Below are 958,278 nucleotides of genomic sequence, written 5' to 3' on the forward strand. Positions count from 1 at the left end.
ATCAAAGACCAACACTTGATTGAGTATCATATGCCATGTCTAGATGTATGAGAGGGGACACCATAAAAAAAAAAAGTGATTAGGTGCTAAAACCTGTTACAGTTGTACTTACAAGACAGTCAACTTGCAGCTGCATTTCTTCATGTGAAAGGAAATTGGTCTGTTTATCAAATTCAAAATGCAAGCTTGCTTACAGCCATACAGAGGATAGCCAGAAGCTGTTACAAGTGACAGATGATATTCTCAACTGTCTGTCAAGCATGCATGCTGCATTTTCTTTAGTGAACAAATGTAATTTGCTTTTGCCCCCAGTATGAAGTAAGGAGTTTGAGTTTCTTCTCTGGAAAATATTAACCCTAAATAAAGTTTGAACTTACCCTTCTAGCAGGCTACTAGAGCTCCAGAAATAAAAGGAAACATTAGAAGATTTTAGGAGGTGCTGAAACATTTGTTTTGAAGTTTTATTACAAAAATATATTTGCAAACATACAAAATTTTGGATGAGAAAATGCTCAATCTTAAACATTTATGCAATAACTTAATAATTGCAAACATACACAGGTGCTATAAAATCCATACCATACCAAAAACGTTAATGATGCAGTATCTACATTTATTTACTTACAATTACTGTCATTCCGGTTTCCAGAAATCTTTCCTGAAGCTCCCCCCTTTCCCATGGTCTTTGTAATGAAAGAACATGCAAATGGATACAACTGGTGCATCCACAAAAGCGATAAAACTCAGAAATTACCAAAAGCACATAATGTACATAAAAAACCTAACTAGCCATATGCCCATACATTGAATAGATAAAAATAAATACACCACCAAATTAGAGATACTGCATTTTTTTCTGACTTGAAGTGAAAGGAAGATATTGCATCTTAACATTTTTGTAACATTGCCAGACAAAACTGAGGTGATACATATTGCACGTATTCTTTCTGTTAAGATATGCTGTACAAAGCAACCCAAATATCTGGCAAAAAGGTGGCTGATTTGTTTAGAATACTTTTGAAAACAAGAAGTCCTAAATGAAAGTTTGTTTTCAAACATAATTTCAGAAATTATGTCAGTGGCTACACGTGGCATAATGGATTTCAAAAATATAGCAAAATGAAGCAATTAGAAATGCAAGCAAAACTGAGATACATCCAGCAGCGAGTGTTTAAATATTATATTGAGTATTTATACACAGAATTAAACATTTAATATGAAATCAAGATGAATCACTAATTTTTTTAAATTTTATTCAATCATTCTGCAATCACCTTCTTTAATTTGGAAAGATCTACTGTTTCTAAGTTAATAGCTGTTAGGCACCTTTCATATAAACTTCTCATCATTAAATAACAGCAGATAAAATCTAACTATGTAACTGTGAATTTTGATTTTCCTAAACAATTCAGCAGCTGTAGCTTTTAAAACTGTTTTTGATTAGGTCTGAGTTTGGTTGGTTTGTTTTGTGTGTGGTTGTTTTATTTAAACAATTTAACGCTAGCCACAAAACACATGCTTAATAATGCAATTAATTTGGGGAGTATAGTCTAAACTAGTAATCTTTTAATTCTCAGAACTAATAGGTAAAATAGCATTAAACCTGTAGTTTTAGAAAAACAAACAAACAAACCACAAAACCAAACCCAAACCAAATACAACTTGAAAATGGTCACAATCATTTCCTGTGATGAGCCGTGGTAACTTTCCACACACTAGGTATCTCTACATGCGGATAACACAAATCAAGCACTTCAACAGGCTGGTAATTTTAGATTTATACAAAAAGCTAAAATAATCAGGAAAAAAACCCAAACTTGTCAGATAACACAGTCCATATTAAAAAAATTCAAATCTTGCACTGTAGTTAAGCTTGAGTTTTATAATGCAACTTTTCATTAAAGAGATTTATCTGTTAAACCCACTGCCCTGGCACTTGTCATAAATCCCTACAGTGTGTTGGCTGGTTCCAGTGTCTGGTGGCTACATGTAGTGAGGTTGGAGCAAACACGCAGGTGTTCCAGATGAACAGGTTTGCTTGTTGTAAAAATGCTTGGCTAGTAATTAAGATTTCAACTTATGTTTCTCTTCCAATTAGTTTTGAAAGCTGGGGGGGAAAGAAGTAAACCAATAATGTATTGCTACTAGTACATTACAAAAAGTAAAACAAGGATCTGCCAACTGCTTGTGGGTGTTCCTAGAGAGCTGGAAACAAGTGAAGGGCAATTCAACGTAGAGGCAAACTCTTGTAACAGCATTGCTGCTCTAAACAGAATTACTTTTGTCAACTGTGTATGACTGAAGACCTCAAAACACAACTCCTTCCCTACCGTTTCTATAGATCTTTGGATATGTCTGTATTTGGCAAAAGTACAAATACACACTGTCAGCTTCAGATATTTCTATTCTTAGCAACTTCAATCAAATCTTCCTTTGAAGAAACTGAAGCTGTCCATAAGAAGTGAGAAGTTATGGACTTCATCTTTGCTAAATCCAGATAAAAAGCAACTCTCTATTTGGTTTAGGCTGCCCATTTTTGTTCACAGGAACTCCTCATTGGTTTGTCCCATTTAGTGAAACTACTTCTAAAAACCCCAACAAATTCGTTTAGAACTTAGATCTAATTTGAGTCTCATTGTTTATGTGCACACACAGTATTACAACTCTACAATTTCTGTAGGAAGTTCCTATCTTCCCTAACAAGGCTGAGTTTATATTGCTGCATTCAGATGCTACCATTAAAGCCAATACATTTCTTGATGAATGTGCATGACATTAGCATCTTTCCCTGAATCTTGCACGTTTTTCTAACAAAACAATATATATTTTAACTGGAAACACTGAACTCAAATGCTAAGAAGAGCTTTTCAGAAGGCAGGTAGTGCTAAACAAAATATATTTTCCACTAAAAAGCTATGAAAAAAACCTAAAACAGATCAAATGCATAAAAATGTAAATATTTGTTGTATCTAAAACATACTGATTTGTGAACAAGTCACAATTAAAGCTCAATTACTAGTTTCCAATGAAGTGACCATGCACCTTGACTACCTCATCATTAACTAATCCTTAGGATATATATACATACATATATGTTGTAAGGAGCCAAACAATTTTTTTTCTTCATGTTTCAATAGTGCTTGATGGAAAAGAAAGCAGCAGTGCATCATAACTCACTACAGATTATCTTCTTACCCAATAAACCAAAACTTTTCTACTGGAAAAGATCCTTTAAAACTACTATTGCTGGAGAAAGTTGGAACCTGAAGTCTTATTAATTACCTTTGCATGCCCTTAAGAAATAAACACAAACCATGGGTAAACCAACACAGCAGCATAAGAAACTAATTTTCTGATTTCAGATGAGAAAGTATCCAGTTAAATTCTTACACTAGTGAATAGTGAATTACCAAATCACATATAAGAAGTGATAACATTTTAATTAGATAAACTTCAGACTATGAAATGCACACTATCAATGTGGGGAGAGGGCAACAGAAGCAAAGTGTTTGTTCCCCATCTGCATAGTCTTCAACACTGCAGTTCCAACACAACTGAGGAATGAAAGCCAACTATGACATGGTCCATCCTTAAGCTAAAAGGGAGACAAAGTATTTAAATCATAGCAAACCCTGCTGAACAGGAAGAGGTCTTCCAGTAGTGGTCTCCTAACTATAAATTTAAAACAAGAGAACTTCAACATGCAACAGAACTACTCTGTTGCTTAAAAGAGCAATGATACAACCACTGAGGATTTTGCATATTTCAAATTTCGCCTTTTTAGAGAAAATGGTCTTAACTCACTTGGATACCTGTTTAATGTCAGCGACACAGAAGCAAATAAGATTAACAGAATTATTTAAAAGATTAATTTATGTGCATTAGCTAGAGACTGTAAATGTATTGAGCAAATCACATTTTTACAAGGCCTGGCTTCCAGATCTATTCCTTCCCCACACCTGCCAACTTAATCACAAGGCATTTCGCTCTCCTTTTCTCAGTCCTCCCAACTGGAAGTAGGTTCCCACAACTGAATTTTGTTCTGGTGTGGTGTAGTGTACTATGTATTTGCTGGTTTAAACAGTATTGAGTCTGTAATCCTTGAACAGTGAACACATCTAGAAATGAAAGCCAGAGCAAACATTTGCACATTTACTTAATGCTAATGAGAGTTCAAATGCAAATTAAGTCCCCTCCCCAATAAAAACAAAGGTTTGCTGGTGATGATCACAGTGAAAACCTAGATCACTTCTGAGAACATTACTTTCTTAAGTATTTAAGGAATAGTCTTTCCTAACAGGTTCAAATTCAAGACGTTGAAAACTAAATATTCTTTTACAAAAATATTAGTTTTATAGACGACGCATAATTGTTTTTAAAATGGATATATTTTAAGTAGGTTTAGCTTCAATTATAGCTTAATGTTGTCTGTATTCTTGGTTAGGACTTGCAAGTAGACTTCATGAATAGTGCTGAGGAAACGGGAATCATTCTGCAGAAAACAAAACAAAAACACACATTAGAAACATTAGTAAAAGTATGCAAAAAAATTCAAATCTAATGCCATTTAAGTTGTGCATAAGGATTCCTTATAGTGCTAGCTAGCCGAGAGTTCAGAGCAGCAAATGTGAACTAGCTGTGTACTTTTACAAAAGGCAACGCTTTTTGGACAACATACAGACTTTGAACCACAGAGCTGGTAAGACTGCTGAAGAGATCACTAAGCAGACTGAATGCTCAAACAAAACAGCGGTCAATTGGTCAGCCTTGGCCACATAATTTCACTTCCCTCCAGATTCCAAACCTTAGTCTTAGACACAGAGTTACATGCTGTGTACAGGCTCCCAAATCAAGTCTGCATGAGTGTCAGAAGTAATGCTACTTCTGTCTGTCAGACTAGCCTGAAAGGTATTGCAGTGTGTTGTACAATGGTTCTCATGTCAAAGCTTGACTGAGAAGTGAATTAGTTTAATCCATAGACAATATTCAGATATTACAAGACCTGTGCAGCACATTTGGTATCCTGCTCGGAGTGCTGTGCAAGTACTACCATGCTGAAGGGTGTGCCTGTGTTGGTCTTCATTCAGCTATCTCTCTATACATACAGAACACTGGAGACAAGTATTTTAATCAGCTCTCTAAAGTCACCGCATTGATGTTCATCACACTACTGTGTGAGCATCAGTGTGCTATGTCTTTAATAAGACTTGTGGCAGTTAAGCTCAGTTTCGAGACTTACAAGTAAGCCAGTTTAAGTCTTTAAAGAGGAAAAACCCATACACACCAAGACACAAAAAGGTTATGCAAAAAGGAACATAGAAAAATTGGGCAACCCAGCTAATGATGGGGCCCAGTAGTGGCCCTTTTTGGTCCTAACAAATTTATGGCTGGGAAGATATTGTTACTTTTAGACTTGCATTTTGGGTGTAAGCTGTACTAACATCAGCATGGAGGGGGCAAGAGAATCCTGAGTTAACAAAGAACAGTTTGTCACTCATGGCAACTTCACCATGACATTAGATGTCAAAACAATCTCAAAGTATGGCTACTCCCCACATCAGTGATTTAATTCAACTGAACTTTTTAGTCCCTAGAAATAGCAGAGCAAGACCCTTGCAATTTCCATTTCAAAGACACATACTTCAGTGAAAGATCAGGAACAGTTCTAGTGAACTAAAATAGATAAGTTTTCTTTGGGAAAGCACGGATACTTAAAAAGACAACAAAACCAACCCTCCCATCCCCATATTAGGGCTTCTACTAGTGCAACTTTTTCCTCATTTGTTCGCAAATTCACATGGATGTGAAAGGACACAGCCAATGTACAGCTCTGTCCTTCTAAGTCTTCCATCTCACAACCAAAACAGGCCAGCTGCATCGTACTGTGTGTAGAGTGTGGAGTAATATACCCCTTCCAACAGAAAGGAACAACTGTTGTAATGTTTCACGGCAAACGGAGTTACAGGGGTACAGAATTTCTCAGTACTGGCTACTATCCTTGGAACCCCATCCCTCAGGAATTGAGCTCTGTAAAGACAAGACCTTTATTAGATGTATCAGCGCTTCCTGAAGCTGAGACCTGCTGAGAACAGTAGGAGGTATAGTCTGAATTTCTGATGTTCCAAGTGTTAAAGGCGAAGAAGAATTGGCTTTATTCTCCACTTCAGTAGCTTTTGTAGCTGATTGCTGAAAAACACTAGGAGACAAGAGGACCGAAGGTGTTACTGTAGTTGTGGCTGTAACAAACTGTGGAGGTGCAACCTGTAAAAGAACAGAAATAAAATAAGCACCATGTCCAGTAAGAATGGAGAGATGAGTATAAAAAAATATATGAAAAAAAAAAAGAATTGTAATAATTATTATTCAGTCAGATATTACGGGATAGATGCTCTTAATGAAGAAGTATCTACCTATGAAGATTAATATAAATATTAATTCTCTTCTTAAAACTGAAGAAGGTACCAGTCTTCAATATTCTTGTATGCAGATTCCTTCCTACTCATGTGGCTGCTACCTTCCAGAATTTTTTGAAATATAACACAGAGAATTAAAGATGAACTTTTCATGTAGGTAATCAAGGAGACAGTGGTTGATTTGCAAATTATTATTTTCCTTCGGAGTTTACAGAAAAGCTAGTCCTGCTTTCCACACTCTTGCTTCTATGGTCTCCAACAAATACACTTATAATTTGATGTAAAGTATCTCAAAGATATTTAAAATGACTGATGAAGTATAATTAAAGCATTGGAATACAGTGAAATACTCTCATTCTAAGTACATTTTCTCATCTGAGAAAAGGGGACAGGAATATTTTGAGGGCCGTATTCCCAACTCATATTTCTACAGATCTGTGTCCATTTCATTACAGAAACCCACATATTGGTTTTACCGCTTTTAAACATAAATTGGAAATGTAAAGGAACATTACATATGCATAACGTGAACGTGAATAAACATCAGCTTTGAGCAACTCTGGTATCTCCTGATAACTGCAATTATTAGTCAGAATAATAATCTACATCTTACTCAGGCTTCCAGAATGACCAACATGGTGAAAAAAATACAACCAAAAAAACCAATCTCACTCAAAAGAAAGCAAGACTAAATGTGATATGTAAAGATGTTTGATATGTCAGCAGAAAGAGTTCCTCTTGGATAATCAAAAACGTTCAGGAGAAAAAGAACTGCAAAGCCATCTAAAGTTAATGCCTATATAACAACAACAACAGAACTAGCAAACTGATTTTGTCATAGTCAAAACTGTGAAGACTTACAGTGTGGTATTTCAGCTGAAGACAACGTGTTTAAACCAACAAGTGCAGTTTACCATACAACACACACACATTTCTTCAAATCCCAAAATCCATGTAAAATGCATTTATTTAGATAATTATTTACTAACTATGCCATGAACAGACGGTACAGCATATCTTATAGCAGGCCAGTAGCTAAAAGAGCATTTTACTTTAAGCAGGACCATTTTTATTGCCTTCACAATCCGATCTGGGTATGCTACTGAAACTGCTTTTATATAGTGCAAGTTGGACAAGAATGATGCAATTTAACAGATTTGAAACAGGAGGGGGTGGGTAAAGTGGAATTAAATTACAGATGGTATCCTGAAAAGAATACATAACAAAAAAGCTATTAAAAACAATAATTGAAGACTTGACTATTACCAGTTATTTAACTGCAACCTGAAATTTTATATTGTCATTATTTTGAACAGTTATTCAAAGGCAGTGCCAATAACGTTAAATCTGTATTTAGATCACTAAAACTTGCTATTAGGAAGTTCTGCAGTGACAAATGCTTGTTATACTTTTCTTCTTCTATCTTCCACTTTTTTTTTTCCCCGCTTGCTATCTTTTTCCTTTTTTCAGGAAAACTGAGAGAGACACTAAGGCAAGGGCTGTGTTTTATGCCTCTGGGGTGCTTAAGGCTGGGCTAAGGCTAATAGACCCTACTGCAATATTTTAGCATTGGTACTGCTGGCTTACAAGACAAAAACAACAGTTGAAATGGTGCAAACTCAATACAAGACTGCAGATCCAAAAATGTGCACTCATTTCTGCATTAGCAGCAACAATACGAGGCACTGTACAACAAAAAGTGTATTCATTGATGACAGCCTACAGAAACTCCCCCTTGCTGCAATACAACTTGTTTCTGCTTCATAACAGCGCTTTAAATACAGGTGGTGGGCAATGACTATTTGAGATACCAACTGCTTACCACAGTTGTATCTCTTTGTATTTCTTAAAAAAACAGGTAGAGTTTACAACAAACAATTAGCAGAAGTAGTTATTCACTTACTTGACTTGCTTTGGACAAAGTCTTCGGCTGTGGAAATACTTCTGATTCCTTGTTCTGTTGTACAGTCTAAGTTAAAAGGAAAGTAGAATTCACAAGTTAGCATTCACAGCTCAATTTCCAGTTGTAGTTTTCTGTTTTTATCAAAGCACAAGAATGCAAATTTCAAGAGATTTTAGAGGCAATTTAAACCATTTTGTAAAACTGAGATAATGGCAAGTTGGAAAAAGAGGAAAGATTTGAATTTATGTTTCATGCTTTCAATATTGCAGCAAAACTGTAAAGCCAAATCAAAACATATCTGAAGAAAGGCTACTACTGTTGCCCGCCCACCCCCCCCCCCCAACATTAACAGTGAAACTGGGAACAAAACAGATGCTACAAAGTGAAGAGTTCAGTACCTTGTAGACAGTTTGGTAAATTGCCAATTCTGTGTTTATTTCTAGGAGTTTTACCTCATCACCTCCAGAAAAATTAAATGCTGTTTTCTGCTAGAGTTTCAGAAGTATTTTATACTTTTACAAACAGCATTCAGATACTTATTTGGTCAGATTTCAAGACTATAATATAATAAAATTCAAGTATTACAAAATATTAGAAAACACGATAAAAGCCATGTAGATAAGGTACTTCAGTAAATTCCTGTGGCATTCTTGGAAGGCTTGTTATAGCCATTTGGAAACCTCTTCCTCTACAGACAGGTCTGTCACTGACAGCAGATGCTAATGATATGAAATTAACAGAAATGGATTTCTAAGCAGTTCAATCAATCACACAGTAGAAGTCATTAATTATTTTTAAAAGGCTAATATATAACAGCACATTTTCCAAGGGAAAAATACACATAAGTCTAAAAACAATCTAAAGCTTCAGAATACCTGAAGGGGAGAGATTATCTTGCTGTTCAGGGCTGATGGCTTACTGTGAGATTCTTTGAAGCTTTCTGGTGTTGCAAGCTGGCCAACCGAGGCAGAGATGTTTGGTGTTAAGGAAGCCTTAGTGAGAGGCTGCTGTTGCGTTTGGTCATGCTGTGGGGTCAACCTGAATTTCTGGAGAAGATCAGCATTTGGATGGGATGTATTTGAGACAGTTCCTGTATTTGTTGATGCCAAGGGTGCTATAAGCTGGCTTTGGCCAGCCATTAGATTTTGTGGAGCGTGGTTCACTTCAGATGGCGGCTGATTCAGTGGTGGGGATATGTGCTTGGCAGCTTGCTGCATAACTTGCATTATACTGTTGTTTTGTTTTAGGCCAGGAAGCAACTGAGCAGGGGCAGCTTCCACTGTCGAGGCTGAATTAAGAATAGGGCTTAAACGAACTGAATAGCTTGAAACATTTTTTACATCAGGCTGGGAAACTGAAGCTGGAGGTATTAGCATAGGTGGTAAACATTCCTGCTGATTCAAAGGATTGGCACTGGTTATAATGCTTGGACTTTCAGACTTCCCGAGTGATTTTTTTATTACTATTGACTGGTCAAAGGAAAAAGGCAAGAGTAAACTGTGCTGCTCTCTCGCAGAGGTGTCAGTCTGCAACTTTTCCAGTCTCTCTGCATTGGGATATGGAGCTGCGGGCTGTTCCTTTGGTACAGATGTTCCAAACAGTTCCTCCAAAGTCAGATGCTTCTGCCTTGTCTGAAATGTCTAGAAAGAAAGGAAAAGGAAGCTTTCAGTTTAGAAATATACTTACCACTGTGCATCTCACATGATCTATCACAATTTCAAGAAAACTATGAGAGACAGGTAGGTCAAAAGTATTTAAAATACAATTTGGATACAAAAGTGTGCCGTATTTACAGGAGTTTTGAAATGAACTTCATTTACAAGGAACATTCCGTCTATGGAAATTTTTTCTTTACAACCTCCTATGGACAGACTGCGCAAGCAGGAAAGAAGGGGGCAGGCTACGGATTCTGCCATTAAGGTGGCAAATGCCATCACCCATCAGCCCTGACTGCACAAGGCACTGCATGGGCGGGGTGGGAAGAACATACATGTTGAACAAAATCCATACACTGTTGGAAATAATTAAATGGCCTAAAAGATGGGAAAGGAACAGAGAAACCTGAAGGTGCACAACTGCAATACATGCCTAGACAGTTCCTCTCACTCTTTTCATTAATGATGCAGTACATGTTACAATAGGTAAAAGAATCTGTATAAACCTAAACATATGTATATATATCTCTTTGAAAAGTGTGTATATATACACACAGTGTTAAAACTACCAGCCCTTTAGTCTCTCCCAAAAATACAAATCTAGCCTACAGCACTGACGTTGTTAGAAAAACCTGATCTTAAGGATACCATCTTCTTAATATTTTGCTAAAGATGTTTAAAAATGTGTTTTACTAAAGGGAAAAATAAACATCTATTATCACCCTTAATCTCTCTCTCTCTCCTTTTTTTTTTTTTTAATAGGTTGCACAGGACAAGAAGTTATGTAAAACAGCTGGACTAAAATACAACATTCTGTTCAGAAGACTGAATGGCCTGCAGCACAATTCCTGCGTACTCTGATGGTATGTCTAAACAAAGATGCTGTTTTACAATGACAACTACTGTACCATGACATTGTTACGCTCGCTCTAATTTTACTAGCACAGATAACAGCAGTGAAGCTGTGTCCGTACAGGTAGCATGCAAGAAACCTAACAGAAAAACCTTGGGCTTGAAACCATATTGATTTCTGCACAGATTACTAATCTCTACTGCCACTCTTATTATTCATTTTTAGCTAGTTTAAAGTCAGGCACACTTTCATTTTGCAGCTGAGACATTCTATAGTTTATAAATGTTGTTAATTATGCTAAGACTTCTTCCTAGAAAGTTGTTCTTACTTTTCACCACTGATCTTAATGTTCTGGAGACCTGTCCTTCAACTGTAAAGATTTTGTTAAGAGAAAAATCCCTATTCTATCTCTTTTCAAACTCAGTTTTGAAATCTCTACCATGCTCTGATCCAAGTCAGACTAGTCCCTTACATGGATACAGTCTCAAACATGAAGTTAATTTCCAGCTTGAAGTATAAAACACATCTTTTTGCCTGTCCCATTTCTGGCTGAGGTATATTTTGAGCATATCATCAACTCAGTGTATTATGAAGACCGCTATCAGCAGTGGCTGAAAAAAGGCAACATGACCACTTTACTTCACAGGAAAAGTGCTGCTCAAAGGGTTTCTCCAGAAATCATTTCAGATACATCAAAACATGAATTAACAGTCAGAGCTGGCACTATGAAGTTTAATTTCAGTGTTCTGATTCAGTTTCGCCAATTGCTGGCACAAAAGCATTCTACACTACAACTGATTTTCATTTTGAACTGCCAAGATAAAAAAACTTGAACTTCAGAATATCACAGAGAAGACATTTATTTTTATTCCCAAATCTGTGATATCTTCAGCATGAAGTTAGTCAATCAACATACAAGTGTGACACTTTGGAGGGAGTTTAGGAATCTCACCATGCTTATCATATGTACACTTCCATTTCACAGGTCACCTGTTTCAATTACATGAAAAATGTATTTTTACAGTTCAAATGGAATGTTTGTCCAGTAGTTTTCAAGTTGTTCACAGTATTAAAAATGTGATTAAGAACAAACACAGCTGTGATATATTGGAACCAAGTTAATTAGCTTTACAGAATTAATATCACTCACGTTATCCAAATAGTTTTTTCCAGTATCTCTGCAGCTATTATTAAAATAGCTCAGAGTTTAAAAGATGCCATTTCACCTATTCTATAAATCAGCCGTTTCCCTTTAGTTACTTCAGAGCAATTCGTTAGAATCTTATCTTTCCAATTTTTCCTTTACTAGTTACTGGATTTCTGTTCAGCAGTTCCATGCACTGTCAGGAGGGCATTTGAGCTGACTGTGCAGTCTACAGGGAGTGACCCAAAAGAAAGCACCTGCTTTTAAAACAAAGCCTGAAGCAACACTTCTGCCTGATCTCCAGAGCAGGCGTGCAGCAGGCAGAGCTGGCTGCCAGGGGTCAGTCTATCACTTACGCTGATCCAAAAGCAGAGGTGCTACCAACAGGACAGAGTGGGCTGCGATGGCAAATCGTCCCAGCAAACTCCCCACCCCTCGTTTTAGTGCATTAACTGTTACTACCCCGTCCCCTAAACCAGATCCCTGCCACCCATACCCTATCCTAACCTGTACTGGAAATTACTTACTGCTACTACCAAGTAAGTAGTTTGCAAGTACTAAGTGCAAGGCTGCACACATTTTCTTATGGCATTTCAGACATAGCGATTTATTGTACCAGAAACACACCAGTAAACCACAGCAGGATGGGAAGCATGCCATGCAGCTCACCTCCCTGCACTGGGGTGTTTTCTGAGGAGAGCCACTACCAACGTTCCCGTGCCCACTGGGCAGCACTGTAAGGAGGCCAGAGTTGCTCAGGTGTTACAGGGAATTGAGTTATTGCAGATGTTTTTAAATGTACCTCTAAAAAGTCTTGCATGAATCTACAGCTTCCCTGTGCTGAAATCCTTAGTAGAAATCAAAGCCAAATACTGAACTATTGCTACCTATTCCAGCTACTCCAACGATGATACTCAGCATTTTGTAAGAAGTTTCCCATGGTTCAAATAAAACATTTACAGGGTATTTCAAAATGATGGACCACACATGTTACAATTACACAAAAATTTACAAACAGCTTAATATTCTATCATTTAGAGATGTTCTATGTTCCCTCCACCTGCTGTACAGACTATGAGTTTCTTTCATGGGCGGTTTGTGATTGCAGAGCTATAGTGACTTCAAACTGGGCCCAGCTTTTTGAAATACCCTGTACATGAAACAGAGGTTATTTTCACTAGAATTCTTACTGTGGTTTAAACTCTACTTACAGGAATAACACCAAGCTTTAGAATTTGTAGACATCTGAATACACACTGGTGATACATGTTGTATCTAACACTTACCTGAAACAAATCTCAACACCAGTGTTAAGTTTGAGCAACGTACCTCCTCAACAACACTGAAGTATTTATTTATTTTTTACAATATTTCTCTTCCCACAGAGGAAGGAATACACTGTCAAAAAGTTCTTAACACAGGAAAAAAAGAAAACAAAACCAAAAAAACCCAGAACAACCAAACAAACACCCCAAACAACACTCCCCCCGGCCTCAACACAAAAAACTGAAGCAAACCAACATAAAACCACACACACTTTTCCCATAATATACGGATGAAAGAATCAGCCAAGCTGACTGATATTACCAGTCATGCAAACAGAGGTCTAATGCAAGCTACAGAAGTGTGGCAGAAGATATGTAGACACATTTTCGGTTATGCCAAAGAGAATTTGGTGCTGCCACAACTGAAGCACTTTCCATTTCTTGCCTAGTAACTGTAGGTTTCAGTTAGCAAGACTCTAGCTATAGCTTTGAAGGCATCAGAAATAAACCTTGAGTACATGTCTCAAACGCCTAGACTGCACCACAGTATACAGCTGACTGATGTCATACGCAGTCCAATAATGTGTCAGAGGTAATTATTTCATGCTTCCTGGCACTGCAAATCATCCTGCATGTTACCACAGACTGATTTCTTCCAGAATCCACGTTAGCCCATTTATACATACTTGGATATTCACAGCAGTATGACATAGCATCTTATTTTTAAATGTTAAGTCAAAAGATAGAATTTAGGATCTTGAAAGACTTCAAACTCACCAGTTTATTTAAATCAGTAATACATTCAGTAGGCAACACTGCAGGCATTCTAAGAAAAAAAATACTTCGGTACCAAAGCAAAGTAATAAATTAAAAAAACCCTAGCACCTGATTTAGGTTTGGAAGAAACATACCTGCTCTTGCACTTGTAATGAAGTTTTTTGTTCTGAAAGCTCTGTGCTTTCTGGCTTTGGAGGATTTGCATTTTGTTGCATTCCAGAACTTGATACAATACTTAAGTCACTGATCTGATTCTGAAAAAAAAAGAAACAAAACATATGAGTTTTAAGTCTATATTTATCCACAATCCCATTTGTATGTCACTTTGTCTGAAATACAGACAATGTACAGAGTATTGATTTTTGTAAGACACTGTGGAATTCACAAATTTTAGGAAATCACAATCATACCAAGACATCCACCATCTGGTAGGTATTCATAAAGCTGTCATTCTTTATTATGAAAAAAAAAAAAAAGAAAAAAAAAGCCAACCGGCTTCATACATTTTGCCCTGAGAAAGATTTTTTTTCTTTTAAGTAAGCTTTTCACATTCCTTATCTGCATTAGCAGCTAATGAGGAAGCTCGCTATGGTTCATTAAATCAGGAACCCAAACTAGAAACAACTTCGAAAAAATTCCTGACAGAAATCATTCTAAGGAGCTGGAATGAAAGCTTGTCACTGAGTTACTTCCACCAGATTTAGTTAACCACGTACATGTATCTTCAGAAGGTGTTAATTTGTTTTTCTGTGAACAAGGCAAAAAACAGACAAGAAAGTTCCATTGGAACAGAACGTTTACAGATCGAGTTGATTTTCTTCTTTAATAAATATATACATAAACAAAACCAGAAATTGTATTACTGTTTAAATCCCCAGTGAAAAAGCCCAAATTGGAGAATAGTCTTGTTTTCAATAAGTAAACTCCACCTCATGCATATGATATAGTGAACATTAGCATCAACGCAAGATGTTTGCTCTGGTCACTTAGAGCAGCAACATATGAGTTAAACTTTTTAGCAACAAGTTAAAAAACAACCTGAGCTTTACTATTCTTTTCAATTTCTAGATGAATGCAATAAAAACAAAATCAAGACTATTTATTGTGATTTAGGGATAGAGGTGAGAAGCAACTTTTCCCATCTTTCTGACTTTTAGCCACTAACTTGAAGGTCAAAACTCCTTGTGCCTGAAATGCTGGATGCCTTGTGGTCACAAAACCAGGCAAAGCAGTTTTCTTTTCACTAGAGGATGTTTCCATGCTCATAATAAAACACACACACAAAACACCACACTGCAAAAAGCATCCATTCACTTCATTAAAAATTTATTCAGAATTCATTCATTTTCACATATAGACTTGATGTAGTGAGTACTTGAGGGATTAAGCTGATTTGGAATTCTACATTAAATCACTCAGACCTTCATAAATCTCTTTTTCACTCTACCCCCTTCTCATGTTGACACTCTGCCAATCTCATGTGGGCTGCACACAAGGATTACTGTATGATCCATCTGGAACGTACCAGGCAGATAAGTACTTTCTGCTCCTAAACACAAATTCGTGTGTAATTACTGAGTGTCATAAAACAATTGGGAAAAAAAGAAGTCAAGACAGGAAGGGTCTCTCCAGAAGCCATCTTCAAAACAAGTTGGTTACCTAATCATGTTAACACCGACAAACCTTGGCTACAAGGAGTTCCAAAATTAATGTGCCAGAGGTTTGTTGCTAAAGCTGAGGTGGTCAACAGAATGTTCTCCAAAAAAGTTTTCTTTAATTGTGATCAACATCGCTCAATTCTGTGTATCTGGCAACTTCTACATAACTACGGTCATAGCAGGCTATGGGATTATGTTCAACAGATTCATTTTACAGTTCACATATACACTAAAAGGAAATAATTATTCTAGTTTCACTAGTGTTCTAAAAGCATCAAGAAACACACAGACACACAACAACAACTCAAGATCAAGACACAAAAACCCAATTATATAGTAGCTCTTGTGTAGCCCGTGCCCTGCGTATTTCCCCATTTTATTACAGGCACCACAGATGTTGTCTGACCACAACAAAGCCTGCACACCATTGCCTGGTTATCAGTATTTTACTTGTCTACAGAGTTTCATCCACGATGCTTAGGAACTTTGTTTCTAGCAAAAGCTTTTCAGTATTCTCACATGAAAAAGATCTGAAAATTAAGAGAGAAGCTGGAATGTCCTTTCTGAGTCATTTTTAAGAGCCATCTGTTGGAAATACGTATTATCCAATATTGCAAGGACAAAGAGGGAGAAAGGCTTCATCACACCCTAAGAGGGCAGTACTGAGACAGTGAGTTCTTGTGGTATGGTTTTATTTTTCCTTCTCAAAAAGCCTTCAATTTCTTTAAGTGTTTCAATTGATACAACACTGAAAGATGAGTCATTCAGGTTTTGATGCTTCTTTCTGTGCTCTCACAAAAGCTGCTACTTCCACAACGTTGGCCTTCATACAAAGAGACCTTCTCCCCAAACAGCACTGATGCTCAGAGAATCAGAAGCAATTGATTTTTTTAAAAATCTGTATTTAAAGCCTTAAAAACCCCACATTACTAATTTTCATAGACTGGTTTCTAGCCTAGGTCAAATATATTGTATAGTTTGTCACATTCATCTGCCCTCAGTCTAGGTCAGAAAGTGACAAGTTGACTCATACAAACTTAATTCATGTGTTCATTCTTTTCTCCTCATCCCACATTGTGCTGTAACAATCCAGAACCCTACAAAGACTCAAATCCCAACTACTCAAGGGAACTCTGCTGCATAAGCAACTGCTGCAAGGAGTCAAACCCTGTCCCAGTGTGTCAACTCTTCTACCAGTACAGCCACAAACCCCACACCACATCTCTGCACTGTGATACTTACACGTTACTTCACTAATTGCACATTCTCATATTATCAGATCTGGGGAGCGGCGTGTTCAGAATCTGTTTCCTTTTTTTTGATTTCCCACATATCACCCTTATATGTGTCCTGTAGGTATGAATTTGGTCCTCAGGACTATATTAAGTAATTCTTTCCTAAGAGAACTCATATTCTCCATCATATAAACTTGTGAATTTAGCACTTGCAAAAGATACCGAACTCAACCTTCTGAAATCAATTAATTTATTAAAAGGATAGACACATAGACAGGACAGAAGTATTAAACTGAGGAACAGCAGGATAGCAGAACAGTATTGTTATACTTAGTCTACAGCTATTAAAAATATGCTTCACGGGGTCTACATATGCACTGAATGTCTAAATCTCCAATACCACAAGACTTCTATTTTTCTAAGAAGAGACAGACAGTGTTGGGTACTATTTTTATTTGCTATTCCCAGAGACAAAATTTTCTCACAGCAGTAGAAGTCACTGTAAAATGGGTCTATCAAGCTACATTTCAAGTTGGATCACACAATCAGTATTCAACCTGTCTTGCTTAAAATCAGAGGCTGTTTCCTAGTACAGTGTACTTGAGGGAGGGAATGAATGTGCCATCAGTCTGAAAACAAGGCTACTGAAACAATGGCAGAGAATGTCTGCTCTTTAAAACACAGCTGATATGTTAAAACCTAGTTTCCAGATAGGCTTTCTTAAAAATTGAAAAATAATGAAAAATAGGCAAAGAATTGCCCACTAAGGTAATAATTACAGAATTAAAACTTATTAATTAATGCAACGTGCAAATCTTACACTGTTTTAAAACAATTTTTTCCCACATTATCCCTTCTCTCTAAGTTATTCTGCACCTATGCTTGTATCACAGACACAGGATAGTTCAAGTTTCTGGGCCTCTGTTATGTTACTCAACAAGCCAAAGCATTTTAGAGTGGAGCGCCATGAATGCTCTTGATTGTGGCATGAATCACTGCAGACCTCCTCCACTGACTTTCCGGACAGAGGAAAAAACTGAAAAACCAAAGTGTCAGCCACTATAAGGAATATTTACAATAACCGAACTTCCGAGATCATAAAACCAGACATGTTCAGCAGTTCATTCTTCTACAGTGTTACATATATACCTATTTGCTCAGGTTTCCTTTTATAATTATCTCACAAAACAAGACAGCTGATGAGTACTGAGATTAAGCAGCCCATGTTCTAGAAAATATTTTGTTGTTTCTGCATATCCAGGTATCTGGTTTTAAAACTGTATTTTTTCTCCCCAGAAGGTAACAATTCAAACATAAGAATATACAGGTCAGTTAAATTATGGGTTAGGTGCACTACTTTACAATCTTGGGTTGGAGTATACTGCACAGGACAATTTAATACATAAGAATGATTCTCTATCATCTCTCAGAAATCACAGGGCATACTGTTTCAGTGGACTCCATATAGTGTCCTAAGCCCTCATTCATAAGTAGAAGTAGTGTTCCTATTTGTTTGTAAGGTTTGAGGGGGAGAGGGGAGGAAGATATTTCCTTACTCGTTCATATTCATCCTTGGCTTTACTGAGCATTTCCAGGATGTCAATGGGCCTGTTTTCATTGCAGCCATTGGTTCTGTTGGGACTTTTTCTGTCCTGGGAAATCTGCTGTGATCTTTGAGCTTCTTGCTCTACCACTCTGTAACAGGAAAGGAGAAACAGGATTTTAAAATTTACTCTGGAGTCAACATCTTGAAAAAAGCAGTAAAGAAAAATGTACACCCAGCATATTAGCAAATTTAGTTCCGTCTGTATGAAAACCTAGCACCATAGTTACACAAGTTTTCATTTGCTACGAGGTTTATACAAGTCAAACTGTCAAATGGTCTGTACAATTTATCTCCAAACCAGAGAGCTCTGGTCTGTCTCTCACAAAGTCTGACTGCAGTAAACACTACTTCTGTAAAACTGTCATATTTAGACATTTTTACAATAAAATACGTGGACATTCAAGCATGCATTATACAAAGAGTGCATGTATTATACCACAGACTGAGTAAAATATATTTTTCACTCTTTTCTTCCTAACATGCATTTTTTTCCATATTTAGCCAAATCAAGCCATGTTATTCAACAAAATCAATCATAAAACATTTCTAATTTAGGATGAGACTCATCATTACAAAACAACACAGACACCAGGAAAGAATAGAGCTGGCTCGCATCAGGTATCTCGAGTCAGTCTGGAAGGAGGCTCTGCGCAAGTTACCCCTTTCTACCCCACCTAAGGCTCTGGAAACAAGAGCAAACCATTTTCTTCTCTAGCTGCCCTGTAGTCATTCCAATCACCTGCAGGACTACAACACATCTTCTCCTACCGCCTTTGGTGCCTATGGTACATTCACCACTTCTACTCCACCCCTACCTGCCTTAAGTATCAAAACATTTCAGTTCAAAAGACAGTTAAGATATGCAAGATGATGTGTCCCTGGTACATTTCATTAATAAAAGGAAAGGCAGCCTATATTTTTACTCCTAATCTATATGCAGTTCACAAGATATACATGGCTGTGCAATGCGCTAAAGCTTATCCTCTTGAAATAAACACACACTAGCCTGTAATCCCTTCTTTTTTAAGCCTGCATTAATCAAATATGTTAAGAAAAAACAAGGACTGTAAACAGGGCAGAGCTGTGGACGTGGCATGTCACTTGAGAACGCTCATGCTGTGGAACTGCTGGCTGCTGGGGAAGCCAAGAGGTGCCATCATAACAATCACAGAAAGCATCAATCATTCCAGCCTCCAGTTTCTTTGGGTCAGTTAGGATTCAGGAGTAACTCTAGATTGCATAGACAGTAGAGTAATTCAATATTTCGATGCACCTCTATGTTGCCATTTCCCAGGAAATAAACAGTTCTGGTCTTGGAAGTTTCTTCCCTGTGTTCTAGCAACCAAGCCTCTTTACTTCACTAGAGATAAGTTGTGTTTATTTGAAGAAGGGTTGGATTTGGCTTTTAGCAATTCAATGCTGCTTTCAAAATTACCTTGAAAATTTTTCATAATACAAGCTGCTTATTTAACCAGCTTCTCATGCTGAGTAAAGCACTCTCTGTCTGCAAGCAAGCACTCACCTGCACACATAATAGGGAGGCCAATCTACACTCCGACAGTTTCTAAGAGCTGCAGCATGTGCTGGTTTGGATAAAGCAGCTCAATCCTGTGCAAATGTTTCTATGGAGACACCCTGAGAACATTTTGTTCTAACACCCCACGCGGTCATACAGTCCTGACTTAGGACTTGTTTAAACTCAACTCCAAAACTAGGGATGAGAAAGGGCAAGGTAAAAGAACCAGAACACTTTGCTGAGATTTTAAGTGTCAGCATAATAGTATCAGCAAAAATAAGTACTTCAGTTAAAGGGAAAAGCCTGGACAGCTGAAGTCCTGCATGTGCTGCCTGACAGGTGAAGCAAAGGCTTCAATCTCGTGACCTCCTTCTGCTCTTAACTAGTTGGTCCAGAAGGTTACAACAAACCATCTTCCCATTAAAATAGTACTAATTAGTCTAATAGCAAAACATCTTCAAGGAGTACACCTGCTTCACAGAAATGTTTCACAAAGATTTCTGAAAAATATTTCTTAATATTTTTCTGTTCTCTGTTATGAAATTTGTTTTTTCTTCAGAGCTCACTTTTTTAAAGGAATAACAATTAAATTATCTTCTCCCGTAGATAATTGTCTAATAGCTCTTCATCTTCCGTCTTGCACAGGTTACATTCAGATGGTGGTGATGGGGTAACTTTGAAACAGTTTACTCCCAAAACTCTGAGATACTCTCTCACTTCCAGACTGCTGCCTGTATCTCAGAAGCCAGTTTGGGTCTGACTGTTGAAACAAGCCTAATAAACCAACCTAAAAACAAAAACCCCTACGAACGTACATGTCAGAATGCAGTAGGTTCACAAAGATTTGAAAACCCCTCGTTTCTGTCCTACTTCTAGAAAGCTCATCCCTCATAAATAATCATCTTGACTTAACTTGACCCAAATTAATTCCTTCTAAAGTTAGCAGTTTGATGACTCCCATAATTTTTTTCCATTTCAGAAAATTCTATTTATTTTTTTTTCCAAAACCAAGGTGTTCTGTAAATTGAACAGCTTTAGTGGGGAAAAAAATAAACTAATGCGAATCTGTACACTGAGCATGCTCTGTGTGCAATCCAGGGTTAAACCTTTTTTAAGCAAGGCCTGCTGTTTCTTTCCATTGTATTAGATAGTGGAAGAGGCACAACATTCCTGCAGTGACAGTTTGCTGAAGAATATCTGCAGTTATAGCATTGAAAATATACCTGGCACAACCCCACGGAATGGGGATGGGGAGCAGAGAGAATGTGAGAAGTGAAGCCTGTGATTACAAAGCCCACAAACACTAATTTACATTTCTTTTGAAAGATAAGCCACCAAAATATAAGTGGATGGCCTGCAATCTTGTTAACGCAGTCTGGCACAATAAGGTCAAGTCAAACAGCAGGAAAGAGAATGCAAATCTACTTGAAACCTTTTATGGTTATGTTTTTGAAGCTCTGAGGAACTACAAAGGCAGCACTCTCTCCTATCAGTGATAGAAAAACCCCCACCTAAACGAAAGGGTGCCAATCCAGATTTCTACCCCAGACAACAACAAAAACTGTGGAACAAAATTAATACTCCTGGAAGACAATGTAAATATTTATTCCAAAATAGTGATGGATCCTGATGAAGCCTGCTACCACGCGCCAAAATGCATATTTCCTTCTCCAAGATGCATTTTTTTTTTTTTAATTAAAAAGTATATTTTACATTTTAAGCTTCACCCCAGTTTCACCGCTGAGCCATGGCTGGACTGGTCTGTTACCTGGTTACACTTTTAAAGATCCTTGAAGTGTCTGTACCCATGATTTGTGCTGTAGTGACTAGACTAGTTTTGCCAGGTGACACTTAGCCCTGCAGTGCAGCTGTGCATGATGGAATAAGAATATGGTAGAGTCTGAAGGGTTCAGCTCTCTGCCCGATGCAAACATTAACCATGGCTTTAAATTAAAAAGTGCATTAAAAAAAAAAAAAAGAAAACCTTTCCCTGCTCTGTTTATAAAGCAGTGAGACAACAGACATGTTGTTTGATTTGGTAACAATTTCTGAGAGTCAGTTTCACACTACTTTTTTCATTAATCCTTATACTTGGACAAGCCAAATAACACTAAAAAGTCCAATGTGGCTGGGGACAAGAAAAAAAGAAGTGGGAAACAGGAACTTCATAGGGTTATCAGGCCAAGAGAAAAGAAAAATAAGAATTTAGAAAGAGACCTTGATATCAAAGTCTGTGATTTGTGTTGTCTTACATTGCCTCTCTGGGGAAAAGCCAAAATAACCCAAAGCAAAGACCCCAGAACAAGAAATCAGAATTAATCTTAAAATGTCTACACTATGACTAGTTTCCATATAATCAAGTTTTGTCAGTGTTCAAGATGTCCTGACGTGTAAGACATGACACACTGCTTAAGACATGCAATAGAAAAGCAAGCTCAGGAAAGTAGAGTGTGATGGCAAAGAAAAGCAAAGCAGAGACCAAGGGATAGAAGATATCCTGTGCAGTACATCTGCATCTTGCAATTTTGCATTTTTGCTAGCGTAGCTACCCTGTCATGCACTTCAAGCTTCTTCCTTTCATAAGAACATGGAAGATTTGCTTAAGTTAATTCTCACCCTTTTCTACTAGTAAAAAGTCTTGGCTTAATCTGCAAGACACCTCACCCGAAGGAAAGGTGCAAGAATACTCACAACATGTTTTAATGACTTTACACCACATTGCCAACTCAACTAGTTCCAGCCTTCTCCGACCTCTGTTGATCAGTCAGACGTCTGTACCCCCACCTGAAGCCTCCTCAGCTGTGGCACTGCAGCCGCCTCCAGCACAGGCTGACTGCATCGCTGCAGCTCCAACACGCTAACAAACCCGTGCTATTGCACACACAGCCTTTTAAGGCTCCTTTACATTGAGATGACCTCAGAAATCCTCCTGCTGTGTGACATCTCTAGGAGCCCTTGCAACTACAAAATAAGAGCAAGTGACATGGCAGCTTTATAAACCAAATTTGTCTCCAAAGAGGAAAAAAAAAAACAGATTAAAAAAAAAAAAATAAAACAATCCAGAAATTAGCAACAAGCAGCTCCTAATACTTCATAGTTCTGTTTACTCTCTTAACATCATGTTAATTCTACAAGATTCCACCTACTTCTCCCACTGTCCTCTAATCTCTTCACTCAGGAATAATAACTAAGCCTTAAAAAAACCCCACAAGCCCAAATAAAACCCAGTCCATCACCCAACAAACCACAAAACCAATGGCCATCATTTATCTAATTACACTTCCTGCATCAGAGGATCTTTTGCCAGCATCCCTACACAAAACAAAATATAAAATAAACAGCGTTCACACTTGCTTTCTTTGGAGAATGCCAAGTAACACTCCAGCTGATTTTTTTTACCACTTAACTGAAAATTTTAATGCTGTAGTTTTTTAAAAAGCAAAACTAACATTTTTATTACTAAGAAAATCTGGTACCAGCAAGAAAGTCATATTTTTCTATTTAGGGAGTGTGAGGAAAAAGAAAAAAATAAACACACAAAAATACATTTAATAGGTTAATTTCTTTTTTCTGTAATGCATAAAAGAATTACAGAATAAAAAGACCACAGTACTTACTTAGCCATGAGTTTTGCTATTCGATGACAGTCATTCTTGTCGTAAAACCAGATACTGTAAATTGACACTTGAAAATAGAAAAAAAAGGCAAGCGTAAGACAAACGCTTTTTTTTTTAAAAAAAGAAATCAAATCAATAGGAAGAAGGCAAAAATAGCAGCCCATTAGATCTGCAACACATGAATTGCTGTCAATTTCCACTCAAATATGCTGTGTGTGACACACTATTTATAAAGTGATCAGAAATAGCACATGCAAACACAAATACAACTTCAGTCAGATTAAATACAAGAGCTACAAAATGTTGATACTGTTTGTAAATAAAAGTGGCAGGAAAATGAAGTTTTGACTACCAGATGCCTTCTCACTACAGTTGAAACCTTCTGTTTTGAATTACTGACTTTACCATTGAAATTCGGCTAAAGAATATGCTTTTTTTTTTTAATCCAAACACTTATTTTTAAAATTGTCAATTTTTGAAGCTCAACAAAAATATTACAGTTTGAGTTACAGTATGACAGTCCTCTGTCAAGGTGTCCCTCCAAATTCTTTTTGGAAGAGAAGTAATTGTATAGGAAGAAAAAGTTACCAAAGCTCCAATCATACTGTTACATCCATGGAGCCGCTTAAAACGAGGTTCATATTGAACCCCACTCTTTCATAAAACCATAGAATTCTGGAAGGTATCAAGGATAAGCAATGAGGGCCAAAGGTTTCCAGCTCAGCAAGACACTAAACCCCATTCTGGCTTTTGGAACAAGTAAAATTCCACTGAAAGTTGGCAGAGTTGGAGTCCGACCACTGAGCTGAAAGAGATTCCATCAGAAGCAGCAACTTTGTCAGGGGGGCCATGGACTATTTCTTCACCAGCAACCCCGCTTCAAAGAGGCCGTTTTTAACCCCCCAACTCCTGTCTCCACAGTTCTGCCAACACAACAAATCTGCCGAACTCTTTTTATATTTAACCCAACCCACAAAGCAGGTTATTTTAAATCTTATTTTAAACATTATGCATGTTACAATTAAAATATTTTCATTTCTGAAAAAAAAAAAAAAAGAACACTTTTAGCTTTTAAAACCTCATCTTTATACTGCAGTTCATTCCAATGTTTTTATAAAGTTGAAATCACTAACTGATTATAAAAATGACTTAAAGTGAAAGAATGTTTTTTAAAAAATACACTGCCTTTTCCAGTCCAATGTAGATTTTTATTTCAAAGCGAAATCTTCCACCTCACTACTTCCTGGCTACTTCTTTAGCCATGTAGCATATTTTAACACCAAAGAAAAGCTCCTTTCCTGACTCCATTATCAGACAAACTGTCAAGGGAATAAAGCATCTTCAAAAGCATACTCGCTGAAGAAATGAAGATAAGGAACCTGTAATGATATCTTACTGGGACAAATGATAAAAGTCACACTCAACCCTACCAGAAACAGGCCTACAAAAGACCAGAAGTAGATCCAAATATTTGGTGTACAGACTACCAGGCTTTTTTCCCACTTTGTACTACTGGCAAGCAATCACAAGGAATCACTTCAAAACATTAACAGTATTACAAAGATGTAAAGCAGATTATGAACAAGTAAACTTGGGGCATTAATATCACATACGGTCCAAGTGGCTGGAATGTTTACCTTCCTCTTTTCAAAATAGGACTCGTTTGTACTATGTGTTCAGCTCTCTTGCCCCAGAAGTGTGTGTGTGTCCTATATTTCGTACATGCAGGCAACTTTAGCTATGAACATCCTCTCCATCCAGCTGTTCTCCGCTGAATGCTGGGCCGTATCTTTAGCAATCAAGTAGAAGTAGTTTGTAATCATGTCATCATCATCATGTTTCAGCTGCGTTCACACCGCATTTTGGCACACACAAAGTCAGGAGTAACCCATATCACAGAAAGATCAGATTTCATAAAATTAGAAGGAGTCATCAGTTATCTTCATCTACATTCTTATCTGACATACGTAATTTTTTGTTTTGAGAAAACAAGAGCATCTTGGAAGTCTTCCCGCTCACATCTAATAGCCAAATGACACCAAAAGACACCAAAAGGAAGGTCTTGGTCTTCTCCATTGTGCTCAGATTGCTTCACGGGGCAGGCAGTTACAGTTCCAATACTGCCTAATTAGTAGATCTGACTTAAGTGCGAGGATAGCAAAGCGCCACAGTGAGACAGAGGCCTCACTCTTTGGCAACATAAAATGAAGTTGCATCCCAAAGCTGTAGTTTCACTTCAGTTTCCACTTTAAGTAAGCCGAAGGCAGCAGTGTCACCACACTTACATTCATTCCCACCACTCTGCCATTAACTCATTCACCCCTAATTCACTCCTGTCCCTTATGGCATCTGGATACACTTTAGTTCAGACCAGTTCCTTAACGTTGTTTGTGCATCAGCTTCACAAACCTGCCAACTCACACAAGAGAGGGCAGGGACCTGAGGCTGGGGGCAGCACAGTACAGCCAAACTGTTAAAATGTTCCTGAAAGTGTAGCCCGAGAACATGATGCCAGAAGTGTCCACAGGACCATTCCGCAGTGCCAGCTGCAGAGATTACAGACACCACTACTCTCTTGCCTTTTGCAATTTAGCCATTGGTGCAGATATAGCTTCATCTCATATGAAAAGATGATCTGTTTAAAAGTTACCTTAACTAGTTGGAATAGCTGACAGAAGAAGGTTTTATTTTACACTTCCAATTTAGATGTTGCTATACAGTGATGTAGATCAACTGGACACAGTAACCATTCAAACTCTCTGGAAAGAAAAGACTCGTACTTTGAAACCCATCCTATAAGGTAATAATAGAAATCAACCCGATCTCACTCCCATAAAGAAAAACACATATATGCATCATTTGCGTATGGTATACGCATAATTTTAGACTTCAAATGGAGTTTAAGGCATAAAGCAATAAGCACATGAAGCAACCTCTCTCAGAGCTCCTATTTCTTCCAGTAGCAAGGTTAGCTGAAATTCCACCTCTTCTCAGTCACTCTGCTCTAATTTCTTCTTCACCGAGATTCACTATTCTTATTTTCCTAAATTTAAATATTAGCCTGCCACAGATTATAGATCATTAAAACTAATTAAAAAAATCCCTCCTTTTCTTATTGCTTTGAATATCTAAAGCCATTTCACAAATACACTTCACAGCACAATCCCAAAAGCAGTTGCACTGGAGTAATTCAGTACATGGCAAAGAGCATCCAAGATCAGGAACACTTTAACGAATTGCCACCCCACAAACTGTCATGTGGAATGAGAGGGATTACTACTTTGTAACACTGAACCAGAGGGGAAAAGCCCTTCCAGTTAGAGTGCCATCTTTCAGGTCAAACAAAGTATTTTTAGAAATTAACAGCTTTCAATGATTCCTTCCCCCCCCACCCCAGCTTTCATGCTGCTTCTGCTATAAAGGTATCAAGAACAGGCTCCTTTCTTATCTCAGACTAAACCACTGGGTTAATGCACTTGCTGGAAAGCCATTCGGCTTCAGAGATACCTTGTACTTAACGCGCTGCCAGCTAGGAACAAAGGTGATAACGACAGACTCCCCCTACCAGCAAAGATGCCTTGTTTTGACAACACTCAGGAGCTTTTTCAAAGAATTTTAAATGACATTTGAAATAACGCAACTCATTTTGCTTTTGCTACTCTGAATACAAGTTTGTTTAATTAACGACAACACAAAGAGCTGAGAAGACAGCACTTTGTAACTGAGTTTTCCCTTAAATATATAAACCTCTCCAAAACCCATTACTTTTGTTTTACTAACTCTTACCCTTGGAGAGGAATAAGAAGCAAGCAAGAAAAGAAAACAAAACCAAAACAAAAACCCCACACCAAACAAGGACAATTTATTTTAATACCCAAGTTTTATGCTTAGCATCTGCCTTTTCAGTGCCATGGAAATTAACCTGCCTGACCTCCCAAGTGAACTAGCTTGGATTAAAAAGCCTTTTAATCAAGACCAACACCACCGATACAGAGGGAAAGTTATAAACGAGAAAGGCTTAGAAGAATACTTCTTGCAGACTTTAAGAGGTAAGTTGTCCATTGTTTAAAACTTTGATTAATTTTCTTCTATTATTAAGCAAACTATCAACTATCAGCTCCAAATTCTCACATTACAGATTGAAAGTACTGAAATCTCTCAGACTGGACTATTGTTACTGGCAGTAACTGTCTGCATGTTTTTAAACAAAGTTTAACATACTTTTCACAAAGTACAGACAAAAGGAAACAAGCTTAGGTTCATTAAAGAAATAGGCAATGCATATTCCAGATTAAGCAATAATAAATAGATTAAGTATGAAGTATAATCTAAAAAAATTCCTTTTAAAAGGAATTCTAAATTGAAGATATGTTACATTACCAAAATGAAAAGAAGTTGTTGGACTTAATTTCTTGATTTGCTCACATTTGGAGATATTTTCTTTTTTAAATTCTCTCTAACAATGAAAAGTAGAATACCTGTTTTTTCTGTTTACCACTGTAACTGCTGCAACGTCTCTCAGCTTCTTGGTCACATCCCCTGTCATGTTTGCTTTAGGATCTGATGCCTCATGAAAAAATGGTTTAAGTTTTCAGACAGCGTTATATAAAACTTTTGAAGCAGGCAACCTTTCTCAAAATTTGAGCTTTAACTATTATTTTGGGGCTTGAACCATATTATGTACCTAGACAGTCTGGAGTTGAAAAGACTTCCCCATTAAGAGCTAAAATATTAAAAAGGTATTATTTTTCAGGGAAAACAAACAAACAAACCCTCGACATGTCTTACATCTAACCAGAATAACAAATAATGAATTGACCCAAATGTCTTCTATTTCACTTGCTGAACACCACAGAAGGTAGATATAAGGTACTGTATCACTTGGTCTAATCTCCTCCCAGAATACCAATGAAAGACTCCTTCATATCCCACCCTGTGAAAATGGGGGAAAACCCCCCCAACAAGTATGCAAGGTAAGTCAGGCCTCCTTTCCCATGACAATAAAATGGCAATTGTTCTAAGAGTATGAAAAAGCCTTTGTCCAACTGCATAAAGGATCTCATGTCTACAGCTTTAAAGTAGTAAGTGCTGATTATACACCAAACTACAAATTCCCTTATGTATTAAAAATAAGTATTTGAACAAATCAAAATATAAAATGGTAAAACCCACCAAAATATTGTGATCTAGCATGACAGGCAAATAATTCTTAAGAGCCTCTGGCCAACCAAAAATAATGTTTAGATACTGTTTACAAATTTTCTCATATAAATTGTTGGTGGCTCTGCATAGACTGCAGTACAGCACTTGATATACTCAGAACAGCTCTCACACCATCTAAGCCAGAAATGCTGGAGGTTTGATCCGGTATACGTAAAAGGGAATTCCCCTTAAGTCAAGACAGAATCCCAGAATAAAGTGAAAATGTGGAGTTTACAAAACAGTAGTATCATAGTTATAAAGACTGTTGATATGGAACCTTCCCCAAATATGTGGTGGCACAATTTTGCTCTGATAATCTTCTGCTACCATGCCCTGGGGAAGTATAAACCACAATTTGTCATTGATCCTGTCACAACTTAATTATACAGGTGCAACATATGATTGAAAACCTAAAATCATATTTATTGATACTGTTATTTGGCAGAGACAATCAGGTAGTCTGAACCGTTCCCCATCTGTAAGCTAAGGAAGGAAAATCATCAGTTCAGTCACTCTGCAGTCTTAGCAGGGTAATGTATTCATAAGAGTTTCTAATGGTCACAGTAGATTCCCTCAAGCACAATATAAAAAACCCAAGTCTTGAAGAAATAGGGCTGTTGCCAACACTCTGCAGAAGCGGTGGTCTTGCACAACTGAGCAGTCCATCCTCTTTCCATCATTAAAGCATCTCAGAAGAACTTCATATTAAGGCATCAGACATGCACCACATTAGCTCTTAGAGACACAAATTACATTAAACATTGGCTTAAAACTCCTATTTAAATTAGTCCCCAAAACACAAAGGTTTTTCATGCCAGCAGGCAGCTAAGCAGAAGTGGACACCCTTCTGCACGAAAATAACTTGGACAAGAATCCCCTAAAATACATACATGTTGAAATTTGTCTGCAAATCCAAATCAATCCTGGCAGATTGTCTGATTGATTTTTTTCTTAAGTTTCACGAATACTATGCAGATAGAGGAAAACAGATTTAACACTGATTATTTCAAACATGTTTTTTCCTAACTAATTCAGGGGAGAAGCATCAGGAAATTTGGGAAAATGCCTATAAGGAAGAAAATCCTAAACACAATAACCAAATTCAAAAAGTAAGGTAGAGGTAGTTAGCAGCACTGAAGTTGTAAGGAATAAAAAGCTTAGATGCTGTTTTCTATGCTTTTAAGCTTGCCTTTGAACAAAGTTAATGCTAGCAGAGCACACAAAAACTGATCTGCTGCTTGTTTGTGGAACTAATGACAGACTAACTACATTGAACATTTTCAATTTGCAATCAGTGTAGACTGTTCCTGGACATGTTACCACCCTCTTCCAGGAGACACAACAGTGACAAAATAAATGACATTTTTCAACAAAAGTCTTGTAAAATTACAATAGGAAAGATAAGGAGGAAAAAAACCCTCTTGATTACTTCAGAATGCAATTATTCCCCATACCCAGCCTGTAATATTTTCCTTGCTCACCCTGGTATGAATTCCTTCCTTCCTCATACTCTTCTATGTCATCTCTATCCTAACTCCCATGGGCACAGATCTTACACAATAGTGCCCATAGGAAAAGGAGAGCTTTTATCAATGAGAGAAAGGCATTTAATTAGCTTTAGGGGTTTCTAACGAAGTCACACACAGTTTGCCTTCTCTGATTGCTTCCTTTAAGTGATCCTCTAGTCACTCCCACTAGAAAACATCACTGATAATTCCACAGCAGGTTCTGCTTCCTGATACCATCGGCAGTTCCAACAAACAAATGAATCAACTTCCTGCTTACCTCATGTCACCAATCTCACAGTTGCAATTCTTTGCTCTACCGTCACCCCATCAGCCATCCTACTCCCAACACCACCATCTACAGCTCCTGCTCCTTCCAAACCAAGCAACCTGTTTAAACACCCAACTCAATGCAGTATTTTTCCCCTCTCTCAATTCCTGCCAGTCATTTACTTCCTAATCGCCTAGATTTCTCAACTTACTGACGAGTTCTGACTTTTTCCTCTTGATGACACTTACAGAAGGATGATTGCTACAACTATTAAACAGAGGAGACCACCTACCTTAAGCTGTTCTTTGTCACCATTATGGAATCTATCCTACTCCCCACAGATCCTAGAGGCTTTCCAAGGGTGAAAAAATAAGGGATTAACATTTGATTGTTCTTTTAGGAACACTGAGGTCTAGCCTGCAGTGTTCCTATCTGTGACTCAAAGGGACATTCTGATAGGCAGCAGTCATGGTATTGACAAAGTACTGTACCACACAGCACAACAGGTTCTCCAAGGAATTCAGGGAAACCTGTCACTTGACAGCAACAAACGAGTTTCAAGAACTTTGCCTACTAAAGAGGACATAAAGTGACACTTTTGTATCAGGAGTTCCATCTGCTCCATGGGGTGTCTTTTATTTATCTACTTAACCTAATGTGAATTTCATATATACATATATAGTCCTTAAAGAGAGGAGGAGGGAGGATAATTTCTATTTGAGCTCTTTGGAGTAACAGGAGTTTTAGCATGTTATCTAATTGGAATACAGTACACTGGGACTCTGAAGCTTGACTGATGGTCCAAAATACTAGATTTCAAAAAGCAGCAAGAAGATACTGACTGCTATTTTATCACTCATCTGTGTAACAACTATCCCAACACCCAGACTTGCTGGAGTCTCAATTCCAGGAAATGTAGTACAGACACCTGTCTCCTGAGCTTAAAACCTATTGTGGAAAAAGAAACCTTCAACATGGAGCTGAGCAATTTTCTCAACTTCTTCAAGCAGCTACTGATTAATATTTAATTTTTCACTTGCAAAAGAGGAAGCCCTTAGAACTGTTTTTAGAGTTAAATACTTTCAAAATCTATTAATTTTCACTATTTTTTCATTGTTTTTAATTAATGCTATAACACTGTGTATGTTTAGATTAAACCTATCAAATCATTAATTTAAAAGAATATAGCAATATTTAACTTTGTTAGTATACCCTCTTTCTACCGAAAGCAGGTGGTCATAATAATATAATATAATACCACAGCTATGTAATTCTGGCACAGTAGACAGAAAACATCAGGTATTTCATTGGAATCTGGCCCATTACATTATACTTGAAACAGACACCACAGCAATCAGAAGTGGTCGAGGTTATAAAAGAAAACATGAAGTTTATATGGATTAAAGAAAGTTATACTCACAGCTAGCATTTCTGTAGAGAAGAAAAGGTTCATGAAGCTGAAACTCCAAATCTTTATTTACTGGTTCAACCAGGTTGTGCATGTTCAGTCGATTCACTATCGTAAAACCATGATAAGGAGAAGCTGACCTATTGTTTCAATTAACACAAAGACAAGGATTAATACCTTGATCAACATACACAACTTTCTGAAACAGAGTTATGAATTAACCCTCAAATCTCCATTGCTTTATTAGCTGAAGTTTTAGCAGTCACCAAGTTCTAATAATTGTTCTTCTATGCCATTTCTTGGCATGCCAACTAATTTTAGTTTAGAACTACACTTGTCTCCAAGTAGGATTAGGATTAACATTAGAGTTCTACACTGCTAAACTGCTGAATCAAAGGTATGCCTCAAAAAACCCCCCACATCAATTCAAAAATACCAGGGCAGGTCCAGGATTACAATGAAAGTGTGTTCCATACTTCATATAAGATAGCGTTGAGGCATTTCAGAATCTTTTATGAGAGGAGAAAAAACAAACCACTTACTGTGAACAGGTACAACAATTAAAAAAAGCTGTTATCTTAAATAACGTGAAATACACTTAAAAAGGAACCAGAAGCAGTAATTTCTTCCTAAAAGGAGACTCTCAAAATAAAGACTTAACCCGGTGTCCTCTAAGTAGATATTAATTTACTCAGAATTGCATTGCTTGGTGAAACAATTTTTTATTATCTAGATTTTTGCTATGTACCAGATGGAAAAAGAAAACATCAAGCTAGCAAGCACTGGAAGTTCAAGATAGTTTTAGATCTGTTTTCTCTTGCTGCATGAATGTCATGTCGGCATGCTCATCTGTGCCTGTGAGCAATCATATAATCAACACAGGAGCACAGCAAACACAGGGTAAAAATCAGATATAATTAGCTAGTAAGTGTCAGGATTTCTGTCACGATGACACCACCTTTACTGAATGATCAACAACAAAATCTGTCAAGAGCTTCTAATAAGGGGGCAATCAATCCTTACCATCACAAGTTAGTCTTTCAATGCACCTAACAGAACTTATTTGAAAGAATCGGCTAGTCGCAATGAAACTTTTTGCTTAGTTTTTTGGTTTTCAGTTTGATTTGCTTTCTTACACTATTTCCAAGACTGAAGCTAAACCAAAATAGAGAGGAACCAGACACTAGTATCTCTTCACAGAGCCAGGATAAAATATTGCAATGACCTAGTCTATAACAATCTATATCAAGATGGGTTAAGTCTGCATTATTTTTATTTCTTACATTCAAAAGAGTGTTTTTTCATTGTTAGATTTTTTATTTGCCTGCAATCTAAAACTTAAATCCATGATTGGTTTTATGTGCTGATTCTCCTCTCCCACTCCTTTCTTCCATCCCATATAACTGAAAATTTCTTTCCCGGAAAGCTTTTAGGAAACTTTGTCCATTTGCAAAACTGTTGGGAAATGGCAGAAATTAAATTAGGACAGATTATTTGTCTCTGTATTGTTTTCACAATTAACTTTATGGATTTTAGGAAACAGAGGAAGATTCAGCATTTACCAAACTCAATACATTAACAAATGTTATTGAATTACAAAATAAGCTCGATAAACTAGGTTTGTGTGGTACATATGCAGCATTCATCAACTTCTATGATTTTTCCAGCAGTACATTTAGGTGCTTTTGATAGAGGTATTCACCTACGTGCAGAGTCTCCTCTTTCCAAATAAGTGTACAGATGTAAATAGCTGGACAAATAAGTAGTTTACTGGATGCAGTAAATCTAGTATGAAAGCTACACATGAAGCCACCTGAGGTTAATTTTCTTAAGGAAGGAAAAAGAAAAAACCCCAGAAATAACGCCTTACCTTTTGTACACAAATAAGGTCCCTTCTATGTCGGTTTTCTCCTACAAAAGACAGCAATTGCATTTAATGGTGTGCTTGTTCACAGAGCTATGTAGCTTTTGTATAGCATTTTAATTAGAGATATTTGCAATATCCTTATATTTCCCTGAAGTTTGACACCGTAAGACTAAAAATGATCTATTATTTTCAGAAACTACCTGTTTCTTCTTAGTAAGATCAGGCAATTAAACCCATTTCCAGAAAATTTTGTTTATGCTGATGATGTGATTTACAACATTCTACAACCTTCCTATGCTGAGCCTGACCCATCAGAGCTGCACACCTTTCTCACAGCTCCATATTTTAAATACAGACAATCCATTTGTCCAGAAATATCAGACAGATTACCTTCCACAGTTGTTATTTAAATGATGGTAATGACAAAACTATATAACTATGGACCGTGTCTCTGCTTCATAGTTCTGTTTTCAAAGGACCCTTTACCACACACTTCTGATCCACGAGCATAGAAAGCCAAGTGCAGTTCCAGCGTCACATGAGACAGCACGAAGTTCCACATATTTCTGTTTTCATAGTTTTGTGATTAAACCAGTGGTCAAGCAAAAACTGGTTTAATGCAACAACAAACACTAACAGCTGCCGGTGGCCTCGGGTCCCGGGCCAGGCCCAGGCTCGGCCCCGCTCGCCGCTCCGGCGGGACCAGCGCCCTTGGGGCCGACACCCCCGCGGGGGAAGGGACCCGACCCCCAAACTGCTCCTTGGCCGAGAGCAGCCCCTGCGGAGGCGCCGGGCCAAGCAACTACTGGGCCGAGGGCACGGGCGACCGCAGCCCCGGCCCCGCCACAGCCGGCGCCCGCGAACGCCCCGCTCGGGGCCGCGCCGCCACCGCCCCCCGGCCCGGCCGTGCGGAGAGCTGGGCCCGCTCCCCCGGACTTACCCACTCGTTGGCCTTCGGGCTGAAGCTGTAGAGCGCTACCTGGCCGGTCACGTCGGCGATGCTGGTGATGTACGGGTCGTGCTGCTTGAGGGCCGCCAGGCTGATCTCCTGCCCCGCTCTGCTCACCGCCTCCATCTTGGCTCCCGGCAGCCACTCGCGGGGGAGGGCAAGAACCAACCGCGCGGTGTCACCGGCGCGCCCGTCCCCGCCGCCGGCCGGAACGCCGAGCCCCGTGCCTGCCGTTCCGCCCGGCGGTTCCGCGTCACGGCAGCTGCCGGCCCCGCCAGTCCGGGTCAGCGAGAGCGTTCCCCCCTCCCTCGGGACCTGGAGCCCCCTCGCCGGGCCGGGGGACTCCTCTCTTCCCCAACTCGCGGCTCCCGAGGCCGCCCTGTGGCAGAGGCTGCCGGGGCCTTGCTGCGTCGTGGAGTTTGGGTACCGGCCGTGCCGGTAACACACACCGCCGCTGCAGAGGGGTTAGTGGCTTGTGGCACCGGGGTGTGAGCTACAGGTCAGCGGCTGGGCGGAAAACTGGCTCCAAGGGGCTCAGCTCGACATGTGGCAGCCGGGCTGGGTTGTGTGCCCAGGCTGGGTTGTGTCCCTCGCTGGCCTGGGTTGTGTCCCCCGGGCTAGGTTGTGTCCCTAGGCTGGGTCGTGTCCCCGGGCTGGGTCGTGTCCCCGGGCTGGGTCGTGTCCCCGGGCTGGGTCGTGTCCCCCGGGCTGGGTTGTGTCCCCTGGTGCCGCCGGGCACGGGCGGAGCGGGCGGTGGGCTCTGCGGGGCTGTGCCTCCAGCAGCCGCAGGGCTCGGCCAGGCTCCCGTGTCGGAGCTGGCACGGCGGAGCGGTGCCGAGTGCCCAGAGCCACCGACCGTGTCCGTGCCCTGCCCGGCAGAGCTGTGCTCCTGCCCTGCCGCCTCCGTCTCTCCGGCTGTGGCTCCATCCAGGAGGGCTCTGTCAGACATGGTGTCGCTCCGGTTCAGCTCCAGTAACGCTGTGAGGGCAGGACTTTCAGTCTTTGTCGAAGGGATCCATCCTGTCAGCCACCTCCCCATCTTCGCTCCCTGTACTGACTCCTCTTGAGCATGTTGCGTGAGATTTTCATTCGACTTCTTCCAACTCGTGTCTCCACGTCTGGCTGTGTAATGAAGAGAAATAGCTTCTTCGTTTCCATGAAACAAATTAAGCTAAAGATCCGTGTATTCTGTGTATTGTTTACACTGTAAGAGGTCATTATTTTTATTGTTATTATTTATTTACTGACTTCAGTAATACAAAGGCTTCTGAGTTTACCGCAGGCTGGCAAATGAAGTGCGGTGAGCTGGGTCACGGGCTGGAGGAATTACCTTCCACTACTTTGGAGGTGATGCTGTTTGTTCATATGTTTGTCAGTATCTTGTATCTCAATATTACTCAGTCTACAGTGGGACATATAATTTTCAATATTTTAAAAGAATTTTAGAATTAAATACTTCATTTTTCTCTGGTACTGTAAAAATATGAACTGTCCTATGTGGTATATATGTAAGTTTGCGGGAACAAGGACAAGGTAACATGCAGTGCACTGCTCTTTGTTCCCATGGGTTTTTTTAATGATTAGTGGATTTTAGGAATAGGAAAGAGTAGAATATTTATTAGGAGCAAGGCACGAATGACCTCCAAGAGAAGATCAGTGAGATTCAACTATGTAGTGTTTTGTGCAACCTGACAGGAAAAAAACAGGGTTGTAAATTTCTAAACAAAACCATGTTTGTGGCAAGTGTCTGACCTGTCTGAGAACGTAAACAATTTATGCTAAGCTCTGTATTGCCGCAGGTCATGTTCTTCTGGACATTCTTCTGATTCTAATACAGTTTTACAGTAGAATTCTCTCTCATGATGGCAGATATTTAGTGCACTTGCTATAAGCAAGGATCCAGCAGTTGCGTGTTTTCACAAAAGTCTTTCTGCCAAGCAGTGGAAATATCACGGTCCAGCATAATATGATTTTTTTAAATTAGAAAACTAAAGCTTTTTGGAATGAGTATTAATTTACCTGTTTTGATGTCAAACGGTTCCAGTAAAAAACAAAAACTCATTTCTGAGGAAAAAAAGTAACCTGGACACAACACTCTAGTGTGCCACGTGCCAGTAACTCACCCCTGAATCCCAACACCTCAGCACCAGTAAAAAAAAAAAAAAAAAAGAAGGAAAAAAAGAAAAATCCTACAGAATGTCTCAGAGCTCGATAAATCTTCCATCCTCTTGTAATGGTTTTACTGCAGCAGGGCCCAATCTCATCCATAAAATCTGGGTTTTCACTCATTCTTTTAGTAAAGTACACAAAACTGTTTCCATCAAGGGCAAACAATGACAATTATTATTATGTCAAAAATACTTTAATGGAAAATGTCTCATTATTCAGTAACACTTTATATCAGGAAAAGATAGGATGTGGAAGTTTAAGTTTGAAAACAATCTTTCATAAAGAGACAATCAACATTCTAAGGGCTCAAATGAAACAGAAAGAAAATGACAAAAACCTTTTTAGAGCTGGTTTTAAATGGCATCTTAAACATCTGGTCCAAAATGCTCCTTCCTGCAAGATTACTGTTAAGCAAAGGTATCTTTCAAAGTAAAAAACTACTTGGTAAAGGGCAGCCTGCTGCTGTGTGAGATCTCAAGTGTGAGAACTCCTTGGCTTACCATGAATTAAAAGTGAAGCATGAGGAGCACCAATAAAAAAGAGAAGCAGTGGTTTCTGGTTATGGATTGTTTTCCTTCTTCATCTGCTAATTCTAGTTCTGCATTTTAGTGAATTTATTCTCCCTGCCCTTCTTCACTGTTTTTGCCTTGGAATGAAATATTTTCTATCAGAAATGAGTCATATGGCCTGCCATCTGCTTCCTCAACCTTGAAGTACACCAAAGTGTGTAGTGTACTTAGACTCAAGCTGTGACCCCAGCGTAAACTGAAACATTGGTTGTCTCCATTCAGGCTTGTTCCGTGCTTATTGCATATTGGAAATCTCTTTGTCCTCCCTTGAAGCTGCGCAGCAGTTACTGCTGGGGGATGTTCCTCTGTCACTCTCTGCTCCTGACTCTTGCACTGAACCAGGCAGCGCTGGGATGATGGACATAACGCCCTTTTGGTGTTTTCTCTGTGGGTGGGGCAGGTTTCATTTGTGTTTCAACAACTGAAGAGAATATTATGTTCTATATTTCAGTTATTCAGCTGAGGTTTTAGAGGACGGAATATGATGATTTATTACCCTAAGTGCTATTGTCTCTTTGATATATGTTAATATTAAGGTAGGTGAAATACCAAAGGCCCTCTTTTACACTTTCGGTTGCCTGTGACAGCGTGGCTGGGTCTCTCCATTGATGTCTGCTCTGCTGTTTGCAGTTACATTATACAAACTCTTTTTCTGACTCTTGTTTATCACGCAGCAGATTACTTATGTATTCCCAAAGCTTATTTGGGCTGCAGTCACTCCTTTCAGACTTCATACAGTTTGCAGTCACTTTGTTTCTCCCTTGTTAGCTGAATATCATCAAGAAATGTATATTGCTGCTGTTAAGATGATGGAGAAGTGCAGTAAGCGTTCCCAGTCAGTGCATTTTCTGTTATTACTGGAAGTTGAATTAGGGTCCAGTGGAGTCCAGCAAACCTGAGTGACTCATCAAGCTCATATTCTCTCTTTGCTGTTTTTCACTTGAAACAGTTGCCAGAAGTTTCTGGTTTCATGAAATATTTTGCAAATGACACAGTTTTTATTGGTTTGCTTACAAATGTTTTCTATTGAATTGTAATAGCAGGCAATTCCGGGGCTATTGATTAATAATTACATTATTATCTGTACCTTAAATTTCAGTCATAATGGCAGTAATTCTACAGATTGTTTATTTGGGCTTATTCCTAGCTAGGGCAAATTGTCCTGATGATAACTTTCTTAATCAATGATTTAATTAGCTTTTATTTAGTATTTTAATTCTCTGAGCAGGCTTGCAAATGTTTAGCCTGTCTTTTTTTTTTTTTTGTGAGAGACACACATTTCTCTATTATTTTAAAGTGGTTAAAACAACAAGGGGTGGGAGAATGCTAGAATTTTGCAAGGATTGCCATTTTATTTCACAGGAGGCATTACCTGAGCATTTAATATGCTTGTTATTTATTACAGTGTTTACTGCAGTTGTGTTCTTTGCTCTGCTGTGATTGTACATTTGCTGTTTGCTGTCACTTCCTGATATTCAGTCTCCTTGCTGTACCTCACTGTACAAATAGTCCTTCCTGTGGTGATTCTCCAGGCAGATAAAAGATAACGGAAAACTGCAACACTTGGAGATTATGACCCATCTCTTTGTAAACAAGATTTGTAAAATTCTCACCTTTTGAGGATTAGCACAGAAAGGGCCTTGCATGCTACTCAACAGCAGTTTATACCCTATTATGTGCTTAAAGAAAGTTACTTTTCCTGGCAGTTATTCTGCTCTTCGGGAGTGCTGCGTGAATCACGAGCCTTTCACAGGTCTCCCCACTTGCAGTGTGCTCTTCCTGCACAAATTCTACATCCACAGGTACCTTGGTGCATATTCATGGTGACAGATATTTATTTTGAGCTGTGAAAAAATCTTTTTCTACCCGTAGATGGAAAGTTTTCTGAATTGTTATACATTACAGTGCTACAGGGCAGGAAAAATTTACCTTTTTACCTGAGAGTTTTTAAAATGTGGATACTCTGCAGTATCTGTTGGTCACCAAATCAGTTTCCTTTTATCTTATTCCCTGGCTACCGAACTAAACTTGATAAAACACTTACTGATTGACATCAGGATAAAATCCCACCAGATGTACCACTAATATCCTTTCCTTGGATTTTTAGTAGTTAATTCCATGACAAATTTGACAATTCATAGTGTCCTGCTCGAGTGGTAACACTAAAAAGGCGTCCCAGACAAAGTGAGGAGATTGCAGAGGAAAAGCTAGAGGAATGGCAAAGGTATTAGAGCACATGCCTTGCAAGACAAAACAAAATAAATTATTATGTTGCTGGGTGAAAAGAAGGAGAAAACTTAAAAAATAACTTGGCACTTTACAATGTGATGTGTAAAAGGTTGTTTCACAGAAATCGGTTCTCCACACTTACTGGCAAAAGGACAAAAAGAAATTAGGTTAATGTACAGCAAAAATAATGAGGCTGGATCCTACCAATCCCGATCAGTAGGAATTGTTAAGCAGCATAACAGATTACTGAAGGATGTTATGGTGTCTCCTTCCTTGTTGTTTTTTAGGTTCAGATGATACAATATGTCAGGGATGGTCGTTACGTACTTGTTCTTGCCTCTGTGCAGAGCCTTTTAGTTAAGACAATGATTCCATCTTGCTGCTGTGTCTTTTCTCTCCAACCTTTCTCGGGAGAGCGGTACCCCTTCACTTCTGTCAGGTCAGTTGTTCAAGTCAGAATTATGAAATAATTCAACCATGTGTTTCCACAGTTCTTCACACCAAAGGTGACGGTTTCTGGCCCAGGTTTTGGCAACAGGTTTTTTTTTTGTTGTGTGTGACTACATCTGCAAATACAGTCCGGATGGATACAAAGCAGTGGTCATTTAAACAATTAAAATCCACAGGATAGGTTGGTGTATAAAGCAGCTCCTCATTTTGGAGGATCATCACATTGAAGTGACAAGGTATAGGAAAAGAGTGCTGAGTCTGCCGACTTACCCAGCTCTAGGTATGGGATTGTTTCCTATTTCTGTGCTGTACTTAAAATAGAAATAATACATAACTACTTTATAGAGTTTCTGAGTTTTTCAGATATTGCAATACTGAAATCTGAATTTAACTATAAATTACGTTGGTCTTATTTTGTCATGTAATAGTTGCGGTCCTGATTCTATAAAAGGAATGGATGACTTTTTTTTTTTCCCTGTACAACTGGTAAAATGTTATAGAAAATGTGAAGCAGGAAGCATTAAAAGCAACAGTTAATTACTGAAATAACAGAATTTAATAAAGCACAAGGAAAATGACATTAAAAAACCCCATGTAGTTATTTATGTGCTCACTACCATTTTGGACATGAGTATTACCAACAGTTATGTTCTTCCTAAGAGATGTTAAAAAGACATTGAACAAATCAAAGACATTCAATTACACTTACAATTTAATAAAACCAAGAGAATGAAAATACTCAATTCGATTTATACAGTAAAGCTGTTCCCACAACAACAGTGCCAGAGGTTGAAATAGGTCACAGGCAGCCCTCCTTGCATTGCTCAAGAACATTAGAAGGATTAATCATTTATGGATTATCTCCTAGAAACAATGATCTGGCGCAGACATGTAATCCAATCTCCTCTGTCTTTCTAACCTGGTTTGCCGTTTCACAGGGGATTGTGGAAGGGTGGCAGTTTTTTCTAGGAAGACATTGCCTGCCAACTTGAACCATGTAAATTGGTGGAATTTGCGTCAAAATATGACAGCTCCTCTCTGATGAAGGTAGGTAATGAAATTAGACAGGTAGCTAACTTTTTTTAAACTAGAGCACAGAGGTTTGGTTCAGAAATTATGTCACGTTAACCCTTAGTTATTATCTGTCACTGAACAGAGTAAAGGGAAAGTTTATCATTGACAGAAATCAGAACTAGAGAGAAAACATTATTTCTGGAACTCTGCATTTTTCAAAAATATCCAGTAATGTTTTCCTTCTGACAAATTTGTCCAAAAATTTAAGTGCTTCTTATTTTTGAATACAAGCCTTTCAGTGATCACAGCGTCTGTAAGTACATTAGACGTAGGTGTACAGCCTGGCTTTTATTGATTTATATACTTAATGTAATATATAGGGCTTTGAACATACATTTTATCCAGTTTAGTCATATTTTATTCAACAGTAGATACAAGGCCTGCTGCTGAGTGTATTAGAACTGTACTAATTTCACTACTGAAAATGAACTCTATTGCAAATCTCTATTGTGGCACATTAGCAATTGGGCAAAATATTGCAGAAGCGAAGGTGAACCATCAGGGATTCTCTATTGCTTGTTTCGTTTTACATGTAGTTTCTGTTTTATTGGTATAATAACATTAGGAAAAGCAATATGCAATTACAATCACAAGGAAGAGTAGCCTCTTCTCCCGAGTCTTATTGTACAGACTATAGACTGCACAGATCAAAAAACTTACAATTAGATTAGCAAGATTGTGCTGCGTACAAAACCGATAAATATATCAGGAATAATTGTGCATCAGTGGTAGATACCTTGAGCAAGCTACTTCAGTAGAACCATGTCACTTTTAAACTCAGCCAATTTTTAATTATTCAGTCATCTGCCTTAAACATACTGTGACGGTTTTTATGGCATTATTGTGTGCTTACATTTTTGTTTTCTTGTAAGCATCCTTTTGTATCCCAAGCCACTTTTGATGCCTCTATGTATCTAAACCCTTAAATATGGAGACTATAACATACATTTTATAATGTGTGTTTATACGCTGCTTTATCTATGCAGCCTTGCTGTAAAATAGCAAGTTAAAATTCCTTCTAAATATTTTTAGCTAGTCCTCTTGCAAAATATGCATATCAGAGCAATCGTCTTTAAAATAGGTTTAATAAATTATTTATGACCAAATGTGTATTTTCAATAGGCTTTTCCTGAGGTGGCACAGTACTAATAAAGAAGATGCAATACAATTATCAGAATAAATATCATCTAGAGCTTTTCAGACATGACTGAGAACAAATACAATGTAAAACAATGTAGCCGGGTGATTTGGGCTGCTTTTCATGCTTCTTAGGTTGTGCAGTGTCAAGAGGAACGGGGACTGGTGAACTTGCATTCATTTCATCAGTTATTAAACCACTTCAGCTCTCTGTACCTTAGTTTTCCCCGACATAAAATGAGTACAATGTATTTACTCACCATTATAAATGTAATTGAAACATTTTTTTGAAGAATAATGTAAACAGTAGGTGTTTTGAGGGTATTTCACTCCTCCAGGGAAGGAGTGATGGTCACTGATCTACCACAAGAGCTTGTCTGGAGGTGAGGGCACAGCTGCATTGGCTGCTGCTGACCTAGTGCCGCAGTCCTGCCAAAGGAGCAGGTTCAGGGCTGCTCTGCTCTGGTAGGGTGGGTTCCTCAGGCCCCTCGCTGCCCCCCACACCTTCTCTGGGTGCTCAGCTGCCTGCTGGGGCTGAGCTGCAAACAGAAAGATAAGGCATAGCACTGGGTGACTCTTAGTGCAGGCACATGCATCTCTTGCTCTTTGCTTTGTCAGCTTGCTCCAGGGTGTATTGTGTCCAAGAGTATTCAGTGACATAACCACGTGGATTTAATGCCTGTTGTGTGATAAATTCTGCCCCTAACAGTTGCAGTCAAATATATGTAACATGCTTCTGCTGTGAACTGAAATGCTGAGGCAGACCCACCCGGTCTGGGATGGGGTGGCGTTCCACCAGGGGGTGAGGAAGGCAGGCTAACAAAAGTGGCAAGGAGTCACCATACTGGTGAAGAGGGAAGCTCAATTACATCATGACTAGGTAAACAAACTGGATGAGATCCCAACCTCTTATTTGGCTTCTTTTCACCAAAGAAGTTCTGGCTGACGCAGAATTCCTTTCCTGTTGTCTCTCAGAATAGAGCCAGAAAGCTGTCTGAGGGAGATCCTCTGGGGAGCCCTATGGTTAGGATGTGCGAGGAACGGCCCAGGAATGGCGTTCCAAGCGAAGGCGTTAACACACAATGGTGTGGAAATTTGCAACCGAACTGTGGCACAGAACTTGGCATAAGGAACTGCTGCAGTTCAGGCAGCCTCGAGGGCTGTGACAGAAGTGCAATTGCCACCTTTAATTTTGGGACTTTGTGGTGTTTGAAAACAAGTGATCAGATAGTAGGGAATTGTATAAGAACACAAGCAGTTAGCATCTTATTTAACTAATTTTGTATGGGTTGTGTGCAGTTATGTGTGTAAAGCAAAATGGCAGTCAACTGGTAAAATATTCTCTACAAAATTCTGTGTACGGATTTACTGATTTTTCACTTTGAAAACAATTATAACTTCAGAGATCAATCTACAAATTAGATTGCTTACCTTGGATTGTTTTCAGAAGAAAAAGACCTAACTAGTACGCTGTTTGTTGAAACCATCCTCTGCATTCATACAGTAATTTTTCCCTTGTGGTATTTCACAATAAAATTACTTTTACCCTGTGGAATTAGTATACTGAAATGATGAATCCAAAGAGCTTGTGTAGGGGTGATACATTTTGTCAGGTAAGTGGTTGAAGAGCTGATGAACAGCTCTCCAGCAGATTGTAATAATCGCAAATAATTATTTAAACACATCCTGAGTACCAGTTTGCATGTCAGGCTCTGACAGGGTCTTTCAAAACTCAAAACTCTCACTGTCAATGTGGTGACTGAGAGAGCTGCAGTGTAAATAATGCACACACACAAAACCAGCTGAAGGGCCCCATCTCTTCTCGCTTTTCCTTTTGGCGTGAAGCCTCCCAGAGCTGGCCAGTCCAGCTGGAGCTCTAAACCCCATGCCTGCCCAACTGCCCAGCGCCTCTGCCTGTGCCTGCCATGTGTGTCTGATGACAGCTGGCGCAGAAATCAGTGATGGGCAGCTCAGACTTGCCATGTTTGCCATTCCTCTGTCCCGTATGCGTGTGTGCACCTGACGCTGGTCAGACACAGCACGTTTTTAGGAGCTTTGACACTTGCATGACAAGACAGACTTGCCCACAAAGAGAACTGAGTTCCAGAAGTGATGAACTATCCTACAGGGCAGGAATGACCAGAGTCCACTGTTTACCCTAACAGGAAAAAATTCCAAACCCGTTACCAAAAAACAACAACAAAAAGCCTTTGTAAAACGTTTTGTCCCTGAGACAAAACTGGCATTTGTGTTGCCTTTTTTTTGGATTAAGAAATACTCTGATCGGCTCCGTTTTCATGATGGACTTGTCACCTGCATAATTCGTGAGTGGTTGTGTCTGGGAGGGAAGCTGGACACAGAGGGAGAGCTGTTGGGGTACCTGTGGTGTGTGGAAGGGGAGCGTGGGACTGACCAAGGGGGACGGGGAGCTGCTCCTCCTGCTCTTGGCTTCAGCTCTCAGTAGCGAGCATGTCCGCACAGGAGCAGCAGGAGGGGCAGGGGAGCTCAGGCTGGAGGAAGGTCTTCGCAGGCAAAGAAGGTCGTGTCTTTGCTATGTGTTTGTGTGGGAAGGGGACTGTGTGACTTCGGTAATATCATGGGCATATGCTTTTGGTAAGATTCCCTCATTATATTTTTCTTTTTCTGTTTGTTTGTTTGTTTGTTTGTTTGACTTGATCTTAAATTCCAGCTGTAATGGGGAGCTGGCCAAGTACGCTTTGTGAACTTTTGATATTTAGCACTTCAGGGTCACCATGTGATTCATGAGCTTCTTTGACACAAGAGCTGGGCAATGCTGTTGGCTTACAAACAGCTGTGGGGAATGCTTAAGTTAAAAGAGCAATAATCTGTTATTCTTGCTCCTACAGAAAATCCCCAAAAGATTGCTTGGTAATATCAGGGTTTTTACATTTATTCAACTATTTCTTTTATGAGCCCTAACCTACTTCATGGTGCTTGTTTAATGGTCACACTTCTGCAAAGTGCTCTCTATGGATTAGTGGCAACATGCCAGCTGCTGAGGGGCTTGAAGGGTCATAACTCTTTGTTGGTTTTTAAATGATGAGAAACCTACTAAGTGGAATCCACTGCAAGTGAAAGCAAGTAACAGAAACACTGGCTTTACCACGTGAGCATGGCTGCCAGTACAATTGCCCTTTGTCAAACACTTCCGAAAAGAAAAAAGATATATGTATAATAATTAAGGTAATTGTACAAATGTATTTTGTTTATTGCCATCATGTCAGCAGAGCAGAGAGAGAGACTTACTAAACTTACTCCAACTCCCATTAGTTTTTTATGACCTTGACAAAAAATCAGAGAGGAAGATAAAGACGTTGTCTATATTCAGTCTCTTTAAGTTGATTTTTCATTTGCATCTCTAGACAGAAATTAATAATTAATGTTTGCAAAACCATATTCTGGTATATGGGCTATTTGCCAACTGTTCACTGAGGTTATTATTTACGATATCTCTTAACTGTACTTTTAAACGACATTGTAGTGTTCTTGAAAGGCTCCCAAAGCCATCAAGCATTCTCCAGTGGATATACTAATGAGGCTTATAATGGGACATCAAGATGAATTTATTCTTTTAATTTGTACATTAAAAAGTAATTTTTGATAGTTTGTTACCTGTTTCTCATTAAAAACAATCTAATAATAGAAAATGTTTTTACTGTAAAACTATCGAAAGATAATATCTTGCTGACTTGTATGTAGCCAAAGGAATACAGTAGCAGCAGGGAAAAATGCAACTAACATGTATATCTGTAGCAAGAGCTTCTGTTAGTTCGTGGACGTTTGAGCCTTCTACATTCTCTTTGAGGCCCATTTTTTTCTCATATTTCAGCTGCAACTGTCTTTTTTTGCACTTCCACCGAGCTTATGGAAGAGTGGAGCATTTCAAATCTCCATAAATTATTTTTCTGATGGGAAACTTTGCAAATGTGTGAGGCTGTGAGGGGCTTCCCTCCCCTATGGAACCCGGGGGAGCTGTTACCGTTGCTTTGGATGCGCCCGACCCGGCGGGACCCCAGTGGTGGGCTGGGCAGGGCTGGCGGGGCTGTGCTCCCAGCAAGTCCACACTCATGAGTGTGGCCACCCCTGCGAATGCTCACGGGTGCTCGCATCAGTGTTATTTAAGGGAACATCTAAATTTGTTGCCTGACTAGTCAGTAACTGAGGTGTGTGGCTGTTTGAAAATGCTCATTTTGTGACCTTCGGCTTGCATCCGGGACCTATTTCAGTCCTAACCTTTGGCTGGTATCTTGGTTTCTGACTCAGGCTCTTGACCTTTGGTATTTAGCCTGATTGCTGGTCTTTGGGTGCCAGATTGCCTCTTGTCCCAGGCTTGGATTCTAGTTTTGGATATTAGCTCTGGCTGCTTATTGCAGTTTGGCACTTAAATCTCACTTGTGCTTTTGGAATGCTCCATTTAGGTCACTAAACATACTTCTCACATTTCTTTTCAGCCTTTGTGTAAACGAGTCCAAACTCTTGTAATTGTAACATCTTTATTCTAAATACATCCTTTCTCTCCTGGGTCTTTAAACCGAGGATGCAGAGCTGTTTGGACACTCCTCCAGGAAACCATGATTCCTGCTCACCATGGGTAGTCACTTGGTGGCCTTTGTGCTCGCAGGGACCTGTGGCGATGGCTCCTGGCCTCTGTGCAGTTGGCTGGGTGCCCGGCAGCAGAGCCTCAGCCCCAGGTGGCCACAGGACGTCCGTGTTGTGGCTGGACGTTCCAAAAACCAAACTGCGTGCAAGCCTGATAAATTCCAGCATCTTGTTTGCTACAAATCTGTTGCTGAGACACTGACCTGTAAATTGGCTTGTTTGACCAAACATGTCAGAATGGAAAACTCCCCACAAATTCAAATGAAATCAGTTAATTTCCTTCTAAGACATTTTATATGAAATGACAGCAAAATCATATTTAAGGAAAAAAAAAAAGCAACCCCCAACATGTCTGTATTTTTTTCAGTAAAAGCACCACAAGATTCTGTTGGTTTTGAAGGTCAGATGGCAAGCTTCATGTTCACAGTCGTGACAACATGCTCACGTGTGTTTGTTTCCCTGGCTTTACAGGGACTGTTCGCGTGAATAACTGCTCCTGCAGAGTGAATAAAGGCACTTGCAATCTGGTCTCAGCTGGAAACTTATTTCTGAAGCCAGTTCACTCCCTTCATAAAGCACAGATTCTTTATTTTATCTTGTTTTCTATCTAGTTCAAATGATTTGAGATCTTTGGGTCGACTGCTACTCCATTCCAATTCGCTTCCTACTGGAAGAGACGTATATTTCAGAGCTCTTAATTCTTTCTGGACACATATTTGGAATAGAGATATTCTTTTTGTCTGGGAGGAGAAGGGTAATTGCTGCCTGCCTGGATATCAGTTAATTAGCAGTCTCCTCACCAGTGGACGCCTGGCTAAATTCACTCCTTTGCTGAGTAATTTATTAAATAAGTACAAGACTATTCAGGCAGCCCTAATAGTATTTTATAACAGAGCACTAATTACTTGGTACATCTAATGGCAAAAAGGGTTGTAAGGAAATACAGGGCATATATTTTCAATTGCTTACAAATATTTATCTCACACTTTTCTTTTGCATCACAGAGCTCAGTGAATTAGACCCAGTTGTTCCTCAAGTGAGGATGCAGCATAATTTCAGAGGAGATATCAAATATCATTTTCTTTCACGCTTAACTTCATCTTGGCCTTCTCAGGAATGCAGCATAACATGTCACACAGGAGTCACTGTCACAGCCTTAGCAGGGCTGCTTAGATAGGGAGAATCAGCTCCCCTAAGTGCTGATGCTGTGTGGTGGCTTGGGAAGTGTGCGGGGGAACTGCACGACAAAGCTCTGCTCGCCTGCGCTAGCACATCTTCTGCCATGCGGCTGCCCATTAACATGCCACTGGGATCTGCCCGGATCACTTGGGAGCTGTCAAGTGGATAAGACAAGCTTTCTGGGGAATGCACTAAGATAATTACAGGAAGATGAAGTTAAACTGGGTACATGTGCTGCACCAAGTGCTGTGAGCAAAGGAGGCTTTATTCTGCGGTACGGGGACCAGATGGGCTCGGTGACTGTGCCTTCGGTTTCTGGGGGAGAATTCAGTACATATGGTCTGGAATCAACGCCTCGTTTTGTCAGTTCGAGTCATACCACCACAGTCTCCTTCTTCCCTCCCTCCAAATAATAATTTTTGTGTTGTTTTGTAAACAGAAAACCTACAGGTGAGTGTGAGCAGGTATGTGTTAAGGCCATGGTTTGAAATTTGCCAGCTCTTCATCTCTTTTGCTGACCCCCTCCGGAGTCCAAAAGCCTGAGTCCGCTTCTTCTCTTTCCTGCAGGGTACAGACAGCTGTTATTTTGAAAAGAGAGGCTCTGTGCCATAGTCGTTCTTCTCAGCAATTAGAGAAAAGCACAAGCTTTCTGTTACTCTAATGCCTTATCAGATGATTTGCTGTTTATATATATGTAATATACTACTGTATAAATTGTGAAAATGAAAGGTCAGTAGATTTGATGGTTAGCTCTAACCCTGTTCTTTTAGGACCAATCCTTGCAACACATCTAAGGTATCTTAGTACACAAAAGGTATACACGGGTATTTCGTAGCCATCACTTAATGAGTAACACCAGTGTTAATGCTGGGAAATGCTGAAGCACACCCCAGTTTTCGGGTACTCCTTTCCTACATGGTTCCTACACAAGTGAACACACGAGTGTTAAAACATTGTTCTCCACAGCATTGTGGTTCATCTCTCACAGCCTTTCTGCAGGAAAAATCAGGATTAGCTCCATATCTTAGTATATTGAGTAATTTAATGTTTTGAAGAAGATTATATAGCAAAATAAAAGCAAAATAATAGCAAAATATGAAGAGAGCCCTTTTTGCGAAGTAGTAAGTAAACAAGCAAATGTAATATCATAAAACTGGGGACCTGGCTTGGTAACTCTAGATTAAATGTATATGTCTTTACTTCATGGTATGGCCATATAAGAATTTAAAAGCTCCTGTAGTCTATCTATTAAAATAATTTACATTTTAATTTTATCTAGAACTTTTCTGCCAGCTTTTGAATTTGTGTGAAATAATGAAGCTTTGTTTTTAATAAAATGTGTATGGTACAAAGAAAAAAGCTATCATTTTAGATATTCATATATAACGGGCAGCAACCTAAATGATAAGTTTTGATGTTTGTTTGTTCTTTCTTGAGCAAACACCTGCAGATTCTTCAGAGGTGTTTGTGGTAGGGCACTTTTGCTATTGTTTCATCCCACAATTTTAGAATATTAAAGCAGTAAATAGCTCAAAAATTTTGCATAATAGATGCAAGTAACTCACACGAGGACCAAAATGTGTTAAAGAACAAGGGTGAAACATTGCACTGTCCTCTTGTGACAGATCAGAACTCATGGGTGTGGACAACACAGACCAGGTCATCTTTGGGCTTTGGCAGGCTTGACTTTGAGTCAGTTCAGAACGTTATTCACATGAGTAGCAAAACAGAACTAGTTTTACAGGTAAAGGAGAGGCAGTACCTCATAATCCTATATATATATATATATATATATTTGAAGGAGTAGTTAGTTTGCAAGGCAGAAGGGGTTAGTAATGATCTTTTAAAACAATGATGATTCCTTTTTTTTACAAAAAAAACCCCAAACCAAACAAACTTCTCCTTACTGAAATGTTATTAAAGGCTGTTTAGAATGTTTTTGTTTTAATTAAATCGTTAAGTGAAATTAAGTAAAGAATTACACTGAATTCAGAAAACTTTCAGATGGTGATGCCAGTTTGCTCTTCAGGAAGATCTGAAGGATTGCCATCAGAATGGTCACTATTGCAGCACTTGTATCTTACTGACAGCTGGAACTGCTGCATTTTGGTTTTGCAAAACTAGCTGAAATTTTATTTCAGCCTGATTTGTTTACACTGACTTGATGCACGCTTTCAAGTGTTTCAGGAGCATATACGAAGATCATTGAAAAAAGCAATTTGCATGGATTCCTTATGTTTGATGTTGCATGAGACTTACATCTTGTGTTGTGGACTCTGTAACTCAGATTTATGTCTGATATTTTAGGAAGCACACCTATAACTTGTGAGATAAAAAGTCGTCAAAGCTGTCAGTGTCCATTGCACTCAGGCTTTGACTTTTCCTTTGTATTTCCCATTATTCATTAATAATGACATGTTGACTGATCTCACATTTTATGATGCACAGACACTCCATATGTATGAGACAGACCTGACAAAGCCTAGGAGGCTTTTTTCTCTCTTTCTCCAATGTATTGATTATCTTCAAAGTCTTGTACCATATCTGTTTTTTTGCAAGAAGATAATTTATCTAGCAAGGGATCAAAGGTGCCTTTAAACAAACCCATTTCCCCAGCTGGGGGATCAGCCTTCAGATGGTGTTGGTTTAGGATGTGCTAGAGGGTTTGGGTGTGACAAGTTGTACAACTGCACAACATCTACTCTCATGGCAGAGGGTAAATTGCTTTTAACCTTCTCCAAGTATATACTAGCAAAAGATTCTTCTGGTTGCTGTTCTTTCACTATAGTCCCTCTCTACTTCACGGATTTAACAGTTAGATCTAAAATCCAGTGGCCCTTGGGAAGTAATTAATGTAAGTTTCTACTGGGGAAAAAATTGCAACTCTGTTGTGAAAAAAACTGTTTTCTGACTTATCCATTTGTGGACAAGTATTTGTGTTTCACCCTGTGTGCTTCATCTTGCAGTCTTGATTGTTAAATCATGAGAGCTGCCAGATGAGAAAAAATGTGTAGCACATTAGACCTGTGTATCAGTAACACATTTAAAATCAAGGGAAATTAAGACCAAAAAAATAATGTTTCTTTTCACCTTAACTGCTGTTAATAAACATTCAGAGACAGCAATAATTTCAGAAAAGAATAGCTTTCCCAGCCTTTAGTCTCCAAATACAGAGCACGGAACTGTTTTTACAGTTCCAAGGGATTATTTAAAGGAAAAAAGGAGTTGCATCAAGATTTTTAGTCTCAGTGAAGTCCGTGAGCATTGGATTAGGTCCTTAGATCCGGTTATGTAAACATTTCTGTAACATTTTTAGACTGTAATGTTTGGACTGTTACTATAGAACACTGCAGTGCTTTTCATAGCTTGATGTTTTAATACATACACTTGAAGAGCCTATAATTTATTTTCCACCTGATACATCCTCTTCCCATGTTAACATATACACTGGTATTTAAGAGTATCACTCTTTCCTTTCTGTACTCATTGAAAGGTGTGAAACAGCTGCCTGAGGTCTGACAAATGTGAGAATATCGCTGAGCCTCAGTGATCTTTAACTCGCACCAGAGAAGAAGTTACCCTCTGCATTTGCTCTTGCGGCTATTTCCTCTTTACCTGTGGGTAAGAACATTGTAATTTTCATCCTCTGACTTTGCTCCTTGTACCTAGTGAATGGATGATATGGCTACCCATCTGAATGCTGCCCGGAAGACTCTCAACCTGTTTTCTCCTTTTCTTACTCTTTATAAGCTTTATCCTTGTACAAAGAGTCAGTACAAAGTCTAAGGTCCAAGGTTCTTAGGGACAAGGTTTAGTACTAGAGTTAGGTTAGGTTGTGGCTGGACTTTATGATCCTGTGAGTCTCTTCCAACTGAAATGATTCTATCATTCTATAAAAACCTTGCTTCAAGAGTTACCTGGGGCTTCAGTGCCACAGAAGGGTTGTTCTAGACTTTGCAGAGGAGGCCTGGAGGCCGAGGATTAGGAAACACTTGTTGGGTTTGATTCAGGGAGGAAGATGATACTCATTATTCTGGGGTCTTGTTAGAAGGACCAAACACTTCTCCTGTTAATTCTGCATACTGTACTGAATTTTAACTGATTTTTCAAAAAATGTATCTCACTACTAGCTGTATAGTGTTAAGCAAAGCAATCAGATTGACCTAAAAGATGTGAAAAATAGATGCCTTGTGTGAGAACTGCTGAAAGATCACAAAAGTGAAACCTGGTCCCTCATTCATGGTTCGTTCATTCTACACTCCCGTGCCATCTGTTACACCAGCACAGTGATGTGCTAAATCATTGCATCTCAAAAGCATCAAGAGCATTTTGCATGAAGGAAGGAGACTGAGCGCCAGGAAAATAGTTTTGAATGAGTGACCTATATCTTATACAAACCGCATGCCCTTCCCTGACAGCACAGGCAAGCAAGGGGCTGGAGTTCCACCACTTCTCCGATAATTGACAGTAAATTTTATCATATAACATGCATCCATGTCCTGATAAACTTAGTGACAGCTCTGTGGTTATTAAGCGACAGCATGGTTAATTACTGCAGTGAAAAGAATTCCTTTGCTACCAAGTTAAACAGTTGTGTGGACATGTGTTTGTTTTAATATTGCCTTTAATGCCCTGTGTCTTACAGCCATTGAGGCTCTCATATGATGAGCACAATATAATCTTTCCATGTTCAGCAGTTGCACTGCTTTAAGAATGACGCACTAGTCTTCCTCAAACACTTGAATAAATATTCTGAAGGATGCGCAGTTACTCTTCTTCAACAGCTGCTGAAAGATTATCACAGTCCAAACCTGCACCCATTTCTGAAGCCAAGGAAGATGCTCCCTAACAAAGTCAATGGGATTAGGTGACCTATGTAATTGTCACCTTAAGGACTTTGTTCTAACTAATTCTGAACAATGAGAACTAAACACCTTTTTTAACTTACTGGAATTCTTGAAATCCTCATAAAAATCTGCTGAGATGATAACAGCAACCACATTTTGCATCGATAGTACTGGTCATCCCTAAGTGCTTTTTAAAGACAAGAAGCATCTTCACTGATGCTGAAACAAAGTTAAATGGCTTGTGTTAAGTCCCACAGCATGTACTGAGAAAGATGGGGAGTGAAAAACCATCCAGTCTGCCAAGTCTGTGTAACACTAAGTGCGTCTTTGTTGTTCTTACCATTTTCTACGAAAGTAATCAAACCTGTTAAAAACTTCTAAAAAATAATTACTACTGTGGTTCTACATGTGCTCTAACTTAGCAGTAGCTAGCTCTGTTACTGCGAGGAGTGGTCCTAAACCTCTCTGACCTTGTCCACGAGCTGATCTGTAGGAACAGAGATTCCCACGGGTTGGAAGGGATGTTGGAAGATCACCCAGTCTGGCCTGCTCAGAGCAGGCATCAGTACTGACCTCAGGTGAGGTTGCTCAGGGCTTTGTACAAGTTAAAACTATCCCACCATCACACTTTTAATCTAGCTTCTTTACTCTGGGTTATTTTACATCCATATGGGCACCAGCATTTAAGCTGACAAAGGAGCTGAGGGTATGGAGAGTGGCAAGTGAGATCATTTATTTCAGGGGCAGTATTAATTCATGCTACCTGCTACCCTGCAATGTCAGGCTTACTGCTGGAGTATAGGAGATATTATCATGTTATGCTCAGTCTTGTTTTCTTCTCGTATTTGGACATTTGTTGGAGCAACGGCCTCAACTCTAAAAGGGGGAAGGAAGAAAGGTACTGTACACCGCTTGAGAGAAATCTCTTATCTTAGTGGCACTTGCCACTCTCCAAACCAGTCCAAGCATACATATCTTCACACATTCCTTAAGTGAAGCCTGATATAAACTGCTCAGATGTAATATTTGTGTGTGGTCTGTCTCTTTCTGTCTGATTTATTTCCATTGTAATACAGCATAAATGTATCTTAAATTACCATATTAATACTTAGCCTTCTGGATCTTTTAAACGATCCGTAATAGTTTTGTAACAGTATATCACACTGAGCTTTCAGTGCAATTCCCTATCACACCATCTCAGTGAGAGAAGGAATAGTCCTCCTAGCTTCACTTCTCACATCATGCTTTGCAGGATACTGTTTGTTCTTGACATGTGAAGGTATCTTAGGATGCCGTCCTTGAAGCCTTTGCTTTCCTTTTCACTGCATTTTTATTGTGTCTGTCTGTGCTTTAAGTTTTATGCTCTGCCAAATTTTAGCCTGGAGTGACAGCAGAGAAATGAGCATTATAATGAAAGTGCTGACAAACCCTTAGCTGTAATGACGTGAATGGTGCAGCTATCATTTCAGTTTGCTGTGTTCTTTACTTTAAATCTTTAATGCTATTTTCTCCTTTTATCCTGTGTGGAGCAGTGGGATTACTCAAGTGGTTTATGGCTCAGAAGTTGTGCAGTTAAGTGAGTTATTCAATGGGGTGGAAGGACTCCTCTTTTGGAACCACCTTCTTCAGTTTAGAGGTGTGGAAAAGTTTAAGGTTTGGGGAGAAAAAAGTTAGTAAGATGTTCAATACTGCATTGCCGTTCCAGCATTGCTATCATCTTTTCCTGGTGACCATTCACTCTAATGACAGACACCTCATCTGGCTGAGGAAAGCTCAGTGTCCTATAAGGTGGAAGAAACAGGACATTTTGTAATATTAAGGGGAAAAGAGCAAAGCCTTAGGAGTGAGAAAATTTAGCGTGTAGTAGAGAAGTATTAGTTGAGGATGTAGGCATTAATATTTTACACTGTAAGTAATTTGAAGCAGGATGTCTGCATTCCTGTGTGCATGGATGCTGTCCAAACCATTTCTGACATGACCACAGCACAAATAATGCACAGACTAGGTATGAATCCCCACTGAAGGGCCAACCCTCTGCATGTACCTGACATTGGCAGCAATGGAAGTGATGGTCCTGCAGGGTTTCCCATTGATTTCAGTGAAAGCAGAAACAAATTTTCAAGAGGTGTTTTGGATTAGATCTCTAGCTTTTCTAAAATAGCAGAACTCCTTTCGTCTTGAATATGCTCTGCCATTTTATACTAGACAAGGATTTGTCTCTGAGAATTGCCTCTGGACAATATCTGCCTGATTTCAGTTGGATGCAGTTACTGCGTGGGTGGATGTGTGGTTCTTTTGCACCATGTGACCAGGTAATGCTAAAGAAGGGAACTATAATCCCTTTAGTTCCATCATATATCTTCCCATGGTGACTGAGATTAACACTGTATTCATTTGAACAAAATAAATACAGTATGTTTATATTAAAAAAGATAAAACATGATGGATGTGCAGAGGGATGTTAACAGCCTATGGACATCGACTGGCATGAGCCCCATTTCCCTACTGGGGAAATGAAATCCTCATCATTGGACATGGAGGAGACTCGACTGGACAAGGCCATGAGCAACCTGCTCTAACTTGGTCCTGCTCTGAGCAGCGGATTGGACCAGGTGATCTCCAGAGGTCCTTTCCAGCTGACGTTGTTTTAGGAATCTAGTCTATTAAAAGAAAGATTAGTAGTGAGAACATTGTCCTTTGTGTTGTTATTTGACACTAGGACACTCTGGTTTGTGTGGCAACATGTAAACCCATGTTGGTTCATACTGACGCTATTTGTGGCTTAGCCAGTCAGCCATGGAAAGAAAAGCCCTGCAAAGAGACAGACAGGCATGTGGGTTCTCTGAGACACCTCTGCCCAGTGACCTTTTTCTGGCAGCCTCCTTTTCACTGGATGCCAAGGGAAAATTTGAATTTGGTTTTCAGAGGGACTACAGCAGAAACCTGTAGGAGACAAAAGTCCCTTCAGCTGCCTCAGGGTCCTGGGGCTCACTCACCAACTTTGATTAAGTGCTGCTAAAACTTGTGCTAACTAGTTTAGCTAGTTTCCCTTTTCCCTACTGAAACGTATGTATTATGTCATCAGCATGTCTGCATTCTATTCTGAGAATTACTTTCCTGCAGATTTCCCTATGGAGAACTAGCATCTATCTTGCAAGGAGAAAAAAATGTGTAGATGTCTGACACATTACATTTTTTCTATATTTGCCCTTCATTCGTGTACAGCAAGAGGCTAAAAATTGTCAAGGATATTTGTTGCTTGTCACTCCTTTTTGTGCATAAACATACACATATAGGCTTATGCAGAGACACGGAAACTTTGAATTTTAAAACAGTAAGAAAAGGTTTTATGTCCTTGTTTATCCTCTAGGCACTGTGCTCTCACTTCTCTTTTGATGCTGATGGGAAAGAGGCTTATTAATGGGCTGGTTCAATAGACTTCTTAGAAGATTTTCTTCATAATAAAGGTGAAAAAACCCCTATTTCAAATTCCATCATTGAATGAAATTACACCACTGATTTAGCCTTTATTTTCCAAATGACTAAGCATCTCATTTTTATACAGAATAAAAATTCTTGTCAAGAAAAATTGGTCACAGTTCAGATGTTTTCTAACAAGACATCAGCTGCATCATTAGTATGGTTTTCCTCTCTAAGATGAGCATCAGCTTGTCAGAGAAAGAAGTGATATGCTGAGCTCCATGTTCTTCCTCTCCAATCTGCATATCACACTCCATTGTGGTGGTACCTTAATTATCTTGTGACCCAGCCATTCATAAATTAGCTCTCTCATCATCACTACAGAGAGCATAGAACTACAAATTTAGTGAGGGAAAGATCTTGTAGGTCAGTCTGTTTCCCCACTGGTACGAGACTGTTCTGTGATACCTGGGGTCCACATGTGCCTCTTGGCTGGTACCAAACCACGTGTGTGGACGAGGAGCAAAGGAAAGAAGCAAGAAAGATGTGCTTGTGAGGGAGTGAGGGAAAACAGTGGCAGGGAGTTTGGGGATTGTTCTGGTGGCATAGGTGGATACCAGGACAACCACCACTGAGATACTTATTTTCATCTCTTTGAAGAGATTGAGACTCTTCTGTCTCTCCAGTGAAGACCCGGTATCCTAATTAGAAGTATTTGTTCCAAGGAAGAGCCATTCTCTCTTCTTCCCCACAGATTTCAGTGCAGAAGGACAAAAAAAAAAAGGATTCTTACTGTACAGAACATTTATTTTCAACAAATATATATTTTCTTTGTGAAAAAAATAGCTATCTCTTTGTTCTGTATAGCTTGAAATGCAATACATGAATGTTACCCCAGATGTTCTGGAGTTAAATACAGTTGTATAGCAAATTTTGTTTTCAGAATATTTCTCTCATTTATGAGAATCAATTTGATACAAATTCTATTTGCTTTGGTTTTAAACCAAATCTTGCTTTTTTTCAACACGAAGCCTCGTGACATTGTGGCAGCTACTGTATTTACAGACACATACCCTTCCCAGAAGATAGAGTCAGAGGAAGGTAGTTTAGCAGTCTTACAGAGGTAAATCTTCACACAACTATTTGTCTTCTGAAATATAATCCCTCTAGTTTTTGTGTTTAGAAGGTCATTTAATGAATTATTGGTTGACCTTGTCTGCTTTTACAGCCATCAGATTCACTGCTGTACTGTGTAATGTACACAGCATGCAAAAGAGTTTGGAACACTGTGTTGTGTTCACACAAATGGTATGTAATTTTTGGCTGAAATTTAGAGGAATAGAACAACATCATTTTCCTAATGCTGTCATTCTTTAATATAAAATATATAGTGGTTGATGTTTGAGAAAGTCTAAAAGCTTGAGCTCCAGTTACATCTTTTACACCCATTTTGTAGTATACTGATTGAAAACCTCACAGAACACGATGCTTCAGCTTTCAAGTCACTCTTATGTTCCTGGGCTGTAAGAATGAAAACGTATTTTGACAATGCCATTCAAACTATACATTGAACCAACTTACAAATATCTGTCGACAAATATGTTTTATTTCTCTGTGGAAATCTGCTTTTGTCTTGTATGTTATTGGGTGGACATACACATATACTCTGTAAGTAGCCAGTGAAAAAAAGAGTATTTTATACATTTATTTCTTACACTCAGTGAACTTTTCAGTGCCATTTGTGGTCGCTCTGCTACTGAAATAAGAGTCAGCCAGTCTCCTGGAAGATACAGCTCTCTAAGAGTCTAGCATTTTCTTCATTATGAACAACAGCTTTATTCAGGTCAGGCAATAATTTAAAAAAAAAAAGCATTTTGGGATATTCCTCTAAGGCAGTCAAGAAAAGTTCCATTCTTACGACTGCTGCACAGCTTTGCACATTGTGTTTCCACTTGAGACTAATGCGCAGGGTGAGCCCAAAGTCAAATGTCCACTAGGATTTTAAGTTTAGTTCTTAACCCAGTTCGGATTGAGGATAAATGGAAATGGCCGATGCTGGAACTGGCTTCACTGGTGTCAGAGCTAATTGGGAGTTTCTGCATGAACTCCTAGTCAAGATGAAACCCAGTAGGGACTGTACTAAGCAAGAACATTTTGTTTCTTCAGCAAAGCCTTCTCTTTATGGGCATGAGGCAATGTTCAGAGAACCAAAGGGAAGAAATAGTTTTCTTGTGATAACTAAGCATCAAAATCACACACACACGCTGAAATGTGAATTGTACCTGCTGTTGTGAATGCAATCTGAGGAATGAGTTGACAAAGAGCCACAATAACTAGAGAGGAGCTGAGGAGCAGGAAAACCAGAAAAACAGTTGATTAACATTTCTGAAACCATTTCGTTGCTAATGAAAGTTCATTCATTTATACACCTTTAGCTGGGAGACATTTTTCTGTTGAGATTTGGCTACACAATAACGTGGATTGTTATTCCTTTGTCCTTTACACTCAATAACACTAAATACATATAACCAAACAAGAATCTTGTTTACTGTGTGAAACAATAGAAAAAGAGGAGGGAAAACACAAAGACAGCATCTATTTTTAAAATACTCTAAAATTATTAGATACTTACAATGGATAGTAATTAACAGCTGGTGGAGTATTTAAATCCTACAATTTTGAGTTAATTCCCAGATTTAACAAGTGGCAGTCAATGGGAAACAACTGATGATGCATCCACATAACAGCAATTGCTTGGTGGGACAACCCTGTGTTTGAAAAAAGTGAAAAATGCAGCCACAACAATTCAGAAATTAAAGGGAGTTGACTGACCAGCCCTATTTTGGCAACTGCTTCATTAACCCTATTCACGCTGACTGACTCCCTAACATAATGAAACTGCTTTTTGGAGAAAGGGTTGTTCATTGTGTGTAAAATTGCCACAAAAAGACTTTTAAGGAACTGAAGGAATAGTTTGGTAAAATATTATTCTTCCTGTACATATTGAACTGCTTTCTGTCTAAGCCTATCTGTAAGGTTTTACACCTTTAGTTTTTCAGTACTAAATAACATTTATGAAGAAATTATGAGAAGTTCAATAGTTGCTTCTTTTCCCAGATTTATAATGGATTTGTGGAGGGAAAAACTTTTTCTAAAGGATGCCTTAAGGGAAATGTCTTTTACTTTCTCTGCAAATGTATATTGCTATGACCACTAAAATGGGAATTTGGCAATGAGAGCAGGCAGCAGCAGATGAGGTGCCATTACCGCTGTTTCGGGAGCTGGTAAAAGATGTGATGATAAAGAGACAATGTCCTGCTTCTTGGAAGTTTAATCACTATATTCTTCTGGCTGTTGTAGTTTCAGGAGTAAAGGGAACTAAAGGCATGTCCTAGTTATATACGAAATGCTGTTTGCAGTCAGATTTGCACTCACTGTGCCGTCACAGTTTTGGTTAAAATTATGTTTTAATATTATTTTTTAAAAGTATAATATGTATAATACATAGTGTGTGCTGTTTTAAAAATCAATTTAATTTAGCTCAGCACGAAGGTGCACAGATGTTTTGCTTTGTATCCTCAGCACGGTGAGTGAAGTGGCCAATTTAAGCACATGATAGTAGAACCTCCCCGCCCACCATCACAGGATCTCTTTCCCTCTCTTTCAATGCATTTTTTAATTGTAAATCCTGCTGCCTCTGGATTGCTGATGCCGGCAGTCCACAGCAAAGCCATTAGCCATACCTTCTGCTGCAAAAAGCCCATTCGTATCCTGACTTCCAGAGCTAGGAACAAGTCACTTCTAAGGCACCTGCCCCAAATGAACTAGGCAATCATCATAATCAGTTCAGAATAACTTCTAAGATTATTATTATTATTATTATTATTATTATTATTATTATTTATTTTTTTTTAGGAGACAAAGAGTAAATAAAGTACAATGCAGTATAGCTACTCTATAAATAAATCATGCATGACTGAAGTACAAAACTCGTGCACCTACCAATGTCACACAGGATTTTGTAACAGGCTGCCAGCCGATCAGGAAGGAAAGCTTCCCCACAGGAACTGGACAGAAAGCTCTGAAGAAGGTCTGTGCCTTCTAGGTGGAAAGCTCCCCAAGAATGGTAATTTAACACAAGAGAAACCATCTCACAGCAAAGCTCTTATTAGTTTTTCACAAATGTAAAGTCACTTTAACCTACCCAGGCACGCAGATACATGTATTTTCTCATTTGCCGTTAGGTTTGTTTATGTTAACGCTGCTGATTGTTTTGCTTCTTTCCTCTGATGCTTTGTAGCTTTTCTACTTTCTACTAGCTTAGCTGAACGAAATAACGCCTGAGACCTGTGCATCCTGTAGTTCTTTGCACTGTGAGCTTCTATATACATGTTTTAGTCACCTACAATAGTTTCTTATGCTGTCTTATATGCTTGGCTTTCTTAATGGGCAATGGTTGTTATACCAAAGGTTCCCAGAATGAGACAAATATTTGATTGCTTAGCTGAAATGAGATGATTACTTGTAAAGCTGAAAAATTTTATTGAATCTTCCTAGGAGGAGCTCTTGTCAAGAGTTCACTTCCTTGTTTCCCTAGAAATTTTTGAATGCTTTCCATAAAATCTTACAAAATCCAAGATTTGTGCTTTCTGGAAGATAAATACGTCTGCTTAGAATGGAACATAAGGTTTCTGTTGAGATACTGATGCATTAATATAATGCAAAGGAAGGTGTGTATGTGAGATGTATTGCATTTCCTATGCTGATCTATTAGAAAAAATTTCTCGTTTTCCTACTTGAATTCATTACATAACTTAATTTATTTATTTTTTGAAACTTAAAACACAAATCAAAGGAATTCATGTTCAGTTTAAAGAAGAAATTCCAGTGTCTTTTACAGGAGTGCCGCAATCCCACCTACCCACTAATAGTCTCTCCTGTTTTCAGTAACAGCTTTTGAATGTGTGGAGATATATGAACCATTAATTTGTGCCTTGGAAAGATGTTGAAAAAATGATCTTCACTTAACAGTGATTCTACATGACAGTACATAAAGTATAGAGCTGTAGATTTTAAAACCATAAGAGACCATTGTGACTGTCTATTTCGATCTAGGTAATTTTATGAATGAATCATTGTATCACATCCAACAGCTCTGACTGAGAGAGAACTGAGATTTTAGAAAAATACTCAACTTTGATTCGAAGATTTTCAGTGATGCAAAGTCCTTTGCAGGTCCACAGTACACATCTTCTTCACAAGGCACATCAGACAATTTTTAATACTTCGAATGCTACACTGATGTTATCACCTTCTTTTAGTAATCAAAAGGACAGGTCAAATACCATCGAGAAGTCTGAATATAATACATTAATGAAGTTATTTTATCAAAATGTCTCTTAGTCTCAAAAGAAAAAAAGTGGCGAGGTAGTCTGAAAGATTTATTTTCCATTGTCCTATGCCAGCTTGCATGAATTATATTACCTTCCTTTAATTTTTTGTCACTTAAAAATTCCAGTGCTGACTTTTATATTATTTTGCCCAGGATCGCAGTCAGGCTGACAGGCCTATAATTACCTTAGTCCTTCCATTTACGCCATTCATATTTGGCACTATTTAGCTCTTTTTCTATCAAGCTGAATTTTAGTATTGAATTCTCCTTCCAAGCTAGGAAATTGTCCTTGGAAATTTTAAAAATAACAACTGACACTGTATTGTTCACATCATGAAACCACCAGCACATGTGATTGAGATATAAAGCTTTTCTAAACAATTAAGCTTTATATTTAAAAAAGAAAATAATCCTGCAGCAGTGGAAGACATCTTAAAATATTGTTTTTTCTTTCTTTTATTTTATTTTTTTTAAGAATTAACTTTGCTAGCGTAAGAATTTGAATACTTCTCTCGAAGTGTTTATTTCAGTGGTCAGTGAGTGTAGGATCACTTTGCATCGCTGAAATTTCTGTACACAGAAGTGCAAGTTGTGATGACACGTTGTTTTACTACTTAAAGATTTGTAGTAGTTTATTTAGAGGTACAATGCTGACGATTTAAAACAGAGGAGGACCATCTAGATAGTTATTATTAAGTAGTTCACAAGAGCAAATTAATCTTCCAGAGAACACAAAACCTTCATGGGTTGATTGAGATTCAGTGTGCCTGTGCTTCAAGAGAGCATTCTGCTTTACCCAAGTGCTGCGCTACATTTTTGAATATCAAAAACACAAAAGACACCTGAGGGATTTTCTAGAATGGCCACATTTATTCTGTATTTGTCGCAGACATGCAAACAAATTAAATATTGGTTTTAGTAGTGCTTAAAGCAACTATATCATCATGGATAGTGAGTAAATTCTTCACATTACTAAAGCTCTGTAGAAGAAAAAGGAAAAAAATTAGGAATATTTTTAAATTAATATGCTAATCTCTTAGATTTCTCTGTAGTATTCTGGAGATTTACTACTTTAATACTTTACATCCCATACTAAATATTAGATGATGATTAAAACTAACCTCTAATGTTTCACCAGGCTTCAATTTCATTGCCAAAATACCGTGATTTGAAGGCTGGTTTTCCATTTAAAAGTATCATGCTATTCAAAACAATGTACTTTCCTGATTATTTGTTGCTTTATCTTTACAAATTCGTCCATTTTATTTCAGTGCTCACTTTAATAGCTTTAAATTATTCTAAGTTTCTTCAATAATATTCCATATTTTTCCCAATTTTACTATATTATAGAGGTATTTATCTTTTTCCTTCCCCTTTTCCATGAGAGATCACTTAATATGTGCTATTTTTGTCTCTTTAAATAGCAAATTTTGCCATCATTAATTTTATTTACAACTAGTTTAGCAGTGATCCCACTGGAAATCATGGGATCAATGTATATTTTATAGTGTGTAGAATCTATTGTTACAAATCTTATGTAACAGGTTCTTTGATATAAATAAGACTATTAAAAATATGAATCTGAGGCAATTAATATTGTGCTTATGCAGGATGCAAGTCCACTGAAACCTCATTCTTTGGTTTCATCAGCATGTGCGGAAACCTTTGTGCTGCTTGTCATTGCAAGAGGGAGTTTTGGCCTGATGGAATAGACGTCTTCAATGGCGTTCTGCCTGCTTGCTCCAACAAAACACTTGGCTCCACATTCTGTGTTACCTGTGATTGCTCTGTAAAGCAATTAGCTAGCTAGCCTTGTTCTTAAAGCTATGCTGACATCAGCAATGATGACAATGGCCAAAGACTTTTGGCATGAATCTCTTTAATGTAATGTCATCAAATAGAGCATCAGTAGTAGTTTCAGTACAGCCTGAAACACAGGGTGGTGTGGACTGTTAGGGAAAGATCAGTATGTAGGTAAGAAGCATATCCACAACATTTAAATTAAACGGCACTCAATGACATAAAGCTGAAAAACCCCACAAGATTGTTTGTAGGTTCATTTAGAAAGACAGGTATCTACAGAGAAAAAGAATAGCAAATAGCAGAGGGGTGAGTTTATTTAGTGTGAAAAATCTGGGCAGAAGTATTCTGAATCTGATGAAGAGAATAGTTGGATGAAGTGTATTTTGCAGCCTGTTTTGGCAGTTCTTAGGCTTCAGACGTCACTTCAATGACTTCTTCACAGCAGAAAATGTGTTAATTAATCAAAGAAAGTAAACAGTGTTACTGCATACTTGGTTGTAGACAAGCCAAGAATGCACTAGCTTCTCTTTTTCTGTGGTTAATTTACTTACTTGATACAAAAGATTTAATTAAACTAACTGTAAGTTACAACAAATACTACATTCTTTAATTTTGTCTGATAATATCTTTTGAATCTAAGAAGATCAGTGAGTTCCTTCCTTCATGCTCCTAAATCTAATGCCAGTGATTTGATGCAGGATGGGCCTGCTGACCTTGTATACAAAGAGCTGGTAAAGATATAAGGTAAATAACCTCATGTGAAGGACGTTCAGCTTTGGAGTTATTTTACAGTGCTGAAATAGGGCTCATGACTGATCCTGAAATACCTGTTCTTTCAGATCTGCCATCAAATTTTAATAGAATCAATCTTAAGGTTTCTTTGACATTGTAAATGTGGGTGCTGCCGCTCTCCAGTGGTTCTGCCCAAGTGGTGGGCCACTGGTTTCTGTAAAAAACAAGGATAGAAACTGGGGGGGGAAAGTTGCAGACCACTATCTCAGATTGACTTCACTTCAAAGTAGTAGAAAATGAAGCTGCAAAATCCTATATTTGCAAAGGTTGTCCCATTGAGGATTGCAATGGAATGCTTTTTTATTTCCTCCAAATGCTATACATGGTTACCAATCTCATGCTTTAATGTTGGTAGGATCACCCTGGCCACTCAGGCTATAATGAGTCATCTCTGCTTTCCTAGCTCTTTCAGATTTGATTTCTGAAGGCTGGAGTAACATTCACTTATTTTTGTGTTCATCTTGAGCTCTTTCTGCAAAATCACTGCTAAAGGGTCACTGTTGTTTGAAATTTTCTTTAAAGTGTACTTGTCACAAATAATCTAGCCTCACCGCTTCTCTGTGTTATCGCTCATTCTAGATGGTACAAAGGTTAGTTCTTATTTTATTGCTCTTAAAATCTTATTTTTACAAAATCTTATTTTTGCAGTATCCTCCTGTGGAAGTTGTGTTCTCTTTTCTGGCATTTCACTTTTCTTTACTGCATGGATATTGAATAGAAGTGTGCATTTACATTCCTAGGTTTATCTTGTCATTTCGTTAAGTCCTCTCAGGCACAGGTTCTGGTAACAGCTCAGTAGCTAATTCCTTGTTGATCTTCACATCACTTAAATATTTTGAGATCCTTTATTGTTTTTCTCCCCTTTCTGAGCAATCTCCTCACTTTGTCAATTCTGACAGCCTTAAATAGTGCTGTTGTTGGGTTTGGGGTTTTTTTACAGCCCTTCAGTTTCAGTTCATAATTCTCTTAATCCTCCTCAGATTTCATGTTCTTATATATGTCATGTACCCTCTATTTTTCCTCAAGAACTCTTCTGACATTCTTAGTCATCCACATCAGCCTTATCCTTCTTTTATGCCTAGAATAGCCAATCTTTTTCATGCTCTCGCAATCCCTTGACCTCCCTCCCTTGCCCCAACTGCTGTTTTATTCATTATTTAGCGCTGGATGTAGCTGGATTGAAAGAAATACCAGATCTCATGGAAGTCAATGATATTGAAGTGTCTGCCTATTTAGGGGAAGCATTGATGTTTAGCTTCAGTGGTTCTGAGTCAGCCTTTGCCCCAGGCCGTGGCTGCATTGCTGGCTCATTGGAACAGCAGAGAAGGTGGTGCTTGGTGATGCAACAGGCGCAGACTGAAGAGACACAGATTTCGCTTGCCAAAAGGTAAATCTGTGTGTAAGCAGGATGCCTAAGCAGAGGCAAAAAACCCCCTTAAACTGCAGCGTTTGTCAGATAATGTGCTGAATTTCTACAAAGCCAGAAAAGGTCCTTTGGTAGAGTATACCAGCTAATGCACTATGCATGCATGGCATCTGGTTTTACAGTGGGCACCTGTGCATCAGAGGTAACAACAAATCCATTTTCTATACACATGCTCCAACTCCAAACCTTCATATTTTAGTATAATTTAAGTAGTGTTTCTGATGAAGTTATAACATCGAAATATTGTATCTGAAAACAGGATTGGAATTGAAGGATAAATAAAAAAGAATATTTCACATGGGTTTACAGTGAAGACTATTTGACAAAAATCCAGCCTACTGAAGAAGCATTCCTGTCCATTTTTATGTGGCTTGATTTCCCATGCTATCTATGTAGTTTAACAGCTTATTATTTTTAAAAATAGATTCACAACAACCCCTTTTTGAAGTCCCTGTTACATTTGCTCTCTCCATAGCTCCAAAGCTGCACTTCCCAGCATCTTAGCACCAGCCTCACTGTCATCAGTGAGGGGCATTGTAGTGACCCATTATAATAAGCTACTCCCTAACTAGGGTGAGTCTTCATGTGTGGGCATATATGTGCTGTGTGTACCTCGGTACCTGCCTGTAGGGCATTTCCAGGTGAGATCTGTTCAAGAATACAGGCAGCAGGAAAGTCAGCATTAGCCTTCTTTTCTTGTGTAAGATACTAAAAGTAATACAAGATCTGCAGTCTTTCTTTTTTTTTTTTTTTTCCTTGTTGTTGTCAAAACTGCCTGAAACATTTGAGCTCTTTTTTCTCCTTTCCACTCTGAAAGAAAACATTTGACTATTATACAATTTGTTCTTCAATTAGAACTGCTCTGTAGAGGAATGCTACTGATGGAAAGGAGTACTTTGCAGATGTCTTTACGTTCTGGCAATCCAGAACTACATCAAGGGGCTAGACTAATATCTGACATGCATTAATTTACCCTGGAGAGTCTTCAAGTATATACCTGACAGGAAGATGGTATGAACCTGTATCATTAGCCAGGGATTTCTTTGGCAAAGGTCACAGTCATTTGTATTTCCACTGAGAACACCATGTACTGAGGGCTAGAGGAGTTCTGAGGTTCCTCTGAGACATCAGAACTTCAAAACCAATGGTGGTTGACACAAAGTCTTTGCTAGGATTTTAAAAATAATTGTGTTTGTCTCTTTCGACTTTGTTTAAGCCTTGAATTTTTTATCAAAATTGTGCTGGGATTTATGAGAAACTGTGTAACATGCAAAGTACAGCTGTAACATGCCCACGTTGTGTGACTCTAGAATAGGATTTTGTATGTGTAGGGCACTCAAATGTGTTTTACATTGCTAAGTACCTATATTAGCTATATTAGCTCTCAGGGGACATACTAAAAATCATTTCTCTCTCATCAAGTGTTGTTTTACACACTGTATAGTACACAAAGTAGGTCAAAATGTGCTACAGCTAAACAGAGCCCTTAAACCTAAATCAACTTAATCTGAATTGAACTCCTAAGTGAAATTCACCATTTGGTTTGTTTACAATTTTCTAAATTCAGTATGATACAAGAGGAAGCAATCTGTATCTTTAGAGAATTAAAATATACCTATAAATGAGCTCAATCACTGGCCTTTGTACAGAACAGAAGAAAAAAAAGGCCATATACTAAATCGGCTAGAAGCTGAAAATAAATTTTGAGATTGTACTCTATGTTGTTGTCTTTTTTTTTTTTTTAGCTGTGTATTTATGTGGAACAGTAAACACAGATTATGCCTTAGTAATTTTTATGGCTTCGGCATCTGTCCCTTTGCTTTTATTCACATATTTTCATAGCCATAATCTCTAGTTTCTTATTTGATGATGCAAACCTTTCAGATGCAGAAATGGATAAAAATCTTGCCGAGTCTAGTGAGAGTCATTTTCAGAAATAATCCTTTTATTTGACAGGAAATAAAGACCCCAGGCAAATAAAAAAAAAAAAAGGCAAAAAAAAGCATACATATTAAATGACTGATGATATTAGTGGCCCATGTTTTCATAGCTGGGTTTCTGCATGAAGGACTGCTTGGAGAATTGCTCTACAACAGCAAACTGGAAAAGCCCCCAGACATAATCCACCTGGGTCTAAGTTTTATTTTGCATGCATAATAGAGCTTTATTGTGTTTGAAATTGCAGAGCATGTTGACAGGTCTGCCAGCTATCTCAGGCAGATACCCATAATGGGAAACACCCCCTTCCTCAGGAAATGGCACCCTACTTTAAGATGCCAGTTCCACGGCCAGTGAAAGGAGCTTCACACATAAGTTCAAAGCTGTAAGTGAACTGCATCAACGAGCCAACTGTGTGAGGCAGGTGACTAAAATATTGGGATTTGGCTGCACTCGCTGATTTTCAATTAGTTTCAAGGGCATGAAGAAGAAAGCAAAGGTGTGACAGAATTTGTTAGTTGTTTCAGAAATATTAATATGATGCAAAACTGGAATATTTCCATTAAACTAAACACATCACGGCACATCTTCATCTGACATGCTTGGGCAGTAGTGTCTCTAAGTAACAAACTGTACCCCACAAACACCTTTTGATAATTGCACCTGCTAGTTGAAAAACATCAAGAGAGAGTCCACAGTGTCCTAAAGGAATTTTGTTATTTGCAGCTACTCTGTCACTGACTGAAAGCTCTTCTTTTGCCTTGTCTACTACTAGCATGATTCCTCAGCGCTTTTCTGCAGGGATTTGTTTCCCTAGTCTATTAATCTGGTCTTTGTGTTGTCAAGAGCTACGCAGTGAAGTCTTACGATATGAAAGGATAGTTACTTTGCTTCCTTATTTATGCTTTTTTCCTTTCAAACGCTTTGAACTCCAGTGAAAGCACAGTTGTCAGAGGCTTGACCTGACATGGCTCCATGTTTCGTTGAACGTCACCATAAAACCAGGAAGAAAAATTTTTGGTAGGGTGTCAATTTTGTTATTCTACAGCATTTAGTGAGGTATGGGAAGGAATTTTTGAGTAATATGCAACTCATGGATGTGTTTAGATACTTATAAAAACAAAGACTGAACATACATATGAGATGTTCAAGTTAAAGCCAAAGATGGGATCTATATGTGACAGTCTCTGTTCCACCTAGTGAGGCACTTAAAAAATGATTGCCATATCATCTAACGTTGAGATTATACCACACCTTCTAAAATCTTTAATAGCTGTAATCCTTTGCTTCTGTGAGTAATGCAGCTCATTGCATCTACTTGTAAGAATGTCAAATTCTGAAGAAAAAAGCCCTTAAAAGCTTGCTCCAGATCTGAAAATCTAGACTTGTGTTTTACTTCAGTAGCGTTTCATACTTTTTCCCCACCCTCTAATGCAATTACTGCAACTCCTCCACTCTATAGGCCTGTGATTTTCTTGTTATTTGTGGATCCAGTTTCAGTGTGGGGTGTGAACACCAACAAAGACATGAGTACATTTTCTCCAGTAGGTACCAATTAGCACAGATAGAAGTTTTTCTTCTTTTTATGCAAATATTTACCACCAGTTTCTTGCTGTAAGTGTAGGCTGTCTCACACGCTACGTAGTGCGTATTCCTGTAAAAGGAAGGATGGATCATGTGAAACTGTGTCATGATGCAGACCCAGAATGAAGTAGAACATCTCTTGACCTTAGTGTGCTCAGCTGTGCAGCTGTGGTCTTCTTCAAGAGCTGCTTTTGACAAGGAATATCTCTCAAAGTAATTTAAAAAATCTATTTGGGAAAGATTCTGCAGTGAAATTTGCTAAATTTGTGTTTTCTGTATCTGGAAAGAGACAAACATTTTTTTGAACCCTAGGTAATGTGTTGTGTTTAGCAACTGGAGCAGAGAGAGGTAAACCTGAGAATTGAATTTCACTCTGTACTCCACTGAACGTTAAAAACTATTTACTTATTCCTAAATCTTCCTAAGCGTCAGTTTCCTAATATTTCTTACAGAGCTGATGAATTTCACTTGCTCTGGCAAAAACACTTCCAGACATCACAGCAGAAAACAGTTGGTTTAAAAGCACAAAGCAAGTTTACATTTGAAAGGAGACATCTGTGCTTTCACAGGAGAAATCAAAGGGCTTCGTGGGCAGGGAGAGGGCTCTTGCCCGAAAGCGTGTTTCCATTTGGGCTGGGCTCCTCTCGGGAGCGGAGCTTGGGCAGTGCCTGGGGCAGCTCCCACGGCCGGAATTCCCACTCACCACCGTGGACCCGGCCGCCCCGTCTCCCACCGCCTCCCACAGCACCTGCGGAGGGCTGCTGCTGCCCGGCTGTTGTCTCCTGCAGTCCCCGTGGGAGAGCCCACACACCAGCGCGTTTGCTTCTGTCTAAAATCTGTGCAGTTTTTAGTAGTCTCCCAGCCTCCGGTGCGGGGTTTTGAAACTCCACCACGAGCCAACATGAGAATATCTTGCAGAAGCTGGAGTGTGGCTTGTATTTATAAAAGTTATTTGTTTGCATGAGACACATGTGCTGATACTGTGAGTCATCCATCCATTTTACTGTGACATTTTCAAGCACAATTATGTGTAGTGGAATTTTTTTGGTAGCTGGCTATGTTGCCCATCTGTGAAACCATCATTCTACTGAGCACTAAAAATAAAGATGAAACTCTTCAGAGAAGATTTTGAATCTACTTAAATGACAGTTTGAAATGTGTTCCTGCAGTCAACAGTTTAAATATTTTCCATCCTAAATATGCATATTCTAAATTTAAGGTGATGTAGTCCTGCTGTCACCACTTCAGTTCACCTTGCTAGCACAGTGATATAGTTGGAAATAATTTCTGGCTAGGAACCCAGTCTGGTGCCCACCAAAGCCAGTTTGCTTGGGCCTCAAATGACTAGGACTGGCATAGGAACAGAAGAGTTCTGGAGGATGGATAACACACAGGGTGGAAAATATTCATCAGTAACAGCGGATCACTGGATAAAAATGTGAAAACAATCCATGACTGTCAATCAGAGGGAAACAGAATGGATGAAGAAGACGACTACTAGGAAATGAAGATTTGATATAAAGAATAATAGAATATCAGTAACTTCAAAGTGGCCATCAAATAATCAAAGCAAATTAGTGAAAAGACATGGTAAACACTGGAAATAGTGAAGAACTATAGCTAGGAGTGGGAACTGCTGAAAGAATATAAACTGTATTGCTGAGTAATAGCATCCTAATTGAAGCCACACAAAGCCAAAGAAGCTAATTAGTCAGGAAAACACATTTCATTACATTCTTAGTAATTTGTTTTGAAAAAATCCAACTGGATTTTAAATTTAACAGATTTTCAGTATGCTCAGAGCAGATTACACTGTTTATACTTGCATATAGAGAAAATGAAAAATATAGTTTCAGTGACATATACAAGAAAACTTTTAATTCCAAATCATGTTTGCAGTTGTCCCTTACTATCTGGGTACCATTATATAAAGTCCTGCTGAGAGGATGGAAAAAATAAATTAGGACTTTTTTTGAGTTGGTGAGCATTACTGGAGACCATCACCCATTTCTTTAATCCACAGGCAATCTGAGACATACTTGAAGCTCAGCCAAACAAATGAGAAGAGCATTGTCTGCACATCCTGCTGCCTTCCCTCCTCTCCCCCCTTCTCCCTCCCTCCATGTTTCTGTACAAGTTTTCATGAGATTTTTTTTTCACAAAATGTAGAGCTAGATCTCCAGGTAGACTGAAGCAGTGTTACTGACTTCATTTACATTGAGCTTTCAAACATTTGTGGTTTTGGTGAGCTTCTATGCAAATGATTACATGGTAAGACCTCAGTGTGGTAGGTTTCTGGCATTTGAATGTTTTTGTCAAATACTAATTAAGAGAGAAGAAAATAAAAGTTATGCTTAGTATTAGGTTACTCCACTCACGCAAATTAATAAAGAAAACAACTATGTAAAAACATAAAAGACTATTGTTGCATAGGGCAAATAAAATTCAGAATTATATCCTCTTGAAAGTTTTTTTACCTAGTAAATCTCGAGTATGGATAAGGTCAATATCATAGACAATTAAGCCTCCCTCTCATCATCCTCATTCTATAGCGGATTAATGTATTTTAAAATCCATTTATGCACATTTTTATCTATTTTTTAGATCCCAGTTAATGGGTTTTCAGAAGCATGCACTTTTTATAGTTTTCCCTATAAACTCCTTTCATAATAACAAAGTGCTATTATAAGTTCTTTAGAGAGTCACCATTACTTGTACTGACATCAGAAAGATGATATTCACCGATTGGACATAAACAATATGCTAACATATTTAAACTTCATCATGGTCTTTTTTAGATAAAAATTCAAACATCAAACTCAAACTGTAGCTCTGCCATACTGCAGACAAGAACAATGAAAAGAGAAGTCTTTAGGGAAAAAGAAAAAAAGGGTGCACCTGAAAATATACGCAAACTGAAAAGGAAATACGTAACATGGATGAGAATGAATCCTTGTTTGCAACATAGCCATCTTTCATTAAAATATTCCTCCCATGTATAAGGATAGTAATAATTTAGTATATGTTAGCATACTAATAACTTCAGACGGACTATTAGAATTAATAATGGATTAACCCGCATGGGTGAGAATCCCTGCCTCGTTAAGGACTAGGCTAGTTCTGTTGCTTCCCATTTTTTATAAAATTACGTATTTGTTACGTAAGTTCCTGCCACATGCATTGCAATTGGATTTACTCTTTCTTCCGGCACTGAACCTCGGCACAGTTTGCTGCGTGCTGCTCCACAAGTTCAGAGTGGCTGAAGTTTTGGTTAATTAGGTTTATCCTTCTGCACAACGCTCCTAAATTCTTAATGGGCTTCCGCTCCTATGATGTCCATAAGAGGCTGCTTCTTTGGCCGGCTCTTTCCCTTGCAGAGAATAAATTCCTGACAAGCAGTAAATGTTACTGAGGGGGTAATTATAGTAATTTAGTTGCAAATCTGCAATAAACATATTATAATATCAAATGTATTTGTTCCCTGCTCTACTATTCTTTAACATGTAAAAGAAGCACACTGAGTGTATGAAGTACACAGTCTATGACAGATGAGGACATACGTATTTCTTCTTTTTCTGAACAATGGTTGTTTCCGTTCAAAATGGAAACTTGTTGTGATAGCTGGTACACATTCTAAAACATGCACATAATGCTGGCTGTTTCATCCAGGGATGAGTAACTAATATCAAAGTGAAATAAAAGTGAAGCAATCTTAGTGAAATAATTAGACACAAGTTTCTAGAAGAAGATGGGAAAACAGCTGTTTAGAGAAGTGTTGATGGCTTCAGTAATTAGCACTTTTGTGACTAAACAGTATCAATGTTCTTGAATACTTTATCAAAACTTTCTTTCTTGTATTTCTTTTTTAAATAAAATTTTGATTTTGCAAATATAGTAGATAATTTGTTCTAGCAATAAAGGGACAGTTAGCTTTTGAAATATGAAAAAATATATGCGTACAGTTTTGGACCAACTGAAAAAAAATTTCCCTGTTTCACGATTTTATTGGGAGTCTTATGAAGTTTGGTTTTGAGGAGCATTTGGTAGCTGCCAGTACATATTGCTATGACCTGTTATAAGGACTGAGGGTTAGAAAATAGGCATTGGTAATGCCAGAATCCAGAAATTCCATTAAAACATTTGCAAGGGAGGCAGCCCTTCACTATAGGATGCTTTTTGCTGATGTCAGATCCAGGCCTTATTAGTTATTAATTTCTCAATAGCGTCTCAGTGTTTAACTTTGTAAGTCTTATTTAAAAAATGATTTCGATACCGGAGTCTAGGTTTATAAAGGTACTAAGTGCAGGTTAGGCACTCACTCCTGCTAAGTACTTTAGGTGCCTCCTTCCAGTGCCTGCTGTGGTTGTTAGGCAACTAGTCTTGATTTAGACATTTTTGAAAATGCACCAAAGATTTTTGACACCTAAATATCTGACTGTTGAGAAAATAAGTCCTAGTGACGACTTTCATGGACATTGAAGACAAGTACCTAAGTCTCAGGGTTGGCTTGCAGTCAGAAGGGCGCCATTTCAAACAGGTTAATGAGGCAAGGGGAGAGCTCAAAGTTGGGCTGAGTTTCTGGGTTTTCCCTAGAGGTGAAAGCGGAGGAGGAGCGCGTCCCCCGCAGGGCTGGCGCGGGCAAGGGCGGACCGGGACGGTCGTCCCGGGTCGGTATGGCCTGAGTTGTCAATAGCGAGGGTCGCGGAGTGCGTGGAGGGGGAGAGGCTAAAGCCGCTCAGGTCTCGGTGGTGTCCCGGGCGTTACACCGGCACCTGCCGTGTGGGGCAGCGAGTCGGACGGGACGGGGCTGAGGACGGGCGGGGTACGCGGGGCGCTGCGCGGCCCCGGGCGGCCGGACGGAACGGGGCCTCGGCCGGAACGCGGCGACCGTGCGGCAGGACGGGTGGCGGCGGCGGGGGCAGCCCATGGGAGCTGCTGCGCGGCGGCGAAGGGGTTAAAGCGGCGGCGGCAGCAGCTCTATTTGCGGCTGCCGGAGCTCCAGGCGATTAGAGAGCGGCTCCGCGCCCCCGCCCGGCGCGGCCGCGGCAGCAGCAGGTGGCGGTGGCAGCAGCGAGGGAGTTAACCCCGTGGCAGCGGCAAGCAGGAGGAGGGGGATTGAGGAGCAGGCGGCAGCAGCAGCAGGAGGAGGGGGACTGAGGAGGAGCAGGCAGCAGGAGGAGGGGGATTGAGGAGCAGGCAGCAGCAGCAGGAGGGGGACTGAGGAGCAGGCGGCAGCAGCAGCAGCCGGGTTGCTAGGGATGGAGAGATCCCGTGTCACCCGGATGTGAGTGTCATGTTGGCCCAAACTCTGAGGGATTTGGCAGCGGTGAAGCATCAGCAGGAGGAGGAGCAGCAGCAGCCCCTCGCACGTCGCTAGTCACTACCATGGGGGTCGGATAGCGGGGAGCGCAGGGGGCAGCGCACACCTGGCTTGAGGTGGGGGGAGTCTCTGCCCTTTTTTTTTTTTTCCGTTTTCCTCTCACACACTGGAGAAAGTGAGAAAAATGCACCAGCAGCAGCAGCAGCCGGAGCGGCACCCAGAAGGTGAGAACCGGAGTGCCCACCAAGGGCAGCGGCGTGCCCGGGATTGAGAGGACGGGAGAGCGGGGGAGGATTTATGAGAGATTTGGGAGTCGGGGATTGGGGGGATTAGGGAAGCGGTTGAGGATAGGGTGATTTTGGGATGAGGAAAGGATGAGCGGTTGGGTTCGAGGAGGGAATGGGAAGGGCAGAGGAAGAGGTGAAAGCGAGATAAGGTGCTGCCCTCGGCATGTGACCAACATGGGAGCGGGTTTATGCCTGTCTTTTGCCCCGAGGCCATTAATACCAGCTGGCTGCGCTGGGGGACGACACGGCTTGGTCTGTGTTTCCCCCTTATTGGTGTAATTGTGGATAAACCTGCCTGGAGATGCGGCTTCCCGGTGGCTTCCCCGCGCCGGGGCGGGAGGGCAGCGAGGGGTTAGGGCCGGGCGGGGGTGCGATGTGCTCGGCCCCCTGCACTGCCGGGGCGCCTCAGCCTTAATCCCCCGCGGCGGCCGCTTCCATATCCCCCAGTGTTGTTTTTAAATGATTCCTGCCTCCTCAAATTAGCAGTAAGTTTGTGGTGCTCCCCCGGGGAACGCAGGCACCCGGGCTTTGTTTCCAAGTATCGATTTTAAAAGACGATGGGTAGATAGGTAGATAGATAGGTGGGTGGTTTATTTGCGCCCAGCTACGTTTCATAGCATCCCAAAGGGCAGGCGGATGGCGGGCGAGATGGCTGTGCTGTTGCTTTTTTATCTGGGGGAAAATAGCGGGGGGGGGGAGCAGGGATGCTCTGGAAAAATGTTGGAGATAAAATTCCCACCTTTGCCCCGGTGTCACCCGCCCCGAGGCGGCCCTGCCCCCGCGGCTCCCGGCCGTGGGTGCACCGCCCGCTGCCCAGCGCCGGGGCCGTGTCCCCCCCGCCGCCATCCCGGGGAGCCATCTTAGGGCTCCCGCCGCCCCGCGCCCCCGGCGCGCGCTGCCGCCCCCCGCACAAGCAGGGGCGCGAGCGGAGCGGGAAGCGGCGGCCGGGCTCGTGCGCACCCACGCGCGGTCGCGGCTCTCGCGTCTTTCTCGTTCCCCCCGTGTGGCAGAGCGGGGGCTGCTGCTTGTGCTTCTCCCCCGCTCCACAAGCAGCGATCGCCGGGGAGCGGTTTTCCTCTCCTGCCTCGGTAGATCCGTTTCGCAGTCATCCCGCCCGCCAGCCCGAATTCTCGGCACGTATATTGCGTATATTGTGCCTTTCCTGCATTTTTTTTTATTAATCCCCACACCCAGGCATCTTCAAGTTTGGAATCTCGCTCAGGAGTCTCTCCTTCCTACAGGTGCATGTAGGAGTAGACTCTGTTGCTCTAGTCAAAGAGCTCGCGAGGAGAGATCCTTGCGGGAGGTGGTGTTTTGCCGCCTTTGCTGTCATCTCGATAGAGGGGACTTTGTTATTATGTGGAAGGTGAAGTCTGTTTTTTAAATCCTTGTGAAGAGGCAAAACCAAACCCCGTCCCTTTACAGTGGTTTCACGGTTGTAATTTCTAGTGTGAAAGATACCAGTACTTTACGAACATGTTTATCAGTAGACAATTCTTTGAAAATGTAGAATAGGACAAGCTTTAACTTGCTTACAGGACTTATCTCCCCCCCCCCCACACCCCTTGTTGGTTATTCTTAATTGAACAATGTGTGAGCATGTTAAACAGCTACAAAGTTCTACAGCAGAATTGATCTTGAGGAGTAGCTATTTTTTATTGGATAAACATGGTGACAGGAAAGCTGCCATCCAGTTAGGAGAAAATGCAGTTAAGTGGAAGATTAAAAATGTGAAGTGTTTGTGTCTTGATGTATGCATTAAACTGGAAGTTATCATACTGGTTCCTGAGCATTTTTTGCTGCTGTTCAGTCACATACATGTGCATACACTTTTGCTCTGTAGTATATTGAGTGGAAGCACCCCACTGCCAAGAGGTTTTAAAATATCTGTCAGATGTATTGTGACACACTTTAACATAAAACATTATAACCAAATACTTTTTTTCTTTTGTCCCATAGAGGCGAACTATGCAAGTAGCACCAGAATTCCTCTCCCTGGTGACGGACCAGCTATTCAGTCAAACAGTTCAGCACCATCCAAGCAAACTGTTCTATCTTGGCAAGCTGCAATTGATGCTGCTAGACAAGCAAAGGCTGCCCAAAACATGAGTACCACCACAGCCCAGCCTGTAGGATCTCTGTCCCAAAGAAAACGCCAGCAATATGCCAAGAGCAAAAAACAGGGTAATACATCTAATAGTCGGCCACCCCGCGCCCTTTTCTGTTTATCCCTCAACAACCCCATACGAAGAGCCTGCATTAGTCTAGTAGAATGGAAGTATCCTTTGATACAGTTTCCTTTTTTATCGCCTGTTCCTTGCATTTTCTGAATGTATCGAGGGGGTTGTTTTACAGCAACTCTTGGAGCATCACAGCCTCAGTTCACCTGCACCTCTGGGTAACTGTCATTAATGTTGGTGGTAGTTAGTTTTGCTTAAATTGCTGTTAAAGATAGCCTCTTAATTTGTGTCATAATGACATTGAATATAATTTTGCTGAAGTAACTCAAAGTCAAAAGAGCTTACAGCTGTTCCTTTTTTCTTAGGGTAGATGAGGGGAACACATTCAGAATTTTTTGAAGTTACAAGTTTATGTTATATTCCAGCAAATCTCTGTAGTGCATTTGTTGCCCTTCCAAATAAGGTTGACTGGATAAGAATGCATCAAGCAGGGTTAATTGGGAGATGACCTAAGATGTCAAATCTGTGTCTTCCATATTGCAATTTGGAGTGTTGCCATTAGGGAAAATGAGTCAGATGTAGAAATCTTTTTTTAAAAAAATATTTTTCAAGTACTAAAGAAGGGAAGATTTTTAGTTAAGATAAGGACTGTAAATATATACAAGTGTCTGAAATATGTTAATATTTGGAATATTTACAACATAGATCTACTACCAAACATATTTGGAAGCATGTACGTGTGTAGATAGGCGATCAGATATACTGGCCTGGATTCATGGTGGCTTGTATGCTGGGCAGGATTGTTTTATCTTTAGTTCAGTGATTATGAATTACAAGTATGTGGGTTTCTTTGGCAGAACTAATAGCTTGTTGATTTGGTATATTATTTAATTCTCAAGAAAAGGCTTGAAATAGAAAATAGTTTTGTTGAGGTACGAAGAGAAAAATGTTTGCCTGTTAGCCATGGCAACATCCCTGTAACGGGAAACAGCTGTTCAAGAGAGTAGACCACTGAAGTAAAACTCATTTTGTTATTTTAAACAGAACAGCCAACCTGGCAATAGGAACTGTTACTCATTTATAGGGCTTGTTTTTTTTAATTATTTGAACATAATTCAATTGCCAATTAAAGATAGTGAAACAGAATTTTCTTTAATTTAAACTGGTGGAAGTCCAACTAATTTAAGTAAATTGGCCTCTACTTGGCTAAGGTCAGTTAAATGAAATTACTGTGGATCTAGAATGGAATAACTCAGGGCAGAGCTTGTTCCAGTAGCACTGCATCTTAAAACAAGGTTGTCAGTTTCTCGCTGGTATGGTTACTCTTTTCAGTCTGGAGAATGTGTGTTGTAACTTTATTTTGTACACAACATAGCAGCTGTTTATGTTGATACACTTTGTGGATGTAAACTCAGCCCCTGAGGTGACAAACTTTTTATATGTCAACAAACAAAATTTATCAGGTCTTAAGGGGCATATGGGCTTTGTACAAGCTGCTTTTTTTTTTTTTTTTTGTAGGAAAAATATTATAAATGATAAAAATATGCTCTTGAGTATATTCAGTACTCTTCCTTCAGCCTTTTATGGGTCTCTTATGGACATTTATCAGGAAGTTGAAGAAAGGGTGTCAAAAATCATAGTTAAATTCCAAAATACTCCCTTTCCCAACTTCCATGAATGGGTTCATCTGGGTACCTCCCTGTCTGTAGTTACAAGAAAATAATGAAATACTTTTGGGAAACGAAAACGTTAAAAATGTTTAAATGTTAAAATGAAGGATGAATTTGATAGGCATGAATTTCAAGAAATATTTTTCCTTCTGGAAAACAAAAGGTATCTCCAGGTTTCAACTGCTGTTGTCCAGATATGTTATAGAAGGGTAGCTGCAATTCATGCTGTTGTTGGTGCGAAAGCCTCTCAGTGTGCAGGGCTGCTCAGCCAGTAATGATATTCTGTTGCCCCATCTGCTTACCTAAACTTTCATCTGTCCTGGTCAAAGCAAAACTGCGTGGGATTTCAGCTTCCAGGGACGTGAAGAGGGGCTCAGAATTTTCCTGTGTTCCGTGTGCAGCTTTGTAGCTCTCACACAGGAGTACAGTTGTGATTTGCTGGGAGTCTTTCTCATGTCCTGCTATGAACTAGATCCCAAATAATTTTCCTCCTTTGGACAAACAAATTGCTGTTAATATTAATGAGACCTATGTGAGGATATGAGGACAGAACAGCTTGATAAGTATTCCTTACCCATCATGATGACCCACGTATTGATTTAAGAGTGTATAATTATACTCATCTCTGGAATTTAAAGTGCTCTGTGGCAGCAAGAGTAATAATTTTCTCTTTTTTCAAAACGAAGAGGATGTTGAAAGATCATTGTGATGGAAAATGATACGGTACAGCAGTACAACTAAAGGTGATGAAGTGTTTGTCACAGTTATCAGTCAAAAGATTGCCTTAAAAGTAAGACTTGTTACAACTGTTGATGCTGAAAGGAGAATTGAACTTAAAAGTTTATAGATACTCATAATTCATGAATTCCTTAACGAGATTTTTCCAGACCATTTGACATATTTATACTACTGTCTATATTTGCCAATTGTGTGGCCTTAGCTGTTTACATCCCATTCCCAGAAGATGATTCTAATTCAACTAATCATAATTTGGTAAGTACTCTTCAGTCTTTATTTTATATTTGCATGCTATAATTTTAACTTGACGGTCATGATTAACTGCTAGTATTTGAGCCTGTATTTTGTATAGATAATTTTAGTAAAAAATCCAAAATTGGTATATAGTGATGCTTCAAAATAAAATGTGTATATGGAATTGCTTTGCTTGTGCACCCCTTCCTCCCCCCCCCCCCCCAAAAATTTTAATGTGTTCCCTTAGGTCATGCGTTAAAAATAAGATTTTTCAGCAGTGCCATTTTTTGGAGGGGAATGTACATTAATATTATGCTGCATCTATATGTATATTTGTGTGGTATAAAAACTTTAATTTGAATTTCTATTGCTTATATTAAGTATGTCTACTAGTTGTTATTGTGTTTCTGACACTTCAGTCCTTCTGAAGTTTTACTGCCTGTCCAGTATACTTGTCTGTTTATGATTTTTGGTGGTGTTATTTAGTTGTTTATTTTACTAAATATTTTAGTTTTTAGTGAGAGCATGGTGGGAAATTTTACATTAATACATTTTAAAGTGATAGGAACATCAATGTGATCTTTCAGAAAAGGGGTGGTACTGCATGAAGTAGTGTGTGAAGATGTATTTCTTAGATTGAAAATAGTATACGAGCATTGTGCTTGAAAATATATCCTGAAAATTAATTCTATTTTTTAATTAAAACCTATAAAGGCTATCATACTGAAGGGTAATATTTTGAATTACATTTCATAATTTGGTTGTTTATATTAACCACCATATTGAAATAGTGGAGTGCATGTTGTTCTGTGCACTCAAAATCTGCATGTGACTTTGAGGGGCAGGGGAGGTTTGTTCACAAAATAAAGACTTGGATACCAGTAAGTAGGTTATTTTGAATTAATTTACCTGGAAAACTGAAGTTGGTATGAGATCTTCTATTTATGAACGTTTGTGTAATTTGTGGTGTGCAAGCTTGTTTATTTTCCGAAAATTATTCTGAGCATATGACCCATTTTATATATTTTTTTGTTTCTAAAGTTCATCAAGACTAAGCAAATGTGGACAGTAAAAAATGCTGGCAAAAGACAGAATAATTCAGGGCAATGTAAGGAGTGATTTATGCAGCTGTGTAGCCAACGATCAGTCTTTATCTTTCCCTCATCCCTTTTTTTTTGTTTGTTTGTTTTTCTCCCCCTGAGAAGTTCAGGCCTCAGATCTCAATAGCTGTCAATCCACCAAGATATCCACTAATAACTAATTTCATAAAGCATTTCTAATTTCATAAAGCAGTTACTTGTGTCAGGGGCTAATAATTTTGAAATACATGTTAGCCTAAACAAAACTAACACTAAAAACATTTATTATTTCTGACCTAATTCTACAATGCACTATTATTTAGAAAGAAATGGGCATTTTTCGTCCCTGATGGTTTTTCCTTTTATTCGTCTAACGTGGCCAGGTTAGTCTGAACAAAATTACTTTTTTTCTTTTTTTTGGTAAAAGATCCTTATCCATTTTAGGTTGACAGGGTCTTGAAGACCCCAGATTATATGTATATGATGTTTACTTGGCCATTTAAATTCTCTCAAATTCCTGTTTAAATTTGAATCCTGTTTATACTGATGTTAAGCAATTCCATTAAGTTTGTTCAAAGAACAGAATTTATCCTGACAGTGTACTTCCAGGTACTGGGACAGCTTTAAGCCCAATAAGAGAACACACAGACACATCCTGTGTACCTGATCTAATTAAATAAGTAGTTCTGGAATGAGCAAAATTGGCTTTTCTTATAACCAAGGTTCTGAATCATGAAATACGCTAACCAGCACTCTGGGTTCACATCTCTTCCTCTGCTGTTTCCCTGACATTTTTCCTGGTGTGGACCCACTTGGTTGAACTTGCAGTGTGGATTCAAGAGTATTGTGAGGGAATATCGAAGATGACCTGAGTTAGAAATCTCCAGGCTTGCTTGAGCATGCATCTGATGCTTGAGGTGTATGTACAGATCTATATTTGAGAGAGAGGGCTATCAGTTGTTTTATAGAGGAAGTAAGGGTTATTCTGTTGAATAATGTTCAGATCCTTTGTGATACTGGTCTAAAAACCAGGCCAAACCTTAAAAATCAATATTAAATCTTACAAGTCTGATAGGATTCTAGTCCCCTGCATGTAGACAAGTTTGTCCTCCTTGAGCCCCACACTGCCAGTTTGATCTTGCGAGGAGACTGTACCCCATTCTGGCTTTGATCCAAGTTCAAAAGCTGAGGGAAATTAGATGATCTCCTCTCTCCTTCCAGCCCAGATGTTGGGTCCTATCAACCCCCCAGCCTTTTGTCCCCGCTTTCCTCTCTGGACACAGGCACCATCGACACCATACAGATTGCAGCACTTGTATCATTTAGTGCCTTGTTGGGAGGGCCCAGAGTGAGGAGCAGGAGCATGGTCTGGCTCCAGTGCCTTCGCGTCTTTATTATGTGAACCCTGAAAGTTCAGCTTTAGAAATTTTAGTTTGCGTGTGGCTATTATATGTATGGCTTGGTTCTCGGGGAGTAAATCAGTGTTGCTTCAGTGAGTTGAACAGATTAATTGCTTTCCATCAGCTAACTGAACTGGCTCTTTTTTTGTTTGTGTGTAAACTGAAAAATTAAATATTTATAGCTGTGTATTTTCGTTCGGCAAATACAAAATATACATAATTTGTAGTCACCTATAGAGAGATGAAGCAATGGTACAAGAGCGCAAAAACCAGTGGAACACTGGTAAGTGGGAACTAGAAATGGAAACTTCACCAGTTTTGCTTGGGCTAGTAGAAGACTGCTTGCATATATGAGAATCTGAGCAGTCAAAGTGTTCCTTCTTTATGACTTCAGGAAGTCTGCAATGGCAACATCAGTCCAAAGGTGTATGTGCAGAACAGGTTTTGATTTATCTTTGTGATGGGATGGTAGAAGACAGTTTCTGTATGATGATATGTCCATGAGACCTGAGATAAAATTTCTGAGTCTGTCTTCATCTGTGACTGAACCAGTGAAGCACTGACCCTGTGTCAACCACCTGGCTGCTGGCTGGGCTGAGAATGAGCACTGGTTTTACTTTCTCATGAATCTTTCAAAACGTGGTGTCTAATCAACACAAAGTCAGTGAAATGTTGCAGTAGTAATGGCAAAAGAAATTTTAGCACAAATTAACCAAAAGTATAACAAACATTTTAAGAAACAAGTAGATGTGTCTTTAGTGAAATAACAAAGCAAATGTATGCATATTTACACTTTTAAAAAAATAGGGTGTATTTTGAATATTGTTATTCTTATTGTTACTATTGTTGTTATTATTATTATCTTCTATTGTTATTCTTGAACATGAGTCAATTTTTAATCTTAGATATCTTAAGATAGATGTGAAAAGGTTCCACACCCTTATTTTTGGAACAGTAGACTGTTTATAGAAAACTGACAGTGCAAGCTAAGTGTGAGGATGGGATAAATCTGTGTTTCTGTGTTGGTCACTCATCTTTGCTGGTGTGCAAGCTGTGATTCTTGAAGTTTTTGTGACAGAGCCAGCATCATGCTATGATATCAGATACTTACAATAACTTAAGGAAGCAAGTCAAGGTTTCTTCTGATATCAGTGACTAAATTAAGCAGATGGTAATCACTGTTGCAGGATAGGAGTCCCTTTCATTGTTAGGGTTTTTGATCTTCTGAGCAGACAAGCTTAGATTTCTGTTTTGCCTTTTGGCCATTCTCTGAGAGCAGAGGGTGCACTACAGCTGTCTTCTTGTGCAGTGCACTCATGGTTATCCTTATTCTCTCTCAAGAACGATGTGTTGGTACTGGGTGATTAAAAACCAATGCATTTCAAACAAAGCAGAAGTGCAGACTTAAATTCAGACTGGATTGTGTGTGACCACTTGTCAAGTGTTACAGTCTGGTGTTCTGTGGGAAAATTTACCTGATCCTTTGTCTAAAACACCTTGATCTGTGTCTGTGGTGTGTGCAAGAAGAAGCAGGAGAAAGGGATAATGTGTTCTATACTTTAAAGGGAGTAGTTCTCCCATGCTTTTCTATACTGCATAGAACTTTAAAAACAGGTATTGAACTTGATCTTGAGTTCTACGTAATAATTAGTCCCTAATCAGTTATTGTTCTTTCACAAGTGGGTCCAGTTCTTCCACAAGTAGGTGCGTGAAACGATTATTGAACCAGAGGAATTATTTTTCTGTTACTGCAGAACAGGGGCAGTGTGCTCAGGGATGAAATAAGCTCATAAGCTCACTACATCATATTTTAATGTCGTTTCTTTCATCTGCCTTCAGAAGTTGCAGGTGATCTGAACTTACCACACTTGATTCAGCTCTAATTTTGACAGTATTTCTTGTCTGAGCTTGATAAGAAGTATTTTCTGGCAGGAAGGTTTCCTGTGTATATCTTTCTTCTGTTTCTATATTTTTAATTTTCCCCCATCCCCCATCTGTGGTATGTTGTTTCCCTTCATGTCTTTTGTCTTTAACTTCCTACTTGTTTCTTTCTTATCTTTTTTTCCTTGCCCTCTGGTTTCCCCCTGTGTTTACTCATCTGTTTGTCCTCTTCTGCAGCATACTTTGCTCTATCTCACTCTCCTCAATTTTTCTTTCATGCATCATCCTGCTGTACCATATTGTGTTCTCCTGTGCTTTGCCTCCTACTGACTTTCCTATTGGTCTGGCTAGCACTGGGCTTCTTCACAGTGTGCAGGCAGACTGGCACAACACAAGTCTGGATTTTGCTTATTCTTTTCCATTCCTTTTGAAAAAAGTAAATGTGAACAATAAGTAGGCATCTGTCTATACAGTCTATGAAAACTACACCCCTGAAGCGAGGTGTATTACATCTCCTGTGACTAGACCATGAAGGTTTTCACTGGTGACAGTGTTTTATTTGAGGAGCGATTGACAGCCTGTGCATTTTGGGAGACTTGCATAAATTAGAGCAAATTGGCAAGTACAAAGTCACATCAGTAAACAGCTTGACCCTAATGCATCAAGGACTGGAACCTAATGATGATTAAAGGGTCCATGCTGCTGATAGTAGGAATTTTCAGCCTTCTTTCTGGCTACCATTGTCAGTGGGGAACCCTCTCAAAGAGTGAGGCTCTGCATTAAAAGGAGGTCGCTCCAACTTGTGCTTGCAGACCATGTCAGGTGATGGTCTTGACCACCTTTTCTGCTTTCTCCCAGGTAGTTTGGGACTGGGAGAGCCATAGTGGGGGATGCTGCTGCAGAAAGGTTATGTTTGTGTTCTGTGTCTCAGGCAGAGATTTCCTCTGTAAGTAGCTTTACTTAGACCTTTCAGTGACTCTAGCAACAGGAAAGCCAGTGTTGTCCCTGGACTGTTAGCTGTGCTTCAATCTAGGGCACAGCTGGAGAGTGCTCTTAAGAACTGGTTGAACTCTTGACTTGGAGGTCAGGCTTCCTCTTCTCATCTCATTAGCAGCCCCATGACTCATTCAGTTCTAAGGCCACATGACTAATTAATCCATCAATTGAAAAGAATATCCTCTATATGTAGCTTATCTGAAAAGATTTTTGTAGAATGTTATTAATTTTAACCACATTTAGAAAATAATTCTAAAGAGTTTTGTTTAATTGCTAAATGTTCTAAGATGTATTTTAGAAGGACTTCCATATTCATCTACTGTCTTTCTTGTGTTTATTTCTCCAGTTCAGGGTTCTTTGAGGCCTGGGTCTCTCTGCCCTCACTTCAAACATCTTCTGGTCTAAATTTTATTTTTGATACCATGTTTCTAATCTTTTTCTACCTTTGGGTTCTTAGCTGATGATCTCTCCTAATGTCTTTGCTATCTGGCATAAAAGTCACCCAAGTAAATTTTTCAGGAAAGATGCAAGATAATTTGGACTCTACTGAAAATACTTCATTCTGCATATGGGAAAACATGATGGAGGCATTACAACATTCTATGTGCCTTTAGCCAAGCACCTGGCTACTGGTTCTAAAGACACTAGATTTTTAGGGGAAAATGTCACTAAGTTTAATTTGAAAAAAAGATTCAAAATATTAGATTTAATTGTAACTGATATACCACAGGAATTTAATGTTGCGTATCAAGTCAGTGAAAGGTTTTTGTAGTTCTGTGTATGAGTAGTCAGGAGGGCCTGCAAGAAAGTCAGTAGGTTTAACCTTGAAAAAAGAAAAAAACCCAAACAAATCAATCAAACAAAAAACCCAAGCTGAAACACCCAAACAAACAAAACCCACCACGAAAACACACTCCCCACAACAAAAACACCCTCCCTCCCATGTTAGGAGCTGTCCTTTTTCTTTTCACACAGGCTTAAAAATGAAGAGGTTTGAATTTCCTCCTCCTCTGTTTTTGTGTCTATATGTGTATGTAAATGCTCTGTTTTGATTATTTTTTCCCTGCTATTTTTAATGTACATCAATTACCCTGACATATTCAAAAAACCATAAAGTAACAGTTTAAGTACTGGAGCAGCCTGAGTTATCCTTCTGAAAATTAATAGTAAAGTTGTGTGGTGGTTATTTGGTGAGACAGTGTGCATCAGTAAGTAATCTTTAATAGATGACATTTCTGCAAGGCGATTATTAAAAAATAATATAATGCTGTACTCAGCCCTATCCTCATATTTCCGTTTTTTTTTAGATTACTGGCAGCCCTAAACTTCCAGTAGTATGCATTGCTTTGACTTTTACCAGTGCAGATCATTTATTTAGAAAACTATTTTCCATTGTACTATAATGCACATATCTGCAAAATACTTGAAAACTCTGAGTTGGTTGTGGTACATACCCTCTCTGTCCTGCAGCCAGTTCCCAGGCCTATTCTGTCTAGTCTGCCCTGTACCAGTAGCATAAAATAGCTCTTGAATTTTCTTGGTAAACATAATTGCATGTGTCAAGTCCATTTCTAGTGGTGAATGAAACAAATTTTATTTTGCACTCTGGCTTAGGAAAAGGGGCATTCCTGGAAGAAACTTATGACCGAGATGAGTGGCAATTTCCAACTGGTAGAAAGGTCACTTGGGTTTGTGGAAGTTTGGGAATACAGGCTAGTCCTTGTTCTTTATTCTGTGTACCCAATACAACTTAGCATCTGACTATTTCAGCACAGATAAAAATGGCTGTTTGGAGTGCAAGGTTATGATAAGAAGGTCCACAACTTAGTTTTACAGGTTTCAGTTAGTGAAGTTATTTTTGTGGTGTCCCCTTTTTTTTTTTTTTTTTTTTTTTAACGTAGGACATAGCTTCTCAGTTATCCAGACCAGAAGACCTTACAAGAAGATGTACTTAATTATTCCTGTTTGACAGGAAATGTGTTTTCCATGTTCAAAGTTGCAAGCTTGTTCCAGTGGGAAATTCCTACTAAGGGCTTGTCTCTCCTTAAAAAGAGCTGCTAGTAGTGCCTTACTAGCAAACTGCCATGGGAGATGGAGTGTACACCAGGAAGAGTTATTTTTCTATGATAGCCTAAAGCCATCCTTCCACTGCTGCACTGGTAGAAAGCTTTTTTTATCTGGTTTAATTATGCTGTAAAAGAGCAGTGATTCCCCACCCTTCTTTTCACTTATTCCTTGCTTGACAAAGGTATGCCTGAAAAACTTCTAAGTATATATGCTTTTCACAAGAAAAGTAAATCTGTGTACTTCCAAATATGTGTAATAATCTTATTAGTTACTGTATCAATGGAATTGGTCCGTAGGAAGGTAGTTAGATTTGACATTAAAATTGTTGCAATTAAAATCTAAAGTGATCATTTAAGGTGAGTGGGAGGAGTTTGTACTTTTCATACAAACTATTGTAATAGAATAAAAGTTGATTTTTAAATGCTCTGAAAAAAAACATGAAGAAACCTAGTTTATAAAATCAGTTTACTGAGTGTATGTAAACCATGTGAATTACTAATTTCCTCCAATATTGAGCACGCAAATTTAACAAAATATTCATCTATGGTTTTATTCTTTGACAGTAGCTGCTATGCTAAAGGAAACCCAGACAATTGTTTCTGAAATTTTTACTTGAAAAATGAATATATAAAATTGAGAATCTTTACGTGTTGCCGTGTATCAGTGCCACACCAAAAGCTGTTTGCCATAGATATTACTTGGATTTGCTTTATAAAACCTGTTTTAAAACTCTAGGTTATGCAGAATATGGGTGTTTACTTTCCTTTAAAAAGATGTTTTGTATAAGAAGTGTATTATGCATTGAGAACTGTTTGCTTTGTTTTACAGTCTGTGTGTGAGCCCTCTGTCTTGAAATATCCCAGAGTTGAGCCCTGTTGCTTTTGAAAGTGCTGGTCAAGACTTGTGTGCTTAATTTGAGCAGAAATGCAAGAGTTCTGGGTGATTTTGAAAAGCTGGTGTCTGGGTACTTCAGAAGACTCATGTAGCTGTTGAGATCAATGAAAATGTATTTTCTGATCTGGTGAGGTTTAATGACAAACTGTTTCCAGTGATGGTTAATTGTGTGATTTGTTTTACCATTCTTTTTGCAAGAATTCAAATTTGTTTATCCTGCTGTCATGCACCAAACCCTTTCTTTTGCTGGGCCATCTGGAAGGACAGGGCCATGGAGAAAAGTTAAATGAATACATGATGATAGTGAGAGAATGTAAATAGAATGGGTTTGCTTTTCAGTGTTAGGTTGTTGTTGTTATTGTGTAATCCTCTGCAATAAAACTTTGATTTAATGAATTGCAAATACAATACTATCCCCCTTTCCCCTTCAGAGGAGATTGAGGGCATGCCCTTAGTTCCTGCTTGTATCAAATTCACTTGGTAGCACTGATTAGCAGCTTACTGTTGTCCATGCTTTTTCATAGTCATTTTTATGAAGAAAAGTGCTTTTGGAGCTCCATTCTTGTAGAATGTCTTGACTAAACAGTGTGATTCTTCTCAGAAACCTGGGTGCTTGACTTTAGCATTTGAAAGCAAACTTTAAATGAAGATTGGAGATTTGTGTTTAAAATTTAACTACGAAAATAACATTTTGAATGAAGTCAACACAGCTGACCAGGGTACATAATCTGCCTGTTCGCTGTTAGTGGGGAATATTCTAGAATAATACTGTAGTGAGATTGATAGTAATATAAGACTTTGAAATTATGAACAGATTGATTTGCATGGATTTATTCATATAATTATGAACAAATAAATTTTTAGTATTGTTTAATATTAAAAGGACTAGTGCCAATACATTCAGTTTAGTTGCATGGCTGAAAGTTTGGGCAGTGTCTAGCTCTGTTGCTGGTGCATGATGGCTTTCATTGTGGTTGCTTTTCACGTGGGTAGAGAGCTGCTTACAATTTTGAAACCTTATAGAATTATACATGTTGATAATGTCATTATTAAGGATCTGAATCTTGCTACTTGTTACTCTGGTAAATCACATAATACAGACCGTGATCAGTATTAGTATAGCAGAAGGGATGATGCTCAACATTAACTTGCATAAGATCAGAAATAAATCTTCAAATTCAATTTTATTGCATATTTTCTAAGAAACTAATATTTGAGGAAGGTAGTTCAGCCCAAAGATGCATTTGGCTATGTTTTTTAGTTGTCCTCTTATATGATATAAAACAGGTGGTATGTTGAATTTTATCACACTTGACAGATGAAATACGCTTTACTAAGCTACCAGGTTCAATTTTGGTAAAATTTTGGAGAAGATCCGGTGGCACAAAGTAGCATACAGAGCCAGTTACATTTGTATGGCATAAAGGCTGGGAAGCTCTTTACAGTGTAAGAACATAAACATAAGAAGAGTTCATTAATAAGGTTCAGTAGTTTAATTATACTTTTCTGGGTTGGCTGACGGTGGCTGCAGCAGTGCAGCAGCCTCCAGCAAGATCACATCTTATGCCACTCAGCTAATCGGAAAAATGCAGTCCTTCCAAGGTGCTGAGTAGCAAATACCCCAAAGCTGCATTATGTTTATCAGACATTTTGTTAGTGCAGTTTTCACTCTGATGTATTTATTATGGTGCTGTTACTTTTTTTTTTTTTCCCCAAATACTCATCCAGAATCCTTTAAAACATGTACCAGTGATGCGTGGCTTAAGTAATTCATTGTAAAATTATATGTAAGTAATTATACACTTATCTTAATCCCAAGAAGACTTAATAGTTCTGTGTTCAGGTATCTTCTATTGTTCAATAATTTATTTCTTGCTATAGCAAAGAAAAAGGCTGAAAGAAAACAACTTACCAAATTGTATAGATCTTGGACTTTTTACAGAAACACATAGTGGTAGAACAAGGGATAATGGGTTTTAACTGAAAGAGGGTAGATTTAGATTTGATCTAAGGAAGAAATTCTTCACCATAAGGGTGGTGAGGCACTGGAACAGGCTGCCCAGAGAAGCTGTGGATGCCCCATCCCTGTCCAGGTTGGACGGGGCTTTGAGCAACCTGGTCTAGTGGAAAATGCCTGTGCCCATGGCACGGGGATTGGAACTTTAAGGTCCTTTCCGACCCAAATTATTCTATGATTCTATGTACATTTATTAAAATGTCTCAGCTGCTATAACTCTTGAGGTATAGTATAGAACAGAAAGTTTCTCTACATTCTAGTACCAAACTCAGTGATACTTAGAAATGTTTACAGTTTGTCTTAAATATAATGAAAATATCACATGTAAAAGGAATTCTGTAAACCATGGTTTCAGCAAAGGCCATGTAAAGGCTACTGATTCAGTTTTATGTTTGTGTTGTCATGGGTGTGTTGTTGTAATATAAGCCCATCTTAAGACCAGACATGCTGGCCATCTGTATTCTTAATACAATAAGAAGACCTTACACTGACCTCTGAAACTCACTGGAGGCTTTGCAAGCGTAACACGGAGAGGTAATGCAGATTGAGCATAGGTAAACTGAGCACGCACAGACCTAGTCTGTCAGCACAGGTTAGATATGTGGCTTTTTTAAAGGTTTCTGTCTCCTGTAGTGAAAGACTATCAGCTGCTTCTCACATCTATGTTTTCCCTAAGCACTGTGTGGCGGAGAGCATTTATCAATGTGCATGAAAAATACATGGGCTGCAAGTAGTGATGTAGGTCTGTAACTTCTGAGAGTATTTCATTTCAGCCAAATAAAGAAGAAACAAAGATTTCAAAGTTATTTTTACATGTTTTTTGAGAACATGAAGAGACTTTCTGTTCCCTCTTTCCCCCAACGGCAGGCTACAGCAGGAGCCCACGTCATAGCAAAACTCATCAACTAATGCCAGGCTGTGGGGATGAGACTTTATTAATTTTTGTGCTTACAGAACTGCTTGTCTTCTCTAAGAGGAACAATGAATTATGCGGGTTAAGGAAATAAAATTATTTGCTGCCATAGCAGAAAGGGTACAAGCAGATAAGGATAAGATTGCTAGCCAAGAACCTCAGGAATGAGCACTGAATTTTTTTTAGTTTGCCCCTAACTTCTTGTGTGTTCTTGAGCAGACTATTTATCTTTTTAGTATTTTAGTTCCCAACCTGTAAAAATAGTTTTCTGCTCTAAAAGGATGTCAAAAGAAAAAGAAAGCTTTAGGCTGTGAAACATTAAGATATGGTGAATAAGGTTCATATGAACAGTAGAATGAGATCTAGGGAGTTCTCTTAAAACAGTTTCTTATTTTTGCCTTTTTTTGGAAACACTTTGGCTGACTTTCTGGTGAACACTTTCTGGTGAATTTTGTTGTCAGAGGCTATATTTTAAGTTTGAGAACGTAGAATGTTTTGGCAGCAAATTTTGGTGAAGAAAAAGTGATTGGTAGTGGCAATATAGGAACAGAAGGAACAGCCACTGTTCCCATAGTGATACAGCAAAAGCAGTGACATTTAGGTAAACAGCAGTAGGAAAGGAAATTTGGGGGAGTTAATGTTAGATGTCTCAGCAGATGCAGTAAGCTTCCATGCGGTGTTTCATGTGTATCTGAAAATGCAAATGTTAAGCCTCTTTTTGTTATATTATTAGCATAAGCAGCCCTCAGTGTTTGGTTGGGAAGTTTGGTGACTTCCTTGAACAGGTGATCTGTGAATGAAACCAAAGCAGACCACATCCCATTCAGCAGAAATTGCATGTAGCAAAAGACAGCAGGATATTTTGAGTGTTCACAAATATGCTAATGTGAACCATCCAGCTGGTGGGAACGGTACCACCAAAGGTGTTTTTAACATGATCGTATGACATGTGGATGATGAGGGTATTTTTATAAACCCTTGCAGCAGTGTTACTGTTGATCCAAATATTAGGTACGTCTTAGCACCAAATAATCATTTTAAATACACAGATGAAAACTCAAATGCAGAACCTTAGTATTCATTTTACTCAATGAGTGCCAGTGCTGAGGCATTGCCTGATGATGTGTGCACAAGAATAGGGCTTTAAATGCAGGGTAGGAAGTGAATTTCAGACAAAGGTTGTGGGAGAAATAGAATTCTGGAGATTTTATTTGCATGGAAATTTACGGGGAAGTTCACTAGTCAGTGAAAGCATGGATTAGCTAAACTGTCTACTGAGGTGTTGTACCGTAAGGAATGTGGGGCTGAAAAGCACTGACTATGGGAATTTTGTATCAGAATCTAGTTTCTAGTATGGCATTTCAAAGAGTGTGTGTTTGAGATATACAAGCTGTAATATTAGTAGCCGGTAATCTCAAAATAAGTCCCTGGCAAATGTGAAGGACAAATTAAGGTGCTAGAGGTCCAGGCATTCAGGCTTTTTTCCACTTGGTTGTTTACTTATTTCCTTTTTCTACTTTTTCTCATTCTTTGTGAGAAGCAAGCTGGTAATGGAGGCTCCAAGCTCTTATTTTAACAATAATATAATGTACTTCTTATCTAGGCAAGTAATGGAAGCTCCTACTTTCTTTTGTGAACTGTGTCTTAAACCAATAAGTAACCTTATCAGCTGTCAATGAACTTACAGGATTTGGGTGTTTCTTCATTGTGTGTACAGTGCTGATGCCTGCTCTTCACTACCAGTTAAGGAGGGCACTGAGAACAGAGATACTTCAGTTTACGGGACAAGGAGCAGATACGTGGGCTCACATTTGTCTGGAGAAGGCAGCGTTTGGTGTGCCAGACACTCCAACACAGTGTCACACTTGCCATGTTAGGTGACTCTGAAACATCAGCCGATTCTGCATGGTACAGTTTGTAACCCCTTCTCACTATGTGAGGACAAGACAGGGAAATCTTAGGGATATGAAGACCACAAGTTTTCCTGTCGTTTCTCCTCTAAAGCTCTGGAGAAGTAACCATGAGTAAAAAGTCCATGAGTTTAAAGTCCATAGGTTTACTGTACTCAGAGGCATTTCAGCACACTCCCTGTAAAGCTGTGATCATGTGTTTTAGCAAAGAGTTGCAAAATTGCAAACGCTTCCTCACTTGCTGTTACTCCAATCATAAGTAGTGCATGTTAAAGCTCTACTGGAATGAAAGAAAATAATTGAAGTTGAATCCTTGAATTTGAATGTTACTACATTTTTTTAAGTTTGTGGTGGACTACTTGTTTCCCTAAAATTGGAAAGTGAGTACTGTAGGTGTTTATTTTGACATAAAAAGGGAAGTTAAAAAAAAGACCTTATTCTGTTTCAAGATGTCATTCTCTTCTGAAGAAGTCAAAGGTGTGTGCTACAGATGAATCTGCATTGCTTCGAGATTTCAGTTTCTCCTGCGTTTTAACACTCTGACAGCTTAGCAGTAGGAATGCTGGTAGGTACTCCAGTGGAAATCGATGTTATATCTTGGGTTTGTAAGTGAAAAGGAATTTCCTGAAATGTATTAAAACATTAAAGAATAATATTATTCTAGCTAGAAGGTACAACTGAGATTGAAATTCTTATTTAAAAATTGTTCTTTGTCCTTAAACTAAATATGAATCAGTCTTGATATCTCTTTATGTACTGACTTGGTTAGAAATGGCTGGGTGCTGCTCTTATCCCCAGTTACAGACTGAATCACCTTATGACACCTTTTTGATGACTGCTCATGTTTTAAATTAACACATTTAACTTGTAGTTAAGATGTGTTAAACATCAACACTTGAAGTATAGTGACTTAGCTAGTGAGTGATAAACTGCTGTGTGATCCTATGAAAATACCTGACCTCCAAGAAACAGACAAGTTTTCAGCTTTCAGATTGTAATTAATTAAATGTTAGATTTTTTTATAATTCTGAGTAAGATATACAGTCTCAAAGGATTATACTTTTTAAAGCCAAGTCTAGAGTGTGTATATTGTATGTATATTGCCTTTATAACAACTAACTTAACTCTGATGTTTTCAAATCTGAACAAACTTATCTAAGTTTATATTTTGCCATTTGTAGTGTTAACTCTATTATGGATACTTTGCAGAATTTACTTAACTCTTTTCTAAGGCTGAAGAATTTACTTACCTTTGAAAATCTATAGATAAGTACATGTTACAGAAAAATTGTCAAAAAAATCAGAGCAGTTTAATTTTTTATTAATGTCACAAAATTTACTCTGTCAATAACTGTTAGGTTTGATAAAAAATTATGATAATTGATTCTCTAATTTTCAAGTTAGTCATGTGTCACATCTGTATTCACTCTACAAAATACTCAGATTCTGGCACATTTTATTCTATATCTTTTCCTAATATATTTTTTTCTCATATTAACAGTTTTTTATAAATAGATTTCAATGATGAAAATAATAACACTTCAAAATACGTGAAAATGAGTGAATAGTTTCCCTCAACTTCAGTAATAGTTGGACCCTGCTATATTTTCCACTAATTTGGGCACTGATTACTTGATAATTTGATGCCATCTCTATTCAAGCATGCTGTGTATGAGTTAAGCTAAAATATGTGATTTTTTTTCTTGTAGTCGCTAGCTGTGATTTTTGTATAAGCATTAACAAGCAGTAAAATGTGTGCTATGTGGTTTGCAGTGACCTTCATTGCTGGGAATAACTCTAAGGAAGAAAAAAAATCAAAGACATGCTTAGAAATTCTTTGTTTGGAGGGCTAAATCTGGCCTGTATTCTGCTGTCCTAATTGTGCATAGAGACTGGAGACCTTTTCAGCTTGGACAGACACAGATCTTCCAAAGGGCAGAATCAAGCACTCAGTTTTGTTTTTATTTTACAATATCATATGTATGTTGCCCTAAAATAGAACTATGTGTTTGTTCTGAGCTATAGATTTCTAGTCTGCACACATTGTTTTTATGTAAATTTGACAAGCATTCATACCTCTAAAAAGGACTAGAGGTATTTTTATCAATAATTTAAGCATTGCAAGTAGTTGGGAGTTAAATGTCAAGATTTTTCTTTCAGTTTGGATGTGCCCCAAAATTAACTTGGTCATGCTAGAAGCGTCTCTGTGTTTTAGCAAGATTTTTCCTTAATGTTGGCAGAGCAAATTGTAATAGCTATACTGGGTTACAACATCAACTCCCCAGTCCTAGCTCTAACAGTGACCAGTAGGGATGTATAGAGGTTGAAATGAATGTGTAGTACTGGATCCGGCAGTCCTCATCTCAAGAGCTTTCTGAGGCAGAGGTAAAGCTTTTGTGTTTAATGGTTTTAAACAAGAGAGTATACGTCACAGTTAATAATTCAGGTTTCACCTGAAACAATTTTTCTAAGATCTCCCTGTAAAAACCCTTCCATTATGGAGCAATCTCCCAGTCACCCACATTTTTTTGTTACTCTTTCCATTGCTCCTTTAACAAGCTCTTTTATTCTTTCATGTCACTGTAGTAGATATTTTTGCTTTTTCTTTCTGTACCTGTAAGGAAGTAAAATTTAAGAATGCAGTGATTGTTGCTGCAGAGGTATTCTTCAGAAAAAATGGTTTGAACCAGAACGGTTCATGATGTGATGACGTTTGGATTCCTTGGAAAGATGATCTGAGATGCAGTCATGTGTAATGTGTCAGAATTCAGTATTGTATCACATTGATTCTGACCTAGTATTTACCAAGTAGTGAGCTGGATTACTAGAATATTCTAGTTTCATTTTTCCTGCCTTTGAAGGCTTTTTAATCTTATTTAACATGTAATAGATAAATACAATTTATTCAGTAACAGATTCTATTTATGGAGGAATAATTTTTTTTTTTTTCTGTTAAGATAATGCAGATGTCTTCTAAAACCTGCCCTTAATAGTATCTTGTCTGTTGTTATTAATCTCATGCTTGTTTTGGAAAGCATAAAGTTTGAAATTCAAAAGTAGTCAAAATATTTTCTTTGTCAGATGTCATATAGAATCCAACAGCAAAGTTGATACCAGTGTTGGTCTGGTTTCTCCCCTCAGCCACCCCCACAATTTAAGAGTTACTTTTTGCATACTGCAACTCTTCCACCAACATCTGATTTTCTGTGTTTCTGAGATTCCGAATTGTAGCAGTATTTCATGTGTAATGGAAGGGATAGTAACAAAAGTGCATTTTGAGAAAGTAGCAGCTGTGATCATAATATATTTGCTTCTTTACCACAAGTAAACAGAATATGCATGTGGAGCTTACTACATCATTTAGGGCTGTGTCAGCTGTGCCTTTCAGCAGATTTCACACTGTCACAAGTTTCTCACTTGAATGGTATCATTTCAGTGTAGCACTTTTGATTAATTTTATTGGTAGAAGGTAAAGCCAGTAGGACCTGGACCAATTCTAGTAGTGACTTTAGCTAAACCACATTATTGCCAGATATTTAGATATAGTTTCTGCACATTATTGGTAGTGACATTGCATTGCTTGCACCTACCTGCAATGATGGCTCAGAACACTGTTCCTGACCATCCTGTGCTTGCAGTATTGCTCATGAAAAGTATAGTGTAGTATTATGAAATATCTTCCTAGCTTACTTGTTAGCAAATAGAAACACAGCTACAACAAACCAAAGAAGATTAATAATAAACAAGGGATACAGTTATCCTGCAGAACACACCTTGTGTAAAATTGTTAATATCGAGGTCTTCCAAACTCTGAAAGTTAAAACCATGGGATTTTGTTCGACAGTTTGTGTAGAGACACTGCTGTTCCTCAACAAAATTCTGCCTACCCCTCTCTGTTTTTTTTTCTCTGTCTATTTTTTTCATCAATGAAACATGTTTAAAAACATTTTAAAAATGCCTGGTTTATGGAAGGTTCTCTGACTTTTAACTACCATAAACCAAATCAAAGCCTCCAGAATAAAGTAAATGTTTTCCATATTTATAGGGATGTTGCATTGTAGGGGAAATTATAATTCTTGATACTGCATAAAAGTAAGAAATGAAGATGAGAAGCCAGGTAAACAAGCTCAGAAAACCCTTTTCCTTTATGAGTATATTAAAGAAAAGTTTCTAACACTTCTAAATTCTGTATTTGCCAGGAGCTTCTCTGGTTGCTTGTAGATAAAAGAGGATCCATTAATTTTGTTTGCTGGTTTATAATTTAATGTACAGTGTAGAAAGTGAAAGTCCTCAGTGGATAAGTTCTTCAGAACTACTGCTTTGGAAGTCTACCACTTCTATTCAGGAAATTGTTATTGCTGAAGTTGATATAGTTTCAGTAGAGTATCTCTGTGTGTATGCATACGCAGGCACATAAATAGACCTATATACTATAAGTTTATAGGAATATACATATGATGCTGCATCAGTCCAGAGTGAATCCTCTGTATGAGAAAAGAGAGTAGCTGATAAGTGAAAATTTTAAAACACAATTAAACTGTTGAAATAGTCACTAATTGCCCTAATTTCTTTTTGGGGTGGTAGAACTTCTGGTAGAAAAAAACCAGAATTTCTCTCAACCTTTGCCCCCTTATTTCTTTTTCTTCTCTTGGTTATTTAATGTGACTCAAATTTTAGTTGGGAGATTGTTTTACTTCCTTGAAAAGAACTCTCTCTTTTGCAGCTACTACTGAACTGAAGTATGGAAGAATCAGTGCAGTAATGATGAAACTATGTTACAGAAATTCCTTCTGACATTAAGATGCTTTTGGATCACTGATAATAGCTGCTGTGAGTTCTTAAATGAGACTTTGTAAGTGGTACAGATCACTAAGTAAGGAGCCATCTCAGAAGCAACTACATGGCTTGTTTAAGGTCAGCAGACCCAGTGAGGAATCTCACAGATTTGTCTCAGCTGAGCTTTGTGCCTTTGTAAATTTACCTAAACTCTGGCAACATAACATTGGCATGCTACAGTTTAAGAGAGTTCCCATGGACAATGCCTACAAGTTTCACTTGCTTGCCACCCCCTTTGGGGTCTATGCAGGAAAGCCACCAAGCTGACCTGCCCATAGGGTGCATAGGAGCAGCTTGTTGCTGTCTTCCCATCCTTCTACACGTGATTTGCATGGGGTGTGGGCTCAGTGGTGCTAAATGGGGCCTAAGGGAACTCTAGCCACTGTCTTGTTATGTTTGTGCTGGCAGTCTACAGTGACCATATGGTTATTGAGAACAATAACAATTTTGGAAAATAACCAATGTGACTTATGAAGCAGAATGTACTATCAGTGATGGTATCTCGTCTGGAGCAGAAACTGTGAAGTTATCGGAAAATGGGGAAATACATTCTGGAACATGCATAGTTTTCCAGTCTTTATAGACTGATGTGATTTATAGTACTTCTATGTTTGTTTTCTGTGTTTTTTTTTTTTTGTTTTCTGTCATCCACCAAAACGCAGGTTAGTGCATATTTTTGAAATTGTTACCATAATTTTTATGTAGTATAACTTGTCGTTTTTTAAAGAGTAGAAAGTTTTGTGTTGAAAGCTGATGTCTGTGAAAGTTTGTGTGCTTGTGAGAAGAGCCTTTTCATTTAGCTCATCAGGCAGCCGTAACTTTCATTTTTATCTTCAGATGTAGACAGCAGCTGGAAAGGCGTGCTCTGGGTTGCTTCCATTGCTGATAAATACATCAAAAATCATTAAAGAGAAGGCTCTTTCATGCTGAGGGAAAATCCTGCTTCGTTGTCTGTCCTTCCATGAAAATGTAGATGATTTTGTGTGTCTCATTAGCATTAACATTATCTGTTGCAAATCTGCCGACTCCCTCTAGAAGAACAAGCCTGCAGGTTTTAGCATGATTCTCAGCTGTCATAGTGTCGCTTTATCCCTAATCAACATCCCTTGCAAACAGCATCTTATGTAGTGAGCTTGCAACTTGAACTCTGTGCATTAACTCAGTTTTGGGGGTCGAAGAAGTAGCGAAGCCCTTACTGGACACTTTGCATGAAATTAATATGAAGGTCATATGCAGTAAGAAATGCAGTGAATATAAAATTATTTGAAATTATAGTCTAGAAGTTTTATGCTTTGAATCAAAACACTTTCAAAATTTTAGTTTGTCATAACTTTGTCCCATATGAAGATTTTTCTAGGTAGCTTGTAAAGAAACGTCGAATTTCTACTGCCAAATGGCTGTTTTGTAGTGTCAAAACCTATCAAATACTGGGTTATAAAAAGCCAAGCTGCTTATGTGTTATCTGTGATTCTCTCTTTGAGTACTGTGATATGCTGAAATGATAATTTATTTTTTATGTATTTTTGATATTTCTTTTTTATATTTTAAATTGTGACAAATTAAATATATTGCTGCCTTAATTTTCTATATGTTAACACAAGGCTTAGCAGTTAGCAAAGGGGAGATCATGACTGGAAGATCATAGAGCAAGTATTTTGTATTTTAGTCTTTATTCTAAAATTAATTACATGATTGAGGATTAAAAAGGTCACCAGTAAATGCACATCTGAAATAATAGTTTACATCTCAGCAGTATAGTCTTCACTTTGCAAGTTGATTTCAGATATCTAGCTGGGATAAGAATGTGGTCCATCACCTTTTAACAATTGAAGTGTCAAGGACCTATGAGGTTTTCAGTGGTTTTCAGTGACTGAGCCTGCAGTTATGGTGGTGAGGATAAAATGATATGGCAATGTGGAACAGGGACAATGCACAGGAATGGTATTGTATCATTTTGTCTGTCTTTTGTTGAGAATGTTGCCAGAGTTGAGGTGTGGTTACTTTCTAACTCTACTGTTGAATTTGCTTTTGGAATTTTGGAGGGACTTCAAGATCATGTAATTCTTTGGATTGCAAGTGTCTAACTGTGCCGTGTAATGTGAATGTGAATTTATATGCATGTGAGTTGTGGTCCTCAGTTCCTGTTTTACTTAGAAATGTCTGTCACTTAAAAAAAATGACAGTCTCACACTGTATTCACTGTATGCTTACTCTATCAATAAACTTGCATATATAAGGAAGTTATAGGCTTCATTTGAGGGGGAGGAAAGGAACCTCAAATTTCCAAGAATAGAAACCATACAGAGAAGTTTTGGATTTTATAGCCAACTGTGCATGGCAAACTTTACTGTAGCACTAATTTTTTCTTCTTTAAACAGCAGGCATATCTGAAATAAAGCTATTATTAAGCTTATTTTAATATTTCTTGAAACACCTAGACTTCATTCATAGTGTCTGTTCAGATTTTTCTAAGAACACACAGGTGTGATAACTTTTTTTTGGTGAGATTTTTTCACTTTTTTTTTTGAGTAGGTAATTAATGATAAGATTTCAAGAAAAGTTGAGAATTGTAAGAATGAACAGCTAAAATGACAAAAATAATGAAGGTAAATAGGAACTTCAAAAAATCACTGTTGTTCAATGTGGTTGATGCCCCCTGAAACAGAGTTTTTCTTCCTCCTCTTAAGAGTCAGCTTCCCATTTAGTTTCCTCAGTGTCTTGGATAAACAGTGAAATGCGGGAGAGTGAACTTGTCAGTTTACTTCCTATCCATTCATTGTGAGCCTTGGGTAATATACTTGAATTCTGTTAGTCAAAATCTTAGCAAATTCTTCCCCATTGCCTGTGTATATGACCTGCACTAACTTTCCAGCCTGTTAAATAGAGGAATGTCTTGCCTGTTGAACAAGAGACCTTGTAATGAACGTACAAGCATTTAGCTGACTTGTCCTATTGATTTCAATGAGCATAGTTATTTCAGTAACTCTTAACGATATAATTTATGAGATCCTAATCTGTCTCAAGATGTTAACCAATTAAAAATTAGTAACTTGGAGATGTTAGTTACATACTTCCCTGTATTCCTCATTCAATGCAGGACTCCATTTAATAAAAGGGATTAAATGAACAAATACCTGAGTTTATCCCTGACATTGGTGTTCTTTTAGTTCATTCCTTGTTTATAAATCTTTAGTTTGTCCTCTCACTTCCCTGTTTTTCTTACCCTCTTCCTTCCTATTTGCACTTCTATTTTTCTTCTGTGCTTTTTGAACTGAAATTCCCATGCCTTACCTGGTGTGTGTTGAACGGGCACTTTGGAGTTTGCGTATGCCCATGACCTTGAAAAATGTTTTTCATTCCAAGTAGTATGACTGCTTGAGCTGTATAGAGCACATGTGAGGAAAAACGTGCTTTCTGCCACTGTATATGTAGAATACATTTTGCTATTTCCTTGTTTTACATTATGCTGAAGGAAAATTCTTGATACGGCTCACCAGCATTTCCTAACTGTCTGACACTTGGTGAATCATTGGATACTTGTTTTTCTTTCTTGTTGGTATTATTTATATTAATTATGGTTCTCCTCTCTTAGAACTTAAAGCTATAATGATTGCTTGACTGAATTTGTCAGGTCTCTTGCTAGTAGTACAAAGATGTAAGAATGGAAGCCGATTGATATAGGTTTGGGGAGAGGCTAATGCTTCTGACAGTTTGGAGGCTGGGATTAAGAAGGACAAGCAGCAGAGCTCCAGGTGCCTTCATCTACCCATACAGCCAGGGAATCCAACATACGGAGGCTCAAGGATGTATGTTCTAGTTAAAAATGATCCACATTACATTTCCTTGCAGAATGAGATCAGAGCCTGTAAATGAAAAATAAGGAAATCAGGGGTGATAGTAGAAGTGAGGCTAATGCAGTTATTTAGGAGTGAATTCGGAGCAAAATGAATTTATTGCTTCAGACACAATTTTCATATTAAAACTCAATTTGTGCCAGGATATTTGGTGAGAATTGGCTGTGTTTGATACTCTTATTTGAAAGTCAAGTATTTAATAAACTTGAATGTTTTGTTCAGATACTGGGCAATGTCCCAGTTTCTAATGCTGTTGAAATGAGAAAGTATTTAGAATTACTAGTGTTGAAAACCACAGCAGAGGCCTTAATATTGATGGCATTTAGGTATTAACCAGGAAATGGCAGTGAGAAGTAACTATGTTCTTATGTAAACTTTGTTACTTTGATATGAAAAAGGTTGTTTCCTCAAAAGTTAAAAGAACTGGATTGATTCTATTTTTTTAGTCATGTAAACTAGGAATTTATCTTTTAAGGTGTACACATACAAAAATATTTTCCACTTGTCTCAGCTAAATCTTTGATCTAATCTTTTTGCATCTATAAACCATTGTAATTCAATTTAAAATGTCCAGATATGCTAGCATGGGATTTGGGTTATTTTCTATAAATATCACACGTGAGCTATTAAGCATTTGTGATGATAGTGTGGTAAGTCTTCTGACCTTATTTGCTGATGTGAAGTTAGTCATTTAATGACAAGGAGGGTAGTTACTCTTCAGGAGAGTAAATGGATGTGCTATACCAATCAAATTTCCGTATGTGGGTGGAATGCAGTCTGAAAAGTTTCATAGTTATGCTTTTCTGCATGTATAACCATTGGTATCTAAAAGCTGAAACAGGGTATCTTTGTATAATGGGATATAGTGCTGTTGAACATCAGAATTTTATATTTTGGTCTCCCTTATTTTAATCAGTACCTTTTGAGCAACTGTTGCCAACAAATATTCTTTGAAGTCTGGTTTACCTAAGCAGAAAATGGACTGGACTTTCTCATTTTAGTAAGAATTATGTAGGGAAATGATGTTTTGTAGTCTTGGATGTTAGCTTTATTCTTTTTTTTTCCTGCAAGAACAACTGTTGGTGTTCTCTGATGGCATGAAGGCTTTAGGTACTCTTCAGAAAAAGCAAACTCAAATTATTTTCAGAGTAATAGGTTTATTCACATTTGTGTCAAGCTACTTTTTGAGCTGGAAGGAGGCTAAAAGTTATCACATGATGTGTGTTAAGACTATACAAATCTGATTTTTACATGCTGATTTTCCTGGTGTAATATACTGATTGAAGGGTAAACTACAAAAAAGGGATGAAAACTGTGCAGAAATCTATCTCTTTAGATGAATTGTGTTGTAAATGAAGTAGTTAGAAACTAGAGAAGTGGGAAAAGATTAGTATTGTAGACTAGTTGTTCAGTTCCTGGCATCCAGTTTTGATTTCAGCAAGCTAAATGACAATATCTTGTTTCAGTTATTTTTGTGGGGCTGAGAAGGGAGGAGGGAAAGAGAAGAACAACATAACTAGATTTTATTAAATTCTCAGCCTTTCTAAAACATTCAGAATTGTGGAAAAGGTTAGATAGGACTTATTTGCATCATGAATATTATACATACAAAGATTATATAAAGTGTTTATGATTGCATATTCAAAGACTTGTCTTATGAAAATACTTTTTTTCTTAAATCCAAGTATTTTTAAAATTTAACATAGCCTTTAGCTTGCAAGGTAGAATACATTGGCAAAGGTTCGGTAAATGTGTTTTGTATAAACTCAGGCGAACAGGTTTTAGAAACCTGTTAAATACTACATTAAAACTGATGTTTAAATTTTGAGTCAAGTTCAATTATACATAGAAGAGACTTTATGGGTAATTTGAAAAAGTTGGAACTAAAATTCAGATTCATCACTGGCTCCTGACTCCTCTGCCAGAGGAAATCATTGTCTCTTACCTACCAGCAAACTGCTGCTCTGGTTGTTCCCTAACGTTTCAAAGCCAGTTAACTAAAAAAGCTTGAACAATAAGCATTACTTTTTTACAAACTAAGCAGTGATAAGATGCTAAGAATAGACTGAATAGGGTTCTCCTTTCTGCTCTACAGCTGGATCCAGATGTTTGCCCGCAGTTTCGTTGCCCAGTTTGACAAATAATCTTTAGTTGACACATCTTCCCTCTCTGAGGGATTCTGCAACCAAAATCTCCCTCCTGTTATTGGAAGCACAGTCGGTGACAGAGGTCGGGAGCTTTCTGTTCCTGCATAGCAGCAAGGATTGGCCCACAGCAGGCACAAGTGCTTGGGCGAGAGGCTTGCATGGAATTGCCTATGATGGATTACAGTTTAGTCATTTCTTTCACTCAATATACAGCAGCATTTGGATGCTGGAGGGTTTCTTTGCTTGTGGAGGGATGCAATTTCAGTTTTGGTGAAGAAAAATAACTGAAATTCTGGGAAAGGAAACCTGGGATTTTTTCTGTTTTGTTTTTGCCCCCTGTGGACTGTTTCTGTTTTGCAGATAAATGGTAGTTAGAGTAGCACATGGGTAAGATGTGCATTGTACTAGTACAGGTAATTCAGAATTTGTTTTTTACTGCTTCAGTGTAGAAGCTCTAGTACATACACATGCAATATTTGGTAATGAGACATTATTATCAATTTAACTGCACAGATGGTATCTTTAATGCTATATAAGGCATGAAGAGACATGTTGCCAAGTTCTTCTTTTAGTTATGCTGATGTTGACTAGAATTCTACAGTTCTAGAATTATATCTGATTGTAGTCCTGGCTTGTGGGGGTGGGGGAAACAAAACCAAACAAAAACCCCACAGTACCTGAAAAATAATTAGTACTTTTTTTGGGTACCAATGCAGACAGATGATTTAATAGTTGCATTAACACATCCTGTAGTGAGAAATTCCCTTGTGATGCCTACATGCAATGAAGTGAGCTCAAGCCTAGGCTTGGAATTTCAATTAGTTTTCTTGATTTTTGCATTATGAAATATGTAGTTTTCAGTTAGGAGCACCTTCTCTATTTTCATATTTTGTAAGATAAACTGACAAATGCTTGGAACAGTCTACCTATTTACATGTGAAAAGTGTGAATGTAATTTAAATCATGTTGTGTCAAACTGCCCTTATCTTAAGGAAGAGTGTGCTTTGCCAGTAACTGAGCACCTGTTCTCTGTTGACATTGTCAGGGTTGAGGTCAGTAATGGTATTATGGGCTACTGTATATTTAGCAAAGAGCAGGGAAAGCTTTTCTGTTTCTAACATGTTTTGTGACTTGTGTTTGCCTCCACTGCCATCATTGATGTGTCAGGTTATAAAAAACAGTAGTGTTTGTAGTTTCCTTACATGTGTTTGTGTGTTTATTTTATTATGCTCTCGGAGATGTGAGAAGTTGCTAGTATTCTGCTCTGATTATAAAATATAAAAGATGTTGCCAGATACACTTCTGGTGAATTTAACTTCTTTGATCATCAGGATAATATTCTCATCTATGTAGGTTATCTTCTGAAACTTGGGTCTTGGCAATAGAGGTCTATGGTCAGATTATATCCCACCAAAGCTGACAGTGTTGGGTATTGCTGGGGAGTGATTATGAGGGCTTAGTGTGCATCAGAGAGAGCTGCCAAGGATAGTGGGTAGGAAACCGAGGAATAACATGGGTGATCTGAATACAACCCCTTGTGTCACCAGATGCAGCAGAGAAAAAGGGGAGGTGATCAACAGTTGCTGTTACTGTACTGTTTCAGTGACGTTCTGCTGATGCAGGAAAGCTGTGGCTGTAGCAAGTCATACAGCAAAAACATGCTCTCTTGGGCACATTTTGCTGATGCTTCTGGAGGAAAAGGCAACTTAAAGGTGCTCAGTATGAATATCGAGGTGGTTCAGCAGCAAACCAGAAGGGGTATTTCATTAAATAGGTTTAGGAAAAAAATAGGACAGGATCTTTGTTTTTAATTAAAATGCTAATTCATAATTAAAGAAGGCACACATGACCTTAAATTACTGTGTAATAATCTGTTTCTTGTCATATCTTCTAAATGGTATAGTAGCATTAACATTTCTTGTAAGAGTGGTTTTGGTGATCAAAATCAGCTCCAGTACAGCACAGTACGCTCTTAGATATGGAGTTTGTTTTTAAAATTAATGTAAATGCCCTTCATTAGGAAGTAAATGCAGCCCCTCTGAAACATTACCAAAATTATATATTTGTGATCCTGCAAGCTGATCTGGGTGCACCAGCCTCTACCTCTGTATGAAGAGCTATTAATTTTGCTGGTGTGCTACAGCACTGCCAGGAGAATGGAGGGATGTTCACACAATGTGGTTCTAGTCTTGCTTAGATTAGTAAGTAAGGTGCTCAAAGCTGGATTGTGTTACCAGGGATCTCTTACATTCATTGTGTAATTCGATCTTATTGATTACTCTTCCTGTCCCTCTGTGCTGGGTAAATATTTCATTACATTTGAAACACAGATACTGATGTAGTGGGGGAGTCCGGCTTTGGGCACTTGCCCTTGTGTTTATACTCCTGAAGCTTTTGCTGACTGGTGATGCAGGGGCAGTTCCCTCCTGTGACTGCAGACCTAAGGCTTACATGGCATTGGCATTGCATGTGACCCAGTGGCAGTTTGCTTGCCTTTTTTTTTTTTTTTTTTTTTTTTTGTTCTAATACCTGTTTGGGGATTGTTTTTGTTTGCTTGTACTTCTTGCTCTTTTTCCAGTGTTCTGCAAGTTATGTCAAAATTTGGTATACATGGTGTGTTTTACACAGATTGTGTACTTCTCTTTTCTCTTTTTTTACCCCTGAAGTGGTTTAATCCACTTCAAGTCTGCACTTCTTCAAATCACCACTGGTGAGTTGTTTGTAGCCTCTGCTGTCAGCCTGTGCTTGTGCTCTTATCCCATACACCTCTGTGCTGCAGCTTGTCTTTCCACGCCTTTGCTATTGTACCAGGTCTGTATTCCTCCACACTCACAAATGCTTCATTCTGCACAAAGTAACTACTTGTTACTGCTGTCTATATACGGCTATGGTTGTGCTATATGAAAATAAGGCAAAGTAAAACAAAACAGGCACAGCTGTTAGAAGGAATTGCTGTTAAAACTAAACTAAGTGAAAAGAAAGCTTTGGGTGGTAGAGTTCAGAGTCTGCCTGATGAGCCTTGGTCCTGAGACCCAGCACACTGAGTATGGTGCCTGTGCCCTGTCATTGGCAATACTGTATTTACAGGCCTTCAGTTTGTCTTTGTGATGTGACAGACTAGAGATCAAAGTAATCCTGAAAAGTTAGTACGCGAGAATGGATCGCAACCATAAGAGTAATTAAGATTTTGGTTGCAAACCTGTACTGCTTCTGAGATGTCCTTCTAAAGAGGTGGTTATGAGGAAGCTGCCTAAATTATTTTGGCCGCAGGTGTGTTCCCAAAAGTCTCATTTATCAGAAACAGTTTGGGACTGGTGAGGGGCATGCATACTTACAGGACCACATGCTTAACAGATACTTGTAGAAATTGCTGGATTTACAAATGTATAACGTTCGATAACATTTATGTTATATAAACTCTCCACTTAAGAGTTATACATTAGAAATACACTGCATGTATGTGAGCTGCAAAGAAAAGTTTAGAACCAATCCAATAAGGTCATAACTGTTGCTCCAAGGTGTGCTATGGGACTTTGCAAACTGTCATACTGAACCTTTCCTTTGGGACAGTTAACTACAGGGGGGAAAAAAGGACCAGTGCTTTATGCTGACATGCTGATGCTGTGGTAATGTAGTGGTATCTGCATATGAAAGTCAAATAGGGCATGACCCTCAGCAAATGTAGCTTGCACAAGATGCCATCACTTGTTCTCTTCTGTCCCATTTGCTCAGATTTGCAGGCATATCCTCATGGCATAATATATGCTATTAGAGTCCTCTCTGAGAGGGATCTTTTCAACCACTGCAGTGCAAATGGAATGTTAAAACTCCTTTCTAGTTAACTAAGCTATTAAAATATTGACTGGGAACAAACTGCTAATACAGTGAAACCTTACATGTCCAACCTACCTGCTCTCACTTTCAGAATAGGTTTTAGAGTAGGAAGGATATACCTGCATAGTTCATAGCTCACAGTTGGTGCAGGTATCTATCATGGTAGTTTTAAGACTATAACCTTCAATTTTTTCCTTCAGAGAAATCCTGAGATTAATATGTTTAGTTGTAGATGATCTCAGTTTTTAAAATTTGAATGTAGAGTTAATTTCAAAGCAGCAGTGTTATTCTTGAGCAACTCTGTAGCTTCTCAGTGTTGGTGCAGTAGTTTTCTAAATTAAAATTGGGAACAGTCATAATCGTTTAATGTGATAATAAACTAAACAGATTGTTCATTTTAAAAAGGAACTAAAATGCACATGGAATGACAGACAATTTCGGTGTCTGCTCACATGGGATTAATTTTCAGATGTTTGATAACAAAAGTAGGAGTACAAGAAATTAAGAGAAATAAAAGACAGTTCTTATGTGCAGTTACATTTTATTTGTTAGATTCTGTTTCTGTTTTTTTGTTAATGTGCTCGAAAGCTTGGATGGAGCAGAAGGACTAAAACCAATACAAAATAACAGTATTGTCCTCTCATCTGTTGACTGCCCTCATGATTATTTGCAGAATCAAGTAATGTGTTTGTGTCCTTATTGAATATGTTGTACCCAGTGCAGCTATTAGACTGTGTGTATAAAAGTTCTTACAAAAAGAATGAAGTTATGGGATTATTTCTCTTCAAAGAACTGGCAGATCTAGCCTTGCTCCTTATCCAGCTATGACTTGACTAGGAGCGGTTCTTCTCTGAACTCAGTTTTGTTTCAGTCTGACAGAGTTAAATGTGTCAGCTAGGGAAGAGGATATGGATATTCCCAAAGTTCACGTGTCTTTTATTTGGCAAGAATAATGGTAAAAATGATCGCTAATAAAAGCTCTTCTTATTGCACCAAATTAACTAAATCAGAGCACAGAAACAGGGAAGCTTTGTGAAAGTACACAAGAAGAAAGAAGTATCTGTAGGTATACATACATGTAGATGTGTGTGTGTGTGTGCGCAATGAGTGCAGACTGAATGAGTATTGGAATAAATGGTAGTGGAAAAATTACACAGCTTGAATAAGATTATAAGACATAATATTCATAAACAAGGTTAGTTCCCCAAAGAAAGGAACTTCACATTTTTGTCTTCTATGATCTTACCAGAGGTATAATTCACCTCCATAGAAAATTTAACTGATATTTCAGTAACTGGAGGGAGTAATATGGAAAGGTTTTAAGACTGGCGAAAATCTTAAGTATGCTCATCACCTCTGCTACATGCTGAAGAATTGTGTAAGAGACAACATATCTATTTTTAATATAACTAAATAGATTAATGTTTCATATTTTTAAAGAATCCAGTTAATCAGCAACATTTTCTTTAGGGGTCTTTTAAATATCTGTTTAATTTTTTAATGAAAAACAAGCCAAGTCATTCTTCTGTTCAACTGGAATGAAGGTACAGGTCAATAAATGTAGGTTATAAACAATACTGTGATTGTTGCCAGATAAATATGCTGGGCCTTGTTATGCCTGTAGGTCTCGTTTTATTATTATTTTTTTTAAAATGTATTCCATAGTGACTTGGAAAGTACTGGAGAGCTGTATTTGGAAGTCTGCTATTGGAATTGAAATTTCTGTGTCAGAAGGAATGAATCATCTTTAATAACATGTGTTCAAGTAACATGATCCATACAATTTTTGCTGGCTGTGTACAAAGGTAGTTTGTTAAGAGTTAAGGTGGTTGTGGCTTATGTGTTCTCACATGCTCTGTCATCTCAGGAGATAGGAGGTAGTGGTTTTTGAGCATTACAGATTCTACCTATAAAGTTCTGTACTGTTACAAAAATCACATTCTTAAAAGTAAGATTGATGAGGATGGGTAGAATGTTGTACAAGGCTGGGCTGGAGATTCCCTCGCAGAACACTCTTTCCTGAATGCTAATTTCTTCTTTTTAACCTTTTGGTCAGGTTAACTTTCTAAGGAGGTGAACTGCAAAACTGAAGTTTCTTTCTTTGGGACACTAACCTTGTATATAAATTTTGTATTTTGCCAAATCTCTAACTTTTTTTTTTTTTCTTACATATAGCTATGAATTTAAAAAACCCAAACAACTCACCATTGGAACTTGTAAAGCAATTGATCTCTTTCTGTGTTCTGACCTTGGCCAGGTCTATCTGCTTACCTAGTGCTACTTTTAAAATTCTGATCTAGAAGTCCAGAGCATCACGAGTTATGGCTTCTCTTTTAATTGCTCCCTGTGATTAAAAGAAAATAAATTAATAAGAAAATGGTTGCATTTCTACTCAGCACGTAAGCATTTCTATGGGAAATTTGAGCAGTTCAAAGACAGCAGCTGTTGCAGCACTTTAGATTGCTCTCAATGGAGTGTGCTATTTTTACTGGTGTTTTTTGTGGATGGTTTTGCAAGCCAGTTACCAGGAGCTCAATTATATAATCCTGACTTAATCACAGACTAGTGTAAATTGAAAGAATATTTTACACAGAAAGCCAAACTAATCTGGCTCATTGGCAAAGACCTGATTTTGTGGGAAAACCTCCACAGTTTTGGTCAATAAAATGTGTAGTAGGGCAGATGAACACCTAAGACCTTTCTGGGAAGGGTACTGGCTGTGCAGGTCACAAATGTTTGAAATTGTAATTCTTTCTGCAATAACTTTTAATTATGTAATATTTTGAATTGGATTCTTTTAACATGTACTGGAAGAATATAAAGCATGTGTGCCTGTATTCATGTCCAAAATTAAAAATTTCAGAATTCTGTTCCAAGCACGTAGTTAGGGGAGAAAACAATTTTATAACTTAATAATTCCATATAGGACCTTATAGGGTTTACAGTGTTACCAAGCTTCTGGTAAGGAAAGTGCAATACAAGTGTCAACTATTAATAATTAATCTGAGAGAAATGGATGATAGGTTGCTAACCTAGAAGAAAGATAAACATGTTGGATGGATAGCTAAGAAATTGCAGAAGCATCATCTAGGCTTATTTTTTTATAAGTCTCCTAGAGATTTATGATTAAAGTTGTTTTATCTACTGAGGTGGTAAATCAAAGATAGTTTAGATATATTCTAGTCTGAATTTGCATTTCTCCTTCAGTAGTTGCTCTCTAGAAGTTTTCCTTGTGGAGGAGTAAAAGACAATGAATGCCAAAGTCACACGCCCTGGGAACTTGTTACCTTTTCTGCAATCTTGTAATCAGAGCTCCACATAAAGAAAACTTCCTTTGTGAATGCACTAATCTAGGAAGTAGGTCTATATTAATTGTGTAGTGGGAGTTGCTTTAGATGCAATTTTTAAATGTTACTTTGCTACAAATGACTCTTTGCTCTTGAAGTGATATTACATTTAGTAATATGCTTAAGAACTCTAAATCATCTTTGTCAAAAATAAGTAACATATTTTGTTTTCTAGGAGCAGAATTACTTCTGTCATGTAAAGTCTCATTGTTCATTTTTCAGGCCAGTGCAGAGTAGGAGAAATCTTAGAATTGATCTGCTTACTAACCCTTAGTTTTTCAAAGATACTGTTACACTTCCACTTGTATAAAATGTTTGGATTGTAGTCAAATGAGTAGAACATATGAAAAAATCATTAAACTTTTTGAAGTAAAGATGAATTCTGTGGAAAGGGTGAATGTATTGATTGTGTTTAACTGTGAGATAGGCATATTTTAATAGTTCTTACTAATTTAGTAATATGATCCATATGCAATTGCGAATGTATTTTTATTCATTATTGATTCAGAATATTTTGTCAAGTTAAGGATATCCAGGTTTATTTACTGTATCATATATTTACTGCTTATTTCCTGTATTTAAATTCAGAGGAGAGATGGTTAGTAAGGACAAGGCCCATCTAATATTATCTCAAGCATTATGTTAAGAAAAATGACTAGAGATTTTTGCCAGCAAAAAATTGTTTTCAATTTCAGTGCTCAGCTGTGTTCATTTAACTTCACTTAACTGCTCGATAGTTTTTGTAGGTAGCAGTATAGATATCTGCAATATTTGAAACAACAAAATTCTGCACCTGGGTTGGGAATTTTTAGTACCATATCTCTGTCTTTTTTGATTGTATAAACCAGCTAAAGCAAGAGTATGACTATTCTTGCTAGAGGAGAAGTTTAAATATTAACTGTCTTATCTGTGATATCTGTCAGGTTGAGCTGGTAGGGGAATATTGTCCCAGGTTTTATCATGACTTACTTAATGACCTATATTGTAAATTACATCCATATAGAATAACAAATACTCTAATTAGAAATACTAGAACTGCTTTTATTTAATAAGATAGCTTCTGTAGGAATTTACTTGAATATCAGAATGGGTATTCAAATGTAAATGAGTGCAGTCTATGAGTACCCATTGGCATGACAATGGAGTTCAGTTAGTTCTATTCTAAATACTTAGTTATAGTGGTACAGAGCTTTATTGTAATAAACCATAACTTCTTGGAAGCTAATGAGCACACAGCCTACAGCCTTAGTCAATGACTTGCCCGTTGTACAACCTTCTGATTTTTCTCCTATTTATTCTGAATCTTCATTTAAATAGGAGTTGGTGAAAACTTTTCTGACATAAAACCCCAAAAAATTATGATCTGGAGAAACGATGTTAACTGTTTATCACATGGAGTTCTCAACAGCGTAATCAGATCTTGACAGTTTTTTACTTTCATTGATGATTTAAAAATATTTTATAGTAGGGATACTATGAACAAGTTTTTAAACTTGTTTACTTGTTTATCACTTTTTAAGACAAATTATTTACTACATTCAAAATCTTGGACAATCATTTTAGTTGTTCTACAGACATTTTTCTTTTGCTCATTTTTTTGGTATGAAGCGTTGTGAATATCAGAAAGTGTCCAAGAAAACACTTATAAATCTGTTGTACCCTATGTAAATATTTCATGTGTGTCGTCTTCCAAATAAGGAAATGTTGATTCATTTGAAGAAAGTGATTCTAAAAAGAATTTTATTATATATATTGAGGAATGCACAATTTGATTCCCTCTTACAAACTGGGGGGAGACTTTTTTGTTTTTCTCTCGGCATGGCAGTTGTGAGAGAGGAGCTGTTGAAAGCGCTGGTCTGTTGGACATCCAGTTATGGCTGTGTTGTGTAGACTTATTGAGAAGCCTTAATGCAGAATTCTCAAATTACATTTTTTCATTGGAATGTGTTTCTTATCAGTGATTTGCTCATTACATACTGTGAGCAGCGTTCCTGCAAAGGACAAATTTTTTTAACATGGTGGCTGATTTTAAGTGTCTGAAATTTAGCCACTCAAAATTCCACGTTCTTTTGAAAACTCACTTGGAAATAGATATGTTATTCGCTAAAGATCAGATTTGTTGCACTGAGTTAAAAACAAACACACACACCCCCAAACAAACAAACAAAAATCAAAAAACCCCCAAACCAACAACAAAACAACAAAAACAAAACAAAAAAACCCATTTGCCTTCCAAGCTTGTGCAGGAGTAGAAGGCAGAGCCACCTGTTTAATATTATTCTGTATCTGTCCTCATGGTTCCCAGAAATTATTGTTTGGTTTTATGTTTCAGGTTAATCTGACAGTTAAAAACCCCAAACCCAACAACAACACAAAAACTACAAACAAATCAACCAACAGAAAACTAGTTGATACTTCAAAGGGAGGTGTCCAGGTTCAGTTACTCTTTATCTCCAATAGACAGGTTCTAACCTCTCTTTAGGGGGCACGTGTTGTTAGTTGAAGAGGCTTATAATTTGGAATAACTCTGCTAGCACGTTTATTCACTAACCTTACACACAAAATACCAGGCTCACTATCCTATGGGCTTGTGTAAGCCATGGCAAAAAAAAATTCTGCCCCAAAGTGGCCTTTGCTTGGTCTGCTCCCAAACGGAGCGGTACCCACTTCTAACAGCTTATTCAGTTCAGAATATATAACATATGACTAGTGATGAGCAAGTTCTTCAGTAAAATTTCATTAAGCTCATGTCCCACACACATTCTAACTTACTTCCAAAAGTAAGAACCAATATTTTAAACCTTGTTATCATGTGTAAGCCATATTTATGCCTACAGTGGCACCTTTTAAAACTTAGGGTATGGTCCAGCTGTTCTTGCAGTAAATAGTACTTACTCAAGGTGTAATTTGATTTGTTTTGATCATGAGATGGTTATTGTAACACTTGATCAGAATGACTCCACTTTTAATTAGCCTCCAAGGACATGATGTTGTGACTCATCCCTGCACTGAACTATTTTTAGTAAATATTTGTATTCTTACATAGTACTGAAAGGAAATAGAACCCAGGATGTCAACAGAGGAAAGAGCAAGTCCCTACTCTGGAGGTGTTTGAAGGTTTTTTTCCCTGAATAGCTTCTATGAAACTAGGATTTTTCTAGACCATGTTATTACTGAACATGAACAAGGATGTAAGAAATGAAGTTCAACTGAATTTCAAATAACTGTCTGGTTTCAGGTACATACTCATTTTCTTTAGTTAGTTTGGCCATTGCCGGTGTCCTTGAGCATGTTGGTACTTTTGAGGGATATTTAATGTATATTTCCAGAAATGAGAGATGACTTGTTGGTTAACTTCCTATATGAGACCACATCAGAGGGTGAAAAATGCAGTAATACAGAGATAGAACTCCTTTGTTTAATATGCAAAGATCTGGGATTTTTTTTTTGGTGAATATTGATGTCATTCAATGAATAATGGCTTAACAGGTATGTTGTTTTTCTTCCATAGGGTTGGTAGGAGTATATTTCTCTACAGGATAGCTGTCATTATCCTGAAAGCACAGGCTTTTGGGTGTATTTTCTCTGTTTGGTGTTGCACTGACTTGTGCTGATGTTCTTCAGAACATTAAAGCTTTTACTTTCTTAGTCTGTCATCATGCTGTAAATTATAGATCATATCAGGTAATGAAAGAATATTCAGTGTTTACCTACATTCCATTCTGTAGCATTTATGAGTTTTTTTCCTGTGTAAGATTTTGATCTCAGTATTACCAAATAAGGTAGTAATATTTCAGAACTGGAAGAAAGTCATGCTGTTAAACATACAGAAATAGTAAAGTTGTCAGCAGCAGCTTCTAAAATATATCCATGTTAAATATTTTAGGATTCCATCATGTTTTCAATCATTTCCTTAGAAGGGACTGTGATCACAGTGGAGAATGTGTTACTTTTCTTTGAGCAACACGTCTGTAGTCAAAAAGAAGTAGTTTGAGGCTGCTGACCTTCTAAAGTCTTGCCAGAATTCTAGTTAGAAAGAGATTCCATGGCTGTAAGGAGGGAATTAAGAATCCTGATGCATGAGAATAGAGGCCTCTGGAGCAGCAGGTGATTTACATGTACTGTGCTTTTTCCCAAGGGGAGTCTGTTAGCCTGCTGGTTTTAAAGCCACCAGCTTCAAAAAATGATACAAAAAAATTCTGAGACAGGTAATTTCCATATTTTTCTGCAGACTTCACTGCTGTGCAAAGCCTTCAGAGACTCTTATTTTCTTGTTCATAGCACCAAGCTGTCAGAAAGGTGTTCTGATTACATATGTGAGCAGATCTTTCTGGTTATTTGTACTTGGGTGTTCAGATAGTAAGGAGAGACCACATTAGAAACTTAATATTTTAATGGTGTGGAGGTATGAGTGAAATTAATTCTGATAAACTGAGTTTTATATTTGCATTTTCAGGTCCCTGATAGGTAGTCGCCTGTTTTACTGACAATAACTAGACTATAACTCTTTCCTAGAAAAAATTATATAGCTAGAAGAACTTAGTTAAACTGTAATAAAGATGAATAACATTTAATTCACTAACCAAAGCATCTCTAGTGTTTTAAATAATATGAACTATTGAACAAAATAAGTTATTCTTTCTTCAGGCCATTTGACATAAATGTTGAGGCATTAATATAAGCAGTTAAAATTAACTTGGCTTTGCATTCTTAAACTCTCCAGTTTCCTTAGCATGAATTTAGTGTTTTTTTTGTTTCTTTGAGTGTGTGGTGTTTTGTTTGTTTTGTTTTTTTTTCAGTTTTTACTGGGTTTAAAAGATATTCAGTAATGTATAACCAAGCCGCAAGTTATTTCTCAGTGCACCAGAAATGTATGATTATTTCATCATGCATTTGAAGAAAATTGTTACAGCAAAATACTCTAGTGCAAAATTTGTTTGAAATGAGGTCACATATGGCATGTGCCACGGGGTTGGTGGTTTTTGTTGTTAGTGCAGTTTTAGTAAATATAGTGAATACGAGTGAAAGAACTCTGGGTGAAGTAAAGCTTTTGCTTATCTCTACCTTGTGAGATAAGAAGATTGAACAACATTACCTCCATAAGTTACAGATATACCTGTAGGAGCAAAGAGAACCTGACTGAGTTCTGTGCGGGGAAGAAGACAATCTGAGGAAAAAGATAATTTGGTCAAAATCTTTATTTTATCCAATGTTGCTTTCCAACTGGGCTGTAGAAATCTTTCCCATCATGTTCTCTAAAACATACAGTTAAAAGGCTCTCTAAAAAATGCTCCTCACTTTACCACATTGAAAATATTCTTTTTTTTAAAAAGCTATTGATAATTCATTTCCCCTTCAGTTACTGAAACAAGCTGGGTTAAGCTCTGCCATCCCAAAGAAAACTGTAATCTATGAAAGCAATTTGCATGTCTTTTTCTTCCCTTGAGTACTCGTGCAATTCACTGCTCTGCAATTGGTGCTAATCCAATTTGTTCCTATTATGCATTAGATCTCATGACTTTGCCTAGTGCAAATTACTGTCTGTGAAGTTATGGTAGGCTCACTCGGCTTTTCTGAGCTTTCTTTTGTGTAGGCTCCGTATATGTTGTCCTGCAAATACGCTGTAGTGCAAATTAACTTTAAATGCTAAAATAATTCATTTTGTTTTGTAACTGATGAATAACTGCTTCCTTACATCTTTCATGTAAGGCTGGTAACGCAGTCATCTGCATTCTTCGTGGAAAGTGAATTTATTGCTTGAAGCAAGCTGAACTTCTTTATCTACAAAAAGATACAATCCAGGCAGTCCCCATGAAAGCTGTCAGATGCTTCATTGTGAGTCTCAAGTACTGTAGTTACTTTTATCTACTTGAAAGTTGGTCTGGCTGGACGAGTGATTGAAAACAGATATTAGGATGGATTCTGAAGAACTTGATTTAACTTTATTAAATTGATCTGCTGATATTTTTCAAGTCAGCATAATGTAAGGATTACATGGTTTCTGCCATATATTCTATAACTCAGGGTAGATTTTCCTCAGCATACCAAAAGGATTCAGCTCTTTTGTTGAATTCTTCTGCTTTCACACGTGATATAAGAACAGAAAATAGAAAAATAGTGATTACCATTTACAAAATTATTTCCTTCTGTAAGCATATGTGTGATCCTTCATTTACATTATTTATAATTGAATCTTTTATCTGTACTCAACATTGACTTAAGTTGTGACAGACTTAATCTTTGCGCAGCTAAATATGGTCTCTCAATTTTAGTGTATACTATAATATTTACATTTTAGTAATATTTACTAACTACAAAATAACTTCATCCTTAGTTCATTCAAGGGTAAAGTTAGAGGGTGTTAGCTTTTTCACCGTTTCTACCAAACAGATTGTCCAGCTATTTGTTACATGGGCACACACAGGTAGGATTTGCTGTGAGTGCACTAGCTGATTACACCGTAGGCTACAGGAGAAGATGAGGCTCTGAGCAGCCTGATCTGGGTGAAGATGTCCCTGCTGATGGCAGGGGGGTTGGACTGGATGAGCTTTGAAGGTCCCTTCCAACCCAAATTATTCTGTGATTCTATGATTGAAAAGTGAAAGTATTTATAACTTGCTATAACCTATTCTTCAGCTATGTTTTAAAGTTTGTCTTCTGCTAATCTTTTCTTACATAAACTTTCTGTATTTGTGTCCATCCGAAGATGAACACACACAGGATTTTCAGACTTTTTGCCCTAATCTTGTTTTCCTGCTGAAAAACAAAACTTCATCCAAATCTTTATTACGAGTGTCAGTGACGTAGTTTTAGTATCAACAGCATAAGGAGCTACCTTCTCACCTGAGGGGAAAAAAAGGCTTTTATTTTTGCCTTTTGCTTGTAAAGAGCAAAGATATTCAATAGAGTTGGAAGCAAAAATTAAGGAAATAAAATTGTATTTAAAGAAATGTTGATCTGTGTTATATCAGTGTGGCAAAGATAAATTCTTTAGGTCAGGATTGAGGCAGGGATAATTTATATATAAATACATCTCTGCATCTACATTTTCAGTTGCTTACCTCTGTTTGCTTCTTCTGGCTCTGTATGTATAGGAAGTGTACAGAAAAGCTTCCAAAAGATATATATTTTAATTTGCTCCCTTGCAGTCCACAATAGTTGGCCAGCATAAACATATAAGGAAATACGATCAGGTCATACTGACCTACTTAATTTATTTTTGAAGTGTGGGAGAATACTTATCTATCCTTACACTGTGCTTTATATGCATTTGGGAATAAGCCCAAATTGAGTGCATTGGTTTGAAATCTTGCTTCCTCCCCACTTCTTGGAGCATGCTACAAGGAGTCACTACCAGTCACAACATCTAAGAAGAGTTGCACTTTCCATTGTCTGCTGTACCAATAGTTTGTGTATTAGATGAACACAGACCATTACTGTTGTGGTTTAACCCAAGCTAGCAATCTAACTATGAGAGCCGCTCACTCACTCCTCCCTGCTGCACCCCCATATAGGGGAGAGGAATGAAAGGGAATGGAGAAACTCATGGATGGAGCTATACACAGTTTAATAAAATAACAAAATAATATTTTACTACTACCTATACGTAAAAAATGGAAAACAGAATATAAAATGAAGATACTCAATGTAATTCCTCATGAAGTCTGTCTGGGCTGAGTAGCCCTTCCTGGGAAGAGAGTGAGCACTCTGGTCCTGAACAGCTGGTCCTGTGGCAAGACAGAAAAAAGGCAGAAAAGCCCAGAGGCCACCACATGCAAATCGGTGCAACAGCAAAAAGGCTGTACTAAAAGAAAGCTCCTGAATGGATCTCCACTGAAACAGAGTAGAACTGAATGGTTCGCAGTCCCCCTCTAGCTGGAAAATCCATCTCTCCTTAAATATGAAGCACGATACTAATGGCACAGAATATTCTTTTTGATCAGTCTGGATGTCAGTCGAGGTCTGCCCCATCTGTGCACCCTTCCTCGCTGCCTCACACCTTGAGGCAGAGAGGTCAGAAAGACCTTGCAGAAAACAACTAAGATAATAGCAAGCTCTTGTGTTCTCTTTGTTCCAACTCAAACATGCTGTCAATTTACTTGAAGAAAAATGTGAGCTCTGTCCAGAGGTGTTATCTTCGTGTTCTCAAACTAAATCCAAACAAAAATGGTGCTAGCTGTGGAAAAATAAAAGTCTCTAACTGCATGAAGAAAATTAACTTAATTTCAGCCAAACCAGCACAATTACAATATATAGACTATAGTCTGTATGTATATATATATATCTATATGTAGCCTGTAATATAAAGTCTGTATATTTAGGCATTATTCAGCCTGGAGAAGAGAAGGTTCTGGTGAAACCTTATTAGCAGCCTTCCAGCACCTGAAGGGATGTACAAGAAAGCTTGAGAGGGACTTTTTACAAGGGCATGTAGTGATAGGACAAGGGGTAATGGCTTTAAATGGAAAGAGGATAGATTTTAGATTAGATATAATGAAGAAATTCTTCACCAGGAGGATGGGGAGACACTGGACCAGGCTGCCCATAGAAGCTGTGGATGCCCCATCCCTGGAAATGTTCAAGGGCAGGTTGGACAGGGCTTTGAGCAACCTGGTCTAGTGGAAGGCATCTCTGCCTATGGCAGAAGGGTTGAACTAGATGATCTTTAAGGGTCCTTCCCACCCAAACCATTAAAGAAAATGAGATACATGTAGGAATTTTACATTGCAGTCTTTTATCTGGCCTAACTCCAGCAGGGTGGTGTTGAATTTCTGGTCTTGATTTGCAGTGCCCAGTTTCATCACTGCTGTATATGCTTAATGGTAGATGGAGAGTGTGTATTTCTGCATATGATTCTTGGATGCTGTAACAGAGACTCTAGACAGCCAGAATGTTGTAATTTTTCAGGCTGCTTTATTAGCCAGCCATTACCATGTTTTATGGTGCTATCAAACTGTTATGTCTAGCTGGTATATGCTGCAGTCACAGGTTTAATTACAGAATACATAGGGTAGATTTAAATCTATCTAGCTTGGTCAGGAAGATCAGTGTGGCTGCAGTGTCTGTGACTTTACAGACTGTGGGATACTAACCTGTGCTGGTGTCTTGCTGCTACAGCTTTAAAGCTATTGGTACTCAGTTACATTTGGTCAACACTTGCCTACCTATTTATGTTATGGTCACTTTGCAATTAGCACTACAGGTAAAACACATTGATAAGATAAATACATCTACATGCATCTGTCCTTGATGCAATCAGGTTTATAGTATATATGTGTATTAATTAATTTTGACTCAAACTAATTGAGCAAATATGGTCAAAGCTTATCAGTAGCTCAAAAGTAAAATATCTGTTGGTAGACAATCTAAAGTAATGACACTTAAGGTGAATGCAAAGTATTTTTCTCTGTCTTAGAGCAAACGTGTTCGATAATGTGAGAAAGACAGGAAAATGCAATAAATTTAAGCAAATATGGTGTATATTTTTCTTTTTTTGTACAGAATTTTTGTGGAATTAGGTGAAACTTGGAGATTAAGGGAGTGGAGCACCTCCCTTATGAAGAAAGGCTGAGGGAGCTGGGTCTCTTTAGTTTGGAGAAGAGGAGACTAAGGGGGGACCTTATAAATGTTTATAAATATATAAAGGGTGAGTGCCATGAGGATTGAGCCAGGCTCTTCTTGGTGGCAAACAATGATAGGACAAGGGGTAATGGGATCAAGCTGGAACACAAGAGGTTCCACTTAAATTTGAGAAAAAACTTCTTCTCAGTGAGGGTGACAGAGCACTGGACCAGGCTGCCCAGGGAGGTTGTGGAGTCTTCTTCTCTGGAGACATTCAAAGCCACCTGGACATGTTCCTGTGTGACCTCACTTAAGCATTCCTGCTCCAGCAGGGGGATTGGACTAGATGATCTTTTGAGGTCCCTTCCAATCCCAAACATACTGTGATTAAGGGAAACTAGGGAGATAAGCTTGATACCAGTTTCTGTCTTCAGCATATCAAATGAATTTCACTGTCCCATCACTGTAGTAATATTTTGCTGCTTGACATGAGATTTTACTTTCAGATTCTCCTAGGAAGTGGAGTTCTATATGGCCAGCAGCTGGGGCTTTTGTCTGGAAGATATCCTGGATCACCCAATAGCTGAACTGTTATCTTGGTCTTCCCTTGAGACCATTTATGCTTTTCCAATGGGGAGAATAGATGACATCTCAACACATAACTCTTCAGAAATTAAAATATGCTGTGTAATTTAATCTTTCTTGATAACACATCTGTACTACCGTTTCTTCTGTAATGATCCAAAACCTGACTGCGGTATAAAACATCATTAGTACTCCAGTATTGTTGGTTGTTAGATGGGATAATAGTGACAGTATTCTATAGCCTAACTTTTCAAATTCTCTTCAGCTCAGCCAAGTAGTATCAGAATGGTACTGCCTGTAGTATTTTTATCTTTTGGGAAAGCAAGTTAATGTGAAAGGGTTAACTCATTCAAGAGATGAACAAGGAACAAACAGCATTTTAAATGAGCTGTGTCAGTATATTCTATAGAAAACATATGCAAACAACCAGCTACACAATATAGTCCCTGATAATCATACTTCTGGAAGACTGCAAATAAAGGTATAAAAACAAATCATTCTGCCTTTTAGTATGAACTCATTTTTACGGAAATGTGGGATTTTTCACTAATCTCAAGGGCTGATTGCGTGGCTAGCTTCTCTCTGCTGTTCTTACTACTGTCACAGAAAATGACAAGTATATAGCCTGAAGACTTCAGCTAACCATTTTTTGCAACAATAGTAAAAAGGCTTTGCATTTGTCCAACATCTTTCATCCAAAGAAAACATTACTACAACAAAGTATCACTGGATACTTTCCAAATTCTGGATTCAGTCCTGTTCCTTTTGACTTAAAACTTGTTTAACTCCAGACATCATAAATACATGACAGTGCAGGCATCATCAAGGCTTATGTAACAGCTTTATGCAAACAAACTAGAATAATCCTTTTCTAAGAGAATTCACGTACGTTTTAAGGATCCTCACAGAAAGGACTCCACGTGTGTGATATGTTATGAAGCTATACATGTTTATATAGGAAGGGTAAATGTTTGAAGTGCCTTGCTGAAATGGAAACCTGGGGCACTTCAAAGAATAGCCTAAGAAATTTTGATCAAACGTGACTGAAAAAATTAGTGTTGATTCTTTGGTGGAGTTCATGTGATGGCAATTTTGACCCTAAGGTAAGGATTGAAGGTGGGAAGTTTATAGAGATTCACTGAAACAGACATATATAAGAATTGCATATTTTAAAATTATGTAACAGATTTATGTGCATGCTTTGTCACACTGTGGAAATTGCTTTCTGACAGAGGGTAAATTAATCATCCTCCTTTGGATCAATTCAAATAAATAGGTGCAGAGGAAGGATAATAGGATGACTGTGTAAAGAAAACTTATTTCATAAGAGGGAACTGCATGCAGGATGATATTTTTCAGCTAGGAAAATTGAAGCATGAGAGAGAATCTTGTTGGGGGAACAAGAGTGGGAGAGAAAAGCTGCTTAAGCTAAAGGATAGTGTTGGGTATCAGCTAGCTATGAGTAAAGTTACGTTAGAGATTAAACACCAGAGAGGTGTGTTAAGGGAACAGACTTCCAGTAGGAGTGAACAGGACATTCATTTTTGCAGCATTGGGCCCCTCAACATCATATTATCTGAATGCTGTCAACTTGTCTGTAAAGGAGTGCAGCAAAGAATCAAGAAATAAAACACAAGATATTTACTGGCATATTAATAAAATGTCTATTGTTCTACCCCAAACCTAGAAAAGTGCTAGACTGTATATTTTTTCTGAAATTATTGTACAAAAATAAGCTTTAGAATATCTGAAAAATCATAAAGTACCCAGAGTTTGTTCAGAGCAGTTAACTGGTGCTGCTGCTTCGTCTCACCAAAGACTCTGAAACTGGTGCTTGAAGTACGCTGAGAGTCCTAAGCAAGTAACTCACCTGCTTCAAGTATCTATAGTCTCCTGAGTTTCAGTAGTAGTGCATATTTTATTCCCTAAGTGTATTATTACTTTCTGTCTCATACCTTATAGAACAGAAAAGACAGTAGTTGTAAAGCAGAAGTTACTTCTGTAGTTAGAAAGGCTTCTAGCTATTGAATTATATATAGTTTTTGTAATGATGGGGAATTAATGGCAATGGTGATTTGTTGGAATATAGTTTCACTGTGATTTTTCAGCTCCTTTCCTAAGTGTTTATTATGTGACCTTATGATTCCTAAATCATATATTTAAGCACTAATAAAAAATTAATGCATGCATTCCAGTTGGTTGTTACATAGCGTGTTGCATTCTAAAGTACTGGTTTTTAATATGGCCTATATGTTTCTGCTTTCTGAATAGACGGGTTTTTAGGTCATAATTTTTAGTGATCTGTGGGATGTTTCAGACATCCATGTAATTGTAATTATTGTTATGTGCTCTTCTGTGAGATGACTTCATTATAATGTACAAGTCAGAATTTGTTGCTGGTATTTTTGCCAGTATTCTTTAAAACAAACCAAACCAACCAACCAACCAAAAAGTCAAAACCAAACTCCAAACAAAGAAAAACCTCCAAACAAAGAAGTTGAGATGCTTAAAAGGATGTGAGCTAAGCCATGGAATATGGCTGAATTTCCCTGAAGGAGCAGGAAGGTGTCAGTTACGATTAATGTGAACAACATTTATGGCCCTCGAGATGTGACCTCTCGTTACGGTAAATGTGACAGCATGAATTACTTTCAATTACAGTGAACTACATTCAGCTACATTAGTTCTGACACACCTCACTAGGAGACTGCTGCTTTGATAGCATTAGCAAAAGGAAAAAAGGCAAAACTTTGGAGTCCAAATGTGTATATCACTTGAGCAAAAACATTGGATTCCGTCTACGGTGTATTATTGCCTCGGGTTTTACACACTTGTGTTTACACCATTTGTTATTTCCACTGGCACTTTCAGGTTTATGCCTTGGGCACTGGAGTATGTGAAAACCACCTTTTAATATGCCATCAGTAATAAATGTAAATGCCGAATTAAAAAATATATATCCTTTTTTGATAGTAACCTGCACCTTTGCTTGGGAATTACAATAGGTGGAGTTTACTATCTATCAGCATGTCCCATTTGATATGGTATAACTCCATTTGATGTTTTTTAACGCTATCAATTTATTCTTACAAATTTATCACAGCGCAGGATATTTATCACTTGACGGAAGCAGTTGTTATAATGTCACTACTTTTTCCTTCAAGGTTCAATTATCATGCTTCAGTTTCTACCTCTAAGCTTTCATAGAAAATAAAAGATGCCCAGGGCAGAAGTCAACCTTTCACTTTTGCTACAGAGGAGATGCCATCTATTTCACGGTGTGCTAAGTATTCCAATGAAACATGAGTAAAACATTGCCTTTGGCAAATAATAAGTTAGAAATAGCACTAAGCAAAAGAAATAGCTTTAATTAAAGCATTTTGACTCTCTTTGAGGAGTATTGGGCTTTTTTTTCTTCAGAGATGAAGACCATTTTCTCAAATTCAAGGGGGTTGGTGTTGTGGAATCAGACTAGAAAACTTACAATGTAAAATTGCCATTTGGAAAAAGGGGAAAAAAATGGTGGTTTCTCATTCCAAAGTGATTCTGAATTAAGGCCGTGTGGGGTAAATTAATTTTAGTCTTCTTCCCATGTTAAGGGCTAATTTTCAAACCTCAGTTTTTCTAGTGTTTTCACTCATCATTTGATGTTGTGGCAGTGGATTATGAAAATATTTCCAAGTGTTCCAAGAGGTATTTTAAGAAGCAATATGCATTATAAACTTATTTCCAGGCTATTAAGGTACAAATATTTATATTTTAGTTGTTATTAAAACATAAAATAGAATCATAAAATTTTCAGAGCTTTTTTCAAATCACTGAAGTAGTGGGAGTCTAACAGTTTTCTAACAGGTCATCTATTCTGGCTGTGAAATATCCTCACTCAAGCAATCAGATTCCCTGGAGTTGATGAAGAATTGTCTTTTTAAAATTTTACTTCTGCAACAGAGAAGATTTAGGGTCTAATTGGAGTATTTCCATTGTTGTAAGCAGTAAGTTTGACACCAGATAGGTAACTTAAATGGTTCAGAGTAGTTTAAATCAAAAAAGGACAGTTTGTCCCAGTCCTTATTTCCTACCTGCATGGTCAAAGTGGGATGGGTTAACAGATAACACCTTGTGTTGATAACAGTTGTTTTTTTTCCTGCTTCTGGAGGTGATGTGTGCTATTCAGTAATTTTATTTATGTATTTTAACAAATGATCATGTTTCGTGCCATCAAAACAAAGAAAGCTTCATGACTAACTCAGTTGGATTTCTTTTCTGCCTTTTGGGCATTTAAGTCCTGACTTAAATGTACCAATGGTACCTGACTGGTTTTAGTTGCAGTACATAGAATTTGACTTTTTGGCTTTACATGCCACCTAAGAACTCTTCCTCTCTCCTTAACAAAATGGGAAAATCTGGATGTACCTGTTTGTCTAGTCTGATGGTCAGGAGTAGAATCTTCAAGTTCTGTCATATATGTATATATAAAAACATAGGAATGTCCAATATGAATTCATGAGCACATTTGTGCAGAATGCACATGAAATTAAATTAGCCTAGCTAGTGAGGAATTCCTCATGATTGCTGTTTCCTTTTTACAAACGATGAATTACACAAAAGCTGGAAAAATATAAGGTTGACTATATATGAATATTTTCAGCAAATGCGTATCTTTGAAATTCTGTGCATATAAGTGTAGGAGAAAAAGCTTTTTATTTTGGTTTTGGCTCTTAGTCTCTCAGTGACTTGTATCTGATCAAAATAATAGTTTTTTCTTGCCTACTTGGAAGTACTACGGACTCCGTTTCTCTAGGAGAAAAATTATAATTTTTCCAAAAGGGAAATAACAGCTCTTGTTCCATGTAATTACTTTCAAGAGCACAATTTGTAAATGTGCTTTAGGGGCTGTCTTACTGAATAGGTGGGAGAAAGTCACACACAGAGACTGTGACATTTTACATCAGCTGGAGAGCAGTTTTGTAGGTGGAGAAAAAGCAGGTGTTGGTATGTTCAAACTGTCTTGTAGTGAAAATGGAAGTGATCTTGAAACAGTGACACAGCACTTATGAATATGTTGTTGTGGATGGTGAGTTCTCTGGAAATCAAAACTTATGTCCCAGGTAGAGGAATAAAGAAAAAAGGGCTTAGATGCGGTTCAGATGGGAATAATAAAAATAACAAAATCATCTTCCTGATACATAACGTTCTGTGCAGAGAAGTGGAAAATAAAATAAGAAATTTAAAACCTAAATATGTCTCCTGGGCTGCCAAATGGTATAGGAAGGAAAGGAAGAAAATTATTTTGCATTGTATCTTTGAAATGGCAAGGATGCACTTAAAAGTGTTTAAGATCTTTGAGTACTGCTTGCTGCCTTTAATATTATGGCTGGCAATGTGATTAAAAAACCCACACGTAGTCGTTTGCAGAATCTGGAACTGTAATTGTAGCAGGCACTGGAGAGGCACTAACTAATGTTAGTAACATTCCACAAGATAGAAGGAAAACTGATTCATCTGTAGAGAAGAAAGAAATTTGGCTTCAGGGCAGGCAGACTCATAGTTTCCTTTCTATCAGAAGCTGAAGATTTTTATCAGGAAGGTTTGATCTGTAGATCACTGGAAGTGAACAAAACATATTTTTTCAACTTTATTCAGTTACTTCAGTTTTGTTTTTACTGCGGCAATTTTCCCTGATACTTTAGCAATGACAAGAAGTAGTATTCCATGTATGTATGTATTTCAAAATTAGTACATTTGTTGTTGCTTTTGTGGAACATGTTTCTGTCATGGTTAGAATGAAGAAAAGACTAAGGCTTCGTGGTGGTGCTATTACTAGACCCAAGCTAAATATGGTTTCATTTTTAAATGAATTTCCAGAAGTGCGGACCAACATTGTACCTGAGCACAGCTGACTGGGTACAAATTGGTGTTTTAGCTGTGGTATTTTTAATTTTGTTCTTGGAGCTCCTTAGTAGGGAGCCATTCTAATTCTTAATATTTCTTCTCCTTGTGCTCTATGTTTGCAATGTATCTCCAGGCTGCTGTCCTTTTACTTTAGGGAGCAAAGTGCTTCCATTGAACACTATCATGGCAGAAGAGTATGTTTCTCCTTGCAACTGTATTTTCTCTACACATCTACATGTTCTTGGTTATTGAACAGCTGACCCTTAGATTTATAAAATGTTCTCATGTTCATTGAGCCTTCTGTTTGAGGTGAAAGAATTATAGAGGTCTTCCCTTTCATAGTTATCTGAATACTTACTGGGCACACAAAATTGGAATCTCCCTACATTTCATTGCTGCAGGGCAATACCAATTCCTACAGTCAAATTTTGGATACCTGAAATTTACTAGAAGATATTATTTCATAACAGTCTTTTATCAATGGAAAGGCTTCGTTTTTTGTTGATTGCAGAATAGTTTTGTTTTTATTAAATAGCAGAATAAAATTTGTATTAAATAGGCACTTCAGCCATTTCGTTCAAACACAACCACAGAAGAAGAAAAGTACCAGGAAGAACTTGTTCAGCAAACTGAGACATTCAAGGGTAAAGTTGTGCTTTAACATTTTCATGGATATTGCAGACCGTTCTCCTGTCGGTTTGGGTAGAGGCATTTTTTTTCTTTTCACATTGTTGTTCTGAACAACATTTATAAGCAGTATTCTATCCTGCCCCCTCCTGTAGTTGAAATTTTATTTCATTAACATAATTGCTGTTGACATTTTTATAGTCTATGACTTCTAATGCTCTGGTTGGTTGTCCGCCCATAAGTGATGCAGTCTTCCTCAACTTATTTGATTGTTACTTTTTATAGTGCAGTACTGCATGTTACCTACTAACAAATATAAATTAATGTGTCTCAAAGTTAAGAAATTTTTTCTAGAAGAAGATGATTCCAAAGAGATGATAGAGTATGTAGCACATCATTGCCAAGAAGGCATTAGATCTCTCTCTCACACTGGAACGGATTATTTGCCAGTCATACTTTCTCCTCAGTATAGAAGTGTCATATCCACATCATGTATTGCATTCAGTGCCCTGAATACAGTGGAATACAAGTATATGAAGTGAAAAAATAGATTAATTTATATTATTTAATGTAACACATTTCAAAATTCAAAAGTCAGTTAGTTTTCTGTTTTATAAATGCTGTGTTTTTCACAGTGCCAGAACTTGAAAGAATGGCTGTTTGTCAAAAAGGTAAATGACTTTGTATGTTGTCGAGGCATCAGTCACACATATAACTTAATGGCATGTGATTGATTATTAGCCCACAAATCAAGAATGTCAAAGTACCTGGTTTTGTGTATGTCTAAACTCCAGAAAGTTGATCAGTTTGGTTACTTTGCCTGAATTGATCCACTTTAGCCGCGAAACAGTTTTTACTCCAATAACACGTATGTTACTCTAAATGCAAAAATGTATTTCCCCAGTTAAGAAATAATTCCAATCACTGATGTCCAGAGAGTAGAAATTCATAAAAGAAGACTTAATTACATGGCTTGACAGATTAGGGCTTTGCAAATTAATGAATGACTTTGTATTTTGAAACAGTTATCTTGTGAGATATCTTAAATGCAGAGTTTTGGTGCATCACATTATAACATGTAACAGTTTTGCATGTTCCTTTCAGAGATTTTGAAAATAGGAAAATAATAAATGGTGACTAATGTACACCATCTGGCTAGGGTGAGGGAATAAAAAGGATTTATTCCTGAGCAACAGGGTTTTTGCTAAGCTAATTTACTTAAAATAAGAAAGCAAATGCATTTTTTTTCCTGAGAAAAATGAAGTTCTAATGACTTCGCTGACACTCAGTTGATAAGGGTGGCCTTTGTTTGGTGCTCCATGATCAGTATCGAAGTGGAGCTCATTGGTCTCTGTCAGGAGGACAGTGTATCTTATCAGTCCTGCTGTCAAATCATATGTGCGGAAGAAGATTGCTGAGGCTTGAAGATTTTGAGCACCATTAACAAAAGTGTTAGGCAGCCTTGCAGGAATCAGCTGCCTGTATCTGTGTAGTATCAACTCAGTGAACAAACTACTATTAATCTGTACAGCTGTAGGATTAGATCCTTAGTAACACACACAGATTTTTGTACTTCATATCTTTAGATTTACAGCTGTCATTTTTTTTTCTCTGCTACTTTTGTGATGCAATATAGAACTGAATGCAATAATAGATGTTAGAAATTATGTATGATTTCTAAATTAATCCGTACAATTTCTTAAAACCAAAATTGTCTTCTCAGTTTCTTTTCATGCAGATTTTTTTCAGGCAGTCACTCAGACTTATGCATTTCCTTACTTTTTGTTTGGTTATCCTATTTTTTAGTGTTTCTACTTCCATTTAAAATTAAATGAAGTATTCACTTAAAGATCTCAATTAATTTGAACAAAAATAAGATGTGCCTGGATAGTTTTCTCCACTATAGAGAAATGAAAACAGATAAATGTGTGCATCATAAACTGTTAGAACTGCAGTCTTCAGTCTGTATTTTTAAATTATCTCACTGCTTCAGATCTATTTTGACATAGCAACCCTACTCTGCAACTGTTACAGTAATACTGAAAATGGTATGATAGATGAAACTTTATTTACATAATAGGTGACTTATGGCCTACAGATTTATCTTGGTGTCAGAGGCAAAAATTTATGTCTTCAGTGACTGGCAAGAAGTTACAGAAGTGTGAGAAGGGACTGCCAGTACCTTCCTGAGGGTGAGCAGGTTGTTCACTTTGTAGTTTGTGTTAGAACATCTCTTGGCTCCCTACTTATTTAAAAACAAAACAAAACAAACCCAACCAACCCAAACCACAAACCCACCCCAGCCTGTAAGGAAAGCACGGCCTGTAATGTGAATATTGTTAACTACTGGGCCAACTGATTCATCTGGCCTCTGTGAAAGACAAAAGTTGTGATTAAAAAAAAAAAGGTAAGTGTATGAGAGCATGAAAGAAAAAGGGAGAAAAGGAGGAAGAGAGGAAAAATGAAGGACTGGAAAATAATAGGCTTCTTTGGCTGTAGATGTATAGAAAGATCGGTGTTCATTTTCTCAAGGTTTTCAAGAAATCGTAGATCTTGGATTGCCCAGCAGCTGTTGTTACAAAGCATCTTTCCCTTGTGCCATTGGCTCTGTTAACAGCATCGTCCCTGACTCTGTCTTGTATCCATTACAAGTAATATGTTTCTAGGGGAAAATTCTGGAACCAGGCATATATCTGCTCTACAACAGGGAACAAGGATGGAAGGAAATGTTTCAATTCTTCCACAGAAAGGAAGGAAAACTTTTCCAGTATTTAATGTTATGTAGAATGCAGGGACTTTTACGTGTTGAATATGTAGTGGGTGTAAGTAGTTGTACGTGCCCCAAATCCATCTGTACTGTTCCTTGTGAACATGTAAGAATTATCAGAATCATGTCAGAATCGTAGAAATTACAGAGCTGTTAACTGGGAGATACCTCTGGAGGTTACCCAGTCTTTCAGCTCCTGGCAGGACTGTCGCTAGCACAGCATCAGGGCAGCTGTACCTTTGCCAGACTACATCTTCAAAACTTCCTGCTTTGAAGCTGCATGTTCCTGTTCTGTGCTACTCCTCTGACAAAGAAGCTTTACTTAACATCCTGTGAACCTCTAAACCTGCAGCTTGTGGCTGTTTCCTCTTATTTTACCACATGTTGCTACTTTGCATTTGGCTTTATAGTCTTTTTAACCCCTGTTCAAGTAGTTGTAATCTACTTTTAGACCTTCTCCTAGCCTCCTCTTTGGTGGAGAAGAGATCTTACTTGCTGGAGAGGAGATCTTTCCTTCACTGGAGTTTGCACTTGCTCAACAGTCTTTCTGAACTGAGACCCAAAATTGTAGTTTTGCAGTGTTTTGTAGTTTTGCAGTGTTTTGTAGTTTTGCAGCCTCACAGGACTGAGTAGAGGTGGCTAATAATCTCCCACTGTCTGCTCACCATGCTGTTCCTAATACAGCCCAGTATGGAACTAACCTGATTTACAGTGAGTACATATGTAGCTTGGTGCCCACTGTGACTTCCAGGTCCTTTCTCAGGCCACGTGGGTGTGGGATTATTTAATACAAAGTGCAGAACTTCACATTTTCCTTGCTTCATGTGGCTTCTGTCAAGGTTTCTTATGCTTCATCTGCTGAGTGATACACACTGATCTTAAGCCCACCATTGAGTTTTAAAAATGAGTTTATATTACACCCCATGTTATTTTAATTGAATATTTGCAATGCTGTTTAGGAAATAATAAACAGTCCCGCTTCCATAAAAGAGAAATAAAATAAACAGGAACAGGACAAAGCGTATTTTAAAACATGGATGCTAAGTGATGGGATACAGTTGTCAGATTTGAACTGTCACGTTAAAATGAACCGCAAGGGTACGGGACCATTAAGGAGGTTACACTAGGACTAGGACTGGTGCCTAGCCCAAATAGCAGAAGAGCATTAGAACATTCTTTGAAGGGGAGCATGGAAGATGCTTTTTAGGATGGAATCTGGTAGGTTGATGGGTGGAATTAAATGATATATGTGCCTGTAATAACAGGATGCTGGACATGATGACCCATGAGGTCATCTTGGCCTAGAAGGTCCCATCCCGTCCTGTGTCTTATGTTCCCTTTATGTAAAGAAGCTGTTGGAATTTTGCATATATGAAACTTCCTATCTCTTTTGTCTCACCTTTTCTTTAACTGCTATGATTTTGGCACATATTTTGCCCATAGCAAATGCCAACCATAATATTTTTGCCTTCCTTAAGTTGTCTTACATTATCTATCTTTCTATATCCAAGCTGCAGACTTAGTTATGTACAGGGAGACAGAAATAGTTGTTATTGTGAAATGTGTACATGGTAGGATTTACTTGAATTAAAGTGTTTTTGCAGGATATTTCTCAGGAATGCTGGTAATTCATATTATTGTAACCTCTGTAGTGCTCTCTAGCCAAAGAAATCTGATGGCTTTTGGTGCACAAACCATTCACATTTATTCTGTGAGGCCACTAAACTCTTATTATACAGTAATTAAATGGTAAGTGGAAGGGATAATTTTGAAATAGATATTAGGAAAAAAATCTGGAGGAGTGAGGAGGAGGAAGATGTCCATCAGTTTCACTGGCCTGGAACATCTCACGTAAAATATAATGCAGCTGAGGAGAAGCTGCCTTGGGTGAGACTCTCTGGTATGTATGAGTGTGCTCAAAGCAGAGGAGAAAGGCAGGAGTGTGGGACTGAGCTGAGCAGGAGGTGAGATCCAGGAATCCTTGCTTTGCACTAGGAGAAAGCCTTACCTCTCACAGCGATCCCAAGGTGCCCGTTGCCAGAGATGAAGACCTGGAGAGGAGTATGTAGTTTATTGATAAGCTTCTACATTTATTAAGTTGCCAGTGTCAGATTTATAAATAGATATATTGCATCCTATACATAACCAACCTTAAATGGCATCTTTGTGTGGAAAAGATACCCAGCCTCCCAAATTAAAGACAATGCACATGAGAATATAAAAGATCTTTGTTTAAGTTGCAAATGGTCAAGGCTTGATTTTCATTTGGTTGTATGTGAAAGTGACAAGCTGTGTAACAAATAGCAAATACAGAGTTTTGTTTGTAATGTCTGTGCTGTACTTGAATTATGACTGTAGAAGATTGTAATCCTTACTGAGCAGTTATAGTCCATATAATTAACACTGTGTGAGATAAGTGAGCAACATCATGTGTTCCTGAACAAGTTTAAAAAAATGAATCATTCTCTTTGTGGTTTTTGTTCTTGGCTCTAATGTTTGCATAGTAACAGATAACTAAACAGAGTATTATATGAAGTGATGAAAGGGTGGTTTTCTGAAGGTAAAAAGAACAAATGTGTTAATTGATCTGTTTTGATAGCAGTGACTTTTACAATTTATCCAGATTGAATATGTTATTGATATAGAAAGAAGCAACAAAAAATATATTGTTCAATTAGCTAGGAAAAGAGATTAGGTGTATAACTTTGTTTAAAGTAAGAATTTTTGTAAAATGAGGAAACTCGATGTTGGAAAAAAGCATTGAGACACATCTGAAGTTGAAGTTTCAATGATATGAAATGGTGAGATACTGACTTAAAATTTCTTCAAGCATATTAGGATGATTTAAAGAAATTCTGGTGATGTGGAAGGAAGAATAAGTCAATGTAAACTTCTATGTCAAGATGAAAAAGTTGCAGGATGCTGTAAAATTCCATGAAGACCCTCTTAAGTAGCTTATAACTTCCTGAATCTTAGTATGCGATAACACTGTCTCAAACTCTCTTATCAGGTAGAACTCTGTGGGTACTAATTAAATAAAGGCTGATGTAATGGACAGTGAAAGTAAGTATACCAGTGCATACTCTTTTAGGATATTTCCAGAGCCCTGTTCTACAGCATTTTCTGTTTTTTAATGAATGCAAAGAATGCTGTTGACCTGGATTGGACTATTTGCTTGGCAAAAGTACAGTATGCTTCCATGTGTGCAGAAACAGAGCCTTTTTCTCTTGCAGAATGTGAAAACAGGAAAATATAATGCAATTATGTAATTATAACCTTGTCAGTACAGCTATCATTAAGTGCTTTGTGATTAAAACCTGTAAAATAAGCTGCCATGAAGTATCGTGTTGCTTTAGTCCTGATCAATACAACTTACCCACTTTCTGCAAATTCTAACTAGTAAACGAACTGTTAAATTATGTTGTCATTCATTGTATTTTTTTGTCTTTTACAGGAAAAAGTAGAATATGCCTTCCTGATAATTTTTACAGTTGAAACATTTTTGAAGATTATAGCATATGGATTATTATTACACCCCAATGCATATGTTAGAAATGGATGGAATTTATTGGATTTTGTAATAGTAGTAGTAGGGTAAGTAATTATCCTTCATTATACAAAGATTTTAAATCTTTACGGTGAGGTAGATATAGGTCTGTTTGGCTGTAACAGCGTACACTTGATTTCTGATTCTTTAGAATAAAAGAATGAACTGATATGAGTTAAAAATTCAAAACAAAGTCCTGAAAGTTTTCAATGCTATCTGTGGCTGCAGGCTGTGTTGCACAATCAGCTTTATAGTAAAAGTTCCCAGGGAATTTTGAGTTCTGCCAAAAATTGTCATTGGTCATTATCTTGCAGAATCTTTTCCATCTGATTTTTTCGAAGGTGAACTCCTGATGTCTTTCATATGGTAAAGGTTGGTCTGTCTAGTTTCATACATTGTTACATCATTTATTCATTTATCCCTATACCGTGGTTATGTGGAGTTCATCTGTCCCACAGAAACCTCTGGGAGAGCCCACGTGTTTTGAAGTGGAGGAGAATGGTCAGGGGAGACAGCTAACTGAATGGTTCCTTGACCTTCCCCAAATCTGAGAAAAACCGAACACTTAAGTACTTTCCTTTGGGGTGCTGCACATCAGGCCCCAGGTCTACATGATTTTGGCTTGCCTGGGGGAGAATGTGTGCTAAAAATGCCCTATTTATTATTATTATTTTTTAACCCTGTGCACTTTGCTGTACCAGGAAATCCCAACGAGTTTGTTATGCTCCTCAGAGCAGCACTGCTTGGGTCTTATGCAGGTACCAGAAGAGCAGGGAATGGAACATCTCACACTTACATTATGCACCTGATTATGATAAATAATGCGTCTTTTTTGTGTCAGCAACTTTGTGTCAGTGGAGTCATGTAGGAGTAGTTATGTTTATACAGTCCTGAAATTGCATTTGGCCCTTTGAAGGCAACCGTGAGGCTGATGTGGGCCCCGGTGAAAATTCCCTAAACATGGAGGAGATTATATTGGGGGAAAAAAAAGAAATTTCCGGTACTGTAAATTGTGTTTGCTGAAAACATTTATTGATAATAGTACATGGAGAACATTATCCACATATAACTTAGTTGTTGTGCCTGGCTTGCAAAGAAGATCTTGACATGCAGTCTGCAATTCCAGTATCGTTGTTAGGTTCAAGCTATATCAAGGGTTGCCTGTAATTGAAAAGGCCCAGAAATGGGAGCATGTGCTGCTCTTAACTCATGTCATTACATTTGGGGAAAAGAAAAAGATGCAAAGTAAAAGAATTTATAGTAAAGCATTATAAAATTTGGGCAAGTATTGTGATATGAATACCCAATGTATAACTCTCTGATTCTGAGATTGTAATGTTACTGCGAAGGTAGTATTTGGGCCAGGTGCTTGGCGTTCAGGCACTTTTGGTCCAGGGCTAAAATTTGTATATAAATAGATCCTTCATCAGGTCAGGTCATTCTCAACAGATTGGCCTCTGTGCCTGAAGGGGAAGCTTGATGGACAGGTTTGGAGAATATCACACATAAGACCTCTATTCTCTTGCCAGGCAGTCACTTGAATAGACCTCTTCCCTCTTGTGAAGTGACCACGGAGTTACAGTAACCCTGGAGCAGTCTAATTAACATGACCTCTATCTTTGGCTGTGTCCTAAATACATGATAACTAAAAAATTTTCCATTAACTCATAAAGCACTCATTATTTGAGCCTAAACCTAGTTAGGTCAAATGCTCACACTGAATCCAAGGAAAAATACAAAGAAAAAAAGGACTATGTCTTATCAAATACCTAAAATATCAAACTAAGATTTAAGTCTTACTTCAAAACCAAAAGCTTTGGACTATAAATTGTTGTGTAGGTTGTCATCGGTCTACCTGGAAGACGAAATGGACCTTTCATAACACATCAGGCACTGACAAAACTGCGAGCAATATTTTTTGTTCTTTCAAGAACAATACAACCCACATAAGCAAGTAAAAAAGCATGAGTCCATTTACTTAATTAATACTTAAAAGCCCAGTGAAAAATTGATTTTCATATATAACCCAAGGTAGATATGGAATCACTTCTGGATCTGATTCTGTTTGACTGGTTTCATTGTGAAATTTCATTAGATATTTTAATAGCTTTGAAAGAGCTGCCGTGATGCCCTGTATTCAATCCATTAGATGGAATTTGGTTCATGTGCTTTCTCAGCAGAAACTGTAGCAGTCCAAATGCATAAATCTTAGTTGTACCAAAAGAAATTTCTGTTAGCAAAAGGGAAGCATGTATAGAGACATTCTTCCACAACATCAAATTTGGAATTTAAACTTTGGTAAACTCTACAGGAAAATAAATGTCAATTTTCAAAGTAATAAAGGAGATCAATGGCTTTATACCTTAATGGCTTTATAGGATAGACATAAAATGACAGAGCTGTGGACATAGCTGTGGAAGTGAGTTTTTCTCCTGTCTTTATCACTTCTCTCTGAAACCAGTCAGACTATGAATTACGTTCAGAACAATCTACTACTTGTCTGCATGCTATGCTATGTAATTTCCATTGATTTCTGTGAAAGAATATGGTCCTGATAGAAAAAGCTTTCAGAACACCCTCCTGTGCCTGTAGCCCTTTAATTTGGTGAATGATGTATGGACTGACAGGCTGAAAACAGATTCTCTTAATGTGGGACTTGATTCAGAAGTCTGTTTAATCATGTCTGCCTTTAGAGCATGAATAATCACTCTGAAATCATTGAGATGGCTCATTTTCTTAGAATTATGCTTCTATTAAATTACAGGGCTGAATCAGGACCTAAAATATTAAATGTAGCAGTATGTGGGTTGCCGGCATTCATTCTAAGACCTGTGGTCTTCATGGCTGGGTTTCACTCTGGAGGGAAATGAAGCAGAAAAGATATGGGTATTGACTGATACAGGTCAGTCACTTAACTGGGGGAAGAGAGTGTCTTCAATATTCTACTTTGGACAACCTATTAAAAATTATGTGATTTCCAGCAACAATCCAGCATGACAGAGTTGTGAACTAAAGTTGTGAAAACATTTCTTGACAAAACCAAAAACCAGCACGTTTCAGGAGTCCTTTAAAAGTGTGATTCATTTTTCAGGATTACAAAGCTCTGTTGACTTGTTAATCCTTTCAGGTGAAGTTCAGTTTTGCGAGTCTAAACTACAGACTCTGCGCAAAGGATAATATGGTGTGCATCGTTTAGCCACAGTCTAGAAATGGCGCATCTGAAATGCAAGTCCAAACAATCTACAATTACTTTGCACTTCAACCACTTTGCTTTGAATTGCTGCTAGAAGTTGGACAGAAAAATATAACTCTTGTCTTCCAAACTGTTCTAATGAATGACTAGCTCAATTCTGCAGTGAAGAAATACAATATAATAAATTAGTCATCTGGGAATATTTTTACCCTCAAAGTTATTACGTGTAAGAAACAAATTTTTGGTGTTATTAAATGTTGGGCTCTATTTTTAATATATTCTGTTTTTACTGACTGTATTTAGAATGTGACTTCAAGTGACTGCAGCATCACTTGAAGTTCATGTATTCCACCAAAATTAAAACAGATGGTTTCTAGCGATTATCTGTTTCATGTACTAAAGAGAAGACTAATTCTCCGAAACTTAGAGCTAGAATGTTTGAACAAAAATGTGGCAAAATAGCTACATTTATTTAAAAATAGCAGGTCGTGTATACAAGCAGAATGCTAATTTATTAGATACTCTGTGATCATCGCTCTCTGCAGGGATTAGAAACTCTTGCACTTCACAGCTCTGCCTGTCATGATTTAATGTGTGAATATACCTCTCATTTTGACAGCTGAACAGCTTTTCAGAATTGTCTGCAGTTCAAGTAATTTCCTACTGCCTTTGATTGCATAGTAAATGGATGGTGATAACCTTATTCTTCTTATTATTTTCTAGATTATTTAGTGTAATATTGGAACAATTAACCAAAGAAACAGAAGGTGGCAGCCACTCAGGAGGCAAACCTGGTGGCTTTGATGTCAAAGCCCTAAGAGCCTTTCGTGTATTGCGACCTCTCCGGCTTGTATCAGGAGTGCCCAGTAAGCTCTTTTCTGTTTAATTTCACTGGAATGAATATAACTGATCTGATTATTTAACTTTCTTTTTCCAGACACTAACAGAAATGAGATAATATGAAGTTGATTTTTTTGTTATCTGGTTATGTATATAAAGTGAGTTTCAAGATGAATGATACTCTATTTCAAGTTGAACAAAGGATTGTGAATTCATTCAGTGTATGATCTTCTTACACAGTTCAATAAGCAGATAGGGGAATACTGTTCCTTTTAAGAAGTTTTATATAAAAGTAAAATACATATTACAATGCAAATACACCAGAAAATGAAATTCAGGTGTGGTTGTTTTTTTTTGTTTTGTTTTGTTTTAAATTATTTTACTCCAAATCCCTGTAGATCTGAAAGTGTAGGTGGTCCTAAAATAGCTTCTATATTGGTAAGTGTATGCCAAAGCACATTACACATTTCATATTTCCTGCCCCCTCCAGTGCACATGAATGCCTTCTGTTTATCTCAGTAGACCTAACAGATAAATTAGGAAATTTAAAAAGTAGAACAATATTATTTATAGAAAGCAATTGAATTTCCTGATAATCTTTCCTGTTCTCTTTTAATACGTTATTAATTACTGAAGCTATTTGGGCTGAATAAGGGGTTCATGGCTTGCAATTCAGGTCTTTTCAAGACATTCTAAACAAACCTAATGCTATGTTTATTATTATATTGTAGTCTGTTACATGGAAATGATCATGATTGTATATATTTAGCAAAAGAACTTTGGTGAAGAAAGAAGCAGTCTTACGAAATGTCAGAAAAGAAGTCTATTAAAGTAAATGTGGCAGCTTCATTAGTTCGGTATTTACTAGTTTCGGTAAGGCCAAAATTTGGCTAAATATTTAATTGAGGAGAAAAGAAAAATGAAGTAATTCTGAAAGTGATGACCAAGTTCGTTCGTACTCAGAATGTATTTTCACAGGTGGCTGTTTATTTCTCCAGACCAAAAATACAGTTCTGCAGTTGGCTGAGTGTACATTTTCTCAGGACTTGCCAGAGAGTTGTGGCTGTAGCACGGAGCTTTTTAAAGGTCATATAAAATAACCTACAACCACACACTGAATACATGTCCTTTCTTTCTAAAAAGCCATAAATTCTTCTGACACATTTCAAACATCGACTTCTGTGACATAACATTTATTAACAGAGGAGAAATTAGACTTTGACACAAAGTTTCAGATTCTTATGACATATTTTATGTTACAGGAATATTTTTGTGGTTCTGGGGAGTTGATTTTTTTTTTTTTTTTAGACTGATTCTTTCTGCATGGCTGTATCATTAATTTCTAATAATGTGTAATTATAGAAAATTTGGTAAGGCAAGACATAGGAGTCTGGTTCATATTTTGTATTATCTTTTTCTCTTTTAGGTTTACAAGTTGTCCTGAACTCCATTATAAAAGCCATGGTCCCCCTCCTCCATATTGCCCTTTTGGTATTGTTTGTAATCATAATCTATGCTATTATAGGATTGGAACTTTTTATTGGAAAAATGCACAAATCTTGTTTTCTTATTGATTCAGGTAAGTCATGAAAATTGACTAAAATAAGGGACTAATTCTCTTTTCTTTTAAGTCTGTGGGATTTCAGTTTGAAATAGAACAGGAGCCAAAAGCACCAAAACTGTTGTAACCCTGGTTTCCTTTGTGGTTCATAATTGTAGGAAGAGTGCATTAAACTTAGAAAACAACAAAGCAAACTAGTTTGAGACTAGAACATGCTCTGAATAAGTTTTCATTTCTGAAATGTGTAACTGAGATGTCAGTAGTGAGAACAGTTTTTTCTCATCTCTGCTTACTGAAGAGCCAGCTAGTCCTGTTTCAAGGAAGAGTTCACAATCTGGCAGGGTCTCTCCTTCAAGATTGCAGCAGCATGGTAAGAAGTGAAATGCTCAAATGAGTAATGAAAGAAAACAGTATTCCTCTGTCCAAGTGAAATGATGAAATGAAAGCGTTTGTTGTGAGAGTTTTGACAGAATGAAACATCATGAAGTAAGTATGTGATGGCTAAAGGGACGTTTCTGTCAGCTAGGTAATTAAGTGGGCTATATGTAGGAACTAGTCCAGACCTGTTTCCTTGGTCATCTCTATGGTAGTATGAAGTAAACGGAAATGAAGGAATGGCAATGAAGAGAAAAAAAAAAAACCAAAAACATGGGGAGATTCTAAAAGTATATGTTGTATTGTCACGTGCTTCTTTCCACTGCTTAATTACTTGAGCTCTTTTCTACATTCAGCTTTGTTTAGCCTATTTTAAGGCTGTAAGCCCAGATGTGAGAGACAGTAAGAGCTCTGAAGCCCCCATGGGTTGCCTTTCTTGGCATTTCTCAGGTTGATTTCTGGATTTACCTTCCAACAGAGTTGATATTTATTCATGCAAAGAGTTAACTCACAAAAATATGAGGAAGTTCTGATTTTTTGGGGTTCATTTTCAGATATACTAGTTGAAGAAGATCCAGCACCTTGTGCATTCTCAGGGAATGGACGTCAGTGTGTCATGAACGGCACAGAATGTAAGGGCGGATGGGTTGGACCAAATGGAGGCATAACCAACTTCGATAATTTTGCATTTGCGATGTTGACTGTGTTCCAGTGTATAACCATGGAAGGATGGACTGATGTGTTATATTGGGTAAGTTAACAAGTCACTGAGCTTTGTTTACTTCTAAACTAGCTTCAATGTTCAAATGTGGAATAAGCTGTGTTTTACAATACTGTCAGCAGGAAATCATGGTGAGTTTTGCAGGAGATGAGCTCAGCTGCATACTTTTTTCCAGTCACAGCATCTTACTGGACTCCTCAGGCTAAAAAGGCATTCTAGAAACAAGTTTATTCATTGCTTATTTGGGTGGGGTTTTTTGCCTATTCCATTTGGATAAATGTAATATTACATTTATGTCCTTTGGACTAGCATTTTTTTCATGCAAGCTTACAGTTTTTAAGCATGTGTTTTCCAATTAAGCTTAAAAGTTCTCTTTTTGCAGTATTTCTGCAAAATATTTCACAATATTAACGTAAATTAGAAAAAGCAAGCTCTCAACTGTCATTGCTTGCCATGAGGACTGCAAATGATTTGTTAACAATTCAGAAAGAACAAATCACAAGAGCTGTGAGCCTGAGATTGTCTCCATAGAAGCAGCAGAAGGTATTCAGAAGCCTGTGTAAGTCCCCGCCTTTAAACACTACTCTAGTGTCAGATATGGAACCTCCACAATCTTACAACACAAACAGAGAGCTGGATGCACACTGGGCAACTGAATTTAGTACTGATTTTACAAATGAGAAAGGAGGAAAAACAACACACAGATTTTTTATTTATTTATTTTTTTTTAAAGAAATAGGATCACCTGAATATACAGGTAGACACTTCTCTGCCTAACCCCATTCCAGTTTAAGGACATCATTCTTTGGTGAATCTTTAGGCACCTAAATATCTGATGCAAGTAATTTGTGCAAGGTCATTCAAGAAGTCTTTGACAGAATCCACCTAACAGGTGCTGAAAATCAATGAGAATATTCTGTACCACTTGGTACTCAGCAGTAAGTCTTTGCAGCAGTTAGGGCCTTATAACAAATATAATTGTAACAGTTCAAATATTGCAAAATATTTATAAAGAAGAAAGCTGATTGCTAGCAAGAATGATTATTAGCAAGCTGTTAAAAATAGGTATTTTACTGGAACTGTGCTCCCAGTTATGTTGCTCACAGGAGGTCGCATTTTGAATTTCTTTAAGGTAGTATGGCCAAGTTGTAGAGTATTGTATGCAATTCAGGATGCAGTATCACCCAGTGAATGAACAGTTAATTTTATGTAGTCATTTGTTGCAAATCAAGATGAAATATACTGTTGCTAGAAAATGTAACACCAGATAAAATTTATGATACTAGATTATGGACATGTTTTTAATACTTATAATGTCACTGTTAAAGATAATTAAGATGGTAAACTGGCATTCTTTTAGGATTGAAAGATGAAAAAAAGACGCAACATATGAGTCTCTGTTTCTAGTGTGTGTTAGCAGAGATACAAAATTGACTATAACCACACAAGCCTTTGATACTAAAGAGTCTAACAATAATGCATAGCTACATACAGGCTAATGTACTGTTTCTCATAGTGTAGGTTTATCTACTCTCTTTGGGTTTTGCTCTCCAGCTCTTCCTAATTTTCTCAGGGACTGTGCAAATGTAGAATTAGTATGTGCTTTGTATTTGTATTCACGATGGTGACAGTTATTTTTATCCCTCCCAAAATAAAAGGGAAACTTTGCAATGATTCTCTAGAAAAAAATACACACTTTCAAGAGAAAAGTATGCCCACATTTCAGTACCTGATAATTCCTCTGACTGTCACCAACTTTTTAAAAGAAAATGACTGTAAAAACTTTGGGAGTTACTGTGTTTAGAATATAATTGTTAAAAAAGATGTAGAAACACTTTTAGTTGAGTGGTTCAGATTAAACATTTTTTCCCCTAAGAATTAAAGAGCTAAATGATCCGATGCATCTTGAGAAATCTTTGTGGATGAAACATGTAATACATGCTATCCAGTCAGCTGTCAAAATAGGTTGCTTAATATTGTAATGATCAGACAATTTCCAAATGCAAGGCTTAAGAAAATTAAAAATGCAAAACTGCAGACGAGTTATTTCTCTATAATGAGTTCCTGATGTAGAAGATATTTTCAGGTACACAGATGTCAGTTTTCATTTCATTGCAAATGATACTGAGATTATTAGGCAGAGAAGCAAATATTTATTGGCCTGGTGAAATATAGTCAAAGTCAGATATTCAAGTGACTTTGGAATCTGTCTTAACTGACATTTCTATAATTAAATTACACATCTGGATTCTTTTTATCTGTAGACCAACAAATTGCCCACTGTCAAGCTGAATTTACTTGCTGGAGTACAAGAGAAATTACAATTTATATGGTTTAATTTTACCCCTGGATTAAGCTGAGCTATATTTGCTAGCTAAAAATTGTAAAATATTTTAATTGATTGTAAAAAAGATTAGAGGTATACCAGACAGTAATAAAAGTGTCCAAAGAATCTAAGAAAACCATTTTAGCTAGAGAAGCATGGGTTTTGTGGGATGCTGCTTGCTTAGAAATTTGTTGACTGAACAGGTTTTATACAAACATAAGCACATAAAAACAAACTCACAAATATTAGAAACTGCACAAAATGCTGATTTCCATTTGGTCACTGTATGAACAGTAAAATGAGCTATGTAGGCTTAACTTGATAGCAGGTGTAATCAGAGTGGGTGAAATACATGCAATGTCTTGCATCATGTTATGTGGCATTTTGTTAGCAAGAATGACAGCTGAAAATGACAGTTTAAAATAACACTCACTAGTACAGCTTGTTATCACCTGGTTAACGACGGTAAACTCAGCTTAGAAATCCTCAAAGCATCAATAATGATTTTTCTCTTTTGCATATGTGTTATAGATTGAGGGCTTGATCCTGCTGCCACCAGGCACCCTTCAGATACTGGTGACTCACCTGGGCATCCTGCTGCTCACTGCTTTGCACCTGATTCCCACATGTCCCATTATTTTTAGTGTGTCTTCATCTGTCTACTTGGTCTCTCCAAGCTCTGTGAAGCTCACTGGATAGCATGTATTACATGTTTCATCCACAAAAACTGTGACTCCTTGCTGCTAGACTTCACTATGGAGGATAAGGGGCAGTGTCCTCGTTTTCACCAGCCAGTGCAGCATTTGTATTCCCAACCTGTATAACGTTGGTGGCTGCACATCTGTATATCTTCTCTGTTTATATCAGGACTGTGTTTATGCCCAGTCACAGCCTTAGCTGAAGGCTTATGCTTGTAAGTTTTGGATCCCAGTACAGTCCTTGTTACTGGCGAAGTGGCAGCTTGTGTGTCCAAGTTTTTAATGCTCTGGCTCACACTGTAAAGCTGAAAGCATAGTATTCTTGCCTCATTTTCAATTTATGCCAACAAGCACTCAAGAATTACAAATTCTGCATTTGCATATCTGGCTCTATATTTTTTCCATGTTTTTCAAACATCTAGATTTATAGTCTATTAATGGCAAATATGTATTTTGTCAATTGCTTTTTGTTTTCAGCTGTTTCACTTGATACGTAAGAACACACATAATGAGCAGTGGTACTTGCCCATAAGCCTCCCAATTTTTTCCCCGTGAGTACCAAAGTTATCACATTTAGTTATTGTTTTCACCATAGTAAACTCAGCTTGAGTTACCACACTTAAATAATCTACACTGATGCTACTGTAACTTGAATGAGAGATGGGCAGGTCCTCTGTGAAACAAACTATGTGTTGAGTTGCCAGCACAGCTGACTCAATAATGGAACAACTATATTAGTGGCTACTAAATTTTACCAAGTCAATTTTATGCACATACATTGCATTACTAGCTGAAATACTAACAGCTTCTCAGTTCCTTGACACCTGGCTAGCACTATTCAGATTGATTTCAGATTGATCTGGAGATTTCTGAGACTGAAGCACTCAAGCTGAAACTGCTGAGTAAAGTTACATTGATGTCTCACGTGGTTTTGCCTATTAAAACATCTGCTGATATGTTAACAAGATAGTGTCTCAGAGATTCAAATTTAAATACCACATTTAATTATTTGAAATGTCTAAGCAATCTAAAAGATATCTGCAACTTGCATAAGGCTTAAGGAAAGGGTTATCAACTTTTTTTTAATATACCCTTTACTAATATGTCAACTGCTTAAAACTGTGTCTTTACTACTGTTTGATAGTAACATATGTTGTCATCGAAGAAATACTTAATTCATAAGTCCTCTGCTTTTATAACACAAATTACGCACTTAGAAATCTGTTTCTTGCTTTAGAAATAAGCCTTTATATGCCCCAATACACTCCTTGAAGCATCTTAGCACATTTGAAGAAAATCAATCATTTCTGTAACACAGTCTGCTTAGGCTGCATTGCACTTTTGCAGATGTTTAGTATGGAGGTATCTACACAGCCATTGCATTCATGTTACTGGAAGTAACATATTAAGATATAAAAAACTGTATCAGTATTTCTTTAAATATATGTTTATATCTATATTTAAATAGATAGCATTTCTTTAAATATATTCCCATAACCAAGTACAAGAGCTGTGGCTTCATTGCTAGCTTTCCAGTGACTTTCTTTATTGTGCATAAACTAAAAGGTAGAAAATGACTAGATGATTGTTTTCTAACAGGATGAGAATTTGAAAAAATATAACTTAAAAATATAAAATTAAATAATTACAATAATAAATCAAAGCAGTCCATTAATTTTTCAGAATGTCAGTCAGATGATCAGGAACTCAGACAATCTTCTAATCACTTTTTAGAATGCTCTCAGTTCAAGAATCTTAAAGGACAGTCTCCTCAGAACTATAATAAGGGCATGTACTGTACTTGAAACCAATTGATGTGCAGCCAAAGATTTTTCCTAACACAAGCAAATATTTTGCAAATGTATCTCACAAGAAAACCCCTTGGCTCAGGCACAAAATATATTATTAGTCCATAAACAAAAAGTTGCAGAATATGTTTGAAGTATTATCAAAACTCTCATCAGTGTGCTGAGCAGGAATCTCTAAAAAATCACCTTTCAAAAAATGTGACCAACAGTAAACTGGGCAATAATACTCTAGAACTTTGAACTGAATTATTTAATAAACTAATGAGTAACAATTACTTTGGGTGATTTAAGTCATATTAGTCTCACTACAGCTGCAGCAATGGAAGATATGTTATTGCATCCAGACATTATGTACCAGCTATTAATTTCAGATTACATTCTGTCAAGCATTCTTTGACTTCTCTCAGCCTTTTTCCCTTTGTAAATGAGTTGTGAATATTCAGCAATGTTAAAAATTGTGATGAAATATTCTAGAAAAATCTTAGAAAATATCGATTTCTGCTTTTGCCTGTTATGTACTAAGGATGGCTTAATGCTGTTCTCTTAACATCACTCAACACCACTCACAGGTCATCTAAGGGAGACTCTTCGGTGAAACAAGGCAGCTCATCCCCAAAGGCACTGATGTGCTGGATGCACAGTGCTCTCAGCTTTTGACTGCATAGCCAGAAATTTAACACATGATGTCCAGCTGGAGAAAAAGTGATAGAAATTTTGGAAGGCATTATTAACATACTGCATAAACCACACTTAAGAGCCAAGGATTGCAGGCAGGATTTTTTTCAATTTGTGTGTTAATTACTTGAATCCAATTTAATGCTAAAATTTAGCTTAACCTCCCCACCTTTTAGGTAATTATTTGAACTAATTACTTTATGTTCTCCAGACATAAAAAGCTTTGAATCAACCAATTTTAGACTGCAAAGAGAAAAGACTTAAATTGCCAATAAGTTAGAAACCTCAGAAAGAGAGAGTTGAGATTCAGACATACAAACAGAGCAACCAAGCCAAGGATTAGATATACTAAAAGTGTGAATTAGCATTGAAAGTTATGATAATATAATTTTTATTTTCAAACGAGCATCTTAAGACAAATCCCCCATCTGAGGGAGACTTTAAAATACCTCACAGGGAAATAACTTTCCCATGAAGTGAACTTGATTTATTTTGACAAGGTATCTAATATCTTAGTCTTAGCTGTCTGCTGACCTGTGCTGCAGTCAAAGCATGGAACTAATTTCTTGTAATAGATCACTGCAAATGCTCAAAAGAACATACTATTTCTCCCCATAAAGTTTAAATAAAATGCATAGAAACTGGATTAGAAGTAAGCTAGACTTTAAGTAGTGCTAAGAATTCCACTAGTTGAATAACTAGGTTTTTTTTTCCAAAAATCTTTGCCATAAGAAGCAAATGATCCTTTTAAAACTGTCCTAGTTCCTGGACTGTCCCAGGATAACAGTTTAGTAGATACATTCAGATCTACCCTGAGTATTTGGGTTTTGTTCATTGTTCCTACATAAACTAAAGTAACAATTTTATGTCTTCAATTTGAATAGTACATGCTATTGTGCTTGCATTTTTTTAATCCAGCCTATGGGATATATTAAATACCTCTAATTATTATATCATGTATGGTACATATATCGGTGGCATAGCAGATGTGAAAAGACAAAAGGTGTTTAATACATATCACCAAAGTGGATACTATTACTCTGTTCATTGTAATACATTGTAGCCAAATATTTAAAAATAAACACACTGCTTATCACATTAGTTAATCCATTTCAGCAGGTTTTTGGGCCCATAGATTTAACAAACCAGATCACTACATAGGTTTTATAAATTTCTTATGCGAAATTAGTTTGGGCAATATAGATAAATAGGTAGAAGCACTAGCAAATTGTTAATCCTAAATTAACACGCTGGAACCAATTGAAGGAATCAAACATATCCATTTTGTTATACCTGGAATATAGATTTTGTTAAACCTGGTCAAGCCCTCCCACAATCCAATAGAAAACTTTTCCTGGGTTACCGTTTTGTAGGGGCAGTACTCTTTGGTTTGGTATGGTGATGTCCATCTGCTCTGCAGATTTGACCTGGGATAGCAACTTGAAAAAGAGAAAATAATTTCTTAGCAGTCACGTTTGACATCTGGACTTCCCCTGGAATAATAATTTGTTTCTCACCCCCAATTAAAGACAGTAAGCTGATCAATGAAATACCACCAATGGTAATTAGCTAAAATAGCGTTAGATGCAAAATAAAGTATCTGAATGAAAAAGAAAAAAATTGCCTCTGCCTAAACCTATTTCTAGTCAATATTAGAAAAAAAATCAGCTTTGGAAGCAAAAATGGTTTATGTGAGTACCTAATTTATCTACTTCATTAGCTAACAATGGATTAAAATGACAGAAAATAGAAATCAAAGTTTATCCAGATAGATCAAAGGAAAATGGAAGCAGTGTCTTGCAAGTTGATGTTTAACTGGAGAGAGGGTCACTTAGATGTGTCCGATATGTGACTTTAGAGCACAGTTTACATACAGAAGACAGGGGGCCGTATTTAGAGATGATTAAGTAATTATGAGGCTCTATAGGTATTGTAACAATTTTTCACTTCTCCAAGAGATGCATTTCTCTTTAGGCCTACCTTAATGGCTGAGCCAAGGAACTCTGATTTTTCAAATGGTTGTTGAGCTGAAATACTTAACAAAGCAGTTGATTTCTGAATTCATGTCTCACCAGTGTGTCCCACGGCTCGTTTCTGTGTCGGCAGTACAACGAAGCTGAGTCTGACCAGTCAGGAGAATGTCAGGGAAATCTGTGCTTTAACTCCAGAACCCAGATAAGATTGAATACGAAATTACATGCTTTTATAAGCCAGCCTGGAGGCTGCCATGCTTCAAGCACAGCCTATTTTAAGTCAGCTTTAAGTTAACTCCAGTTCAGCCAAGAATATCCCAGGACACAACCTTTGAAGCTAGAAGGCTTTGAAAAGCTGTCTAGTGTGCTCTAAAATGAGTCAAATAAATAGCCCATGATCTCAGGTTTTGGGAACCTGCATTGTGTGCTTTGAAGAATGCAGGAGTAGTCCCATTTCAGAAACAACTGATTTCTGAACGATTTTTACAGCTGTCAAGAGACTAAATTTGTCAGTCTTAATGTTTTTTAAGATGATTATGTAGACTATGGGTAACAACAAATAAAGCCACCGGTTATGTGTATATTGGAATGTTATAAAAAGAGGAAAGTAGAAACTAAGTGGAAACTAACTTGAGGAAACTGAGAAACTTAGAAATTAAACAAGTTTGAAACATTGTGGAAAATAATTCAAAATAAGCTCATGCATTAGTCCTTTACATCTGTAATACTACAAATGCAGAATTATAGGTATTACTGCATTTCTTTATCATTATCCCCAGTTAGGGCTTAGATTAGTTGATACATATAAAGACCTTGCAACAATTTTCAGTAAAACAGTACCAGGTGTACAGAAAAGTAAGACCTTGATCCGCATACAATTGCATGTGGGGATTTTACTCACAATTACCACAGACAGGGATAGGTGAGACATTTTAATGATTTCTAATTAATGCTTTAGATTGGAGTGTGCCATCTGCTGCTCTGTGTTTGCTGTAGATTTGACTTTCTCTCTGTTTCACTTCAGAGTCTTGGTCTCTGATCATCTACACTGCATTCTAATGGTAGTTGACTCCAACTACAGCACAGCTAACAAGTTATTATAATTCACTCCAAATGACAGATGAGGCAGTTTCAGACTACTAAGTTTGTCTTACCAGCTCAAGATAATTCTTCAAGACTGCAGATATATCTATATATACTCACAAATACATAATGAAAATTAATTATATTTTGTATCAAGTAACTTGTCTCCAGATCTGGTAGCATCAACAAATGGGTCCTGTTACAAGAACTTTTCAACTGTTAGTTACTGTGTCACTCATGAAAGGGATAGGAAGAGCTTCAGAGTTTGGTTTAAAATTATTTTCAAAGCTGTTTAAAGATACAAATCTAATTTAACATCTGTATGAAAGGACCGAAAATGCTGAAGTGTAGCCAAAAGTGGCATCTGTGGAGAATAAGCATTTTTAAACACTTATCTGAGTAATATATGTCTACCATTACAATGAAACAGAACTGAATTATATGAAAAATGCTGTGTCCTTCATATCATCCATCAGCTCATCTGTCCTCTGGTCAATGTGATGAACAAACTCATTAGAACTGAAATCCAGACAGTAAGACTAGATCTGGAAAAAGGCACAAAGACAAGCAAGAAGGATGTTACTTTAGAGTGTCTTGGTGATAAGTGCAATGGATGCTAAAAGCTGAATGGACTTAAAAAGAGATGGGACAAGTCCATATGACACCTCCTTTGGTATAGGACCTCCCTGAGCCCCAGAGGGTGGCAGTCTTGCAAGACTTTTTGCCAAGGATTTGAGATGCGAGATCTCGGTACATTTCCTGGTGGTACTTCAGCATAATTCAAGGGCTTTTATTGTTTGTTTCTTAGTTACAACTTCTAGTGCATCTGGAATTACTTTGTTTGTAACACCTTATTCTGCACTTTGGATGAGAAGTCGGCATTAATCCTTTCAACTAAAAATACCTTGTTTCTGAAGACAGAGATTTTCTTGTGCTCATATATTAACCAAGCTCTGCCTCTATTTTTAATCAGAAGGCAAATTGACTCCTTTAATCTTTCTTTAATTGAAAGTTATGGAAAATGCCACTTGACATGCATGAAACGAGGAGAAAAGTTTTCTGAAAGGAAAGGACTTTTTTGTACTTTCATCTCTGGTATTAATGCAATTAATATTACTTCATGAATAGAAATGACAATGCATTATTTGATTAGAGCTTATTTGTCTCTGGAATTAAATGGTAAACTTCTTTCATAAATGCAGTTTAAGACTGTTCCTTTTAGTTATTCAGTCTTAGGTTAGTGCCAAGGTGTACTACTAGACTAAGGATTCCTGAGTTAGGAATGCTTTTGAATTAGTTCAGCATCTGCCCCAGTGAGAACATTTCTTCTAGCCCTGGTTAGCTGCAGTTTCCAATTTTTACATCATGGGACATTGGTTTCAGATACATTAGCCTAAAACACTGGGCTTACAATCAAACCCCGTAAATGAGAAGGCATTTACTATAAAATGAGTGAAGGAAATGCAGATCACGGGTGGCCATGCTTGTAGGGCCTTTATGACAGAGCATGGAAATTTCAGCTTTGCTCCTGGGTTTCTAAGTTAACAGAATGACTGGCTTCTTAAACACATTTGTGAGAAAAAGAGTGTATCAAATTGGATTGCAGTGATTCCCAGAGCTCTTTTTTCTCAAAGAAAAATTACAAATATTAATCTTTCAGGTTTTTCAAGATTTGTAGCAGGAAAACATATGCATCAATACCAGATGACTTTATGCCTTCATGTTCAACCCTGATGACTTGCAAACAACTGTGTATAGTTCAGTTGGATGCAAAATGCATTCATATGTATTTGAAATATAATTAAATGTTCGCTCTTATCAGCTATTGTTAGAAAAACACTTAGCCTGTATAATATGATTAATTTTTATGCAGCAAACTCGCTTCTAAAGTAATAAAATAATCATGAATATGCATTTAAAATAATTGAGTATAATTTGTTCCTATATCTTAATGCCAGATGTCTACACTTGAAAGAAGATGCAAGGGGCAACATACACTGGCACAAAGCAGAAATTCAGTCTGGGCAACAGCATATTTTACTAACTACCTGAACCTCTTAATTGTTAAGACTTTTCAAATGTAGGGTACTTGCTCTGAGAGAATGGGAATGGATGATAAAACCCAAACAAAACACAACTGATCTCCTTAGCATAGGCACCTGACATGCTAAGTATTGCACAGGAGACTAAGTAGGTCAGTATAACAGCAGCATTATGAAATATGTTATTTTTCTATATGAATATGCTGTTGCAGAATTGGACTATGGAAACTTCGGATCTTTAAAAACTGAAGGTAATGATCCCAGCCTTCCTGAAGGGCTATAGTCCTTCTCCATTTTAATTTCTCCAAACTATAGTTTTATTGAAATTAAAAGGAAAAATCCAAATCAAATACATATTTTGCAGTGTTCTTTGTTCTCCTAGCAAGCCTAAGTAATTGTAAGTTACTTGTCAGTACCTCAGTTTAATTACTAAGGCATTTTAAAAGGTGATATATAGATTATTTTAAAGCAAGTTTGTTTACTTTAGTAAAAAGTGACATTATTAACGATCATGACTGAGGAAAAGTTGCTATGGGCCTTAACCTGCAAAGACTTAATGCATGTGCTTTTATCTAACCATCCATAGGGCCACCTAGTAGAAACTGAGATTTTTAAAAGATAGAGGAAAAAAATAAAATAAGAAGTACAGTTTGAAAAATGTTTGTTTCCATGTTTAATGTGTCTATTCCAACAGAGATGTTAAGGACAGGAGTCAAACGTGACTATCAATAGAGCTCAAAGACCAAACACAAATTCTGGGTACAATGAATGCAAAAGCATTCGCAGAAGGAGGAACAGGTTTCCCCAAAGATTATTGTACAATACCATACGCAGTCTTGAATGCTTATGCAGTTTTTCTTGTCTGATGAATTTTCATGACTAAAAAGCATCTTGAAAAGAATCGAATGCAAACTTGTCAGTGTAAGCAAAAAGCCAGAATAATTCCTCTCCCACAAGAGACATTTCTGAGAAGTTCCAAGTCAGAATTATTTTTGTAACTTACCAGAATGTCTTTTTGCACCTGTGTGAGACACACAAAAACAATTTCCCTGTGTTTTAAAATATCTGTTATTCTGAACAGGCCTTTTTAAATTTCCATAGGTATCTTTCTTAAGTCCATCTTCTGATATTTGTAACGAGCTTGCTAAGGACAGTGGAAACGGCCTTTATAGAAAAGCTTGAGTGAGTCCAGAAAGGGTTTTATTTAAAGTTCAGTTGGCTCAACCTTACTTAAAAAAAAAAAAAATTACAACTTTTTAAACTTCATTTAGACTCGATCTTCATGTAATTTTTGTTCAGAAATGTTTCTGCACCTGTTTCTAAAATTTTATTTCCATTGTTTGTTCTCCTAGAATTGTGTTCATATTTTACACTAATTCATTCTCACTTTTTTCTTTGTGAATTAATTTGTCGGACTGCATCCAACTGTAGTATTTCAGGAAAAAGTATTTAATTTCCATGTTACAGCAAAAATAATATTGCTTGTACTGTTGAGATACACATTACTGTTTCTTTTCTCAAAGGATCATTCATGTAGCTAGGATAGATATGCACTACAAATCATAATATTTCAATTTACTTTGTAAGCATCATTTTGATTAGTGAGATCTGAAAGTTCACTTTCTAGGTGTTAAAGAACAGAACTGTGGCAGTGGTCCATTTATGTTTGAGAATATTTTTTATTTGAATGCTGGGTTCACTCAGTATTCTGTTTTGGAGTATGTATTATAAAATGCAAAGTGAATGTGCCTGGTGCCTTCTTTCTTGTATTGTTATTATTTGAATACTGAAGGAGTGCATAGAATGCTGTCTCACTGGAATAACTGAATTATCTTTTTCTCTGACTCTTCACTGCTATTCCTATAGTGATCTACTCTATAAGATCATCTTATTTCTTGCAGATGAATGATGCTATGGGATTTGAATTGCCATGGGTGTATTTTGTCAGTCTCGTCATCTTTGGGTCATTTTTCGTACTAAATCTTGTTCTTGGTGTATTGAGCGGGTAAGCATACACCTTTTTCATCATGAAGGCAGAGTCCTGAATTCAGTTGCCATGAACACACAGGTTATCTTGTACAGGTGAGGCTTCAGCTGGGATGACATCTTTTAATGAACCTCTATTTTGAACAGAAACAGTTTTCTGTAGCTGTCAAATAACATACAAATACCAAAATCAGAGTTTAGACATACTCTTGTCTATACTTAGGGCAAAATTATTAAAAAGACTGATCTCCTGAACTTATTTAAATGTTATTTTAATTTGTCTTCTAAGACATCACATCTACAACTTATTTTGGGTAAGTAAAGAAACTGAAATACATTAACTGATTTTTTAAGAACTGAATAAGCCATAAACCTACGTGATCTGGCAGCTGCACAAAGGACTCTGCTGTTTAATAAATGACTGAATCATAACTTATTTCCTTACATTTTACAGGTAAATGATGCAATAGGATGTGAATGGCCATGGATCTATTTTGTTAGTCTTATCATCCTTGGCTCATTTTTCGTACTTAACCTGGTTCTTGGTGTACTTAGTGGGTAAGCAGTTGAGTTAACATTGTGTATGCTACTGCTACTTGTAAGATGGCCTCTGCATTTACTCAAGCTTCTCAGCGATGGCTTTTTTGCATGCACCTGAGATTCTTATGTCATCCTACCAGTGTTTGCTCTTTTGACTGAACTGTGTGATTCTAGTGCCTGTATCTGTCTGACATCATGTTCACCATGCTTGCAAATATATTCATTAAATGAGGCACTAATCCCCTTATTGTATAGTATGCCAGCAGGGAGAAACATTATTTTGCACACAGAGATGGGTGCTGCACCTGCACAAATATTCTCCCTGTAGTTATAGACAATTGTCCTTTTGCTTTTGTTCAAATTTCCATAAAGTGACTATAGTGTTACTTGTGTTTCCCAGTCACATTGCAAGATCTTTTTAATAGGTTCTTCAAGATCTGTCTTACAGAAAGAGTATGACTTGGTTACCTTGCCAGAAAGGCTTTAGTGCTTCCCATAGTGTAGAGCTGTACACTGCTGTGACAACATTTATCAGTGATCAAGTGTCCATTTAATATATTTGCCAATGGGAGGTTGTCACAGCTTTTTGTTGGTTTGTTTAGTCCAGGCTCCAGTCAAGAAATGAAGTGGTGTCAGTTATAGCTTCATCGTGTGGTTTAAAACTGTAGTTTATTGCAGCAGTTTGCAGTTTTCTTCTCACAAAGCCCCTTTACCAAGGTCACAACTCTACTGCCTTTGCCATTTCCTGAGTTCTAACACACTTGAGCTTGGGAAACTTCAGTTTATGGTAAAAATACTTTCTGATAAATAAATAAAAGAACCTGCTAGTGGAGAGAGGAAAATTATTACAATGGTATGTTTTAGCTTTTATTATACAACTAATTATATTGTTCTGCTAATCTTAGGCAAGCTGTGCCATCTTTGTTAGCCAACGGAAAAATTTCTCTTGCACAGGAAGCAGTTTGACACCGTAGCTGCTGGTGTCATCAGGCTGCTGAATGTGTGTGCAGCCCTATTCACATCTTTGCCATGTTATACATAGGTTGTAATGCATTACTATATTCCTGGAAATCAGGCAATCAAATTTTCCATTTGCGAGAGACTTTTTATCCGATTGGAGGTTTTACAATGTGTTTTTTAAAATCAGAAGTCATTTATCTGTGATAGATTACCATTGCACACAGAAAACTAGGGAAAGCATAATTTTACTTTGCTGTCGTAATCACTTTACAAAGCAGACGTCTAAAAGCAGAGGTGGTGCTAAACAACCATTGCCGGTCTTTAGATTTAATCTCTTCCTTCCAAGACCTATCTTGCAAAGTCTGATTTATACAGTCATATTTGTTTTATTCAGGGACAAAGGTGTAAATTTGCAAAACTAGGGGTCAGCTTTCATGTCACAGCCACAGTCACTGGACAAACAAAATAAGAAAGAGAAGGACAGATAAGTAAGGGAAGTTGTGGTGTAATTTTTTCTTCTTTTGATACTGTTACCTGATGTTGGTTTGTGACTCAACTTCCCACCAAAGTCAGTAGAGGATTAGGTTTTCACAGTTCCTTTCTATGGCCCTTGAGACGGTCATAAGCAGCAATTAGGTTTTTTTTCCTGTTGCATGAAGGTGTCCTCTGGTAACAGTTAACTAAATATTCCCCTTTCCCCTTGCATTACTCTAATTGTTATTGGTTTCAGATTTTTATGTTTGTAAAAATAAGTTGTGGGGAAAGTAATGCCAGATATGGTATTTTGTGAACTTGTTAATTTCTTCTACTGAAACCTTAGAAATTTAGTGACTCTCACAGCTAAGGTTTACATTTGATCTAATACATTTAAAATACTTTATAAGGTTTGCAACCTTATGGTACATATGATATTTGTTGGAGTATGGAGCTGTTCTTTAGCTGCTGTTACAATACAGGGGAAAAGGTGCCCCTTGTCCTTGAGTTCCTGATTTCTAGGTATTGCTTGATCCATAGAGCTCTAATGGTCTTCAGAACCCTTGCTGGCTTTGATTTCCCATGCACAGAAATGGCAGTGTCAAGTATGATATGAACTTTCCTTAAATTAATTTATTACAAAACATTCTGCCATGGTGTCACTTAACTGCAGTGTCACTTGAGTGCTCAGGGTGCTTGATGAATTGTTTGAATCCATGTTTGCCCTAAATATGTGAAAGAGCCTTCCTAACACTTCAGTTTTTTGTTTTCTATGCTGAAGAAAATAATAGTAGTGAACAGAGATGTGATAAATAAATATCATCAACAATTGACATTGAGACTGGAAGGAGAAAGCAAAAGAGTCTTTCTAAAAGATGCCTATCATACCAAACTAGTGTTTGCTACATAAGTGAAGAAAATGTCCTGGTGTATGTGTTTGAAACTCTGACAAGGGCCAGTGTGAAATACTGTTACACTGATTTATTTGGATCACTAAATCCCATTTGCATATAAATAATAAATATTTTTCATGTATTTTTTATTTAGACCTACCTGTCTACATTTTATAGGTAAAAGTGATGTAGGGGTAAAAACCTATGGGTGTGTCATTAGTAGAAAGTTAATATTTTTCATTCCAAGCCAGGCATTGGATATGCAACACGTGCATTCTTTGTTTTTTATTTAAGAGTTTTTAGCTTTTACGTTTTATGCTTCTCAGACCATAGCATGAAACTTGGTTTATGATAAATCACAAAGACAGATAAATTTTACTAAACCAATTAAACTTCAAGAACGAAAAAATTATGCCGACTTACTTGAAAAGCATGGCTTTGCATACAGATTTTGGAAGTGGAATCTGAATGCCTAATACATCTTTTCTGTATGACAGTGTTACATCCTGTAATATCAAGTTATGCTGTGTATATTTAAATCTGTTTGCTGTTTTGATCTGTTTGCAGTTTTAAAATATTTATTCATTCTCTCTGCACTCCTTTGTTACTGTGTGACCATCTGCCCCGTTGTATTTCTGTAATGCCTCTCGTGCACTGCATGTTTGATGCATTTAGATACTGTACGAATGGATGAGAATGATTATTTGGGAGATCTTTTGTTTTATATCTAGCTGTTTCTGAAGGTGAGTATTTCCTGGTAATCCATGTCAGCTCTGCCTACTGAAGGCGAAGTTCTTAATGATAGAGTTCATATTTTTAATAACAGATGTGTAAATTAATAGAAATATTATGTGTGTGGAATCTGCATGTGTTAAATGTTAAAACTTCTGCAGACTGTAAATTTTTTTCTAATTATTGCCTTGAATAACAAGGATGATGAGAATTCATTGGCTTGTGGTAATTCAGCTTTTTCAAAATACTCTGTTTTACTCTGTATTAGACGCTAGTAGTATTCACATTATTCTCAAAGTGTATTATTAGTTGAAAAGCTATTTCAGTTTGCAGGACTCTATAGGAAAAGGCATTCTAGAAAAGAGACTTCAGGTCAGGTTTTAGAAATTACTCCAGATCCAGCTCAGGATCTAGTTCTGTCTCAGAAATTACAGAGCAAATTTTAAAGAAGACACCAGGAATGACTCTAGATCCAACAATGACTTGTACCAGTTGTCCTAGAGCCAGCTCTAGACACGTGCTCCAGAAAGGGCCTCTAGATTTAGGTCTAGAAAGGGACTGCAAGACAAACCCCTCTAGAGCAGCTCCGGTAATAGCCTCTACAAAGAGCTCCAGAAAAAGCTTCAGAACTTGTTCTAAATTCATCCCAAATAAGTGTCAAGGCAATTGAACCTAGGTCCAGCTCTGGAAAAGACCTCAAGAGATGACCCTAGTTCCACTCTGGGAAGGAACTCTAATATTGGCCTAAGGTCTGTTTCTGGAAAGTGCTCTAGAAATTGTTCTAGAGCCAACTCTGGATGTGTCTATGGGAAGAAGCTGTTGTGATGGCTCTTGATCCAACTTCAACATAGGTCTCTGAAGAAAGCTGTAGTTCTGGCCTGAGAACAGAGTTAATAAACAGCTCCTCCCTAAACATGCTAGAAAAAAATGGGCTGTAGATCCAGCTCCAGAAATGTGTCTGGAAATCTGTTTGGAAATGTGATTCAAAACATGTGAATGTTGGTAACTTCTTTCAGCACAGTGAATTTCTTAGGAATCTAGCTGGGCACCTGGAACTGCCAGCTGATCTTTCAGAATAAGAATGCACTTTTGAATTATTTCAATATTTGGAAATATAGAGAAAATGCTTGCACCTCTGGCAAGGTGCCATAGGTGTATTCAGATATCTTTGCATTTTCATTATCTTGGGCTAGTCAGCATTTTGCTTATTCACATTGCAAATTTAAAGCTGCATGTGGCTCCAGATAATTGTTTTAGCTCCTACAAAAATTGCAGGGTGATCATGACATGGTCACACTCTATTTTGACTGCTATGTCTTTTGAGCTAGCAGCAGGGAGTGGGTTCAGTCTGTGAGACATACCAGAGCATCTTTTTTTTCCTTGTAAAAATTCCTCTGCTTATGATGCAAGGATTAGACATTGCATCTTTGGGGCAACTTCACACTTGGTGGAATAGCACAGAAATTACCACTGAGGAGCAATTGTAGCTCTATGAAGGGTGGTGGACTGCTTAAAGAATCTGCTTTTACGTGTAGCTTCAGTTACACAGTGTGGATAACAGGCATAAACCAGACCTGTGTTCTCTGAAGTCATGAAATACTGGGAACAGAAACTGGGACCTGAGGACAGGCTTCCTCTAAATATTCCAGACCACAGCATATAATGACTACTGGTGCAAGAGACAAGTGAGCTGAAAAAGTTAAGTTAGAAATTGTAAAGTCAAGGTTATTTAAAAGTTAACAGATAGAGCTAAACCTTAAAAAAATAAGGGTATTGAGAGATGCTCATCTACCCTAAAAGTACCTTTAAAGTATGTTGAAAGTTAAAATAAAAATGCTAGTAATTCAGCATGCATTAAACTGTTTTACTATGAACAGAGGCAAAAATAAATTATAAAACTTCATAACTTATTTATCAAGAGGCATAGCTTTTAATGATGCATGATAATCTACTCCTCAAGACAGTCGGTATCATTAGAGGCATTAGACCCTTCAAACATACTTTAATAAATCTCTGTACATTGAATTTATTGCCTTGCTAAAGGACAGCAAAGCATAAGCTTTGACAGGTCCTTACATACATCCTCCTACATGCAAGTCTTGCAGGTTACTAAGAGAATGTTAATTTTTCCATTTCTTTCCCACAGTATTAGTTGCAATGTATGTACATAATGATTCTAAAAGCTAAGGGTACGTACTCATCCATGCTAATCTTACAGCAGTATCTGTCAATTAATGTTAAATAAAATATGTTGGCACAGATAAGCTTATACACCTAAGAACTGTTGTCTACAGTGTATATGGAAAAAATAATAGAAAAAGACATTTGAATAATAATGCACCAAATAGAAAACAGCAGTGAACTGCCATCCATAGTCTTTCAGCAAAAGGGAAATGGACTGATTTTGACAGTGTTGCTTTTAAACAGCAGAGAGAAGGCTTAGTTTAAAAAAAATAAATAAAAAAAAATAGTAGTTCTGGATAAAAAACTTAACTCCCTCACGCAGATAAACAGAATATACGTACAAAAAGAGGAGTGGGACTTCAGCTCTAGATCTCAGCAGGTTCTGAGCTAAAGTGGGTTCCTTTGATTGCTGTGTGGATGATAAAAATAAAACTAAACACAGATACATAACAAGGAAGTATTATCCTTGATTGATCAATCAAATATACTACTAACAATAAATAATCAGCAAATATTTTGGCTGTATAGAGCAGTAACTCTAACCAACTGCTTTAGACAGAGACCACTAAGTCAACGGGAGTAGTTCAGTGCTCTTGAAAAAGTGCTTGAAGGGAACTGATTTTGTTTCAGTCCTGTTTGAACTGATCATACCAAGGCTTCTTAGGGCTTAGTCCTGTGAGATGCTTGCTAATGAGCTCCTGGCAGATAACAAACCACATCAGTTTCAAAAACTATGTTGACAGTGCATTTCATGGTGGTGGAGTTGAATATACTCTGGGGTATGGTCCTGCCCTCAGTACTGCCAGTTCTTACTGCAAGAAATCCACTGTGTCCTGAGCCAGGCATGTCTCCACTCTGGACAGAATGAGCAAATCTTGATGTGCAGATATAATATCAGAAACATCAAATTTCAGCTTTGTTACTCTATCAAATTGCTCCCTATCTTGTTGTTCCCACAAATGATGCCTTTGCATTCATGTGTATGCTGGCACAATGTTGCTCTACAGGCCCTTAGTACACAGAGGTTGTGCTGGAGCCATTGAATTTACATTTTGTGAGTTGTTAATGGTCTGTATGGAAATGACAATGGGTAGGTAAATACAATTTGCATCTCTCTATCAAGAACTCAGTACTCCTTGCTCAAGGAAAATTCCTGCTAGAACTTTTGTGCTGCAGAAATAATTCTACGCTGTTCAGCCTATGAGTTTTTATTATTTCTAAAATAAGGGATAACAAAGATGTATATAAATCTCCAGTAGTTAGAGATGTGATGTTACTTAACCTTTTTTATGTCTCTCTACATCTGTTACACATTGCACCCCGCTGTGAACTGTTGCCCATGCTTACCTGTACAGTTTGAGTTCTCTGCTTTGATTCTGCCACTTTTTTGGTTGGTATGGTTACCACTGTGTGAAACCTCTTCTGTGAATCTGGTGGCCAACACTGTACTCCTGTGAGTACATTTTTGTTATTATGTGGCTGTTCTCTGAATAAATGAGAGTCTAGGATGTCTGGGTGACAGTTCTACATATAGCATCAGCATAACACTTTCCACCTGCCAAACCCTGCATGCAGTAAGTTGCATTCTGGAATAGATGAATTTTCTCTTACTGCACTTGCAGTGGCACAAAAGGGCCAATGTAACGTGGCCAATGAAGAATTAGTGTCCTGGTTTATGCTTAGACATTGAAGGCAACCATTTATTTCCTATCATCAATGCTTAGTGATGCACAAGAGATAGAGCAACATGCATGTTACTGCACAAGCCCCCATATGAAAAGTGTCTAGCCTTTAGCATGGAAGAACGCTCAGCTGATAAGAGGCCAGTATAGGTGTCTCCTTAGTTATTATCTCCTTGAAGTACGGAGAGAAGGGAGAGTATACCAGGTACTCACATTTAATCAAATTGTCCTCTTAGGATTTTTGGTTAACATAACACTGCCTCAGGTTAAGGTGTGAGAACCAGAGAGTTGTAATTGAGTCCCAGTAGGTACTCCCTGCTGCCACCTCCACCCTGTTGCATCAAGCCATTCCCAGCTGATGCAAACCAGCAGGAGTTATTTCACTCTGTTGAAGAAATAAAAAGCTGGCATGAAAATGATTGCCCCAGACTATCGAAGCATGAACTCAAAACCTGCATTTTATATGCTTCTGCCTCAGCGACCATTGATGATGATGGTGCTGTGCCCAAACTGAGAACTGAGATCATCTTTCTGCAAGGAGACAAGGAATTTTTTTTAGAAGTAAAACTTGCATTTTGTGTAGCAGCTTAGTTATCACTAAAAGCAAGTTAAATTGTGGCAATGAGTCTCCAGATAATGCTTTATTTTGCAAGTCATGTCTCCTTTCTGCTGCAGGTGCAATTGACTGAGTTATTGATACTAAGGCTGCAATTTGAAGCTTTACTCAGTTTATAGGAAATTGTCTTATGCTACAATTTTTAGTCATATTTATTTAACTAGATCAAAATTAGGCTGGCTAGGACTGGGTAGTCTGATCTATTTGCATTTACAGTAAAATCAAAAACTGAATGGCCTCCATCTAGGTAGCAATAGACTGTTTCGAAGAAAAAATATTTTTGAAGGAAAACAGGTAATTATACAAGGTGTTGTTATACAAGTTATGCAGACGTGCTTTGTAAGATTCTTCAGAAGCGGAGAGTTGCAAAAAGCTCTTTCTAACCCTGGTAGCCTGAAGTCTTAATGTTAAACCATATTGTCCTTAAAATATGAGACAGTAGTAAGCTTGGCTTTTACTAGTTTTTGAAATTAGGACAAAACCACCTTCATTGCATCCTATGCATTATGAAAACGACTGAAATATTTTTTTTATTCTTAAACTGAAATTTTACAAGCTATAGGCGTGATTTTTATTTCACATATGCTGGTGTCAAAACAGTATGTCCTCAGGATTTTTCAGTTTGGAGCTTGGGTGGAGCCTAATTTAAATCACATTTTAGTGGAGAGACCGTTATGAATGTTAGCATAGTCAACAACAGCCCTTTGAGTACAATTTTGTCAGCTTAGTCAATTAATGCCCCTCGCCCCACCAATATACACATTCACATGCCACATCCAGGTAATTTTAAAGTGAAAGTTCACAATAAATAAAGACGTTTCAAATTCAGAATAAATAGAATAACTACAGCCATCTTTTACGTTTAATTTCAACCCTATTGTAAGATTAACAGGTTAGTCAGAACAACCTTAATTTTAAATACTGAAACAGTTTATAATTACAATACAGTTCAAAAGCTGCTTGCCTACCCCTAATCATGCATATTGATACTCAGAGAAATTGGAAAATGTTAGATCCTTCTAGTGAAGGGAGTTAGGTGTTTGCAGGTGTGTATCACACCAGATGTTGGCATAATGCCAGCTTAGGAAATGTCATAGTGCAAGAATTTCCTCGATAATTGTCTTGAGTTATGTATCGTTAAGGGAATCACAGATTCATGGCGCAGTTCAAGTTGGAAGAGACCTCAGTAGGCCATTTTGTCCAACCTCCTCCACAGTGAGCATGACTTAATTATTTTAATTATCTTTCCATGATAATTTAGGGATTGACTTGTATAATGAACTAATCTAGACAGACAGTCAGATACATTGTCTTGAGATGGGAGCAATGAGACAGAGGATTCAATTTATACAAAAGGATGTATTTCTTCTCTGTGAGAACAGGATTTCTAGGTTCTGTTACAGAGATCGAATGGGCAAAATATCCAGATTTTGAACATCACAGGTGTCTATGCATGACATAATTAAGAGAGAACTTATTAGTGGAATTCTGTGAACTGTGTGCTGAAATAAGCATGTTTGCACATGGCCAATAAACTGTGGCTGGAAGAAGAAGGCTTTTGGAACTGGCTGCTAGAATTTCCTTTTCACTGAGACTAATACTCAACTCTCTGAAACTGCTTTGTTACTGCAAGTCAATTTGTCTTCATAGCCATTAGATAAAATTGATTTTAAAATCTGTATAGAAGAGCACATAACTAAATGGGGGGGACTGGACTCCTCCCAAATGGGAAGAATCAAGAATACTGTTTAGTTTTCAGTTAAATCATAAAAGCTCTGAAGGTTTTGTTGTATGTGATAGGGATTTGCCATGACTTCTTTGCATCATTGTCTTGTTTTCAAAGAAGCTCTCAAAGCTTCGGTGTAGTTTATTCAGTTTGTTTTCTATGTCAGTATGTTAGTCTGCAATGTCAAGACCTAGGTGAAAATGCCTGGGAGGTTGACAATCAGTATTTTTTTCTGCTTTATCTGAATTTGATAGAGAATTTTCCAAGGAAAGAGAAAAAGCCAAGGCCCGAGGGGACTTCCAGAAACTGCGTGAAAAACAGCAACTTGAAGAAGATCTCAAGGGGTATTTAGACTGGATTACACAGGCAGAAGACATTGACCCTGAGAATGATGAAGAGGTTGATGAAGAAGGGAAGCGGAACAGTATGTGTTCTTTACTCTCTACTGCTGTGTGGGACAGTTCGATTGCCTTTAGGGGTGTTACACTGGAGTGAGTGCAGCCTGTCTGATGTTGCTTTCTGATTTGCAGTTTGCAAAAGTGTTTGTTAGAACAGTGATCATGTCAGTTAATATATTGATCCTTAGTCATGGAAGATAATTCAGAACTTTACAACAAAATTCTGCTCTCAGCTGTCCATGTGCAAATCATTGTCTGCACTCAGTCAGTACTGAGACTTAAAAGCTTTGCTTTATTTGTGCTCTGTAAAAAGTTAGTGCATAAAAACTATGCAAGTATCAACATAAATCCTCGGTCAAGAAGAGTTTGTGTTTACCTCTAGGTGCATGCAATAGAAATAATAATAATAATAATATAAAAAGCTTATACAAAATACAGCCAAAACTACAGTCAAGAAATAACCTTGTGATAATAGTGAGGATTTTTTTGAGTTTCGAAGTAGGGAAAGGACGTTCTGGGTCTTTCTGGTATTCAATAAAACTATATAAAAGTCTTTTTTACTAGATGAATTAACTGAGTGTGAAATGAAATCTTGTGGGATTTTTGTTTGACTCTAGAAATATAATTATCACTTACTTAAAATGTATTTATTCAACAGTAGTATATAGTGTATTATGGGAAAGGTAATTTATGCTGTAGTGGCCCTCAGGTGCTTCTGACCCTCAGGTCAGGTCCTAACATAAAGAAGCAAGTTAGTTTCATGATATTGCAACAGCTGTAAAAAGTTATAATTGATTACTTTATGTCAGAAATTTCAAGTAACAGCAATATTTTTGTGTAAAAATTTAGTAGAGATTATTTTAGCCTCCTAGGCATGTTCACATAGCAGTAAAATTTTCATGAGAACTTTTAGTGCTCTGCATAAATGAGAACATTAATTCAGGATATAGTTTATGATTTAATACTTAATATAATATTGAAGTCGAAATTTCAATATATATACTAATGGTAAGCATCACCTTATTATTCTTGTGATACTCTGGAAAGTCATGATATTTATTCATTTAGATGCATATATAAGATGTATATATAAGAAAATGCATCTACAAGTTGTTTGTCAAAAGCAACTTGGAATATTATTGAAGTAATACATTTTTGTTGTTCTTTTTCTTCTGATGTTGCTAATTTATTGTGACCTGCTGTTTTAAACTATAGTACTTTTCAGAAGTAGTAAAATAGTTCTTTCATAAATCAAAAATACTTGTGTGCATAGATATTGAGTTTGAGAGAGCTTTTGGCTCTGAACTGTTTGCTTAGACATAATTTTAGGGTAAGTTAAGAGTTGGAGGAGACTTGCAAAGTGAATATAGGCAAGTAATTAAAAGAACTTTAAACCAAATCCCAAGAATTTTATTTCAGGCATTCACATGTATTTTGAGTAGAAATTTCCAGTGAATAGCAATCACCTAGCACTCCTCTGGGTTTGTGCACATAAGCTTAAATATTTAATTTTTAACATCAGCTGCAACAGGGTGTAAAGGAGGAAGAGTTGCTGAATTGCTCCACCTCCTTGCTTTTAAACATTCTCTGCTGCACATCACATTGCCTGGGGAGGTGTGATGAGAGCACAAGCTATCTCTCCAGTTATTCCATGGGAAGCTTTTGGGTTAGGAGCATACTTATGATAATGAGATATGCGTTTGGGAGTCCGGTTAAATATAGCTAGTCGTCACCAGGTTAATAATCTTGACTAGTGAGCTTAGGAAATAAATGTAGTCCAAATATACTGGTAATGTGTTTCTAGCACTGTCTTTGAAGCATAAGGTAGGGCTGGTTCCCAAGACAGACAGAGCAATTATTTGCAGGCTTCTAGGCAACCATGTCCCTACTTTGAATACCTAAACCTATGCATGATCAAGTTTATTGCTGATTTATGGTGATGGAAGATCACCATCATGCTCTTCATCGATGTGGAGGAGCTCTCGGTTTAGGATGCAGATCTCTTCTGTCTATGGCAGGAAAAGGTACAGGTTTCAGAGGCAGTTAAATCAGTGATTAAGAGCTTCTTACATAATCCTTTAAAAATGTAGTTTAGGTTTCTTCAACCACAGCATTTTAAAATTTCTAACCAGAGAAGTCATTAAGTCAAGTCATTTATGTATGAACCTGCTGTATCTATACATCTCTGTTGCTGATAGTGGGCAGATATTCAATGCTGTTGAATAGTGGAATACCTTTCAACTACTAGAACTATAAATATGCCTTGCAAGTATGAACCAATAGCTAGTTACCCAGAAGTCAGTGAAAAAGCTTCCATTGACTTCAAAGCATTGCAAGTTTAGCTCAAAATGCAAAAATCACTGAGAGGTGAGTGATTTTGCTCTGATTAGTTATGCTGCCGGTAATTTCAATTTGTTTTGCCTAATATTGCTTGTGTTGTGTATGTGGACGTATTTTTATTTTTTGTGCTGCAACTGCTGCCATCTACTGTGTAAATGCTGGGATTACATGTACGTAACGCGAAGGGGTTACATTGGCCGATTTAATGGAAGAAAAGAAGAAAAGCAGACTTAGCTGCTTTGGTCGTTCTTCCAATAAACATGGTAAAAGATGTTCTGATTTGCAGTTGAACTTTCTTTTGTGCCAATACTGCATTTGATGTGATAGCTTGTAAAAACACATATTGTACGTGTTTTCTATAACAAAGGCATATACATCTTTAGCATGTAGATGCTCGTGCATGCGGTTGTGCTGTTTGAAGTGCATGTTTGAAATGGGCTGGTGCTGCAGTGCTCTACCTTCCTAAAGCATAGGCTTTAATCCATTTAGATTTCCCCTGAAGGGTCTTTCTCCATGAGTGTTCTTGTTGAAACATATGTTTTCGTTTTCAAAAGTCAGGTGAACCAGATTAAAAAGTAAGTTTGTTTGTTTGTTTGTTTGTTTTAATTCAGGTGTGAAGAAATTGTAATCAAAGTATTTTACAAGCTTTGTAATGGATCATAATGTAAGCTTAGAACAGTATGATGATATTTATTATTTATTTTTAATACTTCGGATGTAGAGTTTGACAGAACATAAACTTTTACTGTATCTCCTCTTCTTATTGATGGTTTTGTTTCTGTAACTTGTGTCTCGTTCAATTTCTTCCCCATCCACAATGCAGATGGACAAGGACTTTAGACTATGGTAGTTATTTCAAATCTGCGCACTCTTTTAATATGGGCAAATGCATTTATTTGACATAATCACATTCATAGTAATTAGGAGATCTACTCTTAATTCTACAAAAAAGTTATCAGAGCAACTGACTTCCTTGCTGTCCTAAGCATCACTGTTGTGGCTCAGACTGAGGCTGACATATCTCATTCAGTTACTTTTCAAAATGTGGAATATTAAGTCAGCAATTGCTAGGACCTGATGGACTCGTCTTCTACAAATACTGAAGTCTACTTGAAACTATTTGTGTAACTGTTACATATATTGTCTAATACATTGCACAGCTTAACAAGTTGGAATAATTTTTCCACAAAAATAGCTGAAAAACAGTCATTGCAATTTTACTTTGGATTTGTTAACATAGCTGTTAATCTAGCAGGTTCAGGTTCTGATGTCAGTCATAAAGCTGCATGGAACAGGCTGGAAACTTGCTGTTGTCTACTGGTCGCAAATGCTGTCTCATGACTAGTATCTGACCTTGCTAGTCAAAAGCATTCTGAAGCATGCGTGCCCTGACTTAGTTTCATCCGTCTTGCAGGGCAGGTATACCTGTTATGAGTAGGATTTTTCCAAAGTACAAGTCGGTGGCCTAAGTCTATTTCTTACTGTATTTATGAGACTGTTATGCTGCTCTGAGTAGCTCAGACTTGGACTACCACTGCATTAGAAATCCCACCCTAAAGATTTTTCTTTGTATTACTTCTACCTCTATTTCTATTAAAAGCACCTCATCCGTAGAGTTTACTAACATTGCCAAGATTCATAATATCCTTCAGGCTAGAAGTGGTTGGTTCAGTGATGCTTCTGTAATAACGGCTAGTTAATTTGCTCTCCTCCCACTGCTATGCAACCATTCAACCTTATATTGAGTTTCCAAGAAGAGAAGCCTGTAAGAATGATTGTTGACCGTGTATTAACATTAAATCTGCACTATGAAAACAGATACCTCACTAGAGTATCATGTAGAACATCTTCCAGGCAGCCCCCTCCTTAAACTGAATTTACCCTGGGGGAGCTTCACAGTCAGAATAGATAGTGCCGCTCCTTTCTGATGTGTTTTCTGGGCATACAGAAGACTTAGGAAAATTTGAGATGAATTTGCAATGATAATGTTGCCTCTCTGGGGATTTTTTTTTTTGTTCTCTTTTCCTGTTTGACTGCCTCAAAGATTTGGTCTAGAGGATTCAGAAAATCCATGTGATGATTTGAGAAAGACTTCAGAAAACTTTGGAGCACGTGGAATTGGTTGGATTTTACTAGCAGCAAAAGGATGACTACTTTGCAAGGTTGATCTAAAGTTTTGCCAGTATAGTACCTTTTTTAATAGTTGTAAGATTCCCTCTGGTAACTATTACTGAGTATTTGACTAACTGTGCAGATCACTCCACTTCTGCAGCTCTTTTCCTTCAGCATGGGTAACCAAAAGGCTATCCAAGGTGTATCAGTGTGGAAATGTGATCAGCCTATGGATCAAAAATACATAGCTGAATTTGAACCAAATTTTAAAATATTAATTATTTATAGAGGAAAACATTTTTAATGATGATACTTGACACCAGAATTCAGTTATTCAGGGTTTAATTTAGCCTGCTTCTGGATTCTGCACTAAATTGTCATATTGTAGGATTATGGAATTTATTTCTTCCAGCTCCTGCTGGCTCGGTGTCCTGGTTTTGGCATATCAGTGCTGATGGACACTGACTTGCTCATAGCTATGCATTATTTATGTGCTGGAGTGGGGTTCAAAATCCCTGCTCCAAAATCTGAAAACTTTTTAGAGTAAATAGTGAACATTGTAACATGAGAAAAATTATTTCTTTTCTTATCTGCAGAAATAAAATGACCTATTTTCTGTATACTCAGGAAAGTATTAAGCTACACACTATATGGGTTGTGTATATTGATAATGCAAGCATTCTTTCACTTGAAGCCAGTTACCATAGTTGAAGAGAGCTGATACTATGTAGAAATCTAGATAATCTTCCCAAAAGAACTGCAGTAAAAGAAGGGCAAAAGGCAAATAAAGACTAGAGAAAATCTGTTATCTTCCTTTGAAAACTGGAGCACCAATTTAAAGATCTCAATGCTGATCTTGTGAGATCAAATGGTCTTTCAAACATTCATTTTTTGTGCTGTACTTTACTCAGTGAACACCACCCTTAAAACGTTGAGGTCATAAAAGTGAATCTTTTCAAGACATGCTGGGCTGCTTGCATTAGCAAGACTGGCTGTGGTCATGCAGTGCTGTTGCAGTTTTCTTCTGGCTAAAGATTTCATGGCTAGCTAGCATTGCTGGACCTAGACTGCCACATGGTGCCTTTCTCAGTGTTTCTGCCATCTTCTACAGTATAATGATAGCTGAGTTTCTAACATAAACTGAACTGTGTATCCTTCTTTGTTTTCCTCTTACATTTTTGTAACACAGCACCTGCAAATCACTAACAGAGCGAGAGCAGTAGGCCTGTCTGAGATAGGGAGTAATGTTCTGGCTGTATTTAATAATTCGCAGAACTGACATTGGCTTCAGTAGGGACAAAGATTTTTATTTTTCCTTGGTCCTTAGTTTTCCTCATGCAATCATGTTCAGAAAGGGCCGGTATTTCTTACTGTGAGTTAACACATCAAGTTAGCAATAGGACAAGGGGGCATGGGCTTAAACTCTGCCAGGGGAAATTTAGGCTGGATATTAGAAAGAAATTCTTTACAGAGAGAGTGGTCAGGCATTGGAATGGCTGCCCAGGGAGGTGGTGGACTCGCCGTCCCTGGAGGTTTCTAATCTGAGATTGGACATGGCACTTAGTGCCATGATCTAGTAAACGGACTAGAGTTGGACCAAGAGCTGGACTCGATGATCTCTGAGGTTCTGTGATTCTGTGAAGTCTAGGTAGACTTGAATTAAAATTATATTACACTTTTAAAAAAACACTTGGCATGTATTAAAACAAATAGAATTTGTGTGACACTGAATGACACTTTCTGAGGAACTGGATTCTAGGTACTGCTTTTAGATACAGGAAGTGTTGATAAACTTGAAACACGCGTGTAAGAAACACATCGCACACATCCTGTGGTTTTCCTTTCGTGATTGCTTTGCAGACATGGAAGTAGTACTCTCCTCTAGGAAGTACTGAGCACTTCAGCTGTTCATTATTTCCTAACACCTTTTGACATATGTTGTCCTCTCTCTATATTTCAGTTAATTTGAAGATAAATGGTGATGACTAATCTGCAAATGAATTTTGTTTGAAAAAGCATTAGCTACAATTGCTGACTATTCAGTAATGATTCACTATATGTGCAGTAATTCACTGTATAACAAATGTAATAATCCCCTTTTTATTAGTAGTAATTCTCATCATCCTTTGTAATGCCCATTCTGCCATTCCCAGTGCTCCTGTCCGTTCATATAGTATTTGCATACACAGTTACTTTCTAGCATCTTGCCTTGATAATTCATAATGGAAGGAAAAGCATAGAGTGGTCAGTATGATCAGAGTGTGATAGTTTTCAGAAGAACTGTGATGCCATTTCTTGGAATTAGCCAGCGTATTAACAGCACCTTCTGTGTAGTGCCTTGCTTAGTTGTCAATCTAAAGCCATTTCTGTCTCCTAACAGCAAGCATGCCCACCAGCGAAACTGAATCAGTGAACACAGAGAACGTGAGTGGAGAAGGAGAGACCCCAGCATGCTGTGGGAGCTTATGGTGAGTACATGGACTGTTCTCAAGTACCCACCCTCATTGCCTCAAAATGTAAAAGAATCTTTATTTCCCTGTTGTTTATTTAGGCAAAACTCCTTTCAAATAGTCAAGCTTTGTGTGACACTTGGGGGTGGTTTTTTGCCTTCAGTAGTTTAATATTAGTTCAGTTATTACAGCATGCAAGCACTCCTAGAATTCTCAAGAAGATACAAACCAATTCAGCTAAACTTCCAGTGGAGTAATGTTTTCCTGAAAGCTTTTATGAAATATTATTGTTGTCCAAAATAATAAGAACAAAGTCCCATGTGACATATAAAAATAAATGTTTTCTGTTAAATTGTGCGTAATCTGCAGAAAACATATTTTTTAGGCAATAACTGAGTATATGGGAGTATTTCTATATCCCATGGTGTTCAATATTTATTTGCTGACATTTTCATTACTTCCAAGCAGCTTCTACATGAGCAGTTTATTTAGTGTTGAAGGATATTTCCTTTCACTTAGAAAATTTGTAAAGCTTTAGGAATATTATTTCAGAAAATAATTAATAGACAATAGAATTTCAGCATTCATGATGCATTTTGTTAAAAGTTTGGTTTTATGTGTATGTAATTCCAATGTATCTTTTTTGCAAAACTCTAAAGAGAACAAGTTTGTGTAAATCATTTTTCCGTATTGTAAAAAATGTCTTTTCCTTTCCTTCTAGTCAAACCATCTCAAAATCCAAATTCAGGTCAGTATTTCTCTCTATAGTTTTTTTTTTTTTCCCTTGTGACTATTTACACATCATAATGATCTCATATAATTATTCTTTAGTTACTGTACTTTAAATTTTACTGTGTGAAAGTTCTTCCTAACAGTTACTGGTGAATACAGAAGTATCTGTGAACACTCTTGGAAATCAAACTCCCCAATTTGCTTTGCTGATATTTATGCCTCTGTTTTCACTTGCTAGGAATATTTTGTAATATGAGCTTCTATTTTCAAGTATGATTGCAGAAGGGAAGTACTAGAAGCAAAAGTAGGACTTAATTTTAGACACTGGATGTGCCAGTACAAAACCAATAGATTTCTTAATTTTGAATTGTAAGTTGCTTCATTGGCTTTTCTTTACTGATATTAAGTATATGGAGCTTGGGAAGAGAGATACATCTTGTTACTCAATGAAATGTTAAATGCAGCTTAATCTAATTATGTCACAGGCAATTAGAGTCTCCAGAAATTGTGGTTTACATTTAAAAATTGATAATGAAATCTAAAAAAGGAATAACAAATTAGGACACTCTATCTGCAGCTGGTAATAATTTACACAACCATCTGAACTATTTTGCACATATTTATAGAAATACACCTGCTCACACATTGTGTGCTATGTTTTCTACACCGAAGAAACCCTCCTTAAGTTCATGTGTTTTCTATATAATAATAAATTTGTTTTTATTTGAACTTTCAGTCGACGCTGGCGTCGCTGGAATCGATTTAATAGAAGAAAATGTAGAGCTGCAGTGAAATCTGTCACCTTTTATTGGCTTGTTATTGTCTTGGTTTTTCTGAACACATTAACTATCTCATCAGAGCATTATAATCAACCTGATTGGCTGACCCAGATCCAAGGTACGATAAAAATGATTTGTCCTGTTTTTGACTATTGATAGTTGCATTCTGTCAGTGGCTACTTTTGTACTTTGCCATTTTGTTGTAGTTTGCTGTCCTGAAGGATATTCAGCCCAGCCAAAGGGAGATACAAAAAATGACTAAATATATTTTATTTCCACAATTGTAACGCAGCTTAATGGCATACCAGGAAAAAACTGACAATGCTATATTTTGAATACTTGCACATTTATTCTTAAACCATGCTTGAAAGATGAGGAAGGAAATGGTAACTGGCACAGCAGAAGGTGCTGTGGGCTGTGTTGCTTAAGTTAGCATGGACTTGAGCTATGAATTGAGCAGCCATGAACTGCACAATGGATTGGAAAGATGAATAGTTTATGTGTGGTGGGAAACTTTGCATCCTTGTGTAACTTTTGATACTTGAGCATTAAATACAGGCCAATGTAAAAAAACAGTACTTGCTTCTTAAGCCAAAGGCTGCGAACTGGTATAGAAAGTATAGTGTTGATATGTTTAAATAAAAATGGAATCTATGAGACAATTCAGGAATGTCCTTTTTTTTTTTTTTTTAAATATTTTGTTCCAGATATCGCAAATAAAGTTCTTCTGGCTTTGTTCACCTGCGAAATGTTAGTAAAGATGTACAGCTTGGGCCTACAGGCTTATTTTGTTTCTCTTTTTAACCGCTTTGATTGCTTCGTTGTTTGTGGTGGCATTGTTGAAACCATTTTGGTGGAGTTGGAAATTATGTCACCCCTTGGAATTTCAGTGTTTCGCTGTGTCCGTCTCCTGCGTATTTTTAAAGTAACAAGGTAAGATTAACTAATACTGCTAACTTTAGGGATAGCTGAAGAGTGATCAGCAATTCTTTTCTAATACTTCATCATGCAATGCACTTTTACTGTTTTGTTTGGGGTTTTTTGGTGTGTGTTAACACACGCATTTTAATTTATAGGCACTGGGCATCCCTGAGCAACTTGGTAGCATCCTTGTTAAACTCAATGAAGTCCATTGCTTCACTGTTGCTTCTGCTTTTCCTCTTCATCATAATCTTCTCGTTGCTTGGAATGCAGCTGTTTGGAGGCAAATTTAATTTTGATGAAACTCAAACAAAACGGAGCACCTTCGATAATTTTCCACAAGCTCTTTTAACTGTATTCCAGGTAACTTTCTTTCATGCCCTATGAAACATTTTACCTTTGATCAACAAAGCTGTTTAAGTGATCATGTTGCCTGAAAATAAAATCATGAATACTATTTATTCGGTTTACTTTAAGTAGCATTCTGCTCATTAAATTCAGTACTCTGGTGACTCTGCATCATTTGTACCATTTGTTTCATGTCTTATTTGATCAATCTATGTAACATAGTTGTCATATTACTTCACAAAATTAAATCTTCTTTGTCCATCAAAAACATGACTACAAAAAGATGTGGAATGTTATTTTTATTTTAATCAAAATATTTTCTTTAATTTAATTAGCTATATAAAAGTTCAGCTATTCCCAAACAGGAAAAAATGAGAAGCATTGTAAGAGTACATATTTGCATTTGGGTCGTATCACTTACTCTAATGTAAAAATAAGTATTTATTTCTTTAAAGAGACACTGTCATGTTTATTGAAACTTTAAAGCAACTTGTCTGTTAGTAGTGAAAAGATAGGGCCAGACTTACAGTTTACGTTTCATTGTTTTATGGTCCTTTTTTTTTCATTTTTCCCAATTTGGATACAGGAATTAGGTGAAATAGTTTCATTTTTCTAGCCATTTTCACGTTCAGCTTTGCACGTTACTGCAACATTCGGTTTTAGACTTTTTAGGCTTGTCTTTAAAGCTGACCTTGCAAGGCTCAACTTTGTGTCAACTGCCTGTCTCTGGTAGAAGTTCCATCTGGTGGCTCTCCAGGGCAAGCAAAAAAAAATCTTTCCATGTAATTTTAACATAAGGAAATCTTAATGAGAAATATCAATTTTAACATAAGGAAATCTTAATGAGAAATTTTCTTAAGAGGAAAAATGTCCACATTTGATCTGATGTTGCCCCTTTAAAAAATTAGGGCTGTACTTTCAAACTCAGTTGAGCTCGTTTTTTTTCAGATTTTAGTCTGCCTCATTTCCACAGAAATAAGGCTTCCCTCAGTTTCAGAATACACTCAAGAGCAACAACCCACTGAGTGCTCAGCAACTATGAAAACCAGCTGGATCAGTTTAGCTCTCCAGAAATGAATGTCTGAAATTGACATGCATACAGTTTTCTTGAACAACTAATTCACTACTTGGAAAGAGCATCAGTATTACATATATTCTCAGGATAGAACTGATAATTTTTAAGAAGTTACTGAGAAATACATGAAGTGCCCCTATAGCCTGCGTTGTAATCCTCAGGATTTTTGTTGTAGTACAGAAAAAGTGGAGTGGCCTCATTGCAAACTATCCTTTTAACTCATCAACAGATTTCTGTAAAATTCTTTTGGATTATGGTGAAATTATATGAAACAATAGCCAAGAAGATAATAATGCAATTTTTCCACAATGTTGAGCTGCATACAGTTTAAAATAGCTGCCATTTCGAAAGCTATAGCAGTAGCTCTAAAGCTGTAAAAGCAGCCAGTCCCCATTAAAACGGAAACTGCGTAGACCAATTCACAGGACTATCAAAGATGCACTAGAAAAGATTTGTGTCCACTGTACAAAGAGAACCTTAAAACGTACCCAAATTTGATTTTCAAGAGTGATGAACATTCGCAGGCATTGCCACATATGTATTATAACTGAAAATCAGGGCTCTCACTTTGCATGCCAAAATCAATAAATTATAGGCTTCTATTTTTATTATTTTTGCTTTTGGTGTTCAATGATATACACGTGTAGCATAAAATAAAAGCTAGTAGAGTTAAACACAAGCTTTCAGAGATGCTTATTTAAATGGAATTTTTAAAACAATGCATGAAATTTTATGGTATTGCTTTATGTATACAGAATGTTAGCTTTATTGTGTGTTGTGGTCAGAGGAGAAGTGTTTCTCGATTTTTTTCTTTTTGATGTTGAGTTACCAATAATGTATCTGCTTCTTAGATTCTAACAGGTGAAGACTGGAATGCTGTTATGTATGATGGCATAATGGCATATGGTGGCCCATCATCGTCAGGCATGATAGTCTGTATATATTTCATTATCCTCTTCATCTGTGGCAACTGTATCCTTTGCACTCACTGGAAACATCTCCAAATGGGGCTGTGCCAGGGGCCATACACAACATTTTTCTAGGAGGGATTAAACTGCAGTGGACGTACAAAGGCTTTTTGCGTGTACTGAGTCCTTTAAATAGACTTTTCTTTACACGCCCATTCCCTAATGAATGAGATGCCAGTGATCTCCGAGTCCATCTCCAGCCACCACAACGGCAGAAACCAGAGAATTTTTTTTCTTCCTTTAATGGGAAAACAGCCTCATTCTGCCTGCTAGACTCTGTTTGACATCTCTCTGAAAAATGCATGGATGTAGTCTGATCTCTATGGCAGTAATTTCCCGTTCATCCTTTTGATGCTTGTTACAGCCCTGTTAATTCTGACACACACTGACAGCGGAGCCAGGGATCCACCATATAGCACAGGGAGCAGATGAGAGAAATCTGCACAGAGAACTGTTGGGTCAGTTAGGATTAAGTCTGCTGAAGCATTGCCCTTCCCTGCCTGTGATGTGCTGGAAAAACTTCCTCGGCCCCATGTAGCAACAGAAACTAGTGTCATTCTCAGGAGTTCTTAAAAGGTCACGAGATGATAAAAGGGCAAAAACATTCTGTTTTCTGTCCCACATGGTAGTTGTGTCAGTATTTGTACTTAACTGATATTGACTGAAGTACAGGATTTGATATAGATTGTTTTAGACACAGAAGATAATGCACTATAAAAGTGAATTTTTGAAAATTCCTGAACAGTTTTCACTTTTAATAGACAATGTTTCATATTTGAAACATTCTCAGACTAGCATAAAGTTGTTTCATTTATTTAAAAAATATGTCAAGTATTCTGCTGTTTTAACATCAGTGATCCTAATAGATCTCTGCTCATTTTTCACCCAGTATTAATCTAGTCCATTAAATGTGTGTTATTTGCACTACACTCCAGCATCACAAAGCTCTACGCTGTAGGTTGGGAACACGCATTTTATCTCTCTCACATTGTCAGTGTTTATGCTGATAATAAACCAAACAAGTATAGCAAGACATAATGTCCTTAAAATGATTTGAAATAGATATCTTGCTAAATGTCTTCTTGGCCATTGCTGTGGATAACTTGGCAGATGCTGAAAGTCTAAATACAGCTCAGAAAGAAGAAGCTGAAGAAAAGGAAAGGAAGAAGAATGCGAGGTAAAATAGTGTGGGCATGTTGAATAAGCAGGAGAGGGAAGGAGGGATGCACTGAATTATTTCATAAGGATTTTCTTTACTTTATATAAACATCTTTATCATCTTCAGAATTTATTTCGCTCAGGAAGAAATGGAAGAGTTTATGTAGACCATTTACCAAGACCCAATTAGTATGATTTTAGGGAAAAGTTGGGTAGTAATTGGGAAAAAACGGGTGAATTAAGGACATAATGATAAGCCAACTGATATTTAAACATTGCAATAGTAGGATTTATTGTGCTATTAGAACAAGAATGTATCTGTTGTTGCCAGTGCACAGCTCTCTGTGGAATCCATTCTCTTAAGCCTTATATAGACAAGAAGAAAACCTTCTTTTGAAATCCGTGCAGGCATATTGAAGTCAATGCAAGTTGTTTGTATGAGTCCAAGGGCACAGTTTATCCTTCTAGAAAGAAGTGATGATCACACATGGAATTTTTTAAGGCTTTAGCTTCTGGAATTATGATTAAAATGATAATCTTGTAAATGTGTCATTGCATTCCAATGCAATAGATTTTATCACTCTGACTCGTGCAGCTGTGCAAGTTGTTATAGATGTTTGACTATATGGTTTTAGGTATGCTTTCTTAACTTTCATAGAATGGGTATAGTTCACTTAAAATCTTCTGGTTTTACATGACATGCTTTGTAATTGTTCTTGTATTGTTTTGTAGAAAAGAGAGTCTGGAAAATAAAAAAAGTGAGAAGTCAGAAGGTGACCAAAAGAAGCCCAAGGATAGTAAGGTGTTTATTCTAAAACCTGTGTATTTTCTAAAAGAATTTTACTAATTTTGCTAGACAGTACTTTTCAAGACTACTGTGCATTGTACAATTTCTTTTATGAACCCGTCATACCTGAATTTTTTTCCAGCAAAGGACGCATGCTTTCTGATGCTTTGCATCCTCACAGAATCTCTTAATCCAGAAAGTTATTTTGGTTTCAGGGCATTCAGAAGAGGGAAGCTCTTGGAGCATTAAAATGTTAATGTTGGGAAAAATGGATGTCATTTTAGTATCTCTGTAGGTATTTTGCCTGATAAACCAAATGGAAGAGATTACTGAACGATAAACTCTTAGTAGAATGTTCAAATATTCGTGGTCATTTCTAACAAAGCCTGTTGATTATGTTCTTATTGTGATCTACACAGCCAGGAGGATATGGACACTATAGAAGAATCATCTTTTAAAAATATGTAATAAACTATCAGCTCTCCTGTTCTCAGGGTTACCCTGTTTCAGAAAACTCAGACTAAGCATAAGGATCACTTCCCCCACTTCAGAGGCTTATTTGGTTTGCTTTTTGTTGAACTTAATATTCCAGGCTGTATTTAAATGTCATTTTCTTGTGCATCCCTTTCATTGTTGTAGGTAACAATTGCTGAATATGGAGAAGGAGAGGATGAGGATAAAGATCCCTATCCACCCTGTGATGTACCAGGTATGTGAATAACAGCCAGAAGACACGCATTTAAGTTCATTTGCTAAAATATCCTAAACTTGTTCTTGCTGAACACTGAAACAGTTCCTTTGAAGTTGGTGAAGTTGTGCTCTGTTATCAGTGGATAAATGGGCCTGTAAGCTGCTAAGTGTTATCTTTTCCTGCAGCTTCCAGGGCAGTACAAACAGCACATAAGAGTTAATACTGTGAGCCTGAAGACTGCTGTGGTAACACTGTCTGGATGTGAGAGTGAATTCTAAACTTTTCTACAATGTTTGGCAAAGAAGGACATTCCAGGGCTGATGTTGAATCACTTTTGTCTTGGCTTCTTCCAGTCCAGTGAACATGACTCATATAAAACTCAGTTGTCTGATTGCCTGGAAGCCCATGACAGAAATCTGCCTTAGCTTTTGAGCACTTAGTGCTCAACCAGTGCCCAGAGCTCAGCACCCCACATCCCAGCTCTGCACGGACTGACGGTCAGGGGCTCACGTTAAGTGCAGCTCCAGAGCCCGTGTGCGTGGGGGTGTGAGTGAAACCTCCCGATGAGGCTGGTCAGGGCCTGTAAAGCCTATTAGTCCTCTCAGGGCACTTATGCACACACCCATATATGCACATAAACATTTATACAAGGTTGTGACAACTATATTGATGTAAATATATTGATTAATGTATTTTTAAAGCCATGCTATAAATATATATTTCCTGTAAGACATATATTATAATACAAGGCATGCATTTATATTGCTATGAAGAAAACTCAATGTTTTTTTTATTTTATAGTAAAAAAGTGTTTAATTTAAAGTAGGTGAAGATGAAGAAGAGGAAGAGGATGAACCAGAGGTACCAGCAGGCCCACGTCCCCGTAGAATATCGGAACTAAATATGAAGGAGAAGATAACTCCGATCCCTGAAGGGAGTGCCTTCTTCATTTTCAGCAGCACCAATCCGTAAATATAATTTTGAAAAATACTGTTTTAGTCCATCAAGGTTTAGCAGTGAAGGAACAGGCCTCCTTCCAGTGGCATTAGGAATAGAACGCCAGCATCTTCAACAGGAGAGAGATTGGTTTCTCTCCTATAATTTTCTGAGTGACTTGGTAAATTAAAATAATTAGATAAAGATACTAATTTTCTTCCACACTGCTAAAGGTAATAGCATTTTGTACACATAGCCTGTCAAGTTGCACATCTGAAAAGTACCCTTTAATGTATGTTAGCTATTTAGTGTGTTATTCACTGGATATAAAAACTGTGATATAAAATCTGAACATCTTCTACATGAGAAAGGATTCCTAGTAACCCTAGGAACATTTGCGGAGCAATACAGGTGAAGAAGGAGAAGAGACAATAAGAAATAGAAAAGGAGAAAGGATGTATAAATTCTTCTTGGGGTGACAGCATGACAGCGTTTTCCCAGATTCAAACAAACACTAAAGACAAAATTATTTCAAAAATCAAGAAGAATAATAGTTGGATTTTGGAGGGAATTGGAATCTTGCACTGCTCACAGTCTAACTCCAGAGCATTTGAAGTTCTACACTGATGAAGAAAGCAAGCTTCAGCAAAAATTGTTACTGGTCGTTGGATGGAAGCGAACAAGTGAACTAAATTCAGTTCCTACAGACTAAACGTAGCTGTTACATTTATGTGTAACAATTTCATGATCAGTCTTAGAAGGGAGATTAAGAGTTAATTTGACACAGGAGAATGTTGTCTTCTCAGTGTCAGAGGTCATCACAATTAATTTTAGAAGATGGTGTGATGATCAAGATGCGTTTTGGACTCGTATCTTACTTATTGCAGGGGTTGTCTGAAGTGCTTCAGAATTTTCAAACAAACTGGAAAGACAGCTATTTAAAATAGTAATTTTAAGAATACATATGCTGAATCCAAAAACATTAGTTTTGTTGAATGCATCAGATGGCTTTTGGCCTCAACTAATGCTATGTATTCTCACACCAAAATGGCCATCTTACTTAACTAAGATACAATACACTCAAATTACCTACTTAGTAACAGGAGAACAAATTTTCCCCAAGAACCTTCTGAGTCTTCAGCAGAATTTAGACAGCTTCAGTGTTAATTCAGTTACGAACCCGATCCTGCCTTTTTGCCAATTTAATCCCACACCTACTCTACCAAGGTGCTCAGTAACATTTATAATAACCTTAGGCTCAGTGACTCTAAGCATATGTACAGTTCCACTAGATGTTATGTGGCTGAAACTTAGCAGCTTTATAGTCTTCAACACCCACTTGTCCTGTAATTCTATAAGAAATTTGGTTTGTCTCTAAGTAGCAGAATGAGATCTGCAGCCTAAGCCACATCTCACCAGATGAGCATTTTTGACAACTTTAATAACAATAGAATCAAACCATGGATCTGAAACGACTTATTATCTAGTGTTGGTCCTTTTGACGTTGGCCTCTATATGTGCACAGTGGTGTGAACACTGGAACTTGTAGTGGTGTTCATAACCCATTGAAAACCAACAGGAACTCCGAAGTCCTCTATCTGATTCCTTTGATAACTGCATCTTCAGTACAGGTGGATTGACCTTGCAAGTTTATTTACCTTTTTAGAAATCAGAGCAACAGGTTGAACATTTGCACTGCTTTTAGCTGCTGATTGTTGCTCTGTTCTGTCACTGTTAGTAGAGTTATAGAAAACATGTTGTATATCAGCCATCTGCCAAATTCTGTTTGCACATGTGATATGTTTTTGTATCTCTTCAGAATTCGAGTGGGATGCCACAGACTCATCAATCACCACATCTTTACCAATCTCATCCTTGTCTTCATCATGCTGAGCAGTGTTTCCCTAGCAGCAGAAGATCCAATTCGCAGCCATTCTTTTCGAAATAATGTAAGCCCTTCATTTTTGTCTGAAAAGAAATATATTCTCATAGGATAACTATTATTTTTTCTTAAACAACCATCTATCTTTAAAGATGAGTGACTTTGTTGATGGAATATCAGAGGTATTAGAAACATTTATTATGTACATAATGTTTTTCTTTTGTTGGTTCTAAGTATATCAGAATAAAATATGCTCAAGCTGAGCATAATCTTAATAAATTTATTTTTTTCTTAATAATATTTAGCTGCTATACCTGATCTACATTTCCTGAATCACTCTTAGCGCTTTTCACTGTTTAACACTCATTTAAAAGTACCAGTTAAAAATGTCACTGTTTTATAACATGTTTGGAGTAGACTCTGACCTGTTCTCTATTTTTCCTTCATTGACTCTGTTGCGTGATTTTGGGGAACTCAGAGTTAGTGAGTGTGTGGCTTTGTAAGGACATAACCTTTTCTTTCAAAGAAGCTAGTGTCACCATGCTAATGAGCTCAAGGGCCACCACATCAGACCCAAGGAGCCTTGGGTTCCTGATTGGCCACATCAGAAACTAAACAAGTTTCACTTTTTTCTAAACTCACATGTAAGACAAGGATCAGAGCATGCCCAGCTCTTGCCTTGAATCAGAGTCAAATGCCATTTCAGCCTATATATAAACCTGAACATTTGGAAGTGTTTCTGCATTCTTTTTAGATATACTTGTAGAAACATAATATTTGTAAGAATATTAATTTCAGAAATGTCTCTATTATTAAATAAAAGTGTAGTTTCTATGATAAGTAAACATCTGCGTTCTAAAACAAATTCCTGCACCCCCCATTGTAAGATCTTAATATAGTAGAAGAATTACCTGATATACAAATGCACAATTGTCAGAGCAACAAAAATAAATCCACTGTTGTAACCACTGACATTTGTCTTACACTTGTTCCACTTTTATTAGTGGTGCAGCAAGCCTCTCGTTATTGTGAGTTGTGCATGCTTTAGAATAGGTGTGAAATAGCTGAGATGATGCAAATAGGTAATAGTCTGTGGGGACTTTTGGGATACTTTGGCAGAACTTCCAGGCCTCTCCTGTCTTAGATATAAATTGATCCATAGAGAAACTCTTCCACCTCTTACAGGAAAGTCAGGCCTATGAGGTCAGTAGAGGTTGTGTCCCTCTAGTTCTTGCCAGTGTAGATGCATCCTCTGAAAGTCATTTTTTGGCTTTTGAGAGTCTCTGAACATTTTTTCAGTAACATTAGTAAAAACCAAAAAGCAAACACTTTTTTCAAAGGTAAAAAGTCAAAGCACACTCTTCATATACTATTCAGCAGAGTGATGTGCTTCCCATATCTATAAAACTGGACAAGTGCAATCTTATGAATAAATCACACTAATGGATAAGAGAGAGAGCTGTTGGGGAATACTGCAGTTGTTATTGCAGAAATGGATTGAAGGGCTGATAACTAGAATCATAGAATGTTCTGAGTTGGAAGGGACCCACAAGGAGCATCAAGTTCAATGTAACTGGAAAGTGGTGGTAACTGAAAGGATTATTCCTATTTGGAAAGAGGAACAGAGATAAAATGCGTGATTTCAAGAAGGCGTTGCTCTCTTGTTGTAAATGCAGCAGACCTGCATATTTTTCTTGTTATTGCCTTGAATGATCATGTTCCTTCAGCCAGACAGCTCAGAGAGGGAATGAAAGTTTACAAACTGGAATATCTTTAAATATTTTCTTTTAACTCTACAATGAATTCCTTACTGATTAATCTTTGTTGAATGGCTTTAATATATGCCTATTTTTTCAGCTGCAGAAAGGATCAGAAGGATGTGCTCTTCAACTGAACACTGGGAAAAAAATATTTCCTTTTATATGATCTAATAGGAATACTTTGTGTGTTGTTGATTTTATTTCTCCTTCCCCTTTTATTAGTTGCCAAGCTGCAGGCAATACGTTTCTGTGACAACTGTTTGCTAGTTGGATTGCAGGATCCTCAAAACTAAACTAGTACTCTACTGCAATGCTTGTTGATCTAAATTAGGTGCTAGCAATATGGCCACCTTGAAGCGGTGGAATCTTGCTTATGCTGTGAAATACAGGGCAGTGTTCCTGTTGACAACAGTGAGGTCAATATCACATTCGGAGTCTTTTTAAAAGTTTGCATATGCAGCTGTTGTGGGTTCTTTTAAATTTCCTACAAGTAAATCACAGCTGTATCTTCCAAGTTCAAGAAAAAGCAGTTGTAGTGCTGATTTTAAGTAATTTAGTTATTTGTTAATTTCCTTTGTGACACTCTGGCCCAGTCTACAGGAACAATATGACGTAGGAGAATATAGAATGATTTGCAATCTAGAAGCATCCAGTTTATTTTTTTATGCAATACTTCAGTAAAAAAACAAAAACAAAAACAAAAACAAAAACAAACCCAAAAAACCCCAACAAACTTATAAGTAACTATTCTTTGTGTAAGATTCTGTATCTCTGCTGAAGGCTGAAGAAAGTACCTGTGAAAGCTGACAGAGGAAAGTCTGAACTGACAGAAAGTGTTGCTTATTGGGTCCTGTTAACGCATTAGGGGTGAAACTAACATCTGAGCACAGTGGCGTTTGATACATTTTTAAGTAAATAAAAATGCTTGCACAATAGCTGGAGTTTTAAACTACTTTGTCTAAATTTCCTATCTTTAATTAATTCATTCAGGTGTTGTTGTGCATGTGGTCTAAATTGTAAAAATTTATTAATAGATGGATTTCTTACTGTGGCACATATTATACCTTGCAGATACTTGGTTACTTTGACTATGCTTTCACAGCCATCTTTACTGTTGAAATCCTGTTAAAGGTAATGCATTGTTAATTGATCCTCGTTAGCTCAAAAGCAGCTTTAGCAATAATGTTTGTAACTTTTTGTTTACCTTCCAGATCCTAGGGTATGCAGATTATGTCTTCACTAGTATGTTTACATTTGAGATCATTTTGAAGGTAACAGGTTTTTAAAGGAAGTTTGTTTAAAAGGATTTTCCTTGTGTGTCACCTGCCAAGAAAAGGCACTTGAAGTGTTCTCTCTCTCGCCTTTTCTCTAAACGATCAAAGCTAAACTTTTTTTAAACAAGAGGATTTTTTTATTTGACAATTCCTCATAGTTTTGATTGGTTATTTTTTACCATTGGGTGCATGAAGAAGCTGATTTTTTTATCATTACATCAACTAATTTTTTACCCTTTTTAAACTTACAGTTGTTAGAAAAGGGAAAAATAATTCACTGCGCATGAGCTTTTCCTTCTCCTTGCTCTGGCATTTCCAAACGAGATAATCAGTCTTTTAAATAGGGAGCATGTGATTTCTCATTTCTTTTGCTGAACTACATTCACAGAGCTAAAATAGTAGATAACTATTTTCTTGCAATAGGACTTGCAAGATATCTTGCATTTATCTATATACTATGATACTTTGCATTTATCTTGGGCATACATTTAAATACACAGAAAGGCATAAATATGCTTGCTTAAATGTATTACCCATGCATGAGTCAAAAAAATGGCATTTTAATGTATAGTTTGTGTACTGATTATTAAGAATATCCATTGGGGTTACTCAGATTTTAAATGCATGAGGCTTGCTCTGGCAAGAAGCCACATAACTGAGGATTAGGTTCACATGTAAGAAAATGCTAAATGAAGAAATCAAAATTTTTAGTGGGAATTTGCAAAATGTTTTTTCAGAGATTTACACGTTATTCCTTAAAGTTTTGTGCTGTGCACCCTCGCCATGAGTTTTTGGTTGAGTAACCCTGATCTACACACCTAAAAATTTCTCATACACTAAGAATCTGTACATAAACTTTGCATTTCCAGTTGAGGATTAAGCTTAACAAAATCTCTTCTCCCAGCTTTTGCTCATATTGCTGTGCATACTCTTCACTATGAGATTTGATTAATACTAATTGATGCAATATTTGGGCTGTTTACAAGATAAACTGTACTGTAAGTAGTAGACTATTTTTATGCTTGTGAATATTCTCCCAGACTTATGTTTATCCCCTTATTTCTCATTTTCAGCATTGAGGAGCTTGCTATAGAATTGATTAATCTCATAACATTTGTAGCATTCTAAACTAAATATCCAGGGTTTTTTTTGCTGCTGGAGAAAGGCCAAACTAAAGGAAAGAGTGAAGCACTGAAAAGAACTGTAGCATTAAGTCAAACTAGTTCCCAACTGTGAATTTGAGAAGCCAGACAAAATGTTACCACCATGTCTGTGGCAGAAGAGGCTTGGTAAACTTTCACATGCTCTGAGCAGCATGTTGCGTAGCTCCTGCAGTTCCAATTGTGTTTCTCTAGGAGACAAGAGAATTATAAAGCATGGTATAAAGCGGCATAACGGGATGTGTTAAGACAAGCAACACTCCTGCTAACTGCAAAAGATTCTGATGCTGAGGGACTCAAGTTATTCGAGGGAAGAAGGAAGCACTAGAGCTTGGGCTGCTAAAATCTGGCATTGTAAAATATTACAAGGAAACAAGAATGCCCATCATAGCCAAAAAATGTTAATGCTCTGCATCCACTTTCTGCAGGAAGCTCTGCCCTGCAGTGCACTCACATGTATTTATAAAGGAAGATAAATTGTACCCTAAAAAATGTAATGGACAACAAGAACATGACACAACATACGTATACAGTGCCTGCTTTACTAACATGTCTCAGACACTGGCTTTGCTTGCTTATGGCTGGAGTCCTTCATGTCTTCTGTGCTGGGTTTTGTGCTGTGCTTTCCACGGTATCTCTTGTTCAGAAGCTGTGTGTGCTCTGCAAGGAGTAAATTCAAGGCTGGACCTGCAGTAACAATAGAATTCCTTAATTTGCAGGGAAAAAGTATATGAAACTGAAATTAACATAACCAGAGGCAATGTTACCAGCTGCAAAGAAACTTATAAATGTCAAAAAAAACCCCAGGCATTAAAACAGAATAACTCAGCGTGTGGAGAGTCTCCCTGTGCTCTATTTTATTGACTTCTTTGCAGACATGAGGATTTCCATATTAAGTGGTGTTGAGCATATGAATGTGGATATGAATAACAGAAAAGCTGCTACATCAGTTTAAAGCATTTAAGAATTCTCTTATGTAACCCCTGCATGACATTCAAATCCAGCTTACCATCGTGTTTGCAGTACTTGGGAAATGTGAAATCATCAGAGCAAAGGTCAGGTTAGGGCCTGTGTTTTTAACCTTACCCCAGCTGTGCTAATCCCACACCATTTAAACCAGTCCGCACTGGTGTAGAATTGCAGGCAGAAGGAAAAGAACAGCACTGGTGAGTGTCCTGCAGCATCTGCTCTGCCAAAGGCTGTGTGACCACACTTACCACCTCAAATCCGCTCTAGGCCTTGCTTTGGTCTTGATCTGTGCAAAAGAGAATCCTTTGCTATAGAGAGTTTTAGTCAAATGCTTCTGCTCTGATTTGTAGCGATTGAAATCTAAGTCTCCATATAAAGATGGGGTGATATGTACTTCACCTGTATTTTTAGCTCAATATATCCTTTATCTCTATATGAAACTTTGTGTGCTATTAACTGATAACATACTATATAGTATGAACGAGTATTTCTAGCTAGATATAGGTTTGTTATTCAAGGTTAGTTTAGTGTTCAACTTCCAACTGATTCAATGAGTTTAGCCATAATCTGCACAGCTGTAAGTGAAAAGAGCTAGGAATCTATTGGAAATTTTATAACATATTATAGCTATTATATTATCAATATATTACCTCTCATGTCATGGCATAGGTTAAAGCATTAGAATTTTTGCTCTTCTAGTTTTGAGGAACATTTAGTATTTTGGTCAAGATGAAAGTTCAACATGAGAATAAGGAGACAAAGGCTTCCAAGAGCAATGCTTCTTTAGTAGTCTGCATTCCTTTACAGGTACATAGCTTTCACCGACACTGATGGCTTTTCATGCAAAAGGCCTGCAAGTTTGTGCACGTGAGCAGTGACACAGTAGACTGTGGGATGCCCATTAACAGTGGGTAGCTCTGTTCTACATTGTGGAACAGTCTTCAAAGATGTAACAGTCTGTTACAAGAGGAGCAGAAATAAAATCTTTATGCTCCATCTTGAGGAACAGAGCAGAACAGAAAGTAATGGGTTTAAAATGCACAGTCAATACCAGATGTTCTCCGGCTGGCATTGAATTTTCTTACCTGTGGGAAAACAGTGAGTAGCTGAGAGTATTTTAAGAGGACCTTAAGACTGAAGAATTTAGAATCTATGTGCCTGAACTGACTACTAGGTATTTTTTCAAAGGTTTCCTTATTTAATTTCAAGTTTATTTTCAGTGTTTCAGTCTTAATACATAACTATGGAATAACCCATGCAAAATTCTACTCATGTGCAGAGTCTGTGCTCTTAATGGCTTAACTGGATCCCCTGTGCATTTTTAAACTGATACTTATTTTCAGTCATCATTAGGGTCTCATTCATAGATTTAGGATTTAATTTTGCAATACCTAAGAACATCTGCCCAGGGTCTGTCTGCAGCCATAATTAATCGAGTCTCTATCACTGGCTCCTAATGCAACCTGCAAATGATGCATGCAGGTTCCTTCACAAGGTAGCCTTTGTGTGCTTCTTTCTTAATGTAGGCACAGAAAGCAAAAACATAAGAGAAAGTCCAATGTTTGATATTCCCCAAAGACCAGCAAAATTTGGAGACCTTTGTCCACACACAATACAAAATCTATGGCCTGTTCCAGGTTATTCCAAGATACCCACTCATGATGTTAACATGTCTCCTGTGAGCCAAAGGCAAAGAGCAGTGTAATGCTGCCTTACGACAGCCTTGTGCCCATTCTCTGCCAGAGGTTTTTGCAACACATTATCAGCTCCTTAAATTCTCAAGAGAGAATGAATGATTAGGAGTAAGAATCTGGACCTTACAGTTTACTAAGCATGGAAATTTTAAGGTTCTTAGAGTAATTTTTCTACTAAAGGCCCAAGTGATTCAGTGTAGTCAGCTCAGCCTAATCAAATGCATCATCAGAAAGAATTGACATCAGAAAGAATTAACACATTTTCTGGTGTTTCTTGAACAGAATTTTTATCATTTAAATGAAAGATTTAATGTACATAGTGGGATTGTTTTAGATCTCAATTGCTTTTAGAAAGTGAGATAACATTGTATGCATTCACACTCTAGGCAAGTGTCTTGTAAACAGCCTAAATGTGAATTTGAATAAATTGAAATATAGACTAAATGTGTAACAATTTTATTTTTAGATGACAGCTTTTGGAGCGTTCCTTCATAAAGGGTCCTTCTGCAGGAATTATTTTAATTTGCTGGATTTGCTGGTTGTGGGTGTTTCTCTGGTATCATTTGGTATTCAGTAAGTACTATACTTATAAGGTGAATGATTTATTTCTGCTTTGGGGTTTTATACTGAAATCAGTGTTTCAGCTCCTTTTGTTCCCCCATCGTGTGTGGGTGTGCAGTATCAGTATTCAGGGTTGGTACTGGCAAGAACTAGTGCTTTATATGGAGAGTGTTGTAACTCATTACTAATATGGATTGGAAACAAATTACTACTTCCCACTATTACCAAGAGAACAAGGAAGAGCACCATGAAACTGTATTGTATATCAAGTAATTTCTGGAGCCTCAGGAGGTTTATCTACCCTCTTTTGTGCTATTGCCACATCTACAGTCAAGTTCTATGAGCTTGCTCTTTCAGCATTGACCTACTAGGGTGTGTAAGTGGATGGTATTTGAAGGGGAGAGAAGTTGTACCATAATCAGGACTGTAAGTAGTAGTGAAGAGATTTGTTTTGCTTTGTTTGGATGAGACTAAAGATAATAAAAGAGTCTCAAGGTGCTTACTGATTCACTGAGCGGTACTGCCTCATTTAAAATCATCTGTGAAGCCCTTAGTGACTTCAAAAAGAGCAAGGGCTGGCTGTCAGTCAACTGCTTCCCGCTTTGTATTCTGCTTGTGCTAGCATCCCTATTACACAAGCTTTCAGTTTCACAATATGTTCTTTAAAAGGCTGTCTGCTATTATTTCCTCAAACTGCAGTCTTAGCTATTTAAACAAGACTAATGTGGTTCATTTGAGATCTTTTCATCTCGAGGAGGCTGGAAATTTTGGTATTAATTGATTTACAGGACTTCCAGAGCCTTGAAACAGCTTGTCAACACTGACATATAATTTGGGAACTACTTTGCTCCTCACCAAACTTAACTGCATTACAGTGTCAGATAAGCTTCTGAGACTGTTAATTCCCAAGCTGCTCCAGAAATCAAAGTAACTCCTATGGTACTTATGAGATTGATACTATTTTCTAATATTAAAAAAGGATGAAGAAATACTTTAAAAAATCTTGCATATATATCTTGAGACTTTTTTGAAACTTCATGTATAAGGAAGCTGCAAGAACATTGTTATTCTTAATAATAAAATCAGTTTCCTTAGAAGTAACAGAATAACTTTTTTTCCTCCCTAGATCAAGTGCTATATCGGTTGTGAAGATCCTCAGAGTTTTAAGAGTCTTGAGGCCTCTGAGAGCAATAAACAGAGCAAAAGGACTTAAGGTGTTTATTTATTTATTTTTTTTAAGTTGTATTTCCGTTGGCCTGATTCTTCAGTCTCTCCTCAGGTTAAAAATTTGTGCATAAGAAAAATTGCTGAGAGGAGTTCACAGGGCAAGGACATAAATCAGTTCCTGATTCTTAAACACATTAGGCCAGGTTCTGCCCACAGGTACAGCAGTTTGTGTGTGCAGGAATGCCAGTGCCATGGAGAGCAGATTTTGACTGTGAACCAACATGCCAGAGCAATATGTTAATTGTTTTTCCATAACGCTTCTATAATTTTTAGTCAGTTGATGTTGATGGGTCTGTGCCAACAGACTTACAGACAAATTTAAAAAACAAGTTTAATTGTGATAGTAGGTAAATTACTGACAACACAAAACCAGTAGTTTTAAAAAAATAATCTGAATGTGATAAAATAGGCTTTTACAGTATGTATTGAGACTTTTTTTTTTCTTTTTCCTTTCCAGCATGTCGTTCAATGTGTGTTTGTGGCCATTAGGACTATTGGTAATATCATGATTGTTACAACTCTGCTGCAGTTCATGTTCGCTTGTATCGGAGTGCAGCTGTTCAAGGTAAGCAGATGAGTCCAAAATTGCATCAGGAAAAGCAAAGTTGAGTTGAATTCTTGATGGCTTGCTGCTGGAGCTGGGGTCATCCCATTCTGAACCAATCAGTCTAAATGTGTTTATTTTGCATATTCTGCATTTTGTCACTGCTTTTTGTTTTACGTGTAGGGAAAATTCTACAGGTGCACGGATGAGGCAAAGCAGAATCCCGAGGAATGCCGGTGAGAACATCTTGGGTCTAAGAATGACACATTATATTTTGAATAATTTAAACTGTAGCAGATATGGGCAGGCATGTGTCAGGCCATGTACTTTTCTGTAAAATGAAATTGTAATTTTAAATCCACCAGAAAACAAAGGTTAGCGTGGAAATAAAACAAGCTTAGGGAGAGAGCAAAGTAATCTGTTTTGAATAGAGCATTGAATAATTCTGAAGCTAATTTAATACTTCATTAATAACAGTTTGTTTCTTTCCCGCAGAGGGATATACATTGTTTATAAAGACGGAGATGTTGATAATCCAATGGTCAAAGAGAGGGTCTGGCAAAATAGTGATTTCAACTTCGATAATGTTCTGTCTGCTATGATGGCTCTTTTTACAGTATCCACTTTTGAAGGCTGGCCAGCGTGAGTGAATTCTCCATGTTTTCACAGCATTGTTAAGACAGTTACATTTTCCAGAACAGTTCTTCATCACTTACCGGGTAGTTCTGAGCAACAAAGCAGTCTTAAGTGATTGTATAAAAACTTACATAATGGAGAAAGGCAAAAAGCCTACTGTCCTTCTGAATCTGTGCATTTTTTTCCTGTGTCTCTTCATTCACCTCTGTCTAGAAAGGGCAAACTTTAAAAATATTGTTTGATCCCTAATATTTCAGCTACTTTTGATATAATGAGCTCTAATGGCAGTAATCTTTTAGATGTTTATCCATCAGTGCCCTTTAATACTAATATGAAAATTTTGGACCGTTGAATAAAACTTTTACTATAAAATCTGACAAGAGTACACTGCATTGAGAGGCCCAGAAAGGGCAAACTACCACTCATTATTTGTCTAAATGAGAAAAGTCTTAGAGGATAACACTGCGCAGGGTGTGTGTGTGTGTGTGCATAATATCAAATACAACCATCTGCTCATTACCTTTATTTATTTTTTTTTTTAATATAGCATTGTGTGGTCTGATTCTTCTGGTTTCAATATGCTTGTTTACCAGTTACTGTCAGTAACTAGAAAAAGATAGCAGTGAATAGCAGATCATTTCTGAAATCTGTCCTCTAGGTCTGCATATTTTACTCTCTTTTGATATTTTAATGCTAATAAAGATAAAATTTTGTTTGTTTTTCAGACTGCTATACAAAGCCATTGATTCAAATGGCGAGAATGTAGGACCTGTATACAACTACAGAGTGGAGATCTCCATTTTTTTCATCATCTATATCATCATTATTGCTTTCTTTATGATGAACATATTTGTTGGTTTTGTGATTGTTACATTTCAAGAACAGGGAGAACAAGAGTATAAGAACTGCGAGCTGGATAAAAATCAGGTTAAGATAAATAACGAACTCTTAACTTTTGGAAGTATTCATTTTTATTTATGCATTAAGAGCTTCCTTTCTGCTTTGGGTCAGAAGAGGGCACCAAACACATATCTTAGTAAAAAAGTGGAATTAGTGCATACTATCAGTAGGTATTCAGGTCATTGTATATTCCTTTTTCTATAAGCCAAATATATCAGTCTTTTTATTGTGAAAGCTGTTACAATAGGCTTGTTAGCTTCTTAGTGTCTCACTTTGTTGGTGTCATGTTAGGAATACAGCATTTGCCAGCTTATCTGTAGGCAGAGGTAGGTTTTACAATAAGAAGAGGAAAATAAATGTTGTGTTCTAAATAGTCTGAAAGTGTTCAAAATGTTGTACTGTCCCAATCACCCCCTCTCTTTATTTAGAAATTCACAGGGGATATTCAGATTGAAATAATTCAGATTGAAAGTATCCCCTTTTATTGCTTAATCCTTTGATTGAGAAACTTGCCAGTTACCAGTCCTGATTTTTCAGGTACTCTTGTCTGACTGTTAACACACATAAACTGTAGCCAACGTTCATTCTGCATTTTGTGCCCCATCAGTCAGCTTTATAAGTGTTCTTCAACAGACAAGTGCAAGACCAAGCCTACATGAAGATTTCAGTCAGTAAGAGAGTCAGGGTTGAATCTGTGATGTTCCTACATAAATGATATGGCTTTGCTGGGCAATTTAACTGATCTGTTAGGAATAGCACTTCATCAGTATTGGTTTTGCTGATTCTGGGGTTTTATGCTATGCGGTTACATTGGTGGTTGAAAATGTAGTAAAGACAAAGCATGACTTTTAGATAAATTAATAGTCGTGCTGTTAATAGTCATGCCATATACTGTACATATACATACATATGGTCTATGGTATACTACTGTATACTACTACACTGTATAAAGGCAAAACATTTCAGAATTTCCATGAATATTATTTAATTCTCTGCATGTGGCTGAATAGCGTATATGATTAGGTACAGTTGTAAATAACCAAGTGAGGACTGGTAAGCTACTTGATTACTTTATTAACACTTAATAATACAAACCTCTATATCAAGTAGATAGACTGCCTGTTTTTAAGACTTATATTTAACAATTTGTACTTATTAATTATATTATCAGTTGATTTACTGTTAGGTATAGTCTGACAATTTTGATGTATTTGCTTTTGCAGCGTCAGTGTGTAGAATATGCCTTAAAGGCACGTCCTCTTCGTAGATATATTCCAAAAAATCCTTACCAGTACAAGTTTTGGTATGTGGTGAATTCTACTGGATTTGAATACATCATGTTTGTCCTCATCATGCTGAACACACTTTGCTTGGCTATGCAGGTAGGAAAACCAGAAACTCTCTTGAAGCTGTTGGCATAAATTTCTTTTATGGCAATCTGTATTTATTTATGAAGTGAAATTAAAAAAAACAAACAAAAAAACAACAACCACCTCTGTGACATGTTCTAATCTGTTCATCAGTCTTATGAAGTAAATTGTTTAAAACAGCTTCATGTTGATAAAGAACTTCCTAACCTAATGAAGCTCTTTGAGCTTTATTTTGTACCTGCAGCATAGTTTAATTTATATTAAATGTGTGCGTTCCCAAGATAATACATGTGCAAGAAAATCTGAAGAGAACATGAAAGTCTAATTTTGTTAGCAAACGTTTCTCTCAACCCTGAGATTCTTTTATCTAGCATGTTATTTTATGCAGTGCCTTTAAGCATTACTTCACCTCTGTGTAGCTTCTGTACTTGTTCAGTGTTCATTTTGGATACGTACCACTCCATATTGGATTGGATTGGACTGGATGATCTGTAGAGGTCCTTTCCAGCCCAAACCATTCTGTGATATTTCTATCCTCTGTGCCTTTATCTTCTTCAGAAGTTTAAAAACTTAATACACAGAGCAACTCTAGTTTTGCATGATCATGCAAAACTCACACAAACGTGTTTTTGTATGTTAGCTGTGTATCTATATATGCCTGTGTGTTTTTCTTTTTGCTTTTGTGGGGGCTTTTGTGTGTGTATATATATATTATTCTAGTTTTTGTATGTTATCTATGCAGTTCTTCGCCAGCTACTTCTCTTGCCTACTTTCCCGAGTTGTCTCTTCCTTTTCCCTAGTACTTCAGATTTTGATAAGAAAGATAATGGTTTAAATTTACAAAACCATTCTACTTTTTTCAGTAAACTTGCATGCCCTCCTAAAAATATCACTCCCACACAATGTATCTTATTTTGTGACTAACATACTGCAGGCTTTCTAAGCAGGTGTGACACGAGGTTACGTGATTTCAAAACCTAGCATATGAATCTTCAGAAAATGCTATTGTCTAATACTCTTTTATTGAGGGACAGTTTTCTTCTCAAAACCTTCTCTCTGGAGATTCCCTTAGGATGTAGCAGATTGACAGTTCCACTTAGTGTCTAAACAGAATAGATTTAAAGAAATCCATTCTTGACCAGACATATTAATCTAGTCTTGTATGTTTATAGGTGTGCATCATAAATACTATTGGAAAATACTTCCCTGTGCAGCACTTTTGCCAACTCTGTCTTAGGTTGCCTTACTTTCACTTAATATTTTAAAGCCTTTACTTCTAAAAGTATTGTATTTTTCATTCACAGCACTATGGACAGTCTAAGCTCTTTAATGATGCAATGGACATTATGAATATGGTTTTCACAGGAGTGTTCACTGTTGAGATGGTTTTGAAACTAATTGCATTCAAACCCAAGGTAAGTTTTAGTTATGATTTAATTAGGTCATCACCACGGGAATTAAGTACAACGTAAGTTTCATGCTAGCTAAGTATTCAAACAACAGAAAGAACCTATGTTTCCCACATTTATCAGTGAAATCATAATAGAAATGTGAATCTGTTAATATGTGTATATGTAACTCCAGGAATTGAAATACAGATACCAGATAAAAATATTACAAGGTGGTTGATGAGATCTGGAATATTTTGAGGTGATGAAAATGTCCCTTTGTAAATCAGATAAGTAATTTCCTGTTACAAACATTACTGCTTCTCCTGTTCATGGTATGACATTCATAATTTTACCCTAAATTAATCTCCAATAAAGACCTGGATGTTATATTATATTTCCTATTCTAAAATGCAAAAGTTTTTACTTTATAAAATATAATCAAGTACTACAAACCTACACATAAATAATTTGCATATTCAATAGCCTTTTTAGATGTTTATGTTTTCATTTACACATACACACTATTTGGTAGAAGGCCCCACAGTGAGCAGCTGATTTTTTGCCTTAAAGGGACACTGTCAAAATGAACCATGCAAACACATTTTCAAAAGTAGATTTGCAGAAGAAACTGCTAGCTATAATTATTAAATTTTAAAAAAGGTGAGAATCAGACTGTAACAGTTACTGCAGTCTTTTTTTTCAGTTCTCATGCCCCATTTATGTCAGTGCAAAAGTTAATAGTGAAAAACTAAACTAGATTTTATTTTCAGTACAAAGAAATCAATATTTATTTCGGGCTTAAATCTGTGTAAGTAAGTCAAGTGTGGTCACTCATTATACATGGAATTTGAAAAAAGCCAGTCACACCATTTGAAGTTTACTGATCTCACCATCTAGTGCTGGTATTTCTCATTTTTCGTTGCCATTTAGAAGTAATCAGGGTATTTGCATCTGTAATTGACTATGAACTGTGCCCTTCCTTGGTCTTAAGTAGCAAACTGGGTGGCTGTAGGCTGTGTGGGCAACCCTGTTCTTGCTTTAAACAAGCTTAGTTCTGATACTGAGAGCAACGCAGTCATGGCTGCCCAGAGCTCAGCATGGAGTAGGTGTATAACTACTTTCTGGCTTTTGAGAACTATTTATTCAGCTTGCATTTAGTCATGAGCTCCGCTGTGGAGCCTGAGCTACTTGATTTAAAGCTAGCTTGTATTTGCCTGCAGAAATAAATTATACATCGCTTGAGGTCTGGTGTTGAGATGTGAAGTGTGGAGTTCTGGGTGAATGCTTACCCACTCCCGTCATCTCGCTCTGCGCTGTCCAGTCCATTGTACATTTCAAATGAATTTATTTGTATTTTTGTGTCACCTATCTCATTTAAATGCTAAGGATTTCACATTAAAAATAACACAATATGAGGCCCAAGAGGAGAGAGCTCAGATATGTGGACCACGGTGTCATGAGTATGCTGATTGTATTTCCTGATTTGTATTTCCTGTTCTATATCTGTGCTTCACACTGAAGTTTCAGGAGACTTTGCTGCATTTTATCATCTGCTCTTTGAAAGAAGATTGTGAATCCTTGTATGGTTCTCCATGCACTTGTGACTGTAGACAGAAATAGCAGCTAATGCAAAATATAGCGATCTGATCATGAGTGTATAAATCACAGTACTCCATTTGTATTATGAGCTTCCTACTCGTTATCAAATGCCGTGTCTTAATGCTGGTCTCAGTATTAATACTTTGTACAATTTGAGTTTTAACTCTGTTGCAACATGCTTTCTATCTGATCGGATGCTTTTACTGTAAGAGATCACTGGATCTGAACCCTGAGAGTTTGGAGGGCAGACACTGTCAGTAAAAGGTTCTCATTTCCCAAATTTCTTTCCCTTATAAGAAGCAGAACATCTTAAACTTTGTTAATTAGGAGGATGTGATTAAAAGGCCGTGATATTAATCAGACTTTTGGCAGAGATTAATTATCAGGAAGGGAAGGGAGTTAAATATCTTTAAGATTGTTTCTGTTACTTGAAGATTTTAACTATTTTAATGGTCCTATACTCCTTAACAAAATACCTATTTGCAACGCATATTACTTAGTTCATTAATAACTGCAAATCAGCCAGCAGGCTTAAGCAGAATGTGAATGTCTTAGTAATCAAAATTTTACAGTAGATACATGCTGAAAAAACAATTAATTGCTTTAACTCCTATTAAGATCTAATAATAATAGGGACAATCTGAAACCCCGCTAAATGCTTTGCTTTAGGGTCCATGAGGAAAGACTGATTCATTACTACTATGTTTGTATCACTGGTGGGTTTCTTAGTCTAGTCTGGCAGAATGGACAATTTACTAATTTTGTGCATTTAAAAAGTTATTTCAAAGACACTCAAAGCGTAAAATAAAAACTCCATTACTCACTCTGTAAAAATAAGAGTAGATAAAAACGCGTTAGTTTTTATCTCATTTGCTTGACAGTGTCCCCTTAATATGTTCACAAAAATCCTGTGAAAGTGGTGATCTTTTGGTTATGCTAGTCATGAAAACTTAAGGCTACTATAAATTATTTTTACTCTTACTATGATATTGTGTTGTTTAAAACCAAGGTACTGCAGACAGCTGTGAAATATATAAAACTTGGATAAGTGATAGATATCAAAGGTGATGCTGGGTGTCTGGCACACTTCTTGACTGGGAGATTGGAACACACAGTATTTTGCAGAACGAGACCCTAAACTTTCCAAGAGCACTAAAAGGACTAAAATATTTATGTGGTAGATTTATAGAAACATATTTTGCTGTTAATTTTCTATGGCTACATATTCCCCAGGATTTGTGATTTTATCCTTCAGCATTTCTCAATGAACAAATTTTTCATAATGTAAGTTAAAAGAGCAGGCCTTTTTTCTTCACACTGTTCTTCACATTTGCTAAAATCTGTTACTTAGCATGGTTTAGTACAGTACAAAATAAAATACAGCTATGCAATCTAAAATAATATGTCAACACATACCATATGTACAGCTTCATGATAGCTAGCTGTTACTTAAACTTGTAATGATTTTCCATGTCATTTTACATCAGATTTTTGTAAGAAAAAAGGAAAGATGGCTAGTAAGTGAATTGATCTTGGGTCATTGCAGTGGTGAAAACAACTTATTTGCATGATGTTTATTTGCTGTGACTTGTCCATTCCTCCCTTTTCCAAAACCATCTTTATTTTCTCTTAGTTTTTTTTTTGTTTATTGTATGCTTTTGCTTTACATATTACTTTGAACAATATTTGTCTATACTGATGGAAAAGGTTTCATAAAATAAATAAATGTGTAAAGTATTTTAGCTATATTGAATCAAAATGTGAATTTGTTATTTCAGTGCTTTATATTGTAGTGTGTCTAGTGAAGTCATTTTTTCTGTAGCTGAAATTAACCTTTATTTGGAGAACCTTTTTGGGTTCCTGTTGTAAAGGAAGATGGATAGCACACCTCAGGATTGTGCTGATTATCTGTTTGCTGTTTGCCAGTAGTCTCTTATTTTATGTATCTATTTAAAAATTGCTATTTTAAAGTCAGGAAAGATCCTACTTTTACATTAGAAAAATAAGGAATAGGAATGACCAGGAAGAATATTACAAGAGTAGCTCCCCACCTTTAGTTGGCAACTGCTCATCTCTTTAGGATTACAAATGTCCATGTCGTTGAGGTGGTTCAGCTTGATGTTTAGTAGAAACTTTGGGAATGGCTTGTTTTTGTGCAGCAGGATGAGTAAAGGAGCAGCAATAGGGAATTGTGCAGGAGCTCTTTAGAAATGGATACATTTGCTTAGGAGGCCAAATCCATGACCGTTGGTTTTTGCCCCAAGACTCAAATTGATTATTAATTGCAAAGAATCAAAGCATGTGACACAAATAGGGAGTATAATTAAAGACATAAAATGTCAGAAGGGTGACTAAGCAATTTATGAAAATGAATTTTCAGGCTTTGGACTGGCTGCATTAAAAGCATTAAGAAATTGTTCAAATTACTGTGGTTCCTAGCACTGACTTCACTGGTTACAGAATCAGGCCCCAACTGTGAGTGTAATGCAAATTTCTATATTAAACCTAGAACAGCAGATTAAATCAGTTCTGTAATATTTATATACCGTTCCATGTTAATAATTATGCACAATTAACCAGTGATGAGCTTTGAGCCTTTGAATAGTTTTAGCAGTCACTTAGAGAGGACTATCATAAAGTCATCAATGTTAAGGAGGTTTCAATTGGCTTGGTCATGTAGAAATATTATTAAAGGGATTTTATCTTGCTTGTTAGGGTGTATATGTTAGTACTTTTCAGCCTCACTAGAAGTCCAAAACTAGTTTTGGATGGTGGCTTGCTTGCCAACTTTGTGCTTCTATGATGGTGTGCTATGCATGTGTACTGCGTGTGTGTGTGTGCGTGTCTGTGTGTGTGTCTGTACATGTATATATATGAAGTATATATATATACACACACATGCACATATATGTTGCTTTTCCTTCAGTAGGCAATATTGTTTGTTTCATTTTGTTTTCTCATTAGACCACAGGTTTTGTTTAACTGATTTCTGTTTATGCAAAACTAAACAGAAGTATGCAAATATTTGACATTTCATGTGTAATCACAAACGTTTGCACCCTGCCTGCTCTGTTCAGGGCTATTTTAGTGATGCCTGGAATACGTTTGACTCCCTCATCGTTATTGGCAGCATAGTAGACGTCGTTCTCAGTGAAGCTGATGTGAGTATACCCCAGCTTACTTTCCCCAGTCCCTACTTCTCTTTCTCTGTCTCCCCACTATTTCCATCATCTGGACAAGTCACAGATTTTGATCTGATGTTTCTAAAGTTTGAGTACAGGCCAGTCATAGGTCAATTATGTTGATATGGGAAATAAATAGCCTTTTTCTCTACCAATTTTTTTTAGCTATTAAAGGGAAAGATTAGATTGTATAGTGGTACATCAGAGAAGCCTAGAGCGTTTCTGTGTTATAACACTGTCCTTTTCTTCTCTTTTTCTGTTTGTGTTTTTCTCTTGCTCTCTTTCTGCTGAATGCTTGTCCTAACAGCACTATTTCACTGATGCATGGAACACTTTTGATGCCTTAATTGTTGTTGGTAGCGTCGTTGATATTGCTATAACAGAAGTTAATGTAAGTAGCAACTGTTCATGCACTAAAAAGTAATTGCTGTCATCAAGAAATTCAGAAAATGTAAATTTTAACCCCCAAAATCCTTTTTAAGAAAAGTATGTTTTATCCTGAAGTCAAAGACTGAAACATTGATACAGATGTTTGTACAAGCTGTTATTAGAAAACTGTATACCCGTATGCACCCGCACATGCACACAGCAGTGAGACATGAAAATTATCTTTCTATATATGTACAGAAAATATTTAACACATTTTATGTATAAAAAAAGGAACGAAGTCTCTGTTACTATTTTACTTGAAACAAAATGATTTTTGTAGGTAGCATGACCAAGATAATTGAAGATTCTGTAAGTTGTTTCAGTGGCTCAGTTTAACAAATAATTTTTTTTTTTCTGTGGGAGTTTTATTTCTTAGAGTGACGTTAGCATTCATATTTCATGAGGTAGCAGAAGAAAGGTACATAGAGAAAGTCAGGCTTTCCATGCTGTGGAAAATAGAATGTTGTGAGGTTTTTTCCCAATTCCTTTTGCTTTACCGGTCCTGCAGTAAATGTTTTGAAATCTGAATTACTCTGAATTACATGGAAAATTCTATCTTTTCACCCAAATTTTGACTGATGTCCATTATGTATATGGGTATTTAGGCAAAAGAAATATCCCTTTCCAAAGAAAAAATAGGGAAATACTAATTTTTGCCTGTTTTCCATCTGACTTGCTGATTTTAATGGAAGCTTTATCACAAAAAAGAATCCCAGTCCTGTAGTAGATATGCAAGTGCTTCCATACTTACATGTTCCTTTGTTTAACTAGTCAAACTAAAATTTCAGAGGGAAGTCCCTCTTTTCTCTAATGCTTCTTGAGACCTTAAGAAGGGAGACTGCAGAGGTGAGACTTGGATCCTCCCCAGTCCCTGGAACTGTGTGGGGAGCTCACAGGCTCAGTGGCTGAGGCCAGCGAATTCCACCTGCTGGAGATCTCACCTGCTTACCATTCTGAGAGCTGTTATCCAGAAGTACCCAGAATGCAGGAGATCCTCAACATTCACATATTTTCCCTGTCTCAAAGAACAGATTAAACAGAGAAAACTGTAGATACAAATAGTTGCTTAGTATTCTATTTAGCTTCCATATTTTTGTACAGTGGTCACAGTTTATGAGCTGCCTAATAACATTCCTTTCTTCTTAAATTTGTTTTAGTAAGCTACTTGGTTGACTTCTTCCCCCCCACCACCCTCCCCCGGTGGATTTTATTACTTGCTCAAATGGTTTCTTTTCAGTAGGGATATTTAATATACATATTTTTTTACTTCTAAATTTGAATAAACACTTTGCAGTGGTGAATATTTAAGTTGCAATATCTCTATCATATTTTGGGGAAGCAAATCCATCCTGGGCATATCGTTACCATTTAATTGAAACATTTTTTTTCAGAGAAAACACATTTTGACATTTATTTTCCAAAGCAGTTCCTGTTAGGAACCCCGTTCTTAGGGTCACATTCCTCCAGTCAACAACATAAATGATACCCTTGGTGCTATTTAAATAGTACCTTGATTTTGGAACTGTGAATATGAGGATAATAAAGTTGCCTAGGAACATGGGACAAAAAAAAAAAGGAAATGCAGAATTCTTAACTATGATCTGTCTAGAAGAGAGCTTTTGGCTTTCAGTGCATTGTTCAGATCAGCAGAACACCTGCTAGGAGCTTAGATTTGTCAGGCTGGTCTTGACTGAGGCCGTGGTTTGGTGAGGATTTCTTTTGGCATCTCTGTGAGCTTAAGCAGCCTTCACCCACAGCCCCTCTCATCCCCACAGCGCTATGGGCTGTGCTTACGCAGGAGCTTGGGGACTTCACAGCTGGCTGGATGAGGTGCTGAGCACGAAGTCCTGGCAATAGTGTGGGCCGTGGTAGGGCAGACGGCAGTGGACGAGGCTGCTGCCAAAGGAAATCCTTGTTGTACTGTACCCATCCCACTCTCTCTTCAGAGCGTGTTAGCGTTGGCACAAACACCACCAATTAGTGGCAGGAGCTACTGTTGGGACACGGTGATCTACATAGTTTTAAATCATCTTTGGTTCTAGTTTGTCTGGTAAGCATAGTAATACCTATTATAAATGCATTTCAACCAAATATAGAAAACAAATGTATTCCTTTATCTATTTTTTTAAGATGGCAGAATACCTTCAAGCATACACAGAGTCTATTAGCCCTCATTAAAGAGGGCTCATTAAATTTCTTTATAAAGCTGCAAATTCTACACTGCCATCTCAAAGAGTAAACATGATGAAAATAATTTGAAGGCAGATTCACTTTACCGTTCCATCCTGGTTTTATGTTAAACTATGAGAATCTCATAGCTGTTTGCATTACTGGAAAGAACAATGGAGGAATGAGGTGGTAATGTGTGAGTACAAGGACCTTAGTTTGCCCCTTGGATTTCAGGCTGATTTTGCTCAGTTCTCAGCAGGCAATGGACCCTTCTATCTGTGAACTGAAGGAGCCTGAGTTGGCAGGGAGGGTCAGTCAGCACAGAGCTGCATTGTCCCACTGAGACATTTCTCAAAGTGTAATTACAGTTCACAGAGCAGATTCTTAAAAGCTGCCTTTATTTTTTTTTCCCCAGAAAAGTTTCCTTTAAACTTTCAGCTCAAATATTTACAGTTTTCCCACTATTTCCATTCACAGTATTACTGGTGTAGATAAGCATAATATCTGAGGAGTGTAAAAAGACCAATCATTTCAAATAGCTTTCCGTAAGAACTGCAAAATGTGCTTGATTGTGAAGAGGTTGAAAATCAGCTCAAATGTACTTCTGTGGTCACAGAAGATGTCCCTCTATTTAACTCCGTATTTAACACTGTATGGGCAGTGTTAATTTGACAGCATTGCTTGTAAGTGGTCACTGCTGAGCTTTCAGCTGTGGAGAACACTGTCATTTTAGTAAACCACACAGTCACCTTGAGAACATTCTGGAGATACTTTTCTTCAGGAAATGTGCACACCTCAGTCAGCGACTGGCACCGGCATTTCTTAGTTTTTCATGCTACACGCACTAGCAAAAGGCCTGTCTTTAGTGTCTTCTGGTACTGCACAGCAAACTATCTGTGTACTAAGTATTGTCTGTTCCTGGTCTTTTCCACTTTTTTGTGCTTTGTTTGTGCAAGTCATTAATGTATCAGAGTTTTTATATGTTTCTGGGCTTGATTTCCCATTTTCAACATGAAACAGTGAAAAATGCAGCGTGTCCAGGAAAATTTCTTAGATTTTTATTACTTTTATTAGTTTGATTCTACTGAATTATTCCTACTCCATTAGTTTTGTGTGAATATCTAGAATTCAAATTTGGTATATTAGGACCTTTGTCTTAATATTTTTTGGCATTCTGAATTGTGCCATTCCCCCGATGCTTTTCATCTAGCGCTGACCATGATCCTGGGAAATCTACAGCTCTGCTAATATGCTGACCAGACTTTGTTTTCAATGAGATTTCAAGCATGATTGAGATGGCACCTGTGAAAAAATTCCCACAATAGAAACTTCTTAAACTGGGAAAGCTCAGCCTTGTTTGAGGGGTGATCTGAAACAGTGTAAGCTGCTGGCGTTAATGTCAGATCACATCTGGTTGCAGTTGTAACTGCACAAGTACAGCCATCTTAGTTGATCAATGTAAAAGGAGTCTTGAAAGAAAGTGAGTACCTAAAATAATGTAATCAAGATGAACTAAACATTCTTATAGAGTTGCATATATAATTGCTTCATGCTGTAGAAGCAGCTCAGCATCATTCTGATAGTCTAACTTTGTAGATTTTGACTATTTCCAAAGGCCAGCAAGTTCTTCTAGTATATAACAGGTTTGTATCTGACCCGTTTTTTCACGAGCATGGGCTGGACTTTCTAGTTACATTTCACCCTGATTTCAGTATTAAATTCTGGAAATTAAATGTCATCTCTTAATTTTGTTGTTCCTTTTCTTATTTTTTAGAAGTTTTATAATAATATATATGGTGCCCTGAGACTGATTCTTCTGATCCAGTAACCTCCCATTCACTTATAGTCCAGGAAATTACTGTGTTTTGAATATTTTTGGTGCTTTGGAAATGAGTGTTTAATGTGTTCAGCAATTTACAGGACTGCTCTGCATCCTCAGGGACTGGATCAGTGACCAGGTCCAGAAATGAACCACCTCAGAGCAACATATATTTTGGCAATACTCTATTTTCTATGATTGCTTCTTTAATTGACTCTGTCATTTAATATCCCATCCTTTAACCAATTCTTATTTTATGTACCTAATTGGTTTTCATGTTCATTTTATTTTTAGAAATTTTTAGAGGCAAGTATGTATAAGTAAATATATATGGCATAGCAATAAAAAAAATTAAAAACACGACTAAAACCTTCGTAATTACTTTTGGATTTTGTAACCTTTTGTTTTCAAAAAGTTTCACTTGACACACTAGATCTTGTCTGGTCATAAAAATGGTTCCTTTTCAATTACAAAAGCAGAGTCGTGATTGTGAGATAAAAGATGTGGTCAGTCTGTTCTGGGAGATGGTCTTATATAAATTAAGATGATGGGAGATCAATAAATTGGAAATAAATTCTGAATAAACAAGTAACTTCTTAAATGGAAGTAACAGACAAAATTCAATCTGGCCTGTCTGTATAGAAATTATCTTATTCATCAGCTCAGAAACTATTTGGATGACCAGCACTTGATGACTTCAAAGGCATGACCACATTATTACAGTAGTAGTTACAGAGGTTTTAATTCACACTTTTAATTTAAGTTTATTTTGCCATTCATGTGCTGCCAAAATGTCGAGAAAAATAATGGAGAGTTCACTTTCCTCTTTTGTGCAAATGTTTTATGTAGTCCCTATGGGACTCATTTTATGCATGAACTTAAGAAGGATTCAAGTTCCTTGCTGAAATAGGGCTTAAAGGAACAGCACTGACATCTTCCTCCTGAGCCCCTCAGGAAATGCTATGTCTTGGATCACCCCTGTAGACACGTGAGGCTTATTCAATGCTCACGCTACCGTAACAACTAACAGTGCTTAGTAGTGGTGTCACACACCAAAAAGTCTCTCACCAAACCAGAATTGCATCTTGGGCCACTTGGCAAGGAGGAATGCCGTTATTACCATTCCAGCCCAATCCACTGTGTACTGTTGCCTTGCCAACAGTGGGATGCTCTTTGACTAGACTGCCCATGGTGTGTGTGCTGGGAGGGCTGGTGCTTGTATTTAGGTACTGCCCACTCTCCTCATTCGAAGTGGTGGCAGAGCTGATCTTGCTTGTGTGGAGGAGCAGATTGAAAACCTCATATCTACCTCCCATAAGAGATTCTGGATTCCAATTTTGAACAAAAGCAGTTCAATTCAGTTTGAATCCCACTTTATCTATCAGTATTGTATGTTTAAACTTATGTTTTATTGCTAGTAATTGATATTTTTGAATACTGGTAATACATTTTGTGGATTTTTGCAAATATATCTCTATTTTTCTCACATACATTTTCATATGGCTTTGCTTTCATTAATATGAAATCTACACTGTGTTGCAATATTTAATTTGGAAATGGAAGTACATTTGTGAGCTGCTTTTATGAAGGTGTTAATGCAAATAATTTAGTTACTTTATTGCGCAACTGAATATATATTAGTTATCATACCCTATGCTTTCAACATGTTAGTTATGAACGTGAGAGTTTTAAATACATATTTTCCAAGGGAAAATATACTTTTTTATTCTACTCTGGGGTTCTTCACATAGATTCAAAATTTTTACTAAATTGTGTACATGGGCATTTGGTTCATATTGAATGGGGAATAGAGAGAGTGCTGATAAGACCATGAGGAATATTACTTACTAGCACATTTGAGTTCCAGTAATTACTCTCTGAACAAATCACATAGGTATATACATATATGCATACAGACACCCACACACACTACACATTTCTGGAGATATTTTGGCAACCTGAATGCTTTCCTATATATGTTATTGTCATAATACGTATTTGTCCTTCAGATGTTTCCTTTTGTATTTGTAATCATGATTACATCATCACTATGTGCTTGTGTGTTTTGGCACGTTCTCATACCCTTTGGCACAATCCGTATAAAAGAAACCTGTGACCAGCACTGTGTACTAATATCCACTGTTTTTTGTGATGTTTATTTTGTCATAAACACAGAGCTACAGTTTGCTTCCAATGCATGGTGCAATCTGTTTCACACTATTCACAGTTTTGACATTGAAGCTTTTTTGAGTTAGGATGCTTATTTGGAACTTCTGTTGTGATATGAAGAGTGTAATGAAGAGTCACTGTTTGGGAAATGTGCTAAACTTTTCCATAAGCAGTAATAAATACTTGACCAAAATTGGTAGCACATTGCAAACATTTTAATAATTGAGTCAGAAATATAGGTTGATTATTGATTAATTTTTTTTGAGGGCTGAGGTTCGGGGAAGAAAGGTGCTGTGCTGAATTTTGATTAATCTGGAAAACCACGTTACTGCCTACTTGAAATATTTAAGAATTGGCTTAAAATTACATAGTTAGAAAGCACTTTGCTGAACTAGGCTCTCAGTGTAGCTGTCACATGGCTGGCAGAAAAAGTAAAATAATTAAGCCAGTCTCTGTCCTCATTTGCCTCATTGCAGTGCACCTGTTAGCCAGGCAGAAGCTGTTCATTCATTCCAGCTGTGCTCATCACCAGAGTGCCAGCAGTAATCCCAGTAAGCGCATGTGTCCTGTTAGGAATTGTGTAGTCCCACTGGGGACTAATAATGGTCATAATAATGACCAGCCAGTCCCCAAGCGTTTGGGACACAAGTAGGATTGGAATGGTTGGTGGAAGGTGAGGGGAAAGAGGAGGTTGTAGGTAGATTGCCTGACCAAAGGACATGTTTTATTTGCATCCTCAGCAACTATCATCCAAAAAACCACTCTGCTCAACTTGCTCTCTCCTCAATCTCAAGTCTTTTCTAATACTTTCCATAAATGTACATAATGTGCCACCTACTTATGTGTGTACATGCCAAGCAATATTACTGAAGTTGCAAATAAGACTATGTCTTTGGGTAGTATATGTTTTTTCCTCATCTGTAGAAAACAGATTTTTCTCTGTTATTGTCAGTCTGCCTGTTATTGTTACTGAAGATTGTGTTACCTTAATCTTAGTTTTCCAGATCTTGATATTATTTCATGCTGGATGGACACACATAAATGTTAACTAACTTTGTCTCTTAGATGAGTATTTCCTTTGTAAATAAGTATGAATAGTGTTTTCTTTATATCATTATATTAGCTTCATTATGATTCATTATAATTAGTAATATAAAACAAGCTGCCATATTATCAGAGGGAAATGCCAGAGAGGGTAAAAAATCAGATATGCTCACTTTAAAATGTCAGTACACAAAATGTTTGGCCAGTGATGGGCAGAAGTTGAATATTTTCAGCTCCAGTATGAAAAAAAATCCCCTGGTATCAAGAGTTCATTTTCATTGTTTATTTTTAGCATCTATCTTCACTTTCATATTTTTGTACAATTAGCTTTTTATGAAGAGGGTGTTTTCCTTTTTCAGTCCTGGCCTGGTCTTTCCAGGGTCCATAATTTCTAATCTCTTGCATACGATGTCCTAACACTTCCCTGCAACAGCAGATCAGCCATCACAGACAGACGGTTAGGGGCTGCTTAGTGTAAAGAAGCTGAGAAAGAGTGTTTTTTGAGAGGAGTGTGCATTCACACTCCCGTGCATACACCAGTGTATTCAGTGCCCTTCAGACAAAAAGAAAAGTTGTGTCATTCCTGAGCACCTGCAGTGGGACTGTTCACATGATTTTGGTCATCTTGTCTCTTGTGAGAATTAAGTAATTATTAAGACAGGTATATATAAAAAAGGGGGTTTACTGACTTTTCTTTTTGTCAGGGTTTTTTAATAACCAAATCATAATGTATATTCTTCATTGCTTTTTTATTTTGGAAAGCAATTAAATAAAAATCTGTAGGACTAAAGTATCCTTGTTCTGTTCTTATGTATCCCATTACGTATTGCTATCCTAACACTGTTCTAGCTTATTTGGGGCCCAATCCTTCTCTTGTAAAAGCTAACGGGAAAAAAGCCCATATGCAAAATCCAACATTTTACTACTTTTTTTTTTAATTGTCTTTTTGTGATGATACTGTAATTTAATCTCTTCTGTTTCTGTCAAATATGTAATCTAATTTTTGATTATACAAAATACTGAATTCTAATTAAGGAATTTGCTCACTGATTAAGACAGTATCAAGCTCAGCATGAGTCAATCACCAGAGATTGATACAACATTTCAGGCTTTGTCTTCTGCAGTCTTTTTAAAAGTTTCAGATAAAAATGAATATTTTCTGTACAAAAAAGTCAGTAGCAATGTGGGTCTGTGTACACTAGTACAGGTCTTTGGTTGATGTAGGTAGACAGCTTTACAAGACTGTTTCCATGTTGTGTGATATTTGGCCATTTACGATGTTTGTGACTATGAATTTCTCCTTAATCTATATTTTGATGATTTTTATTTCAAATTGTTGACATATGCAGGGGATTTCTAGCGCAGCAGCTGTCTTTCCCTGGCAGCACATTTTTTTGTGTACCTTATAAATGCTCTGTTTACTGAAGTCTAATGAGGAGGCCTGGGATTTGGTTAATTTTAATGCATCAATTCAGTAATAATCCCTTAAATAATTTTAAAACTCTTTGTTTCAAAAGACACTGGTATCCTGGCAGGGCAGTAAGATATAAATATGTAGACTGCATGTAGCTGAAGGAACAGTTATTTTTACCTAATCTTCCCCTTCTCATACCTTTAGACAAAACAATTAGTATTTTAATAAATACCACTAATGATCTAATTTTAACAAGGTACTGCTTTTTTTTTTTTTTTTTACCATAGTATATTTGTATAATACACTGCCAGTATTTTCAGCAGAATCAGCTTCTCTCTTTTCCCTTTCTTCTCCCCAAGTTTTAGCTTGGGTGATGTCAATACTTGAGATTTTACTCCAGCACAGCATTGATCATGTCCGATGCATCCACAATGTGTTGGAAGCAGCACTGAAGGTGCATCATGGTTATTGCTGCTTTATGTGTCAATAGTTGTTGAAAGGTGCCCCTTTAAAAGGAGGATGCTATAGGCAAGAGACTAAGACCCATCACTGGGATCTAATGTCGTTCTAATGCTGTAAAGTTTCATCACTGAGTTAACTCAAGTGAATTACTTGGCTTTAAGGGAAGCACCTGGTATGATAGAAACCACAATTACTTGAATGTGGTTAGATCCCAGTGATGGAGTAATTAATCTTCAAAAAGAGCACAGGAGAAAAGGGATCTTGAAAGCCTAGTTTAACCCCAAAGCTTTATTCTTGAGTTTTACTTAGACTTACCGCTACAATTTCATACCACCTGTGGAAGGCAATTGTTAATTTGGTTTGGCTTACATAGGACCAGATATTTTATTTTGTATTTACTTTCTATTGACTCTTTTAATCATGTTTATACCAGCAGATTTTAGTATGAGTCAGCCAACATAAAATGCCAAAGGAAAGGTTTTAATAGGATATTAACGATTTGTTCAGGAAGTATATTGAGTTGAAAGATGTTCTTTTACATTTAGAAACGAAAAATGTTCTTCTTTCTGTTTATGGTTAAGCTGATTTTTTTTTAATCTTTTCTTTGATTTTAATGTTTAATGTTCTTAATTTCTTAAAGCCAAAGCCAACTGAAACAGTCACAACTGATGAGTCTGGGGTAAGATTAGTAAGCTGACCCCAGTGGTTTTACCTCTACTTGAGTTTATTCTTTTTACCATGTCTATTTTCCACCAATTTTTTTTTCTGTATTTTTCATAACTGTCTTACTACAAAGGTGTTATGCAGTGGTTTGCATCCATTGTCAATGTACTATTGAAGTCTACTACAAACAAACCCAATATGGTCCTTATTAACAAACCAGAAAACTTGGAAATGCATGTGATGTGTGAAGCATTTCTACAGGTCCTGTGTTTTTAGCATGTAATTTTTCCTTTCATATCATGCTTATCAAGGTGAAAAGGCCTTCAAGATACATTTTCAAATCTTACCTCTTCCACCTTTGCATTTGATGTTGTTTTTCTGGAAGTGTTGCATGTTTGAGTTTTTATTTGGTTTGACTTCTCCATGATGCTCTTCAGAACTCTGAAGACAGCGCTAGAATCTCCATCACTTTTTTCCGTCTCTTCCGGGTGATGAGGTTGGTGAAGCTGCTCAGCAGAGGAGAAGGAATCAGAACTTTACTGTGGACATTTATTAAGTCATTTCAGGTTAGCAATTTTTTTTCTAAATTGCTTTATAATTATAGCCATTTATACACCAAATTTAATGAAGCAATACCCTGTTGAGTGCAAAAAACCTTTCTTTTGAAACTCTTGCTATCAATAATGACGTATTTAAATACATTTGCATACTAATGCCAAAATAAACTTCACCAGTTACTTCAGTGAGTTGAAGGGTCGTTCTTTGTCGTTTAATATTAGCTGTTGCCATGACATTTCTACAGTACTTAATAAAAAAAATATTTGGTGTATCTAAAAGGGATAGGATAGGTTTCACATACACAGATCTCATACTTCCACACATTTCATTAGATGACTGTGAAGAGGAATTTAATCTACTTTTTAATAGAAAACTGATTTTGTAACTGTAACAAATGGATACTTGAATCCTTGCTCCTGAAAACTCTGATGCATTTGAAGTTAATGGAACTCTAACTGTATAGAAGGAAGTATATTTGTGTTGTCAGAACCAGTAATGAAAATAACATTTAAAACTGCTAAAGATTATTCTTTCCCCTGGAATTCTGGCAGAAATAATATGAAATATAATGAAGCTTCTGTTCGTTGTATGCAGCAGAATATTAAGAGTGATGGGTAATAACATTTTAAGCACTTGCATAGGAAGAAAAGTCTTGTAAAATCCTGTATTGTACAGAGAAATCAGTTTTGTAAATGGAAATTGAAATTAAGATGTGAAATTATTAAAAGACAATGCACCTGTCCTGTTTCTAGGCTCTGCCTTACGTTGCCCTTCTGATAGCCATGCTGTTCTTCATCTATGCTGTCATTGGAATGCAGGTAATTATAGATTTTTTTTTTAGTATTAAAGTACAGTGTTGGCTACTCTGAAACTTGTTTACTAAGGTGCTTATTCCTTGGATAGTGGTGCTGTACATATAAAGCAGAGCTTTCAGAGTAATGTAAAAATCTTATTTTGGCTGTGATTTTAGTAATCAGAAAATCCAAAAAGATGCAAGAGAAGAACTTGGTGTGAGTTTATAGTATTCTGGTGTACTGAAAGGAGCAATTTCCCTTCCATGTACTGTGAAGTGTATTCCTATGCATGAATGTATGAAAGAATGTATGATTTTTTTTAAAACTATAGACTTGTTCTGGCAATCAAGCATTAAAGCTTTTTTTTTTTTTTTTTTTTTTTTTAAAGTATTACCCTTAGTAAAATAATAGAACTAGTAAAAAAAAAAACTAGCTGCAGGTTTAGGCAAAGCTGAGCCTGTTGTTAATCAAGGGTAGGATATCTGTGCAAGATGTACAAGCACAGAAAGGAATTTGGTAAGTGGTCAAAGTGCTGTTGGGATGGAGGCACCACTCCTCACACCAGCAGCAGTGCTGGAGGGCACAACCAGTTCTCCAGTCACAGTAATTAGAGATGGCCAGATAGGAGAAACCTGGCAGGAAACTTACTAACATTCTTCCTGCTGGGCCATTTCCAGTGTGAGGACAGGGTGCTGTTTGAGGGGGACTCAGAGGTTGCAGAACAGCAGCAGTGAAGGCACCGAGCGTGGAACTGTGTTTGGGAGCACGGTTTGAGTTGCGTGGTCGTCTCTGTGCCACACACAAGATTTAGTGCTTCTCTAAGGAGGTGCCTGAGGAGCATGGCTGGGTGACCATCAGCACTTTGGAAGAAGTTCCTGATAGGTGTCCTGAATTTAGGCTGCAGATTTTATTTTATTTTATTTTATTTTATTTTATTTTATTTTATTTTATTTTATTTTATTTTATTTTATTTTTTTCTCATGGGGCCTTGGGATAATTCTGCATTCCATAAAACTCTACAGATGTTTTCCTTTGTTTTCAAAGTTGTAAAGTTCTTCAAATCAACACAAAGGGAGGTCCTAATTAAATGAGATGAACAGAAGAAATACACTATGGGTAGTGGTTTTGCTTCTTGATTTTTTTCATCATTTATCCAAAAACAATGCCCTTGCAGTCCAGCAGCATGTGTACAGAGCATAATGGTTTTAATTTCTCTAGTAACAGCCTTTACTGCATTTTAAGAGGATAGAAATATATTATTCTGGGGAAAAAAGAATGGTCTTGTGGCCAAGGAACTGCAATTTAATTTTGAGGAATAGAACTCATTTCCATCTCTGGCTGAGACAGGATGCTCAGACTCTCTGTGCTTTGGTTTCCATCTTTGCATCTCTCGTTATTTATATTTGAGGTTTTCAGGACAGCAATTTTTTCTTACTACAAGTATGTACAATATTTAGCTGAATAGGGCTTTAATATCAATAAAGGACTCTAGGTGCTACTTTAAAACAAATAATATTTTCTCACTTGAAATGTAGGAATGTGTATTAGTATTATAATGGTTTATTGATGCTGCGTTAATTTATTAAGAATTATCTTGTGATAAATTTACTCCATTTGCATCATTATCAGGAAAGTCTAAAGAGAGTAAAAAATGTGTGTTTGTAGAAGTGTTTGTCATACACACTGAAGCAAGTTTAGACTGCAAGGCCTACAGCTCCTCACAGTACAGGTCACTAGGATGAAAGTCAAAATCCTGTTTTACTGTAGGTATTTGGAAAAGTGGCCATGAGGGACAACAACCAAATAAACAGAAACAACAATTTTCAGACTTTCCCCCAAGCTGTGCTGCTTCTCTTCAGGTAAGTAAACCTTAACTCTGACAATGCATCCCATCTAATTGATCTATGAAAAATGTCTGTAGCTCTTGGACCATGGATTTGTTCAAAGTGTGTTTGCAAGCGAGAAGCCATTTAGCATAACAAGAACATACGATCTGTGGCTGTGTCCTGAGTGTCTGTTGGCACAGCAGGGTTCTAATCAAGTGATACAGACCTAAACTCATTACAGATGTTGTGAAACATCTCATTTATGGAGTTACTGTCTTGAGGTAGAGCCCAAATATGATCAGCCCTCACATCACCATGTAGGTGTTGGGAAAAGTGAAAAAGACTGTGCCCTTACTGTACTCTTTAGAAGCACAGCTAGCGTGAGAGTTTGAAAAAATGAAAAGTTGTTGTAAACATAAATAAATAAATTTGCATTTGCTGAAGAAATCACAAGAAATAGAGGGTGTAAGCTGCAGAAGGGAAATATCAGATAAGCAGCAGGCAAAACTTTCTGATGGCAAAGACAGCTAAATCTTGATGTAGAGAGATTATGGGATCTCCATCACTAAAGAGCTTAAGAAGAGGGTAAACATTTGCCAGGAGTGCTTCAAAATGTCTTGGAGCAAGGAGAGGGAATGACATGAAAAAGGGATGCCTCTAAAAGTGACAGCCTCGAGAGTTCTCTTGCCTGTGACTCTGTAACTCCGCTTGGCTCCTGAGCATCCTTACTACCCTGGCTGGCAAAACTGGCAACTCATCCCTTACCTGAGCTCAGGATCATCACCCAGTGAGATCTCAGTCGCTTCATGCATATAAAGACTTCTGCCTTTGAAACTAGGAAATGAACACAGCCAAAAATGTCATCAATATGTAGTTGTCTTTTAAATATCTGAAATAGTTAGTCTGTACACAGGCATTACCCAGCTACGCAAAATATTCAACAGCACAAGTTAGAGACAAGCATTTCTTCAACCATGCTGATGAAAAGGCAACTCATCTTTCACAAAGAGATACTTTCAACTTTTATAACAGGTTTTCATACACACCACAGCTTTCATACACAGCAGGTTCACTGTAAAAAATATTAACTTGTAAACCACAGTTTGGGGTTCAGATTTTTACATCCAAGCCTTTATGGTGTGTCAGTCTACCTTATAGAATGTGTCTATTGTCAGACCTATGCTTGTAATTTCTGAAACATGTTCCGTATTTTTTAAATTAGTTCCTGCTCTGAGAAGTTCATGATCTGTCTTCACTTTTGTACTTGTACAGCTCCAATCTTTTTATCATAATTTAACACCTTACTACATCTTTACTCCATTTTGATCAAATAATGCTTAATTTCTCTTTGTGATCTTGCAAAGGTGTGCAACTGGAGAAGCCTGGCAGGAAATAATGCTGGCGTGTTTGCCTGGAAAACGCTGTGATCCAGAATCCGATTATAATCCAGGGGAAGAATACACATGTGGAAGCAATTTTGCCATCATTTATTTTATCAGTTTTTATATGCTTTGTGCATTTTTGGTGAGTCTAGCTTGTGCTTGTCAACAGAAATGAGCTTTAGCAATTTGACTTTCTTCTGAAATAAAAGACTTGTGGGTTCAGAGAACAATTGAAAACCCCATATCTAAAATATTTTTGCAAGGTTATATTTTTCCATACACAGTCCTAAATTCTGTATCTTATACTGATTTTTACAGTCAGTGTGGTGAAATATTGAAACAGTTTGCCCAGAGAGGTGGTATTAGAGATGCCCCATCCCTGGAGACATTCAAGGCCAGGCTGGATGGGGCTCTGAGCAACCTGATCTGGTTGATGATGTCCCTGCTCATTGCAAGGGGACTGGACTTGGATGAACTTTGAAGGTCCCTTCAACCCAAACTGTTCTATGGGTCTGAATTCTCATGTGCAAGATGTTCTTCTGACTACATGTATGCAGGGGTGGTTGGCTATACATTTGAAGGCTAAGTTAACAGTCTTTTCATCAGCTATTATTTCATGGACTTCTTGATAGTATCATTAAATATTCATTAATAATAAAACTGCAATTTCTTTGACTTACTAGTAATGCTATTTGTATTATTTAAACTAAACAGATTTGGATTAATGTATCTATAAGTGTGCTCAATCTGTGGCACGTGGGATGTGAACAATAATCCTTCCTCCTAAGCCATGGCATAATGGATTATTTGCTGTAAAATAATATTTGAAATACGTTTTCCCTCATTGCAGCTGTCTCATCTAAGCTGATTGATTTGTTCTGTTCACAGTACTGTTCTCCTTGCCAAAGGACAGTGGTTGAACAGAATTCTGTGAGCTAATGTAAACATACATGTTCTGTTGTGTATCATCTTCTGTGTTAACAAAAGTATGCAGAAGACGTATTGTCAATACATTGAACCCTGTCAATACAAAACCTGTTTCCTGCAATCTGCACTGTCATACATGTATCATCCATTCTTTGATTTGATGTAGTGAGACGTGGCAAATCAAGGAAGGGAAACAAAATGTTGTTACAGCCTCTGTCAAAGACTGAGTACTCAAAGACAGAATCACACTCTTGTCATATCATTACTTGACAGAGTTCCAGTTCGTCAGTTAAATGTTTATCAAGTATTTTCTGTGATATTTGATGGTATTTGACAAAAATAATTTGTGAGGTCAATTTATTTTTTTTTTTGGGTTCTTAACCTGCTACCTTATAGTTCTATTTAATGAATATTTTAAAATTCAAAATAACTAGGGCAGACTGTTCTTAATTCCTTTTTTAGATTATAAACTTATTTGTGGCTGTCATTATGGATAATTTTGATTATTTGACACGTGACTGGTCTATTCTGGGTCCCCATCATTTGGATGAGTTCAAAAGGATATGGTCCGAATATGACCCTGAAGCAAAGTAAGTGAGATCATCTCTCTGGTAAGATTTATCTGGTAAAAACAGTAAAAGCAGAGCATAGTATTTTCTTTGGGAATGGATCTATGTTTGGTAACTGATGTGTGTTGGTTCTAGGGGAAGGATAAAGCATCTTGATGTGGTTACCTTACTGAGACGCATTCAGCCACCACTTGGTTTTGGCAAATTATGCCCTCACCGAGTGGCCTGCAAGGTACGTCTTACCCTATTTTCTTTCTAGGTTTCTCTGAGAGTTTATTCATTCAATTCTGCCTGATGTGTGTCACATAAACGCAGGAATCCTAGTCTGTTCACAAGGTCTCCTTCACTCTGAACTTTTCCTGTTCTTTTGCAGGCTTAAACCAGTAAATTAGTGTTATTTCTTTCAGTGTTCTCATTTGAGTAGTTACCATCAATGTAAAATTCTTCACAGAGCATCAAAATGAAAGGAGTCAGTCTGTAAATCTGTCATTAGTCTATTGTTGACACAGATATGAACTTCCTCACCCCAGCATTTCTGGTGACCCAGTGTCACATATAAGACTACTTCAACACAGTAAAATTTCTGATTTCTTCAATCCCAGGGTGAAAAGGGTGGTTGATAACTTTAATTAACAACTGAGTTTTGATACAGTACTTTTTTAGTCACATTCGTGAGAAGTTTGCTCCCCATGAAACACAGAAATGAGATTGAAGGGTGGGGACTGCAGGATGATAAACCAAACTGAAGTGAGGAACGGTGTGCAATGCAGTGAGTAGTAGCAGTGAGTGAGAAGACTGAAAATTAAAGGGAATTTTAAATGATTGAGAATTTGTCAGGTACAATGTGTAATTTTGGTGCAGATTAATTGCATTTTAATATAAAAGCTGAAAAGCAACACGAAGGAGATGAAAAATTATTACATTATTTGAGAACTTCAGAGCTATGGATATTATGGTTTTAGCAATTTCAGTAGGAGTAAGATCAAGCCTTTTAATTAAAGGATTGTTACAATATCACTGTCATTTGGATTTCTTTTATACCTGTTTAATAAATCGTTAAGTTGATGTATAAAAAAAACAGGTTCAAATGGAATGCCACAAGGCATACTTAAAGCAAACATATATATGTACATTAAGATAAATTATCCAATTGAGTAATGCTTTTAAACTAGAAGAAAATCCAAGTCAGACATCACAAAAATGTTTTGATAGATTAAACACAGTTCTTCTGACAGACAGCATCAGTGAGATACTGCTCTAAAAGATGAACACTGATGCAGACACGGACTAACCCAGAGAGGAAAGCCCCTTTCACAGTAATTCAGTGTAGACAGCATAGGAGGTGCACAGCATCACTGGAGAGTTACCTGAGAAATACATGACAGACCTGCTTCTGTGGTTCTTCATGGAGCATGAGGCTGGAGGAACCTGGAAGGTGACTGCACCTGGAGTCCATGCTCTTAAATAACTGTGCTTGTCCTGAATACTTCCATAGTGTGACTTACAGTCGTAGTCAAGGACTGGGCTTTAGTGTTTTCAAATTAACTCAATAAATGGCTCATGCAAGCTACTGGACAGTTTTAGCTTTTTTATAAGTATCCATGTGATTAATATCAGAAAGAAGAAATATTGGGTGGTTATTGTACGCAGCTGGAGTGGAAGACTCCAATTTTTTTGCAGGCTTATATAATTTTTTTATGGATAATTTTTATATTATATTATATTTTATATTCTTTTAATACATCAGCTTTTCAGAAATTAACATTATAGGAAGTGTTTTCCAAGCAAAGCTGCATTGACATTTGTTTTGTTTTTCTCATTTACAGAGGTTAGTAGCCATGAATATGCCACTAAATAGTGATGGAACCGTCATGTTCAATGCTACTTTGTTTGCTCTGGTTAGGACTGCTCTAAAGATAAAAACAGAAGGTAAGTTTCTTGGTTGTAGAGCTTTTACTACACTTGCCACAAAGTATAATGAGGAAAAGCTACAATTTATTAATTTTGTTGGAGATGAGTAAGGCTGCCTTGCCTCACTGGGTTTGGGTTTGCTTTTGGATCATGGGTTGTTTTCACTGTGGCTGGGAATGATTTGCTAGAAAATGAAAGGGATAGTGAGACCAGAGCCCAAAGAATCTGAGAAATTATTATATGCTGTTATCTGGTCTGATAAATATATGTAGCAGTGGCATTAACAGGAGTTCTGCTGCAAGGAACAAATGAGTTCCCCTTTCTGTCCAACCAAGATGCTTCTTCCTCACTGCTCTTTAACTTGGTGCCCTGAACCCCACATTTGTGCAACTGCAACTTCTGCACACTTGAGAGCAACATCCCCAGTTTGGTCAAGGCCAGTTCTGACCAGAGTGAATGGATTTCTGTCATTTGCCTAAAAGAGGGGAAAGTTTTTAAAAACAGTGATAGGTTTCAAGGAATTTTCTTTCTATTTTCATACATTTTTTCATTATTTTACCATCTTTTGCTACTTTCTATTCCATGTCTTCTGCTATTCTCAGCAGTGTTTGAGGTCCACTGCCAATAGCAAACTGATTTGATTAGGCACCCTCAAGCGTCGGTGTGGTTTAGGTGGGTACTGCAAGAGATGAAAAACTGACAGTGGTCAGTTGTCTGAACTTTCGGGCCTGCACAAGTGAGTAATTAATATTATTAAACAAAAGAAGGCTCAGCTTTGGATCAAGAAAGAAGTGGCTTGTAAAGAGCAAGTCATCACTTTCTGCACAATCTAAATGGAAGGTATTAAGCAGTGCCAGAGTAGAGACAAGATCCATAAATTAAGTTGGACCTCTGCAGTGCTCCAGACTTGATTTGTAGCTTAGGCTTGCTGCAGAGCTGCCTTATCACAGTCTCTGTATACAGCTAATTAATATCCAAAGGATCATTCATTGCAGCTGGTTGAAACATAATCTCCATCCTCCATTTTTCTATTTCATTGCCACAGGTAACCTAGAGCAAGCAAATGAAGAACTTAGAGCAGTTATAAAGAAAATATGGAAGAAAACAAGCATGAAATTACTTGACCAAGTTGTCCCTCCAGCTGGCGGTCAGTCTGATAAACTTTGCAATATGCTGTTCTTGGTACATTGTGGTTTTTCTAGGTTGTTAGGAACCAAAGAAATAAAATTACTAAATTTTGAAATTATAATGTCATTAAAGGACAACAAAAGAAGTATTACAAAATAGAGAAAATTATATCCTGTTACATAATACATATAGGACTGATAAATATAACTTTCTTAGATCAAAAAGGAGGAGAGGAAAATGTTATGCTTATTTTCTTGCTTGAAAACACCACCTTATTAGACATAAATCTAGTCTCCATTTCAAGTCATTCAGCAAAATAAACTAAACTTAGTTTTATTTCAATGCATTGAGCAAAATAACATTTTGTGCTAATTAAGCTTGACAATGTACACTACATTATAGCTTATATCCTTGTATATGTTGAATACTTCTTATAAGAATACTAGAAAATTTTAATTACCAGCTTAAAAATAGTATTGTTGCTAAACTGATGAATCAAAAGGCTAAATTATCTCAGTTACACTGGTTTAAACCAGAGCAGTTCCATAGTCAACAGATAATGGAAATGGTTCAGGTTTATGCCAGTATGACTGAGATATGAATATGGCCCATGTAAAGAGATACCTAAATTCTAATGACACCAATACATTTGTAAGAATTCTAAGGCACGTATGTTAGTTGTTCCTACGTGCTGTAAAATGAAATGTCAAATATTTGTTATATCTCTCTTTTTAAATATATATATTCCAATATATATATTTAGCCTTTTCCAATATATACATTTTTATTAATATGCTGTAGTGCAGGTTTAGGTGACTGGTTTTCTACTTGTTTTTTCAAGTTTTAAAGGTGCAGGATCTGGTACACTGTCACCCACACCCATGATATATTTCTCTAGACATCCAATACACAGATGTGTTCTAATCATCTGGTATTTCTTGTAGTTTATTGTACTTTTGTAGTGTTACGGCAGCTTTCAAGACTGGTCAGGCTCAGGTTTGGAAGCAGACCCAAGATCCCAGCCCGGCTGGTGGTGGATGCTGGTCCCTCTGGCAGGTGATGCTCAGACCCAGGAGCAGCAGGAGCTTTGTCGCTGGAGGGAGCCACTTGCTGTTGGTGTGGTGGCCGCCAGATAGCAGTGGGAACGAAGGCAAAAATCTAGCAAATTCGGCTATCCAAAGGGGAACCGATACTGCACATTTAAAACGACTTTTTGTGTTTTACTCTCTTGTTTTTAGCCTTACGCCTAAGTGCTTGCATGGCATAGATTAATTGCTTTGTTATTGTTGTAACTATGTGCTTGAGCTTTTTCTGCAGCCTCTGTTCCTTTCAACTATGAGTCTTTCCGAATATTCTGAAGCAATTCTGTTTTAGGGTGGTGGCATGGAATTAGTGTTGCCTCTTGCCAATTTGATTCCCCTACATTTTTTAATGGAAATAGAGATGCATGCTTCAGAATAGTGAGCTGTGCCTGCCTAAATCAATCTGACAAAGAATCTGTAAAGATCACATCTCTAGAACTAATCTTACTTAGTAACTCACAGTCAACTTCAGCTTCATTTCATTGCTGAATATAAGCTGTATATTTATTTTCAGCTATACTAAAACTCATTGCTAATATCTATTCTGCAAATGTAGCTCTTCAGTGTAGCTATAAGGCTGAAAACCTGGATCACTGCTTGATTGATAGGAAACAGTGTATGGCTTCTACAACCCTGTATAAATACAAATATGTTGGGAAGTCCTTAAGATTTATGAATTTTTTATTTCAGTTTGTTTCTCTGTGGACTTTGTTGTGACTTACCGGAAAATTGAAAATATTGTAAAGCACCTAGAAAGAAGAGGAATATAGCTATTTTACATTCATATGCCATCGGAGTGTAAAATAGCTTTGTATACAGTAGAAAGTAGTCTCTATCGATGCCTAATATTCAATAGAAAATTGTATATGACAATAACACCAGTGACAGCTGATAATAACAATCTGCTAGGAGACAGAAAATTCTCATCAATATAAATCAACAAAACATCCATATTCAATATGGTAAAATCACTTGCACTTAAAAGTATTGGGCACTCTAGTTTATAATGTTTTGCACCAGTATTACTTTTGCTGGTATTACTGAATGCTAGATCCTTTGTGTGCTCGTCACCATGCCTCCAGAACAAAAAGAAAACAATTATTTGCAGAGCAGAAGGAAAATAATCAGCATAGCATTTTTTTTTCCCCCTGAATTATAAATAGATGAACTAGAAATGGACAGTTAATTTTTGGTACTGATTAAATAACATATTACTATAACTTAATTAAATAGTTAATAGTTAGCAATACATTTTCAGTACAGAAAAATGAAACTGCTTTGCAAAACCTAGAATGTCAGTCAAATGCCTGAACATATGAATGACTTAACATTCTTAGGAGACTAGAGAGTAAGAGAAATACGTGCAACTCACTAAAAATTCGCCTGTATGCTCTAGACTCCCCACTCTCCCCTACAAGCCCATTTAATCCTGCCTAATACTTTTTGCTCTCTTCCAAAAGCTTCCTACTGAAATTACTCCTTTTGCTGTCACTAGTTGCAATTATAGATTTGTCTGTTCTGTGGTCAGTAACGCTTAGCTGCCTCCCTATACCTGTCCATACCTGGCTATATGTGTGTTACTCAAAAAACAAAGTCAAGGCTGGCTCCCCTTGGCCATGTTTCAGTTCTCGCACGTGTCTGCAGTACAACTGGCTGTGCTTGGGAAGTACACACACGTCATTTTTACACACAGATGTGGGTGTGCACAATTCAGCAAACTGGTAATGCATTCATCTAATGTGCTTATATAAGGATGGTGCATGGCCAGAGTGATCAATAAGGCCCCTTCATTTCTGCGTGCTGAGACTTCGCAGGTGCTGTTGTCTCAGGTACAGTCAGGAGTTGTGCAATGTCATAGCCTGGTGTGAGATATGCTCTAAGTGCAACCCATAGTAGTACATGTTATATCAAGTCTGTCACTTCTATGTGCTTGTCCTTTCTAGGAGCCATTTGCTATATCCCTTCCTTAAAAGTTCTATTCAAATACTTGAAACAAAATAGTGTAAAGGATGGGGAAAAAGCTTATGTGGGGAGTTTGACCAAGGCTACATTGCAGATCTATGTATTCAGCTAAACTAAGGCAGGCAAGTTTAGTTTAGATGCCTTATAAGAGATCTATTCCTAATACAAAACAGTGTTAATCTCCTGAGGAGCTGCCAAGAGAGATTACAGATGTATGGCAAAGCAGATGCTCACAAAAAGTTTAGAAATTAGATTTGGGAAGTCAGTTAAAAAGCTTTTAACTGCTGAGACTGAACCTGTAGACTGATGAGCTTTGGAGTTCCTGCTGTTTTCCATTGGGGTGACTTGGATCTTTGAAGACATATCAGAATTTGGCAGAGCAGGCTCGTTAATGTGCTGAGATACTTCCTGCAACAGACTGATCTCCCAAACAAGATATTTTAAAACAATTATTATAATTATTTTTGCTTTGAAACATTTCCCCATCCTTTTTATAGATGTGAAAGCAAGACATGAAAAGAAGAAAGTTAATTAAATTTAAATTAGCGAAAGTTGTCATGTGACACGTAAAAACACTATTATAAATACTATAATTAGTGAGGTATATTGGACGTATTATTACTATTGATAAAACAAAGAGACAAGGATACTGTTTTAATCAAATGTTCATGTGTGACATTACTGTATGTGATGATCGATTGGAGAATTTGCTTGACAATCAGTTGCAGAAAAAAACTTGTGTAACTGTGTTTATTTGTAAAATGAAAACAAAACCAACCACAAAACAAAACAAAAAAACCTAGACTCAAGATTATAAAGCTCCATTAGAGAGTGAAAATATGGAGAAAACAAATGACCTAAACTAAAAAAATCTCCATACTTTCTAACAAAGTTGTGTTAAAACGTGTCTGGGCACGTTAGCTTTTCTGTGTTTAATCAGGCAACAACTGTACAGAGTAACCCCAGATCCTGAGAAGCGTTAAGCACCTGTCTGGCTCAGCAACAGCAACTGGAATGACAGGAACTTGATGCCCATCAGGACATGGGCCCAAAAGATGGAGAGAACTGATGTCTAATACACACCAGCCCTCCTTCACATATGGCAGTGACCAACTAGCAACTGTTTTGCAAATAGCTATCTCAAGATACTGAAAAGATGGAGATATTAGACAAAACAGCAGAAAGGGAAGCAGCCAACTTCATGCCAGATAACTCTACGGGGGAAAAAAAGCAATGTTTTTGAATAGAAAACTATTCCTAGTTTTCTGGCAAGCGTTACTCAAGACATCAAACTTGCACACCTGAATGACGCAATAGGACTCATCATCACATTCTTAATGTGCTGTGGACCAGGCAGTTTTGATATCCTCATAAGTTTCCTGCCTTTGAGCTTTGAAAACTGAAATTAGGATTTTGTTCACAACAGTGACTCTGTAAAAATGCTAGGTTTTACTGCACTTGCTGCTTGCATACCTTTTGAACTGTACTGCATTAACTGATGGAAGTTCTTTTCATTACTATCATCATTGCAGAGCTGATACCAGATGATAATGTGGGAAAACGCCACGTTGTTTCATATTCACTATTATCATCATAGGCTAACTAGGCGGTGGCACATCTTCACTTGAACAAGGGCCACAGAAAATATGTGAAATTGTAACCTCTGTGGCATTTTCTGAGAGTCTAGAATCTGTCTTATTGAATGACAATAAATGGGAGAAGATACACGCCAACATGAGTATCTGGGACACAAAGTTCAAAGTGGAAGATGCTCGGATACTATGGTGAGGGCAAGACACCAATTAAAAAATGTGCGTAGCAAAGCAGGGTGTAAAAAATGTCTTAAGTCCTTATGCAATTAGAACAATGCTACATTGATACACTGACTAAGCAAACTTGGTTCAGCAGTGGGAAAATAGAGATGTTGTAAGCAAGACTTTTATAGAGTCACTCTTATGAACATAAGTGTGAGAAAGTCACCGTAGCTTTTATTTTAATCCATTTATTCCAAGTAACTAAAGCCTGTCTTTCAGCTTCTATGCATACACAAACAGGTTTATGGTTTTGTTAGAAACTTACACAAACTTATTTAGAAGTACATGAAACTTGGTAAACTATTGTATTTTCTTTTTTTATTAAGGATGAGTTTACTTAACTGACTGAGTGTAAACTGCTTGCTAAAACATTGCTTTTAAGCTAGTTACAGGTTCCATTGTTGTAAGCTGAAAGTATAGTACCTATTAGTACCCATCACATTTTCCCCCCAAATCACATGTGAGTGTACAGGCTATTGATAAATGTGCTGACTTGGGAGAGATCTGTCTGGTCTGTTCATTTAGATGATGAGGTAACCGTGGGGAAGTTCTATGCCACCTTCCTGATACAGGACTACTTTAGGAAATTCAAGAAACGCAAAGAACAAGGACTGGTGGGGAAATATCCTGCGAAGAATACCACGATTGCTCTGCAGGTGATTTTGTTTTTACATTTTTAACTAACCATTTTGTGAACTTACTTGAAATAGCAGGTAGATGAATATTGATGATTGTGCAGTGCTGCAAGGATTTTATTTGGCCCTTATTCATCAGAAAAGTAAAACGTAATCCTGCTATTCTGTCTGTACCAAGGTAAGTGCAAAAAGCTGTTCTCTGGGGATTAATCAAACAGTAGCAACAGTTACAAAATTTCTTAGCAAGTCTAATTGATACATCACAATATAAAGCTGCTGATGTAAATTCAGATAAATTAAGTTCTGATCTATTTTCCTGTCTCTTGTTTTGCTTTAACTGTTTAATTTCTAGTGTTCCTATGATGCTGTAAGCCAGTTCTCAGAAAACTTCCTAATATGCTTTACCTTATAGTAAAGAGTTTTTTATATGGTAGCATTTTTCTTCTTAATTGTCTTTATTATTTTTATTTTCCATTTATGATTACTTGTGAAACACTTCCCTATAACTATTTCTAAGTATTTGCAAGTTTTCAACTTTACATTAATCAATTTCTTTTATAGAAAGCAATGTGAGCGCGCTACATTGTCATCATATACTTCTGTCTCTTAACACAAGCTATCAAATGGAAACCAGGACAACAGATTTGGCCACCTATCTCTCAGCCGGCCTGCAGCAAGCGGTCCATAGAGTATATGTGATCTAAAGAGTGTATTCTGAACGTTTCTCTCCATTGATACCCTTTATATTATGAACTTTGAAACAGGCAAATGGAAAGCTGTCCTCAAATAATTCCAGACATCATACACTGCACCATTTCTGTTGGATTGGGTTTCTGAGTATCAGTTGATGCTGAGTAGATTCCTACAAACTACAAAGATATTTAATGTTTCTGATAGCTTTTCATGCTGATGCTAAGATTTAGCAATATGTTATGAAAATCCCTTTCTAAAAGAGAGGGAATGTGTTAGCGTGATTCAGAAACTGTTTTGTTTGTTAGAACTCCTTCCGGTTTGTACTTTGATCTAGCAGAATGGTCTTTGCTGTCTTAAGTGGGTAATTTCTGTAAAGAATTCTATATAAGCAATTTCTAACCAACTTCTTTAAGAAGCAATATACACAATATTTCAATAAGCTAAGGCAGTCTATTCCCTAACATTTGTTTCATTCCGGTTTCCTAAGCACGTCCCTGCTGGCATCTCTGACACACATTCTGTTCTAAGTCACTGTAAGCGTAAGAGGTGCAACAGGCAGAGAAAGATTCATCATGATTCTTGCTACTAATGTGTGAGCACATGGCTTGCTAGGACAGTGGGAACTACATTTGCGTATCATGAGGGAAGAGAAAATTATAGGGAATGGACAAGATAAAAAGACTGGGAAAGGTTGAGAGGAAAGTGAAAGACACTAGGCTTTTAGGACTGAGTTTGCAGACTTCTTCATTTCAGAAGCTTTTGAGCATAAGGAGCTCAAAGTGAATGTTAAGCCACATTATTACAGTTTTCAACTTGTGTTTTCAAAGTTGCACATATAATGTAGAAACAAACACCGAGTTTCCAAATGTGAGTGTGCTCTTTTTATTATCTGATCACACTTCTTGTTTAGTTTCCAAGGTGAAACTGTAAAGAATTACCTCTTCCTCTGTCTTTAGACAAATATTTTTCAATTCAGAACAATGAAAAAAATGTCCATGAATCTCTGCTAGAGATCTAGAAAATTCTGATCTGTGAAAGGCTTGTAACTATGAAGCTGTTACTTAGCTCCTGGAGAGCTAATAGCAGCTATTTTTCCCTTTGTTCTCTCAAGTACTCCAAGTAAACTCTTAAATTTGCAGATCTGTCTGGTAAACAATATACTAAGAAAAGCAGAAACATGAAATTTCACTCTGTCTCTCATCCAGTTTGTAAGGGAAATTGTGATTACTGTTATGTCAGTATGTGCCACACTTCCACTGTAAACACTAGAGGAAGTTCATATAACAATCACAGTGGACTTATATCTTTATTACCCAGTTCATCCAGATGAATTTACTGTTTATTTATATATCTCCATGTAAACTTATTATACAAGTGGTGCATAGAGTATTTCAGCACCTGACTTTGCTTACCAAGGTGTGGATGGAACAGATTGCGAACAAAATAAAACCCACTAAATTAATCAGCCTTCTCTCCTCTCTGGAGGGGAAAAATGTCTTCAGCTACATCTGAGTTCCTGTCACTGAAATCTGCCAGTAAATGTGGAACCTTTATTTTTTATTCTAGGCTGTGTTTACCTTATCTTTTCATTGTTTTGATAACTTTCTTTTTGAAATTAGAAACTTCTGTAATCAGGGCAGAGACATGACTTCAGCAGAAGCTTTTCTTTAGTTTCTCCTTTAAACTAGCTAAGATTTCACAGGATCTAGTAATTATGATAATACCACTCAAACAGCTTCTGTTTTCTGCACTGCTAGAAAAGATGAGAGCAGCAGAAGCTGGGATAAGTCTGTCTTTAGTTTTTCAAGTTCTGTTGTTCAGAACCTTTCTATACTAGGAATTGTTTGCTTAAGGGCTTAAATAAGATGACAAAAATACTTTAATGAGGCTACAATAAGAACAGGCTTTCCAGCCATCCACTTCTTCTTTTTGTAAAGAACCAGACCAACCATATTTTCAAATTCTTGTCAACATCTCGCTCTATGGCAGATCAGTTGTCATGCTGCAAAATTCTTAAGCAAACCAGCAGATAAAGATCAGTGTCACCTGTTCCAGCTTGTGTCAAAAGCTATATGAGCAATAAATGCTCTTGTACTTTTGCTGACATCTGTGACTTTCTCTTGGGGTAGCTGGAGTTACCTGCAGGACTAGTTAATCAGTTAAGAACATGCTTCCTAAGAACCTGGTAAAGCCTGCAATTGCATTCTTTAGTCTGGCCTTCCTTATCTCCTTTCTCCTGCAAGAAAGGGGGAAAACAACATGTTATCAAGCTTTACAATCCATCCCTAACTGTTGAGTGAAGCAGGAGATGAGTTACAGTTTTATAACCCTGCTGATTCCTAGAGTTGGCCGTGTCATTCTCTGCCTGGCTTCAGGGAGCAAACATCCTCCTGGAGAGACAAGGTATCTGTTCCTTGTGACAAAATCTTCTGTGTTTGAATCCTCAGGACAACTGTTGAGGCAAGAAAATGCATGTTGCCATTTTCCTTGTTTTATGAGAATGTATCAGATCTTTTTCAACATAGCTCACTCTTCTTTTCCTTCCTTTATTTCTCATGATCACAGTGGTATTACAGTGGGTTTGTTTGGTTTTGTTTTTATTTGTGTTTTTTTTTTTTGTTTTGGTTTTGTTGGGGTTTTTTTATGTTTTGTTGTTGTTGTTTTGTTTTTATGATAGTTTTGCTTAGTACTTTTGAAGATACAGAAGGGAAAAGCACATAACTTCAAATGGCTGAAGGCACTGCTTCTTTCAAGAGTTATGCCTACTTACATATATATATAAGTATTTAACTAGTCCTTTGGTTAAGGTCTAGGATAGTATGCTGCTGTTTCTGATGGAATGACTTCTGTTAACATAAGCAGAAAAATTATGTGCAATAAGAACTTTGACATGCAAACCAAAAGGTTTTGTAGAACTTCCAAGCAAAATCTTCATCATATTAAAACTAGAATTCAAGGTCATAAAAAGTAATGTTTGCAGCAAGAAAAGCACATCCAAAAAAATGTAGTATAAAAAAATAATAAGTCATCTGCACCATCTTCAGTTACTTGAAGAGAATTACATAACACAGAACAAAATTCTGTGAGCTCAGGAAAGTCCGTCGAGGTTTTCTAGTGGCCTCCATTAGTCATGTTAATAATCCCTGTTTCAACACATGTGGGAATAAATCTTCTCTTGGAAATCATATTATTTAGCTCAAGATTCAATCCGTGGAGCTAGGAAGGCAGACTGACTAAGGAGCGTGTGTAAAAATACTGTTCTTAGAAGATGTTACCTTTAGAGAGACACAAAAATGATTTCATTTCAAGGTTCAGACAAAAGGTACACTTTTTCGTTAGATCAAGAAGTTTTGGCAGTAGACGTAGTAACTAAAATTGGTGGCACCTTTGTTTTACCCTTCTCCCAAATGTCTTTTCTGTCATTCACAGTTCACTAGATAAAAACATTATATGCATGCATGTATAATGGCATCAAAATGTCTTCCAGCAATTTACAGCCAAATTACTACAGCAAAATTTACTTTATCAAGCTTCTTACTGCATTTGAACCAGTTATTAGTGTATATTTTTCACTAAAATCTTCCTAAATTTCAAGAAACTTTTATCATCCTTTGACTTTTGAAGAATGCAAGGAATGTACTTTTTTCTTACTTTTAAATAATATTTTGTTATGTATAGTCACATAGTTACTGAAAAGCAGTTTTGAGATAGGGGAGGTTCAGTGATGTGAGGAAGCAGTTACTACAGTTCTTAGGCTTTCTGAATTAACTGTTTTACTTAACCCTGCTTTCTTACAAATACACCTGTTGCATCCTTAATTACTTCTAGTTAAAGTTACAATGCTAACACTGTCCAATTTAATTTCAGGTAATGTTTGAAAAAATTGACCTGTTGTTTTAGGTTCTTCCTTTACTCTATTGCTCTATAAAACAAAACAAAAATAATTACCACTTGCAGTGTGCATTAACTACCTAACCCTGATGATATCTATGTATATGACATTGGTGATAAAGATGTGCAGAAACAGGGAGCTACACTAAGGGAATCCTCTTAGCTGCTGCTGTTCTGATGTCAAACGTGTCAAGCGATGCAAAACATCAAGTAAAAAAAAAAAGAGAAAATAAGGTGTGTTTTTTTCCCCTTCAAGGTTCTTAGAGTTTTATAGGTCCTGGGGAGTTACCCTGCCTTTCTGCCAACAGCATCAAAGCTGTTTTGTAAAGAAGTTGCATTTGCTTCTGCTTTTGCTTTGAAATGAGCTGCATTTTTCACGGAGTGCTCTTGAAACTGCTGCCTTTGTCCTTTTGAAACTGTTAAGTAAGAGGATGTTATAATTGATTTTGATCAGTGGCAAGTATTTAACAAGACTGAATACATTTGAAATTGATACTGAATTTTCTAATTGGAAGACTTAGAGCTTTAAAAAGACTTTCTCCCAGGGCAGTGATACTTGGCCCTTAATTTGATAAACTATCTCTTAGAAATGCCTCTTTCACTGTGCAGGTGGCTCTTTCACAGTGTAATGGTAGTGTACCAAGCTAAACTAGAGAAAGAAAAGGAAAACTGATAGTAGTGGGTGGGCAGACATTTACTTCTGTGAGTGATTTTATTCAGCCGTGTCCAGCATTTGATCAGACTGTTCCAGGCGCTGCAGTGGGAGGAGTGGCTGTGTCTGCATCTCAGGGGACAGTGCAGAAGCCATAAAATCAGCAGCTTCTGAATTAACAGTAGGATAAGCCCAGAATACTTTTTTTTTCCATCATTATGAGTTCAGGAATTTTAACACATGAGACTGAAAATCTCATCCTTTGCCTGCATTTTATTTGGTTGCATGAGACCAAAACTTGGGTACTGTGTCAGGAGGATGTCTCTGGCAGCCCCCTTGCCACTTTGAGGCCAGAACCTTGACCCAACTGGAATAAAGAAAACAGCTGCTTCTGACACTGGGTTTGAGAAATGTTGGGGAGGGAGAAGAAACAATAAAGTTTGGGCCGTGTTAGGACATGAGAACTGAGCTCCCTGCAAAACTGAGTTTGCTTTGTGAGTGCCAGAGGATGCAGCAGGCAGGAATTCCCCTTCTTACTCCACAGTAGTTGCATTCAGGGTGATTTTTATTCTGTATAGCTCAGTTTTTTCTCCAGGATGCAGTGTTTGCTGTTAGCCTAACCCGGGCTGCTGTTTGAGTACGTGTATTCAGAGAAGAGGAGCGCTACAGAAAGTGAAGTGAGTCTTTGGAGATTATCTGCCCAGGCTATTCAGTAAAGTCTTTTTGCTGTGGAGTTTCAAATTCCTCCTCACTTGCAAAAGGACACTTCAAATTATAACCAACAGCAGTTTGTCTAAACTTGCATGTTGTCACCACAAACATCTTCAGAAATGAAATAACAATTTTCCTTGGAATTAGAACCTTCTGTCTTCTGTAGACACATGTTTTTCACATCTTACGCAGAGAAGCAAAGCAAGTGATTCTGAACTGGTAGCTGACTAGTTCGTGTTAGCTGTTACTGTCAGTTTTGTGGTGTCATATATGCCCCTAGGACATGAGAAAAAAAATTCCTTAGGGCTCACAATGCCTTTCATATGCTGCTGACTGATACTTCAGCAGTGGGAACAAATATATTTTCTGAGTAAAATCAGAACAAAACTATATTTGTAGCAGTAGTTTAAAAGGTGTCTTTCTATACTGATGGAAATTTGTATTGAGCCAAACAGTAGTCACATTGCTAGTAAAAGAAATGTTAAGTGAAGCATGAACAAGTTTAATTACTTTTCTCTAGTACTTAGAGTGAATCGATTAATTCTACATGGTTTTTCATAGGGAAAATAATTATTGTAAACTAGGAAACATTTGCATCTATATTTCACGTTTAATTACATGTAACCTTCTTTGTTAATACATAGAAATAAAAGTTAAAAGATATTTCCTGTCACATCACAAGTACAAAAAAGCACTGATCTATTAAGCTGAACTTGATTTTGGGAACATGTTTCAGATTAAACTAATTATGCTTTTTTTTGCTCTGCAAATTTTGTAAGTCATATCAACTTTGCAGTAAGCGAAGAAAACAGAAAAAACCAAACCCTCTGATGAGCAACAGCTGAGGGGTTAATATGTTGCTCAGGTTCAATTTAATTGTGCTTCCGTGTTCATGTTGTGTTCACGAAGGTCTCAGCTTGAAGGGAGTCTGGGTTTGACAGAGCACGGGGCTTTTGTGCAGCTGTAGAGCAGCACTCGGCTTCGGCGTTAGGAGACGGGCTCTGAGAAGATGCACGACACTAGGGAAGCGCAGCTTGACTACTATGTCTCTTATGTTCACTGCTATAGCGTAGGTCTATTCAGCTATTTTTCTGCATGCCTGTTTTCTTCTTTTACTTGTTCTTGCATTGTATTCTGTTCATATTGACCTCAGTTTATTTTTATGTTAAAGTGTCAGCGTAGCTTTGGGGTTTTTTCTTTTTCGTTTTCTTTGCAATTAAATAAGCAGGTAGTAAAAAACATGTTAATTATATACAAATGTAATGGTTTATGTGAACATTTTCAGAGTCACAGGCTTTCAGGATTCTGCAGCTCTGAACACCTAAGTATTTAGACTCTGTATTTATGCTTTATTTCAGATCTAGTGAGTTTATAAAGCAATATACTTAAATATCCATCATTCTTCTAAAATCTGTGAAACAAAACTTACAAGTGCCTCTGCCATTTCCTGGTATCACTATAGTATGCCTCAAAAGAGAGAACATACTTTATTTTACATTATTAGAAATAGTGTATGTGATAGTGATTATTATTATTTAAATAAGGGTATTGCGCTTGCACTTCTGAAACTAAGCTTAAACTGCAGCTATATGTAGGTTGCGCCATACCTCAAAATGGATGTGGGCCAAGTTTAGATATAGGGAAAATTATATTTTTGTAGTTCCAGTATTTATAAGCATTTAAATGTTTTTCCAGAAGTCATGACTCTGGAGTCTTACATTATACACAAAGTTCTTAATATAAGACGTACATCTGAAATGGTGTTACTGTTTTTTGCATACTATAGATGTGGAAAATTAATTTAAAATCTATTTGGCATTTGTTAAAAATAGTCTTTTTAAAATGTTTAACTGTTCAATGTTTTCATGTTTAACTTTAAAATGTTTGATATTTTGGCATGAGGTGCTTTTCAAGCATCTTTAAGCTTCTCTAAATGACCAATTCAGAAATACAGTTATTAGTCATATGATATTTTTTCTCACTGAGGGACTCCTGCAGCTCTATTATTTCAGCATTTAAAAGCCCACGTGTGTCATCTCAGTGCTGTCTCAGAGACAGGGGCATCATTAATTGTCTCTTGAGATGCTATTTAGGACACAGCACTGGTGTATTAGTGCCTTGTGCCATCTTGAAAACACTGCAGGTGCCATTATGCCTCATAAAGCACAGCTGCACAGAATTATCATGTTAATTTGAAGTCATCTTGTGCATTTACAGGAAAGCCTATTTAAAGACATACTTGGGTTTATTATGTAATTATGTTGTTCAGTGCACAGTGTGTCACTGGTTTGGTAACTAACCATTAGACTGACACGTCTCATCTTTCTCATGCCTACAAGGAAAAAATTAAGCAAGGAAAGCATCAAAAATTAGATTTTGGAAAGAAAGTATCTGAATAAGAAATAATTTATTTCGCAAACTTCTAGTGAAATCTCAAGGACAGAATTAGAGGCAATCAAACATATTAACATTAATCTCTTTTCTTCCTCTACTTCCAAGGAAAAAAACAACAAAACAGAAAAACCTGAGTAGAAACAACAGATGTTCTCTTGCTGAACAGCATGAATAATTCAGTGATGCAGTTTTGATCAATGTTATACCTATATAACAGGTGCCCAAATATCTCTTGCATGTTTTATTTGTTCACTAGACCTTTTCGTCTTCAGTTGTCTTTGATGAAAACAAAATATGCTAAAAGGTACAGGGTAAATGGACATAAACAGTAACACCTATGCGAGAGAAAAAAATTATTTTTTTCAGTTACAGTCACATTATGCAAAGACATTTGTATACAGATAATAATACTACTCTCTATCAGATAGTTAGAGATGAATAGAACTGAACAATTTTTGTTCTACAATATACTGGGATTATTAAACACATTTTCTTAGGCATGTGATCCACCTGACTGATTTAACAGCCTTGTGAACCAGACAGGTTTTCAGTCTGGTGAGCTGAGATGGATATATGATGGCAGAACTGGCCCCGTGTTTCTTAAAATTGTGTGACTTGTATTTTGGTCCATAAAAAATAGGAAATAAATCAAAATTTATTATTCACATTTCAACTTACTTAGGGAAAAATTTTAGAAGTGTTTTTTTCTGATGAGGTGGCCTAATATAGTCTTGAAGCTTCCTATAAGGAAAGGTGAGAATTCTATGGCCATGTGAAAATCTTCAGGAACTAAGAATCTGCCATAAAAAAAGTAGCATGAAAGAGAAACTAGAAAGAGCATGACCCTCACGGTAATCTTTACCAACCGAAGGAAATGTTATTAAAGTTCTTTCATCAGTCTTCAGTGTCTACTTGTTCTGTTTGAGGAAAGTAAAGAGGATTTAGCTGTGACTTCCTCTCCTTTGCAGCTCTGAGAAGCCATGCTTAAAACTGGGAGAAAATAGTTTTGTATAACACTCAGATTTGACTGGTTTTTTGTTTTGTTTTTAAAGTCATTATAGCATGATGCTTCAGGAATGTGGCTAGTCTTGAATCATTATATCTTATAACAACAGAAGGTCTTTTAAAGTTATATTAATACTTAGGGAAATAATTGCCTCTTAAGAACTTCAGCAGTTGTAGTGAAAAGAAACAAGCACACCTCTGGCAAATGGAGACATATCACTATCAAGGCTCTCTTATGAAATGTCATGTTTTTTTTTCTGAGAGACAAAATAATCTCATATTTGAATGTAGTAGTTTTTCGGCCTTCACAAATGGAGGTCAATGCCCTCTTGTGCATTATGATGTCTCTAGTGTTCTTGCTGGGTGGATGACAATGGGCAACCTTATGTAGGGAAAAGAAGGAAAACCATCTTCCCTGTAGACTAATGGACAGAAGTGGAGATGATTGGTTTGATTTTTGTGTGTGTTCTTTTATTTAAGAGATACTTGGTTTGGTTTGGAAGTACTTGAAGGTAAAGTGGAATGTTTTGTCAGTCCATGCTACCTCTGCGACCTTCAGAGAAGACATTGAATGTGGTTCAGTGGAGGGATTTCACTACTGACATATAAGTACCAATTCCTGTGTTTTTACATCAGCCACACCCCAGTGATAGCTGACTGATCTAATGAAGGATTGATCAGTAAGAGCTCAGCCTGAGAACTTGTCTCACTCTGGAGTGCTCTTGTGTCATAAAAATAGTTCTTTAATACTTCTAGATTACACCAGGTAAAATGAAGCAGTACACGGGAGCAGTCATTTTATTGTTTGAGTTCATACAATTGTTGTAGGTAGTTCTGTTAGAGCAAATAAACTGAGGAATATTTTAATTCTGCAGGCAAATGTTGTTTCTGGAACCTGTGATTTCTGTACTGGGTGTGAGTGAATAAAGCTGATCCGTTTAGTTTAACTAACATATACTTTTACATATGATGATCCAAGTTGTAGTCTTCTGCTGTTGAGTGTGTCATTGCAAGAGGTCTGTTACACGAAAATTAGTATTACCGAAGAGAGATGAGATTATAAAAGCTGCCTGCTTTCTCTTGGGTAAAGGAGGAGTAATTCACAAAGAAGTAAACCAGAAGTCAGTTGGAAATGTCATAAAAATGAAATTACTATTGAATATGCCGCTGCCAAACATGTGGCTTTTCTCAGCTTTTAGGCATGTATTTGTGGGACTTTGTCACAATTTGGCAGACAGTAGTTTTTGCCAGGCTTATAATTTATAATACTGCTGCCTGAGAGTGTTCACGAAGGGCTCAGCTTGAAGGGAGTCTGGGTTTGACAGAGCACGGGGCTTTTGTGCAGTTGTAGAGCAGCACTCGGCTTTGGCGTTAGGAGACGGGCTCTGAGAAGATGCACGACACTGGGGAAGCGCGGCTTGACTACTATGTCTCTTATGTTCACTGCTATAGCGTAGGTCTATTCAGCTATTTTTCTGCATGCCTGTTTTCTTCTTTTACTTGTTCTTGCATTGTATTCTGTTCATATTGACCTCAGTTTATTTTTATGTTAAAGTGTCAGCGTAGCTTTGGGGTTTTTTCTTTTTCGTTTTCTTTGCAATTAAATAAGCAGGTAGTGAGTGTGAAATGCAAGTGGCTATTCTGACTGATGACTAAAGAACCAAAATAGAATAGTAACCCTCTGCTAAAAAACTACTGCCTCTGTCTCTGCTAAATAAATAGAAGCCTTTGGTCTTCTCAAAATCTGTACCTTAAAGGGTAAATTTTACTTCCTATTAGCACCTTACAAAATGATGACTTTAGCAAGCTTGCTAAAGTCTTGACTAGGCAATTAGCATAAGAAGTGGGAGAAAGCACAACGTATTCATGAAATGTATATTGTATATTAACTCACAAGTAAAAGATTTTTAGAGCCTTGTTCAATTATAGCATAACTCTCAAAGTTCATCCCTGAGGAAGAAAATATAATTGCCAAATACATGTAGCTAATATGATTAGTCAGGCACCATTTTCAGGAAGTCAAATAGTGGTATGAGTGAAACCTGAAAAGGAGCCTAGTATAAATCTACCCCATTAGATACAAAGCTTTTCATTTCATCTCTTTCTAGGTTCTGATTTCCCACACTGTATAAATGCCATTTTGCTCCCCAGCAAATCAACTGTTTCCGTTTTGAGCTGAAACCCAACTGCGATGCTGTGGTGTACTCCAGGAGATGTGTGTGATAGGCAGCATGAGTGGGACCAAGCCATGTTTGGTGCCCTCCAAGGTCCTTCAGCTTCTTCTGGAGGTGTGCAACACACAAAGTTCATGCCACCCCAGGGTGAGAAACACACAGTGTCAAGACATGGATTTACAGCTCTGATGGGCTGGGACACCCTCATCTGCATCAAAAAATGCAGAAAAATAATAAATCAGGCTTTTAGACCATAGTCAAGGATTGAGCCAAGTGCTGTGCATGCTTATGAGTAGTGTGAGTGTAGTCTTAGTAAAGGGCTAAAGAAACAAATCTTCGATTTCTTCTGAACCTGAGAAGATTTTAAAAAGAGTTGGCAAGACCACAATTGTGTTTTTTGCTTCAGACCATGACAGACAGTTAAAACAGGAAAAAAATCTCTTTTTTGAAGTAAGGCCTATACAAAAGCATGGAATTCTTGGCCCTGAGTATGATCTCTGATTCCTCTCTGATGTGCAGGTCTGTCCTTGGCAGTTTCAGCATTATCCCTTTTCCTACAAGCTTGCGGAAGCAGGCTTGAGAGAAATATGAACTGATATACGCTGAGGTCTATGCTCCTGTAGCTAGATGGTTTTTGGTCCTAAACTAAAGCTTTAAATCAAATATCAGCATATCACAGTGCAGTGCAGATGAGCTGGAATTATTTCACTGCTTTCTTTTCCATCTGAGCTCTGCTAAAACTGCTGTTGCTATAGCAAAGATCTCCTTGTGTTTCCTTTGTGGACACAGGCTGCAAACATGTTTTGAACATTAAATACATATCTCATTGAAATGCATTTTATTATAATTCTTGCTGATTACTTATACTTTATTATAAGATTAATTTTATTTCCATAAGGTTCCACCGTCAGTATCAATCTACACTGTCATAATACAGACACGATCACCTCAGGAGGCTTGTACTGGAATATAAGTCTTTTATTAATAACAACTAAAAAATGCATAGTAGGATGCATCCTCCATGGGTGTCAGGATACAAAAATTTGTTAACTGTCCTTTAAAATAAATTTACACACCTGTAATTAACGAACCAAAAAGAATTTGCATTCCTAATGTATTTTGATATTGTCATTGATTTAGGCAGGACTAAGGACACTGCATGATATTGGCCCTGAAATACGCCGAGCTATATCCTGTGACTTGCAAGATGATGAACCAGAGGAAAACAATCCAGAGGAGGAGGAAGATGTTTATAAAGTAATGTCAGAACACAGCTATGTGAATTGTTTTATTATATAATATGAGATTTAAAAATGAACTTATCCCTGAATATGGAAGAATAATAATAAATCCCCTCAAGCCAGAGCAATATAAATATTTTATAAATAGGTCTATTTTATATGTATCTATAAAAAAATGGTATTACTGAGACACTTGCATCTCTTCATAAATTTAGGAAGCAGTTCCTGCAATGTGATTCTCCTGCCCCTAATTCTTTCTCAGTAATTCTTATTTTTTTCTTAAGCAAATCCTAAGAAAAAGTGTGAACCTTCCCGTCTCAAATTTTGATAATGGCAAGGTTAAACTAGAAGAGTCTTAACTCCTACAGTGGTAGATAGGAAGAAGAGAATGTGATTCTCTGCAGCCAAAGCACAACAGACGCAGAGATGCGTATTTTAAAAAGAATGCCTGGAATTGCACAGAAGTCAGCTAAATATAAATGCCATTTCCAGTTTCCTGTAAGGCATATCAATAAGAACCAGAGAAAAAAACAGTTTAGTGTTTTTCTTTTACACTAGAGCTATTCAGTCTAATGGTGAACATGTAAAGGTGGTATTATAATCAGGAGTGATCTGCAAACCATTTGTCAGCCAGCAAGAAAATGTAATTTTTCACAAGCATTTCAGAAACAGCAAATGTAAAAGCATGCTTCTGCCGTAATTATGTCAGAAGCCCCATAGCTTGCTATTGTCCTTTGCAAAAATAGAGGATGTGGCACTGGTGACAGTGCTGCAGCAGCCATCAGTAGATGCATTTCTCTGCCAACCATCATTACCTCCTGTCTTCCCTAGACTGAGCTTCAGGACAGACTGCTGTCATCCAAGGCCCACGCCTGCCTAGACAGGGAGGCTACATGACCTGGGTCAGGTGTAAAAGACAGCTGCATGTCATAGTCATAACCTGGCACTTCATTCTCTCTTTCACCATCCATTACACTCTTCAGGGCTGGTAAAGACTTACTACTCTTTCTTGTACCTCTGCAAGAAGGAAGAATGGGAGCACTGAAGGTTAACGTTACCTACCTGAGACATGCTTGCGAGCTGTTGCATGGCACTCCATCCTCTCTGAGTGACACCTGTTGCAAACCGATGCTCTGGGAGAATAGGAGAGAATTCCACTAAAGGGTTCCCAATGATCAAGCAGACACATTCCTTTCTGAGGAAGTTGGTGCATGTTCATGTATGGGGATCTAAGTTTCTCGTCCATAATAAAATATGGAGAAAGCTGGATGTCACATTCAGTTGTATGGAAGAAGAATAATGATCACAGCATAATATTGATTTGTCTCTGAAATACAAATATTGTCACTGTCACAATCACATCTCTATTGCTTCAGGAGATCCCATCTGAAGCATTGTAAAGTTAGAACAATCACAGATTATTTGAATTGCTACTTTGGATTGCATGTAGGAGAGAAAATTAAGTTATCACTGTCAAAATAGGTTCTGTTAAGGTATCTGATGTAAGTTTTTTTCTCTTCCCTTAAAACAGAGGAACGGTGCCCTCTTTGGCAACCACATTAACCATATTAGCCGTGACAGACGAGATTCATTTCAACAGATCAACACCACACACCGTCCCTTACATGTTCAACGGCCTTCAGTTCCATCTGCAAGTGATACTGAGAAAAATAAGTATCCTCAGGCAGGAAATTCTGTATACCACAATCACCATAATCACAACTCGGTAGGAAAGCATGTTCCAAACTCCACAAATGCCAATCTCAATAATGCCAACGTGTCCAAAGTTGTTCATGGAAAACACACGAATTTTGGAAATCGTGAGCATAGATCTGAAAACGGTTACCATTCTTACTCCAGAACGGATCGTGAGAAGCGTAGAAGGCCAAGTAGTAGGAGGTAAACTTACAAATATGTATTTGTTTTTAAATAAATTTATGTATTACAAATGCGCTATGAGAAAGCTTATGCTACATGAAACTGATTCGTATATTTAGCTTCATTTCTGATGTATGAAACGTACTTAAAATATAGCTCTGATGTATGGGAAATGTAAATAACTATGATAAGATTTGAAAGTAGTAGTTTTCTTTAAAGTGCAATTACTAGTCATAGCACAGACATTGTAATCACCAATGAATTTCTCTAAACTACCTGATTTTAAAATACCTTTCTCCTTATTTTCATGTCTTACCTGGTAGAACCCGCTACTATGAAACATATATTAGGTGAGTTGATATTGTTGATGTAACTGAAAAGGACAAAATAGTGTTTTGGGTTTGTTTGCGTTTTTTTCTCCTTTTCCTTTTTCTCCCTTTCCTTTGTTGTACGGTACAATTTTCAAAAGTAACTGTATGACAATGCATATGCTTAATAACCTAAGTGATGGTTTCTAAGTCAGATTTTCCCACTGTCTTTTATAAAAGGATAAACTTCTGTAAATTCCAAAATTATTTAAGCCCTTTTAAAAGTCCAGGCAGGCTCGTGCAGTTTCCAACAGACAAAGGATCATACATACCTGATGGTAGCCCTAGTTTAAAATTGGCTTGCAAAGACTGGAAAAAACACTCAGTTTAGATTTGACAAATATTAATATGTACAGTTTCACTTATAGGGGACCCAAAATTTTTCATGGTCTTCTGTCTGAGTATTTTCTGAGACAACTTTTGAAAATAGGATATATTGTGGTATTTGAAGTGCATTGCTAAATGTCTATTCAGTGGTAGTTCTTAGTATCTAGATTTGCATACCTGTTTCAAATTTTTCTAGGAATACCTCAATGAGTGCTCCTTCATATTTTGGCTATTTGGCAAACTTCAGACATTTGAGAGAAGCTGTGTTTCTTCAAACTACTCTGAGTTAATATTTTGTAAAAGTGTCTTAAATGTATTTGACCTTATTGAGCTTCTCCATATTAATCGTTTTCCTATTTGTAGCATAAGGAAATAAAGGGAGGTCATCTTTAAGAAACAGGTAGTATAGTCATGTTCTGAACTGCAGTTCTACGCAATTTACTATTACACCATATTCAGACAACAGAAGAGCTGTTTATGCTTGTCTTATTTTTTTCTTTCCTTGGAAGCACATTAAAAGAACTGTGTATAAAATATACGATTTATAAAAATAAAATATTAAAAAATATAAGTGTTTGCTACTTACAGATCTGACTCTGGTGATGTGCGTCGACCTACTATTTGCCGTGAAGAACGTGAGGTTCAAGACTATTGCAATGATGATCATTATTTGGGAGAACAGGAATATTTTAGTGGAGAAGAATATTATGAGGAAGACAGTATGTTGTCAGGAAGCAGGTAAGGATGTTTGCTAAACTGGGAAAAATCTTTCAATAAATTAGGTACATATCTGTAAAGGCTATACTAAGCACACTTATACTGAAAATGAAGGGAGTTAATGCTCCGCAACTGCTGGCAAGTGAAATGGTGAATAGGAATAGTGTGTGTACCAAAGAGCTTTTGTATTTGGCATCAGGTGCTGACTTCAGCAAAACTTCTGTACCAAATTAAGGGGAAAGCACAAAGTTCCTTTGAACTGAGTATAAACTGGAAAATGTATAAACAAAAAAGAATTTCATTTATAAATAAAATTTCAAGTACAGTGAAAGAAGGATCAAGATCAGATAGAGAAATTTTTAGATTTTTAGGGGGCCTACATGTTAGCCCATACTGGTAAGAATAACTTCATGAAAAATATAATTTGATACAAATTTTACCAGAGAACTTGCTATGTAACTATGTATATATGTATGCTTGCTATCTCAAAATCAGTTTGCATAGAGAAACTGGATGTAATGTTTGGGTATCTTGCTAGAGAAAGAGTAGATTTGAAAATCTGCCAGAAGAAATCTAATAGATCAGTTTACAGAAACTCATGGAAATGCTTTCTTTATTGTATCTCGAATGCAGGCATGTATATGATTACCACTGTAGATACCACTGCCATGACTCAGATTTTGAAAGACCGAAAGGTTACCATCACCCACATGGTTTTTTTGAGGAAGATGATTCACAGATGTGTTATGATACAAAAAGATCTCCTAGGAGACGGCTGCTACCTCCAACACCAACACGTGAGTACATTAAGAACAATTTGTTTGCGAATCCAGAATTATTGAAATGTGTTCAGATACATTCCAGTTTAAAAAGGCTTCTTATTAGGTTGGATTTTGAACATATTTATTGATTAATGTTGGTAGTGGATTATTGTGTATGGCAGAAATATCTGTCCATTCTGAGAGACTGCTCAGAGAATGTATGGATCTGAGTTTACAGGTCAGCCTTTCTAATATCTCTTGCTTCACTCATCTAATAATATAAAAATAACAAATTTAACTGCCAATTTTAACTTCATCTGATGAACGAAGAAAGAGCAAGGTGGAATGCAGCAGTGAGTTGCTTTGCAACTTTGCTCAGGAGTTCCAGTCCATGTGCCCGTCATTCCCAGCCCAGCTGTGCAGTGCTGCGAGAGTCGCTGCCCTGGTCTCTGCAGGGACCCAGCTGCTGGCGCTGCCCCTGTCTCTTGTCACTCATGCTGCTGAACGACATTGTGATCAGTTCCATTTGCATCTTCACCTCCAACTGTTTTATTGAACACTACAGACTGAAGTAGGATAATTTTCAGGAAAAAAGAGAGCCAAGAGTGAGCTTAGTGGTGCTTTGGTTTGGGGTTTTTTCCTTACTTTTGAAGTGCTTTAGCTTTTTAACATGAGTTTCTCAAGTCCCTGTGAAAAATGAAAGTGTTATCCTGGGCTCAGCATCTTATTTCAGACCCATATTGGTACTTTATTCTGCCATCTCAAGAATAATGCTTAATATTCCGTGTTTCTTCTGAGGGAGAAAATGTTTCCATTAGTGTTGTCAACTTTTTATTTACCTGTTTCTTCAGTTTTCATTTATTCTCCTCATTAGATCTTTGCCTTGGTTTCCCCTTATCACAAGCACAATATTGCTTTATCTGCATTTCTAAAAGCTCTAACGCTTCTTATCTTGTAGTTTTGTTTTAGTATGTTCCAGGCCACACTGAGAGATTAGCAGTGCTAATCCTCTAGTGAAAGCAGGCACAGACTCAAAGCTCTTGGATTTTGGTCTTTGGCCTCTGACTCTTCACAGAGAGGAAGCACTTGGGGTTGTGAGGTGTAAAATAAACCTTTTTCTAGGGCTAAAATAAAGACACTGGATTGATGCACAAGAAACAAAACTCAGCTCCATGCAGTCCCATGGTGTCCCTAAAGTACTGTGACACATGGAGTGGTCAGTGCAGCCTGGGCTGTTGTGTGGGTCTTTGGATGATGCCATGTAACCAGTGTCATCTGGACATGACAATGCAGGATCATTTCTAGAAGAGTCTCCACATTTTGTCTGCTACAAGATGGATTGGCTTTCTAGTGAAACCAGAGTTGTCTTTCATTCTGATGATACTGGCAGCCAAAGTCACAGTCCATTGTGGAAGTGAGACTGTAAGGACCCTGCGGGTAGGGAAATGGGGTTTGGTCCTTTCCTGTCTCAAACACCCTAAAGGAAATGCAGGTATAGATTTAAAAATTATGTTTAAGATAAAAGTGTTATGGGCTCATTATGCAATGTGTGAAGTACAGTTTCAGGCTGTTTAAAACTACAGAAAGGCGTAGTAAAGGGCAGCCAAAGAAATAGATGGATGCTTTGTATATCCATTCCAAACGTTGCAGGAGAGCAACTGTCTTCTAAAAATCCTCTGGAGTCTTCCCGTGCAAGTGTTGCGAGGGGAGGGTTGAAGGTCTCCTCTGATTGCAGCCTTTGGGATTCATTTAACTTTTCTGATAAAGTTTTTGTGACAGTATTAAGCAGACATTTCTTTAGAGGAAGCATACACTTTTTCTCTCACGTACCAGAGACTAGATAAATGTGCTAGATAAGAGGTATTTGATACACCCTAGGATAAGAGTTCTGATGTAAGTTGTGTAAGGCTAATGTAGGAAGTCCTTTGACTTACACCAATATAATGTCAGAAGAGCACAGTCAGAACTTATATATTTAATGTTCAGGAACACTCAGCAGATTTTAAAAGAAGCTCAAGTCTATTATCTGTAACTAGTGTATGGGCTCTTTGGCCTGTGGAGAAAACCTTGTTGTTTTACATTAAAAAAAAAAAAAAAGAAAAAGAAAAAAGAATTATACTGCACCAAACAGTTTTTGAAGCATCAGGATTCAGTCCAGGTTAATATAGCATACGGTGCTTAGGCTGAGTACTGTAGTTCTGTAGTTAGTAAATTGAGCTCTGTGCCAAGCTCCCTGGAGGTTTTTATACCCAACTCATCACCACAGTATTTAAGCAACTTCTAGAAGTGTACTGAGAAATTATTAAGATGTTATTTGGGATTTTTTCCTGGGGAGACACATATGCAAAGAAGTGTCTTGTTTTAGATGAGGGGAGTTTTTGGTTTGCTTTTTATTCATTTTGTTATTGGGACATGTAGCATTTGTTAGGTTCCGGAGCTAAGGCTTACATTCCCATATTTAGATTTACCATTGAGACAATGGAAAGAGACACAAAGTTTGTATTAGGTGGGCTGAATCACCTCTTGGAACTGCCTCCTTTAGTCCAATGGCTCTGTAAGGAACCTTGATTGTTAGTATCCAGCACTGTCTGGTGAAAACTATGAGGAATCCTAAGTCTATGGCACTTAACTCTTCAGTTCGGTTCACAACATTCTTTGCATTGGGAAAAAAGATACTGAGAATAGTTTCAATGGAGCACAACTTTCTGTCATTGCTTTGTACAGTCAGGCTCTTTCCAATTTTCCACTATGGTGCTCTTATCTGTGAGGACGTACCTGGATTCCAGCTGCTGTTCAGTGTCCAGGTTTTCTTCCCACTGAAGCCAAGACAGAGGAATGATACACATGCACTGCTTCCCATCATTCTGCAGGCTTTCACCAACATCTTGATCCAGCTTAGATTTGTATTTTTTCCTTTCTAGCATTTATATGAATAATAACAGTAGAGACCATGGCTTATCATTGTCATGACAGAATAAACATCAGGAATTGACAACATGAGTCCACTTTTAATTGAATATGGTTTTTCACATTGCACGTTGCTTCCAAGGAACTGGGGATTCGGTATTTCCTTTGGGAAGTCTGGTTCATTAGAATGAAGAGGTTAAAACCATGGGGAAGAAACAAACTCTTTTTGTAACTATTTGCAGCAGTCTACAGCAAAACTCCAAAGTTAAGTGTCTGAACCAGTCTGCTGTGTAACACAAGCTTGCTTTGTGAAACAGCTGCTTCTAATTCTGTCGTGTTAGGCTGCTCGTATGGTTTTCATCTATGACTGCATTTACTTCTTTATTTTATAACCAGCTGCTTGCTTCTGTTAGCACAACTTATTTCTTACTGGGGGACATGTATTTGTGTGATAGTTGACTCACATTGGAATTCTGGATATAATAGTCTTTGAGAAAAAGTTTTTTATTTTCCTAATGAATTATGGTTTCCCTGTAGCAAATAGACGATCTTCCTTTAACTTTGAATGCCTCCGCCGACAAAGCAGTCAAGATGACATACCGCTTTCTCCTAATTTCCACCATCGCACTGCTTTACCGCTTCACTTAATGCAACAGCAGGTAAACACAAAATCTCATTTAACTAATAATGAATTACATCTTTCCAGGTTCTCTATCGTACTTCTGCCTTTCACTGTTGTTTGAAACAGTACTAGTGTGTTATGTAGATTGGCTGTGCACAACTTCTAGGCCCAGTGTAGGCTTGTAGTTGCTAGACACAAGGCTTCTCAAACATAGACCTACAAAACATGCAAATTGAGTAGCTTGCCCCTATGACTCTTTAAGTGTCCACAATGAGTCAGGATGCCTTAAGGAGTTTCAAGTGGGACTGCATAATGTGGCAGCTGTCAGTTAATCTTTGCCTATGCAGTTACTCAGCTCCATTTGTGAGAATTTGCAGGTACAACACACACTGTGGAAGCTCAGTCCCCAGCCCTGACGTGGCCCTGAGAAGACAGCAGTTTCCACTGCCTGCAGACACCATCCAGGATGACTGGAAGATGCCGACAGCTTCCTAGCCTGTCCCTACAGGACAGAAAGAATGTTTCTGCTCTTTGCTTTCCTTGTTTAATATATTATCTAGCAATTACTTTTATTTATTAATCTAATACCAAGATTTTGTGAATCAAATAATAGAAAAAATGACATTTTATCCTGTCAATTTGCCAATTTCAGTCCTATTCCTCCTTTACATGACTGTTATACATCAGAAAATGTTAACTTTGCATAACTGCTGCCTGAACAATTGGTTTGAACTAACTGCTGAAATGAGAAATTAGTACGGCTGAGGCATTTGAAATCACTAACTCCTAAATTTCTTCCCCTTACCAGGTTATGGCTGTCGCAGGTCTGGATTCCAGCAAAGCTCATAAACATTCACCAAGTCGTTCAACGCGTTCCTGGGCTACCCCACCTGCCACCCCTCCCAACAGGGACCGTACCCCATATTACACACCTCTAATCCAGGTTGATAGGGCTGAATCTACAGAGCATATGAATGGTAGCCTGCCATCCTTGCACAGGAGCTCGTGGTACACGGATGACCCTGATATTTCCTACCGAACATTTACACCAGCCAATTTAACTGTGCCTAATGACTTTAGGCATAAACATAGTGACAAGCAGAGGAGTGCAGACAGTTTGGTAGAAGCGGTAAGTATTACAGAAACCTCTGAAGTAGCCAAGAGTGTCTGTCTCTTCAGGTTTTTTTGTTTGCTTTAAAAACCATACCATTCAGTCCACATTATCTCTCTGAAAATGTAATAGTTTCAGTTTCAAAACTGGTTTTAGGTAAAGACAGGGGGATTTATTGATAGTTGTCATGCAGTAAAGGATTTCTATGGAATCCAAACCTGAGCATTAATGTGTCAGAGAACAGGAGAGATTCCAAAGAGCTTTGAACTTAAATTGAAGTTTTCTAGATAAGGATTTGTTACAAAGTGTCCTTCCACAATGGCTGATAGGGAAAAGATTATGCATATGCATCCTGTTTCTATAGAAATACATCACCATTTTCACAGTAATCCGAATAAAAGTACAAGAGGTCTATGAATCAATGTACTAAATGCAACTACAAGGGTTGATTTGTAGGTGTACTAAAGAATGTTAAGAATTCCCCGTTATATTAACAAGTATTTGAAGATAAAGAATATGTAGCTTTTCTGAATCATAGTTACTGCTCTTGCTTCCATCACTTCTTTTCTATTGCTTTGAGCTAAACAATATACTTCATTAAATTTTATTTGCAAATGGGACTTCAGCATCTTTCTTCCATGTACTCTAAAGTACTGAGAACATATCTAGAATTCTGTGTTTCAGGCAACTATTTTAATTGTACCATACATTAACTATATTAACTGTTGTCTTTAGTGTATCAGCCTAATGATTGACGTTTATCAAAGACTACTGCCATATTTCTAAAGAGAAAAGTCAGATGTATTGCATTATCAGTTACGTTACCACATAACTGATACAATGTGTTTTGGAGCCATTTGGTTGTTGATTTGATTGTTCTTTGCCTGGGCAGTTTTACTGTGGGTTGCCGTAGTGATTCCATGGGCTTTCTAGTGTTTTCCACAAATGAGAAGTGTTGCTATGGTTGAATGGTTGGACTTGATGATTTTGAGGGTCTCCCCCAACCAAAATGTTCTATGATTCTGTGTCTTGTCTGTTCTGTAATTCTACTGTATCTCTCATTCTCTCCTCTCCATCTGCCAGGTACTTATATCTGAAGGCCTAGGAAGGTATGCAAAGGACCCTAAATTTGTTTCAGCTACGAAACACGAGATTGCTGATGCTTGTGACATGACTATTGACGAGATGGAAAGTGCAGCAAGTAATCTTCTCAATGGAAATATTAGCAATGGGACCAATGGGGATATGTTTCCCATTTTAAGCAGACAAGATTATGAACTTCAAGATTTTGGTCCTGGCTACAGTGATGAAGAACCAGAAATGGGACGATATGAAGAAGATTTAGCTGATGAAATGATATGCATTACGAGCTTATAGTATTTAACAAGGAAAATGATTTTAATAACAGAAAAAGTGCCTCATAGTTTAAAGATGCTAGGCACTAGCTGGAGTGAAGTTTTGTACAAGTGATGTCACACCTCAAGGAAGCCATAACTAATAAATTGATTATCTCCAGGTTGCTGAAATGTGATCAGAGCTGCAGTACGTCAAGTCTCCTCCCACAGAATCTTCGGTTCTTCTGTAGGAATAAGGTTATTTTGAAACAGGCAGATTGTGACAATCAGTTTTTTGAGGGCTATAGTGGGATTCTGAGGTGTAATATCTTGCCTGTCTTTCAGCTTTGTGCTGCTGTCCTTCATGATAGAGCAGGATTTTGTCAATGAAAATGTCTGTATAAGTCCAGCACAAAGTTGTGTGGGAAACAGCAACACGAGTGATGACAACCAACAATGTCATTACCTCAGTACTCAATAGCATATCAGCAACCCGCTGCATATCCATTCTAACATTGTTTTCAAACTTGCCTCCCGATTTCTTTTCTTAATGCTCTTCTAAAATACAGTTTGTCAGGCTCTACCTGTTAGAGATCATTGGAAAAAGAAATTATATAAAGAATAATCTGTCATATGTAACACCAGTTTACATAGGAATATATCATTCAGATAGTCTGTTTTATGACTATCACATTAAGGGCAAAATATACTGGAATAATTGCATTCTTACTAATGCACTTGCAACCAGGTTATAGTAGAACTAGATAAGATAGTTTGCTAAAAGTTATATAGTAGAAATTATTGTAAATGAATTGTAATATACAATGATTTGTATTTGTAAAGAGATGTTCTATATTTTGTAATTATTGTACCGTAATTGAACTGCAGCAATATTTATGGACCCTAATTATTGTAACTCTCCACAGAATTCTAGATATAAGTATTTTTACTTGGAATATATAGATCTATAGCATAAATATTTAACTAGAGCCACCTCTCAGTGTAAATCTTTTTTTGGGATAAAGTGTCAAGTTTGAACTTGGCAACAGAACAGATTTTTTTTTTTAATAATTGAGTCAAATGAATCTCTCTGCATAAGGGATGCACAGTTGACTATTTACAGTCTTATACTTGGAAAGGTAAAAGATTTAAAGGTGTGGGGTTTTTTTTGATTGACAAATAAGCTGTAATTTTATTTTTGTATTAATCCCATGCTAAAAATAAATATTAAAATACTTTAGAAATTGGCAAGTTCATGCCAGGATATCACTGATCATGAGACAATTAGTTTTGACATAGTGTATTACCTACATACCCTACTTTGAATAGGAAACGTCTCGGGCAGAAATTATTTCACAGGTGAATGAAAATGTTTTACTTCTGTACTACTTACTGTGCTTGGAAAGGAAAGAAATATGATAAAATGATTCTTCACAGAACCAAAAACCTTGATTATATAAGAAGTATGTAATTTTATTGCCTCTACCTTTCTTTTGTCCTATGTGTACTACTTCAAAGATTTATTTTTATGCAATCAAGAGAGGGCTTAGATATTGTTCACAATGCAGTAAAACCCTAAAATGACTTTGAGGCTAATACAACCTTGGAGGGAAATAAAAAAATACTGAAAGCTACTGTCTATTTTGTTAGCACTGGATAACAATGACTTGTTGTAACAAGTTATCTTATCAGGTTTTACCTGTAGTTCATATGCTTGATAGCAATCCAGTTCACATTTTTACAAATGTGATGTTTAAAACATGTCAATAAACATTTTGTACATAATGACAGTTTCCTATGAATAGCTTACAGACTTCCTCTGAAATCATTCTTATTTGAAATGCCAGGATAAGAACTTAGAGGTTTGTAAATTATTTCTTGACCTACATCATTTTGTATTAAAAAAAAAAAAAATCCAAAATGTTCTTCAAAATAAAACTGTGTAATAATTTTATTATACTTGGGATTTCTTTTACTAATAGTTTTTCACCACAAAGCTCAAAAAGTTAAATTCTGTTTGCACTATTTGAAGAATGGGAGTGAAGGTGTGGAATTCAGTCATCAGTCTACACTATCCTAGTGGGCAAGTCTCTTAGGAATGACTGCTGTTAACTGAACAAAGCAATTGGATTATTTGTATGGAAAGGGGTACTGTTACTTTCCTGCTATCTAGGAGACTATTCCCTAGATACAGATCTGTGGAAACAAAGTAGGTAAATTTGACTAAAATCCCCTAAAACCTCAAAACGACTCTTCCATGCCGTCTGCCAGGAACCGCTTGGGTAGGTTACCCAGCAGTTGTTGCTTTGTTCCACTTCCCAGCTCACAGAAACAAACCTGGAGACCAACACGGAGCTTTCTGGATCTGGTATCACTGTGAAATGACAATGAGTAGTTTTCCAAGTTCCACCTACTGTGGTATACCCGCCTCTGAAAACCACCTTTAAGGCATCGGAAGTTGAACATTAAGGAAAATAAAAAAGGAAAAAATCTCATAGCAGGTTATTTAGCTGCATGGACTTTTGCTGGCACATCAAATTTGGCAGATCGATCTGGACAACAATTCTTTTAGTTATTTATGCAAGGAGACAAAATAATATGCTGACTTCACTGTATTGTCTTGCGAGTGTGGTTGGTCCATAGTTTTCAATAGTCTGAGAGACTCTTTAGGGCAGATATTTTATGAGAGAACAGTCCTTGCAAAAATAAATCATAAAAAGAAATTCACTTACAAACCATGTCCTATATAGTTAATGGTGTATGGGAGAACATATATATGTGAATCCATAGAGTACATGTTCAATTTTATTACAGAAGTATATGGAAAAAAGTAATCAACATATGCACAATTACATGGTAATTGGCACCCTTAAAATATTGCAAATCATAGTAATTACTCAACACAGAAAAACTAAAAGTTATCTCAACAATTAAGGCATATTTCATGAGTTTCCAGATTTGTATATAAATGCATATAATGAGAGAAAACATTAGTAAAGAAAGTCTTTTACAGTGAATTCACTGACAAAGTGAATATATAAAAAATATTCATATTTGAACACTGTCTTTTTTGGAGCTTGGATGACAGCAGAACAGAGGCTAAAAATCATAATACTATAGTAATATATACGCTTGTGTTCTCTCTACAGTAACTCTTCATTTTATCTATAATTTTAAAATGTATGAATGCTTTTATTATTCCCCAAAATAAGTTTCTATGTTTATTTTATAGAAAATGCATGCTCCAAGCCCATGTTCCAGTTTTCCAGTGTTTATTTATCTACCCCATTTGACTGCAGACTTATTTGAAATCAGACACTTGGAAAGGATTTTAAGCTGCAGAAACATAAAAAGTTCTGGTGCACAAAACCTTGAGTGGCCTTACATAAATGAAACATAAAGTAGTTCTGGAAATACTGCTATTTTCTGCTTGGTTTAACAGCGCTTCTCATGCTAAAGCAACTTGAACTGAAATATGTGTACAAAAGAAATATTGTTGGTCACTTTTCTTTCTTAATCTCATTGTTCTCAGCCAGAGACCTTCAGTTGTGTCGGCAGCATCTGCATTTAAGCTATTCCCGTGGCACTGCTGGTTCAAGCCATGCTGGCAGGTCTAGTAACTTCCAAATTCTTAAATAGCTTTTAGAGTTCACTGGTTTTGAACACGTAATGTAGCATCATCTGTGCATTTATAGAAAAATTACTATCTGTGTAGAACTGGGGATAATATTCAATCAGACACTGCATTATTTTGCTAAGTAAAGTTCTGGAATTATCAGCCTGTGCTCTCCAATCCAGTAAGGTATAAAAGATGGTTCATTTTATCTAGCAGACTGCCAGTGCTCCAGAGAGCACATTAGAATATCTTGTACCTGTTCTAAAGGTCCCTTGGCAAACTTTACTCTGCCAGCACAATTTTAACAGGAATTTGGTATCAGCAAAAACAGATACAATGCAGGAGAAAATAATGGTAGCTTCTTGTTACCTTAAGATTTCCCCAGGGCAACAAAACTTTCAAATACCTGAGCCATTTCTTTAGCACTGTATCAAAGGAATGTCATAAAGGAGACTCAATATTCTATAGCAATGAGGCCTAAATTAATAAAGCAACTGCAGTTCACAGCAATGAAAATACTGTTCAGAAGGGGAGGAATTTGCAAGGTGTCTGTGTTTAGAACTGCAAGAAAATATTATGATGTTTGAGACGAAATGCGTGATTATCTGAGTGCACAATGCAGCGATGTGTACATGAACATGACACACGTGCTGTCTGGCATGTTTTTCCTAACCTTGCTGTTTCCTCATCGTTTAGAGTTGTCGTCATGGCAGTGGCAGCTCTGTGCGTGTCCAGCAATGAGCTACCTAAGAGAGCGGCCAGTGACCCCCCTGCAGATGCATAATAACAATTCCCACCTAGCATGCCTGGAGTGAAAACCCACGCTGTAAATCTGCAAATGCAGGAACTTCAGTATTTTGTCTTTCCAAATTGCTCCCCTCTCAACTGCACAGGACTGTGGTAAGTCTCACGAGTATATGTTACTCTGAGTATCCTAATATTTTATATTCCAGTGACACTAAGATACCTGCTGAATACCTTTAAATGAAAATCCCAAAAGCACAGGTGCTAAAAACCTATTTGCCATTAAAGGTACACCGTGCACAGTTCATGCTTTCCCCAAATGCACAGTTGCATCAGATGAATTGTCTTATTAACACAACTAATCAATCACGTGTGACTTAAAATGCTCTTGCAATTCCTCTCATTCCAAAAGAATGCATTGCATACATAGAAAGGATTTACCTGTCTCCTTCTGGAGCAGAGTTGACTGCTGTCATATTCCATCTTCATTATTTTTGTTTGTCTTTATGCAGGCATTCTACTGAATTAATCCTTTCTCTCTGGTAGCAGCAGGGCTACCACTGCCTTGCAGCCAGCAGCACCAGGTAGAAATATCTGCCTTAAACAGCTGCAGTTGTCTCTGTAGCCAACATCTGAGTCAGCAAGTTTTTTTACAATCTGCTCAAATGGTGTAAAATTCCATTTTTCTGAAAAAAAGTTTGTTTACCACAAGTCCTGAGCAGTCTGAGGCTACAGAAGCTTTTACTTTATGATTTGACAGCTGCTTAGTCAGAAGTTGTTTTGGAATGCTTAATAAATCCAAACAATTCACAATTTCATTCAATGAGTTCAGTTTCTTTAGGCATGGTTGTTTTTTTTTTCCAAAAAATCAGTACCTGAAAGTGACTGACACAGCAAACAGAGATGAAAGATCATGTATCTTGCTTTACACATCTGAAAAGAGTAAACCAAAGATTTAAGCCGCAACTAAAATATTACACTGGTTATTGAATAAGTTACTTGCCTTCTAATTTAAAAAGATCTCTTCCTCTATCATCAATATCTGATCTTATGCAGCTATTTTGAGTAATCTTTCATTGTAAATCCAACTTGGCTATAGAGTTTTCTAAAATAACATTTGAGTGATAGGAAAGTACCATTCAGAATATTTGTGGAGAAATATTCTTTGCAAAGACCAGGAACTTTAAGGATGTTCTGGGAAGTGCGGACCCCTTACTGTGCTAAATGTTCAAGTGGTACAACTAAATCAGCTTAAATGGTAAACTGAATTCCACTAAGAAATTCCAGTTTTCCATTATATTTTTATAAATATCAGCTCACGTTCTGCATTTTTTTAGAAAAAAAATAAGTTTCTGGTAAATATAATGTACGTCATCTTTCTGAATACTATACAGTTAAGGCTGGTAAGTATGGTAAAATGTAACTTTCAGTGAGGATTTGTAAACTGTATTCCTCATAAAAAACATGTATTTGACAAGTTCTGAACACGTGTAGGTTCATGTAGGTTCCTGTCTTTCCTATGAATTCTGGTATGTACCTACTTTGGCTTGTGAATATGAAATTGTACAAATGCTACCATTTACTGAACCATTTTTTGCAGGATGTGGGAATTACTGACTAGCTGTTATCCAGGGTAACACTCTCACAGAAGTTAAAATCCTTTCTTTAAGTAACAAGGCATGCCATAACAGCATTCAAAATAGCACACATTAATCTCTTCCATTCCTCATGCAATTGCACAGTATTTCTGGCTTACGTGCACAACTATCTTGTCGTTTAGAAATTGCTTCTCTTCAACAAAAATGTGAATTGTACCACTAAAGGTCATGTTTAACTAAAATAAGCAGCTTAAGCCAACTGTTTAAAAACAAATGAAGAGGTAGTGTTAGGGAAGTTCAAACTTCCTAACAGTAGTCTAAGAGAATGGCTCAAATTAATAGTTTTTTTAATGGGATATGTTTTACATGAAATTTATTTGGTACATTCAGTATAAGATACCAACATAATGATGAAAATCTAAGTAGCAAAAGATGCCAAAGGATGAGAACAATAGGTTATCTCTGTGTTTCCAAGGTCTTGGGCTTGTATACAGGAACGTTTCTCTCCTGGAGTGATGGGAGGCCTTTGATTATATCTGCAGCTTTCTCTGCTATCATAATCGTTGGGGCATTCAGATTCCCACTGACAACACTGGGCATTATTGAAGCATCTACTACTCTCAGGTTTTCAACACCAATTACTTTTGTTTGGGGGTCAACTACGGCAGTGCTGTCCGAAAGCTGCCCCATTTTACAGGTGCAGGAAGGATGATAAGCACTATCAGCCTTCTGCCTTATGAAAGCATCTATTTCTTTGTCAGACTGAACGTGGCTTCCCGGTTGAATTTCAGGCCCGCGAAATTTTTCAAAAGCTTTCTGAGCAAAGATCTCTCTGGTCAACTTGATGCATTGGCGAAATTCCCAAATATCTCTTTCTGTATGGAGAGAAAATTAAAAAAATGTAAGTATACCTTTAATTTAGTAATACATACAGAATGTGTAACAGACAAAAATATCAAAGAAAAAAGGCTGGAGGGAAAGTCTTTCACTTATTGCTGAAAGCCATAATAAAGTAGAATGTTTTTCAGTGTCACAGATATTTACATTAACTGTAAACAGAACTGTCGCCTATATTGCACAACCCCAAAATGGAATAGGCGAGCTATGAAGAACTGGTCTTTATTTCGCTGTACTCACTGTCTGGCCAAGGACATTAGTCTCAGCACAAAGAAGCAAATGAGATCCATACCTTCACAAGCAGAAGAGGGCATGAAATGAATGGCAAGATGCAGCTAACACAAGGAACACTGACTGCATCGCCCACAGGGAACTCATTTTAGTTTATACAGTGCTTTGCACAATGACCTCTTTTGATACTGACTTTTATGAATAAAATATAAGTAACAATGCACCAATCAGCACTTACGAACTGGTGTTGAGTAGACATGAAAATCTGCTAGGGAAACAGAGGAATTTGCCACCAGAGCAAGGAGAGGCTGCATTTACCTGTGGACAAGTAGTTCGGCTCAATGATGGGATGGTCATTTGGGTCTGTGCTCCTCAGCTTTAGCCAGCCCACGCTCGTGCTCCTCATTGGTCCCACGTGGACCTGCAACACCCACACTGTACTCATGACACAGTCCCACCAGACGTATTTCCAAATTCAGTATGATTTATTTTTTTGCAAAGTGGACTGTCTTCACCAATTAACAAAATGTAAATGTTAAAGGGAGGTCATGGAAAACGCTACTGAACGTTTTTCCATTTTATATAAATTTCTTGTAAATATGATATTCATTAATGGGAAGGAAATATACTTGTCTTATCAACTCACAGCTGTTCTTTAAAATACAATCATTTCAATTTAGCAGTAGCAGAGCATTCTAGTATAATCTGCAATCAGACCAAATTACTGTCATCACTGAAGAAAAGAGATTAGCAGGAAGAAACATGTATATTCGGTGACAGCTCCTCAGCTTTAGCACAGACTTTTGGATCAAGATGATAGTCTAAAATGGGGCTTGGATTTGTGCCAATGAATAAAGGACTGGCCTCATACATTCTTGCTTAAGCCTCTGTCTAAACTGCAGTGGAATAGGGAACAACTTGTTTTAGTTTTGTACAGCATCCAGCACAACGGTATCCTAATCAATAGCACTGTGGCACTTCAGAGTGCAAATACTTAAACAGCAGTTCAATACTTGCCTACTTTCCCGGAGGTAAAAAGTAAAATAATCTTCATAGCAATATCAAATAACAAGCTCACGTTTTTTCCCCAATGTAGGAGGTTGAAATCCAGTTCTTTTTGTATTATACTGAACAAAATAATTGTCAGTATATGGCCAAATTATCAATGTTTATAACAAACTGCAAGCTTCGTTACTCGTTACTACAGTACATTACTGGAATATGATCTTCCACAACTCACCTGGTAAGCTTCTGTTGTGGAAGGAACCCGACCATGATCAATCACCTGAGAAGGAAGAAAGTGGAACTGAATGTCGGGGTGAGGAACCCCTGGTTCACTTCGGATAAAACCACCAGATTCTAAGTGGGAAGTGACTCCCTCACCTAGAGAGTGTAAATGAGACAGAAAATGCCATTAAAAGACTTCAGAAGAGCAAGCAATCCGCTACTTCTTAAGCCTTGAGTTTACTACTATGAATAATTTATACATACAGTAGCAATTGCAAGGAATGCAAATCCATTATCAACAGCTTGTAATTTAAGCAATGTGTATCACTTTCATCTGCTTTTTAATCACTAGATAAATGTAAATATGTGTAACGTTTGAAATCCCACATATTTGAGAGTGGGCTGTTACAGTTATCTCTCTGTAACTGGCAGGCCAGGGTCTAACTCCAGAGGCAGATTTGGTCCCAGGATCCCAACAGGAGTGGAGAGAACCGACTGCAGCACCGTGATCTTCCCACCCCGCGCACTCCGTGACATGCAGTGGAGTCATCCCATCAGTCACGGGTGACAGTCACAGCCGCCCACAGCACCTGCCCTGAAGGGGAAAGAGGAGCCTGCAGTGCCCCTTAGATTATGTTATTTTCACATCCGTTTAAAAACATAGGTTAGCTCTCAATATTTACTTGTATGGTAAAAAGCCATGTATACCCAGCATAAGTTGTCCAATACTAACATAATAATTCAGCAGGTGACGAAGACCTCAACTTTGGCCAAACTATTTTACTGATTTCAAGGATTACTTTTACAGATCCTTTTTAAGGCATAATTTACAGCTGGGTTACAGTAAAATGAGTGTGTCATTTTAACAAAAGTCACTTCTGATTTATATGCAAGCCTAAAGGGTTCTGATCAGAGCAACAAATGTTCTTTTGGGGCAATTATACAGAAAAATTAATTCAGTTCAACAATATGGTTTTATTGACATGATATCTATTTCAAATAGAATTCTTTCTTTCTTTTTTCTTTTTTTAAAACAGCTTTTCTCAGTAGCATCAAGATTTTTAAATATTTTTTTTTCTTAAAATGGGAGAGATAGAAAAATGTCAAAAAAACAGTGTATAAAAACCTCTCTTATTACCAAAGATATCACAACTGTTTTAAAAGATTCTGATTTAGGAAAAAAGAAATAGTTCAAATCCATTTGCAAGCTCCTGTTATTCCCCAGAACTTGAAAAAAGTACATATGAAGGCTCCTAACCTTTGAAATTCATGGATAAAAGCCTGTAATAATTCTAAATCAATCAATGGTAGAATGACTGCATACTTTGTTTCATACCTGTAAACTTCCAAAGCCATTCCAGACCAATCCTCACCATGTTAACTGGCTTTTGTGCATTATATAGAGTAATCGGTTTGGTGCATTTTTGCTGGACGTACACTTCTAAATGATCTTGAAGGTTCTGGCCTACTCCTAGAGGGAAAAGAAAGGGGAGCAGAGCAATTATACACAACATTTGCAACCACAAAACCAGCACAAATGGGAACTAACCTAATATCTTACAAGGGCAGTGATGACTAAAACCAAGAGTTGTATCAGCCTTTTGCTCATATCAGAATAGTTTTACATAAACATAGCATAACAGAATGAAAATGGAAAGTTAAGTGGCAGACACTTGTTCTAAAATTGCCAGATACGACTTCTAAATACAGTACTATCTTTCCTAGTTTAAAGGAAAATTCATGTTATTCCTTCTATCTTTGAATATATAGGATAGCAGTTTATACGATCTGTTGCGGATCAAAACTCATTCAAAAACCTAAGTATGCTGCTTTACTTTAAAAGTACACAGTGGCATTTTTAGAAAGGTATTTTTCACTATCAAATGTAGTGAAAAAAGTGTTTATTGCTCAGTTTTAAAACCAATGCATGTTTCCACTGATTTGTAACACTTGGTTTCAGTCCACACAACCTGACACAAAGACAATTAGATTTCATGGATTCATTTAACTTAATGGGCTTTGAATTGCACCCATAGGAAGATGTAAGGTTAAAAGAAATAATAAAATTACCAGGAAGATGGCAAACAACAGGGATCCCCAGTTTTTTTAGATCGTCTGCATTGCCAATCCCAGACAACATAAGCAGCTGTGGAGAATTTATGGCACCTCCACTTAAAATAACTTCTTTGCTGGCAAAAGCCTGAAAGGAATTGAGCACAAAAGGCCTAACATTATTAAGGCTGATTTGAATGCAAGGAACATGTCAAGAGCTTCTGTTCAGATAGGCAATTCTGATCCAGATTAGACCTTCCCTCATACTTTTCTCATTCTAAATGCATTCTTGCCACAAGTTTCTGCAGAGAGAAGAGATCAAGCTTTCAGTTTTATAATTTCTATATTTATTCCCATGTTTACAATACATTCAAACACAGCTGGTACCATGGGTGCCAATAAACTCCTGTGCTACTTGGCAGGAAAAAAGTACTGATGACACTCAGATCAGTCAGCTAAGAGTCTCTTCCATTTTCAGTAGCAGTTTGTATAGTAAAACTGAAACTCCTCAGGAAGATTTTGAATTCTGAGACATACGATCTCAAAAATTCTCACGAGCTTATTTTCTTAATTCAACCAATATGAATGTTTTGTTCATTATTGTTTTGCTCCAGGCAATCATTAATATGTTAAGACTAATACACACTATATCTGTGACTGCTGAATCGATACCTAGATCTGTACTTTGCACGTTATACAAATATAACTTATTTATATTTTCTATGGTACACAAAGAACTGGTGCCAGTTTGTTCCAGTTAGAGTTCAAATGATTCTTGTTCAGTCTGTGCTCACTGCAAAGTCAGCAGTGTAGTTATTCCTAGCCCACATACAGTCTTTCATTGTCTTTAATGCTAACATGCAGAGAGGAAAAAGTGACTTTGAAATATTTTTGTATGGGTTATTTAGTCTGTGACACATTAAAAACATTTTTCCCCTTTAAATACACTTTTCTGCTTGATTCTGAACTTGGCAAGTTGACCTTGTTCAGTTGACCTTCCCTACTTTTGTCAGTGGGCTTACTGGAGTCCTGGAAGATCTCCAGGACCCCAGTGTCTCCTGAAATAACAATTAAGTCTTTCCATTGACTTGAATAGGTTTTGTATCATATTTGATTCAGGTTTTGATGATCTTTTAACTTTACTGATGACTGATATAAAAGAGATCCTACCTAAAACAGACTGTAAAAACAGAAATGCTTTAATGTAATCAAGCATCTCATCTTGATGTGCATAATGTAATAAAATTATTAGCTCTTCCATCCTGACAGGTATAAAAAGTTTCGAGAAAGTAAAAGCAGGCAAGACCTGCAATTTTACCGTTGCAGTGGGGCAGGTGGAAGAAGGGAAATACTTTGAAGGTGTACTTTTTAAGACATATGCTATAAATATATGTAATTAATTATTTGTAATTCATACATGTATTAATACGTATGAAAATTCATAGGAATTAAAGAATTTTGCAATTTAAGTGGTCCAGTATTCACTAAGTCTTTGATCATTGTAATTAGCTTTCCAAGACCTTCTTCGACCAAATAATCTTGATAATGGCACAAGAACAGCACGTAGACACTGCTTTTGCAGACATTTGATAGCTCATTAAAACAATTAATTTTTCTGCAACTTTCTGCAAACACTGCTAATGATAATCATTTTACCGATCCACTTAGAAAACAACACATTTGTTCTGTGCATTAGAAAATGAAAGAACCATTTATTTATATTGCATTTTAAGTATTAGCGGGTGTTCAGTCACAGAACACTTGTTGTCTATTGAGTCTTGTGAGCCTTAGTGAACTCATACCACCAAAATTTGTACTCTCCTCTCTTTAGAATTATATTATTACACTTTTTAGTTGTTTCATAATTATTTTTGACTAAATATATTGTAATTAACATACCTATTCCTAGTTACATCTTCCATAATCACCTGTAATATGGACTAAGGGAAACGAGAAAGTTTTAGGTCTTACAGAAGTCAATGGATTGAAAGTTGCATAAAATGAACTGTTCATCCACAGAGTGAAGTTGCAATAGCAATTCGAGTCCTTCCACATGATCACATGCTCAGTGATACTGAAGAATAGTAATTCTACAAACAACCATAAGGCACATTTCATTGTTCTGTTTCATCATTACTATCCCAAAACCCAATACTTAGTGGCAATGTAGAAGTGAATGATTCCTCATTTATCTCTGGAGCCATTCAGATTTCAGTGTCTGGCTTGTACAGATTCTCCTGTGCCAGAACAGCATTTTCAGAACTGTTTTGCAGGAACATCAGCATTTCAGCCCACTAGTCAACATGCCGAGACAGTGCACGATTGCACCACAGGTTCCAGCTACAAACCTTACACAAGACTCTTGTGTAACATCAAGTTACAGCTCGTCCCCTCAGTACCGAGAGACGGAAATATAATGGAGATGTTAATGTCTAAATCGGTACAGCTTAAATATCACCTACTGTAAAATAACTGACAAGGAATCATAGACAGGAAGAGACAACATAGCATCTGAAGAGTGGATATTTTGCATAGTAAAGTGCTGCTTTTAATAAAAGTTTGTTTTTTTAAAAAATAATTTTGCTTAGACTAATGTCTTTCGCACCAGAAAATAAAAATCTCTTACCTTTTTCCTTTGCCCATTTTTCACGTACTCAACACCAATGCATTTTGTTCCTTGAAACAAGATTTTTGTTACAAGTGTCTTCTCTGCAACTGACAAATTTGGGCGTGATATGGCTGGGCGAAGGTAAGCACTAGCTGTGCTCCATCTTTGACCTACAATGGATATTTACATTAAACATTAAACATTAAAAGAGTCACGCTCAGTATTCTTCAAGATTTTGGCCAATAAACATCAGGATGTTTACAGAGGGAAAGCCTTCATAGAGTTTATAGAGTTTAAAGCAAATGGGATTTGATAAAATAACTAAAGATTTTGCTTTAACATAACAAATTTCACAATGACATTCTGAAAACCTACTTTCTTTCCCAAATTCAACTATGGATCAAGACTTGGCTGCCAATGCAATTTTCAATGAAATACACCCTAGACTGTTAGCAAGCTGCTGTGACATGAACAGGGTGTAAATACAGAGTGCCATGGCTGCTAAGTAATCCAAACAGCCAAACGCCATTCAGTGCAGATTACAGGTCCACATTCCAAAATGCTTTCAGAGGTTCCACTGGTGGGTCAGAATACAAATTCCTTAAGCATCCCTTTATGATTTACCTTGGTGTATAGTCATGTCCATCCAGCCAAATCCTTCTTGCTGATAGCCATTCATATCATCTGTGAAGGGATACCCGGCTTGCTGGGCTGCCTCCAGGAATGCATGATGAAGGGGATGGTTTGTTTTCCCTCTTGACACATACAGGGGTCCATTTCCACCTCTGTACTGATCTGGTCCCAGTTCATGTGTCTGTGCCTTCTTAAAATAGGGCAAGCAATGTTCATAGTCCCATCCTATAGCCCCTTCCCTGCTCCATCGATTATAATCTTCTGCATGGCCACGAATGTATACCATAGCATTGAGAGAAGAGGAGCCACCCCACACTCTGCCTCGGGGCCAGTACATAATTCTGTTATCCATATGTTTTTGTGATGTTGTGTGGTAATACCAGTTATATTTCTCATCACAGAGGTTGTAAATTAATGCAGCAGGCATATGAATCTTCCACATGAGTCTTTTACTACCTAGAAAGGTGTCTTTAGGGCCTGCTTCCAAAAGTAGTGCAGTACTGAGAGGGTCTTCAGTCAGCCTGTTCGCTAATACACACCCTGCTGATCCAGCTCCAACAATGACATAATTATAAGAGTTTGCCTTTTCAGAACTAAGTTGGGATGATGTACGTGAAATTTTGTATTGTTGTTCATTGATGCTCAATATGTTCTTTAATATAGGTGCTTTAAACAGAGTTCCTGTTGCTTTGTGCATCTGATTCACAGGACTGCAACATTTAACTCCTTTCATTAAGCATGACATCTTTACTAATAGTGTCACTCTTGCAGAATTTCTAACAAAAATTCAGTAGTTTATCCTAGAAAAATAAACAAACAAAAATCTTAACTAAGATGTAAGCATTAACACGGTGCACAACCCCTAAAATATCAGTCGTTTTCAGATAAAACTGGTATACTTTACCCATTCTCACTATCCAAAAGGTTAACAACAATGCTAATAAAACAATAAACATTTACTCTGAAACTTGCTGTCTTTATTGTTTGTTTAATGCAAATATTTGCCAAAACCATAAAGAGTGAGAACTTTTGCTTACCTTGTAGTGTCTATTCACCTGCCTCTAGTAAGTAAGAATTTAAGAAAATCAACAATTTCATAAACTTCTCTGCAGGTTTGTGACTGTCAGTGATACTGCATAGCCATCCAGAACAATGGACATGATGAGTATGCCCACTGTGGCTTTGGCAAGACCAAATCTAGTACAACGCCTCTACAAAACACACACGTGTAACAGTTAAACTAATTTTTAGCTATTCAAAAAACTGCTGGGTTTTAAGGTACGTTTCCAAACATAGGGAAAGTAAAATCTGTTCACCTGTGGCTTTCTAGCTTGTTACTAAAACCAGATCCTGCAGGAGTGCTCTGAGGACAGTCACAATCTAATGCCAGAAGACCCTCAGGCTAAGTAGGAATGGCAACATTTTTACCTTCAGAAAAGCCTGTGAGCCTTGCAAGAACACAGGTTTAGCTTTCTTTTGCACAGGTTCAGGTACAGGAGCTAAATGCAAGATGTTCACAGCCCATGTATCCAGAGACTGTTACATGGTAATGCACTGCCCATCTGAAAGAGACAAGCAAGCTTTCTCCTGGAAATATATTGAATACTGTATTATGTTTGTAAAATGTAACTTTTCAGTAATTAATTAGGTTGTTAATGTTTATTTTCATAAATTCACGTTTCATAATTTTCCAATATTTTATAATAAAAGCCCTGTATTTTTGTAAAATGTCTGGGTTTTTTCACTAAAGGAAAAATGTCTTAGTGAATCACTGAAATAACCAGCTTTTTCTTACTAAAAGGTGGAACAGAACTACACTCATTTTGTCCGGTGAAACTCTACAATGTACAGTCTGTGAGAGCACACTCAGGCTCTAAAGACCCAAGTCTGTAAGAAAATTTGGTGCAGGTTCTTGATAAAGGTTAAAAGCCTTCCACATGCAACTATATTTATTTACAATTCGATATACAACCTCAGATGCAAAGGTATTTTTTTTCCTTTTGGGGAAAGGATGGGAATAACCATACATCTCTTATTCTTTTCTAGGTTAAATTTGTAATAAGTTGTACAAATTCTCAAAGTACTGGGAAAGGGAAAAGAGTTTGCTGTTAAAAATAAATATATATATATATGTATATATGCAGGGGATAGGTCTGAGCTCAGAGTTCACACAGCTGGTTCTCACATGGCTAATTCAAAACTGATCCCAGCTGAAGGTGGGGGGAGTGTCTTTTACAGGTGGAGAATATTAAAGGATTCATTATTGGAAAGAAGGTTCGGCAATTTCCTGTAATACAGCAGAGGAGGATTTGAAGGTAGAGTGGATTTAACTTGTTCTGTTTTGATTTGTTTGTGAGGGCTACCATTTTGAAGCACCTTTGTTTAACCTGCAGAGCTGGTGGGTCACAGGGCTTTATTGTTTCAGGAACAGCAGAGTGCTGATGGGCTTGGTAGATTGTGAGCCTGGGCCCTGATAACCTGGGAAAGATGCTTTGTCTGTAAAATGTGAGTTGTTTCTTTTTTTTCTGGTGGAGATTAACCATGATGAGGTAAAGTGATCAGCTTTACTGTTGAGGAAGTCTGCCCTCAGGTTTTGGTCCTACAGATGGTTAACGCCTATTATTTACATAGGTAGGGTTCACAGACTCTGGAACGAGTACAGCTCTGCTTACTTTGGCACGAGTTCTATAATGCCATTAAATATTCCTGTGTCCTAACCAGATTGCTGGCTGTTAAGCCTACAACTGCCTAGCTGTTGGCTGTACAGAGGGCAGATTCTACAGAATCCCTGGAATCACGTTCAGAGAGTGACTTACTCTGGTAGTGCTGGAGGCTTTAGTTCTACAAGTTGCTACAGCATACGCAGTGGCTACTGAACTTCTGACAACACTGTCTCAATTGACACTCTAAAGGCAGCACTGATGTTACAGGACTGTTTGTGTCTTGTCTTAGACCAGAATCTTAATACTGAAGTCCAGATCCTTTTAAAAGCTGATTTTTTAAGAGCCTCTCACATGTGCAGGCTTTAAAACTCATAGACCCATTCAACCTTGTACTGAAGGGCTTGGGATGAAGGACCGAGAGCATGAAGTTATCAAAATAGAACATGATGATAGTTCTCTCTAACGTGATCTATGTAGTTCTATGAGCATCCATGTGTTTATCACAGTTCAAGTTCTACTACAGAGTCTTGTGGAGTTTTGGAGAAGTGCTCTTTGAACAAAAGAACATCAGTCAAGAAATAACCTAATTCATCTTCACTCCCAACAATCAAAAAAGATATTTAAGAGGGTTATATAGGGCACCTAAGGACTGGCTTTCCCTTTCTGTAAGAAAGCTAAGAAAAAGTGCTCAGATTCAGCCCAGAGACCTTACTCGTACTTCTCGTACTCGACTTCTAGATTTAAAGGGCTCACAGTCCACAACAAAGAGAGGAGGGTATCCTGCAAGCATGGGTGGGTTACACTGAAAAATGGACAGTAATGAAATGGTTCTGCAGGTGGATGAGGTGGCTAATCCAAAAAAGTTATAGGGCACCAGGCATCCTTACTCTTATCCAATCAGAGCTGCCCTGTTCTTTGATAAAACTGGAATTAAGAGTGATAAAAAATATGTAACAAGACAGTTAGGGCACCCACAGTCTGGACTAGAAGGATGAATTACCAGCAAGGAAACCTAAATCTAATGTTCCTTTTAAGTAACTTTCTCTTACAAAGAGTGGTTTGGGAGTGAAGTCAGTAAACAGTGTCCTGGTCATAATATTCAAGTGACTTTGAGAATCATCATGTAGATGATTCACAAATTTCTTTGCTTTTAACCTCTGAAGTGCAGAGGTCAAAAATCAAGCCATTCTGATTTAAATTCAACATACGTAGTTGCACTGAATGGATTAAAACACCAGTTTCACAATTCTTTTTGTCATATTGATCCATACCCACTCTTATCTTATGCATTGTCCTCCTGCATGAGCACTATCCTACCCCAATTCTTCTAAAGTGATCCTGAAACAAAGAGGAGATGGTCACTGCGGCTGAAACTTTACTCTGTGTCCTGTTTTGTCAGGGACAAAACAAGAATATCCATTCTGGCAGGTGTAGCATAGGACCCCGACCCGGAGATGTCCATAAGCATGGACAACACATGGGGCAGCAGAGCAATGGGAGCTTTGCTGGATATTTACCCTTCACGGCATTGCACTTCCAAATCCTGGCAGCCCTGTCTCTCTGTGAGAGATACGGGAAAAACTTCCAGCTCCTCGGGTAAAAGCAGCTCTTGCTTTTTCTTCTTCCCCGCCCCCGCTGTGTACAGAGCTGAATTCTTCTGCTCTGCGAGTGTTCTGGACTAACTTTCCTTTTAGTCCCGCTAGTAAAAAAAAAGTTCATTCACTTACAAAAACCTCGTTCTAAGTTTCACGGCTGAAACTGTTCGAGCCTACTTACCGCACCGTTTCCTTCTCCATGAGCACCTAACTGTCGGGCTGCTGCAAACTCCCGCGGGTCTGCGCGCTGCCCGCGCCAGCTCCGGGCCGCCTGCAACGGCTCCTGCTGCACACAAAGGCCGGCGCTGGCCCCCGCCCGGCCGGCCCGAGAAGGGGGGCGACCGCGGCTCCGTCCCGGTCCCCTCCGCAGGACGCGGCACCCACGGGCCGAGCCGTTCTCCGTCGCGGCCGGGGAGGCCTGTGTCTTCCTGAAAGCCGCTTGTGTGCGGGGGCGGTGGCGGAGGACGGGGCTGCTCCGGGGAGGCGCTGGGGCCGCCGGTGGGGAGGTGCGGAGCGGAGCGCGGTTTACGGATACGGGACCCCCGCGCTCAGAGTGGTCTTGCAGGGGCAGAGGGCCGTGGCGAGGCTGGGCAGGACAGCGAGTGGAACTTTCCACAGGAATGCACCCTTTGGCCTCCGTGGGAGATGTGTTCGAGCGAGCTTCTGCTGTTTCGAAACCGGCCCGAGCAGCCGTTTGATGTTTTGATGTGTCAGTGACCTGATAAAACATTTAATCTTCTGTGCCAAATGTGCCATGAGCAAATAAAAAGTATCCTACTGACTTTCGGTTTAACCTTCAAGGTTTAACATAAATAATTGTTCTGAACAGATTGGTTTGTATAAAGTTACATTCTACCAAATTAGTAGAAATATTTCTCGAGGGTTGACCAACATATTCACTGACCTTTAGGCCCTGGGTGTATCATTGCAGTGAACTCTGCTGGTGCTTCTAAGAAGCAAATACATGTTCAGTAAAGTTTTTGGTTTGTCAGTGACCTGGCTGCAATCATAAATACACAAGACAGTAGCCATTGGGAACAATGGACACAACAGGGCTTGTAGGCAAAATACCGTGCCGAGGAAAAGTTGCCAAGCTTTTGGGTGTCAAACCTTTACGTTTGTTAGAAACAGAAGCAGCAGATGTCAAAGCTAAATACAACCTGGGAAAAAATGTTTGGAGTCTAGGGAGGAAAGTGTCTTCCTGATATTCTCACAAAAGTTATGGTAGGTGTTATTTGTGGAGCGCAGGGGATGTAATGGAATCTTATAGCCTGTGGACATGTTGAATGTTTTCAGTGTATTCCATGCAATTGTACAGAAAAGTTTCAAAGACAATCTGTAGTTGATAATCAAAGAGTATTTTTAAATAGTTGTGTTCTTCGCTTATTTCTGGTTTGCCCTTTCCTCTGTAGCAAACATCAACTGGGATCATGTGAGAATTTTGCTGTTTAATTTTTGTTCACTTAGCACTTTTTTTCATAGTATTAGTTTTGCAGAATGACTAACAGATTAATTAGCGTGCCTCTGCTACCCTCCACTCACCATCAGCCTGCAATGCGAGGCTGCGCTCTCGGCGTAGCAGACTTTGAACTGTTCTAGCCACTGAACACACTTTTGTGAAATTATTTTCAACATTCTTGGAGAGATGAAGTGCAGATAAGTTGTCTAAGTTGGATCTACTTCTTCATGAAGATGGCAATCTGGGCTCTAAATTCTAATCTTAGGTCACTCTTTTTGCTTTTCCTACTTCTATAAAAAGCTATCTAATTTTTTCTAGGGAGAGGCACAGAGTCAGCCCTTCCATAGCAATTTAGTATGTCGTTCAGGTTTTGCTTACATTGTTTCTAGAAACACTGACATTTTAAGAGAGCACATGATGCCTTTTTTGTTAAAACAATTCATTTAGGGAGCAATTCTTCCATCAGGTGCAGCTACAACTATTTGTTTAAGTACATATCCATACAGGTGTTTTCCTCACTGTCCTTTGTTTTGCTGAACTCCTGCACAAGGGCTGCCAGACTGATGTTATTCTGGACAAGTGGGAGAAAACGAGAATTGCTGAAAAGGGTCCCATACAATAGCTTGCTGCTCCAAAAGCAGCAGCAGATAGGGTGATTTTCCTCATTCAAACCCTACCACTGATGTATGCGATGTTTCTTGTAAAAGCATGAGAAACCAAAGGAACATGGAAAACAAGTTCACTCTTGCAGTTAAGCTCTTCTGCAGTGACATGACAAATCAGTCCTCTGTACAAAATGTATGGTTGTTTCTTTCAATGACATGAGCTCACAAGACACTTTATCAAGTGCTCTGAACTTCTGTCCAAAATATTGTCTTATGAAGGACAGAGGAACTTCTGCAGAGACATTTTGTTTCATGCAATGAGGTACAGGGCAAGAAACAGAAAATTAACAGGTATCTGGATATTGAGGTCTAGTCTTACAAAACTGAGGACAAAAGTATCAATAGCTGAAAGAACAGCAGGGCACTGTGGCTACTGGGACATATTTAATTAAATAGGAACTAAATAGGAAAAAGAGTGGATAACTACCATGAATAATGAAAAGCTAGCAGGAGGTTTTGATGATAACAGGCAAGAAAAAATACTCCACTTTGAAATTCTAAAGTTTTCCACTGAATAATATTATTTATTGTATAAGCAAAGCACCAACAGCAACTGCCATTCAGATTCTCCATTTCACTTTTTCCATGATGATCGCTGATGTAACAATTTAATCCTCTGGTAACATTACGGCATGAATCAGAATAATGCATTAAATCCACAACTCGCACTCTTCAGCTATTGCTTCTTTGTACATGTATCTGGAATGAATCTTGGCTTAACATCTGCCACATCAATATTTTATATCTCAAATTCCCACACTGCTTAATTTTAATAAACACAATGTATTTAATATAAATGTAGTGATTTTGGAGATGACTGTGATACTCTGTATACAGAATTCCATGCATGCAATTCAAAAGCCTAAGTATAGCAAAGCTGAAGACTTTTACAACATTTGGAAAACTCTCAGTTGAAGTTAGTTTTAATAAAATACAAAAATATCTACCAGCAGAACATCAATATATCTGTACTGGAAAACGGGAACATTTGGAGAAAGGAATACTCAATCATCTTCCACTGTAAACACAGCCATTACCATACAAATGCAGCTCGCTCTCGTAACATTCTGACACCAAACCGCTGCCATTCTCGCTGATATATCCACAGCTCCTGAGTTGTATCCAGACAGGCTAAAACTGCACCTCCTTTCCATGCAATTAAGCGAGGATCCATATCCTAAATTCAAAACACAGATTGTACACAATCACTGGTATTAATTTGCATAGTTCTCAAAAACTGTATCCTAATTTTTCCAACAGTATTCACCACTTAAAATTTCAGGGGTGAGGGGAAGATTTTTGTCCAAATTATTCAGGAAAAAATAGTGAGATAAAAACACGGCAAGAATATTTAAGGTGGTGGTTTTTTAAAGGTGCCTTCTAGGCATGTCATGGAAATCCAGCCCTCAGCAATGGAGGTTCTGAAAAATACTGAAGTTTTGATTTTACGATTTTGTCTGATTAATGCCAAATGAAAGTTGCTCTTTTAATGCCATACCTTATTTTACCTCAATAGTAATAAAAACCCCTAACACAATTTCTTGCTGAACAGACAGATGAACTTCATGGGCCACTACTAACCATTTATGGCCTTTAGCTAATAAACACTTCAGTGATCAATACTAGTAACACTCTTGCTATGCTTGTAACATCCTGCCTATACGGAGAGTGCTGTGACAGGAGCTGAAAGCTCTTCTAGATCTCCTCAGATACACAACTGATCTTTGGTTTTCAAAGGATATATATCTATATATATACACATATATATAAAAAAATCTTTCGAAGATTTCAACCAATCATAGTTTATTAATCATTTAGCTATCAGCTACCAGTATACCTTAGGTCTTGTGATGACTTCAACATTTTCAACGACTCTTCTAAAAGAAGGTGGCATTTTGTTGAGGATTCGGTGTTGAAGAAACTCTTGAGCTTTATGAAACATAAGGCCTCCTCCCACTACTAAGATGGAGCTGTACATCTTCTTTTTTGTATCATCAGATGCTGGAATGAATTGATATATAGAGAGAGATCTATTTTTTAAAGTCAATACAGCCTGTATTTGCATTGCAAATAATTTAGTGCAAGTCAAACCACACAGAAACCCATGTTTGCTTTTAAAATTATTTTTCTGTTCCTTGGAGATTCAAACCTTTTGTCTCAAGAAACCTCAACAAAGATGTAAATGTAAGGAACACAGTAGCTACTCTAGAGATTATGAAAAGTTAGGAACATACATGTTACTTTGGTAAAATACAGGAGTTACCACAGATCCCCACTGACTGACATGCATATTTTACAGAATTATACAAATGTAGTTCTTACCGCAGCAGTCAATACTATGGAGAATGGCTTTGTCAAGGCCTAAGGCTTTGCCTTCAAACTGAGAAACAGCTGTTTTCCTGGACATGTGTGCAGTCAGAGGCTCCTCGGAATCATTTCCGGATATCATACAATCACTCTGGGCAGATCCCAGTTCCACTTCTTGTGGGTAGATCCTCTCTGAGATGTCTGAGGCTTGGCCTCTCAAGTCTCCCTCAAATGCACCAGGCTTCGACATAGATTTTCTATCAGCTGTAGCTTTTGCAGACTTGAAAAAGAGAAAACAAGTTGTACTATGAAAAATGCAAAGAGATCTTACAAAGACTTAACTGAACAGCACTGTACTTCTCATCACCTTTTTGTACAGAAAGGTTAGGCATTGTATTATTTCCTTTTAATCCTCGCTTTCAAAATAAGGGTTTTATTTTGAACTCCATCAGGTATATCAATGCCATAATATGAAGCCCTCTTAGACTCTGAAAATAAACAGTTATAATTAAGGACTTGTCTAGACATCCATAATTCCTTACTCTAAATTTATTTTTTTAATGCTTCTGACCCAGCTAATGAGCTTTGGTTTCTGAGATGAGCTAATGAGTCCTGATTTTATTCCCCAATTAAATAATACTTAATTAAAAATAAAATGAGCATTCACACACCTGCTCCTGCTTACTTTGTGTGGCTAGCAGATAATGTTCATCATGAGGATCCTCAGGGTCACCTTGTGACCTGTGTTGCAAAGTTGTCATTTTTTGTCCAACAATTCCAAAGGTTGCTGGATAAAACAGAGCCATTGGAGCCTGAACAATGAGAGATTTGACATGGCTTTACTACATAGGGTTGGTGTTTTGTTTGGTGGGTTTTTTGTTTATTTGTTTTGGGTTTTTTTTACTGAAAAAAACCCCACAAAACTTGTTCTATTTTTCTCACAAGTGAAAATTAAATATGCATTTTGTTCAAGTAGTTTTGTAAAAGGCTAAAGTGTCTTCAGCTTTGTTTAATTAAAAAAACAAAAAATCATACAATTGTACACATATACAGGTTTCTTTACAGATTCTGGCATTGGATGGTAAATAAGTATTCAAATGCAGTTTGTTACTAAATTTGAAAGTTCAAGGGTGAGGTGAAAAACTTAAAAAATTAGCATTCATTCCTTGCACTTGAAGGATAAAAATATCATCATATTTAGCTGAAGCTACAACCGTTCTGGGCGACGCTAGTTAGGAAGTCTTGTGCATCCACTGGTGCTGCATTAGGCCCATTCATACATATAGGAATTAATTTTAAAGCTATCAACAAGCACATGGTAAGAACAACCTATAAATCGTGCGGGTGTAGTAGCACTGGACTGACACAAAACGAGGCCCAGAGCCTGAATGCTGAATAGAATTCTTGTAATTAAAAAAAAAAAAAAAAAATCAACCAACCAACACACCTGTAATTTTTCATCTCCTAATCGTAACTGGTACAATAAAGCTGGAGAATCTGGATGACGAATCTGGAACTCATGGTCTTGCAATCCAGAAATATCCTAAGGTCAGAAACAATATGAAAAATAATTGTATCTTTCATATATCTCTATAAAGCTGCATAATCTATTTAAACTGTGGGATGCAACTAAAAGTAACAAAACTCTTCAGACTGTGAATTTTATTTACCTATTCTTAAACACTTTTTAAAGTCTCTTCCTTGAAGCACAATCTGCTGAAACAGCCTTCTACATGCCTAAGCCTCTAAAAGGTGGGTTTGTGCAGAAAGAAGAGACCTGCTGGCAGATCTTAAAAAACTGAAGTAGAAAAATGGCAAATATGCATCTACTATCAGCTTCTTTCAGTAATAAGAACAAAACAACTACTTTTCCAGGAGCTGAGATTCATTCAACTAGGAGAAAAATAAAACAAATTACAAATTCTTCAAGTCTAAAGCCTTTCTAGCTTCTGCCAGTATTCTACTGAGTAAAATACTGTATTTTATTCTGTTTACAAGCAATTGTATAGACTCACAAAAGGGTTCTCCGGAGTAGCATTCTGTAAAGGAAAAAAAACAAACCAAAACTTGGAGAATATAACATTTTCTCTTCTCACCTGGTCTAGGTGACAAAATGTCTCCTTTAAGTGCTGAAGCAGCAGGCAATCTAACTTATTAGTTAGCTGACAGTCTCTATATGGAAATCCTGCTCTTTGCATAAGCCAATAAAAACACCTTGACACATCAGATCCTCCATACGCGAGACACAGCCTAAAGCACAGAGAAGAAAAAAAAATATTAATTTGCTGAAATACTGGCCTTTTACAGTAGCACATATAGGAATGCCAGCAACATTTTAGATGTGCTGTGATCATGACCTCCACATAGTTTGCAGAACACAGTATCAGTTCTGTTCTTTTAAAGATGTCAGAATTCTGTCAGGTTCATACCATAACATGATGGCCCTGTCAGGCAGTGCACAGTAAAAGAATCCTGTTTTTTTAAGAAAAAAATATTGTTTTTAAAGTCTTTGGTAAGCAACTAAGTACATGCTTATAATAATTCTGCATAATAAAGATACCTGGTGTTGCGATGGGAAACACCATCTTCTACACAACAAATGCTTGTCTTCTGGTCTCCCACATCTACTATACATGCACTGCTTAAACCACTTCCAAAAGTAGCACAGACAGACTCCTGGTGTACAATGATTCCTAACGGAGAGAAAAATTATATCCGATTTATGCCAAGCCATATTGCTGACATTTAAAGGACATCTTCATGTCTTCTAAAATTTAGTAATAGCTTGACTCTGAACTGAAAGTTTGTATATTTAGTGAAGGTGGGGGGGCTTACAGATTTGTTGTTGTTGGGTAGGCCCTCAAACTCCTGAGAAAAGCTAAGAGTGGGGTGAGTGCCTTTATCCAAATAGCCTTATTTTTTTGCGAGTTTAAAGATACTGCCTCCAGACTGGACTTGGTTTTGTAACCAGTAGTGCAGGGCCTTGGTTATCAGACACACATGAATCATTTTCTTAATTTCTTCTAATTTAAATCAAAAGCATTAACACTAGCATTTTAGACGTGTTCTTTAAATAGTTACAAAACAAGGTCTGTTTTTACTGCCTGCTTTCATATCAATCCACCTTTAACTCTGTAAAAGAGTACCTTTGTACTTCTACCACAAGCCCATACTTAAACTTGAGGAGGGCTTTCCAGTCTCAAATATGCAGAACAAGCTAACAATTATTTGGTTATTTTTAAAAAACTGTATTGCTCTTCTATATTTAGTGTATGCACTTAAGCAACTCTGAAACCTCCTATTATGTCATCCTGTGAAGACAGCAGCAGCATCTTACATCATATACTTCTGTTTTGAAGTCAAGGACTCTTAATACTCTGTGGAGGTAACATTGTGAATTTTAGAAATACTTAAGAAATCAGACTGTTGCTAATTTTATCTTGGTGGAAGTGAGACACTCACAGTTGGAATACCTAATAGCAAACCAAGAAATCTGGTACAATGCTAGCCAACCATTTTGCCCCATTAAAAGAGACAACAGTTATGGGAAGAGCAAAAGATAAGAGGTGCTAGTCCCAGTCAAACCGGGACTAGCAAAAATTTGCCTCAGATGTAAAAAAAAAAAAATAAAATGTATATATATATATATATGTATATATCTTCCCACTATTAATCACTAAGCTCTTGCATATGTATGGTTTTACCTGAGAAGCCCATCTTCATTAGGATCATATTTACCAGTTCTTTCACATGCTGTTTATTATAGATGTCTGGAATTAGTAAAATACACCTGTAGTACTGAAGATAAGAACAAAAAATTAAAGCCAGCTCTCAAATTAAGTTTCTATTACATTCTTGAATACCTAACGCTAAGGAAGAAAGCTTAATACTCAAGTTATCAAAAGAAGCAAAATTATGGGAAGGGGAAAGGGCTTTAATAATTTTTAAAATGAGTTCAAGTAAGTACCAAGTTAAGAGTTTCTAAGTCACTAAAATGTTTAAAAGTACATCAGATATGAGAAAGACACATACTTGGCAAGGAGAAGAAGTTATGCAAGTATTAGGCACCAGTTCCTCAGCTGTCTCCTTTCCAATCAACAAAAAAAATCCCAAACAGACAACGACTGAAATTTCTAGAATGGAATTTCCAGCCCTTCTTGGTACAAGTTCTATTAGCAATTTTTGTCTTAATGATATGCAAAAATTCCAAATGAATTCTTGGGAACCATGCTCACCAGCAGAAAATATTTATTCTGTAAAAAAACACCAGTAAGAGGCTAGAAATAGCAGCAGGTTTATTCCCTTTTATAGTAACATGTACAGAGTGGATACAGCCCACATTAATGTGTTCACAACTCACCTTTAAGTCTTTCAGTGGTATTTCCAGATATTTTTGTATTGCATGTGACCATATGACTTCAAGGTCTGCTAATACTGCAGTGAGGGAGCCCCCAGGTCCTGTGTGGAGATTGAGCTGCCCTCTTCTAATAGGCCAATGTATATTATAAGAATCTAGTGGATTAACATACAGTGCCTGAAAATAAGAGACAATGTTCTATGCATTGTTTTCCCCAAAAAATTAGTAACAAATACTAGAAAAATATTTCAAAAGCAGATACAAAACATCCAGCAGCACTCAAACCAATGTGACAGCAATACAGTGGATTTCTTTTTAACAGGGCTTGATTATAAAGCATTAAAATAAAAAAAACCCAAACATTAAATACATGGTTTAAATTGTTTGAATTTTCATATCCATGGACATCCACCATAACATAACAGTATATTTTTCCATTATCTCAAATTAGTAACTAAAATAAAGACTCTTTGAAGCTCATGAATAACTAATTACTCAGCAGTGATTCCATGTACTGATTCTTTTATCAACTTTTTGCCTTTTCTCTGAACTATACCACATGGGCAAAGCTCTCACCTAGTCCCTGCAGAAACACTGATTTATAGTAGCAAGGGATCAAGGTTACTTGCAAGGCAAATGCAGGAAAGTGTCTGGTCTTGCTAAATGATAATAAATATTCAGTTAGTCCACAGTAAAGTTTCTCATGTTTTGCTTGACTAAATTTATGTGCCTTTCCATACATTCTAACATACTGTAAACTGCTGATTACACACCCACATTAAAATACTAAGCCTCATTTCAGCAGGAAAATAAGTCTTACCTCTTCTCCTACCAAAAATTCAGGATGATTTGATGTGTTTGTCCACTTAGCCCCAGAGCTGTGATCTAAAATAGCTGGCCTCATCTGTCTGTTGTATGACCTGGCCTGAAATCAAAACAAATACTGTTGATAAATATTTTACCAGTCACTTTTTATGTATGAAAGAAAAATTAAACTTTCCACCCTTTGAAGAACCATTGTATCTCCTCTTCAAAGTTAGGTCACACAAGAGCACTATTTGTGTTTGCTGTATAAAGGATATATATTCTTCTCTATGAAAATATAGCATCACACCAAATGACCATATGAATGAACAATTTAATAAAATATTAAGCATGAGTTACCTGATCAGGTGACACCGGTATACGCCTTGCGCCATTTGACATCTTTTTGGACCATATTGCTTGGTCCACCATTTTAAGGCCATTTTGTCTCTGCTCAGTACTTTCAGGTTTCTAAACAAAACCCAGAAAAACTCAATGTAAATACTTACTTTCTAACTACATGTCTTGATACTGGTAATACTCAAAGGTATTATTAACGAAACCATTACTGTATTTGATAGACTGTAGAAAGGACAGAAGGTGTGCACATTGTACAATAAACACACACTTATTTTTAAAGAAACCCTTTTTTCTATTACAGTACTCAATACCTTTTTGTCTAAGTCAACTTCAATCTTTTAACTGATCAAACTGGCTGCTGGGTTTCATCTCCAGCATGATGAGCTCAGGACATTATCTATTTAATTACAGAAATATTAAGCACGAGCAAAAATGTTTAAATAGATCTCAGTTATTTAAAGCTGAAGTTTAATAATAGAGAAATGAATTTGATTAATGATTTTTTTTTTTACAGATTCAAAATATGAGTAAGATCACAACATATATATTTTAGAGCAGGTTAGACTAAAAGTACTGGCTACATTATCCAAGTTACAAGCCAGCTTGTAACCAACAAGTTCACAAGTGGAGCAGTCCAGTTCTTGTTCTACAGTTGTCATTCTATAAACAGAAATACTATGTGTGGTATCAGACCACTGAGCAGAGAAATCGATGAGTACAAACCCTCAGCCTATCAATATATTAGATTTAGTTCATTGTGAACAAATGAAATAAAGTCCTAACACAGACTGCTGGAAATCTACTGACTTCAGTAAGGTGGCATCTATTAAAAAGGGAAAAAATGTTTGTCTTGAAAAATATTTCTCTCTGGAAAACCATAATGCATGAGGGGAAGATACGCACTGCACAGCTAAAAAAATGCGACAGAAACACGTAGTTAAAACACCGATTTTAGCAAGTTCTTACATTGAGCCCGTCCCTGAGGAGCCAGCTGTCCCTGTAGGCCGCCTGTCCCTGCTGCCTGTGCCGCCGCGCGATGACGTGGGGGATGCCCACGGGCAGCGTGTCCGTGGCCCTGCCGAGCCGCAGAGTGGTGGAGCCGGGGTGGATCACCACGATGAAGTTGCTCTGGATTTGCTGAAAGCACCACAAGGCGCACGGGGGTCAGGCCGGCACCTCCCCGCGCACACCTGGAGCCGCCCCGGCGCCTCCCCGCGCCCAGGCCTTTAAAAGGCCGAGCCCGCCCCAGCGCAGCCGCTCGGCCGGCAGGAAGGGAGCTTCGCCCAGCCCCGCTTCTCGCTGCCTCCCGGGCCTCACCTCCTGCAGGGACTCCGGCACGGCGGCGGGGACGATAGGCCGCTTGCCGCCGCGCTGCTCGCGCTCCCGGTCGCGCTCCTTGTCCTTCCCGTTCTCCGCCTCGCCCTTCTCCGCCTGGGTCATGCTCCCCGCGGGGCGAGCGGCGCCGGGCGGAAGCCGCTCCTGCGAGGGCCGGGCCCGGCGTCGGCGCGGGGCGGAAGCGGGCGGGCTCGCGCTCGGCACCGCCTCTCAGGCAGGTACCGTCAGCGGGAAGAGGCGGGCGGGGGTTCGCTCTTGTCCCGGGTTGCGGCCCCGGCCTCTGCACAGGGCGGGAAGCAGGGGAAAGGTGGGAGGCCGGGGAGCGCCGGCCCTGCGGGAGGTCTGAGCCAGCAGCAGCCAAACGCCACCAGCTGGGCTGGTGGGGCTGGAAGCAGGGCAGTACGGGCATCCCAATTTAAAATACTGTCTGGAAAGATCATAGTACGGCTGATGGACGTGTGATACACCTGTGAAGAGCTAACGATGACTTACGTGTACACACCTGATCTGCAGGTGGGAAGCTCCTTTGTGAAATCTGAAAATGTGACGTTTGAGCGGAGTTGAGGAAGATTGCTGTTACACAGCAAGATTAGAGAGTAACTTTGTGCTGAGTATGCGCAGGAGTGGGAGCCACCGCAGGGCGTGATTTCACCACAAGTAGCTGGCAAAAGCCAGCTATATTGGTAATGTTTACGTTAACCAAGGGGCACTGTTGGATGTTACAATGTCACGCCAAAGAGACTAAGTGAGGTTTAAGCAAAAAGCTTTTGGTGGCACCTAGTAATTGTCTGGATCTTAGCAGCTAATCTTTTATCAAATAGACACAGCCCTCTCCAACGGAACAAAAAAACGATAAAACCCAAGAAGAGTAAGAAACCCCCATACTGAAAGGGGGTAAGTTATTTAAAAGGTAGGTACTGCTTGAAAGAAAATAACTTTTCTGTGTTAGCACTTTGTACGCTACCTTTTCTTCCTGTAATATAAACAAAGCCTAAGCAAGTCTTACCAAACTTCGTACAGCAAATAGGCTTATACAATTGACTAAGTTTTCAGTGAAGGAGGATGCTGTTTTGAGAGGTGCTTATAAAACAGGCATGATTTATAAACAATGCCCATAACAGGCTTATAAAACCCGTTATAGGCCTTAAGGAAGCAAGTTTGTAAGAGGCAAGGACTGTAAAACAAAGTAATTTGTAAGTTGTATTTTAAGAGTATGTTTAGAGTACCATTAATACAATGAAAATACAGCAAAGTACAGAATGTTAGTACTCACAAAAATCGAGTGAATACAAAACCTATTAGGAAACACTGGTTTTAGTCGAGGGACCTTCTGTATCAAATATAAATATGTATTCTTCCTCATTTGAACAGAAAAGGTCTTGCTATACTGCAAACATTTTTTTTTCTGAAAAAAATGAGAAAGTCAGCCTTGTGACAAGCCAAATATAATTTACTTATTACTTTGCAACTACAATAAAATGTTCAGAAACTATACAAAGACTTTAGACAGTAAACATGTATTTAATAAAACTGCAGTTCAGTTACACTGGATCCTTGAAGAAGGAGTTCCCAGTACAACTTCATTAAGCTGCTTGTAGCACAGAGCAGTTTCCAGCTTGACATACACATTTGCAACGTTCATACTCATTTGGTCCACCACTGAACTCTTCTTCCCGTCCATCTTGCAAATGTGTATGCTTTTGCCTGCCTTTTCAGCAAGCATTTACCTAGAAGATTAAATAATTACAGTGCATTAAGAGACAATAAGGCCTTTCTCTGTGAGATAAAATTCTGTAAGTAACAAATTTAAAATAAAATTTGTTTTAATTTAGCTAAATGAGACATGCTGAAGGCTTGCAAACTTCTTTTCCTGAGCAGATTACCCATTGCCATTACCCAAAATCCTACAGCCTTTGCCGGCCTCACGTCAGACCAAAAAGAAGGGGGGTGGGGGGTCGGGAAAAAAAGGCATCCAAATGAAAAAAAAACAAAACAAAACAAAACAAAAAACTTGCCCTTTTTCCAGGGAACAGAAATACTGGTGTATGTCCTTTTTGGAATACAAGCTTTTTTTTCTACAAGATTTACAGGCACTACACACCAGCATGTGTGTTCTTTTTTTTTTTTTCTTGTAAGTTTCATTATGGTAACAATGGGGGGTGATTAATGAAAAATAACTGTTTACTAAAGTCTCAAATTAAACCAAACCATATGTTAGGTGAAACTCCCACCAGCCAGACTAGTTAGTAAAACAGAATTAAAGTTTAGGCAGCTATAAGAAATTTAAAGTCAAAGGCATTTTAAATGTTCTTTTTGCCTCCCGTTTTAAGCAATTCTGATTTTTATGCCATACTAGAATTGAAGATTTGCATAGCTATATCAATGTAACAGGAAAAAAGATTTTGCTAGTAGTCTTTTAACAACTTTATTAATTTTCCTTCTTTACTATTCTCACGTGTCACATGACAATTATGAGAAATACAAATAAAGTTTTAGTCACTACTGATCTGGACAGGGCTTTAAATTAGCAGCCAAAAGAGATGAAAAGTTTTAAGTATATATTTTTTTAATCAGCTGTGTTCAAAAATCTGTGCTATGCTTTGTATACCAACTTCTATGCAATTAAAAGTAGAAGCTCACCATTTCTTAGCTAAAACCTTTTAACATCTTCTTTTTCTTCCCCACTTTAACTGAAAGTATCTTAACCACTTTGATTCTCTTCCTGTTTTGGTAACTTTTGCAAAAGGAAGACAAAACGTTCCACTCTACCTTAAGCTTCAATTATCATTGTTATTAAAAAAAAAAAAAAAAAAAAAGTTAAAAGCAGGATAGAGCAGCTTTGGAATTACCTTCCTCATCCACCTCCAGCCATTGGTGGTGGACTGGGGCCTCCACCCCAGTGATTTATTCTCCCCATCCTTCGGCGAGGGTTTCCTGGAGGCCTGACAAGAGAGCAAGGAACACAACACCTATTCAATCGGCATTGGATTGTTAAACTTGAAAGATAGTAACACTGTAAATAATAGTAATTAGGAAGTTAGATCTACTGGAAAAGTTGTTTGGGTTTCATGTGAAAAGCCGGAAAAAAAAAACAACCACCAAACCCCAGCTCCACTTTCACAAAAATTCTGTATTGCAAAACTGTTGTAATTACTCCTGTCTCAAAAGAGAAAGCTATGGGTAACGGGGTTTTATACAGTCCTAAAAGAACAGTTGTGCAAACCATTAAGAACAAAGAAAGACAGGAACTACAGTGTTTACAGAAATGATATCTAACAAAGTGGTTTGCTTTATCTCTACGTAATCTAATACACGAAATGACTGATTTGATGTAAATCACATGCTGAGTATAGGCAAGTGAAACAAAAGAATTTCAAGAAAGATCCATATTGTCTATTAGGCAGATTTGGAATATTGTTTCAGGGACTGTTAGACCATAGTGTTATTACAGCTACGCAAGGCATCATATTGTTATCAATGAGTTTCAGACAAAATACTGCAGATAAACAACATTTTAGTCTTCTAACATGATCTAATTCAATGCAAATCACAACTGCTATCCAAATACTTTATGGCATTTTGCAAAGATAGAAAAAACACCCAGAAGTAGTAGGAATATGAAAAAATACCCTCTCCCATCATTGTATCCAGAATAGGAGGAAGATGTGTAGCCTCTTCTTCTCAAATCTGGGTGAATTATGCTCTGGAAACTAAAAAGTAAATCAGGAGTTAGGTGAATTGATTGTTAGATATAATATTCTGAGTTTTTAGACTACAAGACAAGAAATGGCCTGAAAAACAGTAAGTAGTGTTCAGGAATGAACAGTGTATCTTTTCAAAGTTACTGTTATTTAATAGATCTTGGCAATTTTTCTCCTACATAGTAAGAGAAAATCTGAAGTAATTCCAAATTACAGTAAGGCTCAAACTACAAAATCAGATTTTTTTTCCTGGTAAATATAGTGCAAGAAATGCATGAAGTATAAATCTGTAACTGATATAGTGAAGCTGAATAATGTTGACTACATCAAAGTAATTTTTTGTTTCTTAATCATCTTCAATCTGAGGCCATAAATTTACAGTTACCACTGGGTGATTATTTTTACATAGCAAGAATCTATTGTCACCAGTAGAAATTCTGCAAATAACATCTTAATTATTTTCTCAGCTAATAGAAACTAGCTGTTTAACAAAAGTATATGCTGCTGCTTTCTGCAGTATTAAAATGGGAGAAACTTATAATAAGAAAACTCATTTGAGCTGCCAGTAAGTTTGTGTCACTTTTCACACACTTCTCTATTAAATATAGTGCTTAATAACCAAAGCTACAGTCACAGTAAAACATACACATATGTTTTGGGGACAGTAGATATGTAATAGTAAAGAGTAAATCTAACATTATAATTGTTGTGCTACTGATAGTACTGAGTAGCTCCTATGATAAATGTAAAATAAAGCTCATCAAAAGAATTAATTTCTACTTACAAGAGAACCACAAAATCTGCTATTGACCAGAAGAAATCTGTGATAACTGACAAACGCCAAGGAGCCCGACTCCGGCTGTCCAACACTTGTCCTGTAACAGATCAAGATGCAAACCATCCAGTGATGTTCAGTATGCGACACTGCACAGTATATCACACAAAAATGTATCTGCTGACTCTAGAATTTGCAAACAGGATGGAGAAAACTGCGCTTCATGGGCAAGAGCAGCAGATGCCATTCCCGACGGGGTGTTGTCCGAGTACTGGAAACAATCGCATCACCCCCAGCCAGCCGACACTGTGTCCACGTCACCTGAAAACCCACCAGGGCGGTCTCCGCTTCCCGACATGCGGTTAAGCGGCTCCGCTCCCGATGTCTGCACAACACGCTGCGGCTTTTTCCAAGTCCTTAAAACCCGCCCGGCAGCGCGCGACGCTCCGATTCGGCCCGCGGGGCTGACGTGACAGTGACAGCGGCAGCGCGCGATGCGCGCAGTTCGCTCGGGGCGGCGCGGAGGCTCCGCTCTGCTCATTCCCCACAGCCCCCCGGCCGCCCCCGCTCGCTGCCCGGCCGCCCGTCCGTTCCCCGCCGCCTCTCACCGTTGGAGATGTACACCATGGCGCCGACCGCGCGCTGCCCCGTCACCTGCCCACCGTCCCGCCCCGCCGCGCGTGCGCGGGAGGGTGGCGCATGCGCAGGCGGGCCGGCCGGCGGCAGCGCCGTGTCGCGGGGCCAGTGGGCAGAGGGGACAGCGGCTGCCGTGACGCTGGGGCGGTGCTTGTGTTTGTTTTCCTGCTCCCGTTGCCATAGCAATCGTGGCGGTGTGCAGCCACGCTTAACGAGGCGTTCCTCTCAGCAGCCCCGGCCTGGGACGGGCGGCGTTCAGGTGCAGCGTCTCCTCCCTCAGAGCGGGCGGTTCTGGTTCACTCCCAAATGTGTTTATTTCAGTCGTTCCCCCGCCGTGTAACGCTGTATAACGGTGTGTAACGCTGTGTCGGAGCTTTTATGCCGTCCCTGGTAGCGCATGGTTTTGCCAACAGTAACAGGGAACAAAAACTCTAGTCAGTAGTATGCCAGGGTAGCTTTCATAAAAATTCAATATTCTTAGTAGTGTTCCATAGATAATTGCTGCTGTTTATTCTTTAAAACTGGCTCTTTTGTCCCTTACCTCTGCCTCGGTTTTCCCAAGTTGTCAGAAGAAAGCCTCGTCCATCCTTGTGGTTTTCTTCTCCAATGGAACGTTAAAAGTGATATCTCACTGTAGTAATGTTAGAAATACGACCAAATGTAGATATTTATTTAAAACTTCTCCAAAGGAAACTTTTATTCCTTTATGTAATGATAGGTATGTAGCTACGTATATTCCCCGTTGTAGATGGGAATGCTCAGCTCAAAGCGGAGCATTTGTTTTAATTTATTTTTGTTTCTATAAAAACTTTGCCCCACAAATAGTGGCTAGCATTTTTTATGGAGAATCCATGCATGTAAAGTTGGAGTTACCTATAGCTATATAGGCAAATTTAATATAATGCCTTCTCTCTTTTTTTTCAAAACTAAACTAGTAGAGAAGGGATGTGTAATTCTGCTGGGAAGCAGCAGCAACAAAAATGAAGATAAAAGCTTTTTAATACTGTCTTTGCAAAACCTGTCTTTTCCTAGTAACAATGAGATAAAATATTTTGCTAAATCTCTTAACACAAGAGTGTTTGAAGTTAAAATTGTAACGTAACATGTCTCTGACAATGTAGTTGTACCATACTAAAGAAAATGTTTGTAACTGACAGGTTAATGTTCAATGTTTCAGAAATAAACATCTGAAAACAATTGTTAAAGATATGTATCTGTAACAAGGTATTTAAAGTAAATATTTATAATAAATATAAGAGCTAGGTCTTCTACCACTCAATAAACAGGCAAATACAAACGTGTTTAGAAAACAGTGGGTGCTACGCAGTGCATAATGGGCATAAATGCAGGCAGTATGTTAAAATTATTCAGGGACATCCTCTGTCTGTTTTCTTAATTAGGTATGCTTATGATGATTTTCTCAAACAACAGTCAAGTGTAGTCAGATCAGTTTCAGTTTACAGATTGCAAAATAAAGCCTGCATCAGTATAGAAGAGATTCAGCCAGTAAGTCATTTGAACATTGTTTTTAGATTCCCAGTGAAACCAGGTCAATGGAACAATAAACGGAAAGAAAGATGTATGGGTGTGCTTTTAATTTATGGAATGCATAGCAGATCTGATACTGTGTGTTAGGTGATACATAAGTGCTGAGTTTATATGGAAAGTGGAAACAGATAAAACAAATTTTCAAATAATAGGAAAATAACTAGTCAAGGAAAGGAGATGACAAATGTATGCCTTTGTATCAGTATGCTAACATGAAAATGATATAGTCCTGTTTTTAGATGATTTTCATAAACATACTTTGTTTTCTTTCTACTAGGCTTTGAGACAAACCAGCAAATTATCTTCTGTTTAAAGGGCTATTGCAGAAGTTGTAGATACAACATTTACCAGGAAGAAAACAAAAAGAGGAAGGATGGCAATGGGAAGATAATGGCGCTAATTAGAGATAAAGGAGACATTGTAAATTTCGTGATGTATTGAAAACACAAAGAAACTGACTCTTGCTTGGATAAAACCAAACATCACGGTCCAAACTTTTTGCTGTACTTTAGACAGAAACATAACCATGAATCTGAATACGAACACTGAACTTATGCTCTGTATGTAGTTGATGTTGTCCTGCATGAAATAATGGTATAAGAGTTTGAACAATTCATTCCCTTTTTAATGTACTGTCTTTCGGAGGGAATGTGTTAATCATGCAAAAAGGAACAATGTGGTTTTTGTTTTCCAAATGACAAAAAACCTCCAAACCCCAGTAACGAAGATGATGATTAGTGAGTTTTTCCGTTATTGTTTTTTTTTTTTAAGGAAAATCATACGTGAGATAGTCTTGGTTTATTTAATAATGAATTAATATGCAGTGTTGTCTCAGTGTCCCAAAATTATACAATTATTATGCAAAATTTCTCTGTGAAATGTATTTTTGGTAAATGAAGTTAAACTGGTAGTACTAGCGTGGGGGGGTATTCCTAACACAGTTTCATTTTATTTTTCTAAGCAAGCATGTCCAGGTGCTTAACAGTGGCAAAATAACCAACCATTGCATAAAGTGATGCATGAAGATTTTAGTATTTATAACTTATTTTTTTTGAAGTACTTCTACATGCATTACTTATTTCCACATTTAAGTTTTAGACATGAAAATGGGAGATTTAAAAGGTGTAGTTAACAGTTATCAAGCATGTTATCCTTTGGCCTGTCTCTTGGTCAGGAATGGAGTAGACAAGAGGAATAGGAATCCAGTTATCCACATGCATTTGCAGTTGTCATGGTTCAACCCCAGCCAGTAAATAAGCACCACACAGCCTCTAGTTCACTCCCCACCAGCGGGATGGGGGTGAGAATCAGAAGAGTAAAAGTGAGAAAACTCGTGGGTTGAGATAAAGACAGTTTTATCGGTAAAGCAGAAACTTTGCACACAAACAAAGCAAAACAAGGAATGAATGAATTAATGTCTTCCCATGGGCAGGTGGGTGTTCGGCCATCTCTGGGGAAGCTGGGCTCCACCATGCACAACAGTTACTTGGGAAGACAAACACCATGACTCTGAACATCCCCCTCTTCCTTCTTCTTCTCCCAAAACATATACTGAGCTTGTGCCCCCTCCCAGCTTCTTGTGCACCTGGACAGCGTGAGAAGCTGAAAAATCCTTGACTATGTAGCAACAACTAAAACATCAGTGTATTTCAAGATTATTTTCATTCTAAATCCAAACCACAGCACTGTACCATCTACAAGGAAGAAAATTAACTTTATCCAAACGGAAACCAGGACAGCAGTTTACGGTACAGTTGGGACAGCAAGTGTGGTTATAAGCTCTGGTGGGAGCTAATTTCTGGTAACGCCACAGCCCTGGCATCCCTCTCTGAGCAGCTGCTCCTTCACAAAGGGCAGGGTGAGCATCTCTAGCTGTTGCTAATTGGAATCCCTCAGTGACCTGCACCTTCGGTTTCAGTCTGCATGCCTGAGGACGACAGCAGCTCTGCACCTGTGCTTAATGAAAACCAGTAGAAGAAGGTGTTTTGAAAGTTAGCAACAGAAATACAAAGCAGCTGTGTTGCCCTTCTGAAGGTGAGAACCATGAGGTATGGAGCTGGGCAGTCACTGGTGCACAAGAGCTAAAAGTTAATATAGATGCTATTTGGAAACTGGGGAGATGCAATTATTTGATGGTAGGCAAACTAAATGCCTGTACGATGCCATGAAGAGTAGTGTAGACCATATGTAAGTACTCTAAGTAACTGAAAATGAGCAATAATGGGATTTTCAGCTTTTTAATGCAATCTGAACTCTCAATGGGATAGCTTCTGTTTTTAGGTGGTTTGTTTTTTTAAATTCCATTCCAAATGTAGATTTGTATAGTTTGATTCCTTGTAAATTGTGTATTTGCAGATCATAACCTAAGTACTGGTGTATGAGCAACATATTACTGTGCTTTAGTAATTTTTTCTATTTTTTACTCAAAAGTAGCAAAACCATGGGTTTTATATATTAAGGGATAACCTTTTAGTTGTGGTGCAAGAGAATTAGAAAATTGTGTGCGTAGAGAAGTGGTGAAACCACATGAACAGCACTTGTACTTTCTAAAATTTATGCTGTGTTTTTAATATGTTTGTAAACTTTTCAAGAGAAAACAATTTTGAATTAAAAGCTAAAAGAGGGAAACTTGACCCTACCATGAAGAGGATTTGCAAACTATTGACTGTGTTTGAAGAGTAGAAATAGAAGAGGCTTTTTTTTTTTTCCAACCTGTAGTTTTTTCACATAGTGATTATCATGTTGCACCATCACATAATTTAAATGGAAACATTCCAACCTTAATTTGGACTTGAATTATTCATAGATGAGCTGATTGTCATGTAGTATTTGTTTTATGCACACACAATTAATACTGTATGTATTAGAGCAAGATATCTTCTGAACTCCAGATTACAAATGTAGAATGTTCATTGCAACATAAACATAAGATTCAGAGTGTATTTCACAGTAGCCTATTTTCTAACAGCTTTTATAAGAAAAATAAAAATTTGCTGTTTGTGGAATTAAGTTATGTTGATTTAATGTCAGAATTTTAAACAGAACTTACCTGTTTAAGTAAGCTTCAGTTCTGAGTAATTGCTTGAAGACCTAATTTTTTTTTATATTCTTTGGTGCCCCAGACAAAGATATACTCAGGTACTGTGGGGTTTCAGTTAAAGGTATCTTGTGCAGATTTCAAGTGGAAGATACATTTTGCAAAATCAGCAGCTGTGATCACAGCATAAAATCAGGTCAAGAAAATAAGCACATAATACTGTGAACTATTTTTCCCCCTAAATGGAACAGGAACTAGATGCTCTAGGAACAGAATTTGTCTGCTAATTGTTTTGTTTGTGTGTGTTTGTGTTTTTTAAATAACATTTGTTGATATGTGAATAAAAACATGCAAGATGACTACAATAACTACAGTTAACAGTTTGAAACAAATATATGGAGGAATGCCAAAGGACTGTCTTGTGCTTTTTTATTTGTTTAGGTAACAGCATATCCTTATATACAGAAAGCCATAACTGCCTGTAAATGTTACATATTCTTCCTAATAACAAAGGCTTCAGCCCTCAGTAGAATGGAATTGTTGGTCTTCAAAAGTTGTATGAAAGTCTACGAAGAAACTTCCACACTCCTTCAGGCAATGTGAATAGTGTGCTAAATTATCTGTTCAGGCAGAAAAGAAGCATGTTCAGTAATTGCTGAAACTACTTGACTAGAGAGAAGAAATACCTGTGTCACCCACGGTTATTGAGTGATGCTGATACTTTGAATATCCATCGGGTGGCAGCGTAAGTGTGAAATAACACTGCCTGCTTTGTTTAATTACAGTGGAAAGTTTCTAGCAAGTTAGTCACAACATGTTCGGATTCGCCTTTGTACAAAAATCCCCAGTCCAGTGCCACCAGACACTTTTGTTATGCACAAGTGGCAAACTGTTTTGGGAATTTGTTAGAAATCTTGTATTGGTGGGGTTTTGGGTAAAGTTGGAGAAACGCTGGTATGTTTACATATGATGATTATTATTTCTCCTGGATATGCATGAGTTGCACCTATACTGATGACTGAGGGAGCAGAAATGTTTTTTCTTGATGCATATTTGCTTTACTCTGTGTTTGGAGTTTTGTATCTGTGTTTGGCATCTTGCAGTAGGCACTTGAACCTACTGCTGTTGTGCTCAGAGTGGATTCCCTCCTGCTGACCCAGGGCTGAGGTTGCAGCGTTAGTAGCTCTCTGTTCGTATGCTGTGCGCACTGAGGACTGGCAGCTGGCATGGACTTCACTGCTGGTGAAGACGTAATGTGGATATGCGGTCCTGGAATCACACCAGATTTCAGCACTTGAAACCTTGTTTTTTCCCACTTTGCAGCATAACAGCCAGCAATGGGGATTTGTCAATGGAAATTGTATAGGACAAGATTAACGTGAATTTTGAAAATGTCCATTACTGTATTAGAAATGGCAATGCGAGTAAGGTGACAAATTAAACGAGGCTCTGTTGCTAGAGGCATCTCTGACACTTGATCTACAGCTTTAGCTGTTGAACTTTCGTTAACTGCTTCAGACTTCAGAGCCAAGATAAAAATAGAAGTTAAGGTACTTGTCAGAAGCAGGTGGATGAAGACAATTCCATAATATGCTTGGTGAATAAAACAGTGATGTGATAATTGACACATTGATCTGAAGAGCTCTTATGGTTGTGTTGGAATATTAATATCAGTTTTTGTCTTCTGGAAAGTTATTTTACTTATGACTTTAATGGAGTATGTTAACACAATTGAAAAACCTTTAAATGGGTGCAAGGAGTGCAGGTATTTAAAAAGCATGTAGTTATGATTTTTTTTAGAGGGTATTAGGGAAGATGTGGATGCTGTGAAGCTTGGAATGGGTGCTGACATGATGATTCTGTAGAGATTTTAAAAGCATATGGCATTGAGGTTGCAGCATTCTTACTCCATTATTATTGTTCCTGATTTTGGTGTTTATATGCAACATTACCATTCTTGGTTTTACTGAACATAAAAGGGAGCCTACAGCAGAGCTAGCCCCCAGTGAGAAACAATTGCATATGAACTTATTTAATATTTTTGCCCATCTCCATCAGACTAGGTGACAAAACCATGCTTTCAGTTCTCCACATTCATATTGTCATTACCTTAAAAAATATTCCCATTTCTGCCTGGCCTAAATATGTAGTTTTTATCTCAGAAGGAAAGAATTCAGGACATTGAGAAGAATCCCCAGTAATGTCTTTATGCTGACAATTAATTGCAATTGAATTGTCATGTGTTTCATGCTCAAGGAAGAAAAAAAATAGCCTGTAAAGTGCTAATTTCATCCACCAATAACTATGGTAAAAATTAAGATTCTCCAGTAATCCAGTCTGCATGAAGCTGAGCTTCATTGGCAAAGAAAAAGAAAGCAAGTCAGACTGGGTAATGAAACCAGATATGTAGTAGTACCTGAGTATCTGAAAAGATAAATAGTAAGAGGCTTGAAATATATAAAAATGTAAGTGGATTAAGCAGCACAAATGTTTTGCATTTTCCTTGATAACAAAAACATTTGATGTCAATGAAAATTAGTGGGTGATAACAAGTATCAGGAAGCTCTTCATGCTGTCTTGAGAGAAATGCTTTTATGCAGAAGGAGAGATTGTGCTTCAAACATAAAAACCCACCCAAACCTTCATTATAAGACTATTTTTCTTTAAAAAGGCTTTAGAAATCAAGCGTTTTAGATTTTATGCTTTTATAGTGGGATTTGCACATTCTAGGCTACTGTCGAAACTAAATTTTTTTGGAAGAATTAGAGGTGAGTTTAAAGAGAGACATTTTTTTCCTTAGCTATTGGATTCCTTCATTCTTGTTGCCCTGGGACAAAAAAAAAAAAAAAAGAATAAATCAGTGAGAATCAAAAGAAACAGCATGCTTTAGATTAAGAAAATAGTTTTAATTTATGCTTTTAAAAAAGTCAGGGGTATAAGTGATCATGTCTGAGTCTCCAAGCAGTAGAAATTAAGCTGACATGTTGGAATGAAGTAGCTTATTCACATATTTATCTCAGATGGTATCTCTCATACTTTTTTCCTTTTTTTGAAGTGTTAGACATCAGGTACAGGAAAGAGCTGTAGCAAAGCATTTGATGCCTGGAATTTCTTCCGGAGACCTTTCAGTCATCATTGCTGCCTCCTGCTCACCTTGCTGCTGCAGATCTACAGCCTTTCTGATGGATATTAGAAGCACTCATGAGGCTTCTGGAATATTTGGTTCTCTCATTGTTTATGTTACAGTTTCAGGGGTTTTTTTTCATAATTAGCAGAAGTTTCCACATGCTGTCTCAGCAGCGTTTGTCTACCTTGTTTCTAAGGTGAAATAATAATGTACTGCATGGTCCTGTTGCGTGACATGGTCTTGCTGAGAACCAGTAAGCATCAGTTCAAGTTAATTGTGAGAGTGATGTCAGGTACCAGTGTGAAAATGCAAGCATTTTAAACAAGAAGGTCCCATGGGTAGCTTTCTTATTAAGCATATACCTCAGCTGAACTTTAAATGCTGCCAAAGCAGCAAGGCTACCTTATCTATTGAAGTTCTCTAAGCGATGCTGGATATCATTTGTATAATGCTTTAGGTGGGTGTTACTCATGGAGAAGGTGCTACTGAATGTTCCCCACCTACACCATGACCCTGTGGGCCTTTACTATTGACCCAACATGCTGCACATGTTCCCTGATAGGTAACACAGGAGAAGAGAGCAGTATTTGGCTGGTCATATTTGGCCAGAGAACAAGAAGGATAAGGATGCTGGGCTTGGAACAGCTGCTTTTGTTTGCTGTGCAGAAAGTCTCCAGGTATGTGGTGGCAAGGTAAGCAGGAGACAGCTGGTAAAGAAGTTCTGTATTTCCTTGACTTGAAGATCCTTTCTGCACCCTTTAAACTTTTCATAATTTTAAGTCATTAATAAGAAGGAAAGAGAAACAGTAAAGAGAATTGGTTCCTCTGGGCTTATAACTTCTACCCTGAACATTTTGCCTCTCTATTCCGCCAGTTTCTCAATTTCCAAAAAAAGTCATTCACAAAATCTTCTCCATCCTTTATGTTACAAGATTTTCTTCCAGGCTGTTAGCCAGGTGCATTAATCACTGTAGTCCCAATCAGATAAATGACAACTAAAATGGTATGAGGGAAGCTTCCAAATAATTGAACTCACAGTAGATTACAAGGCTTTATTAGGCTAATAGACTTTAGAAGTGCTTGTTTACAGATTCTCCTCTTGAAGCTGTTCAAAACATGCTCCTGAGAGCAAGGTAAAAAAAAAATAAAAATCAATAGAGGGAGTAGTTTTGGCCATCACTTGCTCTTCTGCTGCAATGTGACTGGTCCCATCGGACTTTACTTGTTTAATGCCAAGAGGCAGAATTGAAGTTCTGGAACCAGTGAGCTGGATTTTGTCTTGTTGCTTTCTTGTGTCAATTACGGCTGTTCTGAAAAGACAGAAACTTCACTAATAGCTTCTTAAAGTTCCTTCTGTTAGTTTGGGTTAGGTGCTTTCCATGCACAGAAAAGTGACACTGTTGTCTTTAAATTTCAGATATGTTTTGTTGCTTGACAGCATCGCATGTTGATGTTGCCTCTTTTTCTCCCCTAAGGCTTATTTTCTAAAGCTGTTTTTCAGATGACTCCTGACTACAGTAATACATTTTTAAAAATTAAAATTTAATAGTAGCTTATGCAAGCTACACTTTTGGCTGGAAATTGCATAATTTGATAGTTAGTTGCCCAATCTGCATAGCCGATAGTAGATTCCTAATGTACTAATGAAAAGCATGTGTCCTTTGGGGACACAAATGTAGAGGTCTCTTCTGAGTGTTTTCTTACCAACAATATAAAATCTGAGGATCTCTTTCATTGGGTGAATTTCTTGCACGGTTCCTTATCTTTCTTGACCTGCAGATTCAGCAGTTTCAGATACATTTGCAAGTACTACAATGATAATGTATCTGGTGTTTGAATATGTCCAGTATTTGGGTACCCACAAAGTAATGTTTCTGCAAAGACTGATTAAGCACAGAAGAGTAATTTATTATTAAACTGATGTAAAATAAAAACTGGAAGAGAGCTTGTTTCTTTCAGTCTCTGTACCATTATTGGAATATATCTCTCTTTTTGTAGCCATTCTTTCTTTTTGATGGTCCTGAGGCAACTCTGAACATTTTTACAGACAGAAGTAGTGACAGTGTATGGATTGTCAGCATTGAAAGATCTAAGCTTTTGATCACAGCATCCTTCCCTCTCTTTCCATTAATTTTCTAATTAATATTGCATGTTTCATTATTGCTATCATTGAAATACTTGTAGTCAGCCCAAGCTATGTAGAAAATAGAATATTTAACTACACTGCGTATTTCATGTTAAGGATGAAACTGAATAAACTTGATGCTTCTAGCAAAACCAGTTTCCTTAATAAGAATAATCAATTACATTTTCCTCTCTGCCACGTGGCCAGACATGCAGAGCACATCTTTCCACCTGGGTTCCTCATGTCATTTGAAGAGCCAGAATTAAAAGGGACAGAACAGGGATTGCAGTTCTCTCTATTCCATCACGTAAATTTTCCCTCTGTGCAGCTGGTACACTGGAAATGTAACTGCTTTGGAAAAGACTCAATAGATATTAACTGTGCGAACAAAAGAAGTTTAATTCTATAGAATGATTTTTGTCCTAGAGAATTTGTATTAATGATATTGAGAGGATCCATAATCATCTCAGTAATTCAACATAAAATGAGATTTCTTATGTCTTTTTTAAGGTGTGGTTTGTGGGGGTTTGTTTGTTGTTCTGGTTTGAGTTTTTCCCCCCGCCCTTTCTCTTCCCTTTCCTCTTTCTGACCTTCCTGAAACTTCTGTCCCTTGACTGTGAAGCGTGGATCTCCTTTGCAATAGTAGTTGTAATAGATACCCTGAAAATTATGCACCTATCCTCACTCAGCAGTTAATTCCTTCAGTATTTTATGGCATCTGTGTATAGCCCCTGGCAAGCACTAAATCGGATAAGCAGAAATGAGAGAAGGCATATTAAAAAAATACATATATAGAAACAAGGGAGAAGAAAAGTGTTTTCCGTGTAAGTGGTTGTTTATGTATGGGCTGCGGCTACTTATGTCTTCTTGCTGGTGTGGATGGTGCTGAAAAGTCAGGTCATCTTCAGTTATTCCTATGAAGTCTGCAGACCCACCCTTTGAAGTAAATGTCTTTGTGGCTCTTTGAGCCTCCATCAGTAATTGAATTTGTTTCTATATGGCTATGTTGTGGCTTCCACCGGCTAGTACAAGGCAAAAATATTTCTCTCTTGGCTGAAATGGTTACTATGTGTGTTATTTAGAGACAGTTCTCCCAACCTGTACTCTGAAGTCAGTTTAGTTTTTCTAATTGATAATTCTTCAGGTGGGGTCTTCACAGGGTCTTTACAGAGCTCTAATCTTGACCACTGCTTCATAAGGACAGATTACCTTTTGAAATTGTAAGGGTCTCCAAGCTCCTAGGCCTGCTGTGACTCTGCGGAACCCCTATAGATTGTTGCTAATAGATACGCCTATAGATTGCTGTAGGAGCTTTCCTACTCTTTGCATATTGATATATTGTGCTCATCTTTCATATAACTAGTGCAGCATTTTGTTGTAAAATGTTGTTGTAAATCACTTTTATGTTTTCAAATGTCTTTGCAAGGTGGTGGAATGACTTAGCAAAAAATACTGCAGATGCTGACAGCAGATTCTCTCTCTTCAGAGAGAATGCTTGCAAAATGAAAACATAATATGATAGTGTAAGCAGAAAAAAATCTGGAAGACTTGTTGCCCACTTCAGCTCAATGACCTTGGATGTAATTAGAAGACTTCCTATCTTTGTTGCTCAAAAAATGTGTAGGTAGTCCTATATGCTGATTTTGTGAAGAAAGAGGAAAAATGAGCTAGAGTTTAGGAACTTGACATGAAGCATAACTATACTGTTTTTTTTCTCAGAAATTTTTATTAAAAATTATGTGCTCTGAGATATGAACAAATACACATTTTTCTACTTTTTAAATGTCTATTTGTTCCATTGAATGGAGCAAATCTACTGATTAAAAAGAAAAAAAAAAAAAGAAGGTTTTTTGTCTTATTTTTCCATGCAAACTTTTATCTAATTAAAAATACATGAGTGTCTTCATTCTACAAAGGTGTCTGATCAGTTATATTATCTATTTCATTAGTCAGTATGTGTCCTTGGACCCTCTTAAATGAAAGAACATTTTGTTGTGTTGTGGGAATTGCTATTCCAATTATTTCCTCTTTTTGTTTTGTCAAGGATTCTGTTTTAAATATCTGATGGCTGTGACAGCAGTCAGGTTATGTGAAGTCTGATCCATACTCTCTTAGTGCACATATCCTGTTTTACTTATCTTTATTATATTATTGTTATCTAAATCACATCCAAGTACCATCAACCACGATGTGGTTTTGATTTATAGCGTTCTGACTTAGTTCAGTGCTACCATGTCATTCCTTTGCTGTGATTGCACAGAAGTTAGCCAAACAGTGGCATTTATAATTCTTCAGTCTACTCATTCTTTGTTTTAGGGCCTCCGGAGCAATTCTGGGAACTTTCATGCATTGCTTGAGCTCCCAGGAGAGCTAGATATTCTTGGGGGAGGAACGTCTGAGGGTCAATGAATTTATTGATACGCTTAGCCTGAGACACTAGGAAAAATTAAACAAAGCCCCTCCAAACAAACAAACAAAAACCAACCAAACAAAAAAACAACAAAAACCAAACTAACCAACCGCCAAATCCAAACCAAACAAACCTAAATCACCACAGGCTTTTCAGAAGGCTGTGGGTAGAATGGGACTGCCATGGTACTAATTGATAGGCTTACTCAGAGTCATCTTGCAGTTTCATGTTTAAAAAAGTCTCTGTAAACTTCCCAGACTGTCTTGACCATGGCAGAACTAAGGTATATGTGATTACTTTTGGGGGAATGGCTGCTGGTGCTTTCTCAAAAACCTAGTTCTTTCATGGTGAAATTTTTTAAACAAGGGAAGAGTATATGTGTTTTAAACCGAGTATGAATCATCTTGGGCATTAGTGCTGGTTGACATATCTCTCGCCTGTTCTTACTGTTTTATCCCCAAATCAGTAATATTCTTTAACCAGTTTTGCTGTGATTAAGGAAAGGGACAGATTGCCTTGTTAAAGGTACTTCACAGATCATGGAAAAAATAATTCGAGGACTGCTTAGATTAATAATTCATAATTAGCTGATGTAGCAGGACAAACAAAGTACACTCAAAGTTCCAGTTATCTGAAGATCATCAATGTCACTGCATCCTTAAGATAACTGACTAAGATGCTGCGTCAGGGCTTTCAGGGACAATGTATTCATTGTTCTTCAGTTTTTCCAATGTAGCAATTAATGTGATTAAGCTAGCGCCAAATCTGTTTTAAATACTATTGCATCGGGTCATTAACTTTAACACTGTCATCATGTTCTCCCTACTGCATTTACCTTATTTAGGAAAGATACTAATGCTTAGTATTGTATCAAGAATATATTAATGCTGCTCTTGTTCTCAAGATATGATTCAAACTGTCTGTGTATTAAGACTTATATTTGATGGATATAGGTCTGAATTTTTTTTCCTGTATTTCTTAGCATCTTGAAACTCCCACTGAAATGGGAGCATCTCTAGATCCATAATTGGCAAACCTATTGGTGTGTAGCCAGTTGTGTGTGGTTTTTATCTTGATGGATGCCCTGTTAGGTTACCGTCTAGGTTACCTAGAGTAAAAAAAAATAATATAGAGCTATTCATAGGTTCTATAAAAGATATGATGCAAGGTAGTTCAGGAGAAACAAGAATAAGAAAAATGGTTAAAATAAATACATACTTTACAATTTGATCTTTGGGGGATTGGTCAGATGTGCCTGGAATGATTTTCAGGGGGAGATAATAGAAAACAATTTTGGGTGTGAAGTAGACTGCTGACTTTCTATTAAATCCTCATAGATACTCTTACAGAAATCAGCGTAGGCTGTTTTGTGCTTCGTGAATGGTAGAAGTGCCCAAAAAGGGAGTTAAGACAGGCTGGGGAGTGCACTGTGAAGTCCTCCCCAGCTTACAGCGCACTGCGCCCTGTGTAGAAAAGTCTGTCAGTGTCTCAAGGCTCGTATACATACGAACAGTCATCACAGTTAATGTAGCTTTACTGAAGACTTCAATAAGTGAGGTCTGTGCCACTTTAAAGTCAATGAGAGGGGCTCTTATCGAAGTGTAAAGTGATTGTGATATTATTTTTTAAAATGTGTAATCTTCTATGAAGCTCATAAAGCAATTGGATCTGTTTCTGGAACAGGCAGTGTTATATTTTAATGTACTAGTCTATATGAAAATCTGCGTGTCAGTAATTATACTTCCTTTCAACCTCCTGTTTGTTTTTCCAACTTTTCCTAGTTTTCAAAGAAATTCCCTATGTTTGGCAATTTGACCTGAAGGGTCAGAATGAAATGTATACAAAACTGTTCCTATAGAGTTGGTGAAGAATATAATGGATTCTGTGTCTCTGGTGTAGAGCAGGAGACATGTTGTGTTAATTAAACTTTTTTCATAGCTGCATCATTCCTTAAAATACATTCTGGATAAATGGTTGTAGTTCTGGATAGAGGTCAGCTTTTTCACTTTCAGTGAACCATAAACTGAATTACCTCTAATAGCCCTTCTGTCCTAAAATTGAGTTTTTGTTTAGATGGCCTTTGAAAGCACATCTGTAATGCTTTGTATCTTGAAATAAGCTGAGAGAACTTTCACAGTTCTGTAGAATCATTTGACTTGATAAGTACCAAAGATGGAGTTTTTCTTGTGCTCTAGACAGATGGATTTCACAGATTCCATATTGCACAGTCCGATCTATAGCCTTGGCAACAGTTAGTTTCTAATGTACAGCTTAGCTTCAGTTTTTAATTTTGTGATGACCTTCATTAGTTAGTGATTTTAAAGTGTGCAATCCATCAGCTGTTTGTTTGTTCCAGTAGCTACGTTGTTCTAGAAATTGCTCCCCAATAGATTCTTTTAGTGTTTTGTGGTTTTGGTGGGAGGGAAGAGAATTTCTTACTTCTTGGACATTTCCAAACTTTTACAAAATTGGGATCAAGAATATATAGTGCTTAAGAAAATTTCATTTTAAGAAGCTAGTCCACTTCTTAGTGAGAAGATTGGACCTCTGCTGCGCAAAATCTTCCATAAAATATATTTTTGGACAGAGAAAGTATATCTGCTCTTCTGTCTTTTGCATCTTTCTCAAATACAAATGAAATTTTCTGTATTTAAAATGAGAAAACATAGTGAATGTTCTTTGGAGATTCCTTTTTGCCAGGTACTTGGGAAAACATGCACTTGTTGATCAGAAATTCTAGGTATCTATCAGTCCTGCACAACTTAATGAGATCTGCAGGTGTTTGGCCCATTTCACTGTTGTGTTGTCCTGGTTTTGTTAACAGGCTGAGGCTTAGCAACCAACATTGATGACTGTCAAAAACAAACCTTATGTTTTAAAACTGACTGAGGTGTGTAGAAAAGTGGTTATTTCAGACAATTAGTATTATTTCTGATGCGGGTTTTTAAGGAAAGAGAGGCTTTCTTATGCAGCAGTCATCTGAAAGGAGTCAGAAATGCCTTGCAGTTCCCCAGATAACTTGCTTTTTCCGTGAAAACTAACTAGACCCTGAAATTATTTTTTTTAATAGCATGCGCCTGTCATGAGTAATGTAGAGGGCAGGCGGGAAATGAGAAGACACTTGTCAAAATAAGGGACCCATGAAATCCTCACCTGAGAGAAAAAGAGGAAGACAGATTTGTGTGAAGGTACCATGAGCTTCATATACGGATAGAAAGAGAGGAATGATCTTATGATGTATTCTTACACGATAAAGTGGTAGCAACCTGCTTTGATTTCATTCCAAGGGATCTGTGGCACATTAAACAAATTCAGTGAGTTAAGAAGCATTATGCAGTGATGCCAGGACCTTTAGATGTTATTTTCTGTAGGTTTGGGTAAAAATTATCCAAATTTTATGTTTGTTTCTTTATTTATTTATTCAGATATGAACTCATTTGTTCCTCAGAGAATGCAGCTATCTGAGGATAAGAAACTTCGGGTCCAAGACTAGTGAAAAATTATTTCTAGGATAAATTTTTCAAAACTTTCAGCTGGAAATCATGCAAACTGAAAAAAATGTGCATTTCAAGATTTAAATATTATTGTAATGAGCATACAAAAAATTGCATAAATTATGTTTTTTAGGTGAAGCCTTTTAAGCAATTATTCTTATTCGTGTTGCATTCAGTATTTATAACACAGAAGCTAGGGAGCTCTGTTGTTAACCTAGATATGTCTCGAAGAACAGTTAATGTTATTAAATAACAGTTGTTGTCTGCAAATAATATTAAGGTCAGTGTGGCATAGCAGAAAGTTTGTGGGCATCTCTTGGCTGGTGCCCTAGTTTCGCTCACTGAACCAACTTTAAGAACCTCTGTTATCAGCATCATAGGTCAAAGAGACTGTTCTCATTGATCGATATATTAATCTTTTATACGTAGCTGTTTTATTATATATTTTCTCTCTGGGTAAAAATAATTACAGATTATTCAATTAAAAATATGACACTAAAGGAAAACCTAGGTTTTATAAATTAAGTGACAGATAGGGCTTTGGTTCTTGTTTCTATAAATTGCTTTTATTGGCTTCTTAGAAATAATGACTTGAAGCAGCTGTATTTAAATGAAGGTGGAGTAGTTTATAAGCAGAATAAAATGGTCATAATGTTTCAAATTAACAACAAGTAAAATAAAATAACTGTATCATAAAAGTGAACAAAACGATATAAAACCTGTACTGTGTGCATTGCCTCTTCATTGTGAATACCATCTCTTAGGGAATTTACTTCACAGCTAATGCCAACACATTAAACTAACTGCATTTTGACTTTGGTTCTAAATATATTCGAATGATTGGAGCTTAATGACCATGTCATGTAAAATCTACATTCAATAAATTGCATTGGAAAACAGTATAAATATCAGTGTATATATATAGATAACTAACAGATAATTACCAGTAGCTGTCATCATGGTGATTCTGAGTACAGAAGATAACTACCTTTCTACCTCTTTTTTTAATTGTAGTATTTATTCTCATGTGAAAGCCACAAGTTCTTTTCCAGGTCACACTTTTGTATGTGCTGTTCCTTTCTGTGGAAGACTTGGGGAAAAGAAGTCTGAAAAACGGAGACTTTTCAGGCCCTCATGGATAATCCGTATTTGACCTTTTCCAGCAAGTTAATCTCCTTTGCAAAGCAGATTCATCAGATAGTTTTAGGCATAAAAACAATAAAGCCAGTACAGTGTCTGCAATAGGTTTCCAGCAAATTAGCAAGAGTGGCACAGCACAAAAAAAATCATGTATAACTTGTGATAGTTTGTCACTTTTACATTTAAGAAATAGGTCTTTTTCATGCAGTAATGGAAACTTCTCCCATGGCATGGCTTGTCTAGCATGCACTTCCAGTGGGTATCATTACAGATAATGGACTTCGGTTTGCATCTTGGGATTTCAGAATTTGATTGTCATGTTCTCACTGAATCTTTACAAACTCAATGACAGAAGCAATAATAACTGTTAAAATACCTGAGCAAACAAAACCCAATAACAGCTGTTAAAAGGCGAAGCATGTGTTCATGTAAGTAATACTGAACTTCAAGAGTACAACTACAAAAGACCCAGCTACTTTTGGGCTAAATTGTAAAATAACATTTACGGAAAAAATTATTGAATTTTAGAGAAGGTAAAATATCAGCCCTTAGTGCTATTTGAAGAGGCCTGTTGTGAAGATGCTCTTTCATGAAAGCATTTTAGATGTAATATGAGGCACTTATAAGATGTTAGATACACAGTTTGAACATGAATATTCTCTTCCTTCACTGAAATGACCTTTCACACTATCCTCCTCTCATCAGTCTTTTGGCTAAAAAAATTTGCAGCTTGCACATCTCTATTTATTTTAGTCTGTGGTTAATGCATATGCATTCACTGGTTTGACAGGTTCATTTCATAATCTCAAGGATAGTGATCCAGTTATTCAGTAAATGTGCAGATTGCTTGTGGCATCATTTATCTAACTGTATCCTGGCAGATTCTGTACAACAGGTTTTCATTGCAGGGATCATCTCCAAATTATCAATCGATAATTTGTGTGTAGTACATGCTGTACTAGTTCCATTATATCATGCACTGCAGAAGTAACTTCAGTCACTTTCATCCGTTTTGGCACAGAAGAGCTGCAAGTGGCAGGTTTACAAAAAAATGTATGTGGTTCTCACTGTACAATTAGGTTGTGGAACCCTTCTATCATGTTGCAGATTTTATGTGAATTCAAAAAGTGGCTATGCAAATTGGTGAAAGAAAAATTCATGAAGCAAGGGGAAGCACAAATTTTCATGTCTGGGTCAAGAAGTCTGAGCTGCGAACTGGTGGGGATTGGGAGAGTATACTTTTGGAATTATCATTCCAGGTTATTTATAATTTTTTTTCCTTTACATCCACTCTTGGTATTTGTTGGAGGTGGGGTACTGAGTCGTCTGGCTGGCTTTATAAAGAGATTCTTACATGAAGTTCTGCAAATACTTTAAGGATTTTCACTAGAAAATTTTAAATGGTTTACTAATGAAGACTTTTTCAAATGTTTTATGGGTGCGTCAGCACTTAGCAGATAAGGTGGAGTTGGTGATAGCCTCCAAACTGAGTGTAAATATGTTAGTATCTTCTTGATTCTAAATATTTTTGTTTCTTCTTTTGTGACTGCTGGACATACTGCAGTTCTGGCAGCAAGTGTAGGCTGCCGGATCAGAACTGACCTTCCGCTGGTTTTAAGGTGGTCAATGGTAGCTGAGTTGCTTACCTGGTGTGGAACGGGAAGTAATGTGAATAATGTAGTTTAATATGTGGAAAACCCAAATAATGATAGCACAGATGGAATTCAACTGTATCATTCTATCTCCTTCTCTATAGGTGCTTGGACTTGTCTCAGCACATTGCCTGGTTTCATCAGTGTAACAAATCCAAAAAACTGTCAGGTTTCCATTATCACCATCTCTTTGGCATATGAGATAGATTTTAAGTAGATGATTCATGAGAATGTGTTGTTGGAAAGGACTGTGCTGAAATGTGTGTGACAGATGTCAAAGAAATATTGCTGATATATTTCAAGTGCTGCTTCCAATCGGGGCATCCTTGAAAGTGTAAATATCCTAAAGCAACAAGGAAGAAATTCCTTCTGTGCTCATCAAGAAGCACTTCTATATAGTTTTCTGGATCAAGGCTCAACATACTGACAATAGACATTTTTCTGATAATGGACAAAGATAAAATATTGAAGCCATCCTTCTGGATGCCATTCTGAAATACATTGCTGTGCTTCTATGCTACTGTGCAGCTTTTGTGTAAAGGTTGCATCCTCTTCACTGCCTTTTGTTGTTACTTAGCACCATAAATGGGACACTTATTTTTCAGCTTGCAAGAAAGTTTGTGTGAAATGCACAAAAATTCACACATGCCTTGTGACAGTTATAATAGCAGATAAGCAGGTGGAACTCCCATTATGTCAGACAAATTTCCTTGCATGTGTGTGAGTGGGACCAGGTTGAAAAAGTTAATCAGATGGAAAAATTGTCACAGATACAAGACTCGATTAAACCGTATGAATAATTAGTTACATGTTTTGTGGACTGAAGTATGATTATGATGGAGGTTCTTAAAAAATAAGACCAAAAAAAAAAAATCAAGCTCGCACTCAAAACGTGTTTTAGAAATTCCAGATGGGGCACTAGGATGACAAGGAATAAAACCATATAGATGACAGTAAAGGAATATGCATGGCAAGCTGAGGGCAAGAACCCTTTTGCTTTTATGGCTGTTCTGTACGAACCATGAAAGAAAAATGCTGTAATGAAATGAGTTTGACCAGAGAGAGAAACTTGCAAATGGCTGTGAGACCACTGTGTGTTGGCAAGGATGTTGCCGGGAAATGTAACTACCTGAGCATGGTGACAATGGAGGGGAGGGAGATACTGAAACTCTGCCAACTCTCCACAACTCCAAGTTTCTGTTTTTATTGGAAGAGATGATTTCAAGATAACAGATCTGAAATGTCTCTATACTTAATCATGTTTAACACTTAATATGGTTGTAAATGGCACCAAAATGAAATTTTGTTTTCTTAGCCAAATAAAATAGATTTTTTTTTTTTTTTTTTTTTTTTTTTTTTTTTTTTTTTTTCACTGCAAATACTGAGAGGGTTTAGTGAACCCAAATAGAATACGGTACTTAGAACTGCATTGGTGCTGAAGAGCAAATATGAATAAGTTGTGTGTGAAAGTGAACAAATATCCAGATACTGAAAAAGTGACTAAATATGCAGTTAAAGCACACTTTAATTAAAAAAAAAAAAAAACAAACTATTTCCTGATCATAATTTCATATTATCAGCTTGATAGCTTTAGTCCTTGCTACAGGATCAGGTTTGTTTCAAGACAACAAGCAAAAGAAAAGTCTTTGTAGATCAGGTGTGTAAGTACCCTTCTCAAGGTAAGAAGTAAATCACAGAATCACAGAATGTTATTTTTCCCTTGTGGAGGCCAAAAGGACACTGGTGGTATTTTTCTTAACATTGGCATATAAATTTTCTGTTAGTATAAAATTTGCCAGTATAAATATGACAGAAGATATTTGCATAAGCTGCTCATCCTTTTTGTTTCAAGTGTCTCTTTGTATTCCAGTGGGGAAATAACAGTTTGCATGATCAGTCCATGAAAGTTAAAGCTCCATTTAAGCTGGTATAGAGTGTGCTTGAGAGCAGACTGTAAGTGGTAGAGGCAAGGCCAGTTCTTGCAGCAGCAGATACACTAAGTACCTAATTACAATGGATCCAACTTATATCTGCTGAAGACAGTGGCAAAGCTTCCCATCAAGCCTCTTACTTCTGTCTTTAAACAGAGAAATACGCTTTAAAGGAATGTTTAGAAAATGCAAGGAATTCTCTGTTGCCAATATGTACTTGTTGCCAGCTTTGAACATGTTTTGTACTTGGGTTACATACATCACTACAAAGGGTTTCAGTGGAAATGCTGACATCCTTAACTGTAGAAACAAAATGCACTTCTTATTGTAGTTTAATTAGAGAAAATATTTTACTTACTGGTCTTTGGCATGAAACATACACTCGTGGCTGCAATAGCAACAATTTTCTCCTTGCAATAAACCACACATACAGTAGAAAGTGAAATCCTTTTGTTTTTCTGTAATTAAGAGTGAACTTTTGTAAGAATTGAGGTAAGTAGTGTTTCAGATTCTTCTCATTTATCAGAATGGTCTGAAATGCTGATCAAAATAAACCCCAATGCATTCAATTTGGTGAAATATTCACTGACAGGTTTACTGAGTCAAAGTATTAATTTTTAAATATGTGTTCCTCCACAGAATCTTGTCCTGTGAGTTGAATGTTCTCAATAGTATACCTCCAATGATAATTTATATACTCTGCTTTCTTCAGGAACAGACTTTTAAAAAATTATTTTTAATTGCAGATAATCTTATCTGGTCCATTTCTGTACATAATTAAGACAAGTCTAATGGGTCCAAATGTGCACAGGCAATTCAGAAAGGTGACTTTGTCATCTAGGCTTTCCATCTTCTGAACAAAATTATAGATGATATAAGGAAATATATGCCAGTAACTTAAGCATATAATAAAGTCAGAATTAATTATTAGTGCTGAGAGAAATTACGTTTTATATAGGAGCCAGAGTTTTGTTTAAGAAATGTTTGATAGAACACTTAAGCTGGGCTGCTTGTTAACAAAACAGATAAATGAGTGTTAAGTATCCTGTGCTTGCCTTGGGCTCACGGAGCGTTTCTGTCCTGACCAGCTGCTGGGCCTTTTTGTTTATGCACCTTGCTCTTTGCAGTAAAATGAAATTTCAGAGGAGTCTGTATCATGATTTATGATACCATACAGACATATGTGTGTATCTATATATTTCTATTTGAAAGGCTTAATTCTTGCTTTGTGTCTGATTATATAATGATGACGTTAAAAATCTATTTCTGTGTCTTTATACTGTATAGACCATGCTCCAAGCAATGGCTGTAGAAATCATCTTTCCTCTTGGTTGTATCTGCAGGTTAAAATGAATTCCATGATGTGATACTGTCAGCTAGTTTTATGCTTTCATGTATTTGCTCAAAAAGAAGCACACTTTTGATGTTGTTCTACTTATGTCTCATCAAAGGTTTTGTAGCAGCTGCATTTCATGGTTCTCTGCAAAACCACCTGGAAAACATCCATCGTCTGAAAGTGATATTCTTAAGAGTGCCTTGCAGACTCAGACTTGCAGGTTGCTGAATGCTGCTAAATTGAAAACGACCCTATTTGAAAGCAAATGGATGCCGTCAATCCTTTAAGAATATCAAAAGCTACAGTACAAACAGCTCACAAAATGTAATGAGTGTCTAGAGATCCAGCTGTAAAGCTGCAGTGCTAGTGTAATCTGTTGAATTTTAGACATATAGAGTGAGATTTTGCATATCTCCCTTAAAATGATTTTATTTTGAATAGCCATTTAAAAAGTTTACTGAATATGTGATTATCTGTGCTTATTGAAAGAGACAAGGCCTATATTTAATGGAATTGTAGTTAAAAGCTCCTGTTACCTTTGTGTTTTCCCCATCAAGTTGTCAAAGAGAAAACCATATGCATTAACACTTAGATCTGCTTTTTCCAAATGTACATACATTTAAAGGATCATTGAAAAAGGATCACTGCTGCTGTTCAACAATAGACTATTTGAAATACCATTTTTTTTTTTAAAAGAGACATAAGGAATAAGTTGTGCATGTTTATGATGAAGTTACTAATGAAGTCAGGCAAGGATGTATCCATAGACCTGTGCTGCTCTTTATAATTCTATACATGCATAATTTATTAATAAAAAGGGTAAATAATATGTATCAACAACAGATTGTTGCTTCAATTATTTTAAACAGTGAAAACTTGACTTGACTGCTGAGAGTTTGAGAAGGATCTTTTAGTACTGCAGTAAAAAATTTTTGAAAAGTGCCAGGTAATATGAAGAGGAAAACCCAATATAATTTTACACAGTCATCACTAAATTGGCGATTGTCATGCAGAAGAAGTTCCCCTCTCTCTGAAGTATTCTAGATGGTTCTCCAATAAGGTCACCTGAAGGTTTACACTGGATTATTCCCAGTGGCTTTAGAAAATACTCATTTTGATGAAACCTGTATGTTTTTTTAAAACAAATTCATTTTGGGAAAAAACAACTTTATTAAAAGTGTTCTTGTGTCCATCTTGTTCCTTTTAAAGTAAACCAGTCAAAGAAAGTTAAGATACTTAAATATCCAAAATTATCAGAAAATATCAAGTAAAATGAGAAGGTCTATTGTTTGCTTGTTTTAATGTTAATCTGCTACTACTTTCCATCAATCATTTCTAGTGGCATGTAATGCTGTGACTCATACCATTAATTTGTTCACAGAATTACACAGATAGTATATAATAATTAACTCCTATATCCTGTAGTATTGGTTTCACTAACTGCTACATGAAAGGACAGATATCTCCACACTGATCTGACATGTTTTACTGTTCAGGTGATATAAAGGAGCCAGATGCTCACTGTAATTAATCAGTAGAGAATTGTTCTGTTGATGGAAAACTCTCAGCTGGAATAAAGCACAGAGAGCTGGCGTCTGCTCCAAACACTCTTGCCTCTCTGACATCAGAAGAGGGAGAAAATTTTGATCCATTAATCCAGCTGATGTGTAATATCTTATGAAAAACATGTGTTGCTAGGACATTAGGTTGGTGTTGGCTTGCCCACTGAATTGTGAACCTGTAATTATTTCCTTGTTTTTCATCTGGTGCCCTGGTCAGATGAAGAATGTAGGAGATAATGTCATGCAAGAAGAATTTGGGCTCTACCACTTCTCTGGATGATGGTGGTCCAATTAAAAAAAATAATTTTAAAAAGTATGAGGGAGATGTGAAACTAAGTCTTTATTTCTGCTACTTCTACAACAAATTGTGAGGCTCTGATTAGTCAGAAGACATACAATGAAGGAGTACTTAGTTTAAGCAAAATATTTGTTTTGATTTCCACACAGAAGAGCAGCTAGTGAGTTGTCCTTCTTTCTGCATCACCCAACTGTAGCATGGTGTTTTCTGTTAAACTGTTTCCCCTGTTTCTGCATTATAGTACATTTTAAGGAAACTAAGGTAAAATCACATCAGATAATAGAATGAAAAATGAAATATTTATTCAAAATAGAAAACATTTTTTTGAGATTTTTATGATTGATAAAAATGAAAAAGTATGAGGTTTAATTCTTCTGCAGTTTTAGATTGTCTTCTATTCCTTCCAAATCACAGCAAAAAAAGAGAACTTGAAGAAATTGCTATTGGGAAGATTAAGATGTATTGTTTATTTCAGGTATTGATTGTGAAGATTTTTTAAATGAGGCCTTCTCTCAGCTGATAGCCAAGAGGCAACACTGGAATTGTTGGAGATGGCAGCAAAAATCAGATATATAGATGATTTTTCTTAACAGCAGCTTGAGTTACTGTAGTGTCATTTAATTCCTGTACTACATTGTTTTTTCCATTGGGTGTCTCCACACTACACAGGAAGGACATGCTGTGTGTCTTTTCAAAGCAAATACATGAAAGCAGAGGGAACGTGTGAATGCTCAAAAGCATCTCTTGACATACAGCTCAACAATAAATTATAGAAAATGGGCGTATCTAAATGAACCTTACCTTCCAGGTCTGAAGCCTTGAGTAGCAGCTGACCTTTCCTCCATTCACCATAGAATTTAGAAACACATGCTGATAATTTTTTTCTTTTTATGTTGATCTGACTTTGAGGAATTCCTGTCCCAGTGCAGTATCAAAGTAGAAATGGGTGTCCAATGGAAAGAGAAATTCCAAAACCCTGCTGTATTCCTTTTTTTTTTTTTTTTTAATTTGTTTAATCCTTTGTACATTAGTTACAGAACTCTGATCCAGACCTTTCTTTTGAATTAGACTTGTGTTAGCACTTTCTACATTCATTTCACCTTTGTCTACAGACAGTCATTCCTGTTTCACACTGTGATGACAGTGACTGATAGCTTGGGGATCAGCTGCCAGGTGACCCCTGGAGCCTGTTTCTCTGGGGTGTGGGTTCTCAACCACCTCTTACCCACAGTCATCATGGCCACATCCACAATGCTCTTTAGTGTTCTCCAGAGCACCAGGACAGCTCTGGAGACTCTTCTGTGCTGATTTTTTTTTTTTTTTTTTTTTTTTTTTTTTTTTTTTTTTTTCTCAGCACCCATGCTGCCAGGGCTTGCAGCATCCCCATACTGGCTACGGAGATGGGCAAAGGCACCCTCCAGGTTATCTGTCCACTCTTCCCTTTTGTTTGGAATTACAAAATCTTGCTATTGCCACTTTCTGGAGATGTGATGAAACCAAAGTGTGTCTGCATGGTAGGCAGGATATGTGTTGTAATTCAAGTTTCTCTTTGGGGGTGATCAATAATTCTGATAATCAGAAGAGGTATCATTTCATCATAGTTGTCAAAAACTGTGCAGTTCTTACAGAGCTTTGAGGTAGGTTTGATTCCAGCATCAACCATAACCATTGGGATTACTGTTGATACAGCACATTTCACAGTTAATGAAATACTTCACACCTGAGAGTCCCTCTAACCACGTGACTGAGTGGGGAACCTGTACCCTGGAAGGGCTCTTGCTGCAATATCAGTGCTACGTGCTGTGGAGGGGTTTTGATAGATAAAGATTTGTTGCTGAATTAGTCAGGCTCAAAGGAATCTCAAGGCCTCTTCGAGAAGCTGAGATCAGAATCTGCTGTGAGAAAGAGGGGTGTTCCACAATCACCGGGGTCCTGGCATGGCGTGAATCATCAGACGTATCATCAGTGAGACTCCAGCGCATGGACAGCCCACGATACTCATTTAGCAAATCCATGCTTGGAGCGTGGACGCGTGATTGGAATATAGTTGCACATATAAGGAGACTTGTTTCTGTAATAAATGGCTTTAGCGTGATTCACATTGAATCGACTTGTTTTGCTGAGTCCTTATTTCGCTCTAACAACGTGCACCTTAAGCACCTCACCTGTGTGTGTTTTCTTGGCAGAGAAACCGAGGCCGGACACGAGCGTGGCTAAGAAGGTTATGACAAACATCTCCAAGGGGAGTAAAGCTTTCCATGTCTTGATGTTTTCATGTTAATACAGGATACTTTTTTGGGATTTCTTTTTAGCCTTAGCTATATTTGACTTAAAGGTTATTAAATGGCTAAGTAGATTAAAATCTATGGCACATGATACAGTAAAAGACCATTTTTGTGGTATTCTAAGAATCCATATTCAGTCCTTGACAATGTAGATTCCTGACATTTTCTGTGCTTTCACTCCCTCTTGCTATAAAGTGTTTTTTAGGCTGCTATTGCAATGAACTGAATGTGCCCAAGTGGGTCATAGGTGAGCATGGAGAATGGAATCTGCTGTTCCATAACCTTATTACCTTGTAGTAATATCAGTGGTAGATAGCTGTAATAGTGATCATGTACATCCTGACAGGTCAACCAAGTGAGACTAGTGTAAAGAGAGGGGAAAAATAAAAAAAGTAAAACCATTGAGATGAAAAAAAAAGGTTTATTTTTTCTTTAATGTAAGGTCAAACATTTTTGGACTGCCTCTGTAGATCTTTCAATTTTGTTTTATATATTTAACTAGCTGTTAAGCAGCTCATAGATGTAGGGACACAAGTCTGTCTTATGGCTGGTAAACTAGTAAACCCTTGAATAGATACTGAACATTTTGAACTTCTAATGCTGAGCAGAGGAATCTCTCAGTTCAGCAGGGACCATTAGCTTCTTCATTCATAGTTTTTCTCTGGAATTTCATGTTAAAGAAAAAAAAATCTAAAATGAAATGGATGTTATTTCTAAATTCTAACATGAACCTACATAGGCAAACCACTGAACTGGTGATGTAGTAATTTTCCTCTTCCCTCATTGACTAGTTTTCATTGATCAATTTATTTTCTAATAAAGACAATCTACTGCCTACTAACTTCCATTCAGAGTCTGCTGGTTTTCCCCCCTCTCTATTGTAAGTACAAACCTAAAGTATAGAGGTGTTGCTGCAGTTTAATGGAAGTTGCAACAGACTTAGAAATATGAAACTCTCTCTTTTACAAGTGTACATCCTGTGTTTTTAATTATGCATTTTTGCAAGGATAGTAAAATACAGCTTATAAATCACTTGCTAAGCTCAAAGTCACTTCCCTATTAATTTGATTGCCTTCTTGCTGCTTTTGCCATGCAGGCCAGCAAGCTGTTTTGTTTGCTTTTGTAAACTTTATTGATTGAGAGAGAATGTGCTTTTTTATATCAAACCATTTCTCCATGTGTTTCAGCAGTGTTAACATGAAAACAATTACTCTTGTGTTTCATTGATAATTCCTGTAAGGAAAAAGCAGTTTTCAACTAAGCATGTGTATTCATTTTGCCCAGGAGAGCATGGAATAAATTCATTAAAAAATATACAGACAGATGCAACTGGTGGTACTGTTGTACACCACTGGGAAGCCTTTAATGGTTCCTGAGACAATATTTTCTTTATGTGCTATGAATTGGCATGTGTGAGAATAATTATTAGTTTCAGTGCAATCTATACCAGTGCCCTTTTTAACAGAAAGTTCAGGCTGCAGTGTCTAATTGCCAGGTAGATGGATTCATAGTGAGTTGTGGTCTACAGGGCATAACATTCAGTGGATATGCTGTGCTGGCTTCTACACAGTTCTGCAGCTGTGCGCTTCCAACTTTGTATAGATCATGGATGCTGTCATTTGTAGTCTCTCTGAATGAATAAATAAGGAAACAGAATCTTGCCATTAGTACCTTCATTCATTTATAGTTTCTGGTCCTTGTATTCACCTACACCAGAATTAATCAAAGTATATTTTTTTGTAAATGCTTTTCTGCTCATATTCAGTTGGGTATCCCATGAGAAGCATTGAATGCAGAACCTGTCAGTTATAACCTACCTTCTTATATTAGTTATACTTAAGAGTTTTAATATAGCTGTATTAAATTTAATGTTTAATTTTGTTAACTCACCAGCAGTGTGTTATGGCATTTCATATGCTTAGTATTTTCTAAAAATAAGGAAGTACCTCTGAAGGACATTTTCTATTCCTATTTTGCAGATAGGAAAGCTGAAGCATAAAAATGAAGACGTTAATTGGGAGTCCACACAACGCCTGTCGTATAGCTAGAAATAACCTGAAGTCTGGACTCTTACACTCCTACTTTAGTATTCATAACTGATCCATATCATTGCCTATTTGAAATATAAGGGAATCAAGATTTTATTTTTCTTTACATTTGTTTAATTAGAAAATGTTCCTGCTAGTAGAGGACCCTGTGCTAAATAGGAGTGTAAGTTACTGAATCCACAATATGAAGTTTGAGTTCTTTCCTTGTTTGGAACAAATAACTCATTTTGTTGTGCCATGAAGTGACAAGTTACAGTTCTGATTTTGCTCTTGGGGTGCAAAACCTCAAATTCCCATTCCCTCTGCTGAGAGGCTTAGAGCACAGAGGAGAGACAGACTGGAAGTAAGAAACTTTTTGATTGGATGGTGATTCATCGTAATATGACTACAAGTATTTTTCTTGTGTTTCCCATGTATTATTAAATAGTAAATACAATAGTTTTTTTTTTTTTTTTTTAATTGGATGAAATATATTTTCCTGATATTCAGCAAAAGAAACTATATCAATGTAGCTAATTGAGATACAGAAAACAATACCTGGATTTAGACAAAAAAAATGCTCTTTTTTCTCTATTTTCTTTATATCCTTGTTACTTTACTGAGTACTATTTAGAGTAGTAGAAGGGTTGAAGAAAATTTTCATTTTAGTGTGTCCACATCTAAGCAGTACATTTTGAGAAAAGATCAAAAGACTGAAATGAATATGCTGTAAGAATCTGTGATATTTGCATTGGAAGGCAGCCTCTCGGGAACTGCTGTTAAGGAAGCACATTCTATTTAAAGGAATACGTACAGCTTAACAAGGTATCTTAGCTCATTAACATTTATTTCTATGACTGCATCATGGCAATCATAAATCATTCTTTCAATATAACCCTAGCCTGGGTTATTAAGATTTGAGACACTTATCCCTTGTATATCCATTTGTATAAAGACATACTGTCCATTTCCATTCAGGAAAGGACGCTATCATAAGTAAATGTGGATGCACACAGACTTGTTTGCCTTTCAGTGTTTGCTGTCTTTTCAAGGCAAATAGATGATCTGGGTTTGAATTCCACGGCCCTGATGCTATCAAGCTTCTCAAATTAGTTGACTTCTGCTCTTCTCTGCTTTTGACTTTGCCTCTCTTACCATAAGTACATGGCTAAAAATGAATGTATATTGTGCATAGAAAACTATCATCATGTAATGCGTTAAATTAAGTTTAGTTTTAATAAATACATGCAATATTTTTTAATATAAGCTAGGCCAGGATTTGATGCAAAGAAAGTCTAAAATAAGAGGAAAGGAAGGATCCTTCAGTTGTGAAATTCATACAGGACTAATGAGTATGTCTGGTAAAATACATTTCTAGCATTTCAAATGTCGGGTGGTTCACAGGAATGTGTTGGTATAAAGATGTGTACCACAGCATGAAACATCGCTGTGCAACGTGTGTTAAAAATATGCTTCAAAGAAAATCTCTGCAATTTGATTTAATTAAATTCATGATAGACATTCATGCAGCTTCCTGATTGTAACTCATTAACCGACACAGCCCAAGCACGTTCTTACTAAAGCCAAGGAAAGTTATGTCATATATGCTCTTGGATAGGAAATATGTAATACAACTATCCGTACTCTGTGGTGCAAATATCTTTGCTTCAGCTCAAAAAATGATCTTACCAAAGAGGCTTTGCATTTAAATATAAGTATACATGCATATGTATAGATGGGTATATACACAAACATGCATTAAAAAGATTTATCCATAAAATAATTCTTGCTTGTTTTCCACCATTAATTAATGTGAAATGCTCGTCTTACTATTTAAACAGCTGCTTCCTTGATCCTTTTCAGTGTACTTCCAAATTTTTATAATGTTCTTATAAGGCTCTTGAGGTTACAAGTGGCTGTGGTGTTAGATTTTGAATCTTCAGTTTCTGAAAGCACTGTGAGGTCAGCTGCCAGCTTTTATTCATTTTTTCCATTTACTCTTTCCTTAACGTTTCAGCTTTCTCAGCTTGTATTTCAAGCTTCTGAGAAAGGTTGGTTTGCCACTCCAGCAAGTTCTTCAACAGCTGCTGCTGGTTAGTCAGCATTTTATAGATGATTGTCATTGTATAGTACAGCAGTAAAAATGCTGTACTGTGTAATGTCATATATATTTAATAAAAGTAGAACGTTTGCAAGCAACATAAACCTTAAAATGCCTCCTAAAATAACAAGCTTTCTAAATATCTTTTCATCTGTTATACCTACAAAGGATATACATAATATTTTCTGAGGCTTCTTTCAGAAATTTCCGTAGTCAACAGCCATAACTGTAATGTTTTCCAGTCCTGCTTTGCTGGGTGTGGGAGCTGCTCTCTGTTGAGGAGAGAATGCTTTCATTTGCAGCTTTTATCACAGGGAAGGGTTTTATTTTATGAGAAGGCTATGTGTGTGGTGCTTTTGCAATGAGCTGTGAAAGTAACTCTCCGATTTCTCTAATAGAGCATTCCCCAACCTTAGGATCAGAACTGACACCTCCTTGGCCCTCGTCCTCAGCTGCACTGCAGGCTCTTTGCACTGTGCCAAGGTGCAAGGTGACTCTGAAGCCAATTTAATTGGCCATGGAGAGCTGCGCTCAACAGAAGGGTTCTCCCTGGAGGCTCCGGAGTGTGTGCTTGAGCCTTCCTTACTGAACTGCCAAGCTGGCCAGTGCAGAAGCCTTTGGGAGCGTTGGCAGGCAGTGTAAATCCGATTAGACTTTGGACAGCTATGATTTATGTGAAAAGACCAGCCCAATGAATGCGCAGCCAGCCCACTCCTCAGCCAGTGTTTGTGGAGAGATATTTACAGTGTACTCATGTGGTACACAGATTGATTCACGTTTTTATTGTATATGCAATCTATGATCTGTTAAATGCATGACAGTGTCAGTTAGAATTATAGGAAAAATATTTTAATTGACACATTTATGTTTTTCTTTTTGGTGCATAATTGTCATCATGATAGAAATGTCCCCGTCTGTGAATTTAACTTCAAGTCTATTCGTGTCCAGGGTTACATGCAACCTGGTGTAAAGAGCTCCTCATCCCACTGGAAAGGGTTAATAGGAGATGAAGAAGGAATGTGCAGTTAAGATATTTGCATGAAATTGTTAGGGGAGTTGCGGGAAGCATTTTAATTTCATAATTTTTCATAAATTATTCATTTTTTTAAGTAACATCACAAATTTGAACACATCTAAAAGGTACTAGGCTTTACAGTATCACAGCTTTTGCAGTCACAATGGAAAATGTACCCTTGCAGATTCTCATGTTTTCTTCAGCCATTTCTTTGCTAAGAAAGAAGGTAAAGGGAAAAGATATTCAAGGTTTTTTCTTTCTCCTCCTCCTACCTAGAAAATTATGGCACAGAGTCAGGTGGGTAATTCAGAGTAAAAATAAGAGCTTTTGTTTACATGATTTTATCTAGTTTTTGGAGCTCTTTTTATGTTTCAAAACTATTTTCTCTCATAGTTCTGAGTGTATATTTTGCAGACTGCTCACACTGCATTTATTGATGATTCAATACTATTTGTTCCTCTCTGAGAAGGTAGTAATGATTTCTTTTTCTGTTTTTCTTTCATTTTTTTTTTTTTTTTTTTTTTGAGGCTTATATCCTGGCAATAATAGACTTGTTCCTCCCCTAAATTTTGAAAATATTCATTAACATAAGGGAACGATAGTTTATGATCCATGTGTGAGTCTTTATGTTAGAAGTGTACAAAAACAATAAGGCTACGTGCATGTAGAGAATGTACATGCTTTATGTGTCCTAGAATTTGGAGTATCAGAGCTGAATGGGTTGTCAGCTTCCCCACTACTGTGTCAAAATGGTGACAATGAGTTGAAGTGGCAGTAGGATCCAGAGCTTGCCGCAATTTCAATGGCTTTTACTTTGGCCTGAGCTGGCTGCTGGTTCACCAGATTGTCACATAACATCCCAGTTGGTGGTATTGATCCACAGTGGGGGAAGTAGATCAAATCCTTTGGATTATCAAACTCTCTTCAGAATAGGCAATTACATGTTTGTTTTGGCAGAAAGACCAAGCACTAAATAGGCACAGCGGCAGTTATCCCTGGACAGGTACCTCCAGATAGTGACAGGAATATTCCCAGATCTGTGTTAAAGCCTCTTTGGCTATTTCCTTGTGTTGGACATATCCTCTCAAATATAACTTTAAATTTCCATTGCTACCCAAAAGGTAATTCTAGGAGCATTTAAATTATCATTATATTTTTAAAAACATATATATAATTGAGAAAAATAAATTTGTTATATTTTTGCATATTTATAAAAATAGAGCCATAATGTAGCTGGAATGTTTGCTAATCATCAAGTGGTCAGCATTTTACATTCCTTCTCAAATAAAGATGGGAAATACTCTTCCAACAAAAGATGCAAAGGCAAACATGAGGTGGAAATGCAGGTCATGTTTAAAGACGCAAGTTCATGAAGAGGGGACTGAAAATAGCCTATTTTATTTGCATAACTTGATATATAAAGTTTCATACCAAAGTGATATAGCTCTTTCCTTTGTCGTTTTATGAAGAGCCCAATCAAAACCTGTGCTTTGGAACTCTGTGTTTCAACTATTTGTTTGTGACTGTATTTTGCAGTTTTACAACTTGAAAGACACAACATGAACAATTATTTCTGTAATTGTATTCATGGCACTATGTCCTTTTGGTATTTCTGCTGCTGCTGTAATTTTTGAAAGCAGTCTGGTTCTGTATGTTTTGTCATTTCTGTATGAAAACATATTACTGGAAATTTTGGTAATATGTGTTAAACCACACAGTTTATTCATTTCTGTATCTTGAATATATAACCTATTTTTTTCATTTTATTTTTAAGTTTTGCCAAAAATAGTTAGGTAGAGGTTTTTGTCGTGCATTTACCACGTGCCTTCTTTGATAGTCCAATTCTGGAAAAACATTTATGTCCTGGACATAAAATAAATGACAGTAGCAATAGTGATTAGCATTATGAGAGGATAGAAAACAGTCTCCAGTTAAAGCGTGCCATTCAAACAGCTTGGCTAACCTTTTCCCTCTGAACTTAAATGCTAATTGCGACTTCAAATTGCAGCAAATAGTCCAGCAAAACAATGTAACGTCACCAAAAAAATATGCCCCTGCAACATTTCACAGTGGGAGATGCAGCTATGCATGGCATGTGAAATTAAAGGTATGTCACATACTGGCACATCAGCTGTGTCATTTCACCACACTGTAGCATTGCAGACTGTAGGTGAAAAGCCAGCATATGACAAGCTCTTCATTTAAGTGAGTATGCCAGATGCTGGGAAGTTCTGTAGTCTCCACTCATGTTTTGTATAATATGTTTCCATGCTGTTGTGCTTTCTCAAATGTGGTGCTTTGAACCACCATTTGGGCAGAACAATGCATATTTAGGTATGCATCTGGAATAAAAAATGAAAAGAACCCTCTCCCCCACTGTCCTGCCCATACATCTGTAAATCATTTAAATCTAGCCATTTATTTCAGGACCCTACAGTTGCCAAGGAATATCAGATATCCACGTGATGTCCCAAGTGCCGGATTTTGTATTTGGATCTCTGATTTAGATGAATAATGTGTAAAAGTTCATGAGGTGTGAAACTGCATATAGATAGCTTGTCACTGATGTATGCACATGAGGACATTAAGGTTTCTTCCAAGGTCAGTTCAATTTATGCTCAGCAAATGCTCTCAGAAATGTCACCTGCCTTCAGAGATAGCAAATGACTAAGCATTTTGTTAATAGTAATTTACTGTCCCACCATGCTCACTTTTGAAACCCCCATATCAAAATACAAAGAATGTAAAGACTCATACTTTCTTAAAAATGTCTTGATATATTGTTATTGTAATTTAAAAAATAAGGACTGCTAGCTACTGTTACGATCTTAAATCTTCCATATGCTTAAGAGCTATGAAGTAGTTTTAATATTAAATAAGACTGGTTCAGACTATGACTGAAGAGAAACCTATGCAAGTTTTTACAGTTGTTTCAAATGTACTCATGCATTCTTTGTTTGGACTCATCCATCCCACTACTGTAAATCATGTTTATAACAAAATGTATCTTATTTTCCTGTTCAAAACCAATAGTTGACCACATAAATTGGCAAGTGAATTTTTTTACTAAAAAACTGTATTGCTATAAATAACACTCTCAGTTTTTGTAACTGTGAATAGCTGATAATGGCAGGTTATCGCAAATGCCACAACAAAGAGTTGTTTTTAAGGCATTCAGCTATATTCTAAAGAACTTAATGATTGGATTTGATTAAATTGTTTGGAAAGAAGGTGTTGGTTCACACAAAGTAAAAGTTGACCTAAGGACGAAAAGAAAATGAGGTGGCCATGAACAACATGAGAAAAGGAAACTATCCTGGAGGAGTTTAAGGAGAAGAACTCATGCCCTTTATTTAATTTGTTCATAATACTTTATAGTTCATTGGTTTAAGTATATTCCAGAAGCAGAAGCTTATGGAAGTTTGAAAAATTTTGAGCTATTCAATGCGAAATGATGCTCTATGTTCATGTTGCTTCCACATTTAAATTTCAGATCCCTCATTAGTGACTCAGCAAAAAGTGTAAAGATCAGTGTGAATAATAATTATTTATGCCTACTTTAATCCAGGATTTTTTTTTTTTTTTTTTTGTGGAAAAGGATAAGGCATGTTATGTCTTCCTTTCCAGCAAAGCTGTGTAGGGGAACTTTTCTCTGTAACTGATCAGGTGTGTGTGCCACTGAATCTGAATACTACCAAAATTCTAAAATGATACTCTTACTCTTTAGTTAGCATTTTTCTTTGTGACCGGTAATAAGTTGTGAAAGTATTATAATTGTTGATCTTTGCTGGCTTTCCATTTTTTTCACCATCTCTGAGAAGCTGTTGATGAGAACAAATACTTATGAAATTGTCTTTATGATTTTTTTTTTACTAATTTTTTTTGAGAATAGGACTTGAGTATTAAATCAGTAGTTACTATAACACAAGAAATGACCAAATTTTTGCATTCTTTATTTCTCATATTGTCCAGAAGATAAGCTGCTCACACTGTACTATTTCCTCACTAGCATTTCTCAAAGCATTTACTTTAATCCTACGCTAACATGAGGAGCCATAGTTAGATACAATTCTGCAGGAATGTTTACTTTCAAGTCCATACTATATCTATGACATGATAATGAGTGCTGTTGCAGTATTTCAACTTCAGGATAAGACAAAAAATAATAATCAGGATTGGTAGATAAACATTCTTCATTTCTAGTGCTATTTGGATAGCCAGGGAATACTAAGTTGCATAAGTTCCTAACAATCAGAAGGCAAAACTGGTTTGAGAGAACTTTCCTCCAGATTTGGCATTTTGGTATTACATTAATTGCTGTGGCCCATCACTTATATGCAATAGTTTTGAGTAAGGTACATATGTCAGGCATGCTTAAAGAAAAGCAGGAAGTTCTTCACATATCAATGATTCCGATTTTTTCAGACTTACCTATATATTTGTATATATAATATCTCATTTCACTTCCATTATTTGCTTTAGAACATTTGGTCTTCAGGCTACCAGTGGGGATAATGATACTTAGCTTTCCTTAGGCACCATGAGGCTGAATTGATAAATGCCTGGGGGCTCTGTTAAGCTCTACATATTGTAGATGATATATTACTGTAGTAGCTAAACCCGAAGCCAACACAGAGGTAGTGAGGCACAGTAGAAGAAATACAGGTTTGCAGAACTGTGTGTGGCAAGAACAAGAAAACATTACCTATGTAGAGCCTGAGCCAGATGATGATGGAAGATCATGTCACTAAGCTACATATTACATAGTCTTAAGAGAACTTTCTAGTCTGGCATTTATCCTACCTCAAGCTAGACATGTTTTATTTACTTGCTAGTAAAATGTGTTATGAGAATTGCATAATTTCTGGACTGTTAGTGCTTGAAAAATGTATGTAAGATGTAAGAAAATTAGGGATGGTAACATGGCTCATATTTATAACAGTCAAATAGCTTTATACTCACTTTGGTGCTTACTACTCTTCACTACACGTGTTTGCTTTCTCTTTCTCTCTGTATGGTGTGGATGGTTAAAGTACTGAAGAATTTTCTTTTTCACTTGAACAACAGAAAATCCAGCATTTTTTCCCAACTGCATTCTTCAGTCCAGCCTAAGTAAAGGATCAGGTCTTGAAAAATGCTTTACATTCATGATAGCACTGCTTTCAGCACCTTCTCAGGGAAAGGGCTGCAGTACCTGCAGCCATTCTTTGGCATCTTCACTCAGTATCTTTTAGAATAAGATCCTAATCTGTTGATGATTCTTGAGAAAGGTACTTAGATCATTATCATGAAATACAATGTTTATTGAATTTAAAGCCACAGCCTACCAAAAATTTGGTCTAGATTATTTTGGTCATAAAGCTGTGATGTATTTTTCATAGTTTTAATACCTAGATATACACAACCCATCTCTGTCACTTAGTTTTATTAGTCATTCAGTCTGATGATAATGCCTTTTTTTATAGATGATGGTGATGACATATAATGCACATACACATATTTCTCAATTTTTGAAAAAATAAAGTACTGGGTTGTATCTTATATTCCCAAGACACTGATTAATTTATTAATTTAAAATAAATTATAATAAGCACTTCAAAATGCTTTCATGCATGGAGAATTGGAGAATTTCACAGAAATTGGAAATCATAGAGTAGAATCATTGAATCATTTCAGTTGGAAGAGGACCTCAGGATCATCGAGTTCAACCATAACCTAACCTAAGCCTAGCACTAAATCATATCCCTAGGAACCTCGTCTAAATGCCTTTTAAACAACTCCAGGGACGGTGACTGCACCACTTCCCTGGGATTACCAGTTAAGATCGCTAATTCCTGTAGACAAAATAATTGGGAAACATTTGTAGTCTTGTAACTATTGCCACATTCACGCTTATTTTATAGAAACTACTGTGGGCATCAGCATTGGTCTGTTCACCATTACTATTTTTCTAACCGCTTTTTTCCTAAAAACTCTTCACTATGATATTGATCAGAGGTCAGGTTAAAGTATGACCCACGTTTAGCTTTTGATGGTCTTGGTGATTTTAGTGAGGGTGCCACATCATTGTCCATGAGCAAAAAATGGATTCCTTATTGGATTTTTTAATGTATCCATGAAAATGCGTTTGTATTTGCTAAACACAAAAATACTGTATTTCTAGTCAAGAGATTAAAAATGTAAATATGTTGTTCCCTGAAATTTTCACATCATTTTGTGGGTTTACTGGAGGGGAGAAAAGTTGGCAAGAGTTCTAAGAAATATTAACTTAAGCTGGAATGTGGCTAACTGCACGAGGAAAGCCTCTGCTTCCAGCTAACAAGAGGCATTTTTAATGCCAACTTTAATTAAGGTTTGCAAATCATGCTACAAGTCTGAGGACCATGAGGTTCCAATAAGACAGAAATTTTTTGTAATACTAGAATTGCTCTTTAAACTCTTTTTTTCAGTATTTGAATAATTAGTAAGACATAGGTTATAAAGTAAGTATCAGTGCTGTCCCTTTGAAAATCACAGAAAGAAATGTCTTCAAATTCCTACAGAAGTAAAATACATTTCTTTAGGTGACAAAATACATGTATGTTGACTATGTTTAAACAATAATACCTGAAGTCATGTAATAAAGTTGTTGTTGCTGATGGTTTAATCGTTATGTGCTAACACAACAGTGTGTTTAAACCTGTATTAGAATTTTTGCAAAAAATAATAAATGATTACTTCACTTGCTTGGCCATCTGAATAGAATTTCAGTTACATATTTCCTCTTACAGTTGTATAGGACACAAAATTTTTCTGTTTTGCTTATTTAACTCACTCAAATTATACAAGAGTGAGCTTTGCATGTCTAATGAAGAACAGCTCAAAAGATTAGGAACAAAGCGTTTTTGTAGAACTAACATGCACTTCGGATATGTGAGTGCAGCAACTGTTGCTTAGCCACAAATGGTTTCTGTCAGATTCAGCTTTTATCTTGGATGTTCCTGAAGGAATGTGGATTAACATAATGAGAATGTTCATGAACCATCTCATTATAATTTTAGAAATTTCAGTGCTGAATAATACACTGGGTTTTATTATCAAGCTTCATGACCGAGCTTTTTTATTTAGTAAAATATATTTTATGCATATAGTTTTGTTTGCATTCACTTTCCTGTATGTCAGCTATATTTTTAGTCTAGAATTTGAAAAAAAGGAGAGAAAATATCAGTCACATTCTAAGCATCATTATATCATCCAAAATATCAGAGGATTACAGGTTCCCTGAATTTTCTAGTGCCCTTTGTACTGGACATGTCTAAGGGGATGTTCATTATATATTGCTGCGAATTCCAAATAATTACTATTAATTCCAAATTAACCCAAGCTTGAAAATATATATATAATCCTTCATCTGGATTTTATGGCAGGATGAGGCATTGCATGTCACTTCTAAAACAAGTTTGACATTCAAGAGAAATTAATCATAAAGGAGTAAGTATGTATAATATGCTTTATATACTGCATTAGTCATGGATGAAACTAATTTTTTGAAATATAAAATATTTGCAGTAATATGAAAGAATTTGTGAAGATTTTTCTTAAACAGGGTTTTCTTCTTTCCCACCTCATAAACACAGAGCAAATGTGATACAGTGGAAGAACTGATCATTAAGAGGGTTTTCTGTTTCATTCAAGTTATTGACAGCTTTTATTGCAGCTTTATATCATTACATGAGTGTGTAGCATTTTTTTTTTTTAATTTCTTCTTGCTCCTGTCCCAGCTTTTAAGCTACTTTCATGTAATGCATGATTCCACTACTCTTCTATTAAACACGGAGAGCAGGATTGTCATCAGAGATGACACCACGATTTCTGTAAATGCTTCTGCTCATAGTATTATTATGGAAACCAGCTCTCTTGGAAGTTCAGCTGATCTCCAGTCTGAATATATTCTTAACTCCTTTGCTTATTTGTAGATGAAGTACAGCCAGCCTTTCTCTAGACCTAACATGACATGGAAAGAAGTAGCATTACTTTTTGTTGTTGTTGATCACAGAATCACAGAATTTAAGGGACTGGAAGGGAATTTAATTTTGGAGAACTGGTTAATACAGAGAATGATAGTTAATATAACTCCTCATATATAGTTTTTGCATGTTGACAACAATATGCCATATATACGTTGCCAGACACATAGCACAGCAGCGCTAGCTTTTGATTTGGTCCTAAACATAGCAAAATCATATATTTAAAGATATTAATAAATAAGCATATAGTCCATCTTATACTAAGCATACTGTGTTTGTGATAGTGTACTTGTGGAAAACAGAATTTTTGGCTTTCTGTGCAACTTTATTTTTTGATTTATTAGGTTAATAACTGAAGAAGTTGTGCTGTGTTAATATTCTTATAATTCTGTATTCTGAAAGACTTGTATTTGAGCTACAGGGACGTGAACATGATTTGATGATTCAGTGGAGATGAATGTTTCTGTGAAGACAGAACATATTCTTTATTGCTTGGTTTTCTTTTGCTTTTGTTGTACAAATTTTCTATCTCTTACCATAATCTTTATTTTCAAAATTACTAAAGCTATATAGTTCAATGCATTTGGAAAAAAATAATAAAATATCTATGTGGTCACTGCTAGAAGAGAAGACAAAGTCTTATTATCTGCGTTACATGTTATACCTTTGGTTGAAAATACTCCCTAAGGATGTTGAAAGTAAACGTAGACCGAAATGTCAAATTTCTCTAGTTATTTTATTAGCTGACAAGAACATGGAGTGGATTTCTGTGAATTTTGAGGTAAATTTTCAATTCAGAAGTCTGAAATCAGATTTTGGGTTCATAGACTGGTGCCTAAATGTAACTGGCCTGATTTTCAGACGGCTGAGTATCAGTCACACCGAAGCAATGGAAACTATTCCCATGGTACAGACACTAAAGACTGGTTTTAGGTGTCAGAGTTTAGAAAACTTGAACTTTTGGTTTTAAATTCTATAATATATACAATATTTTTTAATTTTTTTTCACACAGCTGCATTTTTCTGTTGAGCTTTCCTAAATGTTGTGGGTGAAAAGTTGTTAGTGAACTTCTTACACAGTTTTGAGTTTTGTAACTGAAATTCATGCACTCAGATGACCAGGTGTTCAAATCCAGATGCTCTGTAAGTGGCCCTTAACTGAGTATTTATGAAATTAGATGTAAACTGAGCTAAATGTCAGCTTGAGCTAACACAGAAGTAGACTTGGACAGGGATTATCTCATAAACTACTCTTCTGTTAGAAAATGCTACCTTGTTCAGTCTGAATATTTAATGAAAATTTAGGTGCAGTCTATTTTACTCTGATCAGTCAGATTTGTCACAGAGGTGGAGACTGAGCAGATCTGAGACTTGTCCTCATCTGTCTGTTGCCACTGTTTCCTTCCCATCAGAACTGATAATTCTGTGGCCACAGGGGCAGCATTTGTGAAAATGGCCAGTTGATCTGACACGTCTAATGTCTGACCAGGTAAAGAGAGAGATTTGTGTGCTGGTGAATAGTAGCAAGGACTGGACTTGCCCTTTTGGGTGTAATGTGCTTAATCTAACAGTGAAATGATATTTTAGACTCCATAATTTACTGCTTTAATATTGTTATTGCACAAACAGATAAAACGTAAATAATTATTGTGGTTCCATATTTTAGTAACAGAACATTAAGCACAGTAATGCCACACTGGTTTGTATCCATCGATTTGCATCTAGACTATTTTCTAGATTTTTTTAACTAAGATTTTGGAATAAAAAATAAGATGATACATAGAAAACCCCTTCTGAATTCTAAGTTAGTTTAATGGCTCTTGTGAGAAAGCTCCAAGAGGTTAGTGAGGGTTCTGTGAGTATTCACGGAGTAATGGACATGTAAAAGATGACAACTGATGTGGTAATTATATCTTTTTATGGAAAAAAAAAATCTCTGCTTATTTGATCATTACAGAATTCGTAGTGAGTTTCTGACCCACAACAAGGAGGTTTTAGAAACTGAGGACCCATTACTTAGGACCAGATTGTGAATGTCGTACTCCTGTGGTGGTTTGTTTAGTGCTATTGTCTTCAATGTTTATGGTTTTCAATGAGTAACTGCACAGCAATGGAAAAAGATAATATTGTTTTAGTCTATATTAGTTGTTTCTTCATCAACTTGTGTGAGCTGAGGGGATACCAATTTGATGTGTCTTTTGGGCATGTGCAGGCAGCTCTGTGTAAGTTTGAGAGGCTATGGGAAAATAGAAATAATGAAAAAAAAATAGACTTTACAAATATTGTGATCACAATACACGGAGATTTCCCCCCTTTCTTCCTCCCCAAAATATGTGATTCTGTGAAGTTTCAAAATACTTGAATGCATATTCTGTTAGTAATCTCTTCAGTATTTGGCTGCACTTTTCTCCTTACAGTTGTGAAATAGCCACATATTCTGAAACCTTGCCAAACAGCATAGGGAAGTTGTTAGAAAAAGGAGCTTCTTTACATAAGTAACATATGAAGATGAATGTATAATTAATTATAATTGTATGAGAGGCAACTTCCTTTTGGTAGGTACATCTTCTGTAGACTTACAATATATTACTGAAGTTTCTTTGCCTTTTCAGTAGATAACCTATTATTGTAATTATTGGTAATCTTTTGTGGCAAGCTTTTTTTTGATCAGAAATAATTGCTCTTAAAATAACACACTCTCCTAAAATATTCAGATCATGTCAGATGAATTATTTTGTGGTGATGCAACCTGCAATACCTTGGTGAAAATTTGTAGATGTGGCATTTTATACATAAGGGAAAACAGGCTGACTGCATGAGAAAAGGAATGGTGAGTCAGGAGAGGGAGAAATGAGCGACCTTTTCCTTTTTTGTTCTTTATGTTCACCTTATACTTGTGATACATAGTCATCATTTTCAGAGGAGATAAAATCCTCAGCTAATTAATCCAGTAACATGTATAAATGCCTTCTGAAGTGAATAAACGGTATTAGATTATTTTTAAAATAATTGGGATGTAAGATAGCTAATGATAACTCTATGCACAGTATCAACAAATAATATTCATAAATCACATAAACATTAGTTTTAGGGTCTGCCATCCCAGAGTTTTCATCCAAAAAGGTGTCTGATGTTCTTCAACATGAAAGTTTATCTATTATCCAAATGTTAAGAACAAGACCTAAGTGAATGCAAAGTGTGCTCAGCATTTTCTTCTCAAATTTCTTTGTAATGGTATAATTTTGTGCCCTCAATCATGAGTTAGAATAATTATGACATCCCTGAATGGATTAAGAGGTGAAAAAGTAAATCCAGTCAAACTAATTATAGCAAGAGACTGAAGACTGTGTATCACTTTCTTTTGTGTTAGTGTCTTCAGAAACTGGTATGTGTGAATCTAAGCTCTAGCTTGAGAGATCAACTTTGCAATATTCCCACCATTATTTGCACACACCTGGAGTACCTGTGACAACAGAAATAGTTTACATGGAAAAATATTAGAAGAAAATTATTCTGAATGATACAGAGTGAAATCTTTATACATAATGAATAATTCTGGTGACTGGGGTGTTATCCAAGCATCCTTTTCCATTGCTGAAGCTTCAAAGGAAATACTATGGGAGGACTTGTGTTTGGTGTAGTGTCCAGAAATATTCTTTAAGTTTGGGCTTTTTTCAAATGTTTGCCCTACGGGATGTTGTCTAAGTCCCTCATTTACTTATGAAAAGTTATGTGAGCCTGTGTGAAGATCTGTCACATTTACAACTCTCTCATATCCAACAGATCAGTTTCCCTACAGTGGAAGAAGCATGGCCAAGCTCTCGTCTTCTTTGCCATCAACAAGCTAGCTGTCTAATTCTGAGATTAATGGTTTCATCATGTTTGTGCTAGCTTTTATGTTCAGCCAAGATTAGACACTTGTCCTTTTTCAGGTTTCTCTGTAAAGATCAGCAGATAGCAAGTTCTCATTGTAGCTCCTGTTGCATTGAGTCTTTTCTCTAAGAATGCGGCAGGACACTTCCCGTATGTTTTGCCACAGTAGCTCCCAGTCTGTTGGTCTGCAGACACAAGTGCTATATAGAAGTGTAAGTAATGAATGTAAAGAGTGAAAATGCCTCTCTGATTTGCCTTTATATCAGTCATTCAAAGATCAAACACCTCAGTGAAAATTGCAAAGTGACAGATTTTTATTTCCTTCATATGATGACTAAAATCTTAGAGCAGTTTATTTAGTTTCAGAGCTTGAATTCCCTGGTAGTTTCAGTGGTACTTGCCTTAGTAAATCTTGCATATTCAACATTAAGAATAACTTAGAGAAGGTATTTGGTATGAGCAAGTCAATCTGTGGAAAAAAAATGCAAGACATTTGAGGTGTCAGACAGCTCAAAGGAAATCCTTGAAGCCTTTCATGTGTCTGTGTTTAAACAGGAATCCAGAGTGGCAGATTTTCAGTAGCATGTGTTAAATGAATTTTTTGTCTTAGTGCAATCCAGGATTGTTATGAAAATCATTGTTAATAAAACTTCTGTCCATATATAAGTGTGAATATTTTGGTCATGGAATCTTTTGCAATATCATCTGTTGTTCGCAGTGTCATCTTGCTGCATTGGTTGATAATCAGGACAGAACTCCTATCTTCACTCATGCTTCTGGTGTCTGTGGCACTAGTTTGTATCCAAATTCATTATCGAAGTATGTCTGCCCTGTGTCTCTCAGTGACCTAATCAAACTGAATGATTTTGACCATGGATGGGAGGTTATTTCTTCTGAATATCTATGATCATCCTTTTTCCTAGAGGAGAACTATAGCTACTTGATAGTAGTTTTGGTTTACATGGATGGATGAGGAGTATAGTTCAAATGTATGGCCCCTGCATGTTTTGACTTACTTTTAAATCAGATGACTTCCCAAATTGATTTTTTTTTTTTTTCTCATTCAGACATATTTTCCAGCATAAGAGATTAAATTAAAAAAAACAATGTGAGAGTGAGCAAATGTTGATAGGGGATTTGGGATTTTGTCTGTCTTTTGGTCAGGGGAAAAAAAATGAAAGGAAGGAAATGAAAGTTATCACGTATGATGTCTGAGGAAAAGCAAGCATTTCATATTCACCCATTCACAGACTCATCTACGATACCACTTTTCAGTTCATGAAAGGTGCTTCAAGGCCTGTTCCTATGAAGTGCACTTGCTTTTGCTACATGCTAGTCAAGAGGCAGGTAATGAGAAGAGAAGAAAGTTTGGAAAAATTAAATGAACTGCAGCCCCTTGTTCCCTTATCCATTAAGGAAAGAGAATTACAGGAAGCAGCTGTGGTGAATAATAACTCTGGAAAACTAAAAAGAGAGCTGACATTAGTGATAATGCACTTTCTGCCTCTGAAAGGTAATATGTCTGCAAAGCAAACAATTTGAGATACTCTCAAAAGCGGCAAATAAATACTGAGAGTGAAAATAGATAGCAGTGGATAGCAGACTGAAGCAAAATACAAGTTTGAAATACAGTGACTGACAGTAGGGAAAGACATTAATCGGTATATAAGTGCTACTGGGATTTACATGTTACATTTAAAAGTTTGGGAAAAGCAAATCAACTGAACTCATATGTCAAAATCGTTGGAAACAATTTACAGAAGGAATCAACATAGCTATTGATGTCCCAAAATACCTCATAAAAGTAAAAAGTTGAGAATATTGGAAATTGAATCAAAACATGTGGTTATGTATGCTGGATTTTGGTTCGCATTCACTTACTTGGGGTTTATGGTCACTTTTAAGCTTACAAATAGGTTAGGTTAAATCTTGTTACAGTTGATATCTGCTTATGTAAAATTAGAGTTACAAGTGAGGGGTGACAGAATGGCTGCGTGCAAATGACCAAAATGTTGCAGTTGAATGGTCTGCTGAATATATTTATGTTCTGAAGATCAGAAGATACAGATGTATGATTTTCCCCTTAGCTGTTTGTTTGTTTTGAGGGATGTGGATTTTTGATATTATAGTGGTTTAATACATCAGGAATACAAAGATGACTAAAGCAAGCCTTAGAAAATAAAACTTAGGTATTAAAAAACGTATTTTTGCGTAATAGTTGCATCTTCTAGTTAATTGTAAATCTAACTTAAAAACAATTCATGTTGATACTCGCTGCATGATAATTGGTTCATATTGCTTTCAGAGTTTTTCAAAAGGCTCCAAATGGAGAAAGGAAATTGCTATCACAGCATTGCCTATTTTCTGTTAGTATTATTTATCAAGTTACCATAAGACTATATTGCTTAAATAAGCCACGTGGAATTCCAAATTCCTGGAGATGCACTTCATATATGTAAGTGTGTGTGTGTGTTTGTTTACACCTGTACAACTGCACACAGGACACACTGGGATGTATAAGGCAGTGCCTGAAATATGTCTGAATAAGTTATTTGATCTTTCAAACAGTGCAGCTACTTTATTCTGACTAGCTTGAATGTTTGATTTATGAACAACTTATTAATTTGTCATATTGATAAAGGCATTTTCCTTTTAAGTGGGTGTTTAGGGAAATACATGAAGTTGCCAGGGTAACCATGAATTTTCTTGAAATCCTAGGATGATCGAATACATATAGTTCAATAGATACATGGCTCTGTTTGGGGTGAAAAGAATTATGTCTATGGCTGTTTTGACAAAGTCCAGGATAAATGGCCTCCAGTATTCCATGGAAGCCTGTAACTAGACATACACACACTAGATTATAGGATCTCTTGTCAGACACATGAAGGTGTTACTGGGTAAGTGCTTTAACACAGTCATTTGGTGGCATCTGCCTGGATTTGCTTTCTTTCAACTAAACTAATTTACTTCATTCTACTTCATTCTACTGCAGCCAGGACAGATGTCATGTTTGCCAGGTGGAGCAGCCCCCAGAACTGCTGTGGTGCTTTGCAAGAATGTAGACTTGCTGTGCAGAGCACCTTGTGATTTCTTCTGCAAGCTCGTATAACATACATCGAAACCACTTTCAGATAGCATAGTATTCTGTTGCTTCTAGGTAAAAAGTAAAGACAACACTAGAGGTTCCAAGCTGGCGAAGACTGAAAGCCAGAAATTGTGAATCTTAAATTGTCTTGTCATGGGAGCAGTCAGTCAGTCTCACAACTCTCCTTGACTCTTGACTGGGAGTTAATGGGAAAGTTACTGCTTTGCAAACATGTTTGCGAATTCAGGGACTAGCTGCTATCAATAAGTATAAGCTCAGCTGCTGCAGTAGATTTTACTAAGATAGTTAATTCCACAGAGATGATGAGACTTTCCAGATTTCAAAATATTTTGTTTCCCAAAACCGTGTAAGGAGTAGCCTTGCAACATTTACATATGGGCATATGAAGCAAGACAGCAAGCATAACTGCACTCACACTTTCAGTCTGAAAAACGTAGACCTATCAATTTTAAAGTTAAATGTTATGACATATCACAAAACATGTTCCATAGTAGTGAAAATTCAGGTTACGTAATATTTAATGTATTATAAACATTTGCCTTATTTTTTGTGTGTGTTTTTAACACAAAGTATTATTGCAAGGCCATTACCCAAATTACATCATATAGCTTTATACTAATGCGAATACATGTGGGTGACTATGTGTTCTCATTACCTCTTGCTGTGATGCAATAGTATTGCAAGTTGAAGCCATAGACTCGAACTTGCTTTTTTAATACTAATATCAGTTACCTTCAAAATGAGATTCATTTCGAGATCGGGTGCAAGGATCTAGGCAAAGTTAAGTATTTTATTAAAAAATTTAGAAGGCTTTCTTGAGCTGAAGCAAATTCTTCTGTTTAAGGTGGCAGAGACTTTTGCCTAATTCTCTTCATATAGCTTAGTTTTGCACAGGTCAGTAACTAATTTACTGTTTTGTTCAAACCTGAAACTGCAACGGAGCTGTTTCCTATTTTATTTTCCTTGATTTTTTTTCTCTCTTCCGGCTTTTGAGGGACAGAAATCTTTATGGCTGCTGCTAAACAATGAATGACACTGATAAAACTTCATCATTTTCAATGAAATAGAACAAGGTCAATTTGAAAAAGAATATATTTCTTACGTTAGTCAAAATGCTGAGGGACAGAGGAGAAGAAGGGGAAAGGAGAGACTGGGTGTTGGAAGGACTTCAGATATTTTGTTTTCAGGGGAAGTTCAATAGCTCTGTAAGTCTAAAATTAGAAATGTGTGCTATATTGAGAAATTAGCAGTAAGGAAGGTGGGCAGTCAGGAAGACATTTAACGAAACTATTGTAAAATTATTTGCCAAGGTCAAATGCTGTGACTTAATGCTACGTCAGATATCTCTAAAATACTGTAGTGAAGCTGTGTGCAAATCTGAAATAATTTCAGTCATATATTGAAAATTTTACAGTGAAACAGAAGATGATAAATCAGTGGGAGAAAACACATCACAGAATATCTGTAAATCCTAGTAATGGGCTTTTAAGGCAGGAACATCTAGTAAGTACTAAAGGACTTGATAAAAAGGAACCTTGTCAGTAAATGTTCATAGTTTCCAACCTGATTTTGCATGATTAGCTCCAATGGCTATTACTTTCAAATATTTTGGACTGAACTTGAAATACACCGATGCAACATTTAACTGAATTCTATCACAGGTGTTCATGCATTTAAATGCAGATTTTTACCAAATAGCTTCCACTTGTTTTCACTTTCTGGTAAGACTTTCTCTTGCACTCTTTGTGCTTGTACAAAAGCTTGATGCTGTTTATTGTGTGTGTGGTTTACTGTAATATATACATGAAATAGTAAATGTTTTGCATTGTTGCAGGATTTTGCTCCCAAGAAACTTCATAATAATTTATTAATATTAGCATAAAGGTATGTCTACACTGAGCAGTGGGGTATAATGCAGGAAGCCCCAGACAGGCTGATAAGTTTTCAGAGAGCAGGACAGAGTCAAGGTGTAGCTTCCATTAATAAGATAATCTGAACTCTTTGTCAAGACCACTTAACTTGCAGGATGTCAATATAGCTGTGCAGCTTGAAAGACTTAGGAGAGACCATCTTAGATGGTACTTTTCACTGTAAGTTGTTTCTCTGCCTGTCTGGCACTGAGGATCAGTCCCATAGACTTGCTCTGAGTATGCTTTGGATACATGCGTCTCTCTTTAACAGTCCACCGATTAAAGTTCAATTGTGATGTAAGTAGATACAAATTCCTATTTTGGTGACAAGGAATTGAAATGAGGTCTTGACACCACAGTGCAGAAGCAGTAGACAGTGGCATATGCATTATCTTTCAGAATTTCTTTTATGAGCAGAGGTAAGCTGTGTAACTGACAGAGAGATTTTGTGGCTTTGCATCCTAGTACAGGAAGGTGTTTATCTTCGGGTACCTCAGTACATAAACCTCAAATGGGTTCCTTTACTTTACTTTAGGAAGCTCACAACAATGATGGGAAATCTCTCTGCCACTTGCTCCTAGTCAGAGAGATGCTGGTTTGCTCACAGTACAAAAAACTTCTTTGCCCAAGCTGGCACCAATTACCAATACCATGATTGCAAGGTACATGAAGACACCTGTGCTAAATTCATCCCAGTCTCCATGTCCCTCAAGATGATGTAAGAAATTTTATTTTGATTCATTATTTCAATTAAAATAATGCCTGACAGCTTTCCTAATGTAATGTTGGTTTGCAAGAGCATGGGAGACTAGTAGTAAAACATGCTAATGCCCATTTAGCCGTGTTTTACTACAAGGTTTTAGTCATAAGTGTGAAAAAAGAAAAGTGAAATGACTATAAAATATACTTCTATTATATGTTTAACAAATGTTTCCAGTTCTGTGACATTCATCTGGACTACCTTTGCCATATTTTAGCTTCGGAATCTAGAGTTTGTAGAAATTATGAAATGAAAGCTGAAGTGTCTTAAGATCTGGTTGACTCCATTCCCATTTCTGTTATTTATTCCTCAAGGAGTTAGGTTTTGAGTACAAATGCAAATGCCCTTGCTGCTATGCTGGCCAGATGAGAAAGGCAAACTAGAATTAAAACTCAATAAAAAAGAACTAAAGATTTCCATTATCTTCTCCCTCCCTGTGCCCCCCGCCAAAGGATTTACTGGAGAGAAGGAGAAGAAATATGAGGCATTTACTTCTTCATAATTTCTGTCTCTCCCTTCTCTCCTATGTATTTGGTAGGTGTGGCTTCTAACACTACAGTCTGTGTTATCTCCTGAGGAACCAAACACTACATAACCTTGTGTAAGAACCTGAGCGTGACCTAGTGTAGTTTGTGCACCTCCTTCATCTGGCTCAGATCAGTCCCTCATCTCAGAGTGTGTCTGTCTCTGCCATGGTCAAATCTTTGATAAAAGTTTATATCAAAGTACCTGAATATATATATTTTTTTCCAAATATTTTCCAAGGATAGGTTTAAATTAAAACCACTGATACAGATCTCTTGTGTTTCATGAAGTGGGTAGGATTGTGTTTTAATCAGATTTTTCTTTCCTAATGAATCAGGCTCCGCAGAGATAGTGCCCATCTGTGCATCTTTTCTTTTTGCCTCAAGGAATTTAGCAGCAAACCTAGTACACATTCAAACAGTACTAGAGTGATTTCTATTCTGGTCACATCATAAATAATCCTCTGAATGCTTGTTCCAATATATAGTAAAGGCATTTGGGAAAAATACACACAATTGTGTTGAGTGGAGTTGATTTTGAATCACTAAAGTCCTATTAAACCAGCATGTTTGTAGTTCTTTCTTGTTTTTAAAATTTTGCCATTAGCTATAACCATGTAGGGAAGGGAGTTTTCTAAAACTATCTCATCTGTAATAATGAACACTAATATTTCTTTGCATTGAATAGCCATTTCCTTTTCTGGATATTATAGACATAAATTAATTTTATGTCTTACCTCTGTGCCTTGCAAACACATTCAGAAGCCATCATCTGAAACACCATAGCAGAATTAAATGCTTGAAAACATTTAAAAAAACAAACACCTTGTTCATAAAAAGAGCCAGAATCAAAGTGGAGAACAATGAAAGTCTGAGTACCTTTGAAAGGGGAGGGTGTCAACAATTAATTTAAATCTCTTTTTTCAGTCGGTTTATTTACAGGTAGTATTGTTTTTATGTCAAACACATTAGCAGTTGTTCCATTAGTTATTGAAAAAAACCTCCAAAGAATCCTTAGAGCAAATATACATTGTTCTAAACCCAGACATCCAGAGATATGGTCCATTTCTGGTTAACTGACTTCTCATTAAGGAAAGTTCCTCTAGCCTTTTTCACTGTTTTTACATGTTTAATTATTTGTTTGCAGAATTATTTCATTTCTTAGTTGTGCTATTTCAGGGTTGGTGAAAAGTTCTGAACTGGCCATTACTTATGGATTTGGAAGTCCCTTTATTTATCCTTCAAGCAGATAATGCACAACCAATACTTAGGCAACTTGCTTAATTTGCACCTGTTGCACACCAAGGTTTTTTATTCAAGTCAGGAGACCTGAACGCTGCTGAAATATTAGGATATGTGCATTGGGTGTTTAGACATGGGGCACAGTGCTGGCATACAGCAATAATGGCTTCAGATATTTCAATTACAATGCCTGCAACTGAAAAATATTTTTAACTTATTTGGTTTATTTGACCCCAAATTATATCTATTATGCATTTTTAGCACATCCAAATATCAGCAGCATGTGTTGAGATAATCTACATTTTTGAGCTCAGATTACTCTTATTCACTACAGTAGTGCCTAGGGACCAACGCAAATTAGTGATAATGGTAGCGATAATGTGTTTCAATATTTTATTACACATAACAGTTGTCTGTCTCTGCCCCCAAAACACCTCAACTGGCTCTTATTAGAGGCAAAGACTTTTCTCTGCCTATAAGAAAACAGGAATCCTGTTTCTTCAGGACAGTCAAATTGTACCTCTCTACAGTGGTCAAATAAATTACTACTACAAATAAAATCATCACCTAAAGAAAACATAATAATAGAAAGCTTTTTCAACATTAGAATTTCTTCATTGTTGTAGATCATGGATACAGTAATTCCTGAAGGTTAATGGAGTATTTCTAAAGCATTCACAATAGTACAGCCACTCAATAAGGAGAAACTTAAATGAAATTCAAGTTCATCTTACAGGATGAATCGCATAGATGAAATTTGTAGTAAATAACCCCAGAAAGATACAAACTAGTAAAGATCTTTTAACAAATTCTGTGTGGTTGCTTTAAAAAAACACCACCACACAGGTGGACCTCATTGGGTGCCTCATTATCTCCCCCAGTTGGGACCAATCAACACATTAGATTCAGGTGTTTTAAAAATAACAGCCCAGGTACTAAGAGGTGGTGGTTGTGGAGAAAGAGGCTAGTGGAAGAAAAAGCTGGAGAGTAGAGAATGTAAAGTGTAATACTAAGGGGTGGTTGAAGTTTGTTCTTTGGAGTCTTCTTACTGGAAGAAGAATGTGATCTTGTGATTTGTGAGATGACTTCTGTGGGACCTGCATGGGTGAGTACATGTTCCTCTTCTCATCTATTGTGTGGGTGTACAGTCCAACTGATGCCTGTTCAGCCTGGATGTGCTATTTCTTGCCCATTAGTATGATACTATGAAAACCAGTTATGGTTTCTGTGGGGTTTTTGTGTTCCTATGAAGCTGAAGATTGACAATGTAAAAAACAAACAAACAAAAACCAAACAAACAACAAAACCCAAGAAAACCAACCAAACAAAAAAACAAACCCCTGGCTTGAACCCCAAGCCACCCCCCCAAGACCCAAACAAACAAACAAACCACGACAACAAAACCACCCTTCCCCCAGAAAAAAAAAAACCAAACAAAATCGAAACCAAGCCCCAAACACCTTTGATATCGTGGTAGAGGAAGGTTGTACTGTGGTGTGAGTAGGTTGGGAGAGAGGTTAATCATCTTTGTCCCCTAATATTTCTGTTCTGGTGTAGAAATTATTTTTTTCTAAGTTGAGCAGACTGGATGTTATTGTGTGCTATGAGAAATTTCTAGTAATGCATCATTGCTTTTCTAAGTGCTGGTTATAATGGCAGTGCTTTGCATTTATGCAGGTCAGGAGTGTAAAATCAGAGACAAGATCAGGCATAGGAAAACATGTTGAGATTTTCTAAGAACAGAGGCTTGTAACTTTAGACTCCTGTCTCTCCTGGCCCTTCCCCTCCCTGCCCCTGATATTTTTTTGGTTGTGACTGGATACCATGAGCAACTTTTCCTGTGCTGGCCCCGCAGGGAGCTGTAATTTGAGAAGCACCTATTCCAAGCTGTGTGTTTAAGGGTAGGACTATGCTGAGTGTCCCAATCTGCTGTTACTCATATTTTTATGGGGAGCAATGTAGGCATATCAGTGCAGAGCTGGGTCTCAGCTAAGGAGTTCTTTGCTCTGGGTCTGGTGTTAAGAGGTTGCCCACACTGGTACAAATGCTGTGCCTGTCTGGATGGGCTGTCTTAGGAGTTTCTCCATTGCACTCAATGCATTATTATTCTTTAACTGTGGATGTGTGTTTCATGTCAGACTTTTGAGAAAGTTATGGCAGGAGCGTTAAGGCTGATGATACAACACTTTTTGCATCTTTTATTAACCATACTGAATTTCTTGTCTCCATCATATATTTCTGTCTACAGTCACTGTGTAGGAACTGGACCTAATTGCTTGGTTTCCCCTTACACCTCATGTCATAAAGCACTGGAGCTGTGTATAGACTAGCAATGCTGGGAATCCATGGGCTACTTTTGAAGAATGCTTGAAAGGTGACTGAGAAAAAAGCAGCTATTGTCAGTAGACTTTATTTGCCATATGGGGGAGTCTAGCTGAAAACAGCTGAAAATGACAGACCTAGACAAGAGTGAACCTTCATGAACTTCATTGTTACTATTTTCTTCATAAGTCCTCAGAAACTGTTTGGTTTAAATCAGAATCCCTTGGGGTTATCTTGTCCTTCCTCTCCTGCCTATAATTTTCCTGCTGAATCATGGAAGTGCTTATTCTCTGACTTAGCAGTCAATGCCCTTCTGGTCTCTAAAATGACCTGTGCAATCTTTTTGTTCTTTGCTTCCAAAGCTTTCATATGGTATGTTTCCTCTGAATGTCTAAGTCCCCTTCCAGGTGGTTATGTAGTTACTTCCTTGGATTTCTAATATGAAACAATTGTCTTGTGATTACTGGTAATAACTTTTGCACAGTGGCATCTTGTTGGATTGCAAGATTTAAGAGCTGAAGTTAGACTTCTTTTGTTTACAGGACTTTCTCTTGTGTCAGTATGGAGACAAGTGTTTTTCACTCACTTTTTGTGATGTTTGGGTTTACATATGTCTGACATATGCATATCTGAATTCCAAGTGTTAGAAAGTTTCAATGTTATAAAGTTAATTTCAAGATCATCATGAGCCATCCAATTTAGCTGGTAGAGTAAGCTGCTCCCCTTATTCCCCCTTCCATTTGCCATTAATTATGTTTCCTCCTAGAAAGTTCTATTCTAGTTTGGGTCCTACTGAGGTGGCAGTTCTGCCTGGATTGCTGCATAATTATTATGTTCAGTTATTATCGTCTAACTCCTTGTATTGCTGAATCATCCTGTCTTTACTAGTGTCTTTGCTTGTGATCAGGTGGTCTAGTGACCTTGGTACCTACAAGAATTTTACTTTGGGCTGCTGTAGGAAGTTTGAAGTTAAAGCTTCTTCAGAACGAAGCTGTGATTCACTTACTGAGCAATACAGACTGGGCAAAGAAAAGGATTTGAAAACAAAGAAGGTCTGGTAATGCCTTGCTTATGCCTGGCATTTCACTACAGTCCTTAGATAAGTATAAATTACCTTTGCCATCCCTTGCCCAGTTCTCTTGGGGACCAAATTACAATCTGCTTGCTGCAGACTTGGACTCAGTTAGATTGCTGCAGCTGCCAGCTGCAGAACTCAGCACTGGTCATCAAGCCAACAGCAGTGAGTTTGCAGACATGCTTATGCTGTGTATGTCTCATGTGATCTTAAAATAAAAATCTGTGGGCAGATGATACTGGTGGTGACTGAGTTTGCATCTATCTCCTTTCTGATTTTAGTATGTCAAATAACCTGCCTATGTATGCTGTTTTTTTCTTGTTTTCCTAGCCCTTGCATTGTCATCTCTTTATTTTTTATTAAATGAAAGAATGACTTGCAGGTTGTAGGGGGAAGGCAAATAGGAAAATAATGATTTCTTAAATTATGAAAATGACTTTAGGAATACATGCCAACATATGTCCCTGTCTTAACATCAACAAAGGAAAAGCCGTGTATTGGTATTTCTGCCAGGGCAGTAATGTATGGTACAGAATAGATTTTATTCTTACAAGTTAGCATATGGTACAAATGAAAGTATGAATATTTTTAATTCACTAATGCAACTGTCCAGTTCTGTTCAACAACTAGGAAGTTACTGATGAAAAAATCATCTGTAAGACTTCTCAGTTACATGAGCTTCATGGCTACTATGTACAAGTGCTTATAAACATCTGTGCTATTGCTATGAAGAACAATCGTAGCAGCAGTAGGTTGTTTCCTGCGACTGCGTTGTCATTTGTTAGCTTCAATAGCCACTTCATTAAGTGGCTGATATAATAGCAATATTGAGACACAATCTCTGGGGCAATAACAATACTCTCTGTGCCCATGTAGAAGGTCCTTGCAGGGTCATAGGCAAGTTTCTAGAATTGTAATATCTGCTGCTTTACAGAGCAAGGAAAAGTTGATTTCCACATAACTTAGAAACCAACACTCTCAACAAGCTTTGCAGTTAATGTGGTTCTGTAGCTACTTACCTCTCCTTTTAATATGTATGCTTAAATTTGGTGGGTTTTTTTTTTTTCTTTCTAATTTACCTCGAAGGTTTTGCTTTCTATGCAAACTGTAGAGACAAAGTGATTGAAGATAGCTTAAGTGAATATACATAGATGAAAATTCATTTCTTAGAAATGAAAGATCCCTTTAAAAATAGAAACAGTTTAAAGAAGCCTTTCAGTGGTGCTGAAATATGCATAGACTATATTTAAATAGTGAAAGTCAAGGTTTGTTCATCTTTATTTCTAACCTCCTTCAGCACTGTAGTATTTTCACCTAAAATGAGAAATGGATGTGTCTCTCTTGATCTGATAGCTTGTAGATATTAAATAAGAGTAGTACCTGTTCAAATACTTAGTTTTATCTTTGAATCTGGCTGTATATTCCTCAAAGCATTGTTCATTATTCTTTTAAATGACTCAGTAGTGCATTATTTCTTTGTTTAGCGTAGCATGTAGTAGAATGTCTGTTAATTTCAATGCGAAGTCTGATTTTTGACTGTTTATTCTAACCGCGAAAGCTGTATGCATTTTGAATGATACCGACTTTGGTACACTGTCTCCTGTCCTACTTGCAGCTTTTCCTTTTCCAAGTTGGTTAGACAAGCTGTACTGATGAATGGTTTCAGTCTTCATTTAAAAATAAGTAAGTTCTGTCTGTTGCCTGTGTTTGGGTTTTTGTGGATCCTGCGTGTAATTTGTAATTTGTTGATGGATGATTGTAATGAAGAATTTATCAAGTCCCCTTTTCCTAAAGATGATTGATCGTCAATGCTTGTGGTTCTGGAAACCTGTAAGCCACAGATATCACTGACTTTTCAATTATGACGTAGTAAGATACTCTTGTTCTGCTTCAGGGCTTGAATAGTTGTGTGTGTGCTGAAAGTATGGTGAGATGTCTTGTTGAAGGATTTTTTTTTTTCTTTTTTTTTTTTTTTTTAGAAAGCAGGAAATATTGATAATGAGTCATAACTTGACAGGCTGAACCTTTATATTTGAAAATTACACAGCAAGTCCTGTAGTAGTGGAACCATTAGCTATCCTTTTCATGAAACATCACATATTGCAGAGCAGGATAATGCTTTCCCAGGTGCAGAAATGACTTGCTAGTTTTATTCTATCGCTTCCAATTTTCTGCTGCTTATAAAACACACTTCAGTCTTTTTTTTTTTTCCTTTTTTAATAAGTGAAGCTCTATAGACCAACACTAACCAAAGACTAAAAAATATATATATTTTTTATTCTTAAAGTGCAAGAAGGAAAAAGTGTTATGGGCTGTAATTTTCTTTGAAAAGAAAGTAGGATAAAAAGGTTACAATATGCTCTTTTATTGTCACTCATAAAAGCTAAGCTGTTACTGGGAGTTATGTGGAAAATAATGTTTTAGCTTGTCAAACAGCACTATCAATTTGCCTAGGTATTGAAGGGTTTTTTTCCGCTGTATAATAATTAACATCTTGGAGACCTTGAATGTAGCCAGCTTCATTTTTATTTACATGCTGCTTTTTTTTCTTTTTAAAGAAGTCCTCTGCAGTGCCAGTAGCCTTCATAGCTTTAGCAGACATGGGAGACACGCATCCGCACCCTGTGGTGGGCAGACATCTTTGCTCTACAGTGCTGATGAGAAATATTGGCTTGTTAGAATTCTGTGAATAAAACTTGGGGTTTAATTCTGTAGTGAGGATATGTAAAAATTAATTGAGACAAAGAAGGCTGGAAAAAATAAAATCAAGATATGTCTTCAAATAGATTCTGGGGATTTCTTAAGACTAATATGAGAAGATCGAATGTAACAAATAGTAGCTTTTGTAGAACTGTCTGCAACCTGTGTACTTCACACCGCTTTTAATGTAAGGAAGGGAGCAATGGCCTGTATCTGTAATACGTTATTTCAAAGGTCCTGCAGCTGCTGATATCTCTTTTTTTTTTTAATGTATACAACATTAAATTTTTGGCATCAAGTCTACTCAATATTCCTGTTTCTAGTTTGCATACTGTATGGTGTGATAGTAACAGGCCTGAGTCTGTCACAGAAAGAAACTGTGACTTTTTTTTTTTTTTTTTTTGGAGTTCCACATAATTTGTCATTGGTTAATATATGGAAACTACAATCTTATACCAACTTGAGTTTGGTATAAGTTGAATCATGCAAGACCTGTGATAATTAAAGAAGATAGTCAGAAGATCTAAACTTGAAATTGGGAGTATAAAACAAAAAAACAAAACCCAAGCAACAGATATAGTAATGTTTTATGTTACATCCTTGGAAATTATGGCAATGAACACAGAGTTTGCAGACGATGCTGAAAATAAAAGAACAAATATTGAACAATGCAGTGAGACATGAGGAGGTTTTAGTTTGTAAGTACCATGTGTGAAGTGGACTGTTCATTTGAAACAAATACAACAGCAGATGGTGAAAATGTCTATTACAGCCTTATCACGATGAACCCATATTTACTCTTGGTGTGTGCAACTGACTTACATTTTAAATTATCATAATAATGATTTATATCACGGTGAGGTATTACAATACATAATCCTTGATATCAGTGTATTAATGCTGTTCAAACCTTTACAGCAGAACAGTAAAACCCTTACTGACATTCTGAAAGAAGATCCTGATTTGTCTGTATTCCATTCCTTGGTTCCACATGTTACTTGTCAGTATTTTGAACTTGTGTTCCTCACAACCACAAAGGCAAAGAAATGATGCAATGGCCTTTTAGCCACACGTTTGGTTTTTTTTGTACACGTTTTGGTTTTAATGCAGTTAAATAATATAATTTGTGTTTAAGTGACTGGGGATAAGGAAATCCTTGATTGCTACTAAGTATTTTCACATTGTATTTCAGTAGTGTCATGCAGGTCTTCTCTTTGGTGGCTTTTTTTGCTTAGCTGTCTGATATAAGATGCCCATTTCTAGACAAGCAGCTTCTGGAACTGTCACTTGGTCATGTTTGACTTCTTGAAGCTTGCCTATGTCGTCAAGTCCTTGTCTTGCCATAGCTCACAAAAACAATAACGGAACATATGTTACCTATAAAGGTTCTATTTTATATATAATATTATATTCTATATATAAATGTTATATATACATCTTCTGTTGTGTATAGACTGCTTGTTCCATAAATAGCTATTTGTTCTTTGACTGGAATAGGTGCTATTCCAAACTTTGCCAGTTCATTTAAGGTATACAGGGGAGCTTTAAGGGTAACTGGATGACATCTTGAAATGCATTACTGATTTCTATCTTAAATGTGCAGGCAGTATTAAAACAAGATCTGGGACCTTCTGCCCTACCTTTTGCAGCTGAATTAACAGTTTAAATGAAATAGATTTGCCATTAACATCAGTCTTTATGAGCTGGAGGCAGTGGGTCATGGTACCCTGTGTCTGCCTTGAGGAAAGAAAGGGGGGGGGAAAAACATTGATGTTGAAGAATTGCTTTTAAATTCCTGCGTCTTGATGGAGGCAATCTAAAGAGAAATCTAAAATAACCAAACACGGTACAAGAGCTATGGAGCCAAGATTACTGAAGTGATATATTTTGTCCATTACACAGAAAATGAAGCCAAGGGAATTGGATGCCTGCCTTGTTTTTCTCTTCCAATAGCAGCTTTTTGTTCCTTTTATCCCTGCCACTGTCTTATAGTCCGTGGAGCTTCTTCCCAGATGATATGGGGTCTGAGTTTTGAATAGGTCTTCCTTTTTATTATTTCCAAAATGAGTACAGTTCAGAGATTAATCCACATAGTAATTTTTATGAGGGTTCTCTTTAATTTGAAGTCAAAGGTAACTCTTCTGTAATACTGTGCTTAAATTAGTAATTCCTCTGCAAGTTTGAAGAGTCTTTTAGAAGATGTAAGTGAAAATAGGAGGAAATCAAGTGTGGGCTTGTGTTTTGGGAGAGCAGCATTAGTGTTATTTCTTCCACTTCCAGGTTTTCAGTTACCTCTATTTCTGATTTTGTGCCTCATTTTTGAAGTCTACGAGCTGATAAAAACAAGAGAAATAGGGTATTTTGTGTGTGTGTCCCCTCGCCCTCCCAAGTGCTATATGAATGTAAATTAGTGCTATTAAAAGAAATTATATTGTATTGTTTTTTTTAAGTTTCTGCTTTGAAATCCCATATACTCAACAGCTTCAATGTACTTTTGAATGATTCTTGATTCAGATGTTTCTGCAGTTCTATAAACTCTGGCAAACAATTCAGGATAAATCTCAACCAGCTCTTCTTGACCTAGAAAGGGGCACTGAGCTGCTCACTGGCTGGAGAAATGGAGAGAGGCTGTTCAGTTATGCAGTTGCTCTGTAACAACTAGGAGCATGTGCTACTTCAGAGATCATTTAAGCGTGTGTGCTGCTAGTCTGTGCCTCTTCCTCCTCGCTTCTTTTGATTTGCTCTTGACTCTTCTCGGCATGTCACGTGGCCGGCAGGTGCTAGTTGTCAGTTTAGTGTCCTCTGGTAGCTTTTTGTTTTAGTAGTCCTGTTTAAAATTAAGAAATAAGGTTTCAAAATATGGTTAGACTAGAAATGGAAGGTGTTTTGTGTGTGTGTTGTGGTTTTTTTTTGTTGTTTTTTTTTGTTTGTTTTTAAAATTATATCACCTATCAATGTTCTTTGTAATGAGGGCAATGGAATATGTTAAAAAGAAATCTTCAGTGACAAGCACAGCGATTCATTAAGCTTTTTCTAACGGCATAGATTATCAGTGGTTATTGAATTTTCTGACTCCTGCAGGTTTGGATGATAATTCCTGATTTCTCTGTGTTATCAAGGGTCAAGAGAAAATTGTGGTGTCTTTTGTGTTGCTGAACAAAGTGCTATGTTTCTTGATGTCTGAAATTAAACCATTTTGAATTTTTTTTTATCATCTCATTCACCTTATTTTACACACTAGTTTGAACTCCTACTAGAGAAAAGAACCTAAGTAACAGGCTTTAAGCTTTGCAGTGCTTGCAAGGCTATCATTAATGGAGGTATTTTGATGTGCTTATTTCCATGACAGCCTTAAGCTGTAGCCACAAATGGCTTTTCAAATTTTTTATTTGAACTCTTGTCTTTAGTTTTCATGTTTTTGATGAATGGATGCTGCCTTTAGAATTTCTAAATCTATGTTGGACATATGAAAACATATTCAAGGTCTCTTCTTAAGTGGAAAGAGTAAAGCCCATAAATAAACCATCAGAGTATTGCTTTCAGGGACATGTCACACCTGTTGTAGAATTAGCATTATGAACCTCAGAATGACAGACTGTTTTTTGGAAAGATTCTTCCTAATGAAGAGAGGGGGAGGGGAAAAAAAGAAAAATAAGAAAGAAAAAAGATCACTTCAAAGAGTTCCTTGCCTGATTGAGTTGGGGTGACAAAAAGAACTTGATTCTTTGATCCTTCTCTCAGATGAAACAACATGAAAAGGTAGGGGGAAATGTGTGGCTTTCCAGAGCAATGTTATGCTGTCTGCAAGTACCACTGAAGATGTTTATTTGCTCCAGCAGATTGTATCGTGATACACAAGAATTTTCATTTACTATAGGGCTATCCATTTTATTTATATGATTTCTTTTTTTTTTTTTTTTTTTTTTTTTGGGGGGGGTGCAGGGCTGGTAGAATGTTAATAAATCAGTAGTGATTATCTAACCAATACTTACTGAGTGAGTGGTGGCGGATTCAGAATCACTTTGCAAAGCATAAGGACTTAACCGTACAATACTTATTCCCACTATAAACGAACTTTGTAGTAGATAATTATAAGCTTATTTACCTGAATATGCTCTGAATATCTTAGGTGTAGATGGGGGATGGAAAATCAACCTAACAGACCTACAGTCTATGAATTTCACTGAAGAAAAATGCTCCTGTTTCCATATCTGTTTTGTCATTTGAACTTTATTGTGAACAAATTGGGGGAAGAGGTTGGACTGGAGCATCTCAAGGCTGCTGTGCTGGATCCTCTGCTTATCGTTCATGATGTGCATATAAACAATTGAGGACTCTGAGGAATGACTGAGTGTAGCAAGAACAGCAACGTGTATTGGTTAGAAAAGGAAACAGTTTGTGATGGGTGGTGTTAGGAGCTTGCAGCTGTTGGGGCAGAGGAGTGGGATGCGCGGAGCTGTCAGGAAAGAAGCACAGGCAACGAGCAGGGAAATGGGTTCTTGCCATCTTCAGGGAAATGGGACTTTACACTCTCTCACTAAAATGGGGCAGGATTGCATCAAGAAATATTTGGCTCTGTCATCAGTTTTACCTGAAAACAATCATCTGCAGGATCCTATTCTCGTTCTCTGGCCCAGGAAGCATTATTTCTGTTTTCTGGTGTTGTGGTTGTGAGTTGCTTTTAAAGCCAAGCTTTGCAGCTGACCTTTCAGATTTGAAGTGCTATCTTCTGTAGTGGAATACAACACTCCATTTTCCAAATAATACTAGAGCATTCAAGGTCTGCTTTTTCTATTTTGAGACTTCATTTTTCTAATGTTTTAGTCTTCTATAAAGAGGATAGAAAAGGAGAAAAAAGGAGTATAGTAGCAAGTGCTTTTAAAGATCCAAATAAACAGCAATGCAAAATTATTTTTAATGTTTAGTCAACTCTAGTCACAATTGCTTTCTTGTCATCTTCTTTGTAAGCTGGTAATAAATAATTAAGTTGGATGCACTATTTCTGTGCAGGTCAGTGTATTTGGAAACAGCTGCTGTCTGGTATTTGGATCTCATTTGACTTACTCTTTTAGTGAAAATGCTGACCTAGAAACTGTCATCTCTGATCGGAGCAGTGGTTCTTCTGCTCCGCTACCTGCATCTGATCATGATCAGTGACAGCTGTTTTGGAAGACAGTAGGATAAAAAATAAGTCTATAGTGGGAACATACAGAATAACTTTTACATTTGGGGAGCATTCCTAGTATATATGATGGTGTGGTAGAAAACAAAAGACCCTGAGGTGTTCAATAGCAAAGATGTGCATTCTGTTGCTAAACAATAAAGCACTGATTAAAAAAGTAAATTAAAAGAATTTGTAAAAGATATACTTTTTTGATTATTGTGAGCTTCTTTTTACAAACAAATTAAACTAAAACTAATTCTATAATTGTTAAAACTTCTAATCAAAATTGGAGCATAAAATCATGAACCAAAACCTTCTCAGAGGTTACCATATGAATTTGACTCACTGTAAAATAAGCTTGTAGTTCTGTCATTACGTGCTCTGGAAGCACCTCACACCCTAACTGAAAGTTACTTGTCTAAAAGATGTGAGACTGAATAAATGTATTTTTCTGGGTTATGTGGGTACAGGATGCACAGGCCATGTGTGCCTGTTAGTGTTGGCCACTAAGGTTTGTGGTTATAATGCTATTCAGATGTTTTGAACATACAATGGTATTAATGAAGGTGGTTTGTATTGTTTTGGAAATGGATATTGACTTTATAGCCTATTATTGTTTTTATGTAACACTTAAGATGAACTGAATAAGAATTATTACTCTGTTGGGTGGGAAATGCTGGCTGCTGGTTTTGAGTAGAAAGCAATTGTAGTCAATTCTCACCAAGTAAGGCATCTGAAGTGCTAGATGCTTTTCAGAATTCTAGCAGATGTCTAACTCTAATTTTAGGTGCTTCAACAACATTTCAGAATCTGGCCTGAAAAAGCTAAAAACCTTCTGAAGATGCCTCTAGAAATTGTATGGTAAATTAATGCAGGTACGCAGATTATCTGTTTTATTAACTTGTTTTCTATATATTCTGTGAACATTTTGCGTGACTTGCAGTATGTTTTACTTTCAAAAAAATACAATATCACCATAAACTTACTTTTCATTGAAAGAGTTACAAAGGTCCCTCTTCGTGGTATTATTTGGATGCAAACACTCATAAAAGCTATTTCTGATTTTACTTTTACCTTTGGTACCACCATCAACAGCTCTTGCTCCTTCTGCATGTTACCTGTCTAGGCTATGTGTGCCTTCTTTGAGTGAGGAGTAGATCTTTGTTTTGTTCATGATAGGAGCACATGCCTTAAAGCCTCAGATTATTTTGTTTCGTTTGTTATCTGTTTCCAGAAGCCTTCTTTCTGTAAGGCTGTTTGCATTCTTGTTTCTTTGAGAAAAAGATTTAGAGAAACCTTTCTGAATATACCATTTTAAAAATTTAGTTAAAACACACTTAAATCTAGGTTTCCTTATTTTGCTGGGAACTTTAGAGAGAGTGTGCAGTTCTCTTTGTCCACTACCAGAAATGGCATAATCAGGTGGGCTTATTCAGATAATATGTCCACTGTCTCTATTTTGCTTTGCAGAGATTGCAATAGAGATTCTGGAATGAGGGTGGAAGTGTCAAGCACCCACAATGTAATCTAAATAGACAGTAGTGAGTATTTCAAACTGTAGCTGATGAAGATATACCTCCTTAAGCCTTTTTATTTATCTGTATTCTCCTTTATTCTCTTGAGGGTTACTCAAAATGATTTCTGTTCTTTAAATTCCCGTAGATGATATCAGTTATGTTTGAGGACTAGGAGTTGGTTAGGTGGCTGCTGTGAGATTTTTGATCTGGTGCTGGGGTGTTATTATTTCCCTAAGGAAATGCTAAGGAATAGCTGAGGGAATACTTAAATTGTAATTTGAGTTCGTGCTTTGGTGGATACCTTCTCTTTGGTTCCTCTGATTGAAATACCTTTTTGGGTTGTGAAAGAACACTCACCAGTGACATGGAAAATTTCTGGGCCTTGGTGTGTGGTGACTCTGACCTTTATTATGATGTTGATTGATGTTCTGCATGGCACTGTCCAGAACTCCCTGCCAAGGAACCTTGACTGTGGTTCCAAAAAAAGGCATGTGGGGTTGAAGCAGCAAGCTTGATAACCTAAAAGAAAATCCTGAAGCTACTGTTCTTTTGATCATTGGGGGCTCAAAGCTTTGGGACCTCAGTGATGTCTGCAATAGAATAAGTTCTCTTTGTTTTTAGCTCTTTTGCTGAGACAATAGCAAAATAATCCTTTCTGTAACTAGACAGATAAATTGGGCATCCTTTGGGGGATGATGCCTTCAAAGTGAGCTGCTGTTAAGTGTCTGTTGCCATCTTATCAGCCCTACACCATCCACTTGTTAAGTTACTGAAATTCTACCCCACCACTTTTGTTAGTTATTCAGATGTTGTACTGCCACCTCACCTGTTTGTTCTTAGCAGAATAAGTGGTTTACCCATGAGGAATGAAGTCTGATAACTTTATTTGTAATGGCTATGAATAAGTGGAGGGCAACAGTGACTTAACAGTGAAAGAAAATTCTGATGAAAGTGAGAAGGGGAAAAAAAGACACTAAAATTACCAGAGAAGTGTTAAAAATTAGCCATCATTGAAAGCTTTAAAGGATGCTATTAATGTATTCATACTTTGCAAAGTGAATTGCTACAGAGAAATTTTTATTGTATCTCAATTTTATGTGGAAGCAGGCATCCAGAATAATTATATGTATGTTTTTTGTTTAAATGTGGCATAGGAGAGTGGAAATATCCCTTGTTTCTCAGAATGTACTTAAAACTTGCAGTGTTACGATATGCTGTTGCTAGCACCACATGCCATGATAAAGAAACAGGTACTCCCAGAAGGACCTGATGGATTAAAGAAATAAATGCTTAAAACTTGGATAAATTTGCATTATTTGAAGTATAATTATGTATTGGGCCTTCAAGAAAGAAGCTGTTATTAATTACAATTAAGTTCTTGGTAGCAGAAAAGTGGTTTATAATTATGCTCACGAATATTTTATCTTATGATAACATAGCATTTTCTTTATCTGCTAGATGTTTCTTCACTTTTTGCAAAGTTTTCAGTAGTGTCTTTTTCTTGTATGGAGTAGTACATGAGAGGTCTTGTTCTTCAAATAGCACAGTGAGGGGAAAATAGAAATTGTGGAGCAATGTATGAAGTGACCAGATGAGAGAGTTGTTCAATTAGCCTGTTTTTCTGTGTATACTAAGTAAAATAAGATCTTTTAATAAGTTTATTGTGTACTTTATGAAAAGTATATTACCAGAGAGTATGTTTGAAGATTATGTGGCAAGTTACTAGCCACGTGAGAGACTAGTTCTCCCTTGAGAAAGTTTTACAGAATTTGATCAGTCTAAAAGTATGTGAAGTATAAATCTAAATGAAACATGCCATATTCAGAATTGGAAGTTGTAACTAATGTCTGGTGAAAGGATGGTGTCATTCTACACTAACCACCTGTTTGTAGATAGTGTTGGACATAGACCACAGGATTACAGGAACTCTTAACCTGAAGCAGAACAGCCAGACTTAAGTTGTTATACATGCTACCTGTATATAGACAGGCTACAATTTTCTTCAGAAATACATATATATGTTGAAGATCTCAGTCTCGAACAATAGTTCCTAGTTCAGCATTACGCTGAGCTTCCTCTGCTGCTGCGGGAGGATGCCGAGTACTCCCAGATCTGCTCTAGGACTGTGGCAGGCAGGAATAATCCTGGCTCTGCGCTTCTGCCTGTGGCCTTCCTTTCTCCAAAGCTGAGCATGCCCCTTCTGTCTCCCCAATATTCAGTTTTCTCTGGTATTTGGTAGACAAGTTGGTTAGCTTGTGGGAGGGTGTAATTTGTTTGTTTTAACATTCTCTTGCTTCTAAGGGGGGACACTTGGCTAATTAAAGCAGCTGGGCTATGTCAACAGGTGCATATATGTATGCTGTAGCTAAATCTCATTGTATACTTCCTCTGACTGCTCATGAGTCCAACCTTCTAACTCATTTAGCCACCTTAATCGCTCCAACTAACTTTTTTTCCTCATCCATATGTTATAACTATGCTGCACATAAAAAACATCATTTTTGCTGCCTGGTAAGTAGATTTTTTTAATTATTATTTTATTTATTTATTTTTAAATTATAATACAAATTTGAAGATACAGCATCATGCTTGCCTAGCAGCAATGCTAGCCAGATGGAATGGATTTCTGACTAGCAAGTACAGGCTAGCCAGTTACCTTTTGGTACCAATTCTAGAACAGAGAAATCTCAAGGTTACATTTCCAGATGAACAGGATTTGAATTAGTACAATTTGTCTTGAGTGTACAGGAATGGCATGAGCTTGTTGCTACTACGCTGCTCTTAGCCCATCCCCATCAAACTGCGCTTCTAGTGGTGTTCCCAGCTGCTATTTGCCCTGGGTATCCTGCAAAACTGATGCACAATTGCATGGCTGTGAGTCATCTTCAAAAGGAAGAGTAGACTTATTTGTGTGGTGTGGAAAAGGCATAGGCAAAAATAAGGCAAATTACTTGGCTGTTATTTATTTTGGTGTTGAACTGCTGACAGAAGTCAGCCTGCTCTTCTTTGGCAGAAGTGGAGAGTTGATTATTGCATTACACACAGGTCTTTGTCATCAAGACCTAAATTAAATCTAGAACTCTTTGTTAAGAAGATATTTCCTTAACTGTAAAAGATTCTTTATTAAAAGTAGCACATATTCTTGTGTTTTGTTTTCATTTTCCACTGAGTTTCTATGTGGTGTTTGAAGCATTGCCTTGCTTGAGTACTTCACCGTGGAGACAGTTTAATGATTAAATTGTATTTCAGTTCTGTGAAAATGTGGGAGGCTGGGGAAAGAAAAAGTCATTTATTCCAGTTAAAAGTGTGTTTTCAATAAATATGTACCTTCTTGTACAAAATCTTACCTCATCTAGTATGAGACCAAGGTTTTCCTCTTCCTTTATTGCTAATAAAGCAAGGGGATTGTTGAGGCAGGCTTAATAAATAAAAACGGATTATGTGCTACAGTAGACGCAGGTCCTTTTGAGTATCCTTTGGTCAGCACCTTCTAATAATGTGTAGAACATAGTTTATAGTTCTGGTTTTGGAGTTCTACTAGAACTTCGGTCATTATATAGTTTAATAAAGCTAAATTAGAGTCCACTAACCTTAAGTTTTGGAATGAAGACTGTATGTAGAAAAGCATGTATATAACTCATTTAAACCCAAACTAGCTATATATCCTTAACACCAAAACAAGCTGTTTTCAAAGTCTTGTACCCCCCACCCCCTTGGCTTGATCATTATGTAGGAAAAATGTGATGAACAAGCTACACTTGTATCTAGCTGATATGTAAAGGTCTTTATTTAAGTGTAATGACTTGTGATTGCAACGGTTTGCAAGGGTGCCCAAGCTTGCAGCGAATGAGCTAATCTATACAGCATGTTAAAAGTATACAGTAGTTTTTGTAAGTGTTTTATATTTTAGGAGGAATTTTCCCATTATGGCATATGAATCTAACAGCTTGTTAGCTTAAAATTCTGTGAGGAACTCTGTGTGTGCTGTGTGTGCTGTGTGTGGTGTTTCGTGTTTGGTGGGTGGTTTTTGGTTTTGTCTGGGTTTTTTTTTTTTTTTTGTAGCTATAGTAAACAAAAGTTCCGAAACAGATTGAAATGGGGAGGAGCGTGCGAATGATAAGAGATCAAAGCTTTTCCAAAATACTGTTTTATTTTCCAAATGGATTCTTTACGTGCTTTAGCAGATAAAGCAGATGAGTTGGACTAGATGATCCCAGAGGTCACTTCCAACCCCAACCATTCTGTGATTCTTTGAATATATCATCTAAGCAGAAAAGGGAAAAATGTATGGGGTGAGTATCACAGAGAAAGTGAGCAGAGGGTGGGGGTAAGAGGCAGATTATTTGATAAAAAGTAGCATGTAGGAAAGGAACAGAAGAATCTTTGGATCCATCACTGATCTTTTGGTCTGAGGTTAAAAAAACCAACACTGGTTCTGTGAAGTGGGAAGTCAGGTAGGAAGAGTGTAGTTGTGGTTTAGTTAAAAAAAAAAGGCTTTGAGCATGTCTTATGCAGTACTCTGGGCCAGAAGATGATATGGATTTGGCAGAAAACATTCAAGTGGAGTTCAGCTGTTGTTACTTGATCTTCAGATTGACTGTTGCTCTTGGTATTAATAAATTTCCCTAGGTATTGACAGTTTTAGTTCTCTGCACACTAGGAATAGTGCTCTGGAAGGGTTGAGCTATGATTGTCTTCCATGCCCAGTGGTGAGGATTTTGTTTGGGGAACCAGTTCAGTGAATGTTTCTTAATCTTCCTGGCACACACCAGCAGGAAAGTCTTCCACAAAAATAGGCCACACCTCTACGTTTAAAATAAAGAAACCAGCCTATAGTGCAGACGGGCACTTGGCATGAATGCAGTGATGTTTAATTGCAAAATGGTTTACAGAGGAAATTAATATCTTGGAGACCTGAATGCCATTTCTCAAAGGTTCATATGGTATAATCTTTTAATTTTTTTCCCCTGCTGGCTGGGGGTGGTCAGGGACTGGGTTGTGGTGACTCCGTAGGGGACCATGTGCCACTGTTCCTCTTGATGCATTACTAGATCAGTTGTGCAGTAGGACAGGTGCTTTCTTGAAGATGTATATGTGTTGATGTGATGACACTGTTTCTGTGTTTAACAGGATTGTCCTACTTGCATATACATCATGTTGCATTTCCTTTTTCTGATCCACTCCCAGAACAGATGTGAAAACATTTACTACAGAACATGCATTTTTCTACCTCTTTTGAGTCTTTGGTCTTGAAATAATTTGAAATAAATGTCAGGTAATGTGAGGAAAGAACAAGTTGTCTTTCTAGGCCAGTCCAGGGTGGCTGTACTAATCTCTCAGTAATCATTACAGAACAACTATAGTGACTGGGCACAAGATAAAAGCTGAGATTAGTGAAAAGAATTGGATAACTCTTTTAATGTGCTGATTTGCTTGGATTGGTACCTTGTAATGGTAAGTTTTCCAGAAGTAAAGTTTCAGTTGGTGGCTCCAAAGCCTTGCAAGTTTTAACTAATATTTCCTTTTTATGGATACTGTGAACTCCTGCTTAAGCAATAATACATTTTTCTTAACTATCTCTGTATTAATCTTGGCCTGTTACTACTTTTAGCATGCTGGTCCATATGTTTAACTGGTAGGTTACTCTGTGTTTTCTGTAGTCTCATTCTAGAATAATTCCCTCCTGAACAGACTCAGGTGTCAGAAGAAAAAGTACTTTGTATTTTCCACTAATAAGTAATAGGCTTTTCTCAGTCTGAAGGTTTACCAGCCCATTCCTAAGAGACTGACACATTTGATTTTCCTCCTGTGGGCATGTAACTATTACTAGTATCACTGTTTGCCACTTCCCAGTTTAATTAACACGTAGTTGTCAGGTTCTTTTTAAAGTAGCCTAAGGCTTCAGCTAAGAAGAAACCTTTTAAAATATGCTCTGCTAATGCCACCTGCTGATGCTCAGAGTACATATCTGCCTGTAGTAGTTTTTGCATGCAGTCCTGTATCCGTTCAATGAGTAACTTGTCACATCCTTTGTCCTAGTGTTATTTGAGATCCGTAGTAATGAATGAGTTGCAGCTCATACTCCAGTGTGCAGCAATTTTCTTTTATCTGTAGTGCAGTTCTTAAAGGGTAATTCTAGTTATGAAAAACCAACAAAAAACAACCTAGTATTTGTTCTCACTCTTGTGTACTAGTGCCTTGTGAAACAGCAGAGAGATTTAATCTTACTTGTATCTTGTGGTGTCATAAAAACTTAGTTTGTGTGTCTGCAAGCACCAAAGCTTGTATGGAAGCTCTTGGACTTGTATGTGACACAGTGCAGTTAAATTCCATTTTTGTGTGGCATTTAGCTTTCTTTTGCTGTTGCAGAGGACTTGTGTACATGCCCCTGGTGATCAGGATCACAAGGGTACAGTAAGAAAATAGTAATTTTTTTTTTTATGGGCAGTAGTCTTTACCTATGGATGGCAGGCATGCCTGCCAGTACCACTGTAAGACACAATGCAGTTGCACTTTCTTTTTTTGGATGTATTTAGCAGTGGATGTTGTTCTTTCAAACCTTGTATTTTGAATTTCCTCTTGCACAATTCAGTGTGATGTAAACAACGAAAATAGTCAAGTCCTAGAATTACATTGTATCAACCTGTAGATAAACAGAAATTGAGTGTGACAGGACAGTACAGAATGAGGGGAACACTGTAAGTTTTAAGTTAGGAAAAGTCTGCTTTTCACATCAGCCTCACTAAACTCATAGTTGGAGGGGGGTGATGGTTCTTTTTCTTTCACATCTGCTTGTCTAGAATTTAATTACTATTTATAACTAAGCTTGGTCATTGTTATATGTGTACTTTGCTGTTTCTCTCCTAGGACCGCTACCTTTAGCTCATCTGATTCTAATAACTGTTGTCAAACTACTTCAGAAGTTTTATGTTTATATACCTTATTCAAATCTATTTTCTTTCTTTCTCAGTGTGTGTTTTTACACAGAAGCTTGTGGGGCAGCAAGCTGTCGCCTGCCCTCAGGCACTGGGCTCCCTTCTCGCCTGGCACTGTGTGGTTTTTCCATCCCAGCTCCTATTTTCCACAACTGTGACAAAATTCTGTGTGGTGTGTTTTTGGTTTTTTTTTTTGTAGAATATAATTATTTTCTAGTGTCATTCATTGTTTTTACTCTATATTAAGTTTTTCACTAATTTACAGGAAAAGAAAAAGATTTGGGTTCCTGACTTTTCTTACGCTTTATCTCAAAAATACTCATCTTGTGATTTAAAGTACAAAACTGAGTCAGGGATTCTCCGGTGACTGGGATGGTACCAACCTCTTTGTCAAATGCAATAGTCTCTCACTCTGTTGGTTTTCCTGTGTGGGAAGATGAATTTATTGAACAGGGGTGTTGAACTTGCTTTAGATATTATTTGAGTTCTTATTATGAAAGTGAAAAATATTGTTGACAAAAAATGCAATATGAGCTTTATTTTTTTCTTATATAGAATTTTAATTTACTTTTTTTTGAGGGAATTTGAATTTTTTTTTTTAACTGAAGGCATTAAGATAAAAACTTAACTTTTATTTTAGTAGATAATTGCTTATCTATAAATTTTAAAGCTGTTTCTTAACCCCTAAAGAGGAGTAGATGAGGGAAGGAAGAGAAGACTGACTAGTTTGATTTCCTTTAAGCACACTGTTGTCTTTGCAGATCCTGGGTTTGAGAATGTGATTCTGCTGCATTTTAATTTTATGAAACAATAGGTAAAATCAGAAGGACTTTTGTCAGTTCCCAACTGCTGTTGCTTTTTCTGCTTGACCACTTCTCTGCTGTCCAAATTTCTGCTGCTGGTCAGTACTTCCAGAAAACAGAAATGTACTGTGAAGATGAACTCTTACACTGAGAATGTAGGACTGCTGGGGAAGGAAATATGTCACTTTTATTGTAGTTCAGTAAACTATGGGCTCTGTGGTACAGTAAACTGACATTCCTATTATGTTATCTCAAGTGGATGTTATGAAGGTAATTTCAATACACTTTAATCAACCTCTTAAATTCTCAGATTGGTGTAGCTGAAGGTACAGAATTGTAGAGAAGAGAGGCAGGTGAAGCACAGCTCCAAGTGGAGTTCCTGCCCTTGCTGATGAGAACATACCTGAGAAACCTGGTGTTAGGAAAAGGACCTGCTCAGCATGTGACATGTTGAGCAGAGCCAACCCATGAATCTGGTTTTGCATTAATATTCTTCTATTTTTGTTTTGCTTTTGCCTGATATATGTGTGCATAGAACTAATAGCATGAGTTTCTGACTTTGAAGATCCCTTGTTACAGCTGTTTAAACTCCACTTTGCTTTGGGCTAGAACATGTGCTTAACTTCTCTCTTTTCTCCACTCCTTCATCCCCCAGCATGCCTCTCTGGAAGTGGACTGTGCCTTGATGCTGTGAAATGCTGTGGTTGCAGTTGTATGTATAATAGTTGTTAAAATGTGAGGAGAGAAACTCTCATTTAACAAGGTGTGAGAGTATTTATATGTGTGAAGACCTCCTGCACCCACACAGGTACCCTGAAAAGATCATGTCAATTTAAAACACCATCACAGAAGAAAATTGGTGCTAAATGATGGACTTTGTTAATACTAAAGAACAGAATTAAGAAATACTATAGAAGGTCTAAGCATACCTGGTTGTTGCTTTTCAGTCTAACAGTGGCTTGATTATTACTGTGTCAGAGCACTTAAGTGCAGTCTCAAGTAAAATGAAAGGGTTTCATAATCTTTCAATATTTTCTTTTGAGGAGAAAGTCTCAAAGATGCGGTACAGAGGAAACTGCACCTGATCTGCATGTACTCCCTAGTGAATGATACTTTATTTATGAATGTACTATTGGAAGTCCAAGGTGGATCAAAATGTGCATACCTAACTCTGACAATATTCAGATGCATACAAAACCTGATCAGATTCCTTCTAATCCAGAAATCCAGGTCCATCTTGCTGGCAGCTTTTGCATGCATTTTTGAATGTTGCATGCACACTAGCAGAAGGCTCACCCAGCCTTACTTAGCCTGTGAACTTTGAACTGAGTAGGAAGAGCAGATTTCTTCACTGTCAAGTTTTCATTAAATTTTAAAATGCATATGCAGGTTTGTGGTGTCAGCAAAGAAAAGAATTTCTCCAGGGTTCAGATTCAGGTCTTCAGTGTCTGTGTTGGTGGGTTGCTACTCCATGTATTGCTGTGGTGCTATTTTTATATATCATAATGCCTATTAGCCGGGAACTCGGGGCTCTGCTCCAGTGGAGGCATATTTACAGCGTGTGCATAATCTTTACAGCTTATGATGATCATTGTTACAGCACATTCAATAGAAAGAGTTTCCCTGCCCACAACAAACAACTCGTGAGCTCACTGCATATCTCTTCCTAACCTCTTGCTGAGCCTCGACAGTCTGGCACAACTGCAAATTCTGCAGCTGTTTTTCTTTAATGAACTGGAAATGGCATTATACGGGTGCAGGCTTAGTGTTAACCTGTGATTGATGTGTTATTTCACTAGGTAACTTACTATGTGCGTGTATTAGTGCAGAACAGATATGTTTCACTGCACACAATAAGTTCATTCTTCACTAGATAAATATAATGTGAGTAATTGCAGTTCATTATGTAAATACCTCTGTATGAAACTCTTATGGAGTAGTAATGGATTTTGCAGAATATTTTTCTTCTACATAGAATACTGTTTTTTAAATCAATGTAACAGTGTCCATAAGGAGGAGGGCTTCTAAGCTTCCAACTTAGAACATTTTATTATAAACTGATCTGATTTGATTTGAGCTGGAGAGAACAATCCTGACTGTTCAAACATCTACTTGAGGGAGAGGAGGAGAAGGGTCCTTTCATCAGAGACTTCCCGTTGTAGTTTTTGTTTTCCAAGCAGCTCAGTCGTTCAGTAGCAAAATTCCTGGACACTGGAAGGAGGTGATGCTTTTAAATGTTTGGAAATGCATATTCACCAGTGATGGCAGGCCAGAAGACGAAGTGAAGAGCTATTTGGTGTTATTTTATTCTTTTTCTGTGTTTGTGTTTGTTTTAAGCATCTAGGTCATGGAGGGTGAATGGGGTGGAATTTAAGGATAAGAAACATATTCCCGTAAGCAATAGGAAAGAGACAATTAAGACGATGTGATGGAGAAGAGGAGAAATTAAGGTCTAAAGGCACAACTGTTTGTGGTAGTACCAAAAAGATACCTAAAACATAGGAAGCCTCCTTCTAAATCCTAAACTTTGTAGGGTTATCTTTAAGTATTTTTTTTCCTTATCTGTGTATATGTTAGTACTGGTACAGAGCTAGTAACAAATATTTCAATAATAGAAGTGCATTCCAGTTCAAAAAGTATGAGCAGGTCTTTTGCTGGTGAAGGATCGTTAAGAATGAATTATTAAAGAACTAAAAGGATATCCCTGTTAACCTGAGGTTTTTTTGTCTGACAATATGGTTTTAAATCCCATCTTCTCATATTTAACTGCAGCTTTCTGCTGAAGTTTTGCATGCTGGCATGCAGAAAAACCCCAGCCAGATGGAGAAAAACAAAACAAACAAAGAAAAAAACCCCACAATAAACCCAAACAAACAAAAAACCAAAACACCAAGCAAAACCAACCAACCAAACAAAAAGACCCACAAAGAACAACAACAAAACATGAAACTCGGCAATGCTTGTTCCTTGGACTGCAGTGTTTTCATGAAGCTTTTCTACTTAGATAAAGTTATAGCAAGCCTGTTTTTCCTAAGCATTAAAAACTAAATGTGTGAGAATTTACTTTTTCATTACTGTTGAATTATTCTGTTTTGCAAATAGAAGGTAGTGTCATTGCTCCTTGCATTGTCCAGTAACACCAAGATGCACAACGAAGTAATGTCAGTCAGCTATGTGAAAAGGAAGGTTGCACGAGTTTGCAGAGGCAGACCTCTCTGTTGTGGAATGGTGAATTCCAGCCAATACTGTCACGTATCTGGAGAACCATAACAGCCTTCCAATTTAACAATGTCTCTAAAATATTGACATATACAGAATGGAAGCCTTTGTGTGTTTTTTGCTATAGCAAAGTTCCTTGCATATTGAACAAAAATGTGTAATTAGGACAATAGTTTCAACTGACTTAGAAAAACAACTCAAGTCTACAAATGAATGAAAGAAAAAGCCAGATAACGCGGCTGCTTTATGTAATGGCTAGCCTGTCTTCAAACAACTCGGCTGTGAAATGATGCAAGCCTTGAGATTATTACTTTTCCCCGCTGGCAATTTGTATTCTTGAAGAGTGTGTGCACTTCTGGATTTCAGTCTCGGGATGGGGGTGGCAGTGTGCTGGGTGCTGCATGTTGTGCTAATTGTGGTAAATAAGGTCAGTTAGGACACTCTAGTTTTTCTAAATTAATTCCCTAATCATTTCATCTACAATTATTAAAAATGTAAAGCACCAGTTCTCTTGGTTAAGGCAAGTTGCCCAGAAAGATGACATGTGTTGTCTTTTGACTACTGCAGTTCCCTGGGCTTATGTATTTCTTGAAGCAGTAAGTGCTGTTCCAAGAAGTGCTGCCTGAAGTGTCTGCTGTTGTGGAGTGCTGCTGTTCCCTGACAACAGAACTGTTCTCAGATGTTACCCAGAGTAGTATGAAAGGGTTGCGCAGCTTTGCTAAAGGGTTGTATTGACTGTGTGCATCAGTAGGTTCAAGGCTAGGTGTGAACTCATTATATACAGAAAAACTTTGAACATTGTGTCAGGAAATTGTTAAAAGCTTTTTGTTTACTTGATTTCTTTGAGAACTTAGCTCTTCAGATATCTGCAGCTTGTCAGCTCTGTGTTATGGATCCCTTTCTTTGCCTAGGAGTAATTAGTTTGGTTAACCAATGGGTTAACCGGACTAGCTTCATTAGCTTTGTAACAAATACTATACCATAATTTCCAGTTATGATTTTATTTATGTGAATAGCTTGTGTTGAGCTAAAGTGAATGTCTAGAAAAGGAATTTAGTCATAACTTTGTTCTCCCCAATCTTTTATACTCAGTGCTGTGTGTAGTGTATGTACACAGATATATAGACAGACAGGTATATCTCTATATATGTATTTCTATCCTGTCCTAAAACTTGCTTTTAGTCACTTCTTGGCAGAGTAGGTCCAAGAATAGGAGAGGGAGAAATTCCAACATGTCGGGAGCACGGTTTGGATGGCGGAAGCTGAGGAGTGCAGTGTTTGCATCAGGACTGAGGAGTTTGGAATCTCATTATCTGAAGTGAGAGGCTGGCAATAGCTTTGTAGAGCATGGTGCAGCATCCTGATAAACACACTATCAATTATCAATGATTTCTAATGTTCAACCATTATACAAACTTGTATAGAGCAGGGATGTCTTGTGCTTCTTCAATCGCCTCATAACTTTCCTTTTTTCTGAATCTGGGAAGCAATAAACAATCTAATAATTACTGTGATTACAAAAGTATCTGCAATACAAATGCATTGAAGTATTTATGTTGGTTAATGCATGAAGTGTAAATATATGGATATGAAGCATCTCCCGAAATGGACCTATCTTCTACATCTGATTACTACTACAAACCTGTTAACAAGAAGTGCCAGCAGAGTCTTGCAGTGACAATTATTCTTTTCCTTAACACCAAAAAGCTGACAGTATTGCTTTGCTTTGGCAACTAAAAGGGTCTGACTTTGGATCTTAAAGCTTGAAACAAAGTGAGGAGTTTCCTAGAACAGCTGCTTGGGAGGAGAATTTTAAACAGTGCAAGTAGATGACACTTTGGGTGGAGAGTCCTTGGTGAGAAATTAAAACCAAAGTGAATTAGCAGGGTGCTGATGAGTGGGTCAGTGGGCTTGGTCGGTGATGGATGGTAGCAGAGGCTTTAATGAGCTTGCGGCTTTAACACTGAACTACTAGGCAAGTATCACATAAGTATAGTGCATGTTATAAGGAAGGCACTTCATGAATTTCTGACACCTCCTGTTCTGGAGGCTGAGCAGCTTCTGCAGTTTAGATTTATGGTAATTTTAGATAGAATTGAGTATAGACTGTGATTTAAAAGGCTTTCTCTTCTCCAGCAGTAGGACTATGGCCAGCAGACTGCATGAGTCAGAAAGGTATGTAGGATGAAAATAGCCTTTACTACATTTATAAAGAAGAATAGGAGTATTGAATTTAGGAATCAAAGAAGTCAGAAAATGGTTTAGGGAATTTTATGTGCTTTTGTGAGAAAATGGGCAGAACCATTCTGTTGCCTGGAAAAGTGGGACTTGCAATAGACAAAGGTGAGAACTGAAAGTGGAGACACAGCAATGGGTTTGCAGGAAAAAAGATGGAGGTGGGATAAATGTATTCATGGAAAAGTAGGAAGCCTTAGTTTTCAGGATCAAGTCATGGATCAGGTTGTATAATGCTCAGGAAAGGTTCTTGGTGCCATATATATATATATGTATATATATATAATATATTTAAGCTTTTCTGTGAAACACTGACAAGATGTCCTTTTGCTTTTTCTCCAGCAGCCCTCAGCTAATTCCAAAAATATGAGTTTAGGAAAAGTAGTTCATTCTTCATTAAAATGGAGACGGTTATTTCTAATAATGGCTGAGAATGGCACAAACTCTTTATTTTTATGCTTATCTGAGAGTTTTTTGATAAATGGCATGTATTATTTATTAACAAAACATCACCTTTGGATTAAGGGGTGGTGTCACTGTCCTTTAATCAAATATCACATCAAATACATTATTTAAATTTAGTGTATTAGTTCCCATATTATTTAGAAATCAAAGATTAACCAAAAGTGTTTTCATGACACAAAGCAAAAAAGTAACCAAAGACACTGGGGTTGGATAGCACGTAATACTAGCAGGTTTGGCTCAGAATTTTACACCCCCCCTTCTTTTTTTTAGTATTTTTAAATTTATTTTATTTTCTACAGTTTATCTAATATTGGTTGCTTATAAGTAGAATCATAGTGTAAAGTGGCATTTGTGGGTGGGTTGTTTGTGGTGTGGTTGATCGATTTGTTTTTGTTTTGTTTTGGTTTTTTTTCAGTCATAGGAAGGATGGCTAGATTATGGCCTGAACTTGTTAGTCTCATTGTTTAAAATGAAATGATACATTAAAGAGTAATGAGCATAGCAGTTCTGAGTGTGTCTCTTGCAATGTTAGTGACACTAACAATATATTTTACTTAACACTTATTTTACTTATTTACAAATATTTTACTTAACACTTATTAGTACATTTGTGGGTATCAGTTGTGCTTTTACTTTACATCTTTTAAGCATAATCATGCTTAAATATATTTAGTGCTTCCTATTGTTGCTTTAGTCTTATTGAAACTTGTTTGCACTCTGATAATCTTTGGGTGGTCTTACTCTGCAGTTGTGATGAGACATTTAGGACTGTCTAATACTCCCACTCTTTGGGACTTCTTATGTTGATGTACCTATATATTTTTTCTGTAACAAGTTACTGGAATTCATTACTGTAATGTGCATGTTTTTTAATATATGCTATTTCCAATAGCCTTTTAAGAAATGGATCATAGGTTAGCAACTGCTGCCATAGAGTTACACAAAGCTCATTTTCTGTGATATTGTATAAGCAGCACTGTGTTGACTAAACTAGCATTTTCTTGATCCAATATTCAAGCCTTCAGAAAAGTCACATTTCCACCTCAAAATTCATACTTGTAATGCAGGAATTAGTTGGAGAATGACACAGTTATAGGCCTCTGAGGTACTTGGTGGCTTCACACAATTAATTGACATTGCACTGTTTCTTGGATCAGAAGGGATGTTGCATTTTCAACTTTACAAAAAGGACAGTATTTTGAAAATAATTAAATGTTAGTCTAAAGTTTTGCAGGTTACTTTCAGCTGGGAGGTTGGATACTTAACCTCACTGACAATGAGTCAATAGATGACACTTCATCTATTGATGCAAGAGGAGCTCTTTTTTGAAGGAGTCTGCTCAATCCCAGTTCTACTCTTTCTCCCGCCTTGCATACATCATTTCTGGTACCCACTGTTTATGTGTCATTAGCCCTGCTGAAAGCTGAAGTAAAAGCAATGCTTTTCCTAACCTTTGAAATCTGTATTCTGGGCTCCAACAAGGGTGTGCTAAAGGGGCTCAGAGGTTTGGGTGAACGTTCCCAGTTCCTAGTGTATATATAGATATACACTAGAATGAAAACCCCAGTCATACAGAGCAATAGATTAACACTTAAATATGTTGTTATGTTTAGTCTTTGTTTATATCATCAGAGAAAGAGTTTTAGGTTTGTTTGTTTCTATAGTATTCTGTCCATTATATTAAAGCTCTCAATTACAGTTTCTCATTTTTAGGTCCTGTCTCTGGTTTTCAAGTATTTTGAATGCATTGAAAGCATTAACATTTACAACCTAGTACTAGCCTTGGGAGTAAAAAAGTAATTTATTTGCTTAGAGAAGAGTTCATTTCCTAGCATGACACCAAATGCGGACTTTGTCTTAATAGTTGAAAATTCAAAATAAATGAAGCTTATGTAAAATGGCACTAACCGACTACGGCTACAGTGGACTGCTGAAATTGGATTTGGTTAGCTATAAACATCATTAGCTTAAAGCACTCTCGCTTACCATGCAGTGTGAGCTCTCATAGGCTGGGATGTGATAATGCTTTGCTCTTTTACATTTTAACTCCTTGTGGAGACGCTAAAGCCAGCTGAACATAGGCTTTGTAAAAGCTAAATTAACCATTCATTCCTTGGGGGTTTATGGCAAACTGTGAGGTTTATTTGGTGCCAAAGTGTGCTAAAGATAACACGGCAGTAACCTAAAATTCTGTACTCAAAACATATTGATTGTGGATATATGCTAGTATTTTTTTTTACCTCTTTAGAGATTGCATTTATTCTCATGTAACTGATTTTGAGTATCTGCAACCATAGGTAGCATATACCTTTAATATTCTCATCAACTGAAATATTAGTGTTTGATTTGACCTGAACAGTATACACAAACAAGATGATAATATTACAGAGTTGCATGCAAGATACTGACATGGTTAAAAAATTTTGCAATATTTTTATTTCTGCGAGTCACCAGCTCACACCCATTGTGTGAAATTGTGTTAATTTAATCCGGTGAGTCATGTTACTTGACCTCAGTTTGTGTTTTAAGTGGGTTGGAATCGGTCAATAACTAGGCATTCTAGTACCAATGAAACACTTAGATTTATACACTTGGGACCTTCATAAAATTCGAAAATTACATGTACATATGTTAAGTGTCTACAGAATAGATCTAGCGTGCAGTCTCTTGCTCTTCCTCAGATGTACAGCTCACTTGAAACAAGTGAGCCTGTGTTCTTACAGCACGCAAATGCTACTTGATGAATCCTTCCACCCTCGGGTTGTTTCCGAATAATAAATCCTGAACATTCAGATTTTGCCTTTCATCTGACAATCTCAAAGTGCTTTGTGAAGCTGTGATGACTTTTGTTATCCTTCTACTTCTGTTTTCATTTTCCATGTGGAAATATATGTGAAACATTATATTTGCAGAGAAGTAAGGGAAAAGTTGCATACAGTTCTTGAAAGCTGGAAGTATTTTTGGTACAGGACATTATATTAAATTCTTTATTGCAAGAGGTGGCTATATCCCCTAACTTCTTTCTGTTTTTCCCCCTTCTGCTGCTTTTATGCAAGGGATCATTTTTTAGAGAGGTATTTCAGAAAGAGGAAAAGGAGGGAAATGGACATTTTAATATCTTGAATCAAACAAAGAAAGCAAGCACTGTGGTGAACACATCTGAGGATTATAATCTCAGTATTTAGAATTGCTGGGGAATATACAACAAAGCAAGTATTAACACCACATCATGCAGCATAGTTGGGACTTGTCTATTTTTGCATTATCTGAATCTTCTAATAAATGTGGAATATAGATAAACTGATGTTTCCATTTTTGTTTTTATTTTTTTTACATTAATTTCCAGTGGAGGTGTCTTGTGTTTTCAGCAAGGCTTTTAGCATTTTAGCCTTCTGGATTTATTCCTTTCTATTTAGAACTCATTGTAGATAAGCATCTGAAAAAGGAAATACAATAAACATTTGTGTTAATTATATCATTTCCTCCTACTCTTCTCCCCTGCACCATATGGTCTCTTCTCTCTATGCCTTTTGATTGATTTTTATTAGGGCTTGATACGTGTCTAATCAGAAGAGACCTCAAACTACGCTCTGATGCAAATGTGACCCTGTTCCTGCACCCTTTTGTAAGTGTAAATATATCTGAGACAGACACAGGAAAGAACAATGGAATTAATTTGTCAAGTTACTATATGTATTTATGTACGGGACTTTGCCTTAGTCTGTGTTCTCTACTTCAGCCTTTGTGTCACATCTCATGTTACCCTTTGTCCTTGACCTGTTTGTTTGGGGTTTTGGGGGGTTTGTTTGCTTTTGTTTTCCTCCCAGTCCCTTGGTTATTTTCCTGAATGTTGTCCATTACAAAAGCTTTGGGGATTCATCAACTTTCTCTCACCGTGCTTCTGACTTTCTGTTACAGCACTGGATAATTCGTGTGTCCGAATTTTATTTCTGCTTTAGTGGGGAAAACATCTTCTTTCATTTTCTGTAAGATACTAAAATGTGCCATCGTACTTGATCATCAAAGACACAGCAGGAGATTAGATGCCATTTTTATCCCTTAAAAATGGGGATCAGGGGCAGAGTGATCCAACTTAATACACTTGTATGATGACCTCTGCTTCTGAGTCTCGCTGGCATGTAACATACCTGCACTTACTGCTAAAATGCACTTTGGGTTTAGAACGTAAATTTGCTAAGCACATAAACGTTTTAAATCTCTGATCAGTTTTCTATGCATACATTTTTCTAGTGGCACCAGCACTTAAAGATTCTTCCAGATTTGGCAGGTATCTGTAACAGCATAAGGAAATGATAGAAATGCCACTTACTTCCAAAATACAAGTTTGTTACTGTGCTGCTTTGAAACTTAGCTTTTTTTCCTCACATCACTCCAGGACATCACAAGGCTGTACCAAATGATGAAGAGCACTGCTATATCCCCAATATGAAGGACATAAACCTTTCAGTAGAACTTACTACTTTCTTCTATTTATTTTCCTTGGTCCTTGCACAAACCCACTTAATGAAAGTTTCTGCAGCCTCCTCATGAGGAAAACATGGGGGAAATGGCAACATGAGTTTTGAACCTGGTGTCTGGGCTGCAGTGATCTGTGTGGCAGGAATAGTCAGTAGTGGGTCAGGCCAGGCTGCAATAGCTTGATAGAAAGTGTTGTCACTTCTAGTGGTTTATATGTACAGTTTGTAGGTGTTAAACCACTGTTACAGTGTAGGTTTGCTTTTCATTCACTGAATTATTGAGAGGAACTAAATAACTGCATGAACTTAACCAATGTGCGTTAATGAAAGATGCTGAAAGCACTCTATGGTATAATGCATACAAATGTTGGTTAACACAAAAGGAGGTGGCCATCCTTGTACTGTTAGGTATAAATTTATTTTTTTTAAGTGAATGTTTTTGAGACTAGCAAGAGTAGAAATATGTTTTCTATATAAAACAACTGAGAATGTCCAGTTATACGTGCCAAATGTATAAATTGCCGATCTGATACGGTATTGAGCGTATAATAAATTTAAACAAAGTCAAAGTCTAACAAGTAACTTTACCTCCTTGCCAATAATTAGCGACAATTTTAATACATGTTAAATTTCTCTGAAATATTGAGTGCAGGCACATTTTATGTGTTTTCAAAAAGTTTCCAGGATTTCCAGTAATTCTTCAAAGACCGAAGCTGTTTCTTGTCACCAGTGCACTGTGTTGGCTTGAAGCAGATAAGGTTTTTTATTAATGTAAAAATGGAGTCCCACAAAATTAGCCTTATGAATTTCCTTCCTGACATTGTTTAGCATATAAAAAAGCTAAACAGTACAAGTAGTGAGGTAGTCCGCCATTCCTGTTTCATTCCTAGGTCTGAAAATATACTATTGTTTACATAATGTTATGTTCAAAGGGGTGCATAATTTATTATGTACAGTTAGTCAGCCATGTGCATTTTTACATTTCTGCCTGTAGGTAGGCTGAACACCTGGTGGCATGGCAGCATATTTAAAATACTGCTTAGAAAATCCTCAGTAACAGCACAGATAATAGGACTTTGAAAATGGTTGATTAATACACAAAATAAGTGTCTCTTTCCAGAAAACTCATTATTGCATTCGTATGAAGGTAATAATATAGACAGAAATACCGTCTCTTGACTATTCCTGTTGGGCATGGCTAGTGGGTGGTGAAGTTGCACTGTATCGTGCTGTTCTGTTCTATGCGGTTTCCCTAAGGCAGTCTTTCTATCCTTAAACTTATAGTTTCTTCTGAGAAAGCAGAAAGCTTTTATCGGTCAGGTGTTGATATTTAAAGCGACCTGTTCAGTGCTCTTAGAAATGTTAACATGGAAAAAAATACAGGCACTACCTATCTAGCTTCAAGACAGAAAATCTTAAACAAGATAAGAACAGTATACAAAGGCAAAGTGAATATTTTGAGATGTTAATTCTAACTACAGGGGGAAGAAACTAGAATTCTGGAGCGGATGCTGGAGCTGTATCGTATGATGCAAGGATGACTCAGCCCGTGCTCAGATCATCTCCAGGTCTTGCCATACTTATTTACATTAAAGTTCAATTGCTATTTTAAGTCTGTGCATTTAGTGGAGAAGAAGGTGAGAAACAGAGGGAGAAGAATAAAAGCAAAAGGAGGGAGGGTAGATTTAAAAATGGAACAACAAAAATACCTGGACCAATCCCTCCTGTTCCCCATGCTGCTCTCTCTGTGGAGGAGCTTGTAATCCTGTGTCTGCTGTATCAAGAGGATTCTTCTATGAGCACAAATTAATAATTTATTCAGAGGCTTGAGTCCGTTAGCCCACATTGATTTACTTATGCTGCATTTCTTTTCATTCATAAGCCTTTGCTGGTCCCGATCTCTCGGATAGCGACTCGCTGCAGCGCTCGGGCGTGGGAGGAAGCAGCCAACGTGCCTTTATGCACAAGGACGTGCTATCTCTGACTCAATTAAATGTGCCAGCCCGACCTAAACCCGGGGCTCGCTCCGGGAGCCGCCGCTCAGTGATGCTGGCTCGGCGGGGCCGCTCCGCTCCTCTCCTCCCCCGGCTGCTCCGCCCGGCTCTGCGCGGCTCCGCGGCCGGGCTGCTGGGCGCTCCCGGCGCCGAGGGCTGAGCTCCGGCCATCCGGCGCCTCTCCGGGCTGTGTGACAGATGCTTGTCATGCCGCGGTGCCCTGCCTGAATTGGCCGAGGCGCCGGTGGGTGTGCACGGCCCCCCCCGCCCTGCCAGCCCCGCCGAGCCCTCCCTCGCTCAGCCCCCGGCAATGTGCAGCGCTCTCTTCTCGCCTTCCTGGAAGGGCTCAACTACACTTTCAGCTCCTCCAGACTTTCTCTGCTTTTGCCATTCAGAGGTACCCTCCCTCTGGTCCAGCTCCTCCTGTGCCTGCCTCTCTGCCTCTGCGCTATCCCGTTAAAAGGTTGCTGCTCCTGCTCCGCTGAACCAGTGCATTGGCTGACTTGATCTGGGATGAAGGCTGGAGGTTACCGGCGAGCGAAAGGAGAACTCTAGGCAGCTTTCCATTTGCAAAGTGAGCAGTAATTGCGAGAAGACAGCCTCCCCAGTTGGAATCAATAGTCTGCTTTCTTGCTGCTAAGGGCACTTTGGAGCAGCAGTAGGTCACTGAAGTAACTCCAGCACACTGCTGACTGCGGAGTTGTAAAGAACTACATGCAAGTGGCTGCAGTGGTGCTGGAAAACGCTTTGCTGTTACCAGGGACACAATAGTTTTCAAGTCATTAGAGCTTCGCTTCTGGTCCTCTTTTTCCATTACACAGAGAGGGTCCTTCTTTGGAGGGATGAGGATGGAGCTGTGATTTCTTCCAGTGTTGTTCTAGTGGAGAGGGTAAGGGTGGGGAGAGGCTTAGAAGCAAAACCCCACTGCTGCTGAATTCAGCTTTACTTGTATTTCCCCAAATCTTTCCGGGCACAGAGAGGCACAATGCCAGAGCATCTGAATCTTCTTCGCGCTTTTGGGGGGGTTTTCTTTATCTTCTGGACAGCTTTTAACACAGCCTTAGTGGATGTGGTTGGATCGGAGCAGCAGATTCCCTTGTCTGTGTAAGTGCTTTCATGCTCTTGCTCTCAGGATGAGAACTTGACTGCTCAAGTTCTTATCTTTTTGTATTGCAGATATTTGACTGTTCAAGGCACCTTTGCTCCTCTGTCAACTGTGTTTAAAGTGGTAGTCTATAATGTGCTCAGTGGTACTTCAATTTTATTGTAGGAGCAGGTGTTGGTGCAGTATGTGGCCACAGAGTCTTAGCTTAAGTGCTTGTACTTACTAAAGTTGATGCTGTTATCTTAACTCCTTCTCATGTGAGAATTTATCATTCAGAACGGTTCTACTATTGTATCTGTTTATTTTCCGTTCAGTGACCATGTGTGCTATATTGTGCAAAAGCGTGTTTCGGTGCAAGTTGGTTCTTTAAATTTAAACAGTGCAGGTTGGGTAGTTTTGTATAAGAGGCCTTACCTGAGCACAGCATCTAGTTTGTGCCTATACTTGAAGAGCTTTGCTCATCTTTTGCTGTGCTTATGTTCCTTAGTGAGCTCTTTAATGCAAAATTGCTAGGATCCTTCTGAGTGCAGCTGAAGCTGTTATAGTCTGTGTTGCTTGCTATGACATGTGTATTACATTTCTTCCTGTTTCATTTTTTTTTTCTTCACAGTGTAAAGCTCTGGGCCTCGGCATTTGGTGGGGAGATCAAATCTATTGCAGCCAAGTACTCGGGTTCCCAGCTCCTGCAGAAGGTAAGGATCTCTTCAGTTGTAATAAGGAAGGTTTTAATAGAGAAAATGGAGGCAGATTTTGTTTTTAAATGAATAGGAAAGCAGTGCTGAACATGCTTTGGTCCAAGATCTATTTTTGTATTGCTTACTAGTCCCTGATGACTCTTTACATTGCACTACACTATCTGGAGAGTCCTTGATTATACTGATATTTTTCTTTTTGGATTATTTTTTAATATCATTATGAAGTAAACTCCAACACTTTTATTTCTTGCAGTCTAGGCTTCAGCCTAGATTGCGGATATTTAATCTGGTTGCTGCATTGTGACGATGATGTTTTTGTGTAGAAACAGCTGCTTCTCGTGGAAAATGTTAACTTCATTCAGGGAGCAGAATTAGTGCATATTGTATTATTTTCACCCTGTGCTGTATGTACACAATTCACTGTATCAGGAGAAGGCGGCTGCACTGTTGTTTGTCATCTCTGCAGTTTTTACAATCCCATTATTCCCCCAATCATCTCAACCCAGTGCTGGGATGTATTACATCATTACAGATAAGAGGAATGAATGTGGTTATCTTCTTGCTCAGCTGCACAGCTGGATAATAAGCTAGTGAAGTATTGCAAAAACTTGAGGAACTGGGATAAGTCTACATAATTGGGGCAGAGGGTAATGAGAAAGCAGATTTGAGTATTAGGTATATATCAGGAACTGTGTCTACTCTAATTTAAATATGCAACCTATAGTAAAGTTTGGTATCGTAGACGATTTATTTTTACAGCAGTTGCTGAAAAAAAATAGAATGAGGGACTAAACAGAATATGTTAAAGATTTTAAGACTGCAATTTTTGCGGTATTTAATATGTGATCCTCAAAATGCAATCTGGAAAAACATTGAGACATTCACTGACTGCAGAGAAACTCATTCAACCCATATGTTAAATTTCTGCTGGCTTATTTAGATGTGGTTTTTAGTTCTGAGTAATGTTATTTATTTTTTTTTTTTTTTAGGGGGGCAGTCTGTTTATGAAGGAAATGATTCCTTTAGCTTGTAGCACTTACTTTGAAAGGCTTGTACATGTGTGAAATTATGTAACAGACAGTACATGTAGCAGTCCAAATAAAAAACTTACGCTATCTACGTAAAATGAAAGCAACTGACTTAATGATTACTGAAGTCATATGAGTTTCTTAGCAGTGTTTGTCTTTGCAGTGTTGTATGCCCAGGGCTGCAAAACATGGACTTCACTAACCTAAAATATGGAGCTGTTAAGAAGAAAAAAATATTTCAAGTTGCCTACTAGCTTTCAAGGCCATAAAATGGTTTCGCTTCAATTTATTGGTCAAACTTTTATTTTAATCAGAAAATCTGGACGTTCAGTATTTATAATACTTCTAGCTCATGTTTTTTGAAGTCTGTATAGATTTATATAATCATATTTTTGTACGAACTCCTTAAATTTATAAAGCAGATGGACCTTTCAGTTTTGATTAGTATCTAATCAAGTATTATTAAAAGGCTTTAATTTTTTATTGGGCCATAACAAACAGGTACCCATATTTAACTTTGGAACTGTTCCATGCACAGCCATTTTTGCACTAGAATGGCTTTGAAAATTAAATCTACCAGACACAGACAGTCTAACTTTTACTAGAAAAATATGGAATATTCTGTGTGTTGCAGGGATACTAAAATCCACAAAGAATCAGTATGAAATCCTTAATAATTCCTCTCCTCCTTACAGTAGATACTGCTGTCATCCCTTCTGTAATGGATCTTTTCCCTCTGAAGTAGAAAGATTTCTTCCTATTGGTTGTTATAATTGTAGATAATTGGAAGCTATTAATTTTACCTTTTCATCAGCTTCCTTTTTATTTCACTAACAAACCTGTGCTACTGTTTTTGAAGGTGGGCAGTGCATGTTCATTTCAAGCTATCTTGGTTTTGTTTCCTTTGTTATGTTATTTCATAACAGAATGAAAGAGGAAAGACAAAACACAAATTTGTCAGGTATTTAGAGCATTTCTATTTCTCTGCCACATCCCCTATTCATGTTTTCTTTTTCCCTTTTGGTTACAGCAGTTTTAGGAAATCTTTACTGCTTTTTATTTAAAATTCAAAATGCCTCTGCCCTTTTAAGCTTGTTATTTCTTGCTGTTGATCATGGCAAATGAGCCTGGAGGACAGATGACTTTAACATGTATCTTTTTTATTGTTAAAAACTATATTCTTCTGTAAGCTTGTGTGGATAAAAAACTTCAAGATTTGCAAGTATTTTCAACATGCAAAGCCAGTGGCAGAAGTTGTCATAATAATAATGGAGGCAGTAAGAGCTCTCACTGCAAATGCCTTCCCCGCTCCCTCCCCACTAGGCAGGCATCGAGAATCTGTTTGGTATTTCCTGGGAGCTCTGGGTGATCCAAATCAATGTCCTAAAGTCAAAATTGCACCTTTAGAAGCACTCTGACTTCTAATATTACTGGAGGAATCTGCTTTTTCTGATTATGAATTAAACATCATTAAACAAATGAAGACATAAAATGTGCGTATAATTATGTTTCTTGGCAGTATAGATTTCTCAATTACCAACGGCTTTGTAGTGCCATTTAGTTTAATAAAGGCTTGCTAAATGAAAAATTAATGTAAAGGTTACTTGATTCATTTTGTTAGAATATATAGTGAACACTACTTTTGAAGGAATGCATTTGAAATAAAGGCATGACTGACACTCTCTACTGATCAAATATTTTACACATTGTATGATTTGACCCATACTAAAATTTCATTGAGCAAATTAAGTTATGCGAGATACTCAGTAAAGCAAAATTTTGCCAGGTTGTAACTGTGAATATTGATTTGGTTATAGCAATTCTTCAGTCTTGCTATACTGTGAACGCCAAATGAGTAACCACCATTGCTGTCTTCTTGAGTTTCAAAAAGATGTGTGAGAATATTTTTGGCACTTTTTGAAACTATTTTTTTTAAAACAACACTGCTTACCTTAACTGAAAGTTTTATTATTTTATTGCATTGTGATGATCTTATCCAAGTATGTTGTTAAGAGTATATGGTGAAATACAATTTTTCCTGAAATTGACTTTAGATGAAATACAGACACTGTAAATAGTTCAGAAAATACTATTTCACTAAATAATTTTAGAAATTATGACTAGCATATAAGCAAAATTAGCACTTAAAAATATAGCTTTTAAATGTTCTACTATAATACTTGCTTTCAAAGTGAAGTAAGATGGTTCAGTGTTCAAAAAACACTACAGAAGAAAATAGGACAATATTATTCTTAAGTTATCTGATTTGTGGAGGTTTTACAGTTGTCATATAGATTTGGCAGCGTACAAGAAGCTTCCTGCTGCTGTAGAGGCGTGCATGCTCTTCACCTAGTTAGCAAATACTGCTGGGGCCTAAGAATTACTTCAAATATTAATTGTCTCTTAGATGCTTGTATTTTTTCCTTTGGCTTCCAAAAGACATTTGCCCTATATGAATCTTGACACTTCTTTAAAGTTCTGTGTTTTGGTTTTGGTGTTGGGTTTTTCTTGTTTGTTTATGTTGTATAAGTTGCAAAGCAAGGGTTAGGTGCCAGGGAAATATTTTTCACTTCTGCAGCTACAATTAGAATTTTGGGGGAACAGGCTTTGGGGAATGCTGCTGTTCACATTACAGTGTCCATGATAACAGTGTGTTTTCAGTTCCATGCCGTTGCAAAATAAGAGCAGTAATGAAATGGAAGCAAAAAATGCAGGTGATATGCCTGCTGTTACTGATAAAATAATTGTTGTTACATAGTAAGGCTTTCCTAATATGTATGGAGTGTCTGATTCTCTAAAAATGTGCTGGGGTCTATGCTTTCTCAGATTCTGTTAGAGGCTACCTTTTTTTTAATACTCTGAGCTTTGATAATTCTTGATTTGGTCCTGACTAGTTGATACTATTTTATTGCTAATGTACGTCAAAGTGTCTAACTGCAAAGAAACTTCTATTTATCAGTTCTGCCATACAGGTTTCTTAGGGCAGACAAGCTTGTTTCAGGCTCTTGGGTTTTTCTTATGTAAGTGTCTAAGGGAGTCTCTGCTGATCCAAGAGCTCCGGCTGCCATTGGCTCGAGCAGCCTTTAGGCTGCATCTGCCTACTCCTTGCAGCTAATTCTTCGTTGCGTTAGGAGTTCTTAAAGCATGTTTTTCAATCAGTATAGCATTCCTGTTTTTAAAGGTTCAGAATTGTGTTTTGTCTTACCTGACTAGATTTGATGCTGTATCTTGTGAGTTTCTTGCAACTACGGATATGTCAGTGCCACACTAATGTAACAGGGTGATTTAGATCAATTAGTATTCAGCTGGTGTATCTGATTCATGCAGTACATCTATCTTTAGTTTTAAATCATATAATAGTGACTTAAATTCTTAGAATTTTAGCCCAATCATTTTGACATTAATTGCTTTTCTTTTTTTTCAGCCTTATGTTGGCTGTTTCTTCTTTGCTTGAGACATGGCGAATGCTGCTTTGAAGGAAGGGTCAGTAAGACTGAGGTGTGCAGTTTAAGGTGTAGACATGGATTAGTTTCTTAGGTATCAATTTAAACTTCTGCCTGCTGAGAAATTTCAAAACTGCAAAGATAAATACTTTTTTTTTTTTTTTGTCTCTATCAAAACTAGGAGAAAAATGATCAGAAAACTGTAGACTTATGACTATAATGAGAAAAGAAAATACTACTTCCACCACTCCCTGCAAAAATCCCAAATCAACACCAACAACATCCCATCCAACAAACCAAAAGCCAAAAACTCCCCCCCAAACCCAAAAAGCACCAGCCAGGTAAATTATGTAGAGCTTACAGATCTCTGAGTTAAATAAATCACAAGGTGATTCTCCATACTGAACTAGTTACCAAGCTTTTCAGCGTGTTTGCTGAAGTATTTAATGTTATTATCTGCAGACATAAAGGTAAATTCTTTTGGATAGATATTGTAATTTCTCTTTGTTCAAGATAAGAATAATCAAACAGATTCATATGTTACTATTGTATTAGGTGGAAAAACCTGCTGGGTCCAATACTAATTTTCAGGTAGCTTATTGATCTGTAAAGGAAAGTATCACAGTGCTATCAAACTTCCAATAGCGTGGTCTCTCTTTCTCAATAACGGAGAATAATTTTTTCCCCTTTTTTGTAGCAAAGTTCTGCTTTCTCTGAAGGCATTGCAACATTTTCTTTGCCTTTGGTGAAGTTAGAACTGCATCTTGAATGATGTATGGTCCTACTCTCGTCTTCTGTTTGAATGTTATGGCAGGAGTAATAATTTCTTGGTGTTGGTAATGTTTTTAAAATGTAGTCTAAATCAGCCTGAATATCAATAATGTTTTACATTTTTCTTAAGCTAAAAGGAAAACCCTGTTTTAAATTATGGTGAATTTCTGCTCTTCAGCACTCTATATTTTGCAGTATTTTCTGTGTCTTTCTGGGTTTTGCAAGCACAGCATGATTCTCTTGCTTGTATTAAGGAAAGTAAATATGTTCTATTGTTAATATAGAATAGAAATATGAGATGGCTTCAGTAAGTTTATAATTCATGCATTACACTTTCAATAATGTCTTAATATGGAAATTATTGAGTGGACAATCCAACTGGAAAACATCAGATCGTGAAAGGAAATGAATGCCAATTCCCTTACTTAATGCATTTATGGTTGTTTGTCTTCACATCCTGTATTGGAAAATGATTACATTTCAAGGTTAAAGGAGCCAGTCTCCATGCAAATTATCTTGACAGTGAAGGTATGTAAAGCCCTGAATAGATGCCGCATTGTAGCAGTGATTCACTTTTAAGCAACTGCTAATCAATACTCTACACTTTCAAATGTCATTACTGTTCTGTAGGGTACAACTTTTTGTTGCTGATAATAAGTGGTTACACATTGTACAACACAAATTATATATTGATAGGATAGACTGTATTTTAGGTTGATGTAGAAGCTTCAACAGAAGGTCTTAATGAAATACTTGGATTAATATGTTGTTTGCATGAAGTTCCATTTTGTTTTTTTATGTATAATGCTTTTGTAAAATTGTGGGGATGTTTTCGTGAGCCTATTTAGTTCATTTGTAAAAACTTCAGTGCATTTTAGAGTAAATGACAAAATCATTGCAAGATTTGTATTTATAAAGCAAGACTGTGCAAAAAGTTTTTGTGTTTTTGTTTGTTTTGTTTTTGTTTTAATTTTGTTTGTTTGTTTTAAATATTAGTTGGAGAGAAGTTGGGAAAGGTCTTGGAAATCTTTCCAGAGGTGGTAAGTTTCAAGGACAGGTACTTACTGAAAAAGTCCTGCCTTCATATCTCCTAGGACTTCACAGATGGAGTTATCCATCTCATTGCTGGTAACTATTGCACTGTTTCTGAGGATGATGGTATATGACATGAGGAGATTGTGACTGGTCGGGAGAGACAGACACATAGGAGTGTACAGATGTTACAACCAGCATATCGAACTTAACCTGGGAATAAAATAGACAGTAGAATACAGAGCACAAGATTTAAGCTGTCATAAATCCTTCAGAGTTGACTTCAAGCAGTCTTTAGCAGGGTCTTAACAGTAGCTAGAGCATCTTGGGTTGCTTGAATGAGCTGAGCTTAAGTTGACAGTAGATAGAAGTCAAGTTCAGAAGAAAATAGTTTGTTTAACTGGACAAAGGTAAAATAAGGCTATTTCATCATTGGTGCTATTGAGAAGGGAGAAACAGATTTGAATTAATAGTGAAGTTAGTACAAGGTGCCTAACTGTATGTTTGAAATGATCTGGATTAAAATCTTGGACAAGCCTATTGGTGACGCGTCTGTGTGTTTTAAATGTATCTTCAAAATTGGAGTGCCTGAGCAACATCCAGTGCCAGGCAATTTTTGGGAAGGAGATGGTGGTTGAGGCAGCGAAGGTGACTGCTTGTTGGAGGACAGATATACTTAATATGCTTTGCTGGATGCTTTGTATAGAGGTACGGTTTCCATTTCACACACACGAGGTTCAGATTTATTTCCTGGAAGATCCCTAACACAGGAAAAATGCGTTTTTTTTCCAGAAGACTCTTTTAAAGCCCTATGAGAAAGCAGATTACCTTAGCAAGAGTTTTGAAGGCAGAGATGGGCAGAATTGCTGCGTCTGATTTTAGAGGAATTTATGTAAGTAGACATTTGCAATCTTGTTTGGATGCCTTCAGAGAGACTGAACTCTTTCACTATCTTCCTGTTAAGTTTGATGTTTCCTGTTTGCTAGGAGCACAAATTTTTCTCTTGTGTTGCTTTTTACAGTGTTTCCTTTTGCATTATTGCAAGCAGGGGTTATTCTTGCTTCTCTCCCTATTGGTTGGTAGATTTTTCTTTTTAATCCTCCCCCACTTCCCCATCAACTCCACTCATTGTAACCTGTTATAGATGTGTTAAGACACTGGTTTACGGAAGTTGTCATCAGAGGAGGTCACGGATTCCAGGTGTTCTTGCTGCTTCTGATATTTGTGGCTACTGTGAATATACTAAAGGATGAGGAATGTTTTGTCCTCAAAGATTCATCCAATCTGACACATTTTACCTGCTTTCTGTTTCTGCCATGTTTTCTGGTAAAATAACTGTTGTGGCTATCTTTAAACTATGTTGAGAGCTGAGAATTAACTGGAAACATCATATATGATAAAGCATATGTCAAATCCATATTTATGACACAAGAAATGTTCTGAACTGTAGAAACTCTTTAAGGTTTCTTATGCTGTACAGAGAGAGGGGGACAGTTCTGGACTCAAAAAAACTCTCATTTCAATGTCTGATGCGGACAGGTATGCTGCGTGAAAGAGACAAAGACCTTCAAATAAGGTAGAAAACTGGAGAGGGGAAAAAACTCCAAACAACGACAAATATATTTCATTGCAAACTGAGGAAGAATGTGTGAAGAAATGTAAATGGGGCAGGGGAGAGGGAAGAGAGGAAGAACTACAAGATTTGTTTCACTAGACAGGGATTTAGTGCCATGGCCCAAGCTGTGCCTTAGCAAAACTAGTAAAAACTTGAAATATGGCAACAGTCTTCACGTGCAGAAGTCCAGGAAGAATAATAAATGTGTTACCTATATCCAAAGTAGATGAACAAAAACTGTCATTATTTATGTACAAATTGGCTAGTTAGTGTTGTAGTGTGTTTTTTAAAAATTTATCTATTTTTTATTTCTTTTTTGTTTGTTTGCTTTTCCTCCCCTTTATAAGTGCATAGGTAACAGAGCTTCACAAGGGCTCATAAGACAGTGTTACATACCAATGAGAGAAGGAAATGGTTGATTAGTTGTAAACTCTTGATTCTTTCCTTAGGTACTTGCCACATGTTCTATTGCTTTGCTATCAGCAATTGTTGGTATTCAGTAAACTTTGTTCTTAACTCTTCATGCTGTTGAAGAGAGTTCTTCCTAAGCACTACTTATGCTGAATTTTTGCTTTTTTAGGTAGAGCATGTTCCGTGGGTTTGATGGAATCATCAAAGCATATAGGTTCTGGCAATGACTCTTGATCTGAAACGTGTGTCAGGTGGTTGCTTCTAGCCATTTGTTCTTTCTGTTGAGACTCCTGAAAGAACTATAAAGAGTTAAAACCAAAAAAATTCATTAAGGTGACCAAAACAATTTCTAAAATATTATCACAGAAGGTGTTATCTTTGTCAGAGTACTTCTTCCTTTTCCTGTGTGTTGCTCTTGCCTTCCTTAATTTGATGTTGTTTAAATGTTGTCTTTTGTTTCTCCTTTCTGAACCACCTTATTTATCTTATATTTGAATCTTTATGGTTTAAAATGAGCAGGTATTCTAGAAGGAAATGTTTTCTTCTGAGATGGATGTAAGTATTTTGCATAAATCAGTTTGCAGTACAGGAGGCACTTAAAAACATAGTTATTACTATTTATCCTTCAAACTAGATTCTGAGATCTTGGAGCACCCAAGTCAAGGAAATAAAAGATGCAGGAAAAAGTTGTTCTCAGGTCCACTAACAAAACAAAGAATATGGTGATATGATCTAGTTTATAAGATTGGGGATATAACGTGAAAAGTCTCTGTGTGTGATTCATTCCATGTACCAGGGCTTAATGTGTGGTCTCTGTTGCTTGCTTCTATGTGTGACTGACAGTAGTTTCCTTCTTGAAACTGTGTTTGTACTTTTTAGGGAAGGGTGGAAATTACTTGTGTCTAATGGCCTCATGAAATGTTTTCCTCTGGAGTACTCAAAAGGCAAATTTTGACAGGCTTCCTGAATTTCGTGCAGTTGGCAGATTGTATCTTATGTTAACACTGTTCCTTTATAATATGCAAGTTGAGTAGGTCTCCTCTGATTAATGTTTTTCTGAATACAGTAATAATGAATTTATAAATTCTAATTGTACTCTTATAACTGAGGCTTTTGTGTTTGGCACTAATGACTCAGCAAAACTGGTTCTGGACAAAAAATGTCTGGTCTTCCCCCATTGTACAACTGTCTTACTCTCCTCCCCTATGGGACTCTTCTTAATAAATTCTGCGATTGTGGAATAATTCATTCTGAACGAAGATTTAGAAAGTCTTTTAACTCAACTTCCTGCTCAAAGTGAAGGTCAATGCTGAAATGAGAACAGATTTCTTGGGGCTGCTTAGAGTCTGATATTCAAAACCAAGTCTAATGCTTGACTCAGGATGAAAAGTTACTTAAGATGGAACCTCCCATTTCAATTTACAGTTGCTGGCTGTCACTTCTGCTGTGCACCTCCATAAATAGTCTTGGTTCTTCCTCCCTCTAACCTCCTTGTAGATATTGGAAGCCATGTTAATTTGTCATGGCAGGCTTCTCTAAAGCCCCAGTTATAGGCAATATTATACCATCTTTTATTTGCTTCATCAGCTTCTTGACACTTTCTTTTCTGACCTGTTCTTTTAAAATAGTTTGCACTACAGTTACAGGCTCTTACACTGAACTCTCTGCTGTTTAATATTCAAGTGCGCTTTTTTCCACAGACAGTCTTGTTCTTACAATAGGAGTATGTAACTGTTCTCATAATTACAAAGTCTCAAGAGTAATTTCTACTATGTTGATTGCATGAATTGGATTTTTTTTGTTTGATTTGTTGTTGTAACACAGGAAATTCATTTTAATCTGTGGCCAAACCAAACCCTTTAGCTCTCAGTTGCTTCACTAGCTATTTTCTTGTACTATTTTTGTCAGCCACGGTATCTTAAGTGAACTTAGTGTTGTATGGAAATTGTCAGCTGGTAGAAGTTTTTATGTCTTATCATTTGTTTTTACTTTTACAGTAGCTCTCAAGGATTTTCATGCTTTTATACCCAAACAAGGATTTGACTTGCTTTAGTAAAAAGCAGGAGTCAAAATTATGCAGTCAGAGCATCTCTAGCTGGTTAGATAAAAGCTCTGTGAAAATGCTGTTTGGAAGGTGTTCTAAAAACTTTGGTCAAGGCCACAATGTAAAGTGTTCCTATTGTTCTTCTAGGTAATATTTTAATGTTTGGCTATTTAATATAGTCCAAAGACTTGGTCTCAAACTATCTAAGTCACTAATTTTGAAGACACAAAAAAAGATCTACATACTATGGGTATTAAAATTTGATGTGTTGGGAACACATCATTGGTCACAAAATTAGATAATTATCTTCTAAAGTGACAAAGCTTTGAGGATGAAAAGCAGGAATATTCAAACTTCAGCTTTACCTTGAAGCTAAATGACTATCATTTTATGACACCTGTGCAAAATGTATGACTGCTGAGCTGTTTGTACATGATGCTATCGTATCACATTAATAGAAATTTTCACTGATAATGAAAGCTGGTAGGAGGCTAAGAGTAAAGCTTTATGTTATGACTTGCAGACATTGACTATCTGCATCCAACAGATTTATTACCCCCTACGCACATAGTGCCTTTTACAATGTTTTCTGCCATTTATTCAACAAAGTGCAACAAGAAAAATATTATAGGTTGTATGGTACAAAAAAACCCAACAACTCTGAGTACTCACTTCACACTTCAGGCTTCCACCTGTCATTACCAACTGCAATGCACTTTCACTGTAAAAGTAAAGATGAGTTCTGACATCTGGCTGGAGATTGCCATGAAAAACAGTGTGGCAGGAGGAGGGGAGAACATGAAAGAAAACAGAAGAGTTTCTGTTGGCCAACTTAGATTTTAATTTTCTTATTAAAACCAAGGCAGCAGACTGAGATTCAGATATATCTGGCTTCTTATCCTGTGTCTGTGATAACTTCCTTGATGGTCTGTTTAGGTCATGTAATCTTGGTGGCCAAAATTCAGTGAAGGTGTTAAACATGGTATTAACCTGTAATATCACCCATGCAAATTTGGCACTTGTGGCAGTAGTAGGATTTCATCCAGCATGCCAGAAGCTTTGAATTGAAAGTTAAATTGCAAGGAAGATTCTTCCCCACAAACAGAGGCATCTTTGCCTAACTGTTCTGTGTAAAACAAGCCTACAATATACTGCATTTTTCCTTAAATTTCTAAACTTTGGAATTGTTTGGATCAGGAACAACATTTTTTGTAGAATGTTTAGGGTATAGAGAGGATCAGGTGGTAAAAAACCAGCACTACCAAATGGATATGGAAGTAAAGTACATGGAATGGATCAGCTCTGAGAGCTATGTGGCATTAAGTTTAATACATTTTAAAAATAAGACTTTTTTTGCTACTGGAAGGATAAATGGTTTCCTGTAACAGTCCTGAATAACTGCAAAATTGATAGAAACCCTCTTATTTCTGCTGTTGATATTTAGTATCTGTAATTGGGATTAAATCTCCTTATGAAATTGTGCTGGCGAGTGAAATTGAACCTTCTCTTGTCAGAGAGCTAATTCTTCCTGTGCTTTGAATACAAAGTGATATCCTATGCTAATATTGGTAATTTTCAATTATGCAAACATTTTCTTCTTTCCCTTATATGTTTTTTTTTTTTTTTTTTTGCACCATGGTACTTCTTTCTCACTATGCATTTTCCACATAACCATAGTTCTGTGTTACTTTTTCCCCTAGATTTTTCAGACTGAACTTACGTGGTTTTCTTCCAAGTGAGATCCAACCAATAAAACTCATTGCAGAGTCAAATTCACAAATGTCAAATGCAGTTAAATTTGTAATCAGACAATTTTCTTTATCCTTGTATGGGCAGCTGATTATTTCTGTCTATTGCAATTAGCACAGAAATTTATTTTCTGTGTGTACTTTCTCTGTCCTTCTCTGTTCTCCCACTTGTTTATAGCCATTGCTTTTTTCCTCTGGAAATTTTTACCATTCACATATTTTTTTTCAGTGCCTTGAGCAAATGTAATCTTAATGCTGCAGTGAGGATCTGGTCAGCTGGAGAAAAATATACAGAAATAAAATGAGTAATGGCTTAATAACACTCTAGTACATAAGAATGGGGGAAGGTTATGCAAATACAAGTGCTGTTCTTAAAATCATATTTTCATTGAGCTATGATGTTTGAACCTTTAAAAGGAAGAATAAATAGATTAGGAATCTACTGGTGTACCTTACATATTGTGAACATTATTGGAAAGAGAAGGTGGTTATTTCCTCAGTAACAACCAATGTACTTGGTTGTACCTTGGGTGGTGTGTTCAGGAAGTGCGGGGGAATGACTGGAAGAGCAACAAATCCGGGCAGATTGTACTGTAGCTTGCATTGCTTGAACTTCATTTAAAGCAAAGTTTTCAATATTATTGGACAACTCTGTAATTGGGTAGAGATGATCCTTTCACATCTTAGTTACTGGTTGAAATGTCAATATATTTGTTGGCTAGCTGTTGAAATCATTACATCAAATTAAATAATGCTCCTTCTGCTTTAGAACCTGCACACCTGGTTTGGCTCCTGAGCTGTTAATTGACCTTTTGCAAATCAATTCTAATATATGCCTGATGCTGTATTTATAAAGATGCAGAAAATGATGCTTACTGTATGCAGTTTAAAAAAACAAGTTTTGATGACAGCTTGTGTGTAAAATTTGCTTCTGTAGGCTCTTTTTTTTTGTAAGCTGTTTTTAGTTTTATCGTGGTTTATGTTGTTGTAGGGGTGGCTTTATTTTTTGTTTGTATGGGGGTTTTTTTGCCTTTTTTTTAACATATATTGATGTCAAATATCACTTCTGAGTATGTATTGATGAATGATTGATCTAGTTGACTGAACAGGTTCATTTTCTGCAACTTCCCGTATAGTAGCAGTGCTGTCAAAAAAGAACAGTCTTGGAGTCTGGATAATATAGCATCTGTTTCCAAAGACTTAAGACCTTGAATGAGAACGAGGTGCACACAGGATTAACTTTATTATTTCAGTCTCATTTAAGAGTAAACTAATTCCCTCAATATTTGAATTCACATCCGTTCAGGAACAATTGAGGCAAATGCAGATGGGAGTTAATTTGCTTACCGATAAGAATGACACCGCTGTAGTAGTCTTGTGCTTCGTGCACACATAGGGTCATTTTTGGTAACAGCATGCATGCCTTTACTGAAAAGTACTTGCATAATGTGTTAATTAGCTCCAATATTGTAAAAGACTAGCTGATTTTGTGTTGACTGCTTAGAGCTGAAGTCATAACTGTTGAGGAGAAATGATGGAAAGAAGAAAACTGAGGAAAAGAATTGCTGCTGGACTGGCAGCTCATTAAGGTACATGCAAGTAAAAAAAGAAAAAAAATCCACGTGTATCTAGTATACGTGAGTAGGTGAGTGTTTACTATGATTGTATGCTACCTTGCAAGCCTTTAAACCAGTACTTAGCTGACTCTTGCAAATCCAATCCTTTTGCAATTTATACAATCTGGAAGTTTTCTTTTATATTCACTGTAATAATACACAGTAATGAGACTGTTAACTGTAATGAGACTGTATTCTGTTAGAAAAGAGGTATAGAATTTTTGAGGGTGCAATGTTCTTTAGACTGGAAAAATGTTACAGTTTAAATATGAAGAGTAATTATAAATCTCCTTGATGGCTTCACATTAAGTCAAGCTGCAATTTATTTTACCTGCAAAAGTGTATGTACTTTGCTGATTTTTACTTTTTGTCCTTGGTGGGCAGGAGGTTAGAATTGAAAGAGGGCTTTCAATTTCCTTGTTTAATTGCCTAAAAAGAAAAGTGGAATAGAATCCCATTTCTTGTAGGTGAACAATAAGATTCTCTCACCTAGTGATTTTGACATGTGCACTCCCTAATTCTGGCAATCCTTCTGTGGCACTAGCTCTTCTCCTTCATTATGTCATGTATGAGGAATTGCTTTTTTCCTTTCTAGTAGGAAATTTGCTTTTCTCAAGAGTTCTTCATAGTCATGCTTGTTTTATTCTTATTCCTCTTGATGCATACAGGTCATACTGTGTGACCACATACTTGGTTAAGCACAGAAGTGTTTGAATGTATAATAGTGAGATTTTTGACATTTAAATAAAGCAATTTGTTATATGTAGGAAAGATTGGCTTCTTAGTAAAATAATCTCCCCCCCTCCTATATATATACTTAGATTTTTATTTATTTATTTATTTATTTCCTGCAAGAACTAGTTTTTCTGGATCTCATCTGCAAAGTTGTGTTGGGATAAAAAGTTTGAAGTGAGGAAGGGTAACTATCATTATTTATTTAGGGTGAGTGTTAAAAGCACTTAGAATACCCTTACACAACCAAGTAGAATAGAGTTGTCACATCATAATGTCCTTTTTCAGGATCAGTTGAGAACCTAGGCTGTGCTCATGGAAGGGTTTTCTGGGCTTTGAAGTAGTATTCTTGCAATAGCATGTAGGTGTCTAAGGGAGAGTAAGAAACAACACAGAATTCTGTAGAAAAGGGAACCGAGAAGGCACAAAACATGGAATTGTAAAGCTTTATAAAAATTGTCTTTCTTTACATGAACATGGCTGCCATTTAAAAAGACAAATAAATGGATTGATTTCTTTGTGCAGTGATAACAGATCAAAGGACCTTGAGCTAACTACTGTACTAAAATGGGGTGGTATGGCTTTTGTATAATTTTATACCTCTTTTTTATTTTGTGTTTAAAATTCTATTTAAAAACTATTTACCTGTCCTGTGTACATCTTAAATTTTTCACTCATTGCTACTGACTGAAAGATTTTTACAAGGTATGTTGTATGATGACCTTATGCTATCCTTTAAAAAAATCAAAACAAAATCCCACCAAAAAAAGCAAAACCAAACCAACAACAAACAAACCCCCAAGGCCCCCAAAACCAACCAACCAAAACAAAAAACAACCAACAAAAAGTCCCCAAACAATAAGAACAAAAACCTAAAATGCAAAACAACCCCAAAACCACAAAAACCCCACAAACACCCCAAACCCAACAAACCATATCCCTCGAAATCTTAGAAAATCTTGTATTAATTTGTGTCTGTTATGGAACTCTATAAAGCATTATGAGGTTAGAAAAAAGAAGATACAAGAAGTTAGAGGCGTTCTAATGCACCTTATTGTCTCAGATTGTGAAATTTATCACTAGTGAGTGTTGTTTATAATGTGTTTCCTCCATCTAAATAATCCTTAAAAATCAAATAATAGAACTGTGATATGATTCCAACTTTGGATAAGGATTACAGGGCAAACTATTTATTTATTTTTGTAGCCTGGGTAACCACATTGTTGGAGAACAAGAAAAAGCTGTGATAGAAAAACAACCCTGTACAGATTCCCCACCTTCCCAAGTACTCATTATACATTCAAGGATTGCTCTACCTGGGCAGAGATAAAAATACCCAAGTACTGCAGCAAGATGTTGTATTGCAGGTGGTGTCTGTCCAGGCATGGAAAAAAAAATCTCCTTCATTCTGGTCTTTCTAGAACGTGGAGTAATTGTGAAGATAGATTTGCTCTGTTTGTGCTATGTAAGTATTAACAGTAGTCCATTATGAAACATGGAAGTAAAGGAAAAAGAAAAAGGCAGTAGGTGAAATTGGACACTGTGGTTCATTGTACTAGACAAGCCAAGTCTCTGCTTCTCTGACCTTCTCAGAACAGGGGTTTTTTATGTTTTGTGCCTTTTTTTTTTTTTTTTTTCCTTTAAGGTGTCTTCTTTACCCTTTGTTGATCTTTCAAAGGAAAGTTCCTTTGCATTTAAAAATATTCTTTGGTACTCACTTACTGAAATGTGGTTGCATAGTTGTTTTTTTATTAAAGAAATTAGATTATTTTTAAGTTAAGCTGTTTGAAAAATTGTTTTCTATGCAGGGGGAAACATTTTCTCTTTGCTTCTGTTTCTGCACACTGAAATCTTGTAAGCTTTTTCAGCAAAACTAGCAATGATTAAAAAACAAAACAAAACGAACCCCCAAAACTAAAATTTAACCCAGAAAACATTCTAGTTATTAAAACACACTGGAAAGTTTTTAATCAGCTTGATACAAGTATTTGGACTTTCTCTTAAAAGAAAAACACTGAATCTATTGTTTAAAATTCTTGTACCTTTTAGCTCATTCATGGTGTTTCATTTGGGAGATAGTTAATTTGTTTTAAAGTGTATTATTTTAAACTAATAACAGTGGCTCTTTAGCCTTATTTTCTTGCATGGCTCTGTTAGCTTAAAATATGTGGAGCCAGGTTTCCCTTTTTAAAATATAAATACCCAACATTAATATGACTTCAAAACTAGAATTTGAAACTTGCAGAGCTGAAGGAGAAGGCAAAATCCACAATATGTGACTTCCCTAAGCAGTAGCTCAGAGAAGCATTTTGAGGTTTGATATGGCAAAACAGTTTCTAGAGGTAGTGCTAGCAATAGAGATAAAAAAAGGTTGACCTTTTTTCTTGCCTTGAGACAGTGGAAGAATATTAGAATGCTTTAACTATATATGTGTTATAAAAAGTACACCTGTGACCATCTGGATGCTTTTTGACGGAACCATGTGCTCAGTGCCACATCTGGCTGGTGCTGCCTCCTGAGCCAGGACCATGACTTGGCCAGGCTAGGCATGAGGCTGGAGTGCAGCTCAGCTTCATGGTGACCTCTAGAGATCCCTTCCAATCTATGGAAATATTTCCTGTGTTCTTTGCTGAGCTGCTATGTCTTGTACGTAAATGCTCATTTGGTGACAATTAAAACTGAAGTAAACCACACAAAACCATAAATATTAGAAAAGAAACTAACAAACTTTGGGGCAAGTTATTTCCCTAGAGTGTGCTGTGAAAGAGATCTTAGCTTTACATAGCAGCATTTGTTTTTTTGTTTGTTTGTTTTTGTTTTTTTCTTTTTTTTTTTTCCCCAAAGTTTATTAAACTATTGAACACAGTAGTGATTAGGTATCTAAACCATGTACATCAAGCACCATGTTCAAATGGTATTTTAGTAGTGCTTATCGACTGTCTAGGGAACTGTATAGCCTAGAGCTGATACTATGTCACATGCTTGACAGTAAATAGTACTAAAAACCCGAAATGCTGGAAGTACTGAAAAATGTGAGGGAGACAAGAGAGCTCCCTTAGTCTACTCCTCACCCAGTATTTTTTTGTGGGGTATAGGTATATAAAGTTCTCATTTTGCTTTGTACACAGTTTAAACAATTTCAAAATAAAATAGAAAATTGTAAAGAAAACATGTTCTGTGGAATTTTCTTCCTGCTAAGGTTTGGTGTGTAGCTGACCTCAGAGAGAAAATACTGGGAAAGGAAGCAGTTATAAACCAGGGAGTCTTCAGGCCATGTCTCTCTCTCAGCAAATCTGTTGAGATTGCTTCTGAGGTGTCTTTTTGCACCAAATGCAAAAAATTGAATCAGAACATATAGCAAATGCTCAGAAGGAAGTGTGTGGTTTTTTTTTTTTTTTTAATTCTAATCAAATTAAGAGTAAATTTTAAGTTAAAGGCTCATTATTAATGACTGATTGTGTATTTTTGATGCACACTGTCCATTGTGTGTCAGCTATGTAGCCAAATGTGTTTCTGAGGATCTGTGTGTACTTGTCCCTCATTCCCTCAGCTTGCCTGTTCTGAAACTGAGGATAGCAGCACAGTAAGGTGTAGGCTGTGGTGTTACCACATTTTTGAACAAGTTTGGAGTCAAACCTTGTGGGGGAAAACTCTCCCGTGGAATTGCCATAGTAGTTGAGAGCTATAATGTATTGGGCTATTTTGATTTATTTCAGATAAGCCAAAACATTTGGACTGTGTAAGGACTCCGCGTCCCTAGCTCTTGAAGTTGACTTAGTTGTAGGTCATTTTGTGATCCTTTTTGATTTTATTCCTACTCTGAAAAATTTTAGCACGGAGTCACCACTTTTTTTGTATTTTGATTTTTTTGATATTTTTGCCTAGCTTCACTTTCACATCAAACTCTATCTCTGTAAGAGGAGCATTGTGTGTGTAATAGTCATCAATTAGTAGCTGGACTGTTCATGCCTAGCTCAAAGAGCCTCTTCTAAGGCTTGTTTTCAGGTCTCTTAAGGAAGTTTCTTTGCCCTGGGTTTCCCACAGCAGAGACTCAGGCATGGATTCCAGAAATTCCTCTAAAATAAATAGTTTATTTGCAAGGTACAGTGTAGAGCAGCTCCAGCTGGTGCCTCCTGAAGAGGGACCCTGAGTGGAAAAAAAGTTGGACAATTATATTCCCCTACAGTCCAATTCTCCACACTCTGTGTGTCACTCTGGACCAACTGCAAAACTAGAGTGTGGGGTCTCCCTGTTCTTCATTGAATCGGTACATTTTTGTCGGGTGTGCTGTCAATCAAAGTTCTGACTTTCAGTTGCTATTTTGTACCTGCAGCTGGAGAAAATAAGTTATTAATAATAGCCAAAACATTCTTCTATTAGATGCTGTTCTGCTCCTTGACTTATCTCCAGGGATGCTGCTCGCTTTATCTTCCAACTTGAAGGCTCTGCAGCCTTTTTACTTAATGAAGTGGAAAGTTTCACAGCTTGCAGAAGTTATGCTAAGTAAACTTATGCTAAGCCAATTCTATACAAGCAGTTTCTAAACAAGTTCTGTAAGAAGCAGTATACCAAATAATTAAATAAACTAAGGCAGTGTGTTCTCTAACAAGTACCAAAATATTCTGAAGAGAAATGACAAGAGGTATAGGTAAAATAAATAAAAATTCATAATATTTTTAGCCTTCAAACTTTTTTTTTTTTTTCCTGGGTAGGTGAAAACCAAGTAAATGCAAGTTTCAGAGAAAACTGATTAATATAAAATATTTTACTAGTATATGGCTGGAGAAAATAAGGTTTCTTTTGCTGCTAAAAATTAAAACAGCGTTTTTATGTGGCTGTCCCATCCACTGAATGATATTTGTCAATATCTACCTTATATGCGGGTGCCTGAATGAAAAAGTATTACATATTGTATGAAACACCCTTTTACTTGTCAGGATTTTTTTTCTCTAATTGCTTGCTTTCATTAGAAATTTGAGAGTTTAATTTTAGAACCTTGTGAGGCTTGTGGAGAATTTTCTCTAATAGTTAAGTGCTTGTCTCTATGTCTAGGCATGGTTTTGTACTTTTTTAATGTATTCCTCTTGTACACAGTTGGCTTTTAGTTACTTGGCTGATACTAGGAGACAAACTGTGGGAGTGCCAGAAGGTATTAAGTGACTCTGGGAATCTTAGTTGCACTGACTGCAGTAGCACTGACAGCTTCAGCCAGGGATCGTTGGTATCCAGCCCAGTCTGTCTCTGAGCAGATTCTTATGTGGACATCACTACATTGAAGCCTTCATACCTGAAGTCAAATTAATGACCAAAAACCCCTTCAACCTTGCTTCTTTCTGGGTGAGCTGCTCAAAAAGTTCCTGTGTTCAGATTCCACTGTCTTATGTGTTTCTATATTGAACCTCTCTCATCTGGGTGGAGTAATAAGCAACAGACAGTTATAAACATGCAAATTACATTTGCAAACATGCAAAATGTCATTTTTTTTGTGCAAACGGATCAATATTTCATTTTCTAAAGTTTTATTGATCTATTTTGACTACTCAAGATAACTCATGATTCTCCTCCTAAGAGGATGCAAGTTTTCAGGCAAATGATTCCATCTTTCAAGAAGTTCTCGGTAACCAGTGTCATATACAAGCCAGACTTTTTAGCTAAGCTATCTTGTGTCAACTTTTAAAAATAAAGCCTTCAGCATTTCTTCGGTTGCCTGAGCATCTTCTGTCTATTATCTTTGCTTTTCTTTTTTACTTCCTTTTCAGTCCTGCCTAGTGGCTATGGAACTTGCCCATTTCTATCTTCAGTACAGTTTGCTCTGGTTCCAATAGGATAACTGTCAATCTTTCTTCTCAAAGAAGCTATAGATTCAATAACTATGTCCATATAGCCTTACGACAGGCAGCCATGAGAGCGGCTGTGAGAACAGCACGGTCTGTGCTCCAATTCCCATTCACATGAGTGCTTTGGGAAGCAGCCTGAACTCCTGGGCAGCATATCGAGCTGCTGAACTCTGCTGTAGATGGAGCTGCCAGGCATGCTCAGTCAGGTGACATCCTCTGTGGTCCCAAAGGCATTCTCCAGCTGTATTTCCAGGTTGCCTGTCTAGCGATCTGTTCTGAGGGCTTGTCACCTCTCCAGAGAACATCCTCAGTGAGTGTCAGGCATCATGGCCTCTGTAAGACAAGGTGGGTGCTTGTCATGAAGTTTGTCCTGATGTTCCCCTTAAAATTGTCACCTGTATTATTTTTTTTTTTTTCTCTAAGCCCAGATCCCCATTCAACCACTGAAGATTCTGATGATTTTGTAGGGTACAGACAAAACCTGATATACAGTTTGAGTCACTTATAACCACTTGTCTCTTTCCCTTTGTTTTAGTGTCACTGTGCTGATACATGAAAGTAACCTGCATCACTATCAAATCCTGTTTCACACAATAAAATTTGCACTTTGTCAACACAAGAGAAAATCCAAATCTCCTGAAACTCTTACTTTTCTAAGATTTGTTACAGTTAGGAATAATTAAAACACCTTAAGGATATTCAGTGTAGTGCTGACTTGAAGTAACGGATTGTATAGTTATCTTTTCCGTGGTGCTCAGCTTAATGTGTAGATGCTCCTTAGAGCCCTGATCCGTGCCATTTGCATGTTATGGGTACTTAATTTCAACATGTCAGGAGAAGCATTTTAATCTGATGCTCTGCCACAAGGCAAGGTATTTCAAGAAAATGTTACCTGTTACACTGCTACAGCAGACAAAAAAAACCAACATTCTAGATCTGTAATAAGCTTCTATTAGCTTGACCTATTTAGTAGTTTTTCTTCCTTTTGTGACAATTTCTGTAATAGAGATTAGGAGAAGTGTCAGTTTATCACTGTGAAAATGATAAAGCAATTACACAGCCCTTTAAGGCATTATATTTTGAAGTTTTATGTTTAATGCAAGACTTTATTCTAAGCTTAAAAAAATTGAAGGAATTCTAGAAGTATTTTGAAAATGGTCTGGGGTTTTTCTGTGGAACTTTTCTCTTGCATTTACTGTTTTTTGTCACAGGATGGCAGCATGAGTAAGACCCTAAGAAGGTATAGCAGTGAGTCCTTTTTGACATGTTTTAAAGATTTCTACAGGGTTAGCTTTGTTGCTCTTCAGGGAGAAGGGTCAGGTACAGTTTTGCGTCCTAAAGACTGTTTCCAATGCTTGTACATAATCATGTTATTGGAATAGTAAACCATGAAGGGATGAAGTCATTTGCAAGATGAGGTTTCCATTCAGTTCAGGCTTTTTAAATAGTATGAACTTAACTTTCGTATATTGGCCTTTTATTTTCCGGATTAGAATCCAGTGTTCATTTTGATCGTGCTTGTTTATGATTTGGAAATCTTTCGTTTGTTACTGGGTTACAAGCTTCTGTCTTGTGAGTGTTTCATAAAACATGCACCTGAAGCTGAACCAAATGCCTGGATCCCTTAACTCTGGGGAACCTTAGCTCTTCTGAGAACTTTGTAGGCCAAGCTAATTTTTTAAATTAGTTATTTGATCATTGGTTTAGCCAGGTCCTGAGGAAGAGCTTTCATGTACTCACTAGTTTGTTTAGGATAGCTACTACTGCTAGATAGCCCCATGTTGGATACAATGATTGTATCTTAAAAATATACCACATTTCTCAAAATAAACCTGACCCTGTAAATCTTCTTAGCTGAAAAAGCACCTGTATTTCAGATTAAGTGATTCCTGAAAGCATACATATGTGTTCTTGTTGGAACGAAAAGGACTCAGCATTCTGATTCAATGTGAATCACGCAGAGCCATTTATTACAGAAACAAGCCTCCTTATATATGCAACTATATTCTAATCACGCGTGCATGCTCCAAGCATGGATTCGCTAAATGGGTGTCATGGGCTGTCCATGTGCTGGAGTATCACTGATGATACGTCTGATGATTCACGCCACGCCAGGACCCCGGTGATTGTGGAACGCCCCTCTTTCTCACAGCAGATTCTGTTTTCAGCTTCTCGGAGCAGCCTTGAGATTCCTTTGAGCCAAACTAATTCAGCAACAAATCTTTATCTATCAAAACCCCTCCGCATGTTCTGATTTGTACAAGATTATGCATCAGCTTTTCTTGCCACCCATTGCTTTAATCCTTGAAACTGTTGGTTTAAAAAGGTGGAATATGAATGGAGGGAAGCTGCCTTCTCTTCATGACCTAATACTTCCAGATTTTATTTCTGTTGCTTAAATCTAAACTCTCTAAGTTTAACACCCTCAGTTTCCTCTGAATTATATTTTCTCCTGGTTTTGTGTCCTGCTTGACCATTATATTTAGGAGCTTTATAAATGAAGATTTGGACTCTCAATGCTTGTTTCAGCTTCGAGAGAGATGAAAAAAAAATCTTTTTCTTCTGCCTCTCTGCAATGTGGGCTGGATTCTTCTCTCTCTTTCCATAGATAAATTAAATACAAAGATCCTAGGATGCATCTTCACGGCACAGTGCTCTGCCTTATAGCAGTTCACGACTTTGGGACAGAGAGCAGTCTGGGTTTGTCTGTGCCTGCAGGAAGCAATTTCAGTCTGAAATAAAAACAGCATTTTTCATTGTAGTTATACAACTTCCAGAATTGCTGTGGCATTTACCGATTAAGCAAGTGAGCATTTTCAGTGTTATGTCTGCAAACAGGAAAAAAAAGACTTGTCTTCTTGTGCAGACTTTTCCCTTCCCATGATGTTTTTAGTCAGGAATGAATGAAGCAGATCTCCCTCTCTTTTTCTGAGAAACTTGGTGACATCTTAATACAAACAAAACAAAACCAAAACTATTCTTTCTTTGCTTTGTGCTTTGGTTTAGGGGCAAAAACTTTGGAATGGGATTACTGCAAGCAAAAAAACAAGAGTCATGCAGAATTTTGGTATTCAATATGAAATGTCAGCTCTGTGTAGATCTTAGTATTTATTATGCAAAATAACTGTTTTCCTAGATAGCTATATAGCAGTAAAAGCAGAATGGTGCAATGCAATGGGTGGAGATATGTTTTTTTTCTTCTTTTTTGTAGGAACAAGAATTGTTGTTATAGGACATTGTCAACAGAATGGGGGGAACTGGTGAGGGGGTGTTAGCCTTAGCATGAGTTTTGGGTGATATGCTAATATATCACTTAGTGTTGTTCTGCCTATGTAATCTCTCTTTCCTTGCAGACTTTCATATCAGATTTTCATTTGCCCTTGCAGATAATTCTGCTACAAACTACTAAGAGTTGTCATATCCTCTCACATAAAGATACATCAACCACAAAGCTAACAATGTCTTTGATCAATGCTGTGGTGTTTAGTAGTGGCTTTCCTTTGGGGAATTGCTGGCCCCTTTTGAAAGCATCAAAGAATTCTACAATAATCTCCAATCCTGCATCAAACCAAGACACCCCTTCAGATGATGCAGGCTCTGCATTATCCCTCTAGATGCCATCGGTGCTAGTTCTGAGTCTACTGGCGAGTTCATCAAACAGCAGTATAATGCTTTTCTGCTTCTGCTCAGGATCTAAGCAAACTTGCTGTATAATGCTCCCAGCTGCCAGTAATTTTTAGAGGCTTTAACTATATTGCTTGCTATGCAGATTTACATTTACAAACTGTTACTTTGTCCATTTTATTCTGTGAGTGGTTAGTGTCCTTCCTATTCATTTTCTGTGTATCGAGTGTTATTTCTGCTCTAATTTGTTTGACATTCTTGCTAGTAGTATATTTGTATTCACAGGAAAATGTGAACAATTTCATCTATTGATGCTGTACAATGTGCCTATTAGATATACAAGTAGCAGTTGAATGTATCCCCCAGCCATTGTTAGGCCTCTTCAAATGATAATGTGGCCACGTTCCCTTGTGAGGCTGATGCAGCATGAGAATGAGTCTGCAATCTTCAAGGACCTGTATGTTGTGCTAGCAGTGACCAGAAATGGAAAGTAATTATTTCTGTTACTTATGCAGTGAATAACAGGAACTATGTGTGCTTTCACTATGTTCATTAGTTTTACTTGTAGATCACAGCCATTAGCAAATCATACCAGTGCGGTTCAACAAGCTCTGTTGGGGAGCTCATCCCTTTTCCCATGATGGTATCACGAAATAGAGCAAAAAAGTATTTGGCTCTTCTCCAGACATTTCTATGTGAAGAAGTATGGAATCAACCAGAGAGCGAGTTTTCAGATCTCTAGTTATTCTATACTAACTCTTTCACTAAAATGGCTTTGTACTGTGCAAGTTATTATACAATGATAAAAATACATACACAAATCTTCTTATTGGCCTCTTTTTTTACAGAGCTACTTCAGCATATTTGGAAGTAGTACCAGCATAAGGAGATTTGCTTTCAATATCCCAGGAAAGTGAAATTGGGGTTATTTTGCCCTTTTTGGTTAAAGATTCCGACAGTAATAAGTGATATTACATAAAGGGATCTCAGTGTAGCAGAACTAGAGAACTACAAAGTCCATGTTCTAAGATTCCCTTGAAAGCAAGAACTAAAAATGACAACTCATTAACATTTACTTCCTTAGCTAAATTTTAGGCAAATCTGTGTCTTTTAACAGAAGCGACTGTATGGAACAGCAAGCATGTGGGAGTCCTCGGCAGGATCACAGTGCCCTGCTACCAGTAATCTCACTAAAATATAATAATGAAAGGAGAAAGGAGACAAGTATCTGCTAGTAATATATATGCTAGTGACTGAGCTACTTGATATAAATAGTTTAAATACGTCACAGTTTGCAAAATGGAACAACATCAACTTCAGTGGAATGTTAACCAGGCATCTTCTTTATACTTGTGTAGCTTCTTGCTCTTCAGAGAGAACTGGGGAAATTTATGATGCAGAGTTCTTGAAATGTTTGCCTTGATGTGATTTTAGTTTTGCAACCTATTTCAAAAATTATTTTACGGTTATATATTTTCAAACGATTTTTTTTAGATTTTTATTTAGGTCCAGATGTTGCTTTTTAAAAACAATTTACATTTGAAATTATAATGCTTTTGTTTCTAAATGAAAATCTTGAATTCAAGAATCTCGTGTTTTGTCTTTTTGCAGTTTAATTTCTGTCAAACTGTGCAGCGTCTTTCACATAATTTGAATTTGTGAGTTCTGATACTCATGACTGTACCTGTCTTTCAATTTATGTTCTATTGTACCAGAATAACTGCATAATCAAATAGTAACTCTGAGTTTACACTTATTCTTTAGTACATGAGAGAAAACTAATATTTGCTTTGAAGACTGGGGAGGAAAGGTGATACATGCAAAAGAGGTGTAGCCTGGTGCTGTCCCCCTGCCATTGTTTCTCTCTCCCATCGTGGGTGTGAAATTGTTGATGATGACTGCTTGTCATGACGTATTTTGTCTTGAGACAGAAAAATAGAGAGTCCCTTGGTTGGTATTATGGTGATGATTGCAGTAAGTGGATGCCAGCTTCAGCTAGAAGGATTTTGTAGAAGTTATTTATTTCAGGTTATTAATTTTTTTTCCTTATCTGTGTTGTGGATATGGGCACATTACTGTTTGTAAAGTACTTTCTGAAAATTGAGGTGGTGTTTGAAAACTATAAAGCACATCTATTGTCACATTCTCTGCCATAGTCTTAGAAAGGGATTAAACTTAAAAGCAGTCTGTTAGGATCAGTTCTGAGAAAGTAGCAAAGGGTTTCAGTTCATTTTCCATGGTTCAAAATTTGGAAGAGGCTTCTCAAATTGATTGTATTTGCAAAACTGAACTTAGCTGTATTTTTTACTGTCTTTTGTACTAGGCCATTAAGTTTTCTTTCACCATAGGTAGATGACATACTATTTCATATTTTGGAATGTACAGAAGGGTCGGTTACCACTAATAACTGAACCCCAACTTCTCACAAAATGTTATTTTGAAAAGCTCTTGTCTCTAATGAATACTGTTACATTTCTGTAAATATAATTTATTTATTTTTTATTCTTTTATGTTTCAGAATACATTCTGCCCTTTTTCCACTGAAAAGCCCGACTGGGGAGGGGCATGGAATTAACAGCACCCAAAGTTTGCCTGGGAGTTAATGCTGGTTTTCTGTCTTTGGAAAGCAGCTCATGGTTATTAGAGACAGGCAATGACTTTTTTGTTCTCCAAGCCTAGCATTGTGTATGTTATAGATCAAGATACTGTTTTAAGTTTTTTCAAGAAATATAGTGGGACTAAATTTTAAAGAACAATTTTTGTAGAATATTTTGGGAAGAAAGCTGATTTTGCAGCACAGGGCTGGTGTTTCTCCAATAATTCAGATCAGTGTTATGGATCTACTGTAAAGTGGCTTTTGTTGTAAGAAAGGCACTTCTAATGCTCAGAAAAACTTTACTCTTCAGAATTTGTACTTGCTGTTAAATCAGAGACCTTACAGAATAGATGCTTCAGGATGAAAAGGAGCTTTCACTTAACAGGTATTGAAGAACCAAGGAAACATGAGTGTGCTGTTGGCATTGAAGATGGATAGTCACAGGATATAGAAAATGTAACTTGAAATTGCGGGGAAGAATACAGACTCTTCATTTGGATTATTCCATTTGTCAGTGTTCATCATTTGCCAATGAAATTTTATTCTTTCTGAAAATACATATTTATATATTTCTAAGAAAGGTCTGTGATACAGTGGTTGAGCTAAGTTGTTATGGCAACTGAAATAGTTCCGACTTCTGAGGATAGTATTGTAATAATTAGAGATTGTGTTGAGCAAACTTCAATGGAAGCAATTTTTTTGTGAAGTACAGATAACTCTGGCAGGGATAGCAGTTCTCAAAATTATATTTCCATGTTTCCAGGATGATTTGAGATGGAAAGAGTTTCTAAGGCTCTTCTTTAATAGGACTTCCTAAAACTTATCTTGAATCAATTAGTAAGTTTCCCCTAAATACCATTCACCAAAATATATTTATGTCATTTTGTCTTGTATTTATTCTCTGCGTTGTGTATTGGAAACTGATAAAGCTTGCAGTGTTTGATTAGAATTAACAAATCTTTGCTAAGGCAAAAGCTTTTTAAACATTTAATGCTACATGTGTGGAGAATGTTGCAGCTGAAAAATCTGAGAACTCTTCCTAGGTCGTCAAGTTGAGACTTCTCTAAGAAGTCTAGCATGGTTTTAATGTTTTCCAGGACAATCACTGATTACTTTGTCCTTGCCCTTCTTAAAACTCAAACCAAATTTTTTTTCTTTAAAAAGTAAATTGTGTGCATAACTATATATCTATATATAGTTTCTATATATTTTTTTTTCCCCCTTCCCTAATTGCTTAATTTAATGTTGCCATTGTTTCTTAAATTTTAACATGTAATCTCTGGAAAAAGGCAAGGAAGTGTGCAAGCTATTGGAACACCAATACAACTTAAAGCAGCACTTAACAAGAGCTGTCTGTTTTCAGACTTTCTCACTTATCTCTTGTCGTATCAGCTATTGAATTAAAATTATAGGAGGAGACACAGTGCTGCTTGCACACATCAGATGTGTATTTGGCCACAATCATAGTACTTTTGTCCTGTTCTGGTCTTGGGTTATTTTATGTTGTCCTTATTTCTTCTTCATTGTCTTCTCTAGAAGTGAGATCCATTCAGGTGTTGACCATGTACTGGAAAAGAATTATACTTATTTTATGTAGTATTTAAAATCCTTCACTATTTGCTTCTGAATTCAAGATATGCCGCTATAGAAATGGAAATCAAGCCTAGCAACTCAGCTGTATGGTGCACTGAGTTCGATCAGCTGCATGAGTTAGTGGATGAAAAGATGAAAGAATTTCAAATGAGCTTAAAAATATCTCTTCATGTTACTTCGGCCCTTCTAATTTTTAAAATCTGTCATATTTTATATTTAAAAAATAAATTGAAACAGTACTCTTTCTTAGGATGGTATATTTTAGTATATTATTACATTTGAAAGCTTTAAAAATGGATGGTTTTATTTCATGAGCTTAAGATTACTGCTGAAAGCAATAACTCCTTCAAGCAATGTAGTTAAATGGGATCATATTCATGTGACCAAGAGCAATTTTAAAAGTACAGTTTGTTATATACCTTAAAATTGGAAAGCAGCACATTACAGAAATTGTGCAATCCACCAGTATATCCTATGACCTAGTTCATGTGTCTACTACTTTAGACTTGTAGATTCCAGGAGTCTGATGAAAAACCACATTAGTGAAGTGCGCTACATTACAGTTATGTGCTGCTAAATTGCGTTATTTGCTTTATAACATTGCGTTGATGCATGCAGGCTTGATACTACAAACACCATTTGGTTCAACAAATGACATGGTCAGTCTTGATTTCTGCCTTTGTAAAAATTCAGGGAAAATGATCTCTCTTAAGGGGATACACTACTACTAGTTTCACAAAGGGAGAACGTGGAGTCTTCTCATCTATCTCTCTTTGGTCCCTCTGATTCCTTTTACTACCTATGAACTTACAGCAAAAGAGCAAGTTTGGTGTGACTGAGACCTATAGAATCACACTTTATGCAGAGTGAATGTCAAAAGTCACAAAGAGGACAGTAAGAATTGCTGGGAATGGAACAGAGAATGAAAAAAAAATTATGCTATTAATCCATGTTGGACTCAAATGTTGAATAAGATATGCAGTGCTGCTTTTCCATAGCAATAAGGTTACAGTAGAATGAGAAAAGGTAGAGGAAAGTCTTTAATATGATGAGATGAACACGACACCTTTGCAGGGTGAAATTGAGACCAGCGTACAAAGGAAATGAAAAGAAAGGATAGTTTGAAAGCTGTGTAAAATCACTGTTGACAGGAAACAAGTGATCAATAAATTGTTCAGTTTCTCATAACAGAAGAGTTGAAGTGTATAATATGAAATTCAGTTAAAAATTTTGATATAAAGGAGATTCTGTTTCCATTAGACATAATTAATCTATGTAATTCATTGTCATGGGGTATTACCAATGCTAAAGTATAAATAAGTTCAAAAAGCAATTAGACAAGTTCACTGAGGAATGTTTGCTAAAAAGCATTAAAACTTAAATGGATGCATGTGCTTGTTTTGTCTTGAAGTTCTTACATCACAGATTATTGATGCCTAGGATAATATATTAGGATAATATTGACACATACTTCTTTCATCTTTACAGCATGTTATTTGAGCAACTGCTGCTGGACACTGTATGGTGAAGACTGTGTTCATTCAGTATGACTATTTTTGTGTTAATAATGATTATTCGTAGGCTATGTAAAGAATACCCTGTTCATTTATGCTAACTATTGGTGACAACATAAATTGTGGCTGCTTCATGGCAGTGAACAATGCAGGAGTCTACACAAAAGTTTCTGCGCTGAACAGAATCAAATCCATAGTGTGTCATTGTATCTCTTATTTATAACTTAACTGTTTTGCTTTCTGTGTAAATTTGTCTTGTGTGTTAGCTTGTTGAGTTGAGTGTATGACTTAAGCATTGTGTTCTAAGTTTTGGTAATATTCCAGTATACGTAGTCTTTGATTGCTTCATGCTAGAAGAAGGATTTATTTGTGTTACTTATCTCTTGAACTGTATGTGGCATCTTTAACACACATAAAAGGAATAAAATGAGTATTGCCTTTTTGCTGTAAACTGTCAGCTGCACTGAACTATTTCTCACTGCTGCTTCTTCAGGTATTTTCCTGGGTTGTTGTGGATTATATTTGTTAATTCAATTACTTTTAAATTCCTTGATAAAATAATTTGTTAGTGTGACTATTTGGAAAGGTCAACTAGAATTATTTACAGTAATCGATTGCCATCTGAAAAACTGAAGACAGCACTAAGTGCCCAATTCACCAGCAAAACTGGATATGCAGTTGGATTTTGAACTCTATCTGCAATGAACTTGCATGGGAAATCTGCACCTGGCTGCTATGTGTGCTGAAGCACTGTGAAAGGCATCGTGACTTGAGTTTCATGTCTGAATGTTTCTTCTTGTGGCACTTAACATCAGTTCCTTGCTATTTATTGCTTGGAATGATTTTTTTGGTTGTAAAAGAAAAGAAAAAAAGAAAAATAGAAATATAAGCTGACATGTTAAATCTTTGATACATAGTGTAGTTTGTAGTCTTTTGCTCTAAATATACTTTAAGTGATTAGATAACACTAGCTTCTTTTTTCCTTTGTAGCTAAAATAGCAGAGCTGGGTACAGCTAAAATTAATTTAAGAATGCTTTACAATATGTACACCTTTTTCACCTCTTTTACCCTTTGTTAATGGTGAAGAGCAGTAAATCAACTTGAAACTGGGCCGAACAACTGACACTTACAATACTAACGCCATGCTTATTGTGTGAGAAACTAACTGTAGCATCATTAATCAAGCTGTCAGGTACAATGTGAAAGTCCTGTATTTATTACTTAGAAAGGAACTCCATGAAGAAGTTGAAGCCCTGTGATGAATAGACACTGGACACCAATTATTGTGGTGCTATTAATCATTATAAGTATAGTTAACATAGACTAGGGACTGTGAACTTATGCACATTTCTTCCCCACAGAAGTTTATGTTCACATTCATATATATGATTTTGTGAGCTTTATAACCTTAAACATTCATTTGATGAGATGACAGCTAGAAATGAATGTTGCCAAGTTAACTTAGAAACACTTATAATGGAAAGTATGATGGATGAGAAATTATCTTGCCATGCATACTCTGGGAACACATGCATCACACTGACTTTTCACTGTCTCTTGCTGTCTTTCTTGTGAGTTCTAATGTCATATTTTACAGAGATTTCTCATAGTCATTCTTAAGATGATTCTCTAGTTTTTGAAGTTGGAAAATTTCTCATTGTATGAGAATATGAAAAGGATGTACTTGCAAATGACAGAATGGTGTGTAAGGAATGTGTGTTCCAGCTGATAAGAAGTCTTTGCTTGTCTGTTTCATGAATCTCTAGAATTTAAATTTCTAACATTGTTTGCCCTGTGTGGTAGACGACATAATCACTTAATTTACTTTCATGTAAGTTTACTGAAATTTTCTGTAATTAGTTCTGTGGCAAGTACGTACTTTGGATCCTGTTTGTACTTCCTGCAATTCCTGGGGCTTTCAGTACGAAATCCAAGTGGCTTAATGAATTTGACTTAAGTAAGGGGGGCGGGAGAGGGGGGGGGGGGGGGGAGGAGTGGGAAAGAAGAGAAAAACCAGTAGAGGCAATAGATGTCAGAGTACTTTATTGCTGCATAGCACCACTGGAAACTAGTCTCTAATGTCAAAATGGTGCGTAACATGAGAAGAATATGTTCTGCTTGAGACTGCAAAAAATAATTAAATAATTTGCAGGCAAATTGCAGATTTTTCAGAAAATGCTGTGAAATCATTAATGTTCATGGAAAAGAAAGAAACTTTTGAGTAGCAGCTGTACAAAATATTTTCAATCTTGTACCTATTTGAAAGATCTTCATGAAATGATGTAATTTCTCAAAACAGTATGGATGTCAGCCTTATGTATCTTGCTCCAAGATGAATGTTAGAAAGCCATTCTCTCATGAATTAATTTTTATTCATTTCAGATATTTTGAATGTTAGACAACTATAGTTATTTGGATGACCAATGCCAGAAATTGAATAGTGAGATTTAAACTGTTCAGTTCATCTGCTTCACCTTTGCCTATAATTTTCATAGATAACTCTCTGAGCTGTGGCAGAAATCTAAAGTTCAATTTTGCCCTGATATGTACAGAACTGTCCTCTTTTTTTTTTTTTCCTTTTTTAAACAGGATTTGAGTAGAAACCCTGGCTGCTGCTTTGCTTGTGCTTTTCAAATTATCACTTGAATCCTGAAGATTTTTCAGAATTTCTTGTCCTTTTTCCAGGCTGCTGAAAGCAAATGTTGCCATCTGAATGTTGCACTGCAGAGAGGAAGTGAATTGTGCAAGGCTGCTCTCTGAACAGTCAACCACAGAACATTCAGCCAGAGCTGAGCAAAGTCCCAGTCAGAATTAATTGCTAAAATTGTATAATTACAGCTGCACTGAATAAGACTAGACCACAGCATCAGCATCTGTTCCAGCCTCAACTGCATTTATTCTTGCTTTTAGGGGAAAAGTACAAACCTTGGGTATATTCTTTTCTGTGCCATTTTATGAAGTGCTAAATAAAAGTGGTTTATTTAACAGAATATTTTCAGGCAAAATAGATATTTTTAAAACACCATATGGTGGTAACATTACCAAAGGAAGAGAAAAATTATCACTTAAATTATCTCTTAAATTCTGAAAGGATTTTAGGTTTGGTTTTCTTGTATTACAATAAGCTATCTGAAGCTTGAGATTACTTTTGTGTTATCAAAAAAGTAAGTAGTAACTCAAAAACGAAAGTTCCCTGCATCAGAACAAATTAATATTGTTTTTATGCATACATTAGAAACAGTAAGTTTACATCTAGTGAGTGAAATAGAGCGGAGCAGAATGCTTTTGCATCTACAAAGAGGGCATGAAGAAATAACTAATACTACCAATAGCAAAAGTCTAATTTTTTTTTTAGTTGCTGCATTTTCATAATCTAAAATTGGATTATTTTCATGCGATTAAAGTGTGTGGAAGGCAGTTTATAGTTATAACATAAACATTAGTACAAAAGTAGGCTGAGCACTCTTTTCTGGGATATAAATGTCAAAGTCAAGATATCGATGTGCTCTGCTTATTAGTTATCTAATAGATTTGCTTGTCTGGAACCAAGTTGTGGCAGAATTGGCACTTTTCTGAAAACTACCAGGGACTGCCCACTCAGGAGGGAAAGATTTACTATTTTTGAAAAAGCAGCGAAAGGAGTTGAAGCTTCAAAATTCACAGTGAGAGAGGCAAAATCTGCATTTGAGTTCTTTGCTTGTCTGACCAGCCTTGCTGTCCTACCCATCGGACTTATTTCTAGGCTACCAAGCAAGTAATAAGGAAATACATCCTTCTTGGCTAATAGTGGCAGTTCTAAGCAATCAAAAATTGAGACAGTCCCCTTAAAATGAGAGATGGACTTGAGTACTAGAGATAGAACAAGTACATTGCACCTACTGGCCCTACTAGTTTTTAATCCGAAGGGTGACCAATTTTTAGGATTTACTCTAAAATAGTGAAATTGGAATATATTACTCAATTTATATGCCATAACTTTTTTTTTTTTTTTCCTCTAGAAAATGAACCTTTAAAATGTCACCAAACAGGCTGAGATTTGCAATGATGAATAAGAAAATTTGGCAGGCACTGTTCTGCTATGCAAACTCTAGGAGTTCACTGTTCGAACACAGCATTTATTAAAGCGAATTTAATGCCAAACATTTCCGAAAACTTAGCTACGTGAAACTTCTAAAGAATATAAGAGTTATGTTCCAAACTAAAAAGTATCTGTCTATTTCACAAACATTAATAAATTTTGTTTCTTGAAATCATGTCTTAAGATGTCTAGTAGCATGTTGCTACTGAATCCTTGTCACTCCCCTTGTTATGTTAGCATCACTAGTTCTGAGCATGTTTTTTGCACCTTTTAGATCGGTTAATACAGTCTGATTTAAATGCCATCTTTACGAAAACAACCAGGCAGAATGTGTGAAGCTCTTGTTTAATGCGAAATATCAACCAAGAACTGCAGCATCAGTTCTGTAATTTCATTTACTGCTCTGTCTTGCTGTTAAGGCAGGTTTTTATATGTTTCCCCATTCAATAAATGTTGACAATATTTGTCAAACTTGGTGTTAAATGGGACAAAGAGTTAAAATTGGATTTCATAATAAAAACAAGCACTCAAGCAGTCTCATTTAGAATGTATAGTCTTTTTTGCAGTGCTGATCTGCAGAGCTGTTTGAGTGGTGATGAGTTCTGGTTACATGAACAAGGTATTTTACTTACTGTTAATGTGCTTAATTTTCAGCTGCCTTTACAGATGCATAGAGGCATATTGTGAGTTATAGCTGTGATCTTATGCATTTGCAATAGTTGCTAAAATTACATTTAAACATACTTTCTTGTTCCAAACCTAATTTTCTATTAAAATATTAACTTCTCTCTCTACACTCAGTTGTGTAAGACCACAGTAACTTATGACCTGCTACTGTAACACAATGGTTAACACAATTTAAATTAACATCAGAAAACAATAATTATGATGATGAATAAACAATAGGTTTAATACAGTAATAATATTTAAACAGATTTCTCTCCCCTCCTCTCCTAACAAGTATACCTGAATATGTGCATGTGGTTTGCATGTAAGGGGTGAAATGAGAGATTATCAGTCCTTTAGTTACAAGCATTTGCCTACTTACTATGGTTTACTTCAGGTTTTAAAACCTCAGTATATTCATTGCAGGGCAGAAGACCACATGGTCTTGTTATTTTCTTTCTACTTCTGTCAGACTCTTACTGTTTGTATTGCAAGATCATAATCTAAGATAGAACTTAGTGGGTAGCTCCCAGAGAGCTGATAAAAGGTGAAGGCAAATATCTGATAGACTTGAATTTTAACCTTTAGGGCATTTCTGTGGTGTGTTTTTTTTTTTTTTTTTTTTTTTCTTCCAAGTGTTTGTATGTTATCTGTGTGTGTAATTTGTCACATACGTGTCCCATGAAAGAGATCTTTGGCTTATGCTCCAATCCAGTTGTATAGTGCTTTGCAATTCCGGATTAATAAAATGAAATATATCCCTTGCTTTCCAGCTATAAATATTTACAGTGGAGTACTCAAATAACTCTGTTAATATTTGGTTTAAAGTAGCTGAAGATGGATTGGTAAAAGTGGCTGGGTCCCCATGATACACAGGTAACAATAAAGGACTTAGTCATGGTGCTGCAGGAGAACTTAGTTTAGAAAAAGTAAACCCAGACATGTTATATTGTTTGACCTTTGAATGTCACTCCAGTTTTCCAGATGTATGTTTCTTGCTGAAGGAGGTTAAACAGCTGTGAACTATGTTTTGGTGATGTGTGGTGTGTGATGCTGCAAAGCAGCAGTGCAATCAATATCTTGGAGAGTTATAATGATTAAACAAAAGGTGAAGTTTTTTTCAGTCTTTAAGACATATATAGACTTACGACTCTCAGAATCTAGAGTGCTGTTTTTTCCCCCAAATGTTTTCTGTTGCTTTGTTTGTAAATGTTCTCAGCCTTTAAATTAGTGACTTCATCCCTCTTTAATGTAGTTTGCATAAATGAATGCAATTTGTTTTTTATATTTTGAATCTATTGTTTTTGTTGCACTGTACTTTTTACTATAAATCAATATTTAAACATAAAGGCTTTCAGAATAGTAAAACAGATGTACTTTTTAAAAATACATGATATTATGTGAGTTCAATTTAAGTCTGCATTAGAGTTGCAATTATTTTTTTGTTTGTTTGTTTGTTTGCTTTCCTAAAAAAAGTAGTTCAGAGAAACCAGTATTTTCCCTAAAAGGGAAAAATGGTCTTAAGAATGTGATGAGGAATTTTGGGTTTGAATTTGGTCTTTTATGGTATAGGAGTACTTGTATTTTATAACAGCTGTATGGTTTAATCCTGATGTGGTTCATTATTATAGGTAAATTGAGGGGGCAGTTCTGCTTTTCTTTGTTTTGGATTGTCTTTTTAAATAAATTTTCAGTGTACAGTAGCTTCCATGTGGGTATTGGTGATCACCCTGGCAGAGACAATTCATGACCATAGAATCATTTTGGTTGGAAGAGGCCTTCAAGATGATAGAGTCCAACCATAACCTAACTCTGGCACTAAACCATTTCCCTAAGAACCTCGTCTATACGTTTTTAAAACACTTCCATCTGCCATCATTGACTTGTGTGTGTACCAGTGAAAGCTCTCTATTCAGCCAGCCTGGTTGTCTTCCCCAGCAGCTTGTCTTTTAGCACACGGGACAGCCTGCTCCTGCGCCTCTAAGATTTCTTTTTTCAAGAATGATCAGCCTTCCCGGGCTCCTTTGCCCTTCGGAACTGCCTCCCAATATACTCTGCCAAGTGGCTTCCTAAACAGGTCAGAGTCTGCCCTTCGGAAGTCCGAAGTAGCAGTTCTGCTGACTGTCCTCCTTACTTCTCCAAGGATAGAAAACTTGATCATTTCATGATCACTATGCCCAAGGCAACCTCCAATGGAAATGTTACCCACGACTCTTCCTCTGTCCACAAACAGCATGTTCCTATTGAAGAGAAGGTGCAAATAGGTTTGACGAATAGGTAGGAAGTATCTGGGATTTGGAAGAAGCAGCTGTTGTGTGTGGATTAGCTGTTAAGTAATTTTAGGGTTTGTATACTGTGGAGGAAAAAAATCCCACTCTTTGAAGACTCCAATTCTAAGTCTTCTGTTGATCTTTCTGCCCTTATAAGGATTCAAAGGAGGATCAGAGCTCCTTCAAGTCTTTATACATTGCCATGCAGGCCTATAGACAGTTATCTTAAATTTTTCTCTGCTTCTGTGAGTGTGAGGATACAAAGGATATTTTAGAGGTAGTCTTATTGTTGCATGAATCGGTATGCCCAATGTGTGATAAGGGATAAAGATCAGTTATCATACAATTATAAGAATCTAAAAATAATCTGTAATTATAAAACTATAAAATGAGCTGCTGCTATGTATCTGTTGTCTAAAATTAAAGTATTTAAAGACAGCTATAAGAATGACAACTGACTATTCAAGGGGATTTCTTGCCTGACTTTTATTTTACTTTTTTTGTCCACAAAAATGGTGTTATTGATGATCAATCCTACATCCTTCTGTTTCCGGCTTTCTGAGATTTCAGCACCCATTTATTTACTAGCTCAGTCGTACTAAGAGAATGCCATGGTGGTGGAAAGTCTATTAGTGAAAGGCCCTTCAAGCACTAATTCCCTTACGGTCTGATTAGATGTCAAAATAGTTGGCCTTTGTCTTTCAGTTTGAGAATATGGCAATAGCTCAGAGATATCAACAGCCTATAGCATGAAGTTTTCATGGACACGGTTATTTAGTGCTTGACATTTATCCTGGTAGTATCGTTTTCTGTTGTTGAGTTCCTGCTATGTTTTTCCTTTTCTTTATGGATTATGGAATTAGGTTTTATCTGGACTTGACAAATTGACAGCAGGCAGTTCTACAGTGAAAGTGATTCCTTTTTTGATCCGGAGGTCTTAGTTTGACTTAATAAAATGTCATGATGAACAAATGTAATTTGTATTCTATTTTACATGTACTAACTTATGTATTTGCAGTTTTATTTTGTTCATACCAAATTTAGTAGTAGTTTTCAGGCTAATATTTAGTCGTTGAGATCTACGTGGAGCTTCTTGATCAGCATTGACAATTAAAAGGAAATTAAGTAAGGGTTAAGAAACTGCTTGCAACTAACAGGAATTTTGGGCTGGTTGAGATTCATAACCAGAAGATACTTTGAGGGAAGCGGTGTTATGGTATTGTGTGATTAAATTATATAGTATTATCCAAACTCTTTTGCCTTCAACAAAATATCTGTTAATTACCTTTATGCTTTTTGCTCTTTGGAGCATGTGTATTTATATGTTTCTGTCTATTCTCAAGGGCCCTTCTTTCACAATAAGGGTGCATCTCTCCCAACATGGTATTTAATGCAGGTGTGTTTCTAGACAAGATGCAGTAGGTTCATTTAATTTGCTCTATTTATTCTACTGCTGAAGATACTTCTTTGCATTTTTAAAATATCCTCCCGTGATTTCTATATGGAGAACTAAAGATTTCAGTAAGCAAGTGGATTCAGAATTTCCTTCTGATTAAAACAGTGGTTTTCCTCTCACAGGGAGGCTTCATTCAATGTGTGTCTGTTTGGAGGTTATTACATGCCAAAATTCTGTTTTTATGGAACCTAGATTGAATTCAGTTCTCATTGATCTGGTGTGTTAGCCCTCTGGAGACACTGGCTATAGTCCTACAAAACTTGACTGTCTTGATGTCAAAAAGACAATTTATGAATATAATGTTGAGCTTCAGAAAAAATGGGGATAGGGATTGTAAGGATAACTAGCAGGACATTTATTGCATCGTTTTTGGAATTTGAGCAGGCTTGTGTATTAAGGCTGCCTCCATCCTGCTTAGCTGTCCTGAGGCTTTGCCTTCTGTGGAGTTGTGGGTTTCATTAGGTGATGGAGCTGAGCAGTACTCTGGCACTTGGTTCTTCGCAGTCTGAGTCCTGTTAATGTGACCTCTTCCCACCTAAGCTTTGAAGAAACAGAGACAGTTGGAAACCACAGGTGTTCTACTTTTTCCTGGTCTCTCAAGATACATATATCTATAAAATAAAAACATATTCTGCCAATTTGTACTGGCTTTTTAAAGTAACTTCAGTGGCCTAGTAATGTAAAATAATGTGAAAGAAACAACAGTTCTTGACATATTTCTACATTTTCTATCTTCTGGAATGCCTTTTATGTAATTCATGATCGTAGGCTGGTTCATTTCATAGAAGATAAAGTGATACTATTCAGAAAATGAGTCTCCACAAAAGGATCATATAGGAATTTATACTGTAATTCAAGTGAAACATTGTAACTACATTCTAAAGAAATAAAGCTAATCTTAAAAAATCAACATAAATGTGCTTGAAAAATACAGAAAATCCCACTGAATGTTCTCCATGCCATGTTTAATGTAGGCTTCATGGAGATCTCAAGGATAGCATTTGTTAAGGTGTGTGAAATTTCATTAGATCACTTAATTTAGCTGCCTAATGTCATCAATTTATGTGAGAAACAATGCTCGTGATTTCACTTCAGTCATTGATGTAAAACATTAAACTTGAGTAGACATTTCCCAGAATGTGAGAATTGTAATACAAGTATTACGAGGTCCTGGGCATGTACAACAGTGAAAAAATCATATGAAGAAGTGCACAGAGTTATGGAAAATTCTGCTGATGTTATGTTGAATATCTGTTAAACACATTGCAAAAAGTTGAGGAAAAAACAAACAAATTAAAATCCTCTGTTATTTAAAAATGTAAATTCCAGTAGAGATTAAGTAAATTGCAGACTTAACAGGCAAAACTAGGAAATAATTGAAAACGAAGAGTTACACAACCAAAACCAGGTTTTAAGGTTTATGCTACCATTTCTTAGGAGTTAGGAACTGCAGATGAAGAAGGAAGGAGCTGGGACAGTGATGCTTTCAGCAAAAGAAAGGACAAAAGCACCCTGAGTCTGGAGGACACTAGAACTCACATTTCTGTTGATCCAAGGTAGCTGCAATGGTTTCAGTGTAATGGTGGGTGATTTCTTGAAAACGCTAGCAAAGACAAGGCTTTTGAGATGTTAATTTGAGCTTATGCAAATTAACCTGTCAGTGGCACAGCGAATGTGGAAGACCCAACTCTTTTCCTAGAGTGGTTCCTATGGTTTCTGAGGTATGCTTTGTCACTTTAGAGGCTATGAATATTTATGGTATACAAAAAAAGCCTCATCTGTGTTGCAGTTTCTATAATTTTTATTTAATTTTACATTAAAAGATGACATTTTTATCCATTGCATAGGTAAATGGCTTCATCAGCAATCATTTTATGCATGCAAGATCTGGACTGATTTACAGAATGCTAAACAGATGGGTTTGTTCCTAATGCTCTCTAGTAGTTACTATAGGAAATAGTGTGCAGTATATGCCTAATACATTATTTACTGAAGATAAATGCCAGACATGATTATGGTAAATTAGACCTTTTGAATTATTTATGATAGTCTGTGCTAAATGTTTTCCCCTCCTTGTGTTACTATAAAAGCTGTTATATAATTGTTGGTAAACACTTTTTTTGTTAATTATTCAAGCTACAGGAAATAAAATGTTTGGTTAAGTGAATCTGTTATTCACTTAGAGCCATCTGTGATTTTTATTATTTTTTTTTTTTTTTTTAAATGTGTTTCAACATTTATCTCTGCTAAGGTAAAAAAAAATAGTACATTATTAGACAACATTCCTTGTAGTTCTGTCATCACCTAGATGGAGAAACTGAAACACTTAATTTTCTTTCTGATATTTCCTCAATATGAGTGGAAATACTTTCCATGTATGCATGGCTATTCTTCATTGAGTGGGTTTATGGCTGGAGTTTGGTACTTCAGCTTGTACTCTGACTTGCACAATGATTGCCCTCATTTCCATTGAAATACTTGACTATTGATGAAAACAGGTCTGTCTGGTATTGACCTAATATTTTGTGTGTTCCAGTCTCTAGCTGCTCCACTGGTTTCCAGTAAAATACTGAAAAAATATTCCAATCCTGAATTAAGTATTTTTTACAAGCTGTTCCTCCCCCAGCCATTTTAATGTTTGCGGGGTGTTTTTTCTCTTTCTAATTATATTTGGAAATTGAAATTCTAAGATGTCACCATTCCCAAAGGCCAAATGAACATAATCTATTTGACAGCAGACTGGCTTTTGGCAGCAAGGAACATGCTGACAATGTGGGCGTATACATCTTTTGTCAGTTTTTATTTAGCATGCAAAATATATTTCCCGTGCTGTGCGAGTACTTCTGCACCAGTTTTAAAGCTATGAGAGCAATTATGCGTTAAAGTCTCATTCTGCGTTTGTCACGGAGAGCACGCCCACTTATTTATTCAAACTGAAGCATCTTTAAAGCTCTACATACCCATTCATATTTATTTTGATATGTTTTCTGTATTACTCTTTTGACTCAGTTGGGACAGTGACGTTCACTTGTTTGTAGTTTGGGCATCATATTTCAATCTGCTCTAAAACACTGGAGATGAGATGTAGTTTGGGAAGAATTAGTTCCAGAAAAATCCTTACCATACTCAGTTGAACAAAGTATTTTGTAAAGGACACAAAAAGACATATGGGTGGAGAAATGCTGGAACCAGATTCAAGACTGTTCTGTCATATTTGCCCAGTTTGCATTCACCATGTTTCTGAGTGATATCTGGAAGAAAAACAAAAACAAGCCCAAGTGAATTGGTGGAAGGTAGAAAAAGTTTGGTTAGGAAATTACAGGGTTATAATACAGTTCTGCCATCAGCTGTTTAGTCAGTCTTTTTTATCAAGTTAAGAATCAGACAATTTTATCTGCTGGGCTGTTTTGGAAAGCTGTTACTGTGTGGTGTTTTTTTAAATTTTTTTAATTAACTTTCCCTTGCCCCCTTCTCTTTCTTGGATTCAGTAAGAAGAAACAAATGTTTGAAAATCCTTTTGTGTGTGCTTTTTCTGATGAGTATTTTTGGAAGGGTTTCATTTTTTTGCTATTTATAAAGCATTATGGGAAATGGTGTATTTTTCTGGAAAGTTTATTCTTATGTTCTGTAAAAGAAGAATATACAGTTCAGGCCCAGATCTAAGCTATATATCTATTTCAGGAAAGATTTTGTAAGTAATGTTAATATATGCATTTTATTCAATTAAAGATGTAGAGGGCTACATGCTTAGCATTTAAATCTGCAAGGAAAAGTAGAAAAGCGGAGTTTTAATTTAAATTAATTAGATTTTAAGATAAATTTCTAAATAGGTCCAAAGTCTGGGTTTTTTTACCATTTAAACTGACAAGTTAGTTTAAGTAGCCATAGTGTGGTGTGTAATAGTCTAATCGCTGTACACATGATTCTTCAGACAGTGGTCTCCTCTGCGTCAAGGGGAACTGGTTGAATACGTGCTGAGCAATGATTTATGTTTCTTCCCTACCCATTCACCAAAATAATAGGAGAAGAACAGATAATGGTTTGTCTATGCATATTCACATCACTTGACCTATTCAATTTTTTACATTCCCTGTGATCTTTTCATAAACTCAGGAATTTGGCTAACTTGAAATTCAGATGTGATAAAAAAGAGTAGTTATTAAACCTGAACTATTATAATACACAATAGAGAATAAAATACCTACTAGACTTTAGAAAGCATTTTTATATCAATCCTGAAATTCAGCCAGCCAGGGTTAAAAGTTGGTGCTAGTGAGGTGGTAATTAAAAATGAATACACTGTAATGGCTACTACTCTGAATTCCAGTTTCAAATGGTGTGATGGCCTATTTATAATCACGTACACTACTTGTTTAGGTATCAAAGTATAAAGATTTTGTGCCAGTCATTAGTTTTTACAGCACTGTATTTATGCACATTTTTGGAGCCTGATTACAGAGGAAAGAAATGGAGCAGTGCTTTAGAGGACCCTAGTTATCTTTTTCCTAATTAGTCAGTCACTCTATTCATGCAATTTATTAAGTTCTTTTTTCAAAGTGCATGTATTTGGGGCCGGGTTAGTGGAAATAGTCAAGTAGGTGTTTGTTTTACAAATTTTAAATGATGATCCATGAAGTAGGTGTATTCAAATGTTGCTATAGTATAAAGAAATGCTATAGAATACTATTGCCCCAACTTGCTTTGAATTTCATGTCAGATGTGCTTAATTTACTGGGAAAAAAATTAAAAAGGGGGTGGGAATGCTTACTTTTCTCAGTTTGTGGTCTGTCTTTCTCTTTTGGAAATCATAACAGTCAGGTAAGAGTTTTGTGCATCCTGATCAGTAAAAGTCGCTGTGGTTATAATGTCATTATTAGTTTCACAAAAGCAACTAATCCAAATGATTTCTAGATCATCACTCTGCAGTGAGCTACAGGGAAAAAAAAAAACAAAAACAAAAACAAAACCCACAAAAAAACAAAAATCAAGCAAAACAAACAAAACAAACAAAACACAAACAAACAACAACAACAAAAAACCGAACTGTTTAAATTAGGTATTCTGAGCATGTCAGTTTTGTATCCATACTGTATTTTAAGGGAATTAGTTACATTTCACTCTTTGGTTATTAGAATATATATTTTGTTAAGTAAATCATTTTAGAAAGTGTCCCCAAAGGTTTCTAATTTCTAGTCTTGAATTCCATGACCACCCCCACCCCACCCTTAGAGTTCTATCAAATAGAATTAAATATGGCCCCTCTGTTTTCTCCTAATCCAGTTGCAGCCTGCAGTTTTCTGATAAACAATTAGTGTAATGATTTATCTGGAGGGAAAACAAAAATGTTCAGAAGGTACCTTATCTGGAAAATTATTTTGAAACTAAATGGTGAAGTAATGGACCCCAGGGGGCATGGTGATTCAAAACAGCACCAAGTAATAATTACAGTAAGGTTTGTAAAGTAAACAACCATCAATATTTACAGGTTCAGACAAATGGTGATTTATTGTGCGTGGTTAATTTGTGCTTTAATGGAAGCCCAGTTGCATTGACAAAAAGTAACTGCGTGTACTGTAAAAATGGACAAATGAGATTTTTGTGGCTGAAAAGAACAGAAATGTCTGCAAGATGTGTGATATGTTTAGTCTTTTGCTTTTCTGTTAAAAAAAAAATATATATATATATGTATATATAATAAAACAAACACACAAAACTGCATAACAAACAACCCCCTCCCTAAAACAAAACCACCACAAACAAATACCTCCCAAACAAACAAACAAACAAAAAACAAAAAAACCACAAAACCCCACCACAAACTAGCCAAACAACCAAGAAAACCACCCCAAACCACCAAAACCCAGAAAATCACATGTAGTGAGATACTGAGGATGACCTATGAGATGGTGATTACTCTCAACTTTAATTTACTTTAAAAGACGTTGAAGGCACGCAGCATGATGTGTGTTTGAAAATATGCATATAAATGGCTAGCAATGAAAATATAAGTATTTTAAATGGAAAAAAAAAAAAATCTACTGGTGTACTATTTACTTGGTATTAAATCTTCTGCTTTCCACAAAGGGTTAACATCTCTCTAGACACCCAAGAGTACATCAATAATGCATTTAGAATTCCTTAGTGGTAATTTTATCATTGGTAGCAGTTTACTGTGCTTTAATGGAACTGTTGATAAGAGTCTGTGTGGAGACGATAACAGCCTTTCTCCTTTTTCTGTTCCCGTGGCCATAATCACCGACGTGTTTGTTTACTCGCATTGCTCAAGGAATCATAGCAGCATTAAGGAGATGGCTGTGACTGCTTCTGCATCTGGAATATAGCCCAAATGTAACCAACTGCCATATTCCCTATGTCTTGGTGGCTGTTGGAAATAAGTCGTAGTTGCCCAAATCCTGAGAAAAAAACCGGCTTAATCAGCATCCTGATGAAATAGTGCTAGAAATGTTTAGGAGATGAATGGGACTAGGTATTTAACTTTCAAAGAAAACTTTTGCAAGGATGTTTTGCCTGCAGAGCAGCGTAAAACTAATATTATGAAATAAGCTACGTGTTTTGTTTGTTCCTGAAGTTATGATTTCCACCCTTGGTGGGAGACTAGCTCAGGCAGATATCTGATAGTGCCAGCAAAAGGCCAAGGATCATTCCAGTGTCTCAGGTGTGGGTGGGTTACTGCTGGGTGCTGAGAAGATGGAACAGCAAGGGCTGCTGTAAGCTGGGCAGCACTGGCTCTTTGTTTCCCTGGTGCTACATCCATCCTTTCCAAAGAAAGGAAGGAGTTTCCTACTTCACTTGAAGTCCATGTGACTAAAGCCTTTCTTTGGCAGATGGGATCCTTCCTTGGGAAACAAAGGACTTGCTTCTGCATTTGCTGTGTTTAGTAGAAAAGGTAATTAAGCAGGAAATGAATTTGACACCTTGTTCTACTTCTGAATACTGGCTGGACACTCACTTCTGATAACTCTTGCAGGGAAAAAAAATGTTCTGAATTTTTATATCATTTTGAGTCCTTAATGCCTCAACTTTTTAAACAAGTGCTACTGGTTAGTTGAAACTGTTTAACTCTGACAACTACTGGATTTTCCAGATGTATCCAATATCAATGTACTATTGTTCAAGCAAAGGTTTGTAACTAGAATCAAGTAGCATAATATCCTTCTTGTTGTGAAAGTCCTCGCTCTGTTTTATGCAGGTGACCAAAGCTCAGGTATTGAGTAGCTTTATAAAGGCAACTATCTATTCCCTGTGTGGTTTGAATATTGTGTGTGCTGATATTGCACATAAAGTTCCTCCTACCACATTCAGTAACAAAATTATTCTGTTTCAATAGTTTCATTATAAAGAGAAACACCTGTCTATGCTTCTACATGTTTTATAAAGTGGGGAAATTTATGTTCACCAACAATTCCAGTACTGTTAGAAAAATAGGAAATTTAAAGTCTTTTCATAATTTTTAATCCTTCTCTAATTTGCATCTGTCCAATTAGTTGGTGGATTTTAATTTGAAACATTATTATAGGGGGGAACGACCTATAATATTTTGTAATTGCTTTTGGCAATTATGTATTAGAATAATTCCAATATTTTACATTTTTTAAACTTAGGTTTTTGAAATTTAGGGCTATGTTTTTCCTGTTACATGCTGTTCTGTAGTGAATTATTTGAAAGAATATGGAGAAATAAGCCTTTCCGATGAGTTAGTTGAAAACATAACGGACTTCTTTCTCCCACAGAATGCAGCCTATTATCTGCTTTCTCAAAACTACTTTTAATTCTTCAGCAGAGTAGATGTATACAAGATATAGAAATTCTGAAGGAGATACATAATTACAGTTTGGACATGGGAATATCATCAAATTGAGAGGTAAAAGACTCTTCCTAAGGACTGTGAGAGCGGCTTGTGTACAGTGCTAGATTAGAGTGAGATTGCTAAATGTTTATTAGCCTCCTGCCTTTAGCTTTTTTTAGAAACTGCAGCTTCTGCAGGATGGTAGAGAAGTGGAATAACAGTTAATATCCTCTGTGCAACTTGACTTACAGCATATATTAAAATTCTGAGCTTTAAGAGTATTTAAATGTCTCGTTCAGCATCCCTTCCTTGGAACTGAGTGGACAGCTGGAAGCAAGAAGTTTTGTTTGCTGTGCCAATCTAAATGGATTTTGTGTTTGCATGATGATATGGAGGCACTGTCTCTTTAAGATTGTTCTCTTCCAGAAACTTGAGAATCCAGCAGAACTGAGGGTTGCCTTACTTTAACTGTACAAAGTCAGTATTTCATGACTGTCATCTTTTAGCTGCTTTCAGTGTATTTTGTAGGGTGAAGCTTGCCTTTGGCTATTTTTAAGGGCTGATTTTTTAATTTTTTTTTCTATATCAAAATATAAAGTGTATGTCTGAAATAATTGCATATATCTTGTTCAACTACATTTAGTGTGTCTAGAGTTCTAGTGTAAGCAAATCTTTAGACATTCTGAATCAATCCTGCCTTAAATGAGATGAAAATTGGGACTGCTATGTATGAAATTCTGTTCCATAAACAATCATGGAAATGCACAATTTTCCGAACATAAACAGTCCCATTGGCCCCAGAAGAAATGTTTAAAGGGTTATTGCCTAAACTGGTTAAGAGCTGACTGATGGAATGGTAAGGCTGCAGTCATCATCAAGCTCTGTGTTTGGTCCCAGAAAAACTAGTGGTAATCATTGACAGCTCTTATAACAGCATCTCTGTTCTGTGAATACTAACCAATTACAACATAAAACAAGTCCTGAAATAGCCTTAAACCCTAAATCTAAATACTCTGGAAAAATAATTGTACTTCAGACATAAGGCACTCTCCGAAAAGACGCATTGGATGTTCTGTAGTTCAATGTACATGAGAATACGTGTGGAAAATGTGCAGGCACTACTGTGAGGAGTGGCAACATAAATAACAAAAGATGGGATCTTTCCTACTATGTTTTGAATTTATTTCGATAAAATGAACCTATTACAGATTTACTTTTAATCTTTATTAATTGTTTGTTGTATTTCCTATGTAAATATTCAAATGTAAAAGGTAAAGAAAGAAAAAACAGTATATAAATGTGATCTTGTTAGAAGATCCATCTCAGACTCCCTAGCTTTCCCCAGGGTGCTCAGCTTTTAGTAACTGATTGGTGACCCCTGTGTGAAATTTGCTGTACCTGAAGTTACAGTATAATGCCAGACAGAACGCGGTCCCTGTGCCTGTGCCAGGGGGTAGTCTTGTATCTCTGACGCTAGACAACTCTTTGATGTGTGATTGTGGAACAGTTTGAAACCTGCAGAAAGAAGCTGCTGGTGATAAAACATTAACTGCATGACGGCTTGTAAGACAGTAGGATGGATGAGATATGTCATAAAGTCCATGTAAAAATATATGTTCAAATAGAAACACAACTCTCTTTAATTTTTTTTTTTTTTCCCAAAATATTGTCAGTGTAATGGAATGGTAACATTTTAATAATTTTAAAGTTATGCTTGATATTTTTAACAACGTGCAGTGTTTCCCTTAATCCATTTTAATAGGATTTAAAATCCTTTTTTTTTTTTTTTTTTTGATCAGCAGCTTCAAATCTTTCTGAATCCTCACTAAAGCTACAGTTGCAGTAAAGCCAAAAAGGGTTGTATGAATTTGGCTTGTGGTCTCTTGATGCAATTTATAGACATTCCTACCAAGGGAAATATCCCAAAACAATATTTCTAGTATAGATTGCACTTCTTGTAAGTGGTCTTTTGTAACGATTTATATTTAACTAATTTTCTTTATATTTGCATTTTATTCCATTAGAGAGTTTTTTGTATAACATTTTTGAGATTCATTAGTATATTAAAATTAAGTTCCTGGGCTAACTGTCAAAGATGGGTGCTGTTCAGAGCATTTTACATTGAGTCTCACACATAATGAAACGTTGCCTCACAGCAGGATATACTGCTTTTGCCTATTTTTTTTTAATTAGCTTCATTTTAATCTTGATAATCAGGTGCGAGCACAAGGTTCTCTTTCAGCCAGGCTGACTGAAGCACATCCAGGGTCCTCCCATCAGTGAAATCAGATGTGGTTGGACCAATTGAGAAATAAGACATAGATGCATTTGTCCTGATGATCAAGTTTGATCACAGTACATAAACTCATAATAGCAATAAAGATGTTTTAGCAAAAATGCACTGTCAATATGATGTGGAATTACCATAACCACTCAGTTATGTAACTTGTCCCCAGTTGCATTCTTTTTTACAAAGTTTGCTTTAAAAAGTAGCTTTTAAAAATTTATCTTAAAACATATATTTGAAAGATTCAACCAAAATCAGATTGAAAAGCTTTCTATTACAATTATGGAGATAAATCAGATAATTAATTCATGGAAAATCCAGAGGTCAAACAATAAGTACTTTGTGAAATTTCACACCTTTCCACAACATAAATTCTCCTCTTTATTTTAGGCAAATGTTAAAAGTTTCTTCAAAACTATAAAATCACTTCTAGGTTGCTTCCATATAATAACCCTGAGACATCCTTCAAAGCATGGCAATCGAAACAGAGTGCAATGGGCAGGAAACATATAACAAATTCTCTGCTGCTCTGAACAGCAAGTAGGAATAAATCCTTCTGGAATCTTGGATCATTAACCTTGTATCCTTCTAAGGAACTCACAGATTCCAGCTAACAAATAAGAGGGCTGGGGTGGTGCGAAAGCCCTAAAAATATCCACTTTTCAAGTCCAGGTGTTTATATCCTGTCAAGTGGTGTTAGCAACATCTCATATTTCAAGTTGCTGTAGTTGCGCTGAGCATGGTTGTCACAGTTGAGATGGACAAATGACATTGGCCGAGTTCTTCTGAGAAGCAAGTAGATGCCATTTATTGCTACAAGTGCATTTTTATACAGTTTTACCAATTCATGTCTTTCCACTATTGGTTACAAGTTACAGTAGTAACATCTCATTGGCTAATTTTGCTATCATCAATGTTACTCTTCTACTCCCTTCTTTCTCACGGATACATACCTTCTTTCTCATGGGTACACCTTAATATCTCTGGTTACTCCTTTACTCCCTTCTTTCTCATGGGTAAACCTTAATATCTTCAAAGCTGATCTCTGTTCCCATACCCTCTCTCAGGGAATCCACAGACCCACCGTAGTTTCCCACACACGGTCAGTTTGTAAGCCAGTCCATTGCGCTACATCTCACTGAGTTGTTTTAGGCTAATGGTAAGGGGTAATTGGAGGCAAGACGCTGAAGCACATGGTCCCTGGACTCCAAATTGTGGATGGAGACCTTCACTGGCTGGTGTTTTTGAGGAGAATATTTGCAACGTTGGCATGTTAGAGGATGAGAGGAGAGATGGCATGTTCTGAAAGAAAGCTTAGAAGATAGAATCTATCTAGTACTTATGGAAAGTACAAAGGAGAGGTCAGCAAGGACAGTGATTTCTGGGTGACTCTTTCTGTGTTCAAATAAAGGATTTTGCTTACAAAGAGGATTATATTTAAGATACCTGGCTTGACTCAATTTTCTCACGAGGGAAAAATAAGCATTCTTTTCTTGAAATGTTGGGAGGTTGTCCTTGACCCTTTATCCATATGGGGCACTGTAGAGCTAAATGGTAAAAGCTGTAGAGCTTTGTATTTGGGATGCTTGGACTTATGTTTAGAATAGTGAATAAGGTTCTCTTTGTATGCTTATTTCTCCTTATTCTCTTAAATATTCTTACCCGGTTCTGAGATAAACACGAAACACATCACAACTAAGCTTTCATTATTAACTAATTAAAATCTTAGGTTTTTGTTATGAAGTCTGTCAAAGTTGCTCATTGATAACTTCAGAACAGCAGAAGCAGAGAATTTTATTACGACTATCTGCTTCCTTTGAAGTGCCCTAAATAGCAAACAGAGGCTTTAGAACAGCAGCAATGATGATGGTGTTTTTCATTTGTTTGTTTGTTTTAAAATACCTACTTTCTGCTATGATTATATACATATCTTTGGGCCCAATAAGCACTGAGATGAACGTCCTTACACGCAGTGTATTTCAGCTGTGCTAAGCACAGTATTCTAGAAATTGTCCCTGTGCATGTGGAAAAGTGTTTGAACTGCTATTGCACCTGTTTACAGAAAGGATGAACTGAATACTTTGGAAAGAAAGGTTGTAAACTGTGACAAAGACAGGTTTTCCTAATAATTATGTAATAAGTGCAAGGTTATTAGAAAAGTGTCTGATCTGAAACATGGCTCTCACCTCTCTCTTTCACCTTATTTAGCCCTTTTAGTGAAAGAATAAATACATTATCTCTAGGAGAAGTCTTTTGGAATCTGAAATCTGCCTGGTGGATTCTTGGATTGCAGGTTACTGCAATAACTTAGAAATTTTATGCAGCCTCTGTCATATTTGATAATGAGCTTTTAACACATGAACATTGTGTTCGCTAGATATTTTCTTAGTTTAAGCTGTGAGTTCTATGGTTACCAGGATTATGGTGCAAATGAATTTTATTGCATATGTCAGGGTGCTTTAAAATGTTCTCCTAACTGACTGTAGGAGAGATTACAAACATGTGTCCTCATTAAGCATGTTAGCTGAGAATGTCCTGTGTGAGATAATAACCTGGCATCATATTGTCTCAATAGACTTCTCTTTTTGCAAAGGAAGCAGTTCTAGGTTATCACTGTAGTCAAATTTCTAGTTTTTACATTTATAATAACATATATCAATTACTTTTTAATGTGCAATTTATCCACTCTGTATAATTCTATAATTAAAAGATTTAATTTGCCGTCCTCTTTAAAAATAATAAATTTAATAATTGCAGAATATTAACTAGTGTTGAATTGGATAAACTTGGTTTAAAAGCTCTATCTCTGTTTCATGCTACACATGATTACTGAAAAGTGTTTTAAGAACAAAAAGGTAAGTGCTGATACATTCCAAATATAGGAACAATAGAACTGCAGTCAAAGAACTGCCCATCCCCACCTCCATCCCAGAGCCAGAATAAACCTCCATAAATGGGATTGTGTGATTCTGTTGGGAAGACAATTAATCCCTTGAGAGAGACAGGGAGATCTATTAACATGCAAATGAAGTTCATGACATGGTCAGCATATTTTAAAGGGTTGTGTGTCACTAGCAGACACTTCCATCGAAACAAAGCAATTGTCAAGAATTTGCAGGAAAATGTGGTTTTGAGGAAAGGAGTTCTATGAAGCAGAAGATGATACTTTCAAAAGTGCCCATTTGCAGCTTGCATCAGACTGGAAGCTGTAGCAACGTAGGTGTTAGAGCAGTTACAGCAGTCCACCCTCCTGGTGCAGGTGCTCTCAGACCGATAGAACTTGTTCCCCTGGAGATTTTGGCACCAAGGCATCGAATCCTAAACTTTTTCTCCACGTGTTGTTTCTCCGTCATGCACAGCCAGAGAACCATTAAGTAAAAGGCACAAAGGATGCTCTTTCTTTTGGGGCTGGTGCATTTCTAGTTAGCTGTGGGGAGGATGTGTACGGGTACATCAGGGTGGAGGTGCTCAAGGTACATGCAGTCCATGTGAGAGATGGGACAGGCAGCTGCTGAGGGTTTTGACTGGCAGTGGCACTGCTGCATCTGTCTCGTCCGTCTTCTGTGCTTTCCTCTGCTCTGGGCTTCTCTAGCTCTTTCCCCTCGGTGATGACCACCCCAGCCACCCACTCTTTAGCTGCCTTTGCAGCTCACTTTGGCTCCTTGGCAGTATCTTTCCTCTGTGTTACATGTCCTTCCCCTTATTTTGATTCGGTGATCTGAGGTAAATGGCCCTCCTTCCCCAAACAAAGATGTGAGCCAGAACAGGGAGCATCAACTGCCTCCAAAGAATCTTTGTTCTCCCATCTCTCCCTAACACTGGCATTATTCCCCAATCAGTCAGATATGCTCCCAAATCACCAAGTTCTTAATACTTTCATCTAGATGGTTATGTTGGAACTCTGATATGTATTCTGATGGTGTAAGTCTTCACCTTTATGAATTTTACTAAAAGATTTGTGAACCAAAGAGGTATGACCTCTTCTCGGCGGCGTCTGGTTAAGTTGAAGACCACCAGCCCTTTTTTGAAACCATCTCACACCTCCACTCAACCACTTGAGCTGCTTACCCCACGGCTTTCTAAAAAGCAGCCATGTCCCTTTACCTCCCCAGCCTCTCTTCTAGCTGTGTTAGTTGTTCTCTTTGTAAATGAACATTGCACGCAGCCTGTGAGCCAGCCTACTCAAAGCAATGTTGCTGGTCCTAGCAGTAAAGCCCAGCCTTTGGTGAGGAACTGGTGCTACTGTGCAGCGCTGCAGGGAGAGTGTTGGTTAGAGAGGCTGGAATTTAGAGGCAAATTTGGAGTGCTGAACTGCAACCCTCTTGTCCTCTGCAGACTCTTTAAGGAAACATTGACAATTCTTTTAAAGTACTGGATCTTGTGCTACTGACCAAGAGTCAGACCAGATCCTGTATTGCCCAGACAAATATTCATGGGTAGACTGGGACTTTGGTTAAGCACTTACAGGGACTCTAAGGATAGAAGAAAATTGTTTGAGCTGTCAGTACCCATTTAAAAGGTTTTGACCTGCTTAAAAAATAAAATCTGTGTGAACACAAACACATAGTTGTGGGATAAATTATATTTAGTTTCCTTTGTAAACTTATTTTATATTTATGGCTCAAAAGCACTTACTGAAAAGCAAGGAAGAGCTTACTGTATACAGTTGAAGGGGTATGAAAGGCATTACTTTTGTGCAGAGAATCCCAGAGCTTTCAGTAAGCATGGTAAAGTGGGGAGCAATAGATAGAGTATGAAGGATTATAAGTTAAGAGACTAAAGAAAATAGCCATCCTGATGCAGAAATTGTTTTACCCATAATGAAACACTTTTGTTTTCAGTAGCACTGGAAGAAACTTGGTACCTTTTACATTCTTCACATGAAATGTTAAGAGACTGGGAGTGAACAGCTGCGATTGTGCAAATTAGCATAGGAAAATAGTTTGTCAACCTAATTTTATGGTTATAGTAATTAGGTTAACATTTTTTGTGGTAGACTGCAGTCTACATTGAACACTAAGGTCTCACGAGAGGAAAGACACCAATAGTTAAAATGTTTTTGATTTCTGAACAGCAGCAAAAGTGACTTTTTACTGTGAAAATAAGTAAGGTGCTGAGTAACTATCGAGTATCCAGAAGTACTTGATCCAGTACACTGGTCTTTGAATTTGTGTAAAATGTAGTCGGCTAATTTTTACCAGTGGCTTACAAAAAGCTGGATGTGACTTAGTGCACTGAATCATGCTTATTTTGTAGGTCAGATTGAGGATTTGAAAAGAAATGTTAAAAGTTGGAGAACGTCTTTGAAATGCTTTTCATAAAAATCAATTTTTAAAATGGTGTACAACTAATATAAAAGGTCTGATTTTTTTTCTTCGCCTTAAAAGAACACTTGCTTCTTTGGTTTTTCTTTGCCTTGCTATGTAAGGCATGTTTTGATGTGAAATGACAATTTTGTAGCATAACATAGTTCAATAATATTCAGCCATATGCAGTTGTTGAATATTACTTATTTAATACATTATTTGATGAACATTGACACTGTTCCTAGGCTTTATAAAAGGAGCAGAGGTATTTTAGTATATCAAACAATGAAAATGTAAGAAGGAAGAAAAAGTCATTTGAATTATAATGAAGTGGTATAAAATTCACAGTACATTAGTTTTCATCTGTGGGATCTTATAATGAGTATTATTCTGCCAGGCTAAAAATTAATGTTGTGAGGAACTCCCCTCAAGTGCTTTGTGATGTTTCATATCTTTTCACTGTGTTAACCGTCAAAGGGTTTGACCCTGAGCTCCCAAATGTATCTCATTAATACAGAGATTTTTGCTTTAGTTTAAATAATGAAATCGCTGTAGCTGATTGTCAGTTTGTCAGTGGGATGGAAATCTATAAAGCTCTGTTGTGTGGGGTTATATATATTTTTTTTTAATTTTTTTTTAAATTTTTAATAAAAGTACCTTGAGAACATCAATACTTGCCAAAGTAACTTTGTTGATATTTCCTGTGGTACTGTGCAAGAAAAAAATTTCCAGGTTGCATTTTCTGCAGTTGTACCAGTACAGAGCTGTTTCACAAAACTGGGAGACAGCATCCAGAAACTAGGTCACTGTCAGTTTGCAGATGGAGCATTGCATTTCAAGACCACAAAGCCACTTTTCAGTCATCTTTACATTCTCAGATTAGTTGTGCATACTGTCCTTTGAAATCAAAGATTCAACTCATTTACCTTCATACAGGTTGTAGAAAGTTCTTTCTGTGAAAGTCACATTAAGTTGTGGAAGATTATCTCAACAGATAGAATCAAAACACTAAGCATTTCTTTTTCAAACCAAAGATGCAAAGGCAAGTCTCTTTAGGGTTGTATTTTCTTGAGACGTTTATAGGAGTGCATAGGCTGCAGCTTTTGCCTTTATTTACAGTAATTTTCAGCTGTTGGAGTTAGTGTCTGATTTTCTGAGGTTCTGTTAATGATTCAGATCTACATCTGGTGTTATAAAATGTTGCTGCATCCATAGAAATGGTTCCTTGATGCAAAACATTAGAAGTGAATAGAAATAAAATAGCAATTAAATATAATAATTTTGCATAAAAAGCGTAATTACAATTGCAAAATTGCACATTTGAGACCTTAGTTTGTGAGATTGAGTCCACCCTGTGCATGAAGAAACAGACAAGCAGAGTTAATCTTGCATCGTAAAGTGTTTGTATATGCAAGCTCAAATGCTTTTGCAACTGTAAATCTAGCTTTTCTTACTTTACAAGTGCTTGAGTTTGTCAGCTAAATTGTTGGTTTTTAATGTAGTTTGTTCATTTGTTATTTCCCTGAGGGTTTTTACTTGATCATTTTTAAAGATAAAGCCTCAAACAAATTCTCGCCTTTCCAGTTGTAAACATCCTTTGTGATGGGTGGTTCAAAAGCGCTGCTTTGGTTGCAAGTACTTTATCTTCAGAGCTGATAGTGGTGGCCTGTGGCTGGAGAAGATGATTAGCCTAGAAAAGCAGATGGATAGTGATGCCACCTGGGGCATCAGGCTACCATAGGCCTGTGCTGCTTCTCCTGGGTGACTCTAGCCTTGGGTCTTGGCCCTTTTTGCAGCTGCCCTGGTCCCTCCCAAATGTTTCCAACCCCTTTGTGGTCATACTGTTGCTGTCGATAATAATCTTAGTAGCTACTGCCTAAGAAATCGCCAGAATTAATCTTTTAGTGTGAACTTAGACAGGGTGGTGAAGTAAAACACTTCTGATAAATTCAAGCAAAAGGAAGGAGAAGCTCTTCCCATACTACCAACACATAGTATCTCAGTGAAAACTAACACAACACCGTAGCCTGTTTTCTTATTCTTGGAGAATATCAGTGGCTTCTGCAGAAAACAGTAGTAGTTCTAATAGGAAAGATCACAAGAGCTGTTTTATTTAGGCAAACTAAACATAGGGGTTGCTGTCTTCCTTAAACGTAAAATCAGATTTTGTTTCCTCTTTGTACCCAGAAAATGATTAATTCAGTGTTGGAATGATGCCCTAAAAATGCAAAGCATTTAATTATTGCATTTTCAGAATGTTTTGGAAAAGTCAAAATTCAACCTTTGAACTGTGTTTCCAATTCTGTTTCAGAATTGATGTCTCTATCTCCTTTTCAAAGTGAAAGGACAAGAAGGGGATCACTCATCTTGACCCTAAGCTGAAGTAATTTATTTAGCCATTGAACTGAAAAGTCTATTGTTAATGTAACTTCTATAATACAAATAACAATACTGGCAACAAATCTGAGGTAGACGGAAAATCATGAACTTTTCATACTGTGTATGTTTTATTGAATTATTTTAACATGTTTGTTTTAGAGCATCTCAGAGTTCAGTTGTGTGTAATTACATATGGGCAATGAAAGGACAATTCTAGCCCCAGAAGACTGCAGTCTAAATATAACGTGAGAGAGAACAGCTGGACACTGCAGCAGCGCAGGCACTCTAGGAATGAGTGAAATAACTGTGATTAGTGCGGTAAGCGGTGGTCACAGCACACCAGCTGTGTCACCAATGTGAAGCAAAGTTTAAAGTGGATTAGATATTCATGAATTTAGCTTCTCTGGTTTACTGTCCTAAAGCTTACAAATAAATTTACTACTTGTCAGATGAGTAAATGAGAAATTATTAGCGACTGAAATAACATGAGAACGTATCTTGGCAACATGGTTGAGAAGACTCTGAAGACAAGAGGATGATAATAAACAAAACTGTTTATGTGTCTTTAGAAGAACTGAGATTCTTTGAACTAGCTGAGTTAATCTGCATTTACGTGTGGTTCATAGTAACACACGTGGTAAAAACTGGAATTGGAGAGACTTATTATGGTAAATGTAATGGAACAGCTTATTTAACATAATGCTCTGGATATGGAGGGAGAAAAAATAATTTGCAGGAAAAGCTTTGCTGTCATGCATGGGATGCTGCAGTTCACAGCGTAGTGCTTATAGGTGCCTCAGTTGGCAGTGTCCTGTGCTATTGATGTTGGAAAAAATTGTATTTGTCTGTGTCAGACGAAGGCTAAATTTAGTTCTGAATTAGTTTAATTCTGTCTTTCCCCTGTTCAATCTGCAAACATGCATGTCTAATCATAATTAAATGCATTATAGAGTCATGTTATATGTGTCACTGTGAGCAATTATTAGTTTCTTCTGCCACATAGGCAATTTTATAGAAAAGATGAATAAGACTTCTTCTTCCAGACTATAGCACCAGGTATGTAAATGACCCTTGCTAAATATTCTTCTTAGTGTTTACCTTAAGCATGTTAAAGTAAAAGAGTAATCCTTAAAAGCAAGGGTCAGGCAAGCAGGTGGCAGAAATGGCTCGTTCAGAGCTGTGGCAAAGGGGTTAAATATTTGTTACTGCTGAGACTTATGATTGTTGCTCTTCCCCTCAAACTTGTTCAGGTTTATTTTTATCCAGTTGGGATAGAAAGGAAAAGGATGTCAAACCCAGAGGAATCTCTACCATATAAGGGATACCTGCCCAGGTTTGCTCAGAACTCATGTCAAAAAGGCTGTTTGTGCTGCAAATGAGATCAAAAGTGCCCTGGGGAGGAACCAGCGGCTCCGTGGAGCATCTGCCAGTGCTGGACCCACAGCAGCATAGGGGCTGAGGCAGATCTTTCCGTGCTAAAGCCTCGAATGGGAGGGACAAGAGAGGCCACGGAACAGCCAAATCCAGTGTCACTGCCAGGCACATAAAAAGCAGTTTCTGGGTTATTTTATTGAAGCATGTTATTTTAATTAGTTCACCACCTAAAATGCATTAAACAGTATACTTGCATGTCTAAATAGGCCTTTAGATGAACAAGCCTTGTAGTTTTCTGGAAGAACAGAATCTTCCATCTCATGCGTTTGCAAATGGTATTGCATATGCAATCTTACTTGAATAATAAGTGGGGTTTTAAAAAATATCTAATTATTTCTTTCTACTATTGGTGATCTATGCAATCTCTCTCTTGCCTCTTTGTCACTGTCCAGTAGATCCGCACACATGAAACAAGACCGGGGAAGATACTCAGATATCACAGTGTCATATATGCTGTCAGGTGTTTAACTTTTTATCTCAGCTTAGTTCTTGTATAGGTGGTATTTTATGCCCATTTTACTGTTGTTGTTTTCGAAGAGGACAGTCAGGTCTGACAGTACTTATAGCGCCAACAAGTTTCTCAGTTTTGAAGGTTGCTTGTGCTGTGGATGAGCAAAGATGTTTCAGATGTGATGTCTTGCTAGACAAACGTGATGTGTTTATTACAAGACAGAATTTTGTTGTATGTCTCGAGCCTCAGGGAAGCAAGCAGTTTCTACCAACTTCTTTAATGCAGTGATGTGGGTTTTTTTCTGTATGTAATAAGCTGCTGTTTAGTCAGCATTAAATCTGAATCAGCAGTAAGTGTGCAGCATAAGTGTGCAGGCCTTCACTGGAACTGTGTCATTAAACAAAGGTTAAATCAACAAAACGTTGTGGGTAAATAAAATTGTAATTATTAAGTCATATCTGTTTTGTCCAAAGCAATAACATAAATAAAATAAAACCGAATCTATATTGTGAAATCTCTAGAACCAAGACAATTAATTGGAATAACAACCTGTCTAAAAATTCTAAGAATTCTTAAATATTTTTCTAATTATTCGACACAAATTCTGCATAGCTTTGCTTAGACTGTAGGTGGGACCTTCTCAGATCATAAATTAGTACTTTGATATGTTACAGGGGACTTCAAGGAGCTGTGTAGTCTCTGTGGCTTTGGATTGTTATCTGTTGGTAAAACATTCAGGTAGGAAAATGTAAATGAGTGCCTTATAACATTCTTGCTGTTGTGAAATGCAGCCTAGCAGAAGGTAGTAACATTATGAAATGGTCTATAAGCATTAATTACCCACAAAGAATTCTGGCCCTTTGATAGGAGCAGAAATTGGAAATGCTGTGTCAGAAGGAGTTGCTTCAAATCTGTCGAAACAAACTGAATTCCTTCGCTGCTTTTTAGTGAAGGTGGCTTATGATCATAGTGAAATGTTAAGATAATTACAAATTATTAAAAGTTCATCTTCTTGCTTAATAACATTATCTGTCTTTATCAGTAATAAATGCCACTGTCAATATTTTTATTATGTTTGTTAATATGTAGTTATAAATGGTAGTGATATAAGCAATGCGGGGAAGTTGTACCTTTTTTTTCCCCCTATAGCATAGAAAGAAAACTATGTCTTTCTGGCATTTTAAAATTACTTTTTTTTTTTTTTTCTTAAAGCATGATTTGTTGAAATAGAATGGACTAATTCTGTGCTAACAGTGGCACACAGACACCTCAGGCATCATTAGCCGTTTTTCTCTGTCAGCTATTTTCAGAAGGCAAGGATTTTATGACATTCACCAGCTGCCCATAGCTTTTGCTTAAAGAAAGGTTTTAAAAAAAGATAATATTGTGATGAATTAAATGTATAAATTATAAAGACATAAGGATGTATATCGTATATCCTGAGTGCAGTGTGTGCGTTCAGTTTAGAGAAGACCTGTCTCTGTGGGAGTTTCCCTGTAGCTTCTAAGTGTCCTATAATTTATAACCACCTCACAAACACTCTTTATTGTCATATTTTGAAAGCATACTCTCATAAAATTTTATCTGCATTTACAGAATAAAAATAACTTTTTAGGCTGCCTTTGTGCCTGTAACTGGAGTCTGAGCTTGTGAAAACTTGTCCTGCTACACTAAGCCACGCTCTGCACCCTTAGCATAGAATAAATACGTGTGTCTGGGGAGCACGAGAGAAAAATACCTATTCTTTAAATATGATGTACTGTCTGTTTTGTCTGGTTTTGTATTCTGGGTTTTTAAGGAATATTTTTCACACTTAATTTTGTGAATTTGAGGCATTCCATTTGGAAAAGCTTTTCCCAAGCTTTCTTTTTTTGAAGGAAGATGAATGGCAATTATACAAACTGTTGCTCGTTCATCCTTGTGATTGTAGGGTTAAAAATACGGTAGTGCATATTAAAAGGTCAGTATTTGTCAGAAGTGGTTCGGTAGCATCTGAACCATTGTAGGTCTTTCCTGATTAAACTTGAGTGAAGTGTAACAGTAGTACTGTCAGGTGGCTCATGCACTATGATTCCCAGGCTTTTTTAATATTGCATTTGACAGACTTTGCCAGCTGTTGGATGCAGGAAATTATCGAAGCATCTTGGATGAGCGTAGATTAACTTTCTGAAGGTATCATTAGGGTGGAAATGTAATTCCCTTGAGGAAAAATAACAAGGCAATGCTAGTAATGTGGAATAAAGTGGAGTACAACATAGAGGGTATAAATAGAACAATATGGAGAAAAACGTTTCTATATCTAAACACGAGATTTGCTGTTGTCATTGTGTTGGTATGTATGGAGAGCTCTGTTATAAAACCTGATCCTAAACACATGGGGGTAAAAAAAAATATAAATTTCCTCTTGAATTCAGTGGGGTGTAAACAAGATCCTATATAAGCTTATGGAGTTACTTTACAATTTATGACAGACTAAACAGGGGCTGTTATCCAGTATAATAGTTGGTCTTTGCTGTTCTTACTTTGCAAAATTTAATTTGTTTTGCCCTAAGCATCCTTGCTTCAAAATGTTCCATGTCGTAAGACCTTCAGTGATTTGCAAAAGATTCTCTTAGCAGTTAAAACTAAATTGAAGCAGTTCTAGCTGTTTCTACCCTGCAGTTAGGATTCAATCATGCTGTTTGCATTGGTGCTTTTCCACGTTTCAGTTTACTTTTTTGTCTGTCGAGATGCCCAAATATTTATGCTAACCTCTGATCAGCAGAATATTTTTCAAACAGGCTTCCAAATCACTCTTATTTCCTATGCTGCTGCTTCACCATTGAGGATTGAACTCAGCTTCTGCGTTAGGCACAGCGAAACTGCAATGGTTAAGGTCGACCGCTGCATGAGGTTCTGGGAAATCTATTATCAGGCAGAACATTTCACACTTCAGTAAACTCCAAATTAATTGCATTGATGGTACATGAATACCAAAAGAAAGTGAGCATAATTAATGCTACTTCAGCAAACATCAGAGGAAATATTAGTGATTTCCAATTGACGATAATGCTAATGTGTTACATAAAAGTATTTTATTAGAAATGGTATAATATTGTCTATTGCAGTGCCTGTGTAATGTGCCAGTTTATTAATTTAAGTATGTTTTTATTGGCAAGTTAATATTGTATCAGCATGCAAATGTATTTTAATATAATCTTAATTACATGCAGTTCACTAGTAGGACAGTTTAGGTGTGAGGACAGACAAATCTGAAACAAAACAGGAGCATATTATGAAGATATCTTCTAGGGTTTATAGTGCAGCATTAAGAGCTGATGCTATCTCAACACCATCTGTAATTCAGTGAATGACACTTACACAAAAATATCCCATTAATGGTATCATGCTATTGTTTACAGTCTGAGCCGTAATGCATTCCACCCTGCCCGTTGTAGAATACTGTATGAGCAGCCACTGTAAAATGAGCTGTCGGCATCCAGAATGCAGTTTCTCACCCAGAAACAATGTAATAAGAAATATAATTAGTTTCTCTGATTAGCAGAACACAGTGAATTTATATAGGGTGGTTTTGAGTGTTTTTGCAGATGTTAGCACTTTATAAATTTGCATTGGAGTCTTATTTCGACTAGTAAGACTGACTTTCAAGCAGCAGTAGGTAGGTTATAGTTAACCACTGAAGCAGAAATCTAGAGTCAATGAGTAATTATTAAGAGCTTTCCAGAATATTAGCTGTTTCAGTTGCTGCAGTGATGGAATAGTCCATTAGATATTTCTGTTTCTGGCAACTCCTGAGAATTGATTCTGATACGAAACATCGAGCCATTTTGATCAATACTGTAATTACTCTTATTGATGGATTGTTTTACAATGATAGTCATCATTGCAATATGTCTGCTCGGGAGGCATCAAGGCTGTCTGCTGCATGCAGTAATGCGCCACAAATATCTGATTCAAATCAACATACTATTGAGGCTGGGCTGACAAGCGTGAAATTAATTGTTCCACTTCATGTAAGACCTGCATTCTTCTTTTGAGAGAGTAATTTGTTGCTTTGTGTAGCCTGGGAACAGTGCAGCCTTGATGTGTGTTAGGTGTGGCTTTTTTTGGTCTTTGTCTTTTACCTGCAAGATCAGTTCTTTCACCCTTTTAAGCAGAAGCAAAGGAATTCATAACTCAAGGGCTCTGACCAAATTCATATCCTTTCAGGTTTTTGAGGAAGTAATTGCATATCTTGGTAAGAGAAAAATAGGCTTTATGATCCAAGCTATTGAAAGGTTTTAAAATACAGGAGCAGCACTGTATATGAAAGTAGAGCAGAGTGCGCTAATGTTTAGGAGGTGATTTTTTTTTTTTTTTTCTTCACCTGAAATGTTGCATCATTGCTAGTGTTTTTCTTTTTTTAATGGATATTTGTACTGAAAATGTTCAAGTTGCCTTGATGGAAAAATAGAGACTACAGTAAAAGAAAATATTTAGGAACATAAATGTTGTACTGTGCCATACCACTATGGTCTACTGATGGTTGGTTGGAGAACTGGCTTATTAAGTGATGGAAACTAAGCAGTATGTTTATGGTGATAATGTAGTGATGGTTATCAGTACGGTTCAAAAAACTGTGTCCCCCTTAATACTTTGTGTGCTTATACTTTAAGGATGTTATGTTTCAGCTTTAGGTTTAGTTGAAAATATTTGTGCTATTAATATATTAGGACTTTAAATGTTTTTAACTTTATGCTGGTTTGTCATTTTTTTCTCCTTTATATAAGCTTTTCTCTTTCAGTGGGAAGGCAGGAGTTGTTTCTTATAAACTGGCATGGTATGCATGTTCCTATGCATATATACGTTTACTGTATCAATTTGGAATCTAACAAAATAAAGTCATAACTGGGTATGGGCAAACTGGTTTATATGTGGAAAATACAGAAATACCTGTGGAAGTCACTGGCCATTTCTCAGTCCACCATCCTGTCTGTCAGTGTTTGATTTAAATGTTTATAAGGATGATGCTAATATTTCTGTTGTGAACAACTGGGAACAACCTTCTTGCCAAGGTGACGTACTCAGCACAGGGTCCCTGATTTAATTTCATAAAAATAAAGGTTAATGTCTCTCTGCTTATTGGAAAAAAAACTCCTGTCTTAAAGCCACTCTTCTCTCATCAGCACACCAGATGGTCAATCTTTTAAAATACTGCTTATCTAGTTGACTTTAGTGGGATTTTTGTGATCGTAGTTTGTGTTTTAAAGATATGTTCTGTAAAATGGTGTGGGGGGTGAGGTTATGCTTCTTAAATGACTTGTTCATCGTGTTTCAATGCTACAACTGAATTGATTTCTTATGGTCTTCCCAGTGAATCTTCCAGCAATGGAACACTTACCAACCAGCTTTTAGCATACCCTAAGCAGATGCACAGATGGTTTATTTTTCAAGAATATCACTTAACAGACAAACTTTTGTTTCTTGCCTAACAAAGCTCTGCAAGGGCTTTGGATGTATTCTGGCAGCTTTTATCATACTGATCCCATGAGGCCTCTTCTTCCTCATCTGTGCCCGATGTTCCACATTTGTCTCATGCGTTATGCTTTAGCGATGATCAGTAGCATAGTAACATGTGGTGCTATTCTAATTATTAAGTACCAGAATTATTAGGCACTGATAACCTCAATAGTATCTATCAGCAAACATCACGGCCACTGTGTCTCACTGGACCATGTTGTCCAGTCTGGCCTGACCTTGTACCATTCAGCTCCACTCTTTGTCTTTCCTAGTAAGTCATCAGGTGTGCACGTGCCTCTGTCACTGTTGTGGTGCCTGCGGCTGTAGCTGGTGCCTGTTCCCAGCCTGTCACCTGGCTGAGGGTGGGCAGTGCTGGGTTCTGGGACAAGGGCAGTGGTGGTACCGGGGAGGTGGCAGCCCAGGCTCCTGGGAGTGTTGGGAGAGAACTGCTGAACTGAGGCTGGGGGTAGTTTGCTTATGTGGGTGGTTTTCAGGCCTGGACTCCAAATTTGCACTGTAATGTCAATGGAAGGACCCCTAACGACAATAAAAGCAAAGAGTCTGTTCCAAAGCACAGAGCGGGTGCTGTGGTGGTGCTGGTAGAGTTGTGTTGCTGAATTTTGCCTTTTTTTTTTTTTTTTTTTTTTTTAACTTTATGTGCCTGAATGTAATGACAAAGATCAATTATTAATATTGTATAATACTAAAGAAAATTCAATAAGAGCAAATAATATCTAGTAGTTCTGATCCTTGTCTAAACCTACCTTCTAGTTAACATCTTGAGCCTTATTATTTCCTCTGGTGCTCTCCTCTCAGCTATTCCCATTGATGTTAAAGACATCTTTGTTAACAAGGATTCATTAAAGGAAAATGATCTGGTGTAAAATTACTGGTAAGATGGGTGTTGCTTGTGACTGAAAATCTCTCCTTTTGCTGGAGAAGTGTTTCCCGAGCAAGTGTTTACAAAATATTGATGGAACACTTGTCTAATGACAAAGCTGGTATTTCTAGTCATTAATAGTACTTCATGTTAGAAAAAATGAAAGAAATAAAACAATAGACTGAGGATGCATAGCTATCCCATCAAATATGGGGTGGGCTTCTACTTAACTTACACTGTGTGTAGCTACATTGCATTACATGCATTAACTTGCTGTACATTTTCATCTTTGCCATTCATAAAATGCAAAGAATTTAATGCCAAATATTGAATATGCATCATAGTTAAAACTGAGTAAGCTTTTGTTTGCAGAATAGTGATTATCTGAAGAAACAGTTCAGAACTTCTCACTGACCTGTGAAGAAAGTTCATTCGCATCGTTTCCCTGTCACTGTCTTTTGACTGTTTATCACTTTTAACAGGAGATCTTCTTTAGAATGGTTTTACAATAAGGATATTATATACAATTTTGAAATAATATTGAAGTAAAACAAATACTTGAAAGTACATTTAATTAAAACTTTGATCCATATTTATTTTTACATCCACCAAAAACTTTTAAAAGATGTTTTACAAGTGTTCAGGGACTATTTATTGAGCATAATACTGTTATGCATGAGCCTAGAGGTACCTTCTAAGGTCTGTAATTAGTACTGTGTCCACAGAATCAAGAAGAATTAAGAAATGTTACACCCTGGAAAAAGTGGTTTGTTTAAACCAGTGTCCCTCTGTAGAAAGAAAAAAGTATTTTGAGTTGCATTAAATAACTGAAACAAAATGTTTTATGGAATATTTGGCTAAAAATTTGTTCTTTATTAATCAAGAGGATTTTTTTTAGTTTGTTTTTATATTTGGTTGCTTTTTGCTTGAACCAGTTTAAGTTTATACTGACATTTGAAGTTTAAATTGGATTTCTGGGATATAGGCATGAATCAAAACCGAATGAAATCAGTCCAGGGCCAGTTGTGGCTCAACTGTAGCAAATATAAAAAAGTGTCAGGGATATTTTGCTTTGCTCTCCTGTTCCTGTAGTTGTGCTGCAACAGTCAGTAGGGATCTTATTCTTTCAATTCTATCTCGAGACAAAAGTTTTGAAATTCAATTGATTTTTTTTTTTTGAGTGTTTCTATACAATTTCAGGTTTATGTATCTATCAGGAAATCATACTTTCTCCTAAAGAAGCACACACAAAAATCAATCAACTGCTGTTGTGCTTCCATGAATTCAAAAAAGGAAAAAAAAAAAGTAAAAGGCCCACCCATAACATAACAAACCAAAACCAAACCAACCAACCAAAACCGAAAAAATCACCACACACACATACACACACACACACACACAAACCCCAAACCAAACCAAGCCACTGCCAAAAAAACTCCAAACATCCTCCCCCCAAACACCCAGCTCTCTTTTTTTAAAGTTCATTTTTTTGGTTGAGCTTTGATTGGTTCCTTGAGATTGTTTTTTGCAATGAACTCGCTGAAATCTAACATTTATCTTTAATTCATCCCCAGGCTAAATACACAACAAAGCTCTTTTCTGAAGATAGATTGTCCTGGGGCAGCAGAAAATGTATAGGACTGTTCTGTAGGTCCAAAAGTCAAAAAATTGCTACTTGCTGACTTTCCAAAATATACCAGATATTCTATTGATCTGTCTACTTCTTAATTACCATAATCCTGTCTGCTTTGTCGCTATTATGCTATGTGATCTGTGATCAGTCGAGTTTTATTTTATCTACGGTATCAAATGTAATACACCCTCAGTCACTTGCAGTTCTAAGATTGTTTCTACATGTATTGATTTTTAGCTTGTTTTATTAAATTGTAAGGAGAAGAAATTCAAAAGCTTGCTTGCTTTGATAAATGTCTTGTAATTCTAGTTTCTCATAGGAAAGACCTATCAGCTACATGAAGTAGAAAAAGAAAATCAAAATACATGGTTTCCCTTTAGAGATGAAAGGAGGGAGCGTTGCAGGGTAGAATAATAGCTATGTAGGACCGAGCATGCTGGAGTATATTGCTGCTGTCCCAAAGATATAGAAAAGTGCTATTTATCTTCAGTCTGGACAGCTTCACCTGAGACAAAAATTTTCTGGGCAGAGAACATATCCCCCTGCTTGAATGTCAAGTAATGCTTTCCATTTCTGAACAGCAGAAATGAGTTTTCTTGTTGAAATTCTTTGAGATCCTTGCTTTTGGTGGGTCTTGTATTTCAAGAGTGTTACACAGCTAGTTTACTACTTCCAGTTTCTCTTTTAAATAGGATTTTGTGCCTGCTCATGTGTGTAGCAGTAGGTATCTGTTTGTTTTTTTTAAAAAAAAAAAAATGAAAAAAAACAAACCAAACAAACAAAACACAAAATACCCCAAAAATTTATCAGTTTACTGCTAAATGTTGATATGTATTTTTAACAAAAACTGGCTGACTTTGAGAGTTGAACATCAAAACCAAATTCAGACATGATTAAAACAGATTCTGCTACTTTCTGAGCCTTGCCAAACTATCTATTTACTCTCATACTTTTTTTTCCTTGAAATCAGTACTAAAGCTTCTATTTATTGCTATGTAAAAATTCCATTATCATGTGTAGCTATTGTTAGTACAATTACCACCAAGAACATTTACATAATATTTTTTCATGTGATAAATTTCCCAGATTTGTAGGTTTAAAATAATCATTGATCTAACTTACAGACTTTTCATATTTCTTCCATAGTGAAGGCTACATATTTGTCTGTTTACAGTATGATCATGAGGAAAATATGACACGAAGCTGAAACTGTGAGATATGGTGTTTTTTGTTTTTTTTTCTGTGCTGTCCAGAGCAAATTGATAAACAAAAAAGAAAAACATAATCTCTCTGTTCGAGAGCTTTGGCAGGCAGACCTTGGCTTCTTTTTCTCTTATATGGTAATACTACATCTGAACTGCATTTTGCACTTTGATACACAGTGGAAGTTCACCCCTGTGTAACAGACTGCCTACTTGGAGCAAGATGCTGTAAAAAAAAAATGAAGGAAAGAGAGAGATATAACAAAAACCACAGAGTTGAAAACTACTGAGTGGAAAATACTTGGACAGAGGTGGTTCTGTGACTATTGATGCTCTGGATCTGGTACAGTTATGAAATTTGAGTGTGTTATTGAAACTGAACCTAATGCTGCCTTGAAAACCAGAAACTTGTCTCTGTTCCCAACAGCCATATTTGAAGTAGCAAGTGCTCAGTATAGAACTGCTTTGATCGGATTAGCAGATTTAAGGATTATGTTTGTCTGTTTCTGAATTGGAAAAGACTTTTTCTAAAAACCCTGCATGCCTGCACGTGTATGCTAGTTTCCAGAAATTGTAGTTTCTTTCTTTCTGTTTTTCTGCTTTAATCCTGGATAGTATAAATGTTGGCACATACAGTGCCTTGTATGATTAAAACTTGTTAGAAAAATGGATCAAAATTCTGCTTTCATTCACCACCATCTATCAGTCTCACACAGATACTGGTTATTTGTCTGATGTGGCCACAAAATACCGACTGTCAGCTGAGAGCTGCCTGGCTGCCCGAAGCTTAGTGTATAAGTAGGAATTAGTTTATTTTTCTTTCTTTCTCTGTGCCTCTATTCTCAGAGCATTTTGAGAATGAAGCTAAATTATGAAAACCAGACAAGCTGGAGTACGTGAACATCTTGGCACTATAAAGCCTAATGGACACTGGTGTGTTCTGCTGACATTAGGTCTGTCCATACTAGGTATTTTTGTTCCAGAACTAAATTTCTGGGCTTTGAGAGCAGCCAACTCATTTTCTCCAAGAAGAATTGTGGGCACTGGTTTGCTGTAGGATCTCATCCAGGAGTGCTGTGAACTGTGGTGAGACTGAGTCCGTGTGCTTAGGAGGTCCTCAAAGGTGTCGTAGCAGGTCATGTGTTCTCAGATGTTCCCATATGCTCAAAGGCATCCAGGGCATACCCTCATTTTTATGCTAGAAAATTCCTGTTTTGTTTTCCAGAGTTAGAGCTAATAGCTTTTAATAACGTGTCAGGAGCAAAGGAGCTGAGAGCAGATGTAGCACAAATGCAGGAGGGATTCAGCACCTCCTGGGGCACAAACAGTCTGGCTCTGCACCACTTCCCACGCATTGATCCGGGGATGAGAACTCCTCACCTTGGTCTGATCCATCAAAACAGCAGGGACGTGGCTGTTCCGCTACCTTGAGTTCTCACCAGCAGACCTGCCTGGAGCTGCCAGCGCTGCCTTTGGATGCAGGACAGAGCCATGCGGGTGGAGCAACCACCAAAGCGGCTGCCACTGTGATGACAGTGAGTGGAGCCCAGTCAGCAGCTGCTGGGAGCCGGAAGAGAATGAAAAAGCTCTGTGCAATAGAAGCATCTCGATTCCCGCCGCCGCCCCCCCCACCCCCCCCAAAATCCAGTTTACTACTGATTCTTCCTGAATTCAATAGATTTATAAGTGTATAGCCCTGTGTTCTGCTCTGTTGAAATAGTTGAAACTCTTTAATTCCTTCATATGCTTGGTGTTAGAGCTGAAAATAGTGCATCAGGTCCTAGCATAGTAATGTTTTTTGTGTATGTAGTTTTAAAAATGGTCCAAAACAGAGACTTCAGCATTTCCGATTTTTTGGAGTAGAAAATGTAAAGACTTAGTGCATGGTATGGGGAATTTATGCTGGAAATGTGAGGAAATATGTAAAAAAAACTATTAGTGGAAATGCACCTGGTTGTTATGTTTTGAAAAGCAGCCATCATGCCTGTGCAGGAACTTTCTTCCAGGAAAAAAAATTCGGTGGTGTATTTATGGAGCAGGGATGGCCACCAAATTGTCATGGTAAAATGTAGTTAATTATTTGATCTGGATCGATACTCCATATAGTAAATACAGATGAGTGTCTGTATACAGATGACTGAATTTTTGTGCTAAATTGTTGTGCTAGAATTCTATGAATCTGTATTTTCAGTAGATTTTCAAGGAGAGGAATGGTTCGGGACACTTTCAGACCTGCAGTCCTCAAACAAAATTGCGAGTGGGAGGATTGGAGCCACTGTAGGAATGGGAAGTACAGTATCAGTTCCTGAAAAAGAACATATACTGCATTAGCGATTTGTAATTGTTGGATGAGCTCTTAAAATAGTGATAAAACTGATTATGCTTTTATTAAATAGAACACAAATAATGCAGTGCAGAGTTCCTACAGTGCTTTATTTTTAGATTATTAGAAGTTGATGATAGTGATCACATCAAGGCATTGTTTAGTGCACATTCACTCTTAGCATAAATATTGAATTGTCCTCAGGCTATAGGATATTACAGAATATCTGTATTTTGGAACCTCTCACCTTTTCCATAAGCTGCAGTAAGTAAAAAATTCAAATAGAGTAGATAAAATGTAAATGTTTATAAAATAAAGCAATATTGAATATTTCTGTTACACCTCTTCAAAGTGCTGTCAAGGACTACTTTGCTGCAGGACCTTTGCAGGTTTTGGGACTTCATATGAGACTGCTCACAGCTTTTATTTAGTTGTAGTAGTATTTAGTTCTGTGCATTGCATTGCATTTATATTGTATACAAGTCTGAGTCTCACTGCTGCTTGAATTATAGATTCTTGTGTTCCATACTAATACTACTTTTACAGTGTTTTGGACTACTTGCAGTCTACAAATGCTTTTAACTTTAAGATCTTAGTCTGGCTGTTCCTACTTTTGTGAGTACTATTTAGACAAGTAGGAACTGCATTGATTTCAGATTGATCAAGTAGATGGAGGGTTTGCAGGAATGTGTCATATTATATATGCAAATTTCTTTGAGTTTAAAATTACTTGGAACACTCACATCTAATGTATTAAGGAAAAGAATTCCCTTGAGCTTTATGAAGGAAAAAAAAAAAACCCTGAAAAAAGATTCACCAACTCCTACCTGAGAAGTTTTTTTAGGCTAGTTATTTTTTTTTCTTGTTTCTTCCCCTCTGCCCCCGTGTTAGCATTATGAAATTGGTTAGTAAAGACATGGTTTCTTTCAAACTGTTTTAGTAGCTTCAGCTTTCTTTGTACCTCATTTTCACAGAGTTTTTTACCTATGGTTAATAAAAAAAGTTTGTATTAACATTGTGGTTTATTTTGGTGGAATATGTGAATCTCTTTCCCCATTTGATATATTTATTATCATTTCCAAGAAGCTGACTATAGCTAGGCGCTTTGTATTTCTCAGTGGGAACTTGTAGAAGCAAATAGTTTGTGTAGGACTCTCTCTCTATTATTTTTGGGCTGGAGAAATATGCCATACAAGAAAATTGCTTAGGCAGTTAGATTTTGTTGTTTGTCCATCGGGATGGATTGCACACTCTGCTTTAGAAGAAAAGAAATGATGATTTATGCAAGTACATAATGGTCCAGGGTAATGAGCACATCTTTTGTGCAAATGAAATTCAGGCAACCATAATATATAGAATAAATAGTGACAACTGTGAATTACAGACCCATAATTCCACTGAGAAGTTCTGCTGTTGACATAAACTTCAAATGTGAAGCTTGGGTGGTTTGTGATGCTCCATCACTGGAGCCCAGAAAAGAAATTGATTCCAGTGCAAGCTCCATGACCCCAAATTCATGTGATATTTTTCTTTTGTGTGCTCAACACATGATCCTCACTGCCTTTCCCATTTAAAAGTGTCTCTCTACATCTTCCTACTCTACTGAGGGTATGAGGGCTCTCATGTGCATTCTCTCTCTTTTTCTTGCTGGCTTATTGATAGGAACAATAACAGCTTTTGTTTTCAAGCTACTGCAAACTTATACTCAAGCTATTGTTGGAATGGTTTTAGGACTGTATTTTTTAAATGTCTGAAGACTGATGGCCCATCAGTCAGCTTAGATTCATTTACACTGTGTTTGAGAAATACTTCTAGCTTAATATGTGCATGATTTTATGGAATCTAAATAGAGAATAAGTGTTTTGTGATTCTAACTACAATTGTTTGAGCCTCTATTTTTTGTGGAGTTGTGCAGTTTTCAATTAAGTAGTGACTGGAAAATATTTTTATGCAATACGTTTCTTAAGAGCTCTTTGTAGGGGGAAATAAAAATAGAGCATTGAAAAGCATTGGTTTTATTTTTAAGTGATATAAAGTTCTTGTGATGCTTCATGATAGATATTTACCATACACTCAAGTGGATAACTAGTTTTACAAACTGAGTATCAGATTATGTGGGTAATCATTTTGTGGTAGAGAAACACACAAAGATGTTTTTCTTGTTTGTTTGAATGTATCACAGTACTTCAGAATGACAGGTATTTTGTGTTCTTGCCTACCTAAGGAGTGTTGCTTTTTAGTCTGTGTGTATCTTCTCTGTATTATGCCAAGTATGCTTTATTCCATCAGATTCCAGTTTTACTCAAGAACCTGTATTCTTTTCACTTTTTTAGACACATACTTATGGTAATATATAAAAAATGAAAGCAAAACCAAACACAAATCAATCAAACAAAAAACCCCAAAACAAAAGCAGCAAGAAAAACCCAACCCAAACCAACCAAAATCAAGGAAAACCCCTATTTTTTTTTGCCTTTTGACTTTTTATATTAGGTTTGAAGTTAGCTAGCTAGGAGGTTTTTTTTTTTAGCAATTGATGTAATAAGCCTTTGCCTTTTATGCAGATCCAGTATATGTGGCAAATGTTATTACTGGAATGCTATTATTATTGACTGCGTGTGTTACTGTAGTTCCTAGGATTTTTGGTGGTGTTTGGGATTGCACCACACAGAGACTGATGCCAAGTGTTCAGAACAGCAACTAAGTCTCAGCCCTGAAACAAATTGTTCTTGGGGCTGGGCTACTGGGTTTCTTCACAGGCTTTGCTTTCTGCCGAATTTGCAAGACTAAGCCGAAGAGCAAGGTGAAGCTGACTATGGAAATATTAGCATCATTGTTTAATACCTCGAGAACAGAAGCACTGAAGAATTAAATGACTAAATGAAGTTTTTGCAAAACTTAATGGCAGAGCTGGGACCTGAGCCCAATCCTTTTGAGTCCAAGGTTAATATCTAAACCACCAGACCACTCTTCCTCTAAGACTGTAGCCTTCATTGTAACTCCAGGTTTCATTTATGCTAATTTTACTGCAAAACCAAAATCCCTTTGACTTAAATTTTCCATAGTTGCTCTCAAATAACAAGGGAGCTTAAAAATGCTTCTGCAAAGTCTGCTTGACTATTATTAGGTTGTATTTATTGGTAAAATGACTGATTTTTCCAAATGTCTTTAAGCTTGAGTGGTAAGATTTTTTTCTGAGAGATTTCCTTTCCTCTGTCCCCAATATTACAGATGATTTTATTATTTACTGCAAGCATTGCCTGAAACTGGATAGATCATGCTTATCTCAGCAATATTAGAACTACAAAGCATAATTTTTATATATTATTATCTCAGTATATATTTATACGTAAAAGGAAACCTGAATTCTGAAGAAAATATTAATAACGTGGCAGTTCAGTGTTCTTAAATTTAAAACCTCTCTAGAGGGACAGTTAATATCAGGCTTCTATTTATATTGTAGCCCTCATTTTATAGAATTAAAAGTCTCATATTCAAGAAAAAAAAAAAATATACTGCCTGTCCAGAAGGTTGTTTTATTATTGAGCAAAATTATGATTTCTTCAAATGCAATTTGTGAAACTAAACTAGGAATAATAAAGGATTTTTTGGCAATTTAACCCTCTGTAAAGGGTGACAAGCCAGGACCAGTGGCTGGAAGAATAATAAATAATTAGGAGTCTAAATGTGTTTACTACAAATTATTGGGAAAGAAATAGAAGTATTAAGTAAGTCTTAAATATTGTATATCTAGTGTGAGTGAGCTGTTTTAGGAAAAAAAGCTAGCCTTTTATTTACCAAAATATTTTCAAGGGAACTCCATTTTCAGACACAGCTACAAAGATCTGATTGATTAAGTTATCCTACTGGGGTAGAAATAAATTTAATGATACTTTTGGATATTTAGTCATTCAGTTTGCTCTGTGATATATGCTAATACTTAGTTCTCTTAAACTATTTCAGAAGATCTTAAGTTCAAACATCTTCAGAAGATCTTTGTAAAAATTTTAGTAAATGAATCATATATTTTAAATCTTTATACATCCCTTCTGTACAAAGATTTTGAAGAATGATGGCGGTTTCAGCATCAAACCTTCCTATAAGACAAGTTTAATTTATTTTATGAGGAAATAAAGGCACAGAAAACTTAAGATAATTCCATCAGAAGGCTGCTGGAGGGAGCCCCACAGTGCTTAAGAGATTTGTGTTGTCTTCTTAGTAGTCATTTAGCAAGTGCTTTGTTTTGACTCTTAATGTACCGTGCAAAAAAGAGGACCTATTATAATTTCTTTTTGTCCATATATGACTCTTAAATCAGAAGAGAAGGGAATTTACTACATTTTGTGCAGACAGTATACTAAAGTTAAGCTCTAAGAGTCATGGAACCAGATATCTTTTCTAAATTTATTGATCCTTTCATACGCTGTTAGTAGTTAACTGATATAATTTAGAAATTTGATTACTGAAGAATTCCAAGGAAAAGCAAAGGTGACCAGCTGATTATGGCCTCGACTCGTTTGTTGTTAGAGAATTTGTAAAATGTTTCTGCTCGTTAGTGAAATTATTATCTAGGAACAAAGATTTTTCTGGACAGGATTATAGCCACTGCATGCTAATTAATGGAACAAAGAGATGCAGATTACAGAAGCAATAACAGTAAAATATCCAGGAACAGTTGCATTAGGACATTATCTTCCTGGCAGCTGTGCTGGTGTGTGCTTTGGCACTTTTGCTCGTGTCATCCCGCAGTAACCAGAGACTTTTCCAGGGGCCTCACAGAAACGTGCCTCATCCTGTCCCTGTGGCTCTTCTTTTCCAGGGAGTGATCTTACACACTGGGTCAGCAGAACCAGATGGGGAGAAGAAAATAATCTAGAACTGGTATTCTTAGTGGGATGTTAATGGTTCACCAGAAGTGGTAGAGAATGTCATTCCTTTAACCACTAATTCTGAAATAAACAGTTTATGGTGGAGTGAGTCACTTTTCAAAAATACATAGTGGTAACTTGGGTATCCTCAGTCTGTTTTGGCAAGAAATCATAACGTATAGTGGAGGATGTTTCTGCAGCTATCAGGATCACCAAAGTACTCTAAATCTGGTAACTGATCATTACTTTTTACTGGAAAGCACGGATATATGATAAAAGGTTGGTTTTCTAGAAGCATGTTTTCACTTCTAATACCAGAGATTAGAAAGAGCACATTTAGATATCCTGTGGCATCTTCAGTTTCTGCTCCACTATTTAGTAATGTCATTTTGTTGGGGCTCCTAGTAGCTTTTTTGGTAGTGTGTGCTATTTCGCACCTTGTGGCACCTAAGTTCCCATATGTAGATAGTTACTTCAGTGGTGAATTAATGCAATTTTCTGTTCTTTGTTTGGGGAATGAGCTTACATCAACCACAGGTTTCTTCTAAAACTATCACCAAAAACTCTTCATTTGAAGCAAGGATATAAATGGGCTGGAGTGTGACTGGAGTATCTGTATGCTTATTCCTTGACTTCTTTTCAAATGCAGTATTGATAGAAAGCTCTAAAACTGTTGGGAATCAAATTAACATTCTTTAATGTAAGCTGTTATTGTGAAATTATCTGATGACAATAAATGTTCCCTCTCTCTCTATCTCTCTCTGCCTTATAGATGTATAATTTTATTTTTCTGACCCACAAGGAGTAAATGATGAAGTGGTTTGCAGTATTCTTGTGGTTTGACATTTAATCTCCAGTTGGAACAGGAAAATTTTGAAGAATAAGCCAAAAGCAAATTGCTGATTATGAACAGTGTGATTTTTTTTTTTTTGTTTTGTTTTGTTTGTTGTAAAGGCTGGAAAACATTCCCATTTCTACTAAGGCATCTTTCAATGTATGCCTGCTTAAGGTGGTGTGGAGACATGTAGAGATGTAAGATGGCACCATCAGTAGTTTTAAAACATAAATAATGCTCAGGAATCCTTACAGGCTCTGTAGATGTGAAATAGTGAAGTGTTGTGTGCAGGCTTGAGCTATTCTTGCAAAAGGACTTTTTTCCATTTTTCAGAATCCCTTTAGATGAGTTTTGGTGTAGTTGATACATAATCTGATCAGAATGCTGCCACATTGTTTGTACAGGGTTACGTGAGGATAAGCAACATTCTGCTTGTCTGTTCCCAGCACCCCAGAGACTGAAGACAACCATAATAGCTCTTTTCCCTGTTTGCGGTTGATAGCTGTGACTGACGTTGGGTCTGGAATGGCGTTAGTGTCTCCTCATGTGCATTTCTCAGAAGTACTTACACACCTCTAACAGTAATCACTCCACCATACTTGGGAGAGAGTGGAAGAGTCAGTTGGTAACTAGAGACCTTGATGGTTAGTCCATCTCAGTCCCCTGGCTCCAGAAATTGCCTAGGAAGAAGAGACCTCAAACCTCTCCCCTTAGAGTTTACTGTGTTGGCTCAGATGCTCTCAAAACAGCAGAATGCCTCAGATCTGAGGGTGAGTTTTCTACCTACCTCAAACTCCTTCAAACTCCTTCGTTAGAGGCCACTTCAGGTTTTTCCTGTCAAGTGTTAGGGATATCTTGTGAGTGCGGTTGCTCGTATGTAAAGTTTTAGACATTATTCCTGAAATAAAAATCCATAGAGGATCATGATCTTGAAATCAGAGTTGTGTTACTAAAAACAAATGGTTAGAAGGAAGATTTATTTTGAAGGAATTAAAGGCAACCTTTTTTGATGCCTTTTTTTTTTTTTTTAAAGGCACTGAAAAAAAAAATCCTTATTTTGTGACTGAAACAAAACTCAGTGGTTTGCTTGATGATGCTAAAAAAGAATGGCTGAGTACAAAGTTGTTTTTATAATGCTAAAAGATTTTCAATTACCAGAACCCTGTTATACTGTAATAGCAACACAGGCTTTTTGAGAGTTAGTAATTTCTATGCAAACAATGAAAGTCGATATAAAATAAATTAATAGCTTTATTGTAACAGGTTATATCATCATAGTATAAGGTAGAATTCTAGTATATGGAAAAAATGCAGGTAGTGCAACCTGTGATTAAAACTGTGAATTGTTTTCAGTTCGTGTTTAAAAGAAAATGTAGGTGGTGTTCTTGTGAAGTCTTACAGATATCTTGTATCTTTTGCTAGTGGCTATTATGCATTCAGGCACCTCGGGAACAAAGAAATGACAGAGAAATGGATGGCCTGGGCTTAACTAAGTAGGTGATGGTACAGATGAGGCCCGATAAGCTTAACACTTCATCTCCGTGCTGCCACTGTGGTTTGCAAGGAGATTAGAACTGTCTGACTGTGAGGAGGGCAAGCTCCACAAATTCACTCATACATGGCAGTTCTGTAATGAGGTGATACTTCATTCCTTAAACTACTGAACTGGAACTGCACAAACAGATGTTTGCCTCTGGCAGTCCTGTGCGTGCAGCACGGGCTCTGCCGCACCTCCAAATGCAAACAGAGTGTCCCATTGCCACGATTATATTTTATTGATGTACACTGTTCTTTGTACAGTTGTAATAATAAGGGACAAATTGTATTTTTTTTTGTGAAAGGAGGAAACCTGCAAGTAATTCAGGGTGTTTACATTGCAGGGTAGAGTTTAATAAGAATCTATATAATTGTTATACATTTTCAGCAGGTTAACATGACAAAATCTGGTGTTGGAAATTAAGAGTATTCTGCCCTTGGTTATACGTATTATGTTGTTTCACAGCAAAACTTTTTTAGATGGCTCACAAGATGGAGATGTGACCCTACATTATGAATCTTTTACACAGCTGCCAGTAAACAACCAAAGGCCAAGCTCAGTCTCAGAAGTTAGATTTTTTTGAGCTTGATGATATGAGTTTAGCAAAACTACACGAGGATGTGTTGAGAATCAAAAAAGACCATTGGGACTCTAATTCACACATAGGTAGCTTTAAGTGCTGACTTCTTCTGCCTGCTTCAATAGAACTTGTGATTTTAACTTAAGTATATGTTAATTACTTATATGTTCACCAAGAAGGTCATTGCTTTGTGGTGAGCAGAGAGGGATTTATCAATAGATTGACTAGCAGTAACCTGTGATTCAGGTGACTTTGTTCCATATTCTGAGGTTTAGCAAAATAGTGTATTTTTATTAAACAATGAAATAGCAATCTGCTGATGGCAGTTTGAATGTTATAATGAAGAATATATTTTAAAAATTGAAACTTTAATTGTGATGTCTTTGTGAAAATGTCGTTAATTGTAGCAATTGGAAGTTTACTTTGTGCAAAAATAGTACTTGAAAGAATTCAAACACAGTGAGTATAAAAAATCTGTTATTCAGAAAGCAAAGGCACTCATTTTAAAAACAGAAAACCAGTAGCTTTATCTTACTTCCTCTTCTAGAGGCTTGCTGGTCTGGGGCCAGTCCCTCAAAGTAACAGGACTACCAAATCTTTATTTCCTAAGACAGGAATGCCTCCATTAGATGCTGAACACTTAAACATGGTCTTTTTTAATTGCAAAAAAGGCATTATTTAATTACCTAGTGGAGTTGAATCAAATAAACTAAGCCTCAACACAAGCAAAATTATTTTTTCAGTCCTAAGGCTTTCCATTATGGTATAATGAACCGCATAAGGCTTAAAACATTTCTATATACATATTCCCTACTAGAGTATGTGTTGCCAATATGTGATTTTAGACATTGTCTGTTTATACTAATGAACATCCTAGCTAAAACAAATCTCTTATTTAAGAAGCAAACTTCCAAATTGTAGTACTTGAAAATATCAGCCAGTATATGCATATGTTGCTAAAACACAAGCTGCTTTCTCTAAATGTGTGCAAATAAAGTGGTGTGTGTGTGTGTTTTGGTGGTGTGGTGTTTGTTTGAGATTTTGTTTGTTGTTTTTTTTTTTTAGTGCTATAAGCATATGAACAGAAAAGATACAGTAAGGAGATAACAGTGTGTGTTCTTTTTCTAATTCACAACTTTTATGTGATTAGTGTTCTTCTACCAGCTTCCTCTCATGTGTGAAGGGAGAAAAAGTAAATTAATTACCATTAGCCTGGAGGAGAGCACATTGTATTCTTTATGACTTCATAGTATTGATTTGGCTATTATTCATGGCTTCTATTCTCTGCTATGCAGATTGATGCATCTTTAATTCATAGACACATTATCATTAATAGTGGTTTATTGACCAAGCAAAACAAAGCTGTTGCTGGGTCCTTTCTAGTGCAAAAGCTCCATACTTTTTCTGATAAATGTGTTAGGTTACGCATCTTTTATAGATTCTCAAGTTGGATGGTTTATTTCTCTATGCTATAGCAATGACCTATTGTGGTGCTATATGTAATATGCTTTATTTTTTGGTGAGATGAGCTCTGGTAATGTAATGAATTCCTAAATACAAAAAACTTTCTTGTTCTTTGAGACTCAGACAAAAGCTGAATAAGTATCTCAGTGTTTGTGTATGTGTGGTAGAACTAACTGCACGTAGAAAGCTCTGTAAATAATAGAAAAAGAATGTGATCTACACTTGAACTTGAGATAGGTTTGATTCAGATTTAATTTGGTTAAATTTGGGCAAAATATTTTATTTTGCAAAATGAGCACTAAACTGGTGATTTTTTGAAATGTTTGTAATCTGATCAAATGCTAACACGTAAGTACACAAAAATCTATTCTAGCCTGTTAATAAATTTATTTTTTTTTTTTTTTCTTATGAGAGGGGAAAAAGAGAAGAGACTGTAATACAGACATGAGATGATACAAATTTATAAGCAGAGTGCCCAGATCTGGTTAGTTTTTGACATATGTTTGGATCAAGGTGCTATTATTACGAAGTTATGTACACTTAAATAAAATGTCTTGTGTTTTCAATTTGGGGGGAAAATGAAGACTAAAACTGAGGCTGATAGTCTTCACTATTTGCAAAATATTAAATTTCTTAGTGTGTTTATTTACTCTTTGCAATTATCTTTTGGAATATCTGCTTTTGGTATAGTATTGGTGATGTAAGATACAAAGGCTATTATTCTGTAGATTATTCATCCGATTTTCAGTAAGAAAAACAAAGCAAGTCCTACAAATAAAGCTCTGTCTGTGGTTTTGATGTGTTGTTTTATGCACAGGACTTTTTCTTAACTAGGTTTCAAGATTTGTTTTTGAAAGTGCAAAAAAGAAAAAGACTCTGCGGGGAAAAAAGCATATTGGGAGCTAACCGCATGCCAGTGTTTCAGAGGCCAGACTAAATATATGCATTAGAGCTAAGCAGTCCAAAGAGGAAAAGATCTGGGCAAGTTCTGTTGCACAGGGCATTATTTTATATCATATTACACTCTTTAAAAGGCAGTTATTAAGTATTGAATTGAATGTGGTTTGGCAATCAAACTTTAACCTTTTGTTTTTCCTTGTGTAGTTACCAGTTTGTTTTATGAGGCTTTGAAAGAAATCATGGTGAATATACTACTCCACTTAAATGTATAGAAAGGCTACTCATTCTCCGTTTCTTGTGAAGTTTTATAGGTGACTGAGAATCACACATGAAAGTGAAAAGCACTAGCTTGTATGGCAAAAACACAAATGTGTTTTCACACTTCCAGGCAGTGCCAAATACTATAGTTTGGTCTTCTCAGGACATCTACACATAAACCACATGCGGGAGGACTGATTTGCTGAGAACACACTGATAGTGCTGGCTTTGATATGACTGGAGGGAGTTCAGATTTTTGAAAAGAAGATAGTTTTTCATGTTCTGTGATGAAATTAATTGGAAGCCTAAATTTAGGTGCCTGAGTTCAGTTATTCAGATGTTATGCTTTTTCTTATTCCTACAAGTCCACTTTGATACATAGTATTCTGATACCCGTCTAAAAACCTAAATTTAGGAGTAACCATGGAATTTAGGGAGACAGTTATCTAATTTTTCTCAGATGGAAAATAAGCAATGTCTAATAAAAGTAAATAGAAATACTGGAACCCAGAAAAACAGCTGGGTTTAATGCAGGCATAGGTCTGCAGAAATGGAACAATAAGAGAGGGAGAGACACGGTGATAAAAGGAAGTGTAATGAGAAAAAAAAATTACAAAGAAAGACTGATAGAATTAGTTTGTAGATGTATCCTGTGACCTTACAGCACAAAGCAAACCTTCTCTTCTGGTTGCCCTTGTTTCCAGTTACCATAAAGGCTTTCAGAGAAGACCAATGAAGTTTGGTATACAAAAGATGATGTTGTATTAGCTCATCCCAGCTGAGATATTTGTGGAAACAGTAAATTGTCAGGTTCCCTACTTCTGAATCTTCAGCCATTCAGAATAACTATCCAGGATGAAAGGACTGCATTCTCACATTTCTTCAAAGTTCTGTGATGAGCAGATTAGATGTACATGCCACTGATACAGTTGCTTTCACCTGAAAATATACTGATGGATTTGCCTTGAATGAACATGTCCTCTGGGTCATATTGTGATTCTGCAGATTTATACTTATGGATTTTTTTTCTTCATTGTTTAAAGCAGTTCATGTGAAATACTGTAGTGAGTTTTTTCAAGAGTATCAAGTACATTTTTATAGAAAAAAGAGTCTTCAGGGAAGTTCCAGAATGTTCTTTTTTTTATTTAAATGAGGGGTTTATATGCTCTGTTCTAAAATAGAAGCAAATGTATGTATAATTGCATAGATAACTTTTGTAAAATATATTTCTAAAGCAGTTTTTAATAGTCTTGGTTAACTGGCTGTTACAACACCCGTGCTGGCCTGTGAAGATGTTTCACATGTCTAAAAGAATTTACAAGACAGTAATTTGATTTTTCAGCCATTTTAAATAGGATTGAGTTTATAGTTGGCCAAGATGGTGAGCTGGCACTCTTCTGCAAAAGAGTCCGAAGACCCCTGAGCCTGTGCCAGTGGAGGCTGGAGGCAGCAGCAAGACAAATATTTGCAAACAGGTTTTGTTACCCAGGTTGGCCCTGCCCCAAAGCAACTCTGTTGGAGGGGAAGGATGGGAGTGTATTCCTGCCCTTTGTTTGACTGCTTAGGCTTATATCTCCTAACTAGATTGTTATTTGGATCACCCATTTTTGGTGATGGTTGTTATGGGGAGGCTTATTAACTGCTTCAAGTGAAAATTGAAAAACTGAATTAGTCTTAGAGAGCAAGCACCTGAAACTCCTGGAGTGTTTCCTTATCTTTTTGTTTATTAGAGAATATTATACTTCATGCACCACCAAAATGACTGCTGCTTTTAAATTTTGTGATGGGAAATAATCTATATGGTTGAGTAGCTCGTATCTTTCCACACTAGCTCCACCGTTTTAACCAGGCATATATTCAAGGCTTCCCGTTATTGCTGTTTACGTGGTATTCCCATACGTATCTAGCTGTGCAAAGGTTTGAGGACATGTCTCATGTGAAAACGTTTCACAGCCACAGCAGAGGAACATTGTTAAGTCAGGAACTGGGTTTAAATGTTTGTTTGCTTTTAATTACTATTCAGCTTAATGCTTTAATTGATTTGGTTTTGTAACATTTGCATGTAGCAAGGAGTTAAACATGGGTCAGAAGTAAATACCTCTGTAAAGATTAAATGTACTGGACATATGGTGCCCTTGCAATGTCTGTAAGATACTTACATTGTGAGTGAATTATTTAGCCAGGAAAGCAGTAACTTGTCAACTCTGCTGATAATAAATTTCCCAGAATAGCTGATCTTTGGCTATAGCTTTGATTAACAAATCATAGTAAAATAGGATGCAACAAATACTTCAATATTTTGCATTTCACAGTGTATTTTATGAAGTTACTAAATGGGAGTTTGAGGCAACAGGAATTCCTTGGACACCAGTGTGTGACAAGAGTCAAATGTGACAGGCTAATGTGGAGGTCTTTGGAGTCATTTGATGAAGTGAACAAACATTTCTCTGCAGAAAAGAAAATGAGTGTGCCATCACACTGGTCATTGCTGATGGATTTCATCAACACAAATTGGTTCAGTAAAGGTTAATAGGAGTGTGTAATGTGGTGTAACACAAACTCCCAATTATCAAGGAGCTTTCTAATGTCAAGGTGAGGAGGAATATGCCGTTGTGACTCATCTGTCCATGCAGTTCAAGCTGAACTCAACGAAGTTATCTGTGGTCTGTTGGGCAGGGCACTGGAAGAGTAGCCAAGAGACCTTGTTCTCTTTGTAGTTCTGAACTGTCGTGTGATATTGGTGATGTCACTGAATTTATTTATATTTCAGTATCCTCATGTACAGAATGGAGATGATGATAGATGCTCCTTTTATAAAGTCTTTGGAGCTCTGTGGGTGAAAAATTCTACATCAGCTCTGAACTAAATTAATTTTGTTTACAAATGCTCACCAGCCTTCAACAGCAAAATAAAAATAACTCTTACTATTGCTTATTTTATTAAGGCCTTTACAGTTGCTCCACTGTAGGTGTTTTAAGGTAAGGAGGACCAGATAATAAAAACATAAGAGCAACACTCTAGTTTAAAACAAACAACAAAACAAACCACACCAGTACAGGGTCAATGGGATAATGAGAAATACAAAATTTTTTACTTGGGAGAGATTCACAGATGAGTCTATCGGAGAAGGGCCCCATCTGTATTTGATAGCTCTGCTGTGGTAGTGCCATATGAATACCCTTCTGCTCAGTGGAGAAGCTCAGATCCCACTCACAGGCACATGTAATTCTGGAGGCTGATTTTTATGTGGTTTAAAATTCAGGTTTATTCCGACACTGCATATATAACTAGTGACCCCTCACTTCAGATGAAACATTAGAGGCTGTGTTGTATATTTTCAAATCTTCTGCTAGGAATTGGTCTACCATCTCTCATGTGTGCAACGGATGTGTGTGAAGTGTGGCAGAGCAGGAGCTCGCGTCACCTAAGATTTGAGCTTTCACAGTTTGCGTCCCATCAATTTGAACAGGGGTATTGTTTTAAAATAAAATTGTCTTGTAAAATGCTGTGATAGATTTTCCACATCAAGAGCAATTTATATCATTAGTCTTGATTCAGAGGCTCAGAGCCATGTTTTGGTTATAGCGGAAAGCCTTGCACTGTGCATAGTTTCTTTAATTTCAATTGAACTGCTAATGGTGTAAGGCAGCACTTAATTTGACTGCGTTGTCGGTTTACTCCATGTATATTGTAGGCTTTGTGTCTTATAATTTCAAAACAAACAAACAACAAAAAAAACCCACCAAAACAACAACACCCCCTGCCAAACAAAGAAACCAAAACCCAACCAAAACCAACTCTGCCAAACAAACATAAAACCCACAACATTCACACTGTAAAAGGTAGGTGTCATTAAAACAGCCTGAACAAATGCTATTTGCCGTAAATTTTGTGCAGTAATGTTAATAATATAAAAATTTTAAAAATATTATACAACGAGAAGACAATAAAAGATGAATGTGAGCTTTGTTTTTAGATTGTAACGAGGAATAGATTAGGGAAAGAGAAAGACAACAACAACAAAAGCACAAAACCAAACAGACAAAAAACCCAAAGCAAACAAGAAACAACCCAAACAAATGACAAAACCAACATAACAAAAATCATAAACAAAAAGCCTCAATGCATTTTTTTCTTGACGCATTAAATTCGTTATACCATCAGCCTTCTGATTCCTACACTCTAGAAGAACTCAAACTAAAAATCTAAGGTTACTTTGGGTTGGAAACTTGACATTAATGAAGAAATCCAGAAGTTTACAGCTTAAGACTTAACTAAGAACTCTGTTTAAGACTGATGTCACTTTTGACTCTGTAACTAAAGAGCTGCAAATTGGATTAGCTGCAGGCTTTTTGCAGCCTTGTAGACTCATTTGTTGATTATACTTGATTGTCAGGACATTTCAAATACATAATCAAAATAGTTCCAGTAAGCCAATGAACTCATGTGGCTCTTGTGTGCCAGAGGGGGTCACTGGTAAGACTGATGTGGCAAAGTGTCTGAAGCAAGTTTCAACAGTTTGAGCAATGCAAGGCACAGCCTTTCTACTGGGCAATTGATATTAATTGAAATTAAAATTTAGTAATTTAGTCAGAAGTGTATGTTTCTGTAAACTCAGTTTATGTTTACAATGTTGAGACTTGAACATCTGAAAGTGTTTTTAGTGTGCTGTTCTTTGGTTGTGTGTGTTGTGGTGTGTGGGTGGTTTTGTTTTGTGGGGTTTTCTTGGTTGTTTTTTTTTTTATTTTTTTTTTTTTTATAATGTCATGGAGTAAACATTTTTTTTCATGGAAATAATGAATAGTTTGAATGTATATTTAATCTTTTATTTGCATACTGGTTCTTTTTCATTATAAAACAAAAGAAGTGTATACATGCATATATATATTTAACATGAGACAAAAACTCTCAAATAGCAACATTTACAAAGTTTGTGCAACTATGTAAGTTATAGCTATGAGTACAACTCAAAGGCATGTATCAGTTCCTAATATGCAACACAAACTGACAGATTACTTTTCAAGGGTTGTTACAACATTCCTGTTGAGTAAATAAGCGTCATTAATCAGGATGGTAGTGAAATTTATTTGCTCTGAAAATCCTGGGAAGTGCGAATAATTTTCATTATTAATAGTTGTATTGTTCTGTACACATACAAAACAGCCCCAGACTTGTCAAAAGACTGAGACTAAGGACTGTTTACAAACTTCTGAGTAACTTGAAATATATTTTTATATGGCATAAAGGCAGTTATCTTGATTTAGATAAAAGTTGACAGAAATAGATACAAATAAAAATAGAAACACAAAGATCATGTTTGTCACTGGAAAAAAAGACAAGGAGTAAAATTTCAAACTGTAGCTGGCATATGGTACCTTTCTGAAATTTTCTTGCTTCAAAAGGGTATTTCTTTTTCTACCTTGGTCACTGAAGCTGCATGTTTTTTGCTGCCGAATACTTGGATTGCATTAAATGTTTTGGACCTGAGTTTTGTATAGATTGCTTTCTGGTGTGTTATTTCTAGATGATAAGTTACCATGCAAGAAAAAAGCCCCACGCCTAAATCTATGAAGAGCGTTAAAAGTTCTGACAGTGAAGTACTGTCTGTCTTACCCTGGTGCTTATGTGAAATGATCTGGCAAAACAGATACTGAAGAAATAATTTATTTTTTGTGTGCTTTATCAAATGATAAATGATCTTGTCTCTCTGGAGAATTTCTTAGCAAATGCTGATTTTTGCAAGCAGAAAGAATCAGCATTTCAAGCTTTGTTTTTATTTATTTATTTTTTTAATAATGCAGCAAATCAGAAGTTGTATTTGCTCGATCTTTTAGACAATTGGAAATCCACTTATGTAAAGAAATATCCACCTGTAACTCTAACTTTCTGTACCCTATTGTTATGCAGGTCAATTATTTATAGTAAAGCTAATAACAGTAGAAATATATTACTGTATGTTAGTAGAAATATATTACTGTATGTTACAACTGTTGATGAGAATTTTCCAGTGTCTCTTACTGGAATAAAATTATAGAATATTGAAAGAAATAGCGAGGTGTTCTTTTTTAAAAGAAAAAAAAAAAATCATCAACTTTGTATTTTTTACAGTGGAGGGAAATGGCTGTTTAAGGCATTGTTTGGAAGAACCATGCAGACTAGTAATAGAATCATAGAATCATTTTGGTTGAAAGAGACACTTAAGATCATTGAGTCCAACCATAACCTAACTCTAGCACTAACCCATCTTAATGTCTTTTAAACATCTCCAGGGATAGAGCCTCCACTACTTCCTTGGCAACCTGTTCCAGTGTTTCACAACCTTTTCTTGTTGAACCTCTTAAGTTTGGCCTTGGTTCATAGATCCAGCCAGTCCAGATCCATGTGTATGGCCTTCCTGCCCTCCAGCAGATCAACACTCCCATCCAACTTGGTGTCATCTGCAAACTTACTGAGGGTGCACTCAATCCCCTTGTCCAGATCGCTGATAAAGAGATTAAACAGAACCGGCCCCAGTACTGAGCCCTGGGGAACACCACTCATGGCCGACTACCAACTGGGTTTGACTCTGTTCACAACTCTTGAGGCGCAGCTATCCAGCCAGTTCTTCACCCAGCGGAGAGTACGGCCATCCAGCTGCCAGTTTCTCCAGGAGAATATGGTGTCAAAGGCTTTACTAGTAATACAGGCTAGTTTGCATGTCTGAAGTATAAAGTACAGACTGGCCCAGAAGTGAGACCTTTTTTCATGCTTTGTGGTAGCCTATTGCTTAATTGCTACCGTAGTGGCACATTGGTGTTTTCTCAAGATTACATTTAAAGAAAATAAATACCTTTCTTTAGAAACTATTTCAAATTTATTTTGAAGGAACTATATATTTGCTGTTTTAGCTAATTTATTTAAATTGAAGACAAATTTAATATGTAAAATCTAGTAGCAGGGAAATGATGAGAACCCGGAGGTCAGACAGCTTCTGCGGTTAAAGAAAGAGAATCCATTATTAAAGACACCCTTTCTTATAGTGTATGTGTATGCGTTTAATTTTGTTTGTTTTTGTTTTTCTTCCTCATTATCTTCTGTGATTCAGGTTTCTTTCATCAATAGTTACTGTAAAATCAACTGCTTTCTAGATCTAAATTCCCAGTCTCATGCACTATGAGAAAGTGCATAGCCATGCACAGATTATGCTGGCACCTCTTCCCTCCAGTCATAATTGCTAGATCACAAGGATACTGAAAACAGCTGGTGTTTTTTCCAACCACATAATTTCTCCTGTTTAGGAACCTTCCATTGATGGCTGAAAAAATAATGGAAGTATTTTTATGGAAATGAAATACTGAATGTAAAATACATATTATGTAAACCTCTTATTATTTAAACCTCTTGGTTGCCAAGGTCTTGCAGATCAAGTAAATACTAGTTTGTTGCACATGGGTTTCCAACAATTGACTAGACATGCACTATGCAAGATGTGTGGTCTTTTAAATAACTTAAGGAATATCTTCTGTTTCTTCCTTTTTTTTTTTTTTTTTTTAAACATTGGAACTTTGACATTTAGGAAAAAATGAATTTGCATGTTATGAACTAGTATAATTATAAAATCATAAATCATCAGTTAATACATCTTTCCCATTTATTTTGAGTGCAAGTTGTTATTAGTTTTCAAAAGCACCAGTTAGTAAAAATTGAGAAGGGTGACTTTTTAGTATGTTCTCACAATAATGTAATAGACTATACAATATGATTCTCTAGAAAATGTGTTGACTTCAACTGCACCGTTCGCTTTTCAGACAAAGGCAGTGAATAATCTCCTGGTTTTCTTCACTTGATGGCAATGCTTAAATCAATAAATCTGATGACCTGAAAACAGTCTCTTGAAGTGATGCATTTTAGAATACTTCCGAAGAACTCAAAGGTCAAGTCTGAAGGAAACCATTTTCATCAGAACTTGCGATGCTGAACATGATCCGTGCAGCTTGAAATAAGTGATTTAGATTTGTATTTTATCTGTTGACATAATAAATACGACAGTTGTTCATGACACTGCATTTTGTTTCACTGCTTTAAATTCACCACAGATTCAAATCCTGTGGGATGTGAACAGACTTTGACATCATTAATAAACTGGGAATGTTTTCAATTGACTTTTAATTTATGACGTTTTATCACAGTTAGTATTTATTTATTACAATAATGTGTATTTATCTGTTCTCTACTGTGTATTTTCTCCGGTAAATAAAAAACCCAATGTTTTTGCTATTTTAGACAAATCACCATGCTATGCTAAAAGAATATTTTCAGAGTGGAGAGTAGTAAGTTTAGTAATGGCATAAATGGGCTTGCAAAGTTGAAATCAGAACTCTGCTTATGGCATATAAATGTAGACGAAGAAGGGAAAAAAAATATGTCCTCCTGCCTCTAGGGAGCAAAATGCAGGTGGTCTGCTTGAAGTTTCTTAGATTCCTTAGACTAATATTAAAATCTCAGTTAGAACAGAGCCTCATAACTGGAAATAGTGTGGGAAATATATAGTTATTAAAAGGGAAAAATTGCAGAGTATAAAAAAATACAGTGTCCCTCATATTTACTGGCAACTTTGTGTATTTTACCATTCTTATGAAATTGTCTGCAACTAATATTTTATCAAATATTGTTTGCCTATCAAAATATTCAGACAAGTTTTTACAGAGAAGCATGAAGACTATAGCAAGTCCAGAGTGTCGCTTTGCTTGAAAAATTAGTTTTGTTAGAAGAAATGGATACAGTATGTGCAGACATTTGCTTACAATTGATTTCTTACTTCCATCACCAGCCAGAGCATGACTGGTCTTAACTTACTGTTTTGATGATTTTAGTGTTTATACAGGTGCTTTGAGCCACTGTTTCATGCTTTTATTCTTCCTTCTCTCTCTGAAGTTATATAAAGTTTGGAGAAAATTGTAATTCTATAGTAAAGTTTTATAATTTTTTTTTTTTTTTTTTTTTTTTTAATGATACCAGCTCATTTTAGTGACTCAGGTATTTTGCTGTGGGTTGCACTAAGAATTTACTTTATAGATTTGGAAGATTTCCCCCCACCCCTGTCCCATATAGGGCTAAAGCTGGCAGAAGCCAGGTATGCTTTTCAGCTGCCTCACAGTGTCATGGAGGTACAATAATGCAATAATGGGAATAGGTTAAGCCTACATTTGTGCAGTCCTAAAATTACACGCAGCACATAAAAGGCAACTGCAAGGCTGGTGCGGCCCTCAGTGGAAATGAATTTGATCAGCCCTGGGTTAAAGGTTCGGTGATGGGCAATGGCTAGTTCATTACAACTCATAGGTGTTTTAAACAGAGATAGGCAAACCATAACTAGGCTGAAAGCCATCACTTCTTAGAATACAGGCTATAGTGGAATGATATGGGAAAGAGGGATGTTCTCAGTAGTTAAATGTTCTGAAGATTGACTCCAAATAATATTATGTGTTTTTAGCATATGATATTCTTACAAGCTTCACTGTAAACACTGATAAAAAATGCTGATATGCAGAAAATAGAGGATAAAAATTGTTTTGAATGTATTTTTAGTGCTTAGTCAGTCTGAGAGTTGTTCACACCTCAAAAAGAATCTATAGGCTAATGCTCATCTATGTTGTACACAGGGTACTTTTAGGCTTGCTTTCAGATAAAGATTCGTGTTTATGTGGTTTATTTAGGGTTTCCTTTGCATGGGAAGTTAAGAATGTCTAGATAAACTTGTATGATAAATATTCATAATGTAAATATGGTATAAAGTTCATGAAATACACATCTACAAGTTCAGCTGAGGAGGAGGATTCTAGATTGCTAAGGTGCAGTGGATTGCCAAGCATATCACTGGTTTTAAATGACTTTTAGATGGAATATAAAGGCTTTTTACTGCTTTTTTGGGCTGTTGTACAGTTGCAGGGAGGGACAATTTAAACATTTCAAAGGGGAATGGCACAAAACAGCCTTCTGTCATGCATATAGACATCAAACAAATGAAGAATGTCAGCAAAAGTGTAATATGAAACTAATAATTAGTTGTCAAAAATTCAGCCGGTTCACTGTGAATAACTTTTCCCTAATATTTTTTTTTTTTTTCTTCTTCTTCTTCCAGAAATACAAAGAATATGAGAAGGATGTTGCAATAGAAGAAATTGATGGCCTTCAGCTTGTGAAAAAGCTAGCAAAGAATATGGAAGAAATGTTTCACAAAAAGTCTGAAGCTGTAAGGGTAAGTAGCAGATCAATCTGCTATTTCATTCTGTGATGTAAAACTAAGTATATAATTTAGGCTTTGCTCTGGCGGGTGTATTAGTGATTGAAGGTGCTGAAGCGGAAATGCTAAAGTGTTCAGAAATACTTTAGGATCAGTGTTCAAGAGAATAGATATAAGTTATTTATAGCATCAATATAGAAATGCAAGAGAGCGTTAACTAGGTTTGGACTACCAGTTTCCCAATGAGTCTGTAAAGTATCACTAGTTTTCAGTAAAACGTAAATCCACATGGTTGTTCATGAAAATGTCAGATGTCAAAGTGTTAAACTAAAGCAACTTAATTTCACTGCTCACTATTGTAGCATTGCAAATAATCTTCTGAGTTCAATAACTGCCCTTTAGTTCAAGTCTAGATGATACAGATGCCTCAAATGGGGCTAAATCTGAAATTCCTCTAATTGTTCTAAGTACTACATCACCTAAAGGCAGCGTATTAATGATCACTAAGTAGCTACATTGAGCTACATTGGTCTCCCTTCTGGTCATACTTTTGTAGTAGCTTTGGCATCCTATTAGATTAGATTTACCATTTGGAAAAAAGTAAGTTCTGCCTTCTGTGTTATACTATATTGAATAGGAGTTCACTGTAACATGCATGTCCTAAAGAATAACAGGTCTTCCTGTTGTAGCTTTGATTTTACATTATTTTTTGCTAGAAATTTAGGTGACTGTAACAGTAGTTCCTGTTACATCACCTAAATCAACAGACCAACAGTACATTTTGCTGATGCTATTTACTACCAGCTACTCTATTTCAGCCAGATATGTCGGCTCAATTGAGTTGAAGGTCTTTGTATCTTAACTGTGGAGCTTTAGGCATCACCCAAGGACAGGGATTCTATTTGTGTAACTCTAGATACAATTTCACCGTCAGCCTTTTATTTTTTGCTATGGTGCAAAAGGGAGGAAGGAATTTGGCGATGTTTTAGAGGTTGAATTTTTTGGGTTGGCAGCAAAGTAAAACATGTCTCAGCTTGTAAACTGAGCACACTTGGCAGGAAAGCAGAGAAAGACAATAAACATGGAACCCAGCAGTTCTATTTTTAGTCTGATTTTCAGAGAATAACTGCACTTTAAGATGTGTGCAAGAGCTTCTTCCATAAGCCTGTAGAATATTGACTTGGGGTGGGGATTGCTTTCCTTATTCCTTAGCAGAGAGAACTGCTGCCACATCATCATAATGATGTGAAATAGCTGTTCTTGGAGCAGCATTGTGTAGAGCGGGAAGTGACCTGCAAGCAGCACAAGAGGAAAGTGGAGCTCTGTACCCTTGGAGTGGAGCGCTCTTGGGAAGGCCAGTTTGTCTCTCAGTTAAAGCTTTGCAGTGAATGTTTTCTAATGTTTGAGAGTGTTTTGAACAGGTTTGGCCTGTTCATACAGACATTGTTTTTGTCTAAGGAAGGAAAAAAATAGAACCAATATAGGCCATCATGCTCAGGGTAAAAACAAGCCCAAATTCTTTGAAGTTAGGCCATGCCTAGAGTATTGTGTCAAAGGGTTTTAGTGCTGCAAAAAGTGACTGAAATCAAGACCCTTCTTTGAGAGGTTTCTATCTTTAGAAAGGAAGGGTCACATTCTAAAAAAATGTTCTCTTTGGTGTACCTTCCAATAAGGTGGTTATTTTTTTGCATAATTACATAAAGTGGTCTGTCTTGGTTGCAAGAGTGACCTTTTATGTTCTCATGGTAAGTAGTGCTTGATTTCCTGGTGAGTACAAAATCCTTCAGTACAGTGCAGGTTTTGAATGAGTTCTGTCTTTGGCACATCATAGCTGCTTCCCTCCTCAAACCTGGAGAGGTGAGACAGGAGTCACAAAGCTCCTCTGGACCCAAGACATCTGCTCCATACTGAGGCAGAGTAATGTTGCATCACCTCACTTCTAAAATAATAGAATTTTGAGATAAGCTTTTGATGGAAACTTGTATGAAGAGAACTGAAACCTAGAATTCAGAGTAATATTTTAGACACGGTGGCAGAAATATTGGGGCCAATACTAAGTGAAGAGTACCTTACAAAATATTTCTCAGCACTAGAAATAATGGGATAACCATTGCAAGGCTTCAAATCTGAGTGCTCAGAAAACGTGTTTCAGTGTGACCCCAAATCGTAAGCCTACACTGCTCATTGAATTAGCTTCAAGTAGACATCAAAATCCATGGCTTGATTTTAAAATATGGTTTAGATAAAATATTTTAATCATCATACTTTTTCAGGTTCTCACAGATGTAACAATCTGTGACAACTATTCAGAATGCTACAGTATATAAAATGTTTAATTTGTAGAAAAGGCCAAGAAGAAAGACCTGGAAATATGGAAATAGGATGGCTTGGAAAGACCTTCCAATTTTTTGTTTTGCTTTATGCTTTCAAACACATTAACTTGTTCGAAGCTACTAATCACATTTGAACTCTCTTCTCTATCCTCCCCCTTTATATTCTGGTTGAATTTTTATCTTTCTGTCTCATTGCTTTTCATAGTGATTAGTTGGTTCAGTGCGATTTTTATCATATTCATCCCCTGTTTGAATTACCCTTCAGTATGCAATTATCCTATCACAGAATGTCCTATTTTTGTGCTGTCAGATACATAAAATAAATGGAAAACTGGAAGTGCTAAACCAATTATATAACCTTTTGTCGTCTACTTACTGATGGAAATCCTTGCAAGCAAGTTTTTTTTCCACCCTGCCTCTCCAGTGTTCAATATTACTTCAGATTTATGTCAGTTCAGGATATTCCTGTTAACCATTTCCTTCCTAATACTGCCCTATTTGATCAAATTTCAGAGAGGCAACTTCAGATTTTATTTTGAAATATTTATGATCTTTGAAGTTAAAACCACAGAAGAGCAGTTTTAATTCAATGTTGCTGATGCTTTGCTTCTAGCTGTGGCAAATGTAGATGGTATCCATTTGCCTTTAAGACTAAGACATTCAAGTTGGGTAAAAATCTTACTGCCTATAAGGTGGAGTAAGTGGGAATGTTTCCTGCATTGTTCAGCAGTGGGTTTACTTTTATAGCCAAACCTAAATGATCCCTTTGAGAGCCTTGTGTAGCTCGCTGTCACTTGTGGCATTGCTTTGGTTGATTTTCCTGGACTTTTAGTGATTCCACGGGTAGGAAATGTGCTTATCCATCTTAATTTGAAGTTAGCTGTGATTTGTGTGTGGGTTCTTTTTGTTTTGTTTTTTATAACTTTTAGAAGACTTTATGATACTTTAGTGAATCCAATAATTTGAAACTGAAAAGGAATAGAGCACAATGGTATAATGCTTGGTAGCAATTGACTGCTGCAACAAACTTGATAACGGAAAAAAAAAGTGAAGTTAAAACTACTCATTTTATTTTTATTTTTCCTAGTTAATGGTGAAATAAGAAAAAAAAATCAATGGAAGATAGAGGGAAGTGAAAAAGAAAGCAAAACTAAAGATAAATAGATTGTTAGGGAACATTCAGAAAACTATTATTAAAACTTAAGCTATGCAGTTAAATTTCTATTTTCATTAGTGTTTCTTTGCAAGTAAAGATAATCCTGTAAAAATGATTGTTGATTTACTTGTCAGATGGTAAATCAAGTGTTAAGGTTTATTTTTCTTTAGGGCAACTATCATTGCTGTGGCAGAAAATGCAAATAAGAGATTTCTTTTTATTAACTTTTCCTACTGTAGCTACCTGGTGTTCATTGTGAAGCTGATTCTCATTATAACTCTACTGTGAAAAGTAATTGCTGTTGTACAGTAATTCAATTTCGGTGCATTCATGCATCAGTAAGCCAGTGGGGTTTATCTAGAGTAACCCAGGACTTTAAAGCTTTTTATCATGAAATTCCACATGCAGACAAATGCTCTTCCAAGGAGCAGAATATCAGCATTTACATTTAACAAACATTTGCAATGAAGAGCAATGGATTTTTTTTCCACCAAAGATTTTTACACCAGTCTTTATTTTCAGATACAATTAGGATGATATTGTTTATGCACAGTTAAAAAAGTGTAATGTATATGTTTGAAATGTTTTTGCTTATTCATAAACATATCTGGTTTGCACAATTTAGTAGGTGGATATATATACATGTGGGTTTGAGGTTTATATGTGTAATATGAACAGATTCAATTTACTATTGCATCTTTTTTTTGCATATATATGTAAGCAAAGCATGAAACTACATGTACATCCATGCATTTCCAAGCAAATACTGATAAATTAGTGTCCTGATTAATACATGTTGGGTTTTTTTTTTTTGAAATAAAGGGATATGTTGGTGAGTGCAAAATGAACTTGGCTGGATGAACACAGAGATCATGGCAGGTCAATCCAAAGCTGAGAGTGAAAGGTAGTTTCTTTCTCCATAGGAATATTTTGCAGTGCTCTGAATAAACTTGTTCATAAAAGCTTGTTAAAGAATTAATATTGAATACTGTAGTAAATGAATGTAACTTTTATTTACAAATAACCCACAAGTACTTTGCTGTTTTCTTGAGTGTATTTGGAACTTAACTACAGTTCTGAATATAGGGGACAGTATATGTGTTGCATTTTTTACTCATTTAAATTTAAAAGAAGTCTGGCTTGAATGAATATGTTGTATTAAAAATACATTTAATGCATATTATGTTGCAGGAGCATTTAACTCTAAGTGGAAGTACTAATCTGCAGGATCTGTAGGTTATTGAGCTGATCATGGGTAACCACATTGTTGTTGTCTAAACACTGACAGGACCTGCAAAGCTTTGGATCTTTTGTGCACCTTACAGCTCAGAACAATTCCCAGCAGTATAAATATCTTACTTTTATATCAAAGATCAAATATATAAAATGTAATTTACTACAGGACAATTGCCAGTGTCCTAGGTCCATTGCATATTCTGTTTTCTTACAGCCAGGTGTCTCGGTGCAGACATAATTATGTGTAAAATAATCCATTTGCTATTCCTTCCACTATGGTTTTAAATGATTTTAAAGTAACACCAACCTGCATAATTTTCTACCTTTCATTTCTTAATATATAATCTGTGAATTAAGAATTGTTGCGGTGTAATCTCCAGTTTACGTTCCTGCATACTGGAGGACTCTTGTAAAACCTGTTAAATTGGGGAAGCTAAGATTGTCACTGCTATGTCATTGTGCCAATTAAGAGCATTTACTGGGGTAAAACACATTTGCATGGTCGGGTTTAGTATTTAGATTGTAGTTTTGTTGACTTGTAAATTGAAAAACAGTTGCTTCCCACAGTGCCTAAAGAAAAATGGAGGCAACAGGAAAGAATATTCCAGGTGAATTTTGTACTGATTTTTTTAAAGACTGATTTAAATGTACACCATCTTCAATGTCCACTGTGTATTTTATTACACTGTATTTTTAGTCTGACTTTCTATCACTTTGATCAATGCTAGATTGGGAATGGCATTCTTGAGAAGAGAAGCAAATAATCATTCATATTTCATATCAGAAGATTCATATTTCATAACAGAAGATAGAAAGGTCTTAAATGTCAAAACTTATTACTTTGCTAGGCTCACTACTTGTAAATACAGAATGAAGACTTTTTCACTCTCCACTCTGTTCCTTCCTTGAGCTAATTTACATCGGCAGAATTAGAAGGAAGAAAAAATGAATATCCACATGCACTCTTTAAAACTGTGCTGCTCAATAGGTGCTCTTCTGATCCCGATTTTGTTGTTTTTTTTTTTTTTTCTTTTTACACATAGTAAGATTATTTTTTATCTGCAGATGGAAAGGGAAAAAAATACCATTAGGTTTATAAAATTAGTGGAGAAAACAATTATAAACGGTTGTGGGTAGAAGGATATTATGGTGAACCAACCCAGTGCCACTATAAATAGTTTTAAATGACAGAATAAAGACAAAATGAAGAAAAGAAAGATGGCTACAATAGTGTTAATTACTGTCAACAAAAGAAAGGCTTTCAGTAATATTTTTATATTCACATTTAATATTTTAACTGTAATTGTTCCTAGTTACTCTTGGTATCATTTGGATTTTGCTCATAGTTTTACTGGTCTCTTTCATAAGTGATGAATTTCTGTTCTCAAAGCATTAAGAGCTTTATTTATGTGCTGGCAAATTATACTACACTGGAAATGGAAAGGTGGTTATCAATCCACAGACAGTCAGTGGAATATTTGGTAGCATAATACATAACCTTGACAGTCATAGTTTGAGGAATATTTAAAGGTATAGCAAATATTTTTCTTGCTTATTGCCGTAGGACATAAGGATTGCTTTTGCCAAATGTGTGGAGATTAGGATCTTTGACGAATGATTAGCAAATCTATTCTGATGCAGATATCAAGTGGATCACTTATTGCTTCTTTGCTTTTTAGTTCTTTGAGTTTCCCAAGAAATGTGTGTATTGGTAAACAGATACTGCTATGAATTCTGAAAGGGCAGGGGGAAAGTTTCTGTCCATTGGAACGTCCATGGGCTTCTCTTATTCTCAGCCTTCTTTCCCATCACGGAGCTGCAATACAAGTGCTCAGACTGTCCCCAGGCACATTGCTGGTGAGCAAAAGAAATGAAGGCAAAAGGTACAACGAGTTTCTCTCACACCTGCACTGCCTATGTAACGGACAGATCGGTTTAATGGAAATTAGGGATTTTGTCTGCAGACCCTTCTGAATCATAGCAGGGAGCACAAGTGCATTGATTAAATCTTTATCTAACTCTTACATGCCTGAAAATTCAGGTTAGCCGAGTCCACAGAAAGCTGTTGCTTAGAGGTGGGGGGAGGGTGCAAAACCTGAAAAACTCAGTTGCTTCTTCTTATGCATTGGCTTTCTCAGTGTTTAACTTCCACAGAATGAAAACAAAAGCCGCAAAAACTTCAGGGAAATATTTCATCTGATGCTTAATCATTTATTTTTTAGGAGTTCAGGAATGCCTTCATTACAAAATTCTTGTGATGTAATTAAAGTCTTTGTAAATCAACCTTTTCATCTTTTTTTTTTTTTTCTTTCCCTGTTCAGAATGAATTTTCTCTTGTTGGTCTCCAAGTACTAATGTGTATTAAAGAAAACTTTAATCCAGAAAATGAACTTGCTAGATACATTGTTTTGAGGAGGGAGCAATAGCTCATGTTGATTGTGCTTGGGAGGTTCAGGGATATGTATCTGTTAAGATTTTCAGGGAGGTATGTACAAATCTTGGAACAGCTACTGTATTTCCTAAATGCATACTTTAAGGGCTCTGCAAATCTGGAGCCTTCATTGTCATGATACAATTGAAATATTTACAAAAAATCAATCAGCTTGAACTATGCTTTGAATTTTGACTGTCTTTAAAATTTGGACATGTTTGTATGATGTAGTTTGTTTGTGGTTATTGGGTGTTTATTTAATTATTTATTTATTAAGTCCACAAAGTGTAGCCAATGTGGCATTTCTTTTGAACATTCAAGTTTAGTAAAAAGAAAAAAAATACTCTTAAGAAAAAAGAGGGGGGAAGTAAAGACTTTTAGGGAAAACCTAAAAGCATTTTCTGCTTGAGACGATTATGTTGGTTCATCTTGAGCGCTGAGAAAATAAGTGAAAAGTATTTAAAGATAGCACATTCAAATATAGAACACTTATCTGAAAATACAGGCAGGGAGAAAAAAGTCGAACCATCCACTTCACAGAATAATTCTTGTGTTAGACTTCATTGCAAAAGTACATAACATTCAGTCTTCACCATCAACAACATAAAATAGCTTTCCACACAGGCAAAAGAAAACAGTAGTTTTCAAAGAATGAAATAGGATAAATTAGCCTCTTGTATCCTTCTTTCCTGTTGCTGTTTTAGGGTATTAGCATATTTTAATATTTTACATTAACATTAATTATTTTGACAAAAGTAGTCATATTGCCCAACTTACTCTCCAATGTGATTTAAAGTACTTAGTTCAAATAGTAATGGATTATAATTAAAATTTAATTTCATTTGCAAAACTGTCACCTGTTAAATTTTCAGTTATAGTTCTTATTTCATATTGTAAATACATATCATTAAACCTGTTTTTGAAATTACAAAAATGACTCTCAAATTTTATAAATAGTGGTACTTTTATGATATAAAAATGAATGAAAAATGTTCAGACTCATCTCACTTTCAGAGTGTTTACTGGTTGTTTACTTATTATTACTGTTTACTTATTGTTAATTGACTACTTTAAATATTCTCTTGAGAAAATTCACTATAGCATGCTGGCTGTTCATGTGACGTTAGTCTGTTTTCCAAAATTTCGTGTACATTCAGTTTAATACATAGATAATGAAAAAAGGTGTCCTCTTAAAGAGAATGCTCAGTTTGGCATAACTTGCATTTGTACAGAGTGTGTTTTCAATCCTCTGTCTCCTTTTCTGGTTCCACGAATGATGTCAAAATGCTCTGTTGGGTCTGTGGAGCATGAGGGAGCATTAGGAGCAGTGCTAAGGAGGAGCCTGCCCATAGCTCTCTTGGAGGGATTTAGTGAATGGTCATTTATCAGTATTTTGAGTAGGAGGGAGACCATCATCTCTGTGTGATTCTTCATTTTGAAAAATGAACAAAACCATCTAGCCCTGCCTGCGCAAAGGTTTTGAAGTGCACTCCTTGGCTGGCTATTTCTGGGGAGCACTTGCGGTTTGGCGCTGGCCTCTCAAAGACACACAGATGGCCACTTGTCCTGCCTCACCCTGTAGCTGGGTCAGGATGTACATCGGGTCCCAAGTGCTGGGTTTCAAACTATTTGCACTAAAGGTGACCGTGCCAAACTGGAAATAAACAGGTGGCAAAACAGTTTGGCGGTGGTTTGCATCCACCTAGGTGTGCTGCAAGTTGTCCTCCGTAGTAGCTCTTAAAGCGCTCAGAAGCATTTCAATGAAAAGACCTGTGAGGTGAGTTCTTTGTGTTTTTAAGAGTGTTCTGTCTTCACTCTGCTCTTTTTTGTGCTTGAGCTTCCAGCGGGTGTTATGTTGGGCCAGAGATGTTAGCTTAGCTTAAACTGCCATCAGAGCACCATTACAAGAGAAGAACATCCTACACAGATGACTGAGGGCAAATACCCCATTTGTCCTCTTCACTCCCACTTTTCTGGAGTTTGACTTCAGTATAATTAGGTAGCAAGATGATTCCTTAATCTAAAATACTGTCAGCTTGGTTCACTTGTCCTGTCATCTCTGACAGCTAATAATGTATTCCAAATGTACACAGTGCTGGTCAGCACAGTTACTTTCTCACCATTTGGATTTTTAACATTTACTGGTTCAAAAGTTATGATGTCTCATCTCATTTTCTTTGGACACTATAGTTACTTTTATTGTCTTATTTTAATAGATTTATACTTTTTATACAATGAATCATGCTCTTTCCCCCTGCTGAACAGTTTCTTTAAAACTAGAAAAATGAAATAGACTCTATAGCAATATGCTTTTTAAGCACACAGGCTCTCTAATCTTTCTAGACAGCTTCTAATGAGGGTAGGGGTAAAGAACCTCTTCATGGCAGCATTGATTTTAGGTGGTCACAATTTCTGCTTGAGTAAAGCAAGAGCGCAGGATCATCATGACTTGCCTAGTGGTACATGAAACACTTTTGGGAGATAAAAGCAGATTAAAAGTAAGGTGAAATGCTGCTTCCTGGTTAAGCATGTTTTTTTTTTGAGAATGGGTTAACTGAGTCATTTAGTTAGCATTCTTGTTTTGAACTGTTTTTTAACAGCTGTGTGAACTGTAATAAAGCATCAGACTTGATGCTGCAACTAGAACTTGAAATATTTAAAACTAATTTTCATTTTGTGAATACCAAGAAAAAGGCTCTGGTTTTGTTTGTTAGTGTTAGACTTCTGAATTGCCCTTGCCTGTACTTGAGTGGGCTCACGAGTTGGCATGGGCTGTTCCAAAAGAAGTCTCCCCACAAGCTTTCACCAGCTCCTCTCCGTTTCTTCCATCCCCGTTCCTTTCCTTACACCACGCTGTGGCAAGTGTTTGTATGACCATGCAGGGTAAAGCCGGAGAATTTTAAGTCTGAAGAATTATCCAGGCCAGAAACCCCAAAACAAAAACCTAAGAGAGACCTTATTTCCTTTGGATTAAATAAGATTGTTTTCGTTGCATGAGATGAGAAATATTTGTAAAAGCAAAGCACAGGAGAGAGACAGCAGACTGGAATGTGTTGGACCATACTATGGACACTGTTATTTTTTTTTTTTCCTTATGGGAGTGTCATTGATGGCTTGAAAACCATATTAAGCCATCTTCCTGTTTATTTGGATGTTTTTTAAGTTTGGTGGTGATTGTGCAGCTGTTCAGGGAAATTGTCTAATCACTTGTGTGAAAATGAGATGCTTCAGATCTGATGTTCTATGAGTTACTGTGCTAAATCTTTTTTTCTTTTTCTCTTGCATCCCACACTAGCAGGTGGACATTTCCTCTTCTAACCTTTTTGTAGACAATAAATTTATTATGTGTGTTAGCTGCAGAAAACTGGTCTCTTTAGCTCAAACTGTAGATGTCTGATCAAAAATATTTCAAATAGTAAACTGAATCTCTAGAGCTTCAGGGGAAAAACAAACAAACAACAAACACCCCCAGCCCCAAAACCAAACAAATAAACCAAACCAACAAGGTTTGAACTTTAGTTTCCTGAGGGAATAAGGCGAAGTGGCTCACATACGGTGCATATAGATTTTTAGATTTGAGGCGCTTGCTATGCAGAAGGGCAACATCCCAGGGACAACATAAACCTGCTGAAGCCTGAATCTCATAGTGCTGCAACTCTGGTGGTACTTTAGTCTTTGACACTGGAGATCAACCAGCTTGAGGGTCATAGGAAGGGTGGAAAGAATGTGACTCCAAACATAGCATTGCTGTTCATCAGTTTTACTGATGAAGGTGTGCTTAAAAATAACATGTTAATGGATTTTAAATTAGTTCTGAAGACAGACTCTGAATGTGAGGTTTCATGAAAATGTCCAGGCAGTTCTTCCCATGTACACAAAAGGATCTTAAAACATTAGTGTTGTAGAATTAGGATTTGTGGGAAGAACAGCTGAGGACCACAGCTCTGAACAGCTGCAGTGCACTTGTGTAAGAACAAATACAGAGTGAGGTGTGTGCTTGAGATGGCTTTTCTATTTTGAGATGCTGCAAAGTTAAAAATCCCTGGGGGTGGGAAAGCAGAAGTGTGATATTTTGGTTTTCTAGTATTTTAAGTTTGGAAGGAAGAATATTGTGCAGCTCACATTCAAACTTCTCAGTCTATTTCTTGAACGTTGTGTCATTCGGTGCTGTAGTGATAGTGACAACAGTATAGTCATTTATTTCAGATAGCATCTTTATTTCAGTACCAAGTAATTATGCCATATTAACTTTCGTATATGTTTTAAAATTAGTTAAACTGAAGGGAACAAACAATAAATTATAGGGCACAGTTTATATTTTATTTTACTCTTGATCTGAATAAAGATAGCAATATATTCTTGGATCAAACACATTTCTCTGTCCTTTCAGCTAGCAGAGCATATCTTGGATGACTGTTTCTGGCAATGGTGTGCAAGTACTCCAGCAGGACAAACTGTTTGAGTATATAATTACAAAAAGGATGTTTCATGGAAGAAATAAACAGTCCAAAACTAATACTATAAATTGAAGTTTTATTGCTGCATCTATTTTTTGTCATAATGATTAAATTACAGCAATCATTGTGGCACAAAGCACTACAGAAATACATTATAGAAAAATCTTGTGCCATGTATTTCTGTCGGGTCATTTCAGCATGATGAAAAAAATGCAATGAAAACATTGTATGAAAGAAAAAAAGGAAATAACTGTTCTGTCCCTGTGAGTTTTTGTTTGAAAAACAAGCTGAAAGTGGAGAAGCAAGATGTAGTGCAGAGAAAAGCACTCAAATTTCATCTATCTTCACATCACCCTTCCCACCTGTATGATATCATGGGCTGTACACTGCAACCTTCCCAACAAGATTACAGGACAACTTCTTATACGTGTCAGAAAAAATTTGTGTGATATCTGAGGTTAATTCTTATGTGTGAGGATAAGACAGTATTTAAAACCATTTTAACTGGTAAATATTTGGCACAGGCAGGAGGCACTTTAGGGAGAACACTGGTAAACATTTTTATTTGCTAGTTTATACCTCACTTTGTTTCAACAGTGGGGTATTTGGTTTTGATGCCCTTTGGGGTTAGCACAATGAAGGGATTTTGTCCTCCTTAACACACTGAGTAGTCTAGAATAAAATCTGTAATTAAAAAAGATTGGCTTATATTGTAGTTTTTCATTATATTGAAAATAAAAGAGTTTTGTCAGGAAAATCATATTTTTATCACTCATTTTCCCTATCTTGTGGTGAGATGGTAATTTTGCACTTTGTAAATGTGCCGGTAAATTAGTAATTCTAGAGTAATTAATTTTGCATTTGTCTTAATTGTGTTACATTTATGGGTATTTATGGAGTTTTACTTTTTTACACTTGAAAAATATTACTACAGTGTTATTTTTGAGATGGGTCTAAGAAGACTAAATTATCTTATTTTAATGCAAATATTTTTGACATATAAAAATGGAAATACTGCCTTGATTAATGAATTAAGCAATTTTCATTTAAATGTCACTATGAATCATTATAGAAATGGGAATAGTTATTTCTCTTTTGCTTTTAGATAATTCCATGCTCGTGATGTAGAAATTAAATCACTAACCTCTTGATCTTTATTTTTGACTGAAGTTCAATAGACGATAGGATAAATTCATAAAAGATGAGTCCATAGGTGGCTAATTAATATACTGATGGACAACCTTTAACTTACAAAGCCCATAAAACACTGACTGCCATAAGATGGAATGGTTTCTTAAGTTATTCAGCCTGCACTGCTGGAGGGAGGTTTGGAGCTGTCTTTCTTACATCTCTTCTGTGCTGACGTCATATGGTGTGAGAACATGGACTCATTGCTGTGATTCTCTAAACATCTTAAAAGCTGAGCTTAAAAATGTTATTGGACGGGTACTGTGCTTTAGAAAGATGCAGTAGTTTGTTGAGCTTACGATACAGTTCTTTGGGAGCTGATATCATCTTAAATTCATAAGTCATGTTTTATTTTACAAAATGCTGTGTGTTTCTGTCTTTTGTCTTATCTCCATTCATCATCATCATCATGTTTTCTGTGCTCAAATCAGTGTGAGATGGTGTCAGACACAACCATCTGCTGAATTGTCAGCTTTCTCTTTTCTGCCCAGAGAGCAGTGAACTGCGCAGGTGTCATGGGCTTGGCTGTTTTGTGCAAACCCAAAACAATGTGCAGGAGAAACTCAGGGTGTTGCGTGATAAGAGTGAAGGAAAAGTTCTTCAGAACAGATCAACACATCCCCAAGATATAAAAACAGAAACATAAAACCAGAGAGCTGCTTTTGGTTCTAAGTATTCTGAGGACTTTGTTTTTTTTGGTGTTTGTGGTGGTGTGTGCGTGTGGTGTGTGTGGTTTGTTTTGTTTTGTTTTTAAATCATCTTCTCTTCTTCTCCTGTCTTCTCTTTGGACATTAAACATCAGCTTTGCTACATATAGTACCGTAAGTGTTGATGGATGTGTGCAGATGAAAAGGAGGTATATTTTTATTCTAATTATAATAAAATAATTGTTCACCTGTTTCAGCCAGATCTACACATCTGTGAGAATATGGGCAGTATCTTACATTCTGTTTGTGGCTGTAGGTGACAGTTTTAAACTTTTTCCCAGTACCCTGTTCTCCATTGAGGACACGATTAATTGGTGGTAGAAATACATTTTATTACTCCATTTCTCTCCTGATTACTGTAATGAAATATATCACATAAACACTTCACAGAATCGCTTGCCATTTTTCATGACTAAGGAGATGATGTGTGTAGTTGAGAAGCTGTAGGAATGGAGATTAGTTAATTATTTTAGGCTATTCCAAGTGACAGGCCATACCAAAGGAATTATCAGTGCCTTGATAAACTTCCTTAAGCCAACAGCTGTTATAACTCTTGGTTTTGGAGTTTCATAGAAATTTTTTAATTACATGAGTTCTTACCTCTGTTTTTCTCAAGTGTATGTGCTCATTAAAAAAAAAAAAAAAGTCTGATCACTGTTTTGTGGCTTTTATACCAAACTCCGAGGCAATTAATTCACTTGTTCCATGCTGTATCAATGCTGTCTGCCACTTTCTTCATAATCCTTTGTGGTCTGTCTGCTTCCTTGCCAACACACTTCTGACCTTTTAAAGAACTTATTTTGCTTTTCTGATTATTTTCTTGAAGATTTTATTTTGGACTACCTGTTGATTTTTCTTCCCTGTTTATCTTCAGTCCTCTGAACTATGTTTTCTTAATCATACTGAAGTCTAGGTTGTCTGCACTGCTGCGTTACATCATCGTATGATGCTCCATCTTACATTGCAATCTGTTTGCCCACTGCCTTGCTCCTTCGATATTTTAAAACCATGATGGTGTACCTTTCCCTTTTTCCCATAAATGAACCAGTTATTTAGTTTTGCCATTGTAAACCTAATGAAATAGCATTGCCTTTCTTATTTCGTCTTTCAGATGTACATAGTATTTATGAATATAAGATATCTTCTTAGAATTTTCTGTTTGTTGTGAACAAATAAGGAAAACACAAAGTGATTATTTTGTGAGTACCCTGAGGTGAAATTCCAGAAATAGTTTTAATTTATCTTTTGATGCTTCTTGTCAGAGTGTACTGTTTGCTAAAGAAGCAATGGCTATAAGCCCTTCTGGTGCATGTTGCTTTCAGTGTCTGAGTTTGCAGGACAGGTACTTTTCCTGAATTTGTAAGTAGCCATAAACATTGTGCGTTTCTATAGGAGAATTTAGTGCCAGTCCTGTGATAAAGCTCCATGCAGCATCTCCCTGCATTTCTTTTGCTCCCATACAAGAAAAATCCATGCTGTTAATGCAAATCATACAGGGCTGGAGTCTTTCTGGGTACTGATGTAGATGATATTTACTTTATTTCTTCTTGCATGGCATATAAAGTTCCAGTGTGAAGAGGTAAAAACTTGGAATAATAAAAATCATAAGCTCTAAGGCTCAGGTTATTTTTAATTTGTTGGATTAAAACTCTTCGCAGACAGTTATAAGCTCACAGACATGCACTGACTGCGATCCTGCAAAAGCTGGTTTAAAGGTCCAGCGTAGAAAAACCTGTGACGTCATATATAAAACTTATCATCCAGATACCGCCCCTGCTAGCACTAACATCTGCACCTCCCACCACAAAATAAATAAATACATACATATTTTAAGTGTTTTTTCTTTAAATAATGTAAAATACTTTGCATGTTATTCTTAATGCTTGTATCAAGGAAACATCTTTTCAGACTGTAAATGTGACTGGGTTTAGTTATGATCTTTATATATGGTGACAAGACTAATTTGGTATCAAAGCCTAATTAATCCTCTGCATTCATCCTGCCAAAGCTGACATATTTACCAAGTCATACTAACTGCAATATGAGCGTCTGTCCAGTCAGAAATTATTAGGACCAGCAACTCATTTCGCAGGGGATTTTGACCAGCCTGCAGTGGTAACTTGGAATTATTGCTAATGGGACGAAATTTGATAAAGTGTTTTGGATGAGAAAAGGCTTTATTATCTATGATAAATGTCTGTTGTTCAGTTTCCCTTATTTGTGTTATGAAGCACTAATGCTTTAAAAGGTGAAATGAGAAAGTGGTACAGTGATTGTTACTCCAGAAATTAATTGCACTGTGATCTAAAGTGGGCTAAAAATTTGATTTCAGTATAAACGAAAAGAACATAAAATTTTATCCAGGATGAAATTTCATTCGGATTGCACTATTTGTTGCTTATAGTGCTTCTTGGGAGACAAGGAAGTATAACCTACTGGCATGAATCTGCCCATAAAATTTAACAAAAATTCAAAACTATTAATCTACTGACTTCGTAAGCTTTCTTTTTTTGATTTATTTATTTTATTTCCATTTCCTTTTAAAAAGGGCATATCAACCTCATTATTTCTTCACTTTCTGCTTATTTTGAAAATCCAACCTTCTTTTTCTACTAGTTAATGATTTCTTTTTCTATTTATTTGTGAAGAATTGAGAATAGACTAACTACGCATGAATTTTATTCTGTTGTCTAGGTGCTATTGTGTTAGCTAACAGTTTTAGTTTTTTGGTATGATATGGGTATATGAATGAGATGATGCAAATAATTTTACTGTATTGTTTTGGTGCAGAAATCGTAATAACATTAAAATAATTAGGAAAATGAATAATTCTTTGCACTATAATAAATAACAACAACAAAAAAAATCAGAGTAAACACTATTAATTTGTAATGTTGTATATGACTTGCCTAATCTCTCTTTAGCTCCCAGTATCTTTTCAATCGTTTTACAGGTTATCACATTTGTGGTTAAAAGCTGTTAAACCGTTCCTTTTTCTTTCACTGTGGAATTTGAGTACTCTGAGCCAGAATTAGTGTTCAGGTCATTACAAAGACACTGCTGATATTGTATTTCATACTTAATGAATCTTTATTGGCATCTGGGTCTAACCTTGACTCTGCTTAGTGAATCATAACGTGGCAGTTTCTGAGTAAGTGCTCCATTGTCCCATCAAATTCCAGCATAAATAAACTTGGTCTTTCCTAGGTATTGGCAATTTCGTAGTAAAATGTGGTTTTGTGCTTCTTGGAGGCAGCGGGGAGAGGGGAGGAAATCCAAAGACCCAACAACAATTCTGTGCCCCACTAAGACCTCATACCACAGGCGTCAGGCAGTGTTTATGGTCTTGAGGAAAAGCTCTATAAATGTCAAATAAAATTTGCATTAGATTCAAACTTTGTAAATGTAATATAATCTCATTGTTGATAAAGGTGATGTTCTCAGCTTTTGTAATGTATCCAGTCATTCTGCTAAAATTCTGTTTCTTCATCATCCCTAAAGACCTCAAGGTTTGTTGTGAACCTCAGAGTTTTCAATCTATTTGATTTTTTACGAGAATAGAGAAATGATATTTTTGTTTTTTAAGCTGTAAACTGGAATAAACTAACATGTCCTATATGACTCAGTAGATGTGTGACAACTGAAAAGGAGCTCAGTTTCATGACTTAACTCTTTCAGTATCTTAATGCAGCACTGAAGAGCACCCCAGCCCTTTGATGGGGTGTGAGGAGCTTTTCAGGGCTTCAGTTGCCTTAGAGTGCTCTCCCCTGTTGCTGCTGCTTCTCCCATTAATGACAAGTGACACTTTCAGTATTTCTATTCTAATTCCTTTTGATGCCAAAATAGACAGCATAGAAAACAACGATTTTATTTTAAAAAGGTGAGATTCTGAGATGTTAGATAATAGAAAGCTAAATAAGTTTTTAAAATGTGAAAACACTTGGAAAATCCTTCAAAGTAACAGGGTACTCATTTTGCATTAGAGGTGGTCAAACTTTATTTGGGGATTAGGGATGAAACTAAAAATTCTGTACAGATGTTACTTTTTGTATTTCTCATTTATGTAGAAACTTTGGAGACATTTGAAATTCTGCAACAGAGTGTGTTGTGTTTTGTTTTTCAGATATGTATGTCTCTAGTAGCTGAGTGAAAGATATTGTGATAGAGTGAATGGCATCATGATGCAAGAGTGATGTAACAGAATAGATCATAAGCTTTCACTTAGTGGTGGCCAAGGTCTTCTGGTCCCAGTAAGAGAAGCAGCATGGACAGCTTCAGGCTTCATCGCATCAGTCTATATGATCATGTTTCAGACCCCAAAGCCTCATTTGTGATTTGGTAGCTGTGTTCTGGTTTATGCTGAGGCTTTTCAGTTCATGCATTTGGGTGTGATATGGGCCACTGTGAACTCTCAATTTTCTGTGTAAGCTGTCTACCAAGGAAACCAATATTTTACAGTACAGCTGTACATTCAGTAGTGTGTGGTTTGGGTCTTTCTGTCATAGGAAGGCAAAAACGAACTTAAAAATTTCAGAGAAGGGAAGCAAAGACAATAGCAGATTTGAATGACTTCATTGCAAGTGGATTCCATACATGTGGAAATAAAGAGAACTGAGGAGTGGGCTCTGTAAAAGGAGTCAGTAATGTCATAAATGGTGTGAAGAATTAGAGAGTGAGGGGCTGCTCTGTTTTTCAGCATAATGCCTAAGTGGGATGTTCAGTTCTCATGAAGTGCGAGAGCTGCAGACTGTCAGCCTGGCAGGCTACTCTGGAGCATTATCATGTAGAGTTACAGTGGTCTTTTGTGCTCTCTTTGATTTCTTCTTTCAGCCTCTTCTGATGCTGAGTGCTGGTCTAGGTGGACTGCATGATCTGAGTGCACATGCCTGCTCTCAGGGGTAGGAGGGGAGGTGGATAGTCTAGCTCTGGAATAGTTACAGCCTGCAAAGCCCAGACTCAGCAGCTTACTAGCAAGGAGATAGATTTCTATGCAGAAAACTAATTAAAATAAAATGAAGGAAGAAAAATTGAGAGCTCATCAATTTCTGTTGCAGGGAGGGTGTTTTTTTAAAGGTCAGCTCCCATCTAGAATCCATAATGCCCAGATATAAGTATATGAACGGAGTTTCCTGGATCTTTGGATGAGAACCCACACTGGTTGGCTGTCACGTATTCAGAGGTCTCTCTTATTTTTCTAGAAATAGCATTCTGTTCTTGCACACACACACAAACCTGACAAGTTTTTAATTGAATTTAATTTTTGACAGAATCAGCTTTGTGCTTTTAAACCTGAGGGCTGTTTTATTTTCTGTAGTTTTGCTGTATGTGCAGCTCTTGTACTGATAGTTTCATCTGTTTGTATAAGACCGTGTCTTCCCCAGAAACCTGCCTTTGGCCATTGCAAGAGATACTGTTGCAAAGTGGTCCCCAGGCAGTATTTTGGACCTTTTTCTCATTTTAGCAGTTAAATAGAATTTTGCCACAGGCCATACCTAGTACTTCTTCTCAGGGATGTTCCTTACAATTAGGAATGGGTTGTCATAAGGTACTGTGTGATATAGCAGGGAAATGTAGACAGCAAAGGATTTTGTGGAACTTTGGTCAAATGTGGAATACTGCAATCAAGAGAGAATATTTAAATGTCTCACTTAAACTGTCAGGCAAAGTAGATTTGCAGTGATGCATATGTTCTGAGAATATAAAATCTGCTGCATGTACTACCTTCAAAGAGATACTTTGAAATAGGAAATGCAGCTGAAATTAATTCTGTATAGCACTTTCCCCATCTTCTGGAATTGGCATCGAATTTGCCTCAGAACACGACAAAAACTAAGCAGAAATATAGAGAGCTTCTAGAAATGGTAAAATTCTCACTGGAGTTGCAGAACAGCAAAACTAGTAATAAGATTTGATATAGCCTTCAATTTTAATACTCTGATCTACTCTATCTGGAAATCACTTAATTAAAAAAGAAGGAAAGGAATACCACCAAGGCATTTATTAATTTTGGGGTAAGCTCTGTGAAATCTGTCATTCTGAGTTCACAGTAACCCTGAACTTCATTTTCTTTGGATTTGAAAATAAACCTTAAACCTCAAGGATGAAATGCCACCCTGGTTCATTTCATTACTTCAAGCAGATAATAACCCAGCCCAGAATTAGCATTCCCTCCCCTAACCCTGCTGTTTTCCGTAGGTAGCTGCCTTCTGCCTTCTGTGGAGGGAGGCTGGTGAGCAGCGGTCTCTTCCATCTCTGTAGCTCTCTCCTGACTCATATTAGCCCTCTTAGACCCAGGGAGGTCCTACAGATCTCTGCACTTGCTCTTTAGGGGGTTGCTGGTAATTCCATGAATACAGCTACAGAATTTATACGTGAGATATTAATCTTCCTACATTTTAATAAGCAAGGCATACTATTCCTAAACCTTCCTCCTCCACAGTGCACCTTCTCTGCTACCTGAAGGAACAGCTTGTTTGATTTTGTTTTATTTGCCTATATCCATAGTCAGACTGTAGTGACAGTAAGCTTTGCAATTTTTCTCTTAGACTAAAGGACAGAATTAATTGGCTCTGAAGTCCCCAAACCTGTATTCTGAATAAGAGATTTACAGTGAGTGCTTCGGAAAGGGGACCCTCTGTAGGAGGCAAGTTGTTCTGAAAGCAGGGCGGTGCTGGCTGGGTCACAGATGCCTGCTCTGAAGTCCTCCGGTAGCACTTGACTGGAAATTGGAATTGGAATGATTTTCATGTCTCCTCTCAGTGCTGTTAAAGCATCTGTGCAGATGATTATCATAGAATCAGAGAGTAGTTTGGGTTGGAAAGGGCTTTCGAACCTCATCTAGTCCAACCTCTCTACCACGAGCAGGGACATCTTCACCCAGAGCCCCATCCAGCCTGGCCTGCAATGTCACCAGGGATGTGGCATCCACCACCTTTCAGATGAACATGTTCCATTATTTTACAACCCTCATTGTAAAAAAATTCTTCCTCATGTCCACCCTGAATCTCCCTTCCTTTAGTTTAAAACCATCACCTCTTGTCCTATTGTAACTGGCCCTGGTAGCTCAAAGAAAATACATTGAAATCTTTATATATTTATTACTTAGTACTTCCTTGGGTAACCAAAATAAATGAAGTAAAACAACCTAATCAACACAGAATTCTCCAAAAAGCCTTAGAGCAGTCTGGATACAGAGACAATTATGTGCTGACTCCCACGGGCCCAGGAACTGCGCAGCCCTGGTGACACAGACCTGTAGCTAATGGGTCAGGCAAACGCCTTTCCTGTAACCCTACAGAAATTTGGAGCTTTTAAAAAAATAAAAGATTCAGAGTCATTTTTGAGAAAGTGATTTTATGTTTGCCTTCCCCCAGTAGACTTTCAATTTTTGTAGGCCATGTGAACAATGTGAAGGAGTTTATTCTGGTAACTTGACTGAAACAGACTGAATTTTCAGATGTGAGAAAAACTGACTCTCTTGAACTCAGGGTAGTCAGATTCTTGGGCGTCTTTTGTCTGGTGTTTCCAAACTTCCAAATCCTCATTTGGACAGAAGATTAATTCAAGCTTTTTGAATGAATGTGTATTGTAGCTAATACTGACCACTTACTACTTTTGAACTCCTAGGATGGACAAATCTGGATTCTGCCAGATACTGTTCCAGAGAGATCCCCGAGTGAATTCCAGGTGTGGGGACTCTGGAAAAATAGATTTCAAATTGCTACTGGAGATTGGCAAATGGATATGAACGAATATGCAATTCCAGTATGAAAACTGCCACTAATGGCTTCATTTCTGTTGTGCAGTAGAACTTTCCAACATAAAAGCCGGTGGGAGGTAGGTTTACCTTTTACAAGAGTAGAATGGACTCTGCCAGGAATGTGTGGCAAATAGCCTCAGATTTACCTTTTGTCCACTGCGAGTACAAGGCATATTCCTTTGTCCTTGCTCTCCTCTCTGAGTTCAGTGTTAATGTGTAGGTTAAGAAAATCATGTGAATGACTGAAAAGTGACAGCTAAAAAGCAACACCAACTCAAGGAACATCACTAAAATTAAAAAGAAACTGTTGCATATGTATCATCTTTTAGGAAGAGGAAAAGCTTCTATTTGTGATAAGTGGGAGGGTAGTGTACTGTTGGAGCTGAATGTGCTGACACTCCCATATGGAGTCAGAGGTGGTATAATATCCTGATTCAGCTTTGAAATGTGCAACTCAAGCCTATTCATGTTTGAAATTCAGCTATTTTCTACCTATTAGCATTTCTTGTAGTTTATATATATATATATATAATTATTATTATTATATGTTTGCTTTCTTAAAAAAACAAGTTGGTCAGTATATGTAAGTTTCTCATTCTTGCAGTCATTCAAAAATCTGTGCTGTAATAATGTTAATATATTACTTGAAAACACAGGGCTCCTCTACATTTGAACTTTTAGAGAAAAGCTATTTAAAACATTTGCCTACAATAATGTGCAAAGTCAAAATAGACTGAATAAAGTATGCTTTCTGGTTACAAAATGTGAAGTGATGTGAAGAGAGTGTAGTGTTTCATGTTATAACATAAAGGTGATAGTTGCTAGATGCACATTGATTGGAAATGTTTCTAATATTTGTTTTCTCTTTAATGTGAAAGAATTTCACAATTTGTAATGTTTTAAGCAATATTAATTGAGGTGGAAGAAATCTGTGTAAAATTTGTTAAATGAGCTGAGAAGTGAATGACTCTGAACTACTTTGGGAATGTAAATAGTTAGACATCTCAGCAGAGCAAACCACATAATTTTTCAATGTTTGATCTTTATACATAAACAATATTTGAGTATAACAATTGGCATGCAAAACACAATAATTTAATACTGCAATTTAAGGTGGCTGAACAAATATTTTTGTGCAGCTTTACCAGTATACCAGCAGAAAACAATTAGCTGCCTTACACGGCTAAGGTATCCTTTTTGTCTTTTCAATGGTTGAACCTGAAACAAAATACTATCTATTTCGTAGAAGCAACATTGCCAAATAAGTTTTAGCACTCAGATGTATTAAAACCAAAACAGCAAAAGCTCTAAAACCTGAGGTTTATTTCCTAATTTCTGACGTTGAGTGATGCAATGCAAAAAGACTGGCTTTGCACTCTGTGCTTCAGTGAAGGTGACAATGCTACCAAGGTTATTGGAGAATTATGCATTTCACCTTTCAAGTGGTATCTGTCACTGCCACTATGGTTTATCATTAGCATACCCTTTGATACTTCCATGGCTTCAGGAAAAACAGTAAACAAAAAGCAAAATAGAGATGGAAGTCATAAACAAAACAATATCGTTACTATGTTGGCTATCTGTGGTAAATTTTTCTTTTCTGTTTTAAAACCAGTACAAACTTTTATCACAATGTAAATGATTTGGGGAACTAGCCCAAACCAGGATAGTCTGCATAAATGGAAGTAATTATCTGTGAAACTGCTTGTAAGGATAAGACTGAAAATGTTCAAAATTATCATATTGGGACTTTCTATTGGATTCTGACCTAGCTATCTTGCTCAAAATAACTCTTTTAAGATGTTTTGTTGCATTGATTCACTTTATCAGCACAAGAAAGTAGATTTAAAGATGAAGTGTGTGCTTGGTATATTACTATGGGACAATAACTTTCTTTAGAGGTCATCAAGGAGATCTCTGTATGATGCTTGCAGAAATGGGCTAGGGGGCAAACGGGTTGGAGTTTCAATTTCCCATGACCAGTTTTTTTTCAGATGTTAAAAGTTAATATATACAACACATATCTATGAAGTATAATTAAGGCATTATGCTATTCTTCTATGTACCTTATCTCATCAGACAGTTAAGTGTAATGGTGGTCAGTACAGCCTTTGTATCAGAATGTGATCTGAATTATTATATCAAACCCATGTTTATATATGAGTGTGTTGCATTACTGTACTTACTAGTACTGTACTATTATACTGATAAGGTCTTATCCTTTGTTGTTTTGCTGTTTGACTGTGTTAGTGAGGAACTGAAATATTTTCCTAGCTATTTCAGGATTATATCCAGGTTTCAGTGTCTGTTTTTCAAAACCCCTACTGAATGTCTGAAGAAGAAAGCAATATCACAGCTTCCAAAAGTTGAGGACTTAATTACCATTTACATGATCTGTTACACATTAAACCTTGCAAGTTTTGTTAGTTTATGACTTAGCCGTCATTTATACTTCTTAAAGATTTGTAGGAAACATCTTACATATTTTTATTTGAACATCAGTTTCCAAACAATCCAAACATCCGTTGGAAAAAAATAGGCTTAAATAACTCATGAGAATGTTTATGTTGGAAAAAAAACCCAAACTATCCTGAAAGAAAACCCCAAACTCAAACCCAAGACCAAACCAAACAAAAACAACAACCCCCCCCAAACAAACGCCCCTCCCTCAAAAAAAAAAAACAAACCCAATTTTTTAAAATTCCCCAAAACCCAACATAAAAATAAACTCAGTGCTGAGGCTACCAAGATAATGATACTGTTTTAGACCACTGTGCTTAACCTTTATATCTAAAAGTCCTAAAAATGTTTTTTATTTACTTCCTCAGTCATCTGAAAACTCTCAAGGGAAGGATATTAAAGACATTAAGCCCAACCACCAGGACATGATTTTGCGAAGACTGTAAATGGCACATTCTTCAGCAAGTGGTGTGGTGTGCGGTGAGAACATGGCAGTTCCCATATGGGACTCCTGCTGCTGGTACAAAATCCTTGTGAAGTTGGATGTACTGCCTGGCACTGCCGTGCTGCTCCCAAGAGCTGCAAATGGTTCCATGTGGCAGCCTGTACCATATCACTCTGCCATCTGTGCAGGGTGGCTATGGTGCCAGACAGGTAGTGGGCTCTGCTGTGCTCTCTACCCTTCATCTGCTTTCATAACTCCCACTAGTAAAGGCAGAATTACACTGCTAAAATTCCGTTAAATCAATGACATGCCATGTGGCTTGAGGTTAATATCTTGTTTTCAAAACAGCTAAGCTTTGAAGGGGGTGTGCTATTAATTGTGAAGATATTTAGATTCTTAAAATCAGAAGTAGACTTCTATTTAAGTTCCTGGTTTTAATAGATTATGTTTGTTTAACACAATTAAAAATGAGCAACAACAACAAAACACCCTCCAACATTTGTAGAAAATATGTACATACTTAACATGCTGGTTTAATGCAATTGATTTTAAAAATAACATTTTAAACTAAAGTTTCTAAATGCTGTTCTCCAAAATCAGATTGGTTTTATGTAACATGAGTAGATTTATTTCTTTAAGTTTTAAAACTGGAATACAGTATATATCTCCTTTTTTTTTTTTTTTAATGCTTGAAAATTTTCCCCAAACCAACCAAATAGCCCCATAAAGTGTTTGACTTCCTTTTTCCCTCTTGTTCTTGATAATTCAGTAGCAAGATTACTCACACCTGGTGCTTTTGTTACTCCTCAGTATTCTGATTGCCTCTTGAAGCTCTTCACAATTTCATTCTTTTATAAATGGCTCAGCTGTCTGGAAAAAGGCCGATTGTTGTTTGCTTTTGTGAATTTCAGCATTGAGAAGCTCAGTAAAATACTCTTTTGATCTTTCTATGATGGCATTTGTTTTAACAAAAATATCTGATTTTCTCTGTCCATTTTTTAACTTATTAATATGGTTTCTTCACAGATTGATATCCTTACAAATTTATATTTCTTTATTAGTACAGTCTTAGGTCATCTTTGTTATTCTGTGCAAGTTCTGGCTTTTACATTATCTTGTGGTACAAACTTTAAAAAGTTTTCTGAGGCCCTCTTTTGTCCTCTATATTTCTTATCTCTTTTGGACCTCTCAGCGTATTTCGTACACATGAGCTGGCTTGTTCATTTGCTATCAGCATTTTCTGTGTACTCTCTTAAAGCCTCGGTCCATTTCCTAATTAATCCCCAAGAATTTCTGTCCATGTTTTAGGTTGTCTATAAAGTAGAATTCTACCTGTATCTTTTTGCATTTCTCAGGAGGAATCAAAGGCTCATCCATTCTGTTAATGCCCCCTTGCTCTGTCAAGATGGTAGTTGTGCATTGGGCTGGTCACCTTGAAGATCTTTTGGTCAAAGATAATGCGATATATGCTCAGCTGTAATGCTAATGTCATTTCAGGGTACCTCTGCACATTCATGTGCATGCCTTTAAGTATGATAAAACAATTCTAGTGAGAATGTGGTAGTAATGCCTGATTGTTCCTCTGCTACTAGCAAGTGACTAGGAAACCCATTTTGTTCTTTCCTTTTCTGATGCTGGTCTGGTCTTTTTCTGTTACAGTTATTTTGCTCCACTGTCAAAATACTGATATGGAATCGTAGCGTCGTTTATGTTGGAAAAAGCCCTTAACATCATCCAGTCGAGCTGTCAACCTAACACTGCAAAATCCACCACTAAACCATGCCCCGAAGCTCCTTGTCTATATTTTAAAAAATGTCTCCAGGGATTGGTGACTCAACTATCCCTGATGTTTCTTTTCCATCAGAGATGTTACTAGATGTAAAGGTCTTCCTGTTGAAACCATACCAGTGTAACTGTCTTGATATATGATGGAATTTAGTTTTACCACTTCTAATTTCAGCTATCAAAAACCAAAACACTCAAATGAAAATCATTGTTTTCAAAGTCAAGCACAGAAAATGTGTCAAATAACAGAGTTAAGGTTGGCAGTATATTATTTGTATTATGATACACTTGTTAATTTTCTAATCATTTTTCTTTAGGTCTTCTGACTTCTGCTTAGAGCAGACCTACTCAAAGGTTAAATCAGTGCTACCTGGAAAAGAAAATTGTGCATAAAAGAATTCATATGTGCCTTCTTTCATCTTTTTATCGTTAAACAAATGAGTCTTTCCTGTGTAATGTGCCATGTGCCGGGGCTATCTACTCGTAGTACTGCAGGAAAAAAAAAACAACATAGCTCTGATTTATGCAAAGAAACCTTGTATATAGGAAGCCTAAAGGCTGGATTTTTTTCAGATTGGCTTCATTTGAACCCTATGTTTTGTGCTTCCCTTTGTTTCCTGGATATAAGTTGCTAAAATAATACAATAAAAATGTTTACTAGAACAGTATTAATTTGCATAAGAAAGCAGGTGTTTTTCTGTTATAGACTATTGCCAAAAGGTGGCAGTCTTTGTCCCCAAAATTCTGTGCTGTCTAGAAAACATTCTGTACAGCAACCATAATTTATTCCTAGCTATGCTAGATAATAAAAATTACTTGTTAAGTAGACACAGAGGGGAAAACCCCTTTATTTGAAAGTTTAAGGATGACGTAACTATAGTTTTATTTTGACAGTGGAATGTTAATTAGCAAGGCTTGGAAGAGAGAAATGATGGGGGAAGAACACTTCACAAGGGACCGCTAATGAACAAGAACTACTTACATTTCAGGCTCAGTTAGGGCTTTAAGTATTTCACGTTTTGGAGATGTTATTAGGATCTGGCCCATTAGATCACTAGGTTGCTGTGTTCATCAAACAACATGAAATGCATAGAAATAATCCACTTACACAAAAATTCGTGGTGCAGTAGCTGATTTTCCTTTCCAAACATTTGGTAAGATCCCAGCAAATCACAGCTCATCTCCTTAAAAATTAGTGTAGAAAAAGCATCTGATTATAAATGATAACCTTTGCTAAATACCTGCAAAGGCTTTGTATTTTGTATTTTTAAATAATAGGTTATTTAAAAAAAATATTTGGAGAGGGCATCAAGCAAAAAATTATTAATTTTAGAAAGACTCCAACCTTACAATTGTATTTAGCTACCTTTATTCATATCTATACAGACACTTGAAAATCTAAAATACTCTATTAAACCATTGACTAGAAATTAACCAAATTTGATGTTGTTGTCTTTATGGTTATGGGTAAAACTTGCAGCATGTTTTTGGGGAGAGTTCAGGGCAGTGATATCCTAAACAACTGCACACACCATGTTTGTGTAGCGACCACAGCTGAGGACACAAATCTGCGTCACTTGCTGCCTTATTGAGGCTCCAGTCACCCTGTTGTCCCTCACCCATGGCCCAGTGGCTGCATTCAGCCCTGCTCCTCCCAGAGCACTCACAGCAGCCCTGCTGTGGTACAGTGACCATGGATGGGCTTTGAATGGAAAAACTGTCTCTCTAAGAACTGATCAAGGAAGAGCAAACCCTGGAAAAATCCTCTGCACTCAGGTAACGTTGTACTGGAACCTCCTCAGAAAGAATAAACTGCCGGAAAGGTGCTGGGCAAGCAAGTTGTGTAGAGAGGATGGGCTCTTGGTAGAACTCTGTCAGACCTGTACTAAAGCAAGGGTTTTGTTTAGTTAGTTCAGGAAATATTCGAGTGGTCTGGAAAGCTTGGGAAAATTAGTAACATATCAGCGTTTGTTAATGATCTAATTTCCTCTAGTTCTCCTCACTTTTAACTCCTGAAATTTTAGAGGAACTTACCAGTATAATACTTGGAATTCTAAAGTGTGGTAGGCAAATTTCTCATAAACAATTAAGATTGTACAGAACTGTGGAAAGAAGAGAGTAAAGTGAGCCATAATTTCTTTTATAAATATTTGTGTTTATTATATATGCCCCATCTCTGTACACTCTCTATATAATTACACTGAATCTTTCTTCCAAAGCTTTTCAGTCAATTCTCATTTCAGACCTTCTACAAGTAGTTACAGTAGACCACTGAGAAATTTTCAGATGCAAGAAGTCATTGTTCCTTTGTTTTTAATTACTATTTATTGCTACTTATATAGTTTATATGGACTGTGTCATGTATCAGAAGTAGAAAAAAATCCAGTGGATAAGAACTCATTCTGAACCGTTTTGGTGTTACCCAGAAGTGTACTTCATTTTAATTCAATGTTTATTTCTTCAAGTGTCTATGATGAAAGCCTAATTACTGAGCGTGTTTGACTCATCTTTGTATCCTGGTGTAGTAGAAACAATAATTATAATATTTTTGTTTTAGAAAATAGATTTCATTTAATCTTTATTTCAATAGTATTATATATTTCTTCATGACATATACTGCAAATCAGTTTAATCAGTTTATTACTTTGGAATGGCTTATAATTACTAAAAGGGCTTGAAAGACACTATTTAAAAGCCAAGTCTAATACATAAGAGAGATTCTCTGAGATTTAATAGCCCATGGATGAGAAATTTCACAATCTTACATTGCACAAATACACCAGGTCTGTCATAAACCTCTTTCACTGGCATCAGTGGGGCTGCACAAAGGTAATATCTAAGAGTGGCCCTAAGTTTTTGTTTAGGGCAGTCTCCTGCCATCACCACATAAACCCTGAGTGGTAGGAAAAGTCACCCATTCTCAAAACTGGCTTTGGCCGTGTTGTTACCAGCACCTGCTTAGTTTCTTAGAGTGTACAAATCAAGATGTGCACGGGGGCTTCGGCCTGCAAAGTGAAGGCAGCTTCATGGAATAAGAATTTAACAAAAGGGAAATCTTCCTCCATATGGAGCCAGAGTGCTGGCTTAGATCTTCCCTTCTCCTTTGCATCTCTCAATTTTGTGAATGCTTCTGCATTATTGTGTGGATTTTAGATTGGAAAAACAGAGAAGGTAAGGAGCATCAGCGATTACAGCTCTTTAGGGCTTCATGGTTTGTTAGGAGAGAAAAAAAAAAAGGCGTTTTGCACATGTTTTTTAGGATCAGAGTTGACTGGGAGTTAAAACTGCTTTAGCAACGTAAACGACCTTGGTGGTTTTGTCCTTGTTAGGGCTTGGAAGGTTGGAGCACACTTGCTGGTTGTAGATGAATGTGTGGCTGAAGAACCTGTGGTGGTGGGTGAGGGAGTCATTCAGCCAGCAGTGTGGGATGGTTCACTACTCTCCTACAATCCAAAATAAGTGGAAAAGTATTTTTATAATTTACTCAATGCATCTGCAAACATAAGGTATTAGTTTTTGTCAGGTTGGTTGCAGTCTTGGGTTGTCACTTTTTGAACCTGCAGGTGTTAGCTAGCTATGTGAAGACTGATATTGCTCCCCAAGTGCATTTTAGAAGTACTTTGAGAGTCAAGAGGAAAAATTATTAAGAAAAACGAGGGTATTCTATGAAACGAGTTCCCTAGGTCACAGCAAAATATAGAGCTGTGCCAAACTTAATGGAAATTAGGTGCCGTGTTGCATATTTTACTTTGTTTTCCAAATAAACCTACACATGATAATTAAATGCTGAACATTTCAATTGATAAAAACTAATTAAGAGGTGTAAGTATAGCAATCTTTTAGTTACTAGGAGAATACAAGTTCCAAGACACTTCTTAATAAAAAACAAAACACCCACTGGATTTGAACTCATTATCTTTACAAAGTAAAGCAGATAAGGTTTTGACTATGTATTGCAGCCTTTCCTTTGGGTTTGGGAATTTGCAAATGTTCCTTTAATTACAAGGTCAGTTTAGTATTTTTCCTCAGATAGAGCGAAAACTATTGAATATTATTATAAAAAGATTTATTAAAAAAACCCCTAAATTAATAGATGAGATGGAGTCAGTACCTATAAAGATATATATAGGCTTGTAAGTCTGCATACAAACACGATTTTAGAAGAGTAATGTCCGTATATTTTTCTGTGACTTCAGCATTAATTCACAGTATACCAGAAAATCTTTCTATGTGTATGGAACTAGTGTATAGTTACTAAGTGTGGTTATAAGATCCCAGAATTAATCAGCTGGATAAATGTGTGACCAGAGCCCAGAGAGTTTCAATGCAGAGAGTTTCAATGTAGCTTTTTTTTTTTTTTTTCCTCCTTACCAGACCTGCCAAAATATACAAAATTCTGAAAAAATCATAACTTAGTCTGAAAGTGGCTGTTGTAATTAATTCCAGTATCTTCAACAGTAATCAAGTCTTTGGAATGATAAAGTATGGTCCAGGAGACCAAAAAGTTTGGAATTTTATCTTTGAACTTCAATAGTTTCCAAGAAAGAAACTAGAGGAAAACGCATTGGTTTACTCCTTTAAAAATAATACTGATGTTCTTTTTGTGAAGACTCTATAGCATTGCTCTGCTTGGGAACCAGCTCTTGAAATTGGCAGGGATGTGGCCTTGACATAAGACTTTCTTTGAAAATCTGTTCCAGCTGGATCAAGTCATTATCATTTGGAAAGTCTGCACATAGAGGCATATGGCCATTAGAAGCATATCGGAGCAAAACTGCTTGTAAGTGAAATCTTCGAAAACTCTTTGCACTGCGATTTTTTTCAGTATGTGGTTGAACAAGGCATTCCTGCAATTGCACCGTTAGCCTCTCATGGCTTCAGCCAACAACAAGCAGGGGAAACAAAGTCTTTCTCTACTGCCAGTGCATCCATGTGCCTTCCAGACCCAGGAGAGAGAGATTAAGGAGAATTAAGGAGAGAGATTTATTGTCTGTGTTCGTATTAGGGCACTGGAAAATGGAAGTGCCGGTGGCTAAGGGAGTTTGGGTTTAGGCGAGGCTGAGGAAGGTACTGGCACAGGAACAGAGAATGGAGAGTAATGAAATTGTTTAAGATGACAAAGAGAAGAGCATTGGACTGTGCTGGGATTTAGAAATGTAAATGGTACAAGATATTCTAGGTGAGGTCAATAAGGTTGTACCATGAATAGGGAAAATTGGAAATACAGGTTGGCGGTGTGAGGAATTGAGGTATTGGTAGGTACCTGGAAAAAGCTGGTCAATAACATGCTTGGCAGTGTGGATGCTAAGGCTGATATGAAGAAGGAAGAATAATTGGTAGGTGCTAGAGAAGAGGTGGAGAGTAGTATGAAAAAATCTTAGCACTGGAGTTTGGGACACACAATATGAGCATAATGAACTCAGGATCTGGAGAGAGGGATAAGAAAGAATTAGTAGGTCTATGGTTGTGGTCAGATAGGAAAGGGAATTAGCCATGATTATGTTTGAGGGCAGAATTGGGTGTGTTGCTACATTGGAGTGGGCCAAAGAATCCATATCCGTATAACCTGGGACATAACACTGGATTTCTATGTCTTGGGTGAAAGCTTGTGGCACCTGTTACTGATACACATAGAAATGTATACCAACTACCATCACTCTGTTCATGAGGACTGCAAAGGTCTTAGATGGTATTTTTCAGTCTTCTAACCAGGCAAAATTGTATGGACAAAAAACAATACTGTAATACTAGGGACTGAAGTTAGATGCAAGTTCATTCTGGAATTTCCTGTCTTAGTTTGGCTTTGCATCCATAATAATATTTCGACTTTGTAGCGTAATGTTTTTGTTGTAAAATTATATAAATTTAACAATGCTAGTACTGATTTGTTTAAATTCTCAGGAAAGTTATTGTGAGATAATAGAATATTTGTTACAGTATCCTCACTGTATCCTTACTTTAAAGTGATGCTATGTACGGAAGAGATAACACCCTCTTCATGAAATATTTCTTCACATGTCTGCAACAATACTCTACATGCCTCAATACTTAGCTTAGACAGTTGCAATTGTGATAGGGAGTTGCGAAGGTTTTAGTAGAAAACTCAGAGTATTATTTTATTTTTCTTTAAAAAAAAAAAAAAAGGTTTTCCTTTAATTTAGTCTATAGGCAACTGAAATCCTGACCTTGTGGGAAGTAAAAAACAACGGCCCAATTGACTTTACTTGTGAGAGAGTAATACCTACTGTTTTCATGGCTTGGTTTGAAAACAAAGTCAAGTCTCAGTGTCTTGTGATTGAGTGCTGGGCTAGGCAACGGAAATAAGTCCCTGCAAACTCTGGAACTGACCTTTGTTTTGAGTAATAAATCTTGAGTTTTTTTTGCTGTTGTTGGGTGATAGTAATCTAGTTGGAAACTAGAAGAAGGACAGTATATCATAGCTGCTTTTGCTGAACTGGACCACAAATTGCAAGCTGAATTTGAATTAACTTGGGGGACTGAGCCTTAGTGCAGAGGAGAGGAAAAAGCTGAGGGAGGGAACAAAGCAAAGACAATTGGTTTCACTTGGTGCTTCTAAATGTAAACAGAGCAGAAACACCTCAGTTAGTCCCAGGACAGCTGTCAGGAAAAAGTGTTGCCTCGGGACTCCTTTCCCCTGTTGAGTGAGCATGGGAATACTTCCATTTCTCTTTAGGTCATTTATGTTGCACATATGGCGTGGGATTCATCTCCCTTAACTTCATGCATATGAACTTAAACATCTAATGAAGAAAAGAGGGAAGGAAAAGCTCTGAAGTTCTTCCTGAATCTTATGAGCTATTTTAGAATGGGACAAGCAGCACTTTTGGAGTTTTCTGTCTCTACATATGAAGAACTTTTAGTTAACTTGTGGAGGGTTAGAGATTGACTTTGAAATAGCTGAAAGAAATCCTGCCAGTGATGAATTTTGCATTAAATGAACTGGCATGAAAACAGTTATCCCAAATCGTTCTTCAGCAATATCTGCCAAGCATCCAGCAATGGTTTTGAGAGCAGAGGGCAGACTATTTTTGCTCAGACATTGTGTAAGTCCTCACTGTACTCAAATGCAGAAAGATAGCCTGGCATTATCCAAACAGGACAGTGATTGTGACAGTCACGTAAAGAATGTCACCTGTGGTAGCCTAAATGTGTGAAAAAGATTAATAAATCGGGTGTTTTAATCTAGTGATTTCAGTACAGGGGACAGGAATAAGGATCACAGTGATACTTACAGGTTAGTATTGGATAAATATACATAAATGTATGTGTGCACAGGTGGATATTTAGATGCATACACAGGGAGCTTTTTTTAATTTTTTTGGAACGTGTTTTACAGAGTAACATTGTAAATATATTTTGAAATTTATGTGGAAGAGAGCAACATACCAGTTGCACATTATTATTAATTGAAAGCAAAACTTTACAAATTTTGTTGTCATGTTGCAAATTGAATTAAAAGGATACCTAAAGGTATTTCCAGAGAATTACCCAGCTTTGGATGAATATATGGTTGGTGTGAAATGCTGAAGAACCTTCCACTTGGCCCTTGGGTAGGAGAGGTAGCTGAAGGAGCTGGTTATTGCTGTACCCCATGCCGGCAAATCACATCTCAAATAGCCCTGAAACAGCTTTAAATTGTGTTTGCAGTTGAACATACAGAATTAAAAGTATGAAATAAAACCTTATTTAAGACATCATTGTTTTCTGCTCTGTGGTAGACATAATAACATGGTAGGAGCAGTTTTGATAATCTGCCTATTTTGCATCTGATATGTTGGCTTTGCACAGCCTTCAGCATAGCAGAACTCAAGACAAATGTGTTACCTTCTTCATCTGCAATCTTCCTTCCATGCCATGGCAATCTCTGGATGCTAAAACTAAATATAGTGTTGATCTAGTTAAGTTAGAAATGTATGTAATTTCTCCAGGATTGTCTTAGTCACTGTGAAACAATGTGCAATTTTCATGTACTTTTCATTTACTTTAATCCATTTATGGTTTGATTTCTGTTTGTCCAGCTCTTTGCCAAGCTGATCTCTTTATGTTGCTTCAAAAAAACAGCTTAGCTCTCTAACAACCATCAACCTGAAAATCTGCCAGTCTTGAATGAATATAAGTGGATAATTGAAGTTATTTACAATAATTGCTAGGCTTTTAATTTATTTTTATCTTTTATTTATAATTTTTGCGTTGATGCAGCACTTACTGTGACTGAGCATTGTCTGGTGAGTTCTTTTAGTGGGATTTGATAGTAGTCATAGAGCAGCTATTTTTGGCATGGTATTACTTTCAAGATTGGTATCTGTCTTAAGCTACAAGCTCTAGGAACTCTAGTATCAAGATAACAGAAGCTAAATAAATTTCAGTGCATCGTAGCCACAGCAACAGCAAGTTTAGTGATAGAATTTGCTAGGAAATACCTTGTAGCTGAGGAGAACAGAGTGGGAAATGAAATATGCTGCTGGACTTTCCAGAAAAGCTGTATGTGTCTTACCCATGCCCCACCTTCTCCCCTTCCCAAGCTCAGGGATAAAACCAGCCAAATTGCAAGTCAGTTGTCACTGGCCTGTGTAAAACCTCAAAAATTCATGTGTTTCTCGTGGTAGCAAATATTCCTCCAAGGTCAGCATCAGTCTCTGATATCTACACTGCTTCTTTGTTGGTTACGGCAAATGTGAAAAGCTATTTGCAATAAAATAGTGAGACCGAGAGGCCCGTTTGCACGTGGGTGCATTCATTGCCATGTTACATGATGCTGTTTTCAAGCATAAGAAATAATGGGGATACTGATGAACAACATCAAATATTCTTTGTTGGCTTCTTTACCTTCTCCACTAAATGAACTGTGAAAGAAGCAAACTCCAGAACTCAGATGGAAGTAAAGAGGACTTGCGTCAGAATTATCAGCCATGCCAGAATATTACCTAAGCTCACTTAATGCTAATAAATCTTGTTCTTTCTCAGAGAACAGCCCAACCTTTTCAGAAGTTCTCAAAGCACCTGCAGCCTTACAGGTTTCTTGGAAAGGAAATCCTTTTTTCACTTCTGAAATGAACACCAACATGGGGAAGTCATAGGAAGGTACCTGGGTAATGTTTTTGGAGATTGGTAATCTGTTACTGAGTGCTCCCACATGCACAGCATGGGCTCCTCATGAAGAAGCCAGTGAAGAAAATTGCTCTGATGATTGAAACACAAGTTCTGGTTTCTCTCCCAGGAATATACTCAACTGCTGAGCTATGTTTTAAATAGCTATCTGGCTGCACTTTAAGAAATGTTTTTGGCATGTTTGGAGCTCAATTACTATAATTTTGATTGGAAATTAGATGTTCAGATCAATAGTAAGTTTATTAAAATTGCACAGGGTATTTCACCTGAAGAAGTGTAACTATCAGTAGTTGTAAGTATTTTCTATGTACACAATACTGCTGTTTTTTTCTTGGTAATGTACCAGAAAACGTTCTACAAAACACAAAAGAAATAAGCTCTTAAAAATAGGGATTAGTTTTCCATTGTTTTCCTACCTGACATCTTGATTGATAAAGTTTGTTTACATTTGATTAAGATAGAAGTCCCTGTTACAATCCCACATGTAGGAGTCTGGGAGATGGGCTTTTTAAGCTGACATGAATTCCTGTTCTTGTGTGTGTGTTTGTTTTGTGTGGTGTTGTTTTTTTTTTTTTTTTTCCTTACATATTATTAACATTGTTTTTCAAGACAAACTTTTAGTACAATATATTAATAGGATTTTCTTTGGTTTAGACTTTTTGCCAAATTTTAATAAGAATGGCTTTTCATTATTTTTTTATTTCTAAAACCTTGGAAATTGACCTTGATGATGAATATGATGTTTGTCTAGGAGGAAAGTCACAAACAGATCTAATGCCATGGGAAAGCAATGAGAAAGTTTGTTAGGCTTGAGGGCTATTTTTGCAGTTGGTTGGATACATTCAGATGCTAGGATGTAAGAACCTCCTACAGATATATTTGTGCTTTTTTGTAGTGACTATGACATCCCACTGCTCAGAGCAGGTTCAGAATTAGTGGCCCTTGTTGGTTGTTCCCTGTATGAAATTCTCATAGACCTCGAATTATAATTTCACATTGTGCCGGACAATACGGAGGTAACAGCTCAAACCGACAAGGATCACATAATGTACTGAAAGAAATATGTTCAGGCAGAGCCGTACAAGTTTGGGAAGAAGATGTCAGTAGAAGGGCTGCTGACAAGCTCAAAGAACTGAAGCTGTTCTGGGTTATTGTTTTAGTAGTGAGGCTTGAGCATGGGGCTGAGTAAAGGAGCATCTACAATTGAGAGGGTAGATCTTTCATTTTCTGTTTTAGCATGTTTGGTTTTTTTCTTCATATGAAATATGTCTTATGAAGCATAAACTATTAATATTGTGGACTGAGATAATGAGTACATAGTTGGCACTAGTTATAATTAAGGTAGAGCAGTTGTCTTAAAACCTTGTAGCAGTTTGGTTTGGAGAAGAGCAGTTTCTAGCAGCATTTTCTGGTTTTATGTGTAGCAGGTGGTTTATCTTAGAAAAATACAAAGGAAACAATGAAATGTAAATGTGCTTCTTCAAGATTTGATAGCTGAAGAGAGAGACAAACATAACGTCATTCAGCATTTATGGATAAAGGTCGGTGACTCTGCAGTTCAGGTGTTCAGAAGCTGTTTCCAACTTTGTTGTGCTTTTGAATTTATTTATTCTAACTTCAAAATGGGATTCCAACGAAGAATCATAGAAAGTGAACTGACACAAGGTACATGTAAAGAGTAAACATCTCGGAAACTACTCAGGATGTTTGCATGATGTTTTTCCTTGAAATTGTTATCTTCATTTATTTTCACCTTTCTGCCCATCTGTTCCATTTTCCCCTTACTTTCTGTTGAATTCTAGAATATTTTTCCCCTCATTCATTCTGTTTCTTTCACCTTTCCTGTGCTATCTCTATAACAACCTAACTTGAATGAGAATTTATATCAGAATATTAGTTCACTGAAATTAAAATATTTTTAAATAAAATTATCCTGTTCAGAGTTAGCTCAGTAATTATTTTTTCCTGTTATTGAGAGGAAACAAATATTTCTTCTTCTTCTCTCAGCCTTCTCTACTTTATCTGTGATACTAGTACTACAGAAAATACCAAACATGGACATGTGTCATGGTGAACATTTTGGGGTTTTTTTGGGTGTGATATTTGCTCTGTCTTGTGGTTCTTGCACTGTTTTTATCCATGTTAAATTCTGATATGCTAGATAAGTCAGTTAATTGTTCTCATACTTACATGTTTTGGCAAATTTAAATATTAGTTCCTTAAGTGCAGGAACCTCAATTGAACTGTGCGATAGAACGTGAAAATTGTCTGTGCATTCACATGCAAACACCTTTCCACATGTAGAGCTAAATACTCTCAAAATCTAGTGTAACTCTGACAATGCTCACTCAGTGTTCATAATAAATTCCATGGAAATGCATATAGATCACTCACAATTCCCTTCAGGATAACCTCAGATTGGTAAGCATTTACTTTCTACAGCAATGATTTTAGAGCGTGTTTACTCAAATGAAAATATATTGGCATTTGTATTGAGAGTGTCATTATAAACTATTACGTTAAAGTTGCTAATCATGCTAATGTTGTGAATCATTGCTAGATAACTGTTCAGTCATTAAAATGTTTGTAAAGGGCTTTTTGGTCTCACTATAAAAATGTTCCAGTATTAATGTGGATTTTATATTTTTGTCTCCAGGGTGTTAAGGAATTTCTTCCATCATGGACTTCAAAAAAAAAAAAAAAAAAAAAAAAAAAGCAAAAAAACCAACAACAACAACAAAACAAACAAAAAACCCAGAAAAACCCAAACCAAACAAAAAACCCAAAACACCCCCCCAAACAACAACCAAACCAACCACACACACAAAAAAAACAAACCCCAAACCCACAAAAAAGCCAAACCAACCAACCAACAAAACCTAAAAAACATAGCCAAAAAAAACCCCACAAAACACACCAAAAATAACAGCAATAAAGCCCCCAGCATTTGTATACCATTTCTTCATTTTGATGTTATCTGTGTATATCCACTGTTAAGTCATTTTGTGGATTTAGCCTCATTACTAGCTCACCTTTTCTATAGCTCTCCCAGATTTCTCACAGTCCTTCATAATGGCCTTGAGATACTTAAATTTTGGTTAAGGACTGTTAAAGTAGAACACGTGTATGTGTGTATTCTCTACATTCAATGTACCAAATTTTGATTTTCTGATTAGATTTGTGAAGTGAAGCACGTAGTGTGTATGCGTGTTTGTGTCTGCCTCTTCAAGGAAAAATAGGTGTTGGTAGATTGTCCATTTCATTGTTCTGTAGAAAATGTTGAAATGTACGTAACTTTTTTTTAAAGAACAAATATAACATCTGAAAATTTAGTGAGTAAATCAATGAAGTATCAATCAGTACTTTTCATTTCTGAGCTGCTCTCCTTACCAGATGTTTATACTATTACCCATCTTATGCTTCTCTAGCTATTTCTTACATGGGGGGATAAATCTTAGTTTAAATTTATTTCACTGAGGCAAAAATGTAATTGAAACACATTTGGATCAATACAAACTATATATGAAACCATGAATTATTTTTCTAGCTGACTAGGTACTAATATCTGGGTACTGGTATCTCATGAAATACTATAATAATTTTTCATCCTGTGAGTAAGTAAATATTTCAGCACAGAAAGAAAAACATGTTTCTCTTTTCTCTGTATTCATTTCTGTATGAAGATTTTTATTTTTTTTTTACCCTTCTTTCAGTTTTTTCCTCTCAAACTTATCACTTATGATCTTTTCTATTAGATGCGCTCAGAGTAGTAATACAACTATGGTTTTAGTATAAAGAAGTACATATCTGCAGAAATGTATTGAATTAGAGTAGTTATTTCACATAAAGTGCCTTTTTTGTACTCAAGAAATGAGACATAGATTTCTAAAATACCTTCAGCAGGTGAGTAATATGCTAAAGATGGACTTCTGAGACCATTCAAATATTTAAGAATCTATTTCAGTTGCTGCGAGGCTTCCCCCTCAGAATAATTAGTTTATGCTACTTCTCTTCTTAAATTCTAAATGCAAAAAAAAATGTGGGTCAAATTAATGTTTGATAAGCTTTCAAATTGCAAGGTCTGTTTTTACTGCTATTCAGACAGTACAGGAACATTAGAAACAATTCCATAGAACTTCACTTTTTAAAATAAATATTTTTTATGGCTTCCCTTCGTATGCCCTGTTGCGATGCATCATTAGTTCTTGGGTCCTTTTACCCATGCATGTGGGAAGGGGACCTGGGATGTTTTTCAGTTCAGTTCTGGTTTGATTTACCCTGGGTTTGAACCATTCAAGTTCAATTCCAGTTTAGGTCAAAAGGGTTTGCTAAGAACCAGCTGGGTTTGTATGAGACAAGGTTATTGAAGGTGGAAACAGTGGAATGACAGGGGTGTACGTGCAGCACAGGGCTCTGGGAAGGCGACTTCATCCTCCACTGCGCACCAGTAGTATTGCCAGCGTTTTGTCACATCTTGGAGATCTGTAAGGCTGCACTGAGGAAAAAGTGTGAAAACCCTTCCTGCTGGCCTGTGGGGAAAGTGCAGAAGCCCAGTAAGGGCTGGACAGTTTGGTGAGGGTTGTGTCCACCCGTGGGTTAGCGATGTGATGAGACAGAGCTGTGGCAGGAAAGGCTGTGACATTCTGCTGCGCTGCAGAGCTCAGTGAACACAAATGCTCCCTGTAACTGTCAGGCTTTTGTGGAAGCATTTGTTCTGAATTGGCAACCAGAAATATTTTTCTTGGTTGAGTTTCCGTTATAGTTCAAAGCGTATAGCAATAGATGTGAATTTCAATTCCATTTTGATTTATATCCGAAGACTTGTTAGAAGTTCATACAGTCCTGAAAAGGGAAGCAAAAGTCCTCACAGTGTCCACTCCATGAATCGTGAGTGAGAGCCTGTAGCTTGCACTTGCTTCGTGATCCAAAGTATTTGAAAATATACATGTGTACCAGTGTCTGATAGATCGAAGAAAATAAAAATAGAGTATCATCTGACAGATCATTCCTTGATTAATTTTAGGTTGGACTTGTATGAAAGTTCAGGTTGATTAAATAAAAATTAGAGAGTTACTTCCATAGTTAATACTCAGAACTATGTGGAACCATAAATAAAACTTTAGAAACTATATAATATGTTTTCACAAGATAATGTCTGCAGCAAACCCCTATTAAACTTTTCAAGTAGCTGTGTTTTAATACAACCTCTTTTTTTTTTTTTTTCCTTCAGATGATATTGGTTAGGTACAATAACCACTACAGGGATTTCTGAATGTTTTTAAGAGGAAAGAAATATTACTGAATTGCCATCATTCAGTAATTTTTTTTCTCTAATACCAGAAAAATCTTGCAAATATACACTGAGTTAAAGTAGAATGTACGACACTTCAAACCTGCTGAGTAAACAAACCTAATCTATTTCTCTAACATTTTATATTTGCTATGTTATTTAGAAATTGCTTTTCATTTAAATTGCTTGCAATCAAATGCATTATTAGGAAATATCTCCTATTGCCCAGTGTGAAACCAGCTTTATTTTGTTTTCTTTAAAAATGGGAGCTGCGGGATACTGAGCTGTTTTGAGAGTTTTGCACCACCAATCATGGATGCTGAGGATTTTTAAAAATCTGTTCTGTTCTGTTTTGTTTTGAAGTCTGGATCATTTATTGCTGTTCTATAGAGCATCATAGCAGATACATGGTCATAATGGATTACACAATTCTCAAACAATCCTTGTTGTTATACTGGAAGAAGCACTTGGATTTAAGGATGTTATCTATTATTCCAAAAATACACCTGTTTGCTTTTTTCTATTTTTTTCAGCGTCTCGTTGAAGCTGCAGAAGATGCTTACCTGAAACATGAGTTTGATGCTGACCTACAGGTAATGCATAATTATTTTCTTAAATATTTATAAGCAGAGTATGCTATAATGGTTTATACAATAATTTGCTTGAAGAACTGCTGCTGAAAGGCAAGCATGTGAGTAATAGAAGGACGCTGATTACAGAAAATGTAATTAATGAAGCCTAGCTTGGTATTTTGACAGGTTACGCATTTAGTGTTTGTGTGTTGGGAGACCAAGCAGGTGGATTTTGCTCTTTTTAGAGATTTCATTTAAATTCGCTGCATGTCTGCTTGGTCAAGATTTTTAAACACAGTAATTAGCAGGATGTTTCATCTTTGCAGTGTACTGGCAAGGAATTGTTCTATAGAGAGTTGAATTTGCAGATGGGGTGGGACCCACAGGGATGGGATTAGTATGACCTTGATTTGTGCAAATGGTTTGCGTTTGGATCTGTGTCTGGAGCAGGCACCGTTTTTTCTCTTCCCTGGAAGCCCTTAGAGCGACACAATTCTTGTCTCAAACTGTTGCCTTTAGGAATAACATGGGAGGGAGAAGCACTGTAGCAGCTCACAGTTAAAAATGTTCGAAAGAAAAATCTTCGCTTAAATAAGACACATAATTGGGGAAAAAAGAAAAAAACAAACAAACAAACAAACAAGTTTATTTAGAAACTAAGTAATCTAACCTAAAATGCAAAGTTTAATAGAAAGCATTGCTCAATACTTACATGAAGAAATACCTCCTTACCTTTCATGACTTCTTATGTCCTTAGTTTCTTGAATGCCATGTTAGGTGGAGTTTTGTTTACTTTGTGTCTAGCTATCTAGATTTATTTTTAAAACCTTTTGTGAATACTTGCCATATGTCCGTTTAAATTTTGAGCTTAAACATTAGGGAAACAGAGACTCTTTCCTGTACATTTCTCCTCCAAGAAATACACAGGTCTGTAAGTTCTATTTTCATATTTTACTATGGTTACATCTGGTAATCACAAAACATTTTATTTTAGTGAAAATATGATGCAAATAACTGATTTCTGTGCATAAAGGAAAAAAAAATAGTGGACTTTTTAATGCTAAGGGTAAAAATGTTGAGTTTAGAAGACTGCGATACTGAGATCTGTCAGCCCATGTTGGAGCAAAGATAAAATGAGCACATTGAGCACATTGAAAGTAATAATTCGTATTGTCATGGAGGCACCCCAAAAGTCAATTTTAGGTGGACAACAAGTTCCAAAGCAGACTTTATTCTAGCCAGAAAAGTGTAGCAAATAGTCACATAATATCGTTGTATTCAATGAATGCTGGTTTCTGGGTTCGCATGCTTCAGAATTCTTTTACATTCCAGCATGACAGAGGTGTGCTGCACTTTATTTTATTGAACTTTAAACCTTGGAGAAATAGGAGCTATTGTCTGAATAAATCAGAAACATACTTTATCGCAGATTTTTTTAGAGGTCTACAGTAAATGCCTCTTTACTGCAGGATAGTTCTCACTTTGACAATGTCCTTCATTTGCTGAGGCTTGGAAGATATTAACACTTTCAGGAAGCCAGTTAAAAGCCATTTGTGTCAGCAGCATTAACAGGACAATCAAATCTTTGTGTAGAACTCTGTTGTTTATTACTGTCACGGTCCATTAAAGCTAATCAATTGTTAATCTTGGTTTCAGCGACCCCTTTGCAACCCTTGCTGGGCGATTGTTGTTCTTTATCAAAAATCTCATAATACCATCTGTTCGATATAAAGTAATGGCCAGAATAATTTGATTGTGTACATTCAAGTGGAGGGGGACAGAAGGCTTATATAATATACAGTGTATATGATTCTGCTATCAAAGAGGAACTTTTTGGCTTTTGTATTGCCTTGACCAATGTGTGTAAAGCAGAATTCAATGTTTTGAGTTAGTGGTATGTGAAACAGCACTGGTCTGCACTCTTTGTGCTCAGACATTCTGGAAATTCAGAAAGCACATAAATAAAGTGCTTTTGTGCTTTTTATTGGAACAATGTCACCTTCTATGTCTTGAGGACAGTATAGATAATACTATGTCACTACATAAAAATGATATAAGGGAGAAATAAAATTATATTAATATTTTTATTGACTGTGAAAAAACACCAATTTAAAGAAAATAATAACTGGAAGAGTTCATATTTTAGACTGCTGGTCTTCTCTTCAGCAATGCTGAAACTATTTTATCTGGTTAGGTTAGACCTGATCGCTTCTGGGCATTTTTCTTAGTAACATTATTAGTTTTGTCTTTAGTTATTCTATGATTGTATTCTAATTCATAAACTGTAATCCTGTATAATGGTCTAAGCACTCAGCTGTCTATCCCTGGACTTAATCTATTGGCACCACCAATAAGAACACTTGTAGTTATAATCATAAATAAGATTCCCAGTGAATTGAAAGAAATAAATCAAAATGGGTGATATAATGTTAACTCATCAGCATTATATATTGCATGTTTGAGTAATGACTGAAATAAGAAATGGTGAGAGCTAACTTGAAAGGTTTACCCTGCAGTGTTTGGGCTTTGGGAGATTCTTTTTTTTTTTTTGTTAGGCATGTGAACCAAGAATAAGTTAAAGGGAATGACCTTCTAAATGTTAATTATACTTGAACCTGGAACCCAGTCCAGGGTTTTCTCACTGGCTGGGTGTGGTTTCAAGTTATTTATTCTGTGTTATTAAAGGCTCTTTTCAAAATGTTGCTTTGTTAAATTGCTATCTTTAATACTAATAATGTATTTGGGGATATAAGATAAATTACCATTTGTATTGTTACAGCAAGTTGCCTTGTCACAATATTTCTGTCATCTTAAAAGATTGCTCACCTGGATTTATTTGGGATGCTCTCTCTGTGCTTGTCTTTGTTTAAAATTAAGTAATTCCTCCTGATTTTGTGGCTTTAACACAATGCAAAAATCAATGTAGGTGCCAACTGTCAAGCACTGACCCAGCAAGAGTATTGGATGTTACAGGTTTTTGAAGTGATTCCACAACCATCCTTTAGTTTTGTTGACTTACTTGTTTGCCAGAGAAAAACGTTTTGGGAAATACTAAAAAGAGGGTAACATCTTCTGTTAAGAGTCAATCTATTAAAAAGAAATTTCAAATAAAATATAATAATTGTCATTTACTGAAATTTGGCTTCCTAATCATTCACTTCCTTTGTGTTTGGGTATGTTTCCTAAGATATAAACTGGCTTGTTATGAGTCACAGAAATGCTGTGGTAGTGTTTGTGTTCAGAACCCTGGAAAAGGCTCTGAAGTGGAAAACTCTTTCCTGGAGCTGTTGTATACTTGAGAATTTGTTGCATACACAGCCAATACAGCCAAATAGGTTTAGGAGCTTTCTCCTCCCACCACATTTCCTCAAACCACTAGAAACTGGACAGATTTTGTTCTGTAAAATATACCAATGTGATACCCAGCTGCTGGTATTCAGTTGGTAGTGAGATGGTGAGGCACACTTAAACTGCAGTCAGGTGGGCTGAGTCCTGAGTCCTCTACAATATCATATTACGTGTGTGGTTGTATCTGAGCTCTTAGGATAGAAATGTGTATTGTTATCATCTGAACAGAGTTTGTACACAAGTGTTGCATCATTTCTGGTTTTCAATAATCTCAATAGGTGGATGCTCAGCAGTGGAACTGATGTTGGATTTCTCAGTGGAGCAGCAAAAGTAACTCACACTTTGTTTCTTACAAACTTTAAAAAGAAATAATTTTAGGATCAGTAAAGATTTATAATGCTTGGCCCCTACCCAGTTTTCCTTCTTCTGACACCAACGACAGGAGGAAGTCATACACAATTTCATTATGACTACTGGTTCATTTGCTGAATGGTTTCATTATATACACATTTGCAGGGAAGTTCTTTTATTTTCTGTGTGTTAATTAAGTTCATTAGTTCACTCGCCTTATATTCCAGCTGAGTTTTCTCTGCGTGTGTGTGATGCGATAATAAAAATGCAAGGCTATTTCTTTTTAATAAAATCAAGGCTAGTGCATAGTTGATGTCACCTGAATTACTAGGTGTTTTCTTTTAGGATTGTTGTAATTTACTTTCTATGCAAGATAGGAGAGGTTCAGGTGCCAATACTTTAAGATGGTTGACCTTATTTCAGTTTTATGTCTCAAGACTAAAAGAGGATTAATCAAATAGTTTTAAGGAAAGGATTGCTTTCTTCTAAGAATGCTATTAAAGTTAATTTATTGGGATAAAAAAGGAATAATGGTATAAGGCTGCTTTCTATTATTATTATTGTTATTATTTTAGATCTGTAACATACGGCTGAGTTTTAAGGAAGAGGTTTTCAAACTATGCCAGGGTTAGGTACCTGTCTGCCAGATTTTGCAGGCTGCTATCCCCTAATTGCATTTTGTGTCCCTAAAAATCTCATCCTTACTCATAGAGTATGTATACTTGTGATAGAAAAAAATCTTGTGAAATCAGGACATGGATAGCTAAGGGTTTTCCAGTGGTTTACACAGGTGAGCGATGTACTTTTTTTTTGTACACATTTAATGATTTTTGAAAGCCTACAAAAGGTGAGACTTCAAAGGTTTAAGGAGAAAGGACAAATAGTAAAAGAGGGCTGGGCAACAGAATTAGTCCAGTTCACAAACTCTACAGCTTCTGAGTCTAATCCTTCAACTGTTGATATTACTAGATAGTTTATTGTTGAGTTACCTGACTTCTAGTAATTTTGATATTCAACTGCTAGATACAGAGCTTAAATATAGACTTAAAAGCATAAATTGCTGCTACTTTTTCTAAATTCTGACCTAAGTGTTTATTTAGTATAATGCTACCATGCAAGGATTTATAATAATGGATTGTTAAATGCTTAGGTATTTAATTAAAATATAATCAAATAGATGGCAATTACATTGATATCAGTTACTGGAAAATATAAGGATAAAAGATAATTAAGACTAGCTATTCTACATAATCTTATTAAACTCCTATTATAACACATGCGTTACTTTCATCTTAGTACTACAGAGTAATCTGTTTGCATATTTATTATCTCACTAATTTTGAAAGAGACACATAATAACTAGATTTATCATCAATTGGTATTCATATTTTTCTGGCTGTTAGAATAATGTCCACAAGACTGAAGTCAGCTCTTGAGGGGTTCTGAACATCCACAATGGAAAGGGAAGTCTGTTGGACTTCAAGCACTCAGAACCAATGACTGAAATGACTTTTTGAAAAGTGCATTTAGAACAGCAGTCAAACATCTAAGTTTGATGTGCTTGCTCGATTATTTATCCAAGCTGCTTACTTTCTCAATCAGAAATCAATTTTTCTAAACTCTAAGCATGGAAACCCAGTATGAAATTTGGCAGCCTAAATTCCTTACAGACTTTCTTTGAAATATTTTGCAGACCAAAGTGCTGGAAAATCCTACCTCTTGCCTGAGATACTTCACACAGGATCTGTTCTCAATGGGTTCATCTTTGTGTTCCTCTAACAGTTGTGATATTTCAACGGGTTCTCCTATGTGGTTACATGCATCCAACTGAAGGCATAATTTGGATGCAGCTCTGTCTTGTTACTGAGTTTTCTAAACAGCTCAGAGTTTTCAGTACTCATCAAAAAACGAGAGAGATAAAGAGAGGAAGGATAGAATTCGGACTGTTGTTATAAACCACCACCAAAGCCCCAAACTCTTCAGATTTGCACTGCAGTTTGAGGGCTAAGAGGAAGGAAAAAGGGAGTTACTAAACTACAAGGCACAACAGGACACATTTTAAATGGTAAAAGCATCTGTTAGAGTCTTTATTCAGTTTTAGCTTTTTCATTGTGTTTTTTTTGTTTTGTTTTGTTTTCTGAAAGAAAAAGAAAAACACTTCCCTTTGCCATTCCTGGTTGAGTAGCATTCTTGCTGATTTCTGTGAGCTCAAATTAAGGACTTCTCAACTGCTCTAATACCAGAACTGCAACAAATTGACTTCCAGATTTTTAGCTCTAAGGACAAGCCTTTTCAGTGGAGAGCCCTTTAGATTGTCTGCTTTCCTATTTCTTTGATGAGGTTGGGATGGAACTGTCAAGTATCAGTGAATTCAATTATTATTGGTTAAGAATTCTCTAGAATAAATGCACATGAAAGGTAACCTTCAGAGGAAGACTTTCACATTACTTGCACTCTGCATGCGTGGCAGGGGTTAAGTATTGGACAGAGAGCATAGAGAGAAAGAGGGGCCGTGCACTTTTTGGGTTCTTTTCATCTCCAAGCTATTAATTGTTTTCTGCTTCTGTGATAAGTGAAGAGAAAAAGAGAACGAGGTTTTATGAAGCCAGAAAAAAATTATGGCAAACAATACTTTAGTTCATCTTCTAGTGATGAAGATTAACTTCTTCATTAGTTTTTTTCACTTTGGAGTTTTGTGAAATTTTTTTTTTTTGAGAATTGAGGAAACTTTTTACAATACCTTTCTCCCTTTCATACTTGTATCTTTCTAAGAATTTCTAAGTTCTCTTACTGCAAATGAATCAAGTGTAAATTGCTGTAACTATTCCAATTTTATGTGTGTTCGTGGCTTCTGTTGACACAGAATGAATTCAATGGCTAAGCGCAGAAACGCATAGAGTTTCACTGTCTCAGAAGCAGAGATGCAGGAGTGGATTTTTTTTCAGCAAACTAATAATTTCTCTCCTTTAAATAGTTCTTTGGCATTTTGGTGCCATTCTGCCCTAGGTAAGGGAGCTGTCAAAAAAGAAGAATATTTCTTTGGCTGTTTAGTTGACCAGCTATTCTGTCTAGATGGGGCTCAACAGCAAAGAACCTGGCAGCTGCTGTCTGGATTTGCTGTTGCAAATAATGTACTCCGCTTCTGAGAAAGTTTGGCATGGAGTTCTCGGGGTTTATTCTTGTAACTACAGTTCTAGGACTCATCCGTTTGGTACCTTTAACAGATTAGACTCATTAAAGAGTGACCAGAAGTAGTTTGCAGATAGTTCTGGATGTATTCCTTCCTACCTCTTGCGGTAGCAGTTGCTGTCTGACGCGTGTGAAATGTGTACTGAGGAATACTGAAGAACACAATATAAATTCATTTCTACATGTTGAATATGGACACAGTGCTTTTTGCTTGATGATACCTGCTGTAAATAATTACAGAAATCTGAAGCCTAGAATTGTCAAAGAACTGTATGACTGAGCAGATAATTTTGTCTTCTGGAGTTTTTTCCTTTTATGTATATTTGTCCATTTACTGTGTTTGCTTGCTACCAGAAATGAGAAGGAAATAGCTTTCTCATCCCAGGAGTGTTTTGAAAATTTCAAGTTCTCTGATTAAACATTGAGATACCTCAAAGCTTTTCCTGAGCAAGAGAAACCTCTGCTTCGGAACAACTCATAATCAAATAGGTGGGGCACTCAGGATATGAGAAGCCTGTTCAAGTTGCTTCTCTAGTGAATATTAAATTATTTATATGATGTGAAACAACTGCAGCAGAAGTTTGTGAGACACTCAGCTCAGAAAAGCCTGAGGGATGGGGCAGTCGCTTTGGACCTCAAAGGCCCCAGTCTGAGGTTCTCTTCTGCTTGATTCACAGAGTAGATTCTATCTGCAGTATATAAGACTTTTCCTCTCTGACACAATTCTGAAAAAAAAAAACAAACAAAAAAACAAACCAAAAAAAAATTCTGAATGAAGAATCACAGGTCAGGTCTAATAACAATAACAAGATGGAACAGAAAGTATTTAACATACGTATAATACATATGTACAGTTTTTCCTTTCCCATGCTCAAATCATTAAGTATTTCCAGGTTGCTTTTTTTATGCTCTTTGTAAGCATCTTTTAAGAATTGGAGACATGTTAAAAGAAATAAATGCTGAGATTCTTCCATATTCACATAATTTCACAGGCTAAGGTTATAAAAACCATAAGTTCTCATTAAAATAGTGGTAAAACTCGGTGTTTGCAATGAGGAATTCTTTCTGCTATTGTTTTTGCAAGGTGATTATCTAACTTATTCCAATAGAACAGGTAGAGGAATAAGCTAGTATTGTTCAGATAAAGGGCTAAAGATGTACCAGAAGGAGCCAGTCAAATTAAAACACATATGGTCACTTTCAAGAGGAGGGGGGGAAGAAGAAGAGACATTATGAAATAAATTTTTAGCAGAAAATCAATTCAAATACTTAATGCTGCAGGCTTAAAATTAGATTAAAATTTGTCACATCAATCTGGGAGTTAGTGTAAACTTGCAACAACTTCACTTGACGCTTCAAAAAATTTCCTCTTTCAAAATGTCTGGCACCCCTTCCAAAAATGCTGGAACCAGAAATAGCTTCCGCCAATGCGTTTGCCTTTCCACACGGTCAAACCAGCATGTGATCCATGCATGCCACAATTTATAACTGAGAACTCAGCGACTTGCCCTGCATTTCAAAGCGTACTGTCCTTTGGGAAGATGAGCACCCCCTGGACGCCGGGTCTGCTGGTCTGGGCAGGGATGGGATGTCAACATAGGCAGGAGAACTTAAACAATGCAAGAGGAAAATGAGGTTTGGGAAAGGAAGACTGTGGAGGATACAGAAGAAAGCAGGAACAGTGCAGTAAAAGGTTAGGTGTCAGAAGACTGTAAAGTGCAGGAAAGTATGCTGGAAAAGGAGAAATAACTAAATAATGTGTAAAGGCAAATCTGTGAAGTGTTAATATCTTTGTGTTTCAAGAGTACTGACAGTAATCTTTTTGCAAGTCTCTGAACCATTACCTTTGCCTATAGTGAGCCTAAACTGGAGAAACCATTTGCAGCTACTAAAATAAAAAGAGGGGAGTGGGGTGGGGAGTAAAAACCTCTTTCCTCCATTCTCTCTGTGTCAGGTTAGGCAATTATATAAACAGTAAGAAGCTGCCTGGTATTGGCTTCAGTATAAAACAAAAGAAACCTTAATAGAAAATAAGAAGAGGTAACATTCAAATACCTTTATAAAAGGGTTTCAGAGAAGTCTGACAAAACAAGTGTGTGCAGGGAGTGAGGGAGGAACACTGCATAGGAGAGGAGGAAAAATATCCTGGTGTTGTTGAAAGATGTGTGGTTCTTTAGACTAGTATAAACCTCAGAGAAACTCATCATTGTCAGTGCAGACAGAGTTGACATGCTTGAAACCTGTCTCTAGTAGAGGTTTATTTATGGGACTCTCCCGTTCCAATTCTAACTTAACCAATAAAGCACCTAAAGAGCTAGAGAAAAGGAGAAATGACCATGGAAGGTGATAGCAAACAGGAATTTGGGATTAAAAATCACTTCATAGTGGGCAGTTGACTTGTTTGTTGAGGCTTGTGGCTTAGAAATTAGTGATCATCCCTCAGGAATAAAAAAAAAAAAAAAGAGAGCTTGTCACCTTCTGAAAAAGCTTTCTAATTACCTTTCAACTTTCTGCTGCAGAGAAGGTCGGCTGCTCAGCTGCTCCAACTCGGCACCCTGTGCCTCTTGCCTGGCTCGGAGTAGCTGCATGCTCAGCACTCAGCAGCGTCACACTGACTGTCACACCGACTCCTTTAGTTCTGTCAAGACCTTGGTGAATGTTTTAACAAAACTACTCTCCTCGGGTTTAGTGGTGCCAAAGGAAGGTGACAGTTCTGAGGATTTTGATCCTATCAAGTTTCATTTTGAAAAATGCTGCTCTGGCTTGGCTTTCCTTTATCGGTGGATATTCAGTGTGTATCAGACAGCACAAGGGAGGAGATGAGGTACAGAGATTGTTTTCTGATTTGTCAAGACTCCTACACCAAAGATACACAGCACAGTCTGTCATCAAAGCTTTGTGTTTGAGATGTGCATTTTGCCAGAATCATATGCTTTCTGAACTGTCTGAAAAGTATAAAGAGTCTGTTTGAAACATCTATTTAATTCTGTATGTACTTGTCTGTATTTTGTATCTACGTTTGGTTTCTGGTATGCTGGAAGATCGAGGTGCTAAGGTGCTTGGAGGAGCAGGCAGTGCTGGAGTTAATGTTTTTATTTATAAGCCTCATTGGTCAATGATACTGAGCTCTCCTCCAGGAAAAAAAGATCCTTAATTCACTCTTGCAAAATTCAATGCCCTATTGTTCTCACTTTTCTGAAGTCGCTGTTTATAACATTGCTCTCCTTTCCCCTCTGAGGAATAATATAATTTATTGGAGCAGTTCATTCATAGTCTATGTGATATCTATCTTTTGGGACAGAGATACCTTTTGCATGATGTACACACTGTTAGCTTCAAACTCTTCCTGTTTGCTTTATGTGAAAGGGTTTGTAATCAGGAATATTTATGCATCCTGGTACCCAATTGTGCTGTGCTTGCTGTTTTCTGCTCTTCGTAGAAAATTAAACTTTTTTTTCCTTTTGGCTCACACCTACCTGAAAAGCAAAAGATTTTAGAATATTACCCTATGGATTTATGATTACTAGGCAGATAGCCAGTAATAAGCAGTGATATCTGATACTACAGCCCAGACATTCTCTGCTTTTTTCCACCTTTTTCCTATTATCTTTAGGTTTAATAAACTATAAATGGGAGAAATAAATGGCAGACCATCTTTTCTCTTTTTGAGCCTTTTTTTTTTTTGGACGTGCTTGGTGATGAGATTAAGTTTAAGGTCATATATTCTTCCAACCTGGTGTTTAGGAATAGGCAAATTATTGAAAAGGGTGGAAGTAATCTAGGCTTATTAATTTTTGCAGGAGAGCAGCTTTTTGCTATACAACAATCATGTTAAATGGAAATAACAGTATTATAGATAAAGATTTAATGAATATATATGAGAAAAGCAAGATAGAAGTCGCTAAGCAGTCCATAGCTTTGGATGAGGTCGCATTTCTGACTTGCGTGGTATGAAAGTGAGTAAATCTTAGGTGATCATAGCAGAAATATTTCCTGGGTATTGTACGTGCTGCTTTTGGTAGTAAAAAAGTTACTTTTTTGCCTTTAGCTCACAACAGAGATATTGAAAATGAGCTACATTTGTACCTTAACATTTCACTTGCATGTATTGTTTCCTTGTTTCTGAATCTCACATAATTGCTGTCTACAAAATTAAAATTCCAAGCTCATTATTTCAATCCTAAGATACAACTTGCTTTAGACTTACGCTTTGTCTCTAATTGTAGTGTCTGTGTGTTGAGCTTCATTAACTTGAAACAGAAGGAGCCCCTGCTTTTGTGTTGAAGTTAATTAAAACTGGTAATGATTATTGTTTGAAAAATTTCTGGGTTCAAGTAGGTTATTTTGCCTCTGCCTCTATTTTCATGCATCATTTCATCAATCATGTGGTTGGTCGATTCACATTATGCAGGATTTGTTTGAATTCAATGAGCTATGGGTTGTTTTTTTTGTTGTTGTTGGTTTGTTTGGTTTTGTGTGGGTTTTTTTTGTTTGTTTGTTTGTTTTTTAATCCTAAAAATACACTTTCCTATTTGTTTAATGGTTAACTGAAAGCTCCAGCTTGTGAAATAGTCACTGGTAAACTTTAAACTTGGATTTTAAAAAATTATTTGGAAAAAAGAAAACCACAGTTGTTTTTGCTTGAGGAATACAAAATAGCACAAAACACAACAGACAGAGCAGCATCAAAGGGCACAGTTTATGCTTTCAGATCTTTTTAAAATAAAAATTGAAATTTTCAAAATACGACACTTCTGTGATAATGTGTAAAAACTTCAGACTTAGTACAGTTTTCTGTGCTATACTCTACATACTAATACAGTTTTGAGCATGACTGATCATATGAAATAGTTATGCATATTTATATGCATTTATAGGTTAGTATTTATGTTTTAATAATTTTATTCAAAGCTCTTCATTTCAACCTTATGCATATTGCCAAATGTACACATCTTTATCACCATTTTCATCAGTCATGCTGTGGGAGGTGTCCAGCTTAAAAAACGCAAACAAAAATACCCCAAACAAAATGAAACAAAGCATGCCAACAAACAAACTCCAAAACAAACAATCAAACAACAACAACAACAAAAACCAACCAAAAAAAAAACCACCCAAAACCCAAACCAAAAACCTCCTCTGGTGAAGGATCATGTCTAAGATAAGGGCCATGAATATTGCAACAAGGTACAATGGATAAATAGATGAACAGACGAAATACAAAATAGAGAATGTACTTGCCTGTGGGAAAAGCTTGGAAAAATGATGGTATGTTCCTTGAAAAATCATAGAGGCCAAGTTTAAGTAAGTGTTTGTTTGAGGTTTATGAAAAAAAGGAAAAAAAGCAACATTACAATAACAGCAATTTGATTTGTTACATTTTATATGTTTCATATTTCAGATTTAAACTGAGAGCTCTACAGATAAAGTTTTGGGATTATTCAATTTAGATGTAAAAAAAACAAAAAGGGACTTGAAATCTTATTTTGTGTCCAGTTACCTTTTTGAAATGAGGAGCATGTGTGCAGAGAAATGTTACTGTGGATCCAGAATGTTCCTATCAAAGATATTAATGGAAGCTTTAATGGTTATTCTGTGCCTGTGTAAAGCTCCTGCTGACAAAGTCAGCATCGTATGCAAAACAGAATATTGCAGCAAATGAATTGAGATGGGGTATGTGTGTTATATTGGAAGGGACAGTGGAGGTTTTTGGGCATAGGCAAAGGCCAGCTGGTTGGCAGCGACGTGAGATCTGCTACAATTCGTAGGGCTTGTGTGAACTTATGTTTGGTTTGTCATTTTTGGAAAGGATATATGGAATTGTGATGAGGTAAAATGGTCTGGTTGGAGGTCACCTGAGGTTGCGATAGGCTGTGGGAGGTCTTGGAGACTCCAAGGGCTTTCCAAAGCTCTCCCCTCAGCCCACTGGTAGACCTTGCCACCGTAGCGCAGTTCTGAAGTGTTCTGCATGGTCTCCTTTCCTTTCTGTCACACTTCCCTTCTCACCAGTGCGCCCAGCTCAATTCCACCCTTCTACTTCAAATTCTGCCCCTGTGGACGCAGCAGCAGAGGGCTGTGGAGGCAGGCAGAGGATCCGCTCTGTGAGCGTGTGCTCCTCTAACTCATCTTCACTCTCTTGCCATTGGCAACATAGACAGTCTGCTGCCTCAGACACTTTTGTATGTATTCAGGCCAGTGCCTGGTTGGTTTATCCATTCTTACAGCAGGATCTTTCATAGCAAGCTGGGTACTGTTTTTCATAAGACTGTGTGCCACTTCAGATTCCTGTAAATCTTTCCTCGACACAAGCACTGTGTCTTCTCGTGCGTTCATGTAGTAGTTGGGAATCCAGCTGCTTCCCACAAACACTTAGGAAATTAATAGTCCTGTGAGGTATCACAGTGTTAGTGTCACTGATGAATGATGGAGGTAGGGATGTTCAAAGTTAAGTGCATGCTTCTCAGTGAAGGGGTAAATCCTATGTTGCCTTCTGAAAATTGTCCTAATTTTTACTGAAATTCCTGTATGGGTTAATAGCTACTGAAGTAGCTCTCTAGAGGTTAAGTGATTACTGTTCTCCTAGACAGACCTGAATTTTCAGGCTTTAATTACCTGTAAAATGTCAATAATATGAGAAGGCATAGTAAGGAAGTGAAATTTAAGATAGTAGTGTTATCAAAAATTGCTCCCCTTCCTATTCCATCTCTCAGGATTGCAATTTTCTGCGGATTTTATGGGATCTATATTCACTGAAATCTATTACAGGTTACAGAATGGGAAATCTCTTAAAGATTATTTGACATTCAGAAAATAAGAACGTATACTATCTACTATTAAAATACCAGATCCACAAGATGTTAATAATTTTTGGTCCAAGTTCTGCACTGAACTCTGTACACTAGCAGCCCAATTAGCATCTGCAATTATTCCCATATAATTTTTTTTTTTTTTTCCTTGTGGTCTCTTGGTAAATACCTTGTATATATTTCCTCCAAATGATGTTCCAGTCCTTGACCTTTCTACATACTGACAGCACCAGCATTCCTCTTGAATGGGACTTGCTGGGATTGTCGAGAAATGAAATGGTAGTTACAGAGATTCCCCTGAAGGAAGGGAGTGAACAATACAAGGTGGAGACAGACTCGTTTTAAATCCCCACGCGCACAACCAAGGACATGTCTGATGGTTCATCAACTTTTCCCAGGGCTGCCTGGCTCCTCGTGTGCACAAGCATGCACACTCCTGGGCATGGGCACCTCCATCCTCCGGTTTCCAGATAAGCCCTGACACTAACCTGTGAATTCAGTGGGTCTTGCACCTCAGCCTGTAAGTGAACCTCAGAAGGACAGGATAAGAACCGTGTTTTTTGAATTGGACTTTATAGTGTCATAAACAGTGACATCATTGTATATACACACAAATATATAATGATGAATACAGCAAATGCAATCTTGGATGTTGGCTGGAAAATGCACGCTCCAGGCCCAGATTTAATAGGAACTTTCATATTCCATTCTTGGAGTATAAAGCCAGTGTTTTTGTCTATTTTGACTTTTGCATTAATAAAATGAGGTCAGGAAATCTGTTAAAGTTTATCTTTAAAAATGTTTTCAACCCAATCACCTTGTTTTAAAAATCATTTCCGTTTGTTATCTGCACATTTAAGTAGATTGTGTTTCCTCGTGATTGATTCTCTGAAGGAAAGCACTAACAGATTCCTGTAATTGATTATACTTTAATGATACATAATGGCAAGTTCTGTTTTCCATTATTGTTACCCTACACGCTGAACTGTAACTGCCGTGATACCAGAATGTATATTGATATACAATTGATTTAGTAACATTTTACCAGTTGAACTGTCTTGCATTAACTAAAAACATGTCTTCACATCTTCAACAAAAGTGGTCATTCACACATTCAGGGCAGGTATTGTACACGTGTCTGCAGATGGTCAGTTCCTTCAGCTTATTGGAGCTGGCAAAAGACAACACTGCTGGAGATCTGTGCAATCATTGTTCCCGGGTTTCACAGATGAGAGTTGGCTGGGTTTACATTTCAAATGTTTCACATTAATTACATTTTTTTTTTCTTTTTGATGATGCTTTTCAACTAATGATCCTCTCTACTTCTTCCCATCCTGCGCCCCCCCCCCCCAATAGTTGATGGCAAATAAGGTGGTCGATGATCTGAAAGTGTTGCTTATCTTCATGATCAGTATTAGTTAATAATTTACTGATGTCTCCTGCCTATCTGTATAAATCTCTTCCCATGGGTTTAAATTGAAACCTCTGCAGCAGGAATTACTTTGCATGCATGAGATCGCATGTGCGTTTGTAACAGCAGTTTGTACATCAGAGTCCTGTTCCGTGACTCAAACTCCTGAATGCTCTTTACTTACATGAGTGGATAGTGCAATTCAGTTGCACCTAGCTGTGCTTTTTAACTCTTGGACAAATGACCTGTCCTAACCTAAAGGTTGCAGGGAAGGTCTGATGAGTGATTCAGCATGTATAGCTGGCCTATGTGGGAAAAAGAAATAATTTTTTAAAAGCTAATTTGAATTTTTATTATTCTGAGTGTTTCAAAAAGCATACAGCTGTTGTCTTCTAAATACTCAAAGGACAGATACAGGAAACTTAATAGCTAGAACATTATAGTAATCTAAAACTGATGATGTATGTTACAAATACTAGATAGAAGTACAGAGAATAGTCAGCTGAGGGTAAGGGTTACACTTTCAAAATCCTTTATTTTCCAGGGATTTAAATTCAAGTTTTCACATTATCAGCCATATTAAGCCAGTGTGAGCTTTCTTAACCAAAAGTTGGGGGGGGGGGCGGGGCACGAAACGCTGTTTGGACTTGGTGAATGTCAATGTTTAGAAGAATAAAAGTTCTTTATAAAAATCTGCAATAACTTTTATTTCAGTTTTAAAATGGAAACTTTTAATGTAAATTTCAGTTTAAAATCTGAAAATTAAAAGAATAACTTCTGAGGTGTATAAACACTTTGGTAAAGTGGTCCTTAAAGTGATGAATTACCACCACACAGTTTTTATATTTAATTCCACATTAAATAAATTTGTAAATGTTTTAAATTGTCATTTTTTCTATCTGTGTTAACATTCAGTACTTCAATTCTGTTAAATATCGGTTAAATATAAATTTTAGTTTAATGACTTTGTCTGTGACACTGATTGAAATTCAAATCTTCCTTGCATGCTGTTCTGAGCTGCTGATAGTAATATTAATAGCAGCATTTGTACCATTCACTTTCATTGCCATCCTAGTCATAAACAGTAATATCAGTTAATATATACTTATGCTTGTGTGGTTACAGTGCGAAGGGATTATCAGAGAAATTATTTATCTGAAACTATCAGAGAACAATTTCAAAAACTTAATAACTGCAAATCCAAAGCAGATTAGGTTACTTAAATGGTCTTTTCAGTGGTGATATTTGAAGAATCAGGAATGTCTGTAGTATCTCACACTAATTTTGGAATATAATACACAATTTAATTTCCTGTTTATTTGGTGTTCCAGGGGAACATTTTCTGAACTGTGAAGTAAAATTTATGCTCTAGTGCTCTATATTCTCAGCTCAACCCCACATTGCAAAAGAAACCTCTACACATTTCTTTAATTTAAAAAACATGAGTTCCTTCCTAATTAGTTACACATAGACAATGTTGGATTTTTCAAACTGCAAAATGATTAATAATACGTAATTAAAATGGAACCTGGATCAAGAACTCATCAAGTCTTCCTAATACCATAATGCTGTACCCTTTCCTTGGCAGACAAAGTGATCTTGCCCCAGGGGATCTGAATGACTCTCAGGAAATCTGTTCCTGCAAATACACTGTCTCCCCTCCTGAGGAATTTCCAGCATTACCAATTGGGGAACTTCTATCCAATATTTTCGCAGTAAAAATATGCAACTCATAAAAGAGTATTAAGTAAATTTTGGAAAATGTCACCAACATGCATTTGATGTATGGAAGTGCTCTGTTAATATTCTATATAGTTGAAGTCATGGTAACTGAAGACGTGCATACATAAAGAACAGATTACTATTACTTCTGTAGCTACACTAAATATTTTCTTAAAGACTTTGCAATTTTTTCTCCCCATTTAAAAAAGAAAAAAGAACAAAACAGAGCCATCTACTCACTTCTAACCTAAGTTGCTAACAAAGTGTAAGCAGAAGAATTCCTCTTTACTTATTCCTTTACATGTTAACCTTTCTTTCCCCCCTCCCCACCCCAAGTTTTGCTAGCAAGATACTCGCCGGATACTCAATTACAGCCCAGACGATTGTAATGAATACTGTAGAAAAGCAGGTCTGGAACCTATCACAGCTGTTCAATGGCAATAAGGACCATAACATTGTGAGCCACTAGATGCCAGTCTTGTCTCATCCCAGGACAAGGCTGAGAGTATTTGTGATTGTTTAAAAAACTCAACTAAGCCCTCCCACCCCAAAACTCCTTTAAGGATGTTCCTTTGGTGTTGAACCTATTTTGCTTTTTTTTTTTTTTTTTTTTTTTTTAATTAAAGTTACAATATGACCCTGTTGTTTATAGTATTCTTTCCCTCCTCAGTAATGTTATACTTGTTTATATATATTTCAAAGCTATCCCTAGACAGTGTTTTTGTCACAGGCCTCTTGCATACCTATGTTGTACTCTGTCTCATTTTTCTTTTTGGGTGGAATTCAGAAACTTCTGGCATGTGTATTAATCTGTTTCTGACTGATTTCCCAACCACTTATCATGCAAGAAGCAGTAAATATGTATTCTTTTTTTTAAATTCTACAAAGAACTTCACCTTTGCATTTTTTTTTTTTCTACACCAGATACATTAGGAATCTCTGATATATTCCATTTTTACTACTGGCAACCTCTGTACCACAGTTGTCATGGTGTTTCCATGTGAGTTGCCTGGCTGCAGAAGCCTATCCTCCATTTTACATCTTTCAGGATTTTCTTAGCAAGGTAGTTGATATAAAATAAGTGCAAAAATGCTGAAGGTATTTGAGACAATACAGAAAAAGCTCAATAAAAATATTGCTACAAATATCCATTTGCACCCCAAATGGTTAAACAGTTAAGGTATTAAGCTTTTCTTCCAACTTCATTTTTATCTTCTAAAGCATATACAGTGGAGTTCTGAATATTTGTATAAGAATTACCCCTTTCTGTATCTTGCAAACTATGTGGAATACAGTTGTCACTTGTTTCTAGAGAAATACTTCCGTATTCTAGAATTTGTTTTGAAATGATCACTGAACCTCATAAAGTAGATGGTTCACAAACTTGCCTGTCTCACATGAAAAGGAAAACCAAAAGAAATTTGTTACGATGTGAGCAACACTGAGCAAAGAAGCCTCAGATGTTGAGAACATCAATGGTATAGATAAATACATCCTCTTTTGTTGGTAAGACTGAATCTGTTTTCTTTTGTGTGAATTGATATAGCCTTTACTTATGTGATTTTAATTCTGTTTTTCATGTAGTATCAGATATTTCTATTGCAGCATTAAATGTGTATGTGAGATAGCTTCTACATGCTGTAAACTACTTGTATGCCAACTGGGGTCAATGGAAGTCACTTCCTTGAAAAATACAGTCTATTTTGTAAGTAACGTGTGAATAACAAGACTGAGTAACAATGAAAAATTATAGGCATATAAAAACCTGCATATTCAAATAAGTTAGATTTATCTGAGTACTTTCTGGGGTTTGTGGAATGCTATGGGTTGATAGAAAAATGCAGGGAGATAGATCCATTGAGAAAGCCCTTTGTAGCCCAGTCAGATTCATAGACACAAGGATCGTCGATGGGGTGAGAAATGTGTAGAGAAATGTGATTGAAACATCAAAATGTATAAGTACAGGAAAAAGATCTTTGTGCATAAAAATGTATCAGTAAAGAGGTGACTGGATTATTTAAATAAAAATAGAGCTATCTTTCTAGAGAGTTTATAGACTGTATGCAGATAAAAAAGCATTATTCTGTTCTTTTTAGGAAAAAAAAAGCTATTAGTGGTTTGTGGAATTAACAACCACACTATATGTAGACCAAAGCACAGAGCTGAGGATGCATGTGGAACCTTAACTTTATTGCTTCCATATCTCCGAATAATAACTGCGCAACTTGAAAGTTCTCTTTTTGTCATTTGCAATGGAATGATTTAATTTATTTAAGTTTCTGTGATGAACGCTTAATGTCTTGCATATGTAGGGAAGGGTATAGTCCGTGACTCAGTGCTCAAGTCTCCCAACTGCAGCCTGTCTGCAATACTCAGTGAGGAAGCTTCTTGTGCTCATTAGCAAATGCTGACCTCTCTGTATACATTGTCCTGACCACGAAGTTGTTGAGGGGCAAGTTAAGGGGATGTGGTTAAATTAGGCTGCAATTTTATTAGCTCACTTGGGACCATAGCAGTTATTTATTATAAGGTCAGCCTGTAGATCTGTACTCGCCTACTATCAGATCTTCATAATTTCTTCCCAATAAACTCCAAATTACTTCCCTTTCCTAAGAATATTTAAGTCATGGTGGTGAAAAGAGAGGGTTTGCAACAGCTTTTCTAAAGCGTGTCTTCGTGTAGTTTACCTGCAGAAAATGAATCTCTTACAAAGCCATACTGGCTCACACAAACGCGAGGAAGCATTCAGTGTGTTTCTCCCCACAGGGTGATGGCTGGCAGCTCCCTTTGTCAAGAGTAATTCTGTACCCACCACTGCACGTCAAGGGTTTGCAGATTCCAGTTTTGCTCCAGAGCCCCCACCTGCAGAAGGGGCAGCAGCTCCTGGCAGCACATAACACCCCTTCGCTTTTCCCACACTAGGACCCCTGCCCCAAACCCATTGCCACCCCATCCGGCTCTGGTGAGGAGAACCTCACCCCGTGCACTCCCCAAGAAGCATCTGTCCCCAGCTGAGTGCCTGCACTTCGCTGCGTCCTTCTTTGCCTCTGCAACGGCCAGAGCACATTTGGCTGTGGGATGGTTCTGCTGCCCTGAGGGGGGTAAAGCAGCTCCAGCTGTGCCTGTGGACACAGCGACAGGGATGGCCAGAGCCGTGGGCTCCTCAGCCGGGTAAGACTGTGCACTGCTGCCCTGCCTGCAGCAACCCCTTACTGCTCTGCAACAGTTCATATGCTGCAAAAAGCATACAAAACCCAAACAGCCTCCCCCACCCCCAACAAACAAACCAAAATGACCACCACCACCCAATAAAACCCCAACAAAAAGAGAAAACAAACAGACTAAAACCACCACCAACCAACAAACAAAAACAACAGAAAAGAGAAATCTAGGTAACCAGTACAGATTTATTTTCTGTAGTGGAGATCCTCTGTTTACCAGGTCAGGAAACTTCCAGTTTGGCAATAAACTACCTTGCTGATGCCATTTTGTAGCAACTAAAAGGGAGAGGGGACAGACCTTCCTAGAAGTTTTCGAATCTATAATTGCATACAAATCCCTGCAATATTTCTTGCAGTCTGTGGCTGGTGGGCAGAAGGAAGGAGGGACTGGCTTGTGGCATGGGGCTGGCTCAGTGGCCTTGCTCCTGGGCGAGCAGAGGTAGTGGGGCCAGGCCGACGCTGGACTGTTCCTTGGGGAAACCTCGGGCACGGCTTGTAGTGAGCGCCGGGGTGTGAGAAGACTATGCTATACAAGGACAAAAGTCTGTTGTCAGAATGAAGGGTGTGTGCATATTTTTATCCCTAATTAACTAGTTTTTCTGCCCCTCCCCTCAAAATTTTAAGTCAGAATGTTCTCAGATGTAAAAGGGCAGACATTCTGAAGGAAATTAATTTTAATCTAATAAAGTCTGTTCCAAGACTTAGAATTTGCAGTGAACAAAAGCTTTTATAAACAGACCTAAATGCAGTACAATATAATAAATGTAAGAGAAGGGAGAGTGCATGTCCAAATGTGGGGTGGTTTTGAGTAAATACTGGTTTTGAGTTCCCCTGTTAGTGCAGGTATATAACTCAGAGGCCAGTAAGTGCCAGATGAACATTGGCTAAAAATACAAACAAATATGATTGAGAGCCAGATTTTATTTTTGGAATTTTTACACCCTCCAAGATGTTGAACCTGGTTAAAAATATTTACTACAGAATGACACAAATATGATAGTTGATGAGCTTATATATATAATCAATGATCTATAGGGTTTTTTTGCTAACACAAACAATAACATAGTTATTAGAGAACAGGGGGTTATTTTATATTAAAATCAGTGTAATTATAATTATTGTCAGAGTAGGAAGTTGTGATTAGAATTAGGAACGTGTTATAAAATAAATCTTAGCATTATGATATGCTGTTTATAATATCCTAATTTGTTTATTCATATTTTTCCTAAGTTTCCAGGACAGTTTAAAGGTAGCCTTGTAACTAACTGTTGGGTAAAATTAGAAACACCTGAGTGCAGTTCTTCTGGACCATCCTCTGCGATGCAGGCAATGTAACGTGCTGGTTGATCCATGTGGCCAAACCCAGGGCCATGAGGAGGCTGTGAGCTGTGGTCTGGAATGCAGAAGGTCTGTGTAGTACAAGGCTGTCTCTGATGGTATAGGCTCTTCTCCTAATAATGCTCATTAGATCAGGCATAGAACTGTGTAGGCAAGTTAATACAGCTTCCAGCTCTAAGCCTCTGAATTGAGAGTGTTTACCCTGGGCTCTGTTGTACAGTATAGTTATCCTTAAACACTGCAGAGGTCACACCAAATTTAAAGCCAAATGGAAGATTTGAGAATGAAATATTTAAGTCACCCAGGCATTTTTTTTCTTTCCATTTCACATCTTTCAGGCAGCACATGCAATTTTGGGTACAGTAGGACTAAAGTCTCAATTTCTTTTCCTATGCTTTACTCCTTATATTACTCTTTTTTTTTCCCCCTGTTGTCTTGCCTTCTTTTAATTTCCACATGGTGAAATACACATCAAGTTCAGAAACTGAGTATACATAGGAATGTGTTACTCCTGCTTATTGCAGGTAAGTAACATCAGTGAAAGTGTGTGCTTGCCAAAGCTTTGTAAACCTTACATTAAAACTTGTGGAACCATGCCCAGCATTAATGGACTTGAGCTATCATTAAAAGCTAGATTTTAATGAGATTTTTGCTAAAGTTCACGGAACTCTTCAAGCAAATTTGAGCCCCATTGCAGTAATCTGAGGATTGATTTATTGTTCTGTATCAAACTCTAAAAAGGTTGGAGTTTCATGTTTTCAGCGTTACAAGTAAACTTTGAAGATTTTTAGATCTGATCCTGACACACAACTCAGAGTGAACCAGAGTAGAAATCAAACCTGATTCCAGCCATGCAGATGAAACCTGCAGCTTTTTTTCACGTAACTCTGTATTAGGTACCTTTGAAAAGACTGAGAATAGCTTGTTCTTATTTTACAAATATAGGCTAATAAGACTTCATGGAACAGCCTCGTGAGAAACAAATGAGAAAGAGAATGAAGGAAAATAGGTACAAAGAAGCTGCGAGCCAACCAGCCCCAGAACCATACTGTGTGAAATGATATGACTAAAATATGTGCGTGGTAAATAGTGTGACATTGAAAAATGAAACATTCAATATTCCAGCCAGAGGAGAAAAAAGCCAGCTCCCAGGATTGGGTTCTGGCAGTACGTTCAGAGTTGAGTAGGCATATGCTTGATGCAGTTTGTGTGGAGAGAAAGGAGATCCATAGAGTTCTATTGTGGTGCTTTCTGTATTTTCCCACAATATGAATTAATCACATCTAATACTAATTATAAACTTGCAACATTCTAAATTCCTGCATAAACTGTGGAAATATGTGAAGACATTTCCAAGGCTGGAGTATCTTTAACAACAAACCCGTATATGTGCTTTTGTAGTTGTTTGCTGTGCGTCATATTCAAACCCAGTTACGTTCTGCAGCTTTACTCTTCTGTACTCCGATGGTGATTTACACGCCTAGGGAAGTAGTTTGGTGAAACCATGTCTCAGAAATGTGGAAGCTTAATATAAGTAAATTAAACACAGGCGCTTGATTAAGTGAATCACAGCCTTTTGACGTTTATAATTTCAACACAATTGTCACCAGCTAGTCAACCTCTGTGACTCATGGTGATGCTTAAGCTATTGGCTTGGTAGTAAATGGAAAAAGTAAGGTTTTTTTTAGCTATTCTGGGATGTCTCCTGGCCTGCATCCACACAAGCAAGACAGATTCATAAATATTAGCAGCATATTAGGAAGTTGTCTTATTGTTTATCATTCTGAACTACTGATGCCCCGATTAGCTTGCCTGTAAACATTAGGCCAAATGAAGAGTTTCTTCCAGGCTTTAAGATACAGGAAGGTAGTTATTTTGTTGCTGCTAAAAATAGAACTATGGCTTGACTCCAGTGATGAAATTGTTTCAACAAGTAAATCGGAGAGAGCACTAATTTCTTTTGTTCACTGAATTAGTGTCATGCAAGCTTCTGTGTGAAGATTTCATCCAAAGAGAACCTGATAGAAATTTGAATTAGTGTGATCATGAGGTGCAGGTGCTGCATGCAGAAATTGCAAGTTTGAACAGGATTTTTTCACTATGGTCAGTTAAGTGCTTAGGTAGGAAATCTGGAGCTCACCACTCCATTATTGTTGGTGGTATATATTAGTTATATATTGGATAGAGGATCTGTTGATATGCATATGCTTTGGAGGACTAGTAATGCTGTGGAGCATTTTTTTCATGCAGTCCTGCAAGAATGACAAATGTGATAATTCCTGTTTTGCAGCCCAGAAATCAAGATTGATCCCTCCCATGAGAGTTAAAAAATGTTGATTTGGGGCTTTTTTTTTTTTTTCTGCATTTTTTAACAAAATTATTAAAGATCAGCATCTATTGAAAAAAATAATTTTCAGCAAGATTTCACTATGGAAATATGTAGATATGTTTGACTTTTCTAATTTGAAGTAAAATTGCTGTTGTCTTGAAGTGGGACAGAAGACTTTGAGTTTCAGAAACAACACTTAGAATTTCACAGTTCTTGCTTGGACTTCATTAACCTACTAATTTGCAGTTAACAGCAGAGTCTCAAATGGTAAGACTCCAGCGAGTCTGGAGTAAAGTAAATTTCTCATTTTATCTGATTTGCTCAAGTTTCTACTTCTGACAGCCTAGTGATAGATATGTTTACTGCTTCAGTTTCATCTGCATTTCATATAAATTAGATTTAGGAGGAGTTGAAAGAAACGAAGAACGAATAGAATAACAGAGAAAGGGTGAAGCTCTTCACCTGTTGTCATCGTACACTTCTTCAGTAGGTCTGCTGAAGCCTTGGGCAACATATGATGGGATGTACAAATACTGTCATTGGAAATACTCTGAAGATCTGAGAAACACGAATATTGGAGCTAACCAGGAAAAATGCTGGTGAGCTAATCTTGTTGCTTTCCATGGAGAACTGGAGAGGGCTGGCTGTAGTTTGAGAGCTGTCTTTTTTCCCCACTTGTTAATAGTTGCCTGACAAAGCCCTGGCTTTCAGTAGTTACTGTGAGGCTCAGCTAGGAGAAAATGCAACTGACCACTTGAACTTTGGAAGATGCCAGTGTTGTGCGTTAATACTTTGAGCTGGGAGCACAGGAAAATGTATTGAATGTGTAGGTGTTGAACTGTCAGCACCGCTGATCTCTTTCTAAATGTCCTTAGTGAAGGCCCAGAAGGCAATTTGCTCTCTGGCCACTGCTGACTGTGCAAAGGTGATTTGCTCTTTGGCCACTGCTGACTCTGCAAATGCTGTTAAGAGCTCCTGCTGCAAACAAGCACTAAAAGTCAAAATTATTTCACCTTCTCAGGCACACTCATACAGAGGATTTGGGGAATGGATATTAAAGTGTGCAGCTGGAAACCCTCTTAATTCTTCTTTACACAAGAGTGGTATCATATCAGATTAGTTCCTTAGTCATGTATACATTTGAAGATAAAGCAAAAGCTATTGTTCTCAGCTGCAGCAACCACCATTCACATTGACTTCAGAGTCTCTGCATAGCTGGAACAGAGATGAGAATCTTTTTTTAATTGAAAATGTCTCATTTTCTTGAAGTATTTAGGGCTTGTCACTGTCTAACTGAACCCAAGATGCTGACAAATATACAAGTCATTTGTAAAGCAGTGAAAGTACAGGATATAAAAACATGTATGTAGAGACATTCTTCTGATTAGAAAATAATCTTGCATTAATAATAAGTCTTCCTGTTGTAAAGCTCTTTCTAAATACAGTGATATTCAGAACAGGAATTGAAGAGATTTCAAGGATGCCATTTCATTATTCCCAATCAGCTTTACTATAAAAAACGCTGCAAATTTTCAGCATCAGCATATAGCTCAGGTAAACCTAAGCTCATATTTGTACTCTGAGGACCTGAATGTTTGCTGAGGAATTATCCATGTTGTATTTCTTTTGAAAGATGATGTGTGTTACATTAGACATTTTGAAAAGTATCTATTAGCATAAGCCCTTTTGTCTTTGAAAATACTTTTGTCACTAAAGTTTAGAAGTCTGTGTTAGGTCTCTGTTTAAACTACAGATACACTGAGAAGTGTATTACATTTCATGGTTTCTTCATGATATGTTGTATGTATTGTTGTTCAGATCCCTGTGTGGTCTAGTCACTCTATATACAGTTTCAATGAAATAGCTAATGACAAGCTGGTTGCTTAATGAAGTGCTTTCATGGCACCTTATTTAGGAGGGAGTATCTTTTTCTGGCAGTTGAAGGCTGGTGTAACAATATCTAGTGTAATTTCTCCCTTGGAATCCACATGTAGTAAGTCATCTGTGTAGTAAACTTATGGCCGAGAAGCCTGAATTTATAACCTCTGGGTCAGCCTCACAAATTTTTCATTATTTCAAATACTTTCTCCTGTTGGTTAAGCCATGTGTTCAAAACATCAAATTGGAGTGGTTAGATGGCTTATGACCTGTATTTTTCAGGGAAGGCTATTGACACTGTATGTCACTTTTGTCCCAGATTTGAAATGAAGCAAGCGTGGAAGTAAGATACATTAAATATAGTAATTACACATTAAAATAACAATTTAAAAACATTATTATATTTTGATGAATATTGCTTTAGCTGTGGGAATAAGCTCAGAGCCAACATATTCAAAACTGATTAGTGTTTTCTATAGAGGAGTACCTTACATTTGCAGTAATCTTTGTTTCTACAATAAATGTTTAAAAACAATGTAGGATTTTCCTGCAAATCATAATTAACAACTTATATAATCTTTTACATTCAGCTCTTCTCTTTCAATGTAGACACATGCAGGGGAATTTATATATCTCTATATCACATTTTCCACTAAGAGGATAGTGGCAATTAAGAAAAAACAAACAAACAAACAAAAACCCCAAACCCTAACAACTGTATGTGTGTCCTTAAACATATGATGTTCTGGTAACAAAAGATACAGAATCTCAGATAAACATCTGGTGGGAATGAAGGGCTCTTCATGTTCTTTACTAGATGAGCATCTCAGACTCATTTGTGACTGAATGATACTGTATTCCCTCTCATGCCGTGTTGTTTTCAATTTATTCTTTACCATAGACAGGAAGGGAGTAGGGGAATAGGCAATTAGGATGTTTAGAGAGAGTAACTAAAGAGAGCTGCAAAATGGTTTTAAATTTGTTTAGATGACTGAGGGGCCTCTGCGTGTGTGATCTTTCCTGCTGACTTGAGCGAAATGCATCAGAACATCCTGTACCCAGGCTGGACTCACCACTGTCCACTAGTGACTTCTCTAGTTCTCAGTGGACCCCTTCACATAAGGCCCTTTTGAAGGAATGTTTCTTGGATTCTTTAGAGTCTTTGGAAGATGATATCTCTCCCACCTCTTTAGCCTGCACTTCTAATGCTTGTAAACACAACTGGGAAGCAAGCTGGATTGTGGGGTGGATACTTCATAGAACTACCCCATCATCGAGATGGTTTCAAACTAGATTTTTTCCTTTGGTTGTCTTGATTTGCCTGATCGTATTTTCTAAAAGTGTTTATCTGTTTGAATTCAGAATAGATAAAAATGCTACATAAATTACAGGCAGAACAGGGAAAATGGTAACGTTTCTGAACTGTAACTCTGAAGTTATGTGCAGGAGTACAATAGCAACACGGTCTACAGGTTAGTAGGCACATTAGTAAATTTTTTCATGAGTATCCGAAACTTTTAATATAGTGAAGAAATAATTGTACAGACACTAGATAGTTTCACGATGTTGCTCTGACAAGTTCAGTTTATATAACATGTTCCTTTATTGCAACTGTTATATTTATTATTGTTAGCCTGTCCTTGCTTGATGTGTGAAATGGTTAGAAGTTGAAAACATAAAGAGAACATTTTTAAATTTCATTATTTTTACTCTTGGACTGTACCACTCACTTATTGCACAAATTCAGGAACTGAATAGCATGCAGGTGTTCATTTTACAGACATAGATATTTTGCAATAGTCAAGTTCTTAACTTGCCCCTCTTTCCATCCCTGCTGCCTCCCTCACTAGCCTGGCTCCCAGGCCAAATATCAGTGAGTATTTGAGGCAAATCTGACTCAGCTGGTTTATGCACATTCTGAGTTTCTATATCTAGGACTCATGCTTGTAGAATGAAATTAAGGAAAGACTTAGAGTATGACATGTAAAAGTATGTTCTTTGTATACTCCAGTATATTAGCGCATAACTACAGTTTGCAAAATATCGTCTTAAGTTTAGGATTTTTCTCTCTCCCCTCTTCCCTTTGTACGATAATTATTCTTATGACTATTTTTTTTCTTTGAGATTTTTTTAAATGCTTCAGATGCATATTATGAATAAAATAGATGCCCTTGTCCTTCCCCCCACCACCCTCCCAAGCTGGGTGACTCTGGAGACATGTGTTTCTTTTATTAAATTAAGTCTTCATTGTGGTCTTGTTATTTCAACTGTGGGCTTGGCTGACCAAATTGCTATATTGCATGAGAGAGTCATTAATCATTTGAAGAGGATTTGTATACATTCAGTTGCTTAACTCTCACTTTACTCCCAAATAAATTCTATAATGTTGCACGTGTTCTTTTGCTTTCCTTTGTGTAGTCAATAATATTTAACCTCCTGTGTGTGTGGTGGGTGGTTGGGAGTAACAAAACAAACCTTGGATTGCAGTGAGCACCATGAAATTTTGTTCTGTTCTAGTTCTTCAGTATTTAATTGTTTTGATTATCCCCTGTTGGTATGAAGAAAAAATATCTGGTAAAGTACATGTTTAATTCATCATTCAGAGCCACAGTTAGTGTTTAAATGTTATCGACTGCTGGATATGAACTGCCTGTTACTTTCTGTTTTATTAGGGATAGTTATTAACCCCCAACCCGGCAAAGTACTATATACAGGTTGTCTACTGTCCCTGAGCATTTCTTATTGAGAAGATAGGCCAGTGCTCACTGAGTACAGAGCAGCATTAATGCATGCCTGAAACTGTGAAGTCTCTGGGTTAGAGTTGTTTCTCGTGGGAGACAAAGAAGATGCAGAGCTTGAGAAATATTTTTTCTTCCTGCTTGGAAGTAGGAATGAGGCACTTAGGGCATATGATTGTAAAAAGGCACAAAGAAGTCAGATACTTTTCCACTGATAATTAGAAGCAGCCTTGAGGTTGTCATCAACCTGAATGTGTCAGATGAGCTGAACATGCATGGAACTGCACTGATTTCACTTTAAAACTTTTCAGCTTATCTATTTGTGAAGTGGTTTGCTTTTCTATTTCTATACCACATTTTAAACTGTATGGAGAGGTGTTGTTTTTTTTTTAATGCCATTAGTTGGTTACGTTATGGTAAGATGGAAAACTTTAGCAAATATTACTGCATTGATTTTGAAGAGATTCTGTAATTTTGCTATTTTCTTTTACAGGATATTATTTTACAGAATTATTTTGTAGAATTTGTTGATCCTGCTTGTTCACTAGCTTGATATGATCTACAGGGGTTTAAAGAGAAATGAAGGAGTCCTGTGGTTTTAGCTAGTAATGGAAATGGTATTAATTATAAGGCAAAGTCTTGCAGGTTTTATGCATGTATAAAGATATACAAACGATACAATTCATTTAAAAAGGTCAGCCCCATAAATCTGATTTTGGGAATATTTGAGTTAGTAGACTTCAGAGGGAAGAAATGCATTGATTGTTGGCTTGAGACAGACAAATCCTTTCAGAAACACTTTGAGGGTATAAACACAACAAACTTTAAATTACACTTGATGCACCTTTTAAATGTGACAAGTACCATCATAATGCTGTTCAAGTTTAAAATATGCCAAACCTTATGGCCAGTGGAAGTCAGTAGTTAACCTTGTAAAAATCACACATACTTGATTTTTGCTTTTGGTATTTTAAAACCAAGATGCTATTTGTGTTATACATCAAACTACATTTATATTTCTGTCTTTAAGACTCTAAAAGAGAAGAGTAGCTGAAAGTCTTCTCCAGTGTGTGTTTTTGCATCTTAACTGCTCCACAAAGCTGCAGCAATGTTGCAGTCCCTCCAGCCCAGGCATCCTGACAACCTGTCAGCATGTGTTTTGCTTTAGGTATTTTGCATCTGCATTTTGGTCATACCCATATCCACGGGACACTACTTTTAATCTGAAAAGCAAATGAGGCATAGTGAGAACTTTCACTGCTCTGAAAAGTATTAATTTATTACTGTGTAACATTGTATCTCAGTTTTCCTAGTCTGAAAAGGGCAGATCACCACTACTGTAGCAGGGAAGCAATGGCAAGCTTGACACAAATGTGTTCAAAAAATGTTTTAACATCCTCAAGAGTTCAGAAGTGCTTATTAATCTTCCCTTATTTTCTTTGCTCTTGCACAAAGCTTGTCCTTTTGGGGTGAAAAGTTTTAGGCTAATTGCTGCTTCTTCCAAAGTGTGGTATAAATAATACCCAACAGACCTCTCATGTTTGTTAGCGAGAAAAATGAGCCTCTTCTGTTAGTATATTTCTAAATTGGAAGCTTTAGGTGTTGAGTTCTCCACTGTGTCTGTCAGGAGGGAGCAGCAGCACAGGGTACGGGGCTCAGCGCGGGCTCAGCCTCGGCTGGGGTGCAGCCGGGAAGGGGCTGCCCCAGCCCCAGAAGTGTTCCCGTCGTGCTCACTCGCAGTATGTGCAGGCGATGATAAGCCTTCTCAAAGGGCCACACTGCTGTATTGGTAGGTTTTCCAGGTTGAGAATTTTTGTCTTTTTATAGTTTCACAGTATTAGAAGTGTCACGTCATTGCCTGGAACATGGGGTTTCTGGTATTTGTGGTAATTATGTGGTTTTGAAATGCTCAACCTGCACAAACGCACAGACTCTACCATTGCTGTATTCTGGTTATGAGATGATTCACTTAAGACATGAAATTATTGATTCAAGTTGCTCTAGAAATTTCTGTGGTTCCCTCCAGCTCTGTAGGAGCCTGATAACTGGCTCTGAACTTACTCCTTTGTGTAACTGCTACCTTGTTAACATCCATCCATCGGGAGAAGGGAGAAATTACGGTGCCACCGGAGTCAGGATTTGTTTTCCTCTTTAGCAGAAAGTATTCACTGGAGGTTTTTTTATGTGTATGAAAATGAACATATTGCACACTTTCATTTCAAGACCAGCAAAAACATTAGATCTCCAGTAAGGCTTGTGATACAGGTGTCTGAAATGTCAAACTGAAAGCCCCTTATGGACACCTTTTCTCTTTCCTTGTTGTTTTTACTAGTTTTTGTTCAGCCTTGTGACAAAGAAAAGAATCTGAGAGCTTTTGTATGTAAAAATAGATATTTTTGAATTTAGTTATCTGTAAAAGAAAATGAGGCTTCAGCTGAAACACGTGACCTGAAGTGACTCTCTTAGTGGATCATTTAAAATGAACCATCATAATTACTTACTACTTGCCACTTTCAGTGAATCAGTTAATCCTTGCAACACCTCTGAGACCTTGATGTGTTATCAATTTACATGCTGGGATAACTGATTTTATACTGTAATAAAGTATCATTTATTTATCCTGTTTTAAGACAATTTTAATAGGGTAATCATATTGGGAGGGAATGAATAGCCTGAGGAAAGGTCACCTTAATCTGGTTGTATAGAAAACAGCAGTGGTTTTTGTAAGGGTGCAAGTAACATTTCTGTGCTACTTCCATACTCAGAATGGTACTGATCACAACATTGCAGATCCCAGGTGCTTTCTGAGCCCTGCTGTTGAATAAAGACATGAAGAAAAGGGGCGGGGAAGTGTTGGAAGTTCCTGCAGAGGAGTAAGTAAGGACTTTGAGGGAATAATCAGAAGATTGTATCTCACAACAAGATGTGCCAGTTTTCTCAATTTTAAAAGCTTTTTGAAGTTCAGAGCAGTTTTTATTGAATTGAAGCAGTTTGTTTTTATGACCTTTTATACTTACTCACTAAACATCAGACTAAGCACTTGAATATGAGAGCTTTAATCACGTGCTTCAAAACATAAATTCTTCTCACTGGACAACTGTCAGAAGAGACTTTTTTGAGCCTTAAAGCCAATACGCATTCAGACATCTGCCTCTTTGTTAACACACGAATACCAGAGTGGAGGCTGTTGTCAATGTGTTTTGTAGTAGGAAAGCCTCCCTCAGAGTGGAAAACATTTTTCTTTTTTTAAAATATATTATGAAAATTTCTGCCCTCTTAGTGATGTGTCCTTCTTGTCAAAGTCTTGAGAAAAGAAACTTTTCCTTTTTTATTTTTAGTTTTTTTTTTATCTCACTGAAACTTCAACAAATATTCAAGTTATTGTGCCTTTCTATCTGTCTGTGCTATTTAATGCTGAATTTGTCCTTCATTTTCAATGTTATTTGCTACTTGTTCATTTTCTCTCTGATGCTCTAGTACTTTGATTTTCAATGGAAATGCCATCAACTTACTTTGATTTAGTGTCTTCCAGGGACCTCCAGCTTTGTCTTTAGATGAGTTGTATGGCGGCGGAAACACTGTGAAAATGGTTATCATGTAGTTAAAAATGATCAGTGTAGCCCCAATATTGCTGTAGTGCTGAACCTTTAGTGCAAATCATCCCCCCTTGTGTTCTTACATGTTCCTAGTCCTCATAGCTCTGTGAATGGGACTTCTTTAATGCTGTCCTGGTAAAAATAATTTTGATACTATGGGAAAAATATATCAAACTAAAATTTTAGCTTGCATTGTTTCATACCATTAAAACACATACTTCCTTTTAAAATAAGATGAAACCAATTGATGTGTTTACTCTTATGTGCCAAGTGCTCTGTAAGTTGCAAAGACAATATGCATCAGCATCTATGTTTCTTTTAAATTGCACAGTAAATATTTACATTTAAATAAAAATGCTGTTTACAATGTTAACAAATATTTGGTAAATTAAGCATCACAAGATCTTTGTTACCAATAAGATAAATGTAATGGAAGTAATGTCACTCATCTACTACAGTTTGTACAGTGCTGCAATTATGCGGCACATGTGCAGTGTTTTTCAGTATTATATCTAAATTACTGTCTTGTCTCAGCAAAGTATCCATTGTAATCAAGGTGCTTCTTTAGTTGAGGCATTTTACCCAAATAAGTGGCTAAACTGGAACAGATAGCTTCAGAGTTTCCTTCTTGCCTTGCAGATCAGCTCTCCTCTGCAACCTGCTCTTGTGGTTCACATTGCATGCCAAAAACCTTGCACTTCCCCACAATTTTTCTATGATACCTTTTGTATGAATTTTATCATCATTAACACGTCTGTGGCAGCCATCCTAAGAGATCGTACAGCACAGACTCTTATATTGTGGCTGAGACTTACGGTGTTTTAAAACAAATATTACCTTTGCTACTCAGCCTGAATGAATTTGTAAAACAAATTTGTGATCAGTCTCCTAACAGTCCCAGAAGTCTGTCTACTGTACTACCAGTATGCTAAAGCAGCCCAGGGTTCTGCAGACTATTAGCAATATGATTCTTTGGGATGTCTCAAATATAAATACAATCAGCTCCTTGCTGAGGAAGAATCACAGAATGGTTGTGGTTGAAAGGGACCTCTGGAGATCATCTAGTCATTCTGTTGAGCACAGTACTGCTGAGTTTCTACTGGCTTGCAGTGGGAAGGCTTTCTTCACAAGACTAAAATGCATTAGGGTCACATGAAAGCTGAGATTCCCATTTGCCTCGAACTTTTATGAAATTCCCCTAAGTCTTTATTATGATACAGTGGGGGCTTTCAAAATGGTTGATCAAACATTTGGAATTATGCAGATGCTGTTAAGGAATGTAGAAACAAACAAAGCCCAATATATTTACTTGACCAAATTTAAATGCACAAAGGCATACAAGTTCATGTTTAGATCTTGAGATGCTTATAATAGATTACATGAAGGAGATTTCCTTTGATTGTTTTTTCTCTAGTTCATTACTCACCGTGCAAGTCTGTATGTAAGGTCAGTGTAAACTCATCTGTTGGCCAAGTCACAGTAGAGCCTGACTGTGCTCCCAACCTGAATAATTATTTTGTTATTTATTACACTAATAACTTTTTGGCATGTTATAGTGTGCACACTAAGAATTCACCTAGTTAAGGTTACAGCAAAGATCGACCTTCATTGACAAGACTAAACTGAAGTGATTTTCTCTTGCAGCGTAGCAGGTAGAGTATTTGTGTTGTCAGCAAACCGGACGTTATCCTCTTTCCCTTGGGTATCATCTCGAAAGCAGTGTCAGAATTCCAGGTGGATTTACTTTCATATTTCTTTCTCCAATTTTTGTTTTTAATTTTCCTTCTATCACCTTTCAGCTGTCACAGTCAATAGTTTACTTGGAAGGAGAGTTCCCAAAAGAAGCCAATGTGTACCAGCTCTGCTTAAATGCTGATCTTTTTGAATATTTTTGAGCTGTATATATTACCTGATTTTTAATCCTTAGAACTTGGAGGAGTGACTTAAATATGTTATTTTTGCTTCTCACTGGCAAAATCCACCCAACAAACCAAACACCCTAAATCAAAAAGAAAGAAAAACCAGGAAAATATTAATTATCTGTAATACCATAATAACTATTTTATGCTACCATTTGCCTTAAAAAAACAAACAAACCAAACAAAAAAACCCACATAAATAATATTGTATATACATTTTTGGTATTAAAAAGAGAAAATACAAACTCAGACCAATAAATCAGTGAATACGAAATCAAGGAAAGAAACAATCAGTCCTAAATACACTTAATTGTGAAATCAGTTGTTTCGTTGATATAGAATATAGCCAATTTTAATACGTGGCTCACCTTGCTACTTACAGAACATGATGAAGGAGGATGTCTACTAATTAACTCCTTTGAAAAACAAAATAGCTCACTGTATGAAAGGAAATAATGTTCTTTTAGAGGTGATTGCCATATATATATTCTGACATTTTTGTTTGAGTTTTGTCCATTTTTCCTACCATTTCCAGAGTATTTTAAAACCCATAGGCAAGGTAGACTTACATCCCTGAAATCACTAAGCCTGTCTGTGAATTATTGTAGAAATTGTTCCATGATCAATAACTTAAATTCAATTAAAGGGAAACACTATATTCCTATGTATCTTACTACAGAATCATTTATCCCCAAATGTATTTGGTGCATACTGAAATGTAACTTTTGCTTAAAGTGTAATATGTAAATAAAACTTTTGTGTTAAAATTTGGAGTTTGTATGTGAATGCTTTCAATGGTGGTGTTAACAAGAAAACAAAAACCAAAACCTTTTTGATGTCTCTGTGACAATACTGATGAGACCTGCAAAGCCAAGAAGTGTCATGAAAGCAACATGATGGCTTGTCTGGAGCTTCAGATGGATGAGATGTCATGCTCAACAGTTTAAAAAAAAAAACAACAAAACAACACAAAAAAAAAAAACCAAAACAAACAAACAAACAAACAAACAAACAACAAAAAAAAAAAAAAACCAAAAAAACAGAACTGTGTCTTTAAGTACAAGAAAACAAGTGATTTGGAAACAAGATGAGACAATAATCTTCACCCTGCTGGAACTTAGCTGTCCAGGGGGCACGAAGAGAAAGGTGGTTGGCAGGAAAGGGGCATGAAATATGTGATGCTATGTATCACTGTACTCTCAGGGTTGGAATGTCAGCCTTTCTTACCAACTTAGATACTATCATGGAAAAGTTACACATCTTACTTCTTCCTTGCTTGGAGTTGGAGTGGGATTGCATTTTACAACAGTCATTAGTGTATGGCTTAATGTTGGAAGGAATATTGTTTCTCACTAAGATGGGAAATACGAGTTGGGCTTTAAGTCTTCTGTCAACTGTCTCTGGCTTTTGCAGAAATGGTGAACTGAAATAACTGCTGTCACATGTGGGCGGCAGGCACGCCATGCAGTTAATGGTTCGTGATAAACCTGGATAGTAAGCAGGGACAGAAAAGGTTTTTCCCAAATAGAATCAGAACTGATGTTTCTTGGAAATGATCACGTTTCTTTATCCTTTTGGTTTTGATATGAGAAGAATCAAATCTGTAACAGTGCCATCCCCCAAATGGGTGTTGGATAATTCTAATAACATTTGGAATTAATTAGTTAATGAAAATACAGCTTTAGACAAATTATATATCTACTTTTTTAATTTTATTTTTTTGTCTGTAGCTCCTGGAGAATAAAAAAAAAATCAAAACCAAACCAAAACACCAGACCAAAAGACTACTGTGCTTTTCTTTTTTCAGTGCTTGTAAAAAGCCTTTTAAGTTTTTGTACTTGCTGGTCTGTTTTAGCTTTGTAAATGGTATAATATGTTTATCCTTTTACAGATTGTATAGATATTTATGATCTATGAATGCATAGATTTATGTCTAAATATTTATATTGATTTACTCTCAAGTGGATAGTTAGGGCAGAGACTTGGATTTAAATTAATGAAATTCTTCAAGCACACTAAACTTTGGTCTCTTTCAATTAAGAAACGCATCACAAATTTCCCAAGGGTTGAGGTTATTTAAGAGGTTAAAAAGTAGCCTTCGTTGCTTGTTGTCTTCAAAGCTTGATAGAATTTCTGGTTAAACTAGGTCATAAAGAAATCAGTATTTTTATCTAAATTACTTTTGCTTATCTAGTTATAGTTCTGTAAAAAATAGGCCAAATACTTCTCGGGAATCTGTAACAGACAGACAATTTCTTGTTCAAAATAAGTCACTGCTAAGTTTATGTGTCCATATTAAAGTATGCATAATTTTACAAACCTACTATGACATACCTGTGTAAAATTCAGCATAAAGCAAATAGTTTTCTCTAAGAGATGTCAGACGGTACATATTGGGTAAACAACACCAGCTTTAGTTAATATTCCTGTGAAGTAAAACCACTTTTATTTTGTCAAGGCCAAAGTCCAGCACTGATACCACTGCTTGAACTGATGGAAATAAGCTAAACAGAGACATCATCACTAATAATTATCCAGGGAATTATTTAAATGTAGAAGGCTTTGTATTAAAAATAGTACATACATTCTTTATGTTCAGAATGTTTGTTGAACTGCCCTTGACATTTTCAGGGCAGCCAGAGATCTGAGGTAACATTGGATTTTCTTGAAATATATTGATAAATCTGGTTTCAGAAATGTACCTGCACTAGGAGTATAGAGGGAACATGAGAGATGATAAAGGTGCCTTGTTCTTCTCTTCTACTTGGAGATACATGTAAACATTAATCAATGGATTGATAGATACACAGAAATATTCAAACTCCATTTTTATGCTGAATGTAAATTCTGAATACTGAATGTGGGTTTCTGTTGCAGTATGAATACTTCAATGCTGTGCTCATAAATGAACGAGATGAAGAAGGAAACTATCTGGAGCTGGGGAAGGAGTTCATTCTAGTGCCAAATGACCACTTCAATAACTTGCCTGTGAACATCAGTCTGAGTGATGTCCAAGTACCAACCAATATGTATAACAAGGGTAAGAAAAGAGCTGCTTTATTTCATCGTTGCGCTGGCCAAACATAAATTAGGAACTTCCATGATTTTAAAATGGAGATGTTGGTTAACTACCTGTTATGTGTGTGTTTTCCAGTTTGCAATTAGACTGATATTTAAGTGGAAGAATGTTGTGAAAATATGACAGTTTTGTAATACCTTTTGTTCTATGGCAATTTAGCAATATGCAATATGGTCAATGATTTGCCTATTAAACTTGCATGAATTCTGCCATAGAATACATAGATTATGGCAGAATATATTTATTTTTATGAATTATTTTCTGGACTCTCCAATTCAGTTGAACAGATCTCACATCATCACAAGTTGCAGTCTATTTTTTCTGAGAGCTAGAAGTGAAAGATACAGGGGAGATGGGAGGGGAATATTTTACTAGATTTATGCTCTGAAGCTTCTGGGAATAATTCTAGCTGTATATGACTGTATACGCGAATGCTGAGAGTTTTCGGATGATATTTAGGAGGAATGAACTACATGAAAATTTCTACTCTCCTGGCTATTTGTCATAGGTGCTGGATAGCATATAGAATTAACAAAATAGCTACATTAGATGTTAGGAGTGATGGACTTATGTCTAAAAATGTGGAATGCAAACTGAACTCAGATGCATGCTTACTAATTTTCCTTTTGCCAGTTCCCTCTGATTAGACAGCAGAATTTTGCAATTTTACTGTGATTATGCAGCACCCATCTCTTTATTTTTCTCAAGCCAGTAATAAAAGAAAAATAAGAAAGCACCAAAGTTTCTGAACAATGTCTACAATGTGGTTGTCCTTGGTCTGTAGAGAGCTGTCTAATTTCATCATCTGGTTCTTCTTCCCTGTTTTAACTATACTAAAAGACAGCTAAAAATACATTGAATGCTTTCTTCATAATACATTCCAGGCTGGCAATTGTGGTAATTCATGCAAGGATATTGTGTAATCACAAATGGAAGGAGAATTCATTTGGATAGGTTGGGCTGGTAAGAGAAGCAATTAATATGACAGCTTCTCATCAAGGTTATGATTCAGACTTGTGAATCTTGAGAAGCCAAAAATTGTGCAGTTGCGCCTTAAATTAGGGTTTACAAAATAGCAAAACTTCCTAGACAGTATTTGAACAATTGTGAAATGATTAATATGTTCTATTTTGAAAATATTTGGAAAGTGCTTGAAACTTCTAAAGCTACCAAACAATTTTTTTTTTTTGTGTGCAAGTGCTAATATTTATGTAACAGAGCCTGTCTGTAAAATAGTCCATTCCAGAATTGTTAAGGAGGGGGAAAAAAACCCCAGTATGGTTGCAAAGAGGTCAGGCAATGATGCTTTTCTGGAAAAGGCAAACTAACCTGAGTAGTTAGTGAGAGCAGTAAAACTAAAGGACCTTCAGTTACATGATATGTAGTACTACAATGCATAGAATATATTTTTGTATGCTGATTAATTACAGTTAAAGACCCAAGTAAAAGGGCTTGTGGCATCTTATTCTGGCCACTAATGCAGGGTCTGCCCATAGGAACGGGGAAGACAGAGCTCTGGGATTATTCCTGTTTTCATTTTGTCTAATTCAAACCAGCCAAAATCATCACTTTATGCAGCTGGAGAAAAACATTTTTTTTATCATTTAAATGTATTCCAACTGCTGAAATCTGTTTTCTTGCTGACATTTTCCTTACACATGGACATGATAGTCTCAGCTTGGAGACTGACAGTGTCTGGAAATGTTATTCTTGCCAAGAAGAGGCCTGTACACTTATATTTTTTTGTTGCCCGTTTCTTCAGTTGTGTAATGTGGAGGGGTGATAACAAGTTAATTAAATCCCAGCCTAAGGGTACAGGCAGTAGATACTGATAGGTTTACAAGCAAGTGTCTGCACAACACCATTTCTCTAGAAAATGCCTGTTGTTCATTTTCAGGTTGTTTTATTTTATAGAATTACTAGGCAAAACCAGAGCCTAGACTCACAGTTGAAAACAGGCAAGTATGATCATGCAATATTCAAACACAGGGCTCTCAAGTCAGTATTAAAAAATTCATTTTATATTAATTAGCTAATTGCAAGGTTTTTTCTTCATTTTGGGTTTTTAGTTGCAGAAATATTGCTAATATGCAGTAGATTCAGACGGGAGTCAGAGGAACTCATCAAAGGGTTGAAAAACGCCTACAGAGCTCAGTCTGCTTAGCTTATTCAAGAGATGATTAAAGGATTAATTAGTTGATTAACTAGTTAATTACTAAACCTGGCACTGTAATCTAGTTACCAAAGATTTAAAAAGATCCAATGGCTGAAATTGGGTTCCACTATTTTGTGAATTGCACAGTTAAGGCATGATTGGCTTGTTTGTGGTGTGTGGGTTTGTGTGTGTTGTGGGTTTTTTAAAAATTATTTTAATGAAGATGTTGTCTTGCCTATTACAGGTGTCATTGCATGTCAGTTCCCCCAAGCCCTTAATCAAGACAAGATTATTTTTCTTTGTTTTTGAAATAACACATAGCCTGAATTAGTTTATGGAAAAACTTTGGCCTGGTCAGTTTGCATGGTCATAGTCAATCAATAAGAGTGAATATTCACAGCCCCTAACTAGGCTTTAAATGAGATTGGCTTCAAAATCATGGGACGTAAATACATTGCTACTCTTTACATATCTTCTGGCTCCTTCAGCCTCTGCATAGGAAAGCTTAAAAATATTGATGGTAACAACAGGACTAAATGACTTCCGTTCTAAGGAAAACATCAAGTTCAGAATCTGAAAATAAAAAGCAAAAGCCAATTTCATGACATTTATGATAAAATCAAGAAAGCTGAAATACCATCAATATAAAAACTGTGATATTAAAATTTAACATGGAACATTTTGAGAAGGAAAACAAGTGCCAAAGAAGAAGGCTGCCAACATAATTTGTAAGCACATGTGCACCTCTAGTGTCATCTTTGATTACAGATTGCATATTCCTACTATAAATGCAGAAGGAAAAATAAAGTAGTGAATTTAATAGAGAGCCACAGTTTTGCATTTACAGTACTCTTGATCATCGTTGTAAAATATAAAGAGCTGGTCTGGCTATTGATGTGCTCTTATACTTTTCATTCCCTTTTCTGCATGCCCCTGTCCTTTGGTTTCTCTGTATCTTACAGTGCACATCAATTAATGTTAAAAACAGAAAAGTTCCTGATCATTGGAATATAAAGCCTACAGGGCACAGAAAACACTATTTGGGCAATCCTATAATGTTCGTATACTGAAGGAACACAGGGGAAAAAAAAAGTGGGATCCTTGTACTTTACTGATAAGTGTGCTTTCTAGGCTGTTTCCCAGCAAGGCTGGCAGTCTGTTTAAACTGCAGAACTCTGATGGAATTGGGCGCCTTCATTTTTCCTGAAAATGACTGCTTACGATAATGTTTTGCTTTTGAAGTATTTAAGCACACATCAGGATTCTAAATCTGCCAGTGCATTCTCTTACTTCTCTTTTAGCACAAAGTGTATTTACTGCCTGTAGCCATAGGATTTGCAAGGCAGTATCCTTTTAAACAATTAATAAATAATCAAGATTAAGAAGTTCTGTGGTAACTGTCTTAGCAAGCAATAGTTCTTTCTTCCATCCACAAACTTGGTAACTGGCAATTATCAGCTGTGTACAGATTTCTGACAGAAGTAAGAAAAAGGATTCTTAGTGACTTAATCATAAGTGTGTATTCATAGATGAAAAAGGAAGGGAGGAAGAAAGTTACTTTTGTCATATTAAAAGGAAAGTTTAGTTTTGGAAAGTATAGAATCAATTTGAGTCCAGTTTGGACAATACAGTACCAAGGCAGAAGTTCAGGTATGGGAATAAATGTGCACAAGACACTGTCTAATTCAGCTGCTTTTATTTTTTTTTTTTTTTAAATGAAGTTTATTTACATGGTTCATATATCAGCATCTAAGTGAGTTTTCATATATCTTGTTTTTTTTTTTTTTTTTTTTTTTTTTTTAATCTCCTATTATTTTAGAATGTAACTGATTAGGGACATGTTACTGTCTCAGTCATATCTTGCATATCTACTTCCATAGGTACACCTTACAAAGAAACTCAGACATGCCTTTCTACATATCAATTGGTATATTTTAAATAGCTGTTGTTGGAGAGATGGATAACAATGAAAAATTACTAATGATTTAAAGTTTACATAGCTTTAATGTTTGTTTTATTACTTTCTGAGATGCTAGTAGTATGTTTAGAAGAGCCCAGGAATGTGACGTAGTCATTAAAAAGTAGGCAGGTGGAATGTGGGCTAGGCTTTCTGGCAATTGTCCATGGAGAACGTGGTTTATTGCCACTGGGAAAAAGCAGGATTCCATAATGGAGATGATAAAAGAAGGCTTCAGAACACTCAAGTCTGATCTTACAGATATTGAAAGCATATAAAAGAAAAGTAGAGTTGCATTTTAGCTTTTGTTAGTGTGAGAAATCTTAACTTCTTAAAATCCCGCATTCTTTATCCAAACTATGTGTCTTGGTGACATACACTCAGGCAGTTATAACATATGGGACCTGTTGGAAAGTGAAGTATAGCATAGTACAGTGGCAGAAGTAGCACACATCAGGATCTCATCTGCTTGTGTTAGCGTTGCATAAAATCTAGAAAATTCAAGAGGATGTTGTTAAAATATATTATCTCAATATCAAAGGAAAACAACTTCCATTCTTGAGATTTTTGCAGTCAGTCTTTGATTATATGATAAGGTAAACTTTACAGTTGCAGTTTGTAGAAAGGGGAAAAGCCCAGGTTCTCTTTTCAATAATTCAGATATTTCTAGGTCCGAGCACTTTTCCTTGCCTTTCATACTATATTCCTATTGTAACTTTGCTTTTCCTCTAGGTCCTCAGAATTATGGGCTTTTGTATTTTGCAAATTTTAGTCTCTCTTCTTGTGTTCTTAGTAATTAAAAAGAGTTAGACTAATTCACTAACTAACATAATTGACTAACTAATTTAACTGTCACTAAATTGTTCTTTATCAAGTACAACTGCAAACTGGAGGGTTGGACTCCTTGAAGTGAATGACATTATTGATGTAAAATCACTATTAGACTGCAGTTTCCTCTTCCAACCTGAGGAATGCAAACAGGCAGCTACTTAAATGCATCACAGCAGGTATCTGGAAAACTTTTAAATCATTTTTTGAGGAATTACTCCAGTGTTTCTTGAATGATTCTGGGACTTAAACTTGCAGATCATTTCTAGAATAACTGTAAAGTATAAGAATTTGTAGTGATTTATAAGGACAGTTGATGCATTATACGTTTTCTCAAAAAACATCAAGACTTTTGTTTAACTACCTTTTGTTGTTACCAAATACTTGGATTTTAAGATGTTCAGTTTCTACAGCCTCTGGTTGGGAATTAAGGGTAGACAGTAAAATTCTCAGGTACATACCTCTGTCATTTGTTTGCCTTGAATAATTTGTTTTTTTACATGAGTAAACAATACCTCACTTAGACCTCTAGATACAAATGAATACAACAAAAAAGGGAGTGCTGCCAGCCTTCTACAGCAGAAACAATAACACACCTAAATGGGTTCTAATCTGTCTTTGCTGAATCTCTGTCTAGTGTAAATGTGCTCAGTGCAATAATTTCTTTGCTGTAAGAAATTTAGATCTAATGAGAGACTTCTGTGCCTGAGAGCTTTTTCAAGTATAAAAATATTTCTTTCTAAAAATATGTCTCATAACATCTTCCCTGTAGTTCTGCTTCCAGATTTGGTCTGGACTAAAATATTATACACACAAAGTAAACCATTCTAAATGTTCTTAAAAAAATAAAAATGCCTTTTAGAATGTAGTCAGTTTTACTTTCCTAGTTGGATATCTGCTGCCTCCATTTCTTTTCTTTGTCTTCCCAAGACAACACAAAGAATGAATGTGGTTACTCATGCCTAGTTTTGTAGTAACTCTTAGGTGAACTTGCATGGCTTTATCCTTGTACCAATTATTTTACTTGTTCTCATTTAGGCCTACACTAACACTTTAACAACTGCACATCGTTTTCCTTTTCTCATTACATTTTTTTCCTGCTTACCAAAACTTTTCTCCTATTTTCTATCCTGAACTTTTATCTCCATTTTCTGTATGAGCTAGTTCTTTCTTGATCTTCTTTGTGCTTTTGATTATGTCAAGGCTTTCTGTACCTTTTCTTTGGAGGTGAATTACCTATAAAGAAGTTGTGTAGTGTCTCAAGAGGCTCAACTGGGTATACGTTGTCAGCTGCAGGTTATTGGGGGATAAGAAATTACTGTCTTCTGCCTCTTGTGCTTTCTGGCTATTACTGTCCCATTCAAACCAGTTGTCATAAGCTGTTGTGGGAGAGAGAGAGAAGAAAAATAATTTCTCTTGGCAGTAGAAAGGGAGTAGGCTTACATAAGTTGATTTAAACTGAGAGTTTTTCCCTTCGTTTTTTCTAGTTTACTATATGCATATATATATATATATATATATATATATAAAATTCTGGTTTACTTGCTAAGTTTTATAATGGAGGCATATTTCCTAAGGCATAAACCTTCATCCTATTAGCACAGCTGACAGTGGAATTAAATGCATTCTGCAGCTTTGCAAGACTTAGTTATCCATTGAGTTTTTCGTATTTTTTGAAAGTCATTGAGCAAAGAGTCCAAACTTACTACCAGATAAACAATAGATTTTCAAATTCTAAATGCTCTTAGTTACTTTAAATGTATTTTTGTTTTCATCACTAGTGATTGTCGGAGAAAAAGATATACAGGCACATTTATGCTATGTGGTGAGTTGTGCAGTTTGTTCTTATCCCAAGGGATATTGACACGTATGTGTGATTCACTGGAGTATTGCATGGAACTGTTATGGATGCAAAACAGTCTTGTGACCATGGTTCTGCAGCTAAGTTGTCAAGTCCTAGATTAGAAGAATTTTAATTTATTAAGGTGCAGCACAAGGTTAATGTCTCTGTTTTGCTTCCCATCTAGATTGTAGCTCTGCACTGTCTTCTACTTGTGCAGCATGTGATGTATAGCTTTTGAGAGACATGATAGTTTCGCACACCAGTATTTTAGTGCTTGCTTATTTCCTCATCGTTTATTTCCAGTGGGATTCCACTGTATAGCCCGAGGCACAGTTTCTCACTTTAAACTCTGTGACTATTGAAGAGTTTTAGACCTGGCTCCTCAGCACAACACCAAGTGCCTGCCACCTCCCCACAAACTGTTATGTTCCATTGATTTTTAACGGTTTGAAACTTTAATGCTTGCTGAATTACTGTGCTCTGTGTGGGGAGAGTGAAGCCCATGCTTCAGAGTTCTGTGGAACTGACATCTACATCTTTTGCTTGGGCTTTTTGCGCTTTACTCCTAGTAAATCCTGGGGCAAATATCACATGAACACTTAAATGTCAGTCATTGTAAGTGCACACAAGCAGAAGCACCATGCTGGTCCAAATGAATAGACTTGCTCTGAACAGACGCAGTTTTGGAAATTTTTCTTCCTGCTTCTATTTACAATGATGTCTGTTCAAATTAGTTTAGACATGGAAATGTCTGCTCGTAGCTTGGAAGAATTTTTAGACTCTGTGAAAAGAATTGATTACTGTCTTTGAAGTGCCCAAGGTGAAATGTTGAGTGGTACGTGGAAGAACAGGATATGGTGGGTAATGCACAAAAAGAGGATATTAACATGAGTACATACATTAAAGGCTACGATAAGAACTATCTTCCATAAATGGCTTTCTGATTCAGGAAGGCACTTTGAAGCACTGTCCTACTTTCCTACTTGTTGCTCAAGCTGAACTAAAATAGAAGTGTCTGGGCATGTGCAGATAGTTATTCAAATGTGTTTTTCTTTTTTTAGAAACTTGGTATCAATATGTGCCCTGTCTAAGGGGTGATGGACTCTGTTTCGGGGAGGAAGTATGCTCTGTACAGGGAGAAGAAAATATCTTAGAATCAGTTACAGTTTTTAATAATGATATGTCAAAACAAAGCATAAAATGCCCTCAGAAGTGTTGGGTCTAGAAAGTTATTCTTCATCTTTCATTTATAATGGAGAATGGGGCTTATAGTATTGAACCATTTTTCCACTTTTTCCTTATATGAGTATGTTCTAAATTAAGGAAATTACATGAACTTTCAGTGTAGTGTTTACACTGTTTTCTTTTTAACGTTGGCATTATCTATACGGAATGCATTTCTCTTAGCATTTTCTTACAATTTTATCTGACATTTCATTTCTGTCTACCAGTATAGAAGACTGAATTTTCCCGTCCTTTGTTATATCAAGCAAGTTATATTTCATAGTACTATGACATAATTTGGAAATATATTTTGAGGTCACAGTCATGTTTTTGTGAATTTTGTAACTGACCAAGTCTTCATTCCCTGCTATACTGTATTTGAGAGGGGAGCATGTGAGCAACATGGTCTAAATCAAATAATCATAATGGACTTTTTAAAATCTCTCCTTAATAACAGTTCCCTCTTTTCTACTCCTGACATTAGACTGTGATATATGCATCCTGATAGTTGCCATTTTGGTACTAGGAAGGATTTTTTCTCATTATCAGATTGGCTTGTCTTTGGCAAAAAAACTATCAGCAGCCCAGAGAGTGGTTAGCATATAAAATCTCTGCTATCAGAAATTGGCAGGTGCCCTAGTAAATTACTTCTAAATTTTTACATCATCAGGCCTTGTCCTCTGTTAAATTAGGAAATATAGGGATGTTATACAGAAGATCTTTTTTTAAGGGAGCTGGCAAATAGCATGAGCATGGGCAGGTGAAACATTAATTTATCCAAATCATTTTTGTTTGAGGTGTTAAAAGAAGAAAAAAAATGACATTGGATTGCAGATTGTCAGATATCTATATGGATGTATTTATATAATGAAGTGCAAGATGTTTCTGTGTCTACTGACACAGCAAAAGAACCACAATAGAAAATAAAATTTGATGATCAGTGTTCTACAGTCCAAGAGTTAATCTGCTGCTTCAAAAAAATAAAAGCAATAATATACATTTGAACTTAGAGAAGTCTGACTGTCTTCTGTTCTTTCGATCCTTACACTGTAGTATAGCTGCTATTCTGATGTTTTTGAAGTACAGGAAGGGATTTTATCAGTGCTTTCCATAACTGCAGAGTTTTTCTGTGGTGGATGCTGAAGTCCATGAATATTTTCAAGCGTTTCTGTCAACAGGAGATATGGTTTATGTCAACTCAACTAACAAACATAAGGCACACAATCTGTTGCTCAGAGTCTCAAGCTGTCATCATGTTTCTTAAAAAATGGTCCATGAATGTAAAATACAATTAAATGTTCAATAATATGTAAAAAGTTAAAGAATTCTTCACTAATAGTACTCTAAATTCATTTTTCCTTAAAGTAATACCACACTGAGACTAATTCCATGCCATTGGATTTGAATATGTTCAAGTATTAGCAACTGTTTTGACTCTGTAACAGTAATCCCCCTGAGTAAATATGAATTGATAAAAGACATTATTAAAAAGTATTTTACAATTCTTGAAGTATATTTGGACTTCATTCATTTCAGAGACAAGATGGCTGTAAATATTCAGTATTTTCCTATGGATTTAAATTCAATTTTTATTATTCCTTTCATTATTTTCACATTTCAATTGTTTTCCATGTGGAGAGACTGTTTTTAGCGTTCTTCAATGAGTTAGTATATTTGATTTGATTTTTTTTTTTTTTTTTTTTTTTTTTACAAGCTTACAATACCCTTCTGCAGGAGCAGGCTTTATCTATTTCTCTTATAGCTTTGGTCATGACATGATTATTTGTAGCACATGTGTACTGTCTTTTGTGACTTTCTGTCTCTATTGTCACCTATCATTTACTGGCATTTGAAAGTATAGCTTCTTATCAAGTGACTTAATCTTTTGTTTAAAAGCTTTGTGGTAGTGGTAGTATTATTATTATTACTACTACTACTAGAGAAAGCTGCCAATTGATTATTTGTGTGCTCTTATGTTACTTTCTGGGCTTGAGGTCATAGGAGCATAGAATAATTTGGGTTGGAAAGGACATTCAAAGCTCACCTAGTTGAGCCCCCTTGCCATGAGCAGGGACATCTTCACTCACATCAGGTTGCTCAGAGCCCCGTCCAGCCTGGCCTGGGATGTCTCCAGGGATGGGGCATCCACCAGCTCTCTGGGCAACCTGGGCCAGGGTTTCATCACCCTCAGCGAAAAAATATCTTCCTTATATCTTGTCTAAATCTCTCAACCTTTAGTTTAAAACCGTTACCCCTTGTCCTATCTCAAGACGTTTTCTTCCTTTTCTTGCAGTTGTTCCCTTTTTTCCTTCCATCCATCACTAATACTTTAAGAAACAATTTACAAATAGTGTGAATGCAATACAGCTTTGAATAATTCAGAACTCATTGTCTTTAGTAACAAAAGCATCAGGTCTAGTCTGTGCTTTTCTGCCTACCACGTTTACTTCTTGAATGCTGGAAATATTTCAAAAGTAAATAATAGACTTCACAAATTAAGTTTTGCTTGGACAATTTAGAGACTGGTAAAGAATATCACCTGTGTCAAATGGCATTTCCATTGCATGGTTTTTCACTGTATGTTAAAAGATGAGTTTATGCACTACAAGTCAATAAATGCAGACCCTAATCAAAAGTTTTGCTTGCACAAGAAAAAAAATCTGCATGTAATAGAGCCTTCTCTAAAAGATATTGAAATGTGATGAACCACAACCATTTTTTGATTAAGTGAGGTTTTTTTCAATTTGGTAGTTAAAAAGAGCTATGAATATCATTCAGTCATACTTTCCTATCAGTGCCTTCCAAGTGACTGTCAAAATTGAGATTACCCATTTTCTAGAATATTAGAACCAAAAAAATTCATTTCTGAAGTGGTGCAGAAAGATCATAATCTGCAACTAGCAGATATGTAAAACCCTTTTCCTGCAAGGTGTGAAATTAAGAAATAAAATCTTGTCTGTCAGTGTTGCATAAGATTTTATGGACTATGCTTCTGAAAATTCAACATCCTGGAGTTGTTATTTAAATAGTCACGGCCACATATTGTCCTGGGCCACTATATTTACGTTTTGAAATCCTTCCCCTGAATTGTTTGTCTTCACATTTAAGATCTCTAGGACAGTGTTTGTACTGTTGTCTTATTTTGGTCATTGTTTAATTTAAAAGGAACTTTCTTAGTCTAACTGATTTAGGCAAGGTTGCAGAGAATTTCCTATCTTCCATAATACTTTGTTTTAACTCTTACTGTCTATTGCACAAAGATGCACAGACTTCTCCACTTGTTCCATCTGGTTTTGCTCAAATTCTGCCTCAGATCTGATTCCCAGAGTCTGCTCAGGCTGTTGCTTTGCTCCTGCAAAGGGCTTTAGTTCCACAGATTATTTTTTTTCTCTTTTTTTCAGTTCTCTGTCTTCAACAGCAGCCTTTTAGAAATGTTGGCATCATCACGCAAGATGTGTACTGTGCTTTATCTTTCTTGTATCCTAGTCTGTCTGTCTCTGGCTGTGGATCTAATCTGTATGTTTCTAATACATCCACATCACCGTGGCAACTAGATGTTAGATACAGGCTAAGCAGTAACATTAAGTTTTATCTTCTAAAAAGCTCTACTGTCTACCATTCCTTATTCAGCTGCTGTTGCTTAGTTACTTGGAGTTGGGCTTCACCTTTTGACAAATGTCAGCCAGTGAAGGTTTGTTAATGTGCACGATCTCAGGTATGACATTAAGTGGCTTTTTGACTTGAGACACCTCTGTTAGGCCTGGTACCTCCCCAGTGTCCTTGTTGTTTCCATGGCAAGAAAGTGACAATAATCTATCATTGGCCTATAATGGTAGAATTCTACTCTATCTCGTCTTTAATCTTTCATTTTTCTTTCTAATTGTCCGTTATGAGTATTGACTTCTCTGATGACTGATTAGAAGCTGTGGAGCCACCATTTCAGCTCCCATTGTGAAGGGCTGGAAGCAACAGCTGTTTAATACTGTTAGTTCCTGTTCACTTGGGCCTGGGTACTAGGTAACCCATGTAAGCAATGTGTAAAGGTACATCCACAGCACACACCAGAGCTCAACTGAGAGCATGAAAAGGCTACTGCAGAATGTAGAGTTGCAGATAATGAATCTTGTTATAAGTGTCCTCATTAGCTCATGTTTGGTGCTGTGCTAGTTCAGCTCTGTGACTTCCAGCGCTGGAGTCAGTATCTGGGTGCCTGGTCCTGCCCCACACTTCCCTGGGGATGTGCAAGTGGCTCTGTGTGAACACAGGGAGGTCTGTTTCCTCGAGTTTCAGGAGCAGAAGTTCACACTGGGTCCCTCTCTAGAAGATGTCTCAGGTTTGTATGTTCAAACTGAATTTTGTCCTCACTTGTTGCAACTCACCTGTTTTGCTTTGAGGGATATTATATTGGAATGGTGAATGAGAGAAGTGGCATGTGAACGCTTTGAGCTGTAAGGGAAGAGTATAGACTACAAATACAAAATGTTCAAGAGTGAAGTAAATGAAGGACAAAAGCATCACTAGACAAAGAGTACAAATAAGAAGCAAGGCAACGGCAACCTCTTTTTGAAGTAGAGTGGATTTACTGAACTTGAAGAAGGTACATTTTAATCTACAGTTAACCAAGACTTTTAAATTGTGTTTAACTAAAGCACTGTTACGGTCCCTACTTTCAACACCTCTGATTTGGAGGAATGTTTTTTTTGGGATGCTTACCTGAATAGAAATTGAATAAGTTATGTCAGCTCCATTTTTATTATCCTGGTGATTACCTGCTTTACCCAAGCATCCCATAAGCGAAGCAAAATGTCTTACCTGTTTGTAATTAGCATGATTGAATGAAAGGAAACTTTAAGCATGTCAGCACTGAAATTAGGGGATCTGTCCCCAGACGGTCACAACTGCAGAACCAGTAAGGAGACTGTTAAACCTGTTGGACTAGCTTAATTAGTGTTCACTCATCCAGTTGAATTTAGCTTTTAAAGATGTGTTGGTAATGTGTTGCTTGCTTGAAACGTCAGTCTGGAATGCAGTGATGAGAAGTTCTTACATGAAATATGCATTATAATGTAGGATAAAAAAGAAATCATATAAACTGCCATTTAGACACACATTTTTTTATAATTTAGGACAACTTTGAAATTCACTTTCTCCAAAAATAGTTTATAAACATAATTTCTCCTTTTTGTGAGACTGAAATGTTTTGGTTTTTTTTGTTGCCTTGTGGTTCAGTTTCCTACCTGGAGTAGAAGTTAGTGCCCAAAGCCAGGCATTATTTATTTAATGTGTGTGTCTGCAAAAAGATTCATTCTTTTTCCTTCAGCAGCAGTAGGAATAAATTCCACCCAAGCAGGTTTGAGAAACATCTTTTAGGGCATCATTATCCTCTCCCCAAAGCAGTTGCCTTTGTCTTGCACCAAGTGCAAAGAAATTTAGTTGCTTTAAATATACAAGGCGTCCACCTCCTTACCTTGTTCCCTGCATTGTGAGTCTGGAAAAAGATTCCTTTTGAGATTTTCTTGGTGCTCTCTTCCATTTTTGTGTAATTACTGTATAACCCAAATAAAGGTTTGAGCCTATCAAAAACTCCCAGACAAACCACTGTACATCTATTGTCTACAGCTATATATGGGAAGGGGTGTGTTTAAATAGACGTTATACACTAGACATGTTATTGGTATTATGTGCCTAATTATTCTTGAAGAGCAGTTATTTCCCCTTTCTGTCTGTGCATGCGGACAATTTCTTGGAGGATTTTGTTGATCATTACCCGCTAGTGTGTGCAAACTGTTTCCCTCTTTTCCCATAGTAATATACCTTTAAAAAATAATTTAAATGAATTATAATTTGTTTGTTCTCTTTTAAAGTGCCAGCTTTCCTTATTTGTGTTTATTTCATTATTTTAATGAGAAAAAACAATCTGGGAACTGGGGTATGTTCCGTTCTTGGCTTAAAATAACAAACAGGGTAAAGTATCAAGGGTATCTTCCAGTGTGGAATATATTAATGAAAACCACCTCATTATTTGATAAAAAAATTATTCCAATGTGCTGAATTTAAATGCTAGGGTGCATTGGGGAATTTTATTTGGTTTCCAGGTTATTTTGTTTTATTTAAAGATTTTCCAAAACTTTATTTTCTCCACGAACCATATTGGAAAAGCATTCTTAATATGTAAAGGTAGTGATAATCAATGTATCATTCTGGATTTTTGGAAACATTTAGGATTGAATATGCACAAACATTTGATTAAATGGTTGTATGGCAAATGTAAAAATTGTAGCCTTTCTTTAGTATGGAGCAGAGAAGATTGACATTTGACAAAGAATCACATCACATAAGTTTATCTTAAGATACATTTTATTCATTTTGTCTGCTATTTCCGAATACAGTAATAATTTCTCTCTCTGTCCTGCTACATAACACAGACCCTTTTTGATTTTTTGGGGGTCTGTGCTGTGTGAAGAGGAGAAAAGAAGACTTTTGCTCTTCTGGTTAAGTGTTAGTACGCTTGGCTAAAATATAAACTGTTTCAAAATATTGTTTGGCTAAAAACTTACAAAGACATTTTTACACTGTCCTTTGTTTATCTAGGTGTCTTTCTTGCAGCTTTTATTTGGCACATTCCTGAAGAAGCAAATAGTGTTTTGAGAATCCGTAACTGATTTTGTAAAGTATTCATCCCAAGATGGATGTGTGCATCTGCTCAGTGTTTTCAATATGTTTTAATACTAGCTTCAGAGGTTTTGAACCAGCTGAACATTTTCATATCTGTGAGGCTTTTTTCAACTATTATTTGTTAGAGTAAAACTTCCACTCTATTCAAATGGTGCAAATGGTCTTTTGTGCAAGGAAGAAGTGCTACACAAGGATGATAAAGCACAACAGCAGCAAGGGACTGTTGATTTGAGATGCTGAGAGACAATGACTTGTGCTAATAGATAAATGCTGTCATGTCTGATACTTGGGCATTCATACTATGTTGATACTCTCGAATGCAGCAGTAGAGCTTTAGTTTATTATAGCCCAGCATGATTGTAATGCATTTTAAATGCTAAACTATTTCTCTCTAAAGGTTCTCCCGCCTCCATTTCCTGTATGCCAGAGGCATGATGTGTTGATATAACTTTAATATCTCCTGTTCAAAGCATTTTTGTTGGTCCTTACTGCACTGCGTTGTGTAACTAAGTTGGCCTGTGTCTGTAATTTCATGTCTGTCCATGAATATCTGAGCAATAGGAATTAGACGCTTATTGTAAAACATTCGTTTACAGGTTTGCGTGAGCTTGTGTTTTAAATGTTTTTTGCCAAGATTTGTGAACAGGTCCATCCTTAATAAGTTTCTATAAGGAGGACACTTCCAAGACTGTGCCTTGCCTTTGTTATCTATCACTTTGATAAGAGCTTTGCTAAAGTTGTCCCGTTTGGCATGTTGTACGCTAAATACAACACAATTGGCACAATTGGCTTAATTTAGCAGCAGTCACATTTGCTTTCTTTTCCTCTAATTTGCAGAATGTTCCACTGGCTTCCTGTATTGTTTGTCATGAGCTTGTTCCTGCCCTGCTGCTTGCAGAGTTTTAGGTTGCCTGGTTGCTAGTAACCACTGTTTCATCAGCCTACGCAGAAATTTTTTGTTGCCAGGTGTCTGAACTGGCTCTTTTGTCAGTATTCAAGACTAATTTTGCTTTGTGATGATATCAAAGTACATATAGGGTCTCTATTTAATTTTTGTAATTCCTATCTTCTGAGTAAAGCTGTTTCTAGCAGTGTTTTTTTCATGTTGTTTGCCTCATGTCTCAGTCACACCCTGGCATTCTAGAGTTGCATGCTGTGGTATTTGCTTACCAGTCTTTCAGGCTTCATAGTCTTCAGTTCATATCCCCCTTTCTGAAAATACAGACATATCCTGGCATCTATGGTCATTTTAATTTATGGAGTGATCACATGTTGGGATTACTGAGTTCTCGCTTCATTTTTTCTCAGCTAAAGGCCTTTTAGCAATTGCTGGGTAGGTAATCCTGTTTTGTTAAACTCTGTTACAAGTGCAACTGCCCCACATGCCTTGCTCCTGTGACAACAGCTCTATTAAGGCAACTTCTTTTTATTTCTTTGTGCGATGGATACTATAGTAAGGGAGGTCTTTGACTTTTGCTCCAAGTTCCTCCTTTAATAATAATAAAAAAAAAAGGTAATATTTTAAAGTAATATTTTGTGTTCATAGATCCTGCTTATATGCTGTTTCTAGCGTTTTGCTCTAACCCATTCACAGATCTACCCACATACTGGTTGCTTTCAGCTATTATATCAGTTAAGCAGGGTCAAACCGGGTCAGTAGCCAAATGGGTGACCTTGAAGGTACACTGATTTGCTGCAGGGCATTTTTTATAATTAATTAGGTGGCAAGCTCTTAGCAGATTCAGAACTGAATCTTTGTCCCAGAATGGTGTTAATGAGGAGTTCACAGCTGTAAGTCTGTCTTTCAAAAGAACTAAAGTTGAATCACAGACCACCTTGTTCATAAAAAGCCACCATCCTAACAACAATAAAACAAACAAGAAAAAAGAACCAAACCCACTTATGAAACTCATCATAAAAATAAACACAATTCTTGCTGTCACTTCAGAGGAGTTGGGGAATGTTATTAGGGTGATGCTGGAAACTGGAACAACTGAATGCTTACTACTGTGCCTCTACATAGTCACACACACAATTGAAGTCTTTACCACCTCATATGCTTATTAGGCGGGAATGCGATATTTGACATTGGTGAATGGTTCTCAGCACATGAAGCAAAACGGACAAACAGCTTCTTTTGCATCTACAGATGGCCAGATGCTTTGATCTGTGAGCTGATGCATCCACAGTATCCAGTGGAGGCTGGGGGGGTGGGGAGAGAAAAAAGCAAAGGCAGTTGCCAAAGTTGGCATCCAGCCCCAGCTCTTGAATATGTTGGACCACCCTGAAAAGCATTCATATTAGTGTTGAGTAGTGTAATTATTAGATTGTTGGTGTATGTCCCAGCAAAGTATGTGATTTTGTTATTCTTTAAAATATGACCAGACTAAATATGTTGTCAGTGTCGTGAAAACTAAGCTAATATAGTTGCTTTCTTTGAGCCAAAGGGGTGCTGGATTTTGCATTCCTTTCCCAGTGCTCAGTCCTGTCGGCTGTGCTCGTACAGCTTTGTTGTGTGACAGTTTGGCTCTGCAGTGGTGCGGGCTGCCCTGAGATCACCAGGTATTACAGGAAGAAACACTGTTTTGGATGTCAGCATCTTCGACAGCTTTCCAGGAGAAATTAATGATTATGTTGCAGTGCTAATATGAAGGGGGGGAAAAAAACCCCTAAGTATCACTGGTAACGTTTTTTTCTTGGTAATAAAGCAGAGTATGGCAAGAATGAGAAGTGTTCTGCATTTTCTTCACAGCCACTAAATTCCGCAGTGGTCTCCCTTATTTTCTGTAAAGCTTGCTGGAATAATTAGAAAGCAAAATTTGTCATTTATGTATTAGTTTTGTTCCACAGACCTATTCTATTCCAGATATTTTTATGGATTCTCTGGATTAAAATACATTCCGTTATCGTGCTAACCTTTGGCATGCTGTTGCACATCTTTCAAGCTGCACACCTTGATTGCCTTTGTTGAGATTTCAGATGTATTTCTTCAGGTCAGCAGTATCTGTGACAGCAACTTAATTATTACATGCATTTGTACTGTTCTTTGGCAATTATGTTTCAGATTTGTGTCAGTGTACCTATTTGCCTGCAGGTTGATTTTTAAAATGAATATCAGCAAAAAAACCCCAGGAAACAGCTACACAAACAGCAGTGGAGCAAAATCCCATATAATTGCAAGCCAACCCATCTAAAATGTGAGGGAAAGGGAATATTTTAATTATATTTTAACTGTTACTGCCAGGAAGCAAAGGCAGAAATTATGTTTTAAGAGTTGTGACAGAAGCTGTTTACATTTATTGTCTTTGAGTCCCATAATATCATGGTAATGATTTTGCATTTCTATTAAGCTTAATATTTTATTATTTTTCTCCCTCCTCAAATTCTTGGATATTCAGAGGCATTAATTTACCACTACTGACATACAGCTATTTTGGGGATGCAGATGACATACTATTTCTAAATTAAGTAGTGGGGGCAATTTAAGCAGTGCAGAGTAATTACTGAAATTGGAAGTTGCCTAGAACTACAAGCTTAACATATAGGTTATTAGAAAATGAGACCGTAAAATTTTAGTGCGGATATATGGTCAGGAACAGTTGGATTCAGGGTGGTGCATGTGGACAGAGGTGCATCAACCAACCAGACAAAAAAGACCATACACCACAAACCAAAACCAACCACCTGAACTATGTTGCTCTTTTTGAAGATGACTTAAACTCGTAATCTTATCTAAATATTGTAATGTGGAGTCAATAATGCTACTGTGCTTTTCTGTTATTCTGACACTACACCAGAACTTGTGTATAGGAGCAGAACCAAAATAACAACATTTAAGCTAGATCTGGGAAGTTCCAGGAGACTGAGAATAGAATTCTCATTTTTGTGCTTCACTCCTCATGTAAAATGGGTCAAAATTTTGGGGCACTGAAACAGGAGGAGATTTTTACAAACTGATGATAGATCCCAGGATAGGCAGTCTTGACAGTTAATTAGTGATGTCTTTATCACAGCTCGTTATTGGAGTAACTGCAGACTTGGAAAAAAACAGACAATGGATTTTGCCACCTGGGCAAAACTGAAGTAGTACCGATGGACCAGTGACATCAGTTTGCTTGATATGTGTCTGGTTGGACAGATTTTTAAATGTCTATTTCATCTTCTAGAGAAACATCTAACTATGCAGACATGTTTTAAAAATGACATCTGTTTTGTTGATGTTGCTTTTTCAGCAGTCCATCTATAAAAACCTAAATATTTGGATGAAAGCAATGTTCAAAGATTTCTAGCTGAGACATTTCCCCTTTTCTGCTGTTTTTCTTGATGAATGTAAAGAAAGATAACAATTCACCTTTTTTTCCACTCCATTAAAATCACATTCTAAGCACTCTTCTGAAATCAGTATGGCAACATTATTTTACAGGCTAGTGGAAGCATTATTTCAAATGCTTGAGCGGATGTTACTGTGTATTCATGTGTGCACACTTTTACAAATGAGATAATACATCTGTGATTTTTAGTTCCCTTTTTTCCTTTTTGTACTGCTGACTTCACATACAGGCAGAATTGGGAATGTAGCGTATCTTAATTGTTTCTCATCTTTCAAAACTCAGTTTGAAATCGAGTAACTTGTTAAGATCTGCTCATTGAGTTCTGATTTCCCACTATCTAAGCAAATCTGCAGCTTAAAGACATACTTGGACAGCCTGGGTTTTTAGGAGTTGATAGACAGGGATATTTTAAACAGAAATAGTTTATTTTCAGCATAAAGAATTTGCTTTTTATTTCTCTATGTGAATCAAAACCAATGAGGTAATTGTTGTGAAATCTGGGTCTAGTGTTTCCCTAATAACAAATAGTGTTGTTTGTTATGAGATTGTGTTTGTATATATGTCATAATTCATCCAAATGTGAAATAAAAGATATTTCACTTTCTGTTCCCACACATAAACTTTCAGATATAGTGAGAACAGTCTTATCAAGCTGAAGATTATATATAAAAAAAAATGCATTAAGTACTGCCATGAGACATTCCATACATTTAGGGAAGCTAAACTGAGTAAATAATCTATTATCAGATTAACTCATTTGTGTACTCCAGAACAAGCAATACAGTAGTTCCAGGCAGATGACAATTTTAACTTATCTAAAAAATTTACCTGTTGTCTCTTCTGGATTTTAACCATACTTTAATTAAGCGTATAATTTATTTTGAATCACTTCACTGATAAAGGAAACAAAAAGGTGTTCTGTGGTAGTTTGCAGTCACTAGATTTTTGGATACCGAATAAACTGAAGATGATAGAGTTCAATGGACTCTATTAAGTAAAAATAATTTTCTCTCTCCTTTTTTTTAAATTTTTCTCCTCTCCCCAGATCCAGCCATTGTAAATGGAGTTTATTGGTCAGAATCTTTAAATAAGGTGTTTGTTGATAATTTTGATCGTGACCCTTCTCTCATCTGGCAGTACTTTGGAAGTGCAAAAGGATTTTTCAGACAATATCCAGGTAAGAATAATACAAGTTCTTACTTAAAATACAATAAAGAATTCTATGGCTGCAAGTTTCCACTGAGCATTGTCACAAATCATGACTTTCACAGGTTCTTACAGGTTTGATTTTAGTTTATCTAGTTTTCAGGTAGAAAGATTTCTAATCAACGGTCACAATGTTCTGAGGTTTTTTTACCCATTTTCATTTGAAGGTGAAGCCTTCAAGATAACTCATGTACCTGTATATATTTATGTTTAGAAATACATACATATGTACACATATATGAAAATTAACTTTGAAACAGACTGTGGAGAAGGAGGGGAAAAAATTAGCCCCTTCATATAGTACTTAACTTCAATAATGTGCTTTATTAATGCACACAGTAAGACTTAATTGTAATATATTGTTCAGTTTTTAGACTTCCACTTAACCTGACATCTTCATATTTAAAGATTTCAAAAACTTGGTTTAAGGTTTTCTTTCCCACCAGTTGTAATAGATTGCTATTAGATCACTTATATATTTTAACCTGTTTCTATAAAAATAATATTGTTACCTATTAAGTTTTATGTTTAATCATGTACCAAATTGACTAAATATTAAATAAACTAAAAAATCACATCAACTAGTTCTCAGCTTCTGTAACTTTGGATCAGGCCCATAGTGGGAACTGTTCTTTTAGTGGACATGGTTTAGTAACCCATGTTGATTTACGTCTTGAGTTCAGTGTAAGCAAGCTTGCTATAAGCCTGTATGTCTGAAAGTGATTGGAAGTAATGGCTACTACAACTGTGGTAGTTTTAGTTTATAGTTCAGTTCTCAAGCTCCGTGGCATTTCAAGGGTAGAAGAAATGTTAATCCTTATAAAAGGACCTGTTGAGATCAGCCGTAAGTAGCAAGCACTCAAAACTTGAAAGGGACTTGGCAAGCCTGTGATAAAGCTGCCCATCACCAATGACCTAGTATGACACTACTTTCATCACAATAGTATGATGAACATAAAAGGCTTGAAGAGGTTTTCACTTTACAGTAGGCTGAAGAGGAATGAGAAAAAAGGAAAAAAAAAAAGGTTTTTGTGGTTCTATTTTATTTCATTTTTTCCCCTGCTATTTCCTATGTCATAATACCATTTCCTGTTAGATTAACGTATGAAACTCCATTAAGTGCTACTTAGCCCCAAGACCACAGCTACATTTGAACAGGTGCTGTGAAAATGTAACACAATCTTTTTATCTCTCTCTCTCTTTTTTTTTTTTTTTTTAAAAACAGGAATTAAGTGGGAACCTGATGAGAATGGAGTCATTGCATTTGACTGCAGAAATAGAAAATGGTAAGCAATAGATGAATACTTAAGAAATTTGAAAGAAATAAATGTTCTGTATTTAAAATACCAAGTTGTTTTGTCTCTTAGGTACATTCAGGCAGCAACTTCTCCAAAAGATGTGGTAATTTTAGTTGATGTCAGTGGCAGCATGAAAGGGCTTCGCTTGACTATTGCAAAACAGACAGTTTCATCTATTTTGGATACCCTTGGAGATGATGACTTCTTCAATATAATTGCTGTGAGTGTCTCAGAATTTCTCTTCCTTTTTTTTCTTCTGTCATTTGTTGCTGTCATGTTTTACATCATACAATACACTTGAAAAACGTTGCAGGCAAATGATGGATATAAGATGACATCTGAAGCAACTGGACAGACACTGATTTTCCCATGCAAGCTTCTTTAGGTGACAGTGTTTCCAAACTGTTTTTCTATGAGCGGCAATCTGAAACCCCTTAAATAAATTGACTTGAGTTTGGAAGTTACAAAGAATACTAATCCTCTTTGTAGTTTGTCTGAACTTTCTACTTTCCTTTAGTTTTTAATTTTGGGATATGTCCCATGCTGTGTTCATCCCCACACACTGGTCTTTCCCCTCACAGCTTCTGCAGTATGGTGCAAACTGCAAAGTGGTTAATACATTAGAATTAATAGACTCAGATGTTGGCTTTTGCTGAAGCTTTTATGACATGATAAAATGCCAGCATAACTCCCTGTTGTTCATGCTTTCCTGACTGTGAATCTGAAATATATGCATGTATACATTGTGGAGAGGTGCTAGTGCTGCTTACTAACAGCGACCAATTAGATCATCAGTAGTTCCTGTTAGTTGTGTATGGTAGTTAGTTTTCCATGGCACAGGTACATGTTTTAAAACTATGACAAGAGGCTAGTTTTACACTATTTAAGAGTAATGGGATTAATTATGTAGGTAAGGATGGGTTTAACAAGTCCAAAACTGACATGAAAACTATGGTTTGGCTGGAAGAGCAGGGAGAGAGAGAAGGAGAAGGAAATTGTGGTTTTGTAAAGTCTCCTTTGCTGATATTCTTTTGGTAGTATTGATACTTTATAAATATGTGGCTTTATCATATACACAAATTTTAAAAATGTCTCCAAACTCTTTAATATTTGCCACAAGGGAAGTGCACTTTGTGTGCTAAAATAAATGACCCCAGCGAAACCAGTGCAAGTTACTGAGATTGTATGGAGAATGAAGTATATTTGCTTGAAGTACAAGTGCATTTACTGTATTTTTAGCAGATAGCAAGTGGTTAGTTCAGAATATCTTTGAGATTAATCTCTTTGCATGATAACTGCAGAATTAGTAGAAACTTATGTAGTAGAAAGACATAATTACACACTTTATCAAAAAAAAGTTTTACTGTCCTTCAAAAAAAATTGTGATTAACCATAATCTAAATAACTTCTGTAAGTTGAAAGAATGTTTCAACTAAGTAGTTGTTAAAATACTTGACCAGCCATTTTTTGGTGTATAATCTCGGTATTTATCAGTAGTTGTGACAGTTACTGTAATGGTGCAGGAAGAAAAAGGAAGTATTGTTTTTTTTTAAGTGAAGTTGTTTTACTGTGGGAAAACCAAAAGGCTCATCTATAACAAAATAATGTAAAGATTTATGTAGCTAGAATCCAAAGCAGTGGTTTTGCCTAAGTATTACAGCAGAAATACTATGTAAATACTTAAAAACCACCCCAACAAGTATGAAATAACTCAGTATAATTTTTTGCAATTTAAAATTTGATCAAAAACTAACTTAGCTGTTTATCAACCAGCATGGAGTAATTTATTGCCAGTTAACACAAACTTCTGATCACTGATTTGGGTACTGAGAGAAAAGGAAAGAAACACCCAATTGAGCCTTTCCTTCCCCTTGCCCAGGCTCAACTTCTGCCCAGGACCTCCCTGCCCCCACCCTGCTCCCAGCAGCCCTGACCTTCACTGCTGGTTTGGGTCCCTCCCTGTTGCTGGTGCTGCAGGAGGTCAGTGTCCTCCGTAGGTTTCTGTCAGCAGCTCTGTGCTTAGTGGTTTTTCTTAGTGCCGCTCTTTGCTGGCCTTGAATGCTTCCAGGAATGGGACATCTACAGCTTCTCTGGGCAGCTTGTTCCACTCTCACCAGCCTCACAGTGAAGCATTTCTTTAGATCTAATCAAAGGCTACCCTCTTTCAGCTTAAAGCCAGTATGTTTTGTTCCAGCACTACATGCCCTTGTGAAAACTCCCTCTCTGGATTTCTTGAGGGTCCCCTTTAGGTACAGAAGGGCTGCAATAAGGTCTCCCTGGCGCCTTCTCCAGGCTGAACAATCCCAACTCTCAGTCTTCATAGGAGAGGTGGTTCAGCCCTCTGATCATCTTCATGGCTCTCCTCTGAGTGTCTCCAACAGGTCCATAAGCAGGACTGGTGTAAGACAGGGCTCTGTGGTGACAGTGGGGGGTCTAGGATGGAAAGGAATTGAGCATTGAGAAAACCAGTATCTTATGTCAGTGGAAGAAGAGGAAACAGAATTTAGCAGACAAAAAAGTGAAGTCTGAAAAGCATTTGTGCAAAATTTGTGGTCATAAACTCTGGTAGTTTTTTATTCTCCCTTTACAATATTTCACTGTACAAAAAGTTTTAAAAACTTTGCATTTCAGGTAGTTGTTATTAATATATGTTCCAGTATTCCACACACAAAAAGGCATTTAGGATTCTCATTAACTGCACTAGGAATTATGGTCACTACATACTAACAGTTAAAAACTGGGTTGTTTTGTATCCATTTGATTTTTCATGAAACATACTTCTAACTTTATAAGTGTATATGGCAGTAAGCAGAATTCAGTGCAGGTATTTCCAGAGACTAAACATAAAAGGATAATTTAAAAAAATGCTTTTAGCTTTCATGGGTAGATCATTGCAAAATCTATTTGAAATTGATGGACTAGATGATTGAATTGAAAAAAATTGTTGAAATACAAGAGCTATTTTGTGCTGCCTGTGTTAAAATTTAAGGTCAGTTCACTGATGCATGAATAGAGGTGCCTGCAACAACATGACAAAAGGCATATTTTTCCAATTCGCTTTGAAGTATAATTCTAAGCCATGCATTAAATTAACTATTATCATAAAATGAGTACTAATTTTGCCGAATGCTGAAATTTTTAAAATGCTTTTATAAAAATGTAAACTCTACATTAAATTAACAAAATATTAACTGAGCCAAGAATTTTAAATTACTTTTAGTGCTTTAGTCACACCATTTTAACAAAATCCATTAGAATAAATGTATTTGTTAATTCAAAGCACAGCAGTATAGTTACCTGTTTTTAACATGTAGAATTGTCCATTATAAATTGTTTCTGTGTAGTCTCTTCTTTGGAGTCCTTGTAGTTCATACAGAATAGATTATGGATAAATTTCTTCAGCCTGCCTGAATGATCAGGTTCTGTGATGAATGATCATGTCTGTGGGAACAGCCTGTAAAGAAAATTACTCAGAAGAGTAGTTAAATCTTATAGAAATCGAATGGACCAAAATTATGCTACTTATATGCAAGGTCTGATAGACTAAGAGGTTGTTTCATCTATTTGGTGGTGGTGATAAGCCTGGAAAGAAGAAAAGTGATACTACTATAGCATTAGGGAATTCTGAGTCTGCTTACAAACAGATATTTGAAACTGAGACCATGACTGGGACACAGGTAGACTTTAGTATTTTATTGCACATTTGCTAAATACAGACACTGTGCTTGGTATCATATAAAGAAAAGTATGTATGTTAATATAGTTTCCAATGACAGCTACAGAAATAAAGCAAAGAACATGCCTGACTGGAAAGTGTATTGATTAAAGAACATACTGAAAAAAACTGTGAAGGTAGAAAAAAATTTGAGAATAAGGGCTGGTGTGTTGCTGCCTGTTACAGATTTTCAAAATTTTTTTATAGTAAAATGGAATGTGGTCTTGACTTTGGCCTATAATAAGAGAAGTTGTGTAGATTTGACACTATTATTTTGCAGTGACTGTCAGAAGAAAGATTGGAAAGCAGTTTGAAGAAGGAAACTACAGGGGAAAGTAGAGCATTTATCAGATCAATAGATGGTTATGACACAGAGATGCACACAAGAGATTTCCAGTGACTCTGAAGCATTCCAGAAATCTTTGCCTTGTTTTTTGTAATACTTTTGGAGCAGTAAACATGTCCACAGGCTCTCATATATTGGAATAACATTGTTGGGAATGAAATAATTAGGGAAGCGTGTAAAACTGCTGCAGAAATTGTGGAAATTTTATGTTTATTTTTATACAACCAACCAATTACTATGTTGTTGCTGATGTAAACAGTCTATACAACCAGCAATAGTAAGTGGAGTTGCTGTAGGTTTATATTTCCTTATAGCTGAGGGCTGAGTCTAGCAAAGTGCCTCAAGAATAACTTGATGCAGTTAAAATTAAACACTCTTCCCTATGCAAACAGTAATTATGTAATTAATGAGTGTGGTGAGCAGTGCACTGTTAAAATGAATGATGACAAGTGTCCAAAGTGGAACAGGTTGCAGGGGTCTATGGGTAGACATATGTGTAGAGAAAGGAGTGATGTTAAATTGAAGAGAGTAGAAAAAAATCAAAGCTACAGACAGACACAGCCAGTGAGAATTGTCAGTGACAGAGAACCTTGTCCAAGCAGTGTTCTGTAATGAGTCATTGTAAGGCTTTTTGTATTCCCACTGAGGCACAGGATGAAGGATGTAGGTGCGTATATTAATCTAATGAAATGTTTTTCTGGATTATTTTTTACTTAACGTGTTGTATCTTGTTGTTTTGTTGTTCTGATACATTTAATGCCTATGAAAGTGTGAAACTGATTAGAGCCTAAATGCAAAGGCCTTATAGTTTGATCTGAGATAACTTCTAGAGTACATTATATTAATGAGAGGAGGAATTAAGTTAAAATTGTCTCCACCACAAGTGTAGACTTTCTCGAGGTAATTGTGTATTGATTTGACCTGTGTTGAAAGGTTTACAAGATTTAAGCATCCATGACTGCAAGATCTACTACTGACTGCAATTGAGACTTTCTTTCATTGCTTAAGATGCTTCTGAAAATAGGACTGGCCTATCCACTTACTTAGACCTTGCAAGATAAGCATATAATTCCTTTAAGATCTGCCACAGCTTCATGATTCGGTGTATAATAAGCTACTCTGGTTGACTGACATTCTGTCTATTGTCAGTCATGTCCAGGATTGATTCAAGCTTACAGGCTTCTTGGTGTAGTTGTTCCACAATTAACCTTCCAAAATGTTACCCAATGCCTCAAATATTTGTCAGGACTTTTTATATGTAGCAAGGAATTGGAAATTGTGACTGTGATGAATCAAACATGACCTCTTAATACTATCCAGATTTAAACCTGAAGGTTATTTATGCCAGCTAGTGTCTAGAGTACCCATTAACTCCACGTGAGTGTTGGCATCCATTCAATTAAATGCTTCTTTTTGAAAGTATAAGCCTCTGAAACATTAAGAAACATGTAAAAAGAAAAAATACCACAGACAGTTTTAAAAAATGAACCGAATACTTTTGTTCTTGTTTTATGTGCATGTTTCGCTGTTATTCTAAATCATTAAATTAAATTGTGTCTCTCAAAGCTTTTAATTAAATTTTCATCATACTTTTTATTTCTCTCTATAGTATAATGAAGAACTTCACTATGTAGAGCCATGTCTGAATGGAACATTAGTTCAAGCAGACAGAGCCAACAAAGAGGTAAGGAATGAAAGGAACAGAATAGCAGAGAGATAGGATGCAGTGCATAAAAATGTGCTATAATGATCTTTTCCTAGTACAATGCATTCCATTATTAGAATTTATTAATTATTCTCCTTTTGCCATTTCAAAGGAGTCTTATGTGACTCAGTAGGAAGAAAAAGAAATAACCTCCAAATGAATTTGATTGAATAAACTTAATGGAAAAATATACCATTAATAAATTATAGTAATTATTTTAAGTAAAATGCTTCAGTTGCTTTAAATTGAACTATCATTCTGCTACCAAAATTAGCAAGGGAAAGATTGCATTCTTCCATCAAACTAACACTAAAATTGAAAAAAAATCTCAAACCAAATGCAAACAAATATAATACTATGTGAATAAAAAAATTAGCATTCCAAACAGGTGTGTCAAAATAATAATGCATGCCTTCAAGAAAGATCTGTGAAAGTGTTCAAATTAATTTCATCCTGCTGGCAATTTTCTGGGGAAATAAAAAAAAAAAAGTTATTTCAGCAAAAGTTTTATTTGAAGGGAAAATGCAGTATGAATTTGGAGCTTGAAGTTTAGTTTATTATCTCCTATCTAAATGCAGTTGCTCTGTGTGAGCATTACTCCATCACAATTCTTAGAAGGGCAAGGTAAGATTGTGCCATGTAAAATTACAAAACAAGACATTTGGAAAGTCCTGTGCTTCTTGTACAGGGAAAGGCCTGTTAAAATAAGCCTCTTGTGTTATTATAGAACTCCTTTCCCTCTACAGCTTCCTCTCTTCTCAAAGTGACTTTTCTGCCTACGCTGAGTCTTGCTTATGGCTGGAGACAGCAGCAGCCTTGCATCTTTCTTTCAATACTTCTCTCTTTTTTTTTTTTTTTTTTTACTAAAGGCAAATCAGACAAATTTCATCTCAGCACTGATTTGTGCTTAAAATTCTGTGCAGTAGTTAATTTTTCCTGACGAAGCTCTGAAAGTACACTTGTAACTGTGCCTGTGTTAGTTTTTTTTTCTGTATACTAAGACAAAATAAATTTAATCTCATTATGCTGAACTTTACTCCACTGTATTATTCACATGAGTTCTTTGCATTTTACCTCCATACATACCTAGATTCTAAAGGAATTAATCTTCATGGGCTGCTTTCTTAATGTACTTGATGTTCGCTACTGTTGATTTTTAGCTTATCTAAATATCTTTTGGTTACTATGTGGAATGACGTGAATTGTGTCTAATCATTTAGTGTTGCAGGCCCTTGTTTGTGAACTGTTATGCAGTTTTCTAAAAGAGCACCTAATTGTGGGTGCATCTAATGAGCCATACGAAAGCTGTGCAAGTTCTAGACTTAAGACTAAAGATTCAAGTGTATTGCCCAGATGTACTGTCTGGAATTAATCCTACTGTTAACGTTTCCATCACTCTGCAGCTGATCTAAATGCAGATTATCATACACCCATATGGTACTTAATGTCAGGTCCATTTTAATGTAATTGATCAAAAAGTTTTTAGACCACCCAGATGATGCTCAGATTTTATGAACAGTGCTCTATTATTCAGATTTCAGAGAATAACTAAATATGACCTTTTTTATAGTTGTTCATATTGGTGAGTTAGTTACTGTTCTTTCCTTCAAAGCCCAGAACTAGAGAATAGACTTGACATAGCTAGCGTGTAATAGTTTCATGTATTTTTTGTATACTGTGACTTTGTCAATCTTTGTTTCTTAGTTTCTGTGAATGTATATATTATTACGCTTTTTCTAGTTTGTGTAATGAAGTTAATAATTTATTTGCTTAAACATTGGAAGACCCAAAACTGCCGCTGTCCCAAGTATAAATCAGAGTATAAAGACTGTTTATAAATACATAAAGGGTGAGTGCCATGAGGATGGAGCCAGGCTCTTCTTGGTGGCAAACAATGACAGGACAAGGGGTAATGGGATCAAGCTGGAACACAAGAGGTTCCACTTAAATTTGAGAAAAAACTTCTTCTCAGTAAGGGTGACAGAGCACTGGAACAGGCTGCCCAGGGGGGTTGTGGAGTCTCCTTCTCTGGAGACATTCAAAACCCGCCTGGACATGTTCCTGTGCAACCTCACTTAGGCGTTCCTGCTCCAGCAGGGGGATTGGACTAGATGATCTTTTGAGGTCCCTTCCAATCCCAAATATACTGTGATACTGTGACTGTCAAGATGGACAACCACTTAATCCTAAATAAGTAATTTAAGTATTAGGCTTCTGCATTCACAGTTACAAACAGCTTTCTGAATTGTCTGGTATTGTTGTAAGGCGTGATACTGTGTGGATTGAATATACCAGCACAGGAAAATTAACTGGGGGCCTCATGAAAAACTCACCTAATTTCCTGAAAAAGTTCCTCTTTAATTAACTCCTTCAGCTATGTCTATAGAAGAAAGATGTCTTACAGTGTTGTTACTATTCGCATTCCAAAATTGGTCAAGAGCTGTTGAAGTATTTAGTTGTCTTTTGGAACTCATTGTAAGAATTCAGTCACGTGGGCTGTTAGTTTCATTTCAGTGAGTCTGACGGATATACCAGGCTTCTCTCATAGTGTTTTTTGGAGTAAATGTCAAGTGTCTGTTGTTAATATCAGATGAAAGTAGATGAAATCACATTTCCTTAACTGGTCTTACTAAGTAAGTAGTCTTTTGCATGTTCAGTGGTAATAATAGCCTTTCTTTTGTTTATTAATTGATCAAATAGAAACAAGAAAAATATTATTACAAACACTATTGTGTTTTTTCAAACAGCTATTATCAACATATAATTGTAAGTTTCTGTATTGACAATGTAGAGCAGGCAGTTGACAGGCAGTGTTTTTAAATATATGCTATTGATTCAGTTTATATGTTTATACACATACCTGGTTTTTGGGACCCCAGCATAGGTCTGAAGATGTAAGTATATATTGCTTCAAGAAATTTATATTTTGTCTTTTAGCGCCAAATATTCTCAATTGAATGGGAACAGGGATGACCACATCTGTTACTATCAATATAAGCCCTATTAGCACCAAATGCAAAAATTTAAAAATATTTTGGGATGTTTTTTTCTTTAGCTAGCAAACTTTAAACAGAAACAATTAGAAATTTCTGTGATAGTAGTTCATATTGCTATACTTTTCCCGTATTTGGAAAGAAGAAATGTATCTTGCTGATGATTGTAGGGACTGAATATTTAACTGTTCGCTGTACCACTCTTTTATATTGCTATATATGCGCCTCACCTTACTAAGGACCGGTATTTCTTAATGCAGCACTTGTTACTGGAAGTGTGCATAGAACCAATTTTATTATACTAAGGTATTTATGCTGAGTAAACCTTAACTTCAACCATTTTAGCAGTATATATATATATTTTAAATAGATATATCTATATATGTACACACATAAATATAGCCCTAATACGAGTGCCAACATAAAAAACTCACAGTAAATGATCCTTAAAAAAAATTAATCTCTCCCCAACATACATAGACACACACCCCAGTTCTTGCTAACTGTATCTTGCTGGGTTCATCTGACATCACATGTAGCAAATAAATACAGTACTTAAAAGCAGAGATAAGAAATTACTTTGAGATGTTTGTCTGGAGCTTTTTATCTCATGAGGAAAGCAGCTGTTTCAATAACTCCAAATAAAAATTGCTTTCACAGGATCAGTACTCCAGTCTACATTTGTCTTGAAAGTATTTATTGAAGAACTACTTTGCTGTCTTAATAGAAGGCTCAGATGTTTTCAAATAGAATCTTTCTGCTCCGAGGATATCACTTACACATGCTGAACGTCTGCTGTTGAATCAAGTTTTCTTTCATCTCTGAACATTAACAAAACAAAGAAATAGAAAAGATGATTAGGCTGTATTTATCACTTGCACTTATTTTCAGTGGGCTAAAGGGCAAACCAGCTTCTCAGCAGAATAAATAGGGTTAAATTTTACTGACTTGGGGCAGATGGACCAGGTTTGGACTTGGGGAGGGATCAGGTCCACTACTGGGGTGAGCAGAGTGAGGTGTTTGCTTTGTTTGCTTCTGCTGAGAGGGTTCCCTGCTGCCAGGACAAGACACTGCCCGACTCATCCCCCTCCTGCACAAGCCTGTCTGGCCAAGGCTCAGGCCTAAGTAAACCACTTTATTTGCTGCCTACAGAAGTCTTCTGCCGCGGGCAGTTGTGCTGCAGCCAGGGCCCGTTCTGTTCCCATGCACAGCCTGGCTAGGTAAGATGAAACCTGGGAGCATCTTCAGGGAATGGAGCATAAGGAGTTTTATTTGGTAGGATACAGGAAACTACTTGAGCCTTAGGGCTTATAGCAGCCTGGGAAATTTGTGTTCTTAATGCTGTTGGTGAGGAGTATTCGATGGGACTCCGGGTAGCAAATGAACATGCTTTTTTGACATTCAGGGATTGGTTGCAGGAATTCTCCATAATGCACAGGGAATGCAACAGGCTTCCAAAGAAACAGACTTTCATTAAATCCAATTAGTCTTGGGGGGTAAAAAAAAAAAAAAGGCTGTCTGGTTTACAGATTTTCTCAATGAAACAGTGTGACTCTTGTGGGCTTTTCATGGGTGGGTGGGGAGGGAAACAGTATTGTAAACACAGTGTTAATTCCACATGTTGGCTCTAGACCACTTGCTGTTATTTTCTGGACGACAGTGTGGGAACTACTTACCTAGAAGAAAAAAAATGCACTCATTAAAGTATGAAAAAGCATTTAAAGCATTGTTAACCCTCTTATCCACTCTATGGTGACATTCCCCCTTGAGTAATGTGGCTTGATTTTCTGTTCCAAGTGTCAGGAAAGATGATATAAAGCCCACATTTTGCTATACCACCCTTCCCCCCTCCTTTTTTCTCTCTTTCAGGTGGGATGTGGGCCTGACACTAGACTAAATCTGTACAAAGTGAATACAGAGCAAGGAAGTTGCATTTTTCTTTGAATGACAACCCCATTTTATTGATGAAGCTGTATTTGTTTCCTCTATAATGTTTGGTCTGTATTCTGGTTGCATTTTATGTTATTACTTCCCTGTTCCTGTAGTTGATATCTTAGATCTCTTTTCTCACAGCCATTTTAGTAAGGGGTGGCACGATAGGTTTATTTGTTAATTTATATGAAATTGGAGCCCAAGTTAGCTGAACGTTCTAAGTCTGGCATTTTTTTGTTAAAAAAAGAGAGGAGTTTAAAATAAAAGAAAAAATGGCATAAGTACTTTTACCTTTGCCACATTCAACTTATTCAAATGCGTGTTTTGAAGATTGGTACAGATTTCATGACAGTTGGCATAGTGAAGGCAGGAATGTTTGTTTCTTTGTTTCAGAAGCCTCATCATACCTCTGGGTGTGATTTGATGAAGATCACTCCTTCTTTGATTTAAGCACTAATAAGTATGTCTGGTGCATTACAGTAGATTTTTAAAGGACATCAAATAATTTTAAAATAATTAAACGTTTAAACATTAAACATATTAATGCATTTTTGTTATGGGAAGGGAATGAAGATTGGAGTAAACAGGTTTTCAATCTGAATCTCCAACATGTTGATCAAGTAACCTGCTTTTCTTTAAGAAAGAGTCAGGATACGTTGAATGATGATTCTAAGCATCTAAACCTGTTCCCTGCCAGCTTCAAGAACAGTAATGCAGTCCTGAATTGTAAATCTTCATTTTACTTTCTACGGCTAGCAATAGCCTACAAGGAAGAAATAATTTCTACGGATCTTGATCAAGTTTGGTTGGTTGTTGTTTTTTTTTTTTTCCCCAGCAAAATTGTTGGTTCTGTAAAAGATTGTGTTAAGTGTAACTTTCAAAGCAATAAGCATCTAACTGCACCGTGAAGTTGTCTGATGAAACTTCAGAACACTCCTTTTGAGAAACATTATTGAATCAAGTTTGCCCTATGTTTTTATAAAAGACAACTTCAGATATCATAGAACAGTTTGGACCTTCAAAGCTGATCCAGTCCAACCCCTGCCATGAGCAGGGCCATCTTCAACCAGCTCAGGTTGCTCAGAGCCCCATCCAGCCTGGGCTGGGGTGTCTCCAGGGATGGGGCATCCACCAGCTCTCTGGGCAAGTATTTAACCACTCTCCTTGTAAAAAATGTCTTCCTCATGCCTAGCCTGAATCTCCCCTCTTTTAGTTTAAAACCATTGCCCCTTGCCCTACCCTAACAGGCCCTGCCATCTTTCTCGTAGGACCCTTTTAAGTACTGAAAGGCCAAAATAAGAGTGATGTGGCTGATGTTAATTTATGTGCCAGCAGTTTTACTAAGATACGAAGTAGGCATCCCAGTACAAGACTTTTTCCAACATATAGTGTTTCTGCTTTCATTTTACAATCGGAGAATATGATATTTTTTTAAGAGTAATTTTAATTTACAGGTGATATGTCAGGTATCAAGTTGCATCCACTTATTTTTAGAATATTTCATAGCCTAGCATTTGTCATAAAATTTTTGTGTTGGCACATACCTGCATTGGAGGTTCAGTTTGGATATGTGGAGACATTCTCAGGATGTTGTAAGCTGTCCCTGATTTGCAAAACTTGCTTCAAGTTTCGTTCATCACGAAGATTAAATCTATAATTACATTGGGTAGCATAAATGAGGTTGAAATGAATCTGTGATTCTAAATGTGGTTTAGTAATATAAAATGTGTAACATATATTTGAATTTTACCAGACTAATTTATAATTTGGCATTAGCATTAAACAGCTGCTACCTTGAAGTGTATCAATTTGCTATACACAAATTTAAAAAAGAGTGGGAAATAGTTCAGACACTATTCTGTCACCGTCTGCACTTTCTCCACAAATTACAAACATGTGGAACTGCCTATTTTAATACTACTTTTCTTGGGCCAAGAGGTTTTCATCTTTGAGAAACTCCATGTTACAATTTACCTACCCCAAAGGATTCGGATGACAATCTGATTTAATATAACTCCAGATTTAAAGTAACAATATTACAATATCCATTCCTCTTTTATATGTTGTTTTAATGTACTATATATGGGTTGAAGACATTTCTCTGTAAATGTTTCCAGATGAAATATATCATCTTCTAGATGCACAGATAGGCACTGTAAGTCCAAACTAAATCAAGAACCTACCCCTGTGTAAATTAGAATGACAAAAATAGACAGATATAGTGTATAACTTCCAATGAGCTTTTATTTTTGTATGCAATTACCAGAAATTAAATAACCAGAAAACTGATTCAGAAATGAAGATGAGTGAAATTTCCAATAAGAGGTTGGTAAAATATAAATTTTGCATATTGAATTTTATTTAAGCAAATTACTTAGGTGTATATTTATTGATCTCTGTCAGATCTCCAAAAAAGATGGTTGATCGCATTTCTTAGCCATTAAAAAAACAAAAAATATACAGTCTCACTGAAATACATATTTTCATTTTAACTGGCTAGCCATTATAGACCCCTAAGCTTTCAGCTAGCCCCAGACCACTGAAATTTGGTCTGAAGTTTTCTATTGCACCCCCAGGCAACTAATTTACTTACCAAGAATTTGTTTTTAATCTGGGTATATTGAATCTTGAGATATTTTTTCAGCATTGTTTTCAAGGTTGCTTTGCTGAAAAAAATCCAGTCTACCAACACAACATGGTAGGGAACACAAGTGGTTAGATAATCATCACCAGGAAGCTAACCTGTAATTGTCCTGGCTATGGACTTCAGACAGAATGATGCTTAAATGCATTTTGCAGATGTGAACACGTATTTATCAGCTGGTAGTACATGTGGGTAAACTTCCCTGTGACACATCAGTCAACATCCCTCTCACACATCAGACATATGCCTCCTTTTCTTTTGTTTGTTTGTTTGTTTTTTCCACTGTTTTATATGCTTATGTAGTTCATCCTCACAAATCGGATAAATCTTTGCCAAGTATTTCTCAGGAACGTTTGGAGTTACACCATGCATAGAAGCTGATGATATACTATAAGTAGCAAAGACTTTGCTTGGAATGTTGGACACATTAACAATGATTTTCTGTAGGAAGCTCACCCTCATCAGAAAATTAATAGCAAATATCGGAATTTTGCAGTGTAACTGTACAAATTCTGCTGCATATATCAGTTGTGAACTGTAACTTTCCTCTTTGGAATCAGTGGAAAGTGCTTTATTCATGTATGCTTAGGCTTAAATCCATGGTGCTGTAACCCCATATAATCTGGTTATACCTACTCATCATAAATGGTACCTTATTTTTGGTAATCACAAGTAAAATGTATTAAAATGTATCTGTACAGGTTACTGACACTACTGTGTAGCATATTGCCTTAATAAGAATGAAATAAAAGCTTTGTTCATTGTAATAATGCTGAAAACTTTGCGTAAATGGGAAATTGGACATAGCTAATTCGAAAGCCCTAAGATTAAAAAGAAAAAAAAAAAAAAGAAAAAAAAGAAGCTAAGAAGCTGCTTTATCTAGTTAAGTAGGAAGATAAGAGATGAGGACTTGATTTAGACAGAATTTTACAACAGTAAACTCACTGCCAGTGTACTTCCATCTTGTCAATGGTAGAGAAATATGATATAACGGCAAACAAGTTTTCAGGTCTTCCTGAAAAAGGATCTGCTATAAGCCATAGCAAGCTGAACTTATTGGGTGATATATCTCTATTTGTGAGGCTTTAGGTGGTGTCCTCATGTTAAGATGCATTAAAACAGCCTGAGAAGTCTTGTAGACTGTGTGCCAATTAAAACTCGAGCCAAGCATGCAACTGTTGCAGTGAACTTTGTCATGTTGTTATGGAAAAATCTATCAGTGAAATTCTGCACATTTGCCTTGGCCAAAAAAGTTACACAAAAATATGAATGCCAGACTTCAACGTTTACATTAGCCAACAACTTTGTTCTTTTTTGTATATGTCTGAGATGGCATTGTTGTTATGGCACTTACCTGGCATTTGAGAACTGGAACTCAGTTCTCTGCTTTATTGTATCATTACTTGCTTTCAGATGTGTTTGTTCCCCAGATCTTGAATGAAGAGGGCTGTACTTTTTTCTCTTTTTTTTTTTTTCTTGTTTAAAAAAGGTAAAACCATGAAGATTATAGAGTGTCCTCATATTAGTGTAATGGAGGCCAAAAACCTTCCCTGACTGTAGTGCAGAAACAGGGTTCTCTCTCACTTTTTAGGAGTGTGATCAGGTTCTGCTCACTTCGAGAAGGTAAAAATTTGTCATTTTGTTGTGATGGTAGGTACCAGTCAGCTTTTATAACTGCAGAAAGTCAACCTGGAAAAGCCATTAGAACAGCCTGGGAGATGAGAGATCAATAAAATGAGACATCCTAGAATTTCTTCAGAATTGCCTCCAAATCAATAAATTATTATTCAGCTTTACTATGGCCTAGATAAACCAGTGTGTCATTTTGTCTACAAAGTTGGGAGCTTCTACTATGAAGAAAGAATTCAGTTTCCACAGTTTTCTGGCCATCATCTCAAAAGAGATTTTAAATTGCCTGCAATGACCGAAAATTAGGAAAGGAGCATCAGATTGTCACCTGCATTCAGATTGCCCCCTCTACTTCACTAAATTCTTCTGTGTTCCAAATAATGAAAAAGTGCCCTGAATCTTTGCAAAATCATGTGTCATCTCTGAAACATGGATTTGTTGAAATAAATTACTTAACTGGAATGATTTAAGTTTATTAAGTATTAAACCCTAATAAATAAAAAGAAGGTAATTGTAAAAAGAAGTAACTGAAATATGACTTGCTGTCATATTTTGCCAGACAATATTACCCTAATTGCTGGAGACTGAAAATTTAATGCATTTATCTAACCACATATGGTCCAAAATCCCTACAATTCCTGATTGAGCTGTGAGGCTAGAAAAGGTGAATACATCTGGGTGTACCAAAAAACGCTTTCAATAATCTTATTATAAGAGAGACTCCAAGCTCAATCATGATAAATGGCTATAAATTTATCCTCTTGTATAATTATACCAGTCATATGCAACAATGGTGTGATTTTAATATTCTCTTTAACCATTCCATGAAGCATAGAATATGAAGACTATTAAAATCACTCTATGTTCCTTCTCATTTAAAATCTGTAATAGTCCAAGTCAAATTGAGCCACCTGATTTTTAAGCAGAGATGGGCTTGTGAATATTATTTTTGCTCTTTGGATAAACAGTGTTAGTGTACCTCATTGTTCTTCAAAATAGGCATGTTTGTAACTATTCCTAGGACAAGAAGCTATTTCCTGATTCTGGGTCCATCAAATAGATTTGTTGGTTTGTTTCTGACTTAGAGGGTCCTAACAAAGTTTGCACAGTTTAAAAAGAGAGTACTTTTTTGATTTGCATAGGTGGTCTGTTCTCAGATGTTAGGATCATTGGGATTTTCTGCTTTTTGTCAGTGAATAGTGTTTATAAACAGACAAAACCAGCAAGCATGCAAGGGTACAAGAACAAGTGTAACATGGCTGATGTTCTAGGTTGAACCTGTGTGTATGTATCAAAGACCTTTTACTGGCTGACATGCACAACTGGATTTGTATCCTCTTACTCTTCAGCTCATGCGTTTCAGTCACTTCTAAATGGATCATCGATACCTCCGCAGCTGAAGACATCTATGCTTCCTCACTGTCATAAGACATAACTTCTCCTGTTGAGCTCTTGCCCTATAATTTTGTAATCAGACATCAGAGTCTGATTGTCATAATTGTGTGCCTAATTTGCATTCAGAATTACCAAGATTATGCATGTCAATTAGGTATTTGAGTCCACAATTAGTTATTACACATGCCAGTAATTGCAGCTGGAAATTAGGCATACAGTTGCATGTGAATGTCTGTGCATGGAGTTGGACAGATATCTGGTTCAAACTCTAGGAAATTTGGATATTAGTCTACAAGGGCTCTAACAGGACAGTGAAGAGAAGCTGAAAAGAACCAGTATTATTTCTTGTGCAGTTTATTACTAAAAAGAGCTGTTTAAGACGAAAATATTAAAAGATGCTTTTTTGAATTATTAAGAGTCAGGGACTCCTGCTTCTGGCATCTGGTTTCTCAAAGTTATGGAAAGTGGAATTGAGCTGTTTGATTTTTTTTTTGGTGCTTAATGTCCTGCCATGACATTTTTTCACTACTAGTAGGCTTGAAATATACTTTTCTGCTTTGTAGTGCTTTCGTAAAGGATAAAATTATTTAGTGGCAGTTGGAGGCACGTGTGGGCAGGCCGTACAAAAATTTTGAGAGGTGTACTTTTTTGAAGCTTTGGTTTTCTCATATGAAAAGTATACAATGCTTGTAAAAATGCCTTTTCCAGTAATAAAGGGGGCACTGTAGCATGACTGGCAGGGCAAGCAGTACTGACTGCACATGTGCAATAGGAAAAAATGAATGTTTGCAGATTTGGACTTTTTTCTAATAAATTTTCCTTAGAACAACAGCATGAGAGATAATAGTTGTGTCAATAGTGTGCCCTCTGAAGTCAGACTAAGGTAGCACTCTTTAAGAGGGGAAAAAAAAAAGCCTCTTTGAAAGTACAACAGTACATTCTGGTTGTTTAATAATAAACAGCCTCAGCTAGATGTAGAGTGAACAATCCGAGGAAGCTATTCTTTGTTCTGCCTCTAAAATGAAATGTGATTTATTTTTGCATGGATCCAATTAATGCCACACATCCAGGGCATCTGGTATGATTAAAAGGGAAACAGTGAAATGAAAATTTGCATGTTGTTGTGTGATTTTTCCAGTCAACATACAGAGTGCTGAATTTTCAAAAAAAATGAAGACAGATAATAGAGTTGGTTTAAAAAAAAAAAAGCAAATAAAAACCCTCCACTATAAACTCCCTCCAGTCAAAGAAAGACCAAACCCAAACCACACATGCAGTTTAGTTATTTAATCCTTTTGCAGAATCACCTTGTAGCATCTGTTCACTCTGAAGCCTGTAGGCAAGAAATATTGATATGTTAAAATTCATAGTGCATGAAATAGGTTTTTAACATTTTTACTGTTTTTGTATCAAAGTGTCACTATTGTATTTCTTCATATCTCAACAGTGTATTTTGCAGAATCTGTGTGTGTATATGTATATATATATATATATATATATATATATATATATATATAGTGCTATGGCAAAAAAAATATTTGTTCTGACAGATCATGTGAAATGAATTACAGACTACACATTATACTGTTTACTAGTAATTTTGGGCAATATGTTTATGCTATATGTTCATACTTGATAATGTATATGCATTGTAATAAAAATTCCACAGTACTTGTCTCTGAATTGTTCAGAGATTTTTTTTATAAGCTAGTGTGTTTTTAATGCCAAAATAGCTCTTATTATGAAGCAGTAATGTCTTCCAAAAAGAAATATGATTCATAATAAGTATTTATTTTAACATACCTGACTTATGAAAAGGTAAGATTAGAAACTTATTTCCAAACCAAAAATTTGAGCTTTATCAGTTTTCAGATAACTCCTTTGTTTCAGGGTGAATCCCCTGTGTTAGTGGGGAAGCATCTGTGGTAACTGTAAACTAACTCTGTTCCATGTATCTGGGAGAGATGGGCTGTCAGCATAGGGCTGCTGCTTTAAAACATCTAGTTAACCTATAACTTTGAAGTTACAAAATTGTTTTTGATGAAACAATAGGAAACTCCTTTCCATATTTTTAACTATTAACAACACTTTCTGTTTAAAAATATTAGCTATATGTAAAACTGTTTTTGTTAAGATGTTTCTGGGAGAATTTTATAAATGTGATAGATTTTAGAATTCCAGTGAACATTATTAAATTCACATGAACTTCATGTATTTCTTGAAAAATGGACGTGTTTTCTGAGTTTCTGAATAGTTTTAGTGAATGTAACAGTCCTGTGCTATAGTAAATCTTTTTGTATATGAACTGATGGCCATGTATATTCAGGTCACCCTGAATACTAAAGTCAGTGATCTCTGAATCTGATTGTTGGTCAGTTATCGTGTTTTGCAAAACAGTACAGAAAACACACTGTGTTATGCTGCTGACAGGTGAAGTAGCCCTTGTCTGGGAATCTGCCGTCTTTCCGTTGCCACTCTCAATTTCCAGGGTGCTTTAGTTGAAGTTAAGAATATGCTGATGTGCCTTTTGATCAACTTGGACCTAAATTTCAGAGATACTATGAAATGACAAGTTACATACAGAAAAACAAGTGGTTGCATTTATATTGTATTCATTCTTGTATTTATTATTACTTGTAAAAAATACATTTAAACTCCAGTGCCCTAATGATTAGGGTCTGCCATCTTTTCAGGAAGATATTGTAACAAAAAATAGAATCTCAAAGCTAAATTTCAGAAGGAATTAATTTTAATAAATAGCAGATCCCAAAAACCTAGAAACTCAATAGTTATAATGTAAACATTGCTATAGGAAGTGAAAAGAAGATACGGGTATCCCTAAATAGCAAACTAAACAAACAAAACCAAACCAAACAAAAAACCACAAACAAACAAAAAACAACCAAAATAAAATTGTTTGATTTAATAATGCGCCAAAAACATATCTTCTGTTACCTTTGCATTATTATTGTTCTAATACATCCTTAGTTTAGTGTTACTTCAAGAGTCAAAGAGGATAAATCAGGAATTACTTTGGTTTATGAATTAGTGTTTATAAATCAGTCACTTAAGCTTAAGAAGTAGGTCTAAAGAAGAACTCAGAAATCCTTGATCATCGATATCAGCGTGTATGTCATAACAATATACTGACAAATAAAACTTCCTTGTTTGTGTTTCAGCATTTCAGGGAACACCTTGACAAACTTTTTGCAAAAGGAATTGGGATGCTGGACATTGCTTTAAATGAAGCTTTCAACATGCTCAATGAAGTAAGTTGATGCTTTTCAGATTTCCACTGCAGACACCTTGCTTGCAATTTAGAAATTACTGTCAATTTTAGGATAATAAATTAGAACTCGTTAAGAAATGTGATGACATTAAAATAATATCTGTTGAACAAGTACATTTTTACTTTTAATACAGAGGCAATTGAGGCACATTCTGATTTGAGTTTTCTTCATGTTGTGAAGACAGTTTAGTTTCTCTTTGCTTAACATTTCCTGGGCCATCCATTTTTCAGCATATCTAGCCTTAATAGATCCTATCTCTTAAAAATCACATACCTTTGAATTAGTATGTATACTAACTGACCCTGATCGGATTTTAAGAATACAGACAAACTAGTCCCAGCTCATGAATTAACAGAAGATCAAGTAAAGATTGAGCTATGCCAGCTGATGCTTTTTGAAACTTTATCATTGTCACTCACATTTAGTAGGGTTGTTCCGCAAATAAATATTTTGGTCATAAATACAACAAGCGTATCCTTTTTTTTTTCTTCCTTGTAATCTCTTTCCTTTTCAACCTCCTTCTTGTTTTCTGTATTAAGAATCCCATTATGGGCACTAAATATAGTCTTAGAAACAGACAACAGTAAATAGCAACCAGCCTCAATATAAGAGGTGTTCTATACTGGTCTTCTAAATCTGTGTAAACTGGAAAAAAAAAGAGAAAGTACAAACAGTGATCAAGAAGATGTGAGATGAGATTTTTTTTTTTGTTTTGTTTTAAAATCTGTGAGCCAACTGACATTATAATGATGAATGTGGTATAAAAATCTCATTAGATAAAGTGATGGATTTGAGAATGAAGGGAACTGACATCCCATGTAGTGAATGAAACCTATGACGAGTTATAGTCTTTTGATTTATAAGGTTATGATCGATCACACTTACATGTATGTTCAGATCTATTCAAGGTGGAGTAATGACCGTTTGCATTTCTGCTTTAAAGGGGAGTATAATAGCTTGAAGTGTTCATACACATATACCTACTGAATTGGCAGCATAAAAATATTTTCCATTATATACAGTCCTATTGGCAAAGTCTCTGGGAGCTTCTGTTAAGCACCCTAGCCCAGAAAAAAGCTACTTAATCTCTCTTCGTAAAAGAGTACAGCTAACCATTTTCCACTTTGTCTATAGTATGTGACCTTTATGTGCCATTCATCTATTTTTGTGAATTATACTTTAGCTAAGGATGTCTCATCTACATTAAAAAAAACCCCACAAAACAAACACCCACCCCAGCCCCACAAAAAAACCTCACAACCCAGCAATAAAGCCAAACCGACCAACCAAAACCCCAAAACAACCCACCACCACCAAAAAAAACAAAACACACACACACACAAAACAACAACGAACACACACAGAAGGGGTAAAGAAAAAAAATAAAAACAGAGGAGAAAAAAAAGAGAAAGCTTTGTTTTATACAAATAGTCTATTAAGATTCTGATTGGATTTTAGAATGGTTCAGGGGTTATACTAATTAAACTTGTTCAATTTTGTCTTGCAATTACTTTCCAGTATTTGCCAAGGTTGTTAAAACTTGAAGATGGTTGCTACTGATGTCTTTGAAAAGCACATATAAAAATCCACTTCCAAATTCTTTCCAATCATCAGTTTACACGTGTTCATTTTACAGTGTAAGAATACACGAGTGCCTGGGACAGCGGTTAGGCACCTACTATGTCATGTGACAAGTGCAATTATCTCTTTTGGTGACAAATGCGGTCTTTGAAGTGATTACCTTTAAAAAAAAATCATAGCCAATTAAATAAAATTCTGTGACATTTCAAAGACTGTTAATCACAGCCAAATGCTGTAAATGTCAGGATGCATTGAAAGTTTTGCTGCTAACTGATGAATCACTGAGTTAATTGTAGTTCATCATAAGGCCCTTGTCATTGTTATTATTATGGAAAACACTTTCATCACTCTTGCTATTCAATAAAATTAAAGTTCTAGACAAATATGAGGAGATATTACTCATCAGAGCATTTGAATTTAATCTCATTCTTCAAAATATTCAAACAGATAACTATGTAGAATAATGCAAATACATACAGAACAATGTTTTAAAATAAATACATGAAAGCATTCCCTCTGTGTTAATTTTCCTTCTAATATACTTTGTTTCTTTCAATATATGGTATCCCTATGAAGAATATATCCCTTGACAAAGTAGTTTCATCTTTATGAGAAAATATTCAATCTAACATCATACTAGTGAAGGAATCCCACTTTAATAATTCTGGGTCTGGTTAAGACTGGAAAAACTGTTAGGACTGAAGAATTTTAAGGACAGACTGCCTTGCAGGTATCAGAAATGAAGAGTTTTCACACAGGCAGTGACCAGAATATAGCTATTAATAAATCCATTAACCCACCTTAGTTTCCCTTTAAGTAATGTCTCTATTACTGGTTGCTGAGGTTCCTGTTTGATCAAAAGGAAAGTGATGTGCATGAGAGCTGCAAATAGTGTAAATGGTTGTGGAATGATATTGGTGGATGTGATTACTCAGATATAGAAAGGTGGTAGAAGAAGAGAGGACAGAGCACTGCTGGGACCCACCATCCACTTCCTTTCCCTACTGCAGACGCATCTACAAAGATAACATTTTTAGAAATAAAGGACTTTTTCTAGAAAAACAGTTTTTTAGAGTTTTGCGATGAACAGCAGTTGTTTCTGTGGTTAGACTGCAGAAAGCTTAGAGACGGAGCAGTTGCTAGCCCAAAACAAACTAGAATATTCCGAATAACTTTTATTCAATCCAGAATCAGTCAAAGTCCCTGCAAGGTAATTCCCCTTTAAATGCGACTTCTCAAATGGGACCACCCTTTTTTGGGCACTATTCAGCACAGGTGGGCTGATGAGGTGGGACAAGGTAATTATTGGCTTTTTTGGTACCAAGATAAAGGTGGTAGGAGGAGGCCTTGTCTGACCTCAAAGTTGGTAATGAATATGAAAATTATATAGGAAAAGAAAAAAATGAGATTGTTCATTCATTAGCATGTAATCAAATGTTAACCTAATCTATAAGGAGTTGTGTGTAATGCCCCAGTTTATTGTATCTTCTGTACTTCACAGTAAAATTATCATTCGTCTTTTTGTGTAGATTGTTCTTTTAAAATTTTGTTTAAATCAAAGCAAAATCCTATATAGATGCATCAATACATCTCATTTGTCTAAAACAAAGGAATATATTTTTAATTTGTGAAGTGTACGTTTCTTATTTTTCAAGCTGATAAAATAGGGATATATAACGAATTTCAATTCTGTTACGCAACCGAAGTTACAATTCAGTAAGATCATAATATCTGTGATAAAATGTTTTTGACCTGAGACTTTTTCACCTACTTCTAAGCATGATAGAAATTTGACAAGATTCATTTTTATCCAGTGTGATCCTATTTCTCTTCATCTTTTCCAGTTCAATCACACAGGACAAGGAAGTATTTGTAGCCAAGCCATAATGCTGATTACTGATGGAGCTGTGGACACATATGATACAATATTTGCAAAATATAATTGGCCAGACAGAAAAGTAAGTATGCTATCAACTTGATTTGATGGATAACCCGTAGTGTCACATCCAATATAAAGTATATGACTATTGAAAAGTCAGTAACAATCTTTCTAATGATCTAAAAATGATTTTGGATAACTGGATGTTTCACTAATGACAAAAATGATGCTTATGTGATATTGCTTGAGGGTAGAGTTGGCCTTTTACTGTGGTAATGAACTTAGGATAAGATGATATTAAGGAAATATTTCCCCCCAGGGTACATTTTTCACCATTATATAATGCTTCCCCTGTGAGACATCATTAAATGAGAAAAACTTTTCTCTTTTTTTTTTCTACCAAAATACTCATTAATAATTCAATGCTTTTTGAAGCTAAAGAAGGGTATGAACTGTCGACAGTGAACAGTTTATTATGTCTGGAGAAGGAGCAGATGTAGTACTCAGTTTTTAAAATTTCCTGTTTGGCAGAATGAGGGGTAGAGTTGGCAGTTGGCAAGGCTTTATTTTTTATCTTCTGCTAAAGCGAGTTTTGGGACTATTTTAGGAAGTTTTTGTAGTTTGAGATACCTGCCATGTTATTATATATGCCTGTGGAAGCAACAGCCTCGCTCTTCAAAGTGAAATTTGAGCAACTAATTGATTAATATGTGTGTGCTGTTTGGGGTTTCAGTATTCTGTGGAAAAAAGGAGTTGTTTTGATTTTTAGTTTTTAGTCATGCTTCTCTCATTTATAAAATTACATTTGTTTTCTGTTCTTCCTTGTTTACCTGAACTAAACCTCATCTATTAGCAATCACTGACCAAGAGAAAATGGGAAATTGGTTATTTTTTTCTGATCTTCTGAAAATACTATGTCAATTATTGTCATTTTGTGTAGCAAGAATGGTATACAACTATTCTACCTTTTGTTGGTTAAGAGATATTTATTCAGAGAATTTTGAGTAATAACAACTGCAATTGGAAGATCTATTTTTCTCTTCAGATACCTTGCTTACTCCTTTTATGTAACTTCATTCTATAAAAGAAGAAAGTTCATCCATTTTGTGATTTTTAGCAGGACACGCTAGGAGGTCTGTCATCTTTAAAGGAATGCAAAGATACACCGGTACTTGCATATTGTAAGGAGAGCTGTAATACATTTGTGTGAATTGATGCCAGCCTTTGTGTAGTGGAAGGGATTAGGAAGTTTGGTATTTCATTAATACGTTAAGATGTAAAACTAAGTATTATGAAGGAAGTTCCATTCAATGTCAGCATTTGCCTATTTTGGTATTTGTTGTACTTAGCTGGGTCACATCTCAAGAAAATTAATTGTTATTTGCATTTTCACTCTTCATAGTTAGAGTTTGTCACTGACAAACTGGCACCCATGGGTGCAGAGGAAGCTGGCTGAGGTCATTGCTGGACCACCCTCCTTCATCTTTGCCAAGTCTTGGGAAATGGGAGAGGTGCCTGAGGACTGAAGGAAAGCAAGTGTCACTCCAGTCTTCAAAACAGGCAAGAAGGAGGACCTGGGTAACTATAGACAGATCAGCCTCACTTCCAGCCCTGGGAAACTGATGGAATGACTTATCTTTGGTGCCATCTCAAGGCATATCAGGGATAAGAAGGTCATTAGGGGCAGTCAACATGGCTTCACCAAGAGGAAGTCGTGCTTGACCAACCTCATTGACTTTTATGAGGACATAACAAGATGGAAGGATGATGGCAGAGCAGTGGACGTGGTCTGCCTTGACTTGAGTAAGGCATTTGACACAGTCGCCCACAGCATCCTCACAGCTAAACTGAGGGAGTGTGGTCTGGATGACCAGGTAGTGAGGTGGACTGCGAACTGGCTGAAGGGAAGAAGCCAGAGAGTTGTGGTCAGTGGCGTGGAGTCCAGTTGGAGGCCTGTATGTAGTGGAGTGCCTCAGGGGTCAGTACTGGGGCCTATATTAATCAATATATTCATCAGTGATTTGGACGAGGGAATAGAGTGTACTATCAGCAAGTTTGCTGATGACACCAAGCTGGGAGGAGTGGCTGACACACCAGAAGGCTGTGCTGCCATCCAGAGACCTGGACAGGCTGGAGAGTTGGGCAGGGATAAAATTTAATGAAATGTAACAAGGGCAAGTGTAGAGTCTTGCGTCTGGGTAGGAACAACCCCAGGTTCCAGTATAAGTTGGGGAATGACCTATTAGAGAGCAGCGTAGGGGAAAGGGACCTGGGGGTCCTGGTGGACAGCAGGATGAGCATGACCCAGCACTGGGCCCTTGTGGCCAGGAAGGCCAATGGCATCCTGGGGTGTATTAGAAGGGGGGTGGTTAGTAGGTCGAGAGAGGGTCTCCTTCCTCTCTACTCTGCCCTGGTGAGACCACATCTGGAATATTGTGTCCAGTTCTGGGCCCCTCAGTTCAAGAAGGACAGCGAACTGATGGAGAAAGTCCAGCACAGGGCAACAAAGATGATAAGGGAGTGGAGCATCTCCCTTATGAGGAAAGACTGAGGAAGCTGGGTCTCTTTAGCTTGGAGAAGAGGAGACTGAGGAGTGACCTCATTAATGTTTACAAATATATAAAGGGTGAGTGTCAGGAGGACGGAGCCAGGTTCTTCTTGGTGACAACCAATGATAGGACAAGGGGTAATGGGTTCAAACTGGAACACAAAAGGTTCCACTTAAATTTGAGAAGAAACTTCTTCTCAGTGAGGGTGACAGACACTGGAACAGGCTGCCCAGGGAGGTTGTGGAGTCTCCTACTCCGGAGACATTAAAAACCTACCTGGACACCTTCCTGTGTAACATCATTTGGGTGTTTCTGCTCCAGCAGGGGGATTGGACTGGATGATCTTTTGAGGTCCCTTCCAATCCCTAACATTCTGTGATTCTGTGATTCTTTTTTTCCCAGTCATCTCTCTATATATATTTTTTTAAAAGATACTCTGTAAACAGGGGTAAGAGCATGTTATTACATGTCACTGTAGATTTAGTCTGCCTGACAACTTATTAATAAGCTGCTTCTTTCTGAAAATGTTTGAGTAAAAATAGTGTTGCAATAATTTTGAAACAGAACAGTGTGGCTCCGAGTAAATCCCCAAAGTAGCTTAAATTATGTGATAGAATTTTTCAAGGTGATGTCAGCCTGATTTTGTGTATGAGCTCGAGAATTATGGCCATGGAAAGACTACTTAAAATTATCTTCTGAGCTGTTTCCTTGAAAGGAGGAACACTTCAATTTTACTCTTTATTTTATGACTCCCTATCTTCCTCACCAAAAAAACCCAGTTCCTCATGTTTTCTTAAGATCTTCTGCTACTTGAAATGTAAATATAGTGGATTCTATTTTTATACCATGATATGTTTTATTTGTATGACTAAGGACCTAAGTTGTTAATATCTATTTCTTTTTTTTTAATGAGTCTGTATATGTAGTCTGGCCCCTTAAGGAGCTTGTTTCTCTCACATTATAAATGAGTTTATGCTATGTACATAATTTTTCTCATTCATGAAACTTAGTTGCAGTATTTTCAAGTTTCTGTATTTCATTCATGACAGCTCTAACACGTGAAGTACCAAAAAGAGAACAATTAATCTGAAACAGTAAATCCAACTGCTTTGAGCACGGTGTATAAAAATACAGGTTTTCGCCTTGTAGCTGAAATAAGTATTTAAAAAGAATAGTGTCAAGTCAGTATTTTGTTTACAATTACAGGTATGATATAGTTGCAATACTACTTTAATGTCCAACTTCAGGAGTAAGCCTTTAAGTCTCAAAATATATTTTTGATGTCAGTTGGAACAGAGGCAGTCATGCTTTTACTGTATGTTATTGCTTCTACTGTTATATCCAAATGCACTGTTAGAAACCAAGCAAAACAGTACACTTACATATTTCACCAGGTACCTTATTCTAGTGTAAAAACCATTACATGAGCCATTACAACAAGACAGAGATTTAATATGTTTTCTGTCAGTGCTAAGACTTCGTACAGGGTGAATACAAAGCATAACTGCAATAACATATTTATTCCTGCTTCTAAATGATCATGATGTGGAAGGACCTAAGAGCTAATGCTGCCTTTGTCTGATCAGAACTGTTAAAATTACATAATAAATCGTTCCACGACTTTTAAGTGTTTAAACCTGGTTTTACCTGCTTTATATGAAAAATGTCATAGTATGGAAGGTCTCTGGGTCTATATATAATATTTAAAATTATAATTGAATCTAGAGATTAACACCTCAAAATTTGCTGAATTTGGATTCGATTTCATCATAATATAATATATTTGCAGACAATAATAATCAGTTGGTAACTCTTCAGCTATGTGGAACTTTCATGCATACTTTTACAGGTTCAATGTTTGTGGTAAATTGAGTGATATACAGCATTATGCTATCTTAAATACTTAAGAAAATACTTGGTCATTACTGGTGACTGCTGGTCACTTGATCATTATTTGAATCCACTCATTTATATCAGAAATCTGTGAAATAAATATTTAACTTTAATAACTCTGCCTTTTTTTTTTTTTAATAGAAGTCTGTTTACTGAGTTTAAGGGAGACAATTAACGGCTGTACGTGAAATTAAAATTTGAGCTTTGAAATTCCCCAAACATTTAGGTTTTGCCATAAGACAGGAACGAACGTTTTTCTCACCTCCATGACATGTTTTCATTTTATTTATCTGAAAACTTGCCTAAAGACAAACATGAAATCAAGTGGATGCTGTGGAAACATGCTACAAGAAAATGGGGAGCTGTGTTGTGGCATCATATTGGTGACAAATCATCTTTTGCTTCATGTCTGTTATCTTCAAGGTTACAAACAATTCTGCAGATTTTTAACCAAGTCTCTGTAGCTTAGGAACCTGCTGATGTTGGCAACAGGGAGCATTAGTGCAGCAAATTGAATGTCTCGTGTACAATGTTGTCTGGATGTTATTAAATTGACTTTTTTTTTTTTTTTTCTAAAAAGACTGGAGTACTTCAGAGACAGATGTTATTACTGATACACAAACCGTATGCTTTATTACTGGTTACCTCAAGAACAAAAGAAGGTCCAGACACTTTATAGGCCTTTTAAGCTATGAAATAACGTACCTTAATTCGCTATCTTTTTAGGCACCCCTGCAGTATGATGAAAGATGGGGTATGAGATCAAACAAAAGTTCTTGATTTGGGATAAAGAGAAACAACTCCTCACAGAAATGCTGTAGTCCCAGTTTCCTGCCTCATCTGCTATTTTTTTTTTCTTGGGGGGGGAGGATGTTTAAAAAAATATTATTTTCTTCTGTGTTATTAATTCTCCCTTTTGAAGAAGAAAAGAGGCAGGTGGGTTTCTGTGGTGTTTTGTTTTCCTCAGAACTACTGGAATACTGTCTGTGAATTGTTCACTAGTATTTCTGCTTGTATTCTCTAATATGACACTCAAAGTAGTTAAGAATTGTTTTTCTGGCCAATGTAAATTTAATTTGCCATGAAGAAACCTTTTCTGCAGTGCTTAAAACCAAAAAGTGGGGAGATGTTTTTTGTGAAGATAATTGAAACTCGTCCTGTGGGTGTGTGTGGATTGCCAGAGGAAGGATTACTGCCTCTCATATACAGAGATACATGGTTGGCTAGAATCATATAGTGGCTAATGCTTTCTGAGTGTTTTAAGAATTTTCGTTGGGATGATCATTTATACGCAATGTAAATGTATATCCAAAGTGCCATTACCCTGTTAATATTTGTCATGCAATCAGATATAGATACAAATGTAAATTAACCATGAGTCATACAGAGTACCTTATAAACAATGGGCAGTCAAGATGGAGAATAATCCACGATCTGCAATAGATTGTCCAAAGTGCTTTTCGGGAACTCATGAGTATCAATAACACAAAAATCATTACTTTAGCTTGTAAAAAAGAAGTTAATTTTTATGGATTGTATGTAGACAGAGATCCAAAATTTACGATAAAATATGTGTACATAAAACATGCCTAGATGACTACAAGTAATCACTATTTGCATCTGGCATAAACTCCATATCACTGAAATATGTGGCTGAAAGCAATTATTAACGAGAGACCAAAGTATTGTAAATAAATATCAAAATAAGAATCTGATATCTTATGGATTGTTTACTAATCCATAAAATGAATATAATAAAACATGACCTGATATTTTAAGTGCTGTAAGGTCTTAATTAAAAAAAAAAAGAAGCAAGAGTTATTATCTCAGAAACAAGACAGTTAAAGTGGGCATAGTAATTGCACAAATATGCCCATTTTATTCTGCGAACTATCTCTATTCTTGAGGTAGTGTTTTTTTGTGAAGAATTATGTCATCCACTTAAGGAAATAGTGAGATCATTTATTTCTTGAAGTTCTTCGACAGAATGATAAAAACTGTATTTTAGTTTGTGTGGTTTAAACTGAACAATGCTGCAATTATACTAAAAGCCAAGATACAGTTTGTAGTCTGCTTGGTTTTAATTACTTCTCTTTATAACATATGCATTTTCTTACTTAAACAGCAGGCAGAAAAGACATGTTGAAGGCTGTCAGAGATGTTCTGTTTTAGATGAGTATCTACAGTGTCTGTAAAATATCAAGAATGTACATTGTTGATTGTGAGTAACCAACCAACAAAAAGGTGACCGTAGCTGCATATATAAAACTCACTTGGTTGCATTTGACAATAAAGACCTAACATAGTTTTGCAATCAATTAATTTAGATTAATAATTTTTTTAAAAAAGTACAAATAGTAAAAAAACTCAAGGTGATGTTGGACTGAATGTCTTCCTAAATTACCTTTTTAAAGTTTGGCTTCTGGAAGCAGTTGAAATTATTTGGACCTATATTAAGGGTTCCATTACAGAGAAGAGCCTTGGTGAAAAATAAGTTAGTGCAAGAGACAAAACTAGGTTTGTGCTCAGTCATCTCTGCTTCCTTCACCTATAGCCTGAAATAGAAGGATGTAATAGATCTACAAGTCTGTGTGCTCTATAGGTGGTTTTTGTTCTATAGAGCACAAGATACTAAGTGAAAACTTTTCACTGACTTTACACGTGGGGAAGAGTGAAAACTTCATATGTATTTTGGAGTAAGGTTTTAAAAGCTGTCCTTGTGATGTTTTAGGCCTCTGTTATAGCTTTTAGAATACAGTGCAATAAAATCTCAATTTTCCCTTTTTTTCAATGCAAGTTTAAGCTTGAATCTGAAAGAATATTATGTAGTATACAAGTGTATACTACAAGGATTCAATATATTTTTATGACTAGCCAGAATGTTCCCAGTTACATGCCATGATACAAGTAGAGGCTCAAATAGGAAAATGGGTTATTGTGTCATTTCCTAATCAAGAGGTTAGATTAATTGCTAGTCCAATGAGGGTATGGCAATTCCAGTAGCCTGTAAGTAATTGATGAGTACCCTTTAAAACTATAGACCAGAACAATAAATAACTGTTTTCAGACATTTTCATCTGAGTACTGAACTATATTTCTACCTAGTTTGTAGTATCCATTCTTAGTTCATGCCTGTATCACTTTTCCTTTAGTGACATCTTCATATACTTCTATTTTAGATGACTCTTATGGAATTAACATAAGCCATAGTATGCTGTTTTGTTACAGGCTGAGGCTTTAAGTTAACTTCTGTTAGATATTTACATTGAGTTGAGAAGGTTGGTAAATTGCATGTTTAAATATCAAATCTCAAGAGATGTTTGGAAAGGGAATGTTACAAAGGGAGGAAGTTAAATGTTTGGTATAGTATTCTCTTGCTGGCATCCCATTACATATAGTAAATGGTATTTCTTGCTCATTTTGCTCTGAGAGGCCAAATTCTGCTGGTTTGACATTGTTTATATGAAATTATTATTCATATATACCATTTTCCCAGAGTACCTCTGTTATCCTTCGTGGTGTCTGGCTATAGAACAATCCCACAATACATGCACATATATTAAGACAGTACAGAAGATTCATTACATGCAGGGGATCATATATGTGTAGTTTAGTATTAATTTCAGCAAAGCGCTTACATATGTGAATTATTACATCTCTGCTAACCAAAGCAATGGATTCAGGCATACATTAAAGTGCTTTACTGAATTAAGAGCTAAACAAGTTATCCAAACAATCCTATCTTTAGAACTCTGTTGTGGGTCTGCTGATTCTTTCTGAGTGGCTGAATCTTTAACTGTGTTAGTGGTTCTGCATTTTATAGAATATCCATTTAGAGCTCACTGTTTATCTCACTGTATTTATTCCTACTTTTTCTAAACTGGCATAACAGCATTAACTACACTCTGAGACTTCTAGAAAACATGGCAGTCTCTGTAGACTTAACTTTTGTGTTCCATTCCCATGTACAGACATCTGCTGCAAAACTGATAAAACCCTATTCTTCTCTATGAGGTTCTAAATGCCATCATCTCATAATCCTCTCTACTGCCCTTACTGTAACTGTGCAAAAACTGACAGAATGAGGTTTGCACATCTGAATAAATATGTTCTGTTTCTCTGGGATAACACTTGTGTGCTGACTTCTGTTAAGTTTTAAGCTCAGTCACAGAGCATTCCACTTGCAAGTTCTTGAAACCCTTTTGCTAGATTTTAACACTGAAGCTGACCTTAGTGCGTTGCTAGATGCCCTAGAAAACAGAAGTTCTTATTCTGCTATCTTATGTCATTAGGCATTCATATCTTGAAAAAACATGTAGGATTTTGAATTATCTGTGACTCATTATTGTAGAGAGGTTTAAAATCCATTGTAGTAGTAAAATCTGTGTCCCAATGGCTGCTGTTTAGCATGTCCTTATGAAAATAGAAGCAGCTATAAATACTTATTTGTAAAACATTTTGAAATTTGTATTATATTGAGGTTCATAAATTAGAACATCTACAGAGCCTATGATACTTAGAATGGGCCATTTTGGGGGAAGAAATATCAGAAGCATACCTGTGTTCAACCCAGTCAGTTTCTGTACTTTTATGTATGTTTATACAGAGAGATAATGATCAAGAGTGAAGACTACTGGATACAAAATAATTTTTTTTCATTTGTTGTGCTTTAATTATGGCTTTTCTGGAAAGTACAAGACAGAAGCTACTTAGGGTTTGTTTTTGTAGAAAATTGTGTGTCTCGCAAATGTCACATTCAACTTCCATATCTCTTATGCTTCAATAGAATCTGGAAATATTCAGCAACTCCTGGTAACATTTTTATGTTCACCTATCTTAAAAATAAATGGAAACAGGTTATCATTTTATTTGAGGAAAAAAATTGCCACAAACACCCTCAGAAAGATGACAGCTCTCTGTTGTCAAGAAGCCTAAAGGAAAGTTTGGAAATCTGTGTGAGTGCAGACAACAGACATAACTGTTAGGCAAGCTTCTGGGTATTCCTCTTGGTAAGGACAACACATGATGGAATGGTGAAATACAGTAGTTTTTCCAAGAAGTCTCTATCACTGTTCTGTTTTTCACCCTCTGATGAAGGCTTTGTTTTTAATAATGTCCAAGGTAATATCAATTATGGTCTGTCTCTGTGCTTTATAGTTGATTTAATAATAGAAGATATTAGTAAAACCAGGCAGAATGTTTCATAAGTATAAAGACAAAAGATTAATAATACTGCTCTTTCAATTAGTCATTTATATTTCAGTCACTTTGGATGAGTCCAAATCTCTGACTCTTACTAAACAAAGATGCATTTTCAATAAATAAACTGAAATATATATTCACTATGTCAGGTATAAAGCTGTGAGCAGGTTTTCAACTCCTGTTCTTGTAGACTTTCTCTTCCCCCCCAAAAAAAACAACATACTGTAAATTATGAAAGACCATCTGAAAGTTAACTCCTGTTATTTTCTAGACCCACCTGCTTGTTAGACTTTCTAAGAGTAAAAAGTCATGCCCAAAATTACAAGGAAAAGGGGATAATGGAAAGAATAGAAGAGGGGGGGAAGTAAAAGGAAGTGAATGAAATGGGAATCAGAAGGGGATTTCTCAGACTATTTACAAAGACTTCTTTCCTCTGGGAAAAAGTCTCCTGTGGTATTGCATGGAAGGCTGGGTACAGAGACGGGTGAATTACCAATTACAAGCCAGGCTGTGGGCTGGTGTTGCCTCCAAATATTATTTCTAACAAACTGATTATAAATTATGGGGCTGCAGCTGACCTCCCTTTCCAATGTGCCTTATGTTCTCAGATACATGCAGTACTCCTGATAGAATGCTGGGTTATAGGTTGGTTGCAGCATGTCACTTTTTCAAGATTCCAATCCTCTTTCGAAGTCCCTACTTCCCCCTGATTTTGCAGTACCTACAAGCATCTATCAGCCTGAAAATTACTGTTGCAGTTGCCCTGCAGTAGGTGGGCAGTTGTTTTCAATTATTTTCACAAATGAAGGGAAAAATCCCTAGGCAGTCCATCTACTCTATTAACTTAATCTCCGAGAGTGAAATTAGCTGAGTATACGTTTACTAGTTTTGCTCTCACTGTGAAAAAGAAATGCCTGAGTTTTCTGTAAAATGAGAGTTTTGTCTAAATACTGAAACATCTGTGGTAAAGATGAGTGAAAACTGTAAACATTTGCTTTGGCTAAGTTTGCATCACATTTAGGGGTGTGAGTTTTCAACAAATATTCATGCTATCAAGTTTTATAGGCACAAAAATTCATGGAAGATGAATTTCATTCTGTATGTAAAAATGGCTATTGTTAGATTGTCTTTCTGTCCTTCCATTTAATGTCACTTGCAATTGAAAAAGAGTTCCTCATCAGTCACCAATTCGTGGGAGCACCATCAGCATAGAATTTTTGCAGTTGTACAGCTGGCAATGTTGAGTGGGGACACGTGGCTAGGGAGTACGGATAGCCTGAGATTCCCATTGTTCTCTTGTGTAGAATTTGAGTCTGGTCCTATGGTTTATATTGTATTCAGAAATTAATGTGGATTTTTATTGAGACCAAGTTATTTTTCCCTTGTTCTCCCACTTCTCCTGTTCCTATGCTCTAGTGTCAGTGCTACTTGCATTAGTTCTTTGCAGTGTTGGGAACATGGCCAGTGGCAGCTTCATGCCGTTGTCTGGCACGCGGGGATTAATGAGGATCTAAAAATCTCTCTTCATAGCTTTGATGAGGACTACTCATCAAAAGGGTTCAGGCTATTTGAGTACAATATTTCTGCCTCTACTGGGTCTATATTTGGGAAATCCAGTACCCTAGCTGGATTTACCTTGTTTTACCAGAAAATCTGTGCTCTCAGCTGTTCTGTCCCTTGAAGTCTGGCATGTGGGCAGCACACACTGCGTAAGATTTGATCAGTATAACAATACTGTCATGTTCCACTCTGCTAGAAGAATTTCTTTAGAAAATAGCTCTACTCAAGCGACCAATAGGAGTTTCCTTCTCTCTTTGTCTGCTACACGGGAAAGAATATTTGCCAAGACAAAGGGACCTGTTAACTGCCTTGTGAAACAAGTTTTCCTTTTCTTAGCTAGAGGTAGTTTATGCACCTTCTTGTATGTTATTCAGTACAATCCTGACAAAATGGGAGCTACATCCTATTCTGGGACTATCTCCCTGACTTATCACGGATTTCATGGTGGGTACTACCCATAATATCTGCATAGCAAATGGGACTGTTTAGAATTTAAGAAAAAAAAAAAAAGTGACAGAACTTAGTCCATAAAAAGCATAATGGAAACTTAGCAGTATTACTAAAGATTTTAACAAACAATGATATCAGAATGATTCTAATAACTATGATAGTAGTTTTTTTAATATTTTGATTTATTTAAGCAACCAAAACCAAATTTGTGCAAAATATTCAAATGTATACACAAACAGCATGAGAAAATCGTGAGTACGGAGATTTTAGCATCATATCTGATAATACTGAATTTTTGGCTAAAAATTATTCTGGCTGACTAAGTACATTTTGACATATGGCACCCCATTTTGAAACAAACTGTTTTATTTAGGCTGACCTAAATTCTCCTTAAAAGGTCATGTATGGAAACTAGCAGTGATCCAGACATCTGAGGATGCCTTTGTGGTACGTCATGTTTGTGCAATTTCAGGCAGAAAAATGCACTTGGCACTACGTTTGTGTGCAGCAAGAGTGACATCTAATAAGCCATTAGATCAATGTAATTGGCGAGTTTTTTCCATATGGTTGCATTGTATGTAATACTCAGTTGTGTTCAAAGGTGAAACTCAAAACGTGGTCTTTGGCTGTGCTCTGCTAGCATTAGCAATAGGAAATAATGAACATAATTTTCAAAATCTTAATTTGGTTCGCAATAAAATCCTCACATATTTTCCCCATGTTAGTAGACATGGCTAGACTGAGGTTAGTCCATTTTTGGTTACATAGCAGCAAGGACATAGGGATGTTTTTACCCTTGGCACACATCACGGCCTTCACAAAGGTTGCTCAGAATGGTGTTCCTTCTCCTGGGCAAGGAGATGGCAATCATTAATCATTGCCAACCAGCCAGAACAAACTTCTCGGTTGACAAATACTGAACCTTTAATGGAACTAGCAAAATCCGTTCTTAAAAATGAGTCCCTCCATCAATAATCTCAGTCTGTCTAGGGAACTCTGGTAAGCATTGTACCACTCTGCACCAGAGCAAGTTTTAGATATGCTCCTTTGGGCCAGATGCTCACTTCGATAATTACGAGGTATTACCTCTAAGTCTAATTGCTTAGCAGGGGTGGACGTGATCTCAAAGTGACTTAAACCACCAGAGACCTTTAGGAAAAGAAGAGGAATACAACAGGCAAGTGCTCATATTGTGTAAATAACCACAGCTGCTTTTGCTGAAAAGGGGGAAAAAAAAAAAAAAGTAGAACTTGACCTCAAGCTCTAAGGGATGGTAATGTTGCCATCTTCCATGCATTTTTAATGTTTGGTTTTATTTCTGGGGGAGTTTTCCTGGTAGTCATTAATGGTGGACGGTGGCAATGTAATCATCCTTGAACTGTATTTGTGTGGAGACAGGAGGAGGAAAATGGCAGATGGGTTTCACATCCTGGTGAGGTTAAGATCTTTTAGTCCATTCATGCAAGCCTAATATTATTGACCCTTGTTGTATAAATTTCATGCAAGATTGATAAGCAACTGCTCCATCTCTAATTATACAGGTGCACAGGACCCCAGAATATCCTGGAAAGCAGAGTAGTAGGCTCTAAATTTTGGATGCATTTCATGGCAATCATTCCCGCTCTGCTGTGAGAGGCACTGGAAAGCTCTGGTGTCTCTGGAGCTGAATGCTCACTGGTGCTCCTTCTGGGAAGCTGTGACACTAAAATAGGGCTGACCTTCAGTGTAAAACTGAGTTGCTAACTGAAAGGGTGATTGCTAATTTTCATTTCACCTTCTGGAGAAGAGACTCAATTAAGGTTATTTTTAGCTTTTAGAAACAATTTATTTTTACTTATAAGGCAAACTGGTTATTTTCTTGCATTTGCACTGAACTGTTGGTGCCAAATTATCTCTCCAAGAAACATGTATGATGCAGTGTATCAGTAAAAAAGCATTTTGAAAAGGCATATTCTCTATTAAATCACTAGAAATGAGCATGAAGTTGGCTCAGAAGGAAATTTAATAACTATTTCAGCATTCAGTGTTACTATGATCTGTATTTTTTGTATTTAATATCACTTTTTAGAAGATACAGCTTTAAACAGAGAGTAACCTGTGAAATAACATATAGATTTGCAGAAAACAATCTAGATCATTTTCCATCATTTAGGGAGACATATATGAGTAAATGCCTGGTTTACTTATGGTTTAGTTTGCCGCTTTTTAGATGTTGGAACATTTAGTAGCCATAAGGGAATAGTAATGTGAAGCAAGCCATACAGGTACGTTAAAAACACCACTAACAAACTATTTTTTTTTTTTCTGCTAATGTATGGATTTAGCCTTCTGAAAAGAAAATGGCTCAACAAAATGTGTCTTTTCCTCCTTTCTCCTGAGTGACTTATTAATGGGTTGTTGAGTGGCAAAAGGACCTGGTGCTCATTCCCACATTAATATTTAATCAAGTGCTAACAGCACTACAGTATCTACAAGACTCAGACCTACTCACAGGAGCTGTGTCAGAACAAAGTGTACTTGCCCTCTGAGTGAGACTGGATTATTAAATTAGAAGCACAGGCAAGGTTACCATGTCATCATAAGCAGATATCTTTGTATTTCAAATTTACTTAATTAATTTCGCTGATATTTTAAGAGGAAAAAGTGCGATGCGGGTTTAATTGCCGGTATGTAACTGCTCAGATTCTGATGTATTTCCCACTAGAGAAGCTTATTTCAAGGCATAATTTCTCATAAGAAGTTTTCTGAAACAACATTTTTGAAATTATTTTTTTAAAAAAGGATCTATACTGTGAGTGTATGTTTCTGAATTTTGGAAGAGGCATAAAAAATTAATGCCATCTCGGTAAGGAACTTTTGTACGATTCTTTCTGTAAACTGTGTAAATTTATATTCAAGTGTTTATGCTTATCTTATAATGTGTTAATTGAACGTAAACATGATTTTTCACCTACTTTCTGAAAGTGCAAAAGAGACTTAACTATGGATGCAGATTTGGACTCACTTTTTGTGTGTTTTGTTTTGTGTTTGGGTTTTTTTGTTTGTTTGTTTTTAGCTATATGAGCAACCACTGACTGATAGAAATACAGAAGCCTATGGGCTGGGCTGTAAAGAGTAGTTTCAGTGACGGTCAGGAGTGGATCTTGCACTGGAACAGTCTGTGTGATCTTGTAGCTTGATGCAGCTGCCACACTATTCGTCACTGCAGCACTTATTGCTGAGAGCAAGACGTGCCATTTCTAGTAGTTATCCCGCAATTTTTACAGAAGGTCACCCAGTGAAAAGGCCAGAAGAAACGCCTTTGGTGACTGTAGTCCAACCCTATCCACAGCCTCTGCACCATTTTGGATCCTGGCAACCACAGCTGTGAACAGTGCCAGCAAACTTGTACATGCAGCCTTGCAGTGTCTTTGCAGCCACGCTAGAAGCCCTTCATCAATGTCCTATTAAATTATTTCAGTGTTGGTGAAGTGCTTTTCACATGCTCTCAGTGTGGATGAAGTAGCTGATGTATTCTGTTCCAATAGTCCATATACTCCATGGCAGACACAAATAAGCAGTTTTAGTATTTCTTTGACACCTCTCTGTCATCATAAAGAGCTGTAATATTTTAGGAACATTGTAGTGCATTAATTACAAAAGTAGGCAAGATCTGTGGTACAAATAAAAACATAAAAAAACTGGACTGCCTAATAAAATGTAAGACTTAAAAAAAATTAGAATATTCTAAAATTGGACAGGGAATTGTTTCTCTGCAAGATAACTTGAGACTTAATTTTTCTTATACTATGATTTATCAGTCTGGATCATAATCTCAACATCAATTAAATAGAATCTGAAGGATGCTAATATTTTAATGTATTTAGCCATCCCATTGCATTTCACCTGTCTGCAGTGTACAAATTTCAGAAAACGGAATAAATTATTTTATGTAAACATGTAATCAACCAATCCATTACATCTTTTTCCTACAACTGCTGCAGTCCATGCTGTGTGTGTATGATTTTCTGCGATGGTCCTGGCAGAAGCTGTTAATAAATTAGACCCATAGCCTCTTGATGGCAGTGTATTTCCTCTTTGAGTTCATAGGCCTTACAGAACATTTATGTCTCATTACAGCCAGTACAGCAGTTTATGCCCTAATAAATCAGAGGAGCTTTGCAGAGATGATCTTGACAGTAATGAATCTTTCTGTTGGCATTTCCACTTCACAGACACAAATAATGAAGCAAAACTGCCCCATCTGGCTACTCAGTAAGAGTCAAATCACAGTGGGAAGCTGTTTTCTCAAGCGTGACAAAGGTCATTGTGTGCAGCAGGAGTGAGTGATAGCAGGTTGTGCTGTGAAGTGACAGTGTAGAATGAAGCCATTTGTGAGCTTTTATCATTATAATTACATTTATTAGCTGTGCTGCCAAGGTTCTCCCCACCCTTCTACCAAGTCGGTGTGCTCTTGCATCAGAAGCTACCTTAACTGATTTCTGCAGGTTATTTCAAGAGCTGTTGGTTAGTTATTGCACAGAAATTGATTTAATCATCTTGATCAGCTGTTGAAGTAGTAATATTAAGGTCTCAAAGTAATTTTTTAAAAAATAATTTCTGCAAATTTACTGCCTTGAAAGAGCAAAAACTGGCAAAACATGCTGTATACTGGCTCTAAGCGAATAAATAAACCAGGTTCACTCTGCTCTAGGAACATATGGCAGAAATCCAGGATATGTCATCTCAGATGGGCCAGTGGCTCCGTTGATGCTGTCTGGCCTTTGGCAGTATGTGAGCAGGTGATCTGTCCACCTGTTCCAAAATCCTCAGTTCTTAGGTCTGACTTGGTTGTTATACTATTCACTTGTCAATAAAGTCCTTGCAGTGCAGAACTTGGATACACACAAAGTATCCTTTAAGATTTTTCCAGGGCCCTTCACAGAGCCCCTTCCACATTCTGGACCTCTGCACCTCTACATTTAACAACACCCCCACATCTCTATTTTAAAGCATATTTCTACCATTCTGATTTTTTCCTGCTTGATATCACTGTTAGGTCTGATTTCTTCCTTTTGTAAGATAAACTACTTTCTCCTGGCTTAGTTTGGGCTTTCTACACTGTGTCAAACAATAGAATCAAAAAGAGGTTTTCTTCTGTTGGAGAGGAGTTCAGGGCTGCTTTATTTTCTTATATATATATATATCTATAGATATATATAGATATATAGATATATAGATATATAGATATATAGATATATATCAGTTTCTTTACCTGTTCCTTCCTTTTCAGTAGTGTGCTAGTCCTGCGGAAATGGTACGGTAAGAAAAGGTTGCTACAGCATGGAAAACCTGGCCAGCTTCCGTTCCGAACAGCGCCACCAAGTGACACCAAGTAGGTGTCACCCAAATCTCCCTCACTGCTCGTTGCTCTTCGTGCACACAACGTATTTTCAATGTCTGTAGGTGCTTATATGCATTATTCTGCCTTGACTGCCTTTTCTAATTCTGGAATGCTGTTGTTTCTGTAGGCATAATTCAGCAGGAACAGCTATCAGAGGAGAAAAGGCAGTATGTTAATGTTTATTTATATGTGGCAAGTTTTGTATTGTACTAATTGTCCCTTCACCTACAGTGCAAATTGGTTCTCTAAAGTGCAAGTGTGCTTTACAGGCTGTATATTTAGGGATAGCTCATCCATCTCAGGAATGCAGGTTTTAACTCTGCACCAACATGATGACACAATAGGGTTTTCTTAGGGGTAAAATAAAAAAACTGATTCGGTAGAAATTTTATGAGGCTTACGTTGCACAGTGAGAATGCAATTGCCTGAGTACAAATCTGTCCAGAATATGGACACAGTAACATGCTTGTGGGAAGTATCAAATGTTCTGTAATAACCACAGGTAAGGAGGGACTCGGGTTTATTTTTCTAACCTTTATAATTTTACATAATTGTATTATTATTAACAACTGGAAAGCTCCATGCTAATGCTATCAAATTTGTACTCATAAATTGTATTTCTTACCCTTACAAAAGATATTTGTATCTTTTATTATCCATGGTATTCCTTTTTTTTTTCCTCCCAAATTGCAAGCATGGAAAATGAAAACTATATATGATACTAAAATAGGAACGTAGGTCTAGAAGAAACAGCTTGGGTCACATGCTTTTCAAATTAAAAAAATTCTTCCGGGCTTAGTGGCCTGGCTTCCCTGCTGGAGCCACTAGAGGAAGGGAAAGGGACAAAGAGCTATTTGGTCAATAAAAGCAAGGATAGCTATAGGAGAGGGAAGGGAGCCAGAAAGGAGCAGCTTTGAGTAAGATGAAGTGTGAGAATGGTGAGAAGGAACAGTCAGTGAAGATCTGGCTGCAAAAAGGTGGTCAGAAGAATTGACAAGAATATGTACTTTGGTAGTCCCTTCACGCACATTTGCAGTCTGTGTGATCCTGTGACAAATGCAAAGTTTTGCTGTGAAATACCAGGGTCTTGTGGTTCACAGGAAGAGGGTGAGAGGAGACAAATTTGTTCTGAACTGGTGGCTGTAGCACTGGGCTGTAAGGTGGCAGTGTCTAAAGGAGCCTCAAAACCAGGCAGCGTGGTGGGCTGCAGGGGCCAGCGGTGGTTCCTGCTGGTCCTGACAAATCTGATGTGACGAAGATCTAATCTACTAGCCACACCTTCTAGTGTTATTTTTTATTTTGGCCCGTCGGGAGTACTGCTGTGCTCTGTTCCAGTCTCTCACTGGCAGCCAAGGGCTGCCACTAAAGCTGGAGAGAAAAGTGATAATGTAGAAGTCATCCTTTCTTTCTCAGTAAGTGATTAGCAGAAGCCCTGGATGTGACATTAGCTGTCATTTTTTTCTATTGAAAGAAAAAACTTGTAGCTTGTTTTCCATCTGCCTAGTGTTGGGATATCTCTCTTTTTAAAAAACTTAATTATCACTCATCTGACTGTCAATATTCATTATACTGATAATAGGTCATGGTTTTATGCCTTAACAAAAGTGATGAAGTGGTAACGGTGTTGAGGCAATAATGCACACATGAATTTTATGGAATGAGGAAGCAAAATACAATAGTTAAAGTGCAGGCTAGAATGAGGGAGGTTTATTATGTCTCTGAGTGCTTTTGCTGTGGATATCTCTCAGTTTAGTCCTCATTCTTATCAATAGCCTAGTCAGCAACAAAGTCATAGGCACCGAACAGGCTGAGGAAACTAAATGCCACCAAATACTGTGTTCTTTAGAGAGTTATTTTGTATGGAAAAATAAGAAACAACAACAACAAACAACAACAGCAACAACAAAATCCATCACAGTACGAAAAAATACGAGAGACTGAGAAGACTGAGTACTAGCCAATTTCTTAGTGTAGAAAGCTTATAACAAAAAAGTTTAAAGCAGAAAATTTAGCTGTAAAATATCCCTGGAGATTACTTATGTACTACTGCAAGCCTCTTGCTGATTGGTTTTGGTGGTGGGTGGTTTTTTTTTGTTTGTTTGTTTTTGTTTGTTGTTTTGTTTTGTTTGTACAAATGCTATTCCAGTGGCTAATTCTAAGAAGAAAAGAAAAAAAATAAACTATTGAACTGAAGATGTAGCTTAGGAAGTGTTAATATTGAAGAATATTAATAATAAAGTTGAAGAAAGAAGTACATTTTGATGAGATTGAGGTGCAAGTGGATGACAACTATGAAAGTTATATCTAAGAATGAGGAGGTTAGATGCATATTTACAGTTCCAAGAGGAAGTGATAAATTTCACTACAGAAGAAAATAAAACTTTAAAAGAAAAAATAATTATATTAAATTGGGAGTAAAGGTAGGTGTGAATGAACCTGATGAGTGGAGGTGTTATGTACAGCAAGTGCTGTAATACTTTTGTTACATGTGGTAAAACTCCTGATCTAGGTGGTGACGTAAGTAATCTCTTTTCTAAAAGATGAGCTAGTGTTCAAGAACATAACAGAGGTGGCATAGGTGGTGTTATAGACTGAATAAGGTGCTGCATGAGGAACAGTGTTAGGGATCTTGCTCCTTTCCACCTTTGGTTGCAAACTTTTCTTTGCTTTCATCATCCCAGTCCTGAGTTTGCCGTTTGCCCTCTCATCCCATTCTGCCCCCTCACTGAACTCCCCAATGCTTGAAATTCTTCTCTTCTTGTTGCTTATTGTTGGAATCTTGTTTCTGCCTAGCACAGCTGCACACTGACTCCTAATCTCTGACGTGTGTGTGGTTTTTATCTTTTTTCTGTCTCCCTTGCTACTGTGTCTATGTGGGCAGTCCTTTCTGATTCAGTTCATGTCCAAAATTCCCTCTGCTTTTTGTTTTGCCTAAAATATCAACTTTTTCAGAGACCTCCAACAATCATATTTGTATTCAAATTTATTGAAATTTATTCCAAAGAAAAAGAATTTTTTGCAGGATAGAAGGAAAAGCGTATTCTGAAGTTCTCCTTCAGTATCAGCATGCAAATTTTCCCAATTTATATAAGCACTGAAGAGCTTCAGGCAACCTTCTTACTCCTTAAGAATCAAACGTACAACTACTAGGCTATTTGTATGCTTTTTGTGTTTTATACTTTTTTTTCCCCCCCTCCATACACGAACACTGACAAGTTGAAAGATTATACCTTTCAACTGCTGTCTTGACAGATATTTATCTGTGGGTTTTATTTTGTCTGCCTTGTGATGGGAGTAGCTGCAAACTTCCAATAGCTTCGTGCTAGCATCTGTGAAATGCAGGGAAGGAAAATACTTTTACAGGTTTTGTGTCATGGCAACAACTTTGATTGCTGATATACAAGCTACCTTTCATAGTGCAGTTATCGCCTGAATCTGCTTTTTCTTACATTCATATGTTTTTATAGGTTGAATGATACCATTCTGGCCTTTGTGAAATGTGTAGAGTTGGTGGTGCTTATTTCATCAGCTCTAAAATAAGCTGGTGATGAAGTTTATGTGTCAATTCAGTCATCCTTTTTCTTAGTTCTTTCAGTTACAAAGTTGAAAGGAAGGATCACAGAAAATAAGTAAAATTAGCATTGTGTCAGTTGCTTTGGCTTATATCTTCTATGGCTTTCACTGAAGTGTTGCCATTTTTTGACTCCAGTTCTGAGTGAGAAAGGTGTCATGTTTGTTTGGTTTTTAATCTTTTTCCTCATCACATATTGTATCTTATAGTCAATATAGTTTAACTCAGCTGATCTATTTTCTTGAAGTCACTGTTTTTGGATCAGAGGTGAACATATTTTGCTTTCTCTGGTATGATGTAGCAAGAATAAATTCAAGGTCTGCAGATTTTGCATCTTTAAGTCTGCACTTTCTATGCTTGGAATTTTTGCCAACATGCCTGTGTCTCAGATGTAATAAAAACATATCTCTAGTTACCATTTCATTAGCAGTTTAAACCAGATAAAGACTATGGTGCCACTGTAATATGTGGTACCATCTGCAGTCGCATTCTCTGTAATGTGATCAATACCGCTGTATGGTCACACCATGCCCATTTTACTCTGACTAGAGTTTTGTGTGCCTACTACAGTAAAAAAACCTACCTAGAAAAAATTCGTACTCAGACCGATCAGATGAAAGATGAAGCAAAAGAAGGTGAATGTAACCACATGGTTCATGGCAAGAACATAAGCTCATAGCACTGTAGTTTAAAATTGTGTCAAGCTTGTGATATCCTCTGGCTGAGGTTTCATGAGACAAACAGCCAATTTAAAACTGTCAGCGATGTGTGGGGTGTGAGAGAACAGGGATGGGGGGAGCAAGGTGGTGCTGGGGAAGGAGAAAGCAGCTTGTGGACAAGTGAAGGGAGCTGTGCCCAGGAGCTGTGTTCTAGCAGCCAGAGCAGATTGGTGCCACTGCAGCCCCGTGGTCACCTGGTCAAGCCCCAAACCTCAAAAGAGTTTGGGTCAGGAAAGAGGGAAGTGGGCTGGAATCCCCAGCCCCAGCCCTGTCTTATTTGTGTGTTCTGTCCTGCTCTGGCAGTGCAGGGAAAGCTGTGACCAGCTGCAGGTGCCCCTGGAGCGGGGCGAGCAGTGACACCAGCAGCAGGGAGCGGAGAAATGACAAACAGGAGATGGCAGCTGCCTGTGCAGCCTAATGCAGATATTGCTGCTGCTGCTGAAGGAAAAAAACCCTCCTTTTTCTTCCTCCCATGTGTGCACCCCTGAGCTGGATCTGACAGCTCAGTGGGCAGGTTCAGGTGAGTGAGCAGGCTGATAATTAACCCAGCAAAAAGTAGCAAGTACTTTAGAGAGCTGAATTTGTCTCACTGGGGGGGTGAGGGGTGGGGGGTGGTCAGAGAAGAGCCAGAGTCAGTATAATGTGGACAGAAGGTGGCAGCCAGGTTGTTGCACTGGTTTAGTCTTCTTTGAGAAACTAAGCTGATTTAATGGGTTCAGGTTACCAGAATTTCTATGGTAGATGCTACTGAAACGGGCCGGGGGAGGGGAAGATAGGAGGAACCCTGGTCATTGTAAAGCTTTTTTGTTCAGTAGCAAAAGCTCCTGTACTTTCTGGTAGAACTACTGCCGTGTGTTCTACCAGGGACAGTAATATTCCTGGCGAAAAAGCGTAGTCCTCATTGCTAAGTTTTTGCTGCTGTAAGGCAAGCCCCTTTCTATTGCAGAGATAAATATATATTTCACTCACTATTACAAAAAAATATTTAAGGAAAACTTTCTGAGAATTTTTGCTTTAAAATAATTCTTAAAGGAGGACCGGTATTAATTTAGAAAAAGAATGGCAGGAAAAAAAAAAAAAGGAAAGAGAATGGGGCAGCATGTTTTAGGTTGTGTGATAATAAACAAAAATTATTTCAGTATAAATAACTTGATTCGTTACCAGGTATTATTCATGTTTGTTTCTTTCTGTGTAGATTACTTATTTTTAGTTTATTGAATAAAGTACATGTGTGAGGAAATACACAGCTTGGCAACTTTGAAACCAGAAGATTAAAGCCATGCCATTGTGTGGTGCTATTAGTTGGGTGAAGATTCTTCTAATGGAGGGGATATTGATTCCAACTTGATCTTGTTCTCATTTAAGTCACATTCCTTCGCAGTCACATTTGGGACCCAAATGTACCCATTCATAAGCTTACATTAGTTAGTACACTTGCATTTTAAGAAGGAGCACATTTTAAAATGAAATATGGTATAAAAGTTTAAAGAAAGAAGAGCAGCTGACGAGTATCTTAGTCTCGTGTACAACTAATGCATCATAATTTAGAAGTCCATTTGAGGTATAACGGATGCCCTTGAGCTTGAGTGTATTGTTACTCATGGCAGACTATGGCTTTGAAAAGAAAAATTGTCTGCTGATAAGGTTAATAATGTCCATGTTGACTTAAGAAAATGTTACGTCCAGCTGTTGCATTAAGATGTTTTATGCTGTAAAACCTGAAAGTAAAAATAGGAACCTTACATTTTTTTGACACTGAGAGATGTATTTTCAGCTACCTTAAAAGCTTTGTTAGGGAATTAACTAATGAAGTAATTAAGAAATTACAAAGTGAAATTAGTCAAAACTGAAATTGTTTGCAGGAATATATGAAAGTGAAGTGTGGGAGAGAAACTCCCTTAATTTAGATTATTTACTATTCTTGTGACCGGTTTTTATCCTGTGTACTTTGAACTGAAAGTCTCTAATTTAAACCTGATATAGTACGGACTAGACACCACACAAGTATAGTGTTTGCTGAATCTTCCCTGCTAGAGCTGTTTTGTTTTTATACAATGAATAATTGATTAAAGAGAAAAAGAAAGAGAACAAGAGAACGTATGTGTCCGGATATTCTTTAATGATATGGCATATGCCTGGAAAGTGGGAGACCAGGATGTACAGTATCCAAGAAATATTGTCATTGTTTATAAAGTGTAGAAACAGTACTGATAGGAGAGATTTGGCCATCCTCCTCAGGTTACACTTATCTGTCAATTAGTGCTCTTTACATGTGAATAGCTGCATTTCTCTGGACTAAATTGAGTGGAGTGGAAATGTGAAACTATTGAATGCTATGGAGCATTAAATCTTAATTTGTCTCCTATTTGTGTTCCATTCATAAATGTTTTAACCATGAATTGTGCACTTGCACTTTGTATGTCTTTATTAACTGCTGTTTACCCGTACCCTTGTAAAAACTAATTTGACTTGATAAGCTCCTTAAAAGTAATACAGAGTTTGCAGAACCATAAAAAATATATTTTAAAAAATAAAATGAAAGTATGATCCTTTTATACTGACCCTATACAGTCCCACAGCTCTGACTGTGTCTATCCTCTGGGTGGTCTTTGTCTAAGGATTGTCTTCCAGGTAATTTCCTTGCTTGCTTTTCATTCCTGATTCACTTCCTATAACCAACACACATAACTGTTCACAATTTTAGCGTATTTGGGTTCCAGGGCCCACCCCCTCTTCCTAGGCAGAACCTTCTGGTTTATGATGTGAGTTCAACCTGTGTTGAAGGTAGCCAGCTTCAGGACAGTTAGGTACTATATCATCGCTAGATACAGTGACTTTGTGAAGTTACTACCGGCAGACAAGCGAGTTTTTCCATAGCTGACTAGGAGTCATCTTTAATCCCTAGAAGATATACATGAGGTATATCCCTAGGCATACCCAGACAAGTTCAGAAACAACTGTCAGTGTGCAAGTATGGTGCTCTCAGACATTAGGGTAACGAGGCACTCAAACCTGATTTTTCTGGGCTGTATCTATATGGTAATGTGCCCCAAAACGTATGTTCACCCTTAGTAGTGAATGCAATACTAAATTTACATACTAACTGGAGTGTATACTGGTTTCACAAGCCAAATTATTCCTCAGTTCAAAGATAACATTTCCATTTAAATTAGTAGGATTTATTCAATATGACCTTCTGAAAGAGGTTTATACTGTACTAATCTTTGTTATGAAATGTTAGTACTAATATTTTAGTTTTTTCAAATATGCATTGGTTTAAGTGGGTCTTTATTAGAGATATTTATTCCCAATTAGAAAGCGGATGTCTAACAAAAGTCTCACTGTAAGAATGTTTGGAAATGTATGCAAAGATTTTGACAACAGCAGTATATTTGTATACTGTATTTAAAGTGCCTGCTGGCAGAAAAGCAATTCCATTCATCTTCAGGAGATCAGGAAGTCAGTATTCACTTAGTAACAAACACCCATGCAAAAAGTGCAATTAAAATATGCATTGGTATAACACATGTTCTAAATGTGGTTTGAGGGCATTAGGTTAATTGTGCTAGATCACGGAGAAATTTTTGTATTCAGAGCTGCATGTTGGCAAGACTTCTTTTTAATATATATTTGCAATGTTCTTTATATTATGGTATACTTCAGAAATCTCAAAAAAACTCAGTAGCTTCAATCAGCTGTACTTTCCAGCTGACAGGAAAATTAGTAGCAGGTAAATCAGTAATTGCAATAAAGCTGAGATCAAATGATGATTAATTTTAAATATTGGCAACCTAAAAATGTTTCTCCTTTTCCCTGTTTAATTCTCCTGATAACTACACTGATTGCTGTGTTTACAGTTCCTTAACTGATATTTCATTGCAAAAAAACTAAACTTGTCTACCTCTACTACTTCTAGGATAGAGCAAATACAAAGGATTTTTTCACTGTTTCTTAATGCATGCTCTCTGATGAAAGCATTCAGAATCCTTGAAGGTTTCTGTAGCTTTGGCAGCCTTTTAATGCATATATGTTCCATTAAGTTTACAAATTGAATTTGGGCTTTGAAAATGCTGTCTGAATCATTAGGTGTTAGTATAAGATGCTACTACTATACATTCTTCAAAGTGTGATTTAGTTTTAGACTTTTTTCTCTTTTTACTGCATGATTCTTCTGGATTTCTTTCATATATTTATGTCAAGTTGGACAGATGTTTTATGACTTTAAAAAATCCTTTTATCCCAAGACAAATCTTTAAAAAAATTCTGAAAACACCTCTACATACACAGAAGATTAAATAAATCCATTGGTAATAAAATTTATCAGCAATCAAGTAAGATATTACAAGGAGGAGCCTTCTGCTTCCCTTATTGCCAGACTGGGGACAGAAAAGGCTCCAAAATGGGGCAAAAATCAGACTTTCTTTTGCAGTGAAAGATTGTGCCCCTATTGCAGAGACAATGTGTTGTTATCCCTTATCCCTTCTTTGAAGTACTGATGATGGGATTGTGAGAATGAGGGACAGAACTCAACTGTACTGCAGTGAGCTTTGATTTAGTTCTTCAAAAAATGAGGGGCTGTGACAGCATCTGAAGGCATGTGAAGATGCTGGTGCCTGTGGGCAGCAGATGGAAGCTGTCTTTTAGCTTGGGAAAGCCACACTGCAAGATTTAATTCAGAGGAAAACTGTCTTTACATGGCAAGGTGTCACAAATGTAAGGGCTATAGAAATTATCTTTACCTGTCATCAAGACAAGTTTGCATCATCACCTGCTACTTGGAGGTATTTTAGGTGTTAGCTTACTATTTGTAGTTGGTGTGATACTCTACATGGCCTGCTGTTTTAGGTTTTGACCTGCAGCCCTACTTTACCAACGTTACTTCTGAAAGCATCAAAGTCTTTTATTTCCGGTTTCTGACTAGCCACATATTCTCTGAGCTGTCATTTTATATATGACCTCAGATAGGTGAAGCGTTTCTTGGATAAGTTACCTGATCAGTAGAGCAATTTTACAAAAACACCTGGAATAAAAAGGAAGAAGATGCATGACTTGTACTGTAGTATTCAGCTAGAAAAGCTTCTTTGGTGATTACTGTTATACAACAGTAGGAAGCTAGAAACATTTCTTCAAGAAAGCTTTCTGGAGAATCAATGCTCATAATCTCAATTTCAAAGCATGTATTCAAACAACATTAATAGAAGGAGTTAATACACTAAGGCAGATGCACCACTTGCCTATCAGATGGCTTATTGCTGTATCTAATTAGATCAGCTTTTAAAAATTTCAATGTATTAATAAGTTCCTTTGCATGCACATTAAGATGTTAATGTTCATATTTGATTTGATTTTCACTCAGGTAACCCTCACAAAGCTTTTTTTTTTTTTTTTAATTGGTTGAAAGAGATGACTATATCTGCATCTCACCATTATTTAATTAAAACATTGGTTTAACTTTAATAGAAGTACAATTACTCTTGCATTACCTATATGTGCATACTTTAAAGTATGCTTTTGTACATCTCTTTTCTTGCATGTTTTTTTCAGAGCAAACAGCATTTTTGTTTGACTTTTTTTTTTTTTTAGCTGAATTTAGGTTGCTTTTCATATAGACCTTCATGATCATCATGAGTGATGCATGCTAGAGTGAAAAATTAAGTTGAGCAATAAATAATTCAGTATATACATTAAAAGATCATGCTAGTGTTTTAAGCTTCATTAGTGGTTTGGTGTTTGTTTTTTTTTTTTTTTTTTTTTTTGTGTGTGTGTGTGTGTTTGTGACATTTATATGGGTAATGATGTCCAGGACAGGTCCTCTCAAGAACGTAAAAACATCTATCATAACAGATGTACAAGTTCTGTCATTTCTCCTCTCATGTCAGAATATGTTGGAAACGTTATTGGAGTACTTCATATTTAATGAAGGGGAAGACTTGCCATCACCTTTCCGTGTTAGTTCAGATGAGCATTTGTAGAGAACAAGCATCTTAAAGCATGCAGTTAGTACTTCTCTTTTTAGGTGGTAACCTCTCACGCAAGTTTGGGGAAAGTTTTATGCACAAAAAGTCTTCACTTTCAGTTTTTGTTATAATCAGTAATTTGGCTCCAATTTATTTTGATTATATCTTCTGTGAGACAGACATTTAATTCAACACTGGGACTAGGCGCAGTCATAAAACAAAATAGAGTAGGAACCAGTGCCAGGGGTTTCAAATATAGTACACTGGCTGTGAAATAATACACATGAATACATCATCATAATTATATTAGATCTCTTCACATGAGAGAATTATCTTTTATCTGCCATCTGTAAGGCTTATGAAGAATTGCCTAAATAGGGAAGTCCGCGAACTCTTTCTATTTTCCTCAGTTTTTGGAACTGAAGATGCGTAGAGAAGTGGTAAGAGACTTCTAGATGTCGGCATACTAAAGTGCCACTGTGCAGTGTGAGAATCTTCAATATGGCTGTTGAGCGTATTTCTGTAAGAGCACTTCTACGCAGTACATGTCTGGAAGTCTAGGAAATGAGATGACAGGTTCCTGGTTCTCAGTATGTAGCCTTATCTTAATTTTCAAACTGATTTCTGTTGTGTTTGGCAAGTGCTTTGCGTTTGAATATAGAGCAAAGACTTAACCATGAAGTGTGTTCCCAATGTGCAAAGAAGGGTCTTGAAAGAAAGTGAATAATAGATTTTTTGTGTATTTTCTGTTCAGTACACAAAGTTTCAATCCAAGCTGCAGAAGAATACTTTGTGATATCACTGGAATATAATGGAGATGTCAACAGCGGCATCTTACTGCTCTAAGTTTTTATCAGATTTTTAACATGGTTGAGGCATCTCAGTGTTTAGGTATCAGAAGCCAAAAGTACACCAAATAAGGCTGTGACACAGTGTTGACTTACTCCTATTCCTTTTTCCTAATGAAGCTCACTTTGCTCTGGTGCATTAGAACAGAGTGGCAGCAACAGAAGTATTTTTCTCTGACCCTTCAGCGCCGTGGGCTAACGAGCCCAGGGACAGTCTTGCCCAGCAGTACTATGCACAACAGTTATGCTGGTGCAGAGAATGCAGTCTTTAGGAATTATGAAAGCTAAACATGTTCAGAGTTCAGTACAGTGACTAATTAGTACTCTAATGTGTATTTAGTGGCATTTTCAGAACTTCTGCTCAGTGGATGTTGATTTTGAGAGTCACAATCTCACCTCTGTGTACTTCTAGGTACCTTTAAAAAGCTGTTCTTCATTCAGAGGGTGAAATCTTAACACTCTTGCATCTTTCTCTTGTAAGTCAAATGAAAAAAATCTTTATTTTCATACCATAGGATTAAGACACTGACGTATTTTTAACTGCAAATGTTTTGAGTTTCTGCAGCTTTAGAATTTCTGCATACTTTAGCATTTTTTTAGAACATAATGTATTAATTGACAGCAGTGTATTTCTGTTCCTTTTGCAAAAGCATCATACTATAAAGTCCTGCACCTCATCACATGCTGTTTTAATAATACACGTGTTTAAATATTTAGAGTTTCTTTGACTTGTGGTCTGTTTTGGGGTTTATCTCGATCTACTGTGTAGGAAGTTAGGTATTAAAATTAATAGTAAATACATGCATGCCATTAAACATGCTATATGAAAGTTGAAAGAAGCGTTGAAATGGGAAGAGAGGAGAGCGGAATCCAAAAAAGGGAATAAGGGAGTCATCATGACTAGCAGGGAAGAAGGATTGAACGCATAGTCATCACGTTGTTGACGATGAGAGATCCAGGAAAGAATTCCACTCAAGCTGTCACATCTGTGCAGCATTAGCAAGAGAAAAAGCAAGAATCCTAGAAGAAGATGCATTAAGAAAGAGGCCTTTATTTTTACTTTAACATGTATGTTTCTGTGCAAATCAGTGCACTGTATCCCCCTGGTTGGACTCTGTGGACAGCCACTGCACAGAGTCCAGAAGTGCAAAAGTGGTGCTTGAAAATAACTTTTTTTGTCAGTGAAACAAAGTATGAGCAGAAAAATAGGAGGCCGTGAAAATTTTGAGAGTTTAGTGAGAGGGATGTGACAGAGTACAGCTCCTTTTCATACACTTCTTGACAAGCATGAGATTTTGCAACAGTAATATTATCAGTGCCAGCAGCTTAAAATAGCTCCCTTCTGTCTATTCTCCATTTTATTATGGCCAGACTTCGTTTAGTTCTGATAGAAAATCAAGCCATCAGTATCTGTGTTTTCCATCTGTAAACCAGAGAATTGTTTAAACCAAATGGCATTAGCTGGCCTTTTGTTAAGTTACCATTCATATGAATTTGTTAGAAATTGCTAGTTACTAATTGTTAGTATTTGTTAATAATTAGTTGTTATTTTTAAAGAAATCTGAGCAGGTAAAGGATTGATAATGTGTAAAAGATTTATTCTGTGGAGCAGCACAAATTTGTAGTTCTTCCAGGAGGATTTATTTGCTTATTTATCTTTGTCTCACAATTAGGGGGAGTGTCAGTGTGTCATAGGATTGAAAGACATTTTCTTACCGAAGAGAAAACTGGCTGATACAGGCAGTACAATCCTCTGTTGCAACCATCAATGGCAAAGTTTTTAGTTCCATATATGTATGAACATACCCTGTCTTCATATTCCTTTCTGGCACTCTGATTGGAGTCTAGGGACTGACTTTGACCACAGCAAGGATTAATTCTACCTTTGTACAACCATAACTAAGAACCATTGTTTGTGTGTCAGCAGCACCTGAAGACCTCACTACGCACTGTATCTTATACCGCTAATTTAAATTGCATTTTGAAAAGCCAAGAAAAATATAAAAACTTTTAAAACTTCCCAGATTTGCTGACTTGAAGCAATTACATATATTTTGTTGAAGGGGGAGTTTTCCTGATGTTATTTTTGTGACCACATGTAAAATTTAATAAGAACTTTCAGTCCCTTAGCAAAAAAGTCTTCTAGTGGGTCCTGGTGAACATTTGTCATTACCAGCTTTCACTGAGGAGTAAGTATCACTTGGTACAGAATTAAAATGGTTAGCTTTGCAGCACGAGTGATGCCTTTGACCTGTTGTCTTGAGTATTTCCTAAAATAGTTTGTGTGTGCGCGCGCATGCATGTGTTTGCTCTTGATTTCAAGAACAGAAATAGCACAGACTTTACTAATTTTTCATGCGTTCCTACAAACAAATTAATTTTGAATATATGAGAGCTATTTTCTGTTTTCTCACATGACACATTTTAAAAGATACCAGAACTACTGTTGAAGGACAAGAGGAGAAGTGGGGGTGGTATTTTGATAAATGTTCTGAAGTTATAGCAGTGAACTTGTTAGATTAACATATTTTAATATTGTTAACTGCAATTTTTGTTTGTAGGAACAAAACTGAGCTTAAGTGAATAGGGAAAGAAATTATATGTTGGAAAATCATATTTCTTAATAAAGTAAGCAACCATTTGTGTAATACTATAGATTTAATAGCATGCAATGCTGTACTACAGCAACAAATTAGATTTCTGTAACCTACAGTGTTAGATTTACTTTGACATTGTCATGTTTCATCCCTTAATTTCTATAGGAACAGTTACATCCCTAATGTATTACTATAACTTTAATCTGCCATCTACTGAAAATGAGAATTTATCAGTCTCTTCATTTGAACCTCACTGGAGACTGGGGTAGGTATAAGCTAAATAAACAATAAGGTATCAGAAACTGAAGTAATGGAGCACCAGAGGGAATATCTAAATTATTTTCAATAGCTTCTTATATTAGAAATTCATGAAAGAAGAAGCTGAATTTTGACACACAGGTGTTCTGGGGAGTTGGAGTAGGTTTTAAGATGAATCACAACTCAGCTTGCCTTGGAAGATATTGAAGGGAATGACTGTCTTACAAAAATAATAGAGTGCAACAGAATGTATCTTTCTCGTAGTCTTTCTACTCACTTCGTTGCTAAGTTTACTGGTAAAAAGTTGTTTAAGAATCACCAAAGCCTTCGAATTATATAATGAGAATTGTGTTCAGAAGAGTATGCTCAGTGTGATAATGTTTTCCCACCTTCCTCCTAGATTTTGAATGTGCACAAAAAATAAGGTTAGACTAGATGTAGGAAATTCATGGTTTAAAAATATAATACATCTTCTCATGACAAACCTTTTTAAAGAAAATAAAACACGTTAGTTGCAGGAAATTTCTCTTATTCAGAATCAAAAGGAGGGGAAAAGGTGAGGTTGTTGACAGAAAGCATTTACTGAAGAGAAATACCAAGGAAAATTGAGAGACATCTTTCTACACCAGTGCAGATGCAGAGTTGTAATAATAAAGTCAATAATTCACCATTTTATTTTTTGTAATTTAGAAATCCTTACTTAAAATGAAGAGACTGTACTGGATACATGGGTAGTCAAGGGAAGTGACAAATCATAGCTTGTCAAAATTTCTTGTCTGTTCTTTCTGAATAGGAACTGACTAGAAATCACCTGAGTTACACAAGCATTTAACTGGCATACTGTTCTGGTAAATCAGACTGCAAGTCTATAATATCCTCTAATTTACAAGACTGAACAGTTTATTTTACTCTTGTAATTTTTATCTATAAAACATTTTGAATATGTATGTATATATATTCAAAGTGGGTTTTTCTTAATTTATTTCTAGTTCTCTCCACAGTAGCAGAAAACGTTGATTTGTTTCTCTGACACCTTTGTGTTGTTCCTAAATTAAAACAGTGGTTTTAATTCTTGCAGTAGGTTTTGGGTTATTGTCATATACAACAAAAGGGTACAAGGGTTGCAACTAGCCAAAAGCAGCACGTCCTTGTCAGTAGCCTGGTTTGAAGTTTCTCGCTGGAACTGTTTCTGTATTGGCCTAACTTAGTTTAGATTCATGAGGGAAGTGCTCAAAGTTGTAGGCACAGGCTCCTCGTTGCCTCTGGATGCATTTTTCTGCACGACAGTTGGAACATTGCTCACTGTCAAAGAATTTTTCAATTCATATTTGTTCTTCATTAGCTCATAATGTTACAATTATATTCAGGACCAGCATATGTTTTATTTGGCTCACCATCGTTCTTTGTCATGTTTCTGATTTTGTCTGTTTGATATATATACATTCATTAAAAGAGAAACATATTGTAAGAGGCATATCAATGGTAAAATTCAAATGCTTCATATTTTAATAGTGATGTCAAAATTAAAACTAAAATGAAATTCTTTGGTTCTGAATGTCACATAGACATTTTTCTTTTTTAAAAGCACTGGAATGGATCAATTAAAATTCTGACTACAGCTGAAGTTTTGTGCATATTATACATTTTTATTAGAAACATTTTTCACTCTAGGCTTTTATGATAAACTTCATAAAATTCGACTTCTAAATGTTCTAAAACATCTTCTAGATGTTTTGATTGCTTTTGAATTTTTCAGTTGACCAGATGATAGTGATAATAATCAATAACACTTCACTTGTATGGAATGCTTTGTATCTGAAGTCTTCAAAATACTTATTGTTCCGTGTTTATGGATGAGGAAAATGAATTCCAGAGAGTCAGAATAATTTGTTCAGAATTCACAAACTGGTAATATAGCCAGAATCAGATCCCATTTGTAATGACCGTACAACAATAAGACAGGTAAATATAAAACATAACTGCAGTTTTAGATATAAAACAAAACAAACTATTCAGAAGACAGTATAGCTGCTTAAGTGAACATGTTACTTATAAGAAACTTCCTTCTTGTATGTGTACTTCTATGGTTTCAGCCTTATAGTTCACTGAACCCTGCAGCCTAACACTTAACACTGGCAATCTTTCTTACATGTACTAAGTGATGAAGCATATATCTGCACAAAGATATTTCAGTGGCAGCTGCAAAAAACTATTCAGAGCAGAGGGGAGTAATCACGAGGTATGCGATTCCTTTGCCATAGCTGTGATTATGGGGGATCCAGCTTCACTACCAGCTGTCCCACCTGAGCCAGCCAAGGCCTCATGGAGCCCCTGAGAGAACATGGCAAGGCCCGTTGCAGCGATGGGAGGGCTCCGACTTTGTCAGCTGCTTCCTTGTTGTGGCGCTGATGCCACTTAAAATCCTTGTGTTGTGCCATGACACTTCTGATGTTCAGAGGAGAACTCGTGATGCTTTGTGAGGATGCCAGCAACGGCAATGCAGCAGTCAGGTGGTGAAAGGCCAGTTAAATGCTGCCTTTCCCTGACAGAGCTTGTGTGTGTTGCAGCAGTTTTTGAAGAGCTGAGCAAAGCGAGGTGATACAAATCCCCTGAGGAGTTGAGGGTTGAATCCCACAGCTGGTCTGCATTCGTGCATCGACCAGTCTCTTTGCTATTGTTGTGCATTGATCTTGCCATGTTAAAAAGTACTTGAGTATTTCTGTTATTCTGCAACTCTCTCTCCTTTGCCTATAGCATAAATATAGTCAGGGAAAGTTTTATTTCCACTTCTGATTGTTAGGTTGACTTTTTACTTTAGAGGAAAGGTGGGTAGATGACAGAGGGGCAGGTGATTTTCCATTTACTTATGTTAAAAACACATAGGGTAGCTATAGCTACAGCTATATCTAATTGAGCCCAAATGCTTTAAGAGTGTACTTCTGTCGGGTTTCAGTATTTTGAATTTTCTGTAAAGCTTGATTTATCTTTATTTCATTTTTAAGTTTGGAGGGTTTATGTATTTTGCTTATTTATACCAGTAATGGGGGATCCCAGAGTGGGCATGTGTCTCACTACTTTTGCATGTAGTGTGGCAGTGATTTAAACTGAAGCCTAAAGTTTTCTCTGCTGCAGCTGGGCAACATGTTATGGTTCTAACTGATTTACAGTCCATTCCTATGCATTGCCTCAGTCCAATTTGAGTTGATGTCGGTGAACAGTGTAAACTCTAACAAGCAATACTTGAGAGGAGGCTGTCAGGCATTTGATGATCAATGAAGGAATACCTTTTAATGCTCCCTAGTCAGCACATTGTGTTTGCTGAGCAGCCTTGAGCATTCCAACTGTCAAGGTATTGATTGGGTAGTTTCCACTAGCTCCTGTAGGTGCTATAATATTGCACCATGTAATATCCAGCTTCTGTTTTTCTGTCATCATTTAGAAAAATGCATATAGGCCAGACTGGGATTTTATGGTCTGCTGCCCCATTGCAGAGTTTATTTCTCTTTTTGTTGGAGAAAACCTTTGAAAATGTCTGTAATCTAGAAAGTGTATATATGGTGTCTGGCAATGATGCTATCACAGTAAGTGAGAAATTGATAGGGGTCATTGCTCCCTTGACAATGAGTAAGAATAATGCAGACTTGCATAGGGCAGAAGAAAAGCAAATATCCCAAGCTGCATATAGTAAATTCTAACATTTTTCACTGTTGTACTACTAATGTAGAGCTCAAGTTTTACATTACACGTTTGGCACTTTGAAGGAGTAAGAGGGCAGAAGGAAATGCCTGGTTTAGTACTTAGCGATCGCTGATGGGAGGCTCTGTCCTAGAACTTTCTTCATAAAATGCGAAGGGAGAACTGCATTTTTCTAGTGGCTTCCTAAAACAAATGAACCAGACCCTGCCTTTTTAGAAGTTTTAATTGCAGAAGATCTGTGTGATAATAAAAAACACAGCAGGACATTTTCTAAAAATCATGTTCTTGTGATTGGATAAGAAGCGGTTTTGCTAATTCTTTAATCTGTAAATTGGTCATCAGGTAAATAAGGTGTATGGAACAAATAGTATTTTGGCACATTGTGAATGTGGGAGGAAGAAGTAAAGGGATTTTGCAGAGGTCAATATTTGATATCTATGGGTGCCATTCATGCTGGTAGGTACTAAACCTTTACTCAACCTCCAAATTTTTTTTAACTTACTTGAAAATCTTTCTTCTGCTGAGTTACCAAAAAAAAAAAAAAAAAAGCTCAAGGTTCTTAATCTTTCATGTGACTTAAAAGATAAAAAGATACTGCTACATTGCTGCAGTCAAGTCAGTGGAAGATTACCCAGTGTTCAGGTATTAATGTCCTCTGTAAATTCAATTAATTACCAAGTAATTAGGAGAGAAATGCAATTACTGTTCATTAATTACTCATAATTATTAAAAATCACAATGAGACATATATTGAATATAAAAACAAGTACAATTGCTGCAGTTTCAACTTTCTTTTTAATTCTCTTATCTTTTGACATTGCTTTCTATTTTATGTCAAGATGCAGCTGTGATCCTGAAAAGGCTTAAGTATGTGCTTAGCTTTATGCGCTGGGAATATTCTGAGGGAGTCGTCTGTGAAAAGCATTTTTATTTGTGACCTTGTCTCTATACTTGTATTTGAGTTTGCCACTCCCATAAGTTCACCCTAAGACCTGACACCTTATAACCTTACTGCCTTCATGAACCACCTAAATTTTATTTGAGCTCAAGATGCCTAGAAATCAAATCTGGTATCACAGTATCACAGTATATTTGGGATTGGAAGGGACCTCAAAAGATCATCCAGTCTAATCCCCCTGCTGGAGCAGGAACGCCTAGGTGAGGTCGCACAGGAACATGTCCAGGGGGGTTTTGAATCACATATTCATGACTGGAGGATAGCGATAGGTGAAACCATTTGCATCTTCCACATTAAATATTTTTTTAAATAACATTATCTCATTAATCAATCTTGTGAACAAACAGTTGTATGTCAGGAGACTGAATTTCTCATTAACCCATGTCTCACTGGCATTTTGACCTCATGATGGGATGAAGGCACTATAAACTGTTTCCAGAGGATTCTCCTCAGGATGGGGATTGCACCAGAAACTGATGTACAATCTGAGATCTTTATTTGCTTCACTAGCTGCCTAGCATATGGAATATCTTAGGCCACCTTAAGTCCTTTCTTTGCTTGTTGTTCTCTGGGAATCATTAAAGAATAGCAGCTTTTTGGACAAAAGGACATGTACGCTTTCTGTCTAAATTTTAGAGGATCAAAAACCAGGTACATGGCAAGCATGGATAGCAGGGCATTAAACTGGTATTTCATGTAGCATGACAATGGTGGTACCTAATAATTGTGATACCATTTTATATTGCGGTTCTACTGCCATAGCTGTATTAGAGTCCATCAGGGACCCCATACCCTTGTCTGTCTAACAGTACCTGCGCAATGTAATCATGAGGACAGATAAGAATTGTCAAATCAGACAGTGACTGATAGAAATCACTCATTTGATATTACAAGTGCATGGAGTACCCTGAATTTTTGCTGCAAAAAGTGGTAACTCGATGGCTGTGCTTGAAAAACTTCCTGGGCGGTCAGATAAGAAGACTGGGTGGTGAATTTGGGTTTGTATAGTGTATTTGTAGGCAGTGGAAAAATTCCAAGATATAAAATGAAGTATTTGCCTATATCTGTGCGAGATTTCAGGACCTGAGTTCATGAATTCAGGTGTGAAGACCTTGTCCTGATGTCTCCAAAGCAAGCAGTGCTGTTGGTCATTATTTGTAATAATTATTTGACAGAATATATGTAGTTGCCAACTGGAAAATGAGTTTCTACTTTTCAGAGTTTCCCATCTTTCTTTGTGTTTTAATAATCTGTGTTTTCTGCAAAAGATTCTGCGGAGATATATCTACTTAGTTTCATAAATTTTGTTCAGGAGCCAGGAACCACAACACATAGATTTTTTGAGAGAATTCTCTTGAAAGTTCCCCTGTGATATACAGTAACTGTGATCTGCCTTGTCAAGCAAAAGCTACCAGAAGAACTTGTTTTGAGGAACTTTATTCATGTAAAACTTAACACTTTTCACTTTTATGTGTTCTGCTCCTTGGCTCAACCCAGATGTTGTAAATCGTAGCCTAGATTTTTGAATGTGTATCTCTTGTTTGCAACACTGTGTGCATGAAATCTACTCTATGCTTAAAACATGCTATATTTGAAGAAATAAAAGGCATTGAAGATCATGACTCAGAAATGAGATCTCCTGAATTCTATTCCTGCCTTGTTTTAAGGCCAACAGTCTGCTTAGACCCCTGGAGCTTTTGCATGTCTTGGCTTTTTTAAATGGAGGGATGAATAAACCCACTAAATTTCAACATTTTTTGCAATTCAATCTGCATAAGTTCATTTTAATTAACTGCTTTGTACCCCACTTGAATGAGAAATATCTGGACGGTCTGTCCTGTTATAAATGAAATGGTATATGCAGTCTGTTTCAGTGTAGCTGAAGTTTCGCATACAAGTTTTAATACAATATGGAAATTCATAAATAGTTGGATATAAAGTTTAGATTAGTGGGCCATTTGTTTCTGGGGTCTCTACAGCTACTAAAGACAAAAATGACCAAAAAATATAAAAAAAATAAACCTGACACTGAATGGATAAACCTGAACAAAATCTCTTTGATTGGAGGATTTGGGATAACTGCCAGGCTGGACTTTGAGATGTTTATAATAGGTTATGTGTTGATTGAGGAGAGGAGCATGAAAGGTGCAGTTTTAGCACCCCCAACCTGTGCCAAAGTATGCAAGAGAGTGGGGATGGCTGTTTGGACAGATCAATTAAATCTGTTAGAACAGGATGCTTTAAAATGTATGTTTGTAAGTTAAGACATAACCTAAACATTTTAATCACAAGAGATTGTGAAGTTTTATCCACCCAATGAGTTCTTGGTGGGGAATCAAAATTGAAACAGACTCTCCCAGGTCTTCAGCAATTCATTTCTTTTCAACCATATAGCTTTTGAATTGGTTGAGCATTTAAAATTCATTCTTCTCCCCTGCTAATTATAGACTGTAAGGAGATGTGGTGATGTAGCTTTTCTTTCAGTTTCAGATCAGACACAGTTTAAGTTTGATTTATTCAAACACATTTTGAATCCTTTTAAGATAATAAATAAATCTTGGCAAAATGCCTTGGTTGGACTGTAATCTTAACTAGAAATAGTATTTTACCTTTCCAATTCCTGAACTCCTGAATAAAAATTAAAGGTTAAAAAGGGTTTATTGTTTAAAGAAAGGCAAGAAACTGACAAGAGAAAAACTAAGAGTAATTACATTATTTTCTCTAGGTCTTACAGGTGCAATTCCCATGTTTTAGTAGTTTTATCAAAAGTAAAACCTGGAGTAAAGATCAACTGTTAGACATTTTGTTTGTAAAGTGTCTCTAGAGTTAGTAAATTAAAGCATGTTAGTAAGGTGAAATTTTGACCAAAGGATATTTTAATATGGAAGAAGTTGGTTTTCTGGAATAATAGAGATGCTTTTCATACAGAGGATATAAAGTAAAATTTGGCATGAAAGCATACAGTTGAAAAATTATTACCTGTTCTGTTTTATCAGCATAATTTAACTTTTGATAATCTTGTTTTGGGTTATCTTTTGCAATCTGAAATTTTTTTTGGGAATTGTAATTTTGACAGTGAATTTTACTCCTAAAAGACCTTAGGACATTTGACCAGTTTTCTAGTGTGAAACATACTGTACTGCTGTGATTTTCCTATTCAGAACCTGATTTTTGTGAAGTACTGTGTTGTGCCACCCAGGTCAGCACAGCAAGCGCTTGAGCAGATAGGTCATCCTACTGAGTGCTCATTGATAGAAATATCCCAAATGCCAACAGAGAAGAATTACCTTAGTGAAAAATAACCCCAAAGGTTTTAGGACGGTGAAAAAATAGAGCTAGAGCGAAAACAAAGATGAAGAAAATGGGTCTGTCCTGATAAATGCAGCAACCAAATCAAGGAGTACAGTAATTGTAAAGTCCTTCTTTGTTGGCAAAATTAGATGTAATAGTTTATGTAGAATGTCTGGACAAAAGCAAAGTTGTAAAGAGAGAAGCAGGATGAGATTAAAAAGTCTGCTTTGAGATTCTGGAAATAAACAAAAGGCTGAAGAATGTAAGAAAAGTAGAGTGAATTAAGGACTTATTTTTAAGACTGTGAAATAAAAATGCCAAAGATGCATACAATCAGACAGCAAGCTCAATTCTGCTTTATTAGCTTGAAGTCTAAAGTAGCTCTATTAGATTCAGTGGAAATAAAATTTGGTTCTGTAACAAATTTCAGTAAGAAAGTAACATGACTTCATGACAAAATAGCTGGCTAAGTAATATAGTATAGAGGAATTTTAATTTTTGTATAGAAAATTCACACATAGGTCTACTGGTCAGTATTGAGTTTTGTAATAGTATCTAGACATAAATTGTCAGACTAAAATTCAAACTCTGAAGTGCTTTTGTCCTTGGCTACTGTCATTGACTGAAATCCTTTCAAGTGAAACTGTGTTCTTTAATTGCTCCATGAAGAATTCTAGCATTGTAATTTTAAAATAAGCTATTTAAAAATCTCATTAGTTATTAATTTGGTTTTGTTCAGTGTGCGTGAAAGTGGAGCCATCATAGCATGGGGTAAGCCAGAAATAACAGCAACTAATCCTTTTTGTAGATCTCTCTTGTAATCTCTAACTGGTGTATATTCGTTATATTCATTTTGATACTAACATGCTGCTCTGGTCACAAACATTCCTGGTAGGCACAAGGAAATTCTGGTTTTGTTTGTTTGTTTGTTTGGGTTTTGTTTTGTTTTTCCTGTGGTATTAGTTATGATATGCAAGCATATGAAAAGTCCTGAAATGGAAAATGTGGTCTTCAGTTACTGCAGTCAGACTGCAGATAGGATATTAGGCAGGCATACAAAGACTCTTGCTATACATTACTGTTGAGAAAGGAACAGATTTCAAATCTTTGAATCCTAGATCCCTGCATTATTCTTTATTGTTTGGGTAGCAGCCACAGTCAGTTTCCTCAGTGATGTAAAAGTTCAGTGTCTCCTGAGGCAAAATATTAATGAATTCACCTATCCAATTATTGGACTTTCTATAAATTTGTTATTACTTTTTTATTATAGAGATAATAGTAAATTGCCTTGGGCATCCTTGCATAAAACAGCCAAAACAATATTAAGTTACAGGCAGAACAACAAACTCTTTTCCTGTATATGTGTGTTTGTTGAGGGACTTGCTTTGATTCAAGTCTCTATAAAAAGCGGGTTCTTGTATTACTTTTATGTGAAGGTCATTGATTCTGGGCAATTTCAGGCAGATGGTGGAACCTGTTTGCAGACAAAGAGTTTCTAGTGGAAATTGCTCTTAGTGCCTTACTATTTTAAGTTAAAGACAATGCAGCTTCGATACTTTTACGAGTAATCCAGTAATTCACATTATTTGGGATTGATAGATTCAACCTGCATTTGAAATTAATGTAGAAATTATATTCTGTATTGTCTTATATTTCTGAATTGAATCAAGATACATTTCTGTGTGGAATATGTTGCCATAACCTGTTTTTGAGACAGAGTGATCACAGAAAGGATGACATCTGAAATAAATGGTTGCAATTTCCTGGCTAGTTGCCCATTTCAAAAGCTTTCTTGGGCTCAGCTGCTGGTTCCAGAGCAGCTGGGGGATCTGGTGCAGCTCCCATGTTAGTAATGTGCATAACAAATGGCAGGAATACAAGCTGCACAAAGAGGGAAGATATCCTGTTCAGTGTATAAGCTGACTTCTTCCTTCAAGTACACTGGCATCTCTTGAGTTTTCTCCTGATTCAACATCAGCCAGCTGTCAGCCTTATCCTAATATCCCTCTGACAATGGCCCAGATAATCAATAGTGCTGGCTGGATGAGGAGAGACTGAGATGGCTGACTGAGACTAATGACTCCATGTGCACAATAACTGAGAACAAATAAAAGAAAGAGCACTGTAGAAGTCCATGTGCAGCTCCACACATCTGAAATACTGGCATCTCTGGATGTTCAGAGAACTGTACCTGTCTTTGTCTAAGGAAAATGTTGTGTTTTACATGTATATGTGTTATGTATTTGTAGTGATGCTTTATTTAAAAACCTGGTACAATTTATCACTCTGCTTTCGGAAAAAGGTTGTTTAAGGAAGAAAAGGAAATTACATAATTTTAAGAACATACCTCAGCTTAAAAAGAGAGAATGTCTTGCAGTGAATAAAAGATATACCAAATATTATAAATAGAAATGAAGTTCAGATTCAGGAAGGTGGTAGGACAAAGCATTTTGGAGTAAAAGCTCATAAATAGCTTTCTAGGAAGAAAGGTTATGGGAATGTACTTGCAGATTGGTGCGTGTTTGTATTTGCATTAGGTGTTGCTTGAATAGGGAGGGTTGTTCATGTCCATTCTAAACTGGATCTATAGGGACAGTGGATTGATCTGAGAGTGAAATCTGAAGTGTCAAAGTTGACAGCTGTACACCGAGAGATTATAGTGTTTGCATGCTATTTGCTTCAAATGAATGCACGACTATTTGAAAGGTGCATTTATTTTTCTGTGAGATTTTTGAGCTAGAGCTAGCTGTATATGCACTATGATTCAGAAAACACATGGTATCTGCATCTCATTTATCAGATTTCAATATAGTGGAGGTCTTGTATGTGGTTTAAAGACATATAAAGTTTTAATAAAGTGGATAATCTTCAAGTAGAAGATGTTCTAGAACTTTCCTGTGTCTGGGAAACCAAATTCTAATTTCAGTAATGCTAATATTAACATAATTGTAGTGCTTCACTTCAATGAAAATCGACTTATGTCAGAGTAAAAGTTACAAAGGGACCGCTAAATAATAAAGGTTATTTTCTGTCCAGGTCCTAATTTTCCTTCCAGTGGACAGATGTGGGATTATACAAGTATATCTCATATCTGTGTAGCACAGAGAACACCATATGTGATAGCCTATGCACAGCAATATTGAAGTATCTATTAAGAATTTGAATGAATATTTCTGAACTCCACATACAGCTATTCTTATCCTCATATCTTCCAAACAGATCAAACTGATAAGAACTTGAGCATTTGTACTCTCTATTAAAGTGTCTACTCATGGATTTATTCAGGAATAGATGTTGTGTTTCAGTTCACACATATCTTTATTTCAGATCAGTCGTTAAATATAGCAGGCCATAAATGTTGTGTGTGATGGTGAGAGGAAATAGTACAGACACCAAATGCTCTTCCTGTGGAGGGGAAGGCAGTGGGTAGCCCAAAGGAACTGTGGGGCTGGACACAAGAATAGGAAGGAGATGATGGACAGATAGGCAAGCAGTTTCAGTGGAACTACATTTGTTTTCTTGCTCTCTGGCATTAGCCAGGATTTCTGGAGTTTCATTGCCCCCAGCTGGCTGCTCCTTTTTCTTTGGTACCCACCTGCGTGCCCTGACTCCCTCGGGCAGAGTGAAGAGTCAGTCCTGGGGACTGTGCCCTCCCTGTGGGACAGCTGTCCCCCTGCTGGGCCCTGGGGCTCAGGTGGGCAGGGATTTAATTCCATGTGTCAAATGTTGTCTGGCTTAATTAACCTACTTCTACCTTTGATTGAATAACTCCTTTTTCTCTTTTAGCTATCTCATTAAAAGGTTGAGTAAAATCTGTCTTAATTTGTTGCACATTGGATTTCCCTTTCCTGAGGTACGCTTTTTACAGAGAGAACTTGCACACACACATGTTCTCTCTCTTGTATTTTTGTGTGTTCTGTTGTCTTTTTGCGCTCATTTTATATGCAGTCACGTATTTCCTCTTACTAGATCATGAGATATAATGATGTTAGGCTCATATCCTCTCTTCCTAATGTTTATTATTATTATTATACATTCCCTTCATGTCTCAATTGGGCAATTTTCCCCTGTGTTGCCTGACATTGCATTAAGGATGTTTATTCTATTTCATGACACTAAGAGCTCTCAATGTCTAGTTTTGAGTGCAGTTTGTTAGTTTGTTAAACTCCCCATTTTTCTGAAATTCCCTGTTTTGTGCTACTGAGCAAACTTTGCCCTTTACAGTTCTCAAAAGTGCTGTCTTCCTTCTATTGTAAGCTATATTCGTCTTTACTGCTGTCTTTTCTTTAGCTTTCTTTCATTCTTACTTTTCTTGTCTTCTGTTTGACACTGAGAGCATTTACTTTGTTCTTTTGTCTTTACTTCCCTACTCCAATAGTGTCTTATTTTTCTGCTCAATTTCTTTTTTTTTATCTCCTTTTTTATTTCTAAATAAATATTTCTAAAATCTTTTTTATATGATTGCAGTGATACTAAATGCTAAGCACTTGTTTTATCCCTTACTCAAGATAATTGATCCCAGGGACAAATTTATGATGTACAGACAACAGTCTCTCCAAAAATTCAGCCATGATTTCTCTGGAGACAAGAGACTTGTAGGTGTTCTGGCTCATCTATAACAATAGGCTGAAATTCACTTCATTAAGGAAATAATGCAAGATGTGATATGCTTGGGTTTTCATTTTGCACACTGAAAGCTTATTTGAAATTCAGTAGTATGTCCTCCATCATTAGCTCATGTTACCCTACAACGTAGAAGTGATACTAGAATACACAGCAATTCACTGTTTCCTGGAAAGTGTAATGTTTTACTGCTCTCTGCACTCAGGTAAAGAGGGATGCCATTTCCTGCGTTGTGTTGTCATATAGGAAAGCTGTTGTGTGAGAGTTCCACATCTCCTCTGCATCTAATCTCTCTTCGAAACACAGACCTGAATTAAAGCTTTCAGTCTAGCTGAATTATGAAATCATCCCTCATAGACGGATTTATTACTACTCATGTGTAGTGGATATTGTTACGTGCCAAAGGGACAGTCACTTTCTGAAAATATTTCCTCTGTACAGGCCATTATCAGTCTACTTTTGTGTAAAATGTTTTCTATTTGTATTTAGTCCCCAAAGACATCATCACACAACTGTATTAAAAATTACTGAAGGTTTAGGAGTTTTTTAGATGTTTATAACAGCTCTATGTGTTAAAAGTGTCCCAAAGTTCTGGATTACTGATCTGATTTTAAATCCTGTAATTGGCATAATAATGGAAGCAGTAAAAAAGCTGGAAAAGGTACCCTTTGAAAAGAATCAGCTATTTTCTTAAAAAGGTTACTACAAGGAAAAATGCATACAGTGATGTAGCATGACAGAAAGTTTTTTTAAGAGATCAGTTGCTCAGTGTCAAAACTCCTTCAGCAAAATGAATTATTTTCATCTCCTAACTTGGGAGTTACTAATTTTGCACAACCAACTTAACTTTATTGAATTTCTTGATGTCAAATGCAAGCATGCTGATGCTCAATGTCTTCATTTTGTTTCCCAGTTCTCATTCTTCCTATGTTTCTCTAAAAGGAGGAGGAAGCCCTTTGTTTAGGCTACATGTTCTAAGACCAGAGAGTGTTTATAGAGCATTCATCTGTTTTTCTTGTCCATGGTACATATGATGACATCACTGCATACTTTTATATGGTTTGGACAATGCAAAACCAGCAGTGAAAACAGAGCATGTTTTTATAATTAACTATAAAACTGAGAGCATAGCTTGTAAGTCATGTTTAAAAAAAAAAAAAGGCAAACTTACTGTAGTTCTGATCTCAAAGTGTGGACCTCCCTAAGCTGTTGTTCATATTTAGTGTCCAAAGAAGTTTTGCTCCTCATTCTTTATTCTTTCTAGTACCAGGTTTACAATAGTCAAAATAGTTCTTTCCAAACAACTTCACTGCTGTTATTGATGTCAAACAATTGTTGAAACATGAATGAATTCAAACTGGCAGGTAAAAACCCCCAATGTTTTTTCAACATTTTCTTAAAAAGGTTACTACAAGGAAAAAATCATACAGTGATGTAGCATGACAGAAAGTATTTTTAAGAGATCAGTTGCTCAGTGTCAAAACTCCTTCAGCAAAATGAATTATTTTCATCTCCTAACTTGGGAGTTACTAATTTTGCACAACCAACTTAACTTTATTGAATTTCTTGATGCCAAATGCAAGCATGCTGATGCTCAATGTCTTCATTTTGTTTCCCAGTTCTCATTCTTCCTATGTTTCTCTAAAAGGAGGAGGAAGCCCTTTTAGGGGCTTGCAAAAGGGTTAATAGAAAGATATCAATGTCTAGCTCAGTATCCACAGTACCTGAAGTCAGCCAGAGGTAAAATCATTACATGACTTGTTCAGGATGCAGAAAACAACTAACAATTATGATGAAGCTAGCCTGATTTTTGTATTTAGTGTTTTTGAACTAGGATGACCATTGTGTTACAATGTATGTAGGCTTATGAGAAATGTGTCTTACTGTTGGATAACATTCTGATTTACAGTGCTTATAAAATTAGCTAGGATAGCTCATAAGAAGCTGGAGAAATTGGAGAACTGGGCAATCACCAACCGCATGAAGTTTGACAAAGGCAAGTGCTGGATTTTGCACCTGGGACATGGCATCCATGGCTGTACATACAGACTGAGGGATGACAAGCTGGAAGGCAGCTCTGCAGGGAGAGATCTGGGGATTCTGGACAATGGCAAGTTGAACATGAGCCAACAGTGTGTCCTGGCAGCCAAGAGGGCAACCGTGCCCTGGGTGCATCAAGCACAGCATTGCCAGCTGGGCAGGGAGGTGATTGTCCCACTCTGCTCCACACTGGTGCGGCCTCACCTGGAGCTCTGTGTGTGGCTCTGGGCGCCACAGGATAAAAAAGATATTAAGCTACTGGAGAGTGTCCAGAGGAGGGCTACGAAGCTGCTGAAGGGTTTGGAGAGGAAGCCATATGAGGAGCAGCTAAAGTCATTTGGTTTGTTCAGCCTGGGGAAGAGGAGGTTAAGAGAAGACCTCATGGCAGCTACAGTTTCCTCTCAAGGGAGCAGGAAGGGTAGGCACCGATCTCTTCTCTGTGGCAACCAATGATAGAACCCAAGGGAATGGCAGGAAGATGTGCCAGAGAAGGCTTAGGTTGGACATTAGGAAAAGGTTCTTCACCCAGAACAGGCTCCCCAGGGAGGTGTCACGGCCCCAAGACTGACAGTGTTCAAGAAGAGACTGGACAATGTCCTCAGACATATGGTGTGAACTGTGGGGTTGTCATATGCAGGGGCAGGAGTTGGACTGGATGATCCTCCTGGGTCCCTTCCAACTCAGGATATTCTACGATTCTGTTCTAAAAAAAAAGTCCACGTGGACATGCAGGGTTCCTCCTTCATCACAGACTTTTCTAACTGTCTGAGGCCCAACAGTGAACATGAAGTGTACTTAAAGCTCTTTTCTATTTTTCTTTCGTGCAGGTACACCTCAATAACCGCTACTTCCCTTTTCTTGCATTCATGTCAAGTATGCATTGCTGTTTCTTTCAGCCACATGCAGCAAGTGATATTTGTTTAATTTCAGTAGTTTATCTTTGTTGACTCACATTAATTCATGGTTCTTTCTAAAATCTGGATCTTTTTCTGGTGCTCAAACATTTTCCTCATCTTTTGTTGATACATTAGAACCATCATTCCTAATTACATGCTTATTTGAACTGAATTTAACTGAATTCATTTCCAAATTCTCTTCGTAATCTGATAATAATGACTGACAAGAGTATTCACCTTATGGTCATTTCATTAGGCTATAGTAGTCCTTAGAGGTAGACAACATCACTGAGTGGATAACATGCTGTGGTTTGTTTTTCTGTCAGTCCCTGTTGGAAGCTCTCATGGATGTTATGCTGCCTATGAGTCCTAGATTGGTGTTGTCCACACTTCTCCTAAAAATACAGAATTTAACCAGGATAGTTTTCTCCTCCTCTTCTTTCCTATGCAGTACAAAAGATACTTGTCACAAAAGGAAATTATTGATTTGACAGAATGACTCTTAGATGGATGTTGGCTATTTCTTCCCACCTTATTGTGTTGCATATGCTTTTGAATTGATTGTTTAATCACTTTTGTGAGTATCTTCCTGGGTAGTAAAATGTAGGAAGTAATTCTGCAGGTTTTTCCTTTTTCTTGGCTTTGAAAATGTTTCCCTTGTCCTTTTTTTTCCTGCCCACAGGTCTTCAAAAATATTAACTGATGGTTTAAAGACTAGTTTGATTAGTTCCTTGAATACTCTATGGGAAATTTTATCACACTTCACTGATTTAAACACATTTATCTACTGTTCTTTTCCAAATATGACCTCAACTCCTAATCCCATAGTTAGAAACACTTGTGTCATAGTGACTTCTCAAGGTAAATTTTCTGGTGAAAGCTAAAATAAATAAATCATTGACTACTTGAACCTTCTCTACCTTATCTGCTGGTTTTTGTACACTTCTTGTTAGTTAGCCTGCATAAATGCTTTTTTATGGCTTGGACCTCGTACGTACTTACTGAATAAAGTAAACGTTTTGACTATGAGAACTTCTTATTGGATTTTGGTGCTAGATCCAAGGTTTCCTTTGGCCAGGTATTTCTGATGAGCAAAGAGAAACAATGTATTTGCCCCTGTTACTTCAATGGCTCCACAACTGGCACAGTAATTTTCAAGTCAGTTGGATTACAATAGTGTTTTATAAAACATGTTAAGCATGTGATCTGTGAACCACAGCATCATGAATTTGTAGAAGACAGTTAATTCTAAGGGAGAAGAGGTCCTATATTATGTAGCATTTTAGAGATGATACGTAGTATACTCAACTTCATGTGGAAGTGAGTTGCCAGCCCGTGTAGGTTAAGGTACAAAAAATGTAATAGTCTACTTTTGGTCTGGCTCTACAAGTCTGTGTGAATCTTCTGCAAGTATCATTTTCAGAAGTTCTGCTATTCAAAGATAATGCTGATTATAACACGGCACACATGTTTGGAGAGCAGGGAATTAAGTTATATTTTCTGTATTTTTCCCAATTGTTTTGCAAAATCATCTGCCTTTTCTGACATGTGAACTGTACTGTTTGGTGTGATTCCTCTGAATTTAACAGTTCTGCAGAAGAAAATCAGGAAGTTTCCAAGATTAGACAAATTAGAAGAAATAAATCATACGGTGAAAAGTCCATGCTTTTACGTCGAGCCTATAAATGATGCTGCAAATTTTTGTGACCTGGTTTAATGAAGGGGTTAAACAAAGTGTTGTACACTGTTTGCTGTCTTTAGGCATTTGTTCTGTATCCATGGTCTTATTTTAATGTAAATAGGCACCTCAACAGCTGTGTCCCCTTAAGCACATTTTATTTAGCAGCTGGGTTACACACGTCACTTGGCAGCCATGGATTTTCAATTTTGACCCGTGCCAAGGGGGCAGCTGGAATAATTTGAGCGCTCATTAATTTGGGAGAAATATGAGCTGTGTAAGTCAGACAACATGAGTCTTCTGTAGGGTGTTGTACAAGGATAAGCGGATCAGGGTAGAAGCAATTTGCCCTGTCCCAAGGGGGCCTTCGTTTTTTAATAAGCTGGTTATGAAAATTCTATTTCTTTGCAGTTTGAAGAGTCTAATTAGAGCCTGTAATTTCTCTCATATAACTGGAGTGGATGAAGGTTAACGTTAGGCCTCCAGAGTCTTTTCACATTCATTTACAGACTTAAATCAGGTAATAGTTTGTAGCTAATTAGAACAGTGTATTAAATATTTAGTTTGACTTAACTGTGAGAACACAGGGATGCTGTAGGGCTGCAAAAATGATAAAGTAGAGCCAAATTTAATTTTTTAATCAAAGATAAAGGCTGTATAGTAATTTTAATACTGACTGGAATACTATGACAGTCTGAGCAGCAATTGCCTTGAGTTGGTTGAAAAGTCAAGATAAAGGAATCTGATGTCTATTTAATGTCCCTGCTGTAAAACTTTGATGGTTCAAACAATTCATGGTGTATATACACAGTGTGTGAAAGATTAAATGTTTTTCAGCATAGCAGACAGTTTTTATGTAAAATTTCATTTATTTTTCTATCCACTAACTCAGCATTTTCAGAAAGATTTTTCTTAAAGAAATTGCAGTGCTTCTACTCACAGGAAGTCCATCAATAAACACATATTCCTACCAGAGTTTGCCAAACAGTGAGTCTGCTGTTCTGTCAGAGCAGTATCTGCATTTGCAGCTTTTGCTTTGGCTGATTTTTGGTTTCAGTGAATTAGTAAAGTAACATTAAAATTCCATGTGCAAACTTTTCCCCTGTTTTTGTAAATAAAGCCTTCACTTTTATTCTGTTATGCTTGTAATTTGCAAAAATTCTTTGCATTCTGTGAGTAAACCTCACTACAGTTTTCTGTGGCACATTATAAAACTTCCTGTTGCTGGTTGGATTTCCAGAACTTGAACCTTTTGCCACTGAATTTAGTATAAAAACTAGCATAAAATTCACTTGTATGGAATCAAATATAGGCTTGCAAAGTTGAGCTCAGCACCACATTGACTTCTGCCTAAAACAGTTTGTTCAAAGTACAGGCAGGGATTGTAGTGAAGGAGAGCTTATTCAAGTCAAGTCTGCATGAAAAACATACAGGTAGATAGTATTTTCTGAGTAATGAAATACAGAAGCTCACTTCAACTCAATGCTGTAAAGCTTCCATGAAACAAATCACATTTTATTCAATTGGACATTTTTAGTAATGCCTCTCAGTCAGAGCAGGGGTGGCGGTGGTTCAAATTTTTCTGCCTTTGTTTTATTTTTTGTTGTTTTTATTTTCTTTTTGTTGTTGTTGGGGTTTGTGTGTGTTGTTTTTTTCTTGTTGTTTAGTTTTATTCATTGTGCAAAATTCTGTGAAACAATTCTATTGATTAAATATACAGCATCCAACTAATGCTATTATACTATATAAAATTATACATTTCACAGTTGCATCTGGGTGGACCTACCAGAAGTCACAGAAGGACCTTGCATCTGATATATTTTTCAATTATCCTTCTACAGCTTGATATCTACCAAATCATTTTGCCTTTGGTAACAGAATTTACTGCTCAGACAACAAATACATTCTGTTAGATTTTAGCTGGTGAAATTTTCAAAGCTTTTTTACAAATTTGTAGAACTTATTCCCAGTGGGAATTGTGCATGCTAATTAGTTTGACTGCGAGTACCTTGGTACTATTGACTTTTTGCTCATATATTAATGCCATTGTGATTTAGACTGGAGTCTCAACTGCTCATTTTCTTCCTAGACTTTCCCAGAGCTTGTGAGTTGTTTTCTTATCCCATAAACTGAGTACAGCTCCCCTTTTTCTTGCCTGAACACTCACTTATATCCCCAGCAATTGATCCTGGTAGCAATGAAATCCCTTGTTCATTTGTGAACAAGTAGTGAAATACTTCAAAGTGAAAATGGAAGAATGCTGATAAAGTGAAGAGGTGAACTAACAATTGAGATAAAATACTGAAGAAATATGCTGTCTATTTGATGGGGGGAGGGGGAAAGACAAAAAAGCATCTGTAACCTCAAAAAAGCCAAACTTTTCTGGCTATGAGCTTACTCAGTCCTCAGATTCTTGGCTCCTCATCTGTACCTTTAATCTCAAGTTTCCTTTCCAGCATTTTTGGATGCTAGAAGCTCCATTACAGACTGGTAGAAAATCAGTGATAAAACTTCCAAATATCACCTTATTTTGTTACACTGCTTTCCCAGTTGCCAGTTTTTATAAAATGGTTTATGACTGTAATAATCCCCTCAAAATCAGCTGTTATGGGAGATAATAGCTGGTTGTCAGAGCATTAACCACCCTTGACTTCACTTTGGGCCATTACGTAACAAAGAATGAACTGGTGGTAAGGTTGCCAGGTGTATTAAATTATATGATGAATTATAGAGATTCTGTAATGGGGATTAGTGTCCAAAAGAGACTAGTGGAGATTGCCAAACCCATTATCTGATAGGACTACAGGCTGGACAAAATCCCAAGGGCGAAAGACCGGTACTTTATCCATTATGTCATCCTCTAATCTGTGTCTGCACCATGCACAGAGAAGGATACTGCAAATGAGTTACCATTGTTCTATGATACATCCTGGAACTATGTAATAACAGAAGTGGAGTATGTTGGCAGTATTTGGTTACTTAATATTTAGTCTGATTTTGTTCTTTTCTCATGGATTCTTGCAAAAAATATTAGTTGATACACAAGAAAGCTAAGTAATATAGTAGCCGAAATTGTATGAGCCTACTTTTTCCACAGAAGCTTCAGTTAGATCCAAGAAAGTTGGTTATGTCATGCTTTGTGCTCTAATCCCTTCCCCTCCTCTCCATTCAGACAAATTAATTTGCCTAGGCTAATATTTTGCATTTAAGGAAGAAAATATCTGTTCTACATTTCAGCAAATCCGCCAGCATTTTGAAGAATGGCAATGATAGGTATAGTTGAGTTATCCTTAAGTAGTTCATCTAGGCTTAGCTGATAATGGGTTGTAATGACTGATCTGGAATTTTGCATATCAGGACTAGAAACAAATATTTCTTTAGTTTTTCTGATAAAAACATAAAACCTGTTCCTAGTTCCAATAGATAGTATCATATTTTACTTTGAAATAGTAACATTGTTATGGTAGAAGAATGATGTCAGGTAATTTTTAAAAGTTATAACTGTGTGAGTTAAAATTCTCCTCTCCCTCAGTACCCCATATAGGTAAACTCATTCTGCCATGGCTGACTTTACCAATAGAAATATATAAAAATTACAATAAATAAATTTTCATAAAAGTCAGTCAAATATTTCTGAAGTAGTTCTTTAGTAAAAATGTGTGGTATATACACAATATTTGGAGATGTCATATAAAGACTTTGTTGACATTCTAATAGATATGTCTGAAATATTAATAACACACTTCACCCATTGGACCCATTGGTCTCAAAGTAATTTGTAAAGGTTGGAGAAATATTATAGCTTGTACTAAAAGTAAAAGTTACAATAAAGGTAACAAATTGGTTTTTGGTAATGTCTCTCTCTGGTTTATTTATTTATTATTATTTTTTCCAAATAATCATAACTTTTTGAAAAGGACTTTCTGGGATGTAATTTTCTACATGTGGTCTGAGCCCAATAGTTTAATATTCTCAAAATATTTGGAAATTTTCTTTGCTGAATTAACTGTTAAACTGCTAAGAAGAATCTAGTACGTTCAAGATACAGTGTTGTATTACACTTTGTATGTTATTGGTTGCTTATTTACCATCATTAATACATGCTGCACACTAAGCAGGAAAGGTAAGTAAGAAAATAGGAGATGCTTCTTAGATCTCTTTTGTGTTCTTTTTTTTTTTTTTTTTTTTTTGGGGGGTGGGGGGCGTGTTGTGTGTTTGTTTGGTTTTTTTTTTTTTTATGTGCATGTGTGTATGGTTTGTTGTTGTTGCTGTTGTTATGGGGTTTTTTTTGTTTGCTTGTTTTGCTGTTAAATGTCAGATCTTAAATGGTTATTTAATACAACATACTTGCTCTGCCAAATCACATATAATTCTTTAGTGATAAACTCTTGCTGTGCCACCTGAAGCTCATCTGCCTGCAAGGGAACTATCTTGCTCAGTTCTCTGACCAATAATTTAGGATGTATAAAGCAGCTAGAACTTGTGTCCCATGTAAAAGGTCTGAGGTGTCTTGTTCCTTTCATAACTGTGTCAACCATTAGACTCCTGTAGGGAAGCAATAAGCCTTGTGCTAATATGGTGTTGGACACTTTCTCATCACATGCTGTATCCTGGCAAGGTGTAAAATAGCATAACCCTAGAAGGTGGATCTAGAAATGCTCCTCACAGGTGAGAGTGACAGAGTAAATCTGTCCCCTGACCACAGGCAATTAACTGCAGCATCGATTTCCTTTTTTTCCTGCAGGTATTTTCTGAGGTGGGTCTATCCAAAGCACTGTTGGGGATGTGGATGTTTGAGAAAGCAGGGCTCAGCTGCTTGGTGATCCCTGGCAGACTGTTTTATTTGTTACTAGTTTTGCTTACAACATCTTGTTTTCCAGGTAAACAGACCTATTAATTATTTGGGCTTTGTTTCCATTAACTGTCCCATCAGTATTTAGGGTACAATGCACAGTGTTTTGGATATCACTGTAATAGAAAACAGCTATAAAATTGTCTGGCTACAGTGTGCAATTGCAGGGAGGAGAAAACATGAGGAAATGCATAAATGCAAACTTTTCCTAGAGACATTTTTAAAATACTACATGAGAAAAATTAGCAATGAAGAATGGGTAACATAATGTTTAAGAATTCCGTTTTCATGAGGTAATGGCTTCAATTTCATAGCTTCCTTGCACTGAGTGCAGGGTAAGCTGAGTCTTTCAGCACCTTATAGGGCAAAGATTTCTAACAGGGTAGAAGATATTGTAGTAGTGCTATCTTGTATTGTGTCACTGGGCTTTGTAGGCCTGATCAGTACAGTTTTTTTGTGCTCATTTAAAGCACCGTCTTAATGGAATTTCCTGCTAACTTATCAATGCAAACAGATCCTTAGCTCCTCTTTCACTGTTTCATAATAAAAAAAAAGAACTAAAATTTAAAAGGCTATGAAGACATTCAGAGATAAGGTGAAGTTTCTAGCATGATCTTGTATTTCTACTCTTTTCCTTTGCCTGTTCATCGCCCTGTATATTATGCCCTTTGCAACAACCAGATACGCTGGAGCATACTTGAAATTCGTGTATTGTTTTTGGGTTGCTTTGTGTGTGTGTAGGTTAAAGTTAGTAGGTATAATACATCTCAAAATTTGATACATTTTACAAACTCCCAATTTTTCCCTTTTCAGATTTGGAAAGGCTAGTTGTGTTTAGATTTTTTTGAATGTGAATCTTGCTGATCTTGCTGAATGGATCCAGTATGACTCTCAAAACCCTTTATGAAAGCATCAAGACTGTTCTTCACAGGAACGTGTGGTGGGGTAGTGCCATCTCCTTAACACAGGCACTGAGTACAGCATTGATTTCCCCTTTTCCTGTTCGTGTCTTCTGAGGCAGAGCTGTACAAAAAGATGCTGGAGAGAGAGAGGAACAGGAGGATGAGATTAGGTAAGGAGTAATACTGAAGACCAGTCTTGAAGTGGCACAGTGTAATGTTGGGAGGGAAGCAATGGAAGCATAAATAAAACCTCAAGATTTTTCTGAACTGGAAGTAAGATTAGCTTACTTTCAGAGTTTGAACCTAAAAAAACACATCAGAAAACTGTAAAGCAGCAGGAGCCCAAGGAAGAGAAGCCTGTTATTGAGGCTTAAAGGATGAAGAGTTTGTAAGCTTATGCTGAGTAACTAATTTTAAGAATATTTCCACTATAACAAAGTGTAAGAAGAAACGGAGCATGAAAAAGTCGTAGTTAAGAGAAAGAGAAGCTGGTTTGAAGAGTCAAGTTGTTTACAACATGAAACTGACATAGCAGAATAATAGAATCAGAAGCTAACGTTGGCAGCTTAGAATGTGATGTAATTGTCAGTTCTGCCACCAAGAATTACAGCTTGTAAAGTTACCTTTTGGGTTGGGGTGGTATGTTTTTTTTTCCCATTTTATTTTTTTTTTACCTCTTGGTAGACTTTCAAAGAATGGGTCACCTCCCTAATGGTATGTTTCTGAATAGAAAAATGTATCTGCCTGGAAGGGGGATCCACATGAGAATTTCAAAATGAACATTTTTCTTTTTACCTTAAGCTCTGTTAAGCTTTCCTGTATTCTTCACTTGTGCTCTCTTAGCCGTATTCAAAGAGTGTAAACCAGAACTTTGCTTTTTGACAGCAACAGACTTTGAGAATGTAACTCTGAGGTTGTATTTAGAGTAGAAGCACCTGGCTTTTTCATTACTAGGTTCACAAAATTCAGGCAATTAGAGAATTGCTTTTGTGAATCTTGAGTTACAGCATGTAAATCAAATCTCGACCAGCTTTAGGCTTATTTGCTCCTACTGTCACTTTTTAGCTATTGATCAATGAAAATTAAAGTGCTTTGATCAGTGCCTCACTGAGACTGTTGCAAAGACCAGAGTGTTAAACCATTTAGGAGAGTCTTTGGATAGAGTAAGACTCAAGGTGGGAATCGAGCATCTCGAATAAGGTGGTCGCATGCTGTCAGATGAAAGGGGGTCCTTGCAACAGTGGCCTCAGCTGTATTCGGTGAGATGCTCTGAATTGCTGTTCTGCTGAATCTTTATTACCAGCTAGCCTGTGATTGTATTTTACTACTCCAGCACAGGAATGCTTCATTGCTATATATTATCTTAAATTACATACAAAACATTTCCTAACTATCTTAAGTATGTTCAAAAGGCTCTCCTATGCGACTGTTCCTCAGGCTTTCTACTGTGGTACTATACAGGTGTCTTTTCTCTATACAGTTTGGTCAATTCTGCAGCAGGAATTGCCTGAAGAAGCCTCTGGAATGGCTAGATTCTCCAACCAAGTAGTTAATTAACACTTTGAAGTACAGTAGTAGTGCCTGTCATGTGGTCTGGCCACAGCATGAGTTGCCTGGGAAAACCTCCAGGACTGTTGCAATTCCCACCTTGAGAGCTCCTGAAAGAATTCAGCTGATTCTTTGTGGTGAGGCTACTTAGGAGTTGAGACCATCACTTAGTCTCATGTTTATCCATTGTCCCGAATCAGACCATTTGCTCATCCATGCAGAGACTACCTGGGGCATTCCTGGACCACCATAACTTATAACTATGGGAACTTGAATTTCATCCCTATATCTCACTTTTAACTTAAATTCCATAACTCTTGCCACAAGACTATTTTTATTTCTTGCTGAGCCAGAAAGGAAAGACTATTTTGCTGAAGGTGTCCGTGAAATAGTTTGCAGCTGCAAACAGAGGTCTGCACTGTCAGCTGCAAGAACAAGTCCCATTTCCCCTCCCACACGGTATTTTAAGTTTCTGGAAATACTATTTTACCAGCTGTTTGGCATGAACATATGACTTCACAGTTCCAGTGTGTAGAATCTTGCAGATTGACTTGCTTAACATAGATAGAAGAAGGTCCTTGTTCTCTTTGCTATGCTGTTAGTTAAATGAAGTTTCAGAGGTGAGGACAGTTCAGGGACTGTGGATTAGTCCATACGTAATGGATGATCCTGTTAAGTGGATATTTCAGATGAAGTGGTTAGCACTGAAATAGCTGTCATTTAAATCATCATTCTTAGGTTTCCTCACTAATGGTTGAGTGTATGCATCTCTGAGATTTTATATAGGTTGTCTGTCCTGAGTTTAAATGTTCAAACTTCAGAATATTCCCTAGCTGTAAAAGCAAGAAACGTATTAACAACACTTCCTTATTTTTCAAAATTTGAGGGTGTACAACAAAGAACAGAGAGCAAACCGCCTGTGTAATCTAAACTGTGATCTGTGCCTAGGTAAAGCAATGAGTGTAAAACAAAGAGACTGGAAAACCAGAGAGAAAACAGGTTAAAATAATCATAATAAATGCAGTTAAATATCTACTGTTGATTTGACTATTCTACTCAGTATAAGGTTTGTATTTAGTTTCGTATGAACTACTGATGTTGATGGCTTACTGCCTTAATATTATTTAATTCTGCTGTGTACATGGGAGAGGTTGCCAAAAAAGCTTGTGACAGCTGTTGACATGTTGTGCTTCTTCTCACTAGCTCACTATGAACCTAGTGGTTTGGACCAGAATTCCCAGTCTTACACATAGAAGCCGACCATCATAATATTCACTGTTGAAATTAGTCTGTTGCTTAATTTGAATATGATCCGACAGTTCAGAATCATTGGTGTTTCTACAGCAATCTTTTGGTAAGAATAATAACTGGAGTGCTTTTTCCCTGAGGTGATCCTTCTAGGTCAGGAATGAGACATAATAACAAGGTAATATAGGGAAGGTCTCTACAGCTGCTGTTTTAAAGATAATTAAGCACATCAATCTCAAATGTTATTCTTTGACTTTCAGCACTCGCTTTAGAAAAATATAGAAATATATGCAGTGAGAAAGTCACAAGCTCTATTAAAGATTATGGTTCCACTGTCCTTTCATTTTCTGTAATGTTACTGTGAAGCTTTCTCTCTATTTTCTATGCATGTTGGCTTAAAAAATTAGTAGTCTATGGCACATATGTAGGAGCTACATACTGTGCAGGAATAGTAAGTATAGTTTGAAAGATTGAAGGTTTTGCTGTTGGAGTTAGCTTTGCTTTCCATTCAGTGAATCTGATAACATCTACAATACTCAGTTTTGTAGATAGGGTATAACAATTCAAGAGTAGTGGTTTTGCCTGGGAGTATTTCCTTTCTCCATATCTAACAGTTCATGTTAAGCCTCAATATGGTTGCTATCATATTTTACAGGTCAGACATTGAAAATATTTTTATTCAGGTATCTCTCTCAAATATCTTACAAACCTTTCAAAATTATCCAGAACTGAAGGGTTCTCTTTCTGTCATATGTTTTTTGCCAGAGAGGTACTTATTCCCTCTGATGCAGATTCCTTCTCAGATGAAAATGGTCTCTTGATTCAGTCTCAGTGCATGGATATTGAAAGGTGTTTTTCTCATTTGGCTTATACTCAGTTAGCCGGAGCATATGTAGACTATGTAAATGTTGTTACTTGATCTTCTGGGACTGGCCCATAACAACTTTTAATTTATTCAGTCTGCCTTGATTAAAATGTTTTCTTCATATGGGTGTGAATGAATATTTAGTGTCCTAACATTGTGTGGTGCCATAAGATACCGATATATGTGTATCAGGGTATTATACACTCATTAAAGCTTATAGTTTCTATTGTGTTATTTTCTTTAAGGTCTAATACAATCCACAGAGTGAGACATAATTTGTACTGCCTCAGCTATTATATACATTATGGGGATTTCAATCATATGCCTCAGTACTATACATATTTATCAGTAGACTGTACAAAAGTAGTGCTATATCTGGATTGTTTGATTAAAATAGACATTTCATGCAATCATTTTGTGGAACAGAACTGCTCTGACACACTTTCCATTCAGTACTTCAGATAGACAAAGAAGAAAATTTGGTGATCGCTATAAAGAGGTTTTACCTAACAACATTTATCTTACATGGTCTCTGAGAATATGGATGTATGTTAAATCTGGAACCTGTCTAGGCAATTTATAGTGACAATTTCAGTGGTAACTGTGATGCAGCATGTCCTGTTTTGCAGGACATATAGCCCATCACTGCATAGGTCTTGTCCACACGCAGAAGTTGAAGTAATTTGAACTTATCCTGCTAAATTAATGTAATACTTCTATAGTATTGACTTATATTTTTATTTAGATGCAGAAAACAGGTATATGACCACAGTAACTTTGTCCCTGTTTATTGGTATTATACCATGAATGGTACCAGCACATCTAGAATTATTACATAAAATACTAATCCAAAAGAGTAAACCTAGTGCAAAAAAGGCATGAGGATCCAAGTCTGTTTTGAAAAATGTGATTTAGAACATAGACTTATTCAGGCAAGTTTCAATTCAACTAATTTATTACTTCATTCATTGTTGTAATCTCTGAAAGCAGACAAGAATATGGCAAGTATTTGTTTGGAAAAAATTACTTTTACAGACAGTGTATGGTTGGGCATTCATGAGTGTTTTCCACTGCACGCTCATAGTGAATTAAGTTTACACTGGATGTGTTCAATTAACTGATTAAATAAAACTTTTAGAAGTAGAGCTATAGTCAGAATTGTTTGCCTTCAGACCGGTTTTTGAGGATTTTTCTCACTATTCTGAACAAAGTATTAAGCAATATTAATAAAAGCTATTAATGTATCTTTACGGTCAATGTGAAATAAAAACTTCAGTGTAACAGTAGCATTATTTTTAACTAAAATACTTTCCTGTGACCCTACAGGGTTATTTTCTTATGAAGCTACTGTGAATAGTAGGTCATTCTGTTAAGTAACGAGCAGTATAGAGATAGTGTTTTAAAATTATAGTTTACCTTATATTTCATTTTATAAAAGATGTTATACTTCATGTTGATACTGGTAAACATCATGTGTATAACATACTCAGTGAAAAGTGCATAGAGAAAAATACACAGCTCATTGGGAGAGGGAAGGGAAGCATCACTTAATAAATTCCGTTCACTCATCCTCTGTGCTAGTTCTCTCTAGCTTTTATTTTTATTTTTTCAAGTGGTGCCAAAGAATTAGCAGTGGTTTTTTATGATGCTTAAAATATTTCCTAGTGAAACTGAAGATACCTTGTAAACTATATGCATAAAGTGTACTCAGAGAAAAATCATTAAAGTCCTCGCAACAGTATCACTGAGGCAGCCCACTCCTCATGATGATCTATGATACCGATTTGTTGAAATTTTTTTTAGTAGGTTTAATGCAGTTTATTTGCTGCCTAAGCCTATAATCATGCTTACTGCTCGTGCTTTTAGATAAGGCTGGCCTCCTTTTATTAGGAACACAGTGCAGTTTGATTCTTTATAGATTAAAGCAGATCATTAAATATAAGTCTCTCAGATGTGTTCAGTCTCATCATAGGCTATATTCAAGCATCATTTTCAGGAAGATAAATAGTGACAGTGATTTATGCTGTATTTTGATGGTATAAATGTCACTGTGTGCTTCCACATGTGTTTGGAGCATAAAGATTTTCTTTATTAATACTTTCAGTAGCCATCAACAAGGGATAAAAGTACCATTCTTTTGTTTAATGCTGCATTCTTTAGAGTCTTAGAGTAGAATCATGCATACTGTTTGATTCAAACTAATTAAGAACACTACACAATCAGTGTATATACCATTTAAATGATATGAATCATGATTGACTTCTATGTACGTTTTCTGTTTGAAAGATGGAAAAGTTTTGTGATTGAAATGTGGTCTCTAGGCATGATAACAATGTAAAACACAATAAATGCCTAGAAACCAGGTCTGGGCATTAAGAAAATGGACAAAAGGGCAGTGAGGGAATATAGTATCACAACTGACAGGAAAGAGGAAGACTTTCAAAGACATTTTAAAACTTCTTCCATGAAAAAAAAAATTATATATATATATATATAAAATTAATATAAAGGGGTTATATTCCACAAATAATTTCTCATTGTGAGATAAAAGTGCTACTTAAAAATACTATAAAGAATTTAATTCTCTGATTTTTAAGTAAATTGCAAATGAATTAGAGGTCTTCATGAATTTCTCACATCATGACTTTTCTTTCTGTGTAATCAGCTTTCTGTATAATTGAAGCATGTCTGTTTTGTGAATGTGAGATCCAATTAGCTGTTGAATAAAATGTTCTGGAGCATATTTTCTTGTGTACAGCTTTTTAATAATAGTAATAGAGTTTCTGTAAAAAAGTTTGGATAATGATGGTTCTATTAAGCATACTGATAAAAGCATCTGATGTTAGATTGAGTTGCAATTTTTAGTGTTACAGTATGGAATTAATCATTTTCTTTCATCTCATACATAACAATAACACCATGTTTACATGTACAAATTGCTAATTTCCAGTCCTAATTTAATCTTTTTGTTTTGCCTTTGAAATAAGCAAAATATAAAACAAGTTATTCTGTTACAAAATCAGTGACATTTTGAGTCTCTTCTGTAAAATATTGCTAATTTCATACAGTTATTTAGGCTGAAAAGAACCCCTGCTCAGAGCACATGAAGTTAGGTGAGGCTGCTCAGGAACTTGTCAAATTTTTGATATCTCCCAGGATGCAGGTTCTGCAGCATCTCTGGGCAAAGTTTTCTAATATTTTATCACCCTTACCATAAAAATGTTTTTCCTTATATTGAATTGGAATTGTTTAGGAACTTCTTCTGACTTTTGTCCTCTTAGAGTCTACCTTCAAGAAGAGTCTTGTCTTCTTCGGCTAGTCAGCATCTGTCATGTATGGGGGAATCCAAAACTGAGCTCAGTACTGCAGATGTGGTCTTACAATGGAATAGAGAGAAATAATCACTTTGTGTTTGACTTGTTAATATGTCCAGTATTCACTCAGCCACTTTTGCCTGTACAAATCATTAGGGAATAGGAAAATGGTTGTGGAAGTTTAGGCATGTGAAATGAGAGGCATAAACCTTAGCGTGGCAAGGGCTGCAGTGGGCAGAATGTGGGCTTTAGCTGCAGCTGTCAGGTGCTATTCCCATTTCTCTTGCTGGGAGTTTCCTCGGATCAAGTGAGACTTGTTATCTCACCCAGCTATATCAGATGGTACATGAAGAAGGTATGGTACTGTGTGGGGTTTCTAGCTGGAATATGCTGGGACCCAGGTCGGTGATTTATTTGCTCAGCACACACACACGTGGTTCCAGACACAGCCTGAACAGAGGGGCTGCGAGTACCATGCAAACTTGTGTTAGTGGGGTAGAGGAAGGTCTGAACAACATGTTCCTTTCCCATTCCTTTTTTATCTAGCTAAAACTCTGCAGAAGTATTTCTTAAGTGCCTCTTCCTCCCCACCATAGCAATTTTCTGAAATCATAAGTGCAGCACAAATTTGTATGAAACATGTAGTTTTGCCTTGTACCCCAATGGTTTTAGTTTATTCTAACTTGTACTTTAACCATTTGAAAGTAACTTTGGTTAAATCTCAGATGTTTAAAACATCCAAAGAGATCAGCCATTCTGTTACATAGAACAAGTCACATTTTGTAACAAAGACATTACTAGCAGAGAGATTTCTTTAACCTTCTGTGCTGGTTAACCAGGGCCACTTTCTTAAAAAAGACCTATCCGTATGCATTACACATTTGTATCTGAAGTACCACTGTATAAGTTTTAAATGCAGTACTAATTTCCTTCATCTTTTTGCATTCTACTTTCAGGTTCGTATTTTTACCTATCTGATTGGAAGAGAAGCTGCTTTTGCTGATAACCTGAAGTGGATGGCCTGTGCTAACAAAGGTTCGTTAACCTTCAACTGTGAAAGTCTTGTTTCAAAACTCTATTAGCAAGCCTTTGTATCTGACCCTTCTATAGATAAGGTGTCACTGACAACTAATCCGAGAGGATGGCTTGGTTTTTTTTCCAGGAAAGGAAAACACTGATTTATCCTGGAACATACAATTTAAGAAAAAAAAACAAAAAAACAAAACAAAAAACAAACAAACAAACAAAAAAACCAAATTGAAATGTGTTTTTATCTTAAAATATGTATGAAGCATTTGACTATGTGATTTTTTTTTTCAGAGAACAAACATTAATTTCAAAACATTTGTTCTATTATAGCTCTTATTACTCAGAGCTAGTTTGATTCCTGAGACCATTGAATACAAGTCCTGTTGAGTTAGGCACAGTAAAACACCAGACATCCTGTCCCTTGAGGAACTGACAGTGTAATTAAAAAAACGGTTTTATATTCCTTAAGGAAGGAGCATTAAAACATGTAAGATGCTGAGATGCTATGGTAAAAGGATTGACTAATGTACGAATGATTGATCAAATAAACAAACAAACAAAACCAAAACAAACCCAACAACAACAAACCACAACCAACCAACATACACACACCAAAAAAAAAAAAATAAAAAGAAAAAGAAAAAAGAAGCCCTAATTAATCTTCAGGTTTTTCTTTTCCTCTTGGGAAAAAGAAAATTCTTTTTTTTTTTCCTTTGTGCCACATTACATTATGATGAATTGCATCAGGTGCTATCCATTTAGTCATTATTTCTTTAACTACTGTTATGTCCAGCTGATGGAAATTACTCAGTTTGAAGTCTTGTCTTAATCAGCTAATATTACACCATAATTTAGTTTAAATAATAGTATAAGAATCCTTTGAAGCATCTTTTTGAAGACAATTTAATCAACAAAATCTTTTAGCTTTTTAGCCCAGCTCTACAGATTCATAAAGATCTAAGTACAGCAACTCAAATTAAGACCAGGCAATAGAAACTGCCTTAGCAGATCATCTGGTCCACGTCTTCCTTATTCCCAGAGGAGAAAAGTGGTCACCTTTGTCATTCTTCAGGACTACTTTGTTCTTTTCAGAGCCATGGTGCTTTGAGTCAGAATCTTACTCATACGAATCAGCTAAACAGTTCAATGACTGTTTTTTCTATGATTTTTTTTTCTCTCAGTTTAATAGTTAAAATACCTGCTCTCTGATAGCTTACAATGCAAAAATCTTCTACTCTGATCACTAACTAAATACCTTTCTATAGATTTGAAAATCGCAATTGGAAACAGCATAAGTAATTATGTCAGGCAGTATGGATTTAGAGTTTTTCCTTACAGTTTTCAGCTACAGCTTGTCCGTGTTCTTTTAGTGAAGTAAAGGATTGCAGCAGAGACAGATGAGGAGTGCAGAAAAGCTGGTCTAAAGAGTGGCTGAATGGCTGGACAGCAGTTTGCTACTTGCATGGGTAGGCCAGAGTGTGTCATTGTCACTGAAGGTCAATGACCCTAAAATCAATTTTCCTTGCAGTGATTTTCCCCTTGGAAGCACAACACAGATGAAGGCTGTTTGCAGGGTTTCCAGCTGACTGGACAGTGGACAGCAGTCCTTTCCTTTGGAATGGGTCACAGGGGAAATTCATACTACCTTGCAAAAATTCTTTAGCTTCTAGATTGTGATGGTGAAACCTTGAAAACCCCGAGCATGTTTTTCTGTATAAGTAGGACATATCTAGAGGGAGTCGGCTTAATGAAGCAAAACACCATACCATTTTAAATACATTAAAACACTCAGGAACCTCAAAGTCCCTCTAGAGCAGTTTGTGAAATTTGAAGCAATTTACTCTTCTGTATCATAAGCAAGTGCCCGTTAAGAAAAAGAAAAAAAAAAAAGAATTACTAATTTTGTGAAGTAAACTAAGGTAAAAGTTTCCTACCACTCAACGTGCATGTGCCAGATTTTAAAGTAAGCAGGTACTACGTTTTCCCTTAGTGGTCACTTCCAGCAGAAAGCTGTAAAGATGTGACTTAATGCATTACTTACTAACAAAACAGCCAGGCTTAAACGTGTTTTTTTTTATTTTTTTTCAGTAAAATTCTGTATTGCATTAGTAATGTGACAGTTTCTGTTTTAATTATAATTATTTTTTTTTAAGTTTTTATTATGGATCATCACTGTGGTTGGCATATTGTAAAATGGACAAAGGAGAGGGCTCATCAGTACAAAGGAGCAGAGGCTGAGAAAGCAATGTAGGGAGAAATGCTTTGCCTGTCGGAGGTCTGATAGCGGCTGTAACTGCAGCAGAGGACAGATCAGCCTTGAGGCAAATGGTGCCCCAGCTGTAGCAGTTTATAGATTATTGTATTAGGGCAGGCAAGCTGCACACAGGAAGCCCCAGTCAGATCCATTCCCATTATGAGCATGACCCCAGCGCCTCCTGCACTGGGGCTCTGGCGGGAGGTGGCAGGCAGCCAGTTACAGACACTGGTCACCTGCTTGAGAGGCCTCTTAGGTGGGGGGGCAGGGGGGAATCTCCATGGGAGTTTTACAGCTGCAGTGAAACAATGAATTCCCTCCTTACTCCCTACTCAAGGCAGATTTTTTTTTTGTAATTCTGATATTTTATTAGTTGCAAGAATGTTGCATCTATTTTATACAGTGTCCAGAAAATGAAAAGTGCTGCACTCCATGTAAAAATCCACAGGAGGCGTTTTGAAAAGTTATGAATCTAATGTTGGACATTTTAGAGAAAAAGAAGTCTTCTGAAACAATTGTAAGGACTGTGTAGTACAGAAAGGCAGCCCACTTGCAGAGCATAAGCGTCTGTCTTTAACAACATATTATACATATCTCATGCTTGTCATTACTGAAACTTACCCATTTCCTTCACATTTTTTTTTCCTGATGGAGAGGAAAAAAAAAGTAGCTCTGGTGGTAAGGTAGCATAATTCACACACCAGGGAGCTGAGAAGCAGGTGTTAGAATGCAAAAATTTAAGCATGGATTTGCTGCTGTTGCTTGTGTGGCCTCAGCAGCTGTGCTCAAGAACTTCAGAGCATCTATATCTGATGATTAAACTTGATTATCCGAAGAGTAAAGTTTTTAAATCCATGGAATACCTCTGATATCTAGATAAGAGAAATTTAACAGTGTAGGAAGCTAATTCTTGTGAGATTTGTCATTTGTTGCACATAGATACAAACATGAATCATCAAAAGATCTAAATATACAGTGAAAATTAACTAAGGGAATGTAACCTAACACTGTCCCTAGCTATAATATAGTAACTTTTGGTAGAGTTTTCCCATTAGGAGGAGATTAAAAAAATATATTAGAACAAGTGTTAAAAATAGGGGGAAAATAATTTATGTAGCTTTTGGAATTTTTTTTGCTTTGTTTTAAAGGCCGCTTAAAACTTAAGTACAACAACTTTTTTGTAGAAACATAGTAAATAGATGAACCAGAAATTCATAGAAGTTAGATTGTTAATTGTTCATATTGCATGAGTATGGGGAAATTAAAAAATCATTGTAGATTTTTCTAAAGTGAGCTACAGAACGCAAACATTATTCATAAGGAGATTAAACAGACAAAATCTTCATTGCAGGAAAGGAACTTTTCCCAGAAATTACAAATGAAACCGAACTCTGAGATCACATTATAAAAAACCTCGAGAGAATCCATATGGTGGTGTCTTATGACACCGTCTTCATCTAAGTCTTGTCTTTTATATATCTTTAGCAGCAATTCTTACATTTCACTCAATTCAGTTATTTGAAGCAACTTGATTAAAAGGAATAAAGTCTCTAACACACTCTTTCAACTTTTCATCTGTTGCAGCCTGATATATGAATAAATCTGTGAAACACAGATACAATTAAAAAATAGGATTTTTTTTTCACACTAATCCCTTTTCTTCCACTTGCTAACCTTGACTTCGTCAGCTGTCGTACTCGCTGGGCAAGGAGCGCTGCACGGCTGGCCCGCAGTGACGCGCATGCCAGTCCACGTGCTCTGATCTACCATCTGGCTGCTCCAAAATAGGATGCTCAATGTCACTTCTTTCTGTCTTAGGATAGTGACAAATTTTCACTTGTCTTTGAGACCTTTATTCTTTGTGAAGTTAATATAAAATTGGTTTTATATGAAATTGATTCAGACTTACAGTCTCTTAGTTTTAGGAAATTAGGCTGAAAATTGTTTATTGTGCAGTTAAGAGATATGGTTTGCAAGTATGTTTGCTCAAGTAGGTGTGTCTGCTCATGTGGGGTGTACCTGGTCCAGATGGATGTCTTCTAAATGAAAGAAAAGAAGAAAATATTTTTATTTTTAAATCCAGTAGTATTATCAGTGTCTTGTAGCACGTTTAAACCTGTATTGGTGCAATACTGAAGTGTTTCAGATTGTTCTGTTTTTGTGGTTTTGTTTTTTGTTTGTTTGTTTCTGGTTTTTGTTTGGTTTTCTTGTTTGTTTTTTGTTTGTTTGGGTGTTGTTGTTGTTTTTGTTCCCCTCCCCCCCCTTTTTGTTTGTGTAATCTAGCTAAATTTTTTCACTTGAAAAACTGACATTAAAACATTTCAGGAGGCAATCAGAATGCAGAGGTAATTTATATAGTCTGTGATTAAAGAATTTTCCAGGCATAGACATCCAGGAGCTTCTTAAATGAATGTTTAAGGTTTTGATTTTAATGAAGTATGACATTAAAAACTGTTAACTAACTATGATTTCACCCTGAAAGGGTAAGAAAATACTTTTCTATCCCCTTGGATACAATACAGATTTTTTCAGGTAGTTCATCTACTTTGACTTTTCAGGCATTATTTATTATGATTATATATAGTTAGTGTTTAAGTGCAGGTGGTGTCGTATTCACTGTACACAACTCAGTGCAAGGCAATCTTTGCTCCAACTGTAATTTTGCACACTGTTGTAAGAGAAGTTGAAATACTGGCATAACACGTACTGAAAAGTACATGAACTCAACGTAACAAATAGTATTGGAGTGATGAGGCAAGACTGCATAGGAAAAGCTGAAAAAAACAGTCACTAAGTTTGTTCTTGAGGACAACTGAAAACTTGTCCATAAGGAAAACCGAAAATATGTGTTTGATAAAAGGAGAGATGAACATACATGGAGGTCCCCTGCCTTAAATCTACAGGGAAATGATCAGAGTTGGTATGTTCTTTCCTTTTAGTGTGTTAGTCCTCACAGCGATTGTACGCTGGTCTAAGATGGAGGAAGAAAGGAAAAAGGCAGATTAGTGTATTTGTGCTTCTGTTTGATTTTTCTGAATTTCTGAATGGCCTGTGCTTTTGAGTATGTAACTTGAAACATGTGAACAGTGCTAAATATGGCCTCTGAATATCGATCTCTTTTAAGCTTTCTGAAATGAGACATACCAAAATTCAAGCACTCTGAACTGCTTTAGGAAAAAGTAGAAAGTCACCTATAAAATGACTGGTCCATGCAGTTCTGAAAGTATTTTGAATCCTTGATTAAAAGCATTATAAACGAGAGTGTCCATATATACATACGTATATATATAATTTATGAGATTATCTATATGAATAGCTCATGTGGCAAATAATCATATTTTGACTATTTATTGACATTTAGAGCAAATTAATAGGACTAGATAGTGAACTGTCCCTTATTACTCATAGGAAGGAAAAAACATACTTTGACTTGGGAGACTGAGCGGTCTCAAAATTGGAGCAGGCAGCATTTCAGAAAGAGTAGTCTACACATTGCTTTTTTTCCATAAGTGTTATAAGCCAACAATTCATAGATTTCCTAATTAAACTTACTGTACAGCTGAAAAAGCTTTCAGAACCTCAGACAGAAAATAGCTCTATTTTGAAGCCCTATTCCAGCTCCACAGGAGTTGTGATCTTGTCATAACACTAAAATTGTAGCAAGGCCTCTTTCATGAAAATTCTATATTGGCCTTTTCTTGTTAAAGAAAAGGAAAGTATATGAAAGGGAAGTGATGCATTTAAATAAGGCTTGATGAAACTGTAGCCTTCAAATTTGTCAGTCCTTCGTTACCATTGCGTGATGTGGGCTCCAGATGCCAAGTTTGTGATGTATAAAGATACTTGACATCTAAGCTCTGAAAAGGAAGTGGTGACAGCTCAGATAGCTGTAGCCTCTGCTCTTGTTAGTGCTGTCAGGTTGTAGATGTTTTAAAGGATTAACAAAGCTGTGATCACTAAACCAAGCAATTCTAGTTGTAGTCTAGACCTGCCATTTGTAAATAACTTATTACTATTATCTGATGTTTAGCCATATCCTATAAGGATAAGCATTTTAGAGCATACACAACTACTTTTCTGTTACTGTAGTTCTAATCTGTAATGTTCCTTGAAACTGGACAAACTGAGTGAGACGTTGTTGGACAAAGTTAATACCAGTTCTAACTTTTAAAGTGTGCAGCATTAAAAAAAATTACCCTCGAGCTTCTTTACCATTAAACAACAAAGTTTTCTTGAAATAAAGGACAGGCAGTGCAGTTGTTCATAGCATTGTTGGGAACTCAGTCCTTCAAGACTGGCCAAAGGTTTAACAGACTTCTGTGTTTTCACCAATTGTTACTGTTCAAGGCTGCTTTTTATGAAACATTCCTTTTTTTTGCATTTCTTCTTTGGAAACATAACAAACACAAACCACATATTCTTTGTCACAGTCTTCCTTACTTTGTTCTGCCTGGTTTATAACTTAGAATTGTGTCTATTCACAGGGTTTTTTACTCAGATCTCTACCTTAGCTGATGTTCAAGAGAATGTCATGGAATATCTCCACGTTCTTAGCCGACCAAAGGTTATTGACCAAGAGCATGATGTGGTATGGACTGAAGCGTATATTGACAGCACTGTAAGTCTGCATGATAAAGCATTTAATATAGGCTTACTGCATATAGTGAGGAATTAGGAGCACAATTATTGTGGTAGAAACACTAATTGTGCATCTGCTTTCTATTTCTCGAATGTGATAATTCAGTGTAAGAGTCATAACTTTGTATCTTTATGTTACAGGTAAGTAATTCAAGATTACTGAACCTTAGCAGATATTTATTCATTGTGAATTATATAGAAAATAATTAAACAAACACGAGTAACAGCATAATTTAAAATTTTTGACCTCTGAATGTACTTTTATTAATAAAAAATGGGCATTGAACAGAGGTTGCTTGGACTGAGTAACCACTTTTTCTAATGTTTTAACGTGTCGATGAATATGTCAGTATAAAAGCATAGACCGACAAGAATCAGTATGTTTAGTACATGAAGTTGGGTCAGTGTCTAGGGGACAGCTGTAGAGTCTTGTGGAAGAATAACGAGAAGATTCTGCCTTTGAAAGTGGATTGAATGGGCGATATGCTAACAAAATTGTCGTAAATGTCCGATTTTGACATTCCTGTGAAACATTAGAATTGGAACAGAACATTGTTATGCAGTGACTGAGCATTCATGATACTTCTGTATCTGCTGTGGTAAATCATCAGATTTGCAGATAAAGGGTTTTTTTTATAAACCAATTTCATTGGTTGGTCTGAAATTTTTTTTTTTTTTTTAAATCAACTTTCTTTTTCTTATTATGTTTCTTTCGATCCAATTAATATATTTTGGTTTGTATATTATCCATAGAACAAGAGTTTGTAGAAAATATCTCTCACTTATTACAAATTATGCTAAGTATTCAATATAATGAATGCAAGATTACAGATGATTGGAGGCAAAGCTGTTTGTTTCTTTTTGGTTTAGATCTTTACTTTCATGAAGATGGGGCAAGACAGGAGAATCTAATCATCTTCAGTTTCATATTTAGGGGGTGTTGTTACTTTGTTTCTTTTGTTTTGAGTCTATAATGCTTCTAGAAGGTTTAGTTTTAAATCAGTACAAACATATTCTAGGGGAAAAAAAAAAAACACAACCTGCAAATAGAGCTTTGCTTCATTTTCACATTTGATTAGGTCTTTTCTATTCTTCAGTTGTGGCCATGGGTAGTGTAAAATAAATACCAAAACTGCAGTTATGAAGGCAAAACAAAAAGTTGCTTCGAAATACTGCTTTAGGGTGAACTTACTTATATCTATTTCCTTTTTTTAAAGAACAATTGAATCCAGTCTCCTTTTTGTTCTCTTCTACTAAAACATAAGGTTGAGATGAACAGAAACTACCTATTATCACTGTCCCTTCAGGGCATCCCTGGAAATGAGGAGATGACTAGGAAAACCTATTTCTTACTCACTTCTTGCTTTTATATGCTTGAAGTAATCAGTGTGTGTGTGTGTGTGTTGAAGGGAGTTTGAGTATTTGCTAGAGAGAGTAGCAGGAAGAGATCCATGTAAGTGGTGTTTTAGTGCAAATCTCTTTGTCATTCACCTATGAATCTTGCACTGAAAATGTTGCAAACAAAATCTTTGTCCTTGCTGAGCACCAAGTCCTCCCTACCAACAAAGTACAAAATGCTGTTTCAGAAATAATTTTGCACTTTATTTTCTCTTTCATCTGTTAATCTGTATTTCTTTGAATATTGCAGGGAGAAAAATATTCAGAAAAGTTAGTCTACATTTCAGTGATTCTCCTGCAGGTTGTGGAAAGGCTAAGGAAAATGGACAGCTTAATGTGGTGTGAAATACTAAATGGATACAGCAGGGGCGAGTAAATGCAAGTGAATTTAAGAACACTAGAGGGAGCATAGAGAAGGAATCTCAGAAAACGGGAAAATAAAAAACAATGGAGCTCTTACATATTTGAATAAAGGAACTGTTTAAATCCAAACAAAAGCTGATTTACTGCAATCAAAATAAAATACTTCTAGGTCCTTCTTTCTATTCTTTTCTCACTCTCTTGACTAGGCTAATTAATGTCACTATACACACATGTATGTACACACACACACACATACTCACATGCACGCACATATTTTAAGGTTCTGACAACTCCGCTCAGGACCCTAATGGGCTGGATGCTGTAGGAAGAGATTTAAAAATAGAATACAGTGATCTGCTTAGTTGCAAACTGCCTTTCTGCTCCCTCTACCATCCTCCTCCCCTCAAAAAAACTCATAGACAAAGCAACAGGATAAATTAGGGTAGTCACATACATAACTCTGGAAATAGCAATGAAGGGAACCTTGTAACAAACCAGATGTGCTTCTGCCTCAGCTAAAGCTGCCTGAGAGCTATTTTCAGAGACAGATTTCGTGGCAATCTCTAGTGTTTTGGCATTGGAAGTGCCATCTAAATAATCCTCTGCATCACATTACTTGTTGATTTTCATAAACAGTTTGTGTCCCCACTTCACCATGGCTGCTGCTTCTTGGACCTTGCCAGGTTAGGAGTGTATTTCCAGAAGACTTAAATGTTCTTGTCATCCAGCTGTGTCAGAACAGTCATTGCTAGATTCTCAGGACTATATATAAATGGTTGTAATCAGTGTCACTGTGCCCTAACAGGATGAAATGTACTCCCCCATTCCCTTCTCACCAAATATCAGAGCTAATTGGCCAGCTGGGCTGTTTCTGAGCAAGCAACATGAGGCTGGAACATACTAGGAGCCAGACAGAAAGAAGCTGGACAGGAATAGTCCTAGGATACAAAACATTTCCCCTGATGCCCCAGCCTGTTCTCATCCAGTATTTGTACAGGACAAAGTCATCTGTGAAAGCCAGAAGTTAGGCCATTTAAGTGTTTGATAACCATTTAGGAATGTTCCCAGAAGCATTTTGCTACTAAAACAAGGCATCTGATTCCTGCATCTGTTCACCTTTCCTGTAAGAGGATGTCTGCAAAATGTTCATATAACTGCCTCTTCAGCCTAGCTTTGACACTCTGAGGTGCTTCCTTACTGTTAGGAAAAAAAAGCATTTATAGAGCTGGAAATCCCTGACAAGATACCACATGCAGAAAATGTAACACGGAGGAACCTATATGTACGTCAGGTCTGTGTTGCCTTTGGCACTGTTAGGATAGCACCTCTGATAGCTGAAGGGATTATAAAGTAACTGAGACTAGACCTCTCTGGATGACTCGCTGCTTCACAAGCAGCTGAACTGGCTTCTTTTTTGCTGCCCTTAGACTTTGTTCCCTCCAGATTTTCCTGCCTTTTTGAAGAAGTAACCAGCCAGCTCCTCGGGTCAGTTTTAGTTACCCTCCATCAGAAAATTCTTCATGTTTTCATGTTTCTTCCCTTAACCCCAGGATTTCATGTTGAAAACATTATCAGTGACTCAAAGCCTTTTTTTTTTTTTTTGGAAGAAAAGTCTTTTGACACACAAGTGAAGTGTGACACACAGATTTCTGAAATAATTTCAGCTTAGGTCTGTGGAAAATTAGGATGATTCTTCATTGTACTTGGTTTAGTCATTCACTTGAGAAATAGTCTTTACGGTCTTATCTTGGTCTAGTTGTAAAGTCAGCTTCACAACGATTGGAGTGCCAGTCCTGTAATAGGCTTGTAGCTTAAGTGATGCCTGTATCTTTAGCCTGAAATGTTGGGATGGAAGTATGTGATATATGCCAATGTTGAGATGGAAGTATGTGATATATGCCATCCAGTGTCTAGTCTTATGATTCAGAGTCCTCTGATCCCGAATTCCACGCTTTTCTCTGAGTTTAGTCTCTTTTCTGTTTGTGCTTCTATAATAAGCAGTTTGATACATGCTAGAAAAAAGTTTGTTGGATCTGTACAATTAGATGGAAAGGGGTGATTGGGCTGTCCAGAGTGAGGAGACAGGCAGATGATTCTTGATTGTGGAGTCAAACAGGAGAGGTGATTTACTACATGTTTGCATTCAGCTGTGTAGCCCATAGGTGCTGTAAAGGCCATCTTGGATGGTTGCAGATGGGACCTGTGCACAGTGAGGCATAGACAGCGAGGTCTGGACTATATTCCTGCAGATTAGTCTCAATGGAACTTTTTTGCCTCAAAAGCAGGTCACATTGGGATCTGATATTGCTGCTTCAACATCACTAAGTACATAATGCTTCAGAAAATACCATAATGGCTGCTTATAAAAACAGAGTTGGATTTCTAAATGAAAGCTTCCAAATGTACTCTTTCCTGACTAGATATTAATTCTAAAAGTATGAAAGTATTTCTGAGAATGAACCAAAGACTTCTTTTAAACATATGTACATCTATAGTAAGTCAATACAAGTGAATATACTGTGCGGGAAATGAAAATTACCTGAGCATCAGAATAGTCAAGTGAAATAATACATAGAGGTAGTCCCTAGGGATTATAGGTAATCATCTATAAAGCACAGAAGCCCTTAACTCTTGTTAGCATCTGGAATGTGGAGAAACATTACTTTTTGCTGCAGGAAATGAAGAAAAAAAGACTGGACTGACTACTGAGTTCCCTCTGTTTAAAAGCTTGTGATTGAGATTTTGCATATTGGAGAATATGATTTGACCTACTTGGACCTTTGACTGTTCTTGGTGAAATTTTTTTCTCATATATGTACCTGAATATATTATCTGGTTCTAACGTACCATTGAGTTCATCTCCTTCAGGCTATTAGTTTCAAGCTGTGAACAGATTCAGGCATATGTTACCATGTTATCTCAGAAGATTCCTTTACATAAGAAGAGCAAATTATTGTTTCATTTAATATTTTGAGATGACTGGCCAGTACTTCAGAATTTAAGAGTTAGGGGGTTTTTTAGAAAAAAGTGTTCTGAGTCATTACAGGTCATGTTCTATCATAATATGAATGGTAAGTGGTATTTACTCTTTATACTTTTCTTCAGTGTTAAAGGTACTGTATGTAGATTCTTCATTTGTGTTATCTCCACCTTCTCATAGACATATATTAATTTATGGATTTTAGTTCAAGTCTACAATTGCTATTAAAAAAACAAACAAACCAAACAAAAGCAACAACATAACCATCCCAAAAAATTATATCCCTCCTTTCTTTTTTTGAAGCAGGATTTTTTTAAAAATATTTTCTGACGAAGACGCTGATACTGTGCTAGTTAGGCAGCCTGTCCAAGAACCTTCTTTCCCCTTATGGAGGCAGTAAATTGAGGTAGCTCCACTGAGCTAAAGCCTAGCCTAAGTACTTCTGAAATGTTTATGATGGATGTTACAACAATGTTATTACATATATGGTAAAACAATTCCAATTTGTTAATCTTCATCCCTAAAAAAAAAAATCAAGTTCTATGTAGGCATACTTTTTACTCTGGTTCAGGTTTTTTGCAGAAATTCAGTAGGAAGTATAGGAAGTTCATGTTTCTCAGATAGCTATTATATCAGAATCCAAATGTTTTAAGTATGGAAATTTAGATTCTGGGATGCAGTTATTTTTCAAAGGATGAATTCTGAGCCAGTTCCAGAGAAGCAAGGGAAGCTGTATACATGAAATCCTGTGTATAATATACAGAGATATAACAGCAAGTCCTACAGACTAAAAGCTATTATGCTGACATTATTTCCATCCAGGAGTTTCTGCTGTGGTATAAAAATACTGTTTAGTGCTTCTTCCATTCACACAGTTTTCTTTGTGTTCAATGCACAGAAGAGCTTTTATGAAGTAAAAAAAATTAAATAGTACCCCATTTCCACTAGCTTCTATTCCCTGAGATATCTTCAAATACTTTTGGTGGCACAAGTTAATTGTGCTATTATAATAAGTGTGTATAATTAGCATTTTTATCACAGTAAAATGTTCCCTGGGCCTCTATTTCAAAACTAACTTTTAAATTGTAGTACTGGAGTGCACTAAAATGCATCAGAGTGCTCAGAATGCTCATGTATGTCTACAGCAAGTAAATATTGGTAATCACTGCAGAACTGAATGACAGGAAATGTCATTAATCAGCAGTTGTGAAAAGAAAGTTTACACACAGGCAGGGTTTGGTTGTTTGTTTTTTTCTTTAACGTTATAAAAACTAGAAATCTGTGCTACTTTTTCTCAGTCCCACTTGGACTTGGTTACATGCTCTAACCGTCCCTTTGTGACCAGCATCTCTTAATCTCTAATAATTTACAGCTCTTTATCAGAGCATGTCATCACCACTGACTGACTCTGAGGTTCCCATGAGAATTTCCTTTTCTTGCTTTGACATTTAAGTGAATTGGGGTAGGGAAGAAAAATCCCATGCATGGATATCAGGCTTTCCATCAGGTAGGTTTGTTCTTAAAATAAGGTTGTTCAAGCTCTGCTTTGTCTCCTACAAATGTGCAGTGATCTTTTGAAGACTCTGATATGGGAGAAAAAGGAGAAAGTAGCCCAAGGAATGCCTTCTTATCAGCACTTCAGTCTGGATTAACTTTCTTGGAAATACATAACAGCTCTGACCATTTCATCTTTTTCAAAGCTTCTGTAAGAGCATGATTGCAGTTTGAAGTTGCAGACCATCTGGTCCAGCAATTATGGTCTGCTGTATTTGCACTGGGATCTTATAGATCTGGGACAGTGCTTGAAGCATTAACAGTGGTGGTGATCAATACAGCTACTTGTACATACAATAAGAAAAGATTATGCACATATTTATACGTAGGCGCAACATGTTTTTATACTGATGATTAGCAGGCTGCCTGTGGAAATCTTCATTGACAGTCAAATTAAAAAGAAAAAATCTTTGAACCATGACTTTTATGAATTCTGTGGCCAAGATTTCCAGTTTCCATAATTAAGTGTTCTCACTTTGTCCCAGACAGTTCTAATCTGTTTGTTTTACTGCTGACTCTAGAATAAATGAAATACCATTAACAACATTAACTGTTTCAGATGCAGTAAGATCTGTGTCAAAAGTCGAAACATAATGAGCGCTCAAGATAGTAAATGAATAAACCTCTCAACTGAATAGAATTAATGCACTGTCATTATCTTTCACATGCAGCTCAAAGTAACAATGCATGTTGTTCTTTTTTGTTAGAAAATGCACATCTGATTTACTTAGGTTAGGCAGCAGGGTGCTAACAGTGCAAGGAATGCTCTGCCACTTGAATTTGAGCTTAGAGCTCTTGCTATCACACAAACACAAAAGTCACAGTGCCACGTGTCTCAATAAGACACACAAATTGAGACCTCTGAAATGAAAATTGGGATGTGTGAAGGAAAATAAAGTTCATAGTGACCTAGTGGGAATATAGATACTTTAAATAAGAATTTGTGCATTGTTCCATGCAAACACAGCATATACAAATAAGGACATGCATAAGCAAAGATAGCACCTATGCGCATGTATGTACGTATATGTGTAACTTTCAGCTTTCGAAGTATATTTCATTTGATAAATTACATGTTTGTTTTACTCCACCGCTAGTGCTGGAACTATTAGGGCAATTTTCAGTGATTGCATTAGGCAAAGAATATTACTACAGAGAGCTAATTGCTAGTTGTCAAAGTCACTAGAAAAAAATGTTGTAAGGAAATAGCAATTTTTATTTTGATGAATTAACACTTTTCATGTGTATTGCTGTATATGGTATTTGCACTATAAAATGCTATATGTGATACATCAAAAAGATGTTTAAAACATCAAAAACAAAAACAAAAGTCCTGCACTTAAAGAGGAACATAAAATTTCCTGCTGGGGATGTGGAACATGGAATGCCATCTGTATTATATGGCACTGAGAAAACTGATTATGTTTGGACCTCTATTTCATAGCAGATGGGTTCATTAAATTTAATAGCCTCCAGAGCCTTTCGAAACAGTGTTAAAAACATGTGGAACATGCTGAGACACTTCACTTCTCGCCTCACAGTCATTATAACTCTGGCACAGACTATAAATATTACAGTACTTTATTTCCATTGAAATGGATTACTATTATAACTATTTTTCCTAGTGTACATTTACATGAGAAATGCAGAATGCAAATTTTACTTTTTCAATCTTTGAGATATGCAATTGATTTCTTTAAATGCATTTTAAAGCTCTTTGCATTTGGAGGCTTTGATATAGAACTTATTTTTATCTTCTTCCTGCGACATCAGCAAGCAGCTGTAATGCCACAGCAAAGCTAGGTCTTAAGCAGCTCTGCTCACAGTGTGGTGCAAATAAGACAAGCATTATGTTAAACCCTAGACGTGAAATCAGAACGCTGTTACATCTTGGCTTTTAGCTATATATTGATTCTCTTTTCTAATATTTTATATGATAGGGTAACTACATTTTGACCTTGGTCTCTGTTCATCTGTCATCACTGGAGCACAGAGAGATTAAATATCTAATTTCAAATCAGAGTAGTTCCTACAGACACATTGCTTTAAACAGAGTGAAAACTCACGTCTTTTTGAAATACTCACAGAATTTGATAACTAAAGGAATATTTTAGTGCTATTTACTTTTTTATTTTAAATCAAGTTTCAAAGGAGAACAAGAAGATTTACTATGTTTAAGTGCTTTGACATCTTTCTAACATTCTTCCACCTCTTCATTTACATATTCTGATGTTTAAACTAAATTACATTTTACAAACTTTGTTGTATTTGATCACAATTTTTATCAAAAAATAACCCAGTTTTTCCCAACAAATGTATCAGCTTGTTCTTGTACAATGTAATACTCAAGTAATGCTCTTCTGTTTCCATTTCCTTTCCTACAAAATGCTGTGACTATCCACACAATCTTTTACTGTTTTCTAAGGTCACTCTTGGTTTTACTGACCATTTTAATGTGGATTTTACCCTTCTTCACATCACTGACTTCAGTTTTGTCACTGACCATTGCTGATACTATTATTAAGACCTGAGAATTCTAATAAACCACTGAAGTCCTACTACAGTAGATGATGTATGATGACAGGATTAAATAATGATACCTTACACATATAATTTGCATTCAGAGTAGTAGGTAAGAATCACCCGTTGCTTAGCAAGGGCAGAGAGTGTAAGGACACAGTAAGACAGTAGAGGTCAACGCAATAAGCCGTCATTGGAGATCTCAAGAGATCTCAAGTATGAAGGACGGTATGTAAAAACATGCACAAATGCATGTTTGTTTCCTTCAAATGGTAGTGTTCTACAGGGTTCCCACAGAAGTGTTCTTTTTTCAGGTCTTAAGAATCATGGAGCCCTTGCTTGTGTTTGGTTAAATTTAATTTCATGGAAGTATTTGGGCAATCCAGTATTTACAGCTCTAATATTGTTTCAAAACAGTTACATTCAAAAAACACATCTTGGGATTCAGTTTTGGAAATCAGAAAATTTGGTAAGGTTTGAATGTTAGAAGAACATGTTTTGCTGTTTTGAGAGCTGTCAAGTGCAATGACATTATGTTAGGACTTTGTTGTGAATTGTTAAGCTTTTTTCTTTGCTGCAGACATGGTGTGTCTTGTGACATGATTGCTTTGCACCAAATTACTGTTTCTTCTTATATGAAAACTGATTGGATGGATGGATGTGAAAAAGAATCCATAGAATTACAAATGTCTGTAGGTTTTGCCTGCTGGACGTTCTCCCACCAGTTTCTACATACGAATTACAGAGAATTGCTCTGCTGTTGAGTTTGATTAACAGGCATATTCATGCCAAAAGGGTACTGGTCTCATTTGCAGACACCTGCACGCTGGAGATAGAGCAGCTTGGGACCATTTCCAGCTGCCGTCTGCCATTGGCATACAGTGCCTTTAGGTGAGGGGACAGAAAATGCTTTTCATTTCCAGCTTGTTTCACAGGGAATTTTCTGGTTTTGTTGTGACACAGAAATAAAATCAAAAGGTGACATGTCACTAACTACAGGAAGAATTTGTTTCCAGATCTCTATATGCTATGGTGGATCCAGCATTTAGGAGGATATGTCTATTCTTAGTGAAAATAACTTCTTAAAATCATTTGCAGTTGATAATTGTTTGTCTGTCTTTGATCTTACTGTCTCCATTCTGAGTGAAATTGAGTTAATTATAAGGAAATTGTAGCTATCTTGTCAGATATATTACCTTTTTTCCCTCTCTGTTTTTTGTCTTTAGTTTTCACAAAACAGATATTTTTTTTTTTTAGGGTAAATGATAAAGTAGGAAAGCAATGAGTTTAGTATAATGTACAGAATCCCATTCTTTGATCTCATTCATAGATGTCATTGACTTTCTGAAAGAGGGCAGTGAAGAAGAAATATACTTTATCTGCACTGCTGGAGTAAAAACATGAAATAATAAGAAAGACTTATTAAATTATTGGTGCCATTCGAGCTTTGCTGCAGTGGCAGAATTCAGTGCAAAAAGGAAAAGAAGAAGAAAGAATAAAAGGAAATAATGTATTTTGTCGATTGTTCTGCAGATACTGAAGTTGTTAGTTATTTACAGCTCTCTTTTTTGTAAAGGCTGGAGATTTCACATACAACTCAGTCATGCACACAATACAGTATACACATTAAAGTTTATTACAGTCATTATGACTAATATTTACTTTGAAGTTAGTAATTTCTGGAGAAATTATTCAGAAATACACTTTATTCCCAAGGAATAACAGGATGTTTACTACTGATGTTCCTGCGGCTTGACAGCAAGACATACGACCTTTGTGCACACCATTGTGTTTTGTTAGATCAGATCCTTCCACACAGGCATTTTCCATAATGATTAGTTGAAAGGTAATCTAACCAGCTGGTACATGCATGATCTTCAGCAGCATAAGGATCAGCCATTTCATAAAAGCCATTTCACCTACAGCGATGTCAGAATTTTTTGTGAGGAAAATGTAATCACCCTAAATATTAGTTTATATCACCTAGTTCTAGGTAAACCATTAAAATCTCTAAGGACTCTAAGGACACAAGGAGCCTACAGGGACATTCCATTTAAGGATTTATTTTACAAAACTTTTTTTTTTTTTTTAAAGTAGTATTTATTAGTATTTAGAGGCGCATATATATTTCGAGAGAATACAACATTAGAAACAGTTTACTAATACCAAGGAACAATACAACTTACAGAGCCTTAGGCCAAAACCATTCCTTGAACTAGATTTTACAAGCATTGTATTAAATAATGAGAAACTGCATATTTTAAATTAACTTAGATCATCTAGAAATGCTCCCAAATTCGTGACCCTCCAACAAATCAGTCTTAGGTATTGGCCATCAGGTCGAATTGGCTTTTAGGAAGCTCTGATCCTTCAAGTTGTTCAGAGTGACAACAGAAAGCTTTTTTAAAAACAAACGAACAAACAAACCAACCCCCAAGAGAAATGTAGCTCTTCCTACAGAGCAAGTGAATCTTTATAGAGCCTGATGAATTCAACTTGTAGTGTGAAGAGTCCATTAAATGCTGAGTGGCTTTTTTGGTAAAGTGTAGCTATAAAATGTTAGTGTAAATCTAGAATTGTGAGATACATTAGCCACATACTTATTAGAAGGGCATGAAGACAGAACCTGTTCCTCAAAACACATCTAATGAAGAAGCAGCAGCATTGATTATGCTACTTTTATCATTTATAATGGTGGCACTGGCCAGATCTGTGGTACCAACCTACTCCCAAACTGATACAAAAATATTTTAGAAAAGAGAATGTATCGTTAGATTAGGAGATTTCACAATATTAAATGATGAAACATTTTTAAAACTTCTTTTAAAAAAATTCTTAGTTTCATAATATATTTTTAAAATAATGTTTGTAACAATTAGAGACTTAAACCTGCCTTCTGATCTTGTACATCTCTGTAGCTTATAATATCAGTTGCTTTACTCATGCTTGCAAACCTGAAACATGTGTTTCTAATTTGGGGGCACATGATGGTCAAATCACCTTGCTACTAGAGCACAGTATTTTAGCACATTGTTAACTTGTTTTCAAAATAAAAACTGGGCATCTGATTCTCAAATATTTATACAAAGCCTGGACACGATTTTCATGGAGATTTGTTTGCGGGCTTAGGGAGTATTCCTCCTTCTCTCACAAAGCAAACCAGTACATTTACACATCTATCTGAGCATCATTCTTGGGTTTCTGACTGTAGCTTTTCGGCAGTACTTTTGCACACAACTTGTTCCTTCTTTCTCTTTATGTTTCATCTGAACTTTTGCAGATGTGCCTTAAGATGGATCTATCGTTGTTTTGCCCTTACCGAGGCAAATTGATAAACAAGAGAAAAGGTGATTGCCTTTGAAAAATTGAAGCCTTTCCTTTAGCAGCTGTATGTAAACTGCCTTTCCTGCTGCTTTCTAGTGCACTTGATCTATTATATCATATTTGTGGATTTCTTCTCAGCAAATGAAATTGTGCTAACACATTTTGCCTTCTTTCTTCCTTTAACATGCATCCCCTATTGTTTATCAGCTCAAATAATCTTATGAGCATATGGTATCTATCTCCTTATAGCCTTCAGCATACTGCTCCATTCAGAGCAGTTCTGGGCCATTGATTTCTGACATTGCCTTCAAGTGCTAGCTAAATACAAAATTTGTACAAGAATTTTGCTCATTTAGAAGTGATAAATTGGGGGAAAAATAAAATAATAAAATATAATTATTATTATGAATATGTTTGTTAGGTAACTAACAAAGCAGATTGTTTCCTCTATAAAAATATTCAATATTTTAATTCTAAAAGATAATTGGTTCCAGAACTTAGAGGCCTGTACTGGTTCCAGTCTTTGCATCAGGTTTCTAGAATCAACTAGTTTATTTCAAAATTTTTTTGGAAGACCTTGTTTCTAGGCAAGTAAGCAAGAAAAACTGTCCAGTTCATTACAACCTCCCCTCACCCAAACTCAGCTCAATTTTTGTTTGCTTTGACATTCCTAGAATCTTTTGCATCACAGATTCATGTTCTTACATGATCAATTTAGTTCTCTGTTATCAAAAGCAGATAGATTACTTTTATGGTGTGTAGCAGTCTTACCAATGAGATTCTCAGTGCTGATTTTTTCTCTACGCCTGATTCTTCTGGTCTTGTTCTTGCATGCAGAACTTCAGTCATTTGAAGTCAATCCACACTTTCCCTATTTTTTGCCCTGTGATGATGTGTTAAACCTTCCACAGTAGTTTTGCAAGTACCCTGCTTTGTTTTAGTATTAGCTTTTGTTTTTCCATTAGAAGTTTGTCATTTTCATCATAAAGTAAAAAAATTAACAACTGCAACAAAAAGAACCTTAAATAAAGATAATGGAAAGCAAAATAATATTGAATTAAATATTTTAAATATTTTCTGTCATCCATTGATGTCAGGGCAGGTTTTATACAGAATACAAATATTTTTATTATTAATCCTGTGTCCTTGACACAGAATGATGTAGAAACCTTTTAGTAGGTCAGTTTCACCTTCATTCCTTTAAATAGTGTCCCCTGCACATAAGAAAATGTTTACTTCTACAGGAAACTGCTAGACATTAGGTAATTTGCAATAGTTTTCTCCATTGCATGTTTTGTGGTCAGAGTCCCAAGTGTACTACTCTTGAAATTATGCTGTTTACATGTAACAGAGTAAATGTCAGCAAAAGATCCTTCTTCATTATTAAACGTACATTCCACAAGGTTAAACTGGATGTCTGCTACGAATTGTGCTTAATATAAATTTTGAAATCTAGGTCCTAAAAACCTTTCAACATGGTGGATTCCTTCACTCCTGTTAGGTTGTGAATACTCACAGCAGCAAGGGAGAAAGGATTCTCATATTTCTAAGTTGTACCCCTAAAATTCTAGGTTTGATTGTGCGAGTAAAGGAGAGGGACAGAGAGTAAGGGAATGGAAGCAGAGTCTTGTGACACCCTTCACTTATTCTGGCAAGGTAGCACTCTGGAAACCCAGAGGAAATGGTACCCTGTGAAAAAAGATGGAGAAAAGAGTGATTTGGGTAATTCAGATACACATGTTCTTAGAGCCATTCCCTTTTTAGACCATGGTGGATGATTACAAAATAGACTGTAGAAAAGTATGTCTGTTCTAGAAGTGTGATCCCATTTAATACAATCAGAGTAACATTCTAATAATCACAATTAATAAATCTAAGTTTTAGAAGAAATTCTAGATTGTTTTATGCATTCATTAAGTCAAACTTCCAAACTTCCAGTCTTCCTCAGAAAGTGGTTATCTTTAAATGTTGGTCTTACATTGGTATGTAGAGCAAGATCAAAAACCCATTGAACTAATTGCAAGACTCTCATTGACTCTAATGGGTACTGGGTAAGGCTCTTGTTTGGTTTTCCTTTGAGGCCGGTGTGGTTTATTGTGGAAGAAAGAGGATGTGTGTCTAGCTCCTACAAGGATTTATGATTCAATAAATGTTTTTTCATTTCTAGGACTGTCAAAGAATTTACCCTTTTTCCAAATGTGAAAGGGAGTTTATGTGAGAATAGATGAATAAATGAATTAGTATGTATTTATGCACCTAATATTCTGAGGTTGATTCTGTTTTCTCTTCCTCCTTTCCTTCTCCCTGTTGATTCAGAACAAGTCTTTACAGTACAAAGACCCTGCTTTCTGTTGTTTGGGGTTTTTTTGGTTGGTTGTGTTTGGTCTTTGTTTTTTGTGTTTTCTTTTCTTTGAAATACAAGTATGTTTGCTTTTGTTTTTGTTTTTTCTTGTTTTATTATAGTGACTTTTTTCTCTTACCGGAGCTATTTCTCTGAGAAGGGTTCTAACGCCATTATGAATCACCTTCTTAACAGTCTTTCTAAATGTCTCATTTAGAAATAATTAGCATCAGTAATAATTAAAATGATACTGCCTGTTCTTCTAGAGGTGCTATAAATGCTAATAAATACTAAAGAGTATGAAGGGTATATAGGGAGAAAGAGCATAACCATATATTTTGATGCTGTTTTAAATGGATGGGAACCAGAATCTTGTCATACTATGTGCAATGACGTTCAGTTTTAGAAATTTCTTTTCCTTTAGGTATTGTAAGAGCATAAGGCTGAAAAGAATGCTTGTTGTCTAGAATATAGGTGTAACGTTTCCAATTACCTTGTGTGTATAGACAAAATTGACATTGTATGATTACTTTTACAATGTGAAACCTCTTCAGTGCTCTTAAGGTTGAATAGTACATGATTAGCTGGAGGGTAGTATGAGGGTTTATTTTTACCAAGCTTTATGGGCATGATCAGAAGGTTATTCTCAGTTTCTGCCTTCGTTCACTTCTGCAACTTCTTCTGGCTTCTCTGGTTATTTTCTTTGTATGTCTAAAAGCTTTTGGAAGGGCTATTATTTAAACATTCAAGATATATTTGCTTATAAATTGGACTTGAAAAACTCTGGTCCTACAAAAGTTGTAAAGAACTGTTGTCATTTGAGAATCCCTACTCAGTTCTTAATCCACTTATCTACACCTTTTTGGTATCCAGAGATTCTGATAATTTTGAATAAAAATGTATGCAATTTAAATTGTGAGCTTTCTGAACTGTTAGTGGTGTTTTAGCAAATCAACTAATGCTAAAAGCAAGCAGAGTAAAAGGAGCTTCATAGTAAATACATTAAAATAAATGAACAAAATTAAGAGAAAAATATTAATATACTGTTTTATCTGTATATTCCAAATTTTATTTAAATTAGATACTTTATTGTAGATAAGATCATGTTCTCACCTTTGTACTAAACTGTGATCTGGTAATATAATGTAAGTTTAAATTCATCTTGATCTTAGACTGGCAAAAGAAAAGGGGACACAGTCAAGACACAGATAATTCTTATACTTTGTTAAAGTCATATCATGACCCTATTACTTATATGAAAGCAAAACCAAAGAGTAGTGCAAAACAACCAACCAAGAAAATCCCATGCGCAATGTAAATGAACCACTTTTACACTGAAAATGGAAGAATATTCCTGTGAGTATGGATTTATTTTCCTCTGACTGGTGTACTTTGTGTGCAGTAGATACTGCAAAATATGTGGTAGCACAGTAGAACAATTATATGAACAAAGAAGGATTTGGTGTTGAATCCCTTGAAAAATCAAGTGCAACAGATGTTGGCTCAGTAAGATACAGGTTAATGTCACTCTTCTTATATTTATGCCGAAAGCTTAACATCAGGAACAACCCAGTAGGAGGCTACATTTTATTTCTTCCTCCATGCGTGCGTATAATTATCTACAACGTTTCTAGTACTTACATGATTCTAGGAAGTGCACAGATTGTGAAAGAAAAATTGCTCAAATGGTAATATTTAAATGCTGTATCTTACAGCAACTGAGTAAGTAGATTTTAAATAAGAAAATTTACATTTTCTGCTACAAAATGAGAGTTTGAATGTTCTCTCTATTGTCTCCCAAGTTTTTGTCATTTTTGGGAAGAGCTGTGGAAACCTGCCTAGCAATGTATGAAATGTTTTGCATTTCTTTATATACCTAAATAAATCATTACCTACCTCTACATTTAATTACATTATATGATGCCATAAACAACCAACCTATATTATAGCATAACTGGCACATGTGGGTGCTAAGTGTTCTATTATTTTTGTCTCACTCTTTTCTGAGGAGCTTTGCTGATAGGTGTGACACCTTCTTTCTTGCTGTGAAGTACAGGACCTGCATGCTTGCCACAGTATTTCATATTTTTCCTGAAAGATTATATCCAAAAAGTAGAAGTTCTAATACATTCAATACCAAATTTGGAGTCAGTGTGTGACATGTACAGGATGAGTCTGAACATTTCAAACCACCACAAACTTCGCTATGCAGAGCTGTTAAATTTGGTGCAGCCCAGAAACTACAGAAATGGCTGTACTATCAAAACTGAATTTGTACTCATTGATTATTTACTGGCATGATTTGTGTTGTATCTGATTATGGAACAATCAAGTCAATAGGGCTGATAGCCTTTTTCTGAGACTGGTGACATTGAAATGGTTGGGAGGAGAATGAGACTGTAGAAATGAGGTCAATTAATGTAAAAGAAGAGATATTTCTTTATTTTCTAATTCTTTAACAGAAATACATTGCAATAGTATAACTTTTTGACAAAGATAATTTCATGCAATCATAATTAGAAAAATGCAAAATTAATTTCATAGTAATTTCTGTTTCTCTAATAATAGAACTCATAGTTTTCTGGTATAACAAGAAACTGAATCAATGAGTCTTGCAGGAGAAGTTTGCTTGGGTTTTTTTTTCTATTCTTCAAAGAAACATAAGGTTGAATTCTGATCCAACAGAACAATAACTTTATAATTGTAATGTGTTTTCCTTCAAGACTTCTGTACATGGTTTCTTGGAAATCTAGGACATACAGCTACATAATATTTTGAATAAATTGTTCAAAAGGCTATAAAATATTTTAGAAGTGCATGGCCTTTTTGTTTTGGCGTTGTCATGAAGTCATTTACAAAATCAGTCTTTATGAACTTCTTTTGTTAAGCATGAAAGGAAACAGACTTTTATGAGATTTGGCATGGAGTACTTAGCAGAGCTACTGGTCCTGTAACATGTGCCTCCTGCTTCTAAAGACAGTATTTCACATCTATCTATGGTTTTGTTTCTTTTGCTCATGTTGGCATTGCAGTTTTCTGATCCAAGAAATGCTGCAATGTCCTTGACGTTAGGCTCCTTTGCCTATCTTGGTTTGCCTTACCATGTTAGTGGTGTCTGTAAGTTTTCTTTTTCTGATAATACCAAACACATTTCCATAAAGGGCTCAAAACAACACTAGATTATTTGCAAATGTGGAAAGCAAAACCCTGTGTGCAACAACAGTGCAGAAAAAACCTCCTACAGTTATTTATTCTGTGTTACACTGTGTGACAAGACCCCAGGTTGACCTGAATTTATAGGTGGGAATCTCAACATGCCTTACTGGAATCAAGCGCACTGTGAACCTCAGGGGACTTGAGGGCATTTTTTTTTTTACAATAAAAATGAAATAGGAAAATTTGTTTGGTAAAGAAAATTTGGGTTTTCTGTGATAGATTAAAAGAAAAGAGTTTGAAAACAAATTCCCCTCCCTTGTCTTTACTGTATCATGCAATGCACTATGATGTATCTTCTTTAAAGACAATCACCAGAGGGAGGAACATTGAGGGAAACAGGTAGGAACGGGAGGTACCCTGGAATGGTTGGAGCTGAATAAAGACACCAATGTAGCATAGTTTCCCATAGATGCAAGTAGAATAGAAAGATCTGCAGTGCTCTTTGAGGGCCAGGGAAAGATCACATAGTTTACTTCAGAGCTGCCTCTTGGCAGTGTATAAAGCAAACTACAAGAATCAGAGGTACCCGCTGGGTTTTACACAGAGACAGGCAGTTCTTAGACTGCGTAATAAAGGGTCAGACCTGATGACTATTACTGTTATTGTCAGGAAAATGGTTTGTTTCCTATGGCCTCCCAGAAGGTGTAATGTCAGACAAATCTCCATAGTTTATTTCAAATGAATTTGTAGCAATTATTAAACCGAATCACTGACATATAGGATCTTGTAATAGCCAAGTTTCAAGTCAGCAACAACATGAAGGTTTGTCTGGCTGTACTAAAGGCAGGGTGTGGGCTTTTTGTTTTGTTTGTTTGTTGTTGGGTTTTTGTTTTGTTTTGTGCTTGTGGGTTGGTGGTTTTTTTTTGTTGTTTTTTTTTTTTTTTTAATGGAAAAGGCTGTGAACCTGCATTATGAAGGATGGAAGAAAATTGACAAGAATGCCAGCCCCGGAAAAAGCATAATGGAATGTAAATCTCATCTGCTGACACTATTATTCCTTATCAAGGCTTTCACTGTGAATATTTCAGAGCAAGGAAATATTCTTGATTTTATAAAAGGCTATAAATGGGATTGACAAACCAAACTGAGCAACAGATAATATGGAAATCTGATTTGTAAACTCAAAACTAAACTAAATGTGCTCTTAAAAATAAGGTCAGTGAAAGCAATAGGTGTAGTTTCTTATATGAAAGTGTGTAGCATCTCATTTGTGTGGTAATTATTACTAGGAAATCCTCTCCTGCATTCTATCTGACTTTAATTTCTCACATGGTAAAACTTGACTAAACCATATTTATCTGAAAGGATGTGCTTAAATAGGAGGCCACTCAAGATCTGAAAACAAATAATAAAAAATACATCAATGAGTACTAATATTTGTATAAGGATTCAACTTAAACTGCATTCTCAATAGAACATTGTGTGTTAACATGCAATTGTTGTTTCAGTTTTTGTGTTTGTTCAGGTTTTCAGTGTTCTCTCCTACCTCCCACCACCCGTTCCATGAACCTGTCTCTGTGTGGACTATAAGCTTTCTGGTTTAGTTTGAATGTTGTCTGGAAGGAAGTATTTCTCCAATAATATTTTTGTATCTAATAGTTAGTATGTTGCCTTGGATGCCTTGACTGTACTTAAAAGTACTGTTTTGTAGAATATGGCATACCAATTAGATCATTATGAAAACATATAAGTTTGCTGTGTGTAGTGGTCTTGGGTACACTGTAGAGTTATTTAGTATATATTTCAAAGGTGGGAATTTGGACATCATTCTTTCCTGCATCTGTCTTTATTGGAGATACCAATGAAATGATGCTTGTAATTTTTACATGAGTTTAACAAGAAGCTGGCGTTAAAAACAAGTAAAAAAAACCCCAACAGTAAGTGAGTGTTACAGAGAAAACCAGTTTTAGTGTTACAATAGAAAATTAGAAAAATCAGATTGGAAGTTTCTCCTTTTGTTTGAATGAAAAGAAGAAAAAATTCCAGTTATTAGAATCAAAGTAGTTAACCAAGTCCAAGACTAAGTAGATTAACATTTAGAAAAGCTTTAAACTGCTCTTAGTAGTGCTCTAGCCTGTTATACAGGATTTAGCTTGTGTATTTACAGTTCATCAAGTATCTGCAATTTCTGCAGCAACCCTTGTATGTGGTTCTGTATAATCAATTATTTAAACAGGCTTCCTAAGAATCATAGAATGTCCTGAGTTGGAAGGGACCCAGAAGGATCATTGAGTCCAACTCCTGTCCCTGCATATGACAACCCCACAGTTCACACCGTGTGTCTGAGGACGTTGTCCAGTCTCTTCTTGAACGCTGTCAGGCTTGGGGCCGTGACACCTCCCTGGGGAGCCTGTTCCAGTGCCTGGCCCGTCAGCCAATTGCTCACCCACTGCAGTGTGTGTTTATCCAGCTGTATGCTGGACATCTTGTCCAGGAGACATATGTATGTCATACATCGTGGCTCATCTGTTGCTATTGGATTATTCAGGTTTTAGGATGAAAGTATTTTACTGGCAGCAGTTCTTCCTGTCCTGGATTTTGTTACATTTTGTATTGTGAAAATAGAGAAATTGCGGCTTATTGCTTTCAGTACTTGTGAATTAGAGATAATGTGAGAATTTTATCTTATGACAGATTCTAATGTGGACATTAACTTCTAGCAGTGTACTCTATGGGAGTTGCTTTTTCTGTCTGCTTTAATTCAGAGCAATGACAAAAGGTCAGTCAGAAGCTCACTGGAAATGTTGAAGGTCTTTTTGCATTTGGTATTGATTCACCTGCCTGTTTCCATGTTCACCTGAAGACTAAAGAAGCAATTTGTGTTGGAAAAAGAAATTTTCTGAGAAGGTAGATGTAGCACAAGGCTAAATAGCTGTGTATGGTGAATTTCTCTACAGGTATGAAAGTAGGAGGAGAAGAAATCAGAAAAAAGGAAAACTGTACAGTGGCTATAATAGGGTATTTTTCTGAGTTCCTCTCCGTTACCTACAATGGGTTTTCTTTTTCCTAAAGTGAAAGCAGAACCCGTTTTTCAACTCTTGATAAATAAGGTATTTTATATGTAATGGAGCATACTGCCTGCTCTTCATGCCTTTTTGTGTGAGTTGTTACTTACAGTAAATACCGTGCATGCAACCAGGTATGGCCAATCTTGTCTGAGGAACATCTGTGTGATATAAATATGCATATATGCATAAACAGTTACTTTCACTTGCATATATGTACGTGTAATCATACTTGTGTTCGCAGTGTGGAAATCTATTGTTCTATGCATACATTATTGTATATTATGTATATATGATAATATGTTTGCATAAGCAGTCAGTAACTTTCTATTATCATTTTGTTATTCTTTCCTGTGCCACAGAGAATAAAACCTTCTATTTAATATGCTAAAGCTCTCTTAATGTCAATTTCATTCATAATAAGTGTAGGTTTAGATGTTTACAAACCAAGAATGCCTGGTTTTAGAACTAAAACTATATTTATGTTGAATTATATTTGTGTTGTACAGGAAGATAAAGCTATTATACTTCACAGTTCAAGTGTGATACTATATCTGATCAAAAAATAGTCCCTTTCTGAGTATCTCAGTAAAAAATTGCATGGTGCTTTTGTAATATCTAGTAGAGAAGCTTGCAAATAATAAACTAAGATAAGCCCTCAATAAGTTGAATCAATTGGCAATGTAAACCCAGTTTCTCTAGTTTCTTTCCTTTATACTTGTTTTATATTATGCTTGTGATTTTACGAATACAACAGCTAAAGTAGCTGTTCAAATTAATTTAATGTATAATGATTGCTTGTTCTGTTTTGTTGTTTTCCAGCTCCCTCAGGCTCAAAAGGTAAAATATTTTAATCAAATCTTAGTCATTCAAAGTAATCGCCAGTCCTCATATTTCCATGGTGTTGTGAGTGCGGTACAATTGTGATCAGTGAAACAGTTCACTGTAATGGGGGCTCTGGAGTTGTGCAGCAAGAAGGGTTGCTGACATCAAAGCCAGCTAAGGTACTTGCTGAGAGCAGCTCTTCAAACATATGAGCTATTTTAACATGATAGGCATACAGTAGCCTTCAACTTTAAAACAACAGGGAGGCTATTTTATCAACAATTTGAAATAATAGGAACAGTAAAAAAAAATCACCCCATTACTCCATGTGGAACATCTCTGGATCATTTTGTCTCTATTGCAGAGACTGCAGACCCTATGGTATGGCTGGTAGCCTTTCACTGCTCCCCACTGTCTCTGTCAACACACCTTTGAATATGTCCAACATTTGACTTCTCTAATAGGTTGCACACAGTTTTTGTATTATATGCTCTTGTCTTTGAACTTCTGCATCACTATGATGTGCTACTGGTCACCACTGCACATCATAGTAGCACAGTGATTGTGGCAAACTCAAAGAATTGCTCGATGCCTGTTGCATCCTCCTTGTATAGTTCACAAATATAATGAAAGCTTCCAGAAAACAGAAAATCTAGATGCTATTTTGTGGTTTACAATGAAAAACATTAAAATTAAAAAATGAATGCAATATAATGGGAAATAGCAATACTCATCCAAGTCATGCTGATTGACCTAGGTAAAGGACATTTCATAAGAAATGTCATACCAATTAATCAGTTAAATGTCACTGTTGTTAACAGTCTTGGATGATGATAGTAGTTCAGTTTTTAATGAAAGCTGTAGGTTAAGTAATCTTCAATTAATATCTGTTGCAGAATGGTCAGGGCATCCACAGAACTCAAAACTTTAAAATGGTTAATCAATGTAGCTCATCAACTTTTAAATTTAAAAGGCAAGAAATATGAGCATGGGAGCTTTTAGCTTTATGATGTTATGTATATTTGAAATGTCCTTGCTTGTGCAGCTCAGAAAATTTCTCTTTCAAATCCACAGGTAATATCTTATTTGTCTGTATGTCCACAGGTTGTTCTTGTGTTTTAATAGTTGCAGAGCCTACCAAATCAAATGTGACATGGTAAAAAAACTAGTGGTGTGTTTTTGTGTTGTTGTTGTTGTTTTTTCTTCTGGAAATAGAAGGTTTAAAGAAATCTTTCATTTATAGCTTTGTGGAAAAGTAGAAGGACTAAAAGATTGGCTAGACTGGCTAACTATGGCTTTTTCCTGTTTACATACTTGTCTAAAAGTTTATGCAACATGCTTCTCTTAGCAGTTTGCAGAAAGGAGACAGAGTGATGTTATAATATGCTGGTGCAGAAAGATCTAACCAGTCAGGCTCTTTACCAGATTGAATAATGTGGTGCTCTATTATACATTCTGATGTCCACAATTCGGAGCTATTAAATAATGTTCTGGTTCAAATTACTCAAGTTCAAGGTTAGTGAAAAAGCACACAGTTTTCATGGGAGGTCAAAAATGCCAATTTTCACTGTGTTTACCCCTAGAGCAAACTAATTCAGAACTAAAGCCACATATTTTGTGTATATATGCATAATATCTAGTTGACAGTATACCACTTTCATGCAAAGAAAGGAGAGGGGTGGAAAGGAAGGAATGAGATGGGGAATGAGGACAGAAACAAGTAATCCACAAGGGCTTTTGGTAGCTTCAGGTAAGAAATAAGTGTTTTCATAAGCGTGGCCTGATAGCTTATGAACAAAACAAGAGAATCTCTTGTGATCTGCAAGATCTGCAGGTGAAGGGAAGCAGCACAGGGCTGATGCATGTCTTCATGAATTATTTAGTCACTAGTGTACATGTTTTGCCAGATGGTGTCTGAACTTGTACTGTATTTTTGTTGGAATCTATGTATCATCTTGCAATTCTTTTCTCTATAAACATTTCAGTCATGTCTCTCTAAACACGTTCACTTTAATCTTCAAGTGATCCAAAAGAAAAATATGGCATTCCAAGTTTACCTTTAGTATTTTATAGCCATTATAAATACTTGGTCATCTTGATGAAATGTGTTATGTCTTGTATGTGAAACACTTTAGCTACAGTCTTCTCAGCATTTAATCAATGTTCTATGGTGATTAGCTATTAATTTTGAAGACTTGTAGGTTCTCAACTGTCTATAGCAGTTAAATAACAATTAAAACCTGTTACTATTATGCGATCTGCTGTAAATCAAATTGTCGCAAATTCAGAACTGGAATGCAGGTGAAATGAAGTATGAGGAGTTTAAGATGGATTTTTGTTGCAACATCATATTTGTCTGGAAAAGATCTTTGTGATATACGCTATGCTTAAAATAGAAAATGCCACCCCCCACCCCACAAACAACAACAACAAACAAACACACAGAGAAACAACAAACAAACATTTCAGGTGGTAGAAATGCCGATTTAATATGGTTGTGTAGCTCTCAGAAGAAAATACATCTAGGAAGAGCTAAGGTATGTAAAAGAAAGACCCACTATCCAGACAAATTAAATAAATTAATGTGAATTTTGTATGTCATCTAAGTTGCTTTTCTGCACACTTTTAGGTAACCATCCCACGGGGCTGTTAAAATAGTAATAAAACTAGCTAATAACTCAAATTCACCAATTTGCAGACTTTTTCAGTTTGTCTTCCAAAATGACCTTTATTTTTGAAACACTTTTGAGAGGCAGCTTTTGTATTCATCCATGAGCAAAACTATTCTTCCTTAATAGCTCAAAAAGGTGTTTTGTTTCCTAGTAGGAAAGCTTTACTTGCTCTCTTGAGTAAACACAGCAGGATTCAAAATCTGTTGTCCTACTCCTGCTGTGATGTTTTGTTCTACTTAGCTTATGTGAAGAGGTAGAAGTGAATAAATTAGGCACACAAACCAGAAGCAGATAGCTGTGTTTAGGAACATTTAGGATTTTTTTTCATTGTTTTCTCTTGGACGGAATAATATTTCTCCTCCACACAGAAATGTTTGATTATATTTTTTTGCCCAAAAGTTCCTGACATCTTTCTTCTCTCTTTCTGTGTTATCCCTTAATTTCTGTAAGTAGTACTTTGCCCTCCTTTTATCTTGATGCTATCATCTTTCAGCCATTTGGGAGCATCATTTGTCATTCCCTGCATCATTTACCTTCTTATACTTTGAAGTGTTGAATTAACTGTCACTGGGAATAGAAGACAGAAAATTTGCAAAGTCATTATTTCATTGAAGTGCATGACTAGAGATTTTAGCATTTTATAAAATCATAGGAGTTAAATTGAATCTAAGGAAGGACAAGGTAATAATAAAGTAAACATGTTGACACTGGTTCCTTTGGAATTAAGTTGGGTGATCCATTCAGAAAAGTACATTAAAATTTTCACTTACATGTAATCACAATCTTAAATGTAGTTTCCAAATTTCTGTCTCACACTCCTTAACAAGCAAGCTGACTTTTAATAACATTTTTGAGTCAGCATTTTGCACACTCTAAGTAACTTTTTTACAATGTAAGGGTTGGGTTTTTTTAATTTCTATGTGCTAAACACAGAAATATCTCTTTAACTTAATACACTCACAGAGGTTCCTATATTGTCCCAGGCCATAATTTGTATCTGAGCCAAAATAATAGCTATTCCTTATTTTTGTAGTTTATATAAAACATAATTAAATGCTGAAATTTCAGTTCTCTGATGCTCCCAGCCTGCATTGTGACTTTACTCAGCACGTAAAAGCACAGTAGTCACGGAAGAAGACAGCACCTCATGGAGGAAGCCTTTGTGGTTTGGGGAAAGGAAGAAAGGGGATGGGTTCAGAAGGTGGCAGGGTTATAACACAGTAGTGATGGAAAAATCAAAAGCTTCAGAATGAACCTCATTCTTCAGATACATCCCTACAGAACTGCTGTCTGCTGTGCATAAGGTTTCAGCAGCAGCATTTCTGGCAACCACTCTCCACACTGGTGCTTTGTCAGAGTGCTCGTGGTTTTCCCATGCCCTACAGTTTCACCCTACTTTCAGTCTCTCTGAATATAGTAACGTTTGTCCTCTACTTTTCAATTGCTTTTTCACAAGGCTCTATCAGCTATGCCAGCAGACCTTCATTTTGACTTATTTCCTCACTCAAGTCCCTTAAGTTCTATTATATTCCATTTCTACAGACCAAAGGTTCCTGTGTCAGCATAGCCCACCTCAAACAGTTGCTCGAGTGCCACTGTTTAGCCCCATCGCACCTCCAAACCTTGCTTCATTTTTTGATTCAAAATGCTTGCTCTTATTTTAAGCTCTCTCTGCTAGTTAAAATGGCCTATGGACCTTTTCTGCTTTTCAACCTGTTGGTAGTTTATTTAAATATTGTGGAAATCAAAGCTCCTGTTGTGTTATGGTGAAAAATCAACCAGGAATACTGTAGATCCAGAGAGATCAGACTTCAAAGGAATATTATTAGGCTTGAGATTAGTCTATGAACAAATTTGGTCATTGTTGTGGTTATCTGATAGTTTCCATGAATTGGAATTAGCAGGAGATGAATCTGACTTTACTGTTTGCTGCAACAGGTATCCCGTTCTGTGGAAATGCACTACAGTTATTCTGTAGTGATATTCTTTCCTGTTTATGTGTTTCTGGAGTAATTCTGGAGCCTGCCTTAATCTTTGTCCTGGGAAACAGATGTTAGTGCTAGATGCGAAGCTAAACTCTCTTTGGTTCTTATGCTTTGTGTGAGGAATAAGTGGATGCTTGTTGTTTCTTGAGATTTATTTGGAATTGTGTTGAGGGGTGTTGACCTTGTACAGCAAGGAGAACTAAAGCAAAAATTAACAGCTCAGCATAAAGGCAGAAACTTGAAGAATTTCTTAAATGGTTGGTGGAGCAACAACTGCTGCATTATTAAAACTTAATTGTACACTGGCAGTACTGAAAAAGAGAGATGCTCAGTCAACATAGCAAGGAGTCCTTCTTTTTAGTTGTTTGTTTTCAGAGAAGAAACTTGATTATGAAGAAATACCTTACTGCAAAAGAACCCTGCCTGTGTATCCATGGTCTGCCTGTGTTCAGGAGTTCCAGTCCACAGTGTGCCTTTGCCACAAGAGGGGCTGTAATGAGCTTTCATGCTGCTTTCACATTACTGTGGAGAATTCATTTGAGATCAAACCACTGGTGCAGACAGCAGAAGCCATTCACATCCCATATATCATTGGGAACTTCCAGACACATTCACTGGTCTTGTCCTGCCTGAGGAAACAGGCAGACCAATACTGGTCAATAAATTAGTCTGACTAGTAGAATGGTGAAGGCTACCGAGGTTTGAGGGAACTGAATTTAGAGAGGAAGCACAGACTGTTGATGAAGGAAGATGGCTTCATATGTGAACTGGCATAGACAGTCTGTGTTTCATGTCATGAAAGTATCTTCCTGATTCATTAAGGGGGATGCTGCAGTCCTTAATCAAAATGAATCAGTCAGAGAACAAGTTAATTGCATTGGAGCAGAACAAACTGAACTAAACTTTAAGTAATTTTTTTTTGTTTTTATTATTTAATTTATTTTTTTTCTTCCGTCTTCCCCACCCCCCTAACCAGAGACCACTGTGTTTTATGGGGCAGCCTATTTCCTCATTTTACATTCCATGCATGCAAAATAAAGCATTCCAACGTTAGGATGGATAAACAGTTTCTTGAATAAAATGTCTTTGCAGAATTCCTGTGATAAGGTAAACTCAGGGTTTTGTTTTGAAATGCATAAGGCTCACATAGACAAGCTTATTTGGCTTTTGGAAAAAGCAGAAACTTCTTGCTATACTACGGGGAATAAATATCTAACAGAGTAAGAAAAATATGAAGGGTCAGGCATTTAGTGCATTACTGCATATAATCAGAGTTCTATATTGTTTAGCATGAAGGTGACTTACTCTGCAAGAGTGGAGGCTTGCTAATGTCAGACATTTAAGATCATTAGTGCTATTAGAAATACAGATCTAAATATAGGAAGTATATGTAAATATAGGAAAGTATATGTAAATAAATATTTGTTCTATAAATATAAAGAAAAAATATGGGCCTGACCCCATTTGCCTTTTTAAAGAAATTGCTCTCTAAGAAAGTGACTTTGATATCTGTAATACCTTTTAAAAGCCATGAGTAATTTATCGCGTGTTTTTCCATTTTTATTTTTCTGTTCTAAATTTTTGGATCCTTACATTTATTTTCTCATTTCATTTTCATTTGGCTAATATTAATTTGCTGACTGAAGCATCTGACAATGTCTTAAGCATTGCTCTTGAATTCTTATATTTTATTTGTGTTAGCCTCCTTCTGTTTCCAGTAATCCAAACCCAAGACTCTGAATAAACTGGAATTTGCATCCACTTCTGAAACCAGGAACTACTTTCTTTGAAAATTGCAAAGTACCTTGACAAGCTTGTCTATGCAAATATGTTTAAGCAGAGCAAAATTCTAAGTTCACAGATACTATCACTGCCATAAAACAGTTAAATCATTCTTGAGTGATTACTTTATGGTTATGTTTTGCCAATATTCCTAAAAAAGCAACAACAATTAACAGCTGTCTAGAATTCTCAGAGACCTAAAGAAATTAGATGCCCAAATCCTGGCAAAGGTGAGTGGGATATGAAAACTAAATTTCTTGAAGCATCTTTAAAAATTTCTTCCCTAGGAAATGGAAGCCATATCCAACAAAAACGTGATTTGACACTATTTTTGTACGATTCTACCAATTTTGATTTGGTTCCATCTTATGCCCTGAAGGATGTTGTACTAATCTGGGAAGTGTTTAGATGCATTTGAATGCTGCTTCTTATATTGCTTAATTTTATAGCTAAAAATACTGTGTAAAAAAAAAAAAATTCAAAAGGCACTTCAAAGCACATACTTCTTCCTTAGTTCACATCTGTTGTTAGCCTCAAGTCTTGGAGCTTGCCAGTGGAATTTTTATATTCCTGGAGGGTTGGGGATGAAGCAGCTTTTGTTTCCTTGAGTTTTTCTTGATGTAATGTAATCACTTGAAGGAAATAAAACCACAGTAATTGATATGGTGCTAAATAGGTTAAGAGACAGGGCTTTAATGTCAGTCGGAGCCTCTGGGTGTCAACTAATATGGTGCCCCAAGTAAAGAATAAGTTTAGACACTCATCAGGGATATAAAGGGTGGAGAAATAGAAAAGAGCTTGATTTGTTAATTCTTAGACTGATGTGTAAAGAGGCATTATTAAGCATTGGGAACCCCTCCCCCCTACAGTATAGTGGAAGAGAAATATATAGGGGAAGAAAAGAAATAGAGGGTTTTCTTAGAGAATAGAACAAGAATTCAAAACAGAATGTTGGGAGAATTGGAAGTTATTAGTGGCTCTGCATGTATATTTAGATGAGATTCCAACATTTGGGTGAAGTTTGGTCCAAATGATTTCTTATTTGTGAACATGATTGGTCTGCCAGCAGTGTTTTGTTTCAGCAGAAACCATATACTTAACAAACAACATTGTGTGAATTTATTTTTGCCAAACCTTACTCTTTGTTTCCCATGAACTCTGCTATCCCCCAGCATATGTAGGAGTTAGTAAGGATGAACCAGGTAAACTTAGCTTGTAACTTTAAACAGTTTTGCATCATTAGACTGTGGGGAATTATTAAGCCACATAAACCATACCTTTGTAAAAATAGCAGTAACTACTAGCATTAGTTACTCTTATTAGTTACTCCTAAGAGACCAGAAGGACAAAATTGGATAAGGTACAGCCCGTTTAAAGATTGAGATTAAATTGATAGTCCTTCATGTGTCAGTCATTCCCAAAGACCTCTTCACTGTATGTAACTAGTAACCATCTCTCTGGTGGTGTTATTGCATTATATTAGGATAAGTATCATCTTCTGTATAGACAACAACACTAAAAAAACCCACCTGATTCCATGTGTAACCAAGTTATTTCTTGCCTGCATCAAACCATGCATCTTGTGCTTCTTTAACAAAGCAAAACAAAACAAATTCTTCAAGATGTTTCCTGTAAGAAACGTTTGACTACAGTATTTTGTGAGCCTGTGACTTTATGATGCCCAGTTGATGAGTTTGGGAATCATGAGGATTGTCTACATATGATAACTGAGTAACCAAAGAGTTCAAAGTGTTTATTATTCATTACAAAATAACCTGAACTTCTAAATTTAGTACAGTCATTCAGAAACTTATCATTATATAATGATTTTGTCATTCTGAGTTTGGGATATTTAACGTTTTTCATTAAGTGTTAACTTCTAAATAAGTATTTGCTGATGATTAAAAAAAATCCTACCCAGTCCTGAGGATAACAGTGGTACATGTTCATTCTGAATATAACTAATATAAGCTGAAGTTTTAGCAGTCATTAGAGAACATATTTCTGGGTTTTGTTCTCAGAATCACTAAATTTTTCAAACACTTGCATGAGCTGTTACAGAGTTCTGCTGTATGTAAGAAATTGTCAGACTTCCAAAGCAACAATGCGAAATACCTAGATCATGGCTTCCTTTGCAATTTTTTTAATGGACTCTAGCATTAAGTGTCTTAGCAGAAATACCCAGTGGCTAACATTCTACTATTTCAAAGTATTTCTGCCAAAATGTCATTGCCCAGGGAATAAAGCTGTGCTTCTCCCCAGCAGTTAATTCCTCACAGTCTAACAATTTTTGTGAAGCAAACACTGCAGCTTGAGTTGGTGACTCAGTGAAACATCCCAAATACAAGTTGTCTGTCATCTGGTTATTTGCTGACTCCACTTATGGAAGTGGCCAACAACCTGTTCATCTGCCAAGCAAACAAAAATCAAAACAGGCTGCACTATAAGTTTGCACTTCTGTAGAAATGATGGCAGCAGCCAACCTTCAGTGGTACTTGTAGATGTCATAATTACAGTTCAATAATTCTCTTCTTGCTTCCATAGTTCGTTTTGAGAGTTAATGACCTGTTCTCTCAGAATTTCCCAGGAACTCCAGGCTGTTTTTCCCCTTCATTTAAAGAATCCCAAACACCCTAAAACTTAACTGACAGTCTCTTGCTTGGCATCCTATCAAAAAAATTGTTTCTAGTAATCTCTTAAGAGCAAGTGGACTCATAAGATAATACCATACTGATACTTGACAAATATATAATGTCAGAGAAGAACATCCCTGGGCAATCATATAAAATCTCTAAACACTCCAAGATGTCACCCCATAATCGGCAGAATGCTTTTTCACTTCCTGGTGTACATGTCTTTGGGACTATTGACCATCATACCACAGAAAGCTTCTCTCCATACAAATAATGTCAGCATGCTTGACTCTACTACTCCAGCCAAGGAGAGTAAATTCTTAGGCTAGTTCAGCTGCATTTGCATTCAGTGCAACCTCTGAACTCTCAGTGTTTTGTTGTTTTATTTAATGAGTTACTGTTGCTTGGTAAATCAAGGATTACATTAGGGCTGGAAATCTCTCTCCTTTTTAAAAAGGAAAACAAAACAAAAAGAGCAAACATGATCAAGTTTTTTCTACTTCTTGTCCCTGTAAACTTTCTTGATCCTAAACCCCACTTGTGTTCCTGTCTGATGTCTGCAAACATTTCTCATCACCTTGAGATAGTGCTGTGCTTCAGGAAATATACTTGTTTGGGAAACTGAGACCCTATTGATGCAGACTGGGATCTGCAAGACATGCAATATTCTAGATTTTATCTGTCTGATTTTCTGATGGGAAACATTCATAATATGAAATATAATTAATAAAATATCTTGGTCATAATAAATGACTTGTGTTCTGAAAATCTGCAGAGTTGGTAGCTGTTGCTTCATTAATAACACAAGCTTAGTTAACAAAAATTTAAAATTGCAGCAAGTCTCAAAATATGTATTAGAAATACTGCCTGAGATCAGAAAATGTGACACTGATGTAGGGGTAGTAGGAGAATATCACAGCTGCAATTGGGCATGACTGTCATGTATAATATTTCTCAAGAAGATAATCTCTATTGCCTTGGCCATTTGGCTAAACACAGATAGGACAAAGTTGACTTTGTGTTCTACAAAATCTCTGGTTGTGATGATAACTGGTTTTGTCATGCTTTTAAATGTTGGATAAGCCTTTTCAAATTCAAACATCTTCCCAAATTGTAGGGACAGAAAGAGTTTAACAGTAACTCTCAACTTCCTGCTCAAGTTGTCTTTTCTGTGTAGATGGTGAAGATCTGCAGGCACACAGAGCAGTGCTCATCTTGAGCACCAGTCACCCCTAGCCTTGTGGCAAAGGTGTAGTCTGGCCAGGAGGCATGAAGATCCCATAGTCTGAGCAATGTCCCTCTCCTGTGGCCAATGATAAGCATTCTACATGTTTCTCTTGAATGGAACCAAGGTCAGGAGATCTGTTTTCTCCCTAAACTGAAGAAATACGTGATGTGCAGAATCAGCTAATGCTTCGTGCCACCTCTTTGTCTGGCAAACTGAAACTGGATGGAGCAAAGATGCTCCTGGGATCCTGACTGGCTGTCATCCTTTCTGCTGCTGTGTTAGCTGATGAGATCTTGGTCTGAACCACGAACAAAGTGCATGTAACTCATGACCTCTTGTTCCTTGCTGGGAGAAAACAGCCTGAAGCAATGCTGGCAGAGATGACACTGGGAAAGATGTAAAGTGGAGCTCTAGCTGCTTTGCTACTCCTCATGCTGCTTCTACAACCCGCATTTCAGCCCCTTCTTATCTCTCATGGTGGATGGCAACAGGAATGAAGATGAGGCATCTTTCTTGCCAATGCAGAGGGTGGTGTGGGCAGCGCTGGGATCCTTGAGATGGGGCCAGGGCTGGGCTGGGCTGTGCTCACTGCAAGTCTAACTACATAAGCATCATTTAGATAAGTTGCCTTATCTCATTTAAAATGAAGAGGGTGTAATTGAAAAATGCAATCACATGTCTTTAATTGTTCCTTAGTTCTTAGAGATAGTATTTCTTTTTCAAATCTAGCTTGCTGACGATCAGGGATTGGTGTTGATGACAACTGTTGCCATGCCAGTATTTAGTAAGCAAAATGAGACTGTAAGTACTCAGACTATTTCTCATGTGATAATAGGGTGCCTGCAGTGAAGTTTCTTTCAGGGGCCTAATAAAGTTTTAACCTACTCTAAAAATTGTTCTTCTTTTTATTTTGTCTGCAGTTAGTGTCCCTTTGTTAGCATAAAAATGTGGACAAATAATCCCAAATAACTATGCTCTAGAACCATAGTAAAATATTGAACCCTATGTCTAAGAGAAAATATATAGCTTTTTTTCTTTGCATTGATTTGCTTCTATTTTATAGACTCATAGTTTAATTAGTCATATGTCTATTATGTATATATCTGTTTATCTTTACTAATTTAACAGACTATTTGAAACTTACTTGTACTTTCCTCTTCAATGCTTAATCTTTCTCTTTTGTTTATCAAATGGCAGGAAATATTGGGAAAGAAGGGAGTAACGTATTTTTGACAGTAGTTTTTCATTCAAAAATCATTTTGCATAAGGAAGTTTTCTGTTGAAGGACTCAGCTATCAAAAGTTTGCATGCCTTTTCTATGTGAATTGCAGATAAAGTAAAAAGGAGCAATATTGTTGATTAAATGACTATTTGATTAGATTAGTTGTACCAACCTCTCCTTTCTCCACTTCTTTTAAGTAATTTGTCTGTTATCTGTTCACGTCTGCAGAGTAGCTACAATGTGAAATGAGCGCTGAGAATGTTCATTATTATTGCGGTTTCAAGTGCATCTTTTATTGTTCTTTTCAGAGATCTAAAGGGATTCTTCTGGGAGTAGTTGGCACAGATGTTCCAGTTAAAGAGCTTTTAAAAACTATTCCAAAATATAAGGTAATATACAAATGATAATGTGTCCTTTTTAGTCAGTATATCTATAATATAACATACCTTTTTTGGCATGTTAATATCATTTATACTGATATAGCTCCATTATTTCACTCACTTTCCTCAGGAGTGTTAGCTTTGCATTGTCTGGTGGCTAAAAGTTATTGGTCCTGAGATCTAGTGCAGTTTTTAATACTAAAATTAGTATATGGATTGATCTTCACATTTTTGCAGATCGCAGTGTGCTCTAGAAGGTAATATTAAGTATTGTCCATAATAAAATCAATTAAATGATTCAAGCACACAATATAATCAGAAATTCATGCTGAAAACCTGCATAACCTTGTATGGAAACTGTACGAAAATCTGTCCTTGACATGGCTTTAGTTCCTGCGTAACCAGACTAGTGGTTCCTTCTCTTGTACACGGTATTTGCCAGGTATTTCCCTCTACTTAGTTTGCCAAAGTAACAGATACCTATATTGTAAAATAATAGTTATAATGAAACTTTTCAAAATTTGATGTACTTCATCCATTGTGAAACATGTGTAACTCAGTAAAAATAGGTTTCAGGCAAAAGCAAAGATATAATTACTTTTCATTTAAATTTGGTACAATACATTAGTATTCCACAACTTCTTTATATCTGAAATACTCTACTATAGTCTGTTTTATTCACATAAGAAAGTTAAATTAATGTTTTCCAGTTAATTCCCAGCAGAGCCTTTTTGCAAGAAAAATGAGCACATAGTATCATAGGCAACTTTTACTGAAGAGGCCAGTTATTTGAATAGTTACATTTTGATGTGTACATGTAATGAGCATAAATTTGTATGTCATACTTCCCTCCTAATTGGCTACCATACTCTCATTTACTGATTTCTAAGGGGGTGGAAGAATAAGTTGACTTGTGAATGCCTTTGTATATTCCATGTTTTTGTAAAAAATTGTAGTTGGGAGAAAAAGAAAAACCTCCTATGAATTTGAATTCTAATTTGAATTCTAATTTGAATACATTAGCGAGTACCAAATGATTTTGTAGATCAATATGCAATAACTAGGAAGTTTAAATTCAATTACTGTTTGATTAAAATAATGCATAAAATGTTAGCGATAATGTTGACAAGGTACATTGGAGTAATTTTGTGGGACCTGGATCCCACTAGGCTAGATGGTAAGACAGAACAGAAAGCTTGTCCCAACTGGATAAGAGTTTGCAGTCTATGGGAATAGTCAGCAGATGACAACTTACTGGTATCAGAACATAGTGAACAGAGACAGTGCTGGTCAAGATAAATAACAGAGAACAGTCTCAGCACACTAACCACCAAAGTTATTTAAACACAGCTTATATTATATTTCCATGTAGGCAGAAATACAGAATTAGTAGAAGAGAAAGGAGCAAAATTTACTCCTTTGCAAAATTTGGAGTGATGGAAACAATCTTTGGAGCAGCCTTCTAGGGAGCTATGAGTAGAAAAAATTTCATTTGTAATGAGAAGTAAGAACAATGCTGTAGTAACTGCAGAAATGAAAACCTGGCTGTGCATGGCTGGATAGAAAAGACCATATCACAGCAATATTATTCAGAAGTAATCTGTAAGATTTGGACATAGTCTGAATACAAGAAACTAGAGAGAGTGTGGGGCCTGGATAACAGCTATTGCAGGAGAGTTAGTGTTATTCAGAAAAGGAGAAGAGAGGCAGGAAAATTGAAATTTCTGGTTCTGTCATATGGTACTATATTTTTTAAGACTTAGTTTTCTGTCAAAGCAATATGTGATCCTTTTTCTGAATATTAGACTTTTTATTTGAAGATACATTTTGTATTGCAGGATGCAATGCAAGAGAGGATTATTACAGGAGGCACCAATATAATGCAATACAGTTAGGTTAGTGAAATCACTTGAGTTATAACTTCCAGTCTCACATACCATAAACATTTCTGAACAGTAAAAAGACCATGCAATTGCAAGAGCTTAATCACCCCAGGGACCCATTCCTGTAGAGGCAGCATGTGAAATAAAATTCACACAGGGATATAAAATGATTGGTTAGAAATAGAATTCTGCTGACCTGGAATTCTCTCAGCTTGGATGAGATGGATTTTATGCTGGGGAAGATGAATAATAACAATGAGCTATTTTCAGCTGTCATTATCTAGACTAAACTTGCCCAGATGTCAGTGGCAGTTTCTCGTGAATAAGGTAGGGTTGGATTTAGTAATATTTAGTTTTCATGTGGCATTTTGCAGCAGTTAGAAAAAATTCTTTTCATTTCTGAATCTGTCATTGAGAGACAGAGTTCAAGGTTTAAAATGGTAATAGTGCTGTAAGTGGTAGTATCTCTCATGCCAAAGCATTTTAAGTGCAGAGAGTATGCAGTTTTACATGTTGCACAACACGCAGTAAAACACTACCCTTGGAATCTGGGTATACTTCAAACAGGCAAGTATTTTTTTCTTGCGAAGTATGCCACCCACATTTGTTTCCTTACCTGACTTTCATTGCTTGAATGTCATTCTGCAGTTATCAACACAGACAATTATACTTGAGATCTGATATTTAGCCAACAGCTAGTTCACTTGTCATACTATAATAGGGAAAATATGTCCACTGTTATTATTTTGGTTATCCCTCTTTTATGAAGAGATGCCAAGAACGTATCACCTTCTATTACTTTCACTGAAGTTTATTGCTTTAGGAAAACTGCTAATTTATGAAACAATCTTCTATATGACAGATACAGTTCACCATATACAATCATTCACAGACATGGTATAAATCTACCTGGTATGTTTTCTCAATGACCTTGCCATAATACCATACGCTGGTTTATATTTCCAGAAAATTACAGAAGCCAACAGACTTGCTGTCCTATGCGCATCTTAGAAATTATTCAGACTTGTTAACCTTGCTTATGTTGCTTTATGCTAGACAAATTCCTTAAGGACCTACTTTGCCAAAGCATTTAAGACTGTGCTGAAGTAAAATTAAAAGAAAAAGACGTTAGTAGTGAGAAACGTAAAGCAAATACAAGGGAAAGATAGTTCTGGGGTCTGGTGGTTTTGTTGGTTGGTGAGTGTTTGTTTTTGTTTGGGTTGTTTGTTGGTTTGGGTTTCTTTGTTTTTGTTGTTGTTTTTAATATCTCAGTGCGTGAAGATGCCTAAATAACGATAAATGGGACATTACATTGTGTTACTTCCAAATTGAAAAATAATGGATGAGAAACTATAGTGAGATATATACTCTTTGCATGGGAAAAGTTACATACTGAGGTTGCGGGAAGATTCTACTATAGCGGCACGTTTATGCTAAGGGCTGTTTAAATGACCACATGAGTGACTTGAAGGTACATTTATTGCATTCAGTGGGTGCAATCAACTGTGTAATAGGCATACTGCTAAAAGAGTACTATTGTTATTTAAATAAGTACAGGGCCAAATTTGATTACATATACCGTTAGGCCTCATAAATCATTTCATTGCTCTCAGATAATCTCCCATAGTTCCATTTGGTACAAATATGTAATCTACAAGAGTTTTTTTAGTAGAAATATGCTGCTGTCTGTGCCTCCAGAACTTGAATTAACAGAAAGGGAAAATAACTTTAAGACTGGTATGTAAGTATATGACAAGCCACTGCTTGCTCACTAGAACTGTGCATTCAGTTCCATTGATTTAAATGATTTTTTGACAACATAACTTGAACAACTGAAGCAAGCTGAGCCCAGCCACTGCTGGGAATACGTGAACTTACTAAATTCCAGTATCCCTTTGCATGACACATGCTATGGTGTGTGACACATGCTACAGTGTCTCATGTACATATGTATATCTAATTCACTTTAAAGCACATAGAAATAAGTGCCCTAGATAGCAAAATGTGTGTGACATTTTAAAATTGTGCTATATGCTGAATTCATCACAGTGACAGGTTCTCATTTTCACAAAATGTCAAGGATTAGAGCTTTGCAAATGTTATAATGAAATACTATGTGGATAAGGGTTAGAAGTGCCAGCTTTAAGCCCTGGATGACTAAATTCTTGCCTGATTTTTTGTGTAAGAACTTAGTGGAGACCATACTCATTAGTATTTCTTTCTCATTTACTCTTACAGTTAGGTATTCATGGATATGCTTTTGCTATTACCAACAATGGATATATTCTGACTCATCCAGAACTTAGACCTTTGGTAAGAATACTATTTACTGATCAATTTTATACATATGTTGCATTTGTGGTGGTGTTTTTTGGTTTGTTTTTTTTTTTTTTTGTGTGGTGGTGGGTTGGTTGGTTTGTGGGGTTTTATGTGTGTTGGGTTTTTTTTTACTGTGAATAAAGTAATATTTGTTAAAAAAATAAATACATAAATACATCAGAGCAGCTGCTTTTTCACTTTATAATACATTGTAAGTCTTGGTAAATTTACCTCTGGAGACAGAGGTTAGCATGAAAAAAAAACTGAGGAAAATAAATAGACAAATTGTTAGTTCAAAAAATACAGGACTCCATTACTGCAAAATGGCAAAGGCAAAAATTGCTATAATTATGTTCATTCTACATTGAAATGGAATGCTGGAATGCTCTATTGCTATGTAATAACCTCTATTTGTCATGTTAAAGTGTTAAAGCTAATTTAATATATGTGTGGAAATTTCAATAAAGCAAATTCTTGAGCAAAACAGAAGCATAAAGGGATTTTTATATTAAAAGAGAAATAGCAGTAAATTTTACCTTTCGTTTCCCTTATCATCTTGTTTGCATTAATCACAGAGAGAACAATAAAAGTGCCTGTTATGCAAATGTTTATCAACTTAACACCCTAGAGAACTGGTACACTCTTGATTGCATCACTGTCTAGGAACAGCACTTGCAAGTGTTCTGTCACTATCAAGTCTTTGCAAAGCATCAGTATTAATGATTCCACTGCTGTATACACATGGATGTCATAGTAATGGCCAATTTCAACAATATTTTAGGAGAAAACAAATATTAATTGGATGGATAATTTCATATACAAATAAAATTACTGAAAATCATGATTTATTAAGTCATTAGCATATCTGATGTTTTCATTCAGCTAAAGAATTTGTCTTTCTAAGATCTGGGCTAGGAATTATGCACTCAACATTCATATTTGCATTTATTATTTCACATTTGTTTTTTTACTGGAGTAGAGCTTATGAAAAGTTCAACAGAACTGAACATTTCCTCGGTAACTTCACTGTAAAATGGACAGACAATCTAATGGCAAAGCAGACATCGTAGTATCTTGGAAGGAATTTTAAAATAAATGGTTTAAGGAGATTTTTAGTCTAAAAATATCATCCATGCTTCTGGATTGTAGAATTTCTAACAACTGTGGAAAGGAAGAAAATACTTGTAGAGAATTTGGTAAATTATTGACAAATAAGAAAAGAATTCTCAGAAACGGCTCTTGCACATTAATCCATTGTTGTTGTGGTAGGTGTTTGTTTGTTTTTTTCCCCTTCATTCCAGTGGTGAGGCACTAGAGCTGATATATCCAGGTAGAGACAGCTCAGGCTCGAGTCAGTTAAATTAACGTGCTCCAGTGACTGTTTTTTTTTTTCACCTCTACATTCCCCATAGATGATTTCTCATAATTTGTATCTTCTTGTTTTCTGGGAAGTAGGATCTCTGCTACCCAAATACATAAATGTTAGGGAATGAAAAACTTCCAGCCGCAGTAGAAGCAGTTTGCTCTTAGGGAAGACAGAAAACTCTAAATCGATACCTTAGCATGTCACCTCTCAGTCAAAATGTGTTTTGTCTCTGTGAGGTAGTACATACTTCTCAAGTATTTAACTGTAGGACTTACGAGAGAGATTCATCTGAGCTGGACCCATCTGGTCCAGAAACCCATTACCAACATTTCCAACTTGAGACTGTTCCTGAGCAAGGTGGGTGCAGAAAATAAGCAAGAGGATGTGGACAATGTCACAGCAGTCAGTATAACTTTTAAGAGTTTCAGACTGGCTTCTGCTCATAAACATTGGACTCTGATATTTTAACATATTAGAGTGGATATTTCTGTTATCCAGACTAACATATTAATTTTTTGCCAGTCTGTTTGACTGACAGTAATGATTTTCCATATTGTAACCATTTTATGCACAGTTTTTCTTTTGAATTTGATTTTTAAATTTCATTAGAAGTGGGATTTATATTATATTTCTTACTTTGTGTAGTAATATGTGATTGTCATCTCATTGACTATTCTCATCACAGTAAGCAACCAATATTTTCAGTCTTGCTTTAATGTTTTAGTTCTCCTACTTTTCTGCATTTCGGGATTTTGTTGTCATGTATTTTTCTGACCTCTTATTTATCATCCATTCTTCCATTTTCTTTCCTTTTCTGCCTGAGATTGCCTACTGAGCTATATTTGGTAGCCATAGTAGAGAAGAGGCAGCAATTAGGGGCTGTACAAACCTCCTTAGAGCACCTGGATTATATACTAAGATTTTTAATGCACCTTCAGGTCTCTTCTGCTGCATCTTCACTGCCTTATTACCTCAGCTAGCTCATCCACATCGAGTGACTATTTGTGTAATTTTGCTTTCATCTCACATCCAGCTGCATCATAGACACAATATAAAACTTACTTAAAAGAGCCAAAGTTACAAGAAAACTGACTAGATCTAAAATTGGACTGTTGGAGCATTCTGTATCTTCTCCCACAGTTTGCTATTTGAACATTTATGTTAGACTAGTTATGTTAATTGTCCCCAGTGGTTAAAACAACAAAATATGTGTTGTTCTGTTTTAATGCATCCTTTATATATATATACACACACACATATACACATATATACATGTATTTGTGAGAAATGCCAGTGTGGTGAGAGGTTATCTTCAAAATTTTTAGTTGTTGCAAAGGAAAATGTGATAGGGAATTGTTTCTAGTTCATGATTGGCCACTACCTTCACAGTACTTTTCCTTATCTCTGTATCCGTTAAAATCCATGGGACTTTTTTTAATGTCCAATTTTAAATTGGATATAAATGCAATGTTTTTATGTCATTCTTCAGTTTTCATAATACTGAAATAATGACTTTGTCCTGATTTCTAAAAATGCTTTTGAAATATTCAGGTATCACAGGTACATGTGACAGCCTATACTTGCAAGTCATAAGAATGTATATTTGAAAGTTCCCTATCTATATCACAAGAGCTTGACAACACACGCATTTGATGTGCTGTCCCTTTTTCTCTGGCAAATTAATTCATTCAAAAATATTAGTATTTATTAATTACAGAACAGATATTTTCATAAATAGAAGGTAATGACATCCAGGTGGCTTTAAGTTAGACTGACAATGGGTGTTATTCTCTTTCCTTGTTTCTGTGGAGGTGTGTTTTGATGAAGCAAAAGGTGGTTTTCTATTACTACCCTTTGCCCCAATGTAAATCCTGAAGACACCTATACAACAGTCTTTCTTTCTAAAATAAAAATGTCAGGCGGTAGCCCATAAGCTGTCAACTACAGGGAACTCATTGTGAGATATTTGTGGTCTGTTCATTTCATTTTTTCAGAAGAGTAATTGTTACCTCTGGGTTCTGTCAGGAGTGTGTAAGGGAGTATGCTGTGGACTGCAGAGATTTTGAGAGTGGTTGCTGGCTTGAGCCCTTAGATTAATATTGCAGCCCAAATCCTGATACCATTGTAACTAGTGGCAAAACATTCCATGAAATTTGTGACAGTAAATATGTGAAAATAGGCAGATGGGACTGGAATTAGTTCACCGAAGACAGTATCTAAAATTATTTAGGTGGGTTAGGTTTTACATTATAGTTACATCGATTGCTGACTTCATCCAAACTGGTTTATATTGCTGCTATATTTTCCTACAGTGATGTAAAGCTAGAATATTACTAGACTTCTGAGTTACTAACCCCAGTGGCCATATCTGTTAGTTCTGAAGCTGACAAACTGCTTTTTAAGAAATTGTCTTATGGGACGCTGAGCAGACAGGCAGGATAGCAAACAGTCACAGAGGAAGAGTGCTTCCTGTTGTACCAGATTTTTATCTTATGCTGACCAGTATATTTAATCATTAAGCTAGCTACATTTTTGTCCTGATTATCCTATTGGGTTTATGTTTAAAAATATTTTTCTTGGAGATTTCCTCTCTCGTTTCTTCTGCTGTTTTTTGAATAAACTTGGCTTTCAGTTAGGATGACGGGTTGCATGCACATGGGCAGCTGCTGGGAGGAATTGAGGGAGGAAGAGGAAAGTGCTTTTGAGGTTGAAGGCATTTGCAGAGTTTTATGGCAGTTGCTCAAGTAGCCCCCAGACTTCCAAGTGGAAGTTTTCATGGGTGGCTGTTGCCATACAGGGATGGGAAAGAACTTTTGGTTACATTCTTCTCTAAAAGACATTGCTAGAGCCATGAGTCTTGACAAACAACTTAATAAATCATGATAATCAGGGAATAAGGAATCCCTTGGAAATTCCTTTTGGCGAATAAGAAGAGATGTTTTGCGAGGCCTTGGCAATTAAAGGACTGAGTGTCAATTACCCAAATGTTTCACATACACAGAAACAGATTTTATCTCCCTTCCTTGACTTGCCCTTTTCTTCCCCAATCCACCCCAGGCCGTGCGGTCCCTTTCTCCCAGCAGTGCCCGGCTGTCCTGCCCGTGACTCCCCGGCGCTGCCCACACGGGTCCCGCAGCCGCCCGGTCCGGCCGCCCCCCCGGCTCTCGCGGCTGCGGGCGGTGCTGCGGGCGGGGCCGGCGGGGCCGCCTGTGGCTGCGCTGCGCGGTAGCGGCCATGAGGGGGCGCCCCAGCACCGCCGAGGGGGCGAGGGACTTGCAGGGGGGTCTGCGCTGCAAACCGGGGCCAAAGACTCTTCTCGACTGGAATTTAAATTAAAAAAAACCCACCTTTGCATCTTTCTGCTGTATTTCAAAGCCTTTATGTTAAAAAGCCCAACACATAGCGAATGAGTATGTTTTAGGTGTTTTTACATGTTATGTACTTTTTAGCATGCATTTCCAATCAAAAATACTCAAGTGGTAATTCAAGAAACTGTAACTGATGGTAATGATTTTTAATTTTTTTTTTTTGTACTATTGCTATACCATAGCCCTCCTATATGCTGCATTTTGACAAAAAGTCGATATTTTTTCAGATCAGTGTTTTATATTGCATGAGGGAATATTTTAAACTGTATGGTGTAATTTTGAATGCTATATTTAGTTTAAACTAAAACTTCAGGAAAAAAATGAATTGTTTGGGAGCTCAAAATTGAATTTTGATATTTTCAAGGCAGTAACTTGGTTTCTGAGGCTCCTTACACATGCTTGAAATGTGTACATGAGGACAAAGTTTTTCTCAGCAACAGTTATGTCATATGTGATTTCTTGCTTTTCAGTATCCCGTCAGCACTTGTAGTGTGCCAGGTGTTACTACATTAAATTTTAAAATGCAAAAGATATCATGATGATGTTACAGTTTGCCAAAGAAAGGAGATCACTGAATATGAAGGAAGAGGAATAAACAAACAATATATTTTTTTACACACACTAAAAAACAACCACCATATTCCTGTGGGCTGATTGCTTGTTACTGTCACTGTCATTGTGAAGTCTGTTAAACGTTGGTGCCAGGGGAAAAATGCTGTCGTTGGAGATTGTAGTGGGATTACAGAGAAATTAAAGAATGTTACTGAAAGATGAGTGTCTGTCATAGTCATGGATCGACACCTTTGTGAATCTTACCTGGTGTTGGGTTTGTACTGGTTTGTACTGTTGCCTCTCGGTCCTAATATTTGTGTGGTTTTCAGTGAATAATAGCAAGATTACGACTAGATTTTTGTGAAGTCTCTGGTGGTTTTGATTCATAGTTGGCAGTGGCATTTGTATTTTTGTTCAGGGAGTAAAAAGGGATTTTGTTTTCAGTAATTATTACATTCATTTAGGTAGAATACTCAAAGTTCTTGAACAAGAAGCTCAAGTTTCTTAATTAAATAAAATACACATTTAAGGACAAATGCATGTGTTATGGAATCAGATTGCATCTTTTTTCCTGACTCTGCTGCTTTTTTGATAAATGTGAGTTTAGGAATGTGTTATGATTTATGAATTAATCTAATAACATCCATTATGACTAAGGATTTTGTAATATTTCTGGGTTTAAATCAAAATCCTCTATCTGAGAAGACTTAGGTATATATTTGTACTCTCACCATAAGCTCCAAGAGGCTAGTAATGGTAATTTTTCAAATGGCTGTATGTGAATACTCTGTTTATCACTGCAAACCAATTCAATGGATAAATTGCTTTCTTTAAAACGATGCATATCGTTAATTACTTCGATTAGTCTTAATAGGGAAAAGTACACATTGAAATCAAAGCCCGTGTATATATCAGAATATTCTCACCAAAATATATTGGTGGTTTACTGCCTAAGTAAATTACCATTTTAAACTTAGGATGTTGACTGTCCCGATATATCATATTAAGCTAAAGGACCTGGAATATTTAAAGATTGCTAGATCAGTATCAAGTCTTTTGTAGCTGTAAATTCTGGGAAAATTTGTTTCTCCTAATATAGAAAAATAGAGAAATCCAAGTCTCAGGGGAAACTTTAATGCCCCACTTAAGCAGTGTTAGCCTTTCATAAGCAGCAAATCTCATTTCTCTCTGGGGAGTCCCGCCTGGAACGTAAGATAACCTACACTTACCCTTGCTTTATTCAGCGACTCCATAAAACTCTACAGCTGTAGCTGACAGCAGAATATTTAAATGATTTGAACAGTGTAAATGCCTCACGTTCATTTAAATAACTGAAGAATTCAATCACTTGAATGCCAATGATTATTCCTATTGGAGTTTACATTTCAAAAAAGACAGCCCATCTGAATCCCTGTGAGAGCATTAAATTGCTGTCTAATTAGAAGTGCAAAATTACATATATTTAAAAGATAATTAAAGGTTTGAAGGCTGTTGAATAACTGGTTGTACATATAAATGAATCACTGAAAATTTGTTAGCAATATGTGAAGCTTTCTTTTATTCTTTGCTTTCAGCTTTGAAGTTAGGTATAACCGAACTCATGGGTTTAAGTCTGGTACTACTAAGATAAAGGCAGATGTTTTTAATTATTTCTACTCAAACCCCAAATAATTATAAGCAGCTGCCAGTTTTACATAATCCCAAATTATAAGGTCCTGAGAATGCAAATATAATCCTAAAGAGAGGGGTTGATTTTTTTTTCAGCGAAGTAAATCGCATACATGTCACATTCCTAATAACGACAATCCACCTGAAAATGTGAACTTAGCCAATATGCTCTTTATCCAGTCTGTAGGTGACTTAAAGCTGGTTTTTTGTATTTGCTTTTACTCACCTTACACATTTCCATATTTTGTTTCATCATTTTAAACACTACTGCACCTTTTGTCATTCAAACATGTTACAAGTGTAAGTAGAGTGAGTAATTTAAATACACATGGCATGAAAATAATTTTCTTCTATTACTTTGCTGTGGGGTTCCTCTGTGTGCATCTAATTGTTCCTACTTTTTCTCTGCATGGAAACTTAGAATTACATTATTCTCTTTTCCCTGGGAAATTACATGGCTCCTGTTGTCAGCTTTTCTCTGTAATATTTCTGCAAATTTTATAGTGTGGCAGTTTTTCACTGCCATCTGGCAAGAAAAATCAGTCTAAAATAACTGCATTTTACTGCCAACCCAAACCTCGGAACTTCTGGATTAACATCTTAAACAATAGGCTTGTCATGAAAGTCTCTTTTTGGAAAGGGAAGTTGTTTTTCCTGTTTTCCTAAGAAAACCAAGATGTTATCTTTTCAAATATTAAAATAAAGAGTTTTGTATGGAAAGCAACTTTGGTTTTTGACTGGACACCTAGGAGTGTTCTACAAATTCAAGATTAAATGCAGATCAATAAAATACCATTTGCGGCTGCAAACTAGATGCAGATCATTAAATACAAGTATCAGAAAAGATAAAACAGAATCATGTGAGCAGAAAAAAAAAAAAAATAAAACCAAATGAAATAATGAGTTTAAAAGCCAAACAGTAGTGATTTACATTGGGGTAGGATGCTGCTTCACATGTATGCCCAGGCAGAATATTTTGCAGCGATGTAGTGTGTGGTGAATGAAAGCTCAGTCACTGCGGGTGATGTTATATAAACAGGTGAAGCAGTGAAGGGAATTTTTCACTACTTTTTTTCTTTTTTTTAATGTCCGAGTATGAATCAGTCTATTGAAGTGATCTCTTCTTCTGTCTTCTCACACTCTTCCACTATATTTTCCATTACCTTATCTTTGTCCCATAGTGTTTAAGCATTTTATGATGGAAACTTTATTTTCTTAATGGGCTAATGTTGAAGGACTTTATCCGTAGTTAACAGAATTTGGAATTATTACAATCCTTGCTGAAAAGTAGATATGAAGCACTGCCCTCCCTGTCCTTTCCATGCACCAGAAAGAGTGCCACAGCAGAGTGGCCACAGGGCTCTTTTGGGAGAAGGGCCTCACTCAGGGACGTACCCCACCTTGAAGCCAGGAAAGGAAGCATCGATATATTCCTGCCTTATTCTGTGCAAAGAAGAGACCTTTGAATGACTGGTGACAGAAACAGAGGATTCTCCTAAGTTGGTGTAAACTGAGCTTTCCCCTTGCACGGTTGTGTCAATAAGGAATGGTGTGACTCGGTAGCAGCTTTTGTGAAGGTGGACAGCTGGTAAAGGTCTTGGTATTGGCTGTCGTATTGACCAAGTAAAGTCAAGTTCAATGCAGTTTCCATTCAAACAGCTGCAGTCTTTGCATTATGTCAATCAGAGCTATACTAGACAGTAACTAAGAGGTAACATTAGTGTCCAGCATCTTAGACAAGGGAAAGATCTGAATAACTGCCTAGACCAGGGAAGTACAGTAGTGACAGTGTATTCAATCTGTGTGTGTTTATTTAAAACTATATGGAGAAGCATGTAATTTTACTTAATGATGCTTTTCCTCTGATATTTGTTCATTCAGCTTTTCCTATAAAACACTGTAGACAAGAATATCTTTACAGGGTAACTTAATGTAAATTACAGTTTTACATGCAATTGTATTGTGTGTTTAAGCTCAACAAAAAATATTTGCATATGTTCAAGTTTGTCTCCTCTAAACAAAAAAAAATGAGATCATTGTCAAGTCCTGTTTAGATTAATAAATTATGCTAGTTTTGAAGTACTAATCCCAAAACATGAAACCTAATCAATTGATGCTGCATTTTAAAATTTAAAGAGTTGTTTTGGTTTTTGATTCCTTACTTTTGTACATAGGATAGTAGTTTGGAGAGGAAGATCTTTCTTTTGAAGTTATTTTACCTCTCTAGCTTTTATTGTAGTTTAGTGGATACTTTCCTGCTATAATAATTTCACACAGATGATTCCACAAGTGTGGCTAAGCAAGCTTGCTAAAATCTATTGGCAGTTCCAAGGCTGCTATCACAGCAACTTACTCTATCCTACCTCCCCATTACCCAGATGGAAAATGTCTGAGAAATTCCAATCACCTTAGACCCAAGGCTTGCAGCTGTTAAGATGTAGCTTGCTCTCTCCGCGATCAGATTGCTACACTCTGACTTTATAAACATGTGGCAGGTCATATTCAATGCAGATGGTTTGAGACTGCTTGTGTTTAAAAAAAAAAACAAAACAAAACAAAAAACCAAACCAAAAAAAAAAACCAAACACATTAATAATGGCACATGTAAATTGTTGTATACGGGGTGGTGAAAAAATGTGATTTGGTCTTTAAACAGTACACATCACATGTCGTTTGAATCATCCAGTGCTAAAAGAGTTTGGCCAAACCTCAAATAAAAGATATGGAGTAAGATAAAGCTTATTCTGATCACCAAACAAAATAATTTCCTATCTTCTTTCCACAAACAAAAATATGTTGGATCTATCATGTAGTTCTGAGCAGACTAGAAGATTCTTGTATTCTAGTCTAGGTATTTAAAATTTTTCAGTGTCTTCCTCCCCGGTATTAACTACAATATAATATCACCATACTTTTATACTGACCAAAGAAGATTAACAGCACACAGTTTAAATCTAGCTCTTTTCCTCATGCACTCAAATCAGAGTTATTTGGTAGAGCGCCTAGTTTCTGTCTTTCCCATTGGGTCCCTTAATAATTTGTTTCAATGCTTTACAGTAATCTTGCAGATGGGTTTGGCTTCAGCCTTCAATCAACATTTTTTACTTCATCCATGAGTCTAAGAGATAAAAAGTTAGATTGATTTTGCTACCAGACAAAAAGGTGTAGATGAGTGCCATTTTAAAAAGCTGGTGAATTACTTCAGTGTCCATGAATAAGTTTTACTAAGAAATTATTTAAGCAGTAAAACTAGCAAGAAGCCAGAGAAGAATTGCCAATGGAGCAGTAGTGTTACAAAGTATTTTAAATTTGATCTACTTGCATTTATGTTTTAGGCCCTAGTTACATAAGCACAAAGATATGTACATTTATTACTGGGAATAAGGTAATAACTTAATGAAGATTAGATTTGTAAGCAAAGCTACACAGATGTGCAAATATTTGCTATTTTTTGTTATCTTGTCCTTACTGGTTGTTGGGTTTTGTTTTCTCTGCCTTCCTTTTCTGAACTGTAACATAAATCTGTTCTTCACTTATTGGCTTCCTACGTAGGCAATCAAGCAGTAGTGCCTAAAGTGTAAGAGCTGAACAAGGGGTTAGGCATCTCAGTACTTCACTAGTTCCTTTCCTAAATGTGTTTAAGAACTTTCAGGTCCTTTGAGTGCTTACAGAGCCTAACACTTGCTTGAGCATTGGTATTTTGGCTTTGTTTCTGCTTATTTGAAATTTTGAGGTATGAATGCTTCCAATTTTGGCTTTGCTGAAGAACTTTGCATGTTTCATACAGTTCTTCATCTGATTTTGGTTTTGCTCTTTGAGTGAAAGGTGTAGAATCTATATTATTAAAATAAGTACAAACCACATAATCAATATGATGCAAATGTTTGCTTTGTGTTTCAAGCCTACTTCTCCTGTCAGATATACCAGATCAACTCCTATTGTCATAAGTGAGGCTTTGCACATGTGTCTGAAAATGTAGTATAGCCCAGAAGCTCTTCAACATCTGTGAATAAGGATGTAATTAAACATTGGAAGCAGTACAGGAGTTGTTTGCTCTACTCAAGTGATCTCTGCTAACTTCTGTGTAACACTTCTGAGCTCTCAGTGTTTCAGAGTTTGATTGTAACTATTTCTATACTAGAGTAACTAAATCAGATCGAAGATTTTCCTGGTTAATTGGTGAAGCCACAAAGACTAGACATAGTTACTCCTTGTAAAGATTAAAGATAATATCGATATAGCTGCAGCCATAATGAAAGACTTGCAAAACACAGAAAGCTACAAAAATCAAGCACTGGTGATGAACTGAATGTCATTCTCTCATATTTTAGTATTGTGAGATTTAACTATATTGGCTGCAAATTTTGTACTTCAGTATTTGGGTATAGTTATCTCCTTGGCTATCAGAGCTATCACCTAGGAAGAATGAATCACAGCACTGAGCTGCTTGAATTCACAGTCTGGTGTATAAGCATGTGCTGAAAGCAGAAATTCTTTACATCTCTCTACCCATCTGTGAAATAGCGTTAGAACAGATGTAGAAAACCTTGCTGTTACAAGAATGGTGGCTTCTAGCAGAGGGAAGAGAAAAGCACATGAAAGTCCTCTTCAGTTGCATCTGTATGAATTCTCAGAACTTAGTATAAGACTTACACCAACAGAGTTCCTAGGATTTTTGGTTTTTCAAAAGAAGAATGAGAATTGTTTCAGGATTATTTTTTTCCCACATAGTTTCCCAAAAGAATAATCTGTAGAAATAATTGGGAGTGTCCAAGTTATTATGAGCAAAAATTAAGGAGGCTCAGTGAAGCCTGTGCTAGAAGATACTTTACCATGCTACTAATATCTTAAAATCTCTTTGTGATTATGATTCAGTAGTCAGCATTTTTTAAAATTTGCTGTTCTTTGGGAAGTTTTTGTCATGCCTGTTTTTAAATACTGTGGTCTACAAAAGCAACTGCGGGATTCGCAAGTGAATCTTTTAATTTAGAGAGGAAAAAGTCAGGATGGGAATAACCTTCTTAATACTCAGAGAGCAAGATTTTTCTTTGGCCTCTCTAGTCTCTCTGTAATCTGCAGAATGTGAGTGAAAGCTCCTGCACCACTGGCCCCAGTGATGAATTGGCTGTCTCAAGCACTGACAGGTTTGGTTTATGTTATAGTTGGTCCTGCTCTGAGGGAGGAGAATCAACTATATATACTGCCTTACAGGTATATTTTCTGTCCTTCTGTGATGCTATTGTTGGGGAATCACAAAAGCAATTTGGGGATTTTTCACAGTTTCCCAATGTCTTCTGTCATATTTCTTAGAAAGACTTGTGGTTTTCTCTCCCACTTATACACATCATAAAAGAGAAAAGACCAGATTTCACATTATGCTGATCCTCTCACAGATTTAATTGTTTTTGAAATATATGCTCATAATTTTTCTTAACCAGTTAGATTCTTTATTCACAGTTTTTCTCTTCCACTGTGCAGTTTTTGTTCTTCCACTAGTAGGCTCTCTGATATTGAATGTTCAGCAGAGGGCAGAATTTCCTACGTTATAAACATCTCAGTGCCAAATCAATTTGTAACTAGAATGTTTGTTTTAAATGTGCAATTTACAGTGTAGCAGTGACTAGTGAAACACTAATAATGACAGTTTATATTTTGTATTACTTTTCCCCCTTGAAGTTGTAGATAAAATGTGGTATCAGCAAATATTAACACCATGTTTCCCAAGACTTGCATCTTATGTTGTTTAAAGAGAAATGGGTAAACATTTTGTTGATAAGTTTATAGTAAATATAACCTCCTGTACAGCTGAAAGAGCTAGATTGAGATATTTAACATAAACTACAAGATCGAGGTTTCATGTATTTTCCATATGGGGAGAAGAAAGTACAACTGCTGGGTTTGACTTCCCAGTGTGTCCATCAAGAAAAGCTTTGTATTGTGTCATGAGATCATGGAGATAATTGTGAGTGATGTAGGTTTTTGGTTCACAGACAACATTTATGCATCAACACAGTGCACTTTGTATGAATTGTACATACTGTTAAGTGTATCGCATACAATCAGCATGCATACAGCAAATTCAAAAAATCTTCTAATACAAAATTTTTCTGCAAATGAAGCAGGATGTGCTAAATATTTCACTCTTTTTGTGCCAGTATGAAGAGGGGAAGAAACGAAGAAAGCCCAACTACAGTAGTGTGGATCTTTCTGAGGTCGAGTGGGAAGACAGAGATGATGTGGTAAGTGATGTGTTTTAAAACCCTGTCAGAAGATGTTTTTGCATCCCCCTACTGTACCTGGAAACTGTTTAAGTAGTCATTAGAGAGGCCACCTGACTGCTCTCAGGAAGGGAAGGACAATAGCCCCTTTTACTTCATTCAGAATTTTATGACTGTTTTGTATTGATTCTCCCTTACATATGCATATACCACAAACAGATTCTTTGTATCTTGGGTAAACCTCATCACCTTTGCATTCTCCATGCATCCTGTCATGTACTTTTAGTGGATCACACATGTAGTGCTAGAGAAGGGAATAGGCTCTTTAGGGCTGGCCCAGACAACTGCTGAAACTCGGAAATGAAGGAATGAGTTTAACTTCTCTTCATGAGATTCCTCATTCCTTAATGAAAGTAATGAGAGCTGTTTTCCTTAATGTACAAAATCAAAAAATGTCGGATGATTAGACAAAATTGGATTCTTTGACCTCTGTTAAGAGCACAGATTCACTTGAAACTCCTAATTTTGGACATATGGGTAGCTGCAGAAGCATGCATTCTATGTCTATCAGCTGTTATGCGCAAAATCCTTTCAGTTAAACTCATTTTTCAGTGTCCCATCTACTCTGTAGTTCACTCTTTATCTTATTCTTTCTTGCCTTGCAGACTTAGCCTTTTCTGCAGTACTGTATCAAAAGCTTTCCTTATGTCCATGGCTTAACCTTTGCCTGGTCTTTCTGTTACTTCCTCAATAAATCTAATTTGTTAGGCATGATTCGTTTTGTGTGAATCCATGCTGACTGTCCTTAATTAAATCATAACTTTCCAGGTGTTCCCCTTTCTGTCCTGTAATTCAGCTTTTCCCACAAGTTCCCTACTGCCAAAGTCACGACTGCATGTCTGTATTTTCATAGATGTCTCCTCAATCCCTTCTCAAATATCAGTACTCTGTTAGCTTCTCTCAAGTCCCTCATACCTCTGCTTTTCCAGAGAGGGTTTGAACATATCCACTGAAGGCTCCCATATTTACTTTGTCATGTCCTTCCGAAATCTGGGATGGATCACGTACAGCTGTCCCTGGAGTCTTGTCAGTCTTCAGATGTACTAATTTCTTGATCCCTGTTCTGACATAAGTCTATTTTTTTCTCTTCCCTTAAAAAATATATATCTTGCATTCCTCCCTCTCTCCACCCCCTTTGTGAATAGTGAAACAGTTCATTTATGTTTTAAGGGATGTCTGGTTTATCAGGTGATAGATTGTCCTGGTTGTCCTTATCCTCTCTGAGGAGGCAATGTTCCTGCCTTAGTTAATGTTTCATTTTTTAATGTTTCTTGTATAGCTTTGCGCAGTTTTCTATGCATACACTCTTCAAGGCTTCCTCATTAGATTTCCATATACTGTAGCAGCCTTCTGCAATCCTGGCAATCGCATTGACTTCATATATTGCACCTTGCCTTTTTCTTGTCTCGGATCATGTATTACTCAACCATTCCTTTCCAAATGGCCTTTTAAATTTTCCTCTTCTCTTTCAAGTGTTATTGTTGTAGCTAAATACAACTTTTAAAACTTTTTTTTTTTTTTAATTATTATTTCTCTTCTGTGGTTTTAGTGCTTTTTGTTTGTGTTTATTTGCTTGGTTGGTTTGCAAAAAGTTTTATTTCACCTTTTGGTGAGAGATACGTACATTTTATCTCTTTCCCTTTGTTTGTTAAAAAGTGTTTTTTTTAATTGTAACATAGAAACAAACAGCCTTTCCAATTGTTTCATCATTTGAAGGAGAAAAGAAGTCAATCTACATTACAAATAGACTAAAGTGATCATTACATTTGCAAAAAAGATCCAGGTCCATTCCCCAATATGTAAGAGTGAAAAAGAGATAAATTATAAGTGAAATTAATTTAGATATGTATTTAATACATAATAGAAAAAAAACCCTAGATATTCTGTTGTAGCTTTGGAGCAGCAATACTCACATATAATACAGGTGTGTTGTAGTGACTTCCTTGAATGACCCCATCCATCAATGCTGATAATTCACTAGTGCATGCCTGAATAAGCAGGCATTCTTTGATAAATAATCCCCCAATAGATAGGTTTTGTAAAACAACCTACACGTCTACTGTTTGATGATTAGTGACCAAGTGTTTTCTGAAGAAACAGCGGGTTAAATATTATAGAAAAATGTATTAACATTCCAAATGTTGTCCTAAAACCTCATCAGTGCCACACTCAAGTGGAGGCATTCATGCAAGCACCTAAATAGGAAAAAATGCAACTTCAAACAACAATATTTTTACAGCTATTTTTAAAAGTAAGCTTGTATATAATTACAAGATTTTTATGTTTTTGTGAAATAATATGTACGTAATTTATGCCATGTTACTAAGACCTTCAGAAGGGCTAATGGTCAGAAATACTAATAAAAGAATAAAGGAGAAGGATATATGAAACAAATTCATATTGGAGCTACAGGCAGGGTCATTATTAGCATTAGAGCTAGAATGATAATGGAATTTGAAGGAAGTTCTGTAGATCATTGCAATGAAGTCCATCATTTTATGCAGCTTTTCTGATATAAAGATCCAAATGAGTGTCCAAAAAGTGCATGTTATTTTTGTTGATCTTATGTAGTAGGCAGTTCCTTAATATCGTTAATTTTGAGTCAAAATGGTAAGTATTGATGTTCTTGATTTTTTCCAAACTTGGGTTGTTGTTTATTCAACTGTAAAGGGAAAGAATTAATGTATTCAAATAGCTGCATACCCATAAATTTGGCTGTCATGAGACACTTATGTGGAAGCTGATTAAGACATTTTCTTACTTTTTACCACATCCAGAATGATTTCATACTATAGCAGTGAAACTGCGTTGTTAGCAATTGATTGGAAGATAATTATTTGAAGAAGTAATAGTGTGTGTTACTCTGAAGAGGTGAAGAAATAGGTTTTCTCTAGTGATACAATATGGAAAAGGTGGGGTAACTAAGGTTAGAACTTTTTTCACCATGAAATAGTGTTGGTGTAAATATATATTCATCAGTTTATTTTCCAGGTTAACAGTACCTGCTATCTTGCTGTTAGTACACTTTATTACAAATAGAAATCTTTAACACCAGTTTATTAAACTAACACTGTCTTCCAGCAAAGTTTGGGAATATGCAGTACCAAAGACAAGAAGTTTCAATTTGGACGGAAACCTTTTTCTTATTAACTCACTTCTTAAAATTCTTTTGTTATAATTTCTAGCTGAATGAAATCTCTTTTTCCGAATAAAAAAGACCATGAATGAATGTTTTGGGGCTTGAAGCCAACTGAGGCAGTACTTATTTTATGCATTTGAGGAGGGAGATGAAACTGCAGAAGAGCTGAGAAACCGGATTACAAAGCCAAGAAATGTAATCACAGCAAGCAAGAAAAAAAAAAAAAGGAAACTAAAACTCCAAATCCCACATGCAGACTTGATCTTAAACACTACTGAGAGTTTGGAGGCCCTTTTAGTAAATCTATGACTTGCCTGAGGCTTGTGGGAGGAATGGGTCTTAGACAACTGCAGGCACCAATAGGAGAAAAATGAAAACCATGTTAAAGATAAATGGAACTGTTCTGTAAATGTTCGAAAGTAGATGGTTAATTAAGACCAGCTCTCCAAGTCCAAAACCACAAAACTTAAAATGGGAAAATATTTCCAGAATTGCCTATTATGTATTGTTAAAAAAAATCTACGGTAAAATATATGCCTTATTTTATACATGCCTCTAGCTAAAAATTATTCTTTTACACTCACTGACAGAAGAGTAAGACTGTTAATTCAAATCTAGATGCCCCAGAATTAAATTTAAAGAGCTGCAAAGTTTGCAGTTTTTGATAGGTCAGCCGTGCTCAGCTTATTTCTGAGAATAAAACCAGATATTTCACTGGCAAGTTTGGGCATTCTCTTTTCACTCCATACTAACTCAGAAATCCTGAAGAGTGTGTTGATATGACTATCTTCACAGTTATTCATTAAAACGATTGGATATTAGGAAAAAATTCTTCACAGAAAGGGTTGTCAGGCATTGGAACAGGCTGCCCAGGGAAGTGGTGGAGTCACCATCCCTGAAGGGGTTTAAAAGGCATTTACACGAGCTTCTCAGGGACATGGTTTAGTGCTAGTGTCAGGATCCTGAGGGTCTCTTCTAACCAAAATGATTCTATGATTCTAAAATCTGACTGAATTGCCCAATTTGGCATGAGGTACTGGAGAACAGGAGGTGTTTATTCAGCAATAACACAATGTCCACAATTGTGTTCAGATAGATAAGCAATAGAAGAGACATAAAAATGCTCATTTTGTCAATATTATTCTACATTTTGAATATCCCTGAAGAGCAAGTGTGAATTGATTAGCGATAGTGAAATTTTCCTATGGTAATGAAATTACAGCTGTGAAGGATTTATAGGTGCTTCTTTCTGCAAATAATCCCACAAGTATAGTAATTGCACTTTGTAATTGAAGATATCCTGAAACAACCAGCTTAAACTTTCTTCATCTGTGCCATTAATTAAACATATAAGGCAAAAGAAGTTGCTTCTTCCATTCATAAATCTAAGAGCATTCAAATAAAATACTTCCACATATGGATGGTATAACTGCCAAATAGTAACTTTCTTATTTCTTCCCTAAAGTCCTGAACTGATAAATAGGCAAATTCAGAACTCTAATGCTGAGTGTTTCTTAGAAACCACGTCTTGTCATTGTTCAGTTTCAGCCCAGAGACCCTGCATTCAGACTGGCCGTGTCAGGATAGCGCCTACTCCTTTTTCAGGACACTGCAGATCATTTTGGCTTATAGACCTGATTGTTGGGTTTTTTCACTCTTCATCCTCATGGCATGATCACCTGAGAGAGAGGCTGTGTCAGCGGGTGACCTCTGGGAGGAAGGCTGCTCTTCTATTACAGAGACAGAATGTATTACCTTGGAAGGGGTACCTGGACACCAGTGGATAACCAGACGGAATCACAGAGCACTGCAGCTCTCTGTTCCACTTAAACCAGGTTACTGATTAAATGGGTTGTCATTCTTTTGCTACTTCTGATTTCTGGTGCAGTTAGGATGCAGTTTCTGGTGCTCAATTATGATGCAGCCCAAGCAGAAGCAGAATGGATAGTGTAGGGTAAGTGGAGTTTTCTCTTTTTTGCTTTGTTATTATAGGTATAATCGTTGTATTTAAACAACTGTGCCTAAATCCATCTGGGAACCTAGTCCTTACCTTTGTATGCAGTGACTGCAGAATAGTAGTCAGTCAGTTACACTCTTTATCCCACACGAGATCCGGATTACTACACAAAAACCTATTTAACTATGAAGAATGCTGAAAGCTCCTATCTTACGTATCTCAGCAACTTGCCCAAAGTTGTGTGGCAGGTGTCTTGACCTATAGGGTCAACAATAAAATCTGTAAGGAGGTTGCTGAGTGTGTATCAGAACTGCTGAAAATGAAGAAATGAAGAAAATTAAGTACTGCTTAGACCAAATGAGTGTACCAGAGAACTCAGAGTTGAAAGAATTACAGAAAATGCAAATAAATCAATTGACACACATTTCCTTCATTTCAGCTCCGAAATGCAATGGTGAATCGGAAAACAGGAAAATTTTCCATGGAAGTGAAGAAGACAGTGGACAAAGGGGTACAATGTGTAAAATATTAGAACTAAGCTTAAAGCAAGCAGTTAATTTTTTATCAGTTTTTAAGATTGCCATAATTATGAATTGCTGCAGTATATTCTTTTTCACTCACTGAATGTAAACATTGCTTGTAATTTTATCAGTGACTAATCACTTGATCTTTTATACATTTCTTATAGCAGACTAACTTCTTCCCCCTTCCCCTTCTGACTTTCTTGTTCTGAATCTAGAAGCGGGTATTGGTGATGACAAATGACTACTATTATACAGACATCAAGGGTACTCCATTCAGGTAGAGCCGACCATAATAAATGAACATTTCATCAGACTTATTGGTCTTGCGTTTGTAGAGAGCTTGTGAACGCATTAAAAGCTCATCAGCAAAAGCTGACAATAAAATATCCCTGGACAATGCTGAAAATAGCAAGGAAAAGGACCTTACCAGCATTCTTTTCAGCTTTTCCAAGGATGGAAAGTTTGTGCAAATTCACCCAGGCAAAGTCTCAGTGTTTGTCATGGCTTATGTTTCATTAAAAAAATATTCAGTTGAGGTTTACATTGAACGAAAGGCTTTCGCAAGTACTCGGAGAGCTATAAATACTATAATCCATTTAAGTAACTACATATTGAGTCTCATTTTGATTTTTTTCCACAACAAAAATGTAATGTAAAATGAGATAGTATTTCACTTCCAATTTGAGGTTTGGATATTTTGTTTCTCTGAACTACCTTCAGTGTATTTGTATAACTAAAGCTGAGTAAGTCATCCATGTTATTTTGGCATGCATCTCAGGAGGGGGAAAAAAAAAAAAAAGAAGAAAATAAAAGAAAGACAGGAAGTCACTTTAAAAATACTCATATTTGAATTAATAATAATCTACTAATGAAAAAATATTAGCTGTACCTCATGCTTAAAGCAGGAGGCTGATAGTTGCAATACTCAACTGAAATTTTCTTCAATGGAACCATTTAATAGAACTTGAGCTACATTTCCACATACAGAAAATATAGATACATTTCTCTGATCTCTAATGCATGTGTTTATTCTTGTTAAAATTCACACATAAGTTGCAAAATTCAGTGTTTGGTTGGTTGGTTTATTTGTTTTCTGTGGCACTGTCATTCTTGCCCTACTTAGTAAACAGATATGGGGCTACATATATGCATGGGGTGTGAGTTCTGATTCTTAGGACTGAAATACAGTAGGAAAACTGTCTTGCCTTTTTCAGCATGGTCTGTATCTCGTTTTGATGGGTAGGAGTATAGATTCGGGAAGACAGCAAGGACAACCTTTATTAAAATGAACACTGATAGTGTCAAAGATGTTTACTGTTCGGCCTATTTCCAGATTGAGCTATTGATTGCAGCATGTGTGCTCTTGGATTTGGTGCCTTTACGTGTACTTAAAGTGTCAGGCCATGCATTTTCAGTCTTACTGATTACTGGCAGGTTCCTAGCCTGATATAATCCTCTTGAATGAATAAACGAATGAATGCCGGAAGATATTCTGTGTATGTGTTCAATAGGGAGTGGCATGGGATACCCAAACCAGATCTTTAAACTTAAATAGTTTAAATGGTAGACTGAAAACCAAACTAGAACTGGCTACGTAACTGTTGAGAGTTTATGAAGCTGAAGTTAGTGCAAAAAAGTTAAACTAGCTAAAAAAATGAATCACTGACAAATTAATCCAAGAGGATTCATGATGCTGTTGTTACACATGAAATTATTTTCCTCCCAGTAGCTCTATTCATTCCCACACTTACATAGTTTTTCAGCAGCTTTGTCTGATTTACAAAGAGCTGTCTCCTTTATCGTGAGGCCACGGGCATGTTCAAGGCTCAGCTGAAGAAATCTCATGCTGCGTGAACAGCAGTGGGCTTAGAGGGCCTTGTTTATTAGATTGCTAGAGAATAATGGTTTACTGCACCTCCAAGTACACATAAATACAGCCAGTTGTTGCAGACACATCAGAACTGAAGCAGCTAGTTGAACAATAAATACGATATTTGGAAACAAACACTTTTAAAGGTAATTACAGTACACTAGCTGGAATTGTTAGAGATGAAAATAGCTCTGTCTGCTATTGTTTGTCTCACAGATTTCAAGGTCTGCTTTATTTCTTTGCACAGTTTAGGTGTGGCTCTCTCTAGAGGACATGGAAAATATTTCTTCAGAGGGAATGTAACTGTAGAAGAAGGTAAGATACCTACCTTCTTGCATTGCTCACACAGTAGTTTTATTGTTGATTTGGTAGACCTAAAGGTTTTATGTTTCTCTGCAGATTCCATGAGAGAACTGGATTTTTTTCTTTCTTTTTTTTTTTTTTTTTATGTTAAAGATCTTTTACTTCATGAGATTTTTTTTTTTCCTCATTTATATTAAGCACAGACCATTTGTGAATCTTCTTTAGATGGGCATCATCTTCCGTCTTCCTCTCTCAATGTTCCAGAGAATCACTCAGGGTTCAAAGTTAGTTGTTTGTGGTGGTTTCTGAATGAAGTAACCACTGGGAGCACTGTAATGGCTGTGGCTTTTTTGTTCACAGACTATACATTATGAAGTCTTTCAGAGCTATAAGTGCTTTGGGCATTGTCTACAGGGATTTACATTTTGCATTTGTATAATAACAGTAGAAGTAACTGGGGGAAGAACTCTCTTTCTTTCTTTCTTTTCCCTGTTTGATAAGTCAACAACTAAAATGAGTGGAAGAGTCAACTAGGAGTGGTGATGAAGTTGTTTGTCAAAAAGGTTCTCGAAGATGAAGGAAGAGGAGAGGTATTTCAGAAGAGTGGAGGAATGCTTTCTGATTTTATGCTTAATTCTCCATGTCCAATTCTGCTTCTTGTTGCATCAGTGATGTTAAACAAGATAGTTTATTTCTTCAGCCCTTTGTTCCTCAGCTGTATTTATGGACATTAATTTATTCCTGTTCCCGGGAGAGTTGTAAAAAGAAATGCATCAAAGTTGAGACACTTGCACAGCAAATACATGTCTAGATAGAAAGAGAGCATGGCAGGAGACCTGGAGCTGCTAACTCTCCAAACTGTTTCCAACACACCTCTCACCTATTTTCTTTAATCCAGCCACACATCTCAGCCAGTCTGTCCGATATTGCCTCCCAGATGCGTCACCAGAAATGTTAACATAGCCATAACTAACTTCCTTTTCTTCCACTCTTACCTTCACTGATTCTCTGTCACTGACCCCTCACTGTCCTCCCCACAGACTATAATTATAGTTCTAGTTTTGACTTCCTTATTTTCCTTAACCACTGTAGCTCTGTCATTGGTTAGTATGTACTTAAGGGGTTTAAACTCAGACCCTGCCTTCTGAACCCTGTTTTCTTATTGTCTATTGATAAGCATTTTAAGAGTTTTTTAAAATTGCCCAACTACATTTTTATTGTGCTATATAACTAATAGTATCATTCTTATTTACAAGCATTTTCGTGACCTGCTAGTACAATAAACTTAATCTCAACAATCATGTAAATTGCTGTTTGTGTTCATGGGTTGTGTGCTTTGGTTTTGAGGGAATTGTTCTTTTTAAATTTTTTTTTTTTTTTTTTTAAAGAGAGCAACTCTTACGAAATAAGAAGTACAGATTTTAACATAAAACTTCAGTAGTTGTATAGAACAAGTATGAATTGGATTCTTCTAGCATTTTATATTTCTCTTTGCTCAAGTTTTCTTCTAACTTCAAACATATCATAGAAGTAATTTGTATAAGTTAAACAGCACAAAAAAACTTTTCCTGCTTTTCCAGTTTTAGATCTGATTTAGTTGGCTTTTGCCAGTTTGGTAGACCCTAAAGTGTATTTGAACATAGTTTTACTGTGATTTATTACATTGAGGTAATAATGTACTTTCCAAGAAGGATGGCTTTATATTATGGAGTGTATGTAAATAACCATCTGTTACCCAGACTGCTCCCTAAATAACCCATTATTATTCCTGTTACAGGTTTACATGATTTAGAACACCCTGATGTATCTTTAGCAGATGAATGGTGAGCCTTAAACAAAGCATGAAATTGGTCTGTTACCCTTCTTGGTTTCATATTGTTTGTGCTTGCTGAGCCCAATTCTTTATGTTCAAAGACAAAGAGAGATCATGCTTATACGTATTAAAATTTTATGTTTTGACAACGTGTTCACAGGTCGTATTGCAACACTGACTTACACCCTGAGCACCGTCAAATGAGTCAGTTAGAAGCAATTAGACGCTACCTCACAGGAAAAGAGCCATTGCTCCAATGCAAGTATTTTGTTAAATATGCATGTAGTAGGCTCTACCCCAGCTAAAAACTGTTGTATGCAACCTTCTACAAAATGCAAAGCTACTTGGTTTAACCTGTGATAAACTGAGATTGGATTGCTTGGCTGATGTCAATTTGGAATTTCATTTTGGTTTGATCTTTTTCCAAGGTATCAATAAAGATATTGGCAATACAAATTTCTGACTTTTACAGAAAACAATATGCCTTAACCAAATATTCCAGTTTCTATTCAGATGGTGTAGCTATACTATGCAATATTATAGTTCCATTGGGTTTTAAAATTAAACAGGATTGGTCTGAATCAGTCCTTGGATCACACCTCTAAAGAATGTGCTGGATATTTCATTAGTATTTTAGTGAGAATATGTACACAATTAGCTTTTCTGAACTGCAAAGCAGAATTAAAAAAAAATCAGATGGATAAGTGCATGTTTTGTGTATTTTCAGAAATGCAGAGCTTTTGTGACTGATAGTACAACTAATTGTTTTAACCTTATGTCATGTGAAATGCAAGAATTAGATACTGTGTACCTGAATGTGTTACATGGAGTGGACAATCATTTTTTGGTTTTAAATTTGAAGTTGTTAGTGCAATGAAATGATATATGAAAAACTGCATTGTGGTAAAATACCATGTAATATTACATAATAAAAGCTTAATACTGCAAAAAGTTGGAATTCATATAACAGATAAAATATAGTACACTGTAAAATTAAAAAAAAAAATCATTGTTTAGTCACCTAACAAAAAAATTCTCTGTATACACCTTTACTGATTTTAATATATTGTAACAGGTGATAAAGAATTGATCCAGGAAGTTTTGTTTGATGCAGTTGTGAGTGCACCAATTGAAGCTTATTGGACCAGTCTAGCATTAAATAAATCAGAGTAAGTAAGCTTTGTGTCAGTCATTATAATAATGGGTGAATTTTTAATAGTTAATGCTCATGAACTGGTGGAATACCTAACAACCCCTGATATTCATGAAAATATTGTATTAATCATTTGATCCTACATACCGCCAACTTTGAATTCAGTGTTAGGTGTTTATGTTGGAGTGCACATTGTGATGATGAGTTCTAAGATTAATCAAGGTTTACAGTATAACTAATGAAATTGTATACTAACTACAACTTACAGTTCTGAGTCTTCCTAACAAACAGTTCAGAGTACTTCAGGAATTTAGTGCAAAGTTTACCAAAATTTTTGATGGAATTCGTAGTTTATCTCAGAACAAGTTATATACAGAAAAAAATTGCACTGGTAAAATAAATAATTTCTTTAATCTTTTGTTTGTTTTCTAGAGCTAATTTGGATCTAGGTTCATGTTACAGATAATCAGGAGATTAGCTGGTCCTTTTTAGAGTTTACATTTTTTTACTTCATTTATGTTATGATCTACTAAGGTGTTAAGCAACAAGGCATTATATATATATTAGAGAAAATGTGTTAAAATTAGCAGTTTGAATTAAATACTGTGATTGAAGGGAAATTCTGGAGATTATCCTGATTAGGTTTCGTTATATTTGAACCAGTTTTAAAAATTAAATGAAAAAATATATTGCTGTAAAGCACATGCTCATGCCGAATGAGTAAAATCAACGTGATGAGATCTGATTCATCAAACTAAGGATTACCCAGACTCCTCTTCTAACATAAACATATGAAATCATTGCATGTTAAGATACTATAGACATTGATGAATTTATATAGAGGCACAAAGTTTCTTGGAGTCCTCCTACACAATTAAATAACAGATCCAGCAAACACAAGGAAGACAACTGTGGGGAGATGTTAGTGAGACACTTTTGTGATCCCCTTTCATATTCTGACTTACACCACCGAGATGGTCCATTTATTGAAGAATGATGTATGAGACGGTAAGTTGGCCAAGACTCTGCTCTCTGGTTTTGTGGTAATATAACTGAAGTTCTTACAGCCATATGAGAACCAGTTTTAAAGTAGATAGCTTGGCACTGATATCAGTGCAGGAACAGAGTTCAGCCTGAGCTACCTGTCACATTTTTTTCCTAAGGTCTAGAGGCTGAAGCTTGTCCTGATGGCAGCTACATGTGACGTTGAGCTAGCTGGTTTAAATCTAGCTTAGTTTTTGCTTGTTTGAGCAACAGTCACGCCTGTGACTTGAAGCACAGATGTGTCGCAAAAGTGTTAAGTGGCCTGGGAGCAAGATCTGGAATTCCTGCCCATCTTGAATCGCTGGGTGCCAGTGTTTAGTTAGTGTATAGCTATGCCACACATGTTTATCATATGGCCTCCCTAAAGTCCCTCCCCACAAGTCCTACCACATTTGCTGTCTTTGACTTTTTAGTGATTTTTGATCTAAGTAGCATTTCTACATTCTATGTATTGTAAAACCTTCATGATTCTAGCTTAAAAAAACAGCATTAAAAATGAAAAAATAAGGGAACTATGCTTAAAATAATAATTCTCAAAAATGTGTACGCTTGTACTTTCTGTGACCAATAATATAGCTTTATCTGTTTACTGTCTGGAAACATTATCTTTGCTTGTGTTCTGCTCTATTTCAGAAACTCTGACAAGGGAGTGGAAGTTGCCTTCCTTGGAACACGGACTGGACTATCTCGTATCAACCTGTTTGTGGGTCCAGAACAGCTTACTAATCAGTAAGTAACAAAGCTGTGCTTGTCAATCATGTGAGAAAGCAGGAAAAAAGATGTTTATTTTAGGAAGCCCATTTACTGTTTCTTTCAGTGTTTTATGCTGGTGCTCTGAAATAGAATAAGTAAGAAAGATTTTGTAGGATCCCTTAGAGTCTTTCTTCAACTGAAAGATTTGGAACGATGAGCTATTTTGCACCTGTAGCCCATATATTTACATTCCTCTCACTTCCTTAAGGTTAGCCTCATATCTTTATTCTTCAGATCAGAATTATGAATATGCTACATCTGCAGATAATCAGATAATTTTTTTTTTTTTGCTATCCCATCTCAAAACAAATATCGGTAGGCTTTTTCAAGGGTTTTGCATCATTGTAGTGAATTGTTTTTTAGTGCTGAAATTAAGCCAAGTGACAGAAATGGGCTGGGTGAAAGAGTAATCAGGAGATCTCATCATTCAAGTATTTCCCACTTTGCCTGGAGAAATTGTAATCTAATGTGGGTACAGGTTTCTTAAAATAGAGAGCTATAAAATAAGGTCCCATAATTAATGACTTTTTCAGGCAGCAGTTCGATAGTGTCAGGCAAATGCATGTAAAAGAAAATCTGCACTTGATGTTTATAATATCTAAGTTTATTGAATATAAAGTTATATGGTGCTTATCTGACAACAAAATATTGTTGTAGCGTGACAGGTGAGATCCAGAGCACTTCAATTTGTCACTGTCAGACAGCACACCAGAACAATAACATGGAGACCATACTTGCTATTTTCACTGACACCAACTTTCCTCTGTCAACATTCCTTGAAATTATTAAGAAGAAAGTATGTAGTTGTCCATTACCAGCCCTTACGTATTATTTGGAAAGTAGGATGGTAATTTCCTTTTTTTTTCACAAGTTGAGACTGAATGCCAGTGGCAGCAAACTATCAAATCTCCAGTGCCTTTTCCACTTTGTACAGTTCACAGTTCTTGCATTGTACTGAGAGAAAAAGGCTTTTTAGACTAAGCATTTTTATTTGTACATATCAGTACAAATATTTTAGTGGTACTTAGAAGCACTATTTTTTTTTTTTACTACTTTTTCTATCCTGCACAACAAAAGCAATTGCAACTGTGTCACAAATAATTATGAAAGTTAACTCCTTTGTTGAAAAGATGATATGAAAAAAATTGTCCAAAACCATTTCCAAAAGATTGCATTTTGGTTTTCCTTGTCTTTCAAAGCTAGAAGCTATTGTGTGCCTTGCAACAAGCAACAAGTATTTTCTTTCTCTCTTCTTTCTCAAGAGATTTCCTGACAGCTGAAGATAAGGAGAATATTTTTAATGCAGACCATTTTCCACTCTGGTACAGAAGAGCTGCTGAGCAAATACCTGGGAGCTTTGTCTATTCAATCCCATTTAGTACAGGTCTATAATTTTGTCATTCTCTATATGCTGAGCCATAGATGATGCTGAAAGGTTTCCAAGTATGTTAGTGCTGAGTGGGCTCTGTAGCTAATCTCAAATGTTAATCTAAAATATGCATTGAAATTTGCAGCTAATTTACTGGTCCTTTGACCAGGTGCATCTTTTATAGGGCTCTAAGTGAAAACCCCAAGATGTGGTGTAACAGCTTTTATTTAATGTTTGCACAGGTTGAGCTTACAGCCTAGTATTTTAATCAAGGCAAGTCCAACAGACCAAGTGTCCACATTAATGAGAAGCCCTACCAGTTGTCACCTTTGTTGCCACTTCTAGCAGAGAAGGCAAAAACTGACTACTCATTTCAGTGTTTTAAGCTTGCCGTTGGGGTGCTGGGGAATTTTGAAATGCCAGAGCCTGTATGTTCCATGCATGCACAGAACATGATGTTGGCTGTCTTATTACCTTAATTTTCTGAGCACTAAATCTACATGGACTGTTATTTCAAACTAAGGGAAAAGAGCTTAATTTCTTCATTCTGCAATATGTTACTTCAATTCACTTTTTTTTTTTTTTCTTAATGCACCCTGCAGAAACAGCAAACAAAAGCAATGTAGTGACAGCCAGTACTGCTATTCAGCTTTTGGATGACAGAAAATCTCCGGTTGTTGCAGGTAAAATTTTTGTAGTTCATTTGTTTTGTTCATTTTTAAAGTCAGTTTCTGAGTTCCTCACTATCTCTTTTGGCTTAGCAGGAATCTAATGTAGGAATATCACATTTTGAGAAGGGAGGAGGAGGGAAAGATGCAGTTGTACCTCTAAGATATAATTGAACAACTTAGTGTAGAAAAGACTCAATGTCTCTTTTCCCCTTTATTAATTGACTCTCCAAGCTCCCTGCAAGTCCGACTTAATGGAAATAACCATTATCAGTGAGGCGTTTTTGGTAGACTCAATTCTATATCATCGTAAGTCAGAATATATTATGTTAAGAAAAAGGAAATATAAGAAATGACTATCTGGTATGTAAAGGCTCCACCAGGTCTTCAGGTTTGAAAATCCTGTGCTATAACAAATAATATGAAGTGGCCATTTTGTCTAGATTATCAGAGAAGAGATTTGATCAGAGCACCTACGTTGAATAGCAAAACTCTACAGTCTACCAGCCAAGAGTATAACAGTACCTAAAGACTCAAAAGGTGAAGTTCAACAACTACAGATTAGAGATAAAACATACAGATTTAAAAACGTGAGTTATTAGTTTTTAAATTGTTGGACATTCCTCACTCAAGTTCAAACGCTTTTCTGAAAAGTTTTCTCTAGTTCCCAATGGTTACTGACTTTGAAGAAAGAATTAATTTAGAGAAGTCTTATTGTTTATCTTTCCAGAAACTAAGTTCTCTCATCTCAGGGAAAATTAGATACCTACCGCACAAAGCAAGAACCATCCTATTTTTATCGTCTGTAAAATATGCTTTTAAATGCAGTAAGATACAGTAAGCAACAGTCAGAAAGAGCAAGAATGCACCAAATAATTGGCAAATCTCTAATTTGTTCCCTCAAATGCAGAATATTTCCTCTGATAATAGCAGATTTTTCTAAGGTCACTAGGAAAGCGCACTTCTGACTCCAGTTTGTGTGAAAACATTCTTCACAAGTTATTGAACTCCATAACATAACAGGAGATCCTGTGAATTGCTGAAGATATATTAAAGAGTTTTCTCTGCACATTGAAGAGGGTTGACATGTTATTTCTAGAATCCTCCATGTTTCAGACTTAGCAAAAGGGTCATTGTGCAGTTTACCATCATCTGTAAAAAGTGTAGGGTTAACAGGCATCCTAAAATTTGTTCTTTCCTCACTAGTACTTGCAATTTAGTGTTGGCTTGAGGGAGGCATCACACATAACCAACTTTATATACTGTGTCAACATGCTTTGGGGTATTTTGCAGTAATTGTAAAAGAGAGAGGTAGATGTTGCTTCCATTTCCCCAGTAATAATGTTTAATATCGAACATCCAAAATTACTTGGGTCCCATACTTTCTGTATAAAATAAAGACGGGGTCTTCAAAGCTTTTTAATACCAAAGTATGTCAAAGATTTCCATTGTATCTGTAAATGCATAATGGTATGAAATACATGAGCAGTGTATTTACATTCTAAAGCACATCAGTGGTGGTTTACTTTTATTTCTGTAAATTTTTAAGAATTTGCTTTGAATTGTGTGTCCCTACCCTCTTGCATGGTTCCATGCTTTCAGGATTTTTGCGGAGGGGTACACATAGGGAGGCCTCTTTGGATCTCTGCAAACCCTGTTCCATGGAAGTATCACTCAGCCAGCTACAGCCATTCAGAGATAAACATCATTCTTGTCCTCTTTAAGTTGGAGATCATCAATGTGACTTATCAGTCCTACTTTTTTGCATCAGAAAACTTTCGACAAAGTACCCAGCATAATTTTTTAGGTTTTACTATAATGATGATACTCTGTTTTAAGCAAAATGGATTTGTAGGCAGAAACTGGAACACTGGTAAATGGGAGAAGTTTGAAGTTTTTATTATCCGGATTTGGGAGACTAAGTAGGATTATGGGAAACATTTTCAAATACTTCCATTGAAGTTTGAATTTGGCCAAAACGTCTCATTTTAATTTGTGTGAAGTAAGTATTCCTCATCTCCATTTGGTCTGCGTGGATTACAGAAAGCAACATGATGGGATACACATTTCATGTAAAATCACTCTGTTCCCTAGAGGGATTTGACTGAAAATAAAGCTGTACCAGAATGTTGTTTATTACAGATCACTGTAAGAGTTCAAAACTGGCAGAGAGAAACTAGAACATTATTATAAAATGGAAACCTGAGTTATACCTGCCCACAAGGGGAAAAAAAGAAACAAAATGAGCTCTTAATACAAAATCTGCAGTCTCTTCAATTTTCTTTGGGTTTTTTTTGTTTTGTGTTTGTTTTGTTTTTTTTTTTTTAATTCTGTTTTTGTAGAAAAACATTAGTTATAACAGGCTTCTTCATATGCAAATCTACACTAAGGCTTATTGCAAGTAGGGAAGATTCAAGCCTTTAACATAGGCAGAAAATCCTAAAATCAGTGAGTCTCCAGAATTACTGCAGAGAACTTGAGTGTCACTGCTGCTGTTTCACCATTTCTACCTACTAATACCAGTTCACTGTCAGAATGTGTCTGCTTATTGGCAAAAAAAACCATGTAATTTGTTTTAAAAATCCCTCCCGCCTCTTTAAACTGAGATTGTGATTTATTTTTTTTTTTTTTTGCCTTAATAAATGCAAATTTCTATAGAAAGTGTGGAAAGAGATAAGTCTCCTTGGTAGCATCATATTATTACTGCTGATACAGAGTTCAGTTTATTTGCAGGAGAGAAAGGGACAATACTGTAATGAATGCAGTGTTTTTTTAGATTTGAACACATTTATGCTCAAAATTGCTTTGTTTTAGTGTTCTCTATGAACATGTCTCATATATCAAGTTTACACTGAAATGTTAATTTTCTTCAAACTGTCCATATTACAATGTGAAGGAGAATAAAAGGTGGTAGAATTTTTTTCTTATTTTTTGGTTCAGATCCAAAAATTGTAGAATCACCCTAGCCTTGAAATTCCATGATGTTCATATAAGATCAGTGTTCCTTTCAGTGACCAGAATGCTTATGCTTTACATCAACTTTACTGGAATAGTAAATTAATGGAAGCTCACTGTAGCTAAATTAGAGAGAAATGAAAATACTCCAGTAATCTAAAGGTTTCTCTTGTTCAGCATAGTTCTGGAAATAAAAGAAATCCATGTTGTTCTTATGTACAAATATCCATACAGTCATTTTCTATCAAAGAAGAGTGATTGCCTGGGATGTGCATTCAAGCGTTGCCAGAGGTCTCTGAATCTACCCTGACTCATTCTTTTCTGCTGAAGCTACATAAAAAGAATGATTGCAGTAATTCCTGTTTGAACAGAAGAGAAAAATCAATGCAGAAGGAACTCTGTTTTTTGTTCACAGTTGCAAGCTTCTTGATTGGGTGTTTTTGTTTTTCTTCTGTGTATTAAGCATTCTTCATACAGACGGCCTGAAAATCAGCCACTCTCAGAGTCTTCTGTGGTGATTCCCGAAAAGTTTGTAGCTCTTGTGAGAATACTGGACCCATAAGGGTCAGATTCTGCCATTCATGAACATGTTGAATAATAGTTATACTTTGTCTGTAGTCCTTTCAAGATAATAGATTTGCTGTTAATTTTAGAATGATTAAGGATGGCCAAATTTTCATCACAACCATTATTTGCTGCTGCCAAACACTAAAGCTGAAGGAAAAAAAAAAAAAGAAGATACTTTCTACCACCCATTATTCATATCTTTATACTGTGTCTTGTCTTTGTGTAGCTATTTGACACAGAAGGTCCCAGGGAATCTGTCCTTAAATGCATGGCAGGTACATTTAATTCCCTAGTAGATGGTACCATAACATGAGGATGCAATAAGCATGAGCTTACTCTCTATTCTCTGTGAATATACCAGTTTTCCAGTAACCAAAGATTCTTGTGGTCCAGGCTCTAAGTAAGAAAGACTATTTTATAATTTCATGAAGGAAAATGTACACTTTATATCTGAAAATTAACGCCTTCACAATACAAATATTTTTTTCTTCATCTCCTTTTTTCCATTCTTTTTTGGTGTGTTAATAATTGTATATACGTGACTGCAATGCTCCAGTCAGTATTTCTTTGAGCAAATTCAAATGGTCTTTGAATGCACATCTCTCTTTGAACAAGATCCCAGAATATGCTTCAAAAAAGTGACTCCAAATAATTTAATCAAAATTATAATTATGAGTGGCAGATATTGTAGATGGTTCACAAATAGTTAAATCAGTTGTTGTCAGAATAGCACATAGAGTACATTTAGCACATTTGCTCTGTGCTGCTTATACCTTTTTTTGGCCTTTCTGTCTCACTTGCATTGCTTTGGTATTACTATATTATTAGAAGCATTCAAGCAAATGTCACTGTCATACATAGTCCTTAAAATTTATGATACCATCTATAAAATTGCATTTTAGTATGGAGGCCTAAGGGAAAATGAATATGTCATCATAATGACACACCAACCAAATTTTTGAAGCGTTCTAAAATAGATGTTTTCCTTGTCAGGCAAGACAGTGATTTACTTAATCTTTACTCCACATTATAAGCCACAGAAGATTATATTCAGCAGTAGCATTTAGTAAATCCCTCAAAATGCTTTTCATGCTTTGGTGGAAAACCACTATTTTATGTTTTTCCAGAGTTTCTTGTTCATTTTTAATATTATCTTTGTATTCATAAATCTCATATTAGTGTATAGACTAATGTTTTCAGTTTCAGGAAAATGAAAATGTGAATTTGTATGGTCTAACACTGAACAGCTCACAGACTTAGCTTGGCAACCATAACTTAGGAAAGATGGTTTGTAGGTAATGCTCGGAGAGAGGTAAGCTCCTCCACAAAATGCTTCAGAGCATATGGCAAAATCCTGCGTCTCTTCATTGACTGAACAGTCTGAAGTTAGATGGTGCGTTTACAACCATTCACACATTTTTATTCCTTTGTATTTAATCCCAATTTATTTGACTGTACAGAATTAATGTGTGGGATAATTGAATAACAGGGCTTTTAAAGACAGTTCTCTGCTACTGTCAGCTTAAGAATTTAACCCCCTATTTATCTAATTTTTGGTCTTTCCTCACCACTTGTTCTCAGAGAATATGGGCTCTGATGTGTGAATTAGAAAAACATCCCAACATATATGGTATTAACACATGTCACAAATTTGCGTAGAGCATTCTGATCTTTGTTTCTGCACTTCTGCCTTACTGTTGGGATTTTTCATTTGGTTGGTTGGATTTAAGTACTATGTAGTTGGGGTATGAGGAAGATCCTTGTGATCTAATAACAACCAAATTCTAGAGGCATTTTGCTAAATAATTCTGCTAGCAAAATAAATCCCTGATTGCAGAACAAGGCAGCCATGAGGCCCTTCTGAAAAACACAAATGATGCTATGCAAGTATGAAACTGCAATTACACAATATATTAATACATTAATACCAGTTTAAATACTGTGGATTAACTACTTTATTTTCCTCTCAACAGACTATGTTTCCAAATATTAGCAGTGTTTTCTTATGTGATTCTTGTGTCTTGAAATGAGGATGGCAGCCTTATGCAAAATGTTCAACATACGGTGTACGTAGCCCTAAAACATTGGGGATCCCTCTGTAATCAGTAAGAGAGAGCAACTGCAGCTTTCAATGAAGAGCTATGAAGTAGGGAGTTGTTGGTTTGTTTATCATGGATCTCTTATTCCTGCTCTTTCTCCCCTGTTGTGACTTACTGCCATATCCGAATGGTTGATGTTGCTGCCTGTCTCATCTGGGGAGCATACTGTCCCATTTCGGGTAGTATAAACCCGGCAAGTACCAACACTCATTATTATTGTTACTATGCCACTTTCAACCAAGTTCAAAGTTCAAAGTTATAAAAATAGGGATGCTTTCCAAATCCTTAATTAGAGCCTGTGTGTCTTTGTCCTCTGACCAGCAAAGATGGTTATTAGTAGGCACCAGTTGGCATTTTTTTGTTAATGATAGATAAACTGTGTTTAATGTCACTAAATGTTCTACTTCAATATTTAAGAAGAGGGATCCTGATTTTGTTTGGACATTGTATTACTAGGGAATAACGAAGCTGAATTTCAGTGGGCTTTTTTTGCAAGCTTTGGATGGAGAGACACATAGAGCAAGCAAGTGTGTTTCGGTTTGAACTTGTTTCTTCCAATAAAGATACTAAAGGCATTTTCCTGTAAAGAACATTGGTGCATCATAGTTTTTAATCTCTGTTCTAAATTGGAATTATATAAAGCCTCTTTTTTTCTGAAAACAGTGTGGTGAATTTCTACATGGAAGACAGGCATACAACAATATGTGTTCTGTCTCTGTAAATACCTTGCAGAGTAGTGTGTCCTGATATTTCATTGACTTTGGAGGGAAGAGTGTTTTTCACAGAGATTAGAAAAAAAAAAACTGTGCTCACTATAATACCTCTCATGAGACTGCTGGAAAAAACAACAAAGCTTTCTCAGGAACCTTTATCTGAAAAATAAATCTGTGCAGACAACTTATTTTAGCAGCAGATGTCCATTGCTAAGCTTTGCATATTAAGGGCAGTTCTGTGGGGAGTCCCTAGATCCAGTCTTCCACTTGTTGTAGTCAATAATTGTTATGGACAAAAAATTGTGCCTTCTATCTCTGTTTTTCAGTAGTCAGACATTCTGTTTCCTCTACCAAAAAATAAGTCATTTTGCATCTGTTAACTGAATCAATACTTTTCTCTGTTTAACGTCTGCTATTAGCTTATCATAATCAATAACTGAAATTAATTAATTGCAAACGCATTTGTAAATATATATAGTCTTATAAGCCTTACATGAAAAAGTTCTCTGAGATTTTGTTGTTATTGGGTTTTTTTATATTCTTTCATTAGCAAACATAAGGTTAGAAAGTATGAATCGGATTTTGCATGAATTGGCTTGCTCCACTCCCATAGCAGAGTGAACTAGCGGAAATACAAAATAATTTGCTTTTTGGCAGAACTCCATACCAATTTACAGCCTTATGTGTGCATGAAAATCTTAAATGTGACAAGGACAAAGTTTCTTTTAATGTTGCCGTGCTTTTCATTGCCTCTTCCTCACCATTTTCTTCTTTTTTTTTTTTTTTTTTTTTTACCATCTTACAGTAAGGAAAGCCTGAAAGGTTTTTGTTGATAGGACATTTTTTTAAGGACTAGGAAGATGTTCTGGTTATTTACGACCATGAAAAATCAAGTCAGTTCTTGTTTTTCCTTTGCTTGGAGATACCAGAAGTGTGAACTTATTTGTGGTGGAAGCTGCATTGCTGTATCAGAGCCTGTTAGAAACACTGAGAGTGAAATCTCTCTGGAGGTCAGAGGTTTATTAGCTTTCATCTTAGGATCTGCAATTTGAGTGCAAGTGTGCTTATTTTAGGTGGTCACCGTAGAAATGCACCAATTTGGCATGGCTCTGAACTCCCCTTTCAGTCCCTGAGCAATAAGATGCTATCCTGTACTACTTCAGTTTTCTCTATCTGAGAAAACTTTTTTTGCTTTGCAAAATGTTATTCCAATAAGTGGATAAAAGAGTAGAAAATGTAGATCTACACGCTCAAATGACTTATCTCCAAAAATAGATTATTCAGTAAGTTTTGCCTAATATTTAGAAGGAAAAAAGTACCAAACTTGCTTCTGAGATACATGATCAAAAGATCAGATTTTAAAAGCCTGAACATAAATATTCTAAAAATTTTGTGCTGATGATGTCTAAGCTTAAGTAATGTGTCCAATCTAGGGAACTACATTCTAAACAAAATGTAGAAGAACTGAAAAGGTTCCAGGGAATGCAGAAAAAATAAGTTTGGAGAATGAGACCTTACAGGAAAATGTGAAACAGCTTGATTTATATAGTTCAGGACAGAAAAGAATGAAGAGAGCCTAACAATAATATGAAGTACTTCGCAGTTAACAAAAAAACAGGCAGTAATTGATTGTTTTCAATGTCTAATGTCTGCTAGATTTAGATTAAGACTGAGATGCTTAATTTTCTCTGGACATCAAAGTAACTGCAGATGTAGGAATGAGCTTTAATATATTTAGTTTGCAATTATTACTAAGTAGATAAGAGCAAGGGTTACGTGACTCCTGCCATATAGCCTATTACTCAGTTGAGGCTGTTATTAGAATTGCTACAGAACTTGATCTTGGAATCCATCTGTTGGATGGAGAGTGGAGGTCTCTGAATGCCACGGCAGCTCCCTCTTGCCCTGATTGCAGACTGTTACTCAGCTGTTGTCCCTGAGTCTTCTGACCAGTGGAATAAACTGGCAAGATTTGCACCGAAGGTTTAGGATAGATGCAATTAAAAGCTCTTAGACTATAAGCATAGTTGATTTCTGCATTAGCTACCTAGACAGGCCTTCAACCCTGTCACTGGAGACATTTAAAAACACACAGACATCTGTCACAAATAGCCTAGATGTGTTTTATCTAGTCTTGGAAAAGGTAGATGGGGTTGTTGATCTGTGTTGGTTGCCTTAAAATAATTTCTAAGAATTATTTAAAAATACTTTGGTAGATTCAAAATATTTTTTCTGTTCTAAACTTACGTTACTCAAATGGTTTTGGCTCTGATTTCCTCTGATGGCAAAACTGCACGGCAGAATGTTAGGGTGGACTCTTGAATGAATTCAGCTGAATGATTTCTCTGTGAGAATGTGTAAACATGCAACTTTATATTATCCTCTGTACTGAAGGGCAGCACTGTGACGGAAGCTGCATCTGCACTCATGATACTTGCAAAATGGAACACTTGTGTGTGGATTTGGGAATAAGAAGCTTCAGAAATGTGTGCAGCAGGCATGTATGCCAACAGGATAACGGGAGTGTCTCTTCATGTGTGCTTGTGTGCTCATTTCAGTGCTTGTATTAGAAACAGGGCAGCATTTATTCTTCAGCGTTTTTTCAGGTCTCTTCTTTATTCCCTGCTAAGTAATTTAAAAATGAAATGTCAGAGTTAACAAGGTATCACCTATTTTTTTTAAATCAGAGAATATAGTTCATTTTTAATTCTTCTAGGACAGATTGGAAGGTGGAAATATGTATTTGGAAATATTTTTAACACATGTTAAAGTTATCAATGTCAGCGTGTAGGCTGGCCAGTTCTAAAACTGATTGCGAATTGTATTTCTGGATACATACCAGCTATTTTAAGTTCTTAAAATATAGTCAGTCATTTGTAGATACTTTGTATTTTTCTTTGCAGAAAGCTCACTCATATTCGCTGCTGACTGTAGCTGCACCATAACTGATATGTTGTACTATATTACATCAGAAGCTGGTAATGGAGAATATAATCTGTTAAAGTGCATCAGGATTTCTGTATCTCAAACACTTAACCTCAAGTAGTGGCTTCAGAATATACACACACAAAATATAAATAAACTTACAAGCTTCTAAATAAAGTCTAAATATATATTCCAAGGCATATATATTTACATTTTAAAAAACAGCGTGAAAAAGCAGGAAAATAAAGCAGTAATTACTATAAAATCAATCCTATTTAGATTCCAGGCTTTTTAACAGAAGCGAGGGCTTTATTTGCAAGAAACTGAAGACAAAAGTAACTCAAGCCAAGGAACTATCAAATGGCTCTTTTTCCTCAGGAGTCCCATGCTGTCTGACCGGGGCCAAATGTTCTTTGTGGTATTTCGCAGTAATTGCAGCATAGGCACAACCATAAACAGCAGCTGCCAACATCATTAGACACACAATTCCGCAGACAACTCCAGTTATGACTACAGTGGCAATTGCATGACGCAAGCTAACAGGCCTTGGCTTTGGTTTGGGTTCACAGTTTGGCCGGCTGCTGTCCCCGTGCTCGTGGTGATGATGAGCGTGCTTCGGAGAACTTCTGTGCTCAAAGCTGTGGTGGTGAATGCTGGCCAGATGGACGTGGGCTGTTGTAAGAGGACATGCCCCAAAGAGCTCATAGGGAACTTTGAGGAGGTCCCTTCCTTTCCGAATCCCTGGTGCTGAGCAGATAATGCCATCACTTATTCCTCCTGAAAAACAAAACAAACCAACCAACCACCAAAAAAAACACACCAAACAGATTTATGAACTTAAAATTCAGTGGCTTCTGAATTATCTTCATATAAATTTAACAGAGAACTGAAGTGTATCATCAGACTTGACTCTATACTTTTAAAAATTTATAACTATACCTTTAAGACCTTTTTCCAGTTAGATCAATGCAAGAAGCAATTCATCAGGATTTAAGTTATCTATGCTTTTATGGAAGAAAAAGTGAAAAACAACAGTGGCTTAAAAGTAAAAATAAGGCATAGATGAAAACAAAGAGGTACTATTAACAGAAAATTAATTCGATTCAAATTCATACTATTGCTTCTTTTTATAAAGAGAAATGGAAACAATATACTGTAAGTAAAGATTTCCCACTTGATTGAAATATGCCATGAAATACTCATTCTTCTGACATGTTATGCTAACTGTAAAGATGCAAAGAGAAAGTTCAGAAAGTTGTATGTATACATGAGCAATGTTTTGAGGCAAGGTTCATGGTAAGAAAATATACAGAGATCTAAAGGAGCTAAGATTAATCAGTCTGTTACCTTGCTCATATGGTAAATTTAATGATTGCTTAGAGCCAGTTTCTGCTCCCTCCCCAAGGATGTTTTTAGTATAACAGGAAATGAAGTAGGAAGCCTCAGTCTTGGTAAATCACACAGTTGTTCCTCAGTGCATAGAGGAACACACAGCGAGTGTAGCCTTCAGGTTTCTAATTAGTCCCTACACCATGGTTTTAGGGGTGTAGTCTGTCGAGTCAACAAGGCCAAAACCAATGTTTACATATTTTAAAAAAATAACTAATCAAATCAGCTGAATTTTCTTCCTCTTCTCTGTCCAAAATAATCCGCCTTTCAGCTAAAGCCAAGCATAGAAATTTTCATCCTGGAAAGACTTTATCTGAGAAAGCAATGAATACAGATGGACCCAAACTGACATCTGGAGACTACTCCACAAATATTGATGACATTCCAAGCCAGATATGAGCACAGCAGCTTGTCTCTTGGTCTTTAATAGCCAAACCCAAAGCATGATTCCAGACGCCTTCAATGCCTTAGCTTGGATGCGGATATAGCTACAGCTCCAAATCCTGCAATTGTGATCCTTCCATGGTTTTAAGTAAAATATGAGTGCTTGGAATAGAAGAGTGGAGTCCCACCTGAACTGAAGAATTCTCTATAATTATTTATGAATATGCACCAAATGTCAATTGCCTGAGTTGGATTCAGCTAAAAATGCTGAAGTCTTTTACAGTTATATTGGACAAAACAGTCAACACTTCAAAATTCAGACAAAATTCCATCTCTAGCCATGTTTTGTTATGACTTGCAAGAAATATCTGTAGAGCCACAGTACTGTTTTATCTTAAGTATACAAGTAATGGGAAATATTAATGTGCAATGTAACTAATTTTTCTTTATGTGATTCACACAGGTAATTTCAGTGAACATAAACAGAGAAGAGAACATAGTATTTGGGCTTCCTTTAAAACTTGTTGCTAAAATGAATGTGTAAGTTTCATATAACTTAATTTAGGTAATCTATGCAATGTTTGGGAAAATGAAAGGGCATCGCTGAATATCTAATCAACATGGGGTTTTGAAATAAACTACAATACTTATGCTGCTGGCAAAATGATTATTATAATCTGATATGTTTATCTTGGATCATTACATTCTTCTCCACAGAGAAGTCAGAAACCCTGCTGAAATTTGTTGTGGGGAATGGTTCCAGCATAATATGGCTAAAGCCCTGGGATAATGTAATATTTTACCAATTCAAAATATCAAGATTTTAACTATGAAGCCTTTTTTCTTTTCTAAAAGGTTGCTTCTTGCAATAGCTTTACCTCACTCAGAAACTATTCCTGTACTAATTGTGCCCCTGCATAGCCAGTACAGTTTTCCAGCTGGCCTGTAGAGTTCCAATGCCTGATAATGGCATTCCATTCCATCACAGGCAACATGGACCATCTTCACATACACTGTGTTGCAACATACTGTGGGTCATTTCCGTATACAGACAGATGATCAGTAGTTTGATCACATGCAAGCATCCCAACATGATTTAGAGAAAAGTGAATTGCCCTGCTGTTCTGAATTCTCAGAGTCTGACCATGCCTCCTGGGATAAATATATTAATTTATTTAATACTTAATTCCTTTAGAGTTAAATTATATAATCTTTTCTACAGCATAACTGATGAAGACATTTAAAAGCACGTGTGACCAAAATATGAGGCTACTTTTACTTATAAAATTCAGTTTTCTGCATTTGATGGCATTACACTTTTCTGTCAGGAAATTGTCAGTGAATTTAGTACCTGTTCTGGATAACAACAAATTAGGAAGCAATACTAGACAAGAATAAACTTTTTCAAAGTGTGATATACATTTTTAGGTAAAGTATTCTTACAATATTAAAGAGCTACTACCAGATAATTTCTAGAGGAATTAGAATCCCGAGTTCTCTCAAGTTAAATTCATATTGATATCTGTCTTGAAGTTTACCCTCATGCATCAGGTTAAAAGCTTTTAAACAGTAGGTTAGTTTCTAGCAAAAATGTATTGGTAGAATTAAAGGAAGTTTATATGTACAAGTATATTTGTTATATATGGATATATATACATACACATGCAACACATGTACATTTCCAGAATCTTTCTGCACATACTATATGACCATGTGTGTTTACTTTCTTTCTCTTTGTGCAAATATAAAGTTCCTCTGTGATTCTAGTTTGCCACCTGTATTTATGAACGCATCTGTTTTCTGACCTATGCATAAGAATATATTATAGTGTGCTTATTTGAGGAGATGATCTACGGTGTGTGGTAAATTGTTAAGCTGTAATAGTGAAGATGAGGCAGATGCTGTTTAAGTGTTCTCGTGTGCATTGTATGTAATGAGAAGAATTCCTTACCTCTGTACAAAAAGCTCTCCAGCCACAGTTTCAGGCCAAAGACATTACAATTACATTGCCAGGGATTATCTTTGAAAAGGACCACTTTCAAGTTTGGAAGTGACTCCAGCAGAACTCTTTCCATTTTCTGAAGTTTGTTATGCTTCACAGACAGCAATGTTATATTCCCTGTGCTGTTTCCGAAAGTCTCAGGCAAACGTATAATGCTGTTGGATGACAAGTCCAGTTCTTTTAGGTGTGGGAGGAAACTGAAAGTCTTGTTTTCTATATAATGAATCAAATTTCTGGTTAGGTTTAGAACCTGTAGATACCGTAATTTTTGGAAAGCACCCGGTGCCAAACTTGAGAGAGAATTATTAGACAAGTCTAAGATTTTGAGCAATGGTGTTCCAGTGAATGCATTTTGGTTGATTCTCCAAATATGGTTATTCTGCAACTGTAGTATCTGAATTTCAGGAGGTAAACGGGCAGGAATTTCAGTAAAGCCTCTGTTCTTGCAGTCTGCAGTCTTCGAAGCTGTATGGCATAGGCATTTATCAGGACATCCATGAGCTGCATATATTAACAAGGTGACACTCAAAACCAAAAGCCTTTTACCTGTATCACAAGTGAAAATAGATTTTAAATTTGTTTAGAATGTTAGTCTTTTGGCAATATACAGATCATTAATGTGGCCAAAGGATATACAGCTTCTTAATAGGCATTAACGTAGATAGCATAAAGAGACTCCATCTATTTTACAATGCATCAATAAATCACAGATAGTATTCTTATCATGCAGAATGAAGTTAGTGCTCCCATGGTCTTAAAATGAAGTACTTCCCATGGTTTTATCTTAAGTACAAATGGTTTTTAGGAGGATTTGCTATCAGCAAAGCAGTGATGGTTTTGAAGGGAATGTGACAGATTTCCTAAAAATATTAAATTGGAATGTTTCTCGTTCTGTGGTTGTAAACATCTTTAAGGAATCTTGTGTCAGAAGAATTGCAAGTACAACTTTTATTTTTCTGTGTTTTTACTAATTGTACTACCTAAAAAGAATGAAGTTAATATTCCATCAAAAGAAAAACAAGCCTCAAAGATATTGGTATATAAGCAGTTAACAGCACTTTTTCAGCAATCCAGATTATGTAAGTTTGTTCTTTAAAATATCGATGTTTATACTTATTGCTTTAACTCCCTTATCTGAATGCCAACTGTACTTCCCAGAGATACAAGTTTCTACACAATCAGCAAACATTTGTCAAGAAGCTGTTAAAAAGGAAAATGAGTTGATGGGAGTACTTAGTAATTTTTAATATTTATAATTATCTTCTATTCCCTGATGTTCAGGTCAGTTTTAAATGAAAAAAAAAAAAACAAATAAACAAACAAAAACAACAACAGAAAATCTCAACCGGTTCTTACCATTCGTCTCTTGCTAATGATCTTACTTTGAAAACAAGGTGTCACTTAAAGCTCTGCATGCACTACATGAAATAAAAAAAAAAAAAAACAGACAAAAAAAAAACCCAAACCAGATCATGTTGAATAATTAGATTTCTTTTGATGAAAGACAGTCAGAATGATAAATCCTTCTGTAACATTGTTTTTGAGATGCCTCAAATGATTTTTACTATTTCAAAATGAAAAACATTTTAGTTACTGCTCGAAACTTTTGGAAATGAAAGGACATACTGCGTATTGGCTTACAAGATCAAACATTACTTAGTAACAGGGAATACTATATTAAAGGAATAACAGTCCTATAACATTGAATATGATAAATGTATAAATGAAGGTTTTATTTTGACTTTACAATTTGTCACAAACTACTCATTGATTTTCACTTGAAAATGAAATTGTATTTATATTAAATTTATACATAAACTTTTGCAAACTGAAATCTATGTTGTAGAATTCACTTGAAAGAATTGAGCATTCTTGTAAGCAAGGTAAGCAATATTTTCATTTCCTTACATTGTTCTGCAACAGTTGGCTTCAGAAACTGAGACACAGCTTCCAATGTAGAGTTAAAACAAATTATGCTTGGAAAGGAAATGCTTAGAGAACAGAAAAAAAAATCGTTATTGATCTGAATGCTTAAATATCTCACCTTTCATTGTGTGTTGTTTGTTCTTCACCTTGCAGAAGATTCAGTCCAGTTTTCTGATGTAGAACAGTGACAGTTTGTTCTGATTTCGTCTTCAAATCTGTAATTTGCTCATCCAGTTTTCTTCCTGTGTTTTCTGGTGGTTTTGGTTTTGTTTGTTTGGTTTTAGATGGTATCTGTCGCTTGTGTAGAAGTGCAACTATTTCCAGTGAGTTACTCCATCAGCCTTTGATTTTTTACTTTGTCACAATCTTCCCCTTCACCTCCCTCATCCATTTAGGACTCTCAGAGACTTATTCTGCCTCTTAATCAGTCGACAGGCCATGCAGAGTGTCTGTCAACTCTAACTGGACAGCTGTAACATACAAATAATGACCCATTTTGATTTATTTAATCTGCCTTAAATGCAAGGCACAAAAATAAAGCTGCCTTTTAAAATCCAGTATAGTTTCTGAATTCTAGTGGATTATTAGCTATGCTGTGTCAATTTTTGCAAGACCAGATGACTCTGAACATGAATTGTGATTGTCCTGGGCTGTGATGGGAAGCAGTGGAGTGTATAATATCACTACGAATAGGCTGTAGGTTGATGACATGGTTTTGACAGTGCACTTGTTTGCTCTCCTAAGCTAATCCATCTGACATCCATTAGTTGCGCTGACAGGATTTTCTTCCATGGGAACACAGGACTGGTGGCTCCTTCCATAAATATGGCATACATATTTGTATGGTCACCAAGAATACTGAACAGATTTATTTATTTTCAAAGATACTGGAAAGAAATGGCAGACAATATTGAAATGTGTTTGTATGGTGCCTTGACTTCTCTCTTTGTTACTGCTTCAGTATAACTCATTCATGCTGTACCATGTACAACAATAAAAGGATTAATGACTTGTGACTATGAAGAAACTCAAAGATGTTTAAAGGAATGAGTATATAATACAGTTAAGGCCATAGGATCACTCCATCTGATAGCTGTCCTATGAAGAGGGAAGCAGTGCAATCAAAAGCTATCACCTATTCTTATATATATCATAGCTTTCCAGTTCAAATTCTGCTTTTAGGTGCTTTTGAAAAGATCACACAAAGCTCACTTTCTGGGCCAAAATGTCTATGCTATATGCAATGCTATAGAAGCAGTCATAGAAAAGTGAGTTAATCAGGTTCAACCTGCTGTGGAAAGCGGGGTCTTACAAATTACCCAGGGTCCTGTCAAGCTGAGACTTGAGTATTTCCAGCAAGGGAGATTTCATCACTTCTCTGGGCAACCTACTCCAGTGTGTTACTGTTCTTAGCATCACTGATTTTGTCTTACATCCAGACAGAGTTTTCCTTGAAGCAACTTGTGTCCCTCACCTCTTGTTGTGTCACCATGCATCCTTGTGAGGAAAGTAACCCCATCTTCTCCATAGCTACCTTTTAGTTACTGAAAGTCCGTGTTTCGATCTCTGCCACCCTCAAGCACTAAGAGAGAACTGTAACTGTTATTGTTGTATGCTTTGCTGAATTGTTTCTGACACCGGTCGAGATACCCAAAGGAATAGTGAATGCTGCTGAGCAGTGAAGGAGAATGCAGAACAACTGACGTTCTGTAAAGTAAACATGACTGGTAATCTTGAGGATTCTAGGATTATTGCTATGAATGGCAGGCCACACTGTTGTTGACAGTTTTGATGAATGACACATCATCCTGATACAGGATGAAAGTCTGCAACGTATTGTAGAGCAATACTGTAGATGTAGATTACCTGGTACTATAGTCATACTAAGTAACTCAGTTTTACAATGGTAAAGGGAGATAAGCTTAAAGATCTACTGTCATGTACTTTAAATAAATGTCAGGTTAAAACAAAAGCTTCTCTAACCTTTGTTGTACAATACATTTATTTGCTATGTCCTTTCCCAACTCATGTATGTGCACACGTATACAAACACATAAGCAGATCTATCTTAAATAATACCAGTGAATCATTTTAATGAAGACAGAACTAAATGTAAAAAGGGCTACTATAAAATATCATAATCCTTATAAGTTGTAGCCTTGCTAGCTGCAGATACTCTGCTTTTTTGAAGAACAAATTTACCTTAGGTACTTGTTGCTTCAGATGACATCCCTCTGTCCTTTCAAGAACTCATCACTTGGATGATAGCCCTCTTCATGACTTTTGATCATACTGCAGGAAGTACTAGCTATTATGTTATTGTTTTCTGGTATGATAAGACTTTTTCACACTTTTAAATTCTCTTTGTTGTCTAAAATTTTATTTTAACTGATGAATTCAAAGGGTTTCTTTTTAAGTTGTTTTTCCTTCTTAACTAATGTTTGCTGACCAGGTGGGCTTTCAAGCTCCCACAGCAGTTAGTGTCATCTAACGAAGGGCTTAAAGAATGTTTCTTAACTGCCTCTCTAATTTTAGGTAAGTCTTTGCTACTATAATTGTATTATTTTCAGCACGCACCATATTAAAGAGCTGTTCATAGAACCAGGTCACTGAAAGTCAAGCACTGTGGGAGGTTCAGTTCCAACAATAATGCAAATGTTCTTTTATGTGCTCTGAATTGTGGTATAAGAAGCTATTACTTTTAAAAAATCTTCATGCAGAGTACAGGTTTGGAAACATATGATTAAATGTGTTGATTTGCTGTTCATGTAGATGTGGCTATTTTTTCCTTAGATTGAGAACTCTGAACGCACATAATTTGTAAACAGAAGTTTCTCCAACCTGTAATCCATGTCCTATTCCCATTTATCAGTAATAATACTTTGGTTATGACACAGAAGTCTGATGTGGTGAAAATTATAGTTGTGACACAGGTAGAGATTTGCCAGAAACAGAATAACCATGAAATCTACTCTACTTCTGGCCTTTTGAACAACCAGCAGGATTCCTTTCAGTTGTCTGATGTGGTGCAGCAACTGTGTTATTGTGACTGCTTAATTTAACTTGTGCCTTGTTGTAACAAGATACGTTTCCCATTGCAAATAGCAAGGCAGCCCAGTGCACTAATACCCTGTCCCTGTTGGCTGGTGGGGGCAGTTCAGTGTTTGCTTTGCCAGCAAACGCTTTGCTGCAGCAGTTATTACCATTAGCTTTAAAGGCCTAGCATGTGTAAGAATCATCTCTTTTACAGAACATTATGTTAATTAAATTCTAGCAGACAGGAAACAATTTAAATATTTCAAATATTTAGAGGCTACAGCATTCAGATTCCTCTTCACTGCATATAAAATCCAGGCAGACATAGTTATATAAAAAAAAATGTTCCTAAGACCACAGCAGACAATTCCTATACATTCTCTTTATTAGATTTATTTGCCTTATGCTTTTGAAGCATGGGAAGGTATTAAAACTGCAATACTTACAGGGAAATAGGATGCTCTTTCTCCTTACTAACCTGTGTCTCCAAATTGGTAAAACAGCTAAACTCCTGCTGAAGACCCCAAATGCAACTCTCATTTTGGTTCAGGACAAAAAGTAATTCAGATTTTTTAGTGAAATCGTCCATACCTCTGTTGTTACAGTACTGCATCATGGAGAAAGATCTTGTCCTTTCCCAGCTATGAGTCAGAATGCAGTGCAAATAAGGATGACAGGATATAAGAAACCCTTGAATCCTTCATGTTCTTCTTTCTACAAAGTCAGTCCTTGTACTCTAAAAGATCAGAACCCTCTCAACTTTGTCCTGACAGGGTACTATGTTTTCAAATGTTGATAAAAATTAGGGGAAGGCCCTGGATCTTACTTCTGCCTACCTTTCACGAGAGAAGTGTAAAGCAGTGCATTAAACCAAATTCTCTATACCTTAGATCTCTACCTTAAAAAGTTGGCCATATTTTTCATAAGAGCTCAGTGCATGGATTTCTTCAGACATCTTATTCCTTAGGTGTAGAGTAAGGGGAGAGCAGTACCAGCTAGAGAATAACAACATTGAATATTTGTTATCACAAAACATATGGAGACACCATGGTATCTAAAAGGTCATTTGGGTCTGTCCTTGGCAGTTGTTATGAATTGTTTGGTGATATCCCTTTAAGGTGAGAAACAATATTTTGTAACACTAGAAATGATGAAAAGGGTAGAAGTTGTGATGTTGTATTTTTGATCTCTGACCTCAAGGGAGAGATCTCAGTTTTATTCTTCTCAGTGGCTTGTTTTGCCTTACTTAGATACATCTGGTACTTGTTTATACAATACATAATTAATCTATGAAACACATTGTTGAAAGTTATCCTTAGGCCAAAAGATTTGTAGGATTCATATATAATCTGGAGCCATAGTTACTTCATGGGGCAAAAAATAATTTAGAAAGGATATAAACTTTCACTCTTAAGGCCTTTAATCAACCACTAATGACAGAAGTTATGGAGAAAAACCTTTTCCTGTAAGCTGGGTTTTTTTCCATAATTATTATTTATGGGAATTTTTACACCTCCCTCTGACACCTCTAGAAGAGGCCAGTGTGTGAGATGTAATAGTGGACTAGATGAACTGGAATACGCTGCATTACAGGTGGAAAGTTACACTGGAGGAAGGGGTAGATGAGGGGGACGTAGAGCCTGCTAGTTGCAGCCAGCTGCATACTGGTGAGGTGTGTGCTGGAGGCTCAGGTGGCACCACTGGGGCTGCCTGGCTAAGCACCTTCTCGCTTTAGGTCACAAATCTATTAATTCCCAGACCACTGTTTGGTTCAGTCCTTTGTCTGCAGTTTTTTTCATTGTTTTGCTCCACTAAAGTGATGCAAGACTTTCAAAACAGTAGGTAGGTCAGCCAGAAATTTGTTGTTGCATCATAACTCTAACATGATGTAGTTAGGAGTTGGTTTGGCTTCTACTCCTTTTCCCATAACTAAATGAACAGACATATATGAAGCTGAGATGGGTTTACTTGCAAAATGCTCAAGCACTAACCTTACAGTGTGCTTCAGTAGGTAGAAAATTTATTAGAAAGAATGCAAGACCTTCAGAATGAGGAGAAGCACAGTGAATAGAGTTGCTGGGCTTCTGCACCTTAATTGCAAGTTAGATGAAGTTGCAGCAAGGGGCAGATTATGTGTCAGCATAATAGTTAACTAAAATTCAGTGTTAAATTTGGAAATTCCTGTGTTTACAGGCTCAAAAGGGCTCTTTTTGCACTGGTATCTGCACAGTAATCACTTGAACACTAGAACTTGCAGAAGCAGGGGTGGCGTTTGTTGCTGTAAAATGTCAAATAACTAAACTTCTGTAATTCTTCCAACACTTTGGAAATAGCCATGGATATTTTTTCATTAATTTAAGCAAGGTACTAAATAGCCTGACATTAAAATTATGCAGCTGATAAACATTAAATATGTAATTTTTGTGGATTTAAATGTCAGCATATACTTAAGTATTCTATTGGACATGGACTGATGTGCTTAGTACCTTTGGATTCAAGCTTTGATGGAGTATTTCCCTTTGATGGAGTTTCTTTATAAGAGAAAAGGTTTAAGCCCGTAACTCCTGAAGAAATCTTAATTGTCTTGCAGCAGGTGAAGCATGATGTGCCCATCTACCAACAACATTATAGCGTGCATGATACCAGACTATAACCGTCTTCAATACTGGTGTGTAGCAGTTGTGTAGCTAGCAGGCCCCTGAACATGACAGAAGAATAGAAACTGGAATATCACTGTTCATTGCTGCTGGGACCATTTCACAAGTGGAGTAAGGATATTGTAAACATTTTCCATATGACTCCAATGAACAAGAATGGGCCTGATACCTACACTTGCTGAGGAAGTTCTTCATTTCAGTAGCAGATTAGTTTTATAAGGCAGTACACAGTTTACTGCTTTTCTTGTTTCTTTATTATCTCTGTATTTCTGTGCCATCTCTACCACCTTAATTCCTACAGCAGCAGACACCAACAGTCCTCTGTATATGACAACATCCTAGAGGTCACATGGCATGCTGTTATCCCTTCATTTTTCCCCTCTCCTATTTTTAAACTGTAAGCAAGTTTTAAACACCAAGTGTGTTTTTAAAATACCCTTTACTCCACAGAATGTTTTAAATGAAGTAACAGAGTAAGCCAGATATGTAGATAAACTTCTCGTCACTCAAGTTTAGTTAGTTGTGCTGTTTTCAGACATGATAAATTCTTGGGAAACTTAGCTGGTATGAAGGATAAGGATGTTTCTGTTCAGGATTTGTAAAATAGGCCACTGAGAGGTCTTTTATCTTTAAAAGAAAAAAAAAAAAAAGAAAAAAACCCTTTCAGAGGGCATTTTATTAATGATAATTACAATACTGGAAAATCTGGTATAGATTAGCTAAGAACAGTAACAGTGTATCCAAATGGAACTGGTTGGATAATTAAATTCCTTTAATAGGTACTGAAATTTAAACCTCTTGATCCCTCTGACGTAAGCATAACTCTTAAAAGTCACGGAACTTGATTCTCAAAGTGTAATGTGGGAGCAAAATATTGGGATGATGATTAAGGTTTTCAGATACCCTGGGAGGAAATTTATGCAGGAGTAAAACAAAAGGCATTTAAATAAAGAATTAAAAACAAGCAAAAAACCAAACCAAACAACAAACAAAACCCCGACAACAACAAAAAAAGTGCTGTATCAAACACTGACCCCAAAGTTATAGCTATGGAATACAAAAAGAAGCTTTAATTAAAGCCCTGTTTATATAGGTCTGTAGTTTATACCTGCAGTAATGAAGCAACTTGACTGGGATAACCTAATGGCAACTAAAGGACACTAAAGATTGAAATCTTTAAGGAACATCGTGTTTCCACTACACTCTTTTTTACCTGTTCATTATTATCATGTCTTTTTTGACTATATGTTCTGTATGTCTGGTTTTGTTTCCTATTAATATTTTTCATGCTGAGAATCACAAAAGGTCCTAATTCTATGATTTATTTTCTTATTAATAATTAATAAATAATTATTTTTTAAAATTGTGATTGCAATTTACAGAGTATCTGCAGTGTATAATATTTGCCTTGACTTAGTAAAAAGGAAAATTGCTTACTGCCATTCAATACAACGTATCAAATGCCTGACATGCTGTTTGCTAAGTAAGAAGGAAAATGTTTTAAGATTGGCATAAATGATGAAGTCATGCTACTCATAATACTGAGCCATGCCTAGTTTTTATTTGTACTAACCAAAGTTATCTGCAAGCTTTTAACTGTGATTTCTATCTTACTGTCCCCTAAGATGCTTGAAGGATGAACTTTCTGGGTCAAGCACATGCATTAGTTGAGAGGATAACAAATTTATAACAGCAGTTGGAATGCCTGTGGGCAAGTATGAAATAAAAATACTGTACAAAAATAGATTATTGCCCTAAAGTTCAGGCAACATTTAAATGTTGACTACATCTTTTTGCCTTCAATGTTTATATCTGACTTTTGCTTCATCATCACTGAATGATGCTAAAGTATACAGGTAATACATATTATCATATAACAGAATCCCTTTTTATCCAAAGGCATTTCTGTTTTAGTAGTATTTAATTTAAGGCATGATCTCAGAAGTTCCCAACATAGTTGAGCTTCCTCTGTCCACATAGCTGTAGCTGTTTTCGTCAAAATGGTTATGTTTTGACCTTCTTTATTTGCTTTCATTCGCTTCTGCTGTATGTTATTTTGGAACATAATGGCAGGGCTGACCTTGGCTACTCACGTTTTGGCTGAGAATTTTCATCGTTTTTCCTTTTCAGAATGACAGTATTTGCTCAGTGTCCATTTTCTCTGCATCTCTGTGTTTCAGCAGAGTTAGAATAGATGAGTTCAAAGAACAGTACTACTGGCTTCTCTGTTTCTTGAAGTACTCATTGAGAGAAGTAGGCTAACTTCTTTTAGAAGATGAAGTTATGCATCATATTATGCATCATATGCCTAGTTTGGTGAAAGTAGTCATTTCCATACCTGTGTTTTTTAGTGTCAGTAAGATCTTAAATAGGTTTTCCTTAGCTACTGCTGCAGATTTCCTTTCTATAAATGCTTTAGGAAGAAGAAAGAGCAGAGAGCTCCCTCTGTAATTTGTAGTTTGTGATGATTTGGAGATGTCATTTTCCAAACAGGCACTTAAGTGAATATTTGTATTTCACGCAACTGAAAGGAGCTGTAATAGAGGCTTTTCTGTGGAAACTAAACACTGTCGACTATATGCCATCATCTGGTCATACCTTTACATGTTGCATTCTTAACTTTGGAGTTAAGGGATACCTATTTTAGAAGATCAGTCCTGTAGACTTTCTTAAATTGAAAATGTGAAAACAGTTTTGAGAAAAAAGTAGGCACCAGCCTATCTGAAGGAGCTGCATAATGCTCAATTCTCTGTAAGAATTCATCTGAACAGAACTTGGCTGAAATCAGTCATGCAGAACACCATTTCAGTTGCATCATAATATAGCACAGATTTACACTACAGTAGTCAAAAACCTGTTTATCTCCAATTCTCTTCATTGTGGGTTCACAGTACTTCTGCAAGACATGTCTTGCAGCTATAAGTATTCCTAAATAAATCTTTCATTGAATTCAGCAGAGATATGACGAAGTATAATTTGTACCTTTTCATCAACATAGCATTTGAACTGCAAGTGTAAGTATGGTACAACCCTTCTGTTTTTCTGAATAAGAATCATATTAAATGGTGAACAAAACTGATTGCTCAAAGGTATAAATCTTTTCGGACCTTTTTTGGACAGATGATGACACCTGTCAGACCTAGGTTTCTAGTGTTCTTGTGAGGCTAAATGTAAAGAAAAAAACAAATGAACAAAAACTGGTAACAAAAAAACTTTCTGAAAGAGGGTAGTAATTTCTTTTTTATTGGTATTCGTACAGTATCTCTAAGATTGTTTATTAGAGTAAATTAGGATGAAAAAATAGTTGTGGTGGATAAAAATAAGTCTTTTAATCTAAATGCTACTTCTCCACTGAAGGTAAGAGACAAGACTCAAGTAGGCTATGTTAGCCTTTAGAAAGAGGACAGAATTTATGAGTGGACTTCCTTTATTTCTACCAGTGTTGTGAGCAAAGCTGTAAAATTGGAACTTAAAAAAAAAGTATTTGTTGTGTTGTCTCTATTTTCAGACTTTGATCTTTAAGACTTTCAAGCTTTTTTCTGGAACCACGATTAGGAAACCACCCTCTTTTATTTGTGATCACCTCCTATTAGAGTTAGTATACACCCACCATGTGATTTTATGTAGTACACTATTTGGGAGATAAAAAAGATTGCTACAGGCTATTTCTGTTATCTGTAGTTGTAGTTTAAAAATTGATGAGAATGTGCCTTGAAAAGATTCTTGTTTTCTAATTTATTATAAAGCAGTAGGTCCAGTGTTTTTGGGAGAGTGGCATTCACTTCTGGGTAGAAGGTTTCCCATTTTGTCTTACAGTTTTAAAGGTCACCCAAGCTTGCTTCATGCAAGTTGGCATGCCTGCTTCTGGATTGCACCCTAATTTATTATGTATGATTGTAAGAAAACTGTTATTGCTTTTAATAGTAAAATTTAAATAACTTTTCACAGAATGTGAAATATCTTGCCTTCCATTGCACAAATGGGGAAATGGAACACAGAAAAGCAAGGTGATTTGCTCATGTTCACACAACACGTAAACAGCAGAGCAAGGAATGGACACTAGGCCTTCCAGTTCCAGTTCAGTGCTTTAGCCACTGGACCACCCTGTCTTTGCAGACAGATGTTCTCTTATGGAAGTTGCACAGGAATCCAGATGCTGTGGTATTATGTCCTTGTATATAAAGATCGTAAAACAATGTTGTCATTTAATAGAAGAGATTATTTTATAGATATAAGACCAGTTAACACATTTTAAGCAATGGCAGTGCTGATGTTTCTTGGTTTTCAGAGATTAAGATGTGCTGAAAAATGGAGGGTTTCCCAAGTTAAAAGTACTGCTGTAAATGTTTCTTCTGGTAATGTAATTAGGAAATAATGGCTACAGTTAATGTAATTTAAACAAAACATGTTGTCCTCTGCAAACTTGTTAAACAGACACAGCCTTGTCTAAAAAAAAATGTGGGCATATAGTGTTTCCGTGGAAACTCAGTTAAAATGCTGATTTGTGGATATGATCATAATCAGTACCACAATCTAATCGAACTAAGTGAAAAAGAGTCTTAGTTATGAAGTCAGCATAGTATAGAAGTATCTCTACACATGCAGAAGTCATATTCTTCCATACTTATACATGTTTTCCAACTGCACATAAAAACATAAATTTGTGCAGGACCCTTTTATTTTTCCTTCTATGGTCCATTGTACCATTTTTAATACAAAAATCAGTATCAGAACTTAAAATACATCTCTGATGTGTGTGTTTGATTTTCCTTTTTTTTTTTTTTCTAATGAAAGAGAGAAGAGGGTACCTTAGGCTAGGCTGTATCATATCTGTACTCTTAAAAGACTGGAGAAGATAGTCTTTGTTTCCCTTATAGACATGTGGATAGGATTTATCAATTTCTAGTTCAGGATATTCCAAGAATGCGAAGTTGACAGCTCCAATACTGACTCTTATTTTTGTTGAGGAAATAGGCAGCAGTGTTCTTTTCTACACAGAGGTTCAATAAAAATGCATTTTTGATCCAAAAATGGAAAAAACAGACAAAGTTGCTTTTGCAGCTGATAGTGTTCATGGAAAAGTATAATGTCTGTATCTTTTGCTATTACTTTTAAAATTGCTCAATAAAAGACACAAACATAATGCAGGTGAATTTCAAATCCACCAGTGCTATTTTCTTTGTAATTACAGCTGCAGAATACTATGGAACTGTTCATGTCTATTTCAAACACATAAATATGTGCACATTGAGTTCTTTGGTCATATGCTTTTTTTTTTTTTTTTTTTTTTTTTTAATGTACCATTTATAGATTACCACCATGTGGTTTATACAGCATAAAACATTATTAAATAAAGTCATGATCTTAGAAAAATAAAAACATGAAAATTATTCTGGAACATTGCAGTATGTATTTGACTTCTAAAATATCCAATAGGCATGGTGTTGAAAGGCTGGAGAGTTGCATTTATGCTGAGGTATTTCTGATGTATTATTTGACTTTAAATAACATTACTCATATTTTTTTCGTAATTCATAGTAATTTGCTTATCACAGTATAGCACAGTTTGTAGAGAAAGTCACTGCTATTATTACAACTCAGTCAATAAGAGATCCAAGATTTATTTCTAAATGATGTGTTTTGATAAAATGTTGATGTTTTCCCACTTGGTGTCTTAAGGCTGGTTTGCCTAATGAGATTTCCTGTATTCACAGACCTTGTGTGCATGCACAGACCCACAATGATAACTGGATAGAGCAACAGTTGGTAGCCAGTGTGTTTTGGAGGTGGGAAGAGTTGAATTCTGTAAGTCTCTCCCCTCTGTGCTAAGATTCTGCTATGACCTGATTTGGATTTGGGAGGTATAAACTTCTTTGGAAATAAGAGCAATAGAAGCTTTGCCCATTTCTGAAATCAGCCTTTCCTACAATGCTGAAATATGTAGATACGGACTTTTTTTGTCAACATGATTAGGTAGTAGCCAGGAACAAGTCTGAAAAAAAGAAAATACTATCAAAATTCAAATGTGCTGTATTTAAAAGTGGAAGCAGAAAGCCTGACATCTCCTAAGAGAATCTGGTCACAGTCTCCAAGAGTTCAGATAAGTACCCTAATTTCTGGATATTTGTCTGAACTTTGTGGTTCTTAGGATTCATTAATTGCAAAGTTGAAACCACAGCGTTTGGCTGAGATGTGAAAGGTGTAGTGGCTAAGCTAAACTAGGACCTCAACTGTAAGAAGTAAAACTTTTTTTGAGAGCTTGACAAGTAATGGATCCTCCTTTAAGATTTATAAATGTGATTACAAACATATACTGTTCTTATTTTTCATTTCAGTCATGGTATATGTTTGAATATTGCCAAAAAATGAGCAGGAAAACCCTATAAAACTAAAAAATGGTTAGGGAGTTATTAAAATACTATCCCTGCTTCATTATTTTAGTGTTACTATGGTCAGATTTCAGTCTTCATATGCTTCCTGTACCATCAGAATTCAGAAATATTTGTCAGACTAGTTGCCATGCGGGGGAATGCTGGAAGAAAGCTCAAGGTTCATAGGAACTCTCTTTAAAATTTTTACCACCAGCACAGTTTTCCTTATTTCGTGACTTACCTTCTGCATGCTACTGATGCATTCCTGAGTCTAATAAAAACACTATTCAACCCACTTTTTCTTTGCTTTGCTTTTTTTTCTTGCTTTTTTTGGTAATGGAATGAACCAGGAGTCAGGGGGTGTCAGGTATTTTCTAAAAGTCATGTAGAGGATACACCAGACACCGGACAAGGCTTCACCATGCCCCACCTCACCCCCTTCAAATCATGCAGCTTGAACCACTATTTTGTACTATCAATGTACTCCTTGTATTTCTCAGGAACAAGGTAAATATCTTTCCAGCAAAGTGCACTTAGTGTAATTTTGCATGCCAAGTGGTTACCTCCCTCCCAGTTTATAGGAGGCTGGTTTTGTTTTTAAATTACAAATGGATTCCCAAGTAGCTCCCTTGAGCTGTGCTTCTGGTACACGAAGTTTATCACGGGGTAAATGAGTAGATTTTTGTGAGAGCCCTTTGTTGGTGTGTTGGCAGCACATCAGCTACTATCTTGTAGAATTTGAAATATAGCATAACTGTCTGAATGATAATCTACAGATAACCTGCTTCCCTCCAAGTTCCTCAGTGAAGCCTCCTGAAAAGACTTTCAGTCAACAGCATCTATGTTTTTTTATGTTTTCACTCAATTTATATCCTTTTTCTGTTTCCTCCCGCTCCTACTGCTACTTCATTAGTCCTTGACAAGGAAGATATGTGTCAGGGAGTCAAAGGGAGTCTGGTTTATGATGATGTTCACAGAATGCCCTCTGCAGTTCAGTTTGTCAGGGGTTGGCTGCAAACCAAGCTCGTCAGCTTTCCCTAGTGGTTTGAGTTTGGATGAACTTTGGCCTCCCAGCAATCATCATCCTGCTCCCCTTTCAGCTTGGCCTCACATCAGGCTCCCAACATCTCCTCCCTTTCTGCTTTAGCTTCAGTCTAAGAGTACCTAAATATACAATAGAAACATGGTGGGGTTAGACAAGGTTTCATGTTGGAGAAGCTACAAGAAAAGTTGTAAAGAACATTAGAAATATTCACCAAATAAAATAATAAAATATGTTAAAACAACAGAAGAAAACCCCAAACCACCACATTGCAGAGGACAGTTTGTGAATAATGGTATCTTATCCAATTGCATAACTGATATTTTATTTTTACTGGGGCAGGAGCTATGCTTCATTATAAGAAAAACAGAAGAAGATGCACAACTACTCAGTAGTTTGGTACAGCTTTTTGTCAATTTTATTCTTTTATCACACACTACTTATAACAGTTCATTATGAAGATGGCTGATGTCACCACTAGGTATTGAGATTGCTCAAGACTCCCAATTATAAGCTCATGTTTTCAGTAAATTAAAAAATAGCCAGACTTAAACTGTTAGGCTGATTATTTTTTTTTGTGTGTTGGATGTCTGAATCAGGTTCAGACATTCCAGATAATAAAACCAACGTTTTTTCATGTTAAAATACAATTCTTATGATCTGTTTGAAGAGAAGAACTAAAGAAAATGCACTGGAGTGAGAAGAGTAAGTTATGGGTAGAATGGAAAAGATCACTGAGATCAAGAAGGAAACTGAATGAAGTGTGAAGTTTGGAAGGTTGGAACTGAATTTTACTGTGCAAGTAAACCGAAACTGGGATTAGTAGCAGTTTGGGAAGCGCACACTTCATGAATGCTCGTTCATATTTTTTATGTATCCTGCATGAGATGAAAGAATGGCTATCACTGGGAATATAGCTATGTTAGATGATACTGGAGAATAACTATATTACTGTAAGAGTGTGGGTGTTGGAATACTTCTAATTTATTAGATAAAACTTCTTGAAATTGAGGGGGGGAAAAAGTCTGTGTATTTTCTTTTTTATTGCAGTATGTAATGTATCTTTAATAGGTATTTTTAAAGGCATCATCTTTGGTGGTGGAAGTCTTTCATTTTTCTGTACTAGAGGTACTTTTTGGTAGTTACGGTGTTTATTTCTCAGTATTATACATTGGGGTGTAATGTTCAACATCTCATTCTCTAGCTAAGCTAAAAACTGAAGATAGATTTTTGAACCGAAATAGATTTTAGAGTATGAACAAAAAGAAGTGCAATCAAGTTTTTAAAAGTAGTTAAAGGTATTCTGGAATATTTCACATTTAGTTATTATATATTTTAAAAGATAGTAATAGGTAATATGAGTAGGCAGAAAGAAGAGAATCTTAAGGAGTCTAAGCTTAATACACAAAGGTAGTATAGATTAAAAAAATAATCCTTCTTCAAATCTGTCTCCAAGATTCTTATTTTGAAGCCAAGTTAAACCTCATTTAAGATAATTCCATCAGAAATAGGAGGCTCAACTATCCTTCAAATGTTGAATGTTTTCTATGCATGAGAATCTTAGTCTGCACTGTATTTTGTGGGAAAAGAGAATGGAGACGTTAAGATGTTTTTCTAATGTTGCTTATCTAGTGCTTTTTAGAAGTGTAACATTATATAGATATTTCACAAAATAGAAATCCTTTTAGCTTTTACTGTTTTTTCCTTAATTATGTATTTGGAATCCTTCTTCTAGGTTTATAAGGAGATTCAGCTCCTCTCCTGTCTGAAATATAATAAATAAGTCTAATCTATTTTCCTCTCTTATTTTAAATAGGAGATGATTCTTTTTACTTAGAGCCCAAGAGCTCTTGTAATCCTCTGCACAGAAGTAATTTGTTGAGGAAGGTTTTGCTTTTCTTTCTCTCCATTTGCTTATCCATGGAGATCTTGAAATGAGCACAAACAATCCTAATCTCTTCTGAGTAGTTGTTTTCCTTCGTGTTTGCCTTGATGCTAAGGAGCCCTGAGCTCTGTAGCAGTTGAGTAATTTCCAATACTTCTGTCCTCAAAGCATCTCACTAAAAAAGTGAAGTATTACCCTCAGCCATGGAATCAATGTGTAAGTAAAGTGCTTATTTAACAAAAATTATCACTGAGCCAAGAATTTAACTTTGTAATTCTCAAGCATCTGTTGTTTCATAGGATATGCACTACACAATAGCAGCCACTTTATTAAACAAAGGAAATAAATCCCAGGGATTTATTTCGTAGGCATCATTAAAGATATTTCTTGGAATCACCTAAGTAAATTTGATAATATGATTGAAACAAGAAATTGGATTTGCAATTTTTATTTGAAATGATATATTTTGTGTTACATGGAGAAAGAGCCTTTATACCCCTCTGTCAGCTCACATTAGTTAATCTCCTGTGTATCTCTAGGTCCAACCCACACTCCCTAGTGACATTATGAAGGAAACGCAGCAGTGAAGACAAAACCTTTTCTCCTCATCCTTACTCATTTTTTCCTGGCTGAAGAAGAATAGCTTGTATCCCTTGGCCATTTGAACCAAGCCTACAAATGTTGAAGCATAATTTTAAAAGTATTTTCCATATAGAGATCAATTATAGTGTTTGTTGCATTTCTTTTTTTTTTTTTTTTTTTAAATTTAAAATGTGGGTGTTATCTGGATACCTTCCTGAACAATATTTAGAAAAATTTTAGCGCTATTGCACCCAGGAGGCTAAACAAGGAATTGGTGACATGGGAGATATGATTCTGAAGTTTTTCCTTTTCCTACACATGTAGCCAGTTTGTAAAAAAAATTAGATTTAAATTTAAAGTAGCTTTGAGCACAGTCATTTCGTTCTGAAGTTCTGAAATGCTGAAGGACTAGGGATTGCTCAGAAGAACGTATTGGTTCTAAAACCTTTTAAAGTGCATTTGAATAGTTTTTAAGGCTTTAAATGACCCAACCGAAAAATATCCTGCACATTACAATGTTCTTGAAAAGCTCAGGGAAAGAAAGTCTGCAAAAATGCTTTAGTATCACCTCAGAAGTTGAAAAGAAAATTATTTTCCCATACACTAATGCTGTTAATTCTTCTGAATATAGAGCCATTCAAATAATTATTAGCAGAATTGTAGGAAACATTCATAATTGCCATTTATTACATATACGTTACATAGGATATAGAATATTTAGAAGTTACTCATTCAGTGACAGGGACATTCCTATACGGAACTGTGCAAGGAACAAAATGTAAAGAAACTAAACTGGTGAGATTAAATCTCATGTTAAGATATAACTCTTTGAAGAAAATGTCTATTGCTGCTTTCAGCATACCATGGTTATAGAAGCTGTGTTTTATCCTCCTGTCCTGCAACATAGGTACAAATCACAGAATCATTTAGGTTGGAAAAGACCCTTAAGATCATCGAGTCCAACTGTCATGTAGCACTTCATTACTGAATAACAAATGAAAGAATTACAAAACTCTAATTGAGGAAATATTTCACAAAGGAAATATAATAGGTAATCTCTTGTGTGCTATGCTTAAAATGTTGCCACTATGACATTGTCTTATCTTGACTGGAGTATACTAAGTTTAAGATATATTTCTGTTGTACCTCAGAGGTTAGTGATACAGCTCTTCTGAAAGTTAGGTAGAGAAATAAACTGATTTTTTTTTAATAAGTAAGTAAGACAGTAACTAAATTAATAATCCTGGATTCACGGGAATCTGCTCTAGTGGGAGTAAGCCCACTGTTTCTTACTGTCTTTTATTTCCCCTCACAGTCTGTCGAAGAAAGCATCAAAATTCTTAGAGCTAATACCATGAAAACAGAACTGCAGCTGCCTGCCTCCTCTCATCTTCATCAAGTGCATCTTCATTAGTCCTATTTCAATTCTTTTTATATTACAGCATTCCATTGTACAACTCATTAAAACATGCACATGGGATCTTTTACAGATGAGCTTTGTCATAATTATCTTGTTAATGTTTAAGAATCTCTTTCATGTGGTAAGGACTTTATGCCAGACATGAGAAAACCTTCAGTAAATATTCACTTTCTTTTTGTTTAAGGAAGATTCTGGGCTGTGTTTAGCACTTTTCTATAAAACATTTACACTTAAATCTTAGATCATTTAGATTGGGAAGGATCTCCTGAGGTCATCTAGTCCAACATCCTGCTCAAATTTGTAGATGCACGTAACTTCATTATGGCACAACAATAGTTTTAATTCTTCCTTAATGTTTATTACACTTTTGTTAATAGTTTGCAAGAACAAAAATGATGCTTAATCAAAAGTTGCTTTGACAGGTGCTTTAAACAGGCCAGCCATGGCATATCAAATCATCTCTAAATTATGGAGACTTATCACTGAAGTGTGGACAGCAGGGTGACCATGAGCCAGCACAGTGCCCTTGTGGCCAGGAAGGCCAATGGCATGGTGTATTAGAAGGGGGGTGGTTAGTACATCGAGAGAGGTTCTCCTCCCCCCTCTACTCTGCCCTGGTGAGACCACACCTGGAATGTTGTGTCCAGTTCTGGGCGCCTCAATTCCAGAAGGACAGGAAACTGCTGGAGAGAGTCCAGCGTAGGGCAACGAAGATGATCAAGGGAGTGGAGCACCTCCCTTGTGAGGAAAGACTGAGGGAGCTGGGGCTCTTTAGCTTGGAGGAGACTGAGGGGTGACCTCATTAATGTTTATAAATATCTAAAGGGTGAGTGTCATGAGGATGAAGCCAGGCTCTTCTCGGTGACAACCAGTGATAGGACAAGGGGTAATGGGTTCAAACTGGAACACAAGAGGTTCCACTTAAGTTTGAGAAGGAACTTCTTCTCAGTGAGGCTAACAGAACACTGGAACAGGCTGCCCAGGGGAGCTGTGGAGTCTCCTACTCTGGAGACATTCAAAACCTGCCTGGACTCCTTCCTGTGTAACCTCATCTGGGTGTTCCTGCTCCGGCAGGGGGGTTGGACTAGATGATCTTTCGAGGTCCCTTCCAATCCCTAACATTCTGTGATTCTGTAATGGAATTTATTGTATTTTAATATAATTGATATGGCTCTGTACCAGTATTTTGCAGTTTAGATTTACTAAGGTAGTGAAAAAAACTGAGGTAATGAAAAATATATAATTTAAACCAGGGATATCTTGATGAATGATTCTTAAAAACAATTACAATTTATTATCATTATTGTCCTTTATTAAAAAAAATAATTGAAAGCAAGTCACAGTTTTCAGATACTTTCATTTGACATAATTGCACATAATGCTCTTAATTTCAGCTTTTTAAAGTTTTTGATGTTTGAAATAGGCTTCTTGCATTCCACTGATAATTCATGGATCAAATAACAAATGATGACTTGAAATGTTAACCAACATTTTAACATAGTTTCAGCACATCTTCATGTAGTTGTGAGCAGTTTGTGGTTCTCTTATGTTAGTTATGGAGATATATGTTATTTGAATAATGTTTGCCTTGTGTATTCTTCACCTTATATTAGCAATATTTTCATGTTTAACGAAGCTGTAAATTATCTAAAATGTGACTGTGTGATGTCTTCAAGTTAATTACTTGTGGTTTTTTATTTTTTGGGCTTACTTTCTGTTTTTATTTTAGGTCTTTTTTTCTTCTGATTAAAATTCCTTTGAAATATTATTTAAAATTAACACAGTGTTTTTTTGTGTGTGTTTCCCAGCTGTAGGTATCCAGATGAAACTTGAATTTTTCCAGAGGAAATTTTGGACTGCAAGCAGACAGGTATATTTTAAATTGAAATTTTCTTTGTCATAGAATCCACAAGAGCTTTCCAACTGTTCATGTGATTATATGCATATTTTCTACCATTCAGTAAGTGAAGTATCATATAGATTAATAAACAAAACTAGATTACAGAATCTTGCTTGGCATTTATGGTCTTCAATAAACTGTACCTAAAATGTTCAAGATACAGAGTTTGTGGTCATTGAAGAGGATAATCGTGTACTTTCTAAGGATTAGGAGATGCCATCCCTAATTTGGGAATAGATTGGATCCGTACTGTTTCAGAGACTGACCGTTAAAATGCAGGTCCTAACCCTCCTCTTTTGGAAAATCATGTATTTGTTCCTACAAATGGTCTCCAAGCTTCCAACACAGGGGGGAGATGAAGGTGTTTGAAACAGTTGAAATTGTTGCCATGTGAATGTACCCTTTCTCTGTGGACAGGAGCAGAACAGGATCAGTGAATTTAAAACTTTCCTAGTCATTTTTAGGACAATTTCTGTCACATGAAAAAGTAATCAATATCAGCTTATTTTTAATTGTGCTCATGTTTAATTTTAGAAAGTCATAGTTTGTAATCATCAAAGTAGAAATTAAATTATTTTACCATTTTTTGATATTCTCTCTAGTGTGCATCTCTCGATGGCAGATGTGCTATAAGTTGTGATGATGAAGTAAGTATGTAACAGATTTTATTCCATTTATATCTCTACTACAATAGAACCTAAAGCTGATAATAATGTACAGTGAGATATTTAAACTAAATTAATCTTCTGGTGTAAATTGAAATAATTTTCTATAATATTATACTGTTTAGATAGTGAGGCAGACAATACTGCATAGATTCATTGTGATGACTTGTGCTTTGTGAATCTAACGTTGGAAACCATTTGAAGATGTTCTAAGGCAATTTTTTACTACTCTTTTGTTTGTTTTAGAAGCTAATCTTTCAAGTTCATACTAGAATTAGATGTGAATTCAGAGTTCAATCTATGCAGCACTAATACATAAATAGCACTTCAGAAATTATTTCAAAAAAGAGTAAATTCAATTAATTTCACTTACTGAACTTGCCAAAGTAGCTTTTTATGTAATTTACTTTGGTAGATAAAAATAGTGGGTTTGATATCTTATGAATAGGTCTTTGCAAAGAATTTGACATACCATATGATATTTTTGTTAAACAACCAATGTACTACAGGTTAAATCAATTAAAACATGCACGACAAAGCACAGACCGCAATGGATAGGAATTAGGCAAACAAGATTCTACAAAATCAGAGTTGGATTTGAGATATTGTATTATCCAGTTTTTATTAGTGACTTAAAAAATATTACTGATAACATCTGTGTGTTGTCTCTAAGCTGAATGAATGGTGTGGAGGGATCTGGATCATCTGATAATCTGTGCTTGAACAAACTATATGAATTATGATAAAATGTAAATTCATACATCTGGAAATAAACACTGCAGGCAGTATTTGTATGATACTTTTAATAAAGTGGCCAAAAGAATTGTTTCAAAACATACATAAAAGTCAAGACCCTGTTTGGTTCTGTAATTCATGCCTATGCGATGTTTTTGCAATCTTTTTTAAAATATGATAGCGTGCTTTTTATACAGTTAAAAACTTATAATACAGTTTTATTCTGTGTTTTATTCATGCTTTGTTGTTTTCCGGGAAGCTGGTATCTGTGTCACCAAGAGTCAGCAGTCAGTGCAGCGTTAGTTTTTACAACCCTTTCAACAAAGCTTAACATATAGTACTCACAGCAAACCATGAAAACCTGAGCAGTTACCCCCACCATTGTAGACTCTGGTGTTTCAACAATGCCTTTTCATCTCTTTTTTCTCTGAAGCCTTTTCTTCTGAGTATCTTCAAGTTCTCAAAAGTTTGTGTCACTACTTTTTACAATAGGAACCTGCATACATTATTTGTGATATTCCATAGTCTTCCATCTTCTCTGCTGTCTCATCTTTCTTACAGTCTTGCCCTACTGGTCACTCTCTGACAGTCCCAGCATTTGAAATAGACTCCCACTTCTTATCACAGAGGTGCTGCTTGCCCTGTGTTAATGTATTTCAAGTTTTCAAAGTTTGTTCAGGACATTAAAAAATTAACAATAATAGTTGCATAAAGTATTGTGTTATGTTTCCTGTAGTGAAAGTTAACAGAGTTGGGATTTCCTGAGGATAGGTAATTCAAAACTTTAAATAACTGTGGTAAAAAAAACGTTCACCAATGTGTTGGAGAAGTGCTTTCTAACATTCACCATTATTGTTCTGGAGATTTAGTTGTTTAAGGCAAAAAAAAAAAAAAAAGTTATTTCATTTTTTTGTTACTTTTGTGTAAATTAATTTACAAGTTTAAAAGGTACTTCATCATTCCTAGCAATCTCACTTCTAGGATTCTACTTCACAACCTCATATACTGTGACATTGAAATGTGTTTTATTGAAAAGTGAGTCCAGGACATAGGTGCAGTGATAATCTTTTAAAAAATACATGTCTGCTCTATATGAGACTTGGATCACGAAAAACATTCCAGAGAGAAAGGCAGAACTTAAAACATCAGCAATTGTAAGAGTGAAACACTAACTTCTTCAGCATACCAAATCAGCAAAACTTACAAGAAACTATAATTTATCTATTAGGACTCTGGGATCTAACTGTTCAAAGATAGCGATAGTAATAAATCATAGAAAATAAAATTTGCAGTGAGCCAAAACACAAAGGCCTGATGATCATGCCATCTTTGGCAGTGAAATGGACCATATGAGTCAACATATCTTTTGCATTTCTAGCTATAACAACATACAGACTCTTCCGTTTGAAGCTTGTATCATTTAAGTAATTTTTTTCCAAATATGAAGTAATGAAAAACAAACTAGATTCCATCTAGGTGTGCATGAAAGTGCTTACTGAGCCCAAATTCCAGGCTGTCATTTGCATATTAACCAATGTTAAGGTGAGTCCATAACATTTATTACCCCATTCTCATAAGAGTGATCAAGCATCTGTTGAAAAAGATCTATAGAATAGATCTATGGAATAGAACTGTTAATTACCTAAGTTTTGTGGCCTGGCTTTACTGTAGCTTGCTATAGACTTAGCATGTAAGCTTTACCTTGAATTACTTACAGTAGCTTTAAATATTTTAATCAATGAGTTTCCAGTCACTACCAAACAACTTGAGGAGGTAGGCTGGGTAAAGTTAGAGTGCTGTATAAAATCTCCTTCTTGTTTAGCCTAAGCTACCAAGCTTTTTGGGATTAAAAACTAGGCAGAGATGACTTATTTTATTTGTTATAGTTTTTGTGATAGAATAGTAATATTATGTAATTTATTGTCTTAAACATGTTCCATGCTGCAAAGTGTCCAACTACTTCATCAAAACAAGCATAATATCATTACTGAAAAATTATTTTGGTCTGTCCTTACTAAGGAGCAAGTACACACTGCTAAAGGTTCCAAGAGGATACAGCTAGAAACAATCCGCTCTCCTCTTTATCGTATTGGCAGTTAATAATACTAGTCATATACTTTCCTAAATATTAATGCAGAACTTATTTTGCTATTATATCCACATGCAAAGAAAAATGCAGTTTCTCAGCTACTTTCACTTGATACCAGCAGGAGCCATGTAAGAATACGGAGATATTTAGTAGTGGTGTGAACCTTGGTGATTCTGATTCCAAACTTTTATTTTTAATCACAGAATATACTGTTGACAGGACTCAATCAAATGTCCCAGCTCCTCTGTTGAGTCTGTTAACTTTCGCAGCTGTCTTTTCTCAATGGCAAGAAAATATCTGCTAACAGTTACGGTGTAAATTAAAGTATTTATAAGTTTTAAGACATTAATACAAATAGATTGGCACAATAGTCATACAGAGAATTAGTGTATCCTTTGTTTGTTTTTTGTTTTGCTTTTTTTTTCCTTTGAGAGCTTTGAATTTACTCATTTCTTCTTGTCTTCCTGATGTTTCACTTTTTATTTTAATGTTCTGTTTTCTTTCTTTTTTGTTTTTACTTTCTTAACCGATATTACATTCCATTACTGTTATTATATATTTGAGCTGTGAAAAATACATAGAGAAACTGAACTGGATCAAAGCTACTGTAATTCAAATGTATTCTCAGACCTCAGTCAACATTCTTGCTGTGTTTATTCTGGACTTCATGCCTACTCTGTTTTACAAGCTCAGGGACTATCCAGCTATGGAACTTTCCCCTTGAAATCTGAAGTACACTGATCTTGAACCTTTCGGCAAACCTGTGCATAGTTCATTTCCAATACCTGTGAAACCTTGTGAATTAAACCTCTTTCACACAGCTCTAGTGTATGCAAATGCTATTATCCCATGCAACAATCTTGTATCTGAAATCATCCATTTGAGATCTGCTAACATATTGGAAGTGCACCCCACTGTCCTTTGTCAGTGCTAAGTTTAATTTACAAACTGTTTCCTTAATGTAGTGCTAATATTGAAAGTTATTTATCTTGCTGGCAAGTAGGTGAATGAATGGTCCTGAATGAAAATTTTTCCCTTGTTAATGTTTCTTAAACAGATTGAGATAGAAACCCTGTTATCTTCACATTCCTCAAAAAAAGATACAGATTCCTCTTATTGTGTTATGCTTGTTTCCAATAATAATGCTAAAATGTTAGTATCTTTTTAAATTCTGAACAACGCTAGTGAGTGACTATGGCTTAGAAATTTGAGACATGGCCACTAGTTATCGAACCAAGGCAGTGTTTTCCCAGCTGCATATAATCCATAAACTATGAAATTAAGCCTACACTCTTTCTTGTCCAGCATAACTACTTTTATTTATTTTCTGCACTGTGGAGCAATATTGTTTCTAAAGCACTATCTTTAGATATGTTTCATGCATGAGGACTGAAAATATGTATCCTCAAAAGAGCTCTGTATTGATTTAGCTCCTCTCATAATAAAGTTAGTGGGAGGTTTATGATGGGACTTTGGTGGGACTTTGGTGAGAGCAGTGTTCTGGCATTACAGTTTGCTTCTGAAATTCCACCTTTCACAAATCATTGTGGTTAAGTAGCTGCCTCTTCCGAATGCATTAGCTCTCCTCGATTCTTTGCCAGCATCGTCGGCTTTTCACATTGTGTTTGCCAATTTTTGACTTTCTAGCAGATCAAAGGTTGGAAACGGGTTGTTTCAACTTCATTTTTGGTGAGTTTTCTGTCACTGGGGGTGTCTGTAGTTTAGGTTCTTCTATTAGAATGAAAATCATGACTTTGTGTTGGGGAACAATGTTCATTCCAAACTTTTCCCTGATTGGGGCTTCTTGGCCTTTTTAAAAAATAGACTTCAAGCCATCATTTCTGCAATTCTCTGCTCTTCTTCAGCCTCACAGAACAGTACTGATACATCACCAGAATGAGAATCGGACACATCTGGGCATCCCTTGAAAAATCACAACGTCGGGCACACCTACTATGCCACAGAACAGCTTTCCTCTCTAAAACTGCAGAGATTTTCCTAGATTTGCAGAGTGTAGCAGAAAACATAATTTGTCTTGTCTCTGTGCAGTCCATTTGCAGCAGGAAAGATTTTGAATTAAAACCAAAGCCATGATGATTCCTATATTGGAAGACATCCTACATTTTTTTACACAAATGCTACAGAAAATTCAAAAAACAGTTACAAAATGTTCGCTGATTTAGACCAACAATAGAAATATGTTAAAGGTTTAACGCTGAGGTAGGTATTTGGCAATACTGAAGAGAAACAGTTATATCAAGGTTTGAGTAGAACCTTATGTTTAAATTCTGAAGCACAGTAATTAAAACTTTGCCTGTAGCAAGTAATTCGCTTGAGGTTAAAACAGTGCATGAGCTATGGAGAGAAGCACTGATTTGGGTTTACCTTGTTTTATACAGTTTGTATGTCTGACCTACGAAAAGCTAACAGTTCTACCTCTAAATCCAGTTCCCAATTAAAAACACAATTTGAAACATTTTAGGAGACCTGTGGGGCCTGTTTTACAGAAGTTTCTGGTCCCATCCCCCAATGAACAAATTAAAAAATATTACCTGATCCCCTGTTGGTCCTCCAGGCTGACACTGTGTTTTCATTAATACATCATTAGGGTAATGACATTGTGCTGATGTTTTTCCCTAAACACAGGAGAAGCCATCAGGAGCAACAAAGTCCTGTGCGTTTGGAAATGGAGTTATAAGGAAAAATTATGGATTATAATAACATTGACCTTGTTATTTTCTTTTTCTTTTTTTTTTTTTTTTTAATAGTAATGATATCTCCTCCCTTTCTGTGCACATCTTTGGGAGTTTTTTGCATGAATCAAATGCATAGAAATTAAATAAGAAAACATCCTATAAATTGAGAATACATTCACTTAGAAGTTATGTAAGCCATTATAACTTCCTGAAGGCATTACACATTTAGAAGTCACTTGGAATTAGAGTAAATTAAGTAATTAACTTTTTGCTATATAATAAAATAAACAAATGAAAATTGTATTATATTATTTTTCAGGCAATCAACTGTTATCTAATAGATAACAATGGTTTTATTTTAGTGTCTGAAGACTATGGACAGGTAAGTGAAAGATTTTTATTTAATCTTCTCATATAACTTATTTATCTAAACTTACCTGTTTTTTAAGTAGGCCACTATCTTAAAATGTTAGGGAATTAGTAACATAAAATTAAAACAAAATCCATCAACACAGAATGCTGGGGCAGTGTCTCCTCTGAAACTCATAAATGTTCTCTTTAAGGGCTTTTCTTTTTTGCAGAAGTGTCTGTCTTCCATAAACATTTTTACCCCAAGGAAAAATATTCCCTGTGACATTTTTGCCACATGGAAGGGCTGGGGAGGGAGGCAGGACACTGGGGACACAGAGCTTTTATGTTCAAACTTGAGATAATGAAATTTTACGGAGCTGTTAGCTAAGGAGTTTGTTTTCTGAAGTGCATTACAGTCATTGAAGGTTTAAAACTAAGCACTCAGCATCACAACAGAGAGGACGAGGATTGTGATTAATAAGAAGATAAGTCAAAACATTAATTTTCTTTGACTTTATGGGAAAAAAAATACTGGAAAATGAATATATAATTGGTCAATCCTGGAAACCTTATGAAGAAACCACCACCATTTTCCTTAACTTTTGTCTGAAAACTGCTGGGATGGTGCCCCAGTTATGCCAGCATTGTATGAAGTTGAATTTCTTTTGTGTCTTGGGATTGTGAATAGAAATACCCATACTCCTACTTAGCCTTCTGGTGAATTAAATTTGATATGACTGGTCTGGTTACTGAGAAACAGTTATTGGAAAGAGCTTCGGGTGACTTGGAAGAGTGACTGAAGAGGAGATAAAAACTTTAAGTGAATAGCAAAAAGGAAGCGAAACTGAGCTTTACTTTTAATTTACAAGCTCTAATTATTGCAACTTTATATCTGACAATTCTGAAAGTAAAAAGAGACAGATACTTTTCACCTTTGCACAGCACAAAAGTAATTGCATGTTTCCTTGTGATCCCTCTCCTGCTCCATTTTGTTTGAGACTTTGAAAAGTTTATTAGCAAGTAATGTACAAGGGAAATACGATAAATACGATTTTTCTGAAACTATTATCCTTCTAATGGGTATTAGAGCATTAACTGTTAAGCATGCTGGACTGGCTCATGTGGTAGTCATTCTTCATGATGTCTTCTTATATACAAATCTGAGCACTAAAATGGATAACTTTGTTTTACTTTATTAAATTTATTGCTTCCATCCCTTTGCAATGTCAGTCATGTTCTGAATATAATTCCAGGATGCACACATAAAATAACATGAACTAAAAATGCTTATATATTAACTATATTATGTTAGAAGCAGCTGTGTGTTTTGGCGTTTTTTTTCCCCTGTATCTATTAAATCTCTATTTTCTACTTAGCTGAGCAATGACCTAAAAAACCACACTCATTGTAGAATATAACCTTGTTACGTTTGAAACATTTTTTGTCTCATTATTCCTGTTGTTGTTATTATTCACAGATACTAAACTGTGATTTTTGTAACCGATTTGCTAGTTGGTAGCTGGCTACAACCACTAAATATGATTTGGAAGAGGTTTTTCCCTTTGTTATGTCACCTGATACTAGCTACTACGTATTCCTGTGAAGAATATAGTGATAATATGAATAACTGTTGGACCAGAACTGGGCTAGAAATATGTTATGACCTAGTTTTTAAATTCTTTGAAGAAATGTTGATTACTACTTATGGATTCATAAAACATCCAGCATATGTGAGTCCAAAGGTTCTGCTTGTGCTACTCTTTCCTGGGTGCTGGGGAAAAAAACTGCAAGAATCACGTGGTGCTCGTGGAAGGTCAGGAAATAGCCACTGGCGATATCTGCAGATTCTTGCTCCTATGCCACTGCTTCTTAAAACACATAAGGAGGAAACCTTCTTACCATTTCATGGAACAAGAGAAATGGGTGTTTCTGCCCTACCTGGCATACCTGGTTCTGCCATATTCAGCACTGGTAGCTCCTTAAAAATATTTATGTGTTTAACTGCTCTTCAGCTCAACCATTAATTATGACAGATCTAAGCCTAAAATGAATAACAAAGTTGTCTCCATATTTTTATTATGTTAGAGTAATATTATGTTAATCATAATGTGATATGTTTATTTATTTTATATGTGTATGTACATGTACGCTTTATATATATTGGGGATAGGAACAGGAGTAGGGAAGTGGGATGAAGCATTATCAATTGCTCACCTGTCTGGGATTGCTTCTGCACTATGGACTTTCCAAAAATGACCCGAACTGTTCCAAGAATCTTGTTCAGCATAGTGTAATTCTTCATCTGAATTGCAACTAAATTCTAATGTATTAAATATATATATATATATGTGTGTGTAATCTGGATGTTACTGCTTTGAGGGAGAACTGGCATTTACAAATGGAGCTTTTGTGGAGAGAACTGTCACTAAAATGTCTTTATAAGACTGAAGTACAACTTGATAAATCAGGTTTATTGCTATCTAAGGTTATACTAGTCATTTATGGTTTGTGCTTTTTGACATTGACTGCCTCTCCAATGGTTAGGATGATCTTCATCAGTCAGCTAAGGGCTATTGAAGCTAGTATTTTTAGTCATATAAACTACAAATGTTCCTCTTGTTTCTAAGAGACTTTACACACCCACATGTTTTGGAAAATGTTCCAAGTTTCCCCTGAGTAAAAAAAAAAAAAAAAGCAATACTTGCTTTTTAGGTGGAGGAATGCCTTTTTGCCTTTTTTTGGCTAAGGCTGTAACTTTTCTGCCTGTGAGCTCCCAGGTGCATACTTGAGGTCAGCTAAGTTCCTTGTAATGGAATTGGGGTTTAGTTCATACAAAACCTATGGAATCCATGCAATTTGAGAGTGTAGTGCCCTTTCCCCCCTATAAATTGTGGGATTTCTCCCTTTAAACAATGCAGAGAACATACCCAATCCTGCTGGGAGTTGAGGCTCTAAAATAAAAAATGGCTTCCCAAGCTAGAAAAATGCTGTACATGCAAGATTTTCCAATGCCATATGAAAGGCTGTGGATGATGGAGTCACTTCCATATTACATACCATAGTCATAACATGAATGTTTGTTTTCTCAACAGAGATTTATTTTTATTAGTCCACATTTACTGAACAAGGAAAAAATGAGTAATTCATCAGGCTGAGTGGTTTTAAGTATTAAATGACTCTGAATGGAGTTAAAATTTATAGGATTGATGAAATGTACTGTTCCAGCTCCTTAAACAGGTCATGCAGGAATTATAAACAATGCTTTTTTATGAATGTTTATGAAATCCTCTCACAACCTGTTTATATTTTTTTTTAAGTCATATTTTAATCACAAGGCTTTGTGATCAGATTAGTGTATTTTCTTTACAAGCTTTAGGTTTGGATTGCTTTTATTTCTGATATTAGATGTTATATAATGTACCTCAATATATTGTATAAGCTCTCACATCTGCTCAAGAGTAATAATGTAATCCCTGTAACTTGCCATGACTGTAAAGTCCTCTTCAGTTTTTATGTAGCGGTAGTCCTGAAAACCTATCTATGTAACTGTCAAAGCCGCTCTTGTCAGATCCTAGAATATGCCACTTTAAATTGCATCCTGCGTTGTTTTGCGTTTATCTAACTTTTGGTAGTTTCTTGCATTTTCCCCTTACAGACTGGTTACTTTTTTGGGGAGGTTGAAGGGGCTGTGATGAACAAGTTACTTACAATGGGCTCCTTTAAGAGGTAAGAATTAACTTGACTTTTTATCTCTTAAAAAATGTTGCAAAAACAAAATAAAACAAACCCAAAGTCACATAAAAGATGGTCAAGACTGGCAGTGTGGCTGGATTCTCATGATACTGCTTTTCCATATGATCTGAGTGTAACTCAATGCCATGAATGTAGAATGTCAAGAATATTGGAGACAGCCGATAGTGCGTTTCTTGTTAAAAGAACAGTTTATTTGACTTCAGTGTTAAAACTGTTCACCTCTCCTGTTCCTGCTGGGCTCAAGTGGGGAAGGGATTGGGCCATATCTACTACTGAACAATTTTAAATGGCTCTAAAGCAAATAATTGATGCAACATTAAACATTTTGACCTGTAAAAAGTTGGAGATTGCTCGAACTAGACAGTGGAAAATGCCCAACTGTTAAAGGGACAGAGTTATTCTACAAGTAGCTCATTTTCATTTGCATGCTGACTTACCATTGAACATTGTTGTGACTATTGACCTGATCTTACTATCATGATGACAATAAAAACTAACAGTGATTTTATGTGTCATCCTTTGAAATAAATTGTGCATCCTGGGGAAGTGAGAAAGGTCTTTTCGCTTTAACATGAACCACAACACCGGAGTCTCCATGGCTTTCACGCAGCCTGAGAATTGTTCCTTACCCCTTTGTCCTCTCCTAGCATGAGAGAAGTGCAGACTATCTATATTATACTTTTCCCTTTTATTTTCCTGTGCATTTCTAATATTTAAATAAAACACACATCACTGGTCCCATCAACTGCTGAATTTAGTTATGAGTGAGGGTGTATACAGAGGCTCTCAAAACAGATAGTTTTTGTGCTTCCTTGGTAAACCAGCTCTCCTAAAGGCAGAAAGCTTTCCATGCTGCCTCTGCACATTGTAGCTGAATACCACTCCCAGTAAATGACTGACCTGAAATGGAAAGATCTAGCACTCACTGAATCATCCCAAGTTTTTGAGGGTGGCAACCTCCTTGTGTTTAGCACTACATTCTTAACATATGCTGTAAAAGGAAGTGAAGTAATACATATGTATAGAATGGGTTCTACAATTAAAAGATCTGTTTATACAAGAAATGGAGCATTTCATTCAATGCAAATAAAAACATCCAGTCAATTCAAGGGATAATGCTTTAATTTGTCCCAATTTGTTTTGTCCTGCCTAGCAAAGCATTCCAAACAGAATATCTACTGAACAATTGATGGTGGTAGGCACCACCATTGAGAAAAGAAAGGCTGCATGGCTCAAGCATTCCATTTAAGTGGCAGTGGGTGCCAGTTTGGCATCGATTGTTGGCTTATGATTTTCCTGGTCTTGAGCTCTGAGGGAGTTAAAGATAATGAAGTCACTAGATCAGTGCAACTGAGCTGCATGCTAAAGAAAATGTAAGCACAATGAGCCAATTATTTAAGCACAATAAACTGTCCACTGCCAATCAGTTAAAAATGGGAGAGAATCAAAGTGGTGTAATTGCACTAAATGAGCCACCTGCTGTATGGCAGATAGCTCTGTGCAGCAACAACAAAAAAGCCAAGCCCGAACTGTCTTTGAGCTGTGATAGATGAGGCCTTTAAAATCAATTATTCCAGCAATATGAAGAAGAAATCTTTGCTGGCTTTCATGAAAAGTACCCAGACACATTTACCATATTTTTAAGATTATTAATTTGTTTGGATGGAGTTGTGTTTTGCTTTTGCAAAATCTATTTTCTATGGAATAAGAAGAAAAATTTAAAAAACCACTGAATTGATGCAGTGGCAAAACCTGATAGCAATACTGTTTCCCTGAGAGCACAACAATATAGATATTGCATGCATTATGCTTGTCATTACCACTCTTACTATGGAGACTAAATCAGAGAGCAAGCGCTGTTCATTAGCATTTCATTCTCACAATATCCAGAGCCATCCTTCTTGCAGTTTGCTTCATATATGGCACCTACTATCTAGCAGGTGAATTACATAACTTTGCCATGTTTGATCTGTTCTGGCTCCTTTTCATTTAGATTAGAAGTAGAAGGTTCTATGAATCCTGATCTTCACTGCAGAAGAATTTAGTAACATCTGCAGTGACCATGGGCATGGAAAGTCTTCCTTTTGCACAATAACCTGAATGGCACTGCAGATATGTGCTACTACCTCGCTGATTCATGCCAGCTTTCAGGCTCCCTCTCCACAAAAAGAATGAAATAAGTCTTTGTGCATTCTCTCAACTACCACTAATTTGGAGGGATATAAAAGTTCTTTTTAGGATTGAGCTGGAAGTGTTAAACAAAAGAGGGTTGTTTGCTGCTGACTGTATTTCTTTTCAACCTGCAGCAGGATGAAATTCAATTTTTGTGTTCGCTGTTTATTTTTTAAAGTGAGCTTAAATACCTTCTTCCCACCTCAATTTCTTTAAACTCAGTACTTCTTTTGAATAATGTGTTCATATGTATGTATGTATATTTTCTTAGTTTATGGGGTTTATATTTAGGGAGAAAAATTATCTCAGTGCTTCCACAGCAACGTGACATGTTCTATGATTTCATTTAGCAAAATGATGTTTATCTTATACCTTGAATGTTGCACACAGTTAAATAATTTAAATATAATTTGAATTCATAATTAAATAGATTAGGACGTGCTTATGGAAAAGTATATGCTTCATGTAACTTAGGAAAAAGTTTCTTTATAGTTTCCTCAGCACTTTGTTTACATAAAAACAGTGGAAAAAGTAGATTCAGCTTCTCAAAGCATGAAAATAGAAAAAAAAACACATTAACCTCAGAAAAATTAAGGGCTATCAGAGCAGTCAGATCCCCAAAGGAATGAACTTAGTAAATCTATAAGAGAAAATGAAATAGCTCTTGACTTCAAAACACTTTCATCCTTTCCAGCGGAGGAAAACTAAGCAATTCTGCAGGATAAATACGGAAGCAGCAGCATTTCCTCTTAACAGTTCTGTTTCCACCAGGCACACTCTTGGCCTCTGAAGAAGAATCTATGCTTTGGTATTTAATCATGTTGTCAGGATATACAGATGAAATGGTACACCCCTGGATTCCATCTTTCCCAGATGCTAAAGCTCACTCTAATAGGTTCTTGTTTCTTCAAGAGTTTCTCTTGTTTCTCATTTTTTCTTGCTCTGTTTCTTTATCTCTACTCACATGCTCCCCAGTGAATAACACGTGCTGCCTTTGCCCTTATGGCACGGTATGGCCTCGATCCTTCACCTATGTTCTCCAAATGTGTGCACATAGAGGCAGACTTTCATCTCTCTGTCTTGATTTGCTTTATAAGCAAAACCTAGCAAGTGTTTTGCCTCCAGGTTATAAAATTATAAAAAAAATCAGAACTCTTTACTAAGCTACTTGCAAAGAGCAGAACATTCTTAAAACCAAACCATGAAAACAAGAACTAGTTGCTCACCAACAGGACACTAATGCCACTGAGGGTGCAGAGCCTCCAAACGAAGGGTATTTTTTAGTTTAGTTTAGGCCACTCTTTCTTATTTAAGCATTTGTTTTAATAAGATATTCTTGAATGTTTGATGAAGGTGTTAAATGGACACATACTTTAAAACTGTGTTTATTTTCATGTGGATTTTAACAGTCATTGGTTTGACCTTCTATTAATTTGACAGTGTTTCTGAATGTAGATGTGCACTTTGGAGATCAGTGACAGACTGAAGGAACAATTCTAACTGGAGTTAGTGGAATTTGCAACTGGACAAATGTAACTGTGATGTAGCAGTTCTTACATTATAAAAAGTTTTGCTGTCTTTAGTGATGATTTATTTAGTAAAAGTAAGCTCAAAATAGGGTAGCATAAATGCCACAAAAAATAGGTAGATGAATAGGCATGTTTTGTATGGGCAGGCAGAAGACATTAAAGGTAGGGAAATGAGCAGACTGTTTCCAATAATTATCTTCTATATTAGCTGTCATGTGCACTGCAGAGCATGTATGAGGCCTGCACCCTTGATCTTGAATTTCTAAATGAATAGTATGTAATTGTACTTCCCTGGAGAATGACATTCATTTTCTTCAAAAAAAGAGCAGACTGTCTAGTATGGGTTTAGAACTAGGTACAAAAGAACCAAATAATATGTCACTTCTTTTTTGTCATGACCAACAAGAGCAGCCATGTTCTGCTGTGTTGTTTTTTGTTTACTTTTGTGAAGTTTTTTGTGGGGCTTTTTGGTTGGTTAGTTGGGGTTTTTTTTTTGTTTGATTGGTTGGTTTGGTTTGGTTCATTTTCATTTATCAGATGTATATCTGGTACCTGTGCTCTAAAACTCCCGTACTGCTGCGTGGTATGTTTTCTGCTCATCTTTTGTCCCTGTGACATCTAAAATTAATGTCTTAAAACTGAGAGTGGTCATTGTTAGAGTTTATATATCTGTAGATATTACCACTAATTTAATGCAATATATTAGTATATGGGAATTGTTTTGCCTGCTTAAGAGGAAACTCGGGCATGTATGCTATGGAAATCAGCTGTCATTCTGTAAGACAGAAGTACAGGTTGAGTTATTGTTTGTATACATGTTATGCTTTGCATCACCTTGGCAATTGGGAATAGCTGAATAATAAATGCAAAGATATGTGGTGACAAGTTTATTTTGTCAAAATGCTGTAATTTATTTTTATGCTTTTCATTTATTTTCTTAGTGGTGAAAGGAATTAGTCTGACAGCTTCTGATACTAATAATCTGTCTGACAATGAAGGTGACAGAACCAGAGCAGCAACAGCATGAGATTTCTTACAGTGTCCTGCTATGTCCTCACAAGGACCCTTTCTAGGCTTTAGACACTAGTTTCCTCTTCATACCATTCAACACTGTCCCTCCTTCCCTTCCTTGTGAGAATGTAAGACAGACTGCATATCTTGTGTCTGAGTTAACAAACATCTTTCCACCAAAAGAGAGCTGTAGTCACCATTAATTTTTATGTATACTGCTGAGTAAAGAACAGTTTCCATAATTAGGGCTTCCTGTGTTATTGATTTCCTTTGCTTGGTTCTTTGGAGCACTTCTTCCTTTTTTTTTTTCTTTCTATCGACTTGACATTTACTCTACTCAAACAAGCTCCCCAGGGAGATAGTCACAATCCCAAGCCTGTCAGTATTCAAGAAGAGACAAGACAGTGCCCTCAGACACATGGTGTGAACTGTGGAGGGACAGGAGCTGGACTCGATGATCCTTGTGGGTCCCTTCCAACTCAGGATGTTCTGTGATTCCATAGTTACAAGCTTATTATTCCCACACATTATATGAAAACCCCCAAATCTTGAACTGGTGACAAAACATTTGAAATTTTATGCATTGAAGTTCTTTCAGCTGTTATAATTGTCAGTGATTCTATTTTACGCTACCAAGTAGAAATCCATCAGTGTGCTGAAAATCTATCTGAAAGCAACAGAGTTTCTGGTTTTGTAGCCTGTGCTGCTGGTAGGTCTTAAAAGTTTAATTTTCTTGAACCAGATTCATACTCAGTTGTATGTAGATTGCAAAGTACAAGACTGGAATTTACTATAGCAGAAAATTTTCACTAAAATGTGTTTGGCCCCAGAAGTTATATATGATGGAGGTGCACACTTAGTTTTTGGTAAGTTACTTTCCATTCGTTAAAGATGATTGCACATTGTTCATGTTTGTTCTATGACTGATGTTAAAAACAAATGCTCTGTAGACTTCAGTGACCAGGTGTGGAAATATGGGCAGTTAACAGCAGGGTGATGTCAGAAAGTCTCAAGCACATTACCTGTAGCAAGAGCAAAGCTCTCCTGTGAGGTGCTGTCATGTATAGCATGGACTTGGGCATCTAAACGGACTTAAAATTAGATCATGGGAAACAGGCAGTTATGTTCACTAGCTATAGTCAGTTCAACAGGATACAGTTAGATGCAGTTATTTAAAAGTGTAATACAATCACTTCAAAAATGGCAATCTGGAAGCCTTTTCTTTCTGCAACACTGAGTTATGTCTGTCTTGGTAAGAAAAAGATTATTTTCTAAAATCTCATGAAGACATTAGCAATAAAATAATGCCCTGGAAATTATACCTGGACACAGAAGCAGCACAGATTTCAATGTGGTTATGGGCTTCATCCACTGCTCTTTGAAGTGTCTTGCAAAATTCCCATTTGTTCTTAGTGCGGAAGAATCAGGGCTTTTAAGATCATTTGGCAGTAATGCTTTCGCTGCTGTGTTTGGCACATCCTGTGTGTGTGGTAGTTGTTTGAATCATCATTAGAAACTCTCAGATAGGTGTCAAACCTGCCAACTTTGAAAGTTAATGAGATGGAAATGTGTTGTTCAAAAAACCAGAACACACTCCAGATTTTGTTGAGAAATCTACATCAAATATATTTAGTAAGACGAAACTCATCATAATATCATCCATGGATGATATTCAAGCATTTCCAAAAAACAATTTTGCAGTGTTCCACAATGATTTTGAGGTTGCTTATTACAACTCTTCCCCTCTGCCATCACTCTAAAGTTTAGTATTTTTTTGCCTGTAAAATGAAGGGAATTTTTAACTACATAAATGTTAACATTTGCTGATAGTGTAACCTTAGATTGTTGTGTACCCTGTACAATACAACAATCTACAAAAAGTAAAATGTAGCATGTCATGGCAAAATATTAATTATATTTCAGATTATTTGTGAGTACGTCTTTCAGCTTTTAATGCTTTTTTATCTTTGAGCATTTAAAGAATCTAGTACATCTAGTACAATGTAATAATTACATGAGAAATGTAATACAAGTACAAATATTTAGAGGGGAAAGGCTTCTTCGAAAATTTGAAGTGAAGTTCAAATTATAACAGATGTTCCACATGACATGATATAATAGTATTTAATTAAGAATTCTTGGCAGAATAACGAACTCCACAGATTTTCCAAACAGTTCTAGCATACAAAATTGAAACTTGAGAAACTTATTGCACTTTCAAACACCAAAAACAAACTATTTGCAAAGAATAAAGACAAAACTGAATGCTATTGTACTTGTAACACTAGATATTGAATGAAGCAGGATGGGACCATTTCATCCGTGTAGAATTCCTTGACTACTCTGCAGAGAGCACATTAACATCTGTAAGCTGCCCTTGTCTGCACTTATTACTTGCCACCATCACTAGGAGGTCCAATTTGACGTGTAACATGGTCCTTAGAGGAATAAAATAGTCAAGCCAACAAGACTGGAAAGGCTGAGCTGTAGAGATTACCTTGCAAGGGCTGGATTCTGACCATTGTTAAAGGGGGAAAAAAGAAAGGAAATAAAAAGCTAGGGAAAGTGGTGTATTACTGCATGCCATACAGGCAGCACGGCTTACACCATGTACTGCTCTGTTTGTCTTGGCAGATCTGTGTGCGCGGATCTGGCTGTGGGCGTGATTCTGCCAAATATGGTCAGTGGTCAACTTACACCCGTGTTTAGGTCTCTAGTTATGCGTTTGTCTACCATGTGACTCTATCTGCCAGTCCACAAAACAAGGGCTTCCTAGCCATTTCTATTCTGAATATAAGATAAAATTAATGATGTAAGTGGTATGACTATGTGCTGAATGTTTAGTTGAAGCTGCGAGATCAAATGTATTAGATATTTTGCCTGTAAACCAAAAAGAAAATGTAGGCATAATGAAGAGGCTTTTAGTGATGGTTGCTGTCACAAAATTAGATCAGAAAAATTATAAACAGCTTCTACCACAGTGGATTACAACATATTATTGCTACAGGTTGCAGTGTTTCATGGCATGCAGTGCAGAATGCCTCATGGTGATGCTGAATGCATTTCATGACCTGTTTTTGGCAGCTTCTGGGACATCCTTTCTGTAGCTGAATTTGTGTGCTCTCCTTTCTCTTCGCTTAGAAGCAAGGCACACAATGCAAAATGTTGAAGTCCCATCTCATACATCTATAAACCATCTATGTCCAATTGTGTTCCTTTGTCTCTCTGATGATGCAAAAGTCAAATGGATGTGTTCAAATAATACTAGTAACTTTTATATTTACACTTTTTGCAACTTATCAGCTAAAGATTCTTTACATCTGCTATAGATGTTAAATGTTTTTTATGTGGATGAATATGGTTAATTAATTGTTCTCTGGACAGACAGATTTAGAGAAGTAATCACAATTCCACATGCTATCTCTGAGTTCTGGATTTTGCATTTAGATCTCTGAAGTGTATCAATTATGAGTAAAATCACAAGCAGAAAGAAATTTCCCTGTTTACTATGCATCTGAGGAGGCTTCCAGCCTGTTTTTATTACAGCAGGTACCTGACGTGGAATATTTTGCCCTCATGAAAAGAACGAAAAATAAAGCATCCTGCTTCAATTATCTGTACTGTGAATACACTGAAATTCCACCTCTCTCTTCTTTGGAAGCAACACGTTGTTATTACAAATTAGTTGGCAATGACAACTTAGATGCTGGAACTGTAGAAGTGTCTTTCTGCTTTTACTGGAGCTCAAGAGTGGTCTGTTGTGAGAAGCCTCTCAAATGCATAGGCTCTTTTGCTTTCTGGGGCTAAATGTGCCAATCTTAGTCCAGAACCAATTGTTTAAGCATCCTGATGAATGTGTATTCTCCTCGCATTGTTTATATCATTGTGTGTTACACTGTATGTCTATCTTCCCTGCTTTCTCCCAGTTATGCTTTTCCTTTGTTCTGTAGTCTGACAAAATCCTTACAAATTTTTCAGTGTTCCTTACCTTTATTCTCCTTTGTGTAAAGTGTATTTTAATGATCCCTTTCCCTATTTTCCCTGCTGCTGCTACAGTATTTATTTTCCTGTCTACTTTGTGGGCAGACTCTTCCACATTGTCATTATTATTCCACTGTGTTTTCTTCTTTTAGTCAAGCAGTTTTCTGTTCTTCTCTGTAGAATTACACTTTATGACTACCAGGCCATGTGTAGAACAAACAAAGAGAGTAGCGACAGTGCCCATAGCTTACTGGACGTAAGTATAGTGAATTTTCTGAGCACCTTTCCATGCAATCATCAAAGAAAATTGTTGCAAACATCTCATGGCCATTGTAAGCGCATTATTTTGATTTGGAATGCTTACAGCTCTTGCATACAAGGAATGGTTCATTATAAAAAAATGCAGAGTGTTAAGCATTTTCAAGCTCAAATACTTACACAGTCTTTTTTATTGCTGGACCACGATTTCTGAGGTTCTGTCAGAATATTCTTTGCACCATATGAATCCTCTTTCTTAGGACTTTGTAAATTTGGCAATAGATTGTGCCTTATTTGGGGGACTGGAATCACAAATGCCTTTTCTGTGTGTAAACACATACATGCAGAAATGTAATTCAAATTAAAAATGGAGATTTTTACATATATATATATATGTATATATATAAAGATTGATTAATTGGCAAGGCATACACATCGGTGATTTTAACACATTTTTTTTTCCTTAGTATTCAAGGAAGTTGTCTCTTAAAGTAGAATTTCAATGCATTTAAACTCTTGTTTTCAGATCTGAATACAAACCCGGACCCTTTGCAAGGCCTAGTCGAGTCTGAAATTTTGGGCTGAAATTTTGCTTTCCTTTCATCTCTAGGAAAGACTTGTAGCTTTTTATCTTTTCTTGTAAGACAGTCTTTAATAGGCAAAAATCTTTACTCTCTCAGGCTTTATGCATTCTGCCGGCTTGCTATTTCAGCCTGCATGCTATGGACTGACACTCGTTCATTGGCTCTGTGCATTATCAGCCCTGTCCAGAAATACTCTTTGTGGCCTCTGAAAACTTTAAATGGCCATTTACTGCTGTGGCAAAGGGCACTGCTTCACTGAAGTCCTGATTCAGGATGGCTAAGCATGGTTTTAGAAATCCAAGTAGTTCTCTTAAAGTCAATGTGATTTCTTACATGTGCGAAAATACTCTGTTGATATGGAATCTAAGTAGTCTGCAAAATGTTGTGCTACTAGGAGACCCTAACACAAATGAGTTAGACAAGGGCAGATTCCGCTACAAATTTCTGGAAACTAACTGTTCTGCCTGAGATACCTTCATAAAAGAATAATCCTATTGATATTCTTTTCAAAAATAAAATATTCGCAATATAGTGGAAGTACTATAAACACAGGATTTTCAAAGTATTTGCTGTATATTTGTTGTGATCCAGAAAAATGGAGGGAGGAGGGAAGAATCTTACAAGCTACTGAAGTGCTTACAACTAAGCTTTCAATATATCACAGATAACTTAATTCAGGTAAATTCAAACTCCAGAAGCTTTTCCTAGTCTAATTAGACTGACGTAATGAATAGAGATTTACATTGTAGGGGGACAAGCCTGTGAATTGCAGCCTAAGAACAGCTCATATTATTTACCAGAGCTGTTTCTCCAGCAATAGCCTGGGAAATAGGAACCCCTAGAGGTTAAAGATTTAAGAATCATTTGCAAAACTTTCCTTTTCCAACTGGTAATCTGTGTTTATGATCAACCACATTAAAAGGAAATTTCATTACTGTATATTTTAATATTCAATATAGTAATATTCACTTCTTTATAAGCAAAAGAAATTGTTCTTTTTCTCATGCTACCCATGTATTTGAATATCCATAATATTGTCTTTACATGAAGAATTCTGTTAAGATATAAATACTGTACGTTTTGCCTTTTTATTAAATTAGTTGCTTCTCTTCAGCCTTATAATGCCTTCTTTGCTGCAATAAAATGGATTATGACTGAGCTTGTCTTGTAAGTAAATTTTATCAAGAACTTAATATTTGTATGGATTAATGAATATTTTTACTTTTGAATACTGAATATATGTTTGTACTTTTTGCCTTTTACATACAATGTGCTGCTTCTATTACATGATTTTTATTACAGTAATATTTATTATTTTTTTCTTTCAAATTTTTCATTGTTAAAATCTGAGAAAGTTTTGGCTTTATGATTGCATGGTTTTACTTCTTACATTGCTCATGGTCTTCACTTCTATTCGTATGTCTTTGCTTAGTCAGTCTGGCAGATCGCAATATACAAACCAAATTTATTGTTGCGGTTACTGTTAAATTTTACAGAAATGTCTGGCTGTTTGTAAAGCTGCTTGGGTGGGCAGTTGTCAATATAGCAAGTTGTTCTAGTGATTCACTGTATTGTCTGCCACTTCATGAATTTCTATAAGACAGACCTGTTACCGAACATGCCAGATAACCGTATACTCTGGATGTTGCTGAACTTTTTCACGTGGCCTAAGTCTTCTAACGTTTCAAGTTAATAAATAATGAGTATTTCCTTAAGAGAGATTGCCTAAGAAATCACAAAGAAATACCATATGGAGAATAGGAAACCTTTAAATGTATCTTATATTATTAACCTATATGTTTTATTATTGCTCTTATCAGAGAGCAGAATTGCAGATTTAACTGAATTTTATCTTTATTGCAATACAACTGATTTTTTCTTGTAGTAATTTTGTTTTAATTGCAAATTATATGAGTTTTCATCAAAGTTTGGAGTAAGAGTTAAGAAGAATTAACAGAGTGGCTGTTGCCAGAGGGCAGAGACTGATCTTAAATGCAGCTTTCAAAGTAAATATCAGGGAAAGAAATCATGTTAAAATATTACTTTGATGCTAGCTATAACAGCTTGAAAATTTTCCAGAAACTTTCTGGCTTTTAAGTATTGTAGTGTCATGTCCTTATGATAACCTGGATGTTGGTTTCACATTCTTTACACTTACAATAACTGACACACTGCCACATTTCAGTCCATTCTTCAAAGTAAATTGCAGTTAATGTTAGTGAGAGAATGCATTATCTACACATCTAATTAGAACAGATTAGACACTGGTTAATCAATATTTTCTTCTCCTAGAAATAAATTAGTTTTATTATTTTAGTTCCAGAATGTAATGTAAGTATTTTATGTGTACTTCTGTACTGTAGCCAGGACAGTTATCATTCAATGGTACTTTACTAGAGTCAAAATACCCTGCGTAATGAAATAATGAAGTTCAATAATCTTCAACAGAAAAAATACTGTATGCTGCCATGCATTGAGAATTTTAATGGACAGTTCAAATAAGATCAATAATTTAAGTTAATTACAGGTAAATATATTAATTATTCATAAGGTTATATTGAGAACAAATTCTCAGTGGCAAAATACAACTCAGTGAAAATATGACAATAGGAGTAGTTGATAATCCCAGAGTTATGCTAGTAACATGAATATCAATTCTGTGTTAGCTTTTGTTTAAAATAGGCTTAATGGTATCAAGCTACTGCCAGCTTAGTGTTTTGAAAACATTCTGTGGGATAATATGAAAATTCTAATGATTTCTATAGGTTCCTTGTGGAATTTAATCTATGCAGTTGGTGGCACTCTGATCTAACAGCAAAAGGTAAGTATATTTTTTTTTCCTGACTATAATGCTAGAAATGGTGAGATTAAATTGGATTTTTGAAATTCAAATGTGTATAAAATGTTTTAGGTTAAGTAATAGGTGTCTGATAACAATGTTCACCATGTCAACATCCATGTCTTTGTTAATGTTTCCCAAAACACAAGATAATTAAGATCTTCTATGAATAGTGCTTGTGTGTACTCTAGGAATACAGTACACATGGAAAAGCTAAAATAGTAGATAGTGTTTAAATATGTGGTGCTTTGTTTGGTTTTGTTTGCCCTTTTTTTGTTGTTGTTGTGGGGGGTGGGTTGGGGTTTTTTTGTTTGTTTTGTTTTTAATGTTCACCTTCATACCAACACAGTCTTTGTGAATAAGGCAATTATACTAGTCTGTTTCTGCATATACTACATTTTTTTCTAATGCATCTGTAATATGTAGGGGGTTATTGTACTGGAAAATGCCATTTCAACAGAAGTTCACAGAAATGTGGTAATTTCAATATAATTTCATATAAAAATATTTTTAAGACTTTAAATAGTAATTTTTATGCATTCATTTTTAAACAAGACTTTTTTTAAAAAGTAATAAAATCTTGATGAATTAAAACTAAATTTATATCAAAATGATTTTTTGAAATGTGGATGCTTCATTTGAAATAATGATGAAATTTTAATAGTTTCCATAACAATTTGAAGTTGTCTGTGTCAAGTGTCTCTTGTATTTTAGCAGACTTTTTATGGCATTTCAGAAGTGTTGCTCAAAAGTAAAAAGCTAACTTACAAAAGCAGTGCTCCTCAATTGGCTGTTTCATTGGCAAAGTGTGCCGCATGCCGTTTATGGTATAATGGTTTAAACTGCATTCTTCAGTCTCATATTTGCAGATTTGCATATTCCTTAGCAAAGCAGGGGTTAAAATTGCTGCTTTAGGCTTCTGTTTATATTTGCATTGCCTGGATACTAGGCTGTCTTTATGCCAAAATAATATTGTCTGAAGTTAAAGGTATCAGGAAAATGGAATGTACTGATGCCCTCGAATATTCCAACATCCTCAGTAGTAAGAAGATACTGGAGCTCTTCTAGCAGAAGGGTCTATCTTGGAGCAACTGGAAAGTACAACAGTCAGTGGCAAAGCACATCAGGCTACTGCGTAACGTGTTGTAAATGCTGCGTAGGGTCAAGGGGAGGCTGAGATGAGTGTCTGCTGGAGGTGAAGATTTGATAAGAACCTTCTGGAGATTTAGGTGGATTCACTTAGTGTAGCCTTTCCCATGCTAATTTAAAGGGTACACTGCATCGCAACACTAAAGGCAATTCTTTTGTTACATGACATGAAACAGCCAGTGGTACTTGCATTGCGTATCAGGGAAACTATCCTTTACAGACAGCATTTCTCCTTCATTGCGTGAAAATGAATGTCTGTTTTGTATTTTAAACATGTACTAGCTACAGAAGACAGGAATTAATACCTTGCAACCTTTATTTTCTTGAAGACAAAACTATCATTATAGCACTTTGACAGAGAAGTGTGACTGAGGGATTTTCATTCATGTTTTAGCTGAAGTTTTAATTATGTAATTCACTTGCTCCATTTCTCTGATGAGTAAGAGTGTTGAAAATACTCCCTCATCATGCTCATTGGAATGTCATCATTTCTTTGGTATTGCTTGCCCAGTTCAAAATTGGTTAGGTACAGTTGTTTAGAAACCAACGTATGTTAGTAAAACAAAAGCAATTGAGATTTCACAAGAGCGAAAAACAAGTTCCTACGTATGTTTTTCTGTAGATGTGACATTACCACTAAGAGTTGTAATAATTATGACTGCACTTCACTAAATTAAAAATAATGATCTTGCACCTTTTTTTTTTTTTACTTAACAATGCTTAATGAAGCTCAGAAAAAAACACTCATGTCTTCTAATGGGGAAATTGCTTGTTGCTCTAATTGTGACATTAATAGAACACCACATATTACAGAGATCCTCGAGGGTCCCCACATACCTGCCAATTTACCAAAAATCTCAATCACATTGTAAATGAGAGAGAAGAAACTGTTGTCCTAAACCTTGGGCAACCCCATCATCTTCTGGACTCTATCAAGGTGCTGGAAATCTGAGCCCCATGGATCTCTGGCAGTGTTTTTGTTACACAAGCCATATGTTGATACAAGTGAGGGTAGACCCAAAATACATGTGATAAATTTCAGTCATTCTTGGCAACAGATAAGGAGAACAGAAGAGAAAGGGTGAAGGTGCAGTAGAGCTAGTCAGACAATTCTTAAGAAAATGCTAAATTGTAAAATATGTCACAACTACAGTGAAAATACCAGAAGTAACAAAACTTTTCTGACCCAACTTTAGTATCTTCCTAGAGATCTGTGCATTTCAGGAAATATTTTAAAATTATATAAAAAAATTATGAACAGTTCAGAAATGCATATTCTAGTGAGTGATTGTGAATGCAGTTTTGCTTATTCCTCTGGCACTGTGCAATAGATACTCCACTGGCTCTGAAACAGATTATCTTGAATGGAAGATCTGTCGAGTCCAAGAGCCTGTTCAGTGTAATCTATTTTTGTCATGCCTCGTCTTGTTTTCTCACTTAGCAATTAGTTTAAGATAGGCTTAACATTCATGCTGATGTGCAAGTGTTCCTTTGTGTTAAGGAAGAATGTAGGGGTGGGGAGGAAAAAGAAAGGGAATGAGGGAGAGACATCATCCAACAGATACATCAGTGTGAAAGTCATCAACTGCCTTCAGTTCCCAGCTTTGCTGCTGTCCTGTAGTTTGACCTTGAACCAGTCTCACTGCTCCCTGGTACCTCAGTTTCCCAGTCTTTAAGATGTGAATAGTGATGCTTTCTTTTCCCTTGCACTGCAAGGGCTTCTGATTAAAAGTGTTATGCAGTCTTAATTTTTACTATTTTAGGAGCAGACAGCAAGCATTAGTTCTGGGCCAAGTAACACTTCTGCCCCTCACCCACAGAGTAATTCTAACTGATGAAATTCTGCAAAGATCCCCAAGCTGTAATCCCAAAAAACTGTTTCAGCTTCAGTAAAACGTACCACAAATTAGTTGTCAAATAAATGTAACCCCCCATATATAATCACTAGAGGTGCACAGCATCGCTGAAATCAAAACAGTAAGTCCGTTTTGAATTTGCAGAGAAAAAAAATACAAGCTTGTGCATAAATGTAAAGTAGGTTGGTAATGGCTAAACCATGAATAACTACTTTAAAAGTTATGTATTCCAAAATTACATTCCATGGATAAACTTTTTTTTTTTTTTTAATTGAAAAAAATAGTGTTATGCACTGCCTAGGAAATCTCACAGGGTGGCAGAAGCTGAGTAATGTTTCCATTTTCTGAGAGCTCTGTAATGCAGCATCTCATGTTGTTCAGAATTTTGCGTGCTATTCTTCGCATGTTAACATCAAGATATTTTTTCTTGTGCCTATAGCGCAGAGGTTGAAACAAACCCTAGAGCCCTGTGATACTGAATATCCAGCTTTTGTTTCCGAACGCACTATAAAGGAGACCACGGGGAATATTGCTTGCGATGACTGTTTCAAGTAAGCCCTTTCAATTTTTTTTTTTTATACAACTGTTTGTGACAAAGCAGTAAAACTGATTTATTCAAGGTTATGTTGAAAAATGTACAAGTCTGTTATATCTTATGTAATGACCTCTGTCAGGGTGTCATTTCTCTTCTTACAGAGATCCTTTAAAAGTTCGATACTCTTAAATTAAAGTAGTGTCTACTATTTTCTACCAAAAAAATGTAAAACCAGTAGAGTTTTATGCTAACTTCAAATAATAGTGAATATTTTAAGACTTTTCCTGGGCACAGGCAGCATTCTAATGGAATATTCGGTAAAGATTTAGATACAAAAATGTTAGTGCTGCTAGCTCTCCTATACCAGAGTGAAATCCTGCTGGATAGGTTAGAAGTTCCCTTGTGGTACTGTGAGATTCGGCTGTTTTACTTGAATGCCAAACAGTGTTTCCTTCTTAGAATTGTGAGACTGAAAGTGTGTGAGAGGATTCAATCTATCCTGCAAACTTTCAGAGTTGGGAAGCTGGGTTTGTAGTAACGAACCTCACATGTCAGTGCTGCAACTGCGTCAGTTCTACCAGTGCTACTGTAAGTTGTCCCTCTTGGGGTTAAAGGAAGAGAGAAACTTCAGTCTAGCTTTCCTCCTTCATACTGAAAATGTATTTTCTCTGCATTTAGTGAGTATGTGCAGTGATGTTTTTATTATCGTTATGGTACACTGTAATTGAAGAATTATATAGGTGGTGTTTATGCAAATTTCTGTACTTCAGTAAGTCTCTTAATTGGCTGTCCTATATACTGAGAAGTCATCATCACAAAGGAGATGAGTATTTACAGTGGTAATTTATATATTGATATAAATGACAAGAAGAATGTACACAAGAATGTATAAATCAAACAAAAATTGTTACAACTCTCCCTTTCCAGGCTAAATCAATACGTGATTAGCAAATAAAGGTGACTTCTCTTTGAAGTCAGTAGTTGTGCTTCTGGACTTGCTTCTGAATTTTCCCCTTGATATCTTAATTGTTTTAAAACAGGAAATAGGAGTAAATACACTGGAGATTTATTTTGCATACTAATATACACCTCTAATTTGCTGTTGACCAACTTTTCATTATAAGGAATGTATTTGTGTCTAGTATGAATAATAGTTTTTATATTGCTTTGTGGGACAGAAGTTTGAAAGTGCTTTGTAAATCGATTCTAAGGAGCCCTTTAAGTGTAACAATAGGTCCCACTGCCTCAAAAGTACAAACTCGACAAAATCAAGCCATGACTTTTCCACTTGACATATCAAATACAATCTATGTTACATTGCTATGAGTGCTTCATGCCAACATTGTAGAATTCAAGCAGCCTTACTTCATGATCATTTCACAGAAGATTGCTGACAAGTTGTGCAACAAATTATCATACATCTCTTATGTTTAAATATTGCAAATAGACATGATTCCATGAAAAGAGTAATTTAACAGGACCAGGTTTTCTCAAAGAAATGAAGATTTGAGTCTGTCTTCTTAGGTAACTTCAGGTCAAAGGAAATAGCTTTCAAAAATAACACAATTCTGCAATACTTGGACAGCACTGAGTTGGAAACTGAGTTTAGCGAAAATTATAGTATTTCAAAAATAATGCGCTAAGATCTTTTTCATAGAAAAAACATTTTGTGTTCCGCAGTGGAACAAAAAATAAAAGAAAACCCTGTAAGTTGCAAACTGATCTCAAGGCACCCATTATTTTTCTCCACAAGCAATGGCAAAACCTAAAGAAATAATCCAGAAGAACTATTAGATTCTCATGGGAAAGTTCTTCGTTATACCGTTTACCCACTGTCATTAGCAATCTACAAATTGCATCTAAGATTGCAGACTGCACTGGATTCCAAATATTTTTGTTATAACCCAGGACACTTTCCCGCAGAACAGCTAAGGAATTTGACCCAAAGTCCTTTGTAGACCTACATCTTCTGACCCAGTTTTCTGTTTCATGGCCTCAGTACCAATAAATATTTTTACAAGCAAGTGTATTGCTTAATACTTGTAATTTAAGAATGATGGGCTCACGCAGACAGAATTAAGGTTCAACCTTATATGCAGTGAGTTTTGAACGGACGCTATGTTCAGTCTTAAATCTGCATGGCATCTCTTGCATACTGGGCTTTTGATTCAGATCGCATTGAGTCAGTGGGATTATTTTGTGTCCATCTTGGATCCAGTTATAGATTAATCTGTTTGGGACATATACTTGCAAATCTTGATTACAAATAGAAAAATATATTTATAAATATTTAGCTGAATATGCATCCATTCTACTATTGCAATCTTATTTGAAAGACAGTAGAAAATTCAGTATATTGTGAACACATTTGCAAACAAGTTGTGCAAATACTCTACTGCAAGAAAATTTGTGTCCCGACTTACTCTTTTAAGCCCCTGTCTTTTGTTCCCACAGTGTCAAGCACTACTCTAGAGCCCTTGTCAGGAAAAGGAGACTAAAAGCAGTCTCTTAGTAGAAGCAAAAATGACAACTGATGTTAATTGAAACCATATAATGTTACTTAGATAAGACATTTTGGAGCACAAATACTGTGTTATTGCTAACAAAGTCACAGTTGTAGTCAACAAGGTCACAAAGCGACAGTCTCAGTCTTATTCCATACTGGGTGTGCTGTTACTGGCCTTAGAGAAACACTCCACACTTCACGGTTACCAAGGGGAACAGTTATTAACTGTAGTTATGAAAACTAAGACCTGTTCTCAAAAATCATTCCAATCATAATTTTTAATCATGGGTGCTTGGATTCAAATCAAAGTATCCTCACAAATAACTCACACAGCAGAAAGGACTACTTGCTAATTATTTTTTAAATATCTGGCTCAGCTTTTCAGCCACCTCCGAAAACTTAAACAATGGTATGGCACCTGTACATTTAAGCAGACTTTGAGTCAGATGGTAAATGTATAGAGCCATACAAAATACACTCTATGTATGTAAACTTATCTTTTGCTTTCAAAAATTAAATGCTACTTTGGGATAATTTGCAATGTTTAAAAACAACTTTCAAAAATATAGGTTTTATTAAGAAAGCAGGAGCCTAAAAGAAAGTAAGAATTAACATAAGAATGTCATTAGGGTCAGGGTTTGGCTGTCCCACTCCATAATTTGTTGTTATTCAATATTCCAACGATTATTAAATTAATCTGTTATTTAAACAGCAATCAAAAACAAGTCAACCCACATTTTTAAGCACTGTCAACAAGAGAGAAAAACTGGGATTTTTAAAAAATCTGAAATGTTTTCATATTTTCCAGTAAGCTCTTCCCTTTTATAGCCAAAAACTGGGGGAAAAAAAAAAAAAAAAAGAGGCATCAAAGGCATCAGCATTTCTGCAAGCTGAGATGGTAGATTGTGAGAAGTTCTATGGTAGCTTCAATGTTGGAAATAGTTAATTGCTAAAGAGAAACATTTTTTTGTCGATGTTGACTGACACTCCTGTTGACTCAGAACTAGACTAATGCCAAATGCACTTGGTATGGGTTTGAAAGGTCTTGTGCTGCTCGGAGATGTGTTTTTGATTAGACATTACATTTGAAGTCTTTGGCTCAATAAGCATCTCAATGCTGCTTGCAGTTTTATGAGGTATTGCCCCAATATGTTGGCCAATTTTTAATACAAGTATGTCAACCAAAGTTCTTCAGCAGTTCTCACTGGTTACGTTACCAGGTTTTGTTTCTGATGATCTCAACACTGCGAAGTTTAATTGCTGGTACTTAAAAAGCACTAAAAATGCCTAAGAAAAGCATCCTTAGAAAGATAAATTTGTTAGAAAAGATAATGGCTGTTATGATATTTGACCACTCATCTGTTTATAGAACAAATAAACAAAACATCTCTCTAATTGCAGAACTTGGTTTTGCCTGAAAAATTGGGTGTTTTCATTTAGCTTAATTTAGGAAAATTCCATTAATTTCAGCCTTAACTCGGGCTGCTATGAGTGTGGGTATAGATATTCTGACTATGGGTATATTCATCTGGCTATTTTTGTATTAATTATATATTTTTAAATTTCAAAGTAACTGTTTGAGTGCATAGTTGCCAAATTTGCATGTTCAACTGTAGAAACTGTAGGTGTATAAGTCAGGCAGCAGCTGCACAGTCAAATGCTTAAAAATCTGCCCTTTTAACCTCTCCTGCTCATGTGTGATGACATACTGGACTTGGACACAGATCAAAATCTGGCCTTACTTCCAGTGACCCAGGGAGAAAAGCCCCCTTTTCTTTTAATTGCAGTACTCATGGGTCCACAAGGTCAATACCAAAAATCCAAAGAAATTGTTTTGTTCCCAGTTGCTTCTTTGTGCACAGTCTTGAGACACAAAATAAAAAGTAAATATGAGAGAGCCATATTTTCACTAGGGAAGCAAGGAAGTACGTAGCTACAATCATCCTAACCCTGGGAAGGACTTATGTGCATCTTTTAATTATGCAAGATGAAAGTAAGTGTTCCCTTTATTTTCTTGTACATCACATGCAAATTTCCTGTTAAATTGATAGGAACTACTGATTTGATTGAACACTGTCTAATATGTTATATACTTGTCCCGCTGGAGTGTTAGTAACCAGACAATTACTTAACAGGGAAAATCATCCATAAACCAAATGCCTTCTCTTGCTTTATACAGACTGGGCATGGAGTACTGTTCATTGTCAATAAAGAGAGGTTAATGGCAGTGGAATTGTAGTCCAGGATGACACTGAACCCTTCATGTGGATTTATAAAGACAAAGTTCAGACTTGTCCACTGAATGGACTTATTTGGCAGTAACAGATAAATAACAATCCAAATTAGATTCAGATTGTTCAGGGTATGAGTATATTAGTGTCAGGAACAGTGCAATCTGCAGACATTAAAATGGTAATGATTTTTAAAAACCGCTTAATCTTGAGACATACCACCATTTGCTAAAATATTTCTGCATTTCTTTCTCAGTAGAAGCTTGCCAAACTGCTGTACTTGTTCGTGTTTAAAATGTGTAAATAAATACACAGTTCAATTTCCCATGAAATAAATAATCATTTGCCTTTTCAGATGCAGTTAGTTTACTTCTAAACAAATCAGCTTGCCACATAAAACAAGCAAAGCATGAAGGCCCGATTTCTTCTCATTTGGAGCTCTATCTATGTACATCAGAATACCCCTGTAGATTTTCTGGAGTAATTTGGGCAGTAAATTACAGTCGGTCTCCTAGAAGACATTTTAGGTTGAATTTATTTTCCTGTATCCATCTTATAGGGCCCTGAAGAAAACCAAATTTTCTATGTATTTCAGCATATTTTGCTTGGACTGTGTGTTTGTACATGCTTGCTTTTTCAGCAACCATGCTAAGTACCCATCTGATACTGTACATATAAATGGTTTGACCCATGCCCATGTTGAGTCACAGGCTACAGTCAAACTGCTCACTGGCCTGGGTGGTGTTGAACACTTGATCGCTGATAGCTTGCTCAGGTGTGCATGCAAGTCAAGGAGCACTTTGAAGAGAAACTCCGTGTTTTGTGTACCCAGGAGTTAATTTTTGAAGTCTCAAAAATCAAAATCTTAGTCTATAGAGTCATCTTGCATCTCTGTTTTGAAAACTGGATCTTCCAGATTTGCAGAACATTTATGAGTGTGGCAACACTTATATTTGTAGCAACAGCAGTATTGGTATAAACTTACAGTAGCCAAAACCCCAAAACTCTGGAAGATTCCAAAAGATTTTTCCCCTTCTCGTTCCTTGTAAAAAGTATCAAATTATGCAATTTAAACTGCTAGAATTATTTGTTAAAAGTCTTCATACTTAGTTTGAAATCCTATATTGTGTGTTACCCACACATCTCCAATTGTATGCTGAGTAACTTCCTCTTCACTCCAAAGACAACAATGATTATAATGTTTGTCATGCAGGTGCAATTTAAAGTCACTGTATGGGTAATTTAATTCTACCCTTTGATAATGTATATTTTGAATGACAAGTTCAGGAAACGCTGTAAATTACTATTTTCATTTATGGAAATAGGTATATGAAATAATAGGGCAAGACATATATAAGTTACCAGGCAGGTCTGTGCCTGTCAATTATTAGCTTAACAATCCTTTGGGCAGTTTTCAAGCATTTTTTTTTTTTGTTTGCCACCACCATCCTCCCCCCCCTTTTTTTTTTCTTTTAAATATACAAAGATTTTCTATATACTATTTTTTTTCAGAACTTTTTTAGTGTGCTTGTTGAATTCAGGAGTGTCATAGATGCTTATACACAGAATGCCCTGTTACACTGAAAATAGTCTTTAATTATTATTCTCAGTTTCTATGTCAGAGTGTTCCCCAAAAAATCAAAACCTTGGAATTTGTTTATTTAGTTGGCAAAACCATGCAAATCTGTATTCAGGTTCTGTCTCTCAATTTACTTGGCACTGTAATCATCATAAAAATGCTAGAGAATGTAAGAATCACAATGGATCAAAGAAGAAAATGTGTATTTAATGTAAAAAACCATTCTGACCATAGTGATCTTTTTCAAAGGGCATTTTTAATGGCAAGAAAAAGGTATTGATGGAGAGGGTGCCTGTGTAAAAGTAAGAGAAAGATGAGGAAATATAGAATGGTCTTTTCCTGACAGATGTGTGCAAATTTTTCATTAGGAGACTTCATAGTACTGACCATACGTTCCATCTGTAAGTACTGGAGATCCATGGGTCAGCTGCCTAGCAATTCGGTCTATTAATGTTGTCATTAGTTTCTCTGTAGATTTTTTCTAGAACAGGATGTGCTGTCTCTTAACTACCCACTTCCCTACTTATGTCTTCCAAATCAGCCTAGAGCTGAACTTCTTGAGAAATTTATAAATAAACGTTCTGCATGAGAAGGTGGTGATCTCCACCCATCCACTGTTCATAGTTAAACTCAGTAGTGCTATAAAATGTAAATATTGCCATTACTTAAAAGTTAACGTAATTTTACATTTTAAACAAGCTGTCACAATATTAACCAAATGATAGATAGTAGCTGACACAATGAAAGGATGCTTTATAATGACAGGAGATTTAAGAAGCTATATGAATGTCATAAAATCTTGAGCTCACTTGAAACATGAATATATATCAAAGAAGGCTTGGAATAAAAAAAATGTTAAATTTGGAAAACAATGTAGTGAATTTTCAAAGCTGGGCACACTTGTGAAGAATTGCTATCACTAGGCAATTAATTTTATTTTATAATATGTTTATGTTATATTATATTCCTATTGATCAGAAGCAATGCAAATGTGACTTAGGCATCTGTACATTTAGCACTTCACTTTATAAATTATTTGAGAGCTAAATATATATTTAATAACCTCTAACTTGGAAGAACAACATGATTCTTCAGATTTGAGTGCCACACAGGGAATATTTATGTATTACCTAAAATATTACACTGTTTTAACTAGCTATGTAGAAGATAACATGCAGTGTACTTAATTCTTTCAGATGTGGTCTTCTCGATCATTGCTGAAGTTTATATTTACAGAAATAAAGTAACAACATCCTTGCAAAGCAAACTGAGGGCACATTCAATGACCATTTCAGTTCTAGGATCTCTTACATTTCTGATGTGACTCTCCTGATCATCCCTGCTTTTTATACTCCAGTTTGTGCTGCATAGCTCTTTACTAGAACCATATCACCTTTGTAGAGTACACTAGACCTAAATCTGTGGAAAAGAGCAGTTACCAAATCATGAAATTCAAAGTTACTTTTACAGTGTCAGGTGGTATTTGTGAGCCTTCCTAAATCAGAGGAAACCAACTGGCTTTATAATCTTTAAATTATATTTAGAATCTTCCTTGGACATCATCTAATATTTTAAAATAATTATCTGAGATGTCTGTCAATACAACCTACAGCTACTTAAGAAGGGCTGAAAAAGCTCTGCTAAAAACACATGTTGGCTGTCATGCTGTAGTAGAACTTCATTTTCCAGTCTGGATAACTTCTCTGACCTCCTGATCATCATTTTGCTAACCATGAGCTACTTTCGAAAAGCAAAGTCCAAGCTTTAGGAGGTCTCTGATGTGATTTCCTTTGTGTCCTCTGTGTGTCCTCTGTTGTTCACAGTGAGCAGTTTGTCCTAGAATTAGGTACCCACTCTGCCTATGAAGACCCACTTATGCTACATTCTCAACTCAAGTTTGTTTAGGGTATGAACTTTGACTCATATTTAAAGTTTGTGGGATTTTTGACCTTGGTTTCTTTGCAAAAAAAATTGCAGTCTATTTTAAACCTAGCAATCTAGAACTCTCCATTATCTTAACATCCTCATAAGAGTGGGCAGCTGGACTAGAAAGCTTAGGAGCATTGTCAAATTCCTCATTACACAAAGTTCTTTTTTCATCGTAAATTCTGTATACTCAAGCCTGTTTGAGTATACAGGAGCAATGTTTGAAGCATTTCTAATATGCAGTTGGTAAGGTAACCTTATCTGAGCACCAGTTATCTGAGAAAGCATCCCCTGATTGCTAATGAAAAAGGAAAGGCACTTCTGGGCTTTCCTATCTGAAATAAAGTGGTTACCAACCATGCCACAGTTCTCCAGGGTTGCAAGCCTTCAGCAGACACAGGAACAGTGAGGATGATATTATTCATTTAAATCCTTCTTTCTAAACTTTGCTTCGCGTAGGTATGTTTATACTGACACCAGATTGTGCTGAAGTTCAGTCAGGCTATATGTGGTAGCAATATTTTGCTAGCATGGGGTCAGATTGCAGGCCTGAGGCTGAGAGCGTATCTGTCTCTTTTTATGCGAGAGAACCACTAGCTGCTTTTTCTTTTTGCTCCAGCTCTCAGAAATGTTGTTATTGGCATATATGTTATTTTTATAAATTGCATTAAAGATACTCCATTCTCTAATCATCATTTATTTGAAATAAAAAACCAAGTAGCCCAATTTGACTGTGATATAAACATTTCATTCACTCATTTAAAAAATGTGATAAGTAAGAGAAATGTGGGTTGAAAATGTAGCCAGCAGCCTGGAAAACACATGATAGGACTTGGGGAACAGCACAGCGGATATCTGCACTTCAGCTGAATGCTCAAAGTTTGTTCCAGACCATTAAGGTTGAATGTTTGCAACCAACAGTTATGTGAGTAACACATATTTGAGTGCAGAATGCACAATATTTTCCATTTACTGTACCCTGGTGCTGGCATGCTTTTTCTCTCACAGAAAAATAGGAAAGATCAAATTTGACAGATTTGAAATGTAATCTCAAAGAAATGACTAATCCTAATCCAAAATACTCAAACTTTATTAATGCAAGTTTGCACTCAAAAAATATGTTGAAACTCCTGGAGGCAAATGGTTGAATTTACAGAGATGTACAAGCATGAGAGCGCCCAGTGGGGGCTGAGTTGGGTACCATGGAAATTCAGACTAATTTTTCACATCTTTGTGCATGTGTTTAGGTCACCAATTTTAAAATATCACCCTGGGTTTATTTCAGTTCAAACTACTCACAGTTAAATTATTCCATGATTTGTAGGATTCATCTGCATGGGCAAAACAACCGGTAGCTAAACAGATATTTCTATTGCCCCCTTAAAATTATTGATATAATTATGTATGTGTGGGAGTGCCATACGCTAATAAAACCATGAAATATTATTCTAGATATAATGTGAATGTGAGTGCCACAGTCATCACTATAATATTAAACAAAACATTAAAATTAAACATTAAAGTGTTCCTATGGTCATTACAGAAACAAATGAAAAAATACACATGCGGATTTTTTTCCCCTCAAATCAGGCTCTTGAACATGAAATTAAAGTTGAATCTGAACAGCCATTTAAATGTTTATAGCATTAAAATCCCAGCTAAGCCATGTGCTTGTCATGACCACATACTTTCCTGCATAGCATCTGTTGACATGTGCTCAGATATAATCGCGGCACATTTTTGTAAAATTTTTTAAAAATAAAAAATATTGTGAAATACACCACATAGATCAATAATACTTACTAATAAGTGTGTTTTTTTTAAAAAGCAAAATAATACAGTATTTCTGTGATTAAAAAATTAAGTTTTAACACACAGCGTTGCTTTTAAATGAGTTGAATTGCTTTTAGTGTTGGCGCTGTACTTAAATCACCCCCAAATTACAAATATCTTCAATTCTGCAGGATAATGGGAAGATATTTTCTCTAAATTTTTTGACTCCTTACACGTAGTCTTGTCCTGTGAGTATCTTCAAAGTTCCATGTTGCTTGTTGTTTATTTTGTTCCCTCCAACACTTTCCAATCTTTGCAACTGTCTGAAGAAAGAAGGGGGAAATCAATCTGAAAATCAGAGATTTCTGAATGCTGTTATGATTAGAATGTATATTATCAATATGTTTCCTTAACATTGGCTGTGTCTGGGACTATATAAGTGGCTGCTTATTAGTAGGAAAGCCTCAGGTCTGTGGTCAGTTTGCATCCTGTCCAAAAATTGACATCAATGGACAGGAAAAATAGATTACTTCTGTGTGGAAACACAGAGACTAAACTCTTTAACACTAGTATCAATTTCCTTTAATAGCAGACATTATCATCAAATAGTAGAGAGTAAACAACTTAAAGGTTAAGTTTGCTTAACTGGAAAGGACACATCTCTTGCATGTTTGAAATGGAATTACCTTAGCTTGGCCTGTTATTGATCCAGCCGTGTTAGGAAAGCTGAAGCCAGCAGCATTTCAGAGACAAGATGTTAAGTCTACCACAGACAGAGTTTGCACCTTATGATTCAGGTAGTTGCAGTGAAGCGATGACCTGCATTAGACAAGGAAATAAGTGACTTACAGAAGGGTGCAATCTTCAAGTTGGCCAGTGAACTGGTGGTCTTACCTCAGGAGATAGAGCATTTTCATGACTACAGCAGCCAGGAAGAAAAAGGGTCTAGCTCTGCCTTGCTGCAGTTGTTCCTGTTTTAATCAATGTGGGACATGTTCTGAAATCCCAAAGTGGACAGACTTCAGAGGCCCCACAACAAAGCCACCTGCTGCAGCAACTGATAACCTTCTTCCCTCTGCCCCTTTCCCACAGCCCACCAACACTGCTTGTCCTCTCTCCCTGACCTTTCCCTCCATCTTAGTGGAGGTCATGTAACCTGAGTTACATGTGTGAAGGCAGCTGGTGTGACTACCCTCCAAGATTTGCATTACAATCCTATTATGATGCTTTCCAAATCATAAGTTATCTTAAGAAATTAGAAAGAACTGGTTGTCTGTTGGAAGAATAATTTAGCCATCAGACACACATTAAAAGTGTGCTTTCCCATCATGCCTTCATAAGCATGACTGTAGCAAGTATAATTATGAATGCAGAAATACTTGAATTCTCAGTCTTTTCCTGTTTTATTCCACAATGAAAAAATAATTTTCAAGCAACATACTAATAAATACTTGCATTTTTGAGCAAATATTTACTATTTCCAAGTAAAACATGAAGCTCTTGATTTTTTTTCAAGGTTAACTTGCATGATATTTGTGCAGCTGTTTTTATCTGGGCCAATACAGAAATAGGTAAGAAAGGAACAGATAGAGTATGTGCAACATGAGAAAAGTGTTGTGTAGTGCTCTGACTCGAAGACTTTCTTGCAGATTTACTCTCTGTTCTTATTTTTTCTTCATTAACAAAATAGTTAGGCATGACTAGATTTTCTTCTTCCCTCTCTCTCTACCCCTTTCAAATATTAAATTTCTTCCTTCCTCTCCTTCCCTGCAAAGTGAAGAAGAGGTTTGTGTTCACGTCTGTTTTAAACCTCTGAACCTGCACATCAAATAAACCAAACAAGTTCCTCAGTGGATGAAAGATGGAGAAGAAATTATTAATAAGGCTCTTATTGACTCAGTGTGGCTTCAACTTAACAGGAACCCCAACAGTTTATTACATTTTATGTATGGAGACATATGCAAGGCTTTTTCTGTGCTGTTGCTGTCGAATGATGGTGATGATAGTGGTGTAAAGGGAAAAGGTTCAAATCAAAAGATTTTCATTACTTAACAGAAAAAGAGATTTACCCTTTAAACATGAAACATTCTCCATAAATATTAAACATAGACTATTAAACATTCTTTTGATTGTCACACCAGCAATTAAGTTCAATAAAAACTGTTCCTGTGTCACTGGGAGTTGGCTCCCATACTGCCAGTGACACAAATGACAGCCTAAGCCAGCAGGTGTTCAGAAATGCTTATTGTAATATAAACTTTAGAGACTCACAGTGGAGCTCACTCAAAAGACAAGACCATTTTCATTACTTTGTCAGCAACTTTTCCCACTGCAGTCACAGAAGCTGTTTTGCTAGAGATTTTTCTCCCTTGCAACTGAATCTTAGCATATGCAATGAAACATTTTTGTGGAATATTTCAATATTTGAAAGCCTTTGTTCTGATTGTGTTTGCGTACCTTTTGTTTTCTGTGAATGTTCAGTTCCTGAGACTTACTGGCATGAACATTCATTCAAAATGAATTTCAAAGATGCATGTCCATGTCACCATGGAAACTGAAAGCTGAATTCACACAGAAGACCTGCTGCTGGGCTGATTGTCTGCTTTATCCAGTTTAAGCACAGAAGCAGTGCCCTGTGAATTACCCAGATAGTCACAGAGCAACTGCAGTGGTCATGACTGGCAGAAACTACTTTGCTATTGATCGAGTGAGGGTAAGAATACCTCATGACTACAAAATGATCTTAAATTACAGCAGCTGAAAGAAGTCTAATTTGCTTGTGCTCATTCTATTAATAGACAGGAAAGCTAAACTGGACATGAATATTTTTTTGCCCTTAATTATTTGCTCAACTCAATCTCTGTCTTCAGTCCTCTATCTTCACTTGTTGATATGTTAATCCTTTGCCTGTGACCTCATAAGGCAATGACTGTTGAGGACAGGCACTTGGCTTTACAACTTCATTTCAGGATTGTTTGACAATTATGAAAGGGAAAACATTCATTTACTGCTTGAGGAAGATAAAATTTTCTTCTGAATCTACCTCTAGTATGGTGATTGAAAAGCTAGTTATTTCATTTGGCAGTATTCCATTAGTTAAGATATTATTATGCACTATGGAAAAAACGCTGCAGTTAGACAAAAGTTTCATCTTTTTATGGCTTTTTAGATGATAGTCACATGTTCTGTGGCAGTCACCATAAGGTTATACACTTAACAAACATCTGAATTAGATAAACGGACTGTAGATTTATATGAATATTCAGTTTGCTAAACTGAACCAGTGTTATTAGTTGACATCTATAATATAATCCCTAAAGTAGAAAGATCTTTTGACTTAACCTAATATATTGCTCTTTGCAGTTCCTTTAATCCATTATTTCCATCAACCCATGTATGTATTGTATTCCCCACATTACCAGATCTAGCAAGATTTTCTGTATCAGTTTCTACAAACCTTCATAGTTCTTGGCTATTTTGTCAGAGAAGCTATGTGGTAATTTGCTCAGCATCATAGTTCTGCAATGGAAGCTTTCTTCTGGTTCAAACATTTCCTTTTTTTCATTCCAGCTAGATGAAGTGGTAGAAAAAGCTCCCATTTATTTTTTTCTCCCTCTCTCTTCTTCGAGGAAGCAATAGCCTATACTGTCCAGCCCTTATACCACCACAGAGAAGTGAATGAAAGAGGAAATGAAATGGGAAATGTGCCCACCTTTCATGAAATGGCACCTTTAAACCTAGATATGTGGCACATGGTTTCTCAGGGGCTTGGGTATTCACCTGGGTTCTGTGAAAAGGACCCATCACAAAAGGTACACCAAATGTACAACAGAAGAGTCATTACTGGCTTCTCATCAGAAAGAGAAGTTAATCATTTATCATCTAGTTAATTGCTACATTTTATGCCCTTCAGGTCCTTTTCTGAGCTAGTTTTAAAGATAAAATAAATGTAAGTTTCAGACGCACCAAACTCAAATAGTGCCAGTTTCTGGGAATAAAAGTAATATTTTTTTTTCCTGTCCTTCAGGCTTTGATTTATTCATAACTGTTTTTAGAAATTCATGCAGTACAATTTTGGTGTTATTGTCTGTTAAAGATTTTCCCTCCTTTCCTTTTATTGGCCCCATTTCTCCCACACACAAATCCACAAAGCCACAGATGCTCCATTACAATGATGTCAGTCTTGCTACATGCTCCAGCTGTTTGCTAGGTACCTTTATAAAGTTCAGCCTTTTACATTATGCCATAAATGTATATTTCATGTATAAACATAAAGCTAACATATTGCAGATCACTCTAAGTGTAATTTTAATGGAGGTTCAGTGAGTTTTAAAAATACTGAAAGTGTTTAATCTTTCCGTTGGCAACATTTGTATAGTAAGTTTTCCAAAGGTTTTTTTTTTTGAGGCTAGGTTTGATTATTCCCTGCCCCCCTCCACTATTTCATCTTCTGTAGTCTTTGGAAAAAGCAGGGAGTTATTTTAGTAAGACAATATGTATTTTAAATAAAGATGTCTAAGGAAAAATATGTTTCTCTCCACATCATTTTGGTGTTCAAACCCTCACTTAATGTCCTGTACATCTACCAGCATACCACACTGAAAAACACCTAATTCCTGGAATTGCCAGATTTTGATGATATTCAATATGGTAGATATTCTGTTGATATGATATATACATTCTGACAGTTTATTTTAAAAATTTATTAAGAATTGGGTCTGAGCCTTAAAGCATTTCTTTGTATTGTGGCCTGAATTTCCAAGAAAAGTCTAAACAGTGCCTGTTTGGCTATGCCTCCTCCCCCCCTTTCTACTTGGTATGTGCTTAGGAGTTCGGCTCATTGTAACTATGTGGATCATTCAATAGTGTCCACAGGCTCCTTCCCTGGTCTCCCCTGGGTGCTTTCCTTCTTATAAGCAATGTCTTTATTTCTCACTCTCCTTTTGAGTTGCCTGCTTTGTCTTAATTTGAATGTGGTGCTGAGTTATAACCATATTTGCACCATATAGTCATCATTATTCTAAAATAAATCTCCTCGCTTAGGAAGATTTTGAAGCTTAATCTCTGTTTTGTTGGCTCAGTAATAAAATTACTCTCAAGAGGACAGATGAAAGCTGAGATCTTTCTCAGTAGTTCTTGTTGCTTCACACAAGACCCGGAGTGAATAAATGCCTTAATGTGATTGTAGAGGCTAAAGTTTGGAACTGCGAGTTATCACATTGTGGCTGTAGAAGAACCTTCATTTTTTTTACAGATTGATTTCACATATACTTAAGAATTCCAGATCATAAATACATAGCTGGATATTCCTAATAGAGCAGAGATTCAGTAGTGAAATCTGAAAAAGAGAAATCTGATAAACTGTGGTAATTCACTCGTGTCTCAGTCTCTGCATTAATGCATCAGCAGTGTGAGCCTGTCCTTTCTGCTTCACCTGGGTACCTCTCAGCATCATGTACATCTTGCCATGGACAACCATATTCTGTGAACTGAGGGAGGCATTGCCCAAGGCCCTGTACTTCTACAGGCTGTGGAAATACATTATGGTATATGAAGTCAGTGATATTTGTGGCTATAGTAGAGGTGTTGTTGACAAGTTAAAAAATAACCCTAGCAGAACCTCTTGCTCAGAAATGCAGATAATCTCACCATTATTTGATTTCTTTTTGATTTGCAGGTCTTTTGTTATCCAGCAAATCCCAAGCAGCAATCTCTTCATGGTGGTAGTAGATAATGAATGCTTCTGTGATTCTATCCCACCAATTACCATGGCACCAATAGAAATAAGGTATATCCTTTTATTTGCAAAGTTGTCAGAAAGATATTCAAGATGTAGCTATTGAAAAATTTCCTATTATGTACCATGACTTATGAACACATTGTTACCTATTATAAAGTGCTGGGGCTACTTGAAATTAAGCCAGCTGAGAATGCATTCTTCGTTATTTTCAAGGAGATTTCTCCTTTTTTTGAAACATGTAAAACTCCTAACAATATAGAAATCTTTTTATTTTAGTGTTGGACTGGAGTATTGAAAAATGTTTCAGAATCCTGCTTTCCAAAAATATAAAAATGTATCACTTGATTCTTAGTTACCCCACTTTTAGTGTGGCACTGTTCTGTAGTTCAGATTTGTTTTTTCACATAAGTTGGAAGTTATCAAAAGTAGCCTGAATTGTGCTTTTATTGTAGACTTATTAGGGAAAGACAGATGAGCGGTATAAGTGTAAATGATACTGTGAACTATGGATCACTGAGGAGAAAGCACTAGGGTTACCTTCTTTTTCTTGTGTTGACCACATCGGGTTTGTGATGGAGAGGAACTGAAGGAGCTGAAAGATTTTCACTATATTCATTTCAAAACACTCACATAAACTCAGAACATTAAATTCAGTGCTCGGAAGATCTCTCCTTAACTGCCTTGTACATAATGAATCGCTTAAATGTGAACGTTTAAAATCTCAGAAGATAAGAAGACGCCCAGAATCTTGTCATGGATTTCACCCTGAGGTAAGTTTCTTCCTACTTTTCCTTGCTTTTAGACTCTGGTAGATGTTTTATTTCTTTAAAAAAAAAATCTTCTTAAGTGAAACATCAGAAAATATTCTGAACATTCAGAATATTATAGTAGGGGGAGTGGCATTGTAAATGCTGCAAATCTTCTTAGTACTCCTGTAGTCAATGTCTTGACTTGCTGCTTTTGTAGACTGTTTTGTATCTTAGAAGAGAATGTGGTAGGATGAGAGCACAGACTGGCAGCCAGGAATATCTGAGAAATTAGTCTGGCTCAAGCACTGACCACAAGATTCCTCATTAGAGATGGTTGCGAACTTGGTACTGTTAATGTTTTTTTCAGTAACTAGCTTCAGTATCTCAACTGTCATACTCTAGTCATTATGTTTACACATAGTATGGCTTGGGAGGGACCACTACACATATTTACTACTCTGTGTTCTGCATAGTACTCTTATTTGTATGGTGCCAAGAAGATCTGATAGAGACTGGGAACGTGATTACAGTGGCTTGTACAGTGTATGTTCATGGACACCATTTTACTCTGGAGTAACATACCTTCAATGGTGTAATTAGTGTAATGCAATGCAGAATGAGACCTATTATACGGCATGGAGGGAATGTGTACCAGTATTACTTCCTGAGTGTATTTAGTTCATGGGTTTTGTTTTTTGCACCAGTCCTCTTCTGCATGTGTACTTTGGTAAATGACCATTTATCGTAATTGAGTCTTATGGCTTGTATTTATTTTCCTTTTTTTTTTAATTTGTTTTTTTAGGAAAATGCACGAGAATGTGGTGGTGTCTCAGGCCTTAGTGCTAAACCTCCTCTTGTTCTTCTTCCTCTGCTATTGACGATTTTCTCAAGGTGACATTGACTGATGTGTTCAATTGGCATGCTAATAAATGGATAAACTGTGATCTGGGAAATGGTGCAACAAAGAGGACATGAAATATAGTCAGAGCATCAGCATTTCATGATTTTAAACTGTTGGTGATATAAGTTCTTATAGATGTGTTGAAAAAAGATTTATCTTTTTACTTTGCAAGTTATGCAGATGTGAATTTGGCATATGGTAGTCATGATTCATCAAAAAAAGGACTTGGTAGATAGAGGTGGCCATTGCTTTTTCCCATTGAAAACAATTTAAAACTGTGTACTTTTTCAATAAAGTATATTAAAATCACAGTTTCAGAGTGTGTTTTAAGTATGATATATTCCATTAATTAATGATGTGGAGAGAATAAAATAAGTGGGAGATGTTTTATTGTGCTGTTAGGCAATTTCTGAAAAGATTCAGAGAAGAAAATGTGGAATTAGCTTTTAGAATAAGGCAGAAGAGTTTTCATTAACAAGTCAAGGAAACACATGTGCATGTATGAAGCTGAGCAGGTAATACGCTGTGCTGATTTATAGTGAAGGTTTGGTTTCTGGAAATAGCTATAAAACATCTTGGCCACATTTAGAAAGTGAGCCAAAGCCTGATTAAAGCCTTTTCCCTAACTTAGGCAAGCTTTAGATTGATTTGTTTGTGGATGGCAAAATTAAATACTTCTCATCTGTTGTAGTTTGTGGGAAGGTATGTATGATAATCTATATAAAAGAATGATACTCTTCTGTTAGTGTTCTGCCCTATAGATGTCATGTCAGCTTGGAGAAGCTCATTAGAAGGAAATTCATAAGCAGAGAAAGTTTGACTTACAACACATCTGCAACAGCAGAACTCATTATGGTTTTCACTGAGAATTCATTGAGGCTCACCCTCAGTAGGTGAAGATCAAGACCATTTTTTTTTAATTCTAGACCGTACGTTCTTCTTTGTAAGGGAAATTAGAAGACAATTTAAGATTTCTGAGTCTTTTAAAACCATATACTAAGAGGGATATTTATCCTACCCCTAGTATAATGAGTATATTCCTGTGGTCATTGGTAGGAATGTCCCTGTTGTGGGTGTTTGCTGAAGATCTTGGTCTTTGAAGTATGTTAATATCTCAGTTTATCTTTGGAGTTTTATGCAAAGTAGAATGCTATCAAGAGAATAACGTGACCTTCTAACAATATAATACATCAAATGGAAAATAAAATGCCACTGTTCTAAATCTGGTGCTTGAAGATTGCGCTTTCCTGGTTGGGAGTAAGTATGCTTTTAGCATTAGATAAATGCTAAGCAGATTTTCTGTGTATCCTTGGTGAGAATGGGGAGCTAAGCCACTGAGAGGAGCTTTGTTTTAAGGAATGCTAGCCAGCTTGTAAGAGGAAGAGCTGGTAAAATAAAATTTCCACTTCAATGCTTTAAGGGGTTCAAATGCACTGATACTTCCTCTGGTTCTGAAACCATACAGATCTTTGTCTGGACTCACGATTTTCTTTTCCTCACTTTTTTTTTGTGTTTTCCTGCAAACTTCTCTGTCGTTCCTTGTTGGTCTCAAAATCACTCACTATGGGAATAATTTTTCAGCTGACATTCAGTCAATCTGTTGTCCTAGCAACATGCTCCAGTTACTAAGCTAATTGGGAATTCAAGGCATTTTCTACACTTGGACTAAGACAGATATCCTGCAGTTCTTTGCTTCGTTTTTCTCTGAGCATTATTTCCCCTTACCCTCCATCATTTTCTCTAAACTTAATCTCAATAATTTATAAATAAAACATTTAAATTTCTGACTTTCCTTATGAGTTTCCAGAGTGCACAACACTGCAGCCTCATAATGCTCTTGTATATCTGATGCTCGTTCTTTCTCAGTGCATATTAAATAGAAAATATTCATGAAGCAACACGGGCCAGGTGATTTTTCCTTGTTAGCAAAAAATTGAAAGAAAAATCTTTCTCATTAGAGCCATTGAAAAGCTATGCAAACAAATGCCTGTCCTGTCTGCTGTATAAATCATCATTGCTCTTACAAAGAAAATAAATACTTTAAAGGAGAAAATATATTTCTGCTGAACCAAGATGAAAATGCCTAACAACAATTCGTTGTTAATTTTGGAAAGAGGTGGACAGTCTTCAAATTAGAAAGGAGCCCAGGGAGTGACAAGAGAGATTAAAATATTACAGTCTAAATTAATATTGTGAAAAATATTAAAATATGGGTATGTAAATTAATATCGCTCAGAGAAATGTGACAGTTCATTTTCACACATTAAATTATAAAGCAGAACATATCGGTGTACACAAACAAGTTACTATGTAAAACAGAATAATCCAGGTATGTTGCTAAGTGTAAAAATCTTTTTTATGAATTGCCATTTCTTTGCAAATGAAGATGTCTTTCTGATTTTGTATTTATGCAGTTTGAATACAGGTTCATAAATCTAGTAGTTTAGGACAAATGGAGATGTTGCCTTGGGTTCAGATTTGTGGATCTTTGCCTATGCTGGTCCTCATATTCGGTTGAGTATGTTCAGCTGTTGACATTCATGTTCCTTTTTCTGAATTACAGACATCAATCATGAAACAGATCAACAGTAGGCCAGTGATAATGCTGTGAGATCTCTATTTATTTGAACTAATTGGCTGCATCTATACTAGTAAAGTGAGTGTGTCTGGAAACATTTCTTGGCACCGATGCCAACTGGCTCAGAGTGGCATGTGTATGTGCCAGTAAGATTGCTCAGTCCCCAAAGCAGAGTAGCTGCAATGCGAACAGCCTACGTCCAAATAGAAATTATGATTATGAATTCTATGGGACAGAGCTAGCTGACACAGACTGAAAGCATGCCAATGGCTATTTGAAACAGTTTTACAGAAAAGCTGATCTCATTCCAATGCATAGGAATGCTCCTGACTGTTGTGAAGTTTATAATTCTGTATGTCATCATTAGCCCTGAAACACTGAGAAGGTGCAAAGATACAGTGAAGTGGGTCTGTGCTGTCATACCATAACCTGTGGCAGGCCATGGAAGGTGTAATTAAATTTCATAACCTCACTAATCATAGGTGCTAATCCTCTCAAATCCTAAAAATAACACACCAGGTCTGATCTGAAGCCCAAAGTAGTCAATAGAAAAACATAGATGTACACATTTACATACATACAGCTGCATATATGTAAACTATATGCATTTTTAATAAACAGAAAATTTGTACATCATCTGTATTTTTTATCTTCCTAAATCTGAGGCCAAATCCAAGCAGAATCAGGACAACTGTACAATCTGTTTCCACACAGCCAGAGGCATAGCTAGAAGTTTCAGATTCAGCAGGGCTTGGATTTTTTTTCTTCTTTTTTACTCTCTTTGTTAATGGCATTGATTTTCAACTTATTAGCCCCAGCTGCCTCGTCTTCCTTTAATCTTGATACAGCAAAAGCTGTTTGGGGGCTTGGGACTGGCCATGGACACACCATTTTCTAATGGCTTTGTGTGGGAAAACTGTCTGCCCATAACTGTCAGTGCTGCAAACACTCCTTTAAAATCCTGTAAGCCAGAGAGCCTCAGGCAGGTTTCTGCAGCTGTGCTATCTCCTCTCATTGTTTTTGTGACACTGAGACTGCCTGACCCATTGCATTTTGCTGCCAGGGCCAATTCTGCAATATATATGCTAGACGAAACAGGTGGTTGCCTAGGGCAAGAAGATATTAAAAGCAGCAGTGATTCTTACATTGCTTAAATGGCTTCAAGAGACTGTTTCAGTTTTCTTCTGATAGCAAGAGCCTCAGAACAAGGCAATGGCCTGTTTAGCCCTTTGGGTTCAGAAGGCAAGACAGAAATTTGGCTCAGAAGGTTTGTGGCTAGTAGACACCAGTTATTTCCGTTTGTCTCCTGAGCCCTTTATGGCCTCCGAGGGCTTTCACATCTTGGGACTTTCTGTGTCTCAGAAATTCAAACTAGTGCAACTTTAATGTAAATAAGCATTCACAAAGTGTAAGTTTTCTGCAGAAGAGTGCATCAAAATCTTGCACCTGTGAAAATATTATTTAATTTTCCTACTTGATTATTCTTTTCCCTGAGCTGTCCAATATGCTTCTATTAGTATGTTTCTTACTTCTTGTCCAAGTTCTTTCCCATGGTTCTGAAGGTTTCCAGTATGTATTTAGCTGACTTGTACTCCCTCTGACAGGTGCATCTCCCATGTATATTCTGAGAGAGATACGGTTCACTTATACAGAATCTTCAGAAGATCTCACTGGACTTTATCACAATCCAGTCTGAAGGCAATTTTCTTCTCTCTCATCTTTAGCCTTTGACTATTGGGCTTAGATCATATTTCTTCAAATATATTATTATTGCAATAGCTCCTTGGGAGGATTTACCTCATCTTCAAGACTCAGTCCTATGTTTCTTCCCAAGAATATTATACTTTTGGAGCTGGATGTTATAACTTGGATATACCAAGTCATAGTGGATTCTTATAATGCTGTGAGTGGGAGGATATGTTCCAACTGATTTCAGACTTTTTTTCCTTCTTCTTCCCATAGTAACTGTGGTCAACTAAGCAAATGTTATTTTATTGTTTGGAATTTCAGTACAAATTATTTTAAAGTCCAGTTCTGCCTAGCAGATGCTTTGAAGAATTTTGAAGCATATTGTTCATCTAGGAAGAACCTATTGACTTTCATTGGACTAGAGTTGGAACAAAAGGCACTTTTTCATTATGGTAGAGTTAGATCCAGGTTGCAGATGGCAAAACAAAGCTATATTGCCCTTCAGTATCTAATATTAACAAAACTGAAACTGCAATGAGTGTAAACAAGGCATGGACTTTCATTATAAAAGCATTGTACTACCATGTACGGATATGTTAAATATCTAATTACTGAGGCTTACTTTGGTTCTGTATTTTTTTAAGTGGCACCCTTAATTAAGCAGACAAAATAATTAAAGGGTGATAACTAATTTTTTTTTTATTATTTTCTCCGAAGACTGAAGGTGGCCTTACTTGTGAGTAGCCAGTAGAACTGTGAATTGAACCACCCATCCAAGTGATGAGATATTGAAACCTTAAAAAGACAATTTCATTTTCAACAGCTTGAACAGATTTTATTGCTCATCACTGTGGCAGAAATAACCAGGTAATTGTGTTATGTCAAGCTACCCTCTAACACCTCACCAGGTGTTAATAGCTTGCATTTGTTCTCTGCTCTGCTGCTAACAGTTTCTGGCAGCAAATGGGGCGCCTTGTCTATGCAGACATTTGTAGGCAATTCACCCAAAACTGACAAAATACTATTGAAGAAAAAAAAAAACACAACAGTGCAGCATCAAGGTAGGTGGCACAAAAGCTACTGTGTTCTCTGTGATATTTCCATTATTAATTGAAAGCCCTTTGCTATCTTTATGTTAAATGCAGTTGAGACTGAATTTTCCGTTTATCATGTTAGAGTGCTGCAGAATCCAAGATGCTTGTTGAAGAGGTGAGCTCTATTTCATTCAAGTAGTGCAGAGTTTGGTTAGCTCTTCCTTGAATTCTTTTATCGAAAGGTTATAAGGAGTTGACAGCTAGTAGGGCCTCTCTAAGATCAAACTCAAAAGCTGCCGGTTTTGTTCCAGATGCGGTCTTGAACTGCACTTACGTGTGTTTAAAGCAGCCTTGTAAGAAAAGGTTACACTTGACAATTCTGAGTCAAATTTGAACCTTAACACCAGAAGTTCAAGTGGTTAATGCTGGGTTTGTTTGACTATGTTAGGATTTCATTTGCAGCTTTAACACGCTGGATATTTCACTTCCAGGAGAAAGGGAAGATCAGATTTCAGTTCATAGCAAGGAGTGTTTTGAATCAGCTATTTAAATGTCTTAGGAAGAGTGCTAAATGTTTAGTAGAGAAAGCTAGTTGTGACTAGTTGGGATAGCTGAACTAATCAAGAATGCTTTTGGCAGACATGCAAATGTGCAGATGGCTCCTGAGACAGGAAATAAAGAATTGTTTTGTTTCATTTCTTTATTGGTGTTTTGGCACTGGTCAGTTGGGTTTAGCTAGAAAATGAAAGATTATTTTTCATTTGCCCATGTTGTTTGTGGGGAAAAAAATAGGTAGAATTAATTTGTGAGCAGCCAGCTGCATTCCTGCATCTTCTAATACCACCTCTGAGACATTACTGTGATATGTGCAATACTTAAGATAGAATCCCAAGTTCCTGTCAATATTTTATTATCCATTATAGTTAATGAGGCTGTTTAGGTACATCTGTTTCATGTCTACAGATGTGAATGAAACATTTAGGGAAAAAAAAATCGACTTACAATGCTAGTTTCTAAGCATCAAAACCAAAACAGAGCCACAATTAATTTGTAATTTCATTATCTCTAGCAGACTTTAAAAAGCAGGACACGAAACCTAGTGATAAAGACTCTAATGGAGACTGTGATTTCCCGTCATGAGATCTTTGTGGGTTTGAGAAAGGCATTTGGTTTTAAAAGCAGACAGTCTTCCTGCTTATTCTTCTTCAGTCTTTTAAAGTCCGAACTCAGATAATTTCAAGAACTCCCAGGAAATATATCCTCTGGATAACTGGTGAACAAAGAGTATTTGAATTCAGCTTAGAACCTGAAGTTAATGTAATGCATACAAGTATGGACTCAATAAGGGATATCTAGTTAATATCCTTTAGGTCCACTAGTAATGATATAAGCAGAGATCTCCGTAGGAAGATAAATTTTCTGTGAGATATAGGGAGGTCAAGAATTGTTATTTTCCACTGATAAAACTTTTCTTGGCAGAAGACCTCCAGATTTTATTTAAAAGAAAAAACTTTTAAAACTTGGGTTTATGAGAACTTAGAGAGGCATTGTTTAAGTCAATTTTTTAACCGTGAAATCCTTTTGACATATGGCAGTCATTATATATTTGCATCTGTCTATCTTGAAATATTTTTTCCTAATAGAAGATATTTCACATTTAACATATTTTTCAATAAACACTTGAAAACTTCTTAACAGTAAACAATGATCTTAAAATGCCTCGCCAAGCATGTAAACGATCTACAATTCCTAATGCACCAAGGATTGTTGCATATTTTCAGCTCTACATTTGGGACCTTTAGGCAATGCTGTTTCAGATTAGGACAAACCATGAATTTCTTAACTGTTTCACTTGAGAGAAGGCGGCTTTATCCTTCTGATATTCATGGCAGAAAACCTGGGAATTTGTCCTGCCCATTCCCTTCCAAATACAGCAACCCTATCTTCATTAGCATCTGACAGATTTAAGATTAGTGAAGGATACCCTAATGCAAAAAAAATGAAATGCTCTATGAGCAAAATAAACAGGAAAAAACCATCTGTGCTTTATACTGCTTTCCCTGCCTGTCCAGATTTTGCCTCAGTCTTACACAAGAAAAATCCCTTGTGCATGGCAGGAGTAGAAAGGAAAGATTATGGCCTCTTGAAAGGGAAGAATGACATATTTTTCCTTCTGTCCTGTTGTAACAGTCAATAGAAATACCCATGCACCACATTCTTGGCAATATAATTGCTTTCATGCAGACTCTACTGGTAAAACTACTCATGAACAGGTAGAGCATATAAAAGTCAGGTTTTTAGGTGTTAGAGAACAAAACAAAATTTTGTTTAGATAGCATTTTCATGGCTTTAGTATAAAGCAGTTTTTATGCAGGACACAACCATGTATTGTTAGTGGCAGTGTGTCAGTGACAGCTTGCAGAAAAGGCAACTTGGTGCATGCTTGTATTTGTGATGAACAACGCATCTTATGCGAAGCTTCATTTGCTATCGAAGAATGAGCACAAGCAAGGACAGCACAGACTCAAAGCTGAAGCAGCTGAGGACGAGCAGGGGAGGGAAGTTTTCTCCGAGTATATTCTGAAAAACAGAAAAACAGAACGACAAGCTACTCACTGAGCTAGGCTTGGTCTTGGTTCAGCAGAGGGTTCCTCTTGAATTCTTTTTTCATGTTGTCTTCATTTTGTAGTCGGAGAAGTGGAAAAGCAGAGAGCTCAGGATGTGAATCCCTTGAGAATTTTGCATTTGTATTTCAGTCAAGAAGTACGAGTAGTCTAGCGCTTGACTTGACTGGGCTGTAAATAGTTTGCCCCAGAAATGCTACATTGGTCAAATCAGGAATTAAAATTGAGGAGCCTTGTCATTCAGTAAGTTGTGTGCAAGCGGGATAAAAATAATGCCCCAAAGAGTTTTACCTACCAGTTTCATGTTCAGCTTATTAAACTGCAGTGTCCTGAGACAAGGTAGACTGATCTTTTAAATGAACAGAAAATAAAAATTCAAGTGAAAAATCTAATATATGTTGTAAATGCTAGTGAAGTGTTATCCATTTTTTAATAGAAATAATAGGGATATAGTTGCAGGTATCTTTCCTATCTCTTTTGTGAAATTGGGCTTGGAGCATATAGTGTCTTTTATCTAAAATATCTGTTATCTTAGGATGAGTGCTAGAAACAAATAAGCTGACTTGAAAAACAGGTCTTAGAGTATATCACATTTATAATGCTTATCAGAAGTCCCATTTTCTCTCAGAGAGAAATCTTGAATAATGCCTATAAGATCTGAAATGTAATATCCTAAAAAGTCTACTTTCTAGAAGAAGAGATTATTAAGCTGTTCTTAAAGACTTAACATAGCTAAGTAACTGTGTAGCATTGCAAAGTAATCCCAACAAGCCTCTTGGCCTATTTTTTACTGAACTTCTAGAAACATGAGTTTCTGTTACTTGCACTGTCTTCTGGATGAGATTTGCCTCTCACATAAATGAAAAAACAGGTGCTTATCAAACAGACAATGCTTTACCATATTGGTAGTTCAAGTTTTGTGTTTGGTTTATTTTTTTTTTTAAGAACCAAATAATCACTGAAGAAACACAATCACAGCATTCACAAAGAAGAAAAGAGAAAGCAAATGGATATAAAACTGACCTATCATTCTTTGTTCCAGTCTTTAGAGACTGCTCTACTCTACATCTGTTTCTTCTCCATAGTTTTATCATGATGGATCTTTTTTTGCTATTAGGTTATAGGGCTCTCGGTCCTTTTAAATTCTTCCATTTTGTGTTTCTATTTCTACTTACTTTTTTTCCATGAGTTCTGAAAAAAATCCTAAAACACTCTACAAAACACTGGCCCTAGCATCAGATCAAAGATAAAGAGCTCAATTAATCTTTTTGGAGTTTTTCATGTAGACTGCTACCATTAGAACCAGAATGATCGTTTTCATGATACTGTAGGGAATACATGTGTGTGTGTATGTATCTCTGCATGTATGTATGTATACATGTATGTATACTTATATACATTATAGTTCTGGAAAAAAGTTATGTCGTAAAGAGTATTGTTTTACTTATGCGGATATTGATAAGCAACATGTCATCCTAGAACATCCTTACTGTCTGGTTCTCATTACACCCTCTTAACCTAGTCTGTACCTGCGCACCGGAGTGCAATAATTCATGGAATATTATGGGGCACATATATTTCAAGCTGGCTTCTCAAGTGACAGCATAACTCTTTCACAGTCTCCTGGTCCAGTCTTCAACAGAGAATTTAAATCCTTGTCTCCTTTCCCTCCCCGATGAATTTGAAGAGTACGGCAACATTCCCTCTATCCATGCACTGCACAGCTACAGTTGTACTCCCTACGCTTTATTCCATCTGTCCTCCCTACATGCACTGTCTCTAAAGTGTCTAATGTATGGGCCAGGGGAGGAGAATTAGGAAAGAACATCTATTGAGAAGCCTCAGATGACAGTATTTTTTTCAGTTCTGTTTGCTTTCACTTGTTTTTCATGGATTTGTTGGAGAGAATTCATTTCCGTTCCTATTTATATGGTCATATAGTGTGTTTTCTAGCACTTGTGCCCCACTTGAAGTGGTTCGTCAGAACCATTCAAAGGTAAATGAATTCCATGGTGCACTTTAAAATCATGTTCTGAAGTGCAATATTGAGTATAGTGCTTTAAGATTTGCCTGTCAATTCATCTTTCCTTTAGTTTCAGGGAAAGAAAATACTCTGGATTTATCTTGAGGCTTGACTGTTACAAAATGCTGCTTTTCCTTCTGCTTCCACTGAGTTTGCTGGAAGCTTTATTGGAAAGGACCTATGACACCTACTTACAGCAATTTCAGCAGGAAGAAAAAGTGCATATGGCCCTGATGCTGTATTCCACTGCAAGCAGTGGGTGTTTTTGGGTATCCACTGGCAACTGGAACTTTCCTGTTTCTGGGCTTCTGCAACTTACAGTTTATTTTTCTTAGCAGAGTTTTAGATTGTGTTGTCTTCCTGGCTGTTCTTAAGAACTTCCAGTTCAAGCTCACTCCTGTGTGAACTCCTTCAACCACAGCAAATTTAACCTATTGGACAACACAATTGCAAGAAGAAATGCTATTTATACTTGTGGTGCTGCTGTGTTTTCCCCCTTTTCTTTCACCTACACATTTCTCAGAAAATGACTGTTCTTATAAGGATTGGAGATCATGATTATTCTTTTTTTTATTCAGTTGTCTCAGGTTAATATATGACCTTTTACCTTTACTGAGGAATTTCCCCATATGTCTGCTCAAAGAATTTCCTTGGATGATTCTCTGTGGATTTCATTCCATGTTTTGTGGAAGTGAATTATGATTGGATTAGAAAGGCGTAAATCTTCCTGAGTTTTCAGGAGATGATTTCCTGGATTTCCAAAGTTAGCAATATGTCATTCTATCTTCACCCGTGCCATGGGCTCCTTATCCCTGTTCCATGTGGAATTGGTTTCTGTCTGGTTGATTCATTTGCTTTAAGTTGGAGTTCTTAAAATCTAGCAATCAAAAGCAACTGAGATTATGCAAATATAAGCAAAAGGCTTTTGAACAGAACTGTTAAAGTGATTCAGAAGATCTACTGCTGAGAAAACATAGTCTAGCTGATCTTCTGTCTGTAGAAGACAGCTCTCTACCAGGTGAGATCTGTTTGGTCCAGCGGGATAACAAGAAACATTCAAAGAGCTGAAGCTATCTAGCTAACTGACAGCAAATGATTTTTTTTTCTTGTGTAAGGCATATTGTAAGTGTATATCATTTTTTTTATAAAGACAAATGCGCATTCTTCTAAATTCACTTAAAACTATTACTGCAATTATTTCTGATTGGTTTTCTGTGGGATAATGCCCAGTGAAATGTTAGTTTAAGCATGTTTCTTTAAAAATTGGAATGAATATTTGAATGCCTGTGTCTGCATGTGAGAATCTGATGTGTCAGGAGCTTATTAATGAAACAAATGATAGAAATGCCAGATTAACACTGTAGATGATTCCTAACTAGAGGAAGTAGCATATTAGAGCTGCTTCTGAAGTACACTGTATAAGCTTATGTTTTTGCGTGAGGGTCTCTCAGGGAGCACTGAGCAGCTGGCATGCTTCCCTGATCCCAGCCAGTGCTGGTCAGCTATTACAGGTGCTACGGCTTCACCAAGAAGTGATTAGAGCTCTTGATCACTTCTGATCACTGAATGGTGCCACTTTGCACAAATAAAATTGCCAAGTCGAAGTATTTGTAGCTGGTGCTCAGTTGTCAGTCTTTATCGCCTGCTGCACAACCTCAGTGAGTGTTGAAGGGCACTTCCTTCCCGAGAAGACTGTCAGGTGGGACTCCATAGGCTTCCTTCTGCTTTCTCATCCTCTTAACATGCATGTGAGTCTACCAGGAAGGACTGTCTGCAGGAGAACATTTGTTGACTTGGTTATAGTGCTGTAATTATACCAGTTGTAATTACACCAGTCTGGCCAGTGTAACTCCTCCTTTGGATATATTTAGTATTGAATAAAGATATCTTTTTCTTCTTAAGCAGCTTTCAAAGTGACATAAGCTAAACCAGAGATAAGCACTCATAGTCCTTATATGAAAGTCCAAATGGAGAGTTGTATTTATATCCCAATTATAACAGTTATAATTAAGCCACTATAACTATGCTGGTAAATTTCCAGTGTAGAGAAGCCCTTAATTAGCAGGTACAGGCTGAAAGGTTTTCACTTGGCTAATGCCACCCAGCTTTAAAACAACACTCTGTCCAGTTCAACCACGGCATTTTGTGCCTCATTCAGTGCAGGATAAGTCTGATGTCAAGGGGGACCTTTATGGGCTAAAACCTGTTTCTAATATAACTGAAAGTATAGCTGTAGATATGGAGGGAGAGGGAGTGAGAAAGGCAATGTGATCGTTCTGGTATTTCCCGCCTTTTTTTAAGGATGCTTGGTCAGGGTTCTTATTGGGTCAGATTTGTGCCTGGCAAAGAGCTTCACTGTTTCTTTCTGGTGTGGACCAGCAGCCTTTGACACTGCCAGATGAGGCTGCTGCAGTGCATCTTTGATTAGAGCATAACTCCTGGAGAGCAGGCTGATAAAGAAGGATGTCGCCTGCCTAATAGATGATGTTGTGAGAACAGAGGGTCCTGCTGCTTTGTCATCTCTGGGTATTAGCTCCCAGACTGAATTTAAGACACTAGTTTTGATTTAGAAACTTCCAAACAGCTTTGAACTGTCCTATATGAGAGAATAACTTTCCAGCACCATACTTGTGTAGTTAAAAATAGCAAAGGCATCCCCTTTCACTCTGAAGAGAGGAGGCAGGTGTCTATAAATCCTTTGTTAATGTTATCCTTTACTACAAAAACCTCAGTGTGCTGATCGATCTTCAGGGTATTTTGCAAAACAGATCCTTTTCTATGAATTTTGGAGTCTATGTGTTGTGATGGAAATTGAAGCTCTGTAAGGGATAGAAGGTGGGGGAGTTTGGCACAGGCTTAATCCCAATGGTTGTTAAGGAAGGATGTGAATATCTAAATCTTGTCTGGGTGGTTTAAAAGGTACAGAAAGATTTTGGGTAAGTGCTCATTCTTTGTGACAATTTCTATAAATATTTAAACATATACTGTCAGATGCACTGATAACCTTTGACCTCAGAATTGGTTATGTTTTAGTTGTAGGTAGAATAGTTTAAGGAACTGTATATAGAAATTATATACACTTAGAGAGCTAGCTGTTATGGGAAACCCTTTGATTTTTTTTCATAGTAACAAATCAATCTGTGTTCAAGAGCAAGCATTGTACTAAGCATGGGAAAAAATTCTAGAGGACTTCTGTATTTTTGGAACTCTAACCTTGTTTTTCTAATATTAGACTTTGGCCACTGAAAATAGCTTTGCAGCTCTCCAAGACACTAAAAAAAAATGAATAAATCCTCTAAATTGTTGAACAGATTTAGAAGGGAAGGATTTGCAATCACATTTCAGCTAGTGCTGCAGACAGTAAGTAATGAATTGGGGAAATCAGATAAAAACTGTAGCAACATTTTTAGATAAAATCTACAGCTGATAAATCAGGCACACGTCTTCTGCTGATTCAGAGAGGAGAGACACACAATTGAGGAATTACAGAGGTTTATGCAAATGCTTTAATTTGACTCTATTGCTTTTCCCAGTAACACTTTAACTGAGAGATGTCTGGGTAGTTGATGATCAGTATCTGTGTATCATTTCTACAATGAGAAATTTTCCACTGTTTGGGATACCTGGTGCTGTTCTGCAGGGAGCAATGAACTTTGTTTCATTCCTCAGCTACAAGTTTAGTTGTAATAGTTTCTCATACTTCCATCTTTCCTCACTCGATTGTGGGGCCTAATTCTAAATGTCTTTGCAGAGGGAAATCTGCAGTTGAAGGTAGGAGAAATTTGACTGATGTGGGAGAATAGTGGAGTTAGTCTGATAGCTTTGTAAAATGTTCAGGATCCTTTGGGATGAGATGTGCTATATAATTTCCAATTATTAGGTTTTTAACTGTTCATTTAAAAATGCCTGCTTAGACTTTTGGCACAGAGAGGCAAGTATTCCTGAAGCAAAGTCAGAGGCATATGTAAAAGCAATAGTGAGGTGCTTTAATGAAGTTCTCCCAAGGCTCTACAGCTTGAAGAACTTCTTAAAGAAGTGTGTACTGCCAGACTCTTCTTTCCTAAGCTCTAACAGCTCTGGTAATATGGTTTGAAATGAAAATAAAATACAGAAGCTTAGTTAATTTATGCCACTTCCTTAGATGTGTTTAACACACAGGGTGAGTCCTGAACTTATTTGGTCATTTTGATGATTGACCAATTATGTATAATACATTTGACATTATATTTCCTGTTTCATTCTGAAAAACAATTACAGTACCTCACTAAGAAATGGTTGTAGTCTTTTTAAAGGTCATGGCATATTAAATACTCTTGTATTTTGGCAATTGTCACAGTGCATTACTTCTTAAGAGATCATTTACACACATTACAGATAAAAGACATGATAGATTTTGAGGAAAGACTGCATGCCACAGAAATAAGTGATGGCAGTTGTACAAGACGACATTTAACTGGTAAGTTGAATTAAATCATGGTCAACATTTTTGGACAAAATGTTTTAGTACAGTTTTGCTGTAACTTTTTCTTTCCATGGAAAATATTTTTTTCCTTTTGGGGGAAAAAAAAACACAAATTCTTTTCTTTAAAAAAAAAATAAAAAAATGTTTACTTTAATCTGATATTATGAAACAAAGTGAACAGTTTCTGTTCCACTGGAAGTATGCAATTTTAAATTTAATGTCAAAATGTTAATTAGAATGGCAAATATTATCTTGTTGACTAGCTCTTCCTTTTTTTTTTAACTTGAGAGCTGAAAAACTACATAAAATTTTAAGTGTATATAAATAGGAACATGTTTGAATAGGAATATAATTCAGATCTGTTTGATTGTTAACTTTGGGAAAAGCAGATGAAGAATGAGACACTTTCCTAAAAGCAAATGGTATCTCTGTTCAATATGTTTCCCCCTTCATATCGCACTCTAACAGTCAGTGGCCCTGATCCAACATGCACTAAACTAGAAGGTTTGTTCAGACTCATGCACAGCTCCATCAGCTGTGGTAAAACAGCTTTTTTGCTAAAAATTAAGCACGTCCATAAATGCCTGCTGGAGCAGAGCCTGCCTTAGTGAGAGACTTTACCCCCTTGAAGCACAGTGCTTTACAAACCAAGTTCTGTGAGATTATATGCACAATATGTTCCAGAGCCATGCTCAGTGACTGATGCATTGCTTGACTTAAATATGTGCTCATTTTGGGTTCTTTGTTCCAAAATGTGGATGTGAACACGAGCCAACAGAGGGACCTTGTTCTGTCTCAAACTATTAAATGCCTAAGCATCTTCAATTAAAAAAAAATAAACAAGGGACCTGACACTAGCTGGCCTGAGCTGTAACAGACATGTGCTTGTGTGGTTTTATTTATTTTTCACATGTGTAATTGAACACTACCAAGGCAAGCCCACAATAAAATACAATGGAACTTCACCATTAACATGTGTTTGCCCCATGCTGTTCAATGGAGGCAAACAAAGTCCCCTTTTACATGGATATCTCCAACACTCTCCCCATAAAGGAAGCAAGTGGGCATGGACCAGGCTTTGACCATCATGCTATTGGTTCGTGTAAGAAACTGAGTGTTGGTGCTGGGTGTGCTTTCAGCTAATCTGCTCAGACAGACACCCCTGTGCTTTGTATACCCTCTCTGATCTGGAATCACAGATCAAAGGAGAATGCAGGCTGGTAATGTCAAAGCACGCAGCTCCCAGGCTGTGAAAGTGAAGAACAGCACCTTGAGCTGCAGCCATTAAGGGAATCGGCCATAAATCCTGTTGTGGCATTAGAGCAGAATAGGTGAAAGCCACCCACTGAGTTTGGCTTGTAGCTGTCACAAAGCCTGTTCTTTTTTTTTTTATTTTAAGATACTTTGGAGGTCTCTGTTATAGCATCATGTAGTTCAGTACCCTTATAAAAGCAGTGACTTGCATGGTCTTGCTGGAAGATAAGAATTTTTGATGAACTGCACATTTATGTCAGGGGAGTGACAGGCATTAGTGGCAGCAGTCGGGACTTTTAGTAAAGAAAGGGAGAAGCTCATTTCCATTCCAAGGCCTGATATACTCTTTAAGCCTTGAGTTTGGACCAAAACCCTGGCAAACTGCAGGTAAGTGGCAAAACACTCAATAATCAGGATTAGGCAATAAAATTGAAATGGTTTATGGGATCTTTGTGGGTCCTGGGCATGGAGACAAATTTCCCTCACAATTTCCATTGAATTAAAGTGTCTGGGGAAAGAGGCAGAGTGCCTGAATGAAGATAGAAGTACAGAGAAAGTAGTAAATGGTGGCCTGAGAGGAGTTGCTCAGTTAGCCTGTACTATCACATAATTTTGCAACAGAGCTGCTCAGTAAGTAAAGCCTGTTCTCAGAAACTGGAAATTTTGGCAACAAGGATCCAGCACTGTAGGGAGAAAGTGTAAGCTTACCATGCTATACTACCTGCATCCCTTTAGCAGGAACACCTTTGGTCAAAGTGCAAGTAATCTGGGTGTGGAGCTGAGGTGGAGGGGAGGGCACCATTGGCCATCTTCTCCCCTGCCTAAAATCTTACAGAAATTTTGCCTGAGAGAGCAGATAGACAACAGGAAGATTATTTTTTCTGGGAAAAATGGTGCTGGCAGAAGGATGAAGCAAGGCAAACAATCATCTTGATTCTTTGGTTGTAGTCCTTTCAACTTGGCATGAAACGCAGGAGGAATGGTTATTTAGGCACCCTCAGCCTTGCAGTTGAGTGAATGAAGTAGTTGCCTGCTGCTTTGGGGAGTCCCTTTGGTGTCTTAGTGACTTCCCTTGTGTGATCATTACAGGCATTTTCTATAATCCCAAAGATGAAGCAGAACCAGCAAGAAATCAGGTAGCAAAAAAAAGCCCTAAAACTTGAAGTCGTGGTGGACAGCAAACAGTTTCAATGATGCCTTGGACCAGAAGCTGTTAAGCTTGATGGGGCTGGGAGCCTTTCATAAATTAAATATGTAAAGATACTTCCTACAGAAATTGCCACACTATAGTGACTGGTTAAACAATGAAAACAGATGGGCTTTGTTCTGAGTGCTTTGTAATGGATGATACTCAAATGATTAATGAGTTACTGGAGAACAAGTATAGACCTAACTCTTATTCTGTATGGCATTCATGAAGCGCATGAGCATAGCTGATGGCCTGGAGAAAAACTCAAAAGTCAGAGCTTTGAAAAGCTTAAGCACATAAAAATTTTACAGTGTTTTGTGTCTACAGGAAGCACACAGTAACATGAAATATTGACCGTGTGTTTAAATTGTGTGGGATTATTAGAGTGTGTGTGTGTGTTTGTAAGGAAAGAGAGAGAGAAATGAAACTATGTGACATTACTGTTTAAAAGCTGTTAGCAGATATTCTATAGCAATTTTGTATAAGGAATGCCTAGAATGAGAGAAATTAACACCCAGCATTAAAAAAAATGTTAAGTAAATCAGATTGTCAGATATCATGCTGGTCTAAAAACTCAATCTACAAGAATTAATGAAGGAACTGGACCATGAAAGCCAAGAAATGGAGTCTGAAAATAAACTTGATTAAGACGATAATGTTCGAGATGTACAAAGGAAGACTGATTAGCATAGAGGGGAACATCAGTGAACAAGCAAAAAAAAAAATCTAACATAGCTGCTCAGATCAGATCAGAACATATTTAAAAGATGAAAGAAGACAACATAAGGAGCAATTTCTCATATAGACTGGAGAGGAAGACCTCCAACTGATGTATTCCTTCTATAAATGGTTTTTGGCCAAGACACAAAGCTTTGTCCACAAGAAAATATGGTAGTTGGTTTGCTTTTATCATGAAAATCTGTAAAAAGACCATGACAGGAATTCCATTATGTGAAAGGGACACAAAATGATGAATAAAACAAAATCAGCAAACATGCTTAAAGGCAGAAAAGGTAGTAGATTGCAGGCATGAGGGTGGGAATGAAGTTATGACTGATAGCTTATACACATGTGAAGTAAATGCTCCCTGTACGTCCTAGTGGCTTTGGTGGGAAAAGCCCAGTTGTGATTGTGTTGGGTTTTGGCGTTTGTTGTTTTTTGTTTGGTTGGTTTGTTTGTTTTGTGCAAGGTTTTTTGGTTTGGTTTTGGTGGGGTTTGTTTGAGGGAAAGGTATTCAACCAATTCAAACTGTGAAAATATCAGAGTGCAGGTGGATAGGTGTTTATTAATTATTTTGATGATGGTTTAAGAATGAGAGTAAGTCTCCAGATGACGTGTCATTCTGTGAAAAACTGAAACACACCATCTCTGCTCTGAAAGAAAACTCAAAACCAAAACCACAAGAAGGGTGGTGGATACATATGCTATAGGAAATATGTATGAGACAAAGTTAGCTACAAGAGATTCAAGAGCTTGCCTTTTTTTTTTTTTTTAATTGGGAATAGAGGCTTAGAGGAAGAGAATAGAAGAAAGACCTGTATTTGTCATGTGTAGTTTACCCAGGCTGAGTAAATAGATATATTTTGTCCCAAGAGAAATGAATAAGGAGAGACAGAAAACCTAATTTGCCTAATGCTCTGTTATTGTTGTTATACAGCTTTTTGGTGACCCTAATTCTGAGTGGACATTACCACCATAGGGTGGCCTCACCAGCTCAATATGTCTGAAAGTGCACAGGGTTGGGTATTTTCAGTCAGGCACAGGGAGTCACGGCTGTTGCTATTTTTGCACTGACTCCTCTCTAATCACTCAACACATTTTAAAACAAGATATAATGATAGACTGTGTTGCCAAGACAGAAAAATCAACAATGTATCTAAGGGAATATGAAAAGAAATGAAAATTCAAAATGTATCTGGAAGAGAAATATAATGGACAAAAAAACTTTTGATAAAGGTTGTTTCTATAAACTTGGCAATGTCTCTGCTATAAGTAAATATGACTGTCTGCCTGTCTTGCTTTATGTTCAATACATCCAAATCTGGGAGGGTGTGGGGGAAATACAAGGAAGTCTGTTCTTCTGGCATAGCCAGCTAAGTTTTCAGGCCTAATCCATTCTGAAATTAAAATTAGCTCAAATGGTTGGATTCTAGCAGGAACTTTAAAATGGATAATTTCCTTCATAAATATGGATAAGAAGAAGACAACTTTTTGGATGTCCTACACAGTGACTTCCATCAGGAAAAAAAAAAAAAAAAAAACAAAAACAACAAACCAGCATATATGTATATATCTTTTCGCAATGGTTGAACAATGCTATCTCTGAGTTTCATATGCTTTTTTATGTATGACTTAGGATAGAAGTCCCAAATCCCTGTTCCTACTTATGAAGTATCTGTGGCTTTATACTGACATTTTTAATGGTAACCATTGAAGCAGCTTACATGGAGCATAAGGACAAAGTTCCATTAACTCCACCACTGCCAAATCAAATATGGTAAATAGTAAAAACCCTTTGATTTAAATGAGTTAGGAAACACCATGGTTTAGCACTCCCCTTCTAAGTAATAAAAGTCCCAATCCAAAACAGATATAAGTACTACAACTTTTGTTTCTGATATCAAAGGGTTTTGGTTGCAACCAAAAATTATGGTGAATTAGACATAATCTAGCTAGGCTTCTCTTTCCTCCATTGTAAATACCATCTTTCCATCTCAATTTTTTGAGGGAGTTTGGGGTTTTTTAATTATTTTTTTTTTAAATAGTGCTATTTAGAACACCTAAAAATGTGTTATGGCAAATGTAGGACGAATAAATTCCATCATCATGACAAAAATAGGTCTCTTACTGAATCAAGTACTCCCTGTATCAGGCATTGTAGGAGCTGAAATACATGACCTTCTGGAAACAGATTACGGGTAATTAGTTAAACTATATCATTTGTGTTTGAAAAACATACACTGTACCTGTCTGGAACATGATTCAGCTAGTGCAGAGTATCTGACATCCCAACATATGGATAAAGCCAGGAGTTTAACTCCAGGCAAGTTTTAGCCCAATCCCTTGGGTAGATCACCCATCAACAGCTCCAGTATATCACTGGGGCTTCTGGAACACATCCTCCAGTTCAGATTCATCCAGACCTTGGGTTCCTCCACAGCTTCACGGCAAGAAGCCCAGCCAAGTGAGGGAGTCGCTTAAACAGGTATGTACACAATCCTTGAAAAATGCTAGCGTAAGCGCACTAGCACTTACTAGTGTCAATGTCATGTGAGTTATGCTTTTCCTTACTTTGCTGATGCAGGTGTAAAATGTAGGGGTGTTTCCCGGGATATGCAATTAGCACCCTCCCTTGTGGCACAAATGGCGATGGCAAAACCCAGGCAATATTTGCAGCTTTGAGTATTTATTTTTTTAAAAAACTTCTCTAATACCTCATACTAGCAAGTAAGCTTTTGGCTGGGGGTTGTATAAAGAAATCACAATAGCAGTAATTCCTATCACGAAACTAATCTTGATAACAAGCTTTTGGAGAGGAGGCTCTCAGTAATGACCAGTTCAATTGTTTGTATTTCCCTGTTATTTTCTAATTTAAATATCACTATTTTGCTACTACACAAAAAAAAAAAAAAAAAAAAAAAAAAAAAAAAAAAATTAATTTTGGGATTTTTCTTGTTAGTTATACATGTTTTAAAATGCCCTTAGGAATAAATTTGTACTCCACACCAATGTGAAAAGAAAATTTTATATTCAACTTTTGAGTTTATAAAAATAAAAACATTTTGGCTAATTTTCTGATTAGTAAGTCTGCATTGCAAATAGCACTGATTTTTTGTTTTGCATATGGCTACTTAAGATCTAAATATTTTTCCCTTTTGCAGAATTAAATTTGCCTATGAATACTTACTGAAATCAAAACCCAATGTGAAAAACATGCCATAATATTTTAGGTAGAATGTAATAAGAATGTGCAAACAAGTAAGTAGAAACAGAGCTCCACAGGAAGGATCACTACAGATCCTCAGTATTAAGCATGACAATTCCATCCTATTGACATACAGCTAAGACCTAAAAATAGTGAAATAACTGATTGTTTTTTTCCTCAAGTGGACAAACACTTCTTACTTCTTCATAGTTTTTCTCCCAGTCCTGTTTCCTGAAAAATGGCATTGCCTACATAACACACCTGCTTATCATACGCCACACTTAGCACTTCTATATTAAGTTTTCCAGAATGAAACCAACTGTGTATATAAAATGTGAATTTAAAGTATTTTAGCATATTGCTACTTCTTCAGGTTTGTGAATATGCTCTTCTTTCCAGAGGCCACGTATACATGGCAGGGCAGGTAACCCCTGAGGTATCTATCAATCTCTGTCTTGGCCCACTTGGCCAGACCATGAAATCTCAACAAGTGCCCAGATCCCTGCCTGACCCACATGCCTCAGCTCCATCCCAACAACACCAGGTTGTCTCCACCTCTGTAGTTGGGTCACAGCCAGGAACATGCCTGAGCTCAGGACTCATCTTAATACACTCTGCCATCAGCCAGAAAATGTCGACCCAAATGCTGTTGCAACCAGTGGGTAGGTTCCTATAGACTTTATAGAGATTTAGACCCGCACCTGAAGTATGGAGTTCAGGTTTGGTTACTTACATAAATGTTAAATATTCTAAGGGTGGCAATCATTGAATCTTGAGTCAGTTTGGGCGGTTAATGCATTTGTTGCATGATCATGGAAGACTAAAACATAAGCTGATCAGGTCACATGATTGTTTTATTTAATTAGGAGGGTTGGAAGCAAATCATTCTGATTCAGTAGCTAGAGAGCATTTTAAAACTTGGAAGTGTATCCTAAAAATCTTTAAAAACTGTTACTTTAAAAAGAAATGCATATCAAGTTGCTTTTGTGTACCCATGAAACCAGTGGTATCCACTATCACCACAGCAGTATTATTTAATCTACGTTATCGCATCTATGTAGTGTTGCTGACAGTAAACATAGGTAAATATTTCACTTTTTTGGTTGTGCCATATCTACTCTCTCCCTAGCTCCCCCATTAAATAGCTGCAGGATTGAACATGAATAATCTCCTGTATCTGTTTCACTATTGGGATTTTTCTTAGTTGCATTTCAGCTTGGGCACACACTATTGAGAACCTCATTGACAGACTGGACCTTAAGTGGAAACACACATAAAAAGTTTTACAGGGTGGAAGATGAGTGTTTGATGTGTCCTAAAGACTGAGTAAGGACATCTCTGGCCACTGGGATATGCATTGCAAGTTAGCAGGCTTTCAAAGGTCTTACAGGTAAGAGGGACAAAAGTGTTGAAAAAATGAAAGTCAAATAATTCTACATAGAAGTGAGAATTATAGGAGTGTTCAGTATGTTCTTTTTTTCCCAGGTTCAGTCTTATTCTAGACCTTGTGCTTCACTTTCCTATCTAAATTGATTTTTAAATTACCATATTAAAATTGCTTATTCTGCAAAGTGTAAGGGCAACTATTTGCTAGATGAGTTTCTTTAACTGCTTCATATATTTGTTGGAGCTTGAAACAAGAAAATGAAATCACTAAAATTCCAGTTCCTAGTATGCACCTATATTTTATTATGCAAAGTAACCCTCAGGTAATACCTATGCCCATATAAAATAATAGAAGTTAAGTCAAAAAGGAAAAGGGTATATAAAATAGCAACAGCATGTGATACCAATTATGCTACAGCCAAAAATAATACTTTTTGGCATGTTATGCTTAAACTATGTTCTGTTAACGTTACTTGTATATAGGCAGTTTTCAATGTACACTTAGAAATATTTCTATTTGAGAACTATTAGGAAAATATTTTGAAATTACAATGTTCAAGCATGTGGAATGAGTTACCTCCCACAATTATGTGAACTACTGTATAGCAGAGCTACATTAGCTTGCCTACAACTAATGAACCATGTCATTAATTACAGACATTCAAAATAAAAATTACTCCAAGGCAAGCCAAATATTTACTATAAATAAAAGGGTCAAGAACTACAAAGTAGCCATTTCATTCTAAACCGATTGTGTTTAATTTTTACCCTCTTTCTCCTCAAATTTGATTTGAAGCAGATTAGCTTGATTTTATATTGCAAACCTGACAGCTGTAGGTGTACCCCCAATGAGACTTCCATCAGGCTAGGATAACTGGAAGATTTTCAGTAGGAGTGTTAACTATTTAAAGGATGTGTTTATTAAACTCACATGACCTTCTCTCAGTGTAGGTTTCTGTTGGATATAGCTAGGAAGCATACTCTCACAGCTTTCCCTTTGAGCGTCTCACTGGCAAAACTGCCTTGCTTCATCTCAGCTGCATTGCTTCATCTCAGAGGTGCTGGGGGCTGGAGGGCACAGCCCTGGGGCTGCAAACCTGCTGCTGGGCACAGCTCCTGCTTGCCAAAGTGATGGGAGGAGGAACCCTTAAATCTCTCTATTTCTTCTCACCTGCTGGGGTAAATGGGACCCGGTGGCTGCCGCCAGCTTTCCGACATCTGTACAAGAGTGCTTCTCAGCAAGCACTGAGAGCTGGGTCCTGCAAGGCCTTGCATGATCGAATCGGTGCTGTAGTGCTAACGTACAGCAAAATGTAGTGCAGATCCTGGAAGTGCAGGTACGGCCAAAAGCTGGCTGCTCTTGGGTCTCAGTGCTGGTTTATGCAGCCATTTAAAACCCACCAAACCCATTCTGCCTGCAGGAAACACACAGCACAGATGCTTGCTTTCTTCCCATATCAGGTAGACACTTTGCTCCTCTACTATGTGCTGGCTCAGTGTCAAAGTGGGGCAAATGATTATCATTTTCATGTAAACCTTTCTGTGGATGAGAGTCTTCTTTGTCTGGCACGTAAAGGGAAACCATCCCAGGTCCCTCAGTCCTGCAGGGAGAGCAGCGGCTGTCAGTGGGTGAGGGCACTGCTGCTGGTGTTCTCCCAGCTGCACCACATGCTCTCTGACCCACAACATCTGCCCAGGATCAAGCTTTCTTCGCTGTTGCTGTACTAATATTTTGCCTGTATGTTTGCTATTTTGTCTAAGGTTATTTTTGCTTGGTTTGGTTGATTTATTTATTTTTATCAGATAATATGTAGTCCTGAATAACGTAATAGCATTTTCTTTTGTGAACTCTTAATGGTTCCTGTAAGTCACATGATGTTAGATTATTGCAAGTTACATCACTGAATATTTTATATTAAATATAATATAATTGCCCTCTACTTTCTTCCTCCTCTTTGAACCACATTGGATTTAGAACTCCAAAAGTCAAGCATGAGGGTAGACAGATGCACTGACTGTATAGATAGCAAGCAAAAAGTTTCCCCAATGAAACAACCACATAAAAGTTCCCCAAACATCCACCTCTATGTTTGTAACTTAAGTGTTTGGCATAATAAAGATAACAGCAGTAGATAAGTAGTTTATCTAAATGTGTTGCCAAGATCAAAAGCAGACAAAATGATATTGCTGCTATCAGGAAGCCACAGTCCAACCAAGTTCTGTATTATTTTTGGTTAGTTTCAGTTGTGTTCACTGTGATTTTAATACAAGTGAAAAGAACAAGAAGAGGAACTGAGTGGAAGCAAATAGCTCAAGTAGGCTTTGCTGGAATGTGGGAAAGTTGCTAAAAGTCATATTAAAATCAACAAAAGCTTTCAATACGTATCTTGGAGAAGGAGGTTGTGTTTAAGTAAGAGAAAGGGTCAGATGTTAAAAGAAATATTTGGGCAATATGAAAAATTACAAATTCTTTCATCAGGAGTTTGGGACTGGTTGCACAAGGGTCTACAGACTTAAAAGTGACAGCTCTTACTGCTGAACAATGCTTTTGCAATGAAATCCTGGTTCCATTCAAATCAATGGCAAAATTCCCATCCGCTTCAACGGAGCCAGAATTTCACATATATCTGTCTTTTTTCATTCTTCCTTGATATTTGTATCACAACTATCTGGCAGGTTATTGTCTGTACAGCTCAAAATTACAGCTTTCTATTTGTATGTGTCAGGGTTACTGTCTGTTTTCTCACACCAAAAAAAAGGAACAGTGAAAAAGTGTTATGCATACTTCTAGTGCTATATCATTCACTTCATTGCTCAGAGTAAAGAGAAAAGAATTGTCTGCTGCGTGTGGTAGGAGAAGGACAAAAATGCAAGCAAAAGGGCTAAATGCTGCCTGTGTGTAATTTTTGAAGTTTTTTTTTAAAGAGCTCTTAGTTTCAGCTCTACATGTATTAAGTTTCGGATATGGGTGTCACGGGATTTAAGTAGGGGCAGAATTACCTCAGTGCCGTCTCCTCTTAAAAATGCTTCCTGAATATGGAAAAGTATTGCATGGGCAGGAAGGAAGGTGACTTTCATCAAACAGATCTGTCATGCAGTGAGACTATTTAACTCATCAAACAAACCCTGGCATTTTTGCCTCTGAATACAAGCATTAACCTAGAAAAATGAGAGAGATTAATGAAAATTCAATTTGAGAGAATGAAAATAAGAGATAAACTACTGCTTTGCAGATGAACGAATTTTTAAAAATGCTTAAATTCACAGAGCTTGTCAAAATGCACCAAGAAGCGCCCTGGTAAGTGAGAAATGACCCAGAGAAGGCAATAAATGTGAATGGGGAGCTTTGTGTTCCCCCAGTGCGCTATACGTACACTACAAAAGCTTTAAAAGAATCGTAATTCTACACTCACTGTTGCTTATCTTGAGGAAAGTACATTCAGTCTGCAAAGTGGCTATTGCTATTCTGTTTTTAAATCCCATCCGAGAGCACACGGATATTACAAATCAGAACATTTCACTAATATAATGGGGAGCCTTACAAAAGTAAGGAAACATTCAGACAAGTGAAAATCCTTTAACCATAGTTAAAGAAAGTCAGAAAGAGGCAATATATTAGCTGACTTTAGTTTTGTGGATGGTATCAGGGTAGATAAAAATAATGCCCGTGGTAGATAAAATATACATAAATGTACATGTGAATCTATCAGGGACAGAGGAATATGTCAATAGTGAGTGAACCTCACATAAGAAAATTATAATGGTAGTGATCTACAGAAAGAATTCAACTCCAAGCTAGATACAGAGTGAATCCAAGAACAGAGTAATTTTTGATACTGTTAATAAATAAGAACATGTTCATAGTTCTTCTGAATTTTCGAGCTTCTTAAGTCTTCTTTTTGCTGTTATCCCAGAAGTAGTTCCTGAAGTTACATCAGAAATATTACTATGCCATTAACGTACTGGACAGCTTATGTGATCAAATAGCTTTGCTATTTAAAATAAATGCACACATAATTGCCAGTTTGATTCTAGTTAAATTTTGCACAGCCCATGATACAGAGGTTATGCAGTCAGTTCTTATTGATGGGGTGCGTGAGCATGGTATTTGGTACGCAAGTGCTATTGGAAATACTTGAGAGTGCAGCATTAAGGTTCAATACCACAGTGGTCATTTCTGAAAGCTGTATCAGCAAATCTTTCTGCTAGAAGTCTCTTTCTGCAGAATATCAGTAGAAATTTAACACACTTGAGAAGTGCAAACAGAAGGGTTGACGAGCCTGGGATCAGTGCCAGGTTAATGCAGCTACACAGCTTTTGTGCCAGCCAGCTCATATCCTACAAGCTTGGAAAGCAGCTAAGAAGGATGCATCCTTCCATGTAAGATGTACTTAAACAGGGCCACAACACTGAGGCAAATATTGTAATTACTAATGGAAAAGGATGACAAATATATTGTCTCTCTTTTTTCTTCAGCTGGCCAGTGGAAGAGAAAAATAAATTCTTCCTGAGTGGAAAAATCCATTCTGTATTTCCTGTTTCCATTTCTTCAAGGTGTCTTTCTCCTGATTTCATTGTCTTTCAAGACATGCTGAATGGTATTTTGCTCATTGCAAATGTGGATCATGGAACTGCCCTTTTCTCTTTGGCACTTTTGCTTTTTTTTTTTTTCTTTCTTTTTTTAGTTTTATATATGTTGGTAATTATGAGAGCTTTATTAAAGCTAGAGCCTTTATTTCAGAGGGAAAACCTGCAATGGACGTGGTTAGGAAGCTCGTTATTCTCATTGCCTGCCCAAATTTAATCCGGAAGCCACAGAGAGGCAGTAAACATGGCAACCCCTGGTACCACTTAATGTGTTACTTTTCAAACTACAATATGATCATAGATTAATTGTATTGTATTACCTCAAGAATCTCTTCATGATATTTCAATGAAATTCAAGATAGGAAAATTACTAATCCTGTTTTGGGAGAAAAAGTTACCAGTTGTTGCCAAAGAACTGTGTGCTGCTTAAATGAGTTTTGAAGTTCTTGCGGCTATCTACAAATTGAAATTTTCCATGTGACTTTGTGATGAGATCTAAATCTCTGTATCAAATGTTAAAACCCATGGCACTTGCAAAACAGGAAGATTTATGTAACGAGCAGTAGTTGGGGAAAATAAGATTGTTGTCACTAGGGAAAGGGAGACATTACACTAATCTAACTGATGCTTTTCCTCATATGCAGAAGACTGACAAAATTGACCTAGACAAATTTTTCCCACTGGCAAAAACACAAAAACAAGATGATGTAATGCACATACTAGGAAATTAGGAGCAGATAGGAACTTAACATTAAACTACTGTATTTCATCCAAAGGGAAACACACATATTGAACAGATTTAAAGAAAGGTCCACTAAGAGTGACGAAATCAATTCATTCAGGAGGTAAAGAAATTGTAGACAAAAATGATTGTCCTTGTAAAAGGACAAAAAGACAAAATAGTTCCTCTAGTTTTCATGTACCTTGATTTTCTGGTTTTAAAAAAAGCACAGAAGCAGGAAATTATATACTGAGATATTCCGAGCCCAACATCCCAATTCTGAAATGCAATGTCTTGCTCATATTATATGCTGGCCTTGAATATATATTGAATGAAAGGTATATGGTCTTTTTGTGGGAAAAAGTCAACTTTCAATTGGAAGAAAACAGTAGTTCTAACCACTTTCAGATGACAGTGTTTCCCCTGTCTTTCTTCAAACTGAAAACTATGGAGGTACAGCAAGTACATTTAAAAGCAGTGAAAACCTGATGGTGGAAATGAGTTATTAATTTCTCAGTTCTGACTTTAAATGAGGTCAGAATTTATTGAATGTAACCTAGATATTTTGACTAAGTTTACTTAGGTTAAAAGGAAGTTCTTTTGACTTAAATGTTCTTTTGGCCATGAACCTTTCTTCCAGTTCTGAAGATACATATTCACAAACCCCACTGACATGTGAATTAGCTTAGAAGCACTATTTACAGAGAATAACAGTTCAACAGTTGGTCTTCGATTCTCTGAAAAAATACTGCACTACGTCTTTCTGAAATCAAGGTTGATAAATTTGCTTTGTGTCCTCTCTTTACAAGTATTGCTTCAATATCACAAAAAATGTATATGCATCCATGAAATTGTACTCTTCCTCCTACAAATGGACAAAGCTCTTCCAAATATCCAACTTTAGAGTGGTCTTAAGATAGACAAGATTATAGTTTTGTCCTTCTCACCAGCAAGAGTGCCTCCTGAAGTCTCTCTCAGTGTCACCTGCGCAGCTTTATCACTGTCCCAGGAACATGTCCCAAGGACTCTTAAATTTTTGAAATTACAGCATTTAGCCTCTAAACTGAATAACAGAATTTGAGTGACTGCAGCAAAGGCTCCATGACACATGATATCCCCACACTGGAAATCATGAAACACATTAAACCTTCCCAAATTCCATCCAGGTGTGAGCTCTTTAGAGTAAAGGAATGGCCACATCTCATATCACCTGTTCATAGCAAATCTGAAGGATGGAAAAATCATTGGAAAGGAGGAGGAAAATATAGTCTGAAATACTGAGAATTTCAAGGAATTGAAGGTAAGTTCAGAGGTGGAAAAAATGCTGATATCTTGGACCTGAAATTTCTTTTAAATATGGGATTAAATAAAGACAGTGAGAAAGAAGCTTGGTTTGATTTGCCACAGGTGTCTGATGAGAGAGCATTGTGCAGAAAGGGACTAAAACTCCAGCTTAAGCAAAAATTGCTTGAAAATGGTCAGGAATCTTGAAAGATAAAATGTATACATATTTTTGTTGCTGAGGTGAGATCTTGTACTGCTTTGTGAAGTTGGTTATCTTAATTTCCATGTAGTATCAAGTGTCTCTGAAAAGGAGAACTGTAGAGTTTGACTTTTGAACCAACTTCATGGGGAATTCATTAGCTGGGATAAGTCTATAGGCAGGGAGAAGGCCAGCCAGCCCCTGCTACACAGGGCAGCAGAGAAACACCAAGTCCATTCCCAAAGTACCTGTGCACTGCGTACCTGAGTGCTTGTGCAACAGACATCTGAAGGAGGTAAGAAAGAGATAAGAAAGCATCCCCGTTGCGTGTTCAGGTCAAAGAGAGTAGTTTAGAGACTGCCCAATGGGGCAGCCTCATCAGGGCTATTCCCGCTTTAAAATTCTGAGTTTAATGAACATGAGGGACTAAATTTACACAGAGAAGCATATGCTTGCTTGCTCCACTGGCTGAATCAGAGCCTAAGTACCTGAAGCAATGGGGTATGCAAGAAAAGCAGACTCTGTTTCTTGCCTTTTTATACATAATCTGCTTGGAGATACAGTGTGCTAATCCCTGCAATTAACTACATAGAGAAGAAAAAAAAAAAAAAAAGTCGTACCCCTAAAAAGAAAATATTTCTCCTTCTTTCTTTAAATGTTAAGTCTTCCCTGACAAGGAATTCTGGTTTTCTGTTCTCCAGGCAGATTGCTTGAAATCGAGGAGCTGCATTAGCGCTCCTGGAACAAACACTAAAAGGAGGAGCTGAGAGTATGGAAACTCATTGTGGAAGCCTTCCTGCTTGAGATACTTAAAAGTTAAATGACTTAAGCTTTTGGAAACATAGTGTAGAGGATGGATATGCAGCTAACAGATAAATAAAAGAGATTCTGCAGGAGTCATTTCTGAGTTGCAAAGTTTTTCCGTTCTCTGGCGCTAGCTGGGGCATTTGGCTGAGTTGTTCTCAAATCAATGATTCTCCTCCTATTCCAGGCAGGAACTGACATGAGGAGGCAAGCAGAAGATCCCAGAGGTCATAACCCAATAAAGGAACCCCACTTCTGCGGTGAGAGTGATCAGTGGAGACCAGTGTTCTCACCACTAAAGGGTGCAATCAAGCTTTGAACATTAAGGTATCCGTAGTAGCAGTTTTGCCAAGACTGGTAAAAGCTGAACCTTCTTCCCCCAAGCCCCCCATCTTCTTAGCATAGGAGGGAAGCTAAAGTAGAAAAAGTATCTGCTTAATATTCCACAGTGCAAAAGAAGTCAGTTTATTTAAAACCTCTGGAGATGGGTCCAGTGCAGCTCTGGGGGCTGGCTGGTTCTGCATCGCAGACCAGGCTGCAGCAGGTCAGGAGCTGTGGAGGTGAAGTAAATGCTGGAGGCAAAGAAGACCTTCAGATCTATTGGTTCAATTAACATAAACCTTTATATTTCAAAAATAATTATTTAGAGATTCTGCTATCTCTTGTAACCATATATTCAGTCACTCCTTGGACATTATATTGTATTCATTATAGTTGTATTTCTAACAGTGACAAGTAAACCTTCACCCTGCTATGTAGCCTCATCTGCTGTGTCTTAACTTGTCTTGTCCGCACATCTGAGCCAACAGGAACTTTCTTTTCTGCTTAAGCAGATGTTTAACTTTCAGCACCTGAGCTGACCTTTTGACTTGGGTTTGAAATTCTGGCCCTGCTGAAATGGGTGGAAGTTTTGGCACTGATTTTGATAGAGCAAGCATTTCATTCCAGGTGCTTTGCTCAATACAGCATATAAAATTACAAACCTTTCCTCTTTCTTAACTTCTCAGTCATCCTAGGTATCAGTAAGTGACAAACACAAAAATCTTGAGGAAAGAAAATGGCATCTTAAAGAAGGCTCCTACATCAATTATTAAAATACCTTTTAATTTAGATAGTAAGTACACATATGCACACATGCACACATACATATAAGATGTCAATGGGATGAAAGCTTTTCTCTAGTACTTTAATAGGTGGCATGCACTCTCACTTATCTGCTAAAATCAAAACTTGTACATGCATGTGCAGGTGCTGGGAGTTGCTTTTCCATATTGTTGGCACAAGGCCACAGAGCCATACACCTTCATTTTTTAACAAGCCCGTGTTTTCTCAGGTGTTCATTTATCACTGTGAAGAAGTTTTGCAGGCCTGTAACCTCAGGTTAGGTATGCTAATAGGAAGAGGTGCTCTTGCTGCCAATAAGAAGGCCTTATTCTGTCTGAGATGCAAGCACATAACTATAAAATTCTTCCTATATTATTTTTAAATATTCTTTGCAAATGTAGGGATCATGCATGTGGAATAGTAACAACTGGCATTTGGAACAGACTACCAAAGGACTGTCATAGCTTTTATACCACTGAGAGTGTTACCATCAAATCTGGATGACTTTCCAAAGTATGAGTGTGGGTTCAATCTACAAGTTTCTGCCCTAGAAGCATGAACTACCGAATGAAATGTATGGCCCGTGTTATAGAAGTATAAAGGAAATTGTTGTCATGGCTCTTTTTGGCCTTAAAAATCTATGCTGTGCTGGTTTTGGTGACAGAAAGATACCATGAACAAAGGCAGAAGACAACTAAGGATTGTTTTGTTGAAAAAAAAAAAAAAAAGTGTTTGAATAATGAAGCAAAGCTGAGGAAGGTGCCTATTACTATCTCTGTGGTTACTATAAGCACTCTGCTCAAGTGTGCAAGTCTTTTAATTCACTGTTAAGTTTTAAAATGGCAGAGTGTATTAACTGAGTTTTTGAGTGAGCGATTTAATTGTTTATATTGATTATCTTTTTGACAATTTAGAAAGTGACTCTGTTCTTGCTACTTAAGCACCATTACAAGAACTGTGATTTTTCTGCAGGCAATATTTTCAGTTCCCATTTGTCTCTATACTCTGTATTTTGACAGCAATGCAACCTAACAGTCAAGTTACTGTTTTTTCATTATTTGAGATGCCTTTGCTTTTCTTCTGTTGCCTACTTCAAGGTACATTCCTTCCCCTTTGCAGTTAGTTGAGTTTTATTGTTGTCTCTCGCAAGCTAGCGACAGGGCTCTGGTTTTCCTTTTGTGCATTTATTTGATCCAAAGAGCCAGCTCATGTTATCTAAACTGAAAGTCACTTTCTCATCCATTAGTCAATGTATGTTAAAGATCAAAAGTTTGGGGGATTTGTTGTTGATTCTAATCTCACAATATTTTTCTTTATTTACTGCTCTTGTAGATTCTGTATTTGAGAATTTGCAAAACTTATTTTCAATGTCAGCTTCCAAGTACTTCCCATAAATTAAAAAAGCTGGAGACACTGAAAATAGTTTCAAAGACTTCCTCACACAATCTCAGTAGGACCAGTCTGTAGCTTTCTGGTATTAATCTGTGTTTTCATTTTATGTTATAGAATTACTTTGCCACTTGTTTTTTTCTAGTCCTTTTGGATTACTGCTAAAATATATAAAGTTATTAAAAGAAATTATATCTTTAAAGAATGCTAAACCTCTTCTAATTTCTACTTACTTCTATGGGTTCTCTGGAAGATGTACTGTTTTCAAACCTTATTAGGGTTAAAAATGTTTAACTCCTACCTATTTCAGAGTTTCCTGAATGAGCCTGAAAAAAAACCCAAAGAACAAACAAAAACATAGATTACTTAAGACTGTATATTTTTCTAAGTATTAAAATGATAATAACTTTCAGAGTCATCAGTTACTCCTAGGAGGAGGACATATGACAGAAAGAGGCTTTGGGGAAGGAAATTGCTGTGCATGAGTATTCAGCTACCCAAGAGTGACCCAACACTTTGTGGACAAGTTAATATCCTGTATGTCTACTGCATGGAACAGCAGGAGCCATTAGAAATATTCTGAGGAAATACAGTGGCTCCCCAGCACCAGCTGACACTGGCACTGCAGGAGCTGCCTTAGTGCTTTTTCTGTACATGTAAGTGTCCTTGATGACGGACATGGCTCCATTTCTGCCTTTGCCTCCCTGTGTCCCGCTGTTACTCCTGGAGACACTGCTAGATCGCCTGACAGCAAGTGATACCCACAGGCACAGACAGGTACTAAAGACCCTGTTTTCCAAAGCCTCGCTGCGATCGCCTCATTGCATTGTCAGCAGGTCACGCGTTGCCTTAATGTTTGCAACTCTCAAGGGTTGCCTCTCCAAAGCTGATGACAACTTGTGACTGCTTTCCCCAGGCTGTACAGAATCACAGCTGCAGCATTGCAGCCTCCTGCTGTCGGGGCACCTCTGGATCCTGCTTGAGAAGCTTCAAGGTGTGCCCCCATCAGCCTTACAAATGAAATGTGTGATTTGTCTTAACATATTTTTTAAAATCTTCCCTTTTAAATAGCAATGCTTTCCTCAAAACTGTTGTCATACACTAAGGGACATCTCAGCACAGCGGTGCCAGTGCTACTAGACCCAGTCCAGAAGTCAGAGAGATCCAAGACCACCTGGGTCACGCTCCCATGTTCACTGCTCATCAGAAAAGGTAGGAGCCATCACTCATGGTAGGAGTCATCCTTCAGTGTCAGTCATCTTTTTTCTCCCTTTCCTGCTACAGTAATTGTTTTTACTAGCTTTTATGCCTCTACTCCTCTTTTCAGTGGATGACTTATTCTCTTAGTTCTGGTGTGGATTACTTTGGTCAAAATGCATTTTCCTCTTTGTACACTCTTTAAATAAAGTGGAGCTAATACTGCCTGAGAGAGGATTTGAGTAATTCTGTTGGTTTATTTCGGTATTTGCAACTACTTCATTTACTTCCTTTAAACTTTCTTAAAAGGGATTTTAAAATTATTATCGTTTGTGGGCATAGAGATAGTAAGAATAAAGGCTCTAAATACGTATAAACACAATACTTAGACGACAATTCTATGTCTGTTTATCTTGGATGCTGTATCTGAATTAGGTACTTTGCAGCCTGGGAAGGCGTGATAGCATGAGGCTCAGGTGCACAGTAATTATCACACAGAGTTTGAAATATTGCCCATTGCCAATGGCTTTTCAGCAGTCCCCAAGGTAAGTCATAATTTCATTGAGCTAACAGGAAAATTATAAACAAATGTATTTGTAAAAAATGCTGAAGTTGACTTTGAAATAATTTGTTAACAAGAAAGGGGCTGTGACTGTCATACAAAATATCAGACCTGGATAACTAGCCAAGGTCTATTTTTGATGGGTTTTTTTAAAGTTCTAATACACACAAGATCAATTTCTACAGAGGAATTTTCATATAATCCTCTTTAACCTTCCCCTTAATTTTGTATTCCAAGAATGACCACCTATTTGTATTTTTCAGGTAGTGCCTTCATGACATGCTTTATTCTCTCGCTGATCTGTGTCACTCCCCAGTAAAACCGTGAAGCAGACCATAGATTTCAAAATGCACGTCCTTCTAAGCACTTTCCTATGAATTTTGCTGAGCTTAAATGTGTTCAGTATGTGTGAGAAAGTAAATACACATGTAACAAAGAATTCTTCCTTCCCTGGGCAAGAGCATGTTATATAATGGAAGAAATATTATTCTTGGCAAGGTAATTAAAAAGAAATAACACATTTGAATAGTACTAGCCCACAAAATGCAGGTCTTACAGCTGGAAAGCCATATAACTTTATTCTAGGACAACTTTTTTCCGCTACGCTAGGAGTAATATGGGTGATATGTCAGGAACCTTGGGGTTTTGTTAGTTTTTGTAGTAACATTAATACAACTGAAATTGTAAAACTTTATTTTACATATTAATTTTGCAGAAACCATTTTCTTCTCATTCCAACTGGACAGTATTAAGTGAAGTCCATACATACCAATTCCAGAACTGTTTCATAACAGTATAATGATTTCTTCATTTTTCTGCAGGATTTCATCTAACAGGCCCAGAATATTAGAGGGTATATGTTTGTGGAATCTTTCTTTCCTCATTCTTCTTTCTCATTTTGTGCCATGGCAAGACTAGCACTGTCCCGGTTCCCACTCTGGTCCCAGGCAGCATGGCCTTGCCTGAAGTTGTGGTTCTGAGCACTGAAGTATCTACCACTTTCAGGGGTAATTTGCACTTTTACTACAGATCCATACAGTAGTGTACCTTTAGCATCCTGCGGGTTGAGAATGGAGCCTTGCAGAGGCTGTGAAAGAAACCAAATGCTTTTTTTTTTTTTTTTTTTTTTTAATGCAATGAGCATATTTGCACAACGATCTCAATATTGGGACATGGATAAATACCACAATTTTGCTTTAAAGAACTATATATCCCCAGAGTGCATAATCTCTACCAAGGACCTTCTGCAGGGGAACCTCTTGAGGTGATGGAGCAGTATGACTGCCAGAAAGAGCCAAGAATGTCCTGGCCTCTTTGTCATTCTCTGTTTTTCCTGCCCCAGATTCTCCTGTCCCCCTAGTGCAGGTGTAATCACAATGTCCCCTGAGGAGAACATCTTTAACAAAAAGGAGGAGGAAAAGAAAAACAAAAAAAAGTCAAATCCATTCAATTCAGTTCTAGTGAAACTAATTATCAAGTAACATAAGCCACCTGTAGCCATCTACTTAATTATTGTCAGGTCAGGGGAATCAATGTGTTTTTAGTGATTCAGGGTTCCAAGGGGATGGACAGGTGCACAGTCCCCTTTTCTCAGAAGACCTCAGCCCAGCAACATGAATGCAGACGTGATGGCCAGACGCTGAAGTGTCAGTGGGTATGCCAGGGAGCAGTTGCAACATCACCTTCTGGTGGAGAAATCTCCGTGTTTACCTTCATGGGAACAGTCTGATCTGCAGCCCACAAATGCTGTTGCTGGGCGGCTGGCAAGGGCTTTCCTTGCGTGCTTCTGAGTGAGTATTTGCAAGGAGGGGGAGCAGCCACACCTGCCAGCAGCCCTACCTCATTCCTACCTGCTAGAAAGGCAAGGGCTCCTCCTACATTGTATTGCCATTAGATCTTCCTTCACTGTGCTTTATTGTAACTAGTCTATAAAACAAGGAGGATCAGAATAAAACCTTCCTGATGGGATAAAAAGATCATTAAAATATTCTTTCCTACTCTGTTATATAACAGTGTGAAGTGTTGCTAAAGATGACAGAAATACTGGGAGAAAGAAGAGAAAAAGCACTTGTCACCCTGTGCAATCTTCCTCCTTTATAGCAATCGGGATGAGCTGGGCCCACACCATCCTGTACAGATGCTCAGGACTTTCAAGCTGAGGAAACCTGGGAAGGGATAGTCTGTGATGGAAACCCAAAGGATCATCTGAATCTGCAGATTGTTTAAGGGCTGTTGTTTTCCAGGGTGCGTTAGTCTGTTTGTGCAAGGCTGGTAGGTTCCTTAGGCACTAACAGCCTTTTGGAGGTTGCCGTGTATTCTAGAGGGTTTGCTTTTGGCATCATGATGGCTGGAGTCATTTGGAGCCTGATCATGCACTAAAAAACTCGTCAGGAAACCACAAGACATAGTTTCTCTGCGTGGCAATAATCTGCAGGGAGCCTGAATAACTGTAATGGTACATTGCTGCTTGCTTTATGTCTGGCTTCACATTAACTCTTCAATTTGCTTGCTTTGGCTTCCCTGACTGTTAAATACATACACACAGGGTCACTTCGACATCGTAAAAAATCGGTTTCTGGAATCAGCTCCTTAGTCTCCAAACTCTGGAGCTCTTCGCGTCGGTCCTGCTCCCGCATGCTGTGTGGGGTCGCGTGCACCGTGCCCCTGGGGTAAGTCACCATTTCACCTTCCCTTCCTAATTTGCTGTGACAGTGACTGATTCCAGAAGCATTGGCAATGAGCTGGGGATTTTCACCTGCATAAAATTTACAAGGATTATTTTAAACTGTTATCAAATGAAAAGTAATTTTAAAAGGAGCTCTGTCTACCATTCCTGCCTTTGCTGTGCCAAACTCCAGCAAGCATGGGGCATCTGGCTTTTTAACCCTTTTTACAGTTTTCTACTTTAAGATCTTCTGTTCTACTAAAGCAGAAGTTTTGCCATTTCCACCAGGCCTGGAGTATCCCACTCGCCTTTTTTCTAGTTTTCTATTTTGATCATTCAGATTTAAAGAGACTGATCGAAAATCAGTGGCTAGAGCATCCAAAATCTGTTTTGGGGAGAGAGCATTGTTGTCCTCTCCCCATAAATCAGGTCAGTGCTTACAAGGCTGCAGAAGCACCATTTCATTTCACATCCACAACATATTTACAAATTATGGTCTCTCAGGTCCAAGAGATGCAAAAGAAGTATTGGCAGACCTGGGAAATAAAATCCCCATAAATTTATGGTACTGGAGGAAACTTTGAGTAATTGTTGCTAGATCTAGTTTTTGTTAGCATTTATTGCTGCTTTTATTTAAGAAAATGTGTATTAGATGTGTTATATTCCTTGCTGATTATAAAAACAGACACAACTAGATTTTAGAAAAAATAGTCTGTTATTTGAAATACATTTTTCCTGGAAGACTATCACCAAAGTGAACTTTATATATATATATATATATATATATATATATATATGTCTCCAAACTTTTCCATACTAAAACCATCCAACCTCAGATTTACACTGTCAAAATTAGACTGGTAAAGAACCAAACATTAACAGCAGCAAACAAAGAAACAAAGTGTATGGCAGAGAGCAGAACAGATGTCTTCGTACCTCACCTGCAACAGTTACCTTGACTCATAAACTGGCCTTAGTTCTAGGACTGCAGAAAGATGCAGCATAGACAAAAAAAAGAAAAAAAAAAAAGTTCAGAGCAGCGATGTAGCTACATATACTTGAAAATATTTGGCTTGGCTGGAGTGTCAGTTTAAGATTTAAGCAGTTCTTCATTTTTTTCAGGTTGGTTTATGCATCATTAACAAGGACAAGCTAACTATAGTTAGTTCAGTCACACAGAAGCTACTCCCAGGATCTCAATATCTTGAACTATGCTAAAGGTACAAATCAGAATAAATATACGGTGTTTATACTTCAAGTGAATAATGCTGCATTGTCAAATCTCAATTAGCCATGGTCGCTTATTTGGTCTAAGGATTATCTTTGCCATGGACGCTGAGCACTTGAATCTGGCAGATTTCTTAACCGAGATATTGTGCAAACAGGGCCCTTCTGCCCCCCCGGGCCGGGCTGCGGGGTCAGCTCAGCCCCGCGTCCTCGCAGCGGGAGGGACGCGCTTGGCGCTGGAGTCCCACCCGCCTCCCGCCTCGGCTCCCGCCCCCGCACCCCCGAACTCCCTCCCGGGGGCGGGCTGGGTGCGCGGGACCCGCTGCTGCGCCGTGCTGCGGCACCCGGGCTGTCCGACGGGTCCCGGCGCTGCCTCTGTGTGACCGAGTCCCACCCGGGGGCGGACCGCCCGTGCGGAGCGCAGCCTGCTCTTGCGAGCAGCTCGGGGTGCCCCGTGTTGCCCCCACTTCTCAATTGGCTTTTGAGTTTAACCCTAATATTGGTATATCCGGGTCAAGTTAGCCCTGGCTCCAGGCAGGGACACCTTCTCTGCAATGCAATACTTTGCCATTTTTGCAATTCTTTCTTTGCAATTCTGAGCGATTTTGGGTTGGATTCTTTGTGATTTTACTCTTTGGAGATTTTCTTCCAACCCTTTATGGAAATTGAATTAAGGATAAAATAATTATTAACAATTATTGCTTTATTATTGGAGAAAGAAACAATGTAGCTCATTAATAGTAAATTACCGGAGAGGTGATTATCCTGATTGTCACGCATGTCTCTTTGGTGAGGGTGATAGAGCCACAGCAGGATTAGATGATCACATTCAGCTGATGTATAGATCACGGTACAGCATTTTGGAAGGCTTTATGCCTTATTGTATATGGCACAACCTGTTGTTAGTCACATACCAGTGATCTCAGTCATAACATGAATGCTTGCACTTACATATAAAATATGTGCAAGAACATGCATTAGAAGTTCATATAATCTTAACATATTTGACAAAAGATTTTCCCTTGTAAATAGAAACCTGAATTAGAAGTTAAAAATACCTTCTATAAAATACTGTCCAAATATAAAGATTTTTATTCAGATAATGCAGATGCCTTAAGACTGATAAAAAAATAAAAACACCAAAAAGCCCTTTCTAGGATTCTGTGGATGGATTTAATTCTAAATGATGTTTCTGCACTGAGGAGGGTTAAGCAGGCTCAGCTCTGATGGCTCTATTTCCATCTCCAATAATACATTCCAGAGTATCTTTCAAGAGATCCTATAAATGTGAATACAGAAAAACTGAATGTTCCTTTACACAGGAAGGTCTTTTCCTCAAACATAAATATTCTTAGTCTGTTTTTTGAGATAAAGGCTATATCATTACCAGACCAATGGCTGGAATTTCTCTTAGAAAAGGAATCCTTGTAAATGCTATGTCTCTGGAGCCAAACGCTCATAACCTCCAGTGAAAATTTTACTGAATATTCCATACAAATGGCAAATCTTAGTAACTAGCATCTTTCAAACTTTATGTAAAGTTAATATTACATAATGTTAAAAAAAGAAAAAAGCTACTTTCTGTGTAAATAATTTGGAGTTTTTATGCTTAAGGACATGTAAGTCCCTTCAAGATTTTTGACATTATTCATGCATCTAAATCCCATGGAATTAAATGGAAATTAGGACCATAAATATAATTTTTTATTTTTATTATTTATAATTCATTTAAATCTGAACTTCTTCAAATTTTTTTTCAAATTTCTTCAACTTTTTCTTAATTAAAAGGTAAAAAATGAATATGCAAACCATCGTTCCTCAGTATGTGCATGAAAACAAATCTGCTATCTAAAACTCCATAAAAAGAAAGTCTGAAGTCTAACATGTTACCATCAAGTATCATGTACAAGAATAGCTTACAGTAGTTTTAGAACATTGTTTTCAATGACCAGTGAGCTCTAAACTACATAGAGAAATAAATAATTCCGTTAGATCTGGGTCTTTTTTGATTTGTTTATTTGATAATGCTTGGCTTGTTGTAAAGAACTTTGAGATATCCTTTGCCTTTTCTTATGACAAGTAACATAAAAAATAAAAGATTTTCCCATATAACAGTAGCCGCTGGTGTCCTGTGTCAGGGTATTAACCTTTTTAACCCTGTCAGTTGCCTGGGGCCAGGAAATATAGACTAGTCTTTTACTACTCTGCTGTGTGTCACAACTTTATTACACATCACATTTTTACTCTTCTGAAGTGTCTATAGTACTAAAAAAAAATAGCCTTGTAAAGAGAATGCAGTGTTACATGGCCAAAAAGGTATGTAGGACTGAATATCATATATTTTATCAAAGCGATGTCCTTCTTCATCCGGAGTGCATTATTGTTGCTCTGTAAAATCTTAACATCAAAGAAAGACTCAGGGTTCTGTTTCATATTTTGTAAAGGTGATCTCTGAGCATTTCTAGTTGAATTATTCAATAGTTCGCTTTATATCATTTTGCTGATGACAAGAAAGCTGTCTCGTACCTTTAGTGGTGTCTGTACAAAGTTGGCTTGTCTTTCAAGTTAGTATAAAGTCATATATAGCTGATTAGCAATAAATATTTCAACTGCTATTAAAAATATATTAGTTCCTACAGGTAATAGTACTGCCCATTGCTTATACATACTATACTCTTCTCAGAGATCTTGTACACATTGTCCATATGAATAATAATGAAAATTATATGATCACTTGAAAATCTTGCCATGGTAAGATGGCATCATCTTGCTAGGAGAATCAAAGATAAGGTTTAATTCATAGAAAAACATTGTTTTATCACTTAATTGTAAATCTTCAAACACACATTATTTTCATTAATCCAGATGGTGGTAGAAGAATGTAATCTTCCAGTAAATATCATTTTATTAAACATATAACAGCTTTGGGCATTTCATAGGAAGCTGCATCCAGTTCGCTTCTCACTGCTGATGTTACAGTTGATGCAATAACTTGGCTTGTTGCTCCTTATTCTTATGCCCATTTTTGCCAGATTGTCACCCATAATTTGCTATTCATATTTGTGCAAAAGGTTCACCTGCAGTCACTATTTCTTCTGACAACCATGGTAGCAACTGGTTAATGTGACTTAGAGAGTGTCCTCAAACTGTAGCAGCATCTGTGCTGTGGTGTGCTGGGTGTGTGTGAGTGTGTTCATTTGATCTCTGCTTCAGCAGCCTCCTTTGATTTAACTCCTGGCAGTCAAGCAGGGTTATGTCACAGAGATAACCTGAGGGAACTGTGACATTTATTCCCTGTAACTCTGTCATCCTCCACAGCAGGGTATTGCTTCGGGGAAACTTAAATATGATCTGGGGACCATTCAAATGAGATTTCATCACAGCTATTAATAGTTGGAATTTCGTTCCCCAAATCACTTTGTTTCTCCTTAGTAGCTTTAGTCCTTTAGAAAACAGTGGCAAAGACTATGGCAACACTCCCTGTGAGGAGGTTTTGTGTGCTGCAGTGGCATTCCAGCTTCATCCCCATCCCTCCATGCACCTCTGGCAGCCTTTGGTAAACAGCTTTTTGGGAGATGGATGTTTTGGTGATTAATTCAATCAGGAGAGTGGTAAGAAATAAAGTGAGGGGAAGTTTTCCAATTTGGTGAGATGATGCAACACTGCAATGATCTGGAAATAGATGGGCTGAGTAGGTTTTTGCTTGACTGATTTATGAGTGAAGTAGACAAAACAAAGGAGAATATACTTTCAAGAATAATCCTGCCTCAGACTTTTCATCTGAAACTAGTTTCAGTGGGTAACGGTTCACATTTTCCATTTCTTAAGTTAACCAGTACTCACAGTTTCCAGTTTTTTTAAAGAAATGTTTAATATTCAAAATGCCAAATTCTTAACAAAGGTTAACCCATTCTGACCTGAAAGAAAAACACACAATTTTTGAAATTTTATATACAATCAAAATTTGAAGTGTTATATACAACCAAAATTCTGGAAATAAAAGAGTTTTCCCCAGCATTTTTATTCCAGAATTATGAAACATGTTCTCAATCTTTGGGCATGTTTATAATTTTGCAACATATTTGCTGTTATAAGCCAGTTTTATTCCTAGTTTGTGATATGTCAACAACAGTAGTAATAGTAATCTGATCAGTATGGTCTGCTCATTTAAAATTAAGGAAAAAAAAGTGCTCATTTGATTAAAAACTTCTTATCTTCCTTCCATTCACAGTGGTTATACCTTAACTACCCCTGAGAGCACTTTACATCAGCAGGAGAAGCTTCACAGTGACTGGTGTGTCTGCATGGTCCAGAGCAGAGCGATGCTGAGAGGTTAACGAGGGTCCTAAACTCAACAGAGCTGTGCTGGATAAGTTAAAGAGCAGTAAATGCAGCAGCAGGTAATGAGTTTGCTCCAATTTCTCATCTTTTGCGGACCCCTTAAAGTAGTCCTAAGACTGCTAAAAGGACTAGTGGAATTCAGGTTCATGTCTTCCTTGTATAATGTATTTTAATCCGTGCTAAGGAGCAGCCAGCGATTGTGATTACTTTGTGTTGTTAGGCATCAGGACCTTGTACACTGCATACTTCTGCTCACTTGCCAGAAACTCAAAATTAAGAAAAGAGCATTATTCAAATCTCTGCCTGAAAAACTGAGATTATACATGAAATTTCAAAATATTCTGAGGTTAAGAAAAAAATCTTAGTGAAAATTTGTTTATTCTAGAATATTTTTTTCTTTCTGAGATTTTATCAAGCAAGTTACAGCAACGAAATATTTGACTAGAATTTCATAAGCCTTTTTTAAACACTATACACACTATAGAAATAAATACTGTTGTATTTAAGTATGATAATCAATTTTACCCATGCCAAAAATGGAATTTCCCTGTTCTGCATCTACAGCTGAAATATTTTTTAAGTTTGACATTTTACTTTTATTTTTTATACAAGTGAGTTTTATGGTAAGAATATTTAAAATTGCAACACATTTGGTTCCAGCAGCCTCTTGGGATGCGTTTCATGCAATGCAAGCCCCTTCTTTGCTTGGCCTTGCCTTTTCCTCACTTCCTTTCCCCATTGTCTTTTTCTAGTACAGCAAATACTATTGTTTTTCACCAAATATCACATGGCTCTTTTTGGCAAAGGTTGTCCCTTTCTGGCATATTTTTCTGATTTATAATATGTTAGTCCATTTTTTTTTCCTTTTTTTCCTAATATTTGGCATGACTGAGAGTTTGGAGCTTGTATTTAGATTTTTGTCTATATGCAACTAAATGCAATCAACAACGAGCAGTAAAATTTTGGTCACTTAGTTCAAAATGCTGAAACAACATATCCTGTTTTAAGGTTTTGGTTTTTCTTCAAGACACTAATGTGGTGTTCATTATCGAAGGACAAAGGGCACTCTGAATTGTAATAAGGACTTTCTGGTTTTAAATTCCATTACTTACATTAAAACCACTTACTGCCACTAAGAAAAATGAGTATAACTTTGTGCAGTTTGTGGCAAATAGGCAGTCTTTTGATATCTTATAGCAGAATGTTTCAGTTAATAGGCCTGTACTTGAAAGTACCCTTTCACACCAATGGTTGCAAGTGCATTCTGTGTTTTTGTTTAAGTCTGACATCCATGAAAAGACAAGCAAGATCTGTTTCTTATTGTGCATTAAAGAGGGTTCTTTGGAAATTGCTGAATAACTTAGCAATATGCTCTGTATCATTTTTGCTGATGACAAGAAAGATGTCATCTCTGGTGCATCTGTCTAAAGTATCCTCTTGGATAACTTCTGTATAGCACAATCTGCTTCATTTCTTCAAATAGGAAACAGTTTCAAAAGCCCTATTAATTGGAAAATACCAAAATATTTCACTTATTTGCAAGAAACAAAAATAGAGCATGCTGGCTGTTGGGAATCAGTTCCCAAAAATAAGAAGTATTCTATTAAAAAGAAAGAAAGATTAAAAAAAAAAAAAAACCACAACACGGAAAAGGAAAAAAACCACAACACTGTTGCACTTAATCCAAGAGCAGGGCTGTTTTTTTCAACACAAATATGTTGTATCATTTCAAGCACTCAGGTCTTTGCCTTGGCGTGTTTAATGATCACAGCTGTACCAAGTTGGTTTATCTTCCAGTTAAGGTCAGGACAGCTGGTCAGGCCTGGAGATCGACTTTTATTACATTGTAGTGTTTAGATTCATTTTATTCTGTTTATTGCATTTGTACTTGGAACAAAAAAAGGGGTCCTTTCCAAATAAAACTCTTTTGAATTGAGATGTAGGCTACCTCTCCCACTGCTCAGGCCACCATCCCACCAGGCTTCCTCTGCAGGAGGGACCAAACCTGTCTGAGTAGTCCTTCCCCTGGGGCTGTGCAGGACAGATGCAGGTGGGTGCTGAGTGCAGGCAGCACACACCTGGGCAGGGAGCCAGCTGGGTTTTAGTCTTGTGGAGAAAACTACAGGTCTGCATCAAAATTTGGTGTAACAGGCACTTGAGGTACAGCTGAAAATAAATGAATGCTGCAGCTGCCTGCTGGTATGCTTAGCACGGTGGGTTAAGTGAAAAAAAGGGAGAGTCACTGCAAAATAAGGCTGAATAATTTTTGAACACTACAAATTTCCTGTACACATTTCCCTTCTTTAAAAACAGAACAGCAGCAGAAGAGAGGAGCAGAAAAGGAGACAATGGGAGAGAAAACAAATTGAGTGCACATCCAAGTGCTGGCTAGTATGGCTGGGAATCACCCCAGACATCGGGTGAGACCAGCTCTGCAGCTGCCATGGCTTTTCAAATACAGAGGGAACAGCAGAGTGGTGGGCATTGGTAAAAAGAAACCTGCCGTGACTGAGGAAATGTCATTTACCAAAAACAAAGTAATTTTCAACACATTTTAGTCAACAGTGCTAGCCAATGATGCTATTACAGGTTTAGCGTGTAAAGATTTGGACAGCCCATGACACGATATCTCAGAGGAGACTCTTCCTTTCTTAAAAGGCTCAGTTTTAGGGTATCCTTTTTACATCAGACGGGGGTTGCTGGAGGCTGCTCTAACACTAATCTTAAATGAGCCTCTTTTCACTGTAGCTGTGGCAGTGGTTCCTACCACAAAAATTCATCCCTAGGGAAGTTTCTCAGTATTTGTCACGTTACTGTGACTTGAGTTTTGTAATTATGATACTTAACTTCAGGATTTTTTAAAAGCCTGAGGGTTTTGATATAGCATATTTTTCAGGTCACTATAGATACTTCAGTATTCAAATCTGGATCAAAACTCCCCCATAATTTGGACTTCTCATATCAAGGATTTTGTGATCCAATCACTACTGCCTGCTGCAGATGGCCAAGTAATTGGTGGCCTCTAATTGTAAAATCCTTTTGAAAAGAGCAAACATTTTTGAGTGAGATGTGAAGAACCCTTCTCCTATTGCTACCTTCACAGCTTGTTCCACCCTTCTTTCTCCCAAAGTAAAAGGTGAAAGCTAGAAAACTGTTGCCATTTAAAGCTATAAAAACTCTCTCAAGACTCTCTTTTTAAATTTTCTTTATCTGAATATACTTTTTTATGTTTTTAACGTCAGTTCAGGCAATGTCACTGTTATCCTGACTTGCACTGTGTTTTTAAGATGTCATCAGAAACATTTCTTTTAGTGATTGTCAATCATTAATTGCTTCTCCCATATGTCTCCATAAACAATTCATGTAGATATATCGGTATATAATATTCATGTGTTTTATGTTTGTATAAACATACTGCTAATACTGTGTTTCTCCAATAGAGATCTCTATAAATCTAGACCTCCAGAGATACCTTATAATGACTTAAACATTACACCAAACAAGAGATTCCAAGGGGACATGATCAGGATGTAATAATGGACCAATGTCAAAAAGGATTTATGATTATTATTCATATGACTCAACCATATGCTCCAGCTACTGCTGTAATCTTGCTAGTCTTGGTCTGACATCTGTAGTGATAATGAGTAAAATTGCATTACGCCACAGAAAAAAATCAAGACACTTAAAAAATAACTAACAGGCTGCCAGGAGAAACATTGACCTCCTCTGTAGGGTCAAGAGATGGTTTTAAAATATGCTGGATGCTCCTGACAAAGTTGAAGCACTCCGAGGATCTGGCAGCCAGCTGTTCCATCTTTATTAGAGAAGAACTTAAGTATAATTGAATTCCTAAACCATATGTATTTATCACTGCAGTTAAATACCGTGCCTGGTCCTATTGATTTGACTTTAAGAAAATGGAAAGTACCTATTTCATTTTACATAGTAGGACAAGTGGTATCTGTTCTAAATAATGTGAGATTGGGAAAGATACTTAAATGATGTGTATTTCACCTGAACAGTCGTGCTACCTGTTTTTCTCTCCTGGTCAACCATCAAGTTTCCAAGTGTCTACAGTAATAAGAAAGATATTTCTGGTTTGGTTCCCCCTAACAGTCTTGGGCTGTCTTGGTTTTTTTGGAGCAACCCTCAGCTCTGGCTGCAGGCGAACCTGGTGCTGGCTGGGAAACAGTAGCATATCTGTGCCACTTCCAGGCTTCCTCGTTCAATGGGAATGTAGAAAACATGCAGATACCTTCTGGAGGCATGTCCAGACACTGAGAATTCTTTCCTGCTTCTGGACTATGTATGTAGTGTTGTGCAAGGTAACTATATGAGAATAGACTTCCTTAGTTTCTGTCAAAGTCCATTAATGTACCATTATTGTCTGCAGCACTTAGGTGAGAGGTGAAAACTCATTCATTTCTCACTGAAAAAGACAAAACTCACTGCAAAAGACAAAAATAGCCTGATGTCAACCGTTCTAATCCTGTAGTGGTGATCAGCAGTTGGGCAACAAGCAAAAGTCAAAGGACTCACGCATAAAGTGGGCTAAGTTGCAAACCACCAAAGTTGCTATAAAACCATGGCCAAACATAGCAGTAAAGGGCAAATATTTAGGCAGTGTCAGTCAGCCAACTAATGTATGTATCAGGATATTAGTGAGGAAATCCCCAGAAGCTCTGTGGGAGTATTTCTTTTTGATCTGCCACCACCTGCCAGGCTGCTGGCATTGCTGCCGCAGCCACCAAGCAGGCGGGAGCCATTCCCCTGGGACTAGAACAAGTTGCTCCTTAAGGCAAACAGCCACTTCATTAATTCAAAGGCAGACTGAGCAATCAGCAGCAGGTGAGGAGCAAAAGACAGGCAATGAGACTAGAGGGCAAGCTTGTCTGCCTGCTCCAGAACAGTGATGGGAAACTCCTACTCTGCTTGTTCATAGCAGCAAATGTTCTTTGCTGTCAGACTTGCACAATCGCTATTTTGCTCATGCTAAATTCTGATGCCTCTCCTCATCCTCCTGAGATCCTCAGCCAAAAGACATGCTCGACATCTGTGAAGCCTGAAGTCTTGGCTCGCACAACCACAAGCACTGGTAAACTCGAGATGTTGTTTTAAGCACCTGACATCCTCCATCTGTCTTCTTTATTTTTAATTATTTCTAGTCTATAGGGTGACCTAATCAAACAAGCTCCCGTCTGATGTCAAGGTTCTTTCTTTGCTTTAATCTCTTCACATTTCTCTATAATTTCATTTTCCTCTGGAACTATCAAAGTATGTTATTTAACAAGCCCATCAATGAAACACAAAGTCTGCATTCTTGAATTCTAAGTCACACATAAACCTTAAAGATGCTGTTTGCTCAGTGTTGACAGAAGCAGTCATCTGCCCTAATTTACCTTCATCGTATGTTTTTATTAGAGCTGTGAGAGCATGCATACACTCACCAGGGGGACACGCATGTTACAGGGCTGTTTTTAAGAAATTTCTCAACTCTAATAAAAACACATGGGCTAAAGCCCTGTCCTGTACTGGGACAGCAATACCTCTCTGTCCTGTATTCTTTCAATATCAGAACAATTGTCTCAGAATATTCACTCGAAGTCACCACAACAGGAGTAAATGAATGGTATTTGAGGAATAGTATCTCAAGGAACAGTCTTTCTTCCACTGATATCCTGCTCAGTCCTACCAAAGAGCTTAGCGGTGCTTCATGTCTAACTCGGGTGTTAAGTCTGATATCCTTTTTCTAACCCAATTATTTTTCAGGTGCTTATGGTGAGACAGCGGTGCCATTGACTAGCACTAGTGGGCCTCCAGAAATACCTAAAATGTCCCACCTATTTCTATAGGCTCACATTTTCCAGCCAGGATTTTTATATTGAAATTATTGAGGCCCTACCAACTGGCCAAAATTAGATATGGATGTATACCACCACATGCACAAACAGAGACAATAAGGGATCAACAGTAGAAGGGTTATCATTGTAGCTGATTGGGGTGCTTCATATTGAACTTGTAGAAATTGTTTAGAGAAAGGTGTCATTTGATCTTCCATTTTTCCACAGATGCTGCCAAATAGTTTTCTAAATTAGTCCCAAATGTGGCCTAGTCTCTATGTTGGGCCAGTGTGAGTATAGTAATAGTTTTGTTCTTTCTTGATACCTTTTTATTCTCCCCCCGTGCTTCCTTCTAGAGTTTGGGGTGAGAGCACTGAGCCCCAGAATATTGCACAAGTTAGACAAAACAAAGTTCCAATGTGTGCTAGATGTAATAACCTGCAATGTCTCCCCTGTCATCCCAAATTACTGGAACACATCATATTTCAGCCTTGCCTTCCTACATGCCTGCTTGTCGGAGAGCAGTGCCTCCTCCTCACCAGCCGGGCTGGTGCAGGGTCAGGTGTTGGATCCTTCTTGATGGCATGTGCTTGCGTTGCACTCTGCTTGCCTCTGAGGTTGTGGGAAAATGATGCTTATGCTAGTCACCTACAGGGGTCTTCATGAGTTATGTGGCTTCTCACAAATGTTTTGGGGTTTGCTGTCTGTACCCAGTGGTACTGAGGAGGCTGGTAACTACCAGCAAGCAACTCAGGCACACAAGGCTCCCCAGTACGTGACTGGTGCCTTCAGCTGGAGCATGAACCAGCCTCCTCACTTGGAGTTAGGGGGAAACTTTCCGCTCCATGACAGGCAGGCAAGGCTGTACATTTGGGAGCTGTGCTTCATTTAGAAAATATCTCTTCTGTGATATGGTGTACAAGCCATTTCTGAAAAGATCTTGGATATGCATTTAACAAACTCTCTGCTGTCATGGGGAGGTAGGTCTTTGGTGATGTCATTGATTGCTTGGCATCTTAATCAAGTTCATAATAATTTTGGTCTTTTACCTCTTGGGTTTTCTAGCAGGTGTTCAGAAACCACTGCAGTCTACAGTGGATGGACTCTGTAGACAAATACTCTCCAGGCTTTTGTGTGCAAGACACTTATTGCTGTAGTCTCAAGTGACTGGACTTCAAGAGCTAATATACTGTTTCAGCCTTGTATTCTGATAGTCCTAAAATAAGCCAGGTCCATTGAAATAGTTTATGTAGTAGGTCTCTGAAAATTCGTTTAAATCAGGCAGAAACAGGTTAGAAAGCTCATGTTAAAGTGTACAGCAAGTGCTAACAGCCAAGTTACCACGAGTACTTGCAGGTAATAGACTCTTCCATAGGATTAGGTGGTTTCAGAAGAAAACATTTTCCAGAGCCACATGGTGAGGGAAGCCACACTTGGCACTTTATTACAGCCCTGTGTGCCTTAAAGAGTGTTGAGGCTATACAGTGGCACATCTGTAATCTATCCTGGTGCCCTCATTGGCATAGTTGAAAAATAAAGGTATAAAACTAGTATTTCAGGTGAATCAATGTAATTATTGAGCAATGTGGTAAAACAGATGTTTTCCTGTAAATCAGTGAATTGCAACATAACTTGTATTTTTTCTTCGCTTATGCCCCCAAATACTGTGTGCTGCATCCATCAGTGGACTGAGACCTCTAATGGCTCTTAGACTGCATATGTTCTTGCATGTGATGTTTTTAATCACAGATACTTTGTGATCTATTTCACTGCTGCCTTCTTCTTACATCTGGTTGTCTTTCTTAAGGTTAATGATGGAAAGGAGTTTGATTATTTTGTAGGATGGCATTTAGTCTTGCCTTCCACTTTTTCCTTTCTTTACCTGATTAAAAAAAAAAAGAGCAAACACAGCAAAATCCCATATGCATGGCCTGGCACAGTGCCGGTGAAGACCCCACCCACCCAGCAAACCAGATTTTTACAGTACTTTCCTGAAGCACGAGCATGTGAGTTTGGAGAAAACATTGTGGGAAGAACTCTAAGGGATTGAAAGGGCTTGTTTTGTTTTTAGTTGGTTTGCACAATGTAATTTTTTGCTTGCAGCAATATAAATTAATGATGATCATGGCAGAAGTAATTCCTAGTGTCAAAGAGACTCTTGCTGTTTTTTGTTTTTTTTTAAAAAAAAAAGTCCTGTTAAATCTTGCATTCATTTTAAGCCCTTTTTAAAAAAGCAACAGTGGAGCACTAAGTGCTCAGGAGAACAACTGGAAAAGCAAAGGTCAGGGCCTCTAATGCATCTCTGCTTCACTTTCAGGATGCGAGCTGACTAACATGGCTAAGGACAGGCATGTAAGTGGAAAAGAACTTGCACTATTTTCTGCTCATGAGTATCTAGGGTAAGATACAAACAGTTCTAAGAGGGTAACTACATTTTTATAGTAACAGTTACCTAATTCACTTATTAGAGCCAGTCTTGAGATTATGATTTTAAAAGAGCAATTTGGAAGAAGGGACTTGGAGAATCAGACTAGAAAGTTATGCCAGTAATGAAGCATGAACACAAGGATTCAGGAGGTGCTATAAGTGGAAAATAGGGACATAGTAATTGGCACTATGGATAGATTAGTGAAAACAGGTACATGAAGGGATTATAGTTAAGAAATAGGCAACACTCTTCTGCCCAGCTGTCCTTGGGTTGCATAACTGAGCTATGTGAGTGGACTTCCTATCAGGATTGCACTGCACTAAGCCAGGGGCCCATGGTGACAATATGGCATCTGGATATTATGTGGCAGAGAATGGCGTGAGACAGATCCAATTCCCAAAGACTGAAATTAACTGAAAATAATGTCTACTGGTGCTACTGCTTCCTTTTGATGTTTCTTTTAATAACGTCTATTGGTGCCATTACTTCCCTTTTTAGCATACAAGTACATAGGAATGCTTGAGTACCATCAAAGGTGATGGAAAGAGAAATTCCATGACTTAAAAATGTATTTGCACACTGTTAACAAAGGTCTTTTTGTAGGGTGCAACCTGTATCACTGCTAGTCTACCAGAAATGCCAATCCAGGAGCACAGTGTCCAGAATCAGCCCAGGGAAATTTCATCCCAGTGGTCACAGTGTGAGAATAATCACTGCCACCTTTGTATCATAGGGATTTCATATCTTTCAACAGACTTTTCCATCATCCTAGAAGTAGTGGTTTGTGAAATGAATGAAGTCCCATAAGTGAAAACATAAGTAGAGTAAGTGACCTTCATACACAGAGGTATAAAATAACAAATCAGGCATCACAACAAACCAACAGTGCAGTGTGCACAGATGGAAGCAGACAAAATAAATTAAAACAATGTTGATATCTGCTGTATTCCCCAGTATCTCGGAGGCTCTGAAAAGTAACTCATTTTTTTTTTCCAGTTGCTTACATTCAGATTTTTAAAAGCCTAAAATAGATATTTTCCCTGACTTTTAATGACAAATTGAGGGAAGGACTACTATAACTTCAGTAACTAATTGAGCTAGTAATTTAATCATAAGTCAGATGGCAAAACTTTTTTTTTTTATTATTTTCAGTAACAATTTTTACTCTGTTTTGTGCTCTTTGAGATTATAACCACTGGTTTAAACCACCATCTTAAAACTCAGAAAAAAAAAAAAAAAGGAATCTTTAAAAGGAAGTAGCTGGATGCTAGTTTCAGGATGTTTTTATTAGAATACTTTTAGAAGAAATTGTTGGTGAAATATTGTTCTTGTAGCTCAGTTTTCCTTACTACTGAGGAAAATCAGAAGCAGAAAAAGAGGTGGTTTCTGGTCACACCACAAGTCTAGAGAATTAGGGCTCAGTCTCTGCTTACTGTTTAAACTCATAAAATATGTAGGCTCATCGCTCAGTTCAGTGGAGTTGCTCTGATGAGCTGGAAGCTGTGCCAGCCCCTTCACCTGGGTTACTTCTAACCAGATGTACAATCCATATTCCGCTTTTTTGTACCTGCGTCCTCAGTGCCGACAGGAAGGAGCTGATGCATCTCTCTGTAAGCAGAATACAGCCACAATAGTGTGTTATGTTGGAAGGGATTTCTTTATTCCAGAAATTGATGTGTTTTATAATGACAACAGAAATGCCTTTCCATGCAAATTCTAGCACTGACCCACTGAACTCAACAGATTTAAACCAGGAAAGAATTTGAACAATACATCTAGAGTAGAAAAATCAGAAACATAAAATCAGGGTGGTTTTTGTTGTTTAGATTCTTTTCTATTTCATTTTATTGTTTTGTATGCTAAGCCACCAGAGTTTCTGGAAGTTTGAATGTCTCTACCAAGGGAAGAGGCCCCAGCAGAGGCATAAACTGGGTACTTTTAGATACCTGGTCTCATGTTTTCAACTATTGCATGTATGACATTTGAAATACAGCTAACCACATATGCATCTACACAGCTATCTATGTGTGCAAGCAGCATTACATGGACATTTTTGTTTTCTGTGTTTATTAATGTTGTCCACACCATTCCATCACCTGTGGGGGCTTAAAACAAAGTTATGATAAGCACTACTGCTACATGAATTCAACAAATCTCCAAAACAGAGAAAAAGCTGGGTTACTGCCCTAAAAATTCAAGGAGCTGGAACATTTTCTCCATGTAATCAGATGTGCCTGTCTCATTATCACGTTTAAGCAAACAGCTTAATAAGTGGCTTTGTCCAAGGCTATACAATCCAATATAAGAAAATCCTGTTTTGTAGCCCTTCTCATGAAAAGCAAAACATAGATTATGCTTTGGAAGTTTTTTACAAAATTGCTGAAGATCAGATTGGTTTTCAGCTTTATGAGCCTCTCGGCTTGGTTGCCTGTTCATACTTCTGTGCTGCCCACAGCAGTTTTCCTGGAGAAATAAGAGTGTCCTCTGGTGGCTGATATCCTGCTGCAAATCCCACGGGTCTGGCCTTGAGAAAAGGGGGGTCTGTAGGTACTGTAAGCTGCTGAGCCAAATAACCTTTATTTTCATTTTGTATATCAGATAGTCAGATAGTATTTTTTTCTTTTTTTTTTTTTCTTGCCATGCAGTATCTTCTTTTCCTTGCAAGTATCCTTATTATCCAAAATGCCTTACGATTAACGAAAATGCTTGAGCAGATCCTACAAAGCTTGTCCTCTTCTTGTGAGCCTATACAGTGGGCTTGACACTCACTGGTGCAACCATGGCATTCGTACCACTGTAATGGGGCATGACAGTACAGGTTAAATGGCTTCTTCTGTGAGATTTTCCTAACAGTAGGTTGTGTCCACGAAAGCGTGTAACTCTGCTTGTGTGCAGCCACATCACACGGAGCTGTGGGAGCTGTTTTTGCCATGAGGGCTAAGATTACAGAGCAGTTTTCTCCCCAGCCTTGTGATTCCATGTGCACGCACATGCACATTTCCAAAATACTCTGTTCTGGGTGATGAAGCTTTTTTTGGTGGACTTGCTTTATGCCAGAACATTCAGCAAAATCTTTTGAACTTTGCAGAGGTTATGAGAGGATAGGAAAGATGCTCTTATTACTAGTAAAGAATTTCCAGCTGCCATTTATTTCAGTAAGAAACAAAACTACTGTGGGTCCCACAGTGTGTCTCTTCACAAGCCTTCTCCAGTCATCCTCTTCTTTCTAGAAAGCATTGCTTTCACTTCCCCCACTGCAAAAACAAAGCTATCTCCTTCTGCTCTATATAATATGTTCTTCCTTTTCCTATAAAATCCTTGCTTCTCGTTTTCCCTTCAACATTTTTAATACCAGCTGCTCCCCTGCGTGGACCACCCTATTCCTTTTCCCAGTGCACAGAGCCCACAGTGTTACCATCCATTGGTAAGAACACAACTGAGTGGAATTTGGCCCTGTATCAACCACCTGGCCAGGACCCCAAACCCAGGGTTCCCAGGAGTGCCCCTCTGAGGATTTCAGTGCAAAAAGCACTGTTTTGTCCTCCTACACATCATTTTAAGCAAAAGGCTGGATTACCCATATACAACAGTATTTGCGCTCAAATTGTCTCACAGTTTTTGTGACGACTTGGCTGGAGTATCCCTGAGAACAGGCCTTTGCTAAAGTCTCTGCACTGATTATTATTTGCTTCCATTAGCATGATATTTTCATTCAGTGGAGTCAAACCCTCTCTCTTTACTCTGCCTGTCACTCAGATGAGCAGAGTTGGCCCATCTGGACCTCAGAGCTGGATGTGATCCTGTTACTTTGTAGTATCTTTCTCTATTAATAAATTTTGTCTTCTGTATTTTAGCCTGCCTGAAGTCGTGGCATCTGACATTTGAAACCAATCTCTTTGTAACATCTCTAAATTAAATACTCTGTCTTGTTTGTTACTTTCATTTATCTTTAGGATCATCTACCATGGAGCTGCAAGCTCCACATCCTTTCAGAAAACAAACATGACTGACAACGATCATTATACAGAAAAGCTGAAGCAAACCATGCTTTGATGGATTTTCTGTTAGGATTCATAATAGCATGGAGTTAAAAGAGAGAAAATAGGTGCTTTGGAGCATAAGATCGTAAAATGCTAATTTCAGTGACACAGTGGTGGACTGAGTAAATATAGAAAGGATTTATTATGAAGTTCTTTAGTGTTGTTGGCATTGACAGCAAATTGCTGGGCAACATTATATCGCCAAAATCCAGGAAATAGCACAAACATTGAACCACTGTATTTTCAATGACAATAATGAGAGAAGCTTTGGTATTGGTTGGCATCCCCACAAAAGGCACATGTTGGCATGTTCAGGAATGTAAATGATAGATCTGCTGCTTGAAGTTTATAATTATTTAATCAAACCCAGACTGCAGAACCTGAAGGGACATCGCGTATCCTTAAAGGAGAAAAAAAAGGGAGAGAGAAAGAAAAGTCATACTTTGCAAATGACGGAATGTATCAGTCCCCTGGGTGTGCCCACCATGTCTTTGTGATTGCTGCAGAATTTGTGGGTGATCTTTTCTGCTTGCTGTGTCACCAGATATTTAAGTAGCCCTGCAGAAAACAAATTGCCAACCATTTTTTTTTATGTGCTGATGGATGTAAGATCAATTATTTCCATTTCCTTTCATGGAAAAAAGAAAATCTACAGATCAGAACAGGAAACCACTCATTTGATGAACTATTTCTACACTACTGCACACGCACACACATCCACAACCTCCCCCTTCGCTCCTGCAAACAGACACGCACACAGCTACAACCGCTCCTTCTTCTAAACACATGGACAGCCATGTTATTTTCAGCTCACATTTCACATTTAGAGCATTAGTACAGAATTTCAAGGAGGCTTATTTTGTTTCCATTTTTTGTAAGAAGAAAAAAAAAAAGAGATAATGAACATTCCGTTTTCAGAAATAAATCTCTCTGCACTGTATGGTCTGGCTGGTAACAGGCTGAGTAGCAGAGATTTGCTGCGTTCCCAGCCTGGGCTTTGCTGCCGACTCAACTTTCAATTTAGTCCTAGCGTGATGGAAAAAGAAAAAAGTCTTTCAAAAGCAGCAATTGTGTGTTTCTGAGGAGAGAGAACAAATTACTAAATCAAATTAGCATTACATTTCATTCCTAGACCCTAGGAGATTCAAGGATTTACATAAGATACATTCTTAAATTACTTTGTTAGTGTAAACAGTAAGATTCTGTGCAGAATCCCTGAGAAGTGCAGCGTTAAGTGATGTCATCATGTAATATTAAAAGAAAAAAAAAAAGCCTTAGCTGCACATATCAACAAATGATTGCACTGTTTACAAAAATAAAAATACAGGACTTCATTATTTTCTAAAGGATTTAATGGCGTTAACTCATTCACTGTGTGTGCTAGGAATTCTTGCATTTTTTTCTTTCTTTTCTATCCTCACAGACAAAAATATTTGCTGTGTATGGCTGTAGAAGATGAAATCCAGGCCCCATGCAAGGCTGTGGAAGAGATACTATGAATTTTTATAGGGTCATCGTTTGACTCAAAAAGGCTAAATAAGGATCCTCACTATTACTCCATTTCCTATCTCAAATTTCTTCATCTAGTGACCTCCTCCTTCATATCACCAAATTATCTGTAACTCTATCTCAGTTTATTGATTTCTTTTTTGCAACATTGAGGCAGAGTGGAGTTTCCAACGTGGGGCTCCAGAGCTGTTTACTGCCCTATGGGCAACTGCTCTCTCGCACGCTGCTGCAACCAGCCACGTGGCACCAGATGTCTTCTAGGTCGGGCTTTAAAAATCACTCTGCCAAAACCAATGGTGCAGTGATCAAAATAAAAGGAAAAAAAAATGTTTCCATGTATATGGCATGTGCATTTGATAACTAAACATCTGAAAATTAATCAGAGTATAATGTAGAGAATTTTATTGTTAATTTCATTAGTGTCAGGTCCACCAAAGAGCTGCAAATGGTAAAAGGAGAAATGAAGTAAAATTGCGTTTATGTCCTGAGACATGTAAAGGAAAGTCATTAGTTATTGAATTAGAACTACCCTATTTGAGGAGGTAAACTACAGCAGCATAAAGAAATATGTAAGTAATGCTTAATTATTTTTAATTTAAAGATTACTTAAAGAGCCTTGTAAAACAAGTACAGCATTAAAACATGTGCCAATCAAAAAGCTTCATAACTATAACAGATTATTTTAGTTTTCTGGGTTTGGTTTTTAAGTTGAACTAAACATTTCTGTTTATCCTAGGACTCTCTGTATAAGTTTTCTGTGTTTTAGACAATACAACTCCCCAGAAATTTATGCAATATTATGTAATATATTCAGGAAAACTAATTACTGAAGCAATTTATGTTTGGAAAGTTATCTCTAAAGCCAGAGGGATAGAAACATTTTCTATAATGAAAGCTCACATCCCACACATAATTTCTTTTATTTAATCTATTTGTGCATAGAAACCTATTATTTAAAAAAAAATAATTGGCGGAATAAATTCAACAGTTGAAAAGCAGAAGAAAAAGTAGGCAAACTGTGAAATAAACAGCTAAAATTACAGGTATTTCAAAGCTATTTTATTAAAAATAATTATGGAGATAAAAGTTGAGCACGTATGATAATGTGCTACCACTCTAAATGCATCCTTCCACTATCTCACAGGTGGGCAATTCTATTAATAGAGTATGGGGGGGAAAATGATCCCTTCTTCTTTTCTTTTCTGGGTTTCCTTTCTTGACAAGGAATGTGGATTTCACATTTAAATTTCCTGGGTTTTTTCTGTTTGTCAGCACTAAGGTCATCTCTATGATTTACATTTTTTACATTTAATGTTTATCTCAAACAGAATAAGAAACTCTCTTTTTTTTATTATTTTTTTTGTTCTCCTTTTAGAATATCCAGTATTTTAAATAAGATCTATGATTAAAGGAAGATGAGGGTTGATTTTACAGTGCAGAGTTCTTTTAAATATAAATAAATAAAAAAAAAAGGCACATGCTGTGCTGGAGCCACCTGTGCCTCTCCCTTCTACTTCTGCATCACTTCACGTGTTTTTTGACACCAAAGTAGTTGACAGCAAGTATGTGGCTTAGTTTGTCCTCCAGCAACTTCAGTTAAATGATAGCTCCTCTGTTAAGAGCCATCTTCCTTTTGCCATCTAAGTCAAAATCTATTCTTCAAAGCACGCTGCTTGGTTAGAGCATTTGTGTATAATTGTTACCCAAAATTTTGTCTTACAGGATCTCATTTTGACAAGTACGTACAGAGCATGCAACATTTAAATGAGGTGTATTTATATCAGATGCATACATAGTCATTCATTCGTATGTCTGTATATCAGATAGTTTTGTGTATAATGTAAATAGCACATCTTTTCCAAACAGCACTTATGTTTCAACAGCCTAAATCTCCGTTTGTCCTGTGTTAGCATGATGAATAAATTTCTCCAGCCCTTCAACCCAGAAAGTTAAACATGTGGTTGAGTGGTGAACCCTTAAATTAATGACATGGTCTATGCTGATGTCACTGGACATGACAGCAATTCCACAGCACAAAACTCACCCAGTGTAATATCAACACACACAAGACTTAAGACAAAGTTTAAACAGAACCTTTTTCAATGAAAAAAGATCAGTGTTTCACAGTATTTTGCAGAAACGTGCTTGTATAAACAAAAATGTCAATGGAGAAAAAACTATGCTGTTAGTTTAATATCATTTTAATAAGAAATATGTTACAATAAGAAATGTTTCATCATTTGAATTAAACTTATTTGATTTTTATAACATATTACTAATTATATCTGTTTAACATTGTAACATAACACAGTAATGAAGAACACTCAAAATACAATATTTCAGTGGCTGTAACAATGTTTTGCAGCTTTCAATCTCATGTCAATATTAATGTTTCATTAATTTCATGCCTTGCAATAATTTATTTTTTATTCCAGAAGAGTCATGGAGTTGGAAGTTCTAAATTCTGATCAGCTGTAGAAAGCACAACATCAATATTAGGAGGATTGTTTTATACATACATTCATATCCTTTGTGCTTAATTTTCTCCTTTTGAAAAAGGGAGAAAGACAGGTCTTCCATTTAAAGTACTTTGAGATCGACTTATGATGATTATGAAAGATTGTTCTGTGTTCTGGTCTTTCTTTTCACGCTATTTTTATTTTTATTATTTTTATTCACCGAGTCCTCTAGGACCAGGCTCTCTCTCAGAAGCGTGAAGCTACCCAGAAGCTGACTCAGCTGCCATACCTTGAGGCTTCTACCAGCCTGCAAAACTCTCCACCATTTCACCTCATCTTTCTGTCAAGTATGTATCATGCTTGCATTCACCTGACACAGCTTCTCCAGACAGGGCTGTAAGTAACCCCTTCAGCTGGAGCCAGAGGCAGAGCATCTGGCTGACTTTGTTCTTTCCCAAATGCTCTTGCATTGTCTGCCATAGGACAGATGAGGTCAGGATCATGGGCTGCACTGAGAATCAAAATGTCCCTTGGCTGTGCACACTTAGAAGCATGCCTTTGGTAACAGGAGTGTCGGCACTGGGAAGCACAAACACACTCATTTACTCAGGGAAAACCAGGCAGAGGCACTTGGCATTACCTCTTGAATTTTCTCAACTACATGGCGTGAACTAGCAGTGCAGTACACCAGTCTGATTGTGTGGACACGTAATGGGAAATGCTTTGCTGCATGCTTGAAATGAGCTGTGTAGATAAACTGAGCGCTGCTGAATGAACTAGTTTACACAATCAAAACACACCGGAAATTTTGGCTGTCCTCCTGCTCTGGAAGGAGGCATTGTATGGCAGTAAGCAGAAGACCAAACAATACAGTGCCAAAGGTCTCTCACAAGTAGCATCCAGAACCCTCGTTATGTGCCCACAAGGACAGGATGTGCAAGGCATTTAAAAATCTGATAAGGTTGCTGTTAAAAGTAGAAAAATAGCAAAATTGCTGTTGAAGTCCTATTTAAATTCTACTCTGCCCTGTTTTCCATTATGTTTGAAAACCTAGTGATAGCTCAGCAGTCTATCAAAAAAGAGAAAATTAGGAAAAAAAAAAAATTACTCTTCTGTAAGTGTGGGAGCACTGACAAGATTACAGCTGCTGGGTCTCTGTTACTCCAGACTACATTGTACAGAGCTAAAATGGATCTTCCCACAGAAAGCTAGTCAAGGTGGCAGAGAAAGATTGGGTTCATTAACAATCCCTGTCACTGTAAAGTCAAATAATTCTTCACTCTTCAGTTGAGTCCAGTTACAGAGATATTACTAGAAATTGTTTTTCTGTGACAGAAAACTTTGACAGTGGTGTTTCTTTGTTGGCACTTTGCTTATTGCTCACTCGCCTTGCACCCATTGCTGGGTGGAGATTAACACCTGTTACTGTTTTAACAGAAAATGATGAATGGTGACATTACTGGCACAGCTTTATGTGAACAAAATTAAGCTTGTGTGTGTTAAGTTTTGTAGTTACAGCAATTACCACAATTACTTTCAAATTATAGTTTGCACAGACCCTGCACAAAAGCTGGACAACTGAGAACAACCATCCTCCCATTTTCTTGGAGAGGGCTGTAGACAAAATGCAAACTGCAAGCTCACTCCATGCCTCCCTGGAGTCAAGGGAAAGCTATAAAGCACCCACCTCGTTTTGCCCTCCCAGCTTGTGATTTTCATAATACTCCTCTTTATGTATAAGGTTCTCACATTTCAGTTTATAGCTACATTTGACTCAAATATGAAATGGATATTTATAGAGCTTTAGTCAAATCTCAAGTGCTTATCTGGATTTTTGAAATGTGAACCACATGACTAAATTAATGGACACAGTTATACTTTGGATTTAAATATATGTATCAGTTGTACAACTCATTATAATTTATCTCACCTGGTGCTGACGGTTGAAGGTTTGAGTTCTAGTCTGAGCTGCTCATTGAGGTTCCCTCTTTAGTCATCAGGGATCAAGACGTGTCATTCCACCAAAGAAAGATGGCTGGTATTGATGAGATCAGTTGCCATCCAGAAGTGCCTGTTTCTTTCCTTCGTCTACAGAGGGAGCCAAGACAACTAGCTTGGACCACAAACCCAGGTTTTATTTAGAATTAAATTCTAAGGCATCCAGATGAGGTGAAGGAAAAGTGCCATCCTCAGATAGTCACTTCCCACCCTTCGGCTGGCCAGCTGGTTTTGCAGCTCTCTGTTGCACAATAGCGTGTTCTGCTGGGTAAACTTCTCTCTTAAAATAGAGCTGCTTCTGTGTGCAACTTTTCTATTTTTCATGTGAGCAAGCTGAGTTCCTTATAGTAAGATGTACAAAAATCATAGCCCATACCTTCTGAAATACGATAATTTAAAATGTAGTTGTTAAGAGATCTAATATCATTTAGATTAATAAATCTATGGCTAATGAAAACATTAATTGCTTTTTAAAAAAAATTCTTTCCTGCAGATAACCATGAAATTCAACATCATTTATGTGTTTTGTGGTGAGACCAGAAAAAGTATATTTGTGATTTAATCTGATATAAAATGTTCTCTAAAATACTTTACATAAAATTTTTTTCTAACAAAGAAATATATTTTCCAGTAAGAAAATTTAAAAAATCCCATATCATGTATCTTGGAACTAATTTTCTTTATTCATACAAACCAATCACTATATCTTCCTGTTGACAGCACTGTGTTTTCTGTTCTTTTCCTTTTTTCCTAGTACATTTGTAGCATGTGGATCAAAGGTTTGTGGATTCTTCTTTTCTTGAACCCACAAGCAAAGCAGCTACACAGCCAAGTTTCAAAAGTTTGCAAATCATTAAGAAACAAAGCAGACAAGACATAGAGTGTTCTCAAGAGTCTTGAGACATGAAAGCATCTGTGTCATGATGTACATACACAAATCTGTTGGGGCTAGACTTAATTGTTCAGTAGGACTTGGAATGCACTATGATTCAGATCTCCTGTTGTAACTTTAAGGAATCGGTCTATATATTTTGCCACAAATCCCTCAAATGGTATTTCTGTAATGGAGTTGAACCTGTCCGTTACTGTGGACTGAACTTCAGATTTCGGGACACTCTGATCTGCATCCAGATTTTAAGTACATGTCTCATAACACATATTCTACTTGAAGACTAACTCTGCAGAAGTTTCCTAGGTTTTCGTTTCTTTATAAACCTTATATGAGAAACTATCCTTCTTGAATTTAGTGGGGCTTTGGCATTGCCTTCAGGATTTCATTCCTGATTCTTGCTTTTTTCTTGCCATTGTCCTCTGGTGACAGACTGTTTCTCATCTCCTTTCCTGCTTGCTCCACCTGACAATGGATAGCCTGACCCCACACAGCAAGAGCAACATCAGGCGGGAAACTGGCATGTGTTCCCACAGGCAGGTGTTACCCTTACCCTCCACTCTTCCCATTAACTATTTAACTTGGAGCCAATGCTTTAGTCAGGCTATAGCGAGGTATTAAGTCTTCTACAAGTCTTACGTCTGTGTAGTTACCTTCATCAAATTGTTTGAAAAGGCTTATTTTTTCATAAAACTGTCTTGACTAGCACCAATTATACTGTCATCCTTCAATTTTATACTAATTGAATCCCTTATCAGCTTTTCCATGACTCTGCTTGGGACTGATGCCAGACTAACTGACCTGTAATTACTGTGATCATTCTGCTTCCTCTCTTCAGCTTTTGGCAACATTGCATGTTTCTACTGTTCTCTAGCAACCTTTGGATTTATAGTGTACGGGCTCCTTGATATAAAAATATTCATCTCTAATTAAAATATTTTAACAGTGACTTCCTGGGCAATGTGTTGCAAGGGGGTTTATCATCATTGTCTCATACGAATGTATTGTCTTTTTTCTCTTCAGATACTAAACAGTGGAAAGCGTGTGTGTGTTTGCATATGTCTATATACAGTATATATTATTGCTGTCTTATCTGTGTTATGAATAATACTGTTGACTTAAGCACATCAGTAATGTGTTCATACTGTTTTAAGGAATTGCAGCAGAGAAGTATAGTCCTGAAAAACCTTCTTATTGTTCCTAACAACGTGTATTTTCTTAACTTTCTTTATCATATTTCTATATTTTTTTCATTGCTAATTTATGAAGACCACTGACTAATTTGATATTTGTGTATGTTCTTATATACAAGCTAGAAAAGGTTTTCCATTTTATGTAGCAATGTCATGTTAGGTTTTGTTTTTTTCTGCCAAAAATAAAAAAAGAGACATAATCACTGACACTGCTCATATGTAATTAAACGATCAGAAAAGATGTTCAGAATTAATTTAATCCATTCTGTGCCAGTGTTATTTTACAGCCCAAAGCATTTATTCTAGTATGTTTCAGTAAAGATCATAAGACACCTTCAACTCAAGTTCCTCTTTGTTTCCTTTTCCATTGTCCTTTGTTTGTTTGTTTGTTTTTCCTTTGCTTAAACATGAGTTGCTTGGAAATTCTACTTATTCTCTGAAACTTATTCACTTTTGCTTCAAATAGTCAGTACACTTACATCACTGCACAAATGCATACCAACATAGCAGTTTGAAGCTTACCAATGACGTCTTGGCAGCTGAAGCCCGCATTCTTGATTACTGGTTTTTGTATCTCTCCTGTTTACTGTAGCTTCACAAGAGAATGCTATTTTATAAACACCTGGTAATTTAGTTAAAATAAGGAGCTGAACTTTTAACAAGAGATTGCTTTTTTTTTTTTTTAAGATTTGGCATTCAGATATGAAACAGATGTTTATTGTGCTTTTTAAGTGTCCAGGAGATCTTGTCAAAAGAGTCTGGTATGTACAGTTATTTTTATGTTATATGTAAGCGTATATTATTCTTTGTTTTCATGTATTAACACATGTATATTATTTCATAAATGAGTTTTGTTTTCTTATTATGGAATAATACTTTCGGTAATTGCCCACAGCTCTGCATATAAATGTACTCTACAAAAGTGTTTGGATTAAAGGTGTCTGGCTGCAACTTTATTAAATAAACTGTTAATTAATCTCAAATATTATCTAGCATGCCAAAGGCTTTCCCTTTGTAGATAATGTAGGTTTATCTATGGAATCTCCAGTCACTTGGGCTTTCTAACCTCTCTATGCCAAACCCATCACAGTTGTTTCCCCACTCAGGACACTGGGTGTAATAATGCATGTGCAGCCAAGAAGTAAAGTCTTGATATGCAGCTTTGCATCACCAAATCACATTAGAAACCTGGATTGGGCTACTGTCCTCACATGGTGTAATGTAGATCTCACCTTGAAAGTTGCATCAAAAAAAAACACAACATCAACTTTTTAATGGCAATTTTTCTTAGGACATCAGACCTGTTCAAGTATTATTCTTAAAAAAGAACCTTTGTTAAGAAAGCAAATCTCCAGAAATAACAGCCACAAAATGTTCCCACTAGATTCTGCAGAATAAACCAGTTCCTGAGCTTGTGGCTCAGCTCTTTCTCCTGAATAAGGACTGTCAAAACCAAGAGGGATTTAGTCTTAAAACTCCACAGAAGACACAGTTTAGGGCTAGACTAACAATTCAGTGTGCCAGTCTCAATCTTAGTCAGATTCTGCCCTTTTTTATGCTAATTTAAGTCTAGTGCAAGACTGTTGACTTCAATAATGTTCTAAGGAAATGAAATTCTGAATTTTGACCTATTTTTCTTTGTGCTGCCATTTCTGTTATCTTTCATTCTGTCTGTTTTGTCCCAATGTATGTCCTCTTCCTTTGCATCAGCCAGTGAGTCTCCTCTGCAGTTTTATTTCAGCTTTTGTTTGCCCCTGGCCTTTTTCTCATTCTTCTAATGAAAATAAGTAGTCTTACCCAAAAGGTGGTGAAAAGGTGTTTTTCCTGAACTAATCATGAATATAAATGAAAGGAGTGTAATACTTCCCTTTGTCTCTTCTGATTAAAAACAAACAAACAAGAAGTTACTTATGGAGTATGGAGCAGTTAGTGGAGGGAAAGGGACAGTTATAAATGAGCTTGATTTTAGAATGACGAGTTTGAGTCAAAGCCCACTGAAGACCGTAAGAGTCTTTCCACCAACTTCAAAAGGATGTGAAACACACCCAATCTTACCTCTCTACTTGACACAACTTTGGGTTAGAGCTGTATTAAGAAAACTAGGGAAATTGCCTTGAAGGTTAAACTTGCCTTTAGTTTCAAAGGGAAATTTTGACAAATTTTGCCAGACTCTGTAACTTAATTAAAACATTGGAAAATTTCAAAGTGACAACTGCTTAAAGATTTTTCTTTTTCCATATTTCTTCCTGGGTGGATCAAGTAAAATAAAAGAAAAGAGTGTCTTTGACTGCTGGGAAGGTTTTATTTCATTTAGATGCCTATCCAAACTCAATTCACAGAGAGGAAAAAATACTACTTTGGCCTTCTTAGTATATTTTGCAGAAATTAAGTTATGGGTTATTTATACATGGTGCCCTGTTATTACGCCAAGAACAGGTCTGCTGTCTTTAAAATAATCATTAGCAGTCATACAGTTCCTGTGATGATCTTGTGCATCAGAACTATGTTTACAAGTACCTTTTGCTTTAACTGAATGTTAAATGAGCCTGTAATTACAGGTTTTAAAACTAATTTATTGAGAAACTGATTCACTATAAAGATTTCAGGGCTACTTGTGTTCCCCTTTTGACAAGAACAGCCACTCATTTACTGTACCACGTATAAGGCAGAGGTGGAGCTCCCATTGGATTTATTTTTTTTTACTTTGGAGGTGGTTGTGCTCCAGAGAGTAGCCATATTTTAACGTTTCTGGGGAAACTGACATTGCAAAAAAATATCGGCGTGAAAGCCATGTCACATGGTACTGCCGAAGCACTTGAAGCTCCAGAAGGAACCAAATGAGTTGACATGCTGGCCATGCTCATCTCTACCCTAAGCAGATTTCCACTCCAAAGTTATAAATCTATGTTGAGTTTGTTTGGGTAGTATACTTTTAAAATGCTGTGGTATGGTGGGCTTTGCAGAAGGACCAGCCTCCAGCTTCTTCCTACTTCCATGGTCAGCGTGAGATGCTGTCCTGTGTGTCTTTGAACTTTGTTGTAATATAGGTATATGAATCTTCTATGTAGTAATGTGTAAATGTTGTAGGATTTGTAAACAATTAAAAAAACCCCTACTGGTGTGTATACACACATGTATTTAAATATGTATATTTATAACTTTTTTCTAGCATTAATCTGAATTTTTAAGCCTTTTTCTCTGTTTAGATTCACTTTATAATGTGTGTACATTCACTGTTTTCTTGAATCAGGAAAACAAAAGAAAAATCTAGAGTAAATTGTTTTCTCATCTCAGTTTATAGCATCATATGATAAAATGTAGGTTTCTACTTCAGATAAACTGTATAAAACATTAGGACTTTGCCACAATACCTAGAGCGCCTGTTAAATACTTAACAAAAGGCTTATCTTGACAAAGGCATATCACCGCTAATTGTCAAATCCACTCCAAACAAAACTGGGAGAAGATGAGTGGATAATATTTTCAGTCAGCAGTCAAGCCTTTGAAAATTTAATTGTGGACAGTCAGAGCTAATGCTGCATTTTTGTGTTATCAGTCACAGTTTCATGGATTTCATTATTTTCACAAGTTGCTTTCTTTCAGTACTTTACACATAATGTTTGACATGTGGGAAAGATGGACGGACGTGACAGGACAGTGTTTGGAAAGAAAACTTGAGGGTTGATTTCCTCATGGTGTGTGCTGCTCTGCGTCAGCCCAGGCTGCAGAGCAGCGGGAGCGGGGCAGCTGCCGCCTACCTGACAGAAAGGTCCAGACCCAGGAATCCAGGTATGGCAAGGTTTCTCAGGGCTTTTGGAGTAACATCTGTTGAGAATGAGCTAAGTTTCTCCTCCATTTCTCACTGTCTCACAAGGATAATGTCTTACAGCTTCTTTGTCTCAACTCTTTTTTCACTTTGTGTTGTAATCCCTTTGAAGCTGGTTCCCCACCCTCTTTTCTTTTTCCAGGACTGTGTTGCTTAGAGGTATTGTTGTCTTCCTTCCTCCAAGGTCTTTGCACTTTTAGCTAGAATTAATGACATTTGGGTCAGACAGCAAAGAGAAAACTGGATCTTTCCAGTTTATGGACCAAATTTGTTGGCTTTGCAGAAGGATCAGCCCTGGAAATTGTTGAAATAAAGGGAGGCTGCACACTCATCTCTGCCTGTATACTTTAAAGGCTTTATTTTCAAACAGGATTCTGTTTTTGGAGAAAAGAAAAACCACAGGATACACTTATGAGGAAAATTATTTCTAAAGCCATGCCAGATCCTCAGCTCTTTCCTCTGGCCCAGCATTGAGAAGTGATCTTTAAGCTGCCTGCAGAGGACATCTGGTGATCCTGCGGTATAGAGGAGTCATCGTGCTGCTTAGCCACTTCAGGACATCTGTTCTTTTTAGCTTTTGGAGAGTGATGGGACACAGCCAGAATTTGCAGTATTTCAAAACAGATCTGTCAGCAGAATAGTCCCTGGAGAATTTTGTTCCTGCTGGTGTAATTTCAGGTTGGTTCTCTCTTTGCTGTTGCCAAATCAACCAGAAAAGACCCAGTGCATCTCCAGATGAGACATCAGAGAGGTGTTTTAAAGCAGCTTTTGCCACCTCTGTGGACTCTACCCAAAAAGTAGGTTTCCAGACAGGAGAGTCCTGTTCTGAACACTGAAGATAGGTTTTTCCAGGAAACATCTTAGCCACTAATAAGGACAGGAGGTGTGCAGCATGAATCAAGAACTAGGGATTGTTATTAAGCTGTTGAGAGCATGAGGTAGTCGGTATAGCTCTGAACTTCCCTGGGCATGTCCTCAGTGTGAGACAATTGCAAGTGTCTGCTGTGCTGGTGGTGTATCTGTATGTCAGAAATGCTGAGGCTCCAGCCTTGGCACTGCCTCTCTGGACGCTGGTACCACCTTCTGCTCCACTCTTCTTGGATTCAAAATATCAAAGACTTGATTGTATGGAGTTATGCTTCATTTGCCACAAAACAGATGGACATGGACTTCGCCTTACTGTTCCTACCTGAACAAAAAAGCTGAGTAAATCATTCACACATCCATTGCAATGGAAAGAGAAAGGCTCAGAGATAAATCTGCCTGAAAATTCGGTGGACCAAGAATTAAGCCACCTTCTCCCACTTTCTACTGCCCTCCTTTTTGGTCCTTTTGGCCCAGCCTGCATGAGTAAAATAAGATAATAAAAAGGTAACATAAGGAAAACTCACTTGATACGAACTCAGGATGATACAGGAATTTCTATCCTTTCACATGGTGTATGTGATAGGTGCACAATTAGACAACTTATTCTGTCACGTTTCTAAGAAATTATTCTGTTTCACAAAGTAAGTCTTACAAGTGCTTAAAACATAATGTGTTTGTCTGGACAGATCCTCTGAAAAGTCTGACCTTTTTTACTTCCAGATAAATAAGCACTCATGGAGTACACACTGTAACTTCTGTATGGACAAAATGGACTGAGACTTATGGAATGCTGTCATCCTTCTTAGCACAAAATGGAGTTGGTATGTATTCAATTATCTTTACTCTTTAAATATTATAAGTACTTCTTTTTATACCTCCAGGTAGGAGGCAAAAAATTAAAACTACTTTTATATTTATATTCTAGAATGCCAACAAGGTAGACTGACGAAAATCATTAGGAGGATTGTGTCTAATGTATAAGATATCCATGGGAAGTACCGAAGTTTTTAACCCTGTCTTAAATAGACACAAGTTCCTTGGGAGGGATGGGAGAGGTGGAGGCAATTGTGTTTTGGTCATTATGCAAAACAGTAAACTATTCCAATTAGGTATCAAGATGTCTGTCATGTGTTCAGATTCATGAAAGTAAGGCACTAAAATTACAAGGATCATCAGTGTTTGTGCAAATGTGAATTCCTCTTCAAGCATCTTAAGCATAGAGAAGTAAGTCGAGCTGTAGGATAAGCAGGTCCATTGCCTTCAAAAAAAGATTTGCATTGTTTATGCCATCACTGAATTTGGTCCAGAATAATTTAATCCAGTAGATCTGAAATAATCTTCAGATTTAAGCCTCTTCTGCAGGTCTTCTAGAGACAGACGTGTTTCTAGAGACATAAACTTCAGAATTTTAATCACTTTTTAAGACTGCTGGCACCAGTGATATGCATAATTCACAAGTTTCACATTGCAGACATGTTAAGGCAAATGAACTATTGCAAACATGTAGCTACTTACTGTGTATGCACAAATCAAGAAGTAAATATTTTTCATACTTCACTGTGCAGTGCAAAATGCTTTTTTTGCTATTGAAATACAGAGGTAGCATTTTATAATTTTCATGGCCATAAGAGATATGAGGGTGAATTGGTGGATTTCTGTTATGATCGAGAATGGCAACACACTTTCCTTTCTGCAACTTAGTTGTTAAAATATATAAATCTTAACAGTTATTATAATTTTCATTAGAAATGCATCTTTTAATTAATTTTCTCCTATGATTTTATTCTTCAGAGTCCTAGAGCACTTTTCTGAACTCAGTCGCAAATGTAGTGTAGGTGTTTGAAGCAGTTCATTTGCAAATCTCAACCACAAAAGACAAGCAGTCACCTCTAAGATACCAGAACTGCCTTGAGGAAAATGGCAATGTCAACATTTACTAGTGAGGTGAATGAATGACATTTTTTATTTAAGGCAGCCTTAACATTATTAAAAATCCCTTTGTGTCTTCAGTCCCTGTGAAAGGAGCCAATGTGCTGGTTGTTACTTTTGCCTACTGCAAATTTGTTTATTCTCATTTATCTTCTGCACAGCACTCGCTGATATGTGAAGCAAAGCGCTCTTCCAGTATTCCTCGTTTGCTTGACACATCATGAAAAGCCACCCATGCTTCTGAGGGGTGTTCCCGGCTTCTGTAATAGTTCAGGGCAGGGAATGGAACAAAAAGGTTTGAATCAGGCAAATTAAGAATGATCTCTAAGATAAACATGTATTATTCAGTAACTTTATTTAAATTCCAGGAAGTCTGAAGTCCATACCTCTTGCTTTGTGTTGCTCAAAGCCTGTTCTTTGTCTGCTGTCAGATTTTCAAAGTGCAACTGGGAGTGACTGACTTTTCCACTCATTTCCAGGCATGACTGTTTTCTCACTCTTCAGAAATGCCTTCGGAGGTTTGTCACAGTCAGGCCTTGTGACCATTAGCACAAATTCCACCAGGTCTGATGAGGAGGAAGATATTGCCCATTTTCACTGAGATAACACAAGTCACCCTTCTAATTCTGCCACACTCCACTGTCCCTGTCTAAAATAATTGAAAAACTTTACCGTTTGCACCTGGCTTTATAGAACTTCAGTGATTCCTTAACAGGTTTCCAATCTTTTTTTATCTTTTTACATGTACCATCTTCCTGTTTAACAAAGGAAAGAAAGAAAGAAAGAAAGTAGCTGCCTTCATTCATTCTATTGGGACCAAAGGCTTTGAATTTTACATACCAGTGGCACGAGAGTGTGCAGGGAGCATGCACATTTCATGTCTTGAATATGAAAATATGAATGATAGCCATAAAGTAGAAGTTTGCTGCAGTTATTTAATGGCTGCATTATCCTTTTTTTAAAAATTATTATTATTTCTGGTACCCATCTAGAACATGACCTGGGTGTGTAACTAGGAATACGTGTTTTGAAATGATCAAATCTAACACTGGGAAAAGGGCTGCCTTGCCCCTTCTCAGCTGCCACAGTGTTGATCCTGTGAGGCTTGTTTGGTTTTGTTTTAGTAAACAAGCAGGGGCCTTTTTAGTCATTCTTTAATCATCAGGGCATAACTTCTTCACATGTGGTCATGACACACAGCTCCACCACAATTCCTTCCTACTGACTATAAAAAGCATGATCACAGCATAACCTAGGAGGGCATGTTCACCCCTTGTTTCATGCTGCACTTGCAGATTGATCTCCACAGTTTAATTACTGGTGTACAACAATGTGTGAGCTTGAACCACCACATTTATCAGAATTTTTTTTTGGTAGAATAAATCTCTAAAATACAAAGCATTAGGCTAGAGAGTTGATCAATTGCTGCCATTCATTTACTTCCTTATGGAGCACTGATGCAGCGAAACTCCCATCACAAAGAACTATCATTAACTAGTGCACATTTATTTGCTTAAGAAGTCTAATAATCAATCATCAAATTTCTCCACTTGTTTTGTGGCATTGTATTTCATCACTTGGTAGGGTATGAAACATTATCATTCTTTACACAAGTTTGTTAACGGAATATTTATTTGAAGAGGTTTCAATATAAATAAAGATTTTCTACATGTATTTCTTTAAAAAGATTTATTTTTATTTCAACTATTTGCTTTCCTATGAAAAAAATATGTGAAAAAATAATCCAGAAGTGTAAATGGCATGAAAATTGAATTATCCATCAGATGGAAGGGGTGATCACTGCAAGTCAGGTATGTGGGTTTGGGTGGGGTACAGCAAACAGCTTCGTTTGTTTATATGTTTGGGGGATTTCTCTCCATGTCCCTCTTTCCCTACTGTAGATCATTTATCCTTTGAGAAAGAAAAGGAAGGCTGGTATAAATTAGGAATGGTAATGTAAAAGCTTATATCCTCTGCATAAAAGTTTTTCAAATTAATACAAGCATTAAATTGCCAAATATTTTTCCCATATACTGCCAATATTAAACATGACATGCCTGCTAGGGTTGGTATAAAGTTTTGTCAGCATTTTTGGCATACAAGATCTCAGCCTGGGGTCAATATTTTCTTGACCAAATTTTGTTGTTTCAGTTGCCTTTTTACACTCATATATTGTAACTCAAACATCCCCAAAAAAACGAGTTTTGGCAGGCTATTAGTCCATAATGTGGTCTAATGCCTTTGGATATTTTTTTAAATGTAAATCATTGAGATATTTAAGGTTTGAGGTTTAAGAACTGTGCACACACTTTAACAACTTCTTTTAAAAATATTTAGTATGCATATTTACTACATATGTATCTTATAGAGACTAGAGATTAAACTGGAGATTACTCACTAAAATATGCAAACTGCTGTCCATGAATAAACATCCTCATGAACTCATATTGAAAGTTTTGTATTTTAAAAAAGTGCTTTAAAACTACAATAAAAGCAAAAGGAAGTAATAAGGGGGGAGGAAAAAGCAATGTTTAAGTAAGTTTAATGGTTTGACTTGGCCACGGAAAATAAAGAAGTTCATTTTGTTCTCCTGGGATCTAATCCAAAGCCCACTGAGGTCAAAAGAAGGCTTTCTACCAATTGCCATGTGCACTGGGTCTGGTCTCTGCTCTGTTGCTCCCTCACTGTGCAGTGCTGATGGGCTGCAGCAGCTCACAGAACACACTGACCCACTAGTCTGCTGTATGCCTTGCATGGGTTTGGGGTAAGTTACGGGTGGCAGAGGAACTCTCCTCTGGTGTGTCCATCCTTCCTCTGTAATTTGGAATCAGTTTTCCACTTTTGCCTTGACCTATCGGTGCTTACCAGTTATTCATTGGAGTTTTCATACAGTAAAATATAAGAGGAAACTTGTAGAATCCTTAAAATGTTCAAATGTCCCAGTGTGCCTGTGCACGTAACGGTGTTATGTACCACACAGCATCACTCAGCCTGAGGTCTTTTAGAAACTAACCTTTTTTCAGAGTCATTTATAACATCAGCCCAGGACTACATACTCTAATTTGTGTTAGTTACAAATGACAGGATTTGTGTAATCAATGAGCACTGGCGCCATCGCATGCAATGCTCGTTAGAATGCAATTCCTGCAGTTCCTGGACAATCTGTTCCTTATGGTGATTTTTGGGAGCTTGTAAACTCTCACTAAGATGCTGGCAACACCAACCAAACATCTCAGACACATTGTCTTTTTGAACCTGAACTTTTTAAATGGTGGTTAAACATGTTGTCTGCTTTAGTTTCCTGTCTATCTTCATCATAAGCCGGCACCTGTTTCCAATAAATTATACACAGAGCTGTATCAGCAACACCTTGGCAGCAGCTGCCACCCTGAAAAGCAGAATGCCCTTGAGGACAATACACCTGTGAACACATACAGTGTTTATTTAGCTGAAAGGCAAAACTTGAAGTTACATAAAGCAATTATCTAAAGCCTAATATATGCCCATTATTAACACAAAATAACCTTGTTTTTAAAACCAATGAAAATCTATTTAAGGCTTTTTCCAAATCTCAGGGAAATATGTACTAGCACTGGGGATCTGCTGTTAGCCTGGGACCTCCAACTGTCTGATGGTGGGAAGATGTGTGGGGGAGGCTGTGTTTGCAAAGTAATAGGGCATAGATTTGGAGTTCATTATACACAGAGATGAGGGAAGAAGCCAAATAATTTTCAGAGAGACTGTTAAACAACAGACTCATTTTCTTATTGGTTCTACATAATAAAGTAGCATTTTGTTGCCGAAGCATAGAATCATTCTGTTTAAGACAGTGTTTGATCTTCCCATAACTGTGAGACAGAAGGAAAAATGGTCCTGAGAAAGAGGTTTTTTATTACTAGAACAAACCTTTCATATCTAGTTCACTACCAGCACTGTCTTTTCATGTAACAAGGAGCCTATTTTAGCAGCAGTAAGTGCAGTTTGTTGTTTGCAGCAGCTCACAGGATAATGAAAAAAAAAAAAAAAACAAACTTATGAGTAAAATAGAATAGAATAGAAATCTGAGATAAGTTCTCAAGTTTTGGTAAAGCAAGAAGTAACACTAGCAACTCTAATTCAAATAAGTTGTAGCATCCATTTTCAGTTTAATAGGCGTACTTTAAATATTATTTGGCACATGAACCTTATAAACCACTTAAAGGGGAAGATATTTTCTACTCAGTGTTTCTGAAGTTAACATTAAATACAGAAAGTTTATAAATGTGTGTGCATGTATGTACATATTCTTGTACTAAATGCTGATAATTCTTTACATTTTTAAGTCATACTTTACAATACTTTAATCCCCTCTCCAATCCCTCCCATTGCCATTTAAGTGATTAACTTCAATGATCTTAGGTGAAAATGTGTTTTAACACTTCTGTTTGGCCAGACCTGAAAGCTGTGGAAGGACTTGCTGATGAGTATTACAGCTTTCTTAAGTGTCATTTTTTTAAAACCCTTACAATGCTGAATGCGAAGACATGTGGAATGGTGATGCTTGTGATAGTCTTCCATCAATAATTTTGTACATTTAGATCCAACGGTTTCAGTCTTATGAAGTGCAAAATAAAATTTCAAGAGAATAGCATTAGCATAACGTCACGATATATACCTTGTCTTTCAAATGTCACTAATAAATATAATGTATTTTGTTTCATATTTTATTATCAGATGGTTTGACATAGTTTGACATAGTTATATTTTTTTCCAGGTGTCTTTCTTAAAACTGCTCTATTTTCATCTCAGAACAAGCATGGTACATTTCAGAGATCCAAGCCGAAACATATGGATTAAGTCAATGATTCAGTTTCTAAACCTCCAAATGACTGTTCTGATTACTCATGCAAATCTATATTTTTGCCAGGTTTCCTTAAGACTGTAATACAAGGAAAATTAACAGGAATGTATTTTCTTCTCCTAATGCATGTGAGAATATGACAGAATGATGGTCTCCACACACAGATACAAACATGCTTCTTGATTTAAATTATATTGGCTGTGTTCGATTCTAATTGAATATAAATGCTAGGAGCACCCAGCTAAGATTCCAACCAAAAGGAAATTCAGCTATAGCTACAAAATAAAAACTATTTCATTTCCCCTGGAGTGTTTAGCTTTTATTAAATGTCAACAAATCTAAAAACATGCTTTACTAATCTATGGTGTGTATGGGAAATAAGTCACAAGGATAAGTCACTGAAGATAATGTTTGCTTTGGTTTAGATAAACAGGTTCCAGAGAAATGAAATCTCTCACAAGTATTTAACCAACCCTTGTTTTCCTTTAACATTTGTCAGATCTCCCACTGGTGATCAAAGAATGCCAAGCTGTGATATAGCTTGGGGCCTGCAAGCAGACCTGTGTTTGTGATCGTTTGCTACCCTCTGTAGTAAGTTTATCCATTAGTTTATTTCCTGTTGACTTCCATGCACACTGTTAAGCCAGGATGTTGCATGTTCTCAAACAGAAAATGGAATTACAAGAGGAAGATGCTGCCACCTGGAAGGTCTGCCTCTGTGCTGCCTGCTGGAGAAATGCCATGGGACTGAGGATCACAGAAGCAGCTGGGCATGAGGACCCGCGAGGAGCCGCACTCTACTGCCGGATAAGCTGTGTTCCTCCTGGCCTCACATCCGTATTCATACAGGTTTGGCCAAGATTGGGACATTAGAGTGAAGGTAAGTCCTGTACGTAAGAGAAATGTGTTAGTTATAAAAGAGAGCACACAACCACCATGCTTCCTTCAGCACAGCTTTTCATAGATTCAAGGGTGGGTAACAGGAGTTCAGGGCCATGTAGCTCAGTCTAGTCTTACCCAAGGGATCCCAGGTTTGATTTGGTGAAGACACTGCTAAGGCCTTCTGAACCTGAGTTGCCTTGGGAAGGGAGTGGCAGGGCGAACCATTACTGATATATGGCATTGCAGCCCATATATCCAGGACAGAATTGCTGAACCAACAGAAGGAGGAGTGTAGAGCTGTGAATACCTGTTACCCCCTTAACAACACCCCTACTGCAGTGTGGTCTCTTCTGTGCATTAGCTGTCATCACTGGGTTTCTCATGGTATGATGTTTGGGCCAGGTAAACGGCTTTGGTCTCCAGTCAGTTGGTGTCCAAAAAATAGGTATCAAAAGGCACCCACCTCTTTTTAAAAAGCCAAACAGAAGAAGAAGGTACAAATGCAAAATACAGTTTAGGTACAGTAGACAAACAACCACCTATAATTCCTTTCCACTCATGGAGACACACAGAACAATAAAAGAGAGAAATATGAAAGTTCACAGTATGCAAGATTCATCTTGTATTCACAGGATTTGTGTAACCCATTTTGAACTGATGTTTGCTTGTTTAAGAATGCACACCTGCACATTACCACTTGTGGTAAATAAGTTTATTAGCTAAGGAATGTCTGAATTCTTACTGGAAATCCCATGTAAATGCAGTTATGTTTTCCACACACCAGGAAAGAAAGAAAAAAAAAAGGCAGTAAATGATGTACCAACATGCAGGAAAGATGCAGGTGAAAAGATCCACAGGGCTTAAAAACGTCATGTGTCTGATGATTTACTATATCTTTCCATGTACAATTTAAGCATTCTGTTTTGTATTACATTAATATCAGATCAAATGTTCCCCTCAGAGACTAGGACATTATTAGTGAATCATTTGTATTTGTTTTTGCTTTAAATTAAGCTATGAAGTTGGTGACAGAAGAAATTCTGATGCTTGGTATAGGATTAATGCTTGAGGGCCATTCAACTTTGTGAATCTACCATTTGAAGAGAATTTCCATTTTTTTTTCATCTCTGAACTCTAAAAGAGCAGAAGGGTAGAAAGAAAGTGAGGGGATGCAAAGGAGCAAAGGGAGACGGAGCAAAGTGGGAAGCTTTGATCTTTTCGCCAAGGGGCTGAGGCAGTTCAAAATGACACAGGCTCTCACCACCTTCAAAAAAAGAGAAACAGAGAGGTTGGTATGACAGGAGACAAATAGTGAAGCAGGAGGCAAAGCCTCAAGGTAAGGGCTGATGCCAGGCTCTGAAGGAGAAGCTTTGTATGGACCAGAAGAGAGGAAGCATTTTGGTTTCCTAAACCCAAGGATCTTCCAAGTGAAGTAAAGAAATCACAGGAATGAAATACATTCAGCTGACTTCTGATTTTGCATTTCTCATTGCATTTGTTGCACTATCCAAATTATAAAATAATTTTGCCATAACCAGACTGAACAGCCTGGAGCCATGGGAAAAAAAAACATACCATGCCATCCAGGCATCCTAATGGAGTATGAATGTACAGTCTAAACACTGCGGTATGGCAGCACCAGTCCTGGGAGTATGTAGATAAGCATGAACAATCTGTGAATTGTTGAAGACCAATAAGAGACATGAGCGAGTCCTTCTTAATTTGTAGTAAGATAAGTTTTTGCAAAATAGTGATTGCTATATATGTATGGTGCTTAGTGTGCTTTTATTTTTGCATGATGGTAACCTCTACTGTCATAATTTATTCTTGAGAACTACAGTGTGTGAGTAATTAAAAACAGCATATGAATTCAGTGCCTGAAAAACTGCCATCTTCTTCCTCCTACTCACAGCAGTCACTATTCAGACATTTGAATGACAGAAACAGAATACACACCTACCTACTGTAATTTATTTCAGTCATTTTCAACAAGATGTCCTCTTAAAAAATATCCTTGAAAAATCCACGTCAATCCTTCATCTCTCCTCTGAGGAATGTGTATTTGTATTATTCTTGAGCCAAGAATGGATCATCATTCACATATGCAAAAGAAACATTAAATTACTTCTAGAGTTGGCCCATTCTGCTGCTGAGTGTAATAGGACTACCTGGAACCTTAGGTAGAAAGGAATGTTAAGAGACTGGGTGAACATTGCTGCTTATTTTTGCAAAAATCTGCTATTTTTATAAAGAAATAATACAAGGACGGTCTTGGGCAAGCTATAGCAAGGTAGTGGTTTTTTTTAGTCCTTCTGGAAATACTATTTACAGACATACCAGACCTTTTATTTGTCTCATTCAATGTCCATGCTCAAAGAGAACAGGATTTCACATTAATTTAGCTGTATATGTTTGTTATTTCAAGTAAAATTCTCAAAGCATCAAAAGGCTTCTATATATGAGGTATTTCAAGAAAGCAGACACAGGCACATCAGATCAAAGGTATAGAATATAGAATACAGTCTGATTAAACTAATTTTTAAAAAATGCATCCGAAAAGAAATTTTCTTTGATTCAGGGAACATGAAAACCAAACTACCTTTGAACAAAAGGTTCAAATGAAATCCAATATTTTTTTTATAATTTAAGAAATTCAGGGGTTTTAATGTTTCTTTGATTTTGCCTTTTTATATGTCAATTAGAGTGAGACAGAACTATTGCATAAAATATATATGGGGTCAAAGCCTAAAGTAGAGCCATCAATAATAACGTCTGCAGAACATCTGAGTTTTCTTTGCATTCCATGTCACTTTAGAGCAAAGATGTTTGCAAAAGTCTCAGCAAGTAGTGACGTTTTAGGTTGTTTATTTAAAAATAAACAGAGACCAAACCTTTGAAAAGCACACTATAAGTACATTTACAACTATCCCTGTTACTAAATTTGGAGACTACTTTTCTGTTCAGCATTTATCATGCTTAGCTGCCACATGGCTGGCCTCACTTGATGCCATCCTGCCAGTCTCACAAGATGTAAAGCATCCCCAGTATCCAGGGCAAGAGAAAAATTATGGGAAAATTTAGGGGCACATACAGATTGTGACTTAAGGAAACAGTTAGACGTGAGTCTTGTTTGTGCCGTATTTTAGGTAGAATTATAATATCTGCTCACTGTATGCTCAATTTCAAAAATTTAGTTAGCTCCATCCCTTTATCATCTTGATTAGTTTTGATGTGTTGGTCACCAATAAACATGCTGCTATGGTTTCTTACCCTTTTTCAGTGGAGAAAAATTAAGAAAGGTGTCTAAAGATTTGAGGGCTTGGGATTTTTCTCTTTTCCATTGACAAGAATTTCTCCAGCCAATGGCATACATCTAAAAGCACCCAGCCCTCATAAGCTTTATTCCTGAGCTCTGCCAACAGCAGTACACTTATTGGTGACAGTTTCAGTAGCTTATAGGTGAGACAATCTCCAATAATACCTAGTATCTAGTCAGGGTTTGGAGCCAGTCTGCAAAGTAAATACTGTCCTAATTTATCATTTTCCCCTTTTCCTACAAGAAATCACCTGCAAATTGATTGTCTCTCAATCAGCTTTGATTTCCAGATTGGCTGGTTTATATTCCAGTCCTCTTTCTATACTGTTCAGTTGTCATCTCTCTCACTTCCACAACCTCTAGCCTTTCATCTTCAAACTGTACTTCCGAAGCTCATGAATTCTCTGAACCTAACAACTTTTCTTGAGGCATTTGTACGTTCTGGTGAAGGCATCTTCCGTAGAGACTCTGCTTCTCTAGACTGAAATGCATGGTGCCCATTGGAAGTCTTGCACATAACGTCACCAACTCCATCTATTTTCCATCTACTTTCTATGGATGCCCAAATCTTGTTTTGAAAACTGTTAGGCAAAGCAAAGATTATGAAAAAAAATCCCAGTAGCAGCTATCAGTTATGATGAATATAATCAGCATGAAGGCTACGAGCTTTCAGCAATGGTAAGCACAAAAAATGCAGATAAATGGGTATCAGTAGCTGTTAATGTATCGCCTGGCATAACGACAGAAATAAGAAAATGTCTGTTTAAAAGTGTATTTTACCTATTTGATCAATATCTAATGACAGTCACCTTGATCACCAGTTGCCTGGTTCTTGCTCACTTTCAGGATTTTGATGCAAACATAGGATTTGGACTGTGATTATAATAAATTAAAACCTAAAGACTCCTAAGTGGTTGAGTGCAAAGGGACTGAAGAAGCTGTCAGGCATTCTCATGTGTTGTCTGTGCCATAATTGTTTCCAGTGGTCAGCAAAAAACGAAACAGAACCATAAGGTTCTAAAGATTAGGCTTAATGTCTCCCACATAGTCTAATACATGATATGGCCCTTTCCTGGAACACTGTGCGCACTGAAGGAGAATGATGAAGCAGAAGAATGGGCACTATGCCATTGCATCAGATGAAAGGGACGTTGGTGGATATTTGCCATGGGAATACTTGACTGTTAAGCACTTGATCTACTGTCTGTTAGCTCATGGGAATGGAACTAGTAAACTTGGGAAACCTCAAATAAATTCCCATTGTATATATAAAATAATACAAAACAGAATATTCTCGGGAACAGTTGCTAATGATACTGTAAGTCATCTCTGTTTAGTGGAAGAAGAGACAATTTTCTGTGATCCATTTCAGTCCAGATTTTTATACGGAAAATTTGTACCCAATATTTACAAGATGGGAAGTCTTTCATTAGTGAAATCTCAATTTTAGGCATTGGCTTAATAGGGTACTACAAAGAATATTTTTTGAAAAAGCTTACTTCTACCACCCTTGCAATGACATGAGGGACCTTTAAAATTACCCAGATGATACATTGCTGTTTCAGAAGAATTCTTGAATGAGCTCATCTTTGTACCCTATCCACCATAGTCATGATTTTTGTTACAAACCAGATGAGCTGAACATTTACCTTAGATCTTTTTTCTAATTTATGATACAAATGTGTAATAAAGACAAAGTTAGTTTCACATACAAACATTTTCACTGATGTCTAAAACAATCCAACGGGTTTTCAACTGTATGTTTGGAGACGAAACTGATTTAAAATTCTGCCTTAGTCCAAAACTGCTTAGTTTTTTGGGGTTTTTTTTAGTCAATCATCTGCAGATACCTCACACTGAATAAGTCATGCATTTCTAGCTGGCTTCCCTAAAGGGGTTTTTATTCAGCATTTAATAGAAACCATTAAGTCATTGGAATCAGAATACACAGTTAACATATTAACAAGCCCGGAATAGAATAACTGAAGTCAAACTGTAAGGAATTTATCTTTTTATTACTAGACCCCAAACAATAAATCAACACAGACTAGTGAATGACATATCAAATACACCTGGTTTATAATGTACATATAAATACTTAGTCTGGCATTGGAGTTGGGAACACAAAATATAATGAAATGTTTACATACTTTTTTTAGAAAGTAAATTGACTAGTGTAAGTTTAATAACAGTTTTCTGTTACAATAACAGTTTGATAATAATTTAATAACAGTTTTCATTTTTTTCTGCCTTGCAGATTAGTTGTTTTAAGTTGTCTTCTATAACCCTTGAAAATGTGTTTCTGTATTCACTGTCTAAAGCCAAATATCTCCATTCAAATTTTATCTCAAAACACCTTTCTTGCCCACTTCTTTTACTTTCAAAAGTCATAGCCAGAGTATGTCTCAGTTGCTACAGAATGCATTCCACCAAAAAAATGCACCCAAATTTGACCCAGGGAACCAGATTTACCCCACAGTACATAAAAACCTTAATATTAAGTTACCAGAAGGGTATCTGGCAAGCTCCAAACTAAATGTCTTTTCAGCTGACTCTAGCTACTCTGTTACTCTATAACCTTCCCATGGCCCATTATTTGTATGCGCTTAAAAAAGCAAAACAAAACAACAGTTTGTTGGAAACACAGGTCTTTACACAATAAGTCCAAGGTGCAGGTAAATTTCTGTTTTCCTATTTATATTATGCTCAGTTTTCATTCCTCTTTTTCTCCTTATTTCTGAATGGATTAAAATTAAATTATTTAGAAGAGAAGGGAGAAAAAATACACACACATGCATGTCTTCTCAGCTTTTTTTAAAACTCTCATTGCTCTAGTAAAAATACTATATACCTAGGCATTGCAAACCAACATTATTTTTGTTGTAAAAACACCATGTGCACATTTTAGACATGAGTCCTCTGTGCAAGATCTTTTCACACATGTAAAAACATCTGACATTTCATCACTTTCATGCAAGGATAAATAGAAGAATCATGGAAGAGAAATCCACTGCTGTTCTTGTCTGGTTTTCTAGTTACAGATGCTGCTTCTTCAGCATCAGGATTGTGCATGTTGATATTAATTATGTAAGTCATTTTCTTATATACCGGCTACTCCAGTGGCTGTTTCTGCAGAAGTTTAAATTATTCCAGTGTGCCCGGCAGTTGTCACAAACTTTTTACAAAATAAGAAGAAAAACTCATTTGCTGGATCAACATCATGTTGAACCTAACACAAACACTAATCAAGTATCCTGTTTCACAGGATCACAGAACAGTTGAGGTCAGAGGAGAGCTCTAGAGATCATCTGGTCCAATCCCCCTGCTCGAGTGGGGCAATCTAGGGCCAGTTGTCCCAGACCGTGTCCAGGTGGCTTTTGAACTGCTCCAGAGATGGAGACTCTACAGCCTCTCTGGTCAACCTGTGCTAGTACTGGGTCACCCTCACAGTTAAAAATTTTTCCTGATGTTCAGACAGACCCCCCTGTGTTTCAGTTTGAGCCCATTGCCTCTTGTCCTCTCACTGGGCACCACTGAAAAGAGCCTGTCTTCATCTTCTTTACACCCTCCCTTCAGGTATTTATATGCACTAATGAGGTCTCCCATGAGCGCTCCCTGCTCTAAATAAGCAAACAGTCCCAGCTCCCTCATCCTTTCCTCATATGAGACATGCTCCAGTCCCTTCTTCATCTTCATGGCTCTTTGCCCATCTCTCTCCAGTATGCCCAGAATTTGCAAGTAAGAGTGGATTTAAAGCAAAGCAGAGCCAAGGTTAAGCATGCTTGAATAAGGCAGCAACATCGTCAGTGAAGCAGAAGATAAAAAAGATGAGCAAATTAAAAAATATCAAAGGTAATCTATTACACCCTGGATTTTGTACATGAAGCCTTAGCACACAGGAATACAATTTGCGTGGGGCATGTTCTGCATTGTTTCTGATTGGGAGCAAAGAGGGAAAACAAAGATCACAGAGAAGAACCAGGAGGTGGGACAGAGCAGAGATGTTTAGAGGTAATGTGCATGTGTGGATGCATATGTCCATCTGTCTGTCTGTATGCATGCCTACAGACAGTGGTCTGCTACTGCTAAGGCACTGTAATCTGATGCAAACTGTTTCATATATTAAAAACCTGCATTAGTAAAAAGATCTTTTCAGAAATAATAGACAGATGTGGTATCTATGCCAAGAAATGACATTGCAAAGGGATTAACTGTTTAAGTGGACAAATTAAACAAGACAGAAATAGTTAGCTTCCTTTGGCCTGTAGCTGCTCTGCATGAGGCAGCTTGTCTCGAGTTGCCAATATCTCATTGCTACAAAGGCGAGGAGACAGTAACGTTAGGAAGTGGGACATTTCCCAGTCTCTCACTGTCTGGCCTTGTAGTCTTATCTGTGCTAGGGCAGAATCCTACAATCTCCCTGTGCCTAAACCTGGGCCACAGCAGAGAGCTTTCCCAGTGCAGCTATTTCTAGAGAACTGTCCTAGCACTTGGCGTAAGCATGTTTATTCTGGCAAAACTACACTTTTGCTGCGTAATATGGGTGAAATAAGCTACCCTGGTGAATACACAGTTTTGTCATAACTCAGTCGACAGCAGGGACTTTTGCTGACATAAGAAAGGATAATACTCTTTGACTGATATTGCAGTTTGTAGTGGAAGCCTGGCCTAAGTCCAGGACTAGGACCTCTAACCTGCTTATTACTATTCTTATTAACAGTCTTATTTAGATTAAGGCACTTGGCTTGATACTTGATTCAGGAGATTAGGAATAGTGATGTGCATATGGAAGATGACACGGGCAAGCAAAGGTGTCCTGGCCAGACTGAGAGCTATTCCAAAACAATTGTGGTGTTTCTGGCACCCAGCCTTACTTTTTCAGAGCAAGCTCAGTTACTTTGAACAGAATTGCATTCTTCCATAACACTAATAGGTCTCTTAGAAGAGTGCTAGCTGGTGTGAGACACCATCAGCTGTTTTTTTCTTCTTTTTTTTCTCCAGTAGGAAAAAAAAATATCACTTTATAAATAGATTTTCAATTGCTTGCTTTAGTCTTAACTTCCACAGCAAAGTAAATGAGATGTGCTTTAATCCCGTATTAGTAATATCAATTTACAGTATAAAATGAAGGAAGCAGCTCTCAACGTCAGCCTAGTCCTTCCAGAGGCTGTCCCTTGTCCTTTCTCCTTTCCCCTTGCCCATCTTTATTAATTTTTCCAACCTGTGTGTGCGCAAGTCCTGTGACTTCACTACTTTTACTGTGCCAATGCATGGCCCCTTTCCCTGTGCTTAGCAAATGCCCACACTGCAGTTTAAGCTTGGATAATGTCTCTGCAGCAAACCTGAACTGAGCTGCACGTTGTCTTGGCTGCTTCTGCCAGAACCCAATGCCATGAATTTTGGACTAGTGTCTTTGTAATGTATCAAAAGCATGTCATGGTACAGATCTTGGAGCATCTTGAGTTAGGTTGTTCAGCCTGAGTCGCTTAAAAACACAATGGCTTCATAACCACGGGAAGGCGTACTCCTGAAGTACTTACTAGCACTCCCAAGGAATGAGATCTGGAACCATAATAGATGTGTTTAGGAGAACATCAGTTCACAGACAATATAAACCATAAGGAATTATCAGGAAAGAAAAGCAAAACTAAGGATCACTCTATACCTATATTTTGAATACCAGGTACAATCCTGGTGTTCTACATTTTGAAAACAGTAGAACCAGAAAAGGTGCAGAAAAGGGTACCAAAAACCAGTCAGTGTTGCAGAGGAGGAGGCACAGAAGAGTGGGCAGAGTAGGACACAATCCGCTTCCTATCAGCAACATCAGAGACAATGCAGCTCTTGATGGACCTCTGGTCAGTCTTTGCCTGTTGGGGCTTTTCATATGTAAATCCTTCATGAAGCTAGATCTGTATGGCCTTGAATATCTGGAAGGAAGCCTAAAGAACAGGCCAAGTAGGGAGAAGTAAACGGAGAGAAAATATTCACAATCTCTGAAAGAGACAGTCAACACAGCTGTAGAAAATGTTCTGGAGACAGAATTGCAGCCAGTAGAAGTGGTGAAGTGTGGTTAGATTAAACTAGAGCAGTTCTTAGTGGACATTGTCAAGAATGTGCTTGCTTACACAAGCAGTATCTTTGGTATCATTCACTGAGCTGCTAGTGTGAAGCTGACTTTACTCAAAATAATTATGCATTTTTCTACTTTTAATTATTCTCTAGATCTACAAAAATAGCAGCACCAGATCCAAACTTCTACAGTGTCTTTCCAAAGTTAGCTAGATGTACATATAGGGATTCACACATGCAGCCACCAGAGCTGTATCGAAAGTCTGGTGGGCTACAGTGAACACAGCAGCTGTGGAGCCTACAATGACCCAGGGGCTGCCCCTGGTGTCAGGTGACCAAAGTACTAATACAGCAAATTGCTGGAAAAATGGTGAGTACAATATATCATTGATTCTGTATTATTTGTGCTACATTTCTCATTTATGGTGTCATGTCTGACTATTGCTATAGCTTTGATCATAGAAGGACCATTCTAACTATCCTTTGCATTGTTCTTTCTGTGAGCAGCCTCAGTGCGGTCAGTATTTCCCTGTGCAGGTTGCCTGTTTGCCACATGTTATCCTTTTACATAGAGACATATGTACATGCCGATTAATAAGTTAATTTAGTGCAAGAATTTGATGGTGAGACAGAAGACCCCAAGAGAAAAGTTCTTTCCTGTTGAGATAATGCAGCAACTCTGTTAGCTTAAGCCAGTAGAGACTTTTTTTACGTTACCCAGAATTGCTTAGACTGAGATTTTCTGAACATCTCTGCATTTGAAAAAGACTAAACTATTTGAAAGGAGCTATTAGCATGCATGCTTTCACTTCACTTCTTTTTCATGTTTGGCTCTTACGGAAAAATACCAGATTTTGATATGAACATCTGTTTCATGTTTTTCTAAATGTGAGCTTAGTACAAAAATTAACCCCTGAATTTTTGGTTTCAACAGCCTTCTAGCTGTTCATTATGCACTCAGGAGCCTTGTCTTCCCAGTATTGCTAGGAACACAGCTCAGCCTATGGCTGTTTTGTCTTCTGGAAAAAAACTTGGCCAACACTGGATTTGTTCAAATGCTTAATGAAGATATTTTTCACATACTCACCATTAGCAGTTGTCACTTTTTTTTGCTGAGGCACTTCATAGCAGTAACTCTGCTCTCAGTCTCATGCAACCTCATTCAGCTTTTATCCCAAGAAAATGTAGGGAAATAACAATCATATTTGCTCTTTCCAGAAATGAGTTTTAGTTACTAACAGGCCCAACAGATGTTTAGCAACGCTTGATTTCATGGGGAGTTTCTTTGCCCTCACTAGAGGACTAAGGCATTAGACACATTTTCACCTACCAAAAAAAAGAAACAAAACAATTTTCTTTCCTGTCAGTTTAGGGTACATTAGCTAAAGGCAGTGATGACTAGCAAATGTCCCCAAATGCAGGAGTTCCTTTCAGCATGGGTGAGCATCCAAAATGCCAGAGAATTTTCCAAGTTACCCAACCTCCCAAGCCAACAAAACCAGACCTTTGGCACCTCCTGCTTCACACTGGCTCAGTAATTGCTCAAATGTGATCTTTCTTTTTGACTGATGGGCAGTTCCCATTCAGAGTTAAAGGGGAACTATACAAGCAGGAAGAAAAGAAGTAAATAAAAATTTAAAAAAATGGCATTTTAAACTACTCAGAATGTTTGACCTTGACCAGGGTGTCTTTCAGATACAATTAATCTCTTACCAGTTTGGCTATCTGTGATCATAATGAGTTTCTGCATCAGCTTATGGAAATGGTAGATATTTTATTCTGCTACTATATGAAGACACCATTTTTCTTTTACCACAGTGAGAAAGTTTTGCACACATTTACACCGAGGACCTAAGAACTCCAGTAGTAATGTCTTTCAAAGCTAATGAGACACTGTTAATCTCCACTTCAAATGTATAGATGATGTACAGAGTTTTCTTTTAATACCTGTTCATATTTTTTTTTACATGCTACCATTGTATTTCTGAGGCCATCAGTGACATCCAGTGGCCAACTAGATTAAACCTGGACGTGTTTATAGATATCTGCCTACTGCTTTCTTTAGTAAAAAAAAAATAAAATCAATAAATATGCTAACTGTGCAGTTCACTCATTTAGCTTAATTGTCTCACAGGTGTGATGGGAATCTCCCTGGAGAAAAAGCTCAGCACTGGACCCTAACTTGGAACTGGTGAAACCCGAGTGTTTCACAGGAAGCACAAGGACATGATTTGGACTCTGCCTTCCACGCCAGTATCATTGAGGTGAGTTGAAACTGAAGCTGTGGTCTCTCCAGATTTGAGTTGGTGCAAAACTGTAGCTAGACTTTTTTTCTTCTTTATGCAAGCAGACACGAATCTCAATATAAGCATGTCCTGTCCCATCTGTTTCATTAATGAGATTTCATTTTTACTAATTTGTTTTAAACAAGTTAGTCTAAAAGCAGTTAACAGGAAAAGCAAGGGAAATACAAATATTTACTCAGCCCAAATCATGCATCTGCATAAAAAACACACAGGAAGCACTACGAATGTGTTAGTCATACTACGAATGTGTATCTTACAGAAACATGAAAACCAAACTAGGTGCAGTAACAAATTTCCAACACTGAATTTTGAGCTTGCTTGCAGTGAGTGACCATGTTATTAACTCTGTTAACAGCCTTCACTGGGTAAAAAAGAGGTGTTTGGAAGAAGGTGGTTGACAATGTTCAATCCCTTCAGTGGTGACTGGAGGTGACGTTTCCCTTGGTATGGTTAGCCCATGCAGAGTATAAAATGGTTATATTTCTGTTTGCAAAAGATCTCTTTAAATAGAAAGGATATGAAAGGAATAGAAGTTAGGGACCAAAACTTCTTGTGTGTAGTTCCCAGGGCACAGGGACTTCAATTGTTGAATTAGCACTACAAAGCTATCGTTGTATTCCAACAGTAGTAGTAGTCATTGTGCTACTAACATTTCTGTTCTGAGATGTCTCTCATCTTTTACTAGATAGCAAATTTTGCTGTGACCTGTTTCAGTGAAGTATTACACCTGCACTTTTTGCAAAAACTGGAAGAACTAAATGCAGTACTCTGGAAAAGGACATTCATGCCAGCTATTATCATTGTCATATTTGTGATTTGTTTTCCCTCCATTATCCTTTCTCCATAGCTGGTGCAAAGTAAAGAAATGGGGCTGCTTATGAAAAATAATTGTGGTCATCAGAAACAAGAAGAAAAAATAATAAATTCCAAAAGTCTAGTTTAGAATAAAGTGTTTCACTTCTGGGAAACATAATATAAAGTAGTAGTGAACAAGAACTAAATGTCTGTTGTTCATTAGTCCACTGGATAATGAATTAACAATACTTCATGGATTATATCATGTAAAGATGGAATTTGTGCTCATGTATACTATTTATGAGGGGGAAGAGCGTCAATGAAACTGAAACTTACTCTCCATTTAGACTCACACTGTCAAAGAAGAAACTGACCCTCTGTTTACAGTATTTTAAATTCCTTTAAGTATATTATAACATGCATTTAATTAGTCAGAAGAGGCAAAACCCAAAGGCCTGGTTTCACAAGTTTACATGTTTGAAGTGCACTAAATAGACTTTAAATTAAAAGGTAATGCATGTTTATTAAGCTTTATTGATTCTTACCAAGGACAGACTGACTTATGGGGCAGACAGCCATAGCAAATATGACACCTTCTCATTATAAGGCAGAAATTTTTCTTCATCTTGTCGTATAGTCACAGTTCCGCTTTTGGTTCTACGCTTTCCACAGTAGCCAGCAGGCATTTACATGTGCACCTGGCAGCAATAATGAGGGACTGCAAATACTTGTTGATAATTTTTACTTTTAGAAATTATATAATATATTTTATATGTTTGTTTTTTTTTTTTCATGCCAAGCACTTGTCCAGAAACAGCACTTTAATCAGTGTTCAGATTCAGGTCATGAGTGCCTTCACTTTTTCAGTGGGAGACCAGCAGTTTCCTCCGATTTTACAGCAAAGAGAAAGGGCAAAGCTTGCAGAACTTCTACAAATGTAATACAGAAAAATTGTTGTGGACTGTTTCTGTAGTAATTCCCCCTGAAAGCCAGTAATACATTTAGTAACTAGCAATTATACATGCAAGGCATCGTTACTGGCAAGAAGCGCTGCAATGAAAGGCTGTATAGTTGGTATTGCGGTTACTGATGGTTTGCTCTGTTCTGCTATATGGTTTCCTTTTTCTGTATCATGTAAAGATATTTTGATGATGTTTCACCACTGTAATATACAAACATCATTTTCTATGAGGCAGAAAATTAAAATCCAAGGTAGATACCCAAAGGCATTGAGAAAATATGTTAGCTACTTTATTTATACAGTTATTTAAAGAATCGCATAAGAAAACTGGCATAGCTAAACCAACAGTATTCATCTGGACAGGATAGCTGAGCTCGAGATCTTCAGCTCACCATCAGCTGTGTATTCAGCTCACTGCATGGAGCTTTGGCCATATGTTTTCTTTGTACTGTGCTGATAACACGTAGTTTAAAAATCCCACCCAAAACTTTAAAAATAGTCCATGGTGAGCAGGTGGTGTGAGGGAACACCAGAGCTGCTCAGCAAGAGCTACCTCAAGTGTGTGGTCTGCCAGTGTCCCTGGGAGGCAGCAGCACAAGGGCATCCTTGCAGGTGTGGATCGAGAGGGGAAGGTATGACCCCACCAATACTGCTCGTGTCCCAGGCTTCAGGCTTATGCAAAAGGCTATGGATATCATTGCTGGGTTACGATATTCATGACAATGGAAAGGACTTGCACAGCTGATCAGAAACCATGCACATGCCACCCACTGACATCAGTTCATTTGGAAACAACTTTAGCAGAAATAGCTAAAACAATGAAATACTGAAAAAAGTGCATCCATTTCTTGGTGTGTCTCTGTTCAGAGGAAGTTCAGCCTCATTTGAGGGACTGGTAACATCCACGCAGTCTGAGTGAATGAATCATCTAGGCAGAAACTATGGAAAGATAATGTTTATATTCACTGCTAGGCTTCCAGATGCAAAAGATGGGCAATAAAATAGCTTCTCCCAGGAGGGACACAGCTGTGAATGTGCATCTCTGCCCTACATGGCTTATTCAGTTAATGTGGAGCTAACTTTTGCAGATACCTGTTGAAAATCTTACTTCTAATTATGGGGTTCAGGTCTGCTAAGCTCTTTCTTGATGTCGCTGAAGCTATTTTGTTAGCATTTCCTGGCTCCACAGAGAGCTGATCACAGCATTGGCAGCACTGTGTTCCTGTCTATGGTTTGTCTCAGTTTTGGTCTAGGTTAAAGCAATTATGGAATTAATTATTGCCTGTACAGCTGTTCTCTCCACACCCTGCCAAAAGTCAGTCTAGCATACAGTCTTCCCTGCATAAAATGCTGGTGACAAAGCAAATCTAGTGTCCTCAGTTTAATGCAGAAACAGTAACTCTCGTCACATAGCCAAACCAGAGGATTACAAGCAAACTCGTCCCAGCAAAGCCACCATGCATACTGCATGTCTGTCAATCTGCAGCTTTCAGGCAGGTGTTGTGAACACACCTCTTGGATCTACAACATGTAATATATGAGAGTCGGAGGTTCGTTTGTCCTTAGAAAGTATTTGCCCCCTATTTAGAACACCTCTATCTAGTTACACTAATACTGAAACTGCTTCATCAGTTGTAGTAGAATTATTTTTCAAGTGTATTTGTTGTACTAATTGTCCTTTATGTAGTCCTGTGCATTTCAGTATACCAATATAGTTGTTTTGTCCACTTCCTTTTTTGATGTGGACACCTTCTTCCTCTAAGAACTAACGGTAAAATTACCAAGAATCCAGTGTAATTGGTGGTGCTTTCCCCTCTCTACCCACTTCCCTATATACTGGCCAAGCACTGGCCCAAAAAACATATCTGCTGTGCTTCAGAAAAAGAGTAATTATTGTTGCAAAATATGTTACTTGAAAGAGCCCAAATAATTATGTGTCCTTGGAAAGCATATCCCTTGCTCCAGCATGACACTTTCACTTGCAAGGTTTGACTCTGGGCAGCTGCTGCTCTCAAAGCCACCTCTTGCCTACTTCCCAGCTGGGCACTGAGATTATGAACTAAACAAGTGAATTTAAATGATGGTTTAATCTTTGAGGATTTGTGTGATTCCCAAGTATGTTACTTCTGCTGATGAACTAACGAGCTGTCTTATGCTTCTGGTTATAAAGAAACAGAAGTGAGGTGCCAGGAGGAGAAAAAGGGGTAGTTTGGGACCAGTGTGCAGTATCCTGGTGGCAGGTACAGGCAGGGTGTACAGGGTTGCATCGTCCTCTTAAGTAAGCTGCTGGGACCAAGTGAGGGGTTTGCCCAGCCCCACCAGCTGCCTGCAGCCATGGCGAGGAACCACAGTGCCTGCCCCAGAGCTGGTGCTCCCCAGCATAGCAGGGCTGCTGTGGACATGTGCTGCCTGCCCCTGCCCTCAGAACAGGAGCCAACAGGAGCATGTAGCACCTCTTCAGACACAAGGTGTGGGCACAGACCTAACATGTGACTCTCTCTCCCTGATGGCTCTCGCCAAAGACATAATCTCATCCAGCAGTCCCCACAGCATCTCAGCAGAAAAGCATATATCCTTCCAGTGTGCTACCATCACCACTTACAAACGGAGAATTTGAGGTGTACAGGGATGAGGAGTCAGACTTTCAAAGATAGTGCTAATTCTCTATTGTTATGTTTGCAATTTGCAATTCAGTGGATTGCATAAATCACCCGATCAGCAACCAGAAACAATAGCACATTGCTTCAGAAGCCAATCACGCTGAGACTTCTGACATTTGACTAGTGAACCCTTGCAGTGAATCGTTGTATACTATTCAAAAAACAAAACAATATTTTGAAGATGCAGCAAGTAATTTTGAAGAAATAGACTGTTTAACTTGAAATAAATATGAGAATTAAAAAAGAACTTCTTGTTAATCATAGTTCATACTTTCATTCTTAACCTCTGCAAAAGTGAATCACATAGCTAGGTGTTTGCACTCTGACTGTCCTCCTCATGTTAGCTTCACTCAACAACTAGCAGAATTGTTGAGGTTTTTTTCTTTTGAGGATTGTTTTAATCTGGAAGAATTATATTAGGTGTAGAAGCAGTAACAGGGAACTTTTTGGAACAATATGGTTATTTTTTAATGAAGTGTGTTTTATTGTTACCCTCATTTTCCTCTGTAAGTGAAATCTGAATTGGCTTTATAATATCTGTGAAATTGTGCTTCCATGTCTAACCTGGACATTGCTTCTAGCTTTCAGTGGCTTTCAATAATTTGTCCAGTGGCTCCCTGCCAATCTGAAAATCTCTGTAAATGCAAAGCAACTCTTTGAGGGCCATTTTGGAAGCACAAATGCTTTTGCTTTCAGTAATAGAAAAGGCAGAATCTAGAAAACATTTTGGGGTATTTATTTATACAGCACAAATGGGCATAACAGTGCATATCATGCTGTTGAAGTTTTAAATCCCAAACTGCATCTCAGAAATTCAGAGCTTTCCCCCTCCTACAGTGAAGCCTGACCATTGCAGAGGCAAAGAAAAACAAATGAGATTTTTCTAAAATGCTATGAAAGTTATCAATAACTAAGAGATCGAATTTCACCCCTCTGGTACCTATAAATCCGAAATAATCTGAGTGGTTTCAGCTGAGTCATTTCCAGTTTGCACCGACATTTCTGACACTGGAATTTTGCCTCTCAGTGACATTCTTCAGCTGCATTTCTGATCAGTGGTGGTCATTTCGGGTGCAGGGACGGGACTACTCACCTCCACACAGTGCATTGTATCTGCAATCTGAACACATCTGCTGTTGTCCAGTAAAACATAATGAGCATTTAAATAAGTACGTGCTGAAGCCTAAATTTGTAGTTCACACCCATTGGCTCAAGCAGCCCAGATTACAGGTGAGTTCTGTAGGTGGTATTATTAACACCTGTTTTCAGTGGGCGTTTGAGGTGGAGGACTGGAAAACCAGACAATTAATCCTGGGGGGGTTGATGTTCTTGTTGGTTGTTGGGGTTTTATTTAACATTTCTGAAGAACGACAAAAATTTGTGAGGCAGAACTGGACAGACAGTCTGCTGGCAAAACAAGAAAATAATGAGAGTGAGCAGATGTTTAGACTGAATTTTCAGCTACCCCAAAACAAGCCAGAATTAACTTTGATAAAGCTCTTTCTTTGGGCCCAGACAAGTATTTCACTCCAGCTGAAGTATTTAGGGTTTAGTTTATTCTCTGAGTGAACTTAGTTCTGGCTAGCTTGGCTAGCTTTTATTGACCTGAATAGACTTTTTTTTTTTTGGTAAAACAGACTTTCCAAATATTTCATCCACCTCAGCCACAGCGGTCACTTTTACACAGAGCTGCTCACTGCAGAGCAGTGGGGGTTCATCTATCATTTCTCCCTTCCAATGCAAGAGAAATAGTGGACCCCACCGTGCTCAGGATGGAAATCACCACAGCATCCCTGTGTGAGTCCAAACGTACGAGAGCACAGATACTTGCAGGGTGGCAAAATCAACAGACATGCAGAAAAGGTTCATTTTGTTACAATAAAGCCACTCACTTGGCAACTGTTAATGTTATTCCTAAAGACAGGAATCAATTCTGATTAGTAAATAGGAGACAATTGCAACATCGATAAAAATAAGATATGCTTTTTCTGCTGCTGTTTTCAACAGTGCTATTTTTATAATCATCTTGGAAAACACCTCTGGACCTAAGAAGAAGAGTTGGGTGAAGTGCATTGGGTATCCAGAGGGTACACGGGACCCCAGCTGTGGTTAACAGAAGGAATAGGGCTGACGAGGCTTTCTCATTCACTCAGGACCCAAGGCAGCTCTGGGCAAGGAGTGAGCAGCCAGCAGAAATGGTCAAGAGGCCAGCTAAATAACATACTGGAAGACCTGTCAGCTGCTACTCGGTACTGGCTCTCAGAGAAATGGTTTAAAACCAGGTAAACTCACCAGCTTGGTGAACAGGAGAATTGCCTAAACCCTATATTGTCCAGCTCAGAAATGGGGAAACTTTCTTCAGCTGAATTTACTCTCGAGTACATCACCACTTAGGAACTAAAGTGACATTAACTAGAGATGAAAGAAGTCAGAACAGCGTAAATAGAATGCCCAAAGTCATGTAGTAATGATGCAACAGCGTCAGAAATGGAGCCTCTTCTCCTTTTCTCCTGAAAATGAAACCCCACCCAAAGCCCACCAAGGATCATCAGCTGACCTCAGTGGTGATTCTTTTTGCTTTGCACTCCAACATGACTGATTATAATAAACCAAATGTCAGTTGTGCCTGCCATACCATGTCAGCTAGTAGATGCAATTTAAAAGACAAGTAATTACAACCTTCCCCGATTATTAGATTAGATTAGCAAAAATACAGCTGAAATACAAAGCAGACATGAATTTAATTACCATGCTAATTTTCTCTTGGTGTGAGAAATAGTGACTATACTCCTGTAATTACTTGCTTTATGCATCAAATCTTGCTAATACTACTGTTTAAGTTCCTAAAGCACTTAAAAAGATGAAAACCGCATTGCAGTTTTGAAGTATTATGCTGAAACCGCCTGTGAGTATTACACAGTTCTGAGATCTTAAAAATGCAAAACCTAACTTTCATCTTTTTCAGTGGAAAGAAAACTTGGAGCTGCTAAGCACTAGAGAAAATACAAATATATTTGTCCAAAACATGTCCTCTCTTATATTAAGAAATTCTGAAATACTTAATCATTGGTGCAAAATGAAATAATTATGTGAAAAATCTAGGTATTTTTCTCCTCCCTCAACTAGCATTTTAGCATTGATTATTAAAAAAAACCACAACTTTCTAATGAAAGAAGGAATCTGTGGGACATTCACCCAGGAAATGCTTGAACCGGGCTCAAACCCTTGCATTTACTGGCAGTTCTACTCAGGAAAATTAAAAGTTGAATTCAGCACCGAGAATGTGTGACTTCAATCACACACTCTTTAACACCAAAAACCCACAGTATCATGAGATCAAAGTTTGTAAAAAAAGCTCTGGTGTCAAAGGAGACATCAGACCAGCTCCTCTACAAGACACAATCCCAGTTGGACATCAGAAATATCTACCCTTCCTTTACAAGAAAATATTATTTTTAGCCATTTTTTTTCTTCTTGTTCTTTTTTTGAGATTAATTTTAATGCTTCTTGTTCAGTTTATCTTTACCTTAAATAGTAACAACTAACACTTTTTCTACTTGGGAATATCTCCTACAGCTGGTATTGGTATCCAGCAGCAAAGTACTGTGCAAAGTATTGGGCAAGTCCCATTGAACCTGGGGCATAACTTCACCTTATAAATTGCTTTTATCAGCATCATAATGTTTCTCTATAAATTGTTCTGGATTGCTTGAGCAAACGTAAAGTGCTATTTCTGAACAGTAAAGCTATTTCCACCCCATAAGTAGAATATGCTTCTATTTTTGGCAAGAAACTCACTCTCTACCATGGGATAGCTTTAGTGAGTAAAAGGAACAAACCTCTATGAACTGAATTCTTAGAAAGAAAGAAAGAAAGAAAGCGCTCCTCCTGCTTGCGAACAGAAGATTGGTTCATTTGCGCATGCTGTGTAAAACTTGCCACGAAGTCCTTTGTGCCATCAGCATGAAAAGAATCCTTTGCCCAGGCAGGAGATTAGGGTGGACAGCGGGAATCCCTGCACCCGAAATTCAGATTAGAATGGGTAAGTTCATGGGAAATTGGGATTTTAAAGGGATTGTTCTGATGATGCCAAAAAAGCAGCAGTAACAACAGCCAACACCACCGGCCCATCCAAGTTTCTGTTTTCTCTCTCGCTAAAGGTACACTGAGGAGACAGAGTGCAAGGGGCTGGTTTTGCTCACCTTTAAGGATGTGATACAAGAGTGAACCACAGAAGTGACAGCAGGTATGTCGAGCATCTCATTTGGGACCCCCAACAACAGCATCATTTCCCCATTGTATTAGCAAACCCTGAGAGACTGGTGCTGGTGTTAAAAACCCCACAAGGAGGTAGCGGCAGCAGCTGAACACTGTGGTCTCACGCAGCACAATTAATGCATCAATCTTCCTTACATCAGTGTCTTATCTTGGCTCCCAGAGCCACAGCCAACTCCAGCAAGGCCGGGGCGCAGGGAGCGGGTACTGAGCCGCGGGCACGCAGCTGCCTCTCCCCTCCTGCGCCGCAATTGTGCTCCACCTTGGGAGCACTCCCGGCCGACCGCCTGGGCTAAAGGCCTTTGAATTAACCTTTTCACTAGCAAAGAGATTGTGGCCCTATAGAAAAGTATGAATTCAGAGCCAAGCCTTTCTGCAGGATTAATTCATTAGAAGCAAAAAGGAGAAAGTTTTTTTTTTGTTGTTCTGCAAAATATAAGTGATTATGGGATTTAAAGAAAAAAAAAAATCGTCTGTCTATAGAGGGGAATATCAACACTGGAACAATGCACGCTCCTATCCTCTGCCTAAGTCCTTGTACTGCCCTTATCTCCATCACACCTAACTGCCTGCCAGGAGCGTGAGCTAAGAGATATAGTGTAACCACTGTCCTGTGTGGTCCTTTCTCTGTCCTCTCTCAAGAGAAAAAGGTGTGCGTGAGAGGTAGATCTGCTTTGCTAGAGGACTTTTTTTAGGGAAGGGGGAGGGCTGTACTAAGGTTTTATATCAGAGGAAGAAAACCCAACTAATTCCCTGAGTTTCCTCTATGTTTCTTTTTTTGTTTGTTTGGTTTTTGTTTCATTTATTTGTTTCTTTCTTTTTTATTGGTAGCATTTTCTTTTCATTCCCTTTTCAAGTTTCTTCCAGTTAGTTATTTGTCCCATTAGTAATCAAAAGCACCCACACCAGCTAATCTCACCTTTGGGAGAAAAGTAAATGCTTGTGGACTGCAAAATACAACACTCTCATCATCACCTTATAAACAAAGGACTGACTTTTTAATATGTTCTTAATAAGATATCCATACATGTGTGCTTCTGTACACAGGATTATTTTTTTTTAATGATAAATTATTTGGGGACCATAGTCAGTTTGTTGACAAATTTAAATGATTTTTAAAGAGTAACTTTGTGCTTTTGTTTTTGATTTTGTTGGTTTTGGTTTTTGCTGTTGCTGTATTTGTTTGTTTGGGTTTGTTTTTTTGCTTTATTTCCCCAAGGGCTGGAGAACAGCATGCACTAAGAAATCTGTTCCCTACACAGTAACTAACAGCTGGTAGAAAGCAAACAGTGAGCACTTCTGTTGTAATTTGTCATACAACCTTAAACAAAGCTAGGGTTCCTACAGACCCCATAGTAACTAAAGGTAAAAGGCTTTTCAAATTTCAGATCATGAAGTCCTTATGTCAAAACTATTTAATGTGGACCTTGTGATCAGGCTTTCAAGTAGATTCTGATCTTTGTTTAGAAACCATCTGGCCAAAGAAAAATAGCCAACTGTTTCATCTTCCTTTTCTTTTTTCACCCATCCCAAAAATATGTTTTGAGATCAAGATTCCACTTTTCATCTCTTTTTGTCACATGTGATAAAGGACTTTTAAATATCCAGAGCATGTTCATTACATATAAAAAAGTTCATGTAATCACCTGCTTGCAGCAGTAAAATCCCATATTCCTTCCCATTGCAGATGGTGCAGTAATTATCATTTAGTTCTCTGAATATAACTTAGGGTGTGGAAAAGATGACACACAAAGTTTGCACGCATGCTAGCCCACCCTTTTACAGAATTTCAAATGTAACCAGTTTTTTGGTTGTATGGTCACATTAAAATTCCCCTTTTGCAACACTCTATGCAAAAAACAAACACCTGGATTCAGAGTTTCCTAAAGGAGTCATCTGAAAATAGGTACTTTCTGCCAAAATGTCATGAAGATTTATGTGCTTGCATTCATGGATTAAATTGAGGACAGGTGGGAGAACATTCAAGTATGAGAAGGAATGATAGTAAATTTATGTGTAAAAAAAAAAAAAAAAAGAGGAGGGGAAGGTAGTTATTATGATTTCTGGTGGTTTGGATAAAACAGACATAGATATTGTAAAAAGGAAGGTACCATGTCTGGAAAGCCATCCTTCAGCTGCTGCAGAGGAGGACGGGATGGTCACAGCCCTTCCCCAGAGCCCCTCACATGTGGTGACCTCCAGGCTCTCAGAAAGCCCATGACCAAGCAAGTGCTGGTCAGGAAGCACCAGTGCAATATCTGATGATACATAAGGGTAAGAGGAGACTCAGACTGAGTAAGCTGAAGTTAAAGCAACAAGGACCTAATGGTATGTGAATTTTTAAAAATCTAATTAGTATTTCAAACACTTTTTTTAACATGTAGGTAATCTTAAGCTACGATCCCCTAATGACTGCCCTGCTAGAAATGGATGTTGGAGTCTGACAAATGTCCTCGTATCTAGAGTTGGGAGGATTGTCCATTAAAAGTCCTGCCATGTCCAGATCCTGTATAAGACACTTCCAAACTTAATTTTACACTGAAGAAAACCATAACAGCTCAATAGTCAGCTAAGCTGTCTGTAGCTTTAGCTTCTCCTGAACACCATTCTAACTATTATCAGCACCCATAGCTAAGATAGTTTGTAAATCAAGCTGTTCAGTGGGCACTAAATTCCTTTTAGATTAAAATTAACATTACTTCAATCCATGCACCAAAAGCTGGCTGTGTATACATTATCATTCCTTTAAACCAGCAGTGCAATCAAGATCAACATATTCTCAGATTTTCAATCACAAAAGATGATTACATTGAGGCAAATGAAAACTGAAGCATATCGACAAGCTTGCTTTTTTCCTGCTCTGTAGGAAATGACTGTAGAGGTAGGCAGTCTAGTGTTTCACAGAAGTACTATGTTCTATGTAAATAAATATGTAGCTAGGAACAGTCATGAAGGTTAAAGGGCATCTTTAAAGAGAAAACTATGATTCCCAGACTCTTTGTTAAGTTTATTTAGTAGAGGGACTAGAGAAAGGTTCAGAGTGGGCTGCAAGGTGCTAATAGTCCAACTAGATAAATGTTAGCTTCCCAAGTCTGGAAGCCAGAAGAAACTGTAACATGGTTAAGAGCTGACACAAAATTGTTCTATCCAAGAAAAATATGTTATTCTGCACAAAAAAAAATAAGGTATAGAGTATTATATCTCAGTATAACACTGATGTATTATTCTTTTTCATTTTCTAGCCTTCATGACAGTGCAGTGTTATTGTTCTGTATTAATTCTCCCATGCATATCTTTATTTTTAAAATTGTTAAGTGGAAACCATCAACATATGTTTCATAATTTAAAATTTATTTTTAGTCACTATTGCCTGTAGTTACTTCTTAGAAATTTAAAGCTGAAAAAGGTTTCCTCTCTAAATTTATTTTTCCTGTATCACACATGCACAGAGTTTTATCAACAGAGTTCTTGCATTAATTCTGAGCCACTAGAATTGCTCTTCTGTCCAGAATGGAATTAAATTATTTACAGTGGCTGTGGGATTAGGCCTTAATTACAGCAACACTTTTGCAAGCAAAACAGATTGAATTTAAGACGTTTATCACTGATAAACATTATAACAACCTGTTCAGTGAGTATTTCACAATTAATTCAATGACAAGCATCAGTTAATGCCCCAAACATGGGCATGTTTGACTGTTCAGTTACCCTGTACCTACAGAGTTTGCTTCCTGACCACAATCAGGATGACATTAGGCCATCTGGGCTCATCTTTTGTCTCTGAAATCTGAAAGAAGGGTTATTTTTAAAACTCTGCCTAGTCATTTCATCCTGCCAGGTATAACCAGAGCTTCCAGCAATTCATTATCCCTCAGATAAAACATGTTTCCTGTCTAAGGCTCACCAGTTTAACACAACCTCTGGAAACATTTAAGTTAGACTAATATGTTATAGCTATATTGTTTGCAAACTCTTTGAAAAGTGGTAGATTCAAAGCATTCTGTCTCTCCAGTAGGAGGTTAAATTTTTATCTATTAACATGGTGGGATCAAACCATGCCCCCATTTTATCTGTACAATCACACTGAAAACAGTGGAAACAGGCAAGTAAAAAGGAAAGTAAATGTAAAGTGAGGTTATTGTTCCTTTTTTTCCTTATATTTAAGAAGATTTCACATAGCAACATCCTGTGGGAAACAATCCATTTTAGACTGAATTAGTCCAAGTGGTAACGTTGATTTTTAGCAACTGTGTTACACCAGGGATACATTTAATCCCACTGTTCTTTGTTGTTCTCGTTAAGAAGCCACATTATGTCACTCAGTCTGCATGCAAAAGTATCATTACTGTTATTTAATTACTTTGTTTTTGTAAGGAAAACTACTAGATTCAGTTGCGTGTAACCAGTAAATGTGGCCAAATCAAAGTTGTACACTCCAACCCAAATATTTTTTACTTTGTTTCTGCACATATAATTGCATGTAATTTATAGTTGTGTACAGATTTTTTTTATGATAAAACCTCATTAATCACAAATTCATCAATGCAGCAAAAATACATCCAAGCAAACGTGGTATAATGTTACAAACACAAGACATGTTTTAGGATGGAAAGAGGCCAGGATCCCCATCTTCATCTATCCCCTAATGTTACATAAATGACTAAGTCATCATATCAGTGGTTTTCACATGGAAATATAAACACCACTGAAATTCCATACGCTATAAATGGCTATGACTCTAGAGTGCTTAAAATTACCAGGAGTACCATAAGAATAATGTATACAACATCCATTCAAGGATGAGAGCAGCCAAGGCAGTGCTGGCAGAGTGTTGCAGTTGATGTGGGGCATTAATCGCTACCTGGGCTCCTGTTCCCGGGTGCATTATCACCTTCCCCTGTGCCCTCACACACACGTTGCTTCAGATCTCTGGCTGTCGATTCCCTCCAGCCCCTGAAGTGTTTGTTGTTATACTTCTGTCACTCTGGTTATTTAGCTCTGAAGGCCTAGCATGTATGTGTACAGCTCTTGAGAGAATAGGGGCTTAAATTTTATTTGGCTCCTGAAGCCTGTTCTAGTACTGAAGAAAAATAACCTTTCATGTAGGGCACTGTGGGCACAGGTTCATGCTCTTCTGCAGCACTGAGGAACTGAAGTCAGGAGAGTTGCTCTTCATCTATAGCAGCAACCAGGTGAGAAAAACTTTGCTCTGTCCGTGCTTTTGCAGCTAAACCTAAGCCAGGCTATATTCTGATCTAATTATAGTTCTTAGATTAGCAGTGTGTTACCAGCTTGGGGTCTTTTTAACTTCAGAGTCTCAAGAAGACAATTCACAGGCAAGTGGTGGTTGTGAAATCCAGTCAGGCAAGACATGCCTCTGATTTTGAAGCAGAAATCCATTCTATGTTATGGCACTATTGGCTCAAATATCATATTTACATTCTAGTTTTTAATGGCTTGCAGTTAGGAATCAGACAAGCTGTTCTGTAGGTGGTCTAAATTATATCCTGTGTGCACATTGCATGCTGAGAAGAGTTTGCTGATCTAACAAATGATAAAAGACTAAGCAATCACCCACTGTAAGTCCAAATCTTTACCCTGGCAAACCTCACATGGATTTTTCATGGGAGTTTTGCCTTAGTAATGACTGTAGAATTTGGCCCATTTTGACCACACCGGTGACTAACAGTCCAGCATTAGAACCCGTGTCCCTTGGATCCATTTTAGGTATTTAAAGCTGATTCTCATTATTGCAATAACCAATAATCTTACTATCTTCTAGTCTTTTTTAACCTCAAATTTCTCAGTCATGAAGGTATTTTCTCCATTAACAGAGAGCAAATACTTTTTTTAACTATAACTGATTACCTAAAAATTTAGATGCATGCCTTGTGGGATTTTCAGGAATATCTGAGAGCCTGTTTCTCACTAAAATGAATGAGAATTAAGTCTTAAATGTCTTTAAAGAGTCATACCAAAGTGACTGATGAAACAAATCACATTAGACAGCTTTGACAAAGCAAGAGATTTATTCTGCCACCCATATGCCCAACTACTATGCAGGTCCCTGCACTTGACTTCTGCTAAGAACATTATCCTCCTTCAACTCACTTCCTTTCATGTACTTTAAAAAAAGGATCTCTAAGATGTAACCCTGCCTTTCAATCTGTACTTAGCTCAGCAATGTAGATCTTAATTGTGACTGAGACCAGGAATTACTGAACTGAATTAATCTAATTCAAATAAATGGTAAAATCTAGCAATTGTAGTGGCACCAGTGGAAAGCCAACACTTCCCATTTTTGTTTTCAATTCTGTATCTGAAAGACAAATGCTTGCAAAATGGCTTTCCCATTTGGGAGGGCAGGTGGGTAAAACTGAAACAATAGGTCTATGACACATCCTTAAATCTAAAGTTAACACCTTTGCACTACAAAAGGTACAGAAGATGCTATAAAAGCCTCTGCTCCTGCCCAGGAACTGAGCGGCTCAGGCTGCGCGCTCAGCCCCAGGCACATCTGAGCCCTTTTACCTGAAGGGACTGCGGGGCTGCGGCTCCCACTCTTTCTGTACTGGTACATCCAGGACCATATCTATAGCAGTAATTAAGTAGTGCAGTCATGTTGTGGACCCAAAATCAACACTGACTGCATTTTTTTTTAGGGGGGGAAAGGGATTAGCTCCGGGCCAGTCCTGTGGCCTAGTGACAGCAGCAGACCCAGAGGTGTTTTGGAGCACACCTCCCAGGAGTTTGCACTCTGACAACACACTGGCTAGCGGGAACAATTGGGAGATTTACCTCCTGATCCAAAGTAACATGAGACATCATGTAAGAATAAGATTTAAATGATTAATTTGAGACAATCATAGGAGAAAGCCCTTCTTTATGTTACTTTTTCATAATCCTGAAATAGCCCCTGGAAGAAGGCAAATTTCAGTTTCCTTCAACACCTGCTAATATGTTCGAGATACAGTTGAAACCCTTATTCCTACTTCCTGTATCTTGTTAGACTTTAGCTTTTAGGGGAGAGATTTCTGTAGCTGTTTCTATAACTAAATATAGTTCTTCTTACAGCCATGAGTTATCAACACTCTGAAAGTCCTTGCAGTGTCTCGGCTCTCCATGAGGCTTAAACACAATTTAAATAACAGTTCAACAGATAAAGTACTGGCTTGCATCCTCTCTTTATCCCATCACCTTCCTACAAAGCCAGTAAAGAACAAAGAGTACGAATATGTGGGCTATCTCTTCATTCTCAATAAAACACAGATATGCTTGTGAATAACCATGGAAGGACAGGAGAAAATGCTCCAGCAAGTCCAAATCTGATTCCAGCCCTAATGGTCCAGCAGAGGAAGGAGCTGATGGCTGCTCAAGCAGAATGGAGGTGAAAGGAGCAGTCAGAAAACCCTGCACAGGTCTCACCTGCAGGACCCACTGCCACAGCTCATGGACAGTCCATGGAAATGCAGGTCCCACACTGTCCTGTAGTAGTTAGTAGCAGTATAATAGTTAATATTTTCATTCTTACTGGCAAAAATGGCTTTTTTTTTTTTTTTTCCTGTTTTGCATGACAAGCACTTCTAAAAGCTCATCAGCAGTGTATTGGTCTGGGTAGCATTTTCAACCTGGGTGCAACAATCTTATTTTCCTGTCCAAGACCTTGGAGAAGGCAGGACACCTGCACCATGCCAGTGCTGGCAAGCCAGGTGGTTGCTGCCCTGTGGGAGGACACAGCTTGCAGAGCAGCAGCTTTGACTCAGAACAGGAGGAGTTTCTTCTTCCAGGAGTGATGTCCTCACTGTCATGCCTTACAGGCCTTCACCAGCAAAAACTACAATTCTCCACAGTTGTGCTTTGTCCTCTTTCACCTTCCCTGTAGGCTGCCCACAGCCCAGCCCTGCTTAGGGGCCACCAGTTGCTGCCTCCTCCCAGCACCCTGGATAGAACTATGAGCTGCTGAACTCTCAAAAGTGCTTGTTGGTGGGTGCACACAGTGATGTTTTGTCTGCTGCTCCTTCTATCTTGAGTGCATTTGTCTTGGTGTCTCTCACAGATGGTTACAATAAGACTGCAAATGGTTTCCCTGCTTTAAAAAAAGGCAACAAAAACCCCTTCTTTTTTGTTTCTTAAGTGAAACTTAGATATCCCAGTTAGGAAGTATACTCTGGATGTTATGTTAAACTATTCAGGTAAATCATTTTAGTTTTGCTCACCTGGATTTTTAAACAGTCAAATCTCTTTGGGATGGAAATGTTCTCTCTGCAACCCAGCCAAGAAGAAAGTTTTCTGCAGTGTCTTAGGTGGAAAAGGCTATGTATAATAAGTAATAACATGGTAATATTTTAAAAACCATCCATTGCATTGATCCTCTCTTTGCATAAAAATTAGTAGGCTTTCTGATCTGCTTGTATATTTTTCTGCATATTTGTTTCACATTTATAGCTTTTATTTTTTTTTCATCTAGCTTGCTAGATCATGACAGTATAATTGCAGGTAGCCTACAGCTAGATTCCCTTGTGTTTGTACTGACTCTCTACTCTGAACAGCAGGATAGCTACTCCACACTAACACAGGAAAAATAAGAACAAGTTTTCACTGCAAGAAGTTCCTCTCCTAATTCACTCAGACTTTCTGGGAGAAGGGTTGAAAATGGATATTGAAATATAAAAGACCGCTATAGCTGACTCTTCACTAGGGTTTGTCATACCCCATTAGCAACAATCTAGAAATATCAGTGTCACAATGTGTTGGCAATCACTCATCTTTACTAGTATCACATGAATGCCTATCCAGGTTAACGTGCAACCTGTCGCTCAAACAGCTACAAAGACATACTGTGTAACAGGGAAAAGAATACTAATGCTTTAGACTTTCATGTTACCAATAACATGCTTTATCTGTAGAGACTGGTGCCTATGTCAGTGTACACTAGACAAAAAAAAGGTCACCATCACAAAAAGTTTCACCAAACCTGAGATTTTATATTTGAGATATTCTTTTACCTCCATTAAAATCCCTTGCTATACATGTATTTCATGGCCATAGTGTTTGTTGCATTTCAGATGTAAAATACAGCTCCTTTGCCTAATAATACCACTTTTTTTTCACTTGTATTCAATTACACCCATTTTATTATAGAAACCTCTATGTTCAGTCACTGCAAGGGATTACTATTACATATTCCTACAAATAATTTTTCTCTTTCAGGCTAAAGTGAGTAGGAATTTGCTTCCAAAGCATTTTCATCAACATACTGTCAGCTTAGTGCTGATACCTTTTAATTACATTGGGGTTTATTTCTCATGATTTCTCCTTAAATCTCTTGATAATCCCAGCAAAATCTTGATGTCAGCTAATGGACCACTCCCCTTACAGTGCAATTATATCAAGCAACAAAAATTATCTAAACAATTCCTCTCCTTTTCCCTCAATTTAGTAATATAAAATTCTTAAATGGGATTAGAATTTAGGAAATGCCAGCCCACAAACAAGAAAACTCCCAATAAAAGAGACTGGGTTACATGCCTTCCTCTGAACAGAAAAAATTCAGCTGCAGCTCTGTGGCATGCAATTTCATCTTTCAGGAATTTTATTCAGGCTCACAAATGAATGTGCATCATTCAGCTTTTGTCCACAAATGAAAAAACAAAGCCAGCTATGCCTACAAGGGTTCAGAACAGGAAACAGAAGCAAAAGAGTAGTCTTGAATTTTGAATAAAATTTAGATGTTAGGTAGCTGAGCTATTTGAAACATAATTGCAGTGGCAAATATTCTAGGGTTGCTTGGTGAAATTTAAGAAATAAATAAAAAAATTGGGTGTGAACACGCCGTTGATCTGGGCATTCGTCAAAGTGCCATCTCTGACAGACCTATGGAGGTTCTGTGCACATTTTTCTGATCGAATGCTATTCTCCCAGTCAGTCAGAGCGCAGCACAAGTTGCCAGCAATCATTCATCAGCCCCTTGCAGAAAGGGCTGTCAGCTCAGGCTACAGGCTGAGCGCCAGGCTGTCAGGTTTTGGGCTCGCAGCCAGTCTGTCATGGTTTGAGGCTGGTAGCCAAGCAGTAACTTTGATGTTTAAGGGGTTAGCCAACTGGTATGTGAGGGTGGCCTATCAGCTCAGAAATAATATACTGCACTCAAAGGTCATGAGTTCTGAAACTAATCTGGCTGTTATAATATTTCTAATAAAAACTGAGGTAGACATTTTATATTGTAAAAAGTGTTCAAATTATTTCAGTATTTGTTTTGATTAAAATTTCCATTACACGTGCTTTTCATTATGCAACTCAATTAGTATATAAAAGATTTTCTGTTTAAAATGTTCAAATGAGCATAATTGTTCAATTTGGAAAGATTACAATGCTTTTATTTAATTAACACTGCAATAAATACTTCATTTTATAATGAACCCCATACTTTTGAGCCATTAACCATTCAATAAATTTACAGTATGGAAGGTTCTTTATGGGGAAGAAGATAAATAAAGCTATTTAAATGAATGTGCAACAGCTCTGATGCTAAGAAGCAAATTATAGCTTTTTGCTTCCCATCCACTAGAGTTATACCTCGATTACAAACATATGAGAATATAATAAACACTATACATTTCAATTACTATTTTGAACATGAGTTACACAACACTCTTCCAAATTTGCTATGTAGAAATGCAGTCCACATTCGTGGCATCTTTCCAGATAAAGAAGATGAAATAAATTTTCATCTGCCTTTCACCTTCTCCCATCCCGTCCACAACTACTTCAGTTCTGTGCTGGAATTTCCTGATTTAGATCTGATCATTTGTTTCTTCATGAGAATAAAAGGAATAAAATACCTCTCAGCTATTCAGTAGATTATTATTTGCAATAGCAACATGATGAAGGAAAAATCCCCTGGTAGTAGTGTGGCATGGTGCACTCATAAACACACCAACTAATGAAATAGCAGAGAACAGGGGTTCTAACACAATAACAGGAATATCAGGCAAACCCTAACACTCTGGCTGGATCATGGATTAATGTCCCTCCATCCTGAAGTCTGTGACTGTCTGTCTAAATCCATAAACCAGAAAGAGGCTCAAGAGGTAAAAGCGGCTCTTTCAGGCAGTGGAAGTCCCCACAATCAGGGTGATCTGGGCCCACAGTGCCTGACATGACTGACCGAAAGGTGTTAAATGCCTTCAAATCCCAACAAAACCAGCAGGGCCAGGAGCTCTCAGCACTTGCTGAAGCTGTTCAGCATCTTGTTTCATCCCTGCCTGCCTGGGAGCTGCTGCCAGGACCACGGGGCCGTCCACCTGCGGGGAAGCTGTCATGGAAAAGGGCATCACTGCTGTCAACGTTTTGTGTTGTTCCATGGTTGTATCAGGGAGGTAAAATGTGAGGGCAAAGCTATTTCAGATTTATTGGGCTGCTCAGCCAAAAAAGCTCATAAAACTCTAGTTAAACAAAAATGGCAACATAACCAGTAACAAAATCTAATTTGTGAACTTCACTAGGAAAAAGACCTCTTTGTGAAACTGTTATATCATCTAGGAATATGGATTCAAAAGATTTTATTGCTTTATCTTCCAAACCTCCCTTCATCTGATCCTTATTTTACCATACAGAATCCTTAAACAAAAAACAAACAAACAAAAAACACCCAAAACCAAACCAACAAACAAGCACAAGAAAATACTTTGGAAATCTATTACACTCTCTTTTTTCATACTTCAAAAAATGGCTGGACTGCATTTGTCTACAGTGTCCACTGGAGGCCTTTCAGATGTTGCAATGTGTTTCCAGAATCAATTGTTTACAATAATTATAAAACTAAAATAAGCCATATCACCATGTATTTAGGCATTCCTTATGAACTGTAACCACTGAACAAACTACTTGAAAAACATTACTGCATGCTGTTGTCCTCAGCCACTATTCAAAGAACTTTTTTCCTAATCTGAATATAATATACAAACAGCACAGACATGAAATAAGATGTCGATTTAGCAAACTTTTAGAACTACAGGTGAAAAGAAAAAGTACTACTGAAACTTGACTTAATAAAAAGCTTTTCTTAAGAGTATTTAAAAGTCCCAAATATAGCTTAAAACAGGTAAACATTTTAAATAGATTTTTCTCAGGAAATCTAGCCACCTGTTTTTATATACTTTCTGGAAAGAGAAAAAAGATATAGACTACTCTTATGCAAAAATAAATTGTGCAGTTTGTGGTAACTTTATTAAAGATGAGTAATTTTTGAAGCTAGCAGTGAGACATAAATGTTTAACACAAGAGTCTCTTTCTTAGAGAAGCTTTGAATAAGGACATGCCTGTTTTAAACTGTAGATTTACAGGGAGAGAAGGAGCTCAATATTTTAAAATATTAGCTCTATAGTCTGGTGAACAAAAGTGTTACAGTCAGATTAGAAACTCAACAAGCCTCATTCTCTCCTATACAAGCTTCTTAGCCCCTGGCACTTGCAAATCTAGTGAACTAGATACGAGCCTCCGTGTGTTCTAGTGAAGCTGGTCTCAGTCTAATAAGTGTAATAACACACTTACCATTGCTAGGAGAAGAAAGGATATAACCCTTAAAGTCTGTTTTGAGGGCCTATTTCAAGGGCCTGATTAATAATCGATTCACTCAAGTGTGTGCTACATTTCATGGTATTTAAACGCAAGTATATGAAGTAATTTTAGTTTAAATCCAAATGTTCTCTCTGATAGTAATCTCTATCTGATTACTAGTTTTATTTCTCATTTCAGACTATGAGAACTGCTCTTTTCTTGCCTAACTGCATGATTTAGAGTCAATTAGATTGAGAAACGATAAAAGATTCCTTCATAATTAACTGATATTATCAAACTCCAGACATAAAAGTCAAATATTCTGAAAAAAATCAGATCCTGCAGTTTAGTTCTGCAGTGCTGTCTATGAACTCTCCACCTAGGGAGGGAGATGCCTCTGGTTTAGAGCTTGAGTACCAAGGAAATATGACATTCCTACCATTCATCTATATGGCAAATGAGAATAAAATAAAAAAAAAGTGCCACAATAGTTGAAAAGATAAGTTATCAATTTCCTGCTTGTGAGTGTTCCGGCAAAAAAACACTCCGATTTCTGTTTACACAAAAACGTGGGGTTTTTTAATAAAAACACTTTTTTCTTTATCATTCTTATCCCAATCTTGCAAAACTCTTCTCTTTTTTGGTAATAGAAACATTGAAAGCAATAATGATACTTTGTCCAATGCTGTCTTCCCTAATACCTGAACCTTAGTCTATCTGCTGACAGCATCTTCAGAAAATAATTGCAATTATCAGAATGGTTTTCTTCAGCTCATTCAGTACATGATCATGAACCAAATGTTCTATTTTATGAAACATGTTATAGGACCTGGTGGTGTCCTGAAGAGTAAGCTGGGAGTAGGGTGAAGAATGCTAAGTTTTTGACCACGCTGCTTCATAATGGCAGTGGAAAGGACTGGTGTTTTCTGGGCTTTTTTTTTTCTTCCCCACTTGGCAGAACTCTGAAACTATGCCATTAAGACACTTCTGAGTTACATGCCCAACAGACAGTCTTGTCTGGTGCCTTAAATGAATGTCTTGTCCTTTATTACACGGATGAGAAGTTGAAGTACCGCACATCTCATATGCACAGCACTTGGCGCTCAGTGTGAGCTCTTGTAAGATCCTTATCTCTAAACCAGTTTTTCTTCAAAGTCATAAACATCTGGAAATTGTGCACTATTCTTGCCATAGAAATCAAACACTCGAGTCCTTATTTGATCGCCCAGGGAACACTCACATTGCTTTCTTCTGTTGTGTAGGTGCCACAGGATTTGGCTTTCTGTTTGACAGCTTCTTTTCTTAGGTGACTGGGAATCAGTTAGAGAAGGATAAACTAGGTATTTTTTTTGCCAGCTGCATTATTTAACTGACTAAATAATAAAAAGGTCAAGAGACAGTAGGAGGTTTTATATCGAGATAAAGTTGGTACAAAAGAAAAGTCAAAGTCTCATTTGCCCTTACCATCCATAAAGCGCCCAGTGCTGCCCAGGCTTACCTGTCCTAGAAAGCTGTGGGTCATTATGAAATGCAAACTATTAAGCATGCTTCTGGTTGTGGCTGAGACGTGCCTAACATAATGTTTTGCCTTTGACCGGCTAAAGAAAATAAATATATAAGCAGAGTAGATATACAGTGATTTCTTCCTCAATAAGCCCTTGAAGCTTCTGACAGTATCAGGGTTTGGGTCTTCCTAAGTTGTTTTCTAAGAGATAACAATACTGTCATATAATTGAGACATTAATAGTTTTTCCAAAAGAGGCAGATCTTGCTTCATCTGAACACAGCAAGAGCTGAGCTTGGCGTGATCTTTAAGAAGGGAAATTTCCATAGCAGCTTCTTAAAACCAGGGTTGCATAGAAAGCTCTCGCATGTGGCCACAGCTCAGCTTTAAAAGGAGCAGCTTTAAATATTATTGGAAAGATACACTATATCTCATCCTGATTTTCCTGTTTTCTCTGTTACCACCATCAGCTGATCTCAGTAGCTTCATAAGGAATTAAATTTTGGATTATTTTTTTTTTTGTCACAAAAAAAAACCCAGTGGTATATGTTACATCCCTGATTAATGTTTAGAGCTAGGGCGTACAGTTCCCATATCAAGATGATCCTATCGGCCTTGTGGTTAAAATCCTGTTCCCATCAAAGAGGAGCAGCCAATGTTCCCTAATAATATTTTATTTGATGCTCTCCTATTCAGAGGGATTCAGGATGTCTCACATGCCTCAGGAAGGAATGGGCATATTCTGTGTTTTTCATGGAAAATACATTCTGAATAAAACATCATGAAAATAGAAGCATTGGAGAAACACATTTTCCATTTGCCATGTCAAAAACATTGATTACTTGCTGAAAAAAAAAAAAAAAAAATAAGTTTTCTACCTGTGTTTTCTTTTCCCTTGGAAAAGAAATATATTAATTCCCTCCTCCTCCTGTTTTTGTTTTTATTTTCCTTTAATGTTTCCTTCAGGAAAAGAGCAATTCTGACCAGGTCTCTTTTCCTGACTGCTCAAATATAAAATTTCCTTGGCAGCTTTGTGCCTGCAGGATGTGCCTCCTTGCACGGAGCAGGAGTTGCTAGAGAAGTTGGCTCATTAGAGCATCTTATAAATAGGAGAGACCAGCAGCAGGTGAGCAAATGCACTAAAGTTTCAGATCTCAGTTTATCTTTGTGCCCTAAAAGCCTGAAGCTGTTTCATATAAATGTCTTAATTGTAAGGCTGTAAATAAGGTGCACCAGATTCTGAAATTGAAGTTATGAATAAATAAATTTGTTAAACAGGTTACCCCACATCATTAAACTTTCTGAAAGGCTGTCTGTATTTTTCAAAACTTTTCTTTTTGCATAACCCCTTAAAAACATTTAGGTCTTAAAACCCATTCAGAGGATATTTATAGTTATGATGAAGGATAACAAGTTTCATGTGGGCATCCTAATGTATGAAAAAAAAAAAGCGAGACTGACTATACACTGGTGAGGTATCAAATACATATTTACTTTCATGAGCTCAGTATGCCAAGCTAATTTATGAGCAGTTGAATGAAACAGAGCCAGAAGTGAGGTCAAGTAAGTGGTCATCCCAGAGAAGTAAAAAAAAAAAAAACAACACTACTACACTTGCATTTAAACACTGGAGATGTTGCCTGTCATGTTGGGCCATGTATATTATCTGTGCAATAAGGAACAAGGGGAACTTAAAGCTCTTCAAGGGGTCTAAAACGTACATTTAGTGGTATTAGTGAGCAATTGTGCTGCAGGAATCCTTGTAGCTGGCTGTCTTGTTCTTGTCTGGGAATTGTCAATCTCTCTAAAGCACGTGAGAATAACATGTTGGGATGCCACAAGTATGTGGGTAGCATTTATGTAACCTTCAGCCTTTGTGGGAAAGTAAAAACCTTTGTTACTTGGATTTGACTCTGTAGCAGATGGTATGAATAAATGTTTGCAGTGCCAGTGTTGTTCAGTTCGGCTGATCGATTCTGTCATACTCCCAAGGAGGTAGAGACAGCTTAAATAACTGATTCAGGATGTAGGAAATATTTTCCTTTTCCTGTTGCAGTAGTATTGTGTAGAAGTGATGCTATTCTGACTTCCAGCTTCTCACTTGGTGGGATGCATGAATTATGTAAATATTGATTGGGTTTTTAGCAAAGTTCACACAGCTTATTTCCAACCATTTCACATATTCCAATTCCCAAAAGTGCTTAAAGCACAATGGTCATTATCCTTTTCACTTTTTTTTTTTTTTTTTAAAGTAATATTGTTGCTTAGACTAACCAGGGCTGATGCAAAACCTGTGTTAGGGTCTTGATCAAATTCTCTCTCATTTCCAGCCTGGCCAACAAATGCATTCCTATGGGAGAACAGTCTGGCAAGCCTTTCTTTGGCCAGTATGAGCCTGATGACAGCAGTCACCTTATTTCTTATGTGTGGAATATAGTGCCTAGTATACTGGCCTGGAGCTGACTCAAGGCTTCTAGGTACACGCTATGAATAAAAACAACAAAGCGATTCTTTTATGGAGTTGGCATAGCACCTCTTCTCCTTCTTTAAATTTTCCCCCTTTCTTTTCAGGAGCCAAGGTGGTGGATTTCACAAACACAGGCATCAGAGCCTTTTTTTGGAAGGGTTCAATCCCCTACACCCTGCACCTCAAAATTCTTCACCCCTTGAAGCTAGATCATGTGCCAGCCTTGAATGTGGACCCTGCTAAAGCTGTGCCACAGAGCCAAAAATTGGGGGGGAGGGCGGGCGTGGGGAGTGTGAGGCAAAACTGCAACCAAAAAACTCACCAGTTTTCCATAATTACCAAAATTACCCGTTTCTGATGCAAAAACATTTTTCTTTTTGCAATGTCACATAAACAGCTTATGTTGTTTTTTTTTTTTCTTCAAACTCCTGGACTATTTTTAACCTACCTCCGCCATTTATGCTGTTTTAGTCACTTAGAAAGCTGTGAAACCTCCAAGGGTTTTTCAGCCCTTTTATTTTATTTCCTCACCATAGTACAAACCTGCTACTGCAGAGAATTCCTCACTGCTCTTATCAAACCACAGCAAATTCTCAAGATAATCTTTCTCCATGTCTTAATGTGAGGGAGATACATAAGTATTTAAATACCAGTGTCTGCAAAACTATTATTACAATGAAAATGAAAACCTCTGGGCCAAATTCACATAATAAAAATTTCATTGATACCAATAGGCAAAGCTTTATTTACAATATCGCAACTTAGAAAGAAACTTTCCTATATCTATCTTACCTGAATTTATAACAGATGTACAAGTACTCTTTGGGATATATACATTATGAACACAGAACTGTCATCACACCACTCAGGACCACATTTTAACCTGTACATGTGGTGTACACCTGTGCTTTTTCTGACAATGCACTTGATTTGCGGTGTGGGAAACTCCCAGGTTCAAAGCTAATCCAGTGTCTTTGTTTTTTTCTTATGAGATCTTTTTAAGCTTTCCTCTTTAATTCTTACACAGCTTCTGGGGTAGCTGCATCTTTAGCTCAACCTCCTTTACAAATATGGAACTTATTTTCACTAATACAGAGTTTACTACTAAGAAAAGGAGGACTCATTGCAGAGCACAAAAGATTATGATGTGTCACAGCAATGTTGTTGTTCAAATGCCCTACTCTATATATTTTCTCTCAAAGTCAATAATGTTCAAGAATAAATCAATTTCATCAAATTAAAAAAAAATGACAGAAAGTCAAACCCCACACCTAAAGGTAGAGCTTCTTCACTGTTTCACTTCAAAAAGCATAATCACTGTCTCTGCTACATTCACCCTGCAAACAACCCTAGCACTTTCATGTCGTGAGCACTATGGAAACATTATACAACAACTTTTGTTTCCATTTTACTCATTCCAAAACAAGATTACCAACCTTTTCTCTTTCTGGCTCTCCCAGGCCAGACCCAAATGGGACCATCCACTTCCCTTTCCTTGTACTTCCCTCACCCTCCCTTGCTGTACTCAAGGCAGCTGTTGCATCCTAAACTCAACCATAACAGAAACTGGCTATCTGGTCTTTTACAGGCAAAATGGCTATATCCTATATATGGTGCATACTAGCCTCTTTGTAATTTAATGCTGGCATCTTTGACAAGGTAGCTGCATTCTGTCTCACAGCATGTTGTATATTTTAAATGCTGTTGTACAACTGCTAGCCAGACCGCACAGTATAAAGTAACGGCTGAACAAAAAAGAGATTCAGTACTAACAGGCAAACCACAAAAGTTTTGGCTGAGCATCCAAAACTGCTAATGCTTATCGGGACCTCCTGAGAGCCCCCCCCCTCCCTCCTGCAGCCCAGAAACCTCTACTGCCAAGTGTCCTGATCCTCATTAACTTCTCATCACTGTCATTTGCTAGGTTTTTTTCCTCAAGCAGCCTCCACAATCTGCTTGGCACTTCCCAAACGCAGTAAGAGATGTGCTTTGCTATTGTTTTCTCCTCATTTGCTTTTTTTTTTTAATTATTATTTTTGGGGATGGCAGGAGACATGAGCCATGCTGGAGAAATCACAGAATTAGTGCAAACCCTCCTCTATTTCTGTGCAGCAACGTGGTGCCCTCTGATGAGAGCTGGAATCTGGCCTTTCCAGCTCTTTAGGGGTCCTTTGCTATTTGTCACACCACCAGGCCTCCAATCCTGCCAGCTTAGTCTGAAGCGTGGAAGAAGCTCCACTAAGTTCAAAAAGAGACCCATTTTAAAAGTTATGCCCTAGAGCTAACATCTTAGCAGGGACAAGGACTCTTACAGATATAATGTGATAGTGCATCCAAGTGTAGTGAAGGAAAGTTTAAATAGAGCTTTTACGTAAATGCCTACACCAAACAATTACCTGCCAGACAACTTCTCAAGCTTTTCCTTCCCCTCTCCATTCCTGCTCAGTCTGTGTCTGCAGGAGTACAGGTATCAAGTGCAATATGAAGACTTCATACCTATTTCTTGACAGAAATATCATCACTGATCCTTTCCTCTGCCAATAAGCACTACTGCAAGATCATCTGGGGGTTTATGCAGTTTTTTGGAAATGGCCTAGGACCACAGATGAGCTTCAGAATGCACCATGTCATCATGACTTTATCTGAAAACTGCAATTACACTTCCAAAGGACAGAAATCAGAGGAAAACAACACAGCTGTCACAGGATGAACATTTTCTTCACTAATTCTCTTTTCCTTTCCTTCCTCTTCCCCCTTATCTGGGCACTCTCCTTCTCCTACTCCCATTTTACCCATTTGACTTCCTATGACAGGCTGCCCTGCTTCCTGCCCCTCTCACCCTTCTCTGTGCTTCTCCTGGGGTTTGCAATGCTTCAGTCCCACATTACGATTTATGAGTTACACCTGCAAGCACAGGACCCAGTGTCTGAATGGCAGATCAGGTATGATGGTGTATGTGCGACCTAACACCAGCAAAATGATTCATAAAACTCATTTTTCTACATATCATTAGGAATCACAGTTTTACAGGAAAGCAAATACCCTAAGTCTTAACAAACCTGTGACCTGTCAGTGCCCCGGGGAAGATCTGTTAGGTGTCACCAACACTCAGATAAAAACGCTTGCTAACATGATTTCACTCACTCAGAGTGTGACAACATGATGTTATCCCTTGGCTCTGATCTGCAGTGCCAAAAAGGGTGAGCACGCATTGGGTTTTTTTGTTTGTTGTTTTTTAACAACAGCAAACATGGCTTCTGGCTTCCTTGTGGGTGGTATATTAAGTTTGAACATTTTTCCCCCTAAATAGGCTCAGCTATGAATTTATTTTCTCCCCACCCTGCTTGAACCATAATACTATGCTAATATTAGTTACACCTTGGGGTTGCTACAAAGCAGATATGCTGATTTTAGGATTTTCTTCTTGTTTTGTGCCAAGAGTTAGAAACAATTAATTAGCATATGATGTAGCACGAGAAAAATCCTGATTCCCAGGATTTTCATCACATGCAATATCTTCTTATAGACATAGTCTTGCTGTAAATAATAAAATGGTATAGCTTTGGTAGATGTATGGTATTCCTTAGAAAAAAAACAGTAGTACAGATTACGTATAAAACAGCAAATTGTCAGAGGAAATTCTCATGATCCCCCAGACACGTCTCTGTAGGAAATAAAGTGATACAAGTACCCATAAAATAGCTCTAATTAACTAAGTAGTGTTTGTTGGCATTTGGAAATCTAAATAATCCTTTATCTTAGAAAAGAAGTTGAATCCAAAGAATAGTTCTCTGAAGGAAATAAAGCTCATCATCAAGTACATCCTTCGTTGCTGTTTCATTTCTCCCTTTGATAAAGATACATGTTTTTCTTTCCCCAGCTGGAGAAGAAGAAAATAATGCACAGCTCACAAAGCAGATCTGTTGTCTTTTTAAACTACAAGTTAGAATTGCCAAAATCACCTAACATGGTGCATTATCAGCAAGAAATTGAACTCATGGGTTCTGAGCAGGTGTGTTAAGAAAGAAGGAAGAAGCTCCCCTACCTGAAAACACGCTATTAAAAGTTGGATCTTGCTCATGTAAAGATACGATCTTGCACTAACTGCTATCAGTGGACAGTATAGTTTGGCCTGGGATTACACACTGACTGCTTACATATTTCATAATTATGCATTATTGCATAGATACTTCATATTGGCTCCAGTGATTTCTGGACATACTTCCCTGACCTGTGCCTCTGTGTTTCAACGAATTTCCATTTTACTTAAGTTAAAAATACGTGTTCAAAACAGCTAGCAAAGTTTCACAAGCAAGAAAATAGACACAATTCTTTCAACTCATCTCTCATAACCATCAGAAATAGTCACTTCCCACTAACAAGTCCCCTCCAAGCACTACAGCTCACCGGCTGGGCAGTGTAAGAGGAGTTTCTGTATATACTGGATTATACACAAGCTTTGTCTGGCTAAGTCTTTTGCTTTTAAGTTTGTTAATCCTGGTGTCTTTGAGTTCTGACTCACAAGTCAGATAGTTATCTTAGGATGTTTGTAGCGAATCCTGCTCTTTGGTGCCTGGACCACCCGCCTCTTGGAGATCTGCCCCCAACCCCACCTTCTTCCCATGGCAGCGTGACTCAGCAGCTCGGGGACCAGCTGTCACTCACTCGCCTCTTTAAGTGAGAAGGAAATGGCAAAAACCCACAGCACCTCCAGCAAAGTGCTCATCTGCAGCATGAGCATGTGGGCTTGTGTTCTCTGATGCTTTTAAGGAAGTGAAACTGAGTTATCTGAATTCTGGGCAAATGGTGAAAGGACCTCTCTCCTCTCCTTACCTCCCTTCCCAGAGGTTTCACCAGCACAGATTTGTCTGGCTCTGTGTGAGGCCCTTTCCTGCAAGACCAGGCCATGCACCCACCTGTTCCCAGGGGCTGTTCTGAACAGCCATGAGGTGAGCGCTCTGGCTCTCAGGACCTGCAAGACCTGCCCATGTTCAGAAGCAGCTCTTTAGGTGTTCAGGGATATTTGCAGTTAGAAATGTACTCATGTAGGAGCACAATCAAACTGAGGTACAAGCTGCAGAGGGATTTTTTCAGGACCTACAAGTTAAAGTGCCTAAGTCTATTTAGAGAGCCTTACACACACGTTAGTGACTAGTTTAGTGCTAATGAGGGAGGGAGCAACAAGTATGGAAAAACAAAGTTTACTGAAACATGGATGTTTGGCACAGAGTTTGAAAGACGGTGGTAACCAATATAAGGAGTGCTGGGGATAGAATTTCCTCTTTGATAAATGCAGCTTTTGGGTGCATACAATATGTAATTCTGTTTTTATGATGATGGAAGTTAGTAAATATAACTTTGCATCTTGTAGCTGATAGTGGACAACAACACTGATTGTGAAGAGATGGGCAAATATAAATTTGTATGAAATGTTAGAAACTGTGTCTCAGGCCAGTCCACCCAGACTGTATCGAACTATTAATTTATCTGTGGGGAAAAACAAACCAAAATAAAACATTTTGAGGAGCTCTGACCTGTCTGAAAACCTTCTCTAAAAGCTGCCAGTGTTGATTTCGATCCCATGGAACAATAGAAAGTTTCATGTTGTTTATATTAGTTTTCCCATTATTTTTGTTTGGTAATGGAATGAGTATTAATACAAAGTGTTACGTGTTCCCACTTGGAACAAGTCATCCCTAGTACCGACGTTCAACCTGGGAAAATCTATTAGCACCTTGCCTAGAACCTAGGGCTTTCCTACCCTTGACTTTTTGTGACTGCAAGCTTTGTTACAGTTTTTCACATCATGGTTCTCTGTCACCTGTCAAAACAATATTATTTAACCTTTTTTTTGTTTTTTTGTCCTCAGACAGTTCTTCACAGAATTTTGCCATCTGGCCATCATGGCCTCTTTTTCTGCATGTCATCTGGTTTTTATTTAAGAATTCCAGTTTGTGGTTTAGAAACTCTCATCTGTGACCTCTGTATCTTGAATATTCTCTGTGAGTCACCTTCATCATCACTGTCTTCTAATTCCTCTCATTTCTTCTGATCTCCTCTTTTAATACCTGACTAAATAGATTTGTTTATTTTGGCCTTAGTCTAGCCTCTCATCTTGTGTTTACTTAATCCTTAATCCTCTTAACACCTCAGTTGAGATAAATTTTTCTTTAGGAGCCATCTGGTCTTTCTAAATTAATTCTTAACTACAGTAGTGTCTCAAGCAGCCACCTAATATTTAGATCTTCTTCCTTCTTCAACACTAATAGCAAAATTTTTTATTGATGTCAGTAATGCAGTGCTCAAGTAGCAGGTGGAATACAGAGCTCAGCTAAACCAGGGCTCCTGTAATATTTTCGTTGCTCACATAAATGCAGCTAGACACATGAGCTTAGGCTTTGAGGTACAAATAAATGTATGCAATATAAACTTTGCAGTGGACAAAAGGAGATACAAGGCTGCCTTCGGTTTGACCTTTTTTCTGTCAGTAACACTATGTCCAGGTTTCCCTCTATTGCTTATGAAGAGGCAGCAGTGCAGTAGACACAACTGAATTTTTCTCAGTCCAGAACTCTGCAGACCACTGGCCATCTTTGATAGACTTCCTGTTCTAAAAGGGACAAGTCATCCCTAGTCTGTCTTCATTACCCCTGTGTGCTGTATTAAATCCATAAAAATTGTATGTACATCTGCTGGAATGCAAGAAAGACTGGCTGAAATGCATCTATTCACTGATTTCTCCTACTTCTTCCGCAAGATCAGGACAAAACTTGGACCACTGATATCATGACTGGAGCTACAGAAAACATCATGCAATGGACTGCAGTCAATAATTTAGCATTTTTTTCTCTTTTTACTAACACAGCTTCTCTGGAAAGATCACCTTCTCTCTTTGCCTAATTGATTTACCTTGATACCATTGGAGGTAGCTGCCAGTCACCCTGTGTAAGGGAAGCACCACCCAACACATCAAACATCCATGTCATCTTTTTGTTTTTCAGTTTTGCACTACTTCACTTTGTTCTGCATTCACTGAGACACAGCAGATGTTGAACACATTGACTGCTGCAGTGCTGTGCTGATGACTGGGGATCTTTCCACCCTGCTGACCCGGCTGGCTACACGAGGCCTCAGGCACACCTTGGCACTTTGCTCTTTCCTACAAAGAGTTGCTCTTAGCACCTTCTGCATAAACCAGTGCAACTCTCTCAAAATGGCCTTCTGTGCAGCTCTCACCACCATCTGCTCCTGCCACTGGAAAGCATTTCTTCTGAAAGACTAGGCTGCGATGGCTGAAACATGGCTGTGCCGTAGGCACTGGAAAGAATTGGGTTTGTGTTTCAGCTACAAAACTTTTTTTAGTATATGCTAAACCCATTTCTATAACAAGAACACATAGAATAAAAATGACAAAGTAGAGTCTCCCAAATGTAATAGTTTGGATGTTCCTCAGTCTCACATAACTCTCTTAGCAGTACTAGAGAAAATACCTGTCTGCAATCAGAATATTTCTTGTTCAACATTATGTGCAATATATGTAACTCTTGCTGAAACTACTACTGAACACACTCTTGGCAAAACTATGAAGCTATGGAACCTCCCTGTACTTGTCTTAGAAGTGCTTTTCAGGGAAAGATGTTTAAGGGAAAACTTACATAATCCAGCCTTGAACAAATAGCAGATGAAAAGTCATTCTAATCATTGTCTACACTGACATTTGTGGCATTTATCAGTTTTGGAACATTCCTCGGTTTTCTTAACAAAACCCCATTATTTGTGAGCCTTTGGTGACAACAGTATCTCATCTATGAGAGAACTTGGTTAAGGAGAAAGAAATTTGCTTTCCTTTATACATAGGTCGGAAATATGATTCTATACCAAGAGAGGAAAATACAATTGAAATGGTATTTAATGCAGATAATTATTGAATATTCAAGAAGATAAGCTGGCAATATCACAGTATCACAGTATGTTTGGGATTGGAAGGGACCTCAAAAGACCATCTAGTCCAATCCCCCTGCTGGAGCAGGAACGCCTACGTGAGGTCGCACAGGAACATGTCCAGGCAGGTTTTAAATGTCTCCAGAGTAGGAGACTCCACAACCTCCCTGGGCAGCCTGTTCCAGTGTCTGTCACCCTTACTGAGAAGAAGTTTTTTCTCAAATTTAAGCGGAACCTCTTGTGTTCCAGCTTGATCCCATTACCCCTTGTCCTATCATTGTTTGCCACCGAGAAGAGCCTGGCTCCATCCTCATGGCACTCACCCTTTATTTATTTATAAACATTAATGAGGTCCCCCCTTAGTCTCCTCTTCTCCAAACTAAAGAGACCCAGCTCCCTCAGCCTTTCTTCATAAGGGAGGTGCTTTGTTGCAGAAACGTGAATATTTTTAGCATTCCTTTCCTTTTTGGGGCTTTTTTTGTTCTTGCTCTTGTTTTCTAAGGGCTTCATACAAGCATTTCATACATGGCAGAACATGTAAAGAATAACAATGACTGAGCTTGAAAAATAGAAATTCTCTGTAATATATGAAAACTCTTTTGTTGTTCTGGCAATTTTAATCAAAATGGTTGATTAAAATAGCTCTACAAGGCTGCTAAAGGCACATATGAAGTAGCAACAGTGTCACTTAGTAATTTCTGTCTTCATGATGGACATTGAAGAAGTTTACTTTGTTTGCAAACACCTTCCACACTAAGATACATGTTATTTGTGATTAAGAAGAGTTTGTGTTTCAAGCAGATGGAGGTCTCTTTTTTTTTTTTTGCCTTGAATTAAAGTTAATTCCTGGAGCATGGCACCACTGTTTTTGCTAATGTAGTAGTAAAAAAACCCACATGGTCATACACAGATCAGCAAATATGCCTTAACATACCTGGGCACCCTGAGGACTATATTTGCCATGAAGTTGAACTACACAGAGCCAGACCTTGGCTGCAACTTGGCAGAGTGACAATTTCTAGAAATGTGTGGATAATTTTGTTATTCCATCGTCTGTGCCTTTGGCAATGGTGATACAAAATCAGTGATAAATCACATCTCTGTGTGGAATTGTCACTGGGCTTTCTCTTGACTGTTGTGGTTTCAGAGTTGGGCAACATTAATCCATTGCTTCTGCAGTGACTGAACATCTTTAGAAAGAAAAGGATAAAACTTCTCATGAAAGGCTCCCATTTCATACTTCAGTTGACACCTGATTTCTTTATAAGAATACATTACTGAAACGGGTGTGTACAGCTTGATACTGCTTGGTTCTACCATATAATAAGAAATGTATAGAAGAAATATAAACCCTGCTGGTTTCTCCCAGCTCTGGTGGCTTTACAGCAAGCTGTTGGCAAGTTTCAAGTCTTCTACTTTGCCTTAGGCTTCCCCTCTGCCAAGTAAGAACAATGATGCACAGATGCTTGTCTTTGGACTTTTGAGAATTGACTGGAAATAAATATAGAAACACAGAACTACTCTGCCTTTAAGAAAAGAGAACCTCGACTTCTGTGTAGCTTTTTTAGAAGAGCTGCTGAAAAACTCAGGACCATTTCTCTTTTCCAATAACTGCTTCATAACTTTAAAAATATTATCTCTGTCCTCATCTCCTTATTAGGTAAGTTTAATCACTTTGCAGACATGGCAAATTCATCCTATTAAAAAGAACAAAAATAAAATCTATGCATAGCTTTCACAGTTCAAATGAGCCATGCTTCAGAACATAAAAGCAAATATTTTCTACAGAAAGATAATTTGTTATCCAAACAAATACAGTTAGAAGCAATCTGGTGAAGTAACACTCACAGTCCCAATTAGTATATAAGAGACTAAGAGAAAATACAAAACTAAAAAGCACGTAGAATCTTTCTTGAGTGTTTTGTCTGATTTAGTTAAATTCATCCATTACTCAAACTTTAGAAGTTAACAAAGCAATCCCACTCTAGATTTTTAGCCAGAAGCTTGAAGCAATCTCGCCATCCAAACTACAGACCAAGCCTGTGCTGCAATGACTTCTCTTCCTTGAAAAAATATAGTAAATAATTTTGCAGTGTATATGACTAAGTTTATCATTGGTCATGGTAATTGATATATACTTTACTCTTGCCAGCTCAAAGGAAAAGCATTACAAAAGTGAATGATGCAGAAATAGCCCTTATTTTTATACGTTATGTACCAAATTAAATGCACCAGTTTGTAGTAATAACAGATCCAGCCTTCCAGAGAGCACTGAGCTTTTGTGAACTGTTCAAGCGTTCATCAGCTGTTGACATTCTTCAGAAATGAATAACTTATTTGAGTTTGGGAGCATAGCACATGATCTAATAAAACAAACAAGTCATTGTCATCTGCAGGTAGTGTGCCAGATATATTACTTAAGTCTTGGTGGAAGGAATAGTACTATTTGCATAGAATACTTATTTAACGCTAATGTTCGGAAAGCTCTGCTGACAGCTCTCAGCCTCTGCAGGGAGATATGAATCTTCACCTGCTGTCTGCTCCCACCTGCTGCTGAGGTCTCTTGTAAACTTAAGGACAGCCCTTGGCTCCTCTAAAAAAAATTAATCATTCTAAATATAACTACTCCACACCAGTCATTGAAAGCATAACTTGCTAGCTTCACCCTTTTAATCGGTACTTATATAAGTGTGCTAGACTGTGTCTTTTGTGAAAACAAATATGAGGGGAGTGATTTGTGATTGGTGCCTTTTGCTCTGCTGAGGCTGAGGACAAGGGCTGTGCACAACATTCGCTCTCCTGCCCGAGTGGACACATTGAAGGACTCCAACTGGCACGTTCAAGTTTTCACAGTGAAAGGGCGTCCCACCCCAGAGGCAGCCACTCCTGTATTTCAATCGTTATCTCCAGAGACAACTCACTAGTCCTATGGAACTGAGTATGACTTGGCATAGGTATCTTTAAAACCATCATAGAAAACTGCATGAGCTCCCTTGAGTGCATTACGTTTACTCAAATGTTCGCTATTTACCACACCGAAGCATTTTGTGTTGCCCAAAGGATGTGAATAGAGAACTAACTAGAAGGAACATTTTAAAAGTTCAGGAATTTGTAATAAAATTGCAGGTTTCACCAACTATTATGCCATGGGAACCGACAAAATGTACAATATCAATTAAACAGACTTGTTAGTTGTCATAGTAAAAAATTTTTTTTAAAAAAGGCATGAGCTTTTAAAGGTTCAAAGCATCAGCTTACAAGAGCAGGAACTAATTAAGCATGCACTAATGAGGCATGATCTTATGAAACAAGAATTAATGAAACTTCAAAGTGTTACCTTTTGAAGTATAAAGCTGGCAAAAATAGCTCCAGATAATTGCCTAACTACTTGGAGTCAGGTCCCAGTCCAGGCTCCAAGACTGGCCTAAAAATCAGTCGCCACCCCCTCCCATAGCCACAAGGAAGGGAACACTCAATCTGGACTAACTTCTGATGGTGGCATTTAAGGACTTGCTCCCCTACATATATATTTATGTAACATGAACAACCTACAGCAGGAAGTGAGCAGTATCACCACCTCACCAAGAGGAAACAGCTGGGGGCTAAACTACACAAAGCTGTTCAGTCCTGTGTCTGCAGGAGATTGTTTTGAAGTTAACAGAGAGAAGACAAATTCCTGATCTTGGCAGCTGGAGCTTTACAGCTTTGTTATCCGGAACTTTGTAAGCCAGTGTTTAGGAGTTTCTCTGGCTAAAGTACCAAGGGAGTGACAAAACCAAGGGTTGGAGTGTCCAACTCTTATTGCTTCCCTCCCTGCCTAACGAAGAGTTAGCTAATACAAAGCAGGACAGCTACAAAATGAAAATCAGGGACACATCCAGAAATAACAAATAGTCTAGTAGCTGAGGATGCTTGCCAGACTTGCAGAAGACTGCCTTGTAGATCCTGGCTCTGAACCAAGGCCAAGCAAGGACTCAGTTCTGGTATCCAGCACCCATACCAGCAGGTTAGAGGTCATAGGAGCACTTGTGTTCTCCATCAGCAAAATATTTTACTAGGCTAGAGAAACACTGTGAAAAATTACTTGTTTGGGATTTTTTCAGATCTTATCAGTTTAAGACGTGTCCCTTCAAAAAACCTGGGAATGAAGCTACCTGAGGCAGGGAATTAATTTTGAGATACTTTTCCAAGCAGTTCAGCCCTATCACCTCATCTGAACTTTCAGGGCTGCAGTAAAAATTGATAAATTGTCTTTTGTAACTCTCTAGACTCTTTCAAAAAGTGTTTAATCCAAAAAATGCTGTTGGTGATTTTCTGGTTTGACTACAAGTCACGCTTCACAACAATCAGTCCCTAACTGGCCTGCAGGACCATGGGAAAAATGCATGTAATAAACCAAAAAATGGCTAATGGGCTGGTAAGGAAAATACAACCAAGAAAATATGTATTCTACGCAGTTGTCTTCCAAATACTTCAAAGTCATTTACATGAAACACTATTCTATACCATTCCATATGTTTCCTTCACCCAAAGCTCAGGTCAGAAAGTCTCGCAGCCCTTGTGTCAGTCAAAGCCTTTACAGGAACTGTGTCAGACAAAAACTTTATAAGAACTATAGATTCTAGCCACTCTTACAAATATTTCTATAAATATGAATACAGGTTGCACACTACCAATATTTAACAGGTGCCTTGAGGAAAAACCTTGAAGTTTAACATATTAAATGCACTTTCTTCCTCTAGGTGCTGTAGGAGAACAATAAATGACATTCTTAGCCGCTGATCTGAAGCTCATTATTTTAACAGAATTTAGGTGACCATGTGTGAAGCAGGAAAGACGCTAGAAAATGGTGCTGTGCAACAATACAGTTCAAACTTCTCAAAGAAAGTCTGCATCCGGATTTTAGATACAATGAGATAATGTACACCACCCCAAGTTTGGATCTAGAATATTCCACTCTTGACCTACTCTACTGTCTCTTGTCACCCACTTTCCCTTTTGCTGTAAGAACTGCTGCCTCCCCACCTTTTGCACTATATCCGCTATGGATCATAAAGAGTTTGAATGACACCTGAAATGTCTGGAATTTTAGTCTCTCCCAAATCACTGTGTCTTTAGCTTCTTCAACAGCTCTGGTTTTGATCTGATTTATTAATACTTGTCCTTATGATTTTTATTACACATTCAAGGAAGAAAATGGAAACTGTCACACAAATTATTGTTCTCATATATATCTGGAAGGCCAGATAAGGATACTGGATGCAGATTTAAAGCCCCTTCCTTTTATTTAAAAATAGTGGGATCATTTTCATCAGAACGTCTATTGAAGTCTGCCCAACTTTTTCATAGATATGTTTTTGCCCTTTTTTTTTTCCAACAGAAAAATATTTTCCAGAGACATTTGGATATGTTTTAAAGAGACAATCACAAAATACGTGGGATCATGTCCTCAGCTGGTGTAAACTGATGACAATCCATCTCTTTCAAAGCTAGCTTTGTGCAACCACCGTTTTTCACCAGTTGTGGCTCAAATACTATCTGGAAAATAACCACTTTGGAAATGTTTACAAGCATGGCTGGTCTTATTCTATCCTCTTTTGTTTATATCTTAAATATTTTGGACCAGATATATGATTAATTCAGTGGAAATTTTACCCTGGTTACTCATGAGTTGCTTTACAGTGGTTTGATTTAACTTCAGGGAGTGGAGAGATTGTGTTTACTGATGGAAGAGAAAGAAACAGCAGTCATAAAGTCCACACGTTGACACTGCTGATGTGCAGGAATGCTGCATACCCCCCCGCCAGCACTGCACCACATTTTCATACTTCTCCTCTCACAGTCTGCCAGGGAGATTCAAGATTCCTACAATTCCCAAATCTTCTAGACTGAGGCCACAATCAGGTTATCACAGTAAACTTCAATGAATTGTTGTAGCTTTTCTAACTGCATTTATAGGCCAAGAGGAGGATTTGGTTTGTTTTTTTCCCCTCTTTGAAGCTTCAAAACATATACTTTTTAACAAGATATTATCTTCTAATTAGAAGGGGGGGGAAAAAAAAAAAAAAAAAAAAAGAGCAGTTTTCTAGCCCTAAAATCTATGGCATTTGACATAAACACAAGCTTTCCTCTTTCATGTTTCCCAGACCAGACATCTTCACACTCCTGGGAAGCTCCTACCTCCTGTTCCTATCAAAGGAAGACCGGGAGGAGGGGAACAGGGGAAGCTGGGGCTTTCAAAGTTGGTTTATTGGGGGATCAATTGTAGACTCCAGGATGCTGCTTTTGTTTTACACAGATACCAGGACTTGTGGCTTCCTTCTTTTCTTCCACAGAAACCAATCTCCCTTGTCCTCCCTGTCATGTCTGTGGCTATTAGAGCTTTCAGCTACACAGAAGCCATAATGAGAGCAGAGATCCAATCTCCGTCACAGCCCAGCGAGCTAGGGAAATAACTTCCATAAAAAGCTAATCCAAGCACAAGCCATTCACCCAGCTCAGGTCAAAAAAGACCTGTGGCACTCCCTGCTCTGAAAAGACTGGACAAAAATCACTTCCTTTCCCATTTTAATGAAGAATTTTAACATCACGATACTGACATTGGAAATGATCTTGAGACAGATGCCTTAAAAATACTTAATTGCATGAAATACAAGTTGAGAGAATATCCCAAAGACAATTGAAGGGGTAGGGAGAGGATGAACATGTGAATCTCCACTCCCACAATGCTGAATAGTGCTTAATGCACTGTAACTGCTTGTAAGCAATAGGAATATAGTGAAAACACACCAACTATTTTTAGCTGTCTTTTAATGAGAAATAGCAGGTGGAAATAGGGAGTGGAAAGAAGTAGCCGTTCACCACAGACCACCAGAGCACCACAGACCACAGAGACTTTCCGGCAGGAGGCTTTAATTCTGTAAAACTGAATTAGCTTCCTCGTATTCAGTACAGCCAGACCTACACACTCAGAAATTATGAATGAGACCTCCAAAATCATGAGATCGGCTTTAAAGTGCCACTTAAAGCAAATATGACTGTTTTATTTACTTTCTGGGTGTTCAGCCTCTAGGGTTAAGATTTCAAGCTTCTGCTTGTAATCACAAGGACTAGAAACCCGCTATTTAAAAAATGGAAACTGAGATTTGTACATGCTTCAAATGCTGAGGTGTGAAGAAAAACCTTAAGCCTTAAAAAGATGTGATAAAGTCGTCATAGCTGGCAGTGCTGTGGATATTATATAGTTTGGCCTTGTCTAGGAGAAAAACATTCTCTCCAGCTGCTGACCTTACAAATTCTCCTGGTCTCTACTGGTGATACTGCTCAGTCTCAGGCAGTTACTACACCTCAGCACAACTTTTCTCAACTCCAAAATGTTTAGAGTTTATTCCACAGTAAACTGAGCTCAACCCTGAATGGGCTGATCAGCCACGGAGCCAACATCAATAGCTTTTCACAGTTTGGCTGGCCCCAGGAGGGCCAAATATACCATAGCAGATAGAAATCTGAGACACATAATATTTTTCTAAAAAGAGAGCTAATTTTCTCAACATCTAATTGAATTCTCTAGTAGTTTCACTGAGAAGTCTTGTTCTGGTTTCATCTCAACATTTAATGAATACTTATTTTTTAAGGAAACTGTTTATTTGCATTTAAAATTTACTTCCCCACATTCCCAAAAGTATCAAAAGAAATTGGATGTTAGATTTATAATTAATGTGGTTTGGATTTTAAAAGAATTTTTTTACAGCAAAGAACATTTCCATAAATCATGTCCATGATTGAAAAAATATGGTCATAACTGAAGACAAAACTGCTTCATTTTGCATCTGTTTCACATATATAAATGTGTCAGGTTTGCATAAAACACACTGATAAAGATGGGGAAGAAGGGAAGAAAATGATAAAAATAGCCTAGATTGTATTGGTAATACCTCTTTTATTATAATTCTGATACTCTCTGATACTATTGTGACCAAACTCACTAGTTTTCTTGCCTTGTTTAGTCACTTAAGCTTTTAAAAAGTTACAAGAAAAACAACTTTTATGGAATTAAGCTCTTAGTTCAACCCTAGAAAAAAAGCTGGCATGTGCAATGTGTCATTACCTTATTTTCTTCTGACCACTTCACAGATAACAGTCCTAAATTAGTTCATCACAGAAGTGGTTTCTTTCTGCTCACATCAGATGGGGCCATACCAATAGCTTTGACTTCAGGGCCAGACACCTGTCTGGTGTAAACTAGCCCTACCCTATCAGTGTTGGCAGGACAATTCCAGTTTGCACCAGGGGAGGATCTGCCCAGTGCTCCCATAATGCAGCAGAAGTGAAGCAGGTTGCCAACAGAACCACTTATCAGATGTAATGCCCTACTTGTATGTAGTATTACTCCACAGCATAACATACCTCTTCCAAATAAATAACTTTGCTGCCTAGTTGGCCAACAATCTGCTATTAAGAAAAATGGAACACTAATATGTTTCTTCTAATATTTTTAATTAAAATATATATCTTTAATATATTTGACTTCCTTTTACCACAGCAGTTTGGCATGAAACATCAGAGAGAAAAAGAGTATAGAGCAAAACCAAATTATGCATTTAACCTACCACCATCTTGATGGGAAAGCACATGTAGTAAATTTTTCAGAGGTAAGTAATCTGCTATATACTTTTTTTTTCCTAACAAGTGTGTCCTTGCTGCGGCTAATGCAAAGCATATCTCCTCTTTCACACATAAATGTCCCATTAACATTGTTTTCAGGTTCTTTCCATGTATAGTGGAATCTCCTTCAGTTTACTCAGGACTTAAATATTTAACTGTTCAGTGTGCTTAAAAAAAAAAAGTAATTCTTATTTTCTATAACTTATTTTAGTAGCAATATGTTATTTAGAAAAAAATATATTTGTGAGAGTTTTCCAATAAATTCCCCTGTCATTCAATGGTAAGGTGTATTTCTTTTTTTCTTTTTGTGATATATCCATTCATTTACAGATTAACAGGAAAAAAAAAAATAAAAACCCTTAAACATGCTGCAAAAAAAATGGTAGGTAAGAAATGAAACTATCACTCAGTTTTCAGGTGTTTCAGTTAGGCAAATTCATATGCAATTTGCAAGCCAAGGGGATCTAAATGAGATTACCACTGTGTGTATGGTTTTTACTTACATTTATTTACTGATTTTAGTATGTAAAATCTTAGATTCTTACTAATTCTAACTTTGGTCTGCCTCTGCCCTCTCTGCACGTTAGTCATGCAGTGCAACAGCTTTTTACTTCCAAATCCTTGTCCACCACCACTGCCTATGTACACCCAACGGCCACAGCACCTTTGCTCCCGTTCTGGAGATGGTGCCTGCTCTCGCTGGCCATACCCCATGGGACCCTCTGGCCATGGCCACCCCGCAGCACGCAAACCCAGCCACAGGGTGGAGAGGCCTCGCAGCAGCCCAGCAGCAGAGCGCAGGATTCGGCCCTTAGCCTCTGCTTTCCCATCAGCCTCAAGGGGCTGCTAAAGCTGGCATGTGGCAGGCCTTGTTATTGTTTTGTGCTTCCTTTTTATTTTAGTTGGCATTTATTTACTTGCTGAGGGCAAGGTAGCCTCCAAACTGAGGCAACCCATATTTTTAGAGGCACAGAAATAAAGAAGTGATACAATTTGTGCTGACAAAATGGAAACTCGATTTGCTTCACCACAGCCCCTGCAGCTGCATCACTCCCTAGCCACAAGGCCCTGACATGTCTGCCCAGTTGGGGCCAGGCCTGCGCTACTGCCCTCACTCTTGGCTCCCCTGCCACCCAGCACCACTGTGGCCACCAAGCACAAACACTCAGGAATATCATGGCCACTTGTGAACAACCCCTCAAATGTCCTGATTGCCATTTGAAAGGGCTTTCAAAGGTCCTGCCCTTTCCCCACCCGCTGAGGGTGGAGGGGGACCAGCATTCACTGAGGCTGTGCTGTCCCCAAGGGGCTTGTTGGCCACAAAAAGCCTCGCAGCAAGGAAGCGCCCAGCCCCATTCCCTCCCCTGAGGCCGGGAAGCAGCAAGTCAAGAGCCAAAATGCAGCTGCCCTCACTGTAGGAGGCCAGGGGTTCCCGGGACCCTTCCACCTCCTGCCCTGCACCATGCCTGGCCCTGAGCAGGCTCCCTGGCACAGCCCAGTCCCCTGCCTCAGACAGGGGAAAACACAAAACCAGACGAGAGGGAGGGGGTGTGAGGGAACAGACAGGGAAGAATGGGTGAGAAGGCAGAACAAAGAAAAGAGACAAAAGTTTAAAAAAGTATCAATAAAACAATGAAGCAACAGAAACTGGAGAGTGAATCTGATGAATAACTGCGCTACTGACAGGCGGCCTGGCACTGCGACATAGGCTGGAGCAGAAGGGCTTATACACGCACACATGGGCTCGGGCATATTTTGGGAGAGCCCTGGCTGTGCTTCCCCCATGGTTCCCAAGCAGCCCGGCCTTCTGTGCCTCCTGGCTGATGAATTTGTTGTGACTTCACCTGGCCCAGACAGCACAGAGGAGGCAGGCAAGGAAGGATGCAACGGGGCCCCTTCCTGCTAGGGAAATGTTTTTAAACCTGACAAGCAAATGGACCAATCATGATATTTTTTCCTCTAATGTGAATAAGCTGTATAAGAAATTTGTTCTGCATGAGCAAAAGCTGCAGGACTGAGCCTAGGGACCATCTTACAAAGATGAAATATTTATCTGATTTGGTTTTTATATTCCATATCCTCACGTTTAACCAGCGCCCTAAATAGCAGCAATGCCAAATTTCCTTTTACTGAGCCTCAGTCAGCTGGCTTTAGGTGCCAAGCCAAAACCAAAAAACAATTTATTGTGTGCTGCTTTCTCCAGCTCCTAACAATATATTACTCAAAACCTGAACATTTTAACTGTGCCAAGCATTCTTTATCAAGGCGGTACCTGGATAAGAACCTTAACTTCTGAGTGTTTCTGCAAAAAACAAACTACTGCTTAATGGTAGGAGCATTACAAGATTAATATATTCTGGCTCAAAAATTTGAATTCTGTGCTGATTTAACCCCCTATATACACAAGAATATAAGAAGAGCTGTACTGGGGTGCATCTAACCCATATCCAGTCTGCAGCAGTCTCTCAGCTGGCACACAGTGAAATAAAAAAAAAGGCAAAGGTGTTGAATACACCCAATACTGGGAGCATTCTTACGGTCTCCAAATATTTACAGCTCCACTGATTCCCAAACGCAGTCTCGTTTGCTCAGTATCACTCAGAGGGTTTCTCACATAAGTCATTTTCCAGCCTTGGCTGAAGCCCATGTGAACACCCAATACCCAAAATGTCTTTGGTCCAGAGGTTCTTCTGCTCATTTCATGGAGAACTTGGGGGTTTGGACCTGGGTCCCACAGCCATCATCTGTGAGCCCTTGTTCTCGTGCTCGAGACAGGCAAGAATCAATCCCAGTCATCTACTCACAATTTTCTAAACTTAAAAGTAAGTAGTAAGGCATTGTGCTTTTAAGAGGTGGGGGGCAAATGAAGAAAAAGGCAATTAGGAGGTAATAGCTCAATTGGGTGAGCTATTGAAACACTTTGATTTCCACATTAAACCAGCGAAACTCAGATGTTTCCAAGTTCACTGGGATGTGTGTCTAAATTGACCTTTTATTGCATATGGTCAAGTGCTGTGAAAAATCCCACCACTTAGCATCTCTCTGTTATCTCAGCCACAGGCAGAGAAATTCTCCCCTTCAAAGAGAACCATAAAAAAGAGATGACAGAGACAGGGACTTCTGTGCCATCAGCATTTCAAACTCCACATCCCCTCAGGAAAAGAGGTAGGGGGGGAGAGAAGGCTTGTAAGGGAAAAGAGGGTTATTTGTGAGAGTAAACTGAACAATGGCAGTAGTTTCTCACCCACTAATCTTATGCAACACAGGAGAAGAAATGCCTCTGGGTTCTCCACCTGGAAAATGTAGCAGCAAACCAGTGCAGGTACAATTCTTGGAGTACTGATCTGCCACCAGTGGCACTGGTAAATTGTCTTATCAAGCACACAAGCTTACAATTTTCCCATGGAGTTGCAGTGCAAAGACAGCTTTCTACCCAACTCTTACATGACCTACTCTTACATGACCTCCTTTCAGCTCTGTTTTACCAACGAGCATGATTTTTCTCACACTAATAGATATATAGACAAAACTTCTGATGTATATTGAATGCCAGAGTAGATGCTGCTGTATGTGGGTGGAAGAGGGAAGAAGTCTGCCAGTATAATACATTTCTTTCAGGGAACTGGTATAAAATACATACAGACAGAACACTAGCTTGCCAGTATAAGCTGTGGCTACACTAGGAAGGTTTGCCAGAACAGCAAAGTGCCAAATCTTTTCTAGCATAGAGAATCCATGCTATGCCACAGATAAATGTTGCTTCAGACATTAATAGTAATGATTTCACAGGGTTTCCACACATTTGTGCAAGACCTTTTCATGTACCACCCATGGCCATCTTTTGTATACTTTTACCCAGAGTCGAAGCAACTGTGGCTGTGGTCCTTCAAAAACTTTCAGACTCTACAAACTAAGTGTACACACAGAAAGGCCAGAATATCTGACACAGTAAATACTATAGATGTAGAAGCAGAATTATCAATCTAGCACAGAAAACAAAATAAATACATTCCTTTTTTTTTAGATGGCACATCGAGTTAACGTGAAGAGCTTTGCTGGAAGAACATATGTAATATGATACAATCACATCTGAAAATGCAACAAAAATTTTTAAAAAAATATCCTGCTGCATTCAAAGCATTTATCACAGCCTGAGAAATTTTTTTTTACTGTTCAAAGTAATGGCTGACCTCAGCATCTGAAAGCAGATAGATTGAGGTAAACAAGCCAACCCATTTAGCAAAGTAGAGTGTAGCAGATATGGCTTTTTCTGTGGAGGCCGTTTGTTGGGGTTCTTTTAAATGGAATTTTCCTCACATTCACAAAATCTTGATAATTAACAAGCTAAGAACTTCTTCTAGAGTACAGCAAATTATACCATTAAAATCACCAGAAATAGTCTCAATTTATAAAATTTTGGAGGTGATGTCCCAAGGTTTGCCACAGTGAAATAGTTATTTTCTGATTTAGGTTTAAATTCCAATTCCTCTCTCTATCTTTTTGAGAATTTTTATTCCTATTTGCAGATGGGTGCTTTGCTTACTTCTTTCATGTATGTATTTCTTCTCATTTACTCCCAAATTATCCTTTTATTAATCTAATTTCTGGGAAGAATGAAGTCTTCAGATCTTCCCTGTGTCCCTAGGCTGGCTGGCAACTGGGCCAACACCGTCAAAGGAGAGATGACAGTTTATTAAGCATTAAGCTACGAAGTAATAACCTCTTGCCAAAGCCTGTCAGAATTAATTCATTTTCCAATAAAGTGAAATGAGTGGCTGAATGGATCAATACAATTGCCTGCAATCAGTGCTCCTCCACAATAAATGTGCTGCCACTAATATTCCGCTATATTGGACATTAGTGATTGAAGTCTTGAGTTACCCAGCTTCTCTTCCAGCTGCTTTAGCAGAAGAGGTTTGCCAGAGTGGGTGAGGAAATTCAGGCAAAGTAAATAACAGTATTATTAACTAATTTCTTATTCTCATCCAACATTTTTCCCGCTATTGCCCACATTTGCCAGCACTCACATTTCATGTCTCCTTGGACTTTCAGGAAGAAATACTTCAGTTTCTCGTAAGGGCAAGACTTTGGCTATCTTACCACTGCATGAGATCTGGCTTCAGAGATAGTCCCACAGATTTCTGGGAGGGGACTGAAATAAAGCAACAGAGGAGAAGGGCTCCAGTTCAGTGGAAATACACATTTCTGGGTTCTCATTGTGAGCCAAGGTGTTAGTGTGTTGCCACCCGGTTGTCTAGACTAATTAGCTTGAGACACCACTGTTTATTATTAAAATTTATTTCACAGCTTTGTCTGTTATTCCCAAGCTCCAGAGTTGGTCCTCATGACTCATTCCTCTGAATGCTTCTGCTCTATCCCTTCCCAAAAAAAAAAAAAAAAAAAAAAAAGAAAACAAAATATCTATGTACATATATATAAAGAAATTCCCCTTTCCCTCTAGCCCAGCCACCCTTCCAGCCACCCTTCCTGGAGATACTGTGACCTAACTCACACACCAGCTCTGGAAATGCAAAAGGCTCTGGGATCCCTCAAACATAGCCAGTGACTGATTTAAGAGGCGATTCTTATTTATTATACATTATGGTAATTCATTTTTCATTGTTTTGGAGATTCAGGGGGCTTTGTGTTACCTTTAAAGAAAGTGCTGACAAGCTACCACAAGTGTAAGGAGAGAGGCCACACAAGAGGAGGAAAAGAAAACCGGTGCTAATGGCTGTTTGCTCGGATATGGCTGATGTTCTTCATTCAGCCTGTATTTATTTAGGAACTCAAGGAATATTGCAATTGTGGCAACTAGTCGGGGGCTGCTCCATTTTATAAATGGATTCACTTATTCGTATCAAGTGCTCAAAGCCAATAAATATCCTGGTTTGGGATGTATGACACCAAAAAGCAGAGTCACCGAGGAAAGCAGTAAGTGCTCTCCCTCCCTCCAGCACTCAGCACTCAGCAATCCTTGGCCGCTACATAAATACTGTGCTGTATTATGATATGTGCTGGGCACAGTCCTGTTCTCTAGCTGAGCCCCAGCACTGCTGCTTTGGCTTGCACAGAAACAAGTTAGCTCCTCTCTTCAGGCATGCACATAGGAAGCAGAGCACAGTTTTTCTTCCCCGTGTTTGTTTACTTCTTGTGTCTTCTTACTTTTAGACAGAGGAAATTTATTGGCTTTCTACGATCAAGAATTTAAAATGCTGATAATGATCCCATCTTGGGGTATCTTCATAAGCAAATTCCCTGAGAGATAACAGTTGGTCTGTTAATGGCAGAGCCAGTAAAGCCTGCTTGCCTAAGAATTTGTGCCTGATACCGAACTGCTGCATGGATGTGCTGTTGTCTGTAGTAAGAGATTAATGTTCATGGCAACCTGCCCTTTGGTAGGGACACAAGTCAGGTCCCTTTTCTCTGCTGGGTTGGTTTTGTAAAATAGGTGAAAATGGAAGCTATTTTAAACTCCCCCTTTCTGCAAAGTTTGGTTTAAGTGTCATTGGATGAGAAAGGAGGAAAACTGACAGTCAAAAAGCAAAAGTCCCCCTTCAAGAAGGAGCATTAAGTACTGTGTAGAGCAAAGGCTGGGAACTCTAGTCAATGCTATTGTAGGTAAGAAACAACTGGAACAACTTTTCATGGACCACATGATTAGTATTTAGATGATTAATAAACAATTTAAGGCATTTATAGGATTCAGACAAGAAAGAGGAACGTGCAGCTTAAAAAATCCTCACATTAATTGCAGAATTGTACTTCATACACTGCAAAGTGGATATAAATAAAGTAGGAGAGTAGCGACATTCTCTCATTTCTTTTCTACTATCTCTACATATAAATATTTGTTAATACTAGTTAATTCTAAGATACGTTTTCATTTCCTTTCAACTCTACATTCTATAGAGATAACATTATAGAATAAATCTTCAAGTCCCAGGCCCCATTTTTTCCTATGATCAAAGTTTATATACACATATACATGCATTGTGCACAAAAAAAATGGGATAAACAGCACATCTCTAAAAGAATAAAGAATTCATTACTTTAAAGCCAGTATCTCAATACTTTGAGGAGATAGAGGGAGGGGAGAGAGGGGAGATCAGAAGGACACAGACACAGTTCTGAAGTTTTTATAGATACTACTATGTTACATGGAGCAGCCTGAAATAAATAGGGTGAAACCAATGTGCTTTTTCAGCAAGAAAGATTACCACATTCTGAGTGCTCTCTTGATGTCTGTGCTTACAGCCAAAGCTGACCATTTTTTTTAATCCTACGTTTTTTTCCGATTTCAAATCAGAAATCTGCAACTTGGGTTACAAGCCTGTCTAATATAAACTATTGGACTAAGTAACAGAGCTCCCTCTAATGGTGCTTCTATAGTGATACTGATTTGTCTGATTTGATTGTGTTCCTTCCTACTTGTTGCTAGTAAGATTACATCAAGCTCAGGACTGCCTTCGTATATATTTGTATTTATTCATTCCCATCTGGTACTACAGCTTTTCTCTCTGAGAAAAGAGCAGTTCATTGCAATGGAATCTGAATATCAAAGGAAGTTTGTGCAGAAGAGGATCATTATTATGTATTAAGCAACTCAAAAAGAGAGCAAAAGTATTAGCATCTAGATAGTATTGTTCGTAAATACTGGTTACTTGCTTGCAAAAAGCATGCATTAAGATAGTAATACTTTCTTTGCATGTTTGGATTTTCTTTATTTTTTTCTAATCCTGGCATCCCATCCTGGGAGAGACTGCCGCTGTCTTTGAGTTACTGCCAATTGTTGAGGTGGGTTGAAGACAATACAGGATTCAAACAGAAAATTTGAGGAAAGAAGAGAATGCGCTTGACAAACCTAAAGTAAGATAATACGAGAACTTGCTGATGCAGAACATTAGTTCACTCACTTGCTTTTCATCTAGAAATTGGCCGAAGTTGGGCTTCTTTCATATAACTCTCCCTGCTCCACCCCACTTGTTGCAAATTCAAATTAAGCGAGACCCAAAGGCAAACCACTCCTAATTTCAATCCGGACAAAACAAAAACTACAACAAAGATTCAGTTTGGTTGGTTGGTCAGTTTATTCCCAAAGTACTCCAGTTTTGCACAGAAGAGCTCTGAATATTGCGGTTTGACCACAAGTAGAAATACTCTTCAATGCTTCATGTTTACCTCCATCTGCGCACATCACCAAGCTTAGTAAATTAGCAAAATTACAGCTACTTAGTGAAGGAATAAGCATAACATGGAAGGGATTTGCCAATATGAAATAAGAGGTATTGACATGGTTGTATAAAGAAGTCAGCACCATTAATTGTCTCTTTAGTATAAGTATGAATCTCATGCACATATCTTCAGCAATATATAGAATTGGCTGGAAGCTTTACTATGTAGTGTTGAAAGAAGAATAAAGCAAGAACAATCTGTCCAACAAAAATTAAAAAATAAAAAGAAGAGTGGAAGAGAAAGGAACAGAAGCTATTGGAAAGAAACCTGGCTTCACAAGACTGTAACTATGCACAGCTATGTTTATACATATTTTGTACTTTAGAAAAAAAACATGAGTATATACCACATTGGTTTAAGAAAAAAGAGCAGCAGAAATACTGAGAGAAATAAAACACACCCTTGGCTAAGTGTCTTGGTCTGTCTCCCTGGGGAGAGAAAGCATTTTTGTTGGTCAGGAAAAGAGCAAAGCAAGGATTCATTATTATTACTTTGTAGAAATCTATTCTACGTGCAAAAAGACAAGAATATGTGGAGGGTACTTATTTTAACTTTCCTGTGTACTTAATTGGTAGCACAACTTTAAATAACTCATTCTCTTTCTACATAGTACCTGCCTATAAAAGGGTTGGCCAGTAATCAGATCCTTTTTTTAAGTTTGGGGTTATTTTTAAGTTGGTAGTGTTGAAAGTCCATCTCCTTGGAAAATCATCTCACAAGTTCAAAAATCTGGAAATCAAGAGTTAACAGAGGCATCATTCAGCAGCTGGGGCACCGCAGGTGCGCAGGTTGCAAGTCTCTTTTAGGTCACGGTAGTGGGTGGTATTGGGTGGCACTAGCGGTGGCCTTTTTGATCCTAAGCTACCATCTTATTTGAGTTTGAAAAAATGTCTATTTGTGGTTTTCAAATTATGGAATGAACTTAATTAAACTTTAAAACATTAAACAACAGTAGGAAAGATGATATTCTTGTGGGGGAAAAGAAAAAAGAAATCAAGTGCTTTTTTGACTTGGAGAAAATAAACATAAACTGGTGGTAAAAATAAATCAACAGCTTCCAGTCCCACCCATCACCTTTTTACTGGAGACAGCAAGGTGAGTTTATCTTTTTAGATAAAATTTTCTTCAAGAAAAAGAAAAGAAGTAGATATATACATGCAGGTCCTTGAGAAAAATGTATCACCTCCTATCTCTTCTCCTTTCCCCCCCACCTGCGATGTCACTGTCATGCTGCACAATCCCAAGAGTCTGAATGTTTTTCTAAAGCTGAAGAAACATGGTAAAATGCAAAGCACTGCAACATTACCAGTCTAATTTATCAAAAGTTTGGAATGTTTCTCAATATGTGTGAGTGGGAAGGCAGAAAGAGGTAATTTTTGGAATGTAAAATCACGATTGAAGAACTTTCTATAAAGTGCAGGCAAAAAAAGGAGAGTGAAGGAAAAGAAAAAACAACCAAAGGAGAAAAAATTATGGTGGGGAAACAAAGTCACAAGCATATCTGACATTATTTAAAAAAAAAAAAAATATATATATATATATATAAAATATTGTCATGAATTGTAAAGATTTTCTGCATGGTAACTGAGAGAGGAAAAAAAAAAATCATATTAAGACATGAAAATATTGCTCAATGACTGGCACAGAAAAGTAACCCTCAGCGGTTTTGGGGTTTTTCTGGTGGTTTGGGGTTTTTTCCTTTTTGTTTCTTCCTTTTTTAAATTTTTATTCATATTTTTATTGCTTTTAGTGTATAATCAGTGCATCAGAAAAGTTAAACTGGAAAAAGGCATTACCACATTGTATTTAACCTCCAAACAAGCAAAAGCCTGATTCTTCTTTCACTCTGTGCATTGCAAAACTACTGAAGACAAGGTGATATTGAGAGATTAATTCAACAAGGTATTTAACCATGTCCCTAACGGCAAATCAAAGTGACTGCTCAACTGAGCCAGTGAAATTCCCCAAGTCACAGCCGCAGCAAAAATCAGGGACAATCTTAATATCTTCTGTATAAGAAACTTTCAGTAAGAAATAAAAGTATTTGGTCTTTAGAGGATTCTTGGAACTGAGTAAATCATGGAGATCGACCAGGAATGTGAGGACAAAGACTGTCAAAGTGATAGCCTGGGACTGAGTAACACCTTACACACAAGGAGAGCAATTTCAAAACCAGTATGGTATTTGACTGGCAGCCAATACATTTTCAAAATAAATCAAATATGCTCCTGTCGTCTCCTTTTCATAAGAAACCTGGCAGCCACATTCTGTGCTAGTTGGAGTTTATGTAAAGTCCCCGGCTCCCTTAACATAGTGCAAACCCAGCCTTCGCTACAAGTATTTTCACTGTTCATCTAAACCATACTTGCATCCTCAAGCACCACCCTGCTTTCCCATGATTTTTCATCATATTGCATTCATGAAGAGTCTTTAAAAGTCTAGATTGCACAGATGAAAAAAATAAGAAAAAAAATTTACTCGCAATACATGAGCTTTGGAACATGGTAATTAGAAGATTAATTCTGTATGTATGATTGAATGCTAAGCCAGATATTATCATTTTCAGAAACAAAATTAACTGGTCTTATTAAAATTCAGAATTCACAGGAATAGCTTTTTAATATAGTAGCATTATTTTCCAAGCATAGTGTATTAAAATTGAGAATTAATATTTACTATAACAGAAAAATTATTTATGAGTTGGATTCTGAGTAATAACTGAGTATTTTCCAAAGATTAAGCAGAGCAGGAATTGGCAACAATCTGGGGTGGGAGATTGGGTTTGAGCAGGAAAGCAAAAGGTATTGCTAATTATTGAAAGGGAGGGAAAGATGCATGCAGGTATGGTTCAATAAATGCACCTTTAGAAAGCAATGAAGCAAACAGCCAAAATAGAAAATGAAGAGCCTTCCCATGATGACACACAATAATAAGCAGCAGCCAAATCTGTACATGAGGAAAATCGTTACAATGCTTTATATAAGCGAAGAAAATCAAATTACAGTAGTTCAGATTTTTTTAATCCAATTATATACAAAAGTTCTGATTCTTAATATCAGACTCTATATTGTAATTTGGGGAAGATTTATTTAGAAACAGCTAAGACTGATACAGCAGCAGAATTTTAGGTGAGAGAAAAAATTGCAATGGATATAGTGTGTTTTCATAAACGTCTTTATAAGGGCAAAGAGTGACTGATTATTGGATAAATGCTAGAACCAACTTTATTTAACATCTCTATTAATAACCTCTAAGAGGGAGCACACAGCACGTAACTAAGTATGCACGGCACATTAATTAGGAAGTGCTACAAACGTCAGAAAGGACCTAGAGATATTTAAAACCCCAGAGAGGAAAAACCAAAGGAAGCATCACCCAGACAAACATATGTTAATATCTTGGGGAAAGAGGCAGTTACATTCTGCACTGAACTTGGAGGTCTAGTGGCTCTTGCATTATATGCTGAAAGCAAATTAACTGTGCAACACTTGTTTCACTTAATGCTACACAGCGCAATACCATCTAGAATGTTTTATGTGCCTCCTTTATACAGGGAAAGATATTCAAGCTTCATTGTGGCAAGGTTCTTCACAGTGATGTGCCAAGGGAAGGATGCCACATTCAGCTAGGATTTATCTAGACAACCAGGTGAATTATTATGTGCTTTCTTTTCTAATTCCTGTAGCTTACATCTTCCTCCCTTTTTAAGCCAGAAGAATCCTCCCCTCAATCCCAAATATGAATTCTAATTAAAAAAGAGAGTGCAATGCAGCCTGATTACTGTGTTTTACAAGTTATTTGTCTAAATTTTGTGGCCTCTGTATGAATAATTACTCTTTATCATTCATTTTGCTCTCTCTAAAGATAGCTGAAAGCTAATTAGAAATTGTTCAGTGGTTAGCCAATGCTGTCTTTGATCACTCCTCGCTTTTAAAGTTTGTGCCTGTGCCCGTACTGCATTCCCAAGATGTTTTCATTTACCATCAGGAAAGCAGATAGAATTAGATCATGCCACAGGAGAGGAGTGCTGAGAGGATGAGTAAAATCAATTAAAAAAAAAAAAAGCAGTTAGAGTTTATCTCACAAGTGTTGGTGTTTTTTTGGGTGCGTTTTTGTGTGTGTGTGTTTCGTTTTTTGTTTTGGTTTTGTTTTTTTTTTTTTTTAAAGGGTATTTTAGGATTTTCTGGTACAGGAAGGAAATTGGTACAGTCCTTCCAACATGCTTATGATCAAAACCACAATGTGGCAGCCAAATATCCAGTGCTCATTTCTCATTGCTTCAATAGCTCCTTGTTAATTCACTTAACTTAAATATTGAAGTTATGTTTGGGAAGCCCCACTCAAAATTTACATGGCCAACTGACTCAGAAACGTCCCCCTGCTTCCATTAACTCTTTTTATATCTTCCTTTCAAAGCCTCATCACTCATGGAAAATGAGCCACTTGTGGCAGGCTCTGATTTTGGTGGGAACACTACGGGAAAGGGAATTCACACATAGGCGGGGTGGGCAGAGGACTGTTGATGTAGCTCTCTCCAAAGCTCCTGTGGATACTCCTGCATTCAACAGCACAGTAAACAAGGAAGTTATCAGGACAGCCTCCACACCACTGGCCATTTGATACCTGATTATGCAGCAGGCTTGCCAGCAAACTTGCTGAATGGGCTTTAAAATATCTTATATGGCTCAGTGGTCTCATAATCCCCATTATACAAGACCTGGAACATCTCTTTTGGAATTCACCTCGGCTTTGCTCTGTGTAAGTCTAACTGTCTTCAGCCTGGGCAGAACATACTGATCTCATTCGAATCTGCAATACATCTGCTTGAAAGAGTTTTTACCATTACAGCTTGTATTGGGAGGAAGCTTCACTACAAGGGCAGCCTGCTGCCTGCCCAGCATTTATCAATACCTATCTTCAAGGAAAATTAGCTTGTTAGCAGTGTTATGCAGTGTGCTATGCGGAAGGTCTGGAAACAGGGAAACTGCATAACAAAAGACAGCGCACAAATCAGCAAGCAAAACACACTATAGCAGCGATGGACAAATTTGACATCACAGCAATGTCTGTGCCCACATCCAGTGAGTAAAGGAGGTCTGCACTGCATTTTAAGTTTATTCTAGAGAGTAAACAGTAAGTGTTTCCCTTACATTTGCCTTGCAGAATTAGCGGTGTGGCTAGAAATAACTCTTCTGGGAAAAGCTTTACATTTTATGTTCCACATCTTCTTGGGAGCTGTTGGCACCTCTGTTTAAATCTTATCAGTAGGTTTTACCAGCTATCTCCTTCATCACTCCAATTAGCATACAGAGAAAAGAGCATTTATCTTTGTCTTCTTCGGGAGCTGAACAAGGTCATAGGAGTGGCAGATAGTACTGGATGCATTACCGGGAATTTTGAGACCCAGAGCTGCAGCGCTGTGCCCTGCAGCCCAGGTTTTGAGTTCCTGGTACTCTCCAGCCTCTGAGGTCTTCTACAATACATAGCCAGGAGAATGTATTTCAAATAGTGTGAATGGTCTCTCTGAGGCTTTTTTTTTTTTTTTTTTAATAGAAATTTGCATACCTCCTTAAGAAGACAAGAACAAAGTTTTTCATATAAGCCTGTCAGTACTGGATCAGATCAAAGATTTATCCAGCTCTGTATTCTGCATCTGACAGCAGGCCCTAGCAGACAAGGAGAGAACAGTAAGGATCATATGAAGATACACTTAGAGACAAGTGTGCAGTCCCTCCAACATCTGCTCTAACTTCCAGTCAAAAGGTGGCACAGGGACATCTGCAGCTGGAGGCTGCACCAGGACCATAAATTTCAACGGCCCTTGCCGGATTCAGCCTTAATTAATGCATCTAATTCATTTTTTAACTTATTAAACTTTCAAAAACACAGGCCCAAGGTTCACTTCTTCCTCCTGATCAGCTCTCAAGGGAGGAAGAGAGAATCAGAACATGCCATCACTGCTCTCCAGCCACTTGGTTTTGCCTCTTGCAGAAATTTCTTATGATTGCTGAGGTGACACTTGAGAAAAGGGTAAGCAGGACTTCTGTTTTCATCTTGTTTAAAAACAAACTTCCACCACCACCCAAGCAGTCCAGCAGCCTACAGTACAGGGAATTGTATCCACTCTTGCCAGTCCTGTGTGGGAGATCAGCGTATTATATGCGAAACAAGTAGTGCTGCAGAGCAGGATTTGATACATGAAAGACTAAACTCCTCACAGACTGTCTCTCCTATTGAAAATAAAGCGAAGTCTTTTTCTAAGGGATTAGAAGGTGCTGAAAACAAGTTTGCTGGTCTGCAAATTAGCTGTGCTGGATATGTTGGCATGTTTAATATGTTGCTCAAAGAAAATAAAGTGCTACAATACAAGATAGACAAAGTAGATAATGAGGCCAGAAACGGGAATTCTAAGAATAGTTCTGCACGTCTGAGAAAACTGAGACAAGGAAAGGGGATGTTTTCTCTGCACAGTGGCCTGAGGATCTGTAGTACTGAGGGAGGACTGGGTGCTGATTGCTTTGATCTCTACCAGAGGAGCATTATGGAAAAAGCAATATATTCTGCAGGAGTCTTACCAGGCACAAGCAGCCCTTCCACACCAATGGGAAGCTCCCAGAGATTGGGATATCTCAAAGGTGATTCAAGGCTGGGGAGTTAACTCCCCCATCTGCTCACCACTTCTGCTCCCATGGTAAAATACAGCTTTTTGACCTTGTCTTCTCTAACAATACCATGTAAATTGCCGTAAAGCTTGCAGGGTACAGCCTCCTACCTTTGGATGGGAGAAGAATCTCCAGGGGCTGCTGTGATTCATACGTGGGTGGAAAGTACCCACAAAGCAACAAGTAATCCCCACAGCCTCATTTACTTGCTCTAGTGTCTTATTAAACTGAGACTCCTTCCTGCTAAACACAGCACCTTGTTGCTCATTTCACACGTGAATGTCTTGTTTCAGTCACATCAAATATTCACCTTAAACTAGCTCAGAGGTCCTTTTCTCAAAATGTTTGTCTCTCAGAGAAACATTATATCAACCAGATAATAATAACCAAAGTAAACAATTTCTCAAAATCTGTTTTCTTTTACACTCAACTCAGTATCATGTTCCTCTGACATCAACCTGCCCATTTTTCCCAAGTGCAATATCTATTGACTACAGTAATTTCAAATTTGAGGTAATTATTCTGACATGAGGGGAGCTCTCTTGATTTGCGTGTAAGAGTAAGCAAGCAAAAATTTCTATCCTGAAATCCTTTTTTTTTCCTTCCAGTTTCCTGCTTCTTCCCCTCTCTTCCCCTGACAGTATGAGTGGCACCTAGTTCAGAAAGCTTCTTCAGCACCTCCTGCTCGAGAACACCAGTGAAGCAACTGTTTAAGAACCCACATGTTTTCTGCATAGAGGCCAGATAAAATGCATGTTTAAGTCTTTCTAAATCAGAGTGTTACACTTAACACAGGCCACTGTGCAAAGCTTTAGCCATTCAGCTTGTTGAAATAGGGACCACTCACCTTTTTCTGGTGCTAAAAATATTGGATTTCTAATCCTGATTTGTTCTAATGTTGCATAAACAAATACTGTGCCTGGTGAACAAGAACAGTTTTGGTGCACACAGCAACTGCTCTATGTTTACAGCTCCAATTCAGCATGTTTAGATACCCACAAGCTGCATATGAATAGGTTAGTTCCCATTACCCTGCCGCATTCCTGTCCCTTCCGTCACTGAATGCTGTTGCAGTGGATGACAAACAACTACCCACATAAAAGGCAAGCAAAAGGTCACACTGCCTCCTCGTTCCTAAAGCACAGCTGCTCCATTTCATTTGCTACGAGAGAAAACACAGTCCTCTTCATAAGAACTCTTTGCCAAATCTGTATTATCTAGGTCTAGCTAACAGAGGGGAAGAAGTAGGGGCATCATCTTGCAGACACCCATACACACAGGTCACCTGGCCCTGTAGGCTGGTTGAACCCAGCTGCCCTGTTGCCACATACAGTCACTCACACACACCAGTGCCAGGCTTGAGGATCGCAGAGATGCTCTCTAAGTTTTAGGAATGACTTTGAGAGAAGGGTGCAGAGGGGGTATTCCAAATTCAGAAACATCTACTTTGATGTTACATGCTTTTCCCCTGTCATTCAAACACATGTTTTTTTGTTTAAGGATGATTAATACATTTTTAATGTTTTTCCTAACTGAAGGGAAGCCTGTGCTATATATTAAAAGAGGCTAGAAAAACACCCCAAAAGCTGAGCTGGCATAAGTGGGTAGCCTGTATGGGATGTTTATTATGATTTTTCCTTAAGATCCTTGTCTCCTCATTTTTCACTGTTTCTTTTTGCATTTGTCACTGCCCTGTTTGAGGCATCTTGTCTTCACTCCCGTATTAGTCCAAGTCCCAAGAAGAATTCAACCTAAAACGCCCTTTGAGAAAGCTTTAACTAGCACAAAACTGAGCCAAGCTCCATGCAGAGCTTTGCACTACATACAGGGAGCTAACTTCACAGCCACTGCCATTCGACTTGCCAAAAACCTGGGTTTGATAGTGCAAGTTTCAGGGTGTTTGTCAGGTGTCTGGGTTAGGGTACCACTGGGGCCATTCAAGGCTGGGTGTGGGAGATCCAGAGCTGCTGCTCTGGAGAGAAAAAGGAAGATTAGCCCTTGGTACAGGAGATGCCAGCAGCCACAGGCCAGGGCTCTGCACTTGCCCCACGCGGCAGCAACGGGGCCCCAGCGAGGCTGTGCTCCAGCCGCTCTGTGGGAGCCACCTGTCCCGGCAGCCCCAGGAGAGCCCCTGCTTCACCTCCGCTCTTGCACACGGAAAAGCTATTTCAGTGTCTAATCCTGAGTGCAGGCAGACACAGCAAGCCCTACGGAAGGCAGGCAGTTTTTCTCTCCCTCTCATTTTTCAGCATTAACAGAGATAACCACAGGTGATGGCTGTGCTTAACACAAAGGAAAAAAGGCAGAACAAAAGTTAGTCAGCAAACATTCAAGTATGAACAGTTCCTGGAACTGAATTAATGGCACTTGTTAAACACTGGAACTGAGGGAGGGACCAGGTTTAGTAGCAATGTCTATATCTGAGTTTAGGCTTATGGGTTGAATGAAGCAGCTGCTTAAATGTCCAGGGAAAATGACTGGTCCACTGGCATGTGGCACAAGATGTAACTTTTGTCAAATAAATAAACAGTAGTTCATGAGGTTCTCAAATTCACTCATTTCTATTCCTATCATTTTCACCTTGCAGATAAGACAAAAACCTCATTATATTTTACTTTCCTAAGTTTTATGGCTCTGACATATACTCAGAAAGATTGCCTGTGCTGCTGTTAACTACCTGCTGGCACTCTCATTAAGGTTCATTTAGGAATAATCTATTACCAAAAAGGAAAGGTCCATGTTTCAAGGATGGATTAGTTAAATCACAGCATGTCATTCTGCAGCAACAGGAAAACAGCCAGTTCCCCCCACCAGCACCTTTCAGAGCCACTCAGTGGGGAAGAGGCAGCCCATGGGAAGGTGTATTGAATTTCCAGATGGGAAAGTAATGGCAGAAAACTCAGGCCACTACAACTCTGGACAAGTGCAAAATAGCAATATTTTCCTTTAGCACAAAAAGCTGCATATAAAGAACACACATTCTGCACTGTCCCTTAAAAACTATCCAGATGATAATAAGAATATTTAAGTAAGCATGTGCCATGTAATATTATTTGCATCTATTGTATTCTTCTTATTTGTGTTTATAAAACAGGGATATAGAAATGACTAATATGTTCTTGGAATAGATACAAACATAGGCAGAATGCAAAGTACAAGGCTACTCTAAGTCACAGGTAATATATCTGTTTTTATTTTCTTTAATTTTAAAACCTCCTCTAGAAACTCAAATCTATGCTTGAATCACAATTTAAGTTTATATTACTAACTGCCTCAGATGGTTCATTTTAAAATATTTCTCATCTAATTTACTTTTAAAAATGCATTCAAGTATATATACTTTAGGGAAAAGCTAAAACATGCTAATGGAATAAGAGGGGAAAAAAATCATGTAATGTTGACTGACACATAAAAAGTAGGCTTTGTTAATGTTATATTCATTACCTTAGAAAACGTTTTACAGGAAGCGTAGTAAATCCACCACAGATGTGATAAAGATTAAAACCTTTTTTAAAGCAAATATGTCCATTTAAAGTAACCCAAAAGGCATGTGCAACATTTCTCAACAATTCTCCAAATAAATAGCTGATGAAACAAACTCAATATTAAACTAAAGCATTTCATAAATTCTACACACAGTCCTGTTAATCAAAATGAAAATCACAAAATCTCCATTTTTCCCTTCATCTCTAAGAGATATTAAAAAGCACTTAGAAGCTAATTTGAAGTAGCAGTCCATTTGCTCTAGCACTGTGCTGCCTACCACAATGACACACAAAACCGCTTGCAGTGCAACATGTAGGAGAACACAAGCACTGCATTTCCTTTAGAGCACTACTTAAATTAAAAATAAATAAATAAAAATACAAGTATCTAATTAAGAGTACATTATCTGATACATTTAGGGGAGGAAATGTTATTATTTTATCCACCGTGTTTCATTTTGGTTTTTAATAGATCATCTTTAGATGAAGCAGGGTTAAATATTTGCATTAAGCATACCTATAAATGCCATCGAACAGCCGGGTCCTATCAACCCAAACATCACCAATGGCTTGCAAGATTCTGATTACTGCATGCATATTAAATCAGCATTAACATTTTTTCTAAAGAGCATGTGACAGCACACTAGAGTTAAATGAGAGTTTAAAAATAAAGAATTAAACCAGCCACTTCATCACAGTAACATATCGTATTTCTTTCTCTTCCAATGAGTGGCCCTGTCATGCAATTTTCATTTAGGGTTTCTACCGTTGTCCCATATATTTAATCGATGTTTTAGATCAGTTAAATTAAAAGCAATATTTAGATCAACAATAGACAGCCAGACTAAAAATAATCACTTCTTCTACATACAAAAATATGTTGCTATTTCTTTGTAAAACATGTTGCAACTTGATCGTTACATACTACTCACACACATGAGGGCTGTAAGAGAATGTAAAGAAGATGAAATTGTGTGGCTGAAGAGGAAAAGCAGCCCTGGGACTCAAACCTGCAAACATTTTTTTCCCATGATTAACTACTCTGCCATGAGGAATCTCATTTGAATCATTAGGAGTACTCAAAGTACCAAAGTTAAATACATACATAAGTATTTACAGGCTTGGACGTTGATATGGCCCAAGAAAGCAGCAGAGAAACTCTCCCTATTTTTCTTTGTCTTTAGCTGAGCTAATTCCCATCACTAAGAAGAAGGATTTCCTCAGAAAAAGACCCATCATTGGTGAAAACTTCCCCTGGGTACACAGAATTTCAATTCAGGTTTTTAATTTGAAGAAACAGTTGTCCCTCTCCCAACAAAAGTAGTATAAAGAGAATATGTGTGTAGATTACAGCTCGTAAAACAACTGTATATAACGCTAAATATTTGTAGGTCTTATGTTAGCTTGACAAGAATTAAATTTGCTACTCATGAGTATTGCTGACATTCCAAGTTCATGCCAAGAAATGTGTTTACTACTACACACTGCCATCTTTTATATAATATAACGTGCCTGAGTTTATATGCATATACAGATATGCATACACAGTCAAAAAGAGCTATATAATAAGAGCTAAATAATAATAACAATAAATCAAGTGAAAATAATCTTTAACCCCCACACTCCAGACTCACTAATAAACACAAGCAATGCATAGACAAAATCTATGCCTGACTTTCATCATGATGTAATTACTATTTCAGATCAAACTGAGAAAATTAAGATGAAAATTATGTAAATAAGGTAGGAATAAATTAAGTGTTAAAAATATAATTCAGTTCCAATGGAAGAGGAACATACAAGGGTATGAATCCTGCTTCTTAATCAGGCTAAGATGAAAAAAAGAGTGCACAGACTGGGATGTGACAAAAAGAACACAAGTAATCCAAACACAGCACCATGTGTTACAAGGAGAATGTAAGTTTTTTTTTTCTTAAAAGAAAGCAATGCAGTAAGTATACAGACTTCAGTGCTTAAGAAATTTTCCCCATGGATGGCATACATAATTTGATATGTTATATGTATTTCCTTGTACATTTCCTCCAAATTCCTGTGCTCGAATTAAGTCAGTTGTAATATGCTGTTTCTCAACAGGAGCTTTAACAGACATCAGACCTTTTACTCATCTGTGACTATGCTATTTTCTCACAGAAATAACCAAGAACCAAACTTGCTTCCAATTAATTCCCTGATGTCCTGTGTTAATGAAAGAACAAGGCACCCACTTCAGTGGAGCCCTCAGTGCCACAGCCACAGTACAGACCTGAACAATGCACCACCTCTGTGTCCATGGGGTTGTTGCAATATGTGTTCTCTGCTGCTCAGACAATGGGATGTGTTCAGAGCTGAGCAAAAGAGCCACAATTTACCTTCCATGTCTGCATCAAGGTTGAAGAGAACTATATATCCAGAGGCTGGGTAGTGTGCTCTGTTGGTAGAAGATGTCCTGATACAACACTGACTGTCCCCTGCACAGTTTCGTTCCAAGAAAAAGGGCATCTCCTTGTATAAAAGGGTTTCTACCTGCTGAAACTGTTTCCAGAGTCCCCAGGGCCACATGACATAGTTTAAAGCAGCTAAAAGAACAATCCAGACCCCCAAAGCAGTTATGAGCAGAGACACACATGGCTACACCATTTGTACATCTGTATTGACATGGCTCTTCCAAGTCAAGCACAGCTCGCCTGTAACTGAGCTTGTAGCCTTCCAAGAGCTGCAGAGACTCTTACGGGTCATATCAAGGCAAGTAGCAGGAAGACGATTATGCTCCCCAATTCACAAATTTCTCTGGCCAATATAAAAAAGTTTATGTAGTCCAAGACCACATCAATTATACAAATGAATATAATGTTCACAATAAAAAAGAAAATCAAAACATTTGGGTCAATTCACAAAATTCTGCAGAGAGCACCCTCAGGATTTCTACTACTGAAACAGAGCAAAATGCCCATAAAATGTAGACAGCTGGTAATAACATCATGGCAAGAAAGCCTCTATATATTTCTTAGAAACCCAAGAATATTTCAGTTCGAAAACACTCCAGCAAACTACATAAACTGAGTGCAAACCATATTTCAGTAATTTACCTTCTCAATAAGAAAAACAACTTAAAGAAAGACTAAAATAAACAGATTCAAAATTTGTTTGCATAAGAAAGACACACCCTAATTTTTGTAATGTGTAGGGTGTTTGATAAACATGATCACCTTTTACAACAAAGTAACCTGCTCAGATTATGTGGGGCAAGAGGTGGACATTGTCTACCTGGATTTCTCCAAGGCTTTCAATACAGTTCCCCACAGCCTCCACCTCAAGACACTGATGTGTTAGGGTCTAGACAAGTGGTCTGTGGGGTGGTTGGGGAACTGACTGAGAGGCTGTACCTACAGGGTGGTGGTAAGTGCCTCCTTTTCAAACAGGCAACCTGTCACAAATGGGGTCCCCCAGGGATAAATACTGGGCATTAAAAGCTGTACTGAGCAGCTATGGAGCAATCTTCTTGTAAGAACAAATTCTTCCAAACCCTTAGTCTAGGATCAGAATGTCTGCATCTACATCTGTTCTAAGTGCATTTGGCTATGTTTTAATATATGCAATAATTTAATTGTAATACCTGTCTAGGAGACATGCTTTTTGCACAAATGCTTCTGACAAGACATGTTCATTTGGGAGGTTTAATTAACAATTACCTGGAAGTTCTGACTTGAAGACTGACAAAGTTAATGAGCGCGCAGGTGACCGTCACCAGCAGGGTTGCTAGAGAGTCACTGAAATCATGCATGGAACTTGGACAAAAAAGGCAAAGAAGCTTCCACCCCTCAGTTTTGAGTCGATGAATGACACATGTGAGTGTACCCTTAAACAAATAAAAAAATAATAATAATAATTTTTAAAAGGTTTCCTGATTAAACAATAAGCTGTTGCCTAGAACAGCAAAAACACATGAACAAATACGAAGTGACTGAGAGAGAGAAAATCAGGAGAAAAACAGTTTCACTAAAGACCAAGAGCCTCTCCAGAGTACAAGCTGGGAGCAGTAAGCTGAGCCTATATCACCAGTATGGTTGGCACCAGCTACTACTGAGGCCATTAGTTACCAAAATGTGCTGAATTTTTTTAACACTGACCCCAACTTCTTTCATCTCCTGGAGTGCATTTCTATATTTTCTGTCACGGGTTTGTTTGTTTTTAAGTAGCAATGGAAAGCAAAGAGGCAGAACAAGTTGATATGGTGATGGAATTAGGTTTTGATCTCTTGCTTCAAACAAAAGATGCACACCCAGCTATCAAAATAAAGTGAACATTGTTTAATGCTACTTGCCTGACTTTCCATCACCTTTTACCTTGCAGAGTCATACAGATCCGAGCCAACAGGATATAAAATGTTACCCAACCAGAACTACCCACAATGCAGATATTTGACACCTATGTTCCCTCTTCTTGTTTCTGAAGTCCTTTTATAAATGTTCTTTAACCTCTTTGTAGTATTTAAGTAATTTTCAAAAGAATAACAAACTCTTATCTAACACATAGTGTCAGAAAGGGAAAGTCATTTTTCCAGGACAGCTTTTCTTCCCCTCTGTCAAAGAACAGCAGGCTACGATGGGTCCCAAAGCAGGTGACTGATTTGCAGAAATGTTATGTACAACTAGGAAACCCTTCTCCATTAAGCAAGAATAAGTGCAGCTGCTACAAAGGTATCCTCAGCAGCATTATACGCAGCATTCTTTTAAACGGCATAGTTGTAATGTTGCAATGCAATTAGAAGCTTCCACACAGTCTGTTATTTTAATATCATCCAACCAGAAATATGTCAATATATTTATTATTCATAAGGATTCCAAACTTTTAGATAGTTCTGGCTGGGAAAACAAACAACACCCCTCCTCTGCCCCAGCTCCCTTCAAACCTCCCATTTCCTATTCCTGCAATGCAATAAAAATGCTTGCAGAAGTTTTTGGACAGTCTCCTATCTTTTCTCCTGTTTGAGGAGAAAAATAAATGTTCCTCAGATTCTTTGTAACAGAGAGAGGTTTAAAATAGTTTCTAAAACATTTTATAGCATCTTAAAATATTCTCTTTTATCTTTTATATTTTTCTTACAGTGTCTGTAGATTATGGGCTGAGTTTAAAAAACCCTTGGGTGCTACTTTTGGAGTTGAGAGTGTGCATATGGTGCACACATTTCCAACTAAGTGATGACTTCCATGAGACGTAGTACTATATGTGGGTGGGATGCTGGCAAGTAACAGATTTCAATGTACAATTCAAATAAGGGCATGAAAATCCAAGTTTTGCAATAAAAGAAACATGTCAAAATTCAATGGGAAAAATTTAAAGTTATTTATTCTCTGTCTTCAAAAGAGCTGGGATTTTTGGTTGTGTCCTGAGGCTGTACAAAAGGGCTACATAGAAAATCTGTCTCCAACCAAATCTGCCTGGGACTGCAGGCATTAGGCTGGTTTTGTGATGTCATCTTGAGTATTGTTTCAGAGAAAATATGGAATTGATTGCATTTTGCTAAGTGAAGTGGAAACAAAAAGATTTCTCATGCTCAGTTGTAATCACTTCAAAATTAGGTCTAATACATCTTTCTGCCCTCAACAGAAACTTCTTTACCTATACAGGACTTCAGTGGCCTGAGATGAGGTGTGCCCATACCATGATGCTGCATGAGAAGCGGACTCTTGATGTTAGCCGGGCAACAACCGTGGCTGCACTGGGATGCGGGTAGTGTGGTCTTTCAAGCTGGAGTAGCGACACTATAAAAATTCTTTGCCCAAGGCACTAGCAGAATTAAGGATGGCTCTGATCATTAGCACTGGAGCGCCAGTTATATTGTTTTGCAATTTATCCAGTACCAGCAAAATTCTCAGCTCTGTAGAGTACATAGTTCACATTTATTTCTTTTCCCAAGGAAAGTATAGATTGACCACACCACAAAATGTACTGTTACTGGGACATTGTATCCAAAATATGTTACAACATGCTCTGCTCTTTGTTGTGAAGGCACTGTTACTGAATTGTGTTATAGCCCTACATTAATAAAACATTTTTAGGTCTTTAAATGTGCTGACAGCATGGTACATAACAGATAACCACTAGACTCTTGAAAGTCTAGCATCAAATTTGTACAGATCCAAGTGATTTACCAACAAAAAACTTAAATGAAGGACTTGTTATAAAGACAGTTCCTGAAGAAAGAAAAAGTAGGTGTCTGTTTACTACAAAAATGGGAAGATGTTATTGCAAATGGAGGGGGTGGGTGGTGACAGCACAAGGCATAGGAACGTAAGTGGGAGAAGGATGAAAAGTTTGGGGGACGTGGTATCAGGAAAGAGCAAGAGGTTATGTAAAACTAATGAGACATGCAGAGCCCTAAAACCACATGCTATTACCCAGGGATCAAATCCCACAAACATCCCATGCAATTTAAGAAAATCATTTTTTCTCATCAGATCTAAGACATACAATATAGTAGGAAAATAGCATCTCCTTTTTTTTTTTTTTTTTTTTTTTTAGGCTTGGCACATCATCAAAGTCTCCTGTGAAGTCAAATAAATGCACCTCCACCCTAAACTGAGGCTTCTACATAGGGAAAGAAAACATGTTCTCTCTTCACTGGCTGTTTCTGCCAATGAAAGGAGAAAGTAGGTGGGAGACACATGGAGTCGTCAGCTCTTCCCATTCCATGTTGATTAAGCTGGGGTTCAGCCAGGATGCCACTTTTACAAAAATGGCATTGAAACCTGTAGGTATCCAAACCACCCTGTCATGAAGATGGCACCTTTGGAAAACCACCACTACCTTAAGCATTAATTTTGCCCTGAGTCGGGAGGGCGCTATCTCCCGGTAGCCCACCCACTCCCTGATGTGCCCGGTTTGGTGACTCTCCAGACAACGGCCTGGCCCGCAAGCTGGCGGCTCCCAGGCCAACGGGGAATGGCTGCAGACTTGAAAGACACGCTGCTTAAAAGGCACTCTCATGTTTCAGTTGACCATGTGTTTTCTCTTAGTACCCTGTGAGTTCAAATACCTCTGTATAACAGAAGTCAGACTGAAAAGGCATTGTGAGTAAAATAATTCTTACCCACATTGGTACGAGCCTTTGTGCTTTTTAAAAGCATATATGAGTAGGCAGAGTACTATTCACACTACTTGGTGCACAGATTGCATCTTGTTCAAATTCAGTGATAAAAAAAAAAAAGGTTTGTAAAAGTTTTGTTTTAAACCTGATCTGTAACAGCACAGAAATATTTAACATCTACATCATTCATAGGTAACTATCTTTTGCGAAAGACCAGATTTCTGTCTCTTCGCATGTAATACTGCTAACTCAAGCGTGCGCCAACCACAGGATTATGCTCACTTTAATAACACAGTTTGCAACAGCATCCCACTAACCCTAAAGCAAATCTTACATCACACAGCTGTTTTCTAAAATATCTTTTATTTTAAAAATTCAGAACAAAAGTGTTTGTTATCTCTGATTTTTATTCCTTATTTAAAGGTACTAGTTTTGCAGTTTATTCAATGCACTTAGAATGCCACTAAATGTGTAAGCACTGAAGTGAAACTTCCACAGAAAATGAGTAGTCACTGTTCTAAAATAAGGTGGTATTGATTTAACTCAGAAACCAGAACTTGTTGAGGACAACAATTTAAGAAAGAATTTTGATTAAATTGAGAGGCTCATATTTTACCATACTTTGCTTTCTACCAAGTTATTCATTGTCCGTGAATAAACATTTCAGCAGTGTTCCTCAAAGTCTTTGCCTTCATACTGCAAACTCTGGCACTTGCTCGTAGACATCAGTTAGTGTGATGCTCTCTGCATATTTGATATCACCATCTACTTACAAAGCTAAGCCAGTGGCTCCGTTGGCATGGGAGTCAGGAAGCAGCTGAGAGGTGTCTTGATTGATGATTTTAGGTACTAACACACAGAAAAAAAAATAATTTCTTGGTGGTAACTTTTCAGCTTTGCAGATACATCGTCTAAAATAAAAAGCAGACAGATAGACACACACACACTCTCACTTTTTCCACTTGGCACCCTCAGCCCATGGCAGTGCTGCAGGTTTGCTTTCAAGACTCAGGAGAGTACAGCACTGTCCTCACTCCATAGCTGCCACATCCTCTCCCAGCTGCCACATCCTCTCCCCGCTGCCCTGGCTTGCCTTTACCACTGCCATTTACTCTCTTTTTTTATGATAAAAACATGACATAATAAGAACAGGTTTGCCACACTGTCCACACACTACTCCAGACTCCTGCAGACTCGTACTTCAAATAATGTCAAACATTAGGAATTTAGCCAATCATCCGCACAGGTCAGAAATTACTCTTCTCCTATCCTCACTTAATAACCAAAGTAAAAAAAAAACAGAGAGGTCAGGAATGCATTTAAGCTACCAGAAATCCTTTCTCCAAACCAGGCCAGTAGGGCTGGGGGAGCTTCATCTTCTTCTGCACCACGGGGCACTTTGCCACTGCACCCACCTGAGCAAACCACACTGCAGCAGCTCACAGCTACCAGCAAAGTCTTGTGGAAGGCAGCACTGGGCGCTTCCTATTGTCTGCCTGCAGTTTAATTTCCCAAATTCCCCTAATCAGCTTGTGTGGAGCACCTCACCACTACAACCATGTTATTCTGAGTACTCATTGTCTGGGTTGTGCTGTGCAGACTACTCTTAACAGTCCAGGAAACGCAGACTGCATGGCCTGATGTTCTCCTATGGGCTTTAGGACACTCCCAATTCTTGTAAAACCCACATTAACATATTGTATCCCATTGTCATGAAAATGTTTAACATTACAGAAAAATTCCAGTGTCATGAGAGCCTTCACAATAATCATTTCTGTGTCAGAATGGTGTTTTACAAAAGCCTTTTTCATCTGATAAATATCAACCTACTTAGTGAAGTAAAATATTCCCAAGTAAAGGCAAGTCTAATGGAAGAACAGCAAATAGGACTAGAGCTTGTATTTGAGCCAGAAACAATTAGTTGTAAGATGCTTATTAATGTATACCTCTACTATTAGGTTGACTCAGCCTTCCATGTGTTTCTTTTTCTTATACCTCACTTTATACCAATCATCCTCTCTGTTCACACAGAAACCTGAGACTGGCAGCCTGTAAGAAATATGTTAGCTGGAAGAGCTAGAAGTATACTCCAGATTTCATGTATTAAGTTTCTGCAGCCTGCTTACCTCTTCTATTCTCAGGGAAAATGCAGGCTGCATCACTGAGCAGGACTGCAAAATTATTAAGGACAGGGTTTAGACACTACTGGACTAGTCAGGATGGAGATTTTCTTTCCTTAAGAAAATCTACAAGACTCCTGCTTCAGTTCTCATTCCAAGTTTTTCCAGATCATGATGTGTTCTGTGTTGCTATGGGTTATGAACTTGTGTTAGGGAAATTAAATAAGTACCTAATCCAAGCACCACTCAGTTAATTAATACTGTGCTGTTAACGGGGTTATAAGTGCATGCATTTCATGAGAATTAACAAGATTTGTTTGCATTAACTGGTCTTACATCTCGCAGGTGACAGCAGGGACCATGCGATGGGGATTTGTGCTCTGCCCTGCCCGCTGTCACCTGTGCCCAGATGGGCTGGGCATGGACCCCAGCACAGGTGCCCCTCCAGGCTCTGATCCCCACCCATCACCTCCAGCACCCACTGAGGAAAGGCACAGCTTGCTCCCCGCTGTTGAAGCTGCCAGTACTTTGTACAGGGAATTATTGATGGCTTGGTGCAGAGAGTGGGGAGATGACCCTCTGGCCTACTGATTAAAGGGACTAGAACTGAACTTGGAACAAAAATAAACACAGCAAGTACACAAATCAGCAACACTTGCATGACTTTACCAAGACAAAAATCAAATTACTTCAAGATGATCTTTACAATTACGTTAGCAAGTTCAATAGAGCATCAAAGATGACAGCTGTAGCTTTCTGCAGCGAGTAGCCCGCAGAAGCCGGTGACAGTGCTTCTGCAGCACCAGGGCTGAGCTCCTCTTCCCTCTCATTCCTCAGCCACTACTCACACTAGTATCATGAAGATTTTAATTAAATAGCACTGGGAAAAAAGTTAGGATACAAATGGTAATCTTGCTTTATGTTTGGCACTGGTTAGGTACATCAGGAGATGTACCTGTATTGCTACCTGCACACTGCTGACAGCAACACCTGAAGCCTCAGCAGTGGGCCCAGGGTGCTGACAGTAAAACTGTGGACATAACTCTGCAATAATAGATGGGTTGTGTTGTCTGTCTACATGGTTATTCATTATTATACTTATATACTTTTCAGCTGTAACAATATTTTGTATTAAATAATTTACGTCCAAAGGCTTGATGTGCTTCCATTACTAAGAGTTAAGTTTATTCATTTTCAGGAGCAAGAAGGACTGTAGGACACACACCACACCAAATATGTTTATACCCTTGAAAAGTCAGGACTACACACTTGATGTGGACTACGTAAGATTTGGACAAAAGATACAGGCCATATTATGGGGCAAATTTCTGTAGATCTAAGACAAGGTCCACATATTCTGCTAGTTTGCTCATTTGCAAACATCTGTAGCAGAACACACTGATCTTCAACTAAAAACAACCACACAAATGGAGTCAGTTCCATTTATCTTCCATATATGGGAAGAACTGTCTCTAAACGAATTTAATTCTTGACTCCAAGTGGGATTGAAGATGCTTTTCAGATAAGAAGTGGTAAAATAAAATCACAAGAGATCACAGAAAATTATGTTGTTATTCTCTCTCTGCAGCATTCATCTAATTTTATGTTTCGCATTGGGGTAGTTTGGCCTTCTCATAAGACCAGAAAGACAGCAGACAAACAACAGTTGAGCAGTGGTTAGACTGCACTCATGTAACCCAGCAATCATAATTCAAGGGAGAAAATGATTTCCTGTCAGAAATATAGACTGAAACTGCCAGGAAAATCTCTACAAAGCTACAAACTTATCACCATTCATTCATTAGACTTGTTAAGAGAAAAAAACCAAAATTGCACCACTTAGTAAACCATGGATGAAATATCACACAGAGAGGAAGAAAAGAATATGTAGCCATGAAGTCAGCTTGAGTTCTACTAAATACTTTGTTTTGAAATCACATTTCTAAAAAGTCAGAGAAGTAGGTAAAAATACAGTTGCATGTACAGTTTACCCACTGTGACTTTTTTTTTCCAGACAACTGGCAAGATTTTGTATTAGCTATGAAGCCGAGTCTTAACAATCGTGTGGATTCACTTGTCTCTCCATCCTTGTTGGCAGAACTATCGTGAGTGATGAACAGCATGTTGGCTTTAAGACACCATGCATACAATGGGCAACTGTAGGGGACACCAACCTGGAGATGAATGCCTGGATAACTGTTTGAACCTCCCCAGTTGCCATCCAGCTTTTGAAAGGTTTACACTACGATTACAGTCTTTACAAGTGAAAATAACACAGAAAGTTTGAGAGGTGGCTTTCCTTCAGCTTTCACAAAAATATTTGCCCAAATATAGCAAACTTCTCTCCCTAATATAGGGTGTTCTGCTCCTTCGGCACCAAAAGCAGGAAAAGAGAAAAAAGTCTGCAGTGTGATTTCCTGATTAAGCTACTTTAACCTGTAACCTTCTTGGTCTATTTTCATCTGTTTTGTTTTGTTGTTTGATTATTTTTTAAGAGTTTCATCTGCTGAGCCCAAAGGAGATCCATGTTAGAAATGAATGGTTGGTTCATAGCAACATTATCTCAGGCAGCATCAGAGATTTTCAGATGTGAACCCTTGTCCGATTTTTTCACACTGGTGGCTGCAGCACTTAAAGCATCATCACTAATGCATTATCCAATGTATTATTTTAACCTCCCAGAGGAAAACAGACTGGAAATTCAATTATCTATTGCCACAAGTCACTTTGTTGCACCGTAAAAAACAAAACCCAAAGCAGATAGGTTTTTTTTTCACAAAGCTCCAGAACACAAAACTTATTAAGAAATGAAAAACACAGTAAGAACTGAATCTGACTATAAATTCTGACATATCTTCACTAATAATGATTAATGACTAAGAAAAATAAAAGAAAGGCTGCATGCACAAATGCCAACCTGAACTGACACTAAGACATACAGCTATTTTAAATATTTTCCCTTCTAATTACATATTTCTTACTACTGTAAAATATTCAACATGCAAATCCAGATTGGCTCTATTGCCTGTCCCAAAAGCAGCAGGCAGTCAAATAAGCTCTGAAAAGCTCATTCAAATGCCACAAGTAAAACAGCACTGCTGTTTCTTCCATAGAAAATCCAAATAAAGCTCATTTACTTCTCTTGTGAGTATAAGACAAAGGTACTACCACCACAACAGAGCTGTTCTACAGTAATACATGAAGAAGGAGACTGGATGTCCAAACCTGCAGTCCCCACTACAGCCTCCATTTTTTAAAACTCTGTTTCAGTGGAAACACAACTCATTTCACACATGAATGCTGTGACCACACTAACTCAGCTTGCTCACCATTACAGAAGTGATCTCCAAAAGAGAGTGAATAGCTCAAGAATGCACTAGTAAATAGCATTCAGGGTATCCCACTTTGTTCACTGCTTTCCAAGGACCCAAATTCATTTTCCTGGCCAAAACAGCTCTTTTAAAGACAATTTACAGCTAATGCATGGCCCTTCACATTCTACATGACCTGAGTTTCTCTGTTCAAGTACAAAAAACGTAAATTTTAGTATTTCTCTTTTTCATTGACAGGTGTAAATAAGAGGGTTTGCATGCCAGAGGGCATATTTGAACAGAACTATGCAGGCAGCAGGAAAGGCTGTTGGAGCTCTGTGGGTCCACATAGCGGTGGGTGTTACATCAGCACCACAACAGCAGCAGGAGGCTAAATGCTTGTGGTATAAAACATACCACTGTTATTAGCCTGCCACCAGCATGATGTCCCACTCTGCACCCCGCTGCTCAACTCACCCTGGTCTTGTTTAGCTTTACCTTCACCCTCCCAGCCCCACTGTCGGGAGGACGATGTCTCTGTGGCAGGGCAGGAGGGCAGTGTGGCTGGAGAGGAGCTGTGGATCTCCTCCCGCTCTCCAGGAAAACTGCCTATGCAAACCAAAGCTGCTGAGCACACAAATCCAGAGGCTGTTTAGGGTTTTGGGAGGTGGGTGAGGTGAGAGCTTAGGTCATGCCAGGTGTCCCAGTGAGGACTGGTTTCACCAAGGCCACATCTGGCAAAAAGCAGGTGATTAGCAACAGAAAACAAGCCCCATCCCTTACTGTCTCTGACTCCCCCAGAAAAAGCTTGATATTTGAGGATATCAAGGTGCCCTTCTTGCTGTCAATTATAACGCAAGATTGAAATAGCAACATTTGTCACTGGTTCAATGCCATGTAACACATCTGGAAGCAGGGTTTTGGTGGTATTTGTGTTATGCTCTCAGCGGGAGACAATTTGCTGGTAGAGATCATGACAGCACTGCTGGAGATGAAAACACCCAAAAAAGTGTCCATGACTGGCAATTTTTATTTTGCAACATATGTCAAACTCTTCTCTGTGATGTGGCACAACTAGCTATTGTATGATGTAAGTGCAACAGCACATATTTTAACATACAATACAATTGTCTGGGAGAAGTTAATTTGACTCCCCACTGCGAGATGCATTACGTGAGGACCAAGTCCTGAAAAGTGTTCTATTCCACTTAAAACAGCGCTGAAAGAGCCAGGCAGGATGAACCAGGCAGAAATTTCCAGAAGGGAACTGTGAATGGAAAACCTTTAAACGAACACAAATATTAACCAAACTAGATGCAGAATTACTAGTTTGGGTTGGGCCTCCTCAGAGCAATGAAGCAATCCCCTTCGAAATGCCTCTATATGTTCAGAGCCTGCACTTAAGGCGGATTAGCCATGTTGTCATCTTATGTGAATACCAGTCTTTGCTTGGGAAAATGAATTAAGACCACACCAAAATTACTCCAGTGAAGAGTTTTCGACAGCGTTTGTAACCTCAGGGATGCTGTTGTAACAGCAAAAGGAACCAGCAAAATACAGACTGGTTTACCAATGCTGTTTTACTCCAGAGCAGAAACCCGGTTTATGAAAGTGAAACACAGAAAGGAAATGCTTTGCTCAGACCCCAGCAGGATAGTACAGTTCCTCAGGAAAAGAGAGTCCTTCTTCATCCCTTCCAACACGAAGCTTAGGAAAAAAACACATCTGACATGAGTCATCTTCTCATTCAGACATGAATTCAGTTTATCCTTGCTGGAAGGATGATCTAACCCCTACCTTCTCCAGACTTTCTCAACAGGGGATCCAGGCACAGAAGTAGAGAGGAGCTCAATGACAGAGGTGAAAAGAGGAAGGAAAAACATACACAAACACATAGAAAAGTGATAATTCTGGAGCTTTCCTCCAGGAAACCATGCACCACTGTACAGCAACAAAAATAACCCAGAGGTCCCCCTCTCTGCTCTGGCTCCCTGTGAGGAGCTACTTTAAAGTTTTTAGAACATTTGCAGAGTTTGAGAGAAATGTTTTTTGTTTAACTCCAGCTACTTCAGAAATGCCTGGGGCCTGAAGAAACATATTTTTGGATTGCTCTTAAAGAACAGGCTGAACTTTGAAGTTTGGGGATTTTTTTTTTCAGATCAAATATTAAATTAATAAACACTAACATGACAAATTGGTCTGAGTACCGGGGAAAAAATGAACAGCCGCTAAAAAATCTTCTTGGATTAATTAATTGTGGCATATTGTTACTTATTCTAATACGTTGATGGGTCTGGCACTTCATGTCCTATAAGCCATGCTGTGTAATGTGTTTTTCTCTTAACTCAGCATGTTTGATGTTATTGCCCATTTGCCCCTACAAAATAAAAGGCTTATCATCACCTTTGAATAAATTTCGGTTTGTGTAATAATGAGATCATGAATAACTAGTTTACTTCTGGATCATTTAAGTTTAAGAAATGCACACAGAGATTCAAAGCATCTGGAATCTAAATTACTTCTTTGTACGCAGCTTCTTTATAAGAGAAATTTAATCAATGCCACTAAATTTACCCTACACTTTCCTGTTAATTGAGGTGCTCAACTAAAGTGTCCCACGTGACTCATTTATTCTTAACTGTATTGCAAAGAATGAATGGATAAGGAAACCTTGACTCCATGGGAAGTCATGGGTCAGTCGGCTGCAAGCCACACACAGACGATTAATTACAACTACGTGGTTGCAGAATCATCTGCAAATACTGTGCAAACAGGAACAATATCATGCCAATATTGCCACATCCACATTTTTGCATTCTCTCCTCAACTTTCCTGACCCTGTTTTCAGAAGAAAAAATATGATTCATTCTTAATAGGTGCCCGATTAAGTACTTAAAAAGCAATAACGTAAGAGAACCTTCCTCTATAAACACTGGTAAACAACAGTTCCTTCACCGCTGAAGTTCCTTATCATCTCGGTGAAGTTTAGAGGAGGAATTATTCAATATATGATTTCAGGGACATTTTTTCCAGGAATCTGAGGACTGTAATGCTTTGGCAACCAGAACAGTACGTACCAAGGACCATCAGAACAAGTTTGCTCCTCACTAGTTAGCTGATCTCTAAAACAAAGCAAAGCAAACCAAAACAAACCAACTAACCAACCAAACAAAAAGACACCCCCTCCAGATTCTAGTCCATTCTCATTAACACAAACCAAGTTAATCATACCAGAACATTTTTACTGCGGGATGGCGCTGAGATGGGAGAGTTCCTACTGATTTTTGTCCCTGGGGAATCCTACACCAGAATCACCGCCCTGAAAAACACGGTCCCTGCCAGGGGCCAGATCCCCAGTGGGCACTGGCAGAACTGACGGACAGGGTGCTTTGATTAGCATCACAAGCTCCTGACCCAGAACATCAACGCCCTGAGGAGAATTCCAGCAAACATCTGTTACCATTAAAGATCATGGATTGAGATCTACACCCAGAGAGGACCAGGGCTGAGAGATTGCATGGTTCCTCTCTGAGGCTTAAACAGCACACAGATTTGAATGTTAGTGGAGCAACATTTAAGGAAATCGGCTTCAGAATCAGGAATGAGAAATGTGAAGCTATTTGTTTAGTAATTTCTCTAATGCTTCTCTATTTAATATTTGCAAATTTAATATTTACACATGTAAGCCTTACAAAAATTATGTTACGAAGAACAGCTTCTGTACTTCTCTTAATAAACAAACAACCAGAAATACATGGTATGTATAGCAGGGTTTTACAGCTGGGATCCTATATTACTTCTTAGAGCCACTTATCTGAGATCTAGTATCTATAAAAAGCCTCTCTGTTTGCTATTTACACAGATGTCCTGGAGCATTATATAATCATCTAGCAGATCAACATAGCCTGAGGATCTCAAAGAATACTAAAAGTACATTAGGATCATGACATAGTGGGAAAGAGTTGGCTACCATTTGACACCAGTCTTTTATTCCTTCCAGAAGTTCACCTAGACATGGAGGATAGATGTCTTCAGTTCTTCATGAGAACAATGTGAATAAAACACATATTTTCCTAATCTTGCTGACCTAGATTTTTTTAAACGTAGAGCCAAGCTGGATCCCCACGTGAACGGGTAAGTTTTGCCACTCCTATTTGTGCAAAGTAGTTCCACTAAACTTGGCAAAGATCTCCTATGGTAAGGTCCACAAGCCAGGGGTCTTAACAAGACCTCTGCTTTCAATAGTCAGGCTTTAAAACAGTAAAGCCATAGTAACTTAAAGTGTTCAAAATATACACCATGAAGAAGGACAATAAGACATGACAGATGACAAAGTCTGCACAAGGCATAGATATTTCCACATATTCTCTAACCACAGAGAGGATCAGAAACTACATTACAAATCAAAGCAGATTCTATGATAAAAGTGCCCTCCAGAAAAGGCATATATTGTCCCTTCCAAAAAAAAAAAAAAAAAAAAGAAGAAGAATGTGATGTATTATCCATAAAATCCTCCATAATGACTATCATTTCGCTCAGCCAAATCCTGAAGACAGGGTTCGAATCTTAACAAGGTAGCAACAAAATCCACTGGAATGTAAAAACAAGGGACATATTCAGTTCCTATTAAAAGCAGAATAAGCTCTAATGAAGCTAGATGTAATCTGCTATAATAAAGACCTTACATTTGAGTAAAGATCTTAGAATTTGACATGTTTTAATAGAAAAATATATTGCATGTAAATGACATGGCAATGCTAGTACATCAGACCTTGTACTTACTTGGAGTGAATTATGTTCTCCGTTCGAGAAGTCCTCCTATTGGTCTTTTCCAAAGTATCTGTCATGCAGGATCAATACAGACTGCCTTGTTATAGGACACAAGATCAGGATGAAGAAACTTCCACCTCACATTCCCTAGGCTGTGCACAGCTGCTGCTTATGCCAAGGTGTTGCACCACCTCCCATAATCTTTATCAGCCAATCAGATTCCCATATATATTAGGAGACTGTAGAAAAAAATAAATTGTTATCTATAATGCAATGCAAATCATAATACTTCTACAAAGTTTTTAAAAAATCTTATCACCTATTTTCAGGTAGAAGCATGTCGTTACACATACTGAGGATTGCGAGAGGTCATAACTAGCAAGCATTCCATATAACGCACATAACTACCAAGGAATTGCTCCCAGACTACTATCATTGGCATTTGTCTAGTTGTACGTGTATAAATCAAATGGCAGTGTCACTTAAAATGGACAACATATATTTTTGACAGAAGTAACCATTTGCCTGCTTGAGAACTAGTAACACTAACTCTTAAAAAAGTATTTGTTTGACATATATTCCACTGTTCATTTTCTTTATAGTAGATTTTTGGAGCCGTTTCTTTGCTTATGGTTTTACTTCTAGTTCATTAAGTCCTCAAACTTCATTTGCTTACAGGCTCTTTGCCCACAAATGTACTATGTAAGTAGAAAGTATTATGGGAATACTTTTGTCCTGAAAACATAAAGATCCTCTGTTTTATATGAATGTCAATCAGCACCAATGAAGACTGCTAACAAAATCAATGTATTTGCGCACCATAACCTGGTCTTTTCCCCATTTTCTTCAGATGTTTAGTAGTTCACATCTAGCTGAATAACAACTTTCTTTTTCATGCTGGGAAAGCACAAAAATACAGCTGAACAGCATTTTACAGCATTAGTGACCTCTACTTCCCAGCCCCAAGTAATGGCCAGTTCAAGTTTGCTCAGGGATTTCTCTTTATTCCTCCAAGGCTGCCGATTCACAAAGCAAAGAGATACTTGAGAGGTCCTAAAACTGTTTGCATCCTGAGCATTACCTCTTCTGAAATCAGCAGTCATGGTAAGTAAATCCCAGCCCACACTTGAGAAAAGCTGTAAAATGATGCAGTTCTTTTTATGAAAAACAACAAGAAAACCTACCAAGGAAACAAGCTTCCTTTTCTAGTAGAAAGAAGCAGCAGAAACCAGCAGCCAACTTTGTAATGACTGACGAGCTGCAGCTGCTGCTAATTAACTGCTGGGGAGACACAGGAGGACACCTTGGGAAGTGGGTGCTTTCTGAAAGTGGTGTTCACCATGGCACCTTTCACCTGGGAGTCACTGAAGGGACTGCACAGAGACTATCATCTTGTATTACAGAGACCATTTCCTTTGCTCAGGGTATGCCTCCTGGAGAAGGACTTTCAAAAACAAACAAACAAACAAACAAACAAACAAAAACTTTAAAATAATTGCATTTTGGAATGGGTTGCTTTATAAAAACAAAGCAAACCTAAAAAGAACTGTGAACCACGCTATGAACTCTACACTACAGTTTGCATTTTTTAAATTCCTCTCAATGGATCTGGAATAAATCAGCAATGGGTCAAACTGGTTCAGAAAGTGTTTGAATAACTACCCATGGAGTGTCCAGGGGTTCTCCATCAACTGAGTATTTTGACTGCTGCTGTTCAATTACCATTTGAGAAAGCGAGACCGCTGGGAAAGACAACACAATATAAACCAACATTGGCTATAAAAGCACACAGTGTACCAATATTCATACTGCACAGCCCAGCTCTTAGAGACGCTACCAAAAGCAATTTCACATCACACCACTCAATGATGCTTCTAGGCAGCAACATGCAACACAGCCAAAGGTAAGGGGCCTTCAAAAAATCATGAGAGCCCAAAATACCTACTTTTATCTCTATAATAGAAACAGTAATTGACAAATAATTATTTTACATTTATAAAATATATTATGAGGAACATACTACACGCATTCTAGACTTTCTGTCTGCACTGGAAATCAACTGGGAAATTAGGAGGTATAGCGTAGAGACATCACTATGAATATACTGTGTTACTGCTTTTGCAGCTGCAGCCTCAGAATTTGTTTCACAATAATTCAGTTACCCATGTTTAAATAACCAGCCAGTAGAAGAAAGGCTGATGTATTTCATATGCATTCTCTTTGAGCAAGGGGGGCCTTCACGTCTGGTCGAAAAATGTCAGGCTCATATGACACCACCAAAGTCAGGAGAGATGCCTAACCATAACTAAAAGCAGAATTTGGCCAACACAGTTGGAAAATACCAGCAGAGTATATACAAATGCACACACGCAACCTCATGTAAGAGTAAAGCATGAGACAGATTGGATTTTTTTAATCACACCTTTTAAAAAAGCAAAATTTAATGTATAAACCCCTCACAACGCTATGTGGTTCATTTATGCTCCTACAACATAAACAGACATATCAGAGCCTGCAGAAGGGGAGAAAGTCCTCTTTTTTTTTTTCCTTCTTTTCTTTTTTTTTTTCCCTGTTGAAGATTTTAAATACAGTTTGAATACTGAAAGAAAAGATCCAGCCTACCTTCCAAACTGACTTCAATAATAAATAAGCAATTTTAAGATTACCACAGTCAACAAGTACATACATAGGCTATACATTAATAAATATATTTATCTGTTTTTTTAAGAGAGCTTTATTTTTCCTGTATTGATAGTTTCTTCTAGCATATAGTCCAGAAGAAAAAAGACAGAAGTCTTTGCTGATTCAGCAAAACCACCGGTTTACAATTAATATCCTAATGGTTTAGACATTGTTTGTCAAGATTCCTTAACCAAAGAAGAGCAGGCTTTCTGTCAGCTTCAGTATCAATTTCTAAAGGTTTCGTATCGTCTTCATGAGATTGTTCTATAAAACACATCCCTAAAAAAAGAGGAATTTTAGCTTGTTTTCTGCACGCAGGGCTTGACGTGAAGCTACCATTCACTTCTTCAGGTTTCTTCCCTGCTCCTGGTATACTTTCCTGCTAACACCTGCGGCTTAAGTATTTTGTGAAAACATGGTGAAAATCAGTATTGGCAAAGCCATAGCTGAACACAAAGATTTGAAGAGATTACTAAAAATACAAGATGCAGAAGCAGGGGATAACAGCTTTTTAACAAAATTACACAGATAAACTTTGCTGAAAATTAAAAACAATTCTCTTGTATCTGAGCCCATAATGACTATTTTGAATACAGATATTTACTGCTGCCAATAAAGAAACTTTTTGGTAACTTTTCTGTTATTGGGAAGAGCTTGAATACAATCCAGTCAAAAAAAATGCTGACTTTCCCAAATAGGGGCTGTGTTTTTGCAATAAAGAATACTGGTCAATATACAAGTGAAGGAAAACTGAACCAGATGTCAGTAATAGGACCACAGAACGTTGCATTTGCCCAGAATTGCTATTTTAAACATACGATGTTGGTCTACTGGTTTGTGGGATAATAGATTCTTGGCAGCCAGAAGGAGTTTCGATATGTTAGAAGGTTATCCTTGAGAGAAAAAAAAAAAAAAAAAAGCAGAAGACAGGTAGAGAAAGGCCACTAATTCCTCATGCTCTTTATAGCAGAAAAAAAAAAAGGTGACTTACCCAGGAAATCAATTCAAAGAAAAGCCACTTTCAACACAGAAGGCTTGGTTTTTTACGCTAATTTTAATTTTCTGCTTTACTTCATTACTACTAATAGTTCATCATACTTTGCGTTTTTTCTCTTTTTTTTTTTTTTTTTTAAGGGCTCTTCCCTCCATCCATGCTCAGTTTCTGGGCGAGAAGTCTAAGGAAACACTGGTGAGCTGTCACCTTGCAGCCCAGGTGCAGACTCATGGTGGGGGAACCACACGCAGCGACCGCACATGCAACCCAAACTGCATCCAA

At 37.0% G+C, this 958,278-nt stretch overlaps 7 protein-coding genes and 3 long non-coding RNA genes across 49 annotated transcripts; 4 read left to right on the plus strand and 6 right to left on the minus strand.

Moving 5' to 3' along the window:
• Window positions 1-427: 427 nt before the first annotated feature.
• DCP1A (decapping mRNA 1A) lies at window positions 428-35,056 on the minus strand. 2 transcript variants are annotated; one of them, XM_065075312.1, is made up of 12 exons: window positions 34,836-35,056; window positions 33,899-33,939; window positions 32,041-32,168; window positions 23,643-23,709; window positions 18,460-18,598; window positions 15,686-15,766; window positions 15,551-15,553; window positions 14,145-14,264; window positions 9,192-9,956; window positions 8,317-8,382; window positions 6,043-6,261; window positions 428-4,492 (listed from the first exon to the last, which is right to left on the minus strand). In XM_065075312.1, exons 1-12 carry the CDS (start codon window positions 34,968-34,970, stop codon window positions 4,412-4,414), a joined length of 1,845 nt encoding a protein of 614 aa, XP_064931384.1. In that variant the 5' UTR covers window positions 34,971-35,056; the 3' UTR covers window positions 428-4,411. The 2 variants fall into 2 exon arrangements, with proteins under 2 accessions (XP_064931384.1, XP_064931383.1); XM_065075311.1 differs by lacking the exons at window positions 15,551-15,553; window positions 15,686-15,766 and having other exon boundaries at window positions 34,836-35,055.
• CACNA1D (calcium voltage-gated channel subunit alpha1 D) lies at window positions 27,553-248,490 on the plus strand. Of its 21 annotated transcripts, none has more exons than XM_065075301.1 (49): window positions 27,553-27,691; window positions 77,040-77,358; window positions 79,818-79,923; window positions 133,964-134,103; window positions 137,973-138,115; window positions 139,516-139,668; window positions 140,580-140,776; window positions 153,253-153,356; window positions 163,399-163,568; window positions 170,375-170,462; window positions 171,166-171,192; window positions 171,913-172,073; window positions 172,663-172,888; window positions 173,032-173,239; window positions 175,151-175,271; window positions 176,330-176,444; window positions 177,158-177,227; window positions 177,852-177,921; window positions 178,727-178,871; window positions 180,659-180,788; window positions 183,553-183,612; window positions 188,045-188,151; window positions 189,266-189,353; window positions 189,824-189,931; window positions 190,094-190,146; window positions 190,406-190,552; window positions 191,272-191,473; window positions 192,670-192,828; window positions 194,121-194,231; window positions 198,884-198,967; window positions 199,296-199,379; window positions 209,135-209,173; window positions 209,595-209,723; window positions 210,468-210,533; window positions 212,277-212,368; window positions 213,700-213,859; window positions 215,107-215,234; window positions 215,349-215,445; window positions 217,040-217,142; window positions 218,170-218,271; window positions 223,636-223,766; window positions 236,406-236,522; window positions 238,038-238,405; window positions 238,708-238,734; window positions 239,668-239,817; window positions 240,430-240,593; window positions 244,002-244,123; window positions 244,895-245,215; window positions 246,281-248,490. In XM_065075301.1, exons 1-49 carry the CDS (start codon window positions 27,553-27,555, stop codon window positions 246,572-246,574), a joined length of 6,645 nt encoding a protein of 2,214 aa, XP_064931373.1. In that variant the 3' UTR covers window positions 246,575-248,490. The 21 variants fall into 21 exon arrangements, with proteins under 21 accessions (XP_064931373.1, XP_064931365.1, XP_064931376.1 ...); XM_065075304.1 differs by lacking the exons at window positions 27,553-27,691; window positions 183,553-183,612 and adding exons at window positions 74,571-75,017; window positions 183,693-183,752; XM_065075286.1 differs by lacking the exons at window positions 27,553-27,691; window positions 153,253-153,356; window positions 183,553-183,612 and adding exons at window positions 74,571-75,017; window positions 153,792-153,895; window positions 183,693-183,752.
• Window positions 248,491-249,318: 828 nt separating this feature from the next.
• On the minus strand, window positions 249,319-265,064 carry CHDH (choline dehydrogenase). Its single transcript, XM_005515342.3, has 8 exons — window positions 264,577-265,064; window positions 260,129-260,937; window positions 259,523-259,674; window positions 256,915-257,044; window positions 256,181-256,315; window positions 254,858-255,000; window positions 253,936-254,038; window positions 249,319-253,364 (listed from the first exon to the last, which is right to left on the minus strand). The coding sequence occupies exons 2-8, from the start codon at window positions 260,880-260,882 to the stop codon at window positions 252,946-252,948; spliced, it is 1,836 nt and encodes a 611-aa protein (XP_005515399.1). The 5' UTR covers window positions 260,883-260,937; window positions 264,577-265,064; the 3' UTR covers window positions 249,319-252,945.
• Window positions 265,065-267,022: 1,958 nt separating this feature from the next.
• Window positions 267,023-275,895, minus strand: ACTR8 (actin related protein 8). 2 transcript variants are annotated; one of them, XM_065075309.1, is made up of 13 exons: window positions 275,665-275,895; window positions 275,314-275,484; window positions 274,348-274,458; window positions 274,004-274,108; window positions 273,187-273,360; window positions 272,531-272,624; window positions 271,387-271,519; window positions 270,923-271,076; window positions 270,274-270,369; window positions 269,498-269,638; window positions 268,842-269,106; window positions 268,357-268,520; window positions 267,023-267,696 (listed from the first exon to the last, which is right to left on the minus strand). In XM_065075309.1, the coding sequence occupies exons 1-13, from the start codon at window positions 275,785-275,787 to the stop codon at window positions 267,553-267,555; spliced, it is 1,875 nt and encodes a 624-aa protein (XP_064931381.1). In that variant the 5' UTR covers window positions 275,788-275,895; the 3' UTR covers window positions 267,023-267,552. The 2 variants fall into 2 exon arrangements, with proteins under 2 accessions (XP_064931381.1, XP_064931382.1); XM_065075310.1 differs by lacking the exon at window positions 269,498-269,638.
• A 1,216-nt stretch (window positions 275,896-277,111) lies between these two features.
• SELENOK (selenoprotein K) lies at window positions 277,112-280,957 on the minus strand. Of its 2 annotated transcripts, XM_065075317.1 has the most exons (5): window positions 280,767-280,957; window positions 280,168-280,258; window positions 279,312-279,392; window positions 278,532-278,624; window positions 277,112-277,409 (listed from the first exon to the last, which is right to left on the minus strand). In XM_065075317.1, the coding sequence occupies exons 1-5, from the start codon at window positions 280,783-280,785 to the stop codon at window positions 277,406-277,408; spliced, it is 288 nt and encodes a 95-aa protein (XP_064931389.1). In that variant the 5' UTR covers window positions 280,786-280,957; the 3' UTR covers window positions 277,112-277,405. The 2 variants fall into 2 exon arrangements, with proteins under 2 accessions (XP_064931389.1, XP_064931390.1); XM_065075318.1 differs by lacking the exon at window positions 277,112-277,409 and having other exon boundaries at window positions 278,528-278,624.
• A 51,312-nt stretch (window positions 280,958-332,269) lies between these two features.
• On the plus strand, window positions 332,270-790,498 carry CACNA2D3 (calcium voltage-gated channel auxiliary subunit alpha2delta 3). 9 transcript variants are annotated; one of them, XM_065075322.1, is made up of 38 exons: window positions 332,270-332,411; window positions 365,929-366,010; window positions 455,852-455,968; window positions 496,863-496,922; window positions 533,625-533,787; window positions 553,885-554,016; window positions 555,271-555,331; window positions 555,413-555,563; window positions 561,014-561,088; window positions 574,882-574,971; window positions 578,418-578,531; window positions 640,307-640,385; window positions 647,118-647,251; window positions 668,795-668,812; window positions 679,827-679,898; window positions 680,628-680,708; window positions 684,821-684,895; window positions 698,011-698,094; window positions 703,669-703,740; window positions 703,969-704,030; window positions 705,871-705,938; window positions 707,704-707,749; window positions 707,900-707,997; window positions 708,815-708,908; window positions 710,570-710,665; window positions 711,952-712,073; window positions 712,661-712,741; window positions 746,488-746,549; window positions 747,182-747,226; window positions 753,084-753,146; window positions 756,771-756,841; window positions 765,742-765,817; window positions 767,518-767,570; window positions 769,169-769,224; window positions 772,687-772,798; window positions 788,475-788,587; window positions 789,225-789,307; window positions 790,089-790,498. In XM_065075322.1, exons 3-38 carry the CDS (start codon window positions 455,930-455,932, stop codon window positions 790,179-790,181), a joined length of 2,994 nt encoding a protein of 997 aa, XP_064931394.1. In that variant the 5' UTR covers window positions 332,270-332,411; window positions 365,929-366,010; window positions 455,852-455,929; the 3' UTR covers window positions 790,182-790,498. The 9 variants fall into 9 exon arrangements, 7 of the variants coding, with proteins under 7 accessions (XP_064931394.1, XP_064931392.1, XP_064931395.1 ...); XM_065075323.1 differs by lacking the exon at window positions 332,270-332,411 and adding an exon at window positions 364,557-364,787; XM_005515341.3 differs by lacking the exon at window positions 332,270-332,411 and adding an exon at window positions 364,558-365,317.
• On the minus strand, window positions 721,733-730,252 carry LRTM1 (leucine rich repeats and transmembrane domains 1). The gene is made up of 3 exons (XM_021283227.2): window positions 727,805-730,252; window positions 725,710-726,306; window positions 721,733-722,762 (listed from the first exon to the last, which is right to left on the minus strand). Exons 1-3 carry the CDS (start codon window positions 727,809-727,811, stop codon window positions 722,326-722,328), a joined length of 1,041 nt encoding a protein of 346 aa, XP_021138902.2. The 5' UTR covers window positions 727,812-730,252; the 3' UTR covers window positions 721,733-722,325.
• Window positions 781,292-799,063, minus strand: LOC110356438 (uncharacterized). The gene is made up of 3 exons (XR_002409655.2): window positions 798,105-799,063; window positions 783,484-783,616; window positions 781,292-783,120 (listed from the first exon to the last, which is right to left on the minus strand). It is a non-coding gene; the product is annotated as an uncharacterized LOC110356438 (long non-coding RNA).
• Window positions 799,064-826,642: 27,579 nt separating this feature from the next.
• LOC135580426 (uncharacterized) lies at window positions 826,643-846,814 on the plus strand. The gene is made up of 3 exons (XR_010474959.1): window positions 826,643-826,867; window positions 832,322-832,490; window positions 846,672-846,814. It is a non-coding gene; the product is annotated as an uncharacterized LOC135580426 (long non-coding RNA).
• An 870-nt stretch (window positions 846,815-847,684) lies between these two features.
• LOC110356443 (uncharacterized) lies at window positions 847,685-919,463 on the plus strand. Of its 9 annotated transcripts, none has more exons than XR_010475073.1 (10): window positions 847,686-849,057; window positions 853,478-853,551; window positions 856,394-856,579; window positions 856,987-857,294; window positions 858,204-858,304; window positions 859,574-865,132; window positions 874,676-874,892; window positions 876,657-876,786; window positions 885,405-885,490; window positions 918,529-919,463. It is a non-coding gene; the product is annotated as an uncharacterized LOC110356443 (long non-coding RNA). The 9 variants fall into 9 exon arrangements; XR_010475071.1 differs by lacking the exon at window positions 918,529-919,463 and adding an exon at window positions 909,047-918,519; XR_010475070.1 differs by lacking the exon at window positions 918,529-919,463 and adding an exon at window positions 905,926-909,027.
• The last annotated feature ends 38,815 nt before the right edge of the window (window positions 919,464-958,278 follow it).

The sequence above is a fragment of the Columba livia genome, chromosome 10 (assembly GCF_036013475.1).
Source record: "Columba livia isolate bColLiv1 breed racing homer chromosome 10, bColLiv1.pat.W.v2, whole genome shotgun sequence".
Lineage (NCBI taxonomy): Eukaryota > Metazoa > Chordata > Aves > Columbiformes > Columbidae > Columba > Columba livia.

Coding starts and splice junctions, on each gene's coding strand:
- CACNA1D (XM_065075301.1), top strand. CDS start 27,553: ATGGAAATTAACCTGCCTGACCTCCCAAGTGAACTAGCTTGGATTAAA. Junction 194,232..198,883: donor TAATTGCATTCAAACCCAAG/GTAAGTTTTAGT, acceptor TGCTCTGTTCAG/GGCTATTTTAGTGATGCCTG. Junction 209,174..209,594: donor TCACAACTGATGAGTCTGGG/GTAAGATTAGTA, acceptor GATGCTCTTCAG/AACTCTGAAGACAGCGCTAG.
- DCP1A (XM_065075312.1), bottom strand. CDS start 34,970: ATGGAGGCGGTGAGCAGAGCGGGGCAGGAGATCAGCCTGGCGGCCCTC. Junction 32,169..33,898: donor ACCTTATTTGTGTACAAAAG/GTAAGGCGTTAT, acceptor TTGAAACAATAG/GTCAGCTTCTCCTTATCATG. Junction 4,493..6,042: donor CGCTGATACATCTAATAAAG/GTCTTGTCTTTA, acceptor TGTTTTCTGCAG/AATGATTCCCGTTTCCTCAG.
- CHDH (XM_005515342.3), bottom strand. CDS start 260,882: ATGTCATGCTTAATGAAAGGAGTTAAATGTTGCAGTCCTGTGAATCAG. Junction 255,001..256,180: donor ATGGCTTTGGAAGTTTACAG/GTATGAAACAAA, acceptor TACACTCTCTAG/GTGAGGGAGTCACTTCCCAC. Junction 254,039..254,857: donor CCACAACAGAAGCTTACCAG/GTGAGTTGTGGA, acceptor TGGGTGTTGCAG/GTCCACGTGGGACCAATGAG.
- ACTR8 (XM_065075309.1), bottom strand. CDS start 275,787: ATGACCCAGGCGGAGAAGGGCGAGGCGGAGAACGGGAAGGACAAGGAG. Junction 273,361..274,003: donor AATTTTTGGTAGGAGAAGAG/GTAAGACTTATT, acceptor TCTTATTTTCAG/GCACTGTATGTTAATCCACT. Junction 271,520..272,530: donor AATGAAGATGGGCTTCTCAG/GTAAAACCATAC, acceptor TCTCTCCGTTAG/GAATCATTGTACACCAGGAG.
- CACNA2D3 (XM_005515341.3), top strand. CDS start 365,199: ATGCCAGAGCATCTGAATCTTCTTCGCGCTTTTGGGGGGGTTTTCTTT. Junction 555,564..561,013: donor ACTTCTTCAATATAATTGCT/GTGAGTGTCTCA, acceptor TTCTCTCTATAG/TATAATGAAGAACTTCACTA. Junction 705,939..707,703: donor GAATGTAACTGTAGAAGAAG/GTAAGATACCTA, acceptor TTCCTGTTACAG/GTTTACATGATTTAGAACAC.
- LRTM1 (XM_021283227.2), bottom strand. Junction 722,763..725,709: donor GGAGAGCTTTTTGTACAGAG/GTAAGGAATTCT, acceptor TTTGTTTTTCAG/GAGGAATAAGTGATGGCATT.